The sequence below is a fragment of the Schistocerca serialis genome, chromosome 7, assembly GCF_023864345.2.
Source record: "Schistocerca serialis cubense isolate TAMUIC-IGC-003099 chromosome 7, iqSchSeri2.2, whole genome shotgun sequence".
Taxonomy (NCBI): domain Eukaryota; kingdom Metazoa; phylum Arthropoda; class Insecta; order Orthoptera; family Acrididae; genus Schistocerca; species Schistocerca serialis.
This window is the reverse complement of record NC_064644.1, coordinates 241,207,054-242,360,486: the sequence shown is the minus strand read 5'-3', so window position 1 is coordinate 242,360,486 and position 1,153,433 is coordinate 241,207,054. Positions and strand designations below refer to the sequence as shown.

At 42.0% G+C, this 1,153,433-nt stretch overlaps 1 non-coding gene across 1 annotated transcript; it reads right to left on the bottom strand.

The window, feature by feature from the left end:
• Positions 1 to 329,493: 329,493 nt before the first annotated feature.
• On the bottom strand, positions 329,494 to 329,568 carry Trnat-ugu (transfer RNA threonine (anticodon UGU)). Its single transcript has one exon. It is a non-coding gene; the product is annotated as a tRNA-Thr (tRNA).
• Positions 329,569 to 1,153,433: the final 823,865 nt, after the last annotated feature.

The window sequence follows — 1,153,433 nt, the reverse complement described above, 5'->3', positions numbered from 1 at the left end:
TTCCAGTAGGTTGAGGATGGAGGAGTCGGTATGTGAAGTGGTCTATCAACTCCAAGGATGTGGCCAAACCACTACAGCTATTATTCCCCAATATTCTGGCAATCTGTGGCTTCCGAAACCGCTTTCGTTCTTTGTTTCCATTTACCTTCCATGGTATTGTAGACGGTTCCACAGATTTTTTGAAGTACCGTCCTTTCAAAGGCACAGATTGCTTCTTCAGTTGTTGCTGACATCGCCCACGTTTCACAACCATATAAAAGTACAGGACGGTCTAGCGTCGTGTACCGCTGGATCCTGCTCTTCTGTGAAATCGGTTGTGATTTTGAATAAATTTTTAAGACCAAACAACAGGCGATTAACCTTTAATGTTTGTTATTGCAGTTCTTTCGTATGAGGGTAGCACGTCTGTAACTTATTTCTCCTTTTTTGGTTCAATGTCATCTGCTCACGTTTTATTACGTCGGCGTATAGACATTTTATTATTTCACGGAATGTTGCAAAGAACTTCCTTACTCCACCTATTATTCATCCACCCCGTCACCTCCATTTGAAGTGCATTACATTATAAATACTTCTGGAGTCTGTTCTCTGATCAATTTGTTTCTTTTTCTGAGTTTTCTACCGTATCCCTTAACGCATCTCTCTACTTCTCTCTAGGTAATAATCAGTTTGGGAATTGTATTAAAGGTTCCCGTTTCACTGCCAAAAATCGAAACTGGTGTTATACACAACCTGTGTACTTATCTTTTAGGTATATCGGTAGCTTAGAACTGAAAACTCTATTGAGTTTGCGAAGTCACTCCATTTTTTCTCTCTTTTCTCTTTTTTTCGTTTTGTTCACCTAGCCATGTCTTCAACGCTACTAAATACAAAAATTTAATAACTGGTCCTATGACTTCAATATTAACTAGCACTGCATTCCATTCCATGACCTTCAATTAAATTACTCTATTGATCACGTTTTTGTTGGCATTTGTAAGTTATTTGCATTTAGGATTTATACATTTGTTTTGACAGAATATGATAAAATGTAGCTTAAAAAGACGTATCGTCCGTTTAAGAAATAAATGTTTTGCTTCATTCCATCAATATAGCTGCATAAGAATGGCAATGGGTGAATGCTATTTTGAAACTTTCTGGCAGATTGAAACTTTCTGCTGGATCGGGAGTCGAAACGAGAATATTGTCTTACATTGTAGATGCTCTTACCTGATGAGATACCCAGAGTACAAACGCGATTTATGGCTAGTTTGATGCAGTCTGTGTCGCCTGGCCACCAAGAGCTGTTGCAGGACGAATTGATTCACGAATCCAGTTATATGGCTCCTTCCATGTATAGTTATTTTACGACTATGACGAGTGGGACCTGAAGGTGGCATCAATATAATGCCGAAACTGGTAGCACATAGAAGTTCTTAAAATAAAATAAATTTCTACAATACATACGGCTGTTGGTAAATTATTTCATCAAGAAGTTCACGCCGGCCGTCGTCCCACGATCCATAATGGATCAACGAAGATTGGATTTAGAATGGTTCAAATGGCTCTGAGCACTATGGGACTTAATTTCTGAGGTTACCACTCCCCTAGAACTTAGAACTACTTAAACCTAACTAACGTAAGGACATCACACACATCCATGCCCGAGGCAGGATTCGAACCTGCGCGGTTCCAGACTGTAGCGCCTAGAACCGCTTTGCCACTCTGGCCGGCATGGATTTAGAAAGCATCGTTCTTGCTAAACAGAACTAGCTCCTTACTCGCACGACGTGTTGAGTGCTACTGACAAGGGATTTCAAATTGATTTCTTATTTCTGGATTTCTGGAAGAGTTAAGACGCCTTACCACACAAGTGGCTTGTAGTGAAATTGCGTGCTTACAAAATATCGTCTCAGTTATGTGACTGGGTAGGTCACAGATAGTAGTAATTGACGGAAAGTCATCGAGAAAAACAGAAATGATTTCTGGCGTTCCTCATGGTAGTATTATAGGACCTTTACAAACGTTTGGGAGACGATCTGAGCTGCCGTCTTAGGTTGTTTGTAGATGACGCTGCCGTTTACCGACTAGTAATGTCATCAGAAGATCAAAACAAATTGCAAAACGATTTAGAAAATATATCTGCATGGTGCGAAAATTGGTAATTGATCCTAAATAACGGAGTGCTAAAAAGAATTCGTTAAACATCGGTTACACGACAAATCACTCAAATCTAAAAGCCATAAATTCAACTAAATACCTAGACTGCGTTTAATTGGTAGGACATTCAAAAAATGTAATAGAAATACTAAAGACAATGCCTACACTACGCTAGTCCGCCCTTCTTTAGAATACTGCTGCGCAGTGTGGGACCATTACCTCATAGGATTGACGGAGTACATGGAAAAAGTTCAAAGAAGGCAGCACGTTTTGTATTATCGCGAAATAGGGGAGAGAATGTGACTGAAATGATAGAGGAATAGTAGTGAACATCATTTAAAAAAAGACGTTTTTCGTTGTGGCGGAATCTTTTTACGAAATTTCGATCACCAACTTTCTGCTCCGAATGCGAAAATATTTTGTTGACGACGACCTACATAGGGAGAAACTATCACCATGATAAATAAGTTAAATCAGAACTCGCACAGAAAGATACAGGTGTTCGTTTTTTCCACTGTGTTCGAGATTGGAATAATAGAGAATTATGAAGATGGTTCGATGAACCCTCTGCCAGGCACGTAAAAGTGATTTTCAGACTATGCATATAGATGTAGATGAAGGAAGTTTTGTGCAGATTGGAATCACAGCTGTTGGCTGAGGGTAGATCCTGGTCGCCTGTAGCAGCGCAACGCCTCTGCGGCCACCCCTTACAACACCCCTGGTCGCCTCCCATGGAGCTGCAAACAGTCGACTTAGCAAAGCCAGCTTACGTAGGGAGCGTAAACAGTCTAGGCCCTAGGGCGACCACTACGTGCGGCCGCCGAGCTCCCAGAAGTAAACACCGCGATTAAGAGTCGCTCTCCTCACTTTAATCCCAGTTTTGCTTTCGGTAGCTTTCTGCTTGTGCTGACAAATAGCGGTCTTTGTGGGACTCCATCTACAAACTGAAATTGGTAGTAGCTGAGCGAGCAAACTAGTGAATTATTTACCTCCCGTGGAGGCACTTGAGCACCTCTTAGATAATTTGAAACTGGGAACCACACTAAGCGAGTACAGGCTTTACGTAATAAAACTTATCCGGAAAATATTTCACGCACCTTGAGACACGCAGCCGAACTTTGTCATCTGCAGTAGATGCAGATGTTAAGCTGGGATGCCTATCTGAAGGGGCATGAAATAAATTCCGGCCTTTTTTATTTAGCTTAGCATGTATAAATAAGTGTTCACCTGCTCCATTAAATTTCGGGAATGCAGCCGCATAAATTCTGCTTCTTCTTCTAATATTTCGGCTGTATATCTTTCAGCCATCTTCAGAGAGAGCCGTACGACTGACGCTCCAGCGCTCGCTCCATCCTTTTAAACTCGCGGACCGCGCCACTGCGCATGCGGCCACAGATGAACAAGGCGCCAGTGATGTTGATCGGCGACAAAGACGTAACATATGCATGAGTTACGTCTGTGGCTGCGCATTCGATCCATGCTTGGAGATCGATGTATTACGGGGAGCTGAACTGTAGCGACGTCTTTGTAAGTTCAATATTGAAAGTGCCGGATTCCATGATTTGTCTAATGTGAAACCGCTGTCTCTATTAATTAAATTCTTCGCCAAGCGGATTTCAATGGCCTCTTTTACTACGGAGTCCCAGATTTCCTCGTCATCTTCTGCATTCCTTACGGACACCTTAGGTTTTATTTGTAGTGCCTTACGTATCTGTTGTGGAGAATACCCGTTGTCCTCAAAAACTCTCTTCAAATGTAAAAGTTCGTCATTTAAACTACTTTCATCAGATATGACGTGTGCTCGGTGTACCAAAGTTCTTAGAACACTACTCGTCTGCGAAGGATGGTGACAGCTACTAGCATGTAAATATAAGTCCGTATGGGTCGGTTTCCGATGTACTGCATGACCCAGAGTGCCATCTTCTTTACGCCGAAGCAAGACATCCAAAAATGGAAGACATCCCTCGTTTTCCACTTCCATTGTAAACTGAATTTGTCCGTGGATGGAATTCAGATGGTTTAAGAAGTCCTGCAATTTGTCCTCGCCATGGGGCCACACTACAAAGGTGTCGTCAACGTACCTCCAAAACGGCTGCACTCCTGGGTTCCGTTAAAGATGACTTACTACTCCGCAAACCTGGAGTTTACAAGATACCATGTGAATGTGGCCTTTCATATATCGGACAAACGAATCGTACAGTCCAAGAGAGGTGTACGGAACATCGCAGGTACACTCGGCTCTTACAACCCAGTAAATCGGCTGTGGCAGAGCATTGTATTGATTCTGGTCACTCTATGGTATATGAAAATGTCGAAATTCTGACTTCTGTTTCATCTTTCTGGGACTCCGTAGTAAAAGAGGCCATTGAAATCCGCTTGGCGAAGAATTTAATTAATAGAGACAGCGGTTTCACATTAAATAAATCATGGAATCCGGCACTTTCAATATTGAACTTACAAAGACGTCGCTACAGTTCAGCTCCCAGTAATACATCGATCTCCCAGCATGGATCGAATGCGCAGCCACAGACGTAACTCATGCATATGTTACGTCTTTGCCGCCGATCAACATCACTGGCGCCTTGTTCATCTGTGGCCGCATGCGCAGTGGCGCGGTCCGCGAGTTTAAAAGGATGGAGCGAGCGCTGGAGCGTCAGTCGTACGGCTCTCTCTGAAGATGGCTGAAAGATATACAGCCGAAATATTAGAAGAAGAAGCAGAATTTATGCGGCTGCATTCCCGAAATTTAATGGAGCGGTCTTTGCGCCGCGAAAACCTGAAGATTCACAACAAGTGTTCACCTCCTTAGCTCCTGTCGGGTTGGGAATTTTCTCTGCCCTGGTACTGGGTGTTTGTGTTGTCCTCATAATTTCATCATCATCATTATCATCATCATCATTCGTGACATGGCTAGATTGGACTGCGAAAAACATTGGAGTGTGAAAAAAATTGGGACTTTGTATGGGCGCTGATGACCTCGCAATTAAGTGCCCCACAAATCAAACGTCATTATCATGTCCCTAGCTCAGTGTTCAGAGTATCTGGCTGTTATGTGAAAGACCCAGATTCGATTCCCAGTATTTTTATGGATTTATCCTACTGAGACGATTATTAAAGGCAGAACAGGGGAAGTTCGGCGTATGGTGCACCAAGCCCACTGTAATCGCTTCCCATCTGCGCCTGCCATACGAGTATATGTAATGGACTCCCTGAAACATTATGTATCATGCCGTACCTTTTGTTTGAGACTAACAGAAGCCGGAATAGAGAATTACCGTCCCAAACGTAGGCTGCCATGAACACCGCAACACAAAGATAGCACTTTGTGGTGCCATGACAGGGAAACATGGACTTTATTTTATTTAAACACTACAGAGTAGCCCACCACCTGGGTTACTAAGGTGGGCCGTGTGCTACTTAAAACAAGTAACAATCCAGACAGCATGTAGGCCACTTATCCGTCATGGCTGCTCGTAAGTTAAGTTAGCTTGGCAAGCCGCCATGCCGTTAACCGTCTCCACCACAAAGAGGCGGACCTGTTTCTAATATTTCTGCTCTGGTTGTTGCTGTGCATGTTTGTATAGTATCTAATGCAGTGATGTTTGATTTTAACATCACTAATAAAAATATTATTATATTTAGTATAAAATAAAGATAGACAGTGAAATTTCTAAAATGTTTAGTTTCAATTGAAGCCAAATTCTCACTTATACAATTCCAGGTTCAAAGGATGTACATGTAGCTGTAAGCTGAACAGAACCAAATTTCTCTGTATGAAATTATGAACGAAGTTTGAATTTCACATGACTAATAAAACAATATAAATATATTAAAATATTAAAAAATGAAAGATGAAATCTGAAAACTATTAGTATCAACTGGAGCCAAAATTCTCGCTTAGACAATTCTAGATGCAAAAGATGTTCATGTAGCTAGAAGTTTAACATATCTAGAATCCTCTACACAAATTTATAAATGAGGTATCATCACAAAATCAACAACGGTTAGAAACAAAAATTAGAAAAATTCGAACACTGCACTATAAATAGTTACATAAATACACAAGTAATTAAAAACAACAAATGATCTAAAATATTCCATTATAGAACAAATAATGAGAATGCCACATACGTAATAAATATGTAATGTTCCAGTGTACTAGAAAGATCTTTGTTAAAATATCAGACGCTAAGTCTCGTGGAGATATAGGATATAGTGCTTCAAAATGTAGTTAAATTACTTGATTTAACTGAAACTAAATCTAGTACATCGAGCAAGTAAAATGACATGGTTGTGAGCCGAGAGATGGGAAACTGCATTACATGTCAGTTGATATGCATCAATCAGTCTTCTGACGCTGTCATTATAAGTTTGGCCCTTCTACAACATCTGTGTCAGTATTAGTCGGTATCCTTTCCCGTGTCCGTGTCTGTATCGGAACTTGTGTCTTGCCATGGACTACTGATGAAAGACGTTGCACAATGTTTCAGCGATTAATCGCGATTCTGTACTACCCTAAATGACAGTCGACAAGTATGGCGGCGGCCTGGGAAATGGTCACATTCAAATTCTTGCAATGTTCTGGAGAGACACAGCGGTGTTATGGCAGTTGATACACTTTCCGGGATGTGAGGTCGTGGTCCAAGAACTTTTCTGCAGAAAAGTTCTTGGACCACGACCTCACATCCCGGAAAGTGTATCAACATCCATGTCATCCGGTCGTGAAAGCCTTCATTCTACAAACAGCGGTGTTACTCATGGCATCATGGTTTGGGAAGCTATTGGATATGATTTCACTTTAGAGCTGGTATTAATTTAAGGCACTACGGCGGCACAACGGTACGGCACGAACATCTTACGCCCTCATGTGTTGCCTCTCATGCAATATTATCGTGGTGCTTTTTCTCAACAGGGTATTTCTCGTCGACAGACGGAAAGTCTTTCTATGCATGGTGTTGAGGTACTCCCATAGGCATCAAGATCCCCAAATATGCCCCAGAAGGAAAATATTTGGGACCAGCTGGGCTTTTAGCTCTGTCCTAGTGTCAGTATCCTGGGTAACAAAGACAGGTTTCAACAGTTCTACGCCAGCGTGTCTCGGATAGGAATGGAAAGGCTTTATCAGACCCTTCCGAACCGAACCAGTGCATGGATCCACGCCATTGAAGTTGAAACCTTTCCGTGGTGTAAATAAAAGAAATAATGATTGAACTTTATGCGTATAGACGAAAACCTTCCAGTCTAGAATAAAATAATTTAACTAACTTTCTGTCTAATGAAAGGAAGAAAGAGATTTGAACTTTTTGTATCTTGCAGCTTTCCTGTCAGGACTTGCTTTTGACAACGTGTCCGATTTGATAGTTTTTAGCGTACACAATGTTGTACGTCTTGTGCCTTTTTTGGTAAATATATTGATGTGATTGATCAAAAGAAGATTATTTCGACGTGAACACATAAGCTTACGCCGTGGTCCTTAGTACTGGTTGTCTATGTGAACCCGAAACATACATATATATATCTTCCTTTCTTTTTATTTTACTGCGTCGCCTCTGGATAATGTCAACTGAATGTATGTCTGAATATACTCACCCCGATCTATTGTTGATAATTATTTGGGTTGGCATTAACTTACTGGGATTACAAATATATGAGCTAAAACTGTACTTATTATTCATTTGATTTTTTGATTGAACTTACTGGTGAAAAATTTATAGGTTCAATGAAAAATAACACGATATTGATTGAGATAAACTGATGTATTCTGAAAATGATTGAATTTAAATTTTTAACTCTTTATAATGATTCAGTTTATAAAACTTTAGTTTGGAGATCGTTTACATAAAACAGATTAAAATGCAACAACGAACTTACAATATGCAGTTAGCGCTTAAATACCTTTGACGTCTTCATGACGTCAATTTTTAATAATTCATGAATAATTACCAATTATATAATTATAGTATTCTTCAAGTAATATATAGTTGGTGGCGATCAGACACACCTCTCTGTCTCTACACACAACTTCACTGCACGATGGTTGACTCAAGAGTGTTCTATCGACAATGCTGCGCGCTTCTCGCCGCGCTCCCTATGTATCAATGCGCAAGATCTCCCGCCAACAAAGAACTTGTCGCGAATACTTCACTGTCACCATTGATATGCAAAGAACTTAAATAAATTTTACAAAACATTTCTCTTAACATTTTCTTACACACTATAATTGCCATTTACATATTTCTTAGCTTATAATTATTTTTCATCAGGTTTTGGCCTGGTTGATTTTCTATTGACATATTTCAGGGTGCGACGTCACACTGATGAGTAGGCTCATACAGAGAAGTTCTTCGTAAATTGGGCTCGAATTTGCAATCATCGCATTAACATCGCATTGTTCACATCGCATTCCCTCTGTGGCCGTGAAATTTCTCTTCGTTCCCTCTTCCTCTTTTCTTCACTTTTTTGTGTGAGGGTGTAGCCTTGTACGGAAGCGGAACGTGGACGATAAACAGTACAGGCGCGACAGGAATAGAAACTTTTTAAATTTCGACCAGAGAAGACTCGATGAATGGATACCATAGCTAAAGAGGAGGCACTCAATCTGACTGGAAAAAATTATGGCAGAACTTGTCTATTGCAGAGATCACTTGATAGGATACATTCCGAGCTAGGAAGTAATCATCACTTTGGTAATGGAGAAAGTGTGGGGAGATCAAGTCTCTAATTCAGTTAACGGGCTCAAATTGGTATAAGTTGTTGTTGCTGGAGGGGGACGAAATGGGTTACAGGACATTCTGGCATGGAAAGTTGCACGAAACCAGTCTACGGACACAGGACCGCAAAAGCAACAAGTTCAGCGACGTTCCAATAATTTGCGATCACCCAGTGGAGCGCTCGATACACAGAACAAGCGGCTTAAATAGTGGTTGCGCGGCACTAGCTTTCCGTTTCGCCGATTATACAGGGGATCCCCGCAAAAGCCAGCGCGTCCCAGGCGGGCCGCGCCATTTGCTGAGCGAGCGCGCGGCAGAGGAGAAGCCGTAGCCGCTCACCACGGCGACCGCAGCAGCCGCTGGTCCCGCGTCCGGAGGCCTTTGCGGTGGCGCCGCGCAGTGGCGGGGCTTCCCCTGCCGTCGCTTTCCTGCCCCACCGCGCTCTGGCTGGCACTCTCTTTGCCGCTGCCAGAGTTTCGGGTACCACTGTGAAGCCCCTGCCTGCAGCTGCCTTTATTGTGCGTCGATACGACGAAACTGTGTATCTCTATAGAGCGTCGGCTTGGAGGCATCACTGAAGGCACAGCAACTTTATTTTACCCATACACCCTGCTATGCGCTGCCTCTTCAAAACCTGTTCCCCCACGCAAGATTTTTTTAATTAAAATTTCACTAGCTCCAGTAATTACAGTTTAGTTCAACTAAATTCCAGGGCAGCGCTAGTTTTGCAGCTGACCCTGTCGTTGGTGTGGTCTTCAGTCTGAAAACTGATCTGATACATTTCTGTATTAGAACAAATAAGCCCTCGGACACAAATATTAAGTCAAAATTTTGACTTAATATTTGTGACCCGAGGGCTTGTTTGTTCTAATATAATTCTGACACGATCTACATCTACATCCACATCCATACTCCGCAAGCCACCTGTCGGTGTGTGGCGGAGGGTACATTGAGTACCTCTATCTTTTCCCTTCTATTCCAGTCTCGTATTGTTCGTGGAAAGAAGGATTGTCGGTATGCCTCTTTGTGGGCTCTAATCTCTCTGATTTTATCCTCATGGTCTCTTCGCAAGATATACGTAGGAGGGAGCAATGTACTGCTTGACTCTTCGGTGAAGGTATGTTCCCGAAACTTTAACAAAAGCCCGTACCGAGCTACTGAGCGTCTCTCCTGCTGAGTCTTCCACAGGAGTTTATCTATCATCTCCGTAACGCTTTCGCGATTACTAAATGACCCTGTAACGAAGCGCGCTGCTCTCCGTTGGATCTTCTCTATCTCTTCTGTCAACCCTATCTGGTACGGATCCCACACTGCTGAGCAGTATTCAAGCAGTGGGCGAACAAGCGTACTGCAACTTACTTCCTTTGTTTTCGGACTGCATTTCCGTGGGATTCTTCCAATGAATCTCAGTCTGGCATCCGCTTTACCGACGATTAACTTTATATGATCATTCCATTTTAAATCACACCTAATGCGTACTCCCAGATAATTTATGGAATTAACTGCTTCCAGTTGCTGACCTGCTATATTGTAGCTAAATGATAAGGGATCTTTCTTTCTATGTATTCGCAGCACATTACACTTGCCTACATTGAGATTCAATTGCCATTCCCTGCACCATGCGTCAATTCGCTGCAGATCCTCCTGCACTTCAGTACAATTTTCCATTGTTACAACCTCCCGATATGCCACAGCATCATCCGCAAAAAGCCTCAGTGTACTTCCGATGTCATCCACAAGGTCATTTATGTATATTGTGAACAGCAACGGTTCTACGACACTCCCCTGAGGCACACCTGAAATCACTCTTACTTCGGAAGACTTCTCTCCATTGAGAATGACATGCTGCGTTCTGTTATCCAGGAACTCTTCAATCCAATCACACAATTACTCTGATAGTCCTTATTCCCTTACTTTGTTCATCAAACGACTGTGGGGAACTGTATCGAACGCCTTGCGGAAGTCAAGAAACACGGTATCTACCTGGGAATCCGTGTCTGTGGCCCTCTGAGTCTCGTGGGCGAATAGCGCGAGCTGGGTTTCACACGGTCGTCTTTTTCGAAACCCATACTGATTCCTACAGAGTAGATTTCTAGTCTCCAGAAAAGTCATTATACTCGAACATAATACGTGTTCCAAAATTCTACAACTGAACCTTAGCAGCTATGATCAAAGTTTTTGATGCATTTCTTATTTTTATTTCCATTATTTAACTCTTAAGTCATCGTTCTTCGGACTGGTTTGATGCGGTCCTCTCCTGTGACAATCATTTCACTTCAGAGTAGCACTTGCAACTTATGTCCTCGATTGTTCGCTGGATGTATTCCGATCTCTGATTTCTTCTAACGTTTTTACTCTCTACAGCTCTCTCTAGTACCGTGGAAGTTATTCCCTAATGTCTTACGTAACGTCGTACCATCCTATCCGTTCTTCTTGTCAGTGTTTTCTAAACATTCCTTTTCTCACCGATTCTCCGGAAAACCTTCGAATTACTTACCTCATCAGTCCACCTAATATTCAACATACTTCCGTAGCAACGCATCTCAAATACTTCGACTGTCTTCCTTTCCGGTTTTCCCATAGTGCATGTTTCAGTACCATACAATGCTGTGCTCTCACAAATTTCTTCCTCAAATTAAGATGTATGTATGACATTAATAGACTGCTCTTGGCCAGGAATATCCTTTTTGCCAATGCTATTCTGCTTTTAATGTCCTTGTTCCATCCCCATAGATTTGCGGCCTAGATAGCAGAATTCCTTAACTTCATCTAGTTCGTGACCATTAACCCTGATGTTACGTTTCTCTCTGTTCTCATTTCTGCTTCATCTCATTGCTTTCATCTTTCTTCGATTTACTCTCCGTGCATATTCTAAAATCGTTAGACTGCTTATTCCACTCACCAGAACCTGTAAGTCTTCGATGTAGAGAATGTACAGTAGGGGTGAAATATTACATCGCTGTCTTACATACTTTTTAATACGAGCACGTCATCCTTGGTTTTCCACTCTTATTGTTCCCTCTTGCCACTTGTACACTTGACAGAAAAAGAAGTGAGTCACTGCCGAATACAACCAACATAACGTAGCTGTGTTGCAGGTCCTCTAAACACCAAAACCCCGTGGGGTATAGTCGTTTGACTACACACACACTGGGTACCGCAATAGATTACTAGAGACCAAAGGACTTTATGGCAGTCAGTCTATGGGTCAACCAATATCGTCATATAAAACGTATTAGAAAACACGTTCTTAGCGATGAGACACCGCATAACACTCATAAACTAACCTTAATTACAACAAGTGACATTCCAAAAGTTCTGAGGAGACGGATTATTTTACATATATCGTAGAGTAATCCTTAGTCAAAATGAAATACTTGAGACAATATATGGAGTTACAAAGCTGCACGGCAATTGGAAAAAAGTTTTTCGCTCTAGAAAAGGTTTTCCATCCACGTGCTGAACGTCGTTCAACGGCGAGTGGCTCTGATATTGGACGAACCAGTGAAAAACGCGATTAACGGTAACAAGCACTCTACGGAAATCTCAACATTAACAGCGATTCACCAGTAATATCATTGTTCTCGTAACACATCAGCAGCTACGTGTACACAAATTTAAACTTTAAATGACATGACCAACGTCGTCGTTCTGGACCTGGACTCAAAACCAACACCTATAGCCATTGCTAACAAAGCTAAGCTTTGTTTGTGCCCTATTGAGACCCGATCACTAGGCGTAAAGAGACGTTATCAATTCATATCCTGAAAATAAATGACCAAAATGTTTGTACTTAACTGGGAATGCTGTCGTAACAGTTACTTTCCTGGGAACTACCCCCAATGACGTATAATATGGTGTTATTCACAAGGAACAAGGTATGCTCACGTTTAAAATTGAAATGCCATCATGTAAAGCTTGTGTCAGGGATGCGAACCCAGCACCTAATCTGATTGTTAACGAAGTACGTAAAATCAGAAGTTAAATATCAAATGTTTTTCGTAATAGCGAGATGTTGGAACCTTAAATGACGATAGAATTCTTTTTGCCTGACTGGGATTCGAACCCAGCATCTAGCGCCGTCGTTTTCTAGCCAGGCCAGACGATAAATAGCTATTGTTGGTTCAGCAGTAGCGAGATGTGCCCATGTTCAGCTAGACATCAGGCGACGAAAAGTTCTGTGCTGAATGGAATTCAAACCCCGCACACGTGGTCATGAAGACACCTCAACTATCAAATTTTTTCCAATAATAGCTAGGAGTGTCATGTTTGTACTTTCAATGATGTGATGGAAAATACTCTGCTGGCTAGAAGTTGAATTCACAACATATCGTCGTTGGTGATCACAACGAACACCACGTCAAACCCAAATCCGTTTTCGCCAGTAGGATGAAGAGGAATGCTTGAACTTGAAAAGATGTAAGGAAACGTTTGATCTTGTAATGTTGTGATAAAAAGCTCATCATGTGGCTGTGAGTTGAAACGAACACGTTACAGCTGACCACGCACGAAGAGACTTTTAAAATGCAACTATTTTTCACTGGTAGTTCGGAGTGCACATGCTAGGGCTTGAAATGAAATAATAATTGTTTTGCGCGGATCAGGATTCGAAACCAGATAGGTGCCTTTCGAGGAGGCCTAGAAGAGTTTGAAATCTTGGGGAACACAGTGAAATCGAATTCGAATCCCAGCCCAGCACCACAATTTTTAACGTCTCAGTTTCAAATACAGTAAGAGCCTTGTGAACTTACATGGCTTTTGGTTCATTAAATGAAATACGTTTTCTAGTTTACGACGGCTTGCTGGTGACAGAGTCTCTGCCTTCCGGGGTTTCTCCATCTGTCACAGCTCAAACGAATGCCGCTCTGCCCCAGTCGGCAGCGAAGGGATGTTATGTTTACTGCGGATATTGAACTACGGACCTTACTGGCGTTCTGCACTTGACGTTACTAGTGGTGAAGGAGAGTTACTTGTGTGTGTTAAAAATCTGCGCCTGACGAGAGATGTGAACCTATACGTTTTACACAGCAATACAAGATTAATACAGCAGACCACAGAACCGCCTGCCAAGCACATAATTATGAAATGTAGAGTATTAATTTAGATGTAGATGCAGATGTCAAGGGAAGGGTAACAAGAAGGAGGGCGGGATCTGGGAATGGATAGAAGTGCGGAAGTGCAAAATATAAGCGTGAAATGCTTGCAAAGTATTGCTTACTTAGATGTGTGCCACAGTTCGTTTTATCTTAGGAGCGAGAGATAAGGACTGTTTTCAGAACGAAGAATGGGTTATACGGAGGGGGAGATCAAAGAATACGGTTTCATGGGTGTTGAGAAAAATGATAGTAAAGACAGCAGCAATTAAAAGAGAAAATTTAGCGTCAATGGAAACCGCTAGACTTTTTTCAAAGTTTTGGGGGAATGGAATAGAAGGGCACCTGCGGCGATAGTGTCATAGAGAGAGAGTGTGTGAGAGAGAATAGAGGAGACTTTAACAACGAGTAAACATATTATGAAATCGTTTGCGTATTGTGTGGAGGACGGAGAGTGTATTCATGGATGGAGGGGAAGAGAGAGATGTATTTGAAATAACAAAAACTACTGTGACAGAGTCCATCTAGGCTGATTAGTTTGTAAGTATCTAGACATGGTATAAATGAAATCAAAATAGAATATTTAACAAACTATATATTCAAAAGAAACCCACTTGAATTAAAAAGGCAACTCAAAGGAAAATTAAACCATATTGTGTCTTTTCTGTTGCCACGCGATCTTCCACTAGCTCCCAATGAGGAAAAATGACGAAAAAGAAGACATAACAAAACATTTTACGGACTCTAATATTTTACCCAGAATCCTTCATTATTTTGTACTTCTATCATGCGTCTTGGCATAGAACGTATAAGCCGTCGGACGTAACAGCCTGAAGAAGCAACTTCCTCCCAGGCTTCCAGGACGCAGTCCCAAAAAGCGTCCGCAGTAGTTGGTTGGTTTCGTGGCCAGTTCTCTGTTAATGTCCTGGCGACCTCAGCCCACATGTCTTCCATGGGGTTTGTATCAGCCGCCCATGGCGGCCTGTCCATGACGTTGACGCCAATCGTGGAGAGCCGCTGCTGAACAAATGCAGACTTGTGAATGGGGGAATGGTCCTCTTGCAATGTGACGTCCCCTTCTGCTTACAGCATTCGCACTGACGGAAGAATCACATTTTCCAGTAAGTGGACATACTGCACGCTGTCCAGAGTTCCTTGTATCCTGTGAAGAATTCCCGCCCCTCTCGCAGAAATCCAACCCCAGCAGGTAACAGATAGCCGGCCACTTCTTCTCGTCGTGGTTACATATTCGCGTCGATGACGAGTCCCTTGCGTCCTGTAAACGATTCGTGGACCGTAGTTACTGGTGGAAAATTCCTTCTCATCGGTGAAAATGACGCTGTCCCACGACGCCCTCACACGGAGCTCCGCAAATGTCAGCCGGCATAAAACGTTGTCTTCGCTGAGCTCTTGTTTCACGGCGGATCATCGTGCATGCAGTCCAGCGTCCCTCAGCCTCCGGCGAATCGTGTCACTGGAGCGGGGGAAGTTGGTCTCCCGCCGCAACCGCTTCGCTTTCAGAAAGGGATTTTCTCTGCTCCTAGACACTAGGTCCTTGTCTTCCTGCTGTGTGCTCACTCTCTTCCTGCCTGAGCCAGGAGCCCTGTTGGTGGTGCCTCTTTCAAGGCAGATCCTCCACCATCTCGTTGCAGTAGTATGTGGTACCAATACCGTCTGCCAGCTTCTCTGATGGAACATCCTCATTCTTCAATGAGAGCGACGACTCTATCTCGAATAGACCTCTCCCAGTGAGCCATTACGGCAGACAGTCTGATTTGTATTTCTGCTAGCCATTCTTATACTGATGTCAGGAGAGGAGGTAAACATATTTACGTCAAACGGAGCGACAGGGGCAGAGGCATGCGGCGCAGCCGTGCTGGCTCGTCCCCGGCTGTTGGCCCACCAACGCCACCACCACCTCGCTCACTTCCGTCTCGCCTCGGCCAGCCTGGCTGGCCCGTAGCTCCCGAGCCGCGTCTTGCACAGACTCGGACCGCAAGGCCACGATCACCCCTTGAAGGATCAAAAATTACACCTAACCAACCCAAGTCTGCAGTATAAACGAACGCGGCTACAGCTATTATGCTATGACATGTGGAGGCACACCTACAGTTGACGATTCATTCAAATATTTGACGAACAATACGTCCAAAAATACATTCATTTTAAACATAGCTTCAACAAATTATTTCACGTAGCTAGCAATAGCATGACGCAGGAAACTATTCTCTCTTGTAAGCACTCTGCATTAGATGTAGCCTTAAGAAAACGTGTATTCAAAAGAATGGTTCAAATGACTCTGAGCACTATGGGGCTTAACTTCTGAGGTCAAAAGTCCACTAGAACTTAGAACTACTTAAACCTAACTAACCTAAGGCAATCACACACATCCATGCCCGGTTACAGACTGTAGTGCCTAGAACCGCTCGGCCACTCAGTGCGGCCAAACGTGTATTCAACCACGACGACTAAGCGGAATGTAAAAGTAAACAGGTTTGGCGGCAGCTTCTCCAAATAATAGTATATACATAGTATACAGGGTGAGTCAACTAACATTACCGCTGGATACATTTCGTAAACCACATCAAATACTGACGAATCGATTCCACAGACCGAACGTGAGGAGAGGGGCTAGTGTAATTGGTTAATACAAACCATAAAAAAAATGCACGGAAGTATGTTTAACACAAACCTACGTTTTTTCAAATGGAACCACGTTAGTTTTGTTAGCACATCTGAACTTACAAACAAATACGTAATCAGTGCCGTTTGGTGCATTGTAAAATGTTAATTATATCCGGAGATATTGTAACCTAAAGTGGACGCTTGACTACCACTCCTCCGCTGTTCGATCGTGTGTATCGGAGAGCACCGAATTACGTAGGGATCCAAAGGGAACGGTGATGGTCCTTAGGTACAGAAAAGACTGGAACAGCACATTACGTCCACATGCTAAAACCTTTTTATTGGTCTTTTTCACTGACGCACATGTACATTACCATGAGGGGTGAGGTACACGTACACACGTGGTTTCCGTGTTCAATTACGGAGTGGAATAGAGTGTGTCCCGACATGTCAGGCCAACAGATGTTCAATGTGGTGGCCATCATTTGCTGCACACAATTGCAATCTCTGGCGTAATGAACGTCGTACACGCTGCAGTACCTCTGCTGTAATGTCGCCGCAGGCTGCCACAATACGTTGTTTCATATCCTCTGGGGTTGTAGGCACATCACGGTACACATTCTCCTTTAACGTACCCCACAGAAAGAAGTCCAGAGGTGTAAGATCAACAGAACGGGCTGGCCAATTTATGCGTCCTCCACGTCCTACGAAACGCCCGTCGAACACCCTGTCAAGGGTCAGCCTAGTGTTCATTGCGGGATGTGCAGGTGCACCATCATGCTGATATCACATACGTCGACGCGTTTCCAGTGGGACATTTTCGAGCAACGTTGGCAGATCATTCTGTAGAAACGCGATGTATGTTGCAGCTGTTTGGGCCCTGCAATGAAGTGAGGACCAATGAGGTGGTCGCCAATGATTCCGCACAATACATTTACAGTCCACGGTCGCTGTCGCTCTACCTGTCTGAGCCAGCGAGGATTGTCCACGGACCAGTAATGCATGTTCCGTAGATTCACTGCCCCGTGGTTTGTGAAACCCGCTTCATCGGTAAACAGGTAGAACTGCAACGTATTCTCTGTTAATGCCCATTGACAGAATTGCACTCGATGATTTAAGTCATCACCATGTAATTGCTGATGTAGCGACACATGAAACGGGTGAAAGCGGTGACGATGCAGTATGCACATGACACTACTCTGACTCAGTCCACCGGCTCTCGCAATGTCCCGTGTACTCATGTGTGGGTTCATGGCAACAGCAGCTAACATACCAACTGCACCAGCTTCTCCTGTGACGGGCCTGTTACGGACCCGTTTGCGTGCTACGACCATACCTGCTGCATACAGTTGGCGGTAGATGTTTTGCAATGTGCGGCACGTTGGATGCTCTCTGTCCGGGTACCGTTCTGCATACACCCTGCAGGCTTCAGCTGCATTTCGCCGACACTCGCTATAGATGAGTATCATCTCCACCTTTTCAGAGTTCGAATGCACCATGGTCACAGTTCCTACAACACTACACTATCACAGACGTCTGTTAACATGTTGTACTACAGTTGGTCTGCGTGCGGAGACGAATGCAGAATAACAATAGTAGCAAGCGCTACATGCGGACACTGCGACAGCTAGACCAAACCACAACAGTGCACTACAGCCACACTCGTAAACACGGACGTCATCGTAAACATGTCCCTGCAGATGCTGCTCGCCGACCGTGGCCCCTGTTTGTTACAACACGCAACTGAACGTCGGAGGTTTCAACCGTCAGCTTTAGGTTACGATATCTCCGGATGTAATTAACATTTTACAATGCAACAAACGGCACTGATTACGTATTTGATTATATGTTCAGATGTGCTAGCAAAACTAACGTGGTTTCATTTAAAAAAACGTAGGTTTGTGTTAAAAAACTTACTTCCGTGCATTTTTGTATGGTTTGTATTAAATAATTACACTAGCCCCTTTCCCCACGTTCGGTCTGTGGAATCGGTTCGTCAGTATTTGATGTGGTTTACGAAATATATCCAGCGGTAACGTTAGGTGACTCACCCTCTATAATACACGTTTTGTGCACTTATAACATGTACTCAGTGTCTCTGAAACAATACGTGCTGCACGACGGAAATTACTTTCTGCTGAGGCACTTCATTTACATCTCAATGATACACGACTACTAAAGAACATTGCTCTTTACGGCAGTCAATTCACTTCTAAATTAACACCATGATGTCGCAGATATTAGACAACACGTTACTAGGGATGAGAAAGGCCTTAAAGTTTGCAACTAAACATGCTACTCCTAGCTACTACTGAATAAGAATTTGATTATTAACGTGTCTTCATAACCATGTGTGCGGCGTTCGACTCTCATTCAGCATAGACCTTTTCGTCGCCTTATTTCTAGTTAAACGTGTGCACATCTCGCTAATGGTGGATCAACATTGGATCTCTCGTCTGTTCCTGGTTAGACAACGACGGCGGTAGGCACCGGGCTCGAATCCCGCTCAGGCAATACAACTTCAGTCGTCATTTAAGGTTCCAACCTCACTACTGTGATATCTGCATTATGATTTTACGTACTTATTGGACCATTCGATTAGGTGCTGGATTCGCATCCTTGTCACCAGCATTATATGATGGCATTTCAATTTTAAACTTGTGCATCCTTTGTTCCTTGACAGTGCAACAATATACAACGTCTTTCGAGGTTAATTACCAAGAAGGTAATTGTCATGTTAGGGTTCCTGGTTTCGTACAAACATTATCGTCATTTACGTTCAAGTTGAGAACTGATAACTGATACTGGTGCAAACGTCAAAATTCGACGTCTCTTTCTGCCTAGTGATCGAGTCTCGATAAGGCACAAAGCTTTGCTTGGTTAACAATGTCTTTATGTTCTGTGTTTGCATCCGGATCCAGAACCAAGACGTTGGTCATGTCATTTAAAGTACAACTTTGTGTACAAGTAACTGTTGATGAGTAATGTGAACATTGTTATTACTTGTGATTCGCTGTTAATGTTGGGATTTCCGTAGAGTGCTTTCGCCGATAATCACGTTTCCTTTTAAGTGCTTAGTATTAGAGAAAATTGATGCTAAACCAGTCCCCGTTGAACGTTGAACGACGTTTGGCATGTGTTGGGTAAACATTTTAGACAGCAAAGAACCTGTTTCCAATAGCCATACAACTTTATAAATCATTTACTGTCTGGAATTCAGGCGTCTGGAATTCAGGCGTGACCCACTTTTTTTGCTATCGAGTGTACATATTGGTTATCACCCATATTTTCCTAAAGTTAACCCTTACTTCACACCATTTTACACTGTCGAATGCTTTTTCCTGGTCGACAATTTCTATGAATGTGCCTTGACTTTTCTTTAGTCTTGCTTCCAGTATCAACCGCAAGGTCAAAACTACCTCTCTGATAGCTTTACTTTTCCTAAAGCCTAAGTGATCGAGATCTGACACATCCCAATCTTCTTTCACATCTTTATGTATATTAACCCTGCCAGCAACTTGGATCCATGAGCTACTAACCTGATGTTGCGATAATTCTCGCATTTGTCGGCTCTCCAAAAGCCATTTCATCCTGTGCAAACCTCCTCATCTGTGCACTCTTATTTTTTTCACAAATACCTCGATCGCACTGGTGAATTTATTAGGATGTGCTATTGGAAGAAGTTACCTTAGCACGAAAGTAAGACGTCAAGTCATTATCTAGCTTTCATAATGGTCACCAAAAATCTAATGCCATGCCTGCTCATCCGTCGTACTTTACACTTTCAACCTACGCCACATGAGCAGGCACAGAATTTAATTTTAAGCGATAACGATGAGCACAAAATAACGAGATTAGACTTAAAAAAAGAAAATACAAAAAGCTCTTTCACTCCACAACTGTTGTCAGAAATCCACGAAAGACAATCAAGATATTTGTGAATAAACCAGCATTAGAACCTGCTTACAGTAACTGACACTTGGCCTTCGTCTACCGGCTCTGCCCTTTGCCGCCGCCCCCCCCCCCCCCCCCCTCTCTACGCACACATTTTCCTCAATTACCGCGAATTATCGATGTCTCAGGACGTGTAGTTTAGCGAATTACTTTTCTCTCCATTTCGAATTCGTACTTCTGTGGTGCGGAGCAATGCTTAATTCTTGTGGAAATGAAAGGAAATGTAATTGTTTAGCGATTAGCCTGATTATTATGGCAAACAACATTTTTAGAGATCATGAGATCATACGCAGACAAAATACCGATTTACACTGCCTGATAAAAAACATACGCAGCAGGAAACGATATGAAACTTCACGGGTAGAGGAGTATGTGACGTCACTTCAGCAGCAGTAAAATAGAATTAAATTTACAAAATACTTGGCAGTATAAGTTTCCTTATCAGTACAGCTTGGATGCTTGCACTGATTCGTTTCGGAAGGGTACTCTCCTCAGGTTAACTGAGTCACAACTGCTGTAACTATGGTACTGTAGTGTCTGTGTTGTTAAAAAATGGCTTTGAGCACTATGGGACTTAACTGCTGTGGTCATCAGTCCCCTAGAACCTAGAACTACTTAAACCTAACTAACCTAAGGACATCACACTCATCCATGCCCGAGGCAGGATTCGAGCCTGCGACCGTAGCGGTCACACGGTTCCAGACTGTAGCACCTAGAACCGCACGGCCACTTCGGCCGGCGCCTGTGTTGTTCATTAAATGTATTCGCAGTTGTCAACATGGACAACCATTAGCTGTAGAATGGAATGACGACAGTGAAAATTTATACCAGACTGGAACGAACTCGGATTTCCAGCTTATCGCGAGCGGACGCCTTACAGTAAAACAAAGAATAATCAGTAGTCCGGCAGCTAGTTTTTTTATTTTAAACGGTGTGCCACACTGGGATGTAAACCTGGAACTTTTGCCTTCCCGTGCAAGTGCTCAACACACACACACACACACTATAATATATATATATATATATATATATATATATACTATTATATATATATATATATATATATATATTACAATCCGATGTGACTGGAAGCCGACTGTCGGTCTAGAAAGAAAAACCAATGGAACAAACGGGCATTCAGAAAGAGCGCACTTACATTTAGATAACATCGAAAATTATACAACGTAAACTAATAGCTACCCCCTATGATTCATAATCAAAAACGTCTTCGGTCCCAGGTTCGATCCCCGGCACTGCCTAAATTTTGATAAATAATCAGCATTGGCGGCCGAAGACATCCGGCATAAGAAGTCAGCCTCATTCTGCCAACGGCAAAAGATTCCGGAATAGTCCCCCATTCGGATCTCCGGGAGGGGACTGCCAAGAGGGAGGTTACCAAGAGAAAAAGATTGAATAATCAACGAAAGGATAACGTTCTACGAGTCGGGGCGTGGAATGTCAGAAGCTTGAATGTGGTAGGGAAACTAGAAAATCTGAAAACGGAAATGCAAAGGCTCTATCTAGATATAGGAGGGGTCAGTGAAGCGAAGTGGAAGGAAGACAAGGATTTCTGGTCAGATGAGTATCAGGTAATATCAACAGCAGCACAAAATGGTATAACAGGTGTAGGATTCGTTATGAATAGGAACGTAGGGCAGATGGTGTGTTACTGTGAACAGTTCAGTGACCGGGTTGTTCTAATCAGAATCGACAGCAGACCAAAACCGACAACGATAGTTCAGGTATACATGCCGACGTCGCAAGCTGAGGATGAACAGATAGAGGAAGTGTATGAGGATATTGAAAGGGTAATGCAGTATGTAAAGGGAGACAGAACGCAGTTGTAGGGGAAGGAGTAGAGGAAAATGTTACAGGAGAATATGGGCTTGGGACAAGGAATGAAAGAGGGGAAAGACTAATTGAGTTCTGTAACAAGTTTCAGCTAGTAATAGCGAATATCCTGTTCAAGAATCACAAGAGGAGGAAGTATACTTGGAAAAGGCCGGGAGATACGGGAAGATTTCAATTAGAATACATCATGGTCAGACAGAGATTCCGAAATCAGATACTGGATTGTAAGGCGTACCCAGGAGCAGATATAGACGCAGATCACAATATAGTAGTGATGAAGAGTAGGCTGAAGTTCAAGACATTAGTCAGGAAGAATCAATATGCAAAGAAGTGGGATACAGAAGCACTAAGGACTAACGAGATACGTTTGAAGTTCTCTAAAGCTATAGATACAGCAATAAGGAATAGCGCAGTAGGCAGTACAGTTGAAGAGGAATGGACATCTCTAAAAAGGGCCATCACAGAAGTTGGGAAGGAAAACATAGGTACAAAGAAGGTAGCTGCGAAGAAACCATGGGTAACAGAAGAAATGCTTCAGTTGATTGATGAAAGGATGAAGTACAAACATGTTCCGGGAAAATCAGGAATACAGAAATACAAGTCGCTGAGGAATGAAATAAATAGGAAGTGCAGGGAAGCTAAGTGGAAATGGCTGCAGGAAAAACGTGAAGACATCGAAAAAGATATGATTGTCGGAAGAACAGACTCGGCATACAGGAAAGTCAAAACAACCTTTGGTGACATTAAAAGCAACGGTGGTAACATTAAGAGTGCGACAGGAATTCCACTGTTAAATGCAGAGGAGAGAGCAGATAGGTGGAAAGAATACATTGAAAGCCTCTATGAGGGTGAAGATTTGTTTGATGTGATAGAAGAAGAAACAGGAGTCGATTTAGAAGAGATAGGGGATCCAGTATTAGAATCGGAATTTAAAAGAGCTTTGGAGGACTTACGGCCAAATAAGGCAGAAGGGGTAGATAACATTCCATCAGAATTTTAAAATCATTGGGGGAAGTGGCAACAAAACGACTATTCACGTTGGTGTGTAGAATGTATGAGTCTGGCGACATACCATCTGACTTTCGGAAACGCATCATCCGCACAATTCCGAAGACGACAAGAGCTGCCAAGTGCGAGAATTATCGCACAATCAGCTTAACAGCTCATGCATCGAAGCTGCTTAGAAGAATAATATACAGAAGAATGGAGAAGAAAATTGAGAATGCGCTAGGTGACGATCAGTTTGGCTTTAGGAAAAGTAAAGGGACGAGAGAAGCAATTCTGAGGTTACGGCTAATAATGGAAGCAAGGCTAAAGAAAAATCAAGACACTTTCATAGGATTTGTCGACCTGGAAAAACCCAGTTCGACAATATAAAATGGTGCAAGCTGTTCGAGATTGTGAAAAAAGTAGGGGTAACCTATAGGGAGAGACGGCTCATATACAATATGTACAACAACCAAGAGGGAATAATAAGAGTGGACGATCAAGAACGAAGTGCTCATATTAAGAAGGGTGTAAGACAAGGCTGTAGCCTTTCGCCCCTACTCCTCAATCTGTAGATCGAGGAAGCAATGATGGAAATAAAGGAATGGTTCAGGAGTGGAATTAAAATACAAGGTGAAAGGATATCAATGGTACGATTCGCTGATGACATTGCTATCCTGAGTGAAAGTGAAGAAGAATTAAATGATCTGCTGAACGGAATGAACAGTCTAATGAGTACACAGTATGGTTTGATAGTAAATCGGAGAAAAACGAAGGTAATGAGAAGTAGTAGAAATGAGAACAGCGAGAAACTTAACATCAGGATTGATGGTCACGAAGTCAATGAAGTTAAGGAATTCTGCTACCTAGGCAGTAAAATAGCCAATGACGGACGGAGCAAGGAGGACATCAAAAGCAGACTCGCTATGGCAAAAAAGGCATTTCTGGCCAAGAAAAGTCTACTAATACCAAATACCGGCCTTAATTTGAGGAAGAAATTTCTGAGGATGTACGTCTGGAGTACAACATTGTATGGTAGTGAAACATGGACTGTGGGAAAACCGGAACAGAAGAGAATCGAAGCATTTGAGATGTGGTGCTATAGACGAATGTTGAAAATTAGGTGGACTGATAAGGTAAGGAATGAGGAGGTTCTACGCAGAATCGGAGAGGAAAGGAATATGTGGAAAACACTGATAAGGAGAAGGGACAGGATGATAGGACATCTGCTAAGACATGAGAGAATGACTTCCATGATACTAGAGGGAGCTGTAGAGGGCAAAAACTGTAGAGGAAGACAGAGATTGGAATACGTCAAGCAAATAATTGAGGACGTAGGTTGCAAGTGCTACTCTGAGATGAAGAGGTTAGCACAGGAAAGGAATTCGTGGCGGGCCGCATCAAACCAGTCAGTAGACTGATGAAAAAAAAAAAAAAAAAAAAAAAAAATTTAGGAAACGCGGAAGCGAGTGGAAAAATATGTGGATCTAGCGAGATGCGAATCAGCAATACATCACGTGCTTTTTACAATTCTACATCTTTACTTTTTTATTTTGCCAAGAAGTCTCCCCCTCCCACCACCACAAAGGTTCACCGTCCCATGTAATAGAGACATAAGCCAAAGTTTATGACATCATGTGAACTAAAACGTGCCATCTTGCCCACTGGGAACACCTTGTCTCAGCGGACGGCCAGTATGATGCTGCCATCATTTCAACGGTCATCCATCACGAGGCGTCAACCGTCGGGGTATCCGGGTACAGTGAGCGACTGTCTCTGTCATCGTATGGGGATCGTGGAAACTTCACGTCTGCAATTCAGATTCTTCTCATATCCGGCATACCCCAGCAGTGCGGTGTGTCCATTAGTGACGACCCCATACAGTTGGCAGAAAGGTGCCGTTATTGCGCTCTGTTTGTTAAGACCATGACCTAGTCCATTATGTATTGAACACATCGAAGACTTCCTTTTCGCCGTCGCGGTACGTATAATGTATTGTCATTTCCTTCACACAACTGACCGCATTCATCGGGGTCATCGGGAAATAGACGGCGTCGGGATGGGCACAATCGAAACAAAGGGGCGGAATAGGAGGAAAGCCAGAATCTGGCGAATCAGTTTCCAGCTATCACATGTGGGGCCACAGTTCAAAAATTTGGAAATTTCTGATAAGGTCTTATGGGACCAAACTGCTAAGGTCATCTGTCCCTAAGCTTACACACTACTTAATCTAACTAAGTTAAACAAACTTACGCTAAGGACGGCACACACACACACACACACACACACACACACACACACACACACGCCCTAGGGAGGACTCGAACCTCCGACGGGAGGAGCCGCCCGGACCGTGTCAAGACGCCGGGGACAACGCGGCTACTCCGCGCCGCTGGCCTCCGTTCAATCTGCGGTCGTCCAAAGGGGGCACAAGGGATCGTCAGTTGGTGAATGGCATAGAGCTTTCTTTTTGTCTGTAATTTCTCTTTAGTGACCACATACCACGTCAACCGCACAGGAGGTGACAAGAGAAGATGGCTCGCCAAACCCGCGTCCAGTTTACCGTGGGGTATTATCGTACAATGTTGTTAGTCGGATTCCAGGGTTGAAGGACACTATAATAAATCGTTGCTGTCGGATTCCGTTTCTCCGGTATTACTCCCAACAAATAGCTGTGTTCCACGATAAACGTCCTAATGTGAGACAGCGGGAGTGACAAATGTCCAACAGGTACCGGTGGGCACAACGTGTGTGGGACGATCTCTGCTATCAGCGTACCAGTAAGACTCTATGTTGGTGAAAGCCAGAGTTGCCGTATTGAGCAAAGGCACAGTGCCAGTACTCTGCCCTTTACGTGAGTCTAACACCTCAATTGTGGAAGGGTAAAGTAAGAGTAACAAAACAGATCTTAGAAACTGCACCAGCGTTCACCGCGTCTCCGAACACTGCCTGTATTCTGGAAGCCATCTCGTCTGTCATCGCTTATACGTGGGCGTAATGGTTAAGTTGATAAGCCATGTAGACATTGACGTACCGAGCTCGTTGCATAAGGTCCAACGATCTAAATTTGTTGAGGCGAGCCTGTGTTCGGAGTCGTTCTAAAGGCCGCCGTACGTTGTATTTGTCGATGGAACGATATCTCTAAACATTTCAGACTGGGACCTTTGCCAGAAGTACATCCAGTTCAGCAGGTATGCCCCGTCCCGTCTGCCTGAGGGACCTGTTAACATGGACGGGGGTGGACCGATAGCCATTTACCATAAACCTCTTGACCATGCCATGGATCAAACGAAGCACAACAGACGTTGTTACGCGTGGGATACCGATGTGTTCCATAACTAGAAGCAGGAATCCATGATCGACACGATCGAAAGCATGATGAAAATCCAGCGCAACAAGAGCACCGTGGTGACGGCATTTTTGCATCAGCGCCACTACGTCTTTATAGGTGCTCAAAGTCGTAAACACATTAATATTGCCTCCGAGGCAGATTTGATCAGTCTGAATGGCTGCCATTACCGTAGATTTGAGCCTCTCACGGAAGATGCGTGTCAATAGTGTATATCAGTGTTTAACATTGTCAATGGTCGAAAATCAAGCGGGCGACGGCGAACGTTGGGTTTGGGCATCGGAATCAGGAGGCACTCCGTGAATTGAGATGGTACTTCAAAAGAGTGTTCAGGAGTTCTCTGCACATCCTGAACCACGTTCGGCCCATAAGATCAAAAAACCGTTTGTAAAATTCAAGAGGGGGTCCGTCAGAATCAGTACGCTATCCGAGCACCACTCAAAGCTACACTCAAACCTCAAATATGTCGTCAACCGTCTAACAACCTCCACTAGTACAATCGTTGTGTGTATTCCCGTACAGGGGAGACATTTTAATTGAAAGTCGCTTGCCCGGTTTCGGCAGATAAATACGATGTTGCAGTAGCTGTGTTGATCACATGCATGTCTGAATGAACGCTGTACCGAACTTCCGAATAATACAGGAAGTGCAATATCGTATTTATCCGCCAGTATGGGGCAAGTGACTTTCGGTTTAAGTGTCTCCCCTGATCGGGAATACACATAACGATTGTACTATTTGAGGTTGCTAGACACTTGGTGGACGACGAACAGGCGTTCGCTATTGGCTGTAAGTCGTACTCGGGTAGCCTAACGGTTCAAGACCTGGTCCAGTAAGAATTTTCGTTGTTCCATTATACAGCTAATGGTTATACAATTCTCAACTGCGAATACATTTCATGTACTGCTGTAACTGGTCCTTGGTATCCCGCTTAGGAGCACTGGGACCGTTTTGATGTTCGAGCTGAGGCACCACGTATTTTATAGGGGACAGATCGGGGGGGGGGGGGGGGAGGGGGGGGGGTTGCTGCCCATGCCATTACTTCGACATCTCGCAGACAGTTCATAGAGATACGTGCCGTATGACGACGAGCATTATTGCGCTACCGCGTGGTCTGGGGAGCCTTGTCACGGTCCGGGCGGCTTCTCCAGTCGAAGGCTCGAGTCCTCCCTCGGGAATGGGTGTGTGTGTTGTCCTTAGGGTATGTTAGTTTAAGTTATATAAAGTAGTGCGTAAGCTTCGGGATCGATGACCTCAGCAGCTTGTTCCCATAAGACCTTACGACAAATTTCCAAATATTGTGTTGTAAATTTGCATGACTTTACTGTCGAAGCTACATCAAGTTCAAGATGCCCGATTTTACCATCAGATTTCCCTCATTCGTTACCAGCTGTGACCTGAAGTCAAAACCGATGGCTCTCCACACTAGGACGCCAGGAATAACACAACAGTACCTCTTCAAAACATTGAAAGTATGGGTCATACTCACCGACGATTGTCATATAGGCTATCGATGAACACAGTGTGATGTCACGCATAATCAGTCTGTGATTTACAGTCACAGAACCATTCCAAAAGCAGTGATTTTCGTTGTCTTTTTAACCGTAGCACATGCCAGGAACGGTAATTCTTTAGTCTGGCTTCTGGTAGTCTCCAGTCAATCTTGTGGATTAAATCAAAATGTCGCATAGAGTCCACCACTTGTTCTAGGAAGGCAGACGCTGATGTGGAGCGATTACAATATGCTTGGTGCACAACACAGCGATCCTCTCTTGTCGTGGTCAGACATGATGGAACGAAACCTAAACGAAGAGTATGCCTGCTGTCACGTTCCCATAAAGTCGAACACCGGGCCATTCTCACATTCGAATGCACCATAAATCTGGATACTATACGATTCAACCCGCAGGTCCAACGGAGGCTCAAAATGAGGCCCCTTTCAAACTGTGTCAGGTGCAGGTAACGCTGTCTCACACGAGACGTGGCAACTCCATATCCTTCACCGCAATCACTCAACATCTGATGATTTTCACACCTATTATATACCCTACCAGGCCTGTTATCAGCACTAAACACGAACAAAACTAATGAACTCTGGTGGCCGTTGCCCACGTCACGCCACGCGGGGTAGCCGCACGGTCTCAGGCGCCTTGCCACGATTCACGCGGCTCCCCCCGCCGGAGGTTCGAGTCCTCTCTCGGGCATGGGTGTGTGTGTGTTATTCTTAGTGTAAGTTAGCTTAAGTTAGATTAAATAGTGTGTAAACCTAGGGACCGATGACCTCAGCAGTTTGGTCCCACAGGAACTTACCACAAACTTCTAAAATTTGCCCCCGTCACAGAAAACCAACTCTAATAGTTTGCTTAATTACAGATAGTGTGAACGTTTATGAAGTGGCATAGACTTCACTTTTCCTGTGAGGCGTTGTGTTATCAGATACTCTGTCGGGCTAGTAGGAGAAGAATTGAATGGTATCGTAAACATAATCCGTCGCTCCATAAAAAAAATGGTTCAAATGGCTCTGAGCACTATGGGACTTAACAGCTATGGTCATCAGTCCCCTAGAACTTAGAACTACTTAAACCTAACTAACCTAAAGACATCACACAACACCCAGCCATCACGAGGCAGAGAAAATCCCTGACCCCGCCGGGAATCGAACCCGGGAACCCGGGCGTGGGAAGCGAGAACGCTACCGCACGGCTCCATAAAACTGAAGGATGATGTGGAAGTGTCAAATTGTCAGTAGGACATCACATTACCTCCTGATGAAATGGAACCTAGCAACAAACTATAAAATTAAGTTAACGATTAGAGGAAGCCCAGTAACGAGATATCTAGGGGTATTTCTGTACGAACGTCGTAACTCTCCACATCAAATTAAGGAAGGAAGCAGAAAAGGTACAAAAGTGATGAACAGAATTATAACAACTGAAAATAGGCAATTTCTGCCTCTCTTGAAAACAACCAGAGCATGTCACCAATCTATACTAGCGTAAGTTACAGGATATGGAGCGAGCGTTTGAGCGCATTGACTGCATCTAGTGAATCCAGCGTCATTAGTGAGAAGGGTTCAACTACGAGCGCTAATAAGATTGACTGGTACCTATTGCACTATCCCGAATGATGCTTTGTTTGTTAGTCTAGGAATATGCTTATTGGACTTGGAAATCTGGAAAAGGAGAACCCTTTACTGGTTAAAGAGAGGTAGTACGAAAGCTACTTGGCACTGAGGTCAACAGGAGAAAAGTTATAATAGGCCGAATTTTACAACTGTGGAAAAATGAATGGTACACTTCTGGCACAGGCAGAACATCTGGGTATCTTTGTTGCATCAGGGAGGGACTAAAATGATATTTATTATTCTGTCGAGTGGACTGATACAGTAACTGACCCGCAATGGCACGTATGCTGTGTTGTTGTTGTGGCCTTCAGTCCTGAGACTGGTTTGATGCAGCTCTCCATGCTATCCTATCCTGTGCAAGCTTCTTCATCTCCCAGTACCTACTGCAACCCACATCCTTCTGAATCTGCCTAGTGTATTCATCTCTTGGTCCACCTCTACGATTTTGACCCTCCACGCTACCCTCCAATACTAAATTGGTGATCCCTTCATGCCTCATAACATGTCCTACTAACCGGTCCCTTCTTTTTGTCAAGTTGTGCCACATACTCCTCTTCTCCCCAATTCTATTCAATACTTCATCGTTAGTTATGTGATCTACCCATCTAATCTTCAGCATTCTTCTGTAGTACCACATTTCGAAAGCTTCTACTCTCTTCTTGTCCAAACCATTTATCGTCCATGTTTCACTTCCATACATGGCTACACTCCATACAAATACTTTCAGAAACGACTTCCTGACACTTAAATCTATACTCGATGCTGACAAATTTCTCTTCTTCAGAAGCGCTTACCTTGCCATTGCCAGTCTACATTATATATCTTCTCTACTTCGACCATCAGTTATTTTGCTCCCCAAATAGCAAAACTCCTTTACTACTTTAAGTAAATCTAATTCCCTCAACATCACCCGACTTAATTCGACCAAATTCCATTATCCTCGTTTTGCTTTTGTTGATGTTCATCTTATATCCTCCTTTCAAGACACTGTCCATTCCGTTCAATTGCTCTTCCAAGTCCTTTGCAGTCTCTGACAGAATTGCAATGTCATCGGCGAACCTCAAAGTTTTTATTTCTTCTCCATGGATTTTAATACCTACTCCGAATTTTTCTTTTGTTTCCTTTACTGCTTGCTAAGTATGCAGATTGAATAACATCGGGGAGAGGCTACAGCGCTATCTCACTCCCTTCCCAACCACTGCTTCCCTTTCATGCCCCTCGACTCTTGTAACTGCCATCTGGTTTCTGTAAAAATTATAAATTGCCTCTCGCTCCCGGCATTTTACCCCTGCCACCTTTAGAATTTGAAAGAGAGTATTCCAGTCAACATTGTCAAAAGCTTTCTCTAAGTCTACAAATGCTAGAAACGTAGGTTTGCCTTTCCTTAATCTTTCTTCTAAGATAAGTCGTAAGGTCAGTATTGCCTCACGTGTTCCAACATTTCTACTGAATCCTAACTGATCTTCCCCGAAGTCGGCTTCTACCAGTTTTTCCATTCGTCTGTAAAGAATTCGCGTTAGTATTTTGCAGCTGTGACTTATTAAACTGATAGTTCCTTTGGGATTGGAATTATTATATTCTTCTTGAAGTCTGAGGGTATTTCGCCTGTCTCATACATCTTGCTCACCAGATGGTAGAGTTTTGTCAAGACTGGCTCTCCCAAGGCCGTCAGTAGTTCTAATGGAATGTTGTCTACTCCCGGGGCCTTGTTTCGACTCAGGTCTTTCAGTGCTCCGTCAAACTCTTCACGTAGTATCCCAGCTCCCATTTCATCTTAATCTACATCCTCTTCCATTTCCATAATATTGTCCTCAAGTACATCGCCCTTGTATAGACCCTCTATATACTCCTTCCACCTTTCTGCTTTACCTTCTTTGCTTAGAAGTGGGTTTCCATCTGAGCTCTTGATATTCATACAAGTGGCTCTCTTTTCTGCAAAGGTCTCTTTAATTTTCCTGTAGGCAGTATCTATCTTACCCCTAGTGAGGTAAGCCTCTGTATCTATACAAAATCGATAGACAAATAGATGATAACTGCGACTACGGCAGTATGTACACACCAGAGAACACTTTGTGGTTTTGCGCGCTCCTTGAAGATGCGATGGGTAATGGCCGTCAGTCATTAAGCATGTCGGATCCCAAAGGAGCATTCAGGAGCGAATCAACCAGGTGCATCTTGGACGATACTGTAGCCGCAGTATTCAGGAAGGCCAAGGAGGACTTCGCGAGGCATTCAGCCACGCATAGCGTGCTGCCATTCCGGCTACATATCATACTCTGCGGATGCAGAGATGACAACTGCGGTCGGCGACCACCGAAAGAAATGGCTTCTCAAGAATTTACGCTGCTCTGGTGCAAGTGATCTTGAAAGTGTGTACTCTAAGATGAAGTAGGGGCGGATCAGTAGCGGGAACGACCATCTGCAGGTTAAGTACAGCAAAATAAATGAAAAAATAGCTGAGCTGATCGTGTAGTATTAGTAGTTAGGTAATCCGTTAAGGGTTTTATTGTAGTTTTTTTTGTAGTAGAAGTAGTTGTAGTATTTTCAAAAATATGTATCAGAAGTAAATAATTAATACATAAGTTTATAATTATCCAGGGAAATGTGATTTGTATGGCTACTTTTAGCTTTGCAGATAACAGGCTGTAATTGTAAAGAATAAATAAACAAATAAACGTAAATTACACTCCTGGACAATGTGCAACTTATCCTTTAATTTTATTATTTGAGTTTTGTGGAACTTGAATATACTCTTTGTGAATAACAGCTGAACTGAGCACTATGTGACTTAACATCTGAGGTCATCAGTCGCTTAGATTAGAATTAATTAAACCTAACTATCCTGCCCGAGGCAGGATTCGAACCTGCGACCGTAGCGGTCACGCGGTTCCAGACTGAAGCGTGTAGAACCGCACGGCCACACCGGCCGGCCACATACAATAGTTCCTCAGCATGGAACCAACTAATCGGTCACAATAGATGTGATACGAGTTGAGTTACAGAGATAAACAAACGCTCAAAATGTCATTCTTTTAACATTTTGTCAGTGAAGGCATCATAAGTTATTTTTAACCATCGAGTAAATTCGTACTCTGGTGTGGAACAAGGTTCAATAAACATGTTCACGTGTCAACAGTACCATCAACCCGCAAGAGACAAGGGAATCGAATGGTTTTATAACGTATCTTAAATCAAGTCAGTTCGTCAAATTAGAAAGAGAGGTGCTATCCGACAATATCTGAGTTTTCTCGTAAAGAACTTCAACTGTGATTTTGTAATGATGTAATTATTCTACTTAGAATGGACCTATAATTTAGCAATTAGATGAATCGAAGTGTATTTGATTGAATTAAATATCGAGCATGTCAACGTACTTGCTTTGGTGATTAAAAGAGGAATGCTATTTGTTTGGCAGTAATTACAGATTCAATAAAACTTCAATTTGTAAAACACCATTTAATTTTCTATCCGTATTGCTTTTGGTGCTGTAATAACTGAAGCAACTGTACACTTCTATGAGAGCTGAGAGTCAATGATTACAGCCTTTATGAGCCCCACAGCCTAGCAACTGCAGCCTTAATGAGAAACGAGTGTGAGTTAGCAAACATTTATAGCTCTAAGAGTATTGTACTGAAATGTAGATATCGTTGAAGTACTCCTCATCAGAAATGCATATATCCTTAACTCAAAAAAGGAGATGGGAATCAATGATTAACGAAGCAAATCATGCATCATTTCCCACCTATGATTGGACAGAAAAGTTAGAGTAAACTTGCTCTAGTTAACTGGCTGTGGTATAAGTGCATCACATTTGATACAGCAAAGACGAAGTTTTGTAAGACCTGATAATTACCCTGTCTGAAATCTTAACTTTATACGGCTTAACTGTTTGTCCTTCCACTAATAAAATCTCAACAGAAGTTGTCGTTGCTTGTACAGCAAAGGAAACTGTGCACGCCAGCTGCGACATAGAGAAGAAAAGTTATTCCATTACTGGTTTTTTGACTAAGGAGTGTTTATTGTTCTGATTTTCATACCGTCGATATCTAAGGACTGCTTTAGCAATGTGATAGATGTGATTTTTCGCTGTATTTATTTCCTTTTTACTACAAAATCATCTACTGTACTAATCATAGTATTGTCACGTTCATCTTAAATGACAAGTCGATCACTCAAAAGAAGAACGCACAATGCACAGACGAAAAAAAAAGGGACAGATGCTACCAACTTACGGAGCGTCATACGGTCTATTTTCTGGTTCGTGAAATGTGCCAGCAAACGATCGAAACTGGGTGAGCTCGTGGCAGCGTGGTGGTGAAGGGAAAAGTTCGCGGGAGCGTCTTTAAAGTTGAAAAGGATGGCACGGGTACAACCGAAACACGCTCGTCTAAAGCAAACACGCTATCCATAACTTTGGCAAGGTCTCACTTGCAGGTCACGATGTAGCTCAGTTTACAAGTGTAGCCCTTGTCCCGAGTTACTGCAGAGCCTCCTCTTTTTTGTGATTAATATTGCAGCACCTCGTTGCCGACGACACTGCGGTGCAGTAAGGTCGGGGAATTCTGTTCTGAAAGTACGATGCACCACAACACAGGCTGTCTATGAATTCGTTAGCTGGGTCATAACTAACTCCTTGCACTAAATCTTTGGGTGACATTCGACTGCCTAGTCTAAGACTGCCCAACTTAACAGAAAGTAACATTCGCAAATATGCGCAAAAATTATCTCTGTAATAATTAACAATTTGAAAATATTCAACTGTTTTACTGCAAATACATTATACCACTTTTACAAATGAACTATTTGGTAGATAACTTGTAAAACAGTGATACACATAGTTATGCGAGCCAATTTCTGAAAGGGAAGGTGCATACAGTAGCGAAGAATACAAAACACGTCACATTTTAAAATACTGATTGTAGAGAAAAATAAAGGTTGAGGGAAACCTGCGAGAAGACAGTTTAAGATTTAGAAGGAACAAAGGGAGAGAGACATTTTGGAATGCGAGACAATTCCTGATAAGAAAGGTGCGCGCAGTAACGAAGAATATAAAACACTAAACGCCTTAAAATATTGAACGTAAGGAGGATAATAAAGGTTTAGGGAAAGCTCTTAGATGACCACTTCGGATTTAAATGGAACAAAGGGACAAGAGAAGCCTTCACTAACCTAAGAATCTCACCGGAAAAGCTCTTGAAGCCAACAGAGATATTCTGAATAATTTTGCACAAATATAACAGGTATCTGAACTAGAATATGTTGCTTAAACTTGTAAGGCGTCAAAGTCGACAACTGATCCAGGAGAAGCACCGACAAAGAATTACTACAAGAAAATCAAGAAACATGCACATTATGTCAGAAAAAAGTAATTCCGAGAACAGACGTAAGTTAAACGAGAGACAAGACAACAAGCCACTGACCAGTTTAAATTCTTTCGAAATCTATTCGCTGACTGCGAATTCCGTGGTATCAGTTGTATTACATATAGATATACAATGTTAGATAAAAACTGGAAGGGGCATCCCTAAGAATGAGAGACGAGGGGACTTATCCAGAGACTTGTAAATCAATTATCTACGTTTTACTTATGTTCGTTGTATCTTGGTAAATGTCACGATAACATTTATATAGTTTGATTCGTTTATTTTTGCCAAAAACATGATGTTGTTGTTGTTGTTGTTGTTGTTGCCTTCAGTCGTTAGACTGGTTTAATGGAGCTCTCCATGCTACTCTATCATGTGCAAGCTTCTTCATCTCACAGTACTTACTGCAACCTACGTCCTTCTGAATCTGCTTAGTGTATTCACCTCTTGGTCTCCCTGTAAGACTTTTACCCTCCACGCTGCCCTCCAATGCTAAATTTGTGATCCCTTGATGCCTCAGAACATGTCCTACCAACCGGTCCCTTCTTCTTGTCAAGTTGTGCCATAAACTCCTCTTCTCCCGTATTCTATTCAATACCTCCTCATCAGTTACGTGATCTATCCACATAATCTTCAGCATTCTTCTGTAGCACCACATTTCGAAAGCTTCTATTCTCTTCTTGTCCGAATTATTTATCGTCCATGTTTCACTTCCATACATGGCTACACTCCATACAAATACTTTCAGAAACGACCTCCTGACACTTAAATCTATACTCGATGTTAACAAATTCCTCTCATTCAGAAACACTTTCCTTGTCGTTGCCAGTCTACATCTTATATGCTCTCTACTTCGACCATCAGTTATTTTGCTCCCCAAATAGTAAAACTCCTTTACTACTTTAAGTGTCTCATTTCCTAATGTAATTCCCTCAGCATCACCCGACTTAATTCGACTACATTCCATTATCCTCGTTTTGCTTTTGTTGATGCTCATCATATATCCTCCTTTCAAGACACTGTCCCTTCCGTTCAATTGCTCTTCCAAGTCCTATGCTGTGTCTGACAGAATTACAATGTCATCGGCGAACCTCAAGGTTTTTATTTCTTCTCCATGGATTTTAATACCTACTCCGAATTTTTCTTTTGTTTCCTTCACTGCTTGTACAATATACATATTGAATAACATCGGGGAGAGGCTACAAACCTGTCTCACTCCCTTCCCAACCACTGCTTCCCTTTCATGTCACTCGACTCTTATAACTGCCATCTGGTTTCTGTACAAATTGTAAATAGCCTTTCTCTACCTGTAATTTACCCCTGCCACCTTTAGAACTTGAAAGAGAGCATTCCAGCCAACATTGTCAAAAGCTTTCTCCAAGTATACAAATGCTAGAAACATAGGTTTGCCTTTCCTTAATCTTTCTTCGAAAATACGTCGTAGGGTCAGTATTGCCTCACGTGTTCCAACATTTCTACGGAATCCAAACTGATCTTCCCCGAAGCCGTTTCAACCATGTTTTCCATTCGGCTGTAAAGAATTCGCGTTAGTATTTTGCAGCTGCGACTTATTAAACTGATAGTTCGGTAATTTTCACATCTGTCAACACCTGCTTCTTTTGGGTATCGGAATTATTGTATTCTTCTTGAAGTCAGGCTCTCCCAAGGCCGTCAGTAGTTCTAATGGAATGTTGTCTACTCCCGGGGCCTCGTTTCGACTCAGGTCTTTCAGTGCTCTGTCAAACTCTTCACGGAGTATCATATCTCCCATTTCATCTTCGTCTACATCCTCTTCCATTTCCATAATATTGTCCTCAAGTACATCGGCCTTGTATAGACCCTCTATATACTCCTTCCACCCTTCTACTTACCCTTCTTTGCTTAGAAGTGGGTTTCCATCTGAGCTCTTGATAGTCATTCAAGTGGTTGTCTTTTCTACAAAGGTCTCTTTAATTTTCCTGTAGGCAGTATCTATCCTACCCCTAGTGAGATAAGCCCCTACATCCTTGCATTTGTCCTCTAGCCATCCCTGCTTAGCAGTTTTGCACTTACTGTCGATCTGATTTTTGAGACGTTTGTATTCATTTTTGCCTACTTCATTTACTGCATTTTTATATTTTCTACTTTCATCAATCAAATTCAATATTTCTTCTGTTACCCAAGGATTTCTACTAGCCCTCGTCTTTTTACCTACTTGATCGTCTGCTGCCTTCACTACTTCATCCCTCAGAGCTATCCATTCTCCTTCTACTGTATTTTTTTCCCCCATTCCTGTCAATTGTTCCCTTATGCTCTCCCTGAAACTCTCTACAACCACCGGTTTAGTCAGTTTATCAAGGTCCCATCTTCTTAAATTTCCATCTTTTTGCAGTTTCTTCAGTTTTAATCTACAGTTCATAACCAATATTTTGTGGTCAGAGTCCACATCCGCCCCTAGAAATGTCTTACAATCTAAAATCTGGTTTCTAAATCTCTGTCTTACCATTATATAATCTATCTGATACCTTTTAGTGTCTCCAGGGTTCTTCCATGTATACAACCTTCTTTCATTATTCTTGTACCAAGTGTTAGCTATGATTAAATTATGCTATGTGCAAAATTCTACCAGACAGCTTCCTCTTTCATTCCTTACTCCCAATCCATATTCACCTACTATGTTTCCTTCTCTCCCTTTTCCTACTCTCGAATTCCAGTCACCCATGACTGCTAAATTTTCGTCTCCCTTCACTACCTGAATTATTTCTCTTATCTCATCATACATTTCATCAATTTTTTCGTCATCTGCAGAGCTAGTTGGCATATAAACTTGTACTACTGTAGTAGGCGTGGGCTTCATGTCTATCTTGGCGACAATAATGCGTTCACTATGCTGTTTGTAGTAGCTTACTCGCTCTCCTAATTTTTATTCATTATTAAACCTACTCCTGCATTACCCCTATTCGATTTTGTATTTATGACCCTGTATTCGCCTGACCAAAAGTCTTGTTCCTCCTGCCAGAGAACTTCACTAATTCCTACTATATCTAACTTTAACCTATACATTTCCCTTTTTAAATTTTGTAACCTACCTGCCCGATTAAGGGATCTGACATTCCACGACCGACCCGTAGAACGCCAGTTTTCTTTCTCCTGATAACGACGTCTATTTGAGTAGTCCCCGTCTGGAGATCCTATTGGGGGACTATTTTACCTCCGGAATATTTTACCCAAGAGGAATCCATCATCATTTAACCATACAGTAAAGCTGCATGCCCTCGGAAGTATTACGGCAGTGGTTTCCCCCTGCTTTCAGCCGTTCGCAGTACCACCACAGCAAGGCCGTTTTGGTTAGTGTTACAAGGCCAGATCAGTCAATCATCCAGGCTGTTGCCCCTGCAAACACTGAAAAGGCTGCTGCCCCTCTTCAGGAACCAAACGATTGTCTGGCCTCTCAACAGATACCCCTCTGTTGTGGTTGCTCCTACAGTACGGCCATCTGTATCGCTGAGGTACGCATACCTCTCCACCAACAGCAAGATCCATGGTTCATAAGGGGGGGGGGGACATGTTAATTAAAACTAAAGTTTAAATCTGTGTTTGTGCTCTCCAAACCAGAAATAAGGGTTTCCAGGAAACAAAATTCAAATTCCCAGTGACTTTCGATAGTTACCTTTAAAATCAAGGTTCCTGGTAAACACCCAAGACACATTATGCCCTTTCCGCATGCATCTAACACTGCATTTCGCTGTATCCCACCTCTACTCAGAGTTAATCCCTACAACTACCAAAAGCATATTTGCTTCTATGACCTTCACTGAACTTTGCCATGATCTTGAATCATATATCACTTTATAAGTAAAATCTGCCACTCTTTTCAAATCTTAACTCAGATATTAGCGTTCCTGTTTTATAAAAAAAATCACTTTCACCTCCAAACGACCTTGAAAATCAAGTTCAAGGCCAAAGCTGTTAGTAGCAATGTTGGACACTCTTTGCCACCTACAGCTTACATCTAACACATTTTGCTGTATGTTGTCTCCATCCCGATATAACCGACAAACTGCAGGGATGGATTCCTGGCTGGATGTGGAGAAAAGAAAGTCCTATGAACTAGAGATGGGCAGAACTGTTCTTTTCAGAGATCGGATCAGAGCTGTTCACTCCCTGAAATGAACTAGCTCTTTTTCATGACTCACCACTCATTCACAATAGAAAATAAATGGAAGGCACATTGCCCTTTAAACTTGGTTTATTCCAGTACTATACCTGTATTTTGACCTTATTTGACACTATTTTGAAGTAACACAGATAATGAGATTGAAATTTCAACGATATGACAAAGTTTTTGATTATTGATTTATTTTCCACTATCGTGGTTTTTTTGTGTGATCATAAAATGTTGTAACTTGAGATTTACATTAACAATATATTTGGCTATAATGTACTAAAATTTCATTAACCTCGTACAAATACATCGCAAGCCATATATTTTTAAAGTGAACGTTTCCTTCCGAACACGCCTAAAATCGCAAAATCCGTACCAGAATAAGAAAAAATATATATAAATTTGAGTGTAAGACTGAAGTGCTGCATATATCCTTACACAGAATAAAACAAGGAAAATATTGGTGTATCACATTTTGCTATACGTTTATCGGTTTGCTCGTAATTAAAGCGTAAATTCGAGTGTCCATAATAAAAATCCTATAGTAAGAGGAGTCGTCAGGAACCTAATCTTATCAGTTTAAACAAATAAAAATAAAATAAAAACAAATGATGTATACATTACATCATAATGTAATATACATAGCGGTATTACTACGAAGAACAATATCCAGTAGAGACGAACTCCGATGCAGAGGCTCTGAGTCAAGCAGGTCAGCCGCGAGCTGTATTACTGCATGAGCTAAGACCGCAGAGACCAGAGTGACACCTGAGTTGCTTTGCTCAACGCTCTGGCTCCAGTCGAGAACGGTGGGGTGAGCGTTGAGCGGGCGAGTTCCGAGGGTGGGGGGAGCGGTGAATGGCCACCAGTCACCCGCTCCAAGACAAATCGCCCGTTCTCTTGCGAGCAGGTTGTTGCAAGTAGTTCTTATGTTCTCCGCTAGGCGGCTGTCTGTCCTGTTGCTAACATCAACTGCCCAGAGGGCAGGACGTGCGACGGAAAGATCGCCGACGGAGTGCGAACGTAAGTTAAGCTGCGACAGACACTGCACGCGGCAGAGGAAGCACAGGGACGGCACGGCATATGTGAAACACAAAATCCAATGGGGCACTGCACAATGCAGGCAGCCAAGGTAAAAGCAGGGCAGAGGCCGGCGCTGGCTGTGTTGTGTGGCGTGCAGTGTGCTCTGACCAGCAGAGGCCCCGCTGATCTGCTCCAACTCTCTCTCTGTCTCTCTCTCTCTCTCTCTCTCTCTCTCTCTCTCTCTCTCTCTGCTGTGAGAAACGTTTGGAGCTACCGTTCTTTTTTTCTGAATCACTGATTGTTCACTCCTTTGAAAGATTCAACTCTATGAATCAGTTCAGGAGCGGATCCCCCATCTCTACTATGAACATAGGTTCGGAAATCCATCGCAGCCGTGATAGATGGCGCTGACGACCGACGAATCCTCTGACCATATGCCGAGTAGTCCTCATCTGTTGAAGGCTCTGTGATTGACACACATAGTGTAAGCAGCATAATGGACTGCTATTCATGTCGGGAACAAGATGAGATGGTGTTTGTGTCTACCCAAGCAGATAGATAGTCGAGAGGCAGCACGGCTATACAAAAACTAGTATTCTCACAGACGCCAATTACATCACACAAAATTTGAAGCCCTTTTTCGTTGTTTGTGAGATCATGGGTCCTTTCAGACAGATGAACGCGCAGGGAGGCAGCAGACTGTGTGTACAGCAAAAAAAGGAGGACAGGGTACTACAGGAGGATGAGACGAAACCTAGTGCAAGCTCCAGGCAAGTGGCCCTCCAATATCATGTAAGCCAAACTAAGATTATGTGTATTCTGCATGACAATCGCTAATGTCCCTACCACCTACAATCCCATGGAGGATAGTTTGAAAATCTGTTGAGACGTACTGTGTTTTGTTATCGTTGCACTCACGCTGTCCATTTCCTGGTATAAGTTTATAGGACCTTTTTTCCTCCACTTCTAGTCAGGAATCTGTCCCTGCAGGATACTGCTGCCTAAAACATGAGTGTGAATTCTCAAGCCAAGTGCTCCACGCAGTTCTCATGTCTAAATAATTACAAAACACATGTGGCTAAAAAATAAAAAAAAGAATGCTAAACAAACAATTAATATTTAATGTTGGCCTAAATGGGACATTGTCGCAAAACTATTCTGACGAAGCTTATAACTACAGAAAACACACGTTGGCTGAAATACAGTTCTAAGCATGCAAACACACATAGAAATAGGCAATCTGAATTACTGCCTGTTACTGGAAAAATGTAACTGATTCCATTTTTTAGAGCTATACTTGATGTAACCCACATTGGACACTCGAAATAAATGTATCCACATCTATATTGTTCTATGATGCTTGTCAAGTTCTACAATGGTACCTCCACCTTTAAAGTATGTAAAGGTTGTTGCTCCCACCTTGCTGCTGGAGGGGAGACTTGTGCGACCAAGCAATACAGAAAGCCGTACGGTAGGTGCAACTACAACAGAGGGGTATCTGTTTAGAGGTGGTTCCTGAAGATGGCAACAGCCTTTTAAGTAGTTCCAGAAGGAACAATCTGGATGATTGACTGATCTGGCCTTGTAACATCAACCAAACCGGCCATGCTGTGTTGATACTGCGAACGGCTGAAATCAAGGGTAAACTACAGCCGTAATTTCTCCCGAGGGCACAGCCAGAGCGAGAGCACCAGCAGCAGCGAGTACTGTTTGTATAAAGCGTTTTTGTACTTATTTGCTGCGCTTAGCTTTTAAATAGTTTTTCTGGGAAAACCTAGCGTAGTTTTCGCGTCTCGTATTTCTGTGAGTGTTTCTTGATTATCAGAGTAGCTCATCAGAAGATTATCTTGGGAATTTGTCACCGTATAGAGTAGGGTAAACATAGTCATGTGTAGGGACTGTGGTTTTGTGAGCGGACGCAAGGAGAATTGGCCACTCTTCGGGGGCAGGTGGAGGCTTTGTCTGTTAGGCTCATCGAGCTCGAGGTGCAGGCGTCGGCTCGTAGTGGCGTTGGGGCAACTGTGGTGAGACCTATGCCTACTTCGGTGGCCTTGAAATCACATGGAACCCCTGATGTCGCTGCGTCTTCCGGCAGTGAGCATCTTACCGGTCAGTGGTGGGCTCGCGCGTGCCTGGCCGAAAGGCAAAGGTGGGATCTGGTCGCGTGGCAGCTGCCTTACCCCTTTCCAACAGGTACGGGGTGCTTCCTAGTGGTGATGACATCGTTTCCGAGCCACCACAGGATGCCTCGCCTGTTGGGCCAGTGGCCGATTCTCCGGCAAGGTCCGGACAGTCACAGAGGGCGGGCCTATTAGTTATAGGGAGCTCCAACGTTAGGCGGGTTATGGAGCCCCACAGGAAAATAGCGGGTAGGTCGGGGAAGAATGCCAGTGTGCACTCGGTGTGCTTGCCGGGGGGTCTCGTCCGTAATGTGGAGGAGGCCCTTCCGGCAGCTATTGAACGCACTGGGTGTGACCGGCTGCAGATAGTAGCACATGTCGGAACGAATGACGCCTGCCGCTTGGGTTCTGAGGCCATCCTTGGTTCCTTCCGGCGGCTGGCTGATTTGGTGAAGACAACCAGCATCGCACGCGGAGTGCAAGCTGAGCTTAATATCTGCAGCATAGTGCCCAGAGTCGATCGCGGTCCTCTGGTTTGGAGCCGTGTGGAGGGTCTAAACCAGAGGCTCAGACGACTCTGCGACTATAATGGTTGCAAATTCATCGACCTCCGTTATTGGGTGGAGAACTGTAGGGCCCCCCTAGACAGGTCAGGTGTGCACTACACACCGGAAGCAGCTACTAGGGTAGCAGAGTACGTGTGGCGTGCACACGGGGGTTTTTTAGGTTAGAGGGACCCCCCCCTTGGGCGAAACGATAAAATACCTGACGGCTTACCAGAGAGGACATTATCATCGTTGATAAAGAACGTCCGTCCTCAGAGACCAAAAACAGGAAAAGTTAACGTAATATTGGTAAACTGCAGGGCAAGGTTCCTGAATTAGTATCTCTTATTGAAGGAAATAGTGCGCATATAGTATTAGGAACGGAAAGTTGGTTAAAACCGGAAGTGAACAGTAACGAAATCCTAGACACAGAATGGAATATATACCGCAAGGATAGGATAAACGCCAATGGTGGAGGAGTATTTATAGCAGTAAAGAATTCAATAATATCCAGTGAAGTTATTAGCGAATGCGAATGTGAAATAATCTGGGTTAAGTTAAGTATCAAAGGTGGGTCAGATATGATAGTCGGATGCTTCTATAGACCACCTGCATCAGCAACCGTAGTAGTTGAGCGCCTCAGAGAGAACCTGCAGAACGTCGTGAAGAAGTTTCGTGATCATACTATTGTAATAGGGGGAGACTTCAATCTACCAGGTATAGAATGGGATAGTCACACAATCAGAACTGGAGCCAGGGACAGAGACTCTTGTGACATTATCCTGACTGCCTTGTCCGAGAATTACTTCGAGCAGATAGTTAGAGAACCAACTCGTGAAGCTAACGTTTTAGACCTCATAGCAACAAATAGACCGGAACGTTTCGACTCCGTGAATGTAGAAGAGGGTATCAGTGATCATAAGTCAGTGGTTGCATCAATGACTACAAGTGTAATAAGAAATGCCAAGAAAGGAAGGAAAATATATTTGCTTAACAAGAGTGATAGGGCACAAATCGCAGAATATGTGAGTGACCACCATCAAACGTTCATTTCTGAGGAAGAGGATGTGGAACAAAAATGGAAAAAATTCAGAAACATCGTCCAGTACGCCTTAGATAAGTTCGTACCGACTAAGGTCCAAAGCGAGGGGAAAGATCCACCGTGGTATAACAATCATGTACGAAAGGTACTACGGAAACAAAGAAAGCTTCATCATAGGTTTAAGAGTAGTCGAATCATAGCTGATAAGGAATAGCTGAACGAAGCGAAAAAGAGCGTAAAGAGAGCAATGAGAGAAGCATTCAACGAATTCGAACATAAAACATTGGCAAACAATCTAAACAAGAACCCTAAAAAGTTTTGGTCATATGTAAAATCGGTAAGCGGATCTAAATCCCCTATTCAGTCACTCGTTGACCACGATGGCACCGAAACAGAGGACGACCGAAGAAAGGCAGAAATATTGAATTCAGTGTTCCGAAACTGTTTCACTGCGGAAAATCGTAACACGGTCCCTGACTTCAGCCGTCGCACGGACGCCAAAATGGAAAATATTGAAATAAACGATATCGGAATTGAAAAACAACTGCTATCACTTAGTAGCGGAAAAGCATCCGGACCAGACGAGATACCCTTAAGATTCTACAGTGATTATGCTAAAGAACTTGCCCCCTTTCTATCAGCAATTTATCGTAGATCGCTGGAAGAACGTAAAGTACCTAGCGACTGGAAGAAAGCGCAGGTCGTTCCCATTTTCAAGAAGGGTCATAAATCAGATGCGAATAATTATAGGCCTATTTCGCTTACGTCAATCTGTTGTAGAATAATGGAACATGTTTTGTGTTCTCGTATTATGACGCTCTTAGATAATACAAATCTCCTTCATCATAACCAACATGGATTCCGCAAACAGAGATCATGTGAAACTCAGCTCGCCCTATTTGCCCAAGAAATTCACAGTGCCGTAGACACTGGCGAGCAGATTGATGCCGTATTCCTGAACTTCAGGAAGGCATTTGATACGGTTCCGCACTTACGTTTAGTGAAAAAAATACGAGCTTACGGAATATCGGACCAGGTTTGTGATTGGATTCAGGATTTCCTAGAAGAAAGAACACAACATGTCATTCTTAACGGTTCAAAATCTCCAGATGTAGAGGTAATTTCGGGAGTACCGCAGGGAGGCGTGATAGGACCTTTATTGTTTACAATATACATAAATGACTTAGTTGACAACATCGGTAGCTCCGTGAGGCTATTTGCAGATGACACGGTTGTCTACAAGAAAGTAGCAACATCAGAAGACTCGTACGTACTCCAGGAGGACCTGCAGAGGATTAATGCATGGTGCGACAGCTGGCAGCTTTTCCTAAACGTAGATAAATGTAATATAATGCGCATACATAGGGGCAGAAATCCATTCCAGTACGATTATGCCATAGGTGGTAAATCATTGGAAGCGGTAACGACCGTAAAATACTTAGGAGTTACTATCCGGAGCGATCTGAAGTGGAATGATCACATAAAACAAATAGTGGGAAAAGCAGGCGCCAGGTTGAGATTCATAGGAAGAATTCTAAGAAAATGTGACTCATCGACGAAAGAAGTAGCTTACAAAACGCTTGTTCGTCCGATTCTTGAGTATTGCTCATCAGTATGGGACCCTTACCAGGTTGGATTAATAGAAGAGATAGACATGATCCAGCGAAAAGCAGCGCGATTCGTCATGGGGACATTTAGTCAGCGCGAGAGCGTTACGGAGATGCTGAACAAGCTCCAGTGGCGGACACTTCAAGAAAGGCGTTACGCAATACGGAGAGGTTTATTATCGAAATTACGAGAGAGCACATTCCGGGAAGAGATGGGCAACATATTACTACCGCCCACATATATCTCGCGTAATGATCACAACGAAAAGATCCGAGAAATTAGAGCAAATACGGAGACTTACAAGCAGTCGTTCTTCCCACGCACAATTCGTGAATGGAACAGGGAAGGGGGGATCAGATAGTGGTACAATAAGTAACCTCCGCCACACACCGTAAGGTGGCTCGCGGAGTATAGATGTAGATGTAGATGTAGAAACGATGATGGCGTCCTCAAGGATAAAATATTCCTGAGTCCCCCATTCGGATCTCCGGACGGGGATTACTCAGGAGAACGTCGTTATCAGGAGAAACAAAACTGGCGTTCTACAGATTGGAGCGTGGAATATCAGATCCCTTAATTGCGTAGGTAGGTCAGAAAATTTATAAAGGCAAATGAATAGGTTAAAGTTACATTTAGTGGTAGTTGGTGAAGTTCGGTGGCAGGAGGAACAAGACTTCTGGTCAGGTGAATATAGGTTTATATGTACAAAATGAAATAGGGGTAATGCAGCAGTAGGTTTAATAATGAATAAAATATAGGAGCTCGGGTAAGCTACTACAAACAACATTGTGAACGCATTATTGCAGCCCACGCCTACCACAGTAGTAAAAAATTATATGCTAACTAGGTAAGCAGACGACGAAGAGATAGAATAATATGATGAGATCAAAGAAATTATTCAGAGAGTGAAGGGAGACGAAAATGTAATAGTCACGGAAGACTGGAATTCGATAGTAGGAAAAGGAAGAGAAGGATAAGTAGTAGGTGAATATGGAATGGGGGTAAGGAATGAAATAGGAAGCCACCTGGTAGAATTTTGTACAGAGCATAACTTAATCGCAGCTAACACTTGGCTTAACAATCATGAAAGGAAGTTGTATACGTGGAAGAGGCCTGGACACATTAAAGGTTTCAGATATATTATGTAATGATAAGACAGAGATTTAGGAACCAAGTTTTAAATTGTAAGTCATTTACAGGGACAGATTGATTATGAGCTGTACATTAAAACCTACGAAATTGCAAAAAGGTAGGAACTTAAGGAGATGTTAAATAGATAAACTGAAATAACGAGAGGTTGCAGAGAATTTCAGACAGAACATTAGGGAACGGCTGACAAGAACAGGAGAAAGAAATACCATAGAAGAATGGGTAGCTTTGAGAGATGAAACAGTGAAGGCAGCAGAGGATCAAGTAGGTAAAAAGACGAGTGCCGCTACAAATCCTTTGGTGATAGAAGAGATACTGAATTTAATTGATGAAAGAAGAAACTAGAAGAATACAGTAAATGAAGCAGGCGTAAAGAAATATAAACGTCTCAAAAATGAGGGCAGGAAGTTTAAAACGCCTAAGCAGGGATGGCTAGAGGACAGATGTAAGAATGTACAAACATATTTCATTAGTGTTAAAATAGATATTGCCTACAGAAATATTAAAAAGGCCTTTGGAGAACAGATAACCACCTGTATGAATATCAAGAGCTCAGATGGAAAACCAGTCGTAAGCAAAGAAGAGAAAGCAGAAAGTTGTAAGGAATATATAGAGGGGTTATACAAGGACGAAGTTCTTGAGGGCAATATTATGGAAATGAAAGAGGACGTAAATGAACATGAAATGGGAGATATGATACTGCGTGAAAATTTGATAGAGTACTGAAAGACATTAGTCGAAACAAGGCACCGAGAGTAGTCAACATTCCATTAGAACTACTGATAGCCTTGGGAGAGCCAACCATGACAAAACTCTTCCATCTGGTGAGCAAGATGTATAAGACAGTCGAAATACCTTCTGACTTCAAGAAGAATATAATAATTCCAATTTCAAAGAAAGCAGATGTTGACAGACATGAAAATTACCGAACTATCCATTTAACAAGTCATGGCTGCAGAATACTAATACGAATTCATTACAAACGAATGGAAAAACTGCTAGAAGCCAACTTCGGGAAAGACTAGTTAGAATTCCGTAGAAATGCTGGAACACGCGAGGCAATACGACTTATGCTAGAAGGTAGGGCAAGGAAAGACAAAGTTACTTTTCTAGAATTTGAAGAATTAGAAATAGATCTTGACGGTGTTGACTGGAACACTCTCATTCAAATTCTGAAAGTGGCAAGTGTAAAATACAGGCAGCGAAAGGCTTTTTACAGAAACCAGATGGCAGTCGTAAGAGTCGAGGGGCATGGATGGGAAACTGTGATTCAGAAGGGAGTGAAACAGGGTTGTAGCCTATCCCCGATGTTATTCAGTCTGTATATTGAGGAAGCAGTAAAAGAAAGAAAAGAAAAAAATTTGGTGTAGGAATTAAAATCCATGGAGAAGAAACAAAAACTTTGAGGTTTCCCGACGACGTTGTAATTCGCCGGAGACATCAAAGGACCTAGAACAGCAGCTGTACGCAACGGAGAGTAACTTGAGACGACGATATAAGGGGATAATGGAATGTAGTCGAATTAAATCAGGTGATGCTGAGTGAATTAGATTAGGAAATGAAACACTCAAAGTAGTAAATGAGTTTTGCTCTTTGGAGAGCAAAATAACTGATGATGGTCGAAGTAGAGACGATATAAAATGTAGACTGTCTATGGTGAGGAAAGCGTTTCTGAGACAGAGATATTTTGTTAACATCATGTATAGATTTAAGAGTCAGGAAGTGTTTTTAGAAAGTATTTGTAGGCAGTATAGTCATGTATGGATGTGGAACACGGACAGGAAACAGTGTAGACAAGAAGAGAATAGAATCTTTCGAAGTGTGGTGCTACAAAGAATGCTGAAAATTAGATGGGTGTATCATGTAACTAATAAGAAGGAACTGTGTAAAATAGGGGAGAAGATGAATCTGTGGCACAACTTTACTAGAAGAAGGGATTGGTTGGTAGGACACATTCTGAGGCATCAAGGGATCACCAGTATAGTACTGGAGGGAGCGTGGAGCGTAAAAATCAGACAGAGAGGCCAAGAGACAGTACTATTTCAGATCCAAAAGCTGCCATCTACTGCCATGTTAAGGAACACACATTTTCACCATGCGTTCAGGATACTAACATTCACCATGGTAGAAGTAATGGCAGTAATCATGTCAACAATTACTATCCCCAACCATGTTCGCCATGGGTTCAGGTCATGGTAATCACTAATACAGGGGTAATGGCAGTCACTATGTCAATGTACCCTCATTTCACCAGTAGCATCTACCACAAGTTCAGGATGATGACAGTCATCAGTATTGGGGTAATTGCACAGTTACAATGTTAACTGACCCTCATATCCCTGGAATAGGATCCACCATGCTTACAGGATGATGGTGGTCAGCATGATTAGGATAATAGCAGTCCCCATCTACTGCTCAGTATCCTGTCAAATATAAGTGTCATGTGGTTTCCATGGTGTGATAATCATCAGAAGATGACAAATGTTTCATACTCCATGATAAAGCTAATACCCTAGCGTGAACGTAGGTGTAATGTTTGGTCCCAAACGTTATGTACTACAAGATCTGATCAGTTTAATGTTTTGTTGACTTTGGTATAGTTTTTTTTGATGAATATGGAGTTGGGAACAGCATTGTTTACTATAGTAATTCCAGCTGAGAAGAGTACTGTAAGTTGTGAGCTAGATCAGTGGTAGTATTTGTACTTAACTTCTAATGTACTAGAACAAATTTTTACATTTTTTAAGTAGTTTGTGTTCTTTAATAATACATCCTACAAAGGGCAGACAACACTCATCTACTAACCTGTAATTTATTTCAGTATTGCTAGTAGTGCCAACAAATGAACCATGAATATTATAACTGGTAACACCAATTTATATATGGAAATATTTAATTTGCAAGGTATGATACAACAGCCAAATTTTGGTTGTCAAAAATGTCGACTAGTATTGCTTAAACTGCAAGTTTCATCAACAGTGCAAATATACAATCTTTATGTATTTAATATAATATTATAGTACACTTAAGGTGTGTCAGTAGTGCCACATGTGTTTTGTACTCCAAATCTTACACATTTTCACAAATAATACAATTTTATTTAGGCACAGAATTTCCATTTTCTTCAGAATCAGAGTTATGTAATTCTAATTTGGTATTAGGATAAGCTACGAATGTGTGTATCTGTGTGTGTGTGTGTGTGTGTGTGTGTGTGTGTGTGTGTGTGTGCGCGAGAGAGAGAGAGAGAGAGAGAGAGATAGGAAGAGTCTGTGTGTGTGTGTGTGTGTGTGTGTGTGTGTGTGTGTGCGCACTTGAAATCGTTACGCATTATGATGAATAACATAATTTCGATGACGAAAATAATATATTTTCATATCAGTCTTGTTCCATCGTCTCAGTCTTAATACACCGCCATCCTTGTTCGATGCTGTGTAGTATGTAAACGTTTCTTATTATGAAATTCACATTATGTACTTGGAAATTATGCAGTTTAAGTGTTACATCGCGATAAAAATCTTGTTAGAACACCTTCCTTTTTTCCTAAAAACGTGCTCATTCCGTGGCTTTGTCTTTCGGCTATGTGTGTGTTTTTGTATCACTTATTTTAATTGCATTTTGGTGTTATTTAAACGGTGATTACGGGAAATACAGTCTCTAAACGGTTTAGAGAGACTGTGCACAATATTTTTGATTAGTAAATACTGCAGCCTTCATAAAAACTTCTTTTTTCCATACTCTCGAGAAGACCCAAATCATTTGTAATAAAAAGATATATTGGCAGTCAGTACCTTTGATTACAGTGCTTTAGTGTTTGAAATGAAGCATTATCCTCTTCTCCCTTAATTCAATTCTTGGTACGGAACACCATTACTGAAAAACTAGTATGAACGTCAGGTGAGGACAATTAATTCTTTGAACCACCAATAATACAGCGTCAGAGTGAAGTACCAAAATCATTCACATATTTTATACGTGCGTCTAACGTTATAATACTCGATAAGGCTCACAGAACAATTAGATGTAAAAAAATTTGTGGATCCATAAGCATTACATAAAGTGTAGGGCTAAAAAATGGAATTCATAACATCTTTACAATAACACAGGTTTCCTGTTTGTTTGTTGTGTTCGTCGTCTCATTCAAGCCTAACATGAAACATCTAGTGCTTTTTTAAGATGTTATTATTTAGCCACATACGTTCTGCAAATATTTATGCATTTGGTGCTTGATTTGGGAGTTCACTATCATGTTTTAAGCAGCAATTTTGATGTGTGTGTGTGTGTGTGTGTGTGTGTGTGTGTGTGTGTGTGTGTGTGTGTGTGTTCGTTCCTGACATATTTTAGATCAAGAGATGCTGCAAGATACACCCTTAACGTAATAGTTTGGATAATAAATTTTGAAAATGATGGGGAAAAAATCATATCCCTCAGATAGTTTCGAGTACAGGGAAGATGGCTTGTGTGGGGCTATAACGTTATTGATTATTAGATTTCATTGGCCTGTAAAGTACTGGTATGTCATTGGCTGTTTCGTTTGAATTACTGCCACCACTACAAGTATTGAGGTGTGAAATCAAATGTGAGTGACGTCATTTACAAGGGAGCACAGCTTGCCATGTGATGATGATGATGATGATGATGATGATGGTGACGATGGTGATGATGATGATGTCACCGATAAGAGGCATGTCAGCGATGAAGAGTGACGATGTCACTGCAATGACACTCGTATTTTTCAAAGCGACTCAGATGCGCTTAGGTTTACTTCCTATGTCAGTTCATAGATTTGAGGAAAGCTTTAAACAATTACGATTCGATTACACTTTTTAAAATTCCAGAGTTATCTGTGATAATCTACGGTGAGAGAAGTGTTGTCTCAAACTGTAACAAAAAGAAGAGCGCAGCTGTAACAGCTGAATGGCATGAAAGTGAGGCAGTAATTCCGAAGGTAGTGCGGCAGCGTTTATGTAGCCTAACCTTTACGTTATTCTATCTGTAAATTGAGCAAGATGTATACGAAACCAAATTGAAACAAAATATTTTTGGTTTGTTGGTGACATTGTAAATTTTTTGGAGATAGAAAGGGATTTAAAAGATCACCAAACTCGTTAATGTCTTGAAATGAAGATCAACAAAAGATAGAAAAAGGTAACGTAATGTAGATCAGCATTAAAACACAAAAAATTGGATACTGGAGTATATTAAAATTAAAGTAGCCCCCGCTCCTGGAATTAGGTTAGGAAATAATATGTTAAACGTAGCAAATGACTTTTGTTCTTTGTGTGGTCGATGTAGAGATGATGTAATATGCACTCTGACAATAGCAACAAAAGCGTTTCCGAAAAAAGAAAGATTTGTCAACATCGAAAGTAAACTTAAGTGTTAATAATTAATTTCTGATATTTTATTTGGAGTACAACCCTACATGGGACGAACCAGTGCAAACAGAAACAGAATAGAACCTTCTGAAAAGACGCTTTAGAAAAATGTTTAATATTAGATGGATGGATCAGACAGTGTACTGTATCGAACTGAGGAGGAAGGGTATTATATTAATAATAATACTAATAATCTGATGATGTTCAATGGCTACTGGACGCCATTTTGGTGACTAGCACGTCCTTAATCTGTCCCATTTATCCAACTGGTTAAAGAGCACCTACAATTTAACTTGGAATCCGACCCACATAATGTTCCTAGCAACCACTTACATTATTGAGAGGTGACGGCTACATTAAAGGCAGGCTGAAAATATTCGAGATTCAACTGGAATTCGATGCCAGTATGTCCCGGCTGCCGGGCACCCGCTTTACGGGTAGACCGCCATGCCAAGTCATAGCCTGGAATGAGTTTGTGTGTTAATGACAGTTAGGTTTTATAATTGCACTTGGAATTCAAATGCTGGATAGTCAGAGGTAACAATGGCATTACTTACTCTCTGTGCTTTTCACATTCTGATTCTATTTCTGCGAGCGGTAATAATTGTGCTTGGAGACAGACTAAAGGCCGTTTGGGCTTCGCATGCGGCCAATGGTCAAGGGATGGGACCGACTGCACCACGGGCTGGTTCTAGGGGATGGAGGAGATGACTTCCTTTCATACTGGACAGTGTCCTTTTACCAGGAAGTATCGTTAGCACTAGGCAACGGAACCTCCAGAGCCATGGGATGAAGTACCTAGACTCTGTTGTTGCATAGAAAAGCGCTCGCCCCTGTTACCACCCACCTCCCCCCACGTGCCTTGCTGCCCATAGCATGCACCCACTTTTCCGGTGAACCGAGACGCTTTGTAAATGGCGTCGACATCTTTAGGAAGCGTACCAAAGCACCACTTGGCTGGAATTATTCTCTTGTGGTTCGTGGCCCACGAAGTTGACAACAAGGGAAGAAGGATGATTGTTTTCCCACTGTGGCTTTCCACTGTGACGAAAAGGCGCCAGCTAGAAAAACACTAGGACTCACTGGTGGATGCCATCTAACGTAGTTTCTGAGACCCACTTTGAAAATTAGAGGAATCATTTTATGAAGCCTGTTGAGGGAGAATTTCAGGCCTTAAAACCACGTACCACTGGCCAGTATTGTGGGTGAATTCAGTGTTTGGTTGAAAAACTTGAGATGTGTGTAACGCAGTCACCAAAATGAGTGAGATTAAGTTTTGGACCATTTTGGTTTATGACACGGAAGAGAGTACAGACCTTTGATTTGACACGTGGAAGAGAAAGGAGATTTTAGTGGCAGACTCCGGAAAAAGAGGAACACTTGAGTTGTAGTCAGAAGACTTGGAAGAATTTGGAGAGGCCACGGCACCTGGGCCCCATATTCTGGGGAGAGATGCAGTGCACCTATGACTATAATAAGAATGTGTCGCGGCAGCAGAAAGGTGAGGCAGGACAGGCACATTAACTTGGTGAATTTGTGGAATTGGAGAAACATGGAACAGACACTTTGCCCTAGTATTATGTCTGACTTCTCTGGTTCTCATGCTTTCGCCGTACAATCACTGAATACTCAGTGTGTAACTCAATGACAGGAGGATGATCGAAAACTGCCGTAATCCGTTTACTACTCCCATCTCCCTCAGAGCATCGCCAACAGTTTATTTTCAGAATCGGTTTTGATCACATACACACTACGTGTTTTCAATGAACTGTTTGTAGTTGAAGCTAGCTTGCTTTAATTTTTGCTGTACCATTTATGAAATAAATCTTGAATATATTGTATGTCTAGATTTCCCTTTTATAGTTAGGATACACCTCCCTATCCTTACGCAGAATTAATAGAAAATTAATTGAGACCCACTCAGAACATAGTGTTTAGGGCTACTCCCCCCCCCCCCCCCCCCCGCCACAAATCGAATAACTTATTAACTTATCGCCTTCCTTAAGCACCATTGTGCACTGGCGCATAGGAACCGACATGACTGCTTAGCTGCGGAGGCCAGATCATTAATGAAACATAGGTCTGCAGGCTCTCACAGCATGAAATCAGCCCTTCGCTTGAAGATCTCAAGAGTGATACTCCTCGGTTCAAGTAGAGCGCCTTAACCACTCTTTTGGCCCTAATATTCAGAATAGGAAACGGAAAACGATTCTTGACACCTCTAATTACTTGAAAAAGTCAGACACGCGGGGTAGCCGAGGGGTCTTGGGCGCCTTGCCACGGTTCGCATGGCTGCCCCCGTTGGAGGTTCCAATCCTCCTTGGGGCATGGGTGTGTGTGTGTTGTCATTAGTGTAAGTTAAAGATATATTAAGTAGGGTGTAATCCTAGGGACCCAGCACTTTACCAGCTTGGTCCCATAAAAACATACCACAAATTTCCGATTTGACAAAGTCATGATTACTGCCCTGAGCTCTTAATGAAATTCTTTATTTACCAACCACTTTCGCTTGACAGACCATTATCAGGTTCTTAAACGCATCTACAGCATCATATTAGGCAAATATAAAACTACTGACGTTGGTAATGGACTCATCAATTACCTCTGTCATCATATGCATGATTTTATTTTCTGACGTCAGTGACTTTAAATTTTCCTAATATGACGGTGTAAATGCTTTTAAGAACCTGATGATCATGTATCGACCGAAACTGATTGTTCAATAGAAATCTTTATCCGAAGTTTGTGGCGGTAATCATGACAATTTGCAAATAGTTACGGGCAGTAGGGCACCACTTCTCTGAAAATACGTTGTGCTCTAATTACGTTGTGCCAGCAGCAGCTGCCGTTGACTGCACGGTGCCGCGGAAGGCTAACAGGCCCTCAGAGGCAGAGATTCCGGCAGAAGTTTACGAGCTCTCCTGCTCCACCCTGCAGCGCCGGCGCCGGCGCCGGGTACGTGGTAGAGGGCAGCGGCTCCGCGGGTGTTAACTGCCTTCCTCGCACTGGTCGCGGCCCCGCCTTTGTGCCGGCGCTGCTCTCTGCTGCTGACGCTGACAAATGCCTGTCGGGTTGCTGCAGCGTTTCACCAGCACTGCAGCCGCGCCGTGCCCGCAGGTGGCCGACTCACCAGGACCGTTCTTTCGCAGTTGTCGGCGAACAGAGTTATTTAATATCATTTGTGTTATTTGCTAACTAACGAGTATTCCATGAGACTCTCAGTACCGTTTCCTTACTCACATGTAGCCTCTCAGGCTTTCACGGAGTGAATGATTAATGGTAAGCTTCTGGGTATTTAGCCGAGTTGTTGTTTCCACTTCATGCACTATACTACACTACTGGCCATTAAAATTGCTATACCACGAAGACGACCTGCTAGAGACGCGAAATTTAACCGACAGGAAGAAGATGCTGTGATATGCAAATGATTAGCTTTTCATGGCATTCACACAAGGTTGGCGCCTGTGGCGACACCTACAACGTGCTGACATGAGGAAAGTTACCAACCGATTTCTCATACACAAACAGAAGTTGACCAGCGCTGCCTGGTGAAACGTTGTAGTGATGCCTCGTGTAAGGAGGAGAAATGCGTACCATCACGTTTCCGACTTTGATAAAGGTCGGATTGTAGCCTATCGCGATTGCGGTTTATCGTATCGCAACATTGCTGCTCGCGTTGGTCGAGATCCAATGACTGTTAGCAGAATATGGAATCGGTGGTTTCAGGAGGGTAACACGGAACGCCGTGCTGGATCGCAACTGCCTCGTCTCACTAGCAGTCGAGATGACAGCCATCTTATCCGCATGGCTGTAACGGATCATGCAGCCACTTCTCGATACCTGAGTCAACAGATGGGGACCTTTGCAAGACAACAACCATCTGCACGAACAGTTCGACGACGTTTGCAGCAGCATGGACTATCAGCTCGGAGACCATGGCTGCGGTTACTCTTGACGCTGCATCACAGACAGGAGCGCCTGCGATGGTGTCCTCAACGATGAACCTGGGAGCACGAATGGCAAAACGTCATTTTTTCGGATGAATCCAGGTTCTGTTTACAGCATCATGATGGTCGCATCCGTGTTTGGCGACATCGCGGTGAACGCACATTGGAAGCGTGTATTCGTCATCGCCATACTGGCGCATCACCCGGCTTGATGGTATGGGGTGCCATTGGTTACACGTCTCGGTCACCTCTTGTTCGCACTGACGGCGCTTTCAACAGTGGACGTTACATTTCAGATGTGTTACGACCCGTGACTCTACCCTTCATTCGATCCCTGCGAAACCCTACATTTCAGTAGGATAATGCACGACAGCATGTTGCAGGTCCTTTACGGGCCTTTCTGGATACAGAAAATGTCCGACTGCTGCCCTGGCCAGCACGTTCTCCAGATCTCTCACCAATTGAAAACGTCTGTTCAATGGTGGCCGAGCAATTGGCTCGTCACAATGCGCCAGTCACTACTCTTGATGAACTGTGGTATCCTGTTGAAGCTGCATGGGCAGCTGTACCTGTACACGCCATCTAACCTCTGTTTGACTCACTGCCCAGGCCATAGGTGGTTGTCCTAGGTACTGATTTCTCAGGATCTCTGCACCCAAATTGCGTGAAAATGTAATCACATGTCAGCTCTAGTATAATATACTTGTCCAATGAATACCCGTTTATCATCTGCAAATCTTCTAGGTGTAGCAATTTTAATGGCCAGTAGTGTGGCTTACAAATCCGGAATTGCTCGGGTATTCATTTCGACTCTTTCCTATTCGACACCAAATCTTAGATGTCCTCCTACAGCAGACTTTGTTTGAGATATTCCGAGACTGTTTCTGTAGACTGGGGGCAGCTGCTTCGTATAACTACAACGCGATTCTGTAAACGTCTCTAATGCAACGCTTCTTCGTAGCTCTGTAGACGCCTATTTTCGCCTACAACCGTTCGCGCTCCGCACCTGAAAGTTGCCAAAAGCGCTGCAAGATATCAGGGAATTCCGTAATCTGACTCGACTGTAGGAGCGTCTTAGTAGCAAAGAATATATTTACGAAACTTTCATGCATGATGTGGCATTCTTTCACGCATGTCAATATTTATTACGTCGTATCTCTTTAACTATTTGTCGTACAATTATATATTTGTGTAGGTACATTCAGTGGCATATTTGCATACTCTCTGTGAAATATGTTGCGAATAGAGTTAGTAACAAAGACTAATGAATTTAAACGTCATTCACAATACTACAGTGCTATAGTTTCTCACTTATCTCTGTGTTTACGACATCATATCTCCTAAACTATGTGTGGTATCGTTATAGAATTTCGTAGGTGCATTTAGCGGCATATGCGGATACTGCCTGCGGAATTAATTCGGAATACAATGAGCAACACAGATGTTATAAATTTAAACGTCATGCATGATGTGGCAGTTTTTTTTACGCTTTTCCTTGTTAATGACGTCATATTTACTGAATTCGAGGCCCACGAGAAACACAGGCCGCGGCGCGTACGTCACGAAGGTAGGCCTGAACTCACTCGCTCGCTCGCTCAGCTCTGCAGACAAAATGAATTTCTAAACCTGTTAACTCACAGCTGGGTGTGTTCGTACTAAGGAGAATTGTACCTTCTACTGGAGTCTGTTATTATGAAGTCTTGTTTATAGCTTTGAGTCTCTTCTGCTTAACAGTCCTAATTTCATACCAGAAGGGGTGCCTTATGCAACTGATAATCACTTTGGAATGATTTTAATTTTATTGTACCACAGTACAGCCATAACAAATTATTAGTAGGCCTAAGGACTTCCGATCATTGTAGGGCTAATAACAGCAAGACTCCATAATAACGGACTCCAGTAGAAGATGCAATTCTCTTTTCCACGTACACTCCTAGTTGCGAGTTGACAGGTCGTCTGCTGAGTTGAGCGAGCGAAAGAGCGCAGATCTACCTTCGTGGCGTACGCGCCGCGGCCTGTCTTTCTCGTAGGCCTCGTACTGAGTTATGGTAGGTGATGATTCTTTCCCCACAGCGATTTTCACGGGACAATAGAGGATGTGTGTCCCAAGTTTGGTTGAAATCAGTCCAGTCGGTTAGGAGGAGATGTGGAAAACACATACCCACCCATCCACACCCCCCTCCCCACGCCCCTTTTCACACACACACACACACACACACACACACACACACACACACACACACACACACACACATATCCATTTCTATAATATATATGGATTTCGACGACCAGCCCAATCGTTTTCTTCAGGAGCAGCATGCCATGTTTTGTGTGTACTTGCTGTCTGGACTCCAGCCAGACTGAACTATTTTTTTTGCTTTTGTGTTGACTGTGCAGAACAAAACTGAAAGTGCTACAGGAGCCTTGATCTGTCATACTTCTGATATGCTAGTAATGAATAGAAAAATGAGGAGTATGTTTGTGTAGAGTGTGTCTATATATTCTGTACATATCTCTTACTCCACAAACCGTCATGTGAGGGACAGCTTCGCTCTTTCGTGGAGTGAATTTGGGGGTTCTCTTGGTAAAGATTAGATAACATGATAGAGAAAGTGATGTGTACGACTTCGCACACTACAGTAAGGAGAGGTGGCATGAAGAGTGGTGCTACAATTATCGTCGTAGGGAAGCTGCACAGGAACAGAAATGATTAGCGAACAAGTTAACACAGTAAACAGAAGATTTACTACTATATCTCGACGTATACTGTTCCGGCGTAACATCAATTGTCGGCATGTCGGCATGGATCGTAACCGCAGAGAAGACTGTGAGACAACGTCAGCTAATAGTACGCTGACTAGGACCGCACCACAACAGGAGCGGCCTCTATCCGAAGAGAATGTAAGCACCGTTCTTGCCAGCCACGGCCGCACTAGAAGACGGGCACTAGAAGACGTAATAGAAGAGCTGTACTAGAACACGAGCCGTCATCTTAATGCTACGATCCACTACTCTTGTCACCTGAGTATAATTCAGGAAGGTATTAAATGAACTGTCATGTGGGTGATTCTTAGATTGGATGAAATCATTTTCTTCACACATCGGCAATTGTTTGATCTGAGAACAGTGCAGGATCTGGATTTCTACTGTTATTCACGAACGGCTGTTCGTCTGTTTGCTCTGAAAACTCTACGCAAACGCCACTGCCTCGGTCGTTAAGCGCAGTCCGTCGGCCACTGCATTGTTCATGGTGAGAGGTAATTATTGAAATTTGGTATTCTCAGCATACTCTTGACGTTTTGAAATTGGGAACATTGAACTCTCCAACGGTTTACGTAATCGAATGTTCCGTGCGTCTGTTAACTTCCGTCGAACGACCATAATCACGTCGGAAACCTTACCACATGAAACACATGAGTGCAAATGACTACCTCGCTAATGCAGTGCCCTTTTTACGAGGTACTATCGTCATCTGTATCTGAACATTGCTGTCCCATGATCTTTGTCGCCTCAGTGTATTAAGCATTTAAATCAGAGGAAATAGTGCTTAATACCTATTGCCCTGTTTCCTTGTAAATCTTAAATGCAACATTAGATCCAGTTAATGAGTCAAATTTTATGACTGTGGTAGGGCCTTTCCGGTTCACTTACATCACCATGATAAGCTTTGGTTTATCAGGGCTTAAACTGACTGCTTGATAAAGGCCTTTAAGTAAGATCGATCCTTCCAGTTACTCTGAGGCTCACTGGAGCTTTCAGCAATCCTGAAACAGTTTCCAAGCAACTGGATGGGGTAGTTTTTGGTTGAAGGTAGCCCTCTGCAGGCTATTGTAGTCGCAGTGGACGCACGTAATCGAGAAGCAGGTTCTTGTGACACCTCTTTCCTAATGGTATTGGTTTGTGCTGTGAGCGAGATGTGCACAGGCGACTTCAAACCTGCGTATTATTTCCCAAACTTAATTCGAATGGGAAGAATTGAAGAAGACGTCTGTCTTGTTCAGGATGCTCAAACAAATGCATGCACACAGTGGGAAAGAAGGAAGGAATGTAGGAAGGAAGGAAGGCAGGCGGGAAGGAAGAAAAATGACTTAAATTCCCGTCGACGACGAGGTCGTTAGGAACGGAGTACAAACTCAAAATGGAGAACGATGTGGAAGGGAAAATGGTCGTGCCCTTTCAAACGACCCATCCAGGTATTCGGCCTAAGCGATTAACGGTAATGACGGGAGCCATCCTCCCGACTATGAGTCCAGATCCTTCACTGTTCGCAGATCAGTCAATCGCTGATGTATGAAGAAAATGATTTCATCCAATCTAAATGTCACCCACATGACAGTTCATTTCATACGTGCCTGAAAGATACTCAGGTGACAAGAGTAGTCGATCATACCACTATTCCTCCTGGTGAATCCAATCAGAAGAGGGCCGCTGCATCGGTTGTGCATTTGATTTACTGCTTTATAATGACCCCCAGAAACATTGTATCGTTTACATAAAATACGAGCGTGTCACACAACTTCAGCGACACGAAGATACCAACTTTTCTCTCCAGTTTAAGTGCCTGTCCCAACAAGACGCCCAACTGAGGAATTAGAAACGTCTGTAAAGCACTATGAAAAAGGCATCACGCACATGCGAACTGATGAGTCTTCGGCAATAGTGCTGAAAACTGACTGCTTTTTAACAGAGCTGAGGTTCCTCCTCACGCGTCGCACGTCATAAAATGCTTCGATGTGATTAGTAGCAGAGTTTATAGATGTCGTTAGGTTTTCTTGTCTCGATCTCATACGGAACGGAAGATCGCCCAAATCGTCTGGGAGGTTACAATGTTAGAGAATGGAAAATATATCGGCAATATAAAGATTGTGAAACTTCATTGCAGATGACCAATAATTGTTTATTTTTATACTCAGTGCTACTGGTTTTGAGCAGCAGACAGTTATAGAGCCAAAGCAAAGCGTAACCAGCTTGCCATTACACCACTTGAAGTGAACAAGGCGTGCACAAGACTATCATTTGAAATGTACGATCGCCTTGTGTGAGTCTCCTACATGTCTGCCTCTTTTTGAGATTATTTATTGTAACATCGAAGTTGTTCACTTCAAATGTTGTAGTAACAAGCTCGTTGGGCTTTGCTTCAGCTTGATAATGGTCTATTGATCGAAACCGGTAGCATTGAGCACAAAAATAAACAGCTGACGCTCATCTACAATGAAGTTCCACTTTTTTTGGCAGCTGTAAAGACCCAACTCATCACAAATCTAAATACAGAAATTAATAACATTGGACCAAACACTCATCCTTGAGGTACATTCCTACCTAACGCACCTACAGTAATGTAATGATCACAGGATTACACGTTTCAGAAATTCGAAAAGTGTGTTGACAACACGTAGGGTGAGAGATACTGCTGTAGCTGTAGTGTTTACGAGCTTGAAAAAGCGAGTATTGTCCCACTTTTTACTTTTTTTTCTGGCTCGAAGTACTTGCGTTGCTTGTCGCAAAGCATGTGCTCCCCAGCTGCACAATACGGCGTGCTGCCATTGTGCCGGGATTACAGATACCGCAGCCGCTTGAGCCAGTGTTCCGCAATAACAGCAGCTCGCAGAGTGTGTGGCTGCCTTTCATATTCCCGTTGGCATTGTGGCGGCGGCGGTGGCGGCGGCGGTAGCGGCTGCTGCTGCGCTAACCTCGGGCCACCGCGCAGCCCTGGGAGTGCGGAGTGTGTCTTACACGCGCCAAATGCAACATTGTCTCGCCACAGAGGCAGCCCGTATTTCTAACTCAGTAGGACCTACAACCGCCGTTCGTTTCTGTGATGCTGGTTTGCTTAGTGATAAAAAAAAACGGCTCATGCTAATCGATAGGTAAAAGTCACACAGAAAACATTATCTACTATCGACACCTTAGTAGAATTTACTACACCTGGTAGCTTAGCGGCACCGTTATGCTCGATATACTTCGATTGAGTACTCTTAATAGTGCTGTCGATCTGGCAGCCATATTGGACGTTAAGGAAAGAGGGTTAAATATCTGTGGAGTCTGAGTAATGTGGACCATTCCAAATGATGGAAGAGCTGTGGTGGCGTTGATGGAAACCCTTCCAGTTAGTGTAAAGTATCAGGCATGTAATTTGTTATTTCCGCCATCCAACGATCGCATAAACTGTCCACCAATGCAGACAGAACACGTGATCAATTTGATATTAGTCCAATGCTGATGAGCCTTTTTTTTAGTTTTTAAGCTTCCTGTTACAGCTAATTATGTATCGATGGGTTTATTATATTATGTAGCTTGCGGAGCTAATTGAACTCATCTATTAAGGAGGAAAGATAGCCTTTAGTACTGGCTTTGGAGAAAATACGAAGTAAACGTACTGAGTACACCAACTGCAGAAAAGGAATTAAAGTATGAATATAAGATCAAACAGCCAACCGATTGCACATAAACTTTAGGCACATTGACCTAGGTTTCGACACCTACCAGGTGTGTCTTCATCAGGATGAACAGTTGCTAAATCCTGTAAAATAATACACAGAAAATGAGGTACGACAAAAGCAGATTAACCAATGTGACAATTTTCATGACGCACAAAAGTTACTTACGTAAAATTACATTGCTAAAAAGCAATTGGCAAAATTTTGAATAGCTATGCTCAAGTCAAAAGTAAAATACAACGTTGTAGGTTTTGCCACGTGTACCCAGCTGGGGACAACATCAGACTTATCGGCGCAGTGGCTTGTATTGCTGCCACGAAAACAATTAGAATTACGCCGCCTATCAGGTGCGGTCAGTAACATTTGTCCATTTGAAACATTATAAAAAAAATTGAAAAAAAACGACAGTTAATTTTAAAAAACAAACTAAGGAGATTTGAACGTCTTTTTGAAATTACATAGTAGTCAAGCGGATTGTATATAATAGAACCATCTGTTGCGCTTTACAGAAATTAATATTACGAAAGGGACAGTTTGACATAGAACAAATCTTACAAACAGCTGTACAATCCAGAAAGTATTTGCTTGAATATAACTTCAGCAGCACATATCTACGAGATTAGAAGAAAAGAATGTTTCGAAACCATAAGGACGACTAACATAGTAAAAATAGATGAATCAAAATTCTTCGAGCAGTGGATTTAATCCATTTAAAAAATTTTTATTACGCAGTTGTAGCTGTTCATTGAGGATGAGGCTATCGTTCTTAGAAATATGCTTGAAAATCTCTAGCTCTTTGAGTACATCGAGCCTATGACATTCCCTTTCTCTATGTAAAATGGAAATTTCTTCAGCGCGTTTCGTTTTGTGTCCGGAAATTAGCAGATGATCAGCAAATTGGAATTGTTTACATTAGTGCCTCTTTTTCCCATCAGATGTTCTTTGTACATGATACCAAAAGACCTTCCAGTTTGTAGGATGAAGACTTTCACGACTGGATGACATAGCTGCTAGTAAAATTTCGGGATGTGCGGTCGTGGTCCAAGAAACTCTTCCGTTTCTGACGTTTGGTCGACGAGTCGGCAAGACTCAACGGAAGAGCGCCTCTGAAGATGTCCAGCACGGTCCTGGACGAAACGTCAGGAACGGACGAGTTTCTTGGACTACGACCTCACATCGCGAAAGGTTTACCATCACCTTTCAGTTTGTCCTATATAATAAACTGGAAACGTATCACAAGTGATTTTATTCACTCTTGAATTGTGTATCGGAGCAACAATGGACTTGAGATCGTGGATGATATTTTTTTTGTAAGTTACTGTTCATGGAAAAGGCAGCTTTGAATCCATGTTTTTTAATCAGAAGACGACGAATTTTACGCGCAACAGGGCCTACAAATGGAATCGAGAAAATTGTTTTATACTCGTCATTGTCAGGAAAGCACTGCTGCCTAGCGTTCGTTTTAACTTCGAAGATCTTGTCAGCTAACGAGGAATCATAGCCGTTATTAACTGCAATAGTTTTTATTATGTTCATTTCTTCATTACGCCTGTGACAAAAGTACCGAGACTGCACGATGAGTGGATGAATGAAAAAATTCTTTCATATGGGAATTAGGTTGCACTAATCTGTATTAATGGCTTTTCTAAAAATACTGAAAGAAAATCTGTCGTTGTCAATAGCAATACTGAGATCCAAGTACGTAATTTTGATGATGGTCGTTATTTTCTAACTCACAAGTGACGCAAATTTTTCATGAAGACTATTAAATATTTCAAACAAATGCTGAATTCCTTCCATGCAACCACTGTATATGATCAAAATATCATCAACGTATCAAGCGGAAGACAAAACACCAAGATCAGCAGCTGAAAAATAATTGAAGAATTTCCCTTTCACCGAATTAATTAAAATATCGGCTAAGTGCCTGCCAGTGGGTTACCCAATGCCAGGCCGTTAGGCTGATGGTATAATTTGCCACTGAAAACAAAATAATTGAAAGATTTCTTCAACGATGTCAATGGTTGTTTCAACAGGTACGTTAGTATACAGGCTTCTAATATCTAATGAAAACAATTTAGTATCCTAGTCGCACTGCAGATCTTTGATTTTTCTGACTCGATTTTGACTATTGACGACAGGATAATTATTCAGAAAAAACGAAGGACTTTATGTTATTATGAAGGAACCTTGCTAGCTGACGATGTGCATTGTTCATACTATTTACAATCAGATGCATCGGATGGCGACTTTACTGTACTTTAAATTGGGAACCCAATTTAAGGGCCTGTGGATTCATATTAACGAGCTGTTTGTTATGAGATGGTTAACAGCTAGCCTAATTTCTTTTTTTATCGTGGCAGTCAGAACCACATGTAGCTTCGAAACACTATTCTATGTATTATTTTGTACGATTTGGCAACTGTTCATTTTGATGAAGACACCCCTAGCATGATATATGAGAGATGCGACAATAAAGTAATAAAGCAATCAGACTGGTTTTCTTTGCAGGATGTGGCAACCCTGCAGGATTGCATAGGCACAATATCTTTTACCTTGGTCTATAAGCTGCATCTAGTCCAAGCGGAACATCGATGCAACTGCTCAGTCGTGAGTTGTGCTGTAATAAGTTAACACGTGTTTGTGTCTCTCGTCACGGAAATATTGCGCAACGGTATGCCATTTCTTTTTGCGTTAAATTGGGTGAAAACGCGACGACAACTTATGGTAAGCTTCACAACGCCTTTGGAGAGGAGGTTATGTCAAGAGCTCAAGTTTTTCGGTGGCATAAAATGCTTAGTGAAGGCAGAACGAATGTTGAAGATGAAGACCTCAGTGGATGACCATCAACCTCACGGACGGATGTCAACTTGACCAGGTTTGTGAACTCGTACGATCTTATCGAAGATTATCCGTGAAAATGTCTGCAGAAAAACTGAATATCAATCGAGAAACGGTTCGTCTAATAATAACTGAAGATCTTGGTATGAGAAAGATTTGTGCAAAAATGGTCAGCAAAAATCTCTCACCACAACACCGAGAAACACGGAAAAATGTGGCAGCCGATCTGTTATTACAAACGGAAATCAATCCAGAATTCTTGAGCCGTTTTATCACTGGTGATGAAAGTTGGTTTTTACAGTCCGATCCAGAGACAAAACGCCAAAGTTCGCATTGGTGCTCAAAGTGATCACCCAGACCAAAGAAAGCTCGCATGTCAAAGTCAAAAGTGAAATGCATGCTTGTGTGCTTCTTTGATTCCAAGGGAATTGTTCGTAAAGAGTAGGTACCTCCTGGACAAACAGCTAACCAATATTACTACAAAGATATTTTAGAAAGACTTCTTAAAAGAGTTCTTCATGTCCGTGCCAACATGTTGATAATTGGATTCTGCACCACGATAATGTGACATCCCATACTGCTCTGTCAGTACAGCAATTTTTAACCTCAAAACAAATTTCAATACTACCACAGCTACCTTATTTACCAGATATCGCTCCATTCGACTTTTTCCTGTTTCCAAGAGTCAAAACGGCGGTCAAGGGACACCATTTTTAAACAACACAAGATGCCTAAAAAGCTGCGACGAGGGTCTTGGAGGATATTACAGAACATGAGTTCCTGAAATGTTACCATCAATGGCAGAAGCGTTGGAAAATGTGTGTGTAATGAGAAGGGAACTACTTTGAAGAAGACAACACTAAACTTGACTAAAACAGTAAGCAACATTTGTTTTCCACGTCAGTCTCATTACTTTATTGTCGCACCTCGTATATATATATACGCGCGCGCGCGCGCACGTGTGTATGTGTGTGTGTGTGTGTGTGTGTGTGTGTGTGTGTGTGTGTGTGGAAAGTCTGTTAACAAAAACTTCAAAAAGCTGTTGAGCGATTTTTTTCAAATTATTTTCATGGCACTCTAAACAATAAAAAATGTCTGGACTGACGTATATGTGTCTTAAGGGCATATACATGTAATAAGGGGAAGCTGTCTGTTAAAACGGAGTGGGAGGAGAAAAATGCTGTCCTGTGAAAATGTACCACTGCGTTTCCCTTATAGCAGTCACTTTTAACTACAGTAGTATGGAATTTAAACAATTAGACAAATATATATAGTGTATGTCTGTCTGAATGTCAATTAGAACAATATGTGTAAATTTGAAGTAAATTAGTCAGCTCAGTCGGCAGCTTTAAGATTAAATAATGACGTGTCTTTACACAGTATAAGTATATTTACAACTATGTATATTAAGAAACTATATACTGTATATACACTTTACACTTTATTAGAGAATCATGTAAAAATTTCTAATAAATCAAATATTTCGAAAGTTCTGCAAATAACATTTCCATGTTATCTAATCTATATATATTAAATATGTATAAGTTACATAGCCAATGTCGTTCCAAGTGTTTATTAGCGTGGAGAGTGAAAATTAATAATATAGTGGTGAAGATTTTTTCGCAAAAGTGTTTCTTTTTGAAACATTAGTATACATTTATTTACATATCATATATGTTAAAAATACATAATCTGTGTATGTAATTATGTTTATTAGATCATCATATGAGAATAAAAAGTAAAATGTAAAGCAATTTGAGGAGTATTGCTAAGAAATTTTCCTATTTATATAGCATATGCATTCACTTATATATCATATATACTCGTATTAAAAAAGCCTTTGTTGGTCCGAACATTTATTAGAAAATCATGTAAAAAAGTGAAGTAAATCAGTCAAGAACTTTTCGTGATTTTTCGTAACAACGTTACCTCTTTATATAATATATACATATATTTATCACGTGTATTTAAAAAATTTGGTGCTTATGTTGTTCCAAACGTTTAATGGTGAATCATGTAAGAAGTTGAAGAAAACCAGTCAATAACGTTTCGCGATTTTTCTAACAACGTTATCCTTTATATATAAACAAATATAAATTTATGTACCATATATATTAATAAAGAGGCATTCTATGTTCATCCAAACGTTTATTAGAATATCGTATGAAAAGTTGAATTAAATCAGTTCAGAAGTTTTCGAAATATTGTTAACGATTTATCTGCATCTATACTGAGAGAGAGAGAGAGAGAGAGAGAGAGAGAGAGAGAGAGAGAGAGTCAATGACTGAGTGTTTAAAATCCGAAGTCAATCTGTGAAGAACTTTTCGAGATTTTTGGTAACGTTTCGCCTCTATACAGAACATAGATATTTATATATCATACATGGTTCAATGTGTAGCCTATGTCCGTCCGAATGTTTAATAGAGCATCGTGTAAACATTCTAAGTAAATCTGTCAAGAACTTTCCGAGGGATTTGGTGACAGCGTTAAACAACGACTTGTCTGAAAAACAATGTAGTCTATGTACGTCCGAAAGTTTATTGGAGTATCATGTGAATTTGAAGTCAATCGGTCGAGATTTCTTGCTAATAACCCTTCCCCTTTATGTAGGACACATAGATTTATTTACCGTATATATTTATGAAATATGTTGCCTGGGTCTGTACAAATATTTAAGTACCGCTTGAGAATTTCAAGTAAACTGTCAAGAACATTGCGAGGTTTTTCGGAAACAGCGTTAAACTACAATTTGTCTTTTTACAGTCGTAGAGATAAGCTTCTCAGACACATCGATGTTTACTTTAGTACCACGCAAGAAGAACGCATTGAGATGAGCCTGCCCCAGCGGGAGGATTTTCATAGTGTGTTTCCCTTCAAAGCGTTAATTTAATCGCGAGACGCGGACACCGCGAACAGGAAATTGCTCTTTTGATCGGTACGCTGTGAGGCTAGCGCGGCTTGTGGCAAGCGTCAGGGGAAGAGGAGCCGGGAAAGGGCGCCTTGTTAAAATTCGAGACGGGAACTTGCTCGGAATTGATTTGTAAGTAAACTGTCGGCAGACGGCCTTTGCTTACCTTTGCGAGCAGATGAGGTCTCACTCAGCGAGCTCACTGTTCTGGGCACCGTAAAGACTTGAACGAACAACAGCCAAAGCTATGCCACACACCTCTTCATAATTCTCTCCCCTTAATGTGTTTAACTTGTTTCTCTGAAAATCATGCCGGACTTTAAATTATCTCCTTGTTAGTACAAAACGGAAACCAGCCCTCACTAAAAGATTACGAACAGCTCTGTCATTGCACATAGTTGAGTGTTTCCGCATGATCGCATTTAGATTTAGTTTTCGACTAATAGATGTATTCCCTGCAAATTTGTGGTATAAATCATGGTAGGGCATTCTCTATATCTAGGCTTAATCCGCTAACAACCTTACGGTGTCTGGCAGACAATAATACTACATGGGACTAAAGGTTATTGGTAATCCTCTTATACGAGGACCATTTTACGACACTAATGTAACGTGTCCCAGGAGAAATGGTCAATATACAGAGATAGGAGAGTGAAGATCATTCGAAGCACAAATACCCAGTAAATATGAGATCGAAAATACATATCATACGAGCTATGAACGCTTCTTCATCTACGATACTGTGAAACAGTTCTCTTCTACTGGAAGCTCTTTCCTTTCCACATTCTGAGAGCTAGTAGCATAGACAAGAAGAAAAATTGTCCTGTAAACATATACTTTAAAGTGCATACCTTAAGAACTGTGAGTACTTGTTCGAGACTGTGAAGCACATTTCTTCTGATGCACTCTCAAGGTACACATTTTACAGCCCATGTTTACTAGACTTTTCTGCTTCGAATGGTCCTTCCTGTTATATTCCTGAATAAGGACCACTCCTCCTGGGTGACCTTGAATGGGAGAAATCAAATTATTGCCATGCTGGTTTAGGACGTACGCTATACAATTAACAGAAATTCTCTCCATGATAGATCGCGCTAATCTTGGCATTTGCTCACTAGTTTGAAAAGCATCTCAGTGACAAATATGTCTGTGATCATCTCAAGACGAAACGTGCTTGTTGTCTTTGGATCCTTATCACCTCTACTACTCCAAACTGTTAAGAGTCACGAGCTGTCGAACAGTACTTAAGAATCAGTCGGAGGAGAGTTTTGTAATCCAGTTCTTTTGCGGATGATTTAATTTCCTTCTTTTTGTTTCAGCTAATCACAGTCCGTGATCTTCTTTTACTACAAATACACTTATCAAAAAACAGTTTTGCATCACTTCGGTTCCGAGAGTTCCAGAACCCGTACAGATAATTGGAATAGGTATCAACATAAACCTTATTTCCGCTCTTTTTATTTCTCACGAAAACCACACAATGCTTGTTGTACCACCATACAGAGAGACCTTCAGAGGTGGTGGCCCAGATTGCTGTACACACCGGTACCTCTAACACCCAGTAGCAAGTCTTCTTGCAATGAGGCATGCCCGAATTCGTCATGGCATACTATTCACAAGTTCATCAAGGGCCTGTTGGTCCACTCCTCAACGGCGATTCGGCGTAGAGCCCTCAGAGTGGTTGGTGGGTCACGTCTACATCTACATCTACGTGATTACTCTTCTATTTACAATATAGGGCTTGGCAGAGGGTTCAATGAACCACCTCCAAGCTGTCTCTCTACCGTTCCACTCTCTAACGGGAAAAACGAACACACAAATTTTTCTGTGCGAGGCTGGTTTCTCTTATTTTATCGTGATCATCATTTCTCCCTAAGTAGGTGGGTGCCAACAGAATGTTTGCGCAATCGGAGGAGAAAACTGATGACTGAAATTTCATGAGATCCCGTCGCCACAAAAAACGCCTTTGTTTTAATGATTGCCACCTCAATTCACGTATCGTGACTGTGACACTATCTCCCCTACTTCGCGATGATAAAAAACGAGATGCACTTCTTTGTACTTTCTCGATGTCATCCGTCAGTCATCCACTGCAATTGTAGCCCTTGGGCGGCCTGAGCGAGGCATGACATCGACAGTTCCTTTCTCTATGTATCTCCTCCATGTCCGAGCAACATCGCTTTGGTTCATTCCGAGACGCTTGGACACTTCTCTTGTTGAGGGCCCTTCCAAGCACAAAGTAACAATGCGGAAGTGATCGAGCCGCGGTATTGACCGACTAGGCCTGGTTTTACTACCGACAACACGAGCAGTTTACGTCCTTCCTGGTGGAATGACTGGACCTCTTTTGCTGTCGGACCCTCTCCGTCTAATAAGCGCTGCTCATGCATGGTTGTATATATCTTTGGGAAGGTTTAGTGACATCTCTAAACAGTCAGAGGGACTGTGTCTGTGATACAATATCCACAGTAAACTTCTCTGTTCAGGAGTTCTGGGAACTGTGGTGATGCAAAACATTTTTTGGTGTGTATGGTTTCACGTGGTCGTTCCACTTAATCTTGATGCGAATGTTTAGTCCCATATATTTTACGACATTTACAGTTTCCAGTCATTTCTCCCCTACTGTTCAAAAGAACAATGAATTGGATTTCGGCCTTTCTCTGCACTCAACGTTATTTTTACTTACGTTGTGGGACATATGCCCATCACAACTGCCTATCTTTGCATCAGACTTTAACAATCTGCTGCTTCCCCTGGACCTCTCCGATACCAAACAGCTTCGTCTGCTAGTATCCTGAAGGTGATTCCGAACCGTATGACACATCTTCAGTACAAATTTAAGTGAATGTAGTTATATTTCAATAATTTCGCAGCATCTTTCCTACTTCACAAACCTAGTTCTTCTTATAGCGCTCAATAAATGTTTTTTTTTTTTTTTCATTTTACTTGAAGCTAGTATTGACCTTTGAAATGTGATATTACACCAAATACACTCCTAGAAATGGAAAAAAGAACACATTGACACCGGTGTGTCAGACCCACCATACTTGCTCCGGACACTGCGAGAGGGCTGTACAAGCAATGATCACACGCACGGCACAGCGGACACACCAGGAACCGCGGTGTTGGCCGTCGAATGGCGCTAGCTGCGCAGCATTTGTGCACCGCCGCCGTCAGTGTCAGCCAGTTTGCCGTGGCATACGGAGCTCCATCGCAGTCTTTGACACTGGTAGCATGCCGCGACAGCGTGGACGTGAACCGTATGTGCAGTTGACGGACTTTGAGCGAGGGCGTATAGTGGGCATGCGGGAGGCCGGGTGGACGTACCGCCGAATTGCTCAACACGTGGGGCGTGAGGTCTCCACAGTACATCGATGTTGTCGCCAGTGGTCGGCGGAAGGTGCACGTGCCCGTCGACCTGGGACCGGACCGCAGCGACGCACGGATGCACGCCAAGACCGTAGGATCCTACGCAGTGCCGTAGGGGACCGCACCGCCACTTCCCAGCAAATTAGGGACACTGTTGCTCCTGGGGTATCGGCGAGGACCATTCGCAACCGTCTCCATGAAGCTGGGCTACGGTCCCGCACACCGTTAGGCCGTCTTCCGCTCACGCCCCAACATCGTGCAGCCCGCCTCCAGTGGTGTCGCGACAGGCGTGAATGGAAGGACGAATGGAGACGTGTCGTCTTCAGCGATGAGAGTCGCTTCTGCCTTGGTGCCAATGATGGTCGTATGCGTGTTTGGCGCCGTGCAGGTGAGCGCCACAATCAGGACTGCATACGACCGAGGCACACAGGGCCAACACCCGGCATCATGGTGTGGGGAGCGATCTCCTACACTGGCCGTACACCACTGGTGATCGTCGAGGGGACACTGAATAGTGCACGGTACATCCAAACCGTCATCGAACCCATCGTTCTACCATTCCTAGACCGGCAAGGGAACTTGCTGTTCCAACAGGACAATGCACGTCCGCATGTATCCCGTGCCACCCAACGTGCTCTAGAAGTTGTAAGTCAACTACCCTGGCCAGCAAGATCTCCGGATCTGTCCCCCATTGAGCATGTTTGGGACTGGATGAAGCGCCGTCTCACGCGCTCTGCACGTCCAGCGCGAACGCTGGTCCAACTGAGGCGCCAGGTGGAAATGGCATGGCAAGCCGTTCCACAGGACTACATCCAGCATCTCTACGATCGTCTCCATGGGAGAATAGCAGCCTGCATTGCTGCGAAAGGTGGATATACACTGTACTAGTGCCGACATTGTGCATGCTCTGTTGCCTGTGTGTATGTGCCTGTGGTTCTGTCAGTGTGATCATGTGATGCATCTGACCCCAGGAATGTGTCAATAAAGTTTCCCCTTCCTGGGACAATGAATTCACGGTGTTCTTATTTCAATTTCCAGGAGTGTAGTATTACGTGCAGTGTACTAGATTACGAGACAGGAATTTAAACGTAACTCGCACTGAATTCTTGCACGAGTAACAAATTTGGTCTGGTGCAGCAGCCAGAGTGACTGCGATTTTTAGGAGGTTTCTCCATTCCCGTTTAGGCAAGTGCAGGGCTGTCTCTCACCACCGCTTCAGAAAATGCGACACAGAAAATATTAAGACACGACATCGCACACAATGATAATGAGGCGGCTCACATGGCTCTCCGCCCTTAAATTTACTAACTACACTGTGGCAGGAATTATATCCGACCAAATGGTTCAAGTTAAATAACAGATACCAAATAATGAACTAGAGCGAACAGCGGGCACCGTCAACAGCGCTATGAAGAGCTGTGGAGGAGGAGGAATAGAAGAAGAAATTAATGTGGAAGTTTTCTACTTGAGTTATGCGAACAGTTTGTACATCTAGCTTGAAAATGGTTTTGTGATAGTTTCTGAAAAAGGAGCTGAGAAAAGGACGTCGATAGAGTGAAGCGTCTCGTCTGTCTCCGGGTCATCAAAAATCAAGCACTACCTTAGCTTCAGAGAAATGGACGGAAAAAGATTTCGTGGCTTACTTGAACGGACACCCTGTCCCTCATAAGCAAAATTAGGTAGACAGGGAAGACATTCAAAAGCGTCATGGTTCAAAATGGTTCAAATGGCTCTGAGCACTATGGGACTTAACTTCTGAGGTCATCAGTCCCCTAGAACTTAGAATTACTTAAACCTAACTAACCTAAGGACATCACGCACATCCATGCCCGAGGTAGGATTCGAAGCTGCGATGGTAGCGGTCGCGCGGTTCCAGACTGTAGAGCCTAGAACCGCTCGGCCACACCGGCCGGCAAAAGCGTCATGTATGGAGCGCTATTCTGCTGAGCTCGTGATAGTAGTAATTGTGTTAGGTGATCTATTACAGAATAACTGTTTGCTTGTTTCCTGCAAACACGGTCTTGAATCTTCTAACTTGTCTGATGCGGTTAACCACGATATGTCTACTAACCCGCTTCCATCATGAAGAGTAACACACTCAACGTCCCCACTTACTTGTTCTTTTCCCAGCCAAGGATGCTGTATGACTATCTTTCTCTCTGTCTCTGTCTATCTATCTCTCTCTCTATCTCTCTATCAATCGATCTATCTATTCTTTCGGCCTCAATTCTTTCTCCTCAGAATAACACTTCTCGCTCTTCCCACCCCGTCTCTATCTATTGGAAAACTGACTGCAAAGGTGCCTACTTAGATGGAATGTTACTTTTAAAAGTGGTTAGATGGAAAGCTCATCCTGAATGCGTGTACGTGAGCGATTCCTCCCAACTGGTGACGGGAAACTTGAGATCAAACGAGACAAGAAGAATATTAATCACTGTTTTAGAATTACTGAAGTCATTGGGGAAGTGGCAAGCAGACGATTATTCTTGTTTGTGTGCAGAATCTAGGAGACTGGAAACATACAGTACCACACTGCGAAGAATATCATCCACACAGTGCCGCTGCAGTAAAGACTGTCGTACAATCTTAAGCGAATTTTAAACTTTTCACGAAGAAATGAATATCCGATGACGGTTCGGTCATCCTGAGATTTCGATGGCTCACTTCAGGGTGATTCGCAGGTGTCCAGTCGAAATACTGTGGTGTGAAGTAAAAAACGATCGGCTTCTATGATCACGTGGTATAATTTGAACAACAACCCATGTCCTCAATTTGCTGACAAAAATAATAATGGAAAAAAATAGAGGACGTCTTGGATAACAATCGAAAAACATTTTCATGTGAAAAGAAGGAGGAAACTCTTCCATTTCCTCTTCATTTAATGTGTCGGTAGCACCAGTGCATGAGGCAAGGCAGCCTGCTCAAGGGGATGCGGTCTGAAAGCCTGGAAAGATCGGACACCGCCGCAGACCACGTGGCAACGGACCGTGATAGATTAAGCGGCGCAAACAACCGGGCCGAATTGCGCTGAGCTCCTCGGGAGTCCGTTCCGTATCGGAAAAGCCATTTTCTCCTCAGCGCGGCTACTGGCCACCGGCACCAGGTCGCCCGAAGGCATTCTACCCCCACCCCTCTGCTTTCGCCGTGTACACCGGCGCAGATTACCCGCTCCAAGCCAATAGTTGTCGCCGAATAGCTACTTACCTTGATCCACTGAAAACGCTCACTAAACTTCCTTTTAACGCAATGGCTCCTTTTGCTCGATAAACCTTGACTGACATAAGGAAGATGAAAGTCTCCACCTACTTATTACACTCTCACAATCAATAATAATAGACATTAGTTAAGTACTTTTCCATACTGACTGAAACGGCGCTAATTAACTGATACTCAAATTAAAGGACAGAAATTCTTATTGGTGGAACTAACTATGTTTCAGCGGATTTTGGTATTGTAGGTTGCCTACATCAGGTGCAGGTATGCATCTGGGGGAAAACCTATTGTTCTCCATTGATCGACACGTCATTAACCTAGTGTTCTCCTTTGATTGGCAGGTCCTTAACCTCTTGTCCCCCCCCTCCCCCCACACCTCAGGAAATCTCCCCCCTAGCTGCTTCAGGTACACTTTCAGCTCTGAGTTATTGGAGTAGCCCCTCTCAACCTTATCAATTAGATTGACTACTTAATTAAATTGGTCAATTAATTAACGTCTCTCCCCTGGTAAACCCCTTAACCTGTCACCCTACCTACTGAGAAATGGCGGGAAAAAGATTCAGTTAATCGGTAATTTGAAGGGAATTCGATTGTAGTGTACGGAATATTGTTTCAACCATCTAGACAATGTGTAGAATACTTTTTAGTTATTTATGGCGGTGTATGAAATATAGTTTATTTATTTAGTTAACCCTTTCAGACCCGATACGCACAATAGTGTGGGTGCGGTTTATTTGCGTTGCAGCATCATATTATTCCGCTATGCAGTTGAGTCCCAAGTCACACGAGTGTGCAGGAATCGCTGTTTCGTATGCAACTGGATTTATATCGATATCTCGGTACAGACGCGAGATATTGTGTCTTAATCTTTGGTAATTTTCAAGATGGCGGGTCGGAAGCATGTCTGTCGAGGTAAATGTTTATTGTGCTCTATTTATTGCGTTTTGACATTTGGAAAAATGTGTTTGAGATTCTGACAGGTGTACAGAAGTAAATAAAAATATGTCCGCCACAATTATTTGTATACTTTCATAGCTACAATGACTGTAACATCCACACGCGCAAATGTGCGTGTTGGGACTATTTTACCGGCATATGGTCGTTTTCGGTCGATGTTTATGGTTACGATTCGGAACAGATTACGGAATAGATAAGTCATTTTACTATTGAACATACGCATTATTTTCACAGTTCGTTTGTTTGTTTCGTTTTAGGGCTTACTGACGAGGAAATTCTAGCCATATTAGATGACTCTGAAGTGGAAGTCTTCAGTAGTGATGACGAATTGTTAGATACAACTTGGACTCTTCCAACAATCAAACCTAGACTTGGAGAAAGCTCTGAATCTTCTGACGAGGAGGAAAACTGTAACAATGCTTCTGCAACAATACTACCAGTTGCTCCAGAAGTGAAGAACACTTTTCATAGTCAACACAGTAGAAAGAATTCTAAAAAACAGTGGAAACACATCGTCGTTTGTCCACTTGGAGAAAAAGACCATTCACCTCCAAAATTTTTGCGCACTCAGAGAGTGAGGTAGGACAGGAAATTAAAACTCCAATGAGCTATTTCAGCGAGTACTAACCAGAAGACTTTTTTTCGGTTAGCATCTGACTGCACTAACAGTTACTACTTTTCGAAGAAAGGAAAGTTGCTTCATACAAATCCTCAAGAGATAAAAAAGCTGTACGGCATGCATGTACGTATGGGATGCAATAGATATCCTCGTACACGTCTGTACTGGCAGAAGTTATTGCGTATGGCAACTATTCCAGATTGTATGCCTAGAGACAGGTTCTTCACTCTCAGAACAGCACTGCATGTTGTGGACACTAACAACATTCCACGAGAATCAGAAACTAATAGATTGTGTAAAGTACAACCTGCAATAAATGTTGTACGCAGTGCTTGTTTGAGACTTCCATGCCCCTCTGAAAATGATTATTCCATTGATGAGCAAATGGTACCATTTACTGGACGCTGCATATTGTCTCTGTATGTTCCAAACAAACCGCGCCCTTTGGGAATTAAAAACTTCGTTTTGGCAACAACGAAAGGTTTAGTACTTGATTTTGAATTTTATCAAGATAAATCAACTCCTCTGCCAGATGTTGGCCTTGGTCTTGGGCCATCTGTAATACTTCGCCTTGCTCAAACATTACCTCAAGGTGCAAGACTATATTTTGACAGATATTTTACAGCTTTGCCATTATTTCAACTGTTACTTGACCTAGGGCTGGAAGGAACAGGAACCATAGTGAAATACAGAGTGAAACCAGTTCACCTGACAGAAGAAAAAAGACTGAAGAGAGGAGATATGGAAGAATTCTGCAGGGACCATGATAAAATAGTCACTGTCCAGTGGAAAGATTCAAAAGCTGTGACCCTTGCCTCCACTTGTACAGGATGTGAACCTGTAAGCAATGTTGAGAGATGGAGTAAACCAGAAAGAAGTACATCTTAGTGCCATGTCCTGCAGTCGTAGTGAAGTACAACCTGTGTATAGGAGGAGTGGACCTCTGTGATCAAATGGTGGAGACCTACAGGACTTTCTTGAAGACAAAAAAAAGTGGACTTTGAAAGTTTTGATTCATTTACTTGAATTGGCTTGCGTCAATTCCTGGTTACAATACAAAGCTGACTGCGAAGCCAATAAAGTACAAAATAAAAACACTTCATATCTTCTTGGATTCCGACAAGTGATTGGGGAAGCGCTAATTCTTCTTCTTCAGGACAGGAACATGAAAGTGAATGATGAAGAGCCACCAAATAAAATGTACAAACCAGCAAACACAGCATGTGATGAGAAGCGGCTAGACGGATATCATCACTGGCCAACTGTTGATGATTTGCCTTCAGCTCGTTGCTGCAAGCAAAAAAATTGGAAGAAGAGGACGAGAACTAGATGCCTGAAGTGTAATATTTATTTGTGTTTGTCAAATAACAGTAACTGCTTTCGTGAATATCACTGCAAGAAATGACATAAATATGTAAGATAATCGCCCGCATCTCGTGGTCGTGCGGTAGCGTTCTCGCATACCCACGCCCGGGTTCCCGGGTTCGATTCCCGGCGGGGTCAGGGATTTTCTCTGCCTCGTGATGGCTGGGTGTTGTGTGCTGTCCTTAGTTTAGTTAGGTTTAAGTAGTTCTAAGTTCTAGGGGACTGATGACCATAGATGTTAAGTCCCATAGTGCTCAGAGCCATTTGAACCATTTGTAAGATAATCCCGACCCACACAATCGTGTGGGTCCAAAATTTTTATCAAAATTAAAAAATAAAATTTTGTAAGCAATTGGTGCACGATTCTATATTTTTTTTGTTACAAAAATTGATTTATTTCAAAATTTTCATTTCAAGTTTGGGTGGGGATCTGAAAGGGTTAAAGAATTTGTCCAGAAATTAATTGCTGTGTATGGAATATTAGTTAAACAATTTAGGCAATGTGTGGATTGTTTATTTAAACAATTTAGCGGTTTCAAGGCAGTGTATGCAATATACACTCCTGGAAATGGAAAAAAGAACACATTGACACCGGTGTGTCAGACCCACCATACTTGCTCCGGACACTGCGAGAGGGCTGTACAAGCAATGATCACACGCACGGCACAGCGGACACACCAGGAACCGCGGTGTTGGCCGTCGAATGGCGCTAGCTGCGCAGCATTTGTGCACCGCCACCGTCAGTGTCAGCCAGTTTGCCGTGGCATACGGAGCTCCATCGCAGTCTTTAACACTGGTAGCATGCCGCGACAGCGTGCACGTGAACCGTATGTGCAGTTGACGGACTTTGGGCGAGGGCGTATAGTGGGCATGCGGGAGGCCGGGTGGACGTACCGCCGAATTGCTCAACACGTGGGGCCTGAAGTCTCCACAGTACATCGATGTTGTCGCCAGTGGTCGGCGGAAGGTGCACGTTCCCGTCGACCTGGGACCGGACCGCAGCGACGTACGGATGCACGCCAAGACCGTAGGATCCTACGCAGTGCCGTAGGGGACCGCACCGCCACTTCCCAGCAAATTAGGGACACTGTTGCTCCTGGGGTATCGGCGAGGACCATTCGCAACTGTCTCCATGAAGCTGGGCTACGGTCCCGCACATCGTTAGGCCGTCTTCCGCTCACGCCCCAACATCGTGCAGCCCGCCTCCAGTGGTGTCGCGACAGGTGTGAATGGAGGGACGAATGGAGACGTGTCGTCTTCAGCGATGAGAGTCGCTTCTGCCTTGGTGCCAATGATGGTCGTATGCGTGTTTGGCGCCGTGCAGGTGAGCGCCACAATCAGGACTGCATACGACCGAGGCACACAGGGCCAACACCCGGCATCATGGTGTGGGGAGCGATCTCCTACACTGGCCGTACACCACTGGTGATCGTCGAGGGGACACTGAATAGTGCACGGTACATGCAAACCGTCATCGAACCCATCGTTCTACCATTCCTAGACCGGCAAGGGAACTTGCTGTTCCAACAGGACAATGCACGTCCGCATGTATCCCGTGCCACCCAACGTGCTCTAGAAGGTGTAAGTCAACTACCCTGGCCAGCAAGATCTCCGGATCTGTCCCCCATTGAGCATGTTTGGGACTGGATGAAGCGTCGTCTCACGCGGTCTGCACGTCCAGCACGAACGCTGGTCCAACTGAGGCGCCAGGTGGAAATGGCATGGCAAGCCGTTCCACAGGACTACATCCAGCATCTCTACGATCGTCTCCATGGGAGAATAGCAGCCTGCATTGCTGCGAAAGGTGGATATACACTGTACTAGTGCCGACATTGTGCATGCTCTGTTGCCTGTGTGTATGTGCCTGTGGTTCTGTCAGTGTGATCATGTGATGTATCTGACCCCAGGAATGTGTCAATAAAGTTTCCCCTTCCTGGGACAATGAATTCACGGTGTTCTTATTTCAATTTCCAGGAGTGTAGTTTCTTTATTTAAAGACTTTTTCAGGAAATCGATCACCACACCCACAACCAATTCCCCAGCCCCCTCACCCAACAACCCTCTCCACCTCCCATGCCCATCCTGGAAATTGGCGGCTCTGCAGTAAAGAGAAATATCTCACGAAGGGAACTAAAAGGGTGTATTGTTTTTATTATACAAAAAATCAGTTTGTTGGACTTGCATTTCTCTTGCTTACAATTCTCTGCTGTTTGGAAAGATGCAGGTCTTGTGGGAAGTAATTATATCGTTGGCATTTCTTTTTATATTCCGATTGTGCAAGAAATGCCGTCATGAAACAGACATCACACGTAATTACACACAGTTAAAAAACTTTCGATCGCGAAGCAAGCATCGCCCGCCGTCCCCTGTCCACTGGACCGCACAGGACGCTACCGCACACTAGCCCAGGAGTCAGGGTGCACCGGTGGTCCCCGCGAAGTGACGACGCGGCCGTCAGCTGCTGAACCACACGCAGGTGTCAGTTTGAGTTACTTTGATGCATGACGCCTGAGAAATACCTGTCGAAATACGTGCTCACCTAGACACCATTGCTGGAGCGATGATGCAGAGCTGCGGGTCCAGCACTACAGGAATCTGTTCCAATGCTTCACATAATAGCTCAGGGTTAATTGTTCCTAGCGATCCTAATGGGACATGTGACCTGCGTCTAGCCGTGCACGTTCGTTTACCTACCTACTGTGGCTGGCGCATTGCCGCTAAATGTTAACGTAGTAACTCGCCATCTAAAAGGTCTCAATGTTGTATTGATGTCACATGGCTATGTGTATAAGAGCCAAGTTGACCTCTCGGAAATTGTAAAGTGATGTAGAACCAGTTAACGATCGCTTTTGTAAGAGCTTTCGTGATGTCTCAGCTTGTCTGCAGGGAAATTCTTGTCCTAACAGGATCTGTTTACGAAAATAGCCCGAATAACATCGAATGCTTTCTTCCTGATTATGCTAATGGGGGAAAGGCCGCCTCTTACTGAATTTACCCATCAAACTGCTGCTGCTGCTGCCAGTGTGGGAGTACCCTCCGCCAATTTTTCTCCGCAAGCGAGACTGTCAGCTGCAAAAAAATCTATTTTGTACGGATCGCCATATTGCACTGACAGTTAAACCCTCCAAAAATGGTCTACAGATCGTCAAATTCATCCCACGTGTTCACTGTGCCGCAGTGCAGCACTGACAGAGGAGACTGCTGCCATAAACACGGCCGATGACCACAGTCCATAGAAGCGCGTTGTCAGCCAGGCAAGCAGGCTGGCCGTGGTTTAGCGCCCACGGTAGGACGACGTCTATGGTAGGGGTTCAAACGCTATCAGTACTCCCAACGCAAACACTCGTTGTATTGAATCTTCTCAAACTTCCACATAGTGTACAAGCGACACACGCGGTCCCGAAGGCAACTGGGTATTAGTTTACTAACCACCCACCCAGAGGCAGCCGCGAGCCAATTCGCCATAAGCTGGAAGCTTTCTCAGACTCTCTGAACTGCTGTACAAAGGACGGGCAAGCCCCATCTCGGAACAAAGGCAGCTGAGATGCTGTTTCCAGCCTCGACCTGCTTCTTCGCTGCTGCACTTTCTGCAGCCATCTCCAGACTCACAAGAATATTGGGAACATGGCCCATATTTATCATTGTAACTACAATGAAATAGGATTGCTGCCGCAGGCTGACACCGAGCAATGTACAGGATGTGGTTCTGGAACGAATCTCAGTACCTATAGCGCACATAATTTTCCATGTAAAAGAAGAAAAAAATATTTTTTTTTATTCTCCTGATGGATATTGATGTGCTGAATCTACACCTTCCTCACGATAGGACAAAATGTAATTTTCTCTGGTGATGCTGAAACATAAGCCACAGTAACTTTAAACTCCAACATACACCGCATTTCACACAAACAGTGCAGTTATATATGCTAACATTCACACCAGCTACGTGTCGCGATTCTCTTCAGTCCTAGGAAAGTATCTGACGTTTAAGTCGTACAGTCAGCGCTTCCGGAAGGTTCTGCATCCTGTAAAGACTCACTCAAACAAGTACTATGAAGCACAGGCGTCCGGCACTATGTGATAATCAACAACGTCCCCGCGGTCGAAAGGGTTGGAAAGATATCACCGATACGATTTGCTGTTCTATAATCAACAGCATTGTCGATAATGCGACAAGAAAAAACGGGAGGATACGCTTATGGGATACCGAAGAGGAGACGTTTTTTTAACAGCCGTATTACCCATCCTGTTTGTGCACTAAAGCAGATCCAGTTGAGCTCTTGCATTGCTATTTGTGCAGCCGCTTACAAAATGAATATTTCACTCCTTACTTTCGGATGTATCCTGAAAGCCTTGAAATCACATTTCACAACGTGAAATGTGTGCTTCCCTTACGACGAGACATACATAATTTTCTGTTTTACGTAAATAGTAGTTTGATTTCGTCCCACAAACGTCTGGTGATAAGCCGGAACACAAGTCACAGTTCCTTTACGTTCAAGCAGCAGCATAACATTTATATCAATCATAGGTGTATAAAAAATTATGAAACGTCCATACTTCCACCAGATGAGTGTCGTTTTCGCTATGCAAAAAAGCGTCCCGCCAACACATACTTTTCGATGAATAAGGAATGTAAGTACAATTTAAAAAAAACCTACGGTTTTTTGGTTTATCGATTTCACCACTTCCACGAAATTTTGTTTTATATACATGTAAATCCAGCCAACACACAGTGGCGTCTTCTACACATGCAGGCCACCAAGTCGGAGTTTGTGTCAGTGCGTTCCAATCAAAGCTTTTACCACCCAGATCATACAATTTTCCCGTGACTAAGAAATCATTGTGAGTGCAAAATATACTAAAGTACGTTCATTCGGAGTCAATTTTCACGGGCGGAATAGGTGGGTGGAGAAATCGCAAAACTACTGTGGTCTAAGAGCATTTTTAAGTTCATGTTGCTAAGCACCGTACCTGTTTAACACTTTGGAGCAGGAGGAGGATCGCCGCGAGACGGATGTGTTGTCTCATCTGATGAAATTGAGTTAGTTACGAGGAACAAAAGAGCCTGTTAGAGAGTCATACAAAGATTTTGTTTGTTACACGTGCGAGAAGCGGTGACTTAGTGATACATCCCTGAACAAAAGAGCCTGTTAGACCGTCATACAAAGATTTTGTTTGTTACATGTGCGACTGCTTGTACTACAACAGAGCTGTAACCACACATTAGAAAAACTATTCCATAGCTCTTACTTCCTTAATATGTTACGGCAATTAACCTTGAGAACTACGGATTGAAGGGAAAAGAGAATGTCACTGCTTACAGCGTATTTGAGCTGATGAATTCAAGAAGTGTGTGTAATGTGCTCTTGGATATTTATATAAAACTGGTAAAGTGTCGTCGCCAGGAGAACGCATTTGATTACTGCATGTTCTCTACCCAACTTGCACCACTACTATGTTATACATATTTTATTTGCCACCTAACGTATTCACAAAGTATGAGGCACGCTTTAAGCATTATGACTCGAATCCGTGATGACACACTGATGAGCCGCCATCAGCGTCCCTTATGTCACTTTAGTTTAAGCTTTGCAGTAACGTGGACTCTGTTTTCTGAGTCATGTAACGATTAATTTGTGAATAACGTGTTTGTCTGCTTCAAGTGAACTGAAAGTGCGTAAGTGGAGGTTTTCTTTCGAAGAAAACAATTCACACGAATGTTTCTTCATAAAACGAGGGAAGCGTGACTCTGAAGCAGAATGCAGATGGGGGAATAGCATATATTAAGTATCATTTAGCCGACGTAAAGCACAAATGAGACATTCACTCTGAAAGCACTTAAAGACTTGGACAGTTACTTTGTTTCGAATTGATACAAACAGGGGCAATTAGTAACAGCTGCGAAATTAGCAATGTGATGTCATGTCGTTGAATATGATCATGTCCTTGCAAACAGTGAACTATACTTTCACGCTAAGCTCCAAAGTGTTTTATAGTTCCGAAGCCGCAAAAAAAGAGTGACGTTAGATGTAATAAAATTGACAGAAATTGTGATATAATTATTAGCGCCTGTGATCAAAAAGCAGCATTTCTTCCAATCTTTTTAAGCTTAAGAGAAGTAGCCCGTTTTCCCCGGATTTTCAGATTGAGAGAAATGTTCCGGTTTGCCAGCCAGAAATTGTGGCAGCTCTAGATACATCGGATGCTGAACGCAAAGTTATCGCCAAATCTCACGTTAGAATAGCAAAAATCCCACAACCAGCTGGAAACAGGCAATGTTCGCAGACCAGCTCAGACATGTTCAGCGTGGTCAGGCTGGCACAGACCTATCCAGCGCTCTCAGACAAGCATTCACCTGCTGTTGGGGTAGAATGCCGCGTACCTATTGGGAAGTGTTGGGTAGATGGGGCAGAGGGTGTATAAAGGCCATTCTACCCCCAGTCGTCCTCATTATTTCGTCAACCACCGTAGTGTGAAGTCGATCGTCTTGTTCTCGATCGTGCGCGTCAGTGTTCTCCTTTCTTGCGTGTGTGTTAACGGCTTAGGAATAAAAAATGAAACCAGAATGAGATTTTCACTCTGCAGCGGAGTGTGCGCTGATATGAAACTTCCTGGCAGATTAAAACTGTGTGCCCGACCGAGACTCGAACTCGGGACCTTTGCCTTTCGCGGGCAAGTGCTCTACCAACTGAGCTACCGAAGCACGACTCACGACCGGTACTCACAGCTTTACTTCTGCCAGTACCTCGTCTCCTACCTTCCAAACTTTACAGAAGCTCTCCTGCGAACCATGCAGAAAGGCAAAGGTCCCGAGTTCGAGTCTCGGTCGGGCACACAGTTTTAATCTGCCAGGAAGTTTCAAAAAATGAAACGTTCAGCAGCGGCATCAAGCATGGTCGGTAGTGCCAGTGGCGGAAAACGGCAGAAACCGTTAGAGCATGGTGTGGAATTACCTGGTAAGTATAGATTCAGATCGGTAACTGTAACTTTTCTCATGCAGCACGGAATTGGTTATGGGAGCAGGAGGTACGTGACTATGTCCGCTTCCAAAGATACGCAGCAGACATTTCTAAGATTACGTCTCCTGTGCTTGAAGAAATCTACAGATATAGCACGTGGTCAAAATCGTACTCTGTGAAAGCGGGAAAAGGTTAAAAACTCGCGCGCGCACACACACACACACACACACACACACACACACACACACACAGAGAGATTGTGAGGTAAAAATTCATTTACTTCTTATCCAACTTAAACGTAATTTTACGTTTTCATAAGCAGACACAGCAACACTATTTTCACACGTCTTCTTCTTAATGAGTCGAGGGAGAGAAGGACAGCCATAGAATTCCAAGTTTTGAATAGCAGCAAACTTAAAGATTCGATGCATCCATGAGATCTTCTCCTTCCCCTTCATGTAGATGATGGTATCTGTGTGATCGAATAATTTAAGCGTAGTCACCATATCTTTATAGGGTATGCCAGCATCATCCCAGTGAATTTCATGGTAGAAATGTGTTAACCACTTTGCACTCATCCGTGTCGTAGCACACATCACATACTCGAAAGACCTCGGTGACGCAATGTTTGCTGGGAATGTCTATCACTCCTGTATCTTCTCTGTACGATATATCTTTAAATGTTATCTGTATACGCTCATCATCATAGAAACCATGAAGCAAAGAAACAAGTCATTGAAAAAGTAAAAAAGTAATAGCGCCTTACATGGCTACAGAACATACATCATTGTTATTGATCTTTTCAGCTGTACACCCAATACAATAAAATTTAATTGATGAAGGCTCATCAGTGTGGAATCACGCATTCAAGTCATTTTGTTCAAGGCGTGGCTCATACTTTGGAAATACGCCAGGTGGCAAATAAAATAAGTAAAACATAGTAGTGGTACAAGTTGGATAGGGAACGAACCGTAATCAAAAGCGTTCTCCTGGCGACGATTCTTTCTCAGTTTCATATAAACATCCAAGAGCACCTTACACGCATTTCTTGATTTCAACAGCTCAAACACGCTGTAAGCAGTAACATTCTCAATTCTCTTGAATCCGTATATCTCAAGGTTAATTGCCGTAACATCTTAAGGAAATAAGAGCAATGGAATAGCGTTTCTAATGTGTGGTTACAGCTCTATTGCTGTACAAGCAGAGTCGCTCAGTCACTGTCACCATTAATAGCGATAACTAAAGAATGACCATACTTACACACTACCGCTCCTCGGAACTACGGCATTACCTTATTCACAGACATCCAGCTCACACTTGAAGTTGAATAACTGAATGACGATGTATTGCGAATACATAGAAAGAAGGATCCTTTATTGTATGATTATATGATAGCGGAAAAAACACTGGTAGCAGTTACTTCTGTAAAATATCTGGGAGTATGCGTGCGGAACGGTTTGAAGTGGAATGATCATATAAAATTGATTGTAGGTAAGGCGGGTACCAGGTTGAGATTCATTGGGAGAGTCCTTAGAAAATGTAGTGCATCAACAAAGGAGGTGGCTTACAAAACACTCGTTCGACCTACACTTGAGTATTGCTCATCAGTGTGGGATCCGTACCAGATCGGGTTGACGGAGGAGATAGAGAAGATCCAAAGAAGAGCGGCGCGTTTCGTCACAGGGTTATTTGGTAACCGTGATAGCGTTACGGAGATGTTTAACAAACTCAAGTGGCAGACTCTGCAAGAGAGGCGCTCTGCATCGCGGTGTAGCTTGCTCGAGGTTTCGAGAGGGTGCGTTTCTGGATGAGGTATCGAATATATTGCTTCCCCCTACTTATACCTCCCGAGGAGATCACGAATGTAAAATTAGAGAGATTAGAGCGCGCACGGAGGTTTTCAGACAGTCGTTCTTCCCGCGAACCATACGCGACTGGAACAGGAAAGGGAGGCAATGACAGCGGCACGTAAAGTGCCCTCCGCCACACACCGTTGGGTGGCTTGCGGAGTATAAATGTAGATGTAGATGTAGATTCATATGATTACTCAGTTACATAAAGCTAGTGCTCTGAAAGAGACAAACAAAAGTCTATTGGACGCTTGTAATAGAGCATTCATTGAATTCAGGCCTGTAGGACGTTTCAGCATAACATGACAGTCGTTTTTGAAAATTCAACTCCCGCACACACGTTATAGGATCTAAACAGGGCTGTATCACTAAGTCACCGCTTCTCGCATATGTAACAAACAAAATCTTTGTATGACGCTCTAGCAGGATCTTTTGTTATTCGTGACAAACTCAATTTCATCTGATGAAACAAGAGATCCATCTCGCGAAGATCCTCCTCCTGCTCCAAAGCGTTCAACAGGTACGGTGCTTAGCAACATGGACTTAAAAATGCGCTTGGACCATAACAATTTTTGGTTTCTGGACCCACCTGTTGTGACCGTGAAAATTAACTTCGAATGAACGTACTCTAGTATATTTTGCACTTTCAGTGATTTATTGGTCATGGGAAAAATTGTGTGATCTGGGTGGTGGAAGCTGTGCATGGAACGCACAACGACAAACCCAGACTTCGCGGTCTGAGTATACAAAAGACGTCACTGTGTGTTGGCTGGATTTACAGAGTATCGAAAATACCAAAAGGTTTCTTGGAAGTGGTGAAGTCGATAAACCGAAAAGACTCTAGTGCTTTTTTTAATTATAATTACATCCAAAAATTTATTCATCGACAAGTATGTGATGGTGGGACGCTTTTTTGAATAGCGGAAACGACACCCAGTTGGTGCAAGTGTGGACGTACCGTAATTTTTTTATACAACTATAATTGATAGACAGAAATATTATGCTTCTGCTTGAACTTAAAGGGCTGTGACTTATATTCCGGCATGTCACCAGACGTTTGTGGGACCCAATCGAACTACTATTCACGTAAAAAAGAAAATCATATATGTGTAGTCGTAAGGGAAAGATACATTTCAGGTTGTAAATTGTGATTTCAACGCATTCAGGATACATCCGAACGTAAGGAATGACAGATTCATTTCGTAATCGGCTGCATAAAACAGCAGTGCTAGATCTCAACTGGACTTGCTGTAGTGTACGAACAGTGTGGGTAATACGGCTGTAAGGAAACGTCCCCTCATCGGCATCCCCTAAGCGTATCCTCGCGTTTTCCTTGTCGCGTTATCGGTGATATCTTTCCAACCCTTTCGACCGCGGGGGCGTTGTTGATTATCACATAGTGCACGACGCCTGTGCTTCATGACAGTTGTTTGAGAGAGTCTTGACAGGATGCAGCACCTTCCAGAAGCGCTGACTGGAAAACTTAAGCGTCAGATACTTTCCTAGGACAGAAGAGAATTGCAACAAGTAGCTGGTTTGAATGTGGGCATGCCAAATTTTCTCGGGTGCTGTAGACATATAAACTATAACTGCACTGGTTGTGGGAAGTGCGTTATATGTTGCAGTGTGTAGTTACTGTGGCTTATGTTAGGACATGTCCAGAGAAAATGACTGTGTGTGCTATCATGAGGAAGGTGTAGAGTCAAGACGTCGATAGCCATAAGGGGAATGAAAGATTTTTTTTTTATATGGTAAATTACGTGCACTATAGGTACTGAGATTCGTTCCTGAAACACAGCCTCAAGGGGAGACATATCCAGTACGTTGCTCGGTGTCAGCCAGCGGTAGCAACCCTATTTAAATGTAGTTACACTGATAAATATGTGCCATGTTCCCAATTTTCTTGTGAGCCTGGAGATTGTTGTAGAAAATGTAGCAGGTCGTGGCCGGAAACAGCTCCTCAGCAGACGCCTTTGCTCCGCGATGGGGATTGTCCATGCTCCGTACACCGGTTCAGAGTGTCCAAGAAAGCTTCTGGCTTATGACGATTTGGCTCTCAGCTCCCCCTGGTTTGGTGGATAGTAAACTAATACGCAGTTGCCTTCGGGACCACGTATGTTCCGTGTATACTCTGTAGAAGTTTTTACAAAATTCAATACGGCGAGTGTTGGCGCTGGAAGTACTGAGCTTTCGAAATCCTACCACTCAAGTCCTCCTGGCTTGGGCACTAGGCCACAGCTGGCTGGCCTTTCTTTGGATGACATGCTCTTCTGTGGCTGCGGTCATGGGCCGTGTTTATGGCGGCAGTCTCATCCATTGGCACTGCACTCCGGCGCAATGAGTGCATGGTATGAATTTGACGATCTGTAGACCACTTTCTGCAGGGTTTAATTGTCAGTGCCATATGGATATCTGTACAAAATAGAGTTTTTGGCTCTTGAGAGTCTCGTCTGCTGAGAAAAAAAGGCGGAGTGTTCTCCCACACTGGCAGCAGCAGCAGTTTGGTGGGTAAATTTAGTAAGGGACGGGCTGTCCCCCATTAAGATCATCAGGAAGAATGCATCCGGTTTTATTCGGTCTATTATCGTAAAAAGATCATGTTAGGACCAAAATTTCCACGCAGGTAAGCTGAGAAATCACGAAAGCTCTTACAAAGGGATCGTTAACTATTTGTGCAGCACTATACAATTTCCAAGAGGGTAATGCGCCAGTCACAATAGGTAGGCTAACGAGCGTGCATCGCTAGATGCAGGTCGTACGTCCCGTTAGGATCGCTATTAACAATGAACCCTGAGCTATTATGTGAAGCACGGGAACAGAATTCCATAGCGCTGAACCTGCAGCTCTGCGTCATCACTCCAGTAACGGTGCCTAGGGCAACACGAATATCGACAGATATTTCTCAGGTGTCATGTATCAAAGAAACCCAAACTGACACCTGTCTGTGGTTCAGCAGCTGACGGCTACGTCTTCATTTTGCGGGGGCCTCCGGTCCATCCTGACTCCTAGAAGCGTGTGGGGTAGCGCCCTGTGTTGTCCAGTGGACAGAGGACGGCGGGCGGTGCGTGCTTCGCGATCGAAAGTTTTTTAACTGTGTGTAATGACGTGTGATGTCTGTTTCATGACGGTATTCCTTGCACAATCGGAATATAAAAAGAAATGCGACCGATGTAATTATTTCTCACAAAACCTGCATCTTTCTAAACTGCAGAGAATGATGAGCAAGTGAAATCCAAGCCCCACAAACTCAGTTTTTTTATAAAAAAATCAATATATCCTTGAATTTCCCTTCATGAGATCCTTCCTCTTCACTGCAGAGCCGCCAGTTTCCAGATAGAGGAGGGGGGGTGGAGAGGGTAGTGGGGCATGTGGGGTGGGGATGTGGTTGGGGGGTGGTGATGGATTTCCTAAAAAATCCCTTCAATAAATAAATTAACTATATTCCATACACTGACTTGAATCCCCTAAACTGTTTAAATGAACGACATTCCTCACATTGTCTACATTGTTTAAACAATTTTCCATACACACCAATATATTTCTATACAAATTATTTAACTAAGTAAATAAACTATAGTCCATACACTGCCATAAATAAGTAAACAATATGCTATACATTGTCTAAGGTGTTGAAACAATATTCCATACACAACAATCGAATTCCCTCCAAATGGTCGGTAAACTTAGTCTTTTTCCCGCCATTTTGCAGGGTGGGAGGTTAGGGGTTTACCAGAGGAGGAGAGATTATGTAATAGATCGATTTAAATTTGTAGTCAATCAAATTGATAAGATTGAGAGGGGGTACTCCAATAACTCAAAGCTGAAAGTGTACTTGTAGCAACGAGGGGTGAGGTTTCCTGAGGGTTGGGGGGAGGTGAGAGTTCGGGGGAACAATAGGATAAAGACCTGTCAATCAAAATGAAGGATCGTCTTAGCAGAACAATAGGTTAAGGATCTGTCAATCAAAGGAGAACAATAGGTTAATCACCTGTCAGCCAAAGAAAAACAATAGGTTTGCCCCTGAATGCATACCTGTTCGTCATGTAGGCAACCTGCAATAGCAAAATGTGCTGAAACTTAGTTTGTTCCACTGCTATTGTTATGTTGATCGATCCTTCTGTATTGTAGACAAGCTTTTTAATTTGCCATATTGTCTATAAAATAACGGGACCGACTCTGTCACACAATGCCACCTGTGCCGTAGATGAACAACCAAACCAATAGCTGTGAAGTGTGAAGCCTTCTTGGTGGAACGCAGCATCTCCGGTATCTGTAGACAAAGCGGTGTGGCCGTGGCCTCTGTATAAAGGCTGTTGTTATGTTTTACCAGAAAAAATGATAATTGTAATAATACAGAGTGATTATAATTAAGGTTAAGCTTTCAAAGGGCTGTAGTAGTTATACCACTGGTCAAAATGACGTGAAATTGCAACGGAATATTATCGGAGGAGGGTGAAAATGTGCAGCAGAAGAAAAAAAATAGTGTGGAAATTGATCTATAGATGGCGCTCTATGTGTCAGAATACGTAAATGAAAACACTTGCCATGTGTACGACCCACTGAAGCTGTTATGAACATACCGGGTACACGACATTTCCTCCTTTCGCGTCTGTGACTCTCGCCATGTCTCAACGCAGAGTCGCGCTCTGCTTGTGAAGCTGTATTACAAGAATGATGACTGTGCGCAAGTTCCCGACACTGAAGGATTTCAAAGAAGGACTGGCCCGATGACTGCCATGGGTCTGGAAAAATAATCAGGAAATTCTAAAAGACGCTTTCTTTTGGTGTGAAACGTGGAAGGGGAACGAAAAGAATTGATTCGCCGTCAGCGGAAGCAGTGGCCACAGCAATGCAGGAGGAGACGAGTGGCGGTGTGACAATGTGTAGTGCATGGAGAATTGCCTGAAAATTGGACACACCCGTTAGCACGGTGTGTAAAATCCTACGAAACATCCTTTTCTGCTATCCATTCAAAATTACCCATGGGCACGTGTTGCTTTCTGTTGACCTGCCAGCGAGAGAGACATTGATTTAGATTTTCTTGCTCGGGTTGAAGTGGACAATGACTGGCTGCGGAAGATTTTGTCGACAGACGAAGCCCACTTCCATCTGAGAGGATATGTCAAAACACAGAATTGTCGAATATGGGCAAAGGAAAATCCATGCCGAATCAAACAGTACCACTTCATCTAGAAAAGGCCACTGTGTGGTGCGGTTTTACGGCATTTTTTATCACAGGGCCATATTTTTTCGAAGAGACAGGTTCTTCCGGTCCTGTTACCTGTACCGTGAGTGATAAGCAGTATGAGTGTCTTTTGCACAACCATATCATACCAGCTCTCCCCACAGCGTGAATGTGTGGACGGGATCATTGAAAATCCAGTTAAGCAGCTGCTGAAGCGCCATTTTGGAAAAGCTAGAATTATCAGCCGCCATTTCCCTACAGCCTGGCCGTCTCGACCACCTGAACTTAATTAACTTTTCTGGCTGTCGGGCTACCTAAAAGATGTGTTCAGTGTTCCGATTGCAAACTTAGCTGCACTGAAGGCACGCATTGCGCAACACATTCTGAACCTGACCCCAGAAACACTTCGATCAGTTGTGGAACATGATGTTCCTCGATTTCAACTTGTTGCAGAAAACGGTAGACAGCATACTGAACATGTTTCGCGCCAGTCACACGGAAATTAATAATCCGATTTGATTTTTATTGGAGCTTTTTATGCATTTTTTCACTTGTTTGCTGTAAGATGCAACTGCTTGAAATCTTTACTCCAATGTTTGTTGTAAATGGTGAAAAAAGTTCTTTAACCAAAACAAAACGCAACAGCAAAAGGTTCTATAGGACATTTAATTCGATATGTTAAAGAAAGTGCCGCTTATATGGGCCATACAAGAAACTGAAGTATTTGAATATAAATGGTGTTTATGTGATCATAAGCAAATTAATTGTCTATACATCAGAAACACAAGATAATGAAAAAACAATTGATAAAGAAACCTTTCAAACTGGTGTCGACTGAATGTGACAAGACGCATTAAACTAACTGACTGACTGAGGCTTCTTCTAAAGGCAGCTGGGAGGTTTCTTCATAATTTTTTGAGAGAAATCTTTACCTACTAACTTCCTTTCTACTTAAACAAAAATGGTTCAAATGGCTCTAATCACTATGGGACTTAACATCTGATGTCATCAGTCCTCTAGACTTAGAACTGCTTAAACCTAACCAACCTAAGGACATCACACACATTCATGCAGGATTCGAACCTGCCACAGTGGCAGCAGCGCGGTTCCGGACTAAAGCACCTAGAACCACTCGGCCACAGTGGCCGGCTGTAGTTAAACCTCTGAGGTAGTTCCAACTCTTCTAGCAAATCGTAAACCAACTTTTGACACTAAATCTTTGTTAGCGGCAGTAATCTTGGATCTAAATCTTTCATGTATGTTAACAAGCATTCCTTCGAAATTTTCTACCAATGCTGGTTGTAAACCCTATCTGTGGTATCATTATATATCTGTTGATTTCCTGCAAGATTTGAATCTCTTTTGCAGTGTAGTTCTAGAAACATGAAAAGGATCGGCAGCGCTCCCCTTTGACATTTCCACATCCAAAACAGCTGAAACTACTTTCTTTGTTTTAGTCTCGGATTTCTCCCCTCGACCCACACCGGCAGAATTCTTCTCGAACCTTGGCATCGTGCCCTAAAAGCAAAAACAAAACAAAAATTGAGCTGTACCATCACCCCACTTTGCAATGGCCCTTCCTACCTGGCATTCCACATTAAGACACGGCTAGAAGAGAAACCCGCTTACCTGAGAGGAGTTTTAGTATTACGATATAATATACTTCAGCATATTTAAATACTAATAATACGTGTATTATGATTATATTACATCTTACGTTTAAACGTATAAACTGTTGCTGAAAATTCAAGCTTCACTAGTTTTGACACAAAAAAGAAGAACGTTCTTCTGATACAAAGTCAACAGCTACATCACTCAGCTTCAAGTAAATGGCGGAGAGTTGTGAGGTGTTGTCTGCGCTTTATTCCACGCACCGTATGCGTCCACCGTTTTGGCGGCAAACCCGAAACGCACCAAGTGGCCCATACTAAACGCCTGCCCATACAAAGCACCATTTCCCTGAGCAATAGTAGTTCAGTTTTGGCAGGACTAATTGCATGACTAAGTATATTCTCGTCCTGTCACGACCATTTCTATCAGAGTGGGACATATTAATATAAACGATACTGCGGTGTCTGTGTTATTCATAAATACTATGAGAAGTTCCTTCAGACATGCAAGCATGTTCGAAGGAGCAGGCACTGCGGCGGCTACAGTGGTTATGAAATTCATTAAATGTTTTCGCAGTTACGAATGCGGACTACCTTTAGCTGTACAAATGAGTGACTACAAGGGAAATGAGTGCCGGACCGGGTCTCGAAGCCGGATTTCTCGGTTATCGCGAGAGGCCGCCTTACCATTTGGCTATCCGTGCACGTCTCACGGCCAGGCCAAAACTTCCACATATCATCAACCATATGTCTACATCCTGTACTCGCACGTTCATTGTGTATATTCCCGTACCGTGCAGATATTTTACTTGAAAGACACTTGCACGGTGTCGGCATATAAATAAAATAACCTAGTGCATGTGTTGACCCGCCAGGATAGCCGAGAGCGCTAACACGCAACTTCCTGGAGTCGGGTGGGCGCGGCGGCCCCGGATCGAATCCGCCAGGCGGATTAACGACGACAGTCGGTGTGCCGGCCAGCCTGGATGTGGTTTTTAGGCGGTTTTCCACATCCTACTAGGTGGATACCGGGCTGGTCTCCACGTCCCACCTCAGTTACACGACTCACAGACATTTGCAACACATTCACACTATTTCACGATTTACACTAGACGCACACACCTGGGGTACACTAATTTCGTCCTGGGGAGTACGGGGTGGCGGCAGGAAGGGAATCCGGCCACCCCTTACAATTAACATGTCAAATCCGGCTAACCCTGGCCGCCCCTGCGTAACCGCGGGACAAGGAGCAAGCGATAGATAGATAGAAGTGCCTGTGTTATTCAGAAATACGATGCAAAACTCCTTCGGACACGCATGACGACACCTTGGAAATGTGGGAGCTTGGAACGCGAACTCTGCTTAGTCTCAATTAGATTTCGTGTCTCCCAGTGTGAACGTGCGTGTGTTTGTGTTTCTTGTATTATGTCTTCTTCTATTTAGTTAGCTTCGTCCGTATTCCGTAATTTTCATCCGTTAATGCGTGTACCTTTTTCTGCTCAATCCTACCTCTTCGTCGTTGTTTTGGAGAACCTTCTGTTCTCGGAATCTATTTCACTTCGCAATTATTTCGTAATAATTTACTTATATTGGTAGTTGCTCCCACGGATTAACTGGCTTTTCGGAAATCTTATAATTTCTTTCCGTCTCACTTTGTACGGCTATGTGGTTCATGTGACAGAAAAATGAACGAGTCTTCAGCTCTTCGGTTTTCCGTTCTTATTCTATAATTGCAGAGCTTAAATTACATTCCCTTCCCATGTATGTTGTGTTTTAGACGTATTCCCGGTCTGATCTGCATTTCGGATGGTAATTCTCATTCATTTCCGCGGCTTGAGTTTTCCGTATTGTGCGTTAGGCCGAAGGGGGGCTAACATATCACCGACTATTTGTGTTTGTGGTGTATGTTGTAGTTCTTGTAGTTCCTTTTATATGTATTGTGTGGTGTTAGTGTGAATCTTAAGTACGTGTGTAATTCCTTACCATTAAGTGATTCCTATTTTATGAGACTAATGATTTAGTAGCCTATCAGTCAACGTATCTGATTATGTGTTGCACTCACGTAGTTTTTTCTAAAGCAGGCACCAGCAACCGTTATGTTTTTGTATAAATGTAAGGTGCTTTTCTAATTTGATTACGTAAAATAAATGCTAAATTTAGTTTAAATTGAATTTCACTGTTAATGTTTTATCCCAATCTCTGTTTCATAGCATACAGTCTACAGCGTTTATCCCTTGTGCAATTTACGCAGGCCAATTTTTTTAATAGCTTGTTAGGTAAAATTTTATAAATTCCATATGAACATCCATTGCGTGATTGAGAGTCCCGTTTCATTAGAGAGCTGTAGCTCATTTACTGTTCGCGGAATTTTAATAAATATAATTCATGGTTTCCACAGATATGTTTGTAATCTATACAGATACCTGTAAACTATTCAAGTTATTACTTTAAAGGGAGTAGCACACTATGAAATATTGATCTTCCAGTTGAACGGTAGTTTAGATAAGTTCCATAAAAAGATACAATAAAGTGAAGTTATGGCTGAACTGACCGTAAAAAATGTATTTACAGGGTGTGTCAAAAAGAACCATCCGATTTAAAAAATTCGGAACTATTATGTTACTTGAGCTACGTGCGTGAAAAGCGTTGTGTTGGAAAGAGCAAACTCTCGAGTTTTACATGGTTCCCGCTAGGTAGCAGCAATGTGCACCCACTTCAGTTCTAGTAAAAATGGCCTCAGGACAACAGAAAGCGTTTTGTGTTCTACGTTCTGCGCAGTGAGGGTCAGTAATAACTGTTCAGCGTGACTTTCGTACTATGTATGTTGTGGATCCCCTTACAGCACATAGCATTAGACGATGGTATGATCAATTCCGAGAAACAGGCTCTTTGTGTAATGGCAGGTCGCCGGGTCGTCCCCAAGTGTCTGATAAATACGTCGAACCCATCCGCCATTGTTCCGCAAGGGTGCCGTGCATCTCACGGGGGGGCATATTGAACACCCATGAATAGTATGAAAAAAAAAAAACCTTTTCAAGTTATCCGTTCATAAAAAAAAATCATTGTGTATGTTTATTGGTTTCAGAAATATAGACGTGCCAAACTGGATGATTATTTTTGATACACCCTGTACTTTGGTATTAAGTACCCAACTCGAATAGTCATATGAATATGATGGTATCGCTATTGACGTGATCTTACTGGACGTTCTGGTGTGTTCTGTGCATCGTCATACGAACCGTAAACCTTTTCGTCCTGCCAGTTGATAAGAGAGAGAGAGAGAGAGAGAGAGAGAGAGAGAGAGAGAGAGAGAAGAGAGAGAGAGAGAGAAAGAGAGGGAGGGAGAGAGAGGGAGGGAGAGAGGGAGAGGGGGTGGGAGCAGGAGGAACAGAGAGACAGGGAAGGGTAAAGAGGAGAGTTGGATCTGATATGAGGACACATACATCTTGTCATTTTTCACATATGGAAATAGTTACGTTATTAATGAATCCCTAAATCTAACAATTCCCAAAAGTAAAAGATGGTAATCTTTAAAATCGTGACACTTCATAGAGTTCATTATATGGCTAGAAACTTTAGATTTCTTCAGAGTCAATGGAAACCTTTATTTTTCCCCAGTAACGAAACGATATTTCATGAGGAGTCCCGATATTGCGGTCATAAATATATTCACATCCAATAACTTTGTTGAGGTCGTAAATTTCTGAGCAGATTTTCTTCCCTCTGCTAGGTGGAGATGTATGCACGCGACGAATCGAAGAAAAGCCTGTATTAAACAGGATGTCACCGTCCTCATTCCGAGATAGTTTCGGAGCTTATGAGAACTGTCGCTTAACCAAAAGCGTCTGGAATTGTGAGTTATAAAGCGTATGTCAAGGAGAGTTAATATTGTTACACGAACGCCAAAGGATCGTTTGTGTATTTATTCTAGGCACATAGGATCAGGTGCTGAAGTTTGAAGGGTTCAGAATGCACTATACGTCTTTAAAAGTCTACAGCCCATCTTTTTATAAATATATTTTATATTCAGCTTATAGGAAGCTTTCCAACACCTGTGGACGCACGGATGACAAGGCCAGAAAAATTTGTTGAGTGACCAAAATTTCTAGACGTTCCGTGATAAATCAGTATTCATTTTCGAAAGCACTTTTATCGAGAGAGCAAATGACTTGTTAAGGAATGTTAATGGAAACATTGCAGCGTTACATTCATTACTAAATGAGCAGGTACAAAATGGAAAACTTACAAGATTTCTAAATAAGGAATGATCTGCAGGACTTCACAGATCCTAGTAGTGTTGTGATAGATAAAGGTATGTACAAAAATCTCGTAAGTTTGCCCTCTGGCAATGAATCTGAAATATACATATTCGACAAGGGTGTATCCGGCAAGAGGCGGGGAATGCGGCTCCCACTTCTCCTCCCCTTCAGGAAACAAAATCTTCGAAAACCAATCTCACGTGTGGCCCAGCCGAACACAGACAGAAGCATCAGTTCAGTATGACCTTGAATAAATCCCAAGTAATGGATACTAAGCAGTAAAAAATTTACTGGGAGCCACTTGTCATAAAATCTCAGAATTATTTTGTCATGTAACACAAGTTGCCCACCCCTTCTCTTCAAATCACATGTCTTCTGCACGCTCTTATAGCTGACTGTAAAATCGAATCAGTATCAAACATTTTTATCACAGACAATGGGAGTGAATAGCCATAAGAGGCGAAAATAATGCTATCACTGATAACTGCTACAATATACATAATATGATACGAGTTGTAGATACATTTAACGGTAATATTTTCAGCTTCGGTCTGAAAAATAGAATTTAAGAGAGAAAAATCGGAACAAATAATACATCTACAGTCTTGAGACAAAAATTGTTTCACTTTCTCAGCTGAAAGACAACATTTCAAAACTGTGACTCTATACCCAGATAATTTTGATAATGAGCCAGTGATTTCCATGCGTCACCCAGGATTATCATGCGCAGATTTCATAAATGGCTAATTCAGGCCAATTTACTAGACAGAAAAGTACTCTAGCTAGACTCTTCCGTAAGCACATAACCACCACTAGCTACTCGGTCACATTTTACAAATGAATATGCTCAAGTGAAATTGCCTACCTATGCACGACTTTAACAGCCAAATGAAGTCATTAAATTTTTCCCTCATGTTATAATCCCACTTATCCCAAACATCCAATTCTGACCGTCAGAATATTCTGTATGAGCAGGCGACAGTCCTGCGATTTTATTTTTTGTTTTTTTTTTTTTTGGCCGCGCATTTGTTTAGCTTCCTTTTTTTTAAAAAAAGCATGCATTATGTTACGGTAAACAGTTAAGTATCCGACGGATACCAGATCAACAGTATTGAGAGAAAGGGCCGGCCGTGGTGGCCGATCGGTTCTAGGCGCCTCAGTCTGGAACCACGTGGCTGCTGAACCATTTGAGAGAAATGTCGCATGGCTACTTGTTAGCTGTTCTTGTACCTTGTATATTTCTGTTAACTGAAAAACGTACAATTTATCGAAAATTTGCTGTCAGCGTGGCAGGTGTTGCCATTAAATGAAGAGAAAAACAACGAATCAAAAATAGTGTCATTTTTCTAAAGTTCTTTACGGTTTTCTACGACTGTGTTACTTTAAATTTAAAATAAGGAAGCAATTCCTTACGTTTTGGGAAAGAAGTATGGTGTCTTCCACAAATGTAGTCTAAAAACTGGAAAATTCGCCAAAGGTGAAGTTTTAAGAATTTTGTGGGACACACCGACGAGAAATCAGTATTGAAAGTTATTACCGAGCTTTTTTAAAGTCATCATATTACCTTCCTAATTAGGAGGCACACAAGTAACTTGACCCATTTTAGGTGTTAATAGAAGCAGCAGAGTTTAGTTTCTAATCCTTTACCAAACGTCCCCTCTGTTCAAAAATTAGTGAGCCGTACAGCTCCTTGATACACCACCGAAATGATTAAGGCGTTTGAGAGACACCGCAACATACGCACAAGCGATTAACGATGTTTATTCTTTATGATTGGTCTTATACAAGAAGCAAATAATCAGATATGTATACTTGGGAGCTAAAGTCGCTTAAAATGGGTAAAAAGATTGGGATCACAGATAAGGGGGTATAGAAAGACCTCTCCAGCCACTGGCTCTGTGAGGACTGTAGCTTCAATCGAAGTATTTCGCATAGTTTTAATCTGCGAACGTATAGGATTATAAATTTCACATCTGAAGAATCCGTAGTCGTTTTCTAACCATAAGCCGATAAGCCATAAATACAACTTTCCTGTTTAACTTTAAAATCGACTGCGAAGAAGAAAACAAAACAGCGTATTTTGTGTACACAATGTTTGTTTAAAATTATGCATGGGGAGAAAGAATACATATGGAAGAAACAATTTATTTAATGATACAAATTCCTTATAATTGTAGTGAAAAATGACTGCAAGGAAAAAAAAAAGGAAAATGAAACTTCAAGTTTTCACAACACAGCACAGAATTTTCTTCGTCGCAGGCTGTTGTGCAGAAAGCCCAGTTCCAGCTTATTGCAAGAGTATTGCTTAAAAATTTGAAATAAATCAGGTGTGTGTGCGTGCGTGGCGTGTGTGTGTGTGTGTGTGTGTGTGTGTGTGTGTAAATGACAAACTTTGTTAGCGAAAATCTCGAAAACTTGTTAAACGATCTAATTTCAGGTTTTTCCACAATACTCTGAACACACAGAACTGATTTAGACTACATATTTTTAACATACATACATATGATATATAAGTTGGAAATGTTCGCAAAAATCTTGCAAAATTCTTGACTGATTTATTTAAAATTTTATGTACATGTATCTTGAAAAAATATAGGTTATGTCCATTTAAATGTTTATTAGAGCATCGTGTAAATATCCGAGTCAACAACTTACAAAGATTTTTGTTAAAAATATTTCCTCCTTATATATTATGTATACGGGATGTGGGGTGGTGTGAGTGCAGATTTGTGATCAGTGGTTCCTTAATATGTACCCACTCCAGGGTGTGAGTTGTCATTTGTCTGCGTTAACAGTCTTCCCACAGTCACATCGCATAATTAACTATCTGATGTTTCTGCACTAAGTCGACTACGCCACTCAGTATAGGCCCAGGGGAGAATAAGTGTTAACGGATTGCTCTTGCCACATGTACTTGAAAGTACTAAACGAATTGTAAAGATACTACACGCATTAGCTTTAGTTATTAGTCAGTAAATGGAAAAATACTGATGCAATATTGTTGAGCAATCTGTCCTCAATGACCAATAAAATATATTTGCACTCTGAACATCATGTATACACCTATAGAACGTGTATATGAACAGATACGTTGCCTATATTCGTCCGAACGCCTATTATTAGTATCGAGTAAGAAATTAAAATCAAGGAGGAAAAACCTAAGAAGGCAATGTAAGAAATTAAACAAAGAATGAGTGAGATCAAGAGGATACAACCACTTCTAAAAAACGCTGAAATTATGCAAAGGACCCAAAACGGAGTGATGATCATTGCTCTTATTTACTCTATATTTTGTAAATGAAAATTAAAATATTGTATACAATGTATAGGACATAACACGAACCAGTTTCTTCCTGCGGTGTCTCAGCTTTCAAAGCACTGATCTAATAGACTAACACCAAACACCACGTATACCTAACAACATACTGGGCTACTATTGTGATACTGAAGGAAACCTCTGTAAGATTTCTCATAGACGACTGATGTGATGTTTACATCAGGAGTCTTCAGTATCGTTTTCTATCGTGTGCACAAGGTTCAACAACAAAATGATGTAATCATATGACATAAAATCTCTATTGTTTTGTCAGGCCGGCCGGTGTGGCCGTGCGGTTCTAGGCGCTTCAGTCTGGAACCGCGTGACCGCTACGGTCGCAGGTTCGAATCCTGCCTCGGGCATGGATGTGTGTGATGTCCTTAGGTTAGTCAGGTTTAAGTAGTTCTAAGTTCTAGGGGACTGATGACCACAGATGTTAAATCCCATAGCGCTCTGAGCCATTTGAACCATTTTGTTTTGTCAGACTAACAATATGGTTAACAGATTGGGATTTACTTCACTTTTCACACTATTTGCTATCGGAGAGACCTCTGTTGAGATAAATCGGATTAAAAGACATGGAGACGAATAATTTTATACAGTTCTAAAATATAGTTTAGTCTGTTTTAGATAGTAGATAATAGATTTTATTTGTGCAAAATCATATATTAGCTCATTTCTCTGTCATACCAGGGAACAAGTTAAAGCATAATATAACATTTGGCGAAATTTACAAATATTTGGGATCGAGAGTGTACAAAAGGTAGTTGCGATAAAGAATATAATAGCGAAATAATTAGAAACTTTTTGAAATTTTATAAATAACATTCATAAACAAAGTAAGAAAACTAAAATGTGTGAAACACACCAACGCCACTAGGCAGACTTGTGCTATAGAAGAGATGATCCATATTAGCGAAAATGAACAACAGCTTATAATTCGTAAAGTATGTATTTTAGAGCCCCTGTTTACCAGATCTTTTTGCTTCGAATGATTGTTCGTGTTGTGTCCCTGAACACTGGCCATTTTTCCTGGCTCGCCTTGTATAATCTAACTGTATAACAGTCTCCAAGTTCGTTATAAATTGTTTCTATACTTTTAACTTTTATCCCAGTTGCAAGTAGCGTATTAACACCTTCCAGAATCAAAGAAGTTTGATATTCAACACTTCATATAATTATCGACCAAATTTAAAACTTTTAAATGCTACGAAAACCAAAACCCACGCATCAAATAAACTTTAAAATGTGGAAATGTGTATAGAGGCAGCGTAATTCACGATTCACAAATTACCTAGACCATATTCATAAGTAACCTGAGAAGCGTCTTGCAACAAACTTCAAATTTCAAACATTTTCGAAGCAATTTATCGCTGACACTTCCTTTCCCTATAAAATAATCAAAAGCAAAAAGTTCGTCATCTACTGTATTTTCGATGTTCATGCAGTAAAACTTCAGCATCAGGTATGACGTTTTAATTTAACACATCTTCACTACAGACACTATTCGAAACACATTAATACACACGGTATTCTCAAATATCAATGAACTAGCAGCAAAATTTGTGGGTGAATAATAGGAAACTTACAAATCCACTACAGTGCAATTAAGGCACTGAGTCTTTAAATGCTCAGTATAAAATCATTAATTCATTCGAGAATGAACTTTCATTCTGCATTGGAATGAGCACTGATATGAAGCTTCTTGGCAAATTAAGACTGTACGCCGAACCGGAAATCGAACTCTGGACCTTTGCCTTCTGCGGGCAAGTGCTCCACCAACTGGGCTATCCAAGCGCCACTCACAGCTGTTCCTCACAACGATACTTCCTACCTTTAAAGTATCACAAAAGTTCAGCGAATCTTGCGGGATTGGCAGTCCTGGAAGGGGAGAGGAATCCGTCAGGAAGTTTCATTTAACGCTGTAGCTAACTTGCAATCAGACTTTTGAAACTGATTTTTTTTTTTTTACAGGGAAGTGAGGTTCTTTATACAGGGTGTTACAAAAAGGTACCGTCAAACTTTCAGGAAACATTCCTCACACACAAACAAAGAAAATATGTTGACATGTGTCCGGAAACGCTTACTTTCCGTGTTAGAGCTCATGTTATTACTTCTCTTCAAATCACATTGATCATGGAATGGAAACACACAGCAACAGAACGTACCAGCGTGACTTCAAACACTTTGTTACAGGAAATGTTCAAAATGTCCTCCGTTAGCGAGGACATGCATCCACCCTCCGTCGCATGGAATTCCTGATGCGCTGATGCAGCCCTGGAGAATGACGTATTGTATCACAGCCGTCCACAATACGAGCACGAAAATTCTCTACATTTGGTACCGGGGTTGCGTAGACAAGAGCTTTCAAATGCCCCCATAAACGAAAGTCATGAAAGTCAAGAGGGTTGAGGTCAGGAGAGCGTGGAGGCCATGGAATTGGTCCGCCTCTACCAATCCATCGGTCACCGAATCTGTTGTTGAGAAGCGTACGAACACTTCGACTGAAATGTGCAGGAGCTCCATCGTGCATGATCCACTTTTTGTGTCGTACTTGTGAAGGCACATGTTCTAGCAGCACAGGTAGAGTATCCCGTATGAAATCATGATAACGTGCTCCATTGAGCGTAGGTGGAAGAACATGGGGCCCAATCAAGACATCACCAACAATGCCTGCCCAAACGTTCACAGAAAATCTGTGTTGATGACGTGATTGCACAATTGCGTGCGGATTCTCGTCAGCCTACGCAACTGGCGGTGAATCGAGGACGTACAGTACATACTGACGAAACTAAAATGAGCTGTCACATGGAAATTAAGCGTTCCCGGACACATGTCCACATAACATATTTTCTTTATTTGTGTGTTTCCTAGAAGTTTTGCCGTACCTTTTTGTAACAACCTGTAGATCCTACAGTGGTAGAAGGGAAAGGGGGCGTTGACTAGCTTATTCCGTACTTTACCATTTATGGATTTTACCCAAAATTGTAATCGCTAAATTGGTACGCTGTACCCTGCAACATGCAGTGTACATGGCTGGTGGAGTACGCACGTAGATGTAGTGGATCTCACTAGTGGGTACCAAAGGCGCTATTCTGTTTAGTTTTGCCGAGGCTGGAGCCATTGCGATCGAGTTGCTGCGTCTTCGTCCGCCCGTGTGACCTTACCAGAGGAATCCGTCCCGACGGGTTCCCGGCTCCAGACCGGCAAAGCGCTCGACGTTTCCTCTGTATACAGAGCAGCCCGGCAGGCAGCTATAGGAGGCAGCCTGTTCTGTTCCTACCTGGCCTGGCGGGGGCGCTGAACGCCAAAGCCGCAGCTCCATTCAGGAGCGCTTTCAATGGCCCACCCCCGGCTGCCACCGTGCGGCTAGCGCTTGGGGGCAACTCTCTCACGCCACCCGCGCTGAGACGCGGCAGTTTTTTCTGCTTCGGCGGCTGGATGGAATGAGGCGACAAGCGAGCGAGGAACTGACGGTTCGCACTGCATTTGCGGTTCGACGCGCGTGCTGAATCGACGAATTCCTGAAATGATACTTGGGCGCTTTGGGTTGAACGCCTACGCCTTTAAATTTGGGCATTTTAGGTCAGGCTTGTGTTCGTAATTCACGTGATTGAATATACGAACCATCCAACTAGAGACATTTATGACACTTTCCGTACACGTTTCGTAGCAATCTACCTCCATCAACACACTAATTTATGTCCAATACTCCTCAGTCGGTTTTGTTGGGTATAAGAATTCCAACGCACACGACGCCGGAATTTTCCGTACTGCGCACTTCTGCATCTCAGTAACTTTACTTTTCTTCAGTTTATTACGAGCGTTTGTAGACAATAGTCATTGTTGGGAGCTACTGTTAATTTTACTTGTTAGGTAGGAAAATTGCTGGATGTATGACGTGGCCCCACCACAAATTGTACTTTACGAACTAGGTAATTTTAAACGCTTTATATTTTGCATTATTTACAGGAATATCACTTGGCATAGCTAACAAGGAGAGAAGTGGTGTTTCAGATCAAGGTTTTGAGAGTATTGTCACTCAGTAGTTACGTGTGGTGAAGGATATTGAAGACAGTGATGCTGAAATGTGAAAATGATTCTGAACGCAACAGTGAACACGATACCGAATTTAAACTGGATATAGCAGATAGCGATGAGCGAGAATGAGTTAGTGAAGGAACGAAACAGAACACTTTCTATAGGCACAACTGATATAAGTGGTCAGCAGAGGTATTCAATCCGCTTCGAGTGGGTGGTTGGATGAAAATTTGCTCAAGTTCAGTATTTGTGAAATTAACTCAACTGGAAGCTAACTGTCCTTAATTTTTGTTTTGTATATGTTTTATGCTCGTAACTACAATGTTCTTAATTATCGCATATAGAATTTGTGATTTTTCTAAAATAATTAGCAGAAACATTACAGTTGGAAGCTGTTTCGCTAAAAAAATATTAATTTTTAAGCAACACATTTTTATATTTTTATTTTGTAAAGCTATTTTGATTTTAATAAATTCTAACTAACAATGGGAATAATCTGTGTTTATTACTTTACATTTTTGTTCGAATACCTGTCTATAAAATGCAGTAAGAGTGTGGGGTACGCTAAAACCCCGTGGCGCAATTTACTTCATAAAACATTGACGACTCCGACTAATGAGGCATCGACGTATTACATGTACCTTCGTACTTTCATAGCCAGACAGACTTGGGGACCCGGCCGTTGTGGCCGAGCGGTTCTAGGCGCTTCAGTCTGAAACCGCGCGACCGCTACGGTCGCAGGTTCGAATCCTGCCACGGGCACGGATGTGTGTGATGTCCTTAGGTTAGTTAGGTTTAAGTAGTTCTAAGTTGTAGGGGACTGATGACCTCAGATGTTAGGTCCCCATTGTGCTCAGAGCCACTTGAACCAGACTTGGGAATGCGATCTGCTACTATATTCTACTTTTTATTTTTAAAATTTGTTTCATGAATCCTTCAATTGTATTCAAAGATTTCCTATCAATTTCGGCTTTGCAATGCACCATCTTCAGGCCCCTGAAGACGGTAAACATATTTTAGTCGTATCTGTACATGGTGCAGTAAATGGTCTACAATTAACGAAAATTGATCGTGCCTTAAATCTAGTGAACTAAAAGAGTTCCAGTTTCCACATTATCATGTAATAAAGAAAGTAGTAGTGATTTAAAGAAAGTAGTAATGATTTAATAAAACAAAAAGCTCTGCATTGCTGTCTGTTATACACGACTTTTACAGATACTCCAATAAAATCTACCGGCATTCCGCAATAAAAGGATTACTAAGCGAAAGGAATGAAAATGCACAAATGATTACGTGTACTAAGGGATCAATCAACATTGTGTAGTAGAACCACACCGGATTGAAAAACCAGACAAGTGCGAGTGGGAGTCGCGCATTGAGGGATCCGTACAAACTTCATTGCATATACAGATATTTGACCTGCAGGTACTGATGAGCGCCAAGGGAACACGGACATTACTATTTGACATAAATTTCAACATGATATCTGTACCCACTCTTAAGACAAAGGAATCTGAAGAGACATAAAAACAAACGAAAAATCAATGACAAAAAAATAGCTGACAGCACAACACAGCAGTAATTACATAACAGCTACTATCGAGCTGTACACAGTTTTATTATTATTATTATTATTGTTATTATTATTATTAGAGTGATTACAGACAAAGCATTAACAAACTGAAGTCGTATAATTTCTGCCAGTTCAGTGAGTATATTGCACACATCTGAACTTGACTGATTTTAAATCGGGTTGCTGTGTACAGGTCAAGCGAGTGTCGCAATGGAGAAGAGTAATGCAGGGAAAGCATGTTTTGTAACAACCGTTTACCCTCACTGTGGATAGTCAGCTTTCTTTTCTGAGAAGGAGTTGTGGGTAGCACTTGCGATGCGCGACGAATTCCTTTGTCATTCGTTCTAACACACACAAAAAGACGCACAGACACACACACACACACACACACACACACACACACACACACACATACACAAAAACTAAATATGATTCATCTTTCTTCATTTTAAAAATAAAACCGTTCAAAGAGGGCAGGAGGGAGGGAGGTGATACAAGCTAATGTCTGATTGCACTCAGGGGTAGCACTGTTTTGCTTCAACGCGAAATACACTACAAGCTTTCACGAGTGAATTTTCAAGTATCGAACCGAATGACACAAATATCTTTGACTGACTTGGCTTGGACACTCAAAGTTTTTACGCCAACAAGGCACCATAGACTTTAGTTCAAAAAAGGCCTTGAGCACTATGGGACTCAACATGTGAGGTCATCAGTCCCCTAGAAGCTAAAACTACTTAAACCAAACTAACCTAAGGACATCACACACATCCACGGACGAGGCAGGATTCGAACCTGCGACCGTAGCGGTCGCGTGGTTCCAGACTAATGCGTCTACAACCGCTCGGCCACAGCGGACGGCTAGACTTTAGTATTTGACATAAATTTCAACTTGATACCTTGAACTGAAAAGAAAATTGAGAATGCGCTAGGTGACGATCAGTTTGCCTTTAGGAAAAGTAACGGGACGAGAGAGGCAATTCTGACGTTACGGCTAATAATGGAAGCAAGGCTAAAGAAAAATCAAGACACTTTCATAGGATTTGTCGATCTGGAAAAACCCAGTTCGACAATATAAAATGGTGCAAGCTGTTCGAGATTCTGAAAAAAGTAGGGGTAAGCTATAGGGAGAGACGGGTCATATACGATATGTACAACAACCAAGAGGGAATAATAAGAGTGGACGATCAAGAACGAAGTGCTCGTGTTAAGAAGGGCGTAAGACAAGGCTGTAGCCTTTCGCCCCTACTCTTCAATCTGTACATCAAGGAAGCAATGATGGAAATAAAAGAAAGGTTCAGGAGTGGAATTAAAATACAAGGTGAAAGGATATCAATGATACGATTCGCTGATGACATTGCTATCCTGAGTGAAAGTGAAGAAGAATTAAATGATCTGCTGAACGGAATGAACAGTCTAATGAGTACACAGTATGGTTTGAGAGTAAATCGGAGAAAGACGAAGGTAATGAGAAGTAGTAGAAATGAGGACAGCGAGAAACTTAACATCAGGATTGATGGTCACGAAGTCAGTGAAGTTAAGGAATTCTGCTACCTAGGCAGTAAAATAACCAATGACGGACGGAGCAAGGAGGACATCAAAAGCAGACTCGCTATGGCAAAAAAGGCATTTCTGGCTAAGAGAAGTCTACTAATATCAAATACCGGCCTTAATTTGAGGAGGAAATTTCTGAGGATGTACGTCTGGAGTACAGCATTGTATGGTAGTGAAACATGGACTGTGGGAAAACCGGAACACAAGAGAATCGATGCATTTGAGATGTGGTGCTATAGACGAATGTTGAAAATTAGGTGGACTGATAAGGTAAGGAATGAGGTGGTTCTACGCAGAATCGGAGAGGAAAGGAATATGTGGAAAACACTGATAAAGAGAAGGGACAGGATGATAGGACATCTGCTAAGACATGAGGGAATGACTTCCATGGTACTAGAGGGAGCTGTAGAGGGCAAAAACTGTAGAGGAAGACAGAGATTGGAATACGTCAACCAAATAATAGAGGACGTAGGTTGCAAGTGCTACTCTGAGATGAAGAGGTTAGCGCAGGAAAGGAATTCGTGGCGGGCCGCATCAAACCAGTCAGTAGACTGATGACCAAAAAAGAAAAAAAAAAAACTCTACCCCTTCCTGAAGCTAAGAGGTCTTAACAGACTGACAGAAAACAAAGTGATGCTATAAATTTTCGTGTTTGCCTTCTGAGGTACGGAACCCTAAAAATTGCGTATAGCATTGTTGGCTGGGATATCCCGACGGGTCGGAAAGGGTGCTTTCCTTGCGTGCGAGTATTTCAGAGCGGTGTCAATTGTGTCTTTGTAAAGTACAGACGAAAGTAATAATGTGCATATAAAGTAGCGTTACGTTTGTGTTGTATGATGATCAGAGTATGTGATACCCAATGCCGACACATAGCCTACTCGACTCGAATAACACCAGCTGGGCCGCCCACCAGACCGTCAGCCGCTAAAGGATGGATCAGTATCAGGTCGCAAGCCGTCAGTTCATGAGACACAGCCGAGAGGTTTGGAAATTAATTCAGGACAAGACTGGTGATCAGGAACTCTATGCCACCACCTCTACTGCCATTGCCGGCCAAACACTGGCAGTGAAAATTTCATGCACCACCAGGATTCGAACTCGCTGCCCTTCGAATCAAGCGCCTCCTCACAGGCGTGCGTTTCCGAACTCGCCAGAAGAGGCGCGTGCACACTGGACCGTATCACGACGTATGGACGAAGGCCAGACTTCTCCTGTCAGTGACAGGAACTGGATTTACATGGCGTAACAAGTAATGTGCCTTTACGTATATCACAAGAGCAGAAAATGGAATAGACAGTCAAGACAGTTAATTAATGGTATATTCAAATCCATAAATATAGGACATAATCATTATGTATGCCGTAATACGTTTCACGAGGGTATTACGTCGTTCCACCTCGTTCGCCGACGCAAAACTTGTATGCGTACTAGTTACTGGTATTAACACATGCGTGGTAATCCATGAATGAGGGATACATTTCTGACTGAGGCACATGAAATACGTCGCACACACACCAATTCATGATACTGTGCAAACCCACACGAAGGCTAGCGTTGGTTGTGTGTTTCACACAGTTTGAGAGTAATTATAATTTTTTTAATTTATTATATTGAACACTCATGCCTGTGAGAAGAATAAGGACACCAAATGTTAGTTGACGAAGTTACACAATAGTTCATAAGTATTGCAATTGGAACCGTGATCACTGTGTCAAAGCTAAATGGACTGAATTTACCATTCCGTGTGTCGCACTTGACGCGTGACGTAATGCGTTTGCAAAGAAAGAACAGTGACAGTGTTCATATGATTCTGAATTCAAGAATGTACTTTGTGGTCACACACTGATCTGGAGCTTAGTCTAACGTCTAGGTTACAATGATTAGTGAGTATTTGGAAGTGAGTTGCTGAACAAATCATAAGTTATGAGAATAAGTATAACTCTTGCTTAAGTGCCTATTTTACGTGTACTAAATTCCAGTCAGTGTCTTACGTTCGCCACTTTTATCACATAATATGCCTGAACAGAATGATGGTGACGGTAGGTTCAGCATTTCCGGAGGGATTATTAAAATATTATCGGTTACCGATTACAAATAGTCCATCTTCACATATATATTTCCTCCAATGTAACTAGTCAAATTCTTGAGCGAGGCTGGCTCAACATCTCATTCCTAAACTTGATCAGCTACTCTTTAATAAGGATAGGTTTCATGGAGTATTCTTATACGAAACACTAATATTTAGACAGAACTTGCAATCGAAGAGTGCTAAATAACAACCAATGTTACACAAAATTTTTTCTTCAGCTCGCATCCGAAGGTGCTTTTTCAATGACGACAACATATGCTGGACTTCTTAGTTGTGTGCTGATACGCCAACTAAACCTGAAAATGGACTGATTCTGGACACAGAACCTGGTATTTGTAAATGCCCGATACTTAGTCATTCGACGGATCTATAAGACGCAGTGTGGCTCATGATATGATAACAAATTGACATTTGTAACATGTTTTTCTCTCATGTTGCTTACTAATTTAAAAATAAAATATTTTAGAATCAAATACTCTCGTAAAAAGTGTCAGTGGGAAACTGGATTCGACTTACTAGTAATTTTCCATACCCCATTTAACGGTCCTGCTAGGAACATATCCTGCTGCTCAAAATATTTTGTAGCATTTCGTGAATAATCCTGTCCACTTGCTTAACTATTATTTGTTACGTTATGTCATAGCCTTTCACGTACTTCCGTCATTAGGGACGCTTCAAACCAGCATCCGGCAAATCTGATTTAGGTTTTCCTCGATTTCTCTAAATTGCTTCTTGCAAATGCCGCCATGGTTCCTTTGAAAGGGAAACGGTCGACTTCCTTCCCCTTACTTCCCTGATCCAATGTGACCCATTACTTCCATTTGGGTTCCCTCCTCCCGAATCAGCAAACCAGCCGTCATTGGGCTCTAACTTATAATGTTTGAAACAGAAGTTCATGGTGAATTTACAGTAAAACCTATGAAAAAATTGGGCGTCAATTCGGCTTATATTTTGTTGTAACTAAGACTCAGACTTGTACCAGAAGTTATAAGTCTGAATCTGCGGACTACAGTAGCTAAAACATGTCATGAAATAAGATTAAAAAATGTTAAAGTATTTAAAAAGATTGATTCGTAAAAGTTCATAATGGTCATCAACGCATTTCCAATAACTTTATTAATATTAAAAGACAATTCTGCCAAAAAGCAATCAATGGGATATTGAAAATGACTGAGTCCTAAGCGGTTCAGCCAATTATTCGACACGATTGTATGGCTGCAGTAAACTTCATTGCCTGTTATTGCCCAATGGGGTGAAATTGGATAATGTCCAATAAATTTTTTGTTGTTTCAAAGTAACTGCAGCCTGACGTAGGAAAATGACATCTTTGAAGCCAAGTGATACAATAATGTGAAAATTCTTACTTTCTCTAGGATACACTGAGAAACATTAGCCGCGCGGGATTAGCCGAGCGGTGCAAGGCGCTGCAGTCATGGACTGTGCGGTTAGTTCCGGCGGAGGTTAGAGTCCTCCCTCGGGCATGGGTGTGTGTGTTTGTCCTTGGGATAATGTAAGCTAAGTAGTGTGTAAGCTTAGGGACTGATGACCGTAGCAGTTAAGTCCCATAAGATTTCACACACATTTGAACGTTTGATTTGAGAAGCATTCTGCAAGGTACGTAACATTATAGGTTCTATGAGATTTGATTCCAATTCAGAAAATTCTGGAAGGCATATGACAGACAAAACCCTGCGAATTACATAACAGGTGCCAATTCCTTTAAAAAATGGTTCAAATGGCTCTGAGCACTATGGGACTCAACATCGGAGGTCATCAGTACCCTAGAACTTTAGAACTACTTAAACCTAATTAACCAAAGGACATTACACACATCCATGCCCGAGGCAGGATTCGAACCTGCAACCGCAGCGGTCGCGGAGTTCCAGACTGAAGCGCCTACAACCGCTCGATCACAACGGTCGGCCCAATTCCTTTAAAGGAATGGGAAATTTCTATAAGCCTACTGAGAATATTTGCAAAATACTTAATGGGCAATACTCTATTACTGCTCAAGCGTGATAAATATTAATGAGGAACGATCCGCACGGCACATAGAACACGTAAAAAGAAAAGCAGGGCCAACCGTCAAGTATTTGATGGTCGTAAAATATTTTGTAGGATTTCTGTAAATCTCTTGCCGGGTAGCGAATGAGACACTATTACAACTTATTTAGAAAGTTCGTAGAAGGGATACTCTTGATGTGATCTACAAATGTCCTCCAACCCCTAATCATCCTTTCGGTAAGGACCACGAATATAAACACACACCGTTAATAAATTTCACACAGATGTATAAGCAGTTATTTGTAAAAACATTGAAAAGGGCAAGATCGCATAAATATTTCTCTATTTAAAACAACCGGTTTTGACAGACTTTGCTGTTATGTTCAGTTCTTCAAAACTCTTTTTGTTATGAAAAGTTTAAGCTGGATCTCAGGCCAAATGATCATGTGGACAAAAACAGCAAATTATAAAAGGTTTGTCACAGCTAAAATGTTTTAAAAACATAAATCACCTTGTGCAAATGGCTAGTCCATATATACTGAAGCACGAAAGATACTGGTATAGGCATGCGTGCTCACACACAGAGATATGTAAACAGGCAGAATGAGGCGCTACGGTCGGCAACGACTATGTAACAACAACTGTCTGGCGCAGTTGTTAGATCCCTTACTACTGCTACAATGGCAGGTGATCAAGATTTAAGTGAGTTTGAACGTGATGTTACAGTCGGCGCACGAGCGATGGGACACAGCATCTTCGAGGTAGAGCATCTCCCGTATGACAATTTCACGAGTATACCATGAATATCAGAAAGTCGGTAAAACATCAAATCTCCGACATCCTTGCGGCCGGAAAAACGACGACTGAAGAGAATCATAGAACGTAACAGAATTGCAACCCTTCCGCAAATTGGTGCGGATTTCAGTGCTGGACCATCAACAAGTGTCAGCGTTCGAAGCACTCAACGTAACATAATCGATACGGACTTTGGACTGCCCGACACAAAGCTTTAAGCCTCGCCAGCGCCCGTCGACACCAACATTGAACTGTTGATGACTGGAAACATGTTGCCTGATCGGTCAAGTCTCGTTTCAAATTGTATCGAGCGGATGGATGGGTCCGGATATGGAGACAACCTCATGAATCCGTGGACCATCCATATCAAGCTGTTCGAGGCTCTGTAACGGTGTGGAGCGTGTGCAGTTGGAGTGATGTGGGACCCCTGATATGTCCACATACTACTCTGACAGGTGCCACGTACGTAAGCATCCTTGCTGATCACCTGCATCCACTCATTCCCATTGTGCATTCCGACCAATTTGGACAAATCCAGCAGGACAAATCACAATCCTTCACGTCTAGAATTGCTACAAATTGGCTCCAGGAATACTCTTCTGGGTTTAAACACTTCCGCTGGCCACCAAACTCCACAGACATGAACATTATTGAGCATATCTGGGTAGCCTTTCGACGCGTTGTTCAGAAGAGATCTCCATCCTATCGTGCTCTTACGGATTTGTGGACAGCCCTGCAGGATTCGTGGTATCAATTCCCTCCAAGACTGTTTCAGACTTAGTCGAGTCCATGCCACGTTGTGTTGCGGCGCTTCAGGCGGGGGCCCTACACGATATTAAGCAGATGTACCAGTCTCTTTTGCTCTTCATTGCATATCGCTCACAGGTCATTGTTCGTCATAAAAGCACAGAGCACAGTAGGACATCCGTTTACATAAGCTGGAAATAGTCTAAACACTGAAAATTCACCTTCAACGGCGTATAAGGCACAACTGCGATGTAGTTGCACCTTCTACTCCGCTGAAGGAGGATTTTCGAGGTTTAAAATATGTTCAGCTGATGTTAACAGATTTGGAACTGTGTTCTGTGCTTTTGTGGCGTAAGAATCGTCTGTGAGTGGTATATATACATATGGACACAGCCATTTGCTCAAGCTGCTTTAGGTTTTTAAATATTTAGGTATGACAAACCTTCCATAATGTGATGTTTTTGTTTTCATGACAACTTGGCTCAAAATTGGTTCAAATGGCTCTGAGCACTATGGGACTTAACGTCTATGGTCATCAGTCCCCTAGAACTTAGAACTACTTAAACCTAACTAACCTAAGGACACCACACAACACCCAGTCATCACGAGGCTGAGAAAATCCCTGCCCCGCCGGGGATCGAACCTGGGAACCCGGGCGTGGGAAGCGAGAACGCTACCGCACGACCACGAGCTACGGATATGACAACTTGGCCTGAGGTCCAAATTAAACTGTAAGCGTGTCGTAATGAAATGAACGTTTAAGACCTGAAGATCACAGTAAAGTCTGTCGAAAACGGTTGTTTTAAATAAAGAAATGTTAATAGGATCTTGACCTTTGGGTGTTTTCAGCAAGTAAAGCATATTTCTCATTCTATCTACTCAAAATTAGAAAATTCAGTCCAATCATTTGCACCACATCCCAGCAGGGAAAAGAGCGAAAATAAACATTAATATATTGTGCCACAAAAAATTAGGTCCGCTGCGCTTCTCGCTTCACTGAGTATACATTTATTGTATGTTCGGCAGAGTAAGAATAGCACGCAAGTCCTACACGACATGGTCACCTTCAAACTGCATCTTTATTTAACCACGAACATACAAAAATTTTAAAAAAGTTTTGAATTTGACACTAGGGCAACGACCAGTTCTTCGCCTGTTCACAACCACAGAAATGCGGAAGAGTATTTCACACACACACACACACACACACACACACACAATATATATATATATATATATATATATATATATATATATATATATAGAGAGAGAGAGAGAGAGAGAGAGAGAGAGAGAGAGAGAGAGACAGAGAGAGTATTCTTCACCATTTCAGTGCAGTAATGTGTTCATTGTAAAAAAGTTTTGTAATAGTTCTGTTACATGTTTTATCACCTTATAAATAAAAAAAACATTTTTTGATTAGTCTTAAATCCAGTTCATTACTTCGATCTTAGTATATGATTGTTGTAAAATGAACCTTTCATAAAGTGTTCATTAAAAAAGAAAAAAAAGACGATCACACCACTTGGGATCTGTGGAAGGTACATGAGCTTATTTGTTTTAGTTGTAAATATTTGTCAGGTATTACTTTTTTTCTCACATGTTATGCATCCTGGAGGACCTCCTCACTACGGATCAACTGGAATGAAAGTAAATCTAATCCAATCTAATCAACAGCAGTCGACCAATGGTGTAAACGCCCAGAAAATGACCCCTACGTCGGGTTGAAACCGGTTGGCGGTATAATAATAATAAATGCGATTAAGACTGTTTTTGAGTAATTGATTAATCGTACTAATCGCTGCTTAATCTCCACAAGCATGTTGTCCAATAATCAACATCCATTTCCGGTTATCTCGTTCCAGTGTTATCTTTCTTGTACAGAGAAAGCATTCGGTCCGAAGCAGTAAAGTGTCAGCGACAATAAAGTATCAGCGACTGACAAGTTTAACAGTGTATACTTAAGTTCAGGGCAGACAACAAAGCTTCTAGTCAAGACGTACGAGAAGTTTCGAAGTATTTTCCACGTGTCAAGATGTCAAACTGTCCCGGAAAAAGAAACCACCTATCACCGCAGTTATAAGAAAACCTCATACACCTCTAAAAACCTAACCGTTACATCACTAAGGCGTGACTGTTCAGATGCCTTTAATGGTATACTTCTTTGTAACCAGATGACCTCTAATACAAAATTCAATTCCGAAATATCAGCAGAAAAACTGAATAACATAACTTTCATGAAGAATGTTCTTACTCCACCCGTTGGTTTTAAAATTTGCTTTGAGTTACGATTGTTACAAGTCATCATCTAGCAAATGAAGTTTTTGCGTTGTGTGGACTCATACGTGACGACCTATGTCGCGCTCCATAACGCGAAGAACATGACCTGGACAACAATAATCATAGAATGGAATGTAACGTAATTCTTTTCGCTGGTTGTGTTCCTTGACGTTACGTACAGTAAAATGAAACGTCATAATGTCTGTGTACTGCCACAGCAATTGAATAATTGCTTTTACCTCAAATAACAAAGGTTTTTGTACAATATTATGGTTCTGAAATAACAAAGGTTTCCGTACAAGATTATGGTTGTGCAACATGATTTTCGACAAAGTGTTGCAAGCTATGGGGAAGTAACTGCTGAAAGTATTTTAAAGTAGAAGTACCATCATTAAAAACATGGTTGTTAATAATACGCCGCTCCAGTCAAAATATTTCAATTCTTCTGTAGTTAGTCTAACTCTACAACACAATTCGCAAGACTAAATACAATTTTTTTCATGCTTAGTTTTAATTTTAAACTTCTATTCATTAGGGATGTGGAAAACTACAACTTGAAGACGAATGTTAGCAGTTACTCTTGGATTTCTTTTTCGGTGGATCTGCTTCAGTTTAACATCGCCATTTGGTCACAGTGTGTTCGTCTTCTGCATCTTTGTAAACCTTACATATCTGCACTTACACTATAATTAACGTAAATAATATAATTCACGGATTCAGAAGAGGAACATTTCGTGTCAAATGTAGGTTATAAACAACGAAGACGCAACGCTAAAAGAACATCAATATGAATGTAGTCGTTGAAACGTAGCGTTGTTCTAAAGCGGCGTATTAACAAAAACATTCCTAAACCATAAGTTAAAGTCGCATACAACGCCTAACAAAATGACAAGAAACGAACTATAATAGTAGTTAGATAGCAAAATTGCTATGCCGGAACTATAATTCCCCAAAATTGAAATAATTTCAGCGTCAGAGCTAGAAGTAGTTAGAGCAGAACCTGGCAACAGACGGTAGTATCAAAGTCTAGTGAAAGTCCAAAAGTACAGATAATATCTCAGGTAACTGGTTGTAGATCAGTGGACAGAAGCGTATCGTAGCTTTCAGCGATGAGTTGCTCCTAGTACACCAGAAGCAGTCGTCATTCGAATGAGCGAAAACCCTTGATTGCTAGTCACGAAAATTGGTGGGGGGGGCTCCTTTACTGTAAGTTACCGACCTACTTCCCCTCCCGCCATGTCATCCATTGTGTCCCATCGAGAGTGAAGAAGACAAGGACCTTCGGCACTACCTCGTTTGTTTACATTGGCCCGCCTCATCTTCCAGCACTCTGGGGTAGCCTTGGACTGATACACACAAGCGTAAAAAAGCAGCCGCACTGGGAGATTACGGCCGCAGCGCTCGCGCACGCAGACAGGGACACACACACTCACGCACGCACGGACGTACACACACACATACCTCAGACAAGCACCAGTGGTTATCTTTATTCCAGTTTGTCGGATCGCGACCTGGGTCAAGCGTTCGCCCTGTAGGCAGTCATCCCGCGAGCTCGCGGCGCGTCATGCACGGAAACCGGTCACTGCACTTTGCTCCGCGATCGCGCGGCCAGAGTCGGACCTTGGGAGAGAGTTACGACGATCCGCCCCTAGAGTGCGCGCGGCTCGGTGGCTGCGCTGGAACTGAGCGACGGAGCGGGTGCTGCGCTGCGGCGCCTCGAGCGGCCGCGTGACGTCACGGCTATTGACTCACGCGCCACACGTGACCCGCGGCCGCCTTTGCCACGGAAGGACTTTTCGTGTTCCCGGTGCGTGCGATAGGGTGCGAGTGCCCCTTCCTGTCAGGGGGTCTCGGCCTTGGGCCGTACCCGCACTCTGAGAAGCGTCCTACCTCGCGCAAAATGTGTTCCGCTCCGAGGTAGTCATCGGATTCCTCCGATACCACCAAACTACGATCTTCTTTTCGGGCCAACAATTTCTGACTATAGATAAAATCTTCTATTTTGTCAGGCGAGAAAATTGTTCCGCGTATATGTGACCTGATCAAATTACGTCTTCGGTTGAGCAATTTTAAATATAAACAAAAATTTTATGAACAGTCAGAGGCAGACGACAAGTATATTATAAGCATAACGATTGGTATAGCTAGGACATTTGATAATTAATGGTGGTTCAAAAATGGTTCAAATGGCTCTGAGCGCTATGGGACTTAACATCCGAGGTCATCAGTCCCCTAGAACTTAGAACTACTTAAACCTAACTAACCTAAGGACATCATAAACATCCATGCCCGAGGCAGGATTCGAACCTGCGCCCGTAGCAGTCGCGTGGTTCCAGACTGAAGCGCCTAGAACCGCTCGGCCATACCGCCCGGCTAATTAATGGAGGCGTGTACCTATAAAAATACCTAAAAGGACGGACTCTCTTGCGAGGTGCCGGGGCTAGCAGTGCATTTAACACTAAATTCTTCTATAATCTACATATATAAATGATGCTCTAAGCCCCCCCCCCCCCCCTATTCTAACTCCGACTTTTGCTGTTGCACAAGGATTAAAAAAAATACGCCAACTGACTCTAATCAACCCTGCCAGTGGAGTAGAAGAGAGTTTGGCACCTGCAATAATTTAATTTGATAAATAAGTTAAATAAACGAAGGTTTCATTAACATAGTGAGGAATGATAGGGTTGCTCTACCGATTAACAGAATGAAAGTTCTGTCCAAAATAACAATATGATTTATTAAGACTAAACACAAAATAATAAACAAAAACACATGAAACATTTACAATACATCAAATAGGCTCAAATTGGATACTCAAACAAACGCTGTTAATGTGAAGTCCCTAAACTAGATTGTGAGGATTATGACGAAGTGGTATGTGGAACCAATTTCTTGCAACTCAAATCTTAAGAGAAAACACATAGCCAACCGAACATTAATTGCTGCTACCCAAGACAGAACAAAGTTAGAAAAAGACGAACAGGCGCGCTCTGCAGAGCTCTGATTATCACCTAGGAAAATCCCTGTCTGCAAGAACACGATTTGGCCTACCGGATGAGATGGCTGGTTGCATCGACGTTCTCGACCAAAAGGCGAGAGCCGACTACCTAGAGCACCCATACAGGCCGAACACACAACATTCCCGCCCCCACGACAGTGGCCGTGGTTAAACGTTACAAACCAGCAACTCGAAAACCGGCGGAAAATTCCACTCTATTGCCGGAGCACTACCATTCCACCAATGGAGATTCTTGGCGCCAATTTCTGTGCTGATTTTGCTACGTCACGGAGCTATGCCCTGAGCAAGTCAATCACAGTTACTATTTTTCAGAAAGTGCTGGAATTTTCGCGCCACAACTGCCTGGGTACACAAGTCATTCCCACGCCTCGCTGGTAGCCCGCCAGAAAGTGTTTTCGCTAAGTTTCTGCGAAGTAATGGAACCTCTAGCCCAGCTGCTACTTCAGACCCCTCCGGGCGTGTCTTTTGACAATGTCGGCGTCTGCAAAGCATTCACTCGACTTCCTCACACCCGTCGGCTTAACCCTTTCTAGATCAGGGGAACCCGCCTGTCAACGGACCACCCAGGTGACGAGAGATGCTGCGTGGGAAGTCCGCGTGTGAAGGAATAGCAACTTTTCACTGCATGCAATTAGAGAGGAAAGTCGTAAGATAGAAATATGAGAGGGGGCTCATGCCACCTCTCATAGCCCCTACGCCAAGTTAGATTGTAATTGGTGAGCGGTTGACTCACTTAGGAGCAAGGTAGTGAGTCAATCACCCAAGAACAATCTCGCAAACTGGCTGCACATGCCGCACTCTTTAAAGAAAATCACTGCAACTGAAAAATGCAGCTCATAGAGGGAGGATTATTTATGATGTAGCGAACTTCACCTTCTTAATATGTAACACTAACACTCACATCACACATCCGTACCCAGGGAGCCCCTTCCAAACACCGATTTACAGAGACATTCACTCTCTAAATATGGCCTGGGCATGTGAGCCAAATATGGAGCAATTTATTCTTTACAATCAAAGTTGGAGTGCTCTGCAATTAAATGCCCAAGATGTTAGAACAATTTTAATCATTAAACTAACCTGAACTCACTCACACATGATACTATTTACGTTAACAATCTCTTTGTAAGCCTTCAGAATCTAATTACAACCTCCGATTCATTCTGTCTCCCTGCAGCAAGAATAACCTTTGCAAAATGTTCCCTGAACTGATGGTCCATTCACAATGACAGTGGTGGTATCTGCTTCAGTTTACGGGGACTTCAGGCACACTGTTTGAATACACACATCAATAAATACAAAATACAAAAAAACATGGTGTGGAGAACAATACAGTAATTTGTAATAAGAATTACAGTGTAAAACACAAACACATACAAGGTATAACATAATTACAAAAACAACACTAGAGAAAGAAATTTAAGAAAGAAAACAATGTTCATGGGGCATCAAGTTGTGCATGCACATTGCACAAAGTTCACGACTGTGCTGAGAATGAGGCACTAAATCACATTGTTAGAAATATTCGAAGCACTTCACAAATTCCACAGTACTGACATCACATAGCGCTAAATGTCGGGTGTTGTTGCTACGTTGTTGCAGTGGCAATAGGGTGTGCTGGAGCATCTGCAGTACTCTGTTGAGATTGCACCAAGACCCACGCATATGATCACGTCAGTACGGTAGGAAGACACAGTGATAGACTCTCCTCACGTCGATTAATTGTCTCTCAGGTCTACTTGTTGGGATACATCACTAGTCTAGGTCTCTTCTCTCGCTGGACAGTACTTTACGTTTCCCAATATTACAGTTCGACGAGGGATGATGGCACGTGGAGTGACTCCACAAGTGTGTGAGGTCATCCATACAGGATCGAACTAGGAGCGACGATTGCTAAAACTGCTCTCTAATAGAGAGGAGAAGTTAGAAATGAGACCGTACATTTGTTAGTGTGGCACGATACTGCTTTGTGTATGCAGATCGGCCAATGCTAGTGAGTTGTAAAAACCCAAACAGGTGAGTATATAGCGTCCCTTTCTGTCCTGAGGCACATGAGGCGCAGGTTCTGACACGATATGTGATCTTCGTGTACTCACGACAACGTGGTCTGCCGCAGGGAATCCCTCCAAACGGCTGCCGCGTCCGGAAAGCTAGCAGGCTGTTGCGTGTGGGTCACGTGTCAGTGTCAACGGCCAGCCTCACTTTCGCTTGTGGCCCGGCGAGGATCCCCCGGTGACTGTCAGCTTGCAGGACCGGACGCTCGCCTTCTTGCAGGTAGCCGAAGACCTCTTGTTTTTGCGCTGGCTGGCCTCTGCCTTGCCACGATACCCGTCATCTGCAGAGTTCTGACAAAAATCTTATGCCTAACTTTTTCCCATTACCTTCTATGTTATAATAAATTTACATAATGACACATTGATGGTCTGTCATTTCAGACACTCTTATTTTACTTTTATAGTTATTAATCTATGGCTATCACTATAACAAAATCTTGCTGTATCAAATTTAGACATGGAAATAAGTTATCTTGATATTTGTGTAGAGACCGGTCTCACTATTGTACATGGTGAGTGACGCTACACTGGATGAACAGCTAAATGTGTGGGCCCGCACTAATATTACTATTAATTATATAGATCGACAGTAGACATGCTCAAGAATTAACTACCATTTGCCAACGATCTACATTCTATGTCTTTTGAATAAATTATGTTATTATGCAGGTCGAAGTTTTACTGAGCTTATAAAGAACAAGCAACTATTCTACGTTCGCTCGCCGGTCGTCCCTCCATCTTGGGTCTGTGATTTGATGACCTGAAAAATAACATCCCAACAGGCGCGCGCCAAACACTTGTGGTAGAAGACCCCCACAATATTAATCTAGTTATTGTTAAATCCTACAGTTTAACTTATCCTAGTTTATCGTACCTTTTTTTTGTTTGTTTACCTTCTACAATACTCTTACATAATTCCTATTACGTTGAGGTGTCTCGCTGCTCGCCGCTATTGACGACAGTGATGTGCGCGCCGTACGACATGACCTCCGAGTTTTCATTACGCCTCACTGAAACTCCAGAGACTGGGTTAGCCATGGCTATACACGACAATAAATTTATAGTTCCAACTTCCTTCTCTATGTGATGCGGTTTTCGCGATCAAAGCACACCTTTCCAGAGGCAATGTAATATGACCAAGCCAGGACTGGTTCCTGTTGAGGATTCAGTCGCCCAACACACTCCAGCTACACAGTATGTCACAAATATCCAAGTATAAGTCCCTGGTTATTCATCTGTGACAGTCACGAGCAGCACGCTAAATCCCCAACCAGCACATTGGCATGATAGGCTTTATGCCCGCATTTCTCTCGTCTAGGGCACCACTGGAGTCAAACGCTCACAGGTTCGCCCCGACTTGCAAGACAACGATGCTGGCGCATCTCTGCAAAAAACTATACTGCCCATATTCATCCTCGAAATCACGCAATATACCACAATCTTGCAGTGCACTGACGCGTGCCTGCAAGCATTGGTATGATCGTCTCACTAACTGGTTGTGGCCGCTATGGAGCGTATCACGACTACTCAGAACGCTTTTAAGAGCACGTTCTTGTATGCGCCCGTTTGTGCGACACCTAGTCACACATCTTGTAAGTAGGCTGTTTAGGTTTTTTTATTGGTAACGCCACCTCTGTATGAAAATCACTGGCTGTGCTGTGTGCAGTCTGTGGCTGCTTTGCATTGTTGTAATACTCGCCATTGTAGTGTTGGGCAGCGGCAGCTGGATGTGAACAGCGCGTAGCGTTGCGCAGTTGGAGGTGAGCCGCCAGCAGTGGTGGATGTGGGGAGAGAGATGGTGGAGTTTTGTAATTTGTCATGAACTGCTATATATATTAAGGTAAATACATTGTTTGTTCTCTATTAATATCTTTCATTTGCTAACTATCCCTATCAGTAGTTTGTGCCTTCCATAGTTTGAATCTTTTATTTAGCTGGCAGTAGTGGCGCTCGCTGTATTGCAGCAGCTTGAGCGGCGAAGATTTTTAAGAGGTAAGTGATTTGTGAAAGGTATAGTTTAATGTTAGTCAGGGCCATTCCTTTGTAGGGAATTTTGAAAGTCAGATTGCGTTGCGCTAACAAAATATTGTGTGTCAGTTTAAGCACAGTCATGTATAATTGTTCAAAGGGGACGTTTCATATGTCGACCCTTGGCCGAGGATACCTCACTGGAATCTTCTGATTTTTTCTTGTAGTTTGTGTAATTAGTGTAGCTATTGTTTATTGCTAGCGCGTAATTGTAGAGAAAATCTCCTTTGTAGTTGCAGTCTTTCATTGTTGTACAGTAAAACAGTTGTGGCACGCATGTAGATTTGCACCAAGTATTTCGCAGTTGCAATTAACTAGATATTATTTTCAGTGCTATGTTAATGTGTTCTCTTATTTTTGCTCTTCAAATTGTGTATTTCTGTGTTGTCGTGTGAAATATTGTGACAATAATGGCGTGTGAAAAACGTAATACTAGACTTCAAAGTAAACTGAGAAATGACAGTGAAGACGAAAGCAGTGTGTTAGCGCCGCAGAGTAATGAATTAACTAATGTTCAAAGTAGTAATTTGGTAATAGTGCATAGGGAAATGGAGCGGGCGGCAAACAATGGCGCAGACAGTGAAACAAATAGTGAACAGGGAAGCATTATCGATCGATCGGTCGGCAACAGCTCGCCTCAGGAATCGGGAATGACAGGACACAATCTTGCAAATACTGCAGATTCAGGTTTTGGGTCCTCACCGTTTTCTCAAATAAGTCAAGACACATTTTATGCTTGTCAAAATGTCAATGTTGCCGGTGCAAATTCACTGCCGAAAAGCACTGAGGAACATGTTTCAGACACCAGTGCATTGTTATTACAGTTAATGCAACAAATGGGACAAAAGCTACAAAAGTTAGACACAACACTTGAACACAATCAGAAACAAATGGGACAAAATCTTAAAAATTTAGACACAGTGGAACAAAATCTTAAAAAGTTAGACACAATGGAACAACACCAGAGACAAACACAGCAACAGTTAGACACAATGGAACAAAATCTTCAAAAGTTAGACACCACACTTGAACAAACACGTGAAGATTTAACTACTGAGTTACATAACATTGAATCGAAATGTCAAAAAGTCTGTAATGACGCAAAAACACAAATTTGTGAGCATTTTCAACCTATTTTTTCGCGGCATGAAAATGCATTACAGAATCACGAAGCAGCCATAAAAGAACTGCAAACCATTGTTCATGAAAATCATGAGACCTTGTGGGCTAAGATTGACTCAGTTGCATCTACCGATTCGGTTACGCAACTTGCAAAAACTCAGGAAAACTTAAAGGACACAGTAGATTCGATTTCAACACAAATGGACACTCTGAAACTTAGTTCAGAAAAACACACTGACGAAATGTGTTCACTATCGGAGAAAGTAGCCGAACTTTCGGATCAGGTCACTAACTTATCTACAAAGGTAGATGATGATCTGAATGACACAAGACCTGTAGCCTTCACTGACACAGAAGAGTATGAACAAATTAGAGAATTCAAACAGAATCAAAATCAAATCAATACACAGTACAAAAGAGAAATCCGGGAAGTACAAGATCAGCTGACACAGGTAATACAAGAATTACGTATTTCAAAGGATACTCGGCCCCAATACGGCAAGAGGGACACAGAAATACGGAACAGCCACAAAATAATAACACAGGGCATTTCGGAAGTTATGAAAGAAATTGGCAATGTGCACCGAATTTTGAGATGGAACGGCCGACACGACCTAACAATGACCGATATGCGACTCGCCGACATGATGATTTTGACTACAAGCTGTTCATTACTACACGTAAATTCAAAACATTTAAGAATTCTGGCAACGACATTCATCCACAAGCATGGCTCCATCAATTCTCGCATTGTTTTCCTCCCAACTGGTCGTTAGAACACAGATTAGAATTTATGTGTGGCTACTTGGAGAATGAACCAGCTGTAAGAATGCGATCGGTAATTCACGATTGCCACAGTGAAGGAGAGTTTTACCATGCCTTCCTCTCAGCATATTGGTCTCAAGCCACACAAGACCGAGTAAAACATAACATCATAAAGATGAAACGTTTCGAACAATCTGAATTTTCCAGTCTTATGAAATATTTTGAAGACATGTTGCATAAGAATCAGTATCTTTCAAACTCATACAGCCCCTCAGAACTCATCCGCATTTGCTTAATCAAACTGCCTGAAAATTTACGACATATTATTTTGGCAGGACGTTGCAAAGACGACATTGAAGCTTTTCAGGGACTGTTGCAAGAACTGGAAAGTGACACTGACAATCGCGGAACGCAGGAGCACAACAATTACAGATCACATCAGTCGCAATTCCGCGATGACAGGAACAATAACTGGACACGAAAAAGCTATTCTTACAACGCAAATTGTGACCAAAACAGACACCACCCATATGACAACCGCTGGCAGAGTAATAATAGTTACAGAGAAAGATCGCATTTCCGTAGTAATGACTATCACAGAGACAATCAGAGAAACAGACAATATGGGAACCAAAACAATTATTATCAAGGGAGGCAGAATAACTTCAGACGCAACAGTGCGGCGCAGAGTTACGATTCAGGGAGAAATTCTCCACCACATGACCGACAAACAAGAAACTATGTAAACTACCGACAAAACGACAGACGTGAGTTTTATCAGAACTGGCGGGATTCTAACAGAGCTGGGCCCTCTCAGCAAGGCGAATTTGTAGGAGTTAGGTCTCCTAATCCCAATACCAACGCGCGCCAACAAAGAGACAGACAATGACTCGCGCCGCAGGCACCCACGTGCGCCGGCTGGCTCAGAGAAAAATAACATAGACGCTAACCTTGAGAAAAATTCCAGTATTCTTTACCGACGTATACCGCATGACAATTGCATTCAAGTTCAAACTCTGAGTACTATGAAGAGTAAAGGTTTACACCACATTTCACATGTAAAACCGTTTATTGAAAGATAATCTGCTTTTTAACTTTGTCATTGCCATAAAACTTTTCGCTTTACATTACTAGTATGCTTGTCAGACTTAGAATCTGTTAACATGCAACAATGTTTGAAGTTAAGTATCCAGTCAAGAACCAAGAGAACTTATTTAAACAGAAATTACGAATGCATTGTTATTGTGAACAGACGACACAGTGTTATTGTGTGTGTGCATTCTTGCTTGTTTGTTGCTCGATTACGTAACGACTATAAGGCTCACATACTTAGAACATTTACCAGTACTGCTAATGAGATTTTAATGCAACATTTTGGTTTATTTCAAAATACATTCTGAATTTAAAGTGCTTTCTGAGAGATACCTGATGACACAGAGGTTAGTTTATGTGACAGCTACACGATTTAATCACGACGCTACTAATGAGTAACAATTTACAATGTTGCTTTTGCAGTGTTTCTGTTTTATATCTGCACAGTTTTTCTGCATTATTCTGGAAAGTAAAACATGTTTTAGTAGTAACTTTTGTGGTATAGCTACAATGAGACTGCCTTTTCCGTAGCATGATAATACCTTACAGCACAGTACTTTCCTCATCACGGCAATAAGTGTAATAACTAAGACATTTATACGCAAAGCATTTCACTTTTGTGTATTATGAGGTAAGTACATTGACTTCTGCAGAACTTAGCTTTCGGAGGACGATAACTACGACACTTCCACACAGATTATGTTGCAACAAGACACACATTTAGCGCTACAGTACACGTATTTGAGTGATTAATTTTGTACTTAAAACATTTATTTTTAAAGATTTTTGAATTATAAAGAAAGTTTTCCGTGATACATTTCATTCCATTGCTGTAATCTGTAACACCTGAGGCTATAATTACATTAATCCTCAGGGGGGTACACGCTTACTTTGTGTACCATGTGTGTGGCAACCACAAGGAACCCTAGCTAATATGGTATTTGCTTATACAACTTTACACATCGGTACCATATTTCTCTAACACACAAATTACACAGCTATCTGATCATTTAACTGAGAGATAAACATTTTTTTTACTACATCAGTGACACATGTTTACGCAATTACACAGTTGGATAACTTCACACTTATGAAACTGTATTTTGTCTGTACTTTGTAAACTGTTCATATTTTTTCGGAATCATTGTGATACTATGAGAGCTTTGAATGATGTATTTGGTAAGGGAGCATGATTTTAAAGTACATTTGAGGTAGATGACACTATTGAAATGAGCAGAGAATTTTTTTTAGGTTTTGAAATTATTGCAGAAAGCTACGACGTTTTTGAGATTTGACTGAGGTGTTATGATGTTATTATTACGACGACGATGTGTACTATGCTGTTGAGATATGTTTATGATCAATAAGATGATGCTACCGTATATGAGGAATAAGAAGTATGTTGGAAACCAAGAATCGTACTTTAAGAGTTATGAAATGTGCGTAAATGCGTGACTGTATCACAATGCTGACGAATATTTTATTTGGACACTTATATTTATAGGATTTTCTTTCTACAGATTTGCAACGCTAATTCTTGACCTGTGAAATATTTTTATGTGAGACTTTCACTGTAGCGGAAACTGGTGTCGTAAATATTTCCGTAAGAAAGTTAAGTGACCACCTGCACGTAATGCGTCGCGGGCACCCACCTGGGCGACAGCCGCCCGAAAAAAAAAGCCATTAGCCTTTCAGCGGCACAGGTAGAAAAAAGAGGGAGGCCATTATCCTTGCTATTGACGTTCCGTTGTAGAAAGCATCGCAAAAACGACACGATAATGACAAGTGTCTTTCTACGAGAGTTGAGAGCTACTGACTTACGAAATGGCACATAGCTATTGAATGATGTTTTTATGCTTTGGTTTGCATAATTGCTTATTTCATTTGACATCTGTTTTCCAGCTGTGTTGCAGCATTGGTTTCATAAAATAAAATTAAATGCATTTGCTAATGTGAACACTTTCTGTCAACAGATCCATTAAATAATAATTTTGTAATCCACATTCTTTAAAAAAAGGAGCACTTGGAAAGGAAAGAACAATAAGAAGGGACTAGTAACAGTAACTGGACACATAATTTTCTTTTCAAGTACATGGTAATATTTCTTTTACAATAAGTTGTTGTGGTGCACCACTTAAATTACTTAGACATTAAGATGTGATTATACATTTCCCTTATCTGCATTGTTATCTTTAGTGTACTATTTTTTCTGCTTGAGCTATGTCATGTTTAGGTATAAGTTACTGCTGTTTGCCAGGCATAGTGTTACTGAATTTGACTTTGTGTTACTCTGCTGAGCCAGTTTTACTACTCATTTATTTTTCTTGTTGCTGCACATTGGCTCATATTAGTTGTAATGTTGCATTGCTTGGTAATTTAGATTTACTGTAGCTTGCTTTGCAATTTTCCATTTTTTTGGTCATTGCTGTTTGTGTTACTTATTTTGTGCTGCTGCATTGCCTCGTCCCTTAGTTTAGCATCTGAGCTCAGTAGATTTAAGTTAGCTTAAGAGGGGGTAGCCTCTAAGAGAATGAGTTGCGATGAATTTGAAGAAATGCACTGAGAGGCTATACGAGAAAAGTACAGAAAGCAGGTATAGATAGGACTTTTGGAAATAATGAAGAATGAAGGGAGATCTCCGAGAAGTAAAGAAAGTTTTGTTTGCAAAATACTGCAGTAAAAGACATCCTGTCCTTTCCTTTTGTGTTATCCCCCTATGTGTTTGTGTACCCTTGTGTATTTGTTTTCTTCCTGTCTCTGTGCACTGTTTCATAGAATTTTTTTTCTCTTCTAATTCTTAGCTACATTCACTATGATGAGGAATACTGTTATCCTCAAATATAATTGGCATTAATATGTTATTCACTTTGTAAAAATGTTTAGACATTATTTATTCTGTTTTGTTTTAATGCTCATGTGTGAAGCTGATGTTTCGAATGTTATTTTATGTATCTACTCATGTCATAATTCCTGTAACACTGACGTATATGTCTATTTCTATTCTTTTGTAACGTCTGTTTTACTACAAATGTTATCTGTATTGTTATGTTCTTTAATGATGTATTTTGTACCTTTGTAATTGTATTCTCATGTTATAAAATTGTAATTGTCACCAGTTCATGATATTATTAACTTGTTAGTTACATTTCACTGCACACGTTTCTGTTGGTCATAGTATATGGACAATATGTGAGAAGTAGGGACTGTTAGTGTTTGCACGTGTGTTAATAATTCAGCAAGGGACTGGATAACAGCATTGTTGGTTCTAAGGACAGTTCTGAAAACTTTGTGAGTGCACAAGTGGTGGTTATGGACTTGCTATATTATCCGCAAGACTCTTCAATGGTGATTGTGCACCTGCACAGTCACAACAGATGGCTGTTGGCTATCTCTACTAGGACTACAGTGGGTCTACACTTTTGATGACTCACCAATACCACAATCTCTACCAGGACTACACTACAGTTGGTCTGCTCTGTGATGACCTACCTACCAATATTCTTCAAAACTTCGACTGACTCTGCTGTGGGTTTGCTCTGTTGTGGCCCATTACCTGTATGCATGTCAAGAGTCAGCACTGTCTTTCCGTTGGAAGGACAACACTACTTCTTCAAGACTGCATGGAAATCCACTACTTCTGTGTGCATTTTCTTTTACTGCTCAGACTTTGAGAAAAACTCTGCATTTTTACTGTGATGAACAATCTGGACTGTATTTATGGACTGTGAGAAATTTTTAGCTTTTGACCAACATTGTATCAATAAGTGTGTGCATTTGATTTCTTTGTTATTGTAATTATGAAAAATTTTTTTCAAGTCTGTATTGGCCACTGCCCAATCCAATTTCTAAAATTTTTTGTGGGGAGCATGGGCTGTCTAGGTTTTTTATTGGTAACGCCAACTCTGTATGAAAATCACTGGCTGTGCTGTGTGCAGTCTGTGGCTGCTTTGCATTGTTGTAATACTCGCCATTGTAGTGTTGGGCAGCGGCAGCTGGATGTGAACAGCGCGTAGCGTTGCGCAGTTGGAGGTGAGCCGCCAGCAGTGGTGGATGTGGGGAGAGAGATGGCGGAGTTTTGTAATTTGTCATGAACTGCTATATATACACTCCTGGAAATTGAAATAAGAACACCGTGAATTCATTGTCCCAGGAAGGGGAAACATTATTGACACATTCCTGGGGTTAGATACATCACATGATCACACTGACAGAACCACAGGCACATAGACACAGGCAACAGAGCATGCACAATGTCGGCACTAGTACAGTGTATATCCACCTTTCGCAGCAATGCAGGCTGCTATTCTCCCATGGAGACGATCGTAGAGATGCTGGATGTAGTCCTGTGGAATGGCTTGCCATGCCATTTCCACCTGGAGCCTCAGTTGGACCAGCGTTCGTGCTGGACGTGCAGACCGCGTGAGACGACGCTTCATCCAGTCCCAAACATACTCAATGGGGGACAGATCCGGAGATCTTGCTGGCCAGGGTAGTTGACTTACACCTTCTAGAGCACGTTGGGTGGCACGGGATACATGCGGACGTGCATTGTCCTGTTGGAACAGCAAGTTCCCTTGCCGGTCTAGGAATGGTAGAACGATGGGTTCGATGACGGTTTGGATGTACCGTGCACTATTCAGTGTCCCCTCGACGATCACCAGTGGTGTACGGCCAGTGTAGGAGATCGCTCCCCACACCATGATGCCGGGTGTTGGCCCTGTGTGCCTCGGTCGTATGCAGTCCTGATTGTGGCGCTCACCTGCACGGCGCCAAACATGCATACGACCATCATTGGCACCAAGGCAGAAGCGACTCTCATCGCTGAAGACGACACGTCTCCATTCGTCCCTCCATTCACGCCTGTCGCGACACCACTGGAGGCGGGCTGCACGATGTTGGGGCGTGAGTGGAAGACGGCCTAACGGTGTGCGGGACCGTAGCCCAGCTTCATGGAGACGGTTGCGAATGGTCCTCGCCGATACCCCAGGAGCAACAGTGTCCCTAATTTGCTGGGAAGTGGCAGTGCGGTCCCCTACGGCACTGCGTAGGATCCTACGGTCTTGGCGTGCATCCGTGCGTCGCTGCGGTCCGGTCCCAGGTCGACGGGCACGTGCACCTTCCGCCGACCACTGGCGACGACAACGATGTACTGTGGAGACCTCACGCCCCACGTGTTGAGCAATTCGGCGGTACGTCCACCCGGCCTCCCGCATGCCCACTATACGCCCTCGCTCAAAGTCCGTCAACTGCACATACGGTTCACGTCCACGCTGTCGCGGCATGCTACCAGTGTTAAAGACTGCGATGGAGCTCCGTATGCCACGGCAAACTGGCTGACACTGACGGCGGCGGTGCACAAATGCTGCGCAGCTAGCGCCATTCGACGGCCAACACCGCGGTTCCTGGTGTGTCCGCTGTGCCGTGCGTGTGATCATTGCTTGTACAGCCCTCTCGCAGTGTCCGGAGCAAGTATGGTGGGTCTGACACACCGGTGTCAATGTGTTCTTTTTTCCATTTCCAGGAGTGTATTATGACCTTTGATGATATTAAGGTAAATACATTGTTTGTTCTCTATTAATATCTTTCATTTGCTAACTATCCCTATCAGTAGTTAGTGCCTTCCATAGTTTGAATCTTTTATTTAGCTGGCAGTAGTGGCGCTCGCTGTATTGCAGTAGCTTGAGGTTCGAAGATTTTTAAGAGGTAAGTGATTTGTGAAAGGTATAGTTTAATGTTAGTCAGGGCCATTCCTTTGTAGGGAATGTTGAAAGTCAGATTGCGTTGCGCTAACAAAATATTGTGTGTCAGTTTAAGCACAGTCATGTATAATTGTTCAAAGGGTACGTTTCATAATCTTTATCCCTTAACATGGACACCATATAGGAAAGGACAAAAACATTGCTCATGGAAAGGTAGTGCCTCCTATCACAACGACAGAGGAGATCCCGAGCATAGACAAAAAAAGTTAACAGCAGTAAATTCTTATGCGAGAAAACGCAGCGTGTTAATACTTTAACAATCTTAATCTATTAATGCAACGATTATTGTTCCCTGAAGAAAGGTTCATATATTTGCCTATTCTACTATGTACACCACTTACACTACTACTATAGCAAGCTTCATGTATTTGCCCATTCTACTATGTACACCACTTACACTTCTACTATTCCACGAATTCCTTTATGTAAGAGATGTGGTGGAGTCGTATGGACTTCTTTCCTTTCAGCGTCTCCAATTCATAAGCATTGTGGTGAGCTGCTCTCCTTATACGGTACGGGCCGTTGTAAACAGAATAGAATTTTTGGCATTTCATTTTTTGTTTGTTCGAAAGTCGGAAAGACTTAACGAGCACCTTTTGTCCAATTTGGAAGTGTAGTAGACGAGCTCCCCTGTCGGCACGTCTCTTCCTGACCTCTGCTGCAGCCCGTATCCTCTTGAGAGCCAAATCCACTATGGCTTGGTGCTGCGTTAGCGCCCTTGGTGGGAAGTTTACGACCTCGGTTATCAAGTCCTTAGGAATCCGGTTTTTCAGTACTGTAATGGGTGCCAATTTTGTTATCCCATGGGGTGCCTCATTGATCACCTCCTGGAAGTCTTTATGGAAAACGTCCCATGTCGTGTGCTGTTTGTTACAGTACAACCGGCACAAGTTTCCGAGTTCCTTAACCCGTTCTGCAGCATTCGAGCTCGGATGGTGTGAAGATATAAAAATGGGATCAATTTTACATCGACGCAACGTCTCCTTCCATGTTTTTGACTTAAACTGTGGCCCGTTATCAGAAATAATTCTACTCACATGACCAACCTGTGGTAGGAAATCCCGGATTAGGGCTCGTGATACAGTTCGTCCTGTCGCCCTCTTCAGTGGCGTGAAGGTAACGTATTTGGACGTTAGTTCAACAAACACTAATACGTAAGTATATCCTCTTCTTGTTCTTGGCAAAGGTCCCATCAAATCTGTTGCTGCTAATTGTCTTAATTTGGTCGGTACGATTGGGTATAATGGTGCCTGCATGCTCACAGTGGTGTGCTTAGCCTTTTGGCAGTCTTTACACACCGACAGTACCCTCCGAATTCGACGCTCCATGTTTCGAAAGTAACACATGGTCCTTAGCTTGAGATTGCACTTGCGTGGTCCGAAGTGTCCATAGCTGAGGTGAGTATGCCATATAACCTTGTTTATTAGGTGTTCAGGGATGCATACCCCCCCATTCAGTGTCATTTGCATAATTTCGGTGGAAAATTATGCCTTTCCGCAAGAGGTAGAACTGCCTGATGGTGGCGTGTCTTCTGTCTATCCATTTCTGTTTCAATAACACTAGGGCAGGGTCCTTGTCTTGCTCCTTCTTGATGTCCTGCATACTACAGGTAATAAAATTTTCAAAGGCTACTTTCTGCATATAGAAAAGGCAGTAGTGATTTTCCTCCAGATCTTCTTCAATGTTGTGCTCAAATCCGATCGGTGACCGTGATAAGGCGTCTGCAATAATTTTCTGACTGCCGGGGATATATTCTTTCGAAAAGTTGTACTGCTGCAGATATGATGCCCACCTAATGAGACGCCTGTGATTAAGCTTTGCAGTCATCAAGAACTCGAGTGCCTTGTGGTCTGTGTAGACCCTCGTCTTGCGACCAAACAGAAGGTATCTGAATTTTTCAAACGCCCATACAATAGCCAGGGCGTCTAACACGGTTACTGAGTAATTCCTCTCACTCTTGGCTAGTACTCTGCTACCAAACGCAATTGTCTTCCACACCCTGTTTCCTTCATGTATATAGTCTTGGAACACCATGACACCCAGACCTGAGTATGAACTGTCCGTTACTATGCAAAGCTCTTCTGCTAAATTAGGGTGTGATAGGATGGGTGCTTGTAATAATGCGAATTTTAATGCTTTCCATTCGGATTCGGCCGCCTCATCCCATTCCCAAGGAATCGTCTTTCCTGTAAGTTGATGCAACCTAGGACTGCCCTGAGTTTTGACATGTATAAAGCGGTTGTAAAAATTTATGATCCCCAAGAACCCCCTTAACTGCTTCTTTGTCGTAGGAATGGGAAACTTTTCAATTGCTTCGATCTTTTCGGGATTTGGCGCAATGCCCTCACCCGTGATGATATGTCCTAGAAATTTGACAGAGGACGTCCCAAAATTCGATTTTTCGATATTGATAGTCACTCCGTACTCCTTGAATGTCGCAAGGAGTTCACCGAGGACCGCATTGTGCTCTCCCCAAGATTTCTCCGCGATCAGCAAATCGTCGACATAGCTGGTGACATGACGTTTCAAATCATCGCTTAGTATGCCGTCCAGCCCCCGAATGAATGCGGCAGACGAAATGTTCAAACCAAATGGGAGACGACGAAACCGGTAACATCTTCCAAATGCTAAAAAGGCTGAGTACTGTCGGCAATTTGGATGGAGCTCGATCTGCCAGAAACTCGATTTTAGATCAACTGATGAGAAGATTGATATTCCATGGAAGTTTTGTAAGAGTTCCTCTAATCGTTCCGGTCTGTCTGTTTCGGGTTCTATTATGGTATTAATTTGTCGCGAGTCCAAGACTAAACGAATGCTACCATCTGCCTTCTCGACTATTCTTAACGGGTTATTGTAGGCTGAAGCCGTAAGTTCCATTATTCGTTCACTCAGCATTCGCGTAATTTAAGCTGCTACTTTCTGTCGATATGCCAAGGGGATAGGATAGGGTGGCACACGAAGCTGGTTGTGCGGACGTACACGAAATTCATATTGGAAGTTTTTTATTGATCCTGTCTTGGGAAGGAAGACCTCCGTATGTTCTACTAGTAATTTATGAAGTTCTTTGCGGTGGTCGCACCTTATATTGTTTATTGCTTCCACTTTTTCTCCTATTTTCTCCTTTATTTCTCCCATTATTCCGACTTAAATCTCATCCGCGTCCTCTCCCCTACCCGCAACGTCGACCTGTTCTTCCTTTCTGTCTTTCAGACACGCCTAGTTTATCCGTACACAGTTAGACGGTAGTTGAGCTGGGATCAGCTGGTCGTCGAACTTAATGTGGACAGGATTCCCTTTCCTCAAAACCACTTCACCTCGTCCTAGATCAACTATCGCTTCATGTTAATTTAGGAAGTCCGTTCCTATTATCATGTCGATCGCCAGATTTGGCACGATCCAGAAGTTAGACTCTATTTTGTGTCCTTGGCAGGAGAATTCCAGTCTTGTTTGTTGGGTGACCTCCGTACATTTACCCGCTAATGCCCCTTTTATTTTGGTTTTCTTAACCGATAGAACAGGCCAGTCCATCTCCTGAGAGCACCTCTTGTATGCTGCCTCAGATATTGCTGTTATGTAGCTTCCACTATCTATTATCGCATTCATACTCTTTTCAGCTATTGCTACTGTGATAAGAGGCTGCCGATCTTGTCGAGGAGTCTCTTTATGTTCCTCGAGTAGGATTTCTGATAAATCTTCGTAATGTATCATCCGTAGTTGGCCAGGTCCGAGATTACGTGCGAAATTCCGGCGGCCTGTGTTCGCACTAGTCTACCGTCAATCCCTTGTTAAGCTCCCCCTCCTCTGACGTGCATTAGGATTTGCGGGTCTAGTTTCAATCTCCTGGTTCCACTGTTGTCCTTGGTTTCGCTCTCTCCAATTACGGTCGCTTTGCCGTTCGTTATTCCTCCTATCCCAGATTCCTTGTCTAGATTGACCCTGCTCCCTGACGTTCTGGTTTCCGTGTCTTTGGTTTCCGTGTCTTTGGTTTTCATAACCTTGAATAGCGTAACCTTGACTTCCGTAACCCTGGTTTCCTAACTGACCAGTGCGATTATGCGATCTGTTGTCGTCTTCCCTTCCTGGCCCGTGGTAATTGTTACTTTGCCCCTTCTTCCTGTCCTTTGCGTCTAGTTTATCAAAGACTACTTCGAGTTCGCGCAATAGACTCTTGAATGCTTCTATGTCAGATCCACACATTCCCGACAAGTGTCTGTTGGTACCTAACTGGCAATTTGGAAAAGCAAAATTTAATGATTTCTCCGTTGCTATATGGGCTATCTAAAAATTGACTCTTCTCGAGTAAATCATCAAGAAATTTGGTTGCGCTGCTATGCCCAGACACTTCCAGTTCAGGACAAAATATTATTTCCTCTTTAATCCTGTCTTGCGTTTCCTTTGACCAGTAGGTCCGCAGGAATGCACCAACAAATTCCTGATAAGTCCGACACGTCACTGCCACACCCCGCATCTTTTCCGCGGCTTGGCCTTCGATGTGTCCACACATGAATTCTAATTTTGCCTGGGTTGGCCATGATGCCGGTAATGAATTTGTAAACTGCATCACCCAGCTCTTCGGATGCATCGACCCTCCATTTTCTTTGAACTTCTGGAATTTTAGTATCGACAGGAAGTGATTGTGATCAAAATCCTGTTTGATCCTCGCACTGGTGCTGTCACTCGTTTCCGATACTTGCACGTCTGCTGAGTGTCCTGTTCTGTCTTGCTGATAACTGTAATGTGCTACCTCTGTATCACAGTGGAAGTGGCACTCAGAATTCACTCTCCTAAGTGGGCTATAATTATTGGAGCTATTACTCGCTGTTTCTGCGTGTGCATTGTTAGTTCCGCACTCGGTCATTGGGCTAGAGCACGCCGGGCTTTTCCTCGGAGACACAATTCTGTGTACTCCATCATTGGTATCCGAACGCGCAGTGCTCGTGAGCCCGTTTTGCTCTAGTTTTGCTATCCGACTCTCTACTTCTTCCATTCGTTTCGTGGTGTTCGCAACCGCGATATTACCTTGAGTTTTTAAGAATGATAGGGATTTTGAGTGGGATTGTGTTGTACGTCGCAAGCGCCCTGCGAGTTTAGAAGTTGCTTCCGCGACTTTCATTGCCCCTATTGCTGCCGTTTTGGCCAGGCCTGCTACTTTTTGTGCAGCCATTGACATTTGTTTTACTTCTCCACATTCTTTCTTTAATGTTCGTAATTCCCCACGAATTTCCCCTATATGCGAAATTATTGCCTCAGTGTCCTTCTTACGCTGTTCGACAGCTTCTTCCTTCTCCTTCTTACGTTGTTTCCCCTCTTCTTCCTGCTCCCTCTTACGCTGTTCGGTAGCTTCTTCTTTCATTGATCGTAGGAAGCTCAGTATTGGGTTTACGTCATCTTTTTGATCCTCTTCAAACGTGGGAGATGTAACTCTGGACACCTGGGTGCTAGAGCTCTGACGTGGCCGAGCTAGCCCCTGTCTGCTCTCGATCGTTTGATTATAATCTTCTGCTACCGTCTCGACCTGTGTGCCTGTCTCTTTCATCCTCTACTTCACTATCATAATCACGGCCGCAACGCTGCTCTGAGATCGCGTCCAAATCACCTTCCTCATCAATGATCCTGGAGTCCTGTCCTGCTAAAAATGTGCCCATCTCATCTCTGAACCTATTCCCGTCAGTAAACTGCCCCTTATCCATTATGCTATCCTCTTTTGTTTTAGCTTCGCTCGATAATAGTCATGCCTTACTTCTCGTGATCATTCATGAGAAACAAAGTTTATCTAAAATACACAATAAAAATAATCTACTCCCTGTATCTTTACACATAGACATAAAAGTTCAACAACGCCTCTCCAACGCTGTAATTATACACATGATTTGTTGTGGTACAGAAACCGCACACAAACCCGACAAAGTGAGATGTGATACAGACACACCATCACAGGAACACAAAAACAATGAACAAAAGAATATAAACACGGAAAACAAAAACTGTAATCATGCGCCGCTTCTTAAAACTAAACGCAGAACTACCAGAAAAAAACTTGGGTATTAATCAATAAAAAAATTAAGCCAAAAAACTTCTGAATGTCCCTACTACTAATAATACTTGCTTATCAGCGATTCACAGGAAAGATCCGAGGCTAAGGGTCGCCATTTTATGCGAGGTGCCGGGGCTAGCAGTGTATTTAACACTAAATTCTTCTAGAATCTACATATGTAAATGATGCTCTAAGCCCCCCCTATTCCAACTCCGACTTTTGCTGTTGCACAAGGAATAAAAAAAAAAAATACGCGAACTGACTCTAATCAACCCTGCCAGTGGAGTAGAAGAGAGTTTGGCACCTGCAATAATTTAATTTGATAAATAAGTTAAATAAACGAAGGTTTCATTAACATAGTGACGAATGATAGGGTTGCTCTACCGATTAACAGAATGAAAGTTCTGTCCAAAATAACAATATGATTTATTAAGACTAAACACAAAATAATAAACAAAAACACATGAAACATTTACAATACATCAAATAGGCTCAAATTGGATACTCAAACAAACGCTGTGAATGTGAAGTTGTCCCTGAACTAGATTGTGAGGATTATGACGAAGTGGTATGTGGAGCCAATTCCTTGCAACCCAAATCTTAAGAGAAAACACATAGCCAACCGAACATTAATTGCTGCTACCCAAGACAGAACAAAGTTAGAAAAAGACGAACAGGCGCGCTCTGCAGAGCTCTGATTATCACCTAGGAAAATCCCTGTCAGCCGGTGCTGCAGACATACCTTACCAATCTGTCTTCTTAACTGCAAGAACACGATTTGGCGTACCGGAGGCGATGGCTGGTTGGTTCGACGCCCTCGACCGAAAGGCGAGAGCTGACTACCTAGAGCACCCATACAGGCCGAACACACAACATTCCCACCCCCACAACAGTGGCCGTGGTTAAACATTTCAATCAGCAACTCGAAAACCGGCGGAAAATTCCACTCTATTGCCGGAGCACTACCATTCCACCAATGGAGATTCTTGGCGCCAATTTCTGCGCTGATTTTGCTACGTCACGGAGCTATGCCCTGAGCAAGTCAATCACAGTTACTATTTTGCAGAAAGCGCGGGAATTTTCCCGCCACAACTGCCTGGGTACACAAGTCATTCCCACGCCTCGCTGGTAGCCCGCCAGAAAGTGTTTTCGCTAAGTTTCTGCGAAGTAATGGAACCTCTAGCCCAGCCGCTACTTCAGACCCCTCCGGGCGTGTCTCTTGACAATGTCGGCGTCTGCAAAGCATTCACTCGACTTCCTCACACCCGTCGGCTAAACCCTTTCTAGATCAGAAGTGCCCGCCTGTCACCGGACCACCCGGGTGATGAGAGACGTTGCGTGGGAAGTCCGCGTGTGAAGGAATAGCGACTTTTCACTGCTTGCAATTAGAGAGGAAAATCGTAAGATAGAAGTATGAGAGGGGGCTCATGCCACCTCTCACACTCAGTTGTCTCTACAACAGCCTACGAGATTATTGCTCAGTTATAAAATTCCGGAAGGAGAACTGAAAAAAAAATCAACAAAACCAGACCGAAAGGTTGCGCCTGTGGATAAGAGTAATGGGCTGTTGCTACAAATCGACTACTGAACCAGCTTCAGAGCATAACAAACATCAGAGGCAGCGTCACCTACACAGACGATCTGATAATAACAGTATCTGTCATCAGAAGGGCAAGAGAGAAATAGAACAGCAGTTCGTGAAATACTGAGTACCGGTAACTGATACGTAAAATTGAACCTAACGATAGCAGCACACAAAACAATATATGTTACTAAAAGCGACTTTATCAAGATCGAGAAACCCCACAGTCAGAATTAATAATCAACCAGTGAAAAGAAAATATGTATATTGGCACCTTAGCATCGAAGGAAAGCAAAACTTACATGCATATGAGGTTTTAAATTGTAAGACATTTCCAGGGGCAGATGTGGATTCTGACCACAACCTATTGATTAAGACCTGTAGATTAAAATTGAAGTAATTGCAAAATGGTGGGAATTTAAGGAGATGGGACCTGGATAAACTGAAAGAACCAGAGGTTGTACAGAGTTTCAGGGAGAGCATAAGGGAACAATTGACAGGAATGGGGGAAAGAAATGCAGTAGAAGATGAATGGGTAGCTTTGAGGGATGAAGTAGTGAAGGCAGCAGAGGATCAAGTAGGTAAAAAGACGAGGGCAAGTAGAAATCCTTGGGTAACAGAAGAAATATTTAATTTAATTGATGAAAGGAGAAAATATAAAAATGCAGTAAATGAAGCAGGCAAAAAGGAATACAAATGTCTCAAAAATGAGATGGACAGAAGTGCAAAATGGCTAAGCAGGGATGGCTAGAGGACAAATGTAAGGATGTGGAGGCTTATCTCACTAGGGGTAAGATAGATACTGCCTACAGGAAAATTAAAGAGACCTTTGGAGATAAGAGAACTACTTGTATGAACATCAACAGCTCAGATGGAAACCCAGTTCTAAGCAAAGAAGGGAAAGCAGAAAGGTGGAAGGAGTATATAGAGGGTCTATACAAGGGCGATGTACTTGAGGACAATATTATGGAAATGGAAAAGGATGTAGATGAAGATGATATGGTAGATACGATACTGCGTGAAGAGTTTGACAGAGCACTGAAAGACCTGTGTAGGAACAAGGCCTCCGGAGTAGACAACATTCCATTAGAGCTACTGAGAGCCTTGGGAGAGCCAGTCTTGACGAAACTCTACCATCTGGTGAGCAATATGTATGAAACAGGTGAAGTACCCTCAGACTTCAAGAAGAATATAATAATTCCAATCCCAAAGAAAGGAGGTGTTGACAGATGTGAAAATTACCGAACTTCATAAGTCACAGTTGCAAAACACTAACGCGGGTTCTTTACAGACGAATGGAAAAACTAGTAGAAGCCGACCTCGGGGAAGATCAGTTTGGATTCCATAGAAATATTGGAACACGTGAGGCAATACTGACCCTACGACGTATCTTAGAAGCTAGATTAAGAAAAGGCAAACCTACGTTTCTAGCATTTGTAGACTTGGAGAAAGCTTTTGACAATGTTGACTGGAATACGCTTTTTGAAATTCTGAAGGTGGCAGGGGTAAAATACAGGGAGCGAAAGGTTATTTACAATTTATACAGAAACCAGATGGCAGTTATAAGAGTCGAGGGACATGGAAGGGAAGCAGTGGTTGGGAAGGGAGTGAGACAGGGTTGTAGTCTCTCCCCGATGTTATTCAATCTGTATATTCAGCAAGCAGTGAAGGAAACAAAAGAAAAATTCGGAGTAGGTATTAAAATCCGTGGAGAAGAAATAAAAACTTTGAGGTTCGCCGATGATATTGTAATTCTGTCAGAGACAGCAAAGGACTTGGAAGAGCAGTTGAATGGAATGGATAGTGTCTTGAAAGGAGGGTATAAGATGAACATCAACAAAAGCAAAACGAGGATAATGGAATGTAGTCGAATTAAGTCGGGTGATGCTGAGGGAATTAGATTAGGAAATGAGACGCTTAAAATAGTAAATGAGTTTTGCTATTTGGGGAGCAAAATAACTGACGATGGTCGAAGTAGAGAGGATATAAAATGTAGACTGGCAATGGCAAGGAAAGCGTTTCTGTAGAAGAGAAATTTTTTAACATCGAGTATAGATTTAATTGTCAGGAAGTCATTTCTGAAAGTATTTGCATGGAGCGTAGCCATGTATGGAAGTGAAACATGGACGATAAATAGTTTGGACAAGAAGAGAATAGAAGCTTTCGAAATGTGGTGCTACAGAAGAATGCTGAAGATTAGATGGGTAGATCACATAACTAATGAGGAAGTATTGAATAGGATTGGTGAGAAGAGAAGTTTGTGGCACAACTTTACTAGATGAAGGGATCGGTTGGTAGGACATGTTTTGAGGCATCAAGGGATCGCCAATTTAGTATTGGAGGGCAGTGTGGAGGGTAAAAATCGTAGAGAGACACCAAGAGATGAATACACTAAGCAAATTCAGAAGGATGTAGGTTGCAGTAGGTACTGGAAGATGAAGAAGCTTGCACAGGATAGAGTAGCATGGAGAGCTGCATCAAACCAGTCTCAGGACTGAAGACCACAACAACAACACATGCACATGCAGAAATTGTCTACCAGGGAGGCATTAAAACACTGAACAAAGTAGCAACAATTGGCCAAAGAAGTTTTCAGCTACCTGTAAGTGTAATACGGGCGTACTACGACGCCATTTTAATCGCTACTGTGGGCTACAGGTGGGGCGTTGCGGCGAAAACAGAGAAGCCTACTCCTGTGCCTGACACTCGCGTGTGAAACAACGTCGACCGAGAAGTTGCTGGTCATGCTAGGCTTTCTACCTCTGGTCCTAACCTTAAGAACGAGACGCGCACTGGATTGGATAAAAAAGAGCGAATATTATAGGGTAAAGGAGATAATGGTCACAAGGGCCCCAGAATAAGGAAATAAAGGTAGCCTTTGCATTGACAGAGAATGACAAGAAATGTGGGTCAGGGCAGAAACAGGGAGGACGCCTTACAAGTTCCTTCCCAATGTAAAAGAAAAATTCAGAATATAATACTTCCTTAATACTAGCGAAGCTATACACCATCCGTCGTGGAGTGGACCTTATCCCAGCTATTTACTGAAAATACGACAACGCACTACAGAAACTTGTGAATATGGAGCAGTCAGCGAGTGAGCCATTAGTTAAGATGTTACTGATTGTTTTGTCCTTACCATTGCTAGTATGATGTTAATAGTTGTGAGTCTGCTTACTAGTGTGTACCACTGTACAACTACTCCGAGGCCGTGTAGCTGTGATCATGTATGCGGAAAGGCTCTCTAGTACATAACTATTCAAGGTAATTATGTTGTAAATGGAATATGGGTTTGCATGTCCTATCCACACATTCATACAGCACAATCACACAGTCAAAGTTCACTTGTTTTGGAATAATACTTTAGATTTCTCCACAAAATGAATTTGAGGATGTCGTCTTCAGTCCTATCGTGAATGTTAAAGAAATAAAGTACGTGTCGACGAAGTAAATAACCTTTAGGAAGTTAATGTAAACTGTATAAATTCAGGAATCAGCTACACATCAATTGTTCTACATTCACTTCCAAACTTTGATCACGAAGAAAGTCATCAATCTGTACAAGAAACCTGATAGTACGATTTTTGTATACACAAACACATGACAATGACACACTTGTGGTAGATCAATCACCTTAATTTACCTCTCTGGAACTTTAGTGATTCCTGTAATTTTCTATTATTTCTTTTCGTTTATGACTCTTATTCATATGGCGTGAATGATGCTGCGGAGTGGGGCGCAATAATGAACTGCTTTGCAGACGTTTGGCTGCAGTGAAGCCTCGTGAACGGGAAGCTTTTTCAAACTTTCTCACTGAAGACTTAACTTCATACACTGGAATTATTTTCAGGCTCTTCCGCCTAACCAAAGCATACACACATAGCCGCTTTTGCCGTAACATCACAGTATGTAATGCAATCAGATGAAATGGATAAAATGATTATTTTCACGAACCTTTTCTGATTGAATATACACTCCTGGAAATGGAAAAAGGAACACATTGACACCGTTGTGTCAGACCCACCATACTTGCTCCGGACACTGCGAGAGGGCTGTACAAGCAATGATCACACGCACGGCACAGCGGACACACCAGGAACCGCGGTGTTGGCCGTCGAATGGCGCTAGCTGCGCAGCATTTGTGCACCGCCGCCGTCAGTGTCAGCCAGTTTGCCGTGGCATACGGAGCTCCATCGCAGTCTTTAACACTGGTAGCATGCCGCGACAGCGTGGACGTGAACCGTATGTGCAGTTGACGGACTTTGAGCGAGGGCGTATAGTGGGCATGCGGGAGGCCGGGTGGACGTACCGCCGAATTGCTCAACACGTGGGGCGTGAGGTCTCCACAGTACATCGATGTTGTCGCCAGTGGTCGGCGGAATGTGCACGTGCCCGTCGACCTGGGACCGGACCGCAGCGACGCACGGATGCACGCCAAGACCGTAGGATCCTACGCAGTGCCGTAGGGGACCGCACCGCCACTTCCCAGCAAATTAGGGACACTGTTGCTCCTGGGGTATCGGCGAGGACCATTCGCAACCGTCTCCATGAAGCTGGGCTACGGTCCCGCACACCGTTAGGCCGTCTTCCGCTCACGCCCCAACATCGTGCAGCCCGCCTCCAGTGGTGTCGCGACAGGCGTGAATGGAGGGACGAATGGAGACGTGTCGTCTTCAGCGATGAGAGTCGCTTCTGCCTTGGTGCCAATGATGGTCGTATGCGTGTTTGGCGCCGTGCAGGTGAGCGCCACAATCAGGACTGCATACGACCGAGGCACACAGGGCCAACACCCGGCATCATGGTGTGGGGAGCGATCTCCTACACTGGCCGTACACCACTGGTGATCGTCGAGGGGACACTGAATAGTGCACGGTACATCCAAACCGTCATCGAACCCATCGTTCTACCATTCCTAGACCGGCAAGGGAACTTGCTGTTCCAACAGGACAATGCACGTCCGCATGTATCCCGTGCCACCCAACGTGCTCTAGAAGGTGTAAGTCAACTACCCTGGCCAGCAAGATCTCCGGATCTGTCCCCCATTGAGCATGTTTGGGACTGGATGAAGCGTCGTCTCACGCGGTCTGCACGTCCAGCACGAACGCTGGTCCAACTGAGGCGCCAGGTGGAAATGGCATGGCAAGCCGTTCCACAGGACTACATCCAGCATCTCTACGATCGTCTCCATGGGAGAATAGCAGCCTGTATTGCTGCGAAAGGTGGATATACACTGTACTAGTGCCGACATTGTGCATGCTCTGTTGCCTGTGTCTATGTGCCTGTGGTTCTGTCAGTGTGATCATGTGATGTATCTGACCCCAGGAATGTGTCAATAAAGTTTCCCCTTTCTGGGACAATGAATTCACGGTGTTCTTATTTCAATTTCCAGGAGTGTAGTTGTTGTGTACTACATCCTACAGAAAGGTAACGAGAGGAGCGTTATAGAGCGATGCAGCATCTGTCGTCGCAGGGAAGATGGACAGGAGCAGAAATTATTAGCAAACATGTAAATACAGTAAACAGAAGTTTTACTTAACTTACACCTCTGTCCAAACGTTGGAAAGATTTGTGGTAGGGTACTATGGGATCTAACTTTAACTAACTTACGATAAGGACAACACACATACACTCATGCCCGAGGGAGGACTCGAACCTCCGACAGGGGGAGACGCGCGAACCGCGACAAGATGCCTGAGGCCGCGCGGCTACCCCAAGCGGCAGCCCAAAAGTTGCGAACAAATTTCACGAAAGAATAAACAGGAACAACGTCCAGCTATTGCAACATGCAAACTAAAGAGCGTTGTGCAGTGTGAGGATTCCGCTATTAATGCACAAGCGAAGTGTCGAAGGCTGACTAAGACAAGAATTTAATGGACTGCGGCTGATACCGTGCCGCACAGCTGCCGCTAGCCACCTTATAGCCTGGCGGCAGAGGATGCTCGTAGCCGGCTCTGCTGAAGGAGTGGCTCAGCGGGCGAGCATCGCTGTAACCGCCGCGTTCCCCTGTGGCCGCTATCGTCGTCTGTCAGGAATGTGCGTTTCCGTTGAACTGCGAGATGCTGATGAGGATAGTATCGATCTATGATACCACAATAATTTGTCTTCATTTAATGATCCTTAAACAGCATAAAATTATCTTCAAGTTGACTTTCTTAGCAATTCCACCAAATTAGCAATTCTTTTTTAAAGGCGCCCAATAATGTACTTAATTCTCCTGAAATTCAGTACACGTCTTTCTGTCACAAAAATTCACACCACAGTCCTTGAAGTTTAACAATTCAGTACACTCGTTACAATGAATTCAGAAGAATAATTATCCCGTCAGACCATTCATTCACTCATGAATGTCCATCACTTCGTATTATCTCTGATTGTTCGAGACACATTATACTTTTATTTGTTCGTTGCACTCGTCCACTGGCTATGTCAGCTCCGATCCATCAACTGCGTGGCTCATTCTGTACATTTCAACATAAGAGACTACAGTTCCTAAATATTCGTAAAATTTATGTGCTAACTATACATGATACAGTTGATACAGTACATGGTCCCTCTTGGCACCAAATGTGTATTATGTGGGGCCACACTTTCCACTTCACTATTGCAGACGTGTCAACAGTTGAATAGATTTCCAACGTTCAATTAGAAGAAAAAAATATTGTCGTGGTAAATGCCTTAAGAACACAATTTCATTAAGTCTTGGATATCAGCCAACCGTCAGAAAATATTTCGCATAAAATTCTGACAATAAATGAAATATAAATCCGACTTGAATCGTCTCGAATTATCTGTTGATTTAACTAGTTAAGATATCACCTAAGCGAAACTATTAAATAACTTAATCGAAACCAAGATTGCAGATGGGTGGTAGCACACAATACTACAGGAGTTCTAGCACTATTGTTACCGTGGGTCATGACAGTTATCCCAAGTTTCCCATTTGGCCATTGGGCTAGAGGGAAAACCGTGGAAAAACCAGGTTTCAGCTCAGTCAACCTTCGTGTATAGTAATTAATCGCTGGAAATTTTGTACCTGAAAAATCAGAAGGTAAAAAAAAAAAAAAAAAAAAAACCAGATAATTCGTATTTTGCTAAGAATTTGAACTTCTTACAGAAACTGAAAAATGAGTTATTAAAATACTATTAGACAAAATTTGGGCGAATTTACATTCAAATCACACAGTGATCCTTCAGACAAATATCGTAGTATGTAAAATAAGAAATGATCAAGGCATTGGTGATGCGTTATTCACAAGTAAACTTGCAGGTAGGTTAAAATTTGAAGCAGCAGCGGGATGCAGTGTAGTTTCTTGACAGAGCGGGATACATACTGAAACGGCAAAGAAACTGGTATACATATGCGTATTCAAATACATAGATGTGTAAACAGGCTGAATACCGCGCTACGGTCTGCAACGCTTATGTAAGACAGCAAATGCTGTAGCCGGTGCAAGAGCTATGGGATACAGATTTTCCGAGGCAGCGATGAAGAGGATATTTTCACGTACGACCATTTCACGGGTGTACCGTGAATATCAGGTATATGATAAAACATTAAATCTCCGACATCGCTGCTGCCGGAAAATCGACGACTGAAGAGAATCTTTTAAAGATAATGCCTTTGAGCACAATGGGACTTAACATCTGGGTCATCAATCCCCTAGAACTTAGAACTGCTTAAACCTACTAAACTTAGGCGCCTAGAACCGCTCGGCCACACCGGCCGGCCACCAATTTACAGCTGGCGAACTCAATACGAGTGTACACTGCGCAACAAAATTAAAGGACCACTTCTTCGAAACCCCGTAACTGCCTGCCATTAATTATCTTAAGTTTGAAATTTGGCTCAAAGATGCCTACCGCCTTTCTCTATAAAGGTGCAAAAGAATGGAGTCCTGCGACGTCACTCTTTGGATCGGCAACGATTCAAACATCAAGGTGCCGATACAGGCGGGAAAAATCTACCGCTCAGAAGTTCGTTAGAGTTTAACGTATGTTAATGATGTCACATTGACACGGAATTTTACCAAAATTCTGCCCAACTCCACTGTGCACATGGCACGCAATGGGAAGGTTGTCACAGTCCCTCTCACCCACATTTCATCCCTTCTTTTGACGTCTATGCGATGGAGATAAGAATTACGACGGAAAGATGTTCATGTCAACCTTTGACACTGCTGACACCCTTCTCTGAGGACATCATGGGACTGCACGTGATCGCACGCATTATGAGTGCAGCACGACTTCAGTTGGACTGATCGTGTACAGATTGGAACGAATAGCGACCGCTCGAAACCATTCAATGAAGTTTGAACATGATCAGCAGCAGCAACGGGTACTTATGCTTTTTCAACACTCCTATTTGCTGCTTTCCTGTAACGGAATAACGTACGAGTGCAAAATAACATGTAGGTAAATAAAACAACAAAGGGTTTCTCTAAGAAACCTTATTCCGGCAACATCCTCAGTGCAACACCCTCAGTGCCATCTACGCACCACTCTTGAGAAATTTATATACGCACGTACGGGATTCTTCGACACCAATTCAGCCTGGCGTCTGCTCTGGCGCCAGGAGGTAGGCAAACCCCACAGTATAATGTGAACAAAAGTACCGTGGAAACCGATTTGTACGGAATGATAAACAAACGAAGTTGCTCTTGCGGCCAAAAGTAGGAATAACTTCTTAGTCCTTGTGAACGGGATGGGCAGAATATTTGATAGGCCTACATAATGTGTTTTAAAGGCGAACGTAGCTAAGATAAAGGCGATAGTGCTTCGTAGGAAAGAGAAAAACTGCTTGATTAACGCAAGGAGAAACGAAAGCAGATTATTTGATCCATAAAATCAGCTAGGGTCTTACTAAAGGAATCATCCCATCATTTGTCAGAAATGATTTACCGATGCTTGATCGTAAATTATAATTCATGTTACCGGTTTAGATTGATATAGTTTTCAGGCTATCAACAAGTAATCTACTTCTTTAGCTGTTGGTATACATGTTGTCCCAGGAGGAATGGTCAATATTAAGGGGTATGCAGAAACGATCATTCGAAGCAAGAAGTCCAGTAAACATGGGTCTAAAATGCATATTTTAATAGGTGAGAGCATGTCTTCATCTTCGATATTGTGAAAAAAATGTCTTACACTCCAAGCGCTGTATTTTCCATATATTGAGAGGTGGTAGTACGGACCAGAACAAAAATAAAAGTCTAGTAAATGACTTTAAAGTCTGAGCCTTAAGAACTAATAGATCTCTTTTATCTTCGCTACTGTGAAACTTGTCTTTCCTATTAAACGAGTGCCCATAATCTGTATGGTATTCACGTTAGAGCCCTTATTTACTAGACATTTTTTTCTTTGGTACATACTAGATTTTCGCAAACTACTGAAAACAAAGAGCTTGTAGTAGAAGACATTTGTTTCACGTTGTCGAAGATTAAGTGCTCATAGCTCTTAAGGTTCGCGTTTCAGAGCTCGTGTTTGATAGATTTTTTGCTTAAAATAATCGTACCCGTCACATCCCTAAATATTGATCTTTCCTCATGCGACTCCTTGTATATGTTACGTCACAAATTACGAAAACTTGCGAGGTGCCGGGGCTAGCAGTGTATTTAACACTAAATTCTAGAATCTACACATGTAAATGATGCACTAAGCCCCACCTATTCTAACTCCGACTTTTGCTGTTGCACAAGGATTAAAAAATACACGCAAACTGACTGCAATCAACCCTGCAAGTGGAGTAGAAAAGAGTTTGGCACCTGCAATAATTTAATTTGATAAATAAGTGAAATAAAGGAAGGTTTCATTAACATAGTGACGAATGATAGGGTTGCTCTACCGATTAACAGAATGAAAGTTCTGTTCAAAATAACAATATGATTTATTAAGACTAAACACAAAATAATAAACAAAAACACATGAAACATTTATAATACATCAAATTGGCTCAAATTGGATACATAAACAAACGCTATGAAGGTGAAGTTGTCCCTAAACTAGATTGTGAGGTTTATGACGAAGTGGTATGTGGAGCCAATTCCTTGCCACTCAAATCTTAAGAGAGACGCACAGCTAACCCAACATTAATTGCTGCTACGCAAGACAGAACAAAATTAGAAAAAGACGAACAGGCGCACTCTGCTGAGCTCTGATTATCACCTAGGAAAATCCCTATCTGCCGGTGCTGCGGACATACATTACCAAACTGTCTTCTTAACTGCCAGAACACGATCTGGCGTACCGGAGGCGATGGCTGGTTGCTTCGACGTCCTCGACCGAAAGGCGAGAGCCGACTACCTAGAGCACCCGTACAGGCCGAACACACAACATTCCCGCCCCCACGACAGTGGCCGTGGTTAAACGTTCCAATCAGCAACTCGAAAACCGGCGGAAAATTCCACTCCATTGCCGGAGCACTACCATTCCACCAATGGAGATTCTTGGCGCCAATTTCTGCACTGATTTTGCTACGTCACGGAGATATGCCCTGAGCCAGCCAATCACAGTTACTATTTTGCAGAAAGCGCTGGAATTTTCCCACCACAACTGCCTGGGTACACAAGTCATTCCCACGCCTTGCTGGTAGCCCGGCACAAAGTGTTTTCGCTAAGATTCTGCGAAGTAACGGAATCTCTATCCCAGCCGCTACTTCAGACCCCTCCGGGCGTGTCTTTTGACAATGTCGGCGTCTGCAAAACATTCACTCGACTTCCTCACACCCGTCCGCTTAACCCTTTCCAGATCAGGAGATCCCGCCTGTCACCGGACGACCCGGGTGACGAGAGACGCTGCGTGGGAAGTCTGTGTGTGAAGGAATAGCAACTTTTCACCACATGCAATTAGAGACGAAAATCGTAAGGTAGAAATATTAGAGGGGGCTCACGCCACCTCTCAAATTATGGAAAAATAAATAGTAGTTCCATGACAGGAATTGAAAATTGCGCTTCTGAGCGCCAGTTCCTTGTAATAATTCCCACGCCTCCTTTGATAAGTGGGTAAAAAATGGAGATTATATAAGGGGTAATCAATAATTTTCCGTTCGAAGAAAGTAAAATTCAGAATCGCTATGCCAATCAGGCAAAATCGCCGTCAGCATTGAGGCAATCATGTATCCAACGTTCCCAGTGAAAGACACGCGTCTTGTCAAACACAGTGTCCTCCTGTGTGAAGCAGTCTGTAACTGCCTGTTGCACCTTCTCGTCCGACAGAGATCATCGACTCTTCAGGACTTTTTTTAAGGGCTCGAAGGGTCATAATCGTTTGGGGAGAGATCAGCGCAACAGTGTGGATGATCCAGTGTCGGGCACTTTAGTTGGCGTAACTTCTGCGCAATAACTTTTGTGATCTGGCGAAGTGAGTTTTCATGAAACAGGGGGACTCCTTGTTGCACCATTCCGCATTGGCTGTTTTCGATAGACATGCTGCTCCAGACACATTCATCATTCTCCGACGAATCCCTACCGGTATTTGTCCTTCGGCATCCAGGAAAAGAATAATAGCACGTTGTGCTACTTCGACGCATTTGGTAATAACGTTGACGAGGTTCACGTTTCCGCATTTACCATTCGCACGTCGGAAAGACACAAACGCCTCACTAATCCCTTGCCTGCATGTCGGTGCTTACATACCCGCATATGAGACGTGCTATGTCGAATATACGGTGCCGCAACGCTCGCAAACGGGAACTCTTTGACGCCTCTTATATTTCTAAGTATTACTGTTCGAAGTAAAACGAGCTGGTAGATTGAAACATCGAGTGGGAGAAGTATTCAGTACCAGCTGATGAGATGGACTTGATATACAAACAATTCATGGAGGAAGTCGTCTCTAGCGAAGAGAAAACACTAGCGCTACGCGTTTCGTATTGTGACCAGATCACAGATTTCTCGGTTTCACTTTCCGACTTTTTCTGCACAAGTAATAACTTTGTATGGATGTATACTAGCCGTTGTAGAGATAGGAATCTATCGATGCCAGAAAACCTTATGTTAAAACCTACTGAGGCACTGTGAAGTTTGTATAATGAGGACGTTTCTGTATTCTCATTCTCAGATAAATTAGACCAAGAGTTTTGTTTCCACAAAATTACTCCAAGAATTTGGCAAGTGAAAATTACTGTTCCTGCGTAAGAGAACAACACCAACTGGAAGCCTTTTAGTTGATAATTTTCCTCAGAGAACGGTTTCCCGCCGTTCACATTTAAAGTCAGCTTTGTGTGCATCTACCTTCTGCAGCAGTCAACAAAACAGCACTGGAAACAGAAGAGCATGTGAGGGTTAGAATGAGGTAGCGCTACATATATGAGTCGTAGCCAACTGTAGAAATACACACAGAATCCATATGACTGCATTGCAGCTTTCAGAAGGTTCACGAGGCAAGGGAATGCAGAATGGGAACTCAACGAAACCTTAGTGCAGGGAGTGGGTGGTACGTAAGCGTTCCCATTTGCATGTAGTGTTGCCAACAGGAGCCCCTGATTCATACATTGTGCACAGCACAAACAGAGAGATGACGTATAAAGTAGAGTTTCTATCCTTTGCTTAGTTAGAACTATCATTTCATTCTATACCATATGTTCTGTATTGTCTTACATTTCATGGGCCTGTTCTGTAGTAATGCACTATGTCCAGAACCACTTTTCAAAACGTTCACATATTCCTTTTTAACCTTTAACCCCATCCTACTCACCAATGAGCTATGATCTAAATCTGTCGTAAGTATTCTTTGCAGTTCTGTATTTGATTCCTTCACCATTTTCTAGCTCAGATGAAGTTTAGTTAATTTCTTATTATGCACCATGTTCTTGAGCAAGTCAGCCGTGTTCCCTTGCGATATTGGGAGAAGGTATCCAGTACAAACTGCTAAAACCATTCACAGAGACCTATAAGAGTCTCAGATTCTATATTTTCTTCTTTCAGCATGTAAGCGCGCCCAGTAATCGTGCCTCGCACTCTGTCCCCTATTACAAGCTTGAGACACTTGATTAGATGCACGTACCGACAAGTGATTAACACCGTCTTTCCTTTTGGTTTCCTTATGAGCGCTGTGCAAGCCGTTTATTCCTCTTGTACTCGTATTTTCTGTTTGCATACCAGTCAAAAGCGAACTCCCCTACAAGACAGTAAATATTTTCAGACCGCAGAACATGCATTGCTTTCACAACACATAACAAAATGCGACACACACCTAGACACAGCGCAAACGCGCACATATTAAACCATTTGTAAAATAGCTTGTGGTGCATGTAAAGCAATCTACGTAAGCCACTCTGGGACAGACTTACAAAAACATAAATGTTAACAACGTAAATAAGTAAGCGGGTCGAAGGCTTCCATCCAGTCACTCACCGATCAGTCTGGCCTGGCATCGGAAGACAGCAAAACGAAAGCTGAAATTTTAAATTTAGCATTTGAGAAATCTTTCACGCAGGAGGTTCGTACAAAAATACCACCGTTTGAGTCTCGTACAGATTCCCGTATGGAGGACATAGTGAGAGGCATCCCTGGGGTTGTGAAGAAGCTGAATGGGTTGAAAATAAATAAATCGCCAGGTTCTGATGGGATTACAATTCGGTTTTACAGAGAATACTCTACTGCATTGGCTCCTTACTTAGCTTGCATTTATCGTGAATCTCTTGCCCAACGTAAAGTCCCGAGCGACTGGAAAAAAGCGCAGGTGACGACAATATATAAGAAGGGCAGAAGGACGGATCATCAAAATTACAGACCAATATCCTTATCATCGGTTTGTTGAAGGATTCTCGAACAGATTCTCAGTTTGAATATAATGAATTTCCTTGAGTCAGAGAAGTTGCTGTCCATGCATCAGCACGGCTTTAGAAAGCATCGCTCCTGCGAAACGCAACTCGCCCTTTTTCACATGATATCTTGCGATCCATGGATGAAGGGTATCAGACGGATGCCATATTCCTTGACTTCCGGAAAGCGTTTGACTCGGTGCCCCACTGCAGACTCCTAGCTAAGGTACAAGATTATGGGATTGGTTCCCAAATATATGAGTGGCTAGAAGACTTCTTAAGTAATAGAACCCACTACGTCGTCCTCGATAGTGAGTGTTCATCGGAGGTGAGGGTATCATCTGGAGTGCCCCAGGGAAGTGTGGTAGGTCCGCTGTTGTTTTCTATCTACATAAATGATCTTTTGGATATGGTGGATAGCAATGTGCGGCTGTTTGCTGATGATGCTGTGGTGTACGGAAAGGTGTCGTCGTTGAGTGATTGTAGGAGGATACAAGATGACTTGGACACGATATGTGATTGGTTTAAAGAATGGCAGCGAACTCTAAATAAAGATAAATGTAAATTAATGCAGATGAATAGAAAAAAGAATCCCGTAATGTTTGAATACTCCATTAGTAGTGTAGTGCTTGACACAGTCATGTCAATTAAATATTTGGGCGTAACATTGCAGAGCGATATGAAGTGGGACAAGCATGTAATGGCAGTTGTGGGGAGGGCGGATAGTCGTCTTCGGTTCACTGGTAGAGTTTTGGGAAGATATGGTTCATCTGTGAAGGAGACCGCTTATAAAACACTAATACGACCTATTATTTAGCACTGTTCGAGCGTTTGGGATCCCTATCGGGTCGGATTGAGGGAGGACATAGAAGCAATTCAGAGGTGGGCTGCTAGATTTGTTACTGGTGGGTTTGCTCATCACGCGAATGTTACGGAAATGCTTCAGGAGCTCGGGTGGGAGTTTCTGGAGGAAAGGAGGCGTTCTTTTCGTGAATCGCTACTGAGGAGCCGAGCGGTTCTAGGCGCTACAGTCTGGAACCGCGCGACCGCTACGGTCGCAGGTTCGAATCCTGCCTCAGGCATGGATGTGTGTGATGTCCTTAGGTTCGTTAGGTTTAAGCAGTTCTAAGTTCTAGGGGACTGATGACTTTAGAAGTTAAATCCCATAGTGCTCAGAGCCATTTTTTTGCTACTGAGGAAATTTAGAGAACCAGCATTTGAGTCTGACTGAAGTACAACTTTACTGTCGCATTTCGCGGAAAGTCCACAAAGATTAGATAAGAGGGATTAGGGCTTGTACAGAGGCATATAGGCAGTCATTTTTCCTTCGTTCTGTTTGGGAGTGGAACAGGGAGAGAAGATGCTAGTTGTGGTACGAGGTACCCTCCGCCACGCACCGTATGGTGGATTGCGGAGTATGTATGTAGATGTAGATGTAGATATCTGCCATCCACATTAAGGATACAAGCAACACATCGAAGGATATCTCGAACGATCACGTTTTACAAACGACCGCGAATGGACTTCAATGAAAAACTAGAAATTTTCATTCATGACACAGGACATGATAACAATTAATATATGAAAGGCTAGAAAGTATTAATGTAAATTTCTTCGAAAAGTTTCCAATGTGGAGACACAGTTTATAATAACATAATTATTTACCTTTTCAAAATACGTATACATAAATAAAAATTTTACACTTAATTATATTGGATAAATCAATAAACATTAAATAATCACATTGTGTAAAATGTACCACGATGTGCATATGTTTATACAAAAAGTCTGTGTTCGTAACAGACCAAAATATTTACCAGTATGTATCAGGGCAACTAGTTAGGTTGTTGTGTAAGGAGGTTCGACAGTTGACATGGCTCTGAGTAGTATGGGACTACGGGACATCTGAGGTCATCATCAGTCCCCTAGAACTTAGAACTACTTAAAACTAACCAACCTAAGGACATCACACACACACCCATGCCAAAGGCAGGATTCGAACCTGCGACCGTAGCGGTCGCGCGGTTCCAGACTGAAGCGCCTAGAACAGCTCGGCCACCATGGCCGGCTTCGATAGTGAACAAATGAATTTGGTTGACCGATGAACCACTCTATTTGCTAAAGAAACCACTGAAGTTAAACATTTTGAATAAAATAATTTTGAGTGTTAGGCGCGTTGTTATAAAATAGTGGAGCAACTACGCTGCCAACGTTTCGATTGACTTCGCAGCCGTCCGATTCAGGGCGGCAGTTAACCGGCCTGAATCATACAAAGCTGTACCAAACCGTTAACAATCTATTTAATACTAACTTCATAAAACTAATGAATAAAATTTGAACTATCTTTATATAGGTAAGCCTCAATAACGTATTCAAAATTTTTGATTAGCAACACCTCGGATGGCGATAAAATTAACAGGTACCTAAAAGTGTATTAAAAACTCAACTGACCAAGCTAAAAAATAATAAAAAAACTACCATCTTCAGATTACATGTAGTACTGTAAATGCATCGTCCATAACTTTCTTATTTTTAACCGTCAGGTAAAATCTGTTATATTCAGCCACGCTATCTGTGACGACGTTGTATAAACATTTTGTTTTACTTTTGACTCCAAGTAGAGATTACATAGCTAATCTGTGTTACCTGTTTGTGAATATGACAAGAGTAATTATGTAACAATGATGTACTGACTGTAACGAAAATAGTTACATAGATGTTTCATTGTGTAAAAGACAATTTTTTTACAACGCTCTGCAAGCTCTGCGTTTCAGTTGCTCTCACAGATAGTGTGGCTGAACATAAAAAATTTTAGCTGAAGATTTAAATTAGAACGTTATGGACGATTAAACGGTGTTCTACACTGCTAATAGCATTCACAATACTACATATCATCTGAATATGGTAGTTAAGCTACCGAAATTGGTCATCAGTTTGTAAAAATTCTTAATGTTAAATGCGATAGAGACAATGTGCAGAATATTTTTTAAAATTTTATATTTTATTAACTACAAAAAAAGAAAAAAACAATTTATAGTAGCACTATGTGAATGACGACTCAGATAGTAGCAGTCACTATACAAAACCGCCGCAGCAACTTGTAAGCGACGGACCGAACATCCTGTGAAGACCAGGAAACATTGTCAGGGGAGAAACACATCTTTCCTCTCGCAAGGGTATCGCCCACCAGTTGCCAAGAAACAGGCAGCGCCATCTACACATTTCTTACAAATATTTCTGAGATCATTAACGCCGAGTGTGATCGGATGCTAGCTAGTACCCCATTCACGATCCCACCGCCACAATAATCAAAATTAGCGCCAAGTAAACTTTAAAATAAAAATAAATTTCTTTCAACAATTTCATTTTTAAAATTAAAGACAAATGAAATTTGGTATTTGCACACGTTTTATTAAGCCTAAACCTAATGAGCAAATGAGACAGTTGATACTGCTTTATTTCTGATTACATATTTGTCAGAATGGTGATCCAGTTCTCAGTGCATCACAAGTGCTAACTACAATTCTTTCTCAGAAAGGAAAGCAGATTACCCACATTGAGGGGAGGCATTAGTTACGAAACATCCTCCCCCTAGCGACACTTCTTTCACCCATTCCCCGGTACCCCATTAAATATCAACTAAATTAAAATATATGCACAATTCTTAGACCTAGTCTCTGTAAATCACCTGACTGCTGGACACCTCGATTTGCATAAGGCTGCCAATTCTTCGTACTGCACCACTGGCACTAACAGTAACAACAGTCATAAACTGATAATAATAATAATGCAGTGTACGCTATACAGCAGTGTAATATCCACTGCACAGTTGCTGTTGCGCAGTGCTGTAACTTAGTTTGTTTATTGTTGCAAAGTAAATAATTAATCAGTTTCTGATCTATTGCGCGAAACTGATACAATTTGCTAAACCAATTTTCATGAGATCTATAAGCATGTGTGATAAGTATCTCTCAATTTTGTCATATGTGCATGGTACGAAGCATGTGTGTAGTGGATGGAATGCCGAAGATTAGATAGGTAGATCACGTAAGTAATGTGGAGGTACTGAATGGAATTGGGAGAAGAGGAATTTGTGGCACAACTTGACTACAAGAAGGGATCGGTTGGTAGGACACTTTCTGATGCGTCAAGGGATCATCAATTTAGTATTGGCGGGAAGCGTGGAGGGTAAAAATCATGGAGGGAGACCATGGCATGAATGCACTAAAGGGATTTAGAAGGATGTAGGTTGCAACAGTTACTCGGAGGAGATGAAGATGGCACATATTAGAGTAGCATGGAGAACTGCATCAAACCAGTCTCTGAAGACTACAACAAGAACAACAACTACATTATAATCTTAACAAATAGTAGCAGAATAGCGGTCTAAACTTAGAAGCAACACAGGTGTGATCTAAAGTTGGCTGACCGTTACTCACAATGAACCGGCCCATAACAGTAGTTAAGAACCTTTGTCATGTATAAAACTATGTGTGAATGCGCGAAGTTACCTCTGTATACCCGATAAAGATGTATTTAGCAAAAATGTGAGTAAAGATATCAGAGAGATTGTTTAAACATCTAACACACATAATTACATACACTAAAATAAATCTTCCTGGACAGAAAGAATTTTCGGTACGTAACAACAACGGCACACCCATCAAATACATCTCATCACACTTCAAACGGATCTATAAGTAAAACTTAATGTTCTTATATCGGCAAGCACCTGATGATGCTACATGCCTCCGAAATGTCTAGTTCCCTAAATATTGGAAAATAAAAGTGTCTGAAGCTTAAAAATTATTTTATTTTATGATAGCGTTGCAGATCTTAACAAATTCCGCACAACACAAATGAATTTAAGTGAACATTGTCCTTGTATCTTTACTACTTTTCCTGATCAATTTTCTTCAGCTTGCTCAACATGTGGACTGGTTTGTGATAGATATTACGATTATGCAGCAACTAAGATACTTGAACTGAGACAGGTGTTCAGCAGCTACATAATGTAGCATTTTTTGTTTTTTTGTTTTTTTAAATGGATTTTATACCTCTTTATCAGTACTTGCCGGTTTTCGTGCAGAAGATAATATACGGAGATCTGGAATACCTATTTTGTTACCAGTTCTCGTCTGTTATTGGTTCTCAAGTTACTGGCTCCTCTCTACCTCTAGTAAAAACCACTTATCTGCGCTCCCCCTATCCCCCTCTGCAAGTCGTCTGTACACTTCCAATTTCTGGCGTGCCATCAACCCATTATATATTTTTTACATTTTTTCTGTGTTCATTGTTAAGCGGATAGCATAATCTGAAACTGTTTGGTTTGGTTTCGCGCAGGAAATAAATCGGCGTTTATGAGCAGCTGTGAGGCAGCTATGATATAGAGAGGCGGCACCGGACGTAGTTCAGTGTATCAGGTCCCAGGCTCGGCGACATAAATTTCGGCGATGTATCCGGCGGGCTCTTGAGGCGTCCCGGGCCGCGCTGTGATTTACGAGCTGCGCCCGTGACGAGACCGCGAATCCGGCCGCTGTTTTTAAGCCGGGCGCGCGCTGCGCTGCCGGCCGATGACACGCCTCCTCAGATCGAGGCTTGCCACGCACTGCGACCCGGTAGAACCCCGACACTGCACCGCAACACGCTAGCAGAAAATCAACATATCTGAAGAAGTCACACACAGGCAACGAATTGCTCTGGCACACTGTTACTTACCAATGAGGCCAATAATTTTGCCAGCTTATTTGTTACCGGAGCAGGAACCACAAACCGATCATTTCCAGGGCGCGTTTCTTTTTGTTCTCAGCTAGCCTGTATCACTCGTGGTCGAATACGCGAGATAAGGACTTGGGCCTCTGGTCGTCAATGAAAAATGTTACATTATCTACAGAGCAGAACAGTCGATGGATGTTCATCATATTTGATGTTTCTGGGGGCACTACCTCCATCGATGTGGACCAATACACGGTAAAGGATTACAAGACATATCTCAGAAAAATAAATGACGCTGAAATAGAAGTCACTTATTTTCGTGGGAAAAAGCGATAGTTTAGGTTAGCAATGTGACTGAATGGATGTCGAGCAATAGCATACTTGTTGCAGTATTTTACTTCAAAAGCAGCATAAGGATTTGTCACGAAATGGTCGTCGTAGTAAGTTGTGACTAAGTTCCAGCCGCGTGGGGTAGCCGCACGGCCTAAGGAGCCTTGTCACGGTTAGTGCGGCTCTCCCCCGTCGGAGGTTCGCGTATTATCTGTATCGTAAGTTAGTTTAAGTTAGATTAAGTAGTGTGTAGGCTTAGGGGCTGATGACCTCAGCAATTTGGTACCACAACACCTTACCACAAATTTCCAAATTTTTTTGTAAGCTCCAAAAGCAATAGACATAAAGAAATAAACACACAGTATACCCCCTGAACTTAAGAAGCAGTTTCAGAACTGCCCTGATAAATATAGGAACATTACAACAGAGACTGTAATAAACAGGTATTGTTAATGTAGACGTCATAAAGTTTGAATAACAGATGATCAATGTGTTCATTAGCTATTTATTTTGCCTGCATTATCTTATATATATCTTACACGTAGAGCACTGAAAAGAGCGTAGCATATATGTAGAAATTTAGTAAATTCTATTAAAAATTAAGCTACAAACATCATAAGTTTATGTCTTTCTGTGTATGTCTTCACTTCTGCACAGCATATATGCCATTAAAAATCCGGATAGGTTCGAGAAGGACTTCCGCACCAAGGGTTCTGCACAAACCTAGGCCAGCTTTGTGTATAGATAGTTGGCCCATCCAGTTACTCGAGAATCTCGATTATTTTTGCCATTTAACGAAAGGTATATCGGTCCGTGGAATCCCGACTTTCGAGGATGGCAAAAATTGTTTTTCTGTGATATATTTACAAGTTAACGCTTTTTGCAGATTTTCCTTTACTTGTATTGTGTAACATTGCTTCTTACCGAACTACATGATTCTAGGTTAACGGTAGTACCCTACAGTTTTTGATGAATGAGTTTGAGAGTATCAAAATTTGTGCCACAAATGTCTGTATCTTTTGGTTTCATTGGCTTAGAAGCTTAAGCCTTTTACACCGGCAAGGAACCACAGACCTTAGTACGCGAAAAACATTTCAACTCGATTTGTCCATCCGTTCCTGATAGAAAAGTGTTTTAACAGACTATCAGACAGACAATCGGATAACAAATTAAAAAAATCGTGTGGTTTAATTCTAATTAACAATTTTAGGATTCTTCCTTTACTTGTACTGTGAAATCTTGCTTCTTGTCAAATTTTATGATTCTACGCCAAAGGGAAGTACCTTACTGATTCTGTTGTGTGGCTTTGGAAGTACCAAACATGTGACATAAATGGCCTTGTCTCATTGACTTACAGCCCCTGTTTGTGACGGACAGACAGACAACAAAGTGATCCTAAGGGTTCCGTTTTCACCCACTGAGGTACAGAAGCATAGAAGTCAGGTAGATCGCTCTCTGTGGTCTTCTTTGTGTCATTCTCGTACAAGCACACGACTCTGACGTCACTATAGAGTACTTGCCCTTTACCAACTTCGGGGTAGTTTCTTAATAATTAATTTCTTCTTGAATCGGTTTGTCGTATGGTCCAACTGTAATGGCCTCGACGGTAACACTGCGCATAAAACATGAACAGTGTAACTGCGTAAAAAACCTGACCTACCTTCTTTTCGAATTCCGAAAGATAGCAGGTGACTTTAATGTCTTCACCCAACAGATTATCATCACGTGTGACATGTTCTCTACTCTTGACATGTTGCAGAGAAATTACATTACCACAAGTGATTGTGCAATGTTACCAACATGTATCCACTGTTTGTCCTCTGATAACAAAATCCTAGCTAGCAAAATATCTGCTAGGATCAGGATAAGAGCTGAGTATCTTTACGGCGATCGCTATTGCACAAGTGCGTAAATGAACTCGTGATCGCGCGTATTTATATGCATTTAATAGGCTGGAAGATAAATGTCGACAGAAATAGAACGAGATTGACAGAATGTAGTCAAAGTTAATCAGGTGGTTCTGTGGGAATTATATTAGAGAATGAGGCAATAAAAGCAGTAGATGAGTTATACTATATGAGCAGCAAAATAACTGATGATGGTTCGAGAATATAATGCAGTGTAGTGTAAAATGTGCACAGGAAATAGCAAGAATAGCCTTTCTTAAAAAGAGAAATTTTTCAAAATCGACATCTGTGGAATGTAACCACGCACGGAAGTGAAATTCGGATGATAACAATTCAGACAAGGAAAATTTGGATATGGTATGTGGTACTACAGGAGAATGCTGAAGATTACATCAAAAATGGCTCTGAGCACTATGGGACTTAACATCTGTGGTCATCATTGCCCTAGAATTTAGAACTACTTAAACCTAACTAACCTAAGGACATCCCACACATCCATGCCCGAGGCAGGATTCGAACCTGCAACCGTAGCGGTCAGGCGGTTCCAGACTGAAGAGCCTAGAACCGCACGGCCACACAGACCGGCAGATTACATCGGTAGATCGGATAATTAACGAGGAGGAAATGAATCGAATTCGGGTGGAAAGAAATTTATGGCAGAAGGGACCGGCAGGTATGACATCTCCTGTGACTTCACGAAATTATCAGTTTGGTGAACCAAGGAAAAATGTGAGGCAAAAATTGTAGAAGGAAACCAAGGTTTGACCGTAATAAGCAGGCTCAAATGGACGTAGATTGCAATAATATTTCTATGGAGATGGGACTGATTTGTAAAGTTACATCAACCCTAGTTGTTGATACCGCACTAGTGTGTAAGTGATCTCGTGGACAAATACGTAATCTGTCGCCTTTATAGGCGATTACAGCTACCACAGTACTAGCCATGCTATATATTACAGTGGAATAATATGTGAATCGGGACGTTTGTCGACACTTCTGAGCGACGTGCTACACGGAGTAATAAATGATGCATAAAAGTAGTCGTCACTGAATAACGCGTGAATAACGACCTACGCTAGAGGTCGTGCAGCGCAACACAGTTTCAGCTGCGGATGCTAATTAACTGTGATTATCTCGCATTACGACACGGCGCTATTTGCATTGTAAATAGCGGTGGTATCGCCTCCACGGAGGTGCGGCGTCACGGCACCGCTCTGCTACCTTCAGCCGCCGCCAGATTCCCGCCCCCGTGAGTGAATAACGGCAAGGTGCACGCCTTCACACCCCTGGGCTCTAAATCTCACTGGCGCAGTGACGTAGCTCGTCCCAACACCGGTGGCAGAAGAAAGGAGAGGCTCAGATAACCACCCTACCTTCTTCACCTTTCTTTGTTCTTTCCCCCCTATTCTAGCTCTACAGATGAAGAGATTGAAGAAATGTGTGATGAGATAAGAGAAATAATTCATGTAGTTAACGGACACGAAAATGGGGGATTGGAATTTGATAATGGAAAAAGGAAGAGAAGAAGAAACTGTAGATGAATTTGGACTGGGGGAGAGAAATGAAAGAGGAAGCCACTTGGTAGAATTTTGCACAGAACATAATTTAATCATCGCTAACACTTGGATTAAGACATGAAAGGAGGTCGTATATGTGGAAGGGACCTGGAGACACTGGAAGGTTTCAGATTGATTAGACAATGGTAAGACAGACACTTCGGGACCAGATTTTAGACTGTAAAACTTTCCAGGCTCAGATATGGACTCTGATTACACTTCACTGGTTATGAGCTGTAATTGTGAAAAGGTGGAAATTAAGGGTATGGGACCTGGATATGTTGAAAGAACCAGAGGTTGTCGAGATTTTAGAAAGGAGCATTACGCAACGGTTTACTAGAACAGCAAAATTGCTTGTCAGGAACGGCTAGAGGACAAATTCAAGAATTTAGAAGAACATTTCACTAGAGGGAGATAGACGCCGCCTACAAGGAATTAAAGAGGCCTTTGGAGAAAAGATAAGTAGCTACATGAATGTCAAGAGCTCGGACGACAAACCAGTTCTAAGCAAAGAGGGGAAACATTAAAGGCGGAAGCTGTACATTAAGAGTCTACAAGGGCGATGAATTTGAAGACAATATTACAGAAATGAATGAGGACGTAGATGAAGATGAGCTCAGAGATGTGATACTGAGAGAAGAATTTGATAAAGCAGTGGAAGACCTGTGTCGAAACAAAGACCTGGGAGTAGACAAAACTCCGTCAAAATTAGTGATATCCTTGTAAGAGCCAGCCATGACAAACCTCTTCCATTCCAGTTACAAAGAAAGCAGGTGCTGACAGGTCTGAATATTATTGAACTATCAGTTTAATATGTCGTGGTTGAAAACTACTAACACGAATTCTTGACAGAAGACAGGAAAAGTGGCAGCAGCAGACCACTGCTTAAATCAGATTGGATTCCGGAGAAACGTAGGAACAAGCAGGGGAGTACTGATCTTAGAAGATATCTTAACGAAAGGTAAATCTACTTTTATAGCACTTGTGGAGTTAGAGGAAACTTTTGACAATGTTGACTAGAATACAATCTTTGCAATGCTGAAGGTAGCAGAAGCAAAATACAGAGAGCGAAGAGCTGTTTGTAACTTGTACAGAGACCAGACTGCACTTGTAAAAGTTGAAGGGCAAGAAAGAGAACCAGTGGTTGAGAAAGGAGTGAGGCAGTTTCTGTTGCCTATCCCCGATATTATTCAATTTGTAAGCAGTGAAGGAAATAAAAGTAAAGTATTGAGTATGAATTAATGTTCAGGGACAAGAAACAAAAACTTTTGAGATTTGACTGTGACATTGTAATTCTGTCAGAGACCTTGAAGAACTCGGAAGAGCAGTTGAACGCAACGGACAGAGTCTTGAAAGGAGAATATGAGAGGAACATAAAAAAAAGCAAAACAAGGATAATGGGATGTAGTCGAATTGAATCAGTGGATACTGAGGAAATTAGATTTAAAGCGAAAGACTTAAAGTAGTTGATGAACTTTTTTATTTTGGCAGCAAAATAACGAAGGCCGAAGTAGAGAGGATATAAAATACAGACAGATAACTAAAAATAATTCATTTTGCAAAACAGAAATTTGTTAACGTGAAATACAGGCTTAAGTGTTAGGAACTCTTTTCTGAAATTGCATGGAGTGTAGTCATATATCGAAGTGAGTCGTGGACGATAAACAATTTACAGAAGACGAGAGTAAAGCTTTTGAAGTATAGTGCTACAGAGGAATGCTGGAGGTTAGAGGGGTAGATCATGTAACTAATGAGAAGACACTGAATAAAACTGGCGATAAAAGAAATTTGTGACATAATTTGACTAGAAGATAGTTCCAGTACAGAAACCATACACTGGGTAAGAATTATTTAAATTACTCTGAGGATGAACTCAGACCATTCAATTTTTTTGTTCATATATGTATGTAAGGTTAGAACAGTAGCTAAATGTACAATATAAAGCATCATTATGGTTTCACAAGGTGTTGATACGCCTCTGTTTCTATATGGCCATCATTACGTACACCCTAGCTCACCACCAGCTATGTGAAGTAACCTTTTATAAATGGTCATGACGTTTTGGCTGATCTGTGATGTATGTGATAAAATTGGTATGAAAAGAAAAAGGAAATTCCAAGCAACCTTTAGTTGTACTCGAAACTGTATGTTATGTCAATGCAGAACAAACTTTTCCCTTGTGAAAGTTTAAGTTAGGCACCGGGAGAGCTTTCAAACAGCAGCAATCGATCTGATACCGTTCAGGAGCTTGCTGTCGATCTTAAGAACTGTGGATTCATTATTTTGTAAGTTTCTGTCAGCAGTAAATAGAAAATGACAAATGTTTCAACTCCGTTATGATGTTGCGAAGAACTAAAATAAGAAGTAAATTAAGTACCGTGTTTCTTCAACTTCTCCTGGCGGACCTCAAGACTAAGCATTTGACTGATGACCTTGGATGTTAAGTCCCATAGTGCTTAGAGCCATTTCAACAAAGTATTTCACTGCAGAACAGGTGGATATCTGCGTCCAACGAGTATAATATTTCGGCAAGCGACCATGTTTACATCATCAAAATGTGTGTGTGAAATCTTATGGGACTTAACTGCTAAGGTCCTCAGTCCCTAAGCTTACACACTACTTAACCTAAATTATCCTAAGGACAAACACACACATCCATGCCCGAGGGAGGACTCGAACCTCTGCCGGGATCAGCCGCTCAGTCCATGACTGCAGCGCCCGAGACCGCTCGGTTTACATCATCAGATGCGCTGATGAACACCGGTCACTTGTACCTGTTGGACACTAACATCTGGTCATTCAATTGTGAACTATTTCGTCATAACAAATATCGTAATCTTGGTCTGTATTTACTGTTCAGCTGTAATATGGCACACATTGTTTGTACTTGAGTGTGTCAGTACTAAATGTCTTAAAATAAATATAAGTTCGCACACGCTAATATTAGCAAGTGAGTCATTAAGGAAGCTACGCTGAAAATGTTAACATTATTTTCTTTAAGTCGATTGTGTATACACCAAGACAGCAGCTACATTCATAGCTGTCGCAAATTAAGCAGTGTAGTTGAAAGGTTAACAGTGATTTCATAAATGTAAAACCTAGAGAATATAGAGGGATGAACAAAAAGATAAGACAGAAATTCAGATAGGAGAAATTAGTGTGGGATGCAATCGTAGGTTCCCGCCGCCACAGAAGAGGTGTAAGGTTGCAGGGGTTTGTTTCTGCTTGCTTATTCTTGAATTGAGAACAACTATTTGAGGTGAAATGACAAATTTAATGGCGCAATATTTCTCACCAAATTACAGCTTTTCACACAGTTTTCAACTCGCCAACATAAAAACAGCGCAATGGATCATGCATCTTGCCAACATCAAAAAGTGAAATAAGTTTATACACAACAATGTTAAATATTAACTCTCTGAAAGAACATTAATCTTGAGCACAATACTATGAAAGTTTAGTTGGAAGTGTCTTTACATTAATCCTAAGCACAATAATATGAAAGTTTAACTGACGTTTCTTTACAAAATTGCTTCTGCACATACGTTATGATGTTGGTCAGTACTACCAAAATCGTCCGATTCCGGTTCAAAGTTCGGTACTATTTAGGGTTGACAATCAAGTCTATGGTGGATGGTTAGTCAAGTGACAAATTTGAGCGCAAGATTACCCAAGCCCGCTCCAGTTTATAGTGGACGCAAGCTGGTGAACCAACAAAGTTTACGCCTCTATACGTGGTATTTACCTTAAGCTGCGACGCGCTGCTGTGTGCAAGGCTGCTCTCTCCCACTGAAATTCCTACAAAACTAATCTGTCCTTTGCTGAACTTTCCAGCAGAAACTTTCCCTATGTTTCTCGTTATGGGAGAAGACATGTACTCAGCCCTAGTCTTATTATGTAGCGATATACACTTGACTTGGGTTCCCTGTTCTACCTTCAGCTCAAATACATGCATTGTATAGGAATGGTGTGTTAATTACCGTCGATTGACTGTCATTCCTTTTTGCATTACGTATTGATAGGCAAATGTTCTCATAACTGTCGATTTACGTTAGGTGTCATCTTCACCTTCTCATTGCGACTTGTAAAGATCTCATGTAAGTTGCAAATCTGACCATTTATTCTGCCACCTTACAGAGGTACACTACAAGAGGCTCTGAGCACTATGGGACTTAACTTCTCGGGTCATCAGTCCCCGATAACTTAGAGATACTTAAACCTAACTAACCTAAGGACATCACACACATCCATGCCTGAGGCAGGATTCGAACCTGCGACCATAGCGGTCGCGCGGTTCCAGACTATAGCGCCTAGAACCGCTCGGTCACTCTGGCCGGCGGACGCTACAAGTTTAATGCTCTCAATACCAATATTATGTGGGTGGGTTGCAATGTGACAAGAGGAAATGTGAAAGTGGCAGATTTTCCCGTTGACAAAGGTAGTCTCAGGGAAACCGCAAATAACAGCGACTGACACTGGCGTTTAGTATTGTCTTTCATACCACCTGCAATTTAAAACACCACTGCTTTGAGAGACACATATTGACGGGTGATACGATTTAACCATACACAATCAATTACGCTACCTATGTACGAAATATATGTTAGTTCGGAAACACATTCTAAAGTAAACATCGAGAACAACTTATGTACAAATGTGATGAAAATCCCTTGTTCAATTTTTTGTGAGATCTAGCAAGACAGCAAGAAATCAGATGGGCAAATTTCTGTTGCCGTCAAAAAACCACAAAATGTTAATTTCTTGTCTAGCTAATCCCACACCGTTTGTCAGTTCTAAAAGCATAAAAATGTTTCTTATTATTTCTTTTTCCTTTAGTTTCTCCTCATCTAATTGCTGATGTAATGAGATAGAAAATGAGAAAGAAATAATTTCCTTTATAAAAAGGGAAACTACCTTGTGATCTTGTGAGAGACACTAATAGCCTAAGATCTAAAGAATATATCTGATACATCGATAATTCCAGAAACTTTATAGCTGCTGAATATACCACCACAAAATGTGAAGGTGTTCCATTCATTAGTAATCTTCTTGTTAACTTGTCTATTGTTCGTGGGAGCTCAATCTGAGCAGATGTAAGTTAGTTAACCTCATAACTGTTTGCTGCATAAACATTATTTATATGTTTATAATCTGTGGAGTCCAGTATTAATCCGAGCCACCACCTTGTCTTCTTGTAATTTATTCAATTTACTTTGTTTTTTGTATTATGTATCAGGGAAAAGCAGGCGAGGTTAGCGATGGATTGTTTGGATACGAACGACCAGGCACTGTTGGTGTTCTTTCGTTAGTCGCTTTTCAGTTAAGATCCAGAACCTCCCTGAGATACATCATGTGATCATTTACCAGCTGTACACAATATTTTATAACGACATTTACTCTAGCCTCTTCGGTTTATATTTACGAACAATGACACCTTCCAGCCTACACAATGTACTGAAATAATGTGAAGATGGGGTACAGCGAAATAACCTGTGAAATAAATCCAAAGAAACTTCTATGAGCTCTGTTGCGTCATGCTACATATTCATAAATTATCCACCCTCATTGTGGGTTGCCTCCATGTCGCGACTTAATATACTGAGTTGCATAACTTGCAGATTGCTAAACTAATGTCACACCTTTGACAAACGTAAGCAGTAATCGTCTCATTGTGAGACAGGAGGTGCCGACACAGAGTGCTAGACCTTGGTACAAAATCTTTTCTGTAATCTATTCTCCCAACGAATAATATTTTGTATTGTTTATAACGGAATTTTTAATTGATATTTGCACAGCATATTGGACACACCAGTTGAAGACACCTAAACTTGGATAAGTATAAAAGTTTGTATAATTTCGAAAGCATTTATTATGATATAAATTTATGTTCCTAAATTTCGATGTAGAAAAAAAACGGCATTTAATCATTGAATGGTGAAGTAATGGAAATGGGGAGCAGGTTACGATGAATTGTGATCGTTACTGTTGTCCTGCAATGGCACCACTGAATGCAATTAAGACTTCGCCCTTTAGTGTTGCAAGAATCCAGAGAGCATGTTACTCTGTACCGCAAGTTGATGCAACACGAACTGCTGCCTAGACACCGAGGCAGTTACTTCATGTTGTCGCCACGCTGGGCAACCTGAACCGTGGAAACACTCACCCAGCAGACAGAGCGATCACGGCGTGAGTGGCCAGGTTACCTTATACCACGGTCGAGGTTCTGATATGTATGACCTTAGTGGAAGTAACCAATGTCGTAGCAAAACAAGCACAGGCCAGTCCCGTATAAATATTTCTGATTTTCAGTTGGCAGTATCTCAGTCCGCTGACATCCAGTATTGAGCAGGGGCCTATGGGCAGCCTGCAGTCTTCGCAGCCACTGATCTGCAAGTTCCCTAGCTCTACATTTCTTCTCATGTGGACTAGCCACAGCACTGTGCTCATGCAGAGTACAATGCTGTGGAATTGGGGCTGTAGTTCGAGACTGGGGACGCGCAGCCACTGATCCACTTCCATTTGTGTGGGCAAGCGTCCTGCTGACTGTCTGCTGCTGCTGGTTGCTCCTCCGCAAGCAGTCTACATCGAGATCGTTCTCGCCATGGATGCTTACTTCAGAGGCTGTTAGTGGCCAACGGTCAGCGTGGATGTCACAGCAAGACGGGCCTCTGAAGCTGGTGGCGTTGTGGCGTCGTCAGTGCTGACGCCACTGCTTCCGCCTCTTCCATCTGCTGCGGTTGCGAACACGTGCTGATCAGCGTTTACCTCAGAAGGCGTCTTCTATCGGCGCACTGCGAATGCTCGCTATCTAGAGTGATGTCGCACCTACTAATGTATACTGATTAATAAATAAAAGGTGACACATGGAAGATTGATGGTTTTGAACAATTTATTACTGACAGAATGCTGGTTGTGAAGATCGTGGTCAGGTTTGTTCCTCTACTTCCAAGACTCCATTTCAGTTACAATGGGTGCAGTGGGACTTGCAAAACAGTTTGTCCGTCTACGATAGTTTCATTAGAAATAGTGAGTCTCTTGCAGCTACGCAACGAACGTTTCGTGTAGAATTCAATCTCGGTTGACACGGATTTGTTCGAATTCGTTACACAATCCTTAGATGAGTGGAACACTTCAGATATTGGGGACGTAATTGATAAGACGCGTACAGGCCCAAATGCTGTGTAGCGATGCCAGTTTGAGGGAAGAGATAGCCGGAAGACCACAACAATCAGCTAGACATCATGCTAATAAGCTAGCAATCAACGGAGAATCTTGCATACATTAAAATTCCATATGTACAGGCTTCTTATTGTGCAACAACTAAAGCCAAATGATTTTGCTACGTTGTGAAAAAGCAATAGTCTGGAGTGCTCTTAACTCTTTCTACGTTATTATACCGAATTTACTCGAGAAAATGGGGCTGTTAATTCTGCTCGATACATTCATATGCTTGAAACGTTTTTGAAACAAGTACTTAGAAGACGAATAATGGCTATAAAAAGTGTTTCGTTCCAGCAGGATGATGTTATGTAACATAACTGGAAAGCCTTAATGCCAGTTATTCGACACATGTTTCCTGGACAGGGTATCGTACGTTTTGGCTGTGTTCCTTGGCCTCACAGATCTACAGGCCTCTGGGTGTTACTCATCACCTGTGTCTATAACCACACACTAAATTAGGACCAGTTAAAGAAAGCAATCATTCAAGAAATTGCTGTCATCACTTCAGAGACGATTCATGTTTTGGGCGTGGGGATTTGGAAAAGAGACGTGAATCATGCACAGGAAATAACGGACGTACTTTCGAAGACATTACTTTTCACAAATATGTGTTACCTACATTAAAAGGCTATTAATGAGTTTTCATTTAATGTCAATAAAAAGCATTAATTATAAAACTGATCTAGTATTCATTATTTAAAAACCACCTGTCTCCCACTTGTCACATGTTGTATAATTAGTTTATGCTGTTTCAGTGATGTATCAAGTGTCTAGGAGGCACCCACTCACCACACCCTTGCTTAACTCACGCTCTGGGTTGTTGAACCGCCGACACCCTGACCTCAATCTAGCAGGCACTCACTCACCACACCACTGCGGACTCAATTGTTGGACTGCCGACACCCTGACCTCAATCTAGCTGGCACTTCCGACCTCAATCTAGCTGGCATCCACTCACCACACCATCTATGACCACCAACATCCTGACGTCAATCTACCAGGCACCCACTCACCACACCAGTTCTGACTCACGCTCTGTGTTGGACCACCGACATCTCATTCTCAATCTAGCAGGCACTCTCTCACCACACCACTGCTGACTCACGCTCTTGGTTGTTGGACAACCGACCTCCTGACCTCAATCTAACAGGCACCCACTCACCACACCACTGCTGACTGGGTTGTTGGACTGCCGACATCCCGACCTCAGTCCAGGAGGTACCCACTCGCCACAACACTGCTGTCTCACGCTCTAGGTTTTTGGGCCACCAACATCCCATTCTCAATGTAGCAGGCACCCTCTCACCACACCACTGCTGACTCGCGATCAGGGTTGTTGATCGGCCAAAATCCTGACATTAACCTACCCATCTCCACCACCCACCATAAAGACGAGCCAGCCTGGTTGTTACATTACTTTCTCTGCGGAAAATCGTCATCCTTACCATAGTACATGTACATCATGACATGAGTGTTGTTACACAATGTCCTGAACGTTACAAGAAGAAAGTAATTTGAAAGTAATTGGATACTCATACGCTTGATATGTCTGGTTATCCTACAAGTTGTCCGACATGCTACAACAGTCAAAATTATAGGGCCTGGCCATGCTGGATTATGAGCTGCTATTCTGTTTCCCAGTGATACATTCAAAGAGTGTTTAATTCGATGTAATGTCACGTAGAGGATCAAATGATAGAATGTATTGGTTTCTCTAAATCTGAATTTTTGGATGTTTTTGAAATTTATTCTCATTTAACATCTTCATGATATTTAATTAGGTATCAGATACAGAACTAAACGAAGACCTCACACAAATAGTAACTATCTGATAATAAAAGTGTTGTTCTGTTGTTCTGTAATCACTCCAGTATATCACTATCTTTTTTTCTATACACCCGTGCATTCTGAAAACCAGTGTGAAGTGAGTTATAAAGTGTACATTGTATTAGATGGTATACTGAAGTTCCTGTTTCATCCATTGCGGGAGTATAGGAATATGGAGGGCTTTGCGAGCTGTTGATATTTTGATCTCAATGTTCTTACCGTACTAGCATAGAGGGGGCTAAAGGCTATTCATAGCGTCCCACATGAAATCCAGATTAACAGTTCTATGTCTAGTTTTGCTGCAATAAAGCACTTTACCGCTTTCGGATAGAAGTGTTCACAGAATGAGTACATCTAAACTTTCCGATCACGTTGCCTACAAAAACACCTGTATATTTTTCTTTTTCTCATTTTTTTGGGAGGGGGGGGGGCAATTGTTTTTAACTTTAAACGAAAGGGTAAATTCAAAATAAGAACTGTTCTTGATAAAAACAGCTTGTTCAGGGCATCAACAATAATGAGCCATTGACAGTTAGCGCTAAATTTAATTTATCGTTCATTCTTAGGTTTTTCATTATCTCACTGTCTCACGGAAATAAAATGAGTTCGCGATCGTTGTAATAATTGTGCCTCATTCCTTTAACCTAAAACGATAATCTCTGGTAATGAAAATAGATGTTAGAGTAATTTAATTATCATTTTATCACATGGATCTATGAGTGATAAATGAAAATAGATGTTATAGTAATTTGATTAAAATTCTGTAAACCCGATGACTTGTGACGTTTAATAGTTAACGCACAGCGTATATGGTGCATCTTTCCTATAAAGCTTCGTGCTTCAGTCACTGCTCACAGAAATCTTCGGTATTGTTGGCTAACGCTTTCTTGAAAGTTCAAGAAAGGGATGCGTAAGGGTTTGGCTGTCGTCAGTTCATCTAATTTATCAAGTAAATTAACGCGAAATATGGACGAAATGTGATACACATTTCTTAGAGTATATGCAAGCCGAGGCTTTTTTACCCCATCATGCTGTCTTGCGTTGCGAGTCAGACAGATCGGCGACGTACCACACTGCCGTTGCGTGCGCTTCTTGCTCCTGGTCTAAATGTAGCAATTTCCAGTATATTTCATAAGAGTGTGACGTTTACGATAAAACAGTATTTTTATAGACAAAATCCACTTACTCACTTCCTTGCCAATGATTTGTGGGCTGTCGTATTACTTTGTTGTTGGTGTGGTCTTCAGTCCAGAGACTGGTTTGATGCAGCTCCCCATGCTACTCTATCCTGTGCAAGATTCTTCATCTCCCAGTACCTACTGCAACCTACATCCTTCTGAATCATTTTAGTGTATTCATCTCTTGGTCTCCCTCTACTGTTGCCCCTGAAACTATTGAAAAGGCTGCTGTCCCTCTTCAGGAACCACACGTTTGTCTGGCCTCTCAACAGATACCCCTCCGTTGTGGTTGCACCTACGGTACGGCTATCTGTATCGCTGAGGCACGCAAGCCTCCCCACCAACGGCAAGGTCCATGGTTATTGGGGGGGGGGGGGGGTGATTCTTAGTTTATAGTAACATAATTAGTTTCATTGGTGAAGAAGAGGCCCAAAATTCGTATCTCACCCACTTTGCTCAGCATTTGCCTACGTGCTATTCAATCGAAAGCGTACTGGAACTGCTGAAAACCACAGTCAGTCCTAAAAGTATTTTCAGAATGTGGTGCATCGTAGCTCCTCAGTGTTTTGTGAAACTCCTATTGAACCAGCTATTATGAAATACTGCATATGAACTACTAGTTTCAGTAGTGACAAATCATCATTCGGCATGAGAGATTTTTATCACCTCACCACTCTGAAGCAGGTTGCACAAATGGTATAATTCCTCATATAACTATCGGTAGTCCTCAAGTTATCCCTACTCAGAGACTTTAGTGTATTTCATTGAGTTCTGAATATTCCATTATACGACTATAATTTTCCGGAGCACCAGTGTAAAATGAGGAAAGACAATGAGTCGAGCTGCGGCTCGCGTTGGTGCTGTTTGTAGGTTTCCGCCCTATGTTGGAGACCAGACGGTATCGTTTAGTTGGCATGGTTGCGGTTGTTTGTCTTTCTCTCGTGTTGACTGGCGCGACTCGGTTTCGCAAGCGTTGCCTGTCGCTAGTGGCAGCAGCGGCGGTTATCGGTATGTAGTAACTGTTGCCCTATCTTTGGGGCGACGTCGTTTTCCTGGGTCGTGTGAGTGGACCAGTTCCGTTGTGGACTTAGCAGTAGCCAGGTCCGCGCAGTGCCATTACACGCCGGGACCGCTGGACTGCCGGTCGGAAGGGCTGTGGTCACAAGGGTGCACGACCTCGTCGTAAACCAGATCCAGCAAGCTTTAAGGTGAGTGCATATCAATCCAAATACAAAAACCTCCACCATTGTGACATATCGTGACTTGGCTTCGTGTTGCTGCTCGTGGTGTCGCCGAGGCGAAGAGAAGCGGAGTGCTTGGGGAAGGCGGATCTGATTAGCTTTCCTCGACGTGTTATTTCTATTTACTGCGTTCAACTTGTTACAATTTGTTACAATTTGTTAGGTTCAACCAGCGGTAATTTTTTTCTTGCCTGGTGGCCGCTAACTCCCCAGTTAACTGCCCTGGGGGGTTTGTGTATGTAACAGCAGTGTACGTTTCCTCGCCTTGCCGCTGCTGTCCGGTAAGGCGTGTAGGTTTTGACAGCTTTCTTGGTTGTAGGCTGGTTCGTGATTCTTCTACTCTGGTGATAGTGATTACTTTCTCCTTCCGGGTGCTCTAAACATAGTATTCTGTGCACGTAGTGCAGACTGCCAGTTCCAGCTTTGGCATATTGTTTCATCGTATTTGGTGCCGGACCTTCTCACAGGTCGATTCCTGGAGCACCGTCTGTGGCCCCTTGGTTCTTGTAAGACGTGTGTGTTCTAAAAGGAGGACTGATGGCCAGACCACGCCTTCTGTGGGTATAATCTGCCTCAGTACTCTTTAAGGAACTTATGTACTGGTCCTTGTGTTTTATTATTGTATTTTTTATTACAATACGTTGTATGCCTACATTAAAGGTTATATATGTCTAGGTAATGGTTCTGGTCGCCTTCTGGAATAAATCTAGCAGTATAGTGCTCAGTGGATGTTAAGGGTTATGTTAAAAAAGTTTACCATCTTATTTCATCCGTTTGGTGATCAGTTGCTTGTTTTTTAATTAAGCTTTGCTTTTGTATTTGCTGTTTTACAGCTGGTTTCTAAATTTCTTATATTATTGCCGTTCCTGACATGTAAGGCCTTCAGCCGTGATAGTGGTCATTTGTCTTACAATTATTATTTGGTATTTGTATTTTAGCAGTAAACCTTAAAGCCTTATTTACTGCCATTCCTGGCGTCTGATGCCTTCTGCTGTGTTTGTGGCGACTTACCTTTAATATTTGAGTACCTTTAAATTGTAAATTGAATCGAGTTCTTAAACAATTCTTAATTTATTGCCATTCCTGGCGTATAAGGACTTCTGCCCAAATCACAGTGGCTTCCTTTTAAAACAGTATCTGCTGTATGTGTATTTAATGGTGATTTGCTGAATTGTAACTCTCTGAAAACACTATTATTTACACAGTTGTTTATTCATTCATTAATAACGAGTGGTATTTTTATTTATTGTTGAGTCTGGAATTACTGGTTTACAATAAATTGTGTGTAACTGTAAAAGGCAACCGACAGTAACTGATTACGGCCCTGTCCACATTCGTAATTGAATCCTGCCTTCCCTTAACTACCAGCTTTCAAACAATATTATTCGCAATAGACATTATACTGCATTTAAAGGCCAAATGCCACTAAATTCTCATTAAAACCAAATTGCAGTGGAATATTACAGGCTATAAATTTGCAAGACTACTTTATAAAAAAAAGTTATTTGCCAAAATTTGTGCGGCTACGGTTTCTATCTTGATATTCTCTCTGGCTCCGCTCCTCCCCTGTAGTGTCTTTCTTTTCTGGTTTTATGTACCGCCATAAATCAGGCAGATAACGCCCTCTTGACAGAAACAGTTCTTTATTACAATCCGCGACTGTTGCCTCTTATCGAACTAATTCTTCCCTCTCTTTTTCTCTCCAAATTCTTCAGGCTGAATTAATTTTGTCTTTGTAGGGATTTTATTTTCTCCGATTTTCCACCATTTAACAGTCCGACAACCGTTTTAATATTAACTGCTACGCAGAGTTTCACGAACAATTTTGGGAGCATCACTACGATAACTGTTGTAAGGTTACTACCTTATTTTTCGGTATTCAGTGAAAGTAGCATGATTTCTGTTTCTGTTCGATGTGTCGTATTTCGTATTTGTACACTAAATGTTTTTCAAACAAAATTGTTTAAGAGTCGATATGTTACCGCGCAGAGGTTTTGATAAAATAATGTGATCTTAGGTGGTCTGTAGCATTGTCCTGGACAGGGTCATTCAGTGAGAAATAAGTGAAGGTGTCAGGTGTTGCTCACGCTACTGAGCGGTCTGCAAATACGTAGCAGAGCACAAACATACAAATGCATAGGATATTGAATTTTGGAAATATGACTTGCTTAACATTGCTTTGAAAAGTATGAAGACTTTCAGGTAATGTTGTCGCTGCGTAGCTTGCTCGTGCGTAATTTACAATGATGTTGAGAAAGAAAATATTTAACAATGTGCTCATTAACATATGTTTTTGGGTGGGGTCCGCCTTGAGCAAAACACAGTCTTGTTTTTTTGTCCCAGACAACAGGAAAACTACACAATATGGTAAGAAGCCATAATAATAAAAAACCCACTGATGATGCTGCAACTGCCGTGAAACATGCTGGGACAAAAAACTAAATTGTGTTTCGCTAAAGGCGGACCCCACCCAAAAACATATGTTATTGTTAAAGCAAAAACAGACTAAAGAGTTTCCACCGTAAGATGAATTTTCTCTTTATTGGTTCAGTTTACTTTGGCTGATATCCCAGACGAGATCAAATAAAATTACTTGTTCTCATGGCTTGTACTCAGAAATACAGATGCACTACCCCTTTACCATTCCAGTTATTAATCTCATTGAAGAGTCATATTTTTAATAAGAAGCAAGTTTTGTAAATATGATTGTAGTTGTCAAGAAATGAATTTCATTACTCATAATGCAGTTTTGAAATGGGAGTGTCTTTCAATCATATAGTAAGTCGAGTTTCTATTACTGTCTCCTCACGTAAACTTTACTTTCTAATTTCGTGTCGCCGCACTGCACTGAGCGGAAGACAGTCATTCGAACAACGAACACCTGGAATGGGAAGCCCCAAGTTCAGTTTTAGGTAAGGCTCACTTGAAAGTGTTAACGGTTATGACAGGAAAAATATTAGCTGCTAATGACCAACCATGCGCATCAGGAGGCCGACAGAGAATGAGTGTCCTGGATGTGCAGAAATCAGCCTCCTATGGGATGAATGTATCACACTTCACGGAATGGACAACGTCGACATTCAAGTAATATTAGAATCAAACCATTAATTTGCACCATGAACACCGATTGAAAAATGCCGCGTCACAGTGATCACAAAGGTTCGCACCATCAAGATCAAAAGCGTAATCCTAGGCAGTTACAAACCGTGCACGACGTTCAGCTAGGTATCCACTCTTAAGGTATGCATATAGAATCATATGAAGACTTTCAGGTAATGTTGTCGCTGCATAGCTTGCTCGTGCGTAATTTACAATGATGTTGAGAAAGAGAAATCATGGGAACTGATGGAATGTGATGGCATGGGATCGAATGCGAAACATCCTGTTCTGTAGATTACTGTGAAACTGGCTATCCTTTAAGCCGTAGCCGCAGGTAGTGCGATAACATGTTTTATAGGCACGGAAAAAACAAATAACAAGAGCCTGACTTTGCCTAGTGGTACCAGGGGTATGCACTGTAATGTCACATACTTTTCAGGTGGGACTGTTTACTCTAGCGGAGTGTGAGTTTCATACACAGACCAGCTATTGGCCAAAAGCGCTACTCATGCAGTAGGGGCAGTTCTCTTTCGTTTTCCCACTCTTGCTTGCAGTGACGTAAATATACCGTATTGCCCTTGCAATATCACGCACACTAGAAGGAATCGTAGGGGTAGAGCACCAACAACTTCTCTCAGCACAAAAAGTAACCTTCCAGCAAATTTTCATCCAGACTAACAGTCGACATAATAGTACACAAATGCGGTAATTTATTGATGTTAGTTGATATCGGTAACACGCCCATGGTACCTCTAATTTTCAGGGTTGCTTTAATATGCATTTGCTCTTCCAATCCCGACTCGTCGGAACAGGAAACCAGTTCCTTAGTTTGTTTATCTCATCTGCAAATTCTCGGGCAGATTCCGCAGTTTGCTGTGCATCGTCAAGTTGACACTGTGTTTGAAATTTGGTTATCTCACGTCTTCCATTTCCGTAGCACTGTTCTAAATTATGCAACCATCCACTGCTTCCCTTGAAATCAATGTGACCTGTGTCACGTGTCATTTGATGTGGATAGCGTAGTAGGTCACTATCATTCACCGTATAAACTGTATCAAATTGTATTGCCACTCGCAAATACAAGGTCTGGTAACAACTGCGCCTTATCGTACATTGAATAGCTGTAGTTTCTCTTATGCACTACACGGTCATATTTAAATGGACTTATTCTAAATTTGTTCATAATTGTTTTCTTACTTTTCTGGTGATGATCTTCCATGTACGTAAGTATCTACATCTACAAAATGGTTCAAATGGTTCTGAGCACTATGGGACTTAATTTCTGAGGTCATCAGTCCCCTAGAACTTAGTACTACTTAAACCTAACTAACCTAAGGACATCACACACATCCATGCCCGAGGCAGGATTCGAACCAGTGACCGTAGCGGTCGCGCGGTTCCAGACTGTAGCGCCTAGAACCGCTCGGCCACCGTGGCCGGCTCGACATCTACATCTACGTGATTACTCTTCAATTCACAATGAAGTGCCTGTCAGAGGGTTCACTGAAGCTGGCTGTCTACCGTTCCACTCTCGGACGGCACTTAAATTTTTGTGTGCGAGCCCCGATTTCTCTTATTTTATCATGATCATTTCTCCCTGTGTAGGTGGATGCCAACAAAATGTTTTCGCAATCGTGGGAGAAAACTGGTTATTGAAATTTCATGAGAAGATCCCGTCGCAAGAAAAACGCTTTTGTTTTAATGATTGCCACTCCAATACACGTATCATGTATGTAACACTATCTCCACTATTTCGTGATAATTCAAAACGAGCTGCCCTTCTTTGAACTTTTTCGATGTCATCCGTAAGTCCCTCCTGATGCCGATCCCACACCGCACAGCAGTACTCTAGAATAGGGCGGACAGGCGTGGTGTAAGCAGTCTCTTTACGAGACCTGTTGAACCTTTTAAGTGTTCTGTCAATCAATCACAGTCATCGGTTTGCTCCATCCAGAACATTATCTATGTGATCGTTGCAGTTTAGGTTATTTGTAACTGTAATCCCTAATTATTTAGTTGAACTTACAGCGTTCAGATTTGTGCAACTTATTGCATTATCGAAATTTAGCGGATTTCTTTTAGTACTCAATTTTCTTTATTCAGGGTCAACTGCCACTGTTCGCACGATACAAATATATTATCTAAATCATTTTGAAAATCGCTTTGGTCATCTAATGACTTTACAAGACGGTAAACGAAAACATCATCTGCAAAAAATTAAGACGGCTATTCATACTGTCTACAACGTCGTTAATATAGATAAGGAACAACAAAGCACCTATAGCACTTCCTTCGGGAACGCCGGATATTACTTCTGTTTTACTTGACCACTTTGTGTCTACTACTACGATCGATTTGCAACAGATTTCTGTGCGTAACAATTGGATCAACGTTTCCAGTTTTATGGCACCATTCGATAAGATTGGTAATACGATAATAGCGTATGGGGCCTGAAGGTGGCAATAGTGAGTTTCCGAATGTGGTAGCATTTGAGATATAACATAAAATAAACCGAAACTTACGGCTGTTGATAAACGTTTTTCAATCAAGAAATCCTATGATAAAGGAGTTGACGTTAGATGATAGTGGTGAGTTTCGTGCGGAGAGAGCAGAGTACTTAGAAAAACGCGGTGTTTTTCAAAAAATGTTCAAATGTGTGTGAAATCTTATGGGACTTAACTGCTAAGGTCATCAGTCCCTAAGCTTACACACTACTTAACCTAAAGTATCCTAAAGACAAACACACACACCCATGCCCGAGGGAGGACTCGAACCTCCACAAGGAACAGCAACACAGTCCATGATTGTAGCGCCCAAGACCGCTCGGCTAATCACGCGCGGTGCGGTGTTTTTAGGTCGGTGCCTCAGTCAAGAGACTTGATTTAGAATCACCTGAACGAATGCTCACAGAGTTTCCGCCTTTTTCTGCAGTTTTTGGTTTTGTCAGCAAAGAGGCTGCATTTAGCGCAGCACTGGTAAATATTTCACCTTCTACACATTTAAGTGCTGCATGATACACTGACACAAAAAATGACAACACAAAAAAATGTGTACACTAATAAAATGTGGTGAATACATTTATCTACTTAATTTGCTTCGACTTCGCTTGTGTCCTTGTGAACTTGGTATATGCAGTTTTCTAGTGCGCATATACACTCCTGGAAATTTAAATAAGAACACCGTGAATTCATTGTCCCAGGAAGGGGAAACTTTATTGACACATTCCTGGGGTCAGATACATCACATGATCACACTGACAGAACCACAGGCACATAGACACAGGCAACAGAGTATGCACAATGTCGGCACTAGTACAGTGTATATCCACCTTTCGCAGCAATGCAGGCTGCTATTCTCCCATGGAGACGATCGTAGAGATGCTGGATGTAGTCCTGTGGAACGGACTGCCATGCCATTTCCACCTGGCGCCTCAGTTGGACCAGCGTTCGTGCTGGACGTGCAGACCGCGTGAGACGACGCTTCATCCAGTCCCAAACATGCTCAATGGGGGACAGATCCGGAGATCTTGCTGGCCAGGGTAGTTGACTTACACCTTCTAGAGCACTTTGGGTGGCACGGGATACATGCGGACGTGCATTGTCCTGTTGGAACAGCAAGTTCCCTTGCCGGTCTAGGAATGGTAGAACGATGGGTTCGATGACGGTTTGGATGTACCGTGCACTATTCAGTGTCCCCTCGACGATCACCAGTGGTGTACGGCCAGTGTAGGAGATCGCTCCCCACACCATGATGCCGGGTGTTGGCCCTGTGTGCCTCGGTCGTATGCAGTCCTGATTGTGGCGCTCACCTGCACGGCGCCAAACACGCATACGACCATCATTGGCACCAAGGCAGAAGCGACTCTCATCGCTGAAGACGACACGTCTCCATTCGTCCCTCCATTCACGCCTGTCGTGACACCACTGGAGGCGGGCTGCACGATGTTGGGGCGTGAGCGGAAGACGGCCTAACGGTGTGCGGGACCGTAGCCCAGCTTCATGGAGACGGTTGCGAATGGTCCTCGCCGATACCCCAGGAGCAACAGTGTCCCTAATTTGCTGGGAAGTGGCGGTGCGGTCCCCTACGGCACTGCGTAGGATCCTACGGTCTTGGCGTGCATCCGTGCGTCGCTGCGGTCGACGGGCACGTGCACCTTCCGCCGACCACTGGCGACAACATCGATGTACTGTGGAGACCTCACGCCCCACGTGTTGAGCAATTCGGCGGTACGTCCACCCGGCCTCCCGCATGCCCACTATACGCCCTCGCTCAAAGTCCGTCAGCTGCACATACGGTTCACGTCCACGCTGTCGCGGCATGCTACCAGTGTTAAAGACTGCGATGGAGCTCCGTATGCCACGGAAAACTGGCTGACACTGACGGCGGCGGTGCACAAATGCTGCGCAGCTAGCGCCATTCGACGGCCAACACCGCGGTTCCAGGTGTGTCCGCTGTGCCGTGCGTGTGATCATTGCTTGTACAGCCCTCTCGCAGTGTCCGGAGCAAGTATGGTGGGTCTGACACACCGGTGTCAATGTGTTCTTTTTTCCATTTCCAGGAGTGTAGATTCCTTGAGTGCTTTGTTTTGTATTCATATATCCTTACTGTAGGTTCTTCTGTAGTTCTTGTTTAACTTTGTCCCTGTTCAGTTTTTCTATTACTGGTTTGTTTGCTTTTCCTACGTTTCTTCGTTTCTTTGGAATTTAAATTTTGGCCTCACCATTCTATGGTCTGTGCTAAATTTTAATTGTGAGAATACTTGGAGGTTCTTTATTATGTTTTGTTTATCCGTTAAACTGCTATCTATGTCGTTTTTCGTCTTGCTATCTGGCAAGCGCGAAGTCCCTCTTTCGTTCTGATTTTTCCTGAAGAAGGTGATGGTTATTTTCAGTTTGCGTTCTTCAACAAATTGTACCATTATTTCTCCTGTCCTGTTCCTTGTTCCAAAGCCGTGTCGTCCGACTAGGTATTCATCATAGTTACTGCGGGGACGACTTTACTGTTGATATCTCCTATTCTTAGGTTTATTGGTGATAAATATCTCTCTTAGGTGTCATCTACTGTCTCATAGAAATCTAATATTTCGTCGGTACTCGTTTCTGTTGAGTCGTATATTTGTATGATCGGTATTTGATGACCGTCTATGGTAAGTTTCAAAGCTGCTATTCTTTCTGACACTCCCACTATTTCCTGTACGGATGATTTTAGGTCACTTTGGATGATGAAGCTTATCCCTCATTGTCGGGGGGTTGATCCCTTTCAATACAGCAGATCGCCGTTTGATTTCTCTATGATGGCTTCCTTAGTTTTCCTTTCTTCATATGGTCCGAATATACTGAATACAATTTCTTTTAGTGTACTTTCGAGTTCTTCTCTCTCTCTCTCTCTCTCTCTCTCTCTCTCTGGTTCCAAGCGTTTGTACGTTCAGTATACCTACTATGATCTGGTTATTATTGCTCCTTGTTAGTATGGTTTATAGCCTTCGATAAACGTCAGTGCAGTATTTTGTGGGCGAACTGATCTTTCGATTCATGTCTGGTGATCTGGATGGCCAAATCATTCGTTCGAGTTTTCCAGAATGTTCTGAAATCGACTGAACGATAATGGCCCAGTGAGATGGCGCATCGTTGTTTGGGACCGTCAAGTCCATGAATGACTAAATAGTCTCCAGATAACCAGACATAGCCATTTTCAGTCAGCGATTGGTGCAGGTATTACAGAGGATGCAGTACATTCCATGAAAGCACAGCCCACACCATTATGGAACTACCACCAGCTTGCACAGTGCCTTGTCGACAAGTTCGGTCCATGGCTTCGCAGGGTATGCGCCACACTCGAACCCTGCCATTAGTCCTTACCAATTGAAATCGGGACTCATCTGACCAAGCCACTGTTTTCCAGTTGTCTAGGATCCATCTGATACAGTTACGATCCGTGGAGAGGCTCTGCTGACAATATCGTGCCCTTAGCAAAGGTACTCGCGTCTGGCGACTGCTGCTGTAGCCCGTTAACACCAAATTTAGCACCACTGTCCTTACAGGTACGTTCGTCGTGGATTTCCCACGTTGGTTTCTGCGGTTATTTCCCGTAGTGTTGCTTGTCTGTTAGCACTGACAACTTTATGCAAACGCCGCTGCTCTCTGTTCTTAAATGTAGACCTTCGGCCACTGCGTTGTCCGCGGTGAGAGGTAATGCGTGAAATATGGTACTCTCGGCAAAATCTTGATACTGTGGATCTCGGAATGTTTAATTCCCTAACGATTTCCGAAACGGAATTCCGCGTTCAAAGTCTTGTTATTTCCCATCGTGCGGCTGTAATGACGTTGTAGACCTTTTGACATGAATGACCTGGGCAGCAATGATAGCTCTGCCAATGCATTGTCCTTTTATACCTTGTGTACTGGATGCTACCGCGATCTGGATATGTGGAAGTCGCTGTCTCATGAATTTTGTCACCGCAGCGTAAAAGAAACTTGATTTGTATCGTCATAGGGGCGCTGCCAGCGCCACTGTTATGCGGTTGTTGCGAAATAGGAGTAGACCTCATCTTTAAAATAGAGAAATACGCCTACCAGCTTCCATTTATGTCACAGAAGTCCATCTTAGAGCTGCAATTTCTTTCTACGTCAGTGTATTTAAGCTATTTGGAATATGTTGTTAATTATTCAGCTGCAGGATATTATGGGGAATAAAAAGAGAGAGAGATATATATATATTAGTACTAATTATGTAACATGCGGACATTCAAGCCATATTTGTCGGTCGTGCTACACCTTGTAACGTAACACTGTATAAGGTCATTTACCATGGATCATGTGACACTTGCAGATATACTGAGTTACTTAATTTCACCCGCCTCGAAAACGAAAATATTCGTTAGTTCAAATAATTTCTGTTTCAAAATGAATGTAATTTGTAACTGATTTCTGATAATACTTCTGCGTAATTAAATTTCGCTCAGTGATTATTGATGTGTAGTGAAGTAATAATGTAACATATAGGCTATGAAATACAGTACCGACAAGATTTTCTTGACTGATAATACTTCTGCTTAATTTTATTTCACCCTTGAATTATTGGTGTGTAGAACAATAATAATGTACCAGATAGATTATTAAATAAAGTACTGAAAACATTTTCTCGACTGCACTGCTTTTAAATTTCAATCGAACAATCGAATATTTGTTAATAGGTGCAAAACCATGTACTTTGGAACATGTTTTCACATCTGCTAGAAATTAGATTTTCTGCAATTTTTTTGTTTCAGATAAACAGCAGCATATAAAAAGTGAATGCATCATTTAGAAATGGAATAAGAATATTTACTAAACTTTTATTACAGGTGTGAGTAGAAACGAAAATCGGAGAAGTGTTTCTAGGCACAGCATTATGAACTGCTTACGGACGCCTTTGTAATGACTGACTGATTGATTAACTGACAGGAGCTGTGGGACCAAATCGGTCCCACAATTCCTAAGTTAATCACAGAAGAGACGGGGTACGCTAAAAGTGGACAGAGCCAGTCAGGGAAGTCAAACTATAAAACGAGGAAGGTAAAACACAGAGCTGAAGGCATAAAAGGTTAGACCAAATAGAAAAACCTGAAAAAAAGCGGTCTTTCCACGGGGGATTTGTCGTTGGACCGAGAAAATATGAAGAGGGGCCTCAACCACAACCACTCTGCCCCTGCTCCAGGAGTAAAGAAAAACCTTATATCTGGAAATAATAACTATTTTCACGGAGGAAACTGAGGACCAGTTCAACGATCCCAGATTCGTCTGATAATGTTAAAATTACGGCATTTGGAAGACTGTACTTAGTACAAAAGGCACAAAGAAGGGGACTTTCCACCAGTTCACGAGATAACGTCAGACTGATTCCAGAACGGACTGCAGTCACGGACTGTGCGGCTGGTCCCGGCGGAGGTTCGAGTCCTCCCTCGGGCATGGGTGTGTGTGTTTGTCCTTAGGATAATTTAGATTCAGTAGTGTGTAATTTTAGGGACTGATGACAGCAGTTAAGTCCCATCAGATCTCACACACATTTGATTTTTTTTTTTTTTTTTTGCAGGACGAGACATTGGGTGGCCTGATATGACCAACACGTAGACGGCATGACACAGTGGACTCCTTCTGAGAGGAGTGGAAGGAAGAGCGCCAAACCGGCAAGTATCTTTCAAATCAAGTGGCTCTGAGCACTATGAGACTTAACAGCTTAGGTCATCAGTCCCCTACAACTTAGAACTACTTAAACATAAGGACATCGCACACATCCATGCCCGAGGCAGGATTCGAACCTGAGACCATAACAGTCATGCGGTTCCGGACTGAAGCGCCTAGAACCGCTCGGCCTCAATGGCCGGCTGGCTAGTCTCCTTGATTTTGCGGAGTTCATTACTAAGAACAGTAGCACACCGGATGTCATTCCACTTTCAGGCAAAGAAAGATTTGACAGATCGGCTTATACGCAGCTGGAGTCATGAAAGGAAATAGGGGATAAGTATTGTCTTCTCAAGCGAAACAGTCACCCCTTTCTTTCCTGGGATACTCAGATTACGTGGGACCCACAGGAAGACAACTGAGGAGGTGGCACAGTTAAGGGCAGAGATGAGGTCATGGATAGCAGAGACCAGAGGATGACGAGAGTAGCATCGTTCGATTGCCCGCAGGACGCTCATTGAGTCGGTACATAATGAAACACTGTGGGGGGAGCCTTGAGTAACAAAGTGAAGGGCTAGTAATGGCTAGCAGCTCTCCTGTGAACACACTACATGATCTTGGCAATAAATGGTGTTCCAAGCCAGTAGGAGACGTGAAAGCGTATCACGTGTTTTATGTAACGTCTTAGAAGATGGTAGCACTCTGGAACTCTGCAAGAATGGAACACACAGGACGCTGGAAGACCTAAGGGGTGACAGATACTTTAGAAGGGTCCTAATCTGTTGACTACGCACCATCCAAGGGAGAATGTGAGAGGAAATACACGGGGCGCATTCTAGTGAGTGGAGATGGACATCCTGACAGAGGGAAGTGAGACATTTCTACCGGCAGTCCCACCCAAGGGTGCTGATCAGGAGGGAGATGTCCCTCGTTTGCAAAGAGAGCAGGGTGCACGGAATGGTCAGAGAATCCGTGAATGGAGATTGCGTGAGAAACCAGGAGTTGGCTCTGTCACATTTGTTGAGGGGGAATCCCCGCTTCTGCGAAGAGGCAGTCAATGGGACTAGTGCTAAAGACACCAGTAGCCAGATGCACCCCACAATGGTGAATATGGTCAAGTATTTGCAAAGTGGTAGTAGCTGCTGAGCCATAAACCTGATTACCATAACTTCGTCTGGACAGAACTAGACCGAGCGAGGTGGCGCAGTGCTTAGACACTGGACTCGCATTCGGAGGACGACGGTTCAATCCCGCGTCCGGCCACCCTGATTTAGGTTTTCCGTGATTTCCCTAAATCGCTCCAGGCAAATCCCGGGATGGTTCCTTTCAAAGGGCACGGCCGACTTCCATCCCCGTCCTTCCCTAATCCGATGAGACCGATGACCTCGCTGTCTGGTCTCTTTCCCCAAACCAACCAACCAACCAACAGAACTAGAGGATGGCAAAGATCGAGAAGAGTAACGTGGTCGGCACCCCAAGATGTGTGGGACAGAGATCATTAAGCTTAAGAATGCAAGTAGTCTTCAGGTGGCGAATAAGGGACAATCATAAAAAGTAAGGCCCAAGAAACGGGACTGTGCTACAACATCTAGGAACTGGTCGCCTAAAGAAGGTCTGGACTGGGGTGTACGGTGAGTCGACGACAAAAATGCATAACCCGAGTTATGGAGGTAGAAAACTGGAAGCCATGGGATACAGCACACACAGAAACCTGTCGCATGGCGCCTTGGAACCGGCGCGCAGTAGACGCTACCGAGTGGGACTTGCATTAGATGCAAAAATTGTCGACATACAACGCTGTGGTAACCAGAAGCCCAACAGAGGTTACAAGCCCATTGATGGCGTTGAGGAAGAATGTGATACTACAGACCCCTGTGGGATACCGTTCTCCTGAATCAGTGAGGTGCTGAGTGAAGTGCCGTATCGAACCTGTAAGAGCCGGTGGGATGAAAACTCGCAGATGAAAATTGAAAGGAGGTCAGTAAAATGTGATGGCGCAAGAGACATGTCTGTAGTTCCCAGTCTGAGTTAGTGGTCAGTTAGAGATCATCCTTCCCAGAGGCCACACTGATATGGGGTCAAAAGGCTCAAAGAATCGAATACACAACGTAGCTGAAAAATTTACATCCTCTCAACCAATGTACATAGCACTTATGTCAGGCTAGTTGGGTGAGACTGTGGAGCCCTCCCAAGCTTCAGGATAGGGAAAACTATACTGTGTCGCCGTTGCAAAGGGAGTCATGAGCCAAATGTAGTCGAAGACCCTGAGTAGATATTACCTCTATGTAATGTCCAGGTAGTAGATCATCTGGTTGTGGATGGAATTGGAACTTGGGGCCGAGGAATTCCCCTTCAGTGAAGGGTTCATCATAGGTACACCTTGGTGAGGGTTGAAACAGGGCGTGGGGGCTGCGATGAAGAAGCATACGTCCACAGGGAGGAAACAGCGCTCCGAGCATTCCTTTTCGCGTTGCTTAATAAGGTAATACGAGCGGACCTGTTGATAGGGGGGACAGTAGAGCCAGAAGCATAAAGAATAGTTGATGACACTTCCTCCGTGACTGCGTCAATGCAGTCCCAGAGCGGAGTGTTGAAGTGCACAGCAGATGAACATAAAGGCCAGTTGGCCCTGCAGAATGTCCAAAAAGGGGACCTGTCTGACTGGCGGCGGCAGGGGAATGATAGAATCACCGGAAAGTCGTCACTGTGTCGAAGATCATCATGGGCTGGCCAATGAAAGAGAAGCCACGAGAGCAAGGAGACTGTGAGATTGACAGCAGCAAAGACACCATTAGCGGTACTGTAGTGGTTATGGGAAGCGTCATTGACGAGACACAAATCAAAGTCTGTAATAAGTTGCTCAAGTATAAGACCCCTACCTATCAAAGTGACACTCCCACAAAGGAGATGGTGTGCACTGAGGTCCTAGAGGAAGAGATACGAGGGCGGGAGTTCCTACACTAAGATAGACAGGAAGGCAGACATTGCAAATGGTGATTACCACATTCGTTTGCACTCAAACCACTATCGCTTTCAGGTTCGTATGAAGGCGCATCCAATCATTAATGACATTGGAGCGAACCAAAATGCAGACCCCTCCAGACGTTATCTCGGGGCCGGCGCATTTCCGACAGAACACCCGATAACCATGAAACGTTGGAGAGCGGTCATCAGAGACATGCGTTTTTTAGAGAGCAAGACAGAATGCAGACTAGGAGGAAACAAGATGGCTATTTCTGGTAGATTACGATAATATCTGTTTCAATTCCAATGGATTATCGTGTGGTCAGAGTCCACGTGAAACAAAGAAGCTGAGGGGAGACGATGTCACTCGGTTGGTGGTCGTCACCATCGGGAATGGGGTGACATTCGTAAAAAATGGGTCTAATTCGGGATAAGGAGGAGGGGGTAGCTGGGGAAGCTTCGTCCTTTGACTTGTGCTGCTTCATCTTCTCCCTCTGAGGGAGGGAGAAAGTTGTTAGTAAGAGAATAGGCGGCAGTGATGTCGGAATCAGACAGAGAGCGAGTGGCTTTGGGGGCCTGGGAGCATGGGTCTCTAGTCCCATGGTTGAAAGCTTCCTATCCTGAGGACACCGGGGAGAGGTGATCTGAGAGGGGGCACCATCCCTAGCAGGAGTCATAGAAGAGGATGTCTTCTCTGGCCAAGGAGGAGGAGGAGAAGGTGTAGGAGGAGGAGAAGAAGAGGAGCAGTTCCTCGAGGGGAAGGTACAGGAACTGCCAAGGGTGAAAAATGGAAAGGGGGGAGGGATGTGAGTAAGGAGGAGGGGTAGAAGGGGAAGACATAACTGAAGCGAAGGTAGTGTAGAGATTTACAGTGTGGTCAAACTGCTTTTGGGCCTTGAAGTAGCTGAGACAGTCAAGAACCTTTATTTCCTGAATTCGTCTTTCCTTCGTGTACACTGGACAGTCTGGTGAGTGGGGAGAATGGAGACCAGAGCAGTTTACACTGTTATGTGGTGGGATGCAAGGGCTCCCATGTGAAGAGGGTGGGCACAGTCACCACAGATGGGAGTGGCATCACATCGTGAGGTCATGTCTGAACTTGAGGTAATGGAAGCAATGAATTGGAGGTAGAATGTATGGTTTCACGTCGCATCTGTACACTATCACCTTGACCTTCTCGTGCGAGGCACCCCATCAAATGTCAGAATGAAAGTGAGTGTCTACGTGATGGCCCTTGGCACCTCCCTGGACACACCACATGAAATGAATGCCTTGTCATTCTAGATTAGCCCTAAGTTCATCATCAGGCTGGAGGAGAAGGTCCCTATGAAAAATTACACCCTGTGTCATATTGACTTGTAAGGAGCGATAGTCGCAGTGATGTCTCCTAAAAGGTAGCAGGCACAGAGGGAGGGCGACTGACTGGCAGAAGATGCCTTTTTGAGGAGAGAGCCAAATCTCGTCATATTTAATGATTCAGATTCACCGAAATTGTTCTAGTATGTTCCACAAAGAAAAGGGGTTTGGTAGCAACAAAAGTCTCCTCTTCAGTCCTGGCACAGGCCAGGAACCATGGAAGGGGTTTCACTCAAGTCAGCAGGCCTTGCCCTCCTCCCAGGGGGTAGCCAAGGAGGGTAAGGCTGGGAAGGCAGAAGCAGGAACTGAGACACAACTGTGCCGAGGAAGTGATGTGGCTGCAGAAGATGTGCCGGATGTCTGCCCTAGTACCACGTGCTCTGAACTGGGACTCACCTTGTGGGCGCCACCCAGCCACATCCTAGCAGGATGTCAGCATTGGCAGGAGTTCCGATGACCTGAAAAGATAGGCATCCACACTCCTAGGCTTGCATTAGGCATTCACAGCACAGGTACCAGCAGTATGATCCCTGTGATGTCAGGGGCTCATCCAGATGGGTCATAACAGCCCCACCACATGGACTAGCTACATTGCTGGTTACTTAGCAAGGAAACGAAAGGGCCACAGCAGGGAGGGAGGGGAATTGGGAAAAAGGAAAGGGAAAGATGAAAGAAGGGGAGAGGAAACCTTGACAAAGACGCTATGAAGGGACTGGTTCCCCACCTGGTTACACTACATATTTCAAACTTAGAGGTGAAGGTCAAACCCAAGACAGGGACCAAAAAAGAAAATCCAAAAGGGAGGAGGAAAAGCAACCAATCAAAACCTCAGGACGAAGCAACGTCAAGAGGATAGCCAGGCTGACATAAAGAAGAACATAAAGAGATGGAAAGGAAGGGGCAAAGAGAAATAAACAAGAACAGGGAAGAAGAAGGAAAGGGAAGGTCAAACAGCCCAGAAAGGAATAAGGGCTGCAATAGCTCGGGGACCTGTGCACACCACACATATACCCACAAAAGGGCTGTGGGCCATGGGGAGAAAAGTCTTTGTAGTGTTGAATGACAGTTGATAAGGAGAAAGTTGAAACACTCAGCTAGATCGACTTTGTTTTTGAATATGTGCACTGTGATATTGGATAATGAATCAGAAATTATGCAGCTAATAATCGCAATAATAGGGAAGTATACTGTATCCTTCAGGTCTGCTTTCTTCAGGAGTGTGAGATGCACTCATGTGGTTGAGTTGATTCCTCTCATGTTCTTGATACTATTCCAGTATTGTTTGCACATCGTGTAACGGACACCCACTTCAGCCTTTCATACACACATAGTGCTAAATATCGTACCCTTATGTTTGCTGCGGTTCTGTTAGCTAATATAACCTTCACCGTTCTGTACTGTCAAAAATATGCCACACTCCATTGCGATAGTTTACGAACAACAGAGTTTTCAGTTCTTAGGTGTGCGTGTCGAATTTTCCGTAGCAAAATGACACCATTTACAAAAACACTCACACAACGAGCACGGAGCGACGCCACTCGTAGCACCAGTGACTGAACAGTGAATATCAACCTCGACCGGTGTCAGCTCATATCGATTGCACTCTGTAGATAGTATCTTCGGTTTGTTCTCCCTCATGTCGCTGGGTGTCGCTCTTGCACTGCGTCTTCCAGTTTCAATTGTCTGCGAGGCGGGAGAGTGTGGAGTGGAGGAAAGGAGTCATCAGTTGGAGCAAAAGTCTTTTCATGCGCTGGTCATTGATGTCTTAACTGATTCGCTCCAAACGAACCGTTGCAACGGGAACGACTTTAATTATGATTAGCTGATTTCGGTACTCTAAGAGAGCATCTCTTCCCTGTTGTCAGGCCATGTTGTGTGGTCTAGTTTGGCGGCGTCAGCGGTCTCTGTTGTTACTGCCGTTCCCTGCATGATTCTTCCCTGAGCTAAGAGTTTTTGCTTTCCAGTAAGTTGGGATCCACCGTATTATAGGCCTGTTCATCTCTGTATTCGCTGAGCACCCTGTGTTGCTCTCCTGAAAAGTAAGTAACTTAGTTGCGATCCTCAGGGGAGACGATTGTGGTGAATACTTTTATTGTTTCGTTTTAATAATGTTTCTCCTTGTCAAGTGATTCATAACATTATTACTGTCATAGTCTGTGCAAGCGGTGTGAATATGTCTGCGATCGCAGATGCCTCTGGTGCTGTTATGAACCACTATGGCTGATGTGCTCTTTCAATTATGTTTTAGATTTTGATCTGTCCAGATCTATTAGTCGACCAGGTACACTGCCTAAGAGCTGTGGAATTTGCTGTGTTGCCAGCCTTGGGTGTTGTAAGGCGAGACTCCGTGCCTGATTGTTGGAGTCTGATCGGGTTTTCGGGTCGTCTTTTACTGGAAGGGAAGTTGGAACTGCTATTTAAAACTACTTAAACTATGTATCTTCGGTTATGTTAGTACATTTATGAAAGTTGGTTTACTTCACGTCTATGATCACAAATACTTTTTGTCATCAGACTACCGGTTTCGGTCTATAATGACAACAGATCTGAAGACGCTCATTACAGATCGAAACCGGTAGTCTGATGGCAAAAAGTATTTGTGACCATAGACGTGAAGTAAAGGAAATCTATTCTATGTTCGGGACACTGTTCAATTCGCGACCATGTCGCAGCTTGTTTCTCGTCAGTGTTTAAATTTTGCTATTCTTGAAATTCTTAGTTTAATCAGTCAGTCGCTGTTTGCCGGGTTTTGTTGTACCTTATTCTGGACTGGTTGTCCAGGCAGTTATTTGCTGTGTGTTATTGTACAATTGACCTTTCGCTGTTTCTAGTCATCTTCTTGTCGCATGACGCTTATTTTACGAGCGCCCTGTTGTCGCCGGATAGGTCAGGTACTGTTTCTGCAGTCTGTGCATGCAACTGGCTCGGCCTGACAACGGTGACCATACCGGCGGCACGGTATTACTGAGAAGCATTTGGGATTCACCACCTGTGTTACCTTGTGTGAAGCAGCTCTTCGGCACTGCGACTGCTGTTTAAATTTCTTGTTCTCTGGTTCGCGTGGGCCTACATTATTTCAGAGTTCACGTATATTTGCCTTTTGAAACCCTGACCTTTATGTATCAAGTTTTCCTTAGGTGAGCCATTTGCTGACCCTTGGACCTCTTAAATTTGTCAGCTTTCTTAAAAGACCGTGATAAATTTTGATTTGTAATTTAAAACCATTCTTTTACCCGTTACTAAATTGGTGCTAGTCGTCGTTACAATTCACCTTTTAAAGGAATTGCTTTAAATTTGTCAGTTCTCTTACAGTACCATGTAAAATTTTGGTCTGAAATATGAATTATTCTTAGATGGCGCACTTAAATGTGTTTAAACATTTTATCTGTTACTAAATTTGTGATAGTCATTGTTGGACCGGTGTAATGCACGTTTACGTGGTCTCACAGCTGCTCTGGCGCAGGCCATGGAGAAAACTTTTTTGGCAAAGCTGCCTTGTTGTGGCCACCTGTTCTACGGCGTAGTTAGTTTTGCGAAAGGGCATGTCGGTAGGCCAGCGGTCTCGTTCACGACATTCTTGCGGGCCGGAGTGGCCGAGCGGTTCTAGGCGCTACAGTCTGGAACCATGCGACCGCTGCGGTCGCAGGTTCGAATCCTGCCTCGGGCATGGATTTGTGTGATGTCTATAGGTTAGTTAGGTTTAAGTAGTTCTAAGTTCTAGGAGACTGATGACCTCAGAAGTTAAGTCCCATAGTGCTCAGAGCCATTTGAACAATTTGAACGACATTCTTAAAAAGGATGCATGTAACATATGGGGACGTCTTGTCACAAAAACAATGATATAACAATGCTGTGGCTCCGATCTTCGGTAGCTAGCAGTGAAACATGATCAACAAAGCTGAGCCTACTGGGAAGTTCGAACAACGTGAGGAGTGCTGGGTCTGGCCACGCAGGAAAATGTCTCAGCCATGACTGTTTGACCTCTGCAGTTGCACTGTGCAGAAGTGAATCAATGCTTGTAGCTACCGTGACTTCCTACGCTGTCAAAAGAAATTCGTTGATGGTTATGGTCCAGAGCAAACCATCTTGCATGCTGCATGACATCGGGGCCAAGTGGTAACCATGACCAAGAGTTCGCATCAGCCTAATTTTATGTGTACCAGTAGTGAATGTCTTAAGATACGAGGCCTATTGCTGTAAACAGTGTCCTGCCCTGGGTGGGACCTTGGATCAGGAACCAAACAGGGAGGTGAGCGGTGCATGATCCGTAACGCTTTTGGAGCATAGTGCTGTACAAGAAAACACATGAAACTTTTATACGCCGTAAACGATCACGAGTGCCTACTTCTGAATCTAATAAGGTTGGTCTGAGCTACTGGGGTTGCTGTAAGAGAGAACGCCAATGCCTTGTTGGTACGCACCTCTGGCCTGAGTAAAAGGTTTACCTGGGGTGAAAGGGAGCAGAGCGGAGGTCTTGCTTCGGTTACTGCAAAGATGATTGCCATGTCTCCAATCACTCAAACTTCACTCCTTTCTTAAGACGCTGGTTCAACGGATGACAAAGATGAGCAGCCCATGGAATGAATAACACATTGTAACATTGTAAGTAGCTTTCCTACAAACGACTGTAACTCCTTAATATTCATAGGAACAGGCAACTTGCCTGTTGCTGCAATATACCTTGCAGTTAGTACTATACCGCCATTACTTAATATATGCGTTAAGTACTGCACCCTAGAAGCCATATATGCAGTCAGTTTTGAATTTCAAAGAATGCATATTTCGTTAACGTAGCTTGGACACTTTGTTGACTGCTTACTCAGCATGTTTATAAACTTCTAGATACAGCTACTGATTTGCAAATTAACTTTACAGGAATTTATCATTAAGGAAGGGGGGGGGGCAGATGTCCAAGAATCTGTTGCTTACAACAGTACACTGCTCATTAAGCGCATTTTCTTTTTCATCTCGACGTAAATTTCACGCTGCTTGTACATGTCCATATTCCAAAGAAAAGGCATTCGGTGAACAGTATACGTCTGAAATCTTCATTTTCTTGGACATCTCCGGTCTGTTCATGATAAAGTCCTTTAAAGTAAATCTGTGCATTGGTAACTATACCTAGAAGTTTGTAAACTTGCTTCGAAACAGTCCACGATACATCAAACCTACGCTAACGACTTCTACAATTCTGTGTAGAGGTCTACACTCGACTTGGTTGCCCTGCCCACTGCAACTATATTACACATTTATTAAATCACGAAAGCTGTTTTAAGTCTTATCTGCCAAACTTAAAATTAAGAATTTTTGAATATATCAAGACATAGATCTTGTTTAACTTAAATAATATTTCTAAATAATTTACATGATATTTATATTCTTGAAACATCTATATTCCTCGCCAAATAATTGGGCACACAACATTTTAAATCAATCTAGCTGGTACTTTATCTTTTGACGTTGTTTCTTCACAGCATACTGTAGGTTTTACACGTTATTTTTTGCTTATATATAAGTAAGGCTTGTCTTCTCAGCTGCTATTGCATACAATGTTTACTTAACTATAATATTTACGGCAGTTTTTCGAACTGCTTGAAAATGGCCTAACATAAAGGCCGAAACCACTAGTGAATTCAATAAAGTTCTGAACAGGAACACGAGTAGTGTTCATTAAATTGAAGAAACAGTTGAGGAATGAGCATACTCTCAGAACGGGCAGGTTGCTTTACTCTCATCCAAACCAAGCTGTGCCCAACCCAAGAGGCTAAAGGAATCTTGCCTGTGTATTTGCGCGCCCGTCTTCCCGCTGTGGTACCCTACGTAGCAGTTTATTCCGTATGCTTTGACTGCAGTCTTAAGAGTAGGGTTTGGATGTTCTTTACCGGAGTATCGCAAAACGAGGCCCAACATTCTGTATATGTTGATTTTCAATCATTGTAGTCCAGAAAATTGTCGATTTTATTTGGATTTTTTCCTATTCTGCGTATTTCGGGCTTATTTTACTTCGATCTGAACGTTTTTCTCTGCAACTTCATACACTTTCAGCTAGTACAGGCTATTCTCTGTTAGAACCATCATCAGGTCACCTCTGATACAAGTTTTCTATAGTAAACAGAATCTTCTCTGAAAGTGAGATCCTTTGCTATTAAGAATCTGAACATATCTATTATACCCATGTATAAGAAGTTTAATTACATTTTCCAGGATGTGTATTGCGCGTTCGCTTTAAATGGCAGAAATAGTTTATTCCAAATATCCCTAGTACATTTTAACAAACACGAGGTTTCTTTGTCGTGTTATGTTAATCTATAAATTGCATGTTTGAAAGAAGAAAGTTTTCTCTTATACTAAGCTTTCTTTGCAATATGTTGCATATCACCAGAATATTGTTTTTAATGCGCACTGTGCCATATATTTTTCCTACATATTGCCCTAAACATAGGAACCCTATATCGTGCTTATGGCCTCAAGTCCTTACCAAACATTTCCACAAGAAAAAATAAATAAAAAAAAGACTTGGGGTGAGAAAACTGGTGATCAGATCAAATTACAAACATGTCATAACATACTCGAGGTTCCCGAATGAGTGTTTAGTAACTTTTTACGCAATGTGCATTGCGAAACACCTACCAATTTATTTGCAGATACTTCATAAACACAGGAAAATTTCTCCCACGCTGGACATGGGCTCTGTTCCGTGACTGGTACATACTTCCCAATTCTTAATTTATGCTCAGTCTCCTTTAAGTATGGTCTGTTCCTTTCGCTGCTCTGTCCGTTAAGATGCCAACGAGCTTGCCGCAGTGGTAAACACCGGCTCCCGTTATATCACCGCAGTTAAGCGCTGTCGGGCTGGGCTTGCACTTGGATGAGTGATCATCCGTTCTGGGACAGATGTACCTGGCTGTTCTGTAGTCAAGCTGGATGGACAGAGCTACCTGTTGTCACGTGCAGCAAGCTGAACGGATCCCCTGAAGCTTTCCAAGCTTGTGGAAACTTCACTTTTGTGTTTCTGTTGCAGCAGGTTCAGTTGCTTTAGTGTTTGTGGCGGAGATACGGGCAGCCAGGCTGGAAGAAGAATTTGTACACCTCTGCCTACAACTACACCTACGTGCTAACCCCTGCTAGAAGCTATGCACGCCACTTTCGGCTGCCCGGACGCTTATGATGATGTTAAAAGCGGGCCGCTACCATGTGCGTGTGGGTGATGACCCTAGTAGTGCGTTACTAATAGCAACACTTCCTGAAATTTTACCGTCTCTTAGGTGTCGTAATTTCTGTACCACCTCATACGTACTACTGCTACTCAACAGCAACAAAGCTCTCTGATCTACAGCCTCAGTGAAGCTCCTCAGCTGGCAGTACAGCTTAAAATGGCATAATTAATTTTTCCATTTTTCCGTGGTCACATCAACACCAGCAACGGAGCCCGCAATCACCATCATAACCTGAGCCAATTACGTTCGCGAGTCGGCGGCGTAGTCAGCGACACTTGAGGTCCTGCATTTCTTTCTGTTGGGGCTGCTGTTGTTGTTTCAACCTCTGTTGCAAATGTTCTTGCTATCGTTTTTGCCGTTTCAGCTGGTCCTCCTGCTTCTACACTTGTTGCCTCCAACACTCCACACACACTTGATCCAAGATGGCCAGAACATAAAACACTTAATGCGAAATTGAAAGTACGTGCCAGAGCAAGTTGATGTCGCTATATGCTATATCTAGCTGAGCGAACAGATTCCGAAAGCGCGGTCAGGGAAAACATGAGGCGAAGAAAACGCGACAGCGCGAAGTATTCTCACGCGAACCAAAGCGAGCGGAAGCCGAAGTAAGAAACAGTCCGAGGTAGAGATAACAAGAGATTTGCTGTGGCCGCCCACTGCGGACATCCTAGCGCATACTGTATCGGCATCCCACTTCACGTACAACCAACACGGAATGCCTGCATCACATGTCGTATAATCACCAGGAAAACCTACGCCGTCTGTGTTGTCGACACAAATATTAATAGACGGCCACAACACAACACAGCACCAGGTCTCCACCAACGGCCGCCATGGACCACTAGCCGTTTGCGGAGTCTGCAGAACAGCTTCACCAGATGTCGCAGCTAACCGAGGAACTACTTTGCTACGCCAGGCACGTGATCGCAATTACTTCCGGCAGATACATCCGCTAAATGGGCTTTATCGGGCGGCGCATCGGCGGCATAGGGCAGTTCGACGCACCGCTTGGAAGTCTACAGAGCTGCCAACCCGGCAGCCACGGCCTGAAGCCTCTACTCTCTGGCCGATCTTTCGCAGATGGACTTGGTATAATAGACGAACAACTTGACATTGCAGAATTGTTGGATTGTGATCTCTCTCCGTGAAGAGTAGGGTCTTTTCTAGAGTAATTTGTATTTGTCTATTGGTGACGGTCCGCAGTTGGCATCGGGTATATTGTTCTTTTGGAGATGGTATTATTGTTTCATTTGGTAAGTCCCATAAATTGTTTTCAGACTTGTGTTTTCCACACTTCACCATTGACAGCAGAATCGCCGTAGCCAAGCCAGGGAAGATACGACTCCGGCGGCACTTCCCAATGTTTGCGAGTCTCGTGGCGCTTGCAGTAGAGTTGCGGATCACTAAGACTCTCGACTACCAACATTCCTCGTCAGAGGTGCTGAAGTGCAAACTGATGAAACCTAAATCTGGAGAAACCGTATAGCAAACCTGCTAAATCGTTTAGATTTGCCTACTTTTACCATGTGAATAGTTGCCAAAGTGGGGGTGGAGAAGTTAACAAGTGTACATATTTGCACATTTGATATTGTGTTTTGACTCATCACTTTGGCAAGAAGTATTAGTTGCACTAAATAAGGCAATTAGAATTGTGTGCTGGGCTCACACTCGTGTATCTTGCAGTCATCGCTTCAAGCAGCTGGGTATATTAACCAGAGGCTTATTGAATTATGAAATTTGTTATCAGTAATCCATGTGAATCTGAGAGTAACACCTGTATACATGAGTACAACGCCATAACGGAAAATGATATCCATTATCTTTTAAATGTAACAGGGAGGTGCGGAAGTCAGCAAGTTTACATTTTTTGGGTATTTGATATTGTGTGGTGACTCATTACTTGCGCAAAAAGTATCAACCTCACAAAAGAAGGTAATTAGAATCATGTGCAGGATTCACGCATGCACATCTTGGAAGCATCACTTTAAGCATAGGCTTATTCCGCCACGAATTTTGTTATTACCCATCCACGGGAATCAAAGTAACAGTTATATTCACAAGTGAAACGCCAGGAGGAAAAATGATACACATTACCCTTTTAATGTATCTAACTTTTCCGCAGAGATGGGTAACGAATCCAGCTATAAACTCTACCCATTGAAATGAAATAACGAACACCAAAAGTGCTTCCAAACATGTATTGAAGATACTGAAACGCCCGCTATATCACGCAGGAATAACAGGTAATTAGGATTGTGGAAAGGGCCAAGGGAGTTGTGGTCAGATTCATTTCAAAATTGCAATTTATTATCATTTAGTTCACAAATACACTTTTGAAATAATTAAATTTGCTTCGCGGCTGATGGCCTCCAAACAGATGCTTTAGAATTAGTTCAATTTTGAAAAGACATGACTCACACTTAAATTTACGATTATGATAAATCGTATACATATTTGAGATCAGCATGCGGAGCGGCTGAAGGTCGCCGGATTAAATATTCAAAATTCCAAATATACTTTGATGAATACTGAAGGTAAAAGGCCACAATGTTTTAAGATGCTAACAGGGCTGACGGGCCACATGGTGCACAGAAAGAGGTAAACAAACGCAATAAGATGGCTGATTGCCGCTAGTTAAATTCTGCAAATTAAGGGAATATATATTGCAACAATCAGTAAAACAATACATTAAGTTTAAACATTTCCTTTTTGCAAAAGTCCACAATAACTTGTAAAATCTTTCCGAGGAAATTACAATAACCTTTCCAGAGCAGAAGGCGATAATATTTGGACTTGAAGGAAACTGAAAGCATGTTTCCAGGGCTTAAGGTTCACAACTAACCTTGCCAAATTAAAAACATAAAATACAGGTAAATTACTACAACATTAATAGTGCCAGAAGGATAATTAAGAGAACGGCACTCAGGAGTCTCAAGTGGATCGGTCTGCCCTCGTTCACTTAGGCGAGGCAGGTGGTGAGTCCAACTACACTTTATTCATGCGAATCCAACCAAGGTACAGCCACGGACCGACATAACGACTTGCTTGCCATCAATCAGTACATGAGAACTCAAACACAAAAGGTTACAAACTTGGTAATCCACATTAAAGTACGTATTAGCTGTCAAAATTACACACCAAGTGGGACAGCTACAACAGGTGAGGAAAGGACGCTGCCTGAAATTACGTTACTGGCCAGGGCAGGTAACCGGAACGCTAACGGCCACAAAGCAGAAAATTTTACTTGTGCACTCTAATTATAGTCGACGAAAATACTTAATTGCACCGCATGGCAGCTAAATTTCAGCAATAGAAACATTCGGTGTTGCTCACAGGAAAACCTCCCCAACAGCAAACCACCGATACAAACCACCACAACATGAGTGGACGTGGCTTGGGTAGTTAAAGCAACTACTCAACTTTGGCGTCCTGGGTCGTTGAACCACGAAGCTCGTAGTGATCGGACAGCTCCACACACGCTCCGACACTGCGCAGGGACCGCCAATGGACCCAGCCGACTGCACCACACGGAGATAAATTCCCTGGTCCGCAGCAACCGACCGACTCTCTCAGAATGTCGACAACATCTAAAATAGTCGCCAGTGTAACTAACGCCAAATGCACACACAACCTGACAAACACTTGCACGAAGACCTGAACGATACCCAACAGTAACTAAGCACATACGAATACAGATCGGGGGTCGATGCGCACGCGCGCGCCCACACACACACACACACACACACACACACACACACACACACACACACACACACGACTCATGAACTATTGGCGAGCCAAAACGCGTCGTCTGGTAGGACGACCGACCGACTATCCCCAAAGACCGTGGCCCGACTCAAGTGATGCGTGGCGGCAATGGTCGGAGGAGCCATATCGACGCAGACGTCACTGCTGCTCCAAACCGACTGTACTAGTGCCGCATTGCAACTCCCCGATTGGCAGGTCCGGACTGCGCTCCAGACACGTTCCAACTGACTGGCAGTCCCTAACTCGCGACCAGAACTCGCGACCGGAACTCTCTTATGACAGACAACGACCAGGAAGTAATAGCAGTCGAGCAAAGATACTACAAGAGAGAGGATATATCGATACGTACTGCTAACTTCCCTCACGGTCAGGCAAAGCAGCAACTCAGTGGCAGTAGTAATTTAAATTAACTTAGTGAGGTGGAAGTACGTCAGAAACAGGGTGTAAATACTTGGTGACGGGAACACGAGCCACACACGTCTCAGATATTCCTCCTTAAACTTCTATACTACAGATGAATTCGTTTGTGACCCGAATGAAAGATGTAGAACTCTTCTAATATGGAGTCATGTAAAGTTAATCAGATATTAGTTCTTAATATTAGCTCTATTTCCAAAGATACAGAATAATATAATGCCAGTGAAACCCAAAGCTGAACAATTACGAAAATGACAAAGTTAAGAGCTCCATGGATGAGAATGATCTCACTTTGCTAGTCTACTGTAATCATGTCGTGGGCCATCTCGAAGCAATCTTTAGCAATAATCAGGCAGCACAAAACAGTCGAGCGACCCTAATCTCTTTCTTCCAGTTCTGACATGTCTCTTGGTGGTACCGTTCACCATGCTCGTTACTCACTACATCGCAGTCTTCCGGAAATAATTTAAATGTGAACGAAGCAGCGGCATTATGAGTGACATGTTGCAGCTAGTGATGGGACAACCGACTGCTTTTCACGACCAATTGAACAGTCGATTCTTTTTTCGTTCAGTCGTTTTTTTTTTTCAATCGAATGAAACAACCGAATGAAACAACTCTCTGCGGACATGTAAGCTGAATGAATGTTTTCACTCACTGATAGGATTTAAATGGATTCACTCAATGCGAGTTAACCGACTGAAACAAGTTTGCGTCGCTTGCGGCCCTATATGAATGTTTTCACTCGCTCACCGTGTTTGAGCGTTGTTATTTACATACCTTTTCTGCTTTTTTGATTATACATGAACCACGTCGAGGATTGTTTACAAACAAATAGAGTATCTCGTTTAAAGGAGCCGTGAATAAAGCATACATTTCTAAATAAAAAGTATTTTCAAAATGTATTATTTACTTACTTAAATACGAATTTTTTTACTTATGGCATTAAATATAACGTTTGGTTAGTTCTTAAACCTTAATGCCTGGTGCTACATGTAAATTTATGTATATATAAATGAACAACTACTTTTTAACACATTTTTATTAGGTCGATTTCCTGTCTGCTCGTTTGCTACGAATTTTGAAGCTGATATTAAACTAACTTGCCCGTAAGCTAAACATTTGAAACTTTCAACATAGCTCACAACTGGGCGACACTGCACTATTAATTTGCTATCGAGTCTGGTCTGTTGAGGAAGGAGCTTTGTTCCTCGATCTGTTTTTGTGGCTATGAGCACTATGGGATTTAACATCTATGGTCATCAGTCCCCTAGAACTTAGAACTACTTAAACCTAACTAACCTAAGGACATCACCCAACACCCTCTGTTTTTGTGTTTGGTACAATTATTGCAACTGGTTTTCAACCAACTTCCAGATAAACTAAGGACTTGAAACTTTCAATTTAGCTCAGAACTGGTTGACAATGCAATATTAACTCGCTTTCTTATATGGTGTGTGGCAGAGAGCATATAGTGTACCATGTTGCAAGACATCCCAGATATGCTCAATAATGTTCATATCCGGGGAGCTTACTGTCCAGCAGAAGTGTTTAAGCTCAGAAGGGGGGCCACACTGTAGCAACTATAATACGTGTGGGGTGTCGCATTACCCTGCTGGAAGTGCCCAAATCCGTCGAAAGGCACAATCGACATGAATGGATGCAGGTGATCAGACAGGCTGCTTACGTACGTGTCACTCCAATTACACGCTCCCCACACCATTACCAGCTTGAACAGTCCCCTGCTGACATTCAGGGTCCATGGATTCATGAGCTTGTCTCCATACCCGTACACGACCATCCGCTCTATACAATTTGAAACGAGACTCGTCCGACCAGGCAACATGTTTCCAGTCATCAACAGTCCTATGTCGGTATCAACGGGTCCAGGCGAGGCGTAAAGCTTTGTGTCCTGCAGTTATCAAGGTAACTTGAGTGGGCCTTCGGCTCCGAAAGCCCATATCGATGATGTTTCATTGAATGTTTCACACGCTTACACTTGTTGATGGCCCAGCATTGAAATCTGAACCAATAAGCGGAAGCGTTGCACTTTTGTCACGTTGAACGATTCTCTTCAGTCGTCGTTGGTCCCATTCTTGAAGGATCTATTTCCAGCCGCAGCGATGTCGGAGATTTGATGTTTTAACGGATTCCTGATATTCACGGTACACCCGTAAAATGGTCGTACGGGAACATCCTCACTTCAACGCTACCTCGGAGATGCCATTTCCCATCTTCTTTACTGATACGAAGAGAAGCCGCTGGAAATGGGGATCGAATGTACCTCGACGCCGCCTCGCCCAACAGACAACTACATATTTTTTAGATGCCATTTGCCTTTCAGTCATTAAGTTGCATTAAAACTGAATTTATTTACGTTCATATTCCTTACCGTACATGATTACTACGTTTGGACAAGGAGGCCTCTATAATGCGCGTTTACAAATCCTTTTTATTCTTGTGTGTAATTTATATCCGCTGATAGATAGGAAGCGTGTTCCGGCTGTTGTTGCCAGCACAGAAAACCCCCTCTCACGCCCCCTTCCTTGCGGTGCATTGTGGGCATCGCCCAACTTACCGTCGACAGACTGTGTGTGTCTGGAAAAGTAATTCTTTTTGACCCAGATGTCTGGAGTTGGCAATTTAAGTGAAAGCAGGCTTAACCCAACGATAAGTCAGCTTAATTATTTACGTGTTAACCGCTCCTGGATCAACTTACCCACAACAATACAGGGTGTCCCACCCTAAATAACTGTTTGTCCAGATACAAATTACAAAATGTTTCAAGCAAATGTTCTTTAGCCATCAGGGGGACGTCAATCAGCATGGCTGCCTTCGTTGTATCTTTGATTTTTAAAAGATATGAACAGCAGTATGACTTTTTTACATGGTACCCTGTATTTTTTATTCGGTAACTCATTTTCTCTCCTAAAGACCTATTCAAAAATGTATCACAGTGTACCATTCACTGAAACAACGTTGTTAATTACGTAACACAACATTGACTTCAAGCCCGGGATCACAAACTCGTCCACTTGCTGGAGTTGTCGGAAAACAAATGAAATTCGAGTGCTAGCAAAACACAAAATTGACTTTTTCTCTCATGTACCATGGCCCAGGAGAAAAAACTTTCGAAGGTGCTCAAAATGGTGACCCTGGAAACAGATACACTGGTGCACTCGTTGAGTAAGAGAATTAATTTCTGCTTCTAGTGTTGCCTGCTGAAGAGAATTTCAAGTGAGCACGATACGTTCCTGCATGTCCTCTGGAGTTGTAGGAATATCGCGATAAGCAACGTCTTTAATGCATCCTCAAAGAAAAAAGTCCAGAGGATTGAAATCAGGAGACCTAGGAGGCCAAGTAACTGTTCCTCCTCGACCAATCCATCTCGCAGGATACCTTCGGTTCAGAACACGATGTGCACGCAAGGCATTATGTGCTGGACGTCCATCGTGCTGATACCACATAAGCATTCTGGTTCCTAGCGGCACCTCATCCAGAAGAGGAGGAAGAATTCGTATGTGGAAGTTGGCATACGATGTACCGTTTAGACTACCATTGATGAATTAAGGGCCAATAATTTTAGTACCAAGCTTCCCATTGACGCTGTTGTTCCATCTATAAGTCATCGTGGGCTGTCGCTGGACCAACAATGCATGTTCCTTGTATTTACCTGGCCTTTGTTTGAGAAGGAATATTCATCGGTAAATAGAACATTGGAGAAGAAGTTCATGCTGGCGAGGATTTGCTGCTGTGCCCTCTGACAGAACTGTACACGATTCTGGAAACGTTTCCCACACAATTCTTGATGTAGGTGTACATGGTAAGGATGGAACCGGTGACGTATAAGAATACGATGCACACTGGTTTTAGGAATGCCAATCTCTTGTTACATGTGGATTCATAGCAATGTAAGCGAGAACAGTAATTTCGGCAGCTTCGTCTGTGCGAGTGCTACGACGATTGCGTTGTCGTGGGTTGAAACTTCCCGTTTCCTGAAGCGTCCCAACAAGACGAGAAAACATTCGTCGGGAAGGTTGTTTCTTGTCAGGATATCACCCTCTGTACAGTTCCGCTGTCTGCGTAGCATTTCGCCTGCCTTCAACAACAACAACAACAATAAAAGAAACGTTATGTCGATGCGGTTTGTAGGAAGGACAGCCTTAAATGTATGCCTACTCTATACAACAGTATTTAGAAGGACTAAACTACTGTACTAAATGTACCCGTACATAAGAAAACATTATTGCAATCAATGTTCTGCTAACTTACATTCCCCGTAAATGGTAGCATTTCTACCTTCTGTTCATTGGTGTATACTCTACTCATAGAACTCTTCAACGATGTTTGGCGGAATGATGGGTGTGCATTCTACTTATGTTTACATTTGTCCTCTGTCAACGTTAGCACGTGCATGTGTTCCATTACCCCGAGTACCTCCACTAAGCGCTGGGAGCGTCAACGTCCATGTTGTGTTGTGTAATTAATAACATTGTGTTTCAGTGAATGGCACAGTGTGATACATTTATCAGTAGGTCTTTAGGAGAGGAAATGAATTGCCGAATAAAAAATACAAGGTGCCATATAAAAGAGCCATACCGCTGTTCACATCTTTGTAAAAAACAAAGCTACAACGAAGGCAGTCATGCTGATTGATGCCCCCTTAACGACTAAAGAACATTTGCTTGAAACATTTTGTAATTTGCATCTGGACAATCAGTTATTTAGGGTGGTGAAGAAAAATGGGACACCCTATATATGAGTTTTAAATGATGAAAAGTAGAATTAATCAGCATATATTTAAATGAACATTTATTACGCTTATTTTAGCTTTGGCGTAGCCCCTAAGATACGTTTTCATTTGGGGGTATAATGTAGCATTGGTTTTGTTCAACTAATGAAAGTACTGCAGGCTGGTTTCACTCAGAAGAATGAACAGATAACTAAAGCACTAGTGTTCTTTAATCTGAAAGAATGCATACATAGCTGAACCGACAGAAAAGCTACTGACAGTTTTTACTTGAAAAAGAAGAATGAATGATTGTGTCAATACGCATAGCTACAACGGTGTCGCCGCGCGGGTTTAGCCGAGCGGTCTTAGGCGCTGCAGTCTTGGACTGTGCGGCTGGTCGCGGCGGAGGTTCGAGTCCTCCCTCGGGCATGGGTGTGTGTGTTTGTCCTTAGGATAATTTAGGTTAAGTAGTGTGTAAGCTTAGGGACTGATGACCTTAGCAGTTAAGTCCCATACGATTTGACACACATTTGAACATTACAACGGTGTCTAAAGTTTGCATTCGGTTGCTCCCAGATACCGTATTCATTTAAAAGAACGAACAAATACGTACAACTAAAACCGAATGAGCAAGGACGTGGCCGAAGGGGGTTCCGGGGGGGGGGGGGGGGGGGGTGGGGGGAGGCGAGACCCCTCCACCACTTTCAACCAAATGAAATTACGCATGACTCATCAGTTCAGTTTTTACTTGCAACTGAATTTAATGTAAGATGTGCCGGCGTTTCTTGATTTTGTGCTAGATGCTGTATGCGGCTGTGATAGTTTCTAGTTATCGATAAGTTTGTAACAAGAAAGAAGAAGAAACCAGATCCGGATTCGTCCATCAGCGTTACTATAAGTTAAAAATATGTACCCACTACAGTAACAGCCTAATTACCTGCCTGTAGCAGTTGAATGTTAGCAGTGGAGTCTATTCGGAGACTGGTAGAACTGTAGGGTTGCAATACCACAGTAATTCACAAGGCAGTGAAGCGGTAAACATCATTAGAAGTAATATTACATTAAAATCAGTGCATCAAAAAGGATTTGCTAGTTTTGCCCAAAACTAGCGTCTATCAAGAAAATTATCGCCGAACGGCGACGGTTTTATTTCTTTAATAAATGCTTAAAATGGTGTCACCAGTAGCCAAATGGCAAAATACCGCTCAATGTGATCACGAGATCAATTATTCTGCCTTAAGCTGCCCCAGATGGCAATCATGTGTGCGGGTGGTGTGCTTGCTTGTGTGTATGAATGGTGAGTCTTTCCCTGTTTCTTTTCTGCTGATGAAGGCTGTGACCGAAAGCTTTGTGTAAGTGTCTTTTAATTGTGCCTGTTTGCAACTTAATGTGCCTTCTTCACCATAAGAAACAATCGTACATAGCTGATACTCGTACGTGGATTTCGTATTTTTTGGATCCAGAGAACTGGAGAAGATATTTTAAAGAATTGCTACGCAACCCAGTAGACATCTACGACATCGAAAACAGGGCAGAAATTAACCAGAACGTACAACTCTTAGTCGATCGAGTCTGATTGAGGTGAAAGAGGCAAGAAAAAGACTGAAAACTGAGAAGGTTCCAGACATAGACATGAGCTCATCAAAGAAGGGAGAGTCAAGACACATCAAAGAAGGGAAAGACGAGACAGATCAGTGGTTAGCCTAATTGATAAATGAGGTTTTTTTTGTGGTTTTAGGGCGCACAACTTCAATGGTCATTAGCGCCCTGACTACTCTAAGAATGCACCGCGAGGCACAAGTTGACCACAACAACTAAAAGGGAAAACACGATAAAAGACAGACTGACAGGCATAGGATTAAAAAACAGCATCATCAAATGTCCTTAGCGAGGTTTGTCAAATTGATAAAACGAAGAACACGAGCAGCTGCTCGTGGGTCATCCGCTAAAATGGCATCGAAAGTATTTGGCAGGTTAAGATCGAGGCGCAGTGTGTTAAGATCTGGACAGGACATTAAAATGTGTCTAACCGTCAGCAAGTGCCCACATGGGCAGAACGGCCCCGGCGCAGCCGTCAGCAGATGGCGATGGCTGAACCGGCAGTGTACAATTCTTAACCGGGCTAAAACGACCTCCTCCCGCCGAGAAGGGCGTGAGGACGTCGTCCAAGCCACGGGAAGAGGTTTTAAGGCCCGAAGCTTGTTGTCGGTAAGTGCAGCCCAATCGGCATGCCACAGAGATAAGATGCGCCGACAAATCACCCTGCTAAAATCGGACGAAGGGACGCAACAAGAAGCTGTCCGAGGCTGGAGGACCGCAGCCTTGGCCGCGGCATCTGCAGCTTCGTTCCCAGGGATACCGACATGGCCAGGAACCCACATAAAGCTAACTGGAGAACCGACGTCCACCAGCTGCTGAAGAGAGCGTTGGATCCGGTGTACGAAAGGGTGAACCGGGTACGGATCACTGAGGCTCTGGATGGCGCTCAGGGAATCTGAGCAGATGACATAAGCAGAATGTCGGTGGCGGCAGATGTAAAGAACAGCCTGGTAGAGGGCAAAGAGCTCAGCTGTGAAGACCGAACAATGGCCATGGAGCCGGTATTTGAAACTTTGTGCCTCGACAATAAAGGAACACCCGACCCCGTCATTGGTCTTAGAGCCATCTGTATAAATGAAAGTCATGTCGATGAACTTCGAACGAAGTTCCAAAAAACGGGAGTGGTAGACCGAACCGGGGGTGACCTCTTTTGGGAGCGAGCTGAGGTCAAGGTGAACGCGGACCTGAGCCTGGAGCCAAGGTGGCGTGCGGCTCTCGCCCACTCGAAAGGTTGCAGGGAGTGAAAAATTAAGGTGTTGAAGGAGGCGACGAAAGCGAACTCCAGGGGGGTAGCAGGGCAGAGACATACAACCCGTATTGACGGTCAAGAGAGTCGTCAAAAAAGGAACGATAAGACGGATGGTCGGGCATTGACAGTAGCCGACAGGCATACCGACAAAGCAGTATATCGCGCCGGTAGGTGAGTGGCAATCCGCCAGCGTCAGCATGAAAACTCTCTACGGGACTGGTATAAAATGCTCCGATCGCAAGTCGTAAACCCCGATGTTGTATGGAGTTGAGGCGGCATAAGATGGATGGCCGTGCAGAGGAGTATACGAAGCTCCCATAATCCAGCTTGGAGCGGACGATCGACCGATATAGACGAAGTAGGACGGTTCGATCCGCTCCCCACGACAGACCACTGAGAACACGGAGGACATTTAAAGAACGGGTACAACGGGCGGCCAAATATGACACATGTGGAGACCAGCTAAGTTTCCTGTCAAATGTAAGGCCTAAAAATTTGGTTGTCTCCACGATTGGGAGAGCAACGGGACCGAGTCGTAAGGATGGTGGGAGAAACTCTTTGTAGCGCCAGAAGTTAATACAGACCGTCTTCTCGGCAGAAAAACGGAAGCCATTGGCGACACTCCAGGAGTAAAGACGGTCAAGAGAACGCTGAAGACAGCGCTCCAGGACACGTGTACACTGCGCGCTGCAATAGATGGTAAAATCGTCCACGAAAAGGGAGCCTGATACATCAGCTGGGAGGCAATCCATTATTGGATTGATCGCGATGGCGAAGAGAGCGACGTTCAAAACTGAGCCCTGTGGCACCCCATTCTCCTGGCGAAAGGTGTCGGACAGGACAGAACCCACACGTACCCTGAACTGTCGATCCATTAAAAAGGAACGAATAAAAAGAGGTAGGCGACCGCGAAGGCCCCAGGTATGCATGGTGCGGAGAATGCCCGCCTTCCAACAGGTGTCGTAAGCCTTCTCCAAATCAAAGAACACAGCCGCGGTCGGGCGCTTCCGCAAGAAGTTATTCATAATGAAGGTCGACAAGGTAACCAGATGGTCAACAGCAGAGCGGCGCCTACGAAATCCACATTGTACATTGGTAAGTAGGCGTCGAGACTCGAGCAGCCAAACCAATCGAGAGTTAACCAGTCGCTCCATCACTTTACAGACACAGCTGGTAAGCGAGATAGGCCGATAACTGGAAGGCAAGTGCTTGTCCTTCCCCGGCTTAGGAATCGGGACAACAATAGACTCGCGCCTGCATGCGGGAACATGTCCCTCAATCCAGATGCAATTGTATGTACGAAGAAGAAAACCTTTACCCGCAGGAGAAAGGTTCTTCAGCATCTGAATATGAATAGAATCTGGCCCTGGAGCAGAGGACCGTGATCGGCCAAGTGCGTTTTCGAGTTCCCGCATGGTGAACGGGGCATTATAACTTTCAAAATTCGAGGAGCGGAAGTTAGGTGGCCTAGCCTCCTCTGCCTGTTTGCGGGGGAGGAAGGCAGGGTGGTAATGAGCGGAGCTCGAAACCTCTGCGAAAAAGCGGCCGAAGGCATTGGAGACAGCCTCAGGGGCCACAAGGACGTCATTCGCGACCTTCAAGCCAGAAACTGGTGAGTGGACCTTAGTGCCAGATAGCCGGCGCAGGCTACCCCAGACAACAGAAGAAGGAGTAAAACTGTTGAAGGTGCTTGTGAAAGCAGCCCAGCTGGCTTTCTTGCTTTCTTTGATAATACGACGACACTGAGCACGTAATCGTTTATAATTGATACTATTCGCCACTGTAGGGTGGCGTTTAAATGTGCGTAAAGCACGTCGACGAGCACGTAAAGCGTCTCTACATGCTGCGGTCCACCAGGGGACCGGTACGCGACGTGGAGAAGGAGGGTGAGGGATGGAATATTCAGCAGCAGCGAGAATGACTTCCGTGAGGTGTGCGACCTGACGATCGCAGCTTGTAAAGGTTTGATCCTGAAAGGTCGCCCTGGAAGAGAAGAGCCCCCAGTCTGCCTTGGAGATGGTCCAATTAGAGAAGCACGAAGAGGGGGTATGCTGCAGGAGATGGATAACACACGGGAAGTGGTCGCTCGAATATGTATCAGAAAGTGCATACCACTCAAACCGGCGTGCAAGTTGGGGAGTACATATAGAGAGGTCTAAATGGGAATAGGTGTGAGATGTGTCCGAAAGAAAAGTAGGGGCGCCAGTATTGAGGCAGACAAGATCGAGCTGGTTGAAAAGGTCTGCTAACAGGGAGCCCCTCGGGCAGGATGCTGGAGAGCCCCAAAGGGGATGGTGGGCATTGAAGTCTCCAGTTAACAAAAATGGTGCAGGTAGCTGAGCAATAAGGTGCATCACGTCTGCCCTGGTAACGGCAGATGACGATGGAGTGTAAACGGTACAAAAGGAAAACGTAAAAGTGGGGAGAGTAATGCGGATGGCAACTGCCTGCAGGCCGGTGTGCAACGTGATGGGATCGTAGTAAATATCATCCCGGACCAGCAACATAACCCCTCCATGAGCTGGGATACCTGCCACAGGGGGTAGGTCAAAACGCACAGAGGTGTAGTGTGCCAAGGCAATTTGATCGCATGGGCGTAGCTTCGTTTCCTAGAGGGCTACGACGAGCGGACGGTGCAAGCGGAGCAGCAACTTCAAGTCCTCTCGGTTGGAGCGAATGCTGCGAATATTCCAGTGAATAAGTGCCATTGTAAGAAAAGGAAGATGAGAGAAGTGGTCACCTCGAAGGCCGCTTAGGGCCTGGCTTCGAGCGAGCACTGCCGCCGCTATCAGTAGGCGGACAGTCATCGTCCATTGGGTCTATAGGGTCATCGGCCATCTCGGGAGGATGACCGGGAGGGGGAGCTTCCTCCGCCAGTGAACGGCCAGATGTACGGCTACCAGCGGTGCGGCCAGGCGAAACGGATGACGGCCTGGGGCGGCAACCGCTGGGTGGCGCAGGAGAAGAAATGCGCCGTGGCGGAGAAGGAGAACTGTGCTTCCTATGCGCCTTTTTGGAAGGACGTGTAGTGGAAGGACCGGTCGAAGGCTGGGAGGTCGAGGTACGGAGGAAGTCTGCACGGGATGGTTCCTTCTTGAAGGCCCGTGCATCTGACTTCGATGTCTTCGTCTTAGCAGAAGCTGAGGAGGGTGCTCGTGTCTGTGGGGTGATGGGAGGAAGAGGAGACGTCGACCGCGCGATCTTAGCACTGGCCGAACGGACGACCGTGGTGCTGAAGGTCAGATCGCATGTCTGGGTTGCTACCTCCCGGGTAGTCCGAGGAGAGGCGAGGACAGTACTGTATTTCCCCGCTGGGAGCAGCGTGGGCTTCCTACTAGCCAATAGCTTGCGAGCAGCCGAGGTGGACACTTTCTCTTTGACCCGAATTTCTTGAATACAGCGTTCTTCCTTATAGACAGGACAGTCGCGGGAGGATGCGGCATGGTCACCCTGACAGTTCACACAACGAGGAGACGGAGGTGGACAGTCACCCTCATGGGCATCCCTGCCACAAGTGACACATTTAGCCGCATTGGAACAAGACTGTCGAGTGTGATTGAAACGCTGACACTGGTAGCAGCGCGTAGGTGTCGGGACATAGGGGCGAACAGAAATAACATCGTAGCCCGCCTTGATGCGCGATGGCAGCTTAACACTATCGAAGGTCAAGAAAATTGTCCGGGTCGGTACAAGGTCATTGTTGACCTTTTTCATGACCCTATGGACAGCCGTCACGCCCTGCTCAGCGAGGAATGATTGAAGCTCCTCGTCAGTCAATCCGTCGAGGGAGCTACTATAGACTACACCACGAGACGAATTCAAAGTTCGGTGGGCCTCCACCCGGACAGGGAACGTGTACAGGAGGGTGGCCCGAAGCAGTTTTTGTGCCTGAAAGGCACTCTCAGTTTCTAGTAATAAGGTGCCGTTACGCAACCTGGTACAAGATTTGACAGATCCGGCTGTGGCATCTACGCCCTTCTGAATAACGAAAGGGTTGACAGAGGAAAAATCCTTTCCGTCCTCAGATCCAGAAACTACGAGGAACTGTGGGGCAGGCGGTAGTACTTTTGTCACTGTTGGCTGGTCACGTTTCCGTTTTTGGGTCGAAGGCGAAAGAGATGGAGTAGAATCCATTGCGGAGGAATCCCCCACGATTGCCAGCGTCTCCGATGGCGCGCTCCTTCCTCGTGGGGACCCTCTCAGAGGGCACTCCCACCTTAGGTGAATGTTTACACCTCAGGTCACACCTCCCGAGAAACAGACGGAGGGACCAATCGGCATGGTCAGAAGGTATCAGCTCAGGCAATCACCCCTCCCCGGGCCTGGCCTTTACCAGGGGGTACGCGCGTGCCTTACATGTCTACCCAGGGCGGGGACTTACGCGTTACCCCGTCACCGGCTACGCGTGCGAACGCGTGGGTCGGCCTTCAGGCACGCACAGGGAGGAAGGAAGAAGAGGAAAAAGAAGAGAGAGAGGGAGAAAGAGGACAGACTGTCTCAAACGCCGAGGCGGAGACCAGAGAAGGCAAGGAGAAGAAGGCAATGAGAAGGCAAGGAGAAGAAGGCAATGAGAAGGCAAGGAGAAGAAGGCAATGAGAAGGCAAGGAGAAAAAGGCAATGAGAAGGCAAGGAGAAAAAGGCAATGAGAAGGCAAGGAGAAAAAGGCAATGAGAAGGCAAGGAGAAAAAGGCAATGAGAAGGCAAGGAGAAGTCAAGGGAAAGAGTAAGGAAGACAGTGAGGTGGAGAAGAGCAAAGAAAGGAACCAACAAAAGGAAGGAAGAAACGAGAAGTGAAAAACCAAAAAGACCACGATGATAGGTCGTGGAACCGTCCGTCTCCGGACGCAGGCGCTAACTACCCCTGTGAGGGGGATGGACTCCTTTTAGTCGCCTCTTACGACAGGCAGGAATACCGCGGGCCTATTCTAATCCCCGGACCCGCAGGGGGGATAAATGAGGTGTGAAGGAAAGAATTAATGCCAAAGGAATGGAAAACTGCTGCCTTATGTTCCATATGCAAGAAGGGAGAAAAAATGTTAATACAGAACTACTCTACACATGCTATAAAAATATCAGGCATTATTCTGAACAGGCACAACCCATACACTGAATGAATATTAGACAGCACAAGCGGGGTTCAGGAAGGGTTAGTCAACAACCGGCCTACTATCCACACAAAGACAAGAACTAGATAAGAAATTCTGTGTTTATAGACTTCAACAAAGCAAATGACAGCATAGTGAGATACAAGATGTGGAGAATAATGGCAGAGTGTCGGATACCGGACAATCTGATGAAGCTAACTAAAATGTGTATGATGGAAGCAAGGTGTAGAGTGAAAGTAACAGGGGAGTTCTCAGAAAGGTTTGAGGTAAAAACAGGAATGAGACAGGGAGATATTATACCACCAACCACGTTCAAAATGGCACTCAACACCTTCCTGGGGGAATTAACACAACAATATGCAGGACAGGGGTCACTATAGGGAGAAAGATGAATGTCCTAGCTTTCATGGATGATATTGTGGTGATATGAAAGAACATGGAAGACACGTAGGAAAGGGCGACTGTACTAATGGAAGAAGCTAAGAAAGTAAGTCTAAATGAAAGTAGAACTAAGTTCATGGTAATAGCAAGAAGTGTTCAGTTAGGACCAAACCATCTAAGAGTCAGAAACTTAACAATACAGAAAACAGATAAATTCACGAACCTCAGTGTCAACATTAACCAACAAAACCTTTTGGAACAAGAGATCGTAATGAGAATTGAATCCGGGGGAAATGTGTAGGAGCTATAGATAACATTATAAGATCTAACTTACTATCGACGCAGGCAAAAACAATAACACATCAGACCAATAGTGTGCTACATAAGCGAGACATGGATTCTGACCAAAAGAAAACAAGAAAAACTCGTCATTTCTGAAGAAAAAATTCCTTAGAAAAATATATGCACAAGTGAAGGAAAATTAATAACGGAGAATAAGGAAAAACAGAATTAAGCCAATTATACACACTACCAGACATCGTAGCCAGAGCGAAAACTAAAATACTCAGGAGCTACTACATGTGAGGAGGAGAAGGAAGGAGAAGGCAATAAAGGCAGTAACGGACGGAAAAACCGAAGGAAGGAGACCACTAGTTTGGCCAAGTATGAGGTGGAAGGATAATATCATGATAGACATGCAGATACTGCGCCTGGACGATGAAGATGCAGGTGACAGGAATATGTGGAAGGCTGGAAAGAGTGAGGCCAAGGACTGGGTGCAGTTTGTGTGGCAAATATGACTGAGTAAGTAAGTAAGTAACTATATGGTTTAATTGCAAGCAGTTAGTTACAGTTTCACAACGAAAATTTTGAAATTGCTTATTCTGTTAGAAATGGAGCAACTGCTTTTCGAATTTGTAATACGTAAAGTAAGTAGCGCAAGGATAAAACGTGTTTCGAAATGCATATTTCAAGGAGTAGCTATTTCTAAAAGTTTTATATTACCTTGGCTATGTCCCTGAAAGAAGTGTCTTGAAACACAACATTAAAAAAAATTTAAAGGAAAAGAACATCCTACTCAATCTCAGCCAACTACAGTAGTAAACGCTTGAAGAGATGTACATCTTGTTTACGAAGGTACATTTCTCACGAAACGATCGCGAGCAGAGGAATTAGAGATTACAACGAAGCTTGATTATCGTTCTTTGCGCACACCGTTCCGGAAGATGGAGACGATAGTGTCTACGCGTTGTATCATCAGCCACAAACCGTTGTCTTGCAGAGTGTGAAGTAGCGAGAAGATATGCATTAAGGTGAAAATACCTTGAAGTTAGATAATTCCCATTATTAAAAGAAGTCTGCATGTTAACTTTACAAAATATCAGTGGCAGACAACGATAATCTATTAATATTTAATTTACGTCTGAAGTAATTTTAAATCCTCAGGTTTTCTGTGTGTTATGTTTAAAGTGATTCGCACAGAGAACGGTCCAGTGTTGTGTCTGACGGATTAATCCAAGGTTCAGGCGTAATAGCTATTTTCGGAGTCAGGATGTCTCTGAATCAGAAACTTCTCATATGAGAGTGGTTACACGTAAGAAAATCCCCCTCATTGCGGAGTCAAAATGGAAATACAGACAGTATAAAACAATACAATGGATTGGAGTTAAGACGTCAGATTTTATAATAAATGCGATACATTGCAATGAACAATCCCTGTAATGCTCAGAAGACATACTGTCTAGTTAAAATCCATTTGATATTTATGTTTCTAGTAGAATTCACTTCGGAGGATTATTGTATCTACGGCGCACGTTGATTCCAGTCCATATAGAGCGGCCCGTTAACCTAATCAGAGGTCATCTAAAATGCCTCAGAGATTCAGGGACAGCTTTCATGGCCGCTGAATAATTCCAGCTGTCCATAGCAGTGTCGAAGCCCGCAAATAGAGGTACCGCTGCGGCCCAAAGGGAATGGGATATGTGCGCGGGCCGTGTTGCACCCCCCAGAATGCACAGACATCTTTCACATTTATAAGCTGTTACACACTCCGTGCAGTTGAAGAGAAACCGCAGACGAAAGTCTCCTAGTTCTATAGCACAAAATTAGCTGAATAGCTGCCGAAAGAAGGAAGAAAGAAAGATTGGAGTTTAACGTTCCGTCGACGGTGAGGTCATTAGAGACAGCTCTGTGACAAGTATCACGGGAGAAAGCTCTTGACGACGCAGCTTTATCCGTGATACGGAAGGGTTCAAATTTTCACCGACTTCCAAGCGTTTGGCAGTGGTTGATTTTACTAGACCTACTGAACAGGTTCTACTTAAACTACCTCCTGATGTTGCAGAGGGGCCAGGAGGGAGGCATATCGTATGTAACATCACAGCGGTTGAGACGACTGGTTTACGTTAAGCTAGAGCTGATCTGAATACAGTTATTTCCCCTGCAGACCAAGGGCAATGCTACCGTTGTTTTGGACAAGCAGAATTACGTTCAAAAGACTCAGCCTTTACTTTCTGATTCAGCGTACTGCAAGGTCTGTGATGGCCCCCCAAAAATTGTTGAAGGAAAGACGAACAGTCCTCTCAAGAAAAGTTCCTTATCGCAGGAGACAGTCAAGAGTCAATTCAGTAGAGTTCCCCTGGGTGATACGGCCTCCCTAAGACCCACAAAAAGGGGATTAATATTTGTCCAATTGTGAGTAACATTGGTCCTCCGACTCGGTTGAGCCCATAGTAGGTCAGTGTGAACACCACATTAATAACTCGGCGGATTTCTTACGCCGCCAGCAGCTGTGGCCGAACGGTTCTAGCGCTTCAGTCTGGAACCGCGCGACTGCTACGGTCGCAGGTTCGAATCCTGCCTCTGGTATGGATGTGTGTGATGTCATTAGGTCTGTTAGGTTTAAAAAGTTTCTTAAGTTCTAGGGGACTGATGACCTCAGATGTTAACTCCCATAGTGCTCAGAGCCATTTGAACCATTCCTTACGTCAATTAGAGGGAATGCGTTTGAATGACTGTGATATTCTAATATTGTTGATGTGACTTCTCTCTTCTCCGTCGTTGCTCTGCTTGATCCGTTATGGTTGACTAAGTTAGAGTATGGTGATGAATTAACGATCCTATTCCAACATGTGTTAATTTACACTCACTTTTTATTCAATGATCAGTACTACCAGCAGTCATGTAGTTGCGATACGAAGCTCTTTGTCATTTTTTGTTGCCTATTTCTTTATGGAAGATTTTGAGGAACGTGCCTTGGAGTCGGCTACTTTGAAACCTGCGTGCCTCTTTCTCAGATCTGTACACTGTACGTCTTTTGGTTGGTCTCATCGCAAAGATAATTTGAAGAACTTTTTGTAACACCTGAATTCAATCTATTCGAATATCCATTCACGATAGAGGTGGAAAAAGATTCCCTTCCTTGTTGCGTTAATTAGGACGAACGTGGATGGCACATTGAGACATGCCGTTTGTTGGAAGACTACTGACACTGACTTGTTTCTGCAGGTTCATGGCTGACACCATCCGGCTCAACGTGAAGGGTACTCGTACCTTGGTTCTCAGGGCCCATGTCATCACGGACGCTGAGAGTGTGTCATCTGAGTTTGCCCATCTCAGAGTATTAATGGTGACAAAGAGATTAGATGAGCGTTGCACTGTCGACCAACTGTGCACTTGGTGAGTGATGAGTGATGACAATACTCAAGTAACACCAAAGTATACGTCCTTTTAATCTTACGCAGAGAGGATTTCTAACAGAATTGGTCGTATCTTGTGGAAATATGGTGTGAACTGAGTTTCTCTCCAAGATCAGGGTTCTTTTAGGTTCCGTAAAGGATGATCTCTGTTTCGCGTAAGTCGTGGCACGTCATATATTGAGTAGACTGTTACGACTGTTGTGACGTGCGGTTCTAGGCGCTACAGTCTGGAACCGAGCGACCGCTACGGTCGCAGGTTCGAATCCTGCCTCCGGCATGGATGTGTGTGCTGTCCTTAGGTTAGTTAGGTTTAATTAGTTCTAAGTTCTAGGCGACTGACGACCTCAGAAGGTAAGTCGCATAGTGCTCAGGGCCATTTGAACCATTTGAACGACTGTTGTGAAATGGTGTACCGAGCATCAGCGGCAAACATGGTTACAACAGACGAGCAATTCTGCCATTGCAGAACACTGTCTTTGCATCGGTTATCCTACAGAATATAACAACAGGGTAGCTCTGGCATGCACTTCCAGCTACTGGTTCAAAATGGTTCAAATGGCTCTGAGCACTATGGGACTTAACATCTTTGGGCATCAGTCCCCCAGAACTTAGAACTACTTAAACCTAACTAGCCTAAGCACGTCACACACATCCATGCCCAAAGCAGGATTCGAACCTGCGACCGTAGCGGTCACGCGATTCCAGACAAACTCCTAGAACCGCACGGCCACACCGGCCGGCCCAGCTACTGGGATAGTGTTATTAAGGAGGCTGATAAAATTAAATTATCAAGTAACCTTATGAACAGAGATGGTTTTTGTCTGAATTCGTCATGAAATCCTGTGCTCTCACTTGTCAAAAAACAGATAGATGGGGTTTATGCTACCTCAGCCGTTGATTACTAACTCCACAATCATCAACTTCTGACGTCGATCATCTTTGGTTTGTTCTGGCGCTATTGTTTACGGGTGTGTGTGTGTGTGTGTGTGTGTGTGTGTGTGTTCTCCTTACGGAGATTCTCTGAAAACCGGTAGGTCTTAGGTAACCGTTACCACTTTCAGTATAATTAAGAAGGACTGACGCCGTCTCGTTCGCTTTTTATATTTGTTACAGGTCATCATGAGCTCCATATCTAAAGACTGCCAACCGGTGTTAAAGAGCAAGGAGAAGATTCAGTTTGTTTTAACAGAGTCTTTATCTGAATCTTTACTGAGGACTCCAAAGAACTCCTGAAAATGAAAGTAATGACCGTTAGCCAGTCATGGCTGACTTTAGAATGACGGGCTTTTGACTCAAGTGTGAAATGTTCCTTAGTCATACCCTTTACCCACTCATATCACTTCTCTGAGAAGTTCTACCTCTTGCAATATTGTTAATGTTAGCGGGGGAATGCGTGAAGGTAGCAGAAAGTGAAACAAAAAGTATAGAATTCGAGCGTTCTTGCGCTTGTGGGACAGCAACTCATTTTAGATTGTGAGGCAAAAAGAGACAGCGAGAGTTGCAACTCGAATTTATGTCTATTTAGTCGGTAACCGGTTACGAGCTCTACTAATTATTACTTTACATATCGGGAATTTCGTCATCTTCAGGCGACCCTGTTGTAGTTTTTATGCAGACTCTAAAACGACTGACCAGCGTTTTCTGAATTTTGTGTTTGCTGAAATTCGGCACAGAGATGCACTCTGTCACCCTATCTCTGTTTCAAATTTAAATCAAGTATCGTACTGATGATCCGAAGTAATCCTTGGTAAGCCTTGTTTTTTATCGTACGAAAGTTCATTTGATGTACATATCTGGTGTCTCTCTGTGCGGATTATCACTGGTGTTTGACCGTCCGTTTCTCTCCTTTAACGGGTGCTTTGTGTTATACCATCGGTACACGCCACCAGCTGTGCTTGAAGAAACGTTTTCTTCAAGATCACCTTAGCAAGCTTACGTTTGCTATGCCGAATGCTGAAAGTGCCACCTCCCCCTCACCCCTCTCGCCCTTCGTCCTTCCTTGGCCTACCTCTCCCCTCTTTCCCCTCCACAAGACGTGCATAACGCCGCTGATAATCCCTTCCTCCATCACCCTGCCAGAGAGAAGCGCCATTAAAGTTTGTCGACGTCACACATGCACATCTCTCCTCCCCCTCCGGACGAACCATGTGCTCTCCTCCCGTCAGTCAGAAGTTTGTTTACAAACAGTACGTTCGTTTCCGTCGTGCAGGACCACATTCTAGATGTGAAACTCATCGTATTTTATGAACTGATTATAAACTCACTGCATTCTTTCCCTTCTTTTATGTGAACTGTTATGAATAGGGTGAGGACGTTGTTAGCCGTTTTGTCACTGTGGACACACATTTTAACTATCTTTTCTAGAGTTTTGCCTCGTGTTTCTCCATGCGTATAACTGTCTTTTACAAGCTTATTTTATGCCAATGGAGGTCCCCTGATCATCTGAAAACTGTAAACTCTAAGAACAGTCGATATGACATTTTTCTTGAAATTTGCCATCTTGGAGGAAAAAATAAGGCTATAACCGATTCTCAGTTTCAATTGATAACCCAACAGGTGCTGTCTCTGGCCTTGTCATTCTGAATTTCTAGTGGTAATTTTAGTTATACAGGACAGTTTGTTAATAACTATTCTAACATGTTTGCCTAGTGAAATGTCCATCCAAAACATCAGTAAACAATGTGAGTACATATGTGAATGATTCCTCAACGAAAATAGCAATAAATAAAGTAGGCACATAAGCGTATGGTCCCAACCAGTGTTCGATAACGAATATTACTTGGAACCGGTCACCGACTAAATAAAAACTCAATTTTTCTTGCAACTCTGGCTGTCTCTTTTAGCATCTGAAACGGAGTTATCTAACGGCCAATAGGCTCCATTCACAACATTAAGCATTCATAACATTCAGCATATATGTATTGTGATGCAGCGCACTTGATGTACATCAGGGAAAAACAGTCTTTTAAGAAAGAGAGGCTACTGCACAACAGACGTAAAACAACGCAGTGGGCTATGGAAAAAGAGATGTTGCATAAAACTAGCTTGGCTCTCAAGGGACGAACCCCTGAAGCCTTGAGTGACTAACAGCAGAATATTGTCGAAACATCATTTACAAAACCCAAATAAACTCTGTTGGTATGTAAAGCCGATAGTGGTACCAGGCTGGTGTCTAGCCGCCCATGTCTGGTCACTCATGGCCAAGACAGGAAATTACAGGAGGCAGAGCAAAAGCAGGAATGCTTAAATCCGTTTTGAAATATTTCGTTACGAGAGGAAATCAACGATTATTGTTTCCATTGTTGCTCCAATTACATTGTCGTACCACAGAGGAGATACTGAAATAGATGGTAGTGTTAATCGAGAAAGAGCTGAAAACGTTAAAATTTGAAAAAACTTCAGCGCCCGATGCTATCTCTATCAGATTCTATACTAAATCGTCGGGTGTGTTATCCCCTCCTTTAACCATAATCTACCACAAATCCTTCGAACAAGAAACCTTGCCAGTAGTTCGAGTAGAGCACAGGCCACAACTGTCTACAAATGTGTAGTGAAAGTGACGCAGCCATCGTACAGTAATCTTTACATTCATTTGGCGCCTGCCGATTTGTGCGCTCGATCTAGTCAGTAGAGCCCGGGAGAACTTATCGATCGGAGAGCGAGCGAGCGCGTCGTGCGCAATCGGGTGCAGAAGTGTAATAATTGTAGATTAATTTGGTATATGCTGAGAGAATATTCAATCTTTCGAGCTTGGGCACAATTACTATCTCAAACGGAAATCTACTCTGTAGGAATCAGCATGGGTTTCGAAAAAGACGATCGTGTGAAACCGAGCTTGTGTTTCTCGTTCACGAGACCCAGAGGGCCATAGACATGGGTTCCCAGGTAAATGCCGTGTTTCTTGACTTCCGCAAAGCGTCTGATACAGTTCCCCACAATCGTTTAATGAACAAAGTTAAAGCTTATGGACTATCAGACCATGTGTGATTGGATTGAATAATTCCTATATCACAGAACGCAGCATGTCATTCTCAATGGAGAGAAGTCTTCCGAAGTAGGAGTGATTTCAGGTGTGCCGCAGGGGAGTGTCGTAGGATCGTTGCTATTCACAATATATGTAAATGACCTTGTGGATAATATCGGAAGTTCACTGAGATTTTTTTCGTTTGATGCTGAAGTATATCGAGAGATTGCAACAATGGAAAATTGTACTGAAATGCAGGAGGATCTGCAACGAATTGATTCATGGTGCAGGGAATGGCAATTGAATCTCAATGTAGACAAGTGTAATGTGCTGGGAATAGATACAAAGAAAGATCCTTTATCATTTAGCTACAATATAGCAGGTCAGCAACAGGAAGCAGTTAATTCCATAAATTATCTGGGAGTAGCCATTAGGAGTGATTTAAAATGGAATGACCATATAAAATTAACCATCGTTAAAGCAGATGCCAGACTGATTCATTGGAAGAATCCTAAGGAAATGCAGTCCGAAAACAAAGGAAGTAGGTTATAGTACACTTGTTCGTCCACTACTTGAATACGGCTCACCGGTGTGGAATCTGTACCAGATAGAGTTGATCGAAGACATAGAGAAGATCCAACGGAGAGCAGCGCCCTTCGTTACATGATTATTTAGTAATGACAAAAGCATTACGGATATGACAGATAAACTCCAGTGGAAGACTCTGCAAGAGAGACGTTCAGTAGCTCGGTACGGGTTTTTGTTGAAGTTTCGAGAACATACCTTCACCGAGGAGTTAAGCAGTATATTGCTCTCTCCTACGTATATCTTGCGAAGAGACTGAGGATAAAATCAGAGAGATTAGAGCCCACACGGAGGCACACCGACAATCCTTCTTTCCACGAACAATACGAGACTAGAATAGAAGGAAGAACAGATAGAGGTACTCAAGGTACCGCCCGCATCTCGTGGTCGTGCGGTAGCGTTCTCGCTTCCCACGCCCGGGTTCCCGGGTTCGATTCCCGGCGGGGTCAGGGATTTTCTCTGCCTCGTGATGGCTGGGTGTTGTGTGCTGTCCTTAGGTTAGTTAGGTTTAAGTAGTTCTAAGTTCTAGGGGACTGATGACCATAGATGTTAAGTCCCATAGTGCTCAGAGCCATTTGAAACCATTTTACTCAAGGTACCCTACGTCACAAACCGTCAAGTGGCTTGCGGAGTATGGATGTAGATGTCGATGTAGAGCTGTGGTACTTTGCTGTGAATGATCGTTAGTCACCATAGTGCCTTTTCTCTGAAACTGAACTACACTGTGTTGACATAAGTCGTGGGATAGAAATGTTCGCCGGCCGGTGTGGCCGAGCGGTTCTAGGCGCTTCAGTCTGGGACCGCGCGACTGCTACGACTGCAGGTTCGAATCCTACCTGGGGCATGGATGTGTGGATGTCCATAGGTTAGTTAGGTTTAAGTAGTTCTGAGTTCTAGGGGACTGATGGCCTCAGATGTTAAGTCCCATAGTGCTCAGAGCCATTTGAACCATAGCAATGTTAACATATACAAATGTCGGTAGTATCGCTTACACAAGGAGTAAAATTGTGGTGCATCTGCGGAGCTGTCATTTCTACTTAGGTGATTCACGTCTAAAGGTGTCTGACGTGATTATCGACACACGACTGGAAGTAACAGACTGAACGCTAGGCGCATGGGACATTCCATTTGGGTAACCACTAGGGAATTCAGTACTCCGAGATTCACAGTGTCAAGAGTGGGTCGAGAATATCAAATTTTAAGCCGTACCTCTCACAGTGGACGACGCCGTGGCTGACGACCTTATCTTACGACCGAAAGCAGTTGCGTTTGCGTAGACTTGTAAGAGCTAACTGAGAAGCAACACTGCCTGAAATAACCGCAGAAATTAATGTGGGACGTATCACGAATGTATCCGTTGGGAAAGTGCAGCGAAATTTGGCGTTAATGGGCTATAGCAGCGGACATTCGACGCGAATGCCTTTGCTAACAGTATGACATGGCATGTAGTGGCTCTCTGGGCTCTTGAGGATATCGGTTGAACCCTGCACGACTGGAAAATCGTGGTCTGGTCAGATGAGTCCCGATTTCAGACGTTAGCAGCTGATGGTACAGACTCCACGAAACCATGGACATCAGTTGTCAACAAGGCACTGTGCAAGCTGGTGGTGGCTCCGTAATGGTTTGGGCTGTGTTTACATGGCATAAACTGTGTTCTCTTGGCAGCCGTCCATGGACTTAATGCTAAAAAAAAAAAAAGATGGAATTTTTATGCGTGATGTCAATGGGGCAACATTTGTTCACGACTGGTCTGAAGAAAATTCTGGACAGTTGAGTGAATGATTTGCCGATCCAGATCGTTGAATCCCATCGAACTGAATCCTGCGACGCAACAGTTTCATACAATGGATGGCTAAAGTGCAAGCATCCCTCAACATTTCTGTAAGGGAGTTCCAATTCGAGTTACGGAACTATACCGGGAAAAATGTGGTCAGACACAATATTAGGAGGTATCCCATGACTTTCTTCACCTCATTGTATAGTAAATTCAGCACTGATTACAACTGTTTTTAATTTCAAAAAACCTTTTTTATCAATAACCTTTAAGTCTATTTAAGAAATGGCAAGAGTAGTGTACGTAGTATAGGTAGTACATTCGTTAGTGTGACATTTGTATTTTGAGAGTAAGCCATTCAACAGATGTTTCTGGATATTCCAAGTCAGATACCAAAGGAAAACGACCACCGAATATTCAAAATCAATGTCTAACAACTACGAGGGCAGTTCAATAAGTAATGCAACACATTTTTTTTCTCGGCCAATTTTGGTTGAAAAAACCGGAAATTTCTTGTGGAATATTTTAAAACATTCCCGCTTCGTCTCGTATAGTTCCATTGACGTCCAACAGGTGGCAGCGCTGTACGGAGCTGTTAAAATGGCGTCTGTAACGGATGTGCGTTGCAAACAACGGGCAGTGATCGAGTTTCTTTTGGCGGAAAACCAGGGCATCTCAGATATTCATAGGCGCTTGCAGAATGTCTACGGTGATCTGGCAGTGGACAAAAGCACGGTGAGTCGTTGGGCAAAGCGTGTGTCATCATCGCCGCAAGGTCAAGCAAGACTGTCTGATCTCCCGCGTGCGGGCCGGCCGTGCACAGCTGTGACTCCTGCAATGGCGGAGCGTGCGAACACACTCGTTCGAGATGATCGACGGATCACCATCAAACAACTCAGTGCTCAACTTGACATCTCTGTTGGTAGTGCTGTCACAGTTGTTCACCAGTTGGGATATTCAAAGGTTTGTTCCCGCTGGGTCCCTCGTTGTCTAACCGAACACCATAAAGAGCAAAGGAGAACCATCTGTGCGGAATTGCTTGTTCGTCATGTGGCTGAGGGTGACAATTTCTTGTCAAAGATTGTTACAGGCGATGAAACATGGGTTCATCACTTCGAACCTGAAACAAAACGGCAATCAATTGAGTGGCGCCACACCCACTGCCCTACCAAGAAAAAGTTTGAAGCCATACCCTCAGCCGTTAAAGTCATGGTTACAGTTTTCTGGGACGCTGAAGGGGTTATTCTGTTCGATGTCCTTCCCCATGGTCAAACGATCAACTCTGAAGTGTATTGTGCTACTCTTCAGAAATTGAAGAAACGACTTCAGCGTGTTCGTAGGCACAAAAATCTGAACGAACTTCTCCTTCTTCATGACAACGCAAGACCTCACACAAGTCTTCGCACCTGAGAGGAGCTCACAAAACTTCAGTGAACTGTTCTTCCTCGTGCACCCTACAGCCCCATCTCGCACCGTCGGATTTCCATATGTTTGGCCCAATGAAGGACGCAATCCGTGGGAGGCACTACGTGGATGATGAAGAAGTTATTGATGCAGTACGACGTTGGCTCCGACATCGACCAGTGGAATGGTACCGTGCAGGCATACAGGCCCTCATTTCAAGGTGGCGTAAGGCCGTAGCATTGAATGGAGATTACGTTGATAAATAGTTTTCTGTAGCTAAAAGATTGGGGAATAACCTGGTGTATTTCAATGCTGAATAAAACAACCCCTGTTTCAGAAAAAAAATGTGTTGCATTACTTATTGAACTGCCCTCGTAGCAAAAGGTGGAAGCTTACACGTATCATGAAATGTTATGACAGCAGCAAGGAGAAGCTCTCATTCCCGAAAGAGATGCCAAAAAACGTGGCAAGCAGACAGAAAGAGACGATGGGAGAAAGAGAAAGGGTAGGGTGTAATGGCAGCAGGTGTGTGGTTGAGAGAGAAGGTTGCGGCGGGTTGAGGCTGGGTAGGAACAGAGAGAGGCAGACAGACTCAGTGAGAGAGAGAGAGCAGGTGAGGAAACCTAATTAAAGCCGACAGTAATAATGCCGTCCATTCTTCTTCGTTATAGAATGACGTTAAGTACATTAACAGAAATGTCACTTCATAACAGTAGTATCTGACGCTCCAGTGTAGCCACTGTATTTCACATCGTTAGCTCAAATAAGCAAAACCCAATATTCACTGCGCCATACATTTATCTATCGCGCATGGCTCCAAACGATCACACGGCTGTGCTTTACAGGCCAAAGAGTAACACGGCGCCGATTTTATCGTAACAACATGTACTGCTCATTGCACTAATTACCTAATAACCATTTCCCGCTAACTATAACCAAAGAGAAATGATATTTCGGATTGGTCCCTTGATAATGGACTCTATGAAATATTCGATGTCGTAATTCGAATATTTTATAGTCGTCCATAAATACGAGCGTGACAAATTATTTTGGTGTGTGTCCGAAGCCCATGAAGCTAAAACAGGGTCTTTAGCTTATGCTCGATGAGTTCAGCATTTTGGTTTTTCCTTCGTTGGAGACCATAGTCAGGTAGAATTATTTGAATGAAATGTCAGCTGTTTTATTATGTGTCTTAATATTAAATTATTTCACAATTTCTTTAGTTCATTCCGGGGTTGCTGCAGCAATAATACAAATAAACAGGCAGTCTTTGTTGAAGTGTCAAACTTATTTGTTTATTGTTATTATTTCCCAATGCCGCCTTTCACCTTTATTTAGACATCTTCGGATTGACCTTCCGAAGAAATAAAAGACATCGTAATAGTGGTGTGACCTCATTTACTGAGATATGATTACCAAGAAGATGGAAACTATCTTACTGATATTTGGTGGCGGTCGGTAGATGGGATACCGGGCATAAAAAATACTAGCAGGTAAATGCCCCTTCTCAAAGCTCTAAAAACACTACGCGGTGTACACAAAAATGGAATAAAATACACTATTCGAATTTCGCATTACAGCCTTCATTTTTTGAGTCCTTAGTCCTCTGACTTGTTTGATGCGTTCTTCTGCGAATTATTCTCCTGCTGTGCTTCAAAGGTACATTCTCAGAAATTTCTTCCTCAAAATAAGGAACTAAGTTTTAAATACAAGTAGACTTCTCTTGACTAGGAATTCCCTTTTTGATTTATATGTCCTCTTTGCTCAGTTGGTCAAGGGCTATTTTCCTGCCCAGCTTGCAGATTTCCTTAACTCCATCTATCTCGTTCCCTTTCTGTTATGGTTCTCGCTATTCTCATTTGTGCTACTTCTCATTACTTTCGTCTTTCTTCCATCTAATTTCAATCCATATTCTCTACTCAATAGACAGTTCACTCCGTTCAACAGACCCTGCAATTTTTCTTCAGTTTTACAGAGGATAGCATTGTCATCAGCAATCTTATCAATGTTATCCTTTCACCCTGAATTTTTATCCCACTCTTCAACGTTTCCTTTAATTCCAACATTGCTTCTTTGTTAAGTAGACTGAACAACAGAAGCGAAAGACTGCACCCGTTACTTACTCTTTTTAATTCGAGCACTCCGTTCTTGATCCGCGAGTCTTATTGTTTCCTCTTGGTCCTTGTACATTTCGTGTAATACCCATCTTTTCTTTTACCTTAGCAACTACTTTTCTCATAATTTTTAACATCTTGCACCATTTTACACTGTCGAACGCTTTTTGCGGACGTAGTGAACGTCTTGGTTATCCTTCCGTCTTGATTCCATTATCAACCGAAATCTGAAACTGCCTCTCTGGTGCCTTTACCTTTTCGAAGCCCTCAAATTTCTTAACCATTCTTCTTTATATTATTCTTCACAGTGACTTGGGTGAATGACCTGTTAAGCTGATTATCCAGTAATTCTCGCTCTTGTCGGCTCTTGCTATCTTACGAGTTGTGCGTATGATGTTTTTCCGATAGTCTGATGCTATAACACCAGTCTCCTACACTCTGCACACCAACGTGATGCTGATGGCCTCGGCGTTGAGCGCCCGTAAGCACCAACCAACATGAACCGTAGTTTTGTTGCCACTTCCCTTAATGATCCTAGAAGTACCAATGGAATTTCATCTATTCCTTCTGCCTCATTTGTTCTTAAATCACCCAAAATTCTTTTAAATTCTGGTTCTAATAATATATCCCCTGCCTTCCATGACGACTCCTGTTTCTTCTTCTATCACACCATCGGACAAGTCTACCCTCTCGCAGAGGCCTTCAGGGTACTCTTTCCTCCTGTCTGCTTTTAATTCAGCCGGAAGCTGTTTCGACATTTCCTTATGCTGAGTGCGTTTTACCAACAATCATTTATTTTTCTACTTACTTACTTTTTTCATGCAGTGATTTTGCCTCAGCTTCACTGCACTTCACATTCATTTCGTTCCTAAGCGACTTTTATTTCTATGGTCCTGAATTTCTCCGATAATTTTTGTGCTTCCTTCTTTCGTCGATCACCTGAAGTATTTCTGCTTTACCCATGGTTCCTGGCAATTACCTTCTTTGTACCTACGTATATCTTTTCAACTTGTGTGACTGCCCTTTCTGTAGATGTCCATTCCTGAACTATTCCTTAACGCAGCATCTATAACGTCAGAGAACGACAATCGTGTATCATTCCTTAGTATTTCCGTAACCTATTCCCTGAGCGTTGAATTTTCCTGACTACTCTCTTAAATTTGAGCCTACTCTTCGTCATTATTAAACTGTGATTTGAGTCTATATCTCCTCCTGAACCTTTCTTTTTATTCCATCATCGCTTCTTCGATGTATAGTTTCAGCAGTAGGGGCGAAAGTCTACATCCCTACCTTAAACCTTTTTTTTATTCGAGCATTTCGTTCTTCATTGTCCACTCTTATTATTCCCTCTTGGTTCGTTTACATATTGTATATTGTCTGTATCTCCCCATAACTTACTCATATTTTTCTCAGAATTTCGAACATCTTGCATCGTTTTAAATTGAGCTGCTCGGGGAAACACAATGGTAAGCGCCATCGCCGTGTATTTTGCGGTAGATGGCTAATGACACCACCTGTGGAATGCACAATGCAGTAAACTTACTAGTAGTTCCAAATTCACTCAACAGATGTCAGGGAGGAGCTTAATGGTAAGCTCCACTGTCCGTCTGTTGCGGAAACATAATGGTAAGTGACAGAGAATGGCGGCAAGTAAAAACATCTCTGAGATTATGGCAACAGTGAACATGGCAGAAGACGAGGAATATACTTCCAATGATACTAATATCTTCGAGAGGGATCCAGAATACATTCCTAACGATTCAGATGACTCAGAGGTATGTTATTATGTAAATATACTGTTTTAGTACGTTTCACGAACATAATGGTAAGTACATGTACATACCATTATGTTCCTGAAGTACAATTACGTTCGCCGACAAGTACAAGATGTGTGCAGTCCAGATCAGTGGTGCGAGATCATCAAGAAGCTGGCTTGTATATAATATGAAAAGAGCGGATTTCTATCAAATACGACACTCTAAAGAAGCATTTGTCTTCAGAATGAAGACAGTTGCTGATCGAGATGTCAATCTAAGGAAATTATGTAGGTGGAAGGTGACCTCCGAATATCCATAATCCTTATTCATCAGCGAGACATTTTGTCATGACATTTGGCATGAAATAAACGTCAGGAAACGTGGAAGGCAAGGACCAGTTCCTACGCTTCGACTCAAAAACAATGGGCCAAGGCTTATTGAAAAGAAGAAAGTTGCTGACGTCCTGTCGCTCCTAAATTACATACCTCCTGACCTCATTGAATTTTCCCTGTCACTAAAGCCAACAGTTTTAGATGAAAGAGACAGTGATGAGGGCGATGAATGATTTTGCAGTTTCAGTAAAGTGCTGAAGACTTATTGTAAAATTTAATATGTAATGTTCTATCACTATGTGTTGTTAATGGTGTATGGTAATATAGTAATTTTTGTATATTTCAATTGTTTTAGTCACTTCTGATTTTCATTTATGTCTGTATACTAGAAGGTAGATGTTAGAATCACTACAGGATAGAAGGACTGTTCAAAAAAAATTATTCAGATTTGCCGATCAATTGAAACGTTAGATGCGCTGTATCTCGAAACTGTGATTTTGGCGCTTACCATTTTGATCCCCCGAGCAGCTCATTTTTCGAACGCTTTTTCATAGTCGACACATCCTGTGAACGTGTCTTGATTTTTCTTTAGTCTTGTTTCAGTTATCAACCGATACGTCAAAATTGCCTTTCGGGTGCCTTTACCTTTCCTAAAGCCAAACTGATCGCCATTTACCACATCCTCAGTTTTCTTTTCCATTCTTCTGTATATCATCCTTGTTAGCAACTTGGATGCATTAGTTGTTAAGCTGATTGAGCGATAATTCTCGAAATTGTCAACCCCTGAGGTCATCGGCATTGTATAGATGACATTTTTCCGAAAGTCAGATGATATGTCACCAGATCATATATATTACACACAAACGTGAAGAGTCGTTTTGCTGCCACTTCCCCCACCGATTTTAGAAATTCTGATTGGAAACAGCGCATAAAAGGAGATGAAAATCTAATAATCATGGTGGGCTGCAATGTACACTCCTGGAAATGGAAAAAAGAACACATTGACACCGGTGTGTCAGACCCACCATACTTGCTCCGGACACTGCGAGAGGGCTGTACAAGCAATGATCACACGCACGGCACAGCGGACACACCAGGAACCGCGGCGTTGGCCGTCGAATGGCGCTAGCTGCGCAGCATTTGTGCACCGCCGCCGTCAGTGTCAGCCAGTTTGCCGTGGCATACGGAGCTCCATCGCAGTCTTTAACACTGGTAGCATGCCGCGACAGCGTGGACGTGAACCGTATGTGCAGTTGACGGACTTTGAGCGAGGGCGTATAGTGGGCATGCGGGAGGCCGGATGGACGTACCGCCGAACTGCTCAACACGTGTGGCGTGAGGTCTCCACAGTACATCGATGTTGTCGCCAGTGGTCGGCGGAAGGTGCACGTGCCCGTCGACCTGGGACCGGACCGCAGCGACGCACGGATGCACGCCAAGACCGTAGGATCCTACGCAGTGCCGTAGGGGACCGCACCGCCACTTCCCACCAAATTAGGGACACTGTTGCTCCTAGGGTATCGGCGAGGACCATTCGCAACCGTCTCCATGAAGCTGGGCTACGGTCCCGCACACCGTTAGGCCGTCTTCCGCTCACGCCCCAACATCGTGCAGCCCGCCTCCAGTGGTGTCGCGACAGGCGTGAATGGAGGGACGAATGGAGACGTGTCGTCTTCAGCGATGAGAGTCGCTTCTGCCTTGGTGCCAATGATGGTCGTATGCGTGTTTGGCGCCGTGCAGGTGAGCGCCACAATCAGGACTGCATACGACCGAGGCATACAGGGCCAACACCCGGCATCATGGTGTGGGGAGCGATCTCCTACACTGGTGATCGTCGAGGGGACACTGAATAGTGCACGGTACATCCAAACCGTCATCGAACCCATCGTTCTACCATTCCTAGACCGGCAAGGGAACTTGCTGTTCCAACAGGACAATGCACGTCCGCATGTATCCCGTGCCACCCAACGTGCTCTAGAAGGTGTAAGTCAACTACCCTGGCCAGCAAGTTCTCCGGATCTGTCCCCCATTGAGCATGTTTGGGACTGGATGAAGCGTCGTCTCACGCGGTCTCCACGTCCATCACGAACGCTGGTCCAACTGAGGCGCCAGGTGGAAATGGCATGGCAAGCCGTTCCACAGGACTACATCCAGCATCTCTACGATCGTCTCCATGGGAGACTAGGAGCCTGCATTGCTGCGAAAGGTGGATATACACTGTACTAGTGCCGACATTGAGCATGCTCTGTTGCCTGTGGTTCTGTCAGTGTGATCATGTGATGTATCTGACCCCAGGAATGTGTCAATAAAGTTTCCCCTTCCTGGGACAATGAATTCACGGTGTTCTTATTTCAATTTCCAGGAGTGTAGTTGTAGGGGAATGACTAGAAGAAAAGTTTACAGGAGAATATGGGCTTGTGACAAGGAATGAAAGAGGGGGGAGGATAATTGAGCTCTGTAATAAATTTCAGCTAGTAAAAGCGAATACTCTCTTCAAGAATCACAAGAGGAGGCGGTATACTTGGAAAAGTGATACGGGAAGAATTCAGCTAGATTACATCAGGGCCAGACAGAGATTCCGAAATCAGATACTGGATTGTAAGACGTACCCAGGGGCTGATATAGACTCAGATCGAAGTACAGTAGTGATGAAGAGGAGGCTGAAGTTCAAGAGATTAGTAAGGAAGAAGCAGTATCAAAGAAGAGGGACATGGAAGTACGGAGGGATGAGGAAATACGTTTGAAGTTCTCTAAGGCTATAGATACAGCAATAAGGAATTGTTTAATAGGTAGTACAGTTGAACAGGAATGCACGTCCCCAAAAAGAGCAGCACAGAAGTTGGGAAGAAAAATAGGTACATAGAAGGTAACTGCGAAAAAACCATGGGTAACAGTAGAAGTACTTTCGTTGATTTATGAAAGACAAAAGTACAAAAATTTTCAGTAAAATTCAGGAATACAGAAATACAATTCGCTGAGAAATAAACCTTATCTTGCACCCTTTTTAATCCGTGAATTTCGTTTTTGGTCTTCCATTCTTACTGTTCCTTCTTGATTCTTGTACATACTGTGTGTCACCCACATTTCCGTGAAGCATTTAAAAAGTCTTGTTCCATTATACATTGTCTAACGCTTTTTCTTGTCTACAAATCCTATGAACATGTCTTGGCCTTTTCCAGTCTTGCTTCCATTCTCAATCACAACATCAGAACTGCCCGTCTGATGCCTTTACCTTTCCGAAAGTCGAAAAGGACGTCTTCTAACAGATCCTCAATTTTCTTAGCCACTCTTCTGTATATGTTCTTGCCAGCAGCTTGAATGCCTGAGCTGTTATGATGATTGTGCAGTATATCTCGCATTTGTCAGTTCTTACAATCTTCGGAATTCTGTGGATGATTTGTCGCCGGAAGTCTCATGGCAGATCGCCTGTCTCATACATTCCGCACACCAGGTTGATCTGTCGTTTTGTTGCCACTTCCCTCAACGATATGAGAAATTCCAACGGAATGTTATCCATCCCTTCCACCTTATTTGATCTTAGGTCTTACAAAGCTTTTCGAAATTCTGATTCTAATACTGGAGCCCCCATCTTCTTCCCACCGACACCTGTTCCTTCTATCACATCATCAGCCCTCCCCCTCACAGAGGCGTCCAGTGTACTTGTTCCATCTATCCGCTCTCTCCACTGAAGTTAACGGTGGAAATTCCATTGCACTTTTAATGTTACCGCCGTTGCTTTTCATTTCACCGGAGTCTGTACGCTAAGGCAATCCTTCCAACGATCATTTTTTCGATTTCTTCATATTTTTCATGTAGCCATTTGTCTTAGCTTCACTGCACTTGAATTCATTTCATTCTTAAGTGACTTGTATTTCTGTATTCTTGAATTTCCCCGAACATATTTGTAGTTCCTTCTTTCGTCCATCAATTGAGGTGTTACTTCTGTTACCCATGGTTCCTTGGCACTTACCTTCCATATACCTACGTTTTTCTTTCCGACGTCTGTGATTTCCTTCTTTAGAGACATCCATTTCTCTTCAACCGAACTGCCTACTGAGCTATTTATTACCGCAGTATTTATAACCTCAGAACTTCAAACGTATCTCTTCATTCTTTATCATCTCCATATCCCACTTCTTTGTGTATTGATTGTTCGTAACTTCAGCATACTCTTGTTAATTACCAAATCGTAGTTTCAGATTTTATCTGCCCCTGGATACGCTTTACATTCCAATATGTGGTTTCAGAAACTCCGCCTGACCATGATCTAATTTATCTGAAACCATCTCTTGCGATACTTGAACAGAGTATTTGCTATTACTAGCTGCAAATTTTTGCAGACTTCAAGTAGTCTTTCTCCTATCTCATTCCTACTACCAAGCGCATATTCTCTCGTAAATCTTTCTTCTACCTCCTCTCGTACAATCGCATTCCAATGCTCCACGTCCATTAGATTTTCAGCTCTCTTTACGTTCTGAATTACCAGTTCAGTATTCTCATATACTTTCTCTCCACCTTCACCTTCTGCTTGCGTTGCGTTGTCGGCATGTACAACTGAACTATTGTTATCGGTACTAGTTTGCAGTCAATTCCGACGAGAACAATCCTATCGATGAACCGATCATAGTAGCACACTCTCTGCGATACCTTCCTATTCATAACGGATCCTTCTCCCGTTACGCCATTTTATGATGTGTGTTGATAGTAACCTGTTCTCGTCTGATCAGAAATCCTTGTCTTCTTTCCATTTCACTCCACTGAAGACTTCTATATCTAGGCTGAACCTTATCATTTCCGATCTTCTAGTTTCCCTACCACGTACCTGTGAACTACTTCTACATCCTCGTACCTTCGTCAACAGCCTGCAATGCGGCACCGTGTCAAATGCTTTCCGGAAGTCCATAAATATGGAATATGTCTGTTGCCCTTCATCCATAGTTTGCAGCATATAATGTGAGACAGAGATTTCGAAACCAGGTTTTAAATTATAAGACGTTTCCAGAGGCATATGTGGACTGACCACAATTTATTGATTTTGAACTGCAGATTAAAACTGAAGAAATTGCAAAAAGCCTCTAATTTAAGAATATGACACCTTGATAAACTGAAAGAACTAGAGGTTGTAGACAGTTTCAGAGGAGGAACTAGGAAACGATTGACAAGAACGGGGAAAGAAATGCAGTAGAAGAAGAATGGGCAGCTTTAAAAGATGAAATACTGAAGGAAGCAGAAGATCAAATAGTTAAAAACACGAGTACTAGGAGAAATCCTTGGGTAATATAGGAGATATTGAATTTAATCGATGAGAGGAGAAAATACGAAAATGCAATAAATGAAGCAGGCGAAAGGGAATACGAACGTCTAAAAAATGAGATCGATAGGAAGTGCCGAATGGCTGAGGAAGAATGACTAGAGAAATAATGAAAGGATGTAGAAGCACATATCATTAGGGGTAAAATAGATGCTGACTACAGGAAAATTAAAGAGATCTTAAGAGAACAGTGAATAACCTATATGAATATCAAGAAATCAGATTGAAAACCAGACCTAAGCAAATGTGGGACAGTAGTATGGAAGGAGTATGTAGAAGATGAGAAGGAAGATGTGATATGGCGTGGAGAATTTGACATATCATTGAAAGACTTAAGTCGAAACAAGGCTCCGGGAGTAGACAATATTCCGTTAGACCTACTGATAGCCTTGGGAGAGCCAGCCTTAACAAAAATTTTCCATTTGGTGAGCAAGATGTATGAGACAGGCGAAATGCCCCCAGACTTCAAGAAGAATATAATAATACCGATTTCAAACAAAGCAAGTGCTGACGGGTGTGAAAATTACTGAACTATCAGTTTCAGAACTCACTAACACGAATCCTTTACAGAAGAATGAGAAAAGGGTAGAAGTCGACCTCGGGTAAGATCAGTTTCGATTGAAAAGGAATGTAAGAACATGCGATGCAATGCTGAGTGGAATACTCTCTTTCAAATTCTGAAGATGGCAGGCGTATAATACAGGGAGCAAAATAATATTTACAGTTTGTACAGACTCCAGATGGCAGTTAGAGTTGATGGGCACGAAAGGGAAGCACTGGTTGAGAAGAGAGTGAGATAAGATTGTAGCCTATCCCCGGTGTCATTCAATATGTGTACTGAGCAAGCAGTAAACGAAACAAAAGAAAACTATGGAGTAGGAATTAAAATTCAGGGAGAAGAAATAAAAACTTTAATGTTTGCCGATGACACGGAAATTTTGTCAGAGACAACAAAGGGCTTGGAAGAGCAGTTGAATGGAATGGATACTGTCTTGAAAGGAGGATATAATATGAACATCAACAAAAGCAAAATGAGGATAATGGAATGTAGTCAAATTAAATCAGGTGATGCTGAGGGAATTACATTAGGAAATGAGGCACTTGAAGTAGTAAATGAGTTTTGCTATTTGGGGAGCAGAATAACTTGTGTTGGTCGAAGTAGGGAGGATATTAAATGTAGACTGGTAGCGGCAAGAAAGCGTGTCTGAAGAAGAGAAATTTGTTAACATCCAGTACAGAATTGTCAGGAAGTCCTTCCTGGGAGTATTTGTAAGGAGTGTAGCCATGTGTGAAAGTGGAACATGGGCGATAAACAGTTTAACAAGAAGAGAATGGAAGTTTTTAAAATGTTATTCTACAGAAGAAAGATAAGATGTGAGGATTGCGTTACTAATGAGGACGCACTGAATAGAGCTGCTGAGAAGAGAACTTTGTGGCACAACCTGACTAGAAGAAGGGATAAGTTTGTAAGACACATTCTGAGGCATCATGGGATTACCAATTAATACTGGAGGGAATTGTTTGGGGTAAAAATCATAGAGGGAGACCAAGAGTTGAATAAATTGAGCAGATTCAGGAGGATGTAGGTTGCAGTTGATACTCTAAGATCAAATGGCTTGCGCAGGATAGAATAGCACTGAGAGCTGCATCAAACCAGTCTTTGAACTCAAGACGACAGCAACAAAAACGATGTGAGAAAACAGCAAACTGATTTACTCAAGTGCGATTCTTTCTAAAATCATGCTGATTCGTAGATATAGGCCTCTCAGTCTCAAGAAAATTTATTATATTCTAACAGAGAATGTTCAAGGATGTTGTAGGATGCCGAAGTTAGGTATAGCGGTCTTTCAGTTATGGTGCCTAGAGAAACTTGGGGATCACTGACGACGACTTTTACACGTCTTTAGATAGGAGTTTCCTATCTCCAAGATTGTGTGTTGTCAAGCTCATAATGTTAGAGATTTACTTGCGCAGCACCTGATGGGTACATCTATTCGTATTATTTTACAAGAAATATGCAGAAACTTATATGCAGTATTTCTCTGAGTTCACAAACAAGGTCCAAGTCATCTGTATGTGGTCATCTGTATGTGGCATAAACAATGTCAGAGTTCTACAAGCTTCAGTTGCACCTTCTGTGCTCTTGTTATCGTATGTGTATCACCTTGATCTTTATTTAAAAATGGATGAACGTAGGCTGTAACTGTGGGCGATACAACAACGTAAAAGAGCAACAGATTAGAAATTCGTAAATGACGTATTATATCATTTGCACCAATCTGATTACTTTCAGGTTAGAGGAAGGCACATTTCTATTTTTTAAATGTATAACGTCGTCGATAAATTTAGCATGCCAGCAGAAAAAAGGTAACAGAGTAGTGAACTAAAATTCAGTTCCCGGTTTCGTAGTAACGAGTGTTTCACGACAAAAAACTGGACATGTCTTTAGATTTGCACACTGTATTGTTCGGTTTATTTACTGATTTAATTGACAAATTGGTATTTTTCATCAACCATGTTCCCAAGCCACATTAATAAAAATCTCCGTTGTCAAGGGAGTCCAATAGATCAGTTGGAAGTGTTCTCTCTGCTTCCATCCAATCACTAATTTTAATTTTAAAGTACTGAGGCAGGTACTTTCACCAATGCAAGAGGAAAATGCGGGGACGAGAACAGCAGAGATGACAGCGGTAAACTTCTTCCACTATACGATCGTCAGTTAACTCTGACAGGATGTATATGTGGAAAGAAACTTCCAAAAACTCAGTTATAAAATATTTTCTTACTTGAAATATGAACAAATTCTTTAGCAAATCCAGCGTCCGTTACAGATAAAGTATTTCTTACGACTGTCTCTGTGTTGGAAGCTGGTTCAAATGACTGAGCACTATAGGACTTAACATCTGTGGTCATCAGCCCCCTAGAACTTAGAACTACTTAAACCTAACTGACCGAAGGATGTCACACACATCCATGCCCGAGGCAGGATTCGAACCTGCGACCGTAGCGGTCACGCGGTTCCAGACTGAAGCGCCTAGAACCGCACGGCCACACCGGCCGGCTGTTGGAACCTGACGAAAAAATAAATCATCCGTTGAAATTATTTTTTCTAATGTTATCAAATCTCCTCGCTGATCTGAGATGTAATTTAGTTTCACTGGGGAGGACAAAAATATGGAAATATCAAAAATGCAACACATCATTCTGCCTAATGCGGTTTACGAAAACAGGAACAGCTTCTAGTCGTCTCGGAATGGATAAATACAGATGCTGCGTGGTTTTCAATCTTATACCATTCTGTCTGCAGAATAGTGGCATGTTCAGGCAAAACGATGATGGAGGTGGGTGGAGATCAAGCTTCCTCCTTTCCAAAGTTAACAACAAAAACCCAATAATACTGAGATATGTTGACTGTGGTGTCCAGGGGAGATCCGATAGTTCATAGGCCTCCTCACGAAACGGATCTTAGATGATGTGAGACGTGTGTACAGGGTCCTTCTCTTGGAATCCTGGAAGTCAGCATGACAATTGGGGAACTAGCACCGTGCCACGCTGTCCTGTTACGGGCATTTGCATCACTTACGTGTGGCTCTGTAATTCCAACTCGCCCGCAATTGCCTGCTTACGGTGCTGCCGGCCTTCCTGTTGGTTTGATGCTGTCCGGGTTCGAGTGTGTGACATTCAGCTCTGCAGTGACTCTTGCGGCTATTGTCCTCATACTTTTCGTCAGAATCTTCTTCATTGACCGTCCGTCACAATCACTCAACAAGCACTTGCGTCACATTGTGACCTAGTGGATGATGTTCTTCCGCTTTCCCTGTATGCGGTATAAGTCTTCGATGTGGCGCCTCTTGAAACATCTAACACTGCATCTGTCTTGGTTACGGAAGCAACCACCAAATGAGCACCTTCGAAGCCGCTTAGTGCTGGCATAATACACTTACAATTGCTCAGAACATGGAACGTATTCGCAGCTGCGAATATGACCTTCAACTGTATAACGGAATAAAGGCAATGAAAATTTGTGCCTGACCGGAGCTCGAACCGAAAGAACATTGAATCTTACTTCTAAGCAACACAGGCACAGCGATATTGTATTTACCCGTCGACACCGGGAGGTAGAATTTCAATAAAAATGCCTCCTCCGTGAAGGAATGTACATGATGAATGTACGAGTGCAGGTGGGAGACACATGGCTGACGACATATGGAAGTTTGGGTCTGGCAGTGACTCGTGTTCGGATAATTTAATACTAGGGCGACATCTCATGGTGGGTGGGAAATCCGTTTCCGAGTCCCGGTTCAGCATAAATTTTCATTGTCATTCCATTACACAGCTGTTGGTTGTTCAAATTCGCAACTGCGAACATATTTCATGTAATTCACATTTACTGTTGAAAACCAAACGGCTGAAACAATAGGTGATTGTAATACAATATGTATGATTCAGTTAGACTAATTGAATTACAGTAGAGGAACATCCAGATAAAGTATAAATAATTTGTTAAGGCTAAAAATAACTTGTTTAGGCTATAATACGTCTGACTGTCTACGGCATTTCACGAAGTGAATCACGTGTAGAAAAGAATGTGAATTGGACACGGAAAAAAAAAATGAAATGACGGAAAGGTATCGTTGGCCGGGAGGTTCCTATTCGGGGAAGTTCGGCCGCCGAGTGCAAGTCTTACTTCAGTCGACGCCACACTTGGCGACTTGCACGCCGGGATGAGGATGAAATGATGAGGACAACACAAGTTGGTTGGTTGGTTGGTTTGGGGAAGGAGACCAGACAGCGTGGTCATCGGTCTCATCGGATTAGGGAAGGATTGGGAAGGAAGTCGGCCGTGCCCTTTCAGAGGAACCATCCCGGCATTTGCCTGGAGTGATTTAGGGAAATCACGGAAAACCTAAATCAGGATGGCCGGACGCGGGATTGAACCGTCGTCCTCCCGAATGCGAGTCCAGTGTCTAACCACTGCGCCACCCCGCTCGGTGACAACACAAGTACCTGAGAGGAGGATATCTCCAACCCGGCCGGGAATCGAACCAGGTCCCGCTTGCATGGGGGGGGGGGGGGGGGGGGCGAGCACCTTACCACCCAGCTAAGCAGGCGGATACTGGACATGGACGTAGCATTTGATGTATTATTGTACCGGTGGGACACGCTATTCAGTTCATCTTTTTGCCTGTACTGGACGAAGTGGGTGCAATGTCGTACACAGTCAGATGCAATATTGTATTAACACGTTATTTCTGACCTACCTGGATGCTTCTCCTATATAGTTCTACTTGTGTAGCAACTATAAATATTTCTTTATACGTTTGTGCCTTACTCAATGTACGGTATAAGCTGCTCTTACCGAGGAATACGTCTATTGTTTAGCGATTTGGTTTTCAACAATAAATATGAAAGAGTGGAAAAGAATTCGTAATTATATTTATTATATGGTTTTAAGATTTGACTGGTAACACAGACAGATGTAATCTCTCTGGGTAGCTAAGTTTGCTTCATAATAGTTGCTGTTGATATGACGTTGTATGTTTAGCTAGGTTATATTAATGCATTGTTTTCTGTACGTAGGGCCCCGACGGTGGTGAAATGGCCCACCGTAACAGGTCGCAATGAAATAAATAGTAAATATTGACACACAGCTCATTTATTGCTTCAAACATATTTAAAAAGTCCATTTCTCTCATAAACATGAACATAAACTACTGATTTAAATGGACTAGTTTTATTTTCAGACACATACCAAGCTTAGTTTGGAAAGCTATATTTAGTTTACAGAAAGTGTTTATGGCTATTTTACTCTTCTGTTTATGGATTTTTATGTCCACTCAACCAGTCGTCAGCCACATCAAATACAAAACTCATCAACTCTTTGTGTGACTTCTTATTTACTTATAATATTTTCTTCTCGATGTTCTGTTACAATTGTTTCAGCCTTATTTTAGCTGATTTTCGGGCTTACTTTCAATGTGCTGTATCAAGTTCCTCCATTATCTCTTGAAGTGTATGTGAACTATTGTCAGACAGAGCAATGTCATCATTGAAAAGGAGGTACAGCAAGCTCCCTATTGTCCAGGTAGAGCGTACGCGAGATTGCGCCTGATATCCGAAGTACACGGATACTTGAGATACAGCTTCCCTTTACTTCTGTTTAACGCACCCACTGTTTGTATGCTACTCAGTAATGCAGAGAAAGTGGTACAGTAGATATGCCCTATTCTAACTTACGTAGAAATTCTAATTTCTTTTTGGTTCCTAGAACAACACTTCTGTGATTATTTCTCATCTTCTTAACACTTGTAAAGCGCCCATTACTCCAGCAACAACCATAAAGGTGATATGGATTAACGACCAATGTCATTTCTCCATTTTAGAAACTACAGTATTATTGATATCTCTCGGCAATGAGAAAACTGTATTCTTCAGTCAGTGTCTTAAAAGCATGTTTTCGTTTCGCATCAACACAGAGCAACAAGTCTAAAGTGCACTGTCCCATGAGAAAAGCAAAGTCTTGTTTTACTACCGGCTTTATGTGAATGAGAATGTATCTAACAATACGGGAGGCCACTGGGTGCAAGGGCTACTGTGAGATGAAGAGACTGCCACCGGAGAGGAAGTCGCGGCAGGCTCCTGAAACCAAGGACGTAGCCAGAGCTGGAGTCCAGATCGCCAGGACTTCCCTAAATGAAATTACACACGGCCTAGATGCCACCCAAACGGTGATCCAAAATCTTCCGTTTGAGTGTGTCGCAGAAACGTATACGTTCCTTAGCGGAACTCCGATGAAGGCATATAAGCATCTACTTGTGGGCGGGGGATCTGTTGTCATTCACGTCTTTCCAACGTGCATGCGGTAGATGTGGGAACGTGAACTATGGCGACGTTATTACCAAATGGATCCTAACGGGACCAACGTGCCGCTATTCTTTTCTTGGCTGCCGAAGAATGAATGCTGGCAGACATCTATCGGAGAATGAAGAATGTGTATGGGGGGAGCATGTGTATCGAAAAGCAGCGTTGTGAAATGGTGCGACAAGGGGTGCAGCTGCTTCATGATAACGTACGTTCGCACATCGCAAGTGGCGTAACGCAGAAGCTGTGCAAACTCAAGTGAGAGACACATGAGCATCCGCTTTAATCTCGCCTCAAGCGATAATGACTGCTTCGAAACTTCCTGGCAGTTTAAAACTGTGAACCGGGCCGAGACTCGAACTCGGGACCTTTGCCTTTCGCGGGCAAATACTCTACCATCTGAGCTACCCAAGCGCGACTCATGCCCCGTCCTCACAGCTTCACATCTGCCAGTACCTCGTCTCCTACCTTCCAAACTTTACAGAAGCTCTCTTGCGAACCTTGCAGAACTAGCACTCCTGAAAGAAAGGATATTCTAAAGACGGCTTCGGTCGCCCCCTCCCCCCCCCCCCTTTCCACCCACCCACCCACACACACACACACACACACACACACACACACACACACACACACAAAGAAAGAACGCCTTGAAGTGTCGACGATTCGCGTCGGACGAGGATGTAGAGCTGGCAGTTGTGGATCTCTTCACACAGCAGGGCACGGTGAATACCGAACTGACTTTTTCAACCGGTGCATCGGTGGCATGGTTGCCTCTACAACCACGACAATTTTGCTTTAACGGCATACCACTTTCAGACTGTACAGCCTTCGAACGAAAATCTTTTGCTCATACCTTATTTTCTGATTTTCAGTGATATGATAAGAAAGCAATACGCACTATCTATTATCAACAAGGTCACCGATAGCTTAAACTATCGATACATCGACAGCTCTAATGGCTATCTTCTATTCCTCCTCTAGCCAAGACCAACTTCTGTATGTTGTTGTCCTTTCTTGAATTCTGTTACTGTTTTATTAATCAGTTAAGTTCGTACTTGCAGTTAATGCTGCCGTTTCTGGTTTCTGTGCTGTTCTGATTCTAACAAGAAATAAGAGGAAAACCGATTTCGGTTGGTCCACCAACGTTATGGTAACTTAAAAATATGTACTCACTAATATGCCTAATTACCTACCTATAGGAGTTTAATGTTAGCACTGGAGTCGTTAATAGGAGACGGGAAGACCAACGAGGTTGCGATACTTCAGTATTTCACGAAGCAGCGGAGCATTAAACATCATTACAAATAACATTAATTTAAAATCAATGCATGACACCTACAACTACGGATAAAGCGACATAAGGTGGAAGGTTAGGGCCCATGTAACATCATGTGTCATTTCCTGTTACTACCTTATTGACAAACATACCTCTGAAACAGTTAGACCTTTGGCAATCACAATTTCAGTTAATTACAACACAGACTAAGTAAAAACTTACATCTCAATAATAGGACAATAAAAGGCGGAAGGCCTTGATTAATAAAAGTTTTAGCTAAATAACCACCAACTCTGACCAATACAGCCAGTCCATCATCCACCAACTTACTTGCAACTGCTGTCAATCAGTATATGTGGGCCAAACATGCAGGACCTTCACAACCAGATATAATGAACACCTCAGAGCACTGAAAAGCAATAGCACACACTCAACATTTGCAGACCACCTGTTAGCACACAACCACCACCCAACGAACATTGAAACTGACCTTCACATCCTAAAACCTAGCAGCATCCTATACCAAAAATTAACTATAGAAGAAAACTACCCCATCCAAAAATCAATAGCTCAAGGAAAGAAAGTACTCAATGAATACGCATCACTGTGCAACAAAACTCTCTTCACCACAATAGATGAACTATACAAGTAACACGCACACACACACACACACACACACACACACACACACACACACAAACAAATTATCTCTCTCTCTCTCTCTCTCTCTCTCTCTCTCTCTCTCATCATACACATGCAAACCCACACCACTAACACCAAATACAATTCAAACTCGCGCGCCTCACCCAGCAGAACACGCTACGAAACAAAGAACGCCACACAGCCACAACACGTAATGGCAGCGAAAACTCCGCCTATGTTTTGAGTAATCGAAAAACTGCATTGCCACGCGATCACAGGCAAAGAAGTAAGCCTATTTACTTCGCCAACAACACAGGAAAACGTACCACAACTTCGAACCTGTAAGTTACAGAAAGAAAACGTGATACAGTCTTATTTCCGTTCGTAAATGCATAACAAACAAGAAAATAAATTACGTTTTGCTGTTTGCTGATGACAAGTTGTATATTGTGTAGCAAAACAGCTACCAAAACAAAGGACAATAACATCGTGTAAGGCATGTTACTTTTCGCCAATTAAGTTATAAATGCAACTTCTACATAATTATGTAAACGACGCAAATGTTAATATGTTAACAGCAAATTTACAGTTAAAAATTAAAATAGAACCCACTGACGAAAGCACAAAAGTGCTGAAACATGTATGGGTGAAACAAAAAGAAAAAAGGTGTCTTGAATAAGGCGGAAGTTCTCATCCCATTGTAAAATTACCAAATAGAAAACGGGCAGGCCTTCAATAATAACAGCTTCAGTTAAGTAAAGTTAGCAAACAGAAAACAGTCCTTCAATGATAGATTCAGTTAAGCAAGACTACCAAATATAAAACAGGTAAGTTTTCATGACTAACTGCTTAAGTTAATTGCGTAGAGATAGTCAAAAGAAATATTAACACAGCCAGGTTAATTACGTAAAAGCAACAATAACTAGCCGAACGGTATACCCGCGTTACTGCAAGACCCAAGAGGGCGAAACGCTCGAAAGAAACTAGACTTCCAAATAATATTACACAGCCTCAGCAACTGCAGATTTTAAGACATAGGCATCATCTAAGACAATATAATTAACAGAGCAATGACGACTGCTATGCCCGAAGGTTTCTCGAAACTGGCACCCGGCCGTATTACAAGAAAAAGTGCTTATCTGGGTGTTTGAAGATGTTTGGCAAGGAGGTCGGCTAAAAGTATCTAGATACTGTGGGACGACGGGAGGGAGGGCAGAGATCTGACCACAGCATGGAAGAAACACGTTCTGGCTCCGGATCAAGGCCAGTATCCATCCAGGAACCAACTGATGGTGGAATCGATCAGCTAAGAAATCACAATAATCGCAACAGATCTGTATGTATCAACAAGAAAAAAAAACTATTAATACCTCAAAATCCAAAACCTAACTGAAGTTCACAAATCGAAGCTGAAGCTTACCTGTTTCATAGGGGGTCCAGGATTCAGCACAGCGAAACTGGCTTCAGTTCCCTCGTCCCAGAGCAGACAGGCCCAGCCACGTATGAAGACGGCACTCGAAGTCAACCACTGATTCAAATCGGCACACAAATATGCCCAGCAACCACTCGGTGGATTCCGTGCCCAAGACGCTTGCGCAAGTGGTCGCCATACCCGCCAGGCGGACCTCTCAGACGTCCGCCTCGCTCTGTTACCACTCACCAACTCGCCGCGCCACAACACGTTTCGTCCCCGTCAACAACCTCGACCAAAGATTTTTGTGGCCTCAAACCAGAGATACATCACACGACAAATCGACCCAGGAATTCGAAAGTCGACGCCAGCAACCCTGTTGCGGCTCATTGCGTAAATGTACATCTCGATGTCCTGTGTCACCCAAAATTCTCGTTTATTAACAAAAATATCATCAAAACTATGGCGGTTGTTTTCTTTAAGAAGTTTGCTTAAAATTCTGTCATTATTAACCCCAGTGGCAAAATGTCACAAAATCTGGTCACCCGTACGGTAGTATGTAGTGAAAAACTGCCACTGTACAGGATAATGGGGAGGGCTTTTTGGGGAGATAAAGAGGTATGCGATGACAGGACTTTCTATAGTTCGTCCTTTTCTAATAGATATTTTTAGCGGGCTGCTTGGATTCGTCCGAGCCTAATCCGTCCTGAATCGCCCCACCCCTCCCCCTTTTGTGCAAAATCTATTTATGTTCTTTTAATACTAAAATTACTGAAGCCACGAGTTCCTTGTACAATAAATCTTACAATAAGCGTGCATTTAAGCACTATCGGATAACGAAAATGCACATTTAAAGGAAAAACATGCAATTTGGGAGTTCCATCTGATATTGTAATGCATTTAATTTTACTTGGAAAAAATATACAACAACCAGTTTTCCCAAATTCATCACCTACTGGGGTAGCTCTGCACCATGAGGCACTGAGTTAGCAGTCCCTGCATTCGGGAGGCGAGGTGGTTCGAATCCATCCGCCATTCATTTAAAAGGTTTACTGCTGTTTCCCGTTTTCAATTTAAGCAAGTTCCGGGGATGGTTCCTTACTATAGATGTCAAAAAATTCCTCCCGAATGTCTTTCTTTGCTAACAGATTCCGGTTCCCGTAAGGGGGGGACGTTGATGAAAAACACATACTATTTCAAAAGTGCTATAAATTCACAGTTTTGGAGATATGTCAATGAAATTTTGTACCACGCTTTACATGAACGTAACACATTTAAATAGAAAACCCTTTGATTATATATATTCAACTTTTTTTGAATGAAATTAGAAGTTTTATTTTCAAAAAGTAACGTATATTCCTTTTTCTCAGAAAGTATTGAAGAGATTTCTACAAAAATTTCTCTGTTTTATGTCTTTATATGTTATAAGCCTCTCTCATGAGGTTTTTGGAATAGGTCTAATACGAGAATTTTAATAATTTTTAATTATAATTCCACACGTACAATTTTAAATTCATGCAAAATTCCAGGCACTTTGCCCCATATCTCAGCTTGCAATCAGAATTCCAAAATTTGCTCTTGAGGCAACGTTTATTAGGTTTACAGCAAAATGTGTAGAAAATTTCATATTTCTAGCATTCATAGAATCTGAGGAAAAGGTACATAAACTTTAAAAAACAAACTTTTCAGGAAAAGCAATTTAAAGTTCAACCTAACTTTTTCCTTATGTCACTTCTTCAGAAGGCACCACATTTGTACTCTGGGTCGTCTTTCCCTTCTGGTTTCTTGTTGTCTGTCTTCTTTCCTTTACCAGGTCTTCAACTGACTTTTCAGCTGCAGAGACGCGCTGTAAATCTATTTTTCTCAGGATGTCTTGAGTAAAATTTCTTGAAGCCAATTCTTTCTAATACCTTCATCCTCCTGACGTTCCCATCATTAAATACAATAACTGCATCGTAAGTTGCATTCTGACAACTGTAGCATATGCGAATGTGTTTTCAGGGCATCGTTTCCATATGAGTGAATCTAGAGAGACTCATTTGGATTTTAGGTTTTGCCATGAACACACTTTTTGAGAAGTGCAGGATCGGTTAGAAACTTGTAAGTGGGCTCAAAACGATCCAGTATACAATTTGGAAGCCTCTCCTTGTGAATGTAGGGGTTGTTATCCCTCTGAGCTTGTAGATATTTACACCAGCTAATGTGGCACAGGTTAGGAATAGGGAACGTGGAAGTATGTAGCCCATAACGCACTTTTCATGTCATTTACACTGGATAGGTTCTGTCTGATAGATTTTCCCTAATACACTTGAAGAGAGTCTATCATCTTTTTGAGTCTGTTGTGTCCACCAATGCCCTTTCCATCTCCAGCTTTTTGCCCTTCATGTCACTGACAAGTTTCCTCAATCTTGAACCCCTCTGGAAGTGATCTATGCATTCAAGTTTCTCAATTAAAAGTTCTCAATAAGGTTTGCTCTTCACAGACTTGAATGCACTGGAGTCACCATCCCCAAGATATTTCACATATCTGACACCACGTTCCTTGACAGAGCTCTTAAAAATACTTTGCATACCAGCTCCTTCCATTCCACCTCTAGAACCAGAAGATGTTTTGCCGCAGTTATGTCCTTTTACATCTTCTTCACATTCTCCACTAGGTGCACAGTTATGGCAGAATTTGCTCATAACTCGAACATCTAGTACTTTCGCTGTGTCAATACTTATGACACTTGACACACCATATAAAGACGTATTCCCTCTTTTCATGAATGTACCATTACATGACACAATAAGATCTGTTCTAACATGACCAGAATCGTTCTCATCTAACGGGTCATTGTCTGCAATAGCTTCTACTGTAGCTTCTAGCCGGCCGCGGTGGCCGTGCGGTTCTAGGCGCTCAGTCCGTAACCGCGTGACTCCTACGGTAGCAGGTTCGAATGCTGCCTCGGGTATGGATGTGTGTGATGCCCCAGGTTAGTTAGGTTTAAGTAGTTCTAAGTTCTAGGGGACTAATGACCACAGATGTTAAGTCCCATAGTGCTCACAGCCATTTGAACCATTGATATGACAATGAAATGAACAACCTTAGCTGCTTACAGGGTTGACAAACGCCAACGGGGACAGATGAAAATGTGTGCCCCGACCGGGACTCGAACCCGGGATCTCCTGCTTACATGGCAGACGCCCTATCCATCTGAGCCAACGAGGACACAGAGGATAGCGTGACTGCAGGGATTTATCTCTGGTACTCCTCCCGCGAAATTCACATTCTCAACGTATTGTCCCGCACTGCATTCGTAGTGATCCCGCCCATTATACTCATTACTCGCGGCGCGTTGACGATTCCCGTAAGAGTTCGGGCACTGTTTGTGCATTCGCACAGAAGAAGATGGTCAAGCGGCCGGTAAGCCGTAACTATATATTTACTAAGATGGTATCTGTTCTTTCGGACATGTCCGAAAGAACAGATACCATCTTAGTAAATATACCATTTGAACCATTTTTGTAGCTTCTATCACACTGTCCTCACACACATAAGAAATTATGTTTCCCAGTACACAGTTTATTTGTGTAAATCTCAGACATGGCGCTGGCATATTCATTATTCTACACAAGAAATTTCCCGCCTCTCTCCCAACTCCAATGCACCTCAATCCATAGGTAAACCTCATTATCTTCATAGTGCCGTACCAGCTTTTACATTTAGAAGTTTTCAATGAGCTATCAGCACCGCATTTTTTGCACACAGTATGCAGATTGGTGGCCAAGCCTACTCCCTTACCATCATCTACAATCTGAATGTTGTCACTACCACACGTCTTACAAACATAAGACAATTTCACTGCTGCAGCCAATAATGTAAGGTCAGTTAATCTAAATCCAGTGTACCGAGATTCATCACTGTAGTATGCACCATTCACCTCAGCAATTATTCGCTTGGAGTTTCTAGGAGTCGAGCTCACATTTTCAGCAGACGTTCGTACTTTGGACGTAGCCTCATTGCTGGTTTATTGTTGCTTCTCACATCTTCCATTCACTAACTTATTCAAACGCAGTTTAACCTGTTTTTATACACTCTTTGTGATCGTGGCATAACTGAATGAAGAAAAATGCGAACACTTGTATAAATCTCCGTCAGTATCACAAGGCAAAAAGAATTGCTTCGTCATAAAGGATGCAGCTAGTTTGTTATTGTTTATAAGATACGGAACAAAGAGGATCTATAAAACCGAACAGTATGTATCGCAGCCTTCTTGATGTATCCGGCTCACGTCTGGTTGAAAGTAATACACAGAATCGTTGTTCACTGAGGTGGTGTTGAAGTGCTGCTTCAAAACGTGGGAGTGGCAAGGAGGCCACGTCACGCTTTCAATTAATTTTCAGGCACTTCGGATGCGATTTCAACATTGAAACTTTAAGAACTTATTGTCCGTGAGTTGTACTAACAAATAAAAAATAAATCGAAAGTTGATATTTTTGGTCAATTTCATCTACGTCTCCCCTTAAAAATGCACTCTTTCTGCTTAAATGAAGGATAGCCGAATACCTCTTCGGAGACACCCGACGGTGATAGCCACATTTACATCAGCAGGTTACCAGCGATTACCATTTTGTACCACGAATCTGCGCATAAAAATGGCTACCTTGTGAAACAGTGATATATCATGTCTTCAAGTTTTACTACACGTACGATGTTCTACTGTGAATGTCTTGTTTGTAATATCCTCATAACAGTGACCATCTGTGGCAACCCTAACGTATTTTTAAATAAACTTCAACGTATGTTGAGAAGTAATTTGTTATCATTAAAGGCTGTATAATCATATTATCGTCTATAAATACAGTCTCATTTATGAGGTCGCGACCATTAAAAGTCTAGTTGAAATTAATGCGTGTATCATTCTTACGATTCCAAAACTGTAGCTCGTATTGAACTTCCTGGCAGAATAAAACTGTGGGCCGGACCCACAGCTCTTGCCCGCGAAAGGCAAGGCTCCCGAGTTCGAGTCTCGGTCAGGCACACAGTTTAAATATGCCTGGAAGTTTCATATCAGCGCACAACCCGCTGCAGAGTGAAAATTTCATTACGTAGCTCATATTATTTGTGTATCCTGCTTTTTTTTACAAAATAATTTCGCTGCTGTAATTTCATGTTGACTGTCGAAATAATAATTTTAAAAAATTTTCATCCGTTATGAAAACTGAAGAATTTTAATAAAATGAAAGGTACTTTACAAAAATTTGAAATTTCATTGAAGAACTTGGGATGCTTGAATGTGCTGAAGAAATTATATTTGGTTTCAGGTACGTCGTAAATTTAAGTATAGGATTGTAGTAGGAGAAAGCCAGTTATTGTCCAAAGGAACTGGAACCTGCCATTCAACACAACGTTAAGATTCTTCCTCTCTGCGATAGTGAACCTTATACTAGAAGACTGAGTTGTGTTTTGTTAGCAGAGAGGCAATACATTAAATTCGAATTTTAAAGCGTTAGTCAATAGAGCGAAGTTATAATGTAACCATATGAAGAACTATTTAATTGTGGATTTGGGTGTATGAGAATATTAATGAACTGAAGTGGAAAAGTAAGTTAGGTTTTGACACTTTTCGTCTCCTAAATCTGGTATTATCCATAAAGCAAATACGTAGAGCGTAGACATTTAACAACGTTTGTAGCATTAGAATTTCATTTCAGCTTCTTTTCAGTACGAACACCTACGAATTTAGTATTAACTCTTTCATGTTCCCTCCCTCCTCCCCCCCCCCCCCCCCCCCGACCCTTCCACCCGCCATTGTATTATTTGTGAACTCCTGGGTGGAGAGTGTTACTATTTATGCAAGCATTACGTCCTCTGCAGATGATTATAGTTTACATAGGGCGAGGTCGCTCCCCAACGAGCCATAGTCACTCCCCATCACCGGACACAGCCACAAGCCGCTCTAGTCGCCGAATTCAGCAAAATTAAGAGAGGTGACCACGTGTGGTAATGAGACCGCCATAGACGAAAATCCGTCATGGACGACAGTCACAAACATGTTTTTAAATCTCACTGACGTCGTCATTGGCGGCCAATCTGTTCCGTGCGCTAGTCGACTCAGGGTCTTCCTCTGTATTGCCCAAAATCTGTCGTCATGAGCTAAAGAATACCAAGTTCCGTGAAGGAAAGCAATTGGGCTGATAGCCGCACATGGTAAATACGTTCAGCCGACAGGAACATGTATTGCACGGATAAGTATCAGTATCTAAATGCAGCTCAAAGTAGTCATAATGTTATTTTCGGATGGGACTTCATGCAGGCATCACCGCCGTCACAGACTGTGGAAGATCAGAGTTCTAGACTGACAAAGCTGTTCGAACAAGCACACGTAACAGTGATGGCTTTGGGCGGTTGTTTGACACTGACGACGTTGCGATCCCGCCATTATGAACAAGACGAGTTCCAGGTGTCAGTTGGGATGCTCAGGCAAAATTTGAAACTTTCGTCTATTTCATCCCAAACTACTTAGGCTCACAAAGGAAATGCACAATTGACGTTAAGTCCAAACGAAAATTTAGCCCTGTTCCGTTAAAAACATAACTTCATAATGCATTCGTTCGACACAACATATTGTGTTCCCTGTTCGTCGCAGTCTTACACAAGTACTCATAGCCGGCCGAAGAGGCCGTGTGGTTCTAGGCGCTGCAGTCTGGAACCGCGAGACCGCTACGGTCGCAGGTTCGAATCCAGTCTCGGGTATATATGTGTGTGATGTCCGTAGGTTAGTTAGGTTTAACTAGTTCTAAGTTCTAGGGGACTAATGACCTCAGAAGTTGAGTCCCATAGTGCTCAGAGCCATTTGAACCATTTGAGCCAAGTACTCATTTTTGTTTACCTTATGAAATAATACACCCACTGAGCATTAAAACAGCTGGTACGGCTGGTGGCTCACTACTTTGTGTCCTGTTGTCGGCTAAAACAAGTAAGCTGTACCGAAAGGTAACTGCAGCAACATAATTGAAGAAAAGGAGTGACAATACTGTTGCAATATTTTTTCGGTTTGAATGTTAACCACCAAGTACTCAGTTGTTTAAAGACGAGAGCGGTGCACTGAACCTGTGTAACGCCACTTTGTCCCGTCCGATGCTCGGCCGGCGAGCCTTGCGCGCAAGTGCCCGGGGCGTGTTTAGCCGCTAATGTATACCTGCCTAATAACTTCCATCCTGCGGGACACTTTCAATTAAATCCCGCGCGCGCCCGCGCCGGCGGGTGGCACACAGCATTAATACGGCCATAAAGCTGGGCGGCCACCGGCGCCCTCCATCACACGCTATCAGCGCTGATAGGCCGCAGCCGCCGGGTCAGCCGCGGTTTTTTTTCTGCTCGCCCACGATGTACAGCTACGGCCAACGGTTTGTCCTGCGATGTTCCCCCAACACACACCGCAAGGGCACTCTATCATTTTTTTGCAGGGGCGCACGTACAGATGTGGTGTGACAAAGTCGGTCGAGCAGTTTACATACCCCTGAGATGCTGCAGATTATAATCCCTGCATCACGCAGAGATAGAAAGCTACCCATAAGATCATGCAAATTAAAAGAACACAAGGTCGCCCTATGGAAAACGGCTTATCTAATGATAATTACTATGGGTGACCCAATTAAGCATGGACATATGTGGTATCACAACTCATACGAACGTATTTATAACGAGATCCATCAACTTGGCATCACTAAAAGCAATCTAATTTCTTACCAAAAGGTATCAAAAATGTTTTTCCACTGAATTAACAACACAATTAGCAGGAAAAGGGACAGATAATACGTTCTATAGCATTATACGTCTTATGTATATATATATATATATATATATATATATATATATATATATATATATATATATATGTATGTGTGTGTGTTGTAACACCCCACTCGTCACTTATCTGGTTTTGGTGTGTGTTCACTCCAGGTAGTTGACTAACAGATCAACAGAGAGTGCAAAACTGCCGCAATGTCGGATAACGCAAAGAAAGTAACAAGGCCCTGTGACTCCTGATTGAACTGCGGTGGCAGTGTTGACAGTAACTGATTCAGAATTGATCTCTTTTAATTAAAAAGGGGTGCACATTGATGTTATATTCAGCTATTGAACACCAGATGCAAATGTTGAACATAAAATTAATTAAGAAAGTTACTTGGGATTTTAACTACTTTATTGAAAACAGATGCAGTCGATTAGCACAAATTTATTTTAACTCATGCCATCAATCATCACATTACATGACTGTCCTAACAGGCAGTGGGAGTAAATTGCGTTTGCGTAGAGTAAAGCGCGATAAATCAAAAGTAATTCCTATCGACTGACCCAGGCGTAATGTGAAGTGCGAGAAGAACTCTACAATACACGGCCCATGAAACCCTCGTGGAAACTTTGCCGACGTGATCCAACAAATTAATCAGTGGCCGGAGCGGGCGCCATGTCACCGAATTTAGCGTGGCGGCGCGGCGTCGTTATGCGGACGTCGGCCGACCTCGTAGTGTGGCAAGTCTGCGCTCGTCTATTCACTTCTAGCTATCTTGCTCAGTACATAGCTGAACGAAAACTTTCTATCTCCAAGCTCAATCGTTCCGCTTGCTAAGTCCTAAACTGCAGAGATGCTCACTCTCTCTCAGGCAACCTGAGTAAAGAACGCCACGTCCGCACTCTAGGCAAGCTGGGAACGGAAGACCACTACGGGGACTTCTCCCAGTCCGCTCGTCGCCTCGGTTTCCCTCCAGAAAAATCACTTACGCCAATTACAGCGCAAGTCGCGTTAATTATGCGTCGCTTCCCAGCGCCGACCAATGCCTGCTCTGGGAAGTGAACGAATTCCCACAAAATTTCCCTTCCTCTCAACTTCTGCGATTTAGCTCCTCCCAGGCCACCCATCAAGGTTAGCGTCTGCACAAAACACCAATTTTTCCGGACTTCTGACGCCCAGGAGAGCATTTCAAATTCCTTGGTCCTACATTCCCATCGGAGGCCGGCGTATTTCGTTCTGTCGCTCTTCACCTGACTTACTTCAGACTGCGGACCGTTAATTCAGCGTGAGGTTGCTTTAGTCATGAACACGCATATTTTGACCTCTGTTGACCGCTCCACCGTAGCTTTGTGCGGCTTTCTCGCATGTTTCACTGAAAACGGGACGACAGACATTTATTAATAGGCGCACAAGTTCTCCGTCTGCTTCCCGATACACCAGCATGGGGTCAACCACCCACTCGCTGTCACTCATCTTAAGGCAGCTGGAGGCCGTGCCCCGTTACTGCTTTCTCAGAGCTTGAGCCGCCCTAAGCTGCCTATTGTCGCTTCCCTTCGCCGCTCCCCTGCCGGCCACGGTCACGCGAATACTTCCCTGCGATAAACTAGCCTCCAGTAAATCAACGCATTTCCACAAAGTTTTCATGTCGTGTGAATTACTTTAAGACCATCACCCGACATTAATTATTCCAATACGTCCATACTATAGCCCTACTGTTCGCTCAACGTGAGTTAGGTGATCTTTAATGACTTCATGTAAGGGGCATAGTTCTTGCCATCTTACAGTGTATGTGTGTGTGTGTGTGTGTGTGTGTGTGTGTGTGTGTGTGTGTGTGGAAAGGTGAGGACCACAGGGGGGGGGGGGGCTGAATAGTGAAAAAACGATAAAATCTGTGTCACCTGTATCACGACGTTCAGTGGTTCAAAATGGTTCAAATGGCTCTGAGCACTATGGGACTTAATATCTGAGGTCATCAGTCCCTTAGACTTAGAACTACTTAAACCTAACTAACCTAAGGACATCACACACATCCATGCCTGAGGCAGGATTCGAACCTGCGACCATAGCGGTCACGCGGTTCCAGACTGAAGCACCTAGAACCGCTTAGCCACTCCAGCCGGCACGTTCAGTGGTTGCAGAAAAAGTTAATGAACAAAAGAAACGTCCCTCAAAAGGATGAATACACCAGTACGTTCATCTAAGCACCTGGTGGGTGTAGCTAGCTGGCTGTGAAAATTAAATTAGCAAAACGATTCTTTGAAGAAAAGTAAAATATCTTGTGCTCGCCTATCCTTGATGTACGAACATACGACCCAGACTTAACCATCTATAGATGCGCAAGAGCAGAAGACGGCTGTGGTAGTTGCAGAGAATTGGAAGCTCGGCAGCAGTGTCTCTGTTCTGCTCTAAGCTGGAGGCATCTCGCTCTGCACCTCTAATACCAGCTCTACCTCAGTGACGTCCTTTCAACAACTGTTGTTTATGGTGCACTTTAGGAAGCGTCCTCCTATTCATAGCTACAAAACATAGTCAGTTCTATCAGCATCACAATCTCTTCAGCCAATTGCAACAGACCTTGCGTATTCCAACCAATGGCAATTTAATAAACATGCCAACAAATTTCCTACTCTTAAGGGTTTTGCTATGGTTAACCGATGCAGTACGTTTCTCCCTTTGTATGGCTAAGAAGGCAGAAAATTTCCCCCACTATGTAACAGATTACTGGTTACGCCAATAAGAAGGCATCCACGCGCACACGTGCAGTAAAACTCACTAGCTATCTGAATAATTACTTTGAGCCAACCACAGAACTCCTCACTACCTTACTAAAATTTAAACAAACATTCCAGGTAGCCTCCTCTTGGCTTAACGGCTGGTTCCATGCTCAGGGCCACATATTTTCTCCTATCCTTCACAATTTTATCTCTGCTAAAATAGGTTCTTTCCACATCACTCATTATGAAACTTTAGAATCGATTCTCTGCCCTCACTGGCCGCTCCTGGTGTGCTGAGCTGTTTTGCCCTGCAGTTTACCTGCATGATGATGTCTTTGGGCAGGAACGTCCCTGCAATTCACACATTTCTCCCCAGTGACTGTTCCCTCTCGCCAGCCAGCTAAAAGCCCCAAGCCAGCCATAATTACAAGACTCCTTCACCGTATCAAAAGAAAAGATCCTACAGTTAATTAGAATTACAGTCACTGGCAGTAGTTATTTTTTGCAATTTTGATACACTGTTAGTGATCTGACGTGATTTACTGTTAGATGTCCATATTTGATTAAAACAGGTTAATAATAGTTTTTGTAAAAAGCTGCCACATAAGTCTGAAGGCGAAAAAGACATAACTCTTACACAGAATTTGTCATTCATACCACTATTTTATTTCAACATAAATCGAAGATTCTTCATGTCAAACGCTAATAACAATTTCAAATTGCGTGCTTCTCTCTAAACAAACACGAATGAAACACATGAACAAGACCTTCACAGTCTGATCAAAAGTTTCCAGTCACCACTTGTATATTCGAATTGACCACGAGATGTCACCAGATGTGGATACGTCAGAATAAAAGATGGTGGGGTTACTGTATAAGCAGACATGCAGTAATGGCGAAGTAGGTGGGAGTGGAACTTCAGTGAATTTGAACGTGGACTGGTCGATAGATTTGGCTAAATAACAAGTCCATCAGGAACTCTTGAAAAAAATGGTTCAAATGGCTCTGAGCACTAAGGGGCTTAGCATCTGCGGTCATCAGTCCTCTAGGACTTAGAACTACTTAAATCTAACTAACCTAAGGACGTCACACACATCCATGCCAGAGGCAGGATTCGAACCTGCGACCGTAGCGGTCGCGCGGTTCCAGACTGAAGCGCCTAGAACCGCTCGGCCACTCCGACCGGCGAACTCTTGAATCCTTCTAAAGCCACCCAGCTCGACTGCTGGTGATGTGACATTGAAGTGTAAATGCAGAGGCTCGACTACAGCCAACCAAGATTAGTCAGATCTCATGTGACGAACAGGAATCGTCGAGCAGAAGCGGAGTGTCGTATAAAATATCACACGACATTATCGGAAGCAATAAGCCGTGACTTCCAAAGTGTTACCAGCGGTCCAGATAGCCCAACTACTATGCACAGGGAGTTAAAAGAATGGGGTACAATGGTCAAGCAGCTCTACGTTAGACACAAATTTTTGTAGTCAATCTATGTGACGCTTGAGGTGGTGTACAGGGTGACGCCATTAGGACAGCATATACACTAAGTGATCAAAAGTATCCGGACACCCCCAAAAGCATAAGTTTTTCATATTACGTGCATTGTGCTTCCACCTACTGCCAGGTAATCCATATCAGCGACCACAGTAGTCAGACATCGTCAGAGAGCAGAATTGTACGCTCCGCGTAACTCACGGGCTTCGAACGTGGTCAGGTGATTGGGTGTAACTTGTGTCATACGTTTGTACGCAAGATTTCCACACTCCTAAGCATCCCTAAGTCCACTGTTTCAGATGTGATAGTGAAGTGGAAACGTGCAGGGACACGTACAGCACAAAAGCGTACAGGCTGACATCTATTGATTCAAGAGACCACCGATATTTGAAGAGGGTCGTAATGTGTAATAGGCAGACATCATCCAAACCATCACACAGGAATTCCGAACTACATCAGCATCCACTGTAAGTACTATGACAGTTAGGTGGGAGGTGAGAGAACTTAGATTTCATGCTCGAGCGGTAAATGCCAGCCGGCCGAAGTGGCCGTGCGGTTAAAGGCGCTGCAGTCTGGAACCGCAAGACCACTACGGTCGCAGGTTCAAATCCTGCCTCGGGCATGGATGTTTGTGATGTCCTTAGGTTAGTTAGGTTTAACTAGTTCTAAGTTCTAGGGGACTAATGACCTCAGCAGTTGAGTCCCATAGTGCTCAGAGCCATTTGAACCATTTTTTGGTAAATGCCAAACGACGCTTCGCTCGCTGTAAGGAGCGTAAACATTGGACGATTGAACAGCGGAATAACGTTGTGTGGAGTGACGAATAACGGTTCACAATGTGGCGATGGCTAGCACGGTGTGGGTATGGTGAATGGCCGGTGAATGTCGTCTGCCAGCGTGCGTAGTGCCAACAGTAAAATTCGGAGGCGGTGGTGTTATGGGGTGGTCGTGTTTTTCATGGAGGGGGCTTGAACTTCTTTTTGTTTTGAGTGGCAATATTACAGCCCAGGCCTACACTGATGCTTCAAGCACCTTCTTGCTTCCCACTACTGAAAAGCAATAAGGGGATGGCGACTGTATCTATCAATACGATCGAGCACCTGTTCATGTTGTACAGCCTGTGGCGGAGTGGTTGCACGACAAAAACGTCTCTGTAATGGACTGGCCTGCACAGAGTTCTGATCTGAATCCAACAGAACACCTTTGGGACGTTTTTGAACGCCGGCTTCGTGTCAGGCCTCACCGACCGACATCGATACCTCTCCTCAGTGCAGCACTCCGTGAAGAATGGGCTGTCATTCCCAAGGAACCTTACAGCTCCTGATTGAACGTATGCCTGCGAGAGTGGAAGCTGTCATTAAGGTTAAGTTTGGGCCAACACTGATATGGCGCGGTCCGCTTTCCTGTGATCTTGTTTAAAGAGCGGTGGCCGGCGGAAAGCGAGAGGGTAGTCGGTTTCCGGGTATTGCACGGAACGTAAAGTTCGCTCTGCCTTACCTGCTGGTGACTAGCGCTAAGGTTGTTGTGCCTCGCAATATGAGTAGAGTGGCCTGGGGCAGAGGCGACTCGCCGCTGTGCTGGCCATGCGCTGGTGATTAATTGGAGTCGGCGTACTTGTTCTGCCTGCCTGTCTGATGCGGAGGTCCGGTGGGGTCCTGTGATACTCTGGCCCGGAGACAACCAGTTGCTGGACAACCTGGCAGCGGTATGAAAACATTTTATAGCATTGTTTTGGCGACCTGTGTGCAGTTGAGAACGGTTGAGACGATGATAGTTCGTATCAACATGAACTTGCATCCTGTCATGAACCAGTGAGGCAATGGTCTGTGGACAACTGGAGCATCAGACGTCACTACATTCTCCGGTTTCGTCTTGTAATCTCCCCACGGAAAATTACCCTCTACTACGCAATAATTAATAATGGTCAACCAAATCATCCACATGTATTTACGTTTGAAAAGTATCTGATCAGATTTTCTAGTAACATATGCGCCGACAGCTCGTCGACGCCAAGGTATTTTTCTAGTACGTTTATTCTTTGGAACAACAGAGGTACAGAAATGTATGCTCCATGGTTATTATAGAGAGAGAGAGGAACAGCTTCGGAAGTATCGGTTGGAAGATTGTCGGATTGCTAAAGGAGATTTATTTACTCTTCTTCGGGCTAAAGCGAGCTAGGAAAGTTTGTGCCGCTAGCGTGATAGATAAAGAGAAAGAAAAACCTGTAAAAGAAAATTACATGAGACTTGGAACCAACAGAAAACGGAACATGTACGGAAATGGATTCAATATACAATTTTCCTCAGAAATAAGGTTTGTGACCATTTTATTCAAGAGTGAATGACGAATGAGTTCTCTGTCTGAACCATTGATGATTGTCTGGGCCCTGTAATTAATTGGGAAGTTTCAGCTGTGACGAAGAGAGCCTGCAATCTCTGAGTTTTTTTGAAATCGTCCAAAAAGGCTTCGTCCACATCTGAAATTTTAGATCTGTCGTAAACTGAACGAATTGTTCAAACGATCGATTTTCCCAACTGAATGCAGCGCTTAATAATAATAACAAATGTAAAGATCTTTTCTAGCAAGCCAGCCGCTGAATATTAAGACGAAGGGCTCCACCAGAGATTCTACTAGGCTGATTTCACGTAAATAATATATTTAAACTGTACACAGATAAAGGAGAGAGAGAGAGAGAGAGAGAGAGAGAGAGAGAGAGAGAGAGAGAGTGAGAGTGAGAGAATCCTCCATTAGCATAATTGTTTCTCTGTCTTTTTACGGATCAGCCTAACTAGAAAACACGAAGCCCTGACTTTATTGTACCGATTTATGTGTGAGAGGGGAAAGAGCGATAAAGGCGACAGATACACTTCTGTACAGACAAAACATTACACCAAGTTAGCGGCAAGCTGCATTCACATAGACTTTAATCATTTACAAAAGCAGAGTAGAATTCATTATAGTCTCTGGAGAAAGAATGCGCAGCTATTCCTCCACAGACATCTCAATTAACGTGTCTCCAGCAGAGTTTAATCGAAATTCATAAGTAACTTACTGGCAGATTAGAACTACGTCCTAGACCGAAACTGTAAACACCTTTGCCTATCATGGGCAAGTGCTCTAATGATTGAGCTACCGAAGCCCGACTCAGAGCTTTATTTCCGTCAGTACCTCTCCTATCTTCTAAACTTCGCAAAAGCTCTTCTGTTTACCTTGGAGGACTATCACTCCTGAAGAGCAGAAATTTCACTCTGGAAACTTGCCCCAAGCTGTGGCTAAGCCTTCGTCTCCGAAATATCCTTTCTTCGAGGAGTGTTATTCCTGCAAGTTTCACAGAATCTCTGTGAAATTTGGAAGGTGGAGATGAGGTACTGCTGAAAGTAAACCTGTGAGAAGTCGTAGTGATTCGTACATGAGTAGCTCAATCAGTAGAGCACTTGCTTGCAAAAGACCAAATTCCCGAGTTCTACTCTCGGGCCTGTACATTGTTTTAATTCGCTGGGAGGTTCCATATTAGCACACACTCCGTTGCCTAGTAGAAATTACATTCTGAAAGGCAGTTAGTTAAATACATGATTATGAAAAGAAAAAAATATTATGTTTTAGGATATGTATGCCTGCAACCATAAACACACACACACACACACACACACACACACACACACACACACACACACACACACACACACAGAGTAAGCTGCTCTTCGTTTCACTAGAGAATACACGTTTACAACATAGAAAATCGTTACAAGTGAATTCTGCAACCTGTAAGTGAATTCATTCGTACACAATACACATCTAATATGAATTATAAGTCACACATAAGGTGAATAAATTGAGTGAAACATTTAGTTCACAACAAAAGTATGAATGGGCTACAGGAGGATGTGACAGATTTCATTAGTGGAGCCGTGACAATACAAAATAATAAGAGCAAAACAATAAAAAATAAAGAAACAAAGTGACATTGTTAGTTTATTGTCAAGATTTAGACCTAAGTACTTCATAGCGATAGTGAAAGGAGCGGTTGTCAGAAGATGTAGAGGTGGAAATTTCGAAAGTGATATTGTCGCAAAAGAAGCTGAGTAGCACAGTGAAATTGGTTTAGTGGCAGTTGGCTTTCAGCCGGTGAATGGTGAGGACATCTTGTTTATGTCCCATCCGCAGAGTCGCGAGCGCGTGTAGTTTGTTTACTTCCTCGCCGCAGCTAGTACTCGTGTAAGACGTCGTGGTCTCCTGACCTTCATTACTTACACATTCCGCCCTCACAATCGTATTCTGCACATCAAGATGTTTCGTTCGAAGCCAAACTCGATAAGATAAAGTCAATGTTGTATGAATTCATGTAAACGATATGCAAATAAAAAGTAAGCGCACCGTGGTTGAAATACTAGAAGCTGGCGTACACACACACATTAAAGACATGATGGTCGCAGGGGCTTTTAGTTAGGGAGACACAAACCGCACGCAAGGCTGCGAGTCCCTTCAGAGGACGACTCAGCCTATCAATGTCGGCCGGTGACCGCTCGTAGAGCAGACAGCGTTTGCCCCAGTGAAAGGAAGAACGACCCCATGTTCGGCTTAAAAGCAAAATCCGCTACATTGTGTGGGAGTGCCCAGCCTATGCGTTCTTTACAATATACCACGCAGTTTCAGAGATTTTCACAGGGAGACAGCAAACGCCAAACGCCAATACTACAGATTTCCAGTTTGGTCGCCTCAAACGAAACGTCATCCTCCCACTTTAGAAGAGCATTGCTGATTGGCAGACGATATTCCTGAAGCCTTGAGCTGGAGGAGACCGAAAGATATCCCCCTTCACATCTGACATGGAGAGGGGCCGTGCTGTTGTCACTCTTGGAGCGAGAACACGTAACGAGATCGTGCACGTTCATACGTGTACTCAAAGAGCGAGAAACAAGTGTCTCCTCAGTACTTCACTGGGAGAGCTCCTCTGTCGAGAGCAAATTGGAGTGCGTCTCTATATTGAATCCTTACGAGTAACCGTTGTTCACTGTGTCTGCCGCCACACTTATTGCGTGGAGTGAAAGGGCAGAGTTGTAGTTAAACGCCTGCGAGCGAATTTTTGAGTGGCATCACGGTGGACTGTTTGTCTGACCAGTGAACCACGCCAATAGTTAGACTAGGGGCGAATAGGAGTCCTTGACTTCATCAAGGTGTAGGGAGAGTGATTGGTAAAGGTCAATCCAGATAGAACGAGAGTTATCTGATTTGTCAGCAGCGAGCAGCACATACAGCAGCCATCACAGCTTACGGTATTGTGCGCTACACCTCTTGAGAACACCATATTTCTTGCACAACAGTACACTTCACTGCATTTCACACGTGACAGCCTGCACCATACCTAGCAACATTCTAACGGATAATTATTCAAGTTGAGTAGGTGTGGCTCTCAGTCATCCTGCCAAGTCAATAACAATCTTAAACTTTTTATAGAATTTTCATTAGCGAATCCTATCCTTGACAGGTTACGTCACATTCCGAAAAGAGCCCGGAAATAACTAGTTCAGTTCATAACTAAAGGTACCATTGGAATTTCTCAAAATTTTAGCAAAATAAATAGTAATTTTCGTTAGTTTCATGTTTTTATTACACTAACTAGCACTACTCCAGTACCCATGTATCCCACTAGTTACGTAAGAAACTTTGTGAATTTTTGTGTCATTTCCTTACAGCGGACGACTCCAGAAAGTATTTATTGCTGAAAGTTTTTCAGGCATTTGTCTTTAGAACGTTAGGAGCGTCTGTCTGACTTCTGTAGTAGTGCGGGGATGGAAATTGCATCTTGCAGGATCCACAGGGTACAGGGTACATCTCAGATTAATCCGTTGCGCAGAATGACAATAGCACCTGCACGCTCACAGAAAATGGCGACGCTGCCGGGATACTTAAAATAGGTAAGCTACCAGGATAGGAAAGTGGAAGGATAGTTAGGTACAGCAGGTCGCAGCAGTATCACTTTGAAGAACTTTCTTTCATGCATTAAAGAGCTATTTTCGAAGATCGGGATCAGAATAGATACAGGTAGTAAAGAAAGCAGAATTGGAGGGAAAAGGGCGTGTGTTATTTTGTTGGAAAATTTGGCATTTTTTTACGATTTTTGTGTAGCTGTTAGGGCATAGAATTTTTAGGTGATAGGCACAGACGCAGAGTGACGCAGAGACGCAGTCTGACGCAGCATTATATAAGTTAGAATTAAGAAATACCACTTTTCTCCCTTTGCAAGCGCACATGTGGAGATTGGTGACTGTGGCAAAGCAGACAGAACATTAGCCGAGAAGTCACGACGTTGATGTTGTTGTTGGTTCAACCAACTGGTAAGTGGTCGTACAGTTTTGTAGATAGGGTTGTGGTGTGTTGAAAGAATTTCCATGTTAACGAGAGCACAAGCCAAAAGGTTACGTGAGAGACAGCAAGTAGACAAGATGTGGGAGAATCAACCAGATAGCAAGTAAACGAGCTTACTGACTATAGGACAGAAGGTGAACCCGAAAATAGGGCAGACGGTGAATCAGAGAATAGGACAGTCGGGAGCTGCATAATCAGCAGGCTGAGTTAGGCTGGGATAAAATTGAGACAGATCAGACAGATGGGAATCGAAGGGACGAGAACATCGAATTTCCAGAATATTAAATCCCAGCTAGGGCACATTCATAGCAAGGAATAGACAGCCCACGTAGGAAATGGCAAAGATTAGAAGCGAAACGAGCACAGGAAACGCGTTTGTTTGCCGCATATTCAGGGACAGAATACGAGTCAATACAGTCAATGAACCGGCAGTTAGGCAACGTTCAAAGAGAAGTAGACATTGAGGAAGAGGAGGAACATTTAGAATATGTCGAACCTATCGTACACATATTAAATATGCCCCAACAACGGACACAGAATTTTGCGGAGTTACGAGCGCCACGAAAAGGCTCCGTAACAGACGCAACTGTACCTGCAAACACAAGACATACACAACAGAGAGGGCAGAATGCAGAGTTGTTTGCGCCACGTAATGGTTCAATGACAAACGCAACTAGTTCTCAACACAGACAGCACGGGTTATTGCAGTTATCAAACTTAGAAACGCCACAGCATAGCCCAGTAAACGACGTAACTGACCAAGTGGAAAACAATAGATCGAGAATACATAGTTCAGCAGAAGGTAGTGTCACAGGACAGGACGCGATCATGGAGATGTTACAAAAAATGAACCCCAGTATGACGAAACAGAATCAGGATATTAATAATATTAATACACAGATAACGAAACAGAATACACAAATGACAAAACAGTATCAGGAATTGAAACAGGAAAATCAGGAATTGAAACAGGATAATCAGGAATTGAAACAGGATAATCAGGAATTGAAACAGGATAATCAGGAATTGAAACAGGATAATCAGGAATTGAAACAGGATAATCAGGAATTGAAACAGGATAATCAGGAATTGAAACAGGATAATCAGGAATTGAAACAGGATAATCAGGAATTGAAACAGGATAATCAGGAATTGAAACAGGATAATCAGGAATTGAAACAGGATAATCAGGAATTGAAACAGGATAATCAGGCTATTAAGACACAGATCCAACAGGTTGCAATCCAGATGGAAGAAGGGATCGCCAGAATTGATAGTCAGATCACTCAGATAAACAAAGACGCGAAAGAATCTAGAGAAAGAATTCAGGTATTAACAGAAGGTCAGCAGCAATTACGCACTGACGTGGACATGGTCCAATTGGACATCGTAAACGTTGACAAAAAGGTGGAACGTTTTACGAAAAAAGCCACTCGAACAGCAATAACAATTTCTGAACAACAAGCAATTCAAAACAAGGTTGCAAAGGTTGCACTGAAAAAATATGATCAGCGGATCAATAAAATAGAACTTAAAAACAAAGATCTGTTTCAAAAGCTTCGAACAGAGTTGATACAAACTATCGAAGAAAAGATCGAGACCGATTATACCTGTAGCGAAACAACTGACACGTCAAGCATTAATTCAGTACACGATCACGCATCGTCTAAGAAAGTTCAAGTAGAACCAAGGCTAGACGTAACATTCTCACAGAAATCGAAACAGAAAAACCCCGATTAAAGTTGTTGTGTCTAGACAAGACAGCCTAGACACAATGAGAGGAAGCCGAAAGGCACGCGCTACGCTCACGCAGATGGGCGTGAGGTCTGAAACAGGATAAGTAATGAATGCTATAAAGAAAAGTACGTAGCTTCTGGAATACTTAACTTTAATCCATCCTTTTGGTACATCTGGAGATTGTGGCGATACAAGTGAGACTCTTTAGATACATGCAATGTTACTAATGGCGCCTTGCTAGGTCGTAGCCATGGACTTAGCTGAAGGCTATTCTAACTATCTGCTCGGCAAAGGAGCGAGGCTTCGTCCGTGTAGTCGCTAGCTAAGTCGTCCGTACAACTGGGGCGAGTGCTAGTCCGTATCTCGAGACCTGCCTTGTGGTGGCGCTCGGTCTGCGATCCCTTACAGTGGCGACACGCGGGTCCGACATGTACTAATGGACCGCGGCCGATTTAAAGCTACCACCTAGCAAGTGTGGTGTCTGGCGGTGACACCACAAAAGTAATACATGACATGCCACAGGACCAGGCACAGTATCTAGAAAAACGGAACACATACATTCAGCCGATACCAATCGAAAGACAGGCAACTGAACCAGTAAATCCAACGACACAACATAATAGCAGCACAGGTACTATACGCGAACGACGAGAGTAGAAACACACGAGCAACTCCTTTGTTCACCAATGATACGATATGATGCGGATATGAGTCAGGAATTTGAGAATAGGCAGACAGGCAGTAGATTACCAAAGAATAAACACGACGACACATGCAGTGGCAGATTATTTGAGTCCATTAATTGGCCACAAACCGGATTTATGAGTAGATATGATACAGAATGCTTCCTTACAGTTAGAAAATGTCAACATTTCAAGGAAGTAGGCGGTAGCTTCAATGCTCGCACATTCATTGATCAGTTTCAAGTAGTCTTACCAAACCACTGAAGCGTAGCTCACAAACTTGACTTCATTTGTGCATACATGTCAGGAACAGTAGCAGAGGTGACGCAAAAGATCGAGGCTACCTGTACGTCTTACCTACAGTTCAGAACAGCATTTCTCGAAAGATATTGGTCCAAGGAGGTGTAGAACAAAATTAAATACCAACTACTTCAGATGACACCATATGGAAACTCAGGAGAGAAAAGCGTGGTAAAATTCTTTTATACAATGGACAAAAGAATCAATACCTAGACAAACCATACAGTAATGGAGAGCTGATACGTCTGTGTAGAATGAAATTACCGGTAAAGTATCAACAGGCGACAGCAGGAAAAAATGAAAATACCGATGAATTGAAACAGGTTTTAAGGGAACTTGAATTTATGTTTAAAGAAGACGAGGTGAAAGAATAAAGAAAGGAAAGGGAACAGCAAAAGGAGAGGACTAGGAACGAATATTCCAATAGTAATAATCGTAATCCTAACACCAATAATTTCAGGCAATTTAACAGACAAGGACAGTGGCACAATGGAGACAATTGGCATGGAATCGATAACCAGAATAATTGGTACCGAAATAGGAACGGTAATGGACACTCGTACAGTGGCGGATATGGGCTTAGGAATCAAAATGCCAACGGTAAAGGGTACTTTGAAAGAGGTCACATTGTCAGAAACAGTAACTGGCGAGACCAAGGCGCGAATAATTACCGAGGAAATTATGGTCCACAGAGAGAAGAACAATAGGGCAAAGAGAAACCAGATGTAGAAGTTAGGCCACCGAATGCTGCAAAACGTAAAGATTGAATTGAAAAATGCGGAAGAGGTTAGGCAAAATAACGTCCACCATATCTTATACTAACCACTAAATCAAAAATAAATTAAGAATCAACAAAATAACACATTAATTAAGGGGCTCCAGAAAGGCTCAAAATCATGAAAAGTTCAATTTTTACATTTTTTGCGTTTTCTGAATCTGCAGACTATTACCTTTTAATAGATATATAATTTATTCAATTCCGAAGACTACAACTATTTTTAAATTTTTTTTGAAATGTGTTCTACATGGGCGTGACCCACTGTGGTGCTGTTAAACTGCTGTCAAATGGTGTTATTATTAACGTCCGTGTTCATCAGGTACATTTTAGTGATGTGAGATAAAGTATGTGTTATGGCTAACCTGTGATGGTTCAATATATATCGCTGGTGTGATTGTCGATTGTTTCATGTTTATTTACTCTGTCGTTATCTCGAAAATATTCGTAATTAATTCTGTTTCTTGAGTCTCTGTTTTGTTGAAGTATAATAATGAGTAAAAGTAAAGTTATTAGAAATCCTCTGAAGGCTTTTAAGAAAAGGAGAAATGTTGGAAAGCCAAAGGTATGTGTTATTACTGTAAACAATAAAGACGATAACCAAGTGAGTGAACCTAACCTCTCAAGTACACCTGCCCATAGCAGTCAAAGTGGGAAAGAAAATACTTCACAGAAGAAGCTTGGTTCAATGAGTGAAAACTATGAATGTTTTATGGGCGAATCGGATGTGAATGAAATATTTGATATGTCGGTTCTCAAAGGAATTTTTTCAAACTGGGTAAGATGTGTTCATTGTAGTGAAGTTGGTCTGGAACTCTCCATAATAAAGCACGTAGGACTTGCTAGTGAAATACAACCGAAATGTGATAAGTGTTCATACATGACCACCTTTTGGAACAGTGTTGCAGTAACTGCGACTGAAGAAAATGGTAGCAAAATCTACGAACACAACAACGAGCGATGCTTCCTTTAGACAAGGAACGCCTTCGGGCTGCAGACAGGGCTGTAAAGAGTCTAGAAATACAAGCAAGAGTAAACAGGAGGAGGAACAAGAGGAAGCTGGAGGAAGAGTTTGCAGAGGATGAAGATAACCCATCCTATGAACCTGGAATACACTAAAAAGTTAATCCAATCTTTGTCGCTCGATTCCCAAAACTTTTATTTTCTCATACTAATTACATGTTTTCTAAGTATCTTCCAAACATATTTGTTTCAAACTTTCAGTAAATGTTACACAGTACCTTCTGCATAATTTAACACAGCGTTTTTCCAAAAAACTGTATATTTTTGAATATATAAATAAAAAATTGCCAAAAAATGTTGTGAATTTTCATTACAATTGAAAAAAATCATCTTTAATAACTGAACTAAAATTTTGTAAAATCCCTGTGTTAAGTTGTAGCCCATATTCCAATAAATAATCTGTAAAAAGTTCAACTTCCTATCTCAAATACTTTGTGAGGAAAGATGTAATTTATAAGCGTTATTATAACATTGTAAGTATAGGGCGTTCCGGAGCCCCTTAAAAGAAAAAGGGACACAAAACAGACTAACAATCCCTTGTAGTAGCACGTACACTACAACATGCATACAAACAATGAATGGTACACAACAATTAAAAGAATGAAGAAGTGGTAGGACATAATTAGAATAATGAAAAGAAATCATATATATATATATATATATATATATATATATATATATATATATATATATATACAATAATGTTTGCCACTATCAGAAAATTTTTGCATTATTTAAAATCGGAATTTTTTTTGTAAATAATAAATATATGTAAAACACAAATTGTAAGTATTTCTACGTGTCAGAGGGACATCGCCACCAACACCAATCACCATCTCCCTTAACACGAGATGCTTCGAGATAGCGACGGAGAGGGTACAGACATGTTGAGAAAGCACTTAGGGCAATAACAACAACATGAAGACCAACGCCACACTGGAAGTGCAGGTTGCAACCAGGTTGGACATCAGGAGGACAACACGCAGCACGGACAGTTCATATGACATTACACTGGTACACAACGGAAGAGCATGAGGAGAATCATAATACGACGAGACGACAATGAAGGTACAAAAAATTACTAAGATCTACAAACTCATCAAGTACCATTTGGAAAGCCAGTGAGACCCTATAAATCCTATGTCACTCCTACGCTAAAATTCACATATTCCTAGCCCAAAAAGAACAGAAGAATGCAAGAAAGAAGAGAAGAACAGAAGATGAAGAAGGGCAGAAGACAGCAAGATACCTTTCTTTCCTATCCTACAAAGTAAATTGCTACAAACGTCGTTACATGTACGTTGAGGCATGGCAACTACCACAACCACCTCTCCAAAAATAAACCTTGAATCGTCAAACAGATACAAGTGAATGGCAAACGGAGTATTAAGTAGTACCAACCGATATAATCTAGAAATAAATTCAGCAAAATCAACAGTATTCTCCCTACCACATCATCAAATTGCCATACCAAACTAGGTGTGAAGTACCAAGACATCACAGCACAATATTGGGTGACTATCGTCGGTAGTCAACTACAGTAATCGAACTGCCATACCGTCCCAGATGTGACAGCAAAGGAGTACCAAGACATCACTGTTTATGCAATAAACCACAGGCATCATCATCGGTTAAAAGTACCACTCCATGATGATAATGTCAACAAGTAAGACCCGGCATCGCATCCTAGAGTGCTTCTCTCATGATTTGTGACACCCATACAAATGAGTCGATGCCTTCCAGTATCTCAGTGGGGATCGTCGAGCACAGAAAGTGACGCAGCACAAAACGAAAAGAATGATAAAATACGACTGTAGAGTTAAGAAAATGATGTATTTGTAAAAATATTTTTTTTCCTTTTTTGTGAAAGTAATTATTTTATCATATATGTAAAGTCCATAATGTGATAGAGACCTTAAAAAATTATGTAAAGAAAATTAATTAGTATAAGCAGATAATCTAAAAAATCCCTGTAAAGCCAAGTTAGTTTTCTATATAATAGAGGTTTTGGGTTTTGATTAATAATAGGTTGAAAGAGGATAGAATAAAGAAAAAAAACACTTCCTTACTCTTAAAACAGAGACACAAATAATGCCTAAATAAATAAAACAAAATCACACAGCAGAGCTTTTGCAAACATTCTCGTGAAGCTTAACTAAAGTAGAGATATAACCACACTAAAACATGATACACTGTACACTAACGAGTTTAGAAAAATTAATATTGCAAAAACAAATTTTTGGAAACGGAAAAGAAAAACAGACACACTTACTGGCAATTGCAAAGAATAACAACCTTTGTAAAGTCTATATTTGCCTAACAAAAAACATAAATTGTAGAATTAAAAAATAGAAACAATAGCTATAAAGGAATCATTAGAAAAAATAGTAGGACTAGGGGCAAAGAGGACTTCATCAAGGCATAGGGAGAGTTTTATTGGCAAAGGTCAATCCAGATAGAACGAGAGTTATCTTATTTGTCAGCAGCTGGCGGCGCAGACAGCAGTCATCACAGCTTACGGTATTGTGCGCTACTCCTCTTGAGAACCCCATATTTCCTGCACAACAGTACACTTCACTGCATTTCACACGTGACAGCCTCCACCACACGCAGCAACATTCTAACGGATAGTTATTCAAGTTGGGTAGGTGTGGCTCTCAGCCATTCTGCCAAGTCAATAACAATCTTAAACTTTGTATAGCGATTTCATTAGCGAATCCTATCCTTGAGAGGTAACTTCACATTCCGAAAAGGACCCGGAAATAACTAGTTCAGTTCATAACTAAAGATGTCATTGGGATTTCTCAGAATTTTAGCAAAATAAATAATAATTTTCGTTAGTTTTATGTTGTTCTTACACTAACTAGCACTACTCCAGTACCCATGTATCCCACTAGTTACGTAAGAAACTTTGTGAATTTTTGTGTCATTTCCTTACAGCGGACGACTCCAGAAAGTATTTGTTGCCGAAAGTTTTTCAGGCATTTCTCTTTAGAACGTTAGGAGCGTCTGTCTGACTTCTATAGTAGTGCGGGGGTGGAAATAGCATCTTGCAGGATCCACAGGGTACATCTCAGATTAATCCGTTGCGCAGAATGACAGAATAGCACCCACACGCTCGCAGAAAATGGCGACGCTGCCGGGATAGGTAAAATAGGTAAGCTACCAGGATAGGAAAGTGGGAGGATAGTTAGGTACAGCAGGTCGCAGCAGTATCACTTTGAAGAACTTTCTTTCATGAGTTGACATTGAGTCACCATGGCTCATTCGTACGGAAAAGCTACCATCAAGATCCGCTTCCAACCCGACTACGCACGACCACGAGCCTTTGAAATCGAACGATTCATCCGTGACGAAGTTCAAATACCAACACAGCACATAACCGGTATCCACTTATCCATCACAAGTAGCGTCGTTTACGTCAAAATGGTCGATGACGAGTAATTTCACGCAGTTGTGAACAGATGGGCAAACACTCTCAAGTTTAAAAACTTCGATGGTCACATCGGGGACTACGATTACGCACACTAACAGTCTTCGAACTTGAGTTCGAAGAGCCTTCGGACGTAGTTACCTCACCTTTCCGCCCTTATGGAGACATATCAGGTCCTCAACGGCGTCAGACAAATCTAAATTGAATTAAAGAAACATGTGTCATCCTACTTAGTCATAGGTGGCTGTCGAGCAATCGCAATGTACGATGGACAACGTCGTACTTGTTCTGGTTTCGGCCAGGAGGGTCATGTACGCTCGGCGTGTATTCAACCTCGGGTTACACAAATTCCATTACTTGACACGGAACCACCTCCAACGCTCACGGCCCTCCCCTCAAGTACGCAGGGGTGACACGATCGACCGTCACGACAGATGAAAAACCACCTGGAAGACAGGAAGCGTTAGAATGCACACCTGTCGCCAGTCCTGGATTGACCAACAACATTACGATGTCCACAGAGATTGAAGATCGCCGAACATCGACTCCACATGAAGATTCGGACGAGAGAATGGAACTCGACGCTAGGCTTGTACCGATGTCTGCTCGTTTGCCTGAGGGGGATGCGATACGGGAACCACAAACTATTTCGGACACAGAAACCCACGTCCGCAAACAAAGGTCACCGAGAAAACATAAAAAGCGACGTCGCACGCCTCCAGCGGATCTCTTCTCCAGTTGACGACCGGACGGCCGACGAGACGACGAGGAAAGTGTATGACACAGGATCGCCCTCGCCTGTCACTTTGTCTGATTTCGACAAACCCGATTCCGCTCTCTCGGTCAAACAGATAACAAGCACAGCGCCCACCGTTGGTACACAACCAGAAACAACTCTGAATTCACCCTTAGTCACTCAGCCCGCAAATGTTCTACCGCAGCCACCGTTAACTTACGGACCTTGGGCGGATGACGAAGACGATTCTACGCCCGCTATGGTGGATGAGGAGCGGGGTCTCTTCTCCCACACCTCGGACCCTTCCGAGTAGCAACAGATGACGGCGCGCACGCGGCCAGCAGATTATAGGCCCCACCTTTTACGGCGGCACTGATGGCGGCCCCCAACCGCAGGAGACGATCTACAGACCTATCGCTTAACGACCATCAACATTAACACAATTCGGCCACGTACGAAGTTGTTGCTGCTCCAAGACATGCTCAATGCAGCAGACGTTGACCTTGTCGTTCTCCAAGAAGTCATCGTCGATTTCCCAGGTATGTATGGTTATACGGCTCATGTGTCCCATTCCTCGCCAACTAACAGTGGAGTCGCAGTTAGAGAGGGCCTCGAGGCGGACGAAGTCCGATATCTCCCCGACGCTAGAGGAATGGCCGTAACGGTGCTAGGCGTCAAGTTTATCAATGTGTACGCCCCTTCGGAACGAGTCGCCGTCGTGATCAATCACTCTTCTTCGCAGAAGGAATAGCACAGCTTTTTCAGGGCAGGCACGATGACTTGATATTAGTGGGCGATTTCAATAGCACTCAAGCACCTATAGATCAACTGCCACGCCATTCACCGTGCCCCGAAGTTGGGACGCCAATGGCGATCTCCAGCTGGTAGATACATGGGGACATGTCCGAGGAAATCGACCGGGATACACCCATTTTACGAGTCACTTGTCAAGTTCCGTCGATAGGATTTACGTCTTTCGTTCTCTCGCGGCAACGGTGAGTGACGCGGAGGTGTGGCCAGTAGCCTTTTCTGGTAAGGGGGCTTATATATGTGCCGTCACCCTTCGTCGCCAACGGGTGTGGCGCAGCCGACATCCCTGGAAATTAAACCTTGCTCACCTCGCTTCTCCGGATTGTCGACGCGCCATAGAAGACACGTGGAGTTTGTGCGTGCGCCGCCTCACGACGTATCCTACATCGATTAGTTGGTGGTCAAACTGCGCCAAGCCGGCTCTATGGAGAACCTTTATTACGCATAGTCGATTTTTATTTCACCGTTCTTCACGAGTCCGTGTCCTTGCCACCCACACCGACGACAGTACAGCATGCGAAGGCACAGATCGTAGCCCATATGCGCCGATACCTCGAATGGACGATCGTACGAGCTCGAACACAAGACAGACTCGCCACGGAACGACCCACCACGCACCATGTCATTCGAGAAGGTACACTTCGAAGACGGGCGCTGATACAGGCCATCATCACTGAGGACGGCCGTCATCACACCACACAACGTGGCGCAGTGGTTAGACACTGGACTCGCATTCGGGAGGACGACGGTTCAATCCCGCGTCCGGCCATCCTGATTTAGGTTTTCCGTGATTTCCCTAAATCGCTCCAAGGAAATGCCGGGATGGTTCCTTTCAAAGGGCACGGCCGACTTCCTTTCCTAATCCGATGAGACCGATGACCTCGCTGTCTGGTCTCCTTCCCCAAAAAACAAACAACAAACAAACACCACACAACGCGATATTGGTACAGCCTTCTCCGACCATTACGAACGACTTTATTCTGCTCAATGTTCCGACCCGACGACGGTGACAGGAGTCTCACGTTTACGGCATTGTCTCACAGGATTTACAAACTAAATTATTGAACGACATTACGGAACACGAAGTCATCGACGCCATAGGTAAAGGAGCGGCGAATAAGTCTCCTGGCTCCGACGGGATCCCTGTGGAGCTTTACAGGAATTTCCGGTATTTACTGGCTCCCAAGTTGACAGACATCTTTCGGGAGCTTATGTCCCCCACGGTGCCGCTCCCCTAGACCTTCGTAGAAGGAATAATTATACCGGTTCAGAAACCTGAAGGTGGGGCTCGAATACAAGATTACCGCCCGCTAACACACGTCAACTGCGAAATGAAGATATTCATCAGACTATTAGCAAATCGTCTACGACCGACCCTACCTTACGTCATCTCACCAGATCAGACTTCCCTAGCGGATATCAACAACATCCACACAGTACTGTGTCGATACCGTGACATACTAGCCCTAGCCAGCGCACACCGCATTCCGGGAGCGCTGGCATCACTAGATTTTAGCCAAGCTTTTGATCGAGTGGATCACGCGTACCTAACGTCCGTTCTCCAGCACATGCAGTACCCACAGCAATTCACGGATGTTGTGATGCGCCTCCCCCGATGTGGGACTTCCAAAGTGCTCGTTAACGGGCGTCTCTCGCAGTCCCTCCCGACTTTCCGATCCGTGCGTCAAGGCTGCCCCATGTCGACGTTACTATATGCTCTGGCAATGGAACCGCTCCTCTGTGGCCTCCGTCAACGCATCACCAGTCTCACCTTACGTGACGTCAGATTTCGCTGTACAGAGTATGTAGACGACCTGGTTCTCGTGTTCCGCATTCGCGACGACGTAATCAGCGCACTAGAATGGATTACCACGTACGGTGTGGCTTCCGGCAGCTGTCTCGACGTCACGAAGTCGGTCGCCATGGGCATAGGAGACGGGTTGACCCCAAAGTGTGTCGAACCTCCACAGCTTCGTGGCACTATCAAATGTCTTGTAATAGAGTTTCACGACGACATACGGTGCACTGCGGCGCTTAATTACCGCCCCTTACTACAACAAATTCGGGTCCAGATCTTCAACTTTCCTCTGCAGACCCTCGACATTCTTCAAAGGACACACTTTGTCAATGTTTACCCCGCATCGCGCCTTCCACACATAGCGCGTGTCCTTCCAGTGCTGGCTCGACGTCTATTAGCATTCGGAGCCTACGTCAGTACAGGCTTGCACTTCAAAGCCAGTTATGAGTCGCTGACCATTCCCCCAGAAAGGGGAGATATTGGTCTAGTCCATGTCCACGACAGAGCTGTGGTCCGGTATGTCAGCTCACACGTAACGTTGTGGCGCCACCACCCGGGAAGTGTGACAGCTTTGCTGCTGTAGTCCTTAGCTCCGCCCTCTCTTATGACCCTAATGACGACGCAAGACATACCCCCACCCTTTTACTACTTCGGGAACTTTTAAATTGAACGCAGTTATGTCCGTATCGCAGTACCACCGACGAAACAGGCGTCGGCGCGGGATATATATCATGTCCTACAGCAGAGGCGCCCACCAAACATCGTGGAGACCAAAAGCCCTCAGGTTAAGTGTAAGGTGGTCTGGTGGATGATATACGCGGTTACACTGCATACAGACGTCCGATCCACATGATACATCACAGTCAATTATAAACAGATCACCCGATCATGCCTCCACAAGATAAATATGGCGGAATCGCATCTTTTGTGTAGAATTCGGGATGCCAGACACGGACGAACACCGTCTCACATGTGACGCGGCAGAGGACGTATGGCGCTTGGTGCGACAAATTCTGTCGTAGTTTCTACGAGTGACTCCGGAACACATTACACCTCGGTTTCTAATATTTCCGGATGAACAGTATTTCCCAAGCACCAAAACCAATGCAGTCACGTGGGTCCGTGGGCATGCGGTACATTACTTATTTTACGATGGGCCTAAAGATGTATCGACTTTTGGAACTACCTACAAGAACGTCATTGCAAGATTAATTACTTAGGGAGTGACCTACGCTACCCTCCACGCAGCTGGATCATCAACAGGTAGGAGAAGACACCCACTGAATGAGCTGACAAGTATAAGCTCGATTCTCGGTGGAATAACATACGACATACATGAAGAAGTACCTAGACAATGAAGCGTAAGGAGAGTAGCAACAAACCCTTCTGCATCATATACGCAGCACTTACTTTTTCGTTTTCCCATATACATTACCTCCGTGTAGGAACGTGCCGAGATATTGTTTTATTTACTCAGAGCACGATGCGGTACTAGGTACATTTATTCTTGTTTTGGTATGAAGTAAAAGCAAATTAAGAATATATTAAAAACAGTAATTAAAAATAAACAAATAAATAAATAAAAATTCCCACAAAAGATTTCCCCTCAGCATCCCTGATTCCTTGATTCCTTGACGAGCGAGGGGGACACTGACGATCCCTAATCACTCTGCTCTTCCCACTCTCCCTTCGAAAAAAAAAAATGCTTCGTTGGTTTATATCTCTCCCGCGCCATCTTTTTTTTTTTTTTTTCCTCGTTAGTAAACAGAAAGTGGTTATGATACTAGGCTGTTGCATGGAGGGTCGTAAGTTCAAAACTCACCTGAACTGTAAAATTTTAATTTCTATATTCGGTTCGAGTACATTCTAGGAGCATCCACAAATGTCGAGAATCGTTGTACCGGATGTTCTGTAACTGTATATGTACCGTATGTGTTCTGGCCAGAGGCAGTTCGCTCCACGCTCTAGTATACGCAAGAACTTAATAAACCTTTGTTAAGTGAAGTTCGTAATTCATCTAATTACACATTCTTCTACGTGACGTTATTCCGGTGGAGGCGCAGGGTACTGGAACTTCTGATAAGCGCACAGTGGCTCCCATCAGACCATGACAGAGCCGCCGCTTACGTGGCGAGAAACCCGAGTTCGAGCCACATTCAACAGATCGCAATCTAATGGAGACAGAAGAGGAAGAGGACGTTACCACCACATGAGACATCCTTCCGGGTTCTCTGGTGACGATGGCCAAGATCCAAACAAGTGTCTCAAGGTATATGAGCGTATAGCCAAATTTAATAAATGGGATGACACCGCATATTTGGGTAAAGTAATTTTCTACTTGAAGGGCACTGCCAAGCAATGGTATGAGAACAACGAGGAGAAGTTCAAAAGCTGGGAAGTATTCCAGGTGGAACTGCACAAGTATTTCGTCGACACACAACGACAGAATTGCAAGGCTGAGGATAAATTTAAGTGCAGGGCACTGCATTATGGAGAAACTACAGCATCCTACATTCAAGACGTCTTGGAGCTGTGTAAAATAGTGAATCCTAGAATGAAGGAAGAAGATAAAGTTTCACATCTCATGAAGTGTGTTACTCCTGAAGGAGGTTTCGACAGCAGACGACTTCATAAAATAGTGCAGATATATCTAGACAATGCATCAAAACAGAATTTCACGCAAGAAGTATGAACAGCTTCCAAACGTCGTTTCGATGTCTGTGATGGAGGAAGGAGCTGATTTCACAAGTGTTCTTCGTCAGATAGTGAGAGAGGAAGTTCAGAAAGCACTTGGATTGCAAGGCGAGCAAAAAACCGAGACGCTTCAAGAGGTCATAAGGGAGGAAGTGGAACAGACATTGAATCCAATCTCTCGTCCTTCATTTCCCTTTAAAACGGTGAAATAGTCGAGACCCAGGCAAAGTGACATTCCTGCAATGCAGCATGAGGAACCTGTTTGGGCACCAAGGAAGACTGACGTCTGGAGGACCGAGGATAACCAATCCACTGCGGACGACCGGGACATGTGGTCTGCTATTGTCGAGAAAGGCGGCGGATATTTGATGACGCCCGCGCCAGAAGACAGAAGTTTGATATTAGCCTACGCCAACTCCGGGACGACGAAGATGAACAAGAAGACGTGGGTGCAGGACGACGTACTCGTAGCTGATCACCTTGCAGCCGCAACCTGGAAAACTAAACGGTGCGACCTTCCTTGGAGGTGAGGCCACCGAAGAGAAAAGTCCTCCGCCGCCGATCACTACAAAAGTGATAGGAAACTACGTCGAGTTCCTCATGGATGACCGACCAGCCCAAGCTCTTGTACACTCTGGGGCATTATATTCAGTCATTTCGGAGAAGTACTGCCGCCTGTTGCGGAAAACCGTATTCGTCGACACCAAAACATCGCTACTGAAGGTTGATAATGGGAAATATGTAAAACCTACAGGAAGATGTGTCATTCGTGTGGGTATAAGTGCCCATACACATCCCTTAGAATTCATCGTCTTACAAGATTGTAGTCATGACGTCATTCTCGGATGGGACTTCTTGAAAGTTTCTCAGGCAATTATAGATTGTGGTCGCTCGAATATTATGCTAGACGAGATGAGATACTATGGACAGGAAGATGCTCTTCCGAGTGTGTGGATGATGATGATGATGATGTTTGGTTTGTGGGGCGTTCAATTGCGCGGTTATCAGCGCCCGTACAAATTCCAAACCTTTGCTCAGTCCAATCTCGCCACTTTCATGAATGATGATGAAATGATGAGGACAACACAAACACCCAGTCATCTCGAGGCAGGCAAAAATCCCTGACCCCGCTGGGAATTGAACCCGGGATCCCGTGCTCGGGAAGCGAGAACGCGACCGCGAGACACGAGCTGCGGACTGGAGTGTATGGAGACTATGTGTGCTGGATGAAGTGATCATTCCTGCAGTCAGCGCTAGAAAGGTAACTGTCATGTGTCATGCCATGCATCAACCCATGGATCTTGTAGTGGAATGTAAGAGAAGCAGAACCGAAGATCCTTCCTAGACGCATGTGTGTAGCAAAGGCTGAGCCGTTAATTTCCGAACATCTGAGCGTCATAGAAACCTCCCATGCCGAGCCTGTGGGAGAAATTGGCGCTACCACTACGAGACAAGATCTTCTAGCTCGACTATCACCAGATCTCACTAAGGAACAACAGAAGAAGCTACTCCCATTTTCAACCGTTCTCTGAATGCTTAAATCCACAGATGAAGAGCAAATTAGACAAATCGCTGGTGAAGCACCGGATTAGTACTGGAGACCATCAGCCAATGAGCCAGAGAGCATCCCGTGAGTCATCAACGGAACTTAGAATAATTAACAACGAGGTAGAGAAAATGATGAAGAATGACATCATTTAGTCTTCGCAGAGCCCATGGTCGTCACCAGTGGTTCTCGTTAGGACGAAGGATAGCAGTTAGCGCTTTTGTGTTGATTACTGGAAGCTTAAAAAGATAACTAAAAAGGACGTTTACCCCCTTCCACGAATTGACGATACACTAGATTGTCTCAGCCATGGACATGTACTCGCGATACTGGCAGATCGAATTATATGAGGCTAATCGTGAGGAAACTGCATTTATCACCCCTGAGGGCCTGTGTGAGTTTAAGGTAATGCCTTTTGGTTTGTTGAATGGATGATGTGTCTTTGTTATTTAGATGAAATTATAGTGTTCTCGGAGACATTTGATGAACACGTAAAAAGACTGAGGGCCGTTGTTAAGTGTCTCCAACAAGGTGGACTGAAACTTAATCCAAGAATGTGTCTCTTCGGGGCAAAAGAAATCAAAATACTTGGACACTTTGTGCCAAACGAAGGTGTGCGGCCTAAGGTGAGATCTATAACGGAATTTCCTATTCCTAAAAGTATTAGAGATGTGAGAAGCTTCCTCGGATTATGTTCTTATTACCATCGTTTTTTGAAGACTTCTATATCAAAGCCAGGTAACTCCAAGAGTTGTTAAAAGCCGAGACTAAATTTATCTGGGGTGGTGCTCAACAAGACTCTTTCGATTCGCTGCGAAAATCTCTGACGACTGGCCCTGTTACTAGGTCTGTAAGATGAGAGAGCACCTGCAGAACTACACACAGATGCCAGCGGGTATGGGATCGGTGCAAATTTGGGATGGAAAAGAGAAGGTTATAGTCTACACTTCTAGGACTCTTACAAAAGCCGAGAGAAACTACTCAACTACAGAACGAGAATGTCTTGCTGTGATCTGGGCCATGAGGAAATTTCGACAGTATCTGTGTGGAAGGTCATTCACAGTTGTTACAGACCATCATTAAGTTCGTTGGTTGACAGGTCTTAAGGGTCCAAGAGTCGACTCGTCAGGTGGGCACTAAATATTCAAGAGTATGACAACACTGTAGTGTACAAAAGCAGAAGAAAATACCAATGTGCCGACTGTCAGTCAAGAAATCCTGTGCAAGACCATCAAGATTTTGATGAATACAGTGACTGTTTCGCTGCACTCCAGGATCTCTCTGCTCAGCAGAAAATCTACGCCAAGATATCTCAAATTATGCTTGCCTTAAATTGGTCAGATGTGAAAGGACAATTTAAGGTAGTTAATGGATTACTCTGCAAGAAAAGCTTTAATCCCTTTGAAAAGAGGTGGCTACCAGTTATTCCTAAACACATTCGGTCAGATATTCTACAGAAATTCCATGACACACCTGAGGCTGGACGTTCAGGATTTCTTAAGACATACCATTGGATCCGCAAGAGATTTTTCTGGCCAGGTTTATGTAGGAGTGTCCGTCACTGTGTGTCGCACTGTCGAGAGTGTCAGATGAGAACGGCAGTTCTTCAGAAACCACCTGGCCGACTCATACCAATTCCACCAGCCGAAACGCCATTCCAGTGTTTTGGGATTGACCTCCTAGGACGTTTTCCAACGTCTGCTAGTGGCAATAGATGGCTTATTGTTTGCACTGATTATCTGACACGCTATGCCATTACAAAAGCCGTGAAAACAGCCGAAGCATTCGAGGCAGCCAAATTCATCGTGGAAGACATTGTATTAAAACACGGTGTCCCAAGGTCGTTAATTAAGGATCGAGGGAAAGTTTTTCATACGAATCTTGTGGCAGAGATAAACCGTCGGTGCAACATTACTCATCACATCACGACTGCCTACCATCAGCAAACTAACGGGCTTACTGAACGCCTCAATAAGACCCTGACCGACGTGCTAGCAGTGTCCGTGAATTTTGAGCAGAGCAACTGGGACGAGGTGCTACCTTTCGTGACGCTTGCCTACAACACCGCCAAACAAGACACCACAGGATTTACACCATTTTTCCTGTCTGCATGAGCGTGAGGCGACTACGACGATGGACACTGTGTTTCCGTTATATCCTGATGACGTGGAGCTGAGCTGAGGAAGCTCGGCAGTTAGCTCGACTCCGCACGCTGAACGCTCAAGAAAACGATCGCCGAAGGTATATCGCGGAGGGGGCGACAGAAGTCGCGGAAGGGGGACGGGAAACAATTTGGAATATTATTACAAGGGAGACAGGACAACCAAGAGTACAGGATGACGGCATCAACCATAAAATTGAACGGAAACTTGATAAACAAAAAGCCGGAAGTCGAAAACATTTTGAATAATCATTTTTTAATTGTTGTAGAGAAAACAGGATCTAAATGTTCATTAGTAGAAGCAAGGCAGTTAATGGAAGAGGCCTTACCCACACCATTTGATATAATTGAAATTCCACCCACCTCTCCTTCTGAAATTAGGAAGATAATAAACTCTCTCAAGAATAAAAGTTCACATGGAATTGATGGCATTTCCAGCAGGATAATAAAAGCTTGTTCCCAAGAAATAAGTGGGATTCTTAGCCACATATGTAATAGCTCTCTGAAGCAGGGTATTTTTCCAGATAGACTGAAGTATGCCATTGTTAAACCACTGCATAAAAAAGGGGATACGTCTGGTGTCAACAACTACCGCCCTATCTCTCTTCTGACTGCCTTACCCAAAATTCTTGAAAAGGTAATGTATTGTAGAGTAGCTTCACACCTTTGTAAAACGAAAGTTTTAACAAAATGTCAGTTTGGTTTCCAGAATGCGATATATACTCTCACTAATTAAATGTTAAATGCTCTGAGTAACCGGACGTCACTCGTTGGGTTTTTTTGTGATCTATCAAAGGCTTTTGATTGTGTAAATCATGGAATACTACTAGATAAGCTCATGTACTGTGGTATGAATGGGATAGGGCTCAAATGGTTTAAATCATACCGAACTGGAAGAGTGCAGAAAGTTAAAATAAACAGTTCACATAATATGCAAAAAACTAGTGATTTCTCGAACTGGGGACCAATCAAGAATAGGGTGCCGCAAGGTTCGGTCTTGGGTCCTGTGTTGTTCTTAATATATATTAATGACTTGCCATTCTATATTCACAAAGATGCAAAGCTGGTACTTTTTGCCGATGATGCATGTATAGCTATCACACCCAACAGACAAGAATTATCTGGTGAAATTGTGAACGATGTTTTTCCGAAAATCATTAAGTGGTTCCCTGCAAATGGGCTCTCATTAAACTTTGACAAAACACAGTATATACAGTTCGACACAGTAAATGGAATGATCCCATTAATAAATATAGACTTCGATCAGAAATCGGTAGCTGAGGTAGAATATTCAAAATTTCTAGGTGTATGCATTGATGAGGGGTTGAATTGGAGAAAACACACTGAGGATCTACTGAAACGTTTGAGTTCAGCTACTTATGGTCATTTCAAATTTTGGCGATATACATCTGAGTAAATTAGCTTACCACGCCTAGTTTCATTCTCTGCTTTCGTATGGCATCATATTCTGGGGTAACTCATCATTGAGTAAAAGAGTGTTCATTGCACAAAAGCGTGTAATCAGAATAATTGCTGGAGCTCATCCAAGATCATCCTGCAGACACTTATTTAAAGAGCTAGAAATCTTCACTGCAGCCTCACAATACATATACATATTCACCTATGAAATTTCTTATTAACAATCCGAACGAATTCAAAAGTAATAGCAGTGTACATGACTACAACACTAGGAGAAAGGATGATCTTCACTACTCAAAGTTAAATCTAACTTTGGCTCAGAAGGGGGTAAATTATGCTGCCACAAAAGTCTTTGGTCACTTACCTAATAGCATCAAAAGTCTGACAGATAGCCATATAGCATTTAAAAGGAAATTAAAAGAATTTCTTAATGGCAACTCCTTCTACTCATTAGATGAATTTTTGGATATAGTACGTGGGTAATTTCCCAACCCCCACAACAACAACAAAAAATAAATAAAATGAAAACAAAATGTTAATAAAAAATATTGAGTGTCATGTAAGATTTTGTCTAATGTAATATCTTGTATAGACACCTTTTATTAACCTGACACGTTCCACATCATTACGAAGTGTCGTATTCACGATCTATGGAACAAGTACTAATCTAATCGATAGGAGAAGTGTCCGAGAGGACCGGAGAAGACACGTGGCAACCGGAAGCAGGTTCCTTCACAGGCGTCTCCGAAGGGGCGGCCCCGACAACAGGAACAACGGCAGATAAGGAGTCAGGGATTTCCTGCACGGGCATGAAAGCACCTGTGGCGTCCTCATCCACGATTTCAGACGGAGAAGGAGGGTCCTTTACGGAAGGCCCATCGGAAGGGCGAGCGAATAGGGAGGTTCATCTGCGGCACCATCCTGTGTTCGGAGACGCCTGTTGTGAGAAATCATGGCGGGCACATCGGAAGTAACGGCATCAACGTCTCTAAGCAAGGACAGCGAGGGAAAATCACGGGCGTTGTCGGACAACGGATTACTGCATCTCTCAGTATCACGTAGCGATTCAGAGTGAGATCCCTGCGGGAGAAGATCAGCAAAAGTCAATTTTCTACGCTGTTCGTATGTAGTTTGTAGTACCACCACACGCCGCGGACAGTTAGTACGGAAATGACCGGTTTGATTACAATAATAACATGTTACTTCTTGGTCACTGTACGTAATACGGACTCTATAACCACGTTCCTGTAGATGAGAAGGAAAATGTATTTTGGCAACTATCTCCACCGAGCGAACACCACTATAGAGCTGTAAGCGTTGCTAACCAGACCAGTATTCCTTTAGAATAGAACGTATTTCCCCATTGAGAAGCAAAACGGGCCTCAAAAAACCGTCATCTACCTCGGGCGGAAGGTTAAACACCCGGAAATTCGTATATATCACTTCTGAATTTGCCAAGAGAACCATACTAGTGGAACAATCACGGTGCGTTAAGGGTAACTGAAAACCGTGACGAGAAAGTATCCTATCAACCTGGAGCGGGTCAACAAACTTAACAAAAAACACAAATAATTCGCTGTCAAAATATGCAGTATGCACCTGATCGGTAGTGACTTTAATTGTATCGATTAACCAGTCATCTATCTCCAAAGAACCGGACTGGGCGTGACGCGTGTATTTGTGAAAGTGAAGCTGATGGTACCTGTACGCGGAATTTTCGTGCGAACCATGGTGGACATCACGGCGCGAGCCGACGCCGCGACATTAAGGGCAGCACGAACACTAGACACTAGCCGACAACCAGCGATGCGACGCGCAGGAGACCAACACGACACTAAACGGACACGAGGAAAATACGCAGCGCCAAGGTAGAGGCGGAACTAATAGCACAACCTAGTCGCCCGACGCGCGAAGCGGGAAAACATCCATCTGAGCTACCCAAGTACCTCGTCTCCTACGTTTCAAACTTCGTAGAAGCTCTCCTGCGAAACTTGCAGAACTAGCACTCCTGGAAAAAAGGATATTGCGGAGAAATGGCTTAGCCACAGCCTGGGAGATATTTCCAGAATGAGATTTTCACTTTGCAGCGGAGTGTGCGCTGATATGAAACTTCCTGCAAGTTTCGCAGGAGAGCTTCTGTGATCTGATACTGTCATAGTAGGTCATTTACCCGAAGAACATATTGGTAATTTACGTGCTTTTCTGCGTCTGTTACGTGATGCAGGAATAAAGTGCAGACTGGAAAAGTGTGATTTTTTGAACTTGAGTTGCAGTACCTTGGTCATGTCATAAACAATCAAGATGTACAACATCCTCCGTTTCATTTGTCAGCCATACGAGATTTGCCAGTTCCTCACAATGTCACAGAATTGCAGTCAGTCCTAGGGAATATAAACTATTATATTCGGTTCATACCGAATGCTACACAAATCGCAGCAGCTCCATTGCATCGCTTGCATCGCAAGAACGTCTCCTTTCTGTGGACAGATGAGTGGCATGTAGCTTTTCAAAAACTTAAAGACGCATTGCTCAGTGATCGATGCTCACTTCACTTTTATCCTGAAAAACCAATGTTATTGTAATTTGACGCCTCCTCTTACGGCATCGGTGCAGTGCTTTCGCACACAATTGGTGATCAGGACAGACCTATTGCTTTCGCATCAAAAATCCTGTCCAAAGCTCAGTGTAGCTATTCACATATTGAGAAAGAGGCTTTGGCTATTGTGTATGGTGTCACCAAATTACACCACTATTTGTATGGCACAAAACTCTACTTAGTAATGGATCACAAGCCTTTGCAGTCCTTGTTTCATCCGACGAAACCGGTTCCTGTAAGAACTGCCCAAAAACTGCAAAGATGGGCTTTGTTGTTGTCTCAATACCAGTATGAGATTTTGCACCGTCCAACAGCTCAACATGGTAATGCGGACGCACTTTCACGTCTTCCGATTCGCCCGATACAGATTTTGACGCTTCTGCTGCACCATGTTGTCTTATCGATGCTCAGGATTCTGAATTGCTTCAGTTTTTTCCTCTGAACAATAAGAAAATTGCACAGGCCACGGAAGCTGATACAGATTTGAACATTTTGCTAACATACATTCGCACATCTTGGTCTCGTTCCTTGCACACCATAAACAACACTGTAGTGCGTCGATACTTTGCCCGTCGGCATAGCCTCGCTGTACAGAAAGTAGTAATTCTCGTTCAAAATGACAATGGATAGTCACGTGTGTTGGTCCCTAAAGCTTTGCAAAAAGAAGTGTTGCAGTTACTTCACCAAGGACACTCGAGGGGAATACGTACGAAACAGTTAGCTCGTCGACACCGTACTTGGCAGGGTATGGACACCCAAATAGAACAGATGACGTCACAGTGTCACGCATGTGTGAAAAATCAGTCCACTCCGCCACAAAAATTCTCTGCTTGGCCTAAGTCGCAGGTACCATGGCAAAGTGTGCACATACACTATGCGCGTCCTTTTAGGAACTCTCACTAGTGATTGTGGTTTACTATACAGCAAGTTTCCTTTTGCTGTGCAAATGAACTCGATAACGTCACATAGTACAATTCAGGTGTTGTTCTCTATTTTTTGCCACGTAGGTTGACCTGAGGAAATAGTGTCAGAGAGTGGACCTCAGTTCATGTCAAATGAATTTGAAACACTCTGTGAACGCAATCGCATACAGCATCTGACAAGCGCACCGTTCCATCCACAATCAAACGGCGAAGCGGAACGTTTTGTCAGGACCTTCAAGCAGCAGATGGCTAAACTTCGCTCCGGACACAGCAGGGACCAAGCATGGCAACTGTTTATCGCCTCGTATCGTTCGCACCCACGAGATGGACCATCGCTGACGGAACAGCTTCAACGCCGCCGCCACCGGACACTGCTCCACCTGCTCCACCCTTCTCAGCATCCGGCTTCGAAGGAAGGCCGCAAGTATCGCTTCGCGCCGCATGATATTGTCTATTACAAGGTTTTTAGCGGCAGGAGACGGTGGGCGCGAGGCGATATCGTTCGTCGACGTCGCTTGTATCTTATTTCAGGTCCAGATGGCTTGCAGCGCCCCCATCAAAATCTACTTCGCCTGTGTCATGTGCACAATGATCTTTCAGTCTCTCTTCTTCCAGATTCAAGGATCGGTGTAGCGGACAGCGCAGCCACAGCAGCCGCCAGAGGGTATCATCACGACACCGCGGGACGACCCTATGGCGACGGAGCCTTCGCCCCCTATCGTCCTACCGGTGGAACTGGACCCGCCCACACTGCAGCCGTCGTCGCTTTCTTCATTTGGTTCATGGCAGCAGGAGATGGACGCGTACTCTTCTGGTCGTTTTCCGGGGGGCTTTTCCGCCTGAGGGAAGGCCGGATGGAGGGGTACGACCAGAAGCTGGACGTCCCCTGCAGCCACAGCTTCCGGTCCAACGATGCGCCCACACTCCTACCATCCTCGCCGTGGTCGAACTCCCTACACGACGACGGTTCGTCGCTTTGGGGGAGGGAGGAATGTTCCGGTGTATCGACGAGCGCCGGCACGAAGATGAAGAATACAAGAGCAGAGAAGACTGTGAGGCGACGTCGGCCAATGGTTCGCCGAGTAGGACCGCACCACGACATGAGCGGCCTCTACCCGAGGAGAATATAAGCGCTGCTCCTGCCTGCCTCGGTGGATAGTAGAAAGCACACTAGTAGAAACCACGCCTTAGTAGAGAGCACTACGGTAGTCGTTATTAGTGATCCATATCCATTGCTTACAGGTACACTATATGTACTGAAGGACACTGACTCTTTGCATGTCGCCCATCGCTTGCGACAACTCGTTGCAAATCCATGGTTAAGTATTGTCAATCAGTTTTATTGTAAAAAAACTGTTAATGTGGTTTGCTTGAATTGTTGTATAGCTATTCGAGAAAGCAGCATCCATTAGGCACCCTGTAAGAGATTAGTGGGCAGGACTCCACAGTATTAATGCTGATTCACTATAGGGCTCGGTAAGGCGCTGATTTTGTCGACCGATTTGTTCAGAAAACTGTGTAATGATTGGCAAGTTAGAATTTTCAAAGGACGGTAAACTGATTAACTGATCTTTAATTCCTCGTTTTGTAGTTTATGACCAATAAGCTGACAAAAAGGCATTTTGAAATTCTTGTAATGAGTAGCATTGCCTTGTAATGGGGCGAATCCTGGTGGCGGACTCGCCCTTCAAAGAACTACAAATGAATTCCAGTTTATGGATAATAGGCCAATTAGGTGATAACGAGAACGGAAACTGTTGTACCCAGTCTAAGGGACGGAGATCTGTTTTGATATTACGGAGTACTTTGAACTTACGAACTGACAAGAAATGCTTGTTATAGAAACCATGTTACCGAAATTTGGTGTCGGTTCATTACTGTTGAAAAATGTGTTTTGCGGACGTTATTCCGCGTCTAATTCCCTTACACGTCGTAGTCTCTAAGATTGTGCTCTAGCGGTGTAGTGTGAAATTGTTCTGCCTGACTATATTGGGCGGTACCATGCACTTGATTGTATGATATTCGATATTTTAACGTTGCAGTTTCATGTTGCAAACTGTCAACTTTACGATTCAATAATTGCTCTGTCATTTTACCTCATTAACAGCATGTTTCATGGAATGAAATTGTACAGAGTGGATGAAAGGCGACGGCAATGTGTCTTCAGATTTAGTAGCGGTATTACTTTCTAAAATTTCTACTCTGTTCGAAAGTCATCACGTTTTCCCGTATGTGATGACATTTGACCAGTATTGTTGATGTCATATTCGTTTATCTGTTTCTGAAGTTTCTTTGTGTGTTTTTTAAGTCTGCATATGTCAGATTTGACTACAGTATAATCAGTATCAATTTCTAATTGTTCAAGTCTACTGGTGACAGTCTGTATGTCTTCTTAGAGTTTTTTGTGTTTCTGACTCAAACTAGTTTCTACTTGTGTTTTATTCTCTGTATAATCACTTTTAAACTGTATGTTCGTGTCTTGTACGGTTTTAAGCTCACCGAAAACTTTACTATAGCATTTGTTTATGTATTTTTTCTACGTGAGCTACCACTTTTTCAGTGATTTAATGTCGCTCGTGAACGAGAATTTCGCTGTTTCTGTTCGATCTTTTTGTTTTGTTGGTAATGGTCTCATTTTGCGCTTGCACTGCAAGTGTAACTTGCTCTTGAAATTGAGTTCATGTCCTTGTGTGCTGACTGAGGCACTCATTAAGTCGCGTTTCTTGTCGTTCAAAACATTCGTTAATTTGTTGTTCTATACTGTGTGTCAGTTCCCCTTGTTTTTGTGCCTATTGGTTCATCGCGTCACTAATATCAGTGAAACGATAGCCTTGTTTCCACTGTGACTTTTGATTGCCATCAATGATTTGTTGAAACATTATCAGAATGGCATTATTGAATAATTGACCATCAGTGTATAGAGTATTTTGCGTAAACTGTTGAACAGTGCCCGTATTTGACTTGTCTATTGAGGTCTCGGAACTACCATTTTGATTGGATTCTAAAGATAAATGATCAGAGTGCAAATTTTGTAGATGGGAAGTGTATGTATCAGCGTCTTCTGTATTTGTGGAATGTGCCGGCTGATTAATTGCGACATCGGTAGGTAAACCAAAATTCAAGGTAGTTTGACTGTTTGGCATGAACTTCCATTGACTATCGTGAGATGCACTGACGTCATTTATCGTCAGTGCAGTATTCTCAGAATTGCTATTCATTGCAACAGAATTATTTGGTAAATGATTATATTCGGCGTTGTCCATGACTGTGCTACTCGTAGTGCTACTAATCGTTTCACGCGGCATGATGTGCAAATATAATCAAGGAACAAACAAATACACAAGAAATAAATAGCAATTTGCCATTGACCAGTTATGAATAATTGACACAGACTGATAAATGCGCAAAGCAAAATTGCTAACTACACTTGCTAACTAAGTAACAAAGAGCCGAGCGTATGCCTGACTGCATTATTTCAAAAGATTCCAAAAAGAATTTCGATCTGCACAAAGTTGTCGCCAAGTGAAACATGTACGTTTGAAATACGATTGAAACTGCGTAACTGACAGTAATCTGAAACACATCTGTTAGAATGGGAATGCCATATGAGTGTGTATTTAATGTAGTCGCTTACAATCCTTGCCCTGTACTGAACTTTTGTGACCGTGATAATGTAAATTTCATTTAGCTGCGAGAATGTAAACTGTCAATAAATTTAAACCAAACCAGAGCTGCATGAATTTACGTAACATAAGAATTGAATCTGGTGCAACTTTATTTATTTGAAATTGGACCTGGTAATAAAACAAAACTCGGTCAATTTCAAAATCATGGTCTATGCGGTTAATGAATGGTATCCCTGAAATAATAAAATTTTTTACCTTTATCTCTGCGGTGGTAACGGTCTTCGCACTGCTGTCTTCTAGTACTTTAAATTGTATAGTTATCAGGTTAGTGTGTAAGGCTGTTGCTTAGCATACATTTTAATTAAATAGAATAGAATTGAGACAATGACCTCTTGACAAGAGTAGTTATTCAAAAAAGATATCGATCTGGGAACTGATGTTGACTGGGAGTAAGTAACAATATTTATTTAACTTTAAAACTTGTATTTTGACTGCCTGAAAATTAATAATGCTCACAATTAACTTACCCAGTAAACTGATTATCTTTTAACAAGTAGCATTATAGAATCATTGGATGTGAGTGCTATAATTGTCTCAATCATCACTTAAGAACACGCGCATTGCATTAGTAACACATGGTTCAAATGGCTCTGAGCACTATCGGACTTAACATCTGTGGTCATCAGTCCCCTAGAACTTAGAACTACTTAAACCTAACTAACTTAAGGAATTCGAACCTGTGACCGTGGCGGTCGCGCGGTTCCACACTGAAGCTCCTAGAACCGCACGGCCACACAGGCCGGCATTAGTAACAAAACACGTTTTTTTATCTTCATTATTTCGAGCTTCTGTTGAGATTCCTTTTACTGCTAGCAAACAAAATAGTAACTTCCAAATAAAAAAATCATTACTGCCCGTAGCGAGTAAGTATATATCCAGCTCACGTCAGATACAAAATGTCTTTACACTTGAGAGTCTTCCATACATCACTCGATCTAAAGTTACTCTAATACATTACCGATAACGCCTTGAATCAGCGATCGCTGTTGAGCAGCGACGCTACTACACAATCGATACTACATTTGACCGTCTCTGGTTCAATATAATATTTTGCCATAAGACTTCAATTCCGAGATCACAGGTTTTCTTTGTGCTCTAGACAGTATAAAGAATTGATTACCCCTTCAGAGAACAAAAGGTAATCAAAGCAGAGAGTGCGTCTGTCTGAAAACCATTTCAGTGACAGTATTTACCAATGATTTAGCAGGTAAAAGAATCTCATGTCCAAGTTAATAGTGCTCCACCATCAGTAATCCAATACATGTAATGAACATTAGTTTTCCCAAGTTAATCTGCAGATAGTAAGTATTACTGAAAGCCAGTTGTTTCCAAAACGGTTAATGTTACTTCTGTCATATCACTGTCACATTGCTAACTGAAGTGGGCTACTGTCTCGTGTGCTATTTGCAAAACATAATTACACTAGCCAGTGAAGTTCAATCCAATTGCTAACTTTCTTTATTAACAGTACTAGTACTTGGTACAAATTTGGCTAATTAGACTGGCGACCGTTTTTTACGTAATTCAAGAGCACTTTATAACTGATAGAATCTTGATTCGAGTCCTGTTACTTCTGCTGCTGTTTCCTTTCAATAGAAATCATTCGAGAAAGAAAAAAACACCCCGATATTTTCCATTACATACAGTCACAGTGAAAAACTAATTCCTATCATAGATGTAATATTATGTAATCTATACTCAAGAGTGGTTAGATTTAGTGCGTTCTGAGCCACTACTATCGTGGATGAACTGCAACTCGTTAGGATTCTCCGTCCCTGATATTTGGTGTTATCTGGTCAATCCACAACGTACGGTTACAGTTACAGATTTTGCGGTAGTTAATACAGTTTTTCGCAGATGCTGTAACCGAACACTAGTGGAACTCTTCGCTTATTTACACGCAGCACGTACTGGTTTTTTTTAATGTAACGCAGTCTGTCTGTCACAGCGCCAAAATCACTGCTATAAAAAGTTTCGCCGTTTTTACAGAGTTAGTAGTTACGGTGGGAACGAATAGCTCTCCTGAAATTGCTGCGAGTGAAACAAAATATAAACTAACGGCATTTACGAAGCGTATGAAGTTAAATGACTGGTCACTCACATCTGTCTAATATTTCGTCACGATCGCTACCCATCAGTCATAATGCGAACCGCTACCAACAACAAACCGCAACAGAAAAAGAAGAAAATAAAATCTGTGGAAACCATAAACGCACTTTTACTCGTTTATGTAGCTTTACATCTTTCAAAAAGGAAGCAGGGCAAGGCGAAGCACAGTGTAACGGAGAATTTATTTTGTTAAATCTTGAAAAATGTATTGAATATCTTGTTTCACGTATTTTTCTTTAAGGATATATTAAAGATCATATAAAGCTCAGAGACTCAGTGTGGCTTTGAAACTGATGTATTTATTGACGGCATTAAGTACGAAAATAAACTGTTAGGGTGTTCACCAGTGCGGGGCAGAGTGTAACACACACTGGGATAGAGTGTAACAAGTATAAAAAACTACGTTTATCTTGGAATAACTTACATTACTCAACTGCTTAAGAATGCAAACTACGATTAAATACTAGGCAAAATTAATGTTTATAATCTTAGAGAATAATTTCAGCTTTTCATAATATTCATTGAATAGCAAAATTCTTGGACTGAGATAAAATTTAAGCATCCATTCTGACTTGTACCTTTCCCCAAGCCAACAGCTTTTGGTAGTATCAATAATTCAATTTTTCTGGCAAATGTATACAAATGCATTTCGATTTTTGGCTCCCCTACTAAGAAATGTCACTTCGTTGTCACCACCATCCACGTTCCAGATTAATATGTCAATAAAGTGGGTTCTTGCCAGGGAACCCTATCAAAACATCATCGTCTTAAGCGGCTGTCCTAATGTTTTCCTGTGTTCCCTTATTTGGACCATTAATACTTTCATCATCTGAATGACATAAAGGATGACACGTTTTATCTACCACTATTCGAAACAAGTCGGGGTCTTTTGAAAACAGATTTCTCTTGTCGGTTTTAGTGTTCTTTTCCTGTTTCTTCTTCCCTTGTATTCAAGCAACTTCGGTTTTTTGATTGAACTATCTGTTGCAAAGCAACTCATTCCTTTCTATCTGTTTTTTCAGTTGCTCGTTCTTTCATAGGCCTCAGGCAAACCTCTAAAAATAGTGGGACCAATTACATTAGTTCATCTGCATCTGCTTAAATACCCCACTGGCCACCGTATGGTTCTCGTGCATGTACCATGGCTCATGTTGCACCTTTGATATGTTAGATGGGTCCTCCTGTAACTCATTTTGATGTTCAACATTGTCAGTGGTTACTAGAACATTTCATATCACTGTAACAGCGTTACACTGCACTGCACGTTAAACTGATACCACGTGCTCCATGTGAGAGCTATACATAAGTTTACAAGTTTCGGCAAAAACGCAGAACATTAAAAATTCTTCGCAATGCAGTGTGATACAATAGTAAAAGTCTATGGCCACAATAGAATTATGTAAGTTATTGATAGCTATAAGTAATAGAGAGAATATTTCATTACGATAATAAAGTACTTCACATAGCTCAAAACATTTATTTCATTATAATCAAAGACGAATTTTTATCTGTTTCAAATGAAACAGTCAGAAAGTGATAACAAACGATAACAGGTTAAACACATAGATACCAAAATGATAACTTACACAAAAAAACGTGACTCTGTGCCCCATGTTGCACTGTTAGCCACCTTTCCCCATTTTAGCACAGCGCCAATATTGTACTCGTTGGTTTCCGGCCAAAGTTGACGCATCATAAGAATAATTTATAATAACCCCATTACAAAACATTGACCGTTTGAGAACGATTTTTATGTTTACTAATTGGCATATAAGGCAAAGCGCACGGGGTACCAGCAAAACGTTCCACTTTTTCTTCGCGTTACTCTTCGCAGCGTTTGGACATTATTGTCTTAATCACACTATTACGTACCACATTTCTTGTGTGAGGAAACGGTACCGTAAGCTGTACAAAACCAGCAACACGTAAGAATAGTATTAGAAAACTTCAGTACGCGTACCGCATAATCCTACCACACTAACCAAGCTACCGATAAGTCGTATCTGATACATTTTCACAATACGCACAACGAGTAACGGTTGCATCCACTATGAGTGATTTATCCTGTGGTATTTCATTAACTAAGAACAATCTGTTAATTCAAACGATTTCACAGTGAAGAGGGCGCATTATCACAACTAATCAGACTTGCTTTAGAGTTTTTCATCAGCATGGAAAAAGCGCCCGTGATCTGTCAAGTCATACAACGACATAGCAAGAAATTCATATATCTAACTTCGTTCTGAAAACATACGACATTCCTCCGTGCAATAGCTATAATATCGCAAACTGATGTCCAAATTCCATGATTATTATGCCTTATAAAACGTCTCATAATTCGTAGCTCTCTATTTTGCTCCGTATTTTACTGAGTGTTATGCAACCGGGGTGTATTACATGACATGTGTATATTACCTCATAAGTTCTAAGCGAGCATGGATAGTTGTTGCCAAGTTGCCACGCTGTCCTCCCATCCTGACAGAAGTTTACTTTGAAGGTAACTCACTCTGTGATCTAAATGTTACCACAGCTGCTCTATGTCCAACAGCAAAAGCCGTCGTTCTGAATACAGCCATCAAATGCTTTGTTTGTTCGATTAATTATTCCATTAGGCTTACAGTGGAAATTTGAAATTGGTTTTGCATTTCCGTTATGTCATAATACAATGCACCAGGATTCTAATTATTCTCGTGTTACCACTAACAAACGGTCATTCTGGACGCCAGCAAACATTTGTATGAAGAGCTGGGTGCGCCCGTACAACGAATGGGCTGTCACAGTTGAGATGTGAGACTTTCTGACATGTGATCCACGCAAATTTATTGCATAGGCAACAGTAACGCAGCAGACCGTGAAGGTGTAGTCACTATTGTCTGATATTTTTAACTGAGATTTCAAATTTAAATTTCTAGAAAGTACCAACTTAACCCATCACTGGCCATTGTCCCTTTTTTGGGACACGTATATTTTACTTATTTCTACGTAAGCAATGGAGCTTTTAGCCTTCATTGTTGGACCTGTAGGTTCAACTAACTGCTATAATGCCTGTAAATGTAAAATAAAAAAACTTTTTTCTAAGTACTTGACGTCAGGAAAATTATAAACTTGCCAATTTTTTGTTCTCGCACTTGGCAGCACTGTATGTCTGCTGGTAGTTCCTGGACGACAATGAGCTGTGATTTAGTTGTCTGGGCGTGTTTGTTATGAACATATGGATGTCCATGTAAGATTCAGTATACTTCAGATTTTTTCGAGTCAGTGCAATATCGATATATTTTATGCGTCCCAATAATGGGGCAATGGCATGTTACACTATCATTTATTGTTGATGTGCCCTATTCTTGTATACACGTATTATAAAGAGAAGAATTGCATTTTACGTTCTTTATATCTGCTTTTTTTCATGTTCTATTCGAATTTTAAGATTCCAACAGGAGAAAATCATGTCGTGTGGACTTGAATAAATTCTAGCAGAACTAGCGAACCATCAAGAGAGTCACGATGAAGATGATGACGAGGAATTGGCGATTATTCCACCCGATGCAGATGTAATAACAGATGAAGAAGACATTGACAAAAATGCATTGAACAATGAGTCTGTTGTACAAGATGTAGACGGTACTTTAGAGAGAAGCTCTCACTTTTGGATGTCCGACAGAGAATAGTGATGTTCCAACTATCAAAGAAAACAGGATCAGTACCAAAAAGCAGAGGACCACAAGGAAACAAATTGATGGGAGGACGGGTGAGCACAGATGTACCACTAGATCCAGGAAATCATTTCATTGTGTCAAGTAAAACATAGAAGAGAGTAAAACACAGAAGAGATGTGCTGACCGCAAGGAAAAAAGAAGTTGTGTTGGGTGCAATGTTGGTGTACACGACAAGTGTTTTGCTTCATTTCATACTGAATAGATATTCAATGATACTAAAACATTCTTTATTTATTGTTTGTGTTGTTTCTTACAATATTTTGCATGGAGAATAAGGTTGTGAGTTTGGATAGCGCATTTGGCCAATGTCCCTAAAATGGGACGGTCTGTAGTTTTTGTTCTAATAAACTGAAAATTATCAAAACAACTTGTTATTCACTTAATCACTCAATGTAACGTATTTATGTACAAAAGTTTGCAAAAAATGATCCGATAGAGATTTGGCCAGTAATGGGTTAAATGTTTCTCGTCCTGAAAATTTCATACGTATGTGAGAGAAGCACACATCTAAGCCGGAGCAGCGTCCCAGTTTCGATTCCACCTGTCCCTTATATTTCGAATGAAAATAATCAGCGATTTCACCCGTAAACTGCAAGAAGTAATCACCGTCATTTTGCTAAAGGGCTTGACAGAGAGAGGAGAAGAACGCACAAAAGTCGTGGGACCCATCTTGAGGTGCGAAACGGCCCTTAAAAGGCAGAAGAACCCGCAATGACAAACGGCGTGAGGATGCAATGGAAACCATTCTATTAAAAACACTATGTATTTGCAGACATGTGTCCAAAAAAAAAATGGCTCTGAGCACTATGGGACTTAACATCTGAGGTCATCAGTCCCCTAGAACTTAGAACTACTTAAACCTAACTAACCTAAAGACATCAAACACATCCATGCCTGAGGCAGGATTCGAACCTGCGACCGAAGCAGTCTCTCGGTTCCGTACTGAAGCGCCTAGAACCGCTTGGTCAACACGGCCGGCCATGTGTCCTGTAAGTGGAGAAGTATAACGAAGTTCTCTCCATTGGAAAAGGTTTCCTCATTAGTCCCACATTCAGAAGACCACAAAGGGGGTATAACCGTGAGAAAAAATTTAATAATCAACGAAAGGATAATATTCTATACGTTGGAGCGTGAAACGGCAGAAGTTGAATCGTGGAACGGACGCTAGAAATTTGAAAAGGGACATGAAAAAGTTTCAGTCTAGATATAGTGCGGGCAGTGGAGTGAAAAGGAAAGAAGACAAAGATTTCTGGTCAGACGAATGTAGGGTAACATCAACAGCAGTAAAAAATGGCGTTAACACGTGTGCTGATGAGACTTGTCGTCTTCCGTGTCTGGTGCCAAGTGGACCTCACGGCAGTCAGATATGCTTCCCACTCATTCAGATATGTAATTTGTAACGTTAGGATGGTGCAGCTTATAAAAAGGAGGAGGCCCAAGTAAACTAATAATATGCGCCAGGAATGAAATTTTAACTCTACAGCGGAGTGTACGCTGATATGAAACATCCTGGCAGATTAAAACTGTGTGTCGGACCGAGACTCGAACTCGGGACCTTTGCCTTTCGCGGGCAAGTGCTCTACCGACTGAGCTACCCAAGTACGACTCACGCCCCGTCCTCACTGCTTTAATTCCGCCAGTACCTCGTCTCCTACCTTCCAAACTTCGCAGAAGCTCTCCTGCGAACCTTGCAGAACTAGCACTCCCGGAAGAATGGATATTGCGGAGACATGGCTTATCCACAGCCTGGGGAATCTTTCTAGAATGAAATTTTCACTCTACAGCGGAGTGTACGCTGATATGAAATTTCCTGGCAGATTAAAACTGTGTGCCAGACCGAGACTCGAACTCGGGACCTTTGCCTTTAGCGGAGAAGTGCTCTACCGACTGAGCTACCAAAGCACGACTCACGCCCTGTCCTCACTGCTTTAATTCCGCCAGTACCTCCTAGAGCACTTGCCCGCGAAAGGAAGAGATCCCGAGTTAGAGTCTCGGTCCGGCACACAGTTTTAATCTGCCAGGAAGTTTCATATCAGCGTACACTCCACTGTACAGTGAAAATTTCACTCTAGAAACATCCCCCAGGTTGGTTGGTTGGTTGGTTTTGGGGAAGGAGACCAGACAGCGAGGTCGTCGGTCTCATCGGATTAGGGAAGGATGGGGAAGGAAGTCGGCCGTGCCCTTTCAAAGGAACCATCCCGGCATTTGCCTGGAGCGATTTAGGGAAATCACGGAAAACCTAAATCAGGATGGCCGGACGCGGGATTGAACCGTCGTCCTCCCGAATGCGAGTCCAGTGTCTAACCACTGCGCCACCTCGCTCGGTTATCCCCCAGGGTGTGGCTAAGCCATGTCTCCGCAATATCCTATCCTCCAGGAGTGCTAGTTCTGCAGGGTTCGCAGGAGAGCTTCTGCGAAGTTTGGAAGGTAGGAGACGAAGTACTGGCCGAATTAAAGCAGTGAGGACGGGGCGTGAGTCGTACTTGGGTAGCTCAGTCGGTAGAGCACTTTCCCGCGAAAAGCAAAGGTCCCGAGTTCGAGTCTCGATCCGGCACACAGTTTCAATCTGCCAAGAAGTTTAATATGTGCCAGCTTTGCATAATCAATAACATCTGGGACAGTGATTACCTAACATAGATTCGATGGAAAAAGTTACATTTAACATGTTATTTACTTGACTCTAATGATTACACACACAGAAAATGGACATAAAGAAAATTTATATTCACATACCATAAATACACATGGAAAAACATGAAGTTGTATGAATATGAAGCAGACTGTAAAACACTTATGAGCCGACCGCACGGTATGAGGGAACAGTTGCCTATAAGGTTTACTCTGGAATCTATTTTCATCTACAGCATAGACGTAACTGCATAGATCACGGTTTGGGTGAGGGACAGCATGCAAGAGAAGTTATCAGTATGATACTGACGTTTTAAAAAGCAATTAATTCGTCCAAGAATCGAGGGTTAGCCCCACCAAAAAAGAGTAGAATCATGCTGTATATCAAACCATACTCAGATTTGTGTCAGCAGTATCCATAGTTACGACAGGAATTTCGAAAACTCTGGGATAAGACAGATCTGATCCCAACTGCGACAATGTACGTAGCTTGCTCCACGTGTTCCTGATGCACGAAGAAACGCAAGGATAATCATCAATTAGGTCGCGAAGTTAGTACAAAGGTAATTCACTATAAAAGCAAGAAAGTGGTGACGGAAGTCACAGACAGACATGTACGACTATTAAACCCTCTTCGGCACCACGTGTTCAGGAACCAGAAAACCATGATTAAGCTTGAATTTACTAGAATAAAAATAACTAGAGGTGATAACGTTCACCAAAAGAATGATTTTGACTGATAGAAAGTTGAAATGAAATGGCTGAGCCGACAAGAAACTTTGAAGAATCCTTCATGACATATGCGCCTCTAACTACAATGAATAATCTAATATAGGACAAAAATGAAACACGCAGCTGAATCTAAACTGAAATACACGGTGAAACGCTCTGTTAGCACATCGTAAAAAATTCTCTACAAATCCAGCCGGCCACTTGGAATAATGTGCAGAAAGACTCACCTAGAAATTGAGATAAAGTTTATTTACGAATCGTCAAAAATTAGGAATGCTCTACTAATTAAATGAGATATCAACGTAAGAAGTCTAAAAATCAATTGGTGCTTGACTATGTCATCTAGACTTTGGTTCAAGTCAACAATAGGAGCAAAAGCAGCAGTACCCTGGCTAAATGCGGGCCCCACCGAACTGACTTCCAGAATAGCGAACAAAACTTAGCCTCCCGGCACCATTGCGAAAAAAATATAGAAAATGAGGACATAAACTGGTAATGTTGATGCCACATCGACGCGACTGACGATGAACACGAGTAGGTATGGCCGCTACATTGTGGGACTTTTAAAATTACCTTAGAAAGAGATGTACTTAATTACCCAGAGATGGGCAAAACGTAAGGGAGGTAAGTATTTCTCACTACAGTCACTTCTTTAATTATTTCCTTTCCTTGCATTCATATGTAGTCAAAGTGACGGTAGTATAAGAGGAAACGAGTCAACCAGAATACTGAAGGAAGGCAGGATGATTAGTTTAACGTCCCGTTGAGCTCGAGGTCATGAGAGACGGAGCAAAAGCTCGGGCTGTGTGAAGTATGGGGAAGGAAATCGACCATGCCCTTTGAAAGGAACCATCCAGGAATTTGCTGATTGGTAGGTTAATTTGGGGGAGGGGACCAAACAGCGAGGTCATCGGTCCCATCGGATTAGGGAAGGATAGGGAAGGAAATCGTCCATGCCCTTTCAAAGGAACCATCCCGGTATTTGCCTGAACCGATTTAGGGAATTCAAGGAAAACCTAAATGTGGATCGCGGGAGGAGGGATTTGAACCGTCGTCCTCCCAAATGCGAGTCCAGTGTGCGAGCCACTGCGCCAGTTCACTCGATAGAATAAGGTGGACGCGTTTCAACTGTTGTAGAAAGGTAGGCCAGGGAGCGAGTTACTGTGAACGGTTCAGTGATAGTGTTGTTCTAATCGGACTCGACAGAAAACCAGCGCTAACAACAATAGTCCAGGTACACATACCGATGTCACAAGCAGAAGATAAGAAAGTGTGTGAGAAAAACAACTTTCTAGAGAAGGGAACCACATACAATAAAAAGAACTCAGAATTGAACAACCATTTATATTATCACAAAATCACAACAATTAAAAAAGTCAGGAATGATATGGTGTTTCCAAAAGCTGCGTGGTTGAATGAAAGTGCTTTATTTGCAAGTAACGATTTCGCGTCTGTATAGAGGCATCTTCAGGTATGTAAGGAAGTTCCAGAATTCGGGAAGTTATACACATTAAGTGACAAGAATCACGTTGGTGAGTTGTCAGAATAAAATAGAGTACATGCAAAACATCGTTGTGAAAATGTACAAAGAATGGCTGCTGAATGAGCCAGGCTGGATAACATCCCGTAGGACGTATTACATCGGTTTTGTACAGTTGGTGTCTACCATATCTTGCAACATATTCTGCGGGATGTTATATAGCCGGGCACATTAGCAGTCATCGTTTGTACATATTCACAACCATCCTTTGGGTGTACTCAATTTTATTATGACAACCTACCAATGTGGTCTGACACTTAACGTCAATAGCTTCTTGAATGCTAGAACTTCATAATTGTCTAGCTACGTTATGGAAATTTAGCTTTATAAACGTTAATATGCGTATATATTGACGTGAAACCAGTAGTGGCGAATTAAGCACCTTCATACTGCTGTGTAACATTCGGAAACACATTATCATTCTTGACTTTTTTAAATGTGTTAATTTTTGTGTTAATTTAAACTGTTATTGAGTATTGAGAGATTCTTATGATTATTCAAAAGATGTGAGAGAACACTGAACGGTTAATCTAATTGATAAGAAGCGGGAAAGCACAATTTGCACAAACAGTTCTAGTAATTTAGCCTTCTAGAGAAATAAAACTACAAAACACAGAATTTATAAAAAAACTCAAAATTTAATAAAAGGAATATTTAATAAGCAATGAAGGACTCGAATGACGAATGGAGGCAATTAAATAGTTTACCTTTCACTTCAGCACAATTCTGAGGGTTAACATACTCGTAACAAGCCCAACACTGTAACAGAGGCAGGAAAACAGTTTTAAAAGAAATTAATTACATCGTTGACACACCAATATGCACAAGAAATAAGATTTGGCTGCAAAAACAACAAGGACTGGTTTATGAAAGATGCCCCAGCTGAACTGCTAAATTAAAACATTAGTGTTCTCAGCAGTTACCAGTCTTACACATAGAGAGACAAAAACGCAACCAAAATTATAACAACGAAAGGCAGAATGGGTAAATGTTTAGTGTCAATTTTCACGTGGGATCCGAAGCAAGTTTAATACAAAGTTCTCACCAAATAATTACTCTTCCGTGACCGTCCTCGAGTAACGGAGTCATTGCCTTGTAGGCCATGTGTCAAACTTAGTGCGCTTAAGCTAACTTCCTTGTGAAGGCACTCCACTAAATTAACAGCCAGGCCTGGACTGCAGGAACGCATTAGAAATACCAGGCGCTTATAATTAATGAACAGCTTCTCACGGAGGTCCTGTGTGACCTGTAATTATCATATGGCAGCGAAACGTGCTGGGTATGCTAATGCACACATGTGGAAACCGTTTACGCTGGAAGAAAATTAGTACCGATTTTGGACATCAGGTGCAAATCTGACACCGTACATCACCTCGTCTTGTCCCCGATGCTACTAACGAAAAAATTCTGTAAGCGGCGGTTAACAACAAAATCAATTGTTTGACCTTTTATGTCTACGTCCCGTTGCTAATCCATTACATATGGAGACATTTCTGTACATCTTTATTGGATTCATAGCGCCAGATTTGTGCTAGGTTCAAATGGCTCAAATGGCTCTGAGCACTACGGGACTCAACTGCTGTGGTCATAAGTCCCCTAGAACTTAGAACTACTTAAACCTAACTAACCTAAGGACATCACACACATCCATGCCCGAGGCAGGATTCGAACCTGCGACCGTAGCAGTCGCACGGTTCCGGACTGCGCGTCTAGAACCGCGAGACCACCGCGGCCGGCTTGCGCTAGGTGTCCAACATTGGAACTAACTTTTGTTTTTCGGGGTAAGTCGTTATCGCATTAACTCATTAGAATATCAACCAAGGTTTGCTGTCATGCGATGATTACAGCACACACTGGAACTCTGTTGGTAGCTGCACTTTAATTACAATCACCTGATGGAAGGGTCCCAAGACAGCCACAAAACTGTCACGTGGTGATGTATCACGCCTAGCTCGTCACCCGTGATATTGTCACAAGTGACTGCAGCACAAGACTGCCACGCCGGTACCGACCGACCCGCTTCGGTCGGGAATGTGTCGTCTGCACGGAAGATGAAAAAGTTCGTGTCAGATATACTCGCGTATATACTTTCGACCAAGCACATCTGTAAGCGTCCACAATATATAGCGCGTAAACACTAATTGTTTAAACTTACCACAGTGACGTAGGGAAAATCGGGATCAATAATTTGATATCAGACACATGCGATGTATCAACCCAGGAAATACCTCAAACTGGTCTACAACAGCCACCGAAGACATTGCGCACGTGCGCTGTGTGAGGTTTCCAATATCCTCTCGGTTTATTACGCCATGGCTTAGTCGGCTATTTTGTTAATATTATCAATTTAAACTTTCCTTTGAGGGTATTGAAAAAAGGAAGACTTTTGTAGGAGGCATAGAAAGCTAAATACTTTACAAATCGACATAAACCTAATCCTTGCTAGCATAATTATTTAGTAGTGAAACGACCAGAAAAACAATATTGTTTAAACAGACTATATTTTCAGGTATAATTTACACGAACGACAATTTCACACTCTGTAACAGCGAGAGCAAAGTGTTTTTAAGAGTAAAGCAAAATTTACCAAAAATTTCGCACTGGTCGGTTTTGTAGGGTAATTTAAGGATTTTTATAAGCACTTTTACGAAAAATAAAACAGCAAATTTTAATGGAATATTAAGAAATCAAAATTAAAACAGTGTTGATCATAATAGAACGTTTATTGAAAATGGCAACCAGTTTCGGTCAAATAGTGACCATCTTCAGACCTTTATGCGCCATGATGGTAGGCCGCTGAATGTACGGATGCATGAACGTTAACTGCGGAGCAGAATTACGTCATCTCTGGAACGGATGAACAGTGAAATCAGCACAGAAAATTTGTTGATGGTAATCCGAAGGAGGACGGAAGAGATAAGTAGCTGAAATTGAGATTAGCTACAAATTTAATCTCAAAAACTGTGACCACGAAGTACGAGGGCTATTCGGAAAGTAATGGAAACCACAATGAAAATCAAAACTTTTATTTGCAACAGTTAGCTACAACTTCCAGCTACTTATCTCCATAGTCACCGATCCGACTTAGACGTTTTGTTGTAGCGTTGTATCAACTTTCCAATACCCTCTTTATAGAAGGCAGCCGCCAGTGCTTTCCGCCAATTCTCTACGACGGCCTACAGCTCGTTGTCTGGCCAAAATGTTGTCTTCATAGCCAGCGGTTCATGTGAGCAGAGATGAAACTCAGAGGGAAACAATCACGGGATTATATTGTGGGTAATCAAACATTTCCAATTGAAAACGATGCAGGAGCATCTTCATTGTCCCTGCAGAATGCGGCTGAGAATTGTCTTCAAAAAGAAAACGTACGACAGTCATGTAAATTTGGCTGCATAGCTTCTGGCGAAATTTCTCACCGGTCCCTCGTACTTGGCGGGAGACACTATTGTCCGATGTATCTCTATGTGCTCCCTGTGTCCTCAGAACAAAAACGATCGACGTAACGATCGGCGCTCATACTAGAGACACTGCCCAACACACCTGTGCAAAACTTCATAGGATTTTCACTGTGGTTTCCATTTCGCGACCGATCGTTCCTTACTCTCCGAATAACCCTCGTAGATGAAGTGAAAGAATTGTTCCACTTGGAAACGAACATAACTTACGACATGCGAAGAAAGGTGGACATAAATAGTAGACTGGCACAGGTGAAGTGGGTATTCCTGTCCAAAAGAACTTCACTGTTGTGAAACACAGGTCTTACTTGACAGAAGAAATTATTTTATTGTGTGGTAGTGAATAGTTAACCTTGGGGAAAAAGGAGAAAGAAGAGGAAACGTTTGAGATGGGGTGCTACGGAAATATGGTGGAAATTACAAGTAGGTGGACTGATAAGTTAAGGAGGGAGGAGGTTTCCAACAGAATCTAAGTGGTTCAAATAGCTCTGTGCACTATGGGACTTATCATCTGAGACCATCAATCCCCTAGAACTTAGAACTACTTAAACCTAACTAACCTAAGGATATCACACACATCCGTGCCCGAGGCAGGATTCGAAGCTGCGACCGTAGCGGTCGCGCGGTTCCAGACTGAAGCGCCTAGAACCGCTCGGCCACACCGGCCGGCAAGAGACTCTAGAAAGAAAGAAACATATGAAAAACACTGAAGAGGAAAAGTGACAGGGTGATAGGACTTTTGTGAGACATCGGGGAATAACTTACATGTTACCGGATGCAGTCGCAGATGGTAAAAGTTGCAGAGGAGGACACAGAGTGCAGTACATCAAACAAATAACTGAGACGTATTCTGCAAACTCTACTCAGTGGTGAAGAGGCTCTCTCGGATTTTCAGCAACATATCTCTCTGTGATGCACTTCGTTGCAGCCTCTGACTCTGGAGTTTTTTGAGCGTCTCCGTAAGGCTCTCGCGCCGAGTAAACGGACCCATGACGAAACGCACCCCTCCACGTTAGATCTTGTCTATTGAATCTTCTCTATCTCTTCCGTAATCCTCCTTAGTAGGAGTCCCAGACTGATCAACCACAGTCAATAACAGGGCAAACGAGTGTTTCCCAGATTAAAATTCCAGCATCAACGAATGCTTAAAATGAGATGAGGTTTCGGCCAAGTATTCCTTGGCCATTCTCATGAGAATGACGTCTGATGGGCTGTTGGTACGCCATTAAATACTCTAACTGGAGGGTGTGACATCATTGCTGAGTGTGGTATCTTCACATCTTGTCATTATTCGTGAGTGTAACAAAGAAGAGCGCATGAGTCAGTGGTTCCAGAAGTACCCTCCGTCACATGCCGTTAGATGGCTTGCGGAGTATGATGTAGGCGTAGATGCAGATGAACGTCTGCGCTTGAAGAATGTGTTCATCGTATGTGGATGAAATTCCAAGCACTAAGACAAATGGGGGAAAGGAATACGATAATCACTTGACGTTTTGGAACGTACTGCATGAACTCTTCCGTACCTACTTGTATCACCTTCAACGGGTGGGAGGATTAAATGATGTCTCGTCGATGGAGCAATTCGTCGAGACATCTGTTTTTAAGCAGACATGTTTGGGATAGCATCATAAAAGAAACGATTAAGACAAAGATTTGGGACAACACCTTCAATGAAGACGGTGGTTTGTAGCTACGCACAATTTGAGTCCCGCCCGTAGGAAGGCTGAAGCTGGCGCCGCGGTTCCACAACGAAAACATTACAGTTTATCGGCAGTGGAGGGATCCCCAGTGACATAACAAAGGCAGCACGGTTATATAATGACGGCATTGTCACGTGACTGTAACCACTTGACCACTGGAACATTCGGCCGAAGTCTGGTAGTTTTTAAATCACGTGATGCGGCTGGAGCCCATGAGGACTTTATCAGTACATATCGCCTCGAAACCATGCATTTGTGAAATGCATTTTTATGTTAGTCTTAGTTTAATTCGAACGGGAATTAAAGTAGTGTGTAAAATATGTTACGATTCAGTACAAAAAAATGCTATTATAAATGTTCTATTTGGACTAAAACCATCGGTAAAAGTACTTAAGTACTTAAGAGATGGGAGAAAGGATAACGCCACAATTTTGTGGAATACACAATTGCTCAGTTCTATTTATTGCCAGGTAACGTTAAAAAATTCTGACAAATGCTAGAAGGATTCATGAAAAGAGGCTTTCACTACAAAAGTGAGGAAATCAACTTTTATTAGATTATTAATAAAGCGTAAGTATTGCACAAACTGAAGGATGCGAAGTACAAAATATTCAAACAATCAGCGTATTTGGTAGCCTCTGAATTCGATTCATCTCGATTTGTAAAGAAACTTGTGGCTGGAAACGGTTTAGAGTAAAATTTATTTATTTTTTATTTATCGTATCCAAGACATCGCCATTTTACAAATATATATATATATATATATATATATATATATATATATATATATATATATATATTACAATGCAAGAGAAGCAGTTATAATACAATAATACATGGTTATAAGGTAAATTAACTACAATAATATAGAAAAGTATGTAACATACAATGATAAGCGCTAAGGATGCGAAACAGAGCGATTTTCATATCCCACGTGAAGCCCAATACACTGCAGCTTGAGTAGCCTTGTCATTTGCTTCAAATAGGTCTTGAGTCGAACACGGGTTGTTTAGTTTCCTGCAGACCGGTAGGTGTTGTGGGTCTTGCTGTTCTCCACACTCGCAGGGCTCGTCTGTACTGATGTAGCCCCATTTTTCCAAGTTTGCTCTGCATCTTGATACGCCTGTTCGTAGTCTATTCAGGGCTTTCCAAGTCGTATATGGGAGTTCAGAGCCAGCTGTGGGTTCTTCCCTGGGGCTATTCCCTGGTCTTTCTGGGTCCACATTGTACCACAGCTCTTCTCGTCGTGCTCTAGGCGATAAAAGAGTTGCTTCAGTTGTTCGTAGGAAACTCTTCCTTGATTTAAGTCGGCGAGGTTGAAGATTGTAAGCGAACATTGGATGCCTGGGATATGTCTCCTGTTTATGTTTCTCGATTTCTGCGGCAGTCCTCCTTCTGATGTCTGGCGGGGCTATGCCCATGAGGTGGTACAGCTGCTTTGTGGGAGTTGGGCGAAGGCATCCTGTCACGATGCGTCCAGTCTCATTCAATGCTATATTTACTTGTTCAGCGTGGATGGAATTTTGCCAAAAGGGTGTCGAGTACTCCGCAGTGGAGAAACATAAAGCTAAAGCTGACGTGCGGAGAACTGTAGGTTGCGCTCCCCATCTGCTATTTGTTAGCTTGCGGATGATGTTGTTCCTGGCACTCACTTTCATCTTTGTGGCCAAATAGTGTTCCTTGTAGGTGAGAGCACGGTCAAGTTTAATCCCAAAATATTTTGGTGTGTCGCAGTGAGATAGATGTTGTCCCTTCCAGCTTATGTTGAGTTTCCTCCTTGCTTCCTTATTACGTAGGTGAAAAGCACAGACCTGGGTTTTTGCTGGGTTTGGCTTGAGGTGATTATTATCATAATAGTCACCCAGCTTTTCAATCGCTAAAGTTAATTTAGTTTCTACCTCTTCAAAGGTTTTTCCCTGGGTGGCAACGACTGTATCGTCTGCATAGATGACGGAGCGAGCGTCCATGGTGATCGGTTGGTCATTGGTATAGATATTATACAGCAATGGGGCGAGGACGCTACCTTGAGGTAGGCCGTTTTTCTGGGTCCGCCATCGGCTCTTCTTCGACTGCAGCGTGACAAAATACCGTCTATTCTGCAACAGGCACTGGATGAATTGCGCCAGTCGGTAGTCTTTTGTGGTGTTATATATTTTTGATATTAACTTACTGTGGTTTATGGTGTCGTAAGCTGCTGTAAGGTCGATAAAGGCTGCACCTGTAATTTGTTTCCGCTCGTATCCATCTTCTATGTACTGTGTAAGGTTGAAGATTTGTCCACAGCATGACCTTCCTGGGCGGATTCCTGCTTGCTCTTTAATTATATTCTTGTCTACATGTTCTGAGATGCGGCTAAGGATCATTCTTTCTAAGACTTTATAGAGCTGACAAAGCAGGGAGATAGGCCGAAAATTTTTTGGGTCTGTGGTTTTTTTTTTCAGGTTTTGGTATAGCTACTATATTTGCCTTCCGCCAAGTCTTGGGGATTTTCATTTCAAGAACACATTTGTTCATCGTATCTAGTAACCACCGTCTGGTAACAGGTCCGAACATTTTTATTTGTTCTGGGCGTAGATCATCTAGGCCAGCGGCTTTATTAATTTTCGTTATGGAGATGGAATCTTCTAATTCTTTCAGAGTAAAGGGGGTGCCTAGGTGGTCTTTTTCGTGAGTGCCTCTCTGTAGTTTCTTTCTTGGGTGCTTCCTGTTGGTTTTAACATTAAGTAGAAGGTGATTTGCTATTTGATTTGGTGTGACCTTATACAAATTTTGTGTATTAGATGAAGGGTCATTATTGATGTTTTTAAGAAGTTGCCACGCCTTTCGGCTATTCTGTTTCATGTCTAGGTTTGTGATTAGATTACACCATTTCATTGTTCTTGAGGTTGATATGGCCTGGAGGAGTTCTTCTCCCGCCATAGTTGTTTCCTCTGAAAAAGGGTTTTCCTCGAAGAGCTGTGTTTGAGTAATGTTCCAGATGAACCTTTGAGTTTCCGTCAAGTCCAGGGATATAACTAGTTCTGCAGCCTCGGGGGATATTTCTTCGGGAGACAGTTTTAACTAATTCAATGAAAGTGTCATATTTTTCCGGGCTAGCATCAAGGTTCTGCACCTCTTTGTCAAGTTCTTCAGAGAATTTGTCCCATAGGGCACGTTTAAAATTAAAACGTCTTTGGAAATGGGTGGTTGCTGGTTTAACAACTGCTTCAACCAGACATAATATAGCTCGGTGTTGTGTATGTGGGAGGGGTTCTCCCACATCCTTCCTGGTTTGATGTGCTACGTTTTCGCTGACAAAGATGTTATCTGGATTGTATCCACGGTTCCACCTGCTGCTGTTGAAGGGATATGGAAGTTTGGGGTCGTGTATTAATTTAAGGCCAGTTGAGTCTGCCCAGGTTTCTAGGTCGTCCCCTCTTTTGTCTGTGTGCCTGTACCCCCAGGCTGATCCATGACAGTTGAAGTCGCCCATTACTATTTTCGTTGGTTGTGAGTTGAAGTTGGTTGGCTCACTGAATGTGAACTCCCTGCTCGGTGGTTTATATATAGACGTCAAGTGCAGGACTGTAACTCTACAGTCAAGATTTCGATGTCTTCTTGAGATGTCAGTTCTGCAGATATAATACCTAAGCCCATTTTGGCGAAGATTGCGCTGCCATATTGCTCGTGTGGTCTTTCAATTACTAATTTCATTCCGTGGATCTTTCGTCTTCTATTTGTGGGGCCAATGTGGGTCTCTTGGATTAGTAAGAGATCACAGTTGTGAGTTTTACATGCTACAGCAAGTAGCACTTCTTTCTCATGAGAGAGCCCTTCACTGCTTATGGACATTATATTTAGCGCTGGCTTTGATAAAAGCCTTTTTGTGGTGTCTTGGTGTTGAAAGGATTGGCCGTTAGGCACAGGCCTAACGTTGCCCAGGGTACGCCCGATCGTTGTCATGATCTTCGGGGAGGCTCCTTTCGTGTACCCCTTGAGTAAAATGAAGGAATATGAAGGCAACAAATAATGCTAATATTCTATGATCTTCTTACTGGAAAAACTCTGTACAAAGTATTTTGCCCGGAAGGAGTATACCTCGAAAAATAAATGATTGCTGAAGAGGTAGTATTTCTGGGTTAAAAATTTTGTCCCTGACTATGTTAATTCCACAGTTACAAATCATTATCATATACTAATTTGAGAACTCCAGTAACACACGGGTTCGACTCCCGGCCGGGTTGAGGATTTTCTCTGCCTGGGGACTGGGTCTTTGTGTTTTCCTCATCATTTCATCATCCTCATCATTATTCGTGACATTGCCTAAATTGGACTGTGTAAAAAATTGGTCTATGTCAAAAGTGGGACTTTGTACGGGCGCTGATGGCCGTGCAGTTGAGCGCCCCACAAACCAATTATCGTCATCATCACCCAGTAACACCCCTTTGACGACTATACATGTAACGATTGGGAAGGTCAAGCGCTTTCGTTATCTTGGTGAATGGGTCCACCCAAATGGCAGAGACGGCGTCTCCATCTTATAAAGGCGTAACAAACTCAACGCAGCATACCATCTGGCCCACAATCAGTACAACAAGAAGTGCATTTGGAAGAATGCTAAGATCTGTCATTACAGAACTGCTGTCAGACCACAGCTTCTGTATGCCACAGAGACCCTCTTGATGAACAGCAAAGACAGGATGGATGACCTGAAGTAAGCCGAAAGAAGGATTCTCAGAAAAATTCAGGGCCCGAGATTGCTCCCAGATGGAACCTACCGATTGAAGTCTAATTCTGAACTCTATCAACAGTTACAATCAGCCAACACCAGTATGTGACGTAGGAAGCTCAAGTTCTATGGGCATCTACAACGAATTAACAACAATAGGCTTACCAAGACGATCTTCTCACTGGTTAAAAGCTGCAAGACTGGAAGCCTATGGGTTAATAAAGTATTAAGGATTTGGATTCGGCTGGTATCTCTGATCTCGAAGTAGAAGATGGTTCCAAATTTTGTGCCATGGTAGAGTCTTAGACCCCACCACCTAGAATCCCTATACGTCGGAAGCCCCTTTCACAAGAGAAGAAGGCAGGGCGAAGAGATATTAGGATCGGAATAGAGCATCGAAGAAGATCTGGTCATAAGCGATACTTAGTCGGCGTAAATCAATAATAATAATTATCATATACAAAATAAAAGAAACTGCATGAGGGAGTAATGCAACTCGTGTCTTCTCCAGGGAGAGAAAAGAATACTTCTCCATATTATTAGCCCTGTCTGGAGTGTCACTTGTCTGTAGGAAAACTTTCAAATCCTCATCCGGAACCACACGTTAACATACGACACCAGGACCTCAGTGCGTAATAATTTTGGATTCTAGATAAAGTACACCAATAAAGCATTTAAGTAACAGTAAATAATATCACACATAATGTTGCACCAAATAAGTTATAACTAACATACTGAAACAAAAATTTGCTATTTACGTACCTAAAGTGATTTTATATCTTTTGTATTACTATTGCGACGCTATTGACGTGCGTGAACCAATCGTCGACGAGAATTCTCGATCATTTTCCAGATAGTGAGTACTGTTTGCTTCAGACCAAATTGCATCCTTATTTTATATTTGTAAGCTGCTGTAAAGGCCTGTAGTGCATAGCTGTTTGATGAATTTTAGCAGTATGCGACAACTACCAGTTTCCTAGAGGTGGGTAGAAGCAACTGACTGTTCAGCAACATGGAGAGAATAAGAAAGCTACTATACTTCTTTCGAATGCCTTCCAAATATGTCAGAAAAAGCTACAGACAATATTCGTTTCGTATCTAACGCCGACACCGATCGTCTTTAAGAATAATACAGATATTGACAAAACTGACAGAATACATAACTTATACAGTGCCAAAATGATTACGTAAAATATAGCACGTGATTGGGTACACACGTGAGAATGATTACGAGTAGATAGGCTGCGCAGAAAAAAAGTTATCTATTAATTGTGGTTTGCTACTTTGGTGTGAAGATACAGTGTCTTAGTATTAGCTTCGTGCAACATGAAAAATGTTACTCGTAGACATAGTTTCGTAACAGACGTGAATACGTAGATACTGGAAGTCAACCATGTCAATGAAATAAATGCCCCAGCAGTTAGGAAGCTTACTCCCGCAACACTTTTGGCGTGAGATCCGTTTCCATTTCATTGCGTGTCATTCTTTCTCACGACCTTCCTGCTACCCTTGTTTTCGACGAATGTCTCTACATTTCCTTCTGCGGATGACTGATGCCTGTAATTTCCTCGGAGGCCCTAGAAAGCGTAGCAGCTAGCAGAAGTTTCCACGTTTTACATGAAGCATCATATCGCAAACTTTTCACTAACTCAACTGGGACCTTTGCGGCGCTTCTGTAGGTCTGTCGTGTTATCGCTTTTTCTTTTAATGCTCAAGTGTACCATGAATGTGAACGTGTCTCTAGGGGAACAAAACGCTAGAGCAGAACTCTTCCCATTTACTTTCGGCGACAACGTAGCTCCACATTCAGATAAAATTTAACGTCACAGTATGTAAGTTGCACCCCCTATCTTGTGAATTACAACTTGCGTGTTCATGCAAGTTTAAAACACATGTCCTAAATTGTACCACTATGTGCAAGAAACAATTTAATTGCAATGCGATCTAAACTGTATCGCGATAGGAACAGCAAGGTTAAGCAAAGGTTACTTTATTAGTATTAACGAATAAAAGTCTTCACCGCTTGAGCTTTCCAACTAACTGCATTAACGTCAAATATATCTCACAATTGGAAAATGGCTTACGAAATATAAGTTCAAAGGGAACACGGTAGTCCATTGTGCCCCTCATATGCCAGAGGCTGTGGATAATATGAGTTCGATGCACGAATTCATTTAAAATTCTAATTTGTTCGTCGTACCATATGGTAGGTTTGTGACAGAAAAAGGAGAAATAAATTAATGAATGCTCGTATGAAATTTAAATTGACTGAAGTTATAATTGAAAATCGAATAAAGTACACAATTCATGCCTGGTGGCTGTGTTCATATATTGAAATGGACTGATTTCAGGTTAGGTAAAAGTTATCAGTTGATATTACTTACGATTTCTGATGTTATTAATCAGTATGTTTCGCCCCATAGATGTATTTACTCGGCCTCCGTACTCCACATGACCGATTTTCGTCGTTATTTCGATCACATGTATTTCATTACATTCTTCCACTTTTCACTGTGTCTTGAATGTGTTTGTTTACAGTGTGAACTGTTGCCAACTGCCGTTGTATGTTTATCCTTCTCTGTTCTGCGCGTAGTGGTGTGTATGTGTGGTCTGATATTTATTCATTTGTTATGCATATGTGTTTGTTGTTATTTGTACACATGTGTTGTCATGCATAAGTGCGTTGGTGTTTGTGTGAGTGGCCTTGCATGTGTGTGAGGGACAGAGAGAGAGAGAGAGAGAGAGAGAGAGAGAGAGAGAGAATGTTTTTCGTCTCTGTTCGTTATTGTTTTAGTGACCAACATGATCAGCGAATTATTGACTTGGTCATTAATTACTTTCTCGTCAATTGCAAGGGCCCTTTGTACATTAAAGTATTCCTGTAATGTCAGGAGTTTATTGTTGTAATTGTTCCCTGTAATAATATGTGTGTCCAATTCCATGTGAGATGTTTCATGTCCGTGTTTTGTCAGGTGTTTATCGAAGGTAGAATGGCTATTTACAGACTTCCAGCTTCTTATATGTTCTTTATGCCTAGTTTAGGACTATCTGCCTCTCATTTCCAGATACATTGTTTCACATTTTTGACACTGTAGCAGGTATACGCCTTCTTCTTGTTAGTTATCTGGTTTTCTGTTTATGTTTGTAAATGTGACAGGATAATGTTTCCTGTTCTGTAAGGAATGTGTAATCCTAGTTTCTTTAGTATACGATTATTTGCTACTCTTTGAGTTGTTCTATGTTTGTATCTTATAGTGTTCCATTTCTTTCTGTTAGTCCTGTCATGAATATTACTGTTTCGTGTTTCTTGTGGTGATTGTGTTCTCTGCTTGTCCCCAGTTTTATTTAGTTGTGTTTTAAATTGGTGGTTGACTCTTTGATCTATATAAGTGTTGTAACCATACTTTTGAATGTAGAGAAAGATTTAGATTTTGCCTTGATCGCGTGTAAGTATAGTGGATTACTAGTTTCGGTAGGAATCATAGTAATGAGTTGCGTATGATGGCATGGAAACAAACGAGCTGTTTATCTCAAAACATGATTTCATAATCTGTACGGTGGCGATCCCAAGACGGCAGCTTCGTGCTGTCTAAACCAGTAATACACTGTACTTATATGCGATCAAAGCAATCTACATCTATACCCACGTGATTGCTCTGCTGTTTACAATAAAGTGCCTGACAGAGGGTTGAATGAACGACCTTCAAGTTGTCTCTACGGTTCCACTTTCGAACAGCGCGCGGGCAAAACGAGCACTTAAATTTTTCTGTGCGAGCCCTAGTTTCTCTGATTTTATTGTGATGATCATTTCTCGCTGTGTAGGTGGGTGCAACAGAATGTTTCCGCAATAGGAGCAGAAAACTGGTGATTGAAATTTCATGAGAAGATCCAGTCACAACAAGAAACGCCTTCGTTTTAATGATTGCCACTATAATTCACGTATCATGTCTGTGGTACTATCTCCCCTACTTCGCGATAAAACAAAACGAGCTGCCATTCTTTGAACTTTCTCGATGTCAACCGTCAGTCCCACCTGGTACGGATCGTACACCGCACAGCAGTACTTCAGAATAGGGCGGACAAGCGTGGTGTAAGCAGTCTCTTTAGTAGACCTGTTGCATCTTTAAAGTGTTCTGCCAGTGAATCGCAGTCTTTGGTTTTCTCTACCCACAACACTCTCTGCGTGAGCGTTCCAATTTAGGCAATTTGTATTTTTAATCCCTGACTATTTTGTTGAATTTACAGCCTTCAGGTTTGTGTGACTTTTCGCGTTATCGAAATTTAGCGGATTTCTTTTACTACTCATATGAATAACTTCACCCTTTTCTTTATTCAGGGCCAGTTGCCACTTTTAGCACCATACAGATATCTTATCTAAATCATTTTGCAATTTGTTTTGGTCATCTGACGACTTTACAAGACGGTAAATGACAGCATCATCTGCAAACAATCAAAGACGGCTACTCAGATTGTCTCCTAAATCATTAATATTGATCAGGAACAACAGAGGGCTTATAACACTTCCTTCGGGAACGCCGGATATTACTTCTGGTTTACTCGATGTCTTCCGTCTTTTACTACGAACTGTGACTTCTCTGACAGGAAATCACGAATCCAGTCTCACAACTGAGGCGATGTTCCATAGGCAGGCAGTTTGGTTAGAACACGCTTATGAGGAACTGGTCGAAAGCCTTCTGGAAATATAAAAAATATGGAATCAGTTTGACACCCCCTGTAGATTGCACTCATTACTTCATGAGTACAAAGAGCTAGCTGTGTTTCACAAAAACGATATTTTCTGAATCCGTGATATGAGTCAATAAATCGTTTTCTTTGAGGTACTTCATAATGTTCGAACACAGTACATGTTCCAAAACCCTACAGCAAATCGACGCCAATGATATAGGCCTGTAATTCAGCGGATTACTCCTACTTTCCTTTTTGGATATTGGTGTGACTTGAGCAATTTTCCACTCTTTAGGTACGGATCTATCTGTGAGCGAGCGGTTGTATTTAATTACTAAATACGGAGCTATTGTATCAGCATACTCAGAATGGAACCTGACTGGTATACAATCTGGACCGGAGGCATTGCCTTTATTAAGTGATTTAAGCTGCTTTGCTGCACCGAGGATATACTCTACGGCAAGACATCAAATAGCTTCTCACGTATTTCTCCAAGTGATTTAATTCGACTACATTCCATTACCTTTGTTCTACTTTTTTGATGCTCTTCTTATACCCATCTTTCAAGACAATCTCCACTACGTTCAACTACACTTCCAAGTCATTTGCTGTCTATGACAGAATTACAATGTCTTCTGTGGACCTGAAAGTTTCCATTTACTATGTCTGAAATTTAGCTCCGTCTGCAAATTCTTCTTTGGTATCCTTTCCCACTTCCTCAGCGTGCAGATTGAAAAACATTGGGGATAGGCTACAACCCCGTCTCACTCCCTTCTCATTCACTGCTTCCTTTCCATGCCCCTCGACTCATAATTGCCGTCTTGTTTCTCTACAAGTTGCAACAAGCCTTTCGCTCCCTGTAGTTTACCCCAGCCACCTTCAGAATTTCAAAGAGAGTATTCCAGACAACATCGCCAGAACTTTCTCTCAGAGAACAAATTCTTTAAGCATAGATTTGATTTTCCTAACCTATTACTTAACAGAAGTCATAATGTCTGAGCTACTAATTTTTGATTCTGAGTGTGGTTTGATATGGCACGTACTTTTGTGTGTTTCAGTTGGCTTTGTGAAGATATTGAAAATATGCTTACTGCTGCCTTTCTATAATGTTACATACAAGAAATGTATTTGCTTTTATATTTCTTTTTCCACGGTTATTTGAATGTATTATGTATACCGTTTACGTCTGTATGAATTTTATTAATTTTTCCTGTTGGTTCATCAACCAAATTACAAAACTAGATATGAACAACGTATAATAAGCTGTAAAATAGCCTATGTAGCTTTGCCGAACACATGATAATACATGGACATGAACTATAAAACATGGAACAGGATATAACAATTATTATAGTGAACAGCTACAACAAAAAACGCATGATATTGGAGGAAAATTTTCATGTATGAAGAGCCCTTTCGATGAAGTAGAAAGTGATTAATTGCCAAATCGGTGTAAGGTATAACTCACTGATTTTGTTAGCCACTAAGACAATAACAAACAGAGAGTAAAAACACACATCCAGTACATCGTAAAACGTGGAAGTGGGTGTTGAAACAAAGGTGGTCAAATAAATGCCAAAAATCGGCCATATGGAGCATGCAGATTGAGCAATATACATGGATTAACAACATCAGAAATCATAACTAAAACCAAATGATAATTTAACTCCATGAATGGTGAGCAAGAACTGTTTCTAATCTGAAAAACACGGAAAACGTAACATAGTAACATATTTGTAATTAGTATATGATGCATTTGTTCCATACGCATTTGTTATGTAAGTAAAACAAACCTGTGCTTCACACAAATAAAAGAAGCGAAGTGCACACGACAAAAAACAAACTGACTTTCATTTAGTTGCAATCACGGAACACATCTCCATGAATTTTGAAGCAACTAGGGAACGAAGGAAAATGGATAAAATGATTCACATATAGTACTCGAAATTGCGAGCCCGATAATTCTTTGAAGCTCATTTGAAACGAAGCTAAATACATTGTGCTAAACACAACCAAGACATGCCGAGAAGGTATGTGCACAGTGTGCCACTAGCAAAGTAAATCGACCAAGTGGAACTACCATCTAGCATTCTGATTGGCTGACCCAGGATCAAATGCCTTATCGTCTCAGATGAGCTCACATTCTTATATCGGCTAAGGCGAAACACTGATGTATGCAATCTACGACGGCTAGTATTATAAGGGTTCTGAAATACATGAGCAAAGGAATGACGTTTTGGTATATAGTGTACCTAAAGATATTATAAGTATTGCGCCGAAACTAATCGTTTGAAACAAATTCGTTTGATAATACGGCTCTTGCGGTTCGTTTTTATTTTCTTTTTTTATTAATATCATCATACGCTGCCCTACGTCATGAGAACGATGGACTTCCACAAGAAGAATGCTGGTGCAGTGAGTATCATTCGACTCACATTACTGAACATCAGTCCGCAGCTCGCGGTCGTGCGGTAGCGTTCTCGCTCCTCGCGCCTGGGTTCCCGGGTTCGATTCCCAGCGGGGTCAGGGATTTTCTCTGCCTCGTGATGACTGGGTGTTGTGTGATGTCCTTAGGTTAGTTAGGTTTAGGTAGATCTGAGTTCTAGAGGACTGATGACCATAGCTGTTAAGTCCCATAGTGCTCGGAGCCATTTGAACCATTTTTTTTTTTTTTTTGACTGAACATGACCCATCAACACAGTCAATTACGACTGAAATGGATACAGGGTCATCGAGGTTGGACTATAAATCAATCGACAATTGAGAGGTGTCATACTAGTCTGGGCACCCCCCTACCATTTTTAATTCAATATTTTGCTGAATTAAAATAGAAATTTGTTCTCATTTGATTCCAAGTTATTTTACAAACAAGTAATTGTGATTTCAAAAATTCCTGTATAGTGAATGTTTCGCTTGATGTCGTCTACTTACTTTCTTCTTGCATGTAGTATAACATCAGCGCATGTGGCGAATTAAGCAGCAGGAAAGCATTCGCCAAATGTTCTATGACTTCATGACAGGAACTTACTATGTGCTTCCTATTTGGGAACTGGCCCAGATGAACACGTGGGACGGAGAGGCAACCAACGTCTGGCCGGGCAACTTACTAGGGTCCTGTATTACTCACCTGTGTCTGTAAACAGCAGGAGTTGACGCACTACCCCTGTTCTGCAGACAAGTAAGAGAAGACACGGAGTTAACAATAAAGAGGGACCCTTTTGGTAATATATCTGTGATTTCGTTAGAACGCATTTGGCTGAAGGGATTTCAAAAACTTTGTTCACTAAAATATATGATCCTTAGGAGTACGGCTGCAGAGTGCCTCAGTACAGCCTTGTGAAAGTAAAGCGCACTGAAAGTTACGTGTTTAGGCTTTGACTCGCATTCTTGTGGGTCAGGGACTCAATAGCTGCGCGAGAAGATGGTGGGTTGTTTTGGCATGCATCTGTACCAGGCGGATTGACTCTTCTGTGCTGACTTGTGAAAGGTAAATATTATTGTCAATTCTATAGACTGGGAGCTGCATCTTGTGCGTGCATCACAACTGGTCATTGGGCGGAAAGGGCATACCAGCTCCTCCGAAAGCAGGTGGCGAGCTACGCAGAGAAACTCACTCACATTCCGCTGTGAGAACTTTTAGGTACAGTCAGGTTCACAGTTAGGAAAATTTAGGTGAGTTTTAGCTCGTTTTGATTTGAGATAGAAATCTTGCACCCTGCAGTCGGCGGTGCAGGGGACTTCAACCATCAAAAAATGGTTCAAATGGCTCTGAGCATTATGAGACTTAACAGCTATGGTCATCAGTCCCCTAGAACTTAGAATCACTTAAACCTAACTAACCTAAGGACGTCACACACATCCATGCCCGAGACAGGATTCGAACCTGCGACCGTAGCGGTCGCGCGGTTCCAGACTGTAGCGCCTAGAACCGCTCGCCCACCCCGGCCGGCCTTCAACCATCAGCGTCGATGGCTTGTCACATTATGGTAGCAGTTTATCTGCCAACGCTACTCGCAAACGGTGGTGAGAACAACGTGCAGTCCGAAGTTTTGAGTCATTTTCGAGAACATTTCTCGTGTATAAACAACGATCTGGCTAAAAATACGTCAAAAATGGAAACAAACAGTGTCGACCGCAAAAGCATTTACTTCGATGATAACTGTTTCCGGTCAGTTTGCGACCATCCTCTTACCCTCACACCATAATGGTACGCAGTTGCGGTGAATGGGTCGGGTACTGTAGTTCCACGAACATTACAACACCCGATCCATTCACAGACAGCACCTTCCATCGTGGTACGACAGTCTGAGGATGGTCACAAACTGACAGAAAACGTTTACCACCTAAATAAATGTTTTTGCCGTCGAAACTGTTTGTGTTAACTTACGATTTCGGGTTAGGTAAAGCGTCGTCACATTAACAGTAATAAGATGTTTGTGTGGAACACAGAGCTTAGGCGTGTAGTTAACGATCTGTTGACCTTTTCTCCTCGTATTATCTGAACCGAGCAATGACCCATCTTACTAGTTAAAATCGAAGGAATTTGTCGTTCAGTCATGAGAGAGATGATTGCACTTGTTTCCTTAACCGCAACCACCACAGTATTTCCTTCAGAGATTTCAAATAATTGTTGGATTTAACTTCAATTTATCCCTATGGATGTTAATTAAAGGATGCGACTGTATTGTTAGACTATTATGAAGTACTGTGTAAGTATACAACAAGTCACTTGTCACCAATATTTTATCAGCACGACTTTTCGGCCACCTGTTGCCATCATAAGGTGCATTTTCAGTTACTTTTACGTTGTAGTTAATATGAAGTGACATTAGTTTTCTTGTTATTAATGGTTCATCTTCACTACATACTAGTGTTTTAGCAACTGTAACTATCTTATTTTAAATTTAAAGACTGTTTAGATTCATGTAAACAAATAATTGTGAAAATATTAAGCATGTACTTGTTACTGTGCTCTGTGTGCTAGAAAACGAAAGTACCAACCGAGGCGGCAGGCGGCACTGGCGGTTTGTAAGTTACTCTCTACATTTCGCTGATGTAATGCAGTAATTTGTGCCTTTGAAGAGTGAAGGATCTGCCGACTGCATTTTTAGTAGTCCAGGAGACTCTTAGTTGCATCTGGTGGTACAGCTCTGCAGATCTTCACATTTTTCGAACTGTGCCACAAGAGAAAAGTCATCTGCTTACAAAAATACTCGGTAATTCTAGAGCATTGGTTTACACATGGAACAATATGAGGGACAATAGGGTGTCGTGAAATGAAGTTTACTGTGCTAGATAGAAAGTCTTCACAGATTTCCCGAACTCTTAACACTGATATTATTCTGTTAAGAAGAATTTAAAAAATTGTTTTGGACTTTGGCAGTAATCATTTAGCCAGAGAAGTGAGTAGTTACAGATTTCGTATATCGTATCATATATACAGAATATGAATTAGATTTTAGATTAATTCGAAATAAAAATCATGCTAAACGTTGTACATTCATACACTCAGCATAGTCCATGTACCACAACTTCTGACACGGAAACCCTCGTGTCTGATAACTTGATCGTCACAGATGTGGTTTGAGAACTACTGCCCCGACCAAGACCTTAAGAAACTTGAGGCGTAGCCTGTCATAGCGTGAAAACACTGGTATCACATAGCTGAAGTTTGCAATCTCAGTTGAGTGGACTTCGCATCATAGAGAGATCTAAATGTTTATCCTATAAATATGTGAAGGATAACAGCCTTTGCCCAGCTGCATGAGCGTTATAATAGTGGTACGACGGTTAGATAGCTTGATTTGAGAAAACCAGATTTTTCGTGGAATACTCGGCTATGTCTTTTGGACTCTCTTTGTTTTTGTATCACGTTGTTCGTCGCATTAAATCATCGATTATCATACCTGTTACTTTATACGGCTCACATTCATCCTCAGCATTGAAAAGGACCAGTTACAACTGTTCTTTGCTTCAGAGGAGCATTGCTTCAGTCTGTCAGGGTTGCGTGAATGTATTCCACCTGGACGTCGTCGTTTCCATGGTCAGGTCGAGGGGGAGAGCAATCCATCCAAGGGGAGTGTGATCACCGCAAGACAGATGGGTTACACACAAACCCTTTGTATTTACATGAAGCTGGAGCAGATACAGATGCTCGCCCTGGTCGGATGGCATCTGTTCTCGGCGATGTCGTTCCGCTGCAGCGCCGATATTCGTACCTGAAGACCACATACTGTAGTGGCAGTGTGCTGAAACGCAGCTCGGGGGCACCGTTGGCTAGCTGGTGCGTATACAGTGAACGTCAATAAGAGGCACCGTCATTATCAGGCCGGAGGCAACTTGGTGACGACAGATCGTCGCGTTCTCTGAGTTCCAAGGGCAGACTAGTGGCTGTCTCTCGGAGGCTATTTGGCCCGACACAAACATACTGTATGTACAATATTACTGGTTCCCTAGCTGCACAGACAGTGCAGTAGGGGAGGGGTCATCGCTGGTAGGGAAGGTATACTTGAGGTCAGGACGTCGATGGGAGAGGTGTTTTTCCACAGATCAAGTTTTCACACATACGCCTATCCCGTAGAACTCATAAGCTACAGCTAACGAGTATGCCATCGACCACATAACTAGTTATATCAGTACCACCGATAAACAATTCTACAAGACACCTACTTTCCATTAAAAAAGAAGTGGGTGATATTTTAACCATTTATTTTCCGCTAACTTGCAGATCTTCTTTTCTCATTCTTGCTGTCACGTTAAAACGAACTTCTTTTTCCTAAACAAAGCAGAATTTACACACTCTCCTCACTGGTATGCTAATCAAGCCTGCAATTGCCACAGACTCCTATAACACTTATTAAACAAACATATGAGCAGAAGTCAGGACAGTAGCTTGTGAAAAGTTCATGCTCGGTGTGATTTCATCACGTATGTTGTTACAAGCCCGTCTATTCCACTAGCTATGGAAGATCATTAAAATTATTCCATTATCTCTTGGAAAAAATTCTGTATTTACTCGTATAACGTAGTATATAAGAAAATTTTGTATATGCACTTGTTGGTACGCGTTTCCTAATCGATAGCGAGTATGAATCGATTAGCTTCGAGAGTCCACTTTGAGATGGTCTGAGGCGACAGGCGGCACTGGCAGTTTGTAAGTTACTCTCTACATTTCTGTTTTTGTCCGAAAATTAATCTAACTTTTCAGACCCAAATTTGAACTGAATTGTAACTGGTCTAAATGCAGCTTGACTGTGTATTAAACGCGCAAAGGAAGAAGACCAATTATCGGGCCCTAATAAAAATTTCGACTTACCTCTTTTCTTGGCAACACTGTTGCGGATTTCTCGAAAGCGCAATAGCAAGCAGGCTGCGGTTAAGCTAGATTTTAGTTTCTAAATACATTTTCAAACTGTTGTATGTGGTAATGACTAATGACAAATCGTGGGGTGAGGAGAGTAACTATTCCCATGAAATTATACCCCAAGACAACAATTTTAGAACGACATATATATTGAAGGAGACTGAATAGTACATCGCGTGATCTTTACACATGACACTGGTCTGAACAACAGTACGCTTAACAAAGTGAATAATGATTTTAAAAAGATATAAAGTTAGCAATAATTTATATAGAAATTAAACACTTTAATCGATTAATATTCAAATCCTTAGCGAGGTGGAAAGGTCTTTCTCTCAGCTGTGAGCAAGTTAATTAGCTGACAATAATCATTCCTAGCTGCGCTATGCTGCAGTCTTATCTCAAACTTCTTCTCTTCAAAATTAACGACATAGTTCAAATTTGTGTGCCTTTAACAAGTTTGTTTGTGTTGCCATCCTCAGCAGCAAGCATATAAATACTTGTTTTGTAAATAAAACTGCATTTTTCCTGCTGCTGGTTACTTTATTTCTCCCATACGCGTTTCGTCTTCTCCTGTAGCAAGGCATCATCAGTGAGATATATAACGATACGTTTTTATCAGTTTTAGATTACTAAACAGTTCACTTCGAGACTTTTCCTGTAAAAAAAGTAATTACTTACGATTTGCTGATCTGCGTTTCCTCACGTCTGGTATGGAGGTGGCACTACCACTTTTATCACTGCCTTATAATCACGTCCTTGTGTTCTCGCCTTCCATACACTGTTCACCAAGTTTCTCACTCTTCTTTGTGATGGACTATTGTTCTTTTGTCACTCGGTACAACTAGTTGTATCGAGTGACAAAAGAACAATAGTATACCACAAAAAAGTGTAGCTTTGCCTACTGAAATGTTCTTACTGGATGTACTACAGATTTTTGTTTCTCATCATCTCTTCCAATAAAATGTCTCTAATCTGTTCAAAACGCACGATGTTTAAAGGTTTGACAGCGGCGTGTTTAGTGTCATCTACAAAACTGCTTGCTGCCGGAGTCGCGACTGATCGTCATCTATTGCTTCCTCGTCGTTGATTATCTTGTGGAATTGGTGAATTAACTATTTCTATCTGTCGCCCTGGTCTTGCCCTTCCAGAATTTTCACTGTGCATTATGATGCTGATTACTCTGACTGTGTTGGTGTTGACCATGTTAGTTGCTATATGCATAACTGTTGTTGTGCCTTGAATGTTGCTTATTCAGTCTACCTGAAGTGTAGCCATGAGAATTTGTGTGACTAAAATGTGAGTGAGGCTACTGTTTGTGACTAATGTGGTTGTTATGATATACATGGGTATGCCTGTTTTATTACCATAATTCCTCTGATGTTTGTTTTTTGTTTATATCCAGGGCTCCGGAAATTACGTCCATAACAATAATCATTATTCATCTGTTGTTTATAATCGCTTTTGTGTTTGTGTTTGTTGTTCAAGATCCCATAGGTTTTGTTTGTGCGCGATACAAAAAAGTCACACGTGTCATACTTTCTGTTGTGATTGTTATTGTATATTTTCGTTAAACCGTTGTCACTATTCAATTCCTATTCCTGGAGTAATGTTTGAAATTCTTCTAAGTCATCTCTACATCTGCAGTCCAAAGTTGCATGTCCCACATGTGCAGGTAACTTTGTTAAAGCAATGTGAGTTAGATCTGACGGACTGTTTGGGTTTGGTAAGTACTGATGTTTGCGTATCATGTCTTCAAAGTATTTTGCTGGGTTCGAGAAGTCAGATTGTTCAAAGTTCTCTAACACTATAATGCATGTTTTACTCGATCTTGTGTGGCCTGCGACCAGCAGGCTGACAAAATGCTGCACAGAAATTATTTACGCTTTGGCAATGTCTCACAATTGAGCGTATTCTTGACATAGATTCATTTTCCAAATTACCGCATAAGAATTATAGTTTGTGTTCAAGTGGCCTATTGGGTGATAAAGAATATAGGAACAGATCAGTCGAAGCTTTGGGGCGAATTTAGTTTCTGTAATTCCTGAAAACTGTTTGTAATCGAAATTGCCATATCTGTGTGAACCAGATTGTTCTCCATTGCAGCAAATCGGCGATTCATCATCGTAATGGGGCCCCTTAGGGATATGGCAGCACGAGAGGGGAAGAAAACCAATGTGCACTCCGTGTGCATACCGGGGGGGAGTCATTCCAGATGTGGAAAGGGTCCTTCCGGATGCCATGAAGGGTACAGGGTGCACCCATCTGCCGGTGGTCGCTCATGTCGGCACCAATGATGTGTGTCGCTATGGATCAGAGGAAATCCTCTCTGGCTTCCGGCGGCTATCTGATCTGGTGAAGACTGCCAGTCTCGCTAGCGGGATGAAAGCAGAGCTCACCATCTGCAGCATCGTCGACAGGACTGACTGCGGACCTTTGGTACAGAGCCGAGTGGAGGGTCTGAATCAGAGGCTGAGACGGTTCTGCGACCGTGTGGGCTGCAGATTCCTCGACTTGCGCCATAGGGTGGTGGGGTTTCGGGTTCCGCTGGATAGGTCAGGAGTCCACTACACGCAGCAAGCGGCTACACGGGTAGCAGGGGTTGTTTGGCGTGGACTGGGAGGTTTTTTAGTTTGGATGGCCTCGGGCAAGTACAGAAAGGGCAACAGCCTCAAAGGGTGCGGGGCAAAGTCAGGATATGCGGGGACCAAGCAGCAATCGGTATTGTAATTGTAAACTGTCGAAACTGCATTGGTAAAGTACCGGAACTTGAAGCGCTGATAGAAAGCACCGAAGCTAAAATCGTTATAGGTACACAAAGCTGGCTGAAGCCAGAAATTCTGCCAAAATTTTTACAAAGACATAGACGATGTTTAGAAAGGATAGATTGCATACAACCGGTGGTGGCGTGTTTGTCGCTGTTAGTAGTAGTTTATCCTGTAGTGAAGTTGAAGTGGATAGTTCCTGTGAATTATTATGGGTGGAGGTTACACTCAGCAACCGAGCTAGGTAAATAAATGGCTCCTTTTACCGAACTCCCGACTCAGCAGCATTAGCGGCAGAACAACTGAGAGAAAATTTGGAATACATTCCACATAAATTTTCTGAGCATGTTATAGTCTTAGGTGGAGATTTCAATTTACCAGATATAGACTGGGACACTCAGATGTTTAGGACGGGTGGTAGGGACAGATCATCGAGTAACATTATACTGAGTGCACTATCCGACAATTACCTCGAGCAATTAAACAAAGAACCGACTCGTGGAGATAACATCTTGGACCTACTGATAATAAACAGACCCGAACTTTTCGACTCTGTAAGTGCAGAACAGGGAATCAGTGATGATAATGCCGTTGCAGCATCCCTGAATATAGAAATTAATAGGGATATAGAAAAAGGGAGGAAGGTTTATCTGTTTAGCAAGAGTAATAGAAGGCAGATATCAGACTACCAAACAGATCAAAACGAAAATTTCTGTTCCGACACTGACAATGTTGAGTGTTTATAGAAAAAATTCAAGGCAATCGTAAAATGCGTTTTAGACAGGTGCGTGCCGAGTAAAACTGTGAGGGACGGGAAAAACCCACCGTGGTTCAACAACAAAGTTAGGAAACTACTGGGAAAGCAAAGAGAGCTTCACTCCAAGTTTAAACGCAGCCAAAACCTCTCAGACAAACAGAAGCTAAACGATGTCAAAGTTAGCGTAAGGAGGGCTATGCGTGAAGCTTTCAGTGAATTCGAAAGTAAAACTCTATTTACCGACTTGACAGAAAATCTTAGGAAGATCTGGTCTTACGTTAAATCAGTAAGTGGCTCGAAACAGCATATCCAGACACTCAGGGATGATGATGGCATTGAAACAGAGGATGACGCGCGTAAAGCTGATATACTAAACACCTTTTTCCAATGCTGTTTCACAGAGGAAGATCGCACTGCAGTTCCTTCTCTAAATCCTCGCACAAACGAAAAAATGGCTGACATCGAAATAAGTGTCCAAGGAATAGAAAAGCAACTGGAATCACTCAACAGAGGAAAGTCCACTGGACCTGACGGGATACCAATTCGATTCTACACAGAGTACGCGAAAGAATTTGCCCCCCTTCTAACAGCCGTGTACTGCAAGTCTCTAGAGGAACGGAAGGTTTCAGATGATTGGAAAAGAGCACAGGTAGTCCCAGTCTTCAAGAAGGGTCGTCGAGCAGATGCGCAAAACTATAGACCTATATCTCTGACGTCGATCCATTGTAGAACTTTAGAACATGTTTTTTGCTCGAGTATCATGTCGTTTTTGGAAACCCAGAATCTACTCTGTAGAAATCAACATGGATTCCGGAAACAGCGATCGTGTGAGACCCAACTCGCTTTATTTGTTCATGAGACCCAGAAAATATTAGACACAGGCTCCCAGGTAGATGCTATTTTCCTTGACTTCCGGAAGGCGTTCGATACAGTTCCGCACTGTCGCCTGATAAACAAAGTAAGAGCCTACGGAATATCAGACCAGCTGTGTGGCTGGATTGAAGAGTTTTTGGCAAATAGAACACAGCATGTTGTTATCAATGGAGAGACGTCTACAGACGTTAAAGTAACCTCTGGCGTGCCACAGGGGAGTGTTGTGGGACCATTGCTTTTCACAATATACATAAATGACCTAGTAGATAGTGTCGGAAGTTCCATGCGGCTTTTCGCGGATGATGCTGTAGTATACAGAGAAGTTGCAGCATTAGAAAATAGTAGCGAAACGCAGGAAGATCTGCAGCAGATAGGCACTTGGTGCAGGGAGTGGCAACTGACCCTTTACATAGACAAATGTAATGTATTGCGAATGCATAGAAAGAAGGATCCTTTATTGTATGATTTTATGATAGCGGAACAAACACTGGTAGCAGCTACCTCTGTAAAATATCTGGGAGTATGCGTGCGGAACGATTTGAAGTGGAATGATCATATAAAATTAATTGTTGATAAGGCGGGTACCAGGTTGAGATTCATTGGGAGAGTCCTTAGAAAATATAGTCCATCAACAAAGGAGGTGGCTTACAAAACACTCATTCGACCTATACTTGAGTATTGCTCATCAGTGTGGGATCCGAACCAGATCGGGTTGACGGAGGAGATAGAAAAGATCCAAAGAAGAGCGGCGCGTTTCGTCACAGGGTTATTTGGTAACCGTGATAGCGTTACGGAGATGTTTAGCAAACTCAAGTGGCAGACTCTGCAAGAGAGGTGCTCTGCATCGCGGTGTAGCTTGCTCGCGAGGTTTCGAGAGGGTGCGTTTCTGGATGAGGTATCGAATATATTGCTTCCCCCTACTTATACCTCCCGAGGAGATCACGAATGTAAAATTAGAGAGATTCGAGCGCTCATGGAGGCTTTCAGACAGTCGTTCTTCCCGCGAACCATACGCGACTGGAACAGAAAAGGGAGGTAATGACAGTAGCACGTAAAGTGTCCTCCGCCACGCACCGTTGGGGGGCTTGCGGGGTATAAATGTAGAATGTAGATGTATCTGTATGTGTGCTATTGTGATCTTGAGAAATCGTCTAAACGCCAAAAATTTGTATGGTCACTAAAGTTTTCTGACTTTACAGAGTCAAATTCGTCCTTCTCATTGTCACGGTTAAGCTTTCTCTCAAGACGCTACATCTTTTCATTAACAGTGGTCCTGTAACGCTTATTTTCCCGATTAATTTTCATTTGTTTTTCTTTGAAATTTGTTGGTTACTGATATTCTGCTGTGTCTGAATACTGTGTTGCAATTTTGTAATTGGAATCTGTCTCCATTGGTTGACAAAGTTACCATTTGCATTGTCAGGTCAACTTTTTCTTTAATTGTGCTTAACTGTTCTTTTTGTTCTTCAGAATTTAGTGTCAAAATCTCCAGCTATTCGCTAATTTCTTTTACCGTTGTGTTAAGATGGTAGTTCTGTTCTTTTACCTGTGTAAGTATCGCACTCTGAACTACAGTGTTTAGTTTAGTTAACAATTCGTTCTCGTCATTACGCTGACTTGTCAAGTTTTCGTGTTCTGTTCTAGGTAACGTAATGTAGTTGCAAAACTGCTGATTATTGGTTGACGGTCAGTTTTAATTCCCCCCGTAAGTGATGTACTAATTTTTTCCTATGACTTGTCGATTTTCTTACTCATTTCATTTTGTGTTTTGTCGATTTTTTTACTCATTTCATCTTGTGTTTCTTTAAGCATCTAACAAACTGATACTAGAAAATGTGTCGGATTTGTTCAGTGTGTACACATCATATTCATCCTTTCTGTCCTTTCTTCACCTTAAATATACAATCACAAGTCCACAGAGCACTACTAAATAGTCCATAATCTACCACATTCAACTAAGAATGTATCAGACTGCTCAGAAGCAAAGACTGTGACACGACAAGACGAAAGATTGCTTAACAGTAATGTAACTTTCTGTCTCTCAGACAAGCACATCGATGCCAGAATAAAACCATAAGACACGATCACCCTGTGGAGTTGTATGGTGGACCACCTATTGACAACAGTAAAGGACTTGTGGGCCTAGATCTTAACTGCAACGGTGGGCAGGGAGTCACTTCATTACGTGGTAAGCCTGTTGTGTAGGTGTGTTTGGAGCAACTTGAGGAACTGAAATGATAATTAAATGGACACCCTAGCTGCAAACAGGCGTTGATGTACTTCATTGGGGACATGTTGAAAATGTGTGCCCCGACCGGGACTCGAACCCGGGATCTCCTGCTTACATGGCAGACGCTCTATCCACCTGAGCCACCGCGGGCACAGAGGATAGTGCGCCTGCAGGGACTTATCCCTTGCACGCTCCCCGTGAGATCCACATTCCCAACATGTCCGCACCACTACATTCATAGTGCGCCTAATAGATGTTTGCCCATCATACTCATTACTCGTGACAGATTAATCTACCAAGTCCCGTACGAGTTCGGGCATAGCGTGTGCGTTCGCACAAGAAGGTCAATGGCCGGGAAGCCATATTTTAACTATATATGACGGTAGTATCTGTTCCCGAAAGAACAGTTACCGTGGATGACCATGCAGCTGTTTATCCACTGGTACCTAAAAGGAAGCGAAGGGAATCTGCCGTGATCTTTATCGTTATGTGGACCTTTAATGAAATTTTGTGATGTGAAGCTGAACTTGTATTCTGAACTTGCACTGCAGGGCCGGTTTGGAGGTCTAGCGAAGGCGTGCTCCCTAACACAAATATTCTGAGTATGTAAGTCAGCCAACATTGTTACCACTGAGCAGTGTTTCATGGCTTATCAGGTCCTTTGGTGGAGGGGGCAGTCACACTGCCTTTGGTCGGCAGTTTCGTTTCAGAAAAGCAGAGGTATACTCAAGTATCCAAGTGTCGGGACAAGATTCTGTGATTACCTTCTTGTTGTCACTGGGTTTCGGGTTACATTCGTGTGCTTATGTACGTGTGAGCCTCGCGGTCCTCTTTAGCTCCGCTTAGTAAAACTAGGGAGCAGATGTACAATGCGTGTATGTTGCAGATCACAAGTTGTAACAAAAGACTGCCGCTGTGGATATACCAGGTGGTTATAGTTAAACTTCCCCTATTTAACATGTTATAACACGGAAACTAACTACCGTACGTAGCAAACTTGGTAGCACTAATGTGAAGGACATGAGGAAGAGAAACACTCTTAAAGCGCAGCTTCGGTACGGTCATACCATTACATACCGGTACCACTACTGCTCCAAAAGGGGCTCAATACGGCGCCCATCAGTGTCCAGAAGAGTCTGAATGTGCAGGATTGCATTCTGCACAGTAGAAAGAACCATGTCCTAGGTTTGCTGGCTGCCTCTCTTCATATTCTGGGCTTCCGCTCAGCACGTGTATGAATGTTGCCGTGGTAAACACTGTTATTCAGGTAGCCCCACTGTCAGAAATCACTGGGGGTGAGATCAGGTGGTCCTACTGGCCAAGCATTTGGATACGATCGGCTGATAGATCGATCGTTTCCGAATATGTTTCGGAGAAGGAGGTGAATTTTCCGAGCGATGTGCGGTGGTGCCAAATCATGTATGAAAACTGTTGAGTTCATTGGGCAGGTATGACATGCTGGCGAAGCATATCGCAGTAACGTTGGCCAGTCACAATGCACGTCTTTGATACTTGAGCGCCAATCTGTTCAGAAAAGAATGGGCTAATGATGAACGTAGCCGTGAAGCCGTACCATATGGTAAGGCGTTCACCATACAGAGGAACTTCATGCACGGTGACTGCAGGTGAAGATTCTCACACTCTATGTGTTCACCTCACCCGTTAGAGGAAAATGAGCTTCGTCCGTCTAAAGGATGGTCCAGGGCTAGCCCTGGTCAATTTCAAACCTTGCGAGAAAGTGGATAGCGATGGCAACACGTCATTGTGCGTCCTGTGGTGTAAGCTGCTGTACCATATGGATCTTGTGCAGATACCATTTGGGAATCGTTCGAGGCATCCTCCGTACAGTGAACTACGGGATGTTCACCTGTCGTGACACAGCATGCGCACTGCTTGACGATTGGGAATGGCGCGCAGCGTTGTCTGCCATAGCAACAGCGATTTCATCAAGCACCTGTGGTGCAACCGGTCGTCGGCCTCTGCCCTGGCTGTACAACTAATGCACTGCTCCTTTTTTCCAAACTCTTGTTGACACGTCTATAAGTGCACTGCGACTGCTGAGATGTGTGAGCCTACGAATCATGATGACTGATGTGTGTGTGAAGTCTTACGGGACTTAACTACTAAGGTCATCAGTCCCTAAGCTTACACACTACTTAACCTAAATTATTCTAAGGACAAACACACACACCCATGCCCGAGGGAGGACTCGAAACTCCACCGGGGGCCAGCCGCATCGTCTATGACTGCAGCGCCCCAGACCGCTCGGCTAATCACGCGCGGCCATGATGACTGATCACGGCACGTGGTGACCATAGTTGGAACTGGACAGCGGAACTATGACGCATGGAAATCATGCACCCCATACGCTGGACATCAATGCTACAGATTTTGGTACTCGTACAGTAATTAGTTTCCTTATTATATCATGTTAAATAGGGTAGTTTCAATTATAACCTGCCCGCATCTCGTGGTCGTGCGGTAGCGTTCTCGCTTCCCACGCCCGGGTTCCCGGGTTCGATTCCCGGCGGGGTCAGGGATTTTCTCTGCCTCGTGATGGCTGGGTGTTGTGTGCTGTCCTTAGGTTAGTTACGTTTAAGTAGTTCTAAGTTCTAGGGGACTTATGACCACAGCAGTTGAGTCCCATAGTGCTCAGAGCCATTTTGCAATTATAACCACTCGGCCTATTTCTCCAGGAAGGCTATGTTGGCAACTGAGTTATGTATAGTTGCTTGCATAAATTCGTTTGATGGAACAGTTGAAACAAACTGTATCGTTTGTCGGAACACTGGTTCTTCTGCGTGGGTTTGGGGCAGATGGGGCCTTTTGCACAATCAGCTGTTGTGTGGTGATCGTCTCTGTCGCAGATGAACCCTCTTTTATTAACAAATACCACCTCGCAGTCTGGAGTATTGGGACAGGAAATGGACAAAACTGATGGTACGGTATTATAAGTGAAGTAGAAGGCCTATCAGCATATTTACGGGTACTGGGTTTCAAGAAACGGTTGGAAACGTATTCGCCTGGAGGCACTACTCTCGAATTCTCCACACAGCGTCGCCTCGCTGATTGCATATTACCACAAGTAACTGATGCACTAAATCATATTATACTTTTTTTGATTTAGTGTGGTTTCTTAAATGGTTGATGAATGTGAACCATTAGTACTATGAAATTAAGTATTGCGGATGACTGGTAACTAAGGTTGGGGGCCTATAAGAATTAAGGCAGGAGGTCCTCTGAAGTGTTATCTGTTGTATTTAGTTTAGTGTATTTAGTTATCTCATATGCAGGGTGTTACGAAAAGGTAGGGCCAAACTTTCAGGAAACATTTCTCACACACAAAGAAAGAAAATATGTTATGTGGACATGTGACCGGAAACGCTTACTTTCCATGTTAGAGCTCATTTTATTACTTCTCTTCAAATCACATTAATCATGGAATGGAAACACACAGCAACAGAACGTACCAGCGTGACTTCAAACACTGTGTTATAGGAAATGTTCAAAATGTCCTCCGTTAGCGAGGATACATGCATCCATCCTCCGGCGCATGGAATCCCTGATGCGCTGATGCAGCCCTGAAGAATGGCGTATTGTATCCCAGCCGTCCACAATACGAGCACGAAGAGTCTCTACATTTGGTACCGGGGTTGCGTAGACAAGAGCTTTCAAATGCCCCCATAAATGAAAGTCAAGAGGGTTGAGGTCAGGAGAGCGTGGAGGCCATGGAATTGGTCCGCCTCTACCAATCCATCGGTCACCGAATCTGTTGTTGAGAAGCGTACGAATACTTCGACTGAAATGTGCAGGAGCACCATCGTGCATGAACCACATATTGTGTCGTACTTCTAAAGGCACATGTTCTAGCAGCACAGGTAGAGTATCCCGTATGAAATCATGGCGGTGAATCGAGGAAGTACAGTACATACTGACGGAACTAAAATGAGCTCTAACATGGAAATTAAGCGTTTACGGACACATGTCCACATAACATCTTTCCTTTATTTGTGTGTGAGGAATGTTTCCTGAAAGTTTGGCCGTACCTTTTTGTAACACCCTGTATTTACGTAGGGGACCAGTTCGTATTATGTAAAATGAATATCTGTGTCACACATGTGCTCCAAAAATAAAGCATGGTGGAACTGGGGGCTATGTTGATTCCTTTTCTATTCATGGAGGTGTTGATGTAATGTGGTGTAACAGTTTTATGTTTCTCTATTGGTTAAGTAAGTGTTCAGAGAACTGCATGTTAATCAGAACCATTAAACTCCATGGAGTGGTTGCTACTATGGAACAATATTCGATCCACAGTACCTAGTATTACATAAACTTTGTTGTATTTCTGGACCTAGGGTGAATTTTTCAAGAGTTTAAGATACGTAAATACACTCCTCGGGTTCGCCGCGGGATCGTATTGTGTAAATCGCACGATATTTCATCGACGCTGTTGTTCGGCATCTTCAGGTGATCGTAGTTACTGCTGTCACTGCTGCAAGTCGCGAATGATGATAATCGCGCGGCGGCGTCAAAATTTATTAGGCCGGGAGCAGGCAGCACCCCTGCGTGGGAAAACGCTCGCAGTTGGAGGAAAGCGGCGCTCTTAGCCCTGCTGGGAGCCACAGAAAGACCTTCGGCACGCGCGCTGTGGGCAATGACAGTGCTACCGCATGATCCTGTGGTTTAAAGCCGAATTAAACCTCACAAGTGTGTTGCGTCGAGTCATGAATTGAGCTATGGTTTTGCCTGTTTTGGATTAATGGCAGCCAGTGCCGGTTAATTGAAAACCTGCATCCCTGTTGATGAGATCGTCCGCCACACGGACATGTATGGCCTCCTTAACAACACAGTCTTAGAAAGATGATACTGGGGATAAAATTTTAGTCTTTTCGCAAAACATACGATGCCCTGTGTTCAGGCAATGTTCTGCTACCGCTGATTTATCAGGTTGCCCCACGCGTGTATGACGGTGGTAATAGATGCAACGTCCTTACATGATTCGGCATGCCTGCCCAGTATAAGGTTTTCCACATTGGCAAGGGATGTTATACTCTCCACGTTTCCTAAGGCCAAGGTTATCTTTTACCGAACACAACAAATTCCTTAATTTTGCTGGTGACCGAAAAACACACTTGATGTAGTGCGTTTTTTCTTTCTATTCTGGAAGAAATGCCTCCAAACAGGGCAAGAACGCCGTTGCAGTGGGTGCCTCCTCTTCTACGTTTACATCCCTGCTTTGAATTTGCCTAGAACGGAATGCGTGGCGTATCTGTCTATCGGAATATCCTTTCTGTTGTTGTAGCTCACCAGGAAGACTGTTGGCATCCGATTCTATGCACCAAAGAGCGTAAAACACAACCACATTTGATGAGTGATTACAACTTGCAGCCTGCAAATACAGCTCCGTGTGAGCTGATTTGCGACTGACAGTGTACCATCGGCTTTTCTTCTGATCATAACATCCAGTAATGGTAAAATGCCATCTTTTTCCACTTCCATTGTGGACTGTATATTGGAATGGAGTGAGTTCAGAGGCCAGGGAAACAGAGGTAATGTCTCTATTCCATAGGGCCACACCGCAACTGTATCGTCCACATAACGCAGGTAGCAGGAAGGTTTCAGATTTGCCGAGTGAAATGCTTTTTTTCTCGAATATTCCATAAAATAGCTGGCCACTGGGAGACAGAGGACTTTCCATGGCCACACCGTCCACTTTTTCAAAATATTGGTCGCTGAATAATAAATAAGTTGAGGTAAGCACATGTTTAAACAATCCCACATTATCTTTCTCAGACTGGCTCCTGATGCGCTCTAATGAGTCCTGCAGAGGACGTCGCCAGAGCTAACCAAAAGATGAGACGGTGGTAGCTTACGTGTCTTCAGGCGTACAACGAAGCCTGCTGAATTCCGGATATGATCATCACGCTTGCCTATGGGAGGTTCCCACAGTGTAGTAAGGTGTTTCGTTAGAAAATGTGTACAAGATCCAATGTTGCTCACTTAGGCCACACAGTCTCCGAGGAACTGCAGACTGTTGACGTAAACTCTCAAAGACATTAGAAGGCATAGAACTTTTCTTAATACGATACAATGATTTTCTCTGGATCTTGCCAGTCAGATCCTCTCTTAGCTTGAGATAGGTGGGACCGCCGAGCAGTGCCTCCAACTTGCTATTGGATTCAACTAGTGAGAGAAGGACGGTGGCGTTCCTCTTGATCGGCACGTAAAATGATGAGCGCTTTGTCCGCTCTCAAGTCTCACAGTGCCTTCTCTTCTGCTGAGCTGATGTTAAACTTCCTTGGTGGGGCTCGGCAGGTGTCCCTCATAATCTCCTCTGCAACGTCACTGGGAAGCTTCAAAATTGCCTGATCTACGTCAACTACGAAATCTCGGACTGGAGCTGTCCGTTTTGTTTGTACATAGTTCCAGCATTTGTCGAGCACTGCAATGGCTGCGTCGTCAAGGATTCTACCCGTGAGATTAAACAGGGTGCGTCCACTTGGTGCATTCCCTTCTTACGGTTGAGTCTCGAGACGAGTATACTTCGAGATTTGACGACCCTTGTCTTGTTGTTTTGACCAGTGAGATAGCGCCCATGTGGCGCCATCTACCCACTCCCACGATACAGCTGAGAGTTTCGAAGACATCTTCAAATGCAGTGATAGTAGTTTCATGCACAGCATGTGCAGTTCCCGTTGTGTACAACGTACCCTCTTTCATTGGAGCTACACTTGCACGTCATCTACTTCTAGCAGCTCCTTAGAACCAATATGATATTCAAATTCAGCAAACGTTCGGACCGTTTGCTTGTCACAAAATCTCAATAAAATCGACATAGTGAACAACAGTCAACGTCTCTCATTACGTAAGTTGTCAAAATCACGTATGTAAATGTAAACAGCAGTGACAGCAGAAACTACCACCGCGTAAAGATGCCAAACAGTTGCATCGATGAAATATTGTGCGATTTAAACAATATGATCTGGCGACAAACCCGAGGAGCGTATTTGCAAAAGATCCGTCGAGAAAACATGAAAAGTCACAGTTCAAGATACGTCACTATGCACTTATTTTCCGGGTTCGAAATATAGAGTGCCTTTAATCCTATGGCAATCATGTTAACTATTTGGCAAAATACCCTCTGCTTTGTGTGCTGTGAAGTGCCAAAAAGGCTTTACGCTATCTCGTACACTACGTGATGTGTATTATGGATATTTCCTTTAAACCCTGTCGTATGCTTGCATGATCAGAAGTGAGTGCATTACATGCAGTCTATTATCTCGAGACTAGTGATACAGAAATTGTCTCAAGTATATAAAAGAATCCTGTGTGTTAGCTATATTTCGAACGCAACAGTTTATGACCTAATATGCATCAAACGCAGACTCATAGCGACCCCAATTTCATTTACCAACTAAACGATTTTCCCACAGTACCTTATTTTATGTCGAAATATTATACTAGCTACTACCATTGACAAAATTATAGGCAGTTCATCATGAAGTCAACAAACTGTTCCTTTAAAATCGATTGAGAACGACTGCTGAGCAGCCAGAGTGCACGCGTCTGCGTTCCTGCAGTTCAGCTGAAGACCGACGAAGCGCAGAGCTCAGTGTGTCGACTGCAAACTGAGGTGGTCAACCCGTCGATATAGAGGAGCCCAGCGCTTCTGTGAAGGGGAAGTGGCGACCATACCCGAGGAAAGGGGGCCGCACTCTCGACTATCAGGAAAAGAAAAAGAATGTAGTGTAGTCAGGTGTTTTTCTTCCAAAAAAAATGATTTAAAAGTCGGTATTACGCAGGTTTTTAACAGTATCAGAGCTAAAAACTTTTTTTTATTGCTACTTACAAGTCACCATTCTTCTTCTGGAATGATATGAATACATCAACCCCCCTCTCCCTCCATCCCACCCCCCACCACCACACACACGCACACACTGGTTTATCAGCACATAAAAATTATCGTATGGACGCTCTTGGGTAAGGAAGAAGTTATCTTGCAGAAGCTGTGTCCTGAACTGAACTTCGTCGCCGAGCTGTTTGCTGCCACACGGATCGCTGTGCCTCCCTATTTGTAACGTTCCCGCGGTGAGATGTATTCCTATCTGGGCTGTGGTGACATTCGTAGCCGATTAACGAAATGCTACGTTGGCTCGTCGTACAAGAGTCTTGCAGAGCAGTAGCCTAATGCCAGGGGGTCTTACCAGGTCGGAAGTGTCGTCATACACATTTCTGGGGGCCTTAAATGGTTCACCATACCATGGTATTCCGTCCGCAACATGATAGTATATTGATTCACTGTATCTGAAATTGCCTGGTTCACGCGGAAGTTCCAGTTCAACCACTGTTTCGTGGCAGGACTATTTGTCAATATTACTGTGAAGATGAAACAGAAGCGACATTTGTCTATAGTTCTTAGCATTCTCAGAATCTCTCGGAGGCAGACAACATACAGATGACGCCTATAAAACGATGGAAGCGTGTAGCTAGTCGCCATGAGATGCCTGTAATTAACTGCCACACAAAATTAATAACGAGTTGCTGTCAAGGTTCCTCTGCAGCAAATAACTTAGTTTGTTTATCTGCGATGAATAGAACTTGACCAACAACGCCATTCCCATTCAGAATGATACAACTCACATATCGAGCTCCGTTTATTGCAGAATGTGAATAACGTAAGTTGACATCTTGACCCGTACATTTACTTCTGCTCAATACTAAACACTCTCGCGTTCACATCTTCTCATTTACCTTTCTATGTCAAACAGTACTCCCCTCGATATGGCCTCTTAAGTAGTCCACATTTTAAATTTGATGCGTCCTCATATCCTGTTGCTCTCTCCTCAGAAATTAATTCAGACAGCCAAACCCTTTATATTTATCACCCCGCGTACATGGTACGGAAAGCGCTGTCGGCGGGACACGACAATGCCCCAGCCTTCTGAAGAGGTATTTAACGAGAAAAAAAAAATGCTAGAAAGTAGGGACCTCCAGCTAGTGCATACTACGCCAGAGAGTACACTTGTCAAGGCACTGTGCTCTTAAAACTGACGATATAAGAACTAAGCAGGACAAACGTGAATTCCATAGGCTGAAATTCGTAATGTGTGGTTAAGTGAGGAAGACGTCAATAGCCAGTAGAACATGGTAAATGGCTGATAATGATAACGGATTAGGAAGTGGAAAATTAGGTTACATTCTATTAAAATCTTAAAATTTGTGTGTAGTGTTTGTAAATGTACCATATGCATCAGAGTCTCTTGAAAAGTTTTTCTCCATGTTCAAAGAAAGTAAAATATTTCAAAAATCTACCCGCAATCAAGAACGTGTTTCTGGTTTCATACTTCTGTCTGTAGAAAAATATCTTTCCTATGCCAAAAACTGCCGCAACACTTACATCCTCTGGTACATCCTTGAACAATAAATGAAATGACACTGTACATAAGAATAGGCTGCTGCAACAAAGAGCAGTGAGTGAACGAAGCATTTGAATGTTAACGAGAATAAAATTGGTAATACATAAAATTTATGAAGAAATAATGTTCAATTTAGTATGGAAAATGCTGTTTTTACGCGTTTTCTATTGTACGTTTTTGCAAACAACAGTTTTTGCACAACGCTTTACGCTGCAAATATGGACTAAACTCATCAAATCTCTCACCTCCGTTTTTGTTACAGTGAACAAAATATCTGATGACTCGGAGTAATGCAATCTAATCACGCAGCAAGCTTCAATCAAACTGGCTCTCGTTCTCAGTGTCACTGGAAAAAATATCACCTTGATCACGATTCAATTACACAGACCTACTGGCCATTATCTTCCAATTTGCTATCGAATGTGCGTGAGTCTGCTGCCCCGTATTCTAGGAAACATGCATGTATAAATATAACGCTGCCCCCCCACCCCACCCCCACCCCCACCCCACTCCCGTGCCGCCAGCCCCCTGCACACGCACCATATGCACGTTCATGCACTCATGGCTCTATAGATTCAAAGGGGCCCAAAGTAATGGCAGATTTGCGTTTGATTAGTAACTGAGCGCCACTCCGTGACTCATTTTTGTTGGGATACTGTGAGGTCATTTCTGTTATCTAATTACTTTCCTAAGAGGAAGATTAATATAGCTGAATATACTGTGAAGGCTTTCACGGTCGGTATTTGCATGTTTCTGTGTATATGGTTTCGGCTCCTAATGCTGCAGCCATCATCACAGGCCATAAACACTCTGCCAGTAGTTGAATACAAACAAGATGTGTGACCTGGGAGCCACCAAATCCCTCTCCTCCGATATTATAATCCTTTTGAGGTCCAATCATTAGTATGCTAGGATATTCCTTCAGGCCACGCAAATTCAAAAACACGAAAACAACTTTAACATAAAATAAGGTGAACTGATATTAGACGAATGTAAGATGAATTGAAGTTAGACGAGCTATGAGCTTTAGGGTCAAATACAGCAAACAGCACCAGCTCTTCCCGACTAAAACCTCCATTACACATTTTCATCCTACTCTGCGATCTTAAGAAACGGTAAGATGTCGTCAAGGTCCGGCCGTTGCATGGATACGCGTAAACAATTCAGTTTGCTGAGCTCGTTTGACTGAATTTCAGATTACTATCTGAAGGCATAATCTCTGAAAATGTCTGCAGCATTAGGAGATGAACCGTTGGGCGCATAAACATTATTTAAACCTATTGGCCACGTACCGGTAACAAAAATCACCACGGCTGGAATATAGTTTGTTTTTCTAGGCATTTTCTTGTTTCTGTTCTACGTTCAGTATGTTACAACAAATCTGCAACGTCTTGGAGAACCAGAAGCCGTTTGTAGACAGATAGTCGTTCTCAACACTAAACAGAATTTCTGACTATGAGAGGAAAAAGGGAATAAATTAAACCTGCAAGTTCAAGACCACGCTCGTACTTTTCGTTTTATACAACCTTTAACGTATTTATCATTACATGGTTTTGAGTCTTGTAATAAAACCCTCCGATTGCCAATTAATTTGCAATTTTATCCACGCAATCGATTTAAATCAAATTACGCATCATTATCACGGGTTTGTCAGTAAGAAACAACCACGACATTGTGTAACGAATCAGTAATAGGTATAAACACATATGGCATAGGCATCTACAGCACATGGTTCCACAGAAAGCGACAACCGGCAAGTAATCAATGAATATGTTCACATACAGTATGATGCTCTAAAAACTGTGTTCACATATTTGCTATATGTCTATTGATCATATTGCTGTAATGTGTTTCAAGCTATTATATTATGTTCCCTTTGTAGTAACCTTTACCTGATAATTAACAATGAATGCATATCGTTAAATTATAATAACTATAGTCCTGCACATTTTTCAATACATCCGAGTTCGTTGTAGACTTTATATCACCTTCTGTGGTACCTTGTGCTGCACATACTTTTGCCACATTGTCATGCTACATTCACAAGAGATGGTGACACCATTTTAATCGTCAAACAAAACACGTAGAATTCATCAAAGCCATAAAAAGTGGAGAAATTTAAGATTATGTATCTGTCTAGAATGACCGAGAAATGATGATAACATACAGATGTGCCATAGGAACAGAGGAATTTTTTTCGATTATTGTTTTCCGTAGAGAGAGACATTAATAAGTAGTTTATTATCACAAAGGTAGCGATCTCAATTGAAACGGACTCATTATGAAGAAGAAACCACCAAGAAGAATGACCGTGTCGGCCGATCTCTCTTTCGTGGTGCCTACATTTTAGATTAAATGTCACTTTTCTTGGCCATTAGCCGGCCGGTGTGGCCGAGCGGTTCTAGGCGCTTCAGTCTGGAACCGCGCGACCGCTACGGTCAAAGGTTCGAATCCTGCCTCGGGCATAGGTGTGTGTGATGTCCTTAGGTTAGTTAGGTTTAATTAGTTCTAGGGGACTGATGACCTCAGATGTTAAGTCCCATAGTGCTCAGAGCCATTTGAACCATTTCTTGGCCATTAAAGCACCCAGACGTAACCACTTTCGATTTTTGTCTGTGGAGATGGCTGAAATACGAAATTCACAAGTAAAAATTATATTGAAGAGACGAGTTGATTGTTCGGATTATGAATAATGCTACCTCATAAAAGAACCTGAACATTTTCTCGGAAGAACCGCGAGTGATTTTGTCAACAGAATTTGAAAAGAAATTGAAACCTAAAATGGAATTTATGAAAATCAACTTTGAACTTAATCATTTGCTTTTGCTTAAGACGTTATGTATTTGTTTGCGTTCCATTACAACACTTGTAAGCAATGACAAATGGGAACATGTTATGTGGAACATTTTATTCGAATTACTTCACATTAAATATTTTACTCGAATTGCTTTACATTACCACCTCGTAAAATATTTACTATTACTTCTGAACCACGTTGTATCACAGATAACCACATTGCAATTCTCTCAGTTGATATGACAGTACTGTTTGTGCTACAAGCAGTAAATGACAACGAGGAATTCCAGTTTCATAACCGATTGACATGTATTTTAATCCAATTTAACAAAACTTGTTCTCTCTTCATAGCATACTTGTCATAAATTCTAGACATGGTTGCGACAAACTGGAGTCTTCCTATGCAAACTGCTCGTTCTTGTCTTTAATAGTACTATAATTCTGTGCGTGTTCTAGATGACTCATGAGCATCTCTGCTTTATCGAAACCCTTCTTAATATCTGGAACGTCTCTTATAAGGTAAGGAAAACCATTCAGGAAGACACTTTCTTTCATACATCTGTGAGGAAATCCACGCCCATTGCCTTAAAGCTATTGCGAGGGATGAAGGCCGGCGAGTGACATTTCAGACATAAAATAAGTCAGTGAGAGTTGACGCCTGCCGAGGTAATTTATGTACCGTGAAACCGACTCAAAGTCCATTCAAGTTGTCCACAAAGGCGCCTGGTGTCAAGAAAGAAATTAACTGAATTCGTCAGCTCCATTCAAGTTCACAGTTTAAGAAACACTACGTTAGCCGAAACTGCAGTGGACGCTGTCTTGATGACTGAGGGATTGACCAACCAAACCGGATTCTTTTTACTTTATTATTTTTTCACCCCGCCCGCCTCCCCCCGCGACCTATGTGGGCAATGGGGGGACTTTGGATGAATTGTCGAATACAGTCAACAGGCCCTTCAGGGAATTTACAATAAAATTAGGCAGGCTGAAAAAAACAACAACAAGAAACAGAAGATGAGATATTTATAATGAATTTAAAACTTGTCAAAAGTAAAAATAAAATGGGAGATTTTATATATATTGCATTTGTAGTTCAAAACTTAATAATAAAAGGTGAAAAGAAAGACAATGAGAGTGCATTTAAAAACATTTACAACATGATGCCGAAGAACTAATATTTTTCTGTTACTGAAACTGGAAGGACTAGCCTTGGGACAAGAAGTCTTATGCTGAAGGGGAAGTAGTTTGTCATTGAAGGGAAAAGGTTGCCCAGTTTGGAGGGTAGGAATGTAGTGGCATAAAAATGGAGGACTGTAGCGTAACATCGATGGGGTGGAGAGGGGTATTTGTAAGGCTAATAGTTGTTTGGGAAATTGTGGGGGGGGAAGACAAACACATGGGGAAAAATGAAGGTTAAGAAAATGTCGGGATGGGAAGGAATTGGAATGGTTGGGGTGGACTTAGCTGGTAGGATGGATAAATGCCAGGGCAGAGCTCATCATCTGGAAGGGGGCGGGGCGGATTTTGGAGTTTCTCTGGGAGACCATGTGGAGGGTGTGTACGTGTAGGGTTGGTGGGATGACTTGATAAAGGCACAGCAGCATCTGAGGACTGGAAAGTAGAGGGGAAACTGTAGGATTATTAGAGTCGATTTTGCGGATGGTATAGGTTGTTCGAAGGTGTTCAGTGTGAGTGAGGAGAGGCTTGAATTTGATAGTTAGTAATGGATCCTTGATGGAGAAGACAAACAAATGCGGAAGGCGAGGCGGGGTGCATGGCGTTCCAGGATCTGGAGGGATATAGTACTTGTGGGGGCGGGTAGGGGTGGGGGCAGATATTCATGCAACATTCACAAAGCAAAGAATGAGTCAAATTAAACTTTTGTTGCTATGGAGGACAATGGAAGGGTGCAATCGCCATGTTCGCCCAATTAATGGTTTTAGTAGTTTTAATTTATTGTGGGCTTTCTGTTGGGTAGATGAGGTTTCCACATTATTTACTGATCGATTATTAGTCAAAGATATTTTAGTGTATTGGTTAGCTGGTTAGGACGATCGTAAATGGTAAGGTAGGAGCCATGGAGATGGAAGATATGTATGATGCCTGTGTTTTGAAAGGGTTTATCTTCAGGAACCATTTAATACACCAAGAGGGAAAATGATTGAGGTGGATTTCAGGCTGTGCGGGGAGAGGGGAGGGGGGGGGGGGAAATCAGTGGGATTTCTGAAGTGCGAGATAGAGAGAGAGCGAGGAAAACAGTGTCATCAACACACTGAAGAAGATGGACTGGTGGAAGCAATTTGGGCATACCAGAAGTGTAGAGGAGATAAAGGAGAGGGGAGAGAACGGAGTCTTGGGGAATGCTCGTAGTGGGATGGAGGTTGTGGGAAGGGGTGTTGTTAATCCTGACAAAGCATGGGCGAATAGAAAGGAAGGATGCAATGAAGCGGACATAAGTAATTGGAAGTTCGTAAGTCTGGAGTATGAACAGAAGACCGGAATGCCACACTCGGTTGTAGACTTTCTCTAGGTCGAGGGAGACGAAAACTGCGGATTTGCGGCTGTTGAGCTGCTGGGATAGGAAGTTTGTGAGGTGCAAGAGCTGTTTGTCAGAAGATAAGGTGAGACGCAAGCCACACTGGTTAATGAAAGGAGGTGGTGGTGGTTCAGGTGATGATGGGTGCGTCGGGAGAGAGTGGATCGGTAATCACTGAGGTGAAACATATGGGGCGGTATGAGGGGGTTTATGTGGTTAGAAAACGTAGCATTTTGGAAGTTTAGCTCAGTTCAGTGTAGTAGCATGTGAAGACTAGGTTCGCGGCTGACTAGAATTGAGATAGGGCGTTCATAAGGTGACGATTGGTAAGGCGGTCATGACCAAAGAAAGTGTCGCGTTTTGTGAAAAGCACTTGTTTTACATCAAGTGCTGTGACTGAGATCCTTAATTCTGCTTGTAGTATGTTGCCAAAGTACTGGAAGCTGGGAGCCGGGGTTGGGGTGGGGGTGTTTACGCGTTCTTGAATGGTAGGGAACAGGAAGAAATCAAAATGAGAGTCATCAAGTCTGGACAAGCCTGGTCGTTTGGGCGGTATTTACAATGCTCCAAAACGAGTCAGTTGTGGTAGAGCCGCATGGAGATCTATAACAATATCTTCCGCAATTTTATAAGAATAATAGGAATTAAGAACCTTTTTCACACAGACTTAGGTTTCTGTTTCATTAGTCACCTGACAGCGTATTTCAGCTGCTATAGCACAGTGCCCAAAGTTAAAGATTTCTTCTGGTTTTCTACTATAGGCTTTGCCGTCATAAACTCTTTGTAATATCGTAGTATTGGCATCGTCGGTGTGTTCCCTTTCATTGTACCGCATGAAATAACAGTAGAGCTTTATTTTAGGTGTTAATTCTTTAAAATTCTTTACAATATATTGTTCACATATACGGTGGTTGGAACTTTAATAGTGGCAACTATTTATTTACAGCTCGTACAAAACAGATACGTGTTTCAAACGTTTACTGACCTTCAAAGTAGTCACCAGCATTGTGTATAACCCGTTACCACTGTACGTGCTTAAGCACTGTTCTGCAAAATGCTGGTCAAGTCCTTCTGTCTCTAAGCTGGTTGTAGGTTGTGTTCCAAAAATGAACAGCACAGAGACTTAAGTGATGACCCTATCTGCAGGACCTGGCCATCATTTTACAGGACAACGCTCAAGCACCTACAGTGCAAGCTGTTACTGATTTGTTTGACTTATTGGGCTGTTAAGTGCTGCACCACCTACTGCACTACCCTATCTCAAGCCCTCGTGAGTTCAACTCGATTTCTAAACTGAAGGAAACTCTTCACGGAATTCGCTTCAGAACTGCTACAAATTCGTCGACAATAGGCCGCGCCGCTCAAGCTGTCATCACAACTGGTACTGCTAAGAGTATCCCACGACTTCTACATCGTTGGTAACGGGTTATACACAGTGCTGGTGACTACTTTGAAGGTCAGTGAAAGTTTGAAGCACGTATCTGTTTTGTACGAGCTGTAACTAAATAGTTGCCACTATTAAAGTTCCAACCCCCGTATATGTGAACAATATATTGTAAAAGTTTTTTAAAGAATTGACACCTATTTATTTCATAAATAGTTGCGGCTACTAAAGTTCCAACCCTCGTACACTGTAAGTTAAGGTTACGGGATGTTTCAAGTACTAAGCAACTGGTGCCTCAGGCACTATGTGGGAACCTGTACCCACGTAGGCAGATCCCGATGACTGCATAATGCCCTAATCTGGTGCTCGTACAGCGTCGCAAGTGAAATTTCGGTTTTATCATCGGGATTAGTTAGGAGTGTGCTTATAAAGACATTAGACAAAATCGTTTCAGCATTTACCACTTCAGACTGCTGTGTTAGTAGCATTAGCTCACAAAGCTGTGCACTATCTCCGACTGAAACTTTTAAAACTAACAAATGCGACTCCACTGATTAATTTAGATACAGTTATTTGACATCAGTTCTAACAAGAGGTGTGGAAGTGGAGTAATTGATACTGAACCAAGCTTACCATAAATTTCTTGTAATACTGTCGTTGGTGCATCGTCGATGTGTTCCCTTGTATGACCCCTCATGAAATAACTGTAGGGCTTTCTGTTAGGTGTTAATTCTTTTTAAAAAAACGTTGCGATACATTTTTCACCTACGTATCGTCAGTTAGTTTGCGATGAAAACAGATCACTCCAACAGCTCATGTGCACTAACTTCACGCCACACTCATGTTTTTCGTTTTGCAGACGCTCTTGACCCGACTGATGAGAATAACTTAAACGGCGATTGTCCTGCGAGTTCACGGACCCCGGTAAACGCACCTCTGCTTTGTCAGACAAAGAACAACGTTTTAGGATCAGTCTTCGTTTATTTTCTTGGTTCCACGTGCTGTAAGAAAGAGCACGTTTCGGAAATGTCCCTGCAACAAAGAGACGAGCTGCTGGTCTGCGGAGCTCTCTAGGACATCAGGTTATGGATGCACCAAAAAGAGGAAAAGGACGACTGAAATTCATTTAGGTGCGTTTTGAGGTATTTACTTACCTCTTTTGTGAAGAACCCTCTGTGTGATGTAAATGTTTCATGGAATGAGGTGACTTAAAAATGGTCTGATATTGTTTGAAAGAAGAATAAGAATGGATCATTTGAGAGTGATTACACCATCAGCGTACTGTAGGATTGTTAGGCTGGCTATGACGAATGCAAATATGACAACAGTTGAAATCGGGGCAAGTTTACGGACAGCGTGTCACCATGGGCCGTCAAGGGCAAATTACTGGAAGCTGGACAGAGCTCTCGAGCTGCATTGTGTAGTCCACGCTGACACCATACCATACATAACACCGAATCGTTTTCTGTAGACGTATAATTAACTGGCAATTGAGTATTTAGCGGTGGGTATCGCTTCTGTTTGTGTAAGTGAAGGGGCACGGGAAACAGCGACTCTTGAGTCCTATATCTCTCCAACTCCTGATATCAACTAATGAGACGCTATTGGATTCGACAACAGAAATGTGTACAGTGCACAAAGTACTGAATACTTCGCCGAGGAAAAAGTCATTGACTTGATGTGAGCTGGCAACAGAAATGATTAGAGAATTGTTGAATGTGAATGCAAACCAGTATGTTGCAATAATGATCGCCAGTATGTGGCAATAACTGTCAAAATATGTTGTCGTATGCTTTATGACCAAATGCTACACTCCTGTAGGTTAATGCAAGGTCCCAGACTGTAAGCAACACACAAACGTCTTAAGGAATTATTTTCCTCCGAATGGGCACCACAGTCTCAATAATTTTGAAGGAATATGTTGTTACATCAAGCTGTCTGTGGAACAAAGTCTTCTTTCAGTCCTCCACCATAACTGTTTCCAACCAGGAATCTTCATGCATAGACACAGCACACTGTTGGTTTCCATGACTCAACGAATGCATGAGTGTATTCACGACCGGTGGGACAGGGAGGGAACGAGGATCATCTCCAATTGATGTTAATGAACTGTTCCAAATGCAGTGAAAGTCTAATATTTTAATATCTGTTACGTGATCAGCATCTCCATAAATCTGGACAGATCTCGTACTGGTGCTCCATGGTGCATAAGTTGTCATTTCCTTCTGTGTACAATACTTCTTTCAGATTGTAACTCGCTTAAAGACTATGACATTAACAGAAAAGAAATGTGGCGTCAAACGGAAGGGTAGTAACTGCTAACTAATCCAGTGTATCATCCATGAATGAAATTGGAGATCGCCTACTGCACTGAATGGCCATGTCAGGTGAGCATAATTTTTTTTATTTTAAACACAAAATTAATTCGTTATTCTTACCCACACTCTGTTTCACATCACAAAATCAGTAATTCTTCTACGGAACAGAAAGGTTACTCAAGGAGAAACTTTTTTCATTTTGTTTTGAAATTTGACTTTCTGTCAGTAACTTAATGTGACTGGGACATGGATAAAGATTGTTTGGTAGCGGCGTTGTCCTACCACCCATTTTTGTCCTAAAGAAAATTTAATGCGGAGCTGTGTACGTAATTTTTTCTTCTGATATTGTAATTACGGACGTTACTGTACACTCTAAAAATGGTTCTAGTGGCTCTGATCACTATGGGACTTAACTGCTGAGGTCACCAGTCCCCTAGATCTTAGAACTACTTAAATCTACCTAACCTAAGGACAGCACACACATCCGAGGCAGGATTCGAACCAGCGACCGTAGCGGTCGCGTGGCTCCAGACTGTAGCGCCTAGAACCGCTGGGCCACCCCGGCCGGCTGCTGTACCTTCTGAATTGCAATATATTATATACAGAAAACTTCACGAGGGAATGAATATTCTGTGAAGCAGTAAGCAAAATGACTAACTTGTCAAACAGTTGACTAGAAGGTGATCTTGGCTAAGTGCCACACATTATTCTTAAAGCATGTTTCTGAGCGACGAAATCCGTCTCTCTTAAAGATAAGACGGCACACAACGTGTAGTTGTAGAAGATAATACTGTTGCGCCAAAGCTCTGTCTTTCCCTCCAGCAAAAGTGAAAGACTAACTTAATAGGACAAATCACACCAAGGTCAGGGACGAACGGCTGGTTAGGCGTTTTTGCGTGAGACAGTATAAACGAATTATGCTGACACTGTGGAAACCGCTCCGAAAGACTGAATTACTACACAACCGGGTCTGTAAAGATGCCGACTGAATGGAAAAGGTTTGGGCAAGGATGTCATGGCTGCTCAATAATCAACACTTTACATCTCGAGCCTCTTGTAACTAAAAGATCAAAAGCACTACCGTTTCAGAAACATTAGCACACCAGGCCTGCGTATGTACCGCCAATTTTAGACAGAATCTTACGTCAGTAGCTGCAGGCGTGCTGCCCGTGCTAAGTGTGAATATTGCCGACTAGGTGCCTGCCAGCTGACGGCCTACCCGGTGGCAAAATTGCCACGTACTCTGTGTGGGGTGTTCACCGCTTCGTGTCTGGGCCGTCTAACCGCCCAACCATCGTCGCCTTTCCCGTCAAAGTCGGTTGCTGATCATTGCCTGTGGTGGCAAACACTGTTGTGGTTCATGATCGCCTGTGCAGGTATAAGTCAGCACTATGGACTGCCGCTGCGCACGGCGGGGCCGACAGTCTGGTTCCCGCACTGAGCTGCGTGTTCGTCCCAGTCAGAACGGCTGCCTCCGCTAACCACCTTTCGCCGCCCTGCCTAGGGCATGAGTCAACGCCGCAGCTGCAGTCCTGATCACAGCGCCACCCGCTGACTAGGGGACCGCCACACGCCATCCGTCACGGCTGAGGGACGTGCGTTCAGAAATAGGGGGGGGGGGGGGTGCGAGTCCAAAAGCATCTCACTAAATTTCATTGAAAAGATTGGGGAACAATGACAAAGTCACATCACTTTTTTAATTCAGAGAATATGAATTATTTTTTTATTACAGAATAAGACCGCTTAGGACATAAGATATAGGTACAGTCCTTTTTTTCTTACCGTCCCAGAACTTCTTGAAGCGTTGGACTGCCTCTGTTCGTTTGACATCACATTCCTGCGTTGAGAACTTTGTTGTAGGACAGGATATTTTGCAGTACTGATAAGTAGCCTGCACTGATCCATTTCCTGTATTGCATCTGCCGTGACATTAAGCTTCCAAGTCTCTTATTCATCTATATCTTCATGGATACTCCGCAAATCACACTCGAGTGCTTGGCACAGGCTTCATCGAACAACCTTCACAATCATTCACTGTTATTTCAAGCTCGAACATCGCGTGGAAAAAGGAACGCCTATATCTTTCCGTGCGGGCTCCGATTTCCCTTATTTTATTATGATGATCGTTTCTCCCTATGTAGGTTGACGTCAACAAAATACTTTCGCATTCGGATGAGAAAGTTGGTAACTTAAATTTCGTGAGAAGATTGTTCCACAACAAAAAACGCCTTTTTTTTACGAAGTCCACCAAAAATCCTGTATCATGTCAGTGACACTCTCTCCCCTATTTCGCGATAATACAAAACGTGCTGTCCTTTGAACTTTCTCGATGTACTCCGTTATTCCTATCAGGCAATCCAGCAATCCCACGGTGTTTTTTAACCTGGAAATGAGATTAAAAATTCTCTTCGTTAGCCTATTGTCATTCATTCTGTAAATATAACTGTAAAACTTTAATCACCTCTTTCTTATTGTGTCTCTAACTGTTTCTGTGTTTTTGTATAGACCTTCATCTCTTCTCTTGTTGTCTACAGTTGTTATCTTTGTTCTTTTATTATCATTGTTCTTTTGTGGTCCAAAAATTTCTCTGAGTATTTTTCTTTCTTTCTTTTCCAGTTCTCCTTGTTCAACCCTTTTATTCAGCGTTAGCCATTCAGATCCGTAAAGAGCATCCGGTTTAATTATTGTTCCGTACTGTAATTTTTAGCTGTAAAGAAACTGATATTTCATTATATCGGTTTAGGGTGAGTGTATGTTAATTCCATATCCCTCGATCTTTCTTTTCTTGTGTTATCTAACCCATTTGATTGTATTCGTTCTCCAAAATAGACACATCAAAAAAAGTTTTGCATTACCTTGGTTCGAAGAGTTCCGGAACCTGTACTGAAAATAGGAATAGTGATCAACACAAACATCATTTCCGTCCTTTCTACTGCTCATGAAAACCACACATTGCACGTTGTACTACCATACAGCGAAAACTTCAGAAGTGGTCGTCCAGATTGCTGTACACACCAGTACCTCTAATACCCAGCAGCACGTCCTCTTGCATTGATGCATGCCTGTACTCGTCATGGCATACTATCCACAAGTTCATCAAGGCACTGTTGGTCCAGATTGTTCCACTCCTCAACGGTGATCCGGCGTAGATCCCTCAGAGTGGTTGTTGGGTCTTGTCGTCTATAAACAGCCCTTCTCAATCTATCCCAGGCATGTTCGATAGGTTTCATGTCTGGAGAACATGCTGGCCACTCTAGTTGAGGGATGTCGTTATCCTGAAGGAAATCATTCACAAGATGTGCAGAATAGGGCCGCGAATTGTCGTCCATGAAGACCAATGCCACGCCAATATGCTGCCGATATGGTTGCACTATCTGAGGATGGCATTCACGTATCGCACAGCCGTTACGGTGCCTTCCATGACCACCAGCGGCGTACGTCTGCCCCACACAACGCCACCACAAAACAGCAGGGAACTTCCCTCCACCTTGCTGCACTCGCTGGACAGTGTGTCTAAGACGTTCAGCCTAACCGGGTTGCGTCCAGACACATCTCCGACGGTTGTCTGGTTGAAAGCATTCGCGACACTCATCGGGGAAGAGAACGTGATGCCAATCTTGAACCGTCAATTCGGCACGTTGTTGGGCCCATCTGTACCTCGCTGCATGGCGTCATGGTTGCAAACATGGACCTCGCCATGGACGTCGAGAGTGAAGTTGCGCATCATGCAGCCTATTGCACACAGTTTGAGTTGTAATACGAAGTCATGTGGCTGCACAAATAGCATTATCCAACGTGATGGCGTTGCTGTCAAGGTTCATCCGAGCCATAATCTGTAGGTAGCGGTCGTCCGCCCTTGGGCGGCCTGAGCAAGGCATTTCATCGACACTCCCTGTCTCCCTGCATCTCTTCCAAGCCGGACAACATCGCTTTAGTTCACTCCGAGATGCCTGGACATTTCCCTTGTTGAGAGCTCTTTCTGACACAAAGTAACAATGCGGACGCGATCGAACCGCCTATTAACCGTCTAGGAATGGTTGAACGACAGACAACACGAGCTATGTACCTCCTTCCTGGTGGAATGACTGGAAGTGATCGAATGTCGGACCCCCTCCGTCTAATAGGCGCTGCTCATGCAAGGTTGTTTACATCTTTGGGCGGGTGTAGTGACGTTCTGAAAAGTCAAAACGGACTGTGTCTGTGATACAATATCCACAGTCAACATCTGTCTTCAGTGGCCCTCAAAAAATGTTCAAATGTGTGTGAATTACTAAGGGACCAAACTGCTGAGGTCATCGGTCCCTAGACTTACACATTACGTAAACTAACTTATTCTAAGAACAACACAAACACACACAAACACCCATACCCGAGGGAGAACTCGAACTTCCGGCGGGGAAGTTCGAGTTTCCTTGTTGCGTTTGTATACATTTTTCCCCGTTGTCTTTGTGTTCAATGTATTCCGCTTTTTTCTATGATGTACGTAATACGGTTTTAGCTGCATTTCTTGATGTATTTCTGTCATTATCTTTTCATCTGTTTTGTCCTTCATAACTACCGCAATATCGTCACCTAAAATGTGACATTTCGCCTCAGGTTTTTCTCTTCCTTGCCCTGGATGGAATCCATCGATGTCTCTCTCTTGCTATTTACCCCACTATCTCACGACCTTGCCTAAAACCAGACTGAAGAGAATCGGTGAGAGCCATCGGCCTGCTGAACATCTCTGTTAACTCCGAAGGGTTCAGAACCTTATTATAGAAATTTAATTTTTGAAGTTGTGTCTGTGAGTCACTGTGCGACAAATTCTTTGTTGGTTTTGTCGATACCTACTTCTTCCTATATTAGGAATTTTGTCTGTCTGTTTACAAAATGTTAGATATTTTTGAAATCAATGAGTTCATCAAGTATGTTAAGGTTTCGCATCGTTCTGATCCTAAGGATAGTTTTCATGTTAAAATTTTGCTATGGGCCCGATCCATTTTTCCTGAACTTCCCTTGTTACTCGGCACTTGCATGTTCTGCTTCATCTTCTGTCTTACTGAGTAGAGCTTTTTTGGATATAATTTTGTAGTTGTCTGGAAGCAAATATATGCCTCTGTAGTCTTGACGTCTGTCTTGTCACCCTACGTACGAAGTGAATGGACTGTGGCTCGTTTCCAGTCCTCCGGTATTCTTCCTGTCTCCCAAAAATCTTTAATACCTCATAATTGGCTTCAGCAACCCGCTTCCCTCCCAGTTTCCACATCTCAGGTAATATCCCTTCACCTGGCTCTCTTGTCTCTCGGCAAGCCAGTGAATTGTTCAGTTTGATGCAGTGAAGGTAGTTCTTAATGTGGGTTTTCATTTTCGGGCAGTCTGAAAATTAGTGTTGTGTTGGTTATTCACGATTTAGAAGATGTTTGAAGCATTCTCCAAGTAACTCACAGTTGTTTTTGTGGTTGGTAATCAGTTTGCCTATTGAATGTTAGAAGTGTAGGTTCATCGGATTGTACTATGTTATTTCTTCTTTGAAAACTTATTATAAGTCTCTGATGTTGAAAGTTCCTGGGAGAGAAAAACTGTGTGCCGGACCGAGATTCGAAATTATGATGTTTGCCTTTCACAGGCAAGTGCTATACCGTCTGGGCTACCCAAACACGACTTACGACCCCTCCTCACAGCTCCACTTCCGGCAGTACCTTGTCTCCTAACTACCAAACTTCGCAGAAGCTCCCCTGTGGACATTCTTTCAGGCTGTGGCTTAGCCATGTCTCCGAAATATCCTTTCTTCCAGGAATTCTGGTCCTGCAAGCTTCGCAGGAGAGTTTCTGTGAAGATTGGAAGGAAGGAGACGAAATACTGGCTGAAGGACGGCTGTGAAGTAGGGTCGTGAGTCGTGTTTGAGTAGTGTAGTCGATAGAGCATTTGCCCGCAAAAGGCAAAGGTCACAATTTCGAGTCTCGGTCATACCCACAGCTTTAATCTGCTAGATAGTTTCACATCACCACACACTCCGCTGCAGAGTGAAAATTTCATTCTGATCCCTGATCATGTTGAGTCTGACATCTGTATCTATTTCCTATAACCGTTTTTGTCTTATTTTCGTTCGAATAATTTTTTATGTCTGTTTTCTGATCTCAATGAGTGAGTTCCAGTCTCTTTCCATATTTTTGAAGCTGGTAGTCTTCTCTATCACTTCATCACATATTTTATTCCACCACCTCTGTTTCCTTCTTCTTTAAGGTTATTCTAGTTCTTTCACCGTTTTATCATTGCTTCTTTGATTTCATCCCAATTTCCCATCTTTTTTGCATGAAACCTTTTAATGAATTCGTTCATGTTGCCTGGCAGATCTTTTGTGACAATTCGATGGACCTTTTTAATTTAGGAGTTTGGTTTTTTTAGGTTGAAATTTTACGTTCATTTTTGTTAAAACGTGGTCTGAATCTATGCCTAGTCCTCTTCTGACCCGTACGTTAGTGTTTTCTCTATGGTTTTGTTTGGTTATTGCTTCGTGATTCAGTTGCTATGAGCCTAAATGTGTAATAGGAGACCATATCTTCTTTATCCCTGGTAGTTTTCCGAAAAAGGTTGACATTAGTTTTAAGTAGAATTGTGTGCAGAAGTGAATGAGTTTTACTCCATTCTTATTGGTTCGTTTGTTTGCAAGAAAATTTCCTACTATTGCCTTGTGTTTCTCTTCACTGCTAATCTGTGAATTGAAGTCTTCTACGAGTAGTTTTATGTGCTTTGGTATTTTGATTCCTCATTTCATAGGGTTTTCCAAAATTGTTCGTCTTCTTCTGGGTTTTTTTCTGTTGTCGTAGTTGGTAGGTGTTATGGATTCTGTTAGATTCCGTTTGACCATTAATGCTGCTCAAAGCATAGTGCCTTTCAGTTTATTCTTTATGACCGTTTTTCCTTCATAAATACTGCAGCCCCCTGATTCCAATGGGTTCTCATCACCGCATCTGATTTCCTGAAGCGCTAGCGTGAGTTCGTTGCGTCTGTTTAACACATCCGTCAATTGTTCAAGTACCGAAGTCTTTAGTAAAGCGTTGCTGTTCATTGTTTCTAGCAGGTGTTTTTTTTTTACTCCGTTGCGAGAAGTTCTAAGAAGCTGCGACTTTTCCTTAAGTAATGTTGTGGGCTCTCCACGATTCGAGGACCTAGTTGCTTCACTGTTTCGAGTGGTGAAGGCTTGTTTACCTCCTGGAGCACTTTTCTGTTTAGTGTTTAACCATCATTTCTTGTTTGAAAGTAAATTAGGAACTGGTGACCCCTTCGTGGAATGTTACCTCTGTGATCGAATTGCCAGGTGGGTCTTAACACGCCGCCTGTCATAGTCGACCACATTGGTAAAAGACGCTATCAATTTTTCTAGTCGCCACCGACATGCAGAGAGACGCTCTTGCAGTTCAAATGCGATGGGAGTTTTGTTCTACACTCCTGGAAATTGAAATAAGAACACCGTGAATTCATTGTCCCAGGAAGGGGAAACTTTATTGACACATTCCTGGGGTCAGATACATCACATGATCACACTGACAGAACCACAGGCACATAGACACAGGCAACAGAGCATGCACAATGTCGGCACTAGTACAGTGTATATCCACCTTTCGCAGCAATGCAGGCTGCTATTCTCCCATGGACACGATCGTAGAGATGCTGGATGTAGTCCTGTGGAACGGCTTGCCATGCCATTTCCACCTGGCGCCTCAGTTGGACCAGCGTTCGTGCTGGACGTGCAGACCGCATGAGACGACGCTTCATCCAGTCCCAAACATGCTCAATGGGGGACAGATCCGGAGATCTTGCTGGCCAGGGTAGTTGACTTACACCTTCTAGAGCACGTTGGGTGGCACGGGATACATGCGGACGTGCATTGTCCTGTTGGAACAGCAAGTTCCCTTGCCGGTCTAGGAATGGTAGAACGATGGGTTCGATGACAGTTTGGATGTACCGTGCACTATTCAGTGTCCCCTCGACGATCACCAGTGGTGTACAGCCAGTGTAGGAGATCGCTCCCCACACCATGATGCCGGGTGTTGGCCCTGTGTGCCTCGGTCGTATGCAGTCCTGATTGTGGCGCTCACCTGCACGGCGCCAAACACGCATACGACCATCATTGGCACCAAGGCAGAAGCGACTCTCATCGCTGAAGACGACACGTCTCCATTCGTCCCTCCATTCACGCCTGTCGCGACACCACTGGAGGCGGGCTGCACGATGTTGGGGCGTGAGCGGAAGACGGCCTAACGGTGTGCGGGACCGTAGCCCTGCTTCATGGAGACGGTTGCGAATGGTCCTCGCCGATACCCCAGGAGCAACAGTGTCCCTAATTTGCTGGGAAGTGGCGGTGCGGTCCCCTACGGCACTGCGTAGGATCCTACGGTCTTGGCGTGCATCCGTGCGTCGCTGCGGTCCGGTCCCAGGTCGACGGGCACGTGCACCTTCCGCCGACCACTGGCGACAACATCGATGTACTGTGGAGACCTCACGCCCCACGTGTTGAGCAATTCGGCGGTACGTCCACCCGGCCTCCCGCATGCCCACTATACGCCCTCGCTCAAAGTCCCTCAACTGCACATACGGTTCACGTCCACGCTGTCGCGGCATGCTACCAGTGTTAAAGACTGCGATGGAGCTCCGTATGCCACGGCAAACTGGCTGACACTGACGGCGGCGGTGCACAAATGCTGCGCAGCTAGCGCCATTCGACGGCCAACACCGCGGTTCCTGGTGTGTCCGCTGTGCCGTGCGTGTGATCATTGCTTGTACAGCCCTCTCGCAGTGTCCGGAGCTAGTATGGTGGGTCTGACACACCGGTGTCAATGTGTTCTTTTTTCCATTTCCAGGAGTGTATATTGTTGGAAACCGTGTGATTACACTTACGCCTAAGGCAATGAAAATGGACCTGATAATCTGAAACTAGTCACCACAAATAAATGTTTACTACTGTCACTGAGATGGGTATTGAGAGACAATAACAATTAAATGGCATTGTTGTTTCTGTAATGGGACGGTGTACGATCACCTGGTACCGAACTGCCACACTACCGCAACCGCGGCTAGGATAGCGAACTGCAGGCCTTCCTGACCACTTACATCCTCTTATTTTAGACTGTATTTTATTTTCTACATTCTACATGTCACTAGGACGCTGTAGACAGCAGTAGTAATCCGTTGCCTTAAGCAACACTGCAGAATACGATAGCACGGTGTAAGTAACTGGTTCACGTAAGGGTATTGGTGGCGACAGGACCACATTGCAATGGGGGGAATTAAGCCACTCTTAGCAACGAGAATGCGATTTTCACTCTGCAGCGGAGTGTGCGCTGATATGAAACTTCCTGGCACATTAAAGCTGTATGCCAGACCGAGACTCGAACTCGGGACCTTTGCCTTTCGTTTGGGTAGCTCAGTTGGCGGACCACTTGCCCGCGAAAGGCAAAGGTCCCGAGTTCGAGTCTCGGTCCGGCACACAGTTTTAATCTGCCAGGAAGTTTCTTAGCAACAAATTATGTTTGGCGACCGATACGTAGGGCAACCACAGACCGTCTGGCATGACATTCAGAATTTTGTTTGTTGACTGTTGGTTATGAAAGAGCACTTGTGGTCTTCAGAGCTTTAATACAGCAGTACTAGTACGCAGTAAATCAACTGAATAAATAGACAAACTAATATTATTACACTAACACACAGCGCAAGAATGAAAGCTATATGGGCTATTGGAAAGGCGAACCACAAATTTAAAGCGTGATCCGACAGGGTCCATAGGCACATAATAATAATTAAACTACCAATGGTGCGCAAGGGATTTCGGCCGTGCACCAGTCTCGTCAGTGGACGAGAAGGGCGTACTCACAGCCTATTCTTACGTAGTTATCGAGGGATAAAACAATTTCACCTTTAAAATCCGTTTATTATTACCCACTAACGATTTCACAACACATGCAGGTGCATTTTCAAGTGCAAATCGGTATATATAACTGGAAAAAAATCATGTAGAAAAATTAATAATCTCTAAGCAGGCTGTTTAGGTTTTTGTTTTACTAACACCACGTGGTGCTCTGTATGAAAATCGCTGACTGCGCTGTGTGCAGTCTGTGACTGGTTGGACTCATTGTTGAAATATTCGCTTGTGTAGTGTTCGGCAGTTGGATGTGAACAGTGCGTAGCGTTGGGCAGTTGGCGGTGAGCCGCCAGCAGTGATGGCTGTGGGGAGAGAGATGTCATAGTTTTGAGAACTGACGATCTGGACATGTGTCCGTCAGTAAAAGGAAATTTGTTTAATCGGATGTCACAAAAATATATATTTACTGTTGAACTCGATTAAGGTATATACGTTGTTTTTTCTCTATCAAAATCTTTGCTTTGCTAACTATGCCTATCAGTAGTTAGTGCTTTCAGCAGTCAGAATCTTTCAGTTAGCTGGCAGTATTGCCGCTCGCTGTATTGCAGTAGTTCGAATAACGAATATTTTTGTGAGTTGAGTGATTCATGAAAGGTATAGGTAATTGTAGTCAGGGCCATTCTTTTGCAGGGATTATTGAACGTCAGATTGCGTTGTGCTAAAAATATTGTGTGTCAGTTTAGTGATGATTAGAGTAAGTAGAGAGAGAAATGTCTGAGTACGTTCAGTTTTTCTCAACTGTTTGAAAATAAAATAACGTAGAAGTTTACCAGTACAATCTTTCTTAATTTTTCAAAGGGGACGTTGCAAATCTCAAACTTAAAATGAAACTATGATGAAAAATGTAGTCACTGGAGACAAAAATAACATACGTAACATACTATGCGAAAACACAGCGTTCATAGTCAGTCCAGTGTAACACCTGTGAATAGGCGTATGTCATAAAAGTTAGAAGATACGATGGAGAACGCTCGCGTAAAGCCTATGGAGAAGGGTAAAAATCAATGAAAAGTAATTTTACATCCTATCAAGATGGGTAGATGGAGATGTAAGATGCTGTGAATGTCAATATGTAGAGGTAAATACCCATTATCATTATGCTGTCTATGCGACACACCAAAGGTTAAAAACTTCTGCCGCAATGACAGCAGTATGTGAAAGAAAATGGACTATAGAGTGAAGATTCCCAGGAACACGTAAAATAAAAATGATACACTAACAAGCAGATGTGATCCACTACTTGAAGGTTTAGCTAGCAACCCAAGTAACCTGCAAATGGCATGAAAATTAGCCAGATATTAAGGAAAATATTAACGTGTTTTGCAGCAACGGTAATAAGTAAACCAAATCGTACCCAAAAACAGGAGATATGTTGCAAATATGGAAGGAATGATGAAGATTGATTACAGAGGACGGAGCTTACCAAAATCAGAGTTAGGCTCCCATGAGGGCTTTTCCACTCAGATGTAGATTTGCACCTGAATATGCAGCTGCAAGTGCTCTGGAACTGGTAATGCTTAAGAATAAAAGGATTTTAGAGGTGAAGCGGTTTTATTTCTCAACATGATATATCGTGTCTATACACGCTCAGATTATGAAGACATATGCGATAGTCGGTGACAGGACATCCACAGATCTAGTCCTTCCATTGTAGTCTGTTTTACGAGACTCTCGAGTTTTATTACACTTTTTGAGATGAATCGTTCCGAGAGAATTGTAACATTTTTACGAATTTTGCTAATAAACGCATCGTAATGACATGCTGGGACATACTTCAAGTAAATTAGCTACCCACATGCCAACTTATAATCACAAGTAGCCTGCTTGCGTTTTCTGGAGAATCCACTGCGCTATACGAACTATTTCGAGGGACAATATCAATGAGAGATTCACAGAAAACTGGTAGGAGGAAGTACTACGTGCTGATTCATTAAGATAATCCTGGAACTGTTTGGCTTAACGAGTGGAGTCTTCGATGGGAACGCATGACCAGTTATTCAGTACCTCACTTTCACCACTTTTTTATGGGCTGTTGACTGAACTGAAAAACTTATGGTGTTTTCGTACCTCGATGGTTCTTGAACAGCCTGACTCCACCATCCACTCACGAGGTATTTCACTCTAGCCTCCACAGTACTCTTCTAGAACCATATGTACCCTCTTGTTTACAAAGATTTGAGTAGAGATAATATTACAAATTTGATTTTCAGTACTAATTTTATTTAAATGAAACGGCATGGTTCCAGAGACTGTTTTATGTTCGAAACACGTATGATGTACACATGGAGACTGAAGCTAGAAATGAAAATTTGTACCAGAGCCGGGATTCCAATCTGTATCTGCTGCTCACTAAATAGGTGTGCTAACCACTACGCCACCGTGCACAGTGGCTTTGCAAAATTGCACGTCTCTCTCCTTCGTCCAAAACACCTGTCACGCCTCAGCCCACCTGGTATTTCCCTAAATTCGAACAACATTCCAGAGGCTCTCCAGGTGCGTTGGAATAGCACCTCAGCATCTAACAAGACAAGGAATCCTGCTCGGAACCAAGACACTGGCCCTTTTAATCATACTAAACTACATGACTCCACAGTTCTTTTCAAGTCTCTAACATTTGTCATGTAAATAAGAAGACTGGCGTGCCGAATGAAAATCTGTACCAAGGCTGGGATTCGAATCCGGGTCTCCTGCTCGCTAGGCAGATACGCTGACCACTACGCCACTCTGGCAAAGGCGCTTGGACTAACCTAGCACGTCTCCCCACTCAGTCCAAATTCCATTCACGCTACAGCCCACTTGCTAGTTTTGGGGGGATAGAGAATGGGCAGACAAGTGAATGGGAATTTGACAGTCCGTGCAGTTATGTTAGTCACTGTGCCAGAGTGGTGTAGTGGTATCGTTAGATCAGGGTGTGAATCCTGATCTTGGTACACATATTCGTTCATCGTCTTAGACTTGACATGCAGTGTGTCCCATAAAAACACCGACAAACTTTATATACAGGTTCCTTATACAGAAAGAAGTAGAAAATGTGTAGTAACCACGTGCTCTAAAATGCGTACCTTATGAGGTATGTGCACTTGCTCATCTTCGATATTATGGAACAGATTTCTACTCAAAGGTTTTCGCTTTCCATATTTTGAGACAAGGAAGCGTTGACCAAAAGAAGAAAAACGTCTAGTAAATAGGGGTAACCCGTCCAAATCCAGCAACTTTCACATGCTACGTCACATAAAATTGGTTGGCAGAGTGCACGTCATTTATATTAATTATAACACTATTACCGACAGGTGGCGTCTGGTAGATTTGTTACATTCCATTGGCACATACTGTATTCAGTAGATCTTTTTTATATTAAAAATATTTAATTAAAATATGTAGATGTCACAGTTAAAATCTGTACTTGTCAGGATTAAAAAAATAAAAAATTAAATTGCATTCAAGACGGATTTTAAGTAACATTATAAAATCACTAATTGCTGTTATCCCAAAAGACATTATGTTTGTTTTTGCAAAGTTTGTGCCACGTCAGGCTTCGGGATACATTACGAAGTTCTTACGTATTAGGACAAAGATAATGAACGAAAACTTGAAAATAAAATTTAACAAAACATGCTTAGACACAGGGATTACTCCTAATTACGCAAAAGTAAAAATCAGGAATATGTCAAACATAGCACAAATAGTAAAACGTAAAAGTGAAGTATTATGGGTTAAAACTCAAATTCGAGAAGCATATAAAATGAAAGACAAGTTAAATAGAGAAGCTTTTAACCTTCACTTGATTTTAGGTGACTTATCTCCATTACAGTTCACATACATAAGCAGAGAGATTGAAAATAGAATTGACAGGGAGCGAGAATTAACTCTAAACAGACATCAGAAGAAGCCTTTTAACCTAGGTGTAGATTTTAATACTGATAACGAAACTGCGTATAAAAAGTTGCATTCTAGGCGCTCAGTCAGGAACCGCGCGACTGCTACGTCGCAGGTTCGAATCCTGCCTCGGGCATGGATGTGTGTGATGTCCTTAGGTTAGTTAGGTTTAAGAAGTTCTACGTTCTAGGGGACTTATGACCACAGATGTTGAGTCCCATAGTGCTCAGAGCCATTTGAACCATTTTTGAAAAAGTTGCATACTTATTGTGAGAGGGTCGTGAACTTAACTGAGATAGAATTAACAAAGGATGAGCAGAACCTTTTAAATAAAGGGCTGCAATATAACCTAAATCCCGCAATTAGCTCAAATACAATAAAAAAGACTGTCGCAGAAGTGAAAATAGCATGTGATATCGCAAATATGAATAGATACGAACAGAAAAACACGGAAATTAAAGTAAAGAAGTCGATTATAGATGAAATGCATTCTGCTCACAAGAACAGACACGAACTACTAATTCTTAAGGGCTTGAATAAGAAGTTAGAATCACGTAACGCTATCGTCACAAAGGCAGATAAGGGCGGCACTATGGTTTTAATACATGATACAGACTATATAGAGAAAACTGAAAAGTTCTTTATGGAAAACGGAACAGTAGAAGTCAAGAAACATCCCACCAAGAAATGTCAAACAGAAACAAGGAAACAAATAGATAACAGTGTGTTTCTATTCACAGAGGAGGAAAAGTTTCAACTGAAAGTAATGAATCCCCGAATTACGGTCACAAATAAAGCTCCATAAAGTTGAAAAATCGATCCGCCCAATCGTTAATTACACCAGCAGCCCAAGTTATAAATTAAATAAAGAGCTAAATAACAGATTGAAGGCGGCATATACATATCGTCGGACTTTCAACATTAGCAACAGCTACGAATTTGCCGAGCAAATTAAAGACGTACTTATACCTCAGAATGCGTCACTAACTTCATTGGATATCACCAATCTGTGCACAAACATTCCCGTAAAAGAAACGATTGAGATCATTATGAACAATCTCCTCACTCATGGTAAATTGGCACTGGGGGAAGTGATTGAACTAGTGGAAATGTTGGGACAAGTCTTGTCGTTCAATTACTTTACTTTCAATGGTAAAATTTATCAACAGAAAGACGGGCTGGCAATGGGGAACAGTTTAGCTGGGACGCTGGCTGACATTTTTGTAAATCACTTAGAAAACAAATTCTTTGATGAAAATCGTAATATCGCTGAGAAAATTGTATATTACGGGAGATATGTTGACGACTCCATTTTATTATACAAGGGAGATAAAAATGATATCGAAAATTTAGCACAAAAAAATGATCTCTCAACACCCGAAAATTAGATTCACCATGGAATTTGAAGAAAACAACCGTATAGATTACTTAGATTTAACACTAATAAAGAAAGATGGGAAGCATGAATTTCGCATATTCAGAAAACCAACGTGTACACATCTAGTTATCAATGAGCGCTCTTGTCACCCACCGCGATACAAATGGGCATATTTTACTTCGATGGTATACAGGCTACTAAGATTGCCACTAAGCCAACAGGAAGTAGAAAAGAAGTTAAGTAATTTATAACAAGTGGCCGTAGCGAACGGATATACGTGTAAGCAGGTTCAAAAATGGTTCAAATGGCTCTGAGTACTATGGGACTTAACATCTGAGGTCATCAGTCCCCTAGAACTTAGAACTACTTAAACCTAACTAACCTAAGGACATCACACACATCCATGCCCGAGGCAGGATTCGAACCTGCGACCGTAGCGGCCGCGCGGTTCCAGTCTGTAGCGTCTAGAACCGCTCGGCCACTCCGGCCGGCTGTAAGCAGGTGATGAATATTTATAGGAAGATAAAGAAGAGGCAAATGGAACAAACAGAAGGAAGTCAAGTAGCAGTTAAGAGGAACAACAAGAAAAAATACGTAGCTCTCACTTACAATGGAAGAACTGAAGACAAAATTGAAAGATGCTTTCGTAAATCCGACGTTAAAATAGGGTTGCGAACAAATAACACATTAAAATTGAAGCTCCGGCATAGAATATGTAATAGTAGGAATAAATTTCAGGATTCAGGTGTATATAAGATCAAATGTAATGACTGCTGTAAACAATATATAGGCCAGACTGGTAGGAACTTTGAAGCCAGATTCAGGGAGCACACCTACTCTCAAAACAAAACAGCTTTTGGGGCGCATGTGGCTGCGACAAAGCACTCAGTCACGAATATTGAAAACAATTTAGACATCCTGCATAGAGCTCATAAGGGACGGTTTCTTAACATTTTGGAAGAGATCGAAATATACACCCACAACAATAAAGATCCGGATTTAATCCTCAACGAGCAAAGCGAATTCAATCATAACGCCTATTTTAGCATTTATGACGACCTACTAAGATGACAACTGTTGCGTGTGGAGACCCAGGCCGAGGGATGAGAGATGGTGCGCGGTGGAGAAGCCGGAAGACGCGTGCAGCGCCTGGCGTCGTTGACGGGGCCCTCCTGTGCGGCCCCCTTGCCCGCGGCGATGGACATCAGACGATTGAGCGGACCGCGGCACAACACCAAAATGGCGGAAACTACGGAAGCAGACCGTAGAGGAAAACAAGTTCACGCCAGCACCATAGATATATAAATCGCCCTATGCTTTTTAGATCGTATAAAAATGATAATTTTACTGTTTTTTAATCCTGACAAGTACAGATTTTAACTTTGACATCTATATATTTTAATTAAATATTTTTAATATAAAAATATCTACTGAATACAGTATGTGCAAATGGAATGTAACAAATGTACCAGACGCCATCTGTCGGTAATAGTGTTATAATTAATATAAATGACGTGCACTCTGGCAACCAATTTTATGTGACGTAGCATGTGAAAGTTGCTGGATTTGGACGGGTTACTCCTGTAACTGAAATATCAGGTACGTTCTGGTACATTTGATGTTGATTAGATAAAATGAAAAAGATTTGCTTCCGTGAAATAGTAAATTAGTATCATTATTTTCACAGATCTGAGGATGATTCTGAATGAACCGAAACCGGTCATATGAATAAAAAAAAAAAATTGCAATCAAGACGGATTTTAAGCAACTTATAAAATCACTGATTGCTGTTATCCCATAAGACATTATGTCGGTTTTTGCATAGTAAATAGGGGTCTAAAACGCATACTTTAAGAGCTATGAGCAGTTGTTCATCCTCGCTCGTGCGAAACAGCTCTTCTACTGAACAAATGCTCATAGGTCTTAAGATACGCATTTTAGTGCCCAAGATCAACTAGACTTTTTTTCTTCTTTTTGTCGGTACTACCTGTCCACGAAATCGAATAGTAAAGAGCTTGCAGTAGAGAAGATGTATTTCATACTATCAAAGATGTGCTCTTATCTGAAACTTCCTGGCAGATTAAAACTGTGCCGGACCGAGACTCGATCTCGGGACCTATTGCCTTTCGCGGGCAAGTGCTCACCAGTGTGTGCTCTTATCACTTAAGGTTCAAATGGTTCAAATGGCTCTGAGCACTATGGGACTTAACATCTATGGTCATCAGTCCCCTAGAACTTAAGAACTACTTAAACCTAACTAACCTAAGGACAGCACACAACACCCAGTCATCACGAGGCAGAGAAAATCCCTGACCCCGCCGGGAATCGAACCCGGGAACCCGGGCGCGGGAAGCGAGAACGCTACCGCACGACCATTATCACTTAACGTATAGGCTTTAGAGCCATTGTTTATTAGACCTTTCTTCTTGTTTTGGTGTAGGTAACCTGATCCCAAAGTAGTTCGGTGCATTTTTGGGACAACCTGTATACATCATAACACTAATTTTTTCCGCGTACGCCACTATGAGGGTACCAATTTATAATTGAAAGGACTAATACAACAACATAGACAAAGGCAATTCTCGGACAATACTCTCTGGCAACAGGTAGCCGTCACTCGTCACCCCCTGCAGCGAGATCAAAGATCTCTCGCACGCCAACGCCAGCGATAAGTTCAATGGCACCCGTGGATTAAAACGGGCGTGTGATATATTAGGCCGGTATTTTAATTAAGTTTAATATGAGCGACGTAATTAATTCGGAAATTGTCCTTTTTATGATTTACGAACGCGTTCGGAGCAGAATGCACGACGCGAAATATTTGCCGCATATTTCCGGTTGGCTCGCGTATGCGCTCGCGTGCGCCTGCAAACTGCGACCGACGTTGCGGTGATTGAATTTGCGGCGCCGACGACGGCGCGCCAGGCATGATGAATTGCGCGGCAGTTTTTACGGATGCGGTGGCCGCGGTGGGCGTGTCCCGCGCCACGCGCTACGTACTCCACGGCTTCCGCTGCGGCTGCGGCGGAGAACTTGCTCCGTCACGTGCTGGCCGGCCGTGATTAACTTGGAGCGAGCGCCCAGCGCGCCAATCTAGTTAGCCGGACCGAGTAATTATGGAAATGCCTGTTCAGTATTCCCGCGACGGTGCGAAAATAAACGACGCCATTACGGAATTATAAATTTTGTGTTCTTTTGCTGCGTAGCTGTCACTATCGCTGCCATAGTACCCAACGTGCGCGTCTGTCTGTGTGTGTGTATGTGTGTGTGTGTGTGGGTCTCTATGCGCGGCTGTGTGTGTGTGTGTGTGTGTGTGTGTGTGTGTGTGTACCTGTGTGTTCACGTTTAATTCAATGTGATGTCCCTTTCATAAATGTCAATATCTCAGCAGTGACATACACGTGATGTCTGACAGGTTTTGTTGAATGCAAAATCCTGGTTTCTCTCTGTTAATTCCGGACGAAGTCATTTTAGGATGCGGTACATGCGCAACATGCACAGCAATATGCTAGGATTCGATGGAATGTGTATTTCCGTTATTTTATTTCTAATACTAGCTGACAAACCCAGCGTTCCCCGCTTGTTTATTTACTCCAATGTTCTATTAGTCCATCTCCTTCTTCCCTCCCTCCCCCCCCCCCCTCACTCTCTCTCTGTCTTTCTCCTCCTCTGTCCTCTTTCTGTCCATGCAGTCCTCTCCCACGCACTGTCGATCTCCTCCTACCCCCTCCAAAAATGGTTCAAATGGCTCTGAGCACTATGGGCCTAACATCTTAGGTCATCAGTCCCCTAGAACTTAGAACTACTTAAACCTAACTAACCTAAGGACATCACACACATCCATGTCCGAGGCAGGATTCGAACCTGCGACCGCAGCAGTCCCGCGGTTCCGGACTGAAGCGCCCAGAACCGCACGCCTACCCCCTCCATCTGCCCGTTGCCCCCTCCTCTCTCTGTCAATCTCTGCTACTTCCCTCGTCCATCTCCCCATCTCCATCACCTCCAATTTCCTTCCTCTGTCGTCCTCCCCCCTCTCTCTATCCAACGCCTCTTTATCCCTCTCTCTATTCATTTCCCCCTCCCCCTCTGACTGTTCATCTTCTCATCCCCTGTTTACCCGCCTGTCTCTTTCTCCCCCGTTTCTGTCTATCCTCTCCTCTTTCCTTTCTCTGTCCATCTCCGCTTCTTCCCTCTGTCCATTTCCCCCTCCTTCCCCTCGCTATCCTTCTATCATGTCGTCCTAGTAGTAATAGTATTAGTAGTAGCTTTATTCATCTGTAGATCTCTTTTTAGAAGTACACAGAACAGAGTATTTACGAGTTTAGACCAATTTAAAATAACCTAATTCGTATACACATACATTTACAGACTTAGAGACGATCAACAGATTTACTCCTGGTATACAATACTTTTCTAAAAATAACTTATGAAATATTGTTATGCCACACTGTTCACTCATATTTCGCTATCAGTCACTGCACACACTAAACACACATTGTTTCCTAACACTTCACTCACTATACACAAACACACACACACACACACACACACACACACACACACATACACATACACATATACACACACACACACACACACACACACATGTGATCTCAGGACGATTTTCTGTGTCGCTACTTCCCATTTGCTTTCCTGAAAAACTGAGTCGGCATCCCTCTATAATGAGTGATATTTTCAGCTCAGAAAGAGGAAGAGCTGTTAGTATTGTGCTGTGCCTAGCTTGTGGGTAAGTTTTCTAGAAAAGGAGAAAAAGAAAGAAAAAATAGTGTGAATGGGTCATGTGGAAAGTTGGATGTGTTATGATCATGATTACTGTTTATTTGTATAACATTTTCTTCACCAAACCCCTACTCTGTTTTATCTAAGTAATCCTATGTGTAAAATGTGATGCATAACAGGAACTTTTTAGCTGCCATTTTAAAGAAGTGTACTTTTGCAATTTCTTTAATCCCTTTTGGTAATGTGTTGTACAGTTTTATTCCTTGGTAGAAAATCGTGTTTTGAGCTTCATGTTTATTTTTTCCACATAAATGTAAGTTGTGTCTAGTTCTTGTTCCATGCTCATGAAGAGAGCTGTTTGTGCAGGAATTACCAATGTTATTTTTGATGTGTACAACTACTGGTAAATGTATTTACAGAGGTCAGTGAAAATCTCTAGTGTTTTGAACAGATATTTAGAATGGGCACGACTAGTATTTTTGGTTATTATCCTTTTGGCTCTGTTCTGGAGTTTGAAAATTATGTTCATATTTTGTACATTTGTTCCCCCAAAAAAGAATGCCACAGCTAAGAATTGAGTGTAGTTATGGATAGTGCATAACTAAAAGACACTGCACGTTATACCCTGATGATAGGATCTATGGCCATAACTTGCTGGTGACATTCTGTTTGCAAGTACCCCTGTGTGTTCGCATCACTTCAACTGAGAATCAGTATTCATTCCAAAAAATTTTTCATTTGTTACACAGTCTGTAGAGGTTCTATCTACATTTCATTTAACACTATCATTTTCCCTCTTCAAACTGAAATTCATGGCATTAGTTTTCTTTGCGTTCAGTGTCACTTTATTACATATTGACCAATCGCAAACTTCCTTGAGAGTTTCATTTTTTTTTTCTCTCCAAGGAGTTCTCTTGTTTTCACAGTGACTATAATATTGTTGTCATCAGTGAAGAGAATTTTATCACATTGAGTTATACTACTGGGAAAGTCATTGATGTATATCAGGAATAGTATTGGTCCTAATATGCTACCTTGAAGAAACCCAATATATATGTATTTTCATTCTGATAAGTGTTTTACTAAATGCTTAGATGTATTTCAAGTATGTATTACCTCTGCTTTTGTACCCCATCTACTAGGGATCATGTGGCCGACTGTACCAAGGTCTTAGAAAGATCAATGGTAAGAGCAGGAAATACAACTTTTGTGAATTCTAATAGAGCTGACTCTGTATTTTTGAATTTCGGAAACCAAACTGTGATTCTCGTAAAAGATTGTACCTATTCAGGTGATTCATTAATCTGTCTTCCATAATTGCTTCTATTATTTTTTTGAGTGGTGATAGCAGGGAAAATTGCCAGTTATTTTCTGTGTCTTCTTCATTACCTTTCTTAAGCAAAGGTACAACTCTTGCCTGTTGTAACTGCTCTGGAAATGTCCCTTATGTGAAGAATTCATTGATTATATTTTTAAGGGGCCTTGTGTAATCTTCATGCATTGTTTCAGTACACACATTGGTACTTCATCTAAGCCTACTGACTTTTGAACAGTTTTATTGACTTCATTCTCTGTTGTGGGAAGTAACATCATTGTATTTAGTGCAACATTATTTACAGGTGTTATATTTGTTTTGGGGAATTTTAGCTGTAACTTCTCTGCAATACTTGAAAAATGCTCGTTCACATAATTTACTAAGTGTTGTGGATTATTTATTACCTAATTCCCCTCCCTTAGCAGTATGTCATTCTGCGTTTCTTTGCCTCACCCCATTTCCTTTTTCATTACATCGCCGACTGTTTTGCTTTTATCCCCTGCAATATATATTATTTTGTCATTAAATGACTTCTTTGCAGCAGTCATAGTCTTCCTATAGATCTTTTTGTATCTATGATAGAAATTAAGAAATCTGGAACATTGCGACTCTTTTTCATGGAACTGAGGTATTTAAGTGTGGGGGAGAACTTCTTAATGCCTGCTGTCACCTATCTGTTTTTGTGAGGTGTTGGTATAGACATGCATACTTTTGGAAATGCCTTTTCAAAGTTCAATTTAAATAATGTGGAGAATTTAGAGAATTTCATATTCCGATTGGTTTCCTTATACACTTCATCCTAACATTGTTTTGCGCTATTGACCAATAGGGACAAGCCAAAACTCTGAAGAATATTTATGAGGGTGCTGCTGGATTCATTTATGCTATTAGTGTTGATGTTAACGTCTCCGCACCGAATTATGTTGACCTTTGTACTTGAGACTATCTAGAACTTCTGTTATTTTATTGAAAAAGTGTCCGCACTACCACTGGGAGATCTATACACACACAAAATGATTAATTTCTTGGTGATATCAAGCCCTGTTAATTCAATAGCTTAAATTTTAAAGTGTTTGTCTTCACTTACTGTAATAAGGTCATGTCTTGATTTGAACTGTGTTCTTTTCTGATACAAATGCATGAACCTCCGCCCTTTGATGTAGTTCTGCAGTAAGAGTTTGCCCTTTCATACCATGATAACACTACATGTTGGATTTCTGTGTCTCTATACCAGAGCTCAGTATCACAAATTAACGTGCAGTGCGAAGATCGGGGCTCAACGTTGAATAATTGTATTTTATTTTTTATTGTTTGCATGTTTTGACAGAGGATTGTTAAGTCTGTGAAATGCCCCATGTTACTCTTTCCAGTGGTTTGTTCTTCCTTGTGACATTTCGTATGTGTGATATTTGAAGTGTTAAAATCTGTCTTTTGAGGGATTGTTTCAGTACTTTTTAAACAGATGGAGAAACTCTTTAGGCAGGAGAACCTGTTGTCTGGATTTACCCTAACAAAATACTTAATTTTCCTACCCATGACAATAAGTATTTGTCAATGTGTGGCCCGAGATCCAACCTCTATACTTTCATGAATCAGCTGTAGCAATATTCTCTTCCGAGTCCTGTTTAGGTGTAGGCTATGCCTAGTGAAACCCCCATCTGTTGATAGTCCCGACAGGCACAAAAGAAACATTAGCGAAGTTGGCTGTCCTCAGAGCCATTCCTAACCCCCACATTGATTAACCTCACAGCTCCTTCAAGGCGTGGTCGATCATGACACTGGAACAGTTCATCAAAGTGTACGTTGGTGCCATGAGTCAGGGAAGCTATCTTGTCCATGTGGCCACCTACGCCTGGATTTATCCTAAAAAAAAATCCTTAATTTTCCTACACATGACAACAAGCCTCTATCTACTTCATGTAAAAACTGTTTCCTGCCGCAATCACAATCACTACATGGTCCTCTTTTGTAAAGTCCTTACATAAAGACCCTAGGCCCTCTATCACATGAGTTAGCCCTGCATTTGGCTTGAAGATACTGGTGGCCTCGTACACTGCCCCTAAACTTCCCTGTAACTGAGGGTCTACACCTCGCCCATGGCTACCACTTAGCAGCAGCACTTTGTTTTTCCTAACACTTTGCACATATCTAGGCTTCTTGGCCTCTGTTGAAGTGTGCTGCACGTTTCCTGCTCCTCGTTCTACCTGATGCTCTTCTCCAATTAACTCTGGCAGTGGTAGATAACTGTTTTTGGTGTTGATAAAACTGTCATATCGCATTCTCTTTCTTCCTATTCTCCTGCCAGCTGCCAGTTCCCAACCACCCTCCTACTCCTATCTCCCTTGATCCTTATCAATTCCTTCCTTGCTTCCTCGAACTGTGCCTGAAGGACACAGATTTTCGTTTCCTGTTCCGCAATCAAATTGTTCCTATTGCATACACTGCAGTTCCAAGAAAGAGCCTCTTCTACTCTCCCAACATTCTTCCCACTGCTTCCCCCCCCCCTCCCCCCACTTCCAGTGGAAAATTTCCTGCAAGTTGGCAACAAATCCCTCTACTCACTACCCCATCATCTCCCATATTTATCACTCATGGTCAGTTTCGAAATAATAATCAATCTTAAAGAATGTTTTAAATTTTTCAAGGACGCGAAATAGGCTGTATGCAAACAAAAAACGACAGTAAGTTCTTATGTGCGGATGTTGTTGATTTGTTCTGATTTAGAGATAAAATGACAGAAGAAAGACTTGATAATTACTTTATTAAGCGTTTATAACTCGGAAAATTTAGGACTATATCGCGACTATCTAACTATTAAGCAATACGAAATGTGTTAGTTAAATACGATTTGGAAACGTTTAGTTACAGTTTTATTGCGACAATAGACGCTGATGAAACTAGTAGTTGTCTTTTTGTAACGAATTCTGCACTATCAATAAAACTTGAATAGAATGTCTTGTGTTTATGTCACGCAAAATTTCGGAATGTATCGTGATTATCGGCACTTCAGATAACACGAAGTGTTTTCAAGATCAAGTTCTGCTGGGACGCTAATATTCATTTGTGTGGCAAGAACGGCCACTACAGCAAGTATACGAAACAAAGAGAATTTAAATTTGACACTATTTCCTCTTAAATAAGTTCTTCTACCGGACGAAGAAAATACCTGTGATCTCACTCGGCGGTCGTCCTTTTCTCCCCGTTACGAGACTCACCCCGATAGGAGGCTGGTGGTCTGTACCCCTAAAGTATTTCTTTCCAGGCTGTAGCTAATACTGTAAGTGTGCCAAACCAGACTGAAATCGTTCCACACCTTAGAATAAGATTCTTACTTGTGGCTTTGCTCTTGTATGCACATGTTAAATATATTTCACACATATTTAACATATTCCAAATGTATTTGTACAAGTATTTTACCTGTATGTCTAGCGAATTTTGCCCTTGGAGTTTGACGTAGTCAACGTTTATATTGTCGTAACTCCTGATCTATGTGTCGTAAAACGGTATACTTATGTAGATACATTCGGCGACATATGTGGATCCTGTCTGCGAAATATGTTCTGAATAAAGTTAGCAGCAAAAAAGTAATAAATTAGAACGTCGTACATAATGAGGCAATTTTTTCTCGTATCTCAATACCGGTATTCGACGCTGTATCTACTGATATAACTGTTGTACAATGACACATTTCTGTAGGCACATTCAGCGGCAAATGTGGATACTCTGTGAGGAAAGTTTTCCGAATACTGTTAGCAACAACGAAGTAATAAACATAAACGTTTAGCATATATATATATATATATATATATATATATATATATATATATATATATATATATATATATATATATATATATTGACTGTTTGTATGAGAAATACGATTTTTATCTTATAATTTCTTTATTAAGTGTAGTAGGGAGCCTGTACTGATGTGTGTTTGCTCATTTATCACATGTTTGTTGACAGCGATGGCTTTCTGAATGTGGAAGTTGTCCTGGATTTGTGTATTTATTGTGGTTGCTTATTCTCATTATTTTCATATCTTGTTCCATGTATGTAGGATGGTGGTTATGGCGTTTAAGTGTTCTGAAAATGTGGAATGGTTTGTTTCGTACTTCCAACACCTGATATGTTCTTCGTACCTTGTTTTAAAATTCCCGGATGTAATGCTTATGTATACTGCATCACAAGTTTGACATTCAAGTATATATATTCCTGATCGCTGCAATTCATCCTGTAATGTGTCAGGCAAATCCAACACCTTCCATGAAAACCCTGACATGATAAGCAAATCCAATAGTATGTCACATAGCTCCGAATAAATCGTGACATTAAATTAACAAAAGTAATACGAGTAACGAGTGAGCAAGTGGAATACCACAGACTAACACAAGAATGCCTAAATGCATGTCATACCTTCCCACCGTGAGACAGACGCAGTTCCGAGGGGAGAAACGACAACAGAAGCCGAGAGCAGAACCATGTTAGGCTGGAAGGCCCTACGATAAGGGACGGACACCCACGTCGCAAGCTAACCGCTAGGACCACCCCCCAGCCCATGTTAAAAGCCAGAGCCCTCCACAAGAACAGTATAGATCTTACGATAGCACAAAAAGGGCCATCCCCCAGCCGCAAGATTTAGCGTGAGACGTTTTAGCGTCTCTGTTACGTTGCAAACTTTAAAAAACATTGCCCCACCACGAAAAGTATAACGTTTCTCATTGGATAGACAGAATTTTTGCAGGCGGAGCTCTTAAGGTTAACATTGAGACCCTGATTGGTCAGCTGAAAACACAGCCAGATAATTTTTTTTAAACCAACCTCAGTAAATTGTAGTAAGGAGAAGTTAGGGGAGAGTTGCTTCCGAGACGGCGAGGTGAGCGGAGCTGTGCTGCCCGCCGCCCCCTGACGAACACCGACAACGTAATGAACGCACGCGATGCCACATAACAGTGCATAAAGCTTCACTCAGAACTGCAGAATACTCATCTGTTACACCCCCTTTTTGCGTAATACTAGTGTCGATCGTCAATTAAAGCTCATGGTGTTCACATTTGCCACTTGAAGTAAAAATCTGAAAGGCGATGATTTTTCTGTTGTATAGTTATTGAGCAGCCACATCAGCCACTGTAATTTACGACAAGTTAGATCAGTAATTAAAGATAATTGAGGGTCACTGTAGACCATTTTGATAGTTTTCTCTCTTATGAGACTTAATTTAAACCTAGATTATAGATGTGATAGGGCATAGGTCATCCTTCGATCCATTGTAGAACTTGGAAACCCACTCAGGTAATATTCGTTCACATTTTTGTTGAACACAGTGGGTTTTTATCATCCTGTATTAACACATTTCCTTTTATGAATAGTGCAATTTATAAACAATGTTTTGTGAGTAGAAAAAAATTTCCAATGGTAAACTTAACTGCTTTTTCGACGTTATTTTACCAGCTAACTAAAAATAGGAAAGCCTTGAACCGCTTCCACTAAATTTAGTTAGTATTAAGATTCTTTTACAGGGAGTGCAGTGGAGCTGACACTGAAATCATTAAGTATTTGGTTATATCATCGCTAGTCTCACTGAACTCTTCTGAACTCTACATGTCATGTGTGGTCTGGCGTCTCCTTACCAGCAACAGGTCCCAGGTTCAAACTAGTCAATTCCCTAAAAAACACGCTCAGAGCGTCGTTGCGCGAAAGTGGTAGGAAGACACGATATAGAACAAACAGACACCATGCAGAATGTTGAAGGTCGACCACATGCCCAACTAGGTAAGAAAAATATCCTGTTAAAAAATTTTCGTAATAAAAAAATTTTTTTTAAGGCATAAACAGTTGAAAACAGTAGCTGCAGCGGTAGATAGTGAGACATTCCACTATAGACAATGGCATAATTAAGTTTTGAATTTTAAAAATTGTTAGAAATAAGTTTTCTCCTCAATGCAAGCGCACAGGTGACGGATACATCGTTGACAAGTTGGTTCTGACCGAACAAGTAAGTGAATGGATTGTCAGTCTTGGTAGTGTCAAGTCGTGTGAACAAAAAGTTTATGAAACGCGTGAGATCGTATGAGCGCATGTTGACTCGAAGTAGGGCGCGTGAATTGCTTTTAAAACAGAAAATAAGGGATTCGGAAAGATTAGCAATGGCAGATCGAGACCTTGACCGAATTGAGGTAGAGACCCAGAATGAAAATGGACAGAGAATAGAGGACAGTACAACAGACGATGCAGTATAGCGAAAAATAGGATATATAACGCACCATAACGAGGATAATGTACGTCAAGGCACAGAAACCTAGGTCAGCATACGACAGAGGAGCAGGAAAGTAGAGAGACAGTCGATGAGGATTCTAACTTGCGTCTTGAATACGTAGAACTCATAGTACAAGTAATCAGAGCTCCCTCACCACAGAGTACAAGGAATGAGAGCAGAAACGTGTCACAGCACAGTTCAATGCAATCGGTTGCAAACCAACAATTGGGCGAAAACACAGAGCTTAGGACGTCGGAAGAAAACGCAATAGGACCCACCAATCTGGCAGAATTATTACAACAAATTACGGGAACCATGAAAAGGGAAAATAAAGACATAGCGAAGCAATATCAAATTCAGAACGCAGAAACCACGAGACAAATGCGTGAGATTAAAGAACAAAACAAAAAAATTCAGTTACACCTAAGTCGTATTGAAGACGAGGCAAAAGAATCACGAGAAGTGATAGGAAACTTAATAACAGGTCACAATCAATTGAGAACAGACATTGACAAAGTACAAGCGGACGTACAAACACTGCGTAATGACACTCAGGACGAGATCAAAACATTACGTAACAACATCCAGGGTGAAGTCAGGAAACTAGAGAAACAGATAAACGTAATTACTACACAAGCAGCACGTACAGCGCGTGAAATTGTTGAAAAAAGTGTGTTACACAAACTCATCACAAAAGCAGCGCTAAAAGATATGATAACCGCATACTCAAAATGGAAGCGCAAACGAAGCAACAGTTTCAGAAATTGCGAACAGAGTTGTTGCAAACTATTGAAGAGCGTAGTGAACAGGATCGAACAAGCACTGAGTCTGCAACCACATCCGTATCTGTAACAGCACCGGAAAAACAAGCAATTAACGAAGATATTACGCATTTGCGATTCCAATCACAGGCGGAAAGTAACAAACGTGTAATCAGACAGCCTGCACCGCGGGTACGTGAAAGCTACAGAGGACAATATCCAATGGATCTACCACAACCAGAGAAAACGACGGGAGAAATGATCAGAAACAAAAGTGACGAAGAATCGCGAATTTCATATGGAACTATGACGAAGTACGACAACGATCATTTCCTCACAGTCAGAAAATTTCAACACTTCGAGAAGGAAACTCATTACATGCAAGAACTTTTATTGATCAATTCCGAGTAGGATTACCAGAAAAGTGGATGCTAGCACACAAACTAGACTCTATATGTGCACACATGTCAGGAACAGTCGCAGAAACCATGGAGAATATTGCAGCGACATGCCGATCGTACGATGATTTCAGAGAGAAGTTCCTCTCACGATATTGGTCCAGCGAAGCACAGAACAGAGTGAAGTGCGAATTACTACAGAACCCATATTTTGAAAATTCAGGAGAGAAGAGTCCCGTGAAATTTTTCGAATTAATGGCAAAGAAAAATCAATGCTTAGATGTACCATACAGTGACGGAGAGTTGATTAAATTATGCGCGATGAAGTTACCATTGAAATACCAGCAATCATTAGTAGGTCGTGGAGGCAATGACGTCGAAACATTTAAAGGTATTCTAAGGGAACTAGAGTTCATATTTTCGGAAGATGACGCAAGAAAAAGGCGAAGCGCACGTGAAAACGAAAGCAAAAAGCAGTGGAATCCACAAGACACAGTACAAAGAAACAATAATTACGAACCATGTGATAACTTCGCACCAAGAAATGACAATAGATTTCAACAAAGAACCGGTTATGGATTTAGAAGAGAATATGGCAATAACTATAATTCACCCAGGAACGGCAACAACTATTACAGAGGGTATAACGACAACCGGAACGGGTACTGGAGAACCAATAGGCCGACAAATTATCAACAAAGAAACCACTGTCAACAAGCTGAACAAGAAAAGAGAATACAGATAGGAGAGGTGGAGGTAAGGCCACCAAACCCCGATAAACGTTCGAATTGACAGCTAAGCGCCCATGCCAAAGAGAATGACGCACCGATCCAGGACAATTGCAGCAGAGAAGTAAAAATCTTATCACGAGAAGAGAAGAAGGAAGAAACAAATGCGCAGAGACCAGATGAAAACGAAGACAAGAAAATAACAATATCGTGTTGGGACGAAATTAATTGGGAGAATACTGACGAGGAAGATTAATTATCAGAGGCATGCACAACGAATGTAGGAGGAAAGGACGAAGTAATGAGTATTGCAGAGCTATTTGAGATGGAAACCAGGGAAAGCGATTTCAATGAGGATAATGCGCCGTCGACAGAAGTTGAAAATAAGTTAGGAGTGGGCACACAACCCAACGTATATAATGAAGGAAGTTATGAAGCGATAATTAGAGCATTTAGATGCGATTATGTGGAAGTAGCGACGAAGAAGAAGATAGACAAGGATGAGGAAAAAGTAGAGGATGTTGAAGAAAGCGTAAATGAAGGAAGAAATAGAGAAGAGGAAATAAAAGAGAGAGAAGTAGCAGTCGAAGCTTATCCTACAGAAAGTTCGAATTCACAAGGGAAATTCCTAAAAAGACTCATGTATGATTCAGTGGAGGATTCGTTGATGCAAGAAGAAGAAGAACTGAACCAACTCTTTCAAATTCAACCAATTGTGAAGGCCATGGTAAAGCATATCCCAGTCAATATTGTAATTGATAGCGGAAGTGAACTGACTGCGATGTCAGAAAATTTATTCATGGAGTGTAATGCCAATGAGGAATTGCCAGTTCTGAAAACACGTAAGATTAAAGTAAGAGGTCGTATTAGAAACAATGCTGCGGAAGTTACGAGGCATACAAGGTTAACTCTTTCTTGCCAAGGTCAAAAGATCTAAGCCAACTTCGTGATTATACCTAAACTAACTGTAGATTTGATTATAGGTGCAGATTTTTTAAATGAGACATGAGCGATAATAGATATGGGGAAAGGTAGCGTAACATTCGGGAATGTGACACTTCTCTTTGACCAAAAGCTAAAATTAGAAGAAATACCACTAATAAACAAACAATTAAGAATGACACAAGATAAAGAGGATGAAGGATTAGAATGGTATGCACAAAAGGGGGAATCGCCTCAACTCATGTTAGAAGTTTATAAAGAAATCGACGAAAAATTGCAAGAAGTTCAAGGTATTTCGGAACACAGTAAACGAGAATTAGAGGGTATTTTATGAGATAAAGCAGAGGTATTTTTACCTAAGACTGGCAGTATTAAACACTTTCAGTACAAGTTTGAAGTAAAACAGGCAAAACCTTAGGACTTCACCATGTGAGCCATATCAAAAGGTTTGAAGATTAATTTTATTACTGGTAAATAATCAGCACAATATTTCAAGATTATGTCGCAGATAGGATCGTCAGGAGAAAGAAGAATGAAGAGAGAGGAAGGTGGGATAAAGAAAGTAGTTTCAATAAAAACAAAAACAAAAATAATACCAATAGTACCATAGATTAAGGTGAAGGGATAAAGCATAGATAGTCTAACAGCATGAAATACTAAAATGCTATACACCATGACACTACACAAAAATAAAAAACGAATATGAGGTTTCTTGTATAAGTTAAGACGCAAAATATCTTAGAATTGTACATGGAAAGTTCACCAAAATTTGCAAAGCTTTTTAAAAAGCCGCAAAACAATGTAGGTACTAGACATATGTTTGATGAATATAAGTAAAACTTTTTGTAAGAACCATTGCAAAAACTCCAGCAAAGACCAGATGCAATGAACCACAAGTTGCAACGCAAGAAGTATCAAGAAAGAAAAGGACATAATTAGCAAGACACGATTCCAACAAGGCAGAAGCGTCGAGAGAAGGAAAAGGACAGCAAGACCAACAGAGGGCTCTTGTATGGGAAATGGGCAATAAATCTGCCCACTAAGTGGAACCCTGCTGGGACAGAACACGGAACCACACAGTGGCAGAACCCTGCAGAGACACGATAGGACACTGAACGCCAGAAGGGTCTCGGAACGCTCCCTCTCACGGAGCGAGAAAAAAACGGCCCTACGAGAAGACCACTTGGGAAAGCCACCACTGGCAAAAAATATGTGTAAAAGTCACACTACCGCTATTAAACAGCTCGCTGATGCATGAAACTGAAGAAAACGTCCACAAAGTAGAAATGACATGCCCAAACAATTTATCAAACTGTTACTAAGAGGAAAATTTCAAAGCGACTATTTATCAATAAATATTTCCATATCCTGCCCAGAGAAGAACCAAGAAGCAAGTAAGAAGCAGAGAAAAAGCAGGAAAAACAGAAGTTGAAGATTCGCAAGATTGAGACCAAGAAAGAAGATGGGTGAATAATAGATGACATACCTTTCCAAATCCGTATCCTATTGTAAACTAGTCATCTGCGAAGTATTACAACGAAAATGACCGCTTTCAGCCACACATAACGATGACTTTCACGCATACAAAGCCAGTAAACCACGAGATTCTGCACTAACAGCTCCATTCCATTATGAGCCCTCCACAACAGCAACACACACTTGCAAAGCCAACAAGGAACGACGAACAAAGCTGTACATCAAATACTTGCCCACATCCATCTCACTCAAGTCCGTCACCTTCGTGCAAAAAACATTTGCCAACCTCATGCTTAAACATTCATAGGATTGTGTGAATGTGTGAAATCAAATTATTTGATGTAGGAATTGTGCAAAAGAAACATGTGAAAAACTAAATAAGTTAAGCACACCAGACAGCTAATAAACTACAAAATAACAGTAATTGACTATGGACTCAAGTAAAAAATAGACTATCGATAAAAATAAGTCATTAGTCCAGAAATGGACAGTATATAAGGAACAAAAGTAAGGCATAATAAACACTAAAACCGTATGCCACTTATTTACTCCTCATAAAAATAAAAGAATAACTATATTTTACCTATTTTCTCCTTATAAAAACAAAGAATAAAAAATTATCAAGTTGGATGTTTTCCTTTTTTTTTTTAACATTTGTACCATTTGTCAGGATGATATCTCAATACTTGTGTATGTATATTTCTTTGACAAAGCAGTTCTTGGAAATAATTCTTATTTGTTAGTGTAACAATGTTGAAATGAGTGTCTAGAAAAAACAACATTTTACTTGTACATGATATTTAGGAAATGTGTTAGGAATAAATTTTACTTAATTACTACATTTATAAAAACAATATTTCTAAGAAAATCGATGTGAAAGACTCCTCACTTTCGATAACAGACTTTAAAAAAACCAAAAAAAGGTTCACAATTAAATAAAGAAAGGAAACAATAAAAAATAATAATTATAATAGGAATAAAAATATTCTTCTCTTGTCAATATAAACATATTTTTGATAATAATGTGGAAGAATATAAAAATATAAATTATCAATACAAACTAGCATAGAACAGAATAACTTGACTGAACAGTAGGCAACAAAACTTAAATAACGGAATAATATTTGACCGACTTAGACAACGATTCAATCATTGCCCAACTTCAGTGCAAAAATTAAGTTCGAAGGGTTGTGATATGTAAAAACTTTAAAAAACATTGCCCCACCACGAAAAGTATAACGTTTCTCATTGGATGGACAGAATTTTTGCAGGCGGAGCTTAAGGTTGACATTGAGACCCTGATTGGTCAGATGAAAACACAGCCAGATAGTTTTTTTTTAAACCAACTTCGGTAAATTGTAGTAAGGAGAAGTTAGGGGAGAGTTGCTCCTGAGACGGCAAGGTGAGCGGAGCTGTGCTGCCCGCCGCCCCCTGACGAACACCGACAACGTAATGAACGCACGCGATGCCGCATAACAGTGCATAAAGCTTCACTCAGAACTGCAGAAGTCTCATCTGTTGCGCCCCCTTTTTGCGTAATACTAGTGTCGATCGTCAATTAAAGCTCATGGTGTTCACATTTGCCACTTGAAGTAAAAATCAGAAATGCGATGATTTTTCTGTTACATAGTTATTGAGAAACCACATCAGCCACTGTAATTTACGACAAGTAGATAAGTAATTAAAGATAATTGAGGGTCACTGTAGACACTTTTGATAGTTATCTCTCTTGTGAAACTTAATTTAAACCTAGATTATAGATGTGATATGGCATAGGTCATCCTTCGATCCATTGTAGAACTTGGAAACCCACTCAGGTAATATTCGTTCACATTTTTGTTGAACGCAGTTGGTTTTTATCATCCTGTATTAACACATTTCCTTTTATGAATAGTGCAATTTATAAACAATGTTTTGTGAGTAGAAAAAAATTTCCAATGGTAAACTAAACTGCTTTTTCGACGTTATTTTACCAGCTAACTAAAAATAGGAAAGCCTTGAACCCCTTCCACTAAATTTAGTTAGTATTAAGATTCTTTTACAGGGAGTGCAGTGGAGCTGACACTGAAATCATTAAGCATTTGGTTATATCATCGCTAATCTCACTGAACTCTTCTGAACTCCACATGTCATGTGTGGTCTGGCGTCTCCTTACCAGCAACAGGTCCCAGGTTCAAACTAGTCAATTCCCTAAAAAACACGCTCAGAGCGTCGTTGCGCGAAAGTGGTAGGAAGACACGATATAGAACCAACAGACACCACGCAGAATGTTAGAATCCCTCTTTGTAGCTGATTGGTTGAATTAACAGTAAATGCCGTACAATGATGTGCTTTTTCTGGTACATTAAGAGTAGATGTTAGTACTGTCTGCAAAATGTGTCCCAAGTACAGCTAGTAGTAAAGATGCAATGAATTAAAGAGTCATGCTTCATGTGTCAGTTTTAAAGTATGAGCGGTGAAAATGTATTAAACTACAAACTTGTTCCCTTTCATCATTTTGTGGGAGTCGTCACCAGGAAAATGTTTCGTAATGGTTCGAAATTACGTGTGAAGTTTGTTGCAAGTCTCTAAGCGCTCTTATTTTCAAATACTGGATGATGGGTAATCCCTCTTCGTGGGAGTCACTGCTTTTACACCCCAAACCCGCACCCCTTTCATAGATGGGTGGTTCTTGCTCCCACAATGATTGTTTCCGAACAGTGAATGATGTATTGTACAACGACTGGTTGAAACCGGTCCAGCAGTGTAGGAAGAGATGCGTAAAACAATCTGATAAGCCAAAACATGGTGACCACTGCCCGCTACGACGATGGATCCCACCTGGTGGCGTCGCGAGCAGACGCGGGCGGTGATCCCTTTAGCGACGGGAAAATCCATTGCAATAAGCGACTTTGAAAAAGGGTTGATTATTACTAAGCAGAGCCTGTGAACGAGTAATTAGAAAACAGCGAAGCTGCTCGAATGTTCAAAAATGGTTCAAATGGCTCTGAGCACTATGGGACTCAACATCTTAGGTCATAAGTCCCCTAGAACTTAGAACTACTTAAACCTAACTAACCTAAGGACATCACACACACCCATGCCCGAGGCAGGATTCGAACCTGCGACCGTAGCAGTCGCGCGATTCCGGACTGCGCGCCTAGAACCGCGAGACCACCGCGGCCGGCTGCTCGAATGTTGACGAGCTACTATCGGAGCATCTACAGAACGGTGTAGAAGGACAGTGAAACTGCCACTAGGCTCTGAATGGTTGGACGTCGACTAACTTTCATATAAAGTGGGGTTCTAAGGCTTGTCTGCGTTGCAAAGTAGGATAGATGGTTATCTGTGGCATCTCTGCCGAAAGAGCACAATTCTGGTGCGCATACAGTTGTTTAGGAACACACAATTCGACGTGTACTGCTGAACGTGGAGTTCCACAGCAGGCAACCCCTACGTGTTCACATGTTGTCCCAACGACATCGTCAATTAAGAGTGCAGTGGCCACTGGAGTATCGACCGTCGATCAATGGAGGTATGTCGGCTCTTTCTAATGAATCACATTGTAGCTACACTAGGTCGATGATCATCTCCACAAACGCTGTTATCGAGGTGAACGGCGGCTTGAACCGTGCAGCGCGCCAAGGACGCAGGTTGGTAGCAGTGTCACGATACGGTAGACATTCCCTTTCTCTTGCGTGGGACCTGTGGTAGTAATGGAAGACTTGCTGACTACTGCGAACCACCTGCATTCCTTCATGCTTGATTTCTTTTCCGAAGGCGATTTCATCTTTCGGCGGTATTATTGTCCGTGTCTCGGAGCCAGAACCGTGCTACAGTCGTTTGAGGAGCATTGTAGTGAGCTCACGCCGACCAAATTCGCCTGATGTAAATGCTATGGAACCCATCTGGGTCTCAATCGATGAGTGGCTGAGGGGGGGAGGGGGGGGGGTGCGCCATCACCGCGAATAACGTGGCCTGTGCGTACACATACCTCTACTAACCTACCAACCAACAAATAGTCGGATCCCTCAAGCGCAGAATCCCTGATTTTTCATTCCAGTGGCGTACAAAGAAGCTATTAAGCAGCTAGTCATAATGTTTTCGTTCATCAGTGTACATACACACATACAAACTTACATCCCTATGTACATCTACGTTTATAATCTGTACATGGACTCTCTTCGTTCTTTCAGTGTTAGCTGGTGCAACAGCTTATATCTAATGACAGCTTGTAATTTGTAAAGTATGATGGCGTTGTACCGTCCCTGCTACTGAATGCGTGGTGTAGACTTCTTTGTCTTTCGCGGGCCGTCTTGTTGCATGAGTTGTCTTGCCAGATCATCAGACGCCACCTGCTTCTTTGACATGCATCTTGTCCCATCAGATCCATTTTCTTTAAGTGCGAACATTTTACGTTATTCTTGATCGTGGCCCCTGTACGTATCAAATGTAATTATGAATGCCTCCGCAGCCGAACGTGGCCTGCTCGTTAATTTAACTTATTTGCTCAGTAGACTGGCCACCTTCTGTAATAAAAAAGCTGGGTGAAGTTTTCATTGATGGAAACTGAGAAGTGTAAAGTGAGGTTCACAGAACTACTGATGAAAAATGACGAAGAAACGGATAACTGGAGAAAAAAAAGTAAATAAAATATAGTCACTGCCTTCGGTGAGGGAAAAACCGGGTTTGATTCCTCGTTTTTCCTCAAACTTTTGCTGGGTTGACTCAGCCCTTGTGAGGCCTCATGAGCAGCAGTTTTGACAGCGTACCAATGGCATCATTAGGATTCATCTACTAGCAATAACAGCTTCAGGGAGTGTCGGAATGTCGGTCACACGTCCCACTTACACAGATCGTTCCACGTACTGCATTGGAGACAGCAATCGGCCAGTCGGAACAGTCGGTACAGGCTTCATCCGGGAGTGGTGTTTACCTACATTTTACTTTATGAAATTACAAATCTCTGTAGCCAATCAGATTTATTACACAACGCTTTCCACTACAAGTTTCGGAGTATTAAACCTCTATTATCATATGGAAATTAATAAAATAGTACTACTTAAAATACGGAAATTAAAAGTGAACAAACGGAAAAGGAAAGTAATGGTAACACTGAAAATACGGGAGAAATTAAAACCAAGATAAAAACCGACGGCTTTAAAATTGACAGTAGATACTTAATCTAAGTCAGTAGAAGGACTGGATCGACAAAAAAGGCACTTGTAACTAAGTAAAATTTCAACCAGCAAAGCATACGAATAAAGATCGCAGAAAATGCTTTGCAAAATCATTCGTGTGGAGATCACTGCTTTACATCTACATCTACATCTACATCTAGATCCATACTCCGCAAGCCCCCTGACGGTGTGTGGCGGAGGGTACCTTGAGTACCTCTATCGGTTCTCCCATCTATTCCAGTCTCGTATTGTTCGTGGAAAGAAGGATTGTCGGTATGCCTCTGTGTTGACTCTAACCTCTCTGATTTTATCCTCATGGTCTCTTCGCGAGATATACGAAGGAGGGAGCACTATACTGCTTGACTCTTGGGTGAAGGTATGTTCTCGAAACTTCAACAAAAGCCCGTAACGAGCTACTGAGTTTCTGTCCTGCAGAGTCTTCCACTGGAGTTTATCTATCATCTCCGTAACGCTTTCGCGATTACTAAATGATCCTGTAACGAAGCGCGCTGCTCTCCGTTGGATCTTCTCTATGTCTTCTATCAACCCTTTCTGGTACGGATCCCATACTGTTGAGGAGTATTCAAGCAGTGGGCGAACAAGCGTACTGTAACCTACTTCCTTTGTTTTCGGATTGCATTTCCTTAGAATTCTTCCAATGAATCTCAGTCTGGCTTCTGCTTTACCAACGGTCAACTTTATATGATCATTCCATTTTAAATCACTCCTAATGCCTACTCCCACATAATTTATGGAATTAACTGCTTCCAGTTGCTGACCTGCTATATTGTACCTTTCTTTCTATGTATTCGCAGCACATTACACCTGTCTACACTGACATTCAATTGCCATTCCCTGCACCATTCGTCAATTTGCTGCAGATCCTCCTGCATATCAATACAACTTTCCATTGTTACAACCTCTCGATATACCACAGCATCACCCGCAAAAAGCCTCAGTGAACTTCCGGTGTCGTTTACAAGATCATTTATCTATATTGTGAATAGCAACGGTCCTACTACATTGCCCTGAGGCACACCTGAAATCACTCTTACTTCGGAAGACTTCTCTCGATTGAGAATGACATGCTGCGTTCTGTTATGTAGGAGCTCTTCAATCCAATCACACAATTGGCCAGATAGTCCATATGCTCTTACTTTGTTCATTAAACGACTGTGGGGAACTGTATCGAACGCCTTGCGGAAGTCAAGAAACACGGTATCTACCTGGGAACCCGTATCTATGGCCCTCTGAGTCTCGTGGACGAATAGCGCGAGCTGGGTTTCACACGATCTTTTTCGAAACCCATGCTGACGCCTACAGAGTAGATTTCTAGTCTCCAGAAAAGTCATTATACTCGAACATAATACGTGTTCCTGAATTCTACAACTGATCGACGTTAGAGATATAGGTCTATAGTTATGCCCATCTGTTCGACGTCCCTTCTTGAAAACGGGGATGACCTGTGGCCTTTTGGAATCCTTTGGAACGCTGCGCTCTTCTAGAGACCTACGGTACACTGCTGCAAGAAGGGGAGCAAGTTTCTTCGCATACTCTGTGTAAAATCGAACTGGTATCCCATCAGGTCCAGCTGCCTTTCCTCTTTTGAGCGATTTTAATTGTTTCTCTATCCCTTTGTCGTCTATTTCAATATCTACCATTTTGTCATCTGTGCGACGATCTAGAGAATGAACTACAGTGCAGTCTTCCTCTGTGAAGCAGCTTTAGAAAAAGACACTTAGTATTTCGGCCTTTAGTCTGACATCCTCTGTTTCCGTACCATTTTGGTCACAGAGTGTCTGGACATTTTGTTTTGACCCACCTACCGCTTTGACATAAGACCAAAATTTCTTAGGATTTTCTGCCAAGTCAGTACACAGAACTTTACTTTCGAATTCATTGAATGCCTCTCGCATAGCCCTCCTCACACTACATTTCGCTTCGCGTAATTTTTGTTTGTCTGCAAGGCTTTGGCTATGTTTATGTTTGCTTTGAAGTTACCTTTGCTTCCGCAGCAGTTTTCTAACTCGGTTGTTGTACCACAGTGGCTCTTTCCCATCTCTTACGATCTTGCGTGGCACATACTCATCTAACGCATATTGTACGATGGTTCTGAACTTTGTCCACTGATCCTCAACACTATCTGTACTTGAGACAAAACTTTTGTGTTGAGCCATCAGGTACTATGAAATCTGCTTTTTGTCACTTTTGCTAAACAATAAAATCTTCCTACCTTTTTTAATATTTCTATTTACGGCTGAAATCATCGATGCAGTAACCGCTTTATGATTGCTGATTCCCTGTTCTGCGTTAACTGTTTCAAATAGTTCGGGCCTGTTTGTCACCAGAAGGTCTAATATGTTATCGCCACGAGTCGGTTCTCAGTTTAACTGCTCAAGGAAGTTTTCAGACAATGCACTTAAAAAGATTTCAATGGATTCTTTGTGCCTGCCACCCGTTACAAACGTTTGAGTCTCCCAGTCTATATTCGGCAAATTAAAATCTCCACCCAGAAGTATAACATGGTTGGGAAATCTACTCGAAATATTTTCCACATTATCCTTCAGGTGCTCAGCCACAACAGCTGCTGAGCCAGGGGGCCTATAGAGACACCCAATTACCATGTCTGAGCCTGATTTAACCGTGACCTACACCAAAATTATTTCACATTTCGGATCTCCGTCAATTTCCTTCGATACTATTGCACTTCTTATCGCTATAAGCACGCCTCCCCCTTCACTGTCCAGCCTGTCTCTGCGGTATACATTCCAATCTGAGTTTAGAATATCATTACTGTTTACATCTGGTTTCAGCCAATTTTCTGTTCGTAGTATTATGTGGGCATTGTGACCGTTTATTAATGAGAGCAGTTCTGGGACCTTTCTATAGACGCTCCTGCAGTTTACTATTACCACATGTATATTGTTATTTCCTGTTGCATTTTGCCTACTACTACCTTGTCGCTTCTCAGGAGGCGTCTTGTCGGGTCTAGGGAGGGAATTCTCTAACCTAAAAAACCCACATGTGCACTCCACACGTACTCCGCTGCGCTTTTAGCCGCTTCCTGGGTGTAGTGCACGCCTGACCTATTCAGGGGGACCGTACATTTCTCCACCCGATAGCGGAGGTCGAGAAATTGGCACCCCAGATCGCAGAATCGTCTGACGCTGTGGTTTAAACCTTCTACTCGGCTCCAAACCAGAGGACCGCGATCATTTCTGGGAACGATACTAAAAATAGTTAGCTCATATTCAACCCCGGGAGTGAGGCTTTCTGCCTTCAACTCCGCCAACCGCCTGTATGAACTGAGGATCACCTCTGAACCCAGATGGCAGGAGTCACTGGTGCCGACATGAGCAACAATTTGCAGTCGGGTGCCACCAGTGCTCACTATCGCCGCCGGTAGGGCCTCCTCCACATCTCGGATGAGACCCCCCGGCAAGCAGACAGAGTGAACATGAACACTGGCCTTCTTCCCCGACCATTCCGCTATTTCCCTAAGGGGCTCCATCACCCGCCTAACGTTGGAGCTCCAAATCACTAATAAACCCCTCCCCCCCTGCTCGGACCTTGCTGAAGGAGCGGCCACATGTCCCCTCAGAGGCAGAGTGGGCGATGCCACACGGCCAGCGCCCAGGTTGACCCTCCGCCTCGTGCGCCGCGAACGCCGCTGAACCCGCCACTCCCCTTGGGTAGAGCGTGGCCTAACCGCGCCTGGTACCCGCGAAGATGTCTCGACAGCAGAGACAGTGGGTGAAGCATGTAACACCTGGGGTGTACCATGCGACGCACCAGATTCCCCATTGCCGCTACACTCCGAGGCAGCAACCTGAAGAGGGCTGACGACGGCCATCAACACGTTCAGCTGTTCGCGAACAGTGGCCAGCTCCTCCTGCGTCCGTACACAGCAGTCACACATCCCACTCATCCTAAGAAATCAATTTACTGTAGAGAGTTAATCAACTCATAACTACACTGCTAATTCACTAAAGGCGGCTGATAGTTGACTAAACTGTGGTTACTAGACACTTCTTGTAGAAAATAATGAAAATATCACTACCTGTCTGTGCACTGTATTCAAAACAAACACTAGCACTACTGGCACTATGGCTGACTAAAGGGACTCTCTCTGACTGTATTCAAAACAAACACGAACTCTATGGAACACTATTACTAGAACTCGACAGTTAAATCTTCCTAACAGAAAAAACGTACGGAATAAGAAGTGAAAAGTAAGAAAAATACAGTTAATACTTAAATGAACGTAGCTCGCTGCACAGCAGACGTGACGCAGACGGCAGTTACGAAATGAAAGTTACTCTGGGTAGATTGGAAAGGAGTCGACTTGAATCTGTTGAAATGTGGATATGGATATGGATATGAGCTGGATGGATGGAAAAACCAGTCTGGAAGTCTTGATGGAGAGTCAACGAAGAGAGAAGATTATTAAAACAAATAGAAAAGCGAAAAATAAAATTTATTGCATATCTCATCACACACAACACCTTCATCATTAATATTCTAGAGGGGAAAGTGCTGCGAAAGAAAGGAAGAGGGCAGACAAAGATGAAGTATTTGGGAGACATTGAGAAAAGGGTAGAATGTTACAACTACATGCAACTGAAATAAGGACACCATGATAAGAGTACGTGCATCGATAAGACGTAGTTTTGTTATTGTGGTCTTCAGTCCAAAGACTGATTTGATACAACTCTCCATGCTATTCTATCTTGTGTGAGTCTCTTCATCTCCGAATAACTACTGCAAGGTATTTCTGAACTCGTTTACTGTATTCATCTCTTTGTCTCCCCCTACAATTTGGATAACCTACACTTCCCTGTAGGGCTAAACTGGTGATCTCTTGATGTCTCAAAAGGTGTCCCATCAACAAATCCCTTCTTTTGGTCAAGTTCTGGCACAAATTCATTGTATCCCCAATTATATTTACCACCTCTTCATTAGATTAGATAAGATCAGATTCAGTTTTCATTCGATAGACCCAAAAAATTAGATGATTCACATGGATGTGAAACATTTCAGAAAGTATAACATAAAAATGTAAAACATTTGAATATAATACTTACTACCCTGATCATTTGTCAGGAGATTGTCGAAATTGGTGAATAGAATGCGGTAAACTGGAACAGATAATATTTACAGAATGAAGACGCTGTCAGAATGAAACATTGTTATGGTCTATTAATAAATTTATAATACACAAAATACCTAATCTCGACTGATGTGACCACGTGTTGTCAAAACTGAAATCTGACATTTTTACTTAAGCTGGCTTAACAGTCTATAGAGTAGAAGGAGCTACCTACCAAAAAGTCTTTCAAACTCTTTTGCAGTGAACACATAGTCTGTTGTGGCTCGATCACTCTGGTGTAGAAATAATTCAAAAGCCAAGATCGCTTAAACACTGTTTACTAGTTGACCGATTTCAACACACTAAAGGCGCCATCATCGGATTCTTTCAGACTCTGTCTGTAGCGCCACATTTCGAAGCCTCTAATTTGTTTTGCCCTAAACTATTTACATGATACTGCAGTGCTTGGGTTATTCTGATTTCGATGCAAAGTTTCTTTGGACATGCATGCAAGCACTGCGGCGACCACAGCCGTTACGAAACACATAAATTCGCGATTGCGAATAAGGACTACCATGGAACGACGACAGTGAAAACTTGTGCCGGACCGGGACGCATGGTTGATGACACGGAAGTTGGGGGGGCCGTTAGTCGTGCACGGATAACGAGATGGTATGCCGGCGCGATAGCTCAGCGAGTTCGGTCAAAGAGCTGGCTGGTCTCTCTAATAAAAAACTTCGTGAAGGGATCCACAACGAACTTCAACGGATATCAAGTGACGTCCGCTACGACTAAATACAACGAAAAACAAGGTAAGGTAACCGCTCGTGATAAACGAGAAATCCGGGTTCGAGTTCTGGCCTGGCACAAATTTTTATTGTCGTCATACCATTCTACAGCTGATGGTAGTCCTTATTCGCAATCGCGAATTTATTTAAGGCCTAAACTGTGTATCGTCCACGTTTCACTTAAATAAGTGGTTACACTCCAAACATATCTTCAAAAAGACTTTCCAATATATCTGTATCATATGTTAACAAATTTCTCTTCTTCAGAAACACTTTTCTTACCATTACCAGTCTACATTTTATATCGTCTCTATTTCGGCCATCATGGTCTACTACTTTCGGTGCCTCGTTTGCTACTCTAACTCCCTTGGCATCGCCTGATTTTATTCGTCTACATTCCATTGTGCTTGTTTTGCTTTAGTTGATGATCATCTTATATCCTCCTTTGAAGACACAATCCATTCCGTTATGCTGCTCTTGAAAATCCTTTGCTGTATCTCACAGAATTACAATGTTATCCGCAAACGTCAAAGTTTTTATTTGATCTCGCTGAACCTTAATTCCCACTCCAAATTTATCTTTGGTACTCTTTACAGTTTGTCCGATGTAGATATTGAATACCATCGAGGTCAGGTTACAGTCCTGTCTCACTCCCTTCTCGACCACTGCTTCCATTTCATACGCCTCGAGTCTTATAGGTGCCGTCTGGTTTCTGTGCGAGTTGTAAATACCATTTCATTTCCTGTATTTTGCCCCGGCTAACTTCAGAATTTGAAAGAGAATATTCCAGTCAACATTATCAAAAACTTTCTCTAAGTCCACAAATGTTATAAATGTGTGTTTGCCTTTCCTTAACCTACCTGCTAAGATAAGTCGTAGGGTCAGTGTTGCCCCGCGTGTTCCTACATGTCTCCGAAATCCAAACTGATGTTCACCGAGGTCTGCTTCTATCAGCTTTTCCATTCTTATGTAAAGAATTCGTGTTAGTATTTTGCATCCGTGACTTGCTAAACTGATTCGTAGGTAATTTTCACGCCTGTCAACAGCTGTTTTCCTTGGAATTGGAATTTCTGCATTCTTCTTGAATTCTTAGGGTATTTCACCTGTCTCGTACATCTTGTGCTTCAGATGGAAGTCTATCAGTAGTGCTTCCGGGGAATTGTTTCGTTTTAGATCTTCCATAACTTCGTCAAGGCATTAGCCTGTAGAATACGTACGTATGTGTAGGTGACTGTGTACGACTTTCCGTGTCCACAGGCTCCTCTGTTAGTCATATTTACAACAACTACCGTTCACTGAACTATGCATTGTAGGCTACTCATAATTAATATAACATCCATAATCTTTTGTCTTCAACTGACAATCTTCATCTTCAGGCCCTTTTCAACAGTTGTCCTTTCTTCCCTAAAGCGATGAAAAAATCTTCAGGAAGTAGTCTACCTACGACGCAGCTGCAGCATGTCAGTCCGAACTCTGGGCAGATGGTGCGAAAGAATTCTGTTATCATGGGAGCAAAAAGCATGATTTATGAAGTTAAGCGGATATAATAAGTGGACTATTACTGAAAGAGAGTACATTGCTCACCAAAAGCATTCGATTCGTATCAAGAGTAAACTTTAATTTCAGAAAGAAACTGTGGAGAATTGAGATCTGGAGCCCCACATTTTGTGGTTACTACCAAACCGGGGAAAAAGTGAGAAACGAGGAATTTGAGATTAACGTTGCAGAAGGATGCTTAAAATTACGTGTAAAAATAATATATACATGTTCTGTGCAAAGTAGGCGAGGAAAGCAATTCGAATTACAGAGAAGAACTGGATGACAGGAGAGTTATTAACAGATCACGGAATAACCCTGCATGGAACTAGAGAGACCCATAAAGATGATTCATTGTAAGGAAAGAAATTGAAATACGTACAACAAATCATAAAATATTAGATGGTTGTTGTTGTGAGTGCCATTGCGAATAGAAAAATAAAATAAAGAACCAGCAGAGACAACTGTGGTGGTGTGCATCAAACTAGTCATACCAGTCAGAAGACTAATGACTCAAAGAAATTGGTGCTGCGTTCAAACAATCCATTATATATTCATTAAGGACCTTATTATTAATGGTGACTCCACTACCCATAATAATACGCACATATTGGTGAATATAGGTTTCTTTCGTGTTTCTTCTTCAGAGCCCACATCTCGTTGACATTGATCATTGATCATTGTTGGACTAGTGCTTAAGTGCGAACCCAGAAATCGAGACGTCGTGGGATCGAGTGCAGACTGGGTCACGGAACTTTACGGTATGCTTTTAATCTATCTCTCACCTCTCAACAATGCGAGGAGATTCCAGGGTACGACACATGGTTAGGATTCCACGTTAAACCGTATGTCATCTCTCCCTGGTTGGATTAGTCGGGTAGATTGAACCGCAAGTCGCCGAAGTGGTGTCCAATTGAAAGATTTGCTCTCAGCCCTTGAGCACCATGAAGTTTAATGTAGCTACTGCTGCTATAATGACTGTTTTGCAGTATTGCATTTTGTTTGTACAGGCATTTCTCTGCTACTCAAGATGCAAGTGATCGTGCGCCTTTTATTGCAAATTACTATTATCCTATTGGGGGTACACCTGCTTCTTAGCTAAGTCATGTGATATTACAAATCCTTGACATCTGTGTTTGTGTTTCCTTCATAATCAAGTTTCATCAAGTTAGAAATCGTAATTGTGAAAATTAGGTCCCGTGGTATCGCAGTTACACAGAATGAATTCTATTTTAATGCTACTGACGTGCATGACAGCATCGTTACTACCTTTCCCCATTGAATCTCTGTGAAATAATGATTTACGCAATTTTTGGGAATTCATGCCATTTTTGGGCGTTAGTCTTTTTATTCTTTTTATACCTTGAGCTGCTCTTTTCATATCTATATCTTCTGTAGTCGGTTTTTTATATTATTGTCCTTGCCTGCTCCCACTGTTTTTCTATTCTATTGGTGGAGAGTGTTATACTTGGAGGATAGTGGACCTAGGAAAACATGATGTTCCTGCTCGATCTTTAAATCTAGTGACAGATTTTAGAATCACACGAAGTTATGCGCATGAGAGACCACCATTAGCAATTTCCGCCATTTTCTACAGTCGTCAGGTTGTATTTTGTGCAGAATTTGTAAGCATTTCGAGTTCTACGCAATTAAGTGCTGTATAATAGACTCATGCTCATAAATTAAGGATAATTCTTATACATGGTGAAAAAACGCTCTTTTGGGCGATTTTCGGGTTTAAATCACCTTGGGGTATGACCAAGCGGTGCATTTGACCTGCAGTCGTCGCACGGTGGCACTGGCAGCAGACCACATACGTAGAAGCGTATTGGTGCATGTCAAAGTACGGTGCAGCGAGTAAATGGGCAGACGTTATCAGACGTACTAATGGTGACTGTGTGTTGAAAATGGCTCAAAAAACACTTATTGATGAAGTTATGAGGGGTAGAATACTAGGGCGACTGGAGGCTGGTCAAACACAGCAGGACGTAGCACGGCTCTCCGTGTGCCACAAAGTGTGATCTCAAGATTATGGCAACGATTCCAGCAGACAGGAAACGTGTCCAGGCGCTACAGTACGGGACGTCCACAGTGCACGAGACCATAAGAAGACCGATATCTCACGATCAGTGCCCCCAGACGGCCACGGAGTACTGCAGGTAGACTTGCTCGGGACCTTACCGCGGCCACTGGAACAGTTGTCTCCAGGCACGCAGTCTACAGACGACTGAACAGACATAGTTTATTCGCCCGGAGACGTGAAAGGTGCATCCACTGACCCCTGGTCACAGGAGAATCCCTAAAGCCTGGTGTCAAGAACACGGTACAAGGTCATTGGAATAGTGATTCCAGGTTATGTTCACGGACGAGTCCAGGTATAGTTTGAACAGTGATTCTCGCCAGGTTTTCATCTGGCGTGAACCACGAACCAGATACCAACCCTTAATGTCCTTAAAAGGGACCTGTGTGGAGGTCGTGGTTTGATGGTGTGGGGTGGAACTATGACTGGTGCACGTACACCCCTGCATGTCTTTGACAGCGGAACTGTAACAGGTCCGGTGTATCGGAACGTCATTCTGCACCAGTAAGTCCGCCTTTTCAGGGCTGCGGTGGGTCCCAACTTCCTCATGGTGGATGATAACGCACGGCCCCACCGAGTTGCTATTGTGGAGGAGTGCCTTGAAACCGAAGATATCAGGCGAATGGAGTGTCCTGCCTGTTCTCCAGATCTAAACCCCATCGAGCACATCTGGGATACTCTCAGTACACGTATCGCTGCACATCTTCAAACACCTACGACGCTTCAGGAGCTCTGACAGGCACTGGTGCCAGAATGGACAGCTGTCGACCACCTGATCCAGAGTATGCCAACACGATGTGCGGCCTGTGTGCGTGTACGTGGTGATCATATCCCATATTGATGTCGGGGTACATGCGCAGGAAACTGGGGTTTTTGTAGCACATGTGTTTCGAGACGGTTTTCTCAAATTATCACCAGTAACATGTACTTACAGATCTGTGTCGTCTGTGGTCCCTATCTGCCTATGCTAGTAGCGCTAGTTTTGCGTTGTGCCACTTTGTGTGGCACCACATTCTGCCATTATCCTTAATTTATGAGCAAGAGTGTATTTAAAGGTATTAGAAATTTATTGCTATTTATTAAAATACAAAATTTTATGGCAAGTAATATTGTATACAGGGTGGTCCATTGTTCGTAACCGAGCCAAATATCTCACGAAATAAGCGTCAAACGAAAAAACTACAAAGGACGAAACTTGTCTAGCTTGAAGAGGGAAACCAGATGGCGCTATGGTTGGCCCACTAGATGGCGCTGCCATAGGTCAAACGGATATCAGCTGCGCCTTTTTAAATAGGAACCAACATTTTTTATTACATATTCGTGTAGTACGTAAAGAAATATGAATGTGTTAGTTGGACCACTTTTTTCGCTTTGTGGTAGATGGCACTGTAATAGACGAACAGTTGGTAACATGTAGGTTTTTTAAATTAAAATACAGAACGTAGGTACGTTTGAACATTTTATTTCGGTTGTTCCAATGAGATGCATGTACCTTTGTGAACTCTGAGACCGCATGCAGTTACAGCGCGATTACCTGTAAATTCCACATTAATGCAACAAGTGCTGAAAATGATGTCCGTCAACCTCATTGCATTTGGCAATATGTGTAACGACATTCCACTCAACAACGAGTCGTTCGCCTTCCGTAATGTTCGCACATGCATTCACAATGCGCTGACGCATGTTGTCAGGCGTTGTCGGTGGATCACGATGGCAAATATCCTTCAACTTTCCCCACAGAAAGAAATCCGGGGACGTCAGATCCCGTGAACGTGCGGGCCATGGTATGGTGCTTCGACGACCAATCCACCTGTCATGATATATGCCATTCAATACCGCTTGAAACGCACGCGAGCTATGTGCCGGACATCCTTCATGTTGGAAGTACATCGCCATTCTGTCATGCTGTGAAACATCTTTTAGTAACATCGGTAGAACATTATGTAGGAAATCAGCGTACATTGCACCATTTAGATTGTCATCGATAAAATGGGGGCCATTTATCCGTCCTCCCATAATGCTGCACCATACATTAACCCGCCAAGGTCGCTGATGTTCCACTCGTCGCTGGCATCGTGGATTTTCCGTTTCGCAATAGTGCATATTATGCCGGTTTACGTTACCGCTGTTGGTGAATGACGCTTTGTCGCTAAATAGAACGCGTGCAAAAAACTCTGTCATCGTCCCGTAATTTCTCTCGTGCCCAGTGGCAGAATTGTACAACGTTCAAAGTCGTCGCCATGCAAATCCTGGTGCATAGAAATATGGTACGGGTGCAATCCATGTTGATGTAGCATTCTCAACACCGACGTTTTTGAGATTCTCGATTCTCGCGCAATTTGTCTGCTACTGATGTGCGGATTAGCTGTGACAGCAGCTAAAACACCTGCTTGGGCATCACCATTTGTTGCAGGTCGTGGTTGACGTTTCACATGTGGCTTAGCACTTCCTGTTTCCTTAAATAACGTAACTATCCGGCGAACGGTACGGACACTTGGACGATGTCGTCCGGGATACCGAGCAGCATACATAGCACACGCCCATTGGGCATTTTGATCACAATAGCCATACATCAACACAATATCGACCTTTTCCGCAAATGTTTTTAACACGGGTAATGTATCACGAAGCAAATACCGTCCGCACTGGCGGAATGTTACGTGGCACCACGTACTTATACGTTTGTGACTATTACAGCGCCATCTGTTACAAAGCGAAAAAATAGGTCCAACTAAATCGTTCATATTTCTTTACGTACTACACGAATATGTAATAAAAGTGGGGGCCTATTTAAAAAAAAACGCAGTTGATATCCGTTTGACCTATGGCAGCGCGATGTAGCGGGCCAACCATAGCGCCATCTGGTTTCCCACTTCAAGCTAGACGAGTTTCATTATTTGTAGTTTTTTCGTTTGATGCTTATTTCGTGAGATATTATGGCCCGGTCACTATCAAAGGACCAACCTTCATATTTGTACAACTAATTACAAAATGTGTGGACACTAAAGCCATATATACATTTACCTGCACCTAAATGATTACCTTTCGCTTCCTAATCGAGAGCTTGGCAGAGTGTTCAACGAACTACCTTCAAACTATCTCTGTACCATCCCACTCTCGAATAGCATGAGGGAAAAGCGATCACTTAAATACTTAAATCTCTCCGTTATGTCATTTGTAGATAAGAACTCAGAAAAGGCCTCGAAAGGCCCAAAGGTACCGACCGCAGTGTCATCTTCGGACGATTGGCGTCGCTGGATGCGGATATGGAGGGGTACGTACTTCGTCACCACACCGCTCTCCAGGCCGTCGTCAGTTTTCGTGAACGGAGCCGCTACTTCTCAAGTCAAGTAGCTCCTCGACTGTCCCCACTAGGGCTGAGGGCACCTTGCTTGTCAGCAGCGCATGGCAGACACGGAATATCACCCACCCGACTGCTAGCCAAGCCTGGTAGAGCTTAATTTCGGTGACCTGACTGAAACGGTGTTATCACTATGGCAATGCCGTTGGTCCCTATGTAGCTGGGTACCAACAAAATGTTTTCACATTCGCAATAGGAAATTAGTGTTTCAAATTTCATAAGAAGATCCTTCCGCAACCAAAAATGCCTTTGTTTTAATGATTACCACACCAATTCGTATATCATTTCCGTGGCACTCTTTTCCCTATTCGGCGATTAAAAAAAAAGAAAAAAAAACGAGCTATCTTTCTTTCAACATTTTCGATGTCCTGTGTCAATTCTATCTGATGCAGATCCTACACTGCACAGCAGTACTCCGGAGAGGTCGGACAAGTGTAGTGTAGTCACCGCTTTACTTGACTTATCGCATTTTCTAAGCGCTCTGCCACCAAATAGTAGTTTTTGGTTTTCTAGCCCCACAACATTGAAATCCCTGGACTAGCAAGACAGAGCGGATGGGGTTATATTTGTGGAAAGGGACCATAATAAGGTACTGTCAGTTGCACTCAACATATAAACTTTATTTGCTAAAACACACAATCAAACAAGCAAGAACCAAAATCTCTCAACGTTTTAACGAAAGACCTCCTTTGATTTAATTTAGGTTGCTGAAGGCCACATCGAAAATCCAAGGCCACACATTAATCAAGAATTTTGTTATGGCTTAAGGCCGATACAAAGATTTTCAATGTTTACTCTAATTAGGCTGAAAACTCGGCTGAAGGCCGCATATCAACAAAACTATTTAACGGCTTAAGGCCTAGGAAGAAGAGATTTCAATTTGAAAACGGTGAAGGCCTTGTCTTAAGGGAAGCCGGAACGAAGAATATGACAAAATAAACCTTTTTTGTTTTTTTCATTATAAAATTATTTGAAGTTTTCTTAATAAAACAAATCAAGTTTCACCCTTCTAAGTGAATTCTGTGTTTTTTATCGCTGCAAAGTTGACACGCCGCGTAAACTGTTGTAGCGACTTGGTGTGTCACCTCTGACGGCGCCGGTCGCTGGCTGCAAGCAGGGCATCTATGCGGAGTTAGACAGTGTTTTGTTTTCCAACGCTGTATGGCTTAATCTCTGTGACAAGTGACTGTTCATATCGGTAAACATAAACGCTAAACCCTGTGTGTTGACTTGGGGAGTTTGCTTTGTGTTGTTTAGCAGTTCAATTTTGCGTATTTGACAATTTTTGCTCGTACCTGTCTTACGTATGTACAGGATGGCGGGTATGGGCAGGCGGTGGGCGTTATGGAATAATAGTGTAATTTTTAGAGAAAGGCCATTTATTGGCTAAAGCATGATGAAATGGGCTACATAGGCCTAGGGAGGTGAGGGTGAGCCAGAGCTTGCAATTTGGCGAACATTGTTCGCGAAGCTACCGAAAGTGGTTGTCTGCCAAAACTAAGTCCACAGTGCCGCAGCACCGGGAGAAGCGGGAGATGATCAATGCTACAGGGCGCGCATCCGACTCGCGGGTGAGCCAGAATACAAGAGGTCGAGCCCGGCGACGGGCGGCCGGGTATGTTCGACGCACCACGCGGCTTCCTCCACCCTGATTGGTCAGGACCGAGCAAACCGTGCGGGCGGCATGGAACTTTCCAGAGCGTTGCCTGCTAAGCGACGCCTGGGACGGCGTTACCTCGTCAGCACACGAGAGAGGCGCGTGAACAAGGTGCCCTTTCTCGGTGCTGACTTCCTGTTACTAGACCGTGGGACGAAAGAATTTACAGGCAGCTAACACTGCCGGCCGTGGCTTGGCCGCAATGGAAAAATGAAGTTACCGTTTGGGTGCTCATATAATAAAGTAAAATCTCCTATTGTCTGGCTCATCCTTTACACGTATTTGGTTTACGGATATCAATATGCCCCGTTTCAGCAATCGAGTGTTTAAGAAAAGGCACAATGAGAAAGGCACAAAGAGTGGAAGAAGAAATCTTTTGTTGTTTCGAAGGGAGATGCTGCTCAGGCTGCTTCACCGACTGCTGCAAATGAATGTGATAGAACAACTTCCAGCAAGAAACTTTGTGACAGCAAAGAAAAATTTGAAAACTATGAAAGTGACAGTAATGATGTGAATGAAATAATTAACATTTCCTTGCTCTCTAATATTTTGAAACATAACGTATTATGCCAAGTTTGCAAAGAAAGAGGACTATAATTGAAAATAACTTTACACATTGGTTTGGCACGTAAAACGTTATTGAAGTGTAACAAACGTGCTGCACAAGTTTCGTTTTCTAATTCTAACAGTATTCCTCGTAGTGGTAATAGTGGAAAGAAGGTGTATGATACACTCCTGGAAATTGAAATAAGAACACCGTGAATTCATTGTCCCAGGAAGGGGAAACTTTATTGACACATTCCTGGGGTCAGATACATCACATGATCACACTGACAGAACCACAGGCACATAGACACAGGCAACAGAGCATGCACAATGTCGGCACTAGTACAGTGTATATCCACCTTTCGCAGCAATGCAGGCTGCTATTCTCCCATGGAGACGATCGTAGAGATGCTGGATGTAGTCCTGTGGAACGGCTTGCCATGCCATTTCCACCTGGCGCCTCAGTTGGACCAGCGTTCGTGCTGGACGTGCAGACCGCGTGAGACGACGCTTCATCCAGTCCCAAACATGCTCAAGGGGGGACAGATCCGGAGATCTTGCTGGCCAGGGTAGTTGACTTACACCTTCTAGAGCACGTTGGGTGGCACGGGATACATGCGGACGTGCATTGTCCTGTTGGAACAGCAAGTTCCCTTGCCGGTGTAGGAATGGTAGAACGATGGGTTCGATGACGGTTTGGATGTACCGTGCACTATTCAGTGTCCCCTCGACGATCACCAGTGGTGTACGGCCAGTGTAGGAGATCGCTCCCCACACCATGATGCCGGGTGTTGGCCCTGTGTGCCTCGGTCGTATGCAGTCCTGATTGTGGCGCTCACCTGCACGGCTCCAAACACGCATTCGACCATCATTGGCACCAAGGCAGAAGCGACTCTCATCGCTGAAGACGACACGTCTCCATTCGTCCCTCCATTCACGCCTGTCGCGACACCACTGGAGGCGGGCTGCACGATGTTGGGGCGTGAGCGGAAGACGGCCTAACGGTGTGCGGGACCGTAGCCCAGCTTCATGGAGACGGTTGCGAATGGTCCTCGCCGATACCCCAGGAGCAACAGTGTCCCTAATTTGGTGGGAAGTGGCGGTGCGGTCCCCTACGGCACTGCGTAGGATCCTACGGTCTTGGCGTGCATCCGTGCGTCGCTGCGGTCCGGTCCCAGGTCGACGGACACGTGCACCTTCCGCCGACCACTGGCGACAACATCGATGTACTGTGGAGACCTCACGACCCACGTGTTGAGCAATTCGGCGGTACGTCCACCCGGCCTCCCGCATGCCCACTATACGCCCTCGCTCAAAGTCCGTCAACTGCACATACGGTTCACGTCTACGCTGTCGCGGCATGCTACCAGTGTTAAAGACTGCGATGGAGCTCCGTATGCCACGGCAAACTGGCTGACACTGACGGCGGCGGTGCACAAATGCTGCGCAGCTAGCGCCATTCGACGGCCAACACCGCGGTTCCCGGTGTGTCCGCTGTGCCGTGAGTGTGTGATCATTGTTTGTACAGCCCTCTCGCAGTGTCCGGAGCAAGTATGGTGGGTCTGACACACCGGTGTCAATGTGTTCTTTTTTCCATTTCCTGGAGTGTATAAATGTTAGGCTAGTGTATGGCTTCCGTTGCACTGGCAAGGGCAGTGCTGCAGGGGCAATGTCATGTGGAATCAAGAACTTGCCAAAACCACCAAACAAGTTTGTATTTTATAATGAATTGGTGGGATCTTCTGCTGAAGACAATGCTCAAGCAACAATGAAGAAAGCAGTTTAAGAAGCTGTGACAGATAATGGGAATTGTAGAGATTTAACTGTTGCTTTAGTTGGATCATGGCAACATAGAGGTCATAAATCTCTAAATGGTGTTGTGATAGCTACCAGTGGAGACAGTTGCAAAGTAATTGATGTTGCTATTCTCTCAAAACATAGTAGGTGTAAGGGCAATACCAAGGACGAACATAGTGAAAGTTGTGAAGCAAATTTTCATGGCACGAGTGGATCAATGGAAGTAGAGGGAGCGAAAGCGATTTTTTCCAGATTACAGGAGTGGTATGATGTACGATACACTAACTAACTAGGAGATGGTGATTCTAAGGGATATAAAGCTGTAGAGGACCTCAAACCTTATGGCAATGAAATTCACATTATAAAACAGGAGTGCATTGCACATGTACAGAAGTGCATGGGGGCTCGCTTGTGCAAACTAAAGTAGACATTAGGATCCCGGAAGCTTAGTGATGGTAAGACCCTTGGAGGAAGAGGACTATTGACAGATGAAGCAATTGATAGAAGGCAGCGGTATTATGGGTGTGCAATTAGCAAAATAAAAGAAGCATTGAGTATATGAGGAGAGCAGTATGGGCAATATTTTTTCATACTGCATCAACAATTGAGCACACAAAACATACACTGTGCCCCACAGGCGATGACTCATGGTGTAAGTACCAATCAGGAAAGGAATATGCCCATAAAAACAGTTTGCCAAATGCTGTAATTGATGTAATTAAGCCCATATTCAGAGATTTATCACACCCAAATTTATTGGAAAAGTGTTTCCATGGGAAAACACAAAATCCAAATAAAAGCGTATATAATTTAATTTGGATTAGGATTCCCAAAAGAGTGTTTGTACAGATAAAAACATTGCATTCTGGAGTGTATGATGCAATGGCAACACACAATGAAGGAAACATTATCACATGTGATGTGCTGAAATGTTTAGGTTTCCAACCAGGACACACCACCACTTCCACAATGCCCGTAATTGATGAGGAAAGACTAAGAGGTGTAGGAAGAAGAGAAAAAAGGCTACAACATGCAGAAAAAGGGGAAAAAAGTGAAAAGGGAACTATCACTGGAAAAAGAAGAGGATGCTGGTAATGCATCATATGGGGCAGGAATGTATTAAAAAACTTTGGAATCCATTTCCTGTAGATTTGAATTTTTCATCTTTGAGGAACATTTTCTCAAAAACTGCTAACAGTATATCAATGAAATTTGTACACAATATTGTTTGTTTCTTTTCCTTCATTTTTAAAACAGATTGTGAAAAAAATATTGTACAATTCAAGATTTATAGAAGAAAAAGTGCAAAACTTTAGAGAAAAAATAAGCATCTGATTAAAGAAATTGTAAAACAAAAAACAATAAACATTTCTTAACATGGCATTACAACTTTGCAGAGAAATATTCGCGGAACATGTAATCCAAATTTCAGAGCAATATGTTTAATAGTTTTAAAAAATTCCTTCTATTTGCTAAAAATAACGTGGAGGACATAGATCGTTACGGCTCCCCTTAAAATATTTCGTGTAAAACTCGGCAGAAGGCGTCATACTAAAGAATAACAATATTTTGTCTTAAGGGCGCGAGAAGGATTTTTAATTTTTAATTTAAGAGATATTAAAACTTGGCTGAAGGCCACACACCATGCAGAAAACAATTTTACAGCTTAAGGCCTAAAGGGAAGCGCTACTAAATTTCAACTAAAATAGGCTTTATCCTAAAATGCTTCACATAAAGCTCAGCTGAAGGCCACATACGAAACCCAAACAATCTCACGGCTTAAAGCCCAGGCAAAGAAATTTCCAATTTTTAATTTAAGCTGAAAAACTCGCCTGAAGGCCACATACAAACTAGAAAATATTTCTTACGGCTTAAGGCCTTGACAAAGGTTCCAACTCTTGATTTGAAAAGACTGAAAACTGGGCTGAAGGCCACATACCAACTTGAAACCAATTTACGGCTTAAGGGCGAGACACAAGGAATTTTCAATTTCAATTTTGTAAGGCTGAAACTCGGCTGAAAGCCACATACCAAAGAAGAAACAATTTTTTTTTTTTTTTTTTTTTTTACTGCTTAATGCTGAAGGCCACACAGAATACTTAAGACTAAAAAGGAAATCACTATGTAAAACACAAGGAGCGGCGCTCAGAAGCTTCCAAGGGTCGGCCTGGCAAGTAACACTAACACACGTTTAGGTGAGACAGACAGCCAGACCGACAACCTCTTATTTGGAAGGCAACCTAACCAAAAGCCAGCCGACGAACCAACTAACAAGATCAGTTCTGCTCCGTCCGACCAGTAAAACGACTACAAGATGTCAATAGCACAACGTTCTGGATACTGGTGTCCAATGCAGCCAAGTCAGAATAAACGACCAAAACTACCAACAACACCTCAGCTGTCGAACTACACGCCGTGCTAGAGAACATCAACACAATGAGGAAAATGCACTGCCGAAAACTACGTCAACGACCAGGGCAGTTAACCGGAACATCAACGGCCACAAGGCAGATGATACCGCTAGTACACTTCATTAATGAAGGAATCAATTAAATAAGTTAAATACCACACATGAGGACGGCTGCAATTCTAGCCAACATCAATGCACACACGTTGTAGCTCATGGGAATCTGCCAGAATGCGACCACCAGGATCAAACGAAGAGATGTGATAGCAGTTGAGGCTTGATATTAGGATAAGTGTGTTGTGACTTGGCAAGAGCCGGCCGAAGTGGCCGTGCGGTTAAAGGCGCTGCAGTCTGGAACCGCAAGACCGCTACGGTCGCAGGTTCGAATCCTGCCTCGGGCATGGATGTTTGTGATGTCCTTAGGTTAGTTAGGTTTATCTAGTTCTAAGTTCTAGGGGACTGATGACCTCAGCAGTTGAGTCCCATAGTGCTCAGAGCCATTTGAACCATTTGAAACTTGGCAAGACAGCCAAGTCACAATGAGAGGAAGCCGAAAGGCACGCGTTGAGCTCACGCAGATTGGCGTGAGGTCTGGAACAGTTAAAGGAATTAATAGTAGCAAATAAAGTACGTAGTTGACGTAATACTTAACTTTAATCCACAATTGTAGAACATCTCTCTAGACGATACATGTTATAACCACAATATAAAATAATATCCAATGCTATGGCGCCTTGCTAGGTCGTAGCAATTGACGTAGCTGAAGGCTATGCTAACTATCGTCTCGGCAAATGAGAGCGTAGTTGTCAGTGATCCATCTCTGGCTAAGTCGGCTGTACAACTGGGCGAGAGCTAGGACGTCTCTCTAGACCTGCCGTGTGGTGGCGCTCGGTCTGCTATCACTGACAGTGGCGACACGCGGGTCCGACGTATACTAATGGACCGCGGCCGATTTAAAGGCTACCACCTAGCAAGTGTGGTGTCTGGCGGTGACACCACAAAGTGAGCACTCAACTTTAGTGTCCAGGGTCGTTGGGCGACGAAATTCGTCATCCTCGCCAGAAGCGCCTCACAACGCCAACCGCGCGTGTACACCGCCAGCGGCTCCGGCCTGACTACGCGCCACGGAGACTTCCTCGCTGCTCTGCGCCAACTGACCCACTGCCACACTCTGCACACCCGGAAAATATTACCGCCACACCGAAGACAGTACAGCAGTACTAATATCGATACACTCCGTTGCTACCACTCAACGAAAGAAGACAGCAACGTTATGGCGGTCACCGAAGAAGAAACAAGACACCACTGGACTGCAACCAATGATAACAAACCAAGGCATGACGCGAGCCACCCACAGCTCAAACATTATCTATCTGAGCGTTACAGTTCCAGTTATTCCTAATTGTAATTCCTAAGTATTTAGCCTTTAGATTTGTGTGATTTATCGTGCAAACAAAATAGGGGATTCCTTTTACTACTCTTCATACATGTCGTTATTTAGAGTCATTTCCCACTTTTCGCACGATACAGATTTCGTGTCTAATCATTTTGTAATTGATTTTGATCATCTGATAACTGTATAAAATGGTAGATGGTAGTATCATCTGCAAAAAATGTAAGATGGCTTTTCAGATTGTCTCGTATACCATTAGTAATGATATGAACAGCAGAAGGTCTATAACACTCCCTTGGGGAACGTTAGATATCACTTGTGTTTTACTCGCTGATTTTAGGTCAGTTACTATGACCATGAGACGATACTCCGCAGGCACACACATTGATTATAAGTCGCTTGTTCGGAACGATATCAACAACATTCTGGATATCTAAAACTAATCAGGCAATTTAAGATTCTCTGTCCATAGCACTCATTATTTCATCAGAACAACGAGCTAGTTGTGTTTCACAGCAATGATACTTTCTTTACCCGTGTTGGCTATTTGTCCATAAATCGTTTTCTTCTACGTAATTCATCATGTTCGAGAGCTGTATATGTTCCAGAATCCTACTGAAAATCGACGTTAGCGATATGGGACTGTAACGCAACGGATTACTCCTATTTCTTTTCTTGGATATTTGTGTCATTAGTGCAGCTTTCCAGTCCTTGGATACGGATCTGACGCCGAGTGAACATGTATATGATTGTTAAGTATAGACCTATTACATTAGTACATTCTGAAAGGAAGTTAATTGGCATACAGCCTGGACCGGAAGATTTGCTTTCATTGAGCGATTTAAGTTGATTCACTACTCTGGGGACATCTGCTTCTAAGTTACTCATGTTGGCAGCTGTTCTGCATTGCGGTTTTCAAGTATTTCCTTGTCTTCTTTGATGAAGGAATTTAGTGAAACGTGTTTAGTAATTCTGCTTTAGTGGCACTGACATCAGCAACACCCCGTTGCCAAAGCGCAGTGAAGGTATTGATTGCGTCTGTACATATGACCATAGTCTCTTTGGAGTTTTCGCCAAATTTCGAGACAGGTTTTCGTTGCGCAAACTATTTAAAGTACCTCTCATTGAAGTTGCCGCTAAATTCCGGCATTATGTAAAGCTTCTCCAATCCTGCGGATATTGTGTTCTTCCAAAATTGGCGTTTATGGTATCTTCTGCAAGAGTATTCTGATTTGTTTGGGATACAATGGAGGATTAGTGCGACCTCTTAAAAAATTATTTGGTGTATTTCTCTCAATTTCCGTCGATACTGTTTCTCTGAATCTGAACCACATCTGATCTACGCTTACATTGCCAGATTTGAAGGACAATCTATTGTGCAGCAGGTTATACATTGAGACCACGGAGTATGGAACATGTGATATTTGCAAATTGAGTTTCATTAATTTATTAACAATTTTGCCTGTTTTAAAAACAGAAAATTATAATAGTTTCAGTTTCTAAATGCATTTAACTTGTAACTGTGTTTTGCTAATACTTCTGCTTAATTTTATGTCACTACTCATTACTGGTATATAGTAGAGTAATGATGTAGCAGATCGGAGACCAAATACAGTACTACCAAGAACTCTCGACTGCAACACTTTGAAATTTCAATACAATGTTTGTTCCTAGCTTCGTGACTAAGTTTTACCTACGGATATGTTTTTACATTTAGAAAAACTTGAATTTTTCGGAGTAGTTTCTGTAATTTCTGGAAAAGACTGCCGCACATAAAAAGTAAATGTTATCATTTAAAAATGGGTTAAGAGTACGTATAAAATTACAATTACACAGCTGGGTGGAGGGGTAACACCGAAAAGTAATTCAGAAAAGTGTACTAAGGCACAACACTGGCACCTACTTAAAGGAACTTTTATTTCAGTAGGTCCTGCAATTATTCACAGAGAATAACAATGACACAACAAATAGTTTCATTTATATGATTTCAAACTGAAGTTCGATGCATTTTCTAAATCTCTTTTTATTTCATTCATTGCACCTGACATATACACATTGAACAGAAAAAAGAAAGACGTCCCTTCTTCTGTCTTTTTTAATCCGTCATTTCTATCCTGTTGTTCCATTCTTGTTGATCTGTCATACAAGAGTTGGACAAAAATGTGGAAACACTGCGAAAAAAGTATACTTGGACGTAAATGGAGATGGTAGCCAAGCTTGCAGGTTCTGCTGATGTATCTCATCACTAAGGGTACGTGTTCAATGTTCTCATTCTGTTGGAAGTGAAATCGTGGTCACTACAGTGTTCCGTGTAGTTGTGATTGCATCATATCGGAGATAAGTGAGTTCGAAAGTGAACAACTTGTTGGAGCTCGTATGGTGAGTGTAATTACGGGAGCAGAGGTATTTAGTGTTTCAAGAGGCACGTATCTAAGATTTATACGGCGAAGAAGGAAAGCGGAAACACGTTGTACGCTAAGTCACAACGCGGCCGAAAGTGTGCGCAAAGTGGTCGTGACGGAGGATCGTTGAAGAGGACTGTGACGAAAAATGAAAAAAAAGAGAGCTGCAAAAGTCACTGCAGAACTAAATGTCGCACTCTCGAACCGTATCAGCACCAAAGCAACGTCAAGGGGCTGCATAAGCAGGACACTGGCAGGCGAGCTGGAACTCCAAATACATACATGAGTGATGCAATGTCCTTAACAGGAAAATTTTCTGCTAAAGCCATAAAACCTGGACTATGGAGGAATGGAAGAAAGTAATTTGGTGTGATGAGTCTTGTTTCCCACTGCAGCTTCTGGCCGACTATGCGTCCCATAAGAGAAATGTGACGGGGGTTCGGCGATGATTTGAGTAGCTACATCGTGGTGTTGTACGGACCCCTAGGTAGTCCGCAAGCTTGCGTTATGGCTGAGGGTTATGTGACCGTTTTAGCTAATCTGGTCCACCACACGGTGCACTATTTGTTCGGGAACTGTGATGCTGTGTTCCAGGACGACACGAACCATGTACACACACCTTACATCGTTCGGGATTGGTTTTGTAAACTCAAGGATGAATTGGTGCATCTGCCAATGCTCCACAGTCACCATATCTCGATGCTATTGAGCATTTTGCGGTCGCATTGATTTATATCAGTTGGGAAAATTGAAAATTTGTGCCAGATGCGTTGACCACTGCGCTATCCGTGCACAGTGGTCATCGCTATCCATCTCCACCACCTTCTTCTTTGCCACCATTTTGCAGGAAGAATGGAATAAGGTTACCTTAAAACGATAAAGGACCTTTATTTGTCCATTCCGAGACGACTTGAAGTTGATTTGAATGCCAACAGGTTTCCTACACCATATTAAGTATGTAAAGTGTTTTTGGTGTTTCCATATTTTTGCCCAATATATACTATGTGATCAAAAGTTTCCGGACGCTCCCGAAAAAATACGTTTTTCACATTAGGTGCATTGCGTTGCCACCTACTGCCAAGTACTCCATAGCAGCGATCAAAGTAGTCATTAGACACCGTGAGAGAGCAGAATGGGGCGCGAACTTTGAACGTGGTCAGGTGATTGGGTGTCACTTATGTGATACCTCCGTACGCGAGATTTCCACACTCCTAAACATCCCTAGGTCCACTGTTTCCGATGTGATATTGAAGTGGAAACGTGAAGGGACACACACGTATAACAAAAAAAGCGTACAGGCCGATCTCGTCTGTTGACTGATCGCCATCAGTTGAAGAGGGTCGTAATGTGTCATAGGCAGACACCTATCCAGGCCATCGCACAGGAATTCCAAAAAGCATCAGGATCTCCTGCAAGTACTATGACAGACTTGGATTTCATGATCGAGCGGCTGCTCATAAGCCACACATCACGCCAGTAAATGCCAAACGACGCCTCGCTTGGTGTAAGGAGCGTAAACATTGGTCGACTGAACAGTGGACAAATGCTATGTAGAGTAGCGGATCACGGTAAACAATGTGGCGATCTGATGGCAGGGTGTGGGTACGGCGAATGCCCGGTGAACGACGTCTGCCAGCGTGTGTAGTCCCAACTTAAAATTCGGAGGCGACGGTGTTATGGTGTGGTCGTGTTTCTCATGGAGAGGGCTAGCACTCCTTTGTTGTTTTGCGAAGCACTTTCACAGCACAGGCCTACATTGCTGTTTTAAGCACATTTTTGCTTCCCACTGTTGAAGAACAATTCGAAGATGACGATTGCAACTTTCAGCACGATCGAGCACCTGGTCACAACGCACGGCCTGTGGCGGAGTGGTTACACGACGGTAACATGCCTGTAATGGATTGGTCTGCACAGAGTCCTGACCTGAATCCTATAGAACACCATTGGGAGGTTTTGGAACGCCGGTTTCGAGCCAGGCCTCACCGACGACATCAACACCTTAGTGCAGCACTCCGTGAAGAGTGGGCTGCCGTTCTCCAAGAAACCTTCCAGTACCTACTTGAACGTATGCCTTCGAGAGTGCAAGCTGTCGTCAAGGCTAAGAATGGGCCAACACCGTATTGAATTCCAGCGTTACCTATGGAGGGCGCCAGGAACTTGTCCGACATTTTCAGCCAGGTGTCCGGATACTTTTGATCACATAGTGTAGGTACAGCGTAAGGTGGCTGTGTATTTCCTGTTTTTCTTAAATCTTCCTTCCATTTCCTAGAGTATCAGGGCAGCTTTCCCGGTGCGTTTACCATTTTTCTACCCAAACTGACGTATATGAAGCAGATCTCATCCTCCAACCAGTAGAGGCCCTAGAATTCCTTTTGTACCCATATTGTTGATGCTTTTCCTTCTAATCATCCGAAAGTTTTCTTTACGCTGAATCTTTCAATGTGAGACCGTTTATTTCCTTTAGTCTGTAGGAAGATAAAGGCATTATAAAAGACATACTGTATCATCCAAAATTTTTAACATATAACTGTACCCAAAGAGGACAATAGCGTGAAATATTGTTTTCTTTTAGAAGATCATGAACTGATATGCTTCCACATAATTTTCTCATCCAGTTCCTTTTTTGCAGATGCATGAAAGCCTTCTATTTCCTCATTTTCTCTTTTCAACTCGTTACTTATTGCTTTTAAGGGCTTAGAATTATCTGATCGCCAGCCGTCTACCATATCTATCTCTCATCTATCACTTTCTCTCTCTCTGTCTCTCTCACTGTCTCTCTTTCTCTTCCCCCCTCTCTCTCCCTGCCTCTCCCTCTCTCTCTCTCTCTCTCTCTCTCTCTCTCTCTCTCTCCCCCTCTCCCTCCCTCCTTCCCTCCTTCCCTCCAACCTTCTCTCTCCCTATGTCTCTCTCTCTCCCTCCATTTGCATGCGTGCGTGCGTGCGTGCGTGTGTGTGTGTGTGTGTGTGTGTGTGTGGTGTGTGTGAGTGTGGACGCTTGTGCGTGTGGGAGTGCGTGTGCGTGCGTGCGTGCGTGTGCGTGTGTGTGTGTGTGTGTGTATTTACATGGATATCTAGTTAGCTACTGCAATTTCACACATCATGCGTGTGTTTTATACGCGTCTGAACTGTTTAGAGACACTCAATTTACAATGTTTATCTATATATTTCCGTTGTTGTTACAGTTTCATTTTTATCTGAATATTTCATCCGTTGATCGTCACCCGGTGCCTAAAGCAGAACTGCGTTTCTGAATGGCGCAGATTATTTAGAATGGACCCATATCACTTCTAGGCTGTTCTTCGTTTATTACAAAGTTAGGAAAGGTGAACTCCCAGAAACGCTTACAGAAAGGTGAATGAATCTCTCTTCAAACATTTAATGCCACTAAGACGAACGTAAAAGAATAATAAAACTAGAAGAAGATTCACATTTTTAGCATCACCAGTAACAAAATATGAACACATCTGCTCTATAGAAAATAAGATTCTTCGATTTATCCACGAAGAAGTTCGTAAGATGCATAGTACTTCCACGGCTTTCCTACACGTATTTTGCTTCCGGAAGATGAATTCTGCTGGTAATCATCATCCACACGTCCTTCCACCACCTTTTGTGTGATTTTATTCCAGATGCAAGTAGTTGCGCCTAAGCTCTAGCTGAAAATCTGAGTTTCTCTTCGTGCGTAACAAAATATATCCATGTGCCAGTGGGCAGTGATTTGAATCAATGGAAAAGTTCAAAATTTGTGGCAGACTCGGACTTGAATTGGGGTCTCACACTTACTAATCAGATGCGCAGACCACTGCGGCATCAGGACACAGCAGTCACAGGCAACTGCACTGACTACCCTAGCACACTTCCCATCATACCCAAATTGTCAACATATCCACACACTACTGGTATAGTGTTCCTTGCCCATTATCCTCATCACTGGCAGCATTTCGCCGAATCCCGTAAGAGTTAGAGCGTTGTGTGCAGCTGCGCTCAAGAGGTCATTGGACGTCTTTGCCTTAATTATATATGTGGTGTATTTCATTTCGGACAGCTTCCAATCAGATTTCCATGTTTTTTCAGCCCTGAAGAAAGATATTCGCGGCAGTCAAGTTGTTTCGTTCAAAGAGGTGTACGCCTGGGTTCAGTCATAATTCTGTAGGCAACCGAAAACATTTTTCCATGAATGCACTGACCGTCTTGTGTAGCAGTAGAATAAATGTGTTAGTAGTTATGGTAACTGCTTTTGAAGTAATAAACATTTACTTACTTTTTCCATCTGTCTCGTTTTCATTTTAGGTCCCTTACATTAGAGCACAGTACATTGTTCTGGAGGCCGAGTGTTCGTCAGAAACAAAGGTATCGGTAGGAGTGTGAAAAGTGTACTCTTGTTCTCTGCAAAATGCTTTTTCCTTTTTTTGTTTTGATGATCCCATGGGAGCAACAATATGAAATTAACGGAGCTGTTGCACAATATACCATGCACAGTGGTTCTCGAAAGATATTCAGCAGGTTTTAGCAAGAACAGCTTCTTTCAAAGTTTCGTGTTTAAGTTCATTGATGATCTATTGCACTTTCGTATTTTAAGATCCAGGAGGCACAACGCCGAATTTTTTCAGTGTCTACTGTTTTTATTTCTTATAGTTATTTCATACCCATCATCCCATTTGGGTGGACCGGAGGGGTGTTCTATCAGCGACACGGTCAACAAGCCCTTCAGCCAAAGGGTATGTACACAAAGACGAAAAGAAAACAATAAATTAAAGGGTGAGATATTCACAAGAGGTGTTAAAATTAGTAAAGATGAAATTAATGTATGTTTTTTTAAGGAAACTTGATATTCGTCGTAGTTAATTTTAGGAAACGAATACCAAAATGTAAAATAGAAATAATACGAACACATTTAAAACATAGGAAGCACGTTTTAGAAAACCAAGATCTTAACAAAGAAGTACTACACTGATGATAGATTGGAGGCTTTCACGACCGGATGACATGAACAGAATTCTATGACCATGTAAGGGAAGATCGAAGGACAAGGCACTCAAAGATGGATGAATCGAGCTTCTCTCTCTTTTATTAAAAAGGTAAAATATCAGATCGGTAAAATTTCACGGAAACATGACATTGAACCGGTTTTTGACCATCAAAGAAAATAGGTCAAGCATTCCAATCTGTGAAGGATAAACGTCCTCCTCTGTCAGTGTGTGGCGTATATAAGTAAAGTTTGTAATGGAAGAAACAAGAGAAGCGTGAATACACTACTAAAGGAACACGAAAGTCTTTGCCAACTAGGGAAAATAGACTAATCGCCTGTAGCAGAGCCTACTCTTCAGCTATGGAGTCACGAAGTGAAGTTTTCGGAAACAAAAATTTTAAGTGCTATGGCGTACTATTATCCACGGCTATATAGAGAAGCCATTGAAATGTATAAACAGAGGGATAATTTTAATAGGAAAGAACAGATCATGAAACGTATTGACATACGGACAGCAGCGCTGCATAATCGTTAAACTGCTTTTTAACTTTGACAAGACGACTATCAGTTAGATTTTATCTTTGGCAAGGATCATCTCTGGTTATCACGTGTAACTCTTACCAGGCCCCTTTCTCTACAGTATAAATGTCGCTCTCAGACGTCCGAACTAAGGGACGTAGACTAGAAAGGTGGACCATTGCGGTGAGTACGCTCTCATTTGTCAGCGACGTGTTACGTCAGTTGACAGCCAGCGCTGGTGTACCCGCTCTCACGCTAACGGGAATCTCGCACTGTAAAACAAATTTTCATTTCTCTTTTCATTTCATTTTTAACATCTCATTGGTGGGGTTCAAGATGAATCGAAAGAAGCATTTTTTGAAATATTCAAAAGGAAATGTCAAGCGCTAAAAGCACTGGGGACCACACTTCTTAACAATCACTTGTTAACATCCATACCACTAATTTGATGATGGGGCTATCCTGAAACGCATAACGAGTTGATAAGTAAACAGTTATATTGGTGACCAAGACAAGTGTACTTACTACCAGCCTTGATTTTACATATACGCTTCACGAGTCGTCGCTGCCCATACTTCAGACAGCGGCCGTAAGGCTGACAGGCGCTCTTTTTGCAGTGCCTGGCTGCTGTGCATTTCACACGAGGCTGTGAGACGAAGGGTCGCATGTAAAACATACCTTTCAGACCGACCAGAGTACGAAATTGTTCGACGCTAGTACATAACGTAGTGCAGAGTATTCGTTGTATTTTTCTCAACGCCGTGTTAGGTTTTCGTAATCTGTTCTACAAATTATTTTCTGTCGAGGACAGTTGCGTCTAAAGTAATCCCTCTTTCTGAAATAAACCGCTTTCAACTGTATACTTCAGAAATATGGAATTTATTCTAACCGGTCTCCACATAGCTGAGAAAACTGATATTCCGCTTTAATTTCCATGTAGAAAGAACGGCCAATTTTACGAGACAGATTGAAAATGAAACAAATGAGCCCTCGGTCACACTTTTTTTAGTCTTATTGACCAGGTTTCAACACTTCGAAGTGTGCCCTCATCAGAATTTAGACATACAAAGTGCTTTATAGCATAATCACAAGTTTATGGAAGAACATTTTTTATATATAAAAAAGTGTAAGTACTGACTAACAATACTAGAAAGAGACAGTACTCACATGCCTAGTATAACATAAATCACAAGCCAGAAGGGCTTTAGTCTGTTGCAACCTGTGGCTGTAAAGTAATGAGCAGCCCTTAGAGGCTCACCTTCACACATTCTTATTGAATTTTTGTGACTAAATGATTGAGAATGTTGGCATAATTGTAGTGTTCTGACAACATCTACAGGGCTATTACAAATGATTGAAGCGATTTCATAAATTCACTGTAGCTCCATTCATTGACATATAGTCACGACATACTACAGATACTCATAAAGTTTTGTTCTGCTGAAGCCGCACTTCACGTTTCTGCCGCCAGAGCGCTCGAGAGCGCAGTGAGACAAAATGGCGACACGAGCCGAGAAAGCGTATGTCGTGCTTGAAATGCACTCACATCAGTCAGTCATAACAGTGCAACGACACTTCAGGACGAAGTTCAACAAAGATCCACCAACTGCTAACTCCATTCGGCGATGGTATGCGCAGTTTAAAGCTTCTGGATGCCTCTGTAAGGGGAAATCAACGGGTCGGCCTGCAGTGAGCGAAGAAACGGTTGAACGCGTGCGGGCAAGTTTCACGCGTAGCCCGCGGAAGTCGACGAATAAAGCAAGCAGGGAACTAAACGTACCACAGCCGACGGTTTGGAAAATCTTACGGAAAAGGCTAAAGCAGAAGCCTTACCGTTTACAATTGCTACAAGCCCTGACACCCGATGACAAAGTCAAACGCTTTGAATTTTCGGCGCGGTTGCCACAGCTCATGGAAGAGGATGCGCTCAGTGTGAAACTTGTTTTCAGTGATGAAGCAACATTTTTTCTTAATGGTGAAGTGAACAGACACAATGTGCGAATCTGGGCGGTAGAGAATTCTCACGCATTCGTGCAGAAAATTCGCAATTAACCAAAAGTTAACGTGTTTTGTGCAATCTCACGGTTTAAAGTTTACGGCCCCTTTTTCTTCTGCAAAAAAAAACGTTACAGGACACGTGTATCTGGACATGCTGGAAAATTGGCTCATGCCACAACTGGAGACCGACAGCGCCGACTTCATCTTTCAACAGGATGGTGCTCCACCACACTTCCATCACGATGTTCGGCATTTCTTAAACAGGAGATTGGAAAACCGATGGATCGGTCGTGGTGGAGATCATGATCAGCAATTCATGTCATGGCCTCCACGCTCTCCCGACTTAACCCAATGCAATTTCTTTCTGTGGGGCTATGTGAAAGATTCAGTGTTTAAATCACCTCTACCAAGAAACGAGCCTGAACTGCGAGCTCGCATCAACGATGCTATCGAACTCATTGATGGGGACATGCTGCGCCGAGTGTGGGAGGAACTTGATTATCGGCTTGATGTCTGCCGAATCACTAATGGGGCACATATCTAACATTTGTGAATGCCTAAAAAGACTTTTTGAGTTTTTGTATGTGTGTGCAAAGCATTGTGAAAATATCTCAAATAATAAAGTAATTGTAGAGCTGTGAAATCGCTTCAATCATTTGCAATAACCCTGTATTTTCCCAAAACAGACAGAAATTATGCTAAACAGTTTATTAATTGAATACCGTAAACAACTAACAGGTGATTTAAGACTACACTGCACAAGGATCCTGTGTGGATGAGACAGTTTAACTCGTGGAGTGAGTCAAATACTCTGGCCCTAAAAATGTGGATAATGCAACCTGAATTGATGTAACGCTGAGCAGACTTTGATTGATCAAATCTACTGAAGTTTCTCTACATATGTGCAGCTGAGAGCAAGTGGCAATTGAGATCTGTACGCACTGACAATGGCGGTGCGGCAGTACGTTACACTGTTTGCTTCGTGCGGCGATGTAACTTGCAGCTGACGAGAAGTGTGATGGAGGTGAGACTTGGAGGCGGCACCTGTGAGTCGATTGCGAACACGAAAGAAATGCAAAAGTCTCACGGTCTAGCGATCAGGCAGACGGATCACAATTTACTCTCTACCAGAGCCCAGATTTCAGTGTGACACACCTGTCCGATGGTCGTACGAAGGCTAATTTGGTTCACTTATACGACAGAGCACACAAGGATACCAAACGTCAAGACCGGTAAACAAAAAACGAATAAACGTGCCCTCGGCGAAAAGTAGTCTTAGACGTTTGAGGTCACAGTGTCGGTACAGTGAGTACTTCACCAAAGGCTCCCTAGTCAAACTACTCGCATGTGAAGTCAGTCTCAGGATAGGTCCCAAGTACCAACCTACCACGCACACGTGCAAGATCTTCGACTAGAAGTGCTTAGTATACCAAAATCCGTTTTCCCGCAAAGGGCACAAATGACACTGCCTTCACCCCATCTTGAGCCAATCGCAATGCTTTTTTTTTTTTTTTTTTTTTTTCATCAGTCTACTGACTGGTTTGATGCGGCCCGCCACGAATTCCTTTCCTGTACTGACCTCTTCATCTCAGAGTAGCACTTGCAACCTACGTCCTCAATGATTTGCTTGACGTATTCCAATCTCTGTCTTTCTCTACAGTTTTTGCCCTCTACAGCTCCCTCTAGTACCATGGAAGACATTCTCACATGTCTCAGCAGATGTCCTACCATCTTGTCCCTTCTCCTTATCAGTGTTTTCCACATATTCCTTTCCTCTCCGATTCTGCGTAGAACCTCCTCATTCCTTACCTTATCAATCCACCTAATTTTCAACATTCGTCTATAGCACCACATCTCAAATGCTTCGATTCTCTTCCGTTCCGGTTTTCCCACAGTCCATGTTTCACTACCATACAATGCTGTACTCCAGACGTACATCCTCAGAATTTTTTTCCTCAAATTAAGGCCGGTATTTGATATTAGTAGTCTTCTCTTGGCCAGAAATGCCTTTCTTGCCATAGCGAGTCTGCTTTTGATGTCCTCCTTGCACCGTCCGTCATTGGTTATTTTACTGCCTAGGTAGCAGAATTCCTTAACTTCATTGACTTCGTGACCATCAATCCTGATGTTAAGTTTCTCGCTGTTCTCATTTCTACTACTTCTCATTACCTTCGTCGTTCTCCGATTTACTCTCAAACCATACTGTGTACTCATTAGACTGTTCATTCCTTTCAGCAGATCATTTAATTCTTCTTCACTTTCACACAGGATAGCAATGTCATAAGCGAATCGTATCATTGATATCCTTTCACCTCGTATTTTAATTCCACTCCTGAACCTTCCTTTTATTTCCATCATTGGTTCCTCAATGTACAGATTGAAGAGTAGGGGCGAAAGGCTACAGCCTTGTCTTACACCGTTCTTAATACGAGCACTTCGTTCTTGATCGTCCATTTTTATTATTCCCTCTTGGTTGTTGTACATATTGTATATGACCCATCTCTCCCTATAGCTTACCCCCTACTTTTTTCAGAACCTCGAACAGCTTGCACCATTTTATATTGTCGAACGCTTTTTCCAAGTCGACAAATCCTATGAAAGTGTCTTGATTTTTCTTTAGCGTTGCTTCCATTATTAGCCGTAACGACAGAATAGCCTCTCTCGTCCCTTTACTTTTTCTAAAGTCAAACTGATCGTCATCTAGCGCATTCTCAATTTTCTTTTCCATTCTTCTATATATTATTCTTGTAAGCAGCTTCGATGCATGAGCTGTTGAGCTGATTGTGCGATAATTCTCGCACTTGTCAGCTCCTGCCGTCTTCGGAATTGTGTGGATGATGCTTTTCCGAAAGTCAGATGGTATGTCGCCAGACTCATATATTCTACACAACAACGTGAATAGTCGTTTTTTTGCCACTTCCCCCAATGATTTTAGAAATTCTGATGGAATGTTATCCATCCCTTCTGCCTTATTTGACCGTAAGTCGTCCAAAGCTCTTTTAAATTCCGATTCTAATACTGGATCCCCTATCTCTTCTAAATCGACTCCTGTTTCTTCTTCTATCACATCAAACAAATCTTCACCCTCATAGAGGCTTTCAATGTATTCTTTCCACCTATCTGCTCTCTCCTCTGCATTTAACAGTGAATTCCCGTTGCACTCTTAATGTTACCACCGTTGCTTTTAATGTCACCAAAGGTTTTTTTTTACTTTCCTGTATGCTGAGTCTGTTCTTCCGACAATCATATCTTTTTCGATGTGTTCACATTTTTCCTGCAGCCATTTCGTCTTAGCTTCCCTGCACTTCCTATTTATTTCATTTCTCAGTGACTTGTATTTCTGTATTCCTGATTTTCCCGGAACATGTTTGTACTTCCTCCTTTCATCAATCAACTGAAGTATTTCTTCTGTTACCCATGGTATCTTCGCAGCTACCTTCTTTGTACCTATGTTTTCCTTCCCAACTTCTGTGATGGACCTTTTTAGAGATGTCCATTCCTCTTCAACTGTACTGCCTACTGCGCTATTCCTTATTGCTGTATCTATAGCTTTAGAAAACTTCAAACGTATCTCGTCATTGCTTAGTACTTCCGTATCCCACTTCTTTGCGTATTGATTCTTCCTGACTAATGTCTTGAACTTCAGCCTACTCTTCATCACTACTATATTGCGATCTGAGTCTATATCTGCTCCTGGGTACGCCTTACAGTCCAGTATCTGATTTCGGAATCTCTGTCTGACCATGATGTAATCTAATTGAAATCTTCCCTTATCTCCCGGCCTTTTCCAAGTATACCTCCTCCTCTTGTGATTCTTGAACAGGGTATTCGCTATTACTAGCTGAAACTTGTTACAGAACTCAATTAATCTTTCTCCTCTTTCATTCCTCGTCCCAAGCCCATATTCTCCTGTAACCTTTTCTTCTACTCCTTCCCCTACAACCGCATTCCAGTCGCCCATTACTATTAGATTTTCGTCCCCCTTTACATACTGCATTACGCTTTCAATATCCTCATACACTTTCTCTATCTGTTCATCTTCAGCTTGCGACGTCGGCATGTATACCTGAACTATCGTTGTCAGTGTTGGTCAGCTGTCGGTTCTGATTAGAACAACCCGGTCACTGAACTTTTCACAGTAGCACACCCTCTGCCCTACCTTCCTATTCATAACGAATCCTACACCTGTTATACCATTTTCTGCTGCTGTTGATATTACCCGATACTCATCTGACCAGAAATCCTTGTCTTCCTTCCACTTCACTTCACTGACCCCTACTATATCTATATTGAGCATTTGCATTTCCCTTTTCAGATTTTCTAGTTTCCCTACCACGTTCAAGCTTCTGACATTCCACGCCCCGACTCGTAGAACGTTATCCTTTCGTTGATTATGCAATCTTTTCCTCATGGTAACCTCCCCCTTGGCAGTCCCCTCCCGGAGATCCGAATGGGCGACTATTCCGGAATCTTTTGCCAATGGAGAGATCATCATGACACTTCTTCAATTACAGGCCACATGTCCTGTGGATACACGTTACGTGTCTTTAATGCAGTGGTTTCCATTGCCCTCTGCATTCTCATGTAATTGATCATTGCTGATTCTTCCGCCTTAGGGGCAATTTCCCACCCCTAGGACAAGAGAGTGCCCTGAACCTCTGTCCGCTCCTCCGCCCTCTTTGACAAGGCCGTTGGCGGGGCTCTAGAGGCGCTAAATCTCCCCTCCAACAGGACACCACAAACTCATGTCGAACCCGGGCAAGAGTTAAGAAACCTGCGTCTCTGAAAAAGAAAAGAAAACGGAACCGACAATTATTGGACTGTTTAAGTTTTTGCAGAGGGTGAAGATGATTTTTTTCGAAGTCTTGTCTCTTTCCACAGCAACAGGTAAACACATACAATCTCAAAGATCGTTATCTAAATCAGCGGTGCCTTGGAGCTTGCTAGTCCTAGCTATGAGGTGTAATAAACGTTTCTTAGGCGCCGGATTTTTCTTAGACAACAGAGGCAGCTGGGGGAAGTTGTTCACTGGCGTATTTGAACTATCGGTGAACATGAAAGCAGGTGAATTTTTATTATGTGTGGCTCTGCACACATTGCCCAGTTTATGACTCCACTTTGTAGATGTGTTCCTTCCTACTGTCACCCGATCCCAGGCTTCTGCAGGCGCCACAGGAGGTAGTGCGGCATTGTTCTGCTGGAGACCTGTCTCAATGAGAGGCTGCCCTGTCTGCTCATGGCTGAGGACCTGTCTGGCTAGATTTAGTAAGAGATGGGTTCGCCGCCAATTGCTTTCAACTCCCAACATGTCGCTTCTACGAGCTAAAAATCATAAAAATACCACATGCTTTTAACGTCCAACCAGGTTCCATCAACGTCTGCTCAGGCCTTTAACTTTCTAGAGTCTTGCTCAAGGTATTTCACGTTATAATAAAAATCTTTAATAATTTTCCATATGCAAAAAATAGGTGAGAGAGTAACATGTCCTCTCTAACATGGTACAATGTGGTAATACATAATGATAAAAAGTGAGGTGGGGAGAGTAACTATTACTATGAAATGATTTTCCAAGACCACGATTTTAGAATAAAGAGGTGTTCAAAAAGACAGAGTAAAACTTCGTCTAACCTTCACACATATCATTGGTCTGAACTATACCACAAAGTGAACAAAAATTATAAAGGTTACAGTGTTAACAGGAAATTTCTACGAAAATCAAGCAGCTATTTCAGTTGATATCTTAATCCGTGATTCAGGGAAGTGGGGGATGGTCTCTCTCTCAGCTCTGAGCAAGGAAACAAAGTTAACTTGCCTCCAATAATCATTTCTGGAAATTAGTTGCACAGTGTTGAAGCCTTACTTCAGACTTCTTTCTCTTAAAAAAGTATTCATTTTATATCCCTTTCGCCTTTCAATATATACATCATATTTATCCTTGCTGTCCCCTGCAATAAATATTTCTTCATATAACAGGTACAAACAAAAGTGAACAATGCACTACTGAATGCGTCCTTTACCTGGCACACTTCAACTAAAAATGCATCAGACTGCGCAGAGGCAAAGATTGTGCCACTACAAGATCAAAGACTGTTTAACAGTAACCTAACTTTATCTCTCTCTAACATGAACGTCGATCATAAAAAAATCAAAATGACATCGCCACCTTACATAAGGAGATGGTCCCAGAACTGCTAAAACCGTTGCAAATAAGGGAGAGTGAATACGAGTTGCAGTTCGACGGATAATCACCTCAGGTTTTTACCTCCTTATAAATCTTACAGAAGTTTGATGTACCTCTTAAAGTACACTATTCATAAATTAGCCTCTTGGTACTAGATGTAGGAAGTGATTTGTTAGAATTAATGAAGGATTTCATTACGTTAAATTAGAAACAAGGATATATCTTTTATTTGTGTTTTATTTTTGTTCACCACCACAAACCCGTTGTTACACTATCAGTGGTTGCTTCAGGCATTTCTCGACATAATATGAAACGCATAGCATCATACCATGTGGATGAAGAGCCGTGTACTTCCACAGTTTCTAGGCACCTTCGGGCCACGTTGTGGTTCAATTCTATTTCCTTCTTTCTGAGAAGCTGCGTAGGCGATCTTGTCGCTCTCTATGCAGAAACATCGTGGTTTTGAGATAGCGCCGATCCTTGTGCCATAAAGGAGTCTGAAATTTTATTTTACGTCTATTACTTTTAGGTATTTCTGTGTTGTGGTTCTCTGTTTTTTATTTAAGTTTCCTACGATTGAAGTAACTTTGAAAATAGTTTTCCTTTCGAGGTATATGAGGCCTTCAGCGGAATGAATGATTATGTTTGATCAGCTCATATTTTGATTAATGCTGCACATATAGTCAGTGTCTGTATTATTTATCGTTACTGGACGCCTTGTAAATTTGCCCCACGTGTTTAACATTGAAATTTTCACCAAGTTACTTTGTATGGATTCATGTGGAGTTTGTCTCGAAGCCATGTGCATTACGTTCTGTATCCATATTGGCGCAGTATTCCTATACTTTCAGTATATGCACTAACTTTTCTGGAGATGAGGAGAGCGTGTAAAAACGGAATTTGTGTGTCGTATATTTTGTACACTGTGTCTCACTCTAATCGATTAGCGTATCTGACACTTGGGGAAAATGAGTTCTTACGTAGAATCGCAGCTCTTACTAACCAGGTGCGCGTTTGTTTAAGAGTAGAAACTGGGGTGCTGAGTGGTCTTGATGGTTTTTCTTTCTCAGTACTTGGGTGACAGAGGCCTTTTGACTCTCCATGTGTTCTGATGGCGTTGCGACTGCGTATTTTAATGTGTATTTATACTGTTCACGTTTGTTCTTGAGAAGCTTCTTTCTGAGTGATTACTCTGTTTAAAGAACGTGATTTACTTATATCAGTGTAATGATATCAGTGCTATGGTAAGTTTGTAGCTACTACATCAGGTATCCATATCAATCCAGTTTATTACCCAGTTTAAAAGCTTACCTGTCTTTTGAACCACCGGCTGGAGTGGCCAAGCGGTTCTAGGCGCTACAGTTTGGAACCGGGCGACCGCTACTGTCACAGGTTCGAATCCTGCCTCGGGCATGGGTGTGTGTGATGTCCTTAGGTTAGTTAGGTTTAAGTAGTTCTAAGTTGTAGGGGACTGATGACCTCAGATGTTAAGTCCCATAGTGCTCTGAGTCATTTTATAAATGGTTATACGCTTTGTCTTCTGTTTTCTTTCACTACGAAAACCTGAAGTTGAAATCATTGTCGAGATTTTGTGACGCTTATTACTGGGAAACAGAAGTACAGTGTTCATAGCACGTCCCTGTACAAACAAGCATGCACACCGCTGTTCTTTATTTCAGCAAGTGATTGCCGGTACCAGTATCATCGTATTAAAGATTGGCTCAGTAGCAAGAGCATACAGAAACAGGTGCGGAACGGGTTTACTTAGACGTGTTCAATTTTTGTAATACGGTACATTTGCGAGATTATAGGTGAAAGTTGCCCGCTACAGTTGGTAACAGTCCTCGTCATGAATGAGGGGAGTAAACACTATTAATTAAAAACATGTGGATACCCAATGAGATTTTGTTCACAATTTCCTGTGCTTCGTACATGAAGTCAGGTGGTATTTTGTTTCGCTCGCAATTCAAGATGTGCTAATAAGTCTATCCTAATTATAATCCCTGGCAACGCTATATACCATAGAAAAACAGCGAAATTTTTGTGATGATCCAGGTTATAAATGTCTATTACGTCCCAACCTAGCCACTACCACGGAAATCGTCACATATTCGACGGAAAATTGATTAGATTGAGCGATTCTAGTTGGCTACAGTATATTGTCACCTGATTGGCTACAGCCTGATAACGAACAGCCAACAGCAGCACGCAGCGGAAGGGATGAGCCGCAGACAACGTAAGAGCGCATTAGCCAAAATACAGAGTGATTCAAAAAGTATACCACAACCTTAGGAATTTAAAACTCTGCAACGACAAAAGGCAGAGCTAAGCACTATCTGTCAGCGAATTAAGGGAGCTATAAAGTTTCATTTAGTTGCACATTTGTTCGCTTGAGGCGCTGTTGACTAGGCTGAAAACCAAACTACCCGAGGCAGGCCGTGACAGAGCACTTCATCACTGGCCTCCAAGAAGCCCTGATCTTACCCCCTGCGATTTTTTCTTATGGGGGTATGTTAAGGATATGGTGTTTCGGCCACCTGTCCCAGCCACCAGTGATGATTTGAAACGAGAAATAACAGCAGCTATCCAAACTGTTACGCCTGATATGCTACAGAGAGTTTGGAACGAGTTGGAGTATCGGGTTGATATTGCTCGTGTGTCTGGAGGGGGCCATATTGAACATCTCTGAACTTGTTTTTGAGTGAAAAAAAACCTTTTTAAATACTCTTTGTAATGATGTATAACAGAAGGTTATATTATGTTTCTTTCATTAAATACACATTTTTAAAGTTGTGGTATTCTTTTTGAATCACCCTGTATATCTGTGTATTATGTTCTGGTGGGATTCAGTAACTTCATCATGATCATAGGCAAGTTGTTTGCTTTACCATTTATGGGTTAAACATTCTGTATGTTTCATTACCATCATCATCATCTACATTCACAAATTAAGTTCGAGGAACCAGCTCCAGCTTCCGTTTACTAGCGCCACATCTTCGTGGGCCAACCCACGTCTCTAACACACTTGGGATTTGTTACATTTCTTTTTATATGTTCCTTGCATTTCTGCTTATATTTTCTGTTACTGTAAATGTTTTAAGCTCCTTTCTAATAACTTCGTTTCTTGGTTTATCTTCTTTAAATGATTTGAGTAATTTCTTTTCTGACGTCACTGTAAGATTTCGTCATTGCTATCCAAGCCTATGATCTATAAAGTAGCAGTGGGACAGCTAGGGTTTTGTAGTAATTCAGTTGCGTTTCTTTAGACACGCGTTTCCATAGACACGCTGAAAATTTTCTGTTTTATTTCCTTACATCTTTATCATGATCAAAAGAAAATGTTGCAGGTAGTTACAAGGAATTACTTCCACTATTATTATGTCTTTTGAAACTATTTTTGATGACACGTGTTTTCCTCAGAATACAATTCCTTTTATTTACTCTACAGATATTCGGCCGTTATAATTTGGACAATTTGGGTTAATTTAAAAATATTTCTCTATAATCCTACTTTTACGGTGGCCGTTATAATGTGGCAGTCAGCATACATTAATGTTTTTAAAAAACAGTCTTAATTTTATTCCTTTGTTGCTTTTTGTTTCACCATTCCACTTTCTAATCATGTCATTTATCGCTACATACTGTAAACCGGATGTGTGTATGTGTCTTTGTGTATCTCCCACATGCCCTCCTTAACCACTGGACCGATTTCTTCAAATTTGGTTCTCATATATCTCACCGTTAGGCAACAGTCGTTGTTGGGGTGACAACCACGTACCTATCAAAGGCTTGGGAGTCAGAAAGAAGACTAACTCACATTGTGTGGATTCCCAGATTTTATTTACTTAGTATTTGGGAATGAGAGTAACTAGATATTTGCAATAATATTTACATATAATTTAAAACCAATACGATTTTTTTTTGCTGACAATCAACACAAAATGACGACAAGAAAAAAGTTGATTGCTTACTGCTTCTCTGCTGTTAATGCAGTTAAGGTACTGCGTAAGGCATGGCGTTATGATTTATTACTTCTTTACTAATATTTGCATTAGCGATAGATTTTGCGTGCTGTAAGCACATGTATCACACTGAATATAACTGCAAAATTATATCGTTGCATGGAACATTGTTCATGAGATATGATGTCATAAACAGTGCGATGCATGTAAAACTGCCGTTTGTGACGTTTACATTTGTAACGTCTTAGCATCTAACTCGATTTGCAGCACAGAAAAACATGCTGCAGACAGTACCGACATATGCTGATGAATGTACCAGCAAAATTACATTATCGTGTGACACATAGTACAGAAGATATGACGTCATAAACGTTAAGAACAAGGCCAGACGTTGCGCGGTACGAGAGTGGTCGCACAGCTATAAGGAAATACATGGGTAACGCCAGGTTTCTCTGTTTATGTATAAGCGAAACTGAATTTTGGGAAAACTATAACCTTGTTTGACTCCTTGGTTTGTTATAACGCCATATTACTTATTCTGTTTCAAGTTCTTATTACAAATTTAGTTTCTTTGCAAACGTTTCTTGTGGCTCACATCAAGTGCCACGGATTTCCGTTCTCTTCTAGTACTGCATCATTTACTATACTTCGCGACAACGTTGATGGCGTCTCGGCCGACGATGCGCAGTAGACAGCTGTGTAGCTGGCCAATGAGCGCTCATTCTGTTTCCGCGCCTCCTGCTGTCTGAAGCTCCGTCATATTTCAGAGATCTACCGTGTTTTACGTGGGGAAAGGTGCGGTTGGCCGATTTCTGTTGTATACTGGGTCTTCTCTGAGTTCTGTCGTAATGGTTGAAACACCTAAACGTCGTCAAATGTATCACAAACAGGCAAGAGACCTTATTTTTAGAGTGTGCTCTTTCTTCAAGCGTGAGGCAGTTTCAGGCGAGCCGATCTGCGAGGTTGCCAAGGTGCAGGAACGCACTGCAGCTGCCTGTGGCGATATTGGTGTACGAACTGTCAGGCGAGTTGTACAGGAGGCGAAGCTGTCAGAGCAGGCAGTTGGCAATGTGGTGTTTCGGTCTCCAGGTAAGAAACATAGCGTTCCAAAGAGGAAACAGGAATCGACGACTTCGATCAAAATGTGTTACATCGCAAGGTTTTCGAATTTTATGAAAGAGGCGAGTTCCCCATAGCAGCGAAATTGTGCACTGTTATGCACGAAGCTACTTGGTTTGATGGAAGTGCAAGATCAATGCAAAGAATGTTAGAGAACATCGGATTTAAATATGTTAAGTCGAACGATGGGCGCACATTTTTAATGGAGCATAATGATATTGGTGCTGCTAGGATTACGTTTCTAAGAAAAATGCATAACATCAGATCAGAAGGAACGTCAACTGTCTATTACTTGGATGAGACTGGGGTGAATCAAAACCATACCAGAAATTTTAATTGGCAAACAACACATGGACAAGACGGTTTGAAAGTTCCAGTGGGAAAATTAGGGCGTCTTATAATATGCCACGCTCGTTCTGCTGCTACCGGATTTTTGCCTGAAAGTAAACTTATTTTCAAATCAAAATCAAAAAGCACATCTTACTACCATACCGAAATGAACGGAGAAACATTTCGAGAATGACTTCAGAATAAACTGTTGCCTTATTTGCATCCAGTTATGGACAATGCAAGCTATCACTCTGTTGTTCTCAACAGGCCTCCCACTACAAGCACAAGGAAAAGTGATATTGTTCCTTGGTTGCGAAATAATAGTGTAACGCACAGTGAAACACAAACAAGAGCAGAGCTTTTGGAACTGGTGACGATGTCAAAGATAAGAGTTAAAAACTACGAAATTGACCCCATAGCTAAGCAATGTGGACACAGGGTAATACGAGTACCTCCTTATCACTGCCATTATAACCCCATCGAACTGGTGTGGCCACAGGTGAAGAAATACGTGGCAGACAAAAATACTGCATTTAAAATAGCCGACACTGAAAGACTCACCCATGAAGCAATAGAAAAAACCACCGTTGCTGATTGGGAAGCTTGCGTGCGTCACACTGACAAACTGCGAGAAGAGGATTACCAGATAGAAGTTGTCAGAGACGAAATAATGGATTCGTTAATCGTCAGTCTAGCTCTCACATCCAGCGACTCCAGTTCCGAAGGCAGCGACAATGAAAGCTCCGAGTAAAAAGGTATGTGAATGGAATGTAATCTTACCTTGTCATTATCATGAGCCTTTACTTTCTTCTCAAGCTGTCTGTGCCGTAGAAAGTAGTTCAGTGGAATATCTATTCTGTAATGACAATTGTATTTTACTTCGGTTTTTCTCTTTAAATTAAACGCCTTTTCATGCTGCAATCTGTTTTATTGATCCAGACGCGTTTAGAATTTTATTTTAAGGCATCTTCGTGGATATCATCTGATGTAGTACACTGCAGCTATTATATGTCGTCATGTAGATTTAAAAACAGTTTACGCCCTTATTTTTGCATAAATAAATTATTACTTACGATTATATGAAATAATAAGGGCGTGAACTGTTCTTAAATCTACAATGACGCCATATAGCTACAGCGTACTATTTCAGATGATATCCACCGATAATGCCTTAAAATAAAATGTGGAACGCGTCTGGATTAATAAAACAGATTGCAGCTACAAAAGGCGTTTACTTCACAAAACGATTATTTATATACTTGCTGCGGCTAATGGCCATTTAGACAAATTTGTTTATTTTCTTCTCCTTCTATTCTGTCTACGATATAACGTAGATCGAAATGCTGTTCGTCCTGGGGACTGGGGTGGGTATTTTAGATTTGATTCTTTCGTCTTTTTATTTATGAAGCAAGAGGAACGGAAGGCGTAATCTTTCTGTAAGGTGCAATATATTATAGAATACATTCTGCAGTGAGAGAGTATGTATCATTATTTCTTAACGTAGATATGACTGGGAAAGATTGAATAGACATTCCATTCTGTTATGTGTATGTGGCAGTTACTAGGTACATTTAATAAATTTATCACGGAACGGGGAGTAGAGCACCATGAATATGGCAATAGCGAGACAGGTCACTCATCGGCTACAGCAGCTGTCCGTAGCATAGCTGCCGTCAATCCGCCCAGCGCCGAGTTGGCAACGCCGCACTCCTTGGAAGCTGCGCGGCCCGGCGTGGCGACACTCCATTAACGCTGTCGCGGACTATACTAAAACATTATAACACTGATTGATAGAATTCCCAGTATTCCGCTCCCTTTCTTCTGTCAATAATTATAACCTCAAATTCATGGAAACATTTGTTTACGTTCTATTTGGCTGGAAAACTGGGAAGCAATGAAATGAGGACAGCTATGGCCAATCACGTAGTGTAATGCTGTGCACTTCAGCGACCAAAAAATGTGTACACGGCGACATGCAGACGGCTCCCTGACAACTGTGAATGGGCCTAAGTGTGTTAGCCCAGGATGCACCACTAATGAAACCTGAAGCTGCAGGGAGAAGCTTTCCCACGAGGCGATGTGGAGGGTCCGTGCTGCCTCCCTGGCCAAACGTCAGCAGCTGCCCTGCGCGCGAGGCAGCGGCTGCTGGGTACGAAGAGCAGCGCTTGTTTACCGTGGTGCTCACGGCTACACGAGCGTGTTCCTCCCCCTTCACTAAATATAGCCCGACCGCAACCGCCGGATATGGAACATGTCGCTGGGGGAGCGGGTCGGGGTGGGGAGGATAAGCGTTTGCCCACTCGCGCTCGCGCCCGGCGCGCAGCCCAGATAAAACAGTGGAGCATCTCTGGGCCCTCGTTGCAGACCGCGTCTCTCCGCTTCACCTGCACATCAGTTTTTCTTTCTGTCTGAGTGGGGCGCGCGGAAATAAAGATTGCTGATGTGGGAAGCGACGCACGCTTCAATCGCTGCCGCGAATGCGCATCCGAGACGGCTGGCACTCCAGATTTTGACAAGCGAATTGGACTCAGATTTCGTGAATGCCTCGCAACTGTTTTTTTCTTCTGTTTTACACTATTTATTATTGCGTTGTGATAATTTCGTGTAAAGTATATCTGTGCATTTTCCATATGTACGAAGTTTCGTTGTAATTCTAGACCTTGGCCCGATACGAGAATTAATATCAGTGTTTAATGTTTCCAGAATGAGATTTTCACTCTGCAGCGGAGTGTGCGCTGATATGAAACTTCCTGGTGGATTAAAACTGTGTGCCGGACCGAGACTCGAACTCGGGACCCGGGTGGTGTAGCAAGCTCAGCGAAGGGCAAAGACGAAATTATACCATGGGCAAGCTAGTTAGTTTTATTGAGGAGAGGACTGTTTATCGGTAAGAGAAAAAGGAGTTCTCATCAGTGTGGTTTGTTCACAACACAGGACTACTATTGTGGCACTAATAAATAGAGGGACATTTGTATTCCGGATACACATGTTCGAAAAAAAAGTTAGTATACCGTTTTAGAGGTTTCCAATTCATTCAAGATTTATTGTTGCTATGTTACTTATGGATACATGAAATGATTACATTTCCAAAAATGGTTGAAATGGCTCTGAGCACTATGGGACTTAACATCTGATGTCGTCAGTCCCCTAGACTTAGAGCGACTTAAGGCTAACTAAACTAAGGACATCACATACAGCCATGCCCGAGGCAGGATTCGACCCTGCGACCGTAGCAGCAGCGCGGTTCCAGACTGAAGTGCCTAGAACCGCTTGGCCACAGCGGCCGGCGATTACATTTATAGATGAATAGCATAAGTGGTTCTTACTTACTTGGTATCGTTCCATGATGAAACACCCGTATTATTAGGTGGTGTAGACTCCACGGCGGTAAAGCAAGAGCTGACTGTGGCGTCCAGTCGATCATACAGATGGTGAATACTGTTATGAAACGTCCCCTTAGAAAAATTAATGAAATGACTGTGCTGATAAACCTCTTACATTATTTGATTTTCAAACGGCTGAGCAGAACTAAACGTACTCAGACATTTCGCTCTTTACCGATTCTGATCAACACTAAACTGACACACAATATTTTTAGCGCAACGTAATCTGACTTTCCATAATCCCTACAAAAGAGTGGCTCTGACTAACATTAACCTATACCTTTCACAAATCACTTACCTCACAAAAATCTTCGTTACTCGAACTACTGCAATACAGCTAGAGACACTACTACAGCTAAATAAAAGATTCTAACTACTGAAGGGGCTAACTACTGATAGGCATAGTTAGAAAATTAAAGATTTTGATAGAGAACAAACAATGTATTTACCTTAACAGTGTTCAAAAGCCATTATATATATATATCTGTTCATAACATCCAGTCCTTCAAATTTACTCTTTCTGATGGACACACGTCCATATCATCCGCTCTCAAAATTCCGCCCCATTTCTCTCCCCACATCCACCACTGCTGGCGGCTCACCTCCAACTGCGCAACGCTACGCGCTGTTAACAGCCAACTGCCCAACGCTACAATAGCGACTATTGGAACAATGGCGAACAGCCTCAGACTGCACACAACACAGCCAGTGATTTTCATACAGCGCGCTACGTGGCGTTACCAACATAAAAACCTAAACAGCCTACTTGCACTGTCCTACCACATGTAATGCCACACCTTCTCCACCTGTTCATGTAGTTCTAAAAGAGTTGTTGGCTGACGAGTCGCACGAACCACTTGTCCGATCATATATCCCATGTGCTCGATTGGAGGGAAGTACAGAAGGCGTGCTGGCTACGACAGTTGCTGCACGTCTGAAGAAAACGTTGTGGTTCACGGGCAGCCTATGGGCGAGCATTGTGCTGTTGGAACATATCACCTTCTGGCGCAAGAACGCCAAAAGAACAGATCCAACAACATCCTGCTGGTACCGAGTGCTGGTTAGCATCCCATCCAGAAACACCAAAGGTGAATGACTTGTTGCTTGTCGCACCCCGTACCATAGGACCTGGGGTATGGCCAATGTGTCTTGGACGAAAGCGCTCTGCGAGACAACAGTCACCAAGCCCACGTTGTATGTGCAAACGACCATCACTTCCGTGCAGACAGAATCTGCTTTTACTGCTGGGTTCAAATGACTCTGAGCACTATGGGCCTTAATATCTGAGGTCATCAGTCCCCTATAACTTAGAACTACTTTAACCTAACTAACCTAAGGACATCACATACTTCCATGCCTGAGGCAGGATTCGAACCTGCGACCATAGCGGTCGCATGGTTCCGGACTGAAGCGCCTAGAACCACTTGGCCACAACGGGCAGCTTTACTGCTGGGGTTCACGGCGTGCCATTCCATTTTCCAAGTGATCCTCTGAGGGCACCAGTCGAGCAGTGCACGTCTATGCTGTGGTGTGAGTGGAAGGCGGGCTAGAGGTGTGTGTGTCCGTACTGCCACTACTAATAGCCGATTCACAACAATTCGTTTTGACTCGTATGGACTCAAAAGTCTGCAGATGCAGACTGGCAGTAGCAATGAAAGTAGTTCTAAAAAAGGGGAAATCCTTACATCTAATCTAAACTGAAGTGTCAGGAAGTCTTTTGTGAGAGAGACTTCTGCGGAAGTGAAACGTGGGTGATAAGCAGTTCAGATAAGCAGAGAAGAATACTAAAGATTAGGTGCCTACTTCAAATAGCTAATGACACCATGAATCGAATCCAGGAGAAAGAAATTTGAACCACAAGTTGGCAGAAATAAGGGATTGGTTGATAGGACACATTTTATGTCATCGAACAGCAGTCAGTTTGGTAATGGAGGGAGGATGGGGCGCAACAGCAGTCAGTTTGGTAATGGAGGGAGGATGGGGCGCAAGACGAGTGCCGTGAGATCTAGGCACGAATATAGTAAGCAATATGAAATGGATGTACTGAAGAAAGGCTATTTTATGGGAGTAAAATTCAAGGAGTCGAATTTGAAAAAGAATGGGAAAATTCGATGTCAGTATTTGATGATAATATTATTCTAATGCGCAAAGAAGAAACAAATGAATAATTGATGGCAGATAATCCTCATTTATCTCATCTAACAAATTTTACCCATTAAACACAACCGAAATAAGAAAAAAATAGATCCAACAAGGAAATATTCTGCTTGAAACTTCATATACCATTCTTTGTAATTCGCTGTAAGTTTTTAAAAAAATGGCTCTGAGCACTATGGGACTTAACTTCTATGGTCATCAGTCCCCTAGAACTTAGAACTACTTAAACCTAACTAACCTAAGGACAGCACACAACACCCAGCCATCACGAGGCAGAGAAAATCCCTGACCCCGCCGGGAATCGAACCCGGGAACCCGGGCGTGGGAAGCGAGAACGCTACCGCACGACCACGAGATGCGGGCTATAAGTTTTTACACCTGTCGGTGATTCTTTCTGTCAGTTCAGATGACGAAGTCTTGTGAAAAAGGAAAAGGTTTCTGTAAAATTATCTTGCATTCTGGTAGTGTTGACCGTATGATTCCCAGATCCAGAACAGTGCTTATAGAGCATCGCAAGTTAATCCTGTGATCCTTGACTTCATGAAGGTCTTCTACATACAACATTTGTGACTTCTGAATTTCGGAACTGGTATGTAACTGCAATTTGTCATGGTAAAAAAATTCAGTACGTTGTTCTCAGCTGAGAAGTCAGCGCCAGAGGGAAATATACCGGCAGGCAAAACACAAGGAATTGCAAAAGTGGTAAATTTCACATCTCAAACGCTGCTCGCAGTTGAATGCAAAGGTGTCAAATCGTCGAACTACAAAATTCAAATGCTCAGTAGACGTTAAGAATCATGTGCATCGAGTGAAGCTGATCTTCAGTGCAATGAAATGTCATGCCCTGTAAATCGGGGAATGATATCTGGCCACACCCTTTAGGAATTTACTAAATTATAAGCACATCTGTGAAAAACAAGTCACCCACAATGCTGATAATGCTGATAACGTGTAGTAACGCCATTCGGCTTTATAATGGCCGTAGTTCGGTGAAGAAGGGGGTCTTCAGGTATGCCATTTCCAGCTGATGCCTCTCACTGGTGATTACAGCCGTAATACTAGCAAATTACTGGACTGCTGATTCCTACGCTCCATTCACTATTCCTAATAGTGGCAGACTATTTCTGTGGGATCGAAATGGGCCGATCTAGCGTAGTATTCGACGTGCGATAGGGAGTTTCAAATGGTTCAAATGGCTCTGAGCACTATGGGACTCAACATCTGTGGTCATCAGTCCCCTATAACTTAGAACTACTTAAACCTAGCTAACCTAAGGACATCAGACACATCCATGCCCGAGGCAGGATTCGAACCTGCGACCGTAGCAGTCGCGCGGTTCCGGACTGAGCGCCTAGAACCGCTAGACCACCGCGGCCGGCGATAGGGGGTTTGTGTGCTTCCCAAACCAGGAGTGTATATGTGCAACAGAACAGTTCTGGTAAAAAGGTAGTTTGCAATGTACGAAGATAATTCCAAAAGTAAGGTCTCCTATTCTTTTATAAGTACATAGACATGTTTATTTCTACAATGGTTTACATCAGTTTACAGCTTGACCATTTAGCTATTTTTCGACTTAATTACCATTTCTGTCGATGCATTTTTGTAGAAACTGTGGCAGTTTTTGTATGCCCATGTCATACCAGCTTGCCGCCATTCTGTTCAGAAAGTTATGAACGTCTTCTTTCACCTCGTCGTCGGAGCTGAATCACTGGGACCACAATTAACGCTGACAGGTACTGTGAGACTGAAAAAACTCAAACGGGCAATTCAAAACCGGAGAAGAGGAATGTTGAGCAAGGGCGTACACTTTCTCCATGAAAACGCTGGCCCACACATCGCTCGGCAACCGTTGCTCTCCTGCAACAGTTTCAGTGGAACATAATCACCCACCCACCCTATAGTCCTGACTTGGCTCCCAGTGACTATCACCTCTTCCCTGGGTTATAAGACCATTTGGCCGAAAAGCAATTCAGCTCCGACGACGAGGTGAAAGATTCGGTTCATAACTTTCTGGACATACAAAAACTGCCACAGCGTCTACAAAAATGCATCGACAGAAATGGTGATTACGTCGAAAAATAGCTAAATGTTCAAACTATAAAGTGATGTAACCCACTGTAGAAATAAACATGTCTATATACTTACAAAAAAATAGGAGACCTTACTTTTGGGGTTACCCTCGTATGCTCATCACGTAGATAAATAAAAAGCATAACACCTGATCACCTGATCATCGAAAATAAAAATATGAAATAAATATCCTTATTCATATTCACAGCAAACTGAATGTGTGGGCTACAGACATTTTACGAAAAAGGGCCCCAAAACATTTTATAATTATGTCTGGCCTAAACTATGCCCACTACACCGCAGACGTTGAATGTTTCATTGTGCCAACGGTGAAATCAGGGTCTTGCGTTATTTGGAATATACATTCTCGGAAAAAAATATAGTACACCCTTTTACAGGTTTCTAGTTCACTCAAGCTTTATTGTATTAAACGTGGATATGGAGTACATTAAATGATTATATTTATAGATCAATAGCACAAGCAGTTCTGAGGTATCAGATTTAGCCCAGTACTGAAACACACGTTTTAGTACGTGGTGTAGCCTCCACGGGCGGCTATGCAGGTGCTGACTTCGTAGAGATGGCGAATTCTGTCCTGGGATACGTTATACCATACCTGCTCGACTTGTAAACATAGTTCTGCAACAGCTATTGGTTGACGAGCCGCACGAGTTATTTCTCGTCCCATAGTATCTCACACGTAATCGACTGGAGACAAATTTAAAAGTCCGGCTGGCCAGGCAAGGTTCTTAACGTCTTGCAGAGTACGTTGAGTTTCACGGGCAGTGTGTATGCGAGCGTTATCCTGTTGGAATAAGACATCACTTTCCTGTCCAAAGGAAGGCAAAAGAACGTTTCTAAACAATCTGCAAGTACCGAGGGCTGGTTGGCGTCCCATCCAGAAATATCAAAGTTGAATGAGAGTTGCATCTAATCGTAACCAAGACCATAAGGCCGGTGTGTCATGGATGACAGTGCTCACAAAGTCTACGTCGTGCGTGGAGGAAGAATCTATTTTCATCATTGAAGACCAAGGCGTCCCATTCCAAGTGATACTCTGACGCCACCAACCGAGCCGTGCACATCGATAATGTGGCGTGAGCGGAAGAAGAACCGGAGATGGGGATGTCCATAGTCTCGCTGCTAATAATCGGCTCGCAACAGTTCGTGTTGACACGTCTGGTCTCACGAGATCTTTTACCCGTGCTGGGGCAGCTGCCTTTATAATAAGACGTTCCTGGCGGGTGTCTGTGCAATGTGGACGTCAAGAACCTCGTCTACTGTTGTGATAGTGTTCATTTGGCTGCTGGTACCATAATCGTTGTACACCTGATGCAGCACATCCAACTTGCATTGCAATTTCCGGAAGGACCAGCCCGCCACTCTGAAGCCCACAATCTGACCACTTCTAAACACGTTCATTTGGCTGTAGGAAGCACGAGTGCGTCTCCGTGGCATTAGTGCTTACACGTTTGCACCACACTGGGCCTTCTGGCTGAGAGCATTCCCTGTTAAAGTGTAGAAACAGATGGCGCTCTGGGAACTACGCCACTACGCTATCCGTTGTCAGACGACGTTGAAACCGTTATCAGTACATCTATTATCGCACAAGTGGAATATGCCACCATCGGATCAAAAACGGCGCCTTCTTTCCAGGTTTTCAAATTTTTTTTCCGGCAGTACATACAATTCTCCACTCGGGCTGCACTCCACGCCCCCAGTCAGCTACTTTTGTTCTGTTTTTGATCCATTCAGTACCTATAGCTTTGTACCTTTTTGCAAAGTACCTGACTTAGAATGTCCGATGCCTGCCTTTTCCTTCACAGCGTTTGCTCGGAAATATTGATCTGTATTCACTGACGACAGCATATCCTACCGGGTTTGGAACTGACTGTCGTTGACAAGGCGTGGCACTTTCGATCGGTTCCAGTGGGTTCCGATCTCCTTACGATCACTGTACTATATGACGTGACTGCGAGTAGAACAACATTCGCTCTAGGAACGTTGGACAGCCGCGTTGATATACCTTGAAATTGGGTAATTTCAGTCACAGCGCGGTCAGGTGACCTCAAAACACACGAGATCATCTCTGACACTCTCCCAAGTCTCCGTGTTGACCACTTGATACCAGTTTTACTTCTTCAACATTAATCAAAAATTGTCAGCATATTCTTTAAAGGTGTCTTCTTACTTTTTTTCTATTAATTTTAATAGGAACTAGGGAAGCCCAGCCACGGAACAAGGAATTTTAGAGTGACTTACATATGCAGTGCACACAAATCGAAGAATATGACTATAACACTCTTAAAAATTTCGGCGTAAAACTTGACTGAGTTCATCAAGCATAATTGCAGGAGTAAGAAAAAGTTTGGAAAATTCGTGCGTCAGTATTGGCATAATGTATTTGTGTCTTAAATTTGTCATATCATACCAGACACGCAGGTGCAACCGTCACTGAGATTTATAAAACCATTACAGCTATACTAAATCTATTTCAGCACGTAAACGTATTTCCAAGCCAAAATTACGCCTCCCTATGACGTTGCATGAAGCTATCTCACTTCAGTAACAACAGAATTTTGAAGAAGCCTCCTCCAATAGCTTCTCATCTGAGAAGATAAAGTTGGAACTAGAAGTCGAAGAGATATCACTTTTTCAGATGGATACGTACGGCTGGAAACGAAGAAACCTGGCAGGTATAGGGCGGTGCAGAAACACCACGATCAGGAGTACGAAGATACAAGGAGAGCATGTGCAATGAGGACTCCAAACAGACAATGGAAACTGTGGTTTTGGACGACATAAAACCGATAGTCACATGCTTCAATGCCCATTGTGCACAATATACTGCGCCGCTTCTACGCCCCCCCCCCCACCCCTCCTCCGCCCCTCACCAGTCGCTATCCTCTTATCTCTTCACTTTCGTCAACGTTCATATTTATTCCTTCCAATGCCTCCTCCAAATCATTTTGTCAGTTGTGTTGTGGGCGACCGCTTTACTTCCGCTAGGATGGTATCGATCTTAGTAACTTGTGGTTTTCTCTTTCCATTCATGTTATTCACATCGTTGAACTACATCAGCTGTTTTCGTTGGAAGATATCCCTACCCATTTTCGTCCCTTCCATCATTTATTATCCTATTCCTATACAACCTACTACAGCCTGAGCTTCGTCTTAAGCAACACATCTCAATGACACGTAATTTTTTTCTCCATGCAAAACTATTCTCTGGATCACCGAACAGAGGTCATCGCTCTTGTTACAGCTCTTTCTTTATTAAATGTACTAGTGATTTCAACACTGCTTGTTCTCTGTTTATAAAATAACGCCCCAAGATATTTTGCCCTTCCCGCACCTACATATACTTCTCCATCTACCTCCTAAATATTAACTTTTTGCGAGTGCGAAGCATACACACTTCTTCATGCTCATCTTCAGGCCGCCCTTACTGTCCCTCTTTAAGCTTTCTTGCTATACAACCCAGATCATCTTGATCTTCTGCTAGTACAATCTGACCATCTGAAAAATATGGTCTAGTACCTACCTCTCTTCTACGGTCTCTCCCATAATTTGGCAGTTTATATCAAGTCTGCAGGATGTCTCCTAAGTACAGTTTAAAGAGTTTCGGCGGTTGCCCACATCCCTGTCGCAAATCCTTATCCACCTCTAATGATTGTCTAGCTATTCCCAATCATTTTCATATAACTTCATAACAACCTTTAGCAATTTTTATCTAACTCTATCTCTTTAAACTTTTCTCATAGTTGGCCGATAGGTACTTTGTTGTTGTTGTTGTTGTCATCAGTCCTGAGACTGGTTTGATGCAGCCCTCCATGCTATTCTACCCTGTGCAAGCTTCTTCATCTCCCAGAACCTACTGCAACCCACATCCTTCTGAATCTGCTTAGTGTATTCATCTCTTCGTCTCCCACTACGATTTTTACCCTCCACGCTGCCCTCGAAAACTAAATTGGTGATCCCTTGATGCCTCAGAACATGTCCTACCAACCGATCCCTTCTTCTAGTCAAGTTGTGCCAGAAACTTCTTTTCTCCCCAATGATATTAAGTACTTCCTCATTAGTTATGTGATCTACCCATCTAATCTTAAGCATTCTTCTGTAGCACGACATATCGAAAGCTTCTATCCTCTTCTTGTCCAAACTATTTATCGTCCATGTTTCACTTCCATACATGGCTACACTCCATACAAATACTTTCAGAAACGACTTCCTGTCACTTAAATCTATACTCGATGTTAACAAATTTCTCTTCTTCAGAAATACTTTCCTCGCCATTGCAAGTCTACATTTGATATCCTCTCTACTTCGACCATCATCAGTTATTTTGCTCCCCAAATAGCAAAAATCCTTTACTAATTTAAGTGTCTCACTTCCTAACATAATTCCTTCAGCATCACCCGACTTAATTCGGCTACATTCCATTATCTTTGTTTTGATTTTGTTGATGTTCATCTTATACCCTCATTTCAAGACACAGTCCATTCCGTTCAACTGCTCTTCCAAGTCCTTTGCTGTCTCTGACAGAATTATAATGTCATCGGCGAACCTCAAATATTTTACTTCCTCTCCATGGTTTTTAACACCTACTCCGAATGTTTCTTTTGTTTCCTTCACTGCTTGCTCAATATAGAGACTGAATAACATCGGGGAGAGGCTACAACCCTGTCACACTCCGTTCCCAACCGATGCTTCCCTTCCATGTCCCTCGACTCTTATAACTGCCATCTGGTTTCGGTACAAATTGCGATAGCTTTTCGCTCCCTGTATTTTACCCCTGCCACCTTCAGAATTTTAAAGAGAGTATTCCACACAACATTGTCACAAGTTATCTCTAAGTCTACAAATGCTAGAAACGTAGGTTTGCCTTTCCTTAATCTAGCTTCTAAGATAAGTCGTAGGGTCAGTATTGCCTCACGTGTTCCAACATTTCTACGGAATCCAAACTGATCTTCCACGAGGTCGGCTTCTACTAGTTTTTCCATTCGTCCGTGAAGAATTCGCGTTAGTATTTTGCTGCCGTGACTTGTTAAACTGATAATTCGGTAATTTTCACATCTGTCAACACCGCTTTCTTTGGAATTGGAATTATTATATTCTTCTTGAAGTCTGAGGGTATTTCGCCTGTCTCACACATTTTGCTTACTAGATGGTAGAGTTCTGTCAGGACTGGCTCTCCCAAGGCTGTCAGTAGTTCTAATGGAATGTTGTCTACTCCTGGGGCCTTGTTTCGACTCAGGTCTTCCAGTGATCGGTCAAACTCTTCACGCAGTATCATATCTCCCAATTCATCTTCTTCTACATCCTCTTCCATTTCTTGTCCTTAAGTACATCGCCCTTGTATAGACCCTCTATATACTCCTTCCACCTTTCTGCTTTCCCTTCTTTGCTTAGAACTGGGTTTCCATCTGAGCTCTTGATATTCGTACAAGTGGTTCCCCTTCCTCCAAAGGTCTCTTTAATTTTCCTGTAGCCAATATCTATCTTAACCCTAGTGAGATAAGCCTATACATCCTTACATTTGTCCTCTAGCCATCCCTGCTTAGCCATTTTGCACTTCCTGTTGATCTCATTTTTGAGACGTTTGTATTCGTTTTTGACTGCTTCATTTACAGCATTTTTATATTTTCTCCTTTCATCAATTAAATTCAATATTTCTTCTGTTACCCAAGGATTTCTACCAGCCCTCGTCTTTTTACCTACTTGATCCTCTGCTGCCTTCACTACTTCATCCCTCAAAGCTACCCATTCTTCTTCTACAGTATTTCTTTCCCCCCTCGTTGTCAATTGTTCCGTTATGCTCTCCCTCAAACTCTGTGCAACCTCTGCTTTAGTCTGTTTATCCAGGTCCCATCACCTTAAATTACCACCTTTTTGTAGTTTCTTCAGTTTTAATCTACAGTTCATAACCAATAGATTGTGGTCAGAGTCCACATCTGCCCCTGGAAATGTCTTACAATTTAAAACCCGGTTCCTAAATCTCTGTCTTACCATTATATAATCTGTCTGAAACCTGTCAGTATTTCCAGGCTTCTTCCATGTATACAACCTTCTTTTATGATTCTTGAACCAAGTGTTAGCTATGATTAAGTTGTGCTCTGTGGAAAATTCTACCAGACGGCTTCCTCTTTCATTTCTTAGCCCCAATCCATATTAACCTACTACGTTTCCTTCTCTCCCTTTTCCTACTGCCTAATTCCAGTCACCCATGACTATTAAATTTTCGTCTCCCTTCACTATCTGAATAATTTCTTTTGTTTCATCATACATTTCTTCAATTTCTTCGTCATCTGCAGAGCTAGTCGGCATATAAACTTGTACTACTGTGGTAGGCGTGGGCTTCGTATTTATCTTGGCCGCAATAATGTGTTCACTATGCTGTTTGTAGTAGCTTACCCGCATTCCTATTTTCCTATTCATTATTAAACCTACTCCTGCATTACCCCTATTTGATTTTATGTTTATAACCCTGTAGGCACCTGACCGGAAGTCTTGTTCCTCATGCCACCGAACTTCACTAATTCCCACTATATCTAACTTTAACCTACCCATTTCCCTTTTTAAATTTTCTAACCTACCTGCCCGATTAAGGGATCTGACATTCCATGCTCCGATCCGTAGAACGCCAGTTTTCATTCTCCTGATAATGACATCCTCTTGAGTAGTCCGCGGCCAGAGATCCGAATGGGGGACTATTTTACCTCCGGAATATTTTACCTAAGAGGACGCCTCCATCATTTAACCATACAGTAAAGCTGCATGCCATCGGGAAAAATTACGGCTGTAGTTTCCCCTTGCTTTCAGCCGTTGGCAGTACCAGCACAGCAAGGCCGTTTTGGTTAGTGCTACAAGGCCAGATCAGTCAGTCATCCAGACTGTGGCCCCTGCAACTACTGAAAAGGCTGCTGCCCGTCTTCAGGAACCACACGTTTGTCTGGCCTCTCAACAGATACCCCTCCGTTGTGGCTGCACCTACGGTACGGCTGTCTGTATCGCTGAGGCAGGCAAGCCCTGTCTACGTCAGTCAGTGCAACATACGTCTCCAGTCCAAACTTGTGTACGCTTTTCATTTTCACATATTAGTTTCATTGGAAGATGTTGTCTACCACCGATCTTCTTGCTCGGAATCCTCTCGTTTGATTAATGCTTTGACTTGTTTCATTCTCTATCAGTACCTTCGAGTACAGTCTTCCAACGAAACGGATCACTGACATTCCCCTGTAACTATTTTGGTCATTACGTGATCTTCACTTATGCAGTGGTATTATGTAACATCCCGATGCAACATCTCCTCCATTTAATCCTCTTTCAAATAGTCCACTTAGCATCTCCAACAAGTGATTCATACCTTGGTGGCTTCTTCATGTTATAGCTCCGCACAGCCTGTTGAAGAACTTTTGTACTAAACGCCCTAACTCCTCCTATTGCATTGTCAACTCACATCTTTGAGAAAATTCGACTTGATTGGAATAAATCCGTAAAAACCTTGTCTAATCACCGTGGCTAATATTACAATGATGTGACTCATTTCTGCTTCACACTAGCATTGACTTCATTGTTCTCTTTGCCTTGGCGCTACGAGACCCACCAATTATCCTCTCTGCATACACTCCATCTACATCTACATGGATACTCTGCAAATCACATTTAAGTGCTTGGCAGAGGGTTCATCGAACCACCGTCACAATAATTCGCTGTTACTCCAATCTCGAACAGCGCGCGGAAAAAATGAAGACATATATCTTTGGGTGCGAGCTCTAATTTTCCGTATTTTGTTGTGGTGATCGTTTCTCCCTATGTTGGTCGGCGTCAACAAAATATTTTTGCATTCGAAGGAGAAAGATGATGACTTAAATTTCGTGAGAAGGTTCCGCCACAGCGTAAAACGCCTATGTTTTAATGATGTCCGCCTCAAGCCCTGAAGCATTTCTCGATATAAAACATTCTGCCCTTCTTTCAACTTTCTCGATGTATTACGTCAATCCTATCTGGTAAGGATCCCACACCACGCAGCAGTACTCTAAAAGAGGTTGTACAAGTGTAGTGTAGGCAGTCTCTTTAGTAGATCTATTTTCTAAGTGTCCTGCCAACAAAACATAGTCCCAGCAACATTTTTTTATGTAGTACTTCCGATTTAAGTTGTTCGTATATGTTATTACTAGGTATTTAACTGAATATATGGCTGTTAGATTTGATTGATTTATCATGTAACTGAAGTTTAACAGATTCTTTTTAGCTCTCAGCCTCGGGCATGGATGTGTGTGATGTCCTTAGATTAATTAGGTTTAAGTAGTTCTAAGTTCTAGGGGACTGATGACCACAGCAGTTGAGTCCCATAGTGCTCAGAGCCATTTGAACCATTTTTTTTAGCTCTCATGTGGATGACCTCAGGCTTTTCGTTATTTAGGGTCAATTGCCAATTTTCGCGCCATACAGTTATCTTTTTTGAATAGTTTTGCAATTTGTTTTGATCTTAAGATGACTTTACCAGTCGATAAACGACAGTGTCATCTGCAAACAACCCAATACGACTGCTAAGATTGTCCCCTAAATCGTTTATATAGATGAGGAACAGCAAAGGGCCTATGACACTACCTCAGGGAATGCCTGAAATCAGTTACATTTTACTCGATGACTTTCCTAAAATTACTACGAACTGTAACCTCTCTGACATAAAATCACGAATCCAGCCACATAATTGAGACGGTATTCCATAACCACGCAAGTTCACCACAAGCCGCTCGTGTGTCACAGTGTCAACAGTTTTTTTGGAAATCTTGGAATACAGAATCAATTTGAAATTCCTTGTCAAAACCACTCAACACTTCGTGTGAATAACTACGAGGGCTTTTCGGAAAGTAAGGGCGATCGGCCGCGAAATGGAAAATACAGTGAAAAATCTGATGAAGCTTTGCACAGATGGATTGGGCACTGTGTCTAGTAAGCCCGTCCATAGCATCATGTGGCTCTTTTCAATTCTGGGCTCACCATGAGAATGTAAAGATGGCTAGCTTCTCCCGCCAAGTATGAGGGCCGGGATAAAGATTTCGCCTGAAGCTATGCAATCCACATAACATAACTGTCATACGGTTCGCTCTACACGACAATTCTCCGCCGCACTCTGCAGGGGCAACGAAGATGTTCCTTAAGCGTTTTCGATGGGAAGTGTTTGATCACCCACGGTACAGACAGTAATTGGCTACCCCTGAAGTTCATCTCTGCTCAGATGAACTACTGACTGTGAAGGCAATAATTTGACACAGGCAACAAGCTGCAGTCCAGAGTAGGGAATTGAAAAATTGGTATAACGCTACGACATATGTCTAAGTCTGAGCGGCGACTGTGTAGAGAAGTAGTTGGAAGGTGTAGCTAACCATTGGAGATTAAACAGTTTTCATTTTCACTGCGGTTTCCATTTCGCGACCTATCGTTCCTTGCTTTCCAAATATCCCTCGTAGCTACTTTTCACAAGAACGATGTTTTCTAAATCTGTGTTGACTGTGTGTCAATCGTTTTCTTCGAGGTAATTCATAGTGTTCGAAAATTCGATAGCATATCGACGTTAATAATATAAGAGCCTGAATTCAGTGGATTACTCCTATCACCTCTCTTGAATATTAGTGTTACCTGCGCAACTTTCCAACCTATGGATACGGAGCTTTGGTCGAGTGAACGGTTGTATATGATTGTTAAGCATGGAGCTCTTGTATCAGCATACTCTGGTAGGATCCTACCTGGTATACAGTGCCTTATGTTTCCTTCTTAAGACTTATCTTTTTACTTCTCTGTTTGGTTTTATATCAGGTGTAAACTTAAATGATAAAAGCGGTTCATTGGTTGTTTGAAGTACCTTCCTATAGGAATTGTGGAAAGATTCCTCCACAAACAAATTTAGAGAATAGGCGGTAGTTATTTAATTCAAGCTATCACCTGTTCAGGGCAAATCAGTCAACTTTCACCACATCAAGTGGAATTTTGTTCATGACTCGCAGTGGGCCATGAACCTTCCCTTATTCGGAAGGGAAGAAATTGGTTTAGTTATAAGCGATTCCGTAAGTGCAATGGTCGCAACATGTCTGCGAGAGCAAATTTGGCCCCAACAAAGAAAAGCTCGTGATCCGCACCTCATTGCGGAGACCGACTAAGCAACCCATTTATTGATTAGTTAATTTGCTGATCGTAAGTGTTAATTAGGGGAGGGGGGAGTTGCAAGCTGGTCTTATATGGGAGTTTCACTGAATTGATGAATGCAGATAGACATTAATATGACATCTTTATTACAAGAAGAGCGTAAACAAAAACTGTGACTTCCCCACCGAAAACCAAGCAACTTACGTAAATATCCGTCATACCAACACTCATTTAAACGAAGAAAATAAATTACTGCAAGGCTAAGAAGTTGCTATGGAATTGGCAGCATGCTAGACCAATGGCTCGCTACATGGTCGGATGTTCTAGCACAAAGGACCATGAGTCCACTTTGCGAAGATACAATCTAGGAACTTAAATCCACACGCCTAACACAAGAAAAAGACAAAAGAAGAGTCGCTGAAGGCAATAGTGCAACTTTGAGGACGAGAATCATTACCCTGATATGGCCCATAGCTGACCTCGCGCTCGTAACGGACCAAGGTCGCACGCTAACTCCAACATCAATCACGAATTTTTGAATTTACGAAACAAAATTTACGAGAAACGAAAAGAAAATAGTGCTCTATCACTAGCCAGCATCGCGACCTGAAGCTTCCACCAGCGAACAGGAACAGGACGGAACTGACCGAAGTTCCACGTCTCCAAAGGGTAGCAGGGAGCGTTGGGTTGCGAGCATGAGCGAGCCCCTAACCCGGCCAATCAGAGGCCACGGGATAGCCGCGGAACACGATGCCGCAATGGCTAACCGCCCGAACACCGGAAAATGTCTCGCGATTCGTCAGAAGCCTGTCAGAGTTTGGTCAGGGAGAGTGCTATGCAGCGTTAAATGAGAGTGAGAAGTTAAGCTTTATGTTTGTTATTACAACTTCTGAGACTAGGATTGGGGACGACTTTAGGCCATACATAGCATTCATACATGTCCCACATGCTTCCTACAGCAACCATCAACAACGGAAAAAGGAAGCCGTCAAGACCACTCCATGGAGACTGCTAAATTGGGTTCACAAATGAGAAAAATATCCTGCGCCCATCCTCTCTCACTAAAGTGCCTAATATTGCCATAGAAGATTGTCTAGCCACATAGGCATCCAACTGCAATTGCAAAAAGAATAAAATATGAAAGGCGTGCATAGTGAATGAGAGTCAAATGCACTTATTTAAAATTTTTGATTCAAGAATAATAATACTCCACTCACAACAACAACTACAACTGAACAAATGGTTAATTTTCCGAAGCGATTTGAAGTGTGATGATTACATAATAGTGTATTTTGGAAAAAGATTGTCACAATAACATTAATTGAAATGATCCTAAGGCAATGTAATTCACCCAAATAGATAGTTGGTTGCGCTTCACGAGTGCTGTTCCGTAGCTTGCGAAATTCATCACGATATATCCACAGAATTGACGTTAAAGATTTAACTGCATTCGTCTGTGCGGTTCGTATGGAGTTGATTTAGACAGCACTACAGCTCCATTGAATGCTCGGTTGTTTCCAGTCGTGTTTGCCCCAAGAAAGAGATTTCGGAACACGGAAAAGCTTAAGTCCATAATTCCGAGAGTGGGTGTACCAAGAAGACACAAGGAAATATTTGCTTCCTCCTACGTGATCATAACTAAAGTAACAAAAATTAGTAGTTGTGCAAAAGCGGCAGAAGATGATGGAATTGAAGTAGTTGGTGTTATGAATTGGGAGGTATGAAACTTTGGACGATTCAGTGATGGAGTTCCACTATCCAGAATGGACAAAAAAGGAACCAACGCCAACAACAATAGTTCAGATATAAACGTCAATGTGGCAAGCAGGATATCAAGAAATATCTAAACCGTATAAGGATGTAGATCGAGTACTTCAGTGCGGTTGGTATCGGTGGATGATAATCTAAAAATCGAGGAGAACTGGGCGTGGCAGCAGGGGAAGTTACGGGAGGAAATGGGCTTGTGATTAGAAGCAATAAGAGAGAAAGACTAACTGAATACTGCAATAAATGTCAGCTAGTTACAGTGAATACACTTTCAGAAATCATAAGAGTATGCTGTATACCAGGAAAAGATCCAGAGACACAAGATGGTACAGTTGGATTACAGCATGATCAGACAAATATTCCGAAATCAGATATTAATTTGTAATGCTTAGTAAGAAACAGATGTAGATTCGGATCACAATTTAGTAATGACGAGAAGCAGACTGATCTTTAAGATAATTATCAAAAAGAATCAATGTGGAGAGAAGTGGGATACAGAATGCTCGAGGAATCATGAGATGCGCTGGAACTTCTCTAAAGCTGTAGCTACTACGATAATGAACACCACAATAGGTTGTTCAGTTAAGGAGAACTAGACAGGAACAAGAAATGAATCTATTATTGTGGATCTCCCTACAGTTATTCGATCTACGCGCATTCCGGTAGGCAACAACGTGGTAACGAGTTGTAAGAATGGTGAAAAAATACAATCTGCATATAATGAGAACCAGAGAGATCCAATATGTCGAAGTAGATCGAGCTCTTCATTTGTCGCGGCACTCGCCTCGAGAAGGTCTGAGAAATAAAAGGCAGTGGCTGTTCGGAAGACGGGAGAGCGGAGCTGCGCGTGGCGGGCGACATCGAGTCCCCTTCGCTTTCATCTGGGGAAGTCGCAGATGGCTCTGATCAACGAATGACGTCCGCAGGGGACGCCGTCTCGCCACCAAAAGACGGCGTCCAGAGTGAAGCCTTGTGAAAGAGCAGGCGGTTGGGTTTCATTTCTTACTTCCTTTGTGCCTATGAGTAGCTTTCGTCCCGGAGAAATGCCTCTAAATGAAGCGAAGAGGGGTGACAACGGCACACACGTTACAGTCCTGTCTTTGCTTTCTTCCCCTTTAAAAGGCGTGCAGAAGTAACTGGTTTTTACTTTCCTGGTTACTATACACTTCTTGTCTTTGAATTTTCAAGAGATCTGAAGGTACAGGAAGTGATGAAATCTTAAGGACATCCGACGGAATGGAGGAACTAGAAACAGACAAGATCGCGAAAGCATTTTGCTGATAGTGGGGGAGATCCATCAGCTTTCGTAAAGAAAACGATGGTGGATGGTGGATTGGATATGAAATCTATTACTCGATAAATCTGATACCGTGTGCAAAATACAAATTTTTATCGAAAAAGAGTACGATTTTAGCTTTGCTAGCAGTAGAAACAGCCGACAAGTAATTTTAGTACTGCGATTATTATTAGAGAGAATATTTAAGATAAATGCGTTCGTATAGCTGAAGGGCTTTGATAGTCTTTTAAACACAAATATTTATTGGTTTCAGTCAGACAGCCACGATTATTTATAGGTCAAAGAGCTTAAACGAAACTGTAAATTTAGTTATGCAAAAATCTCAACTTTCTGTAGCATTACGCAGAATATAATGTTCTATAGAAGCGTAAATATCTAAGTGACCATATCAGGCATATATTACGCAGGCTGTGTAACGTCTCATTGGTGTTTAAAAATACTCATTTTACTTTCTTAAATATTTTTCTTAATATTCTCCTGTAATGTTCAATTGGTGTTCATTGTGGCCTATCTGCCGATTAGGATTGCTACTTAGGCAAAGATTGTCTGCTCCTGTAGAACGCGTTTTGTTGATAATTTGCTCACTATGCACCTGTCTCGGCAGCAAATAGGAAGTGAGGGAGAAAAATCACATATTGCCTGCTGCACAACTCTGGCTCGAAGCACTAGTTCTCTGTGGCACTGGCTTCCAACCAGCAGTATCGTGAATTCTCTCTTAGATCTTTATCGTTGATCTCTGTTCCGACACAAACTAACGACTTCTGAGGACCACAATGACTGGCTAATGTCTTCACAAGCCTTCCTGGATGCGCTCTGATGTATCGTGTCCTGTGCTGGGTTTATTAACTTTTAACAGACTGTTTCATTGTAAAAGTTTCATTTAGACGACTAAATCGTTGCCAACCTGACCAGGCCCGCTCTGTACGCAAGCGATATACACTGTCTGAGAAAAAGCAAGTACAACAGGATGAATTACAAATTAGAATCTAATTTACGAAGACAGCAGTAACAGCTCATGTATCAGTACGACGTTGCACACTCTCTGGCCAGGATGGATGCACTAATACCCCTGAGATGAGCCGTTATATCCTCTCCCGAAAATGTCGTAAATGGTCATTTACGTCTTGGATACTAGCTCTGGGCTAGAATTGAGATCTGAGCTGGTCACAGATGTTGTATCGGGGGCGGATTTGGGATCTTGCTGGCCATGGGAGAGGTTCAGCATAACGCAGACTGTTAATGGAAGCAGGTCCCATTTGCAGAAGAGAACTGGCATGTTGAAAAATGGCACCATGATACTTTCGCGAGAGAGGTAACACACGAGGACGCAGGATCTCTGTGAAGTCGCAGTTTCGTCATAGTCCCTTCGCTCGCTATCAGCAGTGACCTGCAGCGAGACCCGATTACTCTGCTATAATATTACTGCTCAGAAGAAGAAATTAATGTTGCAAGCTGGTAATATTAAACTCGTTGATATTGAACTACTTTGTGTAGTGTCCCTGTATGTCTTTGAAGGACAATATCCCTAGCGGCGTAGACAACCCCTACAGGGTACGTAATTTCGTACGCGTAGACAAGTTATTCTCGTGGTGGAGGACAAGCTGCCGACTACGACGGTTGCCTGTAGAATCCTTGAAATGTAAGAGAAAGAAAATGGTTCAAATGGCTCTGAGCACTATGGGACTTAACATCTGAGGTCATCAGTCCCCTAGAACGTAGAACTACTTAAACCTAACTAACCAAAGGTCATCACACACATCCATGCCCATGGCAGGATTCGAACCTGCGACCGTAGTGGTCGCGCGGTTCCAAACTGAAGCGCCTAGAACCACTCGGCCACACCGGCCGACGAGAAAGAAGACTTCTATAAGATTATTCTCGAATTTGAACAGTGCCATTCGCATTTGGTCATTCGATGATTGTCTGAGAATGAAATGAATTATTTTTAGCAGAGAAAACTTTATCTTGGCTTTTGACCGTGTTAGTGAAGCGGGTTCTTCAGCAAACATCCACTACCAACTGTTGGAAGTCTTACACAAGCTTGTCGTACGTAATAGTTTCTCACAGAATCCTTTGATCAAATAAAATGTGCGCAGTCACCTTTGAAATGCAACAGACTGTATTATGGAAATTACTAAACACCAAATTAACATTACATATCGCTTGCGATTCTCAAAAAACACAAATTATACTATATGGTGGCTAACAATGACTGTTTCATTGCACAAAGTCCAGTCACATTCCGATTTTCTTACTTTTCTTCGCTCGCCGTGGGGCAATGAAAAGTCAAGGAATAAGTATTTCGCTCGCGCAGGCGAAACGACCCATCTTCTGCTATATATTACCTTTAAACCAGAGAAGTTGGGTTAGTGGTTAATCGTTAATTTCTGGCTCTTTGGCATGGGCCGAGCGACACAACTAGAGCCATCTCCTAATTTCTGGTTCTTTGGCATGGGCCGAGCGACGCAACTAGAGCCATCTCCTACCCGCCAACATGATGCCTCTTAAGGCCCATATTGTCGCTTGTGGGGGCGAAGCTTTGCATATCTGCGTGCAATAATCTCTGTTCCGTACCAGACCGCGCCCACCAAACACCACCGACAGGAGGCGACGACCCCCACCCGCCAGTATGGGCCAAAGGATATCACATGAGAGATCTTGTTTACCTGCATGCAGCAACCCTCCTGAGAGGCAGATCCTGTTTACCTGCATGCAGCAACCCTTATTGTAGGTTGGACCACGCGAACCAAATACTACTGACAATGGTAGGGCCATGGCCCCCTTAGAAGTCAGATCCCCCCTTCCCCCCCCCCCCCCCTCAACCGGGCAATCCCATAACCTGGCTTCCTAATCCCAGTTTGCATTTTCGTACTTTTGACTGAAATTTCTTAAATTAACATTACAATCTTCTTGTTCAGTTCTTCCACAGTCAGTTATTGCAGACAAGCTGGGTGACATCAGTCGATCCCGCAGGGAAGCTGAACGCTGCAGGGCTGGCTGGTCTCCAATGATGACTCTTTCCCCCATGAAAGCTACCGGGATGCCTAGTCGATGGATTCGGATCGGGTTGTCTATCGTGGCGGATCAGGTGGTTACAGGCTCGCATCGGGATCAATAATGGAATGTGGTGGACATGAAACAGAAGACCAGTCTGAGTCGTCTGACCCCTTACTCTTAAATTCTTCTTCGCTCTGATAATGGAAGCAGATTGACATGTTTCTTCCTGGCATGATAGATTCGGATCAAGTTCTTTTTTTTTTTTTGTTTATTTTTCACCAATCTTTCTTCTGTTAAATGACACTTGTTTTGTATCTGACTGGTTTGATGCGGCCCGCCACGAATTCCTTTCCTGTGCTAACCACTTGCAACCTACGTCCTCAATTATTTGCTTGACGTATTCCAATCTCTGTCTTCCTTTACAGTTTTTGGCCTCTACAGCTCCCTCTAGTACCAAGGAAGTCATTCCCTCATGTCTTAGCAGATGTCCTATCATCCTGTCCCTTCTCCTTATCAGTGTTCTCCACATATTCTTTTCCTCTCCGATTCTGCGCAGAACTTCCTCATTCCTTACCTTATCAGTCCACCTAATTTTCAATATTCGCCTGTAGCATCACATCTCAAATGCTTCGATTCTCTTCTGCTCCGGTTTTCCCACAGTCCATGTTTTACTACCATACAATGCTGTGCTCCAGACGTATATTCTCAGAAATTTATTGGTCAAATTAAGGCCGTTATTTGATATTAGTAGACTTCTCTTGGCCAGGAATGCACTTTTTACCAGTGCCAGTCTTGTTTTGATGTCTTCGTTGCTCCGTCCATCATTGGTTTTTTTTACTGCCTTGGTAGCAGAATCCCTTAACCTTATCCACATCGTGACCGTCAATCCTGATGTTAAGTTTCTCGCTGTTCTCATTTCTGCTACTTCTCATTACTTTCGTCTTTCTTCGGTTTAGAATCAATGCATATTCTGTACTCAGTACACCGTTTATTCCATTCAGCAGATCATATAATTCTTCGTCAGTTTCACTGAAGGTTGCAATGTCATCAGCGAATCGTATCATTGATATCCTATCACCTTGAATTTTAATTCCACTCCTGAACTTTTCTTTTACTCCCGTCACTGCTTCTTCGATGTAGAGATTGAATTGTAGGGGGGAAGACTACATCCCTGTCTTACACCCTCCCCTTTTGGCTTTTGTACATATCGCATATGACCCATCTCTCCGTATAGCTTATCCCTACTTTTTTTCAGAACTTCTGAACATCTTCCACAATTTTACATTGTCGAACGTTTTTTCTGGGTCGACAAATTCTATGAACGTGACTTGATATTTCTGTAATATGGCTTCCATTATTAACCGCAACGTCAGAATTGCTCCTCTCGTGCTTTTACCTTTCCTGAAGCCAAACTGATCTTCACCTAGCGCATCCTCAATTTTCTTTTATATTCTGCTGTATATTATTCTTCTAACCAACTTAGATGCATGAGCTGTTCAGCTGATTGTGCGATAATTCTCGCTCTTATGAGCTCTTACCGTCTTCAGAATTGTGTGGATGATGCTTTTCCGAAAGTCAGATGGTATGTCACCAGACACATACATTGTACACAACAATGTGAATAGTCGTTTTGTTGCCACTTCCCCCAATAATCTTAGAAATTCTGATTGAATGTTGTCTATCCCTCCTGCCTTATTTGATGTTAAGTCCTCCAATGCTCTTTTAAATTCCGATTCTAATACTGGATCCCCTATCTCTTTTAAATCGACTCCTATTTCTCCCTCTATCAAATCAGACAAATTTTTCCCCCTCATAGAGACTTTCAGTGTATTATTTCCACCTATCCACTCTCTCCCCTGCATTTAAAAGTGGAATTCCCGTTGCACTCTTAATGTTATCACCCTTGCTTTTAATGTCACCGAAGGTTGTTTTGACTTTCCTGTATGATGAGTTTGTCCTTCTGACAATCATTTCGATGTCTTCACATTTTTCCTGCAGCAATTTCGTCTTAGCTTCCTTGCACTTCCTATTTATGTCATTCCTCAGCGACGTATATATCGCTATTCCTGAGCTTCCCGGAATATTTTTGTACTTCATACTTTCATCGATCAATTGAAGTATTTCTTCTGTTACCCATGGTTTCCTCGCAGTTACCCTCGTTGTACCTATGTTTTCTTTCCCAACGTCTGTGATAGCCCTTTTTAGAGATGTCCATTCCTCTTCAACTGTACTGCCTACTGAGCTATTCCTTATTGCTGTAGCCTTAGATAACTTCAACCGTAACGTCATTCCTTAGTACTTCCGTATTCCACTTTTTTGTGTATTGATTCATCCTGACTCTTGTCTTAAACTTCAGCCTACTCTTCATCACTACTGTATTGCGATCTGAGTCTATATCTGCTTCTGGGTACGCCTTGCAATCCAGTTTCTGATTTCAGAATCTCTGTCTAACCATCTAACTGAAATCTTCCCGTATCATACGGCCTTTTCCAAGAACACATTCTCCTCTTCGGATCAGGGTATTCGTTATTACTAGCTGAAACTTGTTACAGAACTCAGTCAGTCTTTCTCCTCTGTCATTCTTGCCACAAGCCGATATTCTCCTGTAACCTTTTCATCTACTCTTTCACCTACCACTTCATTTCAGTCCCCCATGACTAATAAATTTTCATTTCCCTTTAGCCACTTCATTACACTTCCAGTATACTCATATACTTTATCTTCTGCTTGCGACGTTGGCATGGATACCTGAACTATCGTTATCGGTGTTGGGTTGTTATCGATTCTGATAAGAATAACCCTGTGAGTGAACTGTTCGCAGTAACATACTTTCTGCCCTTCCTTCCTAAAGAATCCCACTCCCGTTATACCAGTTTCAGCTTCTGTTGATATTACCCTACACTCATCCGGCCAGAAATCATTGTCGTCTTTGCACTTCACTTCACTGACACCTACCATATCTAGATTGAACCCTTGCATTTCCCTTTTCAGATTTTCTAATTCCCCTACCATGTTTTAGCTTCTGACATTCCACGCCCCGACTAGTAGAATGTTATCCTTTCGTTAATTATTCAATCTTTTTCTCATGGTAACCTCCCTCTTGGTAGCCCCCCTCCCAGAGATCCGAATGGGGGACTATTCCTGAATCTTTTGCCAATGGAGGGATCATCATGGCACTTCTTCAGTCACAGGCCATATGTGCTGTGGATACACGTTACGTGTCTTTAATTCAGTGGTTTCCATCGTCTTCTGCATCCTCATGTCGTTGATCATTCCTGATTCTTCCGCCTTCAGGGACAGTTTCCCATCCCTTGGACAAGAGGGTGCCCTGAACATCTGTCCGCCCCTCCGCCCTCTTTGACAAGGCCGTTGGCAGAATGAGGGTAACTTATTATGCCGGCAGTCTTCGGCCGCCAACGCTGATTTTTTTTTTTTTTGTCATCAGTCTACTGACTAGGTTGATGCGGCCCACTACGAATTCCTTTCCTGTGCTAACCTCTTCATCTCAGAGTAGCACTTGCAACCTACGTCCTCAAATATTTGCTTGACGTATTCCAATCTCTGTCTTCCTCTACAGTTTTTGCCCCCTACAGCTCCTTCTAGTACCAAGGAAGTCATTCCCTCATGTCTTAGAAGATGTCCTATCGTCCTGTCCCTTCTCCTTATCAGTGTTCTCCACATATTCTTTTCCGCTCCGATTCTGCGCAGAACTTCGTCATTCCTTACCTTATCAGTCCACCTAATTTTCAATATTCGCCTGTAGCATCACATCTCAAATGCTTCGATTCTCTTCTGCTCCGGTTTTCCCACAGTCCATGTTTTACTACCATACAATGCTGTGCCCCAGACGTATATTCTCAGAAATTTATTGGTCAAATTAAGGCCGTTATTTGATATTAGTAGACTTCTCTTGGCCAGGAATGCACTTTTTACCAGTGCCAGTCTGGTTTTGATGTCCTCGTTGCTCCGTCCATCATTGGTTTTTTTACTGCCTTGGTAGCAGAATTCCTTAAGCTTATCTACATCTTGACCGTCAATCCTGATGTTAAGTTTCTCGCTGTTCTCATTTCTGCTACTTCTCTTTACTTTCGTCTTTCTTCGATTTAGAATCAATGCATATTCTGTACTCAGTACAGTGTTTATTCCATTCAGCAGATCATATAATTCTTCTTCAGTTTCACTGTGGGTTGCAATGTCATCAACGAATCGTATCATTGATATCCTTTCACCTTGTATTTTAATTCCACTCCTGAACCTTTCTCTTATTTCCATCATTGTTTCCTCGATGTACAGATTGAAGAGTAGGGGCGAAAGGCTACAGCCTTGTATTACACCCTTCTTAATACGAGCACTTCGTTCTTGATCGTCCACTCTTATTATTCCCTCTTGGTTGTTGTACGTATTGTATATGACCCGTCTCTCCCTATGGCTTACCCCTACTTTTTTCAAAATCTCGAACAGCTTGCACCATTTTATATTGTCGAGCGCTTTTTTCAGGTCGACAAATCCTATGAAAGTGTCTTGATTTTTCTTTAGCCTTGCTTCCATTATTAGCCGTAACGTCAGAATTGCCTCTCTCGTCCCTTTACTTTTCCTAAAGCCAAACTGATCGTCATCTAGCGCATTCTCAATTTTCTTCTCCATTCTTCTGTATATTATTCTTGTAAGCGACTTCGATGCATGAGCTGTTAAGCTGACTGTGCGATAATTCTCGCACTTGTCAGCTCTTGCCGTCTTCGGAATTGTGTGGATGATGCTTTTCCGAAAGTCGGATGGTATGTCGCCAGACTCATATATTCTACACACCAACGTGAATAGCCGTTTTGTTGCCACTTCCCCCAATGATTTTAGAAATTCTAATGGAATGTTATCTATCCCTTCTGCCTTATTTGACCGTAAGTCGTCCAAAGCTCTTTTAAATTCCGATTCTAATACTGGATCCCCTATCCCTTCTAAATCGACTCCTGTTTCTTCTTCAATCACATCAGACATATCTTCACCCTCATAGGGCTTTCAATGAATTCTTTCCACCTATCTGTTCTCTCCTCTGCATTTAACAGTGGAATTCCCATTGCACTCTGTAAGAGGTATGCGCTATATGCGCTGCCTGCAACAGGCAGGACTTAGCAGAGTCTCCGACCAGAGAGCAGTATGTAGTTAGTTGTTGCTTGTCGCTAGTCGGCATTAGTCGTGAGTACCATGCAGTAGTCTGCAGTAGTCGGCGGTTGTCGGCGCGTGTCTGCGCTTGTCTGCAGTCTGCTCTGGTCGGGACTCTGGAGGATGAGTATTATTGTAGAAGGTAAAGAAGCAGCCTTGCGCATATCTAGTAATGTATGTTAACTGTCATCCAATTTGTTTAAAAAATGCCATAATAATAATTTTATAATATATAGTAATTTTTTTTTAAAAAAAGGAAAGCATTCATTTCAATTTAAAGATTTTTTCCAATGCATGATAATTCCTTTCACGAGTCACAAAGCATAGGCCAGCATTGCACGGAGCTGTGCCGAAAATTTTTTAGGTAAGAGCAGATACATTCGCAGTTTTTATTGAGGTAAGTATTTTTTGCTTTTTTATTCAGAATACAGGGCCGAGGTGCAGCGCTGCTGTCGTCATAAAATTTACCAGGTTATTGAATTTTTCTGTTTCGAACTTAACATTAAATGAGAAAAGAATTTTGTGGTTACATTAAATGTAAGTGGATTTCTGCACGGAGACTATAAAGGGGAGCTAATTTTTTTCAGAGGTTACAATATTAAAAATTCATTTAATTATTATTTTTTCGTGGGGAGGTTACACTTGGTTCATGGTTCATATTTTAATTAATAGTGTTTGTGGGGAGGTTACAACTCTTAATGTTACCACCGTTGCTTTTAATGTCACCAAAGGTTGTTTTGACTTTCCTGTATGCTGAGTCAGTCCTTCCGACAATCATATCTTTTTTGAGGTCTTCACATTTTTCCTGCAGCCATTTCGTCTTAGCTTCCGTGCACTTCCTATTTATTTCATTTCTCAGCGACTTGTATTTCTGTATTCCTGATTTTCCCGGAACATGTTTGTACTTCCTCCTTTCATCAATCAACTGAAGTATTTCTTCTGTTACCCATGGTATCTTCGCAGCTACCTTCTTTGTACCTATGTTTTCCTTCCCAACTTCTGTGATGGACCTTTTTAGAGATGTCCATTCCTCTTCAACTGTACTGCCTACTGCGCTATTCCTTATTGCTGTATCTATAGCGTTAGAGAACTTCAAACGTATCTCATCATTCCTTAGTACTTACGTATCCCTCTTCTTTGCGTATTGATTCTTCTTGACTAATGTCTTGAACTTCAGCCTACTCTTCATCACTACTATATTGTGATATGAGTCTATATCTGCTCCTGGGTACGCCTTACAGTCCAGTATCTGATTTCGGAATCTCTGTCTGACCATGATGTAATCTAATTGAAATCTTCCCTTATCTCCCGGCCTTCTCCAAGTATACCTCCTCCTCTTGTGATTCTTGAACAGGGTATTCGCTATTACTAGCTGAAACTTGTTACAGAACACCATTAGTCTTTCTCCTCTTTCATTCCTCGTCCCAAGCCCATATTCTCCTGTAACCTTTTCTTCTTCCCCTACAACTGCATTCCAGTCGCCCATGACTATTAGATTTTCGTCCCCCTTTACATACTGCATTACGCTTTCAATATCCTCATACACTTTCTCTATCTGTTCATCTTCAGGTTGCGACGTTGGCATGTATACCTGAACTATCGTTGTCGGTGTTGGTCTGCTGTCGATTATGATTAGAACAACCCGGTCACTGAACTGTTCACAGTAACACACCCTCTGCCCTACCTTCCTATTCATAACGAATCCTACACCTGTTATACCATTTTCTGCTGCTGTTGATATTACCCGATACTCATGTGACCAGAAATCCTTGTCTTCCTTCCACTTCACTTCACTGACCCCTACTACATCTAGATTGAGCCTTTGCATTTCCCTTTTCAGATTTTCTAGTTTCCCTACCACGTTCAAGCTTCTGACATTCCACGCCCCGACTCGTAGAACGTTATCTTTTCGTTGATTATTCAATCTTTTTCTCATGGTAACCTCACCCTTGGCAGTCCCCTCCCGGAGATCCGAATGGGGGACTATTCTGGAATCTTTTGCCAATGGAGATATCATCATGACACTTCTTCAAATACAGGCCACATCTCCTGTGGATACACGTTATCTGTATTTAGTGCAGTGGTTTCCATTGCCTTCTGCATCCTCATGTCGTTGATCATTACTGATTCTTCCGCCTTTAGGGGCAATTTCCCATCCCTAGAACAAGAGAGTGCCCTGAACCACTATCCGCTCCTCCGCCCTCTTTGACATGGGCTTTGGCAGAATGATTATTAATCAAAATTCATGTAGCTGCGAGATTCGAACCCGGGACCGAAGACTTTTTGATTATGAATCGAAGACGCTACCCCTAGACAAATGGTGCATACTGCACTATACTTATATTTCGATAACTTCAACGAAATTTAATCAGTCATATATTCCCTTATTTTCAATATTACATGACTTTGCTTACTTCACTGGAAGTCCATTTTGCTCAAGTAATACAAACATTTAACCACTAAAACATGGTAATTTCTCGCTTGCATCCGAATCTAACGTAACTCAGCTTAGCCACCGTTAGTTAACGTTTTACATGACACTGAAAGTTTGGTTATATAGCAAAGGTCTATCTAATTATAGAAAATCCAACCACAAGATGACATGCAGATCCCTGCCCTTTGTTGTCTAGTATCCCCACAAAATTTGTTCTGCCTTTGCGTACTTTCAGAGAAGTGCGTGAAGTTCAATGTCCAGAGCTATTTGGACCTATTTCCCGTCAAAATATTTGCTTCTAGTAAGTGCTGACACAATCACTCATGAACTACATTACTCTTTGTACTTAATCGAGAACATGAACACATATAAAATTGAAATTCATTCAGCAAATAAACACAAACGTTATTCACATACACTTAAAAGTATACAATCATCATCAGCTCTCCTTCTGTGGTTCTGCTGAGAACAAAAATCAACACACTTACTTATCAAACTAAACCTACCCACACCTAAAAACTCAGTGAAATAACATCTCCTTAATATATACAACGTTTCCTAGAGACAGGACGTATTCCAATTTTCACTTTACATAGTACTTTTTAATATCATGTTGAGGATAGAGGCTATTCACCTTTCCCATCACTGGGTAGGTCAATAGATTTGTTCCAGGATGTGGAATCATTATTATTTCAAACGGTCCAACAAATAACAATTGCCTATCTTGTACCTCTTCGTCAATAAAGATGCCTGTGGTTGTGTGCGCAACAACACTCTACCCCCTACAGCAAAAGCTTGTACTTTCTTTAACTTATTGTCATATTTTACCTCTGTCTTTTTAGCGTTTTCGGCCGTGTTCACTAAGGCCAACTTTATCTTTTTCTTCCCAAGCGGGCTTACCATGTGGCACTTTTGGTAGACCACCCACACATTCCTTTCTTCCTTTTGATACACCAATCCTTCTGGTGTAGGTACAACTAACAGCGGCCTGCAATATGGACTGACCGGTGATTCTATCAGGTCCCAGTTTATCATCCTGTTTATTTCTTCACTTACTGAGTTCTCCAGTCTCCACGGAATTGGATATGATTTATTACAATACATCTAATGAGGAAACACTTCCAAATGACACTTAAATCCCTTAATATTTCATGGCCTTTCTTCAAAAACCTGGATCTATTTCCCCAAAAGATCTACCAACTGATCATTTTATACGTTTTCCAATCCATCAGCTTCCTATGCTTTTCATTCCACTTGTTCTGCTATCCCGAGTTTATTACTTTCCTTTACCTCTTCTGTACGTTTACATCTCCGTTCTTTTCTATTGAGCTTAACGCCATGCCCAGGACAGTAATTTCCAATGCTCCTTTCTTCCATGATTATATCAATTTGTGCCATTTCCCCATTATCACAAAAACTGACTTTACCGGACAAGAAGTCTATTTTTAAATCCTTCTCCCTCATAGTCTCTCATCCGATGATTTAATCTTATATTAATATTATCGCTGTATTTCCAGTTCTTACATCTAGCAAAGTTTGTATCCAGACTGGTTGCGAGCAGATACCTATGGCTCCAATGATCTTACAGTTTCGTATCAGCAACGTAGCTAACTATCTTCTGGGATAGACGTTTAAATAAATTGTTGGAGATCACATTTATCGAAGCTCCGGTATCCAAGAATACTCGGATAGGTTGTTGTTGTTGTGGTCTTCAGTCCTGTGACTGGTTTGATGCAGCTCTCCACGCTACTCTATCCTGTGCAAGCTTCTTCATCTCCCTGTACGTACTGCAGCCTGCATCCTTCTGGATCTGTTTAGTGTATTCATCTCTTCGTCTCCCTCTACGATCTTTACCCTCCACTCCGCCCTCCAATACTAAATTGGTGATCCCTTGATGCCTCAGAACATGTCCTACCAACCGATCCCATCTTGTAATCAAGTTGTGACACAAACTCCTCTTCTCCCCAATCCTATTCAGTACCTCCTCATTAGTTATGTAACCTACCCATCTAATCTTCAGCATTCTTCTGTAGCACCACATTTCGAAAGTTTCTATTCTCTTCTTGTCCAAACTATTTATTGTCCATGTTTCACTTCCATACATGGCTACACTCCATACAAATACTTTCAGAAACGACTTCCTGACGCGAAAAATCTATACTTGATGTTAACAAATTTCTCTTCTTCAGAAACGCTTTCCTTGCCATTGCCAATCTACATCTGATATCCTCTCAACTTCGACCATCATCAGTTATTTTGCTCCCCAAATAGCAAAACTCCTTGACTACTTTAAGTGTCTCATTTCCCTATCTAATTCCCTAAGCATCACCCAACTTAATTCGACTACATTCTATTATCCTCGTTTTGCTTTTGTTGATGTTCATCTTATATGCTCCTTTCAAGACATTGTCCATTCCGTTCAACTGATCTTCCAAGTCCTTTGCTGTCTCTGACAGAATTACAATGTCATCGGCGAACCTTAAAGGTTTTATTTCTTCTTCATGGATTTTAATACCTACTCCCAATTTTTCTTTTGTTTCTTTTACTGCTTGCTCAATATACAGATTGAACAACATTGGGGAGAGACTACAACCCTGTCACACTCCCTTCCCAACCACTGCTTCCCTTTCAAGTCCCTCGACTCTTATAACAGCAATCTGGTTTCTGTAGAAATTGTAAATAGCCTATCACTCCCTGTATTTTATACCTGCCACCTTCAGAATATGAAAGAGAGTATTTCAGTCAACATTGTCAAAAGCTTTCTCTAAGTCTACAAATGCTAGAAACGTAGGTTTGCCTTTTCTTAATCTAGCTTCGAAAATAAGTCGTAGGGTCAGTATTGCCTCACGTGTTTCCATATTTCTATGGAATCCAAACTGATCTTCCCCGAGGCCAGATTCTACCAGTTTTTTCCATTTGTCTGTAAAGAATTCGCGTTAGTATTTTCCAGCCATGACTTATTAAACTGATAGTTCGGTAATTTTCACATCTGTCAACGCCTGCTTTCTTTGGGATTGGAATCATTATATTCCTCTTGAAGTCTGAGGGTATTTCGCCTGTCTCATACATTTTGCTCACCAGATGGTAGAGTTTTGTCAGGACTGGCTCTCCCAAGGCTGTCAGTAGTTCTAATGGAATGTTGTCTACTCCCGGGGCCTTGTTTGGACTTAGATCTTTCTGTGCTCTATCAAACTCTTCGCGCAGTATCGTATCTCCCATTTCATCTTCATCTATATCCTCTTCCATTTCTATAACATTGTCCTCAAGTACATCGCCCTTGTATAGACCCTCTACATACTCCTTCCACCTTTCTGCTTTCCCATCTTTGCTTAGAACTGGGTTTCCATTTGAGCTGATATTCATACAAGTGGTTCTCTCTTCTCCCAAGGTCTCTTTGAGTTTCCTGTAGACAGTATCTATCTTACCCCTAGTGAGATAAGCCTATACATCCTTACATTTGTCCTCTAGCCATCCCTGCTTAGCCATTTTGCACTTCCTGTCGATCTCATTTTTGAGACGTTTATATTCCTTTTTGCCTGCTTTATTTACAGCATTTTTGTTTTTTCTTCTTTCATCAATTAATTTCAATATTTCTTCTGTCACCCAAGGATTTCTACTAGCCCTTATCTTTTTACATACTTGATCCTCTGCTGTCTTCACTACTTCATCCATCAAAGCTACCCATTCTTCTTCTACTGTATTTCATTCTCCCATTCTTGTCAATTGTCCCCTTATGCTCCCCCTGAAACTCTGTACAACCTCTGGTTTAGTCAGTTTATCCATGTCCCATTTCCTTAGATTCCCACCTTTTTGCAGTTACGTCAGTTTTAATCTGCAATTCATAACCAATAAATTGTGGTCAGAGTCCACATATTCCCCTGGAAATGTCTTACAATTTAAAACCTGGTTCCTAAATCTCTGTCTTACCATTATATAAATCTGTCTGAAACCTGTCAGTATCTCCAGGCTTCTTCCATGTATACAACCTTCTTTTATGATTCTTGAACGAAGTGTTAGCTATGATTAAATTGTGCTCTGTGCAAAATTCCACCAGGTGGCTTCCTCTTTCATTTCTTAACCCCAATCCAAATTCACCTACTACGTTTCCTTCTCTCCCTTTTCCTACTACCTAATTCCAGTCACCCATGACTATTAAATTTTCGTCCCCCTTCACTATCTGAATAATTTCTTTTATTTCATCATACATTTCTTCAATTTCCTCGTCATGTGCAGAGCTAGTTGGCACATAAACTTGTACTACTGTCGTAGGCGTGGGCTTCGTGACTATCGTGGCCACAACAATGCGTCCGCTGTGCTGTTTGTAGTAACTTACCCGCTTCCTGTTGCTTTATTCACTGTTAAACCTACTCCTGCATTACGCCTATATTACTCGGATAGGTATGTCTAGTATTTCGGCAAGGATCGCTGATTTTGGCACGTTATTAGAAACTTGTTGCCTAGGATTTACGTCTTCCGTTAACTCCTCAATGATCCTCATTCCATCATTGTATTTATGACAGTTTACAGGTGATTGCTTACCCCTCATTACTATTTCATCGACCAAACCTCGGGGACGTAAACGGATTCAGTTTAAATTTCTCGGTGTAGCCGGTCCGTTGTTTTCATCGGTTGCTTCGACTATGACCAGTGGTTGTTCTCGCCAGGCTTGATTATTTATTGGCCTTAGCCTATGTCCTGGATTTGTACGGTCATTATATATAGGACTGTATCTCCTTTCAAAACGCCTCTGTTTCTGTTCGGCGAATAATTTCTTCCGTTATTCTGTTGTTCCATACAGTTTGCTCCATTATTGTAACTATTATTTATATTGGTTCGATGAAAATTATCCATTTGTCTTCCATTCATTCTTCCGTTATTACTGTTATAACCTATCTGCCTGGTTTCCTTTTGACAGGATTTGTTTTAATTATTTCTTCCTCTTTGTTCTTCCTGTAGCAAATCGATTAAATCTACTGCAGACATGAATTCTTCCAGATTATCTTCCGATACATGCGGCAGTTGTCCCGTATCTCCATCGGAAGCTGAGCTTTGATGAACATTAGCACACTTTTGTGATCTATTTGTTGATTCCAATACTTTGCTTTATTCAAATATTTTTCGATGTATCTCCTTAAGTTCCCTTTTCGGTAAGAGAAGGGTTTCGGGTTATGTACTTCCTTCTTCAATCTCTCCTGAAGGCCTCTTACCAATATCTACTGAGGAATGCCTTCTCAAATTCTTCGTAGGTGTGGCACTTGTCTATTACGTCAGTCACCCACAGACTACCAGCGCCTTGGATGTATCGTGATACATATTCAATTTTCTGTTCATCAGACCAAGCTCGTGCTAACATTCCTCTGAATCGTCTGATAAATACAACAGGATTTAAAGTCTTTCCGGAAAAAATATTTGGCATTGCCTGTGCTTTAACATTTTCTCTTCCATGATAGATCTGGTATAATACCTCACAAGTTACATACTTCACACAGCTGTTCGTTTGGGCTTGTATGTTCGTACCGCTCATCAACCCCATGATTGCACACCGAGCCCTGATTTCTACCTTTAGATCTACACCCTGGGCTGGGTTCCTTTTTTTCTTCAGTAGCCGCCCCCCCCTCCCCCCCTCTAGTCCTTCTATCCTTTGGGTGCACGTTTGCAAATTCTGTGTAATTTCTCCTTTTCATCTATGGAGTCGATTCCTATCTGCTAGCGAACTTCCTTCAACTCTTGATCTATCTGGCGAGGTAACAGTAGACCCTCACTCACTCTATTCACTACCTTTAACAGATAATATCACCTGTTGTTCCTTATCTATTACCCAGTCGTTCAATTGCTGTTAAAGGAGAGTCTATATCGGCCATGTTAAATTATATGACTTTAGAAACTTTTTTCTCCCTAACCAACTGACATATTATCATGATTTTTTGTTGTGTTCCTTTTATCTTTATCTTAATTTTAAACCGATAAGTCTTAAAAATATTAAAAACTTATAATTTAAAAAATATTTTGTTAAAGTAGCCATAAAAACTGCAATTTGTTTTACTTTGATTAAATTTATACCATAGTTCTTCAAAAGATATTCATATTTCCTCAGTTTAAATTAACAACTAACAAATAAGAAACAATTTAAAAAATCACGTTGATACATTAATAGTAGCTATCAAAAATGTTCCTAACCATTGAAAAACAGTTGTTGGGGAAACGCAAATAAAGATAAGACTATTAAACAATGATTTTATTCTTACTTTAGTACATTCCAGCTTCATATGAAGGTCTATCTGGATCTTCTGGTTCTTTAAACTGGTCCTCAATCTTTCTTCTTGCTTACTGTGTGGCCTGTTGAAACTTTTTCTCAATTTCTATGACAGCTTTGTCCGCTTTTTAATCCGAAGTTCGTCGCCTTTTTTCAAAAACTAGACACAGTTTCTGCCTGGAGATATGCCTAGATGACTCAAAATTTTACACGTTGCTCAAGTTGTTTCACTGAAACTTGTAATAGTTTCGGTACACTCCCAGCTGAAATGCAGTCATCAAAATAAAAGTTGCTTTTGGTAGCCACGACACTTTCTTCAACAGCAGCCTTCATGCTCTCTTCACAGACCTCTTCTGCAGCATCTCAAAGCATCTTATTGTAATATTTGAAAGCTGACGGAGTCGGAAAGTTCATTACACCACAGAAAGTTTTCCCCGCTTCTTCACCTTTTCCATTACATCAGAATGCGTAGGCTAATCGAACATTTACTTCTGATTGGTTACAGTCTAGTAAGCATGGAGAATTAGTAGTGGACACTTCAAAAGAACAATCACTGCACTTTATTTCTATCGGTTCTTGTAAACCTAGCCTGGTTCCAGTAGAGACGTTAAGGGATCCTTTACATTTTACTCACACCACAATTTGGCTAACTAGGCTACCTAAACTGTTGATGTTAACAATATCATTGCAGCTTTCTTCTTCTGCATATATCTCATATTTAGCCAAGTTACGCGTAAACCACTTAGAAGAAGAGCTTGTTTTAGGAGCAGAAGCAGCTTCAGTACTAGTACTAGGCCTAAGCTCACTTTCACAATGCGCTTCGACTTTAGATTCACCACGATGCAGAAACTGTTTTTGGTTACACATCCCCCCACTGAACTCACGTTTTTTTCTTGTTTTGTATCCGTGGAATTCTTACATAATATAAACTTATTTGCTGAGATCTAAACACTGAAATACGAATATCGGAAACAAACTTCACTTTCAGTCACCACAAACAAAGAACTGAAAACAACAAAGTAAACTGGCAGCTGTTTTTATCATTGTTGCCAACAGTACTTCATCAGTGTTACCAACTAAGATTTCAAACAGATGTACTATAACAAGTAGTCACTAGCGAGTAAAAAGAAGGTTGAGTTCATGAAAAGTGTGTGTTGCAGGGTTTTACTAAAACGGAAACCACTCAACATAAATTAATAAATTTAGTATCAATTTAAACCGAAATATATGCGTAACAAGAAGTGCAAAAAATAAAAAAAATGGAACCAAACTACCATCCGACTATCCTTAAACTGCTGGGTTTTTTCTTTGAACTTTTGTTACATACGCCCTTCACATCCGGACACTAATTCCTGTTCAGGCCAGGTTTTGTACCTGTACTTCTACCGTTTGTAGTCTTCCATGCACGGTTCCGATTTGTCTCTTTACTCTGTTTATTTCGATCGGAAATTGTTCGTGAATTTGCTTCGTACTGTTTATTTCTGTCCTGATGTCTGTCCATTTGTGAAAGTACTCACATCAGCTAATACGTCAACAAAATCTTCCCTTGTGGGCAGTTCGTTCACTTTATTGGTTACACCCTTTGCTTTCTCGGGTAACTCTGCCTATTGCGTACCTAAATTACTCACAGTGGTGTTCCGATTTATTACTTTAGCCACTGTATTTGACTGTTCCATAGCTATGGTTTCTACATTTGCAGAAATAGCCGCCTGCGCAACTGACTTTCGTTGCTCAGCAAACAGTTTCGTCTGAATAGCAAACATATCGGACTGTTCCGAAGCTAAATTTTGACTGTTGTTGAAATATTCGCTTGAATAGAAGACATGTGAGACTGTTATGAAGCTGAATTAGCTATGGTATCCATCAAAAGTTCCATTTTATTTAAGAGCTCGGCCATAGGATCTTTGGATTCTCCTAGGCCAGCATCTAGCGCTTGCCGTGATTTTTGTTCTTTATCACTGGGCTTCACATTCGCTTTCTGTCCCCTTCCGCATTTTACACAAAGTTCTGGTTTTAACACTAAGAATTCAGTTGTTCACAAACCTTTTAATTACTTAACTCTGGACACAATTTAGCTTTATCCCACGAAAATACTCATCAGATTTTACACGACATAATAACTCTTCACAACTGTGAACAAATAAAAAAAGCACATATCACTCCGCGTATACAAAGACATATAATAAGTAAAGATAAAAATATTCCTAGCCGAGTCGTTGTCTACAATGGCCAGACTAATGTGTGCAATGAGTTAGCATGTCTCTCTTGCGCTTGCTTTTACTGCAGAGTAGAACCGCATGAAGTTCATATGTTATGGACTCCACTGTCGTGGCTGCCTGATGTCCGATGTAGCTCACACACAATGATTCCATCAGTCGTACATGAAATTACAGGAAACACAACATTAGTACATATACATAACATAAAATACACATTTATCATAAAAATCACAACAGATACTAAATACATACACTATGTGACAAAAATAGCTGGACACCCCCAAAAACATACATTTTTCATATTAGGTGCATTGTGCTGCCACCTACTGATAGGTTCTCCATGTCAGCGACCTCGGTGGTCATTAGACATCGTGAGAGAGCAGAATGTGGCGCTCTGCGGAACTCAAGGACTTTGAACGTGGTCAGCTGGCTGGGTGTCACTTGTGTCATACGTCTGTGCGCGAGATTTCCACACTTCTAAACATCCCTAGGTCCACTGTTTCCGATGTGATAGTGAAGTGGAAACGTGAATGGGCACGTACAGCACAAAAGCGTACAGGCCGATCTCGTCTGTTGACTGACAGAGACCGCCGACAGTTGAAGAGGGTCGTAATGTGTAATAGGCAGAAATCTATCCAAGCCATCACACAGGAATTTCAGACTGCATCAAGATCCACTGCAAGTATTATGACAGTTACGCTGGAGGTGAGAAAACTTGGATTCATGGTCGAGAGGTTGCTCATAAGCCACACATCATGCCGGTAAATGGCAAACGACGCCTCGCTTGGTGTAAGGAGCGTACATTGGACGATTGAACAGTGGAAAAACGTTGGATGGAGTGACGAATCACAGTACACAATGTGGCGATTAGATTACAGGGTGTGGGTATGGTGAATTCCCGATGAACGACATCTGCCGGCGTGTGTAGTGCCAACAGCAAAATTCGGAATCGGTGGTGTTATGGTGTGATCGTGTCTTTTATGGAGGGAGCTTGTACCCTTTGTTGTTTAGCGTGGCACTATCACAGCACAGGCCTACATTGATGTTTTAAGCACCTTCTTGCTTCCCACTGTTGAAGAGCAATTCGGGGAAGGCGATTGCCTCTTTCAACGCGATCGACCACCTGTTCATAATGCACGGCTTGTGGTGGAGTAGTCACACGACAATAACGTCCCTGTAATGGACTGGCCTGCTCAGAGTCGTGACCTGAATTCTACAGAACACCTTTGGGATGTTTTGGAACGCCGAATTCGTGTCAGGCCCCACCGACCAACATCGATACCTCTCCTCTGTGCAGCACTCCGTGAAGAATGGACTGCCATTCCCCAAGGATCCTTCCAGCATTTGATTGAACGTATGCCTGCGAGAGTGGAAGCTGTCACCAAGACCTATGGGGAGCCAAGACCAAACCGAATTCCAACATTACCGATGGAAGGCGCCACGAACTTGTAGTCATTGTGTCCGGATACTTATAATCACATAGCTTACAACTGAATGATCATGTATAAATTTGTTTTTGGTCATGAAAGACTTGACAGAGTCCGTGTTTCAGTCCTTGTAGGTCCAGTCACCATTTTTATAATATTACTGCTCAAAGGAAAAAAATTAATGTTTTGAGCTGGTAATATTAAAGTCGTTGTTATTGAAATAGTGTGTGTAGTGTGTCAGTTTGTATGTCTTCGAAAGACGACCCCAACAGCATACGTAATTTCATACAGGTAGACGTGTTACTGTCGTGGTGAAGAAGAAGCTGCCGACATCGACGGTTGCCTGTAAGAGTCTTGAAATGCAACAGAAACAAAACTTCAAGGATCTTCTCGAATTGGAACACTGCCATTCGCATTGGATCATTCGGTGATTGTCTGCGAGTGCAGCGAATTATCTTTAGCTGAGAAAATTTTCTCTATGCTTTTGGCCGTGACATTGAAGCAGGTTCTACAGGAAACATCGACCACCAAGTATTCAAAGTCCTATACAACCAGAATCCTTTGATCAAAATAGAATACACGCAATCACATTATATATCGCTTGTGAAATTCAAAACGGTAAGCCAAGGAATAACAAACCCTTGACTAATGTCTTAAACTTCAGCCTACTCTTCATCACTACTATATTGTGATCTGAGTCTATATCTGCTCCTGGGTACGCCTTACAATCCAGTATCTGATTTCAGTATCTCTGTCTGACCATGATGTAATCTAATTGAAATCTTCCCGTATCTCCCGGCCTTTTCCAAGTATACCTCCTCCTCTTGTGATTCTTGAACAGGGTATTCGCTATTACTAGTTGAAACTTGTTACAGAACTCAATTAGTCTTTCTCCTCTTTCATTCCTTGTCCCAAGCCCATATTCTCCTGTAACCTTTTCTTCTACTCCTTGCCCTACAACTGCATTCCAGACGCCCAGGACTATTAGACTTTCATCCCCCTTTACATACTGCATTACCATTTCAATATCCTCATACACTTTCTCTATCTGTTCATCTTCAGCTTGCGACGTCGGCATGTATATCTGAACTATCACCGAGCGAGGTGGCGCAGTGGTTCGACACTGGACTCGCATTCGGAAGGACGACGGTTCAATCCCGCGTCCGGCCATCCTGATTTAGGTTTTCCGTGATATCCCTAAATCACTCCAGGCAAATGCCGGGATGGTTCCTCTGAAAGGCCACGGCCGACTTCCTTCCTCATCCTTCCCTAATCCGATGAGACCGATGACCACGCTGTCTGGTCTTCTTCCCCAAACCAACCAATTAACCAACCTGAACTATCGTTGTCGGTGTTGGTCTGCTGTCGATTCTGATTAGAACCACCCGGTCACTGAACTGTTCACAGTAACACACCCTCTGCCCTACCTTCCTATTCATAACGAATCCTACACCTCTTATAAATTTTCTGCTGCTGTTGATATTACCCGATACTCATCTGACCAGAAATCGTTGTCTTCCTTCCACTTCACTTCACTGACCCCTACTATATCTAGATTGAGCCTTTGCATTTCCCTTTTCAGATTTTCTAGTTTCCCTACCACGTTCAAGCTTATGACATTCCACGCCCCGACTCGTAGAACGTTATCTTTTCGTTGATTATTCAATCTTTTTCTCATGGTAACCTCCTCCTTGGCAGTCCCCTCCCGGAGATCCGAATGGGGGACTATTCTGGAATCTTTTGCCAATGGAGAGATCATTATGACACTTCTTCAAATACAGGCCACATGTCCTGTGGATACGCGTTACGTGTCTTTTAATGCAGTGGTTTCCATTGCCTTCTGCATCCTCATGTCGTTGATCATTGCTGATTCTTCCGCCTTTAGGGGCAATTTCCCACCCCTAGGTCAAGAGAGTGCCCTGAACCTCTGTCCGCTCCTCCGCCCCCTTTGACAAGACCGTTGGCAGAATGAGGCTGACTTCTTATGCCGGAAGTCTTCGGCCGCCAATGCTGATTATTTATGAAAATTTAAGCAGTGGTGGGGATCGAACCCGGGACCGAAGACGTTTTGATTATGAATCAAAGACGCTACCCCTAGACCACGGGAGTGGAGGGCAGTGTACATGCCAATATTTGGGGATGAATGTTTCTCAACGCACGTTACAAGAGCTAAATTTAAAAACGTGGACAAATTTTAGATATATGTTGGGTGTAGATATAGAGATAAAAACGCAATAAATCGTTCAACAGGGCTTCTGACATAACACTTCCGAAATTAGTTTTAGTATTTACACTGTTACAAGTGTAGTATTCCATGTATTAATTTTAATCTGTGTACTGGAAGGCACTGCATTCACTCTAGCGACCAGTTTCCTCTACATCATGTAGAGCTTGCTTATTCTTTTGGGGGTGGAGGGCGGAGAGTGATATTATTATATCGTTCAGATCTTTTTCCCTTCTTTTCTAGGTACTAGGTGAGTGTTACTAGAATTTACAAGTGCTATGCGATGTAAATGTGTAGAGGAGAATCCATGCCATAATATTGCACAGGTAATGGGAAAAGGGGAGGGGAGGGGGACACCAGAATTTCACTTAAGGTCCATCTACTAAAAACTGGTTCGGTGGGATACTTTCAGGTTTATTACGGTAGAAATTGGGCCTTTACTGTACTGAAATTCGAACCATTTGTAAGTCTAGCCCTCGTAGATTTCCAGGTAATATGTGAAAAATTCGTTAGCCTTTACCCGTTTTACTTTTAACGATAAGACGGCCTGGCAATGCGTTGCTGCTTTTTTAGCTTTTTAGCGTAATTATTCTTTAATTATCTGGAAACTTAATTGTTTACAATTAATAGAGCAGGATTTGGTAATATAATTTTTATTGTAAAAATGTAAACTATGCTTTTGTTGCACTTCGAGGCATAAAATCAGACAGGATCGACTTGACAGGCTCCTTCAGTCTGTTGCAATTTTTCTTTAGATATTTTCAGAAAACTGTTCACCGCTGATGTAATTATTAATGTTCACTCTCACCACCTACGCTTTCTTCATGTCAATGTTCAGTAGGTTAGCTAAACTTGACTTAAGACAAGCATATATATATATATATATATATATATATATATATATATATATATATATATATATATATATATATATAAAGAAATTTATGTAATCACACAAATAGGTGTGAAAAACGCTTAGAATGAACATGCGATACGGAGCGTTTGTGAATCTGTTCTCGACAGATGGGAAAAAGTCTATTACTGATCCTCTAGAGAATCCATCTAAATTTGCTTCTACATTCCATACAGGGCATTTCTGTGAACGAATAGGCATGCGTTTAAAAAAGCCAATATAAAAATTGGCTTCCAGACGCACAAGCAACGTAAAACAGTTTTACGAAAATTTGTTGACAATAAAAGTATAAATGGGGAATATATTAGAAAATCACTTGTGGATCCTGTAAGAGTGTTTACATTGGGAAGACAGGGTGAGACTTTTTAACCACGTTCAGGGAACACTGTAATAAAACACTATTGCTGTGATTTGTAATTTCATTGATAACAAGCATCGTTTGTAAGCGGCTGAAAAATCTCTAAAGAACCTACACACAGAGCCAAAATGCCCAGACATAGACAGTTTTGAAGAAAGTGAGATTTGTATTAATGCTAACAAAAATGGAATCGTGAATGGACGGATCCGCTCCCACAGGAAATGGTTTTTCGACATTTTATTATGAGCGTTGGCAAACGCTCTAGTTTCCACTTAATTTTTATGTAGTACACCTCTTCTGTCCCCTCCTTCGTCCCTTGCTTTCCTCACCTTTAAATTTCTACTGTTTACATTTCATATTATGTGGTTCTGGATGTATGATTGTTCTCTGTATTTTATAGGTTGTGTTTATAGCTTTTGTAAAGCGACATAAGATGCTGCGGTTTTAGCCTTTGACGGTACATGGAACCAAGTAATATTTCTTAATTTTCTATGGAAAAGACGCTTACTCTCCCTTGACTGACTTTTGTTCAGACTAAAATAATACTTCGTATGTTTTGTAAAATACTGTTTCTCTCCTCTCCTTCCACCTCTCCTCTCCCACTAAATTTAGCGTTTGTGTTTTATATTACGTAGTTTGAGATGTAAGATTACGATGTGAGTTTACAGCTTTCGTAAAGCGTCACGAGATATTGCGATTTGAACATTTTATCGTTCATTGAAACAAGTTATATTTCTTGACTTTATATGGACGTGAAGTGTAATCCCCCACGACTGATTTTGTGTATTCTAGAAACTATTTCCTATGTTTCATAGAAAACCCGCTGTGCTGGATAGTGGGAAGTGGTTCTATTTGATGCAAGCCCAGTAGAAGTTATTGGACAATTTCTGATGCCACATTTGAGCCTGACCGAAGGACTAGCCTAATTTTAACCAAAATATTGTATTCCACTTCCTCTGATTTACTGCCTGCATTGTGACATATGTTTGTATTGTTATTTTACAATTTAATTTTATGTCGTCGTATCTCTCAGTTATGATTGGAGCATTTGGCGATGAGTAGCGCGAAGTGATTTTCCGGATTTAGGCAAATATTGTGGAACCTCTTGTCACTGTAAAGTTATCGTTGCAATTTGTATAAAGAAAACAATTCTTTTCCAATAAGTTGGTGACGGTGCAATAAATATATACGACTTGATGCACCTTGGCGGCACCATACATTTTATAATACAACCTGATTGAAAAAGTGTCTTCTTTGTACAACTAGGTCTGTAGTCTGCGAATATCTGTTTCATATATATCTAGAAACGCCATATTTACGTACAGCAAGCGTTTCTGGTTAGGTGTAGTGCAGTTTGTGCCGGATGATTTCAAAAATGGTTTGCTGTAGCTATCCAGTAATGTTTTACAGAATATTTTTGTGTGATTTCTTTTAGATATCTGATACCGATGAATTCTGAAAAGCTTCAAGTGACTAATAAAGTCAGTCCTTGCCTGATGTTTGCCTTTTAGCAATGCAACCCAGTCACCCTGAATGCAGAACTACTAATTGTTACTAGATTTGCAGGTATTCTAACATCATAATGTGTTATTGGCATGAGTTAGAGTTAACGTTCTGGACTCTCCTTCTGTGCTAAGATGTTTCTCTTTGCATCTGTGTTAATTTTCTTTCCCATTGTGATAGGCTTCGAAGTTTGCAAAAATGTCTTTTGGTTCGCTTATCATACGAAGTATTTTTATTTTTTGCTAAACACATTTGTGATCCGTATCCATGCGGTTACAAATCTATGTGTTCGTAACAACCTGGATCTATGCGGAAACGGAAGATATATTAGACAATGCAATTATTTTGCAGTCGGCTTTAATATGGAAGTAGGATTGTAGATGGCATACCTCACTCCCTCGTCACTTTTACAGTATTCTGAGTATACAGTATACATGCGACGCGAGACCTACTAAGTTCAACGAATTGCATTAGTTCCTGAGGATTTTCCTAAGTCGTTTGTTATCCATGACACGGGAACTTCTTCGTCGATGAAGATATCATTCGCATTTTAAAACACGGGAATATCGTGTTCTGCAAGACTAATTTGGTGAAATTCCGCCATTTTTCGCACCTCCTCACTAGGAGATGAGTTGATTTGATTTTTTGCAGTGTGATGCTTGCGTTAACAGCTACAGTTAGGGTACTTGCTTTTGTATCTCGCTACCCATGTGGGAGAGTACCACTAGGCGTTTTCAACGAAAAATAATCGGCCGTAAGGGACCGAGTGGACGTCGGCAAACCGCACACAAATTCTAAAGGACAAACAGGGATAAAGTCAAACATCAAACCAAGAATCGTCAACAACGTACGAACGAAGTGTATACAGCAAACCGATTGAAATAACGGGGAACAAGCGTGTCACAGTTTGCGAATATTAACGTCAGAAACCGTAAAACTTAGGATACGTTAACACAACTGGCCGAGGAACTGACCCGCACTTTACTCGTTGCCCACACCGCCAGAGCGCCTTTCCAGTTGATGCAGTGTCCACGAAAACCCGACGCGGCCGTCAAACGATGCAACTCTGAACGGGACTACGTTGGTACGTCCACCTCGATATCGATGTCCGAATCCAGTGACGATACTAAATAAGCTTTATGGAGAGTGGCAGGATGTCACTGAGCAACAAACAAATAGTGCATCGAATACCGAATTCTTCACTCTCAGAAATTAAATTTACTACTCCTGCAAGTATCTCAATAATTTCGCTTATCTCATCATACATTCTTTCAACCATCTGAACATCCGTGGGGCTAGTTGGCCATAAACTTGTAGTACTGGAGTTGGTGTTGGCTTCGTGTTTATGTTGACTATGATTATGCATTCAGTTTGCCGTTCATATTAGCTTACTGTAATCTCCCCCTACCCTCCTATTATTAGTTATTGCCCACAATAAGCAAAGTCTTTTATGAAAACTTTCACAGGAGTAAAGATTACAACAAACTTTCTAGTTTACTTGGCTTTCCGTGTAGAGTTTGCTGGAGTTCTTCTTGTTCAGAGGTCTGATTTTTGAAGCTGAAATTCTCACATTTTGGGTCATCATGGTTGCATTGATATAAATACATTCGAGGATTGTAGTTGCAGAATTTTGGTACGTTAATGTATTTTGTCACATTTTAGTATATCATACCGTCTTTTGAATTTTCACATAACAAAGCCGAAATTACATCGTCTGCAGAAAATACAAAAATACTCATACGTCCAATCACATCAAAAGGTCCTTAATACTACCTAACTCATCGGAAATAACAATATTCCAAAGGGTTTACAAGTTTTCTTGACAAATGAATTTCTATTAGTTTCGATTTTTATTTCATAAATGAACCCAGGAATAAACATACTAAACAGTACCAGGTTGCGTAATTAATAATAGAAATTTTAAGTGTGCCTAGTAATTCGTAATTTAAAATGTTTCTAAAACAATAATTTTAAATCTACTTTCACAGTTAGAACATTTCGATTGTAACATCCAAAATAATGCAATTCCATTTCATAAATTTTACCTTGAAATGTAACATATTGTGTAAAAAATTGTATGAAAGTTTCAGAAAAACAGTGAAATAATATTGACCTGTCGAAAATATGAAAAATAATTCTGGTATCGACAACTACTGTTGAGGAAAAGTAATGCTAGAGGAGGATGTCCCGTTAATTACCCTGTCGGAAATAAAACAGTTAAAAGGTTATATGACTTACGTACTTGTGTTTTGACAATATGTCAGATTTTCTAGAAAGAAGTTCCATTTTCCAACACTTCTGATGTTATTTAAAGAACCTACACTTTCACAGAAAAAGAGAAATGTAGAATTACAAGAGGAATGTGAAAATAATGGTTGTAGTACTGTTCCACTAGACTCTTTCCACTCAAATTTACACCTAGAGCCTAAAATCACAAGCTATGTGCGCTACATGGAAATGCCGTGACACAATAATGGCAACTGATTCTTGGATTGCATTTGTCTTACACCTACAGCAAATAACAATAAAATAAATAATAGCAGTCTCTGAATAGAAGAGTTTCGACGATGATCTGATGTTAATCTGAGACGCTAAAGAGTTCTGAGTGTGACTTGTGAAGTTGGAGTAGATGATGATGCAGTTTCCACAAAACCTATGGTCGTGAAACTGAGGCACAGATGCAAAAAAAAAAAAAAAATAAATAAATAAAAAAATAAAAAAATAAAAAATAAATAAATAAATAAATAAAATAAACTCAAATTGTTGAAATTGCTACGAGGGGTGATTTCAGCGTACACTCCACTGCAGTCTGCGGTATTTCATTCTGAAATCCATCTCGGAATATGATTAAATCAAACTTCGCAATATCCTTCTTATTACGGGTGCCAGTTCTGCAGAGATTTGCAGGAGCTATGAACAACTGGAAAGGGTGCACGCCAATCGAAGCCTTGAATTGGATCACAAAGCGCGTTCCAATATTTCACGTCACTCGGCTATGACGTGGAGATTATGAATTGTCAGTTCTGTTTTAATTGGAAACGGAGATTCAAGCAAAGATTTTGTCTCTTAGTCGTCGTTCATGAGACTCATGCCGCGAACGTAGGCTGCAATGCAGTAGACGTCGCCCTGTCGAAATATACTGAAGATGTTAGCATAGTCGATTGAGTAGATACGCGCACCATTGTCCATGGCTTAATGTCTTTGACAGGTATCTTAAATCACTCGCACTTCGTCAGACACTACTAATAGTTTCAGAATTATGCTTGTACCCGAAGTCTTGTGAAAGAAGGGAATGAGCCTTGTTCTGCCAAAGACATTAAAAAAACAATAAGGTAGAAAAGCGGAAAAAGATACATTGCACCCTTCCTCCCTGTATTAATTGGAGTTTCTAACTACTGGTAGATTCGACAGTGAACTATGGTATTAAGATACTCAAGGAAAATAAATTCTTTCGTTAAAGATGTTTAGCCACTGTTACTTACGAAGTCGGCATAAAGGGAACACTTAGCATGGAAGGTCAAGGCCCCTACTAATTCACCCTTTAACATAAGAAGTAGCTCACCAATTAATTACAATTTATTCAAACAAGCTTTTATAAAGCAAATTAGAGGCAAACAACAAGTGACCGTTCTTAAAACAATATCAAAATGTACAATTACGACAACTTACCGGAGATTTCAATACTTAAGAAACAAATTACAAACTGAAGGTGATTTTAAAAGGTGGCACATATGTTTCGCCATTTTTTTTAAAAAAAAGGCAATAATCAATAACATGAAAATGATTTACAAAGCACACCAGTTCGTTAAGAACCCAAATAACACAAGGAACACAACAAGTTAATTAATGCAACAGATCCTCAAGCAATTGAAACCCCCTCTTTTTACATATATATAAAATAGGTACAATAACTACCAAATGGTCAGTGACGCCAGGCTGCTCTGGGCAAAAGGTGACTTAACTTAAAATGCCGGAAGCAGCAGACCAGCCGTCCAAAACAAAAACCAAAACGCCGGGACCCAACCGGGAGTCACTTCCCGCTAGACGACTTGTCGCAGCTTCTGTGCACCGAAGCAGAACGTAGCGCCGCTCCAACACACCCCAACTCGCAGAAAAACTGAACACAAACAGACCGCAGGAAACACCAATTAATATAAGTTAAGAACCAATAGATAATAACATAATTTTGAAAAAACAATAAGTGCTTTAAATGAAACGACTAAAATTTTGCAGCAATGTCAATGTTGTAAAATATTTAAACTAAGACTTATACACAAATGCAATGCTAGAAAATAATATCAGTATTTTACACTCTCATAGTTAGGCAACGAATATTTGAACATATCATTAAGGCCGACAATGAGTACAAAGATGAAATGGAAATAATATCAAGATAATATCACGTTATTCAAATGCACTGCTTCAGCACAAACTGGGTTTTGTACACTTTAATGTCCTTGCATAGGTCTGCAATGTAACTTAGTATGCAGAAAATTACAAACAGACCATGCCCTAATATCTTCAGTAGCATACAATTACTACATCTTTTGTGGACGCTGATTTCCTTAAAGGAAGTACTGACTGCTGGTATCCATGAGATCACACACCTTGGCGGCTGCTCTTACTTCAACAACATATATATTTGGGCAACCAACCAACAAGTGACAGTTGCTCCAACGCAAATAGTTCCACGAAACGAAGGTACCAAAACCACTTACACCCCGATGGAGAGAGTTGTTCGAGATGGTCATGAGGAAATGGTCTGTCCGAGAAAACAGGTACCAAAGCAAGGCGACGAGCAGCGCCCGGAGTTGACATCAGGCAGGTGCACCACAAACCCGCGACCATCCTCAAGGTCGACCGGCCGCACCGCAGCTGGCCGAGCACGCGTGTTTTGCTCCTTCATCCACTCAAGCACGTCCTAGGGCCTCGTATCGTGCCCACAACCAACTCCCCGACCGCAAATACCCGCCGCCAGATCACAACAGGGGCAAAAATCGTAGTACAGCCGGGTAATCGATAGTACTGCCAAAGAGCTGGTATGCCAGAGAAAGCGCACCACGGCTCAGCCACAAGTTCTGCAGTTCGTAGAAGGAATCTTATTATGTCTCATTCAGAAATAACCGCAATTATAATTGTTATCTGTCGGTAGTAACTGAGCTTTTGGAGGTCATAAAATGTTAAATTTTTGAATGCCGTGTGCAAACTGAGGAATTTTAAGGGAGCGATGGAAAAAGTTGAATTTAGCCTAAGTAGATATTAGTGAAATTCTTCTCGAACAATCATAAAGTAATTACGAAAACTGGAAGAACATGTCGTAGCATTAGTGAGTACGAAAAATTACTTCTATCAATGAAATAAGCATCTGCCCTTTATGATTGATGTAAAATCCAACCCCTGATACGACTGTGCAGATTTACAAACCTTTCTCACAACATCTATGAAGTACGCTAAACAAACGTTGAAACTTAAAAAAAAAAAAAAAAAAATGTATGCAGGGCGACGAAATCTGATAATATTCTGTGGTGACAACGATATAGCCATTCGTATGGGGAATAGTATTCGATGGGGCGAAGGTGAGACGGGAGATAATTTTGGATCGAGGAAAGAAAAGAAAGCGGAGAAAGGATGATTGTAGGAAATACCCTGTTAGGAAGCCTATAAACATTCAGAAACATCACAAGAAACAAAACGATATGAGTAAAGTTAGATGAAGATTTATGAAGTAAAAGACGATAACAGTAATCACTGTTCTTAAATATAACGAATCAAGCCATGAACAAGTTCATATTAGTAGAGCTTTCTGCACTTTATGGTAGTATGCTTCTGACTGAACAGGTTTATTTTAATTGTCGTCTTAGTATACTCCTGTAATGGAGCCTGTCGTTATTTTTATCTAGGTAACATATGTGAGTGAGTGAATAACACTGTAATATCACAGGTTAATGCAAGCACGAGATAAGCCGTTACAAACGTGAAATACTGATACAGCAAAAACCAGTGTAAACGCCAGAATGTTGAATGCAAGCATGTAGACGTGCATGCACTCTACCGTAAGCTGACGGATGTCAGTCTGTGGCATAGAGTTCCATACCTGCTGCACTTGGTCGATCAGTACAGGGATGGTTAATTGTGATTGTGGATGACGCTGGAGTTGACACCAAAACATGTCGACACACTGTAGAGCATGTTCGGTTACAACATCAGCTGTATTTGGGCGAGTATTACCTTGTTGGAAAACACCCTCGGGAATGCTGTTCATGAATGGCAGCACAACAAGTCGAATCACCAGATTGGCGCACAAACCTGCAGGCAGGGGGCGCGGCATACCGCGAGAGTGCTCCTGCTGTCGCAGAAAATAGCTCGCCGTATAATAACACCATTGTCCGCCCCCGGTAGCTGAGTGGTCAGCGCGACAGACTGTCAATCCAAAGGGCCCGGGTTCGATTCCCGGCTGGGTTGGAGATTTTCTCCGCTCAGGGACTGGGTGTTGTGTTGTCCTAATCATCATCATTTCATCCCCATCGACGCGCAAGTCGCCGAAGTGGCGTCAAATCGAAAGACTTGCGCCAGGCGAACGGTCTACCCGACGGGAGGCCCTCGTCACACGACATTTCATTTCATGTCCAGTGTGTATGGCACGCAAAAAAACTTCTTCAGACACTCAGCTGGCCTCCTCCTAACCAACACACGGCCATCATTGACACCGAGGTAGAAGCAGGTTCCATCAGAACAAAAAACAGACCTGCACCCTGTCCTTTAATGAGCTGTCGCTGGACGTCACTAAAGTAGAAAATGGCTTTGGTTTGCGTCAGTAGAAGGCACGCTACAGGACGTGTGCCTCGAATCGGACCTTGAAGTAAACGACCTGTAACACTTCTTGTTTCCACTGTGGTGCTAACTGCTGCTCAGATTGCTGCTGTAGATACTGGGATGCCCCAGAGCCATACGGCGAGCACGATGGCCTTTCCTCTGGGTAACGCCACGTGACCTCCGGAGCCAGGTCTCATTGCGACCGCACATTCTCGCCGCCAGAAATCATGCACAGTGGCTTCATTCCTGCACTATCACAGAAAGAACATCCAGCTTCTCGTTGCCCTGTTACATGACCTCTTTCAAACGCAGGGAGTTTTTGATAATGGCGTCTTTGTCATCATAAAGGCATTCTTGAATAAAATCAACTACCCACATCTTGTGTAGTAATTAGAGCTCACGACCATTATTGGGTACATTTAAAGCAAACCTGATTTTTGTCCCACCACTACTCTTATCCGAATGGCGCGAAATTTCAGTAGACATAAAGTTTCAGATTTAGAAACACGCCTACCTACTTTCATTTATGTCGCACAATTTCTTCTTGGTATTGTGATTTTTTTTTCCGGCGGTATATTTTTCCGTTCTCTTAGCGTTAACTCTTCCTGACTGCTGTGGGACACATTTCTTCTTAAGGTAAAGCTATGTACTTGACTTCTTTGCTAATTTGTTGTTGACAGCAGTTCCTCATTTTATATTTTAACAGTGTACTAAAGATTGAACATTTGAGATACTTTCTTTTCATTCTTTGAGGTATTTCCGAATATCACCTTTAACTTTCATGTAATGCAGTTCTCGAAAGTACACTTTCAGGAACTTTTCCATGTCGGAATACAACAGCTAGAAGACTGCTGGATTCGTCGTTTTATAGTTTGACTCCCATTTGTGTGTCACATACGACCAGAATACTGTTAGATATAAAAACAGTGAATCTCTCAACGTTCCTTTTAAATATTTGTGGAAGTACACAGTGCAGTGCTTGTGTAGCACGTTGGCATGACTCAACATAATGGTCAATTAACGTAAATTTGATGAACTAACTATAAGACTAATATTAAGTACTATGTAATACTTAAAACACGACTTCCTTCGATTTGGTGGGACACATTCCATAAGAGATTCATCCATTAATTACGAAACCAATCAATAATGAGAAAACCTATCCAGAACAGAAAGAACGTCGGAATCGGTCGTAATGTCATCTGTGTTTTTTTAGTGCACAGCAGACCTAGATTGCAAGTGTGCAAGTGACAGTGCAGCTATGATCAGTGCGCATAAGTAGCGTGTAGACTGGACGTAATTTATAATGACACATATTCCATTCTAACTCACGAAATGCAATAAAAAAGACAGATGACAATACGACAAATGCTGAACTGCTCTCTGTCATGAATTATATTATGGTCGTGCACGAAACCGAACATGGAGATGAAAGGGTGTGTTGTATTAAAATGTGGTCTTCATCTTCCTGCCCTTCTTACTAGATCCACCTTCGGTACATAAAAATTTAGGTCAGGTGCAATCTTAGTTCCATAGCCCCGGCGTATCGAACAGCAGTGACGGTAAGATGTAACTGCATTTCAAAATATAAGGCAGCGTTTTTGCAAGGAAAAAAGATATGATCCTTTTTAACGTAAGGATACTCATTTTAACGGCGTTATCTAGTTCGTGAACAGAGGAGTCCACCACTGCAGTGCGTGTTGAGGTTTACAGTGACATAAATTGCAGAGAAATATGGTGGAGGACTTCATTAAAACAGTTGATATTTCTTTTAGAATTTAAAATGTACACTACCTGACTAAATTGCAATATTTTCAAAATATGAGAGTACAGTACCATCCACCTCCCCTCCTCACCCGTCCCTCCCCACCTCCACCTCATTTCCTTTTTGTATTGCTAAGGTTGTTCACTGCGCCTTGTTTCTAGGTACTGTGAGGACAGACAGTGGCCTGACTTCTAATAATTTTCTTCCTATTATTTGCAGATAGAACACAAAAATGTTTTCGAGGAGAAGGGGCAATTTGACTAGTGTAACCTCCCCACCGTAATTTTTAAAAGGAAAAAAGACAATATTTAATAGAAATGGGAGCCGAGTGTAACCTCCCCACAAAAATTTGAAAGAAAGAAATATGACAATATTTAATTATGAATCCTAATGGACACTGTGCTAAGCGTAACCTGCCCACAATGAAATGTACTGACAATGGCAACAAAAATGTGAAATTCGCAATCTGACTCAAATATAAATTCTTCACCAAAAAATTGAAGTCCATTCAGTGATAAGAAAATTCAATGAAACCGAAATATCGGTCTTTGGCCCTGTGCAAAAATCAAAATTAAATTCTTACCTCATTGCAACACCTAGTCAAATTTCTGCTCTTGTTGTTGCGCACCGCTTGGAGGAACTGCATTGCAAATAATAATATTCTTTTTTTTTGTGATTTTAGTGAAATTTTTCTTCAAAAGAAGTGGAATGAAATGGGAAGTGCAACGAAATCTTTAGTTCAATAAAAAATTAAATTTTTGAGAAAATGCTTTTGAAATAAAAATTATTATTGGGGCTCTTGTTGGAGAATAATTACAATAAATAAAATTTTTCATTATCTAATGATTATATTAATTAACAGTATACCTCATTCAGCATCTTGACCAGTGTTGCCGACCGCCTACATCACACAACCGCACTGGGCTGCTACTACTGACCGACTGCTCTGCATGACGACTACTAGCGTACTGCACGCGACGACTACTGACAGAGTACTGCTCTCAACTAGACAGAGCTACAGACTCGCAACGACTGACTGACAGACTGAGAACCGCTCGCAACACTCGCGCGGTCAAGCGCATACTCTCTGGTCACAGATGCTACAATGCCTCGCCATCGCTGCTATGTTACATACGTGTTTCATAACCCTCCACTGGGGGGGGGGGCAAAAATTTAGCAGCGATGGTGAGTCATTTGGACTTGCCAAGCGCGGCAAAATTTTTAATTAACTAATAAACTTCTACAATTTACAGAATAATTAGATGTAGTACATAAAGTAAATGTTGTGCACACGCACTAAGTACAAGATATATCAGACAAAGACAAAATGTGAGTACAAAACATAGTAACAAATCAGAAAAATGTATATACAAATTATTTGACAGATAACAAAGTGCACAGGCACTGAAAAAATTCTTTAGCATATTCAGAACAAATAAACAGACTGGCAAAAAATATTATGTTGACAAGTGACATGAGTGCACATGCACTGCAGTTGAGAACATATCCGTAATTGATGAAATGTATGTACAATTAGTAACAAATGGCATAAGTGCATTCGCATTAAAGTATTGAATATACAGAATAGTAGAAAACATATTGAAAAATGAGATAAGTGTACAGGCACTGAAGTTCAGTAGAAAACATATTAACACCTAACAGAAGTGCACATGCACTGTAGTTCAGAACATATCATAAAAATAAAAATGTATATACAATATAAAAGACAAGAGTGTACATACGTATACTGTATACTGTACTTCAGAACAAATCGAAAAATGTCTTTAGCATTTTCGCAATAAATAAACATAATGGCAAAAAATCATGTCCAAATTGCACACGCACTGAAAAATGTCTTTAGCATTTTCACAACAAATAAACATAATGATGAAAACATCATGTCGACCAGTGACATAAGTGTACTCGCACTGGAGTTCAGCGAATCGAAAAATGTATAACCCACGAACTTAAATGATGTTAGCAAAAAAAATGATTTTCACTATGTGACAAGAATTAGGATAGGAAACGGAAGGATTGCATCATGGTTGTAGCACTTTAGATTGCACACAGCTGTTCTGAAAGTCCATATCTTTCCACAGTAGTACAACACCAAGTGACACAACTTGAAGTTCTTTTCCCCATCAGAATTTATCAGTGTAGCCAAGACACTGAATTGTCGTAGTAATATTCCATGTTTTCATTTTGGCAGTACATTAGGTACACCAAACAGTGGGACCATAAAAACGTCTTCATCGCTCACGGTGGTGGACAGCATGTCGTGTCAACACCACGCTCTTACAAGGCACACCAACGTAGAATTAGTGCAAAACCAAAGATAGTGCTCCATGATCACTAGGATAAACAGGACAAATGGACATTGCAGTAATTCATGGTAGTTAGCTTACGAGGAGAAGGACATTATGTCACATAATATTGACAATTGCAGACTTAATTAGTAGTTTGTGGCATTCATAGCCCAGTTATTGAACATTTCTGTACCAAGTGTGTAGTATTACAGAAAAATGTTCATTAATTGTTTTACATAGAATCAGTAGCCTTCTTTTCCTGGTTACAAAGCATTATGAAATAATCGCATTCTTTTCAGTTACAGAGTATAATTAACCTTCTCCTAATTACAGTTAATTAATCATTTGTCATTCCAATAATAATCATTAGCCTTTTCCTAATTACAGTTAATTAATCATTTGTCGTTAATTAATCATTTGTCTAATTACAGTTAATTAATCATTTGCCATTAATTAATCATTTGTCTAATTACAGTTAATTAATCATTTGTCGTTCCAATAGTAAGAATCATTAGTCTTCTCCTAATTACAAAGCATTATTAAACAGTCACATTCCTTTCTGGTTACAAAGTATCAACATTGGAAACAAGAGCTAATCTATGGCATAATTAATAACAATTCGTGAAGTGACATTAATTATTGGCACTCAGTGGCCAGCAAGTATTGAATAGAATAAAACATAGTTCATCATTCAGTATTATTCAGATCATTACGAAGTCATTATTAGAAATCAGTTAATTACAGTCATAGCATTAATAATCGTTGGCATTTTTTTTTGTTAGCAATGCATTGCGTTGGGATCGTTAATTAATTGCTGAGGCATAACACTTTTTGCTTTTGACCTATTGCTGCAAATGAGAATAGGTAACGTCATTCGTCATGAGTCAGCTGTAGCAAGGTTATGTAACAAGGCAGTATATGTGATTACATTTATAAATGGTAAACACAAATGGGTAAAAAAAAATGCAAGTACTAGAACAGGTATAATAACTAACAGGTTTAGTAAGTATCATGAAAAGCTTCTCCTGGAAAAAATACAAAAACGGATTATTGACCTGAAAGAAGAAACGCACACTATGCTGAAAAGTAGTGAACTTCGAATTAACAGGTAGTGAAATGTGTATAAATTGTGTTCCACAGCTGTCCTTTCCAAAACTTTCTGTTATCCTACTATGCAATGTAACACCTGCTGTCAAAGCAAACTGCAACAAAAACTTAAATAACTACATAGCATAAATACATAACTTCAACATTATCCTCATCTGTAAAGAAAAAAAACTTCATTATTCATTATCCATATTATCATAACTTCATTATTATCATCACCTGTAAAAAAAAACTTCATTATTCATAATACCATATCCTTCATCATTATTCATCAGTATTCATTATTATCTGCAAAAAAAATCACTTCATTACTCATTATACAACTATTCCTTATCTCTAGCATATTTCATCACTAAAACTAAGATGTGTAGTTCTGTCTGACAGCCTGCATCAATTACCTTGTATTCTGAAAGAAAAAATTAGTTAAGACTGCTATTCTATGATGAGTATAGTATATTCTTGTTAATGTTTGTTAATCCTGATCCATTTACTTTTCCTCATAAAGTTATTGCATCTCCTTTCGTTTATTCCGTAGGTGAAATTCCCATTTCTGTTGAATTTATTTCTTACATGCATCATTTCTTTCTGAAATTCATGAACAAAGATTAATGTCTTGCATTTAAATCCTATACCCACTAAATAATGACTGGTTTATGGTGACACAACTAACCATACAGCATAACATGACAGAAAACGTAATGTGTCAAAGACATTGACAGTGTTCAGATGCAAAAAAATGTACACAGAATAATACAATGCAGCAGCAAAAAAATGTAAAACAGTCACGATGTTGAGATGTCATAAGGCAAAAAATGTCAAAGTCAACTGGTGTGTGTTATATCTTAACTATTTCACAGTGCATACAAACAAGACTGGAATACAATCGTATATAAAAAGACAAAAATGTGACGTTCGTTGTGTTCAGCTTGTATGTAGTGTAGTTAATAGAGGCGAGAATTAAAGCCTTTAATGGAAAAAAATGTAATGAAATTAACATGTCATTAGCTAATATTGCATAATTAGTCATAAAATACGTAAGTTCGTCTGGAAAAATATGCACGGTCTGATGTGTAACGACAAGAAAAGCGACCTGCTAACCTTACCTTGTCGGGCACTTGCCAAGAAAGAGTACGATAATCGTCAGTAATTAGTCAGGTGAAATAACTGCATTAGTAAATGGCATCATAGTATGTTGAATCATACAGTGGTTTCACTCAATAAACGGTTTAATGTTTGAGATATGGTGATTGCCTTTCGATTTTCTGGTTCTCAAAGTTTCGACGTGTACAACATTGGGGTGAGGGATGCTGCGAATCCGATATGGACCTGCGTACAGAAGTTCAAATTTACTGCACTTACCTTTTAATTTGCTGGATAAATAGTGTGTACGTACTAGTATCTTCTGTCCAACGTGAAAGTCGCGGCGTGTACAAACCTGTTTTTGCTGTCTTCTCCGGCGCTCTGCGGCACGTTTGATGTTGTTCAGCGCAATGTCAATTATTTCGTGGTGTCTAAGTCGCCGACATTTGGGGAATTTTACTAATTCTTTAATTTTGTTTGGTGGTTCAACGTTTTTCAGTATAACAGACGGAAATAGCATAGTGGATTCATTTGGAATGGAATTAATTACATCTTGGAATGAGAGTATGTGTGTATCCCAATCAATATGTCTTTTGTGGCAGTATATTCGGCACAGTTTACCAATTTCTTTCATTAATCGTTCACAGGGGTTCGAAGAAGCGTGGTACTTGGATATATAGATCGGAGAAATGTTGCTGGCTCGTAACATGCGTGTCCATATGGTACTACGAAATTGAGATCCATTGTCAGAAATTACTTTCATCACATGCCCTACATGAGATAGAAAATGTTTTACAAATGCTTTCGAAACAGTTTTAGCAGTAGCTTTGCGTAACGGAGTGAAAGTAACAAATTTTGAAGTGAGCTCAACAGCAACAAAGATGTAGCAAAAACCTCTGTTAGTTCTGGGAATCGGACCAAAAATATCTACTGCGGCCATGTGTCTTAATTTAACAGGTATAATGGGATATAAAGGAGGAATATGTGAAGTGGTGTCTGATTTAGCTTTCTGGCAAATTTTACAAGACGCTAAAACTCGTCGTATACGTTTCTCCATGTTGGTAAAATAACAGTTCTGTCTCAGTATAAGAAAACATTTTCTTGCTCCGTAATGTGCGTAACTTAAATGAGTGTACCAAATTAGTTTGTTAACCAGTTCGTCAGGAATGCATAATAACCAATTGTTGCTGTCAGGATGAGAGCGGCGAAACAGAATGTCATTGCGTACAGTGTAGTGGTTCCTAATCGTAACATTTTTCCTATCTTGCCAAAGGTGTTTAATTTCTTTCCACACATTGTCTTTATTTTGCTCTTGTGCTATGTCCTGTAATGACGATGAAATAAAGTTTTCAAATGCAACTTGCTGAATGTACATGACACTGAAATTTGCTTTGCAGAAGTTGGTTGCTACGTCTTGCTGATTGTTGCCGAGAGAACGCGATAGTGCGTCTGCTATAACATTTTGTGTGCCGGGAATGTGAACAATCGTAAAATTAAATTCCTGTAAATATAGTTTCCATCTGCTTAATCTGTCGTGAGTAAATTTAGCTGAAAGCAAAAATTGTATAGCTCTATGGTCTGTGTAAACGGTGGTATGTCTGCCATAAAGAAAGTGCCGAAATCTCGTAAAAGCCCATACAACACATAATGTTTCAAGTTCTGTGACGGAATAATTTCGTTCAGCAGGTGACAAAATGCGACTTGCAAATGCGATGTTTTTAATTACTGTAGAACCGTCTTCTTCGATTTCCTGGAAAATGTGTACGCCTAAAGCGGTGTTGGAACTGTCAGTGGCAATGGAAAAATTTCTACTAAGATCCGGGTGCGATAAAAGTGGAACATTCAACAAAGCATGTTTCAGGTTCATGAATTCAGAGTGTGCTTGCTTATCCCATGACCAAATAGTGTTTTTACCTGTTAATTGGCATAGTCTAGGCGTGTCTAAAGCAGAGTGATGAATAAATTTACGAAAAAAGTTAATTAAGCCCAAAAAACTGCGTAATTGCTTCTTTGTCGTCGGAACAGTAATATCACGTAGAGCTTGAAGTTCTTCTGGATCAGGTGCAATGCCTTCTGCTGAAATTACGTGTCCAAGAAATTTTATAGAAGTTTTGCCAAAGTGCGATTTACTAAGATTAACTGTAAGTCCTTGTGCATGAAAAGTTTGCAACAGTTGTTCAAGAATCAGATTGTGTTCAGACCAGTTAGCTTCTGCGATAAGAATGTCGTCTACATACGTCGTGATTCTGTCTTTAAGTTCTGTCGGAAGTATTGTGTTCAAACCGCGAATAAAAGCTGCAGAAGAAATAGTTAACCCGAATGGTAATTTGCAAAATTGATAACAGTCGCCAAAACAGAGAAAAGCTGTATATTTTCTACAATTCGGATGAAGTTGAATTTGCCAAAATCCCGATTTCAAATCTAATGTGGAATAAATAGCAGTGCCGTGAAATTTCTGTAAAAGTTCCTCTAATGTCTGTGGTCGGTCTGTTTCATTAATAATAATGTCATTAATGTGACGTGAATCAAGTACAAGGCGAAGTGAGCCATCTTTTTTCTTAACAATATGTAGCGGGTTTATGTACGGACTAACTGCCGGTTCAATAATTCCTTGGTCAAGCATATCCTGCAATTCTTTTTTAACCTGTTCTCTGTGGATATATGGAATAGGATAATGCTTTGCTTTAAATGTGTCGTGCGGTTTGACTTGAAATTCATACATAAAGCCGGACATAGTACCAGGAATGTTGTCAAAAACTGGAGCTTGCTGTTAAAGAATTTTGTGTAATTGCTTTCGTTCGTCGTCTGTAGTTGCACTGCTCTTTTTAACCTTATCAGAAATCAATTGCATTACGTCGTAGTCAGCTTCGTCTGGAGTATTATAGTTGTGTACGTACGTATCCGTGAACAATGTGGGATTACAGTCTATGTTACGTGTTGCGGAAATGACCTCTGTGCGGTTAATTGTTTGTTCTTCCGCAGATAAAGAGTGCTGAAATTCTAAAGCCAATTGTACATTTTCATCCTTTAACATTAAATAAGAATTTTGAAAATCGATAACTGCGTCGTGTTGTACCAGAAAATTTGTACCTAAAATAACGTCTGTTGTCAATAAAGGAACAATCCAAAAATTAGAGTGAAAAGTGTGACCTGCGATACAAAATGATAAATGCGTCTGTAATTTAACGTCTACTCCTTTACTCGGTACTGCTCCTTTCACTTTTGTTTTGCCTAAAGGTAATGTCGGATAGGTATTCTCTTTGTTGCACTCGTTGAAAGTCTCCTCATTTATTACTGATATTGGTGATCCGGAATCAATTACTGCTGAGAATTTCGATGAACCAATTTTAATTTCGATAACAGGATGTGAAATGGTTTTCTGAATAACTGGTCTTTCCTGCAAGAGAGTGTCTCTGATATCGTCAAAAGTAATTACATTTTCGTGAACAACATTTTGCGTGTCAAAGGTAGGGCTTGTGTTATTAGAAGATGCGTCCTGTGCAGTATCTAGTCAGATTCTATCTGACGTGTTATTATTATTAGGAGGATTCTGTGGCATTTCGACTATTTGAACTGTCCTATTGCTTCTTCCAGACGTGTTACGCTCTGGATGGTACCTACTGTCGGGTTCATTCATGCGAATATGTTCTTGCGTATGATTTTGCTGTTGGTGAGACCGACTGTTATTATATGTACGCTGGTAATTGTGCTCATCGTTTTCACGTCTGTCGTAATAGTCATTCCTATACGGTGTATTGCGATGGGAATTGAAATACTGTCTTCTTTGTACATAGTTGTTTCCTTGCTGCCGTGCATTACTATTTGTTGGACCAGGGACTATACGTCCACGCGGCGAAACATTAAAGCCTGGTTGACCTTGTGTATTCCATTGTTGGTTAGGTATGCTAACCGGCTGGTTTTGATGTTGTTGTTGTGAAACACCTCTATTGTTACTAAAGTGTTGTTCCTGTTGCTGAAAATTTTGACGGTATTGATAATTAGAATTTTGCCTGTTATTAAAGTTTTGGTAGTTGTCGTTCCTAATGCGTCTGTTATCTTTCCGATTGAAATTACGTCCCTGATCATAATTGTAGTACTGTTGTTGACCTTGGTTGTTACACGAAAAGTTTTTGTTTACAAAAGAATAATCAGATTGCTGTACTTCCAAGAGCTGTAAAAGATCTCTAAACGCTGAAATATTTTCTTTTTGCTGACCTGTTAGAAGTGACACTCGTAATGACCGTGGTAATTTGGAAATGCATAATTGTATAAGTGCGGATTCACTGTACGGCTCACTTAGGTACTGGTTTTGTTGGACCATATGCTCAAAAAATTGCGTGACACTGGGAAAATTTGAGTTCTCGTAATTCGGCAAACTAATTAACTGATCTTTAATTCCGCGCTGTGTCGTCTTCGACCAATACGCAGATAGAAACGCATTCTGAAACTCTTCTACTGAATAGCATTGCCTCAGGATCGGTCTCATACGAGTTGCCGGTTCGCCTTCCAAAAAACTGCAAATAAATTCAAGTTTATGCGTTACAGGCCAAGTCGGTGGAAGAGCAAAGCTAAATTGTTGAATCCAATCCAGTGGGTGAATCTGCGTTCTATCGTTTTTGAAAACCTTAAACTTTCTCACTGACAGAAAATGTTTGTAGTCGAAATTATCATCTCTGTGTGATGGAACAGGTTCAGGATCGTAAGAGAATCTATTGAACTGTGGTTGATCGGAATCTAATACCCGTACTCTCTGTAGATTACCCAAATTATACGCGCTGCGTGAGTCTGACATATGTTCATAAAGTGGCGTCTGTTGCGGTATGTTATTAACTGAAATGTTTTTGATCTCTGTTACTTCTTGTTGTAAATTTGACAACTTCCTACGTAACGTATTGTTAGATGAATCGATCTCATTAATTGTCTGCTGTAAATTTTGAAATTCAGGTGTTTGGTTAAATGAAACCGGTGCGGTATCGTCTGATTTATTGTCATTAGTATTTTCGATAACATCAATACGACTGGCCAATTCATCACATTTTTCAGTCAGTATTTTAACCTGATCATCGGTTTTAGAATCAGACGCATTAATCTGTTTTTGCAACTTACGCGTAGTTTCGCTCAGTTTTTTAACATCAGCTTTGATGACATCGCAATCCTGTGTTAGATCTAATTGTTCGAATCTGTCTGTCACCGTTTGAATATTTACTGTGTGTGTATCTGTTTTTAATTTAAGATCAGAAATTTCATCCCGTAATTCCGCGTTCAACTGTTCTATGGTATTAATTTTGTCGGACACTGTAGTAATATTATTGTCTACATACGTTTTTGCCTTCGCAAACATTTTACGTTTGTCTTCTTGTCTTTGAGCAGTGATTGTTTCCATGACTTGACGTTTGACTTTATTTTGATCCTGAATAAATTTGCGGAAACGCGTATCACTGTTCTGTATGTGCTGATTAAAGCGCTCGTTAATCTGAATGTTCTGCTGTTCGAATTTCGCGTCTATCTTTGCGTCCATTGTGCGCGAAAGTTCTACCGTCATTGCTTTAAACTCGTCGCGTAATTGTGTAGCTTTTTCAGAGCATTGTTTAGCGACTCCGCTAATTTCGTCTCTGAGTGTTTCTGTTGCGGCTGTTTGCATTTCTGTTAATTCTTGCGCAACAGACTTAATTTCTTCGCTATTTTTTTGTGAACAAGCCTCAATTTCCACGCGCAACTGTTCCTTAGTGTCATGGCACTGCGCGGCAACGGCTCTTATTTGTTCACTAAGCTGTCTGGAATTGTCGTCTAATTTTTCATTTAAGTATTGTTTGAGTTTTTCGTTATCTTGTTTGTTATCTTCCCTAAGTTGTTTGAGATCTTCGGCATTATTGTCAAGTTTTTCGTTCTGTTGTTTGACCTGTTCACTAAGTTGTCTAAAATCTTCACTTTGTTTGTCTAATTTTTCGTTCTGTTGTTTGAAATTGTTGTCTATTTTCTCACTTTGCCTTTCATTCTGTTCTATCAATATTGCCATAAATTGCTCCAAGGTGACATTACCTACTCTATTCTCAGTACTGTTTGATGGTGTATCTACAATTGTCGCGTTTTATGTGACCATTTGGTCATTCTGTATTTTACAAAAAGGTTTATCAGTCGTATGTACACTATCAGACATTATCTCGGAATTAAATGGATCCGTCATACTCTCACTACACTGACCATTTTCATTCGAAAAATTTGTCTGTACATTACTTAGATTTTCTAAATCGGGTGTGTTAAGCTCGGCAGCGCTCATTACCATAGAGCGTCCCGCGTCATCAATTGTCGTCAACTTAACAGACGAACAATTGAGTTCGTTTGTTCATCATTAAGGTAAAAGTCATCATTAGTGGTTGGAATGCACTGATTGTTAGTGAACGCAGGATTGTCATCATTACGCTGCGTATCACAATTACTATCGGTCACGTTGTTTAAGTCGGTAATTTCATTCATAATACTTCGCGATACACTATTCACAGTCTTTCGCGGCATTTTTGCAATAGTCACAATTATTCAAAAAATAAATAAGCACAATGCAAAAGCAACACACAAATACAATAGAGCAACGAATTGCCGTTGACCTGTAGAAAGAAAGTCACAAGTTAATAAAAGCGTTGCGCCAAATCCTAATTATAACTAAGCAAATAAGAGCAGATATCTGACTGTCGCTCAAAAGACTCTCAACGAAATACGATCCTGGACTGGGTGTCGCCAAGTGTAACCTCCCCACCGTAGTTTTTAAAAGGAAAAAAGACAATACTTAATAGAAATGGGAGCCGAGTGTAACCTCCCCACAAAAATTTGAAAGAAAGAAATATGACAATATTTAATTATGAATCCTAATGGACACTGCGCTAAGCGTAACCTGCCCACAATGAAATGTACTGACAATGGCAACGAAAATGTGAAATTCGCAATCTGACTCAAATATAAATTCTTCACCAAAAAATTGAAGTCCATTCAGTGATAAGAAAATTCAATTAAACCGAAATATCGGTCTTTGGCCCTGTGCAAAAATCAAAATTAAATTCTTACCTCATTGCAACACCTAGTCAAATTTCTGCTCATGTTGTTGCGCACCGCTTGGAGGAACTGCATTGCAAATAATAATATTCTTTTTTTTTGTGATTTTAGTGAAATTTTTCTTCAAAAGAAGTGGAATGAAATGGGAAGTGCAACGAAATCTTTAGTTCAATAAAAAATTAAATTTTTGAGAAAATGCTTTTGAAATAAAAATTATTATTGGGGCTCTTGTTGGAGAATAATTACAATAAATAAAATTTTTCATTATCTAATGATTATATTAATTAACAGTATACCTCATTCAGCATCTTGACCAGTGTTGCCGACCGCCTACATCACACAACCGCACTGGGCTGCTACTACTGACCGACTGCTCTGCATGACGACTACTAGCGTACTGCACGCGACGACTACTGACAGAGTACTGCTCTCAACTAGACAGAGCTACAGACTCGCAACGACTGACTGACAGACTGAGAACCGCTCGCAACACTCGCGCGGTCAAGCGCATACTCTCTGGTCACAGATGCTACAATGCCTCGCCATCGCTGCTATGTTACATACGTGTTTCACTAGGTTAGCGGTTAACCATTAAGAAAACGGAGAAGGTTTTCCTTTAGTCATAGTAAAAAATTATCTTTTATTGTGTTTTACTTGGTGGTATAAATTTTTACACTAATTCTCACAATCATTTTGCCGATTTTAAAAGATACTGCAAAGTGTCATCTGGCCCTAATGCTGGGGCAAGATGACCCTCTGGCCATGGGGAAAGATGACGATTCTAATAACAGGTGCGTACACGAATATTCCTCTAAAGTATAGTATAGTACATTAATTAATTAAGCATTGCAATATTTTTGTCGCTGCATGTTATTTACTGAAAAGATTATTGAGTTAAAAATTAATTTAGGTCCAGATTAGTGTTTTTCAGTAATTAATTGTTTTATTTCAAAGGTTGAGCTCTCTTGGTTCCTCCGTATGCTGTATTTGCAACACCCTGACCTGCCATCCCGTGCATGGTCGCCCTTCTGTAACTACTTTGCGAGCTTTTCTTCATATTTTAAATATGCCTGTTCTGCCATATGTGCATCATTATCAGGTACAACCTGTATTTACAGGCGAGCTTATTAAAACACTTGCACTCTGCGTACTGTGATTTTTCATATACGAGGTGCATTCAAGTTCTAAGGCCTCCGATTTTTTTCCTCCGGACTGGAAAGACATATAAACATGCGCATTGTTTTAAAATGAGACCGCATTCATTGTGAATACGTCCCAGAGATGGCAGCACCGTAGGGCGGATGGAATTTTACCGCCAGCTGCGAGAATGAGAACTGTTTTAAATACTTAAATGGCGACGTTTTCCTTACTTGAACAGCATGCAATCATTCGTTTTCTGAATTTGCGTGGTGTGAAACCAATTGAAATTCATCGACGGTTGAAGCAGACGTGTGGTGATGGAGTTATGGATGTGTCGAAAGTGCGTTCATGGGTGCTACAGTTTAATGAAGGCAGAACACCATGTGTCAACAAACTAAAACAACCTAGGGCTCGCACAAGCCGGTCTGACGACATGATCGAGAAAGTGGAGAGAATTGTTTTGGGGGATCACCGAAAGGCTGTTGAACAGATCGCCTCCAGAATTGGCATTTCTGTGGGTTCTGTGCTCACAATCCTGCATGACGACCAGAAAATGCGAAAAGTGTCATCCAGGTGGGTGCCACGAATGCTGACGGACGACCACATGGCTGCCCGTGTGGCATGTTGCCAAGCAATGTTGACGCGCAACGACAGCATGAATGGGACTTTCTTTCCGTCGGTTGTGACAATGGATGAGACGTGGATGCCATTTTTCAATCCAGAAACAAAGCGCCAGTCAGCTCAAAGGAAGCACACAGATTCACCGCCACCAAAAAAATTTCGGGTAACTGCCAGTGCTGAAAAAATGATGGTGTCCATGTTCTGGGACAGCGAGGGCGTAATCCTTACCCATTGCGTTCCAAAGGGCACTACGGTAACAGGTGCATCCTACGAAAATGTTTTGAAGAACAAATTCCTTCCTGCACTGCAACAAAAAGGTCTGGGAAGGGCTGCACATGTGCTGTTTCACCAAGACAACGCACCCGCACATCGAGCTAACGTTACGCAAGAGTTTCTTCGTGATAACAACTTTGAAGTGATTCCTCATGCTAACTACTCACCTGACCTGGCTCCTAGTGACTTTTGGCTTTTTCCAACAATGAAAGACACTCTCCGTGGCCGCACATTCACCAGCCGTGCTGCTATTGCCTCAGCGATTTACCAGTGGTCAAAACAGACTCCTAAAGAAGCCTTCGCCGCTGCCATGGAATCATGGCGTCAGCGTTGTGAAAAATGTGTACGTCTGCAGGGCAATTACGTCGAGAAGTAACGCCAGTTCCATCGATTTCGGGTGAGTAGTTAATTAGAAAAATTCGGAGGCCTTAGAACTTGAATGCACCTCGTATTTTACACATGGCTTTTCCTTAATTTGAAAATACTTCGGCCCTGTTCTGAATAATGAGAACAGATTTTGTTGATGGGTCTGCATCTTCAGTTCGCTTTACTTGATGTTCATCAGGAGATTTATCTGGACTTTCTGTGATGAAGCATTTAGGTGCTGCAGCCTGAGCAGGAGAATTTTCAGCGTTACTTGTCAGAAGAAAACGAACTGTAGTTTTGCTGCAGCAAAACCACGCTTAATGAACACAACAGGATGGTCAGGGTCGATCACACACTCTTTGAATCCATCAACATTTGATTACTGCTGGTTTTTAAATACGAAGTGCTCAGTGTAAGATGAAACTTGTCTCAGTCGTCTACGTGAATAGTTCTTGAATTTTGAGCTGTAATTAACAAGGATAACAAATTAATAAATAATGATCGTGGAACGAATGTTGTCTATTTATTCATCTATTACAAAGACTAGTAAAATATCTTACAAGTAATTCCACAAAGCTTATGTACAATGGCTCGAAAATTTTAACATGTCAGGAAATCTACACAGTAATTACCTAGACCACAACGAACTAGCGGCCACGACTTCACGGTGCGAGTTTCTAGTTTGTCACAGTGTGGAGAATTTGTAGTTTGGTTGTCAACATAAACTTGCCCCCACTCGTCATCTTGCCCTTGTCTCAGCCACATGCTGCATTCGCCAATTATGTAACCAGAATATCGGAGAATTCATGACCACTCACATCACAATCCAGAAGACTTAACACTCTTACGAGGGCTAGTTTTGTTTCAGCTTCTGATCGGTCGTGAAATGGAAACGACAGTGACAATCAAAAACGTTAAGCTACACCTTCCAGATACTTCTATACATCGTTCACAATCCTGTTTTGACATTATCTACCCTCATCATAGAAGGAAGCTGCATTTATTTTCCGCCGATTCCCTACGTTCGTTGTCTGCGCCAAAGTGCTGCCCTCATTGGCAGTAGTTCATGTACGCGAAGAGATGAATATGAGAGAGCGTCCGTCCGGGATGTATGGTGGGTGATCAAACACTACCCGTCGAAAGCACCACAGGAGCGTCGGAGGTTGAAAGATAAAGAAAAAAAAACTTCTTAACAAAGGTGAAAAGCTCGTAACGAGAAACAGTAATGCTTGGTACGATGTCGCAAAGCTGAATACGAGCACAGACCATAAACAACAAAGAAAGAAAGCAAACAAGAGAAATTTTAGTGAGACCCATGGTCAACACCTAACAGAGTACACTGGTATCTCGCTAGGACGTATTGCGTGATGACCAGCGACAAGTTCGGACGCACGACATTCGAAAGTAGAACGAAGAACGAGACCCACCTTAGCGATGTGGATAAGTGCAGTGATCCGTCATCTTTTGAGTCCACTTGTCCACTTCCTGCCTATTCATTCCAGCTGCCATGTATTTGTCCGCTTCTCGCGTCCAACTGGCATTGTTTACCGGTATATCACCCCAAGAATATATCAATACTTCAAACCACCGCCGGAATATCGCCTCCTCCACTAACCTAATCTGCAGTGGTATAGTAACACTGTCGTCTGTTTTCCTTGCCTAGGGCTGTAGCGTAGGAAACCTGCTGTAGTAGTAACTTGATGTTTAGAGTAAGTTTGATGAGGCTCAAATATTAGTTAAATTTTCCATGAATCGTGTAACAAATCTTTTGAATGTAGGAAATCATGCAAACAAATTATATAAGTCTGTCCAAATCCGTTAGCCACAACATACTTAATTTCATAATTTTTGAATTTCCATGAAGTCATGTCCCTAACAAAATTCTCGCTGTGGAAGACACAAGGACTCCGCAGCCGCTGGCTAATTCGAACCTTTTAACTAGTAACACTGGAACACGTACAAGGAGGGCCTCATTGGGAGCAGTGACGAAGCGACGAGTGTAGATAAGTGTCTGTGGAGCCATGTGCAAACCGTCAGTGACTGACTAGTCACCTGATCCGATAGCTGTTGCCCATAGAAGTTGGGCACATCGAACGATTTGCTCTCATCCGCCTCTGACGTATTCATTGAGTTCTCAGTTGTCGCTCCGGGTCTCCGCAGCTGGCCCCAATGAGAACACTGTGGCAAGGCCGAACAATCTATTCAAAGACTATGTCGTCATGTAAATCATCTTAATGGAGTTACCACCTCAAACCTCCCTCTGCTATAATTAATACTATTCTAACACGCCTCCCCCCCTCCCCCCCCTCGATCCCCAGCCACAGCAAGACTGTGAAACTGTCACAACAAATGGCTTCAATAGAAACTTTCTTTCCAATAATTTCAAGGACCTGGTTCTGTCTATATGCTGCGAAATCGTAGGTCTGTAAGTTTTCGATTACAGATTAACAGCAATCAATTACAATTTCTTAACAGCCATTCGAAGTAATAAGGCGTCTTATTAATGTTGTAAATGCGAGAACGTGTGAAGGCCAGACGGGAAAAAATCGTGTGACATTTGTATGAATAGGCTTTACCTGTTGAAATAAGCATAAGATAGAGCTGTTTAGCGTCTACCACTCTCCAGTGTCATAGCATATTGTGTGACACTCTATGCGCTGTAATAGACTCCTGCAAATCCATACAGAGTACCAACTACCGGCCAACAGGTGAAACATATAGATGTTTTATGTCTCCACCAGAAGGCTACAGTCGCTCCTTCAGCTTCTAATCAAAACAAAGTGTACAGAACCTTAATTAATCTGAACAGAGCCTAACACAGGGTGTTCGAAAAACACCGACGGACTTAATGGACATGTTCCTTACGTAGAAATAAGTACAAAGTCCGATGAACTTGGGCTCTAAAATGCGTATCTTAAAATGTATGAAAATTTATTCATCTTCACTACTATGAAACAAATATCTTCTACTGCAAGGTCTTTGCTTTCCGTAGTTTGGGAGGAGGAAATACTGACTAAAACCAAAAGAAAGTTTAGTAAACATATGGTCTAAAATGCATGCTTTAAAAGCTATAAACACTTGTTTAATCTTCGCTACTGTGAAACATATCAGTTCTACCGAACAAGGGCTCATAGCTCTTAAGGTATGCCTTTTAGAGCCCTTGTTTACTGTACTTTTTTTCTTGTTTTAGTGCTTACTACCTCCTCGCAAAATATGAAAAGCAAATAGCCTGCAGGAAAAGAGGTATGTTTCATAGTACCTAAGATGAGTAAGTGCTCATACCAGTTATGGTGTGCGCTTTAGAGCCCTCGTTTACTATTCTTTTTTCTTGTTTTGGCGTAAGGAACTTGTCCCTAAATTTCGTCGGTGGTTTTTCGGGACGTCCTGTACATCCTCAGCAAAACAATATGCAAATGTATGAAAACGCCAGAAACGTGTAAGTGCTGAAGAAATTAACAATTATCTACTGAAATCAGACCTGAATTACGAAACAAATGGCTGGAATAGCTTTCTCAATTCACCGCAGCTCTCTCAGTGGACGAGAGTAAATTCTAGAAACAATACACCGAGGGATGAATTCAAACGAAACTTGAACATGAAAGCTACCTGCTTCTGAATGTAATCTGACTTGACATAAATACCTTGATAGGTGGCTACACTGAGTCACAGCGCCAGAGATTACGCCAAAGAGTTTTATTCCGCCGCCTCCACTGGCAGTGCTTGTTCAGAAGTTGTCGTGGGCGGTGCTTGCTGAGATGATGTCGATAGCTGTACTAGTTGAGGCCATGTCGTGTGCAGTTGTTCTGATGCGCTAGAGAGCCGGTGCTGTTCGAATGGGTATGTTGTAATGATCAGAGTGTATTTTTCGTCAATATATATGAAGGTAAAAAACGTTTTTTTTTTTTTTTTAATTTCGTAACTAAAAATGCCTCTTGGTCACAGGTTCAGTCAACAAAGCATCTGGCTTGTGTTCATGTATTAGAGTGTAATTCTGGTTTATTGCTTCAGTGTAAACGGTGCTTAAAACACCTTGTCTTATTGAGGAAGAACCGTGCCAGATGTGTCCGTTGAAACACACTCACACACACAGAGCAGTTACACTTGTGCTTAGTTGTTTCGTAGTTTTTGTTTCGTAGCTTTAATAGTTGCTGGGGACTTAATTAATTAATTGTGTTAACGGAAATTTCCTTTCATTCTTTGTTGTTATTCTATGCAGTCAGATTGAGGAGTAATACTAGTCAGGGCCAACCGGTTACGAGACTGCGTGACCGGACAGACAGCTACTAAAACTAAAAATATTTGCATTGTATTTAATTTAGCCCCCACGCACGTGGCGACCGCTGCTTCGGATCGTCCCTTGGAGTTCTTTTGATAGTAAATATAGCAGACAGTAGTATTGTTGAAGTAATTTGTAGTTTAGTAGTTTTAGTCTATATTGCATGTGTAGATGTGGTAATTGAACATTTGTAGTTGTCTTGTCATTCTTCTAATAGTATTTTTGCAGAATTTAATTTTTGATGTCGTGTATACGGGTTTGACAATTTTGTGCAATTATGAAGATTTGAATTGTTCGTTAATCGTGTTTGTCGGGAAGCATTTCATTTGAACGGTATTGTTGGAAATAAAGTGTCATTGTGTGTAATTTTCGTATAGTGACGAGTTTTGTATGTTTTGTAAATGATTACGCGATCGATGAAAAAGGCAAAAATGATGGATAGGGAGAATGACGAAATTGTTAACATGGCGAACTCGCCAACACGGGAGAACAGTATGATGAATAATGAAGTAGAAAACAATTTAGTAAGTCGGGAAAATAGTCCGGAACAAGTTCAAAATTTTTCACAATCAAAAAATTTTCAGAATACGAGATTAACGACGGATGATTCTGGAATAGTATCGAACACAGATAGCTTTACAGCTATGACGAAAGAAGTTGGTTTAGCGGGAAATGTTATGGGTGAAAAGAATTTCGAATCACTTAATATGGAGCAGTTGATGAGTGCAATATTAAATTTGGGATCACAGTTAGGATCTGAATTAAAAACAGAGATGGGAACTTTGGCAACACGGTTAGACTCACAAATAGGAACAATTAAAATAGATATGGGAACATTGGCAACACGGTTAGAAACTGATATGGGAACAATGGAAACACGGTTACACTCAAGAATAGGGACATGTTTTAAAAACATGAAAGATGAATTAAAGAAAGAAATCAGAGAAGAAGTACAACCGATTTTGATGCTCACAATAATAGATTAATTTCAATAGAAATCAGACAAAAGGAACAGGACAGAGAACACGAAGAAAGAGATCGCGTGATAGTACAAAAATTTTCAGAGTTAAATTTACAGCGTGCACACGATACGGAAGAAATATTTGAAAGAATCGAAGAATCCGTACCAAATCACAGAATAAATAACCTAACGCAACAGTATGAACAGTTAACTACTAAATATGTCAATACCGAAACCCGAGTCGCGACACTTACGGAAGACGTAAATAAACAGAAAGAACAGATAGGTGACTTATCGGAAAGAGTTGAGGAGATTTCAGATAAACTGGCAAGTCTTAGTTTAAATGGGGACAGAGATTCAGATGATACAGCTCCATTGCCATTTGCAGAAACCGAAGAGTACCAGAACATAAATAAACATGTTGAAAACCAGGGAAAATTTAATGAACGCGTTAAAAGGGAATTTGAAGCGTTACGAAAGCAAGTCAAACAAATTGAAAGCGAAATCCTAGGAAAAGACGGTAGAAGAAATTTGGAATCACCGATAGCAGCGGGTTTTGAAGGTAATAATGTATTTCATTTACGAGATGCAACAAGAGAGCGCCAGGCGCGCGAACTTGACAATAATCGACTTTCGGACTGGGATAGACGCGGTAGGTCTTTGTCGCCACGAGGCGAAAACTTTGACTATAAACACTTTTTAACTGTTCGGAAATTTAAGATCTTTCGCAATTCTAAGAATGACATACATCCATGTTCATGGTTAGAGCAATTTATGTACGCATTTCCATCAAATTGGCCACTAAGTCACAAACTGGAATTTATGTGTGGATATTTAGAAAACGAACCGGCGACGCGCATGCGCGCACTTATTAGAGACTGTAATAATTTAAATGATTTTTGTCATGCATTTCTATCGGCATATTGGTCCGAAAACACGCAAGACAGAGTCAAACATAGTCTTATTATGCAGCGTAATTTTAAACAGTAGGAGTTCCGCACGCCGGCAGAATACTTTGAAGACATGATTCGAAAGAATCAATTCCTTTCCAACCCTTATAGCCCGACTGAATTAATTCGCATTTGTTGAACTAAGCTGCCACAATCAATAAGACAAATTGCTTTAGCCGGAAGATGTAAAGACGACATTGAGACTTTTGAGACTTTGCTACAAGAACTTGAGTATGACAACGACGACGGGACTTCTTGTAACTTTTTCTGTAACAGTAATTACCATAGATTTTCAGAGAAAAGGGATAGTGATCGGAACGGGCGTTATGTGGGTAATTTTTAGGATGACAGACGAAACAGACAGGACAATAGATACCAGCGTTATGACAATAAAAGACGTTCTAACAGAAATTACACAAACAATTATAATAACGGTAATTCCTACCGGAATGATCAATCATACGGAAACAGCAATCGGTATCATCAAGGCAGAAATTATTCATACAATAATAGAAATTCTTACTACAGAAATAACCAGGGTAGTAGATCTAACAGTAATTTCAGAAGTAACAGTCGAAATTACACAGGAAGTAGTCATGTAGATAGAGAGGAAAACAGAAATTTTTATAACAGACACAACCAAGAATTTACATCAAACAGACAGGAGGGATCTAATTGGCATCCTCCGCGTGACAGAAGTTCCGAGAGACAAGTGCAAATCGTAGAAACTGATCCGCGAAATGACGCGAATAATCAAAGACGTGACGCAAACAATAGACAATGACTTGTAGCTTCGGCTTCTAGCAGCAATATAGACGGTTCAGAAAGTAATGACACTACGACTTTACACTACGTACGCCTGGAAGACATGAGAGACATTTTGCTAGACGAAAAGGAAAATAATGTAGACGCATTTTTACATCCTGTTATTTAAGTATGTGTGGGTAAGAATAAGTTCACTGCGGTTTTAGATTCTGGGAGCCCATTGAATGTTATTAGTGAATCAGTTTTTCGTATATGTGTAAGAACTGTTGCTTGTCCTGTGTTACCTGTTTCTAAAACTACAATTCGAGGAGCTATTTCTGGAAAAAGTGTGGAAGTCAAACAACAGACCAACCTAAATTTCCTTTGTCAAGAATACGAATTTTCTACTAATTTTATTATTGTTCCATTACTCAATTAGGTATGGAGTTTCTTAACACACATAAGGCAATTTTAAACTTTAAAGAAGGAAGTGTGAATTTGACTGTTGCCGGAATGCCGAGATGTTTGAAATTTTTCGAGTGTTTAACAAAATCTGAATCAGACACAAAATGTTTAAGGTTTCTTACTTATGATTTTTTCGCTGAGTATTATGACGACAATGTGTTCATTCATGACAACGACCATAGATACAGGGACGCGATGGATGATATAATTAATAGCGAAGAATTAATTAATGAAAAGGTTAAGAAGGCTGTAGTGCCAGATGACGTTGCAAGAGAAGAACTGCACCAAATTTTGACTTCACATGCTACAGTATTTAGTCATCACACAGGAACTATACAAGGCTTACAATATTTATTTAAAGTAAAAGAACACACACCATTTCGCGGAAAAACGTACGCTATTCCTTTGGCTTATTGAGACAAGGTTAAGAGTGAACTTCAATACATGTTAAATCAAGGCATTATTGAGCCAGCAGTCAGTCCTAATACCAGCCCATTACATGTCGTTCTTAAAAAGGATGGGTCAATTCGTTTGGTTCTGGATTCCAGATAGGTAAATAATATCATCATTCCTGAAACTGACCGTCCACAAAATTTAGATGAACGTCTTCAACATTTCCATGGAATTAAAGTTTTATCCACAATTGATATGCGCACAAGTTTTTGGCAAATAGAACTCCACCCTGATTGTAGAAAATACACTGCCTTTTTAGCCTTTGGTAACTGTTATCAATTTCGGAAATTACCGTTTGGGCTTACCGTATCTTCAGCAGCTTTCATCCGTGGTTTAAACGAAATTTTACCTGTTTATCTTCGTGACAATATTACTTCATATGTTGACGATATTCTTATTGGCAAACGTTCTTGGAGCGAGCATAACAAAATTCTGGATTCATTATTACGTATTTTTGCCAGAGTTGGCATTACAGTGAACTTGGAAAAATCTGAATTTGGTCGTTCTCAGGTGAAATTTCTTGGTCATATTATTTCTACAGAAGGTATTCATCCTGATCCTGAGAAACTAGACGCTATTCGTAATTATGCTGTTCCTACTACAAACGTGATGTTCGTAGTATCCTTGGTGTCTGTAATTTTCTTAGACGCTTTGCTGGATTGGACAATTTGGCCACACCTTGTTTATGTGAACTATCTGGAAAGAATTCTAATTGGTGTTGGGATGAGGAAGCTCAATCACAATTTGAACAACTTCGTGATGCTTTAGTTGCTGTTCCACTTCTTTCACATCCGGATTTATCTATAGATTTTTGTTTGGCGACGGACTCATCATACAAAGGCCTAGGTGCACATTTATTTCAAGTGACAGAAGAAAACGGCGTTGTAGTACAGAAAACTATTGCATTTGGAAGTCGTGTTCTCTCTAAATCAGAAAAGAATTATTCGATTACGGAACTTGAAGCCTTGGCTGTTGTTTGGGCTTTCACAAAATTTCGGACATTTTTGTATGGCAGACATACTAAGGTTTACACCGATCATCGAGCTCTGGAATTTCTTATGTCAACAAAATTAACTCATGGAAGATTGTCACGATGGGCGCTGTATCTACAGGGATTTGACTTTAGTATTGTTTACGTACAGGGTTCTTCAAATATTATTGCTGATGCTTTATCACGTGCACCTATGGGTTTGAAACAAAGTGCTGAGGAGGGCTGCAAGGAAAACAATTATTGTTCGATGTATATTCAAGGTGTTGCGTTTGAAAATTTTATTTCGTCTTCGCTCCAGGACATCGCTAAGGAGCAAAATAAGGATCCAATCTGGAAGGACATTAAGGAAAAGTGGAAGAGAAGGGAAAGCGTAGCGATTATACACTATTATTTAGTTCGCCATGATATTCTTTTTAAACGAAAATCGGTCGACAACTCTGTTTGGTTAGTTTGTATTCCTGATGAGTGGGTTAATAAATTGATTTGGTGCACACATTTCAGGTATGCACACTTTGGTCCCAGAAAATGCTTTCATTAATTACGAGAAAATTGCTACTTCAGTAATATGAAAAACGTATTCGATCTGTTCTTGCCAAATGCAAATTATGTCAAAAGGCTAAGCCGCCAACTATTTCTCACAGAGCTCCATTGTTTCCTATCATTCCAGCGAAATTAAAGGAGATGGCTGCAGTCGATTAGTTCGGTCCAGTGGTTCGTTCTACTAATGGTTTTGCGTACATTTTGGTGGTAGTGGAATTGACATCAAAATATGTGTGTTTTACACCTTTACGCAAAGCAACAGCTCGTTCAGTATCTAATGCTTTCATCAAACATTTTCTTAAAGAAGTGCGACATGTTGATAAGGTTATATCAGATAATGGATCACAGTTTCGCTCTAAAATTTGGCTTCATACTCTACGGCGTCGTAAGATTAAACCAATTTTCATTTCACTTTTTCAACCTCAATCTAACGCTTCAGAGAGATGGATGAAGGAAATCAATAAATTGTGTCGACTTTATTGTCATCAGAATCACAGAACTTGGGATCAGTATCTTCAGATTTTTCAAAACATTCTGAATGAACTCCCTAATGATTCAACTTCTTTACCGCCTATATTGATATTAAAAAATAAAGCACCGACAAATCGCATTTCTGAAATCGTTCCTTTTCCGCCTTCACGGAAACTGCGGCATTCTGAAGTTGTCAACCTGGCTCTACAAAATATTGCATCTGCAGCTGCTAGAAGAGAGAAATCAGCTAAACGTCCGGGTCGTTTAAAAACCTTGTCAGTTGGTCAAAAGGTGTTAATTAAATCTCATCGTTTGTCTCACAAAGAAATGGGCTTGTGTCGCAAATTTTTTCTGCTTTATAACTGTCCATATAGAGTTCGCAAAATTATTCATGATAACACTGTCGAAGTAGAAACTCTTAAATATCGACGCTCTAAGGGAATACATCATATATCGAACGTAAAAATTTTTGTGGAATGACATACTTTTGAGAAATTAACAGTTATACGTAAACATGCAGAGAATATAAGGATACCGCGCCGTGTTCCGGCGGCGGCACATACTCAAAGCAACAGTCAAGTCCGCGCGGCGCACAAGGCAGTCGTTGATCGCAAACAATTACTTCCTACGTCAAGTGTACCTACAGCTGATCGAGTGCTCAGTGCAAATACACTGACAGCCGTGAACGAATACATAGTCTAATATCTCCGAATAAATTCAGTATCAAGCTATAGTGACTTGATAAATTATGTTATTAACGTTCAGTATATTTCAGGATACGGTTGTATAAAATATTTAAGACCTTCAGGTAAATTCTGTGTGTGTCCGACGTTAAGAGGGCTTGCTATCGGGAAAATTTCCGGAAGAATGTAGTTTCGAAGAAGAAAGTAATAAACTAAAAAGGTAACTATTAATTGAGTTTATTTTTCAGGAAACATATTTCCACTCAGGTACGTACTTTAGACGTAATTTGCTGCTCGCGATCACGTGAGTCATACTTTGTGCAAAATTTCATGTTCTATGAATTTACTTGTGAAGCGACGTGCTTGCGTACATTAACTGATTTTGACAATGATTGATTAATGAACAGGGTTATTACTTGTGTATATTATGCATCGCTTGGCCGCACTGCTTTTTCACTGATGTCACTTTTTTTTTATTATGTGCCTGCTGTGCTTATTTATTTAAATTATAATTGTCACCTGATTAGTTGTGCTGATATGGTTATGTATGTAAGTTATACTTTGTGATTTATCTGCTTGCGCCTTCATGTTTACTTATTAAGATTACATATGAACATTTATTTGCTTATGCTGATATGATGCTAATGTCCTGTTTATTATGTAAGATACATATTTGCTGCTTTGCGTATGGATTGCATATTTAGACATTTCTGTTTTTTTGTCATAACTACTCTTTAATTTGGTATATAGAAATGCTGATATACTGTGTACGAACATAGAGTTTATGTTACACTATGGTATTAATTACAGATTGTTTACTTGGCAGAGCCTCGTTGTAGGGGTTGTGCTGCATCCACTTGTTGACATTTTGTTCTCTACTGATATATTTACTCGCTATTGCATGTTTTGCTTACGCTCAGTGCCTTATATTTTTAAGATAAGAAAATGAACTGCTATAATTCTACGAACAATGTTGGTACAAGAAACTTCATTGAAGTCACATGAGCTGGAGGTTTTATGGAAGCTGTATAAATTTATGCTAATCGGAGGGAAGCTGACGACATGACATACTAACACTAGGTTTAGACCATTGACAGTTATTACACTGCATTCTTCGTGAGCAATTGAAATAGCAAGTGACACTTGACACAAGAAATACTCCACATATTTGCTTCTGTTTTGCCATGCACAAGAAATACTCCACATGTTTGCTTCTGTTTTGCCATGATTCTTGAAGTGGTATACACACTGTGAAATATTACGATCATTCACACACACTCTGTACTCGTACTTACTTACTGAGAGTTATTCAAACTAAAGGCTGTTAGAGGTCATGTATGCATTTCTTTTATTTAATGATGGACAAGGTAACCAAAATATATTTTATAATTCATAATGACTAGAAGATTTGGGTCAGATGGATTACACAGAGGCTGTGTGTGGACATTGTGTCTTCGGATTGTATGGGATGATGAATTGAAGTTTGCACTAGAATTTTATCTGTACTTGTTCGAGGAGACTGACTAGAGGAAAGAGTTGTTATGGAAGTGAAATGATATTGGCGATAAGATTTATATGTGTCGACGTATTGAAGAGGTATTATTGAGGTATTGAGATTGTGTGAAGTTGATGATTATTGGAGTTTTGGTGGACAAGAGGTAAGGTAAATGATGTTGATGATAAGGTTTATATGTATCGACGTAAGAGGTATTATTGAAGTATTAAGATTATGCAAAGCCAAAATTTATCTAGTTATGTTATATTTACTTATTAATATTATCTTTTATTTTTGTCTGTATTTTTTTTGACGAATTTGGTGGTATTTTCGCCACCAATGCTGGCAAAAATACCATCAAATTCTAGCCCGTGGAGGAGGGGCATATGAAAGGTGGCTACACTGAGTCACAGCGCCAGAGATTGCGCCAAAGAGTTTTATTCCGCCGCCTCCACTGGCAGTGCTTGTTCAGAAGTTGTCGTGGGCAGTGCTTGCTGAGAGGATGTCGATAGCTATACTAGTTGAGGCCATGTCGTGTGCTGTTGTTCTGATGGGATAGACAGCCGGTGCTGTTCGAATGGGGATGTTGTAATGATCAGCATGTATTTTTCGTCAATATATATGAAGGTAAAAAACATTTCTTTATTTTTTTTTAAATTTCCTAACAATGCCTCTTGGTCACAGGTTCAGTCAACAAAGCATCTGGCTTGTGTTCATGTATTAGAGTGTAATTCTGGTTTATTACTTCAGTGTAAATGGTGCTTAAAACACCTTGTCTTATTGAGGAAGAACCGTGCCAGATGTGTATGTTGAATCACACTTCCACACATAGAACAGTTACACTTGTGCTTTGTTGTTTCGTAGTTTTTGTTTCGTAGCTTTTATAGTTGCTGGAGACTTAATTAATTAATTGTGTTAACGGAAATTTCCTTTCATTCTTTGTTGTTATTCTATGTAGTCAGATTGCGGAGTAATACTAGTCAGGGCCAACCGGTTACGAGACTGCGTAACCGGACAGACAGCTACTAAAACTAAAAATATTTGCATTGTATTTAATTAAGCCCCCATGCAACCTGCAAAGATTAATATGAATAAAATCCTTCTTATAAATCCGTAAGCATAGAGCCATGAAAGTAGTACTATAACGCAATCTAACCTCATTTCCAGACTCACTGAGAACAGCCAAGCTTACTTCCTGCAGCTGTTAAACTGACCATATGGATTCCATAGTTCCCTTTAGTGACTAAGGTCCCTACCAAAAAAAATACCATTTGACGCTGAAAAAGTTTAATAGTTCCACGTTACAGGTAAAACATGTGCAGTGAACATGCTTCGTCTATAAATGTGATTCTAAATACGTCTCTACTGCCCTGAAGATCTTGATGAAAAATTATGTCCTGGAACCTGCAAGGATATTACCGAAACACTGCAACTAACTTTGTTGATTCAATGAATGCATCTCATGTAAACTAATTCTTATTTGGCAAATAACCGTACTGAAGATAAATCATGAGAGAGCGATACCTATTAACAGATTTTTTTATATATACAGAAAGTGCGTTAATAAATATAGAAAGGTCTGTATATTTGAAAATTCTTGTAACCCAAAAATACGATCAGCTCACAAGAAATAACACAAAGTTACAAGAAACACGAGACGGCTTTAGCACGACAGGAAAAGACTTCGCCAAGAAAAAATTCATGAAACCAATCAAAAAGCAACGGACCGCTTTGTGAATGAAAATGGATTTTGTACTGGTCAGTTTCGTCAAATACACCTAATAGAGAAACAGTTATGAACTGCAATTATCGAAATTAGCATGTCCTATCAAACCATTCACAAAGACTCAGTACAGAATTCCTTGCATTAGTATGGCGCACCAAGTTTCGCATTTGCGGCACATATTACCTTTACCTTCCGATGCTCTTGCAGAGAGAAAAACAGGTCGCAATACTCATTGTAAGTTTTCTCATACAAAGCTAGATCGTACATCAGAGCAGCCACACTCCCACCTTACAGCCACATGACATGCAGACAAGAACAGAATAGAACTACACGAGAACCTTTGTTTCACTTGTAAAAATAATAAAGTCCATGCTTCTCTCACTGGCCGCATTAAATTCTTAATTTACAAAACGTTGTTTAAGACAAACCACGTTAGAGGCGTAACAGTTATCTACCAGTGGGCACAGATTATAATGCGAAAAACTGCTCGCGTGTTCACAGACGCATAAAACATTAGGTAGAGGAAGTTGACATTCCTAACAGTCATGGAGAGACACGCTGAAGAGATTATCAGGACATTCGTTGCTGCTGGATAACGGTGTTGTCGTAAGACAATTGATATCAAGCCAGTTGGTGACGGCTCAGGTATTATTATAGGTGCAATGTGGTGTCTACGCTATTTACAGAGCCTTCCTCGATTAATATACCCATATTAATAATTTACTGGTAAGTTATTTGAACCATATGACAACAGTTTGAAGCAATCAACTCAGCATTTGCAGAATCTGAGCATTTGAAAATATTTTAGATAACGATCGCCATCCACTTAAATAAACTGATGTACACCTGTAGCAAAAATCTGGAGGAAGGTACCTCTTTTTTTTTCATCTTGAATCCCAAACACGCCTTCAGAAAAACTGAACGTCAGCAAGCATTGACTTTATAAAGAAAACAGTTCATTTTATTCCTGTCACTACTGTTGGGAGGTTTTTGTCCCCTGATAGCTTATCGGAGGACCAGTGGGAATTTGCTGTATGTTATTGCTATGTATCTACGTCCCATCGGTAAAGGAATCCCAAATAATGGTTTACACTATTCTTATAACAACGTATTACACCTGTAGGTAGTATTGTCTTCCAGCTTCATTGTTAACCTTTTGATTTGTGTTGTCGCGTTGAAGCAGCATTGTCCCCGGACAATTCGTGTCGATGTACGGCATGCATGTGACTGGCGTATGGCGCGTCACAAACGGTGCCCACATTGGGCACCTAAAAAGTGAGCTACAGATTTTGGGAGAGTTTCTATCCACTTATACGTGTCTGTTTCCTGTATGTCTTGTAATTTTTGTGCAATAGTCTTTTACAATACACTGGTTGGACAAAAACGTGGGAACAATGCGACGAATGCATGCCTGAAGATAGACGCAAATGCTAGCCAATCGTGCAGGCGATGCTGTTTTATTTGATCACCAACAGCACCTGCGCCATGTCCTCAATGCGTTGCAAATGTCAGCCGTGATTTGAACAGTGTTCTGTGTAGTTGTTATGTCGGAGCCAAGTGAACTCGAACTGGGACAAACAGCAGATGCTCTTATGGTGTAACCAAGGTATCCGAAGTGCTTCGAGTCTCAAGAGTCATCGTATCGGAGATATATACCGCATACTGGGAAAGCGGAAGAAACATCTTCCGTTAAATCACAACGCGGGTGAGTGTGTGCGTTGAGTAATCCTGACAAACTGTCATTTAGGATGATTTTAACGAAAAACAAGAGTACGAGAGTTGCCATAGTCACTGCAGAACTGAATGTTACCCTCGCGAACTCTGCCAGCGCCGAAAAACCACAAAGGGTGTCCAAAAAGCTGGGAATTCCATGGCAAGGTGGAATTCCAAAACCACTTACCAGTAATGTAAATGCCCATAACAGAAAGACGCCGTGCCGAAGCCACAGACTACGCAGCAATGGAAGAAAATAGATTGGTCGACTTAGTCTTATTCCACACGCTTCAAAATTTTGGCCGAGCTTATGTCCCAAAGTGGAACATGGGAAGGGGAGGGGGGGAGGGAGTTCGTTGGTGATTTTGGCATCCATATCGTGGTATTAGGTTTGATTCAATAGGAAAGCAGTTGTGTAAAGCGACTTCATTTATTTCAAGTAGCAAAGAGTACAGGAGTCACTGGTAAATGCATTGCATATCTAGATTCTGGCAACTCTGTGCCTCTCTTCACGGCAGTAAATGTAGGTTTATACATTAAATACGCTTGTATACGCATGTAGTCCCAACAGGTCTATTTAGATCACACTGGAATGCGAACTAAGCTTCTGATATGAATACACCACTTGGGAATACGTGCATATATATAAGTGTTTTTAATTTTTTACTGCACCGAAGATGGCCTCACAATGACCGTAATCTAAACATGCAGCAAACATCAATTGGGACAGATTGCTGTACCCTTTACTACTTGACATCGTCGTATTCCATGGGCCTCATGGTTACTCAGCAAATCCGAGTTACAGCCAAGAACTGTGTGTCCATTTTGACCGATCATCAGGTCCGTCCCGTGATATAATGTTCATTTCCCAACCGTAATACTTTGGCCCCAGTTCACCTAGTTCACATAATCCAGGACTGCTTAAGTAAGCACGAGACTGAACTGTTGCATCTCACCTGTCCAGTGCAGTCACCAAATCTCAGTATTATTTTGGTCCACCTTGGAGAGAACACTGCATAATCGCTATCTACCTTCATCCTAGTTACCGCAGCTTGCCAGTATTTTGCAGGAATAACGGTACAGGATTTCCTTGAAAATCATACGAGAACTGTATTTACCATTCCGAGACGACTGGAAGCTGTTTCGAATGCCAACGGTTTTCCTACAACGTGTTAGGTTTGTAAATGTGTTGTGGTTTTGGTGTTTTCGAATTTTTGTCAAGGGTGTAACATGGTACGTTCCATCCCTCCCTGTGTTTCATATTGTTACTTCCCATTATGACATTAATTAAAATAAACTTGTATTATTGTTTTTCGTTCCGGACTGCTCAGCCCATAATACTGTGTGTTAAGTATGCCTCTACAGCTTATGAATCATTATTATAATGGAACTTGAAGTACACCGGCTTCTACTCACCACTAAATAGCTATTACTTCCTCTTTGTAAACAGAGAGTAAGCAGACTCTAGACTATACGAATAAATTAAAATAAGATATTCACGAATTCACATGTTTTACCGGAAACTGTTGTTTCTCTGATTTACAAATATGCTGCATCTAACAGCTTACTGTATTACTTACGAAGGAAACATTTTTACAGAATTTCGCCTAATACGTGATGTATTTCTTATCTGTTGCCATCGGTACACTTTCGGGAAGTAATTGTGCATCACTCTCTGACTGAAATTTGTACTTGCTTTTTTTACCAATCGATGGTTTTATTACAGAGAGCTACAGAGAGTCAAAACACGTGATGAAACAAGGAAATCACGTATTTCGTTATAGATTTTTATGCCGCGATGGGTGCCATAAAAGGTTCCTCGATCATCTATACTTCACCTTCTTCCTCTACTAAATAAAGGGTGTTTATAAATGAGTATCGGGGTTTTAACGCTTTATAATATTTATGATATTGAACATGCATTTATAAACGATATTCAAATGGAAAAGCAACTCAAACAGGTTTACCAAGAACCTTATAAATGTTCAATGTGAGCACCATTTGTCACACGGCACACATCAAGTCTATAGGCAAGTTCTTCCCAAATATTGATAAGTGTGTCTTCGCGTGTCTTCAGTGATTGTAGCAACAGCAGCCTCAATCCAGTTTCTTAATTCAGGGAGGTCTGCTGGTAGCGGAGGCACGTACACACGATCCTTGATGAAGCCCCAATGGAAAAAAATCTCAAGGCGTTAGATCGAGTGAACGTGGAGACCATGCAAAGCAAGCCCTGTCATTGGGCCCCTTGCGGCCTACCCAGCGCTTGGGTACAGTGAAATTCAACAAATCGCGTACTTCGCTATGCCAGTAAGGTGGTGCACCATCTTGCTGGAAAATGAAGTTCTCTGGCTCATCTTCTTCCAACTGAGGGAAGAGCCATTGCTCTAGTGTATCAAGGTAAGAAGTACCAGTTACAGTAGATTGATCAAAAAAGAATGGCCCATAAACTTTCCGCCGGGATACGGCACAAAGATCAATCACTTTAGGGGAACCTCGTTGCACTTGTACCATCTAGCGAGGATTTTCTGAGCCCCAGATGCGCATATTGTGAGTATTAACATGTCCACTGAGGTGAAAGGTCGATTCATCACTGAAGACAACATGATCCAGAACATCCTCATCGTCATGAAACAACATTTCGTTTGCGAAGTTGGCACGTAATCCATGGTCTGCCGGCTTTAGAGCCTGTAATAACTGTAAACGGTAAGGACTCAGTTGTAAACGTTTCCTTAAAACTTCCCAAACAGTCGACACGGGAACTTGTAATTCACGACTAGCCTTCCGGACTGATTTCTTTGGGCTACGAGTGAATACTCGCTCAACAGTCTCTGCACTAACTCTTGGTCGTCCTGTGTTCTTCCTTTTGCAAAGGCAGCCGATATCTTCAAACTGATGATTACCATCTACGAATGTTATTATCACTTGGAGGATCACTACCGAACTTCACCTGGAACGCAAGTTCCACAGTAACTGCAGATTCGGTCTTTGAAAAGTGCAAAACACAAAACGCTTTCTGTTCACTAGTTGCTTTATTCGCTACTACCGCTGTCTAGCAGATTGCGGTGGAAACATTGCGCACTGGTGCCAAACAGAACTGTTTGAGTTGCTCTTTCATTTGGCATATCATTTATAACTGTAAGTTTGATGTAGTAAATATTGTAAAGCGTTAAAACCCCGATATTCATTTACAAACACCCTGTACTTTGTTCACTGTATTTGCGTCAGATGGCTGCTCAAAGTGTTGGGTCTTGCCCACTCCTCTCTTAAAGGCAGCCTGAGGGATGCTACGTTCTCGGAATGCTATACAACAATTCATACAAATAACATTAGTAGTTTTATATCTATAGAGCAGATTGACAATACTTAACTTTAATGTACAAAGATGTCTCAAGAGCTGGACGACATGCAACATAATTCCGAGTCCTGGCTATACACAATGTTCCTGCAAGTTGACACACGTCACTGATAACTGTTCTCGTAGCACTCTCTGGTAGGGCGTGCTAATACTCTGCGCATCCCGTCGACAAATATCCGGGCGACGCTCGCAGGAGCGGCGCTTTTATTCACTTCTGGCAGGTGTCGCTCCTGTCGTGGCGGGATCCTAATCAGCACACCGTTGGCCGACGTCTCTTCACCACCTTCTCTGGTCTTGCGTTCATCGTCTTCGTTCCGGCGCTTGTGGTCACTCCATAACACAAAGACCGGTTAATAAGCATCGATAATGAACCAGGCGTGAATTTTTCAAAGTTTAATTGTATCTCTTCAATCATTACAACAAAAATTTCGGGTTTATGTGTCATCATCCAGTCACATGTGCACCATCCAGAACTTCAGCAAAAACAATAAATGTAGTTTAGGTCAATAGCCATTGTCAGTGATCCAGTTTAAAGGCTACTATGTTACTGAGATCTGTCGGCGGATAGAAAAGTTGAGCAGTGATGCAATATTCCTGGTAATTCTTAACTGCGTGCTTCCATTTGTTTTTAACACAGGCCAAGGATTCTGGAGAGAACCGTCGCAAAAGATAAAAAATCAATTTCCTTAGTTATATTATTGAAGAGGTATTTATCGAGCTTTATCTCCTAGCGAAGGGTGTAGGCAAACATATACACAGGACATACGCCGCGGGCGTAGAGTAGATTCCCCGCATTTAACTGAAGATAAAATGGAAAATCTTGAAAAATAAATTTTAGGATGTCCGATGGTGGGATTAGTGCTCTCATCGTCTTACTGCGGTAAAACATGTGCCACATGCGTATTCTAAACGAAAATATTAGATATAATTGTAGTAGATTACTCCAGTGTTCGTTATTTTTTAATGTTTTTTCTTAAATCGCCAAAGTCTTCAGGGATAATCCGTACAGAGATAATTAGGACCTTTCTGTGCTAAAGAAATGGTTGTGTTCTCCGAGAAACTAACACCTGATTTACAAAATGAACACGAATTTCTTTCAGTTTATGTTAAAAGTTTATGGTTAAGATATTAGCTGTAATCACAAATAGATCGAACACAAGAAGACCGGGAGTAAAAGAGACTTATGAGTTTTCTGTGAAAGATGAAATCTAAGGAGAAAGTACACGGAGCTGAAAGTAGATAGACAACGGTCTCTAAAGGGAATAAGGGAAAGCTGACAACACAAAGTCAGTGTAGCATTTCATATCCCAGGACGCCCGCTGACGCAATAAACGAAGTGTGGAGGCAGAAATCGCTTGGAGAGGTGACGGTATGGGCAAGGTGTCTCTACAACTGTTGCTCCGGGTAAACTGGCTGTAAGCCAGCTACCGCCGGCTTCTATTTGCTCTGGAGGTGAAGTGCACGCGGAAATCCAGAGCTTGTGGCGCGGGCAATTTACTCGATTTATTCCGTAGTCTATCACACGTACACAGGATTCTGCAAGTAGAGTCAATTTCATCACAATTCTTTGGGGTATATTTACATGCATATCTTTGCTTATATATATATATAACAGATGTAACAAGAAGATATTTTTAGAAATATAGAAACCTAGGTTATGAACTAATAAATCTTTGTTTTGCAACTGGTTGGCTGATTTTTTCAACGTCTTCATATACAGAACACAGTGAGGTGTATGGTAGAGAGTACTTATTACAGTATAGTGGTTTTTAGTGGACATAATGGCTGAGCGGGTAAGATGATGATGCCACACCTGCAGGAGGCCGAGTTCAGGAGCTGGCGTAGCTGGCTTTATATGACCTAAGGTGTCAATGATACAGTGTTGTCTGGAATCATATTTATTATTTGTCAATTTACGGTACGGATTGTGTTCTCCATTGCAGTGGAAGGCGTACTGATTCGCACAGTAGCGTGCAGCAAGGAATGTGGATGCAGTACTTCGTTGGAAATGTCCGTTGTGCAGCTCAGGACCCAAGCGCGATGTCTTGCAGGATTCTGTAGACGTGAGAAATCCATGGCTCACCAGCAAGCCGTGTGGCCCATCCCAGTGCTCTCGAGGACGGACGTGTGCCTATGAAGGTAGCAACAGCATATCAAGGACGGCGGTGTCATCAAGCCCAGAACCCAAACCAGCAACACAGTGTACAGCCAGGGAGGTGGTTCTACGTACATGCAGGGAGGTGGTACTCAGATGACTTGCTCAGCAGGTTTTAGGCGGCGTTTTGCTGTCGCCTGGCACGGCCCTTCACCAAGGGAAGGCGCATATCCTTCGACGTTCCACAAGCTGCGGCATAGTCACGAAAACAAACAGTGACCTAGGTGCTGTCAAATGTTTCTATTCCAGTCTTTGATCATAATATAAAGTCCTTCGACGGTGACCGGTTTCGGTCAGTAATGACTAACTTAGATCTAGAATGCTAAAAAATATACAACTAATGGGCAATCTATCTTTCAAAACACTACAGTAATTACTATCGCGATATACTCTGATACAAACTTGGAACGTACAGATAAATTAAGGTAAAGCGTACCTGGTTTACACCATGTCCTAATGTGATAAAGCCATAATGGAATTCAGCAAAGCATCGTCACTTAGAACTAAAATAGGTGTAAAATACACCACATCGTCGACACAGTCATTTTGCAACTGGCGTTACTGTACAAAACATACTGAGCTGCAGTAGTTAGCGGAAATATGTTGGCCTATATGCTTCATAGATGTCGCTTCTGTGGGCTTAGATTTATTTTTCATTTACGTGCCGGCCGTGGTGGCCGAGCGGATCTAGGCGCTACAGTCTGGAATCGCGCGGCCGCTACGATCGCAGGTTCGAATCCTGCCTCAGGCGTGGATGTGTGTGATGTGCTTAGGTTAGTTAGGTTTAACTAGTTCAAAGTTCTAGGGGACATGACCATAGCAGTTAAGTCCCATAGTGCTCAGAACCATTTGAACCATTTTTCATTTACGTAAGAACCGTAATATGATGAAAATACAGTATGTAAAATAAATATAGCTGACTTTTAAATTTTGATAATTATTATACACTCCTGGAAATTGAAATAAGAACACCGTGAATTCATTGTCCCAGGAAGGGGAAACTTTATTGACACATTCCTGGGGTCAGATACATCACATGATCACACTGACAGAACCACAGGCACATAGACACAGGCAACAGAGCATGCACAATGTCGGCACTAGTACAGTGTATATCCACCTTTCGCAGCAATGCAGGCTGCTATTCTCCCATGGAGACGATCGTAGAGATGCTGGAACGGCTTGCCATGCCATTTCCACCTGGCGCCTCAGTTGGACCAGCGTTCGTGCTGGACGTGCAGACCGCATGAGACGACGCTTCATCCAGTCCCAAACATGCTCAATGGGGGACAGATCCGGAGATCTTGCTGGCCAGGGTAGTTGACTTACACCTTCTAGAGCACGTTGGGTGGCACGGGATACATGCGGACGTGCATTGTCCTGTTGGAACAGCAAGTTCCCTTGCCGGTCTAGGAATGGTAGAACGATGGGTTCGATGACGGTTTGGATGTACCGTGCACTATTCAGTGTCCCCTCGACGATCACCAGTGGTGTACGGCCAGTGTAGGAGATCGCTCCCCACACCAAGATGCCGGGTGTTGGCCCTGTGTGCCTCGGTCGTATGCAGTCCTGATTGTGGCGCTCACCTGCACGGCGCCAAACACGCATACGACCATCATTGGCACCAAGGCAGAAGCGACTCTCATCGCTGAAGACGACACGTCTCCATTCGTCCCTGCATTCACGCCTGTCGCGACACCACTGGAGGCGGGCTGCACGATGTTGGGGCGTGAGCGGAAGACGGCCTAACGGTGTGCGGGACCGTAGCCCAGATTCATGGAGACGGTTGCGAATGGTCCTCGCTGATACCCCAGGAGCAACAGTGTCCCTAATTTGCTGGGAAGTGGCGGTGCGGTCCCCTATGGCACTGCGTAGGATCCTACGGTCTTGGCGTGCATCCGTGCGTCGCTGCGGTCCGGTCCCAGGTCGACGGGCACGTGCACCTTCCGCCGACCACTGGCGACAACATCGATGTACTGTGGAGACCTCACGCCCCACGTGTTGAGCAATTCGGCGGTACGTCCACCCGGCCTCCCGCATGCCCACTATACGCCCTCGCTCAAAGTCCGTCAACTGCACATACGGTTCACGTCCACGCTGTCGCGGCATGCTACCAGTGTTAAAGACTGCGATGGAGCTCCGTATGCCACGGCAAACTGGCTGACACTGACGGCGGCGGTGCCCAAATGCTGCGCAGCTAGCGCCATTCGACGGCCAACACCGCGGTTCCTGGTGTGTCCGCTGTGCCGTGCGTGTGATCATTGCTTGTACAGCCCTCTCGCAGTGTCCGGAGCAAGTATGGTGGGTCTGACACACCGGTGTCAATGTGTTCTTTTTTCCATTTCCAGGAGTGTAGAAGCCAGTTGTGATAAAATAAAAGACGAACACAGTAACATATAAAATTATTTAAAGGAAAGGTACTAAGATAGTAAGTTTTGAGTCTTCTACATCTACATCTACATCCATACTCCGCAAACCACCTGACGGTGTGTGGCGGAGGGTACCTTGAGTACCTCTATCGGTTCCCCCTTCTATTCCAGTCTCGTATTGTTCGTGGAAAGAAGGATTGTCGGTATGCTTCTGTGTGGGCTCTAATCTCTCTGATTTTATCCTCATGGTCTCTTCGCGAGATATACGTAGGAGGGAGCAATATACTGCTTGACTCTTCGGTGAAGGTATGTTCTCGAAACTTTAACAAAAGCCCGTACCGAGCTACTGAGCGTCTCTCCTGCAGAGTCTTCCACTGGAGTTTATCTATCATCTCCGTAACGCTTTAGCGATTACTAAATGATCCTGTAACGAAGCGTGCTGCTCTCCGTTGGATCTTCTCTATCTCCTCTATCAAGCCTATCTGGTACGGATCCCACACTGCTGAGCAGTATTCAAGCAGTGGGCGAACAAGCGTACTGTAACCTACTTCCTTTCTTTTCGGATTGCATTTCCTTAGGATTCTTCCTATGAATCTCAGTCTGGCATCTGCTTTACCGACGCTCAACTTTATATGATAATTCCATTTTAAATCACTCCTAATGCATACTCCCAGGTAATTTATGGAATAAACTGCTTCCAGTTGCTGACCTGCTAATTTGTAGCTAAATGATAAGGGATCTATCTTTCTATGTATTCGCAGCACATTACACTTGTCTACATTGAGATTCAGTTACCATTCCCTGCACCATGTGTCAATTCTCTGCAGATCCTCCTGCATTTCAGTACAATTTTCCATTGTTACAACCTCTCGATACACCACTGCATCATCTGCAAAAAGCCTCATTGAACTTCCGATGTCATCCAAAAGGTCATTTATGTATATTGTGAACAGCAACGGTCCTATGACACACCCCTGCGGCACACCTGAAATCACTCTTACTTCGGAAGACATCTCTCCATTGAGAATGACATGCTGCGTTCTGTTTTCTAGGAACTCTTCAATCCAATCACACAATTGGTCTGATAGTCCACATGCTCTTACTTTGTTCATCAAACGACAGTGAGGAACTGTATCGAACGCCTTGCGGAAGTCAAGAAATACGGCATCTACCTGGGAACCCGTGTCTATGGCCCTCTGAGTCTCGTGGACGATTAGCGCGAGCTGGGTTTCACACGACCGTCTTTTTCGAAACCCATGCTGATGCCTACAGAGTAGATTTCTAGTCTCCAGAAAAGTCATTATACTCGAACATAACACGTGTTCCTGAATTCTACAATTGATCGACGTTAGAGATATAGGACTATAGTTATGCCCATCTGTTCGACGTCCCTTCTTGAAAACGGGGTGACCTATGCCCTTCTCCAATCCTTTGGAACGCTACGCTCTTCTAGAGACCTACGGTACACCGCTGCAAGAAGGGGGGCAAGTTCCTTCGCGTACTCTGTGTAAAATCAAACTGGTATCGCATCAGGTCCAGCGGCCTTCCCTCTTTTGAGCGATTTTAATTGTTACTCTATCCCTCTATCGTCTAGTTCGATATCTACCATTTTGTCATCTGTGCGACAATCTAGAGAACGAACTACAGTGCAGTCTTCCTCTGTGAAACAGCTTTGGAAAAAGACATTTTGTATTTCGGCCTTTAGTCTGTCATCCTCTGTTTCAGTACCATTTTGGTCACATAGTGTCTGGACATTTTGTTTTGATCCACCTACCGCTTTGACATAAGAATTTCTTACGATTTTCTGCCAAGTCAGTACATAGAACTTTACTTTCAAATTCATTGAACGCCTCTCGCATAACCCTCCTCACACTACATATCGCTTCGCGTAATTTTTGTTTTTCTGCAAATCTTTGGCTATGTTTATGTTTGCTGCGAAGTTCCCTTTGCTTCCACAGCAGTTTTCTAACTCGGTTGTTGTACCACAGTGGCTCTTTTCCATCTCTTACGATCTTGCTTGGCACATACTCATCTAACGCATATTGTACGATGGTTTTGAAGTTTGTCCACTGACCCTCAACTCTATCTGTACATGAGACAAAACTTTTGCGTTGAGACGTCAATTACTCTGTAATCTGCTATTTGACACTTTTGCTAAACAGAAAAATCTTCCTACCTTTTATAATATTTCTATTTACGGCTGAAATCATCGATGCAGTAACCGCATTACGATCGCTGATTCCCTGTTCTGCGTTAACTGTTTCAAATAGTTCGGGTCTGTTTGCCACCAGAAGGTCTAATATATTAAAGCCACGAGTCGGTTCTCTGTTTAACTGCTCAAGGTAGTTTTCAGATAACGCACTTCAAAAAATTTAAGTGGATTCTTTGTACCTGCCACCCGTTATGAACGTTTGAGTCTCCCAGTCTATATCCGGCAAATTAAAATCTCCACCCAGAACCATAACATGGTGGGGAAATCCACTCGAAATATTTTCCAAATTATCCTTCAGGTGCTCAGCCACAACAGCTGCTGAGCCAGGGGGCCTATAGAGACATCCAATTACCATGTCTGAGCCTGCTATAACCGTGACCTTCACCCAAATTATTTCACATTTCGGGTCTCCGTCAATTTCCTTCGATACTATTGCATTTCTTATCGCTATAAACACGCCTTCCCCTTCACTGTCCAGCCTTTCTCTGCGGTATACATTCCAATCTGAGTTTAGGATTTCATTACTGTTTACGTCTGGTTTCAGCCAACTTTCTGTCCCTAGTACTATATGGGCATTGTGACCGTTTATTAATGAGAGCAGTTCTGGGACCTTTCTATAGACTCTCCTGCAGTTTACTATTACCAAATTAATATTGTTATTCCCTGTCGCATTTGGCCTACTCCTACCTTGCCGCGTCTCAGAAGGAGTCTTGTCGGGCCTAGGGAGGGAAAACCCACATGTGCTCTCCACACGTACTCCGCTACCCTTGTAGCCGCTTCCGGCGTGTAGTGCACGCCTGACCTATTCAGGGGGACCCTACATTTCTCCACCCGATAGCGGAGGTCGAGAAATTTGCACCCTAGATCTCCGCTGAATTGTCTGAGCCTCTGGTTTAGCCTTCTACTCGGCTCCAAACCAGAGGACTGCGATCGGTTCTGGGAACGATACTACAAATACACTCCTGGAAATTGAAATAAGAACACCGTGAATTCATTGTCCCAGGAAGGGGAAACTTTATTGACACATTCCTGGGGTCAGATACACCACATGATCACACTGACAGAACCACAGGCACATAGACACAGGCAACAGAGCATGCACAATGTCGGCACTAGTACAGTGTATCTCCACCTTTCGCAGCAAGGCAGGCTGCTATTCTCCCATGGAGACGATCGTAGAGATGCTGGATGTAGTCCTGCGGAACGGCTTGCCATGCCATTTCCACCTGGCGCCTCAGTTGCACCAGCGTTCGTGCTGGACGTGCAGACCGCGTGAGACGACGCTTCATCCAGTCCCAAACATGCTCAATGGGGGACAGATCCGGGGATCTTGCTGGCCAGGGTAGTTGACTTACACCTTCTAGAGCACGTTGGGTGGCACGGGATACATGCGGACGTGCATTGTCCTGTTGGAACAGCAAGTTCCCTTGCTGGTCTAGGAATGGTAGAACGATGGGTTCGATGACGGTTTGGATGTACCGTGCACTATTCAGTGTCCCCTCGACGATCACCAGTGGTGTACGGCCAGTGTAGGATATTGCTCCCCACACCATGATGCCGGGTGTTGGCCCTGTGTGCCTCGGTCGTATGCAGTCCTGATTGTGGCGCTCACCTGCACGGCGCCAAACACGTATACGACCATCATTGGCACCAAGGCAGAAGCGACTCTCATCGCTGAAGACGACACGTCTCCATTCGTCCCTCCATTCACGCCTGTCGTGACACCACTGGAGGCGGGCTGCACGATGTTGGGGCGTGAGCGGAAGACGGCCTAACGGTGTGCGGGACCGTAGCCCAGCTTCATGGAGACGGTTGCGAATGGTCCTCGCCGATACCCCAGGAGCAACAGTGTCCATAATTTGCTGGGAAGTGGCGGTGCGGTCCCCTACGGCACTGCGTAGGATCCTACGGTCTTGGCGTGCATCCGTGCGTCGCTGCGGTCCGGTCCCAGGTCGACGGGCACGTGCACCTTCCGCCGACCACTGGCGACAACATCGATGTACTGTGGAGACCTCACGCCCCACGTGTTGAGCAATTCGGCGGTACGTCCACTTGGCCTCCCGCATGCCCACTATACGCCCTCGCTCAAAGTCCGTCAACTGCACATATGGTTCTCGTCCACGCTGTCGCGGCATGCTACCAGTGTTAAAGACTGCGATGGAGCTCCGTATGCCACGGCAAACTGGCTGACACTGACGGCGGCGGTGCACAAATGCTGCGCAGCTAGCGCCATTCGACGGCCAACACCGCGGTTCCTGGTGTGTCCGCTGTGCCGTGCGCGTGATCATTGGTTGTACAGCCCTCTCGCAGTGTCTGGAGCAAGTACGGTGGGTCTGACACACCGGTGTCAATGTGTTCTTTTTTCCATTTCCAGGAGTGTAGTTAGCTCAGATTCCACCCCGCGAGTGAGGCTTTCCGCCTTCACCAATTCCGCCAACCACCTGTACGAACTGGGGATGACCTCTGAACCCAAACGGCAGGAGTCATTGGTGCCGACATGAGCAACAATTTGCAGTCGGGTGCACCCAGTGCTCTCTTTCGCCGCCGGCAGGGCCTCCTCCACATCTCGGATGAGACCCCCGACCTTTTTGGTGAATTTTCGGTCAAAAATAAAATATACGTAATACACTGCCAATAGAAACCAATAAATTAACAATGAAAAATGTAATGTGTATATGACAAAATAATTGTATGGAACAAAAGAGAGATTTATGATCAGCGCCTTCTGTTCGCTCTGGCACTAGGATGTTACGTAAGCACGTAGCGATAGTATGACGTCTCCCACAGAAAAGGATTATACAACATATTAACAGCCAATAAATAAGATTATATAGTATGGCCGTACAATCCACGATTAGATGGTATTTAATAAGTTGCAGGATTAGAGCGACGAATGTATGGAAGTAAGACAAATGCATACTTTTCTCAACATAAATCAGCAACAAGGGCAGATATAAATAAGCGAGGAATTAAGTAGTTACTGTAATATGTTATCATGTAAAGCAAAGTAGGGGTTGGGCACAAAATCGCTCTGTCCATTGAGTACCCATGTGGGCTCATTCTTTTTGGCCTTATAAATCTCCAACTCCTCTATCAAATTGAGAGCACGACCCTTTTCCGCCTTGTGCAGAATATGCATGCAACTCTCAATATTCCCTATACTGTGGCCGGTTTCTGCCAAATTCATTTCTACTGCGGTTTTGTTATGCACCTGAAATTGCTCCTTGAATCTTGCTTACGCAGTTCGTAGCAGGGTATATCGTGATAGGAATTACTGTATTGTTTCGAAAGATGTACTACCCTCTAGTCGTAGAAGGAATTTATGTTGTGATCAAAGACTGGAATAAAAAACAACATTAGACAGTACCTGGATCACTGTTTGTATTCTCGACCATGTCACAGCTTGTGAAAGTAATGACAAGTTTGGCTTGCGACAGAGTCAAAAGGCTCTTTAAAGTGAAGCAGAAAGTAAGCACTGAGGTAATGAATATTAAATTCAATAAGCAGTGTCTTGCAGCAGGTGTCACACCGAACTATACAAAAGTGAAAATTAAACAGCAGCCAGCCGTCTTCTTGTCATTTCAATCCAAATGTGAGATGAACTGGATTAGGGCCCAATTACAAGAATCGTATAAGCAGTTTGACTATTTAAATAAAGAAGCTTTCGATACACATTTGAAATTAAGTAACGAACTGTCTAGTACTCAGATTCAATTTGTTTGGCTCAAAAATTGGCTATTCGACTTATCTTCTGAGGTCATCAGTCGCCTAGAACTTGGAACTAATTAAACCTAACTAACCTAAGGACATCACACATCTATGCCCGAGACAGGATTCCAACCTGCGTCCGGAGCGGTCGCTCGGCTCCAGACTGTAGCGCCTAGAACTGCACGGCCACTCCGGCCGGCCAATTTGTTTGGCAAGAAATTTTTAACACAGTAAGGATTAATGTTGAATGGACAGAAAATAGCCATAATAAAAAGTTAGGCACTGTGCTAAAGGATCAGAAGGTTGTACAAAATAAGGGTTGCGTTGGACAACATCACTTTCATGACTGGGTAGCTAACTTGACAAATATCGAATTGAATGAGCATGAAAATAATAAACGAAAAGCACCAATTTGCTTTTTTTCTACAATATTACTTTTCTTGTTAACCGGTTTTCGGCTTACAAGGCCATCATCAGACATTTACTGAGTATTATCACGAAAGAAGTCACAATGTTTGTAAACAACATTGGAAGAAAAGTAACACGTCTAGACTGAAGTAGGAACATACAAGTAAGTAACATATTTGACCGTGTGATGGTAATGCAATGAAAAAGTAAAAATTGAAGAGTGCATAAATAACAATGGAGTAGGCAGGAAAACCTTTAACACAAAATAGGAATAGCATGCTTACATAACAGTTTCTATTAGTAAACAAAACTGATAAAATAAAATAAAATTAGTACTAGACAAGGCTGCATCAGGGGGTATGAAACATGGAGAGTGATACACAAACCAATTAAAAGAAGAGATAGTTATCAATGTAACATTACATTCTATGCTGGTCACATGGTTGGTAAGGAACTCTTGTGTTAAGTCGTTCCAGTCCTCCACCAGCACTGGATGGTAGTTGGTGAATGTGGACATAGCGTAATACGTCTCTACAATGCATTCCAGACGTCCTCGATGGGATTTAAGTTGGGGAAAAGGAACTGCCCATTCCATTCGTCGAATACGCTTTCGCTTAGAGAGTTGCTCCAACTGAGCTGTTCGAGGCGGTCACGCACTGTCATCCGTAAAAATAAAGTCAGAAGGAAATGCAATACCGAAAAGAGACACACGGGCCAGAGGTACAGTGTCACAATACAGTTGACTAGTGAGTGAACCGTACTGAAACATTTGGAGGTCGGCACGCCCATCTAATATTACGCCTCATCACAACACAGCACTTGGATCTCCAAAACGATCATATTCTAGAAAGCTGAACGTAATGATCTAGAGGTGAGAATCAGTAATGCACACAGGAAAGCTGTCAAACAGTTGTCCAGAAGTTATCATTCGCACTATTGATCGAACGCCCTACCAAACGAGGTCCTCATCAACCTTGTCGTCACCATGGGAGTTCGTTGCAGAGCATGGACTACCGTCCGTGGTGATCACACAAGCTATTAAGAGCCACGTCCCTCTGTTTGTAATGACCAGGGGACCATCATAAAGCGTGGTGAATTAAGTGTAACATTGTCGTTTAATAAGTGTCATTTCTGTTCGCCTCATCGTGTATTTATTTCAGTTACCTTCTGAACTATATTGTAGCAGTTCTTTCTATGTATGATCCAAATTTGACAGTGGTACCTCATACGAAGGTTTTATTCATCCGGAAGTTTTGCACACCAGTGTATTAACGGCACCTGTCCGGTCATTAACATACAACATAAACTATGTTATTAATATACAAAGTGAAAAATCTTTTCAATTTACTACATGATCAAGGGCCTCAAAACGCTTCCATGGGATTCGTTTAAATTTACTTGAACTTCTGCCAATCGCTCTCCATCCAAGATAACATGCTGGGAGTACACTATCACCAAATCCATAACCCAGTAACAATAAACTATTAAATTAGCCGACATATTTTCCTGATGTCAGTGGTCATCCTCAGCAAGTCCTGGAAGGTTGCTGCAAACCGCCCGAAGTTCGGGTGTTTGATGGTAAATTTGTGGTAAGGTCTTATGGGACCAAACTGCTGAGGTCATTGGTCCTAAGCTTATGCACTACTTAATCTAACTTACACTAAGGACAACACACACCCCCAAGCCCGAGGGAGAAGTCGAACCTCCAACGGGTGGAGCCGCCCGGACTGGGACAAGGCGGCCCAGAAAGCGCGGCTACGCCGCGCGGCTCGGGTGTCTGGTATTTTTAGTGTTTTGCATGATGCAGGAGTACGCTCAGAAGGATTTTAGTGGAACTGCCGAAACATATGGTCCACCATTTACAAAATACAGCGAAGTTGTTGTGAATACTTTTGATAATATAATCATTAATGTTACAGAATAGTATACTTCAACTTTCCGCAAGTCACAGGCAGTAAGCTCTTTGCGAGCGTACTGTGTTTACGATACCAATATTTAATTATTTATTACTTACTTATTACTGTCGGTTGTTGACGTTGCGCAGACAGAATTATGCAGAACAGCATTGGTCTAGCAATGCCGGTAGTTGCTATTAGCTATACGAACTGTGTTTTACTGACAACGCGGGTTGCCCTGTTCGCGCTAGAGCTGAGGGAGATTGAGTGGTTGGTGCTTAGCTTAGGTACACGGAAGAAATTTTGATCACATCACATCGTATGTTAGTCAGGGAAACTAATCAGTTACAATATAATACCCATAAATCTCATTTTGTATGATAGTGAATTTTCATTAGGAATTCATTTGCTGCTGCAGAGGTAAAGGTATGCTCGCCATTGAAATTGAATCTAAGTCATCGTCTTCTAGATCCTCAACGTTCAAGCTGTAGTGTTTAGCATGATCAGGGAACAATTTTAAGAGCAATGACGCTAGCCATGTTTCTGGGTATAAGAAGAACTCCACCAGCTAAGAATTAATATCCTTTTAGCGTCTGTAAAGATTGATCTTGGTTTGTGTAAAGCAAGTGTCTACCGTATTACTTACAGTCGTAGCATGTCACACCAAGGGAAGACCTACAGGACTGTGCAGAACCGGTGTATTGAGCATTAGCGTCGCACACGTTTACACAGGCCGAACAAATACGCTATTCTAGAACATTGATCATGTGGAATGTAGCAATAACACAGATATTCTGGAACTCGCTTCTACCTATTGGTATGGTGTTATTAAAGAAGCAGTTGAGATTAATTTAGCAAGTGATCTTATAAAGGCCGGCCGCTGTGGCCGAGCGGTTCTAAGTGCTTCAGTCCGGAACCACGTGGCTGCTACGGTCGCAGGTTCGAATCCTGCCTCGGGCATGGATGTGTGTGATGTCCTTAGATTAGTTAGGTGTAAGTAGTTGTAAGTCTAGGGGACTGATGACCTCAGATGTTGTCACATAGTGCTTGGAGCCATTTGAGCCATTTGATCTTATAAATAGAGACGGTGCTCTTTGTTTACTTTTTAAATGCAATCCTGCTCTCTCCCTGGTCATGAAACAGTGGGACAGAGATAACGCTACGTCACTCGTCAATATATATAATATTCACTGGCGATAACTTCTGACGTCGGTCATCTTTGTTTGTGTTATGGTGGCCGTCTTTGCAGTGTGTGTGTGTGTGTGTGTGTGTGTGTGTGTGTGTGTGTGTTGTCTTTCAGCATATGCTCCACATACAGAGATTTAAATTTTCCTGCCAAATTGGTCTCTCGTTGTTTTCGTCCTTTGAAAATAACAGTATTTGCAATTGTCGAGATATCGAGGACTGCGAAGCTTTCGCCCAGCTGCATTCTCGTTAAGTTGTTTACAATTTTCATATAAAGGAAGGCACTCTAGTATCACATCTGTGCGACTGCCTCCTGACCACTGCTGATGTCGCTTTCCAGAAAAGGAATGCATGCTGTACCGTCGTGAATTAAACGCCTATTTATCGAACTACAAAACACGGTAATGTGCGTCTGTGTCACGAACCCCGTGATACAGACAACAGCAAGCACTCGCGGCCCTCTACAGTTTCGTGAGGCAATCGGTGGTTTGCCCGTGCGGTGGTGCCACATCCTACTTACCTCCCTTCGCTAACGATGCTCGAGGCGGGCTCTTTGATGTCGCACGAGCGGGGGCAAGGAGACACAAGAGACTGCCTCTAATGGTTGGTCGCCATAACGAGTTTTCAAAGCTTAGCGTAATTTCTACGGAGCACTGAAGGAAATTTCCTAACTTCTGCTGCAAGACTCCGTAGGAGTCCACATTTTAAGTGAAACACTGCACGTTTAATGAAGTATGTTAACAGGCAAGATTCATATATACTGATATTATCACTACTACTGCCACTGAAGTGTTACTAAAGCCAACGCGAATAATCACACTGCTCTTCTGTTTTAGTGTTTAAGGAACTATCCGAAGCAAACAGTTTGTTACAAATCTTTTCCTCAAGAGATCTTTAAAGGTCCCCGTGTTCTGAAATTATCTGTCACTTTTGCACGGACTTAAAATTAACAAATGACTCAAAGAATGGAGAAAGTTATTTAACACCATCAGCAAATATCAGAGTAATTCCCTGTTAATAGCATGTAACCGACGAAGCTTGCCATAACCTTACTAATTCCTATCCAATCATTGTAAATCAACTCAAATTTGAAACATGTGACAGAAATTGTGTTTTATAAGTGTCGGAATATCATGAACGTACAGCTATACAGAAAATCGAACATCATAACAATAATATTTTAAGAACGTGGCTTGCTATCAGACGAGGTTGCCCATATTTTCTGAATGGAATGATCCCTACTGTTCAGCTATAGTGATTTAGAAAAACTGCGCAATATTTTATCATCGAAAAATCCAGGGAAATGATCGCATTGCTTTCAATGCAGACTTACGGATTCGTATTGGTTTTGTACTTGTACTCGCAGATCTGTGTAATGCATAATAACCCGAACACATATTAACCCGAACACTAACAATACTCACATACTCTATGTGTACTAAGGAATACCACCGATATATCATGCACTGATGTTTCAATCCTCTTTTACTCACCTTAACGCATCACTGTTGACCTGCTGTAACTGGGGGCGCGATTTCAAACGAACGTAAGGACGTACCATCTCCAGAAAAATGTAGCCTGTTAAATTAATCCAGTATTCAAACAAACCGTTTGGTTGTGGACAATTGTCAGTTACCATTCTTCAAATGCTTCTAAGTAAAATTACTTCCTAATATGCACTGTGTCATTGTTTTCAAAACATTCTTCTGTGCCGGCCGGAGTGACCGAGCGGTTATAGGTGCTACAGTCTGGAACCACGAGACCGCTGCGATCGCAGGTTCGAATCCTGCCTCGGGTATGGATGTGTGTGATGTCCTTAGGTTAGTTAGGTTTAAGTAGTTGTAAGTTCTAGGGGACTAATGACCACAGCAGTTAAGTCCCATAGTGCTCAGAGCCATTTGAACCATTCATCTGTTCCGCAATGTCTCGAGTTCTAGGTGGGAATTTCAAACTTTGTATTGCCAGCTGTCTATGGTGGATTTTTCTGTCTTTCTTTCTCCGCCCGTCTGTTTCTCTCTCTCTCTCTCTCTCTCTCTCTGTGTGTGTGTGTGTGTGTGTGTGTGTGTGTGCGTGTGTGTGTGTGTGTGTGTGTGTGTGTGTGAGAGAGAGAGAGAGAGAGAGAGAGAGGGGGGGGGGGAAGGAGGGAGGGAAGAAATTTACTACAATATCTAAGCTACACATTGCTTTGCGGACTTATTTAATGTTTATTGTGTGGGGTTTCAGAATTAATTCCCGTAGTTTGAATTTAATTACGTTGATATGAAAAGAATTTCGCTTGTCACAATCAAGGGTTACACAGTTCTGAGTCTCTTGCCTTTTTATAATACACTTAAAACCTGTGCTCAGTTCATTACAGCGGAAAAACTGAGGGCTCCTATAACGGAGCAATTTTAAAAATATGTTGTAGTGTTTAGTGGTGGTGGTTTATGTAGAGGAATATTAGCTTCAAGTATGAAAGCCACCTAAACGCTCGAAAATTGTTTGCTCTATATAAAATCGTACCACTAACCAATTGGATTTGTTCGGAACTGCTACGCGCTACCCTCGCAGCTTGGTCTCGCACACGGGTGTGCTCTTAACTACAACGCGTGCCGATCGAGAGAATGTACGTAAGAAGTATGGCGACAATAACCCAATAAATTATTCATTAAGAGTTTCAATCTAATTTGGAGTGGATAGTGACTCTTGGATTCAACTGAATATTCGATGGATATACAGGCATTAGGATCGATAATGAAGCCAGCGGTGCAGTCGGCGATTTGAATTCTAAGAAGTATAAACTTCCTTTGTTACTCAGTATTGTTATAGCTCACGATGAAATTATTCTCTCTTTTGGGCATCCCCAAAGTGACTTGGGAATTAAAAATTGTGGTGAGATACTGGGTATGATAAGCCGTTTCAAAGTCTGTTGACCACAAGGCTGATTTATTAACTGACATATTGAAAAGCAGCCTTTCTAGTGGAATGCAATCCCATGAAACAAAATTCAAAAATAAATTTACGTTTCACGCACGGATACTGGTATCTTAACTATCGAAACCTGTTAAGGAAAAGTGAAATTAGGTCGATAAGAATTAGGTGCAGCCCACACTGTGAGGATCTAAGGGATGAGAGAAATACCGGAAGGGATGCTAGCAGCCTTCATTTACACAAAACACATGCATACATTCATATACTGCACGCTAACTACCCGAATACTTTATAGAACACTGGGTAGCAGCAAAGGCGTTTGCCTAGGTAGGTAGAATTAACCCCGAACACGTACAAGGGCACAATAATACAGAAATGGTTGACTGCCAGAAACTTTCCACGGATATATGATCGTTTTACTCAGACAGGAATCAGCTCTAGTGACAGTTTCGACTGCATTCCAATAACATGATACTCACAATATGACATTGGCAAGTGGCTGAAAGAATCAATTAGCTTTCATGAATTCTGAAGATATGAAATAATCTGCAATCACCCATATGTTCTGGTATTAATGGAACTCAGGAGATAGAAACGTATTTATCAAACAGGATCAGGAAAAGGTGTCTCTAAAACCAATGGCCACATAGTGCGGAAACACCCAGCAAATATTAATCAACATGAATTCGGCTGCTGATAAATAATTCACGAAATGCTTGCATCTATGTACTCGTTGAATTTAGGGGAAGAAGATCTATTCATTAACGACGAACCAGCGACGTTCTCTTATTCATTGAGCTCAGGGGAGATGGGTATATTCATTAAACATGACGGAAAATATGACTTTGCACTAAGACACATGTGGTGGGCTGATGACCAAAATTCAATCAATCTTACAAAATTCAGGACCCTAGAAATAATTAACAGGAAATGAGACTGCTGGTATTCATTGACCTCGGGAGGCATAGATCTGTTCATTGAACGTGTTTCCAATCAGTACGCTTTGAACTAAGAGGCACATGGTGTGTAGATGCCGAAAATCAATCAAAATACGAAAGTTTAGGAACTGGGAAGTAATTCATAAAAATATGATCATGTTGATATTAATTGAGATCCTTGCAGGAAACCTAGGTAATCTTTTTTATACTACAAAGACTACCACCACGATCATTCTACCAATAAAAAGTACGAACTATGAAACTCTGACAAAATGCCTTAATTATCACAAAAAGTTAGGTTATTCAGATAGAAGGAGTAAACACTATCAAACCGAGACACTGCTCTCAGTTAATTGCAAATACGAACCGACATAATTTAACAGAATACTTTGCCCATAAAACAGAGCAAACTAACAAAACTCATCTGTAACTTTGTAACCTCCCCACAAAAATTTAAAAGGAATGTAATGACAATACTTAATAGAAGTGGGAGCCAAACGTAACCTCCCTGCAATTAAATTTAATGACAATAAAAGTGAGAATCGCAATCTGACTCAAGTATAAGTTCTTCATAAAAAAATTAAGGTCCATTCAGTGATAATGATTATTCAATTAAACCGAAATATCGGTCTTTGGCCCTGTGCAAAAAAATCAAAATTAAATTCTTACCTCATTGCAACACCTAGTCAAATTTCTGCTCTTGTTGTTTCGCACCGCTTGGAGGAACTGCATTGCAAATAATAATATTCCTTTTTTTTTTTGTAATCTAATTGAAAACTGAAACTTTTGTTTAGGGGAAATGGAACGAAATAGTTACTTCAATAAAAAATGAAAATTTTTATGTAAAATTGCTTTTGAAATCAAAGTTATTATTGGGGGCACTTGTTGAAAATTAGTTACAATAATTAAACTTTACATTATCCGATAATTATCTTAATTAACAGTATACCTCATTCAGCATCTTGACCAGTGTTGTCGCCAGACCACATCACGCAATCCCACTGGACTGCTACCACTGACCGACCGCTCTGCATGACGACTACTAGCGTACTGCACGCCACTGAACAGAGCTACTGCTCGCGACGACTACTGACAGAGTACTGCCCTCAACTAGACAGAGCTACAGACTCGCAACGACTGACTGACAGACTGAGAACCGCTCGCAACACTCGCGCGGTCAAGCGCATACTCTCTGGTCACAGATGCTACAATGCCTCGCCATCGCTGCTATGTTACATACGTGTTTCATAACCCTCCACTGGGGGGCAAAAATTTGGCAGCGATGGTGAGTCATTTGGACTTGCCAAGTGCGGCAATATTTTTCATTAATTAGTCAACTTGTACAATTTACAGAATGTTTAGATACATGAATTAAATGTGGTGCACATGCACAGAGTACAAAACATTTCAGACAAAGACAAGATATGAGTACAAAACATAGTAGCAAATCAGAAAAATGTATATACAAATTATTTGACAGAAAACAAAGTGCACAGGCACTGAAAAAAAAATTCTTTAGCATATTCAGAACAAATAAACAGACTGGCAAAATATTATGTTGACAAGAGACATGAGTGCACATGCACTGCAGTTGAGAACATATCAGTAATTGATGAAATGTATGTACAATTAGTAACAAATGGCATAAGTGCATTCGCATTAAAGTATTGAATATACAGAATAGTAGAAATCATATTGAAAAATGAGAAAAGTGTACAGGCACTGAAGTTCAGTAGAAAACATATTAACACCTAAACAGAAGTGCACATGCACTGTAGTTCAGAACATATCATTAAAATAAAAATGTATATACAATATAAAAGACAAGAGTGTACATATACTGTACTTCAGAACAAATCGAAAAAATGTCTTTAGCATTTTCGCAATAAATAAACATAATGGCAAAACAAATCATGTCCAAAGTGCACACGCACTGAAAAAATGTCTTTAGCATTTTCACAACAAATAAACATAATGGCAAAACATCATGTCGACCAGTGACATAAGTGTACTCGCACTGGAGTTCAGCGAATCGAAAAATGTATAACCCATGAACATAAATAATGTTAGCAAAAAATGATTTTCACTATGTGACAAGAATTAGGATAGGAAAGGGAAGGATTGCATCATGGTTGTAGCACTTTAGATTGCACACAGCTGTTTTGAAAGTCCATGTCTTTCCACAGAAGTACAACACCAAGTGACACAATTTGAAGTTCTTTTCCCATCAGAATTTATCAGTGTAGCCAAGACACTGAATTGTCGTAGTAATATTCCATGTTTTCATTTTGGCAGTACATTAGGTACACCAAACAGTGGGACCATAATAACGTCTTCATCGCTCACGGTGGTGGACAGCATGTCGTGTCAACACCACGCTCTTACAAGGCACACCAACGTAGAATTAGTGCAAAACCAAATATAGTGCTCCATGGTCACTAGGATAAACAGGACAAATGGACATTGCAGTAATTCAGGGTAGTTAGCTTATGAGGAGAAGGACATTAAGTCACATATTATTGTCAATTACAGTAGTAGTTTGCGGCATTCATAGCCCAGTTATTGAACATTTCTGTACCATGTATGCAGTATTACAGAAAAATGTTCATTAATTATTTTACATAGAATCAGTAATCTTCTTTTCCTAGTTACAAAGCATTATTAAATAATCGCATTCTTTTCCAGTTACAAAGCATAGCATAGTTAATTAATCATTTGTCATTCCAATATAGTATTAATCATTAACCTTCTCCTAATTACAAAGCATCATGAAACAATCGCATTCTTTTCCAGTTACAAAGTATGGCATAGTTAATTAATCATTTGTCATTTCAATATAGTAAGAATCATTAGCCTTCTAATTACAAAGCATTATGAAACAATCGCATTCCTTTTCAGTTACAAAGTATGGCATAGTTAATTAATCATTTGTCATTTCAATATAGTATTAATCATTAACCTTCTCCTAATTTCAAAGCATCATGAAACAATCGCATTCTTTTCCAGTTACAAAGTATGGCATAGTTAATTAATCATTTGTCATTTCAATAGTAATAATCATTAGCTTTTTCCTAATCACAAAGCATTATTAAACAGTCACATTCATTTCCAATTATAAAGCATAGTTAATTAATCATTTGTCATTTCAATATAGTATTAATCATTAACCTACTCCTAATTACAAAGCATTATGAAACAATCGCATTCCTTTTCAGTTACAAAGTATGGCATAGTTAATTAATCATTTGTCATTCCAATATAGTATTAATCATTAACCTTCTCCTAATTACAAAGCATCATGAAACAATCGCATTCTTTTCCAGTTACAAAGTATGGCATAGTTAATTAATCATTTGTCGTTTCAATAGTAATAACCATTAGCTTTTTCCTAATTACAAAGCATCATGAAACAATCGCATTCTTTTTCAGTTACAAAGCATAGCATAGTTAATTAATCATTTGTCATTCCAATATAGTATTAATCATTAACTTTTTCCTAATTACAAAGCATTATTAAACAATCACATTCTTTTCCAGTTACAAAGTATGGCATAGATAATTAATCATTTGTCATTTCAATAGTAATAATCATTAGCCTTCTTCTAATTACAAAGCATTATTAAACAGTCACATTCATTTCCAATTACAAAGTATGAACATTGAAAACAAGAGCTAATTAATGGCATAATTAATAACAATTCATCGAGTGACATTAATTATTGGCACTCAGTGGCCAGCAAGTATTGAATAGAATAAAACATAGTTCATCATTCAGTATTATTCAGATCATTACGAAGTCATTATTAAAAATCAGTTAATTATAGTCATAGCATTAATAATCATGGGGATTATAAGTAGTCTCATTACAATAACAGCGGCAATTACTAGCCAGTCACTAAGCATTATTTTATATATATGTGTATTTTTGTTGTCTCATTAAGAAGTCATTACTCAAGTGACATACTATTCAGAGCTAATCAGTATTATTCAGAATTTTCTCAAACTGGTATCACTATTTGGGACTGTTAATACATTTTTTTTTGTTAGCAATGCATTGCGTTGGGATCGATAATTAATTGCTGAGGCATAACACTTTTTGCTTTTGACCTATTGCTGCCAATGAGGATAGGTAACGTCATTCGTCATGAGTCAGCTGTAGCAAGGTTATGTAACAAGGCAGTATATGTGATTACATTTATAAATGGTAAACACAAATGGGTAAAAAAAAAAAATGCAAGTACTAGAACAGGTATAAAAAGTAACAGTTTTAGTAAGTATCATGAAAAGCTTCTCTTGAAAAAAATCTGAAAGAAGAAACGCACACTATGCTGAAAAGTAGTGAACTTCGAATTAACAGGTAGTGAAATGTGTATAAAAAATGTATTCCATAGCTGTCCTTTCCAAAACTTTCCGTCATCCTACTATGCAATATAACACCTGCTGTCAAAACAAACTGCAACAAATACTTAAATAACTACATAGCATAAATATAAAACTCCAACATTATCCTCATCTGTAAAGAAAAAACTTCATTATCAATCACTTCATTATCCATATTATCATAACTTCATTATTATCATCATCTGTAAATAAAAACTTCATTATTCATAATATCATATCCCTCATCATTATTCATTATCATCTGCAAAAAATCACTTCATTACTCATTATACAACTATTCCTTATCTCTAGCATATTTCATCACTAAAACTAAGATGTGTAGTTCAGTCTGACAGCCTGCATCAATCACCTTGTATTCTGAAAGAAAAAATTAGTTAAGACTGCTATTCTACGATGAGTATAGTATATTCTTGTTAATGCTTGTTAATCCTGATCCATTTACTCTTCCTCATAAAGTTATTGCATCTTCTATCGTTTATTCCGTAGGTGAAATTCCCATTTCTGTTGAATTTATTTCTTACACGCATCATTTCTTACTGAAATTGATGAACAGAGATTAATGTCTTGCATTTAAATCATATACCCATTAAATAATGACTGGTTTATGGTAACATAATTAACCATACAGCATAACATGACAGAAAACGTAATATGTCAAAGACATTGACAGTGTTCAGAGGCAAAATGTACAGATAATATCACAATGCAGCAGCAAAAATGTAAAACAGTCACGATGTTGAGATGTCATAAGGCAAAAAATGTCAAAGTCAACAGGTGTGTTATATCTTAACTATTTCACAGTGCATACAAACAAAACTGGAGTACAATCATATACACAAAAAAAATGGAAAATGTGCACGGTCTGATGTGTAACGACAAGAAAAGCGACCTGCTAACCTTACCTTGCCGGGCACTTGCCAAGAAAAAATGCGATAATCATCAGTAATTAGTCAAGTGAAATAATTGCATTAATAAATGACATCATAGTGTGTTGAATCATAAAGTGTCTTCATTCAATAAACGGTTTAATGTTTGAGATATGGTGGTTGCCTTTCGATTTTCTGGTTCTCAAAGTTTCGACGTGTACAACATTGGGGTGAGGGATGCTGCGAATCCGATATGGACCTGCGTATAGAAGTTCAAATTTACTGCACTTACCTTTTAATTTACTGGATAAATAATGTGTACGTACTAATATTTTCTGTCCAACGTGAAAGTCTCGGCGTCTACAAACCTGTTTTTGCCGTCTTCTCCGGCGCTCTGCGGCACGTTTGATGTTGTTCAGCGCAATGTCAATTATTTCGTGGTGTCTTAGTCGACGACATTTAGGGAAGTTTACTAATTCTTTAATTTTGTTCGGTGGTTCAACGTTTTTGAGTATAACAGACGGAGATAGCATAGTGGATTCATTTGGAATGGAATTAATTACATCTTGGAATGAGAGTATGTGTGTATCCCAATCAACATGTCTTTTGTGGCAGTATATACGGCACAGCTTACCAATTTCTTTCATTAACCGTTCACAACGGTTCGAAGAAGCATGGTACTTGGATATATAGATCGGAGAAATGTTTCTAGCTCGTAACATGCGTGTCCATACGCTACTACGAAATTGAGATCCATTGTCAGAAATTACTTTCATCACATGCCTTACATGAAATAGAAAATGTTTTACAAATGCTTTCGAAACAGTTTTAGCAGTAGCTTTACGTAACGGAGTGAAAGTAACAAATTTTGAAGTGAGCTCAACAGCGACAAAGATCTAGCAAAAACCTCTGTTAGTTCTGGGAATCGGACCAAAAATGTCTACTGCGGCCATATGTCTTAATTTAACAGGTATAATGGGACATAAAGGAGGAATATGTGAAGTGGTGTCTGATTTAGCTTTCTGGCAAATTTTACAAGACGCTAAAACTCGTCGTATACGTTTCTCCATATTGGTAAAATAACAGTTCTGTCTCAGTATAAGAAAACATTTTCGTGCTCCGTAATGTGCGTAACTTAAATGAGTGTACCAGATTAATTTGTTAACCAGTTCGTCAGGAATGCATAATAACCAATTGTTGCTGTCAGGATGAGAGCGGCGAAACAGAATGTCATTGCGTACAGTGTAGTGGTTCCTAATCGTAACATTTTTCCTATCTTGCCAAAGGTGTTTAATTTCTTTCCACACATTGTCTTTATTTTGCTCTTGTGCTATGTCCTGTAATGACGATGAAATAAAGTTTTCAAATGCAACTTGCTGAATGTACATGACACTGAAATTTGTTTTGCAGAAGTTGGTTGCTACGTCTTGCTGATTGTTGCCGAGAGAACGCGATAGTGCGTCTGCTATAACATTTTGTGTGCCGGGAATGTGAACAATCGTAAAATTAAATTCTTGCAAATAAAGTTTCCATCTGCTTAATCTGTCGTGAGTAAATTTAGCTGAAAGCAAAAATTGTATCGCTCTGTGGTCTGTGTAGACGGTGGTATGTCTGCCATAAAGAAAGTGCCTAAATCTCGTGAAAGCCCATACAACACATAATGTTTCAAGTTCTGTAACAGAATAATTTCGTTCAGCAGGTGACAGAATGCGGCTGGCAAATGCGATGTTTTTAATTACTGTACAGCCATCTTCTTCAATTTCCTGGAAAATATGTACGCCTAAACCGGTGTTAGAACTGTCGGTGGCAATGGAAAAATTTCTAGTAAGATCTGGGTGCGATAAAAGTGGAGCATTCAACAAAGCATGTTTCAAATAACATTCTCGTGAACAAAATTCTACGTGTCAAAAGTAATGTTTGCGTTACCGGAATATGAAACCTGTACTGTATATGGTTAAAATCTATCGTACGTGTTATTATTTACGGGAGAATGTTGTGGCATATCCACTATATGAACTGTTCTGTTATTTCTTACTGACGTGTTACGCTATAGATGACACCTATTGTCTGTTTCATTCATCATAATATGTTGTTGCTGCTCATAAGATCGACTGTTATTAAATGCACGCTGAAAATTGTGCTCGTTATTTTTACGTCTGTCATGATAGTAATTTCTATACGGCGCATTGCGATGCGAGTTGAAATAGTGTGTTGTCTGTACGTAGTTATTTCTTTGCTGCCGTGCGTTACTATTTGTTGGGGCTGGGACTATACGTGCACGCGGCGAAACATTAAAGTTTGGTTGACCTTGTAGACTGCATTGTTGGTTAGGTATGCTAAGCGGTTGACTTTCATGCTATTGTGGTGAAAAACATCTATTGTTACAAAAATGTGGTTCCGATTGCTCAAAATTTTATACATACTGATGATTACGATTTTATCTGTAATTAAAATTACGGCGGTAGTTGTCATCACGGGAGTGCCTACTGAAAATTGTCACATTCGGTAAAATATTTGTCATATCCGGTTTTCATTACTTGTTTCTTAATACTAGGTAGAGCAATAGTTAAAGAGCAGTTTGGATAGATATAAAGGATAGTAGAAGAAAAGGCAGCAGTGCAGAAAACTAAAGATGAAACAGCACTACTACAGCTCGGGGCCCTATGCTCGCTACGGCACATATTCATTAAAGCGTAATGAATCCCCTGAGGTCTATTACGCACTGCAAATCAATTTTAGCTTTTTCGTTGCAGGAAATGGCGGTAAAATTCCAAAGGCAAATTGTTGTACCCGTGCTAATTCAAATTTCTGCATTATAGGCAATGCTGATGAAAATGCAAAAATAAACTGTCGCATCTGGTTCAAAGCTAGTTTCTGCATTACACGCAATAGCGGTGAATGTACAAAGATAAATTGTCGTATACACTGCAAAGCGTGTATCTGTGTTCTGTCATTATTAAATTCTTTACATTTTAATGCGGATAAAAATTGCTCGCAATCTACGTTCTCGTCATTGAATTTGAAAACACGTTCGGGTTTGTGTGTGAATCTGTTCGTCTGTGTCATTTCGGATTTCAAGTTACATAGCTTTTCAGATTTTAAGTCGCGTGGCTTTTCGGATTTTTATTCGCGTAGTCTCTGTAAATTGCTCACATTATACGCGCTGCGTAAGTCTGACAAATGTTTGCAACGTGGCGGGTTCTGTGACGTATTGGTGACTGAAATAATTGTTAATTCTGTTACTTTAATACTTTCGTCAATCTGGTTGTTGTGTCGTTCACTTTTCTCGTCAGCCTCCGTATTCGGAGTGTGTGAAACTTCCACTGACTCCAAATCATCGCGAATCTGTACTGCGTTTTTAGGGCATTGTTCGGTGACTGCTGTAATCTGCTCACTAACTTGTTTGTTCTGTTCTTTGTGATCGTCTTGTTTTTCGTTTGTGAATTTGAAACTTTTATCAATTATTTCGCTAAGTTGTTTGTAATGGTTGTCGAGAATTTCACTGACTCGTAGTAAAAATGCGATAGCTTGAGCCTCAGTAACATTACCCATTTGTTGTGCCAATACTCTAATTTCATCCTTAGTAACATCACCTACTATATTCTCTGTGCTGTTTAGTGGTGGATCTGGAACTTTCTCGCTTACTGTAACCATTTGGTTATTCTGAGCAGTCGGATGTACACTGTCAGACATTATTTCGGAATTAAATACATCTGTCCTACTTTGTGTGATCTGTTCATTTTCATTAGACAGATTTGTCTGTACATTACTTGAGTTTTCCGAATCGGGTGTGTTAAGCTGGGCAGCGCTCATTACAATAGAGCGTTCTGCGTCATCAATTGTCGTCAAATTAACAGACGAGACAATTGAGTTTGTTTGTTCATTATCAGGGTAAAAGTCATCACTAGTGGTTGGAATGCATTGATTGTCAGTGAACGCAGGATTGTCATCATTACACTGCGTGTCACAATTACTATTGGTCACGTTGTTTATGTCGGTAATTTCGTTCATAATACCTCGCGATGCACTATTCACAGTCTTTCGCGGCATTTTTACAATAGTCACAATTATTCAAAAACAAATAAGCACAAATGCAAAAGCAACACACAAATACAATAGAGCAACGAATTGCCGTTGACCTGTAGAAAGAAAGTCACAAGTTAATAAAAGCGTTGCGCCAAATCCTAATTATATCTAAGCAAATAAGAGCAGATATCTGACTGTCGCTCAAAAGACTCTCAACGAAATACGATCCTGGACTGGGTGTCGCCAAGTGTAACCTCCCCACAAAAATTTATAAGAATGTAATGACAATACTTAATAGAAATGGGAGCCAAACGTAACCTCCCTGCAATTAAATTTAATGACAATAAAAGTGAGAATCGCAATCTGACTCAAGTATAAGTTCTTCACAAAAAAATTAAGGTCCATTCAGTGATAATGATTATTCAATTAAACCGAAATATCGGTCTTTGGCCCTGTGCAAAAAAATCAAAATTAAATTCTTACCTCATTGCAACACCTAGTCAAATTTCTGCTCTTGTTGTTTCGCACCGCTTGGAGGAACTGCATTGCAAATAATAATATTCCTTTTTTTTTTTTTTGTAATCTAATTGAAAACTGAAACTTTTGTTTAGGGGAAGTGGAACGAAATAGTTACTTCAATAAAAAATGAAAATTTTTATGTAAAATTGCTTTTGAAATCAAAGTTATTATTGGGGGCACTTGTTGAAAATTAGTTACAATAATTAAACTTTACATTATCCGATGATTATCTTAATTAACAGTATACCTCATTCAGCATCTTGACCAGTGTTGTCGCCAGACCACATCACGCAATCCCACTGGACTGCTACCACTGACCGACCGCTCTGCATGACGACTACTAGCGAACTGCACGCCACTGAACAGAGCTACTGCTCGCGACGACTACTGACAGAGTACTGCCCTCAACTAGACAGAGCTACAGACTCGCAACGACTGACTGACAGACTGAGAACCGCTCGCAACACTCGCGCGGTCAAGCGCATACTCTCTGGTCACAGATGCTACAATGCCTCGCCATCGCTGCTATGTTACATACGTGTTTCAACTTACTACCCCAAATGAACTGTAAGAAACCCTTGCTCTGGAGCACTCATCTAGCTCGATCAATTGGAGAGCGAAATGGGACCTGAAGCCAAGTTCTGTACCTGAAGTCACTGGTACGGTGCGTACACCCTGTGTCTCTCGTTCCATCTCAAACGGTCAAAAGGTTAGATTGGCTATGCGCCGACGACCCTGTGGAACCCTCTGAATAAGTTGGTGGATATTTGAAACCACTCATATCCTCCCAGTTAGACATACTCACTCGAACACGAGGAGAAGGTAAAGGAGGAAAAAATTACAGTATTAAAGTAAAAAACGGTAAATAAAAACATGCGCATTCTCCTTTACCTGAAGCTGTGTGATTATGCTGCAGCGGAACTACAAAATTAAGAAAATGTGGACGTAAACTAGTCGCTGTCAACAAGTTGAGGCACAAGTTATTCTCAAATTTAATTAAAGCGGGTCTTATTCATCCCTTTGAGCTAGCACACTTAAGATTAAAAGTCAATCCGTTGCATGGCAGTTGTCTATTACTTTTCGAAATTCTGAGAAAGATTATTCACATCCAAACACGCTCTATCTCACTCTTTTGTATTAATATAGTTATATCGTGCATATGTAGGCCAAAGGGAAACAAATAAACGCAGAAAATTAATCCAGTCTGCAGCAGCCACTTATTAGGTTTATTCTTCCCATAGCAAAGTGAGAAATATTGCAAATGGAGGCAGACTTTTTTTCAATTTTATTTTTCAGTTGAAACGTTTTCCGAGTACCACAGGTATTTACGCACGTTTTAATTAGTCTACACACGCGATCTAGGATGAGATTATTTCGGATGAAGGAAATAATTCAATGCCTGTTAAAAACGTGTGTAACACTGCATAACGGAGAGCCATTAATTTAGGATTCTACAAAGGATGCTTGAATGTGCGGGCTGAGTGCAATGATGTTAACTCGCACAGTTAGCCTTTACACAAACAAATAGTGCTTGTGGCGTTAGACAGACAACATAAAAACGGGCCGGCCGCGGTGGTCTCGCGGTTCTAGGCGCTCAGTCCGGAACCGCGCGACTGCTACGGTCGCAGGTTCGAATCCTGCCTCGGGCATGGATGTGTGTGATGTCCTTAGGTTGATTAGGTTTAAGTAGTTCTACGTTCTAGGGGACTGATGACATAAGATGTTAAGTCCCATAGTGCTCAGAGCCATTTGAACCATAAAAACGGGTAAACGTTCTCTATCACTACAAAATCGCTTTTTCTCCCTACATTAAGCAACGTAACAATACATAAGAATATTGGCTGCAGGGTTATACGGACGCCTCCATAGTAGCAAGCGTTGGAGCAGCAGGCATAAGATTATATAGCTTTTCCTTTATACAGTGAACTAGTTAGTTCTTACAACAACATCGGGGCCATAAATATTGCATTGCACTTTGTATTCGGACACATGAGCTCAGGAAGTAATTATACTCATAGTACTGACCGTGGCTGTATATCACAACAGCAAGTGGTCCGAATATATGGTGTCTGATCAAAAGTATCCACACACTCCTACACTATGTGATCAACAGTATCCGGATACCTGGCTGAGAATGACTTAAAAGGAACATTGAATCAGGTGCTGGAAAGTTTCTTGAAGAATGGCAGCCCATTCTTCACGGAGTGCTGCACTGAGGAGAAGTATCGATGTTGGTCGGTAAGGCCTGGCACGAAGTCGGCGTTCCAAAATATCCCAAAAGTGTTCTGTAGTATTCAGGTCACTACTCCGTGCAGGCAGTCCGTTACAGGGATGTTATTGTCGTGTAACCACTCCGCCACAGGTCGTGCATTATAAAAAGATGCTCGATCGTGCTGAAAGATGCAATCGCCATCCTCGAATTGCTGTTCAACAGTGGAAAGCAACAAGCTGCTTAAAACATCAATGTAGGCCTGTGCTGTGATAGTGCCACGCAAAACAACAAGGGGTGCAAGCCCCCTCCATGAAAACCACGACCACACCATAACACCACCACCTCCGAATTTTACTGTTGGCACTACACACGCTGGCAAATGACGTTCACCGGGCATTCGCCATACCCACACCCTGCCATCGGATCGCCACATTATCTACCGTGATACGTTACTCTACACAAAAGTTTTCCACTGTTCAATCTCCAATGATTATGCTCCTCACACCACTCCGAGGTGTCGTTTGGCATTTACATTCGTGATGTGTGGCTTATGAACAGCCGCTCGACCATGAAATGCAAGTTTTCTCACCTCCCGCCTAACTGTCATAGTACTTGCAGTGGATCCTGATGCAGTTTGGAATTATTGTGTGATGGTCTGAATACACTCATGCTCATAAATTAAGGATAATTGCAGAATGTGGTGCCACACAACGTGGCACTACACAAAATTGGCGCTAATAACATAGGCACATAGGGAACACACATGACACAGATCTGTAAGTCCACGGTATTGGTGATAAGTTGAGAAAACCGTCCCGAAACACATTGCTAACAAACGCCACTGTTTCCTGCGCAAATACCCCGACATCAATATGGAATATGATCACCATGCACGCATTCACAGGCCACACAATGGGCTGGCATACTCTGGATCAGGTGGTCGAGCAGCTGCTGGGTATAGCCTCCCATTCTTGCACCAGTGCCTGTCGAACTCCAGAAGTGTCCTAGGGGTTTGAAGACATACAGCGATACGTCGACCGAGAGCATCCCAGACGTGCTCAACGGTGTTTAGGTCTGGAGAACAGGCAAGTCACTCCATTCGCCTGATATCTGCTGTTTCAAGGTACTCCTCCACGATGGCAGCTCGGTAGGGCCGTGCGTTATCATCCATCAGGAGGAACGTGGGACCCACTGCAGCCCTGAAAAGGCGGACTTACTGGTGCAAAACGATGTCCCGATACACCTTACCTGTTGCAGTTCCTCTGTCAAAGACATGCAGGGATGTACGTGCACCAGTCATAATCCCACCCCACACCATCAAACCACGACCTTCATACAGGTCCCTTTCGAGGACATTAAGAGGTTGGTATCAGGTTCCTTGTTCACGCCAGGTGAAAACTCGGCGAGAATCACTGTTCAGAGTATACCTGGACTCATCCGTGAATATAACCTGGGACCTGTTCCAATGACCATGTACTGTGTTCTTGACACCATGCTTTACGGGATCTCCTGTGGCCAGGCCTCAGTGGAATGCACCTTACAGGTCTCCGGGCGAATAAACCATGTCTGTTTAGTCGTCTGTAGATTGTGTGTCTGGAGACAACTGTACAAGTGGAGGCGGTAAGGTCCCGAGCAAGGCTACCTGCAGTACTCCGTGGCCGTCTGTGGGGACTGATGTTGAGATATAGGTCTTCTTGTGGTATTGTACACTGTGGAAGTCCCGTACTGTAGCGCCTGGACCCGCTCCCTGTCTGCTGGAATCTTTGCCATAATCTTGAGATCACACTTTGTGGCACACGGATGGCCCGTGCTACGACTTGCTGTGTTTGACTAGCCTCCAGTCGCCCTAGCATTCTACCCCTCATAACGTCATCAATATGTGTTCTTTGAGCCATTTTCAACACACAGTCACCATTAGCAAGTCTGAAAACGTTTGCACACTTACTAGCTGCACCGTACTCTGACATGCACCAACACACCTCTGCGGATGTGGACTGCTGCCAGCGCCACCGTGCGACGACTGCAGGTCAAATTCACCGCATGGTCATACCACGAGGTGATTTAAACCGGAAAACCGCCCACCAGGGCGTTGTTTCAACATGTAACAGCATTATTCTTGATTTATGTACACATTACCGCCCTGCTCAATTGTCGGCAGTCTCTGTCAATCGACAGTCGGCCTGTACGCTTTTGTGCTGTTCGTGTCCCTTCACGTTTCCACTTCAGTATCACATCGGAAACAGTGGACCTAGGGATGTTTAGGAGTGTGAAAATCTCGCGTACAGACGTATGACACAAGTGACACCCAATCACCTGACTACGTCCAAAGTTCGTTAGTTCTGCGGAGCGCCCCATTCTGCTTTCTCACGATGTTTAATGACTACTGAGGTCGCTGATATGGGGTACTTGGCAGTAGGTGGCAGCACAATGCACCTAATATAAAAAACTTATGTTTCTGGGGGTGTCCGGATTCTTTTGATCAGATAGTGTATGTAATGTGAAATTCCATTAGATGTCATGACAGGGGGATTCACCAGTATAAAACGAAACCAGGGGTATTGTGTTGTCAGCAGAGGAGTAGTAGCGGCAGAATGGGTCTGCAGAAGCGCTCAGTAACATCCAACGTGGATGTCAGCTGAGTAACAAATCCATCAGAGACTTTCAACGCTTCTAAAGTTACTCCAGTCGACTGTTGGTGATGCGATTGTGAAGTGGAAACGTAAAGGAGCCACAGCTAAACTAAGATCAGGCTGACGTCATGTACTGACAGACAGCGGCCGTCTAGCATTGCTGAGGGTGGCTGTAAAAAATCGCATGGTGTCAGCGGAAGGGATCGCTCATGAGTTGCAAAGTGATACCAGCTGTCCAGCTAGGACGACTGCTGTGCTACCAGAATTCCAGGTAGCACAGTGGCTGTAATCATTTCTGTAGAAGGTGCTAAGAGACGATTGTGGTGATGTTAGGAACGACACCTCTTTACAGTTTATTGAACGTGTGGTTTGGAGTGATGAATCACCCTATAGCTAGTGACAATCCCACTGAAGGTTTTGGATTTGGCAAATGTTATGACGAGATGAAACTACAACCGTCAGACCATAACTGTGGCTTCTTTCATTGCTATGAAAGATGGCTCATTGGAACTTCAGCAGATGAAATATTAGTTCACTTTATTACCCAAATGATAATAGTATTTACTTAACTTGATACGACTAATTGTCACAGGAGAGCGTGATAATTTATAATTGTGATTCACTATTAAACTATCACTTGATGTAGGAATTACCAAACTGTTCTCTTGAAGTACAAAGTTCAACACTTACAGAACTACATGTCCACACGCGACTTGAATAACTCTTTAGTCCTACGCGATGATGTTGAATGCTTCAGTTGAGGTCACAAACTCAGGTAGAGCGCTTCCGGGTTCTGCTCTATATTGACCTCTGTACGAGAGCGCCACTGGGCTGACAGAGAGGGTGTGACTTCTTCAGATTCTCCCAGTTGTCATTGTGGATTTCAGAGAGACCTCACTAATGTCTGTGGTATAGATGTGCGTAGCCGACTTAGGGGTGGCACCACAATCTCTGTACGATATCACAGCGAATGCCTGGAGAATGTTGTCTGCTGCCATATGCCAAAAGTGAACTACGGAGGAGGTACTGTAGAGGATGGAGGTGTTTTTCGTGGTAAGGGTGTCGCTTCCTTATTGTACTTAAGAAACACTAAATGTGGAAGGACATCCAAAAATTTTACAGTAAATTGTACTGCTTATAGTAGCGAAACAGTTCAGAGACGATGAATGTGTCAGTGTGACAATGCACATTGTCATCAAGCAATATCTTTCTGCAGTGGTTTGTAGGCAATGAGATTCCTGAAATGAGCTGGCATGCCCAAAGTCTCGACCTGAATCCAAAGGAACACCGTTGGGGCAAGTTAGAACGTCGTCTTCACTCCACTCCCCACCGTTTAACATCACTACCATCCCTGGTTTCGGTTTTCGACGAACACTGAGCCACCATTCCTTTGCAGACACTGAACCACCCCGCTGAAAGTGTCCCCAGACTTAACACACTCCTTATTAATGTCCTTTAATAGGTTCCCAGATTCTTTTCATCAGATAGTGTGCTAGCTAATATACAATAACATTGACTGTTACAATTTATTGCTGAATGGTTTTCGGCAGGAAACATCCATTATGAACTTCCTTTAAATAAAAGAAAAAAGCTTATACATAAGGTTTCCGGCAATTTTCCCAATTTACAAGGAATCTACTGACATGTTTCGTGAAATACTTACGAAGAGCGATGAGGCTGCCACTTCATCATGAGATATTACAAAGCGATTCTTTCACATACAGATGAACCTTCCACTTCGTCACTTCGGTTTCACCAAACCCAATTCGTAGATTTCCTGTACATTAAATGTTATTATTGACCAAATATTGTTTCTTTTTCAGTGGGAACCTGATAATGAATACTGCAAATCTGAAACAAGTCGCCAACGACCATGCGCTACACACTAGTTTTATTGATTCGTCAATTTCAGCCTTCCAACCTGTATCTTCATATAAATATCCAATTATTTTATTTATCTGTCGTGGCAATTAGTGTGGACTCATTAAGAGGGAATGGAAAAGAAGCAATCTCTCAATAGATACTGTAGCTTCCCATGTTGAGATTCTTGGTAACAATGTGAAAAATCACGTACCAGAAAAACATACTTCACTGCAACAAACGAAACGTCCAATATCACCTTAATTTTATAAAACTTAAAGGTTATTCAGAAAAGTCGTACAGAATACCTTACATTATAGAATGAAAAAAAGAAGTAGGCAGACTAGATACACGACAGAAATGTCACTCCAGAATATCCGCGCAACGAAACAATAGCAACAGTTCGATTAATTGCACGAGGACGGACAGGTGTATATCCATCAGTAAAATATGTAGTTCCTTTTTTATAAATATGACACTACAACGAAATGACACAATTTGCTGACTTCTGAAAAATAACGACTGTATCAGCTGGAACATTGTACCGGGAACCCTGAAATTAAATGTTAACAGCATTATGTAAATATAGCAAATTACCTCAAATGTTTTATGTCGTACCGGTTGATGACTGTCTGCTGCATGACTGTTAATAAATGATGAGTCTGGCCTGGCAACGGAAGACAGCAAAACGAAAGCTGCAATTTTAAATTTAGCATTTGAGAAATCTTTCACGCAGGAGGATCCTACAAACAAACCGCCGTTTGAGTCTCGTACAGATTCCCGTACGGAAGGACACAGTGATAGACATCACTGGGGTTGCGAAGCAGCTGAATGGATTGAAAATAAAGGTCCTGATGGGATTCCACTTCGGTTTTACAGAGAGTACTCTACTGCATTGGCTCCTTAGTTAGCTTGCATTTATCGCGAATCTCTTGCCCAACGCAAAGTCCCGAGCGACTGGAAAAAAGCGCAGGTGACGCCCGTATATAAGAAGGGTAGAAGGTCGGATCCTCAAAATTACAGACCATTATCCTTAACATCGGTTTGTTGCAGGATCCTCGAACATATTCTCAGTTCGAATATAATGAATTTTTACATCTACATTTATACTCCGCAAGCCACCCAACGGTGTGTGGCGGAGGGCACTTTACGTGCCACTGTCATTACCTCCCTTTCCTGTTCCAGTCGCGTATGGTTCGCGGCAAGAACGACTGTCTGAAAGCCTCCGTGCGCGCTCTAATCTCTCTAATTTTACATTCGTGATCTCCTCGAGAGGTATAAGTAGGGGGAAGCAATATATTCGATACCTCATCCAGAAACACACCCTCTCGAAACCTGGCGAGCAATCTACACCGCGATGCAGAGCGCCTCTCTTGCAGAGTCTGCCACTTGAGTTTATTAAACATCTCCGTAACGCTATCACGGTTACCAAATAACCCTGTGACGAAACGCGCCGCTCTTCTTTGGATCTTATCTATCTCCTCCGTCAAACCGATCTGGTACGGATCCCACACTGATGAGCAATACTCAAGTATAGGTCGAACGAGTGTTTTGTAAGCCACCTCCTTTGTTGATGGACTACATTTTCTAAGCACTCTCCCAATGAATCTCAACCTGGTACCCGCCTTACCAACAATTAATTTTATATGATCATTCCACTTCAAATCGTTCCGCACGCATACTCCCAGATATTTTACAGAAGTAACTGCTACCAGTGTTTGTTCCGCTATCATATAATCATACAATAAAGGATCCTTCTTTCTATGTATTCGCAATACGTTACATTTATCTATGTCAAGGGACAGTTGCCACTCCCTGCACCAAGTGACTATCCGCTGCAGATCTTCCTGCATTTCGCTACAATTTTCTAATGCTGCAACTTCTCTGTATACTACAGCATCATCCGCGAAAAGCCGCATGGAACTTCCGACACTATCTACTAGGTCATTTATATATATTGTGAAAAGCAATGGTCCCATAACACTCCCCTGTGGCACGCCAGAGGTTACTTTAACGTCTCTAGACGTCTCTCCATTGATAACAACATGCTGTGTTCTGTTTGCTAAGAACTCTTCAATCCAGCCACACAGCTGGTCTGATATTCCGTAGGCTCTTACTTTGTTTATCAGGCGACAGTGCGGAACTGTATCGAACGCCTTCCGGAAGTCAAGAAAAATATCATCTACCTGGGAGCCTGTATCTTATATTTTCTGGGTCTCATGAACAAATAAAGCGAGTTGGGTCTCACACGATCGCTGTTTCCGGAATCCATGTTGATTCCTACATAGTAGATTCTGGGTTTCCAAAAACGACATGATACTCGAGCAAAAAACATGTTCTAAAATTCTACAACAGATAGACGTCAGAGATATAGGTCTATAGTTTTGCGCATCTGCTCGACGACCCTTCTTGAAGACTGGGACTACCTGTGCTCTTTTCCAATCATTTGGAACCCTCCGTTCCTCTAGAGACTTGCGGTACACGGCTGTTAGAAGGGGGGCAAGTTCTTTCGGGTACTCTGTGTAGAATCGAATTGGTATCCCGTCAGGTCCAGTGGACTTTCCTCTATTGAGTGATTCCAGTTGCTTTTCTATTCCTTGGACACTTATTTCGATGTCAGCCATTTTTTCGTTTGTGCGAGGATTTAGAGAAGGAACTGCAGTGCGGTCTTCCTCTGTGAAACAGCTTTGGAAAAAGGTGTTTAGTATTTCAGTTTTACGCGTGTCATCCTCTGTTTCAATGCCATCATCATCCTGGAGTGTCTGGATATGCTGTTTCGAGCCACTTACTGATTTAACGTAAGACCAGAACTTCCTAGGATTTTCTGTCAAGTCGGTACATAGAATTTTACTTTCGAATTCACTGAACGCTTCACGCATAGCCCTCCTTACGCTAATTTTGACATCGTCTAGCTTCTGTTTGTCTGAGAGGTTTTGGCTGCGTTTAAACTTGGAGTGAAGCTCTCTTTGCATTCGCAGTAGTTTCCAAACTTTGTTGTTGTACCACGGTGGGTTTTTCCCGTCCCTCACAGTTTTACTCGGCACAGAGAAGTTGCTGTCCATGCATCAGCACGGCTTTAGAAAGCATCGCTCCTGCGAAACGCAACTCGCCCTTTTGTCACATGATATCTTGCGAACGGTGGATGAAGGGTATCAGACGGATACCATATACCTTGACTTCCGGAAAGCGTTTGACTCGGTGCCCCACTGCATACTCCTAACTAAGGTACGAGCATATGGGATTGGTTCCCAAGTATATGAGTGGCTCGAAGACTTCTTAACTAATAGAACCCAGTACGTTGTCCTCGATGGTGAGTGTTCATCGGAGGTGAGGGTATCATTTGGAGTGCCCTGGGGAAGTGTGGTAGGTCCGCTGTTGTTTTCGTTCTACATAAATGATCTTTTGGATAGGGTGGAATGCAATGTGCGACTGTTTGCTGATTATGCTGTGGTATACGGGAAGGTGTCGACGTCGAGTGACTGTAGGAGAATACAAGATGACTTGGACAGGATTTGTGATTGGTGTAAAGAATGGCAGCTAACTCTAAATATAGATAAATGTAAATTAATGCAGATGAATAGGAAAAAGAATCCCGTAATGTTTGAATACTGCATTAGTAGTGTAGCGCTTGACACAGTCACGTCAATTAACTACTTGGGCGTAACATTACAGAGCGATGTGAAGTGGGACAAGCACGTAATGGCAGTTGAAGGGAAGGCAGATAGTCGTCTTCGGTTCATTGGTAGGATTTTGGGAAGATGTGGTTCATCTGTAAAGGAGACCGCTTATAAAACACTAATACGACCTATACTTGATTACTGCTCGAGCGTTTGGGATTCCTGTGAGGTCGGATTGAGGGAGGACGTAGAAGAAAATCAGAGTCGGGCTTCTAGATTTGTTACTGGTAGGTTTTATCATCATGCGAGTGTTACGGAAATGTTTGAGGAACTCAGGTGGGAGTTTCTAGGGGAGAGGAGACGCTTTTTTCGTGAATCGCTACTGAGCAAATTTAGAGAACCAGCATTTGAGGCTGACTGCAGTACAATTTTACTGCCGCCTACTTACATTTCGCGGAAAGACCATAAAGATAAGATAAGAGAGATTAGGGCTCTTACAGAGGCATATAGGCAGTCATTTTTCCCTCGTTCTGTTTGGGAGTGGAACAGGGAGAGAAGATGATAGTTGTGGTACGAGGTACACTTCACCACGCACCGTATGGTGGATTGCGGAGTATGTATATAGATGTAGATGTAGATGAATGGAGTGTGATTTGTTTCACGTTTTTTTACTTATTTCATTTTTTCTGTACCACGTAGAGGGACGTTCTATGGCGTCGTATAGCATACTGGAGGCTTTTAGACTTACAACTGGAGGCTTTTAGACCTACAACTTATAGATATTCGACCTATGCCTGACACTGCTGCCGTCAGCAAGGAAGGTAAGTTTTCCGAAACGAGTTGAGCGTTCGTCATCATGGATGGCTGATAGCTAACACCAAGGGAATTCGGGTGGATGCAAACCGAGTATGTCGTGGCTATTGAACCAAAATACAGTCGATGATGTCATTAAATAAATCAACAATTGATGAAGGAAAGTTAATGAAATTCCACGATAATTTAAACTGCCGGAGATATCCTGGGATCATACGTCTCGTAGTATAAATAAATGAGATTGTGATTGCTTTCGTTCCTACTGCGAAGTCAACTTGTCGATTTCGGCGCTGAGCTAGAACTACTTTATATTCACAGTGACAGGCTTTGTGGGTCATTACTTCCAGCAGATAATCACCCGAAATTTGATGATGAAGCACTGGTAAACTACGTTTTTGACGCCTTTCGAAATTCTAAAGAAGCGAATGACCTATCTTAATCGAATTAGCTCAAAATACACATTCACCTAAAAGACATTTTAATTCATGTTACTTGAAAGGTTATTAAAAGAATGCGTGGATAACTTCGAAGACATATTACGGCGACAAAGTCTACTTCTAGTTTCGTAAACCCCAAACCCAAAATTTACTTATTAACAACATCCTGTTCAGTTTTTATAGTGATTTTGATTTTTGTATGTTTCTAGCTCTTGTATGTCAAACTGGTTCGATCAATATATCATAAAAGCGATGTTCAGGCTCACAGAACCGACACTCGTTGAGGAATTCTCATTTTCATTGTGATCCTTTGAATTATGTACAACATTGACCTTCAAATTAGTTTAACATTTCTGAAATGCAATTTGATTTGAAATTCTTGGTAATTAAGACGTATGGCCTGCTTGACACCATAACAAACGAATGATTTCCATTCACATGCTTTGTGAGCTGCCAGAAAGAAAACGAAGTATTACGTAATGCTTTCCTGGTGGATCAACATAAAAATAACGTCAACAGGAACCGTGGTTTTGGGTCCAAAGGCCGAGCCAACGGAGTACATAGAAATAAGAATATCCACGGTATTTGCGTATTTGGATGTCTGCTAAGGTACATTCATGGTGATCATTAACTTGACAGAAATAGAGTTTAGGCAGAGTTCGTATTGTCGTATAAAAATTACGTGGACAATCACCTCGTAACGAAACGAACATCGTGAATACTTAGTGCTCTGGGGAAAACCATAAAATCACTCTTTTCGTGGAGAGAACGAAAAAACAGAACAGTACTCAGAAATTCTGTTTAGGTGTACTCATATCGGGAAACATCGCTTGTCTGTGAATTGCTGACATGAAGCAGTAAGATCAATATTTCTGTTCTCGGATACTACTGAATGCTCTTTAAACTACTCAGGGTTCGTGGATTGGGAACTAATAGTGTAGCTAGTCATCTGAATACCTTAATTCCTGTTGGTACGGCAATAATTATTGTTGCTGATGCGAATTATGACCGTGTGTCAACATCCATTCCTACTGTAAATATGTGATGTGCTCATACAATAAATCCTATTAATCCAATTGATAACACAAGGTAAATTATACCTATTGTTCCAAATGATCCAATTTTTCCTCTTTCTTGGCATACAATGTGCGAAATAATACCAAATCCGGGTAGAATTAGAATGTAAACTTCTGGGTGCCCAAAGAAAAAGAACATACATTCTTTCTTTCACTCTATTTTTCGGATGTTACACTCTTCCAGATTTTGATGGCTTGTGTGGTTATCAGTGAAAATACAGATATTACGATCCATTACAAGACGAAAATTGAATGATTGGCTTATAATGGCCGGTTGAGATAAAGTTGTTAAAGAAGGAGCACGAAGTCGGCTAAAGCCACTGATGAGGAACCAAGTATTCGGTCTCCTTCTCCAAGAAACCATCCCAGCATTCAAATAAATCAATTCAGAGAAAACGCAAAAGAAAAATTCCAGCACATGGATTCGAAATCCGCTCCTCACAAATGCAAGTGCAGCAGTTTAGTAATGACTGCGCCACCTCCCTACAGACGCGATGCCTACCGGTACCTTTGGCTCTTCCGTGAGATGTTCATTTTTAAGGAAGTACACTGGCGTCTCCACATCGCTCCTTGCAAGTAATTCACGACGACTGGTAAAGTATTTATTTTCTTTGCGTTGTACGAGTTTAGAATCAGCATTGATGGTAAAGGACACTCATGCAATCAAAGAAGTGGTGGCGAATTCTCTTGGTTCTAAGACGAATTATTCCACCCTGTCGTAAGTGTTCCGTTTTAAAACGTGGACTATACGAAGCACATTCAATTGGCCTGCAGGGCGCTCCACGAAGGCGTTAACGAATGGTACTTCAATGCTATATACAGGTAAGCAAATAAAGACCCGCATGCTGGTCGTTTGATGTGACTGCTGGTTTGATGTGGTTGTCCTGATCGTGGAATATTGACACGAGTGTAGCGGATTCCAGTCAATAGCATCACACGTAATCGCCCTCCGTCGTATATTTTTGCTGTAGTTAGCACTCTCGGGGACAATACGTAAGTTACGTAGGTGATCTAGTTTTTGAACGCACGTGCTTATGGGCAAAAGACGAAAGAAACACATTCAATAAGTAAGTTGAGCTCTATTTTGGGGTTGTAGTCACACTGACAAATGCGACATTCCTGGCCAGGAGAAGTCTACTAGCATCAAATATAGGCCTTAATATGAGGAAGACCCTCGGGCATGGATGTGTGTGTTCGTCCTTAGGATAATTTAGGTTAAGTAGTGTGTAAACTTGGGGACTGATGATCTGAGCAGTTAAATCCCATTAGATTTCACACACACACACACACACACACACATATATATATATATATATATATATATATACGAGGGGGAAGAAACTTATTAAATGTAAACCTGGAGCACAGCATTGTATAGTAGCGAAACGTGGACTGTGGGAAAACCGGAGCAGAAGAGAATCGAAGCATTTGAGATGTCGTAATGTAGACAAATGTAAATTGGGTTGACTGATAAAGTAAGGAATGAGGAGGATCTCTGCAGAATCGGCGAAGAAAGGAATATATGGAAGACATCGCCAGCAAGAAGGGACGGGCCGGTAAGACATTTCTTAGGACATTAGGGAATATCTTCCATGATATTAGAGGGACCTGTAGAGTGTAAGAACTATAGGGGAAGAGAGAGATTGGAATACATCCAGCAGAAAACAGAGGACGTAGGTTGCACGTCCTGCTGTTGCCACAGGAAAGGAATTCGTGGTGGATCGCATCAAACACGTCAGAAGACTAATGACTCAAAACAAAAAAGAAGGTCTTGTGTTGCCCAAGTGGCATCAGATGATTAGAGAATGATTATGAACAACCATCCCTAACTAAAACACGGTTTGTCTTCTTCATATTCCGGACGACTTCTGTTTCTTGCTAACTGGACGAATAAGTTACACTTACTCGCTGAATGGGAGTTCTTGGTTCAGCAGCTATCACTAAATGCTGTTGTTCACCTTCTAGAACGCGAAACTGTGCTCTAAAGGAATGGAAATACGCGTGGAGAATTTTCTTCGTTTCCAGATTTTACAATTTTAGCGAGATTTTTGCGACTATGTGTCACGGATCCGATACGTCTCCCTGTCCTCTCTGCACGTTCTCTGAATGTTTTCAACGTTTTAAATTACAGATATAAACGCTCCACTTTTCTCACAATATACATGAACGTTGGTTAAATGGTTCTTGTCCTATTTATTGCGTTGTTTCTCACACCTTGAACACGACACTGCTCTCTCTTACAATAGAGTCAATATTTCTCATGTTTTACATTCTGACGTGTATTAAGGCAACTTCCATGTAATGAATTATCAGGAAACCAAGTCGAATGTTATATCATGTACCTTTATTTGTATTTATATGACCTGTATTGTGCACATGTTCCCAAATGTATATCGATAGCAACTCCGTACTCGATTAGAATACATGATCAAAGAAACTTGCCTGCTCATATCAGCATTTCCAATTCTCAGACATTCCTACGTGCTTAGCCCTGAAGTGATAATGTAAACAGATATCACGTGTCATTTTAAAAGAGAATAAAAATCAAACTAGCTAATGTTTCAGGAAAAGAATACCAAAGCAAAATGTTTAACGTCGTATTCTCACTCCAAGTTTACTTAAAGAATCCCAAGTTATCTGTTGTGCGAATCTCAGACATTGGCCATATTCGACGTACAGAGTGAATATTTCCACCGTGTGCAAACTATATTTATTGATCGATGAGAGTATACGGAACAAAAAAGACCTAATGAACTTATATCCGAAAGTGCTTGGTTTCCATGCTGGAGACCGTTTATTCAGTCGCACGTTGTTAGAGAGACTGCGGTCTAATACGCACTGTCCATGCAGCCACAGTTACAGTATACGATGTAGAAAAGAGTTTCCATGTGTCTCAACGCATGCATGTAAGCGCCGTAGCATGTTCTGTGACACACATTCACATCGGCCAAGCTGCATCCGAACAGTGTCAAAGGCAGCGTGAATACGTTGCTTCAGAGTCTCCACATCTGGAATGGGCTCTGCATACACGATATTTTTGATACAGCCCCATAACTAGAAGTCGCACGAGTTGAAATCCGGTGAACAAGAAGGCCATGAAACTGGGACCCCTAAGCCCTATTCGTCGACCAGGAAATGACCGAGATGCGTCCGGACGTTAATAGCTAGGTGGGCTAGAGCACCATCCGGTAGCAGCCGCTTTTCGAATCATCAGTGGCACTTCTTCCAGTAGGGGAGGCAGAGTCACCCGCAAGAAACGCCAACAATTCCGGCCTGTTATTTACTATGCTTTTGGTATTATATTGCAGACATCTGATAATGTCCTAAGGCCGAAATTGGCCAGTTGTTGTAATTTACTTGCATGGTATGTTAAAGGAATAACACAGCCTCTATCACTTGAACGACTGAAACCGTATGGGAAGAAAATATCACATAATAATACCGTCATCTCTTAACCGTACCACAGCGTTAGGATCTGACGATACATATTCGTACTTACATGTTATCGTTATCTCTACATACCCTCAACAACCTATACCACAGCTTCAGAGCCTGACGACAGATATACGTACTTTTACCACAGCTTCAAGACCAGACGATAGATACTCGTCGTCTCATACATATCCTCAACAAACCATTCCATAAGCTCACCGTTCTTGTACCACATTGCCAAGACCTGACGACAGATATCCGTAATTATATGTTACCGTCGTTTCATACGCATTCTCAACAACCCATACCACAGCCCCAAGACCTTACGACAGATTATTGTACTTAATCTTCATCGAACAACCACATATACTTCGTAAGTTTTATATTTCCACATATTACCAAGGTTACATATACAACCCTATTAACGGAAACGCATACCGCAACCTCGTGCGTAATATGTTTTATATTACACGAGTCAAACAATTGAACTGCGGGAAACTCTGTAATGTTTACCATTCCATAAAGAGCTACTATCTACATACATGCAAAACACAGTGACGTGCCTGGCACAGGTTACCATTGAACAAATTATAGGGCTGTTTCCCTTTCATTCACACTTGGAGCCCGGGAAGAATGATTGGTAATGTCCTGAGCGTGTTGTAGTACCTCGTATGTGGTCTCACGCACTTACGAAATATTCTAGACTGAACCAGACGAGTATTTTATAACAATCTCTTTTGTAGAGTGACTGGCACCTGCTTTATCTACGACAGAGTCTAAACCACCATTCTATTTAAAATCCCAACAAATTGTTATACTCAGGTACATATATGAGTCGAGCGATTCCGATTTTGGTTCGCTGAAATTGTAAATACATAATTCCAGGTGTTTTTCGTTGCGTGAAGTGCACAATTTTACACTTCAGAACTTTTCAATTAATTTGTCTATGTTTGCATCACATTGAAATCTTACCAAGATCTGTATGAACATTGGTGCAGCTTTTTCTGACAGTATTTAGTTATGGGTAACTGCTCTATCTGAAAAGTGGCTGAGATCACTGTTAAAATGGTCTGCAAGGTGATTACGGACGAATATCTGTTGTCATGTCTTGAGGTTGTGGTATGCGTTGTTGAGGATGTGTGTGGAACCGCGGTAACTAGATCATGGGTTTCAACTTACTTTGCTGAGGCACACTTGAAAGTAATATGCCAACCATCCGAAATAAATTGCCGTCTCTTCCCTACCAATAAATCCTCAGTCCAGTCACAAATTTCAAATGATACAGCGCACAGTCGTACCCTTGATAATGTGCGTAGGAGTGGTTCTTACTCCAATGCGCAAAAAGGCGCACCTCAACCACAAATCCAATGTATAATCGGACAGAGATTCCTTTTGGAACTGGAGGTTTGTTCAGTTTGATCGATTTTAGTTTTTATCAATGCCAGTGACACTAATAACCATTTTTCCATCTTTTTTAGTGGTGCGAGAATGAATTTGTGGCAATAACTTCGGATTTTTCTTCTAAGAGAAACTGACGTAAACGGTATTTAGCATGTGCTTTTCGTTGGCTACACTCAATTTCGGTTCCTGTCATGCATGAGTGTCTGGGCGCTAACCTTAGTGCTGTTACCGTTCTTTACACATACTCAAATCCTCCTAGGGTATGCTGAGAAATCTTTGGACAACATTCGGCTATGGAAATTAGTAAAAACTTCGGACATTGTCCTCTTGACAGTCAAATACGTTTCATTCAGCATCTCTCTATCTACAACCATTGGTTTTATTATACTTCTACATTGCCGAAAAGCAGTAGAGGGATATGATCTTGGACGTCTGACATACTCCACTGAGCAATAATTAAGGACTAGTTTTGTTACAAAATTATATCTTTGTCATTCACAAATTAAGTACACAACAAAATTAATATATAAGAACAATACTAATTAGTATTATTATATATTAACTTCTTTGTTGTGTACTTAATTATTATTATTATTTACGTAACAAGAACTGAAATGTCGGACAGGTGTCGAAAAAAATAGGGAAGTGGTCATTCGTCCCATCATCCTGTGTGCTTTTCATTGAACTTTGAAAGCTTTAAGTACGTGTGCGTCCTCCATGAGCGATTATAAACGCCTGATACCTACGTGACATGGCATTTGTTACGGAGAGGAGCGGAGAAAAATTTAAATGGTGTACCGAATGCCAGACAGTGTTCGATAATTTAAAGCGAGCACTGACATCAGACTCAGTTCTGATATTCCCCGGTTTTGGAAAAGAATCTATTCTGTTTTGTGATGAAAGTAACGTGGCTCTGGCGGCTTTCCGAGGACAGAACGCAGATGGTAAAGAGCATCCTGTAGTATACCCATCCCGACAGTTGAACAAAACAGAGTAAATCTATTTCATAACTGAGAAGGAAATGCTAGCACCAATCTATGGTTTTATGTACTTCAGCTGTTATTTGTATGATAAAACGGTTAAGGTAGAATGAACCCACTATGCTCTCAAATGGTAATTAGGACTGAATGACCCTTGCAGCTGATTCCAAAGGTGGGAACTTCTTTTGAGTGAATTTGATTACAAGTTAATACACAAACCAGGGGAAAGGTGAGCTAACTCCAACAGTTTGAGTAAAAAAATTGCAGCCCTACAACCGCTGGACAGGAACGTTGCTGGATAGTGAAAGACTCCAGCTGCTGATGTTGACTGTCTACAATTCAAACTGTAACCTCAGTTCTTGATGCACGACAGTTTGCTGTGCAGAACAACAAGGTGTGGTTTACGAGTTGTAGTGCCTACAGCTTTCCAGAACGAAGTCTTTCCACAAGCACATGACAATATTGATATCAAGTCATGGTGGACAAGTGGCAAGTGACAGACAAATTGGCAAATAAATTCTGATCACGGACTCTAAAACGAGATGTCGAGCAATATATCAGAAACCAGCATACTTTCTGCTCAGGAAGCTGATCGTAGCCACCAACCGATTCTAATACAACTTCTACTGGAGGTAACTAAGCGACTTTAAATGCCTGGGATGGACATTTTGGGCCCATTTCAAAAAACGCAAGCAAGAAATACACGTACCGACCAAAGTTGACAATTTCTAGCGATATGTACTAATAATTGCAATTCCAGACCAAAAAGCGAGTACAGTTGCTCAAGTGTTAGTAAATAGTTGTTTGCTGACGTTTAGCATTCTGATACGCTAATTACAGACCAGGGTACCAATATCATGTACGATCTTATGAAGCAATTGTGTCAATCGATCTGAATTTGCGTGCTACAAATAAGCCTGTTCCACCCTGAAGCAAGTGGCTCAAATGGCTCTGAGCACTATGGGACTCAACTGCTGAGGTCATTAGTCCCCTAGAACTTAGAACTAGTTAAACCTAACTAACCTAAGGACATCACAAACATCCATGCCCGAGGCAGGACTCGAACCTGCGACCGTAGCGGTCTCGCGGTTCCAGACTGCAGCGCCTTTAACCGCACGGCCACTTCGGCCGGCTGAAGCAAGTGGGAGAACAAACAATTACAGTGTGTTTTGGTGAAGTGCACAGTGCTTTTACGACCTTGTTTGTGAAAATACGTGTTATGTTTACGTATTCTTCACAGCACCTCACCATGATGCTGAGAATAAGAGGCTTGCCACATAAAAACACGGCAAGCCACCTGTAATAAATAACACACAAGTGGTCCTGAAAAATCATACAAACCGAGTGTAAAGATTAAATAAAACAGAAACCCACTGATGATGGCACAGAGGTGCTGAAACATGTTTGGGAACTTGGAGAAAACGGTGTTTTGCATAACTAGCGGACCCTACATCCAACAATTTTAACTGCAAACACGGTAAACACAAGGTGCTGAAAATCCATATGTTGAATATTCTGGATTGTTGTTGGCCTACATTCCACTTCGTTTGTTCTTGTGTAGATTATTAGGAAGTCATCCAGTTTTGTTTTGTTCCATTTATAGTATGCTTTAAAGTTTTTGTTCTTTTTCATTATCGAGGTACCGATGCAATGTTGTTTTTGTAGATGGGTCATAATTTTGCCTGCATAATTCTGTCTTCTGAAGGGAGGGGAGATATTTATGAAATTTCGTTTCTCTCAGGTCGCGTACCGAAATGGGTAGAAGTAATTCCTGGAAAAAACCGTAGCAAGTGAATGTCAAGGGGAAATGTTAACAATATATCCATATTTCTAGAAAGCAGGCACCCGGTGGGTGTAATCAGCTTTCTCACCAGAAGCAATTACTGTTATAAACAAGGGCAGCCAAAAGCTATGAACAGAGTGACTAAGGCCTCCCGTCGGGTAGACCGTTCTCCAGGTGCATGTCCTTCGATTTAACGCCACTTTGGCGATTTGCGCGTCGATAGGGATGAAATGTTGATGAATAGGACAACACAACGCCCAGTCCCTGAGAGGAGCAAATCTCCAACCCAGCCGGGAATCGAATCTTTGCCCTTAGGATTGACATTCTGTCGCGCTGACCATTCAGCTACCGGGGACGAACAATTAGAGAATAGCGGAATAGTAATAAACGGTACGACTTGTGACTTAGCAAGCATGACGTTTCGTCTATCAACTACGATCACTGACACGACCGCACTTAAATGGAAACAACCTGTGCTGAGCTGGCCCAAGAAGCCGCTAGAGCTGTTGGCTACCAAAACCTGCACCTTGCTAAATAATACCCTGAATCAAGGCGTTCTAGGCTCACTAGCTGGACTAGTAGGAATGCAAAAAGGGGGAATTACGGCTGAACAAATGTTCCAGCACGTACAGGAATACCGCGATAGACAACATCATAGTATTACGACTATATCTGACATCTAACAGTGCTGTAGTGATACTGATTGTGTAATCTGTTTTAAGCAACAGTCAGAGTACCATTGGAATTTAACTGTCTACTAAATACCCTTTGATTGATTTGCAAATACAATAGTATGTAGTAAGGGAATTATGTGTAAACTAATAGATGAACCTACAAGTATTTGAATAAATGTGTTAATGTGTAAGAAATGACTCCTGCCAAGACCTACATTATCGTTTCGGTATATCAACTCTTGAAAATAATGTAAATTAGCTGTATGGAAATGAAAGAATGACTCAAGTTGTATAATGTGTAACTGTTGGTGCAAAATGCGCAGGATGAGATTATGACAGGTATTTAGCCTGAAAAATTCGAGACGAAGTTTCTGAAGGGATGAAAAGACGTTACGCCCCAGCGCAGTATACTTCAAAAGTACTAAAATTTCGTCCAAGTTCTACCTCGGCAGCTCCTGGAAACTGAAGAGCCTATATTAATGACTGGCAAGTACGGTGAAATATAGAGCTTTTTGCGCCAAACATAACACAACACAGGGGAACGACTGAGTGCCAAGGTCTGAAAGTGAAGCATATGGACATCATGGGAACCGAGTTATACTTTCATACTAGTGACAAAACAGAGGTTTAAAATTAACGTTAGCTAAAACGCAACGCAGCTAGCGTCTGAAACGGACATTCAACAAAGCTACAATACCCCTTGAAAATGTCCTCCGCAGACGGGGACGAAACGTCGAGTTTTGAAGTGAAATTGCTTAGACCACGGCATAATAGCCCAGAATATTTTATTAGTTTTGACAATTCCGACCGTGAAAGCTGACATTTTACAATGATTGCTGATTGTCAACTGCTCAGTGTGTAGTCTCAGTCCTGAGTCTCAGCCCTTGCACCAGTTACAGCTATCCAGTGTGAGGGGAGGCTTTGGAAGTCGACCCTCGGAATGCCTAGCTGTCTTCGATCACCTATGGAACCACGAGTCCGGCTGGAAGGATGCTGCTCTTGCCAGTTGCACTTTGAACCTCTGATGGGGCGTGTGGGCCACCATAATTCTGCAGGCCTGTTGGAGGCTTGACCTGTGTGACCTGCACGCTGGCCGTCATCGGCCTTCGAGAGGGAGGGGCAGCACTACAGCTGCTCAACCACTCCCTGTGGCCAACATCTATGCTGCTACCTTTCATCTCCTCAAAGGAAGCTGAGAGCCGGCTCCTGCACGCCAGTGAGTAGTGGAGGTGGACCTGGGGTGAGATTCTTGAGTGCAAATATTCGACGCCAACGAGACCACTTTGGAGATTGATACGTAAAGCTGGAGGTACTGGAGGCTGCAGGTTGATGGAAGCTCTGGGACCTACCAGACGACATCTGACACGCTGCTGCACTGGCTGTACTACGAGCCAAGTCCACACTGGCTGGAGTGGCACTGCTCCACCAAGTCGACTGTGACAAGGTGCTTTGGAAGACAGTCCTGTGTTACTGTCTAATAAATGTGTCATTATTAATCACATTTTCATGGTGCTTTCAATGGCAGCTAGATCTTCACTATCACATTCCACCTGGCTCTCTCCTGACGACTATAGGAGTTTGGGACTTGTGTCCTATAGTACTAATATAACTGGTCGGCCAATGCACTGCCCTTTTATACCATGTGTACATGGTACAATCACCATCTTTATATGAGGATACAGCTATCGCATAAATTTTCTCACCCCTGTGGAATATACTATTAGTGTCACACAGGTTATTTTGCAGACACACGTCAATGAACTGCAAATACTCCAATCCTCATACAGATTAAGATGGACTCACATTTGGGAGGACGACGACTGAAATCTCCATATGACCATCCAGATTTAACTTTTCCTTGCTTTACCTACATCCAGGCAAATGCACCGATGCTTCCTTTGAAAGGGCGCCCCCAAGTTTCTTCCCCATTCTTGCATAATCCGGCTTGGGTTCCACACTTAATAAACTCGTTAGATTGTTGTTCTTCCCCCCTTCTCCGATCCTACCGCCGCAGGAAGTCATGAACCACCTACTGGAGAGGGTCATATCAGCAGCTTCCATTATCAAGTGCAACGTAAGAATTTGACTTTCTAGTGCCCTTAACTTCCGTAAAGGTACGTGATCGACATCCAACTAATGCTCATTTTTATTGCCCGGTCTTCGACATATTATCCTTGTCAACAGATTAAGTGGGTGAGACATTAAGCTGACTGTGCGAGACTTCTCGCATATGCCTGCCCTCCCTATTTTCTGGATTGTGTAGGTGACATTTTTCCAAATATCTGATAGTACGTCTTCAGCCTCATAGGTTCTAGAAACCTGGTTTATTGGTTTTTAGGTTGCGAATTCCCCTGACATATTTTCATCGACGGTCGAGCCGCATCAAGCAGTGGTGACCAATGAACTTCACTTTGAAGAAAGCAGTTACAGAAAGAATGCGATATCAGTTTTTAAATATGAAATTACCATTTTGGTGAATTCTTTTATTTCCAGAACTCAGACTTCAGTAGCCACTAGAGGTACTTTTCGGCTTATAACGGATTTAAGGTTGTAAGCCGTTCTTGATCTGAGCGACGTATAGTGTTGTTTTGTCCCATTTAAGGCTCAAAAGCTTCTCACAATTGAGGCGCTGGAAACCGGTATAATCAATATAGCAAACAATCCTGCTAGAGGAACATCCACCATGCATTATAGCAGAGGTTGAAAATACCATTTCAGTGGAATAGTTCTTTTTGTTTTCCAATGCTTTAGCCACCACCGGTTTCGGGCTCTTACATGGTCACCCTCAGGTGTGATGCTGAAAATAAACAGGAGACAGTAGCTAATAATAGTTTTTACACGCAGTAGTGTGTATGAGAAAACAAAAAAGGAATTTCATACAACACATGAGAAAACAGCAGTTGGGCTAGGTGCGGTAAAGCCTAAGTTAACGTCAAAGTGGGTAAAGAAATAAAAATCTTCGTGCTAATGATGCGAAGGGGAAAAATTTTTATTGTGTTTTACGGTTTATACAGAAGCTTTAAATCTCCGGGTTCTAGTTAAGAGTTTTACTTCATTTCTGTACTGAAACTATTCAATACGTTCTTTACGACTCATAATGTACTTTTAACGCTTTTCATGCAACTTTCTTGTAATTTTTTTCCTCCCTTAGTATGTAAATCAATAATTCAAATAGTGAGCGGCTGGGCAAGTTGATCCCGCGTTGTTCTTCCCGCCAACACAATGGCAGTACTTTTTCCAGTCTACTTTACCACTTTGCTTCCTCTTTCGTGTATGCTACTCCGTGCTTTCCTCTCTGTTATGCTACCTGGTGTTCATTGCATATTTCCTTGCCCAGGAAGTCGTTCGTTGTATTGTCTGTCGTTGCTTTCGCATTTACCTGGGTTTTACGGCATCTATCCCGACCGTTGTTTTTTAAAATGTTATATGGAACTTCTTTTTTGTTTTCTCAAATGTACTTATTAGCTTCAGTCTCTTGTTTATTTTCAATATTATGCCGACGGTCGTGTAAGAGCCGGAGCTGTTCGTGGTTTAAGCACTGGAAAATATAAAGAACCTTCAACTGAAGCCGTATTTTGAAACTCTGCTGCAATCAAAATAAGTTCAAAGTGTTTTGCAGTTTCACATTAAGCAGTTTGGAGTCCATTCAGAAACAAAATTCAGTAGATCACAAAACTTTGGTGTGGTTTCTCACGAACTTATAGACAACCACCAGCTGAGGGAAAAAAACACAAAAGTGGGCATAGCAGTCTGTTAATGATACCATGCAAGTTCTGGGTAACACTGTTTGTACTGACAAAAAACTTACTTTAAAATTTCAAAAAATAACAGAGCCCAAGTTACTGACTCTACCTTATAACTATCGCATCACTGTGTCCCAAAATTTTAAACTATATTCTTAAATAGTTTGTTTCCAAATTGACTGCAGCATCATGCGTAGGACGTTTAGTTGTTGTTTCACGATATTTTGGTTGTTTATGAGTCTTTCCCATATTTTTCCCCCAAATCCATTATGTTTTGCATTCAAAATTCCTCGAAATTCATAATTTTTTTTCCCACGTTAGCCAGTGTTGTAATCTTTGACTTACCACATATCAAATAAGGCGTCAGTGACAGGGAAAATATCAGTAAAAGGAGTAGAACAAAACTGACTTCCACCATGATTTCACATTAACTAACAGCTGTAAAGGCTTTTTCGTCTCATTTATCTGGATCTTTCACCTTGTTGAAACATGAAAGAAGCTGACTGTGGTGTAAGGTTTTCACTGAACTATACGCAGAACTCAACACTGTGGCAACTTCAGACATTCGGTTCTGTATTTCTTCATCTACAGCCCAGGTTCTTTTGGTTGACTCTGAATTGGTAACAAGACCAGTCAAACTGAAGGAATAAACTCTGCAAGTTTTTAGCTATGACAGGACTTGCGAAAACGCTGAATCCAGTCAATAAGTGAAAACGTGACGGAACATGGCAGTACAAAACGCATAGCATTTTATGTTGGAAAGTTATTTACCGTGAATGAATCGAAGTAATCTTTACATGAGTAAACACATTTAAAGCATTAGAGAACACATTATTTGATTATTCGATAGCTTCTTGCTAAAAATGAATAGTTGTACACTGTCTTTCAGCAAGCGTATTTCGTAGAAGGACGTAATTTGTTACTCATGCTGAACACTGCGAATTTGTGTACTGAAAATTGTGTTGTGGCATTTGGATTCGATACGCTTTATTCGGGATATTATCAAAGGCTAAATATTCTCAGGTGAGAATTATTCTAATGTTACACACACATTTGTGGATGACAGTGTACCCTGTAAATTAATACAGTTTATGTTTCATGTGCATTTTGCTAGAGGTGGCGTGGTGGCGTAGACAGTTCATGATGAAGCGTATATAGACCGTGCGACTTGAGACGTGTGAAATTTTATACTGCTCAATTAAATGAAATAAAAAAGCTTGATGTGAGTCGTTAGCCAAACAACGTGTTCTCGGATGACAGTACTTGTGATACTCCATCAGCCACGATGATAAAAGGAGGCATTAACGTAACGGATAAAAATTGGTTATGTGGAAGTATATTAAGTTACCTTCACATAAGTAAGAAACTGATAAATGTCTTATTATGTGCATTACTATATATTATGATAATTTTTATTCCAAAGGCGTAATAATGTCAAATAACTTAAAAGTGGAATAACGTAAATCTTATTTAAAAATAAATTAGAGGAAATATGACAATAATCAAAGTTAATTTTTAATATTTACCACTCTTGCTCGTAGCCCATTTAATAAGCAGCCGTAAGTGCAAATACACATTAAATATCAGAAAATCTTTCATCGATTTACGAAAAGCTGTGATACAGCGAAGTACTAAGGACATGTGCGAGAAATTACATACAGTACATCAATTACTTCATCGAGAATAACTCACACTAAATTCACTTCATTTATCTCCTATTTTATTTCATTCAAGGTTTTTTTGAAAAAGACGCAGTCAAGTTCAATCGTTCAAACGAGTGTGAAATCTTATGGGACTTAACTGCTAAGGTCATCAGTCCGTAAGCTTACACACTAATTAACCTAAATGATCCTAAGGACAAACACACACACCCATGCCCGAGGGAGGACTCGAACCTCCTCCGGGACCAGCCAAGCAGTCAAGTCATTGTCTCTCAGATTTTACACTCCTGCGAACATAGAAGAATGCTCTAAACGATATTTCAACTTTTCGTTACGTTTACAGAGGAGATGTGCAAGTTCAACAGAATTTCATTTATTCAGCTTTGGATATGGGCCTACAGACAGCCAGAGCTATTGTTAAGAGACGTATTAAATCATGATATGCAAGATTTCTAGTTGAGATGCGTTATTCAGTTGTAGATGTAGTCATCATGTTCTTCCTCTCTTGAAAACTGATGGCAGCAAAAATGTGCCGCTGAGTAGCATATTCTCACTGGCGGTGCACGGCCTCTATTCCCATGATTCGGTTGCTCAGCGGTACCATAGGCAACGAGCGTGATAGCTTTCCTTCCCAGCAAAAGTAGCATGCCTGTGCTGTTGTGTTGAGTCTGCAGACTGGTTTGATGCAGCTCTGCATGCTACTCTATTCTTTCCAAGTCTTTTCATTTCCGAGTAACTACCTCAACTTATGTCCTTCTGTATCTGCTTACTGCTGTATTCTTCGTATCCCTCTGCAATTTTTTACCTGCCTCTCCCCCCTCCCCTCACCACTACACGAACATTTCCTTTCACTACTAAACTGATAAGTCCTTGATGCCTCAGAATGTATCCCGTCTATCGATTCCTTCTTCTTGTTAGATTGTACCACAAATTTCTCTTCTCTTCAGTTCGATTCAGTACCTTCTCATTAGTTACGCAATTTACCTATCTAGTCTTCAGCATTCTTCTGTAACACCACGTTTCAAAAGATTCTATTCTCTTCTTGTCTCAACCGTTTATTGCCGACGTTTCACCTCAATACAAGACTTCGCGCCATATAATATTTTCAGAGAAGACTTTTCCTTCTCCCTACCTCTCCCATACCTATCCCTGCTCCTTCCCCACTGGCACCTCTTTCCCCTCTTCCCGTGTTCTGCTTCATGTCAACCTAGCTACTCCCCTGGTTTCCTGTAACGGTTTTTTTCACCCTTTTGACGTTTCGGTCCCCACTTGAGGCTTGGTCTCCACTTCAAAATTTCCTGTTTTTAGTGTGAGCCATATGGGGAACAACTCCCTACCTAGCATCTACAGTGTAGATTCCTCTCCCCCTCCCTTCCCCACTTTAGCCCCCGTCCACCCTGCTAGGTCAGCACCATGTGTAGAAAGCCTGTGTGGTGGATCTGTTATGTACTCAAATGGCTGCACCCCCAGACAACACAGCGGTCACACTACTGATACCTGAACTGTTCCCTCGACGTGTATGCCAAGGAGTGGCTGCTTGTCTTCTTGGAGCATCGGAACTCCCAGCAACGGCCGCCATGCCAGATGTCCCTTGCTGTAGCTGGGTGGCGCCCGTAGGGAGAGCCCCTGGTCGGGGTTGGTGGTATCAGGGCGGATGCTTGGCGCATGATGCGTATCAAGCTGCAAAATTCTGACCATACTCCCATGGCCGTCTCTTTGGATGGTGAAGGATCCTTAAATGCTGTGTTGTATGACCTGGTAGTCTTCCCTTCCCTGGCTACCCCATAGGAGGACGGCCAGGCTCGCCATCTTGGGCTGAATCCTTTTCCCTATTACCTTGTCTGCACGAGGATGGATGGGGACAAATTCAATGCCACAAAGCCATTGTTTTTCGTGGAAAATGTCGAGGACAAGTTTGGTGAAGTGGAGTCTATTAGTAAGATGCAGTCGGGCTCCCTGTTGATCAAAGCTTCTTCTGCCACCCAATCTGCAGCTTTTCGTGCCTGCGATAGTCTTGGCAACGTCTCAGCGTCTATCACTCCCCACAGATCTCTGAATATGGTCCAGGGAGTCATTTTTAATACGGACCTCACCATGCAAACTGATGAGGAACTCCTGGCTAATCTGGAGTGGAGTGGCCTTAATTTTGTTCGACGTTTGTGGATGGGTCACAAAGACAACCGCACTAATACTGGAGCCTTCATCCTGGCTTTCGAGGGGGATAACCTGCCAGACCTTCCCCATGAACCATGACCTTGCCGTTGGTGGGGAGGTTTGCGTGCCTCAGCGATACAGATGTCCGTACCGTAGGTGCAACCACAACGGAGGGTTTCTGTTGAGAGGCCAGACAAATGTGTGGTTCCTGAAGAGGGGCAGCAGCCTTTTCAGTAGTTGCAGGGGCAACAGTCTGGATGATTGACTGATCTGGCTTTGCAACATTAACCAAAACGGCCTTGCTGTGCTGGTACTGCGAACGGCTGAAAGCAAGGGGAAACTACGGCCGTAATTTTTCCCGAGGGCATGCAGCTTCACTGTATGGATAAATGATGATGGTGTCCTCTTGGGTAAAATATTCCGGAGGTAAAATAGTCCCCCATTCGGATCTCCAGGCGGGGAGTACTCAGGAGGACGTCGTTATCAGGAAAAAGAAAACTGGCATTCTACGGATCGGAGTGTGGAATGTCAGATCCCTTAACCGGGCAGGTAGATTAGAAAATTTAAAAAGGGAAATGGATAGGTTAAAGTTAGATATAGTGGGAATTAGTGAAGTTCGGTGGCAGGAGGAACAAGACTTTTAGTCAGGTGAATACAGGGTTATAAACACAAAATCAAATAGGGGTAATGCAGGAGTAGGTTTAATGATGAATTAAAAAAATAGGAGTGCGGGTAAGCTACTCCAAACAGCATAGTGAACGCATTATTTTGGCCAAGATAGATACGAAGCCCACGCCTACTACAGTAGTGCAGGTTTATATGCCAACTAGCTCTGCAGATGATGAAGAAATTGAAGAAATGTATGATGAAATAAAAGAAATTATTCAGGTAGTGAAAGGTGACGAAAATTTAATAGTCATGGGTGACTGGAATTCGAAAGTAGGAAAAGAGAGAGAAGGAAACATAGTAGGTGAATATGGATTGGGGGACAGAAATGAAATAGGAAGCCGCCTGGTAGAGTTTCGCACAGATCATAACTTAATCATAGCTAACACTTGGTTCAAGCATCATGAAAGAAGGTTGTATACATGGAAGAATCCTGGAAATCCTAGAGGCTATCAGATAGATTATATAATGGTAAGACAGAGATTTAGGAACCAGGTTTTAAATTGTAAGACATTTCCAAGGGCAGATTTGGACACTGACCACAATCTATTGGTTATGAACCGTAGATTAAAACTGAAGAAACTGCAAAAAGGTGGGAATTTAAGAAGATGGGACCTGGATAAACTGAAAGAACCAGAGGTTGTACAGAGTTTCAGGGAGAGCGTAAGGGATCAATTGACAGGAATGGGGGAAAGAAATACAGTAGAAGAAGAATGGGTAGCTCTGAGGGATGCAGTAGTGAATGCAGCAGAGGATCAAGTAGGTAAAAAGACGAGGACTAGTAGAAATCCTTGGGTAACAGAAGAAATATTGAATTTGATTGATGAAAGGAGAAAATATAAAAATGCAGTAAATAAAGCAGGCAAAAAGAAATACAGACGTCTCAAAAATGAGATCGACAGGAAGTGCAAAATGGCTAAGCAGGGATGGCTAGAGGACAAATGTAAGGATGTAGAGGCTTATCTCACTAGGGGTAAGATAGATACTGCCTACAGGAAAATTAGAGAGACGTTTGGAGAAAAGAGAACCACTTGCATGAATATCAAGAGCTAAGATGGAAACCCAGTTCTAAGCAAAGAAGGGAGAGCTGAGAGGTGGAAGGAGTATATAGAGGGTCTATACTAGGGCGATGGACTTGAGGACAATTTTATGGAAATGGAAGAGGATGTAGATGAAGGGGAAATGGGAGATACGATACTGCGTGAAGAGTTTGACAGAGCAGTGAAAGACCTGAGTCGAAACAAGGCCCCGGGAGTAGGTAACATTCCATCAGAACTACTGATGGCCTTGGGAGAGCCAGTCCTGACTAAACTCTACCATCTGGTGAGCAAGATGTATGAGACAGGCGAAATACGATCAGACTTAAAGAAGAATATACTAATTCCAATCCCAAAGAAAGCAGGTGTTGACAAATGTGAAAATTACCGAACAATCAGTTTAATAATTTACGGATGCGAAATACTAACGCGAATTCTTTACAGACGAATAGAAAAACTGGTAGAAGCCGACCTCGGGGAAGATCAGTTTGGATTCCGTAGAAATATTGGAACACGTGAGGCAATACTGACCTTACGACTTATCTTAGAAGAAAGATTAAGGAAAGGCAAACCTACGTTTCTAGCATTTGTAGACTTAGAGAAAGCTTTTGACAATGTTGACAGGAATACTCTCTTTCAAATTCTGAAGGTGGCAGGGGTAAAATACAGGGAGCGAAAGGCTATTTACAATTTGCACAGAAACCAGATGGCAGTTATAAGAGTCGAAAGGCATGAAAGGGAAGCAGTGATTGGGAAGAGAGTGAGACAGGGTTGTAACCTCTCCCCGATGTTATTCAATCTGTATATTGAACAAGCAGTAAAGGAAACAAAAGAAAAATTGGGAGTAGGATTTAAAATCCATGGAAAAGAAATAAAAACCTTGAGGTTCGCCGATGACATTGTAATTCTGTCAGAGAGAGCAAAGGACTTGGAAGAGCAGTTGAACAAAATGGACAGTGTCTTGAAAGGAGGATATAAGATGAACATCAACAAAAGGAAAACAAGGATAATGTAATGCGGTCGAATTAAGTTGGGTGATGCTGAGGGAATTAGATTAGGAAATGAGACACTTAAAGTAGTAAAGGAGTTTTGCTATTTGGGGAGCAAATTAACTGTTGATGGTCGAAGTAGAGAGGATATAAAGTGTAGACTGGCAATGGCAAGGAAAGCGTTTCTGAAGAAGAGAAATTTGTTAACATCGAGTATAGATTTAAGTGTCAGGAAGTCGTTTCTGAAAGTATTTGTATGGAGTGTAGCCATGTATGGAAGTGAAACAAGGACGATAAATAGTTTGGACAAGGAGAGAATAGAAGCTTTCGAAATGTGGTGCTACAGAAGAATGCTGAAGATTAGATGGGTAGATCACATAACTAATGATGAAGTATTGAATAGAATTGAGGAGAAGGGGAGTCAGTTGCACAACTTTGAAACGTCCCCTTTGAACAATTTATACGTGACTGTGCTTAAACTAACACACAATATTTTGTTAGCGCAACGCAATCTGACTTTCAAAATTCCCTACAAAAGAATGGCCCTGACTAACATTAAACTATACCTTTCACAAATCACTTACCTCACAAAAATCTTCGCTGCTCAAGCTACTGCAATACAGCGAGCGCCACTACTGCCAGCTAAACAAAAGATTCAAACTATGGAAGGCACTAACTACTGATAGGGATAGTTAGCAAATGAAAGATATTAATAGGGAACAAACAATGTATTTACCTTGATATCATCATATATAAATATAGCAGTTCATGACAAATTTCAAAACTCCGCCATCTCTCTCCCCACATCCACCACTGCTGGCGGCTCACCTCCAACTGCGCAACGCTACGCGCTGTTCACAGCCAGCTGCCTAACACTACAATGGCGAGTATTACAACAATGCAAAGCAGCCACAGACTGCACACAGCACAGCCAGTGATTTTCATACAGAGGTGGCGTTACCAATAAAAAAAAACTAAACAGCCTACTTACATAGCCCCCATGCTCCCCACAAAAAATTTTACAAATTGGATTGGGCAGTGGCCAATACAGATTTGAAAAATTTTTTTCATAATTACAATAACAAAGAAATCAAATGCACACACTTATTGATACAATGTTGGTCAAAAGCTAAAATTGTCTCACAGTCCATAAAGACAGTCCTAATCGTACATAACAGGAGAATAGCAGTGTTTTTCTCAAAGTCTGAGCAGTAAAAGAAAATGCACATGGAAGTAGTGGATTTCCATGCAGTCTTGAAGAAGTAGTGTTGTCCTTCCAACGGAAAGACAGTGCTGACTCTTGACATGCTGACAGATAATGGGCCACAACAGAGCAAACCCACAGCAGAGTCAGTCGAAATTTTGAAGAGTATTGGTAGGTAGGTTATCACAGAGCAGACCCACTGTGGTCCTGGTAGAGATTATGGTATTGGTGGGCCACCAGAGGTGCAGACCCACTGCAGTCCTTGTAGAAATAATGGTACTGGTGAGTCAGCAAAGGTGTAGACCCACTGTAGTCCCTGTAGAAATGGCCAGCAGCCATCTGTTGTGACTGTGCAGGTTCACAACCACCACTGAAGAGTCTTGCGGATAGTATAGCGAGTCCATAAACCACCACTTGTGCACTCACAAAGTTTTTGGAATTGTCCTTAGAACCAGCAATGCTGTTATCCAGTCCCTTGCTGAAATAGTAACACACGTGCAAACACTAACAGTCCCAACTTCTCGCATATTGTCCATATACTATGACCAACAGAAACGTGTGCAGTGAAATGTAACTAACAAGTTAATAATATCATGAACTGGTGACAATTACAATTTTATAACATAAGAATACAATAACAAAGGTACAAAATACATCATTAAAAACATAACAATATAGATAACATTTGTAGTAATAGGGGCTTTACAAAAGAACCGAAATAACATATACATCAGTGTTACAGGAATTATGACATGAGTACATACATAAAAGATCAGAATAACTTTTGAAACATCAACTTTACACATGAGCATTAAAACAAAACAGAATTAATAATGTCTAACATCTTTACAAAGTAAATAACATATTATTAACGCAAATTATATTTGAGGATAACAGTATTCCTCATTTTAGTTCATGTAGCTGAGTATGAGAAAAATTCTACAACAGAAGTCTGATGAGGTAAACATATAAAGACAGGAAGAACATATATACACAAGGGTACCCAAACACATAGTGGGATAACACAAAAGGAAAGCACAGGGTTTGTTTCAATGCAGTATTTTGCAAACAAAACTTTCTTTGCTTCTAGGAGATCTCCCTTCATTAATCATTATTCCCAAAAGTCCTATCTAAGCCTGCCTTCTGTATTTCGTTCACATCCTCTGTCAAAAATAGTTTTTCTCTCTGCTTTCTGTATTCTGTTCACATCCTCTGTCAATAATAGTTTTTCTCCACTGTACAGTATCCTTTTTATTTTGCCAGACCATTTTCTGATAGCTTCTCAATGCATTTCTTATAAATTTATAATAGTTAGTTTCTTATATAGTCTCCTCTTAAGCTAACTTAAATCTGCTGAGCTCAGATACTAAACTAAGGGACGAGGCAATGTAGCAGCACATAACAAATTAACACAAACAGCAATGCAAAAAAAATGGAAAATTGCAAAGCAAGCTACAGTAAATATAAATTACCAAGCAATGCAACATTACAACTAACATGAGCCAATGTACAGTAGCAAGAAAAATAAGTCAGTAGTAAAATTAGTTTAACAGAGTAACACAATTTAAAATTAAGTAGCACTATGCCTGGCAAACAGCAGCAGCAAATATAAAAAATATAAAAAATATAAAACTTATATCTATACATGACAAAGCTCAAGCAGAAAAAATATTACAGTAAAAACAACAATGCAGATAAGGCAAATGTATATTCACATCTTAATATCTATGTAATTAAAGTGGTGCACCACAACAACTGATTGTAAAAAGAAATATTACCATGTACTTGAAAAGAAAATTACGTGTTTCTGTTACTAGTTCCTTCTTATTGTTCTTTCTTTTCCAAGTGCTCCTTTTTTAAAGAATGTGGATCATAAAATAATTATTTAATAGATCTGTTGACAGAAAGTGTTCACATTAGCAAATGCATTTCATTTTATAAAAGCAATGCTGCAACACAGCTGGAAACCAGATATCAAATGAAATAAGCAACTATGAAAAGCAAAGCATAAAAATATCATTCAATAGTCATGTGGCATTTCGTAAGTCAGTAGCTCTCAACTCTCATAGAAAGACACTTGTCATAATCAGGTGTGCAGATGTACGAATATTTCCCATCAATTCATAAGCATTGCAGTAATTAGCACAAAGTACGAGTAAACAAATGTTTTCAGGTAATGAGCGTGTAATATTTGCGATGCTTTCTACAAAGGAATGTCAATAGCAAGGTTAATGGAAGTAATGAGGGTGTCGCATTTGCAATATTTTCTCTAATGGAATGCCAATGGCGAGGATAAAGGCCTGCCTTTTTTCTTTTTTTTTCTACCTGCGCTTCCGGAAAGGCACACCCTAATGGCTTGTTCTCCAGGTGTTTGACACAGCTGCGTGCCCACGACGCATTACGTGCAGGTGGTCACTTAACTTTCTTACGGAAATATTTACGACACCAGTTTCCGCTACAGTGACAGTCTCACCTAAAAATATTTCACAGGTCAAGAATTAGCGTTGCAAATCTGTAGAAAGAAAATCCTATGAATATAACGTTGTCCAAAAAATTTTCGCCGGCATTGTGATACATTCACGCATTTACACACATTTCATAACTCTTAAAGTACGATTCTTGGTTTCCAACATCCTTTTTCACAAGTCAAGAGTCCCTACCCACTATTCATTACTCCTTACCTTATTACACATATATGTATCCATCGACACTCGTCAATATTTCGTCATTATAAATATGAAGCATAATCAAATAACTCATATAGCCTCAGCCTATTAATCGTAAACATACCTCAGCAGCATAATACACATCGTCGTCGTAAAAATAACATCATAACACCTCAGTCAAATCTCAAAATCGTCGTAGCTTCCTCCAATAATTAAAAAAATTCTCTGCTCATGTCAAAAGTGTCATCTGCCTCAAACGTACATTAAAAATCATGAATCCGTACCAAATACATCATTCAAAGCTCTCATAGTATCACAATGGTTCCAAAAAAAATATGAACAGTTCACACAGTACAGACAAAATACAATTTCGTAAGTTTGAAGTAATCCAACTCTGTAATTGCGTAAACATATGTCACTGATGTAATAAAAAGTTTATCTCTCAGTTACATGATCAGATAGCTGTGTAATTTGTGTGTTAGAGAAATATGGTACCGATGTGTAAAGTTGTATAAGCAAATACCATATTAGCTAGGGTTCCTTGTGGTTGCCACACACATGGTACACAAAGTAAGCATGTACCCCCCTGAGGATTAATGTGATTATACCCTCAGGTGTTACAGATTACGGCAATGGAATGAAATGTATCACGGAAAACTTTCTTTGTAATTCAAAAATCTTTAAAAATAAATGTTTTAAGTACAAAATTAATCACTGAAATGCGTGTCCTGTAGCGCTAAATGTGCATCTTGTTGTAAGATAATCTCTGTGGAAGTGTCGTAGTTATTTTCCTCTGAAAGCTAAGTTCTACAGAAGCCAATGTACTTACCTCATGATAAACAAAAGTGAAATGCTTTGCGTAGAGATATCTTAGTTATTACGCTTATTGTTGTGATGATGAAAGTACTGTGCTGTAACGTATTGTTGTGCTATGGAAAAGGCTATCTCCTTGTAGCTATACCACAAAAGTTACTAATAAAGCATGTTTTGATTTCCAGAAGAATTCAGAAAACTGTGCAGATATAAAACAGATACACTGCAAAAGCAACATTGTAAATTGTCACTCATTAGTAGCGTCGTGATAACATCGTATAGCTGTCACATAAACTAACCACTGTGTCCTCTGGTATCTCACAGAAAGTACTTTAAACCCAGAATGTATTTTCAAGTAAACCAAAATGTAGCATTAAAATCTCATTAGCAGTACCAGTATGTGTCCTAATGTCTTCCATTTTTACGTAATTACTAGCTACGGCAGCTGCGTCGTCAGTTTCATAAGTATGTTTTGTGGCTGCCAGCGGTGTGAGTCATTGCCTATTGTCTCTTTGTTGGCGCGCGTCGTTATTGGGGTTTGGAGACCTAACTTCTACAAATTTACCGTGACGAGAGGGCCCTGCTCTGTTTGAATCCCGCCAGTTCTGATGCATTTCAGGTCTGTCGTTACGATCACATCGTCTGTCGTCATGTCGGTAGTTCCTGTAGTTTCTTTCTCGTCGGTTAAGTGGTGGAGATTTTCTCCCTGAATCGTAACTGCGCGCTGGACCGTTGCGTCTAAAGTTATTCTGTCTCCCTTGATAATAATTGTTTTGGTTCCCATATTGTCTGTTTCTCTGATTGTCTCTGTGATAATCATTACCGCGGAGAGGTGATCTTTCCCTGTAATTATTACTACTCTGCCAACGGTTGTCATACGGGTGGTGTCTGTTTTGGTCACGATTTGTGTTGTGGGAATAGCCTTGTCGCGTCCAGTTATTATTTCTTTCATCGCAGAATTGCGACGGATGTGATCTGTAATTGTTGTGCTCCTGCGTTCCGCGATTGTCAGTGTCAATTTCCAGTTCTTGTAAGAGTCCTTGAAATGCTTCAATGTCGTCTTTGCAACGTCCTGCCAAAATAATATGTCGTAAATGTTCAGGCAGTTTGATTAAGCAAATGCGGATGAGTTCTGAGGGGCTGTATGGGTTTGACAGGTACTGATTCTTGTGCAACATGTCTTCAAAATATTTCACAAGACTGGAGAATTCAGATTGTTCGAAATGTTTCATCATTATGATACCATGTTTTACTCGGTCCTGTGTGGCTTGAGACCAATATGCTGAGAGGAAGGCATGGTAAAATTCTCCTTCACTGTGGCAATCGTGAATGACCGATCGCATTCTTACAGCTGGTTCATTCTCTAAGTAGCCACACATAAATTCTAATCTGTGCTCCAATGACCAGTTGGGAGGAAAACAATGAGAGAATTGATGGAGCCATGCTTGTGGATGAATGTCGTTGCCAGAATTCTTAAATGTTTTGAATTTACGTGTAGTAATGAACAGCTTATAGTCAAAATCATCATGTCGGCGAGTCGCATATCGGTCATTGTTACGTCGTTTCGGCGGTTCCATTTCAAAATTCGGTGCCCATTGCCAATTTCTTTCATAACTTCCGAAATGCCCTGTGTTATTATTTTGCGGCTTTTCCGTATTTCTAAGTCCCTCTTCCCGTGTTGGAGCGCGAGTGTCCTCTGAAATACGTAATTCTTGTATTACCTGTGTCAGCTGATCTTGTACTTCCCGGATTTCTCTTTGGTGTTGTGTATTAATTTGATTCTGATTTTGTTTGAATTTCCTAAATTGTTCGTACTCTTCTGTGTCATTAAAGACTACCGGTCTTGCGTCAATCAGATTATCATCTACCTTCGTAGATAAATTAGTGAACTGATCCAAAAGTTCGGCTACTTTCTCCGATAGTGTACTTATTTCCTCAGTGTGTTTTTCTGAACCAAGTTTCAGATTGTCCATTTGTGTTGAAATCGAATCTACTGTGTTCTTTAAGTTTTCCTGAGTTTTTGCAAGTTGCGTAACCGAATCGGTAGATGCAACTGAGTCAAATTTAGCTTGCAAGGTCTCATGATTTTCATGAACAATAATTTGCAGTTCTTTTATGGCTGCTTCGTGATTCTGTAATGCCTTTTCATGCCGCGAAAAAATAGGTTGAAAATGCTCACAAATTTGAGTTTTTACGTCATTACAGACTTTTTGACATTTCGATTCAATGTTATGTAACTCAGTAGTTAAATCTTCACGCGTTTGTTCAAGAGTTTGTTCCAATGAGTTTAACTTTTGAAGCTGTTGCTGTGTTTGTCTCTGATTTTGTTCCAGTGTGTCTAACTTTTTAAGATTTTGTTCCACTGTGTCTAACTTTTTGAGATTTTGTTCCACTGTGTCTAACTTTTGAAGCTTTTGCTGTGTTTGTCCCATTTGTTGTATTAATTGTAATAACAATGCATTGGTGTCTGAAACATGTTCCTCAGTGCTTTTCGGCAGTGAATTTACACCGGAAACATTCACATTTTGACAAGCAGAAAATGTGTCTTGACTTATTTGAGAAAACGGTGAGGATCCAAAACCTGAATCTACAGATTTGCGAGATCGTGTCGTGTCATTTCGGCTTCCTGAGGCGAGCTGTTGCCGACCGATCGATCGTTAATGCTTCCCTCTTCACTAATTGTTTCATTGTCCACGCCATTGTTTGACGCCCGCTCCATTTCCCTGTGCACAGTTACCAAATTACTACTTTGAACATTAGTAAATTCATTACTCTGCGGCGCTGATAAGCTACGCTCGTCGTCACTATTATTTCTCAGTTTAGTTTGGAGCCTAGTGTTACGTTTTTCACACGCCATAATTGTCACAATATTTCACACGATAACACAGAAAAGCACAATTTGAAGTGCAAAAATTGGAGAACACATTAACATAGCACTGCAAATAATATCTAGTTAATTGCAAGCGTAGCTGCGAAATACTTGGTGCAAATCTACATGCATGCCACAACTGTTTTACTGTACGACAATGAAAGGCTACAACTACAAAGGAGATTTTCTCTACAATTACGCGCTAGCAATAAACAATAGCTACACTAATTACACAAACTACTAGAAAAAATCAGAAGATTCCAGTGAGGTATCCTCGGCTGAGGGTCGACATATGAAACGTCCCCTTTGAACAATTTATACATGACTGTGCTTAAACTGACACACAATATTTTGTTAGCGCAACGCAATCTGACTTTCAAAATTCCCTACAAAAGAATGGCCCTGACTAACATTAAACTATACCTTTCACAAATCACTTACCTCACAAAAATCTTCGCTGCTCAAGCTACTGCAATACAGCGAACGCCACTACTGCCAGCTAAATAAAAGATTCAAACTATGGAAGGCACTAACTACTGATAGGGATAGTTAGCAAATGAAAGATATTAATAGAGAACAAACAATGTATTTACCTTGATATCATCATATATAAATATAGCAGTTCATGACAAATTTCAAAACTCCGCCATCTCTCTCCCCACATCCACCACTGCTGGCGGCTCACCTCCAACTGCGCAACGCTACGCGCTGTTCACAGCCAGCTGCCTAACACTACAATGGCGAGCATTACAACAATGCAAAGCAGCCACAGACTGCACACAGCACAGCCAGTGATTTTCTTACAGAGGTGGCGTTACCAATAAAAAAAACTCAACAGCCTACTTACAACTTGACATAAAGGAGGGGCCGGTTGGTAGGACATGTTTTGAGGTATCAAGAGATCGCAAATTTAGCATTGGAGGGCAGCGTGGAGGGTAAAAAACGTAGAGGGAGACCAAGAGATGAATACACTAAGCAGATTCAGAAGGATGTGGGTTGCAGTAGGTACTGGGAAATGAGGAAGCTTGCACAGGATAGAGTAGCATGGAGAGCTGCATCAAACCAGTCTCAGGACTGAAGACCACAACAACAACATCAACAAACAACCTGCCAGAGAAGGTAAGGTTATGTGTTACAGGTATGACAAGATGCCATACATCCTTCCATCTATGCGGTGCTTTTGGTGCTTGCATTTTGCGCTTATGTCTGCCTGCTGTACGGGAGACCCTTTTTGTGGCCACCCCATCCATGTGGGAACCCTTTGTGTTCAGCCAGCTGTGTGAGTTAATTGTGCTGACCGCCACTCCCCTCGCTCACTGGATTGCCCTGCTTACAAGAAAGAATAGACGATGCAAGAATATAAGTCCCTCAATCGCCAGTCTTACAATGAGGTTCGCCAAAAGAATGAGAGACTCCGTCTGGTGTCACCTACCGGAAATGCAACATTTTGTCTCCTCTTATTCTGCATTATGTGGTGTCACCTCCAGACACCACACTTGCTAGATGGTAGCCTTTAAATCGGCCGCCGTCCGTTAGTATACGTCGGACCCGCGTGTCGCCACTATCAGTGATTGCAGACCGAGTGCCGCCACACGGCAGGTCTAGAGAGACTTCCTAGCACGCGCCCCAGTTGTACAAGCGACTTTGCTAGCGATGGTTCACTGACAAAATACGCTCTCATTTGCCGAGACGATAGTTAGCATAGCCTTCAGCTACGTCATTTGCTACGACCTAGCAAGGCGCCATTATCAGTTACTATTGATATTGATTCATGTACCGTCAAGACCGACGTTCTTCATTAACGGATTAAAGTTAAGTGTTCCACCAGCTACGTCCGTTTTTCTAAATTCTAATTTCCTTGTCCTGTTCCAGACCTCACGCCAGCCTGCGTGAGCTAAAACGCGTGCCTTTCGGCCTCCTCTAGTAACACAGTGTTGGCTCTCCTGCCAACCAAAACATTGGCGACGAGGCAAAACCGCGTTCTTATCGATATTCCCTGAATTACTTGTGTATTGGCTTCGCCACAATCTCCAGATGTACTGTCCGAATTTTATCGCTTACAGAATCAGCAGACGCAGGCCTTACTGGATGCCCTTGGACAGCTCGTCCAGGGTCAACATGCGATGCAAAACGATGCGGCAGCAGCTGCTCTACCGCTAACGCAACCACAACACGCTGTTGCACCAACTTTTCGACCTTTTGTTGCTGCACAGGAAAGCTGGACGGAGTGGTCACGCCAATTTGGATTCCATCTCGCGGCCTACAGAATTCAAGGTAACGAGCGGCAGCCTTTTTTGTTATTATCGGTCGGTGTCCTAACATACCATGTGATAGTCAAATTATTTCCCTGACGCGACGTAGCAACTCTGTCCTACGACGAAATTTTGTCTGCATTAGATGCATATTTCAAAGAATCAGTCAATGTAGTTGCGAAAAGGTATACCTTCTTCGTACAAAACGTACGGCAGGTCAGACTAATCGGGAGTGGGTTGCAACCTTGCAAGGTCTTACTAGGGATTGTGCTTCTGAGTGTCAATGTGGACTCCCTTATTCAGACACTATGGTACGTGATGCAATTGCACAGAACGTTTCTGATGTTCACATAAGGGAACAGATTTTGAAAATAGTCAATCCCTCCCTTCCACAAGTAATGGACATATTGGATCGGCAGCACACACTTGACTTTGCTCAGGAATCATTTGAAACTTCAGCAGCCGTGTGTCAGGTTAACCGGCCCGCCGGGCGAGCTGCACGGAACAGGAAACAGCCCTCGCGCCCGGCCGCAAATGCAGGGCTAAAATCATGCCCGCGGTGTGCTACTAGACATTCGCGTGAGAATTGCCCATCACGCCAGGCTATTTGCTTTTTCTGTAATAGAAAAGGACATGTTCAGGGTGTTTGCCAGAAAAAGCACAGATCGGAAACTCACAACCATTCCAGGCCCTTTGCTTCGCGCCGAATTCGAACCAAGGCTACTCAGGCTCGTGAAACTTCGCCCATGGAAATTCATGTAGTTCATTTCACTCCGCCCAGTGCCACTCTCTCTAACAGTGACTGTGTTTGTCCCACGAATAGTGTGCTTCGACATCGCCAGAAATCCCGTCAAGTCGCAAGTGATTATGTGCCAGTGTCAGTTCACGTTGTACGAGACTGTCACTCTTGTCGTCAGCAGGACAATAAACTTTTTGTAGACGTGGACATTAACGGCACAGTGATACCATTCCAGCTCGATACCGGAGCTGCAGTTTCACTGATCAATCAAGACACGTACTAACAGCTGGGCACACCTCCGTTGCGTGCCACAAATGTTAAGTTAACTAGTTATTCAGGTCAAGATATCCCTGTGTTAGGATGGTGCAGCCTTCTTGCAACATACAAAGGACAAACAAAACTTGTGTCATTTTATGTCCTTCGTTCTTCTTCTGCAGTGAACTTGTTTGGTTTCGATTTGTTTCAGTTGTTTAACTTGTCTATAGTAAATCAGGTCCTATCAGTGAACCAGACTGTGCCTTCAGACAGTGTTTCTCGTCTATGTGAAGAATTTGCAGAAATTTTAGCACCGGGCCTTGGTTGCACTAAGAACTATAAAGCACATTTATAACTGAAAGTAAACGCGCAACCGAAATTTTTCAGAGCGCGGAATGTTCACCACGCATTGCGTGATGAGGTCGCAAAAACATTACACGATTTGGAATCACAAGGTGTAATTGAACGTGTGCAGGCTTCTCTCTGGGCATCACCCTTAGTAATTTTGCCAAAACCTTCCGGAAAATTGAGACTTTGTGTGGACTTCAAGGCAACAGTGAATATACAACTAGTGATTGCAACTTTTCCTTTACCGCGCCCGGAGGATCTTTTTGACAAATTGTGCCCAGGTAAACATTTTTCGAAGCTGGACCTAGCAGATGCGTACTTGCAAATACCGGTGGACGAAGACTCCCAGCGCGTTTTGGTGGTTAACACGCATCTTGGTTTGTATCGATTCAAACGTCTGCCATTCGGGTGTGCATCCGCTCCTGCATTGTTTCAGCAATATCTCCAAACTGTTTGTACGTCAGTCCCTACTGCAGCAAGCTTTCTGGACGATATTGTGATCTCCGGAATGACGGAAGAAGAACATTTAGCCAATCTCAGAACATTATTTCAGGTCTTGTGACAAAATGGTCTTCGCTTGCGGAAGGACAAATGTGTGTTGTTTGCTCGTGACTTGCCCTACCTGGGACATGTACTCAATGCCCAAGGCATACATCCTAGTCCCGAGCACCTCCGTGCCATACAAGACTTGCCTTCGCCGCAGAATTTGAAGCAGCTACAGAATGTGCTGGGAAAAATTTATTATTATCACCGTTATATCCCACACACCTCTTCCATTTCAGCTCCACTTCATCGCTTACGCCGTAAAGGTGTTCTGTTCGTCTAGACGACGGAATGCGAACGCGCCTTTCGCTAGTTGAAATCGGCGTTGCTTTCCAATACTTGCCTTACGCCATTCGATCCCCAGAAGCCCCTTTTGTTGATGGTGGATGCATCGGATTTCGGGATCGGTGCTGTGCTTGCGCACAAAGATGGATCGCACGATCGTCCTATTGTCTTTGCGTCCAAATTGCTCTCGTCTGCGCAAAGAAATTATTCACAGATCGAGAAAGAAGCATTGGCTCTCGTATTTGGTGTTACAAAGTTTCATGATTTCTTGTATGGTCGTCACTTTACCATCATCACAGACTACAAACCTTTGACATCGCTTTTTCATCCGAACAAGCCTGTACCTCCACGTACAGCGCAAAAATTCATTCACTGGTCTATTTTCCTCTCGCAGTACCGCTACGATATCTTGTATCGGTCCACTGCTAAGCACTGAAACGACGATGCGTTGTCCCATTTGCCTGTTGCTGAGGATAGAGCATTCGATTTCTCCTAACTTGCTTACATGTTCATTGATGCGGAAACAGATAACGTGTTCGAATCGTTTCCGATTGATTTTCGTCGTGTAGCTACAGCCACAGCTGCTGACCCTGTCCTTCCTACCGTTCTGCGTTTTGTTGCTACGCAATGGCCCCTTCAAAGTCACGGATCGGGAATCCGTTGGTTCGCCAATTTTTTGCTCACAAAGAGAGACTTTTTGTTCGACGTGGTGTTTTGCTGTTGCGTTCTGATAATGATCAGTCCAGGGTCGTGGTTCCACGTTCGTTACAGTCCTCTGTCTTACAGCTTCTCCACCAAGGACATTGGGGTATAGTGAGAACGAAACAACTTGCTCGTCAGCACTGTACTTGGTTCGGAATCGATGCTGCGATTACGAATATGTGCTCTTCTTGCATGGTGTGTGCCGAACAAGAATCAGCACCACTGCGGAAATTCTTTGCATGACCAAAAGCCACTTCCCCTTGGCAACGCTTACACATCGATTTTGCTGGTCCATTCTGGTATGCTCGATGGTTGGTTTTGGTAGATTCATCCAGTAATTTTCCTTTTGTTGTCCGGATGTCTTCCACGACGTCATCTGCCACCATCCAAGCGTTATCTGCTATGTTTTGCATTGAATGTCTTCCACAGACTATTGTTTCCGACAATGGCCCACAATTCATGTCCGCAGAATTTCAGTCATTCTGCAAGGCCAATGGTATTCAACATCTGACGTCCGCGCCGTTTTCGCCACAGTCAAACGGTGCCGCTGAACGATTGTTCCGGACTTTCAAGTCACAGATGTTGAAGTTAAAAGTGTCGCATTCTCGGGAGGACGCGTTATTGCTCTTTTTGTCCTCGTATCGCTCTCAGCCCCGAGATGGTCGCTCGCCGGCTGAGTTGCTCCACAGTCGTCATCATCGAACCTTGATGTCTATGCTACATCCGCCGCATCAGGTTCCTGTGCAGCGCAGACACCTACTTTTGCTTCAGGCGACGTCGTCTATTATCGCCACTATCGTGGTTCACGGCGTTGGCTTGAAGGGGGCATTCTTCGCTGCCTCGGCCGCGCTATGTATCTGGTTTCGGGGGCCTCTGGTGAGGTGCGCCGGCATCTCAACCAGTTGCGCCTCTGTCGTCGCATGATATCTGCCGCTCGCCGTCTACTTTCAGCGACGGTGCCGTCCGGTCAGCGCCCTGGGGACCCATCTACTGGCTCGCCTCAGCCCCAGGTGTTACCGACGCTGCCTTCCATTTTGCCCCATGGCGACGCGCGGCCGCCGCCGCCGCCGCCGCCTGTTCTCCCACCGGCGACGCCCGCATTGGATGCGTCGCTGCAACTGCCAGGCGCCTCCCTGGGTAACGCGCTGCCGATCGCTTCCCGTGACCGGATGCCCTCCGACGTGGAACTCTTGCCTGCTCCGGACCATATGTCGTCTTCGCCCGTTGGGTGCCCCGACCCGATAGAGGTCGACCCTTTGGCCCCTCCCGTCTCTCTGCGGGCGCATACACCGCATGTTGGCGTGCACCCTGGAGCAGGTTTTCAGGCGTGTCCTAGCTACCCGCTGTCCGAATGGCAGGGTGCGGGTGGCACAGCCTCGCCTGTTGTTAGGCTCCTCACCTCGTCGCATACGTCAACATGGGGTCCTCTCCACGGCGGGCGGAAGCCTTATGCCAGCACCGTACGCCGATTTGCGGGGGAGGAATGTGGTGTCACCGCCAGACACCACACTTGCTAGGTGGTAGCCTTTAAAACGGCCGCGGTCCGTTAGTACACGTCGGACCCGCGTGTCGCCACTATCAGTGATTGCAGACCGAGCGCCGCCACACGCCAGGTCTAGAGAGACTTCCTAGCACTCGCCCCAGTTGTACAACCGACTTTGCTAGCGATGGTTCGTTTACCGAGACGATAGTTTAGCATAGCCTTCAGCTACGTCAATTGCTACGACCTAGCAAGGCGCCATTATCAGTTACTATTGATATTGATTCATGTACCGTCAAGACCGACGTTTTTCATTAACGGATTAGAGTTAAGTATTCCACCAGCTACGTCCGTTTTTCTAAATTCTAATTTCCTTGTCCTGTTCCAGACCTCATACCAGCCTGCGTGAGCTAAAACGCGGGCCTTTCGGCCTCCTCTAGTAACACAGTGTTGGCTCTCCTGCCAACCGAAACACATTCTGTCTTGTTTTCCAAGAAACGCGTTTCTGTGTCGACCAATCTCCCACTTTACGTGGTTATCGTGCATTCTGTCAGAACCATGCTGACCCTGGGATAGCATCTGGTGTGGTCTGCACACTGGTTCGCTCCGATGTCCTTAGTGACTGGATCCCCCTACATTCCACCTTGAAAGTGAAAGCAGTTAGAGTGCAAACGACTCTGGGAATCACCATTGGCAATATCTTCCTCCTTCCATGGAGGCCACTTGCTTATGTTGCACTATCTACCTTACTTCAGCAACTTCCACCCCCGTTACTCCTCCTAGGGGATTTCAATGCCCACCATCCATTGTGTGGGAGTGTTACATGAACAGCGCGGGGTATCCTAATCGACCAATTTATCATGGACTTCGATTTATGTCTCCTCAACGATGGTTCCCCTACCCACTGCTCACGACAACTTCTCTGCTACGGACTTCGCGATCTCCTCCCCTGCCCTCGTGGCTTCCCTAAATTGGTCATCCCATGATGACCTTTGTGACAGTGACCACTACTTAATGACACTATCGATCCCCTACTGCCGCCAGGCAGACCAGCCCACACAATGGGCAATTTGCAGGGCCAATTGGCCTTTATACATATCTGCTGCCTGCTTCGACACCTCCCTCTCGAATTCCATCGATGTAGTCGTGCAAGGCATCTATACAACTCCTTCACGCTGCTGGCACTGCTGTACCCCCATCCACAGGGGCCCCTCGACATTGGCCGGCACCGTGGTGGACCAAGGACGTCGCAGTTTCTGTCTAGGACCGCCGACGGGCGCTGCAGTGATTTAAGTGACAATCCCCCCCCCCCCCCCCCCCGACCAACCTTCTCACTTTTAAACGTCTTCGTGCTAAGGCTTGTTACATTATTAAGTAAAATAAAAAGGAATGCTGGGAGCGCTATGTTTCCTCCCTGGGGACATGTGACTCTTTATCGCAGGTTTGGTCGAAGATCCTTAGTGTTCTGGGCCGTCAGCAACATTCAACTGTCCAGGATCTGAACATCCAAGGAGCTCTGTGCACTGACCCACTGGTCCTCACAGGACACCTTGCGACACACTATATGATGGCATCGTCGTCCGCTTCCTATCCTGCTGCCTTTCTCCAGCGGAAACTCAGAGTTGAACAGACCCCATCCATTTTATCTTGCACCTCATTAGGCCCTACAATGCTCCTTTCACTGAATGGGAATTGGTGCAGGCTCTTAGCTCTCCACAAGATACAGCCACATGGCCAAACTCCATTTAAAATCAGATTATTCAACACTTGGAAGTTCAAAAATGGTTCAAATGGCTCTGAGCACTATGAGACTTAACATCTGAGGTCATCAGTTCCCTAGAACTTAGAACTATCTAAACCTAACTAACCTAAGGACATCACACACGTCCATGCCCGAGGCAGGATTCGAACCTGTGGACTGTAGCGGTCGAGCGGTTCCAGACTGATGCGCCTAGAACCGCATGGCCACACCGGCCGGCACTTGGAAGTTTCCCAGAGGCAACAGCTCCTCAGGGTCTTCAAGCAAATCTGCCTCATGGGTGCTTTCCGTCACAATGGCGAAACAGTATAGTTATCCCGCGCCTTCAGCCCGAGAAAATCCCAACGTCTCTCGACAGCTACTGCCCCATTAGCCTTACAAATGCGGTTTGTAAACTGCTAGAAAGGATGGTCAACTCTTGATTATGTTGGGTACTCGAATCTTGGGCCTTTTGTCATCATTTCAGTGTGGCTTCCAGCCAGGGCGATCTCCAACTGACCATTACTCCGATTGGTATCAGCTATCAGACAGGCTTTTACTCACCACCGGCACCCTGTCACAGTTTTCTTTGACCTACATAAGGTGTATGACATAGCTTGGGGCCATCACGTTTTAGTTACCCTCCATGACTGGGGCTTCTGTGGTCTTCTTTTGATTTTTATCTTCGAGTTTTTATCTTACCAGCTCTTCCGAGTTCGAGCTGGCACTTCACTCAGCACCCATCATGGTATCCCACAGGGTTCTGAGCTAAGTGTCACGCTCTTCCTCATTGCCATAAATGGGCTTGTGACCTCTGTTGGGCCTCCGGTTACCTTGGCGTTGTACATTGACGACTTTGCATCTGGTGCAGCTCCCACTCAATGGCGTCTGCTGAGCTCCAGTTCCAAGGCGCCATCTGGCGGGCCTCTCCGTGGCCACCGCCCATGGCTTCCAGTTTACCTCCTCCAAAATGTGGGTTATGCATTGTCGTCAACCCACAGTACACCCTGATCCACAACTTTATTTAGGCAACGATTTTCTTGGTGTTGTAACACAGTCTGGTTTCATGGGCCTTACTTCTATAACAAGCTTACATGGCTGCCCCACATTCGTCACCTAAAGACTACATGCATGTGGAAGCTTAATGCTCTCCACCTCCTGGCCCACAAGTCTTGAGGTGCAGATTGTTCCACCCTTCTCCATCTTTACGATGCTATGGTTTTGTCCAGACTCGATTATGGTACTCAGGTTTATGGCTCAGCAGCTCCTACCACTTTGAAACTACTTGATCATGTCTATCATTGTGGGGTTCATCTGGCTATTGTTGCCTTTCCTGTTGATAATCGCCTCACAGACGCAAGGATTCCTCCTCTACACGTCCGACAGAGCCAACTCCGTGTTTCTTATGCAGTCACCATTCGCCAATCCCCATAGCATCCTATATACCCCGTGCTCTTCGCCAATGAGAGATGTCTCTCTCCTAACACCCGCCCATGGGTGGGATTGCCAGTAGGCATACGTGCATGCATCTCACTACCCTCTGCCGGATATCGATCTGCACTCACTGGATTGCACCCCGTGTCTTTCCTCCTGTACACCCCTTGGATGGTACCTAGACCATGGATTAGGACCGCTCTCTTCCAAGGTCCTATGGTCTCTGTTGCTCCTATGGTTTACTGCCGTCTTGTATGTGCCATCCTTGCAGAGTTCCAGGGTGCCACCATCCTTTACACTGGTGGTTCTAAGACTACTAATAAGGTGAGATACGCTTTCACATCTCATACCAGTTTCGAGCACCATATTTTGCCAGGATCATGTGTTGTATTTACATCAGACCTTCTAGCCTTTTACAGAGCTCTTCTTTTTGTGAACTGGCTGACCGTTTGGATAGAGAAGCGAATACTTAATCTCCTTTTCCTTTCATGACTCCAGTTGCGGATATGCGAATCTATGTCAAATCTCTCCTTTCCCAACAGTGGAATGCCATCTGGAGCGCTACTGCTGATAGTAGTAAACTCCGCACAATCAGGGAGTCTACTGCAGTTTGGGGCACTTCTTTCCGCCCCTCTAGGAAGGAGTGCACTGTTTTATGTTGTTTACACATTGGCCATACCCGGCTCACCAATTGTTTCCTCCTACGTAACGATCCACCCCCACAATATGGTTGTGGCGCCAGACTGACGATATCTCACATATTGGAGGCGTGTCCCATTCTTTCGACCCTTCGTGCTGAGTATAGTCTTCCTGATTCCTTAAATTTAATATTAGCGGACGATTCACAGATGGCCGATCTGGTCCTCGGTTTCCTCCGTGAAAGTGGTTTTTATTTCCAGATACAAAGTCCGCCTTTCGTCTTGGAGCAGGTGCGTGTTGGTTGTCATTGGGACCCCTTTTGCAATTTTCACGGCCTGTGACCCCATGACCGCCCCGCCCCCTTTTTTCCACTTTTTAGATTTGGTCTCTTCTTTCATGCTTCTAATGTGTATGTTTAATGTTCATTCTTTTATAACATGACTCGTCTGACTGAATTCGTTCACTTTTAGCAGACTCTTTCTTATGTAACCCCCTTTGGAATCACGGGACTGATGACCTCACCGTTGGGTCCCATACTCTCCCAATTAATCAATCAATCAATCATTTCTCTAAGTCCACAAATTCCATAAACATAGGTTTGCCTTTCCTTTATCTATATTCTAAGATAAGTTTTAGAACAGTACCTGAAATGTTGTTGTGGTCTTCAGTCCTGAGACTGGTTTGATGCAGCTCTCCATGCTACTCTATCCTGTGCAAGCATCTTCATCTCCCAGTACCTACTGCAACCTACATCCTTCTGGATCTGCGTGGTGTATTCATCTCTTGGTCTCCCTCTACGATTTTTACCCTCCACGCTGCCCCCCAATGCTAAATTGGTGATCCCTTGATGCCTCAAAACATGTCCTACGAATCGATTCCTTTTTCTAGTCAAGTTGTGCCACAAACTCCTCTTCTCCCCAATTCTATCCAATACCGCCTCATTAGTTATGTGATCTACCCATCTTATCTTCAGCATTGTTCTGTAGCACCACATTTCGAAAGCTTCTATTCTCTTCTTGTCCAAACTATTTATCGTCCATGTTTCACTTCCATACATGGCTACACTTTCAGAAATCAATTCCTGACACTTAAATCTATACTCGATGTTAACAAATTTCTCTTCTTCAGAAACGCTTTCTTTGCCATTGCCAGTCTACATTTTATATCTCTCTACGTCGACCATCATCAGTTATTTTGCTCCCCAAATAACAAAGCTCCTTCATTACTTTAAGTGTCTCATTTCCTAATCTAATACCCTCAGCATCTCCCGACTTAGTTCGACTACATTCCATTATCCTCGTTTTGCTTTTGTTGATGTTCATCTTATATCATCCTTTCAAGACGCTACCCATTCCGTTCAACTGCTCTTCCAAGTCCTTTGCTGTCTCTGACAGAATTACAATGTCATCGGCGAACCTCAATGTTTTTATTTCTTCTCCATGGATTTTAATACCTACTCCCAATTTTTCTTTTGTTTCCTTCACTGCTTGTTCAATATACAGATTGAATAACATCGGAGTGAGGCTACAACCCTGTCTCACTCCCTTCCCAACCACTGCTTCCCTTTCATGCCCCTCATCTCTTATAACTGCCATTTGGTTTCTGTACATATTGTAAATAGCCTTTCGCTCTCTGTACTTTACCACTGCCACCGTCAGAATCTGAAAGAGAGTATTCCAGTCAACATTGTCAAAAGCTGTCTCTAAGTCTACAAATGCTAGAAATGTAGATTTGCCTTCCCTTAATCTAGCTTTTAAGATAAGTCGTAAGTTCAGTATTGCCTCACGTGTTCCCATATTTCTACGGAATCCAAACTGATCTTCCCTGTGGTCGGCTTCCACTAGTTTTTCCATTCGTATGTAAAGAATTCGCGTTAGTACTTTGCAGCCGTGACTGCATATCTGTTAACACCTGCTTTCTTTGGGATTGGAATAATTATATTCTTCTTTAAGTGTGAGCGTATTACACCTGTCTCATGCATTTTGCTCATCAGATCGTAGAGTTTTGTCAGGACTGGCTCTCCCAAGGCTGTCTACTCCCGGGGCATTGTTTCGACTCAGGTCTTTCAGTGCTCTGTCAAACTCTTCACTCAGTATCATATCTCCCATTTCACCTTCATCTACATCCTCTTCCATTTCCATAATATTGTCCTCAAGTACATCGCCCTTGTATAGACCCTCTATATATTCCTTCCACCTCTCTGCTCTCCCTTCTTTGCTTAGAACTGAGTTTCCATCTGAGCTCTTGATATTCATGCAAGTGTTTCTCTTTTCTCCAGACATCTCTTTAATTTTCCTGTAGCCAGTATCTATCTTACCCCTAGTGAGATAAGCCTCTTCATCCTTACATTTGTCCTCTAGCCATCCCTGCTTAGCCATTTTGCACTTCCTGTCGATCTCATTTTTGAGACGTTTGTATTCCTTTTTTCCTGCTTCATTTACTGCATTTTTATATTTTCTCCTTTTATCAATCAAATTCAATATTTCTTCTGTTACCCAAGGATTTCTACTAGCCCTCGTCTTTTTACCTACTTGATCCTCTGCTGCCTTCACTACTTCATCCCTCGAAGCAACCCATTCTTCCTCTACTGTATTTCTTTCCCCCATTCCTGTCAATTGTTCCCTTATGCTCTCCCTGAAACTCTGTACAACCTCTGGTTTAGTCAGTTTATCCAGGTCCCATCACCTTAAATTCCCACCTTTTTGCAGTCTCTTTAGTTTTAATCTACAGTTCATGACCAATAGATTGTGGTCAGAGTCCACATCTGCTCCTGGAAATGTCTTACAATTTAAAACCTGGTTCCTAAATCTCTGTCTTACCATTATATAATCTATCTGATACCTTCTAGTATCTCCAGGCTTCTTTCATGTATACAACCTTCTTTTATGATTCTTGAACCGTTAGCTATGATTAAGTTGTGCTCTGTGCTAAATTCTACGAGGCAGCTTCCTCTTTAATTTTTTTATCCCTAATCCATATTCACCTACTACGTTTCCTTCTCTTCCTTTTCCTAATACCAAATTCCAGTCACCCATGACTATTAAATTTTCGTCACCTTTCACTATCTGAATAATTTCTTTCATTTCATCATACACTTCTTCAATTTCTTCGTCATCTGCAGAGCTAGTCGGCATATAAACTTGTACTACTGTAGTAGGCCTGGGCTTCGAGTCTATCTTGGCTTTAATAATGCGTTCACTATGCTGTTTGTAGTAGCTTACCCGCATTTCTATTTTTTTATTCATTATTAAACCTACTCCTGCATTACCCCTATTTGACTTTGTATTTATAACCCTAAATTCCTCTGACTAAAAGTCTTGTTCCTCCTGCCACCAAACTTCACTAATTCCCACAATATATAAATTTAACCTACCCTTTTTCCCTTTTTAAATTTTCTAACCTACCTGCCCGATTAAGGGATCTGACATTCCACGATCCGATCCGTAGAATGCCAGTTTTCTTTCTCCTGATAACGACGTTCTCTTGAGTAGTCCCCGCACGGAGGTCCAAATGGGGGACTATTTTACCTCCGGAATATTTTACCCAAGAGGACGCCATCATCATTAACCATACAGTAAAACTGCATGCCCTCGGGAAAAATTACGGCTGTAGTTTCCCCTTGCTTTCAACCGTTCGCAGTACCAGCACAGCAAGGCCGTTTTGGTTAGTGTTACAAGGCCAGATCAGTCAATCATCCAGACTGTTGCCCCTGCAACTATTGAAAAAGCTGCTGCCCCTCTTCAGGAACCACACGTTTGTCTGGCCTCTCAACAGATACCCCTCCGTCGTGGTTGCACCTACGGTATGGCTATCTGTATCGCTGAGGCACGCAAGCCTCCCCACCAACGGCAAGGTCCATGGTTCATGCAGTATAGGTAGCATTAGTGGAGAAAAAACATTAATGAATGTTTGAGTGAGGAACTGAAAACCGACGACTTCTCTTTATTTTTTTGTTTCTGTCGTTGCTTGTTTTGTACATAATTAGAACCGCACATCATTCAGTATTAGTCCATTGTGTATTTTATTGCCTTAAAAAATATAAATTTCATTTTATAAGTAATAAAAATTAACTGAAGCTACTTTGATACTTCTTTTGCATTTTCTGTTCTTTATTTTTTTCCTTTTTTAGGTAATTGCGTATCCTAGAGCTACATGATAAGACTGTATTATTTAAATTACAACATCCCTTGTTTCACGTTAGAAATCAACAATTTTGGAACGAATCCTGAATTGAATATTGAAAATTTCAAGTTTGCTGTAAATCGTTTTCATTTTTAAGCAGGCGGCAGGAAGATAACTATGTAGAAAAAAAACTGTTCTTTATGTTTGCGGAGCCTTATATATCCTCATTCAGTGTGTAGAGCGTTTCTACGGGAATCTAGTGAGACACGTATCGCATACGCTAAACAAGCGATGAAAATCAGGTAGTGCCTGATGTAACGTAACAAATACTGAGGTTGCAATATTTACTGACTAGACCAACTGGAAAAAGTACCCCACTCTACTCTGAGTTACAGAAGTCTATGGTCCCCTATCATAGGTTTACAGCTCTAAGCATGCCTATTCGATACTTATTACAAACTCTTAAGGCTATGGCTTCGAAAGAACAGAAAACAGTGTACCAAATTTTTAGTTGGTCACTTACCTGAAACATGAGTACTTATTTCGTTGCACCATACAAGAAATTACAACTTTTAGAACTTCCAACCTCGCACCGAGATTCGCAGCGCTGATTGCCTGACCGCCTGGTCAGGGTTAGCAAGTAGCCGGACTTCCCGGAGCTCCAGTTGGCGCTTGTACAGCCTGTTCATAAAACCTCCGTCCCTGCCTGTATCGCAAATTAAAGTGAGGGCGAACGTATGAATTTGTGAAAAATCAGCAGCGCTAGGCTGGAAGTATTGTGTAACGACGCTTTTGTCAACCCACGTAAGAAATGCTTCTAATCTTAAATGTTTCCATTAGTTTCGAGCATGATCTCTATACCTGGCGTCCACTGAGTATACGCCGCTGCTATCCAGCTAATTCATTGGAGCAGTTCGGCGGGGCAGGATAGCAGAAAGGGGCGTCTGGCACGGGCCGTACGTCAGACGCGCCACAAAACACGGGCGGCCGCGTGTAATATTCTAATGCACAAGAAGGGCTGCTCGCGGGCCCACTGCGTCACAGCGCGGGCCCATTCCGCAAGCGTTGTGTGGGTGGGGGGGGGGGGGGGGGGCGGCCGGCGGCCGTTGCCTCGCTCGGCAGTAACTCCTGGCTAGCGGGCCGCGGACTGTTTTGTGGGTCAGCCACTAACGCGAGTGCAGCTTTGCCAGATACAGTCCACAGCACTCGGCTGTCTCGAAAAAGAATTAACGCGTGAATCTATCGGTCGTGAAGGTTTACAGCAAGGCAACCACGTAAACAACTTCGGTACACGACACTATCGAACAGACTCCCGTATGGACGACGTTATAATAAGCATCCCTGGTGTAGAGAAAAACTGAAAGAGTTGAAAACAGACACGTCATCAGGTCAGGATGGAATTAGAATCCTATTTTACAGAGAGCCCTTCATGGCATCGGCCCCTTACGTGGCATGCAATAATTTCGAATCTTTCGCACAGCACATAGTCCCAGGCGACCGGAAAAAACGCAGGTGACACTCCCTGTATATAAGAAGGGTAAAACAATAGACCCGCAAAATTCCGAACCAATTAACTTAACATCGGCTTCCTAATGTCTATGAGTCAACACGGTTTAGAGAGCATCGATTGGGCGAAACTCAGCTAGTCCTTTTCCTTCATGATGTACTGTACTATACATCCAAGGAAACAGGCGGATTCCATATTTCTAAATTTCCGAAAAGCGTTTACCACAATGTCCCACTGCAGAGTGTTACCCCAGGTACAAGCGAATGGAATAGGGTCCCAGACATGTGAGTGGCTCAAAGATCGTAACAGGATCCAGTACATTGTCCTGGACGGCAGGTGTTCATCTGAGACAAGAGTACCATCAGGGAGTGCCCAAGGGAAGCGTCGTAGGACCGTTATTATTTTATATATACACTATGTAATGAAAGTATCCGGACTCCTGGCTGAAAATGACTTATAAGTTCGTGACACTCTCCATCGGAAATGACGAAATACAGTATGGTGTTGGTCCACTCTTAGGACGGATAACAGATTCTACTCTTGCAGGGGCCGGCGTGGCCGAGCGGTTCTAGGCGCTTCAGTCTGGAACCACGAAGCCATTGCGGTCGCCGGTTCGAATCCTGCCTCGAGCATGGATATGTGTGATGTCCTTAGGTTAGTTAGGTTTAAGTGGTTCTACGTTCTGGGGGACTGATGACCTCAGATGTTGGGTCCCATAGTGCTCAGAGCCATTTGAACCACTCTCGCAGGCATACGTTTAATCAGGTGCTGGAAGGTTTCTTGGGGAATGGCAGCCCATTCTTCACGGAGTGCTGCACTGAGGAGAGGCATCGACGTCGGTCGGTGAGGCCTGGCACGATGTCGGCATTCTAAAACATCCGAAAGGCGTTCTATAGGATTCAGGTCAGGACTCTGTGCAGTCCAGTCCATTACAGGAGTGTTACTGTCGTGTAACCACTCCACCACAGGCTGTGCATTATGAACTGGAAGTCGATCATGTTGAAAGATTGAATCGCCATCCTCGAATTGCTGTTCGATAGTGGGAAGCAAGAAGATGCTTAAAACATCAATGTAGGCCTGTGCCAAGAGAGTACCACGCAAAACAACATCGGTTGCAAGCCCCCTCCATGAAAAAAAAAACGACCACACCATAACAGCACCGCCTCCGAAGTTTTCTGTTGGCACTGAACAAGCTGGCAGATGACGTTCAGCAGGCATTCGCCATACCAACACCCCGCCATCTAATCGCCACTCTACGTTTTTCCACTGTTCAATCGTCCAATGTTTACGCTCCTTACACCAACCTGAGGCGTCGTTTGGCATTTACCGGCGTGATGTGTGGCTTATGAGCAGCCGCTCGATCATGAAATCCAAGTTTTATCACCTCCCGCCTAACTGTCATATTACTTGCAGTGGATCCTGATGCAGTTTGGAATTACTGTGTGATGGTCTGGATAGATATCTGCCTTTTACACATTGCGACCCTCTTCAACTGTCGGCGGTCTCTGTCAGTCATCGCGCGACCGCTACGGTCGCAGGTTGGAATTCTGCCTCGGGTATGGATGTGTATGATGTCCTTAGGTTAGTTAGGTTTAAGTAGTTCTAAGTTCTAGGGGACTGATGACCTTAGATGTTACGTCCCATAGTGCTCAGAACCATTTTTTTTTCTGTCAGTGAACAGACGAGATCGGCCGGTACGCTTTTGTGCTGTACGTGTCCCTTCACGTTTCCACTTCACCATCACATCGGAAACAGTGGACCTAGGGATGTTTACGAGTGTGGAAATTTTGCGTACAGTCGTATGATACTCTTGAACACGTAGTGTACATAAATGATCTGGCCGATGAGTTGGGCAGCAATCTACGAATGTTTGTTGATGATTCTGCGGTTTACGGAAATTTGTCCAGTTGACTGACTATATGAGGGTTCAAGAGGACTTAGACAAAATTTATGTTTGGTGTGATGAATGGCAGGTAGCTCTAAATATAGACAAATGTAAATCAATTCGGATGAGTACGAGCAACAAACCTATAATGTTCGGGTACAGCATGAGAAGTGTCCTGCTTCACACAGTCACATCGTTGAAACATCTGGGCGTAACGTTGCAAAGCTATATGAAATGTACTGAGAGAGTAGGGATAGTGTTATGGAAGGCGAATGGTCTACTTTGGATTATTGAGAGTGTCTTAGGATAGTGTGCTTCATACTGTTCGCGTGTTGGGGATCCGTTCCAGCACGGATTAAAGGAAGACACCGCAGCAGTGCAAAGGTCGGTTCCCACATTTGCCATCTATGGCTTTCGAACAACACACATGTCTTACTGAGATTCTTCGCTAAGTCAAATGGGAATCCTTGAAGGGAAGGCAATGTTCTTCTCGCGGAACGCTATCGATTAAATGTAGAGAACAGTTATCTGAAGCAGGCTGCTGAACTATTCTATTGCCACCAACCGAGCGAGGTGGCGCAGTGGTTAGCACACTGGACTCGCATTCGGGAGGACGACGGTTCAATCCCGTGTCCAGCCATCCTGATTTAGGTTTTCCGTGATTTCCCTAAATCGTTTCAGGCAAATGCCGGGATGGTTCCTTTGAAAGGGCACGGCCGATTTCCTTCCCCATCCTTCCCCAACCCGAGCTTGCGCTCCGTCTCTAATGACCTCGATGTCGACGGGACGTTAAACATTACCCTCCTCCTCCTCCTATTGCCACCAACATACATTTCGCGTAAGGATCGCGAATATGAGATGCGGAAAATTAGGGTTCATACGAGGGCGTATGGATAGTCATTTTTCCCTTGCTATATTTTCGAGTGGAATACGAAATGAAATGAGTAGTAGTGGTACAGGTTACTCTCCGCCACGCACCTCACGGTGGCTTGCGGAGTTCGTATGTAGAAATAGATGTAGATACTAGATACTCTGCGTACGGTGACTGTATCCTCAGACACCTTATATGTAACCCTACTTCTTCAATAACGGACGTATGATCGATTTTTAATATGGAAATTAATATCTGAATCTTCCCATGGATCCACTGCCCCTTTCATTTAATTCTCTGGTTATGAAAGTACAGTGAAAAAAGCAATCGTTCAAAAGACTACATCGCTCATCACAATACCAGGTGAGAAACGTATGTTTCGTTACCACGAACCCCTGTGTGGTGTTCACATGATAAGAGCGTGACAGGCAAGTGGAGACGGCGTGCTTAAAGGGCGCTTGTAGGGGAGTTGGAAGGTCGCGCAGTTGTTAACAAACTGCCGCCGCATTCGGGAGGATGATGTTTAAAAGTTCCCGTCCAGCCATCCAGAATTAGGTTTTCCGTGAGTCCCTAAATTGCTCCAGGCAAATAATGGCATGGTCCTTTCAAAACGTCATGGCCAATTGGCTTCCCCTTTCTTTCATAATCCGAGCTTGTGGCTCCTCCGTAGTGACAGCCCTATCGACGCGACGTTAATATGTAATCTTCTCTCCTTTCTTCTTTCCCAGTGTCACAGAGGGGCGGAAGATAGGTATAGTCAGAGAGGCAATATTCAACGGTGTGCGCTCAAGGTCTGGAGTGTGTGCGCAGAGCTGACAAACTACTTATTTTTATTTATTTTATTCGCTATTTTGCTTTCGTCTGTTATCTGTAGCCGGCCGCGGTGGTCGAGCGGATCTAGGCGCTTCAGCCCGGACCCGCGCGACTGCTACGGTCGCAGGTTCGAATCCTGCCTCGGGCATGGATGTGTGTGATGTCCTTAGGTTAGTTAGGTTTAAGTAGTTCTAAGTTCTAGGGGACTGATGACCTCAGCAGTTAAGTCCCATAGTGCTCAGAGCCATCTGAACCATTTTTGTTGTGTAAAGTAGTGCTGTGTAGTGAAATTTCCGATTCTTTGATGCAGTTACAATGTACTGTACTTCTTCGTCAGCCAACTTACTCACTCTTATTTACAAAATGTGAAATGTGTTGTACTATTCCATACATACACACACACACACAAATATACATATATGTATACACGTAGTGTACAGGGTACAAATAACAAGCATTCAACTCACTCTCACCTATTTACACAGTGTGAAATATGTAATATTATCCCATACACACACACACACACACACACACACACACACACACACATACACACACATACATTTACTTCAAACACAAACATCCAATCTTTCTTTCTCTATCACCTGAGTGAGCAGTGTGAGTATGGAAGGGTCTCAGTCCCCTTCTCACAAATGGCCCTTTTTATCATCAAGGCTCAACAAACTGATTCTCAGTTCCGATACAGTGTACATCACAGGGTTTCATGATGGAGTGCTTCAATAGTACACCGTATGCCAGGCAATGTTAGCACTGCTCAACAGGGATACCTTGCAGTCATCATTCATGAGTGCTATCATGGCCACTTGATGCGTATACCTTGCCTGCATGTGGCGGGCACCTGGCTCTGAATAGTAGTCTTACATTTTTGATCTGAGTCCGGCAAACTCTACAAACTCTGACCCATAATCCTCAGCTTTCATTAGGCTATTAACCCTACTGTTTGCAGTGCTTGTGAGTTGTTTCCTTCTGCGTGTCTATGGACACATTGACAGAATTTCCAAAAATCCTGCCTACAAAAAAGAGCAGCTTGTCGACATACGTCAACAGTTTGACATTACAACATTTCCTGTTTTTATGTGGCATCCCACAAAAACACGGTGCAATGTAATATAAGGCAGCATTCATTGTGTATATGGTTATCCATTCATTCTGGAATCCCTCAAAAACATCCAGAAACAAGAATATTTCGTTTCGAAAACCCGCGTAAATTAGAGATGTTGAAATCCTGTCAAACATTTACAGCATGCTCATATTCTTTAGGGGTACTAGTGACTGAAGTTACCAGCTAATACCACTACATTCTCTGAACTGAATCCTGGTATTTGTATGGGAAGACCACTTTGTTGTCCAAAACTGAAACTTTGCATCAGCAGGATATGAAGCTTCAGTGAGGTGCATGCCCTCTGATGCAGTGTCTCAACAAGTTCCTGAAATGGTGCGATCACAAATTGAAGCAAATCTAGGAAACGGAGGGTAATAATCTGGATGATTTTCTTGGAAAATATAATGTATGTTACAATGCTTTCAGCCAGGGCATTAACTTCGTTATTTCTCTAGCTCAGTTCTGCCAAGTATTCAACAAAGGAATGTTGAGGATGAAGGTATGTTTGATGGTGGTTGGTCTGTCACACTGCGTTGTGTGCTGCACTGCAAGACTTCTCCACCAGGGGAGAGTGGTCTCTATGTGGCGTTTCTGCTTTTATAACAGCAGCCCACAGGCATCAAAGTCGGTTGTGTTCCTGTACACTGAGTCATTGTCCTGCAATTTGTTGGTATAGTAATAGCTTATGCAAGTTACTGCAGCTCGGAGAGTAGCCATCTCACAGGATTATCGCCAAAGTAGGAATCAGAACTGTGGGACTAAATTCATAGGTCTATACAATTTGGTACACTGCCACCTATGCCACGTACCACTCTGTGAAACTACTATAGGTGGCAGTGGGATCAGCTGCAGAGAATTTCACAGGACCTAGGAGACACTCAAAACCAGTGTATACTACAAAATAGCGATGCTGCTATTGGTGACTGTTCTTAAAGTTCCACATGTGCTGGTTCCTGTGTAGGGTAATCTGTCAGTTATCTTGCTAAATATTCATTAGAAGTAAAAATAATGCCATAACACCTTTATTTTCATTCAGTTTGGGGGATACTAGGTGTGGCACGATTTTTGATCCATATGCGGTATTGATTCTCTCCCTCAGAGAAAGGCAACTAATCTGCATGTATGAGTCATTGCCTAGCAGCTTTGGAAAAGTCCTGTGATCTCGCTACTTTATGCTTCACGTATTTTTCATCCTCATTTTGTTCTTGTCCTGGCTTGCTTTCTTCTTGGTTCAGGTCATAAATATGAAGTGATGCATATGGATGATACCTCTCAAATTGCGGTATGTCCTGTAATGTAATGGAGAAGTCGTTGACATAAAAGTTATAAAATGAGCAAAGATAATCTGTTTTGTATGTAACTGAATACAGAAAGTGCCTCATAATTTCTTCTGCAAGCGAGTATTCTCCAAGAAAAGCGAAATTGGTATATGAGGTTTTAGACGTTAATGCAGACCTTTCTAGCAAATATATCCTTTAGAACTGGATACAGGAAGAGCCCTCATTTAATGGACGATAAAGAAGTAAGTGGGTGTCCAACTGGAGTATAGTGCTGAGTGCTTTACTGGACTCCCTCTTCTGAAATATGGAAAACCGGCCCAGTATGAGACTCATGGTGATATATCAAGCCTAGTCACCATTTCAATTGCCCTGTGATATAGCGCCATTTTCCCTGAATATAGATAACAGTTTTCCCTCTCACTTGAGGTATATGCAGTTGTAAATAATTTTTTGTACTTTGGGAGATATTTATGAATATCAGTGTTGCCCCTCATAGATTTCATACAGTATCAGAATTCGTTAGATACTGAGCTAACCATAGCCTCAATTACAGCATCATCAACATCCATGTCACCATCTTTGAAGATTCCTAAAAAGAAAAAAAAAAACCTTCTGATAAAGATTGTATGCATGTTAAAATTAATGTTGTAGGTTCACTTTCAATGTGAATTAACACATGTACTCATTCGTTGACACTTGGGGCATTCCTCATTAACTCCATGTCAAGAAAGAATTGGAACAAAACTGCAATATTCCAGGTTGTTAGTATTCACAACCCATTCAAACCTCTCACTACTATACAAACTCCCTCGAAACAAGAACAGCTAATAATATTCAAGTGTTATTATTAGCACTTCTTATTTGAAATAACTCTTCTAAATGCGCTTGTCAGCAATTCTAGTCATCTTCCATGAACTTTCGGTGGAGAATGGTGGCATTTCATATTCAGTGTGAGTGACCTTGGGACAGACCCATTTACAAAACTCAGTAGCTTCATCGAGGCCTCCTAGAAACATGAAATACCAATTAAGCATTGTGTGTAAACGTAGATTATTACTGCACAAAGGCTTTTAACGTGAATTAATACTTACTTATTCGTTCGTTCTCAACTGGGGTGAAGAATTATGTTGGCACAATGCTAGACATCTCATCACTATATGAGTGGCTGTAGAGTCGACCTTGCACATCTTAGTAATCTCATCTTTATCTCATGGAAACGAAAACAGTAGTTAAGTATTGTATCCAACTGTAAATTATTATTCTAGAAATATGTTTTCAATGTGACACTTATATATCCGTATGTCTACAGATGCCATACAGTCTATTCTATCAAGTACAGTCAGCTGACTGAGTCTATGGACTTTGAGAAAGTGTAACTGTTTTAAAAACCATGTGGAGCAAAAAAGAACATTTGCATCAAGCCTAAAATAAACACATACACAAACATACACACATACACACACACACACACACACAGTGATAATTAGATTATATGCTCCGACAGCATCATTCAGACAAGGCTACTTGCATCCATCACAACTATCACTCTAACCACACTTTACTGAGTGAGGTGGCCCAGTGGTTATCGCACAGGACTCGCATTTGGGAGGACAACAGTTCAAACGCACACCTGGCGATCCTGATTTAGGTTTTCCATGATTTCCCTGAGTCAATTCAGGCGAATACTCAGATAGTTACTCTGAAAGGCACAGCTGTTTACCTTCCCTGTTCTTCCCTCATCTGAGGTTGTGCCCCATCTCTAATGACCTCACTGCCAATGGGACATTAGACACTAATCTTGTGCTCCTGTCCTCCTCACCACACTTGCCAAAGGGACGTTTCGTACTTGATCTTGTAAGTGGGTAGTCTGAATGTGGAATGAACTTGACTAACATGCTTGCTTCTTATGTATAAGTCTACAAAGTGAGTGCAATGATGGTGGATGATGGAACAGATCCCTGCCAAAATTATAATGTCTTCTGGAAACAAATCTATAGGTCATTGGAGTAACATGACCTAAATATTAAGTGTTACTGTTAAATAGAATTAAATAATAAGATAAAGCAAATATATGAGGAGTAGGAAAAAGTGATTGAGATAAAGGTCTGACAAAAAAAAAGCAGGAAATAATAAAAAATTATACCGAAAGGCATATAATAATTATCACCAGAAGAGAAACTTCTGTAAAAATAATTATCTGAAGATATTGAGTAATAAATGAAATTAAATTAATAAGAAGCTCTTAAAATGGTAGAAAAACTATAAAAACTAAAAAAATAATTCATCTTAAAAAACCCAGTTTAAGGTATAAATCCATCAAATAAAAAACAAAGGTAATTCCCATAAAGATAACCTAAAAACATTAAAACAAACAGAAGTTAAAGGCATAAAATTTAACAACATAACCCATAAAATGGTTGTAGTGAGAATGCTTTGAATTATTAATTCTGAACTAGTGCCCCAAACAACCTATGAACTGATGAATGGAAAATAAGCAAGATTTGAATAACCTATTGCAACATTCTTGCAATTAATCGAAACTGACATAACATAGAAAGAAAAATAATTTTCTTCGAGTCAGATTCAAAATTATAAGAAAAAACACAATTTATAAAAACAAAACTAGATGAAAACACTAAATAATGAACTAGCCACAAAGAATTTTTCAATAAACATAAGGGGGCCCATAAGTAGTCATAAATAAATACTTTAACACAAAGAAAATCTCAAAGAATTAAAGAAATCATTACAATGAGCCTGAATTGCAGAAACTGAAACTGAAAGAGTCAAAGCGTCTGAACAAACACAAAAACTAAACAAAAGTATTTAATCAAACTCAGTAATATTAACAATAATCAGTATAAACAATGAAAGAAAAACATAGTTGAACGTGAACAAAACTATTAGTGAATGTTTCCACTTTGATGAAGGATTTGGGAAAACCAGAAAAAATAAATCAAAAAGAAGTAAAACAGGAAGTATAGAAATATTTCCTTAACTTGTCCAATGTCACACCTCACTTCTGCGCTGTGTGGCAGTTGCAATAATTAATCGTCATTACGAAGTTAACTGCTTCTATAATCCATAAAATTTAATCCAACGCAGATATTTACAAATTTTCGGTGGACTGCGAACTCAGATGTTTCTATTGCTGAAGTTGTTTCAGTATCTTCACATGTCGAATTAAATGAGTTTTGTTATCAATTTTTATCTTATCTTTCGGGTTATTTGCATCTCATGAGTGGCTTGCCATATCTTTCAGGTCGTTGTGTACCAATATTTCAATGTGGGTCGCAAATGTGGCACATGATCAGTAAGAGAGTTGCTGCATTTCAGAGTACAGCACAGTAAAGTAAGAACATGTTAGCGAAAGTGAATCGGTTCAATGTGGAATGGAATGACATTACTTATTGATTTACGAAGTAAATATTACAACTGCGTGTTAAGTTGCTATGTTGAATGAATTAGGAGTGTATTGCGAGTAAAACTTACTTTAAATAAAAAAAAAGATAAACAAATCCTGCTCATTAGCTACCTTAAATAAGAAGAACAGTAATAATGAATGACAGAGGAGATGATGTTTGTTAGCTATGAAAGGAAACGTATTAACATGGTGATAGTCATGTTGGAATAGAGGCGAATAGCGTTATGGAACATGCACGTCCGAAGGAAAATTAAATCGCTTTTCCTAACAACACAGGAACTGCGCTATCCTAGTTATCGGTAGTAGGCAGAGACTTTTAATTAAAATGTCCTCCAATGTACAGGAATCAAATAATGTGTGTACGAGTACAGGTTGTGATACAGGAACGACGGCTTATGGAAGTTTGGGAGTAGCTGACAGTCGTGCACGAATAGGCAAAGCGGTTAATGCGACGGCTAGCGTAAAGCACGGAATCCGGGTGAGAATCCCGTTCCGGCACAAATTTTCATCGTCGTCATTTCCATATAAGGCTGATGGTTGTTCATATTCACAACTGCGAATACATGCCATATGTTTCCTAACAGCTATAGCCGCCGCAGTGCATGTCTAATGGAACATTGCATTGTTCTTAATAACACAGGCACTGCTGTATCGAAAATATTCCGAAGGGCACAACGTTTATAGCTGAAGACGAGTTAGTGTAACGAACAAATCTTACGTAATACACGATCAGTCCACTTACTCTTGATAAATTTGACGATGCCGATTATCTAATTTAACCTGTCTAGTGATGTTAATACTGTAGATCGTCGCTGACGATCTTCTGGTTGTGTTTGTCAGTTAGATTATTTTGTGCACTGGATAATATCATGTGACTTACTGCCATCAGATCCAGATCCACCCAGGCCTTTCTTTTCTAAGCCTCGAGCGGCAGGAGCGGTGTTATGTCACTTCTATGTACGAGTACATATACAAGTAGTACAAACCTCAGTAAAGTCGAAAGCGTCTTTGGAATCAGAAATAGTTTTCGGTCACATAAGCTCCGTCAGTTCTGGTGAATGACACTTGTAGATTTGCATAACTGTTGTAACTAATGTACACCAACAAATCGGAGGAGATACGATCTCAAGAATGTACTAAAATTTTACCAGTTTAACTTGATATATATTTTGTACTGTACCAAATACTCCCACAATGTTGTTGTGTTAATACTAAGATTAATGTGGTTTCACTTATCGGAGTGCAACCTATGAACAACTGCGTAACAGTTAAGGGCAAGTAAAGTTGACAGATCAGGGATGGGTGACTGGACTTCGAGAACACAGCGTAAGAAGACAGGTCTGTGTTTAACTGCAGTCACGCATACCGGTTAGTCACGCACGTTGTGTCACGGAACCGTATGGAGAATGTGTAAGAGTTTCCGGCGAAACTTCTGCAGTGTAGTAGAAAAGACCTCGGCAACACTTGAACGGGCACTACCCTGCAGAGAATGAATATTATCTAGGTTGTTCCGATTGCGCTGCAAAAGTTTCTGCTTAGAAGCCCTTACATATCCTTCATATAGTCCCGCTTTCTCCCCATGCGATTCCCATGTATTCGGAGCCCTGGAAAGATCATTCATGACCGTCGTTTTGCTTCAATCAAAGTAGTGCACGCCTGGCCACAATCACGGTACCGTAAGCAACTGCAAACATTCTTCCATGGCGACACTGACCGTCTTGTCTCACAGTAGGATAAATGCAGTAACAGTTATTGCGATTACTTTTGAAATAATAAACAGTTCACCTAGTTTTTTCCAACTGTTTCGTTTTCATTTGACTGCCCCTTATAAAAACGTATAGAGGTATGGTAGTGAGCACTTAAAATAACACTTCATAAAATTACTAGCATGTGCAGCCCCACATAACTTTCAAAAGCTAGAGATAACAACATATATATTGTGCCACACATTGTTAGTTGAGAACAACCGCATACAAACATAACGTATTTTCTTATAGGAGTTATATTAACATTACCAGCCCATCCCTGTGATCGAAATTTAAAAAAAAAATGTAGCACGGAAAAAGCCTGGGATAAACCTTGGCCAGCATACTGCTCATTGCAAAAGAGTCGTTTAACATAGACGGTGGCAACAGATGGTTTCAGAGGCTGACTTCTGTGCGTAACCAATGGTCAGTGACGTCACCTGCGATCTCTCATAGTACGACACTTCTACAATGGAACAGAAATTCGTATAACGGGCTGTGGATTAGTTATGAACAGGAAGGTAGGGCAGATAATGTGCTACTGTAAACAGTTCAGTGATGTGGTTATTCTTGTCAGAGTCGACAGTAAACAAACACCGACATAGTTCAGCCATACATGCCGACGTCAAAAGTAGAAAAGAAGCAGAGAAAGTTTATGAGGATACTAAAAGGGTAATACAGTACGTAAAGAGAGATTCTAATAACATGGAGAAATGGAATGCAGTTGTAAGGGAAGGAGTAGAAGAAAAATTTACAGGAGAATACGGGCTTTGGACAAGGAATGACAGAGGAGAAAGACTAATAGAGTTCTGTAGTAAGTAGCAGCTATTAGTAGCGAAGACTCTTCATACGTGGTACTTAGTGGAATTAGGGAAAACGTGGAAGGGAGGGCCCAGCAATGTAACATTTAATTCACACAATATTTTTATTGAACAATATATAAACTTTTTTTTACAGATAATAGAAGCATTTAACCATACATTTTTCTTTAACAAAATGAGCGGCTGGTCCCTCGGGCATGGGTGTGTGTGAGTTTGTCCTAAGGATAACTTAGGTTAAGTAGCGTGTAAGCTTAGGGACTGATGACCTCAGCAGTTAAGTCCCATAAGATTTCACATACATTTGAAAATTTTCTTAACAAAATGAACAAATTTGCAAAATTCTTTTGACCTTATACCTAAAGTTCAATAAGCTTTTAATCTTTGCAAAATAAATCTGAAATGCTGTATTGCAAGATATGACAATGATAACAAGACGGCCGGACCTGCAACCCGCCCGTTAGCGGGTGAAACAGCGGTGTTTACCACCGCACTGGACACAGTCTGTCTTATTAAATGCACTTCGGCAACACATGAAAAATACACTCCTGGAAATGGAAAAAAGAACATATTGACACCGGTGTGTCAGACACACCATACTTGCTCCGGACACTGCGAGAGGGCTGTACAAGCAATGATCACATGCACGGCACAGCGGACACACCAGGAACCGCGGTGTTGGCCATCGAATGGCTCTAGCTGCGCAGCATTTGTGCACCGCCGTCGTCAGTGTCAGCCAGTTTGCCGTGGCATATGGAGCTCCATCGCAGTCTTTAACACTGGTAGCATGCCGCGACAGCGTGGACGTGAACCGTATGTGCAGTTGACGGACTTTGAGCGAGGGCGTATAGTGGGCATGCGGGAGGCCGGGTGGACGTACCGCCGAAATGCTCAACACGTGGGGCGTGAGGTCTCCACAGTACATCGATGTTGTCGCCAGTGGTCGGCGGAAGGTGCACGTGCCCGTCGACCTGGGACCGCACCGCAGAGACGCACGGATGCACGCCAAGACCGTAGGATCCCACGCAGTGCCGTAGGGGACCGCACCGCCACTTCCCAGCAAATTAGGGACACTGTTGCTCCTGGGGTATCGGCGAGGACCATTCGCAACCGTCTCCATGAAGCTGGGCTACGGTCCCGCACACCGTTAAGCCGTCTTCCGCTCACGCCCCAACATCGTGCAGCCCGCCTCCAGTGGTGTCGCGACAGGCGTGAATGGAGGGACGAATGGAGACGTGTCGTCTTCAGCGATGAGAGTCGCTTCTGCCTTGGTGCCAATGATGGTCGTATGCGTGTTTGGCGCCGTGCAGGTGAGCGCCACAATCAGGACTGCATACGACCGAGACACACAGGGCCAACACCCGGCATCATGGTGTGGGGAGCGATCTCCTACACTGGCCGTACACCACTGGTGATCGTCGAGGGGACACTGAATAGTGCACGGTACATCCAAACCGTCATCGAACCCATCGTTCTACCATTCCTACACCGGCAAGGGAACTTGCTGTTCCAACAGGACAATGCACGTCCGCATGTATCCCGTGCCACCCAACGTGCTCTAGATGGTGTAAGTCAACTACCCTGGCTTGCAAGATCTCCGGATCTGTCCCCCATTGAGCATGTTTGGGACTGGATGAAGCGTCGTCTCACGCGGTCTGCACGTCCAGCACGAACGCTGGTCCAACTGAGGCGCCAGGTGGAAATGGCATGGCAAGCCGTTCCACAGGACTACATCCAGCATCTCTACGATCGTCTCCATGGGAGAATAGCAGCCTGCATTGCTGCGAAAGGTGGATATACACTGTACTAGTGCCGACATAGTGCATGCTCTGTTGCCTGTGTCTATGTGCCTGTGGTTCTGTCAGTGTGATCATGTGATGTATCTGACCCCAGGAATGTGTCAATTAAGTTTTCCCTTCCTGGGACAATGAATTCACGGTGTTCTTATTTCAATTTCCAGGAGTGTATATCAGCACCATTGATGACAAAAGTGATTCAATTACTCAAAACAAGTGGCTTAACTTTTAATTTGAAAGCTGTAAGTCGGAAGGTTCGGGGTTAATATGCGCACGTGTGCAAAAAGTTTAAAATGATTAACAAACAATTTGAAAATGATAAGGCTTACTTCAAAGCAAGCAACCTCTTAATATCAATCGGCAACCAAGGTGCGACTGGATCCCAACCCGTCCCTTATGACAACTGACCAAGATCCTGATGACAGTTGGCTGTTAATATTTTCAAGGTTATGCTGATTATCGTTATTAAGACCGCTCTGAAGGAACGTCTTAAAACATCACTTGTGAACATTTATTACAAGAGAACTCACTCGACGGAACCAAAGGATGCAGCTAAAATGCACCAATAATGATCGGGTCTTTTAAACACGGAAACGAACACCTTAGTAGAACAGGTTGTTCAGATTATAACTAATGACTGAGAAATGCAATTACAATCAAAGAATTGAACCGATTAACAGCTAACTCTAAATACCAGTTCCCTCTTTTGTTTAACGGCAACCTGTGCCTTAGTACATTTGTTCTGGCTGTATTTATGACCAAAAGCTGATTAATTAGATCATTAATGATCGGGTACAAACCACATAGGAAAGGTCATACAGTAACGGGGCAAAGACAACTAGTGTCTTAGTACAATACTACTGCCTACATCTACGACCAAAGAGCCAATTGAGTAAAACTCTGAGAGTCGGGTAGAAAGGAGGGCAGGTAGAAAATGAAACAAAGCACCACGAGGATTAGAGAATGTTACTTCCCTTTATCAGCAAGCAGTTCCAAGGATCCACGGTGCGCCGTTGCGGTTACTGAGCGGTGCCGATGAAAACCGGGGAGAAGAGGGCAGCTAGGCCACGAGCGGTCGTCCGACACGATTGTTGCCAAACAACCGACGGAATGTCGGCCTGCTGCTTGTAGTCGATGATGACCCCGATGAAGTTCTCCGGTATTTTCGCTCTGCGCAGGTCCTCCTTGCGCAGCTCGTCGTTTCGGCCGCTCGGACCTCATGACCACCTCTTGTCGCAACGCTACCGCCAATCCCCAAACTTCGTGCCTCTCCCCCTCGGGCCAGCGGACCCCGTGTATATATCGGCAAGCAAAGACCTTCTAAGGACACAATTGACAGATACTGGCAATGGGGCCGCAAGAGGAACAGTCGGTACTACACCTGAGCTAGTGGCACCAGACTGAACAGTCTACTAATTCAGTGGCGCCAAGGCTCAACTACGTTCAAGAATCACAAGAGAAAGAGGTGTACTTAGAAAAATCCGGTCGAGGCGAGAAGATTTCAGTTAGATCACATCATGGTCAGACAGAGATTCCGAAATCAGATACTGGATTGTAACGAGTAAAGCCTTTGACAATGTTGACTGGAATACTCTCTTTCAAATTCTGAAGGTGGCAGGGGTAAAATATAGGGTGCGAAAGGCTATTTACAATTTGTTTAGGAACCAAATGGCAGTTATAAGAGTTGAGGGGCATGAAAGGGAAGTAGTGGTTGAGAAGGGAGTGAGACAGGGTTGTAGCCTCTCCCCGATGTTATTCAATCAGTATATTGAGCAAGCAGTGAAGGAAACAAAAGAAAAATTTGGAGTAGATATTAAAATCCATGGTGAAGAAATAAAAACTTAGAAGTTCGCCGATGACATTGTAATTCTGTCAGACACAGCAAAGGACTTGGAAGAGCAGTTGAATGGAATGGATAGTGTCTTGAAAGGAGGATAAAAGATGAACATCAACAAAAGCGAAACGAGGATAATGGAATGTAATCGAATTAAGTCGGGTGATGCTGAGGGTATTAGATTAGAAAATGAGACATTTAAAGTAGTGAAGGAGTTTTTCTATTTGGGGAGCAAATTAACTGATGATGGTCGAAGTGGAGAGGATATAAAATGTGCACTGGCAATGGAAAGGACAGTGTTTCTGAAGAAGAGAAATTTGTTAACATCGCGTATAGATTTAAGTGTCAGGAAGTAGTTTCTGAAAGTATATGTATGGAGTGTAGCCATGTATGGAAGTGAAAAATGGACGAAAAATAGTTTCGACAAGAAGAGAATAGAAGCTTTCGAAATGTAGTGCTACAGAATAATGATGAAGATTAGATGGGTATATCACATAACTAATGTGGAGGTGTTGAAGAGAATTGGGGAGAAGAGAAGTTTGTGGCACAACTTGACTAGAAGAAGGGATCGGTTGGTAGGACACGTTCTGAGGCATCAAGGGATCACCAATTTAGTATTGGAGGGCAGCGTGGCGGGTAAAAATAGTAGAGGAAGACCAAGAGATGAATTCACCAAGCAGATTCAGAAGGATGTAGATTGCAGTAGGTACTGGGAGATGAAGAAGCATGCACAGAATAGAGTAGTATGGAGAGCTGCATCAAACCAGTCTCAGGACCGAAGACCATAACAACAACAACAACGAGTATCCAGGAGCATATATAGACACAGAATACAACGTGGTACTAATGAAGAGTAGGCTGAAGTTTGAGAGATTAGTCAGGACGGATCAATTAGTAAAGAAAAAGGATACGGAAGTATTGAGGAGCAACAAGATACGCTTGAAGTTCTAAGGCTATAGATACAGCAATAAGGAGCTACACGGTAGGCAGCACAGTTGAAGAGGAATGGACATCTCTACAAACGGCAATTACAGAAGTTGAAAAGAAAAACGTAGAAAGCTTCGAAGATGCCATGGGTAATAGAAGGAACACTCCATCTGATAGATGAAAGAAGTAAGTACAAAAATGTTCAGGGAAATTCAGAAATACAGAAATACAAGCCGCTGAGGAATGACATAAATAGGAAACGCTGGGAAGCTGAGACGAAATGGCAGCACGAGAAATGTGAAGTAATCGAAAAAGAAGTGATCGGCGGAAGGACGGACTCAGCATGTAGGAAAGTCAAAATAACCGTCGGTGAAATTAAAAGTAAAGGTGGCCCCATTAAGAATGCAACGGGAATTTCGCAGTTAAAGGCAGAGGAGAGAGCGGATGTGTAAAAAGAGTACACTGAAAGCCTCTATGAGGAGCCTGCCGGAGTGGCCGAGCGGTTCTAGGCGCTTCAGTCTGGAACCGCGCGACCGCTACGGTCGCAGGTTCGAATCCTGCCTCGGGCATGGATGTGTGTGATGTCCTTAGGTTAGTTAGGTTTAAGTAATTCTAAGTTCTAGGGGACTGATGACCTCAGATGTTAAGTCCCATAGTGCTCATAGCTGTTCGAACGATTTGAACCTCTGTGAGGGGAAGGATTTGTCTGACGTGACAGAAGAAAAAACAGGGATCGATTCAGAAGAGATAGGGGATCCAGTATTAGATCCAGAATTCAAAAGAGCTTTGGATGACTTAAGATTAAATAAGGGATGGATATCATTCAATCAGATTTCTAAAATCATTGGAGTGGTGACAACAAAACGCCTATTCACGTTGGTGTCTAGAATGTACGAGTCTGGTGACACACAATCCGACTTTCGGAAAAATATCATTCACACAATTCCGAAGACTGCACAAGCTGACAAGTGCGAGAACTATCACACAATCAGCTTAACAGCTCATGCATTCAAATTGCTGACAGGAATAATATACATAAGAATGGAAAAGAAAATTGAAGATGTGTTAAATGACATTTATTTTCGCCTTAGGATGGGTAAAGGGACCAGAGATGCAATTCTGACGTTGCGGTTGATAATGAAAGCAAAACTAAAGAAACATCAAGACACGTTCATAGGGTTTTTCGTTCTGGAGAAAGCGTAAGACAATGTAAATTGGCGCAAGATATTCCAAATTCTGAGAAATTCAGGGGTTAACTATAGGGAGAGAAGGATAATAATATTCAATATGAACAAGAATCAAGAGGGAGTAGGGGTAGACGACGACGAAAGAAGGGGTCGTATTAAAAACGGTGTAAGACGGTAATGTAGCCTTTCGCCCCCTCTATTCAATGTGTACATCGAATACGCAATGATGGAATTAAAAGAAAGGTTCAGGAGCGGATTTAAAATTGAAGGTGAGAAGATATCAATGGAACGATTCGCCTTTGACATTGCTCTCCTGAGTAGCAGTGAAGAAGAATTACAGGATGTGCTGAGGCTAATTAACAATTCGAATGAAGACGAACGTAATGAGAATAGCAATAAACTTAACATCGGCAGTGAGGGTCACGAAGTTGATGAAGTTAAGGTATTCTGCTACCTAGGCACCAAAATAAGCAGTGACAGATGGAGCAATGCAGGCTTCAAAAGCAGACCAGCAATGGCAAAAAGGGCATTCCTGACGAAGATAAGGCTACTAGTAGCTAACATTTGCCTTATTATGAACAAGAAATTTTTGAGAAAGTACGATTGGACCACACCATTGTATGGTAGTGAAACATGGCCAACGGGGAAACCGGAACAGAAGTGAATGGAAGCATTTGAGATGTGGTGCTACAGGCGAATGTTGAAAATTAGGTAGACTGATAGGGAAAGGAATGAGGAGCTGCATCGCAGAATCGGAGAGAAGGTGAAGATGTGGAAAACACTGGAAAGATGAAGGGACAGGATGATAGGACATCTGTTAGGAGATCAGAGAATGACTATCATGGTACTAGAAGGAGCTGTGGTGGACAAAAACTGCAGAGGGAGACAGAGCTTGGAATACATTTAGCAAATAAGAGGGGACCTAGATCGCAAGAGCTACTTTGAGATGAAGAGGTTCACACAGGAGAGGAATTCGTAGCTGGCGGTATCAAGCCAGTCAGAAGACTCACCGATGACTTAAAAAAAATAATAAAGGACGGCAACAAACCCCAGGAATACACAGGCAATTCCTGCTCCAAAAACTTTTATGATGAGACATGCCAGATATAGTTTACAGCGAAAGAACGACGGCCAGAGAACAGTCAGAACGTACTGCTTGTATTCCATATGTCGTTGGAAGGAGTGCAGGGTCGGCCATAAATGTGTTGCTACCAGTTTTGATTTGTTTAGTGCAGTGGAATTCAGCTGAGAAACTGACTGAGCTCTAGTATTCGTTAAGTCAGTTGACACTAATAGTCTGAGGGTAGATGTTTCTTGGTATGCGAAGAACAATGAATGTAAAATAAACCACAGATAAGCGTATGTGTTTTGGCAAACGTGGTGGATATATGACTTTAATCATAATGATGATTGTAATTTGTTTGTGGAAAGGTTACCACACATTCAGTCCCTAACTACACGAGGTATTAGGAGATTAAATTTAAGATCTGAAGAGAATGGGTGGGTAGCACAGTTTCCTCTCTCAGGTAGGCAAAAATCTCTTACTACAGAATAGAATATTAAAGTATCGAGCATTATTTTGCGCACTTACCGACTAAATATCAAAGAAAAGTGATCTTGGAATGCGGAGTAACAAGAACCAGCCTACAAATGATTCAGAAAAAGCTGAAATTGAAGCCTACTTTACTTCAATGCGTAAATTAAAATGATCCAGACAGGTATACTGCATATCAAGAACTGCGCACAATCGCACAGGAAGCCGATCCCTAGTTTTACAAAAGCATTCTTTAGAGATGGATTCTTAATTCGGATAATAGAAAACAGAGACACATCTTTGCTGATAGCTGTGATTCTGCTAACCCATATGTGACGAAGCAGCCATAGTTAAATTCTCTTGGCTTGAGTATACGGGGCAGCGATTCTTAACATTAGGCTACCTGGGCCTTATTTTTCTACGACACCATCATTTCTGTAAATTACATAAATATCCTTCCAGAAGTGCGGTTAGACCTGGAAAACAGTCCACAGTTTGAACATCCACAGCCATTTCAGGAAACATTGGTACATTAAGAAGATGCAGCGGTCCCGCATTATAGAGTTACTGTGAAAGAATCATTTGCTTTTTTTACTGCGAATAGGCCACCTGAAGACCACGTTCTATTTTCAGTTCTTCATTCTTTGTTCTTTTCTTTTCTTCCAGTAAGCTTCCATCTGATCTCTCTGTTCTCTCGTACTGTTTTAGACTACTTGAAACCAGTCATTTTAGCTACCCTGCCTTGGAATGCTTCCATTTTCAATACTTTTTCCCGAAAGGCCTCTCTGTTGTTTGTATCTTCTGTTTTTGTATTGTTCCAATTTTTTTTGCATCATTGACCAAGCTTTTTGTGGACTTCTTACACCACAAACGTTTGAAAATCTTATTAGTTAATCCACTGTCTAGCATATGAAATAAATGTCCAAAAAACATGAACTTTCTATTGCTCATTAGGTATGAAAAATTTAGAATTTATTAGGTATGAAAAATTTAGAGCCCTGTTAAATGGATTGGGAGACAGGCTACTATTGAATGAGCTTCACGATCCCCACATATCATACCTATGGGTTTTTAACTCTGGGTTAAAGGCGCTACAGTCTGGAACCGCACGACCGCTACGGTCGCAGGTTCGAATCCTGCCTCGGGCATGGATGTGTGTGATGTCCTTAGGTTAGTTAGGTTTAAGTAGCTCTAAGTTCTAGGGGACCTATGACCACAGCAGTTTAGTCCCATAGTGCTCAGAGCCATTTGAACCATTGTTTTTAACTCTGGGTTATACTTTAAAATGAGGTTTATCCAGTCAAGTTTCGTGATGTTGTGCATCTGAAGAAACGAACTCAGTGAGAATTTTAAAACAGATTTTGATGTTGCTGAGCAACAATCATACAATAATTTTTAAATGAACACACCGCCATTTAACTGTATCGTTGTTTATTTAATTATTAATGAACGAATGTAAAACTATTTTTACTAAACATGACGTCCTCCCTATATTATTTACCTATCTTTTTTACAAGATGGTGATTTTATATGTGACATTTGGTGGAGAGACAATGTTTTTCTTAATTTATGTCCAATTTCGAGCCTGGTGGTCTGCAATATATGTTAATGACATAAACTCAATCCCTTGAGAATGGCGTAAAAAATCGAAACCTGGATAGAAATTAAATAAACAATAATACAGTCAAATAGCGGTGTGTTCATTTTGAAAAAAATCAAAACTTACTGTCCCGTAAGATTTGCTCGATTGCCAGATAATCTGTGAAACAGTGTTGAAAAAACGCAGTGTTTGCATGGAAACGACTTTGAGCATCTTCTGTAGATTTATTGAACTCTACATGTAGTTCTGTTGCTAATAAATGTGTATTTTCATTTGTCTAGCATTTTTTCACCAGGCACATTTTTGACAAGCGGCTTGTGGCCCACCTCGTGATCTCAACATATTTCCTCCTGCAGCTTGACTGTTCTCAAACAGATGCGCCAAGATTTCTGTTCAGAATCTGGGTTTAGTAAATACTCATCACAGTGTGCTGGGCTAAACCCCAGAACAGATAAAGCAGACGGCGTGCTGCAAGTACAGTCTCAAACAAGACCGCTACGCCATCTTTCTTCACGTACAGTACAAATGCACCAGGAGATGACACTCACTAGGCTCTTCCAGCACTCAGCACCCCCCCCCCCCCCCCCAGGCAACATTCCTGATCGTAGGCTCAAACCACATTGTTCTTGGGGCTGCTTCATCCACTTACCATTTCTTCGGCTCACAGGGCCAAGCCAAAGATCCTGAAAGCTTGCGTCGATGTTAATGTGTCGCAAAGCGGTACATTCTCCCCTCTACAATCCCTGAGCTACTACCATAGCAGCCTGTAGCACATCATACGCCAGACAAACTATTTGTTGTTTGCATAGTTCCGCGTAGTCAGCGCGTACACAACTTTCCCACTAGAGCGCGCCCCGCTAAGCACAACAGCGCAGGCGCAGCGCTCGTCCGTCTCCGCACTACGAGATGGCGCTGCTATAAAGACGGACCAAATTCTGCTTCCGCCGATCCGCGTATTAGTATGTAACGCAGCCAATGAGATTGCTGCTAACATAGAACCTTTTCTCCTCGCGGATCACACTCGCGCAGTGATACCTGAACGCTCGAGGTATTGTAACGAGTGTATAGACCTCCGATTAGTCAGTCTGCACAAGTCTGTACCAGTCTATAGTCAAGTTTCAGTCTGCGCCCAATAAGATTATCATATTCCTGTACATAGCCATGAGGATAAATGAATAGACACTTTGTCAAGTATCAGAGATATGTGAGAAGAACATTAACGTACCAAGACCAAAGGAACTTCAGATTGTCAATTGTAAATGGCATCCAGAACCAAGTTAAGTTATTTGTATGCTTGTTATTATTTTAATAAATGTGTGTGAAAATTAATCAAGTTCTGTTTAAAGTTGGTCACCGTCAATCTGCTACTCTAAGCGCGCAAGTGGCATTTCTATCGTCTGACCTAACGGCAGAAGATAAACACGCCACAATAAGACACTCGCCTACTTCGTTAGAGCGACAAGTCAAATAATCAGATGGTGTGTGTACCGAAGGTCTTACAGTACGCACACCACACTATTTCTTGGTGATATCATCACCAGCTCTACCTAAGAAATGAGCTCTGAATGTACGTTTTCAGTTGAGATGGGAGAGTAACAGTATGACTAGCGTTAACAGACCTATCGCCCATGAGCTACTAAAAAGACGTGGAAGTTTTTCCTTTACTCGTAACGACATAGTTTTTCACCGTAACAATATATTGTGTGCTGCCCACTCGTCTAAAAGAGGGTGCCTAGGACGCTGTTTTCTCGGATCGCTAGACAACAATTCAAGCAAATCGTATTAATGGAGTTTATTGCAATAAGTTAAATTGACAATATTCAGCACTGCGTACTCGCAGATGTATGTTGCAAGCAAATGACAACGTGCAAACAATCACTGTCCTTCGGTACATACAATTTCAATGCAAGCAAAGTAATGCACTTCATAAGTCACTGTGTTAGCCTTTGTATGATGGCTCGTCTTCCAATCCGCCCGCGGCTAGGCGGCGAAGCACTTACATTCTCTTCGTGTAGAGGCCACGCCTGTCTTGATGTCGTCCTAGAGAGGGGTTCGTCAGCGTACATATTGACTGACGTCTTCTTACAGCCTCCTCTGCTCTTCCGTTCTTCATCGTCGTGCCGGCGCTTGTCATTACGACGGAACACAATATGCCCCACCTTCTAAAGATTTAACTGCTGTCTTTATTCTATCACTGTGATGCACAGACAGAAGCTTGTTAACGTTACTTTTTGCTTTCCCTCATTGAACAACCATTTGTTTCGACAGACCTTCTGAGGCAAAAAGTCGTCAATTGACTCCATATTACTCAATAATGACACCACTGTAAACTTAAACAACTCCGCTGACGTGACCTAATGCCTTCCATCTCCGTGTAAAAGACCTGCATCAGCCATGAGAGCAAGTGGGATTGGCACTTATGGCAAATGCAACGGCATCCTGCTACATCGATTTTTTTCCACGCCAGGTTAACCTGACTGTTAAAACCGATCAAAGTATCCGGTTTCTGAATTAACGGTATTTTGTACCTATTATTTCCTGTAACAAACGAAGAAGTTGAGCAAAAACTGAAAAATTTCATCTTGCATGGGTTACGAGTGTATTAATAATCACTCTTTTTCTCACTTGGGTTATGCTTTTAGAGTTTATGGAGGTATTGGTCCATGTGTGTCGGTTTGAGGTACACGCCGGGCCCCATTTATCACCAGTCGTCATAACAAGCCGATCTAGAATTTGTAGCTGTTGTTCTTCTCTACCTCCATAGTAAATTTTATGTTTTCATGGAGACATCGTGTGTCTTAGAAGTTGTTGTGTTCGACTCCCTGGGCACTGAGGTGACTATTAATAATGCAGTTAACTAAAACACTCTGAATATGAAGTACTTTATTAATTACAACAAAACTTATCTTCACTCGCCAGGCTCGGCTCGAACTATGAAACTACACACATGGACTTGCTGTTCAGAACACACGAAATGAGCTAGAGTTAGTGAGAGGCGAACTGATACAAGTTCAGAATAGCCATACTGTACCTTCACTACAGTTACTGGAAAACATCATTTCGTAGACACTTGTTGGCACAGTTTGATGGAGTTGCCACGTAAGCACAGTTCACAGGAGATGGAAGTCTCTCCACTCCCCGACGGGGCTGTGTCACGGCGAGTAAGCAGCACAAAAACGCTAGCCCGATAGGAACTTCTTGGAAGAGCGCCGGAACCGATTTCGAACAGAACTGCCCTCCTGTCCTCTCTGGTGATGCTATTTTAGGGCAGAGGTGCAGCGGTGGCGCCTCGGAATTACGGGAGGCGCGGTTTCTTCCTAGCATCTTACAGGCGTCTCGTGATAGGATTTTGCTGTGCAGCTTCTCTGCGGTTGTCGATACTTGTTTGGTTGATACGTCTTGCGCGCTGTCGATACTCGACGACACAGCAGAAGTCAAACGAACTGTTCCTCACTATGGCTCCACACGACAGATTTGTTGTGACATAACTGTACCACACCTTAGTTTTACAAGTTGTGTTGTGAAATGTTCCGCGAGGAAGTCGGCCACCACTGGACTGAATGGACTATCCATGACGATACCTTTCAGTTGTTCACAGGAATCGCCATTCCATATGAAATAGCTAGTGTTAAGACTTGCGTAACAAAGCTTCATGATGTCATGTGTGAAAACTGGGATCCATATGCTCTAGAGAATCATTGAGCGGCACTTTACTAAACAAAGAAACAACAACAAGCCAGACCAGCATGTTATCTGGTACCAGTTTTAGTTTCTTCAGCTTTTAAATGATATTCTCATGTGTCAGTCTTTCCTAAGAGAGCCGAAGCAGAGGGGCCAAGTTTTTCGCCAGTTTACGTTTCGGTACCCAGGAGCTCTGACGATCGGTCTTAGTGGAATATTATCTTTATAGATTGTTGGTAATCCAGGATCACCGAAGTGTAATCGGCTTTGCAGAGTGGGACAGTTGCAGAAACCAGCCGCATGGTTATACATGCCCCTGCCAACTGCCGCTCGGGTTTTTCCAAGGCCGCGTAGCAACCGCCAGCCACGTGCTCTGCGGCGGGAAACTGTCGCTCTAAATTCCCGCCACAGCTTGTACGCTCACAATTACCCCCACTTGCAACTCCAACAACGTAGTGCTTGTTGTCGCAATTAGCACCAAACTCCATCTGCGCCCTCAGAAACCAAATAATACACAAAAATAAACTGTACATACGATAGCAGAAAAATTTAAATGAACAAGTCCTTATATTATCTTATGCGGCAGCACTTCCTATCCTAACGTAACTAAACTTTCGCTAAATACATTTATTCATCAGCATTTCCATAATACTGATATGACTGGCCAAGGGTTGTGAGTAACAAAACAAACGGATAGAAGGTGGACCAGCAATTTTTCTTAAAGTCCTCTAAATATAGTCCTTTATTTCTTCAATCTTTTTATTTCAGTGCACTGTATTCTTAGTAGAAATTGCTCAGAGCATACTGCAAGCACTGCAACTTTTGTTGTCTTCTGTGGTGAGCCTCTGGTCTGCAACAGTGCTGCATCTCAGACCTCAGGCGCCGTTTCTCAAGTTCTCCTGCCAGTCAGCTAACCCGATTCCCTCAGGAACAAACAAAATTCACCCAATCAATTTCCTATCAGCAAAGGTGTCTGGGTACCAACAACTGGTCGGATGGAAACCCACTCCCTCTTCTACGGAGACTTGTCACAGTTAAGGTCAAATTTCAGCACGAAACCTGACACAAACATACAGACGATAGTGTTACTAGTACATGCTGGCTACAGACTTTCCTTTGATGGCAATTTGCTACATTCAAGAACATAAATGGCCCAAATCGTTGCAACTGTACAAAGTTGAGAGAAAGTTTCTCTATCCAAAGTGAAACTAAGAAAATAAGTGACCAGAATAGAACTAAAAAAATTATTATATGATGGATTCCATGGTAGGTTCCAGCAACGACCCTATACATCCAGTTTTAACCCAAACAATAATCTAACTGCTGCTCAAAGACGAATGAAAACTACATCACTGCAAACTGAATAAAATAAAAAATATAAAATACCCAACGGCACGAAATAATCCACAAATCAGCCCATATTCCCCTGAAATTAAGTAATCCTTCACATATACACAAAAATAAAAAAAAATTATATATCCCCCAAATCTAAACATTTCTTCAATAAATACAAGAGCTTATTATATGAATACCATTCAATTCCGTATTCTCACCATTCAGTCCCATGCTGAACTCTCTTCACATCCTTGCACAAAAAAAAAAAAAAAAAAAAAAAAAAAAAATGGTGTGGGGCCAAATACAATTACCACTCATGAAAAATTGAATCAATATTTATATCATTATAAACATTAATAAAAATGCCACTCAATGTTCTCTCACATGCACAACCTATCATGTACATATGTCGGCCGGTGTGGCCGAGCGGTTCTAGGCACTACAGTCTGGAACTGCGCGACCATGCCTCAGGCATGGATGTGTGTGATGTCCTTAGGTCAGTTAGGTTTAAGTAGTTCTAAGTTCTAGGGGACTGATGACCTCAGAAGTTAAGTCCCATAGTGCTCAGAGCCATTTGAACCATTTTGTACATATAAGTGCTGTACAGTGACTGCAGATGTTGCAGCCTGTATCACTAGTCATTATGGGAGAATTATGAGAGAATTATCTGTGTCAACCAGCTGTTCCACAACTTCAAGTGCCACTGCACTTTTACCAAAATACACATGTAAACCACTAGGTCAGAAAACTCTTAAAATTAAACACATATGTAAACAGTATTGAACAAGGAGTCCATGGTAAAAAAATAACTAATCTAACATACACATGATAAATTATCCTCTAACTGCCTCCCTCTCTGCCAGTGCTATAGGGTATTGCCTGGCGTTAATGACCTCATGTGGATTCACTTTGAGTGAATACACAAAATAAGTCACCTTTTCTGGTTTTTCAGAAAACACATTTTTGCTTTTTCCCAGTAATGGACATAATTCTGCCTTCTCATCCTCAGAAATCCCTTTTGTACCATTTACTTTACTCCTTATCTCTTTCTCAACCTCCATCTCGTCCATTAAGTACTGTGCTACATGCGAATTAGCCACGAAATATTCATCATAGAGTGCGTTTTTTAATGTAACCATTTTCGTCTCTCAGGAGTATTCACTTCCACCATCTGGCCCTTCCAATCTACATATGCCACATATTTACTCAAGAAATCAATCCCCAACACCAGATTCACACTTCAATTTGGGACCACCAAAAATGAGTGACTAAATAATTCATCTCCAATGATTACATCGAGAACTACCTCCTTTCTCACTGGTTTACTAAAAGTTCCTGAGGCATTTTTTATTCTCACCCCTGTGACTGGGAATTCCACTGTTTCCATGTTCTTAATATGATCATAAAGGCTCTCTGCCACCCCAGACACAGAACTTCAAGTATCCACCAAAACAGTTTCACAGACCCCTGCCACACCAACATTTATTAATGGCGGCTCCTTTTCTGTTAAATCATGCTTCAATTCTGTTTCAGCCACCAAGTCCTCCTCTATTTCATGGTGCGCACCTGTTCTTCACTACAAGATTCAACATCCTTATCCCCTGTAAATATTAAATCAAAGGCCTCTTTAATTCTAGTGTTTCCTACACTCAAGCCCCTAGCTATCTAGCAGCTCTATATCTTTCTTCCTTCCAGGACTCTGGTATCCACTGCTGGTGCAACTTTGCAAAATTGAACCAGTCATCACCACCATAATCACACTCATCTTTCCCCATCCATTCAGAGTATAGCTCCTCATGCATGGATATCTGTTGTTCATCATTATACACTATGATATTCTGGATTTAATCAACATCTTCACCTTCCTCACTAATTGTATCATTAATTGCAGTATCATTGTCACCTCTACCATCTTTCCCCATCATAAATACACATTCCTCATCCAGTGATTTAACATCATTATCCCCATTAACTTTCCCTTGTAAGCGTATTTGAACACCTCACTTTCCCTACATAAATGCCTGATTTGCCTGGCATAATCATGCTTGCTAATCTCCCAATCATCAGGTGCCCAATTCTGAAACCAATTTTCTCTACTGAATCATCAGAATCAAACTCACCCTCTGCCTTATTCTCCTATGCTTCCTTGAAAAAATGTATCTGCCCAGGTTCTTCACTCATACCAGTAGCATCAGACATGAACTTACTTGAATCAACAGGATTCCTAGCAATTTCAACCACAACATCAACACCAGCAGCTCCATTCTGCACATTACAACTATACCCACAACTATTGCTCGTTCATCAATGAACAGTAGCCTGCTCAATGGTACATTCCCTATCATTATTGGAATGAGTGCCTCCTCATACATTAACAACACATTCTGCAGCCTTGTGCCACATAGCAACATCATTATCCATGACAACATCTGATACAGGATCTACTGCCTGCTCACTATTTAATACATTCACACTGCTGGAACACATACCTTCCTGCATATCTCCACTTACAAAATTTGAATCAGGCACTGTGGCCTCCACATTATTTATGCCTCTTACCACTGGTGAAAGTTGCATTGCATTCAACACATCTCTGTTTCTGCTGTCATTCATATACACAGCCCCACCTTCACAGCACACATTTTCTCCCACAGATTGCACAGGTGATACAAGGTCATTACTTAACATAACTGCCAAGCCAACACTATTTGAATCATTAATCCCCACATTTTGATACCTATTATATAACAGAGCTCCAACATTTATTTCTCCATCTTGATTCCTATATTCCCTGTTTTTTTCTAAAGGCCCTCCTCTTATCATGCTGATTAATCCAGTCTCTAAACATCTCATCATTACCCACAATTGCCTCCATTCCACAAATCCTTTCTTCCCTCACTTGTTTATTTTTATCATAATCAACAAACTCCCTGTTAGTTTGCCTGCAATTCTTGCTCCATTCTTTCTCTTCCCTTGTTTCAGTGCTTTTGGTTCCATTAAAGTACCTCCCATTATTTAGCCTAAAACTATTAAAAGATCCACCATTATTTCTCCCATAACATTTTCCCATCTCATGGTCCTATTTCCTGCATCGTTTATTGTCCCATTTGGACCCTGTTTGGAACAAATCTCACTTTAAACAATTTTGTACTTGTGGTCCCCTGCATTAATATCTCCTCTCCCATCTCTCTTTTCTTGCATTGGCCTTTGATCACTCCTATTTCCATTTCCCCATGTACCTCTCTGGTACCAGGCATCATCATTAAATCTTTCCTTGTTTGAGTTATGGTGGTTATTACCCCAACTCACATTATTTTTTTCTGTCTTCATTAATCCGTTGATTATTCCCTGAATTATTACTCCCTGAGTTTGGGTTATAGCATATTGGCTGGTCCATCCTCCCACTAAAGTCCAAGAAATTTTCTATAGAATCTGTTGGACAATGTATCAGTTCTGACTGTACATTTTAGGGTAACCTTCCCCTTAAAGTAGAAATCTCAGTCAAAATTCCCAGTGGCCTATCCAAATGTACCAACTTTCTTAATTCCTCCTCACAAAATTCTCTCATAGTTTGCCTACCTCCTCTGTAAACTGGCCCATTAAAAAAAATCATTCTGCAATCTGCATTGTTTTGCTTGGCTCAAATACCTATTTAGAAAAATCTGCTCAAATATACTACACGATTTAAATTGTTCACTACATTGATTTGCCCACGCCTGAGCAGAACCCTCCAACAGCCTTTTCACCAGTATAATTTTATTCTTGTCACTCATACTGTCAATAAAAGGGTCTTTGGATGCTGCCAAAAAATCTACAGCATGGTACTTGCTTTCCCCTGTAAAAGTCTTACCGCTGGGTAATTGTACCATAGACCACATAATTCTATATTACTTAATCTACTGTTAACTTTGTCAATTTCTACATTACTCTTTACTGTAACAGCAGCCATATTTACAATTCGCTTTCTTAGGTCGCCAGTTCCCTGCCAGTTGACCTAATAATAAAGTTCTGTTTTTATCACAACTAGCCACAATCTTTCGATACACATCAATCAGAGCTTGCCTTGTCTCATCGTGCGTGACATTATCGGTAACCTTACTATTAGCCGGGCAGGATGGCCGAGCGGTTCTAGGCGCTACGATCTGGAACCACGCGACCGCTACGGTAGCAAGTTTGAAACCTGCCTCGGGCATGGATGTGTGTGATGTTCTAAGGTTAGTTAGGCTTAAGTAGTTCTAAGTTCTAGGGGACTGATGACCTCAGAAGTTAAGCCCTGTAGTGCTCAGGGCCATTTGAACCTTACTATTAATGATTAAGGGGGGGGGACGAAGATGAAGTCTGAAAGTCCCAGCGATGAGGTAGCATAGAGAAACAAAAATTGCACAGGGAAATCGATTGGGATGTCAGTTCAGACATAGCTACGAATGGAAAGACGAGGATTTTAACGTTCTTTCTATTGCGAATCTAGCATCTTAAGAAACTCATTCAGTCTCAGCAATGTTCCAGAACATTTCTCGTTAAGTTCCGAAAGACTCTTATTTCAACCACTGTCCGCCCAGTGATAGTTTATGAACGGTTAGATGTCAGCATTAATCAATACAGTTTTCCAGAAGGAAGCAGAAATTAATGCTGTCTCGTGGTTAAACAGAGGGTGGATACCATTATCAAACTGTTTTAGAAAGTACATTCAGGAAGGCAAATGGCTCCACCAAAGAAAGGAATTCTTTAGTTTTGTTAATCGTATGACTTAGGTCCGGCATTCAGAGAAGGAAGAATTCACGGTTGACAGTGAACACAATAAAACAAAGATGAACGGCGACAAACAAAACGCACGGGAGTAACTATTGAGTCACCACAACAAGACCGCATGACAGCACCTTGTATGACAACCTCTGCGTTCATAATGACGGCAGTTCAGGAAATTTGTTTACGTATGCAGTATGCAGCTGAAGACGCTCATTTACAACGAAATACAATAAAGCTACCAAATTGATGGAATGTTCATTGCTGCATTTCACTCGCTGTTCCGTATACGTCCAGAAATTTCCAGTGGGATTAAGATGGGGAGACATAGAGAGTCTGTCGACCTGGGTAGACTGACAGTGTTTTAGAACCCACAACATTTGCGTGCAACTCTGTGAAAACAGTTGCGGTAATTTTGGAAAGCAGCTGTGTCTACAGCATAGTTAACATGAAGAAGCAGATAAAAAGAAAATATTTCCTCACAGAGAGTGTTGAAATAAACACACTGGTTCATGAGATTGTCAACTGAGTTAGTGGTTGGGAGTGTTCGGGTACGTAAAGCACTCAAAACACCTACAGCCTGAAGTTCAACCCTATATGGTTCACTGTCTCATCGATTCACTTGACGCCTTCCATCATTTGATAAGAAATAAAATTACGGCTCGTCTGACCACACTGCACGTCTCCAGTTTCTTAGTTGGACCATTAAAGACTTGAAGCTACAAGTACCGCAGTGAACAATGGCGTTGCGGAAAATACCCAAGCCGAATTGTCCATCGTGTGCAGCTCCGTTCGCACCTTTCGCTCGGAAAACTGTTGCGACAGACCAGCATTCACGGACAGCTGTAGGTCCTACTGGGTTTGAAACCGATGTCTTTGTCAAGGCGTGACATTGGTTTATGTTCCTTGTAATTTCGATATTTTTACAACCATTGATATTAGGCCATGTTACACGGCTGCAAGTGTCAGACATGTACTACACTACACGTAGTTACACCAAAAAGTCGGAACACGATAGCTCCTTGCTTCTGTTGTGTGTCAACCCACATTAATTTACTGTTTCCATAGAAAACACTGGCACATATAACACCTCGTTACCATAATTTACATCACCGTGAAGCGTCACGTGACGTTCTGGTACCAGTTCGGCAAGGAGCGATCAGAAAGTTTCCGTTTGAAGGCGTTGCTGCAGCATATATCGAATTTAGCGCGACTCCGATGCGGGTATATAAGCACCGATATCTGGGCAGGGGATAAATGTGCCATTTGTGTCTTTTCGAAATGCTTTCGGTAAATGCGGGAACATAGTCCGTTGCGACGCTGTTACCAAATGCATCCAAACAAGACCATCATATTGTTATTCGCTTCTTGGATGTCGGAGGTCAAACACCGGTAGACAACAGACACCGTACATATTTTTTTTCTCCGATGGAAGAACGTGTATGGGGCAGCATGTCTGTCGAAAACAATCGCTGTAGAATGGTGTGAGAAGTCCTGTGCTCGCCGCAATTGAACACGCCGCTCTATCGCAAATGTAGTAACGAATAAGTCACGCCAGCTCAAGTGGAGAAACTCGAGTACGCGCTCTATAGTCCTAATCTCTCCTCATGCAGTTATTACGCCTTCGATGCCTTAAAAGAGCCTTGAAGTGTCGGATGAGGATGTACTACAGGAACTTACGGACGGACTTCTTCAAGCAGAGGCACAGGATATCTTCAGCCTGGTGCGTCGTTGGGATGTTAGCCTCAACGCACAAGGTGACTTTTCTTGAGTGCCATACCACTCACGACTGTACAGCCTTCGAACGGAATCTTGTTGATCACCCGTTAAACAACACACACAGCATTATGGTGCGCTCTTGTAACTGCGTGACCGGCACAGTGTGTGGTGAGCGGAGTGCAGAACTGCACACAAATCATAAAAAAAATGGGAAATGAGTGGTTCCTCTGTAGCTAAGTAGGATCTAATGGTGTCGCCGTAGTACTCCATGGAATCAGTCGTCACCGAGATGGGGGCCGCCGACGGAAAATGAGAACGTCTCCACGAGAAGGAGCGCCCCATCTTATTTCACGCTCTGCTGAGGCGTCCTACCGCGTTCCCGCCGAGATCACGGTGCGCCCCCTCCCACTCCCAGACCGCGTCACAAGAAACAACATTTCTCTCGAAAAGCGTTTCACTGCAAGACTCAGACGAGAAGTAATCTACAATTTTATTCATTAATGTAGTCATTCAAGGTTTTAAGCATGAAGGGCATCGCAGTACTTGCGAGAAACTGATGACCAAATTAGCGGCCGGCCGGTGTGGCAGAGCGGTTCTAGGCGCTACAGTCTGGAACCGCGCCACCGCAACGGTCGCAGGTTCGAATCCTGCCTCGGGCATGGATGTGTGTGATGTCCTTAGGTTAGTTAGGTTTAAGTAGTTCAAAGTTCTAGGGGACTGATGACTTCAGCAGTTAACTCCCTGTGGTGTCCGTACTGTAAGACCTTCGGTACACACACCATCAGATTATTTGACTTGTCGCTCTAACGAAGTAGGCGAGTGTCAGCAATATGTCTCGTGGTCTTATCGTGGCGTGTTTATCCTCTGCCGTTATGTCAGACGATAGAAATGCCACTTGCACGCTTAGAGTAGCAGATTGACGGTGACCAACGTTAAACAGAACTTGATTAATGTTCACACACATTCGTTAAAATAATAAAAATCATAGACATTACGTAACTTGATTCTGGATGCTGTTTACAATTTACAATCTGAAGTTCCTTTGGTTTTGATACGTTAATCTTATTCTCACATATCTCTGATACTTGACAAAGTGTCTATTCATTTATCTTCAAGGCTATGAACAGTAATATGATAATCTTATTAGGCGCAGACTGAAACTTGACTATAGACTAATGCAGACTAATGCAGACTGACTAATCGGAGGTCTGTACACTCGTTATAATACCTCGCGCGTTCACGTATCACTGCGCGAGTGTGATGCGCGAGGAGAAAAGGTTCTACGTTAGCAGCAATCTCATTGGCTGCGTTACATATTAATACGCGGATCGGCGGAAGCAGAATTTGGTCTGTCTCTAAGACAGCGTCATCTCGTAGTGCGGAGACGGACGAGCGCTGCGCCTGCGCTGTTGTGCTTAGCGGGGCGCGCTCTATTGGGAAAGTTGTGTACGCGCTGAGTACGCGGAACTATGTACACAACAGTCCCATAGTGCTCAGAGCCATTTTGAACCAAATTAGCCAGTACGTTACCTGCAGTGAGTATCTGCTGGGTACGATAGTCATTAATTCGTGCATCGTGTTCCGTAAATCCCCTTGGAGAATATGGAACGTGTCGAGCTATACATCGTCCTTCCGTCCCGGCGTATGAACGACGTCAGCGCAGTAACTACAGTAGCAGCTGGAACTGACAACTGTAAACAGGAGACGTGCATTCGACCAGTCAGTTGTGAGCAGGTAGTGTTAAGATGTGCACGTGCGATCTGTAAGATGTCAACGTTGGTCTTTCACAAATCGCAATGGAACGACATATCTAAATGAAGGGTTCAAGACGTACTTCAAAACGATGCGAAGGAGAGAAAAGTGCGTGCAAGTTTTATCGCGCACTCAAACAAAAATAACTACGCCTGGACGTCTGCCGAGGCTTGACTGAAATCCAAGTCGCGGGCAATTCTTTTCTGGAAAAAAATCATCAGGGAGGTCTAGACTTTGCTTTACCAGTACGAATCTACCGCAGAACGACAGAGTGCCGAAATTCGCGTAAATTATACGTCAGATGGCTATATTAGGGGTGCTGGCCAGCACTCATCTGGCATGACGAGGGATGTCTACAGAACGCTAATCTTGTACGAGCACAATGGGGCACCTATTCACATGAAAGGCTTTGGCGACATAACCGACATTCAAGACAATGTGACACGCGAATTGAACAACAGGTAAAAGAAGGATTTTCTGACAATTACACAAGGTTCTATGAACGTTATATGCGCTGTCCTGAAGTGAGTGGACCTATGTAAAACACGCGAAGCATTAATGTCGCCGTCTTAGCTTTCTTTGTTTCCTTTATTAATCCTGTCTCGAAACTTTTTTGTCTGACGGGGTACCAATTCTGTGGCACATAGCTTCCACTATAGTAAACAGTTGTCATGGTCACTTGTTTGGCGTTTTCGATAAGTACTGAGGCTGAAAATGCACACAATCCACTGTATTGGTCACTCCCTGCTGGTACTGAGTCCTGCATCCATTTGCTGCCTCAAACCTGATTGAAAACACCAGAGAAATGACCATTAAAAGCTGTCCACTGCAGTGAAACGAATGCATCAGTAGCTTAACAGGTAGGAGCATCAAATGCAAGCTTACGTATGCAAGGCACAAGATGTTTCAACAAGTTTCATCCTATTTCACTAGATTGCATATTCTCCATGAATAACGATAGAAATATTTTCTACATGAATGAAGTTAAAACCATATGGTAAATTTTTAACTTGCGCATCGAACGTAGAAAATCGCCTCAGCTGCAGGGCTAATTCGCAGGGTCATGTGGTTGTATTGTCTCTCTCACGCAACTAGCTCTACTCTTGTTCGGTCGCTTTCTCGGTAACTACAATATACTTTCAATCGGGATCACTATAGCACAACAATAAAATGACTTTTGTGTTATCGATTTCAACAGGTGCTATTCAGTGTCAGCGGTCAGAGTCGTATCTAGACGTATCAGGGATCCCACATCAGTCCAATTGCACACGCCCCACACCATTACAGACCCTCCGCCACCAGCTTCAACAGTCCCCTGCTGACATGCAGGTTTCATGGCTGGCTCTGAGCACTATGCGACTTAACTTCTGAGGTCATCAGTCGCCTAGAACTTAGAACTAATTAAACCTAACTAACCTAAGGACATCACACACATCCATGCCCGAAGCAGGATTTGAACCTGAGACCGTAGCGATCGCTCGAAGGACATCACACACATACATGCCTGAGGCAGGATTTGAACCTGCGACCGTAGCGATCGCTCGGCTCCAGACTGTAGCGCCTAGAACCGCACGGCCACTCCAGCCGGCCAGGTTTCATGGATTCATGAGGTTATTTCCATACCGGTACAGGTCCACCCATTCGATACAATTTGAAACGAGTCTCGTCAGCCCACGTGACATGTTTTCAGTCCTCAACAGCCAGAGCCGGTGTTGCTGGGCCCATGCGAGGCGTAAAGATTTGTGTCGTGCAGCTATGAAGGGTACACGAGTGGGCCTTCGGCTCCGAAAGCCCATAAAGATGATGTTTCGTTTAATGGTTTCCACGCTGACACTTGTTGATGACCCAGCACTGAAATCTGCAGCAGTTTGCAGAAGAGTTGCACTTCTTTCACGCTGAACGATTTCCTCCAGTCGTCGTTGGTCCCGTTCTTGCAGGATTTTTTTACTGCCACAGCGATGTCTGAGATTTGATGTTTTACCGGATTCCTGATATTTACGGTACACTCGTGAAATTGTAGGGGAAATGCCCCTCTTCATACTACCTCGGAAATGTTGTGTCCCATCACTCGTGCACCGACTATAACACCACGTTCAAACAGACTGAAATCTGGATAACCTCCGATTGAAGCAGCAGTAACCGATCTAACAACTGCACCAGACACTTGTCGTATGTAGGCATTGCCGAACGTAGCGCCTTATTCTGTCTGTTTACATATCGCTGTATTTAAGTACCGATACCAGTTTCTTTGGCGTTTCAGTGTAAAAATGTGTGCAGGATTTGCTGTGCAAAAAAATCACATATGCATTCACGCATTTTTTAAAGTTTCATAAATTCGAGTTTATTTCCAATGAGGAGACAGAAAAATCGTATGTTACATTCCAAAATAAATTAATATCAGAGCTCGACCGAGTTTCTTAATATCTTGGAGGCGGTTGATTAAACCATGATTAATTGGGTGAGTTAACATTAGAAAACCGTGAAAGTCCAACAGCATCTGAAACTATAAATTCCATGGTGGATGCAAACTGTAATCTTCAATGTGCGGCTTGTATCACACGCAACTGAAAAAATTACAAGTCCATCAGGCGCTCAAAAATTTCTATGTCCCGAAGTGGGAGCTCTGAATAACGCACACATGCCAAGTAGCGGCTATTTCACGGGTCATCAGATAAAACTTCCTTGAGACACAGATTAACACAGCCTGTGCACCTACAAAGTCGCCCGTTCATAGGCTCCCCGCCAAAATACCGCTGTTCGCCCACGGAACCCCGGTCAAGCACCACTGACGTCAGTTAAGCTACTGAACATGAAAATTGTTGAAACTAGTAATTTTAACGTCTTATACGCATATGATATACCAAATCACATAGAAATTATCCGAGAAATATTATGCTGTTATCAGTTTTCTTCCATGTGCCATTGTTTATGCACATACAATAATTTCTATGATTTTCCTCCATTTTCGGACTTATAAGAGTAAATATTAACAATTTAAATTATATATTAAATAATTTACCTTACGTCTAAGGATTACAACACTGCCGCTCCTTTTAACGTTTCTCTATTTATTTAGAATGGAAAACTGTTTTAGTTGCACGAAATTCACTTTTCGGCCTCTCATAAAAATACGTGATAAATTTCAGTAAATTTGCTCTCACTGTCCGATACTCTTCTGCGAGGTGTATCCGTAGATACCATGTCTGTTACAATCATGCAATGTGTTGCCGAGACGTTCACATTTACAGTTCAGGAATTATTTATGACATTTAACATACAACAACTTATAAACTAATCCGGATATAGATGGCACGTCTTCATTCACGTAGTCGTCCATGTTTCCACTTCAGTTGAGACTGTTGGCTGCTCAGGAACATATATGGTTCAATGTTTATTAATTTTGAGATCAGCTTTAATTCTGCACTGGGCGCGGAAAGCGACCATGAGAAATGAACAGCCATTCAGACGCCCAGCAGATGGGTGTTCCCTGTCACGCGGTCACCTCTGTGGCGTGGAAGTGCAGAGACAACCCTCTCTGTAGAGCATACTGTGAAACTCGCCCTTCACGTGCTCCTGTCAAGCTGATTTCAGTTTTCAACGAGAATAAGACCCGATCTTAGCTGCCCCCTGTGCGTCCGCGGTCGCGTGTTTGTGATTGAATGAAGTGTCTCATGCCTTAACAGTAGGTTGTCTTTATACAAGAGCCAAACCAACCTTCGAGGAAATTAAAAGAAACAGATGCTGCATTGAGTATACAACTGCAATCCCACTGTCAAATGCAGAAGAGAGATCAGGTTGGTGGATAGAGTACACGGACGGCTTTATGAGGGGAGGACCAGTCTACAGAAGACGAATCAGGGATCAGAAGGGAAGAGAGTGGTGATTGAGCCGTAGTAAAATTTGCTGTTTTGAAGAGCGCGCCGCAGCACGTAGTGTAAAGTAGTCGCTTTCCGTTTCTGGCGGTGGCGCCGCTGTGGCAATCGCACCTTTGGTGTCTCCCTCTGGCGGGAAAGGGGAAAAGTTGCCTCTTCACGTGCATTTAAGGGGCGCCATGAGCTCCATAGTCAGCCTGTCAGTCTGAGTCAGTCAGTAGGAGGCAGCTGGTGATCCAGGGCAGTCTGTCAGTCTGTGCGAGTCCTGTCAGTTGGTCAGCCAAGTTAGTCTGGGCCTGTCTCTCGTCCGCACTGGTGAGGCGGTTAGTGTCTGTCGGTCGCCCGGAGTGCCAGTATGTGTTAGGCCGCCATTGTGCTCGAGTTTGCTCAGGCAATGGGCATTGGCGGTAGGTTCGGTCGGTTGGTCGGTCGCGCACTGAGACACAAGATGACTTGTCCGCCTGGAGCGTCGGCGCATGTAAGGTCGCCACGTGAGTCCAGTGGCCGTCCCGTATAGCGAGGCGTAGTGGCTTCGCGGTTGACACGAGAGCAACACGAGTGAAACCACGACGTCGGGCTGGCCGGGGAGAGCTGCGACGTCGTGAGATGGCTGATCGGCGCGCCTTCCTGCGTACGTTGAAGCGGCTGGCAGCGGACGGTTCGGGAGAGCGTTTTGCGCGTGCTGCGCCAGGTCTTCGCCAGAAATCCCCGTTTATTAGAAGTTAAGGGATTGCTGATATGTTGTTTCATTTACTTGTTAAATTCGACGTATGTTCTTGGTCAGTCTCTCGTCCCCAGTTTTCTCCGCATTTGTTAGGCAGTTAGTGTCTGTCTGTCTGTCGGTCGGTCTGCCGTACGCTAATAGCAGCCTCTGTCATGTTTGTCGGATTCGGTGTTAACGAATTTATAGAATTAAGGTAAGGGCCGAATTCCTGAAATATGTTTTTATCTTGCCTATCATCTTGCGAGGCGGTGTATGTGTGATGTAGAGCATCTTGTACACTTTATGTAAGTCCGAATTTCATGGCTTTTATTTAAATAGTCATTTTTATAAAGTTGACACCCTTTCACCGTAAGAGCCCTTTTAAAAACAAATTGCACTTTTGGTGGAAAATAAGCTCTTAGTGTGAGTGTTTGTACCATTTCCATCCCTCTTACGCGGTGCATAGTTAATGTGTTTGTGTGAGTTGTTAAAATTTTAGTTCAAAGTAATCTGGTGTGTTGCAGATTTGCACCAGTGTAGTTTTTCAGAGGTCGTTGTGAGCAGTTGTGACTAAGGCCGTGTTGAAAGGGAGCGAAAGCCTCTCAGCCCGAAGGCTCCTGCTGTAACAAAAAATATATATATATTCTCTCTGAATAATTGGAACTTGATATTTCGAGGGTGCTTTTCCGCTTATAATTTTAAAACTGTTTTGAAAAAGCTTTTAGGAATAAAATTCACATTTGTTAAATTGTAACTTGATATTTCAAGGGTGCTTTTCTGCTTATAAATTTTAAATCTGTTTTGGAAAAGGCTTTTATGAATAAAATTACCATTGGTTGAAATGTAATTTGTTTACATCAATTACTCCTTGGCAACTACTTCCACGCTCACATAGTGTGTTAATGTTCTTGATGAATCGCTAGTAACTAAAGTAAATTATTTAAGAAAAGATTTTGGAAAGTAAATTTTCACGTTTCAGTGATGCAGTACTAGAATCAGAATATAAGAGAGCTTTGGAAGACATGATGCGTGTGGAAAGTATGAGACTGGCGATATACTGTCAGATTTCCGCAAAATACCGAAGATAACATGAGCCACCAAGTTTGAGTATAATCTTTCAATCAGCTTAACAGCACATACATCCAAATTGCTGACAAGAAAAACATATAGAAGAATAGGAAAGAAAGCTGAGGATCTAGTAGACGAAGATCACTTTGGTTTTAGGAAAGGAAAAGGCACCTGAGAGGCAGTTTTGACGAGACGGTTGAAACATGAAGCAAGGGTGAAGAAAATACAAGACGAGCAAAGGATTTGTCAACTTGGAAAAAGATGTCAATGTAAAGTGATGCAAGATGTTCGAAATTCTTACAAGATTAGGGGTAAGTTGAAGGGAGAGACGGGTAATATACGATACGTACAAGAGGCAATAGGAAACAATAAGACTGGAAGATCAGAGATGAAATGCTCGGATTAAAAATCGTGTAAGTCGGGGTTGGGGTATTTCGCCCCTACTGTTCTATACAAATTGAAGAAGCAGTGATGGAAATAATAGAAAGGTTCAAGAATGGGACTAAAATTCGGGGTGAAAGGTCGTCAGTGATAAGATTCGATAATGACAGTTCTATCCTCAATGAAAGTGAAGAACCGTTATAGGGTCTCTTGAATGGAATGGGCATTTTGAAGAGTACAGAAAATGAATTGAGAGTAAAGGGTAATGTAATGAGAAGTAACAGAAACGAGAACAAGGGAAAACTAAATAACAAAATGGGGATCACGAAATAGACGAAGTTAAGGAATTCTGCTGCCTAGGGAGCATAATAACCCATGACGATCAGAGCAAGGATGAAACAAACAACAGTCTGGCACGGTAAAAAGGGCATTCCTGGCTGAAAGAAGTCCACTGGTGTCAGGCATTGGTCTTAACTTAAGAAAGAAATTCCTAAGAATGTACGATTGGAGCACAACATTGTATTGTTGAAACATGGACAGTGGGAAAACCGGGACAGAAGAGAACTGAAGGATTTGAGATGTGGTGCTAAAGAAGAATGTAGAAAGTTAGGTGGAATGATAAGGTAAGGAATGAAGAAGTTCTCCACGTAAAGGAATACATGAAAAATACTGAGAAGGAGAAGGGATAGGATGATAGGACATATATTAAGACATCAGGGAATAACTTCCATGGTACTAGAGAGAGCTGTAATGGATAAAAAGTGTAAAGGAAGACAGGGATTGGAATGCATCCAGCAAATATTTGAAGACGTAGGTTGCAAAAGCTGCTGCGAAGTGAAGAGATTGGCACTTTTCCTTTTATGTGAGTCATTTGTCTTCTGACTGGTTTGATGTGGCCCGCCACGAATTCCAACATTTTCACCTCATAATAGTATTTGCTACGTACGTCTTTAATTACCTGCTGCATGTATTCCAGTCTCTGCCTTCATCTATAGTTTTTACCCTACTATTTATTTTAAGTGGTCGTTCCGCTTACGGTCACTCTGGATAGTTATTCCCAGATATTTTACTGTAGTACTGTTCCCAGCAATTCTTAATAAATAGTGTAGTTCCGGAGTAGTATATTTCTTTTCCTATGTATATGCAATAATTCATCAATCCACTCACGTCTCTTCTATTATTCAGTACTGTCTTCTGGCGTTGCTACTTTCTTATAGGCAATCTGCGACAGTTTCTACTACATCTTTTATATACATTGTAAACAGTAACGGTCGTATCACATTTCCTGGTTTAGCCTCTTTATTTATTTATTTTACAGTATTCCATTTTCGGAATACTTTTAAATTATCGGTACTTAGAATGTTTCAATATTGAATGTCAAATTTGTATTTACGGCCTTTTCTTTCTCTGAGAGATTTAATTCAGCTTAATAACGAAATCACTAGGTGACTTACTTTGCCTTAGTGACACTGAATGTTTCAATGGTTAATGGAAAAGAACACTGAAAGAATGATGGCGCAGAGATAGGGAAGAAAAAATACAACTGCAGGTCAAGGCGTTGTGGGAATGGTCGTGGATATGGCGTGTTTTCTTTCGAAATTTAAGCTCCTGAGGGAAGCACATTACTATGAGCTCTTGCTTGACTTCTTTTTTCAACTGGAAAAAGTCTTAAAGCCTGAGCCGGCCGTTGCTAGGTGAATAATTCCACTTCCAGCAAATACAGCCAAGGTGAATGATAAAAAACATGCCTTCAGAGAACGAGTATCAATAGTAACTGCTTGTCGGGTAAGTTATGAACAGTCGCTAACGATATCTACTCTTCTCACATTTCCAACGGAATCACAGTGACTGCCTAGCGGACATCCTCCACTGCCTCGTAGCACGATCCCGGCCTTCACAGCGTCGTGCCACGACTCAGTTCTTGGCCATATATTTCTTTCTGACGTTCTTCATCCTCTTTGCGTCAACTGCTGCCCCCAGATACGCTCGTCCCATCTCCACTTACACTTCACGAGACACTTAATCTTAAATCAAGCACCCTGTGGCTACAACTTTTTCCCTGAGCTATGACATTACGTTTGCATAAAATGACAGATGTGTTACTGTAGTGAGAGGAAACGGAAAAATACTGGCGCTTATTTCAACAGCTGTATAAAACCGCTGTAACAGTACTTTCAAAACAATCTGCGTCTAATTGTACATCAATGCTTTGAAAGCTAGCAAAGGGTCAGTGATGTACGGGGAGCTTATAGTTAAATTGCAATTACTCTCTGAGATGCAGTACGGGCTGTAAACATCGTATGGCAACGAAATGTAGCACACTGCTAATGCGTTAATACACAACCGATTTATGCAGGGAAAAATTAGCCCGAATTTTGGCCACAAGGTACAAATATAGTGGAGCACATTGTTTGTAAACTTCATTTCCATGACGGTAAGACATCCACGCTGTCATTCCACAAGCCTTAACGTGAGTGTACAGTGTGGCTACCGAGGAGAGAGACCGTGCGCTGTTAGTTAATCTGTTTTATGAGAACGTCGACAAATACATTGCTGCATTGAGGGAAAAGCGTCGACTGAAATGTCTGAGTGGAATTACAATGTCATTAAATGGGTTAAAGAGATGATTGAGCCATGGTGAGCTGGCGCCAGTCTTATTTTTTCATGTATCGTTGAGATAGATTGTGGTTGAGGTAAGCTATCTTTGCTTTTTGCGTGTCTTATCTTGCGGCTTCGACGGGAACTCTCGAGATCTCGTGTCATTCGCGGGGAGTGTCAACGGCTGCCGAACGAGTGTGATGACCGTTACACGTTGTGGTGTGAAGTTGGTTGGGCGTTTTGCCGAGATGGGCAGCTTGGAGATACAAGTTCTGTGACTTCGCTGGGAACAAAATTTCAAGGGAAGCCTTGAAGTTGTCGAACCCGCTCCCTCGTATTGTGTACCTGTTATGGAGTAAGTCGTCGTAATTGTTTGTTCAACAACGCACTCAGAGATTTTAAACTTCATTGTTATTAGGAGAGACTTTCTTGGCCTTTCGTGGCCGTTATTTGAAAATTTTCTCAGAAGCTTTTTCGGTGTCTCTTACAATCAAATGATTTTATGTTACTGTTTTGAACGCCTACACTCTATTAATACAGTTGCCCATGTGTAAGTGAGTCACAGGTTCTGCTCAGTGTGTCTATGTTTCAGAGTTAGTGGAATGTCTTTGTGATTCGGGCTGAACCTTTTAATTACGCCAGCGCCTTGGCGGGGAGTGAATTGTCATCCGAGGTCTAGGCCTGGCAGTGTTTAAGCACCTGGCTACTACCAGAGTTGGTCACATATCCCTTTCCAAAGGTTAGTATTTATCTTCCTTCCGTCATGGAGGGTTAAGCTGGTAGATATATTTTTGTATGCAACCTGTTTGTAAATGAACTTGGTTTCTTAAATACACTCCTGGAAATGGAAAAAAGAACACATTGACACCGGTGTGTCAGACCCACCATACTTGCTCCGGACACTGCGAGAGGGCTGTACAAGCAATGATCACACGCACGGCACAGCGGACACACCAGGAACCGCGGTGTTGGCCGTCGAATGGCGCTAGCTGCGCAGCATTTGTGCACCGCCGCTGTCAGTGTCAGCCAGTTTGCCGTGGCATACGGAGCTCCATCGCAGTCTTTAACACTGGTAGCATGCCGCGACAGCGTGGACGTGAACCGTATGTGCAGTTGACGGACTTTGAGCGAGAGCGTATAGTGGGCATGCGGGAGGCCGGGTGGACGTACCGCCGAATTGCTCAACACGTGGGGCGTGAGGTCTCCACAGTACATCGATGTTGTCGCCAGTGGTCGGCGGAAGGTGCACGTGCCCGTCGACCTGGGACCGGACCGCAGCGACGCACGGATGCACGCCAAGACCGTAGGATCCTACGCAGTGCCGTAGGGGACCGCACCGCCACTTCCCAGCAAATTCGGGACACTGTTGCTCCTGGGGTATCGGCGAGGACCATTCGCAACCGTCTCCATGAAGCTGGGCTACGGTCCCGCACACCGTTAGGCCGTCTTCCGCTCACGCCCCAACATCGTGCAGCCCGCCTCCAGTGGTGTCGCGACAGGCGTGAATGGAGGGACGAATGGAGACGTGTCGTCTTCAGCGATGAGAGTCGCTTCTGCCTTGGTGCCAATGATGGTCGTATGCGTGTTTGGCGCCGTGCAGGTGAGCGCCACAATCAGGACTGCATACGACCGAGGCACACAGGGCCAACACCCGGCATCATGGTGTGGGGAGCGATCTCCTACACTGGCCGTACACCACTGGTGATCGTCGAGGGGACACTGAATAGTGCACGGTACATCCAAACCGTCATCGAACCCATCGTTCTACCATTCCTAGACCGGCAAGGGAACTTGCTGTTCCAACAGGACAATGCACGTCCGCATGTATCCCGTGCCACCCAACGTGCTCTAGAAGGTGTAAGTCAACTACCCTGGCCAGCAAGATCTCCGGATCTGTCCCCCATTGAGCATGTTTGGGACTGGATGAAGCGTCGTCTCACGCGGTCTGCACGTCCAGCACGAACGCTGGTCCAACTGAGGCGCCAGGTGGAAATGGCATGGCAAGCCGTTCCACAGGACTACATCCAGCATCTCTACGATCGTCTCCATGGGAGAATGGCAGCCTGCATTGCTGCGAAAAGTGGATATACACTGTACTAGTGCCGACATTGTGCATGCTCTGTTGCCTGTGTCTATGTGCCTGTGGTTCTGTCAGTGTGATCATGTGATGTATCTGACCCCAGGAATGTGTCAATAAAGTTTCCCCTTCCTGGGACAATGAATTCACGGTGTTTTTATTTCAATTTCCAGGAGTGTATTACGGACTGGCAACTGGCTTAACCTCTAACGGCATAGCATCCGATGAGTTCCAAGTGCAGCTTTTCTAGTAATTTTTTATTAACACGTTTGAGTACGTAAACATTTTTTTTAAGATCAGTGTCTCTGTTGTAGTTTTTATAATTAAGTGATTCTATCATGTTATGTAACGGCATCTTAGTTTGGCACTAGTGCTAAAGTGTTATTAAGTCACCCTTTACCAGTAATTGTTTCGTTATATCTATTTTGAGGGAAGTCCTATATGGGAGTCTGAAGTTCTCAAGTTTGTCAGCAACTCCCTTCTCTTAATTTGGAATTGTTTGTTAGAGTACTAAGTACGTAGGCTTTGGAATTGTATTTGCAACGTTTTATCTAGTGGCTCACCCACAATTTGTAAATCTCAAGTTATTTTTTAAAGGCGTAATGCCCAAAGCGTAATGTCGCCATTGTTGTAGTTGTTGTGGTCTTCAGTCATGAGACTGGTTTGATGCAGCTCTCCATGCTACTCTATCCTGTGCAAGCTTCTTCATCTCCCAGTACCTACTGCAACCTACATCCTTCTGAATCTGCTTCGTGTATTCATCTCTTGGTCTCCCTCTACGATTTTTACCCTCCACGCTGCCCTCCAATACTAAATTGGTGATCCCTTGATGCCTCAGAACATGTCCTACCAACCGATCCCCCTTCTTCTAGTCAATTTGTGCCACAAACTTCTCTTCTCCCCAATCCTATTCAACACCTCCACATTGTTATGTGATCTACCCATCTAATCTTCAGCATTCTTCTGTAGCACCACATTTCGAAAGCTTCCATTTTCTTCTTGTCAAAACTATATATCGTCTATGTTTCACTTCCATACATGGCTACACTCCATACAAATAGTTTCAGAAACGACTTCCTAACACTTAAATCAATACTCGATGTTAATAAATTTCTCTTCTTCAGAAACGCTTTCCTTCCCATAGACAGTCTGTATTTTATATCCTCTCTACTTCGACCACCATTAGTTATTTTTCTCCCCAAATAGCAAAACTCCTTTACTACTTTAAGTGTCTCATTTCCTAATCTAATACCCTCAACATCACCCGACTTAACTCGACTACATTCCGTGATCCTCGTTTTGCTTTTGTTGATGTTCATCTTATATCCTCCCTTCAAGACACCATCCATTCCGTTCACTGCTCTTCCAAGTCCCTTGCTATCTCTGACAGAATTACAATGTCATCGGCGAACCTCAAAGTTTTTATATCTTCTCCATGGATTTTAATACCAACTCCGAATTTTTCTTTTGTTTCCTTCACTGCTTGCTGAATATACAGATTGAATAACATCGGGGAGAGGCTACAAGTCTGTCTCACTCCCTTCCCAACCACTACTTCCCTCTCATGCCCCTCAACTCTTATAACTGCCATCTGGTTTCTGTACAAATTGTAAATAGCCTTTCGCTCCGTGTACTTTACCCCTGCCACATTTAGAATTTGAAAGAGAGTATTCCAGTCAACATTGTCAAAAGCTTTCTCTAAGTCTACAGATGTTAGAAACGTAGGTTTGCCTTTCCTTAATCTAGCTTCTAAGATAAGCCGTAGGGTCAGTATTGCCTCACGTGTTCCAATATTTCTACGGAATCCAAACTGATCTTCCCCAAGGTCGGCTTCTACTAGTTTTTCCATTCGTCTGTAAAGAATTCGCGTTAGTATTTTGCAGCCGTGAGTTATTAAACTGATAGTTCGGTAATTTTCACATCTGTTAACACCTGCTTTCTTTGGGATTGGGATTATTATATTCTTCTTGAAGTCTGAGGGTATTTCGCCTGTTTCATACATCTTGCTCACCAGATGGTAGAGTTTTGTCAGGACTGGCTCTCCCAAGGCCGTCAGTAGTTCTAATGGAATGTTGTCTACTCCGGGGGCCTTGTTTCGACTCAGGTCTTTCAGTGCTCTGTCGAACTCTTCGCGCAGTATCGTATCTTCCAATCCATATTCATCTACATCCTCTTCCACTTCCATAATATTGTCCTCAAGTCCATCGCCCTTGTATAGACCTTCTATATACTCCTTCCACCTTTCTGCTTTCCCTTCTTTGCTTAGAACTGGGTTTCCATCTGAGCTCTTGATATTCATACAAGTGGTTCTCTTTTCTCGAAAGGTCTCCTTAATTTTCCTGTAGGCAGTATCTATGTTACCCCTAGTGAGATAAGCCTCTACATCCTTACATTTATCCTCTAGCCATCCCTGCTTAGCCATTTTGCACTTCCTGTCGATCTCAATTTTGAGACGTTTGTATTCCTTTTTGCCTGCTTCATTTACTGCATTTTTATATTTTCTCCTTTCATCAATTAAATTCAATGTTTCTTCTGTTACCCAAGGATTTCTACTAGCCCTCGTCTTTTTACCTACTTGATCCTCTGCTGCCTTCACTACTTCATTCCCCAAAGCTACCCAATCTTCTTCTACTGTATTTCTTTCCCCCATTCCTGCCATTTGTTCCCTTACGCTCTCCCTGAAACTCTTTACAACCTCTGGTTTAGTCAGCTTTTCCAGGTCCCATCTCCTTAAATTCCCACCTTTTTGCAGTTTCTTCAGTTTTAATCTACAGTTCCTAACCAATAGATTGTGGTCAGAGTCCACATCTGTCCCTGGATATGTCTTACAATTTAAAACCTGGTTCCTAAATCTCTGTCTTACCATTATCTGATACCTTCTAGTATCTCCAGGATTCTTCCATGTATACAACCTTCTTTCATGATTCTTGAACCAAGTGTTAGCTATGATTAAGTTATGCTCTGCACAAACTTCTACCAGGCGGCTTCCTCTTTCATTTCTTACCCCCAATCCATATTCACCTACTACGTTTCCTTCTCTCCCTTTTCCTACTACCGAATTCCAGTCACCCATAACTATTAAATTTTCGTCTCCGTTCACTATCTGAATAATTTCTTTTATTTCATCATACATTTCTTCAATTTCTTCGTCATCTGCAGACCTAGTTGGCATATAAACTTGTACTACTGTAGTAGGCCTGGGCTTCGTGTCTGTTTTGGCTACAATAATGCCTTCACTATGCTGTTTGTAGTAGCTTATCCGCATTCCTATTTTTTTATTCATTATTAAACCTACTCCTGCATTACCCCTATTTGACTATTATAGCCCTATATTCCTCTGACCAAAAGTCTTGTATTCCAGCGTAAAACGGTTCTGCATTAACGCATTAGCATATCCATCAAATTTCACTGACGTACGATAATTACAGCCCACACTGCACCTCCATGAGTAGATGCACTTTCATTACTACCACTCGGTACTTTCTGAAAACAATATCATTTCCGTCCATATAGCTGCCACATACCGGCGCAGAGGATCTCAGTGCTCGGCGCTACTGTCGCAGGTTCGAATCCTGCCTCGGGCATGGATGTGTATCAGGTTAGTTAGGTTTAAGTAGTTCTACGTTCTAGGGGACTGATGACCTCAGAAGTTATGTCACATAGTGCTCAGGCCCATTTGAACCATTTGATCCCAGTGCTCAACAAACAGTACTGGCCATTAAAATTTCTACACCACGAAGATGACGTGCTACAGACGCGAAATTTAACTGACAGGAAGAAAATGCTGTGATAGGCAAATGATTAGCTTTTCAGAGCATTCACACAAGGTTGGCCCCGGTGGCGACACCTACAGCTTGCTGACATTAGGAAAGTTTCCATCGATTTCTCATACACAAACAGCAGTTGACCGGCGTTGCCTGGTGAAACGTTATTGTGATGCCTCGTGTAAGGAGGAGAAATGCGTACCATCACGTTTCCGACTTTGATAAAGGTCGGATTGTAGCCTATCGCAAATGCGGTTTATCGTATCGTGACATTGCTGCTCTCGTTTGCCGAGATCCAATGACTGTTAGCAGAATATGGAATCAGTGGGTTTAGGAGGGTAATACGGAACGCCGTGCTGGATCCCAACGGCCTCGTATCACTAGCAGTCGAGATGACAGCCATCTTATCCGCATGGCTGTAATTGATCGTGCAGCCACGTCTCGATCCCTGAGTCAGCAGATGGGGACGTTTGCAAGACAACAACCATCTGCACGAACAGTTCGACGACGTTTGCAGCAGCATGGACTATCAGCTCGAAGACCATGGCTGCGGTTACCCTTGGCCATGCATCACAGACAGGAGCGCCTGCGATGGTGTACTCAATGACGTACATGGGTGCACGAATGGCAAAACGTCATTTTTTCGGATGAATCCAGATTCTGTTTACTGTATCATGATGGTCGCATCCGTGTATGGCGACATCGCGGTGAACGCACATTGGAAGCGTGTATTCGTCATCACCATACTGGCGTATCACCCGGCGTGGTGGCATGGGGTGCCATTGGTTACACGTCTCGGTCACGTCTTGTTCGCATTGATAGCACTTTGAACAGTGGACGTTACATTTCAGATGTGTTACGACCCGTGTCTCTACCCTTCATTTGATCCCTGCGAAACCCTGCATGTCAGCTGGATAATGCACGACAGCATGTTGCAGGTCCTGGTCGGGCCTTTCTGGATAGAGAAAATGTTCGACTGCTGCCCTGGCCAGCACATTCTCCAGATCTCTCACCAACTGAAAACGTGTGGTCAGTGGTGGCCGAGGAACTGGCTCGCCACAATACGCCAGTTACTACTCTTGATGAACTGTGGTATCGTGTTGAAGCTGCATGGTCAGCTGTACCTGTACACGCAATCCAAGCTCTGTTTGGCTCAATGCCCAGGCGTATCAGGGCCGTTATTACGGCCAGAGGTGCTTGTTCTGGGTACTGATTTCTCAGGATCTACGCACCCAAATTGCGTGAAAATGTAATCGCATGTCAGTTCTAGTGTAATATATTTGTCCAATGAATACCCGTTTATCATCTGAATTTCTTCTTGGTGTAGCAATTTTAATGGCCAATGGTGTACTATTACACCTGCTCGTTCCCTCTTTGGCACGAGTGCTCAAAGAATGACAAGAATTTTTGTTTCTTTCTAAATAGTTTTATCTATTTTTCTGTATCATAGTTATTTCCTTTATGTCGTATAAACCTATCTTTCAGTCTTCTGCATCCCACTTTTGGGGAGCGTCGTTTATGATGTAGCACTTTGGAAGGCCGAGGTAATCAGAATCCAATACTAGTGTGAAAACAAGTGTTTGGGTCAAACAGGGCGCACAGCCGAAAATGTCTGCCGAGGACATTCGGTTCTCCGACAATCTGGACAATTTAATATTTGATAGGAAGTCGCACAAACCTATATCCATTACGCTACACCCTATCATGTGTGTGTAACGGTTTGTAGGTGGTAAGCTAAAATCTGCCTCTATTGACACAGTTTGATCAGGAAGTTTATATACGACACACTCTCTTTGTCTATACTTTACTTGTAGCATACATTTGCTTAGGTAGGTGGTCAATGAAAGTGGTCCATTACCATATTTGAACCTACTGAATAATATGATTAAGAATCGGTACTTTCTGCCAATCGCACTGAGGAGCAAAAACATTGGTGCAAATGGCTCTAAGCACTGTGGGACTTAACATCTGAAGTCATCAGTCCCCCAGACTTAGAACCTAAGGACATCACACACAACCGTGCCCGAGGCAGGATTCGATCCTGCAACCGTCGCAGACGCGTGGTTCCGGACTGAAACGCCTAGAACCGCTCGGCCACCGCGTCCGGCGCTGAGGAGCACCAGGGAGCTAATGTCATTAGCTACTTCTCAGTCCTCCTAACTACACACCACTGTACAACACTCCTACATGACAGGTATACTGCTTTGAAACCCCAGTCATTCCAGGAAAATAACTAGTCCGTAGTTCAGTAGCATAGGCCTCAATCACATCCACTTTAAAAACATTACGCTTAGACTGACCCATCATCACCAAGCTAGATAAAGCCTTCTTCATCCATAACAGGCCACTGTACAAGCCTGCAGCAGCGATCACGAGTAGTACTGCGGCATACCTATAAGAGGCATAAGGAAGCGACGCTTGCAGCACTGTCCAGCCCAATGATGCAGATTCGGAATGAATGAAGATTACGAACTTAATGACTGCGTTTACAGGTTGCTGAAGTTATTAATTCAACAATCGATAAAACTAGTTGATAATAAACAATGTTAAACCTATCTGCCCCCAAAATCTGAGACTACTGACGGATTGCCTAAACAGATACCTGTCGTCTCTTGGGTGAGATCGAAGAAATTTTCCGCACAACGGACTAGTTATTCTGAATTATTTTCAAGAAGGCGAAATTCCGCAGAAGGTTCCGAGCCGTTTCTTTGAATAATGAGCCTCGGCTAACTTGAGGAGCAAGGTTATTAGACCTTCTCATCTTTGCACAATTTGCTCTGAGGCAACTTGTCACTGGCTGGAACAAATTTCAGCCACCACCCGCCACGATTGTTAAGTTGGCTATGGCATCTGCTTTCTGTCAGCTGGTGTCGACCTAGAATGCTAACAAAAGGGATGAGAGGAACTTTCGCCACCCCAGTCGGTTGAAGTTTTTGGTCAGAACCAGTTCCTGATAGCACTAGCGTGGATGTCGCCCCGATTTTCATGTCTACGTGAGTGCTTCCTGTAGTTAGCTGCTACCATGGACGAAACTGGTACCACAATTACTCTGTAAAGTGATCGGGTCAGTTTTGGTCGTGATTTCCTAGCGGTGCTTCTAGCAGCTTATCTGTCGAGAGGCATGACCTATCCATGCTTCGCTGATAAGTTAGTTCGTGCAGCCCCTGAATGGGCTACATTCGACATAGGTCTCTTATCAGTTAACTGTTTCCAACGAGACTGTCAATTTGCACTCAGTCTCCAAAGATGAGCTGCTCAATTTAATACTTTTATTTCATGCGTTCAATGACTTCTGTTATTTCGTCTTCACGTGCAGAAACTTTTTGGTGCCAGATTGTTGCATCATTTGTATTAACTCCAAACAGAATGTAGCAAGCTACATCGCTTTTCATGTGTTTTATGGTATATCCACCGGATTTTTTTCTGCTCAATCAAATTCCCCTAGTTTCCTCATATGAAACAACTACCAGAAACCCCTACTAGATGAGACGGAGTCCCGTGCCATAATGACTGGGGCAACAGAGAATTGACAAATGAGAGTAAGGGTAACAGATAGTAGGGAATCAGCTGCAAAAAGGTTCTTTAATTACACTTTCCATTCGCAGTCATCAATCCACATTGATTACATTCATCGCGAGCGGGTATACACTATCCTGAAATATCTCAACCGCGAGGAGGACCAATAAAAGGAATTTTAGTAACAGAGAAGAGTATTGGGATTTGGAAAGTGGAAAAACCTCACAAATGACTTTCAGAAAACCGCCAGAAGTCTGAAAAGTCGTTCAAGTGTAGTTTTTGATGACCTGTTCAGTTACTCCGAGTGTGAAGTAGAGTATACAAATTAGCCGCAACTGAGCCTTAAAAGTGATTATGAACTAAGACATCCGTGAGTTGAAATTACTGCAGTGAAGTCGATGCAAATTCTGAGAAGTGTAAAATGTGGAAGAAATTGTATTCAAGAAAAAGAAGTACAATAGGTTCTCGAAAGAACACTTACAATATTTATACACTGTTGAATATGAAAACAGCAAGAACCTCGAACAAGACAGAAGCGTTACTACCTGTCCCCCATTTCTATCACGATGCAAAAAACTGAAGAAGGAAATAAAAAAAAAACCTTTTGATGAGAAAAATGGTTCAAATGGCTCTGAGCATTATGGGACTCAACTGCCGAGGTCATTAGACCCCTAGAACTTAGAACTAGTTAAACCTACCTAACCTAAGGACATCACAAACATCCATGCCCGAGGCAGGATTCGAACCTGCGACCGTGGCGGTCTTGCGGTTCCAGACTGCAGCGCCTTTAACCGCACGGCCACTTCGGCCGGCATTTTTGATGAGAAAGAAGGAAAGAATAGGCCTACGTCGAACTAAAAATGCAACGAAACTGACGAGTTGATTTGTTAAATTATTCCCTGCCAAGACTTCCCCCATTAATTTTGTGGTCTCGGGTTTCGACAATTGATATAATTTGTTGTATCAGAATATCACCTATGTTTTCCACTTATTTTTTCGTCATGTAACCATCAGTTACATGAATAATCTATTGTCAAATAAATTTTTGTACAAAAACATAAACTGACAATTTTACACAGTGCTATGGTTATTCAAAAATGATTATTACATAAATGCCAAATTTAACAAAAACAAAGATAAAACACCTCCGTCAAATCACTGTTCCCATATTCGAAAAGTTGTTTATGTCCAATTAATACTAAAAATTGAACAGAAATATTGCTTTTACGAATTTCCATTTATTTCTGCTGAATATTGGTACTATTTATGTTGCTAACTCCATTTGTGTTGCTCAACACTTAGTTACATTTACCTGGGACATGTGTTTTACTTTACTTATCCCGCCCTGGTGGTAACAAGTGACGTGTTATGCTCTTTTGACTGCCTTGTGGAGGGAAACAGATGTGAAGCTCGGAAAATAACATCAAATACTACAATATTTTAAACAGCTGCACAACAGCAACGGTTCCACGTAATAAAATTATAAACAGCCGACCAGTTGCCATGGATAAAGAAATTCTTTACCTAGGTTTCGACAAATATAAATTTGTCTTCTTCAGAAGGTAGCCTAAGGACAATGAACATCATAGCTTACATTAGAAAAGCATGAAACTTAAGCCAAGAATACATTTTAACACAAATTAGAGAACTCTTGCATTACAGAAATATGATAACGACGACTGTACTTACAATTTTACATTAGTAAGGACTAATGTACCATCGCCGTTTTTACAATTGTCGGCGTAGATCTATTGGTCAAAAATGAAATATAGCCCAAGAATTTGGGTTTGTCACGTAAATATAACCTAGGTAAAGAATTTCTTTATCCATTGCAAATGGTCGGCTGTTTATAATTTTATCAAATACTAAGATATATAGCAGTAAAATCCAAAAATGAAATGCAGTGTTTTAATTGCTGTATTAACATGGGAAGGGGCAGACATGAAGAATATGTAATATTTTGAGAAATTCCTCAAAAAGCAATGAACAACTGCAATCGAGTTCATCAAATAATCTTGTTCTGTGATCAATATGTATGGGAATGCTACAAAGCTACAGACAGTTTTTGGGTACATATGGAAAAACCAGTTGATTTCTTGGAGTTACAACACCCAGTCCACTCATAGCCATTGCCTACCGTCATGATATTAGGATCTCAGGATGGTCAAAAACTCATCGAAACAAATATTTTTGTGCTCGGGAATGTTTGTGTCCATTTCAAAATCCAATATCTGGTTTCGGAATCTCTGTCTAACAATGATGTAACCTAACTGAAGTCTTCCTTATCTCCCAGCAGTTTCCAAGTATAAATCCTCCTCTTGTAATTCCTGAAGAGAGTATTAACTTTTATAATTTGAAATTTATTGAAGAACACAATTAGTCTTTCTCATCTTTCATTCCTGAGACTCAGCCCACATCTTCACGTTATCCGTTCTTCTACTCCTTCGTCTACAACCGCATTCAAGCCCCCATGACTATTAGGGTTTCTTTTTCCATTACATACTGAACAACACCTTCAATATCCATACATATTTTCTGTATCTCCTCATCTTTAGTTTGGGACGTTGACATGTATGCATGAACTATTTTTGTCGGTGTTGGTTTGCTGTCGATTCTGATGAGAATAGCCCTATTACTGAACTGTTCACGGTAACACACACTCTGCCTTACCTTCCATCATAACGGACCCTACCTGTAGTTTCTGCTACTGTTAACATTGTTCTACACTCATCTGACCAGAAATGTTTGTCTTCTTTCCATTTCATTTCACTGACTCCCACCGTATCTATATTGACCCTTAGTATTTCCCTTTTCATATTTTCTAGCTTCCATGAAATGTTCAAACTTCTGAGATTCCGCGCCCCGTCTCGCACAACGTTACCGTTTTGTTCGTTATTCAGTCTTTTCCTCATGGCCACCTCCCGATTAACAGTCCTCGCCCGGGATCCGATTCGGGGACTAGTACTGAATCTTTGCCAATGGAGGGATCATCATGCCACTAAATCAATTACAGGGCACACGTCCTTGGGATAAACATTATGTGTCTTTAATGCAGGGGTTTTCACTGTTTTCTTCGTGTTCTTACTGTTGATCATCTGTTGATCATTGTTGATTCTTCCACCTTTAGACTCAAGGGCAAGAGAACTCCCGAACTTCTGTCCGTTCCTCCGCCCGCTCTGACAAGGATGTTTGCTGAATGAAGGTGGCTTCTTATGCCGGAAGTCTTCGGCTGCCATTGCTGAAGATTTTTATCCAAATTTTACGCCGTGGCGGAATTCGAACCTGGGACCGAAGACGTCTTGATTAGATATGAAAGACGCTACCCCTAGACCGTTATGTTTTCTGATCGCACGAATGTAAGATAACATCAACATCAGCAGAAAATAATATGGTTGGAGTAGAGATCGTCGTGAACAGAGAGAAAGGGCAGAGAGTGAGTTACTGTAAGAGTTCAGTGGTAGGGTTGTTCTAATTAAAATCGACAGCAAACCAACGCCGAAAACAATAATTGAGGTAAACGTGCCGTCGTCGCAAGCAGAAGATGGAGAGATAGTGATAGTACTGAGGAAACCGAACCGGTAATTGTGTGTGTGTTAGCGGAGGTGAAAATCTAATAAACTTGAGCGAGTGCTTTACAGTCAAAGGAGAAGGAGTAGAAGAAGGGATCAGAGGAGAATATGGGATTGGTGCTATCAATAAGAGAGGTGAAATACTAAGTGAATCATTCAATACATTTCAGGTATTAATAGCGTATACTCTGTTGAGGAAACATTGTGTACGTGGAAAAGGCACAGAGACACGGGAAGGTGACAGTGGGATTACACCAAGGTCAGACAGAGATTACCAAATAAATATTGGTTTGTAAAGCGTACCCAGGAGCAGATACAGTCTCAAAACTCAATTTAGTAATGATAAAGCTTAAGCAATGGGATGGCACAAGGTAGGGAAATGCGAGGAGACTGTGAGTAACAGAAGGAATAATTAAACCGATTGACGATAGTAGCAAATACAAAAATACCCAGGGAAAGAGACTAATAGGCCTACAGCAACACAAAACACTTAGAAATGAAGTTAATATGAAGTTCAAGGACGTCAAGGGGAAATGGGTGCAGGAAAAATGAGTAGAAATCGAAAACAAAATGCGCATCGGAAGGGCTGACTCACAAGTACAGAAATGCCAAACAGTGGGAATTTACTACTAAAAGCAGGAGAGATAGCGGATAGGCGGAAAGAGTGCCCTGAAGAACTCTGTGAGAGGAAGAACTGTCTGATAAGGAGAAGGAAGAAGAAGTTGTGGTTTATATGGAAGAGACAGCGGACCGAGTAACAGTGGATCGAGTAAGAAAACTTAAAAGAGGTTTCGAAGACATCAAATAAGGCAGACGGAATAAACACTCCATGAAAATCTCTTGTAACGTTGGGGGAAGTGACAATCAAACGAATATTTAAGTTGGTTTGTAGTATCTACAAGTATGAGACAGGCGACATGCCTTAATATTTTCGGAAAAGCGTCATACACACAATTCCTAAGATAGCAGGGGTTTGTAGGTACGAGAACTACCACAAAATCAGCTTAAAAGCTTATGCATCGAAGTTACTGGCAAGAATAATGTTCAGAATGCTGGAAAAGAAAATCGAGGGACCGCTAGATGACAATCGAATGGCTTTAGGAAAGGTAGAGCTCCAGAGAGGCAGTGCCAACGTTGTGCTTGACAATGGAGGAAAGAGATGCTCATACCATAAGTCGACCTGGAAATAGCGTTCGAGAATGTAAAATGGGCAAGATGTTTGAAATTCTGAGAAAAATAGGAGTAAGCTGTAGGGAAATACGGATTATATACGGTACGTACGAGAACCAAGAGGGTGCAATAAGACTAGAAGATAAAGGAAGAAGTTCTCGGATTACAAAGGCTGTAAGACGAGGATGAGGTCTTTCAGCCATACTGTTCAATCTATATATCGAAGAAACAATGACGGAAAGAAGTAAAAGTTGGATTAAAATTCGGTGTGGAAGGATACCAGTGATCAGATTCCTTGCTGCCATTGCTATCCTCTGTGAAGATGAATTGCAAGAATTGTTCAGTATAATATATAGTCTCATTGTTGTGGAATATAGATTGAGAGCAGACTGTAGAAAGACGAAACTAATGATCAGTAGCGGAAATGAGTTAGCGAAGAACGTAACATCGAAATAGGTGACCACGAGCAGGACGAACCTAAGGAATTCTGCTACGTTGAAAGCAAAATAACGCATTGCGGACGTAGAAAAGACAACATAAAAAGCAGACTAACACGGCTAACAGTTTATCCCTGACCAATAGAAGTCTGCTGGTATCAAACATAGGCCTTTATTTGAGGAAGGAAGTTGTGAGAATGTAAGTTTGTAGCACAGCATCGTATGGTAGTGAATCATGGACAGTGGGAAAAACGGAACAGAATATCGTACCGTTAGAGCTTTGACGCTAGGGAAAGGGAAGAGTGTTAAAAATGTGATGGACTGATGAGGAATGAGGGGGTTCCGCAGAATCGGTGAAGAAAGGGACATATGGATAACACCGAGAAGGGAGACGGACAGTACGATAGGACATTTGTCGAGACACCATGAAATAACTTCCATCGTACTAGAGGGAGGTTTAGAGGGAGAAAACTATAGAAGAAAGCAAGAATTAGGAGACATACAACCAATACCAGAGAAAGTGCGTTGCAGCAGCTTCTCTGAGATGAACAGTCGGTGCAGGAGAGGAATTCCGTTTGGGCTGCATCACACCAGTCAGAAGAGTGAGGAGACCCGCCTTCCACCCCCGTATTCACCGGAAAAAAAGAAGTAACGCTAAGGACTCGACCATGGAGGGTAAATTCAGTTCTGTAAATATTTCATAAGCTAAGGCACTGTAGGAAACATTAATGCTGTGGGTCCCATTTTTATAGTTTGTCGACTATTGATTGTTCCATTTACAAGGAAGGAAACTCCGTTTATTGTTCCATTTTCATACAAAAAACTTCGTTCGTAAACAAGTAGTTGCCTCCTCATTCTCTACGATGACCTAAATCTCAAGAATGGTATGTGCACTAGGTATCACTAGAGATCTTCAGTGAAATATACAACAATGAGAAGGGAGGAAACGAACCTGTGAATGTCCGAGGCGGGCTGCAAGATGCGCTCCGATAAGCTCGGAGATGGCGCGCTGAAGGAAATGTCGTGTGTCCGGCGTTTCGATTCCAGGTGAGCATCACAGTTATCTCACCTGGAGAGAAGTAGCCGCCGATACTAACTTCATTTCTCAGATCGCTAAGCAACGTCGTTTATTTCAGGCTACTGAACAGAAACTGTCGTACGACCTGGAAAAATTCAGTGTTAAAGAAGTTATCAGCAAAAGTGTCAAAGAATCCAGCAGGACTATCAGGTAAGCATTGACTGGATACGAAGACGTCACAGTACCAATCGTCAGGTTTATTACTGACCCGCTGCTGCCCGCATTTAAGAATATTCCACTCCTTGTGACCTGGAAGGCGCTGACACAGCACCCTCTCACAGTCGCCCAACTTGTATTCTTCCGATACTGTCAAAGGCATTGTACAGTCTATGTCCAGCATACTACAAGCAATTCAATAGACGAATATGGGTCAAGCTTTTGCTGTTAACGGTTCATAACATCGTCTTTAATAATAGTACCAAACGGCCTGAAGTTGGAACGGACAAGACTAGGTAGTCATGCGCTTTTTTAGATTTTTACAAAGCCTTTGACAGCTTTGGCTTAAATATTTTATGTGTCAACTGTTGGGGGCTATGTGACTTGTTATATTATTCTTAATAATTAGGTTCGCCAAGACCACATTCTAATCTTATTACTGATTACCAGTTTCGACAGATATACGCCGTTATAATCGGATCTGAAAGTTTAATAAACTAACATTCAAAGTAAAGATGGTTAATATGTATATAATTCCTTGTAAACACCGTATATATTAATGAAGCATTAATATGTACCTTGTAAGATGTTAACACAAGTTCACGGTCTTCATAAACTTCCCAGCCATATAGTGATATTGAGCCACATTACAATACAAAGTAGCAACTAATATCGGCATCTCGATGCATACACTGTGTGTAGATGAATATTTTGAAAATATTTATACGTAAATTTACAACTAAAAATTATAATTTATAATTTGAAAAGATAACGTGTTGCACTTTGAAATGAGGAAAGAATTTTTATTGTGGCACATGTAGTTCGAAATTTAAGAGTACATATCGATTGTCGAATACTGCAATGTTAACAACTGTGTACAGACTCTATTGCTTATGACCTGTAGATTAAAACTGAAGAAGCTGCAAAAAGTTGGGAATTTAAAGAGATGGGACCCGGATAAACTAAAAGAACCAGAGGTTGCAGAGAGTTTCAGAGAGAGCGATTATGGAACGATTGATAATTACGGGTAAACAAATACAGTAGAAGAAGAATTGGTGGCTTCGAGAGATGAAATAGTGAAGGCAGATGAGAATCAAGTAGGTAAAAATAAGAGGGGTAACAGAAGATATATTGAATTTAATTGATGAAAGGAGAAAATATAAAAATGCACGAAATGAAGCAGGCAGAAAGGAATACAAACGTCTCAAAAATGAGATCGACAGGAAGAGCAAAATGACTAAACAGGGATGGCTAGAGGACAAATGTAAGGGTGTAGAGGCATATATCACTAGAGGTAAGATAGATACTGCCTACAGGAAGGTTAAAGAGAAAAGAGAACCAGGTGTATGAATATCAAGAGCTAAGATGGAAAACCAGTTCCAAGCAAAGAAGGGAAAGTTGAAAGGTGGATGGAGTATATAGAGGATTTGTACAAGGGCGATGTACTTGAGAGCAATATTATGGAAATGGTAGAGGAAGTAGACGAAGATAAAGAGGGAGATATGATACTCCGTGAAGAATTTGACAGAACACTGAAAGACCTAAGTCGAAACAAGGCCCCAGGGATAGACAAATTCCATCTGAACTACTTATAGCCTAGGTCGAGCCTGCCCTGACCAAACTGAACCATCTCGTAAGCAAGATGTTATACATACCAAAAGACGGTGGGCATCGCTTTACCAGTGGGTACAACGCCGTTTGTCTTCTGCGGTACACTTTCGTCTGCTTTTGTCCATTGTTTTGATTGCCATTTTCTTCGGTGTTCAATGATGGGTCCATGTTTCGTCAGAAGTCACAAATCGTGGCAAAAGGTTTTGCGGATTGCGATCAGACATTGTCAGACGTTGTGGTGAAATCAGACTAAGAGCAGCCGACCAGTTGCAAAGGATAAAGTAATCTTTACCTAGGTTTCAATAGATATAAATCTATCTTCTTCAGAAGAGGGCAGTATTATAACAACATGAAGTGATATGTCCTTATCGTTTAGGCAAACATCTGCGTAGTTACATTAATTACATAAAATATAGCCCTGAAAACAGGGTTTGTCAGACAAATAAAATAGGTACATAGAAGTTGCAGAGCGCCTAAGCTTCAGTCGCTCTTGAGTTTTTATTCGGCGGTCTTGCATTTTCGTATGTTGGATTGTGTCAGCGCTTTTCTTTGTGGTGACCTTAATTAGACGGCCGGAGCGTGCTTCGCTATTGGTGCTTGTCCACCAACTACAATTAAATTTTCTTCAACGATGGTGAAGAGTCCACGTGCAATTCACACAGTTGTGTTTTGATTTCTGTGGGAGTCCAAACCCTAGAATGAAAATGTTTTTCTCCATTTTCAGTCACTGTCTACGCACTGACAATTCAGATGGTTGTAAACAATTAATAGCGGATTATAGCCAGTTACAATGTATGGAGTGCATCATGTTATTTAAATAATTAGCAGTATAAAATGTATAATACATTTAAAAATCAGTATTAGGTTTGGTCAATGGAATATTAAGATCTACTGGGCGTGTTCTGGGAAAGCAGAATGTCTCTGTAAAGGAAGCCATGTAGAAGACGCTACTGCAATCGATTCTAAAGTACGATTCGACAGATTGGGATTCTTAACACGTGTGCATGACAACAGACTTAAAACGAACTAAGAAATATGCTGTTATTAAGTCAATGGTTCTATATAGGCCTAGCCTTTACGAAGGCATAACAGAAATGTTATTATTACAAGGGTGGTGTCTGCTCTTTCGGACACGTCCAAAAGACGTTCATGATTGCACAGCCATGTATATACATGATGGATGAGAAATACAGACGTCAGCCGCATGAGGGCACTTAAATACTTCAATATCGACTAGTGAAAATTTTTACCAGGCTGGACTAGAACCCAGATGGCTCACTTTACATGAGCAATCGCTTTAAATGCTTCCGCTAATCGAGCACGCTTCCACTTCCCGTCGGCCAAAATCCCCCGCTGGTCGCACACTATTCCGTAGTGTTCTCCTGTCAATTATCGTCACTGCTTGCAGCGTCAGGCACGATTCCCGTAAGAGGGCTGGCCTAGGGCGCATCCATAGTGAAGATATCACTAAATGCCGTCAACCTTTTTACAGGGCGGTTCAACTGCTCCTACCTATGGGTTTTACCAGTGCTTAATTTGTGAAAAAAATAGGTTCCGGTACTGCGACTTTCCGGGAGCTGGTTCTTTGGAATTTATACATCTTAAAACGTAATTTTACATCGACCGGCTCGTATCGTCACAAATCAAGCACTAGGTTTGATGCAACCCACATCAACTTAAAATACCAGGCACGAGATTTTCATAATTTCTCACTCACTACAAGCAGGCTATTAATCCTACAGAAAATGAATAGGACCATTCTTGTAGAAACTTTAATGTTACTAAATTTTGTATTGGGACTCGTTTTCGGTAGAGGCCCTAGTTTGCGAATTATTTAAGGAAAACGTACAAATGTGACCTTCAAAGTTGTGTTTCCTGAAGAACGTGAAGTGGCCCCCAGCGGAAACGCACCAAAGCTACAAAATTTAACTGCATTTAATTTCGTGCAAAGAGATCCGGTTCATAATTTGTGAAGGACGAACAGTTTGCACAGAGCGAGTGAAAGACTACGTAAATTTCAAACGTGGATTTTGATGGCATTGTAGGTTGCATAAGACTCACAGGTAGAGGCAGCTAGATCACCATGCATATTACAATTATACAGGCAGTTTTCGTAAGAACGCACAAAAACGTGGCAGGACATAAAGAATGACCCATTGAAGAATTTGAGGTAGGGAAAGTGGGGTCGGAGAAGCCAGGTTAAGGAGATATGGATGTAAACTTGTCTAGAACTTCTACATGAATTACTGCGAATGTACCCGTGGCTGTTCACGGTAGTCTGTAGATACAACATGACGTGCACTGCCTCTTTTCAGTGTACATGTCCACAACCATCTCAATGGTGTATTTTCTGGTCTCTGGATTGGAAGGGGAGGTTCTATTCCATGGCCTCCGAGGTCACCTGACCTGAATCTCCTAGATTATTTTCTATGGGGATACTTAAATCACGTGTGTATGAGGCCCAAGTGGATACGTAGATGGAATTAGTTGCCATAATTGTAGTTTCCTGTGATGTGATTCGAAACAAGCCAGCGATATTTGTGAGTGTGCATCAGAAACTTGTTCGCCGATTTTATGCTTGCTTTAAGGTTGATGGCGTCAGTTTCAGCACCTTTTGTGAGGTACAGTACAAATGGTACGTTCATAGTGTCAGTGAGGCTATTTCAGTTAACTGTATCTAATGTAAATTAGAAAGTACACATTAATGTGATTTTATTCCTATTATCTCCTTAAGCTGGCTTCTCCGACCCCAGGTTCCCTGCCTCAAATTGTTCAGTGGAACATCCTATATGACCTGTTAAATTTTTGCCCGCTTTTACGGAAAGTGTGCCAATTCTTTCGGTCTTGTCCAAAGGAATAGACAACAGACATATAATGTATATGAACCGTGAGGGCGAACAGTGATGCCATTAGTGCAGATTCACACTACGCCCAAACTGTTGTGGGACTCAAGATGAAGCTGAGAGCAATGAGTAAAGTTGACCGTGAATGCTGCAAATGTAGTGTACTGCAAATTAAGAATTTGGGATGAATGAGAAACATACTCGGATAGCTGAAGTGGTAAATTCTACTTCTTACATGAAGCGGGAAGTCTGCGCTCGATTCCCAGCCCGCCACTAAACTTCCACTTGCCACCGTTGAATTATTTCAGTGCCCCATATGGCTAACGTCGACATTTCCTTTTAATCGTCTACTGGAAATGCTCGGATGAAGTAAATGGAAATCCCTGGAAGAAAAACGATATAGCTCTAGCGAAACTCTATTGGGTAAGTGTAAACAAGTATTCGAGAAGAGCTGTGCTATCATTTTGCTGATAACTTCGTATGTCTCGCAAAGGGTTCGTGTTAATCAGATAAGAAAAATAGATCGTGCGCTTAGGTACATAGACTGCATTTTCCTACGGCTCAATACGAAAGTGGAGTCGCGCGGCATAGCAGCATGGTCCTGGGAGCCTTGCCACGGGTCGCGCGGGTTCCCCGTTGAGTTCGAGTCCTCCCTTGGACATGGGTGTGTGTGTTGTCCTTAACGTAAGTTAGTTTATGTTAGATTAAGTAGTGTGTAAGCGTAGGGACCGATGACCTCAGCAGTTGGGTCCCATAGGAATTTACCACGACATACCTCATTTCGGGAAAATGGAATAAAGAATAATCTTTAATATTGGTACAACGTGCGTTTCGCCACGCACTGTACAATATTCATGGAGTTCGTAGCCGTGCAAGAGTGGTTATAAAAGCGAAGAACTTAGTGATCGGATGAGCTGCAAAATTTTACCCTACAAATCGCTGCCGTGTCGCTGACCTCCCTAATAATGATGTCAGTGTAAAGATAAAAGTAAGCAAAAAAAGTCGTTTCTGTTTACTTGTGTGATTTTTAAATGTCTTACAAAATTAAGTCACATGCCCCCTCCCTCCCCCCCCCCCCCCCCCCACTTCCCCACCCTCGTGAGATGTGTCATTATTGATGATTAAAGCTTGTGCGTTCGTAAAATGTCACTATGTTCTTTATCGAATTGTTGGTTGTAATTTCCGCTATAGAAAAGCGTGTGTCGGATGCAGTGTCCCACTTTTGTCCGATGAACACAAAAAAACCAGGACTGGGATCTACAGTTGGTCTCTCACTAGGTACAACAACGACGGCGAGAGGTTTTTGAAATTCACTGCTACTGTGGCAAGGCCGGGGTTTCATATAAAGTTTTATTAACAAAGCGCCAATCAATAAAAAATTACAACTTCCACTATCTCCAAAGAAACAAAATAGCTCTGAGCTCCATAAAGGTTAGGAGCACACTGTTTTTTGATCGAAAGGGTGTCTTGCTAATCGACTTTAAAAGTAGATGAGACATTACAAATGCCGGGTTGTAATGTCAGAGTCTTCGCTGAAAAACGGCTAGGAGCCTTTTCTAGCGACACTGTACTACTTTGTGATAACGTCTGCCTTCATTATGCTGCTCTGACGAAAGGTTTGCTTCGACAGCTTAACGAGAAAATTTCTGGACACCCACCTTATAGACCTGACTTGGCCTCGAGCGATTACCCCAAATGGAGGACGTTTTCGCCAGAAAGATCTGTGGAAACGACAAAGAATTGAAAGGGTTGTGATTCAGGATAACGTTTATTTTCTGTTAAGTATTATTTGGCTACAGACGTCCAAGTGCTCAATCTAAGAAGCGCAGTAATTATGGTCATGACATAGGCAATCATATTGCTTAATTCTCCGTACTCTAAGCATAATACTATAATACACTGAAGCGCGAAGCAAACTGGTATAGTCACATGTATACAAATACAGCGATATGTAGACGTGACATGAAGTCGCGCGTATGGCAAAACATAGCTGCTCAGCCAAGTATAAGTAGGTGCAGGTTTCTGACGAGTTTCATTCAAGTGTGACAGCTCTCCTGGACGGCGGGGCGTCTCACACTACCAGCTACACACAGCAGCAGATGGGGCGCCAGCGTTCCAGTCTACAGTGGGTCGCTGGTTCGACCCTCTGAAGCCGATGCGGGGTCTGTAGCCTGCCAGTGGCGGGCGTCTCCACAGCTCACTACTGTGGGCACTCGTCCTGGCTTCCAACACATGCTGGAGGCACCCCGAGGTGAGGGCCGCAGATTCGGACTCTGGATCATGGGTGCTTGTTGTCCCCGCGACCTTAGATATGCCGGTGAGAAGCACGGAGCTGGCTGCCTGCGGCTCAGACTGAGCGGCACTGAGTCGGCAAGGATGCAGACCACTGAGCCGACTGCCGGCATCCTGACAACGACGCAACTCCCCTGGCGTAGAAGGCTGAAACACAGTGGGAGCACGGGTCGCTGAGGCAGCGATTCCACACTGAGCCGTTCTGCAGGCAGCGAAGTGGTGTCCTCAGCACTGCGGGACCCAGTGACGCAGAACGAGAGGAATGGAGATACTGCAGCTGGAAACAATAAATCACTTGGAAAGCTTGGACGAGTCTTAATACAGTGTCTTCTACCTCTTCACGCCACATTTGGTGTTGCTGATACATTCGGTGGCAGAAGTAGCCACTACAGTTGTGTATTTAACAACTACACGATGTAATTCCAGATATACCATTCCCTTGAACAATGTCCAGAATGCATTGTATTTCAGTGTGAAGTTATTGCTGTTTACGGTTAAATTCTCACTAAATCACCCTTCACTTTTATGTTACGCGAAGAATCAGTTGATTCCACAAATATACTTTAAATGACAATTAAATGATATATGGGACACGAAGAATTAAAGTTTATTGTTCTTCGTGATTATTTGTCCCTAAACTGAACTTAACAAGCGTACTAAAAGAAGTGAAGTTAACATCTCAATTGCCGAGTTACATTGAAGTCACAGCAAACTTACAGCTCGATGCGGCTACACGGCTACAGCTCTCTTATAGGAAAAATGTTATCTTTGGTCAATTTATGGTCTGGGCCTTAATCTTCGAAAATAATAATTTTTTGAATTCTTTCTTTAAAGCTTATGTTTCGTATCATATGGTATTCCTCCATACAGTCCTTTCTCTATGATAAGCATTAGTATTTACATAACATTCTTGTTAGTCAAACTGTGAAGAGAGTAAATTTTGTTGTCAGTAGCTGTAATCACTGTCAGGATGACTGATTTTTCTACTGCTTTTTACAACAAAAGGATGTTCGTTATGGGTTCTGTAGTTGAGGTGTTACACTCTTTAGACATTTCCGGTCAACGATCAGATCAATTGAACCAGAGGACCCAATCCATTCGACGTAAAAACTGCCCACACAATTATGGAGCCGCTACCAGCTTGCATAGTGTCTTGTTCACAACTTGGGTCTGCTCTAAACTTGAACCCTACCATCATCTCTGATCATCTGAAAAGGGGACTCATCTGACCAGGCCACGATTTTCCAGTCGTCTAGGATCCAACCGATACACTCACGAGCCCAGAAGGGGCGCAGTTAGCAAAGACACTCTGGTCGATCGTCTTCTTGCACAGTCCGTTAACGGCAAATTTTGCCACGCTGTCCTAATGGATAATTCGTCGTACATCTCACATTGATTTCTGTGGTTTTTCAAGCCATGTTGCTTGTCTGTTAGTCAACTGTACACATACGCCACTGCTCTCGGCCGTTAAGAGAAGGCCGTCGGCCACTGCGTAGTCTGTGGTGAAAAATAAAGCCGGAAATTTGGAATTCTCGGCACCAAATTTCAGGCTTGACACAGCTGATCTTGGCAAATTCACTTTCGTAACAATTTTCGAAGTGGAATGTCTGAGGCGTCTAGCTCCGACCATCATTCCGCATTCTAAGTCTGTTGATTCTGGTCGTGCGTTCGTAATCGTGCGGGAAACATTTTCACGTGAATCACCTAAGTACACTTGACAGCTGCACCACTGCACTGCCTTTTATACCTTCTGTACGCGTCTCTACTGTCATTTGTATATGTGCATAGCGCTATCCCATGACTTCTGTCACCTTGTTCTATAGATTAAAAACGGTAATGTTTTCAAAATAGAAGAAGTTCATAAATGAAGGAAAAGTAAAACTGTGTGATATTGTTGGCTGCGAGTACCGTTTCAGCGACCGAATCGAAATGGTTTTTCCACCGAGCGAGGTGGCGCAGTGGTTATCATACTGCACTAGCATTCGGAAGGACGACGGTTCAAACCCGCTATCGACAATTCTGGTTTAGGTTTCCCGTGATTTGTCTAAATCGCGTCAGGCAAATGACGGAATGATTCCATTGTAAGGGCACGGCCGACTTCAAATCCGAATTGACCGATATCCTCGCTGTTTGGTCCTCTTCCCCAAATCACCCTACTAACCTACCTGGAACAGCACCAAGGCGGCCGTCGAGCTTAACATCCCCATCCGAAAGGCGGAGCACCATGAACAGTGCTTCAAGTCCTCGCTTTATGAGACGCCGTGAAGACATTTGAAATTTAGAGCAGGAGATGGGCACAAAAACTAGTGGTCAAGGACTACACGCAACTACCCCTGCCCCCATCCTTTGTCGTAAAGCCAAAGGGAAAGTAGTTAACAGCACATGGCGTATCCAGGCGGTTACCCATTCAAGTACTGACCACGATCGACGTTACATAACTTCGGTGACCTAACGAGAACTAGAGTATTCAAAGGGCCGGTTGATAAGCGCCTGGCAGAGGGTTCCATGAACCACCTTCATGCTGTCTCTTTACCGTTCCACTCTCGAACGGCACGCGGGAAAAACGAGCACTTATTCTCTGCGAGCCCTGATTTCTCTTATTTTATCGTGATGATCATTTCTTTCTATGTAGGTGGGTGGCAACAGAATGTTATCGCAATCGGAGGAGGTAATGCAGTAATGTAGAATCTTTGCAACATACTCAGGTCTACGTCGCATCTAGCTCATGTTTAGGGTTGTCAAGGCTAGTTTTCCGGTTAATACTGTACATTTCGGCACCTCCGAGGACGAAACAGTGGAGCTGCTGACGAGCGATCCCGTGAGAAAGGCATCGCGCGGCCAAAGCCGTGAGGGGTTAAGGCGTCGCATAAAATAATAACGCTGAAAACCGAGCCGCGCTTCGGCGGATGTGATAAACGCCACTCAGCGCTCGGTCCACCGGCCCGCAGTTTTATTGCCCGTGGCGTTCACCACACGCGGCGGCGGTTCCCCACATGAGCCCGCGGTGACGGCCAATCGCTGCGCCCCGACGAACTCTTGTTCCGCCAGAGCTCAGTTGACGCGAGGGCTATCGTGGCTGACGGCGCGCTCCCGGGTAACAGCTTCCCACACACAAACAAACACACACGCACACAAGTGCTTGCTCTCTAGCTACGTGCGAACGGTAGTGCTTGCCGCGAGATCAGACAGAGGAATGCTGCTACATCTGTGTGCATTATCTTTGCCTCCGGGTCATCATTCCTCTCAGCATGTGGCGTGTTACTCGAGGGGTTTCCGCTCAGGGCCCGTAAGTCAGACCGTACCATAAAACTTTTACGAGCATTAAACATACGGATGTTTCTTTGTTATTTGCTAAATCGCAATGAGAACGTTCCTTCTACATTGACGAAGATGATTCTAAAACAACATTTTATTGAAGATAATGAAAATATGTTAAGTATCGTCCAGTTGAGATTAAGAATAAATTAGCAACAGTTTGCAAAAAATTATTTTCGCTATCTTTTTAGTGTGTCGTGATCGATTCGGAGCTACCAGCCTCATTCTACGATTCACATTATATTGGTTTATGATGGTAAGCCGTACCTGTAACTCTGACGAAGAAAATTCACAACTGCAGATTTCGAGATGTGGTTCATAGGACTTTTGCTGTGGCTGAAGCGATGTGAAACTAATGTGTTAACTTTTGAAAGTGGTCATAAAAGCGTTGAAATAACGTTTTAAGAAATCTAAATTTCAAGAACAATACCTGTACGGTCGCAGTTCTGGAATTTTGTTTTTTACAAATCAAGCACTCTAACAACACCCGGGAGCTAACAGTACCGGAATCTCTTATTTTACACAACGAGGTACATTTCTCCGAGGGTCACAACGAGCTCTCATCCGTCTAGTAGCGGATTACACTGTAACACCTGTGTTCACCACTCGGCAAGTGACCCCTCAGTGGCTGTGCCTTCTACATGCACAGTTGCCTCCAAGCTGTCATGTAGCCAATAGCTGTCTTCATCCGTCAACCTACACAAAGGCAATCCAGTGCCGATGGAACTCTGCATAACTCATAGGATACACCACAGATCTAACATGTACTCAATTAATTAATACAAGAATACTTGAAGACTATCCTGTATAACTTGTTCTATTACACCATTGTAGCTCGAGATCCATGAGCAGCAGCGTATAGTTGCAGGTACTAAAGAATTAACCACTTCAGATACTCTGCGCCTGCTTGCAGCAAGGCAAAACTGCCATCTACCCGAATAGTAGAAGGCTATAAATTTGCTAGACGTCTAGATATGAAATACAGAATCACTCATGCGACTTGTATACCGCTTCTTAGCTCTACTTAGGTCTACTTTCAAATCATAGTACAAAATACTGAAATGTAATAGCAAAATACGAGACATCCAGCTGCCAAAACAACTGCCTCTGTTGCCTTCCGTCTTCACCAAAATGTACATAGGATAAGAGGAGATATTCCATAATGTTTAGATTCTAGCAGTGCAGCTTAATGCCTACATTTTCCAACATTAAGTTGGAACTAATTTCAGGATAAGCAACTTGAATCAGAAACACAATGACGACGTAGCTCGTGTATAAAATAGAGCCTTACTGTGTCATCTATCTAACAGGTATAATGTAGATACACACGACGTAGCTCAAAATCTTCGTGAGGTCAATGTTCAACAATCCTTAAAGGACTAACTGCTATAATCTGAAACATTTCCTCTTCACAGCAACTGAATACCACCATTTGTATGAACAGCAAACGTCCATAACATCGCAAAAAATGTGTCTGTGAAATGCATCACACAATATTATTACACAGTAAACACTGTCGGAATAATATCGAAATGAGAGGTATTCGACTGCGTAGAAATAATCTGCGTTAGGAAAACACCTTTCTCTATCTTCACAATGAAATGCAAGGGCTTGGGGGTTTTCAACAATCTACCATTTATACAGCACTACAGTTAGAGATTAACCTTCAACAACGCTAAGTGAAAATATTAGGGATCTAACATAAAACACTCTGAGAACTTAGCTTCAGTACACAACTGGACAAAACTGTCCCCTAACCACAAGAAGTAAAGCGGACATACACACCAGCGTAGCTCAAGATCTATTTCGAAACTGTAATCCAGGAGGTACTGAAGACAACGATACAAACAATTTCCACATTCTACAATTGTATATATGAGGATATTATATGAGGATATTCCCTTCCTTTAAGAAATAAATCAGTTGTACCAGTATACTTAAGAATTACTTCAGAAGTTTTATACATCAACGTAGTTTGAGGTCTACGTATGGCAACATTACGCTTAAAGTACGGAGGTCCTAGCCACAATAGATCTAAAAACTACCGACGCCTAGCATCTGTTTGCTACTAGATGTTGCTGTTCAACTAACATCAAAGTGGAAGCCTATAACTTCGCCTTACGTTTAGGTGTAAACATCATCATCTGTGCAGAATGTGATTTTCACTCTGCAGCGGAGTGAGCAATGATATGAAACTTCCTGGCAGATCAAAACTGTGTGCCGGACCGAGACTCGAACTCGGGACATTTGCCTTTCGTGGGAAAGTGCTCTCCCATCTGAGCTACCCAAGCACGACTCACGTCCCGTCCTCACTGCTTTACTTCTGCCAGTATCTCGTCTCCTAGCTTCCAAACTTCTCAGAAGCTCTCCTGCAAACCTTGCAGAACTAGCACTCCAGAAAGAAAGGATATTGCGGAGACATGGTTTAGCCACTGCCTGGGTGATGTTTCCTGAGTGAGATTTTCACTCTGCAGCGGAGTGTGCGCTGATATGAAACTTCCTGGCAGATCAAAACTGTGTGCCGGACAGAGACTTGAACTCGGGACCTTTACATTTCACGGGCAAGTGCTCTACCATCTGGTCCCGAGTTCGAGTCTCGGTCCGGTACACAGACTTGATCTACCAGGACGTTTCATCATCATCTGTGGTCTAGGGGACACAGTCCGACTCTCGCAGTCGAGCGAAGCAGAAGTGCAGTGTGTTGCATACCGCCAGCAGCGCGGGCCCGCGCGCCTTGTTTACTTCCATCGGCCGACACTATGTGACGCCGTAGCGCTAAAAGATCATGGCGAACCAATACAGAAGATCAACCTTGTAATTCTCATTTCGAATCGACTTTACCAGACCAAAGGCGCTCGACATTGAACGCTTCTTAAAAGAGGAGGCCAAGATTCCGGCTGCCGACATCGTCGGCATCCACTTTTGCATCGTCAGGAGCACGGTTTATGTAAAACTCATAAACGAAGCTACATGCGCAAAGGTGCTTGCTGAGATGAAACAAGAACTCCGTTTCTGTCACTCAGACGGAAATGTTGGCAACGTTGAGGTCGGCCATGTCGTACTGGGAATGAGTTCTATCCGCATTTTCGAACTACCTTTTCAACTCTTTGCGCAGTCGTTCGGGCTTCGCTCCGCCCCTATGGCACGGTACACGAACACGTGGCTGAAAAATGGACCCAGTTTAATACGTACCCAGTGCTCAATGGAGTACGACAAGTGCGCATTGACCTCCAACGACACGTACCGTCCTACCTACGGATAGGAGGGTGCTGAGCCGTGGTTAGTTATGACGGCCTGCTCAAAACGTGTTCCGGATGCGGCAAGGAAGGTCACCTTCGTTCCGAGTGCCTCCAGCGTCGGATCACACAACTCCCACCGACGAATATTGCACCTCCACCGACGAAGACTATTCTCCCCGTGACATACGCGGCGGTGTTCACGAAGTTCTCAACAAAAAAGACACAGCCGACCGATTTAGCGATACAGGAATCACCTTCTACTGACAGAAACGTGAATGATCAACCGGCCTGGCCAGTGGTGGAAAATAGTACGATGACGCTGGAGCTACCGCACATGACAGATACTGATGACAGCCAGATGGCAATAGATTCACTTACCGTACCGACCGAAGCATTTGTCACGGCGAAGCGTGAGTCTTCTGACAATGAAGGCCACGTACGGAAACAGCGATCACGGAAATACCGAAAGCCTCGTCGTAGAACCGTGTCGGACCACGATGGTTCCCATTCGGCCGGGGAAGAACCACTGACCACTCAAGAAGCCAACCGCGAGGCTGAGGCCGTTTCCACTGACTCCCACCTTGCAGAACAGACGGAGAAACACGCAGCGTTCAACAACAAGCCCCTTGAAATAAACAGTGAGCAGGAGGAAGGTACCAGTGCGGGCAGCGAAGTTGCTCAGTTGCTTCCTTCGTGGGCCGAGGACGTCGAGACACGAGATCCCGATCCGGGGCCATCTGAGGCACCGCCTCAGCATAAGCAGCACAACGAGGACCACGTTCGGTGGGGGGGGGGGGGGGGTGACACCGCTTCCGATTTTTGCTTTTCTTCAACATCGATATGGATAACCTCGCCCAACCAACGCGTTGCCAGGCTTACCGACTGGCGACAATGAAGATCAACATGAAAAGTTCTCATGTCAAGATCCAACTTCTGAAAAAAACAATACACGCCACTAGAGTGGATTTCACTTTCCTGCAAGAAATGAAAACGACGACACTCCCGAAGTTTTATGGTTACGCAACATATGTGGCGCCCGGTGGCCCTGCAGACACCGAAGTGGCAATATCAGTGCGTGATGGTATTGAAGTTACTGACGTCACGTATCATCCCTCTGCTCGAGGAGTAGCACTTACGGCGCTCAACACCCGATTCATTAATGTTTACGCGCCGTTGATTACCACCAGACGTTACGACCGCGCCAGATTCTACTCCACGGATGTCGCCCCCCTTTCCTCGGACGGTACGAATAGAGCGTCTTCGCCGGAGATTTTAACTGCATCCTTCACCCCAAGGACCAAATCCCACACTAGATGCCCTGTCCGGAACCGGGTGCAATGATCCAAGAACTTCACTTGTGCGACACGTGGGAAAAAGTCCACGGTAATCTATCTGGCCACACTCATCTTACCACTCATTCGGACAGCCTACTAAATCGCATATATGTGTCGCAAGGCCTTACACAAGGAGTGGTGGCCGCCGATCTATGGCCTCAGGCTTTTTCCGATCATAATGCCTATATCTGCACTAAGCATCCCCTCCCCCAAAACGTCTGGCGCAGCAATGGCTTTTGGAAGCTTAATATAACTAACCTCCAGGACCTGGATTGCCGTCGGCAAGTTGAAGCAACCCCCGATGCACCTCGACTCTGGAGTGGTGGCTCCTCTGTTCCAAACCGGCGATCCGCAGGATACTTAAGCAGTTTGCAAAGATGTGGCTGCATGGCATCGGCAGACCCTGGTTTTTTTCTACGCGGCACTCAGGGACTCGATACCTTACCCCCTTCACCTGGGAGACTACAAGACCAATGCAGAATCAAGGCTCATACGCTATCATTGACAAGGTGCCGTAGTCCGCTCTCGACGACACGACCGAACGGCCGCAGAGGACGCCACTATGCACCAGGTTGTAGCAGATATGCGCCGATATCGCCAACACTCAATCACACAGCTCAGGACACTAGACGGTAGCTCCTGCACAACCCAAGCAACCATAGTAAAAGCAGCGGAGGATCATTTTCGTCATCTTTACCAAGAAAGGATCGTAGACGACGAGGTCACTATGGAAGTGTTACAGCAGGTAACACGTATAATCGATGAGGCTACAATGAATGCACTAACGGAGGAAGTCTCACTCGAAGAAGTCGAAGATGCCCTGGACAAAGGTGCGGCCATAAGTACCCTGGGCCTGATGGATTGCCCATCGAATTCTACCGGACCTTCGTACCATCATGATGCCTCGCTGGGTTATAATGTTCCGAGAACTTATGTCCCCAGACTGTTTTGTGCCGCCAACGTTTGTAGAAGGACTTCTCAAATGGGGACACAAGTCCGGTGGAGGGCGATCAATTAACGACTATCGGTCACTCACAATGCTGATCGCCGACTACAAGATTTTCTCCAGGCTTATGGTGGGCCGTATTAAGACGACTCTGCCGATGATTCTCGCCCCATAACAGACGTCGCAGGGGGGAGAAGCCAACATACATATGGCCACCGGTGATTGCAGGGACTTAGTAGCTATCGCCTCTGCGTGCCGTCTGAGAGCGGCGATCGTTTTCATCGGTTTCAATCGCACCTTTGATAGAGTGCACCATAACTACCTCCTACGATTGATGGACCGTATGGGATTTCCCCCGGCCCTCATTGACACCCTTGCGTCTTTGGACCGCAACCAGCTCACACGTCCAGGTTAATGGAAGGACGGTATGATCGATACGCATTAAGAGGTCTCTGCGACAAGGTTGTCCATTTTCTACCTACCTTTATGCAATGGCACTAGAGCCACTCCTCAACAGCACGATTCACATTAAGCCATCGGGCCACATCAGTTTGTGACTATCTTGTTTCCATTCTCCCTATTGTCCTCCACTGCAGATAGTCTGATAGGCGTCTTCTCTGCGCCATACTGCACCGTCTACGACTGTGCACACAGCGACTGTAGATGTGGGATTATCCGGCAAACACCACCCAGTTTATCAAGTGCCCCGACGTCATTGTTGGCGTGGTTGTCCATTGATCAGAATGCCATCTGCCGTGCAGAAAACGATCGTACGGACATTCTTGACAGTTTGCATGATTAATGGCGAATTAGACACCGGACGGGGAAATAGCGTTTTGTTACCTTAATTTTGGACATCATTGAACATAGGAGAGCACCCTGCGGCTTACACTTCCTCACACCTCAATAACCCTGAAAGGAATCATTCACAGTGAAGAAGGAAATGCTATGCTAAATACGAGGATTACAATTAAAATAGTGGCAACTATTTATTCACAACTGATAGAAAAGAGTTACGTGTTTGTACCTGTTACTGTTCTTCAAAGTAATCACCAGCGTTGTGTAGAATCCGTTGCCAGCGATGTGGAACGCATAGTATACCGTTAGCAGAGACTGTTCTGTTCATTGTGCGAATGGAGCAGTCTACTGCCTGTCGAATCTCTGGAACAGTTCTGAAGCGAATGCCAAGAAGTGGGTCCTTTATCTTCGGAATCAAGTCAAAGCCATAAGGACCTAAGTCTGGGGAGGATGGTGGGTGATACAGTACTTCCCAGTCCCATCGACCGAACAGAGCAGTCACAGCTTGCGCTGTATGCGCCCGCGCATTGTCGTGCCAAATCATGGATGGATTGCTCAGAAAGTGTCGCCGCTTCTTTCGCTAAGCTGGTCCCGTGTGTTGCTCCAAAAACGAACAGTAATACTGTGCATTGATGGTGGCATTCGCTTCAGAACTGTTCCAGAGATTCGACAGGCAGTAGACCGCACTAATCGCACCATCAAGTGAACAGGCTCTGCTATCGGTATACTACACCTTCCACATCGCTGGCAACGGGTTCTACACAACGCTGGTGGCTACTTTGAAGTACAGTAACAGGTGAAAGCATGTAACTCTTTTGTATCGCTTGTGAATAAATAATTGCCTCTATTTAAGTTACAACCGTCGTATATGTAATCACGTACTTTTAGTGCCGTTTTAATGCAACACTGAAATGATTATTGGGATTGAAGGACGCTTCAAGCAGACGCTGTAAGTGGGCAATGGGACTAAGTAAGCTCGACTACAAAGTTATTCATAAGCCTGGCAAGAAGCATGTGAATGTGGACAGTTCAAGCTGGAAGGTTACAGCAGTACCAACGTGGCTTTATAGAGTGGCAGACAATTCAGTGCAGTCTGGTGACGACGAATATAAGGTATATGTAACACAGCTGCAGTTCATTGTGCACCATGGACAGTCATGAGGGTCAACCATAAACTAAGTTGGAACCATACGTGGTAGTACCCATTAAGTTTGGAGAAGAGGTGTTGGACGAGGCGTATGACCGTGAGCTATATGGGCATTGACGTCGAAGGGCGACGAATCGAAGGATTGCAGAACGATGCTAATAGAAAACAAGGAAAGAAGATGTAGACTATAATGTAATAAAACTTTGTACTGCGTGTATAATGAGCAGATATGAACCATCAACAAGTACCATTAGAAAGGTTACCAGTGGCAGTTAAATCTTCTGATAGCAGTAGATAGTGCAGGAACTCTTAACCTCACTCCAGGGGAAAGTGTTACGATTTGACGATTATTAGCCCTCTATTGTGGTGTACGGAAATCTTCGCCATTCCTTATCAAAAAGCAACTACAATGGGCAGGTCATGTTCAACAAGTGGTTGGTGAACTTTGATGTGCTGAAACAGTAATCACAGACCACGGAAGTAATTTCTTTACACACTTTCTGAACCAATTATATCACTTGCTACAAGCCTAAAAAGTAAGAACTACACTGCTGCACCCAAGAGCCGATGGTAGGTCGGAAAGTGTGCATTCTATGAGCGGTAAAACGTTGAGTTACTACGTCAGCTCTCACCATAATATTTGGGATACTTATTTTCTATTTCTCGTAGCAGTATAGAAACACATAGTTCAAACGTTTACTGGGTAACATATGTAAGGAACATGCCTTCATCGTTTGATGTAGTCAGACCTAATTTCATGAACGACGAGGAACCAGTTTCGAATTTTGTTGAACTGCAAAAGGAATTATGGAAACACGTACAGGGGGGCAAATACTAAGACCCTGGAGTCGCAGGAAGACATAAAAAAATGTCCAGGCAGTTGTCAAAGTATAGGGTTTGAAGCTTTGGGGTAAATAAAATGTTTGGCTATTGATGCTCTTTACAAGAATTTCTGGTGGCCAACATCCTACAATGACCTGTGCCATTGTAGAGGACATCCACTCTTGGCTGGGGCATCTTATTTGAATGAACTGAGGAAAGAATGTGATCTAGGTTTGAGGTGAGTTTCTGTGGGACCACACTGCTGAGGTCATTGGTCCCTAGGCTTATGCACTACTTAATCTAACTTAAACTAACTTACGGTTAGGACAACACACGCACCCATGCCCGAGAGAGGACTCGAACCTCCGACGGGGCGGGCGGCGCAAACCATGGTAAGGCGCCTCAGATCACATTCGTACTTCAGGCGAAAAATGTGATCCAGGTATTACATCTGAAAGACTTCTTCGGTTTAAATTTCCACTATTTTCTTTTGCATATGAATGTTAAATATGATTTTAGTCTTCCTGCAGCTGATTTTCAAGGGGAATTTCTAACATCCTCCTTTAAGTTCAGACATACACTCCTGGAAATTGAAATAAGAACACCGTGAATTCATTGTCCCAGGAAGGGGAAACTTTATTGACACATTCCTGGGGTCAGATACATCACATGATCACACTGACAGAACCACAGGCATATAGACACAGGCAACAGAGAATGCACAATGTCGGCACTAGTACAGTGTATATCCACCTTTCGCAGCAATGCAGGCTGCTATTCTCCCATGGAGACGATCGTAGAGATGCTGGATGTAGTCCTGTGGAACGGCTTGCCATGCCATTTCCACCTGGCGCCTCAGTTGGACCAGCGTTCGTGCTGGACGTGCAGACCGCGTGAGACGACGCTTCATCCAGTCCCAAACATGCTCAATGGGGGACAGATCCGGAGATCTTGCTGGCCAGGGTAGTTGACTTACACCTTCTAGAGCACGTTGGGTGGCACGGGATACATGCGGACGTGCATTGTCCTGTTGGAACAGCAAGTTCCCTTGCCGGTCTAGGAATGGTAGAACGATGGGTTCGATGACGGTTTGGATGTACCGTGCACTATTCAGTGTCCCCTCGACGATCACCAGTGGTGTACGGCCAGTGTAGGAGATCGCTCCCCACACCATGATGCCGGGTGTTGGCCCTGTGTGCCTCGGTCGTATGCAGCCCTGATTGTGGCGCTCACCTGCACGGCGCCAAACACGCATACGACCATCATTGGCACCAAGGCAGAAGCGACTCTCATCGCTGAAGACGACACGTCTCCATTCGTCCCTCCATTCACGCCTGTCGCGACACCACTGGAGGCGGGCTGCACGATGTTGGGGCGGAGCGGAAGACGGCGTAACGGTGTGCGGGACCGTAGCCCAGCTTCATGGAGACGGTTGCGAATGGTCCTCGCCGATACCCCAGGAGCAACAGTGTCCCTAATTTGCTGGGAAGTGGCGGTGCGGTCCCCTACGGCACTGCGTAGGATCCTACGGTCTTGGCGTGCATCCGTGCGTCGCTGCGGTCCGGTCCCAGGTCGACGGGCACGTGCACCTTCCGCCGACCACTGGCGACAACATCGATGTACTGTGGAGACCTCACGCCCCACGTGTTGAGCAATTCGGCGGTACGTCCACCCGGCCTCCCGTATGCCCACTATACGCCCTCGCTCAAAGTCCGTCAACTGCACACACGGTTCACGTCCACGCTGTCGCGGCATGCTACCAGTGTTAAAGACTGCGATGGAGCTCCGTATGCCACGGCAAACTGGCTGACACTGACGGCGGCGGTGCACAAATGCTGCGCAGCTAGCGCCATTCGACGGCCAACACCGCGGTTCCTGGTGTGTCCGCTGTGCCGTGCGTGTGATCATTGCTGGTGCAGCCCTCTCGCAGTGTCCGGAGCAAGTATGGTGGGTCTGACACACCGGTGTCAATGTGTTCTTTTTTCCATTTCCAGGAGTGTACATTGTTGACGGTTACCTGCACTTGAGGTAAACAGGACATTGTCGTCAGTGAAACAGCGGTTTTTGATGCGTTCCATGAACACCTACTCCTTTTGCGTTTTTCCTGTCTGATGATTTGGAAACTTCGACTGGCGCTGTTGCTAATATTTTGGTGACACTGAGTCTGTTTTCCCCACATATATTGCGATTCTGAATTTCTCACGAACTGTAGTTTTGATGTATGTGTTATTCAGTATACTAACATACTTTGAATCGCAGCAATATTTCGCAAAACCCTTAAATTCCAGAAAATGGGCAATTCAGGGTCATCATTCAATTCAATAATTTCTTTCACGTACCTACGCATACTTGCCCCTTTGTCTTACTAAAATCTAAAGTTTCTCTACAGTTCATGGCAATATTAGTAAATGTGCTGAATGTGCCATGCATTATGGATGGAAACTAATACGTCCATAGTTTCTCCTGTCATATGTGTCCCCTTAAGTACGGAGGAGAATAAATGTAGCGTTATTGCACTTTTGGTGAACAATTTTGCTTCGCAAGAACCCTCTAAATAATTCAACAGATTACTTACGTACAACTTTTCCTCCTGCTTTAATAACACCTTTGTGAAAACGCATCAATTGCTTTCTGCAAAGCATCAGATGACTTCATACAGCTTGAAAGTTATTCGATTTTATACCATTACAGATCCTGTAGGAATCGCAAAATAAAATATGCCTATTATTTGATACATTTGTCGTAAATGGCAACGTGTTTGTGCTGGCTGCCACAGAATCAAATAGTCGTTCCTCAAGAACCAATTATTGTTAGTAAATCGTTACTGACCATAAGCACATCATCATGGTAGCGGCTGAGTCTCACTCTACCTTTATTTGAGGCAAAGTGTAACTGCTTTAATGGTTTAGACATTGAACAATAGTTACAAGAGCATCTCAATTTTGTATCGACAGCCTCTTCATGCTGCAAGCTATTTACCTATTTGCTAAAATACACATATAAAGAAGATCGCATCTGTGTTATCATAATATGAAAGATTATGATGCAACTGATGGACGTTATGCACTGTCTAAGTTTGACGGGGTGATATTATGTGGCCAAGGTCCCTTAAAAATGAATCCAATATAGCCAATTGTCGTATGGGCTCGACGGAACTACAAGGAGCTATAAGATACAGTAATGATAAAAAGTGGAATGTTACGACAGGTAGGAGACCAAGCAGCTACTCTCTGAATGGTGTCAAACGAATGTCGCACGGGGAAGAAACCTTTTTAGACAACCGTTAATTTAGCAAAGGTGTTAGAAACTCATATTTGCAAACAGGATCGCGCTTTATACAAAGCAAATCCGCCTGTCATGAAATGAAAAGAATTTGAAAAGAAAACAAAGGAGATCGTTACTAAACGATGGTAAAATGAGCTTACTATGGCTCTAGTACAAATTGCGTTAAGCTCCGTTTGCCGGTATCGCGCTATTTGATCTAGAGCACATGGATTACCTGTGTGAAGCGCCATGTTGTAACAGCGTGAGGTGGTATTTTGCCTTTCAAATTGACTCTGTCGATGTCCGTATCACCGTTAATAAATCTCCAGATACTGCCTTTTGCCTATATTCGGATGACATTCAGCTTTTGTTGGTGTGCTCCTATTTATTTCTTCATCACTTCTATTACCTTATGTTTTTAGATGGTTACAAAAACATTTTGTATGGTTTATATGCGCAAATACGGTAATCTGGAAAAACTAGCCATACACGTATTTTTCAGCTCTACTTAAAAAATTGGCAGTTAAGAATGATTCTTAATATTAATACAAATTATATTTTTCGTTAATACATGGAACTCTAACATTTCTAACGCATAAAATAACGAGAAACAATCATGTTTGACATACAAGAGTCTTTGTTCGTTAGCTGTTACCGTGTGGCAGTAGTCGGTGTTATGTGTGTGTAGTAGAAAGTCGTAAAAATCCTGTGATATCTGTTGATATTGTAATGGATTACTAACGAACAGTTTGTATTATTAATGGAACTTTTTCAAGATTTTGGAAGTTTATGCAGAGATTTGAGAGCTTTTTGAAAATTAACAGCGAATTTTATGGTAAAACATGTAGAATTTCAAAAAATGTTTTTCAGTCATTTTCATTATATGCCCGAAGCAGCCATTTATGTATGTTAGTGAATTTTACTGCCCCTAGACACTAACGTCACAAAAAGGTAAGTTGCAATGTTTTTTTTTGTTTTCTAGTGTTACTACTTTCTAGTGCTACTGCAGTAAACGTGGTTCTCCCATATTACGGAATGCTAATAACACAGCGACTTTATATTGTGAAACCATTTGAATGTTTCTTTCTGGCGTCCAACCATCTCAGCACCCCACCCAAATGTTTGCATCTTTCTTGTCATCAGTCGACTGGTTAGATGTATCCCGCCAGGAACTCCTCTTCAGTTCCAAACACCTCATCTCAGAGCATCATTTGCCCTCAGCGGCCTCAATTGTTTGTTGAATGTACTTCAACCTCGCCCGAGTCTGTGGGGAATGTTTGCTTGTGTGTTACAAACAACTCTCTCCTTTTTGAATGGGGAAGTCCTGTGACATCATGATGGTTGTAAGTTCCTATGGGACCAAACTGCTGATGCCATCGGTTCCTAGCCTTACACACTACTTAAACCATTTTACCTAAGGGCAAAACACACCTCCTACCCCAGAGGTAGGACTCAAACGTCAGACGGGAGAGCCGTGCGTACTGTGGCAAGACGCCCACGACCGTGCGGCTACCCCGCGCGGCTTGACGTCATGTCCCACGAGAAACGCATGTGCCAAACTCTGCGTATGCTAAGAGCTTATCAGAGACACCTATCCATGGTGAGAGAGTGTCACTCGGACAGGCAGAGGGATGACAAACACGTATCGAGATGTGCAGTAGACCATCGAACAGACGTCTCAAGCTCTGCAAACGAGATGGTGAAAGGCTATGAGGCTTACAGCCACTTTTCAGTCTGCATTATGCTGTGATGTCAATGTTTTAATTTTTGTTAGAGTAACTGAATCAAAGAAAAATGTCAGACAGTAATTGAACCCTTCAGAGTTCACGACTATATGCCTGGTTCGATACGTTAATGAATATCAGGACATTGCAGCCTTTCTCTGCATGTGATCTACAGACAGCTGATCGCATGCTCATTACGCTAGTCATAAGCCATCACACCGAAATTTTTGATGCGAGTAGGTATTTTAAGGCGATAAGATGTCATGGGAACCTGTATCTCACACAGCTATCCAGTTACACTACGCACAGTGGCACAGCATGGCCATTAAGATTTTTGGCTTAGAATCTAGTGGAGCAGCTTACAAATTCTTGTACAACCAACCAGACTTGTGGTTTAGATCATTTCACTAGATAGCTTAAACACAATCGTAGATTTCCTTCCGCAACCACGTGCAACTTAACTAACGTCTTCTTTGCATGAACATTAACCATTTTCAGAGCCCGAAGCAATATACAATGAACCAGTTACTATGTTTACTCAGTTATTTTCCGTATAGCTGTCCAAGGGGAGAACATACAAGTGTATTACAGAATCGGTAAGTAATTTAGTTGATGAGCAGCTGGAAGTATACTTTATCTCCAAAACGCACAAACCTTCGTTCACTTATTTTTATAAGGTTGAAAAGAAACTTTTTCTAAAATTTTAACAATTTTCAGTGAAAAGCGAGTTTTAAGGAGAGAAAAGAATAGTAGCCTCAGATTGCTTTTGAAGATTAGGTTAATTAATAAATATCTAAATTCATTGTTCTAAATATAGCATCAAGGTTAACCGGCATAACACCGACTGGCTCTCGTTGTCTCTAATAATATCTAATTTTGTTTTGAAGATGTTCTTGCGGTTGAATAGATCGCATTTATTTTCAACACTGGTATCCTAATGTGAAATTACATTTATTTCGCTGTATTGCATTGTTTACCACAGATATCCTAATGTAAACCTTTTACGCAGAGCAACGCTTTTTTAAATTATTTTCAGGCATATGTTGTTACAAATTTATCGTTCTGTGGAAAACAGGATAAGTTTCAGGAAACTATTATGGCCACCTGGTAATTGATATTCTGGTGAACCAAAACTAGAGTATCGATTCTGTGATGAATGTGTTCATTATTTTCGTTAATTGTTGATCTGAAATATTACACATCAGATGTTCCAAGGAACCGATGTTTATCTTGTGACCGGGTAGATCCGGGTAAAAAATTCCCCTTTTATCCTATATATAGTATACATAACCTAGGCCCCACCCAGTTAGCCGTGCAGTCTAAAGCACGGCTTTCCAGGAGGGAAGGAACGCCTTGTCCCTGGCACGAATCCGCCCGGCGGGCTTGTGTCGAGATCCGGTGAGCCGGCCAGTCTGTGGATGGTTTTTATGCGGTTTTCCATCTGCTCGGCGAATGCGGACTGGTTCCCCTTATTCCGTCTCAGCTACGCTATGTCGGCGATTGCTACGCAAACAAGTTCTCCACGTACACGTACACGACCATTATTCTACCACGCTAACATAGGGATTACTCTCGTCTGTTGTGAAATATCCGTGAAAGAGTGGTTCGGTGTGGGGCGGTGGAGGGGTGAAGTGGACTGCGGTAGTCATCGTGGGCTTATGGACCACTGCGGCTGCGGCGGGGACGGAGCCTTTCCATCGTTTCTAGGCCCCTGGTCAACACTCGTACAAACCATACAATACAGTACATAACTTAGGAGTGTTTCGTTTAACAACTGTGTTGGTCTTTATATGGTATGCTCATTGTTCTATGTAACTATTTTTTTACTTAGCTGAACTCTTATATGATGAAGAAGAGGCGAAAAAACTATACCAGAGACAATGTTGAGAACAAACAGATTAAAATAGTGTAGATTAGAGTAGGTAGAACCTTAAATCAGCTTACGCTAAAAGAAAAACTATCCATGAGAATACTTAAAAGACGTGACAATATCAATTACGAGGAGACACAATGGGTCAAATAAAACAAATCCTGATGATCGTTTTTCATTATGTTTTAATTTATTATTACATCGATTTTTGACTAATTTCATGAAGTATACCGCCTCTCTCTATATTAGGCTGTCCATTTAGTGCACCAAACATTCAATATAATGTGTAAACAAACTGTGTTCTGTATGTTTCTACAATTTTTCTTCCTGCACCCCGTCAGCTATAATACGGTTCCGTAGCAGATATCGGACTAACCTGTTTCTTCTCCTTATAAACTTGTTCTATAGACAAATTTCTTCGTCTGTTTATTCTTATACCTCAATTCATACTTCATCGATACACTTAATTTTTAAATACGTCCATACATTTAAGAAAATCTCTGTTTCTTGCTATTAGGTTTTTTCTACCCATCGCAGTTGAATGCGGTCTAATGTTCTCATAAGGTATAGATTACTAAACACTGCTTTCTTCGCCCGGAAAAGTCTGCTTGTTATATTCACCTTGTTTCTGTCATCTCGTACTTTCTAATTATAACACCACCCTTTCATTTCCTTCAGTATAAAATCTCCTTAGCCGTTGTGTTAAGTATGTTCCTGTTCGTCTTACTAATAAACATTGTCACAGCAATACCTGTTTAATAACATTCTACGTTAAGTAGGCTGCTAATGTTGCTAGATTCCTAGCGCCTCCCTCGCTTTCTTATACATGCATTTTCGTCTTCATCAATGTGACAAACTTTTTCCTGAATAATATCGGCTTCCTTCACTCCGCCTTAACACTCCTTTTTTTACCACTTCTGCCTTACTTATCTGCTTCTTTATATTATTACATTTAACTACCTTCAAAACTTTTACTTGAGATACTGCTATCTCAGCGAATTCCCAGTTCATCTAGTAAGCAAGCAGCGGCCATTTTTAAAAAATGCTCTAAACTGTTTATTACTTGAAGCCAAGTCTATTGTTCATAGCTGTAAGCTCTGAATACACAGTGACATCAAATAATTGATGTATATAATTCTGTCCAGTCTTAACGGAATACAAGTAATATCTTGTCATGCTTCTTTGTGTTTTCGAAGTACACATTTCTTGTTAGAAATTTCTAGAGAGAGGTCACTGCTGCTATACTGAACATATAGCACAACTCTAGAGGTACCTCTATCGTCTCTTTCTTTCTCCTATCTCGAATTTTTCACACATTCTATCATTCTTTTCTCTCCTCTACAAAAACATCGCGGTACACTTCGGCTATCGAGCTTCCACCATTCTCACGTATTTCATTAAGTCCTAAATTTTCATAAGTTTTGTCATTTTTGTACCTGGACACCCGAATCTTTAAAATCTATATTAACATTGGTTACGATGTACATCTGTCATTAATTATTCATTGTCTTGCTCAGGTCTGCAACGCTTTTTCTGATTCGTATCAATGTCAAGATGTGTTGCATTATACGCTTGCCTCGCACAAGGAAACTTCTAATATTCGTTACACCGATTCGCGTAATGTCAACCTGTTTTATTACTGCTCATAATTCTCTCCTTAGATCACCTGCTATTCAGATTTTACGAGAATTGTTTTCTTGAAGAAAGTGACCACCTTCAAACATTTCGGGAAATTTATGAAATGTAGATAATCTGTTCAAATGCCAATGTACCCGTAATGGATTTCATTGACGTTGAGATGACCATGATTTTCATTTCATAAATAGATCTCAAAATGGGCTAAGTAATGTTTGCTGTCCTTCGCTGTTAAGTAACGCTGCTAATTTAGTGATTTACATTGCTTTATACATTCTCATGGCAGCTCATCAGTAAATGTTCTGGGATCAGTTCCGAACCGAATGCTAAGACCGCATGTCTATCTCAGTTTCTATATTAAACAGTTATTTTGAAATATAATGGAACATTTTATGTAATTAATGTGTTTGTTTTATAAATTTTGTCTTCTGTAGAGCATTTATCATCATGGGAGTCCGTAGAAATTTAGTCACGGAGGAGGAGAAGCGAAACTCTGATACTGCCGCTCTTTATATAAATTAGTGTCGTCTCAGTGCAGTCAGACACGTAATGCTACAATCAGCGAATCACAAGGCTTAGCAGAAGCACGGGGAATCACATTCAGAAATGTGTAGACTGTACAGCATGCTCTGCAGTCATTAGCTGACCTATAAATTGAGTGGACATGTAAATGTCTCACGTTATGTAGGCGTGCATGCATATTTAAGCATTGTTATTGCTTTCAATTTGTTACGATAACTACTCTGTTTTCACTAATGTTTAAGTTACTTTGTATGTGGAACTTGTTATTCTTTCCTATTGATAATACAGGTAGATTTATATAGGATGAAACACAAACAAAACTTTAAATCTATGTCATAATATTATGATCAGGGAGTGTAATGATGATGAATCCACACGAGACGTAACACAATAATAGAGACCATACGATGGACGAGGACAGAAACAGGACACCGAACTGACAGACAAAAGTACCATGAAAAACGGAAAATGTAAAAGTATATCGCGCGGTTGCAAGCCATCTGAGCGATAGTATATGAATCGATTTGGAATTGAACTGCCTGATGTCGATAATCTGACATATTCGAAGAACGAACATGCGATCTCACAATTTCGAGACTTTGAAGAACTATAGAATGTGAAGGATTTCCAGTAATAGATTTGCACCGTATTTCAGCGCTGGTGTTTCACAGCGAAGTAAGTAATTACCTTATCTTTTTGTAGAAAGTAATTTACGATTTGTGCAAGATCGATAGCAATTCTGGAAATATCGTCGAAGTAGTGTCACTGTTTATTTGACGAATTATCCGGAATAAAGGAGGGTATGTCTAATTATACTCGACACTGCTTAATTTTGGATAATTTAAATGAAATAAAGCTGGAGACGAGACAAAGAGTGTACCTCAGCAGTAGAAAAGGCATTTCGGGTGAGACAGACGAATGTGGACGACGTCCTAATCACAGATAACGCTGGTGAATTAATATAAACTTCAGCGGAAATAAGAAACAGTGTGTGAGAAAAAAAGATTTATAAGATGCATCACGAAACGCCGGTGCTGAAAAACAGTGTAAGATAGCCCTTGTCCCAAATTCACTAACAGCGAAAATAAATCTAGGACGTTGTATAACAGATAGAATGTGGTGGAAAGCACGTATAGGGCAAGGAGTTTGTATTGCAAGTCGAGAATGAAACTCACCTGATGCACATGTATTTCTCAACTCAATGATGGAGTTGAAAACTCATGGTGGCCAATCAAAGCGAAGCGTATTCAGTGAGATGTTTGTGGGACGTTGGTGGAAAGGAGAAGGAGAGATGTATCCGGACGAATCATTGGAAATACCTTTTGTTGGAGTATCGCTTCTGAGAACACTTTGCTTAAGAATTTTTTCACGACAGCTTCTCTTACTGACACTGATCAGGCGGTCCATTGTAGGTATCTATCAGGGAAGGAGAAAATGGCAGTGAATACTCGGAGTCTCTGTAGATATTCCGAAACTGATATGTGTGCGGATTGAAGTTAGGTCGCAGAAGCGACTAAATCAACCTATCGATGTCACAAAATCCGTCGCAATGTCCGTGTTGATAAATAAAGCCGACAAAATCAGTCTAAAAAGACTCAGTAACAGGAATAATATAATTAGATATTAATAGAATTGAGAGTTCCATTTTATTCAGCTATCAGTGAATGCTACGAATTTGTATTTGCTTTTAATTCAAGTATACCTAATGAAAGTATCGACATAATTAACACGTGAAAACGTGTATTCTCGTATCTGTGCATTACCAATCACTGTCATTGGCAATTTTAACTTTTTCGTTCATTTGATAAATAACTTGTTTAAAAAAATCTATTTAGTAAATGAGATTCCACAACTGGCATCCATATTACGTCGTTGGAACAGACATTGTGCAGAAAGGTTGAAAGCTGATTTATTTTCATGATTTCATTCTGAAAAAGTCATTTATGATTCTGCATACATTCAGGTAATTTTAGAGGTCATGTATGGTACTTTCAAAACTGACAAAATACATTTTAAACAAATAAAGTTGTAAGGCAACGAGATCGCGTAAGCTTGGTACGTACATAGCCATCTGGATATAGCATCAGTTTGGAGGATCAGTTTTCGCCCGACACCAGAGCTGCTCATTTCGGAGATGTACTTCTCGAGAGTCATTAAGGGACCCTGACAGGCAATCTACCCCAACGGCTCATCCCTCGAACGGATTTTCAAATAGAAAGTGTAGTTGCGTGACTGTAACATGGTGCAGATCTTGAGTTTTAAATTACAAGTTATCTTCGCAGTGAGCGATCTGGTTTATGCATAAAATAACAACAGGACAAATAAAGAATGCCAGCGGAGAGAGACATACATCACAAATTAAAGACAATAAAGTCTTATTTGGCTGCCAGAGGAAAAGCGATGGCATGTATGGAGTATTGGGCGACCACCCATTGGGTCAGTGCTGAACCCAACAGCTGGATGCAATACGGACTCTCATGTGCTAAAACCCGTTCGATAGGACCTCACTCATAGCTGCGTCTTGATAGACGGCAGAGGTGCCCCATATGTAAAGTAAGCTAAGATCGTGCCAAATTTACCTTTGTCTACGTCATCAAAAATAGTTATGATAAAGAAGGACAGAAATTCTCAAACTTGTGCAATAAATTCTGCCAGCCGTGGGAAACGCAACAACGGAACAAAAGTAGGCATTTACAATAGCGGAGTTCATTTAGTGGATAGATTCGCACATATGTACATACGGACCAAGGTCTAATCATCTTCCCCGTTTTATCGAAAAGTCACACCACCTTTATCGTATACTACGAGAGAATACTAATACAAGCATAAAATTGTTCTTTACCACCAGTACGGACTGTTGACTGTAAAATCTTTTCATTTCGTCAGCTCTTCTGTGGAGAGTAAAGAATCGTGCAGTAATGGCGTCCGTAACTTTTCCCGTGGTCAGTTCTCGGTAGCCTCTCATAAAGGCAGCACACGAGCGACCTTTTCGGCCTTATAAGTTCCGTTTACGACGGCATACGGCAATAGGTTACAAAAGTCGAGTTATTTAAAGAGCACTTCCGAATTATGGTGCTCTACAGCTCCATCGTCACGGTCCATTAATTTCACCGCCAAATAAAACGTTACGACTGTAGCGCTCTCGGACAACTCTCTCACATACACGCCACACACGGTCGCAAGAACGTAAATGCAGTACGCAAATAAACATGCTGGCCGAGTATTTGCTACCGCCTGTAGAATTGTGCAGCTCCGTTACCGATTGGTCTGCTCGCGAGAACGGCCCGGTCGATGCCGCTCTGAATTTCGCGGCCTCATTGGAACAGAAGTAGCGAAGAGGTCCCTACCAAAGACACCAGTTCGAAAGTACGTGCAGCTCTTTTCCTGGCATGATTTTTAGTGAACCTGTTAGGTCAATTGTTGTAGCTAATAGTTTCATATACTTTTAGAACGTCAACTTAAATTTCTGTTTCACGCTGCTTTCCACCTACTCTATCCCGTACAAGCCCCTTCACCTCTGCATAACTACTGCAGCCTATATCCATTTCGTCTTGGTTGCTGCAGTCACATCTCAATTTCCCTCTAAAATTTAACCTTTTCTACACTCCATACATTCCTCCTTTAGCGTCTTGACGAGTCCTTGACATCACAGGATGTTTCCTATCAACCGATACGTCTTTAACTCCAGTTGTCTCATAAATTTCGTCCACTCGTTTCCTCATCTGATTCAGGGCGTTTCCATTCTGATCAAGTGCCTACTGAGACAGCGAAGGTCTTAGGGCAGATGCTGTAACTAGAATTACGTATGTGGTCAGTGGAATATATGACGCAGGTATCTGGCCTGAATATTTCCTTAACAGCACAATGGTTCCAGTACCAAAGAATTTCAATGCCAGTCAGTGTTAAAATTATAGGACACTTAGCTATATATGCCACGTTACGAAAAATGATGAGAACAGATAAGAAAATAGAGGAGAATGTATGAGATCAGTCCAGATTAAGAAAAGGAAGAAGGAACAGAAATACCGTTGGGTGTCTGAGGATGATGGCATGAAAATTTTTCGAAGTGAATAGAAATGTATGTTTGTTCTATCGACTGGAAAGGAGATTTTGATATAATTAGCCAGTGTATGCTGCTGAGAATGCTGAAAAGTACTGATAACAGACTAGAAGGATAAAAGGTTGAAAAACAGCTCTGTGCGGCACAGAAAGTCGTAATTCGAAGAGAAGATGAAACCGAAGAAGTTGGTATGGGAAGTGGCGTGAAACAGTGTTGCTGTATGTCTCTAGTTCTTATCAATTGTATGCTGAAAAGCTAACCAATGACGCCTTGAAAGAGTTGTAAGGTCTTGGAGGCAAAAATGAAATCCTTCAGCCGGCCGCGGTGGTCTCGCGGTTCTAGGCGCGCAGTCCGGAACCGTGCGACTGCTTCGGTCGCAGGTTCGAATCCTGCCTCGGGCATGGATGTGTGTGATGTCCTTAGGTTAGTTAGGTTTAAGTAGTTCTAAGTTCTAGGGGACTGATGACCACAGCAATTGAGTCCCATAGTGCTCAGAGCCATTTGAACCATTTTTTTGAAATCCTTCAAGCACGCTTTTGACGTGACTGTGATAGGACAGACATAGTTAAGAGCTGCGGGTAACAGTGGAGAACACTGTATGTTGTTAAGGAATTTAGAATGAAACTAAAAACTGGCAACATTAAAGTGACGAGAATCGGAAAAGAAGACGATACGATTAATGTATCAATTATTTTATTGCTGAAAAGCTAACCAATGACGCCTTGAAAGAGTTGTAAGGTCTTGGAGGCAAAAATGAAATCCTTCAGCCGGCCGCGGTGGTCTCGCGGTTCTAGGCGCGCAGTCCAGAACCGTGCGACTGCTGCGGTCGCAGGTTCGAATCCTGCCTCGGGCATGGATGTGTGTGATGTCCTTAGGTTAGTTAGGTTTAAGTAGTTCTAAGTTCTAGGGGACTGATGACCACAGCAATTGAGTCCCATAGTGCTCAGAGCCATTTGAACCATTTTTTTGAAATCCTTCAAGCACGCTTTTGACGTGACTGTGATAGGACAGACATAGTTAAGAGCTGCGGGTAACAGTGGAGAACACTGTATGTTGTTAAGGAATTTAGAATGAAACTAAAAACTGGCAACATTAAAGTGACGAGAATCGGAAAAGAAGACGATACGATTAATGTATCAATTATTTTATTTTATTTTATTTTTGGTCATCAGTCTTCTGACTCGTTTGACTAGCACTTAAAACCTACGCCCTTAACCATGTGTTCCTATCGCTGTCTCACTCTACAGTTTTTACTCTCTTGAGTTCCCTATGGTGTCATGGCACTGATTCCGTGACGTCTTAACAGATATCCTGTTATCCCTTCTTTTTGTCAGTGTTTTCCATATATTCCTTTCATCGCCGATTCTGTGCAGAACCTCCTCATTCCATTCCTATCCGTCTACCTAATTTTCAACAATCTTCTGTAGCACAACACCCCAAATGCTTCGTTTTCCAACAGTCCATGTTCCACTACCATACAATGCTGTGCTCCAAAAGTACATTCTGAGAAACTGTAAGAAAATGAAATGCCTACACCACTTCTTACGATCTTATTTATTGTGTAGCTACCAGTTTCGGCGCTTCAGTGCGACGTCATTAGGCCTTAGTTGATGCTGAAGAGGTTATCGCGATGCATATATACGCTGCATCAGTGGCCAACCTAACTGGTTTACGCAAACTATCTGTAACTGTGATGTCAGCAGTCCAACTATCAAGTCAGTTGACAGTTTATGATTGGATTGCTGACAACGTATACTCGTTTAGTAATGTGATTATAATTAGACTGGAAATGGTGTGGAAGACGAAATGGGTGAAAATAAGAAAACTATGGTGAACGGGAAGCTCGAAGAAGGTTATAGAACAGTCACTGATATAAATACCAAACTTCACTTTGGTAAACATGACATCAAGGTGATTTTGCTTCGATTGGTTTTCGTTGATTCTGATAATACCTAATCTGATTTTAGACTGATGTGGTAGTGTTTAAATAGTTCACTCTTCATTTCATCTCGAGTAATCTAACTGTTTTACTGTTTTGCATTGTTTGTCACAACCTAACATAATTTTTTACGCCTGGCTACACTTTTTGAAATTATTTTCAGGCATATGTGAGCACAAATTTATAGTTTTCGAGGGAAATAGAAATGATTAAAGGAAACCGCTGTAGCCACGGATCTGAAATATTTAACTTGAGACCTTACAAGAAACGATTTTTATTTAGTGGCCAAGTAAACTCTAGTAAATTATTTCCCTTTCTTGTATGCATACTATGCATAGCGTGACAGATTTTCGTTTTTATAATAACTGTATCACAGTTTATAGGTTCTTTTTCCCGTGTGACTTTATTTAGAATAATCACGAAATAAAAACGAATGCAGAGTACATCTTAGTGAAGTAAGGTCAGACAACAAGTGACTATCGAACATTTTCAGACGATGGATTGGGATACCTGCAGCAGACATGAACTGTGTTCCAAAAGGAGAGTATGACCAGAACGGCTGAGGAAGAAACTATAATCGAAAGAGTTTTACCCAAGCCGCAATCCTTGAAGAAGAAGATATGAAGACGTAAAGGAAGGAGAAGAATGACGAGAAGTGAGAGCAGAAGAAGGGGAGACGAAAGAGGGGAGGAGAAGAAAAATAGGTGGAAGAGATGAAAGAGAATAAGACGACTGAGGACAATCAGATGTTCTGATTACACGTTGACGCCTGGAAAAATCCATCAAGCAGGCATCACAGTATTGGAATTGAGTAATTCTGGACTGCAATAAAAACGTAAATCAGAATGATAAAAGGAGGTATTATGGTTAGCTTCTTTCCAGTATACTAACTTAAGCAGCGCCCCACCCATCTGTAGCGCCCATGTATGACCAAAGGAAACACATACAGGGAATTGTTGTTGTGGTCTCCAGTCCTAAGACTGGTTTGATGCAGCTCTCCATGCTACTCTGTCGTGCGCAAGCTTTTTCATCTCCCAGTGCTTACTGCAACTTACGTCCTTCTGAATCTGCTCAGTGTATTCATCTCTTGGTCTTCCTCTATGATTTTTACCCTCCACACTGCCCTCCAATACTAAATTTGTTATCTCTTGATGCCTCAGGACATGTCCTACCAACCGGTCCCTTCTTCTTGTCAAGTTGTGCCCCAAACTCCTCCCCAATTCTATTCAATACCTCCTCATTTGTTATGTGATCTACCCATCTAATCTTCAGCATTCTTCTGTAGCACCACATTTCAAAAACTTCTATTCTCTTCTTGTCCAAACTATTTATCGTCCATCTTTCACTTCCATACATGGCTACACTCTATACAAATACTTTCAGAAACGACTTCCTGACACTCAAATCTATAGTCGATGTTAACAGATTTCTCTTCTTCAGAAACGCTTTTCTTGCCATTGCCAGTCTACATTTTATATCCTCTCTACTTCGACCATCATCAGTTATTTTACTCCCCAAATAGCAAAACACTTTTACTACTTTAAGTGTCTCATTTCCTAATCTAATTCCCTCAGCATCACCCGCCTTAATTCGACTACATTCCATTATTCTCGTTTTGCTTTTGTTGATGTTCATCTTATATCCTCCTTTCAAGACACTGTCCATTCCATTCAACTGCTCTTCCAAGTCCTTTGCTGTCTCTGACAGAATTACAATGTCATCGGCGAACCTCAAAGTTTTTATTTCTTCTCCATGGATTTTAATACCTACTCCAACGAGCATCAATAGTTCTAACCGTCATCGAGCTTATCTCGCCTATAAATATACTTATGAACTGATGTTCACTTTGCTCTTCAATGAAAACAAAAGCTGGTTTTTGTAATCACCAACACCGTCACATACAGGAGGGTATGAGCCCCCTTCCACCGTACCAGTAAAAAGAGATTGGTACTACTAATATGATTATCTCTATAAGTTTCGGTCTGTTTCATACAATGTCGTCTGCTGTCATTTCCTCTGCAGATCACTCACTACATGGACATGTAAGACCGGCGTAGAAGGCCGGCCGTGGTGGTCTAGCGGTTCTAGGCGCTCAGTCCGGAGCCACGCGACTGCTACGGTCGCAGGTTCGAATCCTGCCTCAGGCATGGATGTGTGTAATGTCCATAGGTTAGTTAGGTTTAAGTAGTTCTAAGTTCTAGGGGACTGATAACCATAGATGTTAAGTCCCATAGTGCTCAGAGCCATTTGAACCATTTTGAACCGGCGTAGAAAGGAACTCTGCGCTCACCGATCTCATTTTCAGATTGTCGGTCCGTCATGATCTCTCTTTACATTCTTAAATCACGCTATGGAGTCGCCAATCAGTTCTTAAATCACTCGGTGTGAATATCTCCATCAACATGACGGCTATCCCGGCTATATGACTGCTTCCTTAGGTAAAACTGTGCTCCGTATTTCATAACCTCGATGTCCACGAGATATTTAACATATAGAACGCTGACCTCCGAAACATGAAGAAAACTGAGAACTTTTTCATGTGTAATCGGTATGGTACCTTGGTTGACACTGTCTGATCTCGATCTATTTAATTGTGACAGTCAATTTTGTAATTTGTTAGTTCAAAGTTAAGGGAAAATAATACGGGTTGACACGCAATACAGTGTAATCTATGCACATTAATCCTGAATTCTGGTGTTTTATACTATTCGTGAAAAAAAAGTGATTCCTTGAGAGTGACAGAACCGCGACCTTATTTCTTCCCTGCTAACAACACTGGTTCTGTATCATTCTCTTTCAGAAATTCTGAAGTCAGTAAAGAGGTATCAGGTAATTATTATAACCATCAAATCGATCTTGGATGTTTCCTATCCTGTGAAGGTGACCATTTTTTTGCTGCAAAATGGAATTCCCTTGCTGGGGCAAGGTATGGGATGCAGAATGAACATAAGTAGCTGAAATATTGTCGTTAATAATACCTGTCATCCTAATTTCGTGTTGAAGCTACTAATATCATATACAGAAACCCACATCATTAACCGTCAAAATACTTAACATCTGGAACGAGATCGTTTGAACTGTGCATTTTCCATAGTGTTTAGCAAACGTTAATACGTCCGGTAGTATGTAGTTCGATCAGTTGGGGTACTTTATGTGTTTAAAATGGTTGATAGCATTAACGGGAAATATAAAATGACAGCTCATGTATTAACGGACCGTGTCACTGACACATGGTACGTGATCTCTTATTGTGGGTAACGCCCTCCTGCCTCTAAACTTTCTCTTCAGATAATTTACTTTTAGTTCCAATACAGTCAATATGACACAGGGAATATATTTACGGCTTTCCCAAAGGAAAGATATAGGAGCCTATCATTTGTGTGAAAAGACTGCCCCGCTAGGTTGAAGAATTAGCGATGACCAACGACTGGTTTGTCATCAACATGACATGCTGAGTATTTTCTTCGAAAAGCAGTCCCTCATTCGTGATCCTCCTGTGGGAACAGCCTATGAGAGGTTATCAGCAGGGAGATGGGTAAGGTTAGCCGAAGTGAGAACTGATGGACGTTTGTATGTTGTAGGGAATCTAGAGACATCTATTGACACTTGAGTTGATGGAGTCACATTATCAGTACCGAATCTTCTTTTCCCTAGCGTTCCTCGCTTCTGTTGCATGGTCTGTTTATTCAGAATTTATTCAAGGTTTATTTTATTTGTGGCTGGGCGACCTTCCTGATGCCCCAGCCATCATGCTAACCTAGGTGAGACAAATAATGTGTGCTGGTTGTGCATTGTGTAAACTTTGTTCTGTGTGTCATCATATTGTAACTGATTGCGTGTCGTTTTCTCTGAGGTGGAATTTGGGAGCAAGCCCACCATTTGCCTACACGAGCGTGGGGAACTGTCTAAATACCTCACCCGACCTGGCCGGTGTGTCAGCCCATGGTTGTTAAACCGCTGCGCGAAGTTAATGATCGTCTGGCTCACCTTCCCGTAAAGCAAGCTACAGCACTGCCTGTTACTCGATACGAATAGCTATGAAAGTTGTAGTTAAATGGAAGTAAGGCAGAATTTTTAATCACTGTAGAATGGTTTAGAACACGATCAAACAGACATTCTAAAATGACGTACTGGGCTATGAGGTACACACAAGCGCAGATACGTACCCGACTCATAATTTAGTAATGATGAAGAGTAGAATCGAGTTTAAGAGAATCGTCTGGAAGAATCTTTGTGAAAGAAGTGGGACACTAAGTACCATGAAATGATGACAGGCGCCTAGGATGTGGATACTGCGATAAGGAATGCTAGAGTAGCCAGTTTCATTGGAAAGAGGTGAACTCCTGTCTACTGTATAACGATCTTGATTGTTCCAGGAATGCAGCAGCAGCAACAACTGGGACACATCGCCATCGCTTGTCATGGTAATGATGCATGATACCTATACTAACAAATCCAACCTTGCATGAACTATCGCAGCTAGTAAGCCACTACTGCTCTTACTACCCATCCCACTGTCGCAGAGGTTTTTTTCTCACGGCACGAGCCATGGCACTTTTCTTCCTCTGCTCTTCAAATCGCTACCCTCACTCGCGTTTCATCCACTATCTATCACCTGATGGACCGTGTTAATGCGTAGCCTTACCCAGACGCACGGACAACATCACAGCCCAGCACCCTGTGATCCACTTACTAGACAACTAACATGTTTACGGAGGTGACAGTAGAACTTTTGGTTAGGTCACCACGTTGGTGCGGGCGTGGAGGGGCCCCATCTCTCTTAACCGGAGACGTTGTTTCGCAGATGTTCGACACTCAGATATAGCTGCAAGAAAGAGGCCTTGTGGAGCAGAAGAAATACTTCAATTGATCGACGAAAACAGGAAGTAAAAACATGTTCAAGGAATGGCAGAAATACAACAATATAAATCATTTAGGAATGAAATAAATAAGAGATTCCGGGTATCCAAGGCAAAATTGTTACAGGAAAAATATGAAGAAATCGAAAAGCAAATGATGGTAGGAAGAAACGACTCAGCGTACATAAAAGTCAAAACAACCTCCAGAGAAAATAAAAGGAAGAGAGGACTAAGAGGCTGTTAAACACAGAGGAGTTAGCGTATAAGTGGAACGAGTACACTGAAGACATCTACCAAGGCAGGGCATTTTTGACGACGTAACAGAAGAAACGAATGGACATATCGTGGATCCAGTATAAGCGGGGGATTTGGGGGGGGGGGGGGTAAAGATATCTGAAAGACATGAGGTAAAATAAGGCAGAAGTTTTAGACACCGTTCCCTTAGAATTTGTAAAATCACTGGGGGAAGTGACAACCGAACGATTCTTCAAGACGGTGTGTATAAACTACGACACTGGCGACTTACCTCAAACTTTCGGAAAAATGTCCTACAAACAATTTCGAAGATAGCAACGGCAGATATTTGCGAATTCAGTCGCACAGTCAGTTTCACATCTCATGTATCGAAGATGGTGACAAGAATAACACAGAGAGGAATGTAAAAGAAAAATGAGGATGATAGATGACAATCAATTTGGCTTTAGAATAGGCGAAGGCGTCAGAAAGACAGTTCTAATTTTAATAATGGAAGCAAGATTGAAGAATACTCAAGATACCTTCAGAGGATATGATGATCTAGAAAAAGCCGTCGGTATTGTGGCATGGTGCAATATGCTCGAAATTTAAAAAAAAAAAAAAAAAAGAAAAAAAAACTACGAGTACGCCATGGAGAAAGACGTGTAATTATTATATGTAGAAGAACTAAGAGCGAACAATAAGAGTGGAAGACCAAGAAATAAGTGCTGGGATTAATGTGTGTGTAAGACAGCGAAGCAGTCTTTGGCCCTGCCGTTCAATCTATACACCGAAAAAGCTATGACAGCATAAAAGAAACTTTCAAGATTGGGAATAAAATGCAAGGTGAAAGGGTATCGTAACACAACAACACAGCGTCCACACGTAGTTTTCTCCTGCTATACTAACTATTTACATTTAAATTAAATATAAACAATATGTTGTGTATATTATTCTAATGTCTATATGTTTTAATAATTTCCTGTGAGCAAAATAACCACTGAAAGAGAACGTAAATAACTGTAGTAGACGCACTGGTCAAGTTAGGAAATATCGTTACGTAAACCAAAGTGCTTACTGTTACTGTAGTACTGTCACTGGGAGCAGGAGCCTTATCTGTCAAGTGGTAACGAGAGTCGGTTAGTAGCGATCGAGCGGGTCGTACGTAAAGGCGCAATTCTGTTGCGAGAGGACAAAAGAATTGTTTCACTGCAAGATTTCACGTACGGCCGGCCAGGCATAATGTGGAGAAGTAATTGGGCACAGCGCCAAACATCGAGGTTAACCAATGTTTAAGAAGTGCACTGGGGGCCCAAAATAATGGCTGTGAAGAGCCTGTGGCCGTACACTGTCGTCATATAACGGACCTCGCAGCACCGACGGCATCTACATCTTACATGGATACTCTGCAAATCACATGTAAGTGCCTGGCAGAGGGTTCATCGAACCACCTTGACAAATCTCTATTATTCCAATTTCGTATAGCGAGCTGAAAGAATGAACACCTATATCCTTCCGTACGAGCTCCGATTTCCCTTATTTTATCCTGGAGATCGTTCTTCCCTACGTAGGAATGGTGTCAACAAAATATTTTCGCATTCGGAGGAGAAAGTTGGTGATTGGAATTTCGTGAGAAGGTTCCGTCGCTACGAAAAACGTCTTTCTTTTTATGATGTCCAGCCCAAATCATGTTTCATTTCTGTGACACTCTCTACCATATTTCGTGATAATACAAAATGTGCTGCGTTTCTTCGAGCTTTTTCGATGTACTCCGTCAGTCCTATATGGTAAGGATCCCACACCGCGCAGCAGTATTCTAAAAGAGGACGGAAAAGTGTAGTGTAGGCAGTCTCCTTTGTAGGTCTGTTACATTTTCTAAGTGTCCTGCCTATGAATCGCAGTCTTTGGTTAGCCTTCCCCAAAACATTTTCTATGTGTTGCTTCCAATTTTAGTTGCTCGTAATTGTAATACCTAGGTATTTAGTTGAATTTCAGGCTTTTAGACTACAATGATTTGTCGTGTAACCGAAGTTTATCGAGTTCCTTTCAGCACTCATCTAAATGACCTCACACTTTTCGTTATTTAGAATCAACTGCCACTTTTCGCACCATTCAGATATCTTTTCTAAATCGTTTTGCAGTTTGTTTTTATCTTCTGATGACTTTATTAGTCGATAAACGACAGCGTCATGTGCAAACAACCGAAGACGGCTGCTCAGATTGTCTTCCAAATCGTTTATATAGATACGGAACAGCAAAGGGCCTATAATACTACCTTGGGGAACGCCATAGATCACATCTGTTTTACTAGAACGACTTTCCGTCAATTACTACGAACTGTGACCTCTCTGACAGGAAATAACAAATCCAGTCACATTACTGAGACTATACTCCATATGCAGGAAATTTATCTACGAGCCGCTTGTGTGGTACCGTGTAAAAAGCCTTCGGGAAATCCAGAAATACGGAGTCGATCTGAAATCCCTTGTCATTAGGACTCAACACCTAATTTAAATAAAGAGCTTGTTGTGTTTCACAGGAACGATGTTTCCTAAACCGATGTTGACTGTGTGTTATCGCTAAGAAGTAAGACCCGACCAATTTATCATTTAGAATTATAACATGCTTGCCATTGTAAGTTGCGAATCGTCAAGTAACAAATATTTTGGCAAGTTTTGTGTATACCCCAGAGGATCCTGTCAGGTAGTTGTTACTGAGGATTACACGCTTAGGCGTATCTCCATATCCATAACTAACAGAGTGTGTCATTAATGAAGTGAAAGTAAATGACAAGAAAAGTGAAGTTCATCGAATTGATTAATAGTCAGTATGAAAGTGAACAAAAAGTTTACTTTTTTTGGACTTGCTAATTAAGTACTGATTATTGGCAAATAATTTGACAAAGGAGTACAGTTAACAATATCTCATGTTCAGACAATTTTGTGTGAGAAGTAATTTATGGAACAAAAACTAAATTTCGATAGTTGGTTTAAGTATTGGTTTAAGTATATTTGTAGGTTTTTTTCTTTCTGCCGATCGTTAGTGCACAAAGTAAATCGCACAATAACGATCAAGTTATGTCAGCACCTGATTTCTTCTGGATAATACTTCCACTTCGTATTCGATGCCTTATCCCACATTAATATCAAACCATGAGCAACGCGGTAATTCTGTAATTAGTCTACCACCCTGGGAATAAAATGGATGTTACATGTGGCACCCCATGACAGGACAATTTCAATCTTGTGATTATCCAGTGGCTCGGATCTTGCAAATTTGATTTTACAATTAATATTGGCTACTGGAAGTTTTTATCAGAGAATAGAAAAGCAAACATGTTGAACTTAGCAATGCAGGCGGACGGCAGCCACAAAGGCGTGGGCCGAGATCGGAATTGTTGAACGCTGCGATGAGGAAGACAATGGGTTGGGTACCTCAATATATATGGAAGAGTGTGACTATAAAGTAAGGGGTTGATTATTCAAATCAGGAGACTTATGGAAAAATGTTCACGAAGAGTGAAAATTATGTACAGGGGACTGAAATCCAAACAAATGTAGAACCAGTACTAAATCAGGCACGTGGTTTGAATTACGACTATTGTCATAGATTATACACACCAACAGTCGTTGGGTTGTCATTCCCCCCAATGATTTTACATTGTTATTCAGATGCTGGATTCGATGCAGAGTGATATAGGCTCAATGAACGAGAGGATGTGTTCGATGAAGGCTGACTTACAAATTGATGTAGTTTCAATGAACGATAGGAAGAGTTCGATGGAGAGTGGATTAAGAACTGATATGAGTTTGTTAAAAGATGAAATATCTTCTTCAATACGCAAAGGTGTGGGCGATGAAATAACAGAGAAAGTACGTGAGTTAGATGACAAGCTCGATCGTAAAATGGAGGCTCAAAAGAAATCTGTAAGCAGTGAAATAAAAAAGCAAAAAGAGAATTTTACGATGGAGTGAGTAGCAAGTTAACTGAAGCTATCGATTCGATCCGTAGGGATTTGGGCACTAAAGTAAACCAGGAAATTAAGACAGTGAGTGACGAGCGGACGGAAATTCGTAGTGAACTGGAACTATCTGTAAGTACTTTGATGGGACAGATCGGGAAAGCTCAAAGCGAAACAGAAAAGAAATTAAAGGAACAATAGAGGCAATTACTACTGACGTTCAGGACAAAACTCATTCGTTAGAAGCTGAGTTACATCACGAAGTTGTGGAGTTCAAAAAAAAAAAAGGAAGTAGAAAGTTTTAGATCTGAAAATAATAAAAACAAAGAGCAGGTAAAAAGTCTACAATAGTGTAAAGAATTTGGCTACTACGTTCACGTTAAGAAGGGCATATCCCAGTCATGCTAGCTTCGAAATTGAAAAGTTCAAACCAAAGGGAGAGACCTGCACAGTCATTTTCATGGACGCATGCAGAAAGATAATCCCTTCAGCATTGTCTGAAGAGGATCGAATTAGATCAGAGAGGACGAAGGTAGTAGGGGACGCGAGTAGCTGGGTAAAGCATGCCGTTGACGACTGCCTAACTTTGGAGCAATTTTTCAGCATATTTTGGTCTGTTGATAAACAGGGCGAGATTTTGCAGGAATTTATGCAAGTTTCTCCATATCGACCGAGTAAAGAAGCAAATATGAAATTGTATTGCGAGAGCTATTTAAAAAAGTAGAATATATGAACGGTCAGCTGTCACAAAAGAGTGTGTTAACGGTATTTCGCGGAAAATTACCGTGGAATGTCCGTGGCTATCTAACGGCCAAACAATAAAACAACCTTTCTGAAGAGAGTAGGTGACACTGACGCTTCGTACTGCGATTGTGACAAACGTTCCACGGCGGATACAATAGTAACCAGAACAGAAACAATTTCAATAGCAATCAAAACGATAACCATCACAATGATTACGACGTGACATGCCCTCACGGAGACAGAGATAGGAGAGGAGGCAGAGGTGGCGGTCGCGCAAGAAGTAGACTTTACCGCCGAGTTTGCGAAAATTACTGCTCGGAAAATGTCGGTCCGCAACGGTATAGGGGCAAACTGGTGCGGGTTTCGGTACACGGCCCCATCAAAGGAAACAATATAACAGCGGTGGTGGCAACAAAGCGAGTGAAGGCGGGCGGGCTCACATAAGAAGTTACGTGTTTAGGAAACAATGCAAGAGCAATGAACTTCGTGAGCAGGACAAATCTGAAGCGGTAGCAAATGAAATTATTTGCTATGTCGAAGCGACGGCGGGTATACCGCGTAGAAGTTATACACGGCGACGATAAAAGAGCAGTGCCCGGTCGTGGAGACGCGTGTTGTTGTTAATGAAGTCCGAACAGCAAGCGATGATAGGGAATGGCTGAGGAATTAGGTGAAATGTGTGATGGGATAGAGGAGTGGGAAAGAGACAGGAAAGTACGTTTGGGTGGAAAACGAAGTCGAGTGTGGAGGATGATAACAATTGTGAAGTGTGTGTGTAACGATGGAGACGAGCAATCTGAGGGAGACGCTGCGCGTAGCAAATGAAGTTAATAGGAATATAATGGGTAATATTGATGAGATTATTGACTATAGTGGACATGAGGGGGCACGTGAGCTGTAGATGAGTAGATCTTTGGGAGCCGCCGTTCCCGATTCAGCCAAATTCGGCGTATTCGATCGAGCAACCGGAGACTGGATGTGCAGCCTAATTGTGTATCTTACGACAGCCGGATAAAATTATTGAGCGAAACAGATCGTTGTAGGGTATACGAAGCCAAAGCAGATGTGATTCGCGAAGGTGATGATAAAAATGTAAGTGAACCTGCCGATCAGTTGAGCACGGATGAATTAAAGTAAATTTTGTCTCAGAATGAAGTCGGTAACAGGGGAAGGTGGAAGAAACCCCCAGATAAGTTATGTAGACGGAATTACGTCTTGTGGAGTGATTTGGAAGTAAAGGGGAAGGAAGTGTAATGATCGAAGCGATGTGATGAAATTATGATACCTATTGCTGTATACGGAATGGAAACTCATGTGTTAATTGATAGTCTAAGGCAGATTAATATTGTTTCCCAGTCGCTTTACGAGAAAATTAAAACTGTAACGGATGTAGCCGAAATGCCTGGCACGGGAGAGAAAGTAGTAGATGCAACTTGTGCCTGTAGTAAACCGAGTAAGACTCAAATTTTGATGCAATTTTATGTTAGGGATGTTGAGTTTCAATGTGGTTTTCTAGTCGTTTTCCAATTGAGCACAGAAGTAATTATGGGCATGGACTGGATTATAAAGAATAAGGTAATCATTATTTGTGACAGAAGAACGATGGTATGTGCTGTAGGAGAAAACAAATTAAAGGTGGGTTTTGATGATGTCGATCACGGAGTCAGTGATCACGACACCATTACCTATGAACGAAGGGCTGAGGGAAGGGTCCGAGTGTGACCATGTTATTAACGTAAACGTATCACTTTCCGATGATGATTTTGTAACAGTAGTGGAGAATGTGTCGAGCATAGTTTCCTACGGAAAGGAGGAGCTGTTTGATATTTTTATTAATAACAAGGAGGTATTTTATGATAAACCTAGTCGTGTACGTGATTTTGAGTATAAAATTGAGATGATACCCATGATACATCTTTTGGAACAGTTTATCGAGTACCAATAGCTAGGAGGGAAGCGGTACAAACAGAAATAAATTGAATGGAGGAGTGGGTCGTTATAGAACGTTCTAATAGCCAATTTAACAATCACCTTGTTTTGGTGAATAAAAAAGATAACAGGATTGTGAAACGTGAGACTTATCGTCCTGAGTGTTTAGGCGATGTTATGAAAAAGTTTCATCGTGTGCGGTATATGACAGACCTCAATCTGACTGCTGGCATTGGCAGACAGCCCTTAAAAAGAATCGCGAAAACTGACAGCATTCCTGTTTGATGGGAAATGCTATCAGTATAAAGTCATCCCTTTCGGATTGAACATGTCAATGTCGGTGGTGTTCTGAGGGCTTGAAGTGTATTGAGGAAAGAGCTTTGCACCAGAATTGCGATCTATATTGACGATTTGTTAATACGAGGGCCGTTCAGAAAGTAACCTCCGGTTGATTTAAAAAAATACACCGAGTTAAATAAAAATATTTTAATATATACATCTTACAACTACATCTTTGCACTATTTTTCTACATAGTCTCCATAGCGATTGAGGCACTTATCGTATCTCTTCACAAGCTTTGAAATTCGTTCTGCATAAAAATCACCCGCTTGTGCCTGGAGCCAGCCTGTGACCGCATCTTTGAGCTCTTCGTCGTCATCAAACCGCTGTGACCTGAGCCATTTCTTCAAATGCATGAAGAGGTGATAATCACTTGGCGCCAGGTCTGGTCTGTAAGGTGGATGGTTGATAACGTCCCACTTGAAGGACTCAAGAAGGCCCGTTGTTCTGCGAGCAGAGTGAGGACGGGCGTTATCGTGCAAAAAACGATACCGGAAGTCAGCATACCACGGCGTTTGTTCTGTATAGCCCGTCGTAACTTTTTTATTGTTTCACAGTACACGTCTTTATTAATGGTCATACCACGTTCCATGAATTCAACCAACAACACCCCTTTGGCATCCCAAAACACCGTTGCCATCAGTTTTCTGGCAGAAAAATCTTGCGAGGCTTTTCTTGGTTTGGTAGGCGAATTAAGAATGTGCCCACATCTTTGATTGTTCTTTTGTCTCAGGGTTCACGTACTTAATCCAGGTTTCGTCACCGATCACGATTCTGTTTAACAATTGTTCTCCTTCGTCCTCATAACGTGACAGAAAGTCTAATGCAGAGGCCATTCTTTGAGTTTTGTGGTGGTCGGTAAGAATTTTGGGCACCCATCGTGCACAGAACTTACGGTAACCCAATCTTGCTGTCACTATCTCGTACAAGAGTGTCTTAGAAATCTGTGGAAAACCAGTAGACAACTCCGACATTGAGAAACGTCGATTTTCACGAACTTTTGCATCAACTGTCTGAACGAGTTCGTCTGTCACCAATGATGGTCTACCACTCCTCTCTTCATCATGAACGTTTTCTCGTCCACTTTTAAATAAACGTACCCATTCATGGACAACTCCTCCACTCATAACTCATAAAACATGGGATAATTGCATACTCGGACTAACAATCATGAGCCTACCCGTGCCATTGCTTTTGCGCATTGTTTGTGAATTTTACCTTGAGTTCCACCTTCAAGCGTAGTTAAGCCATCTAGTTGTCTCTTGGCTATATAAATGAAACCAGGCATTGAGTGTGGTGAGATCTGCCATCTCCGACGTGAGGGTAGCATGACACGTCCTCTGTCTCCGAGTTCTCGACCGACACTACTACTTCCACTCTCACAGACAGACCTCGTCTCACATGAATGCTTAGAATGGCACTCCAGTGTTTATCCTTCAGATTGTTATTATCGATATCTGAGTGATTACACAATGAATAGAACAGTGTTAAATTAACTATATTGTTTTCAATGTAATGGAGAGTTCTGACACATCTTTAAGAATCTGAACGGGACATATGCATAAATAGGACAAAAGGAGCTAAAACTGCTTTATTATGTGACATACGTATACATAAACGTAGAGGTTAGACAATAAATATTGTCTTTACAAACAATGTAGTGAAGCATTTCTTGTTTACTGAAACTGTTCAAACATTTAAACGAAATCATAAAGATGTAGAGGCTCTATTAATGTTAGAAGGATTGTTCATTATTAGCTCAATTATCTTGTGACCGTTTTGGGAGCCTTTTAAAATAGATAATTAGGCACATTTTAAAATATGAAATATTTCAACCTGTAAAGTTTAGAAAAATAATAAGAAAACGTGAAGTGTGTTGGCAGAATGAGACTTTCACTCTGCAGCGGAGTGTGAGCTGCCATGAAACTTTCTGGAAGATTAAAACTGTGTGCCTGACCGAGACTGGAACTCGGGACCTTTGCCTCTCGCGGCCGTCCTCTACCACTTTTTTTTAAATTTCATTTTGTTCAATATTGTTCGTTGAAATTGTTCAAGGTGGAGGTCTGATGACGTTTTTTCGTTGATCCGTTTGCCCAGTTTTTTTTTATTACAAAGGGTAGCTAACTCACTGACCGAACACACTGAGCTACCGTGCCGGCGCCATATGAGCTACCGAAGCACGACTAACGTCCCGTTCTCAAAGCGTCAGTTCTGTCAGTACCTCGTCTCCTATCTTCCAAACTTCACAGAAGCCCTTCAGCGCACCGTGCAAATGAGCACTCCAGGAAGAAAGGACCAGGTACTGGGAGAATTGAAGCTTTGAGGACGGGACATCAGTCGTGCTTGGGTAGGTTTGTATTGTTTTGCACTTTGCACACTTGTAGGAATATGAGAGGAGATGCAACATAGCAAATTGTGTGTAGAGGTGTATTTAATGTATATTACACTAACACCTGAACGTAGAAACGCAGAGTGTTGTAGAATCATGCAGCGTTGTGTACAGTGTCTATATCACTGAAACCTTTGGTTGGGGAAAGTGCATTTGGTGACACAGCGGTTGATATTGTCAGTGTCCTTTTACTGAAGCAGCACTGTGTAATTGTGGCTCTTGGAGGCGAAGCTCGGCATTGGTCGCTGATTGCTACTCAAGAACCGATAGTTATTGCAGACATCCGTCATTATTACAGACCTCCCTGGTTGCTGCATTTTGTAATTTGTTTGTGCCCTGGCGGATCCCAGTTACTTGGTACCCTATGGACAGAAAATACTTATCGTAACAACTTCACAAACTTTCTTTGCATATTATTGTAAACATAAGTGAAGATAATCAAGTAAGTAAGTGTACATGCAGTATATACGAACGAAAATTTGTAAATTGTTTCTTATCAGACACAAATATATTAACATGAATCTAAAATTATTGTACATAAAACTCATCTTTGTTGCATTGTGAGAACTGTTTAGTTACTAATTGAGATATCTGCTCATGAAGCTTATTAAGGTAAACATATAGTATAAATAGAATATTAAGTATTCTGCACAGGCATTATAACATAAACTTCAAGGAAAGTGAGCAGCATTGTACAGTGTTACACACAAAATGACAGAAAAAATTATATAGCCAAAGAAATGCTTTGCACATTGCAGCGTCAGACAAAAAATGACACAAAAAATATTAGATTGCATAACAGATGCTTTGTATATATACATGGACATAGGAGGCTTGAGGCAGCTATATGCAGGAACGCTAAAAAGTATTGTTCTGCACAGGCAGTATTTGGTGCATATTGATTAAAAATATTAACAATGACATGTATCAGCGTTTTACTTACGTAACCTTAATGTCTTAACAATCCTATATTGAATAATTTTGTACTATTGAAACGTCCCCTTAGAAAATATGAAACGTCCCCTTTGAAAAATTTATACACGACTGTGCTTAAACTGACATACAATATGTTTAGCGCAACGCAATCTGACTTGGACTGTGCTTAAACTGACATACAATATTTTTAGCGCAACGCAATCTGACTTTCAAAAATCCCTGCAAAAGAATGGCCCTGAGTAACATTAAACTGTACCTTTCAGAAATCACTTACCTCACAAAAATCTTCATTACTCCAACTACTGCAGTACAGCGAGCGCCACTACTGCCAGCTAAATAAAAGATTCAAACTACGGAAAGCACTAACTACTGATAGGCATAGTTAGCAAATGAAAGATATTAATAGAGAGCAAACAATGTATTTACCTTAATATCATCAAAAGTCATAATATATATAGCAGTTCACGACAAATTACAAAACTCCGCCATCTCTCTCCCCACATCCACCACTGCTGGCGGCTCACCTCCAACTGCGCAACGCTACGCGCTGTTCACATCCATAATGAAGATAAAGTTTTTTTAAAATTATATGAGCGTTTTCTTTGTTATGTAACTTGTAATCAGAACATTAATTGTATTGCAATTAGTTTAAGGAGATGTATAGTATATGTAACTGGTGACTTCCGTTTAACTCAGGCTTGTTATTTAAGTTGTTGGTACAAATGTTGCAAAATGGACGCTAATTAACGCGCAGGAAACTGAATTATTACCTGAAAAAAGTAAAAAATATTATGAAAGAGGTGCCTACGGACGTGGAATACATGGAGGTAACCACACATAAATGAAAGCTGATGTGCACGAGGTAGTACACCAGTAATTTGTTTCTTCTTCCCAGGGAAAGGAGGATATACAAGAAATGCTTATTAGTAGGCAGTGTGTATGTGAATAGTGTGGGTCAAAAAATGTAAATAGTAGTTCAATTGGTTCTTGTGTGGGCTCAAGAAATGTAAATGCTCACTGAAAAACTATTTTTATATCACTTTTGGGTAATGAGTACTCGTGACGCTTAGTTTATGAGAGTTGTAAATTTCATTTGGACATACATGTTACAAATCCTGTGTGAAAATTTCTTCATCATTTTTAATCAGTGAGTGCTCATGTTGTTTAATTGATGCCAATTGTTAATACGTTAGTGAACAAATCTTTTCTTTTCTTATTGTGTGATTTACAGCTAGCAGTTGTACTAAAAAGTTTCATATGTAATTGAATATTTTCTATTCGTATTTGTTTTTGTAAAAAGTTTTTTTTTCTGATGAGCTATATAGTACTAGGGAACATATTTCAAATGAGTAGTGAGTAGCATGTTTCGGACACTGGCAAATAATAAATTAAATTTAAATTCCATGGCACTGAAAGTTGGTAGGTTTAGAGACTAGCTGCATTTGCCGACGTAGATCAATGAAATGTGGGGCGTATGTAACAAAACAACATGAAGTCCACTAATAAGATTTTCTAGCTTTATTAACTGTGTACGTTTAAATGTAGTGTAAACGTATGTTGTATATGTTATTGTGATGTGTACATGTTTTAATGATCTCCTGTGTGCAAAATAGCCAATGAAAGAGAACGTAAAGCATTGTAGTAGACGCACTGGCCAAGTCACGCAATATCGTAATGTATACCAAAGAGGTTATTGTGGTACTGTTACTGGCCGCAGGAGCGTGGCGCAACGGGCTGTGTCTGTCATATGGTAACAAGATTCGATTAGTAGAGAGCGAGCGGGTAGGGTGCAAAGGAGGAATTCTGCTGCGAGAGGACGCTGCATCTACGTGAGTACTCTGCTATTCACATTAAAGTGCCTGACAGAGGGTTCAAAGAACCATTTTCAAGCTGCCTCTCTACCATTCCACTCTCGGACGACACGTAGGAAAAACGAGCACTTATATTTTCCTCTGCGAGCCCTGATTTCTCTTATTTTATCGTGATGATCATTTCTCCCTATGTAGGTGGGTGCTAACAGAATGTTTTCGCAATCGGAGGAGAAAACTGGTGATTGAAATTTCATGAGAAGATCCCGTCGCAAAATAAAAACACTGTTGTTTTTATGATTCCCACTCCATTTCACGTATCATGTCTGTGACACTATCTCCCCTATTTCGCGGTAATACGGAAAGAGCTGCCCTTCTTTGCACTTCTTCGATGTCATCCGTCAGTAGCACCTGATGCGAATCCCACACCGCACAGCAATACTCCAGACTAGGGTGGACAAGCGTGGTGTAAGCAGTCTCTTTAGTAGACCTGTTGTACCTTCTTAGTGTTCTGCCAATGAACCGCAATCTTTGGTTTGCTCTACCCACAATATTATCTATGTGATCGTTCCAATTTAGGTAATTTGTAATTGTAATCCCTAAGCATTCAGTTGAATTTACAGCCTTCAGATTTGTGTGACTTATCGCGTAATCGAAATTTAGATTATTTCTTTTAGTACTCATGTGAATAACTTAACACTTTTCCTTGTTCAGGGTCAACTGTCACTTTTCGTGCCATGCAGATGTCTTATTTAAATCATTTTGCAAGTCGTTTTGATCATCTGATGACTTAACAAGATGGTAAATGACAGCATCATCTGCAAACATCTGCTCAGATTGTCTCCTATGTCGTTAGTGTACACTCCTGGAAATGGAAAAAAGAACACATTGACACCGGTGTGTTAGACCCACCATACTTGCTCCGGACACTGCGAGAGGGCTGTACAAACAATGATCACAGGCACGGCACAGCGGACACACCAGGAACCGCGGTGTTGGCCGTCGAATGGCGCTAGCTGCGCAGCATTTGTGCACCGCCGCCGTCAGTGTCAGCCAGTTTGCCGTGGCATACGGAGCTCCATTGCAGTCTTTAACACTGGTAGCATGCCGCGACAGCGTGGACGTGAACCGTACGTGCCGTTGACGGACTTTGAGCGAGGGCGTATAGTGGGCATGCGGGAGACCGGGTGGACGTACCGCCGAATTGCTCAACACGTGGGGCGTGAGGTCTCCACAGTACATCGATGTTGTCGCCAGTGGTCGTCGGAAGGTGCACGTGCCCGTCGACCTGGGACCGGACCGCAGCGACGCACGGATGCACGCCAAGACCGTAGGATCCTACGCAGTGCCGTAGGGGACCGCACCGCCACTTCCCAGCAAATTAGGGACACTGTTGCACCTGGGGTATCAGCGAGGACCATTCGCAACCGTCTCCATGAAGCTGGGCTACAGTCCCGCACACCGTTAGGCCGTCTTCCGCTCACGCCCCAACATCGTGCAGCCCGCCTCCAGTGGTGTCGCGACAGGCGTGAATGGAGGGACGAATGGAGACGTGTCGTCTTCAGCGATGAGAGTCGCTTCTGCCTTGGTGCCAATGATGGTCGTATGCGTGTTTGGCGCCGTGCAGGTGAGCGCCACAATCTGGACTGCATACGACCGAGGCACACAGGGCCAACACCCGGCATCATGATGTGGGGAGCGATCTCCTATACTGGCCGTACACCACTGGTGATCGTCGAGGGGACACTGAATAGTGCACGGTACATCCAAACCGTCATCGAACCCATCGTTCTACCATTCCTAGACCGGCAAGGGAACTTGCTGTTCCAACAGGACAATGCACGTCCGCATGTATCCCGTGCCACTCAACGTGCTCTAGAAGGTGTAAGTCAACTACCCTGGCCAGCAAGATCTCCGGATCTGTCCCCCATTGAGCATGTTTGGGACTGGATGAAGCGTCGTCTCACGCGGTCTGCACGTCCAGCACGAACGCTGGTCCAACTGAGGCGTCAGGTGGAAATGGCATGGCAAGCCGTTCCACAGGACTACATCCAGCATCTCTACGATCGTCTCCATGGGAGAATAGCAGCCTGCATTGCTGAGAAAGGTGGATATACCCTGTACTAGTGCCGACATTGTGCATGCTCTGTTGCCTGTGTCTATATGCCTGTGGTTCTGTCAGTGTGATCATGTGATGTATCTGACCCTAGGAATGTGTCAATAAAGTTTCCCCTTCCTGGGACAATGAATTCACGGTGTTCTTATTTCAATTTCCAGGAGTGTAGATCTGGAACAATAGAGGGCCTATAACACTTCCCTGGGGAACGACGGATATTATTTCTGTTTTACTCCATGACTTTCTGTCTGCTACTACTGTGACCTTTCTGACAGGAAATCACGAATCCAGTCGTACAACTGAGGCAATACTCCATTGGCACGCAGTTTGGTTAGAAGACGCTTGTGAGGAACTGTGTCGAAAGCCTTCTGGAAATCTAAAAATATTGACTCAATTTGACATCCCTTGTCGATAGCACTTATTACTTCATGAGTATAAAGAACTAGTGGTGTTTCACAAGAACGATATTTTCTGTATCCGTGCTACGTGTCAATAAATCGTTTTCTTCGAGGTACTTCATAATGTTCGAATAAAGTATAAGTTCCAAAATCCTACTGGAAATCGACGTTAGTGATATAGGCCTGTAATTCAGCGGATTACTCCCACTGCTCTTTCTGGATATTAGTGTGACTTGAGTAATTTTCCAGTCTTTAGGTACAGATTTTTCTGTGAGCGAGTGGTTGTATATAATCGCTAAATATTGAGCTATTTTATCAGCATACTCTGAGAGGAACCTGACTGGTATACTATCTGGACCGGAGGCCATGCCTTTATTAAGTGATTTAAGCTGCTTTGTTACACCGAGGATATCTACTTCTACGTTTCTTGGCAGTTGTTTTTGTTTGGAATTCAGGAATATTTACTTCGTCTTCTTTGGTGAAGAAATTTCGGAAAACCGTGTTTAATAACTCTGCCTGGCACTGTCATCAGTGACTTCACCGTTGTTATCGCGCAGTGAACGTATTGATTGCTTCTTGCCACTGGTGTCCTTCAAGATCCCACGCACGGCCGACCAGGCATAATGTGGAGAAGTAACCGGTGTTTAAGAAAAGCGCTGGCTAGCCGAAGTTAATTGTGGTCAAGAGCGTGTGGCTGTAGATCGTCGTCTTATAATGGACCTAGCCGCAAAGACAGCACCGCTGTGAAGTAAGACCCGACTAAATTATCATTTGGAATTGTAAAAGGCTTGCCAGTGTTAGTTGCGAATCGTCCAGTAACAAATACTTTAGCAACTTATGTGTGTTAAAGTGAGTAATTCTTAGTAACAACTATCTGACAGGAGCCTCTCCATATCCGTAATTAACCGAATGTGTCATTAATGAAGTGAAAGTAAATGATAAAAAGAGTGAAGTTCATCGAATTGATTGATAGTTTGAATGAAAGTGAACAAAAGATTTAGTGTTTTAGGATTTGTTAATTAAGTTCTGGTTATTGAAAAATAATTTGACAAAGCAGTATAATTAACAATATTTCATGTTCAGACATTTTTGTGTGAGATGTAACTTACGTAACAAAAAGTTAGATTTTGGACTTGTTGATTAAGTGCTGATTATCTACAAGTAATTTGACAAAGGAGTATTTTTAACAATACTTTATCTTTAGACAATTTTGTATGAGAAGTAATTTATGTAACAATACGTCAAAGTAGCAAACTCTGTAATCATTTTAGAGACCAGTTCTTATTGTAGAACAGTCAATGCAAATACTAAAATTATTCTTTTCGAAAAGATTACCACTTGCAAAATAATTTAATAGCGGTTAGAATTACAGTGAGGAACGCAGTTCAGTTCTTATTTTACTGATATTGTAAAGAACTAATAATTAATTTCATGAAGCACTTGCAAGTTTGCTTTTGTCCATGACCGAAATTTTTCTGGGTGATCATAGTGTTTTGATAATGAACGAGAGTCAGTGCCTGTACGATAGCCCATACCTGCCAACATGCTACGTGATTAAATTACAAAATCAGGAGTTTTAATTTTTGGGGTACAGAGTGACCAAACTACAGGGCCTTCTGTCCGAGTTTTAATTCATTTCGCTCAAAGTTGGCTGGCGACCGTTCATTTACAGTAATTTCCAAACAGAATCAAAATTAATTCATCATTTAGGACTAAAATATCTTTAACTAATTTCCGTATTACTTTGTATATTTTTAATTTCTGCTGATCGTCTTTGCGCAAAGTAAATCGCTCAATAACGATCATGTTACGACAGAAACTGACTTTTTCCGGATAATACTTTCACTTCGGATTTGATGCCTTACCTCAGATTAATATCAAAGTATTAACAACACAGTAATTCTTTAACTAATCTACCAGCTGGAGAGGAAAGGGGTGTTATACTATTAGTGATAAGTTTCGTTGTTGACATTGCTATCCTCGGTGCAAGCGAAGAAGAATTATTGATCTTTTGAATGTAATACACAGTCTTATGAGTATAGAAATTGGATTGAGAGTAAAATGGAAAAAGAAAAAAAAGTAATGAGAAGTAGTAGAATAAGGAATAGACAGAAACTGATTATCATAATTGGTGATCAGGAAGTGGACGAAGTTCAGGACATAAAAAGGAGACTAGCACAGGCAAAGAGGGCATTTCCGACCAAGTCTGAAACAGAGGTGTCAATTTGAGGAAGGAGCTACTTGGAATGTACGGTTGGTGCACAGCACTGTATGGTAGTGAATCATGGACAACGGGAAAGCGGAAGAGAAGAACATCAGAGCGTTGGAGATGATGTGCTACAGAGGAATCTTGAAAATTAGGTGTACTGATAATTGTATGTAATGACGAAGTTCTGTGCAGAATCGGTGAAGAAAGGAATGTTTGGAAAACAATGGAGAAGGAACAGGATGATAGGACACATGTAAAGGCATCAGGGCTTACCGTTCATGGTACTAGAAATGTGGAAGTTAAAAACTGTAGGGGAAGGCAGCGATTGGAGTACACCCAGGCAATAATTGAGTACGTAAGTTGCAAGTACTACTTTTAAGTGAAGAGGTTGGTGCATGAGAGACATTTGTGACAGGCCACACCAAACCAGTCAGAAGACTGAGCAACCAAAAAGAATGCTAATAACAACGAGAACACCGGTTAAAGGTTAAATGGTGTCGCTACAAAAGGGGGTTTCAGCAGAGTAGTGCGAGAAGATAACTCGGGCGTCGCTTATGTGGCCTCGTGGGCAGAAATGACGACCAAGGTGTTTATTAGGTACTCGCGACAGACCGAACCAGAAAGTTTTTACGTTGACGTCGACTAATGGATTGCGCCTTGCACTTGTTTCTGCCTGTTAGCTTTTTGGATCAATCGCCCTGGTCGCATTTTGTGCCTTTCATCGTACCAGTCTTCGCGCAGGTGTTCTGTGTACAATAATTACTATAATATAGTCGCAAACTATTCCAATTCCTTCCTCAATTTTGTGACCTCAAAATTAACCTTTAACTGTTAAAATCCCACACTCTTCCACTCAAGTCTCTTACATACACGCTACACTTTAATAAAAACTACAAAGCACCAAGCGAAGACTCGATAGTTGTTGGAAGGTGGAAGAACGCAGGGAATAAAGCTATTGATAAAGTAAACAAGACAATTCGCAACGTTTGGGAAACAGAGGAACATCCGCTTTGTTTGTCCTTCACGCTGATGTACCTACATCGCAGGAAAGGTTACAGAACTGACATAAAAAACTATAATCGCATCACTCAACACGTAATAAAACACAAGTTTCTTTCGAAAGCGCTTCTGATTTGGCAGGAAAACAAGTGCACCCTCGACTGAGTGAGATGGGTTGAAAGAAAGTATTTCATGTGCCGAACAGGTAACAAAAAACGAAGGAACTCATAATGACCTTTGTCGACTTCAAAAAGTATTTCGACTCAATATACCGACTAACAAATCTCGAAATCATTAGCAGATGTGGCCCATGCAAGAATGTAACAGGTTTCATCCCGCAAACGGTTCCTGACATCAACTCTAAAGAGGTGCTTACGAGAAAGATTTTAGATGCCTTCGGTAGTGTGCTCCCTGCCGCCGTTGGATAAGCAGCTGAGCAGCAAGTCGTATACTCCTAGCTCACTCATTTGTTACATAGTTTAATTCTTAATTTCTTTGCGTGTTTTTGGTTCTTGCATTGTTTAATTCATAAATTTCGGGCGTATTATAGTATTTGAGAGTGTAGCATCGTGTTTTAGTACCTGAATAATGTAATTTCGCTTAGTCTCCTTCCGCCGCCGAGCAGTGTCAGCAGTGCGCAAGTAGCAGCATTACTGCATTTACTAGGCAATCTTGTATTTTAATAACCGTTTAAATTTTGTCGATTTGTTTGCGCTCTCTGTAGATTAGTTCAGACGTTCTTAGCAAAACAGTTTTTAGCATGGATAGGGACTGCAACTGCTGTGTTCGGATGCAGGCTGAGTTGGCATCCCTTCGCTCCCAGCTTCAGGCAGTGTTGGCTTCGGTCACACAGCTTGAGGCTGTTGCCAATGGGCATCACTGTGGGGGTCGGGATGGGGGTTTGTCGGGGACGGCCAGCTCGTCCCACGCATCCCCTGATCGGACTACGACTGTGGTTGCCCGGGATACTGCCCGCATTGAGGCTGATCCCTCACCTGTGGTAGAGTGGGAGGTCGTTTCAAGGTGTGGCAGGGGGCGAAAGACATTCCGGAGGGCTGAACGGAAAGCGTCTCCAGTTTGTCTGACGAACCGGTTTCAGGCTCTGTCTCAGGCTGATACTGATCTTAGGCCTGACATGGCTGCTTGTCCTGTTCCAGAGGTTGCCCCTCAGTCTGCAAGATCCGGGCAGTCGCAGAGGGTGGGCTTACTGGTAGTTGGGAGCTCCAACGTCAGGCGCGTAATGGGGCCCCTTAGGGAAATGGCAGCAAGAGAGGGGAAGAAAACCAATGTGCACTCCGTGTGCATACCGGGGGGAGTCATTCCAGATGTGGAAAGGGTCCTTCCGGATGCCATGAAGGGTACAGGGTGCACCCATCTGCAGGTGGTCGCTCATGTCGGCACCAATGATGTGTGTCGCTATGGATCGGAGGAAATCCTCTATGGCTTCCGGCGGCTATCTGATTTGGTGAAGACTGCCAGTCTCGCTAGCGGGATGAAAGCAGAGCTCACCATCTGCAGCATCGTCGACAGGACTGACTGCGGACCTTTGGTACAGAGCCGAGTGGAGGGTCTGAATCAGAGGCTGAGACGGTTCTGCGACCGTGTGGGCTGCAGATTCCTCGACTTGCGCCATAGGGTGGTGGGGTTTCGGGTTCCGCTGGATAGGTCAGGAGTCCACTACACGCAACAAGCGGCTACACGGGTAGCAGGGGTTGTGTGGCGTGGGCTGGGCGGTTTTTTAGGTTAGATGGCCTTGGGCAAGTACAGAAAGGGCAACAGCCTCAACGGGTGCGGGGCAAAGTCAGGACATGCGGGGACCAAGCAGCAATCGGTATTGTAATTGTCAACTGTCGAAGCTGCGTTGGTAAAGTACCGGAACTTCAAGCGCTGATAGAAAGCACCGAAGCTGAAATCGTTATAGGTACAGAAAGCTGGCTTAAGCCAGAGATAAATTCTGCCGAAATTTTTACAAAGGTACAGACGGTGTTTAGAAAGGATAGATTGCATGCAACCGGTGGTGGAGTGTTCATCGCTGTTAGTAGTAGTTTATCCTGTAGTGAAGTAGAAGTGGATAGTTCCTGTGAATTATTATGGGTGGAGGTTACACTAAACAACCGAACTAGGTTAATAATTGGCTCCTTTTACCGACCTCCCGACTCAGCAGCAGTAGTGGCAGAACAACTGAGAGAAAATTTGGAATACATTTCACATAAATTTTCTCAGCATGTTATAGTCTTAGGTGGAGATTTCAATTTCCCAGATATAGACTGGGACACTCAGATGTTTAGGACGGGTGGTAGGGACAGAGCATCGAGTGACATTATACTGAGTGCACTATCCGAAAATTACCTCGAGCAATTAAACAGAGAACCGACTCGTGGAGATAACATCTTGGACCTACTGATAACAAACAGACCCGAACTTTTCGAATCTGTTTGTACAGAACAGGGAATCAGTGATCATAAGGCCGTTGCAGCATCCCTGAATATGGAAGTTAATAGGAATATAAAAAAAGGGAGGAAGGTTTATCTGTTTAGCAAGAGTAATAGAAGGCAGATTTCAGACTACCTAACAGATCAAAACGAAAATTTCTGTTCCGACACTGACAATGTTGAGTGTTTATGGAAAAAGTTCAAGGCAATCGTAAAATGCGTTTTAGACAGGTACGTGCCGAGTAAAACGGTGAGGGACGGGAAAAACCCACCGTGGTACAACAACAAAGTTAGGAAACTACTGCGAAAGCAAAGAGAGCTCCACTCCAAGTTTAAACGCAGCCAAAACCTCTCAGACAAACAGAAGCTAAACGATGTCAAAGTTAGCGTAAGGAGGGCTATGCGTGAAGCGTTCATTGAATTCGAAAGTAAAATTCTATGTACCGACTTGACAGAAAATCCTAGGAAGTTCTGGTCTTACGTTAAATCAGTAAGTGGCTCGAAACAGCATATCCAGACACTACGGGATGATGATGGCATTGAAACAGAGGATGACACGCGTAAAGCTGAAATACTAAACACCTTTTTCCAAAGCTGTTTCACAGAGGAAGACCGCACTGCAGTTCCTTCTCTAAATCCTCGCACAAACGAAAAAATGGCTGACATCGAAATAAGTGTCCAAGGAATAGAAAAGCAACTGGAATCACTCAATAGAGGAAAGTCCACTGGACCTGACGGGATACCAATTCGATTCTACACAGAGTACGCGAAAGAACTTGCCCCCCTTCTAACAGCCGTGTACCGCAAGTCTCTAGAGGAACGGAGGGTTCCAAATGATTGGAAAAGAGCACAGATAGTCCCAGTCTTCAAGAAGGGTCGTCGAGCAGATGCGCAAAACTATAGACCTATATCTCTTACGTCGATCTCTTGTAGAATTTTAGAACATGTTTTTTGCTCGCGTATCATGTCATTTCTGGAAACCCAGAATCTACTATGTAGGAATCAACATGGATTCCGGAAACAGCGATCGTGTGAGACTCAACTCGCCTTATTTGTTCATGAGACCCAGAAAATATTAGATACAGGCTCCCAGGTAGATGCTATTTTTCTTGACTTCCGGAAGGCGTTCGATACAGTTCCGCACTGTCGCCTGATAAGCAAAGTAAGAGCCTACGGAATATCAGACCAGCTGTGTGGCTGGATTGAGGAGTTTTTGGCAAACAGAACACAGCATGTTGTTATCAATGGAGAGACGTCTACAGACGTTAAAGTAACCTCTGGCGTGCCACAGGGGAGTGTTATGGGACCATTGCTTTTCACAATATATATAAATGACTTAGTAGATAGTGTCGGAAGTTCCATGCGGCTTTTGGCGGATGATGCTGTAGTATACAGAGAAGTTGCTGCATTAGAAAATTGTAGTGAAATACAGGAAGATCTGCAGCGGATAGGCACTTGGTGCAGGGAGTGGCAACTGACCCTTAACATAGACAAATGTAATGTATTGCGAATACATAGAAAGAAGGATCCTTTATTGTATGATTATATGATAGCGGAACAAACACTGGTAGCAGTTACTTCTGTAAAATATCTGGGAGTATGCGTACGGAACGATTTGAAGTGGAATGATCATATAAAACTAATTGTTGGTAAGGCGGGTACCAGGTTGAGATTCATTGGGAGAGTGCTTAGAAAATGTAGTCCATCAACAAAGGAGGTGGCTTACAAAACACTCGTTCGACCTATACTTGAGTATTGCTCATCAGTGTGGGATCCGTACCAGGTCGGGTTGACGGAGGAGATAGAGAAGATCCAAAGAAGAGCGGCGCGTTTCGTCACTGGGTTATTTGGTAACCGTGATAGCGTTACGGAGATGTTTAATAAACTCAAGTGGCAGACTCTGCAAGAGAGGCGCTCTGCATCGCGGTGTAGCTTGCTCGCCAGGTTTCGAGAGGGTGCGTTTCTGGATGAGGTATCGAATATATTGCTTCCCCCTACTTATACTTCCCGAGGAGATCACGAATGTAAAATTAGAGAGATTAGAGCGCGCACAGAGGCTTTCAGACAGTCGTTCTTCCCGCGAACCATACGCGACTGGAACAGGAAAGGGAGGTAATGACAGTGGCACGTAAAGTGCCCTCCGCCACACACCGTTGGGTGGCTTGCGGAGTATCAATGTAGATGTAGATGTAGATGTAGTCCGTAAAGAAGATGAACTTTCGCCTCTGAATTTGAAATGAGTACTTGAGAAAATGAAACTAACGAATAGGAATGACTAAAGAAAGAAGTCAGGCTTGGCCGCAGAAACACTAATTTGACTGTTAACTGCCAAATATTTGTGGATGACCATGCTACTTTTACTGATTTCTCCTTCGAGCAACATGTAGTCACCGCCCAGAATATCAGAGGTAGAAGATGGGTAAGTATAACAAACGGAGTTGTGTGAAAACCTAGAAGAGTGGATACAGCCAAATTTCTCTGTAAGTGAGGCCTTTACTTTACGGGTCGAAACAATGGGAACAGAACATTAACTTGACAAAAGAGCCTACAAGCAGAAATAAACAGCAGTTACTGCGAGGAAACGTCATTACTGCGCATTGGTACGATCTGAGGCACATTACGCAGCAGAACGCCTTGTTAAGAATACAAAAGATCTGATAGAGCAATGAAACACAGATCTTCAGGAAAATCCTAGGCCCGATCAAAGAAAATAGTGAATCCAGGAGTTGATATAACCAAGAACTCGATACAAGTGCAGAAAAGATCACAGACCCCACTCATAGGATAAAGTCGGTTTTTTATACCCACATTGCACGTTGGGTCCTACAGGGTTGAACAATCGTGGTTCAGAAGCCAACAGCTACAGATAGAGTCTACTTAACGTATAATACTTATTCTAAAGTAAATTTACTTTTCATGCAGCACAGAGCGAGCAGATCTTTTCTAAGTGTGTCAGTTTAAGTTTCCCGTACATTATCAATTATTGATGTACTGCTAACGATATACACACATCAAAAGAAGTTTTGCATCATCTCCGTTCCGAGAGTTCCGGAATCTGTAATGATAACTGGAATACAAATCAACATAAACATCATTTCCGCCCTTTTTATTGCTCATGAAAACCACACATTGCATGTTGTACCACCATACAGCGAGACCTTCAGATGTGGTGGTCCACATAGCTGTACACACCGGTACCTCTAATAGCAGTGGTTGATGGGTTTCATCGTCCGCAAACAGCCCTTTTCAATCCTTCCCAGGCATGTTCGATAGCGTTCATGTCTGGAGAAGACGCTGGCCACTCTAGTCGGGCAATGGCGTCGTTCTGAAGGAAGTCATTCATAAGATGTGCACGATGGGGGCACGAATTGTCGTCCATGAAGACAAATGCCTCTCCAATATGCTGCCGATATTGTTGCACTATCGGTCGGAGAACGTAATTCACGTATCGTACAGCCGTCACGGCACCTTCCATGAGCACCAGCGGGGTACGTCGGCCCAACATAATGCCACCCCAAAACAGCTGGGAACCTCCACCTTGCTGCACTCGCTGGATAGTATGTCTAAGGCCTTTAGCCTGACTGGGTTGCCTCCAAATACGTCTCCGACGATTGTTTGATTGAAGGGATATGCGACACTCATCGGTGAAGATAACGTGATGCCAATCCTGAGCGGTCCATTCGGCATGCTGTTGACCCCAGCTGTACCACGCTGCATGGTGTCGTGTTTGCGAAAATAGTCCTCGCCATGGACGTCGGGAGTGAAGTTGCGCAACATGCAGCCTATTGCGCACAGTTTGAGTCGTAACACGACGTCCTGTGGCTGCACGAAAAGCATTATTCATCATGGTGGCGCTGCTGTCAGGGTTCCTCCGAGCCATAATCCGTAGGTAGCGGTAATCCCCAGCAGTAGTAGCCCTTGGGGGGTCTGAGCGAGGCATATCATCGACAGTTCCCGTCTCTCTGGATCTCCTCCGTGTCCGAACAACATCGCTTTGGTTCACTCCGTGACGCCTGGACATTTCCTTTGCTGAGAGCCCTTCCTGGCACGAAGTGACAAAGCGGACCCGATCGAACTGCGGTATTGACCGTCTAGGCATGGTTGAACTACAGACAACACGAGCCGTGTACCTCCTTCCTGGTGGAATGACTGTAACTAATCAGCTGTCGGACTCCCTCCGTCTAAAGGCGTTGCTCGTGCATGGTTGTTTACATCTTTGGGCGGGTTTAATGACTTTTCAGAACAGTCAAAGGGACTGTATCTGTGACACAATATCCACAGCCAACGTCTCTCTTCAAGAGTTCTGGGAACCGGGGTGATGCGAAACTTTTTTGATGTATATATTTTACGCCGGGTAGGAATAGCTGGATAAAAATTATATAGAATTCTCATTTTAACTTTCAATGAAAATAATAAGTTGAGGAATCATTTTAAATTTGAGCAGTTTTATGTGTAACTGAAGCCAAATTACGCTCTCTGAACTTAAGTAACAGGATTGCTAATCATAACGTTTTCATCCTCCCCGTCTTAAATACAAATCCAAACCTTAATCAAAGAAAATAGTTTTCCATCATTCTCCTATGTACGAAACTTTATAGGAGGATATCCAAAAAAGCATTCCTCTCATAAATAAAGTGCAAGAGTATCTTGGTTTCAAAGAAAGTCAAAACTTAATACTGGGAAAACATGGACTGAAGCGAGGACGAAACTGGAAACAAATGCGGAAATACTTGTTAAATCCAAGGTGAAAGAGAAAAAACAAGTGCAGCTGAAATAGAATGGTTCAGAAACGGCCAAAACGAAAAGGGAATAAGGTACACGTAGGAATCTAACAACTGCTGAATACATGAGTATTGTTTGTTAAATAGTTAGTTACATGTATGTTCATCGGCGTCCGCATAAATTTAACCAGGAGGTACCGAGATTCCAAATTTGTAATTTTGTATGTAACGGATTTCACGAGTCGGAGAAAGTAATGACTGCAAAATAGCGAGAGGTAAGAACAATATAGGTTGTTCGTAGGCGGTCGTCATGTAAGTACCTCTTCAAGAAGTTAGTGTTCTAACTGCCCCATCATTTGCTAATAAAAGAAACAATAATCACGGTTTGAGAGAAACAGTGGTGTCCATTCCTACAACAGTAGAGGAAGAAAGCCTTTTATTACCCAATGCATGATCAGTAAAAAGAGAGGCTCCTGTACTGTTACCTTTCCAGAAACTAAATTTGACAAGAATTAACAAAACTATTTCTATATCTCAAACGAGTGAGAGGTATCAAACCAATGTTTAGAGGTAGATAGTTTTTAATCTAAGTCGTAAACATATTTCCATTACTGGCTATATGGTAAGAACAAATACACTCCTGGAAATTGAAATAAGAACACCGTGAATTCATTGTCCCAGGAAGGGGAAACTATATTGACACATTCCTGGTGTCAGATACATCACATGATCACACTGACAGAACCACAGGCACATAGACACAGGCAACAGAGCATGCACAATGTCGGCACTAGTACAGTGTATATCCACTTTTCGCAGCAATGCAGGCTGCTATTCTCCCATGGAGACGATCGTAGAGATGCTGGATGTAGTCCTGTGGAACGGCTTGCCATGCCATTTCCACCTGGCGCCTCAGTTGGACCAGCGTTCGTGCTGGACGTGCAGACCGCGTGAGACGACGCTTCATCCAAACATGCTCAATGGGGGACAGATCCGGAGATCTTGCTGGCCAGGGTAGCTGACTTACACCTTCTAGAGCACGTTGGGTGGCACGGGATACATGCGGACGTGCATTGTCCTGTTGGAACAGCAAGTTCCCTTGCCGGTCTAGGAATGGTAGAACGATGGGTTCGATGACGGTTTGGATGTACCGTGCACTATTCAGTGTCCCCTCGACGATCACCAGTGGTGTACGGCCAGTGTAGGAGATCGCTCCCCACACCATGATGCCGGGTGTTGGCCCTGTGTGCCTCGGTCGTATGCAGTCCTGATTGTGGCGCTTACCTGCACGGCGCCAAACACGCATACGACCATAATTGGCACCAAGGCAGAAGCGACTCTCATCGCTGAAGACGACACGTCTCCATTCGTCCCTCCATTCACGCCTGTCGCGACACCACTGGAGGCGGGCTGCACGATGTTGGGGCGTGAGCGGAAGACGGCCTAACGGTGTGCGGGACCGTAGCCCAGCTTCATGCAGACGGTTGCGAATGGTCCTCGCCGATACCTCAGGAGCAACAGTGTCCCTAATTTGCTGGGAAGTGGCGGTGCGGTCCCCTACGGCACTGCGTAGGATCCTACGGTCTTGGCGTGTATCCGTGCATCGCTGCGGTCCGGTCCCAGGTCGACGGGCACGTGCACCTTCCGCCGACCACTGGCGACAACATCGATGTACTGTGGAGACCTCACGCCCCACGTGTTGAGCAATTCGGCGGTACGTCCACTCGGCCTCCCGCATGCCCACTATACGCCCTCGCTCAAAGTCCGTCAACTGCACATACGGTTCACGTCCACGCTGTCGCGGCATGCTACCAGTGTTAAAGACTGCGATGGAGCTCCGTATGCCACGGCAAACTGGCTGACACTGACGGTGGCGGTGCACAAATGCTGCGCAGCTAGCGCCATTCGACGGCCAACACCGCGGTTCCTGGTGTGTCCGCTGTGCCGTGCGTGTGATCATTGCCTGTACAGCCCTCTCGCAGTGTCCGGAGCAAGTATGGTGGGTCTGAGACACCGGTGTCAATGTGTTCTTTTTTCCATTTCCAGGAGTGTATTACCCACATGGATGTGAATGCCCCCACTACATCAGTCTTATTGTTAAATAAGACTTATTGGCTTCTTCACAAAAAATTCATGTACTCGTTATACTAGATTTTCATCAAAAATTGAAAATCTGAAATACAAAGAAACGGCCCTCAAATAAGTCAAGTAGAAATAAACATTTAAAAAATGCAGAATTTTCCTCGCTCTCACTAATGCTAAATCTCCAACTTAGTTGATGTGCAGACAGTCACTGCTAGAAATGCTAGGAAATGTAACAAACATAAAGCTTCGCATTTTGTAGTCCTATTCATGCAACTATACTTAAAAAACGAGGTCTATTTTCAGGCTACCAGTTATTAAATACAAATTCGTCAATGGACTAGAAGAGGAGAAATTACTTTACGTTACACTTAAAACTTGCTCTGCTACCTGTCAAATATTTTATGTTGTTGGGCCAATTATCATTAACTTTCGTTGCTGCACATTGAACTTGTTTCTGAACCATGGAGAGTTTTAATAATGAGTAATAAAAGTGCTCGATGTGTGATGGTATGCACTGGCACTCCATACCGTTGCCTCTGCCTAAAAGATATCAGAACTGCACGGTGTGCGATATGTGTAACAGAAAATTTGGAGAAAAAGATCTTGCGACACTTGCTGTTCACTTTCAGTACTACTACCAAGACAGTTCCAGAGTTATCTAGTGAAAGTGAATCAGATCATGAAAGACGGCAGTGCGTCTTTGTTAACAAAAACTGTTTCTTCACTACTTTCTCTGAAGTGGAATGGCCCATGACTGACTCGTTTTGACTCTTCAAGGTACGTGTACTTTTGGCTGCATCCTGGATGGCAGTCCGCTATAGACACCAACAGGGTGTATACTGAAATCATTTCAAACCTTGGACAATTATAATAAATCGCACAAGTCACCCTCTCACTTATCTTCATATTCAAGGCTGTTCTTTAATGTTATTATTACAACCCAGACATCATATTTGTGAGACGAAAGGAAGTTATCAACATGTGCAGGCTTTGATGGGAGCATGTACATTGTTGAGGCATGCGGAAGCTTTGTGGTAGCTCTTCTTCTCATAGTATTTTCAGGAGTTTAGAAGAAGCAAGCAGTTTCTTTATTTAAGAGTGGACGTTTGGGGCTTGGATGCCACGTGCAGCTATTGGGGAGAGGAATATCTCGAATCACTTACTGAGTACAAAGTGCTGGTCCCAAGAATTTCTCGTACTAGTGTACAGACAATGCTTTCTGCCAAAGGGGCGAAAAAACTTCCTACCTTGATGTACCTGTTATGCCATCACACGAGAAAGGGCGCAAGAGAGAAGCGGATCACCCAGCCAGGGTATTTCGACGTCCAGCAAGGATATGGTGTACATAGAAATCTGCCAGTTTCCATGGTCACCTTGGGCCGGACACTTTCACTGGAGCCGTCATGTGGTGTCACCCATCTGCTTGACGCGTTTTTTGGGATGCCTCAGGCTTAGGATGGAACGTAAGGTTTGTGGTTACTCAGAAATGATCTATGTTGGGACACTCTTAGTTTAACCGAGACGTGCCCATCCACATAATGATCTCTGTGATAAATGTGTTCTTTACTTTAGCCTAACCAGAAACTAAACCATGCTGCCCTGTGATTCGGCACAAAGCCCTCGTGGGGGCAGCTGCATGGGTGCTTTTTCTGAGTTTACTGATTTTGATGGAAAGGGACTGGTCATGAGTGTGAAGCCTGTGGAGAATTCTTAGCTCTGCCAACAGTTTAGACCTGTCATCTTAGACATCTCTCTATGCTGAGAATGATCTTATCCGTATCATGTTTGCCACCTTGTTGCCGTTCGATACGCTTGTGCGCACTGCCGTATAAGTGAGTCAAATTGGTCCATGGTATGACTGGCGAATGAGAGTGTCACACGAGGGAATCTATGGAGATTTCAGGACTCCATCCGAGAGTAACTGCGATCCATCTAACAGATCGCCAACCTGTGACTTTACATGTTTTGTGTTCGCGATTACGAATTACAGGCGCTGTAAATTGCTACTGTGCAGACTCTGAGACCTGAGACAGCACTACGCATCGAGAAAGGGCTATATCACTGCTATTCCGGCTTGTCAGGCCAAACAGAGTCACAGTTTCGCCACTTGTTCTCAACTGCACCATCGTAGCATAACTTCTATGTAGAATAGATCTGTCAACGTCTTTTCAGCGTTACATAACTTCAGATAGCGTTATCTATGTTTTGATCCAGTGTAAATAGATTATAGAGATAAACCTTAGTCTTCACCAATAAGACACCACCGGGTGGAATGATAATTATCTGTTGCTTCTATTTGTATTGTCAACAGTTTATGATTTAAATGTCACCTCGCTTAAACTTGTGTTGTTTGTCCTATTTTACGATCGATAAATTTTGTCATTTCATATATGAAGGTTAATCCTGTGTTGATATATTAATCACCCATCAATAATTGTCTACTGTAGTAACAGGGCCACAATTTCATTAATTTTTCTCAGTATTCAATTTTATCTAAGATTCTGATGAAAGTGATAACCTCCAGTGCGGGCTAGCAACAACAACCACTGTTAGAGGGCAGAGTCAATTCAGCAGATGCATGGCCAGATAGACAAGTGGAAGACTTTGATGTTAAAGTGATTTGTGTCAGTGTGTAAACTTACAGTCGCCTGTAGCCTTTCGAATCAAACTGCAAGACCAGTGTAATCTTGCCGTATAAAGTGCAAATTAAAACACTCGAAGTTTTTTACTTCTTCAGTATTTTATAATTCAAATTACGTTGTTCACTTCACTGCAGTTTCATTTTTGTAGAAGATGTAAACTGAGAAATAATGTTTAATTTCATTAATACAACATGTAATGAGATATTGCTAGGGCACATTAGAGATTTTTTCCAGTACAAATGCTGCATTAACACTTTTTAAATCCCCAGAACACGGCGAAAATAACGTTTTAAGAAGTCTAAATTTTGAAAACGCTCCCCGAAAGGTAACAGTACTGGAACCTCTCTTTTTACTAATCATGCATTGGGTAATAAAAGGCTTTCTTCCTCTACTGTTGTAGGAATGGACACCACTGTTTCTCTCAAACCGTGATTATTGTTTCTTTTATTAGCGAATGATGGGCAGTTAGAACACTAACTTCTTGAAGAGGTACTTACATGACGACCGCCTACGAACAACCTATACTGTTCTTACCTCTCCCTATTTTGCAGTCATTACTATCTTTCTAGGTGGCGAGTTGCTCCAGAAAATTATTCCATAAGATATTAATGAGTGGAAAATTCCAAAATATGTCAGGAGGCTGATTTGTTTGTTTCCTAGACTAGCAATTATATGAAGAGCAAAAGAAGCTGAACTTGTTTCAGCAGCGCAATAGTATATTAAGTTGTCGTAATCGTCCGATCCAGAAAGATTATGTTATTATGTTCTTGAGTTTTGTACTGAAAATAATATTAAGATGAATGGAACAGAGCTTTTATTCAAAAGCTTCGATGTAGTTTGCATTGCCTTTAGACATTATGACATAGCCCTTGTAATAAATCTGAAAATTGTAATTGTCTCTTGTAGACCTATCTGATAATTATCGTTCTCATGGAAGCCAGACAAAAAACAAAAGAAAAAAATTGCGATCAGTGACTGTTTTCTAATATACGAGTTTTAATCACTTATCTTTAGTTTTAATGAATTATTTTTAGTTGCTACTTTATTAATATAACATAAGGACTCTCTGATTGAGTAATGAGTCCAGAAGGTTTCCAGTAGCTGATAGAGGATAAAAGCAGTGTGATAACCTATTCAGTGCTTTTATACATAGGGTAGTGTCGGGGAACTCGGGAAGATCGTAAAATACCTCTTCGCTCTTATTGCACCTGATATTATCTTTACAGCTTTTGGGTCACGGCAACAGACCATTAGCGCTTAATGCAGTACAGTCAGTAACAAGATAACGGGAGACGACTACTCAACCCTGGCAAGAAATCGACCACTCAGTTAATTATGGAACCTCGTACAGCGTGAACAATTTCCAGCAGTCGAATTAGCCTTAAACGTCGTCGAGTGGTAACCAGAACTATACGTGGTTGTCTTGAATACTGGCTGGATTCTCGTGGATTGTTCGCTTTCCGAATTTAGAACGCCACAAATGTCTACTTCCCAATCAAATGCCTCCAAGTTTTCTCATGCTTACTATTTCTCACTCTTTACAGCTGTAATTATTTTTGCTCTTCCGTTGAAGTTTCCCCATTCCTTATTCGTCTGCCTAGAGAGTACTTTCGATCTAACTTGACCATAGGAAATCAGTTGCAACTTCCTAATTCTATCAGCAATGATAAGCTGCCTTTCAGACGTTCTCATAATGTCTTCGCTTTTGATGGTGCTGTCTTGAGCTTAGCTGAACGTTAGAGTCAATCATTAGGGATTTGCGCACATACGAGATGTGGCTACAAAATAACGCGACTGATGCTGTCACAGACTAGGTACGTATGTGCCAAAGATGAACAACCAATAACTGCGGAGAGTGAAGCCTTCTAAGTTGAATGCTGCATCTGTGGTGTTTGTAAACAAATCAGTGTAGTCGTGGCGTTCGTTCCTATTACAGGTACTATTAGTTTTGCTGGAAAAATAAGTGTAACAGTAGAGCAACGAATACTCGTGAAGTTTGATATGGAAGTTGGAAAAATTGCTACTTGAACCTATCTGTTACCAAAAGAAGTGTATGGCGAGGACTGTCTATCACGTATGTGAGATTTTGACTGGTTGAAACGCTTCCAAGGTGGCCTAGAAGACGCTGAAGATGACTCACGCTCGTGACCCCTTCATCAGAAACGGATGAAAATATCTAAAAATAAAGTAATCTGATTCGATATGACCATCGGTAGAGTATTCGATCGATTGCTGGGATTGTACGAAGTGACAAAGACTGCTTAGGACGAACTTCACACAACAAATTTAAAATCAGACAAGTGTGTGCGAAACTGATCCCGAAAACTTTCACGATCGAACAAAAAGAAGCACGTGAATACATTTACCTGATACTTTGAATACTATTGAAAATGATCCTAATTTCTAGGAAAAAGTAATAGAATGTGACGAATCTTGTTTTTCCACTTAAGATCCAGAAAGTAAGCGCCAGTCTATGTAGTGAAAAGCCCAACTTCAGCGAGAGAGAAAATATTTCGAATGAGCAAATCAAGATTCAAAGCGATGATGATAGCTTTTTCCGATGTTCATGACATTGTGGATCTTCACTTGGTTCCTAAGGGCTACACTATTACTCAACATTGCTACCTTGAGGTTCTTACTCAATTACGTAAGAAAATAAGAAAACAGAAAGACTCGAATTGTGGAAGAAGAATGATGGGTTCTGCATCACGACAACGCACCGGCTCATACCGCATTGTCTGTTAAGAGGTTTCTGGCGAAGTACGGAATCCCAGAGGTGTACCACGCACTTTATTCGACTGACCTAGCACCAGCTAACTGTTATCTATTCCTGGAGGTCAAAGCTGTATGAAAAACCACAAGATTTCCGTCCGTTCAAACAGTGAAAGAAAAAGTAGGGCACGTCATCAATAATCTCTCAGAGGAAAATAAATGACATCGAGCGTTGTGAGAGAAGTATACTAAGGGTAACAATAACTCAACATGTACATCTTTTAAATAGAACATTTTACAGCAACAGCCATTTTAGGCACACCTCGTACTCTCAAATGCAATGACATAGGAGAATTTATTTACTTTTTGTCACTGCCATGTGGGTTCTTATTCCCCATCCAGGAACCATATTTGGACCGTGAAAACACAATTATCTGCATGTGGTGTAGAAAAATATCCGCTACAGTCACCACAAAAGGTTATTAATTTGTCACACGACCGGTTTCGGGCTTGCGCCCATCCTCAGGTGTTTATACATTCATTTACATGTTTATACTGTTGGAGATCAACAGTATAAACATGTAAATGAATGTATAAACACCTGAGAATGGGCGCAAGCCTAAAACCGGTCGTGTGACAAATAAATAATATTTTATTGTGACTGTTAGAGGATATTTTTCTACACTCGATAAAGGAACAGTCACGGAGTGCTACAGCATCCACTATGGATAAAATTCATTTAAATATCAGCATGTGGTTGTCGAAGCATGTTGAGAACTGAGAATTGTGCTGAAAAGCGCCCGCTGAAGACAATAACACGAACCCCAGAGGGAATAAAACTGTGGGGAAATCCTCTTGCGGAATGATAAAGAACGCACTTAATGAAGATGCTGTTTTTGCACTGGATATCTGGGCAAGAGTATTACTTTGTGTGGCACTTAGATTACTAGGGTTTAAATTTGGTTTTTGTAAAGTTGAGGACAGTATTGCGAACAGAACTTCAAGTTCTAATTTTATTATAATAACTAAAAACCACTTAATTACAATCTATCTGTACAAATCATACATGTCATCAAATTAAATATCGCGCTATTATTTGTTGTAGTAGTACCACTTTATTTTTAATTGCATGTTTGTGGCAATTGTTGCAACTCCCCAATTGATTTTCTCTAATTTGCATCTAAAATCAGTTGGAATAAAGTATCGACGTAACACAACGAAAATGTTATTTGCACAAGAAGAAATTTAAAATAATTTTTTGTTTGAAGTTAGTATATATTACTAAGGACACAAAACTACCCACATAAGCAATCAAATTGAAGACACATCATGTTTACGTATCTATATAAAACGCGGTTTGCAATTGAAGATTCTCTCTCAGTTGGTAACAAATTTCGCCTTACTCTCCCATGGGCATCCTCAGAATGGTGTCGTGATGTGGTAGGTGATTACGAGAAAAACGTTGAAGAAGCTACGAAACTGCAGCACTCAATAAGTCGTTTCTAGTTTGCGAAGACAGACAAGAAAAACAATATCGAGAGCAACATAGTAGGAGTTAATACCAACAGTATAGTAATGCAAACAGTGTGTGAACAGTTCTTTCACTGGTTAAATCTCATTAGAGTCGATAGGAAGCCAACACTAACAACAAAATTTCGAATACACTCGGCGATATCACAAGGAAATGCACGCCTCGCATGTAGCCTTGGTTACCGGGAAACAAGTTACAATTTCAGAATTTGGTAGTGCGCACCTTGTAATGTTATGTTTGCTGCAGTAAAAATCATCAAGATGTTCTTCAAAAACTACACTGCCGGAAAAAATCAGTACTCTGTTGTTGAGGTTTCCAGTTGACTCAAAATTTATGTTGCAACAGTGCATATGGAGTCCATGGGTTGATTACATGAATAGATCTATAGCACATGCCATTCAGAAGTGCCCATGCCGAAACATCCATATTGGTACGTGGTACAGCCTACACGGGCGGCAATGCCGACACTGACTCCGACGTTCAGTGGATCGTGCAGTGGATGAATACCGTCCTAGGATACGTTATGGCGTGCCTACTCGATCTGTTCACGCAGTTCAGTAACAGATGTTGGCTGACGAGTCACACAAGTCACTTCTCGTTCCCTCATGTGCCACACGTGCTCGACTGGAGACGAATCCGGATATCATTCCGTCCTGGTAAGTTGTTGCTTGTCTTGCTGAGTACGTTGAGTTTCACGGACAGTGTGGGGGCGAACATTATCCTGTTGGAACAACGCATCATCTTTCCGTTTTAAGAACGGGAAAAGAACGGGCCTAACAACATTTTGCATGTGCCGGGTGGTGATTGGCATCACCTCAATAAACATCAAAGTTGAACGAAAGTTGTAGCATCCATCACACCCCAGACCATAAGGCCTGGGCTCACAAGCCCTGTCACATGTGCTGTGGTAAGTGTACGATCTGTCACTGCTGCCCTTAAGGCATGACGATTCACAACTGTGATGAAATTCATAGTCAATAATTCCGAAGTTTTGTTTGAAACCAAAGGGGAGGCGAGTAGTGTCCAAATAATGAATCGTAAATACCTATTATAAAGTCTCAGATTAAGTTACATAAAAAAGAAAAATCCGTCTACCTGGTGTTGAGTTCTTGTCAAAGTGCAAACTGTTTCATCAAGAGCTTCTGTTAAAATAGGATTAAGGAACTACATAAATTCGACACTGTGAATTACTTAAAAAACAGTTACAAATTTATTCATTAGGTTGATAACCTCTTCGGATATACTAATTTATACACCAATGTTACTGTTACGGAAACTTCAAGGTGTTTCGGAATAATCTTATTTTCCATAACAAGGCACATTTGTCACTGGTGAATCTACTTATGGACCTAGTAGGCCAATCTCTTTCGTTTAGTTATTTTTCCTTTAACGAAGGTATTGTTCGTCAAAATGGCAGCTTAGAAATGAGCTCAAGCATTTTTCGGACTGTATGTGAATCTTTTTATCAACAGTGTGGAGCGCGAACTCTTCGCGGAGCTGAATGAGCTAGTTTGAACAAATTTTATGTTGACAATTAATTGGTCGTTGTTAATGGGAGTAAGTACGAGGCGCTCAGGCTGCAAGAAATTCTTAACTCTTTACACCACAATTGAAATTTTACTATGGAGTTTGAATCTGAGGTTTCTGTTAACTTTTTGGATTTGCGGATAAGCAGGAATGTCCAGCATTTACAATTTGAGGTTTTTCGTAAGCCGACAACAACAGATGTCATTATTGCTGCGAATTCAAATCGTCCTTCATCACAGAAGAAAATATTTTGTGGATCAGTTTTCCCCAGGTTAAAGAAATTTTCACTTCACGAAGAGGCCACCGACAAGGAAACAGCCACCATTATACGAATAGGGACTGCAAATGGATTTAAAGGAAATGGTATCAGGAACACTGATGAAAAAATTCTGTCACCGACTCAAGAACGCACCTGAGTAAAGAATGAAGAAGTCGGATAAGCTGCTACAAGGTATGTTGGCCCACGGTCTCTGAAGAGTAGTAATGAGTTTAAAAAAAATTATGTGACGGTAGGTTTTAATGCTGTTAATAAATTGGAGAAGCTCCTCTGACACAGTAAAGAGCAGCCTGTTGATAATATTTGCAGTGGTGGGGATCTACAAGATTAAGTGTAGGGCTTGCGACAAGTTTTACATCCCAGTTCAGAATCCTATATATGTAGCAGAGCTCATTTACATCAATGCAATTATCAGCTTCGTCACTTCGAAACAATATACAGATGCTTCATTATGAGATAAATGTGTTTATTTAGATATTTTGGAATAGCTATAATTTTCGTACATAGACAGTGCTTCCATGGCCGATTACCTAAGGGGAGAGGGGAGGCAATTTTAATCCATATTCTGACAACGATATTTCATATTTTGAATAGATACACATTTAAAAAGAACTAGAAGTTTTAAAAACAGTGAAATTTTCACTGGATGTATATAACATAATTATATGCATTCATTGCCAACTGAAATAAACAAAATAACTCTCACGGATTTAAGAAAAATATTTTTTTATTCTGTCACTAATAAAATTTCATTTCCTTTAACACTTTAATTATTGTAACCCCCCATGAACCATGGACCTTGCCGTTGGTGGGGAGGCTTGCATGCCTCAGCGGTACAGATGGCCGCACCGTAAGTGCAACCACAACGGAGGGGTATCTGTTGAGAGACCAGACAAACGTGTGGTTCCTGAAGAGGCGCAGCAGCCTTTTCCGTAGTTGCAGAGCAACAGTCTGGATGATGGACTGATCTGGCCTTGTAACACTAACCAAAACGGCCTTGCTGTGCTGGTACTGCGAACGGCTGAAAGCAAGGGGAAACTACAGCCGTAATTTTACCCGAGGGGATGCAGCTTTACTGTATAGTTAGATGATGATGGCGTCCTCTTGGGTAAAATATTCCGGAGGTGAAATAGTCCCCCATTCGGATCTCCGGGCGGGGACTACTAAAGAGAACGTCGTTATCAGGAGAAAGAAAACGGGCGTTCTATGGATCGGAGAGTGGAATGTCAGATCCCTTAATCAGTCAGGTAGGTTAGAAAATTTAAAAAGTGAAATGGATAGACTAAAGTTAGATATAGTGGGAATTAGAGAAGTTCGGTGGCAGGGGGAACAAGACTTTTGGTCAGGTGAATACAGGGTTATAAATACAAAATCAAATAGTGGTAATGCAGGAGTAGGTTTAATAATGAATAAAAAAATAGGAGTGCCGGTAAGTTACTACAAACAGCATAGTGAACGCATTATTGTGGCCAAATTAGACACGAAGCCCATGCCAACTACAGTAGTACAAGTTTATATGCCAACTAGCTCTGCAGATGATGAAGAAACTGATGAAATGTTTGATGAGATAAAAGAAATTATTCAGATAGTGAAGGGAGACGAAAATTTAATAGTTATGGGTGACTGGAACTCGAGGGTAGGAAAAGGGAGAGAAGGAAACATAGTAGGTGAATATGGATTGGGGATAAGAAATGAAAGAGGAAGCCGTCTGGTAGAATTTTGCACAGAGCATAACTTAATCGCAACTAACACTTGGTTTAACAATCATGAAAGAAGTTTGTATACATGGAAGAAGCCTGGAGATAGTAGAAGGTATCAGGTAGATTATATAATGGTAAGACAGAGATTTAGGAACCAGGTTTTAAAATTTTAAGACTTTTCCAGGGGCAGAGGTGGACTCTGACCACAATATATTGGTTATGAACTATAGATGAAAACTGAAGAAACTGCAAAAAGATGGGAATTTAAGAAGATGGGACCTCGATAAACTGACTAAACCAGAGGTTGTACAGAGTTTTAGGGAGAGCATAAGGGAACAATTGACAGGAATGGGGGAACGAAATACATTAGAAGAAGAACTGGTAGCTCTGATGGATGAAGTAGTGAAGGCAGCAGAGGATCAAGTAGGTAAAAAGACGAGGGCTAGTAGAGATCCTTGGGCAACAGAAGAAATATTGAATTTAGTTGATGAAAGGAGAAAATATAAAAATGCAGTAAATGAAGCAGGCAAAGAGGAATACAAACGTCTCAAAAATGAGATCGACAGGAAGTGCAAAATGGCTAAGCAAGGATGCCAGGAGGACAAATGTAAGGACGTAGAGGCTTATCTCACTAAAGGTAAGATAGATATTGCCTACAGGAAAATTAAAGAGACCTTTAGAGAAAAGAGAACCACTTGTATTAATATCAAGAACTCAAATGGAAACCCAGTTCTAAAGAAAGAAGTGAAAGCAGAAAGATGGAAGGAGTATACAGAGAGTCTATACAAGGGCGATATACTTGAGGGTAATATTATGGAAATAGAAGAGGATGTAGATGAAGATGAAATGGGAGATACGTTTCTTCGTGAAGAGTTTGACAGAGCACTGAAATACCTGAGTCGAAACAAGGCCCCGGGAGTAGACAACATTCCGTTAGAACTACTGACAGCCTTGGGAGAGCCAGTCCCGACAAAACTCTACCATCTGGTGAGCAAGATGTATGAGACAGGCGAAGTACCCTCAGACTTCAAGAAGAATATAATAATTCCAATCCCAAAGAAAGCAGGTGTTGACAGATGTGAAAATTACCGAACTATCAGTTTAATAAGTCTCAGCTGCAAAATACTCACGAGATCTCTTTACAGACGAATGGAAAAACTGGTAGAAAGTGAACTCGTGGAAGATCAGTTTGGATTCCGTAGAAATGTTAGAACACGTGAGGCAATACTGACCTTACGACTTATCCACATTTCTAGCATTTGTAGACTTACAGAAAGCTTTTGACAATGTTCACTGGAATACTCTCTTTCAAATTCTAAAGGTGGCAGGGGTAAAATACAGGGCGCGAAAGGCTATTTACAATTTGTACAGAAACCAGATGGCAGTTATAAGAGTCGAAGGACATGGAAGGGAAGCAGTGGTTGGGAAGGGAGTGAGACAGGGTTGTAGCCTCTCCCCGATGTTGATCAATCTGTAGATTGTGCAAGCAGTAAAAAAACAAAAGAAAAATTCGGGGTAGGTATTAAAATCCATGGAGAATAAATAAATTCTTTGAGGTTCGCCGATGACATTTTCATTCTGTCAGAGACAGCAAAGGACTTGGAAGACCAATTGAACGGAGTGGACAGTGTCTTGAAAGGAGGATATAACTTGAACATCAACAAAAGCAAGAAGAGGATAATGGAACGTAGTCGAATTAAGTTGGGTGATGTTGAGGGAATTAGATTAGGAAATGAGACGCGTAAAGTAGTAAACGAGTTTTGCTATTTGGGGAGCAAATTAACTGATGATGATCGAAGTAGAGATGATATAAAATGTAGACTGGCAATGGCAAGGAAAGCGTTTCTGAAGAAGAGAAATTTGTTAACATCGAGTTTAGATTTAAGTGTCAGGAAGTCGTTTCTGAAAGTACTTGTATGGAGTGTAGCCCTGTATGGAAGCGAAACATGGTCGATAAATAGTTTGGACAAGAAAAGAATAGAAGCTTTCGAAATGTGGTGCTACAGAAGAATGCTGAAGATTAGATGTGTAGATCACATAACTAATGAGGAGGTATTGAATTGAATTTGGGAGAAGAGGAGTTTGTGGCACAACTTGACAAGAAGAAGGGGCCGGTTAGTATGACATGTTCTGAGGCATCGTTGTTGTTGTGGTCTTCAGTCCTGAGACTGGTTTGATGCAGCTCTCCGTGCTACACTATCCTGTGCAAGCTTCTTCATCTCCCAGTACCTACTGCAACCTACATCCTTCTGAATCTGCTTAGTGTATTCATCTCTTGGTCTCCCTCTACGATTTTTACCCTCCACGGTGCCCTCCAATGCTAAATTTGTGATCCCTTGATGCCTCAAAACATGTCCTACCAACCGATCCCTTCTTCTAGTCAAGTTGTGCCACAAACTTCTCTTCTCCCCAATCCTACTCAGTACCTCCTCATTAGTTACGTGATCTACCCACCTTATCTTCAGCATCAAGGGGTCACAAATTTAGCATTGGAGGACAGCGTGGAGTGTACAAATCGTAGAGGGAGACCAAGAGACGAATACACAAAGCAAATTTAGAAGGATGTAGGTTGCAGTAAGTACTGGCATGTGAAGAAGCCTCCACAAGTTAGAGTAGGATGGAGAGCTGCATCAAACCAGTCTCAGAACTGAAGACCACAACACAACAATTATTGTAAAATAGTTTTTGTTCGGTTGGTGGTTCTCAATTTATTTGTAGTAACTTATTACTATCTTGAGCACAAATTGACCAAATTTCTTATTTCTAATTCAATTAGTTTAGAAAATGTTGGTACCCGAAATTCAAAAAATCTTCCTTTGAAGAAAATCTATTTAAAGCTCACTGTTGCAATTATAGTACAGTTGTTTATGTTAGTGACGTACACTAATATTTTCCTGCACCGTACTAAGCATCATCTGTATCATATGGATTCCCTATTCTTCTCTTGGTCCTTATTCTTTTCTGTCTGCCCCCTTTTGTGAATTTTAAATTAGCAAATTCTGCTTTGTGAGGTCTCTCTTTGGCTATTTGTGGACGAAGGACTTTGTAGTATTTCCACTAGATTTTGTGCCCAATACGTCCAAAACATCAAATGTTTTTGTAACACTATCACCGAAACATAAACACTAATCTTGAGGGTTGTGATATGAACAAATACAGTTATCTGTAACCGGGTCCGAAAAACAGAATTCAAAAATTCATTTTCATTTTGAATTTTCCCATGAAGACATTTCTTCAACAAAGTATCTTTGCAAAGATCTCTAAATATAGGTTTAATTTCAACCATTACTGCTCCAGTTAAAGAATGTTTGTGGTTGCACTTCTCATGTCTTTGCACGAAGGATGAAGATCATTTGGGCAAAAACAGTGATAATAATTTTCATTCGGGGAACTCTTATGGAGAAAGATAGCCCATCAGCTTTTTTCATGTTTTGTAAATTCCCGTCATTTCTTGTATTGTCCAATCCTTAATAAATCTGTAATCAATCTATTTAAACATTTGCTAGGTGACCTTTACCACTTATGTTCTTACCGTCTTACAGTACTATTGTTGACCTTCCTTTTAATAATATTCTCAACCTGTACCCCATTCTCTTCTTGACGTGCCAAATGCATTCTAATTTCTGCACATACCCACTCACAGGCCTTACTGTCACCTTTCCCTAAATACTGTGCATCTTTGATACCTCTGTTTGCTATTGAATGATTAAAAATCCTGAGAACTCCTGCTACTTCCATCCCACCACTTAGACCAGTATAGATCATCTGACAGTTGTGTTCAGTCTATTTTCACTTTCACTGCAGCAAGGTTACAGTACTTGCTTAGAATCTCTACATCAGTTACCTTACCTTTATCAAATAATGTAACTGTAGTGAAGTATGGCCATGTTTGTGCCAGCTGCCATCAAAACATGTACAAATATCACTACTGTCACTGTCATCACTTTCCCTAAGTGCTTCTTCAGCTGCTTCTAGACATGCAGTAACAGTAATTTTAATGTAAGTCATACATTTTTCAGGGGTACTGAGATGTCAAAAGTAATGCACATAAGAGTATGCCTGCCTCCATCCCTTTACCGATAGGTCTGAGACATAAACTATCCTTATGTTACTCTCAAACAAATGGTTATTTGCGATATATGACGTCGTAAGTCTAGCAACTGCACCACTTTTTTTTCCTATTCAAAGTCAGGTTTGACAAACTCCCTTTAAGGAGGCACTCATTCTCTCCCGAGGATGTCACCACCACATATTCTGCACACAGTATTTTTGGAAATGAAACCACAGAGCACGCGAAGATTCACCTCAATATTTCTTAACGAGTACTCATCTTCACAAGCTGACTGGGAGCATAACTCCTTGAAGACACTGCATTTGCTTTCCTGAGGTGCTTGGGAGTAAACATCGTGCGCTCTTTGCGACCGCTGTTTATAACACCAAATGTTCGGTGACGGTTGCAGCAATTTTGAATTTATTATTTAACATGCTGTAGTTTTCATATATGTAATACTTTATGTCATATCTTACACAAGTTTGTGTCTTTGAACTTTTTTTTTTTTTTGGTCATCAGTCTACTGACTGGTTTGATGCGGCTCGCCACGAATTCCTTTCCTGTGCTAACCTCTTCATCTCAGAGTAGCACTTGCAACCTACGTCCTCAATTATTTGCTTGACGTATACCAATCTCTGTCTTCCTCTACAGTTTTTGGCCTCTACAGCTCCCTCTAGTACCATGGAAGTCATTCCCTCATGTCTTAGCAGATGTCCTATCATCCTGTCCCTTCTCCTTATCAGTGTTTTCCACATATTCCTTTCCTCTCCGATTCTGCATAGAACCTCCTCATTCCTTACCTTATCAGTCCACCTAATTTTCAACATTCGTTTGTAGCACCACATCTCAAATGCTTCGATTCTCTTCTGTTCCGGTTTTCCCACAGTCCATGTTTCACTACCATACAATCCTGTACTCCAGACGTACATCCTCAGAAATTTCTTCCTAAAATTAAGGCCGGTATTTGATATTAGTAGACTTCTCTTGGCCAGAAATGCCTTTTTTGCCATAGCGAGTCTGCTTTTGATGTCCACCTTCCTCCGTCCATCATTGGTTATTTTACTGCCTAGGTAGCAGAATTCCTTAACTTCATTGACTTCGTGACCATCAATCCTGATGTTAAATTTCTCGCTGTTCTCATTTCTACTACTTCTCATTACCTTCGTCTTTCTCCGATTTACTCTCAAACCATACTGTGTGCTCAATAGACTGTTCATTCCGTTCAGCAGATCACTTAATTCTTCTTCACTTTCACTCAGGATAACAATGTCATCAGCGAATCGTATCATTGATATCCTTTCACCTTGTATTTTAATTCCACTCCTGAACCTTTCTTTTATTTCCATCATTGCTTCCTCGATGTACAGATTGAAGAGTAGGGGCGAAAGGCTACATCCTTGTCTTACACCCTTCTTAATACGAGCACTTCGTTCTTGATCGACCACTCTTATTATTCCCTCTTGGTTGTTGTACATATTGTATATGACCTGTCTCTCCCTATAGCTTACCCCTACTTTTTTCAGAATCTCGAACAGCTTGTACCATTTTATACTGTCGAACGCTTTTTCCAGGTCGACAAATCCTATGAAAGTGTCTTGATTTTTCTTTAGCCTTGCTTCCATTATTAGCCGTAACGTCAGAATTGCGTCCCTCGTCCTTTTACTTTTCCTAAAGCCAAACTGATCGTCACCTAGAGCATTCTCTATTTTCTTTTCCATTCTTCTGTATATTATTCCTGTAAGCAGCTTCGATGTATGAGCTGTTAAGCTGATTGTGCGATAATTCTCGCACTTGTCAGCTCTTGCCGTCTTCGGAATTGTGTGGATGATGCTTTTCCGAAAGTCAGATGGTATGTCGCCAGACTCATATATTCTACACACCAACGTGAATAGTCGTTTTGTTGCCACTTCCCCCAATGATTTTAGAAATTCTGATGGAATGTTATCTATCCCTTCTGCCTTATTTGACCGTAAGTCCTCCAAAGCTCTTTTAAATTCCGATTCTAATACTGGATCCCCTATCTTTTCTAAATCGACTCCTGTTTCTTCTTCTATCACATCAGACAAATCTTCACCCTCATAGAGGCTTTCAATGTATTCTTTCCACCTATCTGCTCTCTCCTCTGCATTTAACAGTGGAATTCCCGTTGCACTCTTAATGTTACCACCGTTGCTTTTGATGTACCAAAGGTCGTTTTGGCTTTCCTGTATGCTGAGTCTGTCCTTCCGACAATCATATCTTTTTCGATGTCTTCACATTTTTCCTGCAGCCATTTCGTCTTAGCTTCCCTGCACTTCCTATTTATTTCATTCTTCAGCGACTTGTATTTCTGTATTCCTGATTTTCCCGGAACATGTTTGTACTTCCTCCTTTCATCAATCAACTGAAGTATCTCTTCAGTTACCCACGGTTTCTTCGCAGCTATCTTCTTTTTACCTACGTTTTCCTTCCCAACTTCTGTGATGGCCCCTTTTAGAGATGTCAATACCTCTTCAACTGTACTGCCTACTGCGCTATTCCTTATTGCTGTATCTATAGCGTTAGAGAACTTCAAACGTATCTCGTCACTCCTTAGTACTTCCGTATCCCACTTCTTTGCGTATTGATTCTTCCTGACTAATGTCTTGAATTTCAGCCTACTCTTCATCACTACTATATTGTGATCTGAGTCTATATCTGCTCCTGGGTACGCCTTACAGTCCAGTATCTGATTTCGGAATCTCTGTCTGACCATGATGTAATCTAATTGAAATCTTCCCGTATCTCCCGGCCTTTTCCAAGTATACCTCCTCCTCTTATGATTCTTGAACAGGGTATTCGCTATTACAAGCTGAAACTTGTTACAGAACTCAATTAGTCTTTATCCTCTTTCATTCCTTGTCCCAAGCCCATATTCTCCTGTAACCTTTTCTTCTACTCCTCCCCTACAACTGCATTCCAGTCGCCCATGACTATTAGATTTTCGTCCCCCTTTACATACTGCATTACCCTTTCAATGTCCTCATACACTTTCTCTATCTGTTCATCTTCTGCTTGCGACGTCGGCATGTATACCTGAACTATCGTTGTCGGTGTTGGTCTGGTGTCGATTCTGATTAGAACAACCCGGTCACTGAACTGTTCACAGTAACACACCCTCTGCCCTACCTTCCTATTCGTAACGAATCCTACACCTGTTATATCATTTTCTGCTGCTGTTGGTATTACCCGATACTCATCTGACCAGAAATCCTTGTCTTCCTTCCACTTCACTTCACTGACCCCTACTACAACTAGATTGAGCCTTTGCATTTCCCTTTTCAGATTTTCTAGTTTCCCTACTACGCTCAAGCTTCTGACATTCCACGCCCCGACTCGTAGAACGTTATCCTTTCGTTTATTATTCAATCTTTTTCTCATGGTAACCTCCCCCTTGGCAGTCCCCTCCCGGAGATCCGAATGGGGGACTATTCCGGAATCTTTTGCCAATGGAGAGATCATCAAGACACTTCTTCAACTACAGGCCACATGTCCTGTGGATACACATTACGTGTCTTTAATGCAGTGGTTTCTATTGCCTTCTGCATCCTCATGCCGTTGCTCACAGCTGATTCTTCCGCCTTTAGGGGCAATTTCCCACCCCTAGGACAAGAGAGTGGCCTGAACCTCTATCCGCTCCTCCGCCCTCTTTGACAAGGCCGTTGGCAGAATGAGGCTGACTTCTTATGCCGGAAGTCTTCGGCCGCCAATGCTGATTATTTAGCAAAATTTGGGCAGTGGCGGTGATCGAACCCGGGACCGAAAATTTTGATTATGAATCAAAGACGCTACCCCTAGACCACCTTTGATCTTTAGCTTTGTCATTTGTAGTAATCTTGATACACAACTTCTATTAAATTTCCTTATGATACTAGCGGTACCGCCACACGGCATTGTGCCAGCCCAAGGTGCCCTCTATCAGCCAAGGCGAACGTTATCTGTTACTCTGCGCTGTTACATTTGGTTTCTCTCTGTGCGACTGCAATGTTGTTGCACCTGACGTACAACACACGTTTTTTGATTTATGGCGTATACAATTGCCTCTTGAGCTTATGTAATTGAATATGGTATGTAAATTTTTTCCTGTTTTGACATCTCCTATTTTTTATTATTTTTGTACCTTTTTATTCCATGAAATTATGTATACTTGCATTTGTATTACGGGAAGAGTTTGTAATCCCAAATTTTATTTCTGACAGGTCACCAGACGATGGGCTGAGCCCGAAACATGTAAATGCTTAAAAATAATTAGTGTTATTCAGTGTTGAGAAGAATGCTGAAGATTAGACGGGTAGATCACATGACTAATGAGGAGGTGTTGAAGAGGATTGGGGAGAAGAGAAGTTTGTGGCACAACTTGACTAGAAGAAGGGACCGGTTGGTAGAACATGTTCTGAGGCATCAAGGGATCACAAATTTAGCATTGGAAGGCAGCGTAGAGAGAGACCAAGAGGTCCAAGAGATGAATACACTAAGCAGATTCAGAAGGATGTAGGTTGCAGTACGTACTGGGATAAGAAGAAGCTTGCACAGGATAGTGTAGCATGGAGAGCTGCATCAAACCAGTCTCAGGACTGAAGACCACAAGAACAACAACAGTGTTGAATAATCACTCAGGTAGCCAGGCATGTGTATTAAAGCGGTGCTTCCTGGACGGGGATGTGCGATGGCCGCTAATCGAATCCGTCTGGCAGATTAAGAAGGACGGTTGGCGCAGCGGCCGGGCTGGATGTGGTTTTTTCCGCGGTTTCCCACGTCCCGCTAGGTGTATACCGGGTTGGGACCCAAATCCAACCAGAGCTATACGATTCACAAACATTTGGAAAGCTTTCGCTCATTTTGAAATGAATAACATTACTTGTAGACAGTTGGAGTGCATGTATTCCGTCCCAGGATGTCACGGGGTGGCGTCATTAAAGTCTTCCACCTACCCCTGGAACTAACCATTCCAAAATCGTTAGTAGCACTGTCGGCTCTACACCGATGCCAGACAAAGGCACAAGAGAAAGAGGAGGGATATTTGATTTTAAATTAATATGGGGATGAAGAACTTATTTAAATGATAGTGAGAAGTAGTGTAGAAAACAGAAAAAAGTGCGTAACGCACATGTTAAATACTCGACACATTTATTAGAAGAACCCGCGAAAGATGTCCATGGTCGAATTCTCAAGAAACCCAATGTTAGGTATCGGCTCAAAGATGTAGCATTTTTAGGTATACTTCGAGGACATCAATGTCGTGAGACATCTAGCATCGTGTTGGACCTGCTGCAGCAATTTGGCATAGTGCAGCAATTCGATGTCGCTTGGACACAGCAAGTCGATGGAAGTCCCCTGCAGAAGTATTGAGTCTTTCTGCCTGTAAACCCATCTACAATTGCGAAAATGTTATCGGTGCGGAATTTTGTACATGAAGTGACCTCACGAATATGTCGGATTCATGTCGGGTGATATGGGTAGAAAATTCATTCGCTCCAATTGTCCAGAATGTTCAACTCGGTCGGGAACAACTGTTGCCAGTGACAAGTAACATTGTCAATCATAAGAATTCCATCGTTGCTTCAGAACATTAAGTCCGTGAATGGCTACAAGTGGTATCAAGTAGACGAGCGTAACCATTTCCAGTCAATCATCGGTTCAATTGGACCAGGGTAAACAGCCCATTCCATGTGAATACAGCTTTCACCATTATAGTGCCAACACCAGCTCGCATAGTGCCTCGTTTACATCTTGGGTCGATGGTTCGCGTCTGCGACACATTCGAACCATCTGTTCTTACCAACTGAAATTGGGACCCATTTGACCAAGCCACGGTTTTCCAAACTTTAGGGTCCAACTGATATGGTTCAAATGGTTCTGAGTACTATGGGACTTAACATCTGAGGTCATCAGTCCCCTAGAACTTAGAACTACTTGAACCTAACTAACTTAAGGACATCACACACAGCCATGCCCGAGGCAGGATTCGAACCTGCGACCGCAGCAGCAGCGCGGTTTCGGACTGAAGCGCCTAGAACCGCTCGACCACACCTGCCGGCCAACTGATATGGTCATGAGCCCAGGAGAGGTGCGTGGAAAACGATGACCTGCTGTTAGCAAGGCACTCGCGTTGGTCTTCTGCTGCAGTAGCCCATTAAGGCTACATTTCGCCAAACAGAGACATCCGCTGTACATTCAACATTGATTTCTTTGGTTATTTCACGCGGTGTTGCTTGTCAGTTGGCACTGACTACTCTACGCCGATGCCGATGCTCTCGTTCGTTAAGTGAAGGCCATTGGCCACTAGCTTTTCCGAAATTTGGTACTCCCAGCACAGTCTTGACACTGTGCAGGTCGGAATACTAAATTCCGTAACGATTTCCGAAATGAAATGCTTAATGCGTCCTGTTCAAACTATCATTCCGCGTTCAGAATCCGTTAATAGTCGTCGTGCGGCCGCAGTCACGTCTGAAGCAATTTCACATGAGTCACTTGAGAACAGACAATACGACCACCAACGCAATGCCATTTTATACTCTGTACATGCGATACTATCGCCATAAAAAATGTATATATCACTATCTGATACTTTTGTCACCTCCAGTTGTAATTTTTTATTAAAAGGCGTAAAAGGCGGAGCCTCTCCACACCCTCACCAACTTGGAGACCATCTCAAAAGATCCACTGGCACCTCTGTATTTCTTAGTTAGTAATTGAGAATTTCACTGGATGTGAGGCCGCGAAATCTGGGTAGGGTTACCCACTAATACGGACGCATCGAGGAGGTAGATAGTGGAAGAAAAGCAAACTAAAGGTAGCAATTTCAACGCGAGGGAAAAAATGCCATGGCCAGTGCCAAGGGGAAAAAAACCTTTGCGATAGAGTGGTCGGGCAGTAAGAGCAGCAGCGGTTTTCTTGCTATTTTCTGCAAATCATGCAACGGTGAGACATCGTGCTGGACTGGATACCGTTGTCAGTGCTTAGGTCATCACGAAGTGTGTCAGTCCTGTATTGGAGGGGTATTGCTGAGCGGGGCTTCTGTGAGATGTGCTCAGATCTCACGGTCGCCTACCACTGGTTATGTCTACATTGCACGTCACGACGCAGCCTCACAGGAATTAAACTATGAATAGCCAAAGAATCTGGTACACCTGCCCAATCGTAGGTCCCCCCGCGAGCAGTGAGAAGTTCCGCAACGTGATGTGGCGTGGACTAGACTAACTTCTGAAGTAGTGCTGGAGGGAGCTGACACCATGAATTCTGCAGGGCTGTCCATAAATCCGTAAGAGTAAGAGGGGATGGAGATCTCCTCTGAACAGCACGTTGAAAGGCATCCAAGATACGGTCAATAATGTTCATGTCTGGGGGGTTTGTGGTTTACGGAAGTGTTTATTACTCAGAAGAATGTTCCTGAAGCCAGTCTGTAGCATTTCTGGAAGTTTGGGGTGTTGCATTGGCGTGCTGGAATTTCTCAAGTCCGTCGGAATCCACAACGGACGTAATTAGATAGGATGCTTACGTACGTGTACCTGTCAAGAGTCGGATCTAGACGTATCAGGGGTCCTATATCATTCCAACTGCACGCGCCCTACACGGTTACAGAGCGACCATCAGCTTGAACAGTCCCTTGCTGACATGCAGGGTCCATGGATCCACGCGATTGTCTCCATACCCGTACACGTGTATCCACTCGATACATTTTGAAAACAGAGATTCCTCCGACAAGGCTACATGTTTCCAGTCATCAACAGTCCAATGTCGGTGTTGACGGGCCAATGTGTCGTGAAGTCATCAAGGGTACATGAGTGGGAGTTCGGCTCTGAAAGCCCATATCGATTATGTTAAAACGAAAGGTTCGCACGGTGATATTCTTTGATGGCCCAGGACTGTAATGTGCAGCAATTTGCGGAGGGGTTACACTTATTTCACTTTGAACGATTCTCTTCAGTCGTCGTTGGTCCCGTTCTTGCAGGACCTTTCTCCGGCCGCAGAGATGTCGGATTTCTGATATTCTTCAACGCTACCTCAGAGAAGCTATTTCCCATCGCTCGTGCACCGACTATAGCACCGCGTTCAAACTCACTTAACTCTTGATAACCTGCCCTTGTAGCAGCAGTAACCGATCTAAAACTGCACCAGAAAATTGTCTTATATAGGAGTTGCCGACCGCAGTGGCGTATTCTGCCTGTTTACATATTTCTGTATTTGAGTACACATACCTGTACCAGTTTCCTTCGCACTTCAGTGCATTACATAGAGAGGACGTGAAGCTTGCAGAAGATTTATATTTCATGAGGGTCAATCAGGTTCATTATTTAATGTTTTTCTTTGTCACGATGCCGTAGGGCAGCATGCTGCCATCAACAAGTGCCTGTTATTTGTACATAAATTCGTAAGAACAAGTTCATGTGAAGTGTCGGAAACATTTTTTGCTCGGTGTGACAGTGAAGTTACGTTTCGACTGTTATTGTCGTTGTCTACAAAGATAAATTTCTTTTAGCTTACAGCATTACATACGTTGCATAGTAAAGTAATCTGAAAATATTTACCTGCAATTTGTGAAAACATACCCGAAAATAAATTAATTTTCATGGAAAAGGACCGTATCATTCGGAACATATCCTAAACGACACAACCAGCAAAAATAATCTTTGTATCAGTTCACATAAGTCTGATAAATAAGTATAAGTTGTAGTCTGGCACCTGATAATTTGTAATATTCTCCTGAAAAAGGTCGTAGTAATAAGGCTTGGAAAATAGACGTAATTGACAACAGCGCGTATTTTTAAAATTTCTGAATACAGTCTGTAATGGTACTGGAATTACGTAACCATTACGGCACCTCACCGGAACCTCTCGATACCAGTAATATTCTACTGTGTTTCTGTAGAAGTAGTTAACATATTTCTGAGACAACATTCAGATTTGATTTCATTAATGTAGAGGTACTTTGATACATGATATGTTTATATTGCAGTGATGTTATTCTTATGTGTATTCTTTCTTTTGTCACTATGATCTTTGACGTACTTGTAACTCTGATTTTTTGGGCGCGTAAGCGATTATTAGTTAGTTGTTAGAGAGTCGGACCTTGAGAAGGTCAAGTCTTGGACGTCATGTTGGAAAGACGCATATTGTAGTCAGCTTATAAAATGTGGACTTTAACAGTGACTGTGAGGAAGATGTTCTCAAGTGTGTTTTGTATTGTGAAGTGATGTTTGTGTGTCACGTGATATTGCAATAAAAGCAATGAAAAGGGAGTGTAACTTAAATTCGGAGTGCTGTTTATTTTTCTTACATCACTATTGTGCTAACTTTGAAAGGTTTAATCTCCAGGAATGGTTTGTGAAGCGCATCTACAAAACTTTTGAACATAGCAGAATAAAACCTTGGCCTCTTTGCATCCGAGCTTGGAATCATCACCACCTAGAATTTCGACGATTGAGCCATGATTTGACAACGAGACCAGCGTGGGAAACACGAAAAGATGAGTGCCTAGTTTATTCATTATTACATGAAATTACTTTATTAGCTGTGCTCTAATGACACCTGCCACATAACAACTATGTTGTTGCCCGAAAATGCAGTATTTAGCAGCGTGAGCAACACCAAAATCATTAAATTTTGGTCTTTGTAGTGTTAGGGTTGTTAGAAGTCACGCACATCAACGAATTACGTGCCGTATGAAGAAATTGGAGTTGCAAAAGATAGAACTTCCATCGTAGACAAGATTTCAAAGCTGAAATTCTGTATAGTTTTTCATAGGTGGAGCATAATCCTACAGAATGCATTCTGAGAATCACCGATGTAAATAGTGTACAGCAAAATCTAGAACTTTCAAGTGAAGAAATTTATTCCCTTGTATTCTGACGTGGATGGAAATATGATGAGTTTGTTTCTGTTGCACTCTATCGGATTAGTATACTCACTGTAACGGCAAATGGTGCAGTAACTGAAACGCGCAAATATGGTGATCGCTGTTGTACTGTACCCAAGACTGTGTACAGTAAACTCAGAGAAAGCTAAATACTTTCCATTTACCTGGCTCTCATTTCATACACTTCCGTCAGATTCACACAGTTTTATCTTTTATTTATTTTTACGCAGCTAATATCGTCCTATAATAATGCATAATTAGCCCATCGCGTCCCGCTAGAGTAATTTTCGTCTGCCAATTGAGGCATGTAGCGCCATTATATGGCAATTTTTCGTGCATTACGCGCATAATATCGCCTGAGCTTCAGAGGCTCTGATTAAGCACTCTTCTTAGTTACGGACTACATTTAATATTCTAAAAAGGTAATCTAAAAAGTATATATTCCTTTAAAGAGTTCTCATTAATCCATTACGTTATGTAGACAAAAGAGAATAGCCCAGCAGTTGATCAAACACGGGTATTAACAACTCTGCGTTGTACATTAACAATAGGTTATGTCGTTATTCCTGAGATCCTTTAAAGCATGGTCGGTGAGAGCATAAGCGGAACATCACTAAATAATCAGTAGTCAACGTAAACGGAAATCGCGGCCGGACACGGACACAGCTACTTTGAAACAAATCATGTGACTGGAACTACTACCACTTGGAGAGCCTGAAGCGACACAGCGTTATTTTGCTGACTGAACAGAGGTAGTGTACTACATTAGAACAGGTGATGTAGAGATTGGTTAGGAGATCACAGCTGAACTCTACCAGATACTTATTAACTAAGCAGTAACAGACTTATTTGGTGTTCGAAATATGGAATAGCGTCTTCGGTCCCTCGATTAGAAACAATGAACGGACACAAGAGGAGCAAGCTAGATTCGAGAAAGAAGATTAAAAATGGGCCCACGAGACAGTTTTTTCTTCTAATTTTTGCTTACAATACCCGTTATAGGGTACGGGTAGCAACGTCTCAATTCCTTGCCAAATCGGATGGATTGTCGAAGGAGTAACTTCGTTCCTCTGTTCTGGCAACAAATTACATCAAAATCGAAATAATTCTTGCACATGTGCATTTATTCTGCGTAATGTGAGATTAGCGAAGTATTCATCGGATTGCTATAAACTTTCACTTGAAATTGCAAAGATTTACTACTGCATTTCGGTAAAATAAAAGGTAGCCAATTACCTGGTTAATTAATTTTTTTTGTGAACAGTGCCAGTGTTTTCTCCTCGTTTCATTTCCGTATATTCAGTACAGGTATTTGAAAAAGGAAAATACGACACTACAGAAGCTGCACTATGACTTTACTTTATTCGACGATAAGTATCGATACCGATATTATCAACAGAGCAGGGTAATAGGTTACATTCTAAGACAGAAAATAAAAAACGACTCAGCACGAAGAAATTATCAGAATGGGACGGAAATCGGTAGATGTGATGTACGTTTATAGACAAACAAATGATTACAGTAAATGATGACTAACTGAATCCCTCAGCTGCCGGCAGGTGTTGTTGATATACCTCGATGTGGACAGTTGAAAATATGTGCCCCGACCGGGACTCGAACCCGGGATCTCCTGCTTACGGTCGGGGCACAAATTTTCAACTGTCCACATCGAAGTATATCAACAACAGCTGTCGGCAACTGAGGGTTTCAGTTAGTCATCATTTATTCCAGGGAAAAGCTGCATGGTCATCAACAGCATCTGTTCTTTCGAGAACAGTTACTGTTTTCATATAAATGATTACAAAAGGTTCAAATGGCTCTCAGCACTATGGGACTTAACTTCCGAGGTCATCTGTCCCCTATAACTTTGAACTACTTAAACCTAACTAACCTGAGGACAACACACACATCCATGCCCGAGGCAGGATTCGAACCTGCGACCGTAGTGGTCGTGCGGTTCCGGACTGCAGCGCCTAGAGCCTCTCGTGTACTCATGGCGGCACAAATTATTGCAATTTCAGAAAATTTGGATTATTTATTCAAGAAAAAGGAGCTTCTAAATTTGAGGTCAATAAGGCGACCGTCCACCTCTGGCCCTTACGCAAGCAGTTGCTCGGTTTGGCATTGACTGATAGAGTTACTGGACGTCTGCAGAAGCCCCGGACAGTGTTGTGATACCAACCATGCTGCCGCCCGCCATACGACCCGACAGCCAAGAGCGATGGTCTCGGGTGCCATTACTTTGCATAGCAGGACCCCTTTAGTTGTTATTTGCAGTACCCTTACAGCACAGCAGTTCGTCTACGGAATTCCAGACCCCGTTTTGTTGCCATTCATGGCAAGCCATCCTGGGCATGCATTTCAGCAAGATAATGCCCGCTCGTACACTGCGAGAGTTTCTACTGCTTTTCTTCGTGCTTGCCAAGCCCTACCTTCGCCAGCAAGGTCGTCAGATGTCTCCCTAGGTTTGTGGAGCATTATGGGCACGGGCCTACAACCATGTGGGGATTTTGTCGGTCTAACGCGCCAATCGGACAGAATTTGGCACGGTATCCCTCAGGAGGACGTCCAATAACTCTGTCAATCAATGCCAAACCGAGCAACTGCTTGCATAAAAGCCACAAAGGCGTTATCGATTTGTTCAGTTTCTGAAGCTCTTCATCCTGAATAAATCATCCAATTTTTGTGAAATTATGATCATTTGTTGGTCTGTACATGTCCATCAAATCTACAGATTTCCGTCCCATTCGGATAAATCATTTATAGAGCATCTTTTTGTTCCTTTTTTTCTTTTTCTTTTTTTTGCCTTGGAGTGTACATCAAGCGGCTGAAATCATATGTCATGCTAATTAAATGTTAAAAGTTGTTCGTATTTTCGTCAAAATGAATGCCTTTCCAAGTTGTACTTCTGACACTCCTCCGCATAGATGCTAGCGATTGGCTCACATTTACTCCACAGAATTAACGGATATTTATTCCACACTGGAAGTAAAACACTTTGATCACAGGTAACAATGAGTGACAGTTGACAGGCTTCATCCAACCATTCCTACGTAGGCTGAGGAAGAAATGCGGTACACTGTTAAACAGTTATTGAAATTTTGAGTCTTATTTTTTTTTTGTAGAAGCAGAGTACATTCTTATTTTGTGTTCTCTAATACTTAAATTTTCGTTTTCCTTTAATTACAGTGTATTGTCTACAACCTTAAGCCACGGTTCTATGTGAGGGTGAATGTAAAACAGCAATAATATGTGCGGGCTTGAGTACGCATCCGGTTGAATGAAACCAATTTTAAGATCGTATCCTTAGAAATTTCTGAATTTCCAACATCATAAAATTTCCTAGTAATGGAAAAGCCACCAAAAGTATTCACTGTCTCGAAACTGTTCACTATAACGGACATACAGACAGGAATTAAAAAAAAGTGACAGAGGAGGCATTGTTAAAAATAGGTTACCAACTTTCGATTATACACTATTACGGACATACAGACAGGTATTCAAAAAGAGGTGACAGAGGAGGTATTGTAAAAACTAGGTCACCAACTTTCGATTGTATACCCATTCTCGACTAGACTCTATTAAAAATAATGATAGCATTGGTGAATGCTTGCGTTCTTTTGTTCTGCGACAGTAATTACACGATATGATAGGAAACACTGCCTTTAGAAACCAACACTACATAAAGCTTCGCTCTGATTGGAAACTTTCCTCGTTACATTGGGCTCTTGCTCGTTATTACGATTTATTTGAAAGAGGACTGACAGTGGTAAACGAAATTCACGTTCGGTTGCCTGTCTCCTCTGGCTACGTTGGCAGAAGTGTTGTTCAATTGGAGCGGAAAATTGGCATTTTTAACTAGGAGTGAGCGCTGACCACAAACTGATGTGATCGATAGTTCTACGGATATCAAGAATTATAAAAATCCAAAGTAATTTACCATATGGCAAGATATCATGACTGAGAAGGTAACACGAACAAGAAACCAGTGAAATTGGAATCCATACTACTGGTGATGCCGAACAGTTTAAATCGCTGTAGTTCGTAATGACCGAGGGAGGATAGAGTCCTGTCAACTTTTCTGTAGTATGTGTGTGTGTGTGTGTGTGTGTTTGTGTGTGTGTGTGTGTGTGTGTGTGCGTGTGCGGTCAAATTGTTGATTTCTCTTTAATAAAGTCTAAAGAAAACACAACAAATATTCAGCGTGAAAAAGCAGCCTCCAAGACAAATAGAGAACTTGTAGGTCAAGAGAATGTTGAAGATGAAGTCGGTGATAAGTAGACGGCACGTCAGATTCACATGACAACACGAGTTTATCTCTAGGTGCGTCACTACAGTCTACAAACAGATAGTCACAGAATTCGACAAGTTATATTATGAAAGGTGACTAACGATGTAGTTATTCCAATGCAAAGAGTTTTATGTTGTTCGCTATCATTTTCATAAGGGATATATTTATATTCTGCCGACGGTAGTTCTTACATAACCTCCCCAGCCACTCGGACTATATTACAGTATGTATACATTAACTACGTGGCGAATCTGCGTAGCTTCGTGAATGTGGTAAATATTATATTGAAAATGAAGTTGACGTTACATTTTACTTGACAGCAAAGAGAAGAAATACATTGGTACCACAATTTCCAAAATGTAATCTAATCTCTGTCCGTTTCGCTCCCCTTATTTCCTTCATCGAAAATTTTTTCATGTTCTACTAAAACCAGGATTAAATTACATATGTATACTGTGAGCATCTTTCTCAAAAAATTGTCAGCATTCGTTCCAAAATCCCCTTCGAACTTCTTGGAGAAGATATTCAGTTAGAACTTATTCTGTTATTGAAGATTCGACAAGGCTTTGTACGTAACATTCAACAGGATAATTCTACCGTAATTCTCGCATTTGCCTTATTGTTTTCTTGAATATGGAGGTAACATCCTCTATCTTACTACATGCAGTTTTGAATATTACTTAAACTATTTTGACAACATGTAGCTATGTGTGATAGTAGAAAATGATTGCATTCTTGATTATATCTGTATTGTTTGCATTTGTTCCTGCAGCTTTTGTGTTTTTTTGCAATAACTGGCTTTTTGGTAATCCATATACACATATCGAAAAAAGGTTTGCATCACCTCGGTTCCTAGAGTTCCGGAACCTGTACAGAAAATGGGAGTAGAGATCCACATAAACATAATTTCAGCACTTTTTATTGCCCATGAAAACCACAAATTGAATGTTGTACCATCACCATACAGTGAAACCTTCAGAGTTGGTAGTCCATATTGCTGTACACATTGGTACCTCTAATACCCAGTAAAACGTCCTCTTGCATTGATGCACGCTTGTAATCGTCATGGCATACTATCCACAAGTTAATCAAGGCACTGTTAGTCCAGAATGTCCCAATCCTCAAGGGAGATTCAGAGTAGATCCCTCAGAGTGGTTGGTGGGTCATGTCGTCTATAAGCAGCCCGTTTCAGTTTATCCCCGGCATGTTCGATAGGGTTAATGTGTGGAGAACGTGCTGGCCACTCTAGTCGAGCGATGACGTAATTCAGAAGGAATTCATTCACACGAAGTGTACGATGGGGCTCTAATTGTCGTCCATGAAGACTAATGCCTCGCCAACATGCTGCCGATATAGTTGAACTATCGTCCGGAGGATGGCATTCACGTATCGTACAGACGTTACAGCGCCTTCCATGACCACCAGCGGCGTACGTCGGCCACACATAATGCCACCCCAAAACAGCAAGGAATCTCCACCTTGCTGCACTCGCTGGACAGTGTGTCTAAGGCTTCAGCCTGACCTGGTTGCCTCCAAACACGTCTCTGATGAATGTCTGGTTGAGGCCATATGCGACACTTATCGGTGAAAAGAACGTGATGCTAATTCTGAGCGGTCCGTTCAGCATGTTGATGGGCCATTCTCTACCGTGCTGCATGGTGTCATCGTTGCAAAGATGGACATCGCCATGGACGTCGGGAGTGAAGTTGGGCATCATGCAGCCTATTGCGCACAGTTTGAGTCGTAACACTACGTCCTGTGGCTGGAAGAAAAGCATTATTCAACATGGTGGCGTTGCTGTCAGTTTTCTCCGAACCATAATCCGTAGGAAGCAGTCATCCACTACAGCAATAGTAGCGCTTGGGCGGCATGAGCTAGGCATGCCATCGACATTTCCTTGGGCCGTGCTGCAGCTCGCGTTGGTGCTGTTTGTGGGTTTCCACCCTGTGTTGCAGGCCATACGGTATCGTTTAGTTGGCACGGTTGCGGTTGTTTGTCTTCCTCTCTTGTTTACTGGCCCTACTCGGTTTCACAAGCGTTGCCTGTCCGCTAGTGGCAGCAGCGGCGTTATCGATATGTGGTAACTGTTGCCCTGTCTCTGGGGCGACGTCTTTGTGTTCCGTGTCGTGTGAGTGGGCAGTTCAGTTGGGGACCCAGGGGGGGTCAGGTCCACACAGTGCAAGAACACGCCAGGAGTGCTCGAGGCGTGCATGGACTGCCGGATGGAAGGGCTGTGATTCCGAGGGAGCACGACCTCGCTGTAAACCACATCCAACAGGCTTTAAGATGATTGCATTTCAATTCAAGGAGGGAAACCTCCACCATTGTGACATCTCGCGATTCTCCAGTGACTTGTGTTCTTGTTGCTGCTCGTAGTGTCACTGAGGCGAAGAACGGCTACTGGAGTGCTTGTAGAAAGCAGATCTGATTAACTTTCCCCAACTTTTTATTACTATTAACTACGTTCAGCTTGTTACAGTTGGTAAGTTCAACCAGCGGTATTTTTCCTGCCTGGTGGCTGCTAACTGCCCATTTAACTACCATGTGCGTTGATGTATGTAATGGCAGTGTACGTTTCCTCGCCTTGCCTCTGCTGTCCGCTAAGTCGTGTAGTTTTAACAGCTTTCTTGGTGGTAGGCCGTTTGTGATTCTTCTACTCTGGTGGTAGTGAGTCCTTTCTCGTTCCGGGAGCTCTAAGCACAGCATTCTGGGGGCGTGGTGCAGTCCGCTGGTTCTGGCTTTCGCGTTTTGTTCCATTGTTGCATTTGGTTTTAGTTGTGAACGAAAATACGCATTATTTGTTCTTTCAGTAGTTCATAAGCGATAAGGTAATTCTAAAACTTTCATGTCGTGAGAGAAAAGCGGTGTAATCTCATCATTCTGGCATTCAGCTACATGTAATTAGAGGCCCACTTACGTTGTCTACCTGATGTCATCTGCTTCTTCGTATCCTGTATTCTTAAGACCTTTCCATCTTCGTTTGCGAATGATTTAATTAAAATAAGGACATCATTTTACGATCACTGTGGTTCAAAGAGACGTGTGTGACTCCTTCCTACAAACTGTGGATTTACATTACACTTTAGACTATAATATACTGCGTCGCTGTGTTTGTACGTCACAGTGCATCAGTGAAAGAGAATACTTTACAGCTACATGTAATATGCACAAGATGTCGAAGAGGGTTTTACGTGCAGACGGAAATCAAATCGACGCTGTTAGCTTTACAAATGAAAGAGGGAAAAATCGCATTTTAAAATGTAGAAAATATTGTATAACCACTTCCTATGTTCTTGCGCGGTAAACACAGTTATCGACAGGCTGATAACATGTATGTCAGGAGAAAGCCGGGCAACAGGAAGGCAGTAACAGAAGCTGACGTGCTGGAACTGAAGAACAGGAGTGGCCTCCTTCCAGGTCTTTCGCCAGCCGGCTCCACGGAACACTTCCCGAAGCCCGATAAAGTCCAGCAGTGAAACAGAACAGCCGCCGCTGGAAGCTACGTGGATTAATGTGTCGCAGCCCCTCCTGTCGCCGGGAGAAGAAAAGCCGGCGGTAGTTCTGCTCTGCGACTGGACACATCTGGCCACTGCTACAACAAGCATTTGCCAGCTGCCGGCTGGCACTCTCCTTATAATCCTTATGGTGCGATAGTCTTTCGTCTGACCGACTAATCTCTCAGCACTGGTATGTAATGAAGCTCACAGTTGTTGGCCATACCATAAAATGACCACGGTAACACGATAATCTTCTGTTCTTTGGATACGATATTTTCATTACGTTCCACATTTGCTGTTGATATTGTTGCGTAAAAAGAAATCACAACGTTTTACGAGGTTAATTTCTAAAGTCTAGCACACTGTGATGCGCGACCGTTATGGTGACGTGATCAAGTTGAAACACATGCCAGTTATGAGCGAGAGTTAAGGCGGTCGTATATGTGTATCCTGGTTCCCGCGGCTGTGTCGTGAGTAATTCAGTTATAAAATGGAAGCTGGAACAGAGTGAGGTCGGATTGCAAGTAGAGACCAGCGTTTCTACATTAAAGTCGAATCTCTACGTGGAAACAACCTAACGGAAAATTACAATGGTTTGAGATAGGTGTGTTGGATTTTTTTTTTTTTTGGATACTACCAACGTCATCTGCTCGTTTCCGCGAAGAAGTGGCAGGTAATCTACTGCAACAGACTACGTCTCTCAGGTTATAATTAATAATATTTTGAGAGAAGATCGAAGAAAGACATGCAAGGAAATTGCACATGAGGCCGGAATATCTGTCACTTTAGTTTACAGAATCATAACTAAAAAGTTGAAGATGAGAAAAGTTGTTGTCGGATGAGTTCCACATGAATTGAGTGAAGAGCAGAAAACAGATCGCTAAAAACTTGCAAATGAATTGCTTGAACATTATCGAACAGAACGAGAACTGTTTCTGAAAAGGGTTGCCGCACTTGATGAAACCTGGTTACGAGATTGTGAACCTGAGTTGAAGTCTCAGGCATCACAGTGGAAAAATTTTGACACTCCTCAACCGAAGAAATTGCGCCACCAACAGTCAAAGGTGAAACTAATGCTGATCATTGCGTATTACATGAATCGACTCATAGCTACAGAGTTCCACAGGGGACGTCTGTAACAGGAGCATACTACAAGCTGTTTCTCCAAATTTTTTGCTCCCTAAAATTCGTCAGAGAAGGTCTGGCACGCTTGCAGCTGGTATTCTCATTTTCCACGACAATGTAAGACCGGATACTGGTCTAGCAGTGAGAAAAACGGTCGACAAATATGGATGGGAAATACATCTGCACCCGCCATACAGTCCTCATATGATTCCATCAGATTATGCAGACAACCTTGTAGGTAGGGCAACCATAGCTATGAGTGTTCATTTTGGTATTAATAACCGCTTCGGCTGTATTTGGTCCTTTATTTCTGGATCACTACCGATTTCGTGGCACTAAAAGCCACATCTTCCGGTGAGCATATGATTAAAATATTAGAGCGGAAAAGCTCGGAATCTTTTTACCCAATATTCGTTGTCCGTCGAAACAAATGACTCCGAAAAGACGCTATGTCATAGATTAGAAACTGCCAGATTCCAATACAGTGGATGGATCCAAAACAAAAGTTACCATTGATCAACTGTACGGATTCCGTATGGATCGGAGAAGCGACCACTATGGCACTTTTAGTTTTGTACCCACCTACTATACTGGAATCTGGCACATGACGCGCTAAGTGAAATACACACTGTTCAATCACATTAATGTGACCTCCTGTGAGAAACGTAAATAGCTACCTTTCCCTGTGGAGACCGCTGCAAGACCAGCAAGAAGAAACGCAGTAAGGTTCCAGAAGGTACAGACTGGGATGTGGAGCCATGACTCCAATGCCGAGGCCAACTAAAGAAAACTTCACGGTTGAGGATCTGTGGAGCGAACAATCGAGGTCGCCCCCCCCCCCCCCCCCCAACCCTACTCACCTTTTATCCGCATCTGCTAGACTTTCCGTTTGCACATTGACGTTGAACATAGGTGGTGATCACATTACTGTGACAAACCATGCAAAGTTCCAGTTTCGTAACGGCATAAAAATGAATCAACGCTCGGAATTACGCCATATTTGTATTAGGCACCAGAACGTGTTTCCTCATTGTATAGTTGATTGGTTGGTTTGCTTAAAGAAAAAGGGACCAAGCTACAGGGTCATCAGTCGCTTTTTCCACATTCAAACAGGTCGTGAAGTAAAACCGTTCCCCAAAGAAGCATCGTAAGAAGAAAAAGGTGGAAAACTAACTGAGAACCACATTGAAAGAGACAACGATAGAGGTAAGACAAAATAGAAGGACGTGCACTAAAAGGAAAAATCGGTAGATGGCTTTGAAAGAATACAGCAGATGACTTTGGGTAGCTGATCGTATGAAGAAAAAAAGGAGAAGCCAGCCACTCTGCAACACACTAAAATCTCCAGCCTAAAAGACAAAGCTAGAGGAACACAGATAGGGAAAAGACGAACACCAAGCCGAACAAACAGCAAAGAGAGTGCGTGGAAGAATTCAAATGGATGGAGAGTGTAGGCCTGGGAAAGGAAACCAAATGCATAACCTTATAATGTTTGATGAAAACTTCTCTCATGAATAAAACGCAGAACTAGATCAGTAGATGAGGCACTGTCTCCCAACACTATAGGCAGTGTAGCGGGAAGGTAATAAGTCCACTGCAGTGAGTCTAAAATAGGTCAGTCCAACAAGATGTGGACCACAGTGAAGTGGGAGCCACAGCAACACTGAGGTGGGTCCTCACTACAGAGGAGGTGATCATGAATCAGCCAAGTATGGCCAATGCGAAGGTGGAAAAGGGCAACAGAGTCCATCTGGGTGGCTCACATAGGTGACTGCCATATATTCCTTGTTTCCTTGATAAGACACAGTTTATTGGGTGTATTGAAGTGGGAAATTCAGTATCCCAGATCCCAAACCTTTACAGCGTTTGTTTACCGGTTGCCTGCTTGGCCAGCCTGTCAACAAGTTCATTTCCTGGGATCCCGATATATTCTGGAGTCCATATGAAGTACACTTAATGTCCATTATTTTTGAGGGCATTAATAGGCTCCTGGATAGTTATTACCAAAGTATGACGAAGGAAGCACTGATCAGGAGCTTGTAGGCTGCTTGAGGGGTCACTAAAGGTGATGGAGGACTCACCTGCGCAGGAGTGAATATGCTGAAGAGTGCGAGAGATGGTTACCAACTCTGCAGTGAAAACACTGCAGCAGTCCAGCAAGGAGCGCTGTTCAATAAGTCCATTGTGATCGTAAGCAAAACCAAAGTGTCTATCGACCATTGAGCCATCGGTGTAGACTATTTCTGAGCCCTGAAACTAGCTGAAAATGGAGAAAAATAGCTGGCGGGGGACCTCAGGTGAGACTAGGCCTTTTGGGCTTTCCAATAATCCAGAAGAAGCTGTGGAGGTGTACATGAGTGCACCTGCAGGAAAGGTGATACAGGGAAAGGATTGAGTTCAGTAAGAAGCCACAGGACACGGAATGCAATTGGAATCCCTGATCAGGGCTGTCGTTGTGGGATATGGCTCGCCATGTTAGGTAAAAGGAGATGGTAATTTTGCTGTTGAGTCGAACTACGAATGTGGGCTGTATAATTTACAGGCAGTTGTTGTTGCCTGATCTGTAATAGAGGAACGCCAGCTTTCACAAGAGGCTGTTCACTGGGCCTGTTCAGGAACCTCCGGTCGCAGGAAGAACTCCACAGTGGTGTATAGGGAGCAGCAACCACAACGTTGAGGCGGAAGTTGAACCATAACCAAGCTCCCATAGTCAAGAAGGGATATACAAGGGCCTTGTGCAGCTGCAGCTGTGTAGGGGGATCGGCACTCCAGTCACTGAGATTCAGGCATTAAATAGTATTAAGATACTGCCAGCACTTCTCCTTAAGCTGATGGGGAAGCCAAGTTAAGCGGGCATCGAAGACAAGTCCCTAAAAGCAATAAGTCTTCATTTCATTACGTAGTTGGTCATTGGATGTGGGTAGCCTGTATGATGATGACAGAAGTGCATGATGCATATCTTAGCAGCTGAAAACTGGAAGCTGTGAGTGAGGGTTCACCCCAACACCTTTCATATGGCTCCCTGCAGTTGATGTTCAGCCACACCAGAGGAGCTGAATTGTCCACGTATAAGAAGGGGGATTCTGAGGACACTACTGCTGCCACAGGACCATAAATGGCAATTAAAAAGAACTGGATGCTCAGCTCAGACAACTGTAGGACCACCTTCTTTTGGATAAGGAATGAACTATGGGAAGCAACGACTCGAACTCTGATAGCGCAGAGCGACAAATGTTCCGTATAAAAATCGGGAGGGGGCCCACTGAGACCCCATTCGTGGGGAGTAGCGAGGATGTAACGTCGTCAAGTGGTATTGTAGCCTTTCGTTACGTCAATAAAGACGGCAATAAGATGTTGACGGCGAGAAAAAGCCGTCGGGATGCCAGACTACAAGTATGCCAAGTTATCAGTGGCGGAGTGCCTTTGGTGAAAACTGCCCTGGAATGGAGCCAGAAGGCCCTCAGACTGAAGGAGCCAACACAACCGCCAGCTCACCATCCATTCGAGCAGCTTGCACAGAACGTTGGTGAGGCTGATAGGGCGATAGCTGTCCACATCTAGCGTGTTCTGACCTTGTTTTAGCACTGGAACGATGATACTTTCCCACGACTGGGACAGAAATTCGCTATCGCCTCATATACGGTTGAAGACAGCAAGGAGGTGGCGCTGGTAATCCTCTGACAGGTGTTTAATCACTAGGGAATGGATGCAGCCTGTCCAGGGGATATGTCAGAACAATTGGCAAGGGCACTGAGAAATTTCCATTCGCTGATGTCAGCATTATACGACCCAGGGTAGCGTGGAGCTAAAGATAGGTGTTTTCGTTCCACCCACTGGTTTAGGATATGAAAATCAGTGCGGTAATTCACAGATACACAATGCGAGCATAGTGCTAGCCAAGACGTTCTCTGATCATGTCTGGATCGGCATATACAGCTCCATGTACGGAAATTCGAGATGTACCCGCAGGGATCTGATGTCTGAGCTTGGTGTAAACCTGGGAAGGAGAGTTTATAATCGAGTCATGGAGATGTATTGTTCCCAACACGCCTGCTCCCACCATTTGATGAGTTGACAGACCTGGGCACAGAGCCTTTTGAAGGCTTGAAGTGCTCCAGGGACAGATGGCGCTTATGACGTTGGAGGGCCTGCATAAGGTCTCTAATGGCTGCAGAAATTTGCGGTGACCCCCAAGGCACTGACTTCCATTGGAACCAACTTGAGAAACAAGAGCCTGCCGATTCAGCTACGCCAACAATGGTAAGAGTGATGGTCTGGACCACCCCATCGATTTTACCATGCAACCGAGAATCAACGATGATAGCGAATGTGAAAGTGTCCCAGCCACCCTGGACAAGAGCCCATCTGGGCAAGCATCTAGGTCAGTGACGCTGGGGGACAGACAGAAAAAGTGGATAGTGGTCACTAACACATCAATCGTCATGAGATCTCTAGTGAATAGACTGTAGAAGGCCAGAACTGCAGATGGAGAGATCAATGTCCGAGTATGTGCCATGTGCCACACTGACATAAATGTGAGCACCTGTATTTAGGAGCCAAAGATCTAGTTAGTAGATCCTCGACATATTTTCCACTCCCAGTAATTTTGGTTCCACCCCACAAAGGGTTATAGAAATAAAATCACCCAGAAGTTGAAAAGGTGGGGACAGTTTGGAAATACGTACAGCCAATACATGGTGGGGCATTTCACCATCTGGAGGAAGGTAGATGTTACAATTGGTAATTTTCAGCATGATCGTCATCTTGACAGACACATCTTCTGAAGGTGAAGGATCAAAGGTTCGCTACATACAGAGGTAAGGACGTAGATACAGACACCACCTAACATCCTGTTATGATCATTGTGGTTTTTGTAGTACCTCCAGTAGCCACGAAGAGCGGTGGTCCACATTGTGGGAAACCAGGTTTTCTGAAGGGCAACGCAGAAAGCAGATGTAATGGGGTTGTAACTCGGCTAGATGGGAGAAAAAAACTCTGGAATTCCACTGGAGGATGATGCTGCCTGTTATCTGGGAAGGCATAAAGGGGCCAAGAAGGCAGTTTACGCCTCAGAGAGCTGGTATCCTGGACCGCTGCATCTGAATCAAAATCTACATCCTCGGAGGATGCTAAAAACTCTACCTTATCCTCAGACGTGGAATTGTTAAGAAGTGGTGGTGTTGAAGCCACCTGAAGCTCATGTTTCTTACCTGATTTCTTCTTCATCGGTTTGCCATTTCACTGCTCTGTAGGGGTTTTCTGGAAGAGCTTTCCTTAAATAACATTACAGACAGAGGAAAAGTATGAAACCTTTCTATCACCAGCACTTGGCTCCTTCAGTCACTGACTAGAGTCCACTTTGGATCTAATGGAGACCTTGGAAAGTAGAGTCCTGAAAGACACCTTCCATGTGAAAGAAGGTGGGGGAGCCAGTTGCTTATCTGGCTGGGGTGTGGAGACCAACGTCCCTGGCAATTGGGGAGATGTTGCCCCCAAAGTAAAAGTTTAGGGAGCAACAGAAGAAGAAGTGCCTCCAACCTTCAAGGAGGGAGAATGTAATACGGCAGCCCTGAGGACCCACTGTATGAGGCAGAGACAAGGAGGGTACTGATGCCAGTGAGTGTGACGTTAACATAGCTGCTGCATATTTAGATGTCAAGCAGCCATTTATATTTCCGTTTAGCCTCTTGGTAAGTCAGCCAATCCAGGGTAGAGTGCTCCATAGTTTTCTGCTCCTTTTGGAAAACTGTGCTGTATGGCGAGCAATGGGAGTTGTTCTCTCCTCAGTTGACACAGGTGGGAGGAGGTGCATGTGGAGTACTCGGTTGCAGTGGACGTCCGCAGCAAGATGACGTGCCTGAATTTCCAGCACCTAAAGCACCACATAGGGGAAGGGACAAGGCTTAACATCAGATCAGTTTATCATCACCTTGACCTTTGTAGGCAATGAATCACCTTCAAAGGGCAAGATGAAGTCACCAATAGCAACCCAATTGACTTTTGGTCTTATATAGACGCGCTGGATGAAGTGAACGCCCCACTGTACTAAATTGACGTGGAGCTCACCGTCAGACTGCAAGAGAAGGTCACATTGGAAAATAATCCCCTGGCCCATATTGAGATTTTTATGCAGGACGAAGGTACCCAGCTAGTCACCGGCCAGCGATGCTTGGGACTGGACTGAGGACGCTCTCTGAATGAAGACTGCCCCATTTCTCATTTTCGACAGTGCAGCCACATCCTCAAACTTGTCGTCCAGATTTTTAACAGAAAATAGTGGCTTTTTGACCAGAAAGGACTCTCCATCTTTTCTGCTGCAGTCTGAATACTGAGGCAAATTAGGCTGTTTTCTGTAGTTCTACATTCCTCTCATGGGGTAACTAGGGAGGGGAACAGTTTGAAATCATACATTGCATCATAGTCCATCTTACCTTCTTAGAGACTGCTGGAGCCATTCTGTCGGCAGCAAGAGATGAAGTGGTCAGCTTCATTGTATGTCATCCGCCCTCATGCCACCCACTCTCATCAAGGGCTCTCCAAGCGCCCAGCCACAGCGAAGGCCACCTGCTGCGATAGCAATTGGTGGGATTCCCCATGCTCCAAGGAGACAGGCAACTACTCCTTGGCATACATGGGAAACTCAGGCATCAGCAGTGCGATCCCTGTGTTGTCAGGGAGCTATGACCTGTAGGGTACATGGCTACCAACCTAGATACTGGGTGCGTGAAAATCCTGTATTCCCGTGGGGCTAAAGAGGACAGTGGACACTTGATGTAGAATATGTACCCTCTAATGTTTCCTCGTCCAGGTAGCTGGAATGTGGGTCTAGGTACAGTGCTATGATAATAATAGGTGCAGAAGATCATAATGCATGGGGGATATAAAGTGCATCACGTAAGGCGTCCTTCCCCAAATGGCCTGCACTTCAGAAAAATTTGGACAGTGTGGAGTTCAAACCACAAAAAGAGACCATAATTTATTGGGCCGGAATGTAGGAGACTCCTTTTCAGTCACCTCTTACGACAGACAGCAATACCTCGAGCATGTTCTGAATCCTAGACTGCAGGGGGCCTGATCTTATAGGTCACGTTTTCCGCTACACCTTGTCGCTGGGCGTGTCGATACAAGATTGTCCAGGCGAATGGTGCCTTGAAACATGAACTGCACCACAGATACAAGCCAGTGGAGGCAGCATTATGACAGGGTAAATCTGCTCTAACATTCACCTGGATTTCCATTGGCCCTTTGGCTGTACTCCGTAATGCAGTGACTTTGTCAAGCACATGACGCATGTGGTGAAGACACAGGGTTTGTTTGGTATTAAGACAGACTAATAACATTCGAACGCCCAATAAAATTCTGGGGAAATTGATAATACCAAACTCATATCTGTCGATTAATTAACTAACAACTAGTCTATCTTAATTATACAACTAAACTAATTGCCCCAGGTCCACAGACACTATCGAGGTATTGTTTACATAAAGGGTCATTGGTTGGAGTAGGAAGGATAAATTGGTATTCCCCGTTTATTTAATGTAGAAAACGCGTAAGATGGCGAAATCCAACTTGGTTTCCTGGCTGAGTCGCGATAGGCACAATAATAAGATTCACACAAGAATAATTACTTAATTAATTAATTAATTGTGTGAAACTTTTTATTGTGCCTATCGCGACTCAGCATCTCCGCTATATGGTAAGTAGCAACTTTCCTTCTCTGGTATTGTTAAATTCCATCGTGGATTTTCCATTGTTTGGATTCCTGGCCGTTATTTTGAATCGTAGTTGAAGCCACGCTACAGCGAAGACGTTCAAAATCTCTTGCGTTCTGGGAATTCGCTCCAGTTCAGTGCACGAAATTGATGGCTGGAACTTGCCCGCTGCAGTCGGTCAGAACGACCTCCAACTTCTGCTAGGTTGGCTGCAATGATCTTTTCGGGTACCGCGAATGTTCACTGTAATACATCGACAGAGTGTTTAAGTAGTCCGTATAGCAACCTACGACCCAATTCCTTTGCAGTTTCTGGAGCTGTTGACATGGCGAGGTTTATCGTGTAGCAAATTACTGCTATTTTGTGGTAGCCGTGTGTTAGCCATCTGCAAGCTGCTCCTGATGTTTAGAGTTGCGAAGCACGCCTGAACTACTGAAGACGTGAAATTTTTGTTGGGCAGGGCGTTGGACTAGAGGATTCTGTGCAGGTGTGTCGTCTCTACTGCTTCGGTGATGTCATGGCTAGCATACCGACATTATAAACAAAAAGACCTGCGTTCAAGTCCTGGCCATGGCACAATTTTTAATTCATTTTTTCAGCTTCCATCTTTACCGTACAACGGTTGCGAATTTACTTCCGTTATGCTTGCAGTGCCAGAAACCGACTTTGTACATAGATATGTAGCGCGATAAGCTCAATTATCCAAACCCTGTTACTGTGATCGTAATTATGACCAATGGCTTGCTTCATTCGTAATAGTGATTCATGTTAATTCACTTCTGCGCTGTTTCTCTAGAAACAAACCTTTATTCTGAACACAATATTGCTTGTGTGTAGTTTTGTTGTTTTGACTTGTCCTACAGCAGGTCAATTTGCCGCCCAGTTGCTGCATTATTGTGAGTGATGGTTTAAGATACTTGTGATGGGGTACTTCGCATTTGTCAGTTTTTAAATTGATGCACCTCCAGACTATACTGACTTTTATTGATTTTCAGCTGTAGTAGGCGACGAAACACCTGCTATAAGATAAGGATCAGCAGGTGAGCGATATGCTAAGGAACAAAGTTGGTTGGTACATTCCGAAGGCCATTATTCCATCTTTCGTCAACCTGTGTTACTTTCGACTCTTTAAGAGGAGAGACGACAGAGACCACAGCTACAGCTACAGCTATTCCCCCAACCAATACATGGAACAACTCTAAATCACCATGAAGCCGGTGGACTAAGTGGATGCCGAGGACCCCCTGCAGCACTTCGTGATAGATATTTTCCCTGGTGGCGATTGCATGTAACAAAGCCAGAGTCGTGCATCTGAGGTTTGCGTAATGTGACTAGGAATTCACACAGGTGTCTTGACCTAGAAATTTTCCTGCTCAGAACCCGATGGAACACATGTCCGACGCAAGCATGCGTCACCTCCGCGTCTACGAACTACCGACCCGTAATTCACTAGATCTCCTCTACCCGTGTGTACCTCCCAAAACTTACTTAAGTACTAGACTGCAGAATAGAGTTTTCTCTAAGAACAGTTTCAAATTACATTAGTGGTTTCCCTTTCTACTGGATCCACATTTTATGCCAATGATCAAATTATGAAGTATCCTTGTGCCTACATGTTGAACTCCTATCTGAATTACTAGTTCCTTTTCCTTCTAGTCACACAGCTGCCGAGTATGCTCTTCTTCTCAAATTTATATGGATTATTTATGATGAATGTAGCTGCTTGTGAAAGTCACCAACCGAATCGGTAGTTAAGTGCCAGCAAACGTTCGGTAGGTGAGTTCAGAGGGCGGAGAATGTGAGGGCATTTAACTCACTGGATAGATGATCTCTCGTGAAGCAATGTAACTTTAAAAGAATCCTACTTACATAACTCTTGTGAAGATGCAGTCATGGTGCCTAATTTTGGAACAAAGAATGTTAGGAAAAACACATATTATTCTCACTGTGCTTTGGTGCAATAAGTGATTTTATCTGTAAACATTGAGCTATCCCAGAACTTATTCACTAATGCATTACTAAAGATAAATATTCCAAAAATGTTTACATTTAGATTTTTTGTTTCATATTTAGAAAATAGGTATGCAAAACGTTAGTAAACGTAGCTATCTGAGAAGGTAAGTTACATGTTCGAGGACATATACATCAGAGAGTTTATAGCATTTTATATTAGTCAGAAACTGTTAATGTACTACATTAATTGTTGGTGTCCTTATATATGTTTTACCGAAGAATATTCATTCTAAGAAAAAAGAAAAGTCGCAGTATGAAGGAATTACCCGAATGGGACGGCAATCAGTAAATATTATGTACAGATAAATTGTGTGATTGATTCAAGAGAAAGAACGACACAAATTGTGCAGGTCAATAACGCGTTAGTCTACCTCTGGGACTTACGCAAGCCCTTATTCGGATTGACAAAATTCTTGGGTGTACTTCTGTGGAATATCGTGCCGAAATATGTCCAATAGCGCGTTAGATAGTCAAAATCCCAAGCCGGTTGAAGTTCATTGCCAACAATGTTGCGAAAGTTCTCAATTGGGGAGAGATCCAGTGACGTTGCTGGTCAATGTATGTTTTGGCAAGCATGAAGACAAGCATTAGTACAAACTCTCACCTTGTGGGATCGAGCATTATCTTGCGCTGACGTAACATACTTTGCAGTAAAACACTAGCCATAAGTAACAAATTGGCCAGCCCTTACTAACTCCACTGTTTTAAATACCTAAGCAAATGAATCTCAGATGTCAAACGTCGATTACCAGGCTGCCCACGACAATTACAGCAGAAAAGTGGATTCTTATTTTATCAGAACTTACCATAGAAAACTGCCCCATGAAAAATAGACCTTGCCGTTGGTGGGGAGGCTTGCGTGCATCAGCGATACAGATAGCCGTACCGTAGGTGCAACCACAAAGGAGGGGTATCTGTTGAGAGGCCAGACAAACGTGTGCTTCCTGAAGAGGTGCAGCAGCCTTTTTAAGTAGTTGCAGGGGAAACAGTCTGGATGATTGACTGATCTGTCCTTGTAACACTAACTAAAACGGCCTTGCTGTGTTGGTACTCTGAACGGATGACAGCAAGGGGAAACTACATACGTAATTTTCCCCGAGGGCATGCAGCTTTACTGTATGGTACAATGATGATGGCGTCCTCTTGGGTAAAATATTCTGGAGGTAAAATAGTCCCCCATTCGGATCTCCGGGCGGGGATAACTCAAGAGGACGTCGTTATCAGGAGAAAGAAAACTGGCGTTCTACGGATCGGGGCGTCGAATGTCGGATCCCCTAATCGGGCCGGTAGGTTAGAAAATTTAAAAAGGGAAATAAATAGGTTAGATATAGTGGAAATAGCTACGTTCGGTGGCAGGAGGAACAAGACTTTTGGTCAGGTGAATACAGGGTTATAAATACAAAATCAAATAGGGGTAATGCAGGAGTAGGTTTAATAATGATTAAAAAATAGGAGTGCCGGTAAGCTACTACAAACAGGACAGTGAACCCCTTATTGTGGCCAAGACAGACAGGAAGCCCTCGCCTACTACAGTGGTACAAGTTTATATGCCAATTACCTCTGCCGATGACGAAGTAATTTAAGAAATGTATGATGAAATAAAAGAAATTATTCAGATAGTGAAGGCAGACGAAAATTTAATAGTCATGGGTGACTGGAATTCGATAGTAGGAAAAGGAAGAGAAGGAAACGTAGTAAGTGAATATGGATTGGGGGTAAGAAATGAAAGAGGAAGCCGTTTAGTAGAATTTTGTGCAGAGCATAACTTAAACATAGCTAACACTTAGTTCAAGAATCATAAAAGAATGTTGTATACATGGAAGAAGCCTGGAGATACTGACAGGTTTCAGATAGATTATATAATGATAAGACAGAGATTTAGGAACCAGGCTTTAAATTGTAAGACATTTCCAGTGGTGGATGTGGACTCTGACCATAATCTATTGGTTATGAACTGCAGATTAAAACCGAAGAAACTGCAACAAGGTGGGAATTTAAGGAGATGGGATCTGGATAATCCGACTAAACCAAAGCTTGTACAGAGTTTCAGGGAGAGCTTAAGGGAACAATTGACGAGCATGGGGGAAAGAAATACAGTAGAAGAATGAGTAGCTTTGAGGGATGAAGTAGTGAAGGCAGCAGAGGATCAAGTAGGTAAAAAGACGAGGGCAAGTAGAAATCCTTGGGTAACAGAAGAAATATTGAATTTAATTGATGAAAGAAGAAAAAACAAAAATGCTGTGAATAAAGCAGGCAAAAAGAATATAAACGTCTCAAAAATGAGATCGACAGGAAGTGCAAAATGACTATGCAGGGATGCCAGGAGGACAAATGTAAAGATGTAGAGGCTTATCTCACTAGGGGTAAGGTAGATACTGCCTACAGGAAAATTAAAGAGACCTTTAGAGAAAAGAGAACCACATGTATTAATATCAAGAGCTCAAATGGAAACCCAATTCTAAAAAAAGAAGCGAAAGCAGAAAGATGGAAGGAGTATACAGAGAGTATATACAAGGGTGATGTACTTGAGGGTAATATTATGGAAATAGAAGAGGATGTAGATGAAGATGAAATGGGAGATATGATACTGCGTGAAGAGTTTGACAGAGCACTGAAAGACGTGAGGCGAAACAATGGCCTGGAAGTAGACAACATTCCATTAGAACTACTGAGAGCCTTGGGAGAGCCAGCCCTGACAGAACTCTACCATCTGGTGAGCAAAATGTAAGAGACAGGCAAAATACCCTCAGACTTCAAGATGAATATAATAATTCCAATCCCAAAGAAAGCAGGTGTTGACCGTTATGAAAATTACCGAACTATAGGTTTAATAAGTGGCGGCTGCAAGATACTAACGCAAATTATATACAGACGAATGGAGAAACTGGTAGAAGCCGCCCTCAGGGAAGATCAGTTAGGATTCCGTAGAAATGTTGGAAAACTTGAGGCAATACAGGTCCTACGGCTTATCTTAGAAGCCAGATTAAGAAAAGGCAAATCTATATTTCTTGCCTTTGTAGACTTAGAGAAAGCTTTTGACAATATTGATTGGAATACTCTCTTTCAAGTTGTGAAGGTGTGAGGGGTAAAATACAGGGAGCGAAAAGCTATTTACAATTTGTACTGAAACCAAATGGCAGTTATAAGAGTAGGGTGACATGAAAGGGAAGCAGTGGTTGGGAAGGGAGTGAGACAGGGTTATAGCCTCTCCCCGATGTTATTCAATCTGTATATTGAGCAAGCTGTAAAGGAAGCAAAAGAAAAATTCGGAGTAGGTATTAAAGTTCATGGAGAATAAATAAAAACTTTGAGGTTCGCCGATGACATTGTAATTCTGTCAGAGACAGCAAAGGACTTGGAAGAGCAGTTGATCGGAATGGACAGTGTCTTGAAAGGGGGATATAAGATGAACATCAACAAAAGCAAAACGAGGATAATGGAATGTAGTCGATTTAATTCGGGTGATGCTGAGGGAATTAGATTAGGAAATGAGACACCTAAAGTAGTAAAGGAGTTTTGCTATTTGGTGAGGAAAATAACTGATGATGGTCGAAGTGGAGGGGATATAAAATGTAGACTGGCAATGGCAAGGAAAGCGTTTCTGAAGAAGAGAAATTTGTTAACATCGAGTATAGAATGAAGTGTCAGGAAATCGTTTCTGAAAGTATTTGTATGGAGTGTAACCATACATGGAAGTGAAACATGGACGATAAATAGTTTGGACAAGAAGAGAATCGAAGCTTTGGAAATGTGGTGCTTCAGAGGAATGCTGAAGATTACGTGGGCAGATCATATAACTGATGTGGAGGTATCGAATAGAAATGGGGAGAAGAGGAGTTTGTGGCACAACTTGACTAGAAGAAGGGATCGGTTGGTAGGACACGTTCTGAGGCATCAAGGGATCACCAATTTAGTACTGGAGGGCACAGTGGACGGTATAAATCGTAGAGGGAGACCAAGAGATGAATACACTAAGCAGATTCAGAAGGATGTAGGCTGCAATACGTACTGGAAGATGAAGCAGCTTGCACAGGATAGAGTAGGATGGAGAGCTGCATCAAACCAGTCTCAGGACTGTAGACCACAACAACAACAACCATAGAAAACGTCACGGCAGGTTAACTTACAAACCAACTGAAATGTAAGTCCAAAAGGGCTTGCCTTGAAGGACAAGAAGGGGACGTAGTACATAGTTGATGGACCGTTGTGCTGTCAGAGTGACACCAATGGCAACGAAAGGGGCCCTGCTATGAAATGAAATTTACAGCACCCCAAACAAACACTCCTGGCTGTCGGGCCGTATAACGGGTGACAGTCAGGTAGGTATACCACTGCGGTCCAGGGTATATTCCGACATGTATTCACTGGTTCTCGGGGATCAGTTCGAAGGGGGACGCATCACTAAAGACAGTTCTACTCCAGTCAATGAGATTCGATGCCAAAGATGTATCTGGATTGATCCCAGACAGCGAAGGGATATCAATCTAAGTGTTGGCCACCACACGGACCGGCAAACAGGACTGACTGGCCATCTCTACAAATAATGTATTTCGGGCTTTAGCAAAAGCTCACAGCGATACCGCCAATATCCTCATTAACTAATACCTGGATTTTGCGGCAGCCAACCATGTCATTCAGGTCCTTTAAATTTGATACTGTAATGTGAAATAAAAATGTCACGGTCTGCCTCTTTCTCTGCAATCCCAGCTGGTCCTGCTTGAGCATGAGAGGTACTGTTAAGGCACCAGAGGGGATATTTGTTGGCATGCAGCCTGCAGCAGTGCCACACCGAGGCTTCTTGCATGTGCATGACAGAGCGTAAATTCAGTCTGCTGACCCGAGAAGTACTATCAACATCATCAGGACGTCAGCGCCATGCCTGCTTTTAATGCAGCTGACAATCCCGTGATATAGCGCTGGGCCAAGCGTGGTTGTAATGGCTGAGGTTGTCGCTTTTCGAGGACTGGCTCTGGATGTGGCGGTAAGTGGTACTGAGCAGAATAGGAAACAACAACTTGCTCCACCATAGGTAGCCACTGCGTTGAGCAGCTGACAAGTGTAAGGTAGCAATGGGCTTTGTTTAGGGCGCACGCCACTTCTTTTATAGTCAGCGTGCCTGGCCCAGGTACTTGCCACGGGCTGCTGTAGCACAGACCTGAAAAGAGGGCAGCAGTTCGTTTGATGGTCAGCAAGCGAGACGGACATTGGAATAGACTGGAACTGATGTACCATAGAGCTGGGCAGCTTCTGAGGGTCATAATGTTCAATGCAGGGCATGGCAGTGCTGTACACGGAAATCGGTCACTTACAGAACAGATGTGTCTTCCCAGTGTCCAGAAAAGGACACAAGGCAACAGTTTGAGCTGTGCTGCATCGCATCGATCAATCGATCGCTAGATCTCGGTATCAGTGCACGACCTTTGGTGAATCTCCACACCAGGAGCTTAGGCCAGCACGAGGGTGAGTTGGAATTTGCGGACTGAATTGGAAGGAGGACTTGCGAGGCGCGAGGCCGGTTTGTCTCCTCTGTCTGCAGACGATAGAAAACAGTTTCTGCGGGGCACAGACCTTATCCCACGAAGACGGTGTATTGGTTTGATTGTGGTGGCTATGGGACTCTGGAAATTTGCCGGCGCCGAGGATGTAGAGATCTGAGTGCATTTCCTCTACTGATTCATCAAATCTCTTTGGTGAGAATTTTTCTTGAACTTCTGTACATGGTTTTGGGTTGGTTCAAATGGCTCTGAGCACTATGGGACTTAGCGTCTAAGGTCATCAATCCCCTAGAACTTAGAACTACTTAAACCTAACTAACCTAAGGACATCGCACACATCCATGCCACAGGCAGGATTCGAACCTGCGAACGTAGCGGTCGCGCGGTTCCAGACTGTGGCGCCTAGAACCGCTCGGCCACCCCGGCCGACACATGGTTTTGTTTCAGTCGTAGTGCTATGACTACTTTCTGCTTCGTGGAAGGTCTGCTGTGTTTCCTGTTGATAGGGGTTTGGTCCGAAAGAACCGATGTTTATCTTAGTGGAAGCAATTCTGTCTCATTATGGACGTTAGTGGCAACTCCTTGTGAAATGTGTGAAAGGTGCTTGGTCTGTGGTAGAGACCAGGTAGAAATTAGTCATATTTCGAGTGGTTTACCGTGGATCATGTTGAGGGCAGCACAGTGTCTTGTTCTTTCTTTTAAATACAGTGAAGTCTAATTTAATCACAGTGACTTTTCACTGTAATCATTTTAGCTAACCATTCACCAAACATTTTTCGTGGATTTAGTTTAATTTAATCACAGTGCCTGTTCACAGTAATCATTTTACTTAAGTTTTTCTAAAGCATTTTAGTGGGGTTGTCAGTTAACCTGGCATGCCGTTTTCTATGGTAAGTTCTGCTAAAATAAGAATGTACTTTTCTGCTGTAATCGTTAAGCGAAGCCTGGTAAACGAAGTTTGACATCTGATATTGAGTTGCTTAGGTATATAAAATAGTGGCGTTATGTTAGTAAGAGCTAGCCATTTGTTAATTAAGGCTAGTGTTTTACTGCAAAACATGTTATGTCAGCGAGTTTGGATTTTTTTTTCATTCCAAAGTAGTTTAAAATGACTGTTTCCACGCATAATTAGTACAAGTAAATGTTTCCCAGTTGATTTTGGGGGCACTTATCCTTTATTGATTTTCTCATTCCTGTAATCAGAATGCTAGCCGGTTGTTCTGTACACTGTTGGTTATCACAATATTCCCTGTCTGGGAAGATGTTTTTTTTATTTATTTAGGTTGGGCTCTTAAATTGTAATATAATGAAAATGTGCCACCCTTCATAAAACAGTGCTCTGTTACTAGCTTTCTAAGATTAGTTCTCAGCCTGCTGTAATTCACTTCGTAAAAGATTTCCCCCATCCAGCAGTACACCCGTGGCTGGAGAGTTCACACCAACCTCTCCCTCGGGTTGTCCCGCCTGTCACGTGGCTGTATTTTATCTGTATAATTCCTCCTGGTTCCGTCCACCAACGGATGTGATGCTTTGTATGTGTGCTACTGATAATTGTCATATTTTCTGCAATCGTTTAAAATATTGTATTTAAATGCCAAAAGAAAAATTTGTAAATTTTAAGGTTGTTGATTATTAATCTGCAGCCTATCTGACTTCAGATACCAGTTAACGATTGACAAATTCTTTAAAATATCTTTTACTGACGTCAGTTACTAAGCTCATGAAGTAGACCACAATATTCGACAAGTTGTTTAATTTCGTACTTGTTTTTTTTTTAACAAACTATTTTACTTATATCGTAAGGGTGCTGACTTTTATTTAAATAAAATATCATGCATCTTTTCAACTGTGGACGCAGCTTTCTTGCCTTCTGGCCCTGTTCTTCCACTCAACAGCGTTTCAAGCTGCTTTGGGGTAACTACACACAGTTCACAGCCAAAAATGAACAGTTTAATTATTGCAGAAGTGTTAAAAGCACTAAGTCTTTTGCTTTTTTGACCCACATTGATGGTGGGTTGATGAGAGACTTTATCAAAGTGAATGGCGTTTTTGGCGGGTACTGAACTTGTGAAGTCAGCCGGTTCCTGTTATGGTGTTTTCGGACACTGAGTGGCTGTTTAATTTTGGGAATTGTGTACTGCATGGCATGGCCATGGTGCAGAATAGAACTTTTTTCCTGTATTGTGATTTTTGGAGTTCAGACAGTGGGCATGATTCAATACTTATATACAGGTGTATGTTTATTTGTGTTGTTTTGTTTTCCATCGTCACTATGTAAGGTAGATACTTGTAGTTGGGTTGTCAGTAGTATGTTGTGGTTAGGTGGATCGTAGAAGGTTACTTCTAGTAGATGGTGCCTCTCGTTGTCGTATTACCCAGTTTCAGTGGGTAGTGTTACTCTTGGTGTCCTCTTATCTACATCTACATTTATACTCCGCAAGCCACCCAACGGTGTGTGGCGGAGGGCACTTTACGTGCCACTGTCATTACCTCCCTTTCCTGTTCCAGTCGCGTATGGTTCGCGGGAAGAACGACTGTCTGAAAGCCTCCGTGCGCGCTCTAATCTCTCTAATACTACATTCGTGATCTCCTCGGGAGGTATAAGTAGGGGGAAGCAATATATTCGATACCTCATCCAGAAACGCACCCTCTCGAAACCTGGCGCGCAAGCTACACCGCGATGCAGAGCGCCTCTCTTGCAGAGTCTGCCACTTGAGTTTGTTAAACATCTCCGTAACGCTATCACGGTTACCAAATAACCCAGTGACGAAACGCGCCGCTCTTCTTTGGATCTTCTCTATCTCCTTCGTCAACCCGATCTGGTACGGATCCCACACTGATGAGCAATACTCAAGTATAGGTCGAACGAGTGTTTTGTAAGCCACTTCCTTTGTTGATGGACTACATTTTTTAAGCACTCTTCCAATGAATCTCAACCTGATACCCGCCTTACCAACAGTTAATTTTATATGATCATTCCACTTCAAATCGGTCCGCACGCATACTCCCAGATATTTTACAGAAGTAACTGCTACCAGTGTTTGTTCCGCTATCATATAATCATACAATAAAGGATCCTTCTTTCTATGTATTCGCAATACATTACATTTGTCTATGTTAAGGGTCAGTTGCCACTCCCTGCACCAAGTGCCTATCCGCTGCAGATCTTCCTGCATTTCGCTACAATTTTCTAATGCTGCAACTTCTCTGTATACTACAGCATCATCCGCGAAAAACCGCATGGAACTTCCGACACTATCTACTAGGTCATTTATGTATATTGTGAAAAGCAATGGTCCCATAACACTCCCCTGAGGCACGCCAGAGGTTACTTTAACGTCTGTAGACGTCTCCCCATTGATAACAACAAGCTGTGTTCTGTTTGCAAAAAACTCTTCAATCCAGCCACACAGCTGGTCTGATATTCCGTAGGCTCTTACTTTGTTTATCAGGCGACAGTGCGGAACTGTATCGAACGCCTTACGGAAGTCAAGGAAAATAGCATCTACCTGGGAGCCTGTATCTAATATTTTCTGGGTCTCATGAACAAATAAAGCGAGTTGGGTCTCACACGATCGCTGTTTTCGGAATCCACGTTGATTCCTACAGAGTAGATTCTGGGTTTTCAAAAACGACATGATACTGGAGCAAAAAACATGTTCTAAAATTCTACAACAGATCGACGTCAGAGATATAGGTCTATAGTTTTGCGCATCTGCTCGACGACCCTTCTTGAAGACAGTCCCAGTCTGTGCTCTTTTCCAATCGTTTGGAACCTTCCGTTCCTCTAGAGACTTGCGGTACACGGCTGTTAGAAGGGGGGCAAGTTCTTTCGCGTACTCTGTGTAGAATCGAATTGGTATCCCCTCAGGTCCAGTGGACTTTCCTCGGTTGAGTGATTCCAGTTGCTTTTCTATTCCTTGGACACTTATTTCGATGTCAGCCATTTTTTCGTTTGTGCGAGGATTTAGAGAAGGAACTGCAGTGCGTTCTTCCTCTGTGAAACAGCTTTGGAAAAAAGTGTTTAGTATTTCAGATTTACGCGTGTCATCCTCTGTTTCAATGCCATCATCATCCCGGAGTGTCTGGATATGCTGTTTCGAGCCACTTACTGATTTAACGTAAGACCAGAACTTCCTAGGATTTTCTGTCAAGTCGGTACATAGAATTTTACTTTCGAATTCATTGAACGCTTCACGCATAGCCCTCCTTACGCTAACTTTGACATCGTTTAGCTTCTGTTTGTCTGAGAGGTTTTGGCTGCGTTTAAACTTGGAGTGAAGCTCTCTTTGCTTTCGCAGTAGTTTCCTAACTTTGTTGTTGAACCACGGTGGGTTTTTCCCGTCCCTCACAGTTTTACTCGGCACGTACCTGTCTAAAACGCATTTTACGATTGCCTTGAACTTTTTCTATAAACACTCAACATTGTCAGTGTCGGAACAGTAATTTTCGTTTTGATCTGTTAGGTAGTCTGAAATCTGCCTTCTATTACTCTTGCGTACTGTGTTGCCCATCCAGTATCCTCATTCATTTTGTCAATCTATTCAGCTTCTGCTTGTGACATTTGCGTGTATACCTGAAGTCTTGTTGTCCTTATTTTCACTCTCTGCTCTTCCTTCCTATTCACAACGACTTCTACTCCTGTTGTACCACTTGCTACTGCTGTTGTTATTACCGTATACTCATCCAACCAGAAATCCTTATTTTCTTTCCACATCACTATACTGACGCCAACCATGTCTTGCCTGATCCTTTGCGTTTCCCTTTTCAGATTTTCTAGCTTCCCAACCACTTTCAAACAGCTGACATTCTACGCTCCGACTCGTAGAACGTTATCCTTCAGTTGGTTATTCAATCTTATTTCTTATGGTTGCCTCCCCATTGGTAGCCTCCTCATGGAGATCCGAACGGAACTGGAGCGGAATCTTTTGCAGCAGGCAACATGTCCTGTGGTGTCTTTAATGCCGTGGTTTCCAGTGCCTTCACAGTTCTCGTGCTGTTGATCATGGCTGATTCTTCCACCTTTTACGGACATTGGCCCACCCCAGGGGCAAGAGGGTACCCTGAACCTCTGTCCGCTCCTCCGCCCTCCGTTGGTAGTGTGAAGGTGACTCTTTATGGTGGATGTCTTCGGCTGCCATTACTGGTAGTATTTACATACAATTGAAGCAGTTGCGAAGTTTGAACCCATGATCGAGGACGCTTTTATTACTAACCAGGGATACTAACTATAGAACACGTCTATTGTAAAAGAGAACCTTAATGTGGAGTTAAGAATCTCTTTTCACTCCTCCTATTGTGCTTATGTGTATCATTATTGGTTTTGATCTGCAGTGGATTATTTACAAATAACATCATGAAGCAATAAATAAGCTGTGAACCAGAAGTCGGAATGCCCAACCGATTAAACACATGTCCGTCGGTGAGCACCACATATTATTTTTACAGAACGTTTTAGAGCTACCACTGAACATTATTCTTTATGGGAATATTGAATGAAAATATACAAAAATATGAATTTATTGATTTGTCTCCCGGAAATTTACCATTATTCTATGTGAGAATGTGGCTGTACCAAATTGTTTTAAGAGTCAGTAGTAAGCGATTTCTCCAGTTTCAATTTTCATCAGTATGGACATTAAATATCTTTGAAATTTCCAACTTCTTTATTATTTCCTCACAGTGTGTTCCACGTATCATAGATGTAGTTTCTCTAGATGAGCAGAACTCTATATGTTGTTTCATTTTGAGGTTCAAGGTGAGACCAATAGCAGAAAATCAATGACACTGTTATGAACATTATTTAGTATTTCTTTTGTTGCTATATGAATGCTTGGAATGATTGCAATACTAGTGTCATACACAAAACTAGCTGCTACTTCATATTATGTATTAGGCAAAAGATAGTTTAAATGTATAACAAACAGTGGCGGATATAAGCTGGAGCCTTGAGTAACTATGTATGTAATTCCTCGATAGTTAGATGAATCTCCTGGGATTACATTGGATAAATTACCAAGTACCACTTTCTAGATTCTTTTGGTTAGATACGGCATTACCCATTATTGGTTGGCGATGCCATCAGTACCTTAAAAGCTCAGTTTAACGAATGGGATACTGTGGTTCACACAGTCAAACGCCATAGACAGCTCGCATAAAATAGCAACCGGTGCTATTTTGTCGTGTAATGCTCGCAAAATTTGGAGAGTGAACGTGTAAATGGCGTTTTCTGTAGAGTAACTCATCTCATATTCAAACTGTGATTAACCGAGGATATTATTATTGCTCATGTGAAATTCTATTCTAGAATACGTCACCTAATAAAGATTATGGAAAATGGTTTCAGGAGTGAAACAGGTGGACAGTTACTGACATCTTTCCAATCACCTTTGTCATAAAAGGGTTTAACAATGATATATTTCAATGTTTCTGGATAAATGCCTTGTGTAAATGATGTATTATATATTTCAGGGAGGACAGAACTCATTGCATGGGCACAGTTGTTCAGTACTTGAGACGCCCTGCATAACCCGCAGGACAGGACAAGTAGTTTAAATTGTGGGAAGGGGCCAAAATAAGGGCTGTCAGTTACATTCGAACATAAAACTTTATTATGTGATCAAATATTACAAGAGACCAAAAAAAATTTTTTTTAAACGCACAGCTTTAATCCTTGAGACTTAATTACCGGCTGAAAGCCACTTTAATTTAAAAACGGCTGAAGGCCATTAACTCAAAACGCAAGCATAATCAGAAATTTAAAAGGCAAGCCTTCTTTATTTAGGGTGAAGGCCCAAAGAATCTGAGATTTTCAGCCGGCTGTTGTGGCCGAGCGGCTGTAGGCTCTTCAGTCCCGAACCGGGCTACTGCTACGGTCGTAGGGTCGAATCGCGCCTCGGGCATGGATGATTTTGATGTCCTTAGGTTAGTTAGGTTTAAGTAGTTCTAAGTCTAGGTGACTGATGACCTCAGATGTTAAGTCCCGTAGTGCTTAGAGCCATTTGAACCATTTTTGGCCTCTACAGTTCCGCATAGTACCATGGAAGCCATTCCTTCATGTCTTAACAGATGCCCTATACTGCTGTCCCTTCTCATTATCAGTGTTTTCTACATGTTCCTTTCCTCTCCGACTCTGCGCAGAACTTCCTCATTCCTACAATATGAAGAGTAGCTTCTAGTGTATGAGAATAACATCATCCCTCGCTCTCTCGTTTCTTTGTTCCTTCAGAGTGGAACAGTCTTCACTTGACGAAAGCGTGTCGCGGATGACAACCACAGGGGTCCTGCTGTGAAAGGAAACGGCACCAAACCATTACTCCCGTCTGTCGGGCCGTATGGCGGATGACAGTGAGAGTGGTATCCCAACACCATCTGGGGTGTCTCCAGACAAGTCTTTGCTGGTCATCGGAGCTCTAAAGACAATTCTACTTCAGTGAACGAGATTACAGGCCGAAGAGGTCTCTAGAGGCTCCCTAGAGAACTATGGGATACCAAACTGTCACCCTCCGTACGGCTCGACAGCCAGAAGTAATAATCTGGTGTTTCATATCCTTTCACAGCAGGACCACTTTGATTGTCACCGCGTCATCCTTGCAGCATGTTCTACACCCCATTTTGTTGCCCCTCATTGCTTACGTTTCAGCAAGATAGTGTGCATCCGTAGACCGCGAGAGTTTCTAATACCTGTCTTTCTGGTTGTGGAACCCTACCTTGGCCAGTGAGGTCGACTGTTCTTTCCCCAACAGGGAATGTTTCGAACATTATGGGCAAGGTCCCTCAACTGTCTCGGAATTTTACTAACAAAGGCACCAGTTAAACAGAATTTACCACAATATTCCACGGGAGGACTTGCGACAATTTTGTCAATCAGTACCAAGCCGAATAACTGTTTTGCACAATGGCCAGATGTGGACCAACGCTTTCTTGACTTGTGAAGCTTTTTCTCTTGAATAAATCATCCAGTTTCTCTGAAACTGTCATTATTTACTTTTCTGTACAAGAACATCACACCTACCGATATCCGTCCAATTCGGGTAATTCCTTCGTGGTACGTCTTTTCTGTGCCTTAGAGTGCATACAACAATTTTCGGCATTAACTGGTCTTTATGGTTTACAGAAATGAAAAGGTTTCCGTTGTAGACCATAAAGACCAGTTAATGCGGAAAATTATTGTATGCACTCTAAGGAAAAGAAAAGATGCACCACACTACAAAAGAAAAAGAAACCGTGTACTATAAAAAATTATAAAAAACACACCACGGAACCGAAATCCAAAGAAAGTCACTCACGAGCGGGGAGACGTCTACTGCAGATGGTAGTACACCGTTCTCTAGCTTCATATTCCGCCACTGTCGGCTTCACTTGTTTAAGGATTGTTAATAGTCGATTCCTCCATCGCGTCCTTGGACGTCACGAAGGACGTTCTCCATGAGATTAGAAAACTCCGTTTGTGATGGATCCATTAGGTTGCTGGATGCGGCCAAACCACCGTAGCCCCTTCTGTCCTAATTTTCGGCCAATGTGTGGCGTTCCAAACAGCTGGTACAGATCTTCTTTCGTTCTTCGTTCCCATTTGCGATTAATGGAGTTATAGGAGGGTCCATAGGTCTCGGAAGTACATTCCTCTACTGTCTTGATCGGCTAGAACTTATTCTTGTGTCATATTAGTCGTCACTTGACTGGAGAAAATCAGATTAGCGTTTATTATTCGGTGATGCGCCTCTTTCGTCACTTCACTTTTATTATCAGTATGGATCCTAGCCTTCTCCGTGGATTTATTACCTTCAGTAACCATGGTCGCTATGATGACTACCTGATCGGTAATTTGTGTCTTTATACTGGCGCTGTAGATAAGGTGAGGCCTGTTTGTATCTCCGAGATCTGCAGTATTTCTGTTACGTGTGGGCTGTCATACTAGCTGTTGAAGGCAAGACGCAGTCAGAAGACATGGTCTGACGTCAATGTAAATTCGTACTAGCACACGCAGTCTGTGGATATGCAAACGAATAGAGTTGCAGTTCTCTGCGACAGAGAGAGCGGTCAACACAGTGCATTACATTTGGTTACGTTTAGCCACGTTTTTAGACGTGGTAGGGTATACAACAAGCGTGAAGAGGGTCAGATGTGATATGATCACTATGAAGGACTCGGAGAAGCCACGTACTCGTGCGGAAAAACGTTAGGTAAGCTGATAATTTGAAAGGGGATCTGTTCTGGCCGCAATTAGCCGGCCGGTCGAATAGTTCAAGATGCAAATTTGTGCAGCACTCCGATGTGCCATTAGCCCAGTGTCGGACTGCAAAGGAACGTGACGGTAGTCACACTCTTTTCAAAGGTTCCGGTCGACCAACTCTGATCACCACAACGTCGGGGGGGGATGTTCTCGTATTGTGGACCAAGGACATAGTAAACCTTGTATATGCAACTGCCATCCAGACATGTACTGCAGTCCCTGCAATATTCTGCGTCATCTCACATCATTGGACAAAGTCTAGCAGCAGCCGAACGAGGAAGGCTGGCTAAACTCCACGGCAAGAACGGCCGCGTTCGGAGTTGTCCGATAACCGCTAAGCAAGGACAACTGATCAACGGTGTCGTATTGTCTTTAGCGATGAACGTGGCTCTACGTACCGCCGCCGACCATCGTCGGGCAGTTCGACGTCGATCTGAGATGGGTCTCATTCCTTTAGCGTTTTAGACATGAACACCTGCGATTGCGTCATGTTGGAGGAACCATCGAGTAAGATTTCAGGCATGGCTGGTTGTGATTGAGAGAACTCTGACCGCACAACGGTACGCCGCAACATTATGCTTCCTCATGTGGCGCTTCTCAAGCGACAGTTTGGTAGTGCCAGTTTTCAACAGGACAATGCTATCTACACATGACAAGTGAATCTATGAACTATATGCGTGATGGGTAACTCATGTGGACAGTTAAATACCCAGATCAATCGACGATAGAAAAGATATCCGAATGCCTCAGACGTCCCAGTATCGTATCCACGATATGAAGGACAAGAAAAAGCGGTTGTGGACAAGCTTGCCTCAAGGGAGAACACAACGACTTCATGACAAACTTCCCAACGGAATCAGTTCATTCACTTGGGCCAGAGGGGGAGTAACGTTACATGTAGAAGTGACAGCATTCTGCCAATTTTTATGTCAGTTTTATTACAATTTGTGACCACTGCTACAACATCACATTCTATTTCAGTGCATGAAGTTTCATTTTATTTCCTCCTCCACATCTGGACGACTCACTTTTTTTTTTTTTGGCAGGCAGAGAGTATATTTTTGTCTCATACGACCGAATATATTGTCTTAAACAGCCGTTAAGAAAATATCGTTTCTACTGAACTACTAGTGTCAGAAAGATATAGACACATTTTTGTTTGAGGGGTTCAATATTATTATCGTCTTTCGTCGCACATGAAGAAAGATCGATTCATTATTTCAGAGCAAAGGTAGTGCGGATGTAGCTCACGGTATTATATCTGGAGGAGGGAATTGAAATTCTGCCAAAGTAGGCCAGCACTCGCGAGAACGTAATGGCCTGGAAGCGGTGAGGAGGACGACCTGCCCTCCATTTAGGAGGTGGGCGTGGCCGCGGCCTTCTCTCACGTCGGCGTAAATCAAATCGCAATCTCGCCCCGGATCGCCGGGCAGACGGCAGCGCACCCCGCCAGCTGGTGCCCCCGCTGCCGCTGCTACTGCTCCCCTACCTCTCCGCTCCGAGAGCTCTCCCGCCGCCGCGTTCTCCACCTGTTAGCTATCCGTCACTTACGCCACAGCTCTTGTGATAGTGGACGCAAACTCTGGCTGCTCTAACGCAGAACTGCTTACTATGCTTACTTTCATTCCATAATGTCATATAGGATTATGTTTTGGGGTAATTCATCAAGTCAAGCTAAAGTTTTCCAGGCACAAAAACGTGCAGTAAGAGTGATACGTGGTGTGAACTCAAGAACATCCTGCAGAAGCCTGTTTAGGGAACTAGGGATACTAACTACTGCTGCCCAAGGTATTTATTCCTTAATGAAATTTGTCATTAAAATTATATCACTTTTTTCAAACCAACAGCTCAATTCGTGGAATCAATACTAGAAATAAGAATAATCTTCACAAGGATTTAAAGTCACTTAGTCTTGTACATAAAGGTGTGCATTATTCAGGAACACACATTTCCAATAACTTGCCAGCAGCCATTAAAAGCTTAACAACCAATGAAATTCAGTTTAAGTGAAGCCTAAAGGATTTATTGGTGGCCAAAACCTTCTACTCCATTGATGAATTTCTCAGTAAAACCAACTGATTTGTGTATATATAACTTCTGCACCATTTCAGTGCAGTAATGTGTTCATTGTAAATAAGTACAAAAGTAGTTGTATTACACGTTTATTACTTTATAAATAAATAAATAAAACTTTTTTGTATATTTTTTTAAATTCAGTGCGTTAGTATTTGTAATATGACTCTTTCATATAGTGTTCATTAAAAAATGACGATCATTCCACTTGGGACTTAGCTTATTTGTTTTAATTGTAAACATTTGTGATCTATTGTTGTTTTTCTGACATGTTCTACATCCTGGAGAACCTCCTCACTACGGATCAATCTACTAAATCTAATCTACTCTAATCTGACCAGTACTACACAAGAATCTTTAATCCCATTAAAAATATGCAGGGAGTGTCTCAAGCAAAAGCGATATCTTGCATGGACTATAGTACACGATAGCAATAAAAACAAAGATGTCTCAGTAACCGTGGGATGGTAATGGCGCGATATGCGAGATAGTTGTTAATGTGTGGCTACGAACCGCTGCTGACTTCAGCGTGGGACATTGTCCAAATATGTACAAAAACGGGTTGATCCAGAAATATTGCAATAAACTTCGACTGATTGTCCGAACTCGCGTCCGGAGACATTACCAAATGACACTACGGAGTGTCTAAAATATAGGCTCCGGCGCCTGTCACAAGGCCACCACTCAAGCAGCAAAAACTGATTTTGTATGCTGACGATTCACAGGTGGAGTGTCTTGCAATGTTGTTTGTTATTCACTGATCGCAATTGGTTGCCACTAACGCTTGTGTAGAGTATGGAGCTAGTTGCAGCATAGAATAGCCATGTCCCCTATGAATGCGATCGCCTGTTATCTCGGTGGATGACAGTTTCAGGAACAGATTTCGTTCTGCTATGATTCTTTTCTCCTGGATCCCACAGAGTATCCATTATTTTTCGGTATACAGAAAAGAAATAAGCTGTCTACGCAGTAGCTGGCTCCATATTTTCCACAGGCCGTCATGGAAATCAGCCACGATCACAGAATAACAAACAACATGGGACAGTCAGCCTGCGGTCCATCAGCGTACAGAGACACGTTTGCTGCCCAAACTGCGGCCTACTGCCACGTGCCGCTGCCTATAATTTGGAGGCTTTGTAGCTTCGCTGGGTGACGTGTGCGCACAAGGGTTCCTGTCCTCGATTTCTACATCCCGGTCGCTGTCGCCGAGCGGTTTTAGGCTCTTCAGTCTGGAACTGGGATGCAGCTACGGTCGGAGGAATGGACGTGTGTGATGTCCTTAGGTGAGTTAGGTTTAAGTAGTTCTAAGTTCTAGGGGACTGATGACCTCAGACGTTAAGTCCCATAGTGCTCAGAGCCATTTGAACTTCTACATATACACCTACATGGATACTCTGCAATCACATTTAAGTGCCTGGCAGAGGATTCATCGAGCCACCTTTACAATTCTCTATTATTCCAGCCTCATATAGCGCGGAACGAGCTCTGATTTCCCTCATTTTATCGTGATGATCGTTACTCCCTATGTAGGTCGGTGTCAGCAACATATTTTCGCATTCGGCGGAGAAAGCTTGTCATTGAAATTTCGTGATAAAATTCTGTTGCAACGAAAAACGCCTTTCTTTTAATGATGTCCAGCCGAAATACTGTACCATTTCAGTGACCCTCTCTCCCATTTTTTGTGATAGTAAAAAAAGTGCTGCATTTCTTGGAACTGTTTCGATGTACTTCGTCAGCCTACATCTACATCTACATTTGTACTCCGCAAGCCACCCAACGGTGTGTGGCGGAGGGCACTTTACGTGCCACTGTCATTACCTCCCTTTCCTGTTCCAGTCGCGTATGGTTCGCGGGAAGAACGACTGTCTGAAAGCCTCCGTGCGCGCTCTAATCTCACTAATTTTACATTCTGGTAAAGATCCCACACCGCGCAGAAGTATTCTAAACGAGGACGGACAAGTGTAGTGTAGGCAGTCTGCTTAGTAGGTTCGTTACATTTTCTAAGTGTCCTGCCAATAAAACCCAGTCTTTGGTTAGCCTTCCCCACAACATTTTCTAAGTGTTCCTTCCAATTTAAGTTGTTCTTATTTTTAGTTTCTAGGTATGTTGAATTTACGACCTTTACTTTTGGCTGATTTATCGAGTAATCGAAGTTTAACGAATTCTTTTTAGCACTCATGTGGATGTCCTCACTTTTCGTTATTTAGGGTAAATTGCCAAGTATCGCACCATTCAGATACAATTTCTGAATCGTTTTGCAATTTGTTTTGATCTTCTGATGACTTTACTAGTAAATAAACGACAGCATCACCTGCAAACAACAAACAACCTAAGACGGTGCTCAGATTGTCTACCAAATAGTTTATATAGATAAGGAACAGCAAAGGGCCTATAACACTACCTTGGGGAACGCCAGAAATCACTTCTGTTTTACTCGACGACTTCCCGTCAGTTACTACCAACTGTGACTTCTCTGACAGGAAATCACAAAAAAGGTTCAAATGGCTCTGAGCACTTTAACTTCTGAGGTCATCAGTTCCCTAGAACTTAGAACTACTTAAACCTAACCAACTTAAGGACATCACACACATCCATGCCCGAGGCAGCATTCGAACCTACGACCGTAGCGGTCGCGTGGTTCCAGTCTGTAGCGCCTATAACCGCTCAGCCATTCCGGCCGGCAGGAAATCACAAATCCAGTCACGTAACTCATACGACATTCCATAAGCGCGTAATTTCACTACAAGTCATTTGTGTGGTACAGTGTCAAAAGCCTTTGGAAATCCAGAAACACGGAATTGATCTGAAATCCCTTGTCAATAGCACTCAACAACTCATACGAATAAAGAGCTAGTTGTCTTTCAAAAGAACGATGTTTTCTTAACTCATGTTGACTGTGTGTCAATAGACCGTTTTCTTCGAGGTAATTCGTAATGTTAGAACACAACATATGTTCCAGAATCCTGCTGCATATCGACGTTGATGATATGGGCCTATAATTAAGTGGATTACTGCTACTATCTTTCTTGAATATAGGTGTGGCCTGTGCAACATTACAGTCTTTGTGTACGGATCTTTCGTCGACTGAATGGTTGTATATGATTTTAAGTATGGAGCTAATGTATCAGCATACTCTGAAAGCAACCTAACCGCTATGCAGTCTGTATCACAAGACTAGCATTTATTAAGTGATTTCCGTTGCTTCACTACTCCGAGGATATTTACTTCTACGTTACTCATGTTGGCTGCTGTTCTTGATTCGAATTCTGGAATATGTACTTCGTCTACTTCTGTCAAGGCATTTCGGAAGGCTGTGTTTAGTAACTCTCCTTTGGCAGCACTGTCTTCGATAGTATCTACATTGCTAATCAGTTCACACGCTATAACCCCTTGAAGTCTGCTGCAACATTTCTTAGACCCTTTCTACGTTTGGAACGAAAATCTTTCCTTTAAACGCTTATCTAAGTGAGCTCAAATTTCATCCACGCCTCTTTTGCAACTATGCAGTATGCTGGGCAATAGCACGGTTGTTATATGACACTTTTTAAAATTTTTCATATTCTTCATAAGCCTACCATCAAATTTCGTTCCATTCCATCCAGAAATTAACTAGGCGGCATTTGGGCTCAACAGGGTATGCGTATAAGGTTGACCTTATGCCTGGTAAAAATTAAAAAAAAAAAAAGACAGCAGCTTAACAAAATACATTGACGCAAAAGAAATCTAAACATCAGAAAAGAATTAATATTGATTGACTACATTCCTGGGATACAATTGTATAGGTAACGTATTTAAGTGATTAACTTTGCAAGGTTACTGGTTAACGTAACGCGAGCGCGAGATAAGCTGTTGCAAATATGTAACTGCCAGAATGTTGAGTGCTGGCGTGCAAACGTGCGTGGATTGCGTTATACAGGCGCAGGAAGTCAGTTTGTGGGATAGAGTTGCATGCCTGTTGCACTTGATCGGTCAATACAGGGACTGTTAACACTGTATGTGGATGACGCTGGCGTTGTCCAATGATGTCCCATATGTGATCGACTGGAGACGCTTGGTTATCGAGCAAGCATGTTGGGTTACAACAGCTGTATGTGGGCGAAGGATATCCTTGTGAAAAACACCCTCTGCGGTGCTGCTCATGAACGGCAGTACAACAGGTCGAACACTCAGACTTAGGTACAATTTTGCAGTCGAAGTGTGTCGGATAATCACTAGGGTGCTCCTGCTGTCACGAGAAAGTGCACTGAGACCCACAACAAGGTTTGGGATAATGTAAGGGAAACGTGTAGAAGGATAGCCCAGCTTGATGCGTCATTTATCATTCCCAAACGGATATTTTTATTTAATAACAGATCTATAATAAGTCCACTAACAGTTATCAAGATTCTTGAAAAACTCATATAAACATTTGCATTATACATAAAATTACAAATGGTACTCGAAGAACACGATACCAAGAAGCGTGACAGTCAGCTACTCAATTTGAGGCTGGAACGCAAAACCTAAGCCTCGTGCGATGACGGGAAAGCCGCCAAAGCAGGAGGAAAATGCTTCCCCGCCCAGAACCAGCAGAAAAACAACGCTGCAGTCGCTGCCGATACAAGGCTGTCAACATATACCAGACAACAAACAGCAAAGAAGTTTGATAGAAATTAACATACACAGTAATATTGCAGCTGCCAATAAAAGGTTATTTTCAAGGAAACCAACTATAAAATCAACAGTATAGGAGGGGCCTACTCATAAAAATTGCAATTTAACCGTTTTAGCAATAACGAGAACAACGTAAAAAGACATATAAAAGAATAATTATGTAAAGTCAAGGTATTCCTTTACTGGAGCCTCTTAGGGGCTAATAGACACCGTAATTTTGATGTGCACGAAATGAGCGATGGCCGGTTAAAATGTAAACCTGTAAACTGCAAGGCTCCTCAGCACGGAGTAACAGAGTGTGCAACTAGTAGCATACACATACACACACACACACACACACACACACACACACACACACACACACAGACATGACCTACACGTGCGTACATTTTGGCTGAACACATACAGCCTTAGTTACAGACCAAAACCAACAACTCGCCCCAAGAAGGGCCGTAAGGTCTACAACAAACAGAAATTACCATCAGTTGCGTAAATTACTCAGTGATACAGAAACCTCCGATTGACACACAAACAGCCCCGAAAAGGGTCACGGAAAGGCATAAAGGAACCGTATTCCTGGCCGGCTCACTCCGGTGCTGTATTAACAATCTGTGAGTACAGTACTTACTGAACAATCTTTATGCATAATTTCAAATTAATGTCGAGGAGGCCAATAGCTTCAGGACCCGAGGTATGCACCCGATTATACTGTCATCCTGTTTGTAGAAGCTAACAAGTTGTTCCGCACATCTCGGCGTATTTATCACACCACGCTCGCCCGGTTAGCCGAGCGGTCTAACGCACGGCTTTCCGGAGCGGGAAGGAGCGCCTGGTCCGCGGCACGAAACCGCCCGGCTGACTTGTGTCGAGGTCCGGTGAGCCGGCCACTCTGTGGATGGTTTTTAGGCGGTTTTACATCTGCCTCGGCGAGAGTGGGCTGTTTCCACATACTCCGCCTCAGCTACACTATGTCGGCGATTGCTGCGCAAACAAGTTCTCCATGTACGCGTACACCACCATTACCCAACCACGCAAGCATAAGGGTTGCACTCGTCTGGTGTGAGACGTCCCCTGGGGAGTTCCAACGGGAGTCGAACCGGACAATAACCCTGGGTCCGGTATGGGGTGTCGGAGGGGTGAAGTGGACTGCAGTAGTCGTTGTGGGGTTGTGGACCACTGCGGCTGCGGCGGGGCGGAGCTTCTCCGTCGTTTTTAGGTCCACGGTTAACATACAACATACTGCACCACACTTAATTAACGCCCTTCCTAACGAGGTTGCACGCGACAGGAGCCCTTTCTCGCCCGCTGAACTTGCCGGTAGCAACGGTCAACGTTGTAGGAAAATGCGGGGCCCCATGCCCCAACGGTCAACGGTTTCAACTCGCTGCAATCGCCCGGACGCCTAGTACTCTGGCACACCCGTCCAGCTCCGTGTTGCACACACCACTTACTACCGCACAGCCACAGGGGGAATACATAACTAAGTAAAGATGGTACAGAATCGATCGAGCGCACAAATCGCGCCAGTAGGATCGCACGTGCGCTCTCACAGAAGCCACAACGGCTCACACGCCCCACGATCTAACTCCAGGTGTAGGTACGCAGGCGGGTTGGTTTCAGGCCCTCAACGGGACACCTTGCAACATACATGCGGCCATCACTGGCAGCGAGGCAGAACCAACTTTCATTAGAAAACACAACAGATCGCCATCCTGTCCTACAATGAGTTGTCGCTTGGCATCACTGAAGTCTCAAATGGTGGGAGTTTGACGTCAATGGAAAGGACGCTACAAGGCATCTGGCTCGGAGCTATCATTGAAATAACGTAACACTTTATTGTGTCACTAAGTTTGACGTCAATGGAAAGCACGCTACAAGGCATCTGGTTCGGAGCTATCATTGTAACTCATTTGTAACCCTTTATTGTGTCACTATGGTGCCAGCTGCTACACAGATTGCTGCTGCAGATGCAGTACTGTGCTTCAGTACCCACTGCCGATCACGATGGTCTGCCCTCTCGTTAGTGTGACGTGGCCGGCCGAATCTCGGTCTTCTTGTGACCGTACATTCTAGTGACCACCGTTACTAACAGTCATGTACAGCGGCCACATTCTTGCAGAGTCTTTCTACAATATCGCAGAAGGAACATCCAGGTTCTCGTAGCCCTATTACACGACCTGCATGAAACTCAGTGAGGTGTTTATAATGGCGGGAACTTTCGTCTCATTAAAGACGTTCTTGACTGACATCAGCTCCCCACGCCAAAGGTAACTAACGCTCACAACTGTTACAGCTTGTATCTGAAGCAAACCTGATATGCACCCTCATCGTGGCACTAATGGTGCGACTGGAGCGAAACTTGAGAAGACTTCGTCTTTCAGATGTGGAAACACGCCTACTAACTTGGTTTACGTCGCACAACTCCTATTTGGTTTCTGCGATTTCGTTCTGTCAGTATATTATCATAACAAAGTAATTCATTACCTAATGCTGCCAAGTTATTTGCTTCATCCTTCTTAACGGAAACCGTTGTCACGTCATAGATCATATGCTAGAGTGACGTGACGGGTCCGAGACTCCAAGGAGTGTAGGAGGAGAGAGGCGTGTCGTTACCTTTAGTGGCGCATGCTGAACCATCCCTTCGTCTTTTGCTTCCGACGAAAGGCAGCAGTAGCAGCAAGTACAATGACTTCGTTTACGGGAGGTAATTTAATTCCCTGAGAACTTCTCGAGTGAAATCATTACACCAAAACCCAACTGTTAAATAAATTTTTACGTTTCCCTTTCACAATTTACAGTGTTTAAATTATTTGCAATCCAATAAAATTAGGAGTTCCAGTTGTCTTCTTCTTTCAACTACCGTGATCGGTTTCAATTGAAAGGCCATCCTCCTGTGGCTACACGTCAGTCGTCACGAGGGCACAAAGGCAGACGATAATATACAAGGGCGTGCTGAAATGTGACCCCTTCGAATTTTTTATATGAGAGCTCTAAGGCTTTTTAAATCAAACAACCATTATTAACGTTACACATCCTTATTCTTCATGTTCACAAAAATATATTAAATGATTGAAGTCGGAAATTGTCGACGGCTGAACTGAATTCTTTCGTCAATTTTATTAAATATAATGGCCCAGTGACATCCGTTTTCCACTTGCTGTTGAGTCCAAATTACAGAAATCTAATACCTTTGTGGAATGGAACAAGATTATTAGGTGTCAGAAAAAACGAGCTGTCAAGTTATGAGCCACACTATTGGTGCATGTATGATGAGGCATTGCTAGATTTTGCTGCTAGTGTAAGACGACACTTAACGCTCCAGTACGGTTCAAAATGCGAAGATCGAGCAGGGGCTGTACCTCCGCCACCAACATCGCGTGTTTGAATCCACTGGTAATTCCTCTCGGCGGCCATCTCAGAAGAAATGTGTACATCACTTCCGTTGATAAGTAATCCCTTTCAACGGAAGGACTTGTGACTTGTTCTGTCTTCTCAAGTACGAGCTAATCCGTAAACATTTTTAAGGATTTTTATTCGTTGCTGAGAAGGGTAGTATTGCATCCACGAGCGAAGAAGACACGTGGAACACCTCCTTAACAAGGCAGTATGATGTTATGTATAACTTGCTGAAGTAGTGCAATAGTTCTTCTCAAGGTAGGTCATGGGTGAAATACCAGCTCATTGAGATGGGGTTTTTAAAATACAACGGGCGTTAAAGAAGTTTCCGTCCGAAGGCCGTATAGTTCAGCATTGTTATGCCAATCAGCAAAATCACCGAAATCATTGGGGTTATCATCTCACCGACGCCCATGTTGGAGACACCCTTTTGATGTAATGCCGCGTCTACATCTACATCTACATCCATACTCCGCAAGCCACCTGACGGTGTGTGGCGGAGGGTACCTTGAGTACCTCTATCGGTTCTCCCTTCTATTCTAGTCTCGTATTGTTAGTGGAAAGAAGGATTGTCGGTATGCCTTTGTGTGGGTTCAACTCTCTCTGATTTTATACTCATGGTCTCTTCACGAGATATACGTAGGAGGGAGCAATATACTGCTTGACTCCTCGGTGAAGGTATGTTCTCGAAACTTCAACAAAAGCCCGTACCGAGCTACTGAGCGTCTCTGCTGCAGAGTCTTCCGCTGGAGTTTATCTATTATCTCCGTAACGCTTTCGCGATTACTAAATGATTCTGTAACGAAGCGCGCTGCTCTCCTTTGGATCTTCTCTATCTCTTCTATCAATCCTATCTGTTACGGATCTCACACTTCTGAGCAGTATTCAAGCAGTGGGCGAACAAGCGTATTGTAAACTATTTTCTTTGTTTTCGGATTGCATTTCCTTAGGATTCTTCCAATGAACCTCAGTCTGGCATCCGCTTTACCGACGATCAACTTTATATTATCATTCCATTTTAAATCACTCCTAATACGTACTCCCAGAATTATGGAATTAACTGCTGACCTACTATATTGTAGCTAAATGATATATCTTTCTTTCTATGTATTCGCAGCACATTACACTTGTCTACACTGAGATTCAACTGCCATTCCCTGCACCATGCGTCAATTCGCTGTAGATCTTCCTGCATTTCAGCACAATTTTTCGTTGTTAAAACCTCTCGATATACCAAAGCGTCATCCGCAAAAAGCCTCAGTGAAATTCCGATGTCATCCACTAGGTCATTTATGTATATTGTGAATAGCAACGGTCCTAAGTCACTCCCCTGTGGCACACCTGAAATCACTCTTACATCGATAGACTTCTCTCCATTGAGAATGACACGCTGCGTTCTGTTATCTAGGAACTCTTCAATCCAATGAAAATATTTGTCTGATAGTCCTTATGCTCTTACTTTGTTCATTAAATGACTGTGGGGAACTGTATCTAACGCCTTGCGGAAGTTGAGAAACACGGCATCTACCTGTGAACCCGTGTCTATGGTCCTGAGTCTCGTGGACGAATAGCGCGAGATGGGTTTCACACGATCGTCTTTTTCGAAACCCATGCTGATTGCTACAGAGTAGTTTTCTAGTTTCCAGAAAAGTCATTGTACTCGAACATAATACGTGCTCCAAAATTCTACAAGCAATCGACGCTAGAGATATAGGTCTACAGTTCTGCACATCTGTTCGACGTCCCTTCTTGAAAACGGGGATGACCTGTGCCCTTTTCCAATCCTTTGGAACGTTACGCTCTTCTAGAGACCTACGGTACACCGCTGCAAGAAGGGGGGCGAGTTCCTTCGCGTACTCTGTTTAAAATCGAACTGGTATCCCATCAGGTCCAGCGGCCTTTCCTCTTTTGAGTGATTTTAATTGTTTCTCTACCCCTCTGTCGTCTATTTCGATATCTACCATTTTGTCATCTGTGCGACAATCTAGAGAAGGAACTACAGTGCAGTCTTCCTCTGTGAAACAGCTTTGGAAAAAGACATTTAGTATTTTGGCCTTTAGTCTGTCATCCTCTGTTTCAGTACCATTTTGGTCACAGAGTGTCTGGACATTTTGTTTTGATCCACCTACCGCTTTGACATAAGACCAAAATTTCTTTTGATTTTCTGCCAAGTCAGTACATAGAACTTTACTTTCGAATTCATTGAACGTCTCTCGCATAGCCCTCGTCACACTACATTTCGCTTCGCGTAATTTTTGTTTGCCAGCAAAGCGTTGGCTATGTTTATGTTTGCTGTGAAGTTCCCTTGGCTTCCGCAGCAGTTTTCTAACGCGGTTGTTGTACCACGGTGGCTCTTTTCCGTCTCTTACGATCTTGCTTGGCACATACTCATCTAACGCATATTTTACGATGGTTTTGAACTTTGTCCACTGATCCTCAACACTATCTGTACTGAAAGCAAAACTCTGAAATCTGCTTTTTGTCACTTTTGCTAAACAGAAAAATCTTCCTACCTTTTTAATATTTCTATTTACGGCTGAAATCATCGATGCAGTAACCGCTTTATGATCACTGAATCCCTGTTCTGCGTTAACTGTTTCAAATAGTTCGGGTCTGTTTGTCACCAGAAGGTCCTGCTTCGTGAAGAAGTCCTAACTGCTGCTGCACATCCTAGTACGACAAGAATCTTCGATGCTTGAAGACTTTTCTTAAGCCACCGAAGGCAAGGTAATCGCAAGGGATCAGCACTATAGGACGGTTGATCGAGTGTCTCACTCTTGAGTTGGGGTAACAGATGGCCTCCCAGCTCAATCGGCGTCTTGTGTCGAATGGCAGCCACCACGAAACTTGATGCACCATTCCAAAATTGTGCTTTTCGACAAACATACTGCTCCATATACATTGTACATTCTCTGATGGTTCTCTATCGGTGTTTGTCCTTCGGCAGCCAAAAAGAGAATAACAATACGTTGGTCCTGTTTAGTGACAACGTCGCCACAGTTCACGTTCCGGCATTTACCAAATGCGCGTGAGAAAGACACGAATGCGACACAAATCCCTTGCCTATAATTCCGTGCTTATGGAAGGAGCATCTCCTAAGATTCGTCAGGCGCATTTCCTCTGGTGTTTCAGTAGATATTTTCAATTTAGTTTGTGCATTGTGTAGCTGGAATCAGCCTAAACGAATTGCGCTCTTCACGTCTTTCATATGACTTCCAGTGTAGACGGAAAGCGACAGTCAGTTTACCATTACGAACAAAATAATCTTTAAAGAGGAATCTTAAGTGCCATTTGATACAGCGGTCCCAGATCATTCTAGCATGATATTCGTTTTATCGACTTGCAGTAAGAGGGACAGTAAATCTCGAAGAATAAACAGTTCTCCAGCAGCGAAACGACCGCTCTGCCCCGAGCTGACTGCTACCGCCATGCATGCAGCGCTCCTTCGTTTTTTACTGTCACTGTTAACACACACTGATAAAACCAGTACCGCAATAGACTGATCTGAGAGAGCACTATCAAATGGGCACAAAACATTTCACTTTAGAAATGATAATGTTGGTAACGGGAAACAGACTGACGGTTTCCTTCTACACTGGACGTCACATGGAAGACGTGATGAGCACTATTACTTTCGGTTGACTCCAGCTACACTGTGCAAAACGAAAACTATAAACATCTGCTGAAACACCACAGAAAATGCGCCTGACGACCCTTACTAACGACACAGTGTATACATGTATCGGAGTCAAGCTACGTTTTGTATAAGCTGCAGTGAAGAACTCACACGGTAACGTTTCGGCCGCCTCTTATACTGTATATGGAAACTATTTCATGATGATGTCAGTGGTGGCTTGTAACCAAACATTTTCAGTTATCTCGCAAACGTCTTGTTTCCAAAAAAAGTATTTATTAGAACCTCCCTGTTCCTACCATCGCATTTGTCCAAGTAAGTTTTTAGTATTAGTTACAATACATCTTGCAAATATGAGATGAGGCAGCCAGGACAGTTTTGGTTATCGTTAGGTTATAGTGGACAACGTGGCACGTTTTCTTACGTACTGAAGTAATTTTTAATGTTTGCAGCAGCAGATTAACACACCTGCTTAGTTTCATTAAATTAATCTCTATACATATTCCGTGGCAATGGATACGCCTTTTGAACAAATACGCGTTTTCCATCACGCTCAGTTTACGGTCACATTGCATCTGTGCAATCTTTACACGAAACATTGGGCACATCGGATATACCAGGTGAAGCATCTAAGACAGGAAACCTCACATCGATTCAGTATATCGAGATGTTTTCGTTTAGTTATAGCAAACGAGGTGACAAATTTTGTGATGTATGCAAGTAATTTTTAACGCTCAAAAGTGCTCAAATACGACTAAGAATTTTGTAGTAAAGCACAGGGTGTCAAAGTCTTCGCGTCAAACGTCTAAGGGTAACAGATCTCGTCAGCGACAACAACTTCAGTTTCAGATAAAATGTTTCCCGACAAAATGAAGCTAGGTGTCGTTTTATATTGGTTATGCCCGTGAGAGGCGACGGGGTTTAACCACTTGAAAGGCTGTGGGCACAGCCAAATTAGTGCTTGATTCGCTTCTAAAATATCTTCATTCACTTAGAGACATTCTTAAGGTTTCTTGATGAAACTGACATATGAGTTTAGCGAGGTAATTAATATGCAGCGCCCCTCGTAAGTAGACCCTGCTGGTTCGGTGAAATCTCATCGTCTCAAGGTCTTCCATCACTTAAGGACGCCTAGCGCCGCCGGGAAGCGTCCGCGAACATTTCGTCACCAACAAAAGTTTTTCTCCATGTTGTGATCTATTACATTTATCATTCTAGACCTTTGATACAAAGACTTTTAAAATCATATATAAAGACTCTTAGCGGTATAAGTGTAGCTACAGCGATAATTGGTACCTTAATATGTACCCTCTTCAGTGTGTTACATGACTTTTTCTTTCTCTCCATCTCACAGCCCCACAAACACTTCACATAATATACTACCTGATGTTTTCTGTATGGTCGTAATAGCTCCAGTAAGTGTACTACGCCAGTCAGTATAGACTCACTGTTTTGCGTCCACATGTGCACAGTTGAAAACCTGACCTGCTGTCCAGGGGAAAGTAAGCACTAATGACCGCTCTTGCCACATGTAGCTGGAGGTACTAACCAAACTGAAAACGTACTATCACTAAAAGCTATAATTATTACTCTGCAAATAAAGGAAATACTTATGTAATGCTGTTCAGTACACTGACCTTAGTCAGTAATAAAAATATTGGATATTTTACACCTAACACCTTGCATACCTTTTTCGGTCGTATAGTAAGGGGCACTGAATACGACTTCAGTGCCGTATAATTTGGAACCTGGCCAAACACTGGCGGTGTGACAGTACCTCACAGTACTGTACAAGTGTCAGAGGAAATTCCAGCAAATGTCAGCTCCACTGAGCGAAACACATTCTGGACAGACTATACTGAAAGCTGTAACAAAAGATATCTATAAACATTCTTCGTGCTACTTTGATTTACTTTCTTTCTTGAATGTCGAAGACCAAAATCCGAGAATATCATGGTCAGAAGTAGAAGGTACCGTAAAAGGAGTCAGTAATAAAAATCACTTTTAATTTTCGTTAGTAACAACCATTATTTATTGCTTCCGTCATACAAAATTAGGCATTTCAGTTTTTATATCCACTATTAACAGTATTATTCGCACTACAATTATTTGTATTTTATGGTGAATTCACAGGATGTTTAACGATCATCAATTCATCTCATGTGAAACGATTCGTGAATGAAGCAGAGAAGCGGAAAACACATTTTTATTTATTTATTTATTTCTGTTACAACCGACTCCCCCGTCTATTGGTATTAACAAGGGAAACTCCTTATCGCACCCCGGCCCCCCTTCCCCCTCTCCCACAGACTTGGTGGTAAGAGGCCCGAGAGGAGAGCTCGTCAGAAACTAAACGCAGTTCAAACATGAAAACAGGAAGAAGGTGTACTGAACTGCGAAAAAATCAAAATAGGAGCAATCCAAGCTTAACAAGTGCAACAATGAGCGAAGAAGAGACGCAACGGCGTTGCGGTGATGTGGTCACGGTGTTGGACTGCAGAACGGGCTATTTTATTTCGTTTCTTCCGCTGTTCACTGTGTTCAAATTGGTGTCTGTGTCGTAGTGTAACGTCCGTTTGCAACAGGGAGGTGTAAGGAAGAGGCTTATAATGAAAGTTGATTTTGCACAACTACTCTGTTTGCAGGTGAAAGGAAGTGGCTTTCGAATGGGAACCGCAACCCTTTGATGACAAGGCGACAAGTCAATCGAATCCTCCACTGGAAAACACTTCTAATCTGTCTTATACGGCATTGGTGACAGTACGTTTGTCACACGATGGGACCTAATTTGTACGCCTGGAGAATTAGATATGCCTCCTAGGCCGATTTAGGTGTTCGCACAAATGTGAATGTGATCACTTCCAAGGAAGTGATGAAAACATAATAGTTCGTCACATAAGCTGCAACAAATGAACGCAACAGCTTCACAAACACACAGTTTCTCTATGCTCTGTGAATAAATACCTTTTTAACTTGTTCAAAGTGGCGTCCCGTTTCGGAAGTTTTCACTCTAGAATTCCTTTATTGTAACGTAGTTTGGATCTGTTTATGTGTAGTTTTAACTTCTGTTAACCTGTATATGTGGTATCTCGTGTGCACTCACTTTTCGTCACATTTACTTGTGAAGGTAATGTATTCTTACCACAAAACATAATCTATAACCACTGTATCATACGAGTATGACAACTGCCAAGACTACAGAACGGGATCAAACATTTTAATGACCGGATGGACAGTTGATAAAGATGTGAAAAAAATAAGTTGTAAAAAAAAATGGCACCAGGGGATTTAGCACCCATTTTTCAAGCTTGGAACGTTCACTGTCACTATTTGGCTTTTGTTTTTCATAGCTCAGTACATCTTCTTCCTGTTTTCACCCTTGATCTGTGTTCAGTTTTTGACGGGCTATCCACGTGGCCACCTTACCACTAAATGTGAGTGTGGTGCGATGGGCTGGTTTGTTGATGGTTAGATTTGGGCGAAGGGGGACCAATCATCGAGGTCATCGGTCCCATCGGATTAGGGAAGGAGGTCGGCCGGGCCCTTTCATAGGAACGACCCCGGCATTTACCTGAAACGATTTAGGAAACTCACGGGAAACCTAAACCAAGATGGCCGGATGCAAGATTGAACCGTCGACCTCCCGAAAGCGACTCCAGTGTGCTAACCACTGCGCCGTCTCGCTCAGTTTCATGGGCAAGTTTCCTTGTAAGGAGAGTCGTATTTTCTATGCGTTCTATATTTCTTTCCATATGATACTAAATGTCTTGGAATTGCTCTAGACTGATAACCTTCCAGTTGTCTAAAGCTAAGTCTGTCCCGTGCAAAATTACTGCCAACTGATGCTGGTGGCTCGACAGATTCGATCTTTCGCATAGGAATCAACTTTGAAAAAAGGCTTTTTGTTATCTTCTTCAGCTTAAGAGCACATAGTGCAGTTGTCACTTACAGTTCCACCTCCGTGGATATTTCGGAACGACTGAGCAAAAGACCGAGCAAGAGACTGAGCGGAAGTTTGAATAACGTAGCTGCACAGTTTGTGCCAGTCTTGCATTATCAAGCAACACTGATGACAAACATTTATGTGTAGGCCACGCTTTTGAGTCAATATTGCTTCCCGTCTCCCCACGTTTCTCCCGAACCCATGCTTAGCTATCCCGAGGACAGTTTTTACCAAATTATCTCTCCTTCCGTCAATAATTCGTGTTCGTATTTTGCGTCCATGTATAGAACGCATACTTCTGTATTATTCTCATCTTTCACCACAAACCTTTTTGTATGTTGTTGTTGTGGTCTTCAGTCCTGAGACTGGTTTCATGCAGCTCTCCATGCTACTATATCCTTTGCAAGCTGCTTCATCTCCCATTATGTACTGCAGCCTACATCCTTCTGAATCTACTTAGTGATTTCATTTCTTGGTCTCCTTCTACGATTTTTACCCTCCACGCTGCCCTCCAATAAAATATTGGTGATCTCTTGATGCCTCAGAACATGTCCTACCAACTGATCCCTTCTTCTAGTCAAGTTGTGCCACAAACTCCTCTTCTCCCCAATTCTATTCAGTACCTCCTCGTTAGTTATGTGATCTACCGATCGAATCTTCAGCATTCTTCTGTAGCACCACAGTTCGAAAACTAGTCTCTTCGTGTCCGAATTATTTATCGCCCATGTTTCACTTCTATACATGGCTACACTCCACACAAATACTTTCAGAAACGACTTCCTGACACTTACATCTATACTCGATGTTAAAAAATTTCTCTTCTTCAGAAACGCTTTCCTTGTCTTTCCCAGTCTACATTTTATATCCTCTCCACTTCGACAATCAATAGTTATTTTGCTCCCCAAACAGCAAAACTCCTTTACTACTTTGAGTGTATCATTCCCTAATCTAATTCCCTCAGCGTCATCCGACTTAATTTGACTACATTCCACTATCCTAGGTTTGCTTTTGTTGACGTTCATCTTATATCCTCCTTTCAAGACACTGTCCATTCCGTTCAACTGCTCTTCCAAGTACTTTGTTGTCTCTGACAGAATTACAATGTCATCGGCGAACCTTAAAGTTTTTGTTTCTTCTCCATGGATTTTAATACCTACACCCAATTTTTCTTTTCTATCCTTTATTGCTTGTTCAATATACAGATTGAATAACATCGGGGAGAGACCACAACCCTGTCTCACTGCCTTCCCAACCACTGCTTCCCTTTCATGTTCCTCGACTGTTATAACTGCCAACTGGTTTCTGTACATATTGTAAATAACCTTTCGCTCCGTTTATTTTACCCCTGCCACCTTCAGAATTTGAAAAAGAGTTTTCCAGTCAACATTGTCTAAAGGTTTCTCTATGTCTACAAATGCTAGAATCGTAGGTTTGCCTTTCCTTAATCTAGCTTCTAAGATAAGTCGTATGGTCAGTGTTGCCTTACGTGTTCCAATTTTTCTACGGAATCCAAACTGATCTTCCCCGAGGACGGCTTCTACCAGTTTTTCCCATCGTCTGTACAGAATTTGCGTTAGTATTTTGTAGCCGTGACTTATTAAACTCATAGTTCGGCAATTTTCACATCTGACAACACCTGCGTTCTTTGGGATTATAATTATTATATTCTTCTTGAAGAGTGAGGCTATTTCTCCAGTCTCGTACATTTTGCACACCAGGTAGTAGAGTTTTGTCAGGACTAGCTCTCCCAAGGCTGTCAGTAGTTCTAATGGAATGTTGTCTAATCCCGGGACCTTGTTTCGACTTAAGTCTTTCAGTGCTCTGTCAAACCGTTCACGCAGTATCATATCTCCCATTTCATCTTCATCTACGTTCTCTTACATTTCTATAATATTGTCCTCAAGTACCTCGTCCTTGTATAGACCCTCTATACAGGGTTTTACAATCAGGTACGGCCAAACTTTCAGGAAACATTCCTCACACACAAAGAAAGGAAATATGTTATGTGGACATGTGTCCGGAAACGCTTACTTTCCATGTTAGAGCTCATTTTATTACTTCTCTTCAAATCACATTAATCATGGAATGGAAACACACAACAACAGAACGTACCAGCGTGACTTCAAACACTTTATTACAGGAAATGTTCAAAATGTCCTCCGTGGGCGAGGATACATGCGTTCACCCTCCGTCCCATTAAATTCCTGATGCGGTGATGCAGCCCTGGAGAATGGTGTATTGTATCACAGCCGTCCACAATACGAGCACGAAGAGTCTTTGCATTTGGTACCGGGGTTGCGTAGAGAAGAGCTTTCAAATGCGCCCATAAGTGAAAGTCAAGAGGGTTGAGGTCAGAAGAGCGTGGAAGCCATGGAATTGGTCCGCCTCTACCTATCAATCGTTCACCGAACCTGTTGTTGAGAAACGTACCAACACTTCGACGGAAATGTGCAGGAGCTCCATCGTGCATGAACCACATGTTGTGTCGTACTTGTAAAGGCACATGTTCTAGCAGCACAGGTAGAGTATCCCGTATGAAATCATGATAACGTGCTCCACTGAGCGTAGGTGACTGACGAAACTAAAATGAGCTCTAACATGGAAATTAAAAGTTTCTGGACATATGTCCAAATAACCTCTTTTCTTTATTTGTCTATGTGGAATGTTTCCTGAAAGTTTGGCCGTACCTTTTTGTAACACCCTGTATACTCCTTCCACGTTTCTGCTTTCCCCTCTTTGGTTGGAACTGGGTTTCCATCTGAGCTCTTGATATTCATACAACTGGTTCTCTTTTCTCCAAAGGTCTCTTTAATATTAATGTAGGCAATACCTGTTTTACCCCTAGTGAGATAAGCCTCTACATCCATACATTTGTCTTCTAGCCATGCTTGCTTAGCCATTTTGCACTGCCTGTCGATCTCATTTTTCAGACGTTTGTATTCCTTTTTGCCTGCTTCATTTACTGTATTTTTATATTTTCTCCTTTCATGAATTAAATTCAATTTTTCTTCTGTTACCCAAGGATTTCTACTACTCCTCGTCTTTTTACCTAATTGATCCTCTGCTGCCTTTACTGCTTCATCCCTCAGAGCTACCTATTCTTCATCTACTGTATTTCTTTCCCCCATTCTTGTCAATCGTTCCCTTATGCTCTCCCTGAAACAGTGTACAACCTCTGGTTTAGTCAGTTTATCCAGGTCCCATCTCCTTAAATTCCCACCTTTTTGAAGTTTCTTCAGTTTTAATCTACAGTTCATAACCAATAGATTGTGGTCAGAGTCCACATCTGCCTGTGGAAATGTCTTACAATTTAAAACCTGGTTCCTAAATCTCTGTCTTACCATTGTATACTCTATCTGAAACCTGTCAGTATCTCCAGGTTTCTTCCATGTATACAACCTCCTTTTATGATTCTTGAACCAAGTGTTAGCTATGATTAAGTTACGCTCTGTGCAAAATTCTACCAGGCGGCTTTCTCTTTCATTTCTTAACCCCAATCCATATTCACTTACTACGTTTCCTTTTCTTCCTTTTCCTACTATCAAACTCCAGTCCCCCTTGACTATTAAATTTTCATCTCCCTTTACTATCTGAAAGATTTCTTTTATCTCATCGTACACTTTTTTCATTTCTTCGTCATCTGCAGAGCTACTTGGCATATAAACTCGTACTACTGTAGTAGGTGTGGGCTTCGTGTCTATCTTGGGCCAAATCAAGGTACGACAGTCCCAAAACGTCACACAACCACCTACACAGTCTGTGGGTTAAACGGCTCATTGGGCTGTTTGTACACTTGACGTCTTGAATCATTCTGCAGTGATCTAAAATTAGGACTCGTCAGACTACACTACACCTCAGTCAGGTACTATTTAGCGTTTGATATTAAAATGCTTTACACATTTATGTGCGAAAACTCCTGAGCCGAGCACGATTCGTGTTCATGTCATTTATTGTTTACCATCTTCTATGACGGTACTGCCACCTCGTTTTCTTATTCCATTTACTGGCATCACTAATTTCCTGCATTACTTGCTCGTGAGAGGAAGTAGCAACGCGTATCGATAAGTGCCCTGTCGTACCATCTCTGGAGCGACCGATTTTATTTCCGGGTCGTCGTGTGTCTGGCAGTCAGTTGGAGACGGACCAGCAGTGCAGTCGTGACGCATCAGCAGTGAAGCCGGTGCTCACCGACCGCTGGCGACACACATGAACTGTCCGACAGAGGGAACTTGGAGCGGGACGACCGTTGGTTGGCATTCGGTTGTTCGTGTCATCGATCGACGTATATTTGGTCCTTTGACCGTTTCCGGGCCTTGGCAGTCGCTCGGTTGTCGTGGAGCAGCGAGGAAGTCTCCGTCGCTCGTACTCTCACGGGGGCCACGGGCGGTGTGCACGCGTGGTGCGAGTGCTATGAAGTTCGTCGCCCACCAATCTTTGACATGAAAGTTGAGTCCTCACTTAACCAACTATCGAGCCTCAACTGTTTACATTTCTTCGTTTGATCTTGGTTGTCGCTTTTGGGACAAATGGTTCAAATGGCTCTGAGCACTATGGGACTTAACTTCTGAGGTCATCAGTCCCCTAGAACGTAGAACTACTTAAACCTAACTAACCTAAGGACATCACACACATCCATTCCCGAGGCAGGATTCGAACCTGCGACCGTAGCGGTCGCGCAGTTCTGGACTGTAGTGCCTAGAACCGCTCGGCCACACCAGCCAGCCTTTTGGGACATTACCGCGAGCAACACCATGTGTGTATTCAAGTCGGCTTAGATTCCAGCCGTCTTCCTGTGGAGTTTAGCTTGACTTTATTTATTCCCTGTTATTGAAGTTGACTAGAGGTATCTTCTGCCTCGTGGCCGTGGACGTTCCTGTTATCTGCCCTGATCGCTGACGTAATTTTCGGCAGTGTATTTTCCTTGTCGTGTTGTTGCTGTCCAGAGCGGCGTGTAGTTCGACAGCTGAGGCGTTGTTGGTCGTTGTGGGCGCCAATATTCTGTGTGTCGTTGTATTCAAATATTGTGGTCGTTTTGCTGGTTGCGTGAAGCAGAACTGATTTTGTTGATTGGTCAGTTCGGTTGTCTGTCGGTTGCCATCAGATTAAGAAGTCGTTGGACAGGCTGCCTGTCTCACCTAAATGGGTGTTAGTGCTACAATCTCAGGCTGACCCATGGAAACTTCTGAGCGCCATTCCTTGTGTGTTACATAGTAATTTCCCTGTTTGGGTCTTAGTTATTTGGTTGAGGTGCGGCCTTCAGCCGAAAATCAATATCTCTTAAATTAATGTTCTTGTCTTTCCCTTAAGGCATGAGATTGTTATTCTTTTATATGGGGCCTTCAGCCAAATTTACATGAGTTGTTTTAATATAAGGCCTTCTGCCTTTTAAATTGAAACTCTTTTCTAGGCCTTAAGCCGTTAAACATATTTTGTTGATATATGGCCTTCAGCCGAGCATTAATATCTCTTAAATGAATGTTCTTGTTTTGCCCTTAAGGCATAAGATTGTTATTCTTTTGTATGGGGCCTCAGCTGAATTTGGCATGAAGTGTAATATAAAGCCTTCTGCCTTTTGATTGAAACTCTTCTTATTGCTTAATATGCGGCCCCCAACCAAGTTCCATTAAAATTGAGTTGCTAAGGCTTTCAACCCGTTTAGATTGAAGATTTAGAAAATATTTTTATGTGAAACCTCCAGAAGGACCTTGTATTTCAATTCTTGCTTAGGTATTGTGTCTTGAACTTTGAGTGTGGCCTATAGCCGATCTAAAGTTAATCAAAGGAGGTCGATTAAAGTATTGAGTGTTTTGCATCTTTGTTGTAATACTGTGTGTTGTTAAATAAAGTTTGTATATGAGTGCAACTGACAGCAACGTATTTTGGCCCCTTTCCACAACTTAATCCGCTCTGTCCTGCCAGCCCAGGCATTTCAGTCCTTTAGGGAAATAGCCGACAGCAGTTCTTTATTACGTGACCTTGTATCGCCCTTCATAGTTATGAGGCAGAAATTGTTTGAGATCGAAGTCCATTAACAGACTGCAGCAATTCGTATCAGAATCGAAACTGACTGTCGCTGACAAAGCGAGATAGTCGTCGCTTGTCAATGTATGTTAAGACCTTTTACGATCATTATTCTTATGCCCTATTACCCAGCTGAGAGCTTAACAGCTTTCCTTGTAGACATTTCCAGCAATTCGTACCTATACCGGGTGTTACAAAAAGGTACGGCCAAACTTTCAGGAAATATTCCTCACACACAAATAAAGAAAAGATGTTATGTGGACATGTGTCCGGAAACGCTTAATTTCCATGTTAGAGCTCATTTTAGTTTCGTCAGTATGTACTGTACTTCCTCGATTCACCGCCAGTTGGCTCAATTGAAGGAAGGTAAGGTTGACTTCGGTGCTTGTGTTGACATGCGACTCATTGCTCTACAGTACTAGCATCAAGCACATCAGTACGTAGCATCAACAGGTCAGTGTTCATCACGAACGTGGTTTTGCAGTCAGTGCAATGTTTACAAATGCGGAGTTGGCAGATGCCCATCTGATGTATGGATTAGAACGGGGCAATAGCCGTGGCGCGGTACGTTTGTATCGAGACAGATTTCCAGAACGAAGGTGTCCCGACAGGAAGACGTCCGAAGCAATTGATGGGGGTCTTAGGGAGCACGGAACATTCCGGCCTATGACTGGCGACTGGGGAAGACCTAGAACGACGAGGACACCTGCAATGGACAAGGTAGTTCTTCGTGCAGTTGACGATAACCCTAATGTCAGCGTGAGAGAAGTCGCTGCTGTACAAGGTAACGTTGACCACGTCACTGTATGGGAGTGCTACGGGAGAACCAGTTTTTTCCGTACCATGTACAGCGTGTGCAGGCACTATCAGCAGCTGATTGGCCTCCACGGGTACACTTCTGCGAATGGATCATCCAACAATGTGTCAATTCTCATTTCAGTGCAAATTTTTTTCTTACGGATGAGGCTTCATTCCAACGTGATCAAATTGTAAATTTTCACAATCAACATGTGTGGGCTGACGTGAATCCGCACACAATTGTGTAATCACGTCATCAACACAGATTTTCTGTGAACGTTTGGGCAGGCATTGTTGGTGATGTCTTGATTTGGCCCCATGTTCTTCCACCTACCCTCAATGGAGCACGTTATCATGATTTCATGCGGGATACTCTACCTGTGCTGCTAGAACATGTGCCTTTACAAGTACGACACAACATGTGGTTCATGCACGATGGAGCTCCTGCACATTTCAGTCGAAGTGTTCGTACGCTTCTCAACAGCAGATTCGGTGACCGATGGATTGGTAGAGGCGGACCAATTCCATGGTCTCCACACTCTCCTGACCTCAACACTCTTGACTTTCATTTATTGGGGCATTTGAAAGCTCTTGTCTACGCAACCCAGGTACCAAATGCAGGGACTCTTCGTGCTCGTATTGTGGACGGCTGTGATACAATACGCCATTCTCCAGGGCTGCATCACCGCATCAGGGATTCCAAGCGACGGAGGGTGGATGCATGTATCCTCGCTAACGGAGGACATTTTGAACATTTCCTGTAACAAAGTGTTTGAAGTCACGCTGGTACGTTCTGTAGCTGTGTGTTTCCATTCCATGATTAATGTGATTTGAAGAGAAGTAATAAAATGAGCTCTAAAATGCAAAGTAAGTGTTTCCGGACACATGTCCACATAACATACTTTGTTTCTTTGTGTGTGAAGAATGTTTCTTGAAACTTTGGCCGTACCTTTTTGTAACACCCTGTAGACAGGTATATTGGACAGCTTCCTACAACGTGCGGTCATGGGCAGATCCTCATTACTCTCATCACTTAGTCAACATTAGAGCAGCACGTGCTTCTGCGACTGTCGGAAGATATCTTTAGGCTGGTTTGTCGGATATCCTCTCTTTCTTTGACCTTCTAAACTTAAATTTAAAATAAATGTCCATGTTGACAAACTAATGAAATCTACGTTAAGGTAACTTATCGCTCACCATTTTACTGTAGTAAATTTGTTACAGACATGTGAGAACGCCACTCTGTTCGCTCCCAAAGATCAACAGCCACCAAGGAGAGAAAAACTACATCTGGCTGCATTTTAAGTTTCCATCGTGATGGAACGAGGGAACCTACTCTAACAATAAGTCCATGATAAAATAAAAGGGAATTAAAGATCATCTTTGCAGTCGGAGGTAAAATTGATTGTAAAGATTATCTTTAAGACCCTTTTATTTTATCATGGTTGATTCCTAGGCTACCAGCCCATCCTCAGATACACTGAGGTGATATAAGTCGAGGGACACATCCTAATATCGTGTCGGACCTTCCTTATCTTGCCTCATGCTGCAGCTCAACGTGGATTGGGCTCAACAAGTCGCTGTAAGTCCTCTTCAGAGATACGGAGCCGTTAAGACTCTACAGCCGTCACTAATTGCGAAAGTGTTGCCGGTGCGTGATATTGTGTGTAAACTGACCTCCGGATTATATCCCATAAATTTCCGATGGGACTCATGTCGAGCGATCTGGGTGGCCAATTCGCTCGAATTATCCACAATATTCTTCAAATCAATCGCTAATAGTTGTGCCCGGTGACATGAGGTCATTGTTTGGGAATATAAAGTCCATGAACGGCTGCCAATGGTCTCCAAGCAGCCGAACATCTTCATTTTCAGTCAGTGTTGGGTTCAATTGGACAGGGAACCCAGTCCATTCCATGAAAATACGGCCCAAACAATTATGGAGTCACCACCAGATTGCACATTGCCTTCTTGATCCTTTGGGTCCAAAGTTTCGTGGGGTCTGTACCACACTCGAGCAATACCGTCAGCCCTTACCAAATGAAATCGGGAGTCATCCGAGCAGGCAATGATTTTACAGTCTTCTGAGTCCCAACCGATATCGTCACGAGTCCAAGAGAGGTGCTGCAGGCACTGTAGTGCTGTTGACTAAGGCACTCGCGTCGGTCGTCTGTTGCCATAGACCATTGACGCCACATTTCACAGTACTGTCCTAACGGATACGTTTGTGGTACGTCCCACATTGATTTCTGCGGTTATTTCATTCAGTGTTGCTTGTCTGTTACGTCTCTACGTATACGCCGCTGCTCTCGGTCGTTAAGTGCTGGCCGCCAACCACTGCCTCGACTGTGGTGAGAAGTAATTTCTGAAATCTGCTATTCTCGGCACACTGTTGACACTATGAATCTCGCAATCCCTAATTCCTTAACGATTTCCGAAATCGAATACCCTATGCCTCTAGCTCCAGCTACCATTTCATGTCCAAGGTCACTTAATTCCCGTCGTGCGGTCATAATCATTTCCGAAATCCTATCACATGAACCAACTGAGTAGAAATGCCAGCTCCGCCAATGGACTGGCATTTTGTAATTTGTATGTACTACAGCCATCTATATATGTGCATATCGCTATTGCAATACTTTCGTCACCTCAGTGTATATTGCGTTGGTTCATAAGTTCGTAACATTCTCCATTAGCTACACATACATACAAAAGAGAATTTAGTCACCATCAAAATATTCTCCTTCACGAAACACTCTTCCAACAATTGGGCAACTTTTCAATTCTGCGACTGTGTAAATCATGGAGTTTTAGGGGAAGAACTCTTAGAGCCATGTCGGAGCCCATTTTCATCCTGATAGGAAGCTCCTTCTCGATGGAGGGCGGAAAAAGTGAAAATCTCAGGAAACAAGATCAGTTGAATAAAGTGCATGCATAATGACTTCCCAAATCAACTCGTATCAGTCTAGCAGAATGCAGTCAAGCGTTATCATGAAGTTGCATCACTTCACGGAGGCATCCTGCTTGTTCTTGGGGTGCGTCTTTCAGTTGTTGACACTGAACGGCAGCAGTGATTGTTACACCCGGGGGAAGCAATTCGTAGTACACCAGACCGACACTTTTCCACCATATGAATAAGATTATTTCTTGTGGATGCGCGTAGGTCTTTGTACGGGATGTTGTTGCTTTCTATAGGCTCAAGCATTCCTTTCTTTTCCTTAAGTTACCGTAAAAACACAATTTCTTGTCACCAGTAACGATCCATGGTAGGAACAGTCGGCGTTGTTCACGAGTCAATTGATGACGAGCAATCAGAGCTGCACACTGATTTTTGTGATTTTTCTTAGAGCATGCAGCACCCATACATCCGACTTTTGAACCTTACCATTGCATGTAAATGTCGCATGATGGTGGCATGGTAACAGTTCACCACATTTGACTACTCTCGAGTACACTGTCATGGTTCATTGTGGATTAGTGCGTTTAAACGATCTGCATCAAACACTTAAAATCTTCCTGAACGTGGGGTGGCACTAATGTCAAAACAATCCTCCTTAAGACCAGAAAATCGTTCCCTTGCCGTGCTCTGTACATTGGCATTATCCCCATACACGGCACAAGTGTTTCTGGCTGCCTCCTCTGCTCTCGACCCTCCATTGACCTGAAACAGAGGAATGTGTCGGAAATGATCCCATTCCTCCATTTGGTACTCTATTTTCTTGCGTCCACAGGTCCACTCACTGTCTCCAGATGATAAAATGATAATATTTAAAGTCGAATAGCAACAGTGTACTATAAATAAAAAATGACAATCGATAAATAAAATGTAAATGTCATGTGATTAGGGCCTCCCGTCGGGTAGACCGGTCGGCTGGTGCAAGTCTTTCGATTTGACGCCACTTTGGTGACTTGCGTGTCGATGGGAATGAAATTATAATGATTAGGAGAACACAACACCCAGTCCCTGAGCATAGAAAATCTCCGACCCAGCCGGGAATCGAATGTGGGCCCTTAGGATTGAAATTCTGTCACGCTGGTCACTCAGCTACCGGGGGCGGACACAATCGATAAATAAACCCATAATAACAGGAAAACCAACATGCAAAACAAAAACTCTTCAAACTTACGCACCAACCTAGTAACAATGAGAGCTGGAGCTTTAATAATGCCAACTATTTATTTACAGCTCGTACAAAATAGATACGTATTTCCAATTTTTACTGACCTTCAAAGTTGTCACCAGCATTGTGTATACCCTGTTGCCAGCGATGTGAAAGTCGTAGGATACTCTTAGCAGTGTCGTTGTGTTGACAGTTCAAGCGACGCGGTCTATTGCCAGACGAATTGTAGCAGTTCTGAATGCCGTGAAGTATTTCCTTCAGTTTAGAAATAAAGTTGAACTCACGACGGAAGTCAGGGGAGTGCAGTAGGTGGTATCGCACTTAGCAGCCACATCCGTCAAACAAATCAGTAACACCTTGCACTGCACGTGCTTGTGCACTGTCCTGCAAAAATGATGGTCAGGTCCGGCAGAAAGTGTCACCATTTCTGTCTCTAAGCTGGTCGTAGGTTGTGTTCCAAAAATGAGTCCCCTGACCTAAGCCCTCGTAAGTTCAATTTCTAAACTGAAGGAAAGACTTCACGGCATTCAGAACTGCAACAAATTCGTCTGGCAATAGACTGCGCTGCTCGAGCTGTCAACACAACTGGAACTGTTAAGAGTATCCTACGGCTTCCACATCGCTGTCAACGGGTTATACACAATGCTAGTGACTACTTTGAAGGTCAGTAAAACTTTGAAACACGTATCTGTTTTGTATGAGATGTAAATCAGTAGTTGTCACTATTAAAGTTCCAACCCTCGTACATCTAATCAGTTTGAGGTGTGTCTCTCCTAGGATCGTTGGTATCGTCACCGTCCAGTAGTAGCGTGCACTAAAAACTTGTACCCAAAGTGCACTCGGGAAATGATTTTTAAATGGTCAGTAGGCATATTGCGTAAGTGGTATGAGGTATCATTAACGCCCTTGTAATCATATCGAACGACTACAAGAGAATGATGAAAAGGAAAAGTGAAACTACGGAAAACTCATTACTTAAGAATGTAAGACGGTCTTCCCAACTATTTCGTCGTGCACAGTCTTCGTACCAGTTGCATTCCATACTATGAAACTTTAATTATTGTTACCATGAGAGCACGTACGCCTACACTCAATAAACGTGAGCGGAATTTCTGGTAAAACACTAACAAATAAGATTTAGATGTCATTAGGTATTATACTCGTATTAAAAGTATCGTTTATTGTTCTTAATACCTAACACTTTATTTTGACTATTCTTGATAAATCTATCAGTGCTTGGAACTGGAACGTCAGTTCCCATCAACATAAATCTTAAGTCTTTGGATGTTTGTTTTGATTGTTGCCAGGAGTTGTCGATGAGCGGATATCGTATCAGCCTGTCTTTCAAATCGCTGCCCTTAATTACTTATTGTATATTACTGTTTACATTTTACTCTTTTTAATCTGTATCTTCATGAATATCGCAATTCGTTTTTGGGAGTGTAGTACGAGATATATTAGGCGGCGTATCTCGCACTGGCGTTGATTCGTGGTACGTTTTCCTTCTTGCGCATTCACACCTGCCAATGAAAGTTGTTTTAAGAAATATTTATCTTCCTAAGCGTTGAGTAGTCTCTACATGTACCGAAATCTGTATGTTACGGTGTTGGGAATTAACAGCTTAAAGCTGGGGAAATGCTTCACACAGTTGTCAATAAGCTCTAACACGGCGACATGGCTTTAGCGGGTCGTTTCATCACAGAGAAGTACAATAGCCTTATGAGTAAAATGGAATCATTGTTGGCTCTCAATGCGTAAAGTGCCATAAATCGCTTACAATAAGCACGCACTTAAAACGTTTTCTAAAACGGCGATTAGTGGATTACAGCAGTAATTATATTGGCAAGAAGTTATTGTTTCTCACAACAAGGGAGAGTGGTCTTTGATGGGTGATTCAGTGGATGTGATTACCATTCACAGCAATTTATCGATTCTAATTCAGTTTCAATAAAGCACTCTCTGACAGCTAATCGGATTTCGTATGTATCCAACTGATCAGAATACAGTCGTCAGCAACCGTTCAACCGGCGTATGAGAGATGTGAGTAATACAATAACGGAAGAAATCGTAGCACAAAGATAGAGTTTTGCGACATAAACGAATGCTGGGAGGCGTGTTTCGACATCTGAAAGATGATGTCTGTTCAGAATTAGAGCTTGTCACGTAAGAGTGGCGCTACAAAAGTGGCTCTGAGCACTATGGGACTTAGCTTCTGAGGTCATCAGTCACCTAGAACTTAGAACTACTTAAACCTAACTAACCTAAGGACATCACACACATACATGATCGAGGCAGGATTCGAACCGGCGACCGTCGCGGTCGTGCGGTTCCAGACTGTAGCGCCTAGAACCGCTCGGCCACACCGGCCGGCAGTGTCTCTGCACGTAAGAGTAGTTGCATCCTTCGCACTAGGACTATGCAGATGAGGTTTGCTCTAAATACGCGCTGTGACGGTCGTGACCTTAGTTACTTATGAGGTTCGACGTGGTGATGTAATTTTAGTCAAGAATGTCTTTGAGGCTAAAAAGACGTTATTATTAACACCTCATTGAATTTCAAGAAGGTCTTCTAGTAAGGCTACGAGAAGCTGGGTGTTCCTTCTGCGATATTGCAGACACACTTGACTGAAATGAAGCCACCGAATATGATCGCTCGCGGTTGTGCTCCTGAGAATGTGCAGTCGCAAGAAGACCTGATTCCGTTCCGTTACCTGCCACTACCGAGAAGGAAGATCATCGTGGTCGGCGTATGCCTCTGGAGCATCGTATCGCATCTGTAGCTGCAATTTTAGCAGCAGTTTGTACGAAAGGGACATAACGAACAGTTACAAATCGATTATTTCAAAGACAGCTCCAAGCCAGGCGCCCTCTAGCGTTCATTCAACTGACTCCACCGCCATTTGCGACTTCAGTGCTGTGAAATGAGAGCTCATTGGAAGGCAGGGTGGAGGTCTGTTTGGTTTTTAGTTAAAGTTGGTTCTGCCTCGGTGTCAAGATAGCTGTGTGATGGTTAGGAGGAAGATAGCTGAAGGCCTGCAGCCAGCTTGTCTACATGCTAGACAGACTGGACCTACACCTGGAGTTACGGTCTGGAGTGAGATTTCGTATTACAGCAGGAATACTACTCGTTACCCCACGCACCCCGAATGCAAAATTGCACGTCGGTCAGGTGATTCGACCTGTTGTACGGCGATTCATGAACAACATTCTAGAGGTATTTTTCCAACAGGATAACGCTAGCCCAACATTCTCTACAGAGTGTCGACATATTGCGTTGGCCTGCTTGTTCACCAGATATGTCTCCAATCGAGCACTTATGGGGCCTCATCGGACGACAACTCCTGCGTCATCTACAAACCAGCATTAACCGTCCCTGTATTGACCGACGTAAGTGCAACAGGCCTGGAGGTCCATCCCACAAACTGAACCCGGCCCCTATAAGATCCAATGTACGCACGTTGGCATGTTTACATCCAACATTGTGACGGTTTCCAGTTATTAATGTACTACCATTTCACATCTTTTGCAGTGGCTTGTCTTGCGCTTACACTAACCTGTAATCTCGCAATGTTAATAATTTAAATGTCTAATAACGTAGACAAATATTTTCCCAAATTTTCATTACTGCACGTTGATTGTCGTTTTGATGTTGCAATTATTATTATTTTGCTTTAATTGTATTGCCGATTAGGACTAAATCCAAGGAAAGGTCGTAGCAGACGTGTACCTATGGGGAGAATGTTACTTATACGTGTGTATATATTTATCTTGTAATTACTTGCTTATTAAATATGTTCACTATTAAACACTTTTCATATAGTGGGCCCAAACTGTGCATACGTAGCCGTCATTGATAATAAGTGGCTGTTGACTATTCTGACATGGGTGTGCATTGGAGTACCCAAGTTTCATCAGAGGCTGCGATAAGATTCGCAAATGAATGCGCCTCAGCTCAGACTCCGCTGAAATCCTTTCACTTACCTACAGATGTTTCAGCTTCACTAAGAAGCCTTGGGACACGGCGGAAGAACGCTTGACACATATTTCTTTTTGATTATGGTTTTACAGTTTTCATCTCTAAAAACGTCTAGAGAGTTTCGAATAGCTCTGGGGCCTCTCGCATTTAGTGAAACAAAAATTACGTTATTGTTCTCGTCGGTATTGGTTGGCCACAAACATCGACCGTTACACTAAATATTCAACCCGCTTATTGAACTCCTTGTGCTAAGAAACACACGAGGCCTTCAAATTTTCATCATTATTATTTTCTGATGCTATACAATTTCCACCGGTTGAAAGCTTTTATAAGTTAGAAATATAAAGTTGATGTGTTGCACCGGTCTATAGCGCACCAATTGCTGAGACATAGTGAGAAGTGCTATTACAACGTGTCGGTACACGAAGGTCAAACGCTCAGCAACTCCAATCCCGACATGTCCCGCTCCCTATACACGCTCTGAAAGCTACGTCTGGCTGATTCACCATCGCACTGTATGTTCGTGTATTGTCGAGGCTGTGGCTACGCCGCCATTAATTTCTACCAGGAAATTAAGTAGAAAAGTTTCTATACCTGCTCAGATGATGCTGTCGTTTATCGTCTAGTAAAGTCATCAGAAGACCCAAACAAATTGCAAAACGATTTAGAAAAGATATCTGTATGGTGCAAATGACTCTAAATAAGGAAAAGTGTGAGGTTAGCCACATGAGTGCTAACAGGTATCCCTTAAAATTCGGTTACTTGATAAACCAGAAAATCTAAAGGTCGTAAATTCAACAAAATGCCCAATTTAAATTGGAAACAAAACACTAAAAATTTTGTGTGGAAGACGAATCAAAGACTGCGTTTTATTGGCAGGATGGTTAGAAGATACAACAAATCTGAAGAGACTGCCTACACTAGGCTTATCTATGGTTGTCCCTCCTCTTTTGGCGTACTGCTGCGCGGTGTGCGCTCCTTACCAGATAAGGTTAACGGAGTACGAAAAAGTTCAGAGAATGGCAGCACGGTTTATATTGAGAAATAGAGAGAGAATGACACTGACTTGATACAGGATTTGGTGTGGACATGGATAAAGCTAAGGCGTTTTTCGTTGCGGCGGAATCTTCTAACGAAATTTCAATCACCAATTTTTTCCTATGAATGTCAAAATATTTTGTTGACGTCGACCTACATAGGGAGAAACGATTATCATAATAAAATAGGGGACTTCAGAACTCGCACGCAAAGATACAGGAGTTCGCATTTCCCACGCGCTGTTCGGGATTGGAATAGTAAAGAACTGCTGTGAAGATGGTTCGATGAACCCTCAGCCAGGCACTTTGGTGTGATTTGCAGAATATCCACGTAGATACAGATGTAGTGACAATTACAGAATTGCGTGTAGAGCAGTCCACTGCGGAAGAAAACATTCAACGTCCTTTCTGAATAAATATTCGACAAATGGTGTAGCCGCGCGGGGTAGCCGTGCGGTCGTGGGCGCCTAGCCACGGTTCGTGCGACTCCCCCCGTCGGGGATCGAGTCATCCCTTGGACATGAGTGTGTGTGTTGTCCTAAGCGTTAAGTTAGTTTAAGGTAGATTAGGTAGTATGTAAGCCTAGGGTCGGATGACATGAGCGGTTTGGTCACATAGAACTTACCATAAATTTCCAAATTTTTCGAAATGGTGTATCAAAAAATCCCCATGATTTAACATTCTTTTTTATTTTCGAGATCTTTGTTGTCGAATATTTTAAACTTTTTTTGTTTGCCGCATGATACTTGCTGCAGAGAACTCTCCATTATCCTATGTTCTTCCTTTCAGTTCTTTTTAGTTTCCCCTCTTTACCTCTGCTTCTGGACAATTATAGACAGTAATTAAACTCTGTACCTTAATAACAATGTATTACGCGTATTTCAAACAAACGCAACAACGCTGCAGTCCCTATGGCGCTTCTGTTGTGAATGAGGCTTTTGCCACAGTAATGCAGCAAATGAAAGGAATAAGAAACCTACACATTGTCGATAACTTAACTAAATTTCCAGTTTCAATCATTATAGGAAGAGAACCACCGCTCAGAATGACGACAAAATTGTACAGTATATTATTGACGCAGGAGAGAACGTTATGAAAAATGAAAGATGCGTCGCAATATCACGACTATGGTTCGAGATATACATTACACAATTCACACTGTCCAATACACATAACTGTACAAGTTAGATAGTCCACAGTTGTGGTACTGTTAGCTAGGTAAGCCCATCCACCACGGATAGCTCGGGAAAAATCGTTTTTCAATTGTTCTGAAGCCAAAACCTGCATCAAAAGCGAAGTGACATAGGTTTTCAATTGTCTTGGGACGAAAAACCCACAAAAGGCCAAATGACAACAGTTTCTGACCGTCCAGAGGCTAAAAACCAGATAAAATAATCTGACATCGGTTTTCCGCCACAAACATGAAATCGAGAAACAGCATGGTCAACAGATCGGAGTGTCTCAGCGGTCACGTTCAAATTGCTTTGCGCAACGCGTGCCTTCAGTTCAGCTACGTTCGTAACTGGAGCCCTGAACAGAGAATCTCTCAGATAACTCGACAGCCAGAAGTCACACGTATTACGAACAGGTGATCTCAAGGGCCAGAGCTTAAAGGTATGACGGCTGGTTGTTCTATAATTTCCAAAATGCATTTGCCCGTGCAATGTGTAGTGGAGCACCATCTTGGATAAAAATATCCTGCCCACATATCTACGCTGATGAAGGTTTGGAATGATACTGCTGGGCAAAAGACTCTCATAACATTTACTACGTCAAACGATGCCGCCAACCCATACCATACAGTCACCTCAGTAGATTGAAGTGGTACAGGCTGATGTGCGTGTGGATTTTCCGCTGCCCTTATTTTGCAGTTCTTCGTATTGACGTGTCCTTGGAGGTGGAAATAGGCTTCGTCAGTACACAGAATATTCGACGGACATTCATTGTCAACCTTCACGAGAGGAAGAAATTCCATAGTGAACGTTTGTCTTGCTGGCAGGTCAGCAGGAAGCCTCTCTTGAACATGAGTAATTTTTTATGGACAGCAGTGCAGGATGCTGCAATTGGCCTCGCACTGCGTGTCTGCACATCACGGCTCGACTCCTCCTGCAATACTGTGGCCACATCTTCGATAGATGTTGGGTCAAATGATTTCCTCTCTCTGTCACACTGAACTTGAAAAGATCCTGTGTATTCCGCTTTTGTTATAATTTTCTCCATACCCTTAGAAACTATCGGATCAATGTTTTTTTCATATCCTAGAGTGCTCGGGTGTTCTGCAGGGCTACTAGCGTACGGTCACCATGTTTGTAAAAGAGCTTTACCAGCAGAGCGAGATCCTTCGTAGAGACAGTCATAGGATGGATCTCGAAGGCAAACTGAGGAACAGCCGTGTGCCGCGCGTATGTTGGTGGAGATATCTTGACGGTTACAGAACCGTTTATTGGCCAGCTTTTTTTCATAACGATTCCCCCTGGCGTGATTAACATGCTGTTCAAATGTGGCTTCATTCTGAGCAATGGTCCTCTTTCCACAGTTGTTTGAAACTGGAACTTTAAAGATGGACATCTTGTAACGCACGGATCAGGTGAAATTGCAAGTTAGGTAAGTGGTCACATCTCTTATACAAGTCTATGAAGAACGTGCGGGGCTACACCTCTTTGTAAAAGAGTGCAACGCGACCCAACACGCCTATATACACTTCTGGAAATTGAAATAAGAACACCGTGAATTCATTGTCCCAGGAAGGGGAAACTTTATTGACACATTCCTAGGGTCAGATACATCACATGATCACACTGACAGAACCACAGGCACATAGACACAGGCAACAGAGCATGCACAATGTCGGCACTAGTACAGTGTATATCCACCTTTCGCAGCAATGCAGGCTGCTATTCTCCCATGGAGACGATCGTAGAGATGCTGGATGTAGTCCTGTGGAACGGCTTGCCATGCCATTCCCACCTGGCGCCTCAGTTGGACCAGCGTTCGTGCTGGACGTGCAGACCGCGTGAGACGACGCTTCATCCAGTCCCAAACATGCTCAATGGGGGACAGATCCGGAGATCTTGCTGGCCAGGGTAGTTGACTTACACCTTCTAGAGCACGTTGGGTGGCACGGGATACATGCGGACGTGCATTGTCCTGTTGGAACAGCAAGTTCCCTTGCCGGTCTAGGAATGGTAGAACGATGGGTTCGATGACGGTTTGGATGTACCGTGCACTATTCAGCGTCCCATCGACGATCACCAGTGGTGTACGGCCAGTGTAGGTGATCGCTCCCCACACCATGATGCCGGGTGTTGGCCCTGTGTGCCTCGGTCGTATGCAGTCCTGATTGTGGCGCTCATCTGCACGGCGCCAAACACGCATACGACCATCATTGGCACCAAGGCAGAAGCGACTCTCATAGCTGAAGACGACACGTCTCCATTCGTCCCTCCATTCACGCCTGTCGCGACACCACTGGAGGCGGGCTGCACGATGTTGGGGCGTGAGCGGAAGACGGCCTAACGGTGTGCGGGACCGTAGCCCAGCTTCATGGAGACGGTTGCGAATGGTCCTCGCCGATACCCCAGGAGCAACAGTGTCCCTAATTTGCTGGGAAGTGGCGGTGCGGTCCCCTACGGCACTGCGTAGGATCCTACGGTCTTGGCGTGCATCCGTGCGTCGCTGCGGTCCAGTCCCTGGTAGACGGGCACGTGCACCTTCCGCCGACCACTGGCGACAACATCGATGTACTGTGGAGACCTCACGCCCCACGTGTTGAGCAATTCGGCGGTACGTCCACCCGGCCTCCCGCGTGGCCACTACACGCCCTCGCTCAAAGTCCGTCAACTGCACATACGGTTCACGTCCACGCTGTCGCAGCATGCTACCAGTGTTAAAGACTGCGATGGAGCTCCGTATGCCACGGCAAACTGGCTGACACTGACGGCGGCGGTGCACAAATGCTGCGCAGCTAGCGCCGTTCGACGGCCAGCACCGCGGTTCCTGGTGTGTCCGCTGTGCCGTGCATGTGATCATTGCTTGTACAGCCCTCTCGCAGTGTCCGGAGCAAGTATGGTGGGTCTGACACACCGGTGTCAATGTGTTCTTTTTTCCATTTCCAGGAGTGTAGTTAGCTTAATGTATTCAAATGTATGACGATCCTGTTTTGAACAGTAACATCGTTATCGTTAATGTTACCGTCTTTTACTCTACAAGATTTGGTACGACTGGTTAATCTTTGACAACATTTCTTGAAGTAGCAGAATTAATAAAATCTCCATATAAATACTTCGATCATTTCCTGTAAAATTTCTTAGTTAATACTTCGATCGTTTCGTATATTACAAGAAATTTAAGTATTTGAGCTGTGTGTGCACTCATATTGATTCCAGCCGCTCACTGACCTTTTCTTATCAGGTTTCATATCGACCACTTCCGTGCCGTCTCACGAGAGGTACGCTTGCGGCTGTTTGAAGGCATTTAATCGCAAGCGTAACGCTCTGTGTTTTCTCGACTTGCTGGGTGTTCCGGATGCTAATAGTGGTTGCTCGCCGATGGCCGACGTCTGGTTACCGTGTTGCGGTTGGCCATTGTTTACTGTGAAGACTGTGCCTACACTGTTCGAAGAATCACTGCTCACCCCTGCTTTCGTGATCGTGTGTTACGTCTTCTAAGTCGGCGCAGTTCTCTTTTCTTGTGCCTTGGTTCTGCCAGCCTTCCTGATTTCACCAGTCTCGAGTAGAATTAAATGTTGAGCACCCTGAGGTATTTGTGATTAAGTTTCGAACGCGATTCACATTAAATCCTGTACGTTTACTCAGCCCTTCTCACTGAAGTTTGTTTACGGTTCTCGCCCATAGCTTTTTGTAGCTGTCGCTGGTGGCCATTGCTTTGGATTGTGTTCATGACGTGGATTTGCATATCTGGTAATAGGAACATGCCAAGTTACTCTTAAGACTACAGCAAAGAGGCGTACATTTTGCCTAGTTCATGACCCACTACTTCATGGTGTGATTATTACGGAGGGCAATTATAAATCCATGTCAAGTGTGTGAGGGTGTCATTCTGAAATCTCAGCCTTTAAGGCTCTTGCAAAACACTGCAACCTCCAGCTGTCTGTTAACGCTAAAACACTCATGTGCTAGTCGGGCACAGTTTTCCTTTCGTGAAGAGTATGATGCCAAGGCGAAAGACCAGTGTACAATGCGTAATTGAATTATGTTATACACTGAAGAAAAATCGCAACATCTAAAATAATTAATGTAGAGTAATGAAATTTCGGGAATACATTTACCTAGCTACCATATTTAAGTGATAAACATTAAAAGATCACGGGTTAATGTTAGTGCGAGATAAGCCATTGCAAATGTTGGTACATTAATAACCGGTGTAACGAGCAGAATGTTGAATGCAGGCATGGGAACGAGGGTGCACTGAATTGCCCAGGAGCCGGATGTCAATTTGTGCGAGGGAGTTCCGTCCATGTTGCTCTTGGACAGTCAGTACAGGAACGGTTAATGCTGTCGTCCGATGATATACCACATGTGCTCGGTTGGAGACCGACATGCTGGTCGAGCAGGCCAAGGCTACATGTCGGCACTCTATACAGCATGTTGGGTTACAACAGTGATACATGGGGAGCTTTATCCTGTTGAAAAACACCCCTTGAAGTGCTGTTCATAAATGGCAGCACAACAGGTCAAATCACCAAGGCTACATGTCGGCACTCTATACAGCATGTTGGGTTACAACAGTGATATATGGGGAGCTTTATCCTGTTGAAAAACACCCCTTGAAGTGCTGTTCATAAATGGCAGCACAACAGGTCAAATCACCAGATGGACATACAATCAAGGTGCATGACATTACCATGAGAGTGCTCCTGCTGTCATACGAAATCGCACCACAGACCGTGTGTGGGTCCAAAGTGTCCACGGCACAGACAAGGTGGTTGCAGGCCTCAATCTGTACAATTAAATGGTGGAAATTTCATTTGAAATAGTTATATTTATGTTCTGTGTGCGAGACGGATATTTTATGGTCTCTTTTGCATGTTTTTGAGATTTAAAAATTCAGAAGTGCGAAATACAAAAATTAATGTGTGGAATGTTTCCTGAAATATTTAAGGGTATTATCTGAAACATTTTTCTGATTAAATTCTTCTCTGTAGATTGAAATACTATAAATTTATAAAATTAACTTTTTGTGGTTGTTTGTATAATTTAGTGGCACCGAACCAAAAGGAAGAGCTAAATTTTCGCATTGAGAACGATCGGCATCTGACCACTTTCAGATCGAAGCTACCTACCATTTGGGTATTATTCCTACTAGTTTTTTTTGGGTGGGGCGTAGCCCTAGGGTGGTGGAGGACTGACCGTCTTTAGGTCAGGAGAAGCACAACTTCCTCGCCAGGACATGGGTTGTAGAGGCAATGGTGACATGAACAGCTTGTGGAGCCGTGAATGAAACATTCCTAATTAGAATATTACTTTTGTTTATTTTAGTACAGTCACAGATGGTGGGATATTGTTTCCCCTCGTGATATTGGTGGCTGGTGGCGCGCAGAGAGCAAGTTCCCTGTTGGGAGCCAGCACAGCATCTTCTGGCGGCGTCGGTCAGTGGCTTCAACAAAGCCTCCCATGAAGCGTGTCAGGCCTTGCTTGTAGCAGGGCTGTGTGTGGCCACCGCTTATCACACCAGGATAGCCGGTGTTCAAACCGTGACAGTCGACGCTACGAATGTCGAAAGAATATGCCTGCACTGGGCCGTGATTAGTGATGATGGAAAGCTTCAGAAACTGGTGCACGGTATCAGAGAGACTGGGGCAGTCAGCTAGGGGAAATGGCCACCAGTCCGATAGATGAGTCAACAGTGTGAATGCACTATCTGCATATAGCCCTCAGCTGAGGCAGTTACCTATTACCACTGGAAACAAAGTCCCAGGTAGGTGACTTGATACTGCAGTGGTCTCCACCTCAAACTCAGCACCTGAAGAAGGTGGCGGTGTTCGGCATCATGTACACGACTCGATACAGTTGCGCACGGAGAACGTCGACGAGTAATTGCAAACAGCTGGGAATGAGGGTCTGGTCTGGGGAGATATTTATGAGACTCTACAGGCCAGTACTTCCCAAACATACGCTAACAGCTGGGTGTCACCACTGGGTTTGTTGACTTCATAGCTGTGCCTCTCTTGTTTAGTCAGTACGTGAAGGAGGTTAGCCTGTTCTTTTGGAGATGTCCAGGAGAACAGAAACAGCCACCATGAATTAAGACACAAATAAATTACAGACATTGGCTGCGAGTGGGTGTTATTTTCATCAAAGGGGAAAGGTGATAATTTTTGCCAAACCAGGACTCAAACCCCGGTCTCCTGCTTCTAATTCAGAGACACTGCCTAGCTTCTTCCCCTTCGCCAGCTTCCTGAAGGAGCGTTCTTTGCCTCTGAATACACCTCCTCCTGAAATGAAGTCTAGGACTGAGACTGGCGCTAGGTTCCCTCTACATGACTTCGCTTCACTGAGTGTCACAAGAGCAGTGTATCGCACCCGACAAAGTCGTGGTGAAATACCTGTAGCATTATTGCCACTCGTGCCTTATTTGTTGTTGTTTTATCACCATCTCTACTCTACTCTACATCAGCAAATGAAGGAAGAAATGAGAGAGCTAGCGAAATCAGGAGGTCCCTCATTAGCAACCATGTGAACTGGTGCCAAAAGATACTATTAAAGTAAGTTAAAATTCACCAAAAGTTTATATCTTGGTTGTTGTGATATTCCCTGACGACTTAGAAAAAATTTCGAGTTGATGTGATGAGATGCACTAGTCCTATATGTGGAAAAATGGAAGTTATTGCGGATGAGTAGGAAGATCACACCTGTAACATTCGGATACAGTGTTACTAGTGTGCTGCTTGACAAAGTCAATACGTCTAAATGTCTGGGAATGTGAGAACTGCGCTAGGGATGGCGAAAGGTCGACTTCGGTTCACTGGGAGAATTTTAGGAAACAGTGGTTCACCTGTGAAGGAGACCGCATAAAGGACGTTATTGCGACCTATTCTTGAGTACAGCTCGAGTGATTTGGATCCGTATCAGATCAGATTAAAGGAAGACATTGAAGTAGTTCACAGAAGAGCTGCTAGATTTGTTACCGCTAGGTTCGAAGAACACATAAGTGTTACGGAGTTGCGTCGGAAACTCAAATAGGAATTAGGGATTTCTTTTAGAGAAACACTAGTGAGAGAATTTACAGAACCGTAATATCAAGACGACAGCAGAACGGTTCTACAGCCACCAATATACATTGCGCGTTAAGGACCAGGAAGGTGAGATAGGAGAAATTAGTGCTCATACGGAGACAAACAGACAGCCGTTTTCCCTCGCTCTGCTCGCGGGTGGAACAGCGAAGGAAATGACCAGTAGTGGTGCAGGGTACCCTCCGCCATACACCGTACGATGTCTCGCCGGGTACCTATGTAGATGTAGAAATTGTTATCTAGTTAGTTGCTCTTTTTGAAATACCTTAAAGCCTCTGCATATTGTGTTATAAGTGTGATAGAAAATAGAGAAATTTTCTCTTATAAGGAGATATAGCCACAGGGATTTTTGCCGTCGGGTACCCGCGAATGCGATAGCAGTGGGGTGAAAATGATGCTGCTACACTGTATCTTGCACCACTTGATCAATGGTACTTTGTTATGTGGAAATATGAATGTACGTATATAAGGTGAAAAATTCTCGTAGTAGTACTTCACTGTTTCCTATGAGCTAACTTTAGCCTCTGTAGTATGTATACAGCAATTGTAGCTGCTCTTGAATGAAATACGTGCAATTACTTAATACATACACACTAATTTTGTTCCACTATTAAAGACTTATTCTTGCTTTAAAGCGTTAACATTTTTCGTTACCACATACTACACTCCTTCATGCTTTCCTATTCATTGTCAGCACTGCTTTCCCGTGCATCAGTTATACCTCTTCCCTGTCCCAAAAAATTAAGGAAGAGAATGATTAAATCGAACCCAATCTCCTCTAAAAATCAGCAAACACATAAATCTATACAGACGCTTGGGTAAATTATGGTTGACAATACCTCTTACTGTTCCACCTATCAGGGTTTCTAACCGTTTCGTTTGCGCATCCAATACAGGAAGAACGATGGCTCAAACATATTAACTATAAAAAAGACACGCAACTCCTGGAGTCGAATTCTCTACTTCGAGCATTCGAATTCAATAATCTGTTCTCTACACTAACTGAGCTGTGCTCTTTTATTATAAAAATAGTTGCCTTAAATGGTATTACAATGTTGCAAAACTGCCAGTTATTGACAAACGCCCACAAATAATTTATAGCTCTTTACGTATTGTTAGGATGAAAAGACCTGCCCCGTGAATTCCGAGTGCACGATGTTCTCTTCACTATTTGTATTCCCGGTGACATAAATTTGTTATTGTGTAAACACCTCATGTGAGGCCGGAAGGTGCTGGAGGTGACTCGTGCGCGAATTCAGATAAGTGCTGAAAATGTGGCAATCTGCCTGTCAACGTGAACTCGGTGGGTATTGTGACACTGATGTGAACACAGCCACTGGAGGTTTGTAGCTCTTCCGGCAGCGGTTAGCGGGGCGGTCGCGGCATTACCCGCCACAGTGCCGCATGAATGCGGTGGAGTGTTCACAATGCGCGGCGCGGCTCTGGCCCCGCTGTATCGGCCAAGCGCCAGGTGGTCGCCCTGGCGGCGATAAAAGCGGCCAATCTTGCCGGCATGTGTTCGCCACGCAAATCAGCGCCACCGATCGATAGCCGCGGCGAGGCCTGTGGTGCGAGCGGGGCCCAAACGAAAAATATGCGGCGCGACGAGCAGACTAAACAAGCGCGCTTGCCGCCGCAACACAGCCGCCGCAACACTCCAATTAAAACACGCAACTGCTACAAGAGTCTGCCTGACATGTGAAAAAAGAATAACGCTCCTCTTTTATGCAACGGAGGATTTGAAAAGTGTTATGCCGTGAACACCTTGACTGAACTCTACCAACCTCTTCTTCTTCCTGTTCTTCTTCAGAAAACATTGTTCTTGTGAAACACAACTGTCTCTTTATTCTCGCGAAGCACGGAGTGACAATTATTGAACTATATGAAAGAAAACGTTAATTAGTTAAAAACTACGGCGTGCACTCACTTTATTCAACAGGTGTAAACCTCACTACAGGTTTATCTTATCTAAATCTACATCTACATCTATATCTACATGATTACTCTGCAATTCACATTTAAGTGCTTGGCAGAGGGTTCATCGAACCACAATCATACTATCTCTGTACCATTCCACCCCCGAACAGCGCGCGGGAAAAACGAACACCTAAACCTTTCTGTTCGAGCTCTGATTTCTCTTATTTTATTTTCAGGATCATTTCTACCCATGAAGGTTGGGCGCAACAAAATATTTTCGCATTCGGAAGAGAAAGTTGGTGACTGAAATTTCGTGAATAGATCTCGCTGCGACGACAAACGTCTTTGCTTTAATGACTTCCATCCCAACTCGCGTATCATATCTGCCACACTTTCTCCCCTATTACGTCATAATACAAAACGAGCTGCCCTTTTTTGCAACCTTTCGGTGTCCTCCGTCAATCCCACCTGGTAAGGATCCCACACCGCGCAGCAATATTCTAACAGAGGACGAACGAGTGTAGTGTAAGCTGTCTCTTTAGTGGACTTGATACATCTTCTAAGTGTCCTGCCAATGAAACGCAACCTTTGGCTCGCCTTCCCCACAATATTATCTATGTGGTCTTTCCAACTGAAGTTGTTCGTAATTTTAACACCCAGGTACTTAGTTGAATTGACAGCCTTGAGAATTCTACTTTTTATCGAGTAATCGGATTCCAACGGATTTCTTTTGGAACTCATGTGGATCACCTCCCACTTTTCGTTATTTGGCGTGAACTGCCACCTGCCACACCATACAGCAATCTTTTCCAAATCGCTTTGCGACAGATACTGGTCTTCGGATGACCTTACTAGATGGTAAATTACAGCACCATCTGCGAATAACCTAAGAGAACTGCTCAGATTGCCACCCAGGTGATTTATACAGATCAGGAACAGCAGAGGTCGCAGCATGCTTCCCTGGGGAACACCTGATATCACTTCAGTTTTACTCGATGATTTGCCGTCTATTACTACAAACTGCGACCTTCCTGACAGGAAATCACGAATCCAGTCGCACAACTGAGACGATACCCCATAGGCCCGCAGCTTGATTAGAAGTCGCTTGTGAGGAACGGTGTCAAAAGCTTTCCGGAAATCCAGAAATACGGAATCAACCTGAGATCCCCTGTCGATAGCGGCCATTACTTCGTGCGAATAAAGAGCTAGCTGCGCTGTACAAGAACGATGTTTTCTGAAACCATGCTGATTACGTATCAATATATCGTTCCCTTCGAGGTGATTCATAATGTTTGAATACAGTATATGCTCCAAAACCCTACTGCAAACTGACGTCAATGAAATAGGTCTGTAGTTCGATGGATTACTCCTACCACCCATCTTAAACACTAGGGCGACCTGCGCAATTTTCCAATCTGTAGGTACAGATCTATCGGTGAGCGAGCGGTTGTAAATGATTGCTAAGTAGAGAGCTATTGTATCAGCATAATCTGAAAGTAACCTAAACGGTATACAATCTGGACCTGAAGACTTGCCCGTATCAAGCAGTTAGATCGCTTCGCAACCCCTAAGGTACCTACTTCTAAGAAACTCATGCTAGCAGCTGTTCGTGTTATGACATGTTCGGTGTTTCTGCCGTCATTGGCAATTATTTGGCGCGGACGAATAGGGAAATTCTGTATGACCACCTGAAGTGTCGGAACATCGATGCTCTCGATGACCCCCTGAATGGCTGTTTCCTCCTCAGCAAAGGTTTAGGGGCTGTTGCCGTACACCTTGTCTTTAATATAACCTCACAAAAAAGTGTCACATGGGTTCATATCCGAAGAATATGGCGGACAGTCGAGGCCCATGCCGGTGGCCTCTGGGTAGCCGAGAGCCAGAATGCGGACCCCAGCGTGCCCCTCTCGGACGTTAAACATTCTCCTGCTTCGATGGGGTCTTGCATAAACGACATCAGAGTCACTTTGGTTAATGGGGATGATATCATCTTCCAAATCCTTTACGTACCCTTCGGTAGTCAGCCGGCCATCACGAAATATCGCACCAGTTATTCCATGCCTGGGCACTGCACACCACACAGTCACCCGCTGAGGGTGGAGAGACTTCTAGATGGCGAAATGTGGATTCTCAGTTCCCCAAATTCGCGAAGTTTGCTTAGTGACGAACCCATCCAAATGAAAGTGGACTTCGTGGCTAAAACGAACCATACTAATTCCCATCATGCGCCACGGCCAACCGTACAGTTTGAACGTCCTAACGCAAACCGTTCAGAAGTTATAACGATTTTATTTCATGTAGTTCAATAATTGTCAGTCTGTAATGAGTGCTACTGACTGGGGGGTCCAGTTGACTCCATATTTTTAGATTTCCTGCGGCTTTTAACACCGTTCGTCACAAGTGACGTCTACTGATATTGCGTGCCTATCGAACATCGGTTCAGTTGCGTGAGTAGACCCGTTAGTTCCTATCAGGAAAGCCACAGACGTAATAACTCGTTTATAGCCATCAGTGAAACAGAGGTAATGTCTGGCGCTCCCCAAGGAAGTGTTATACGCCTTCTATTGTTCCTGATCCACATAAACAATTTAAGAAACAGCCTGAGTAGCCATCTTAAATTGTTTGCAGATAATACAGTGATTTACCGTCCTGTAACGTCTTCAGATGAGCAAAACGAATCGCAAATTAATTTAGACTAGATATGTATGGTGCAAAAAAGGGGCACGAGAAGTGTGAAGTCATCCTCATGAGCATTAAGAAGAATCCGCTAAATTTCGGTTACACGGTAAATGACACAAATGTAAAGGCCGTAAACTCAACTAAACGCTTACGGATTACATTTAGGAATAACTTAGATGGAAACGATATTGTGGGGAAAGGAAACCAATGACTGCAATCTATTGGTAGAACTTTCAGAAAATGTAACAGGGCTACTAAAGAGTGTGCCGACTCTACGCTTCTCCGCTCTCTTCTGGAGTGTTGCTGTGCAGTGTGGGATCCGCATCAGCCCGTCTCGTATTATGGCTACGGATATCAAATACGAATGTTGGTGGCAGTCAGTAAAACAAAGGTGTTTTTCACAGCAGCATGACCTCCTCCCGAATTTTCAGTCATCAACATTCTCGTCAGTGTGTGAAAATATTTTGTTGGCACCCATCTAAATAGGGAGAAATGATCATCATAATAAAATAAGAGAAATCAGAACTCGCACGGATAGATTTAAGTATTCGTGTTTCCCACGCGCAGTTCGAGACTGGAACGGAGGAGAAGTAGCCCAAAGGCGGCTCAATGAACAGTCCGCCGGGCACTTAATATTGTGAGTTATAGAGTATTCATGTAGATGTAGATGTTCTTTGCCTTTTATATTTTCCCTGCGGAGTCAGCACGGTGTATGAGTTACAATAGTAGTGAGAATTGGCGGCCGGATCTGCTCCATGTCGCCACCCCTATTCTTCACCCTCCCCACTCCTTCCCCCAAGATGGTATCTCTGCAACCTAAATATCTGCGATATGTGTCTCGTGTTCAAGTGTGAGTGGCCGAGCGGTTCTGGCGCTTCAGTCCAGAACCGCGCTGCTGCTACGGTCGCAGGTTCGAATCCTGCCTCGGGCATGGATGTGTGTGATGTCCTCCTTCTTCTGATCTGAAGCTTATTGTTAGGCACCTCTTTAAGGAACCTACGTCCCCTGGCAATAGGCGGCGCACGGCCTGGATGGAAGGATCTTAACTGTGGTTCCTCTCTTTTGAGCCCAACCCGACGGATACCTATGGTAGATCGGGGAAAACCACCGTTCAGGTCGTGTTGTCGGCGGGGCCGGGAGGTGCTTGCGCCTGATGTACTCTACTTGGAGCCCTGTAGGCTCAACACAAACCGTTAGCGTCATTACCTTATTACTTTTACCACAAGTACCCTTTCATTAGCAACTTTGAGCCAAGCACAAAATCAGTTACCTCTCTATTGCATATCGTAAATAGTTTAGCAGGCTGGACATTGATGTCTTAGTCTTAGTTTCTAGCTTTAACGTACCCTGAACTCTTCTAGTTAAATTAGTTTTTAGGATGGTAGATGTTAAAGGCATGTTAAAGGCAAAGCCGGCGTCTTGAGGGTCATTCCCAGACCCGGGCTGCCGCCCACAACCAGGTGACGGGCAATATCATACCTATCCCTTCTCTATTCAGTTCTCATCCTTCCTTCTTTCTAAATATTTAATTTCGTTTTGTTTATTAATATCTCAGTTGATTTTGTATTAGTTATAAGTTTTTCTAATGCTGCACAAAAGGAAAAAAGATGCCAAATGGATCTAAACAAATAGAGCCCACCTCCACGTGGCGGGACACGGGCAACGGTGTGAGTGGGGACGGGAGCCAGGGTGGTGTTACTTTCAGTCACTCCGGACCCCGGACCCAGTCACAGCGGCTAAGTGGCAACATACGACCCACCATAAGAAATTAGACGGTGGGTCATAAAATATAAGCAGCTAGTGAAAAAAAATGTGTCCTTAGATTCGTTAGGTTTCAGTAGTTCTAAGTCTAGGGGACTGATGACCTATGTTAAGTCCCATAGTGCTTAGAGCCATTTGAACTATTTATTCAAGTGTGAGAACGTTTCTTCTAAATAAGTGAGGTGAAGCGGCATTTACCTACTTAGGTTTGGTAAACAGCCTAAAGACAAACCGAGGTGGACTGGCTCAGTAACCCACGTCATGAGTCGGACGGCAGTTCGATGAGGCACCTCGCAGATGATCCTGTTGTACACAGACAAGTCGCGACACTAGAAAATTGTAGCGAAATGCAAGAAGACCTGCAGAGGATCGACGGTTAATGCGAGGAGTGGAAACTGATTATCAACATAAACAAACGTTTAATGTGTTTATTAACGATTCTGTCAACATTTTCAGTATTTATATTAGGGAACTAGTTACGAACCTTACATGTTCATTTTGAAGCCTGGCCTACTGAGGCTGCACTGACAGAGTCTGATCTTAGTAATAAAAATCAAAATGCAACACATGCTTTGTAAATGTTTGCAGAATGGATAGCACAATCCACATATGCTTCTTACAAAGTCAAAATGAAATTTTAACAAGTCTGACTTTGACTTGTTAAGCTTGGAAACTAGACGCCTAACATAAATACTGCCACTGTTCACAGAATCGTTAACAAACACCTTAAGGAGTTTTAAAAACTTGCTGGTTCCCTGTCAACAATTGGTTGAAACTTAAAAATGAGCAAATGTAATGCATTACGAATATGTAGACAGAAGTACCCTTTGTTAACGGTAGATTCGAGCAACGCGTAAGATCAGATGGAAGTCGCGAGGGGGAAGGAACACTATTGCAAAAATTTAGAGAACCGGCATTTCAAGCTGGCTGCCGAACGATTCTGCTGCCTCCATCTCAGACTGCGCAAAAGGACCACGAACGTAAGATATGAGAAATAAGGACTCATACTCGATTCACAAGTGGTACAGGAAGGAAATGAATGACTAGCAGTGGTACAGGGTGCCCTCCACCACGCGCTATACGGTTACTTGCGGAGCAGCTGTGAAGACGTAGATGTAGATGTTGCATGATAACACAACTGCAGAGCAATCAATGACAGCATAAAATGTCTAGAAGCATGCGTACGGAGCGATGTGAAATATAATGACCACATAAAATTAATCGCAAGTAAGGGAGATACCACACTCACATTCATTGGAAGACTCCGCAGGAAATGTAGTCCATCGTCATTGGAAGTAGCATACAACACACTCGTTCGATCAACAGTTGAATGTTTCTCGTAATTATAGGATCAGTACCAGATCGGACTGACAGAGAAAACAGGGAAGATCCAAAGAAGAGCAGCGTGTTTCGTTACAGGTTCATTTAGTAAGCACGAAAACGTCACGGAGATGGTCAATCATCTACAGTGGCAGACTGTAAGAAAAATGTTCTGCATGGCGGTGTGGTTTATTGTTAAAGTAGCGAGAGCCTACATTTTTTGATAAGTCAGTAAATATGTTGCCCCCTCCTACGTATATCTCACGAACAGACCACGAAGATAAAATCAGAGAGATTGGAGCCCTCATTAAGGATTGCCGCAATCGTTCTTCCAATGAACTATTGGCGATTTGCATAGGTAAGGGAGGGAAAAAACAGTGGTACACGGAGTTCTTTCTACCACATATCGCAAGGTGCCGTGTGCAGTATAGATGTATAGATAAATGTAGATACAAGCGGTTTCGATCCGGTACAGGCACGCCTCGTCTAATTCCGGAAGCGGCGTGTTAACGCTCTCGTTTATCTGGGCGGATGAAATCTACCAAACTGATAATCCAGTATTTCGGGTTCTTGTGAGATGTCGTGATTCTAAATTACATCTTTTTTCGAGAATACATTCCTTGTATTCAACACAGGAAAAAGCCACTCCTACAAAAGAAGATCCTGAAAATAAATAATCCTTACAGTGTCTGATTTTACAGGAACATTTCAGATGGAGAGACAGTATGCCTTGAAGATGTGCACGTGTAGCTTATCTCTATTTTCTGGACACCGAGAAAGATAGAAATATTGACAAGAAGGACAGGAGAGCATCAGATAAACAGATCTCACACACTGGCTGTAGTGCAATGGCTGCGGAAAGGGTAATGATGAGATGGACTGTGTCACAAGAACATAGCGCAAAGAGTAGGCGCGTGTCCTTCCGAAAGGACAACACACGAGAAGACGGCAAAATTGTCTGAGCAACTCTCACCAATAGATATATGACAACAGCCGAAATTTAGACATAGGTTACAGACAGTGTAACAACGAACAGTTGGAAACAGAATACTGGAAGCTGGGATGACTGACATGTTTAGTTCCCTGGCTCCGTTTACCACTGTGACCCCAGAGACAATTGAAACTAAACTAAAGTGGTAAGTATATTGTTATTAACTTGATTAGGATAAATCTAAGTTAACCATTGCTAAATCCTCAATCAGACTGAGGCAGACCCCATCTGTTCGTACTCGTCTTCTATACTTGCTTCATCTGTCTCATTTCGTTCATCCTCTCTGTATACCCAGACCATTTCACTGTACTTTCCTCAATGCAGGACACTACATCTGCTTTCACTGCGCAGGCCTCGCTAAAGTTAACTAAATAAACTCTACTTAAACAACGATATTACTTGCAGATAAAGTTAAATTGTAGGTTATCAATAACACGAAATCGTTACAGTCATTGACAAACACTAATGTTAACAATGGCCCAGCATCTCCTTGGAAAATTTGGATCATTGAACTTGGCTTGTTGTTCCAAATTTTATGCACAGTGCAAGGTTCTCATAAATAAAACCACAAGTTGACTTACTCTTCATAAGTATTGTGCTTGAAAGTGATTGTTCGCATGAATATGTAGATCCGAATAGGGAAATAAGGAAATAGCTTCTTTAGCTCATGGTATGAATCGGGAATACTATTGCACGTGTTAAAAATCAACGTATCTTACTTCTCCAGCGCAATCAAAACAGACCACTTGTGCGGTGAATTTAATTCACATTTGTTTTTCTTCAGTATATCTAAATCAGCGTGAAGACTTTCACATTTCCAGTTCATACTTCTTTGCTTTTTTGAATCCAGCAATTGCATCTCAAAGATTGCTAGTGCCAATATTACAGGGTGAAAAATAAAATTATGTTACAGTGGCATTGTGAAGTTTTTTTAAAGCAAAAAGTATCGTCTCTCAGCTGTCTCGAAATTAGTTAAACCTGTTGAGAAAATTGTCTCTCATATTTCAAAGTGTTGTTTTGAAATAGCAAATGTCAATATAAGAATTATTTTCTTACAAATGTTTCAACTGGGTTGGAAAGCGAGTAAAAGTTTTTCTTACAAAACCTTTACAAAGTTAAAAATTACGTCTCACAAATGCCTTCGAAGCATTAACCATCTACCACTTTCGAACTCGTAATCACCGGCAGCAAAGACGGTATGGATAGCAGTGAGTATACGTGGCCTGAGAAAGAATGGAAATTTCATCTACATCCTCCTGTAGTGCCAATTCAGCAAAAAACAGACTCCTCCTGTAATGCCAATTCAACCAAAAACAGACTCGCTCAGGCCGAAAGTGAACTTACGGGCATGGGCACTGGCGTGCTTGCAAGTGATATTTTGTGGAAGAGCCACAGTCAAGGGGGTTAAGTGCAGCATGTGGCTCAAGAGCCACATTTTCCCGACCACTGAGCTAACGACACATTTGGTGGCATTATACCGTATACTGCGATGGGACTCATTTCCGTTCGTGATCATCAAATCAGCGGAAACGTGTCCGCAGAGGAGTTGGTGAAAAGTCACTACGCGCAGAGATTCTCTTGTCCTGCACCTCTTAATTTTCTGTAATCACGGTTTGAGGAGAAAGTGGATATGACCACTGTGCTGGTATGGTAATTGTTGAAGAGAAGTTGAACGCTCATCGGTATGTGGCAAGAACGGCAAATCTGTTTCCATAGCCTTTATGACGAGGGTACCAAATGGTATACTTTAGCAGTATACGACAAGGCCACACACTGATCATCGCAACACATACACCGTCAGAAATTTGCAGATACATTACTGGGTTGCCCATTGCCCTGATTTATCACCCACAGATTACAGCTGGGATGCGATTCATAAACTGATACATTATGTGCTCCAGGCACGGCCAAAACTACTCAAGATGACGTCTGGAGGCACTTTGCTTCAATGCCACAATGAATACGATAGTGTACTCGCGACCATGGAATCGCACTTCATACTGATTTTGTGGATACCACTTCCGAATGGAGTGAAGGATCAGCCGTTTAAGACACGTTATTTGATGAGCGTTTCCACAAAGTTTGCTCATTATAGAGTTTGTGTTTCGTAGTGTTGCACTTCCCAGTTATTGCTAGTGTTCAAAGAAACGAAAAAAAAAGATTACAACGTGTTGCCAGATTCAGGGGTCACATCAAGAATCTGAAGAACATATTAACGTGAAAACTAAATATTCACTTTTATTTACGTTAATTGTATAAATTGTGCCCAAATGAAGGAGGGACAGCAATTATATGGAAACAATTTTAATAACGGTATTATAATTACACTTTGTTTCGAGCTGTACAACTATACGAGTACATAACTGCAACTTTAATCAGGAACTTCGTTTATTTCATATATAAATTAAAAGTTTTTTTTTTGGAAATTAGGTTGTGTAGTGTTTTGGTTATTTTGAATTAATTTGTTCCTATTTGGTTAATTTTTGTTTTGTTTAATATAAATAAATAAATAAATATATATATTAATATATTACATTTAATTAAATTTAAATACCTATAAGTTTATTTTATTATCATTAAGTGATTATTTTAATACATTTATTTACCGAGGATTATAGTTACTTATGTTTTTAGCTCAAAATAAATTATTGTTTTATAAAATATATGATAATATGTAAATTAATATTAAATATTATTATAATTGGATATGATAAATAAGATTAATAATATAAAATATAAAATATTGTATTAATATAAATAATTATATTAATTATAATAATACAGACAGATCCCAGTCTGTAGGAAGGGAGTGGACGGCTTTAGTGCAGAAACTCCTCGTTTGCTGATTGATACAGTTGCCCACACTGTCCTGCACTTGTGTGTCGCACATGAAACTCCGATCTTTCAGAGATTGTTTTAAGGTGTCAAAGATGTGCGAACCACAGTGTAGATATCGAGATCTATGAGGAGGATGTTCCAGAACCTCCCATCTAAACTTCTGAAGGCGCTCGAAGGTATTCTTGGCTACACAGTCCGTCTCATAGCACTGACGCCACCAAATTATCGTGTACCGAGCGAGACACTTCTCTCCGCACACGTCTTTCATCTTGCGGTAAATTTGTGAAGCGTGCTACCGTTCTGGCAAAGAAAAAGAATAATCGTTTTGTTCTGGTTCGGAGGTACGCATCATGCAGCGGCGGGAACAACGCTTCTGAGGTGAAGAAATTTCTGTGAAGTTGTTAACTCTGTTTGGGCAACTGGCTGTACCACCGGACTGTCTTCTCCCACTGGGATTACATACAACGCCGCTACAACTAAGGTCTTCTTTACTGTTGGGCATACCATTCATTTAATATTCCATAATTTTTTACTACAGTCTCACGGCAGTAAATGGTTGAGAGAAATTCACGTTTGGTTAGTCTTCATTTTTCCCCCTATTTGTCTTTCTGGACCGACAATATCTATTATTATTTGGATGCAGCCAAATTACATAAACTTAATTGCAATCTGCAAAACACATTTCTACTTAACAGTCATGCAGAAAAGCTTATCAGCTCCCTCAAGTACTAGGCAATGTTAACTTTCGTACAATGTAATTCGTTTATATTTTACTTATGAGAATATCAAGCAAAAATTCTTCCTCTGTGGGTAGCAACAAGAAGGAGAGAGTGAGAGACAGAAACACTTTTTACTTCTCCGGCTTCTATAGTAAAATTTACAGATGAAATTTCATTTTTTAAATATAACGACCGAAGACACATCCTTGTCTAAGAACAACACCAACAGTGATTCAAAATTGACGCACAATTACAGACACGATCAATCCTGTGTGGTCATAAACCACTACTTCTCGTTACTTGTTGCGCATTGTCATCCATAAAAAGGAAGTCAAGACCGAATACCCCCTGGTAACGCTCGGATGGAGACGGAGCGAAGTGTCACAATAACTTTCATTGCGGTAGGGTCTGCAGTTGCCATGAATTTTTTTTAATGATTTCGTGATGGGTTCGGCGGTCAGTCTCTTTATTCCATGTACGATTGTACACTTCGGTATTAGGCCATTTTCAAGAATTTGTGGACGATTCCTTAGTGGTATATTAAGACGTATACGGCCTTGATCCTGTGATGACAAGTAATTGTTGTAAAATAAACTGGAAAACGTTTTTCGCTATTTTAGGAGCACGTTGCTTTCGACCAGTTGTTGCAAGGCTTCTACAGTTTCGCTAACTTTTGGAAGAGACCTGTTAATGTCAAAAATGCTAATATACAAATTGGTTTTGAATCCGCGTTAAACTGTACGTCCTCCTAGAACTGGCTTGATGCGTCACTTCAGACCTTCTAGTAAGGCAAAAGCGTATCATCTCTACGCTCAGTAATGCACTGTGTGTTCAAACCAACCATCGGATTCAGTACAGATTTGCATTTAATATGTAACGATTACATTCTTATTATGTCAAACGTAGTTTTGTATTACCTCAAGTATAGGTCACTACCCATTCCAGTCAGATGTAAAGTAGAGTGGGTTTCGTAGTATTTTTGTGCTAAAACCCCGCACAATGTGCCTATCTGTAGGGAACTCAAGGAGAAGAAGGGTTGCTTTGATGACAGCTATTATCGATTGCGGTCGATTGCACAACGAATGACACTGGAAACATCTTCAGTGACTAGAGGACTGAATAACTCATTCAGATACATCTACAGTAAGTCAATTTAGATGATTTTCGTTCCAAGTCAGCTGGCGTATAATGAGAATTTATCTTTAAAAAATTACATTTAACTTGTATTACGTTAACTTAGCTGTGAAACCGTTGTCAAACAGAAAAAAATAAGTGATAGAATGCAATCAGGTGATGACTGAATAGTTGCAAAAATTATGAGTGAATTTATAAAACAAAAGGAATGTGATGAAATAACTAGTGTGTGTTTGTGTTTGTGTGTGTGTGTGTGTGTGTGTATATCTATGTGTGGCTTTCGATACTCGTATGGTTACATACCATCTTCACTCAACAGTTTTCATGTTCTTGTTCACAAATGTAACGAAAGTAACACTTGAAATAGTAATCTAACAATAACTTTGGTCACTTTAAACTACAAACGACAGTAATGTGTGCTTGGTGATGACCTGACGCGTTAATTTCGGAACAAGATAAAGGGTGTTAATTCTGCTGATGATTTATTACAGTGAAAGTCGATTGACCCCATCTGTAATCAAGACTTTTGTAAGAATGTAGATGTATTTCAGGTAAAGCGAGCGCTACAATTTGACAGAGTTCAATTTCATTGCAGTGTTTTTATGTTATACGGTATACTTTAAAACCGGCTCCTTTCGTGGAAGCCCGCTATTTAGAGCGCATATGCAAGCGGCAAACGTTAGTGGGTAGAACAACAGGTGGTCACTTGGCAGCCACCTGTGAAATCATTTGGGACAGGTAATCCTTCAAGCTGTCATCCACGGTGACGCGGCTCTCGGCTTCGGTACACGAGGGGCGACTGGGGGCCACACGAATGTATTTACGAGCGTGGCACAAGAACAGTGACACCTCGCATCACTTACTCGTGGATGCGAATTGCATTTGGGGGCACAGTTGTTACGGTAAGCCGAGAGGAAGTGCTTTAATCACTGACACTGAGCGTGTTGGAGGACAGGTTGCTGGAAAGTAAACAGGGTAATTATTTGACCGTTGGTTATTATCGCAAGAAAGATTTCGTAGCCTGATTGCTATGATGCTATGTCTTTCTTAAGAGATGGAAGAGCATCTAAAAAAACTTTAAAATGTAAATAAGTATATAGTATTTTAACTGTGAAACGTGTAAGAAAATTTACATTATAACTTCAAGCATGGTTTGCTAGTAATGTGATAAAAGGTTTCTCCGTTTCGAAACACAGATGAAATGAAAAGATTGTACGTCATTAACCCACTTATTACGTTAGTAGAACCTAAGGAAAAATAGGCTGAAGAGAAACAGACATACAGATCGAACGTAATCGACTACGGAGAAATGCAGAAAGAATTTCGCATTTTTGCCGTATGTTGTGACAACTTACGTGCTGTTAATGTAAAATGAATAAACCGATGATCGTTCTCCTACAAATTAAATGTATCAGAAGCATACGGGCCGCAATGACTGTTTTCTCAAAAGTGTAGCTGGCAAATAGGACAGTTCATAAAATCTGTTGTGCTTTCTTTCTACTAGAATATTGGCGTCCCTAAATGTCGTTGCTCAAGTGCCATCCCATCACTTATCGAGACACATTTGTTTCAAATTTACTACTGTACAAGTGTACAGTATTACACTGTACAGTCGCTGTAATGTGACGACCTGTCAGAAAGGTGAATAACAACCTTCTGCTGCATGGACCGCTGAGAAACGTGCAGGGAGAGAGTAAGTGAGGTTCTGGAAGATATTGACAGGGATGTGGAGCCATGCCGACTCTGAAACTGTGGCCATCTGCGCTAGGTTTCTCGGTTGAGTATTCATTGGGCGAACGGTCCGGTCGAGGTGAAAATCCGGGAAACTGGATGGCCAGAAGAGTACAGGAAACCCATCCTGGTGATCTTCGAATCACGCACATATACTGTGAATTGTGTGACAGGTTGCATAGTCCTGCTGGTGGATGCCATCGTGCCGAGGAAAAAAAGCTGCCTGCAGGAATGTACCAGATCCCCAAAGGATAGATACGTAACAGTTAAAACAATCCTGATTAAATTCCGTCGATTGTCGATAACCGAGTAGCAGCCTAATTTATCTTAACAGATAAGTGCTAATAATGTTTCGTTTCTTCGGGAGTCTTTTCTTACAAGAATGCTGCTGCTCAACAGTGTTACACACAATGGAGGGGAGTTTCTGCAACCATAAATATACAGACATATTACACTATTTGAACTGTGTATTCTGGTTAGACATAATTTAAATCTGACACTACTTTCGTCTTATAATTCTAATTACGGTTGCAGACCAATATTTTGGTACTTTGTCCACATGTTGTAACTATAATTAGCACACAGATTCCTCACTACAGTTCGAAGTGTGGCTGACATGTATGACATGAATACGGATTTTCGGCACTCCTTGAACTTTTTGAAGACGTGTCTGTAATCACTTGTTACGATTTGTTATTATATTTTACTGAGGGTCAACCACTGGTGGTGGGACACTCCCATCCGTTACTACACCATAAAGTTACCCACTAGTTGACAGCTCTGCCCAGGCTACTCTCACGTTCATGGCGCTTGACAGTCGATTCTCCCTACCATCTTCGTGTGTGAGGCAAAATGTGTTTACCTCTAAGTAAGTGCTCGTGAGCCCCTTACATCCCCACCCTAAAAGAACTCTTTGTACCCGCATACAAAAAAGCAAATAAATAAAGGTGGTGTAGATAACCAAAGGGAGTAAAGAAGACTAAATTTAAGGATTAACAACGACATTAGAAAGGGTTATACATAGATTCCTTTGAGTCCGGTAGTGAGGTGCCTCTGCAAAAAATAAAAAAATAGATAAAAATTTAAGATATCTTAATGGAAAATAGTAAATACTTTACACAGGTGTGTTTTGTATTTAATGACTAAGAAATTTCTCCCTTCACGAGTTTGTATGACCCATCAGCCATATAATTGTCGCTGATTACCTGTTTCGTAAAACAGCACAAAAATCTTTAAACTGTTTTGTCTATGCTTCTGGTGCTTTGAGCAGGACTTTCGCCGTCTATAATATGTTCGTCATTTCCTTCCACCTCTGACAGCACACATGAAAGGTACCTCAGATTAATGGCTGTTACATTATTGTCTCTTATAAAGTCATGTCACCTTCTACTCGGAATTTGGATGCAGCCAGCGACTGGTATGTGGCTTATCAATAAAAAAGTGCAGCAATCAGTCGTCTATAATTTATAATTCTTATAAGTATTAATGCGAAACATACTATTCAGAACATAATTTTTATATAACAAATTATATAACTAACAGCCAATAATTTACTTCCTACTAGATTAATCAGATGCCAATTTCTAACTAACCTGGTTGTTCAGAAATAAGTTTCAGAAGAAATGGCTAATTATTCTGCTATATGTAATGTTGCTGTGTCTGAGCCACCATTATTAGTGTAGCTAATAGGATAGCAAAATTTTTTTTACTATGTTGATATATAGTCCTAAAATTGAAATATTAGGGCACAGTATTCATTAAATTGTGCCAGTATCCTACTTTTAAAAAACTCAGTAAAATAGCTTCGATCAACAATCTCAAGAGCGAGTTATTCATCAACTCATTATACCTGTGGCCTTCATGAATAATCCCACATTTATTATTACTATACTTTCCTAATCATCACTTGTAATAAAATACACCTAGATTCAAGTCGGTTAACTTGTGTATACATAAGTGACAGTATTCAACCATTAGCTCTTAAAATACTTCGTATTCCATGCTGCTGATGACTCTCTTTAAACTCCATTACACAAATCCCTCTTGCCTCAGCATCATCTTCCCTTCAAATGTATACCGTTTCAGCATCTGTTAATCCTCCTTATTCACGTCAACAAATATTTAAAAACCTGTCCATGCTCCCTAACTTCTTCATACTTCATTACATTAATTATACTAATGCTTCATATCATTTATCTAAACAAGTAAGTCTTCATCTACATGTCATTTTACCAGTTTTCCTATTTATCAAATTCATCAGCTCTTATGTCTGTTCTTCCATGACTCATTAAACAAATTAACATCATTAAATAGAATTCCTTGCTAACAATAACTGCTTTTTCTCACGTTTTTGACAGATGTTTTCTAGAGACCTGGCCCTCAGTTGTATTTCGTGGTACTATAATTTCTGTGATTTGTTAACATTATACAGTCACATAAAATATGGTTTCTCAAATACTATAACAGTCACATGGAAATGAACTTCAATTTATTAAGATGAAGCTATCACCAATTTTACTAAACCATTCATAATCGAAGTTTTTCGACAAGCACTGCTCAATCCACTCAATAATTTGTACAGTTTTCTTAAACCAGGGAGAGGAAAGGTGGGTGTGTAGTGAGACTAGAAATAGGAAGTAAAGTTCCTACACCTATTCTAAATCTACTTTACTGTCTGATTTAACCTCATGTTGCCTTGGATAGTACCTTTTTAATTTTCAACATGTTCCTTACCATGAGCTCTCTTTCTCTGCACATAGTCAAGTGGCACAGTGTTTGGATGGTCAATAATTATGATTCTGTATGGTCCCTTACAAACATGACTAAACTTACATGTCTCAGAATTTATTTTGTTTGATTTGGTGTGCCCTTTTACTAGCATTGAATTCCTGTAGATAAGTTATTGGTTTTACTAGTTTACTAAGCCTCTCTCATCTTCTCCCTTCCTTCTCCCTTCTGTTAGTTGTAACCTATGATGTGTCTCTCCCTGACAGATATTCCAATAATTCACAAAAAAATTAACTGGTTCCTGATTAAGTAAGATCTCAAACGGTAGATATCTGGTAGAATAATGTGGCAGACGTTTCCTGATACATCCAAATTCCTTCAAATACTGCTTCCATGGGCCAAGCTTCCTGCGACAGTATGTTCTACATAGACGATTCAGCTTCTGCATTGCTCGTACTGTGGGGCTGGGGACCGCACTGTATCTGGCGATGGGAATCATTTCTATTTGGTATCTATCAAGTACTACTCTCCAGTCTTCGGATCGAAACTGTGATTCGTTATCACTCAGGATTCGTTTAGGTGTACATTCATTACTGAAATGGTCCTATTTAAACTTTTTAACTCTATCTTCGCTCGTGGCTTTCTTCAAAGCGCAAAACTTTACAATTTTGGAAAACAGTTCTTTAGAAAGTAATATTGTGTGTAGTTCCCCTTTGCTGCAGGCAGAGGTCCAAACTGGTCAATAGATACGATGTCTTTAACCGACGCCAGTATCATTGGGTACATAAAACCTTTACATTGGACTGTGGTTGCCATAGTATTTTGGCAGGTACCGTAAGAACTTAGTACTTCGTGTATACACCTTTGCATGTTATTGTAACCACAATCCAATTTAAACTTCTCAGGAGATTCCTTTGGTCCATCATTGGCACTACTAAATGTGCTACCATATAAACTTATCCACAACATGCTCTGGTACACATAGTTCCCAATTTTCTCTCCTTTAGCATTTTCCTTGTACAGAATTCCGTTGTGGATGTAATAATATATTTGAAACTTTTCTTCATCAGCACATCCATATTTCCTTTTAATCGTCTAAAGTTTGTCAACTTTACTTTTCTCTCTATGCACATTCATCAAGAATCTTGTTATGAATTCTTTGTGTTGCACTCCCTTCATTAGGCTGATCCTAGTTTCTTCACTTTGCAATCTGTTCATTGATACCCCCTGTGAATCAGTTGGTTCAAAAATGGTTCAAATGGCTCTGAGCACTATGGGACTCAACTGCTGAGGTCATTAGTCCCCTAGAACTTAGAACTAGTTAAACCTAACTAACCTAAGGACATCACAAACATCCATGCCCGAGGCAGGATTCGAACCTGCGACCGTAGCGGTCTCGCGGTTCCAGACTGCAGCGCCTTTAACTGCACGGCCACTTTGGCCAGCAATCAGTTGGTAGTCTTGATAATACATTAGGTATTACGTTGCTCTTCCTGGGCTTGTATATCACTTCAGAGTAGTTGTCTTGCAGTGCATATGCCCACCTCATTAACTGACAATGCCTCAACATTTTGGTGGTTAGAAATTCCAGGCCCATGTGGTCAGTGACCACCTTCACGTGTGTTCCTGCCAAATAGTAATGGAATCGTTTAAAGCCCCACACTTCCCATTTGGAAAATGAGTATTTTCTTTCCTATGCATTCAAACTCCTGCTATCAAAGGTTATAGCTGTTAGCACTTCAATATCCCCATTCTTCTCCGCTTCATATAGGCATATGCCTAGTCTGTAATCTGAAGACTTCAGTAAAATCAGGGTTGTACAATACCTCCTCATTACATAAGGTTTCCTTAATCTTTTCAAATTCTTCTTCACATGTTTTATTCCAGTGTCATGTCATATTTGCCATATTTAACTTCCTCAAGTTAGATGCATTGAGTACCTGATCCTTGATAAATTTTCTGTAGAATTCACAGACACCGAAAAATGCTCTCAGTTTCTTCTTGCTGTTTGGAATGGAAAACTGCCTAATAGCCTCCAACATATTCGGAGCTGCAGAAATACCTTACTCTGAAATTATGTGACCCAGAAAGTTTATCTGCAGTTTATCATATTCAGATTTATCCAAATTTGTTTTCAGACTCAAATGTTTCTGCATTGACATTCATTTTTCCAAATGTACATCACACAACTCACTATCAGTTAGTGCGTGATCCACATAGATAGTGACTTTCTTCAGTAAGTGTTCACCTAGAATAGTATCCAAAGCTCTAATAAATTTGGAGACAAACATATTAAGGCTGACAGACAAAAATGTTTTTAATAACTCGTGTCAGCATACATAAACGCAGTATACTGGTGGGATACTTGAGAAAGAGGCATCTGCCGACATCTGGCAGTCAGGTCAGTACTTACTATTTTCACTGCTCGATATAAGTGGTTTCAGGCACTTCTCACTCCAGTTAAGTGATTCTGGTCACTATGCGTTCATCCAACACTATCCATACATTACCATCCTTCTAATCCATCTCAAAATGTGGAGTATTATATTGACTGTTGGCTCTTTCTATAATCCCAAGGTCGCTCATTATGTGCACCTAATTTTATCCTGCTATATTTTCTACCTGAGGGATAGAATATAATGCAATTTGGACTAGTTTGTTGTCCTTTATCTTCAGTCTGCTTTCTGTCCCTTTCAAGATAGGTGGCAGCTGAAAGTAGAGTTTCTGAAGTTCATTCACTATTGTAGCCTATTTTCTCCCAAACACTTGACCCAAATATATCATTCCTTCGTTCTTCTATCCTATCATATCCTTCCTACGTTGATCCTCTTACACTAATCCCTCATGGCATGTCAACATGCCTTCCTCACCCAATTCCTTGTCTCGCTTTTCTTATAAAGGCTCCTCTTGACAAGAAAGCTCACCTGCTTCAGTTCTTCCCCTCTTCTGTATCATCCTTTTGTATAAGAGTTACATTCTTGTTCTCTCATTTTTTTAAATTTTACCTCAGTAATGCTCTCATCAAAACATAATACCGTTAACACTTCGTTCACCCAGCATATGTCCAAAATAACTGACACTTTGAAACCTTGCACTACTAAAAATGTCGCTTCATATTCTTCTCCCTCTGCTTCAAAGGCAATCAACACTTTCTCTTTAATAGATTTGCTCTTTAGATCTACAGTATTTAAGACTTCACAGCGTTCACTGGAAAATTCGGTAAGCGGACGTTTGAAATCAGTGTTGCTTCTGGGATATCTCCTGTATCTACTAAGGCGTCAACACTCAGTCCACCCTTGTTGATTTTAACCATTTTTGGAAACTTTTCTCATTTTCATTCATTACGTCCCCTTTAAGGTCGCCACTGGTGTGTTTTATGGAACTGATGTTAGTCCTTGTAGGTCTCGCTTCCTATTGAACCTCATCTGTAGTGTCAGTTTCCTGTACTCCGTACTTCCTCAAATCGCACTTATTTTTTCTGTTCGCCTGTCTTTTACTCTCTCATAGTTTCTTGAATAATCTTCTCTCCTGTGACCATTGTAAAATTGACAGCCATTACCGTATTTCCTATATCCATGACCACTGACTGTTCTTCTGTAATTAGGTGGGCTGTTAATCTGACTTAATTGGTGTTTCCCATTCATTTCGTTGTTTCGCTGCTACTGAATGAACTGTAACTGTTACAATACTTTCACTGATGTGTATCTGCCTCTAATCAGGGTCCCAGATAGGTTATCTTGCATCTTTTGACTAAGTTTCCTTTTTATTGGGGATAGCATTATGTTACCATTTATTGATTCATCCATGGTGACAACTACCACAAAAGCTTAAAAAACTCTCAAGGTGCCCCTCCGAGTGTTAAGAGACATGCGATGTTATAGTTCCTCCGGAATTGTACACTCTTAGTCCATTATTTCCTCAGGATCTCTGTCTCAAATTGATCATAGTAACTGACTTCTTTTACTGATTCCCTCTATAGTGCATTGAGTTGTGTCTGTATCTGTAAAATGTACTGGGAAAACACCTCTTATGCCATTAATAATTATTTTCAGGTGCAATGTCGCCTTTGATTTATACTTTTCCCCTGTATTAGTGTGGGTATGCCTGTTATCACCTTTCACTAGTGTAATAACATTTCCTCCCCGCTTCTGTCAAGGATGTACTGCTAATCCTCCTATCGAACTCTTCAGTTTTATTCTCCAGTTTGTGTATTCCTTCCTGCAACTGTTTAATATCGTCTGCAACTTTCTGATTGTCTTCTTACCTCTGCACTTATATCGCTAACTTTAAGTTTACTGCCAGTTCCTTTCGTCTCTTTCCTAGTCCATCAATAGCCACATTATATTGTTGTGTCATCTGTCTTACTGCTTTGACCTCTTGGTTATGACATGCCTCTACTTCAGTTGATATTTAAATCCATTAATATTTTCCTCGACATTTCCTGCTGTCTCCTTTCTCACCTTGCCCACGTCTTCTCTGAGTTGATTTATATTCTGAAAGAGTTTTCTATCTCTCTTATCGAAGTCCCTATTTATTCGTTCCTGCGATTCCTGCAACAGTTTCTTCACACGTTCTTGTAATATCATTTCAGTTTTCTGTTTATTCTCTTGGGAGAACTTCTCCCAGTGCTTGTTTGTTGCTGCGTTACCTTTGGATAAGTTCTCTATAGTCTCTTTGGTTTTCTGTGTTATCTGAACTGTGCTCACTTTGTGTTCTCGTCCTCTCTTCCCTTCGTTTTCCTTTGGCGTTAATTACATTGTCTCTGCTATCACTGCTAATATTATTTGTAGCTGCGTCCCATCGAGGTCTGGTTTCTCTCATTGGCTTTAGTGGTGTTTGAGATCAATTACGCATTTTGAAGAGAGTGTGACATAGTTTATTACTGGGCCAGCAGATTTTCTTCTCTCACATACTTACGTTAACACGACTTGTAATGTTTTACACCTGGTACAGATGTGTTTCCTCGTTTATAAGTCACCGGTCGCGCTGCTAGCTGTTGTACTGCAGGGCTGCGTGCACCGTTGTGTGCTGGGACTGCTGATCAGCGTATTGCTCGCGGTTTGATAGGCAGCTGCCAAGTAGAGTTCTGGTCATCGTAGTTTTCTGGCCTGCGGGCGGGTGGAGCTAACGTGTGCATAGTTCAAAGCCTCATCTCTACATGTTAAGCTCGATATCCCCATTGCTCCCTACCTGCCACTTGATGTTGTCGTAATCACAGTCTGATACGTTTCTTCTGAAGTGCCCATATTTCTTCTTTGTTTCGCTGTGGTGGCTTTTGGAATCACAACCACTCTTTGCTTCGGCTGCTTCACAAATGTAGTGTGATACCACTCAATAATCACAGCGTAGACAGAACTCGCGTATGAATCACAGTTTACGGGTCCCTAAAGGATCTACCAATTTTGATCGTTCAAAAGAAAATTTCGGACGTAGAATCACAAGAAAAACTTCTCCGGTAAGTCTGTGACGAATATTTGGCTTGTTTCATGGCAGTGTTGCAGGCGCATGTCTTTCATTAGCACTTCAATTTTACAGATTTTCATTAGGATTTGTTTGCAAATCAGACACTATTCGTTGATGCTGTTTACACCGTTTGTAATGTGCAAACAAGTTTGTTCATGATACGCAAGGTATTACTGCATCGTGTAGTCATAAATATATAGATCCTTCCCACAATTTTTGGATTTCGGAATTACTTTTCATTACACTCACCTATGAACCAAGATGAAATTGGAAACTAGATGAAATGCTGCGTTTGGTAGTCGGTTCTTCAGCAAATATTATACATGTACTTTCAGCGTAAGACAGAGCGAAACATTACGTAGTGAATTACTATCGTTCATCTGCAGCACCAACGTGAAACAGGCCTGATTAAATTCCATCGAACGGTAATAACCGAATAGCAAACTAACTTAAATCTTGATGTGACTGTGACCTAACAGATACGAATTAACAGAGTGTCGTTGCTTCGGGAGTCTTTCCTTATAGGAATGCTGCTGTTCAACAATCTTAAACACAATGGAGAGGGATTTCAGCAACGGTGAACGTCTGGATATTGTACACTAGTTGACAGGTGTAATCTGGTTAGTGACAATTTGAGGCAGACACTACTTTCCTATTACGCTTCTGCTTATGGCTCAAAATGGCTCTGAGCACTATGGGACTCAACTGCTGTGGTCATCAGTCCCCTAGAACTTAGAACTACTTAAACCTAACTAACCTAAGGACATCAAACACATCCATGTCCGAGGCAGGATTTGAACCTGCGACCGTAGCAGTCACACGGTTCCAGACTGCGCGCCTAGAACCGCTTCTGCTTATGGTTACTCTCGACACAGGTCAATATTTTGGTTATCCATCACACGCTTTAACAATAATTAGCACACACAAATATCAGTGCAATCGAATGTGTGGACGGCGAATTGATGTGGACGTGGATTTTCGGCACTCCATAAACTTTCCGAACACATGTCGCTAATGTCACTTGTCACGACTCGCACAGTGTGTCAAGAGGGTCAGACTGCGGCGGTGTGGGCATCCTCAGCTGGTACTAGGCCACGAGTTTCCCACTGGTTGACAGCTCCGCCCAGATTACTACCACATTCGCTCACTTAGAGGTTGCGGCTCTTCTGAAGTTTCTAATGCCTTTGACAATATTAAGTTTGTATCAGCAGAGATATCTGGAACAATTAATCGTTCACTGGTGTGCGGGATAGCTTATAACTGGAGCTACAATTTGTGCATGTGCGCGTTTATGTAATATATTATATTTTAAGTATTCATTTTTTTATGCTTAGAATGCACATCACTCAAAATTTGCCTCGCTCTGTGTAAATACAAAAAGGAGATGTAGTTTAAACAACGGAAACAGCTACAAAATACTCTTGTTATGGTCACGTACTTACATGGTGGAAACGTGTGAAATCCCCCACTTCTCTAATACCGAGTATGTATTTTCTAAGAACAGCCCTTTAGTGCTGGTGTAGCGAAGATTGAAAGTGACAGGTCACAGTTGATGAGGTCTGATTTGCTACTGTAAGATATGGATCTGTCATAGTCGTGGACAACGGGTATTTATTCACTAAAGAAGTCCAGAATACGGCGTTGTTTGATATTAGCAGTTACCGTCGTTATTGCTTCGCGATGCACATTTACTTGCGGTTAGTGGCGCCACGCTTAAGTAAAGGGCAAAGACAATAATTTTTTTGTGACAGAGTTTTAAAATTGTACGATTCTTTATGATTGATACATCCCTGAAATACACTCCTGCTAATGGAAAAAAGAACACATTGACACCGGTGTGTCAGACCCACCATACTTGCTCCGGACACTGCGAGAGGGCTGTACAAGCAATGATCACACGCACGGCACAGCGGACACACCAGGAACCGCGGTGTCGGCCGTCGAATGGCGCTAGCTGCGCAGCATTTGTGCACCGCCGCCGTCAGTGTCAGCCAGTTTGCCGTGGCATACGGAGCTCCATCGCAGTCTTTAACACTGGTAGCATGCCGCGACAGCGTGGACGTGAACCGTATGTGCAGTTGACGGACTTTGAGCGAGGGCGTATAGTGGGCATGCGGGAGGCCGGGTGGACGTACCGCCGAATTGCTCAACACGTGGGGCGTGAGGTCTCCACAGTACATCGATGTTGTCGCCAGTGGTCGGCGGAAGGTGCACGTGCCCGTCGACCTGGGACCGGACCGCAGCGACGCACGGATGCACGCCAAGACCGTAGGATCCTACGCAGTGCCGTAGGGGACCGCACCGCCACTTCCCAGCAAATTAGGGACACTGCTGCTCCTGGGGTATCGGCGAGGACCATTCGCAACCGTCTCCATGAAACTGGGCTACGGTCCCGCACACCGTTAGGCCGTCTTCCGCTCACGCCCCAACATCGTGCAGCCCGCCTCCAGTGGTGTCGCGACAGGCGTGAATGGAGGGACGAATGGAGACGTGTCGTCTTCAGCGATGAGAGTCGCTTCTGCCTTGGTGCCAATGATGGTCGTATGCGTGTTTGGCGCCGTGCAGGTGAGCGCCACAATCAGGACTGCATACGACCGAGGCACACAGGGTCAACACCCGGCATCATGGTGTTGGGAGCGATCTCCTACACCAGCCGTACACCACTGGTGATCGTCGAGGGGACACTGAATAGTGCACGGTACATCCAAACCGTCATCGAACCCATCGTTCTACCATTCCTAGCCCGGCAAGGGAACTTGCTGTTCCAACAGGACAATGCACGTCCGCATGTATCCCGTGCCACCCAACGTGCTCTAGAAGGTGTAAGTCAACTACCCTGGCCAGCAAGATCTCCAGATCTGTCCCCCATTGAGCATGTTTGGGACTGGATGAAGCGTCGTCTCACGCGATCTGCACGTCCAGCATGAACGCTGGTCCAACTGAGGCGCCAGGTGGAAACGGCATGGCAAGCCGTTCCACAGGACTACATCCAGCATCTCTACGATCGTCTCCATGGGAGGATAGCAGCCTGCATTGCTGCGAAAGGTGGATATACACTGTACTAGTGCCGACATTGTGCGTGCTCTGTTGCCTGTGTCTATGTGCCTGTGGTTCTGTCAGTGAGATCATGTGATGTATCTGACCCCAAGAATGTGTCAATAAAATTTCCCCTTCCTGGGACAATGAATTCACGATGTTCTTATTTCAATTTCCAGGAGTGTAGATCTGTAAATTTTAAATTGAACTGTTAACTTAATATTAACTTTTACATTTGGAAGTGAAGTACGTAGGGTTGGGGATTGCATTAATAAACGTTCTGAATCGCAGACAGCTTGGAAAAAGTGATTAGACATTACATAGCACAGCAGAAAAACAGAATATTCTTCTAATGTCTGAAAATATGGACCAGAAAAAGCAAAACCTTTCAATAATTGTCACATTTCTTGAGAAATTCTGCTTTCAGAAAACTCAGCGAGCTGACACTAAGATGTAAATATTTTTGGTCACTAGAGGTGAATGAAATGAATCTAACACAAATACGTACATGTGATGATGATGTTTGGTTTGTGGGCCGCTCAACTGCTTGGTCATCAGCACCCGTACGAAGTCTCAATTATTATACAGTCCTATTTTCTTTTCACAGTTCAATGTACTCACTGTCAGAAATGATGATGAGGACGATGACGAAATGATGAGGACAACACAAACACTCAGTCCCCAGGCAGAGAAAATCTCTAATATGGCCGGGAATCGAAGCCACTAGACCACGAGCTGCGGACACAAAGACGTGCTGAACGCGCTTATTACATTATTTGAGTTCTACATTTTGCTACCCACTTTTCTTTTCTGGTAAGGAGGTGCGAACCCATTATTGAAGCAAAGATCATCACGAAGCCAACGCTCACCACAACAGAACGGGTTTATATTTATTTGATACTGAGAAAAGGACGAGAAGAAAAATAGGAGAGCGAGGACTGCGGAAGATGAATGAAAGAGGAAACCACCTGGTAGAATATCACACCGAGCACAATTTAATCGTTGCTAATAACGGGTTAAAATCATGACGGGTAGTTGCATACTTGGAAGAGACGTACTGACACAGGAAGGTATCCGATGCATCGCATAATGGTGAGACACAGGTTCTGAAACTAGGTTTTTAACTGCAAAACATTTACAGAGGCAGATTTGGATTCCTATGCTAATTTAGTGCTTATGATCTGCAGATTGAAGTTGAAGAAATTGACTGAGTTTAGGAAATCAAGGAGATGGGACCTGGATAAATTGAAGATACCAGATACAGTTGAGAGTTTCAAAGGAATCCAAAAAACTAGCGTCCAGTGTGTTTGTCCTTCATTTCCTGTAGAAAGTGAGGACACATCCAGAACTCAAACATAATGAGGTACCTCGAACAGAATTACCTCCTCCGCGCCAGCCACCTTGGATTTCGAAAACACAGATCGTGTGGAGCCAAACTCGCAGTTTTCTCACATGACCTTACGAAAAAGCATGAATCAAGCCAGTTAGATAGACGCAGTATTTCTCGATTTCTGATAGTATTTGACAAGGTACCACATCTAAGCTTATTATTCTCGAAAGTACGAACACATTGGGTGGCAGAAGAAATATGCAACCGGATAGAGAATATATTGGTAGGGAGGACGCAGCGTGTTATTTTGGATGGAGAGTCTTCGACAGACGTGAACTAACTTTTGTTGCACCCTAAGGAAGTGTGTCGGGCCCGTTGCTGTCCATACTGTATATTAATGATCTTGCGGATAATATTACTAGTAACTTCAAGCTTTTCTCAGGTTATGCAGTCATCTACAATTACGAGCAGTTTGAACAAAACCGTGCAAATAAGCAGTCAGACCTTGATAAGATTTAAGAGTGGTGTTGTGATTGGTATCTTGCTTCAGATGTTAAAATTGTGCGCCTCAGAAAACGAAAACTTTAGTAGCCTATGAATATGACATTAGTGAGTCACAGCTCGAATCTGTGAGCTCATACAAATGCTCGGATACAAGGCTTAATAGGGACATGAAGTGGAATGACACCATAGGCTCAGTTGACGGCAAAGCAGAAAGCAGACGTCGGTTTATTGGTAGAATTCTATGTAATCTGGTGCACTACAGGATTGTGTTTGGGCTACACGTGCTCATGAAAGCAATGTGGCCCTTTTAGACTACATATGTACTGGCTCTTTAGTCAAATGTGTAGCTTGACGCTTGCGGTAAGTGCTTGAAAATGTCTAACAGTCGAAATTAGCTAACAACACTAGCAGTAAATTTATTACAGCCTGCATGGACCATATTTTCTTTCGTAAAGGTATGAGATGTCATAAAGAAAAGTTAAATCTAGGAAAACTCTGTCTGCTAGAGTCTCCCATCCACAAGTAGCAATGTTCAACAACAAGGAGGTTTCGATAGATACAACGACGGATGCTGTGAAGAGTTTGCACAATGTGATATTATTGACAGAATGGATGGAAGTGTTCGCATTGTCGCTGCAGTCATGGACTGTGCGGCTGGTCCCGGCGGAGGTTCGAGTCCTCCCTCGGGTAAGGGTGTTTGTGTTTGTCCTTAGAATAATTTAGGTGAAGTAGTGTGTAAGCTTAGGGACTGATGACCTAAGTCCCATAAGATTTCACACACATTTTTGTTTGCATTGAGGAAGGGGAACATTTACTGCTAACGTATCCTGGCAAGCTGGGTAACAAGAGCAATAGGTGAAACAGATACTCTGGCAGATTGCCACTAAAGGCTATGTAGGAGAGCAGTCCTCGCACGAGAAATACGGAAATTGATTTAGTTACATCACGGACACGAACTGGCGGTAAGCGAGCTGTTTGAAGAGAATATTAAAAGGCTTTGCACAGCCGCGCTGGTATTTTGTCTTCCGGTCATTGAAACCGAGTTAATGACTAAAATCGTAGAAGGTATTAAACCAGCAGATCGTTCGCAGTTAATGTTCATCCAGATCCTTTGTGTATTCAGGGGTATCAATTCGAAAATTTCAGGTTCGTTGTCGAAGGTTGGGAGCGCGAACCCCAAGTAAGCATGATAGATGAGAATGTATTGCGAGACTGGAGTTTAAAACGTCACTCCTGTTTCCTCTGTGGAGGTGGTCGGACATTGCCAGATGGATTTCCGATAGCAGGCGAAGGGGCTCTGTCCTAGCAGTTGTCGGTGTCTAAGGGTACAGCAAACTATGACAGTTATATCGCTCCTCTGTCGCATAGAACACCATTTACCAGCCGTAAAATTAACGATGAACCGATATGTGGGCTTTGATACAGTTGGCTCAGTGACTGTAGTAAGTGATGTGTGGTTTCGCACACACCAGGTTATAAGCGCATAGTCGCCTTCGGATTACAGCCCGTATGTGACGATCAATTCTAGTTCCTTTCCGATGTTGAGCTGGGTTGTCGTAAAGGTGAGTGCTTGTATGGAAAGCCATGGATAGCCGAGGAGTTACTTACTGAACCGACTGCGGGGTCAGACGTAATTAGAAAAAAACTGGATTAAATCTGAGTTGGGCACAAGATCGCATCACGCCCCAGATTTGGAAAAAATGTAGCACGATGTGGTTGTGACTGGAGAGCCTGTGGTGAAGTTCTTAATCTACCGGCAGTGTGACTTCTAGCATCTCAGACTACTCGCCGCTGAGGGCAAACTTATTCGTTTTTGGTTTACCCGTCTTGACGTTTGGTATCCTTGTGCACTCTGTCTTAAAAGTGATCCAAATTGGTCCTTTGTATGACCAGCGAATGGGTGTGTCACATACTGTAATCTACCGCGATTTCAGGGCTCCGGTGGAGAGTAAATTGCGATCCATCTTTCTGTTTGCTAGACCATGAGATTTTTGCGTTTCTCTCGTGGCCGCGATCGATTCACACGTGCTGCCTCCACATCGCACCTCCTCCACTGCACACATCTCCCCAGCTGCAAGTCATGTCACCCAGCAAGCCATTTCTACGAGCTAAGAATCATAAAAATACCTCATGGTTTTCGCGCCTTACCTGGCTCCATTAACTTCTGCTCAGGACGTTAACTTTCTGGAGTCTCACTCAAGGTGCGTAAGGTCATAGTAAAATCTTTAATAATGTTCCATACGTGAAAAATAGGTGAGAGAGTAGCTTGTCCTCTCTGACTGCCCCCTACCTGCCATTGATTTCTGCATGGGTAGTGTCTCTCTTCAATATTTTTAGTGTGACATGAACCAGGGGAAATCAATGAAAATAGTAGGGGAATCTCATCCTGCTTATCGATACCTATGAGAAAAAGGAACTTAGCTAGTCAGGTTTGCCCATGGCTGAAACACATCCTAGCTTTATTTCTCATTCATTGCAGGGGTCATTCACTCACATGAAACTGCAAGCCATCAAGAGTACATGTAGATATTGCTGTGAGTAGTATGAATTTCATTAGACCCAGGGGGCATTGCTACATGACAGACTTCCATTAAACATTTGATATGCAGTTAAAAGGCCCTGAAGTGAAGAAATGTACCCATTCACACCATATCCTGAGGTTAGAGAACATCACTAATCATCTACAATGTCCTGGAGTATGAAATCTTCTCTGTTCATTGATTTACCCCTACTCTATCACTCATTTGGTCTTAATCGTTACACACACACATTCTCAAATTCTCAGTGAAGAAGGAAATAATATGTGTAAATTTGTGTATTATTTTCCATGACACAGAAACAAATACAGACACATAGCCATTGTTGAGAGCATTAATAAATGTCCAGAAAGACATAGATTTCATAATCAAAACAGTTCATTTAGTACATACAAGAAACACAAAAAATATTACATAATGATATTAAAGAAAAGTATTCTATCGTTCCCTCCATAAGGGTCCCGGGGGAGACAAATTTTACAATTGAAAATGTCATATGAACTGAGAACATAACACTTATGCACACACACAAACCGTGACAGGTAGGACTGAAGAACAGCAAATTGCGCCAGAGTGGAATGGCCTCTCACTCAGCGCATGACGTGGCAGAAGTGGCGGCAGACGTCTCTGGCATTCCATGTCGTCTCTGGCAGCATCTGGCATCTTGGCAGCACCTGGCATCTTTGGCAGCTTCCAGATAGCAGCTACACCCATGGCCTCACCCTGGTCAGGCCACAGTAAGCCGTCGGGGACTAACTTGACAGTCTTGCATTTGATGTGTAACCCACCTCCTGTCGCAGATATCAATTTAGCGTTAGTGGAACATGGGAAAGCCCTACTCTTCCCATTCGCCTCTGCATCGAACACACGTATGCCATCATGGGACATGGGATTACCTCGCTTTTTGTCAATTGGGCACATCACTCTCGGCACAACCCTGAGTCCGTTAGGCTCGGCACGCAGCGTCAACTGTGGTGTCACACGACCTGCTTGTCCCTCAATTAGCTGCATGGTAGGTCGTTGGCCGCTAGTGGGTTGTTGCCGGCGTGTGGTGGTGTCCCGCTCTCTGTGCTGGCTTGAGACGTGCCGCTTCCAGTGGTAGACGACCGGGCTGCGAGATGTAGGTGCATCAGCTGGAAGTGCCCAGTTCTGCAGCTGCGGGCTGTCCCCTCACCTGGGCTGCGACTGCTGACTCATTACTGCTGCCCACACCGCTCGCCACTCACTGGTTGGTGTGGGCTGTGACGTCCTGTCCGCCGTGTTGGTTCTGGAGTCCAATGCCGGATCTCCACAATCCTCAAGGGCGGTCAAGCGCCATATTCTCTCAAAAATGTCATTACATCGATATAATCAATTTGCCACAGTGAATGGGAACTTGTTTGGACTATTTAACTGATTGAGAATGTTGGCAAAATTGAGTGCACTAACAACATGCATTTTATCAAACAAGATATAAATTATACTAAACAAGTTATAGATTGAATTCCCTAAACAGTTAACAGCTGATTAAACACTCCACTTGGCGGTGCCTGGTTGGCAAAGACAATTTAAGTAGGTGATGAGTGAGTTAAGTACTCTAGCCTTAAAAATGTGGATAACGCAAGCTGAATTGATCTGGCACTGAGCAGACTTTGACTGATCAAATCTACTGAAGTTTCTCTACGTAGGCGCAGCTGGGAGCAAGTTTTGGTTGAGATCCAGTCCAAACAAGTTTCTTTTCAAAACCTATATTGCAGTAGTCAGTGCGCACCTGAATAGACACCTATGCCTACAACGAATTTTTCAATACATTTAATTACAAATCTCCACTCGCATCTAGACTCATGTGTAACCTAGTATAAATATTGCATACATTGCGGAAAACACGACGGACAGTTCAGCTAAGTTTATAGGAGTCTTAGCTAAGTATCTGACGTCAGCAGGGCTCTTCTTGTGCTGTGACTCCGTTCCGCTGCAAAACCACAGGATGGTCTTAGTGCAGGAGGCGGCTGCTCCGACCTGGTATTGAGGTCAGGGCAGTGGCTGGCAATGACCACATGTCTTGTCATCTAGTGTAGCCCTGATGTGGTGTTGGTACTGATGGAATTTTAAGGAATCTACCCTAAAATTCACTTTTATGAGGCCCCCAGTCTCGTCGCTCATAATATGGTTCTTGTCATGGTGTGGTGAGACAGTACAGCAGGCTCTGGCTATTACTGCTTGCCGGTGCACGGTTCTCCGAGCATGGCTAGCCCATCTCTCAGTCTAGCCCATATCTCAATCCTTTCCCATACATGAGGCTACATCCTGTATGTCGTCACACTACACTTGCTAGCCAATGGTAGCTAACACAACGCTCCGCGATGACTTTACAAATTCCTAAAGGATTTACTTAAAACGAGGCAGCGTTACTGGACTGGCAATTTTAAACGCTATACATTTAGTACGTTAAATTTTATGACTGCTTTCTTGAAAATCTTAAGCATATTTACGTCTACTGTGTCTGTACCAACTACACATCTTTGCCTCTACATGGCTTCTTCCATGTTTCGAACCCTCCTCAGGTAATGACAAATTATTTTTCTCTGATATTTTTAGTACTATAATCCTCGTACATTTACTATGGCCGTCATCGCCTTGAAATCTTTTCTTGTACTGCTTAACCTCATGACATACCTCAAGGATCCCTTGCCATGTACATTAGCTCAAATGCTACCAACTAATTTCACTGCTAGGCCTCTTTCCATGTGTATGCACAGCTAGCCTCTAACTCCCCTTTCACACTTATACACTAAAATACTCTTCCTGTCTTTAGAAATTATCCGTGGCGTAAAGAAACACCTTAAAGTGCTGAACGCAGATAAGCTGCAAGCTCCAGATCGAATCCTAATTCGGTTTTACAAAGAGTACTCTAAGGCATTGCCTCCTTACTTACTTTACATTTATCGTGAATCAGTCGCCCAGTGCCAAGTCACACGGGATTGGAAAAAAGCGCAGGTGACTCCTCTATATAAAAAGGGAAAAAGAACGGACCCGCAAAATTACAGATCAAATTTCTTGAACATATTGTCAGTTCGAATATAATAAATTTCATTGGGACCGAGAAGCTTACGTTAACGAATTAGCACGGTTTCAGAAACCATCGCTAGTGTGGTAGTTTGCCCTTCTCTCACGTCATATCCTACGAACCGGGATGACATCTAACCGGTAGATTGCATGTCTGACATGGCTTTCAGGCTGTTAACGTAGGTCTGAGCATATAGAATAGGTTCCCAGGAATGTGAGTGAGTCGAAGACTTCTTAAGGAACAGAGCCGAGTACGTTGTCCTCAACGGCAAGTGTTCATCAGAGACAAGGGTATCGTCAGGAGAGCCCCGAGAAAGGGTGATAGGACCGTTGCTATTTTCTGTACACGTAAATGATGTGGTGAACAGGGTCAGCAGCAATGTGCTGCTATTTGCAGATGATGCTATGATGTACGGGAAAGTGTCGTGGTAGAGTGACTTGAGGAGGATACAAGATAACTTAGGCAAAATTTCTAGTTTCTTAGATGAATGGCAGCTAGTTCTATAATCAGAAAAATCCAAGTTGATGCAGATGAGTAGGAAAAGGAATCTGCTGTGTTCGAATACAACACTAATAGTGAGCTACTTGAAAGAGACGCGTCGCCAATATATGTAAGCGTAAAGCCGCAAAGCGATTTGAAATGAAACTAGCATGTAAGGATTGTAGAAGGGGACGCAAATGGACGACTTCAGGGTTTACTGAGAGAATTTCAGGAAAGAGTGGTTCACCTGTAAAGGAGCCCGCACACAAGACATCAGTGCGACCCATTATTTAGTACTGCTCGAATGTTTGGGACTGGAGGAAGACGTCGAAGCAATTCGGAGACGGGCTCTTAGATTAGTTACCGTTATATTCGAAAACATGCAACTATTACGGGGATGCTTCGGAGACTGAAATGGGAATCCCTAAGGAAGGGCGACGTTCTTTTCGTGGAATACTGTTCTACTACCACGGAAGTAAGGGAAATTGGGGTTCGTACAGAGGCATTTAGATAGTCTTTTCCCCTCGCTGTGTTTGCGAGTGTAACAGGAGAGGAAATGACAGGTAGTGATGCAGGGTACCATTGCCACTTATCGTACATTAGCTTCAGGATTATGGATGTGGATGCAGATGTAGAACACCACATGGTCTGTCACCGTTAACTTTTGCGCTGGCAACCAGTCTGTCCGGCCGACGGTTTCTTAATAACAGAACAACTTTGGGAACTTCTCGACAACAGTTCCTGTTATACGAGTACTTTTCCCAGAACTATTCTCACGAGAAAACCGAAAACACCACTACCATTCACAGCACTTTGACAAAGAATCCCACTTATCCCTTCCCCCTCCCCCCCGCTCCCCCCCCCCCCCCACTCCTCCACTGTTACGATCGTTACAGAGTTAACTCTATTCGAAGTACTTGGTCCTTCGATACACCTGGTCACGCAAAACAACTTCTCGCTGCCTGGTGGCAATATATCACGCTTATCACTCCTTAGTGTATTTATACACGGTTTTGTTGATTTGTCCCATACATTAGACGTACCTCGTAACAGGTCTACACAGGCAACAGCTTTTTGTTGCCGAAGTTTAACTCTCGCACGATGCCCAGTCAGAACGCTTACTTTCATACTCGCTTTGTAACGTTGTCCCACATCACGCCGGACGCGTACATCAAACTACGGCCGTTCTGTAAACAGCTTGCAGCGCACGTCAGCTGCCTGTCCTGCAAATCTGTGACAGAGTACATGCCTCCACACTTCATTTTTGTTCTCTGGCGTTCAGTCTCCAACAGATTCAGCCCCACGCTACGTACTCGTCTCCTCTTCCTTTCCCTCCATTCATCCTGCTTCTGAGGAAACTATGTGCCTGTAGTGCTTCCGCCGCAACATCTGCAACATAACTATTGACAACTTCTAGTGCGTTCCTTGTAACATCTAAAAATATAACCTCATCTGCAGTTTCAATCTGTGTGATACTAAAATGACCGGCACATGTACTTAACTGTGCATCCGGCCCAAAGTCTCCAGACTCGACAGAACACACACCATCACCCAATGGAGCAGATACTACTGTACTTTAATCACACAAGTTGCTACCCTCTCTCTTAATCACTTTGGAACGGTCCACATGCATTCATGCTACCTCAGATTTCGCAGTTGATATCGGAGCTGATACTTATCACCTTAAGCTCTGACAACGTCATTACTCTGTGTCTCCCGTAACTTCTCAGGAAGTTATAATACGACGCCATTTACAATTAATTTAATCTTCCTACTCAAATATCGTCCACCCATGCTTGGCTTCCTTCCTTACTCTTTACGGGATATAGAGGTATAACAAAGTTAACAGTAGTTGGATGTCCTACAGGAACAAGTAAGCTATCCACAAGTCTACTCCACTCCATTTTAGCTCCCTCTTTCTCCCTCATCCTTGGTCCCTTTCCATTCTATCCATAACCAACATATTCCTCACATCCTGAAGTCCGGTCTCTATCAACCAGTCATCGGGTTCTCTCCCCAACTTTTGTCTTGCAACAGTCTGTTTCCCTCTCCTCGGCGTCAGCTGCTTCTATCCTCTCATCGCAACAGATTGACTTTACTTTTTGAAATTGTAAACGCTTCCCCGATAGTAGCTCATTGCAGTATTGACAACCCCACTCGGTCTTATCAGTTACACAGACACAAATGGAAAAACATTTAAACACACCACCATGCTAATGCTTCAGACTGCTTTATATGCTTAAAAGCCGAGCCATGTCCCTTGTTCTGCACAATACAAAAACAAATTACGAGAACACTTAACAGTAACACTATTATATTACTTTTTAATACAACTAACTTCTGTTGCTTGAGTAGTCGCTGATACTTTCTATACACCAAATCAATGACTAAACTTAGCCTCAGTTCCCAAGTTGTTACTCATGGCTAACTGCTTACATTGTACTAGATAACAAGCACAACTCTACCTCATGATACTCACATAAACCAAGTGGAAACTGACACTGACATGTATTTCTCCTTACATGATTGGCGTTTACCTGTCACACCAACCTTCTGACACCATGCTGTTGGAAGTGACGCCGACATCTACCAAGTTTCACTGCCATACGATAAATACGGCCCACTCTGAACCTCTGTGAGTAGCTGCACTTCCACTATAACTGCCCAGAATGAGAAAAAACATCTCGAGGAAGTGATATTTCCATAACTCTGTTCGAAAGCCAGCTTTAAAACTGGCACGAATTCCACTGTTACGGCGTAAAGTCAAGCGCCGACACGACACTCGGGAACGACAGAGAAGAGAGGGCTGTGAGAAGACGTCAGCCAATCACACGCTGAACGATCCCTCTCCAGGACGGCTACGCGACAGCAGCGGCCCCTATGTGAAGGGGATATAAGCGACGCCACCTACTGGCGACGCCCCATTTGAACAGCAGCTTCAAGACTAGCGACTTACAAGGGGAAGGCCTCAGACACGGCCAACCGATTCGCCTCAATTCTGGCAGGTCGCTTGTGTAAAACCTAAAACGAAGGAATCTAAAATATTTTGGGTAAACATCCCCGCGTTTTGGAGAAAATCACCCCTAAAAGTTATGACGAACAATCGCCTCAAAATTGGAGGGATCGATAGATAATTGTAAATAGAGCATTTTTCATCATCAGGTATGCGGTCCGCAAACGCAAACTTCTCCAGAACTCGAGGAAAGAAACTTTTACAACTGCCGCTTCTCTACCCACATGGCAAACGCTTTTCGCAGACTGCGCCGATAGCGCAACGGCCAGGTAACTGGATAGGAATCGGAAAACCCGGGTTCGAATGTGGAAGAAACGTAGCGCATGTTGTTCTTTTCGTTTGTATTTTTCCATATCTCAATTGATAGGGATAGGAGGGTTAATAAGGTAAGTAAATCAATAGGGAATGATAACAATAAGGTAGGCAAACTAATTTACCAAACGCCGTGAGTTAGTAAAGTGTTAAACTTTTAAGCCTTGTCACATGAAAACAACTCCGAGTAGGAGTGCTGCATATTCCTCACGAGGGATCACAGATAGCCAACCGCGCGACGCTTGTTTACAGCGAGGAACGAGACAGAATGCACGCGGGGAGAGTTATGTTGTCCCAGTTGCCTCTTCGTCATATCATAGTTGCGAACCTGGACGAGTGAAGTTGTCCAGCACGAGCCATACAGAAGTCAATCGGAAAGACTTGTTTTTCGTCATTAGGCTATCGCGAACCTCGTGGATACATGTAGTGATTTTTCCATCGTTAATGCTCCGAGTGAAATACGTCTTGTGAATGAGTACAGTGTTCTTCCGTAAGTAACAAATGACGAGTACTGTATGTAGTTTGTAGTAATTAGCACGTCTGTTTATGCCGTAGTAACTAGTTATTGTTTGTTGTGTCATATCTTTCAGGTGCATAATCTGAATAATGGAGGATGTACACCCTTCGACTAGCACTGTAATATATAGTTGGGAGCCTGTGACGGACGATGGCAAGCGGAAAGTTACCGACGCTGAGTTTTGGTTCGTAAAAGTGTTACGAGACAGATGCATTATCAATGCACTACCGGAAGCAGGCAGTTCTGTTTCTCGGCGTTCCAGACTAATACGAATGGCTATCGTCGAGCGATCTTTGGAGCTGACGAATGAAATTACTTTTGTTGATACCGAAGTACTATACAATGAAGACGAAGCAGAGGGTGATTCAGTGGAAGATATCCCGAATAGTGAATCGCAAAATGGTCATAACACTTTGGAAATCTCCGCGTCACTGGGAATATGTGCTTCATCTGTTCCCGATGAGTATTACGAACCGGTTACTAAACGATTCAACTACGGCGCTATACCCCTTGAAGTAAAAGTAATGTCGGTAGCGCTAGCCTGGAATCATCCAAATTGGATCTTACAAACACTGCAAAAGAATGGAGCAACAACAGCCCGGAAAGGAAGAAGGACTTGAAATTGTGGGAAAGTGATATCGTTAAAGGAAGGAAAAGATACGACAAATATAAGGCAATAAATAAGTCTAAATACGTCTCTCATAAGGAGGTACAAAATATAGAAGATATACTGAAAGTGGCGGCTCTTTTCAGCACGGAAACGGCGTCACTTATGACCGGTCTTAACAGTAATTACATGATAAACACCGATCAAACAGGATGCGAGTGTCGGGTGAACATTCGACGCACATTATCGCATAAGGGAGAAAAACGAACCCTTGTCGCAGTTGGTAGTAAAAACAAACTAACACATTCGAACACGGCGGAATATGCCATCACAGCCTCTGGGAAAATGTTGCCTAAGGTTTTCATGTGTTTACTAGAAACGAATGTTACATTTGGTCCTTGGTTTATAGAAGAGGTCAATTGTTTCACCGACTCGTTGAAAAATGTTTACATTACCGGCTCCAAATCCAGGAAACTGACGAATGTGATTTACAGAACATTCCTTGAGAATGATTTAAAACCATACGTTTCTGATAACAAGTTTTGTCTACTATTGAATTCCTGGAGAGGACAAATTAATGCTACAATATATGACACAATGTTTGTAGATGGTGAGGGTCAGCCGACGTGCACAGTAAAAGTAATACCGCCAAAGTGCACATCTGTGTCCCAGCCGTGTGATGTTTATTTCTATCGCCAGGTTAAAAACTTTATTTCCAGGCTTCAGAATTGCAGTGTGCTTCTGGAAACTCAGCGTGAATTGCACAACCGCACGGATGCAATACCTATTCACAGCATAATTCATAACCAACTTTTAGCACCGATTTTTCAGGCAATGATATAGTATGCATGGTAGGCATCAAAATTAATTCCAGTAAAAGACATTTTTAAATAAACAAGTTTGTTTTTCGCCGACTCTTCGGAAGGAACAGTGTAGCTGTCGAAAGACTGCATTCATTAGATGTTCTTGGTGCCGTGAGTATATTTGTTTAGAATGTTTATATGACAAGTACCATCCATCTAGTTGTTCGAAGAAAAGTGAGGACAAGTAACATTTTAGTTGTTTACAATCCCAAGACGTTTGAGAAATTTATTTGCCTACCTTATTATTATCATTCCTTATAGATTGATTTACCTTATTAACCCTCCTTTTCCTATCAACTGAGATATGGAAAAATACAAACGAAAAGAAGAACATCCGCTAGGTTTCTTCCAGATTCGAGCCCGATTCCCAGCAAGTTACATTGTCTGTTGCGCTACTTTTTGTTTTTTGTTTCTTGCATTTTTGTTCGGTGTTGATCGTTGCGGGCGTCACATGACATTCGTTAAAGTTCGTCTGTTGATCCTTCCCCTCAGTTTTCTTACTACAGAGGCCAACCAGCTCTCTGACCGAACGCGCTGAGCTATCGCTGCTGTCGACGAACAGCGTTTTCCATGTGGGTACAGACTGGACAGTTGTAAAAGTTTCTTACCTCGATTTCTTGAAAAGTATGCGTTTTCGGACCCCATACCTGAAGATGGAAAATGCTCTATTTACAGTTATCTATCGATCCCGCCAATTTTGAGTCGATTGTTTGTCATAAACTTTAGGGGTGATTTTCTCAATAACGATGGGGTGTTGACCCAAAATATTTTAGATTCCTCCGTTTTAGTTTGCACACAAGCGACCTGCAAAATTTGAGCCGAATCGTTGGCCGTGTCTGAGGCATTCCCCTTGTTAGATACAAGCGTCAACGCTCGTTACTTTGCTTGTTCGCTCTATGTAGCACAGATTTGGAATTGTTTGTACTGAAGAAGCATGATTATTTTGTATGTCACCCTTTTCTTGAGACACATCTGTGTACTTGCAGAAGATAAGTATTGTCTCTTTTCTTATTGTAATAAAACTCATTAATAGGAGGTGCTTAATTGTGTAGCGAACCGAGTACGAAGGAATCCTTGATACCCCATATTTTACGACAAGGGTGGACGTAATATATCAACGATGAGCATGGAGACTCAATATCGGCGACGAGAAGGTGTAGTAACACCAACGCGACAGCTCAGAGCCGATAGCTGCTACAGTTTTCTTTTGTCGCGGGCTTTTTTGTTTTGCTGACCCCTTAACTCTGCGTTGCCTTTTCTTTGCAGGGGTGCGTTAACATCTTGTAAAAGTGCCTCTTATAGTGTTTTTTCTAGTCAGTGTTTTCAGGTGGGCGTTGCAGAGATGGTCTTTGCTTGTATGCTTATCTTTATTGTTTGCTTTCTCTGTTTATTGCATTTACCTATTCCAAAACGAGCAACCCACCTCTCCCATCCCCTCCTCAGTCGCCTCAGCTGGCACAAATGTTTCAGTTTCAGACGCAGCAGAACTCAGCTCTACTAAATACGGCACAGCAGCTACTAATCACTCAAGTTGCTAACACAGCGCAAAATAAAACCACTGTAGCTCCGATTGCCATGCCGCCTTTACACCAGTTTAATGAAACAGAAGAGGAATGGCTCGACTGGTTGGAACAGTGTGAAGCCCACATCATTACTCACAACGTGTCAGGTTCTATGAAACTACATGAGAATCTCAAAGTGTGTGTGTTCAGAACACTCATTTGGTCTCGTTTGAATATTTTTGTTTGCCTATTGGAAGTGCTGCCGTAACCGCCATTTTCCAACGGTATTTGGAACAGCTGACTGCTCAGGTACCAAACTATTGGGACGATATTGTTGTAGCAGGTCGTTCATCTGTGTAACACATTGCAAATTTGCAGGCTTTGTTTCGTGTGTTATCTAATGCAAGACAAAAGTGTAGACTGGACAATTGTGACTTTTTTAAACCTCAGTTGCAGTATCTTGGGCATATCATAAACAGTCAAGGTATACATACTCTTCAGCCCCATTTGTTAACCATACGTGACCTGCCAATTCTTCGTAATGTCACAGAATTGCAGTCGGTCTTAGGGAAAATGAGCTATTATATTCGGTTCATACCGAATGCTGCACCAATCGCAGCCCCGTTACATCACTTGCGTTGCAAGAACGTCCCCTTTTCTTGGACAGCTGAGTGCCGAGAAGCTTTTCAGCTTTGCTCAGTGATCGATGCTTGGTTCGCTGTCATCCTGACAAACCAGTTCTGACGCAAGTTGACGCTTCCTCTCACGGAATCGATGCAGTACTTTCCCACGGATTTGGTGATAAGGACTGGCCTATTGCTTCCGCATCAAAAGTATTGTCCGAAGCTCAGTGTTCACAGATAGAGAAACGGGCATTGGCTGTTGCGTTTAGTGTCACCGAATTCCCTCACTATATGTATGGCAGAAAATTCTACTTAGAACGGATCACAAGCCATTGTAGTCATTGTTACATGCGATGAAGCTTGTTCCTGTTCAAACTGCCTGAGTATTGCAAAGATCGGCTTGGTTGTTATCTCGGTATCAGTACGAGATTGTGAATCGTCCGACAGCTCACGATGGTAATGCCGACCCACTTTCACGTCCTCCGATTGGCCCTGATTCCGACTTTGACGCTTCTGCTACATCACGTTGTCACATCGATGCTCAGGATTCTGAAGTGCTTCATTTCTTTCGTATGAAGAATAGGAAATATGCGCGGGCCACGGAAGCTGATTTTAACCTTTTGCTAACATACATTCACACATCTTGGCCTCACTCATTGCATAGCATAAAGATCTCTGTAGTGCGCCGATACTTTGCACGTCGGCATAGCCTCACTACAGAAGAAAGTCTTGTTCTTGTTCAGAATGGTAGTGGACAGTCACGTGTGCTGAACCCGACAACGGCCCTCAGTTCACATCACATGAATTTGAAACCTTCAGTGAATGGAATGGCATACAGCATCAAACCAGTGCACCGTTCCACCCACAGTCAAACGGCGAAGCGGAACGTTTTGTCAGAACCTTCAAGTAGCAGATGGACAAACTTCGCACCGCACATACCAGGGATCAAGCACTGCTACTGTTTCTCGCCCCCTATCCTTCACATCCACGAGATAGACCATCGCCGGGGGAATTGCTCCACAGCCCCCGCCATCGGACACTGTTCCACCTGCTCCACCCTCCTCAACATCCGGCGCCGAAGGAAGGCCGCAAGTTTTTTCTGCCTCGTGATGACTGGGTGTTGTGTGATGTCCTTAGGTTAGTTAGGTTTAAGTAGTTCTAAGTTCTAGGGGACTGATGACCATAGATGTTAAGTCACATAGTGCTCAGAGCCATTTGACCCAAGGCCGCAAGTGTCACTTCACGCCGCATGATTTTGGGTTTTACATGATTTTTAGCGGCAGCAGATGGTGGGTGCGAGGCGAGATCCTTGCTCAACTTGGCGCACGCATGTATCTCATTTGAGGCCCCCACGGACTGCTGCGCCGACATCACAATCAAATTGGCCACTGTCACACGCACGGTGATCCTCCTCTACCGCTTCCTCCAGATTCACGGATCACGAGGACAGCGCGGCCACAGAGGCCGCCAGAGGGTGTCATCACGACACTGTGGGTCGACCCTATGGAGACTGAGCTTCCGCCTCTTCCGCATTCTCTCATCCTACCGATGGAGCGGGAGCCACCCACGCTGCAGCCGCCGACGCCATCTACATCTTCTAACTGGCATCAGGAAGTGGACGAGTGCCCTTCTGGGCGTTTTCTGGAGGGACGTTTCACCAGAGCGCAGGCCGGACGACCGCACCTTTGGCGTCCCCTGCAGCCACAGCTCTCGGTCTATCGGAGCCTCTATGCTGATGTTTCCATGTTTCCTCTCCAGTTGTTGTGCTCCTTACACGACGACGGTCGGTTTCTTTGGTAGGAGGTGGAAGAGAGACGAAGGTGGGGGGGGGGGGGGGAGATGGAATGTTACAGCATAAAGTCAAGCGCCGACACGACAGTCGGAAACGATAGAGAAGAGATGGCTGTGAGAAGACGTCAGCAAATTGAACGCTGACCGACCCCTCTTCAGGAAGACTACGCGACAGCAGCGGCCATGATGTGACGTGGACGTAAGCGCCGCGATCGACTAGCGACGCTCCAGTTCAACATCAGGTTCATGACTACCTACTTGGATACGAGCGTCTACGCTCGTTTCACATCATGTACGCTCTATGTACCACAGACTCGGAAGTTTTTGTAGTGAAGAAGCTTTATTACTTTGTATGTCGGTCTTTGCTTGCGACACGTTCGTGTACGTGCTAAAGTTAAGTATTGTCTCGTCTTTTCGAAACAGATTTCATTAATACGACTTCTTTGACTGCCTGGCGAACAGAATACGAAGGATTCCTAGATATTCCATATTTGACAACAAGGCTGGAGAGAGTAGTCACACTCTACAGATGTTATACACTGTTTATCCGTTGAGAGGCGTTATGGTTCACAAAGCGAAGCTAATTGCCTTACAGTAAAATTAACAGAGTTATTCCAATCTAGCCTTTAGTATAGAATCCAATTTACAGCCAGTGTGACTTGACGTTCGAATTTTACTAAAAAACCACTTCGTTTACAGGCCACAAGTGGCCCACCGGGACCATTCGACCTCCGTGTCATCCTCAGACGAGGATGCGGATAGGAGGAACGTGGGGTCAGCACATCGCATTCCCGGTCCTCACGATGGTATTCTTGACCGAAGCCGCTACTATTCGGTCGAGTAGCTCCTCAAATGGCATCACGAGGCTGAGTGCACCCCAAAAAAATGGCAACAGCGCATGGCGGCTTGGATGGTCACCCATCGAAGTGCTGACGACGGCCGGCAGCGTTAAACTTCGGTGATCTCACGGAAACCGGTGTATCGACTGCGGCAAAGCCGTTGCTGAAATTTACTCAACCTTTCAAATATGTGTTTTCCAGTGCCCAGTCAATAACGCCTTTTACTGTAGCTGATTTCTACTGAGTCGATTTTTACATAACTTGTCTCGATATTTTTGCACAAATTCCTTGTGTAAGTAGGCTGTTTATGTTTTCTCTATGTAAGTAGGCTGTTTAGGTTTTTTTATTGGTAACGCCACCTCTGTATGAAAATCACTGGCTGTGCTGTGTGCAGTCTGTGGCTGCTTTGCATTGTTGTAATACTCGCCATTGTAGTGTTAGGCAGCTGCCTGTGAACAGCGCGTAGCGTTGCGCAGTTGGAGGTGAGCCGCCAGCAGTGGTGGATGTGGGGAGAGAGATGGCGGAGATTTGTAATTTGTCATGAACTGCTATATTTATATATGATGATATCAAGGTAAATACATTGTTTGTTCTCTACTAATATCTTTCATTTGCTAACTATCCCTATCAGTAGTTAGTGCCTTCCATAGTTAGAATCTTTTATTTAGCTGGCAGTAGTGGCGCTCGCTGTATTGCAGTAGCTTGAGCAGCGAAGATTTTTGTGAGGTAAGTGATTTGTGAAAGGTATAGTTTAATGTTAGTCAGGGCCATTCTTTTGTAGGGATTTTTGAAAGTCAGATAGCGTTGCGCTAAAAAAAAATATTGTGTATCAGTTTAAGGACAGTCGTGTATAATTGTTCAAAGGGGACGTTTCATATGGCGACCCTGCCAGGATACCTCACTGGAATCTTCTGATTTCTTTCTTGTAGTTTGTGTAATTAGTGTAGCTATTGTTTATTGCTAGCGCCTAATTATAGAGAGAATTTCCTTTGTAGTTGTAGTTTTTCATTGTTGTACAGTAAAACAGTTGTGGCATGCATGTAGATTTGCACCAAGTATTTTGCAGCTGCGCTGGCAATTAAGTAGACATTATTTCCATTGCTATGTTATTTTATTTTACTCTTCAAATTGCGCTTTTCTGTGTTATCTTGTGAAATACTGTGACAATAATGGCGTGTGAAAAACGTAATACTAGGCTCCAAAGTAAACTGAGAAATGACAGTGAAGACGAAAGCAGTGTGTTAGCGCCGCAGAGTAATGAATTAACTAACGTTCAAAGTAGTAATTTGGTAATTGCGCATAGGGAAATGGAGCGGGCGGCAAACTATGGTGTAGACAGTGAAACAGGTAGTGAACAGGGAAGCGTTATCGATCGATTGGTCGGCAGCAGCTCGCCTCAGGAATCGAGAATGACAGAACACAATATTGCAAATACTGCAGACTCAGGTTTTGGGTTCCCACCGTTTTCTCAAATGAGTCAAGACACATTTTCCACTTGTCAAAATGTAAATGTTGCCGGTGCAACTTCACTGCCGAAAAGCACTGAGGAACATGTTTCAGACACCAGTGCATTGTTATTACAATTAATGCAACAAATGAGACAAAAGCTTGAAAAGTTAGACACAATGGAACAACATCAGAGGCAAACACAGCAACAGTTAGACACAATGGAACAAAATCAGAGACAAACACAGCAAATGCTTCAAAAGTTAGACACAGTGGAACAAAATCTTAAAAAAGTTAGACTCATTGGAACAAACACTTGAACAAACACATGAAGATTTAACTACTGAGTTACATAACATTGAATCGAAATGTCAAAAAGTCTGTAATGACGTAAAAACACAAATTTGTGAGCATTTTCAACCTATATTTTTGCGGCATGAAAATGCATTACAGAATCACGAAGCAGCCATAAAAGAACTGCAAATTATTGTTCATGAAAATCATGAGACCTTGCAAGCTAAATTTGACTCAGTTGCATCTACCGATTCGGTTACGCAACTTGCAAAAACTCAGGAAAACTTTAAGGACACAGTAGATACTCTGAAACTAGGTTCAGAAAAACACACTGAAGAAATAAGTACACTATCGGAGAAAGTAGCCGAACTTTCGGATCAGGTCACTAACTTATCTACAAAGGTAGATGATGATCTGAATGACACAAGACGCACGTAAAATTTTTTGTGGGGAGCATGGGGGCTATGTAAGTAGGCTGTTTATGTTTTCTCTATGTAAGTAGGCTGTTTAGGTTTTTTTATTGGTAACGCCACCTCTGTATGAAAATCACTGGCTGTGCTGTGTGCAGTCTGTGGCTGCTTTGCATTGTTGTAATACTCGCCATTGTAGTGTTAGGCAGCTAGCTGTGAACAGCGCGTAGCGTTGCGCAGTTGGAGGTGAGCCGCCAGCAGTGGTGGATGTGGGGAGAGAGATGGCGGAGATTTGTAATTTGTCATGAACTGCTATATTTATACAGGGTGGTCCCGAATTCATGGTACAAACTTTAATGGTAGGTGCAGGACATTGTAACAAGGATATATTGTATAGGAATGTATAGTCCCAGGTGACGCGGTGAGGCGTAAACAGGGGAAATAACGGCCGAAAGGAAAACGAAAGATTTTATTGAAATCGTTGTTGACAAGTGTCATGTTTACAGTAAGTGTTCAAAATTGCGTCCACCATGAGCGATACATGCTTGACAGCGTCGGTGCAGCGATTGGCGTACACGTTCAAAGATGCCTGGTATTTCACGCACACCTGCAGCAGCTACAGATATGCGAGCAACGAGATCCTCATCTGAGTCAACTGGAGTCTCATAAACAAGACTCTTAAGATGTCCCCATAAAAAGTAATCGAGGCAAGAGAAATCAGGAGATCGGGGTGGCCAAGGGACTGGTCCACCACGCCCAATCCATCTAGCACCAAACGTGGCATTCAGGTAATTCCGTACAGCAGTGCTGAAGTGTGCTGGCGCTCCATCGTGCTGAAACCACATGCGGTTACGAATGGCGAGCGGAACATCTTGCAGCAGTTCTGGTAACACTTCTTGCAGAAAAATAAGATAGCTTTCGCCACAGAGTCGCGTGGGTAGTAAGTATGGCCCAATCAAAAAGTCGTTCACAATACCAGCCCACACATTAATACCGAAACGTTGTTGATACGCATGTGGACGCGTTGCATGTGGATTATCTGTTGCCCACACATGGGAATTGTGCGCATTAAAGACACCCTCGCGTGAAAATGTCGCTTCATCTGTAAATAGGACATGACCTACGAAATCCGGCTGCAACGCACATTGCTGCAACAACCACTGGCAGAAGTTCACGCGAAGAGGATAATCTGCCGGATTCAATGCTTGTACTTTTTGAAAATGGAAGGGGTGTAAGCGATTTTCATTTAACACTCTGCATACAGTCTGATGACTCACATGTACGTCACGCGCAACAGTTCTTGTGCTTGACTCGGGTCTATCAGCCACTATGTTCAAGATGCGTTCTTCCAGTCTTGGAGTGCGTACAGCTCTTAATCGACCAGCGTCATGTCTGTTGACGTCGAACGTACCTGTTTCACAAAGTTGACGATGTAACCGTTGAAAAATTCTATGATCCGGCATTCGTCGATTAGGATACTCCGCGCGATACATTCGTAACGCAGCTCTGGCGTTACCATTTGCACGGCCGTACATGTAATGCATGTCTGCTTTTTCTGCATACGTAAAGTCACCCATCGTCTACGGCAGCACAATTGTGAATGGCGCTTGTCCCTACTGCGATACATCATGTTCATCTACTGCCCTCTACCGGCAGTGACACCAACCGATCACTCCATTTCTCTTTCCCCTGTTTACGCCTCACCGCGTCACCTGCGACTATACATTCCTATACAATAAATCCTTGTTACAATGTCCTGTACCTACCATTAAAGTTTGTACCATGAATTCGGGACCACCCTGTATATGATGATATCAAGGTAAATACATTGTTTGTTCTCTACTAATATCTTTCATTTGCTAACTATCCCTATCAGTAGTTAGTGCCTTCCATAGTTAGAATCTTTTATTTAGCTGGCAGTAGTGGCGCTCGCTGTATTGCAGTAGCTTGAGCAGCGAAGATTTTTGTGAGGTAAGTGATTTGTGAAAGGTATAGTTTAATGTTAGTCAGGGCCATTCTTTTGTAGGGATTTTTGAAAGTCAGATAGCGTTGCGCTAAAAAAAAATATTGTGTATCAGTTTAAGGACAGTCGTGTATAATTGTTCAAAGGGGACGTTTCACTTGTTTCCCATGAAACAGACAAGAACGACACACCGTATTGTCATCGTTCTTCAAAATGACTTCTTGATACCAATAACTTAAGAAAATCGAACTTATTTCGCTCTTGTGTTTTTATTGGTAGAGGTGAAATAACTAGTTGGATGTTTGTAGTTTGTGGACGGGAGGGGGGGAGGGGGGAGAGAGAGAGAGGTTAAGGGGCTAAACAGCGAGGTCATCAGTCTCCGGAAAAATAACTGAAAGAGCGACGCAATTCATGTTTTGTATTTCCCTCACGAACGGTGTGTCACGAAATATTCGGAAATGTGAGCGTGAAAATTAATTTTCGTTACATAAATGTTCTTCAAAACTCAGGCAATGGTCAGCAGGAACAAGCGACGAAATAAATGGTCGTTTCATATACACATCAGTAAAAATAATCCACAGGAGGTCGCCCGATAAAACTGTTTCTGTATTTGCATTCCGATTAACATATAAATTGCATCCATAGCGAGAGAAAAAATTCGAATAAACGCGAGGAAGCAATCAAATATCTGCACTCGTACAAATACTTCTGATGGCGTTAACGGATCTTCATAAACGTTTCACGAAGTGTAGAGCTTCTATAAGGGTAGGTGGTTACGCTAACGTAATACTTACCACATAATCTTTCTGTGAGGAAATGATTCAATCCACATTCCTCTGCTCTCTGTCAGTTGCTCTATCACCACTAGGAAATCAACAAAGGACATTTCTGACGTGGAAATATCACACTATCTCGGAGAGCAAGTACACAAACACCTCTACTGTGACAGCAGGAATTGTTTCATACTGAACATGAAATTACCCTACAAATATCTATGTGTTTTACTGGTGTAAACTCAATTGTGGTCACTGAAACGATCTAGTGAAGAATGTACGGAATGCTCAGGCAGGGTCGATAAGCACAATACTTGTAATTAACTGAATATAGCTCAGGTCGTGTTGTGACTGTATTAAAGGCATCTACCCAATAATAACCACAAACTATTTGCATACATTAGCCTATAATTGATAATTAAATTATTTTCCACAGCCTCAGATTATGGTTATCGGTTTATATTCAGTTTTTGTTCAAATGTTTGTGAAGTCTTAAGGGACTTAACTGCTAAGGTCATCAGTCCCTAAGCTTACTCAGTACTTAACCCAAATTGTCGTAAGGACAAACACACACACCCATGCACGAGGGAGGACTCGAACCTCCCCCGGGACCACAGGCTTTTGTCTTGGTCATTCATGTCTTATCGTGCACTACGTTAGAAATAAAATACCAAGGGAGTGAGAGCGTAGTTAGAAACAAATCAAGGTCTTAAAATATACCATAAGGAAATTTGGTACACTTAGTGTGGAGTATCAGCTACATTACAACCAAATTTTTGAAAACATGGTCCTATTTACTTCACAAAAGACAATCAATGTTGCCCTATATCTTTCACAGTATTAAAGGATCTAGGTTTCGGCGCAAGTAATATAATAAACAGCACAGTGTGGGTGGGAATTACGAGTGGCTAAGCACGTTTTATCTAAAGGTATTCGGTAGCCAGACGATAAAAATAAATTCTTTTGGTTGCTCAGTAGCAGTTTTCAATGAACCTTGTAATATTCTTTGAAATATTAATCTTTCGGGCCATGATACTATCTGTTCTATTCATCCTGACTGCAGTTTCACGACAGATATTAGGTATTGCGCAACGGCCTTGCCGCAGTGGATACACCGGTTCCCGTTAGATCACCAAAGTTAAGCGCTGTCGGGTGTGGCCGGCACTTGGATGGGTGACCATCCAGAAGCCATGCGCTGTTTCCATTTTTCGGGGTGCATTCAGCCTCGCGATGCCAATCGAGGAGATATTCGATCGAATAGTAGCGGCTCCGGTCAAAGAAAACCATCATAACGACCGGGAGAGCGGTGTGCTCCCCACACGCCCCTCCTATCAGCATCCTCAGTTGAGGATGACGCGACGGTCGGATGGTCGCGATGGGCCACTTGTGACCTGAAGACAGAGTGCATTTTATTGGATATTGGCTGTTGGTTTCCCAAAAAAGTTGTGCAAGTGTAGAGTCTGTTTTGCGCAATATCCAGCATCTTTGATGTCCATGAGTCTGACGCACACAGACCTTCCTTTCCTCCTTATGGAATGCAAGCCACTATGTGGAGTGGTGAGCCATGATGCACTATGCAGTTACACAAACGGAACCAACCCTCCATTTTTAAACATTCAGGAAATTCCTGAAACAAGCTTGTTTATGGGTTGTGCGGGAAGTTGTACACTTTTGGCTAGTATTTGTGCACTGAGATATATTTATTGTGTAATGAGAAACTGTATTTAACTACCAGTCTATTAGATACTACACCATCAGCCTATTATATTACTTTCTAATGGTTTGGCTTTTTTCTGGTCATAGGAAACCAGAAGACATGAATAACATCTTTGATGTTCGAAAATAAGGTCGTGTAACATAAGAAGATCTAAGGTCTCTGTAATAAGTATGTTTTCTTTCTTAATAAATAGTTTCATCAAGAACCAGCACCTGAACCAGTTAATTTATAACGAACTGTGAACTTGATGATTGCATCGTTATGCAATGACGTTGCACACTGAGGAGACACACAGTATTATTTTCTGAATTATTTTACATGGAGAGATGTAATGGTTTCCTCGAGCATCACATTTTTTGTTATGGCCAGAGGGAGACTCACATCGTACATGAACTTGAAATCCTGATGACTCTGTGTTGAAAGACGTGCAAAGAAAATACCTCTGTGACCTATTCTTTTTCTGCCCGTAAGGAAGTATGTAAATATGTAAGTTAACGCATGTCATAAAAATGCTCGCAGGTTGGCACTATGAGAGCGGGCGAACTACGCCGACCACAGCGCCCTCTGACCGACGCTGTGGAGCTCAACGAGCGCCGCTCTACTTTCTGCCTGGTAGATCAAGAGCAGAAGACCAAGCAAGTTACTTTCTACTTCGTAGGGGGCTAGGCACTACAGACTTTGCCTTTGTTACTTCAGTGATAGTTTGTCCAACTACCAGTAACTGTTAGCTTGATACATGGACAAAGGCATCGCACCTACATACTCATCTTTACCAAAAGTTACTTGTATGTCATTGACTAACACTGTCTATTAAATACGCTTTTACTTTACTGCAGTACCCAAGTGCTTCACCTCACCTGCTCCTACTCGTTTCCTTCATTCGGCGTATTTTGCAGATCACAGTAGCAGACCAACGCGCCGCCTTCCAGGGGGGATACAAAAATAGGAGTTCCAATCATGATATCGTAGTGATCAACAGCAATTGTAAATTGAGTATTCTAACGAAAATCACAGAAAACGTGAGTTGAATAATCGATTAGAGAACAGTAGAGAAAGAAGCGGATTAGTCTCTGGAAGCCAATGACAGGTTTATTAATAGCTTGCGGAGTAGTTCAGCCAATGGACATCAGAGTGCAACGAAGAAGAGAATTTTTACAGACTTGTAGGTAATTTTAAATACAGAAAGACAGAGGGAAAAGAAAAAGATGTCGAGAACTAACAAAGTGATGTCCCGTGCATGCAATGAATAGTCAGTGAGATGCTGTTAACTCGAGGTCACCGTCTGGCAAATTGTGATGGACGGTGTTAAAAGCTCAACATTTAGCGTGGTCAGAGTTAGTTAATGCCCACATTGGGTGGCGATCAGTAACGATGAAGGGCCTCAGGAACAAGCGTACAGCAACACAGCAATCGGACAGCCCCTCGCCCAGGATCGAACATGCCAACCACCAGGGAAGTGGTCACCACATGACAGGTGACGCAGCCGTGTGAAGGCGCCAAGTCGTCTGTCACAAGGTTTCCAGCTCAGCCACTCACCTGCTACTACAGAAGATAACGTCCTGGGAGGGTGACTAGATGCTTTATGTAGCACCGCAGTGGGCTTCTGCACGAAGTTAGCAATCGATGGAGACGATAGCATTCGGCATCACATCACATACATAATAGGAGTTCCTATCATGATATCGTAGAGAGAGTAGGTGAGCATGTGAGATCATTAGAGGAGGAGGGCATGATTTGAAGAGGTATTTATGAGGATCTTCTGGCCACAAATTCTCTGACAGTAGCATCCCGATCCCGGAACAGGTTGTAGCAGCCAGGTGCCTCCGTTAGGTGATGGTGACTTCTATTGCTCAGCTTTTCTCGTTTAGACGGCTCCTGCATGCTCTAAGCAGGAACTGTAATGTTGCACAGCTTCACCCTCCAGAAAAGCAGGGCAGCTCCTTCTGCTGCCTCAGCCTCCTGAAAACTCCCTCTTTCATTCTCAACAAACCTCCTTGTGAAACTCTATCGTTACTTTAGACTAACGTTCGATTAATTCTGTATGACACCGTTTTGCTGAGTGTCGCAAGAGCAGTTCATCTCACCCAACAGTGTCGTGGTGCAACAATATATTGCTTCGAGATGAAATCAGTAAGAAGTGCAAATAAGTGTAATAGGAACGGGAGAAACTAATATTGTAATCTATGATGTCTATATAAGATCACTATGTTCAGTCTAGAGGAAATTGCATGTTTCGTGAAGGTGGCATGAGTGCATCGAGTGTATATGTCATACATAAAAGCTGTCTTGTCTTATAAACAAGGCAGATAATGGTTTCCGAATATATGTGCGTTCCCATACTTTCTCCATTTTAAGTCAGAGGATGATGCCAGTTAAAGCAGCAGACGAGACAGGATCAACTTCCTACATACAAGCAGGAACATTCGTTTTTCAAGGACAACTTCAGTAATGTATGATTTAAAATAAATCGTGATACTGTAGTGCAAAATCTGTTGTTTCGCGCATCCCCAGACACGTCAACGGTGTGTAATCTCACTGACTGAGGAAGACTTGTCTTTATTGATGAGTCCTGTTTCGAACTCATCCCCGATGACAAGAAAAGATGTGTCTGGAGACTCCCTGGACATTGGAGGGAAACCAGGATGAGTGTAGCCTGCCGTACTGCTCTACAACCAGGAGTGATGGTCACGGTTACCATTTCTTTTCATAGCAGGACCGCTTTGGTTGTCAACCGTGGCGCCTTACAGCACAGCGGTACCTCGACGACATTCTACGCCCCGTTTGGTTGCTCTTCATGGCAAACCATTCTGGGTCCACATTGCAGCAAGATAATTCCCGCACACATCCGGCGAGAGTTCGCTTTCTGTGTTCGTGCTTGCCGAATCCTACGTTGGCCGGTAAGGTCGCCAAATCTCTCTCCAACAGAGAACAACTGGAGTATTATGGGCAGGGACTTTCAAACAGCTCGGAATTTTGACTATCTAACGCACCAGCGAAAACTTTGGCATGATACCCCTCAGGAGGACATCCAACAAATCTGTCGAACAATGAATCCGAATAACAGCTCGCCGAATTGCCAGAGGTGGACCAACGTGTTATTGACTTGTTCAGTTTCTGAATCTCTTCCTCTTCGATAAATCTTATAATTTTTCTGAAATTGTAATCATCTGTTTGTAAATGTTCATCACATCCGTCTTATTCGGATGATTCCTTCGTGATGCGTCGTTTTCTTTCTTTCCCTCTTGGAGTGTATTTAACCGCCTGACTAAATGATAATAGTATCTCAGTGGTAAGTTATTTTACCGCTGGACACCATCTAGAAATAATATCTCAAGGCCACACGGTACCTGATTGATCTGTCTGCAAAATCCACCACACAGATAACCTGTACCACTCTTTTAAAATCCAAGTTAAACACTGAGCAACTCATTTGTTGTAATCGATTTCAAGAATCTTTTTATGAGTTTCAGTTGTTTCTCTAACGTATTGTACTTCTTGCTTTTTGACAAATAATTTCTCAAAACATTTGACATTCATTTCTCAACTTCCCTTATTGGCAATGGTATCAGTACGATAATTACGAACTAAAAATATTATGTATAAAAATAGTTTCGTATCTTCTTTAAAGGCGTTCGTTTATATCAGTTTTGACTTTCATTCTGAAATTCTCTTGGTCGTCGCGAAACTTTGGCATGATATCACAACTCTCTCTGCTACCTGTAAGGAAGCTATGATATTAATTTTATACGTTTCGCGCAATATATCACGAAGGAACTAAGTTTTCTCCGGCACCAAGACCTCAAAAACCCGGGTCTGGCAATTGCAATTTTAAGAAAGTATACATCTTGTTTGTACGAAATGAGGCGTAGAAAAATTGGCTTCGAGTGAAAAATAAATAACTGAAAATCGTCCAAATACCTATTACCATTGTCTTCAAAATTTTTGCAATTTTGTGAACCTAAACGTGATAGGAGCGAGTGATCTGAGATCTGACTCAGTTCGTAGCAGCTTCCCACTGAATAGTGCAGGCCACCCAAGTATCCCCATACAATGAGATGTCGACAGTGTTAAAACAGACATTTATTTCCGTGTTTTTGAATTTCATAATTTTTGTGGTTATTCCTATAATGTGTGTGACTAAATGTGGCGCTATTTGTTCTCGTAACAAGTCGCCGGGATACGTCGCAACTCTGTCAGTATAGTGCGAACACACTAGTAAGTTGCTACCGGTGGTCTCATGTATGTCATACGATGTGAAGAGCACGTAGGCCACTACATGTGTTCTCTGGAGAAAAGTGACGGCCTCGATCTGTAAGATGGTGGACCTTCCCGTAGTATAGATGATCCTTGGTGCCGTAGCTTGCAATTAATGACAAAGCCCGCGCACACAATGCCAAAACCTGCTAGACTTAACCATTACAGAGCAACCGCTTCGCTCCCCTCACTTTCATCCATTTGGTCACGTAGGTCACACACGGTGCCTCTTGATTACAGATCCGGCCCCACGACCTATATTTGTGAATAAGCTTCTGACTGAAATTACGGAGTTTACACAAAATGGACGTATTTACCAGTCTTTCCGATCTCGTGATACCAGAAGAGGTACAGCAGAATCTGTAAGTGCATGTTGCCTCTATTTCGAATACCCATTGACTTACGAATACGTAACGCTTGCTAAAACAATCAATCCTGAAAATAGTTTATATTTCGGGACAATCGCAACAATTTCAATACGAGATTACCGATCTTGGCCGTCACCGGCCCTCTAAGAACAACAAGAGAAATAAATTTGAAAATTCAAGGAGAAGTTAAACACATTACGTCGAAATTAAAATATGGGGAAAACTTTATCATATACTACGAGGTACCACATTGTCACTGGATAAACAAGAGGAGCGTCCTGTGTGTGAAACTTAATAGGCTGATGGGCTAATTAACTGCTCATGTCTTACTGACCTCGGTCTCGGAAACTGACATACTGCCTGGAGAGCGGTGTGGTGACCATATGCCCCTCCATAATCGCATCCAGTGATGCCTATGAGATGAGGATGACACGATGGCCGGTCAGTACTATTGGGCCTTGATGGCTTGTTCTGGAGGAGTTTAGTTCTAATGTTATTGACATCTTTCAATAAAATTTAAAAGAGCATACACTAGAGCTTCCGATCAAAAATGTATAAAATTACGTTACAAAGACGACAAAGAGCGTGTTCTATAACACTGTTGTAATACATCTGTGAAAAGTAGGCAAATCACGTAAAATGGTATGACAATACGCCAATAAGCAAACTGTACTTATATTTTAAATAAAACCAAAAAACTTAAAATATATTCAATAAGAAGTACCTTTTACATAAACATTGCTGTTAAAATGAAGCATTGTACATGTGAAGGTACTTGTATGATGCAGAGGATCCTGTCTTTGACCAGAAGAGGGCACCAAATTCTGCCGTCCTGCTCGCAGCATGCAGACTCATATACTTGTCGAAAGCACACAGCTTCGATTTCGTTCAGACGAAATGCGTAACTACCAGGGAGCCGACAGGATGCAGTAGGGGAAGTCGATCCGTTGTGCACTCACAGTGTTTATACGTAGCTGCGGACGGCAGGTGGAATGAAATACGTTTATAAAAAGTCGTCAGACTAATTCAAATATATACTCCTCTGTAACTCATTGTGATTGTTTAACGATTTATCCAGGTCCTTTCGTTTAGCACTATAAATTTTTAATTCCCTGAGGGTATTCAAGTGTATTTCTTCTCCAGTTTTATGCTGTATTTTTAAATTGCCTCTCTTGTTGATAATAGCGTGTTTTCTTTACTAAGGTGAAGCCAGAATACTGATTTATTGCTCTCGTACGTCTTTTGCCTGAACGAATTTCAAGGGACCCACCAGATTGCCCTATATTATCTTTGTTGTAGTTCTGGCATGTAATTTTACACACTCTTATCTCCTGATAAGTTATCTGTTCTAGATGTAACATTATGCCATAGCAGTAATTTTAAATACCTGGTTGTCTGAAAAAGCGCTCATATGGTATTTTTCCGCAAAATATGTTCAGTACCATTGTGCCAATACAACCAGTTTCTCTTTACCAACATAGATTCCATCACGAAGTGTTGTGCACAGTGACCGTAAACTATAAGGAAGGAGGAACACACAGCAGTCGGTCGCAATCGCGTTCGCTTTTATTGTTCTTGCAAATCTAGATTTCAGCTACGAGTAACCATCTTCAGTGCACTTTAGTCATATTTCAACAGATTGACCGCATCTCATGTCACTGTATGCTCTTACAGGTGTAAGGCCAAAGGACTTTGAAGTCTCAGTGTCCTTCTGCCTATACAACTGTAAGAACTTATTTTCTCTTTACCCACAGCGATATTACTCTATTGATATTACTTCAGTTTCCTGTACATTCGTATTACAATTTCTGGGCCTTAAGTAGTTAGTCATTAGCCCATATGGGGAGCAGAGCTTTTATATAGAGGACGCTTCACAAGTATGTTAATAATAGTGTGGTTTCTTCTGTGATTGGGGTGAAGCACAGTATTCGCCTCATGGTGTGACAGAAATTTATCTTACTGCAGGCCGATTTTAGTTTTTACGTTATGTGTTTACCTCTATTTTAACTTTTTAATTTGTTTCTCTTGTATATTTGAAAGAAATCAAAGACAAAAAAAAAAAAAAAAAAAAAACGTTTCAGGCAGAAAGTTGGCTGTTACATTTTAAGCTTTCAATATTTACTTTTTTGGTATATTAGTTATTGCAGGTTTACTGAAAAGATCAGTATCGTACATGGCTACCGATTGTGATTAGCCAGCCGCTGTGGCCGAGTGGTTCTACGCGCTACAGTCTGGAACGGCGCGACCGCTACGAACGTAGGTACGAATCCTGCCTCGGGCGTATGAGTGAGTGATGTCCTTAGGTTAGTCAGGTTTAATTAGTTCTAAGTTCTAGGGGACTGATAACCTCAGAAGTTAAGTCCCATAGTGCTAAGAGCCATTTGAACCATGTGATTGCGAACAATACATCTTATCTCTGTGACATCCTGTACAATCTTTAAAAAGAATTTGAGTTCCGGAGCAATCAGGTCACAGGACAGCTCGTGGCGAAACCTGTATATGGAGTTTGAAGGCACTGTTTGACTTCCAGCGAGCTTAGAGTGGAAGTCTTACTTTGCAGGCTGATGGAGCGGTTGGCTGTTCTCGGTACAAGGGGGTGGTTGGAGGCACTTTGACGGTAGGCAAGAGTAGCACTTTGTAATATAAGTGTGCTGTTTATCATAAATCATACAATTAATGCATAATAATTTTTATGGGCGTCACAAAATCCACAGCAGACAATTGCAATGAAACGTTCATGACTTGGAAGTGCGTCTTCCATGTAGGAACTGACCTTTGTACATTTGTGAGGAGAGTAGTTATCGGGGCTGATAGAAAATCTGTTTATCATAAATTCATCAGAAATTTCGCTACACTTCCTACAAATGAGTTCTTGTGAATGGGTTGCGAAATGGGCAGACTTCGCTTTCATCAGTTTTCTTCCATTTTGCTACTCAGTGGAACGCGTTTTTTCTGAGGATTAATATTACACGTGCTTTCGTCGTTTAACTACCTTTGGTGACAATTATATGAATTTATTTTGGAATATTCTTTTAAACCAGTTTTCCCTTGCCATCGTTTTCTCATTTAGAACAGTTTGTATGAGTCGAACTTACTAGTCAGTAAACAGTAATTCAGTTCAGAGCCTTCACAATAAGTAGAATTTTTCTGGTATTCGTACCACAGTTATTATCAAAACTAGAGTGGGCCTTTGTTAACATTATTCTTTGCATTTGTATGCATGATTTTTCAGCGCAAGAGGTAGGTGGTGGAAAAGACACAACTTTCAAAGTCTCGGTCCTTTAGTCTAGAGATAGTGCGATTATGTAATGTTCTTTCTTCGTCGGACATCGAAGCAGGCTGCACTACACGCGACTGTAGTCGTTATATTACACGTTTCCATACAAAGTGAGATATTGGTACCATTTGTAGCTTACGTATATTCTGATGTGTCTAGCTATGTCTGTTTTTATCATCGCAGTAAGTAAGCGCTCACAGTCTAACGAATATTCTATAGTTTTGTAATCAGATTGCACTACTAGTTTGATTTATTCTTCCAGGCATTGTATGTGAGAGGGTGCTTTTTTAATTCAGGACATGTCCAGACTTACATTCAATGAATAATGCTATTTCAAATCATCGCAAGAATCTTAAAAAGTATATATGTCGACGTCGATGCAGAGATAGAGTAGAGATAGAGTACGTATATGAGATTATTGAACGTACAATTCAGTATGTAAATGAAGGTGAAAATGTGTCATGGATCCGTGAAACGCTGTTGTACGGAAAAGACTAGAAAACGCAGTTATGGGGAATATTGGCTTGGCAGTAAGAGGAAGTGAGGAGAAAAATTAAATTGTGCAGTACATTTTAGCTATTAATAGTGAATACGAATGAAAAGAGGAGGATAGGAAGAAGTAAACTCTACTAAAAAGCCTACAGACACGGGAGGTTTCCAGATGATCAGAGATTCCTAAATCCGATACGTGGGATACAGAAGTACTGAGGAATGACGAGGCACGTTTTCGGAATTTCTATATTCTCTGGGGGAAGGCGCAACCTACAAGTTCGTTTTTCAGAATCTATAAATCCGGAGACGTACCATTATACAGTTGGAAAAGTATCACTCACACAATCCCGAAGATAGCAAGAGCAGATACTTGTGAGAACTATAGCACAATCAGCTTGGAATCTCACGTATCGTAATTGCTAACAAGAAAAATATAAGAATGGAAAGAAAACCGTGATTTGTTACATGACGATAATTAGGTCTTTAGGAAAGGTAGGATCACCGGAGTCGAATAGGAAAAAGCGTAGTGGGAAATCGTGCTAGATATGCGAAAGTCTCAAGTAAATAAAAGTAAGCAAGAGAGAAAAACGGGTAATCACAATTTGTGGATACAAGAAGAATGGAGTAACTGAACGAAGGACTCCAATTCGAAAGGGTACAAGACAGGTTTATATTATTTCGCTGGATTCTTCAGTCTACTGTATATACAGGAGAGCATAGACGGAAGTAAAAGAAAAGCTGAGGAGTGGGATTACAATTCATGGTGAAAGGCTATCAACGATAAATTCGGTGACGAAATTGCCATTCTCAGTGAAAATGAAGAAGAATAATAGGGCGTGTTGAAGGTATTAACTATATAATGAGCTCATACTCTAGACTGACAGTAAACCGAAGAAAGAGGAAACAAATGTGGAGTAATAGAAATGATGTTACCGATAAAAATAACATCAGAATTTGGGAAAACGATGTATACGAAGCAGGGGAATCAAATTAGCATGTGACGAACGAAGCAAGCAAGACTCATAGAGCAGACAAGCACAGGCAAAGAGGCTGCATCTGGCCAAGTGAAGTCTGTTGTCATCACACAGAGCTATAATTTGTGGAAGAAATTTAAAGTAATGCAGTTTGGAGCAGAGTCTTGTATGGCAGTGGATTATGAACTGTGGGGAAACCGGAATAGAAGAGAATGGAAGAGTTTGAGATATGGTGCTAAAGAAGGATGTAGAAAATTAGGTGGACCGATAAGATAAGAAATAAGGGGATCTCAGCAGAATTGGCGAAGAACAGAAAGTGTGTGGGGCACTGACAAGACAGATTTGTATTGGGTAATATCATTCCAGTGAGGAGACTGATGGCTGCGAAAAACAGGTCAAAAGAGGGTTGTTTACAGCGTAAACTGGTTGTTTCGTATTGATAGGTTTATGAATGTGCCAGGAAATAAAATATTTCCAGAACACCCAGCACTGCCAGCTCCAAAACTACTGAAATGTCTATTTCGAAAGTAGATAAATACTTCAGTACTGCAAAATAAAGCGTGATTTTTGCAACCACATAAAGAATGTACAAAAAATGAATGGGACTAATGAACAACGTGAAATATCTTAAGAACAATGTAAAATGGAGTACGAACTTCTCACAACTGTCATCTGACTTACATGTCAAAGAAGAGATGTAGAGAGAAAACTGTAGTATTATTTCGGATATAAAAACAGAAGACGACAATACCATATGATCTTCTCCTCCTTGCTGAAAGTAAGTGAAGCTAAATTTAGAAGCATCTGAGGCCTGTCTGGCACAGAATAACTGCGAATAATCTATAAAATAATCAGAAGAGAAGGTTCAATGACAATAATCAAACTCTAAATCTTAAGAGTAACATTTATACTAATCGTTATAGCTTTCAGTAGTCTAAAAAGAAATAAGATTTTCATAATTCATAGAAAACTGTACATGGATTACAAAGACCAGGTGCGACCAGTGTACATAAACAGTATATCTCTTAAGCGACGAGGCTGTAGTTTGTCTCGAATACCGACTGACTACCGTCAGTACCCTCATGTTTTGTAGTTTGAGTATCATCGCGACAGGTAACTCATTTATGATGGTAGTGCATCGGCAAAAAGACGGTGCCAAGCAACGTTACCGACTCAGTGGACAAGCCCTTCTATAGGAAAACACAGCACATGAAAGTAACACCTGTGTTTCCCATTTGCAAGGCTGCCATATGCTAAAGAAAGAGCGTCTAAATCTACGTTCTGGAAAACGTTGTAAAACCTGTGGTAGAGTGTAATTTTTGTTGCTTTTTCCCGGACGGAGTGTGGAAAGATTAATTACTTGTATGATTCTGTTGGAGCTGTTATTAGCCTAATTGTATCTACATGATAACTACGTGATAGGTATTCAGGAGAACAAGACTAACTTCTACGATGAAATACCGTTCTTAAAATTTTTTAAATCAAGCTTAAGGGAGACATGCAAATTTTTAAAAAAAATGCAAATTCATATATTACAATATGGCTGTATGTTTCTGTAAGCGTACGTTGACAGCTGGAACATATCAGAGGAATTTCATTGTGTATACAATCTCTGAACATTGTTTTTATTTATTACTCACCAGTGGATTTCTGTTTGGAACTATATGTACTTAAAATTTTTTAAATCAAGCTTAAGGGAGACATGCAAATTTTTAAAAAAAATGCAAATTCATATATTACAATATGGCTGTATGTTTCTGTAAGCGTGTGTTTTTCATATCTCTTCCTAAGTCATTGGACCTATCATAGTTCTGGAGGTAACACATCATCCAAAATGAGAAACGTGAAAAACTGCGGCAATGCGTTTTGCAGACTGCATGCTCATAAACGGTCTACCGAACTGCATGAAATAAAATTTTCCGAACTGTTTACGTTAGGACATCCAAACTGAACGGTTGGCCGCTATCGAAGAGTCTCTTTACACTCAACGGGTGACTGTGTTCTGTGCAATGTCCAGTCACGGAATAATCGGATCGTTATTCTTTGTGGCACGGTGACTACCAAACGGTACGTAAGGTTTTGGAAGATGATTTCGTCCCCATTATCCTAAGTTACACTGGTTCCCACAAGATGTGGTTCATGCAAGACTCACCCCATCGAAGCAGGAGAGCACTTTAGGGACCGCATTCTAGCTCTGGGGTATCCAAATGCCACTGGCATGGGCCTCGATTTAAAGCGAGTCATGCGGACTTTCTCTAATCGTCTGCGCTACATAATCGCCAATGATGCCAGGCATATCGAATATGTCGTAACCTAAATCCGAATATCTGAAGAGATGTTCACATGCTGAATAAAGTATGTGCACGCCGTATTTTGTAGTACGTCTTCTTTCCTATAGTTCAATAATTGTCATCCTGTATGTAGCTGAATGTACCTAGAAAATTATATCATTGCATGCCACACAGATCGAGAGATTGACATCAGAGACAGTGAGTTTTAATTTATTTATTTATTTATTGTTCCGTGGGACCAAATTAAGGAGAAGTCTCCGTGGTCATGGGACGAGTCAATACATGAAATTGTAGCACCATAGTAGAAACAGATAAAATGAAAAATAAGTAACATATTCAGGAGACAATTCGTAAGTTTAAGTAAAGAATATCAACAATGTAACACTGGAATTTGTTTAGTTTTTCAGCTCTTCCAGTAGCTCCTCGACAGAATAGAAGGAGTGCGCCATGAGGAAACTCTTCAGTTTAGACTTAATAGTGTTTGGGCTATTGCTAAGATTTTTGAGTTCTTGTGGTAGCTTATTGAAAATGGCTGCAGCAGAATACTGCACTCCTTTCTGCACAAGAGTCAGGGAAGTTCATTCAACATGTAGATTTGATTTCTGCCTAGTATTAACTGAGTGAGAGCTGCTAACTCTTAAGAATAAGCTAATATTGCTAACAACGAGTAGGGGTCGACAAGAGGTTCTCGAACTTACACCATATATAGCTCGAACAGCCCGTTTTTGAGCCTAAAATACATTTTTTGAATCAGAATAATTACCCCAAAAAATAGTACCATATGACATAAGCGTATGAAAATATGCAAAGTAGACTACTTTCCGTGTTGAACTGTCACTTATATCAGATACTGTTCTAATGGTAAATAAAGCAGCATTTAGTTTCTGAACAAGATCCTGAACTTGGGCTTTCCACAGCAACTTACTATCTACCTGAACGCCTAGGAACTTGAACTATTCCGTCTCGCTAATAATAAGCCCATTCTGTCTGATCAAAGTATCGGTTCTTGTTGAATTGTGAGTTAGAAACTGTAAAAGCTGAGTCTTACTGTGATTTAGCATCAAATTATTTTCCACAAACCACGAACTTATTTCATGAACTACATTATTTGATACTGTTTCAATATTACACACAAGATCCTTCACTGCCAAGCTGGTGTCATCAGCAAACAGAAATATTTTTGAATCACCTGTAATACTAGAAGGCAAATCATTTGTATAAATAAGAAACAGCAGTGGCCCCAGCACCGACCCTTGAGGAACGCCCCACTTAACAGTGACCCATTGGGACTCAACATCACTGTCACTCTCAATATTGCGGAGAATTACCTTCTGCTTTCTGTTATTAAAGTAAGAGGCGAACCAATTATAAGCTACTCCCATTACTCCATAATGGTCCAACTTCTGCAATAATATTTTGTGGTCAACACATTCAAAAGCCTTCGTTAAATCAAAGAAAACACCTAGCGTTCGCAACCTTTTATTTAATCCATCCAAAACCCCACAGAGAAGAGAATATAGCATTTTCAATTGTTAAATCATTTCTAAAACCAAACTGTACATTTTACAGCAAATTATGTGAATTTAAATGCTCCAGTAACCTTGTATATACAGTCCTCTCGATTACTTTAGCAAACACCGATGGCATAGGAATAGGCCTGTTGTCAACATTATCCCTGTCTCCCTTTTTATAAAGGGGCTTCACTACCGAGTGCTTTAATCGGTCAGGAAACCGACCATTCCTAAAGGAAAAATTACAGATATGGCTAAGTACTGGGCTAACATACATAGAACAACACTTCAGTATTCTGCTAGATACCCCGTCATATCCATGAGAGTTCTTGGTCTTTAGTAATTTAATTATGAACTCAATCTCCCTTTTGTCAGTATCATGGAGAAGCATTTCAGGTAACAGTCTCGGAAGACTTTTTTCTACGAGCGCTATATGATTCCCTGTTGGGACTAGGTTTCTATTTAGTTCACCTGCTGTATTTAGAAAGTGATTATTAAATACAGTACATATATGCGACTTATCAGTAACACGGACGTTTCCACTACGCACTGATTCTATATCCTCGACCTGTCTCTGCAGACCAGCCACTTCCTTTACGACTGACCATACGGTTTTAATTTTATCCTGAGACTCAGCTATTCTATCTGCATACCACATAAGTTTTGCCTTCCTAATAACTTTTTTAAGCACCTTACAATACTTTTTGTAATGGGCTGCTGCAATTAGATTTTGACTATTTCCAACGTTTTGATATAATTGCCACTTTGTTCTACAGGATATTCCAATCCCTCTAGTCAGCCACCCAGGCTGCCTGTTTGTGCGAGTACCGTGTTTTGAACGTTCTAACGGAAAGCAACTTTCAAAGAGCACAAGAGAAGTCTTGAGGAAAGCATTATATTTATCGTCTACTGTATCAGCACTATAAACATCTTGCCACTCTAGTTCCTTGATAACGTTTACAAAGGTCTCTACAGCAACTGGATCAGCTTTCCTAAAAAAGTTGATAACTATATTTAATATGTGTGGCAGCACAAAAATGTTTTAGAGTTAAAATTCGTGCATCATGATCCGAAAGGCCATTCACCTTTTTGCTAACAGAATGCCCTTCTAGCAATGAGGAATGAACAAAAATGTTGTCTATGGTTGTTCTACTGTTCCCTTGCGCTCTCGAGGGAAAGAATGCGGTTTGCATAAGATTTTGTGAATTAAGGAGGTATACCATCATCCTTTTCCGTGCACAATCACTTATACAATTAATATTGAAGTCACCACATATAACTAACTTTTTGTATTTCCTATAAAGTGAACCAAGAACCTCCTCTAGCTTTAGCAAAAATGTTGTGAAATCGGAGTCTGGGGATCTATAAATAACAACAGTTAGAGGTTGAGCTCCACTAAATTTAACCACACCTGCACAACATTGAAACACCTTTTCAGTGCAGCACTTTGAAACATCAATTGTCTCAAATGGGTTACCGTTTTTCACATATATGGCTACTCCCCCACACCCCAAAGAGCTCCTAGAAAAGCTGCCAGCCAACCTGTATCCTGGTAAAGGAAGTCTCTGAATTATCTCCTTATTTAAGAAGTGTTCAGATATACCAATAATTTCAGAGTCAACATCTATAAGCAGTTTACAAACTTCATCTCTAATACCTTCTAATTTTGATGAAATATACTGATTCCCTCATTAATCGGATACCTAAGCTTTGTAGGAAGTGGTTTCTTCGTTAGAGAAACTTCCCTTAAGCAGGGATACCTATCAGCTGATTTCAATCTAAAAAAGGTACAGCTCTAACACCCACTACTACAGGAATTTTCCCATGAGTTATCCCACTACCCCCACCTATGCTGTCGCCTATAAGCTTTGCCAGCCTCCCCTTCCCATACCTGTTGAGGTGCAGGCCATGTCTAGTGAAACCCGTCCTGCTGATAGACTCCACTGAAATGTGACTCATGCCTTCTGTCATCAGCGCACCACCAAGTCTCATGTTATTACGCCTGACGGCTTATTAAGATGAGGCCGATCGTGACGCTGAAACAGTTCCACGAAATGCACATTCGTGTTGCCAGTCTGGGTGGCTATCTTTTTCCAGGTCACCATCTAAGTCATACTCCCCATCCCTGTCAATACTATTACCAGCCCCACCCACAATCACTACCTGATCCTCTTTAGTAAAATCCCTACATAACCATCCTATGTTAACAGTCACCTGAGCCAATCCTGCATTAGGCTTCACAATGCTGGTGACCTGTTACTCACTCCCCAACACTTCCTGCAACTGCTGGCCTACACCTCTACCATGAGAACTACCTAACATCAGAACCTTCCTCTTTCTCTTAGACTTTGCAACTATCCTAGCCACCGTAACTTATGAGGTCTGCTGCATACTTCCTACATCTACAGCTACTAGAAATTCCTCTCCACTTGACTCTGACAGTTGGTCATATCTATTGCAAACACTAATAGTAAAACTATCTGAAAATCTCCTTCTCCTAGCAGATCGCTTGCCAGCAGCCAGCTCCCATTCCCCAACCTCTTCTCCCTCCTCATCCTATCTAGCTCCTCCTGTGCGTTTTTCAACTGCGCCAGAAGGGCACATATCTTACGCTCCTGCTTTTCTATCAACTTACTCTTGCTACATAACCTGCAGTTCCAGGCGCAATCCACTACTCACGAACCTACGGCAAAGCCCACACTTCTCACTCATGGTAAAATTTTACAGTTATTGAAACAAGAAAACTACTTTATCAAAGTTCCGCTACTACAATAAAAAGATGTTAAAAAACTGACTACAATAATCACAAACTTTCTCTACAAGGGAAGTAGCTACTATTATTGACAGTATTAAACAACAACAAATGAGAAGATAAGAAAAGACTAACACAGAGAGAAAATCAAACGTCTAATGACACAGTAACGAAACTGATAGCAGTTTCCAAAAATTTCTTCTGAAATTATTTCACCAGAAAACACCAAGAACACCGGTTGAAGACTACTAAAGTTCCTAAATAAACCACTATACACAAACAATTAATTAGTACTTAGCTTTCGATGCGCCGCTCCAGCTGCAACTGGTCAGCACGGAATGTAAACACAGGTAAGAAGTTAAGTTACTCGATACGAAACACTCACAAAAATCAGGTCACAACACAAGAAAGGCAGAGGTGAATGAAAAAACTACTAATAAGTCTCTTATATAGTAAATATTATCACAAAAACCGTTAGAATATACATCTGAAACCTAAAAATATATGAAAACGTAGAGAGCTTATGACGTCACACCAAAGAAAGAGTTTGTTGAAAATATGCCATTTCATGCATGAAATTTTAATACATTTAATCCTGACTACAAAGACACTCCTACATTAGGTTCAAGTAAACAGCGGACACCTGGAAGCGAAGCGCCAAGAGCTGTAGCCGAAGCAAACAGCAATCTATAGGGCTATGAAGAGGCGTTGCTATAGAGACGTTTACAATATCGCGTTGTAGACAGTCTAAGCAGCTGTACTTATAGATTTGTGCATTATGCATATTTCATTGTACGCCCTTTGCGTAATTCCAATCTTTTTTCACGAATACATAGTGTAAGAGGTCCATGATTGAGGAATTTGTTGCTAGCGCACTCAAGCAGATGTAATTTCGATGGATTGCTCGCGCTGCCTGCGATATGTAAGCTATAAGAGAATCTCATACCAAAGAGCAATGTTGTATGCAGTAGGATCTGTGTAGCAGTAGGAGTAAGTAGTAGCTAACGGTCGTGAGTATGCAGTTGGCTGGACCGGTCGTGGGGAGCGATGGCGGAGCCTGAGCGTTGTAGTATAAGGTAAAAAGCAGCCTCGCGCATATGTACTATTGTTATGTCAAGCCCCATGTAAATGTTTTTAAAAAGTCTCTAAATAATGATCTTTCTTATAAAAAATTACCTTTTGATAATCATTCATCTCAATTTAAAGAACTTACTAATTTCTCCAATCTATGGTCATCCTGATTATTGTAAAGAAAAATCAATTGTTTCTTTTTATACATGACAAATCTATCGGCCTGAATGCACAGGACTGTGCCAGAAAAATTTCTTATAGGAGCAGATATATACGCGTTATCCGGCGACCTTAATGGGGTAAGAATTTTCGATTTATTCAGAATGATCTTTCAGGGCCATGACACAGCGCTGCTGACGTTCAAAATATTCCAGTTTAAATTCACAGTCAATTAATGAAAGGTTATAAGCGAGCGACAAATTTGCTGAGAGGTTAGTCACATTGTGTTATTGGTAGGTTAGGAAATCTTACTGTTGGGGGTTTTGGAGTGTATCTGTTGGAAGGTTACGCTGAGTGTGAATTACAGAATTATACTTTTTACTGTTGGGAGGTTATTAGACATATTATTTATCTGTGGGGAGGTTACACTTGTCGACAACCCGCCAGGATCGTATTTTTGTGAATTTCTGAGAAGTAGTCAGTTATACATCTGCTTTTATTTACTTAATGTTAAATGTAGTTTGCATCTGGCGCAACGCATTTACTAACTTGTCACTCTTTCTTTCACAGATCATCGGCAATTTATTGCTCTTTGTTGTAATTGTGTTTCTTCCATTTTTGCTTTGTCTTTGTTCGATTTTGCACTTAACTTGGATTTGAGAAAATGCCGCGAAAAACTGCTAACAGTACATCTCGATGTGCAATGAGTGAAAATGCCGACTCGAATAATTTGACCGATAATTCTAGCGACACTCATTGTAATAGTGATAATCCTCCAATTACAGATCATCAGTGCGTAACGACCGCTAGTAATGATTTTAATCCTAATGATGAGCACACAAATTCAATTTTGACCACAGTAAATTTAACAACTGATGACGCTGCACGTTCCGTTACAATGAACGCTGCCCACTTTGACACACCTGATTTGCAAAATTTACGCAGTGAACAGATAACTGTTTCTAACGAAAATGAACAATGTAGTAAAAATACGTCAGATTTATTTGATTCCGATGTAGTGACCAACAGTGCACATCCGATTAGCAAACCTTTTCGTCAATCAGACAATGACCAAAAGCTTACACAAAACGTGACATATGTAGATGCACCATCACACGGGACAGAGAATAGAGTCGCTAATTTTGGCATGGATCAAGTTGTGGCATTATTGATACAATTCAATGAGAAACAAGACAACAATTATAAACAACTTAATGAAAATCTCAAACAGTCGAATGAAAAACAAGACAACAATTTCAAAAAACTTAGTGAACAGATTACAGCCGCTGCCGTGCAATGTCATGATACTAAAGAACAATTACGTGAGGAAATTAAGGCTTGTGCTAGGAACAGTAGTGAAGAAATTAGATCTGTTGCACAAGAATTAAGAAACACACATGCAGCCACAACCAAATTACTTAGAGATGAAATTAGTGCAGTCGCTGAACAATGTTCTGAAAACGCAACACAGTTACGAGACGTGTTTAAATTAATGTCAGCAGAACTTTCACGCACACTGGATGCGAAAGTCGACAAGAGATTTGAACAACAAAACACCCAAATTCACGAACGTTTTAATCACCACCTACAAAACAGTGAAACGCGTTACCGTAAATTTATACAGGAACAGAAGAAAGTTAAGACACAAGTCATGGAAACAATAACTGGACAGAGACAGGAAGACAAGCGTAAATTGTTTACGAAAGCAAAAACATATGTAGACAACAACGTTGCTACAGTATCAGACAAAATCAATACTGTCAAACAGTTGAACACAGAATTGCATGGTGAAATATCCCATCTAAAAACAAAAACAGATACTAATATTCAGACTTTGAAAAATAAACATACTGTGGACTTTCAGACAATGACCAACAGACTTGAACAATTAGAATTAATATAGGATCCCGATGCCATTAAAGCAGACGTTAAGAAATTAAACCAAACCACACGTGAAATACAGAAACAAATTAATGCTTGTGACACTAAAAACGTCGATCAGGTAAAAGCACTGACTGAAAAATTTGTGAATTGGCCAGTCGTATTGACGTTTTCGAAAATAACAATGACACCAAATCAGACGATACGTCACCAGTTTCGTTTAATCAAATACCTGAATTCCAAAACATACAGCAGACAATCAGTGAGATAGGTTAGTCGAAGAATATATTACGTAGAACATTGTCATCTTTAGAGCAAGAAGTGACAGAGATGAAAACTGTCTCAGCCTCTATCACGACACAGCATACGCCACTCCCTGAACATTTCTCACACTCACACAGACAGTATAATTTAGGTAATTTACAGAGAGTACGTGACTTAGATGCCAAACAGTTACAGACAAACAGATTATCATACAATCCTGAACCTGCACAGACGTACAGAGACGATAATTTTGATTACAAGCACTTTCTATCCGTTAGGAAATTTAATGGCAGCACACAGATTCATCCTTTGGATTGGATACAACAATTTAGTTTTCTTTTCCACCAACTTCGTCCGTAACACAAAAACTTGAATTTATTTGCAGTTTCTTGGAAGGCGAACCGGCAACTCGTATGAGACCGATCGCGAGACAATGCTACTCCGTAGAAGAGTTTCAGAATGTTTTTCTGTCAGCGTATTGCACTTATCCAGTTATGTATTTCTAAATTACCACGATCGTTAAGAGTATCACTTTTAACAGGACAGCAGAAAGAGAATATTTCGGCATTTAGAGATCTACTACAGCTTTTGGAATTTAAGCAATCAGACTATTCTTTCATAAACAAAAATTTTTCACATCATAACCAAGGCCAACAAGCATACAGTAATTGCGACCAGCCACCCTATTTTAATAGCAAAGGTGATAGACGCTCCAGGAATGACAACCACCAGAACTTTAATAACAGGCAAAATTTTAATTATCAGTATCGTCAAAATTATCAGCAACAGGATACACATTTTGGTAACAATAGAGGTTTTTCCCCACAACAACAACAAAACTAGCCGCTTAGCATACCTAACCAACAATGTAATGTGCAAGGTCAACCAAGCTTTAATGTTTCGCCGCCTACACGTATAGCATCGGCTCCACCAAATATTAACGCACCGCAAGGAAATCAGTACGCACAGGAAACACATCATTTCAATTCCTATCGCAACGCGCCGTATAGCAATGACTATCGTGATAGACGTAAAAGTAATGAGCACAGATTTCAGCGTACATTTAATAACAGTAGGTCTTATCAGCAGCAGAGTCGACCAAAACAACAGATTGTTATGAATGAACCAGACAGTCGGTATCATCCTCATCCAAATACGTCCGGACGAGATAACAGAACTGTACAAACAGTTGAAATGCCACAGCATTCACCCGCAAATAACAGCACGTCAGAAAGAATTTGACTAGGTACAGTACAGGTTGCGACTTCCAGCAACGTAAGCAATACATTTGAAACACAGAATCTTGTTCACGAAAATGTTATTACTTTTGACGACATCCGAGATTCACTTTAGCATGAAAAACAAGTTATTCAAAAAACCATTTCCCACCCTGTCATTGAAGTAAAGATTGGATCATCCACATTTTCGGCAGTAATCGCTTTTGGATCACCTATGTCAGTTATAAATAAAGAAACCTTCGACGAATGTAACAAAGAGAATATTTATCCTACGTTACCATTAGGTAAAACTAAAGTAAAAGGAGCGGTAACTAGTACAGGAGTAGATGTAAAGTTACAGACACACTTATCATTGTGTATTGCAGGTCATACGTTCCACTCAAATTTTTGGATTATTCTCTTATTGACAACATACATTATTTTAAGTACGAATTTTCTGATACAACATGACGCTATTATTGACTTTCAAAATTCCTGTTTAATGTTAAAGGATGAAAATGTACAACTGGCATTAGAATTTCAGCACGCTTTATCTGCAGATGAACAGACAGTTAATCGATCAGAGATCATTTCTACATCGCGCAACACGGACTGTCATTCCACATTGTTCACAGATACGCACGTACAGAACTACAATTCACCAGACGACGCAGATTATGACGTTAATCAAATGATTTCTGAGAAAGTGAAACAGAGGAACGCTAATACAGATGACGAACGTACTCAGCTACGCAATATTCTTTTACAGAAAGCTCCAGTTTTTGACAACATTCCTGGTACTACGTCCGGTTTCATGTATGAATTTCAGGTTAAACAGCATGACACATTTAAAGCCAAACACTATCGTATTCCGTATATCCACACATAACAAGTTAAGAAAGAATTGCAAGCTATGCTAGACCAAGGAAGCCGGCCGGGGTGGCCGTGCGGTTCTAGGCGCTACAGTCTGGAACCGCACGACTGCTACGGCCGCAGGTTCGAATACTGCCGCGGGCATGGATGTGTGTGATGTCCTTAGGTTAGTTAAGTTTAAGTAGTTCCAAGTTCTAGGGGACTGATGACAACAGAAGTTAAGTCCCATAGTGTTCAGAGCCATTTGAACCATTTGAACCAGACCAACGAATTATTGAACCGACAGTTAGTCCATATATAAACCCGCTCCGCATTGTTAAGAAAAAGGATGGATCACTTCACCTCGTACTTGATTCGCGTCATGTCAACGACATTATTATTAATGAAACAGATCGCCCACAGACACTAGAAGAACTTTTACAAAAATTTCATGGTACTGCAATTTATTCCACATTAGATTTGAAATCGGGATTTTGGCAAATTCAGCTCCATCCGAACTGCAGAAAGTACACAGCATTTCTCTGTTTTGGTGACTGTTACCAATTTTGCAAATTACCGTTCGGTATAACAATTTCTTCAGCAGCATTTATTCGCGGTTTGAATGGTATACTTCCGACAGAACTGAAAGAAAGAATAACAACATATGTGGACGACATCCTTATTGCAGAAGCTAACTGGTCTGAACACAATTTGATTCTGGAACAACTGTTGCAAACTTCTTGTGTACAAGGACTAACAGTCAATCTTAGCAAATCACACTTTGGCAAAACTTCTATATAATCTCTTGGACATGTAATTTCAGCAGAAGGCATTGCGCCTGACCCGGAAAAACTTCAAGCTTTACGTGACACTACTGTTCCTACGGAGAATAAACAACTACGCAGCTTTTTGGGTTTAATTGACTTTTTCCGTAAGTTTATTCATTACTCTGCTTTAGACACTCCTAGATTATGCCAGTTGACGGGTAAAAATGCTATTTTGTCGTGGGATAGCCAAGCACAGTCTGAATTTGTCAATCTAAAACAAGCTTTGTTGAACGCACCACTTTCATCACACCCTGATCCTACCAGAGATATTTCCATTGCCACCGACAGTTCTAACACAGCTTTAGGCGTATACATTTTTCAGGAAATTGAAGAAGACGGTAATACAGTAATTCAAAACATCGCCTTTGCAAGTCGCTTTCTGTCACCTGCTTAACGCAATTATTCTGTTACAGAACTTGAAACAGTATGTGTTGAATGGGCATTTACCAGATTTAGGCATTTTCTTTATGGAAGACATACTACCGTTTACACAGACCATAGAGCTATACCGTTTTTACTTTCCGCTAAATTTACACATGACAGATTAAGCAGATGGAAACTTTATTTACAGGAATTTAATTTTAAAATTGTTCACATTCCTGGTACACAAAGTGTTGTAGCAGACGCACTATCCCGTTCTCTCAGCAACAGTCAGCAAGACATCGGATCAAACGTATGGAAAGAAATTAAACACCTTTGGCAAGATAGGAATACCATTAGAAACCATTACACTGTACGCAAGAACGTTCTGTTTCGCCGCTCTCATCCTGACAGAAACAACTGGTTATTATGTATTCCTGACGAACTTGTTAACAAATTAATTTGGTATACTCATTTAAGTTACGCACATTACGGAGCCAGAAAATGTTTTCTTATACTGAGACAGAACTGTTAGTTTGCCAACATGGAGAAACGTATTCGACGAGTTTTAGCATCATGTAAAATCTGTCAGAAAGCTAAATCAGACACAACTTCACATATTCCTCAATTACATCCATCCCATTGTACCCGTTAAATTGAGACACAAGGCCGCTGTAGACATTTTTGGACCGATTCCCAGAACTAATAGGGGTTTTTGTTACATCTTTGTCGCTGTTGAACTCACTTCGAAATTTGTTACCTTCCCTCCCTTGCGCAAAGCTACTGCTAAATATATTTCGAATGCATTTGTAAAACATTTTTTATTTCATGTAGGACCTTTATTGAAAGTAATTTCCGACAATGGACCACAATTTCGATCTGCGATATGGACACATATGTTACGAGTTAGAAACACATCTCCGATCTATATATCCAGGTATCACGCTTCTTCGAGCCCTTCTGAACGGCTAATGAAATAAATTGGTAAACTATGTAGAATATACTGCCATAAAAAAGCATATTGATTGGGACGCACACATACTCTCATTCCAGGATGTAATTAACTCCATACGAAATGAATCTACTATGATATCTCCGACTGTTTTATTGAAAAATGTTGAACCACCTAACAAAATTAAAGAATTAGTATCTTTTCCTACTTCTTGTCGACTACGCCACCATGAAATAATTGACATTGCACTCAACAACATCAAACGTGCCGCAGAGCGCCGGAGAAGATAGCAAAAACAGGTTTGTACACGCTGTGAGTTTCACATATGACAGAAGATATTAGTACGCACACACTATTTTTCCAATAGCGGAAAGAGTAAATGCAGTAAATTTGAGCTTCTACACACAGGTCCATATAGAATATGCAGTATTCCTCACCCCAATGTAGTATTTGTCGAAACTTTGAGAACCAGGAAAAGCAAGGACAATCACCATAGCTCCAATATTAAACCCTTTATTGAGTGAACAAACTTTAGGATTTGTCATACTGTAATGCCATTTCCAGATATTTATATGACCACTTACTGCTGATGACCATATTTTTCATGGCAAGTGCCCGGCAAGGTAAGGTTTGCAGGTCGCTTTTCGTGTCGTTATATATCAGATCGTGCACATTTTCCATTTTTTGTGTATGTATGATTGTTTTCGTATCGAAAGTAGAATTTTTCTCTGTATGCACTATGAAAACTTTAACATATAACAAACACCAATTGACTTAGACATTTATGCCTTATGATATCTCATTATTTTGACTCTTCTACATTTTTTGCTACTACATTATGATAATGTGTGTGCATTTTCGCACTTGAAAATTTTCTGTTTTTGACCTAATACGTTTTCTGTCATGCTATGCTGTATGCTTAGTCATATCACTAGAAACAAGTTTTTGTTTAATGGGTATATGATTTAAATGCAACATATTAATCCATATTCATCATTTTCAGAAAGCAATAACGTGTAAAAGAAATAAATTAAAACAAACCATAGTGGTTAACTATGAAATGGAAATTTCACCATCGGAATGAACGAAAGAAAATACAATACCCTGTCATGAAGAGTAAATGGATCAGAATTAACAAGCATTAACAAGAATATACTATACACACTGTGTAATAGCAGTCTTAACTAATTATTTTTCTTTCAGAGTACGAGGTGATTAATGCAGTCTGTCAGACCAAACTACACATGTTAATTTTAGTGATGAAATATGCTAGAAGTAAGAAACTCTATACTATATGAAATAATGATTGATAATGAATAGTTGTATGAAGTAAATGGTAATATGAATATGAATAATGAAGTGTCTATTTTTTGCAGATGATAATAAATGATGATGAATAGTTATATGAAGAATATGGTAATATAAATAATGAAGTATTTCTTTGGAGATGATGAAAATGATGAGGTTAATGTATTTTCTGTTAGTTAAGAAATGCTACGTCGTTATTTAAGTATTTCTTGCAGTTCTTTTTGACAGTATGTCTTATGTGGCATAGTATAATGACTAAATGTTTGGGAAAGACAGCTAGAGTACATACATAATAAGTAAACATTTTCTTACCTGTTATTCGAAGTTTACTACTTTTCAGCATAATATGAATACATTTTTTCTTTCAGGTCAATAACCCATTTTGTATTTTTTCCAGGAGAAGCTTTTCACGGTATTAATATACTATAAGCACTTAGTTATGAAACCTGTTCTAATACTTGCATTTTTACCCAGTTTTGTCTATCACACATGAATGTGATCACATATACTGTACTTGTTTCATAACCTTGCTACAGCTGACTCATGATGAATGATGTTAATAATCCTTATTTCCAGCAATAAGTCAGAAGCAAATATTTTCATGCCCCAGCAATTAACTATCGATCCCAGCGCAATGCATTGCTAGTACAAAAAAAAATTATTACCAGTCCCACCTATTACCAGTATACAAGCAAATAATGCTACCAGTTTAAGATATATTTCTAGTCCTAAATATAATACCAAGTTTCCTGATGTACTGATTGCATTATGTCTATGTACTATTGGACCAAACACCTTGAGTAATAATTACAATGTCTTACATTTTAAGTATATCTTATGTCACTTACATGATATCATATATATAAACACTAGCAGCTTGATGCTACACTCAATAACACCTGTTTTGAATGATAAGTTATGACTAATGTATAATAAATGCTTTGTAACTGGCCAATGAGTGCTAATAATTACTGTAATATGATGACTTATGCATAAATGCTGTACCAATAATAATTTCTTGTTTTGAATGATGACTTCTGAGTAATACTGAATGATGTTTTGTAATAATGCATAAATGCTATGCCAATGATTACTGTAATGAGATGACTTATGAATGATGTTTTGTAACACTGCACAAATGAATGCCAATAATTATTGTGATGAGAAGACTTGTGATGCTAATAATTACTGTAATTATTTGGCTTATGAATACTTTACATAAATGCTATGCCAATAATTACTGTAATGAGATGACTTATAATGCCAAGAATTACTGCAATGATATGACTTCTTAACAATCTTTTGTTATACTTTATATATGAATGCCCATGATTACTGTTATAAGATGACTTATGCAAATATGCAATGTCAAAGATTACTATAATGAGATGACTCATGCACAAATGCTATGCCAATAATTACTGTAATAAAATGACTTATGAATAATGATCTGTAATACTCCATACATACTACGTAAATGCTGTTTAAATAGCCAATTAATGCCAATAATTATTCAGTACAGTTGATACACTAGTGTAATTCTGAATTATGACTATCATAAGAGACAATGTCCTTCACCTTTTGACCTCATTACCAGGAATTACTGCAATATCCGTATGTCCTGTCCATCCTAATGATCATGGAGCACTATATTTGGTTTTTGCACTAACTCTGCATTGATGTAAGAGTATAGATTCCACCAGAATGTGGTGTTGACATCAAACTGTCCAGCACTCTGACCGAAGGAGATGTTGTTATGGTCCTACTGTTTGGTGTACCTAATGTACTACCAAAATGATAACATTGAAGATTAATACAACATTTCAGTGTCTTGGCTACACTGATCAATACTTCAGGGAAGAGAACTTCAGATTGTCTCACTTGGTGTTGTGCTTCTATAGAAAGATATGGACTTTCAGCACAGCTACGTGCAACCCACTGTGCTACAACAATGATGCTATCCTTCCACTCCTTTCCTAGTTCTTGTAAAATGCTAAAGACTTATACAGTGCGTTTAAATTCTTGTAAATTGATAAAGACATATACAGTGTGTGTGCACTTTAACCACTCCTTCATTTGTCTAATTCATGTAAAAATGTTAAAGAGTTTTACAGTGTGTGTGCACTTCATTTCACTCCTTGATATGTTTAATTCATGTAAAAATGCTAAATACTTTTACAGTGCATGTGCACTTTATTTCACTCTTTGCTATGTTTAAGTAATGTAAAAATGCTAAAGGCTTTTACAGTGTGTGTGCACTTTATTTCATTTCTTAATGTATTCAGATCTTGTAAAAAATGGTAAAGACTTATACAGTGCTTGTGCACTTTATGTCATTTGTTAATATATTTTGTACTCATTGCGTATACATTTTGTCATTTCTTAATATGTTCTGAACTCAGTGCATGTCCACTCTATTTCATTTCTTAATATGTTCTGCACTTATCAATAATGTATATACTCTGTGACTGTAGACTTAGTAACTAAATGGATTGTAGAAAAATTTGCTGCTCATGGCAAGACCAATTGACTCACCATCGCTGCCAAATTTTTAACCCCCCAGTGGAGGGTTATGTAAGAGGTCCATAATTAAGGAATTTGTTGCTAGCGCACTCGAGCAGATGTAATTTCGATGGATTGCTCGCGCTGCCTTCGATATGTAAGCTATAAGAGTATCTCAGACCAAAGAGCAGTGTTGTATGCAGTAGGAACTGTGTAGCAGTAGGAGTAAGTAGTAGCTAACAGTCGTGAGTATGCAGTTGGCTGGACCGGTCGTGGGGAGCGATGGCAGAGCCTGAGCGTTGTAGTAGAAGGTAAAAAGCAGCCTCGCGCATATGTACTATCGTTATGTCAAGCCCCATGTAAATGTTTTTAAAAAAATCTCTTAGTAATAATCTTTCTTATAAAAAATTACCTTTTGATAATCATTCATCTCAATTTAAAGAACTTACTAATTTCTCCAATCCATGGTCATTCCGATTATTGTAAAAAAAATCAGTTGTTTCTTTTTATACACGACAAATCTATCGGCCAACATTGTACAGGACTGTGCCAGAAAAATGTCTTATGGGAGTAGATATATACGCGTTATCCGGCGATCTTAATGAGGTAAGAATTTTCGATTTATTCAGAATGAGCTTTCAGGGCCGTGGCGCCGCGCTGCTGACGTCCAAAATTATCCAGTTTAAATTCACAGTCAATTACTGAAAGGTTATAAGTGAGCCACAATTTTATTGAGGGGTTAGTCACATTGTGTTATTGGTGGGTTAGGAAATTTTACTGTTGGGAGGTTTTGGAGTGTATCTGTTGGAAGGTTACGCTGAATGTGAATTACAGAATTATATTTTTTACTGTTGGGAGGATATTAGACATATATTTATCTGTGGGGAGTTTACAATAGAAATGAAATCTTGAAGATTGTGCACTATAAACAGTTCTCTTTCTGTTTCAGTTTCTAATGGAAAAGTGGCAAACTGAATATCCGCCAATGCTGGATTTGTCAGCTATCACTTAAAAAATTGATGAGCTAAGAATCATACAAAAACTAACCTTAATACGAACACTTCGTGGTATACAAAACTTATCAAAATTTCCCGGGAAATTACCCATGTAATTACATTTATCCTGCAGCACATTCACGACGTTATCGAAAAGAAGTAAAGAGGAGATTAATACACTCTACTTAAGACGGGATTAAAATCTAATGCCAGTTTTATTTTTACAGGTATTTACATTGCTACATTTAGTAAGCCGTGTCAGTTTCATACTAGATTACAAAATATATTCTAAAAGAATGTACTTCCTACAGTAGATAACGTCGTATAATTGTACCTTTCCCGTACTTCAAAATATATACAATACATAGATGTGGAAAGCTTGAGTCACATCTAAACCAGTAATTGATGTCCTTTGACTGACACTGTATTAGTAAAGAAGCAAATATTTTCATTCGGATTTTTTGTGGTCACTCTTCTGGCTGATCTGTTAAGGCCAGACTAGAGTTGTTATCCTGTGCGACCGAGTAGCATTTCAACCCAAAGTCCTCAAATAATTCTGGGATATGTTCAAATCTCCAGTTTGTCCTACAGTTTTTATCCTCTAGAGCTCGCTCTCGTACCGTGGAAGCTATTCACTGATGTTGTAACAGGGGTCCTCTCATCCTGTCCCTTCTTCTACTTAATGTTCTCTCCTCGATAATTCTGCAGAGAACTTTCTCATTCCTTGTCTTATCAGTCCACCTAAGCTTCAGCATCCTTGTATACCACCACACCTCAGATGATTCTATTCGTTTCATTTCCGCTTTTCCCACAGCCCATGATAAATTTCCATGCAATACTACGGTTCAAACACGCATTCTCAGAACTTTCGTAATTATAGGCAGAATTTCTACACTGAGAAAGCATTAAAGGAAAGCTGGAGCAATTTGGTAAACGAGTAGCAGTTCAGGAGAAGACTTTGAGTACTATGGCCAACCACAATCGTCGCGAGAAGTTCCGCAACAACGTTTACATTTACAACTTATTTTTTATTTGGGATCACAGTTACACATTTATTTTCTATGATATGAAGCCAAAATAGACGATACATTTAAAAAAAATTCTTTGAGGTTTACCAATGACTCTGTAATTCTGTCAGACACGGAAAAAATCTTAGATCAGTTTACTTTAATGAACAGTGTCTTGAAAATCTGTTATAAGATGAAAGTGAACAAAAGTAAAGAGGAGTGGACTGTAGTCGAAATAAATCAGGTGATACTGATAGGATAAGATTAGGAAATGAGACACTAAAAGTAGTGAATGAGCACTAGTATTTGGGCTAGAAAATAACTGACACTGGCCAAATCAGAGAGGGGATGAAATGCAGACTGGCGATAAGAGGAAAAGCGTTCCGGAAAAAATGAAATCTCTCTAAGCATCGAATATAAATTCTGAAAGTTTTGCATCGAGCGTAACCTTGTAGGGAAGCGAAACATGGTTGATAATCTGCCTAGACAGAAAGAGGATACAACCATTTCAAATGTGCTGTTAACAGAAGAATATCGAAAGGCGATACAGAATATGAAGGGGGGAGGGAGGCAATTTATAGCACAGCTTAACTGAACGAAGGAAGAAAAAAATGGAAGGTAGATTAGTGTTTACCGTCCCGTCAACTAAAAGAAAGGATCCGTTGACAGGAAACTTGGCCGCCCGCGGTGGCCGAGCGGTTCTAGGCGCTACAGCCTGCAACCGCGCTGCCGCTACGGTCGCAGGTTGGAATCCTGCCTAGGGCATGGATGTGTGTGATGTCCTTAGGTTAGTTAAGTTTAAGTAGTTCTAAGTTCTAGGGGACTGATGACCTCAGAAGTTGAGTCCTATAGTGCTCAGAGCCGTTTGAACAGGAAAGTTGAATTCTAAATCAGACTAAAAGTCCTCTTAGAAGTATGCAACCGTTATGAACGTAAAAACTGAAAAGAAATTAGAAAGGCTGTTGGTTGCTTAAAACCAGCCGTGCGATTTCACCGAATTTGTTTATTAACGCGTTTCGGATCTAATCCGTCATCTGATACCCTATTATAAACAGACAGAAAGAACAGATATTAGGTTACTGATTTTAGAGAATCGCTAAATTCTTACAAAATACAGTTCTTAGCGAACAATACTGAAGAACGAAACGTTTTTTGATACATAAATACATACCATTTTAGATACAAATACTTGGGACTTCGATGTAGACATCAAATACGGCCATTAATAATGTGTAAAATAACAGGTAGCATCGTTAGTTGCACAGTTGAGCAATAACTGCTGTAGTAGCATACAAGCAATCAATGGCCAGCTCTACCGCGTGTGCAGGAAGGAAGGTTCGGTCACGCTAGATGACGTAACCGTGTCGGTGCACGTTTAAAGAACACCACAAAGATTCGTGGCCAAAGTACTATATTTAAATTTTGAAGAAACAATTGCTGGATGTGGTTGTCACTACAAAAAACATTTAAATATTTCTTTCCCATATACGAGCAAAATTCCAACCGTATAAAAATTCGAGTGACGTGTTATATAAAACCAGTGTATAAAAACTTTTACAAGGCTTTTTTTTTGTAAACATCGTTGAAATTGTCAAGAAACTACCAACTGAAATCTGTTACTGTGGAAATTGACTATGTAACTTAGCACTGACATACATTCCATTTCTATTACAAAATAAAATCCTTGCGACATTGCTCAACTGATCAAGTGCAAACGAGTACAGCGTTAGATAAACTTAAAACTTCAAAAATTAAATTTTAGTTTCACAATAGAAAAAAGACTTAAGGGTCTTTACTCACCAAACCTAGTCCAAAATAAGGGTAAAATTAGATAAAATTGAAATTTAATTAATAAAAACTCATATAACTGGTTAAACAAGAACAGGATACTATATTATTCTATTTAATTTCGATGGGAAAACAGTTCGTCGAAAAGGCACGTTGTCTGTTTGTTAATCAGAAGGGTTGGTTTCGACCGGTTATTGATGTAAATTTCCATTTCTTTGAGTACATCCATATTATCATCCTTATTTTCAGTGTGCTTAACTGGTAAACAGTTTTCAGTGAAAACCAAGTGATAAATCAGTTCCCTTCAAGTGCTATCCTAGTGTATCCATGATCCCTGAAACGTATTTCGAATACCCTTCCCGTCTGACCGATGTAGTAACACTCACAGTACCCACATTTTATCCCATTAACACAGGGATTACAAAATTTGTTTGTGAGAGCTTCGAAACTATGTCACAGAATCTTCCTCAGTTTTTTATTGATTTGTAAACCGAACCGATCCGTGGCGCTTGCCATTACTTGTATGGTAAAGTTAGGGTCAAACTGTGCAAATAATGTCGCTGCCTGTTTTTCTGCATGCTAATAATGAGAGTATTTAACTCCTACATTAAAGTCTCATGTATTTGTTTATAACATGGTACGTATTTCTGTATAGGAAAACATTTTGAATTTGAGTATTGCACGTCTGGAAATGACATTTATAAGAAATTTGCGTTCCTGTAAAATTTGTGACTTAACATATGTTACTTTTGTCTATTTATAGGTCATGAGATCATGGGGTACATCCGAAATACGTCATTACAGCTAATAATTCCGAGAAACGCAGCGACTTGTTTTAAACAACCATAAAGCCTTTTTACATTCTTTTCGATAATTGCAGATAGGAGAAACACTGAGGCTTCAAAGAAAAGTCAGTTTAGTGATGAAAGAAAGTACACGGGATAAAAATTGTAGAGGGTAGCCAAGGCCTGAGTACAGTCTACTGTATGCAGTAGTTATCCAGAGATGATGAGGCTTGACAGGATAGATTATCGTGAAGTGTGTTTCGCGGCTGTCGGTACTTACTACTTAAATACATTTAGTAATTAATAATAATGCACGTGGGTACATGGAACACCTAAGGCCGTTGTTGTTGTTGAGGTGGTCTTCAGTCCTGAGACTGGTTTGATTCAGCTCTCCATGCTACTCTATCCTGTGCAAGCTTTTTCATCTCCCAGTACCTACTGCAACCTACATCCTTCTGAATCTGCTTAGTGTATTCATCTCTTGGTCTCCCTCTACGATTTTTACCCTCCACGCTGCCCTCCAATACTAAATTTGTGATCCCTTGATGCCTCAGAATATGTCCTACCAACCGATCCCTTCTTCCGGTCGAGTTGTGCCACAAACTTCTCTTCTCCCCAATCCGATTCAATGCTTCCTCATTTGTTATGTGATCTACCCATCTAACCTTTAGCGTTCTTCCGCAGCACCACATTTCGAAAGCTTCTATTCTCTTCTTGTCCAAACTATTTATCGTCCATACTTCACTTCCACACATGGCTACACTCCGTACGAATACTTTCAGAAATGACTTCCTGACACTTAAATCAATACTGGATGTTAACAAATTTCTCTTCTTCAGAAACGCTTTCCTTGCCTTTGCCAGCCTACACTTTATATCCTCTCTACTTCGACCATCATCAGTTATTTTGCACCCCAAATAGCAAAACTCCTTTACCACTGTAAGTGCCTTATTTCCTAATCTAATTTCCTCAGCATCACCCGACTTAATTAGACTCACTCCATTATCCCTGTTTTGCCCTTGTTGATGTTCATCTTATATCCTCCTTTCAAGACACTGTCCATTCCATTCAACTGCTCTTCCAAGTCCTTTGCTGTCTCCGACAGAACCACAATGTCATCGGCGAACCTCAAAGTTTCTATTTCTTCTCCATGAACTTTAATACCTACTCCTAATTTTTCTTTTGTTTCCTTTACTGCTTGCTCAATATACAGATTGAACAACATCGGGGAGAGGCTACAACCCTGTCTTACTCCTTTCCCAACCACTGCTTCCCTTTCATGTCCCTCGACTCTTATAACTGCTATCTGGTTTCTGTACAAATTGTACGTAGCCTTTCGCTCCCTGTATTTTGCCCCTGCCACCTTTAGAATTTGAAAGAGAGTATTCCAGTCAACATTGTCAAAAGCTTTCTCTAAGTCTACAAATGCTAGAAACGTAGGTTTGCCTTTCCTTAATCTTTTTTCTAAGATAAGTCGTAAGGTCAGTATTGCCTCACGTGTTCCAGTGTTTCTACGGAATCCAAACTGATCTTCGCCGAGGTTGGCTTCTACTAGTTTTTCCATTCGTCTGTAAAGAATTCGTGTTAGTATTTTGCAGCTGTGACTTATTAAGCTGATAGTTCGGTAATTTTCACATCTGTCAACACCTGCTTTCTTTGGGATTGGAATTATTATATTCTTCTTGAAGTCTGAGGGTATTTCGCCTGTTTCATACATCTTGCTCACCAGATGGTAGAGTTTTGTCAGGACTGGCTCTCCCACGGCCGTCAGTAGTTCCAATGGAATATTGTCTACTCCGGGGGCCTTGTTTCGACTCAGGTCTTTCAGTGCTCTGTCAAACTCTTTACGCAGTATCATATCTCCCATTTCATCTTCATCTACATCCTCTTCCATTTCCATAATATTGTCCTCAAGTACATCGCCCTTGTATAGACCCTCTATATACTCCTTCCACGTTTCTGCTTTCCCTTCTTTGCTTAGAACTGGGTTTCCATCTGAGCTCTTGATATTCATACAAGTCGTTCTCTTATCTCCAAAGGTCTCTTTAATTTTCCTGTAGGCGGTATCTATCTTACCCCTAGTGAGATAGGCCTCTACATCCTTACATTTGTCCTCTAGCCATCCCTGCTTAGACATTTTGCACTTCCTGTCGATCTCATTTTTGAGACGTTTTTATTCCTTTTTGCCTGTTTCCCTTACTGCATTTTTATATTTTCTCCTTTCATCAATTAAATTCAGTATTTATTCTGTTACCCAAGGATTTCTACTAGCCCTCGTCTTTTTACCTACTTGATCCTCTGCTGCCTTCACTACTTCATCCCTCAAAGCTACCCATTCTTCTTCTACTGTATTTATTTCCCCCATTCCTGTCAATTGCTCCCTTATGCTCTTCCTGAATCTCTGTACAACCTCTGGTTCTTTTAGTTTATCCAGGTCCCATCTCCTTAAATTCCCACCTTTTTGCAGTTTCTTCAGTTTTAATCTACAGGTCATAACCAATAGATTGTGGTCAGAGTCCACATCTGCCCCTGGAAATGTCTTACAATTTAAAACCTGGTTCCTAAGGCCGTGTCTCAAATTAGAGAAGAACATTAGTCTATTCATATAATAACTAGGAGGTTGGTGTAGGTTTGGTCAGGATTTCGTATCCCACAGCGTTGAATTTACGTAAAACCGACTTGACATAACGGAAGGGAACCATTCATAAAAACTCCTGTATTCATCATGCACAAAAATAGTTGTGTAGTTAGCATAACATTACACTACACTTCGTAGCTTACTAAAATTCTAAATGTGAGTGCAATATCCTGTAAATATGAAACACAGTCTACCGTCAGGAAGCATTCGTCAACCGAAATACGATAAAAATTAATGCCAAGAAACATTAATGAAGCGAATGTATCTCTCCATTTCAGTGGAATTACTGCATTTTCGTCACTTATCTAACATAAATTGCTGGTGTACAGCAACCAGCCGCAAATTGGGTTTAGGTTACTTTATTCAAAAATTACAGTTACCGATTTCGAATTTTTCCAACACAAATATGTAGCGCAACCATACGGGTTACAAGTTTGTAATTTGTAAATTGTTGTTATCCTAGGGCAACACACACCAAACCAAAGTTTAATCTGTATTGATGAATGCATGAAAAATCGTCTGATGGTGAACTGTAAAAAATACGAAACCGGTAACGGTATTACTTGAATAAAGTAACCTAAAACCATTTCGTGGATAGTTGCTGCACACCACCAACAATAGATTTTGTATAACAGCATCGGTCTCCAACCATGTCTATATATGACAAAACTGCATGACGTTTGTAAAATTTGGCTTAAATGTTGCTTTATTATGAGGGATTTTAAGAAAATGGACAAGAAACGCAACTTCTAAAATCACTTTTAATTAATGATGCCCTAAAAATCGAAAATAAATTATTGGAATCAGCACTATACAAAGTTTACTGGGTGACTTTCCTGTGTTGGCGCGTTACTGATGTGGGCGTCATGACTTTACTGACAATCTGGTGTCGTTTTGTGTCTCCACCTCAGAGTCAGCGAGGCATTATTTGTTTGGTAATCTATGGCGGTAAATGTGTTCCTCCGTTATCTAATTAAATCGCCACAAAACGTACTGCAAGCCTCATATTGGCCTCTCAGACCGCAAGTTTCAACTGAAGATTCTCACGTAAATTTATCATTTTCATAGATACATCCTATTAACAGAGTCATGAATTCGGTGCACAATAATGACGATTATATGTTATAGTTTACATGTTACTTTGGTAATGGCCATGAACTACTCATATTAAGTGTATCGATTTTTTATGATATTTTGCTGCTTATATGTGTCTGATGTAGGGGTTACTAAATTTATGCCGTTGTAAATTTATTGTTACTTGCTTTGTAAAGCAGACAGCCGGAAGACAGTTCAACATATACCGATATTGGATGCTAAGCAATGAATGGAACACACGTGCAGCTGTTCTAGACAGAATGAAAGACGTTAAATATTTGTCAAATCTGTCCCCTGCAGAACAAGCCTAAGGCCAGTCGCAGAGCTCTTTTCCATAAACGTCCGATGTTCGATGATAGTTTGACCAGATATCGGTCCAAAGAACTCGAGTAGGAAACCGCGACTTCTCGAACCAGTACACTTTTGTAGACAAACTGAAATTTCCAAATGATCCTACGACGGAATAGTAGCCTACCATATGATTTCCCCATAACTAAGCCTATGTGGTCGTTCAACGTCAATTATCGACAAACAGTTACTCTCAATGAATTTTGTAACGTGCCTTGAGAGGGAAGAGCTTGTTCCATGTCATTATAATCAGCTCGTTCCATCACATTATATTGAATACTATAGATGTTTGAGATACATTCATTATTTTTCCAAATTTAAGAAATGTTATAACTCGAGTGAAGAAATGGCCTAGCCGTTTATTTAATTCATAGTTTAAAAAAATGCACTTAATTTTCTTAATCTCTCTACAGTGCCTTGGGTTAATTAACTTTGAGTTCGTATCAAGAGTTCGTCTCCTGGTAGTGGCAAGGCAGAGATGTGATCACTCTGATGCACCTGTTTGCCAGGGGTAGTTTGGTGTTGGTAACAGGTACCCCTCCCTTCCAAGGCAGAGGAGAAAGACCGGTGAGAGGCGCCATGACAGGAATACTATGGGAGAAGCTGTTGAACTGAGCCGACGGAATTGTTGACGATTTCTGTCTTTGTCGCCAAATACTTTGTGGGATGAGGTATAAATAATTATATTGTTATCAATCCGCTCTTTTTCAGGATGGGAGTACTTATCATGTCGTTACGACCATTCACTTTTTTCTTAGAAATTTTGCCTGTAAAATTTTCAGTTAGGGTTTCTTTTCCAGAGGTGAGCATGGGGGCTCACGTTATCCATTTGTAGTAACGCAATCAGTTAGTGACTTCAGCACACGAGAGCAGCAAAAGCATAAAAAATCGTATAGTTCCACTTTTAGCAGTAGCGTTTTGCAATTTTAAATTTAGTACTGGTCTTGCTGAAATAACATGGGGCCTTAGCCCACCTAGTTAGCTTAACACGTGGTCGTAACTGCTGATGAGAAATTTAGACGATGATTCCGTGTGAAACCTGCTAGGATATGCGTGTGTTATGTGTGAGTTACTTAAGGCTCTAAGCGTATGACGTAATTCTTTGGCATATTCAAAAATTTTATGCACGGGTCTTTTGATTCATGACTACCCCTATTTGGAAGCAGAGACCTAGATGAGGCTCCAAGTCCTAAGTAATTGGCAAATAATTGGATGTTTGTGTGGATAATTGTATAGATTGAAAACCAGAATGAACAGTGGGGTGAGCACAAAAAAAATTGCCATTGGTGTCCATCACCCCGCCAACGAGCTACCAGTTCGTTCTTGAAAATAGTTAAGGTGAGGATGCTAGCGTGTGCCTTAAATTGTTAATATGCATGTGCCAAATTTTATAGGATGTTTTATTTTCAAAGAAATTGCTTTTTGTTTATACGAGAGACGTTTGTGTCTGCTTTGTTCCCATCGATTTCCCGCCAAGAATCTTTACTATAATTTTGACTAAGGGAACGGTGGTGAGAAGTAATGGAGAGAGTGACCATTGAGGAACCAAAGCGCGGTTCATTAATTCATAACGATTCGATCCAAGTAACAACATGGGGTTCGAATTTCAATCACTGTCCTAGCAGACGAACTACAGATGCAGATTTCTGGGTAAATAATAAAATCATCATACCGATTTATTTCATGAATTCATTGACTGATTGTAACACCGCCATCTTCTGCAGTAACAACGTTAGTAGTAATTTTAGAGCTTGGTTGGTTCAAATGGCTCTGAACATTATGGAACCTAACTTCTGTGGCCATCAGTCCCCTAGAACTTAGAACTATTTAAACCTAACTAACCTAAGGACATCACACACATCCATGCCCGGAGGAAGGCTGGCTTGGCTCTGAGCACTATGGAATTTAACATCTATGGTCATCAGTCCCCTAGAACTTAGAACTACTGAAACCTAACTAACCTAAGGACATCCCTCCGCCACACACCGTTGGGTGGCTTGCGGAATATCAATGTAGATGTAGATCACACAACACCCAGTCATCCGGAGGCAGGATTCGAACTTGCTACCGTAGCGGTCGCGCCGTTCCACACTGTAGCGCATAGAACCGCTCGGCCACTCCGGCCGGCTTAGAGCTTGATAATTAGTTATTTTCCACTTGGTTGCTTGAGCCCTCTCTTGCGTCATCCGCTGTGAAGTCTTAAAATGATAATCACCTAATCAATGAAATACTAACTTCGGGCCGGTCCTCTTTCAATCAGTCCTCCTGAGCATTGAATCAACCTGGTAAGCAGCGTGTATAAGAAATGTCTTGTCACACACGCAACCGGCACGTTGGAACATAGATTGGGAGAGAGAGAAAAAAGATAACAGGAGGGAAAGTAACCGTTGACCCTAACTCTAATTTTCTTTAGTAATGATATTGATGTGATCATGGTTCACATACCATTCCTATACATACTGTGATAAATGCGGTTGTGGAATACAGAAACATTGTTCAAAGAAACAGACTCACTAGAAACATAAGGCTTTGCTAGAGCAGAGAGAGAGAGAGAGAGAGAGAGAGAGACGAACGCTGACGGTAGCAGACAAACGATAATGGGAAATGGCTCCATTCTCTTAGGGATGCAATGATTTCCGCTGATTAATTCCGCTGTTCTGATGTGAGAGAGGAGAGGGACTCTTATGAGGTGCCAACAGTATTTAGAAACCGGACTTGTGCTGACGTTTCTCGTTCCTCCAACCGGCTTTCTGTTTAGTCGACAATGTTCAGTCGTTGAATGTGTTTCGTGTGTCACGTCAGCCAGTGATTTAATTTTACTGCATGACAAGCATTACAGAAGCGCAACCGTGTTTTAATTAAGAGACAGCGGTGGGTCCCATCCTCCTGAAGAGGAGACACACGACTGACAGCGAAACAACGGCATTCATGCGGAATGCACCTGCCGCGCATGCGTAGACCGCTTGATTAAATTGCACGGTCGAGGAATTCTAAATTTCCTGCACGCCTCTACCGTTCGCACAAGCGATGACCAACGCCGTCAGAATTCGATTCGAAACAGTAATTCAATTACTACCGTTTTGAGAGAAAGATTGGCTCAGAAAAGCTAGCCCAGTGTAATATTGTTGTCAAAATTTCGCATGTGCAAGTTTTCCATTCCACCGACTGCCAAATTAGTATAGGCACGTAGTTTTTAACATGGCCAACCGAGGAAGTCGATGAAAACGAGACCGATATTTAGAGTTTATTGTTTATATGAAGAGTTAATCTAATGAAATATTACATATATTATCCTCAGGCATCAACGAATTGTCATGGAAGTAATGGAAGGAAGTATGTGTTTGGCGGGGGCAGGGGGGGGGGGGGATGGAGGGGGAATTGTAAGGGCAGACTACAGTAAGTAGGTTCAAATGGATGTAGTCTGCAATAATTAATCTGAGATGAGATGATACTTCTATATGATAGACTAGCGTGCAATGAAAATCTGTAGCAAGGCGCTTTTCGTCCACGAGACTCAGAGGGCCAAAGACACTGGTTCCCAGGTAGATGCCGTGTTTCTTGACTTCCGCAACGCGTTTGATACAGTTCCCCACAATCGTTTAATGAACAAAGTAAGAGCATATGGACTATCAGACCAATTGTGTGATTGGATTGAAGAGTTCCTAGATAACAGAACGCAGCATGTCGTTCTCAATGGAGAGAAGTCTTCCGAAGTAAGAGTGATTTCAGGCGTGCCGCAGGGGAGTGTCATACGACCGCTGCTATTCACAATATACGTACATGACATTGTGGATGGCATCGGAAGTTCACTGAGGCTTTTGGCGGATGATGCTGTAGTATATCGAGAGGGTGCAACAATGGAAAATTGTACTGAAATGCAGGAGAATCTGCAACGAGCTGACGCATGGTGCAGACAATGGCAATTGAATCTCAATGTAGACAAGTGTAATGTGCTGCGAATACATAGAAAGAAAGACCCTTTGTCATTTAACTACAATACAGCATGTCAGCAACTGGAAGCAGTTAATTCCATAAATTATCTGGGAGTATGAATTAGGAGTGAATTAAAATGGAATGACCATATAAAATTAACCGTCGGTAGGGAGATTGCCAGACAGATTCTTTGGAAGAATCCTAAGAAAATGCAGTCCGAAAACAAAGGAAGTAGGTTACAGTACACTTGTTCGCCCACTGCTTGAATACTGCTCACCGGTGTGCGATCCGTAACAGATATGGTTGATAGAAGAGATAGAGAAGATCCAACGGTGAGCAACGTGCTGCGTTACAGGATCATTTAGTAATCGCGAAAGCGTTGCGGAGATGATAGATAAACTCCAGTGGAAGACTCCGCAAGAGACACGCTCAGTAGCTCGGTACGGGCTTTTTTTGAAGTTCCGAGAACATACCTTCACCGAGGAGTCAGGCAGTATATCGCTCTCTCCTACGTATATCTAGCGAAGAGACTATGAGCACAAAATCAGAGAGAATAGAACCCACAATAGAGGCATACTGACAACTTTTCTTTCCACGAACAATACGAGACTGGAATAGAAAGGATAGAGGTACTCAAAGTACCCTTTGCCACACACCGTCAGATGGCTTGCGGAGTATGGATCCAGATGCAGATGTAGATTCGAACGCAAGTCTCCTGTTCACGAGTCAGATGCGCTAACCACTTCATTGCTGAGATGCTATTACGATACATTTGCATAGCCTCTGCAGTGCTGGTCAAGTTCAGGTGGATTACCAACTGAGCTGAAGCGTGATTGGGAATTTGGACGAAGGAGGGACATGTGCTGGGACAGTCCGTGCAGTTGTGCAGGGCCACTGTGCGCGGATGGCGTAGTAGTTGGTGCATTTGCCTAGTGACCAGGAGACCCGAACTTGCATCCAGGTCTTGATAAACATTTTCATTCACCGTGTCAGTCCGCACATATACATTATAGATGTTTGAACTTGCAAAGGTCTCTGAAATCGTAAGGTTTCATTTGATTAAAGGAACTATCCTTGGGTTTCAGTCAGGATCCTCCCTTTCGATCGATGATGAGGTCCTATGCCAATATAGGCTGCAGAGCCTCTGCAATGCTGTTCGAGTTTATGGGGTGGGGGGTGGGGGGTGGGGGGAGGGGGGGGGGAATTCCAAGAGGGCTGAGGTGTGAATAGGAATTTATGTTGACGAGGAAGACATGATTGGGTGGTATGTGCAACTGTGTAAAGCCACTGTGTCGGGTTGACATAATAGTTAGCGCATCTGCCTAGAGAACAGGAGACCCTATTTCGAATCCAGGCCTTGGTATAAATTTCATTCCTCTCTTTAGTCTGCATGTATACACTAAACATCTTTGGAAAAAAGTTCTCTTGAACTTTTATTACTTAAATAAATAATCATACAAACTGCGAAAATGTTGCCCTAGACCAAGGGCAGAAGAGAACCTAGGAAAATGTCGATTAACTTTTAATTTATAAGTAACGTACTTCAACATATGAGAAACACTCTAAATTCTGTTTCGAAACAGATGAGAATTTAGCTTTAGTAACATGCCCATCCTGGAAAAGAGTCGAGGAAGCCCTAGAGGATCACAACGCAAACGTGGGGCGAAGTGAAATGGATGATACAGTCACATCATATGTCCACTACAAGAAACTCCCATTATGGATATCCTCCCGCCGCCTGCTCTCTTAACCACACAAGTATACTGACATCATGCGACGTAAATCATCTGGGGCTCAATTATGTACAAACAGCTTTTAAGAATATCAACCAAATCATTATTTTTAAATAGTTACTTTGCTAGTAGCAAGCTACTCATACTGCAGCAGTTGCCTGCATTAGCTGACTTTCAGTGACCTATTTGGACATTATAAGAGTTGAGGGGCATGAAAGGGAACCAGCGGTTGGGAAAGGAGTGAGACAGGGTTGTAGCCTGTCCCCGATGTTATTCAATCTGTATATTGAGCAGGCAGTAGAGGAAACAAAAGAAAAATTCGGAGTAGGTATTAAAGTCCATGGAGAAGAAATAAAAACTTTGAGCTTCGCCGATGACATTGTAATTCTGTCAGAGCCAGCAAAAGGACTTGGAAGAGCAGTTGAACGTAATGCACAGTGTCTTGAAAGGAAGATATAAGATGAACATAAACAAAAGCAAAACGAGGATAATGGAATGTAGTAGAATTAAGTCGGGTGATGCTGAGGGAATTAGATTAGGAAATGAGACACTTAAAGTCGTAAAGGAGTTTTGCTATTTGGGGAGAAAAATAACTGATGATGGTCGAAGTAGAGAGGACATAAAATGTAGACTGGCAATGGCAAGGAAAGCGTTTCTGAAGAAGAGAAACTTGTTAACATCGAGTATAGATTTAGTGTCAGGAAGTCGTTTCTGAGAGTATTTGTATGGAGTGTAGCCATGTATGGAAGCGAAACATGGACGAAAAATAGTTTGGACGAGAAGAGAATAGAAGCTTTCGAAATGTGGTGCTACAGAAGAATGCTGAAGATTAGATGGGTAGATCACATAACTAATGAGGAGGTATTGAATAGAATTGGGGAGAATAGGAGTTTGTGGCACACCTTGACAAGAAGAAGGGACAGGTTGGTAGGACATGTACTGAGGCATCAAGGGATCATAAATTTAGCATTGGAGGGCAGCGTGGAGGGTAAAAATCGTAGAGGGAGACCAAGAGAGGAATACACTAGGCAGATTCAGAAGGATGTAGGTTTTAGTAAGTACTGGGAGATGAAGAAGCTTGCACATGATAGAGTAGCATGGAGAGCTGCATCAAACCAGTCTCAGGACTGAAGACAACAACAATAACAACAACATTTGGACATTCCTGCCTCTTCTTGGCGGAGCGCTAATTGGATGCGTATTTTTCCCACGAAACTTTCATAGCCATGTACGGTATATGTAAGTCGTTTTTGTCTTTCTCTAAACGCTGTGTGTCCTAAGTCCGATGAGCAGTTCTCCAAGCAGTAGAATTTTTGACTAAATGTTTATACATACGTTCCTTCCCCTCTTGGTATAGGGTCAGTTCTTCGGCAAACTTATTTTATCCATGCTGGATCTCGTGAACTCTGCGACCTTCTTCTTTTTTTCTTTCTTTTTTTTTTTTTTTGCACTATGGGACTCAACTGCTGAGGTCATTAGTCCCCTAGAACTTAGAACTAGTTAAACCTAACTAACCTAAGGACATCACAAACATCCATGCCCGAGGCAGGATTCGAACCTGCGACCGTAGCAGTCTTGCGGTTCCAGACTGCAGGAACTCTGCGACCGTTAAAGGTTGTTACTGAATAACGAAACTAGTTGCAAATACTTTAAAATCAGCTTTATTTCAATGCCATTATCAGTTTCGGGTTGTTATTGTCCTCTTCAAATGGCTTACTTTTCCGGTTGCGTTAATATTCTGGTTACGTTATTCACGAATAATGTCACTAAATTCATTCAGTTTATTTTGTGATTGTGTGCATCATAACCATACGTTACACTACAGGCAAGACATATAGAGTAGTTGACATTTCTGTTATTTTATAGTTAACGATAATTTAACCCAAGACTTGGTCTTTTTCATCTCATAGCGTAATGTATGTTACTTTTTTCACGAATAACTATCTGTAGCGTTTTTCGTAACCATGAATGCAACGTAAGGTCGTCGGTATTACGAAGTGCTTTTAATAACTGAAGAAGATTCAGCTATACTGCAATGTTTACTTTAATATCTCATCTGCGAACAGAACAGCCAAAGTAGATAGTAAATTGGCTAAGAGTTAACTACGTCCTTGTCTCACTCCTTTGTTTGTTGGGAATGGGTCTGTTAATATTCTGCCTACAGCCTATTCTTTTTTCATCCATATGCTCAGAATTACAGATACTGCATCAGGTGTATGGATCATCTTCTATCATTCATTATATTTCAAAGAATTTTGATAAGATATACTTGAAGGCTTTCACTTCTTCTTCTTCAGCGTTTCCCACTTGGAGTTAACCGTTTTCTTCTGCCACCGGTCTCTTTGGTTCCAGTCATCATGTCATAGATTAATGTCTTCCATTGCTTTCTATGTGTATTTTTGCCATCTTAGCACTATTCTTATTCTTCATCTTCTCCTGGACAGCTCCGAGTTTAAAATCTTTCTTAGGGCCTATGGTTGGGCATTTTCTGTGTGTGTGCGTACCACGTAAGTGCTCTATTCTCCTATATTTTTGTTACGGAGTGCGTTTTATGATATATGGGAGGGGTTCTATATGTAATGATACACTCATTTTTTTTCTGAAATCTGGTTGCTTTTATTCAGGATTCCAATACATCATATTATTTCCCCAACTTTTATGGTTGTAAAACCCTATTTTTCACAATATCTCCATTCAACACTACGGCCTAACGTCACCTTACTGGCAGTGACTGGACGCCCGCATGGTAACACTCTGCAGGTGGACGTCGGAGCCAACGTGTTGCTGCAGCAGTAACCTCCCCGTCATCGATGTACTCCTCCCTGCAGAGTTCATCCTTCACTGAGCCAAACAGAAGGAAGTCGGAAGGTGCGAGATCCGGGATGTTGGATGGATGAGAAGAAACAGTGCAGTGAAGTTTTGTAAGCTCCTCTCGGATGCACGGACTTGTGTGAGACCTTGATTGATTATGGAAAAGGAGAAGTTCGTTTGCGTTTTTGGGGCGACGAATAGCGCAATACACCTCAGGGTTGATCGTTGCACCGTGAGGGAGGACACCAGGGTAACTCCTTCAGGGTACCAGATGATCGTTCTGTGACTTTACCAGTTGAGTGTGCGGCTTTCAACATTTTCTTCGCAAGAAAGGCGGTGTGGCGCTCCTGTATTGACTGCCGTTTTGTTTCCGGTTCGAAGTGATGAGCCCAAGTTTCATCACATATGAAGATGTAGGACAAAACATTTTCACGGCCAGCCTTGTAACATGCAAGCGATTCCGCACTGATGCTCCTTCGTTGCTCTTTACGTACTTATATAAGGCGTTGAGGAACCCAGCGGCGCATCCTATTGGGAACCCCAGCTGGTGGATGAGTGTGTCAGCATTACCAACAAAGACGTCCAGTTGTGCAGCGAGGTGGTTGAATGCGATCCGTCGACCACTTCGAATGAGAATGGCCTCACGTTCCAACATTGCAGGAGTAATAGCAGTCTGCGGCTCCTTGGAGATCAGGTAGGTTTGCGCGACCTTGTAGCGATAATGGCAGACGCGTCCCTCGACGACTCACAATGCTCTTATTTACTGACTGGTCTCTGTAGATTTTCTGCAAGCGCCTGTGAAGATCTGCGACGCTTTGGTTTTCCATTAAAAGAGGCTCATTGGCAGCTCTCTGCATGGATCTTACGCAGTTGCAGACGCTATTTTGAAGGTTAGGCATGGCGCCGTCACCTATTGGAACTTGATGAAACTGTAGCGGCTCAAGTGGGAATATTTGGCAATATCCCACAACAAATTCCGCATTTTGTCAATCGAAATTGGCCGAGTATCAGACATGTGTTGTAATACGTATTGAATGCCATTGTTTAGCAAGGATTCATCTAAACGACGTGGAAATTATAGACAGTGGTATCCTGGTCGTCTGTTAACTTCAACGGTAGAGTTTTGTCTTTGACATAGTTTTTACGTTGTTTTAGATATTTTTCTATAGTTATTGAAACATCGATGTTTAACCTTCGAACATGGAATATTTTTATATTGATTAACAGTAATACAGGTATACCTTTAACTAATTTGATGCAGTAAGTAGCCGAAATTGCGAGATTCAGCTATTTTATGTAATTGATGACTAGATTTGGGTTACCTAAAACCATTTTTAAATCATCCTGTGAGACGGAATGTTGAAATTACGATTTATCCAATAAACTGATGCGAGAGTTGAGTAAATATTACAAACATTACAAGATACAGAGCATTTCGCAGCAGGATATACGTACCAAACGGACAAAATGGTGTATACCGTTATAGTATGCAATTCATTTTAGATTTTATAAGCCGGCCGGTGTGGTCGAGCGGTTCTAGGAGCTTCAGTCTGGAACCGCGCCACCACTACGGTCGCAGGTTCGAATCCTGCCTCAGCCATGTCCTTAGTTTAGTTAGGTTTATGTAGTTGTAAGTTTTAGGGGACTGATGACCTCAGATGTTAAGTCCCATAGTGCTCAGAGCCATTTGAACCATTTTTAGATTTTATGTACAGTTATGTCAAAGTAAAGTTTTCTATGAGTGTTGGCAGGACAGCTATACAATTGAAAACTACTTCCCTCGCAGCTACATGGAAACTCCCTGTGGCGTGCTATAAGGAGGCAGGAAATTTCTTTATTAAAATTTCCTGTCATCAAGGATGAAACAATTACTACAGTAGGAGTGCAACTCAGCTGACACATTTAAGCCGTTTAAAGTTTTCCGGAAACAGCAGGACATTTAAAAGCTCTTTAAATTTTTTTGTCAAAAACAGCCAACATTTAAAAAGAGAGACCAATAAACAACAGCGGCGCCACGTATGACGTATACAAAGAAAAGTCGTATTCTGCAACGACACACAACATTGTTCATTTTGAACCAATAATAGATTGGAAAGAAACCTAGGAGTATGACTGTGAAAAAAACCTCATTACCTTTCGAATTACTTCATACTTGTAATACACAACGCCAGAAGCAAACCTAACAGAATTTAAACCTGTAAAAAAACTTTTTAATGACACTCCACAGGTAAAACTAGCTTGTCTCTTCAACAGTACCACATTCTAGAGCCTATGATGGTACAAGACCACATGATGTATCTTTTAATTCTTGAAAGGTGTGTGTAAATTTTCGTAAGAGTTTTTCTTGCTTTGGATATCTGAATTCGCGCTCATAAGGTTAGAATTACTTAGACTTTCACGCACAGCCATGGTGGAAAAGCTGCGCTGCACAGAGATGAGTTGGAGAAGATCTTGCTGGGAGTACACGAACAATATATTTCTTTTGTGAATGTGTGTGCGGCAAAGCGTACTATTCGGAGTGTAATAGACCTCTGAGACTGTGTTTTGCATACTCTGTGGCATTACAGTAACAACAGATGGTAATGCGCTGTTCTGTGTAAAGGATGTTAAAATACAGCTTGCCTCATTCCTGCATTTTTCATTTCCACAGTTATTTATTTCCCAGCGCTAGCTCCAACGGGTTATATGGGCCCAGGCACAAATGAATACATTAGCAGTAGGTTCTTCGAATACAGAATGAAATATCATCGGAATAGTCCTGGAAGTGTGCAGTGAAAGCTATCGGGAAGAACTGATGGCGTAGTAGTTTAATACTATCAGTAATTGTGAAAATGAATACGGCATAAACACCGCAAATAGAGAGACTTGTAGCCAAAGGATGTCCACGAAAGGAAGAGATAGACCACAGAGAAAAGTTTTCGCCACAGATCTTGTAAGCAGATACCGCAAAAGCCTACGACAGGAACATGGGACAGCCGTTAGAAAAATATTTATGTAGCTGAATGGAACAACAAACTGTAAATAAAAATAATATAGAAAGGGCAACATAAAACTTGATGGCTACGGTGATGTAGACGGGGGAGGTGAGTTCGAGAGCACACATTCCATTACTAGAAGTCAGGACTTATATTCGGGTCCTGTAAAAGACAGAAAATGGCAGCCTTGAGCATCTTGATCATTGTAGAAGCTGAGTATGTGACCGTGTCACACAATTCTAGAAGCAGTGTGAATCATAAGTAAAACAGGGCCAAATGTCAGTATAGAATCCACTAAGATGTTCTGTGAGTTATAAATTTGGCAAACAATAGTGTTATTAATGCCAAAATTATTAGCGTCAGGACCAAACACACCGATATAAAGCTTTTACAACAGACCAAGTAGAGCAAGGGAGTAGTGAAGTAGACTATTTATGCACAGAGAAGATGTTGGCTGACCTACAAGGGTAGCCCAGAAAGTAATGCACCGCATTTTTCTCAGCAGAAAACAATGCTACGGGTGCGAAACGTTACGTATGTTCAATTTGAAGTCTCCTGAGTGAGCACGCCAAGTTTCTGTCACTTCCGGGATATAGCGTAGCTGCAGGACAGTGTCAAAATGGCGTCTGCATGTGGTGTGCGCTATAAGAGAAAGAAACTCTTTGGAATATCTACAAACGCTTGTGCAATGTCTATGGAGCATATTCTTTCGACAGAAGTACAGTTAGTCACTGGGCACGGAGGGTGAGGTAATCAGAAGGCGCTCCACGATTTTGCAGCGGTCGGGGAGACCATCCACAGCTGTCACACATGACAGCCCTGACCTCGCCCCTCAGACTTACACTTCTTTGGGCCATTAAAGGATGCCATTCGTGGAAGACATTTTGAGGACGATGAGGAGGTCATTATACAGTAAAGCACTGGCTCCGCCACCTTGACGAGTATGGGTACCAACATGATATACATGCCCTTGTTTCGCACTGGAGAAAGGCCATAGAATGAGTGGAAAAGTAGGGTGTGTAAGTAAAACACCATTCTTTCGTGTGTGTAATTCTCAATATGTTCAATAAGGAATTGTTGAAGAAAAAAATGCGGTTTATTACTTTCTGGGCAACCCCTGTACTGTCTGTTCCGGCGTATTGACAAGCACCGGCACGAGGACGAAGATCGTAAGTACAAAGAAGGCGGTGAGACGGCCACTAGCCCGTTGAATAGAACCGGACCGCGACAGGAGCGCTCCCCTAGCTGAAGAGAACATAAGCGCCGCACCTCCCAACCTCGACCGGACAGTATTTCGACTGCAGTAGACATCAGCCTAGCAGAGAGTGCTACGATAGCAGTTAGTAGTGATCCATATCAATTGCTTACATGGACATCGTCTATAGAAAAGAATATTACTGTTTGCGTGTCTCCCATCGCTTGCGACACTTGTCGTAAATTCGAAGGTAAGTATTGTCAATCTTCTCATTTGTAATAAAAACTATTAGTGTGATTTGCTTGAATTGTTGTATAGCATTCCGGGAACGCAGCGTCCTTTAGGCACATTATAAGCGACGAGTGGGCAGGGCCCCACACTATTCAAACCCTTGAGAAAGGAGAATTTTCGGAAGATAGTGACACGAAATGGTTTGACTTGTGAAAGAGACATCCCAAATGTCTCTTAAAAGGGGACTGTTGAGTATATATTAACAATATATTTCGAAATTAAATGTGTCTGCGGCAAAGTGTACTGCATGGAGTGTAAGAGATCTCTACGACTCTGCTTTGCATAGTTTGTGGGACTGCCTTAAAGACGGACTGTAATGCGATGCCCTGTATAATGGATGTTAAAATCAAGCTTTCCTTATTACTGCATTTTTCGTATTCAGAACTAATTATTCTTCTGCGCTAGTTCCTAAACATTTCTGCTCTGCAAAGATCATAAATTTGAAATTTAATTTTTATAGTTTTGGGATTAGTTACATGACTTCACAGAAATTTTCACTAACATTTAAACTTCATTAAATGTTATTAACTCAAGTTTTGCAGCTCTGTTATCGATACGCACTATAGCTACGAGAGCAGTTTTCACGTCGTTGTTCATTGCGACCCAGATAACCAAAATGGTGTTGAAAAGGAAATTATTCTTTAATTAAATTTCCCAAGGACCAAATTTAGTTCCAAAGTAAGTCAGCTTATCATCAAATCTCATAGTGAGGTTTTGTGATAACGATAAGTTTCCGGGAGATAGTGATTTTCTTAGAATTTTCGCAATTACATTTCTCTGTGGATACTGGCAGTTTTGTCGCCAACAATTATCGTTACGCGAGCTATCAGCTCTAATGTCTGTGGTGTGGGTGCCATTCAAAACAGGAAGCCCAAAATTTAGTAACTGTCAGATAATTTAACATTAAAAACACAACTGAAAGAAAAACAGCCCTCGGTCACTATTTGTAACGAATTAATCGGGTTTCAACATAGAATTTAAATCAAAGAATCGTCTATATTCTATAACATGGTCACAGAATTATGGCAGAAACGTATGACAGAGTACGAGTACGGAATCATCGTGAAAGACTGGCAGTGCTTATAAGTCATTTATAAAACAATAAATATGCCAAAAGCGCATTAGTCACAGAGATATTTAAGATAAAGAAAACAGTGATGGCGAGCCACTAAGGGCAGCTCGTTACTTGCATGGTGCAGATTGCAAAACGGACTCAAGTCCGTAATTAGGAAACAATTAGATATCAAGGAATAACAATCTGCATATGCATATGCAGCAACTATACACTCACAGTTGTCGTGACATCAGATGGCAAAACAACGATTTCCGAGAAAATGGCGGATATGAGAACTGGAGAATTGAAAATTACAGACAATAGCAAAATTTCGTTTTGAATGAATCAAATTTCACCCTCGACAATTTCATTCTAATAATGCAGAGCCGAGATAGCTGAAGTTTCGCAACCTATTTCACAGTGACGCGACAGTGGCGGACATCAATGACTAGAGGAGATGACTACAGAAGATTCACACAAAGAGAAAGTCCCACCGACATTACTGAAAATGTTTTCTGTTCGGAAGACATCAGGAACACGTTGTCACAAGAAAATGAGGAACCTCAAAACCAAATTTATCATCCCGTCATCTGCATATAAATATGAAAACATATTTAAAGCACAGTTATAGATTCAGGCTTTGGAGATGCAATGGTTAGTTATTTAGCGATCACTAAATCCAATTCAGATGAACCTTACTCTACTCTACCTTATAGTGATGCACCATCCAGTCAATGTAACGCAGATGAAATTTTCCCTATTTTAACTTTAGATAGAACAAACGTTAGAGGAGCTTTTTCAGGAAACGGTATCGATGTAAAATCGCAAACACACTTACTATTCACTGCACAAATTCACACTTCCCTTGCAGTCACCTGGATCGTTGCACTACTAACAACAGAGATTGTGTTTGACATGGATTTCTTAAACAGGCAGAAATTAGTACTGGATTTTCAAAATTCATGTATTTAGCAACAAAACAATGATACGGTAAGTTACATTCCATTCAGAGAAGCATTGTCGCGGGGAGTGGCCGCGTGGTTTGAGGCGCCATTTCACGGATTGCGTGCCCCCCCGGAGGTTCGAGTCCTGCCCTGGGCATGGATGTGTGTGTTGTTCTTAACAAAAGTTGGTTTAAGTTACTTTAAGTAGTGTGTAAGTCTAGGGACCGATGACCTCAGCAGTTTGATCCCTTAGGAATTCGCACTCACACACTCAGAAAAGTAAGAGATAAATAGGCTTCAGTTTTTCACGGTAACAGAAAACAGGGGTTGGTATACGTCATCCATCCTCCACTGATGTAGAATTTCCTGTCATTAATCAAAATGAAGAATTATATTTGGAAATTTATCACACAGTACAATCAAAGATATACAGCTATGAAGCTGCAACAAACATGGGTAGGAAACAATGCGAGGTAGTCTCACAGACTCGTTCTCGTGTTTTTGACAACGTTCCCTGATCTATTGCGGACCTGTTTACGAATTTCAAGTAACGACCCACAACACATTTGTTTCTAGACACTACAAGATTCCATTCTTTTATAGAGACAAAGTGAAACAGGGAATTGAATTTATGCTCTAACAAAGTATAATTGAAACACCAGCTAGCGCTTTTAAAAGTCCGTTGAATGGTTCTCAAAAAAAAAAAAAACCCTTTTACATTTTTTTAGATTCGAGAATAATTAATGGCATCGTAGTAACACAAATAGCCAGACCGAAGACATTAGGTAAAAGGTAAAGTGTTACAAAAAAATTCAAGGAATTACCACATCTTCCACATTCCATTTAAAATCTGGAGTCTGGCAGATCAAATTCCATCCCACTTCTCGCATTCATACAGCCCTTTTATGCTGCGGAATTTGTTATCAATTGTGCACACCATCTTTCGCTCTTAATATTTCATTTGCAGCTTTCATCATAGGTTTGAACTTGTTGTTCCGACACATTTAAAGGACGGGACCGCTACTTACGTCGACGACATACTTGTTTTTGAGGAAAACTGGTATCAACATAACACCGCCTTGAACTTATAATTTTCAAATCATGGGATTGCTGTCAGTTTAAACAAATGTGAGTGAGGAAAATCGTCTATTTAATTTTTAGATCATATCATTTCAGCTTTTGGGTTTGGACCCCATCCCGACAAACGTCTGACCAATTTTGACATTACAGTTCCTATTGCTAAATGGCAACTTAGAAGTTTTTGGCCCTCTCCATTGTTATCGCCGTTTCTTTCCCTAAAAATCTGTACCTACTTCAGGATTATGTCAATGAAGTGGTAGTTTAGGGACGAACAAGCACAAAAGGAATTTGATAAACTGAAAAATCCTTTACTAATGCATCTTTTCTTTCTCACCCGGATCTTTCGCGAAATTTTGGCATCATGACTGACACGTCCAACACAGTGCTTGGTGTTCACGTGTTTCAACATGGAAATAGTGCAATTGTTACTAAGAGCACTGCATTTGCCAGCAGTGTTCTTTCCTCTTCCGAAATAAGTTATCCAATCACAGAATTTGGGGCATTAGCTGTCTTTTGGACTTTGACAAAATTTCGACAATTTTTACTTGTCATACATACAAAACTGTGTGCTGACCACCGTGCGTCTTATGACCACCGAACTTTCTCGTGATTTCTGTGGAAAATGGGCGTTATATTTACAGGAATTTCATTTCGTTGTTTATACATTCCTGGAAAAGAGAATACTGTTACTGACTCCTTTTTACGATCTCTTGATGGTTCACAATTTGGTTCATCCACAAAATTCTGTTAGTCCAGTTTCCGTCTTCGATACATACAACATGTTGGTTTCGAAAATTACGTTTCGTTTGCTTTAAAGGACATTGCTAAGGAAAAAGATAAAGTTGCCATAGGGAAGAACATCAAGAAGCTGTGGCGAGATACAAATACCTTGACAGTTGGACATTATTATCTGGTTGTGAACGACATACTCTTCAAATGCTTGAATCGTGACAGCGATACACGACTTTGATTTTAACACGAGATTTGATTATCATGTTACTTTGGTACATTCATCTCAGTTATGCACACTAGACAGTGACATAATTTTTTACATAATTCATCAGACTTCTTACTTTCTCAACATGGAAAACCGTATCTGGTATGTTCTGACCAAATTGTAAAGTCTTTAAGGAAACTAAAACATCCACCACTTCACATTTTTCTCAGCTGTTTCCCATCATCCCTCTTAAATTACGTCATTTATCAGCTTTGGACTTGTATGGACCCATTCCAAACAGCGGCAATGACAATACAGCTCACATCAAAATTTGTTTCTTTTACACCACGTCGTTAAGTGACTGTGACGTTTACGTCTGCAGCATTTACCAATGACTTTTGAGAGAGCTGGGACTTGTTGCCGAAATCATCTTTGACAATGGACCTCAATTTCATTTGACTCTTTGGATACATACAAAGAAAATTAGAAAAATTCCCATTAGCAAACTTCTTCCAACCCATCTTAAAGAATCATAAAAGAAATAACAAGGTTATGTAGAATGTACTACCACAAAAAGCACACAGAATGGGATAGGTATTTTCAAATGTTTTGGGTTACCACTTTACTCTCTTCACATTTTATATTGAAAATAAAAAAATCCCGCTCAGAAAATAATAATAACTCTTCCAAAATCAAAATTCTGAAGAGACCATGAAGTCACAGAAACACTTCTTAAACACATCAAAAGGGCAGAAGAGAAGAGAAACCGGCTACAGAAGAGGAGATGCAACAATATAGTCTTCTTAATCTAAGATGGACCATTTTGTAGTCGCCGTATAGCTCATCGGAATGCTACTGAAATCGAAATACCGTGCGCAAAAGAATACCGTGGTCTACACCACTTTTCCAAAGTAATTGCCGGGGTGTACTTATTTCTTAGCTTAGTCATGTGGTGATAGATGTTATTTTCTCAGTGAGGAATGGATTGTTGTAAAGTTAAGTCATGAGACATTTCATCCTACGTTTTAGTAGACCGTAATCCTCCCCCCCCCCCCCCCCCCCCCATAACATAAGGTAGAAGAGAGTGGCCATTTATTTGTATTTATTTCACTTTATTTTAGTAATATAGTGTACTTTACTGTTACAGATATGAATTACAATGTCACTAATGAAGGAACTTTCTAGTGAGTTGTATCACACAAAGATACTGGCAAATCTACATTTCAAAAAGGAAGCAGTAACTTTTAGTAGAGCAGAGATGTATCAAGGCACAAAATCATGAATGTTGGTTGGCAATGTCGGGTACTGTGTAAAGAAATGGCACTTTCTTCTTTTACAGATTGACACACTGAACTATGCAATTTGTCAAATATTGTGCAGTATGTAATTGTGGAACAAGTAGAGAATATTGGTTGGATTTAACATCTTTTGTTACTAATCGGAGGAGTTTTATAATTTTCAGAAAAGGATTTTGTGGATTTATGAATTATGTATTTTAACAGATATGTTTTAAGATTTCAGGAAATATGCAATGATGTTAGGGAGTGTTAGGACTTACATGATTATCAGCTTCTGGTGGACACTTTGAGTTATTGTGGTTTAGTGATTTTAAGAGATATCTTAGAAATGGAGAGAAGATGTGTTTGGAAATTTGCTGCTTTTTTTATACATTGTGAAGAGAATTTTTTGGCATGTAAGCATTTTTTTCTGTGTGGGTAATGATTTTCATAAGAGGTGACGTATCTCTTCATGTGATTGACTTGACAACTGTTTGGTTAAGCTAGTCCCAACAACTTTTCTTTCTCACTTCACAGATTAATTATTTCTTTTTAACTTCTTCAGCTCAGTTTAACAGATTTAAATATGTTTACTAATCACTTAAAGCAACTATTCTTTATCTTATTTACGTATAGCTGTAAGACATTATTTGGTAACACTTTGTCTTTCTTGCATTTTGGGTACGCTAAGCTTTTATTTTAGTGATAATGATCAGCAACACGTGCATAGAATGAGTATGTGTGGTCACATTTTTAATTTCGTTACGTTTTGTGATGGACTGACGACTGACACTTCAGTATAATTAATTTCTTTTGACAGGTACAGCATCAATTTTGTGCACAAACCTGTATTTCTTTCCTTCATCCACTTTCCTTCTCAATAGCAGTTCGAGCTAAATTTTGTAGAAAATAGTATTATGTTTTATGATTACTGTATACTGTAAGTAAGACAACCATAAGGAAGATTTTACTTTCGTAATTGCATTTGGACAGGTTTTTTATGGCAATACTTTGATTTTTATTCTCAATTCATGTCTTGTATGGATACATTATTTTACTCACGTTTCTTACCCAGAATTCTATGTAACAGTGGTATAAATAATTTCGTTTATATGTTACTATCGAACCTTTTTGGTTAATCTGTCAACCTCAGCTGTACATTGTAGACTGGTCTTGAATGCCACTACAAAATTCATTCTCCTGTGGAAATTTACTTTACGTATTTGCGTTACCGTATGCTAACACCCACATTTCAGCTTTTATTCAGGCTTATGTATTCACCCACTTGTTACAATGTTTGCCTATTATTTATTACACTCGATCATAACTTTCATGGAAATATTTCAGCATACTCTTCTGCACTCTGAGACACCTATAAAACGAATAGATCTTTTGTTTACAACAAAAATCCTCTGAGTCTGCTCCTAGCCTCCTCACGTATAAAACAACACACTGATGCAAGTCATACGTTGCTTATACACTAAGTCTCCGGAAAAACTCTTAGATGAGTTTTGTTTTATGGAGTACTAGATACATTTTGGTTAACGTCTATTTTCACTGAATATACGCAATTCAACGATGACAGCCTAGTTTTTGCAATGGTGTAAAAAAGTGACGTTTCAGTATAGTTCCGTTTTCATCTTTGTGATGCAACAAATTTGTTAAGGTCGACCCACATACTACATGCGGAGTAAAACAATCAACCAATTACCATGAATGATATTACCACACTTCCTTTTTTACTGGTGCTTTGAGCACGCTTATGGAACTGTTGGTGCGCCTGTGCACAATGATTCAAACTAGTTTCTCATGGATTATTTGTGTGCCTGGTACAACGATTTAAAACAATTTTTCAATGATTAACAGTGTGCCTGCCTAAAACAATTGAAAATAATTTGTAAGTACTGTGAACTATGTTATACTTTTGTGCTATTATGTTTATCATTTCTTTATTTCTGCTCATGTACATTGCGTTTTAACTTTGTTAGCGAATTGTGCAGTTTAGTCCTTGTTAGCTACAAATATCGTCCGGCGAAATTCTGGCTGGAGAGTCCAAGGGATGTGAAAGGTATATGTGTAAATTTTCTTACGAATTTTTCTTGTTTCGGATGTTTGGGAGTACACTCGTAATGTTTGAATTGCTTAGACATGCACGCTCAGCCCCGGCAGATAATGCGAATAAGCGAGCCAGTTTTATTTGTCGATCGCGGGGAGAGAAGAGGAGACAGACAGTCGAGCTTGAAAGTTAGATGTGATCAATCGAGTTTCGGTATAGTAGCGTTAAGCAGCAAGCAGTGGGGAGTTTTGGGAATTATATCGCGGGTTAATGGAAGATTTATTGTGGAGAGATAAAGAAATAATTTTTACATAGGTACGATGATACTCTTTTCGATGAACGGATTACAGGCAATGATTAAGTTTGTTTTATCTGCGGCAGCAGTTGGATTGTGCAGTCGGTTCGTCAAGAGTCCAAATTAATTACCATTTTGCCTTCAATCTTTTGTTGGCAATTTTAGATAATTGTGTGACAAATGGATTTAAGAATTAGATTTTGCGATTTTGTATAAAAAAGGATCATATATGTGAAGTTTAATTTTTGTAATTCTTGTATTATAGTTACTTGACTTCAGAGAAACCTTAAACATAATTAAAGTTTCGTTACATGTTACCACATCAAGTGAAACTAGATTGCAACTGAATTCATTTAATACAGTGTCATTGTCCATATACCAAGAGTTAATTAATTTTCTTTTTATTTTAACCTATTATTAGAACATAATGAACCGGGAATGATAGAAATGTTCTAAAGAACGCATTCCATCTCTGCATATTTCAGTAATTAGGTTTTGCAGCTCTGTTATCGATACACACTGTAGCTATGACATTACACTACTGGCCATTAAAATTTCTACACCAAGAAGAAATGCAGATGATAAACGGGTATTCACTGGACAACTATATTATGCTAAATCTTACATGTGGTTACATTTTCACTCAATTTGGGTGCATAGATCGAGAAATCAGTGCCCATAACAACCACCTTTAGCCGTAATAACGCCTTGATACGCCTGGGCATTGAGTCAAACAGAGCTTGGATGGCGTGTGCAGGTACAGCTGCCCATGCAGCTTCAACACGATACCACAGTACATCAAGATTAGTGACTGGCATAATGTGACGAGCCAGTTGCTCGGCCACCATTGAACAGACGTTTTCAATTGGTGAGAGACCTGGAGAATGTGCTCGCCAGGGCAGCAGTCGAACATTTTCTGTATCCAGAAAGGCCCGTACAGGAACCGCAACATGCGGTCGTGCATTATCCTGCTGAAATGTAGGGTTTCTCAGGGATCGAGTGAAGAGTAGAGCCATTGGTCGTAACACATCTGAAATGTAACGTCCACTGATCAAAGTGCAGTCAATGCCATCAAGAGGTGACCGAGACGTGTAACCAATGGCACCCCATACCATCACGCCAGGTGCTACGCCGGTATGGCGATGACGGATACACGCTTCCAATGTGCGTTCACCGCGATGTCGCCAACCACTGATGTGACCATCATGATGCTGTAAACAGAACCTGGATTCATCGGAAAAAATGACGTTTTGCCATTGGTGCACCCAGGTTCATCGTTGAGTACACCATCGTAGGCATTCCTGTCTGTGAAGCAGCGTCAAGGGTATCCGCAGCCATGGTCTCCAAGCCAATAGTCCATGCTGCTGCAAACGTCGTCGAACTGTTCGTGCACATGGTTGTTGTCTTGCAAACGTCCCCATCTGTTGACTCAGGGATCGAGACGTGGCTGCACGAACCGTTACAGCCATGCGGTTAAAATGCCTGTCATCTCGACTGCTAGTGATACGAGGCCGTTGGGATACAGCACGGCGTTCCGTATTACCCTACTAAACCCACCGATTCCATATTCTGCTAACAGTCATTTGATCTCGACCAACGCGAGCAGCAATGTCGCGATACGATAAACCGCAATCGCGATAGGCTACAATACAACCTTTATCAAAGTCGGAAACATGATGGTACTCATTTCTTCTCCTTACACGATGCATCAGAACAAAGTTTCACCAGGCAACACCTGTGAACTGCTGTTTGTGTATGAGGAATCGGTTGGAAACTTTGGTTCAAATGGCTCTGAGCACTATGGGACTTAACTTCTAAGGTCATCACTCCCCTAGAACTTAGTACTACTTAAACCTAACTAACCCAAGGACATCACACACATCCATGCCCGAGGCAAGATTCGAACCTGCGACCGTAGCGGTCGCGCGGTTATGGACTGTAGCGCCTAGAACCAGCGTTGGAAACTTCGCTCATGTCAACACGTTGTAGGTGTCACCACCGGCGTCAACCTTGTGTGAATGCTCTGAAAAGCTAATCATTTGCGTATCACAGCATCTTCTTCCTGTCGGTTAAATTTCGCGTCTGTAGCACGTTATCTTCATGGTGTAGCAATTTTAATGGCCAGTAGTGTAGTTTGCACGGCATTAGCCAGTGCGATCCAGGTAAGCCAAATACGTAAGCAAAAACAAGTTCTCTCTTTAATTAAATTTCACAAGGACCAACTTTTGTTTCAAAGTAATCAGTTCTTCATCAAAGTTCACAGTGAAATTATGTGATAACGGTAAGTGTCAGGCAGGTCATGATTTTGTTAGAATACTAGCTGTTGGATTTCTCTATTCATTCTCGCTGAATTTCGTCACCAACAGTTAGCGTTACGCAAGCTATCAGCTTTAAGGTCTGGTAAGTGTACCATACAAACCCGGAAGCCCAGAATTTACCATCTAACAGACAGTTTAACATTGAAAACACAATCAAGGATCCACCATCTCTAAAATAAATTTAAATAGGTAAGTTTCATGGTACAATATTGTATGGATGTCAACTGTGTAAGAGATATAAAAGATTGAAGCAAAATAACAACGGCCGTACTGGTGAGAGGCAAGAAGTGGAACCAGCCACAGGATACAAAGCGAGTGGGGATGGGAGAGGCTAGAGAAGGGGAAGTGGAAGAGCTTTTTTGGGGGTGAAGGATACAAGATGCAGGGAATCGCTTTATTACAATTTACAGTTGTATTTACAGTTATCAAGGCTAAAAAAATAATGATACAATAAATTACAAGGCAACTGCAAAGCTTATGCTATAATTTTTTTTTCCGCAAACAGCAGGATGTTGGAACACAAGGAGCAGTAAACAATAGTAGCATCACATACGACGTGTATGAATAAACGTCCTAGTTTATAGCGACGCACAACAACATGTGCAATGAGGCCAGATTACTAGGATATTGGAAATCGTCATCTTTCGAATTACATCGTCCTAGTAAAACATGTAAACATAAAAAAATCTGAAAGTGTATATAACTGTAAAAACTTTTTTAAGCTGACGCTTCATTGGTGCAAACAGAAGTTAGAACGTTAGGTTGTGTCTTCCACGTCCAAAATACGAAGGCCCATAATGGTGCGTGGCAACAAGATATATCCATTTAATCCAACAGTATATAATTGGAGGCAAACGCGGGAGAAAGGAAAGGCAAAGGAAGGAACTAAAGATATCAGCTGCATCTGAACATTTTGCAGACTCAGCTAGTGAAAACGTGTGCCTGACCGGGATCAGATGCTGTGGTCTTCTGATCACTAGGCAGCTGTATTAACCACTGCTCCACCCAGACACAATGTTTATCGCAAACGCGACGAGTATTTCGGCACCCTCCGTGGACGACTCAAATACCCACTATGCACCACCCATCCACTATCCCTGTCTATGTACTTCATGCTTGGTAATTTTAGATTCCCGCCGGAGGTCGAACAAAATGTGTATCCGCTCTGAAGATTCAGGCTCTGAGCACAGTGGGACTTAACATCTGAGGTCAGTACTTAAACACAAGGAACAGTAAACAACAGAAGCATCACATACGTCGTGTATGAATAAACTTCCTACTGTATAGCGACACACATCAACCATCGTGAATTTTAAAACCTAGTTAACCTAAGGACATCACACACACATCCATGCCCGAGGCATCATTCGAACCTGCGACCGTATCAGCAGCGCGGCGCCAGATTGAAGCGCCTAGAAACGCTCGGCCACAGCGGCCGGCTAAGATTTAGATTTCCTTGTCCTCGAAACGAATCAGTTATATGAGTGTATGCTGTTGGACGTGTTTCAATCAACAGTCACCTCACATTCTTGTAATACTATCATTCATCCAGCTTTCTGGAAAGCCTTACTTCTATCTAGGCCAAACAGGTTTCTTTAAGAGTGAAATTTCCTGTGGCCAAAAAAGTATTTACGATCGTGAGCGCGGTGTGAAATTTTTTTCCGAGCAGTTTATTTTACGAGAATTCCTGCGACGGCCGGCTCGTGACACACACACAGGAGTCGGAGCCCTGGCTGTCTCCCTCTGTGTGAGAGCCGTCGTGGAGAGGGCAGCCGGCAAATGAGGTGGTCATTACCGGCCCCTGCTCTGCGCTGCGCGGCGCTGCGCGTCAGCGCCCAGACAGGCACAAGGCGGCCGCTTTGTGCGCCGGCATTATGGCGCCGGCCTTTGTGCGCGCAAATGAATTCCGCGACGGCGAAGAAAACACTTCGGTCTAATCTCCGTGTACCCCCGCCGCTGCCGCTGCCGACTACCTCTCCACGGGGAGGCTTCCTTCCATCCCGCCGTGTGCGGCCGCGTTACATCTCCGTGACGCGCTATACGCATTACATTCACCCGTAAGTGTCCGTATAATTTGCTGGAGGAATATACACAATAAAATTCTAAAGGTAGCACAAGTTAAAATGATATGAGATACCATAATCATATACTCCACATTTAAGGTAATTTTAGAAAAAGGCTCCGTTCGAATAGTCCTCGGAAGGCCCTATGGTACCGTCCGACCGCCATGTCGTCCTCAGTTTTAGGCCTGACAAGATGCAGATGTAGCCACTGTCAGTTTTCTTGACCGCAGCTGCTACTTCTCAGACAAGTGGCTCCTCAATTAGTCTGACAAGGGCTGAGTGCACCCGGCTTGCCAAGAGCGCTCGGCAAAACATGGACGGTAATCCATCAAAGTGCTAGCGAAGCCCGACAGCGCTTCACTTGAGAGGTTTGAGGAGGAATGGTATTACCAATGCCGCACGGATATAGGCTTTAATTTGATCTAGGTGGTCGTTAAAGCCATATTCATAGGAGAATAAAAATATGAAAACATCACGAGAAACGCACTCTTGGACCTACACCGAGTTGACAAAAGTCATGGGGCACAAATACATTTAGCGGTAGCGTCGCGTACACAAGGAATAAAGGGGTAGTACATTGGAAGAGCTGTCAGTTATACTCATGTGATTTATGTGAAAAGGTTATCGCTATAGTTATGGCGGTACATCAGGAATTAACAGACTCTGAACGCGGAATGGTAGTTGGAACTAAGCACATGGGACGTTCCATTTTGGAAATCGTAAGGGAATTCAATATTCGCATATTCACAGTGCGAAGAGCGTGCCGAGAATACCAAATTCCAGGCATTACCGTTCATCGCGGACACCGCAAACTGATGGTGGCTCCATAATCGTGTAGGCTGCTTCACATGGAAAGCACTGGGTTCTCTGGCCCAAAGAAACTGATACGTGACTGGAAATGGTTATATTCGGCTGCTTGGAGACCCTTTCAAATGGTTCAAATGGCTCTGAGCACTATGGGACTTAACATCTATGGTCATCAGTCCCCTAGAACATAGAACTACTTAAACCTAACTAACCTAAGGACACCACACAACACCCACTCATCACGAGGCAGAGAAAATCCCTGACCCCGCCGGGAATCGAACCCAGGAACCCAGGCGCGGGAAGCGAGAACGCTACCGCACGACCACGAGCTGCGGACGGAGATCCTTTGCGGTCTCTCATGGACTCCGTGTTGGTTCGGGTAAGATCTGTTGGCGACTGATTTGAAGGACATTCTTTACAATTCGAGCCATCCGCATCGTCCGACATGGACCCCATCGATCATTTGTGAAACATAATCGAGAGTTCAGTACATGCACAAAATCCTACACCGGCAACACTTTAACTGATATGGACGGCTTCAGAGGCAGCATGGCTCAACGTTTCTGCAGAGGATTTCCAACGATTTGTTGAGTCCATGCCACGTTAAACTGCCGCTCTACACAGGGCAAAAGGGCTCAATATTAGGTGGCATCTCATGACATTTGCGACTCAGTTTATTCATGTGAGAGCCTACGGAGGTAGGAGAAAAATTTGTAAACACCGCTAGACATGTATGCTTCAACTTAAGTGCAGATGCTTTCCAAGCTTACTGTCTGCTCAGTTGTATTTGGCCACGAACGACACCCGCGCGAGTCCTCAATAGATTGTAAGAGTCCGTCATATACAAAACAGCGATCTGCGAAACTGCGAGTTTATTTTTTCGGAGCTAACTGAAGTCGGACGTGGGGAAATTGTTGGTGCTCGTTTAGTGGAGGCTTCGGAAACCAAGATGGTCGAAGCCTTTGGTGTTTAAAGAGCCCCTGGATGGGCTATTTATGCTGTATACATGGAAAGAAGAGAAACATCCTTTATTACAACACGTATGTATTGAGTGATAGTGACAGATTGTCATTGAAGAGGACAGTGACAGAAAATAAGAGGACGACAGCTGCAAATGTAACTGCAGCAGTGAATGTCACGCTCACAAAATCTGTCAGCATTGAAACAACACGAAGTAAACAGACCTCACATCGTCCAGGGCTGGTTTTGTCAGCATGAGAATCAAATGTACCTTTCCTAGCCACCAGAGACCAAATTTCAATATTGTTTAATCTTTGAGGTCTGCCTTCCACAGAAGGGTGCGTGATTTCTATCCACATCCATCGTTGTTCCATGAACTTGCTACTATTTTGCCGGAGCAATGCAAGCTTACGCTGAAAAACACACAGGACCTGCTTCTGTCCATTCTGGCAATAGAAGAAGCTGTTTTAGATGATATCAGGTTTTCAACACCGTATTAGGAAGGGTACTGTATTTTGTTATTGGTGTCTCCATTTTCTCGGCCACCTCTGTACCTCTGGATACTGGAAATCGGATCTGACGACCATAGTAGCGAAGAGTATAAGGCCACAGGAGCATCCAGAAATGATGTCAGAAACCACGTCATTCAGCCTCTTTACGAAAGATCAGAAGCTGGGGCTGCGCGTCCAGACATAATTTCGTACGTGTTTCGAAACAATAAACAGAGGTTTGCACGTATTTCGGCTTTTAAGTCGATATTCCGAGGGCATGAAGAAAATCTAGAAAGGAATTTTCAGTGCTGCTGAACTGCTTGTGACTTAAAGTCAGTCAGTGAGGCACAACGGTCTATAAGCGATGTAGCACCCTAACGAAGGATAATTCAGGCAATGTCGCTTACCAAATGGTCTTATGCCGTGAGTCGGCACATCCTTGGAGTGAAGTGATCTGAGCTGACATTGATGCCACATCGAGACTGTGGCGATAAGTGCGCTCGGCAGAAGCTGACGCAGTTCAGATGTTCAAGTGTGTGAATTCGTAAGGGACCAAACTGTTGAGGTCATCGGTCCCTAGACTTACACACTACTTAAATTAACATATGCTAGGAACATCACAGACACCCATTTCCGAGGGAGGACGCGAACCAACTGCGGGAGGGGCTGCACAATCCGTGACATGGCGCCTCAAACTGCAGGACCATTTTTCGCGGCCCTGAGGCCGTCAGCATCACCGAAAAGTGTGAGGCGTGCAGAAGGGACTTGAAGCAGAGGAGATGTCAGTTGGTTTCGGGGGGACCTCGGTATGCCAGCCGAGTAAAATAAGCTACAGGGCACTCTCACTTGTGATTCAGTGTTATGCCACTTGCATTTTTCGGGCGCGCGCCATTAATAACAGATTGCAGCCGTCCATGACTTCAGTCACCGAACGCATCGTGGTGTGACGCCCCGACCAGCAGAAGGGTAAAGTATTCGCTGCTATAGCGTTGGGCTCCAATACATGTTTCTCAGCACCCTGTTCTTTCGAAACACACACACACACACACACACACACACACACAAACATATATATATATATATATATATATATATATATATATATATATATTTAATAGTAGAATATAGGTGCTTGATGGTGGCGTAGTTTTTGTACCATAACCTGAATTCACGTGTATGAAGTCAGATAAAGCGATTAGTGTTCTGGTTAGTGTCGTGTGTCGATCCCCAGCTGATCACTTTGTCCACCATAGACCCCATGTTAGTGCAGCGTTTGTGAAATGAAAATGTTTGTGTGACGGTTCTTTAGACATTTTTTGTCTCGTAATGTTAAGAATGAATAAATCTGTTATCATTTAGATCACAACTTCTGGTTAACATTACGTTGTCAGTTTTGTTAAAGTCCAGATTCTAAAAGAGAGTAGCAAGCTTGCAAATTCTACTAGAAGATAGTGCTTCCCTTGGTTCGGAAACAGAAACTGGCCGGTTTTTGCTCAGTACCGATATTGTGCAACATATATGCTTGTGGTACTGCATAAAGGACTGTGTCCACTCAACTGAAATAAGCAGTTGGACACTTTGTGTACCCGATATGTAAACCCTGTGAAATAGTCTTCATGGAAGGACATCATACCTTCTATTTATTTTCTGTTTTATGCAGAGCAGAGTCCACCGTCTGTTTACAAACGACATGTGTAGGAATAACTGACTAATGCCTCTTGATTTATTGTGGACTGTGCTATGTTACTAAGACGAGAATTAGAATCCAGCGAGGCGTCTGTGGCCGCACAATTATTGTACTCTGTAGGTGCTATTTGTGCACCCTTGCTGCCACGCACATGGCTCTTTCAGATGTATCAAGCTACAGTGAGCTCGAATGACGCTTCAGTTTGCACTCTGAGTGAGATTTTTTGATATATATATATATATATATATATATATATATATATGCAAATACAGGGTAGTCCAAAAGTGCGGACACACCCTGATAAAATCCAGATGGAGTAGCAAACAAGGAGACAGAGTCCCTACACACGAGGAACGGGAAGGGAGAAACTTTATAGGCTATGCCACCAACATGGCGGCCATCTTGAAAGCCGCCATCTTGGATTCAACTCCAAAACTTCAAATGGGAATGTGGTCATGTGACATATCAAACAGATAGAGAATTTCACCAGAAAAACAATACCGTTGTTATTTTAAACATAGCTTTATTCATTCATGCGTTATAGCCAATTACTTGCGGCAGCAGTGGGACGCTCGGCAGCGTGAGTATTACGAACTGAGAAGTCATAAAATGGAGTCTCAAACGGTGCATAGTGACTATCCCATGCCTGATATGTTACATGTGTTTAATTGTTAGGTATCATTTATTCATGCTAACGTTTTAATCATTGTTTCCTTATTTACAGCTTAAGAATGTCCTGAAGACATGAAGAACGCATTGAAATCATCTTGATATCAGGAGAAAGAAGCAAACGGGTCATTGCTGAGGATTTCAGCAGTCGTCACCCAACCACACAGCCCATCACTCACAGTGCAGTTGCCAAGCTTTTGGCCAAATTTCGAGCAACAGGTTCTGTCGCAGATAAACCTACGGCAGGAAGACCAGAATCCGCCACCGATGAAGCAATAACAGTGTGCATGTCGGCATCATTTAGCAAGAGTCCGCAACGGAGTACTCGTCGCCTGTCACAAGAATGTGGTGTTAGCCGTACCTCCATACTGCGAATTTTATCGCAGCACAAATTGCACCCGTACAAAATTCAGCTGCTCCAACACCTCAACGAGGATGACCCAGACCGTCGGGTATAGTTCGCAGAATGGGTGACACAGCAGCTGCAGATAAACCCACGTATCCCCTATCAGGTGCTCTTCAGTGATGAAGCCAATTTGTTTATCAATGGTGAAGTTCAAAATGGTTCAAATGGCTCTGAGCACTATGGGACTTAACATCTATGGTCATCAGTCCCCTAGAACTTAGAACTACTTAAACCTAACTAACCTAAGGACATCACACAACACGCAGCCATCACGAGGCAGAGAAAATCCGTGACACCGCCGGGAATCGAACCAATGGTGAAGTGAAGAAGCAGAATCGCAGATACTGGTCCGATACAAATCCGCACAGGATTGATGCTTCCAAAACGGTCGACTCACAAAAAGTGATCGTCTGCTGTGGTGTATGGGGTACCAAAGTCGTTGGACCTTTTTTATTGATGGTACGTTAACAGCCAACGGTTATCTGAGGTTATTGGATGAAGAAGTGTTTTCCTCGTTGTTAACGGAGGACGGGACATTTTCGGAATTCTTCCAGCACGATGGAGCCCCACCACATTACGGGCACAATGTGAGAGCATACCTGGATGTGCAGTTCCCTCAAAATTGGATTGGTCTTAGGGGTGCTGTGGAGTGGCCACCACGTTCACCAGATTTGATTCCTTTCGATTTTTATCTTTAGGGTCATGTCAAAGCACTGGTTTATTCTGTGACACTACGGGATTTGCATCGTCTAAAGCAGCGCATTGTTGATGCGTGTGGTCAAGTTCAGCCAGATGTGTTGGTCAACGTTCATCAGGACTGGGTTCGGAGGATAGCATTAACAGTCCAACATAATGGACAACATATCGAGCCTTTCCTGTGACTGTTGGTGGTCTCTCGGGACTGTATAACATCGGCGTAATGTCTCCTCGGTGCATAACACACATGCTGCCGAGCGTCCCACCGGTGCCACATGTAACTGGCTATAAGCCGAGAATGAATATAACTATATTTAAAATAACAACGGCATTGTTTTTCTGATGAAATTCTCTATCTGTTTGATATGTCACATGACCACATTCCCATTTGAAATTTTGGAACTGAATCCAAGATGGCGGCTTTCAAGATGGCCGCCATGTTGGTGGCATAGCCTATAAAAGTTCCCCCTTCCCGTGTGTAAGGACTGTTTTTCCTTGTTTGCTACTCCATTTCAATTTTATGAGGATGTTTCCGGACTTTTGGACCACCCTGTAGTTCAAATGGCTCTGAGCACTACAGAACTTAACATCTGAGGTCATCAGTCCCCTAGAACTTAGAACTACTGAAACCTAACTAACCTAAGGACATCGCACACATCCATGCCCGAGGCAGGATTCGAACTTGTGACCATAGCGGTCACGCGGTTCCAGACTGAACCGCTCGGCCGCATTTGCCGGCTAGTCTGCTGCACACAGAAAATCTCACTCATATATGTGTCAAAGCGTGTGTGTGTGTGTGTGTGTGTGTGTGTGTGTGTGTGTGTGTGTGTGTGTGTGTGTGTGTCTTTGTTTGTTGACCGTAGCTATTAAGATCTTGGGGAATTATTTAAATTACTTTGAAATTGTGGTCATTTTGCTGAAAGTGTATATTAGGCGATTGCTGGTACTACAGTCAATGGGTGTGGCTGGTCACTGATTCCATGACAAGACATTAATACGGTTTTCCGTGGAGATGAGCATATTATGAGCATCTAAACTGGAATGGACTTGTGCATTATCTTGCTATGGCGACACCGTGGCTCGAAGCAAATAGTATGCCTAGCAAGGGCCCAAACGGAAGGGATTGAGCTTTTATGTAAATAAAGCCGCCGCTGTTTGGTGGACACAATACGGAACATTTTGAGTGACCAAACTGCATTTGACCTGTACAGATGAACCATTATGTTTCTAGAATTTGTAGCTTATTCTCCTGAAATGTTAAATTATGTTGCATTTGGGAATTTTAAATGATAGATGTTTTTAAATAATAAATTGTTCAAACTCTCATTTTTCGCTTACTGTAGTCAAAGTCTGCTTCACACCATCTAATGGTACCCTCCATCGGCCCACTGTTCGTTGATCTGAAACCTTTACGGAACTCAGGTCAGGTAAGCGATAGAATATAGAAAACAAAAAAGGCTGTACGAGACATCATGTATTTGTATGATAATCGTGATAATGTCACAGAATTTCTCAACAAATTGCTGTGGGAGGCAGAATCAGGAAGCAGTGTATTTTGTGGAGAGCCTCATAAATTCATCCTTCTCACAGCTCAGTGGTCAATGGATCTGGCTGCTACGCGGATGCGAATCCCAATGCTTCTGAGGATTTTTCCTTGGGGGGACTACTGGAAAGTGAAGCATTTAGTTTCGTGATCCCAGTTTGATAGCTGCTTCAGATTCAAATCGGAGCTCCAAAAGTTAGGAAAGCCGGAAATGCCTGGGAGAGCGCTGTTCTGACTACGTGTCCGTCCATTCCGCATCCAAGTGATGACGTTGGCAGGAAATGACACGGCACCCGGTCGATCCCGATTGCTACATCTGGCCCCGAACGTGGAGATGTACTGGTTCGCTCTCAAAATTCACGTGATCCAGGACGAAATTAGATTAATACGGACTCATTCTGAGGTATAGGTCTCTCTAGATAAATCAGCGAATTTAGTAGAGGGAAATGTGGAGGAGGCGAGGGATGACACTGGTTCATTACGTACCCTCCATCCTACAGCATCGGTGCAAAAAAAAAAAAAAAAAAAAGAATTCACTCGGCAGTGTCTACCAAACAAATCCTATTCGCCAAACTTAACAATCGTGATATACGGACATATGAGAAAAGCGATCATAAATAGTCTAGGTATAGATGGATTGTAATTACCTTGACAGAGTTAGACTTTATTTGACATTGAAAAGGTTTTGTGCTTCAACCGGTATAATAATATTACCTTCAGAATGAAAGGAAGAAAAATCGAAACAACAAAACCCAGTTGGAAGGGAGTTTAAAATTAATGTACCGGAAATGACATCATCCGACAGACGAAGAAGCAAGCTTCACAGCCGAATTTAAAGCTTAACTCTGCCAGTAATTTCCTTCCTGATTTCCTCAACACCACAAAATCTATTTTCCGTACCCTACTGGATTATCCTCTTTAGGAGAAAGGATTTTGTAAAGAGAGCATTAGCCACAACTTCGAGCTTCTTTCCAAAGTGAAATGTCGCCCACGTAAAGGAGTTTGCTCTGAAATGAACTGCACTGACAGAGTGAAATCGCTTTACAGGCGTTGCTAGTCGCAGTCTCTCCACTCCCCTCAACCCCCTCCCGCCCCCCCCCCCCCCTTTCGCACGTACGCCAATAAGCTTCAAAGAGCTGCCACGCATAAAACAGCTTCAAACGTCTGATTAATTTACGAATGAGTTCATGTATTGAATGTCTCACTTTAAGCATGAATGGCAGTACTAGGTTTCGGAAAATCATTTGACGCGGTGTCCCATAATAGACGCGCATATGGGATACGTTGCCAGATATGTGAGTGACTCGAGCGCTTCTTACGATGCAGATATCCAGAGCACTTCTTACGAAGCAGTTATCCAGAACCGATCTACATCTACGTCTAGATCATACACAGCAAGCCACCTAATGGTGTGTGGCGGAGGGTACTTTCGGTACCACTATCTGTTCCCTCCAGCCCTGTTCCACTCGCGAATAGTGCATTGGATGAATAATTGTCAGTAAGCCCCTGTATTTGCTCTAATTTCTCGAATTGTCTCCTCGTGGTCAATACTATATATATATATATATATATATATATATATATATATATATATATATATATATATATATATGTGTGTTATGTGGGGGGGGGGGGGCTAGGTAATATGTTAATATGTTGTCCGACCCCTCCGCAAAAGTGTTGTCCCGAAATTTCAATTGTAAATAATCTCTCCGTGATGCTCAACGTCTCTCCTGTAATGTCTGCCAGTGGAGTTTGTTTAGCATCTCGTAACGCTCTCTCGCCAGCTAGACGATCCCGTGACGAAACGCGCCGCTCTTCGTTGAATCTTCTCTATATTCTCTATCAGTCCTATCTGATAAGGATCCCAGACAGATGAACAATATTCAAAAATAGAGCGAATAAGCCTTATAAGCAACTTATTTCATTTAATTAAGATACTTCTGATGAATTTGAGACTGGTGTCCGCTTTCTCCACTATCTGTTTTATATGGTCGTTCCACTTAAGGTCACTCTGGATTGTTACGCATAGATGTTTTGCGGCAGACGCTGTCTCCTGCTGTTTGTCGTCAGTAGTGTAACTGTGCAGGAATGGATTTCTTTTCCCATGTATGTGCAATATGTTACATTTATTTACGTTCAGGGTCAACTGCCACAGCCTGCACCATTCATCAATTCTCTGCAGATCGTTCTGTAAATCCTTATCATCATTCGACGTCGCTATTTTGGCATAGACAACTGCATCATCTGCGAATAGCCTTAAAGAGCATCCGACGCTTTCTACTAGATTATTCACATATATTGCAAACAGCAACTGTCTTATCACATTTCCCTGTGATACTTCGGATATTATCTTTGAAACCTTCCCGCCTCCTCTATATCTCTTTTGTTCCGATACCTTCCCTTCTACAATAACCTATGAAACCTTCCCTTAGGATTTCTATCTCTTGCTTAATAATAACCAATGAAATCTCCCCTTTGAAATTAATTCTCTTTCTCAATAATAATAAGTGCAATCTTCGCATACAAATTTAAATGCTGCTTATTAAAAGTGATTTGCTGATTATTTCGACGAGAGATTGAATGTGTCGTCGTCGTGGCCCTCAGTCGTTACCTTCAATAACCCAAAACTGTTCCTCACCTTTTGCTGTTACTGGATCGCCATATGACTGCTACATCGAACTGCGACATGAATGTACTTACTTTGTTTTACTATACTCTATTAGTCGCTAGTGGGCTGTCATAATAAGTGGCTGTATTTATTACCAAAGCTGGCATTATTCTTTAATAGCAAAGCTGACGTTATTCTTTCATTAATTTGAGTGAAGTTACGTAATTCATAGTTAAAATTTTTCTTGACAACAATAAAATTATGCAAGGTTTTCCGTTGATGGTTTTTGGGATGGATTACAACCAGTAATGCAATATTGCTGGCCAAAATTAATTATAATTTGAAAACGATTCTTCAAATATTTACGGTTGGTAATGAAATGATTTTACTTTTTACAATACATACCTTCACTAGTCTTGGGTTCTCAAAAAAATAATTCAAAAGTATTAGTGCCTCTTATGATAATTGTTAGCTGATGTCTCTGTACATCCATTTATAATCTCTTGTAAATCATAGCTGGTGGCTGGCTAGCATACCGCTCCTCTGAACCTCTCGCTTCAGACCTGCTACCGACTCGCTTCACATCTCGTTTACTACTGGCTTCCTACGAACGCTAAAGTGCGGTCTTTCCCGCCAACAATGCTTTCTGGTGCAGACAATCACTGCTGCCATTACAAAATGTATCAATGCAATGTCTTTCCAGTTCTTTTCTTAAATATAAGACATTCCCTGATACCACAATTATTTCCAAAATGACAAATATTAATTATTCCTACTTAATCCTATTAGTGGGTTGACAATAGACAATAGAAATACACACCTCTTACACGTTTACATCTGTCTATTTCGTTCCGTTAAGAGCGACGCGTTGTGTTCTATTCGCAGGAAAGTCTTGCATCTAATCGCAGGTCTGTTCCGATACTCCGTAAGCTCGTATTTTTTTCGTTAAACGGCAATGCGCGACGGTGTGAAATGCCTTACTGAAACAAAGGAACACGGCATCAACCTAAGCGCCGTTGTCCACTGCGCTGTGGATCTCATGGAGGAACAGAGCGAGCTGAGTTTCGCAGGCTCTCTGTTTGCGGAATCCATGTTGATTTATATAGGTGAGATGTTCATTTTGCAAAAAGTTATAATTCTTGAGCGTAGAACATGTTCCATAAATCTACAACAGACTGACGTCAACGAAATAGGTCTATAATTGTGTGCGTCTGACGTACGGCCTTTATTAAGAATGGGAATGACCTGAACTTTGTTCCAGTCGTTAGGTGCCTGCCGTAGATCAAGAGACCTACGATAAATTAGCGCTACAAGGGGAGCAAGTTCTTTCGCATAATCTTTATAGAATCTTATAGGTGTATCACCGGGACCTGAAGCGTCTAGGCCATTACGCAATTTTAGCTGCTTTTGACTTCCGCGATTGGTTATCTCAATATCGGCCATTTTGATGTTCGTACGACGATTGAAAGGAGGGACAGTGTTACGATCTGCCATTGTGAAAAGACTTCGGAAGACGAAATTCAGTATTTTGGCCTTCTCTCTGTTATCTTCGATTTGGGTGTCGGTGTGGTCAGTGAGAGAACAAATAGATACGCATATTTTCGCTTCGTTCAGCTTTTGCTTGTCAGCTAGATTCTTACTTCTGTTGAATCAAAGATGAAGTGTTTTTTGTTTACGTAGCGCTTTTCTAACACGGCTATTAAACCACGGTGTATTTTTCCATCGCTTAAAACCTTACTCGGAACATAATTGTCTCTGGCATTTTGAACGATGTCTTTGAATTTTTTCCATTTGTTCACCACATCTTCGTCCTCAGCACCGAATACTTGATGCTAACTGCTTAGATATCCTGAAATTTGTACCCTGTCACCTTTGCTGAGCAGATATATCTTCCTACCTTTCTTAACATTCCTTGTAAGATCCGTCGTCATAGATGTTCTCATGGCCTTATGATCACTTATGGTTGCAGACGCAAAACTAGTTATGTTTTGTAGATGTCGCCACGTATGGACTGAATCACTAGCACTCTATTTTAAGAAACTCTTGTTTTTCATGCATATCGATGTTTATGCTGGCGTATCTCCTTAACTATTTGTTGTACAATGATACAGTTTGTGCAGGCGCATACAGTGTTGTGCGAGAATACTGAGTGCTAAATTTGTAGCGAACAGAGTTTTTAATAAAGAAGTAATAAATTAAAATATCATGTCTGATGTTGAAGAGTTATTGCATTAACAGCGGAGATTTATTCATTGATGTGCGCCAGTTTAGATGAGTGGTAAATGCTTCTGATTGCCATGCAGCGGCCCCTGGTTCGATTCCCGGCCTGGTCGGAGATTTTTCTCCACGGAGGGCCTGTGTGTTGTGTTGTTCTCGTTGTCATTATAGACATGCAAGTCGCCCAGTGTGGCGTCAACTGCACAGACTTGCAACTTGACGGTCGAACTCCACAGCTGGAGACTCTCGACCGTCAGTGCCATATGAGCATTTCATTAAGCGATGAACTTTTTTCCTTTCGTTATATTATGCGTGGTTTCAGCGAGAAAATGCAAGAAACACAAACAAATCGCTGTGAATTGGTGGTACAATTAATGTTTTTGTATAAAATAAGGCATAAGAAAGAAACCGCAAAACCAAAAAGCACACTCACATCTTTATAACTGTGCTGACTTAGACTAGGGAGAAATGCACCCAAAGACAGAAAAGTAGTATAAGTGGAGGAACTCTCAGATGTGATTATAATCCCATACTGTACGAAGGAATCTGATAAAAATGCATGTCCAAGCAGATGCTTTGCAATGTGATTCAGAAAACAGATGTACCAAGTACTTGCATACGAAAAGCATCAATCAAGCTTGTCTAAAAATTTAAAATTTTTACAGCCAAGACGAATAGGTAATGTCGGTCGGTCATAATCGAGTTGGGAGAACTTGATTCTGTTCGCTGTGTGTAGCTTGGTCGTATGTGGTTAGGAAGATTTCATAGAATCAGAAGGTTGCTGTACGTGACAGGTACAGTCTTAGACGTAGGGCTAGGGCGCTGGCCAGTCGCCACAGAGACCAAGTCCGTGCCATTCACTTAAGAGGGCCAATAAAACCAGCCGCCCTTTATATTCCCAGTCTGGCCATGCACGATATGGCAGCACTGCAGGGTGTGGAAGTGGCTAGAGGTAGTGTTTCCTTCTCGGGTTGCTGCAGTGTTCTATCAGCTCGTGGTTTAGTGGCAAATGTTGTGCATTGTTAACACAAAGTCGTGAGTTCGAGTCCACTTTCTTCTAAATTTTGTAAACCGAATTTCGGCGGTCCGTTAAACTTATCATTCTTATGGTAATTCGTAGACAATTCGCTTCACTTTCTAATCAAACAGTAATAGCAGAAACTTCCAGAAACAGTTCTTCAAAATAATTCGTGGCTGTATCAAGATCAGAAAAGTTTACTCTCGAAAATTCCGTCACCCTACAGCGGCCGCTGGCTCCCAGCTGTCAGCAGCACGCCACCGACCGATTCACGTCCAGCGCCGTCGAACCTGGGGAGATAATTATTTTTTCATTCGGAGTTCTAGTATTTATCCTGCTTTTACGTATTGGAATTTGCATACTTGGTGCTTATGTACTTTGTTTCAGTGTTGTAAAATAGAGCCACACGTGGAAAAGTTTCTAAAACTTGTGCAAATTGCTCGCTTTTTGTTTAATACAAAGGTGAAGTTAGCGAAGGCCGCTCTAAATCTTTATGTTGTGTATAGGGTGAGTGTTTTTGAGCTAAACACGTCAGAAAGTGGTTTTCTTATTTGTAGTAAGATCGTTCTGGAATGAATGATTTTCCACTTTAAGAAAGTCTTGATATCTTACATGTGCGATAAACTGCTTCCATATGCATTAATTTATAGTATTATTACTGATATCGGGTTATAATGCCTTTAGTGTTAATTTCTTAAGAAGAAATAAACGGATGAGCCCTAACAAAAGCCATGTACTCGAGCTGCCGGTATTTGTTGCCAACAACTGAGACAGCTACACCAGTGTAAGGATAACATATTGCTTATACACGGTCGCACGCTCTACTGATTTCACAAACAAAACTATCCACTATATTCCTTTGGATGCCACCCCTCACACGCTTATTATTCTGATCGTGCGCTCTCAGATGTTTACCTGTCCTACTCCTTATCTAACAACCGCCAAGAAAACTCGTTTCAGACGAGAATGTATTTCAAACCTGCTTTGTTGACATGCATGTGTATGCTACTGTATCTCTTGAGTGAGGTGACATGTACGCAAACGATGCAGATAAGAATGCTTTTCATTCAAGAGAAGAAATAAAGCAAGTGTTAAGGCAAATTACACCTGATGATGGACCCACAGAGTCCGAAATACATCGTGTACTTAATAAACCACTAAAAGTTGTGGCTGAAGGCGATTTTGCTTCACATCATACCCCCATTGTACTGTAAGTACCGTTCCTGTTACCAGTGCAGATGTTGATTATAAAGTTGTTAGTGTCTCTAACCTTCAGCCTGGAGTACAAAATTAATTTTTGCAAAAATTACTAACCAGGTAATTAAGAATATTAGAAATAAGCGCTGCTCCAGTCAAAATCGACTGCAAGTTTTCAATGGCGTTCTGTCCGTAGAAATGCAGTTAAACGTCAATATGCCGTCACAGATTATGGCTTCAGGATATAGGGCTCAGGTTGTAAGACGTATGCTTTGCCGGCGATGGACGAGGCATGACAGAATCTCTGACCAGAGAGTAGTTTATCGTTAGTTGTTGCTTGTCGCTAGTCTGCGCTTGTCTGCGCGAGTGGACAGTAGCGAGTCGACAGTTGTAGTCGGTCGGCTTTATTAGCGAGTCGGTAGTAGTCTGGAGTAGTCTGCGTGAGTCGGCGGGAGTCGGCATGCGTCGGCTGTGTGCTCCGCTCGCGACTCTGGTCAGGACTCTAGAGGATGAGTATTGTTGCAGAAGGTAAAGAAGCAGCCTTGCACATATTTAATAATGTATGTTAATTGTAATTTAATTTGTTCAAAGAAATGCCCCAATAATAATTTTTATAATATAAAGAAACTCTTTTAAAGAAAAGCATTCATTTCAATTTAAAGAATTTTTCCAATGCATTATCATGGCATCCAAGAATCAAAAAACATATACGCCAGCATTGCACGAAGCTGTGTCGAAAAATGACTAATTAAGAGCAGATATAAATTGCAGTTTCATTGAGGTAAGAATTTTTGCTTTTTTATTCAGAATACAGGGCCGAAGGTCAGCGCTGCTGTCCTAATAAAATTCATCAGGTTACAAAACTTTTTTATTATTTTGGTGTTTAGGAATTTTTCTGTTTCGAACTTGACATTACATGAGAAAATAATTTTGTGGGAATATTAAGTCTGAATGCATTTCTGCACACAGACTATAACTCTGAGCCAATTTTGTTTAGAGGTTACAATATTAGAAAAATTCATTTAATTATTATTTTTGTGGCGAGGCTACACTTGGCACATTTCCATTTAACAATATTTTGTGGGGAGTTTACACTTGCCATATTTTCATTAATTATTATTTCTGCTGGGAGGTTACACTTGGCTCCATTTCCATTTACATAAAAAAATATTTTGGTAGGGAAGTTACACTTGGCTCCATTTTCATTTTTTAATGATATTCGTGTGTAGAGGTTACACTTGGCGACCCTGCCAGGATCGTATTTCTTTGTGCATCTTCTGAGAAGTAGTCATATATCTGCTCTTATTTACTTAAATGTAGTTTGCATCTGGCGCAACGCATTTACTAATTTGTCACTCTTTCTTTCGAAGATCATCGGCAATTTGTTGCTCTTTGTTGTATTTGTGTTTGTTGCATTTTGCATTGTCTGTGTTTCATTTGTGAATAATTTTAATTTGTGAAAAATGCCGCGAAAAACTGTGAACAGTACATCGCGATGGGTAATAAGTGAAATAGCCGATTGTAATAACTTGACCGATAGTATTTGCGACACTCAGTGTAATAATGACAATCCTCCATTTACAGACAATCAGTGCGTACCGACCAGTAATAATGATTTTTATCCTAGTGATGATGAAACAAATTCAATTGTGTCCTCTCTTAATTTAATGACAATTGATGATGCGGGACGTTCTGTTACAATGAACGCTGCCCAGTTTGACACACCCGGTTTGCAAAATTTACGTAATGAACAGACAATTATTTCTAACGAAAATTAACAATGTACTCAAAGTACGACAGATTTATTCGATTCCGATTTTGTGACCAACAGTGCACATTCGATTGGCAAACCTTTTCAAGAATCACAGAATATCCAAATGGATACACAAAACGTGACAATTGCAGGTATGCCATCGAACAGCACAAAGAATACAGTAGCTAATTTTGACATGGATCAAATTATGGCATTATTGGTACAATTTAGTGAAAATTTTAAACGAATTAATGAACACAACAAACAAGTTAGTGAAATTTCCAAACAACAGAATGAAAGACAAGACAGCAATTTCAAACAACTTAGTGAACAGAACAAACAACTTAGTGAAAATTTCAAACAACTTAGTGCACAGAACTAACAATTTAATGAAAAACAAGACAACCTTAATGAAAAATTAGACAACAATTGCAGACAGCTTAGTGAACAGATTACAGCCGTTGCCGCACAATGTCATGATACTAAAGAACAATTACGTGAGGAAATTGAGGCTTGTGCTTGGAAAAGTAGTGAGGAAATTAGATCTGTTGCTTAAGAATTAAGGGATATGCAAACAGCTACAACAGAATCACTTAGAGGCGAAATTAGTGCAGTCGGTAAACAATGCTCTGAAAAAGCAACACAGTTACGTGACGAGTTTAAATTAATGACAGCAGAACCTTCGCGCACACTGGATGCAAAAGCAGACGCGAAATTCGACCAACAGAACAGGCAAATTGACGAACGTTTTAGTCATCACCTGCAAAACAGTGAAATGCGTTTCCGTAAATTTATACAGGAACAGAATAAAGCAAAGCGACAAGTCATGGAAACAATTACTGCACAGAGACAGGAAGATAAACGTAAAATGTTTGTGAAAGCAAAAACATACGTAGACAACAATATTGCTACTGTATCAGACGAAATTAATACAATCAAACAGTTGAACACCGAATTGCGTGATGAAATTTACGATCTTAAAGCAAAAACAGATACACACACAGTAGACTTTCAGACAGTGACCGACAGACTCGAACAATTAGAACTAACACAGGATTCCGATGTCATCATAGCTGACGTTAAAAAATTGACCGAAAACACACGTAAAATACAAAAACAAATTAATGCTTCTGACACTAAAAACGATGATCAGGTAAAAATACTGACTGAAAAATATGATGAATTGGCCAGTCGTATTGACGTTATTGAAAGTAATAATGACAGCAGATCAGACGATACTTCACCGATTTCGTTTAATCAAACACCTGAATTCCAAAATTTACAGCAGATAATCAGTGAGATAGATTCATCTAATAATATATTACGTAGAAAATTGTCAACTTTACAGCAAGAGGTAACAGAGATGAAAAATGTTTCAGCGTTTAACACATCACAGCAGACGCCACTTTACGAACACTTGTCAGACTCACACAGCGTGTATAATTTAGGTAACTTACAGAGAGTACGTGAGTTAGAATCCGAACAGTCACAGACAAATAGATTCTCATACAATCGTGAATCTGTTCAGACATACAGAGACGATAATTTTGATTACAAACATTTTCTATCCATGAGAAAATTTGAAGTATTTAAAAATGACAAAACACAGATTCACCCCTTGGATTGGATACAACAATTTATCTTTGCTTTTCCACCGACTTGGCCTGTAACGCAAAAACTTGAATTTATTTGCAGTTTTTTGGAAGGCGAACCGGCGACTCGTATGAGACCGATCATGAGGCAATGCTATTCGGTAGAAGAATTTCAGAATGCTTTTCTGTCAGCGTATTAGTCGAAAACGACACAGCGCGGAATTAAGGATCAATTAATTAGTTTACCGAATTATGAGAACTTAAATTTTTCCACTGTCACACAATTTTTTGAGCACATGGTCCAACAAAATCAGTACTTAAGTGAACCGTACAGTGAATCTGCGCTTATTCAATTACGCATTTCTAAATTACCACGATCATTAAGTGTGTCACTTTTAATGGGTCAGCAGAAAGAAAATATTTCGGCATTCAGAGATCTGTTACAGCTTTTGGAAGTGCAGCAATCGGATTATTCGTTTATAAACAAAAATTTTTCATATAATAACCACTGTCAACAAACATACAGCAATTACGATCAGCCACGTAATTTCAATAGCAAAGCTAATAGACACTTCAGGAATGACAACCATCAGTATTTTAATAACAGCCAAAATTTTAATTATCAGTATCGTCAAAATTATCAGCAACAGGAACCACATTTTGGTAACAATAGAGGTTTTTCCCAACAACAGCAACAAAACCAACCGGAAAGCATACCTAACCAACTATGTAATGCACAAGGTCAACCAGGCTTTAATGTTTCGCCGCGTACGCGTATAGCGTCAGCTCCAACAAATAGTAACACACAACAACAAGGAAATCAGTATGTACAGAAAACACACTATTTCAATTCGTATCGCAATGCACCGTATAGAAATGACTATCATGACAGACGTAAAAATAATGAGCACAATTTTCAGCGTACATTTAATAACAGTCGATCTTATCAGCAGCAATAACATCAGCAACAACATATTATCGTGAATGAAACAGACAGTAGGTATCATCCAGAACGTAATACGTCTGGAAGAAATAACAGAACAGTTCCAATAGTTGAAATGCCACAGCATCCTCCCGAAAATAATAACACGTCAGATAGAATTTGATTAGATACAGTGCAGGTTGCATCTTCCAGCAACGTAAGCAATACTTCAGATACACAGAATCTTGTTCACGAAAATGCTGTTACTTTTGACGACATACGAGACACTCTTTTGCAGGAAAGACCAGTTGTTCAAAAAACCATTTCACACCCTGTCATCGAAATTAAAATTGGATCATCGAAATTTTCAGCAGTAATCGATTCTGGATCATCTATGTCGGTTATAAATGAAGAAACCTTCAACGAGTGTAACAAAGAGAATACCTATCCTACGTTACCATTAGGCAAAACGAAAGTAAAAGGAGCAGTATCGAGTAAAGGAGTAGATGTAAAATTGCAGACACATTTATCATTTTGTATTGCAGGTCATACATTTCACTCAAATTTTTGGATTATTCCGTTATTGACGACAGATATTATTTTAGGTACGAATTTTCTGGTACAACACGACGCAATTATTGATTTTCAAAATTCCTATTTAATGTTAAAGGATGAAAATGTACAACTGGCTTTAGAATTTCAGCATTCTTTATCTGCAGAAGAGCAAACAATTAATCGTTCAGAGGTCATTTCCGCATAACGTAACAAAGACTATAATTCCACATTGTTCACAGATACGTACGTACACAACTATAATACTCCAGACGAAGCCGACTATGACGCTATACAGACGATTTCTGATAAAGTTAAACAGAGCAGTGCAAATACAGACGACGAACGCACGCAACTACACAAAATTCTTTTACAGCAAGCTCCAGTTTTTGACAACGTTCCTGGTACTATGTCCGGTTTTATGTATGAATTTCAAGTTAAACAGCACGACACATTTAAAGCTAAGCATTATCCCATTCCATATATTCACAGAGAAGAAGTTAAGAAAGAATTGCAAGCTATGCTTGACCAAGGAATTATTGAACCGGTTAGTCCGTACATAAACCCGCTCCATATTGTTAAGATAAAAGATGGTTCACTTCGCCACGTACTGGATTCGCGTCACATCAATGACATTATTATTAATGAAACAGATCGCCCACAGACACTAGAAGAACTTCTACAGAAATTTAATGGTACTACTATTTATTCCACATTAGATTTGAAATCGGGATTTTGGCAAATTCAGCTCCATCCGAACTGCAGAAGGTACACAGCATTTCTCTGTTTTGGTGACTGTTATCAATTTTGTAAATTACCGTTCGGTTTAACAATTTCTTCAGCAGCTTTTATTCGCGGTTTGAATACAATACTTCCGACAGAACTTAAAGACAGAATCACAACGTACGTAGATGACATTCTTATTGCAGAAGCTAACTGGTCTGAACACAATCTGATTCTTGAACGAGTGATGCAAACTTTTCGTGCACAAGGAGTCACAGTTAATCTCAGTAAATCGCACTTTGGTAGAACTTATATAAAATTTCTTGGACATGTAATTTCAGCAGAGGGCATTACGCCTGACCCGGAAAAACTTCAAGCTTTACGTGACATTACTGTTCCTACGACAAAAAAACAACTACGCAGTTTTTTTTTGTTTAATTAACTTTTTTCGTAAATTTATTCATTACTCTGCTTTAGATACCCCTAGATTATGTCACTTGACAGGTAGAAACACTATTTGGTCCTGGGATAGGCAAGCACATTCTGAATTTGTGAACCTGAAAGAAGCCTTGTTGAATGCACCACTTTTATCGCACCCAGATCTTAACAGAAATTTTTCCATTGCCACCGACAGTTCTAACACCGCTTTGGGCGTACATATTTTTCAGGAAGTTGAAGAAGATGGTTGTACAACAATTAGAAACATCGCTTTTGCAAGTCGCATTCTGTCACCTGCTGAACGAAATTATTCTGTTACAGAACTTGAAACATTATGTGTTGTATGGGCTTTTACCAGATTTAGGCGTTTTCTTAAGGAAGACATACCACCGTTTACACAGATCATAGAGCGATACAATTTTTACTTTCGGCTAAATTTATACACGACAGATTAAGCAGATGGAAACTTTATATACAGGAATTTAGTTTTACAATTGTTCACATTCCCGGCACACAAAATATTGTAGCAGACGCACTACCCCGTTCTCTTAACAACAATCAGCAAGACATCGCAACCAACTTCTGCAAAGCAAATTTCAGCGTCATGTACGTTCAACAAGTTGCATTTGAAAATTTCATATCGTCGTCATTACAAGACATATGACAAGAGCAGAGTAAAGACAACGTGTGGAAAGAAATTAAACACCTTTGGCAAGATAGGAATAATGTTACCATTAGAAACCATTACACTGTACGCAATGACATTCTGTTTCGCCGCTCTCATCCTGACAGCAACAATTGGTTATTATGCATTCCTGAAGAACTTGTTAGCAAATTAATCTGGTATACTCATTTAAGTTACGCATACTATGGAGCCAGAAAATGTTTTCTTACATTGAGACAGAACTGTTATTTTACCAACATGGAGAAACGTATTCGACGAGTTTTAGCGTCATGTAAAATCTGCCAGAAAGCTAAATCAGACACGACTTCACATATTCCTCCATTACATCCCATTGTACCTGTTAAATTGAGGCATATGGCCGCTGTAGACATTTTTGGTCCGATTCCCAGAACTAATAGAGGTTTTTGCTACATCTCTGTCGCTGTTGAACTCACTTCAAAATTTGTTACCTTCACTCCGTTACGCAAAGCTACTGCTAAAACTGTTTCGAAAGCATTTGTAAAACATTTTCTATTTCATGTAGGGCATGTGTTGAAAGTAATTTCCGACAATGGATCACAGTTTCGATCTGCTATATGGACACGTATGTTACGAGGTAGAAACATTTCTCCGATCTATATATTCAGGTACCATGCTTCTTCGAACCCTTGTGAACGATTAATGAAAGAAATTGGTAAACTGTGTAGAATATACTGCCATAAAAAACATATTGATTGGGACACACACATACTCTCATTCCAGGATGTAATTAATTCCATACCAAATGAATCTACTATGCTTTTTCCGTCTATTATACTGAAAAATGTTGAACCACCTAACAAAATTAAAGAATTAATAACCTTTCCTACATCTCGTCGATTACGACACCATGAAATAATTGACATTGCGCTGAACAACATCAAACGTGCTGCAGAGTGCCGGAGAAGACAGCAAAAACAGGTTTGTACACGCCGTGACTTTTACGTTGGACAGAAGATATTAGTACGTACACACTATTTATCCAACAGAGGAAAAGGTAGGTGTAGTAAATTTGGACTTCTATACGCATGTCCATATCGGATTCGCAGCATTCCTCACCCCAATGTAGTACACGTCGAAACTTTGAGAACCAGAAAAACCAAAGGGAACCACCACATGTCGAACATCAAACCTTTTATTGAATGAACATACTTTATGATTTATCACACTGTAATGCCATTTCCTAATTTTTCTATGACCACTTATGCAATTATATCCACATGAACACTTACTGATAATTATCGTATTTTTTCTTGGCAAGTGCCCGGCAAGGTAAGGTTAGCAGATCGCTTTGCTTGTCGTTATACATCAGACCGTGCATATTTTCCGTTTTTTGTGTATGTATGATTGTTTTCCTGATTTGTTTGTATGCACTATGAAATATTTCAGATATAACAAGCACCAGTTGACTTTAACATTTTTCCCATATGATATCTCAACATCGTGACTATTTTACTTTTTTTTTTTTTTTTTTTTTTTTTTTTTTTTTTTTTTTTTTTTTGCTGCTAGATTGTGATACACTGTGTACATTTTTGCTTCTGAACACTGTCGATGTTTTTGACATATTACGTTTTCTGTCATGCTATGCTGTATGCTCAATTATGTTACTATAAACCAGTTTTTATCTAATGGGTATATGAATTAAATGCAAGAGATTAATCCTTGTTCATCATTTTCAGAAAGAAATAACGTGTAAACGAAATATATTAAACAGAAATGGGAATTTCACATTCGGAATGAACGAAAGAGGATGCAATACCTCGTGACGAAGAGTAAATGGATCAGAATTAACAAGCATTAACGAGAATATACTATACACATCATAGAATAGCAGTCTTAACCAATTTTTTCTTTCAGAATACGAGGCGATTGATGCAGGCTGTCAGACAGGACTACACATCTTAGTTTTAGTGATGAAATATGCTAGAAATAAGGAATAGTTGTATAATGAATAATGAAGTTACTTTTTCGCAGATGATAATGAATGATGATGAATAATGATGAAGAATATGCTACTATGGATAATGAAGTTTTTCTTTACAGGTGATGATAATAATGGAGTTATGGTAATACGGATAATGAAGTTTTTTCTTTACAGATGAGGATAATGATGAAGTTTATATATTTACTGTTAGTTAAGAAATGCTATGTAGTTTTAATTACAAATTATATATTTGTTGCAGTTCGTTTTGACAGTATGTCTTATATCGCATGGTATGTTGACTGAAGGTTAGGAGAGCTAGAGAACATATATAATTTTTATACACATTTCGCTTCCTGTTAATTCGAAGTTTACTACTTTTAAGCATAATATGCGTTTCTTCTTTCAGTTTAATAATCCATTTTGTATAATTTGCATTAGAAATTATTCATGAAATTAATGTGCTATAAGCAGTTGTTCATTAAACCTATGTTATTTATGAATGTGATCACATATACTATACTTGTTTCATAACCTTTCTACAGCTGACAGCAGACGTTACACATCTTCATTTCCAGCAATAAGTCAGAAGCAAATATTTTCATGCCCCAGCAATTAATTATCGATCCCAACGCAATGCATTGCTAGCACAAAAAAAAAAAAAATGGATTACCAGTCCTTAATAATGCTACTAGTTTAAGAGAGTTCTGAGTAATACTGATCGGCTCTGAATAGTATGTCACTTCAGTACTTCTGAATAATATTGAATGATCCTTTGTAATAATGCATAAATAGCATGCGCATAATTCCTGTAAATAATATTTTTGTTATACTCTATAAATGCCAAGCCAATAATTAACTCATTTTGAATGATCACTTCTGATGCTTTGTAACTGGCCAATGAATGCCACTGATTACTGTAATAAGATGACCTATGATGCCAATGATTACTATAATTAGATTAATTATCTATAAATTATATGTCAATAATTAACTCTCATTTTGAATGATCACTTCTGAATAATGCATAAAAAATGTATATTTTGTAACTGGCCAATAAATGCCACTGATTACTGTAATTAGATGACCTATGATGCCAATGATTACTACAATTAGATTAATTATGCACAAATGCTATGCCAATAATTAACTCTTGTTTTGATTGATGACTTCTGATGTTTTGTAACTGGACAATTAGTGCCAATGATTACTATAACTAAGTGAATTATGCTAATACTATGCCATTCATTAGATCCTGTTTTCAATGATGACTTCTGATGGTTTGTAACTGGCAATGAGTGCCAATGTTCTCTGTAAACAGATGATTTATGAACATTATTCTGTAAAACTACATACATGGTACAGAAATGTTCAGTAACTGGGCGATGAGTGCCACCAATTATTCAAATCAGTTGTTAGACTAGTGTAATTCTCAATGAAGACTACTATGTGACTTAATGTCCTTCACCTTCTGACCCAATTACCAGAAATTACTGCAATATCCGTTTGTCCTGTCTATCCTCATGATCATGGAGCACTAAATTGGGTTTTTGCACTAATTCTACGTTGGTGTACTTTACAAGAACGTGGTGTTGACACGACATGCTGTCCACCACCTTGAGTGATGGAAATGTTATTATGGTCCACTGTTTGGTGTACCTAGTGTACTACCAAAATGATAGCATGGAATGTTATTACGACATTTCAGTGTCTTGCCTACACTGATTAATACTTCAAGGAAAAGAACTTCAGATTGTCTCACTTGGTGTTGTGCTTCTACAGAAAAATATGGACTTTCAGTGCAGCTGCGTGCAACCTAAAGTGCTACAACCGTGACGCAATCGTTCCCATTCCTTTCCTAATTCTTGTAAAATGATAAAGACTTATGTAGTACGTGTGCACTTTTGTCATTTATCAATATGATTTGTACTCATTATATTTATTTGTTGTAAAAATGTTAGAGAGATTTAAAGTGCGTGTGCACTTTATGCCATTTGTACTCATTACGTATATATTTTGTGATTCCCAGACATGTTCTGCACTACAGTGCGTGTGCACTTTCGTCATTTTGTTAACATGATTTGTACTCATTGCCTATACATTTGTGATTTCCTGATATGTTCAGTACTACAGTGCGTGTGCACGTTATGCCATTTGTTAATATGCCATTTGTACTTATTATGCATACATTTTGTGATTCCCAGATATGATCTGTACTACAGTGCGTGTGCACTTTCGTCATTTTGTTAACATGATTTGTATTCATTGCATATACATTTGTGTGATTTGCTGATATGTTCTGAACTACAGTGCGTGTGCACTTTTGTCATTTGTCAATATGATTTGTACTCATTATGTTTATTTGTTGTATTGTAAAGTTAGTTAATTAAGAAAAATTTGTTGCTCATGGCAAGTCCAATTGACTCACCATCGCTGCCAAATTTTTACCCCCCCCTCCCCCCCCCAGTGGAGGGTTATGTAAGACGTATGCTTTGCCGGCGATGGACGAGGCATGACAGAATCTCTGACCAGAGAGTAGTTTATCGTTAGTTGTTGCTTGTCGCTAGTCTGCGCTTGTCTGCGCGAGTGGACAGTAGCGAGTCGACAGTTGTAGTCGGTCGGCTTTATTAGCGAGTCGGTAGTAGTTTGGAGTAGTCTGCGTGAGTCAGCGGGAGTCGGCATGCGCCGGCTGTGCGCTCCGCTCGCGACTCTGGTCAGGACTCTAGAGGATGAGTATTGTTGTAGAAGGTAAAGATGCAGCCTTGCGCATATTTAATAATGTATGTTAATTGTAATTTAATTTGTTCAAAGAAATGCCCCAATAATAATTTTTATAATATAAAGCAATTCTTTTAAAGAAAAGCATTCATTTCAATTTAAAGAATATTTCCAATGCATTATCATTGCTTCCAAGAATCAAAAAACATATACGCCAGCATTGCACGAAGCTGTGTCGAAAAATGACTAATTAAGAGCAGATTTAAATTGCAGTTTCATTGAGGTAAGAATTTTTGCTTTTTTATTCAGAATACAGGGCCGAAGGTCAGCGCTGCTGTCCTCATAAAATTCATCAGGTTACAAAACTTTTTTATTATTTTGGTGTTTAGGGATTTTTCTGTTTCGAACTTGCCATTAAATGAGAAAAGAATTTTGTGAGAATATTAAGTCTGAATGCATTTCTGCACACAGACTATAACTCTGAGCCAATTTTGTTCAGAGGTTACAATATTAGAAAAATTCATTTAATTACTATTTTTGTGGCGAGGCTACGCTTGGCACATTTCCATTTAACAATATTTTTTGGGGAGTTCACACTTGGCATATTTTCATTAATTATAATTTCTGCTGGGAGGTTACACTTGGCTCCATTTCCATTTACATTAAAAAGTATTTTTGTAGGGAGGTTACACTTGGCTCCATTCTCATTTTTTAATAATTTTCGTGTGGAGAGGTTACAAGGTTCATACACACGCCAATCTCCAAAACGCTTTATAAGTAACGAAAGCGATCACCTTCATTTTGCAAAACTCTCAGCGGGAACGGAATAAACTAAGCTCAGCGGAGCTCGTAACCAAAAACCAGTCAACTGACATTCTTTCAGGTCCATCCACAATTAAAATCTAACATATTACGCCGCAAAGACCTTCCGTCGTTGGAAAGCAAACCCGACGTCAGCAACCTATACCTAAAACTTTGCCTCAGTGACAGCTACTAAGAGACGATGGTCATATGAAGAAAACAGTTACGGCGACAGCATTACTGAAATGGGACTGTAGCACTCAAGAACCTTCGTCTGATAAAGATAATACAGGTACCCACGAATCAACGACAGAGGAATTCAGTCAATTAGTGGAATGGAGAGTACGTAAAAGTTAGAGAGGCTACGTAGGAAGAAGCAGTGTGGAAAGAGATGGGATGCGGAAGTAATAACGAATGGAGACGTACTCTTGAAATTCTCTGAGGTTATAGATACTGTGATAAGAAATAGCTCAGTAGAAAGTTCAGTTTAACAAGAATGGACATCCCTGGAAAGGACAATCACAGAAGTTGGAAAGAAAACTGTAGGTACAAAGAAGGCAACGGCGCAGAAACTGTGGGTAACAAAAGAAATATTTCGGTTGATCGATGGAAGAAGAACGTACAAAAATATTCAGGGAAATTCAGAAATACAGAAATTCAAGTCACTTGAAAATGAAATAAATAGGAAGAGCAGGAAAGCAAAGGCGAAACGTCTGCATGAAAAATCTGAAGAAATCGAAAAAGAAGTTATGCTCCGAAGGACTGTCTCGGCGTACAGAGGTTTGAAAACAGCCTTCGGTGAAACTGACAAGGGAGGTAGCATGAAGAATCCAACGGGAATTCCACTGTTATGTGTAGAGGAGAGAGCGGATAGGTGGAAAGAGTACACTGAAAGTCTCTGTCAGTGGGAGACTTGTCTGATGACGTGAAAGAAGAAACACGCCGCGCGGAATGGCCGCGTGGTTAGAGGCACCATGTCACAGATGCGCGACCCCTCCCGCCGGAGGTTCGAGTCCTCCCTCGGGCATGGATGAGTGTGTTGTTCTTAGCCTAAGTTTGTTTAAGTAGTGTGTAAGTCTAGGGACCGATGACCTCAGCAGCTTCGTCGCATAGGAATTCACACACATCTGTACGCATCTGAAGAAGAAACAGGAGTTGATAGGGAAGAGACAAAGGATCCAGTTTTAAAATCAGAATTTAAAAGAGTTTTTCAAAACTTAAAATCAAATAAGCAGAAGGTATAGCTAACATTCTATAGTAATATCTAAAATGATTGGAGGAAGAGGCAAAACGACTATTCACGTTGATGCGTAGAATGTACGAGTCTGGCAACCTACCGATTCACTTTCGGAGAAACATAATATACATTAAGAGCCGACATGTGAGAAAATAACAGCCCATGTATCCAAGTGGCTGACAAGAATAATATACAGAAGAATGGGAAAGAAAATTGTAGATGTGTTAGACGACGATCAGTTTGGGTTTAGGAAATGTAAAGGCACCAGAGAGGCAGTTCTGACGTTGCGGTTGATAACGGAACCAATACTAAAGAAAAATAAAGACGCATTCATGGAATTTATAGACCTGGAAAAAGCATTCGATAGTGTGAAATGGTGCAACACGTTCGAAATTCTGAGAAAAGTAGGGTTAAGCTGTAGGGAAAAGTGGGTAATATATAAGATATACAAGAACAAAGGGGGAAGAACAACAATGAAAGCTAAGAACGCAGTACTCGGATTAATAAGGGTGTAATACAGATGTAGTCTTTAGCTCCTACTGTTCAATGCACTGTTCAATCCGTACATTGAAGCAACAGTGATGGAAATAAGGAATGATTCAAGAGTGGGATTAAAATTCGAGGTGAAAGGATACAATAATACGATTCGCTTATCCTCACTGAAAGTGAACAAGAATTGCAGGATCTGCTGAATACAATGAACAGAGTAAAATATGTGGATTGATAGTAAATCGTACAAAATCGAAATTAACTAGAAGTAGCAGAAATGAGAACAGCGACATAATTAGCACCAGAATTGGTGATAACGAAGTAGATGAAGTTAATTCTACTATCTAGGCAACAAAATAGCCCATGACGAACGGAGAAGGGAGGACATAAGAGGCAGACGAGCTCTGGCAAAAACGGTATTCATGGTCAATAGATTTCTGCTAGTGAGAGAGGAAGAGACACGTTCTCACTATACTCCCTACTTAGTGAGTGGTCTTTATGGTGGCTCTCCTTCAAATAGTATTTATCTGGAGTTGAGGACAAATAGATAGTTTGGTCATTCAATAGTAAATTTTGCAGTGGACTTTTGGGGCTTGGAAGCCACATGCACCTCTTTGGGAGAGGAACGTCTTGACGTAATCGCTGGGGACAGAGTGCTGGGCAAAAGAATTTATCCTATGGTGTGCAGACTGCGTTCGTTGAAAGACATGGGAAAATGGCCTATTGGACCTATGTGTTAAGCATTTCTTGTTACAGCAGGGGCTGGGACGCGAGAGAAATCTAGGTCGTCTAGCCAACGGATCATGACAGCGTCGTCAGCGACCTTAGTGAACAGGGTGGGCGGCCATAAAAATTCGCGAGTTTCCGTGTTCAACGTGGACAGGATGCTGTCGAGGGAGAAGTCAGGTGATGTCGTCCCGTAGCCTGCAGACCTTTTTTGGAATGTCTCAAGTCTTCAAAACAGTTTTAGAAGGAAGGCAACATTTATGCCAGCTCTGAAATGATCTAAATTTGGACACAAAAGCACTTCTCTTAATTTAGCCAGGGAACTGATCAGACACGCGTTAACGCTCAGTCCATCCAGATAATGATCTCCATTGTAATTGTTTGATTACATGAGAGTTATATGGAAACTCATAATAACACTCTGCCTAAAATGACGGTGGAAAAAGAAAGAAAAAAATGTCGGGAGCACAATAGCTCCTCCTCTCTGCGTGCGAATGTGTGAGTCAGGGATTGAGTGCTTCCAATAGAAACAGAAGATTATTGTTAACTTCGATTAGGATTGGCCGATGCGTTGAGCAGACGAGTTAGAGGGGAGACCTGGAGCTCGCGGGGCCTTGTGATTAGCATGAAACTCCTCTGCGGGCAGTTGCGGGAGCGCTTTTGTGGAGTTCACCGAAGTTTTCTGGTAGGTGAGATCTTATGATTTAGACTCCTGTCTTTAGTGGGTTTTTGATTCAGACTCCGGGCTGGAGACGTCTTCTTACTCATACTCCTTTCTGGAGAGTATTCTCTTCTTCACTTTTGTTGTGAGAGGGTCACATTAAGCACCCTTGTCATGGGTGTGACTACGCAGTAGCACTGGTATTGACTGGGTAGACCGTGGTGAGGACTTAGCAGTACCGTCAGTCTAGGCCTCAGTCATCTCGGACAACCCACTGTGCCAAAAGCAGTCTTTTCGTGACACATCAGCTCTGACGTTTGATCTCCTTGTGCGCACTGCCGTATATGTAAGTCAAGTGGGTCTATGGTATGATGGGCGAATGGGAGTGTCACACGCTGGAATCTGTCGAGTTTTCAGGGGTCCATTAGAGAGTAATTGCGATCCGTCTAACAGATCGCCAGCCACGACTTTGCATATTTCGTGCCCGCGACAGGATATCACAGGCGCAGCACATCGCTGCCCTGCAGACGCTTGAACCATGACCGACAGCTAGACAGCGCCACATATAGAGAAAAAAGGGTATTATATTGCAGCTTCGGCTTGTTAGGGCAAAAAAGACCACAATTCCGCCACTTGCTCTCAGCTGCACGAAGTTAGTGTAAGTTTCGTGTAGAATAAACCCATCAAGGTCAATTCAGTGTTAGGTAAAATTTCAGATTTCTTCCTCCATACGTAGAGCCAAAGTAAATAGTTCAGTCAGATAAACCTCAGTCTTTGCCAACCAGCCACCACACAGTGTGTAAGTAGGCTGTTTAGGTTTTCTTATTGGTAACGCCACCTCTGTATGAAAATCACTGGCTGTGCTGTGTGCAGTCTGTGGCTAGTTTGCATTGTTGTCTGCCATTGTAGTGTTGGGCAGCGGCAGCTGGATGTGAACAGCGCGTAGCGTTGCGCAGTTGGAGGTGAGCCGCCAGCAGTGGTGGATGTGGGGAGAGAGATGGCGGAGTTTTGAAATTTATCATGAACTGCTATATTTATATATGATGATATCAAGGTAAATACATTGTTTGTTCTCTATTAATAACTTTCATTTGCTAACGATCCCTATCAGTAGTTAGTGCCTTCAGTAGTTTGAATCTTTTATTTAGCTGGCAGTAGTGGCGCTCGCTGTATTGCAGTAGCTTGAGCAGCGAAGATTTTTGTGAGGTAAGTGATTTGTGAAACGTATAGGTTAATGTTAGTCAGGGCCATTCTTTCGTAGGGATTTTTTTGAAAGTCAGATTGCGTTGCGCTAAAAAATATTGTGTGTCAGGTAAAGGACAGTCGTGTATTATTGTTCAAAGGGGACGTTTCATATGTCGACCCTTAGCCGAGGATACCTCACTGGAATCTTCTGATCTTTTGTTGTAGTTTGGGTAATTAGTGTAGATTTTATTTCTAGCGCGTAATTGTAGAGAAAATCTCCTTTGTAATTGCAGTCTTTCATTGTTGTACAGTAAAACAGTTGTGGCATGCATGTAGATTTGCACCAAGTATTTCGCAGCTGCTATTAACTAGATATTATTTTCAGTGTTATGTTAATGTGTTCTCTTATTTTTGCTCTTCAAATTGTGCTTTTCTGTGTTGTCGTGTGAAATACTGTGACAATAATGGCGTGTGAAAAACGTAATACTAGGCTCCAAAGTAAACTGAGAAATGACAGTGAAAATGAAAGCAGTGTGTTAGCGCCACCGAGTAATGAATTAACTGATATTCAAAGTAGTAATTTGATAATTATGCATAGGGAAATGGAGCGGGCGGCAAACAATGGCGTGGATAGTGAAACAATTAGTGAAGAGGGAAGCACTATCGATCGATCGGTCGGCAACAGCTCGCCTCAGGAATCCGAAATGACAGGACACAATTTTGCAAATACTGTAGATTCAGGTTTTGCGTCCTCACCGTTTTCCCAAATGAGTCAAGACACGTTTTCCGCTTGTCAAAATGTGAATGTTGCCGGTGCAAATTCACTGCCGAAAAGCACTGAGGAACATGTTTCAGACACCAGTGCATTGTTATTACAGTTAATGCAACAAATGGGACTAAAGCTACAAAAGTTAGACACAACACTTGAACAAAATCAGAAACAAATGGGACAAAAGCTTTAAAAGTTAGACACAATGGAACAAAATCTTCAAAAGTTAGACACCACACTTGAACAAACACGTGAAGATTTAACTACTGAGTTACATAAAATCGAATCGAAATGTCAAAAAGTCTGTAACGACGTAAAAACACAAATTTGTGAGCATTTTCAACCTATTTTTTCGCGGCATGAAAATGTATTACAGAATCACGAAGCAGCCATAAAAGAACTGCAAATTATTGTTCATGAAAATCATGAGACCTTGCAAGCTAAAATTGACTCACTTGCAACTACCGATTCGGTTACGCAACTTACAAAAACTCAGGAAAACTTAAAGGACACAGTAGAAAGACACATGGAGGAAATTAGTTCATTATCAGAGAAAGTAGTTGAACTTTCGGATCAGCTAAATAATTTATCTACGAAGGTAGATGATAATCTGAATGACACAAAACCGGTAGTCTTTAATAACACAGAAGAGAGCGAACAAATTAGGAAACTGAAACAAAATCTGAATGAAATTGATACGCAACACCAAAGAGAAATCCGGGAAGTACAAGATCAGCTAACACAGGTAATACAAGAATTACGTATTTCAGAGGACACTCGCACTCCAACACGGGAAGAGGGACTTAGAAACACGGAAAAGCCGCAAAATAATAACACAGGGCACTTCGGAATTTATGAAAGAAATTGGCAAGGCGCATTGGATTTTGAGATGGAACCGCCGAAACGAAGTAACAATGACCGACATGCGACTCGCCGACATGACGATTTTGACTATAAGCTGTTCATTACTACACGTAAATTCAAAACATTTAAGAATTCTGGCAACGACATTCAGCCACAAGCATGGCTCCATCAATTCTCGCATTGTTTTCCTCCCAACTGGTCGTTAGAACACAGATTAGAATTTATGTGTGGCTACTTGGAGAATGAACCAGCTGTAAGAATGCGATCGGTAATTCACGATTGCCACAGTGAAGGAGAGTTTTACCATGCCTTCCTCTCAGCATATTGGTCTCAAGCCACACAAGACCGAGTAAAACATGGCATCATAATGATGAAACATTTCGAACAATCTGAATTTTCCAGTCTTGTGAAATATTTTGAAGACATGTTGCATAAGAATCAGTATCTTTCAAACCCATACAGCCCCTCAGAACTCATCCGCATTTGCTTAATGAAATTACCTGAACATTTACGACACATTATTTTGGCAGGACGTTGCAAAGATGACATTGAAGCTTTTCAGGGACTCCTACAAGAATTAGAAATTGACACAGACAGTCGCCGGATGCGAAAACAGGAATACAACAATTACAGGTCACATCCGTCGCAATTCCGCGATGAAAGAAATAATAACTGGGCGTGACAAGGCTATTCTCACAACGTAAATCGTGACCAAAACAGACACCACCCGTATGACAACCACTGGCAGAGTAATAGTTACAGAGAAAGATCGCACTTCCGTAATTATGAATATGACAGAGATAACCATAGAAACAGACAATATGGAAACCAAAACAATTATTATCAAGGGAGACAAAATAACTTCAGACGCAACAGTTCAGCGCGCAGTTACGATTCCGGGAGAAATTCTCCACCACATGACCGACAAGAAAGAAACTACAGGAACTACCGACATGACGACAGACGATATGATCGTAACGACAGATCTGAATTGCATCAGAACTGGCGGGATTCGAACAGAGCAGGGCCTTCTCGTCAGAGTGAATTTGTAGAAGTTAGGTCTCCTAATCCCAATAACGACGCGCGCCAACAAAGAGACAGACAATGACTTGCACAGCAGGCAGCTGCGTGCGGCCACTGGCTCAGGGAAAAATAACAAAGACGCTAGCCTTGAGAAAAGATTTAGCATTCTTTACCGATGTAAACAACATGATAATTGCTTTGAAGCTGAAAGTCTGCGTACTAGGAAGAGTAAAGGATTGCACCACACTTCACATGTAAAACCGCTTACTGAGAGATAATCTGCTTTTTAACTTTGTCTTTGCCTTAAAACTTTTCACTTTACATTACTAGTATGCTTTGAAAGACTTAAGAAACTGTTAACATGCAACAATGTTTGAAGTTAAATATCCAATCAAGAACCAAGAGAACTTATTTAAATAGAAATTATGAATGCATTGTTATAGTGAACAGACTACACAGTGTTGCATTTGTACATTCTTGCTTGTTAGTTGCACGATTACGTAACGACTATCAGGCTTACATACTTAGGACACATACTGGTACTGCTAATGAGATTTTAATGCAACATTTTGGTTTACTTGCAAATACATTATGGATTCAAGGTGCTTTCTGAGAGATACCAGGTGACACAGTGGTTAGTTTATTTGACAGCTACACGACTATATCACGACGCTACTAATGAGTGACAATTTACAATGTTGCTTTTGCGGTGTATCAGTTTTATATCTGCACAGTTTTTCGGCATTATTCAAGAAATTAAAACATGTTTTAGTAGTAACTTTTGTTGTATAGCAACAATGAGACTGCCTTTTCCATAGCACAACAATACGTTACTGTACAGTACTTTCTTCATCACGGCAATAAGCGTAATAACTAAGATATCTATACGCAAAGCATTTCACTTTTGTGTATCATGAGGTAAGTACATTGACTTTAGCAGAACTTTGCTTACAGAGGACGATAACTACGACAGTTCCACAGAATTATCTTACAGCAAGACGCACATTTAGCGCTACAGGACACGCATTTGAGTGATTAATTTTGTACTTAAAACATTTATTTTTAAAGATATTAGAAGTACAATGATACAATGGTTTTCAGTGATACATTTCATTTCATTGCTGTAATGTGTAACACCTGAGGGTATAATTACGTTAATCCTCAGGGGGGTACATGCCTACTTTGTGTAGCATGTGTTTGGCAAGCACAAGGAACCCTAGCTAATATGGTATTTGCTTATACAACTTTACACATCGGTACCATATTTCTCTAACACACAAATTACACAGCTATCTGATCATTTAACTGAGAGAGACAAACATTTATTTTACTATATCAGTGACAGATGTTTACGTAATTACACAGTTGGATAACTTCACACTTATGAAACTGTATTTTGTCTGTACTTTGTAAACTGTTCATATTTTTTCGGAATCATTGTGATACTATGAGAGCTTTGAATGATATATTTGGTATGGATTCATGATTTTTAAAGTACGTTTGAGGTAGATGACACTATTGAAATGAGCAGAGAATTTTTTTTAGGTTTTGAAATTATTACAGAAAGCTACGACGTTTTTGAGATTTGACTGAGGTGTTATGATGTTATTATTACGACGACGATGTGTACTATGCTGTTGAGATATGTTTATGATCAATAAGATGTTGCTACCGTATATGAGGAATAAGAAATATGTTGGAAACAAAGAATCGTACTTTAAGAGTTATGAAATATGCGTAAATGCGTGACTGTATCACAATGCTGACGAATATTTTATTTGGGCACTTATATTTATAGGATTTTCTTTCTACAGATTTGCAACGCTAATTTTTGACCTGTGAAATATTTTTATGTGAGACTGTCACTGTAGCGGAAACTGCAGTCATAAATATTTCCGTAAGAAAGTTAAGTGACCACCTGCACGTAATGCGTCATGGGCACCCAGCTGTGTCGGACGCCTGGAGAGAGGGCCATTGGCGCGTGCCTTTCAGAGCACAGGAAGGAAAGAAAAAAGGGAGGCCATTTCCTGGCCATTGTCATTCCTTTAGAGAAAGCATCGCAAATCCGACACGCTAATTACTTGGAAACATATCGTACTTTCTGATATTTACTGAAATGCCTAATGAAATGACAAGAAATAGTTTGTCTACACACCTGACTATGACTACTGTCTTTCTAGATGAGAGATTTTTTTTTACTACTTATGAAATGCCACATGACTATTGAACAATGTTCTTACGCTTTGCTTTGTACATAGTTGCTTATTTCATTTGATATCTAGTTTCTAGCTGCACTGCAGCATTGGTTAAAATAAAATTTTATAGATGTACTAATATAAATATTTTCTGTCTACAGATCGAGTATATAATAATTTTTTTCAAAAAAATGAGGGAGCACAAAGCGACATTTACCTCCACAGGAACTGCATTCATAATTTTCTTTTCAAGTACTTGGTAATTTCTTTTGTAGAATAAATTGTGATGCATCACTCTAGTGTTAAGATGTGACATAGGTATTAGACATGGCCATTTTTAGTGTAATATTTTTTTCTGCTTGAGCTATGTCATGTTTTGATATAAGTTATTACATTTACTGCTGCTAGCTTTGCCAATCTGTATTTTTTGTCATTGCTGTTTGTGTTACTTATTTTGTGCTGCTGCATTGCCTCGTCCCTTAGTTTAGCATCTGAGCTCAGTAGATTTAAGTTAGCTTAAGAGGGGGTAGCCACTAAGAGAATGAGTTGCGATGAATTGGGAGAAATGCATTGAGAAAACAGGTTTAGGTAGGATTTTCTTGGAAATAAATGTTGAGGTAAGAAATGTGTGAACATATATATACAGAAAGCATGCTTAGATAGAATTTTTTTGGTGGAAACAAAGGATGAAATAAGAGGAAAGATATATGAAGTTTTGGGTTGGACTGCAGTACCAAATGTTACACTGAAAACAAATCCTGCCCTTTCCCTTTTGTGTTATCCCACTATATGTTTGTGTACCCTTGTGTATTTGTTTTCTTCCTGTCTCTGTGTACTGTTTCATAGAACTTTTTTCTCTTCTAATACTAAGTTACATTCACTGTGATGAGGAATACTGTTATCCTCAAATACAATTGGCATTAATAATGTGTTATTTACTTTGTAAAGATGTTTAGACATTATTTATTCTGTTTTGTGTTAATGCTCATGTGTGAAGTTGATGTTTCGAAAGTTATTCGATCTTTTATGTATGTACTCATGTCATAATTCCTGTAACACTGATGTGTATGTCTATTTCTATTCTTTTGTAAAGCCTGTACTACAAATGTTATCTGTATTATTATGTTCTTTAATGATGTATTTTGTACCTTTGTAATTGTATTTTCATGTTGTAAATTTATAAAATTGTAATTGACACCAGTTCATCTTATTATTAACTTGTTAGTTACATTTCACTGCGCACGTTTCTGTTGGTCATAGTATATGGACAATATGTGAGAAGTAGGGACTGTTAGTGTTTGCACGTGTGTTAATAATTCAGCAAGGGACTGGATAACAGCATTGCTGGTTCTAAGGACAATTCCAAAAACTTTGTGAGTGCACAAGTGGTGGTTTATGGACTTGCTATATTCTCCGCAAGACTCTTCGATGGTGAATGTGCACCTGCACAATCGCAACAGATGGCTGCTGGCCATCTCTACAAGGACTACAGTGGGTCTGCACCTCTGGTGGCCCACCAATACCATTATCTCTACAAGGACTACAGTGGGTCTGCACCTCTGGTGGCCCACCAATACCATTATCTCTACAAGGACTACAGTGGGTCTACATCTTTGATGATCCATCAATACCATTATTTCTACAAGGACTGCAGTGGGTCTGCACCTCTGGTGGCCCACCAATATCGTAATCTCTACCAGGACTACGGTGGGTCTGCTCTGTGATGACCTACCTACCAATAATCATCAAAACTTCGACTGACTCTGCAGTGGGTTTGCTCTGTTGTGGCCCATTACTTGTCTGCATGTCGAGAGTCAGCACTGTCTTTCCGTTGCAAGGACAACACTACTTCTTCAAGACTGCATGGAAATCCACTACTTCCGTGTGCATTTTCTTCTACTGCTCAGACTTTGAGAAAAACACTATATTTTACCGTAACGAATGATCAGGACTGTCTTTATGGACTGTGAGAAATTTTTAGCTTTTGACCAACATTGTATCAATAAGTGTGTGCATTTGATTTCTTTGTTATTGTAATTATGAAAAATTTTTTTCAAATCTGTATTGGCCACTGCCCAATCCAATTTGTAAAAATTTTTGTGGGGAGCATGGGGGCTATGTAAGTAGGCTGTTTAGGTTTTCTTATTGGTAACGCCACCTCTGTATGAAATATGTAAGTAGGCTGTTTAGGTTTTCTTATTGGTAACGCCACCTCTGTATGAAAATCACTGGCTGTGCTGTGTGCAGTCTGTGGCTAGTTTGCATTGTTGTCTGCCATTGTAGTGTTGGGCAGCGGCAGCTGGATGTGAACAGCGCGTAGTGTTGCGCAGTTGGAGGTGAGCCGCCAGCAGTGGTGGATGTGGGGAGAGAGATGGCGGAGTTTTGAAATTTATCATGAACTGCTATATTTATATATGATGATATCAAGGTAAATACATTGTTTGTTCTCTATTAATATCTTTCATAAGTAGGCTGTTTAGGTTTTCTTATTGGTAACGCCACCTCTGTATGAAAATCACTGGCTGTGCTGTGTGCAGTCTGTGGCTAGTTTGCATTGTTGTCTGCCATTGTAGTGTTGGGCAGCGGCAGCTGGATGTGAACAGCGTGTAGCGTTGCGCAGTTGGAGGTGAGCCGCCAGCAGTGGTGGATGTGGGGAGAGAGATGGCGGAGTTTTGAAATTTATCATGAACTGCTATATTTATATATGATGATATCAAGGTAAATACATTGTTTGTTCTCTATTAATAACTTTCATTTGCTAACGATCCCTATCAGTAGTTAGTGCCTTCAGTAGTTTGAATCTCTTATTTAGCTGGCAGTAGTGGCGCTCGCTGTATTGCAGTAGCTTGAGCAGCGAAGATTTTTGTGAGGTAAGTGATTTGTGAAACGTATAGGTTAATGTTAGTCAGGGCCATTCTTTCGTAGGGATTTTTTTGAAAGTCAGATTGCGTTGCGCTAAAAAATATTGTGTGTCAGGTAAAGGACAGTCGTGTATTATTGTTCAAAGGGGACGTTTCAAGTGTTGTTAACTGTTCGTTGCATATTTGCGCTGCCATCACATCTTGTTTAATTTTTCGTCATCACGCTTAACAAGTATTATTTTTTACAATTTTTTTTATCAATAAACGTCTGCCATAACTCATATAAAAGATCAATCCGGTGTTGATATAGTAATCACCCATCAACAGTTGACAAAAGTAATGACAGGGAGACAGGACACAAAGGATAAATTCAACGCGCAATAACAATGGTAATGCTACTCATGACATTGGCACTAAAGCACAGTTAATAAACACGGTTTTCTGAAATTCCTTCACCAAGGAAGACGTAGTAAATATTCCGAAATTATAATGAAGAACAACTGACAACATGAGTAACTTAGAAGTAGACATCGTCGTTGCAGCGAGGCAGCTTAAATCATTTAATAGAAGCAGGGCATCCAGGCCAGACAGTATAGCAGTTATGCTCCTTTGAGGGTACGCTGATACGATTGCTCCGTACTTAGCAATCATATACAACAGCTCGCTCGTAGGAAGATCCGTATCTAAACAATGGAAATTTGCAATTTCACACCAATGCCCAAGACAGGAAATTGGGGTAATCCGCTGAGTTGCAGACCCAAGTCATTAACGTCGATCTGCAGTAGGATTTTGGAACATATAACGTGTTCCAACATTATAAACTGCTTTGAAGGCAACGAGTTATACACAAACTGTCAACACGGATTTACAAATACCGTTCCTGTGAAACACAAGTACCTCCTTATTACCACGAGATAATGAGCGCTAATGGCAGGGTATGTCAAATTAATTCCATATTATTAGAATTACAGAAGGTTTCTGATACCTTTGACCACAAGAAACTTCTAATCATATTGTGTGTGTATTGACTACCGCCTCAGTTGTGTGACTGAATTCGTGATTTCCTGTGAGAAAAGTCACAGTTTGTAGTAACTGACGAAAGTCAAACAGAAGTAACATCCCCCGTTCCCTAAGTAACTGTTATAGTTCCTCTGCTCTTCCTGATCTACATAAACGACACAGGAGACAATCTAAGCAGCCCTCTTACACGATCAAAACCATCTCGAGACAAGATATCAGTACGGTGATCTGAAATAATGCAAGCTTTGAAGTCATTTCTATGAGTACTAACCGGAATCGACTAAACTTCCATTACACAGTACGACACACAAATTTAAAAGCTGTCAAGTCAGCTAAATAATTAGAAATTATATTTACGAACAACTCAGACTGGAACGGTCACTTCGCTAATGTAGTGAGGAAGGCAAACCAAAGACTGCTTTTTATTGAGAGAACACTTACACGAAGCAAAAGGTTTACTAAAGTGATTGCATACACTACTCTTATCCGACCTCTTTTCGAATGTTGTTGGACGGCGTGCGATCCGTATCAAATAGGGTTGAGTTCAAGAAGGGCAAGTGATTTTTTATTATCGTGAAATACGGGAGGGAACCACGTGTATGGTACCCAAATTAGGATGGAAACAGTCAAACCAAAGGCCATTAGCGCTGTGATAGGAACTTTTCATGAAGTTTCAATCATCATCTCTCTCTTCCAAGTGCAAAAGTACGTAGGGAGGTACGATCATTGTCATAAAATAAGAGAAATTAGAGCTTGCACGGAAAGATGTAAGTGTTCGTTTTCCCGCGGAGTCTTCGTGAGAGGAATAGTAGGGAAATTGCTTGAAGGTGATTAGATGAACCCTCTGCCAGGCATTTAATTGTGAACTGCAGAGCAGCCATGTAGTGACGTACATGAAGATGAAGAGAAAACACGCATGGCCATCCTTGTGAGTGAAGTTATCCCAGTCAGAGATAGTAGGAAACTAGGTTCTGGGAGAGAAATCGTGTGCACAATTTACCATATCACCTACCTAAACGTTGACACCCCGTCAGACAGTAGCAAAAGTGCGGAACGAGTTGCCTTCTTAAAAGATACTCTGTTTCATCTTGTCAGACAAAACCTGCCTAATATATTTACCAGCGGAAAAGTGCTCTTATTGAATCGCAAAATATCGTTTGTGTTTCCGTTTATTAAAAACTCAGACTCAAAAGTGGCGTAGCAGTAGCCTCATTCTATCTTCCTCAGCACCTTTAAAAAAAATTTTCCAAACATTTCGCCATGTGAACATATTTGTGCTTTCCTTAGCATGTAATTAACATTAAACCCCCTCAAGCTCCCCTAACTGTAATTCCCTCACACCCACTAGTTCATTGCTGTAATTCGCTCATGTCCATGCACTCCCACTTGCCCATTCTCACTCACTAATTCGTCCCAAATCATTGTCATGATCTCTTTGTGTCTCTCTAACTGACACTCTCTCCTGTCTCACAGCCACAAAACCGCTCGTTCCGTCCTACTTCTACAGTCTCCGCTCATTTTCACTGTCTCCCTCGTTCTGATCCTTGCTTCAAATATCTAATTATTTCATTCCTTTTACTGCTGTCTCTTCTCACTGTCACAATCTCTACCTCGTCTTCAATGTCCTATCCTCTGTCTCTCATTATCACTGGCTCTCATTCGCATCTAATTTCTATTTCTGCCCCCCCCCCCCCCCCGTCCGTCCGAATGGCATTATGCCCATCACACTGCTGTTGTCTCGTTCGTTATTTCTATAACGCAACCACAGTTTCCTATTACTATTTTCCAATATTTATTACTTTTGCGTCTCTTTGCCACTGGTACCGTCTCATTCTCTCTTAACATAACAAAGCACAAATATATTCACACGCTGAACTTGTGGGTAAAATAATAAAAATGCTAAGGAAGGGGGATTGAAGTAGCTGGTACCCCACTATTAAATAAACGGGAAGATATTAGCAAGTTTTGTGCTAAGGTGGAAGCATTTTCCCCCTAGCTAGTGAAGTGTACTGTTCAGTAAGATTTAAATAGGTTACGTACGTGAAACTGAAATAATGCAAAACTAATTTTACGCCTCAGACTAGATTTTACAGGCAAAACATTTTGCCTGTGCTCCATTACTACAACGTAGATTTTCCCAGATAAGGTAATGGACAAAATGTACAGCAGATTTCTCCGTGTTTCGTCACTTTATAAACCTCATTTTAGATTCACATCGGATTTTCCATGCATATTTTACTTTTAGAAGTAGGGTAACTTTCAACCTCTGTCTCTCGCAAATGGTTAAAGATATGAAGAGAATTTTCAAGGTGGAGGTCGGGATCTTCGGAATACATCGACAAAAGAAAAAAAATAGGCATTTGCTGAGCACAGCCGTCTTGGAATCCTCGGCTGCGTTTTGGTCCCCTAGTAACGGAGAAAACTTTGTAAAATATACTTTTTGTGGGGTTTTCCGTGGAACCGCCCATGTATTATGGGTTCCTCTATAAGTCCAATCAAGACCACCATAGATCACAACAAATGCGAAAAGGACCGACCGATTTTCTCCATTTACTTAAGAAGGAGGTAGTATGTAATATTCATACTTTGACCTTGTACTGTAGGACAGTGACTCTAAGGCGAACTTTCTGCTGGGTATACAAATGGTCTCTAGACCAAGGGGTATCCAGAACACTTGATCGTACCTTTTTATCAGGAACGGAACCATAGGTAGGAGCAACGGAATATCCTGTTTTTTATGTGCCGCGCTCTGGAACATACCACGTACGCAAGCTGTCGCATCCATACCGATAGGAGTAGGCTAAGTGTTTACTTCATGCGAGAAACCAGCAAACGAATTATAGCTACTGTAAAGAATTTTCTGCTCAAGGATGCGTGACAGTTAAAACACCCCATGCTTGTGAAATACAATATTCTACGGTCGGATTCGGAAAGTCGACCTGGTAAAAGTACATACCATAAAACATTCGTCACGGATCACTAAGCGTTATCTGTAACGTTAAACCTACAAAAATAACCCTCAAAAGGGTACAGAGTGAAATGTATGTCAAACTTCTCCAACTTACAGACAAAGTCTTACGTGACGTTATAGGACCAACATCGACCGGCCGCCTACGTTCACTCGACTGTTTCGCATTATGACCAGACTGGCGCACCGACAGTTTCGTATTAGATGCCGACAGGAGTACCAGACTTGCTAAAAGACGCTGAAGAAGAACTCGAACAACTCATGGATGATATAAAACCAGTGAAGTATGGAATACCATGAAATTTTACTTCACCATCCTTAGAAAAATGCAATTAAAGCTCAAAGAATGTAGCTACCTTGAAATCGAAATAAGCCACGAAGGACGGAGTACGTAAAAGGCAGTTAAGCACAACCGAAGAGAGTAATTCTCACGAAAAAATGTTTATTGGTATAAAATATAGGCCTCAATTTGAGGAAGAAATTTCTGAGAATGAATGTTAGAAGCACAGCATTGTATGGTCGTGAAACATGGAACAGAATAGAATCCAAGCGTTTGGGGCGTTGTGTGACAGAAGAATGTTGAAAACTGAGAGGACTGGTAACCCAAGGAGTGAGAAGGTTTTCCGGAGAATCGGTGAGAAAAGGGATATACGGAAAACACTGCCAAGAAGAAAGGAAAGGACAATAGGGCATGCTTTAAGACAACAAGAAATAATTTCCATAGTACTAGAGTGCAAAAACATTGACGACATAAGATGCAAGTGCTGCTCTGAGTTGAAGAGGTTGACATGGGAGAGGAATTCATATTGGGGCACATGGAACGACTTAAAAGACTGATGACTTGAAACAGAGTAACTTCTTAAGGTGCAGTTAATGGCTGATCCCTAACAAAAGTTCTGTGCACCACCAAAGGAAAGTGGAAACACAATATTCTGCATCTCATGGCTCAAAAATTATGTGTGATACGAACCCCTTCACAGCTGTAAATTGTTGGGAACTGCTGCGACACCTGTCAGTCGCAGTGTAAGAAGAACGAGCAACTACACTACATAAGGTGTTGCCCGGTACTGAGTATGCTATTTCCACAAACCAAGTTATCCAGGAGTTTTTTTTTGCGAAATTATGTGATGAGCGCTTACTCGTCTAATCGCACGCCGTCAGATGTTCATCTTTACCTCTTTTCAACGAGAAGGCGTCAAAATAATTTCCTTCTATCACTCATTGCCGAGAAGGCATCAAGAAAATTCCATTCTGGACGAAAATTTCCTCGGATAACGATATCATTAACTTAGACGCAGTTGGTTTTGAAGGCGTGGAATTGACAGATTACCCGAGAACTCTTAGACTGTTTTAGACAATGTGAGAGAATTTATTGTTTGTTGTTGAGTATTGATTTCCACCTTACGTTTACTGTTGAGCTCAATAAACTAACAGAAAATCACTACTAACACAAATGAATTAACAAATTTATTTAAATAAAATATTATCTGTAAAACAAGCATGATTAATCAGCACGGATTAATAACATACGATTCAAATTGGTCATCGAAACGGCCTGTGGTTAATTGCTGTCCAGTGGCACCCATTTAGTACAGAGAAGAGGTATTTAATATGTGAAATTACTTATTCACAAAAACCACAGAAAGAAGTCTGCAGTATCACTGATTCCTTGCCCTTCGCTTTGGGGTACTGAAGGTATTGGGGAGACTTAAGGCGGCACAGATTTTCTTAAAATTCCGTTAGTGATATTCTGTCTAGCTCCTTGTGGTAAAAATGTCACTTTCTTTAAAAGCTCAATATAAAAGCCAATGATACTTTCACTTTACAACGTGGCCACATTTCCTCAGAGCTCAGTGGTGGCTAGGACGGATACGTATATCACAATGTAAAAGACGGTTGGCCACTGTGGTCGAGCGTTTCTAGGCGCTTCAGTCCGGAACCACGCAGCTGCTACAGTCGCAGGTTCGAATCTTGCCTCGGGCATGGATGTGTGTGATGTCCTTAGGTTAGTTAGGTTTAAGTAGTTGTAAGTCCAGGGGACTGATGACCTCAGATCTAAGTGCCATAGTGCCTAGAGCCGTTTGAACCATTTTTATAAATGACGAGAATAGATGTTATTTCCATGTGGCACTGCCTGGCTGAAAACCATACACTGATAACCTAATGTCACATGTCAAGTGACAGTTTATTCAATGGAAATCATGAGATAATACGTGTAATGAGTGTATTTAGCAGACAATTCTATGCCCTCCGGGAAGTAACTCGTCTGAGTAGCCAAATGTATTATTTGTGTTCATGAAATTTGGATTATATTACCTGCAAGAAGAATGTTCCCACAGCCATTCCCACAGCTACAGGTTATATCTTGGATGTGATTGCATTTTGGAAGGTAGTAGTTTAAGGACCTAGCAAAACTGGCTGCTGTAGTGTTCAGTGGAGGCTGAAAAATGTAAAACAGTGGCAAAAGAATTTTATTAACATTTCTGTAACTGGCATGGTAGGTTTTTGGAAATGTGTGGCACCCGATGATTTTGTACTTGTCATGTAATTCCCAGAAATTTCAGTCTGTTGGTTTGTGGGTAAGTAGCTGATGTCAGGTAACGCCCCATATGTATTCCACTTGGCCTAGATCAGGCGAATTTATGGACAAAGGCATCGACTTGAGTTGGTGTGTCTCTTGCTTTGTATAATGGACAGTTGTCCATCTGGAGGAAGTCATTGTGTGTTGGGGAAGAGAGAAAGAATAGAGGGGTGCAGGTTATCCGCCAAATGTACATGTGGTCCGCATTAGCTATGTTGCCATCGATTATTATCAAAGATACCATGACAGCACAAGAAAATTTCACGTCTGTCATGATACCTGGACTGCCTACGTTCACATGAATGACATCATGATAACTGGCCTGGAATAACAAGACTAATGGCCACAACTGACAGGTTTACCTGGTCCACTATCCAATCTCAATGATCCTATACCCACTACAGTCGTTATAGACGATACTGCTCGGTCAACATGAGAACATGTATGATCGTGTGCTGTGTGTTTTGAAACGATTTACTCTTCACTTTACTTTGAAACACTTTACTCCGTCGTCAGGTCTGCAACAGATCGCTGCCTAACCTGCTTTAAGGAGCCGACAAGTCAACAATTTCCCTAAGCTATCCGTTGCCAAAGTCACTTGCGTTAGTGGATTCCCCAATTTGCGGCCTGTATAGTCACTAGAATGATTCTCCATTCACCACTGTTCCACTTACACACCTTCCTTAAAGCAACGACACCACGTGACAAACTACCTCCTGAGTGTAGTGCTTATAACCTTCAGTGGATATATGCAGAAATTCTGGTGTCTTCTTAGTAGTAGTAATGCACGCCAGCTTACACCAGCAGTAGCTGAAGTCCTGTATTCTAGGTAGTGTGTCAGATTTAAGTGTATCTCTTTCATACGTTACTGTAAGTAGCATAAATTAGAGGGTCCAACTCGTGGTCCAAAGCAAGCATCAATGCTGTCCAAAAAATGGCCAACTATCACATGACCGGTACAAAATCACTTTTCTGTAAAGTTATGATGAATTGAATATCTTCAATTTGAAACTACTGCCTCAAGATACTGATCACTCTTTGGTCCATCCCGTTCTGAACATTGCCATCTACGCTGTAAGTGAACCCACTAAGTCTTACTCTCGTAACTGGGCAAATCGTTAAATGTGCCGGTCTACTATCTCGCGGCTCCTTCATTGCAACTGCGAAACTAGAGATTTGGAGAAGTATAATCAAATTAATTTATGGAAATACAAGGAAATCCTGTGTCATTTCTGTACAACTGTGATGAAGAATCATTTTCGCCGTAGTTTTCATCGCTAGAAGTAGACATTTTCACATGGATTGTTTATATTAGTAATTCTTGCTCTAGTTCTGTTACAACAAGCTTAATTTGATATCATATTGAATGCTACAAAGAAGACCCACATTTTAAAATGAACATCTCTATAATAGTCTTTTGTGAAATCTATTTACTTCCCTGTGCAGTTTCTACCATAGAAGAGAATCAGCACGAAGGGAGATGCTTTGATTCAACTCAGTTTCTACATTCGACAGCTTACTGGCTCGTTTCCTGACATCGTCAATTCCAGGAATGTTTGGAAGCTCAGTTTGGTGATACTGTAAATTTTACGGAAGCAAGGTGGCTTAGTAGAGGCCAGATGTTAAAAGATTTTATAGCACAATTAACGAAATTAAATCGTTCATGATATCAAAGGCAGAATCTGCACCAGAACATGACGATGGCTACTGGGTGGCAGATTTAACATTTTCAATAGATGTGGCTTCTTATTTAGGTAACTTAAACAGGCATCTTCAAGGCAGAAACCTACTTGTCAATACAATGTTTCAAACAATAAAAACTTTTCAAATTAAATTATGGCAAGCGCAAGTTATTGCAGACACATTTTTCTCATTTCAACACGTCGCTCAAATATAATGCTAAAAACAGGACAAAATATGCATACATACTCTTCCATTTGATACAAGAAAATCGGTTTCAGAATTTTCGAAATACTAATCAAACCTTTACTATTTATGCGACACCTTTTACTGATAATACAGATATCTTGCCAGAAATTTTCACGTGAAATGCTTACAGCTGCAGTCTGATATACAACAAAAAGAAAAAAATTGAATGTACACCTATGTAGGACTTTCTCAAGTCATATGTGCCCAGAGACAAATATCCTTTGATGCACGGCCATGCATTATTTATATCATCTGTCTTTGGAAGCATCTACGTTTATGAACAATTATTATAAAATGTAAAGCAGACAAAGAGTAAAAATAGAACCAAGATCTAAAACGAACACCTTGAGAATTGCAAACACTTTGATCGAACCTGGTATTAATACATTAGTTTCTCAAACTTCAAAGCCAAATGTCACATTAATTATATAATTTGTAGTTACTTATACATAAAATATTTGATCAAGTCTCGTACATAATATGTCTAATTAACTCCATGTTGTTTATTTAGAATAAAGAACCATAAATTAACAAATATTAAATTGCTTAACAGCGTTAACTATATATCTCGGACCACCATTGTTTTCATCAGTTATTAATTGTTTTAAAAATGTTATGTGCATCCCAAAATCACTCGTTTATTTTCAATGTGACCCAGGTAAGCTAAAAGGTGGGACACCACAGACATATATGATATAGTGTAAATAATGCTTTTATGCTGCTTTATTTCAATATTAAACTGAAACTGGCCTAATTAGACTGAAACTGGTCATACCAGTCAGCTAGACACATAACTCATCTCTATGTATATAGGCACCAGGGTGCAATGGGTACACGTACAGTTATATTTACTGGTGACTGCGGGTGGTGTACTGAACAACATTACATCAGTATTTACGTCATTTGGAAACTAATAGTTATAGATATTAAAAGTTGGGCACTTTTAGGTCGGGAAGTAGTAGGAAAAACATGTGACAAGAGCAAGCCATTAATGATTATTTTTCCATCGGCAGTGGGTCAGGTGTAGAAGTGCGAATATCTGTATACAAAACGGTGAGGTGTCATTCACTTCATGGCCCAGATACGGCCATGCAAAAAACATAAGGTTGTAAATTTTATGACATGTACGTTGCTACACAGCTCAGTGCAGACAAAAAAACCGCAAATACACTGACATGTCAACAAATTAAGGTACCACATATAACAATATCTGCTCTCATAGCTATTAAACCCTGTTTATATATTTGTACTCTCTCATCCGCAAATATTATAGAAAAGAATGTATTTGTGTATATATCTATGCATGTATATTCCACTTTTCCTAAACCATGGATCGATTTCAACCAAACCTGATACACATATCACTTACTATCTATAAAGAATCACTGTAGTGGCAAGAACAGTATGTCTATGAAATGGGTGGTGGACGAGATGAAACGGAAAAGTAACGCGTGAATACGCAGATTTTATTCGTGCAGTATTTAAGAGAGAGATAGCACGTAGCGACTTGTAACAAGCTTTACGCATTACTTCAGATATTCGTGAAACTTTCTCTCGTTGAAAACCCCCACTAAATCTTGAAAGAGAAGAGGCTTATCCCTGATGAAGTTTTCTCTGTTCATGCATATCGGATATGACGCTTTAAATTATTACTTCCTTACTATTAACTGCATTCGTGACACATTTTGCACACATATTCATATGCGCCACTGAATGCACCTAGAAAATTATATCATTGTATGAGGCATAATTCAAGAGATATGATGCCATAAATGCATAGTTGCATGAAGAACTGTCGCATCATGGATGGTTTTTCAGTACAGAGTGTTCAAACTGAATGTAAGGTTTTTAAGGTTTTGTAGCATTTATTACATTCAACTTACAGTTATAAATAAAATTTCTCTGCCCCGTGATGACTGGGTGTTGTGTGATGTCCTTAGGTTAGTTAGTTTTAAGTAGTTCTAAGTTCTAGGGGACTGATGACCACAGATGTTAAGTCCCATAGTGCTTAGAGCCATTTGAACCATTTTTATAAATAAAACATCAAATGAAAGATCAACTCAAACAGTTTTCCTTAAAAGTTTACAATCTGAGCACCATTCGTCACACATCGAGTCTTCAGGCGAATTCATCCCATATCTTGATCAATGTCTGGAGTAATTGTGCAAAACTGCTGTTTCTAAAGTCGTGTAGATCAGCTGGTAGCGGAGGCACGTAAGCGTGCACATGGTCCTTTACGACCCGTAAAGGTAAATATCGCATGGCGTCAGATCGTCTACGAACGTGGAGATCGTGCAAAACAAATTCTGTCATCCGTCCACTTGCGGCCAGTTCAGCGGTAGGGTACAAAGTCGTTTAAACAATTGCGTATTGAGATCCATAAACTTTCCGCCGGGATATGGCGCAAAAACATTCAATGCAGGGAATCTTGTTGCAACTGTACCATCTCGTGAGGATATGCCGAACCCAAGAAGAGCACAATACGTCTATTCAGCTTTCCACTTAGATGAAATGTCGATTCATCATTGGAGACCACAAGATCTGGAAAAAATTCGTGGTCGTGCACCAACATTTTGCTGGCACATAAACTGTAGTCTATAGGCCTTAGAGACTATAAGGATGTAGTTGTAAGGGCCTCCTTAAAAGTCTCCACACTGACGTCACTAGAATTGCTAATTCACAACTAACGTTCTGAACTGATTTTGCGTGAAGGCTCTTTCAACACGTTTTTCAGCCGCTCCTGGTGTTTTCATATTCTTTCCTTTCAGCACAGATCTGCAATAAAAACTGTTATAGCTGCTCTTTCAGTTGATGTGTTATTTAATACTGTAAAGTGAATGTAATAAATGCTACGAAGCCTTAAAACCCTATATTCATTTTGAAGCTCCCTGTATATCAGTTCTTTGTTACCAGCAGTATTCGCAACACATTTCACATACAGTTTTCACGTATGTTACTGAATGTACCGACAACATTATATCACTGTACGACACATAGCTCCAGAGATATGACATCATGAACACTGAGCCACGTGGAAGCGAAACTGTAGGGCAAAATTCGATAGAGATACAGATGAAATATGTTTAGAAATACGTGTGAAATATATTAAATATATGTGAAATATATGTCACATGTGAGTATGCAGGCAAAGCCGAGAATAGAAAACTGCTCCTAAACCTATGGCTCGTTTTCAATAGAACTTGGTACACATCTTACTTACTGCCTGGGAAGAAATACTGCGAGGGTAAGAACTAGTAGCCTCCTATTGGGATGGGGTGGAGAAAGAAGGGGACAGGACTGACAGTGAGGAAGCAGTAAGACATGGACACAACATCTAGGAGGTAGAGATGGGCAGACAGAGACGGAGAATAAAACGGATAGAGAAAGGGGAATAGATTGATAGAGGAGCAGGAGGAAATGGACAGGGGGAACAAATAGGAGGAGGTCGACAGAAAGACAGGGAATGAGTTGATGTACAGAAAGACGATGGAGGAGAATATAGACAGACCAGTAGGAGGAAATGGACAGAGAAAGAGGAAGTTGAACATAGAGAGAGAGAGAGAGAGAGAGAGAGAGAGAGAGGTGAGAAGGAGATGGGCAGAGAGAGGGTGAGGAGGAGATGGACAGGAAGAAGGAACGAAGAGACGGACAGTGAGATGGCAACGAGGAGCTGGACTAAAAGAATTGGAACAAAAGCGTATCTGGCAACGCTTGGCCTTCAGTTAGTTAATTTATAAGAAAAATTCACTAACATCTTCTGCAACAAAATGCCACCATTTTGTGAAAGGCGCGAGTGATAAAAGAAATGTGGTACTTGTGTAACGAAATTTTGTCATGCAAGTCCTGCTGACTATAGTAGGAATCTTCTGCAGCCAATGTGCGTTTCACTTAAGGGACGCGAAAACAAGCGAAATTAGAGCGCGAGTGAAGGAGGAAAGGAAATGACTAGTAGTGGGAGAATGTACTCTCCAGCATGAAGTGTATGTATGCGGATGTAAACGTTTTATCAACTTTTTAATGACACTCGAAGAAAGCCGAAAGTTGAAGATGATACGCTTATAGTGTTTCAGATTTGCAGAAACGATGACAGTTGTGTTGAAACAATAGGTTTTCACCGTAGAATGTTCGGATTTAAATCAAAGCAGGTTGAAACGCCGGTAATGGCCTTCTGATGGGCGCAGCCCGCGTGGGACTCTCGCTACCAGATTTCACAATCAATTTGTTACTCTCGCCAGAGCGATTTTCCATTAACTCTGTCGATGAAAAAGTGGCTGACAAAGCAGGGAATTCGCGTTATTAAAGCGAGCATTCGTATCCATCTCAGCGACTGAACTATTGATCACCTGCCGATAGCGGAAGCGAGAATTCGACGTGACGACAGCACCGGCTGACGGCACTTAGTACTGCCTGTCTCACAACTGCACCGTCTCAACGAAGCGCCTCGTTGTATCTTCTCTTCTTCTGCTATGAATAATTCTAAAATAATAAGAAGGATCATGGCCAAGTAGAAACTTCGTCACGAAGGGAACGAGAATAACTATTCGATTTCTAACAGCACATCCAAATATTTTTCCTTCAAGTCATCAGCTCCAAATACATAATTTTCTAACTACAGTACCCTACAAACATTTGGATATCTGTACTGGAACTGAGAGAGGTGGCGCAACGGCAAGACACTGTGCTCATATCCGTGAAGGAGCTGGTTCAAATCCGCAATTCAAAGTAGATATTCTATGATTTCCTTAAATTTCGTAAAGTGAATGCTGGGACAGTTGAAGGAGACGACCGATATTTTTCCCTATTCTTCTCCAACTCTTTCTCGAATGAGATCGACGTCGAGGTGACGTCAGGCATGAATTCTCCGTCCTTATTTATTCATGTCTTGTCCTCTCTCTACAATATTTATCCCCAGTTCTTCTTTCCATTTCCAAATTAACAATTTCCTGATTCCGCAGAGTGGGTCCTTATCTGTCTATCCTGGTTTAGCCAAGTTGCCGCATAGAACTCTTACAAGGGAGGTATAAAGCTGTAATAAGCTGCAAGAAAATTTTAAGGTTCTATAGTTTACTTGCTAATCCTGGCATGCATATCAATGACTTTTTCAGTTGTTTTGTAATTTTTAGTAGTAGAGACACGTAAACGAAGCAGACTTTTTTATGTACAGGAACTAAATAAAAGCATGATATCTTGATCATTGCGTTAATGAGTTTATTCAGCTGCTTTGGAACATATAATATTTTTGGCATATCTGTCTTGTGCAAAAATGCATTTTTTGGCTGTCCCACTCGTGAGTCAGCAACATGTAAGGGGCAAGCAGAAGGCTTCCATTTAAGGGCGTTACTTCAGTAAATATGCAGCCAGCTCGACTCAGATGCTGGTATATAAGCACCGACATGTAATCAAGGAATTAACGTGATGGTGGAATATAAAATTTTTTTTCGCTTCTTATGCATATTTGGGAGGTATAGGTACAGAAAATTTGATAATTGGTACCATAACATGCAGCCCCTTTAGTGTGATAGTTTTTTTTGTATAAACACATCAAATTAGTTACTGTCTGATGTTTTCTGCGCGGTCGCTTCTGCATCACGAAATGAGGTACGCCTGTCAGTATACATTTTCCGTTTTTCGTCCTCATGTCTACAATTATACACTTCAATACCGGACTTGCCACCCTGGCGAAAATAAAAATTAGTGCCTTGCATGTGCCACGCATACTTGGAGGTACTAACCAACCTAAAAGTATACTACTCGTAATATATGTAATTGTTAGTCTCCAAATGAAGTAAATACTGGTGCAGTTTTTTTTCAGTGCACTGTCCTTGGTCACCAACAGATATGTCTGCACATGTACCCGTAATGCCCTACATAACTGACCATGCGAAAAGCATGGATTTTCCAGGTGTAATCCACACAGTTGAAACAATTGCCTTGTGCGTAGTTAATAGCCACCGAAAATACTAGGCGTACGGGTAACTACAGTCGTTTGACATGAAACGGCACGCCGCTGGGAATCGTAGGCACACATCGAGTTAGCACATCTTCTCTGCTTGACTTATCGGTCAGAGCTTTTGCCTCAATGGCGTTTTTCACAAATGTTTTGACGAACAGCCTGGTTAAATTGCAAAATAAAGGTGGGTAAATGCTGAGCAAAATAATTATTGGTGCCCTATTTTTAAGTGACAGTGTATGCGGTGCGACATCAGGAAGGTCCAGGAAATTCAAAATCTCAGTTGGATAGTTCAACCTACCCACCGCATTGACGACGCTGTCAATCGGTTTGTAGGAGTCAGACTCTTCCGCAGATGATGTAGTTGAAGGCACAGATGTCGGAGTTTTTTGTTGACAGTATAGGATTTTCGCTAAGCGATTAATGTTTTTTTGTAATTTTAGGCAATTTTAGGGAATACTTCCTCCATTAAGTGCTCGACTGGCGAAAAGGTTACACAAAAATTCAAGGAAAATGAAATATATTTTGTGACAGTATCACCAGGGGCACTTCCATTGCCAATGTCCTACAACAGATTTGAAAGTATGGCTGGCGCACTCTACTGTAGGAGTACACAGCTCCTGGTTTTAATGTGGGTCGTAGCATTTGTCTCCAAAGGCGTGACTGTTTGAGGTAAGCGTTGAGTTAATCAGCTGGTGTTGATTTTGGTGTGCTGGCGCAATGTAACGGAGGTCACCTCCTGATAAAATGAGAGCCCCACCGAATGGTTGTGCATTTCCTCGTAAATCTGAAACAGTTCGATCAAGCACTGCAAGCGATTTCGTATGTGGCATAGTTTATTCATTCCACATTATCAGTTTGCTAATTTTCAGTACTTTCACGATGGTAGAACCTTCTGAAGTGTTGCAAGTCCGAGCCTCCTCAAAATGTATATTCAAAAGATATCTGAGCATCGAATGCGCTGTCCGGCTACCAGCCAATAATGTATGGCAATACCTTAAGACGCAAGAGCCAAAGCAGTTCCATTTACAAAAGGGATTTTAACTAACAGCAAATTCATGAGGTACTTTTTTCCTATGGCGTCGGGCACAAAAAGGTAAAATAGACCGCCACTACTCTTGGCCACTGCATTTGCAGTTGTTTCGTACATCATCTTTTGATCTTTAAGCGAGGTTTGTTCGTTTCTTATGACAAATGCACGGAAGGCATCGGAATTGAATTTTTGTCCTGCCAATAAATTCTCATCACAGTGGTCTCACGCAGAACGTCATTATGCAACCAAGCCAGATTGAACGAGCGATTGGTTGTTGAGGGTTTCGGCACATGTCTTCAGTTTCTGTGGGAGCTTCATTGAAAATGATATCCGAAAATATGATGGTTTATTGTCCCTAATGGTACAAATACGGTGCAAAATATCTTCACGCGAGGCCCCTCTGAATTTTTCCGAAAGATCGTTTGGTTTGGATGGCGAACGGGTGGTAAAAATGAAAACAATTACTGTTTGGATTTGTCACGGATGGTAGCTGACAGAGGTGTCCGTCAGTGTAGTTTAACCATGTTTATCACTTCTGACTAAAACAAATTTCGGTATGCTTCCCCGTATGTCTGAAATTGTACGCCGTCGGTCGCTCTCAGATTTGCCAATGAAGCTGGACCTTTCACGTTAATCAGCAGTATTCTCAAGTAGTAGCATTCGGTATTATTTGGATGTACTGTGTAAACACGGCCCAATACGTCAGAAGCATGTAGATTTTGATATTCTTCAACTCTCATGTCTTGTTTACGACGTTGAAATTTATTTGACGCAATATTCAATGGGTAATTCTTTAGTACCTCTGCGTGTATTAATGTTTTGGGAAATACAACTTCTTGGCACAGCGCAAAAAGTGCTGTCAGAGTTGTGTGCGCTGGTGTAAAAGCAATATTTCGTGCCTTCTCTTCCGTGAAATTCATTCTTTGTCCGTTTTCTACGTGAAAACTACGATGAACGTCATTGGGGTGAATGTGAATTCGGGAACTCATAATACGACACATTACCTTCTTGGTGCTGATGTATCGACTGATTTAAAATTGTATACGTTCATCTTCGTGCGAGTTGGCATTATCGACACTGAATATTACCCTGTCGCTGCCCTTAATCACCTATTTGCACATGTATTTCATTGATTTAATTGAATTAAAATATTCAACGTTTATATGTGCTTTAAATCTTTTTGACAACAAAGGCGACAATGGTGCATTCGATGTGTTATGGTTTTCCGTATCGGCACTTATAATTCTGCGACCTCTATCATCTGGTTGGTGGAGGACAGCTGTTACCGCCAGCGCGAGCTTCATGAAACAGTTATTTTGAATACTTTACCTGCATTTGTTATCTGTCCATGGTGAAACTTCCTATTAGATTATAACTGTACGCAGGACCTACACTCGAACTCGTGACCTTTCACAGGAGAGCTTCTGTGAAGTTCGGAAGGTAGGAGACGATGTACTGGCAGGATTAAGCTGTGAGGACGGAGCGTAAGTCGTGCTTGGGTAGCTCAGATGGTAGAGCGCTTGCCCGCGGAAGGCAAAGGTCCCGACTTCGAGTCTCGGTCCAGCACACAATTTTAATCTACCAGGAAGTTTCATATCAGCGCACACTCCGCCGCAGAGTGAAAATCTCACTCTAGAAACATCCGCCAGGCTGTGGTTAAGCCATGTCTCCGCAATATCCTTTCTTCCAGGAGTGCTAGTTCTGCGTGATTCGCAGGAGAGCTTCAGTGAAGTTTGGAAGGTAGGAAACGAGGTACTGACAGAATTAAAGCTGTGAGGACAGGGCGTGAGTCGTGCTTCGATAACTCAAATGGTAGAGCACTTGCCTGCGGAAGGCAAAGGTCCCGAGTTAGAGACTCGGTCCGGCACACAATTTTAATCTACCAGGAAGTTTCATATCAAATGGTTCAAATGGCTCTGAGCACTATGGGACTTAACTTCTAAGGTCATCAGTCCCCTAGAACTTAGAACTACTTAAACCTAACTAACCTATGGACATCACACACACCCATGCCCGAGGCAGGATTCGAACCTGCGACCGTAGCGGTCGCGCGGTTCCAGACTGTAGCGCCTAGAGCAGCTCGGCCACCCTGGCCGGCGTTTCATATCAGCGCACACTCCTCTGCGGAGTGAAAAATCATATTCTGGAATCTGTCCATGGTGATTGTGGTTTCTTAGCACCTTATGGCCCATGTACCATATGATTTGTGACAACATCGAACAGCAATGGTCTTCGCACCCAAGGGTCCGCTGGATCCAGCATGACCGCTATCGGTGTCTGACGGAGCTTGCAAACCAGGACAGACATCTCACTTCATGTAAACATGTCAACAACCACACCCCCAGAATAAAGAAAACTGAATAATGTGAATCGTCACTTGTTAGTCCATGCTTGCATATAGAACCCATCAAGCATTAAATCTCATTACACAGAAAAATTTTCATTCATTTAGAAAAATTTTCATTCACGACCATATGCCACAGCTCAAAACCAATAGCTAATTAAAAATCATCAGTCTCTGTATCACTTCGATGCATATAACAGTATCCACAAACATCTAGAAGTAATTCTCGCTTAGTCGGTGATACGTTGAGTCTTAGGTTACCTAGCTGTCTGTATTCGCTTCGACCCACTGACTTATAGGAGACCATATGCATGCGACGACCTTGTGTCAGTCACCCTGTTGCTTATTAATGGTGTCTGTATCTTGAATTAGTATGCGTGGCAAAAATATTTCCACTACCCTCTCAGCATGGTGTATTTTCTGTTAGATGTTATTCGTCACAATAAACAGACTTCATAAGAGGATTTCCGTATTCTGGTGACACGTAGCATCGCCACTGGTTTGAGCTATCAAGTGATTTTTATGGAGGATGGGCAGATAACTGTTTCCACTTGTTTCTTGACGTAGGGCACTCGTACAAATGACTGTAAATTATGGTGACCGCCTATAACGCTAGCCCTTCATGCAACTTCCCTTGAAGCACTATAGGAGCTTTGGACATGCAAATTTTGTTGGTGGTATGAATAGTTAGTGACGAGTTGTAGGAAGAAACCATTTTTTATGGTGAATGTTGTAATGTCAGAGTTGTTTATAGTTCTCATTGTGTACCTTTTCTTTAACCCATCCTGTGAAAATACCCAGAATTTGCCCGAAGTGGTCATTCACTTTGTGAAAGTAAAACCAGGAAGGAAACGTCTCCATCAGGAAGAGTCCTGTCTGACAGCAAGCCACACCGTGACTGTAACCAGCTCTGCGACGCTTGGAATATTTAGGCAGCTTGGGTTGAAAACTCGGAATGAGCTGCGCGCTGTTGCGGCAGCTGGGTGCGTTAATTGTTCACTTAATTATCGAAAGCACGTGACTGGAATGAGAGATTGTGGTGCAGAGAAGATGTTAGGTGAAGGGCCTTTTACGTGACAGCAATGTGAACGAGATCTGAACTGCCGCAAGCTAATTAAGAAAGACGCCATTCGGAGCTGAGGGTTTCTGATAGGTACTGCTCACGAATAAAAGTCGATATTTCTTTTTAAATTGTCGGTGAACAAGTTAACTAGTCACAGACGATATCTACGTTGAGACACGATTTTATTAGGAGGCGAATAACTATAATTTTTCTCTTGGAACGATCGTTTTCGAGCACGTTCGTTTCGAATCACTGTCTTGATTACCGTTCTACTTACGTTCCTACTGGGGAAACTGCAGATCGCATTAACGTGGAACTGGATCTGCAAATTGTTACCTCCGCCCTATCCCACTGACAAAGGAAAACCGTATTAGGTCGTTTGATTTCTGAAGTTCTATACAGGGTGCCAATTATTGAACTACGTGAAAAAGAAACTTAAATTAGTTACAAACTACGACGTGCACACGCCTTGTTCAGCAGGTGAACACGACTACAAATATTCGGATTTAGCTTATAATGTGTTCAATACGCCTGCCATAACTGGCGATGACGTGGCGCACACGAATAACGAAATTCTGCATGACCCGCCAGAAAGTCGGAACATCGATGTTGTCGATGACCTCCTGAGTTGCAGTTTTCAGGTCATCAAATTATTTTGGGGTTATTTCTGTACATATTGTCTTTAATATAGCCGCACAAAAAGGAGTCGCATATGTTCAGATCCGGAGAATAAGGTGGCCAATCGAGGTTTGCTAGTGGCGTCTGGGTACCCCAGAGCCAGAATGCGGTCCCCAAAGTCCTCCTGGATATCAAAAATTATCGTGCTTCAGTGGGATCGAGCTGCGTCTTGCAGGAACCACATCTTGCCGAAATCAGGGTTACTTTGGACAAGGGGATGAAATCATCTTCCAGGGCTTCAGGTATCGTTCGGTAGTCAACGTGCCATCAAGGAATGTCTCACCGATTATTTCGTGACTGGACACTGCACACCACACAGTCACCCGTTAGGGTGAAGAGACTTCTCGATGGCGAAATGCGGATTCTCAGTCCCTTAAATGCTCCAATTTAGCTTATTGACGGACCCATCCAAATGTAAGTGGGCTTCGTCGCTAAGCCAAACCATACAGCGCATACTAATTCCCATCATGTCCCGCGACCAACGCTGCAGTTTGGACTTCCTAACTCAAACCGTTCAGAAGTTGCGACGATTTTATTTCATGTAGTTCAATAACTGTCATCCTGTATGTAGACTCCTCATTTACTGTCCACCAAGCAATTCAAATGTAACTTGGCTAATTGCTGGACGTAGTTTTACCACTGTATCCAATACTGTACAGCACAGCTATGGTCTGGTGGAAGTCTCATAGCAGTAAAGATCACGTCATGTACGAAGTATCGTAATTGTGTCAAGATCACGAATGAAATGGCTCTTGGGCAGGATGTTAAAAAATGACGAATGCCTTACGAGGTGGCAGTACTCATGCAAAAATCAAAAGCTAGGCAAACACAAAGCATACTCTGTGTTGTTCATCGGCGCTCGACGTGACGTCCATCCACGGCAATATATCAATGCACTTCGGCATAAAGAATCTTGGAGTATCTGAATTTGAGCGGATGGATGTGTCTGCGGGCATGTGCTGAAGATGCAATTTCCTGCTGTCTGTGTGTCACTGACTGAAGTGCCATAGAAGAATTCGTTCAGTCTCCTAACACCCAAATGTCGAGGGACTATAGATCGGGATAGTGAGAGGCCAAGGTGTGGGTCTTACCTCATCAATAAAGTAGTTCTCAAAGATCAGCGTCTAATGTTTACTCACACTCTGGGCCCATACGTGCTTGTGCGTCAACGTGCGTGAACGACATCTGTACTACCTCAGTTCATACTCTATCTACAGAAAGATAGAAAATACATCACTAAGACACCCTTGATAATGATTCTGGTGTTCCATGTATGACCAGTCTGTCGCCAATACGGCTTCCATAACGTGAACTGAGATGTTCTACAATTTATGTGAATTTTAATCTCAAAAATCCATACATATTATAGACGTGTGTGTGTGTGTGTGTGTGTGTGTGTGTGTTTGTGTTCCTCATCTCCTTCTAAACCATTGGTTCAATTTCAACCAAACTTGGTACACATACCCTTTCCTGTAAGGCAACAATCGCTATGGGGTAAAAACCATCTACGTATCTTAATTCAAGAGACATTACGTTATAAACAACGAGATGCATGGAAAACTGTCCAGTCATGCATGACGTTCAAATTTATTTCTTGTGTGCTAAAAATGGTTCAAACAGCACTAAGGAACTTAACATCTGAGGTCATCAGTCTCCTAGACTTTGAACTACTTAAACCTAACTAACCTAAGGATATCACACACAACTACACCCGACGCAGGATTCGAACCTGCGACCGTAGCAGCAGCGCGGTACCGGACTGAGGTGCCTAGAACTGCTCGGCTACAGAGTCCGGCAGTTCTGTGCTATTAACTCTATTCGCAATAAATTTCGCCGGCAGTACCCACATATGCTGCTAAATACACCTACAAAATAGTGTCACGGTATCACACATAGTTCAGGAGATATGATGTCATAAAGACACTGAAAAGTGTGAAAAACTGCCGCATTGGGTATTACGTGTAAATGTATTACTTCTTTACTACTAACTCTCATCCTAACAAATTTTGCAGACAGTATTCACATACGTCGCTGAGCCTACCTACAGAAATATATCAATCTCCGAAACATAGTTGAAGAGATATGACGTCGTGAACACTGAGGTGCATGAAAAAATGCCGCATGATGTTTTATAGCATTAATTCTTTACTACTAAGACACGGCTACTGTCGAGTCTACTTAACGAGAGACCTGACACCTGGCAGCGCATTTGAAAACTTTCAAACACGACGCGCAAACGGCTGTAGGCGAAAACAATAACTGTCTTCAGAGCTATGAGGAGGCGTTGCCGTAGAGATGTTCACAAAATCGCGTTGTAGACACTCGAAGAAGCTGCACCCATTGTACAGAAATTGTATCATAATTTCAACGGTGTTATCACGAATACATGGAAACGAAATTGTTTTGATATTTCGCTACAAACAAAGTACATTTATAACTTTTATTTCTAATAAAACATTGGCAAAATGAATACCTGGGTATTGTCGGGTTTGCCGGCTAGTAAAATTATGAACGTGAACAGTGCACCTACACAACACTTTTGTAAGAACCCTCAACAGAACGGCAATCTTCCTTGCTTGTCTCGTGGCCTTAGGGTCTGCACATGCTGTAGATGGTGTGGATACAACAATTGGCTATGAACTGCCACCCACACAAAGCGATGACTCAACGTCTCCCACAGATGCTAATCATTGCACATTGTTTCCGTAATTTCCGTCGATTAAATGCTGCATATGTTCCTTCACGGCAGGTGTGCAGTCTGAGCGAAGTCTTCCACTGTTTACCTTCTAGCGCCCTAGAGGATCTGCGTCCCGAAGATGGTGGAAAATTCGGCAAATGAGCTAACCAGATAATTGGCTTCCTATCCTGCGATGTAGATGTTTCTCAGCGGAGAGTACACAGGCTCCTAAGGTGGAGTCGGTGTAAGTGATCCCTAACAGCTGGCAACCCTGTTGCAAGATTTCGGCTACGAAGTGCCAACGGCTGCAGGTGAAAGTAATAGCAGTCTATATCGCCCGGCAACACTCAGTTATTGAAGTAGACACGTTTACAAAATCGCATAACGTGATTTATAGCAGTAGCCGCTCGAAGCTGCTACACCCAGCCCACTGCAAGTATCAAGCGTCTTCTTATAGCGACTAAACTACAGTCTTCTTCCGTGTACTAAATTCCGGCATAAAATGATAATCGCCATTTGAGATATGGAGCAGAAGCTATTTCGTGTTGAAAAACTGAAAAGAAAATGTAGTGAATAATCTGTGCATACAAGCGACGCAAAAACGCTAAATTCTTCTGAAGTGAAGCCATTTCTGGGAACGTGAAAGCCTCCATAATACAATATGCAGAGAGCCAAGTAATTCACTGAGCAGTAACAAACACTAACAATACTGCAAAATTCACTGCAATTCGAATGATTATCTTATCTTACTGCAGAATATTTGGTATAAGAAAGCGTACTACGTGCCATTGGCCCCTTACTTGGCTTGCATTTATAGAAAACTTCTCACCTAGCGCAATGTCAAAAGCGACTAGATAAAAGCGCTGATGACTTGTCTATACTATAAGAGCAAAAGAACGAATAAGCAAAATTACAATCCAATATTCTCAACATCTATCTACTGCAGAATTCTTGAGCATGTTCTCAGTTCGAGCATAACAACTTTCGTTGAGACGGGAAAGCTTCTGTCCTCAAATCAATATGGTTTTAGAAAGCATCTGTTATACGAAACTCAGCCGAAACTCAGTTTGCCTGTTTCTCACACCTGCGAACTATGAATGAAGAGCAACAGGCAGATTTCAAAGTCCTAGATTTCGGAAAAGCACTAGATGCGGTGTCCCGTAATAGAAGCGCATGTGAAATACGTTCCCAGATATGTGAGTGGCGCGAGCGCTTCTTACGTTGCAGAATCCAGTACCAATCTACCTCTACGTCTACGTAATATTCCGCAAGCCTCCTAATGGGGTGTGGCGGAGGGTACTTTCGGTACCACAATCAGATCCCTCCAACCCTGTTGCATTCGCGAATAGTGCGTTGGAAGCTTGATTGTCTGTAAGCCTCTGTATTGGCTCTAATTTCTCGAATGTTCCGCTTGTGGTCAATACGCAAGATGTATGTGGGGAGTGGAAGTAATATGTTGTACGACTTCTCCAGAAAACTGCTGTCCCAAAATTTCAGTAGTAAACATCTCCGTGATGCCAGTGGAATTTGTTTAGCATCTCCGTAACGTTCTCTCGCCAGCTAAACGATTTCGTGACGGAAAGCGCCGCACTCCGCTCGATCTTCTCTATCTCCTCTATAAGTTCTACATGATAGGGACCCTAGCTAGATAGATGAACATTACTCAAGACTCAGGAGAAAAAGCGCATTAAAGGAAACTTCTTTCGTGGATGATTTACATTTCCTTAAGATTCTTCCGATGAATCTGAGTCTTTTGTCTGCTTTTCCCACTATCTGTTTCATGTGGTCATTCCACTTAAGGTCACCCTTGATAGTTACGCCTAGGTATTTTACGGCAGACACTGTCTCCAGCTGTCATCAATAGGGTAGCTGTACAGTAGTGAATTTCTTTTCCCATGTATGTGCACTGTGTTACATTTATTTACGTTCAGAGTCAACTGCCAGAGCCTGCACCATTCATCAATTCTCTCTGGGTCGGTCTGCAAATTCTTATCACCTTCTGGCGTTGCTACTTTAGTACAGACAACTGCATCATCTGCGAATAGCCTTAAAAAGCAAGCGACGCTTTCTACTAGATCATTTATATATAATGTAAACAGTAACTGTCCTATCACACTTTCCTGTGGTACTTCGGATGTTACATTAAGAGCGACATGTTGAGTTCTATCTGCAAGAAAGTCTTGAATCCAGTAGCAGGTCTGCTCCGACACTCCGTAAGCTCGTTTTTTTTTTTTTTTCATTAAACAGCAGTGCAGGACGATGTCAAATGCCCTACTGAAAACAAGGAACACGGCATCACCATGAGCGTCGGTGTCGACTGCGCTGTGGAGCTTCTGGAGGAACAGAGCGAGCTAAGTTTCGCAGGCTGTCTGTTTGCGGGATCCATGTTGATTTTTATAGAGAAGATGTTTATGTCTCAAAAGTCATAATTCCTGAGCATAAAACGTGTTCCATAATTCTACAACAGACTGACGTGGTCTATAATTGTGTAGATCTTTCTTACGGCCTTTCTTAAAAACGGGAACGACCTGCACTTTTTTCCAGTCGTTAGGTGCCTTTCGTTGCTCAAGCGATCTACGATAAATCACTGCTGAAGAAATAAGACATATAACTCGTTGAAAATGTTTAATACATTTACCTAACTTTTGAAATCCTTAAGGATTGCCAGAAGGCAATAGTCGAAGTTTAGTGCTGAGATGCTCAAGTCAAAAATTAAACATTGCCTTTATACGTACGCCTTGCAAGGAGCAATATCAGCCTATAGTGCTATTTCTCCATTGAAACTTGTGTAGGTTGCTGAAAGAAAGCTAAATTCAAGACTGTAAGAATCCTGTACGTTGTCGACGGCGTGTGTTCGTCAGAGAAAAGAGTATCTTCAGAAGAGCCCCAGAGACGTGTGACAGGACAGCTGTTATTTTCTATATTCACATATAATCAGGTGGCCAGTATGTGCAGCCACGTGCATCTGTTAGATGATGACACTGTAGTGTAAGGGGACGGAGTCGTCATTGAGTGACTGCAGGCTGATACAAGATGAATTAGACCTAATTTGTAGTTTGCGTAATGAATTGCAGTTAGGTGTAGCTGTAGAAAAATGTAAGTTAATGCAGATGAGTAGTATAAACTAAACCTTAAAGTTCGAATGCAGAATTAGTGTGATGCTTGACACGGTCTCGTTGATTAGTTATCTAGACGAACGTTGCAAATCGATAAGAAATGGAACAGACATTGAAGGATTGTAGTAGTGAAAGAAAATGGTTGGTTTCGGTTACTGGGAGAATTTTAGGAATGTATGGCTAATGAGTAAATGAGGCTGCTTATAGGAAATAAGTGCAACCGATTCTTGAGTATTGTTCGAGTGTCGGGGATCCGCACCATGTCGCATTAAGGGAAGACAGAAACAATTAAGAGGCGGGCTGCTAGATTTGTTACCGGTAGGTTCGAAGAACACGCTAGTATTATGGAGATGCTTCGTGAACTCAAATAGGAGGGAAGGTAACGTTCTTTTCGAGGAGCACAACTGAAATTGATGCAATAAGAACCGTCACTTAAGGCTGACTGCTGTAACACCCCAAGTGTAGAACCCATGATGATAACCCTTTTGTTCAAAAGAAATAGCAAAATTAGTCATCCCGACAGTGACGGCAGCCACTGACAACAAAATTTACACTCTTGTCAGTTTAATTAACAGGGGTGTTATATAAATACTAATGATTATCATAAAGAAAGGACTGAATGGAAGAATACCATGTGATACAAAACGGAAAATTTAAAGAAAGAAATCAAAAATTATTATATACGAAGGTTAATGCCCAGACCATAAATCAATCAAAGATAACATTTATTCCAGAAGAGAGTTGTAGCCCCATGAAGCTTAAGTTCGCTGTGACTACTACGTAACTCGGCAATGGAGACGTTAACTTTACTTCTCTCTTGTATTCTGCAACAGTAGTAGGCATGTTAAGTGCTGCTAGATTGTTTTAAAACCGATCGGAAGTTTAAAGTTCTACGATATAGACTGGAAGTATCAGTCAGAAATCAGACTAAAGTAGGATCTTCTTTACCGTCTGGACAAATAACGGGGTTATGATGTATGTGACAGAAAAGTGAACCGTGTGATTGCCGTTCTGTGATGGGAGAATTTTAGGAATGTGTGGCTCATGTGTAAAGGAGGCTCCTTATAGGAAACAAGTGCAACCCATTCTTGTTATTTTTCGAGTGGTGGGGATTCGCACCAAGTCGTGATACTTAATAGTCACGAACATCAAAGGACAAAGACAGAGACTGATCGCCGACAAAAGCTCGATTATTAGACTTGGGTAAACAACTAAACGCAATCACGAAGAAATTTCAATTTCGCCGTGTTGTGAGAAGTTAACGTCAAGGTCAGAATTACTGTATGTGATTCCCCGAATGACATACCGGTGTGCGTGCTCAGCGTAGGGACAAACAAAGATTACGAAAGACAATAAACCTTAAGTCAAATTTAATTCTTTGTGTCACCTACATTATTTAAGGGACATTTAAAGTGTATTCGTAAAATTAACTAATTATTCTGATAACGTAAATGTGCTAAGCGATGTAGTGACAATTCAACTTTACACCAAAATTACGACGGTTTCTGGGCATTGTTCAAGTTTATGTTATCACTGGAGTTACGTCGTGTAGTTGCTGAATACGCGACGTAGTGCCGCCTTGACGACGGAATAGTAATTAACAACTTAATATGCTCCCAAAATTTATAATGTGGCCTCGGCTTGGGTGATGGAATGATGATTCAAGACACTACTTTTTAACGTTGAATAAAGCTTCTGAGCCCGCATCTCGTGGTCGTGCGGTAGCGTTCTCGCTTCCCACGCCCGGGTTCCCGGGTTCGATTCCCGGCGGGGTCAGGGATTTTCTCTGCCTCGTGATGGCTGGGTGTTGTGTGATGTCCTTAGGTTAGTTAGGTTTAAGTAGTTCTAAGTTCTAGGGGACTGATGACCATAGATGTTAAGTCCCATAGTGCTCAGAGCCATTTGAACCATTTGAATAAAGCTTCTGAAACCGGGCATAAGAACAATACTCAGCAAGTTCTCGTAAACTGAAAAGTATGTTGCGAACGCGCAAGGGACTTTTGGTTATCATTTCAGATCAAAAGAGTCATCGCGTTATCGAGTGGTGCAGTCCCTACATCTGTAAGTCAAGAAGATCGAAAGACAACGAACACAACTGCTTTCATTACAAGCAAGGCCGGCACACACACTCCGGCGTGCTGCTCCATCGAGACAGTGATGTCATTTTCGAGGTACAGTAGCTGAAAATAACCACACCATGTGAGGAGTTTGTTATTTTTCCTAGTAATTACAGATTGGCGATGTCGTGATCGATGGACGCTGTTCCACGTCATCTCGAGTGCGACACCCATCACCACCGAGCCAAGAGAGAACAGCGCCACAGCACTAAACAAATCTACTGCACCCAACGTACATCTCGTGTAAGGACCAAGAGGATGATATAAGCGAAATTACTGCTTGTACGAAGTCATATAGAAAGTCGTCTTTCCCTCGCTCTATTCAGAAGTGAAAAAGGAATGGGAATGTTTAGTAGTGGTGTAGGGTACCTTCCACCACGCAACGTACGATGGCTTGCAGGTTATTTATGTAGGTATAGATATCTAATCCTCAATTTAAAGTGTATTATGATACAACAAGACATCAAAATACCTACTCGACAACGGTGCTCATAGCGCTAATTAAACATGTTTGAGCCCTCTACGAAGAAGTGTTCAATTTTGAGAATGTGTGCGTCTCGGGAACCCATTTGTACTGGACCTGTTTTCGTTTTCGATTTATGTATATTGCAGTACTACGTCTACCACATCCCATACTACTACACTTTCATCAAACTTTATTAACCTTACACATTGTTTGAGCCTTACTGTAATATACTTCTCATTGTTAACAGTACAGATTTTGTTGTACACCGACGACAGTAGGCCGAGCGAGGTGGCACAATGGTTGAGACGAAGGACTTCTGGAGCAGGTTGTTTCGAGTTCCCGTCAGGCTATCCAGATATGTGTTTTCCGCATTTTCCCTAAAATTTAATGATCAGTGTACTCTCACACTCATGGGATGACGGAGTATCAGGTTAATCTGTGTTTGATGTTTTAAATGTTAAAAGCCACTGTCACACTAATACTTCATTAATGCAACCAAACAGGTTCCCTACATATACAACAAAGCACTGAAAGGCCTAAGTCGAAACAAGGCCCCGGGAATAGACAACATTCTATTACAACTGCTGATAGCCTTGGGAGAGCCAGCCAAGACAAAACTCTTCTATCTGGTTAGCAAGATTTATGAGACAGGCAAAACGAGGATAATGGAATGTAGTCGAATTAAATTAGGTGATGCTGAGGGTACTAGGTTACGATTTGAGTTACTTAAGGTAGTAAATGAGTTTTGCTATTTGGGGAGCAAAATAACCGATGATGGTCGAAGTAAGAGGATATAAAATGCAGACTGGCTATGGCAAGGAAAGCATTTCTGAAGAAGAAAAATTTTTTAACATCGAGTATAGATTTAAGGTTGCGGGAGTCTTTTCTGGAAGTATTTATATGGAGTGTAGCCATGTACGGATGCGAAACGTGGAAGATAAATAGTTTAGATAGGGAGAGAACAGAAGTTTTCGAAATGTGGCGCTAGATGCTGAAGATTAGGTGGGTAGATCACGCAACTCAAAATGGTTCAAATGGCTCTGAGCACTATGGGACTCAACTGCTGTGGTCATCAGTCCCCTAGAACTTAGAACTACTTAAACCTAACTAACCTAAGGACATCAGACACATCCATGCCCGAGGCAGGATTCGAACCTGCGACCGTAGCAGTCGCACGGTTCCGGACTGCGCGCCTAGAACCGCGAGACCACCGCGGCCGGCGATCACGCAACTAATGCAGAGGAATGAATAGAACTGTGGAGAAGAGGCAATTGTGGCACAACTTGACTAGAGGAAGGGATCGGTTGGTAGGACATGTTCTGAGGCATCAAGGGATCACCAATTTAGTACTGGATGGAAGTGTGAAAATTAAAAATCGTATAGGGAGACCAAGAGATCAATACGCTAAGTAAATTCAGGAGGATGTAGGTTGCAGTAGTTATTCAAAGATGAAGAGGCTTGCACTGGATAGAGTAGCATGGAGAGTCCCATCAAGCCAGTCCTTGAACTGAAGACTGCAACAACAACATCGTGCAGGATTCTGCAGGTCCGCCAGTAAAAAATCATCATCCTTCTCTAACTATAGTACTTTCCAGTTTGCAGTCTCTTAACCTCTCAACCTTACCACTTCTTGATTCACAGATTTCACGTTATTTTTGTAGTGATTTTCTTCTTTACTGTAACTCAGTTGATCGCTGTTGATGCATCCATATTCAGCAGCAGCTTCTCACTTCAATACGTGATATGGCCACATTGAAGCCGGCGACAAGACGGTTTCAAAATTAATACCAGAGCAGTGGGCCAACTCTCCCAACTGTGTCTTCATAACGAGTCTGCAAATTACTGGACGTGTGGTAAGTTCAGTGTGACTCTAGATAGCTTACATCAGTACCATGTTAAGACTGAGATTTCATCTTTTCTAAGGTCTACGCAATGGTACCAAAGCACAATACCGCCGCTCAGAAACAGATATTGCAGAGGTGGAAGAAAATTGCCTTGCAAAACGTACGGAGGAGAGTAAGTTTCGTATGAAATATACTGACAAATAACGCAGCAATGTGAAACTCGGACGATGCGTAGAAAGAATTGCTACAGTATAGTAAAGGAAGTAAATGTACTTAAGTATGCAATGAGCCGAACTGAAATGACAAGTTATCGCGATTTATGAACATCCTCTGGATATTACAAAAGGCTGGACACGGTTGTTAACAGGGTGTGCGACCACCCCGGATGACAACGCATCCTCTGCCGTGTGCTCCCCTCACCGGCCACAAGCAACTACTGGGTGGCCATTGGGGGATGGGCGAGGGATCGCGATTTGTCGGTCCTGTTGGTGTTCACGCCGTACAGCGCGCAGAATATCTATCGACGTTTACCTCTACGTACACTCCAATACTCTACAATTCGCACTTCAGCACTTCAGATGGATGTGGTGCAATACGTCTCTCCAACGCATCACAGACGCGCTCGATGGAATTTATCAGGAGTAAGAGCAGACCACTCTATTCGCCGAATATCCACCTGTTTCAAGAGCTCCTCCATTTCCGTTCCAGTCAGGAATTCGTCACAGCAGTCTGTCCGCGTTATTGAGGTTAAACCTGTACAGCACGCAGAAGATCTATCGACGTCCACCTTTACACACTCTTGATTACACTGCAGTTCACATTTCAGTAGTTCAGATGAAACATGGAACCACTTTCAAAGGAATCGTCGAACCACTTTCGGACTATTTATCCAATCTCCCGCTCTCCAAGTGCACGTGTAAGAAATAACTACCTATAACTTTCCGTGCGAGCACTGATTTCTGTTATTTTCTGACGAGTCATTTCTCCTTACGTATGGGGTAGTCGAAAACATATTTAGGAACTCGGAAGAGAAATTTGATGATTAAAATCTCGTGAAAAGACTCACTGCAACGAATAAAGATAGTTTTTGTGATTGTCTGTGACACTCTGTCCCTTAGTATGAAGCTACTAGACCTTTTTGGTATTTTTCCGATGTTCTGCACGAATCTTATGCCATACTGCCCCGAAATACGCCAGAGTATGTAGGATAAACGTAATGTAGGCAGCCCCCTTTGTAGTTTTATTGCACCTTCTAAGTTTTCTGTTAATAAAATGTAATATCTGCCCACTTTCCCACAGTATTTTCTGTACGACTGTTCCAGTTTTATTTCTTCATAACTCTAGCCCGTAAGTATTTACACTACTGGCCATTAAAATTGCTACACCACGAAGATCACGAGCTACAGAAGCGAAAATTAACCGACAGGAAGAAGATGCTGCGATATGCAAATGATTAGCTTTTCAGAGAATTTACACAAAGTTAGCGCCGGTGGCGACACCTGCAACGTGCTAACATGAGGAAAGTTTCCTACCGATTTCTCATACACCAACAGCAGTTGCCTGGTGAAACGTTGTTGTGATGCTTCATGTAAGGAGGATTTTGAAACAGGTCGGATTGTAGCCTATCACGATTGTGGTTTATCGTATCGCGACATTGCTGCTCGCGTTGGTCGAGATCCAATTACTGTTAGCAGAATATGGAATCGGTGGGTTCAGGAGGGTAATACGGAACGCTGTGCCGGATCCCAACGGCCTCGTATCACTAGCAGTCGAGATGACAGGCATCTTATGCGCATGGCTGTAACGGATCGTGCAGCCACGTCTCGATCCCTGAGTCAACAGATGGGGACGTTTGCAAGACAACAACCATCTGCACGAACAGTTCGACGACGTTTGCAGCAACAAGGACTATCAGCTCGGAGACCATGGCTACGGTTACCCTTGACGCTGCATCACAGACAGGAGCGCCTGCGATGGTGTACTCAACGACGAACCTGGGTGCACGAATGGCAAAACGTCATTATTTCGGATGAATCCAGGGTTCGTTTGCAGCATCATGATGGTCGCATCCGTGTTTGGTGACATCTCGGTGAACGCACATTGGAAACGTGTATTCGCCATCGCCATACTGGCGTATCACCCGGCTTGATGGTATGGTGTGCCATTGGTTACACGCCTTCTTTCATCTCTTGTTCACGTTGACGGCACTTTGAACAGTGAAAGTTACATTTCATTAGTGTTACGACCGGTGGCTCTAGCCTTCATTCGATCGCTGCGAAACCCTACATTTCAGCAGGATAATGCATGACCGTATGTTGCAGGTCCTGTACGGGCCTTTCTGTATATAGAAAATGTTCGACTGCTGCCCTGGCCAGCACATTCTCCAGGTCTCTCACCAATTGTAAACGTCTGGTCAATGTTGGCCGAGCAACTGGCTCGTCACAATACGCCAATCGCTACTCTTGATGAAGTGTGGTATCGTGCTGAAGGTGCATGGGCAGCTGTACCTGTACATGCGATCCAAGCTCTGACTCAATGCTCAGGCGTATCAAGGCCGGTATTACGGTCAGAGGTGGTAGTTCTGGGTAATGATTTCTCAGGATCTATGCACCCAAATTGTGTGAAAATGAAATCACATGACAGTTATAGTATATTTGTCCAATGAATACCCGTTTATCATCTGCGTTTTTCTTAGTGTAGCAATTTTAATGGCCAGTAGTGTAGCTGAATCGACGTCGTTTACGTTTGTCGGCTTTAGATCGAATAAACGGGATATGGTGGAATTTTTGTTAGTACTCATGCTAAGGAGCTCCCCTTTGCTCAGGATGTACTGCGACTACTCACACATTGCAGATTTTCTGCCTAAATCATTTTGTAATTCCTCTAAATCTTCTGGGAACTTTGCCGTATGGTAAAAGGACGGCATCATCTGCAAAATAAGAGGGTTGCTCATATTTCCTTCGAAGTCTTTTATGAAGTGTAAGAACAGCAGAGGGCCAATAACGAATTCTTGGAGAGCCCCAAATATAGTTTCGACTTCACTAGACGACCTCCCGTCTGTTGTGACTAACTGTGATCCTTCTGACAGACCGCCACGAATTCACGAATCCAGACACACAGCTCAGACGTTACTCCATATGCACATAATCCGAAAATTTTTTTTGGTAATTTGTGGTAATTTCTATGGACCCAAACTGCTGAGGTCATCAGCCCCTAGGCTGACACACTACTTAATCTAAAGTAAACTAACTCACACTAAGGACAACACACACACACACCCATGCCCGAGGGAGAACTCGAACCTCCGACGGGGGCAGCTCGAACGCGCGGTTACACTGAGAGGCTCACAATCCGATTAGAAGCCGTTGGTGAGGAGCGGAGTCAAAAGCCTCCAACATTTCTTAATTCCAAATTTATATTTGGAATCAGTTTCATATCTCTTGTCGATACAACAAGCTAAGTCGTGTGAACTGAGAGCCAACAGTGTTTCATAGTACGATCGGACAGTCAGGAAGGAGCTGAGACCCGACATGTCTTAGCCTGAGCAGGCGGCAACTCGTCTGGAGGCCGCTCTAAAGTTTGACAGGAGGCTGTGGGGGCACAGCACCTGGAGGTGGCAGCAGCGGTACAACCCATGTGCTTGTGTCGGATTCGTCAACGTTCAGACGTGACGTTACAAATCTTGTTAGCAGTTCATACAAACAGACAATCATGTGATACACATTTCCGTTCAGGGAGCGTGAAAGACTAAATGTACTGCAAAGGACGATATAAATGAAATAGTTTAACCAGACGATTATTTTTATGTCTAGACTGACTGGGGAAGATAAATATTTAATTACTTTACGAGCCGAAAAAGAATCTTTGACGATGTTTTCAGTAACTGTAATAACGGTAATACTGATTAAGTTACATGGAAGATCGACCTACCACATGAAAGCACTCGTCGTCGCAAATCGAATGAGCTACTCGCGTGTTTATTTATGCACTTAATTAGTTGATGAGAAGCGTCTGAATTAATTAATTTAAGTCAGCATACATAATTACACGAAACAGGTACAAAATAGCATCACATGATGTGTTGGATAACGTAACCACACGTCATGAACAACACGCGAATTGTAAATTCGCAGCGTCTAACTGCCATTTCTTCTTAGTTTAAAAGACTTCAGAGTATTTTCACTCGCAATTTAAAATTCATCATGGTTACGTAAATCTGAATAATACCAGGAGAAACAGCAGCTTATTTCGTGTATGACTAATGTGCCATTTGTACATATGCAGTAAATGTTCAGGTCGCAGTTCACTAAAACTAGATATAGTTCCAGTTTCACAAAAATTTATGTCACCTTAATTACGATTGTGGGGGACTGCTCATCCTATATTATGAAATATTATTTGAACCAGCTTCTCTGCGTGCATCTTTTCGTGTTTTTAGTTTTACGATAGCACATCAGAATGAGAAAGTCATAATTTCGGACAGATGAATGATAACAGAACTTATTTCTTGCATTAAGGGGTGCCGGCTATGAATAGGGCAGACACGATGCTTTCGGACTTTTTTTTTTTTTTTTTAACGCTGTAGGTCGGGCCTATGACTCTGAGAGCGCAGAGAGTACCAAGCCGAAGCCTGGAGTTCAGACTTTTCGCGTATAGGAACGGTGTGCACTCTGAATTACTTCGCATTTAATGTCGCTGGGATGCTGCCACAGCTAGGAATTATTATAACCTTTGCACTGTCAATCTACAAAGTTGAACTCACATTTCTCTAGCTTCTGATTGTGTAATCCTACGCGCTGATGAAAATAACTTTGAATTTTGAAAGCTGACTCAAATAGTTTTATTTAAATTTATAGTGATCTTGACTAGTCCACAACTGAATGTGTGTAACTGGTTTAATGAATAGTTGCAATTTATAACTAATAAATACACTGCTGGGTGAAATCATTTATATGACATACAACTAAGCTTAAAAACTTTTTTATTATGTATATAAGTGGGATTTAATTTTGCCTTTATTGAAAATGGAAGAAAGTGATGAGGACGACCTCGATCGCTATTCCGTAGACTAGCCAAACAACTTATAATACAGTTTTATTTTTTACTTTTACTTTCATTTATTTATTTACTTCTTTTATTTTTTTGAGAGAGGTAACCATCCTAAAATTGTTCATTACTACTTTTATCTTGTTTACAGTCTACCTTTCTGCTTTTATACCATTGTCATGTACAACGCTAGAAGTTGTTAGACCATTATAATAAATGACATAATAATAATCTAACAAGTTTTAGCATTGTACTTGATAAAGCCGAAAATCTAGAGCGTACAGAAGATAAATATAGTAATACACAGTGAAATGGTGGTTTACACTTTCAAAGACTCAACAGCATTTTTAAATTACACGGCTGTCGCATTGAATAATCCCAAACGGTAGGAATATCACTAACAAATATTACAAACCAGCGCAACGAGAACTACGTATTCTGAATCCGTGCTGGTTGTGGTACGTAATCAAATCTAACACATATCACAAAATGTAAAATACCAGTGGGTATCGGTCTCATCACATAAATTTAAATAGTAAATTTGTAGAAAAATTGATCTTTATATAACTTGTGAACTGCCATTTTATTGAATTCATATTTGACGTGTTTATGACTAAAATTAAGTACATCTACATCTACATGGATACTCTGCAAATCACATTTAAGTGACTGGCAGAAAATGCTAAAATCCTGATTTAGTAAAGTCTTCTGTAACATTATTTCCACAGACTTCTATAGTAATTAAATGTCGCCTGTGAGTTGTAATAGATTCTTTGTCCTTCTTCTTGCTACCACTTGGTGAGAAGAGCTGGTGGTGGATCGGAAAGACAGTCGTCACGGTTAGTTGTTGAAGGAAGGATGAGTGAGAATTTCGTAAGATATGTTTTGTGAAAAAATCACCTATGAAATTTTGAATACAGGAGATTCAATTAAGAAACTGTTATATTCGGTGATTAGCAAACCATCAACTCGGCAAAACTGAAAACAGTACCTTTCTTCAGCCGGCCTCGGTGGCAGAGCGGTTCTAGGCGCTTCAGTCCGGAGCTGCGCGGCTGCTACAGTCGCAGATTCGAATCCTGCCTCGGGCATGGATGTGTGTGATATCATTAGGTAAGTTAGGTTTAAGTAATTCTAAGTTCTAGAGGACTGATGACCTCGGAAGTTAAGTCCCATAGTGATCAGAGCCATTTGAACCATTTCCGAAGTACATTTCTTCGTGGAGAAAGTAACCGAGACACTCATAATCCTGAAAAGAAGAGAAAGAGGCGAACTTCAAAACTAAGTCAAAAGTTTTATTTTTATAAAGTGTAAAAGCTTTTCACTTAAACTTCTTTGTAAATATGATGAAAGTGTAAAAGCTATTTTTTAGGTGTGTTAAGGTGTCAGTCGATGATATCCTGATCCAGCGAGGCAAACTCAGAAAATCGCATGACAGGTTCAGCGGGACTTCGGGCACCGCCGAAGGCTTCTGCATAGATGATCAGAGATGTGCATAGATGATCAGGAGATAATCTCTGTCAAGGCTTTGCCAAATCTGTTCCAAGGACGCTTGGCGATTGTAGCAGGGAGGCGGTGGCGGTGAGCTCCTTATTTTCGGGGTCGTAACGGTTCCGGGCCAGCAGGCAGCCGATATGGTGGCAGCGGTGGCGGCGGCGGAGGCGAAAGTGGGGGCGGTGGTGGGAGTAGCCGTCCTCCACGTGCGGGTCACGGCCACCTCAAGTGATGTACGCCCGGCGTAGCCTGGCCAAGGGCTATCTAGAGAGGTCTGTACACCAGGGACCACTTTGCCCTGTTACCCCATTGAACGACACACATTTACTTCAGTACAGCTTTCGTTAGAGTGTAGCTTCTCAACTAGACATGGTCTTTTATCATTTTTGTATGCCACCTTTATTGTATTCTACTCGGACCAGTGGACATAGAAAGCTAATCCTAACTTCCCATAACGGTCAGAAGCCTCTGTTCCATGAACACTCGCTTAAAATCGGTTCTGGTAGTTTGGCTGTGGGCTAAGGTGGATTTTCTGCTCTCTCCAAGCTTAGAAACGTGAGGCTGAGCCGTTGTATTGGGAAGGGGGGGAGGGAGGTAAATCGAAGATAAATAAGATAAATGGTGGAAAAGGCCCCTTCCCTCTCTGTCACGGGGTACGTGGCGTGGCGCGTGTAGGTGGAACGATCAGTCCCGTGGAACACGTGGGCAAGTGTTTCCAATGATTACTGCAGCCGGGCAGTATGGCCGAGCGGTTCTATGTGCTTCAGTCCGGAACTGCGCGACCGCTACGGTCGCAGGTTCGAATCCTGCCTCGTGCACGGATGTGTATGATGTCCTTAGGTTAGTTAGGCTTAAGTAGGTCTAAATTCTAGGGGAGTGATAACCTCAGATGTCCCACAGTAGCGGTTTCGCGGTTGAACGTTAGGCGCTGGCGCGCCAATAGTCAGGTCACGATCACACTTTGTTCGTAGTCACACTTCTTTGTATCAATGTTGTTGTTGTTATTCTTGTGGCCTTCAATCCTGAGACTGGTTTGATGCAGCTCTCCATGCTACTCTATCATGAGCAAGCTTCTTCATCTCCCAGTACCTACTGGAACCTACATCCGTCTGAATCTGCTTAGTGTATTCATCTCTTGGTCTCCCTCTACGATTTTCACCCTCCACGCAGCCCTCCAATACTTAATTGGTGCTCCCTTGATGCCTCGGAACATGTCCTACCAACCGATCCCTTCTTCCAGTCAACTTGTGCCACAGACTCCTCTTCTCCCCAATTCTAGTCAATACCTCCTCATTACTGATGTGATCCACCCATCTAATCTTCAGCATTCCTCTGTAGCACCACATTTCGAAAGATTCTAGTCTCTTCTTGTCCAAACTATTTATCATCCATAGAAATACTTTCAGAAATGACTTCCTGACACCTAAATCTATAATCGATGTTAACAAATTCCTCTTCTTCAGAAACGCTTTCCTTGCCATTGCCAGTCTACATCTTAAATCCTCTCTACTTCGACCATCATCAGTTATTTTGCTCCCCAAATAGCAAATCTCATCTACTACTTTAAGTGTCTCATTTCCTAATCTAATTCCCTCAGCTGAAAATGTTATATGTGTAAAATCTTATGGAACTTAATTGCTAAGGTCATCAGTCCCTAAGCTTACACACTACTTAACCTAAATTATCCTGTGGGCAAAAACACACACCCATGTCCGAGGGAGGACTCGAACCTCCGTCGGGACCAGCCTCACAGTTCATGACTGCAGCGCCTTAGAACCGTCGGCTATTCCCGCGCGGCATTCCCTCAGCATCACCCGACTTAATTCGACTACATTCCGTTATCCTCGTTTTGCTTTTGTTGATGTTCATCTTATATCATCCTTTCAAGACACTGTCCATTGCGTTCAACTGCTCTTCGAAGTCCTTTGCTGTCTCTGACAGAACTACAATGTCATCGGCGTACCTCAAAGTTTTTATTTCTTCTCCATCGATTTTGATACCTATTCCGAATTTTTCTTTTGTTTCCTTTACTGCTTGATGAATATACAGATTGAATTACATCAGGGAGAGGCTGTAATCCCGTCTCACTCCCTTCCCAACCACTGCTTCCCTTTCATGCCCCTCGACTCTTATAACTGCCATCTGGTTTCTGTACAAATTGTAAATAGCCTTACGCTCCCTGTATTCTACCCCTGCTACCTTTACAATTTGAAAGAGACTATTCCAGTCAACATTGTCAAAAGCTATCTCTAAGTCTACAAATGCCCGAAACGTAGGTTTGCCTTTCCTTAATCTTTCTTCTAAGATAAGTCGTAGGGTCAGTATTGCCTCAGGTGTTCCAACATTTTTACGGCATCCAAACTGATCTTCTCCGAGGTCGGCTTCTACCAGTTTTTCCATTCGTCTGTATAGAATTCGTGTTAGTATTGTGCAGCTGTGGCTTATTAAACTGATTGTTCGGTAATATTCACATCTGTGAACACCTGCTTTCTTTGGGATTGGAATTATTTTACTATTCTTGAAGTCTGCGGGTATTTCGCCTGTGTCCTACATCTTGCTCACCAGATCGTAGAGTTTTGTCAGGGCTGGCTCTTCCAAGGCTGTCAGTAGTTCTATTGGAATGTTGTCTACTCCCGGGGCCTTGTTTCGATTCAGGTATTTCAGTGGTCTGTCAAACTCTTCAAGCAGTATCATATCTCCCATTTCATCTTAATCTACATCCTCTTCCATTTTCATAATATTGTCCTCAAGTACATCGTCCTTGTATAGACCCCCTATATACTCCTCCCACCTTTCCTCCTTTCCACCTTTCTGTTTATCAGCGCCTCAGATCTCTGTGACTGAATAATAGCACCTTTCTTATTTGCTGTTTGTCTTCAGCAACACTTACCTGTGATGCAGTGTGTTGAATCACACACACGCTTATAAAATCCTTTCTCTTGTCCTTATTTCCATAGAGACAACCCCATTGTTGATGTGTCTGCTGAGTTATTTCCAAGTGTTCATTTTTGAAGGGACAGTATCATTTAAGATCATTGCTCGTTGCGTAAATCAGATTTCCTTCGTGTAAAAGTAACAGTTAATTCATAAATCCTAAGGTTTGAATTCAGTCTTTTACTTAGAGCTCACGAAGTCACTTCCACATACATGAGGCAGCAGAATCACAAATAGGTGAGGCACGAATAAACGTTGTGTCTCTATAAGGCCATTCTGTGCTGCTTGTTGCCATTTGTTTAGGTTAAAGAAATTGTTTTACATGTTTTCAGGGCAGAAATTCCTAGTACTTTAACTAACCGGAGTGTGGCCATTGCATTTTTTGGTATGAAACCATGTAAGTTTTGCTACCTACACCGGTTACGTCCACTCAGCTTACAAATATTTATTATAATTCAAATGGGCTAATTGAACAGGATACTGATATTGTGCTCTTTCCAGACATATTTTATTGCAAATAAAGCGCATTCCCAGCATTAGCGTACAGATCGAATTACAAGAAAACCAACACGAAACAAAATACGCTCCTAGATCTGTTGCTATCACTACTACCACCCACTAGACATCTCCCCGCCTTCCTCAAAGACAGCTAAAAGATGTAATGCCACAACTATGTTGCTAGTGGCAAGCAACTCTGTCATTCCTTGGCATACCTATAATTACTCGTCCTCTGGCTCACTACGTAGTTCAAATGGCTGCAATGCCTTTGCAGGGACGAGGGACCATATAACTTACACGAGGTGAAAAACTGCGTTCCAAAAGGGTTGCCACCTTTCAACCATCATCAATGGATGTGTTAAAAGAACAATAGGAATCAGTGATTAAGGGTTTACTATCACATTTTGGGCTAGTTACAGCCAGAAATACAGGTTAAGGTCACGTGTTTTCCATCAGATCGCTCCGTGACACCGAGCACTAAAATCAGAGCCAACACAGTAAGTAAATTACGGCGGCCCTACCAGAGGATAGTTCTACTGGCGCTTCTGGTTCCATTATCAGATAACGAATAAATATATGTATCTAACTAATCTTTTTCCTTAGCTTTCACAGGGAAATTCTGGCTAGCCTGTTTTCTGAGCACTTTGCGTTGAGGAGAAACCGCCTTTCGTGACCATATACATTTGCTTGTGGTCATTTTATTTGGTTAGCAATTTTATTCACGTAGCATTTAGTTGTTTGCAGCTTGTGAAGGGGGCTATACGACAAAGACAATAATTGTGTGAGGCAGTTATGATTTTCTAGTGTTGTCTGGGTTAATTTCAAGATGAGTGTATCAATGACAACTTGAGCTAGGAGCACTGCTTCTTTGGGCTCAGTTGAAGCAAAATTTTGCGATAATCCTCTAATCTACTCATAACTCGATGGTTTTCGGAGAACTTTCACTTTCGGGTCCTAGGCAGCCACGTAGCAAAGCCGTCACAGCAAAACTTATAAAAACAGAGACACACCAGCATTGTAAAGTGGAGTACGGAACTGGGAAATAGCTGTGGTTATGACTTCTTTTTCTGTAACGAAAAATTAACAACAGTTGAGCAAGTGACACCTGTAACGAAAAAGTGAAATGTATTTGCGTTTTTCTCCCAAATCTCAGTTCAGATATCGATTACGAATTATTACGGGAGTACAAGGTATGTGATACTTCTGAGAGGGGTGTGTCTGTACTAGCGGAAGAATTACATTCAAAATCAACAGGCTGCTTATGGGCAAACTTAATGCTTCACCATAGTCATGTGGCTGTTTGAGTCAACCCTCGTCAATGATAGAAATTCCGTTCTCCGCATCTGAATGAGCGAACAATAAGTCCGGGAGGGATACGAACCACAAAGCGTCTGATAAGTGAGGTCACGTTAGAGACGTAACATTCTTTACAAACTGATTTACAGTACATTTTCGATTAGTGCCTTGAAGGACGGAAATACATGCCTCATACTTGTTAGCATTTTGCTGAAACTACAGTCGAGCTGTCACAACGTGAGTTTGTCGATCGTAATTTTGGATAAAAGAATAAAAAATAACACCGAATTTGATACTAGTGCTGTCAGAATGTCTTGGTAGTTTGCGGACCAATTTATGTAGCTTACTACATGGCGATAACTGCACGTTCGGCAAACTTACTAATCTCGGAGTAAAGAAAGAGAGAGTCTGAAACATATATTCTCAGCGTCCTTAGACTTGTCCAAATTGTGAATCGACGTCGATGGTGGAAACGACGGCCAAACATTTCGGTGAACCATTTTTCGCAATAACGCTCTAGTTTCTTTCACTGCTGCTGTAACAGGAGCATTTACTGGTGTTGTCGGTTTTGCTGTTCGTACTACTGTATGTATTCACTGCTAAAGCTGCTAATACTGTACCTGATGCAGACTCAGTTACTGCTGTTACAAGTTAATTAATTATTTGTCCATAAATGCATGCAGTATACGATCGTTATCAAACCTGAAACACCCAAGCACTGCGTAGCAAACGTCACACGAGGGCACAGCAAAACTGTGTCCCGGACTTTCACAGGATATATATATATATATATATATATATATATATATATATATATATATATATATATCTGGGCCATATGTGGGACTGCAGCATGTGTCCCACAAACACTGGAACTCCGTCTCTTAAGTTATCACCGTTGTACACAGTTCTGTGCCCCATGTTGCAAACGGTAAGACTATGTCTTATAACAACACACTTGACCAGTTGTAAATCATCGGTTATTCGGAATCGTGTAGAAGGAGCATCAGCGAAACAGTTTTTCTTGCATATACAGTTACAAAAAATGGTACTTGTGCTTGCCAAATATCAATGAAATAAACAACAGTTAGCTTCAGCTAGTAAACTGATAAATAGTGTAACATACCGACGCGGCGAAAGCCACATTAAAGTTACCATCTGTCAAAACCCTGAAAAACCGTCATCTGCATCGCGAACAGCTGAGGGACGTGCAAGGAGAGAGTCGGAGAGATTCCGGAAGGTACCGCAAGGGATGTGGAACCATGCCGGCTCCTATGTCGTGGCCATGTTTCTCAATGGGGGATCCACGGGTGTAAGGGCTGGACGAAAGGGTCCAACAGATTCTCGACTGGGTTTCAATCCGGGGAATTCAGTGGACAACAGAGTACGGTAAGCTCATTCTTGTCCTCGTCGAACCACACAGGTGCCCTAGAGCTGTGTGATACCCGTACATTCTATTGCCTTCGTGATAGATGCCGTCATGGCAAGAAAAAAGAAACTGCACGTACGTGTGGACATGGTCCTCAGGGAAAGTCGTATACCTGTGTTTATTCACTGAGCTTTCCAAAATAGGGTGTCTGTTTTCATTCAGCGGACGTCCAGTTGTGGTATTGGTGTGCAAATTCCAGTCTCCGTCGTCTACGAACAGCAAGGGTGCATGAACCAGGCGCCAGCTGCGGACCCCCTACGCAGCGACTTCCGCTGAACGGTCGTCGAAGAGACACCGTTAGTAGCCTCTTGGTTCATTTGGGAGGGTCTGTTTGCCCGTAAACAAGTCCACAGTCGTCGTGCACCCCTGTTGTCTATGACCCTTCGTGCACCACAGTTGACCACATCGGTTTTGGATAGCACCATTGTATCATGAACAGTACACTTTAACCACATTGGCACGCGTTTAGTTTAAAATTTAGCCGTTTCGGAAATGCTTAAACCCTTGGCCCGAAAGCCACTGTTCATGCCTTTCTCGCGTCAGACAAGTCGCCCAGTCACCGCAGTATGACAACGTTTACACAGTTTTTCGCTCTCCCGTGACACGCTTTATATACCCTCTACTGATAGTGGTGACACCGGCTGTCCGTGAGTGTTAACTGCACTTTGCCGTCGAATCTAGGCCGTGGTTACATTTAAGTGTCTTGACCGTGTAGTTGAAAAACCGTCGCGGTTCAATACGCTGATATGTGTAGTCCTTTGCTATTACCAGCAGTCACGTACTGTCTGCATTACACACGTGCTTCTGCCACATGCTTTGTAATGTACTAATTCTTGATGATCGTACGGTTGTTCCTAATTTGTTGACTCCTCTGGTATTTTACAGTGATTGAAATGAAGAGTCACCTTGGCCGAAAGTTACCAAGCTGGTACTCAATACCTCTGGGACATATTGGTTAGAATATCATCCATTTGCGAGCTGAGATTCAGTTCTGAGAAAACTATGTTTTCAGAGTGACTTGTGTCAGTACACGGTTGCTGCGTGTGTCAAACTATATTGGAATTTCTCTGGGAGAGATCTCAGTAAAACGTGCTGAGAATGTTAATATGCTGTTTATCGTCGTATCACGGACTTTCTACAACCTTTTCATCACCTGCGCGACAGGTATGGTGGTTAAGACAGCTGGCTGTGGTGGAATGACCACAGAACCAGTGTTGATGAGATAGACTCAGGCCAAGAGCATAGCATGAAGAGTAGTTCCTCCAGGAGGCACAAACCACAAGAAGAGTCTATGAAATTTCGACTGACTCACCAATGAACTGAAATTTGGGCAGAAGTTACAGATAAAGACTTTGGATCATCGGGAACTTACGAATGGGTGTTGTGTTCGGCTCTCGAGTTGCTCTGCGTTGTTTACCATAGACAGAAGAGGCTTGCACGGTGTGAAGCTAGTCATCTGGCACGGTTAAGTGGTATCTGTGGCGTTTATTGATGAATCTTGCATCCTTTGCTGGAGATCTTACGGACATTTTCCTGTCCATATGCGACGTGATGAAACCTCAGCGGAGGCAGCGACCCTCGAGATCCATACCACTCCGACTCTGAATAATTGGTGGGGAGCTACTGGATATGACAACAAGACTGACCTGGCAATTGTTGGAAGGAGAGTGAATGCCCCCTCGCATGTAACAAGATGATTAAACTCTGTTATAGTACCCTTTGTGGTCAGTGTACCAAGTGTCATATTCAATCAAGATGATGAATGCCCCATATTGCAGTACAATCGGCACAAAACTAGAGAAACGAAAAGATTCTTGGTTGGTCCACTTGGCTCCTAATTTGCCATCCGTGGAACATGTTCTGAGATTCGACGATAAGCCTCCATGAGTCGTCACGAACTGACACAGCAAGGATATTAGGCGTTGCGAGAAATCCGACGAGATGAAATTCGAAGGTTCTTTTGCTTCCAGGCCACTACGAATACAAGCATGTATTCATACCTAACACTGAAGATGGTGCTAGGTATCAGTTCCGACGAATAGAATGGATGAAATACAATCTTAGAAAAAAGAAACAAAAAATAAAAGACGAGGCACCCCGAAGGAACTATCCGAATGTGACGGGAATAGGTAAACGTTATGTCCATATACAGAGAGAAAAATGATTGCAATTGTTTTAGAAATTGGATGATTTATTGAAGAGAAAGAGCTTAACAGACTGAGCGAGTCAGTAACGCGTTTGTCCACCTGTTGTTCTTATTCTCGCTGTAATTCGGCCTGGCACTGATTGATAGAGTTGTTGAACTCCTCCTGAGCAATATCGTGTAAAACTATGTCCAACTGGTGCGTCAGGCAGCAAAAATCCAGAGCTGGTTGGAGGGCGCTGCCCATAAGGCCTCCATCGTTCTCAACTGGAAGAGATCCGGCGACCATGCTAGCCAAGACAAGCAGTAGAAACACTCGCCGTGTGTGGGCGGGCATTACCTTGCTGAAATACAAGACCAGGATGACTTGCCGTGAATGGCAAGAGAATGAGGCAGAGAATATAGTGGTGTACGTATAGCAGTGCTGTAAAGGAGCAACGGATGGCAACGGTAGCAGTCATTCTATGAAAAGAAACGCCACAACTGACCGACTGGCTGTCGGGCCATACAGCGGGTGACAGTCCGGTTTGTATCCCACCGCTTTACGGGACTTTTCCAGACACGTCTTCGGCCTGGAATCTCAATGACTGCAATAGAATTGTCTTCACTGCTGAGCCCTGTTTCGAAGTGAGCGGAGACTGGTCTGGAGACACCTCTGACCAAAGGTGGGATACCAACCCGATTTTCGAACGCCACACGGCCCGGCAACGAAGGGCGGTGGCCAGGGGCTGCATTTCTTTCGATAGCAGGACCTCACTGTTTGGCATTCGCGGTATCTGTACAGCACAACAATATGTCGACGATATTCTATGCTCTGTTTTGTTACCTTTCATGGTAAGCCATCGTGGGCTTACACTTCGCCAAGGTAACACCCCCCGCATACGGCGAGAGTTTCCGCTCCTTGTCATAGTCCTTGCCAAACAAAAATTGGTTCAAATGGCTCTGAGCACTATGGGACTTAACTTCTGAGGTCGTCAGTCCCCTTGAACTTAGAACTACTTAAACCTAACTAACCTAAGGACATCACACACATCCATGCCCGAGGCAGGATTTGAACCTGCGACCGCAGCGGTCGCTCGGTTCCAGACTGTAGCGCCTAGAACCGCTCGGCCACTTCGGCCGGCCCCTTGCCAAACAGTACCATGGCCAACGACGTCGCCATATCTCTCCCAGATTGAGAAAATTTGGGGCAGAGCCCTCAAACCAGCTCGCAATTTTGACTACCTAAGGTGCCAGTGGCACAGAATTTGATACCATATCCCTCAATAGGAAATCCAACAACCCCATCAGTCGCTACCAAGCCTAATTACTGCTTGTATAAGGACCAATGGTTTAACAACTTGTTATTGACTTGTTCAATTTGTAATTCTCTCGTTCTTGAATAAATCACTTAGTTTTTCTGAAATTTTAATCGTATATTTGCCTGTCTATGTAATCACATCTACCGATTTGCGTCCGATTTGGAAAATTCCTTCGTTTTACGACTTTGTGTATAGGGGTTATGGGTTTCGTATCCTTCGCTGCCTTTCGTGCTACGTGTCAGGATTATGCTGACATTGGTTCCTTGACGTACACCTTCACCCCTTTATTAGATACAGACAGTATATAACGACAACACGCTTGCTATGCCAACCCGTCATAATTGTGTCTAACGTCCTAGCACTGGATAATACTGAGTTTTTTTGTACTCGGTTGTGAGCCGTAAAAGATATGTATGCAGCGTCAAAGCCATGCGATCTGAAAGGAGCTCTGCCGCGTACAGGTGGCCAGTGAAGTGACTGCTACCGCTTGTGTAGCGGCCCCGTACGCCTGGCGCATTCAGACGCTCCAGTTCGTCAGTTCTCCGAGACAGCATCAGCTTGCACACTAACACGAATGAGTCGGCTGCATGAATGCCTCTCGCCGTTACAAAATGGTTCAAATGGCTCTAAGCACTATGGGACTTAACGTCTGATGTCATCAGTCCCCTAGACGTAGAACTACTTAAACCTACCCAAACAAAGGACATCACACACATCCACGCCCGAGGGAGGGTTCGAACCTGCGACCGCAGCAGCAGCGCGGTTCGGGGCTGAAAGCGCCTAGAACCGCTCCGCCACAGCGGCCGGCTGGCTGTTACAAAAATTTATTCATTTAGTACTCGTTACGAAATCATCATCTCCACGAAGATTTATAAGTCTAATAAGTGATTCATGGTGTTAACTGTTCCATTTCCGTCAGTGAATATGTAAAACTGTCCATGTGTTCGCATCGTAGCCGTGTCGCTAGTTTCAGGTAGACTAAGCTAGTGGCAACAGTTATGGAAGGTAATGAGGAACATGGTAAATTGTCGCGGTATTTTCAGTTATGTAGGTGAATTGGATGGAAGGCATCAAACGTGTTCCTGCCAACAACTGGTTTAGACAGCAATTGTATCTTTGTTCCAAGATATTCTGGTTTTTAGAGGAAAAGTTGGTGTTTGAAAGAATAGAATAGAAACTCCTCACCACCTATTACATTTTCTAGATCTTGGGTTAAAACACTGTAGTAGCTTCATACCAGAGCTCTTTTAACAGAAACACAATGCATCGACCTCGTCCTACGTCATGACACCGCCCTCTCTAACGGTACACTAAATGCGATTCATTAGTATCCTTCAGCGCAGTAGCCTTTCCAAAAGTGCAGACGTTCGAAAAACAGAATTTTACAGTGTACAAATAAGTGTCGCTATACTGATGTGGACTGTTCATTAGATATTTGTGCTATTAAAACGTATTTAATCTTGTTTGGATGTTAGTTAGGTTTTTTTATGGTCTGTGCTGTATATATATTATTGCTATATCCGTGTCATCATTTTCTCTGGTTTGCAACGTCAAATACGTTTGGGCATTATTTAATGCGTGCTCTTGTTTGTCCGGTACTAGTTTGCTATTTGCTACTGCGCATGCTCGTTGAATATGTATCGTCATTGGTTTACAAAGATAAACGAGTTCTGTTAGTCGTTAATAGGGGTAGCAAATGCACATAAAACGTTGCCGTTTACTCTTCCATTTCCTATGAACAAGAGACATAGATAATTGTCAAAGTAATTTCTGTTGATGACTCCCATTAGTCTAGCCTTGAGAATTTCGAATTAACTTTTAATATTTCGTGGATTATACAGAACCCTTTAACAAAGAATATAACCGAATGAACTGAAAAATTTGTGAATGACGTGTTGTCAATAGCAGCTCATAACCACATTCCTGATTTAGACATGCGTGTAGTACACGAATGTCAACTACGGAAACAAATATTTTATTTCATCGAAAATTACCCAAACTGTGCAGGAGATTTTACAATAACGAAATTTTTTTGTCCCTCCACTATTGCGTAAAGACAGAGATCACATCACACTAATTTCAATGTAACAGTAGGATTGATTGATTGTTTAATGATATTTGATCATTTGAACACGCAGTCACTGTGTGTGTATGCAGCGCGTCATTCGTAACGAAGAGAAATCTCTCATACATAAAAGTAACATCGGGTGCACCCCAACAGAGTGTTACAGGATCATTAATTTTCACAATAAGTATTAATGTCATAGTGCCTGACGTTGGATATTCTATGAGGTGCGGTTCACGATGACGCTATACGATATGCGACAAGATATGTGACGTGTCTCGTGATAGAACACAGAAGCAACCCGAATGGATAAAGCACGTACAGAAACACACTTGAAGCGAATTTACCTGGTTGACACTGGGACGACAGTGACATGGCGCCGGGGTGCATCTCTGTCATATTACCCAGCACAGTGGGTATTGCTGGTCGCTCTGCGCAACTCTGCTCTACAGTACAATGTCGAGTCATCAGATGTGCCTCGAAAAATGTTATTTGTAAGTGAAGGAGAGATACAGTAATCTGTCCACTTAGTTTCTCTGCATAGATTTTACTATTACGGAAAAGAAACACAATCTTTAAATTCGCATGTATTCTCCAGTGTGCACTTTTCCTTATTTGATTCTAAGGGAAACCTTCAGCAAAACAATTTGATTTTTCTGACTTCCTACAGACCCATATAATAGTTTGATAATCCGCATAGTATTTTTGTACTTCGCAAATAAATTAAGTTTCGACATATTTTGAAAAATGGTTCAAATGGCTCTGAGCACTATGGGACTTAACTTCTGAGGTCATCAATGCCCTAGAACTCAGAACTACTTAAAACTAACTAACCTAAGGAAATCACACACATCCATGCCCGAGGCAGGATTCGAACATGCGACTGTAGCGGTCGCTCGGTTCCAGTCTGAAACGCCTAAAACAACTCGGCCACACCGGCCGGCCATATTTTGAAAAGTTTGCAGTGAAGCATGAGGCCAAGTCGGGACTGTTTGGAAGTTGACTGATGCCAGTGAACTCAAGGCGCCAGGTTGTTACAGATGATGCATCACTCGTGTGTGGTCTTGCACTATCATGGTGATGGATTAATATAGGTGACATGTAATACATTCAGAGGCATTAATTTCCAGTAAGTTGTCTCTTTCTTTTATTTTTTTTTTTTTTTTGAGTGTACTGAATGATTTGACGGTGGCCGGGCACGAATTCCTCTCCTGCGCCAACTCCTCAGTGTAGCTCAAGAAACCGACGACCTCAAAAATGTACTGGATGTTTTCCAACATCTGTGTCGGGCGGTGGGGCTGAGCGGTTCTAGGCGCTTCAGTCTGGAACCGCGCGACCGCTACGGTCGCAGGTTCGAATCCTGTCTCGGGCATGGATGTGTGTGATGTCCTTAGTTTAGGTTTAAGTAGTTCTAAGTTCTAGGGGACTGATGACCTCAGATGTTAAGTCCCACAGTGCTCAGAGCTATTTGAACCATTCCAACCTCTTTCTTCCTCTACAGTTCTTACTCTACAGCTCCGTCTAGCATCTTGGAAGTTATTCCGTGATCTCTTGATACATCTCCTAACATCCTGCCCCTGTTTCTGGTCAGGTCTATCACATATTCCTTTCCTAGTAAATTCTCTGGAGAACCTGCTCATTCCTTACCTTATCTGTCCAACTAATTTTCAACAATCATTTGTAGTGCCACACTTCAGATGCTTTGATTCTCTTCTTTTCCGGTTTTCCCATAGCCCACGTTTCATACCGTACAGCCCTGCGCTCCAAATGTATGTATTTTCATTCTACCCCTCATTCTTGAAACTGTTTACCATATGTTTCCTTCCTCGATGACTCTGCGGAGAACCTCCTTATTACTTACGTAATCAGTCCACCTGATTTTCAACATTCTTCTGTAGCACCACACCTCAAAGGCTTCGATTCACCTCTGTTCCTGTCTTCACTTAGTCCATGTGTCACTGCCGTACAATTCTGTGCTCCTAAGGTACATTCTCAGAAATCTATTCCTCAAGCTTAATAGTAGCAGACGTCTCTTGGCCAGTAATATCTTCTTGCGGTGCTAGCCTGGGTATGATGTCCTCCATGCTCCGTCCGTCATAGGTTATTTACTGCATCTTCTTCGTGACCATAAATCCTGATGTTAATTTCTCGCAATTCTTAATACTGCTACTTCTCATTACTTTTGTCTATCTTTAATTTACACTCGATCCACATTCTGCACCCATTGGACTGTTCATTCCATTCAGCAGATCATGTCCTTCTCCTTCACGTTTATTCACGATAGCAACGTTATCAGCGAATCGTATCACTGATATCCTTTCATATTGAATTTTAATTCCATTCTTGAACCTTTCTTTTATTTCCGTCATAGCTATTTCGATGTAGGGTAAAAGTCTACATACCTTTTCTACACCCTTTTTAATCCACTCTAATTATTCCCTGTTGGCTTTTGTACATATTGAATATTACCCGTTGTGGTGGTTCTTTTATGTTTTGTATTTATATGTTACGAAAAGTTGGAGCACGTGTTATTCTGGCAGTTTCACAACAGAAAAATTATTTACGTCAGTGACTCAGTTGTGGTACTTCTCGCAGTTAGTCTGGCCACACGATATTTTAATACTGAAAGACACCACCAACACATGTTATTCCACCTGTATGGCTGTATTTGTATTTTCATTGATTTTGGTAAATTCTTTACACATTGATTAAACTCAAAGCTAAAGAGATTCTCGCGATTTCGTTTAGGGGGCCTGTCAAGAAAATTTACTGAAGTTAATTTAATCAAATATGAGTCAGTACTGGATAAACTGATTACTTTTACTGGTTCAGAGGAGGAACTGCTAATCAAGAGACATCTCCTACGTTTACATTTACTTTCGTTTGTCAAAATTAGCAAATATTAAGATATCTATTACGACTCTGGGCCGTTTTCATTTAGAAAAATGGCGCTGACCTCTGCATCAATGTTCCCCTATGAAATTTGCACAAAGACATTAATTTAGCAGCTTCATGAATATAGGAGCTGGAACATATAAAATTTTACAACATTTATAAGTAGTATTGGATTATATTTAGGCTGAATATTACATGGAACTTACGCGTTTTCGTGCCTCGTCACAAAATGGCTTCTTACACTACGAAGAAACATAAGGGAAGAGAGAGCGATCCTTTTGCAAAAGAACAGAAATTGGAATTAGATTCGCAGATTATATTAATTGATTAGAGTTTTTGTTATTTTTCTGCGGTAATATTTATTTCGTTACGACGTCAGAGTTGGTATATTTGTGAAGTTATTAGGTATTATTTTTATCACGTTATGTGGCGCACCGTTACACCTTCTCTCCCTACTGCTTACCCCTATTTCCTCAGAATTTCGAAGTCTTTGCACCATTTGACATTGTTGAAGGGTTTTTGCAGGCCGGTATGTCCTACGAACTCGTCTTAACTTTTCTTTAGGTTTCTTCTATTGTCAACAGCAACGTCAAAATGGTTCAAATGGCTCTGAGCACTATGGGACTCAACTGCTGAGGTCATTAGTCCCCTAGAACTTAGAACTAGTTAAACCTAACTAACCTAAGGACATCACACACATCCATGCCCGAGGCAGGATTCGAACCTGCGACCGTAGCGGTCTCGCGGTTCCAGACTGCAGCAACAGCAACGTCAGATCAAGCTCTCTGGTGCCTTTACCTTTCCTGAAGTCAAACTTATTGACATCTAACACATCCTTGTTTTCTTTTCCATTCTTCTTCTTATTGCTCTTGTCAGAAATTTGGGTGCATGAGCTGTTAAGCTGACTGTACGATAATTCTCGCACTTGTCGACTCTTGATTTCTTTGGAATTGTGTGAATGATGTTTTTCCGAAAGTTTGATAATATATCGCCAGACTCATACATTCTATGCACCTATGTGAACAGCCGATTTGTTGCCACTTCCCCAATGATTTTAGAAATTCTGATGAAACTTTATGCGCCCTTTCTGCCTTATTTGATTTTAAGTCTTCCAAAGATCTTTCTCTTCCACTTTGTCCCCTGTTTCTTCTTCTGTCATGCAGCCGGGGAACTCTGGTCCCATATCGAGGCTTTCAGTGTACTCTTTTTACCTACTCGCTCTCATCTCTGCATTTAACAGTAGTGTTCCTACTGCACTGTTAATGTCACCAGCTTTGCCTTTAACTTCACCAGGTTATTTGAACTTTTGTATGTGCTGAATCAGTCCTTCAGACAATAGTTTCTGTTCCGATTTCTTTACATTATTCATGCAGCCATTTCGCCCCCGCTTCCTGCATGTCCTGTATATTCCATTCCGAAGTGACTTGTATTTCTATATTCCTGAAATTCCTTGAATACTTTTATACTTCCTTCTTCCTTCGACCAACTGAAGTGTTTCTTCTGTTAACCATCAATTCTTTGCAACTTCCCCATTTGTACCTAAATTTTTCTTTCCGACATCTGTCATTGCCCTTTTTGGAGATGTGCAGTCCTCTTCATCTGAACTATTGCTTATTGCAGTATGTGTAGCCTAGAGAACTTCAAGCGTATCTCTTCATTCTTCAGTGCTTTCATTTCTTCCTGACTAGTGTCTTAAACTTCAGCCTGATCTTCATCAATACTAAATTGTGATTTAAGTTTATATCTGCTCCTTGGTACGCCTCAAAATGAAGTATGAAATATCTGCTTTCGGAATTTCTGCCTGAGCATAATGTAATCTAATTTAAATCGTCCCGTGTTTCCCACCCTTTTCCAAGAATACTTCTTCCTCTTGTGATTCTTGAAGAGAGTATTCGCTATTATTGGCTGAAAATTAAAGCAGAATCCAGTTAGTCTTTCTTCCCTCGTATTCCTAGTACCATGCCCATATGCTCCCGTAATAATTTTTCCATTCCTTCCCTCCAATCGCACTCTAATCCCCAATGACAATTAGATTTTCATCTCCCTTCACGTTCTGCATTATCGATTCGGTATCGTCATATACTTACTTCATCTCTTCCTCTTCGGCCTGTGAAGTCGACCAAACTACCTGCACTATCGTTTGCCGTCAATTTTGATAAGAGAAATTCTTTCACTAAACAGTTCACAGTAATTCACTCTCTGTCCGGTCTTCCTATTTATAACGAATCATATTCGCGTTATAGCAGTATCTGCTGCTGTTGATGTTTAGTCCTGGAAGTTGCTACGATAAGCTGAAACTGTCTAGACTCCTTCCATACAATTAGTTGAATTTGTGTTCGTGCGTAGACACCTTATGAGAATCCACAGTCGAACTCTTTGACATTATAGCACTACGCGGGTGCACACAATACTTCCTTTCTTTTTTAGAGTTTTGAGCTTTAACTAATGATAAGCCACAACAACATCCTCTTCTGAAAGGAGTTCATGATTGCATATAGGGTAGAAGGTGATTCTGCTGCCTTGTTTCTTGTCGTGTCGTCACGGTGGAAACACGAATGTCACACCGTCAAATTTCAAGTCACGTGATCCTTATTTCAACGTTACTTATGACACATAGTATCGTTTCAGTGTGATATGCCCCTGAGGCTTTTCACAGATGATAGTGTTGCATACAGAGATGTCACAACTCCACATAATTATAGCGAGATGCGTGAAGATTTACAGAGTATCGACACCTGTTACGGGGACTAGCAGCTGAAACTCAACATAAGCAAATATCACGTATTGTGCATAAGTAGACTCGTTATTGAGTGATAGGTCAGTTGATGGTCAGTCACTGGAAACCCGCTGTTAGGAAATACATAAACGCGTAGGATGCATACCGGGTAGGACTTACAAGCGAAATAGAAACGATCCCAAGAAGATCAGTGCTTTTCGTTACAGTTCCATTTACTAAACGTATAAACGTCACTGTGGTACTCAGCCAACTCCGTGGCTGATGCTACAAGGGTGGCGTTGTTGGTTGGCTGGTTAATTTGGTGGAGGGGACCAAACATCACGTGAGGTCATGTGCCCCGTCGCAAGAGAGAAACCTGCGGAAGGAATCACAGTGCCCTTTCAAAGGCACCATCCCGATATTTGCCTGAAGCGATTAAGGGAAATCACGGGAAACCTAAATGAGGATGGCCGGACACGAGTTTTAACCGACGTCCTCCCAAATGCGAGTCTACTGTGCTAACCACTGCGCCACGTCACTCGGTAGTGGCGTTGCGCATCTCGGTGCGGTTTACTGGTAAAACTCTGAGAACACTCATTTTTAGAAGAGTGAGCAGCTCAGTTGCATTATTCTACTTGTATATTGCGAAAAGACCGCACAGGTAATTTAAGAAGAGTTTTGAGCTCGCACCGGGGCACACCGTTCTTTCCGCGGCCCATTAGCAACGGGCAAAGGAAAATGAAGGAGGGAGGGAGTGATAGCGGTAAACAGCGGTGCTCTCGCTACACACCGTATGGTGTCTTCATGTTGCTGTAGATTTCTATATAATACTCCCTGAAAATAACAAAGTTATTTCATACACAAAGCAAGATATGTAATAGCACTAAGCATATGAATTCAGTTGTTATTGATAGGAAGAGAATAACTCTAAATTGGTAACATGTCATATCGTTATTAGTGTAATCATAATTCATAAAGTGATCTCACTAATTGATTTTTCGTCGTTTACTACGTATGTCTTCTAGTGATGTTTATGAACATGGTCTAAATGTGTAACTGAGATACATTATGACTAATATCAGGTACTCCTGATTCATGATTCAGATACATTATTGCTGTATTCTGTTTTTAGATTCTTAGTAGACTCTTCTTGCTGAATTCCTTACACCAGTATGAGCGTCTTACGCCGTGCATACGAATGACTTGGATAATTCTCGCGGTATAGTCTCATCCTCATAAAGCTTAATTGGTTTCCGCTGCTGTATGTTTGGATAGGATTTGGTCTTGAACAGCTGTGTAGAACTCGTATTTAGTTAGGTTGATGAGTTTGTCTACTAGTCAAAGGTGTTGAAGGTGGGTTTTAATCAATTTATAAAGTACTGTTACTTTCTTTTAAAGATTGTTCTGATATAACCACTTCTTTGTGTACCCCTAACTGCTCTCTCGGCCATGAGTTACTCTTATCTGCTGATGCGCTCCGCTGTGCTGTTATGCTGATGGTACAATTTTCGCTGATATTTTAAAGTTTATTCTTGTCTTTGACATGAATACATTTCAGTCACTCAGTGGCTACGAATATTTTGTTTTAATTTTGTTGTGGTGAAAGAACGTCAGTGATTCAAAATTAACAGCTGATTCTGAAGTGCGTATGGAGGTCCCTTCTGGTAACTCCTGACTGTGGCTCGTTCTATTTAAACATGTAAGGTTCTGACAGTTTACATGGAGTAATGTTCTAATCATTTATTTTAAATCCCCATGTATACATATGAGTAAATGTCCTTATGTTCATTATCCAGGTTGACGAACTTGTACGTAAATGATGCGCTAAGGCGGAAAAAGCTGCATTCCTCAATTAGAGGGATCCTTGTAGTAAGAACTTACTTTTCTAAATTGTTTTCATACTATCCCAGAAGACTAGAACAGTAGTTCTCTAGAGTCATTTTTCACCAAAGTGGGCCATAAGACAAAGTTTACGATAAGTGGATATTTATCAATAGGTGTTGTGTTCAGAAAACATTTAATGTCAAAAGCTGTCTTCGGAGATATGGCGGGGAGTCTGAGATTTTGACCATATTGCTTATATACGTATCCTGACGAATCTATAGGACGAACTGAAACTTCGTCGAAAAAATTTGAGCGGCTGTTTGGGGATATTTCGTGAGCTTTTTGGTATCGGGGACTCGTGGCCTCCGAAGGCTTGCTACAGAGCAATTGCTTTTCCTCTGATTTATTATCCTCATTTACCTTTTATTTTTGTACTTCCACAAAAGCGTAAATGTGGGTATTATGCTCAATGTATGTCTTGTTTGGAAGCTTACCTGTTCCATCACACATAGTAGTTGATGTTGCCAGCAGTGCCAACAGTGATTTCTATTTTACTCTTTGTGTTCAAGCTTAAACTCAGAACTGCTCGGTTCTGCTTTGGGTTTGTTTTTGAGGCAGTGTTACTTGTACGTTAACTGAGATACACAGCGTTGTGGAGAGTATATGAGAGCTTGACAATTGGTAAAGTGAACATATTTTTCATTAAAAAAAGTGTTGAAACTATTAATATGAAACTGGATGAAATGTCCCATGGTCCGCTGTAGCTATATTTATTCCGGTCCATTAAACCCACACAAACAGCTTCACAACTTGTAAGACCCACCTGCTGGTGCAAATATAAATGCTATGTCATAGGCTGCAGAAAGCCACAGAATAAAAATTGGTGAGATTGTGTAAGTTTTCAGTCCTCCTGAGTTGATGAAAAAAAGATCGTCAGTTGATCAAAAAGACCATCGTCAATGATGAATGTCACATCTACGTTAAGTCGTGAACTGAACACTTAACGATTAAAATATGCTGTTGTCGGCCAATGACAAGTAGCAGAACGCCCCTTACATTTTTGCTCCACCAGGTCGATGGTCGTCTCCACGGACGCTATCACTGAGGTGAACGACGGCTCGAAACGTGCAGCGCCAGGGACACATTATGGTGGGAGCAGTATTATGCTAAGGGAGACATTCTCTTGCGCTTGCGTGGGACGTGTCATAGTAATCGAAGACATGTTGACAGATGCGAACCACCTGCGTCCCTCTATGCTTAATGTCCTCTCCAACGGCGGTGTCCTCTTTCACCAGTTTAATCGTCCATTCTTCGGAACCACTACCGTCCTGCAGACATTTGAGGGGTATTATAGTGGACTCACGTTGATTTCTCAGCGACCAAATTCGCCTGATGTAAATCCCATGGAACCCACCTAATTTACCCTGGGTTGCAGAATCCTTGTAGGGCTTCATTCGAGGGACGTGGACCATATCTCTGAACTTTCGTCATCTTTTGTCGGGATAGAGATCTTCAGTTTCATAAGTAACATCAGAAAACTGTCTAACGACCGTATAAGGTCCAAAGTAGCGCCTGAGGAGCTTCTCAGAGAGACCAACCTTTCTAACAGGAGTGAAGATCCAGACGAGGTCACCAGGCTGGTAGACAACAGGGCAGTGGCTCGCGTCATACTTTCGGCGATAGTTTTCTTGGGCCTGCAGCGTGCCGAATCGAGCTAACAGTAGATCTTCCTCGGCTCTGGTGAACACCTGGCCGATATAGCCGTCGCCCACGTCACGCGGATTCCTGGCAGATTAAAACAGTGTGCCAGACCGAGATTCGAACTCGGGACCTCTGCTTTTCACGGGCAAGTGCTCTACCAACTGAGCTACCCAAGCACGACTCACGACCCGTCCTCACAGCTTCAATTCTGCCAGTACCTCCTCTCCTACCTTGCAAACATCCCGAGTTCGAGTCTCAGTCCGGCACACAGTTTTAATCTGCCAGGAAGTTTCTGTAGTGTCTTGTTTGGCAGTGATGTAGGCAAACGTCCCAGTTTCTTTGCTCAACATTGACGAACATTGATAGCATGTCGGCCAAGGTCTTATTAAGGCGTTCATTAAGCCCGTAACTTGCGGATGGTAGGCAGTCGTCGTGTGATGAGTAAAGTTGCACCGACGGTTTATCTCCGTCACAAGTTTCGATTGAAAAATCTTTCCATCGATATGTAATTAAAGACCTTGGGGCACCGTCTTCTGACACATCGTCTTCCACGATGAATTTGGCTACCTCAAATGCCTCGGCTGATTTCACGGCTTTTGTAATGGCATAGCGTGTCAGATAATCAGTGCAACCAATAATCCATGTATTGTCACCAGCAGACGTTAGAAATCGTTCGATGAGGTCAATCGCACCACTCTGGAAAGGCGTTTCGGCTGGTGGAATTGGTATGAATCGGCCAGGTGGTTTCTGAGGAACTGCCTTTCTCCTCTGTCACTCTCGACAGTGCGACACATAGTGACCTACACGCCTAAATAAACCTGTCCAGAAAAATCTCTTGCGGATTCAATCGTATGTCTTAATAAATCCTAAATTTCCGGCCTCAGGTGTGCCATGGAATTTTTGTAGAACATCTAAGCACATGTGTTTAGGAATCGCTGGTAACCACTTCTTTCCAAACTTCTTGCAAAGTAATCAATTAACTACGTTAAATTGTCCTTTTACATCCTATGACCGATTTAAGGCAAGCATAATTTGAGATATCTTGGCGTCCTTCTTCTGCTCAGCAGAGAGATCCTGGACTGCAGCAAGAAAGTCACTGTCTTCTTCAAAGTTGTGATGATCTTGCACAGGGTTCCTTGAGAGACAGTGGGCATCTCGGTGTTTTCTCCCAATTTTGTACACTACGGTAATGTCATACTCTTGAAGACGTAGTGCCCACCTGGTCAGTTGTCTTGTTAGTTCCTTACGACCTGTCACCAACAAAGTGATTGATGGTCCGTAACAACTGTGAAAGGCCTTCCATTGAGATACTGTTGAAATCTGCACATGGGCCAGATCAGAGCAGGACGTTCTCTTTCTGTAGTTGAGTAGTTTCTCTCGGCTTTTGTAATTGTCCTAGGAGCATAGGCTACAACCTTCACTTTTCCATCCGAAATTTGCACCAGAACAGCACGGATCCCATACCCGCTGGCATCTGTGTGTAGTTCTGTAGGTGCTCTCTCACCATACGGACCAAGTACAAGGTCAGTCGTCAGAGCTTTTCCCAGCACATCGAAAGAATCTTGTTGAGCACCACCACAGATAAATTTAGCATCAGCTTTTAACAACTCTTGGAGTGGCCTGGCTTTGATACAAAAGTCTTTGATAAAACGACGGCAAAAAGGACATAATCCGAGGAAGCTTCTCACATCTCTAATACTTTTAGGAATAGGAAATTCCGTTATAGCGCTCACCTTTTCTGGGTCTGGTCGCACACCTTCGCTTGACACAAGGTGTCCTAGTATGTTGATTTGTTTTGCTCCAAAGAGACATTTTCGTGCATTATGTTTCAGTCTGCCTTGTTGGAGACACTTAAGAACGGCCCTCATTCTTTTTATATGTTCATCGAATGTATCTGAGAACATTATAATATCAGCTAAATAACACAGACACATCGTCCACTTCAGGTGACGTAGATGATAATCCATCATCCGTTCAAAAGTTTCTGCTGCATTACACAAACCAGACGGCATTACCTTTAACTCATACAGGCTCTCAGGGGCGATGAATACAGTTTTCTCACTATCAGCCTAATCTACTTCGATTTGCCAGTATCTCGAATACATGTCCATGGTTGCTAAAAACTTAGCCCCTTCAGACAATCTAGTGTATCGTCAATACAGACAATATTAGCTGCCTACAGCTGCACAACTCTGGGAAGCAATGTTATCTCCTTTCTAAAACAATATATCTGGAAACGATTATCGTTCCCTGTTAAGCTTGATACAATATCGCTAAGATATAATATCTTCGCCGTCCTATATGTATGGTATTTTGCGACTCGGAAGAGACAATCGGGGTTGTAAGATTGTGATTGCAACAATGAATCTTAGATGAAGAAGGTTCCACAATATACACAACAATAAGAGTTGCACCAAGCTAGTCTTCCAACTGAAGACTGTGACAACACCTCCAACAATTGTTGACGACACACCGAAATACTAACGCCTCTTTGACTTCATGTCAGGTAGCGAGAACCTTACTTATATTACAATACATACGTTGTACCGTTCACAACGTATTACTTGGGAGACCTTGTATACTTTCTGTTTATTGACTTTACTATAATTATTGTCAAAAGTAACTCTGTTTGTAAAATACGTGCTGATTGTGGAGGTGAAGCGTTAGAGCTTATCGAAACAACAGTACGTGAAAGAACACAAAATGAAAGTCCACTATCAGCATCGCAGTTACCAGCCTTTAACTACCTTTGCTAGAAAAAAGAACCGGTGAGATACGAAACTGCCGCATCTTTATGATGGTCATATGCGTTTTCAGTGTCCTCATACTTCTCGAAAATAACTGCGTCAGAATAATACAAATTTAAATAATTTGTTGGAGGCAAAATGACAATTAGGTGAGTTTTTTTAACGCAAACCATATAGGACTATACCATGAGAAACTGGGCTACCGTGAACATAACTGACATACGGGTGTGGGAGCTGCGTTAAGCAGTTACAAAGGCGTGCGACCCAAGACTCACTGTAATTAATACCACGTTGCGTAGCTGTTATCGATACTCGGGTTCTGTTTGTGGTTAGCAGCATGACTTGCCGATACGCTGCCGCTACAAATCTGAAGAACCTCATATCATATCCCACTGTGTGGACAGACAACCACTAGGCGACACGGCTTTGCAAGGGCAGTGACTTCGCTGATGGGTAACCTCTGGAAATTATAGGACTCAGCTGATGGTAGTGCAGCTACCATCAGCCACATCCAGACGAGACAAACCTTGACCAAGGAGTCAGGCTCCGATCCTAGAACAAGCGGGAGGACGATATTCAATAGCTGCCTTTAAAGCTGATCCATGAACTAAAGCATGTTCGTTTGAAAGATTACATTTAGCAACCTGTATCAGTTTCCTTAAAAAATTCAAAGGTATCGAAATTTACGAGAATGAGTGAAGTGTAAATGAGGTAAGAAAACATCAATTTGCGAAAAGATTTTATGCTACATTTCTGGGATGTGAGCTGACGCCCATATATAGATGTAGAAACACTAAAGTACTGAGTTAAAGAAATATACCAATTTAAGTCATCGTAGATGTAAGGAATAAGTTGAGAGCAATTAATAAATTCAATGAATACCTAATGATTTGAAATCTACTGCAAGAAGAACTCAACGAATACATAATAATATGTATTTATGTTGCACAAATAGTCCACGTGAAATCTGGGATGCAGTTTTTATTATTAAAAGATGGAAAATAAGGATTCTATTCAACAGCATCGTTAACGACAGGCTTACGTCCGTAACGTATGCGACCTTAGTATATGCTCCAGAAGGGGGAAATAAAGAGTACCCCGGATCGATTTTGAATTTTTGAGCAGGGTTGTGATGAAATCACGGAATTATTAAGATATGGAGTCTTGACGCTATACTGCACTTACGTGTTATTGCTAGCGTACTAGTAAAGCACATTTTGAAGAAATGTATCCGAAGAGATCACAAAAATTTTATAGGAATAAGTCTTTTCACTCACTACATAAAACAATTTCGAGAATAATTAATACAAGTCTGGAAAAGATCACGAAAATATCTAACTGGTGAATCACTAGTCCGCTAAGAAAGTAAAATAAACTGTTCACAACATACGAAACGTTATTGCATATTAAATCTGTATGTCGAATCGTTACTCAAACCGGAGCCTTTGCCTCACGCAGACATTTTTCTTATGGAGACAACTATCACGGAAAGCCTTATAAGAAGGACCTTTGTGTCAGTACCACTTTTCTTAGTTCCATATTCCTAAGATGTTCTCCTGTAATCCTAGACTGATTAATCGGGGTGAACAGTGTTGTGCCTGAGAGTGAGAATTCTGTGTGTATAAAAAAATGCATATAGGATAAGGAGTTATTCGCCAAAGCCTATAACAAATACCTCTACAACTGATAGAGAATACAGATAAGTAACAAAATACTTTCCACCAGTTGTGTAGCGTCAAGAATGGCCAAAAGCTGTAGGTCGACGACGTGTAGTATTTATGGAATACCGGAAACATTACTCGTTAGATGTTTACTTGAAAGACAGATGTATTAATGGAGAATATAAGAAGGTAAATAGAAGTAAGAGTAGGGTTAATTCCTTTTGACGTCGAGGTTATTAGAGACAAAGGCCAAGAATGTCAGATTAAAAGATAAAATTTGCGGGTCTAGTCTCATAGTGAATGACAAACATCACATGAAAAAGCAACAAGAGAAATATTGGTAATATATCAGTTATAGATTCTGCATCAGATCTGCAAATTAAATTTCTTAGACTGGTGTCTAGTATCCATTTAACATGAAGTCCTCATGTAATCAATTTAGGCCGATCCTGCGAAGAAGCTGTAACATACATAGACCACTAAATCGTGCAAGGAGGGCAGTCCATCCACAAAACATTACTCCTCTCTATTGTGCTTAAAAGATACATAATATATTTTGAAGGTTTCATACATAAAACTGAAAGTCAGTCCAGCTTACATTTGATGGAGAAACTGCATAAATAGGGCGAAACATAATAGCAGCAACCAAATTTCGAAGGTTTTTGACGAGTATTTTATGAGTATTTTCCTACAAAGTGTCATGCGGATCGCTATAGTGTCAAAATGCTATTTTGACTTACGCCGATTCGTTGCGCCATTCATCTATGTTTCTGTGAAACTACCTTCACAACGGTGAAAAGAGTATCTAATGTAATCCCAAAAACGTGTAAAACACAAATGTACAGATGGTCGCGTACCCACTGCAATCATAATTGACGCTGTCATTGGGTCAACATGTGAACGTGTATGGGGGTGGTCTGCTGCGGAGCTCCATGTTCAACAATGTACGATGAACGGTGTGCTCCGAAACACTTGTGCATGCACCAGCATTGTGCTCTCTCGGCGGAGATATCAAAGATCACCGTCTATCCTACGTTACGGGTCAGACAAGCCTCTGAACTCCACGTTCTGTGAAGAGTCGTGGGTGTCCAACCATTTAGCACTTAGTGACAGGTTAACTGTGATAATACCTCTTTCCATATATGTCCACGATAGTAGCACGCGAATATTCGACCAGCTTCACCATTTTCGAGATACTCGTTCACAGGCTCTACGTAATAACAGTCTGCTCTTAGTCAAAGTCGCTTATCTCAATGGATTTCCCCATTCGCAGGCCTTATCTTCGATAGGGCGATTCGCTCGTTCGAGTTAGGTCCTCTTACATACTTTGTTACCGCGTCACGTGCCCGCAACGCAACCAGGAGGCAACCAACGTCGTAGTGAGAGGTGGTGATAATGTTTTTGCTGATTAATTGTTAAGACAGTTCATTCTTAAAAGGCAGCACAACACTTTGACAAGCCAAGATCGTCGCTCATTCACTTCCCTCGACCACTGTGAGTTTTCGACGATCGACTAGTTCCAGTTGTGAAGTCTGACTGGCCCGTGGACTGTAAACGTCGTCGCTCCGTCTTAAGACCTCGCATCATTTTGTGGCTTTCATATACGCCATTTGGAGAACTGTAATTGATTTTAAAAGTGATTTCTATGAAGTGCCAGGTCGAACGAAATGTAGAAAAGATGGCGTTGGAATGTAGTGTTCGTAGGACGTTTCTTTCGCTAATTTAGCCCTCACATTAGTGCACCCTCGTAGAGAAATGTAGATTGTTTGTTACCGCAACTAAAATGTTAGTCGGTAGTAGTGTTTCTTACCCTAATGACAGTAAGATTTATCTGTTTAAAGAGACATCGCGATCTTTATTATTAATGACCGATCTTAATAAGCCGTTGTTAATTCAGATGATAACACCTTTACGGTGACTAGCAGCCACCTTATGACGCTGAAACTATAATTTTTACCTGAATACAATGTTCAACATAATGAATTTACTAAGTGTAGGCAGCTAATATCCAAAGTCTTGTCAAGACTTGTTAGTATGAGACACCAGTGAGGTCGGATTAAATCAGGAGATATTAAAGGAACTAGATCAGCTGACTGTGACGTTATGCGTATGTAGGCGAGTTATTCGGAAGTCTGAAACTGGTAAGAGCTGCGGTGTTTTTCCTTGTAAGACTGAGCATACTGGCGGACAGCCGTATGGCTGCCTAAGCGCCGCGGCCGGTCCACCCGTAGCGACCGTTGGTGGCGAGACTAGATGCGGGTACAAAGGCTTGAGAGGAGATCGATAAAACTCGCTTAGAGGAATGCGGAGTGCACCGCCAATGGTGGACTTTCAGACAAGCTGAAAGACGGTCTCTTGCAGCTATTTGACAGTCTGTAACAATTCACATAAAAGAATAAAGCAAATCTGAATACATATGCACTCTCAGATATATGAGCCGCATTTAGTGAAACAATAATATATTTAACAGCTTAAAATTATAGAATTTGTTATTTACAAGTATAAATTTTGTGACTCATCAAGCTTTCGCGGCAGATTGTTGTAAATAGTCTTCTCGGGTTTGCTGCCGAATCGCGTTCCGCAAATTCCACAATATTTCCTCGCAGCTATTGTCTGACAATATCAGGTGGTACTACCTTGATGGTGGCTATGTATTACTGAATATTTTCTCAAAGAAGCTCTGAATTAACAACTTTTAAACGCATCATACAATTTCAGCAAACTCTGTCCCAAATGCTAGCACTGTATTATGGCTGCCATCCCTGACAGCTAAGTATATGAATCTTTTTATTTATTGATTTATTAAGATTTCTTATACCTTTGCATTATGTAAATAATTGTCAGAATATCTTTTTCTCCACAGCTACACAGCAGATGAATGCAGCTCGAACACTTCGTATTTTGTCATACTTGTGTATTTACTTCATGAATATCACAGTTCCTGTCAAATATTTATCTAACTGCTGATTACAATTCCTAATGAAAACTATGGTAATTTAAGAGGTGGTCAATCGCATGTATTAGAAGACGCCAACTTTGAATACTGTGCCAAATGAGCTTCTTTGATTCAGGCGTAAATAATAATTTATTTAAACAGTAATTCACGATGATCAGTTTTCATTTCATTCTTGTGCAAGAATGCTGGCTTGCTTATTTATTTACAAACTGTTATTGATAATTATTGTAAATGACGTGAATGTGACTGAATCTTTGTAACATTTTTATTTAGATTTTGTTGGAATATATTATTTTAGTATGGGAAATTGTCCTGAAGGGTCAGTTCATATCTGTAGAACTTCAGACGATGTATTTTTATAAGGATGGCCGACAGTCAATGGAAAATCAGGCAGTGACAGAATAGTTCAAATGGTTCAAATGGCTCTGAGCACTATGGGACTCAACTGCTGTGGTCATAAATCCCCTAGAACTTAGAACTACTTAAACCTAACTAACCTAAGGACATCACTCACATCCATACCCGAGGCAGGATTCGAACCTGCGACCGTAGCGGTTGTGCGGTTCGAGACTGTAGCGCCTTTAACCGCTCGACCACTCCGGCCGGGATTGACAGAATAGCATTTGAGTCAACTGGAAGAGACTTTTCGAGTCGTGGAGTCAAGGGTGCGATCACTGACTCATTTTAGTTCTTGAAGAAGGCAGTCAGACCTGTTGGTGATACGGTGCATTTTTAGTTCCAGCGAGTGACTGATAAATGGCGGTTAATGGCAACTATAATACTCTTTTCCCGCTTGCAACCGAATTGATAATACACAGAGTTTCTCCTCGATACTTGGCATGTGTTAATTGGTAAATCATCGTGCTGAAATCCGAACGATTATGAGGAGGAGAAATTTTCGTTCACTATGATCACAAAATTGACTTTACCTTCCTTGCGTCTTGCATGACTACGCTTCTTGGGATTTCCGCTGCAGTGCAACTTTACTGCTCATTTAAGAACATTTTTTCTTTTTATTTTAATTATATATAGTGGGACCACTGTCTTTTCAGTTGAGATACACATCGAGGAATAAACATTATTCAACAAAATTCGCTGTCGTCCACATCAATTACAGATGTTCGTGAGACGCCCTGCTAACCCCGCAGGACGGGACAGATAGTACAAATTGTGGAAAGGGGCCAAAATAAGGGCTGTCAGTTACATTCGAACATACAAATTTATTATCTGATCAAACACTACAAGATCCCAAAAAAAAATTTTTTTTTTAAAGGCACACAGCCTTAATCCTTGGTACTTCATTGTCAGCTGAACGCCACTTCAATTTATAAACGGCTGAATGCCAATAACTTGAAACGCAAGCATAATCAGAAATTTAACAGGCAAGCCAAATCTTAAAACAGTTCTTTAGTTAGGCTGAAGTGAACAAGTTAAATTCAAATCGGCTGAAGGCCTAACGCTTCAAAGTCCATAACATTAATTTTATTTAAATACCAAAGGCCTTACGTGACACAGTTCTTTATTTTAGGCTGAAGGCCTTAAGAGCAAAAGAACAACTCAAAATCGGCTGAAGGCCCATGACTGAAAATTCAACAACATTAAAAGTTTTTAAAATGCGAAGGGGCTTACGTGAAACAGTACTTTAAAGTAGGCTGAAGGTCTTAATAGCTAAACAACTCTAATTTTAAAAAATGGGTTAGAAACCATCCAAGTACAAACAACAAGAATAAATTTTAAAAACAGGACAATGCAGCCAAGGGCGCTCAGAAGTTCGAGGGTCGGCCTGTAATTCAAACACTAACGCTCGCTTAGGTGAAACAGGCAATTGGGCCAACCATTCATGATCAGACAAAAACCCAACCAACCGCAGCCAAGAGATCCACCGACAAGATAACTTCCACTTCACCCGAAAAATGGTTCAAATGGCTCTCAGCACTATGGAACTTAACTTCTAAGGTCATCAGCCCCCTAGAACTTAGAACTACTTAAACGTAACTAACCTAAGGAGATCACACACGTCGATGCCCGAGGCAGGATTCGAACCTGCGACCGTAGCGGTCGCGCGGTTCCAGACTGTAGCGCCTAGAACCGCTCGACCACTGCGGCTGGCACTTCACCCGACGAGGGCACAACAGGGAGTTCAACGGAACAACGTAGAAGATTCCAGAATGAGATTTTCACTCTGCAGCGGAGTGTGCGCTGATATGAAACTTCCTGGCGGATTAAAACTGTGTGCCCGACCGAGACTCGAACTCGGGACCTTTGCCTTTCGCGGGCAAGTGCTCTACCACTGAGCTACCGAAGCACGACTCACGCCCGGTACTCACAGCTTTACTTCTGCCAGTACCTCATCTCCTACCTTCCAAACTTTACAGAAGCTCTCCTGCGAAGGTTCGCAGGAGAGCTTCTGTAAAGTTTGGAAGGTAGGAGATGAGGTACTGGCAGAAGTAAAGCTGTGAGTACCGGGCGTGAGTCGTGCTTCGGTAGCTCAGTGGAAGAGCACTTGCCCGTGAAAGGCAAAGGTCCCGAGTTAGAGTCTCGGTCGGGCACACAGTTTTAATCTGCCAGGAAGTTTCAACGTAGAAGATATAGGCGCCCACAACTAATCATACTTGGTGCTGTCAAACTACACACCATGCGGGACAGCAACAACATGATGAGAAAACTACAGTGCCTGAAATTTATGTCAACGGCCAGGACAGGTAATCGGAACGTTAACGGCTACAAGGCAGAAGATTCCGCTGGTGCACTTCAATTCAAATAATCAAATACAGTGAAACTCCACCGGAGCGTGGCTAGAATTTTCCAACTTGAAAACCACGTTGTTGCTCGCGGGACTATCCCTACAACCAACAACGAACTCCAAACGACACAATGTGAACAGTCTTGATTCGCTGGTAGGTTCAATCTAAACTCAACTGTCGTGTCCAGGGTCGGTGAGCCACGGACCTCGTAGCAATGGGAACAGCGCCATACACTCTGATACCGCGTAGAGACCGCCAGCGGGCGTGGCCAAACTACCCCCCGCCGAGAATACCTCGCTGCTCCACGCCAACCGACCGACGGAGAGCCAGTCAGTCAAAATCACACAAACTGCAAGCAGTTTGTAACCTCCCCCTCACTTATCGACCTTAATGACAGTGAAAAATTAAACCGCGTGTACCTAAGGGAAATTTGGGAAAAGCAATCGTCACCGAAATTAATCTGTCGGTAAAGAGGGAGGAAAGGGTTACATCTAAATGAAAGGAAAAATGCAAATGAAACTGGTGGAAATTAATTTTGAAAAGGGGGCAAGTTAATAAAGAAAGTAAATGTGCGGTCGTTACGTTAACAATTAACTGGCGTTAATTAGATATTTGAGATTTGAGGAAAATTACGGTCGCCAGTCCTATGGACAACTACTATAATAACTGAAAAAGAAAGGTTATTGTACACATAATTAGCACTAAAAGCGCAGCAACTGAAGGTTGACACGTGTTGTGTGAAAACCGAATGTTTCTCAGAAGTAATAAATTTCGCTACACTCTGACTTAATTTAGTAAAAGAATTAATAAAACCTGAAAATTGAAAGTTAATTTAGTGACTGAAATTAATAGAGAGCTTTGTTTCTGAAGCTCTACGAAATTCAGTAAAATAAAATTTCAAAAGCTACTTCAATCTAAGCAATTTAGAAATAAGAGCTTTAACTTTGAACTTGAATTAAATGATTCTGAACAATTAACAAAAGTAAAATATAGTACGTACCAAGCTGAGCTGCAGTCACAGGTAAGCTAAAATATGGTAACAAAACTCGCACTCTTAATTTGTGCTTGTGTAATCTAAATATTGTAGCCAACTATGAATACCTTAACTGAACTTTGAAATTAAAGCAGTGAAATTTAATGATATTACTTTAATGCTGGCCTTTTAATTTCAATGACACTCATGTTCGTTCCGGAAAAGGAAGGGGCCCTGCTTGGTAATTCTATTGGGACAATGAGCAACAAAGGTTCATTCTAAGTGGCTGTAATTTTGTGAGGAAAATGGAACAGTTTGAAAAGCTGAGGTCTGCCGTACAGTTCTAAAACTTAACGTGCTTCCAGTCTTCCTTGTTGGTAGATAGAAGGTTTGAAGTCGTCGATCGAGGAGGTGGCTACAGTCACTCATTGTCGGCCGTCGCTGTTGCAGAAGATGGATGTTGGCGCGCTTTCTTCTCGACACGGTCACCAGGCGAAACGGGCTCTTGATGTGCGCCATCTAATGCTCCCCGTCCGCGACACCGTGTCAGAAACTATCATGGCAAGTCGAGCGCAGTTACATACTGCCAAACCCTGAATGCGTGGCTACTCGCGGGAGCGTCACACAACACACCTGCTTCACCGCCGTACTCCAGCCAGACTCTCCTCTGCCCGCGCTCCACGCGGCAGAGTTACCACTACCAAAGATCCTAAACACTTTGGTTCTCCACACGACCTATCGATGTCATTCGGTAGCATACTTTTCCCTAGGCAAGGCTCAGCGTAAAAATACAAATAATATTTAGCAAACAAACGTATTATACATCGACATAAATGCATAAATATGTATACATATATACAAATAGCAAAACAATTACAATATAGAAAGACACAGAAAAGTCATATCTTCAGGTAACAAAATAAGGAAAAACTTTATAGTGCACGGTGATTCAAAAAGAATACCACAACTTTAAAAATGTGTATTTAATGAAAGAAACATAATATAACCATCTGTTATACATCATTACAAAGAGCATTTAAAAAGGTTTTTTTTTTCACTCAAAAACAAGTTCAGAGATGTTCAATATGGCCCCCTCCAGACACACGAGCAATATCAACCCGATACTCCAACTCGTTCCACACTCTCTGTAGCAAATCAGGCGTAACAGTTTGGATAGCTGCTGTTATTTCTCGTTTCAAATCATCAATGGTGGCTGGGAGAGGTGGCCGAAACACCATATCCTTAACATACCCCCATAAGACAAAATCGCAGGGGGTAAGATCAGGGCTTCTTGGAGGCCAGTGATGAAGTGCTCTGTCACGGACTACCTGGCGGCCGATCCATCGCCTCGGGTAGTTGACGTTCAGGTAGTTACGGACAGATAAGTGCCAATTTGGTGGCGCTCCATCCTGCTGAAATATGAATTGTTGTGCTTCTTGTTCGAGCTGAGGGAACAGCCAATTCTCTAACATCTGCAGATACTGTAGTCCAGTTACAGTAGCACCTTCGAAGAAAAAGGGACCAAAAACTTTATTGGCTGAAATGGCGAACAAATGTACAACTAAATGAAACTTTATAGCTCCCTTAATTCGCCGACAGATAGTGCTTAGCTCTGCCTTTTGTCGTTGCAGAGTTTTAAATTCCTAAAGTTGTGGTATTCTTTTTGAATCACCCTGTATAATAGATGGAAATAGGAGGATATGCATTTCCGGCTTTACAAGTTTCACGAACAGTTACCCGAAGAACTATACAATGCTAAGGCAGTGACTGTACAATAACAAGGACGAGTCACGTGTCGGCACACATAGCCAACAAACAAGCAATCGCCGGCCAAATACACGTCGTCCGACAAGACGGCCGACTGACGACCAACCAAAGTCACCTCACTCAAATCGTGTGTGTTGGCAAACGTCGGGCGAGTCATGGCCGTCCGGACATGACAGCTGCCGCGCCCCGACCTGTGCCGCGTACGTACTCAAACACTGCCAGGTCCGAACTCCACTGCTAGCGCGTTGCAACTGACTTCATTGCCCGGTCCGAACTGCATTACAGGCGAGTTCCAACTCCTTGGACGACACACGACGTCAAGGAAGTAATCGCAGTCCATCAAAGATAATATGGCAGAGCCTATATCTATAAGCGCTGCTGCTGCCGCTCACGGGGAGGCAAGGCAGCAACTCAGTGACACCAGTAATTGAAATTAACATAACGAGGCGGCAGTACGGTAAAAATATGATGTTGAATAAGAGATGGCATGAATACAAGCCACGGACGGCTTAGTTATTCAATAAATTATTCATTTATATTTTTATTTTATATTCCTGTGTTTTTTATTAATACGCAGTTCTATCAGATACATTATTTGCTGTAGGATCACAGCTACAGATTATTGTTTGCAGCGAGTTAAGTGCTGGGAATGAAATCAAATGTCCGCAGCTCGACCATGGTCCTTTTAAACAGGGCCTTGGGTAGCCGTATTATATACGGTGCGGGCAACATGAGATAAATTCGCACTTGGTTTGCTTATATGGACTGCTGGTTAGAGAGAAACTACTGAGTAGGAAAGCATCAGATAACGTCGCAGTAAGAGTTTTCTCTTCCGGAATGTGAACTACATCCGTTTACAGCTGCAAATGTAATTCTAATACCTATATTCTGTGTTCCAAGCGTTACAAGTATTGCAGTTTGCAAGGGCACTCCGAGCATTAGACTTTGCACTCGTTCCGTGCAAATCGGTAGCCGGACTTAGGTGTGGGGAAGCTGGAACTTCAAGAAAGACAAGGGCTATGCAGGGGTGATCTGACAAGGGGAGGCCGCCAATTGTGAAATTCAGATTCGATTCATACTGCGCATAATAAAAGCTCATGGCCAGAGGTGTAATGTGGCAAAGCACCAAGATGCACTTCTCAGCCGTTGTCGAGAAAATCAACAGTTAAAAGAAACCGTTGCGGGGAAATACTCTCTACGATCAACGGTTCTATACAGCGTCGTGGCGCAGCGGTAAGCGCTCGGATTAGTAATCCGAAGGTCGCCGGATCAAATCTCGCCCTATGTAACTTTTTTTTTTTTAGTATTTGTTTTTCATAATTCAAATATATATATATATATATATATATATATATATATATATATATATATATAATTCCCGGCAATCAGTGGCAACAATTACGCACATAATAAGTTGTTGAAAGTATTCCGAAACGAATACGTATAGCGTAAGTCAAACGTTCGAATTAGAATAGAGACCCCACGAACACAAATTTGCTGTGGCAGGTATGAAATACAAACTCCGTTACTCGCTCGTTACGCTTGAATGACAGATGTTGAATGGGCCGAAAGGAGCCGCCGCATAATAGCGTAGTTGCCTGCTAACTTCGAAAGAAGGTAGATGCGGTCCCTAGCGCAACTTATAACATTGTCGAAAATCAGTGCGGACGGGAGAGCTTTGGTACACGCTGTTAAAAAAAAACGGAAAAATGGAGGCGGTACAATTGGAGACCGATCCGCCTTCACCAACATGCATAAGCAATTCATTAATACTTTATATATATATATATATATATATATGGTTCAAATGGCTCTGAGCACTACGGGACTTAATTTCAATGGTCATCAGTCCCCTAGAACTTAGAACTACTTAAACCTAACTAACCGAAGGACATCACACAACACCCAGCCATCACGAGGCAGAGAAAATCCCTGACCCCGCCGGGAATCGAACCCGGGCGTGGGAAGCGAGAACGCTACCGCACGACCACGAGATACGGGCATATATATATATATATATATATATATATATATATATATATATATATATATATATATATATATATATGTGTGTATGTATATATATCTGAATTACAAAAAACTAATAATAAAAAAAAATTTCATGGCGCGAGATTCGATACGACGACCCTCTGATTACGAACCCGAGCGCTTACCACAGCGCCACGACGCTGTAGAAAATTATTAATCGTCGAGAGTATTTCACCGCAACGGTTTATTTTAACTGTCGATTTTCTCGACAACTGCTGAGAAGTGCATCTTGGTGCTTTGCCACATTACACCTCTGGCCATGAGCTTTTATTATTCGCAGTATGAATCGAATCTGAATTTCACAATTGGCGGCCTCCCCTTGTGAGTTCAAATGTGCAGTGCCCGGCAGCAGCCAAGATTTCGACGGCGCGGTGGCACGAGCAGAAGCGGCAGGCATGGCAGTGCAAGCCACCAGTCGCGACTTCTAGATCATCAACGTCGGCAGCGGCATGACAGCAGTTACACTTATGGCAGCAGCAGCAGCCAGCATGACCGAGAAGTTAAATAAAGGCTCCGATAGCGTTAATACGTGTGATCGTTAGGGAAGGTGTTTACAAGAATGTGCAACCAGCCAGACCGAGTGATTCAGATAATAATAATGTTCCATTAAGTCCTAAGACTCAACGTGGGGGTGCTGAAATGGAACTTACTGATGAGGCAGACAGTACAAACGCTGGGAGGGAAAGCGAGTATTCAGACAATAAATCTTCGCAATTAATGCAAAATTTGATAGAATTGCTGTCTAGTACGGGAGCAATGAAACCTATAATGGGGGTGTTGGGTACTGAGATAGGTTCAATGAAACGGAGATAAGTTCTGTCAAAACTGAGTTAGATTCAGCAACGGCAAAAATTGAGAATTTAGAAACGAAGATTAAGAATGTAGAAACAAGCGCCGCGTAAAGTGTAAAAGCTGAGGTGGAAAAAAATTAAGTGTTATATGGAACGGATCAATATTCAAAATTAGAAGTTATAATGGCAGATATTGGCAAAATTTCTGAGGAGGTTTGCCTGGCTAACACCAAAGTCGATGCAGTAGAGAAAAATCTGGGGAACAAGTTGGAAAAAATACAAAACGAGCTGGGGGCCGATGGTAAGAATTATATGCTGAGGCGAAATGCGCTTAACGTTCAAATGGTTCAAATGGCTGTAAGCACTATGGGATTTAACATCAGTTCATGCATCAGTGCTGACTAATGTTCAAATAGATCAAATGGCTCTAAGCACTACGGAACTTAACATATGAGTTCATCAGTCCCGTAGACGTAGAACTACTTAAACCTGACTAACCTAAGGACATCACACACATCCATGCCCCAAGCAGGATTCAAACCTGCGACCGTAGCAGCAGCGCGGTTCCGGACTGAAGAACCTAGAACCGCTCGGTGACAACGGCCGGCTGCGCTTAAGGAAGTGACCATTCAGTCTATTATGACTACCAGAGTGGTAGAGTGTCTAAAAGAGGTGATGAAAAATAGGGAACTGTTCGAATTGGGGATTAATATCGAAGTTCCGAAGCGGGAACAGGAGATGAAATATGTACTGACCGAATTACAAGCTTTAGCAGCGAATCAGGCTACTATAGAGATAGGTGTTCCGTGGAGTGATTCAGAAAGGACAAAGTTTTCTGTTGGAAAATACCATTCGGGTGATTTATTGCTGCATATAGGGATGGATTTGTGCAAGTAATGTCAGAAGAAGCTAAAATTAAGTTCTCTAAAAGACATCTTGAGGGCAGTGCTCAGTCAAAAGTAAATTTAGTAGTTGCTTCATTTACCACCTATGAAGTGTTTGACAGTTGTTTCCTGAACAAATCCTGGAGTGAAGAGGAGCAAACGCGATTTCAGAACGATTTCCTAAACGGACCAAGTTTGAAACATGAAAATGAACCAAAGCGGTATTTATGTGTGCGTGAAGGGGATTACGGTTACCGGTATTTTTGCAATGCGATCTCGTCCATCGACGAATTTTTAGATTCTGTTGTGAAACATGAAAAGGCTTGAAATTCAAACAACATAACTGACGTTCTGATTATGTCGTTTGAATTTCAACACCTTTTCAATTTTCTCAATAAAATCTAAAATAGGTATCAGAAAGACAATCATAATAATCACGGAAATAGTCTTCACTGTAATGTAAATAAAAGGAAATAGGAATTCTCACAACGAAAATCAAAACTGGGAAAGAGGATCTGAGAGGCAGGCCCATCACGAAATGCAACGCCGAAATAAGAGGTCAAGAAACTACAGATCGCCACATCTCAGATCCGGAGATGGAGCAATAAATCAACTCTGCAAAGGGCACATTGTTTAAAAAAATCTTAGTGATCGTAAAAAATTTTGGAAAGCCACAAATTTTGGAAATGTAAGTAGTAAGAAGTAACAATAAAATGGGGAACAATTTTAACCAGCGCAACCATAAAGAGGGTGCAAGAAATATTGTAAAATGTGTAAGGAATTTTGGAAATGATGAATGGAGCTGAAAATTTTTGTGAAACGGAAGTGAATGATAGAATGAAAATACGTTAGGTGGAAAATTCTGTTGTCAGAAGAGAGCCTGTGGTAGATGTGTATTTGGTGGAACTGATGTGTATGACGAATGCGGATGACTCACTAGTATAGTATTATAGTAATGTAGGTTAAAGTAATGATGATGGTTTTGTATCGGATAGAGGAAGTGACACTGTGCCCTCGTCAGCTGGAGATAAATTTTCTGGTGTATCGACAGAAGTATGTGAAGATATTTGTGAAGACAGTGTAGTAATAATCTCGGAAGGTGTTGATGAATTTTATTTTGTATCACCGAAAGTGGGTGATTTATTGTTAAAGGGAAATAAAGGTGATGTGTCAGGTGATGATCCTGTGAAGGGTGAAGCTACTGATTTAGATACCTCTGGAAGGAATTTGTGCATTTATTTCTATTGATGGAACTGAAACGACGACTCTTGATGAAAGTATGAATTACGAATGGATATCGAAGCATAAATGTGAAAGTGACATGGTAGGTAGTAGATCAGAATGCGGAGTTTCAGATAAATCTGTGATTAGGGAAAACGTAACGGAGGAAGAGCTAGATCCGAGTTTGGTGGAATTTATGTGTACAGCGAATTCTAATCTGGAGAGATGCGGAGATCAGCGGCGATTGAACGGGATACCGTTGGTGATTTGTATTACATATCGACAGATATAATGGATGTTGTAAGCAGTTAATCTTAAGAGTTTTCGACGGAGTTAATGGACATAATTTGAAAAAGTTCGCTTTGATTCCGCGGAGATCAGGTTTTGTGGAAGGGAGAAGAAGTTTTAAATTGTGCGGTGAATTGTGTAATTGTTGCAGCTACTGATATCTTCAGGAGACAGTATACTTCTGAAGAGAACGACGAAACAACAGATTTTTCCGAAAGATTTAGATGCTACAGATGACACAGAGCCACATCGAGAGAATACTGAAATGGGAAAAGGAAAAAATTACTTGTTTAGGAGTTGATGTTGGTACAAAACGTTACGGTAAAGAAGAAACTGAATTTTATATTAATGACTGAAGAGGGTACTGAAATGTACTGCAGTCATTACTGCCTCACTGGTGAACTCAGGAGAAATTTAAAGTAGCAGAATATTTTGACGAGAAAAAAGATGAAAGTGGGGGTGAAAAAAGCGTTTAATAAATTATTTAATAATGATAATGAAATTGAGGGTAGGTGTGATGTTATATTGTGTACCATAGATATGGTGGAGAAAGGAAGCGACGTTGAAAATTCTTGAGGGGCCAATGTTTGTAGAGGGGTGAAATTAAAAGTATGCTGTCTATCAGTGAAATGATTGATGTTAATGAATAAAGGAAGTGTGCATCTCTCGAAATTAATTGCCCGCTGGTGACCGAGGGAAGAGGGCTCGAATTTAAGCAGATGTAAAAGAGGAAAAAAGATTCAAATCATAAACTGGCGAGATAAACGTTATAAGAGGCAGCGGTGGCAGAATACACCTTGTGAATGAAAACATTGTGTACTTACAAAGGAGGTTCCAAGCAAAAGCAAGCATATCATCTAAATTCAAATTTCCGGAGTTTGGGTGGTGGTGGTTGTTGGGATGTTTAAGGGGGACTAAACAGCTAAAGTCATCAGTCCCCAAACCGGAGTTTGGGAAAACAGCTAATACTGCAATGTAGTTGTAATACCATAATGACGATATGAATATACTAGGACTTTCCAAACGCCAAAAATATGTACATTTCAAATATTTTATGCGTACTACGGCTTTTATTACCTATTAAAACATGGACACGACTTTGCTTGACTTATGAGAACGGTAGTAAACAATAAAATGATGCTGGTTTATTGCGCAAAATTACAAAAAATAGTAATTACATGTTAACTATATGAAATCATGAATGTAGAATGTAGGCTTAGTAAAACTTTCAGATGTGCAGTGCAGGATCTTCTTCTACACAGTCACACTCCCACTGCTTTTCGTCACTTTCGCTACTGAGACAACATTCAGGTTTCTCCTCAAGAATTGCCTATACCACGGCAAGCTAGTATCGCTTTTCCAGTGACCACCATACATCAGTTCTAGCAGAGATTCAGCATCCTTCTTTTTACCTGCTTTCCCAGCACGGTCAAGCGGAACACGATCTAAAGAGGCTGAAAATCATTTGGCAGATAATGAACCCCTCTTCTGAACAGACGTGAACTTTTCAGTGCCACTACGAAATCTAAAATTATTGTTTCACCCCACTGTACCAATGGACACTTCGTGACGAACAGGTGTTGTTTTTTCCACAACAGTTGTTTCTAAACGTTTGGAAGAGCACAAGGGAAATTGTAGAAGAGGAGAAACGGAACGATCAGCTGTTGCGGAGCATGCTTTCCAGACAGGGAACCACAATATTCGTTTCGAGGAGACGCAAGTACTAGCGGCCACGAGCGGATACTACGAAAGGCTCTACAGGGAGGCAATCGAAATCGCTAAACACCCAAATAACTTCAACCGAAAGGAGGAGGGCGTCAAATTAAACGGTATATGGATGCCGGTGTTAAAGAAAGATGTGTACCACTCGTCCACTACTGGGTGATTGCAACGGCGATCGACGGCGACGGACAGCGGCCAATTGCACTGACGTTTTCAAAACACGTGACGTCACGCCGCGGCGTGGGGGCGCGCGGACACGGAATTTAGCGGCAGTCAGTAGCGAGGCAGTGTGTGTGTAGGACCTTCCATCAAGCTACGAACCCCCTTGAAGATGTCTCCCGCAGTCGGAGACGAAACGTTGGGAATCACCTCAGAATTCATCAACCGACCACGGCATAACAGCCCGTATAATTATAATGGACATGATATTTCCGGCCGTGAAAGTTTACATTTTAGTATGCGTTCTGTTTGCTAAAAACTCTTCAATACAGCCACACAGCTGGTCTCATATTCCGTAGGCTCTTACTTTATCAGGCGACAGTGCGGAACTGTATCGAGCGCCTTCTGGAAGTAAAGGAAAATGGCATCTACCTGGGAGCCTGTATCTAATACTTTCTGGGTCTCATGAACAAATAAAGCGAATCGGGTCTCACACGATCGCTGTTTCCGGAATCCATGTTGATTCCTTCTGCGTTTCCAGAAATGACACGATACGCGAGCTAAAAACATGTTCTAGAATTTTACAACAGATCGATATCAGAAATATAGGTCTATAGTTTTGAGCATCTGCTCGACCACCCTTCTTGAAGACTGGGACTACCTGTGCTCTTTTCCAATCATTTGGAACCTTCCGTTCCTCTAGTGACTTGCAATACAAGGCCGTTAGAAGGGGGGCAAGTTCTTTCGCGTGCTCTGTGTAGAATCGAATTGGTATCCCGTCAGGTCCAGTGGACTTTCCTCTGTTGAGAGATTTCAGTTGCTTTTTTTTTCCTTGGACACTTATTTCGATGTCAGCCATTTTTTCGTTTGTGCGAGGATTTAGAGAACGAAATGGACTACGGTCTTCCTCTGTGAAACAGCTTTGGAAAAAGGTGTTTAGTATTTCAGGTCTACGGGTGTCATCCTCTGTTTCAATGCCATCATCATCCCGGAGTGTCTGGATATGCTGTTTCGATCCACTTACTGATTTGACGTAAGACCAGAACTTCCTAGGATTTTCTGACAAGTCGGTTCATAGAATTTTACTTTCGAATTCACTGAACGCTTCACGCATAGCCCTCCATACGCTAACTTTGACATCGGTTAGCTTCTGTTTGTCTGAGAGGTTTTGGCTGCGTTTAAACTTGCAGTGAAGCTCTCATTGCTTTCGCAGTAGTTTCCTAACTTTGTTGTTGAACCACGGTGGGTTTTTCCCGTCCCTCACAGTTTTACGCGGCACGTACCTGTCTAAAACGCGTTTTACGATTGCCTTGAACTTTTTCCATGAACACTCAACTTTGTCAGTGTCGGAACAGAAATTTTCGTTTTGACTGTTAGGTAGTCTGAAATCTGCCTCCTATTACTCTTGTTAAACAGATAAACCTTCCTCCCTTTTTTATGTTCCTATTTACTTCCACATTCAGGGATGCTGCAACGGCCTTATGATCGCTGATTCACTGTTCTGCGCTTACAGAGTCGAAAAGTTCGGGTCTGTTTGTTGTCAGTTGGTCCAAGATGTTATCTCCGCGAGTCGGTTCTCTGTTTAATTGCTCGAGGTAGTTTTCGGATAGTGCACTCAGTATAATGTCACACGATGCTATGTCCCTACCACCCGTCCTAAACATCTGAGTGTCCAAGTCTATATTTGGTAAATTGAAATCTCCACCTGAGACTATGTGAAATATATTCCAGATTTTCTCTCATTTGTTCTGCCACTAATGCTGCTGAGTCGGGAGGTCGGTAAAGGGAGCCAATTATTAACCTAGCTCGGTTGTTGAGTGTAACCTCCACCCATAATAATTCACAGGAACTATCCACTTCTACTTCACTACAGGATAAACTACTACTAACAGCGACCAACACGCCACCACCGCTCGCGTGCAATCTATCCACCTAAACACCGTCTGTGCCTTTGTAAAAAATTTCGGCAGAATTTATCTCTGGCTTCAGCCAGCTTCCCGTACCTAAAACGATTTCAGCTTCGGTGCTTTCTATCAGCGCTTGAAGTTCTGGTACTTTACCAAATAATTAGTTATACGTTCTTGTTCAGGATCAGTTTCGATTTAAATATGAATTTCCAGAAATTCAAAAATCTGAAATTAAACGAACTTCTTCTGTTACTTGTCTTCTCCATGCGTGGCTGCTCTGATAAAAATGTTTGATAGGTATACCATAGTGTAAGACGCAACAGAGCTGACATTCAATTATTTACCATATGGTCCATTTCAAGTGTCAGTATTCTTTCTAAATCTAAAGAGTTAGCAGAATACACGCAAAATCCAAAGTTTACAAAAATGCCGGAATGTTATTTTCCACATTTGTGAAATTAATGCCTAAAATATAATTTTCAATACTGAAGTAATTATTCCAATGGGTTTTCCGTGCCTAAATTGTTACAAATAACGTTATGAACTAAATGGTGACATTAGAAGTTAGGCCTAAAAGATCGATGTCATGAAACTAAGCTTAGTAGGCTTGTTATGACAGGAATTACGTATTACTTAAAATACTATGCCAAGCAGGTAAGCAGCAAAACAAATAGGGAGTCTGATTTACTGGAAGACTGTAATTATCGAATGTAACAACAAGTTTACTGATACATATCACTGTTTACTTATATCGGCATCATGTTGCAAAGGTTTTCACCTCTGTCATAGGTGGGTTTTTATGTATTAATATGACATGTTTGTGTTGTGTTATCACTTTGGGGTTTATATTTAAAGAATGTAATTAATCAAGCCTACGCATAGTGTAAGTCATATACACACTGTAAGAGAATCCACCTGTCTCCATATCTAAATTATTCTTAAGGTAATTTGCCTGTAAATCCGCTAATAAGAAACCAATTTTTTGTTTTTCATCTCAAATCGATGATTAGAGTTTATTGAACAAAATGGTGGTTCAAAGAACTGATTTGGACATTAGGAAGCTGTTTAAAAATCAACTTTAGAATATCTTACTGTATCTTCACACTCATGCTTCCACTGATTTCACGTCTCACTGTTGTCATTACACTTTTCTTCCTGAAACATGTGCTATGCAATTGCTTTTCAATTAGACAGCCCTGTTACAGGATATGCTTGGCGATGCTTACATGTTTTTCTTGTAATCTGTTTTTTTTCCTTAAAAACTTTTCTGTAGTTTCAGTTGGTGCTATTTTGTCATTGTGAGAGTTATTACGTCTGTAGTTTCTCTTAATGTTGGGCAGCTAGCAGGTGTGAAGCTCTGTTGTCACTAGGAGTAGATACTGGGTTTAATATGAGGCAGTTACTGTTGGCAAGTGATTACATGCCACTGAAGCTAAAAATTGGATCCTTGAGGCAACTAAGGATGCCAGCATCACTAGGACAAATAAAAAAAGGAAGAGAGATAAGGAGTATGTAAACCAAGAAGATTACGCAACTGGAGTGTATTGGGAACAACAGAGGTGAGTTATAGATCAAATGTAACTTTGGCTTGATTTTACTGAGAGTTAAATTTTCTTCCGTGTTTGTTTTATGCATAAAAACAATATTTGAGCTAAATGTCTGAAATTTTTTAGCATGTTTGAGGATAGTAGACTACAGACACTAACTAACGTGCTGTAGCAGGAATGAAGACACATACTGATTACTTGTAAAAAAGTTAAAATCAACGTGACAAGTTAATAATTGCATATCTAAAAGTTCAGCAGGAAGCACTCCCTTTCTTCTTCAATTTTCATCATACTAAGAGTTCACACGTTAGTTACATTTAGTTAAACTGTATGAAAAATGTTGGTATTTTTCTAAGCGCTCACCGGCTAGTTACCTTGAGCATTATTTAAGGAGGGACAAAGATAACGAATCACGTTATACATTAGAAAAATTTAGCCGAAGATATTGATTGGCAATGATTTTTTTATTAAAAATGACTGAGGCCTACTAAAGCAGTTGCTGTCAAACTGCGGCACTCGGCCGCATGCAATCCACATCAAGAGCTCGTGCAGTTCTGCTTTTCTCAGCCGTATTTTGTAATAATATTAAACTAAGACCCGAATCAGAAAACATCTTCTCTGAGGAGGAAGAGGTGTCTATCTGAAGCGTTTCTAAGTAAGGACTTTAACCTAGCTGCATCTGTTCATCCAGAATGAAACCTTCATTAAGAGAAAAGTTTTTCAAAATTAATAGTCCTTCAAGAACATTAAGTCTGAAGTCTTCCAATTTCGTGTGCAGGAGACTAACCTCATGAACTTCTTTAGGCTTATGTCTCGTATTACATGAATGATCAGTAAAATAGGAGCTATATATATTTGTACCCTATTTTCCTTAATGGTGTTCTTTGAAACTAACAGCAATTGATCCTCCAGTCTGTCGTTTGCAATAGACTGGACATGTGTGACAGCTAATTTTTTGGTAACCTAAGTTTCGTAAGGAGAATGCACTTGTTTCAAATTATGGATAAGGATATTTTTCAAACTACAGTTAGTAGAAAATGTTGCTTTACAGTCGTATTTTTCTTGGACGAGACACTGAATCCTCCGAGATACAATCCCTAAAATGGTATAGAATATTTTCTTTTCCATACGTTCGTTATTAAGAGAAATGCCAAGAGTGGTGATTCTGTTATAGGTTTTATTTTTTACTATATTATAGTTGATTCGTATCCGTTATTGTCTGCGATAGTATTAATCAGACTAAACTCAGCTTCGAGGCTTGCACCACACAAAGGCAAGGGATCAGTGCAGATTTCTTTGCGAAAAGTATTGAAACAAATTTCAACTATTGTTAATGTTACATAACAAGTGATAATAATCTTTCCGTGAACTTAGATACTATTTGAAGAGTGGGTCAGTGCTGTCATTTGGCCCATTATAAGCAACTGATTACCTAAACCAAGACTGTTGTATTGCTGAGTGTCGAAATCGAATTAATTATAGTTGATTACAGTTTGAATCAAATTCATGAAATCAGTAATGTGGCCACCAGAAATCTCTTTTTATTCTACAAAATCTAAAGTGTTTTGCCTAGGTAGAAATGGAAATGATCGTATGGCAGGGAGGCCGCATTCGGGGGAGTTCGGCCGCCGTATTGTAAGTCCTTTCAGGTGGCGCCACATCGGTGACTTGCGAGTCAATGATGATTAAGACGATGAGGAAGGACACACAACACCCAGTCCCTTGCCGGGAATCGAACCCGGGCCCCCTGCGTGGTAGGCGGTAACGCTACCACTACGCAACAGAGGCGGACGACAATTTACCAAGGTACGATCGTGGAAAGATTTTGAATATCGAACGATAGCATCTCGGTATTTTGATCTCAATGTAATTTTTTTTTTAATTTGCTAACGAGATTTTGACTCTTGAGAACCGAATAATTATTTTGAAAGGCATAACATTTTTTCAGCTTGTCATGAAGGATATTTGCTAGGTCTTTATAAGCACAATTTCACACTATTCGAAAACGAGCGAATCGGATGGTCTATTTTGTGGACTTTAAAGTGAGAACGTGACTATTGAGGTCCTTGTTAATCAGTTGTGTTTTATTAAATGGTATGACTAAAAACTTAGCATCCATAACAGCTGTTCCTATTTCTCCTTGGGGAAGTGGAGAGGGGTCACCATGTAGCACGAAAATTTTATTTTCCTTAAAAAGCTGTATAGCTTTTGTTTCATACACTACGTGATCAAAAGTGTCCGGACGCCTGACTGAAAATTACTTATAACTTCATGGCGCCCTCCATCGATAGTGCTGGAATTCAATATGGTGTTGGCTCACCCTTAGCCTTGATGACAGCTTCCAATCTCGAAGGCATACGTTCATGAAAAACACGACCACATCATGACACCACCGCCTCCAAATTATACTGTTGGTAGAACACACGCTGGAAAATGACGTTCACAGGGCATTCGCCGTACCCATACCTGCCATCGCATCGCCACATTGTGTACCGTGATTCGTCACTCCACACAACTTCCTCCCTCTGTTCAATCGTTCAGTGTTTACGATCGTTACACCAAGCGAGGAGTCATTTGGCATGTGATTTATGAGCAGCCGCTCGACCATGAAAATCCAAGTTTTATGACCTCCCGCGTAACTTTAATAGTACTTGCAGTGGATCCTGATGAAATTTGGAATTCCTGTATGATGGTGTGGATAGAAGTCTGCCTTATAACACATATTACGACCCACTTCAACTGTCTGCAGTCTCTTGTCAGTCAACAGACGAGGTCGGCCTGTACGCTTTTGTGCTGTACATGTCCTTTCACGTCTCCACTTCACTACCACATCGGAAACAGTGGACCTAGGGATGTTTCGGAGTGTGGAAATCTCATGTATGGAAGTATTACACAAGTGACACCCAATCACCTGACCACGTTTGAAGTCCGTGAGTTCCGCAGAGCGCCCTGTTCTGCCCTCTCACGATGTCTAATGACTACTGAGGTCGCTGATATGGAGTACCTGGCAGTAGGTGGCAGCACTATGCACCTAATATGAAAAAAACGTATGTTTTTTTGGGGGGGGGGGCGTGTCCGGGTACTTTTGATCACATAGTGTACTACCCTTTGCTAGGAGCAGCTTAGTTGTTGGATTTCGTTACTAATGCATCGCTGTCATTACGCATTAAGTTAATGCTTTTAAATAATTTTTTATCATAATTAATTATACTTTCAAAATTGGCAAAATTTTTGATTGTAGTATTACACGGATCAGGTGCTGTTATAATCTGGCGAGAACTTTCCAGTCCTATGCTATCGAGCCCAGTATTTAGGTCTACAGTCTGATTTTCTATACCATTTTGATCAGATAAATTTGGAATGACAATATACTTTAAACGTTTTTCCAATAAGGAAACATCGTTATTATAGACTTTATCTCAGTTGTTTTATTGTTATGAAATATGTACGATTTTTAAGCTATTATTATCAGCTAATGCTTTTACGCGTAGAAGGAGAGAAAACGTACTTCAGTTCTTTTCATGATTAATCTGGATAACCTACATACAATTTTCTAGGCTGTCGCTGATGTGATTCCAAAATTGATCCGTTTGAAAATTGTAATGCACACAAAAAATTTTTGTTGCTCCTTAATACAGACAGTAAGCTCCAAGTTTAGAGCGCCTTTTTGCGTAAGGAGATTTAAGTTCCCCTGAAATTACTTCTTGCACTAAAAGACTTAATGAATTCGGATCCTTTTTAATGCGCATTCAATTCTAAAAAGCTTTACGTAATTAGGTACAAGTTATTAAAATGAAATGCAACATCTGTGTTTAAAATTTTCTTTCTGAAGTATTAATTAGGAAATAGTCTTTGATACATGAGCTAGCAAAATCATACAATTTTAAACATGGCTGTGATACATCAACTGTGCAAGAGTGTGATTTGGGTAATACAGCAAGCCAGTTGCGACACAACTTAACTTGGCCTGCTTTCGACACCGACTAAGGGTGCCTTCATCAGAAAATAAAACGCTAACCCCGAAAGATTACAAAACCATAAGCGTACAGGGAAACCAATAATAGTTCGTTGTTACGCTCGTATAACTGTACGTCGCTAAAGGCGGTAAGAGGAAACAGGCTCTAAAGTGGCATCACACTAAGAGTTCTATAGGCCGAAGATACCATAACGTCGACGCGAAACAAGTCGCGGCATCTATTAACAATCGAGGAAATCTGCTGTTTACATTGACAAAAATATTTTGAATAGCATATAAGTGTTCATCTCGCAAATCAACAGCCAGTACTACGTAAACTGAAAATTAGAGAAGACGGTGCAATAGTAATTATTGTGCACGTTTCGTGTGAAAATGAATTACAATGTAATAAATAAAAGGGAGAAAGGAATGCTATGTTTTAGAGTCTACTCTGAGGAAAGGGAAGAGTCCATTTTGGGCATTCGTGACTAAGGGCTTTATACCACTAAAAACATTTTGCCACGCAGTTGAAACTGTTAATTCAGGATGAAACCGTCACTAAGCGAAAGGTGTTTAAAAATTTCTGATTCTTCAATGATATTAAGTCTGATGCCTTTCATTTCTGTTCAAAGAATAGTGACGTCATGAATTCCTCTAGGCTTACAGCTTGTAATTAATAAATGATTAGCAAAAGACATATTTATGTGTAACTTCTTCTCCTGAAAAATAGGTTACATGCCAACTATAGTGGACATTATTTTCGAAAATAAAACCAGTAAGGTCGCAACTCCCACAGTTTCATTTTCACGTATCAAAAAGTTTATATCGCCAAATCTCCTGAAATAGCTGTCGTACAATGGTTTAATACTGTAGATACATTCAGCGGCATATGTGGAGACTATGTGGAAAATGTGTTACGACTTGACTTAGTAGCAAAGAAGTAAGAAATTCAAGCGTCGTGGGTGATGCTTCAGTTTTTGATACATTTCTGTGTTTATGATTCATATCTACTTAATTATTTGTGACAGAAATGTATAATTTTACAGGTACTTTCAGTGGTATACGTGAATACTGTTTGCCAAAGGTGTCGTGAATACGGTCAGTAGTGAAGAAAAAGATAAACTTAAACGTCATGCCTGATGCAGCAGTTTTAATGCATGAATGGCGAAATTGTACTAATCCATAAACATTCCTTTCATGTAGTTGTGGGTGCTGTCAGCGTGAAAAAGTTTAATAATGCATCGAAACCATACGTAATGGTTGTTGCAAGTCATTAAGTTCTCTGACTGTCAAATATTAAATGAATGGGATCTGGGAATTTTTTTGCGCCTTGGACTACACATCCGCTTCGCCCCTCCTCCACTACCACTCTGACAGGTAGGTGGTCCTTACTCCCACAGATATTCTTTCAACGGATTAATAAAGCATCGAAACCATACGTAATGGTTGTTGCAAGTCATTAAGTTCTCTGACTGTCAAATATTAAATGAATGGAATCTGGGAATCTTTTTGCGCCTTGGACTACACATCCGCTTCGCCCCTCCTCCACTACCCCTCTGACAGGTAGGTGGTCCTTACTCCCACAGATATTCTTTCAACGGAGTGTGTGGTAATTGCCGAAGTTCAAGTGTGTGCCTAGGCGTCTCTCCCCTTTTCATACTACACAGTAAGCTATCTGCGCTCTGATAAGACTAAAAATCTTTATTTGTCACTGCACCGAACCGAGTATAGGCGTTGGGCACTGAGTAGAGCGCGCCGCGTCCGTTCGCGGAAACTCAAGACTAGTGGAAGTAGTTGGCCGGCCTCCGCGCATGCGCACACGTCCGTCTGCTGCAGCCCTGTTACCTTACGTCTGACCCTGGCCGCTCTTTGTTAAACATGACTCGGTCCTTATTTGCGCAACAAGCGAGCACTGGCGCCGGGCCCCGGCGTGTTTACTCTCAGACCGAGCATTTTGTTTGTCCAAGAATTTCATCTCTCAGCGAGGCAGCATATGAGAGGGTTTCCACTTTGCAGATTCACGTAGGGAACTAGAGATACGAAGCTGCCGCATTACACTTGCTTCCATTTTTGTGGCGTTATATATTTTACCATTCTTCTGTCGTATTTAGAGAAGAATAATCGGTTTCCCGTTGCTGCAAGAACGGTAAGTTACAATAAAAGCATAAAGAACAGACAGAAATATTGTATCCACTTAAAACCAGAAGGTTTAACAGGAGATACCGAAAATACCCGATTCCTGTGATAGTATCGAGCAAACTTTTTTCAATAGAATATGGCGAAGTGCGGTTATAAAAAGTGCGACGAATAAATGAGGTACAAATATAAATAAAACCGAGACATATGTGTGATTATAGATCAGGGTGAAGCAGCGGCCAGAGGCTTAGGGCACTCTGATGTCCTTGGGGTGGGAAACTACCCCTAAAGGTGGAAGAACCAGCGATGATCAACGGGACGAGGATGGTGAAGGCAATAGGGACCACTGCTTACACATAATGTGTATACACAAACCATGTGGCCTGTAACTGAAGAAGGGTCGTGGTGATCTCTGCAGTGGCAAAAGATTCCGACACAGTCACCTATTCGGATCTCCGAGAGGAGATTGCCAAGGGGGAGGTGATCATGTGAGAAAAGATTGAACAACCAACGAAAGGATAACGTTCCATGAGTTGGGTCATCGAATGTCAGTAGTTGACCATGGTAGCGAAGCTAGAAAATCTGAAAAGGGAAATGCTAAGGTTTAATTTGGATATAGTGTGGGTCAGTGAAGTGAAATGGAAAGCAGGCAAGGATTTCTGGTCAGATGAGTGCAAAGTAATATAAAACACGGCAGAAAATAGTGTAACTGAAAGAGGATTCGTTATTAGTAGGAAGACAAGGCAAAGAGTGTGTTGCTGTGATAGGGTGGTTCTCATCAGAAACGACAGTAAAGTAACACCGACAACGATAGTTCAGGTATACATGCCGACGTCGCAAGCTGAATATGAAGAAGTTGAGAAAGTATTTGGGGATATTGAACAGGTAATTCAGTACGTAAAGGGCCATTAAAATCTAATAGGTGTCGGGCACTGGAATGCGGTTGTACGGGAAGGAGTAGATGAAAGGGTTACGGGAGAATGTGGGATTGGTACTAGGACTGAGAGAGGAGAATGGTTGACTTCTGCAATAAGTTTCAGGAAGGAATAGCGAATTCTCTGTTCAAGAATCACAAGAAGAGGAGGTATACGCGCAAAAGGCAGGATTGTATGGGAAGTATTCTGTTAGATTACATCATGGTTGAGCAGCGATTCCGAAATAAGATATTGGATTGCAAGGCGTACCCCGAGTCAGATATAGGCTCAGATCACAATTTCCTAGTGATGGGGAGAGGCTGAAGCTTAAAAGACAAGCCAGGATGAATAAATGTTCAAGTAAGTGGGACACGGATGTACTGAGGAATGAAGAGGTACGCTTGAAGTTCTCTGATGCTGCAGATAATGCGATAAGGAAAGATCAAAAGACAGTTGAGTTGAACAGAAAAAGGACGAGTCTAAGAAGGACAAACACAGAAGATGGAAAGAAAACCGTTGGTACAAAGAAGATAACTGCGAAGAATGTTGCTAATAGAAGAAATGTTTCAGTTGATAAATGAAAGAGCTAAGTACAAAAATGTTCAAGAAAATTCCAATACTGAAATGTAAGTCAAGAATCCCCCCATGAACCATGGACCTTGCCGTTGGTGGGGAGGCTTGCGTGCCTCAGCGATGCAGATGGCCGTACCGTAGGTGCAACCACACCGGAGGGGTATCTGTTGAGAGGCCAGACAAACGTGTGGTTCCTGAAGAGGGGCAGCAGCCTTTTCAGTAGTTGCAGGGGCAACAATCTGGATGATTGACTGATCTGGCCTTGTAACACTAACCAAAACGGACTTGCTGGGCTGGTACAGCGAACGGCTGAAAGCAAGGGGAAACTACAGCCGTAATTTTTCCCGAGGGCATGCAGCTTTAGTGTATGGTTAAATGATGATGACGTCCTCTTGGGTAAAATATTCCGGAGGTAAAATAGTCCCCCATTCGGATCTCCGGGCGGGGACTACTCAAGAGGACGGCGTTATCAGGAGAAAGAAAACTGGCGTTCTGCGGATAGGAGCGTGGAATGTCAGATCCCTTAATCGGGCAGGTAGGTTTGAAAACTTAAAAAGGGAAATGGATAGGTTAAAGTTAGATATTGTGGGAATTAGTGAAGTTCAGTGGCAGGAGGTACAAGACTTTTGGTCAGGTGAATACAGGGTTATAAAGACAAAATCAAATATTGGTAATGCAGGAATAGGTTTAATAATGAATAAAAAAATAGGAGTGCGGGTAAGCTACTACAAGCAGCATAGTGAACGCATCATTATGGCCAAAATAGGCACGAAGGCCACACCTACGACAGTAGTACAAGTTTATATGCCTTGAAGAAATTGATGGAAGGTGTGTGGAGATAAAAGAAATTATTCAAATAGTGAAGGGAGACGAAAATTTAATATACATGGGTGACTGGAATTCGAGAGTAGGAAAAGGGAGAGAAGGAAACATGGTAGGTTAATATGGATTGGGGGAAAGAAATGAAAGAGGAAGCCGCCTGGTAGAATTTTGCACAGAGCATAACTTAATCATAGCGAACACTTGGTTCAAGAATCATAAAAGAAGGTTGTACACATGGGAGAATCCTGGAAATACTAGAAGGTATCAGATAGATCATATAATGGTAAGACAGAGATTTAGGAGTCAGGTATTAAATTGTAAGACATTTCCAGGGCCAGATGTGGACTCGGACCAAAATCTATTGGTTATGAGCTGTAGATTAAAACTGAAGAAACTGCAAAAAGATGGGAATTTAAGGAGATGGGACCTGGACAAACTGATTAAACCAGAGGTTGTACAGAGTTTCAGGGAGAGCACAAGGGAACAATTGATAGAAATGGGGGGAAAAATACAGTAGAAAAAGATTGGGTAGCTCTTAGGGATGAAGTAGTGAAGGTAGCAGAGGATCAAGTGGGTAAAAAGACGAGGGCTAGTAGAAATCCTTGGGTAACAGAAGAAATATTGAGTTTAATTGATGAAAGGAGAAATTATAAAAATGCAGTAAATGAAGCAGGGAAAAAGGAATACAAACGTCTCAAAAATGAGATCGACAGGAAGTGCAAAATGGCTAAGCAGGGATGGCTAGAGGACAAATGTAAGGATGTTGAGGCTTATCTCACTAGGGGTAAGATAGATACTGCCTACAGGAAAATTAAAGAGACCTTTGGAGGAAAGAGAACCACTTGTATGAAAATCAAGAGCTCAGATGGAAACCCAGTTCTAAGCAAAGAAGGGAAAGCAGAAAGGTGGAAGCAGTATATAGAGGGTCTATACAAGGGCACTCTCGTGTCCTAGGGCTGGGAAATTGCCCCTAAAGGCGGAAGAATAAGCAATGATCAACGACATGAGGATGCAGAAGGATATGGAAACCACTACATTAAAGACACGTGACGTGTATCCACTGGAAATGTGGCCTGTAATTGAAGAAGTGTCATGGTGATCTCTCCATTGGAAAAAGATTCCGGAATAGTCCCCCATTCGGATCTCCGGGAGGGGACTGCCAAGGGGGGCCTTACCATGAGAAAAAGATTGAATAATCTACGAAAAAATAACGTACTACGAGTCGGGGTGAGGAATGTCAGAAGTTGAATGGGGTAGGGAAACTAGAAAATCTGAAAAGGGAAATGCAAAGGCTCAACCTCGATATAGTAGGGGTCAGTGAAGTGAAGTGGAAGGAGGACAAGGATTTCTGGTCAGATGAGTATCGGGTAATATGAACAGCGGCATACAATGGTATAACAGGTGTAGGATTCGTTATGAACAGGAAGGTAGGGCAGAGCGTGTGTTACTGTGAACTGTTCAGTGACCGGGTTGTTCTAATCAGAATCGACAGCAGACCAACACCGACAACGTAAGTTCAGGTATACATGCCGACGTCGCAAGCTGAAGATGAACAGATAGAGAAAGTGTATGAGGATATTGAAAGGGTAATGCAGTATGTAAAGGGGGACGAAAATCTAATAGTCATGGGCGACTGGATGCAGTTGTAGGGAAAGGAGTAGAAGAAAAGGTTACAGGAGAATATGGCCTTGGGACAAGGAATGAAAGAGGAGAAAGCTAATTGAGTTCTGTAACAAATTTCAGCTAGTAATAGCGAATACCCTGTTCAAGAATTACAAGAGGAGGAGGTATACTTGAAAAAGGCTGGGAGATACGGGAAGATTTCGATTAGATTACATCATGGTCAGACAGAGATTCCGAAATCAGATACTGGATTGTAAGGCGTACCCAGGAGCAGATATAGACTCAGATCACAATATAGTAGTGATGAAGAGTAGGTTGAAGTTCAAGATATTAGTCAGGAAGAATCAATACCCAAAGAAGTGGGATACGGAAGTACTAAGGAATGACGAGATACGTTTGAAGTTCTCTAACGCTTTAGATACAGCAATAAGGAATAGCGCAGTAGGCAGTACAGTTGAAGAGGAATGGACATCTCTAAAAAGGGCCATCACAGAAGTTGCGACGCAAAACAAAGGTACAAAGAAGGTAGCAGCGAAGAAACCATGGGTAACAGAAGAAATCCTTCGGTTGATTGATGAAAGGAGGAAGTACAAACATGTTCCGGGAAAATCAGGAATACAGAAATACAAGTCGCTGAGGAATGAAATAAATAGGAAGTGCAGGGAAGCTAAGACGAAATGGCTGCAGGAAAAATGTGAAGACATCGAAAAAGATATGATTGTCGGAAGGACAGACTCAGCATACGGGAAAGTCAAAACAACCTTTGGTGACATTAAAAGTAATGGTCGTAACATTAGGATTGCAACGGGAATTCCACTGTTAAATGTAGAGGAGAGAGCAGATAGGTGGAAAGAATTCATTGAAAGCCTCTATGAGGGTGAAGATTTGTCTGATGTGAAAGAAGAAGAAACAGGAGTCGATTTAGAAGAGATAGTGGATCCAGTATTAGAATCGGAATTTAAAAGAGCTTTGGAGGACTTACGGTCAAATAAGGCAGAACGGATAGATAACATTCCATCAGAATTTCTAAAATCATTGGGGGAAGTGGCAACAAAACGACTATTCACGTTGGTGTGTAGAATATATGAGTCTGGCAATATACCATCTGACTATCGGAAATGCATCATCCACACAATTCCGAAGACGGCAAGAGCTGACAATCGCGAGAATTATAGCACAATCAGCTTAACAGCTCATGCATCGAAGCTGCTTACAAGAATAATATACAGAAGAATGGAAAAGAAAATTGAGAATGCGCTAGGTGACGATCAGTTTGGCTTTAGGAAAAGTAAAGGGACGAGAGAGGCAATTCTGACGTTACGGCTAATAATGGAAGCAAGGCTAAAGAAAAATCAAGACACTTTCATAGGATTTGTCGACCTGGAAAAAGCGTTCGACAATATGAAATGGTGCAAGCTGTTCGAGATTCTGAAAAAAGTAGGGGTAAGCTATAGGGAGCGACGGGTCATATACAATATGTACAACAACCTAGAGGGAATAATGAGAGTGGACGATCAAGAACGAAGTGCTCGTATTAAGAAGGGTGTAAGACAAGGCTGTAGCCTCTCGCCCCTACTCTTCAATCTGTACATCGAGGAAGCAATGATGGAAATGAAAGAAAGGTTCAGGTGTGGAATTGAAATACAAGGTGAAAGGATGTCAATGATACGATTCGCTGATGACATTGCTATCCTGAGTGAAAGTGAAGAAGAATTAAATGATCTGCTGAACGGAATGAACAGTCTAATGAGTACACAGTATCGTTTGAGAGTAAGGTAACGAGAAGTAGTAGAAATGAGAACAGCGAGAAACTTAACATCAGGATTGATGGTCACGAAGTCAATGAAGTTAAGGAATTCTGCTAACTAGGCAATAAAATAACCGATGACGGACGGAGCAAGGAGGACATCAAAAGCAGACACGCTATGGCAAAAAAGGAATTTCTGGCCAAGAGAAGTCTACTAATATCAAATACCGGCCTTAATTTGAGGAAGAAATTCTGAGGATTTACGTCTGGAGTACAGCATTGTATGGTAGTGAAACATGGGCTGTGGGAAAACCGAAACAGAAGAGAATCGAAGCACTTGAGATGTGGTGCTTTAGACGAATGTTGAAAGTTAGGTGGACTGGTAAGGTAAGGAATGAGGAGGTTCTACGCAGAATCGGAGAGGAAAGGAATATGTGGAAAACACTGATAAGGAGAAGGGACAGGATGATAGGACATCTGCTAAGACATGAGGGAATGACTTCCATGGTACTAGAGGGAGCTGTAGAGGGCAAAAACTGTAGAGGAAGACAGAGATTGGAATACGTCAAGCAAATAATTGAGGACGTAGGTTGCAAGTGCTACTCTGAGATGAAGAGGTTAGCACAGGAAAGGAAATCGTGGCGGGCCGCATCAAACCAGTCAGTAGACTGATGACAAAAAAAAAAAAAAAAAAAAAAATACAAGGGCGACGTACTTGAGGACAGTATTCTGGAGATGGAAGAGAATGTAGATGAAGACGAAATGGGAGCTACAATACTGTGTGAAGAGTTTGACAGATTTCTGAAAGACCTGAGTTGAAACAAGGCCCCGGGAGTAGACAACATTCCATTAGAACTGCTGACGGCCTTGGGAGAAAGAGTCCTGACAAAACTCTACCATCTGGTGAGCAAGATGTATGAGACAGGCGAAATACCCTCAGACTTCAAGAAGAATATAATAATTCCCATCCCAAAGAAAGCAGGTGTTGACAGATGTAAAAAATACGAACAATCAGTTTAATAAGCCACAGCTGCAAAATACTAACAAGAATTCTTTACAGACGAATGGAAAAACTAGTAGAAGCCAATCTTGGGGAAGATCAATTTGGATTCCGTAGAAATATTGGATCACGTGAGACAATACTGACCCAACTTAGAAGAAAGATCAAGGAAAGGCAAACCTACATTTCAAGCATTTGTAGCCTTAGAGAAAGCTTTTGACAATGTTGACTGGAATACGCTCTTTCAAATTCTAAATGTGGCAGGGGTAAAATACAGGGTGCGAAAGGCTATTTACAATTTGTACAGAAACCTGATGGCAGTTATAAGAGTCGAGGGGCATGAAAAGGAAGCAGCGGTTGGGAAGGGAGTGACACAGGGTTGTAGCCTCTCCCCGATGTTATTCAATCTTTATATTGAGCAAGCAGTAAAGGAAACAAAAGAAAAATTCGGAGTAGGTATTAACATCCATGAGGAAGAAATAAAAACTTTGAGGTTCGCCGATGAGATTGTAATGCTGTCAGAGACAGCAAAGGACTTCGAAGAGCAGTTGAACGGAATGGACAGTGTCTTGAAAGGAGGATATAAGATGAACATCAACAAAAGCAAAACGAGGATAATGGAATGTAGTCGAATTAAGTCGGGTGATGCTGCGGGAATTAGATTAGGAAATGAGACACTTAAAGTAGTAAAGGAGTTTGGTAATTTGGGGATCAAAATAACTGATGATGATCGAAGTAGAGAGGATATTAAATGTAGACTGGCAATGGCAAGGAAAGCGTTTCTGAGGAAGCGAATTTGTTAACACCGAGTATAGATTTAAGTGTCAGGAAGTGGTTTCTGAAAGTATTTGTATGGAGTGTAGCCATGTATGGAAGTGAAACATGGACGATAAATAGTTTGGACAAGAAGAGAATAGAAGCTTTCGAAATGTGGTGCTACAGAAGAATACTGAAGATTAGATGGGTAGATCACATAACTAATGAGGAGGTATTGAATAGAATTAGGGAGAAGAGGAGTTTGTGGCACAACTTGACAAGAAGACGGGACCGGTAGGTAGGACATGTTCTGAGGCATCAAGGGATCACAAATTTAGCTTTGGAGGGCAGCGTGGAGGGTAAAAATCGTAGAGGGAGACGAAGAGATGAATATACTAAGCAGATTCAGAAGGATGTAGGTTGCAGTAAGTACTGGGAGATGAAGAAGCTTGCACAGGATAGAGTAGCATGGAGAGCTGCATCAAACCAGTCTCAGGACTGATGACCACAACAACAACAACAAGTCAAGAATGAAATAAACAGGAAACTCAAGGAAGCTTACGCGAAATAACTACAAAAAAAAACGAAGAAATCGAAAACGGAATGATGAAAGTCAAAGCAAGCTTTGCAGAAACGAAGAGCAAGGCCGTAACATTAAGAGTGCGGTAGGAATGTCACTGTTAAATCCAGAGGAGAGAGCGGACAGATGACAAGAATACATTGAAGGATCGATGGGGAAGAAATAGGGGACCTAGTATTAGAATCAGGTCTTTGGAAGACTTAAAATTAAATCAGAATAAATAACATTCCATCACAATTTCTAAAACGATTGGAGCAATGGAAACAGAAGGCCTATTCACGTTATTGTATAGATTGAATTTTCCAGGCGATATACCACCTGACATACGGAAAAATATCATCTACCCAATTCCGAAGATTGCCAAGGGCCAACATGTACGAAGGATTATCGCACTATCAGCTCAAGAGCTCACGCATCTAAGTAGTGGACAGAATAATAAATAGAATAATGGCAAAGAGAATTGAGGATTTGTCACATGATGATCAATTTGCCTTTAGGAAAGGTAAAAGCGCCAGAGAGGCAATTGTGAGAATGCAGTTGATAATGTAAGCTAAACTGAAGTAAAAGCAAGACACGTTGATAGGAATTGTCGACCTAGGAAAAGCGTTCGACAAAGGTAAATGGTGAAAGATTTTCGTAATTCGGAGGCAAATAGGGGTAAGCTGCAGGGAGCGAAGGGTGATATATAGTATGTACAAGAACCAAGACGGAATAATAAGATTAGAAAAGTGCGAAGGTCTCCGATTAGAAATGGTGTAAGACAGGGGTGTAGTTTCTCGCCTCAACTGTTCAGTCTATATATTAATGAAGAGAACACGGAAATAAAGAAAAAGTTAAAGAATGCTATTAAAATTCTGGTTGAAGGGACATCAGTGAGTAGATTCGCTGATAACATTGCTATTGTCAGTGATTAAAAGGAAAAGTTACTAGATCCGCTGCCTGGAATGAACCGTCTAATGAGTACATTATATGGATTCAGAGTAAATCGAATAAAGTTCTAAGAAATGAGGAAATGCAGAAATTAGGACAGTGTGAGACTAAACATCAACAATGGTGATCACGAAGTAGATGAAGTAAGGAATTCTGCTACCTAGGCAGTAAAATAACCAATGGCTGACCGAAGAAGGAGGATATCAAAAGCACACTAGCAGTGGCAAAATGGCATTCCTGTCCAAGAGAAGGCTATTGGTATCATACATAGACCTTAATTTGAGTAAGCAGTTTCTAAGAATGCACGTTTGAAGCACAGCACTGTATGGTAGCGGAACATGGATTGTGGGAAAGCCGGAAACGAAGAGACTCGAAGCATTTGAGATGTGATGCAACAAACGATTGTTGAAAATTAGGTGAACTAACGAGGTAAAGGGAGGAATAATGGAAAACACTGAGAAGAACTGGCAGGATGGGGGGACATCAGTTAAGACATAGGGAAATTACTTCCATGGCACTAAAGGGATGCTTAGGGGGTAAAAACGGTTGAGGAAGACAGAGATCGTATTATATCCAGCAAATAATTGATGACGAATGTTGCAACTGCTACTCCGAGATGAACAGATAGGCATAGGAGAGGAACTCATGTTGGGCCAAAATGTGATATCAGCGATTATTTTTTTTTTTTTTTGTCATCGGTCTACTGACTGGTTTGATGCTGCCCGCCACGAATTCCTTTCCTGTGCTAACCTCTTCATCTCAGAGTAGCACTTGCAACCTACGTCCTCAATTATTTGCTTGACGTATTCCAATCTCTGTCTTCCTCTACAGTTTTTGCCCTCTACAGCCCCCTCTAGTACCATGGACGTCATTCCCTCATGTCTTAGCAGCTGTCCTATCATCCTGTCCCTTCTCCTTATCATTGTTTTCCACACATTCCTTTCCTCTCCGATTCTGCGTAGAACCTCCTCATTCCTTACCTTATCAGTCCACCTAACTCTCAACTTCGTCTACAGCACCACATCTCAAGTGCTTCGATTCTCTACTGTTCCGGTTTTCCCACAGTCCATGTTTCACTACCATACAATGCTGTACTCCAGACTTACATCCTCAGAAATTTCTTCCTCAAATTAAGGCCGGTATTTGATATTAGTAGACTTCTCTTGGCCAGAAATTCCTTTTTTGCCATATCGAGTCTGTTTTTGATGTCCTCCTTGCTCCGTCCGTCATTGGTTATTTTATTGCCTAGTTAGGAGAATTCCTTAACTTCATTGACTTCGTGACCATCAATCCTGATGTTAAGTTTCTCGCTGTTCTCATTTCTACTACTTCTCATTACCTTCGTCTTTCTCCGATTTACTCTCAAACGATACTGTGTACTCATTAGACTGTTCATTCCGTTCAGCAGATCGTTTAATTCTTCTTCACTTTCACTCAGGATAGCAATGTCATCAGCGAATCGTATCATTGATATCCTTTCACCTTGTATTTTAATTCCACTCCTGAACCTTTCTTTTATTTCCATCATTTCTTCCTCGATGTACAGATTGAAGAGTAGGGGCGAAAGGCTACAGCCTTGTCTTACACCCTTCTTAATACGAGCACTTAGTTCTTGATCGTTCACTCTTATTGCCTTTGCATTTCCCTTTTCAGATTTTCTAGTTTTCCTACCACGTTCAATCTTCTGACATTCCACGCCCCGGCTCTTAAAACGTTATTCTTTCGTTGATTATTCAATCTTTTTCTCATGGTAACCTCCCACTTGGCAGTCCCCTCCCGGAGATCCGAATGGGGGACTATTCCGAAATCTTTTGCAAATGGAGAGATCATCATGACACTTCTTCTAATACAGGCCACATGTCCTGTGGATACACGTTACGTGTCTTTAATGCAGTGGTTTCCATTGCCTTCTGCATCCTCATGTTGTTGATCATTGCTGATTCTTCCGCCTTTAGGGGCAACTTCCCACCCCTAGGACAAGAGAGTGCCCTGAACCTCTATCCGCTCCTCCTCCCTCTTTGACAAGGCCGTTGGCAGAATGAGGCTGACTTCTGATGCCGGAAGTCTTCGGCCGCCAATGCTGATTATTTATCAAAATGTAGGCACTGGTAGTAATCGAATCCGGGACCGAAGACGTTTTGATTATGAATCAAAGACGCTACCCCTAGACCACGGGGAGATTTTTACACATCAATAATTCTTCGTGATACAAAAGAAGTTCCCAGGACCATTGGCTGCTTGCACAAAAGGAGACAATCCACTGTTCTATCGTCCTAGCCCATGTAAGTGAACAGGAATGAAAGAAGAGGAGGATAAGAATTCTCAGTATATAGAATACGATGTACAGTCGCATAATCGGCGGGTACCGGAAATTTACTATGGAACATCACGCTGAAAAATTTAACTAACTAAAATGAAAGCCACCACCCCCATGAAACATTGACCTTGAGTTGGTGGGGAGGGTTGCATGCCTCAGCGATACAGATAACAGTACCGTAGGTGCAACGACAACAGAGGGGTATTTGTTGAGAGGTCAGACCCGACATGTGGATCCTGAAGAAGGGTAGCAGCCTTTCCAGTAGTTGCATGGGCGACAGTCTGGATGACTGATGAACTGACCTTGTAACATCAACCAAAACAGCATTGCCGTGCTGGTACTGCAAACGGCTGAAAGCAAGGGGAAATTACAGCCGTAATTTTTCCCCAGGGCACGCAGCTTTACTGTATGGTTAAATGACGATTGCGTCCTCTTCGATAAAATATTCTGGAGGTAAAATAGCCTCCCCACCTCCGGGCGGGGACTACTCAGGAGGACGTCCTTATCAGGAGAAACAAAACTGGCGTTCTAAGGATCAAAACGTGGCAGGTACGTTAGAAACTTTAAGAGGGGAATGGATAGGCTAAAGTTAGATGTTATGGGAATTAGCGAAATTCGGTGGCAGGAGGAACAGGATTTCTGTTCAGGTGGATTGGATATTTTGGGGAAAGAGACCAAACAGCGAGGTCATCGGTCTCATCGGATTAGGGAAGGACGGGGAAGGTAGTCGGCCGTGCCCTTTCAAAGAAACCATTCCGGCATTTTCCTGGAGCAATTTAGGGAAATCACGGAAAACCTAAATCAGGATGGCCGGACGCGGGATTGATCTGTTCAGGTGAATACAAGTTTACAAATACAAATTCAAATAGGGGTGTTGCAGGAGTAGATTCAATAATGAATAAAAACTTGTAACGCGGACAAACTACTACGAACAGCATAATGAACGCATTATTGTATCCAAGATAGACACGAAGTCCACGCCAGTCACAGTTGTACAAGTTTGTATGCCAACTAGCTCTGCAGATGATGAACAGACTTATGACGAGATAAAAGAATTTATTCAAGTAGTTAAGGGAGACGAAAAATAAATAGTCGTGTGGGAATGGAATTCGAGAGTAGGAGAAGAAGAGAAGGAAAAGACGTAGGTGAATATGGACTGGAGGTATGAAATGAAAGAAAAAGCAGCCTGGTAGAATTTTGCACAAAGCGTAACTTAATCATAACTAAATCTTGGTTTAAGAATCATGAAAGAAAGTTGTATACGTGGAAGAGACCTGGGGACACCGGAATGTTTCAGGTTGATTACATAATGCGAAGACATAGATTAAGGAACCAGGCCTTAATCTGTAAGACATTTCCAGGGTGAGATGTGGACTCCAGCCACAATTTATTGGTTATGCACTGTCGATTACAACTGAAGAAAATGTAAAATCTAGGAATTTAAGGAGATGGAACCTGGGTAAACTGGAAGACTTATAGGATGTAGAGTTTCAGAGGGAGGATAAGGGAAAGATTAGCAAGAACCGATGAAACTAATACAGTAGAAGAAGAATGAGTAGCTTTGAGAAATGAAATGGTGAAGGCAGCAGAGAATCAAGTAGATAAAAAGACGAGAAATAGTAGAAATTTGGTAACACAAGAAACATTGAATTTAATTGATGAAAGAAGAAATGTAAGAAGGCAGTAAATGAAGCAGGCGAAAAGGAATACAAACGTCTCAAAAATGAGATCTACAGGAAGTGAAAAACGGCTAAGCGGGAATGGCTAGAGGACAAACGTAAGGATGTAGAAGCATATATCACTAGGGGTAAGATAGACGCCACCTAGCGAAAACTTAGAGACTTTTGGAGAAAAGTGAACCGCCTGTATGACTACCTCGAGCTCAGACGGTAAACCAGTCTTAAGCAAACAAGAGAAAGCCGAAAGGTAGAAGGGGTGTATAGAGGGTCTATACAATGGCGATGTAATTGAGGGCAATATTATGTAAATGGAAGAGGACGTAGATGAAGATGAGATGCGAGCTATGATAGTGCGTGAAAAATTTGACAGAGCCCTGAAAGACCTAAGTAGAAACAAGGCTATGGGTGTAGACGACATTTCGTTAGAACTACTGATAGCCTTGGGAGAGCCAGCCATGACCAAACGCTTCCATCGGGTGGGAAAGATGTAGGAGTCAGGCGAAATACCCTCACACTTCAAGAAGGATGTAATAACTCCAATTCCAAAGGAAGCAGGCGATGAATGGTATGAAAATTACCGAACTATGAGTTTAATAAGTCATTGTTAAAAAATACTAGGATGAATTCTTTACAGACGAATGGAAAACTGATAGAAGCCGACCTCGGGGGATATTAGTTTCGATTCCGTAGAGACAGAACACGCGAGGCAATACTGCCCCACGACTTATTTTAGAAGCTAGATTAAGGAAACACCAACCTACGTTTATAGCATTTGCAGACTTAGAGAAAGTCTTTGACAATGTCGACTGGAATACTCTCTTTCAAATTCTGAAGGTTTTAGGGGTAAAATAGATGGAACGAAAGGCCATTTAGAATTAATATAGAAACCAGAAGACAGTTATAAGACTGGTGGGGCACGAAAGGGAAGCAGTGGTTGAGAAGGGAGTGAGGATTGTGGCATGTCTCCGGTGTTATTGTCTGTACATTAGACAAGCATTAAAGGAAACCAAAGAAAACTTTGGAGTAGGAATTAAAATCCAGGGAGAAGAAATAAAAACCTTGAGGGTTGCCGATGACATTGTTATTCTATCAGAGACAGTAAAGAACTTGGAAGAGCTGTTGAACGGAATGGACAGTGTATTGAAAGGAGGCTATAAGATGAACATCAACAAAAGCAAAACTAGAGTAATGGAATGCAGTTGAATTAAATCAGGCGATGCTGAGGGAATTTGATTAGGACATAAGACACTTCAAGCAGTAGGTGCGTATTGCTATTTGGGCAGCAAAATAGCTAAGGATAGTCGAAGTGGAGCGGATATGAAGTGTAGACTGGAGATGGCAAGGAAAAGCGATTCTGAAGAAGAGAAGTTTGTTAACATCGAGTGTAGATTTAAGTGTCAGGAAGTTTTTCCTGAGTATTTGTGTGAAGTATAGGAGTATAGCAATGTATGGATGTGAAACATTGACGAAAAACATTTTAGACAAGAAGAGAACAGAAGCTTTTAAAATGTGATGGTAGAGAAGAATGCTGAATAAGAGATGGATAGATAACGTAAGTAATGAGGAGGTACTGAATAGAGCTGGGGTGAAGCGCAATTTGTGGTACAACTTGACTAGAAGAAGGGATCTGTTGGTAAGACACGTTATGAGGCATCAAGGGATCACCAATTTAGTACTGGAGGGAAGCGTGAAGGGTAAAAATTGTAGAGGGAGACCAAGAGATGAATACACTAAGCAGATTCAAATGGCTATGAGCACTATGGGACATATCATCTGAGGTCATCAGTCTCCTAGAACTTGCAACTACTTGAACCTAAGTAACCTAAGGATATAACACACAACCATGCCCGAGGCAGGATTCGAACCTGCGACTGTAGCAACCACATGGTGCCGGACAGATGCGCCTAGAACCACTCGGCCATAGCGTAAGCAGATTCAGAAGGATGTAGGTTTTAGTAGTTTCTCGGATATGAAGAAGCTTGCACAGGAAAGGGTAGCATGGAGAGCTGCATCAAACCAGTCTTTCGGCTGAAGACTACCACAACAAGTACAGGATGAAAGAGCAAAAAATTACAACTGACCGACGCATTACACTTTGCTGTACATCAAGAAGGAGTTTGTGCTAGATTTGCAGTCATTGAGCACGCAATAAGACTGTTAGTAAGAATAGTAAACTTTATGCAGTAGCACTCATTATTCTACTGCCAATTGCAATAGTTTTCAAAGGAACTGAATGAAGAGTACGGAGCCCTTACATGTAGCAGAAAAGTAGGTTGGTTAAATCAGATGGTATGGCTTGCATATTTTTTCGATTTTAGACCCGCTATTCTTGAATTTATGGAGGAAGAAGGAGAGCAGGAACGTAAATTTAGAACATTCGGAATGGATTGCAGACCTCGGATTTTAAGTGGTTTTCACTGAACACTACCTACATTTACACTGAAAAATCAGACAAAACTTATTTCTGACACCATGGGGATGCATTTAAAAAGTAATTATCGTTGTGGAAACGACAAATTCGGAAAAACAGCACCTTATAGTTCCCAAGTTCAGTGAAGAGTTTATTGTAACCTTGAAAGATTTGTTGTGTTTGAGATCTATATTGATAAGATATATGCAATACGCAGTCCAGTCATATGCAATGTGACTACCTCGCCATTTAAGTACAATGGTTTTACAGTTTCCCCGTTCCGTCTTCTCACTCTCCGACAGCGCGGTGTGTCAGTGGGGGAAGTACGCAGCGAGATGCGTAGCTGCAGCACGCGAACAACTGTGCAGCTGTAGTGCTGGGCCCTCGGCTGTGGAAGAATACTGCACAGGGGACATACAGGAGTAGTCTTCATTGTAAACATGAAAATTGAAGACGGTCACACATTGAAGGGATCTTATTTTGGGAAGTAACAGTGACAGAGTATGTTGTACGAAAATTACTCCGGTAAATTGGAAATTTGCAAATTAATGGTAAGGACTATGGGACAAAACTGCTGAGGTCATCGGTCCCTAGGCTTACGCACCACTTAATCTAACTTAAACTAGCAATTGCTAAGGACAACACACACACACACACACACACACACACACACACACACACACACACACACACACACGCCCACTTATGCTCGAAGGAGGACTCAAACCTCCGACAAGGGGAGCAGCACGAACCGTGACAAGACGCCGAAGACCGCACGGCTACCCCACAAGGCTTTAGTCAGGTCTATGCAACAATAAGCATTTATTGACGATGAAGTAGAAAACTTCTACGATGAGTTACAGCATCAGCTAGGTGCCACAAAATTCCTACTTGTTACAGGAAGAGATCCCACTCACTATTGAAACTGCAACACCAGGAAAGATGGAAAATAACGGAACTTCGCTTAATGCATCTATTTTAGTTGGAAGGAGAGTGCGATATCTGGAACACAGTGCTGCCATCTCTGGTAGCAACAATGGCCCTAAACAAGTAGAGCATAATGTCGAACTGTGCTTGGATACACACAGGAGGATCACTCCATGCTTCTTCAGCTGTATGGCAGACGTCACCAATCGTTGCGGCAGGAGTGTCGTGACGCCCCAGTCTCTCGGAGGATGTTTTTGGTGGGTGACAGGTCAGGATAACAATTTGCTCTGGGTAATAGCCGTAAATCTATGTCGAGACAGGCCACAGAGGGATAAAGTCGCAGAATATTCGATGACACAGCACTGCCACATGCAGGCAGCTGTCCAAATTATCGGCTTTGAGCACATCACGTATTCGTAATGTTTACCCGATACCCCATAGATTCACGACAGGTACTAGGCCTTCAGCACGGTGGAGAATGCAATCACGCAACGTCCGTTCTCCTCCGAGCTACTACACATGGCTTCGCCAATCGTTTATTCACTGTTATCCGTCTGGCAGGGCATTAAAACAACCTCCTTTACAGCATGTTCATTCATCTTTGGAACGCAATACACCGTCAGTCCCACGTTGGAAAAATCCAGGAGTATCTGGCACCAGAGTTCTATGCACAGGTGATGTAAATTCCATACATTAAGGGCAGGTGGTTTGTGGACGCGAAGACGGCGACCGATACCGTCTCAGACTTGTTCCGTCAGGTTGAGACCAGGTGAATATGCGACCCAAGATACCAAGTGAATTCACTATCATGCTCTTCAAACCACTTTCATACTTTCTGGACATACGACATGGACAGCTATCCCGCCGGATGATGACATCGTCTTAGGGAAATCATCAAACATGAAAGGATAGAGGTGGCCTGAAATAAAGATCACTAAGTGCACATGACGCCTTCGATTATTATCACACGTTTCATGGAAGCTTCGGTAAATGGCTCCCCTCCCATAACAGTAACTTAAGGGCACTTTCTCCTCTGAGGGTACAGTAAACCCTTCTGTTTTAGTTTTATTATCATATACAATTTTCAGCCTAGAAGTTCTAGAGCATTCAAAAATGTATATCTCAATAAAAGATGCATCCGCTACAGATGATCCGAAATAGCTGAAAGCAGTACAACTAGTGAAATACAACCGCTCAGACGACGCAGGCTGTAAGTAGGCACTGTCAGAATCTCAGCTTATACTCAAAGGACCATAAAAAATGTATGTGAATGTTTACATTTTATTTCAAAGTGTAAGCCTTAGCTTTAGTAAATAAGTGTTTTTAGAATCCATCTGTTTTTCATTACTAATTTTATCAAAGGAAGGCAACTGTATCGAAATAGATAAATATGGGTGAGAGTTACGTATTAACAAAAATGGATAGGAATATGGATGTATATGTAATTCAGATGGCTACATTTAAAAGCATTTAACAGAGAAGTGTCCGCAGCTCGTGGTCGTGCGGTAGCGTTCTCACTTCCCACACCTGGGTCCCGGGTTCGATTCCCGGCGGGGTCAGGGATTTTCTCTGCCTCGTGATGACTGGGTGTTGTGTGCTGTCCTTAGGTTAGTTAGGTTTAAGTAGTTCTAAGTTCTAGGCGACTGATAACCATAGACGTTAAGTCCCATAGTGCTCAGAGCCATTTGAACCATTTGAACAGAGAAGAAAACACAATGAAACACTAGAAAAATACAATTCACTGCTTGCTAAGTTCACTCTTTTCCCCAGAACTAATGAAAACATTATTGAGCATTTTATTATTTTATTGTTTATTTATTCTTCATAATTACAGTCTATTATCTGAAAAACTAAAACAAGGCATGTAAACCTTATTTACTTCGTGGTAAAGAATTATGTATTAACTATTTATTTCTGATCCTTAATATTTAAAACACTACAGCTAATTCTACAATTACAATACTACAATAGAACCCTTAATCAGTTACCCAACTATTAATATTCTTACAATCACTGCAGAATATTTTCTCTGTTTATTCATTCATTTTAGCGCAGTCTATTATCTGAAAAACTAAAACAAGGCATGTAAACCTTATTTACTTCGTAGTAAAGAATTATGTATTAACTATTTATTTCTGATCCTTAATATTTAAAACACTACAGCTAATTCTACAATTACAATACTACAATAGAACCCTTAATCAGTTACCCAACTATTAATATTCTTACAATCACTGCAGAATATTTTCTCTGTTTATTCATTCATTTTAGCGCAGTCTATTATCTGAAAAACTAAAACAAGGCATGTAAACCTTATTTACTTCGTAGTAAAGAATTATGTATTAACTATTTATTTCTGATCCTTAATATTTAAAACACTACAGCTAATTCTACAATTACAATACTACAGTAAAACCCTTAATCAGTTACCCAACTATTATTATTCTTACAATCACTGCAGAATTTTTTCTCTGTTTATTCATTCATTTTAGCGCTGTCTATTATCTGAAAAACTAAAACAAGGCATGTAAACCTTATTTACTTCGTAGTAAAGAATTATGTATTAACTATTTATTTCTGATCCTTAATATTTAAAACACTACAGCTAAATCTACAATTACAATACTACAATAAAACCCTTAATCAGTTACCCAACTATTAATATTCTTACAATCACTGCAGAATTTTTTCTCTGTTTATTCATTCATTTTAGCGCATTTAACCTCTAGGTGGTTATTTTCTCTACCGGATCCACACTCGTGGTATCTCGGTCAACAGCCATTGTCTGCCGGATTCCTTGTACGTCGGGCGGCACTGGAGCAGCGTTACCACCATAGCGAGTAATTTCACCCACCACTGTTACGTTTTAAAGTCCACACAGCTATGATCACTTGCATCTACTCACTGTAGATTCTTCTGACACTATTATATACGGTTGTCGTGGAGCTCAGTTATATACTCTCCATCTGCAGTAAGTGTTGTCTAGCCTGGATGGCAGCAAGTTGATTTATAGGTGAATTTCTTGCGAAGTCATTTTTGGCCTTGCTAGATTCTGCGGCTGCAGCATCGTCGAAGTTGCGCTAGATCAAGTCGCTCCATAATGCTGCTTTGGAATCCAACATCCTTTATGCCTGACGACCATTACCTGCCGTATTTTCATAAAGCGGGCCGTCCCACAATGCGATTTTAGTTTGCCCAAACTGTCGCAGGCTTAGCTATCATTTATCTTCTTGTCTTCTGATTCTGTATGGATATGTAACGTAAGAGCCATAGCCAGTTAGGTCAATCCACTCGACGGGTTAACAAATCTCATTATTAATCCCTCCCTGATGTTGGAGATAAACTCGTATGGTTCTCAGCCTGTGCCTAAAGATCCCATTCATCTTTCCACAGTTGTAGTATGCGATGTCTTACTGCTTTTTTCGAATTGGCCTCAGTTTAAAGTATTCTTTGTATTTGCATTTGATTGCCTTTCTTTAACCAGTAAAAGGCTCCACTTCTCCTACTTTGTAAGTCCAGTGGGCATATTTCAGAATTACTAACAGAGCCTCATTCGAGGTAGTACAGGAGACGCCCATTAGTCTTCGCAGTGCCCTGTTCAACTCTACTCACTAACGAGGCTGGATTCAATAACTGGAGTCTATGAGCCAAATGCCTATACCATATCGTGCGACTGATGCTAATACATATTGATGCTATAGTCTGACTTTTTTCTAGGGAAGCCGAAATTGCCTATTAGCAATGGTTATTATCTTATTCATCACTTTTAGGCAATGTTACGGCCAGGAACATTCCTAGATATCTCGTTACTGCTCCCTTAATAACCGTTACATAATTTAATTTTATTTTAGAGTTTCTCACCAAGTTTCCATTCAGCACGAGGTACGTTGTTTTGTGAGGTACTACTGACAATTTAACACTTACACACCAGCACTGAAGTTCGTGGAGCCCCGAATTACACTCATCTTCTGTAATTTTTCTGGAGATATCGCTTACAACGAACAGCCCTCCATCTGCAAGTGCTACCAGTCCGCTTATGTCACCGATGCCATGTAACTTCTGTAGTGAGGGCTATAGTGCTACATCCTAAAACTCTCTACCTTACCCTGATCCCAGCGGAGATCCTTTTGTTTTGTATTCGTTATTTCCTTTCCTGGGCATATGAAATAATCATGCTGCCGTAGGAGTAATCTCCCAGGCAGTTGTGCAGCGCTTCTGGACACTCCAAATCCCTAAGGCGACCAAAGAAAGTCGGCCACCATAAGCTATCGAAAGCGCCGGCAATATCAATCGTCATCGCTAGAGTGTACGTAGAATGAGTACCTGCCTCAAGCGAAATCACCTTATTGATTGCGTCTACATTTGACTTGCCCCGTGCAAACTCTCACTGGTGAGGTCTCATCCCGTGTAGCGGTCTGTGATCTTGTAATGTTTTGCATAGTAGGGTTCCAAATATGTAGCCGAGAACTTTCAAAAGACAAATTTGTCTCTAGGATTTGGGTAACGTTGGATCCCTATCTTGCCCTTTACTAATTACAGCTTCAGCGTTCTTCCACGGTCTAGGGAACCTTGGTAGCAAGAGGCACTCACTGCACAATTCGCGCAAGTAACTACCTAATTGGTCACATATGCCTTGTATTACTTTGGCAGTGATCCTTGTGGCCCTGCAGATTTTCTTCTTTTACAGTCTTAAAATTATTTACCTAATTTCTTCCTGTGAGAAGGGTTGCACAAGTTTATTGTTTTCATTGTCTTCTAATAACATTTTTCCTAACATGTGCTGATTATCTGTCTCGCCTTCTCCTCCATCGTGAGGAAGTAGTGTTTCAATTAGCAGGGCAGATGACTGTTCGCAGCTTTCTGCTACCATCCCATCTTTACTCCTGGGCGTGGATAAGAGTGTTGGTGATTGTACTTTATCGCAGACTATTATGTATTGTACTACCGAGGTATTTTTTATAATTTAGCCTCCACGAATTGCTTCCATCGATCCATGTTTGTTTGCCATAGCACTTTCTTGAAACGTTGTTTAACACACTTCTGACTTTGCAACGAGAGAGGTGAAGTGCTAGAGAAAGGACGAAATAGAAATTAGATCCGGAAGGCTATCTGTATTAGATACTACAGATGAGGAATGAAAGATAACGGTAGTTCTTCGAAGTATGAATGGGCGGAATATGTGAAGAAATCAAGCGTAGTGAATTCTCTTGAGAAGAATGTCAGTAAGCTCTAAACTTCAATGTAGAGCTGCAAAACAACTTTGGTTAAAACACCATTTGATCTCCAGTCATCTGATCTTCCTACCTAATTTTATGAAAGGAAGGCAACTGTATCAAAGTACAAATATCAAGGAGCAGAAATGAATAGGAATATGGAGGTATATGCAGCATAACTCAGATGTGTACAATTCAGACGAAAACATATAATAGATAAAAAAAAATACTGTGAACCATTAGAACAATACATTTCCATACTTACAAAGTTTGTTCTTTTCTCGAGAGGGAATGTAACGATTACTATGAAGTGGTTATCACATAGTTAATAAAATTAACTCTGAGGAATAGTACGTGATAGTGTCTGGAAAGGCGGAGATTTTACCTGGTACAGTCATAAAAGAAAAAGTCGAACCTAAATAATAAGTAGGAGGCAAAGACATGCCACTGGTTGAAGGCCCTAAGTTTCTTACAGTTAGTGATGCAGAGTTCGAATATTGAACGAGGATTCGATGATACCAGAGACAGTATAGAGGACCAAAAGTTTGAACGTTATAGAGAAAATTGGGGAATAAATTATCTGTGGGTGTTAGCAAAAAGATTTTATATCACTGTGTGATGATGAGAACTCAAAAAATGTTTTCAAACGCAACCCTTTTTACACCAGAAAAGTTACTACAGAAAATTAAGAGAATAACGACAGAAGTGAAGTGCTAGTGATGAAACAATGTCTGGAGAAAGTGACGAAGTAGAAATTAGATCCAGCAGGTTATATGTATAAGGAACGGCGGATGAGAAACGGAAGATAAAGAAAGTTCTTTAGAGAATAAATAGGCAGAAGATGTGAAGTAACAAAGCAAATGACAATTCTCTGTTTTAGACTTCTATGTAATGCTGCAGGAGAACACTGGCCGAACCCCCTTTTGAGCTAATTGATGAACACTCGCGTATGAAGCAGTGTCTCCATAAATCATGAAGGAGGAAGGTAACACGTAACAGGCGTTGGTCGCCGGTTGTCAACAGTACGTCCAAGAATTACACTTCGGTACTTTGTATTCTATCCGCAGAACAGGCTGGGAGATTATCTCGACCCGAGCCGAAATGCACAGACGCATTCACGAGATTAACTGACGCTGAGATGACATTGTGGATTGGACCGGTGCCATCCTGCACCATTCAAGTTAATATCGCTGGCGTAAGCTGTTCGAGATCGCCGCGAAGCTTCAGCGGTGTGAATGGCCACAAATCCGACAGAGAAGTGATATATGGTCGTTGCAAGCTCGGTTGTGCGCATTCGCTCCTTATGGCAGCCAGCAACCGTTAATTCTCGCTAGCGGTACAGATGCCTCTCTATGCCCACAAAGGGATCTACCACTGAAAATTTATCAATAATACCTCTTCTGATTTCAGTGCGTTGCTTTCTTTACCGACCTGTTTCTTTGACCTCAACGGATTGCGGTTTTCAGAACTTCTCTTAAGCTGTATCAGACCATAGCGCCATATTTATATAAAATATATCTCATGCCTCTCAGTTTCTACACACCTTTGTGCTTTAGTTACACATGAATTAGAAATAAAAATTGAAAACAGTTTCGATAATCTAAGATCTGCCGCAAGCACATGATAAAAATCAAAACAAGTCCTACAGGCGGGAAGCTTTTGTTCATCATGACCTCGATTTTCATAATACTGAAGTTGGTACTGATGAAACAGAATGGACATAAATTATTCAGTTGCAACATGATATTGCTTGAAATTAGACATCTGATTTCGTACTAGTCATTGTTCTTAAGCTTTCTGCATCAGCCGCTATTGTGGTATTCAGGTTTTAGCTTTTAATTGTAGTTTTGTAGTTCATGTCACAAGCATGTATTCAGATAAAATGATTGCCGTTTTTTGTATCTTTTAGAGCTCCTGTCCTTATGTGAACCCAGACAAATGACGTGTTATAAACATGATTTGCATGTGAACTGAACTAGCACTTTCTGACGGTATACAACATTTTTTATGCGTTCAACCACGAATGAGACTGGCACACAGACTTATTTAAAATTACACCAATTATTTTACATACGAAATTGTAATTACAATATTCCGCGACGTTAGCGGCATAATAATGACGTCAGAATTCAATACGAACAAGAAAATTTTTCGGTTCAATCTGGACAATTATTAGCAGAGACTAGAAATGTATCGAGAGTTAATGCATCTGTATCATCTCAGACGGAAATGGATATTCGAGTAATGGTATGTTAGAAACACCAAGGGCAGTTCTTTTTGATTATTTGTTAATCTCATTTCACTATAATTTCACAATAAAATGTAAGATTCGATCACTAGTTCTTCAGTGAAGTTCATCAAATAACACAATTATAGCCATGGAAGTTGTGTGTCTACATATATAGTGATAGGGTTCTTTTAAATACCAGTAAATAAACGTCGGTAAAACTACAGCAACAACAAAAACAACAATTACTACTATTACAGCTGCTATAAACAGTAATAATAATAATATAATGATTATAATTATCATCATTATTATCAGATTGGCCTGCAGATGATCACATGAAATAACTTTTGGCCACTTTATTTTATCCTTTCTAGCCTTCCAATAAATTTATTTTCTTTGCATATGCTGTTTTATTCGTTCTTCCGACTATATTGCGCTTGACTTTTCCTTTATTTTTTCTTGGAATGTCTTGAAATTTTTTTTATTTCTCCTCAGAACTTTTCTCTTTCTGCTGTTTGTTCCTTCGTTATTTTCATTTCCCTGAGATCTGTTTTAAGTTCTTTGTTACACGTTAGTGAAATTTTTGCATTTGTGCCAAACAGTTAAGAATTCTTTTCATTAAAGTTTTTTTCGTGTAGCCTTCTTAGGTACACGGAGAATACGATTCTTCTCTTCCTCATTCCGTCTAATATTCGATCTACTCTTTTATAAATTTCTTCATTATTTCATAATTTTCGTTTTGCTCAATCATATTTTGGTTTTCTAAATTTTCTGATTATTTTCCTTTTCTTGTTTTCTGTCTCAATTAATTGTTTGACTGTATCCAACGGAAGCGGTTTTAATGCATTCTAGCCTACTGACAGCGTTGTAGCGTCAGAGTTCCGACCTTATGAATAAATATTCCTGTTATATAATATTTTTTACTAACTGAAAACACAACTTCCAGAGTACATTCTCAAGCTGAATTAGATTCTTTGTCCAAAGCATATATTATTTCATCTTAATATTTGAACTTTGCAGTCTTTTTAATTCCTTCGTACTCAGTTTTCTTGTGTATCTGAAATATACTCTGCTTTTCGAAAGATTCACATAAGTCTATTTTTGAAGTTGTCTGATGTAGCAGATTTATCTGCTTTGCGGCGTTATCTATAAATTGAGCTGAGATGAAAAGTGGGGACAATCCCCTCGCCTTACATCAGTTTTTACGTCGAAAGCCTAGGAAACTTCACCTGAAAATTTAATTTACTTTATTTTGTACCTGTTTGTATGTCTTTCACGATTGGCACTGATCTGTGGTCATTTCCAAACGTTTTTAAACTGCTGAAGAATATTTCCCTGTCGTAGAAATCATCTGCTTTTTAGAAGTCTACGAAAGTCATATATATTATACATATATATATATATATATATATATGCTTTCGACTTTCGTTCATGTGTACCTGAATATAAATTTCAAATGGTTCAAATGGCTCTGAGCACTATGGGATTTAACATCTGAGGTCATCAGTCCCCTAGAGCTTAGAACTATTTAAACCTAACTAACCTAAGGACATCACACACATCCATGCCCGAGGCAGGATTCGAACCTGCGACAGTAGCAGTCGCGCTGATTCAGACTGAAGCGCCTAGAACCGCTCGGCCACTGCCACCGGCCAATTAATTTCAGATTTAAGATTGTTTGTTCGCAGTACCGCTCTTTCCTAAACCATCGTTTGTACTATCCTAACTGCTGATCCAGTTGACTTTCCAGTAAATTTTGTAAAGCTTCTGAAAGAATTATATAAGTAACTAAAAGGACAGAAATTCCTCTGCAGTTGTTGGTGTCAGTTTTTATTTCCACCTAGCAGTTTTTTGACTGTGCCAGCACCTACAATTTTCTACATTCCAACAATTAATAAATCTTCCCTGTGGACGTTACCATTCTTCAACTCTTTAGTGACATTCAGGATTTCATCCATTTTGAAGGAAGGGGGCGGTTCTGTGTTTGTGTAATTCCAGTTTGTGTAAGTGATGTCAATACCTCTCTCTAGAAACGTTTCTCTTGTTTCCTCATTACTTAACAACTTCTTTAGATAGTTGGTTAACATTTAAAACTTTTCTTAGTTATTTATAGCTAAGTTTTCCATCAATTAAGATGGGAAAGCATATGTTAGATGGCTGGTAGGTTTGGAGGCTTTGTTTTAATGTTTTGTGGAAGTTGCGGTTTATTCTTATTATTATTACCGTCACAATATCTGAGGAAATGGGATTAGGAAATACATCAGATTATCGTGACATTTATATGTATGGTCAGTTTCACAGGTTTTAATAAATTTCGAGTCGAAAGCCAAGTCATCTAGATTCAATTTCTTCCTGTGTGGAGATTACCACTTTAATGTCAGATTATTCAGGTTCTTTAATTGTATACATCGGGCAGACCATGCAGACATCATTATAAGGCTCTTCATTTGATATATTAGGTTTCATGAAGGTATTCCACGTATTGACGACAGTTTTGTGAACTTCGTGTTCATTAGACTAAGGACTGAGATTAAACAGCGGCTTTAACACAGTAAATAAGTCACCACAATGTTCTACATGTGAAGCTTCAGGTACACTACTACATGCAATAAGTTTCCTTCGTTACCGAAAGAGTAGGCGTGTGTAGCGATTTTTTTTTTAGTTGCCATGGTTGAAACAGCACCGTTCATTCATTCTAGAAAGTGTATATCACTCAAACGATGTACTATTTATTCAAAGGCTTTATTCGCCATAGGTATTTCGAAGATCGTCTAGGTAACATAAAGGATCACAATTACAAAATTAATAAAAATTTTGGGACTAGACCTTCGTTTAGGAAGGAAAAGTCAGGAAACCATAGCAGCAGTTAAAATAAGAGATTTTTATTTTGTTAGGAAAACTGCAGGTCCGGAATTTTTCAGTGGTTTCTGTATGAGAATACCCTCACAATATAAAAATAATACAAAACATTAAATTTGATATCACGTCTCGTACCTATCAGAGAACGTACGTCATTCGACAGAGACCAAATCCTTATAGCATTGGATTTCACTCCTTTACCTAAAAAATTTATTAGGAGGAAGAAGGAAAATACATTTTTTCAAATTCATAATTATTAGAGGGAAATGTAGATCATGCTTAATTTGAACAGTATATTTAGGAATAGTATCGTTTCTCCAACACAGCTATTATCTATTGAAAACAAAATCCATTAGCAAAAATGTATACCGTGAGGCTGTATTTAATGCTTCCAGTTCCTTAACGAGATGCTTACTGGGTGTGCATGTGAAACGTATAGTTCTTAATTAAAGATCATTCTTTAAAACTGTTCATGAAACATTAGTGAATATATGAAACTACCAGAATAATCTGGGTGTGTATTTACTCCAGTTTCTTCAGTTCACTTTATCCTTTCCCTTCTCTTCGTCCACCTCCTGCATCCTCCGCACTGTTTCTCCTCTAACCCTCTCTGTGTCTATTTACTGGTCCCCTCTCTCTGTCCACCTGCTCCACCCCCAACTATCTGTTCCTTTCCAAAGTGTCTATGTACTCCTCCCCCACAATTTGACTCTCCCATCTGTCTAATTGTTCCTTCCACTCTATCAATCTGCTCCTCCTGCCTCTGCCTATCTCCCATACCATCCTCTGTCACGATCTCCACCTATTTCCCTCTCTCTACCTCACCTGCTATATCTACCCCTCCCCCCTCTCTGTCCATCTTCGGTACGCACTATCTTTGGCCAGTTCCTCCTCCCCCCTTTCTCACACCATCTCATCCTCAATTTTATCTCTGTCCAGCTGCTGCTTTTCCATGTTTTTGTCCATTACCTCTTCCACGTCTCACGGCCATCTCTTCCTCCACACTCAGTCCACCTCCTCCTCCTCCTCCCTCTATCTCCTCTTGTTTCCTTCCAATGTCTACCCCCTCCTTCCCCTCTCATTGTCCATCTCCTCAAATTCCCTTTCTCTGTCCACTTAACCGTATTTTCTCCTCTGTCCATTGTCTACCCCCCTCATATCAGTGTCCACGTCCACATTGCCCCTCTTTGTCTGTCCATCTCTTCCTCCCTCTTCTCCCTCTACGTTATCCCCCCTCCACCTAAACAGGTGGTTGCAGGTTCTCAGCACCACACTATTTCTTTCCAAATAGTAATATGATTAGCTGAAATCGGCCCAGGCGATTAGGTCTTGTTTTGTACAGTTTCTGCCTGCATACGCAGATATAACACTTATTTAATATACATTTCATATCACATCTTTCACCTGTACCTCTTGTAGATTTTGCCTGCAGTTTCGTTCTCACGCTACTCAACACTTATGACGTAGTATCGCTCGAAATATTCGTCGTAATGTAATATAATTATGTAAATACATTCAGCGGTAAATGAGGATAATATATGAGAAATGTGTTGTGAATACAGTATTATAAAAATAATAAATTAAAAGGTCATGCATAACAGGGCAGTTTTACTGCATGAACAACAAAAATGTAGTAAACGGTAAAATATCTTACTTTCGCCAGCTTCAGAGGGGTAAAAACATTTTAAAAGACAGAAATTGTGTATAACGTTTGTTGCAAATCACTAAGTGCTCTCACTCTCAAATATTGGATTATTGTAGTTTTGGTATTCACGTGTCTCATCCCATTGGTAGGTGGTTCCTGCCTCTGCAACGATTATATATATATATATATATATATATATATATATATATATATGTGTGTGTGTGTCTGTGTGTGTGTGTGTGTGTGTGCGTGTGTGTGTGTGTCAGAAAAACCAAGGATCCGTGCGTTATAAACGTGTTTCTACATGTGAAAGATTACTTATATTCAAATTTCGCGCTAGTTGCATAAGATTATGCACATCAGTTTAGAGTTACATACATGCTGTTACGGCCGTTAGGCCTTCTGCCGCCGAGCAGTGTGTCAGCAGTACGCAATTAGCAGCATTACTGCATTTACTAGGCAGCCTTGTATTTTAATAACCGTTTAAATTTTGTGCCGAATTGTTTGTGCTCTCTGTAGATTAGGTCAGACGTTCTTTGCGCAACAGTATTTAGCATGGAAAGGGACTGCGACTGCTGTGTTCGGATGCTTTAGGCAATGTTGGCTTCGGTCACACAGCTTGAGGCTGTTGCCAATTGGCATCAATGTGGGGGTCCAGGCGGGGGTTTGTCGGGGACGGCCAGCTAGTCCCACGCATCCCCCAATCGGACTACGGCTGTGGCTGCCCGGAATACTGCCCACATTGAGGCTGATCCCTCACCTGTGGTAGAGTGGGAGGTCGTCTCGAGGTGTGGCAGGGGGCGAAAGACATTCCGGAGGGCTGAGCAGAAGGCCTCTCCAGTTTGTCTGACGAACCGGTTTCAGGATCTGTCTCAGGCTGACACTGATCTTCGGCTGGACATGGCTGTTTGTCCTGTTCCAGAGGTTGCCCCTCAGTCTGCAAGATCCGGGCGGTCACAGGGGGTGGGCTAGCTGGTAGTTGGGAGCTCCAATGTCAGGCGCGTAATGGGATCCGTTAGGGATATGGCTGCAAGGGAGGGGAAGAAAACCAACGTGCACTCCGTATGCATACCGGGGTGTCATTCCCGATGCGGAAAGGGTCCTTCCGGATGCCATGAAGGGTACAGGGTGCACCCATCTGCCGGTGGTCGCTCATGTCGGCACCAATGATGTGTGTCGCTATGGAATGGAGGAAATCCTCTCTGGCTTCCGGCGGCTATCTGATTTGGGGAAGACTGCCAGTCGCGCTAGCGGGATAAAAGCAGAGCTCACCATCTGCAGCATCGTCGACAGGACTGACTGCGGACCTTTGGTACAGACCCGAGTGGAGGGTCTGAAACAGAGGCTGAGACGATTCTGCGACCGTGTGGGCTGCAGATTCATCGACTTGCGCCATAGAATGAAGGGGTTTCGGGTTCCGCTGGATAGGTCAGGAGTCCACTACACACAGCAGGTGGTTACACGGGTAGCAGGAGTTGTGTGGCGTGGACTGGGCAGTTTTTTAGGTTAGATGGATTCGGGCAAGTACAGAAAGGGCAACAGCCCCAAAGGGTGCGGGGCAAGGTCAGGACATGCGGGGACAAAGCAGCATTCGGTATTGTAATTGTAAACTGTCGAAGCTGCGTTGGTAAAGTACCGGGACTTCAAGCGCTGATAGAAAGCACCGAAGCTGAAATCGTTATAGGTACGGAAGGCTGGCTGAAGCCAGAGATAAATTCTGCCGAAATTTTTACAAAGACACAGACGGTGTTTAGAAAGGATAGACTGCATGATACCGGTAGTGGCGTGTTTAGTGGCGTGTTTGTTGCTGTTTGTAGTAGTTTATCCTGTAGTGAAATAGAAGTGGATAGTTCCTGTGAATTATTGTGGATGGAGGTTATACTCAACAACCGAGCTAGGTTAGTAATTGGCATCTTTTACCGACCTCCCAACTCAGCAGCATTAGTGGCAGAGCAACTGAGAGAAAATCTGGAATACATTTCACATAAATTTCCTTAGCATATTATGGTCTTAGGTGGAGATTTCAATTTACCAGATATAGATTGGGACACTCAGATGTTTAGGACGGGTGGTGGGTACAGAGCATCGAGTGACATTATACTGAGTGCACTATCCGAAAATTACCCAGAGCAATTAAACAGAGAACCGACTCGTGGAGATAACATCTTGGACCTACTGATAACAAACAGACCCGAACTTTTCGACTCTGTAAGTGCAGAACAGGGAATCAGTGATCATAAGGCCGTTGGAGCATCCCTGAATATGGAAGTAAATAGGAATATATAAACAGGGAGGAAGGTTTATCTGTTTAGCAAGAGTAATAGAAGGCAGATTTCAGACTACCTAACAGATCAAAACGAAAATTTCTGTTCTGACGCTGACAATGTTGAGTGTTATGGAAAAAGTTCAAGGCAATCGTAAATTGCGTTTTAGACAGGTTTGTGACGAGTAAAACTGTGAGGGACGGGAAAAACCCACCGTGGTTCAACAACAAAGCTAGGGAACTACTGAGAAAGCAAAGAGAGCTTCATTGTACATTTAAACGCAGCCAAAACCTCTCAGGCAAACACAAGCTAAACGATGTCAAGTTAGCGTAAGGAGTGCTATACGTGAAGCGTTCAGTGAATTCGAAAGTAAAATTCTATGTACCGACTTGACAGAAAATCCTACGAAGTTCTGGTCTTACGTTAAATCAATAAGTGGATCGAAACAGCGTATCCAGACACTCTGGAATGATACTGGCATTGAAACAGAGGATGACACGTGTAAAGATGAAGTACTAAACACCTTTTCCCAAAGCTGTTTCACGGAGGAGGACCGCACTGCAGTTCCTTCTCTAAATCCTCGCACGGACGAAAAAATGGCTGACGTCGAAATAAGTGACCAAGGAAAACAAAAGCAACTCAAATCACTCAACAGAGGAAAGTCCACTGGACCTGACGGGATACCAATTCGATTCTGCACAAAGTACGCGATAGAACTTGACCCCCTTCTAACAGCCGTGTACCGCAATCTCGCTTTATTTGTTCATGAGACCCAGAAAACATTAGATACACTCTCCCAGGTAGATGCCATTTTCCTTGACTTCCGGAAGGCTTTCGATACAGTTCCGCACTGTAGCCTGATAAACAAAGTAAGAGCCTACGGAATATCCGACCAGCTGTGTGGCAAACAGAACACAGCATGTTGTTGTCAATGGAGAGACGTCTACAGAGGTTAAAGTAACCTCTGGCGTGCCACAGGGGAGTGTTATGGGACCATTGCTTTTCACAATATATATAAATGAATTAGTAGATGGTGTCGGAAGTTCCATGCAGCTTTTCGCGGATGATGCTGTAGTATACAGAGAAGTTGCAGCATTAGAAAATTGTAGCGAAATGCAAGAAGATCTGCAGCGGATAGGCACTTGGTGCAGGGAGTGGCAACTGACTCTTAACGTAGATAAATGTAATGTATTGCGAATACGTACACAGAAGGATCGTTTATTGTATGATTATATGATAGAGGAACAAACACTCGTAGCAGTTACTTCTGTAAAATATCTGGGGGTATAAGTATCGAACGATTTAAAGCGGAATGGTCATATAAAATTAGTTGTTGGTAAGGCGGGTGCCGGGTTGAGATGCCTTAGGAGAGTCCTTAGAAAATGTAGTCCATCAGCAAAGGTGGTGGCTTACAAATCACTAGTTCGACCTATACTCGGGTTGATAGAGGAGATAGAGAAGATCCAAAGAAGAGCGGCTCGTTTCGTCACAGGGTTATTTGGTAAACGTGATAGGTTACGGAGGTGTTTAGCAAACTCAAGTGGCAGACTCTGCAAGAGAGGCGCTCTGCATCGCGGTGTAGCTTGCTGTCCAGGTTTCCAGAGCGTGCGTTTCTGGGTGAGGTATCGAATACATTGCTTCCCCCTACTTATACCTCCCGAGGAGATGATGAATGTAAAATTAGAGTGATTCGAGCGCGCACGGAGGGCTTCCGGCAGTCGTTCTTCCCGCGAACCAAACGCGACTGGAACAGAAATGGGAGGTAATGGCAATGCCTTATAAAGAGCCCTCCGCCACACATCGTTGTGTGGTTTTTACGGGGTATAGATGTAGATGTAGACGTATATGTTCACTGTCCTTCGAGATTCGGCTTGGCAAGTTGATTGAGCTGTGTCACTGCTCAAGTTACGTTCTAGAGAAACCAAAATTGCAATTTAACCACAGCTACCCAAAGAAGATAGGAAGCTGGGATCTTGGCTGATGGACAAATTTGTGGTTGCTACATAATTTCAATTGCAACTAAAGAACAAATTTCACTATTCCAGGATTATAGAATCAGAATAAGAATATAAAAGTTTAATTCGGGCCTTTGTCCTCTTAAGAAAATATACAACTGATTTAAACCGTCTGCCCCTTCCTCTATTTTTTTTTATTAAAAAAAAGGGTACATATAGAATTAGCAAAGATCAAGTCTTTAAATTTCGGACTCTTTTCCCTCACCAAACTTAGAACAAATATGTGATTACATGATGAATAATATAACAAACATTATTTTAAAGATAGTAATTAGCTCTGGTTGCAAAAGCATCACAGACAGTCACCACCATAAGCACATTATGAAGTTCATTGCTTACGTAACAAAAATTTACACATCACTAATGATTCAACTTGAGTTACTTATGAAAAGATCTCGTCCGTCCCGGCGGACAGGCCGGATAATTAATTAATGGATGGAAGCGCGGCTTATACACGGTGGTACTCGGAACAAACGAGTAGAAAGCAACCGCCAAACAATTTCGAAGATGATCAGGCTGCAAGCCAGGGCAGAAAACACGTCGAAGACACACGCGATCTCAGCCTGCCCGCCAAGTCGACAAACCCCATCCGCCTCACATACCAGATCAATTCTGCAACAGCAAATAACTCACGTGGCAGATAAATTCAACTCGTGACTAAGCTTTTTCAGAACCATGCAGGGCTTTCAAACTACTTGACTATCTATAACATAACTAAAAACCAAACGGAGACATTTACCGAATAAAAGGACAATTAAAATTACACTGACTTAACAAAGCTCTGCCCCTCATATTAAAAGACAGTCTAAAACCAAAACTGGGCGAAGAGCACACTAACTAATATACTACATACAATTAACATTGCAAGGAACTTTTAAAACAAGCAGTACAACTCTATTCCCTTTTGCAATGCCGAAATAATTACACTCCGCTCCGCGGAAACAACACTTGGAAGCCTTAGACTTCGTAAGTTCCGTATAACACTCTCTTATTCAAAACCATTCATAACTGATCTCTGGTAGATACAACATGCCACCATAAGTTTCACAAATCTTCACAGGTTAACAGTAACATGTGAATCATACGTAACTTAATGCTTCCAGTTACGCGATGAGAAGATGTCCAGCCTGAGATGACGGGCCCGCCACCGTTTCGCACGCAAACGCGGCGACTAATCAGCACCGTGCACCCGGCGCGTGGCAAAACGGCAAGGACGGCAAGGATGGCGAGGACGGTGAGGTCAAGGCACAGTGGATCGAGACGAGGACCTGCCTTCAAAACGTGTTGCCTCGTTGAACGCCGACCTGAGAAAGACCCCGGCCACACGCCATGCCGGAAAACCAAAGGCGGAACAGTCACAGATACAACACCAGACGAGTTTCGATATTAGCGGCTCACTAACGCCTACCAACAATGCCTATAGGGGACAAAGACACCATTATTAAAACCTCACTTGTAGCACAGCAACATAGTGTCTAACATAAGAAATTTTCGCAGCATTAATATTGTAGTTTTGGGAACTGAGTAACTTTTACGTAATATTTTGTAAATACTTCCTTATGAATGAAAATGAATATGTAATTTAAATGCAATATCTAAAAAGGAACTATGTAATAACATCGGGGAAGGACACCGGTCTAGTCATGGCGATTTGCTATCGGCAAAAGTCAAAGAGCATATTTGAAGCACTGAACACTGTTGCTGGACGGGATGCGCACAGTACAGGTGAATCTGGCGCGAGCTCTTGTGCAATACGGTCTGACAAAAGCACTCAGGGGTAGTGGTTGCTAGCGGCATATAGTGGGGCACACTGCAAGGTACCCAACGTTTTCCCAGAAAACAGGAACACTAGCAACATGTGTTATCAAATATTTCAAATCTCCGAAAGTGTAGGTCGGTTACACACTGAGTTTGAACGATGTGTAATAGGGCTACATGAAGCTGATGCCGGCCGCAGTGGCCGCGCGGTTCTAGGAGCTACAGTCTGGAACCGCGAGACCGCTACTATCGCAGGTTCGAATCCTGCCTCGGGCATGGATGTGTGTGATGTCCTTAGGTTAGTTAGGTTTAACTAGTTCTAAGTTCTAGCGGACTGATGACCTCAGAAGTTAAGTGCCATAGTGCTCAGAGCCATTTTTTGAAGCTGATGTTCGTTCTGCGATATTGCAGAATTATTGAACAGGAATGTACCCTGTGAACGTGATTGCTGTCAGCGGTATTCACGAGAATGTACGGTCGCAAGGAGCTCAGGTTCGCGACGGGCGCTAACGCACCCCCCCCCCCCCCCCCCCTCCTCGAGAGGAAACAAAATGGTTCAAAAACTGTGTGCTGGACCGCAACTCGAACTCGGGACGGTTCGCAGGAGAGCATCTGTAATGTTAGGAAGATAGGAGACGAGGTACTGGCAGAAGTAAATCTGTGAGGACGGGGCGTGAGTCTTACTTGGGTAGCTCAGTTGGTAGAGCACTTGCCCGCGAAAGGCAAAGGTCCCGAGTTCGACTCTCGGTCCGGCACACAGTTGTAATCTGCCAGGAAGTTTCATATAAGTACGTGGTATCATGTAACATTCCGCCAGTGCGGACAGTATTTTCTTCGCGATACATTACCCGTGTTAAAATGGACCGTTTACCAATTGCGGAAAAGGTTGATATCATGTTGATGTATGGCTATTGTGATCACAATGGCCAACGGGCGTGTGCTATATATGCTGCTCGGTAGCCTAAGCGACATCATCCAAGTGTCCGGACCGTTCTCCGGAAGTATTCAGCAACATGTGAAACGTCAACCACGACCTACAACAAATGATGATGCCCAAGTACGTATTTTTGTTGCTGTCGCGGCTAATCCGCACATCAGTAGCAGACAAATTGCGCGAGAATCGGGAATCTCAAAAACGTCGGAGTTGAGAATGCCACATCAACATCGATTGCACCCGTACCGTATTTCTATAGACCAGGAATTGCATGGCGCCGACTTGAATGTCGTGTACAGTTCTGCCACTGGGCACAAGAGAAATTACGGGACGATCACAGATTTTTTGCATGCGTTCTATTTAGCGACGAGGCGTCATTCACCAACAGCGGAACGTACGCCGGCATAATATGCACTATTGGGCAACGGAAAATCCGCGATGGCTGCGACAAGTAGAACATCAGCGACCGTGGCAGGTTAATGTATGGTGCGGCATTATGGGAGGAAGGATAATTGGCCCCCATTTTATCGATGGCAATCTAAATGGTGCAATGTATGGTGATTTCCTACGTAATGTTCTAGCGATGTTACTACAAGATGTTTCACTGCATGACAGAATGGCGATGTACTTCCAACACGATGGATATACGGCACATAGCTCGCATGCGGTTGAAGCGGTATTGAATTCCATATTTCATGACAGGTGGATTGGTCGTCGAAGCACCGTACCATGGCCCGCACGATCACCGGTTCTGACGTCCCCGGATTTCTTTCTGTGGGGAAGGTTGAAGGATATTTGCTATCGTTATCCACTGAAAATGCCTGACAACATGCGTCAGCGCATTGTCAATGCATGGTCGAACATTACGGAAGACCAACTACTCGCTGTTGAGAGGAATGTCGTTACTCGTATTGCCAAATGAATTGAGGATGACGGACATCAATTTGAGCATTTATTGCATTAATGTGGTACTTACAGGTAATCACGCTGTAACAAAAATGGTTCAAATGGCTCTGAGCATGGGACTTCACTTCTGAGGTCATCAGTCCCCTAGAACTTAGAACTACTTAAACCTAACTAACCTAAGGACATCACACACATCCATGCCCGAGGCAGGATTCGAACCTGCGACGGTAGCCGTCACGCGGTTCCCGAGTTCACAAAGGCACATGTATCACATTGGAACAACCGAAATAAAATCTTCAAACGTACCTACGTTCCGTATTTTAATTTAAAAAACTCACCTGTTACCAACTGTTCGTCTAAAATTATGCGCCATACGTTTGTGAGTATTAGATTACTATCTATCAGAAAGCGAAAAAAGTGGTCCTGCTAAAACATTCATATATCTTTACGTACTACACGAATATGCAATAAAAATGGGGGATTCCTACCTTAAAAAACGCAGTTGAAATCCGTTTGACCTATGGCATTGCCTTCTAGCGGGCCAACCATAGCGCCATCTGGTTTCCCCTTTGAAGCTAGACAAGTTTCGTTCTTTGTAGTTTTTTCGTTTGACGCTTATTTCGTGATATATATATATATATATATATATATATATATATATATATATATATATATACCTTGAGTTTGAACAAATGCAATTAACAGTGAATAGACTAGGCAGTTTTACACATTAAAAATGGAAAAGAAAGAATTTTGTGACGGCATAAATGAAAGATTAGGAACTACAATATTTAGAATATATAGACGACATTTATTAATTATTGGAGCATATCCACTTCGAGAAGGAAAAATCCGTTGTATTGCTCGAAAATCTTAGTGAAACAATCAAAAGCACCCAAAGAGTCATCGATGATCTTAACTTACAACACATTATCCTTTGAAAATTTCAATACGGGCTCAGTGGATGATAATTAAAGTGCATTTACTCACGGAGGTCCAATGTGGGCTGTAATTATCGCATGGCAGCGAAAATTTGTACATATGCTAATGCGTTAACTAACCGATTTACGATGGAAAACAGATTAGCTTCAGCTGTGGCCACCATGTCCAAATCTGGCGCTGCACGCTGTTTGTATGACGTGATGATATCTATGCTTCCATTTGACAAAACTTGAATTGAATGAACAGCATATCTGTCGCGAAGAAAGACGGTGGGCTGTTAGTGTAACTGCATTAAGTGAACGACAGAAAATACAGTGCTGCATACAAAGCATATCACAGACTGAAATGTCGCATGAGAGGCCCGATGTTATTTACTCTTTGAAGAAGATGATAATGAAATTCGAAAACTCGAGTGAGCTGGGTGTGGCACCTAAAGAGGAAGGCGTCCTGATCAGCTTTCTGTCGCTGTAACTGACCATGCAGCAAGTGACCGGCATAGTGCTAGTGCTCGCGCAGTGTCACGAGAATTATCCATCCGATTGTTAACAGTATGGAAACTTTTGTGGCTATTTCACATTGGTACCTGTACAAGATCCATGCGGTGCAGCAAATGAAACCTCATGATCCGCAGTATCAATCTGAATTTGCTCTTCTGTTTCTGGCACGGATTGAAGTCGATGACATGTGGCCGGGCAATATTATATGGAAGGACGGCCACAATTTACACTACAGGGTGCAGTGATTACACAAAACTACATACTTTGGTGCGCTGTTAAACTGCGTGTTACGCACGAGAAGTAATTGCACTTGCTGTGACTGTGTGGATTCACAAGCATATTCGTTGTAAGTAGGTTGTATAGGTTCTTTTATTGGGAACGCCACGTACCGCTCTGTATGAAAATCACTGGCTGTGCTGTGTGCAGTCTGTGCCTGGATTGCATTGTTGTTGGCTATTGTAGTGTTGGGCAGTTGGCTGTTAACAGCGCATAGCGTTGCGCAATTGGATGTGAGACGCCAGCAGTGGTGGATGTGGGGAGAGAGATGGCGGAGTTTTGAGAGTGGATGATCTGGACGTGTGTCCATCAGAGACAGTAAATTTGTAAGGCTGGATGTCATGAACTGATATATATCATGACTTTTGAGCACTATTAAGGTAAATACATTGTTTGTTCTTTATCAAAATCTTTCATTTGTAACTATGCCTAACAGTAGATAGTGCCTTCAGTAGTTTGAATCTTTTAATTAGCTGGCAGTAGTGACGCTCTCTGTATTGCAGTAGTTTGAGTAAGGAAGATATTTGTGAGGTAAGTGATTCATGAAAGGTATAGGTTTTTGTTAGTCAGGGCCATTCTTTTGTAGGGATTATTGAAAGTCAGATTGCGTTGCACTAAAAGTACTGTGTGTCAGTTTAAGCACAGTCATGTATAATTTTTCTAAGGGGACGTTTCATCGTTCTCGGTCCGTTCTTCTTTGCAGAGAATACAACCAGAGGGCCTGTCAGGTGAACCGCGTCGTGTGAACGTTATCGATACGTCCTAGTACAGCATGTGATTCCTGTTTTGGAAGAGCGCAACTGTTTACAACCACAGTTTCATGCAGTACGGGGCAACACCTCATGTTATAAGCTATGCTTCATGCAGCTTCCCATGAACCTGTTACCTCCAGATATTTTCCACATGCATGGCCCGCAAGATCACCTGATATTAATCCATGTAAATTTTGGCTCTGCGTATGTCTAAGAGGACGGCTAAAACAGGATACCCTCTACCAGTACATACGAACAGACTGCTCATACACCACCGGAAGTGGTGCGAGCAACTGTTGTTCACGTCGTTTCCCGGCTGCAGCATCTCGTCGTCGTCTGCAGCGCTCATACTGAATAACTTTTGTGCGGGACGGTCAATACTAAAGTGAACTCTATTCTCTTCTCACTTGTTTGACATTTCCTGCCCTCTCTCCTGTTCCTAATCCAACACATACGGAAAAATTTATATACGTATTTGTTGCACTGACAGTGCCAGATTTGTACCTGGTGGCCATAATTGGAATTATTTCATTCCAGCGTAAATCGGTTCCGCATTAACGCATTAGACAAAAATATCAAATGTGTGTGAATTTCTAAGGTACCAAACTGCTGAGGTCATCGGTCCCTAGACTTACACACTACTTAAACTAGCTTAAACTAACTTATGCTAAGGACAATACACACACCCATGCCCGAGGGAGGGTGTAACCTCCCCACAAAAAATTGTATAAGTATTCTTATTCAAATGGTAATGGACATAGAGCTAAGTGTAGCCTCCGAGCAACGGAATTTAATGACAATGACAATAAATGAAAAATAGCAATCTGAGCCATGTGTAAGCTCCCCACAAAATGAAAGTCAATTCAATAAAAATGAAATCTCAGTGACAATGAAAACGCAAATAGACCGAAATGTCGATCTTAGGCCATGTTCTTACCTCAGTAAAATTGCATCTGCTCTTATTTTTCGCCATAGCTTGGAGGAAATGCATCGCAAAAATTCTTTGAACTTAAGTAAATTTTTTCTTTAAGGAAATGCATGGGAAACTTTCTTTCAATAAAATGTTTGTTTTGTTAAAATGCTTGGTTTGAAAACAAATTTATTATTGGGGCGATTCTTGAACAAATTAATTACACTTAAGATGCATTACATTATCAGATGAGCGCAATGCTGCTTCATTACCTTATTTAATAAATATACCTCGTCCTGAATCTTGACCAGAGGTCCATGTCGACACCCGCCGACTCCTCACACACAACTGCGACTGTCTCTCGCGCGCTACTACATGCTCTCGCGACTCGCTACGTACAACTGAACTCTCTCGCAACTCGACCGCAACTGCACCTGCCGACTCCCTACATGCAACTGAACTCCCGCGCGGTCAAGCGCAGGCTAGCAACGATAAATAACTCTCTGGTCAGAGATTCTGTCATGCCTCGAAAAAAATGGCTCTGAGCACTATGGGACTCAACTGCTGAGGTCATTAATCCCCTAGAACTTAGAACTATTTAAACCTAACTAACCTAAGGACATCACAAACATCCATGCCCGAGGCAGGATTCGAACCTGCGATCGTAGCGGTCTTGCGGTTCCAGACTGCAGCGCCTTTAACCGCACGGCCACTTCGGCCGGCTGTCATGCCTCGCCATCGCTGTACTAAATACATACGCGTTTCAAGGGCTCGAACCTCCGACGGAAGGGGTCGGGCAGTCAGTGGCATGGCACCTCTAACCGGGCGGCCACTCCGCCTGGCTTCAACGCGCTGGAATGTATACCTAATTTCGCTGCCATACGATGGTTACAGCCACACAATCGACCTCCGTTATTAGCTGCATTTTAATTACAATCACCGGGTATCTCGGTATAATGTGCTTAACGAATGAAATAATTCTGCATCAACAGTCCATACATATATTGACTATCCATATATACAGGGTGAGTCACCTAACGCTACCGCTGGATATATTTCATAAACCACATCAAATACTGACGAATCGATTCCACAGACCGAACGTGAGGAGAGGGGCTAGTGTAATTGTTAATACTAACCATACAAAACTGCACGGAAGTATGTTTTTTAACACAAACCTACTTTATTTTAAATGGAACCACGTTAGTTTTGTTAGCATATCTGAACATATAAACATATACGTAATCAGTGCCGTTTGTTGCACTGTAAAATGTTAATTACACCCGGAGATATTGTAACCTATAGTTGACGCTTGAGTACCACCCCTCCGCTGTTCGATCGTGTGTATCGGAGAGCACCGAATTACATAGGGATCCAAAGGGAACGGTGATGGACCTTAGGTACAGAAGAGACTGGAACAGCACATTACGTCCACATGCTATCGCCTTTTTATTGGTCTTTTTCACTGACGCACATGTACATTACCTTGAGGGGTGTGGTACACGTACACGTGGTTTCCGTTTTCAATTACGGAGTGGAATAGAGTGTGTCCCGACATGTCAGGCCAATAGATGTTCAATGTGGTGGCCATCATTTGCTGCACACAATTGCAATCTCTGGCGTAATGAATGTCGTACACGCCGCAGTACGTCTGGTGTAATGTCGCCGCAGGCTGCCACAATATGTTGTTTCATATCTTCAGGGGTTGTAAGGACATCACGGTACACATTCTCCTTTAACGTGCCCCACAGAAAGAAGTCCAGAGGTGTAAGATCAGGAGAACGGGCTGGCCAATTTATGCGTCCTCCACGTCCTATGAAACGCCCGTCGAACATCCTGTCAAGGGTCACTCTAGTGTTAATTGCGGAATGTGCAGGTGCACCATCATGCTGATACCACATACGTCGACGCGTTTCCAGTGGGATATTTTCTAGCAACGTTGGCAGATCATTCTGTAGAAACGCGATATATGTTGCGGTGCTCTCCGATACACATGATCGAACAGTGGAGGAGTGGTACTCAAGCGTCAACTTTAGGTTACAATATCTCCGGATGTAATTAACATTTTCCAATGCAACAAACGCCACTGATTACGTATTTGTTTATATGTTCAGATGTGCTAACAAAACTAACGTGGTTCCATTTAAAAAACGTAGGTTTGTGTTAAAAAACATACTTCCGCGCATTTTTGTATGGTTTGTATTAAACAGTTACACTAGCCCCTCTCCTCACGTTCGGTCTGTGGAATCGGTTCGTCAGTATTTGATGTGGTTTACGAAATATATCCAGCGGTAACGTTAGGTGACTCACCCTATATATATATATATATATATATATATATATATATATATATATATATATATCGTGGTTCTTTTCTTAGGCAGATGGTTCATGCACAATTATTTCGTTCGCTAAGCACATTATACCAGGTAATATATATATATATATATATATATATATATATATATATATATATATATATATATTCGAAGTGAGCCCCTACGCAAGCGAAGACGTGCCTGGAAATTTGGAAATGCCCCAGGCAATGGTGGGAAACAACCGTGGGAAAGCAACATGATTGTCGCCCGCCATAGCGCCTGAAAACCAGGAGTGATTGTCTGGATTTCTATTTCTGTTCATAGAACAACGCCTTTGGTTCTCATCTTCTCAAACGCGGCACTCTTACAGCGGAGCGGTACGTCAACGACACTCGTATGTCCAATTCAATTGTCGTTCATGGAAAGCCGTCCTGGGCTTACACTTTACCAAGATACCTCCTCCTCCAAACGTCGAGAGTTTCAACCGCTTGACTTCTAACTTGCTAAACCGTACCTTGGCCAGCAATGTTGCTGGTATCCTACCCAATTAAGAAAGTTTGGACCATTATGGGCAGAGCCCTCCAACCAGCTTCGTATTTTGCCGATCTAACGCTAGAGTTGACTGCATAAGGGCCGGAGGTGGACCAATGATTTATTAACTTGCTCAGTTTACAAAGTTCTTTTCTTTAGTAAATTACCTTTGTCATAAAAAAGATGTAATTATCAAACGATGTAAATACAGAAGTGCAAAGGGGACGATGGTACTTACAGTGGAGCAATGGGTGTTCGTTGTGGAAAGTTTCATCATAACGAAGTCGTGAAAACGGTGTGGTTAGTGGTTTACTGAGCAATTTAATGGTGTCAATGTGGCAGCAAAGGGAGTGCCATGTATAGGCTTAGTACGAAAATGGCGTCAGGCAAGATCTGTTTTGAGCAAATCTAAAACGAAATGGCAGTCAGCATGGGAAACACAAGGAGTACAATTTCTGACTCAGAGTTTAACAGAGCTTTGAAAGAGTTGCGATCAAATTAAGTGGAGGGTGTAGAGAACACATATAAAATCTGTGGTGAAAGTGGCAGCCAAACAAATATTAATATTTCTTTGTGGAATGAGCTGTTACAAATGCCCTCTCACCTTAAAAACAATTATCAACAAAGTCACGACTATAATGAGGTCTGGTAAGTGCAAGACATATCGTCTTAACAGTTATTTATTGATCATTTCTGTAACACTTCCATGCACAATACGAGCACGGAGAATTGTACAGCTCTATTTTCAATGTTGTCTGTCAGTTCTCTTAATGCAACAGATTAAGGGTTCCAGCCTACCAGACAATACTGAAAAATTTGTCAAACATTGGTATTCAGCCCTCTGTCTTTTGAACGTCAAATCATCTTCTTTCGGATTCTTACGATAAATTTGAGTCTAACGTATAGAAAGAACTATATGGCTGAGTGCGAATCGAAAGTCGTTTAAGTGATGGAGTCGAACAGGAACCACAGTTTCAATTCGTCATCGCCATCTCGTTTTAATGTTTTAATTTATCTTTAAATCTCTACCGGGGAACTGACTGTGACCTCTTCTTTCTGAACTTATTGTCGGCGAACTAGAGCATTGCCACTGATGTCATCCCAATCAGCGAGATTATCTTTAAACTTATTTTTTCCTCCAATGGTTGTATCCAGTTTATAAGATGTCACGAAATAAATATTTATTCCAGAATTTGATTACAAGGGGGCAGTAGCTCATCGGCAATTCTCCCTAAGGGCCTGAACGTTTTTCACAACAAAAAAGGATTTGTCAGTCTCATAAATATCTACTTGTGTCTCTCTTATGGAAGTATGTAACTTAACATTATGACACCTGGGCGTAGATTTATTGCCATCCTGATTTCTTCAAGATTGCAGATGTACCGCACACAGCACTACTAGCTTTGCTGATATGAGCTTCCACATGAAGTTCTTGAAAGTACTAACCCGCTCGGAACGGAACGAGTTACACATACAGATGCTCATCTCAGTCTGTATGAATATTTCACGCAATGATTAAAGAGAAAGCTCTCTGATGAATTTCGTGAAACTTGCCACCAGGAATATGTAACAGGGTAGCCAACTGCTGCGTGGGAGTTTAGCATCCCCTTCAATTTAAATTAGAGCGAGATTGCGCGACTTCTATTCCACCCTGTGCAGCTTGTCACACTGTGCATGAATTTGGAAGTAGTACGAGGTTCCACATTGCGATGCTGCCTGACATCAGAGCATTACCTCGTAACGCCTCCAACTGTGGCACCGCAAAATGAAAATACATTATCATGAAAATTAACTGCATTAATTCATGAAAATCGACCTTGTCACTACTTTCAACCGCTTAGTACATCTTAGTGGATCATTAACAAATTTACCGTAAAACCTGTAGATCACAAATATTAAATTTGTTTTCGTTAAATTTGCTATAATTGACCTTCCCTGTCACTATAATTTTGAATTAGCTAAACTGAATTGAACACTGTTTAGTGAAACAGTGCGCATTTCTTTGGACCCATGTGTCGATACACACAGCATAAAGATTTTTTTTTTTACCATTAAACATCACCAAAATTGATAGACGGATGCAGTGTTGACTAATTTGCAGCAGTGCATTCATTTGCATGGCTTTATTTATTCGTTTACTAGCTGACGAACCCGGCATTGCCAGGTTATTCATTCTGCCAACTTTTAACTGGAAACGAATCCTTGTAAGTACTTCTGCAGTAGACTCGGTGTGAGTTGATCCCGAACGTATTCTGGTCGCTGGGCGCAGCTGCTTCGTCTGTCTCCGACGGTGTTTTGTAAACATCTCTGTGGTAACACATCTTCGTAGCTTTGTAGATGACTTTTGCCTTAGTCTACAGCCGTTTGCGCTTCGCAGCTGAAAGCTCTCAAAAGCACTGAAGTGTGTCAAGAATTTCCTAAAGGTGAATCGACTTCTGGAGTGTCTTAGCAGTAAAGAATTAATGTATTAGAACTTCGTACGCGATGAGGCATTTATTCTCGCGTCTCAGTGCTTATGACTCATAACTCCGGTGCCATGTGTCGTACAAAGATGTATTTGTGTAGGTACATTCAGCTGCGTTTGTGGATACTGTCTGAGAAATACGATGTGAACAGTCAGTAGCAAAAAAGTAATAAATTTAAAAGTCATTCATGACGCCCTGATTTTAGACCCATCTCATTGTTTATGACGCCATGAAAATGGTTCAAATGTCTTCTGAGGTCATCAGTCCCCTAGAACTTAGAACGACTTAAACCTAACTAACCTAAGGACATCACAAACATCCATGCCCGAGGCAGGATTCGAACCTGCGACCGCAGCGGTCTCGCAGTTCCAGACTGTAGCGCCTAGAGCCGCTCGGCCCCTCCGGCCGGCTATGATGCCATACCTCCTGATCCATGTGTCATACAGTGATACAATCTTGTAGGTATATTTAGCGTCACATATGAATAGTATGAGCAGAATGCAGAAAGCAGTTAGCAGTAAGGAAGACGTAAGTTTAAACGTCGTGCACTATGCGGTTCAGTGGTTCAGTGGTTGAGGAGGAGATGCGGAATATTCATACGTATGTGCACACATTCATATGTAATTACATCAATTTTTAATAGTACGTCAGCAAACTTCACACTGTTTTGACGCTACTAGCACGACTTCCTCCCCAGTGTCATTCTGTTCACAAAAGTCAAAATTAACCCAACATCCTCGATTACTTTTTGGTTTGTATAGCGTCTGATCATATAACAATGTTGGAATGCCGCTCATATTGTTTAATACAGAATCATTTTTTTCACAAAAAAGTACTTGGAAGCGCATAACCGTTATTTGTCCTTGTATTCTTGTTTTCCCTTTCAGGTTTTTCTCTCAGTTACAAGATTTTAGTTTACTGAAATTATGATAAAATAGAAAAGCAGCCGTCAATTTAAATGACGAATTCAAATAATTCGAAGGAAGCTTCTTCTCGGAAATATACCTGTTCAGATAGATACACATAATTTGTTGTTGTGGATTTAGTGAAAACTATTGTCATGACTGACTACCCCAGGATATTTCCAGTTTTATTAACTGACCATATCCTCTTTTATCAAATGGTTCAAATGGCTCTGAGCATTAAGGTACTTAACATCTGAGGTCATAAGTCCCCTAGAACTTAGAACTACTTAAACCTAACTAACCTAAGAACATCACTCACATCCATGACCGAAGCAGAATTCGAACCTGCGAACGTAGCGGTCACGCGGTTCCAGGCTGAAGCGCCTAGAACCGCTAGGCCACACCGGCCGGCCTCTTATATCACAATATCTTATATGCTGACGTAATTTCTCGACAAATAACGGTTTATGGGCTTCCAAGTACTTTTTTGTGAAAAAATAGTTCCGTATTAAACAATATGACCGGAATTCCAACATGTTATATGATCAGACGCTATTTTATAATCAGATTTCATACGTTGATATAATTTCATTACAAATAACAGTTTATTAGCTTCCAACGTCTATTCTTCTTTTGTAAACATCTCTGTATTCCTAGTATGAGTAGCTTTTTGCTGGCAATGTGTAGTAAAACTTTTACTAGTGCCACTTCAGAGGACACCATCCTGATTATCTACGTCAGCTGCGATCGACCTGAGTCGTTATGGAAAAATGTGGCATCCATGATATACACTATGTGATCAAAAGTATCCGTACACTCCCAAAACATAAGTTTTTCATACTACATACATTGTGCTGCCAGCTACTGCCAGGTACTACATATCAGCGACTTCAGTAGTCATTAGACATCGTGAGAGAGCAGAATGGGGCGCTCAGCGAAACTCGCGGACTCCGAACGTGGTCAGGTGACTGAGTGGCGATATTTCGACAATCCTAAACATCCTAGGTCCACTGTTTTCTGTGTGATAGTGAAGTGGAAACGTGAAGGGACATGTACAGCACAAAAGCGTACAGGCCGATAACGTTTGTTGGCTGACAGAGAGCACCAACAGCTGAAGAGGGTCGTAATGTGTAATAGGCACATATCTATCCAGACCATCATACAGGAATTCCAAACTGCATCAGGATCCGTTGCAAGTACTATCACAGTTAGACGGGAGGTGAGAAAACTTGGATTTCATGGTCGAGAGGTTGCTCATAAGCCATACGTCATGCCGGTAAATGTCAGACAACGCCTCACCTCGTAAACATTGGACGATTGAACAGTGAAAAAACGTTGCATGGCATGATGAAATCAAGGTACATATTGTGGCTACCCGATGGCATGGTGTAGGTATGGCGAATGCTCGGTGAACGTCATCTGCCAGCTTGTGAAGTGCCAACAGTAAACTTCGGAGGCGGTGGTGCTAGAGTGCGGTCGTGTTTTTCATGGAGGGGGCCTGCACCCTTTGTTGTTTTGCGGTCACTATCACAGCACAGCCCTACATTCATGTTTTAAGCACCCTCTTGGTTCCCACTGCTGCAAAGCGATTCGGGTATGGTGACTGCATCTTTCAAGACGATGGAGCACCTGTTCTTAATGCACGGCCTGTTGCGGAGTGGTTACACGACAATAACATCCCTGCAATGGACTGGCCTGCACAGAGTCCTGACCTGAACCCTACAGAACACATCTGCGATGTGTTGGAACGCCGACTACGTGCCAGGCCTCACCAACTGACATCGATACCTCTCCTCAGTACAGCACTCCGTGATTAATGGGCTGCAGTTTCCCAAGAAACCTTGCAGCACCTGATTGAACGTATTCCTGCGAGAGTTGAAGCTGTCACAAGGCTAAGGGTGTGTCAACACCGTATTGAACTCCAACATTATCGATGGAGGGCGCCACAAACTTGTAAGTCATTTTCATCCAGGTGTCCGGATACTTTTGATCACATAGTGTACATCATTGTTACTTGCTGGCCATCTAGCTGCGACGTCTCAATGGCAACGGCGTCCATAAATTGCAAGTTCAGAGCAGAAATGTGAGCCAGTGTTCTACAATATTTCATATTATTCATTGGGTAGTGTAATTACTGCATAATTATCATAGATGATAATCATCTCAAATAAATCTATTTGTTTATTCTAGATACACATTCTAGTGATTATTCTAGCTATGACATTGATGTTTTATATTAGTTAAATAAATTATTTCCCCCATATGGCACTACAAGAAATAAGACATACAATTTTTTAAAAAATCTAATTACATTACTCACTATTTTTAAGAACCTTTTCTGTCCTATACACACTACATTTAATAGTTGTTCAAATTAAGAAAACTGTACCTTTCAATGACACATAAATCGTTTCTCATTAGATGACGCTGACGCCATACAACACAAACACTGCCTCACTAGATCTATCTAACGCAATGCAGCCTAGCCACCAGCAGTAGTTTCAGCAACTGAGGTCTACTGACTGGTGTGGTCATCGTCAGCTTCGGCTGATAGGTAACGGCTCTTCGGTTTTAATATGTATAAATTACTTTAAGTCACTGACTTCTCTACGTAACTAGTAGGTTGTTTGTTTTTCCCACAGTGGTATTCTGATGATGGCCTGAAACGAGGCCGTAAGCGATCACTTTAAAGAAAATGACCATCGCGATCTAGACTGTTTTTCACTAATTTCATAACAAAAGATTTGATGTTTATTTATTTTTATTCTGTGACTGGAGCAATACTCGTTAGCAATATCAGGTATACTCATGCCTACAGCTACACTGGAAAGTACTACAGCTTAAATTTGCTTGTGACTTGTATTTCAATGCAGATCACAATTAATGTGTTGTACGTGCCCATTTTTACCACCAATGACACAAAAATCTACTATCGAAGTGCACCCCTGATAGTATACCCTCAGTTATATCAACATGAGACGCAGATTTCCTTCTTATCTTATTACCGACATCGTTATGGAACACAGTCTCATAGAATTTTTGTGACCATTGCTACCCTTACATCTGTCGTTCGAAAGTGACTTCTTTTAGTTTGTAATCACTTGTCTGTCTTATTACTTTTAAAGTCCTCGTTTTTTCAGCTCCATATTGGAAACATTTGTGAGGAAAATCCGCAGAACTGTCTACGCTCATCTGGATGTGGAGCTTTGTACCACCTGGCCACAGTCTCAGTCAAGAGAGAATTCCTCCAAATCTATAATCCTCGATTTTGTTCGGAACGTATCAGGCTACTGACATAATATGTGTAAATGTATGTTCCTCATCTTATCGTGTTTCATATAGCCCGATAGTGATTATGCATGATGACCTTCGACCTCGATGTTTTAGAGAACGGAAACAGGGTGCCAAAAGCCTTTCAGAAGATCTATTTTCTAGTGTCCACCGACCAGCATGGAAAGGCTCGCTTAAATCGATGGGTAAGAGGATGTGATCCCTCTTTTGAGTTTCGTGCCGAAGTCGGTAAAAAAGAAAACGTTTTGGGATTACTTTTTGTCTGTCTTTCTGTCTGTCTTTCCAGATGCTAAGTCCCCCTTTTCCCAGGAAAGGATAGACGTATCATTGTCACATGTTGAGGTCTATGGTCCCTTGGTGATGCAAGAAATTGAAACTTCTAAGTCAATTGACTAAAAAAATACGGGGGCGTTTAATAAGTAATGTCGCTTTTATTTCTGAAATCATGTAGATTTTATTCAGAATTCCAATACACTACATTGTTCTAAACACCCACTCCCCCCCCCCCCCGCCCCCCCCCCCGAACTTTCGACTAGAAAAGTTTATTTTTTAACCGAATCTCCGATCAATGCGACGGCCTTACGCCACCTTACTCTACTCATCGACGGCGGAGCCATCGTGTTCCTGCATCAATAACCGTCCAGTTTTCCAAGTACTGCTCCCGAGGAGTGCATCCTTCATTGCCCAAACAGATAGAAGTCGGAGCGCGTGAGATCCGGGCCTTAGGGCGACATCAGGACTTTGAGGTGGATGAGGAAGAACAGTCCAATGAAGGTTTGTGATATCCTTTCGGGTGCGCCGACTTGTGTGAGGCTTTGGGTAGTCATGGACAAAGATAATTTTGTTTAAATTCTTGTGGTGATGAACGTCCTGAAGACGTTGCTTCAATTTCCTGAGGTTAGTATAATACCCTTCGCCCGCCCGGTTAGCCGTGAGGTCTAACGCACGGCTTTCCGGGTTGGGAAGGAGCGCCTGGTCCCCGGCACGAATCCGCCCGGTGGACTTGCGTCGAGGTCCGGTGAGCCGGCCAGTCTGTGGATGGTTTTCAGGTGGCTTTCCATCTGCCTCGGCGAATGCGGGCTGGTTCTCCTTATTCCGCCTCAGATACACTATGTCGGCAATTGCTGTACAAACAAGTTCTCCACGTACGCGTACACCACCATTACTCTACCACGCAAGCATAAGGGCTACACTCGTCTGGTGTGAGACGTTCCCTCGGCGAGTCCACCGACTGCACAATTACCCTGAAAGAATGTTTTTTTTTAGATGTCTAGTTAAACAGCACGGTGTTTGAATGGGAGTGTCTGCATGTTCCAAAGATTTCAAGAGTCACAATTATGTGCAACCGGCCGGATTGCGTGAGAACGTACATGTTTGCGCGACCTTGTTGCGTTGATGATAGACACCTCACTCAACGACTCATTGTACTTTTGTTCACTGCTGAGCCTGCGTAGACGTTCTGCAAGCGCATATATATATATATATATATATATCTGCGAAGATCTCGTTTTTCACCAAAAAAAAGAAGGAGTCTCTAAAAGCTCTCTGCTTGGAACGCATCTCCGTTACAAAGTCATTTCGAAGGCTACGTGTAGCACAGCCTCCAATCTGAACTTTATAAATTTATAGGAACTGAAGCGACAATATTACACGATGTCCCACGACAAATTCCGCATTTTTGGAAACCGAAATCAGCCAATCGAAAATTTATGTTACATTACTTATTGAGCGCACCTCGTAATTATTTTGACACTCGCAAATTCACTCATCGAAACTTGTCAGGAACCTCTCGTTGACTGACAATAATGAAGTCTGACAAAGAAGGAAAGTTTCACATTGGAAGTAGAGAACAAGATCTGAAAAATATTGACCCGTAATTATATCAAACCAGAAAAAGTTTTTTATTATTTGTTATCTGAACATCTGTTTGTCCGTTTAAAGATAAAAAACAGTCTTCATAGCAACTTTCTATTCTTATTGGAGTGACCTGTTTCGATTCTATTTCAGAACCATCTTCAGCCTCTGGAACAGTGTGTGGATTCCGTTGAGCAAGTTGCGCCGACCTTCGACGCTGGACTATAAAAATAAAAATAAAAAGTTGCAATGAAGACTGTTTTTAATCTTTAAATTTTAATCTTAAAATATCGCAGATAATGTTTTCAAAAATTTTATGTTTGTCTGTTTGTTAAAAGCCCTTTTATTCAGGACCGTATAGATATACCAAGCTGACATATATTTAGATACAAAACCTATAAGGTACTATCAATATACATGTTAATGGATGAACTATCTATATACATAATTAAGCCTGTAGGAATCCCTCGAGCACAAGTCTTACTCGCACTTGGCAAATGTATCCAGTAACGTACAGTGTATTTAATTTCGGCTCTAAAGGTAGTAGTTTAACTTGTCGCGAAATTGAAGTAGATACTTCCTGTGAGTTATTACGGGCAGGGGTCATTGTTGGAAACTGGAATAAAATATTAATTGGATCCTTTTAGCTACCTCAAAATTCATATGATACAATTGCTGAAAGGTTCAAAGAAAACTTGAGTTTGATTTCAAACTCGTATCCGACTCATACGATAATAGTTGGTGGTGACTTTAATTTACCCTCGATATGTTGGCGAAAATACATGTTCAATTTCGGATTTACTCATAAAATATCATCCCAAATTGTGCTGAACGCATTCTCTGAAATTTATTTCGGGCAGTTAGTTCATGAGCCCACGCGATTAGTGAACGGTTGTGAAAACACACTTAACCTCTTAGAAACAAGTAATCCTTAGTTAGTAATGAGCATCAAAACCGATTCAAGGATTAGTTAAAATGTTCTAATGTGTTTGAAATCTTATGGGACTGAACTGCTACCGTGCGAGGTGCCGCAGTGGTTAGCACGCTGGACTCGTATTCGGGAGGACGACGGTTCAATCCCGCGTCCGGCCATCCCGATTTAGGTTTTCCGTGATTTCCCAAAATCACTCTAGGCAAATGCCGGGATGGTTCCTTTGAAAGGGCACGGCCGAATTCCTTCTCCGTCCTTCCCTAATCCGATGAGACCGATGACCTCGTAGTTTGGTCTCTTCCCCCAAAACAACCAACCAACTTAACTGCTAAGGTCATCAATCTCTAAGCTTACACACTACTTAAGCTAAATTATGCTAAGAACAAACACACACACCCATGCCCGAGGGAGGACTCGAACCTCCGCCGGGACCAGCCGCACAGGGATTAGTGAACAAAGGGTTGTCGTAGAGAGATTGAATTTTGTAGTTCCCAAATCCTCCAAAAATAAGCGAAAAATATAACTATTCAAAAAAGCAGATAAAAATTCACTTGACGCCTTCCTGAGAGACAATCTCCGCTCATTCCAAATTAATAATAGAAGTGTAGACCAGATGTGACTTAAATTCAGAGAAGTAATAGCGGCAACAATTGAGAGATTTCTACCAAATAAATCAACAAACGATGGAGCTGATCCTCAATGGTACACAAAACGGATTAGAACACTGTTGCAGAAACAACGAAACAAACATGCCAATTTAAACAGACGTAAGATTGGCGATCTTTTACAGAAGCTCCAAATTAAGCGCCGTCTTCAATGTGAGATGCTTATAACAGTTTCGAAAACGAAACTTTATCTCGAATCCTGGCAGAAAGTCCAAAGAGATTCTGGTCGTATGTAAAGTATGTTAGCGACAAGAAACAATCAATGCCATCTCTGTGCGATAGCAATGGAGATTCTATCGGAGACAGTGCTGCCAAAGCATAGTTACTAAACACAGACTTCCGAAATGCCTTCACAAAAGAAGACGAGCTAAATATTCCAGAATTCTAATCGAGAATGACGTAGAAGTAAATATCCTCGGAGTAGTGAAGCAACTTGAATCACTTAATAAAAGCAAGTTTTCTGGTCCTCACTGTACACCAGTCAGGTTCCGTTCCGAGTATGCTGATGCATTAGGTCCATACCTAACAATCATATACAACCGTACGCTCGACGAAAGATCTGTACCAAAAGATTGGAAAGTTGCACAGGTTGTAAGGTGTCAGGCAAATCCAACACCTTCCATGAAAACCCTGACATGATAGCAAATCCGGCAGTATATCACATAGCTCCAAATAAATCCTGACATTAAGTTAACCGAAGTAATACGATCAACGAGTGAGCAAATGGAATACCACAGACTAACACAAGAACACCTAAATGCATGTCATACCTTCCCACCGTGATACAGACGCAGTTCCGAGGGAAGAAACGAGAACAGAAGCCGAGAGCAGATGTAGGCTAGGAGGACCTACGATAAGGGACGGACACCCACGTCGCCAGCCGACCGCCAGGACCACCCCACAGCTCATGTTAAAAGATAGAGCCCTCCAGAAGAACAGTATAGATCATACGATAACACTAAAAGGACCATACCAGCTAAAAGTTGTAGCGTGAGACTATACCCGTCTATGTTAAGTTGCAAACGTTGAAAACATTGCCCCACCACGAAAAGTATAACGTTTCTCATTGGATAGACAGAATCTTTTAGACGGAGTTCAAAGTTAACATTGAAACCCTGATTGGTCAGTTGAAAATACAGCCAGATACCTTTTTTTTAACCAACTTCGGTAAATTGTAGTAAGGAGAAGTTAGGAGAGAGTTGCTTCTGAGACGGCGAGGTGCGTGGAGCTGTGCCGCCATCTGCCCCCTGACACTGCCTAAACACCGAGAAGGTAATGAACGCATGTGGTGCTGCCATAAGGCTTCACTCAGAACTGCAGAAGACTCATTTGTTATATCCCCTTTTTACGTAATACTAGTGTCAATCATCAACTAAACTTTGTGGTATTCACATTTGCTACTAGAAGTTAAAATCTGAAACGTGATGATTTTTCTGTTACACAATTATTGAGAAACCACACCAGTTACTGTAATTCACGACAAGTTAAATAAGTAATTAAAGATAACTGAGGGTCACTGTATACTATTTGGATAGTTTTCTCTTTTATGAAACTTGACTTAAATCTAGATTATAGATGTGATATGGCATAGGTCATCCTTCGATCCATTGTAGAACTTGGAAACCCATTCAGGGAATATTCGTTCACATTTTTGTTGAACGCAGTTGGTTTTTATCATCCTGTATTAAAATATTTCCCTTGACCAATAGTGCAATTTATAAACAATATTTTGTGATTAGAATAAAAATTCCAATGGTAAACTTAACTACTTTCTCGACTTTATTTTACCAGCTAACTAAAAATAGGAAAGCCTTGAACCCTCTCCACCAAATTTAGTTAGTATTAAGATTCTTTTACAGGGAGTTCAGTAGAGCTGACGCTGAAATCATTGATTATTTGATTATATCATCGCTAGTCTCACTGAACTCTTCTGAACTCTACATGTCATGTGTGGTCTGGCGTCTCCTTACCAGCAACAGGTCCCAGGTTCAAACTAAACAATTCCCAAAAAAACACGCTCAGCGCGTCGTTGCGCGAAAGTGGTAGGAGACACAACTTAGAAGTAGCAGACAACACGCAGAATGTTAGAAGATCACAACAATATTCAAGAAACGTAGTAGGAGTAATCCACTAAATTACAGGCCCATATCGTTAACGTCAATATGCAGCAGGATTTTGGAACATATATTGTGTTCGAACATTATGAATTACCTCAAAGAAAACGCTCAATTGACACACAGTCATCATGGGTTTAGGAAACATCTTTCCTGTGAAACACAACTAGCTCTTTATTCACATGAAGTGTTGAGTGCTATTAACAAGAGATATCAGATTGTTTCCGTATTTCTGGATTTCCGGAAAGCTTTTGACACGGTTCAAAAATGGTTCAAATGGCTCTGAGCACTATGGGACTTAACTACTGTGGTCATCAGTCCCCTAGAACTTAGAGCTGCTTAAACCTAACTAAACTAAGGACTTCACACACATCCATGCCCGAGGCAGGATTCGAACCTGCGACCGTAGCGGTCACGCGGTTCCAGACTGAAGCGCCTAGAACCGCAGGGCCACACCAGCCGGCTTTTGACACGGTACCATACAAGAGGCTCGTAGTGAAATTGCGTGCTTATGGAATATCGTTTTAGTTATGTGACTGAATTTGTGATTTTCTGTCAGATAGGTCACAGTTCGTAGTAACTGACGGAAGGTCATCGAGTAAAGCAAAGGTGATTTCTGGCGTTCCCCAAGGTAGTGTTATAGATCCTTTTCTGTTACTTATCTATATAAACGATTTTGGAGACAATCTGAGCAGCCATCCTCAGCTACTTGCAGTTGACGCTGTCTTTTATCGAGTAATAAAGTCATCAGAAGCCTAAACACACTGCCAAACGCTTTCGAAAACATCTCTGAATGGTGCGAAAGGTGGCAGTTACCCTAAATAACGAAAAGTGTGAGGTCATTCACATGAGTGCTAAAAGGAACTCGTTAAACTTCGGTTACATGATAAATCAGTCTAACCTAAAAGCCGTAAATTCAACTAAATACCTAGGTATTACAATTTCGAACAACTTAAATTGGAACCAACACACAGAAAATGTTGTGGGGAAGGCTAACCAAAGACTGCGTTTTATTGCCAGGACACTTAGAAAATGTAACAGACCTACTAACGAGACTGGCTACACTACTCTTGTCCGTCCTCGTTAAGAATACTGCTGCGAAGTGTAGGATCCTTACCAGATAGGACTGACGGAGTACATAGAAAAAGTTCAAAGAAAGGCAGCACGTTTTGTACTATCGCGAAATATGGGAGAGAGTGTCACAGAAATGACACAGGATTTGGGCTGGACATCATTAAAAGAAAGGCGACTTTCGTTGAGACGGAATCTTCTCACGAAATTCCAATCACCAACTTTCTCCTGCGAATGCGAAAAAATTTCGTTAACACCGACCTACATATGAAGGAACGATCACCACGATAAAATAAGGGAAATCAGAGTTCGTACGGAAAAATATACGTGTTCATTCTTTCCGCGCGTTATACGAGATTGGAATAATAGAGAACTGTGAAGGTGGTTAGATGATCCCTCTGCCAGGCACTTAAATGTGACTTGCAGAGTGTCTATGTAGATGTAGATGTAGAAGTTGTCTTTCCCTTCTCCCCTAGGATATCCAATCATTTCTTTGGTATATCCTACTGTAACACAACGTTAACCTCTTTTCACCACATTCCGTGTTCTCTATAATATATTTTAGTCCTTATCAGTGCTAAATTCATGACTGACATCGTTTGGATATGCCTCATTGTTAAACTGTACTACTTTAAGAATTTTTTTTTTCTGATTGTCTTCGTGACTTTCCTCCTCTTGGTCATAGGTCACTCACAAATGTTGTTATCAATAAGTTTAATAACGGCTTGAATTCCATAGAAACATATTTATTGCTGTAGTAGATTTCCGCACTGGACTGTTCTAATCTGATACAACAGCAAGCATACAGTATCTTCAAAGGCTCACGGACTTACAAAGGATTCGTATTGTGGCAGCTAATTGATCAATGGTAAATTGTTTTGATGTTGGTGAGCTTTACTTACGTCCAGGTTCTGCCTAAGCAAACGAAGTCATAATTATGATGATAACTTTTGCCTTTCTTATTTCTTCAAGTGGTGATGTGTCACAAATCATTAAGTATCAGGTAAGTATTATGCTTCTGTGTTGGACACTCCGTTATCCAGTATTATTGTTGTGTTATGGGGGGATCTTCTGTTAGGGCTGCCCACATGTTCTAGACACTTTCTTTTCGTAAGTTACAAATATGTTCAGTGCCACAAACTTGTAAGTAAATGTGAATGTATAACGTTTCTACATTTCGACATGTTAAATAACTTGACCCAGTGGTCATGTACTTAAAGATCTCGGAGGAAAGCATGACAGTTATGAATAGCGACGAAGCGAAATGGGGAAATATATGCAACTACAAAGAATAACAATGAGAACTAGGTCAACTAGCATAGGATTTCTGATACAGAAATACTTATGAATACACTCCTGGAAATGGAAAAATGAACACATTGACACCGGTGTGTCAGACCCACCATACTTGCTCCGGACACTGCGAGAGGGCTGTACAAGCAATGATCACACGCACGGCACAGCGGACACACCAGGAACCGCGGTGTTCGCCGTCGAATGGCGCTAGCTGCGCAGCATTTGTGCACCGCCGCCGTCAGTGTCAGCCAGTTTGCCGTGGCATACGGAGCTCCATCGCAGTCTTTAACACTGGTAGCATGCCGCGACAGCGTGGACGTGAACCGTATGTGCAGTTGACGGACTTTGAGCGAGGGCGTATAGTGGGCATGCGGGAGGCCGGGTGGACGTACCGCCGAATTGCTCAACACGTGGGGCGTGAGGTCTCCACAGTACATCGATGTTGTCGCCAGTGGTCGGCGGAAGGTGCACGTGCCCGTCGACCTGGGACCGGACCGCAGCGACGCACGGATGCACGCCAAGACCGTAGGATCCTACACGGTGCCGTAGGGGACCGCACCGCCACTTCCCAGCAAATTAGGGACACTGTTGCTCCTGGGGTATCGGCGAGGACCATTCGCAACCGTCTCCATGAAGCTGGGCTACGGTCCCGCACACCGTTAGGCCGTCTTCCGCTCACGCCCCAACATCGTGCAGCCCGCCTCCAGTGGTGTCGCGACAGGCGTGAATGGAGGGACGAATGGAGACGTGTCGTCTTCAGCGATGAGAGTCGCTTCTGCCTTGGTGCCAATGATGGTCGTATGCGTGTTTGGCGCCGTGCAGGTGAGCGCCACAATCAGGACTGCATACGACCGAGGCACACAGGGCCAACACCCGGCATCATGGTGTGGGGAGCGATCTCCTACACTGGCCGTACACCACTGGTGATCGTCGAGGGGACACTGAATAGTGCACGGTACATCCAAACCGTCATCGAACCCATCGTTCTACCATTCCTAGACCGGAAAGGGAACTTGCTGTTCCAACAGGACAATGCACGTCCGCATGTATCCCGTGCCACCCAACGTGCTCTAGAAGGTGTAAGTCAACTACCCTGGCCAGCAAGATCTCCGGATCTGTCCCCCATTGAGCATGTTTGGGACTGGATGAAGCGTCGTCTCACGCGGTCTGCACGTCCAGCACGAACGCTGGTCCAACTGAGGCGCCAGGTGGAAATGGCATGGCAAGCCGTTCCACAGGACTACATCCAGCATCTCTACGATCGTCTCCATGGGAGAATAGCAGCCTGCATTGCTGCGAAAGGTGGATATACACTGTACTAGTGCCGACATTGTGCATGCTCTGTTGCCTGTGTCTATGTGCCTGTGGTTCTGTCAGTGTGATCATGTGATGTATCTGACCCCAGGAATGTGTCAATAAAGTTTCCCCTTCCTGGGACAATGAATTCTCGGTGTTCTTATTTCAATTTCCAGGAGTGTATAATAATAAAATGTGACACAGATCTCTCACGTATATAAGTATTTGCACTGACAGATTAATTTAGCTGGTTGAAATAAACTCTGATAATTTTGAAACAATACGATCGCCAGGCCAAATGAACAAACTTCACTGCAAAATTATTTGATTAAGCAGTGGTGTACATAATCTACAGTCATGCGAAAAAATCGATTAGGTAATTCTACGTATATGACACCAGATGAAGAAGATATTCCGTGCAGTTACTGAGTTTTAGAGTTTTTAAACCAAATTTTCCCAATAATTTTGACAGACCAATCTTAATATGATAAAACGTGCTGAGATTAAATATTGAAACTATCTTAAACGCGACAGTGTATAAATGACGCGGGACATTAACAGTTAAGAAACCAAATATATTCGTAAATGAATAATCTGAGTAGAAATGTAAGTACTTCAAGCTACTGAAACCTAATATGAAATATTAAGCACTGAAAAACGCTGAAACACTGAATGCAAAGCAATCATGACACAATAAAAGAAGTAAAAGGAAATTCTTTTGAATATTTATCTTTTTAAGTGCCAGCATTAAATTAAATCAAATAATTACCTTTGAATAAAATATTGCTTGGCTGATGACCCGTTACTAGCCTAATACGGACTTAGAGTAAAACGAAGCAAGGCGAAAGTAATAAAAAACAGAAGATATGAAAATATCGTAAAACTTAACATCAGTAGATCAAGTTACGGAATTCTGCTGTCCAAGCTGCAAAATAACCAATGACGGACGGAGTAGGGAGCACATCGAAAGTAAATTAGCACTGACAAAATGGGCATTCCTGGCCAAGAGAAGTCTACTACTATCAAACAAAGGCCATAACGTGAGGAAGAAGTTTCACAGAATGAACGTTCGGAGCGATCATTATGTGGTAGTGAAACAAGGGCTGTGGGAGAACAGGAGTGAATGAGAATTCAAGCATTTTAGATGTGTAGCAGACAAATTTTGAAGATTAGGGGGACTGACAAGATGAGGAATGAGAAGGTTGTGAGCAGAATCGGAGAGGAAAGAAATATGTGGGGAACACTGAAAAAGATGAAACAGCAGGGTGATTGCACATCTGTTACGACAACCGTGGAACTAGAGAGAGCCATAGAGGGTAAATTGAAATGAAATGATCGATTGGCATTTATTGGCCAGGATATCCCCTTCGAGGTTCGGCCGCCGTATTGCAAGTCTTTTTAGTTGACGCCACATCGGCGACTTGCATGTCAATGATGATGAAAGTGATGGTGCAGGACACACCCCTGCCGGGAATCGAATCGAGGACTTCTTGAGTGGTAGGCGGTAATGCTGCCGCTGCGCTACGAAGGCGGGCTGTAGAGGGTAAGACGTTAGAGGAATACAGAGATTGGAATACATGCAGCAAGTAATTGAGGTTGTAGTACATCCTGATGAAGGGTTTGGCACAGGAGAGGAATTAGTGGCGAGCCGCATCAAACCACTCAGAAGAATGATGACTGAAAAATGAGAAAGGAAAAATACAGCGTGGAATCTCAGGGACCTTCAAAACCATTCGACGAAATCTCAACGTCAACCGAAGCAACAAAAGATGCTTACGCTTTGCAAACCCTCCTGTTTCACGCGCTCCTCTGACGTGGGTATGGGTTGGTGAGGAAGGGGATGGGGAATGGGCGAGTTTCAGCATTAACACACGTTTACATTATACGGCAAAGAGTGCCTCTAAGGTCCTCCAATTTATCTCGCTGCCATCTGCGCGTCTTTGTTCGGCACTTTAAAAATGTTTCTTTACAGAAACAGCCAGTGATTGATTCCTAGGTGAGAGCGTGAGAAGCTGCCTCTTCGACACTCTTCAGTTCCCGCATATGGGCAGCAGGCTCTACTTGAGCGACGTAGCGTTAAGCAGCTCAGGGGTGTGGGAACAGATCTCTGTCACACCGGCACCTATGGATCAGTCACTGGCTGTCTCCGTACGGGAACGTATTTAAAGGTGAGCGGATGACACAGAGGGTGTTGGCAAATAGGAGATATTGGAGGTATTCTTTTCCGTGTCATTTAGACAAGTGCCAGCGACGCACACCCTCATGATCAGGCTACAGGAGTGTGTGAAGCAGGAGGGCGTCCGACACAGCGGTCTCCGCTACTGCACGGACAACCCTAGCACGCCTCCCATCAGATCCATATTCGCAAGTCATTCACAAACTAATAATGTAGTGATTTCGAGAAAGTAACCCTTTAATTTGTTGCAACATGTAAACTACTATATGGCTGAAATGGTCAGCCGTTCCAGATATGTTTCTAGGAGCAACCAAAATAAATTAAGTTTACAGTATATAGTGCAGTTACTGATTGAATTGTAAAACCTTAAATGTTGACGTAATTATTGATAATGTTAATATTATGTTTTGAATACAATAACACAGATATTGAAATTGGAAACCATGTACAGTATATGTGTTCAGGCAGTGCAACTCACAGTGCACAAATTACCCACAAACTATCCACCACGTATTTGAGAATGAGGACATTGTGCGATCTCCAACGAACTTTAAAAATAATTGCAAATGGGTTTTTGAAATTTTTTCTTGCTGACATCCTCACGAAGTAGAGAATGAAATATATTCATCGTCAACACCATGCTGACAGTTCATGCAGTAAAACTTCAGCGACAGATATGACTTTTAATTTATTACATCATTTCTAACAGCCCCATCTGCAACACATTTAGCAAGCTGTACCCACATATAACGCTGAATGTATGTAGTTTTGAATATATCACGTAATAATGAAATGCATGTTTAAAGCAGGTGTGTCGAACCTGGGGGCAGCATACGGCGCCCGAAACTAGCATCTATCACACGATCTGTCAATCCGACCGTCTCTCTTTCTCTGTTTCCCTCGTTTTTTTTTATTTGTCACCCATGATTTAAACAATTGTGGATGGCTTAGGGGCGTTACTGGTTACAACACAGAGTATTCCGAAATTCTCGTTACAAACTTCTAGTGCTAGAAGAGGGGAGTGAGTAGGTAACATTCTGAATAAGAACCCATGTCCGGAAATATACCTTTACCGCTCTGCGACGGTTCACTTCTGATGTTTAACTCATCCACTTCTGATGGGGAACTGAATTTGGCGTGATGCTATACAATTATTAGGTAACAATTCGAAAGATGACGTAAAGCAACATTTATTTATCACTTAAGCACATTTTTTTGTATGAACACTTAAACACTACGTGTTTACGCTATTCTAAAATAAATAAGAACCTAGCGTACTGTACTTACAGAACAGTACTGATGCATTCCAACAGCGGATCGGTGCGGCAACCATTAATGCTTTTGCAGATATTGTACCTACGACTCGTATTCTGGTACACACACTCCATCCCACCTGGTGCCTCTTCAGTTTCTAGTGCAGCGGCCGGAACTCGTGCCAGCAGATCAGAATGTCTACAGGAAATTCTTAAGTCAAACTTTGTATACGACTTCACAGGAAGTAGTCCTTGCCATCTTTCACCGTGTCGTCTATTGCGATGTCTTTGAACCGCACTTGGGAAATGAGGTGGTGCACAACCATGCTAGAACCACATTGCCTCATGGACATCCATGCTACCGTCTGACGTAGTACACGTCATTCTGTCTACTCTATTGTATACCGGGACAATAGCTCCGAGATTTTTCTCGTTCTCCCAGCGCGGACGTGGACGCGTTACATCCGAAATTAAGCCATCGGTGAACAGGAATGGTACGTTTCCGGACAAGGGTTCCTATTTAGAAAATTACGTTCTCATTCCCCTCTACAAGTCACAGAAGCTTTTAACGGGAACTTGCGAATATCCTGTACGTGCACTGATTGAAGTACGCGTCATCCAAAATGCACAGGAAATGGTGTATCTGATTCGGTTACGTTTTAGGGTTTCATACCTCAGTTGGTAAAAACAGAACCTTACTACGATGACTGTGTACTCCGCCTGTCTGGCCAATTGTAAGGAATTCTTGTACTGAGGAACAGGTGGGCGCATCATATTGAAACCTTGTCACAGACTGTGGTCCTTTGGGGGCGTAAAATACTTTTGCTTTTAGGTCAATACAGTCAAAATATACGGCCAAATACGTCGCATATCTTGATGATAAGAATTAAGGATGGGTCCATCTTTCTACAAGCAATCTCTTATAGTTTTGTTTTATCGGCCAAACATGTTTCACCGTAGCTGTGGCATCCTCAGTTGCTTTTTATATTATTTTCCTAAAATACATATGTATGCAGGTTATTTTCAGGTTAAGGCATATGATACAACAGGTTTTTCTGTCACTTAAATTGTGTGAGCACTTTACCTTCTATACTACGTTGCATGTGTCCTGTGGCTGCCAGTCAAAATCAGCTACCGGTCTAAATTAGTACACTATGTCAAACTCCAAACGTTATGTTTATTAGAATATCGTCTGCCTTGAATTTTTTATTTATTGTCCAAGTTTTAAAATCTATCTTCTCGTGAAATTCGTGACATATGAATCCTTTTTTTTTTTTTTGCTCATCATCTCAGAGTAGCATTCGAAACCTACGTCCTCAGTTATTTGCTGAATGTATTCCAATATCTGTTTTCCTCTATCGTTTTTGCCCTCAACATTTCACCCTAGTATCATGGAAGTCATACCCTGACGTCTTAACAGATGTCCTATAATCCTGACCCTTCTCCTTATCAGTGTTTTCCTTATATTCCTGCCCTTTCCGATTCTGTGCAGAACATCCTCGTTCCTTATCTTATCAGTCCATCTAATTTTCAACATTCGTCTGTAGCACTACACCTGAAATGATTTGATTCTGTTCCGGTTTTCAAATAGCCCATTCGTTATCCGACACATCCCCAACTTCACTACCACACGATGCTGTGCTCCAAACCAACATTCCCGCAAGTATCTTCCTCAAAGAAGGCCTGTAGTTCTAGTCTGCTTTTGATGTCCTTCTTGCTCCATCCGACATTTGTTAGTTTGCTGCCTAGGTAGCAGAATTCCTTTAACTGCATCTACTTCGCGACTGTCAATCCTGATGTTAAGTTTCTCGCTGTTATCGTTTCTGTTACTTCTCATTACCCTAGTCTTTCTTCGATTCACTCTGAGTCCATATTCTGTACTCATTAGACTGTTTGTTCACTCTATTCAGCGGATCATGTAATTCTTGTTCACATTCACTGAGGATAGCAATGTTAAAAGCGAATATGGTCATTGATATCCATTCACACTGAATTTTAATCCCGCTCCTGAACCTTTCTTTCATATCCCTGATTCTTGTTCGATGTACAGATTGAGCAGAAGGGTTGAAAGTCTACATCCCAACGTGTCCTGATTTTTCTTTAGTCTCCCTTCTATTATCGACCGCAACATCTGAATTGCCTCTCTGGTGCCTTTACGTTTCTAAAAGCCAAGCTATTCGTTATCCCACACATCCCCAATTTTCTTTCCTTTCTTCTGTATATTAGCCTTGTCAGTAACGAGGAGGATGCGTGAGCTGTTAAGCTGATTGTGCAATAATTCACGCACTTGTCAGCTCTTGTAGTCTTCAGAATTGTGTGGATAACTTTTTTTTTTTTTTTCAAAGTCAGCTGTATGACTCCAGACTCATACGTTATACACACTGTGAATAGCCAATTTGTTGTCGATTCCCCCAATAATTTGAGAAATTCTGATAGAATGTCATCTATCACTTCTGCCTTATTTGATCCTGAGTCCTCCGAAACTCTTTTAAATTGTGTTTCTAATACTAGATCCCATATCTCTTGTGATCGACCCCCTCATGGGGGCCTTTAATGTACTCTTTCCACCCATCCTCTCTCTCCTCTGAATTTAACAGTGGAATTCTTGTCGCGCTCTTTGGTTAGCAGCATTGCTGACAATTTCACGGAATCTTGTTTTGACTTTTCCAGATGCTCAGTCACGTCTTTTTCGATTTCTTCACATTCTTCACGCAGCTATTTCATCTTAGCTTGTCTTAACTTTGAGTTTGTTTAATTCCTCAGCGACTTGTATTTCAGAATTTCACTGAACATTTTTGTACATCCTTCTTTCATCGATCAATTGAAGTATTTCTGCCGTTATCAATTGTTTCTTCGCAATTACCTTCTTTGTACCTATGTTTTTCTTACCAACATCTGTAACAGCCCTTTTTAGAGAAGGCCATTCCTCTTCAACTGTACTGCCTACTAAGTCAGACCTTATTGCTGTATCTATTGCCCTAGAGAACTTCAAGCGCATCCCGTCATTCCATGGTACTTCCGTACCCCGCTTTTTTGCATACTGATTCTTTCTTTTAAATTTCCGCCTACTGTTCATCACTACTACATTGTCATCCGGGTCTATATCTCCTCCCGCGAACGCTTTACAATCCAGTACCTCATTCCTCTCCTTCTCCTTCAACCGCATTCCAGTCTTCCATGGCCATTAAATTTTCATATTTTACTTACTGTGTTAACCTTTCAATACCCTCGTATACTTTCTCGATCTCTTCATCTTCAGCTTTCAATGTCGCATGTATACCTGTCGGTGTTTCTATGCTGTCGACTCGGATAAGAACAACGCTATCACTGAACTGTTCACAGTAACACACTCTCTGCCCTCCCTGCCTATTCATAAAAAATCTTATCCCCGTTATACCATTTTCTCATGCTGCTGATATTGCTTTATACTCATCTGATCACAAATCTTTGTCTTCTTTCCATTTCTCATCGCTGACCCCAATTGCGTCTTAATTAAGACTTTGCATTTCCATTTTCAGGTTTTCTACCTTCCCTACCACGTTCATTCTTCTGACATTCAACGCCCCGAATAGTTGGTTATTCAATCCTTTTTTAGTGGCAGTCCCATCCCGAAGATCCGAATGGGGAACTAATACGGAACCTTTTACCAATGATGAGATCATCTTGACACTTTTTAATTAGTGGCGCATGTCCTGATGATACACGTTATGTGTCTTTAATGCAGTGGTTTCCATTGCCTTCTGCGCCCTCATACCGTTTGTCAGTGCTGATTCATCTGCCTTTAGGGGCAGTTTTCCACCCCGAGGACAAGAGAGTGCCCTGAACCTATGTCCGCTCCTCCGCTCTCTTTGACAAGGCCATTGGCAGAGTGAGGGTGATTTCTTATGCTGGAAGCCTTCAGCCACCATTGTTGATTATTATTCAAAATTAAAGCGGTGGCGTATTTTGAACCCGGGACCGAGGATGATTTTATTACTTATCGAAGACACTCCCGCCTTTTCTTTAACTCATTTTGTTCGTTGTATTTGTTCAGGGCGAACGTAGCCTGCCACCTGTTTAAGTTCATCTCGATCCTTTCACTCAGTTTTTTTTTTTTTTTTTACAGAGGGCAGCTAATCCCGCAAACCGCGTGTTTTTGGCCTTATCGTAGTATTGTTTAGAGATTCATTGGCTGTGACATGTTTGTTGTTCTGTACCAAAGGTGCTTTTGTGTAGCTGAGCTGAACCTGTGGACACTGGTAAAACTATTGCGATGCTTAGGTAGGGCGAACAATTTCGTGTAGTTGGTTATTCGTGGATAATGTTTCATGTTTTGACAGTGTTTACTCACATCTTCTCATGTTCGTTTGTAAATACTGCGTCCTGTTATCTTGCTGTGATTTGGACAGACGTTTCACTGCACAAATTTACATCCCCGATGCACTTCCTAGCCGGCCGCTGGTGGTTGAGCGCTTCTAGGCGCTTCAGTCTGGAACCGCGTGACCGCTACGGTCGCAGGTTCGAATCCTGCCTCGGGCATGGATGTGGGTGATCTCCTTAGCTTAGTTAGGTTTAAGTAGTTCTAAGTTCTAGGGGACTGATGACGTCAGATGTTAAGTCCCATAGTATTCAGAGCCATTTGAACCATTTTTTTGCACTTCCTACTGTCGCTTTTTTACTGTTTTGGTTTGGTTTGACGTCCGCGCACTATAAATCTGTACCGTTTGTTTCCATTCTATGTGTTTGTGTTTTATTTTGTGTTGCCCGATAATTCGTTTGTTTTTGCAAGCCCTCGTCGCCAGTTTTGTAAAGGCCTCGTCGCTACTGCTGTGGGTGCCGAGTTGTCACTGTTGTTACGACAGGTCTTGTTCCTGAGTTTTTGGTACGGCTTCTGATGCAGTACACCGCTAAGACAGTTTCTCGCTGCCACTAAAACACAGCTGTGCCCCAGACTCAGGTAACAGGATAGGAGAACAAAGGTTCTACAGCACTCCAACAAATTAGTAACAAAGTCACACCAGTGAGTTAAAACGCTTACTTATCTTTGTGACTGGTCGAATAATAAGTCTGCAACACTGCATGTAATGTAACACAAAATAGGCCTTCAATGGCCAAATGAAAATAATTGCAGGTAAACTCTACAGTACTTAGCAAATGCAATTTACAGCAACTGTCTGTTCACTTCCAAGAGTTCTCTATTCGACGTTCCCTGTCTAAGTCAGCCCTGGACGATGATCTATAACTAAGCGGGTGAGAGTTGCTATTCTATCTTCCGAATAGGCTTCTGTCCGTTGTCGTCCGGTCATTGGCGGATTGTACCCGGCCGGCAATTGGCCGGGGCGAAGTCGATATCTTCATCCTCACCGCCGCCCGTGGCGGTGGTGGAGCTCGCTTAAGTGGCGAGTCTCTATGGCGATGGCACCAGCTCGCATCATTGAGAATGTGGTGCTTTTGTCCTGGCTGTGTCTTGTTGGGACGACGCTACATTTAGCGCGTTGAATACTGTTTTATTACGTAGTACTGTTTGGTAATTAATAACATTTGCCCAATGTGGTAGCTTTTCAGATGTGGTAGTTGTCCTCCGTTGTTAAAAGTTGGTGCAAATGGTTACCTTGTTTTAGGGTTGGAGTTCTGTTTCTATGCCACGGGGATATACATTGTTTTTGATGAGCTGGTCGGCAAATGTGTTATTTCTCAGTGCTGTTATTTTTCAGTGCTCTTAAATATTCTGAGTAAAGACTCTAAAAATATGAAACATAATCCATGAATATCAAACTACTCGCAGTGGTTTTCCATATCTCATCTTCAAAAACTTTTACCGATATCCACAGGTTCAGCTCAGCTATACAAAAACACGTTTGGTAGATAAAAACAAAATCATCACAGTTAAGAACTAACAGAATGCTACAATAATAAGGCCAAAGACTGGTATATGCCACGAGTTCCAGAAGAAAATAAACTTTGAAGATTGGATAATAATCAAAAAACTCAATGCAGACGATTTTCTAACTTATTTGTTGTCAGGAGGTCTCAAGGCAGCGGGGAATGAAAGCACTAAGTCCATAGAGGATTCTCAACAACAAACTCTATTTACCACAACGTAATAGTACAGGCCGGCGCACTGGTCTCAGCATAGATATTCAGACTACAGTAACCCGTTCTTAGCCGGTAAACCGTATTTAAAGACAATGTAACAATAAAATGAAAAACTTAAATTGACAGTATATTGATTTTATAGATCTGAGCCACTGGCTATTAGCCCATGAAATACAACACACATAGTCAGTTATCCAGAAATAATAGAATGTTTGTCTATGAATGTCTCAATGTAAAACAAATTCAATCCTAGTCACGGCTAGTGAAATTATTTCTCAAACTGAATTTATACTTCGGATTCAAATATCGGCATTTCATTAAAAAATTGATCATCACAAGATACAACCAATCGCTTGTCAACGGGACTTAGAGCAAAACATATATTTACATCACTTAAACAAATGTTTTTTAGGGAAAAATAGGAATTAATTCTTTATACAGCCATTTCATTTGGTCTACACTGCAGCGTAATTTGTGTACTTGGAAAAAGGCGGATTCATCCTTAATTCATTACACTTTTCTGCAAGCACGAGAACTTCATGACGGCTGATTTAGCTCTTTGCAGGCTCACTCATCGAAAATTGTAGCGTACCTCCTGTTGACCTAGAATCACGAAATTTTACAAAAATCGACGTTCACAGAAAAAAATAAAATGCTAATCTGCAATTATATCGAACGAAGAAAAGTATTTTTTTTTCCATTTGTTGTGTGTCTGTTTGTCAGGAATGGGATAGACGTATCCAGTTAAAATTTATGTCACGTAATAATGTGTACGGACCCTTGGTGGCGTAATAAATTTATGCTTCTCATTCAATGCAATCAAAATAGACAGTAATTTTTGTCACATATGTTGATACTCGCAAACTCACTCATCAAAATCTACGGGGTATTTCCCGATGGCCTAGAGTCATTAAATTTGGCGAGAAGTAAGGCTTTACAGTTTGAGCAAAGGAAAAAATAATTAGTGTTGCTGATTAGCATAGCGTGTTAATATCCACCAGGAATTACGAAAGCAAAAGAAAAATTACAATTGTAAATGCACAATTACAGAGAAACCAAAATTGAAATTCAAACGTAATCTAAATTCTTGGTGTTACCTGGACCTTTACCTTGCCAATATCAACACTGATTACAGTCAAAAATGGTCGATATTTTCTATTCACGGTATGGATGAACTACCTTTATACATAATTAAGTTTGTACGGAACCCTCTGAGCGCTAGCCCTACTCGCAATTGCCAATTTTTATTTGAGAAAAGAAAAAAATAAGAATAAATGACACTGTGTGGAGGCATTTCAGGTGTTATATTGAATTAAACAGGGATATTTCCAACAGTATCAACAAATTTATTTTGGAAATTCTGGTAACTGCTAGTACTCTCTTTACCACCAGTTGCTGCACTGTTAGACAATATTGCCCGATATCACAACCAGCGACCGTTAATATTGTCAGAATCTCACATTCACGAAACTTCGCCAGAAATTAGCGTATCAATAATAGTTACAGTCCAGCAGGCATCCTGAAGGATGGAAAAGTTCGTAGAATGGCCATAGCTCTCGAAGGGTTGGGTTAGGTTGTTTGAAGGAAGAGACATACATCGAGGTCATCGGTCTCATTGGAGTAGGGACGGACGGGGAAGGAAATCGGCCGTGCCCCCTTTCAGAGGAACCATCCCGGCATTTGCCTGGACCGATTTAGGGATATCACGGAAAACCTACATCAGGAAGGCTGGACGCGGGATGAACCGTCGTCCTCCCGAATGCTCTCGAAGGAATTAAAGTTCTTAACAAATGGGCACTTCGGTTATTACAACACAACTGGAAAATCTTGTGGAAAATTTAGCCATGAAAATTATATTAGAAAGCGCCATATCGACTTGCTGCGAAGTGGTAAACCTGGAAATAGCAACCAATTTGCAGCTTTACTTCATAGAGTTAAAACAGTCGACCACATGTCGGAGGACGCAATCGAACTTAATGCTGAGTGCTCAAAATTTGTAGCAATAAGGGGAGCAAGGGACAAGAATCGACTGAACAATAGAAAGGACATACGCTACACATAGGCTCATAACACCACCTTTCCCGAAACAAAGTGACACGCATGAATGTGAATCAAGGCGTACACAATTCATGAAATTGTTAGACTAAACGTATAACGTACAGTTTCTGGCATACTGGTGGGACAACCACGAAAAGTTAACTCGTCATCCAAAATAGTGGCTTACATACATGAATTTTCTCAATATTTAACTGTATGATTCCTAGGTATTTTGCCGGCCGCGGTGGTCTAGCGGTTCTAGGTGCTCAGTCCGGAACCGCGCGACTGCTACGGTCGCAGGTTCGAATCCTGCCTCGGGCATGGATGTGTGTGATGTCCTTAGGTTAGTTAGGTTTAAGTAGTTCTAAGTTCTAGGGGACTGATGACCACAGATGTTAAGTCCCATAGTGCTCAGAGCCATTTGAACCATTTGAACCTAGGTATTTTGACGTCTATAGACAGTTCATGTATTCAGAGAATCGAAGGTAGCGACTACTTTTGTCTATTATTGATATCCTATTACTGATACATGCAAAATATCATTCTAAGGGATTCCAAGATTTTGGAGAATGCTTTAATTTCAAGTCTGATATCCGATAAAAAATGAAAAACGAAATATTTCTCCATGGCATATGATTTCAAATTTGCAATTTTCGCAGCATTTTCCTTTACTTGCACTGTGAAACTTTTGTTCGTGCTAAATTTCGTGGTTGTAAGTCAAAGGAAAAGTACCTTATAGGCACTGTGGAGTGAGGTTATGAAGGAAGGAAGATTGGGGTTAACGACCCGCCGACATGGAGATCATTAGAAACAGATCACAAGTTCTAATTGTGTCAAGGAGGGGGAAGAAATCGGGCCGTGCTCTTCCTAAGGAAACTTCCAGCCACATTCCTAAAGTGATTTAGGGAAATCACAGGAAACCTATATCTGCATTGCTGGATACTGGTTTGAACAGTCCCGATTGCGAGACTAGTGTGTTAAACAGTTAGCTCGCTGAGATTGCGAGTATCAAACAGTGTGTGTATATGGCTGAATCGATAGACTGCACTGACGTAGACGCTTAACATTGTTATATTAACGAAGGACGATAGACATACAGAGTGAGGTGGTGCGGTGGTTAGCACACTGGACTCACATTCGGCAGGACGACGTTTCAAACCCGTCTCCGGCCATCCTGATTTAGGTTTTCCGTAATTTCCGTAAATCGTTTCACGAAAATGCCGGGATGGTTCCTTTTCAAGCGGTACGACCGATTTTCTTCCAAATCCTTCCCTAATCCGAGCTTTTGCACCGTCTCTAATGACCTCTTTATCGACGGGACGTTACACACTAATCTCCTCCTCCTCCTGTAGACATAAATATGGAAGATAAATTTCACCTAATACCTCTACCCGGTTCTGAGAAAAACGTGTCTCAAAAAACGTGCAGACAGAAATGCAGAAAGTTTGATCACAAATGAAAAAGAAATTTTCCTGTGATGTAATTAGAAATTCGAAAATTTTGGATTTTTTCCGTTTTTTTGTATAATGAAATTTGCTTTTTGCCTAAATCTATGATTCTAGACCAACGGGAAGTACCCTACAGCTTTTGATGGGTGAGTTTGCAAGTATCAAATTATGTGACATAAATGATCAAATCTTTTCAATGAATTGTGGTTGACGCTAACGTTTATTATATCCCCAAGGGGCCATTGACCTTAGTATGGGGAATAGATACGAATCTGACAGTCTACCCGTTCCAAAGCTAAAGCGATCTTAAAAGACGTATAGGGATTGTTTTCCTTTGGTAGTTATGGGAAACCTTGCTTCGTGTCAAATTTCATGATTCCAGGTCAACATTCTGCATCCTGTAGGTATTGAAGAGGGAGTATGTGGGGATCAAATTATGTGACAGAAATAGCGACATCTTTCTATTGCATTGACTTAGAAGCTCCACTTCTTACACCAATAAGGAACTTAAGACGTGACAATTGCCAACTTGATACGTCTTCCCGTTCCCGAGAGGAAGGGTTTTGAACAATCGGACAGAGACAAAGGCATACAGCAAAGTGAGCCAGAAAGAGTTCCGCTTTTACTGATTAAGGTACGGTTTCGTAAAAACGACTGTAATATGAATTCTACGAAAGATTCAACTAAGGAATAGCTCAATGGAAAATTTCTTACAGATCTCCGTACTGAAGAATAAAATTGAATCTGTTTGTCAGTGTTTAATTGTTTATAAAATGAACAATGTACGAAAAGTCAGAGTGCTACTTATCGTAAAGAAGACACGTGAAGTTGCAGACAGACACAAGTAAAGGACACTTACATTAAGCTTTTGGCTACAGAATTCATCAGTAAAAGAGAGACACAGACCATTCACACACGCCGGTCGGAGTGGCCGAGCGGTTCTAGGCGCTACAGTCTGGAAACGCGCGACCGCTAAGGTCGCAGGTTCGAATCCTGGCTCGGGCATGGATGTGTGGGCTGTCCTTAGGTTACTTAGGTTTAAGTAGTTCTAGGTTCTAGGGGACTGATTACCTCAGGAGTTAAGTCCCATAGTGCTCAGAATCATTTGAACCATTCACACACACAAGAGGGAACACCTCAAACACACACGACCGCCAACTCCGGAATGCGTTCCGGCCCGAGATACAGGCATTGATGGGTGTGTGTGAGCGTGAAGTGAGCTTCATTGTGTGTGAATGGTGTGTGTCTCTCTTTTGCAGAGGAGGGCTGTAGTCGAAAGCTTAATGTAAGTGTCTTGTAATTGTGCCTATCAGCAACTTGGCGTGTCTCCTTTAGGGTAAGTAGCAATCTGTCTTTTCTTACACTGTTGAAATGCCTACCTGGAGTTCCAAATGTTTGTTTATGAAATGACTTTGTGTCCTCCTATTTTCTGCTGTGTGATGTTATTATGTGAAAATGTTAGATGCTAAGTAAATATTTTTATGCGGAAGAAACATTGCCAATCAGTGGGCTACCTAGCAAGTGTTCCGGGGTCGGCCTCGGGCGGCAGACGCAGAAGCGGCAGCAAAAGCAGAGAGAGACACGCAGCGCAGGCCCCCCGGGTGATCGCCCACGCGCCGCGCCTGTCTCAGCCCCGGAGGCGCCCCTCGGCTCCTGTGTTTATCTTCTTTCTCCTGGGGATCTGTAAGCTTGTTTTCTCCCGAAACGATTTCTCTGTCTGACACTTTTCCGATGAGAACCCATCCAGTCGGCGATAAAACCCTTCGCGAACCACAGCAGAGACACATGCCGTGAATTCGCGTTGCATTCGAAACACGATTCGTGTTGACTTAACGCCTCGGTTGCTGGAAAAACGCTTGTCCTGTAAACGAGTTGCGTGAAACAGATTTGTTAGACATCTCTGTCTCCGCGCAACCTCCTGCGTTACACATTTCTAGAATAAAAAGCTTCATTTTTACTATTCACTACTACTATAAACGTGCGAAAAAATTAATAAACCGTGTAAGATTAAGGAACGACAAGAGTTTATATTACATTATGATCTTCCAACGAGACCACTTTGAGATGTACGTAAAATGACCAGTGGAGTATTTTAGTGCATTGTTAACAGATCGCATATCCACCTTGACGGTTTGTATCTTACTTGCAGACAAATAAATTGGAAAGTTGATAAAAACATGTTTCCTTAATTCATTGATGTAGTTTTTGTTGTTGTGGTCTTCAGTCCTGAGACTGGTTTGATGCAGCTCTCCATGCTACTCTATCCTGTGCAAGCTTTTTCATCTCCCAGTACCTACTGCAACCTACATCCTTCTGAATCTGCTTAGTGTATTCATCTCTTGGTCTCCCTCTACGATTTTTACCCTCCACACTGCCCTCCAATACTAAATTGGTGATCCCTTGATGCCTCAGAACATGTCCTACCAACCGATCCCTTCTTCTGGTCAAGTTGTGCCACAAACTTCTCTTCTCCCCAATCCTATTCAATACTTCCTCATTAGTTATGTGATCTACCCATCTAATCTTCAGCATTCTTCTGTAGCACCACATTTCGAAAGCTTCTATTCTCTTCTTGTCCAAACTATTTATCGTCCATGTTTCACTTCCATACATGGCTACACTCCATACGAATACTTTCAGAAATGACTTCCTGACACTTAAATCTATACTCGATGTTAACAAATTTCTCTTCTTCAGAAACGCTTTCCTTGCCATTGCCAGCCTACATTTTATATCCTCTCTACTTCGACCATCATCAGTTATTTTGCTCCCCAAATAGCAAAACTCCTTTACTACTTTAAGTGCCTCATTTCCTAATCTAATTCACTCAGCATCACCCGACTTGATTAGACTACATTCCATTATCCTTGTTTTGCTTTTGTTGATGTTCATCTTATATCCTCCTTTGAAGACACTATCCATTCCATTCAACTGCTCTTCCAAGTCCTTTGCTGTCTCTGACAGAATTACAATGTCATCGGCGAACCTCAAAGTTTTTATTTCTTCTCCATGAATTTTAATACCTACTCCGAATTTTTCTTTTGTTTCCTTTACTGCTTGCTCAATATACAGATTGAACAACATCGGGGAGAGGCTACAACCCTGTCTTACTCCCTTCCCAACCACTGCTTCCCTTTCATGTCCCTCGACTCTTATAACTGCCATCTGGTTTCTGTACAAATTGTAAATAGCCTTTCGCTCCCTGTATTTTACCGCTGCCACCTTTAGAATTTGAAAGAGAGTATTCCAGTCAACATTGTCAAAAGCTTTCTCTAAGTCTACAAATGCTAGAAACGTAGGTTTGCCTTTCCTTAATCTTTCTTCTAAGATAAGTCGTAAGGTCAGTATTGCCTCACGTGTTCCAGTGTTTCTACGGAATCCAAACTGATCTTCCCCGAGGTTGGCTTCTACTAGTTTTTCCATTCGTCTGTAAAGAATTCGTGTTAGTATTTTGCAGCTGTGACTTATTAAGCTGATAGTTCGGTAATTTTCACATCTGTCAACACCTGCTTTCTTTGGGATTGGAATTATTATATTCTTCTTGAAGTCTGAGGGTATTTCGCCTGTTTCATACATCTTACTCACCAGATGGTAGAGTTTTGTCAGGACTGGCTCTCCCACGGCCGTCAGTAGTTCCAATGGAATATTGTCTACTCCGGGGGCCTTGTTTCGACTCAGGTCTTTCAGTGCTCTGTCAAACTCTTCACGCAGTATCGTATCTCCCATTTCATCTTCATCTACATCCTCTTCCATTTCCATAATATTGTCCTCAAGTACATCGCCTTTGTATAGACCCTCTATATACTCCTTCCACCTTTCTGCCTTCCCTTCTTTGCTTAGAACTGGGTTGCCATCTGAGCTCTTGATATTCATACAAGTCGTTCTCTTATCTCCAAAGGTCTCTTTAATTTTCCTGTAGGCGGTATCTATCTTACCCCTAGTGAGATAGGCCTCTACATCCTTACATTTGTCCTCTAGCCATCCCTGCTTAGCCATTTTGCACTTCCTGTCGATCTCATTTTTGAGACGTTTGTATTCCTTTTTGCCTGTTTCATTTACTGCATTTTTATATTTTCTCCTTTAATCAATTAAATTCAATATTTCTTCTGTTACCCAAGGATTTCTACTAGCCCTAGTCTTTTTACCTACTTGATCCTCTGCTGCCTTCACTACTTCATCCCTCAAAGCTACCCATTCTTCTTCTACTGTATTTATTTCCCCCATTCCTGTCAATTGCTCCCTTATGCTCTCCCTGAATCTCTGTACAACCTCTGGTTCTTTTAGTTTATCCAGGTCCCATCTCCTTAAATTCCCACCTTTTTGCAGTTTCTTCAGTTTTAATCTACAGGTCATAACCAATAGATTGTGGTCAGAGTCCACATCTGCCCCTGGAAATGTCTTACAATTTAAAACCTGGTTCCTAAATCTCTGTCTTACCATTATATAATCTATCTGATACCTTTTAGTATCTCCAGGGTTCTTCCATGTATACAACCTTCTTTCATGATTCTTAAACCAAGTGCTAGTTATGATTATGTTGTGCTCTGTGCAAAATTCGACCAGGCGGCTTCCTCTTTCATTTCTGTCCCCCAATCCATATTCACCTACTACGTTTCCTTCTCTCCCTTTTCCTACACTCGAATTCCAGTCACCCATGACTATTAAATTTTCGTCTCCCTTCACAATCTGAATAATTTCTTTTATTTCATCATAGATTTCTTCAATTTCTTCGTCATCTGCAGAGCTAGTTGGCATATAAACTTGTACTACTGTAGTAGGCGTGGGCTTCGTATCTATCTTGGCCACAATAATGCGTTCACTATGCTGTTTGTAGTAGCTTACCCGCATTCCTATTTTCCTATTCATTATTAAACCTACTCCTGCATTACCCCAATTTGATTTTGTGTTTATAACCCTGTAGTCACCTGACCAGAAGTCTTGTTCCTCCTGCCACCGAACTTCACTAATTCCCACTATATCTAACTTCAACCTATCCAGTTCCCTTTTTAAATTTTCTAACCTACCTGCCCGATTAAGGGATCTGACATTCCACGCTCCGATCCGTAGAACGCCAGTTTTCTTTCTCCTGATAACGACATCCTCTTGAGTAGTCCCCGCCCGGAGATCCGAATGGGGGACTATTTTACCTCCGGAATATGTTACCCAAGAGGACGCCATCATCATGTAATCATACAGTAAAGCTGCATGCCCTCGGGAAAAATTACGGCTGTAGTTTCCCCTTGCTTTCAGCCGTTCGCAGTACCAGCACAGCAAGGCCGTTTTGGTTATTGTTACAAGGCCAGATCAGTCAATCATCCAGACTGTTGCCCTTGCAACTACTGAAAAGGCTGCTGCCCCTCTTCAGGAACCACACGTTTGATGTAGTAAGCTGTTAAAATGAGCTGAAACTGCATGATCCCTCTAGTAATCTCCATTATTTTCACCCTATGTAAATTGTTCCCACTACGACGTTTTGACCAATTTCGACACATTTTTAGGCTGACGTTGATACATGATCATCAGCAGATTTGTCGGAATGACTATGTACCAAATAAGCACTGTAATTGTGGCGTGTTTGTTTTGTAAATTCACGAACAGAAATTACAGTTTCTTAAAATTCAACATAATACGCTGTCAACTTAAAATTGCTAAATAAATTTCTTGAATAGGTTCAAGGAGCATACACACTTTTGGTTCTTAAGAGAGCATCCAGATAACTGCCAAGTCCGTCTCATTAAAAGCAGTACTACCCACATCATTATTTATGAGTCAAAACACATTCTGGCTTCAGATTAAAATGCGTATCACAATATCAGATGTCGTATGCCACAGTAGAACCACAATTTCTAGTTACTTTTCTGAGATGCGTCTGCAGAAAACAGCCTTTCATTCAAACATTAGACCTGGCAGTTTATTGATTGCATCTTAGCCCCTTATTTTTTGTCTAAATGTTATTTATGACATAAAAATTTACCAGAGTTAGACATTCGTAAAGAAAGCGTTTAATGGGACTAAATTTACGAAATTACTATTACTCAAAATTCAACCCCTTACGAGAATTTCTTCTTAGAGACACGTAGTAAATTTCGTTCATGATATTACCTAAAATATCATAGGTAACACGTAAACAACCCGTGGTCTAGGGGTAGCGTCTTTGATTCATAATCAAAAACTTCTTCTGTCCCGGGTTCGATCCCCGCCACTGCCTAAATTTTCATAAGTAATCAGCATTGGCGGCCGAAGACTTCCGGCATAAGAATTTAGCCTCATTCTGCCAACGGCCTTGTCAAAGAGGGCGGAGGAGCGGATAGAGGTTCAGGGCACTCTCTTGTCATACGGGTGGGAAATTGCCCCTAAAGGCGGAAGAATCAGCAATGATCAACGACATGAGGATGCAGAAGGCAATGGAAACCACTGCATTAAAGACACGCAACGTGTATCCACAGGCCATGTAGCCTGTAATTGAAGAAGTGTCATGATGATCTCTCCATTGGCAAAAGATTCCGGATTAGTCCCCCATTCGGATCTCCGGGAGGGGACTGCCAAGGGGGAGGTTACCATGAGAAAAAGATTGAATAATCAACGAAAGGATAACGTTCTACGAGTCGGGGCGTGGAATGTCAGAAGCTTGAACGTGGTAGGGTATCTAGAAAATCTGAAAAGGGAAATGCAAAGGCTCAACCTAGATATAGTAGGGGTCAGTGAAGTGAAGTGGAAGGAAGACAAGGATTTCTGGTCAGATGAGTATCGGGTAATATCAACAGCAGCAGCAAATGGTACAACACGTGTAGGATTCGTTATGAATAGGAAGGTAGGGCAGAGGGTGTGTTACTGTGAACAGTTCAGTGACAGGGTTGTTCTAATCAGAATCGACAGCAGACCAACACCGACAACGATAGTTCAGGTGTACATGCCGATGTCGCAAGCTGAAGATGAACAGATAGAGAAAGTGTATGAGGATATTGAAAGGGTAATGCAGTATGTAAAGGGGGGCGAAAAACTAATAGGCATGGGCGACTGGAATGCAGTTGTAGGGGAAGGAGTAGAAGAAAAGGCTACAGGAGAATATGGGCTTGGGACAAGGAATGAAAGAGGAGAAAGACTAATTGAGTTCTGTAACAAGTTTCTGCTAGTAATAGCGAATACCCTGTTCAAGAATCATAAGGGGAGGAGGTATACTAGGAAAAGGCCGGGTGATACGGAAAGATTTCAATTAGATTACATCATGGTCAGACAGAGATTCCGAAATCAGATACTGGATTGTAAGGCGTACACAGGAGCAGATATAGACTCAGATCACAATATAGTAGTGATGAAGAGTAGGCTGAAGTTCAAGAAATTAGTCAGGAAGAATCATTACGCAAAGAAGTGGGATACGGAAGTACTAAGGAATGACGAGATGCGTTTGAAGTTCTCTAACGCTATATATACAGCAATAAGGAATAGCGCAGTAGGCAGTACAGTTGAAGAGGAATGGACATCTCTAAAAAGGGCCATCACAGAAGTTGGGATGGAAAACATAGGTACAAAGAAGGTAGCTGCGAAGAAACCATGGGTAACAAAAGAAATACTTCAGTTGATTGATGAAAGGATGAAGTACAAACATGTTCCGGGAAAATCAGGAATACAGAAATACAAGTCGCTGAGGAATGAAATAAATAGGAAGTGCAGGGAAGCTAAGACGAAATGGCTGCAGGAAATATGTGAAGACTTCGATAAAGATATGATTGTTGGAAGGACAGACTCAGCATACAAGAAAGTCAAAACAACCTTTGGTGACATTAATAGCGACGGTGGTAACATTAAGAGTGCAACGGGAATTCCACTGCTAAATGCAGAGGAGAGAGCAGATAGGTGGAATGAATACATTGAAAGCCTCTATGAGGGTGAAGATTTGTCTGATGTGATAGAATAAGAAACAAGAGTCGATTTAGAAGAGATAGGGGATCCAGTATTAGAATCGGAATTTAAAAGAGCTTTGGAGGACCAACGATCAAATAAGGCAGAAGGGATGGATAACATTCCATCAGTATTTCTAAAATCATTGGGGGAAGTGGCAACAAAACGACTATTCACGTTGATGTGTAGAAAATATGAGTCTGGCGACATACCATCTGACTTTCGGAAATGCATCATCCACACAATTCCGAAGACGGCAAGAGCTGACAAGTATGAGAACTATCGCACAATCAGCTTAATAGCTCATGCATCGAAGCTGCTTACAAGAATAATATACAGAAGAATGGAAAAGAAAATTGAGAATGCGCTAGGTGACGATCAGTTTGGCTTTAGGAAAAGTAAAGGGACGAGAGAGGCAATTCTAACGTTACGGCTAATAATGGAAGCAAGGCTAAAGAAAAATCAGGACACTTTCATAGGATTTGTCGACCTGGAAAAAGCGTTCGACAATATAAAATGGTGCAAGCTGTTCGAGATTCTGAAAAAAGTAGGGTTAAGCTATAGGGAGAGACGGGTCATATACAATATGTACAACAACCAAGAGGGAATAATAAGAGTGGACGATCAAGAACGAAGTGCTCGTATTAAGAAGGGAGTAGGACAAGGCTGTAGCCTCTCGCCCCTACTCTTCAATCTGTACATCGAGGAAGCAATGATGGAAATAAAAGAAAGGTTCAGGAGTGGAATTTAAATACATGGTGAAAGGATATCAATGATACGATTCGCTGATGACATTGCTATCCTGAGTGAAAGTGAAGAAGAATTAAATGGTCTGCTGAACGGAATGAACAGTCTAGTGAGTACACAGTATGGTTTGAGAGTAAATCGGAAAAAGACGAAGGTAATGAGAAGTAGTAGAAATGAGAACAGCGAGAAACTTAACATCAGGATTGATGGTCACGAAGTCAATGAAGTTAAGGAATTCTGCTACCTAGGCAGTGAAATAACCAATGACGGACGGAGCAAGGAGGACATCAAAAGCAGACTCGTTGTGGCAAAAAAGGCATTTCTGGCCAAGAGAAGTCTACTAATATCAAATACAGGCCTTAATCTGAGGAAGAAATTTCTGAGGATGTAGTGAAACATGGGCTGTGGGAAAACCGGAACAGAAGAGAATCGAAGCATTTGAGATGTGGTGCTATAGACGAATGTTGAAAATTAGGTGGACTGATAAGGTAAGGAATGAGGAGGTTCTACGCAGAATCGGAGAGGAAAGGAATATGTGGAAAACACTGATTAGGAGAAGGGACAGGATGATGGGACATCTGCTAAGACATGAGGGAATGACTTCCATGTTACTAGAGGGAGCTGTAGAGGGCAAAAATTGTAGAGGAAGACAGAGATTGGAGTACGTCAAGCAAATAATTGAGGACGTAGGTTGCAAGTGCCGCTCTGAGATGAAGAGGTTAGCACAGGAAAGGACTTCGTGGCGGGCCGCATCAAACCAGTTAGTAGACTGATGACAAAAAAAAAAAAAAAAAAAAAAAAAAAAAAAAAAAAAAAAAAAAAAATTAAAACTTCGATATTTCCTTACGACGCATATTTACTTTACCAGGAGTGAGCAATAGCAAAATTATTCTGAAATGCGGTATGTTCAAAATCGTGCACTATGACATTTTCAAATGGTTACATATGTTGTCTAATGATTCAGTTTTGTAAAGAAGTCCCATAAGATACCTACTGTGACGTTATTAGATTACTGCACTCATGACTTCTTGTAAATGTAGCGTGAAACAAAGAACGTGTATATGCGATTCATTCACAAACTTAGATACGAATACTTGTATGTAATGTATCTGAAATTACGTGGCAAATTATGTTTTTCGAACTATCGGCCAATGTTGTGTGCAATCGAAATTTAATGGCGATATTGTGAAAATTTAAGATTGAGCCCAAGATATTACGGTCTTCTAGAGTCAGTTAGTTATCGATTTTGTACATGCAATCCATCTTTTGTGACACATAATATTCACATAACTGGAATTATTTCACAAACATAATGTTACCAAATACCATTACAATATTTACGAAAGGTAATAGAATGGTGAATTATCGTCGTTATTAGCTTGCACCGATTTATGAAAATAGATGTGTATTTTAAACTCTCTATAAAACGATATTACTATATTTTTCGTTCTGCGTTGCTTATGACCAATCTCAAGCAATAACAAGCTGACTGTTCCCATACGAGATTTATGAACTGACAACAAAACCAAAAACCATTTACAGAAACTGAGTTCTGTCACGATAAAGCAATCGAAAACAGCCTGTTTCGTGTAAGAGGTAGTGTATTGCCTCTCTTTTGTGAAGTGATGTGTACGTAAACCAGACTGTTATTATACTTAATTTACCTACAGATACTATACCAGACAAAACGTATTTTCAGTTCACCTCATTAATTAATTTTGTCAATAAGTGGTTTGAAGTAACAAAGGGTCACAATGTTGTTTAAAATTACCAACAGTGAAACTAAGTTAAAAGGCAAAGGTCTTACTCTTTGTTTCTAAAAGTGTTAACACTTGCTGCTGTAACAAAAGTACTGATGTCACTTCTAATTAAATCACTGTGGTACCAGTTCTCTTTGAGAAAAGAAATTCAGAATATAATAATCGAAGTCTTAGTTGCTAGCAATGGAGTATGTATGAGTACTGCTTCATTGTTGTGTTAAAACATTATGTGGAGATGTCGCAAGACTTCTAATGAACCTCCGTCAATGTTAATACCAAGTAACTTAAATATAATTAAATATATGCATTCCTGCGTGTTAACTATTAAGACTGCTAACAGGCCGATAATGACACTGCATCCACAACGTTAACAACGGACAGATGGAATTTGCTTAACAATATGTGGACGTCAGTGGTTCTGCGTCATCATGAATTTAATTTCTTTACTGTCTGAAGTTCCTGCAGCAGAATTCCAGAAACTTTGCAATTCTTTTCATTTACACAAATTGTAGATATCAGAATCAGGTTGTTAATGGTGCAGGAATGGATCTTTTAAGATTAATGAAAATCTATGTACCTAAAATGACTGGAAAACAGTGTGATAAAATTAACAGTTATTTAAGAAGCGAAAGAGCAGGCACGTGTACGAATGAGGAATCTAACAACTATTTCTGGCGAGAAGAAAGCTCCGATATTACAAAAAAGCTGCATATTTGATATAACCACACCAAATTTTATTTTAAATTAATGGTTCAAATGGCTCTGAGCACTATGGGACTTAACAGCTGTGGTCATCAGTCCCCTAGAACTTAGAACTACTTAAACCTAACTAACCTAAGGACATCACACACATCCATGCCCGAGGCAGGATTCGAACCTGCGACCGTAGCAGTCGCGCGGTTCCGGACTGCGCGCCTAGAACCGCAAGACCACCGCGGCCGGCTATTTTAAATTAATAATGAATTTTTTCCCTTCATCTGCAATTGTCCCGCATTCCATTTCGATAAAATTCCTGCGGATTCCATAGAATCTCTCAGCCTCAAAGCAGAGAGTTAATGCTTTTATTCTGAAATTTTCCACAACATTATTTTAATTCTGACTACTATATTTACAGGAGATTTCTATGTATGTTAACTGATACCTATGTATAAAACTTACAAAAACTGTTCACATTCACGATAGCCAGTCTCACTGCATGCCATGCAAGGGTGCAAATAATGTTGCCGCTGCCCTTCAGCTATATTTGACAGAGATGGCAGCCTGCATCTCAGCGTGGCGTGGGACCCAGCGATAGCGAGGCTAAAGTGGACGGATCAAACGTGGAGTTAACGTATGCCAGTAAATGGCGATGCAGTGACCAACAGTGGCGTCACTACCGGCAGCTATAGAATTTAAGCCTGTCAGCTTTAATTCCACATGACTACTGCCAGATGTCGTGGCATTTTAACCACTTGACGGGCCTGAAAGTCGGAGATCATTTTATTCAAAGTTACCGCCACGGGAGTCTGCTGTCTTACATCCAAGGTGAGCAATCAGACAGGCATCTACGGCCCTACCAAACATTTATTTCGAGTGATATTTCATATACAGGTCATGTTCAGAAAGAGAGTGTACGGGCTGTGGTTTTTTGTTTTTCGAGAGGTGGCAAAACTGAGTGGTGTAATTTTTTTTAGAGGTGGAAACACTGAGTGGTAGGGCGGGGGGGGTCTACTGACCAGAACGAGCACCGCGCGAACGCAGTAGTTCTGTAGTATGTATACCCATGTTAGAGTGTCTAACTGCGTGGAAGATGTCGGCAAGAAATCCCGCCAAGTGTCAGCCAAGTGCTGCGATCCCTTCCCCACTCGCGGAAGGAATAACATCTACGAAAATTCTTTCGCGAAACAAAACGAGTCTGTTTAAGTGGTGTAGGTATTTTGGTAGAGGCAGAATAAACGTTCATGATAAACATAGGAGTGGAAGATCTTCCACTTCGACTGATGGGTTGGTGCAAAAGTCGAGGGAACTGTTAGTAAAGACCGCCGATTGGCAGTGGACGGAATTTATGCGATGTTTCCGCAACTTTCCAGAACTCTCTTACAGGAGTAACTCTCAGAAACGTTGAGATATCGGAAACTGTGCGCAAGATGTGTCCAAAAACAACTGACCTACTGCAAACTACATCTTTCTGAATCTGCTTAGTGTATTCATCTCTTGGTCTCCCTCTACGATTTTTACCCTCCACGCTGCCCTCCAATAGTAAACTGGTGATCTCTTGATGCCTCAGAACATGTGCTACCAACCGATCTCTTCTTCTAGTCAAGTTGTGCCACAAACTCCTCTTCTCCCCAATTCTATTCAATACCTCCTCATTAATTATGTGATCTACCCATCTAATCTTTAGCATTCTTCTGTACCACCACATTTCGAAAGCTTCTATTCAAATCAAATGTTCAAATGTGTGTGAAATCTTACGGGACTTAACTGCTAAGGTCAGCAGTCCCTAAGGTTACACACTACTTAACCTAAATCATCCTAAGGACAAACACACACACCCATGCCCGAGGGAGGACTTGAACCTCCACCGGGACCAGCCGCACAGTCCATGACAGCAGGAAAGCTTCTATTCTCTTCTTGTGCTAACTTTTTATCGTACATGTTTCACTTCCATACATGGTTGCACTCCATAAAAATTCTTTCAGATACGACTTCGTGACACTTAAATCTATTCTCGATGTTAACAAATTTCTCTTCTTCAGAAACGCTTTCCTTGTCATTGCCAGTGTACATTTTATACCGTCTCTACTTAGACAATCATCAGTTATTTTGCTCCCCAAATAGCAAAACTCATCTACTACTTTAAGTGTCTCATTTCTTAATCCAATTCCCTCAGCATCAGCCGACTTAATTCGACTACATTCCATTATCCCCATGTTGATTCTGTTGGTGTCCATCTTATACCCTCCTTTCAAGACACTGTTCATTCCGTTCAACTGCTCTGTCTCTGACAGAATTACAGCGTCATCGGCGAACCTTCAAGTTTTATTCCATCTCCATGGATTTTAATTTCTACTCCGAATTTTTTCTTTTTTTCCATTACTGCTTGCTCAATATACAGATTAAATAACATCGGGGATAGGCTACAACCCTGTCTCACTCCCTTACCAACCACTGCTTCCCTTTCACGCCCCTCGACTCTTGTAACTGCCATCTCGTTTGTCTACAAATTGTAAGAGCCTTTCGTTCCCTGTATTTTACCCCAGCCACCTTCAAAATTTAAAAGAGTGTTTTTTAATCAACATTGTCAAAAGATTTCTCAAAGTCAACAAATGCTAGAAACGTAGGTTTGCCTTTCCTTAATCTATTTTCTAAGATACGTAGTAGGTTCAGTATTGCCTCATGAGTTTCGACATTTCCACAGAATCCAAACTGATCTACCCCAAGGTTGACCTTTACCTGTTTTTCCATTCGTTTGTAATGAGCTCGCTTTAGTATTTTACTGCCATGATTTATTAAACTGATCGCTCGGTAATTTTCACATCTGTCAATACCTTTTCTTTCGGGATGGAATTACTGTATTCTTCTTGTAGTCTGAGGGTATTTCGCTTGTCTCATAAATCGTGCTCACGAGATCGTAGAGTTTTGTCAGGACTGGCTCTCCCAAGCCTCTCCTGGGGCCTTGTTTCGACTTAGGTCTTTCAGTGCTCTGTCAAACTCTTCACGCCGTATCATATCTCCCATTTCATCTTCATCTACATCCTCTTCCATTTGAATAATATTGTCCTAAAGTACATCACCATTGCATAGACCCTCTATATACTCCTTCCACCTTTCTTCTTTGTATTCTTTAATTACAGCTGGGTTTCCATCTGAGCTCTTGATATTCACACAAGTGGTTCTCTTTTCTCCAAAGGTCTCTTCAATTTTCCTTTAGGCAGTATCTATCTTACCCCTAGCGAAATAAACCTCTACATCCTTACGTTCGTCCTCCAACCCTCGATGCTTAGCCGTTTTGCACTTCCTGTCGATCTCATTTTTGTGACGTTTGTATTCCTTTTAGTCTCCTTCAGTTACTGCACTTTTATGTTTTCTCCTTTCATAAATTAAATTCAATATATGTTCTGTTACCCAAGGGTTTCTACTAGTTCTCTACTTTTTTCCTACTTGATCCTGTGCTGCCTTCACTATTTCATTCCTCAAGGCTACCCATTCTTCTTCTCCTGTATTTCTTTCCCCATTCTTGTCAGTCGTTCCCTAATGCTCTCCCCGAAACTCTACAACCTGTGGTTCTGTCAGTTTATCCAGGTCCCATCTCCTGAAATTCCCATCTTTTTGCAGTTTCATCAGTTTTAATCTACAGTTCATAACGAATAGATTCTGGTCAGAGTGCAAATCTGCCCCTGGAAATGTCTTACAATTTAAAACCTTGTTCCTAAATCTCTTTCTTACCATTTTATAATCTACCTGAAACCTTCCAGTATCCCCAGGCCTCTTCCATGTATACAACCTTCTTTCATGATTCTTGAACCAAATGTTATCTACGATTAAGATATGATCTCTGCAAAATTCTACCAGGCGGCTTCCTCTTTCACTTCTTACCCCCACTCAGCATTCACCTACTACGTTTCCTTCTCTTCCTTTTCCTACTCTCGAATTCCAGTCACTCATGACTATCAAATTTTCGTCTCCCTTCACTACATGAATAATTTCTTTTATCTTATCATACATTTCATCAATATCTTCGTCATCTGCGGAGCTTGTTGGCACATAAACTTGTACTATAGTGGTATGAGTGGGCTTCGTGTCTATCTTGTCCACAATAATGCATTCACAATGCTGTTTGTAGTGGATTACCCGCATTCCTATTTTTTTTTATTAATTGTGAAACCTACCATTTGATTTTGTATTTACAACGCTGTATTTACCTGTCCAGAAGTCTTGTTCCTCCTGCCACCGAACTTCACTAATTCCCACTATATCTAACTTTAACCTATCCATTTCTCTTTTTAAATTTTCTAACCTACCAGCCGGATTAAGGGATCTGACATTCCACGCCCCGAGACGTAGAACTCCAGTTTTGTTTCTCCTGATAACGACGTCCTCCAGAGTAGTCCCCTCCCGGAGATCCGAATGGGGGACTGTTTTACCTCCGGAATGTTTTACCCAAGACGGCGTCATCATGGTTTAACCATATAGTAAAGCTGCATGCCCTCGGGAAAAATTACTGCTGTAGTTTCCCCTTGCTTTCAGCCGTTCACAGTATCAGCACAGCAAGGACGTTTTGGTTAGCGCTACAAGGCCACATCAGTAAATCATCCGGACTGCTGCCATTGCAACTACTTAAATGGCTGCTGTCCCTCTTCAGGAATCACACGTTTGTCTGGCCTCTCAACAGATATCCCTCCGTTGTGGTTGCACCTACGGTACGGCTATCAGTATCGCTCAGACACATGCCTCCCAACCAACGGCAATGTCCATGGTTCATAGGCTGGGGGGGAATTTATGTTATGAAATTTGCAAGTCAAACGTGAAAAATGTGTACGAAATAGTGGAAAAGATGAAAATTGTAACTTACCACGTAATCCAAGAAAAGCGTTTTTAACTTTTTATCACCAGTATAGTGCTTTTCTGCGTCGTTTTCGTACATATTAATCCAGTCAAGAGTTTTCTTTCAAGTGTTTATAAACGTGTGTGTGCGAATGTGCTTCTTGAATGGAGTGATATGTACGAGAACGACGGAGAACTATGCTGGAGGTAAAACGTTAAAAAAGCTTTTCTTGGATTATTTGGTATGTTTACACTGTTCATCTTTTCCACTATTTCGCACATACTTTTCGCGTTTGATTTACGAAATTCGTAACCTAACATCAAACCTTTTCATGACAGGAATATGCATTTCACCTCATCCAAGAGAAAAAATAAAGCATGTATTAAGACGAATTACATCTGATGATGGACCTACAGTGTCCGAAACGCATCGTGTAATAAAGTACAAAATGTTGTGACTGAAGGTGTTTTTTCAATTCATACCTGCAGTGTATTGAAAACAGTCACGTTTGAAGCTGCGAAATATGGATACAATTAAATTATCTCCAGAGATCATGCTGACTAGAATCAGCTATAATGTGAAAAAAATCCAGTTTATTATCATACTGATGCACAAAAACTTACAAATTCTTATCTGAACTTAGGATTAAACGCAAATCAGTTGCACTTTAGGGATAGGTACATTGACCTAGGTTTAGACACCTAGTAGGGGTGTCATCATCAGAATGAAATGTTGCTAAGTCGTAAAATTACATTGCCAAATACCAACAATCAAAATTTGGAGCAGCTGTGGTCAAGTTATAAGTAAAATAAAATACTGTAGCTGTACAATTGCAATCTCTTAATCAGCGGTCCAACAAAGCGAAGTATGTTGGTACTGTCGCAGACAGAACACTTAATAACCACCAACAGAATTTTACAACTGTTGATCTTAGTTGTCATACAATCTAGCTCAGTGGTTCTCGACTTCACTTAGACCACGACACCTGAATGCCATCAGACAATACCTCGTACTCCCGCCCTCCTCTCTGCTCTTCCCATCTGTTGGTTCCCCCACTCCACTTACATTACCACCAGCTTTATCACCTAACTAATCTGTATAATGAGAGACTTTCCTTGGAAAACTTTTATTTTTAAAGTAATGAAAGATGAATGACACTGAGGTTGTGTGTGTGTGTGTGTGTGTGTGTGTGTGTGTGTGTGTGTATGTGTGTGTGCGTGCGTGCGCGCGTGCGTGTGTGTTTGAGTGCCTGTGTTTTAGAAAGAATGATGCAGGAATTCGTGATGTATCGCAAGTGCTACCCTCAGCTCCTTCTCCGAAAAGAAAGCTAACTATCCTGAATGAGGATACACACTTGTTACAAAACATGCTTCCCCTGCATTACTCCACTCCGCTGCGGCACTTGCTTGACCTGCGCACTGCAACCCCATTTAAAGTCAAACAAGTTCACATGTGTGCACTACACTTAATGTTTGTGGATAACTTTATTGCTGGATTCCTTACTTTTGAACTAGCAGAAACTGGACTTCAGTCTGCTAACGCTTCGTGTCTAGAGACTTTCATAATAATAATAAGACTATATGCTTCACTATAGTAACCCTTATTTAGTCATCGCTGTGTCGTGCTGTCAGTTAGTTTATTTCTGTTTTTCGAATGTCGAACGAGTAATGAAGCAATTTCTGGACTACCTACCACTTGGAGAAGACATTTTCTTGAGATATTTAGCATTTAGCATATGTCTCACTTTTATCATCAGCGATGTACGGGACAAAGCACAACAAATGTATGTAGCGGATGGACTATGTGAGGAACCTGTAACATCCACCGCATTAATGCTACTAACTGAGAAAATGTATTACTGATGACAACAATATTAGAGTCTTACAAATTTGTAATAATGGTGACGATCTTCTGAAAAATATTTAGTTTCCTGATTGAAATGGAATCAAATCGTTTCGTTTTTACCCTCCAGAAAATTTCATTTTTCCCCCTCACTGGGAAAGCAAATAGTCCGTTGTGACCAGTCAAAACAGAACACGTCCATATTTTAATAGCTAATAAAAGGCACAGTACTTATAGAATACTTGAAATTTGCACATATTTGGCGTTAAGAAATCTGTAGAAAAGATGATATATTTATATCGTCATTATAGTACCACAACAATTTTGCGAGTTCCTGTGCAAGTGTACATGTAGAAATTGGAGAACTTTTTATCCAATGTTACCGCCGCAAGGTCCTTCATTCTTGCGCAACGTGGATATTTGATAGGACTAAATAGATATTCCATGATCGTACAGTTATTGCAATCCCATTTGGCTCTTAAGTGTAATATCCTAGAGGAGATCATTACAGTGGATTACGACCTGTTAGATACCAGCACAAAGGTGATTAAACCGAGTATCAGTGCTACCACGGTTGTAAACGAGAGAGAGAGTTCCTTTGCCTCCGTTAGAGGCAAATTTCGTGGAATGTTCCCTCAGAAAATCAAGCGTTCGTTCACTTGCACACGCCTGGTTGTAGCGCCCAGGCAACCATGGAAAATACGATTTGTACGGGTTACAGGCGCATTATCAGTTTCTCACTTCGTAGTAGTGAAGTCCTCATTGACAGTGATTCCAGGTATGGTACACTCTCGCCCCACCCGCCGCTGCGCTAATGGGTCAACAAAGAGGCGTTGCGTGTGCAACGGCGCGGTTCTAGTTACCCCTACAGAATATGTCCACTGACCTTGCGGTGAGTTTCTTCTTCCTGACATGTTAGAAAATGCGTCATGTTCCTCGACTAAAGGTACTTGTAGCGGAAATTAACGCCACTACACGCATCTACAGGTTGCACGAATGGTTTTCCGGTATCAGCTGTATGAGCTGTTAGGTGATAGATAAATTGTGAGTGAAAACTCTAATATATTTTTACATATTTGACACAAAAGAACTCACACGCTTGTGCTAACCGACTCTCACAATCACAGGCCTCGTAATAGCCAGCTTATGGTATCCAAACAAACCGTATAATAAAAAGATAACAAAACGGTTTGCGTGTGACAGAATATTCCATCAAATGTTACACAGCTTGATCCCTTTGAACCTTCGGTTCTCGATTCCAACTTGGACAATACACCACGCGGTATTTAGTTCACTCTAAAATTACAGTTTGGATATAAAAATCCGAATCCCGAACGTTCGTCTCTCCCACTCGTTCGCGATCACTTTGCAACACTCCAAGGTAAAGTTTAACACTATCTTCCGCAAAACTATCATACTTACTCAGAGCTCCTTATACCTCCGTCCGGTGATGACAATGACAGAGCCTTGAACTTCATCTAGGCTTCACAAAGCAGTTCTTCGGCTCATAAAGCACGTGCGCGCGTACCGTTGTGTGATTGGTTGGGAAACATCACAGTCAGCCCGATATCAGTATTAAAGCGAGCAACACGAGTATTTTACTAGGAACCAATCACAATGCAATAGCTTATATGTGAGGTTTACGAAATGAACAGATTTGTAAAACTCTCAAATATGAATCTAACATACTCTTTAATTAACTGAATTATCATAAAATGTTTCTTGTTTCCCAGTACCATAACGGGGCGAATTATGAATGCACTTTACAAATCTCGCCTGGGAGTTCTCTTTGAAGCCACAGTTCACACACTAACATATACACAGTGTGGCCGATATCGTAGGACCAGAGGGCTGGAATATGAAGTGTCGAGGCTAGAATGGAATCAATTTTTCTAATTTCTATATTTAAAAATCAAGCTCTGCCGGATGTTAAACACCCTTCGCCCGTTTTATAATGAAAGCAAGAGAACGCCGTCTCGGTGCCGATCCCCAGGAAGATCTTCCTCAAAATCGGGTGGTGAGACTTTAAACTAAGCCAGAACTGCGTCAAGCTGCGGCAGGATCCCTGAAAGTAAGACCACAGTCATTTAACTTTGTCTTGGAAGTATCTTGGCCAAACTTAGAAGCGGTCTTAACAGCTTAAGCTTCCAATGAATTTCCACATTTTGTCATCGGACTTTTTCAGCTCTAACGGACGTGTTCCTTGGCGAAGTTCGACTACTTAGCTCAACGATAAATATAAATATCACAAGAAAGAGCGGTAGGAAACCTCAATACTGCAGTAAGGTTTTGACCATAAAACACATAAATGGCGAGCAAAACAGAATCAAGCTTTAGCAACAAGTTACTAACAATTTGAACTTAATGGTTGAAATGGCTCTGAGCACTATGGGACTTACCTTCTGAGGTCATCAGTGCCCTACAGATTAGAACTACTTAAACCTAACTAACCTAAGGAAATCACACACATCCATGCCCGAGGCAGGATTCAAACCTGCGACCGCAGCAGTCACGCGGTTCCAGACTGTAGCGCCTAGAACCGCTCGGCCACCCCAGGCGGCTTTGAACTTAACAGTGGCCAAGCTAACAGAGACCAGCCATAAACTTACTATGAAAACAACTTTATCCTGGCGAGACTGCTACGGTCGCAGGTTCGAATCCTGCCTTGGGCATGGATTTGTGTGATGTCCTTAGGTTAGTTAGGTTTAACTAGTTCTAAGTTCTAGGGGACTGATGACCTAAGATGTTAAGTCCCATAGTGCTCAGAGCTATTTGAGCCAACTTTATCCTTGCCAAGCACATGACTGCATTCAAACAGAATAGACTAAGACGGCTTAGCAAGAATGTTTTTAAAACTTCAGTCTAAGCGTGCCGGTCCCCGGCACGAATCCGCCCGGCGGATTAGTGTCGAGGTCCGGTGCGCCGGCCAATCTGTGGATGGTTTTAATGCGGTTTTCCATCTGCCTCGGCGAATGCGGGCTGGTTCCCCTTATTCCGCCTCAGTTACACTATGTTGGCGATTGCTGTGCAAACACCTTCTCCACGTACCCGTACACCATAAGTACTCTACCACGCAAACACTGGGGTTACACTCATCTAGTGTGAGACGTTTCCTGGAGGTCCACTATGGGCCGAACCGCACAATAACCTTGCGTTCGGTGTGGCGGTTGTGACCACTCAATATAGCACACGGCGTCTCAGTTTTCCACAGTCTGAGCTTCAGTTTGTTAAAATCGCAACGTAACCACGCGATAGAGCACCAATATCTTCCCCTTTTGGGTTACGCTGATAGCAAGAACCAGATACATACGATGCAGAATCGCCACAGCCAAAAATAGCATCGCTGCTGAATAACGCTCCTGTCTGTCAGCCTACTACGATAGGATCCTTCGCTGACACTCCGTTGCAACTAATGAAACTTTTTCCACTAACGTTGCCGCTGGGGGATATCCTTACAACATTCCTCAACGGCTCCCCACACCACAACAGGACAAGAAGAACCAAACGCAGTACCTCTAGAATGGTAGCAGCTACCAATAACGGTCGTTTTCATCACCACATTATTACCATGGACAAGCTTTAGTAGCTCCAGTGGATCTGCAGATTTGTATCAGCTCTCATACGGAAGACGGCAGCGAGAAAATGCATCGATACGCCACGACGCTACTTTTCATTACCACTAGTCAGAGATTTATCTGATTGTATCAGCATTCAACACTATTTGTTCCTGTTGAGAATATTACCTTCCTGCATAGATCTCAGCACCACTGAAGAATTTATAGCAAGTCAAAGTCATGTCTATTTCAGTTACCAAGTTTATATATAACAGCTAACATATTAGTGGGTTGAAACTTCCTGGCAGATTAAAACTGTTTGCCGGAGCGAGACTCGAACTCGAGACCTTTGCATTTCGAGGGCAAATGCTCTACCATCTGAGCTACCCAAGCACGACTGGAGCCCCGTCCTCACAGTTTTACATGTGTCAGTATCTCGTTTCGTACCTTCCAAACTTCACAGAAGCTGTCCTGCTATTAGTGGGTTATCTTTTTGTAAATGTCAAATTCTCTTTCTTGGCTATCTCAAGTACTAACATATCACTAGTGATCTGATTTGTTGTGTCGGCTACTGACGGAGTCAAAAGAGAGGCAAGGAGGGAAGGAAGGAAGGAAGGAAGGAAGGAAGGAAGGAGACAAGTTACGATGGCCGGCGGCAGGAATCCAAATTAATAGGACTCTTTATTTCTAAATAGGAAAGAATGGTAACTTGTTATGAATCGGTTTTATGTACTTCTTATGCCTCCTACGTGTAATTCAGTTTTCCTGTTACTACTCAAAGAACGCAGGATAAGTATTGTCTTTCTCAATACTGATGCTCTCGAAGTCTGTGATTGAGCTAGGCCTGACAACCGATGGGCTGTTGGTTAAGTCAGTATTGACAGGGAACGCTGATCTGTCTTGCTGGAGGTGTGGCGCTGCCCACTCTCTCCGTTGTCACTCGGATCGGCGCCTTCTTGATGTCGTTTCGTGACGCTGCGCTGGTCGGTGTACAGTCGATGCTCTAGGACTGCACATTTTCCCTCTCCCCCCCCCCCCCGCCCATCAGTGTCGAACAGTTGTCGTGTACGGGGCCATCTTACGACAACGGGAGGGGGTTGCTGGAAGCTGGGTGGCTTGACGAATCAGGAGCCTCAAGTGGGACCGACGCCGAGCCCCGATATCCGTCCTGCGCCCGGTGGGGAGCGTCGGTCGTGTAACTCCAGGGAGGGCGCCCACACTCTTCCTGAGCCGGTCCGATAAAAAACGGAGAGGACGGCGGTGACGAGTGCACGTGCGAAGGTGACCACCGAGCGAGGTGGCGCAGTGGTTAGCACACTGGACTCGCATTCGGGAGGACGTCGGTTCAATCCCGCGTCCGGCCTTCCTGATATAGGTTTTCCGTGATTTTCCTAAATCGCTCCAGGAAAATGTCGGGATGGTTCCTTTGAAAGGGCACGACCGACTTCCTTCCCCATCCTTCCCTAATCCGATGAGACCGATGACCTCGCTGTCTGGTCTTCTTCCCCAAACAACCCCCCCAACCCAACGACGGTGTCGTCTTCCTGGCGTGCTTTGGGACGAGCCCCGACAAGTTGAGCTGCTGCGGCGGCAAAGACGGCGCACCCATCTCCATCTCGTCGACAGGCAGTGCCGAAGAGACCCCCGGCAATGGCCGCGCCGGCTGCAAGATCCCGGAAGGATGCGAATTTAGGGACAGAAAATCTTCAGAAGAATCTCACAGTCGACATGCACGAATGCAGTTCAGACAACGGCGCAGCAACACAGCAGGATCTTGAATTACATAACTACGAGCGCACAAATTTCGAAGAATCATTCCACTCTCCCAGCACCTGGTGAGACAAAAAACTCTGACAAGGATAGAATCATTAGGCTCAACGATAATTACGAAGCGTGGGAATCGGCGGGCGCTGTGGTGGCCGCAGCAACTGCAGCAGCGTGTGGTGGCACCAACCACGTAGAAGCTCCACCGGCGACGGTCCATCGCTGGGCTGGGAGCAGCACGTTGTGAAGAAGAACAGCAGCGCTTGCTCCGGTGTGAGGGAGGCTCGCAATTCCCCGGAGCACTGGTAAGGTGAGTGATACCATTGGTTGAACGAAGCTGTTAAGTCCTGATCCGTAAAGTGTGATCCGTTGTTTGTAATCAACATTTCAGGCAAACCTCCCAAGCGAAAAGTAAATGGTACTACCCGACACAGTCGAATTCATGGGCACTGCAAACGGATGTTTGCTAAAAGAGTCCACAGAAATAAGCCAACGATTATTCCAGAAGGGCGCACCAAAGTCAACGTGCACTTGTCGCCATGACCCTTGATACGATGGGCAAGTCGAAACGTTTTCGTCGGGTCGACAGATTTTCTGCACAACTGCGTCACTCTGACGTAGGCGGCCATGCCGATGAGCTAACGGTTTTGTGCGTACAGTTCCCGTGTGACCTTGGTGGAGCAATTGCAACACGTCTTTTGGAACACTTCAGGAATAAGCACACGCAACTGTCCAGAATTATTTTGAAATAAAGGCACACCACGTTGCACGGAGCGGCTACGCTGACGAGGAAAATATAGGAGCATATCCATTAGGCATATGCTGTCCTCCAGTGAGAACTCCATAACTACGCAATCGGTCCGTCAAAAAATGCCTCTTCTGGGTGCTCCCACACAATGTAGCGGAATTTGCTTTTAAGTCGAACACGACGGTTGTTATCCTTTCGCTCTGGCAAAAGCTGTCCTCTCTCTCTGGGAGGTCGTTCCGATCGAAGTAGGTGTGTGCCGACCCACCCCTCTGATGGGATGGGCTTCTCAGAGGGCTGGCCGCCTCCCTAGAACGAAAATTCCTGTGTCCATCATGTTGTGTACGCCAGCCTCGGCATTTCAACCTCAGTGCACACTTGCGATTTACTTATTATATTTGCATATCTCTTACATGAATTCATACAAAATTGACTCTACCTCATCGAGTTTGGGTTCAAATGAAGCGTCTTCATGTGCAGAATACGATTGTGAGGATGGAATATGTAAAAAATGAAGGTCAGGAGACTACGCCACCTTACAATTCTTTCGGCGCAAAAGATGAAACGATGAAACGGAACCACGATCTCACGATCTAGGCTGCGTTGAGTACAAACTGGATGTAATGAGTCATCTTCCCAAGAACAGAGTGCAATTCCGTCACGTCCATTGGGTAGGGAGGTTTTCGAGGCCAGCAAATGTGATTGAAGGAAATGAACAACTTCGCTATTAAGAAAATAGCTAAAGTATTAAATTTCGGTTAAAAAATGGCACATTTGCCCAGGCAGCAGTTCCGATTTTCATTTGAAGGTACCTGAAATAGCGTACAGAGGATGTACGTCCTGACACCACAGTATCGTTTACTTAATTTGGAAAGAATTGAAATTTTGCGGTATTCTGTTCGAAGTACCGTTGGAATATGGCTGACGCGGATTCACTGCCAGAGGGTAAGCACAAAAATTAGAACAACCATAACAACCCTAAATGTGTGTTGGCCGCAAACACTTACTCAGATTCATCTTCTA